We start from the raw sequence: 1,049,328 nt of genomic DNA, 5'->3' as shown, positions 1-1,049,328 counted from the left end.
TCCAAGGCCCCTCCCTGCGCTGGGCACCCAGGCCCTAGTTCCCTGGCGTCCAGAGCCCGTTCTCAACACTCATCTGTACAGCTTGTGGAGTCAGGCAGTACAAGAGAAGCCCTCAGCTGCTGCTCAGAGAAAATGTACATGGATGCCTAGAGGACCCTTATTTTGTAACATAGTTAATAAATACCTGTTTACTTTATGCCCATATCCTACTTCATGGCATTTGAGGTAGCTTACACACATTCATATAATAAAATAGGATAAAGATGTAAAAAAAAAATACGGAGAGAAATTAGGGCAAAAGGAAAATAAGAATGAACAAGACGAATGGAAGGGTAAAGTTAGTACATGCAAAATGCACCGTGAGTTCCCGGAGGATTGCACAGATGTGGGTTCGCGCTTCCTGTCCGCCCATCGTGAAGAGGAAAGCAGAGTCAGGTACAACCTACTCTGTAATTTATTTTTCTTTTCTTTTTTTTTTTAAGTTAAGAAGAACTTTTTCCTAGTACTGAATGCTGAAATAAAATTATCCCAGGAGTCACCATATAGTGGAAGTTATGTATACAGAAGTTTTTAAGTTCTCAAAACATTCATATAAGACATGCATAGCAAGTTTTGAGGCAATTTCTGTTTATAGTGCTCTCAAGATAGGCTGCGTGATAGAAAATGCAGTTCAGCAAAAAGGCAAAGGCACGTGATCCAAGCAGCGACTCACTCTTGCACTCTAGAAAGATTGAGTCAAGTTAAAAGACCAAGTAGGCTGCGTATCCTCAGATAATCCTCTGTGACTGTTTCATTTAATGAAGCTTTTGATTAAAGATTGCATGCAGCCATGCAATGTTATGATTCTGTTCACTGGCAAGGGCCTAAATTTCCCTAAATACAGATATTCTGTGTTACTCATTTGGACACATTCTCACGCTTTGACAAATGGTAGGATTCATAACCCTTCATTAAATTAAGGCACCCAAATTTCATGCCTAATTGTGTACAAAAATTATTCAGAATCCAAGGTGCCTCTCTTGTGGTCAACTCCCAAAGATGCAAAATAAAGAAAATTCTCATTATCTCATTGCAACTCCTACATATTTTTCTGTAAACAAAATGGTTTTCTGTACTAAAAAAAAAACTTCAGCAGTACCTATGAATCTTGTGTGAAGAAGAGTTGTCTTCTTTTTTTTGTTTCTTTTTCATGCACATTATCCTTGAAAAAAGTTGAGAAGTTCTCTTAACATTACATATCTTCTAAGCTAGTAAATATATTAGATGGCTACATCTCCACATCCAAGTGGGATGAAGTAGTGGTCTTTAGAGACAAAGTCACAGTATTCCTCAAAAAACCAAATTGGTTCTACATACAAATGAATGACTAGCGCCCCAAGGCCACCATGATTTTAGCATAGAAAGTTTATTCCAGGTTGTCAGTCACTCATGTAGACCATTGCAGTAATGTGCCCATGATCTGTTTCATCTTAAGCAATATACCCTCCAACTTAAATTAGCACAATCTAACAGGAAGCAATTAAATTACTCAATCTGTATAGAGTGAATATTACTCAGTCTGTATAGAGTGAATATGAGCTAATTAACATCAAAGGACTTATGCCAAAAATTGGGATTTGCATTTGATAATAAATGATCATTAGTCTTTTTTTTTTCTTCTTCTTCTTGGAAGTAAATTTGATAAGAGAAGCCGTTGCTTGCTGAGCCCCGTTTCATTTTTGAGAGTAAAATCATATGATCAGTATAAAATAGAATATGCAGCCATTCCTTATAGCTGAGGGCATGCTTCCAGCTTATCCCAAAGTGGTTTTGTATAATTAAGATACAATTTAAAAGGAATAAGGGAAGACAAATAAATCCCTATTATTAAACTGTAAACATTTATTGTCCTATCTGTCAGGAAATCATAGTTAACAGCCCTGACTCTTGCCAGGATATTAAAGGACAGGCTCATTATAGGCATAGCAGCATGCACCGGGGTGGGTGATCCTAGAACATTCCCTCAGGGCCAGAGTGTCCCAACCTGAAGCTAGATAATGCTTTCCAGGGTTCTAAATTTCAGAAGGTCTGCTGCTAGGCATAGAAGCCGTAAACAAATGGGTGTCAAGTGATGCTTTCCATCTTGTATTCCCAAGAACTGAAAATAGGCTTGATTGTAAGAGAGGGTTTCATTTAAGAGGGTACAGTCCCTTCTGGCATTTGCTGCTTGGAAAGTGCACTGGCAGAAATGATCTAAATGTTTAATGCATGTGAAGTTTTGTGCATTGCATGAGAGTACCTTTAAAATATGATCGAGTGATCGGCTTCCCTCAGGAGCCCTACATACTTCTGTCAACATCCACAACGCCCAAAAAGGAGGCCCCACCCTACTGGAAAAGACCAGTTGTAAAAGCTGATCAGAGTACCTGTTTTCAAAAAACCAGATTCTCTGCTGTCACCTACCCCTCAGCCAGTCATTGCCAGAGAAATGTCAGAGATTGCTAAGACACTGTTTTACCACAGAGAAAATGCATCAAGTAACAGTGATATCCCCCTTACCTGACTCATGCCTTGCTCATAACCTACCTGGTCCTACTTTGGGGAGCCAAGAATAGTTAAAGTAGAACCTGAATAATTAGCTTATCAGCTACTGTGCTTTTTGAGCCAAATCAAAAATGATTTGCGCTGTTTTTACGGCGCACCCACGGGTGAGCACGGATCTCACAGCCAAGAAACCCAGAAAACTCCCCAGACAGAAAACAAGAGTTAGAACCTACAAAACGAGCATCATTAACTGATTAGGTATATTGAGCCCATGTAATTGAGCACATCACACAACAAAATCGAAGGAATGTTAAAGTTACAATCTTATTAATTGAATTTGCCACAGAATGATAAAGGTCAGTGATGGAATCATCATTCCTATAGGGTATTTATCCCTCATACAGAAAACCCACTTGAGAAACCCAGACTTAAAATTCATCACAGAGGAAACTGGCTTATTGTTTAGGTAGAATTTCCAGCAAACTAATGGGTTCATAATCTTGGAGCAGTGGAATCAAGTTCTTTTAAAAAAAAAAAATGGCTTAGACCAGTCTCTGTCCATCCCTGAACTGAGTGGAAATGATTAACGAACAGTTCTGGCAGAACTTATTAAGTAACATTAAAGTCAAAATAAACATGCAATCAAAATCAGTTTGGGTAGTTTTTTCTCTCTCCAAACTCTATGGGATTCTAAAAAAAAAAGAGGCAAGTGAATAAAAATGAAAAGAAGGATTGAGGAAAAATGCAAGAATGTGGTGTCCTGAGATGCCAATGCTTACTGGGAAAGCCTAAATTCGGACCTCATTCTCTTTCCTTTATTTTCTCATTTGGAACATTGTTTGAAGCTTGGTCATATATTGAATTTAAATCACTGACTTTGATTCATGCAGAAATTTGGGGTAATATGTATATGTGAACAGAATAACAATGTAAAATCTACTTGTAAATTTGAAAGCCACTGTTTTAAGCTATTTTGAATTTTGTTGTTGCTGTTACTTGTAACCACAGGCAGCTAGACACTCCCACTGAGCACTTTATATCATTTTACAATGAGTCTTAAACAACTCTGTTGCATAGGTTTTATTACCCCCTTTTTAAAGATAAGGAAACTAAGGTTTGGAAAGACTCAGCTGCCCAAGATAACACAACAGGTATTACAATGTGAAGCAGGAATTGAAATTTAGATATATCTGATTCCAAAGCCCATGGTCTTAAGCATTGTATCAGACAACCTCCCTCCTTAAAACAAGGTACAATTTATTGCAGGTTTTCTCTGGACCAGTCTCTAAGCTGAAAGCTTTCCCTGCATTATCTTGCTTAAGCATTACAAGTAGGAAATCAGTTTCATTATCTGCCTTTCATGAATGAGGATACAAACATACACATCTTAAATAATTTATCTGTGCCCAACCAGCTGGTGGGTAACAGAAGGGGTTTGAACCCAAGCCAGTCTGACTCCAAAGCATGACTAGTAAATCCTGCTGCTTCCCTAAGGGCAAAACCAAGCTCTGTGGGGCCTGAGAACTGCACAGTGTGGAGTTGAGAACTCCAAGTTTAGGGTGCAAAATTGTTCATAGAAAATTAAGTATAGAGCCCCGGAAAGAGCCCTGCAAATTATTTGTCACTCTGCCATGATGCCGAAGAAAAAGTTAGTATAACTAACTTTAATGTTCATCCATGCCCTTGTGTTATGTGGCTTCCAAATCCAGGAAGTGATTTTTCCAGGGTAAAGAACTAGAAATACTTGATAAGAGGAGGGACAATTCCGGTCTGATTGTTTTAAATAACCCTCTTGTTCGCTTTCCCTCTCTCCCTCCCTCCTTTCTTCCACTCTCTCATTCACATACACACACAAAACTAGAAGAATTTAAATACATCCTAAAAAAATAATTATATTCCTTGGAAATAAAACGTAAAACTGAAAAGGCTTTAGCTTAGGCTTCATTGCTAACTGTCAGTGTGACCCCATCCGAGTTCTATTTTGCTTTACTGAACTTCAGTGTTCTTGTTTTTAGATTGATAGGGATTAATTAGTCGATCATTAACATCCTTTCCAACGTTGATATTCTAGGAGACTAATTGAGCAGAGGAACCCATAAACTGGTCGCTGCTTGACTGAACTGGTCTATCCATTCAACTTTAACAGTTGAGCAGTCGGCAAATCGGGTTTTAGAAATTACAATCAGCTAATTAGAATATTTTGTTACAGCAAAGAGTTGTCTGGACACACCTACTGGAAGTTAAAAACAGGTGGGGGCTCGTAGCTGTATAAATGCAGCTTTCCTGACTTCTCTGCTTCCCCTGAAGCCTCTTGAGGAGGGCTAGCGGGTGAGAGGAGAAAGAGGACACATCAGACAGCTCTGGGCTCTAGGGTGTCAAGTGAGCAAAGGCTACAGGGGAAGTTTCTCTCAGTGTCTGGGCCTTCTATGTGTTGTCGGTGGCATGGTCCCTTTTGCTTGGAGGTTCCTTCTTCTCTTGGGTGTGGCTGTGATGTGGGGCATGGATGGCCAGACGGTGCACCTACAGCCCACAAAGTCCCTTTACACACAGAATGGCAGGACACTTGAAGAGGAAGGGGAGGAGGCACCTGACAAAAGGTCCCACCTACTCACCCTGTCAGATGTTGGTATGACACCATAGAGTCCTTGTTGACTCTTAAGATCAAATTCAAATTTTAAGTCTTAGAAATTGTGTATTCTTAGTATTTCTAGCATTTTTGTGAATAGTTAACAATAAAAAGTAATTAAAATTATTAAAAGTAGTTAATATTACTAGAAATAGTAACCACAGAGTGCCTACCATATTTCAAGTTCCTTTCCTATATTTTATAATTCTTAATCTGAACTGTGCAAGTATACCTGTATCCAATTTACGAATAAAGGAAATGAAGTTCAGAGAAGTTAAGTAACTTATCCAAGGTCACACAGCTAGTAAATGGTACTAGAATTTGAATTTGCATGTGTCTTCCCACCATACCACATTTCTTCCCAGTTAAATGTGCATTTTCCCTTTATTTATTATAATGTTACTTGATTGCCTTTTATCCACCAATAGAATATAAGCTTCTTACAGGGGTTCTTTCAGGTGAAGCTTGATAATGTTAAATGATCTGGTCTAGACCCTTACTTAGCATGTATTGAAAAATTCAATAGTATAACTGGCAAAAAAAGTACATTGGGAGAAATACATTATTGAAAACTAATCCAGACTACAAGAATTACAAACTGTAGTTGCAGGCAGATCAAGAAAAGAACAGTTGTTGCTGGGCAGTAGCATTTTCAGATGTTCTGTGTTGGCACCCTTTCAAAGCCACAAAAACTATTAAATGTATTAGTATATAGAACAGTGAGATAGCACCACAGTCAGCTGTGAAAAATGAATTTAGCAGTGATTGACAGTGCAGTTTAAGTAGCAAACTGCTGAAAAGATCAGCCAGATATTGTGAAACACAGCAGTGGTGCTTTACTGTGGGTTAGAAAGAGAAAAGGATCGACTGCTCGATCACTAGTCACCTTGGGTATCAGTCACGCATTTCTTGCACTTCTCTCTTCAATACCAGAATGACATAGTTCTCCTTAAAGAGAGCTATGTGTATGGTTGTGAATAAAGTATTCACACTTTACAGTCCCTATATGGCACTCACCTTTGAGTAAAGCCTTTCTGTCCCTCAATTTATGTAGCTCTTGTGCCTTCCATCAGAAAGATAAGGGACTTGCTTTCAAACAATGTTATAATGCTGGGCACCATGTGGTAGGGCCTGTGGACAGTCAGGGAGTCGTTGGGTGTTGCTTCTTTAAAATGAGTATCATTAGCATCTCTGCTCTGTTTGTGCACAAAGACTTGGAATGACTTGTCCAGGAAAGGCAAATGCTGCCCATGGGACTTGCTCATGGCAGACAAGGCTAGTTAAAAGTTGTACTTCTTATTGAGCCTCAGATTATTTCTCAACACAGCAATCCAGACAGTCTTGACCAGAGTTGGCACTTGTGAAGCCATGAAGACATTGTGTCTACTTTATTCACAACCATATACAAAGGACTTAGTACAGTACCTAGCTGAGAGTAATTATGCAATAATTGTCAAATGAATAAACATCATCCCTGATTACACCAATTCACTCCAATTCATAGACTCATTGAACAGATACAGTTTTAACCACATGGTTTCAGAGGTCATCTGGTCAAATACCCTGGCAGTCTTCTTTGGAACCAACATATCCTAACTCCCAGCCTTGTGTTCCTAGACTCCACACAGAAAGAAAGCCCAAACTCCTTACTGTTAAAGAGAAAGATCATACAATTATAAAACCAGACAGTTTTCTGAGTGTAGCTGGGAGTTGTGTTTCTGAAACTTTCAGTGATAGAGCAAATATATTAAGTATAGCCTGAGCCCCAAAATGTTGCCTCAGAGAGACTGGTCTGGAATGCATATATGGATACAAAAGCAGATAGAGATGTATCAACTTCAAGTTTCACTAAACCACCTTGAAGCCCTCAGCTGCAGAGATAGAATTAATTTTTCAACAGTAAGTAGCGAGGAACTTTCTCTAAGCCTGTATTCTGTGTTGAAGGCTCTGTATTTATTCCTTTTGCTTGAGTTTGAAATTGATGTCTCTGTGGTGGCTACACTTGTAAAGTCAGCCTCAAAGGAGCTTTTTGGCCTTGATCCATTCCACAGGAGGAAGAGTAGCTGAGCACCCAAATCTGATGACAGTTATAGGTTGACTTGTGTCCCCCCAAAAGATATGCTTAGGTCCTAACACCCATCCTGTGAGTGTTACCTTATCTGGAAGTAGGGTCTTTGAAGATGTGATTAGTTAAGATGAGGTCAAACTGACGTGTTCTTATAAGAAAAGGGAGATGTGAATACACAGACACAATGAAGAACACTATGTGACAATAGAGACAAAGAATGAAGTGCTGTGGCTACAAGCCAAGGGATGCAAGGATTGTGGACCAACCACGAAGAGCTAGAAAGATGCAAAAGATTCTTCCCTACATGTTTCAGAGGCAGCAAGGTCCCTTGATTTCAAAATCTTGGCCTCTAGAATTGTGAGACAATAAATTTCTATTGTAGGAGAAAATCACGGGAAGATGGTGGAGTAGGTACAGGATTCAGCCCTCTCACCAGAAAAAAGTATTAAACAGGCAGGAACAGTCTGAAACACTATTTTAGAACTCCAGAGACAAGTACAACACTGAGTAGCATCTAAGGAAGATGCAGGCAGGTAAATTATAATAAAGACCAGTAAACTGCCCTCTCTGCATGGCAATTACCAGCACCCAATCTCCACTCTTGTGAGAGGTCATGATGGGGTCCAGAACCTAGCTAACTCACTGGTGACAAAAAGGGACACAAAAATCCTCTTTCCCAAGATCCAGAGGTGGGCACACCCAAGTAATTATCACAGAATTTTTTAGCAATTTCAGAACACTGGGGGCCCAGCTCAGAGGAACATTTATAGCTTTAAATGCTTACCTCTAAAAAGAAGAAAGACTTCAATCAGAGGCCTAACCTCAAAATGGGAAGTCATAGAAAGAGAACAGCAAAGTAAGGTCAATGTGAGCAGAGGGAAGGAAATAACAAAGCTTAGAGTGGAAATAAATGGAATAGAGAATGGAAGAACAATGAAGAAAATTAACAAAATTAAAACTTAGTTCTTTGGAAAGATCAATAAAATTGAAAAACCGCTAATTAGTTAGTGAAAGAAAAAAGACAGAAGATACAAATAAAAACCAGAAGTGAAGAGGGAACATTACTACTGACCCCAATAAAATAAAAAAGTCTACAAGAGGATACTACGAGCTGCATGCCAATAAAATAGGAAACCTAGATGAATGGACACAGCAACTATGTACACTGACTGAAGATCTCACTAGATCAATTATCTGTAAAAGGATCAAATAAGTCATCAAAAACTTTCCAACAAAGAAAAAATCCAGGATCAGATGGCTTCTCAGGGGAGCTACCAAACATTCTATGAAGACTTAATACCAGTGCTGCTCTAACTCTTCCAAAACAATGAAAAGGAGAGAAAATTCCCTAATTCATTTTATGAGGTCAATGTCATCCTGATACCAAAGACAGAAAATGATATACCACAAAGAAACAAAACTATAGATGAATATCTCTATATTGATCTTATGAATATAGATGCAAAAATCTCAACAAAGTACTAGCAAACCAAATCCAACAGCACATTAAGAGAATTACACACCATGATAGAGTGAGATTTATCCCTGGTATGTAAGAATGGTTCGTAGAACATATGGAATAAAAATAAATAATAGGGGGAACAAATGTTAAAATAAATTCAGTTTGAAATAGTGGTAAATGAAAGCGAGGGGTAAGGGGTAGGGTACGTATAGTTTTTTATTCTCTATTATCATTTTATTTCTTTTTCTGTTGTCTTCTTATTTCTTTTTCTAAATCGATGCAAATGTACTAAGAAATGATGAATATGCAACTATGTGATGATATTAAGAATTACTGATTTGTATATGTAGAATGGAATGACATCTAAATGTTTTGTTAATTTTTTTAATTAATAAAAAAGAATTTAAAAAAACCTAAAAAAAAAAAAGAATGGTTCAACATAAGAAAATCAATTAATATAAACAAACCACATTAACACAATGAAGGGGACACACACACACACACACACATACACACTCATCTTAATTGATGCAGAAACAGCATTTGACAAAATCCAGCACCATTTCTTCATAAAAACAATTATAACACAGGAATAGAAGGAAACTTCCTTAACAAAAGATGGCAAACCCACTGATAACATCCTACTTAATGGTGAAAGACTGAAAGCTTTCCTCTAGGGCTCAGGGATGAGCCAAGGATGCCCACTGTCACACTGTCATCACCATTATTCAACACTGCACCGGAAGTTCTTGCCAGAGCACATTTATGGCCAGATGCTTTCTGACAAGGAGGAAATGACTATTCAGTTGAGAAAGAATAGTCTTCTCAACAAATGTTGCTGGGAAAACTAGATAGACATTTGCAGAGAAAAGAAGGAGCACCCCTACCTCACATCATGTATAAAAATCAGCTCAAAATGGATCAAAAACTTAAATATAAGATGGAACATTGTGAACATAATTAACAGCACTGAATTATATATCTGAATGTGGTTAGGTTGTATATATGGTAATGGAATAAAAAATGTTTTTAAATCCCTAGAGCTGCACTATACAAACTGGTAAACACTAAGTTATAACATGGAGTATATTATTACAAAATTATTTTTTAAATGTGATTTCATCATTTGTAACATTATTACATAATTATTTTAAAAATGTGTTTTCATCATTTGTAACAAACGTTCCACACCAATACAATGTATTAATAACAGGCTGGTATATGGAAATCCTCTACTGTATGCATGACTATTCTGTAAACCCACACTTCTCTAATAAAAATTTTAAAAAATCAACGCTCAACAACAACAAAACTAATTAGTGGAACTGTATGGTATATGAATTATATCTTAATAAAGGTGCTATTAAAATAAATTCTGTTGTTGTAAGCTACCAAACTGAAGATAATCTGTTATGGCAATCCCACTACAGGTATATACCGAAAAGCTATAGAAAACTGAAACAACGAACTTTGTTTTCAAACAACAGTTTCCAAAGAACATTCTGTCCACCCATCTCAGAAACATAAGGATGGGAATGTAAGTCTCAACCCTTTTTTTTTTCCCGTTTCCTCTTCTTAACTTAATATTCAATGATCTCTATTACCTTTTATTGATCTTGAAAAAATGCAATCAGTTCCTGGCCTCCAAAATATTCTTGTGTACAAGTCAAATGCTTTGTCCCGTTCCCCATTCCTGTCCCTGCTGTGCTGGGAGTAGGGGTGGGGTGATGAGGATCTTTCGGGGGTTGGGGTCACCAGGCCCTTCTGGCCTTTTCTCTCACATTGTCCTCTACCTCTGGCCACTCCAGCCCTACTGGCCTCCTTACTGTTCCTCTAACACATCAGTTCATTTGTCTGTTCTTTGCCCCAAGTCCCCTTACGAATTTCTTCACCTGCTCCAAGTTTTGTATAATCAGCTCCACAATTAATGTGGCAGCATGGAAGCCACCTTGCCAGCACTCCTCATCTTCCTTACTCTGCTCCTTTTTCACTTTTCCAAAAGCACTGAACTGCTTCTAACAGTGTTTAAATATATTTAGAATGTCTATTATCTCTTGTCTTACTCTGTTCTCCAAGGGTAGAGATCTTTGCTTTGTTTACTAGTGTGTTCAAACACCCAGAACAGTTACACAGACATTATAAGCTCTCAATTAATACCTGGTTGATGAATAATTAATTTCTAGTAAAATTATGGAAAATGATGTAGAACAATAGTGACAGTTCAGAAAAATTAATTCAAGGGTGGTCCATCCCAGAGCTTTTTATTTCCTCTTTCCACTCAGCCCAAAATTTCACCAATTATGAATTTGACTTGAATGTTATCTTTAAAAATGCAAATAATGTGGTAGTGGTGCTACAGATTGACATTCACTGACACAATTTTTGTGAATTTGATTTGAGCTCCTCACTCTCCCAGTCCCCAGTTATCAATCAGCTTCCTGGGAATGGCAGAGGGAAGCTGGGACATTTCAGAACATGGGCCAATTTAGAGAGCTAGAAAATCCTGGGTGGAAGCCAGAGTAGGGAGGCTTAAGTCATAACTGAGCTCCAGCATGGAGAAGCTGGAACGGTAAAGCCACATTTACATATTAATGTTTAGTTTCTGTTATGATCACTTCAAAATCCCTCCAAGAAAAGTGTGTTCAGATCAGTGAGCGCCTCCTGTAAATGAGGAACAGCTGCTGGCCAAGTACAATCTATTTCCCAAAATGTGTTCGGCAGGAACTCGTTTAAAGGAGTAAATGGGGATAGGGATGACGTTTGGTTCCCTGGATTGTTTGATGTCTATCTTGCCAGGAGACTGAAAATGCTTATCAGATTTGCTCCATCTAGAAAGAATGCAATCCTCTACAGGCCAGTACAGCTGATTAACTATCCAGTCTTCACGGCCCAAAATTGTGGCACTTCCATAATTTATTTGGCTACTGTGAATAATGCCAATATCACAGCCCAGATAAACACCATTTTATGGCTATTTTATGACTATTAGACTGTTGATGGTCAAACTGTTTTCAGAGTCAACATATTATCCTCAGTGTCCAGAGATTTCAGACTCAACCAGAGACCTGAAAAAAATGACTTTGGGATAACACTGAGGGGCTGCCTGGGACTGGTACAAGCAGTAGTGCATTAAAGAGCTCAGGATTAACAGTTTGTGGCCACTGAAATTATTTACATTCTATGAGGCTGCAGAAACTAAAGGAAATTATTCCCTTCACCGCATCTTTCCTGGATATCAAATGTCTATTTATAGCTTGATTTAAGATTTTTGTAAAAACAAGGAAGAGAGAAGAGAAAGAAAACTTATGACTTTCAGCACATTATGTTTCTGTCAAGAACATGGGATGTCTTTAAAGAAATGTGGAAAATTCCTCTATAAAATATTCAGTATTTAAAGTCTTCTACAATAAATAATAAAAATCACCATTTACCAAATGTTCACTGCTTGCCAAGCACTGTACTACAAGATTGCATTTAATCCTCCTAATTGTCCAGAATGGTAGTTGTTATCCCCATTCTACAGATGAGAAAACTAAGGTTCAGAGGCATTAGGTATTGGCCTAGGTTCACAAAGGGAGGAAGCAGCAGAATGAGGGCTCAAATCGATGTGGCTGATCTAACACTCCCGCCCTCATTCACCTTACACTGTCTCCACCCAGTGATCATGATGGGGTATCAAGAGCTTTTGCCTCTGCCTATGGAGGGAGAGAACTTAAAGTGATTTATCTTTTGCTAAAAAAAATTCCCTCTTGGGGCTTAGTGCCAGGTTTTCATAAATTACCTCCAACCTTCTCTTTTCATCAAGCCCTCTGACTAATAATGGTGTTTAATGGGGAACAAGGGGATTCATATTAAAAATCATTGAATTCATTAGGGGTATAGAGCTCATATAAGAAGAACTTTTTAAAAAAATATGTCTACTTTTAGCCTAAAATAGAAGTGTCTAGCTTCTCTATCCAGAAATGAAACTCTTCTGAGCGTTCTTAGAATTACCTTCCTCCTCTCATCGCCATCGTAAGCGGTCAAGCTGTAAGGACCAGAAGGCAATGAGTAAAGGCAAGGCCTCAGTTTGCTTCCTTCACAAAATGAACCGTATGTTTTCTCTTTTGAACCAAGAACCTGGAGAGTTGTCATTTGTCAGTAGTACTGGTAAGGGGGATAGAAGACTTCATAGTGTCTCCTTAAGTGTTTTTAAAATGAGTTAATGTGAATGAACATCACATTTCTCTGTTGCCAAATACCTTTGGGGTTGTGAAAATGTATAATTTGGGGAAAAAATTGGGAAAATGCCTAAGAAGAATGCTTCTAGTTGGTTGACCAGGGACAAAATGCAAAAGCCCTAATGTACCATAGTTTGGAATAGCTTCTGGAGAAGAGCCATGTCTTAGAAAGCTAAGTATACATCAGGCTTTTACTGTAAACTTTGTAAGTATTTATGCCATTGGGTTTCATAGAAAGGAGGTGAATTAGAGAGCCTATAAAGCAATACACAAGCAACAGGAAAAATAAAGGGTAAAATTTCTTTCTTAAAATGTTCTTGACCTATGTAAAATACCCTGGAATCATCTGGGTTGTTTCTTCAAAATTTCCTTTACTCCATGTTTCTTTTGGTACTGTTTACATGGTGTAGCTATCATGGAGTTTTTTTTGTTATTAAAAAAGATCATAAAAACCAATCCACAATGAAAGTCACAAAAGCCTCCAACTAAAAAATGAAGCCATTATTTTCCCAAGCACATTAACATCACGTATCTAAACTCCATCAAATGGTTAAACTACTCAGATTCTTGCAAAATACTATTCTCTAGTGAGGTCATTAAACCCGTTCATTCTCTGCTATAATCCTGCATGTGTAACTTCTTTCACTCTTACCTTGTTCCTATTATCCTAGGTTGGAACTAGGTCTAACATGTACCTTGGTTGATACTTACTTCTTTTTTTTTTTTTATTTTGGCCTATGATACAAAGTGTGTAGTCAACAATTTTTATTATGGCACCCTCAATTCTTCACAAGAAACATTAGGAAATATGAAATACCCAGTCAGTGAAACTCTTCGTTTAACTAATAGGAATGTGAAAGGTCAGAATTTTCAGTTGTGACTGAAAAGGCAGTAAAAGAATTCCAAACTGCAAACACTCCATCATAAATCTGTTTATCTGTTCAAGGAATCCTACTGAAATTCCACATAAATGGAGCTGAATCTTGTCATCTACTTTCTCATCCACAATTTCAATTACCAACCCAAAAGGGGAAGGTGCACAGTGGTTCAATGGTAGAATGCCCGCCTTCCATGTGGGAGACCCGGGTTCAATTCCTGGACCATGCACCATTCCCCACCCCCACCAAAAAAAAAAAATGGAAAGAAACTTGAGATGATTTTGATTCTTCCACAAAGTCAGTTATCAAGGTCTCTCAAGATGAATATGGGTGAAAGTAAACAAGTAGACACCTAACTAATGTTTGTGAATAAAGAAGGAATGGGCAAACACAGTGATAGAGTTACACTAAGGACTTTTTAAAACTTTTTTTTTCTTTTTTCATTTCTTGGCTCTTGAAAATAACCAAGGCACATCTAATACCTGAGAGTTTCACTTTGAGCCAGGAGAGCATACTGACAAAAGACAGGGATAGAGGAACGTTTGCCATGCCCACCAGGGCAAAGAATCAGAAAATTTTAGAGCTAAAAATTTTAGAAATTCTACATTCTAGTCATGTGTGCTCACATATAAAAAAAGTTGTGCCTAGGGAGGTGGAGCTCACTGGCTATGTCCCAGGTTGTCAGTGGCATATCCAGGGCTAGAATTTGACACTCCTCCCAGGATCACACCCTCCTCCTGTGCCACGCTGCCTCTTCCTTACTCTTATCAGTGTGCAGCCTTAACTAGTTACCCCTCCACCACTGTACCAGTGGCCGATGAGATGTGCTGGTTTGGAAGGATTTATGTGCCCTAGGAAAGCTATATTTCAATCCTAATCAGTCTTGTGGAAGAACAATTGTTTCTTTTAATCCCTACTCAATAAAGGGTGGTGGAAACCTGATTAGATTATCTCCATGGAGATGTGGCACACCCAATTGTGGGTATTACTTTTTGATTGGATGGAGATGTGACTCCACCCATTCCAGGTGGGTCTTGATTAGTTTACTGGAATCCTTTAAAACAGGAAGCATTTTGGAAAAGCCTTGACATTCCAAGAGAGCAGAGCCATGACAGGGTGATGAGAAAGCAGAGAATCCATGCCACCAGAGACCTTTGAAGATGAAGAAGGAAAACATTCCAGGGGGAGCATCATGAACCAGAAGCCTGGAGAAAAAGCTAGCAGATGTCACCATGTCTGCCATGTACCTTTCCAGCTGAGAGAGAAACACTGAATGTCATCCGCCTTCTTGAACCAAGTTATCTTTCCCAGGATGCCTTAGATTGGACATTTCTATAAACTTGCTTTAACTGGGACAACTTTACAGCCTTAGAACTATAAACCTGCAGCTTATCAAATTCCTCTTTTTAAAAGCCATTCCATTTCTGGTATATTGCATCAGCAGCTAGCAAACTAGAACGTTGGCTTTCAATAAATGTTAAATTATCTGAGGTATTGGTAAAGGTTTCAAGGAAGCAAGCAATTATGCATCATGCTATCTGTGACCCTTCCAGAGTCCTAAACGTTTGAGAGGCCATTGATTGGACCCACCAAACTTCACAATGCTACTAGAAGGTCAGTTGACCTGCTTTTTGTAGCTGATTACATGGTAAAAGTTTTCATGGTGTCTTATAATTTTACAAGGTTCATCCCCAAAGAAAATACCTTGTTAAGGAGTATTATTGACTTCAAAATGACTGCACTAAATTAGCAAAGAAAGAAATGTTTTGTAAGGCACATTTTGATGTGTGGAAAGAGGATGACTTTCCCTTGAGAGACTCAGTTATGCCTGTTTAGCATAATGTGTTTATAGTGAGAGAACAGTTAATATATTAGCATGTGTCAGCCACGATACTCCTGACAGAAAATTGAATACAGATAAATTGGACCTTTAAGAATCTTCTAATTCCTGCATTTATACTTCGACTGGGAGCTAGAAAAAGCCAAACAATATCCATGTGTGCAAATAACATGACTGCTTATATTAGATTGAATTACATACAAAGAAAAACAGCATGTCCTTAATCTTACCCCATTCCTGTGGGTGTGAATTTACTGTAAATACAACTTTTTGAAGATGTTACTTTTAGATAAAGTATGGCCAACTGAATCAGGGTGGGTCTTAAACCCTACATTGGAAGCTTTAGGAGAGAAAACCACTAGAAGGAGCCAGACAAGAGGCAAAAACATGTCCTGAGCAAACTGGGATATATGGTCCACCTTAGTTGGACGGGATGAAATGTTAGGTGTGGTATCCCTAAAAGGTTCATCACTCTGTCTGCCCAGGTCCTCTGTCTCAATGTCTGACGAGGCTAGCTATCATCACTTATGTCCTAGAACAAGGACTTTAAAAGCCCTTCACATCAACATGGCAACATAAGACATCCCCTGGAAAAGTCTCCCCTCAGAATCAACTAATAAAAGGACACATCCTACTTGTTTGGATCTCTGGAGTGTGACAGAAACTGAGGAAGGACCCTCAAAATTGCTGAATTGAAGAAAATTAAAAGAAACATCAAAATCGGGTAAGAGATTAACATCCCAGACATGCCAGTCCAGAATTCTCTCCCTCACTTGGTCCTATGCAGCTTAGAAGCCACACAGAGGCAGCACAGCCCAGGTCCCTCCTTCCAGGGATACAGACCATACAGCCATTCACAGCTGTATGTAAGTTAGAACCAAACTCAGGCACAGGGACCCAAGTCCACAGAGACCCTGGGGGAACATAAGCAGCTAGGGAGTGCTGCATACAAAAGTGACCCCAATTCTGTGGCATGACTGTTGGCAAGAGGTGCACATGCTCAACCAAGTCTGTGTTTTTTGGACTACCTAAATACAAACAGACCTTTTCAGACTGACTGAATCAGGCTCTGCAGGATAGAATACCATAACAGGGAAGAAATTGGATGCATAAAGCTTCATGGAAACAAAAAAAAAATGTAGGGGGAGACTGAACACTGAACTGTTGTAAGACAGGACTGTTCCCAGGAGTGAAAAGTATAAGAAAAAGAGGACACTAAGTGAAGAAAAGAATTTAAGCAAATAATAGGGGCTGGAGAGAAAATTCTGCCCCAAAACAAACAGAATTGATCAGGATTCCCATAGAATGAACAGAGGAAATAATTACATACAAAAAGTGCAATTTAAAAAATTATAGTGTGTATCCAGGGCAAGAATCACATGCAGAAGAGCTGACAAAATCTGGAATTAAACATGGGCTACTCTAAAAGTCCAGAATAAGTTGGCTCAAGCATCAAAGAAGAGACTTAACACAAATCCAGCCAATAATAAAACCACAGGCAAGAGGGAGAAACTAACCTTCAGAGATAAGACATCAAAATAATCAGTTGCCCAGGCAGCAGGGAAAAAAAATTATAAGCCATATTAAGAAGATATGGCTCAATCAAGGGAACAAATGAAAACTTCAGAGAAGACACAGAATTTAAAACAAACAAAGAGTTTCAAACAAATCTCATAAACTATTTCAAGGAGATGAAGGAAAATATGGACAGAAATAAACTAAGAGTGGCTATAGAGTTAATGGATATCAACAAGACAATATGTGAATGTATAAAATTCAAATATGTTTAAAGAAGCATAATCAAATTTATGGGGATGAAAGGTACAATAGATCAGATTTAAAATACACTAGAGCAGATTCGAAGAGGGAAAAGAAAAAAAAAATCAGCAAACTAGAAGATAAGGCCATCAAAATCATACCATTAGAAGAACAGGCAGAAAATAAAGGAAAATATTGAGCAGTGTCTCAGGGATTTGAGTGACAGCATGAAGCACAGAAACATACACATCATGGAGATGTGTAGCAGAAGAAGAAAAGGGAAAAGGGGTAGAAAGAATATTGGAGGAAATAATAGCTGAAAATTTCCCACCTCTTATGAAAGGCATAAATATACATGTCCAAGAAGTGTAATAATCCAAACAAAATAAACCCTAATAGATAAAATGCCAAAGACAAAATTCTGAAAGTAGCAAGAGAAAAACAATTCATCACATACAAGGGATCCTCAATGAGCCTAAGTGCCAATTTCTCATTAGAAACCATGGACATGAAAAGGTAGTGGTATGATTTATGTAAGGTACCGAAAGAGAAGAACAGCCAGCCCCAAATTCTTTATCCAGTAAAATTGTTCTTCAAAAACGAGGGAGAGTTTAAATAGTCACAGAAAAAAACAGAAACCAAGAGAGTTCGTGAACAAATGATCTATCCTACAAGAATCACTGAAGGGGGTGCTTCATGTTGAAAGGAAAAGACAGGAGAGAGTCTGGGGCAGTGTGAAGTGAATAACTAGTAAAGGTAACTAAAAAGGCAAATGTAAAAACAAATAGATACAGTATTCTTAATATATAACTCTACTCTTTAATTCCCAAAAGAATCAGAATATGATTGAATAGGAAAAATCACATTTCCTGATGATGTACACATACAATATAAAGAGGGACATATAAATATAAATATGGGACAAAAACAACATACAGAGGGGAAACAGAGGATAAAGGAGCAGAGTACATGCATGCTAAGATGCAAGCTAATATGGTATCTTCCAAATCAATAGGTAATAGATGCAGGTTGTGTAACACAAATCCCACGGTAGCCACAAAGAAAGTATTTTAAAAATATACAGAAACAGAAAGGAATCAAGCCACAAAAAAATAAATTTTACAGAAAAGAATGCTACAACAAAGGAAAAGAAGGACAAAAAAGATATGACATGTAAAAACCAAATGACAAATGGCTGAAGTAAGTACTGCCTGTACAGTAATAATACTGAATGTTAATGGATTAAATGTCCCAAAAGACACAAATTGGCAGAACCGATAAAAAAGCATAATTCAAGTATATGTTGTTTATGAGAGACTCACCTTAAGCCCAAAGATAGAAATAGATTGAAAATGAAAGAATAGAAAAAGATATTCCATGCGAATAGTAATAATAAAGAAAAAGAGCTGGGGTAGCTATGCTAATATTGGACAAAATAGACTTTAAATGCAATTTTTTTAAGACTCAAAGAAAGAAACTATATATTAATAAAAGTGTAAATCCACCAAGAAGAAACGGCAATTATAAATATTCGTGTACCTCACCGTGGTGTCCAAAATACTTGAGGCAAAGTGGCCAAACTGAAAGGAGAAATAGATGTCTTTACAATAATAGTTGGAGACTTCAACACACCACCCTCATCAATATAAAGAACATTTACAGAGGATCAATAAGGAAACAGAGAACTTGAATAAGGTGATAAATGAACTAGACCTACCAGACATATACTGAGCACTGTACTCCCAAAGAGCACAATATACATTCCTCAAAATGCTCATGGATCATTCTCCAGGATATATCACAGATTGTGTCACAAAACCAGTCTCAATACATTTAAACAGCTTGAAATTATGCCAGCCACTTCATCTGCCCACAATGGAATGAAGCCAGAAATGAATAAAAGGCAGATAACCAGAAAATTCAGAAATACATAGTAGTTAAACAATACACTTTTAAGCAGTGTGTCCAACAAGAAACTGCAAGAGCAGTCAGTAAATATCTCCAGATGAATGAAAATGAGAACAAAACATATCAAAGCTTATAGGATGCAGTAAAGGCAATGTTAAGAGATAAATTTTTAGCCCAAAACACTACCTATATTAATAAACAAGAAAGGGCTAAAATTAAAGACCTAACTGCACATCTGGAAGAACTAGAAAAAAAGCAGTAAACTAATCCCAAAGCAAGGAGAAGGGAAGAAATAATAAAGACTGGAGAAGAAATAAAAGAAATTGAGAATCAAAAAACAGAGAAAAAAACAAACAAACAAAAGTTGGTTCCTGGGAAAGATCTATAAAAGTGACACATACTTAGCTATACTGACAAAGTAAAAAAGAAGATAAATAAAATCAGAAATGAGAGGAGAACATTATTATTGACTCCTGAAAGAAAAAAAAGATCATAAAAGAATACTATGAACTGTATGTCAACAAATCAGACAACTTAGATGAAATGGACAAATTCCTAGAAACATACAAGCACCCTACATTGACTCTAGAGAAAATAGAGGACCTCAGCAGACTAATCATAAGTAAACGTATTGAATCATTCATCCAAAACCTTCTAATAAAGAAAAGCCCAAGACCAGATGATTTCCCGGTGCATTTTACCAAACCCTCCAAGAAGAATTAACACCAATCCTGTTCAGATTCTTCCAAAACACTGAAGATGAGTGACTACTATCTAGCTCATTCTGTGAGGCTAATAACACTTTAATACCAATACCAGATAAAAATACTACATGAATTCTCAGATGTGGCCTCTCTCTCTCAGCAAACATGACAAGCAAACTCGTTGGCCTTCCCCATCTACGTGGGACATGACTCCCAGGGGTATGGATCTTCCTGACAATGTGGGACAGAAATCCTAGGATGAGCTGGAACTCAGCATCAAGGGACTGAAAAAACCCTTCTAGACCAAAAGCGGAAGAGCGAAATGAGAGAAAATAAAGTGTTAATGGCTGAGAGATTCCAAACAGAGTCGAGAGGTTTTCCTGGAGGTTATTCTTACACATTAAGTAGATATCACCTTGTTAGTCAAGTTGTAACGGAGAGGTTGGAAGGAACTGCCTGAAAATGTAGAGCTGTGTTCCAGTAGCCATGTTTCTTAAAGATGATTGAATAATGATAAAGCTTTCGCAATGTGACTGTGTGATTGTGAAAACCTTGTGTCTGATGCTTCTTTTATCTACCTTATCAACAGATGAGCAAAACATATGAATTAAAAATAAATAAATAATAGGGAGAACAAACATTAAAATAAATTTAGTAGATTGAAAATATATATATATATAATATGGAAAGCTATTTTTAAAATCGATCTTTAATAGTTGTATCAAATGTAAAGCATTAAAAAATATAAAGTAAAAAACTATCACATGAAAGAAAGCTACAGGCCAATTTTTCTAACGAATACAGGAATAAAAATCTCAATGAAATATTTGAAAATTGAATCCAACAGTATATTAAAGAAATTATACACTATGATCAAGCGGGATTTATCTTCGGTGTGCAAGGGTGGGTCCATGTTACATATTTTAAAACTCCCACTTCTGTGTGAGACCAATGGAAGGATGTTTATTTGGTGCAAAATTTATATTTTGGGTAGTGCATTATCTAATTTAACTTGTACAATCAGTTCATTTGAATACCATAATTACATGGAATCTTGAATAGGGCATGAGATCCTGATTGTGCAGTTTAGTATGATGCCACAAAATATCCCAGAGTAATCTGGGCAGAGAATAAAATAGTATTTGCAAAGTTCCCTTGGGAGACTGGGAAGAAAGGAAGAAATATTCAACTTCCCCCATCTGGAGAATTCCTGATTCTCCAGTCAGGAATCACAAGCAGTAGGGACAACAAATTCAATAGACTGAGCCCTCCATCTTGGGGCTCGCCCCTATGAAGCTTATTTCTGCAAAGGAGAAGCTAAGCCTATTTATAATTATGCCTATGAGTCACCCCCAGAGAATCTCTTTTGTTGCTCAGATGTGGCCTGTCTCTCTCAGCCTACTCGGCAGGTAAACTCACAGTCCTCCCCTCTATGCCGAGCATGACTCCAAGGGGTGTAAATTTCCCTGGTAATGTGGGACAGGACTCCCAGGATAAGTCAGGACCCAGCATCATGGGATTAAGAGGGCCTTCTTGAGCAAAAGGAATAAGAGAAAAATGAGACAAAATAAAGGTTTAGTGTCTGAGAGATTTCAAACGGAGTCGGGAAAACCTGGAGGTTATTCTTATATATTATATAGATATTCCCTTTTAGTTTATGGTATATTGGAGTAGCTGGAGGGAAGTACTTGAAACTGTTGACTACGTTCCAGTAGCCTTGATTCTTGAAGAAGATAGTATAACTATATAGCTTTTACAGTGTGACCATGTGATTGTGAAAACCCTGTATCTGAAGCTCCTTTTTCCAGGGTATGGACAGATGAGGAAGAAAAATAAGGATAAATAAATATATAATGAGGGGATAAAGGGTAAAAAATTGGGTAAATTGAAATACTAGTGGTCAATGAGAGTGAGGGGTAAAGGATGTAGGATGGGTGACATTTTTTTCTTTTTCTGGAGTTATGCAAATGTTCTACAAATGATCATGGTGATGAATACACAACTATTAATGATATTGTGAGCTGTTGATTGTATACCATGTATGGATTATATGTGTGTGAAGGTTTCTCAATAAAAATATTTTAAAAAAAGACATTAGTGATAATATGAAACAAACAACAAAAATACACAAAAAACCCTCCATGTTACTTAGGCACAGGTTGCCCAAGGTCGAAGGCCTAATAATAGAAGGAGCTGGGATTTGAAGCAGGTTACCTGTCTCCGAAAGCCTGCAGTTTTAAGGATGGCATTCACCATATCAAATATGGTGCTAAGGGTGCAAACCTGGGTTCTGGAAAGATAGTGGTTCCTAATAATATGAACAAAGGAGATGGTAGAGGAAGGGTTTGATTTTATTACATCTATCCACAACACCTGGCATCCAGCAAACAGAACAGAGGAAAATTAGTCTCTTTCTGTGCCTTTCTACCAAACACCCGAATATACCATTTTTGTATGTCAGAGATAAGATGGATTTGAATACAAATCTAAAGCATTGATTCTGGAATGCTGGACTATTGAATTAGAGTCCAATCAGGACTTTCATTTATAATTTGCTGAAAATCAGGGAGAAGGATCCCTGGTTCTAGGTTACTACTGGGCTTCTGCGTGCACATCCCTCTGAAAAAAATCTGTCATCAGATTGACATCGTGATGCATTCACAGTCTTACTTGTGCGCTCTGAGGAAGCCAAAAAAGTCTCCCACACTCTCCCTATGGGCGAGCTGCCTAATAGCTAGGGTGCTAGAATCTCGGCTCTATCAATAGATATGGAAGATTTTGGCACAGTTGGTCAAAGGATATGCATGTGCTTTTCTTTCAGAAGGATTGTACATTAACATTTGCTGAATCCATGTAATGCCCTTAGCCATTTCTACTCATTTTTACAACATCAATTCAAATGCCACCTCCCTTGTACACCTTCATCCCTCTCCAACAGACAGAATTAATCCCCTTCCTAGGGTCCTCAGAGCACCTGGGCCACAAACTTTATTTTAGCATTACTAAACTGCATTGTAATTGTAACTGATTAAAACAAGGGCCATGCCTCCTCCATTTTTTGATCCTTGCACTACGCACAGTGAACTGGCACATAGTAGGTACTTATGGTTGAGGAAGGAAGACAAATGAATGGCAAGCGAAGGTGAGTGGCACACAATGACACTAATTCCCTTTATGATGTGATTCAAGATGCCCTAACACCGAGATTCTCCTTCCTGGCTCAACCTCTCTATGTGACATTCTTTCCATAGTCAAGCAGTCGTATAAGAGCAAATAGCACAATACAAGAAAAATAATTCTTCATCAGTTCTTAGGATTAGTGTATCGAATGATAAATAAGTGAGTTTCAGGGAACAAACAATGGGGAGTCCCAGGCAGAAGGAAGAGCCATAGCCATTAGATACCTGGGAAAATGAAGGACAGGAGAGTAAAGGAAAGAGATGGGGTAATTGAAGAAAAGTTTCCCTGCATCATAATTGCCTCTAGAGCTGCCCCAGAGGGGGCAAATATAATTATATGCATATCCTATTGATGCATTTTTGGAATCCTGGTACTTAGTTTACTTTAGTTTCAGATATACGTGCAGATATTCTATCCTAATTCTCTTGGTCAAGTGGGATCCTATGTACCAAACAGCTGAAGTATATAATTCAGTGCTTTCAACGCCAAAGCAAATGGTACATATTTAGCCCTCTTTTTCCCCTCGTAAATGAACTTATCAACCCACTGAAAAAAAAACCACAGTATCTTTTTCACAACCAAATCCCACATAACATAATGATGGCTCTCCAGCGCCCTGTGGTAGTTTAATTTGGAATCGGTTGTGCTATATGATTTGGTGGCTTATCAAACACCTTAAAAGCCTTTCATGACTGCATTAGACTTTGGAAAACAAACCACACTGAGCAGCTCATTTCTGCAGGGACTCAAGTCATCCCTTATCCTGACCACCACCTCCCTTCCACTGTCATTTGTTTATCACCTCTCCCGCTACCAACCCTCAGAGTAATTTATACTCCCATAGCTATCTGCTCCTTGCCTTTGAGTTCCTAGGAGCCAGGTCTCTAAGATTGGACCTTGGGAACTGTCAACTCAGAGCTGGGATGGCTTTTCCCACCTGCCACAAAAGCCATTCAAAAAGTGGGGAAAGAGCTGGTCCTCTCATATTTTCCTTGCTAGATGTGGTTGTGGCTGCAAAAAAGGAATTACTGAAGCTCAGCTGTAAGAAATGAAATGTATTTAGTCACAGGTAAAGTTCATGAACATGGTATTAGCTGCAGAATTTGTGCAATGGCATCTTTTACAAACGAATACATATCCTAGATCCTGCTCCTTTTACAAATAAGCCATCTCTAGAGCAGTACTGATGACCAAAACAGAAGCAAGTCTAATGGCCTGGCAGCCTCAATCCTGCTCAGAATAATGAACTATGGCACACTGCACTTGATCTTCATCAGATTTTTCCATCTGCTTGTTTAAATCATCTGAACTCCCCATATTCCCGTGGAATCAAGGAGGCATATAGCTCTTCGGAACTTTCTCTTTCCTACAGACTGTCTGGGTTACTATTTGAAACTGTCACAACAAGAGAAATTGTTGCATAGAGAGGTCTCAGAAGGCAGATAAGGCTCACGTGGTTCACATCTTGGCTCTGCCAGGACCATTCCTGAGGATGACAGCATTTTCCCCTGCTACTGGCCAAAAACCATCGAGAAGCAAGGACCCAAGTCACCATATTTAATTGGCCTCTTCACACAAGGTATTAACTTTGGCTAAAATGACTTTTTCTTTTAAATTAAGAAGGCAGCTTGCTTTTGATTATTTGTGGTTCTACAGAGAAGTTAAACCTAGAAATCATCCAGTATCTGATGTTATCCTAAGTAAAAGAGGAAAAGCTTTCTAAAACCATGGATCTAACAGGAAGCCTGAAGGAGTCTGAGGACTCAGACTTTCCAAGCTGTGGACTTATCATTCAAACCACCCAATGAGAGGTATAGATATTTGAAGAAGCTGAGGCTTCTGCTGTGGTTGGTTCTGCTTTGTTGTGAGTCCCAACAGGAAACAAGCTGACTTAAGCCAAACCTTGGTTTCTACCACCAGCAGCTCCTTTAATATTGCTGATGGCACTAGGTCAACCCTACAATATTTCCTGACTGAAGGACTAAACTCTCCTTTATTCTCAATTTCCCCTTGGAGCCATTATCAGGTAAGAAAAAAATCTAAAGTTTAAGAAAATGAAGGCATTATTAAAAATTGCTAAGATAGATAGAATAGGCCTCCATCCCACTCAAATCTTCTCAATTTTTACCAATGGCTTCATTGCTTCCTTTACTGGGAGGACAAAAGTCCTCAGGTATGTGCGTTCCTGTCCTTCTGCTCTCTACAAAATTCCATGTTCATCTGAATCTGTCTCCTTTTTTGCCATTTCAGATGAAGTCTGGGCCTGTCTTCCTCATGTTAATTAATCAATCTGAGTTCTTAATATCATACTTCTTCTCCTCAGGGAATTGCTCTTTACATTTCCTTTTCCCCTTGGAATCTTTAGCCTCTACTCTTCCCTTGGTTCCTTCCAATATGCCTCCAAATATGCACACACTTGTGGCTAAGAGGAAGTCCTAAGCTACCTGTTAGTTTACTTCTGCTTTTCCCTACTGAGATCCTTGGCCAAGTACCACCCAGCATCCACTCCCAATAACAGTTATACTGATAACAAAAAATAACATTTAAGGGCCTATTCTGTGCCTCCACTGTGTTAAGCATTTTTCATACACTGACTTTTAAGCCTTACATAAACCCTAGAAGGTAGGCTCTACTATTTCCATCATTACCCCATTTTAAAGATGGAGAAAGTGAGACACAAAGGCATAATATCTTGTAGCTAGCTTTTCACAGAGATAGAATTTAAATCTTATGGAAGTCTGATTTTGGGGTGCTCAAGTTTGTGCCACTACCCTTTAATGCTTTCCCTTTTTGCAATCAGCTCACCTAGCATTATGAACACAATATGCAGAACGTGCGCTGACCTCATAAGTGCTGAATCCATTGACATTACAAACCTCTCATTCCCTTTGAACTTTCTGCAGCATCTGATACAGCTGATCTTCTGCCCTCACATTGTTTTTTATCTTCTTTTCTCCATCAGCTCTCATAGCTCCATACTAGTTTAGTTCTTGCCCAATCTCTGACTTTCCTTTCTCTGTTTTCCTCACTAGATCCATCTCCTTCTCTTAATAAACATGAGCATGGTCCAAGATGTAGTCCTTGGGACTTTGCCACTCTCATTACAAAGTGTCTCACCTCAACCCTTCAATTGTGTCATCTGTCAATGAGTCTTGGTTCTACAACCCCAACCCTGTTGTTTCTCTTGGGTGCCAGGCTTGGATTTCTAACTTCATTGTAGACCTTTCCACTATATATCTCACCTTCACTTTAAATTCACTGTGGACTAATACAAATGAAGCATGTTTCCCCTGAATTGCTAAGGCAATTTTTATTCTCTGCCCTCTTTTGTTCAGTGATACTATTATTCACCCAGTTGCTCAGGCTTAAGATGTGGTTGCCATCTCCAAAGACTCTCACCATCACCCTTCATTCAGTGCGTTTTAAACAAAATTCCTCTTTTTCATTTCTTTCCTTCATGTTTATCACCTCCTTCTCCCTCATTCTATTCTTTTTTCACTGTCAGCACCCTAGTCAATGCCCTTATTAGCTAATGCTTGGCCTAGAGCTTAAGCTACTCTCTGATCTTCTTGCCACTTTTGCTGACCCCAATCCATATGGCTGGCTGCCAAAATATCATCAGTTCTAAAACATTACTTCCTTCATGCTATTACCCTGCCCATAAATCCAAAGAAGCCTATGAGCAAAACCCACACTCATTAGCCTGGCATTAATGCCCTCTCTAACCTAAGCACAATTTATCTTTCCAACACCACGTCCTCTACTCCAGATGCCTATAACTAAACATTTTCAGCTCACTTCTGCGTCCACATCATTGTTCTCTCACACTGGGATGACACATCAGTTCTTCTCCATGTACTACATATCTCTCAGGACCTAACTTCAGTTCCTATTTCTTCAGTGGATGTCACATTCTCAAAATTATCTCCTTCCTTTGAATTCTATGATAAAGATTGTTTACACAATCAATTTAATCTTAGCACTTCCTGTCTATATTTTCATGTGCTTTGTATTACTTCCCCAATTATTATTGTTTTAAACACATTGAATGCTTTTTATAGTTTGGCCCTCTTAGGTGCTTTTAAGTTACCATATTTTAACAATAATCTCGAGAGGTAGGTATTTTAACTATATTTTACAGACTAGGCAGCGGAATCACCGAGAGGTTAAGTGAATTGGCCAAAGGCCCTGTTGACATGAACCAAGGCAGAGATTCCCTATAACATTGACTCTCAGATGAAGATTGGCACATAGGAAGTTTACCGGGAGAGCTGCGGGGCTCTCCATCTCTGGGGGGAATGAGGGAAAGCGGGTTAGACACAGGGAGAAGCTGAACTGTGATGCAGTTAAAAACAAAACCCTTAATCAATAACCCATGGTGGGTTCTGGAGCTGGGATTGTCTTCAGATTTGTCCCGCCTTGAAGTAAGGGGGCGACCAGCCTTTATAAACCCTCACCCTATCAACTAGTCATTGAGGCAGGCTGAAGGCAATTCCCAGAGAAGGACCTAACAGAACTTCATATAACCCACAACTGGGGAAATGAGTGCCACTGACTTGAAGGGGATCGGGTGGCACCCTGCAGTACCCACTATAGATAAATAATGCAAAGTCTCCTTCCCAACTGCATCCCTGAGACACCAAGTTATATCCTCTAGGGGTAACCAATGTTAGCACTTTCTTTTGAATCTTTCCAGAAATATTCCATGAGATACAAGCACACACATATAAATATATCTTCTTTTTACATATTATACTTTTGTTCTGCTTCCTGCTTTCTTTAACTAAAATACATTGATTTCTTTAATCACGGGAGACTACCCTCGAACTTGGAGTTTGCCCTTATGAAATTTATCCCTGCAAAGGAGAAGCAAAATCAACGTATGATTATGTATGAGTTACCCCCAGAGAACCTCTTTTGTTGCTCAGATGTGGCCTCTCTCTCTAAGCCAACTCTGAAAGTAAACTCACTACTCTCCCATCTACATGGGACATGACTCCCAGGGAGGTAAATTTCCCTTGCAATGTGGGACATAATTCCCTGACATAATGTGATTGATCATGTGTTCTTGACCAAAAGGGGAAAAAGAAATGAAACAAAACAAAGTTTCAGTGGCTAAGAGATTTCAAATAGAGTCAAGAGGTCATTCTGGAAGTTACTCTTATATATTATATAGTTACTCCTTTTTAAAATATTTTTATTGAGAAATCTTCACACTCATACAGTTCATACATGGTATACAATCAATGGCTTGCAATATCATCATATAGCTGTATATTCATCACCATGATTATTTTTAGAACATTTGTATCACTTCAGAAAAAGAAATTAAAAAACCTCAAACATCCCAGACCCCCTTACTCCTCCCTCTCACTGACCACTAGTATTTCAATCTAACCAATTTTTACCCTTTATTCCCCCATTATTTTTTTTATGCTTATTTATTTTTTACTCATCTGTCCATATCCTGGATAAAAGGAGCATCAGACACTAGGTTTTACAGTCACATGGTCACACTGTAAAAGCTATATAGTTATACAATTGTCTTCAAGAATCAAGGCTACTGGAACACAGCTCAGCAATTTCAGGTACTTCCCTCTAGCCACTCCAATACACCATAAACTAAAAAAGAATATCTATGTAATGCATAAGAATAAGCTGCAGGATAACCTTTCAACACTGAAATCTCTCAGCCACTGAAACTTTGTCTCATTTCTCTCTTCTCCCTTTTGGTCAAGAAGCCTTTCTCCATCCCATAGATACTGGGTCCCAGCTCATCATGGAAGCCCTATTCCACATAGGGGGAGGGTACTGAGTTCAACTGCTGAGTTGGCTTAGAGAGTATACTCTCTATTATATTCGATTCCTTCTAGCTATTCTAATACTAGCATAGTGTTTTAGAATAGTAGAAGAAAATCCCTGAAACTGTTGAACTGTAATCCAATAGCCTTGATTCTTGAAGACTATAGAGTGTGACCATGTGACTGTGAAAACCTTGTGGCTGGCATCCCCTTTATCCAATGTATGGACAGATGAGTAAGAAAAAAACAAAACAAAATAAATAACAAAATAATGGGGGGGGGAGGTGAGTATGGGACATTTTGGTTGTTCTTTTCCATTTTTATTCTATTTTTTTTTGAATAATGAAAATGTTCAAAAATCAATTTTGATGATAAATGCACAGCTATATGACGATACTATGAACCACTGATTGCAAAATCTGGATGATTATATGGTATGTGAATACATATCTCAATAAAATTGCTTTTTTTTATAGTGCATTGGTTTTCATTTCATGACAATTTAGTTTTAAAAGCTTCATTTTTTGGGGGGGGTGTCTGCCTTATATGTGGACACATGATATATTTAACTTGTTCCTATTGGCAAATATCTAGGTTGTTTCCAATTGCTTTCTATTACAAACACCTCTGTAATGAATAACCTCAGACTTGCCTTATTTCACCCATATGTACGGATACGTATACAATAAATCCCTCTAGTTCACAAGATATTTGCATCTGTAATTTTAATGTATATTGCCAAGTTGCCTTCCATAGAAGCTGTACCAATATACAAATCCATTGTTAATGTATGAGAGTGCCTATTTCCTTATCATCTCACCATACAATTCATTACCAAATGGTTTAATCTTTGCATACGTGACAGGTAAAGCATGCACCTTGCTATAATTTTAATTTGCATTTACTTATTGCATGTATATAGCAAGCATTAAGCTTTTAGTATGCACCAGGCATTGAAATAAGCACCTTAAAAATATTCATTCATTTAATATTTATAACTACTCTACAAAGTAGGATCTAATACTGTCCCTTATTAATTGATATAAAAACTGAGGTACACAAAAGAGATTAAGATCAGTAACCAAAAACCCCCCAATAAAGAAAAGCCCAGGCCAGATAGCTCCACAGGGGAATTCTAACAAAATTTAAGGAGACCTACCTCCAGTCTACTCAAATTCTTCCAAAAAACTGAAGAGGAGGAAACACTTGCAAATTCATCTTATGAGGCCATCATTATCATCATACCAAAGTCAAATAAAGATATCACAAGAAACAAATATATAAACCAATCTCTCTTGTGAATATAGATTCAAAAATCCTCAACAAAATACTAGCCAAACAAATCCAATAGCACACTAAAAGAATTACAGACCATGATTAAGTGGGATTTATGCCTGGTATGCAAATATGGCTCAAAATTTTTTAAAAAATCAATTAATGTAATTCACCACATTAAGCGAGTGAAGAAAAAAACCACATGACCATGCAGAAAAGACATTTGACAAAATCCTGCACACCATTTTGACAAAAACACTTAAAAGAGTAGGAATAGAGGAAACTTCCTCAACATGATAAAGGGCATATATGAAAACCCACAGCTAATATCCATTTAATGGTGAAAGACTGAAAGCTTTCCTTTTAAGATCAGGAACAAGACAAGGATGTCCACTGTCACTACTCTTATTCAACATTGTACTGGAAGTTCTAGTCAATGCAATTAGGCAAGAAAAAGAAATGAAAGACATCTAAACTGGAAAATAAGAAGTAAAACTTTCCCTATTTGCAGATGACATGATCTTATATGCAGAAAATCCTGAAAAACCCACAACAAAGCTCTTAGAGCTAATAAATTAATTCAGCCATGTGGCAGGGTACAAGATCAACACACAAAAATCAGTAGTGCTTCTATACACAAGCAATGGACAATTGGAAGAAGAAATCAATAAAAGAATTCCATTCACAATAGCAACTAAAAGAATTAAATATCTAGGAATATATCTAATCAAGGATGTAAAGGGCTGGTATACAGCAATCTACCAAATATAGCTAAATGAAATTTAAGAAGACCTACATAAGTGGAAGGATATTCCATGTTCATGGATTAGAAGACTAAACATTGTTAAGATGTCAATCCTACCCAATGTGATTCATAGATTCAATGCAATCCCAATTAAAATTCTAACAATCATCTTTGCAGAGATGGAAAAGCCAATCATCAACTTTTCACAGAAGGTTAAGGGGCCCCAGATAGCCAAAGCCATCTTGAAAAATAATTAATTTGGAGGACTCACATTTTCCAATCTTAAAACTGACTACAAAACCACAGCAATCAAAAGAGCATGATAGTAGTACAATGGCAGACATATAGACAAATGGCATTGAACTGAGAGCTCAGAAATCAGCCTTCACATTTAGGGCTGACTTTGACAAGAGAGCAAAGATCAGTCAAATGAGAAAGAATAGCCTCTTCAACAAATTGTGGTAGGAAAAAATGCAGCTCCACCATCACCACCACCAAAAACAACAAAAAAGAGAACCCTTATCTCACACCGTATACAAAAAGCAACTATTGTTGTGATTTGCTTTGAATTGTCACAATGTGCTTTGAAATGTATTGCTTTTCTGTATATGTTTTTTACAAAAAAAAACAAAAGTCAATTGTGATGATAAATGAACAGCTATGTGATGATATTGTGAACCACTGATTATACATTCTAGATGATTATATGGTTTGTGAATATATAATATATAGAAAATTTAAAAAATCAACTAAAAATCGATCAAAGGCCTAAATATAAAGCCAGGACTATCAAACTCCTGGAAGAAAACATTGGAAAGCATCTCCAGGATCTTGTGGTAGGCAACGTTTTCCTAGACTTTTTACTCAAAGCATAAGCAATAAATGAAAAAATGAGCCCTCATCAACATTCAGATCTTTTGTGCATTCAAGGACCTTTATGAAAGTAAAAGGATGACTGACAGAATGAGAGAAAATACTTGAAAATACATATTCATAAAGATTTCATTTTAGAAAAAAAACAAGAATCCTTCAATGCAACAACAAAAAGACAAACAACCCAATCAAAACATGAGCAAAAGACTTGAACCAACATCTCCCCAAAGAAGATATACAAATGGGCAAAAAGCACATGAAAAGATTATGCGTAATTTTCTGCTTTTCTTTTTTCTTTTTTATAGTAGCCATTTTAATGCATGTAAAACGGTGACTCGTAGTTTTGACTCGTATTTCCCTATGGCTATGAAATTCTGATACACATGACAACATGGATGAATTTTCAAATATGATGAGTGAAATAAGCCAAACACAAAAGAACAAATATTTTCTGATCTCATTGAAATGAAATAATTAGAAAAAGCAAACGTACAGAGTCAGAACCTAGAATACAGGTTCTCAGGGGATGGGGTGGGAACAACGAATGGAAAGTTAGTTTTAAAATGCATAGGGTTTCTATTTGCAATGCTGGAAATGGTTTGCTACTGGGTGGTAGTAATGGTAGCACAGCATTGTGATGTAATTCAGCACTAAATGATGTATCTGACTGTGGTTAAAAGGGCATTAGTTTGTATAAATGGTAACAGAATAAAATTTAAAAAGAAATTCATGGAACTGTACTACAAAGTGAACCCTAAATATCCAAATATGGGATATGTGAGCTTTATCCTTTTAATTTCTTTTTCCGGAGTGATGCAAATGTTCTAAAAAACGATTGACTATGCAACTATGTACTGATATTATGAGCCACTGATTGTACACCTGTATGGACTATATGTGCTTTCAGATTTGTCAATACAAATTTTTTTAAAAAGCCAGTTACAAACTAGATGTTATACATACCAATATTCACACCCAAATCATAAACCATATCTGTATATTTAGGTAATATGGCTTTATAAGAATTGGAAGATATATATATATATATAAAAAATATTAACAGTTTTTATATCTAAGTGATAGGATTATGGGTGATTTAAGTTTTTTTATTTGTGCTTTTCTATATTTCCTGAACTTTTAATATTTACATATATTGTTTTTATAATCTAAAAAAAGATGCAATCCCTTTTTCTGAAAATGAAATTAATAAAAGGCTCACAGGGCTCTAATTGTTTGACACCAAAATTCTAAAATTAAGACAAAGACTTTATTACCAGAATACTTCCCCTGTGTTCTGGCAGAGGGGTAGAAGGTTCTGGCATCCCTTGAGTGGAGTTCTCAACACTTTGGTACCTGAAGGAAACTCAATTATTTATCTCACTCTTTCCTGTTGAGCAGCTTTCCTTTGGCTACTTGGAAATGGGTAGGACAGCTCACTTTTCTATGTTCCCCTGTTTTTCTATAAGTGGAGGGCACGTAACCTCTTTTTACCTCGTTTCTGTAGTTGCTCATTTCCAAGGATTTCTCACAGAATAGTTCTTAGAGGAAAAGAATGCCATTTTTCTTCCCTTTACTTGCTTGCTAATCTGTTTACTTGGGAGACATAAAAATTCCTCTGACTAAAAACCTGTCAATTTTACTTTCCAACTCCTTCAGTGGGTAATTTAACTGTCTCATTAGTATTTTTGTGTGGTTTTTACTAGAATTCTTCTGAATTTTTGTTGTTCTTTACCAGTTGGTGTGGTGTCACAAGGTATCATTAAAAACCTTTTAAGAAATTAAAATCATTTCTCTGAAACCATTTCCATGAAAAAAAATGCCAAAATTTGTATTTTACATATCAATCAAGACTTCTCTCTGAGTAAATTCTCTATTTGTCAGCTTCTGAGACTGAAATGAAGTCTGTTGCTGCATGAAGGCACTTGCAGTATGTATTTATTTGGGGGGAAGGGTGTTTAGTGGTACTTTTCCTTTTGTTTTGTTTTTGTTGTCTGGCTATTTCCATAAAGGTTTGGTCAATTGTATATCAGCAAAGGAAAAGCACTCTCTAAACATGAAACAAGACAAAACAAAATGAAATCCTTCAAACCATTAATCTCAACTTCTCTCAGTGTAATTTGGGGTTGAGGTGATATACAACATAAAAACTTATAATTTCGTTCTTGGGCGGGCCGCGGTGGCTCAGCGGGCAAAGTGCTTGCCTGCTATGCCGGAGGACCTCGGTTCGATTCCCGGCCCCAGCCCATGTAACAAAAACGGAGAAACAGAATACAATAAAACAAGAAAATGCTTAAAAATGTTTCCCTTTCTTCCTTCCTTCCTTCCTTCTATCCTTCCTTCCTTCTCTCTGTCTTTCCTTTAAAAAAAAAAAAAAAAAAAAACTTATAATTTCGTTCTTAAGTGTATTATCCTCCTACTGCCTGTTAAATTTCTATATCCAATTTCCCAGTGAGTTTTTAGAGCAAGTACTATATTGATTAAGTTTTTATATCACCATCTACTGCCAGATTGAAATAAAGCAAAACTGACCCCAGCTGATAAATCAAATATTTACTTCTTTTAATCTCATAACCAGGACCAGATCTTGGGAAAAAAATATCGATTACGCATAGGCCCTTGCTTGGGTCCAAGTATCGGTGCTGCCTTAAATGATCTCCTAACACAAACACTATCCACAGGTTGCATTGGGTTAACAGATATACTTTTTCCTGGTCTATAAACAATTTACAATTGGTAAATGTCACATAAAAATTCAAGTGTTCAGAATCTCTGGAAAAACAGAGATTTAACCTATAGAACTTAAAGCCCCACATGGGGGCAACCGGTTGGGGTAGAGCAGCAGCTCACCTCTTTAGGCTGGCCATGTGCTTTCTCTTTTGCCACAGACTCCACCATTCCTTATTGCCCTACACCTGTTCCCTTTATACACACTCATTTTTGAAACTTTCATTATTCCTGTAGGCATTGGTTTTTCTGCATCCTGCCCTAAAGCAGAAACTGGTTCAACTTACCTTTAAGGAAGTAGTTCTCAGACTTTAGCACATATCAAAATCACTTAGAGGGTTTGTTATAGACTGCTAGGCTCCATCCCCAGTTTCTGGTTCAATAGGTCTCAAGCAGCACCTGAGAATTTGTATTTCTAACAAGTTCCTAGGTGAGCTAGGCACTTTTAGCCCAGGGATCACACACTGAAAACCACCTCTTTAAGGTATTACTGCTCTGAGGGATATGTGTATTTTCATTAATTCATGCATCCCTCCATTCATTCATTTGTATATCCGATATTCATAGCAAAGTGCTTTGCTCTATATTGCAGATTAAGAGTGGTCAGATTCATAGGTTCTTGTCTTGGTAATCAGACAAAATTATACATTTTAAAGTTCGTACACAGGTATACAATTACAGCTGTAGTAGTGCTTGGGAGAGGATTCAGACATGGCTTCCTGGAGGCATAACATTAAGCTAAGCTGTGAAGGAGAAATAGGACTTGCTCAGACAGACTGGGGGAGAAAAGGATAGCTTCCTAGCTCACAGGAAGAATATCTGTGAAGCTACGCAAAGCAGCACCCTGATCTGAATGAATGAATCTCTAATGGGGATATCAGAGCCTATGGGGAGGACATTTCAGCTTGGGGCTCTTCCTGGTTATATGAAACCAGATGCTTGTTCTGATGACTTTCAAGCTGGCTGCTCCCAAAACTGTGGACCATCTATCCAGGACAGAAGGAACCATCAGCACTGGTGGTTTGATTCATCAGTCCTTAGGCAGTAGGGCTTGAAGGGGGAGCAGTGGCAAAGCTATTTTTAAATCTTCCCATTCTGGGGAGAATCCCAGGGAAACATTGGCAACTTATCGCCATTTCACTCCATGCCAGTTGATGGGCCTCTGAACATTGCTAGACAAAAGGATTCAAATCTGTGAGAACAGATCGCTAAAAATTTAGGCTCAGTTCACCTGGGACTCTCTGCCCTGGCTCTTGAGGCCTTAAATGCTTCCTCACATAAACTATGCAAGCCAAAGTTCTTCCTGCCTCCTCACACCGCGCTGGTTCGTTCCTCTCCCAGTGGCTGCTGATGGCCAGTAACCTCCAATGTTAGCAGTGGATGCTCCTTCTGTGCCATCTGAAATCATTTGTGGCTTGTTTTTTGGGGGGTGGGGGTGGGGCGGTGCATGGTCCCGGAACTGAACCCGGGTCTCCCGCATGGGAGGCGAGTATTCTACCATTGACCCACGGTGCACCCTGAACTCATTTATTTTTACGTTTATTTTTGGTTCATAACTCTTGATCTTACTGTCGGGTGTCTGATTATTAAAACCTTTAGTTTTGGATACCTTCTGTTTTTTTCCTTTTGGCACAATCTATGAAAACGTATACCTCTTTAAAAAAAAAAACTTTCATTTCTTCTAGAATGTCGTCATCTATTTTTTCTATTTATGTACATAATTACTTTAATTTGCAAGCGAGAACATCTCGTACAAGCCTCAAAGCCTTTGCTTTTACTATTCCCTGTGAGGAAATGGAATGCTTTAGTCATTGCTAATGACTTGGCTCCATTTAAAGCTGATTTTTTTCTGCCCCTTGATTATTCCTTACAATTTGTCTTCTATCTTCATTTTCTAACACAGTAGTAGAGGAGAATGCTCTTTATGTTTCCCTTTAGTTCTGAAATATTATGACAGCAAGGCATTTGCTCCACTGCTCTATACACTTTGACTAAATTTCCAACATGTAATATATTTTTATTTTCATAGCTTCATCAAAAAAAAAGATTATGCTTTTCACAATATATTTTACAACTTCTTCTGCCAATTAATTAGATTAATGCTACTACCAAGTTCCTTTTTAGAAATTTTTTTCCATACTCTTAATGTGTAAACCTAAAGATGTGTCCTTTACTAAAGTGCATCTTACATTCTGATTTTAAATATCCAACTTTGGTGGTTACTTTTGTTCCAGTCCAGGTTTTTTCCCAAGGCACTTGGAATCCTCATGCCATCTTTCTTGTGTGCAGAAAGCATAATAGAATCTTAAATAATTTCTTTCTCACATTTCTTTGTGGAGAGCACACAATTTACAAATCTGATCTTGTGCCTTCTCAGTTCAAACCTGTGCACGCTTGTTCCAATACAGATTCATAGATATTCCAGTGTCTGACATAATCCAAAACTTCACTCAAGATTAAGGCCCCTAAAACCCTTGTTTACTAATACACATTGGAAGGAGATGAAAATCCGTGCTCTAGTCCTCTTATATCCAGTCTACTCCTGTCTTCATTCTCAAAAACGACATCTATCAAACTCTGCAATCTTCTCTACAACTAATTATTGCGATGTGCTCTGGAATTCATTTCTTTTTTTGTGTATATGTTATCCTTCACACACACACAAAAGCTGACTGTGATGATAAAGTGTTAACGTCTCAAAATATGGAAATAGTTAAATAAATCATGTCTTTTATTGGAAAAAAAAGACATTTACCTTTTTTTTCCCCCACAGCCTTAAGCTTCTTTAAGTTGCTTGTATTATTTCTCCAGCTTGGGTTATTCGCTACCCACACTTGGCTAATTTTTATTTATTTGGTTAACACTTCCTTTGACCTCACTCTCATTTCATTGACTCCTTGGATTCTAGCTCTTTCATTGCTTATTAAAGGTACTGTGCTATTCTCTCCTGTTTTGCGATTTCTTTTATTTCTGCCTTATTATTTTCGCTTTCTTTGATATTTTCTTCAATGTTCTTGTCTTTTCTTTCCTCTTCTAAGAATTTTAGGTAGCTACGTCTCATTATTTTCTGATAACACATTAAATAGATGCAATTTTAAATCCTAATGTGTTTTGATTTATATTTCTTGAATTATCAAAATCAAAGAAAAAAAAACACTTTTGGCTCTTGCCTATATAAACTAAGAAATTTATTACTTATTTATTTTCTTCAGCTTTTTTTCCCCTCACTACATTCTAGGGTTTGTTACTAAATTCTGAACTCTTTCATTCAATTTATTATCAAATCATTATTAATTTAGTATTATCTTCTCTTTTGATTTCTATTTTCAAAATATGTATTTGGTACTTTAACCATACTATAATAATTAGTTTTAGTTAACCCTTTGTTTAAACAGTTTCAGTACCAACTATCAAGTATTGTACATTCTTAAGTGCAATATTTTAATTCATCTGCAAGTCAACTCAGATATGTCTTTAGTTTTGTCAGAGTAGTTCAGTTAGAATATCTAAGAATTGCCTACTTTTGACTTCTTCTAAGAAAGAAATCTTGGAAATGAATAGACCTTTGGGGATAAAGATTTTCTGCCTTCAAAACTATATAGAGTGGGGTGTGCATGGCTGGTTCAGTGGTAGAATGCCCGCCTTCCAGGCAGGAGACCTGGGTTCAATTCCAGGACCATGCACCCCACAAAAAACTAAAAAACAACTATATAGAGTGAAAAGAGCACAAATGTTCATCAACATGAGGGTAGTTAACTATATAGTGTTGCACAATGCAACAAAATAATACGACACTATTTTTTAAAGGGAAACAACTAAAAAATTCTCTGTACCTAGTATGGAAGGATCTCCAAAATATAATACTGAGTGAAAACATCATGGGGCCGAGTATGAAAACTTCAGTGTAAATAACGTATTGAAATATATGTATTTAGAATTCCTTAAATAGACATAAGGTGTAAAGCATACACAGGACTGGATCAATAGTAGTTATAAGTTGGTAGAAGTCTGGAACAGAGCAGATGTAGGTATCAGCATTGGGAGGGAGACTTTCACTATATACACCTATATATTCTATATATATTTCAACCATGAGAACGTTACAGGGATTCATTAAAAGTAAAACAAAACAAAAAAAAAAACAGTGAGTGGACAGTGCTGGTATCTATACTCCTAGTAATCTCCCACCTTCCAACAGAGAGGCTGTGTGTCTGACTGACTGGGAGGCACATCCTTGGAGGCCCCAAAGCCCAGTCCCCAAATGTTTCTGTTTATAGATAAGGCACCTTCAGGACCTTATGTTAGGCAATGGTTTCTTAGACTTTACACCCAACGAACAAGCAATGAAAGAAAAACAGATAAATGGATCTCACAACTTAAAAGCTTTTGTGCAAAAGACTTTATCATGAGAGTAAAAGATATCCTATAGAATGGGAGAAAATATTTGGAAACTGCATATCTGATAAAGGTTTAATATTCAGAATATATAAAGAAAACCTACATCTCAAAAATAAAAAGAAAAACCACTTCTAAAGAATGGGCAAAAGAAGCTATGGAAGACAGTCTGGCAGTTCCTCAGAAAACTAAATATTGAGTTGCTATATGACCTGGCAATACTTACTCGTTAAATACCCAATACAGCTGAAAGCAGTGACACAAACAGAGAATTGCACACCAATGTCCACAGCAGCATTATTCACAATCACCAAAAGATGGAAACAATCCAAATGCCCATCAACAAATGGGTGGCTTAACAAAATGTGGTATATACATACGATGGAATATTATGCAGCAGTAAGATAAGATGACATCCTGAACCATGTGACAAGATGGATGATCCTTCAGGACATAATGCTCAATGAAATAAGCCAGACACAAAAGGATAGATACTGTATGATTCCATTTTTATGACCATGGTAAAGATAAAATCAGAGACTTATAGTACAGAATATATGGGACCTGGAGATATGCAGAAGCTTGAGATGGGTGAACAGTTAGCTATGAGGCTGAACTTAATTGTAAGGGAATAGATAGAAGTGAAGGCAGCTCCCTAGTGGGTCTGTAAGTAATATTGCCATTCTGACGGTGAACACGATTGAAATGGGTTGTATAGACTCATGTGTCCCACCGATTAACACTACAAACATAATATAATTTTGGGGCATGGGGGAAATGCTATTGCATGTTATGGGCTATCTTTAACAAAAAAACATCAACTACCCCAGCAATACCAGGGGTACATAATGGGGGAAGGGACAAGAGTGAGGGGGAGGTTTGGAATTTCTGTTTGGTGAGGGTGTGCTTATTGGCTATCTTTCTCTTGGGAACAATGAAATTATCAAAAATTGAGAGTGTTGATGGACTGTTGACTTTGGACGTTATACATGAGGCCCAGTAGATGGAGGTGGCTGAAAGATACACTGACTGAGAAATAGATTGGTGAACAATGGTATAGACATATGATCAAACATTATCCTGCTTCAAAAAAGAATGAACTTGTGAGGCATGCAATGATATGAATGAACCTGTGGGACATTTGGTGAGGCAAGATAAGCTAGAAACAAAAGAGCAAATACTGTAGGATCTCATTTAGAAAATGCTTATAAGAAAATTGGGGCCTAGATTATAAGCTCTTATAGCAGTCACATTTAGTCCAGGGCAGTAATTGTTACTTCTGGATTTTGAGAGGCTGTTTTATATATGTATAACCTGGTATTTAGAGATAAGAATGAAGCTGACCAGGTCCACATTAAGGTAATTCAGAACACAATGGTAAAGAAGACATTGTCTGTATTTTAGAACTTCATATGCTCTTCGAGACCAAAGGAAGAAAGTTTTATTTTATCCAGGATCTAAATTTTCTGTAATGTGTAATCTAACTCAATCTGTCTGAATATATCATTTAAACAATCCAAACACAGGGAGCCCAGAATAAGAATGAGGGCTTTTAATCCTGTATAGCTTAATATAATGCCTGGATACATCCCAGAGTATATTAAGCAGATAATCAAAAAGTATTGGCAAAGTCCTTTCAAGGATGGGAGAAAAAATATGGAAGTATCAAACTTTGCCACCAGGGAAACCCCTGATACTGTGTCAAACATTAGGGACACCCACAGTAATAGGCCAAGCCCTTGATCTTGAGGCTTACTCTTGTGATGCTTATGTAGGTAGCAGAGAAGCATAGCCTAGCTATAGATATGCCTAAGAGTCACCTCTGCAGGACCTCTTTTGTTACTCAGATGTGGCTTTTCTCTCTCTCTCAGCTCTGCAAGTGAAACCATTGCCCTGGTCCACTGTGTGGAACATGACATCCAGGTGTGAAAGTCCCCCTGGTGATATGGGAGTTGAATCCCAGGGATCAGCCTAGTCCTGGCCCCATGGGATCAACAATGCCATCCTGACAAAAAGGGGGAAAAGAAGTGTAACAAATAAGGCATCCGTGACTGAGAGAGTTCAAATACAGTCAAGAGGCTACTCTAGAGGTCATTCTTACGTAAGCTTCAGTTAGACATTGCTACCTATTATAACTTGCCAAACCCCAAGCAAAACCATTCCTGCTAATCCTAAAGAACACCTATGGCATTATATAAGGGTCTACAAAGGTTCCATCTTCTAAGGTAACTTTCTAGAAATCTACAAACTCCAAATGGGTCCCTGGACCAGATAAGTCCTGAAATGTAGTGGGGCAGGCCTCTCCAGAACATTGACAAGTTGTTAATCTGTTCATCACAGGTAAGTTTCATTATTTTTATTTCACATTTAAGCTTTTAAGATATCTTGACCTGACAATGTATGATAAAAAGTATAGCTAGTGAATTAATGAATTTATAAATATCTTCTAGTTAAATTAATAGAAAGGCATCTTTGACATGCAATTATTACCACCTGTGCTGGTTTGAAGCTATTCCCCAGAAAAGTCATGTCCTTTAATCCTCATTCAATATTGCTGGGTGGAACCTTTCTGGTTTTTTCCATGGAGATGTGATCCACCGAATTGTGAGTAGTAACCTTCAATTAGATTGTTTTCATGGAGATGTGTCTCCACCCATTTAAGGTGGGGTTGCTTATTGGAGTCTTTTAAGAGGGAATCATTTTGGAAAAAGCTTTAGAACCAAGAGAGCCACAAGAGCAACCAAAAGCCACCAGAACTGATATAGCCAACAGAACAGGCAGAGCCCCAGGGAAGCTGTTGAAGAGAAAGGTAGCCGATCTCACCATGTGCCTTCCCATCTGAGAGGGAAACCCTGAACATCATCAGCCTTTTTGAACCAAGGTATCTTTCCCTGGATGCCTTAGATTGGACATTTTTATAACCTTGCTTCATTTGGACATTTTCATGGCCTTAGAGCCATAAACTTGCAACTTAATAAATTCCCATTTTTAAAAGCCACTCTGTTTCTGGTATATTGCATTCTGGCAGCTTGCAAACAGAACACCACCTCTGAGCAGTAAGCATCAGGGTTTGTTCATCAAGTTGGCTTCAAGGGGCAGAAGGAAGTGCAAGGGGAGTGATGTATACAGATAGGTTCCTATTTTCATTTTGATGTAACCATTGTATATGCATATCTCTTGGCTATGGCACAGGAAAACATTGTTAAATAATTCAAGGGAAACATACCTTCTTGCTAATATTTCAGTATAGACCTGATTATGAATTCTCTTAGACACATTATACTTATTGTACTCTTGCTTTATGTCTCATTTTAAATTGAGCATAAAGGGAATGCAATGTTTGTAACTCTGCTAATATCTATAGAGGCCTGTTGCCATTTTGTCTTTTATGTTTTTTTTTCTCCCCAGGAAAGGCAGGAATACATTTTTTCCCTCTGATTGAGTCGCTGTCATGTATTATTGGTTATCACAATACTTATGGCTTTGGGGCTTTAGATTGGTAAATATTCATGAAAAAGCATGATATAGTCTGTGTGATCACAACTACATAAAAATGCACGCTTGGTTGTGTGATCACAACTACATAAAGGACCCAGAAGAATATATCAAATTTAAACTGCTTGGTATGCTGGATGACTTTTGTGTTTTATCTTCTTGTGTTTTTCAGTTTTCTATATTGTGCAATAAAGTTAAAAGTTTGAAAAATTGAATACTATTTTTAAAACTTCAAAAAAAAAAGAAGAAAGATTTCATATCAGAGACCTAATCTCAAAACTTAAGGATCTAGAAAAAGTGCATCAACCTAAACCCAAAGCAGGCAGAAGGAAGGAAATAAATATTAGAGTGGAGAAGAATGAAATAGAGAACAGAAAAACAATAAGCAAAATCAGCAAAACCAAGATTTGATTATTTGAACAATAAAATTGACACACCCTTAGCTGTACTGAAAAAGAAAAAGAGGATACAAATAACGAATATCAGGAGTGAAAATGGGTACATTACTACTGACCCAAACTGAAATAAAAAGGATTATAGGAGGGTACTATGAACATTGTATACTAATGAATTAGAGTACTAGATGAAATGGACAAATTCTTAGAAATACAGAAAAAAATACTGGACTCAAGAAGAAAAGGAGGATTTCAACAAATTGATTATTAATAAAGAGATTGAATCAGTCGTGAAAAACCTTTCAACAAAGAAAGCACAGGTCCAGATGACTTCACAGGGGAATTTCACCAAATAGTCCAAGAAAATTTAACTCAAATTCTGTTCAAGCTCTTCAAAAAAATTAAAGAGAAGGTAACACTTCCTAATTCATTCTATGAGGCCAATATCACTGTTAAACCAAAGCCAGATGAAGATACCAGAATAAGAGAGATTTACAGATCAATATCTCCTACGAATATAGAGGCAAAAATCTTCAGCAAGGTACTAGCAAACCAAACCCAACAACACATTAAAAGAATTATACATCATAATCAAGTGAGATCTCATGTATGCAATTCAATGTAAGAAAATCAATTAGTGTAACACACCACATTAACACAATGAAGGAAAAAAAAACATGACCATCTCAATTGATGCAGAAACAGCATTTGACAAAATCCAGCACCCTTCTTGATAAAAACACTTAGATCACTAGGAATAAAGGGAAACTACCTCAATATTATTAGAGGCATATGTGAACAACCCACAGCTAACATCCTACTTAATGGTGAAAGACTGAAAGCTTTCCCTCTAAGATCAGAAACAAGACAAAGATGTCCACTGTTTTACCACTGTTATTCAACATTGTATTGGGAGTTCTTGCCAGAGCAAGAGCAATTAGGCCAGAAAAAGAAATGGAAGGCATATAAACTGGAAAGGAAAAGGTAAAACTTTCCTATTTGCAGATGACATGATCCTGTATAGAAAATCCTGAGAAATCTACAACAAAGCTCCTAGAGCTAATAAATGAATTCAGCCACGTGACAGGGTACAAGATTAACATCCCAATCAGTAGTGTTTCTATACATAAGCAATGGACAATTGGAAGAAGAAATCCAAAAAAGGATTCCATTCACAATAGCAACTAAAAGGATCAAATATCTAGGACTAAGTCTAACAAAGGATGTAAAGAAATCTACCAAACATTGCTAAGAGAAATCAAAGAAGTCCCACATAAATGGAAGGATATTTCATACTCATAGATTGGAAGAGTAAATTTTCTTAAGATGTCAATCCTACCCAAAGCAATTTGTAGATCCAAAGCAATCCCAATCAAAATTCTAATAACCAACTTTGCATGAATGGAAAAACCAATCATCAAATTTACATGGAAGGGTGAGGGGCCCCAAATAACTAAAGCCAACTTGAAAAAAATGAATTTGTAGAATTCACACTTTCTGAGCTTAAAACTCATTACAAAGCCACAGTAATCAAAACAACATGGTACTAGCACAAGGACAGACATAAAAATCAATGGAATTGAATTGAGAACTCAAATCAATCCTCACCTTTATGGCCAACTGATTTTTTTACAATGTGGCAAATATCAGTCAATCAGGAAAGAACAGTCTTTTCAACAAATGGTCCTGGAAAAAAACAGATCTCCATTTGCAAATAAAGAAGGAAGATCCTACTTCATACCATGTAAAAAAAATCAACTCAAAAGGAACAAAAACCTAAATATAGGAGTGAAAACTATCAAACCCCCAGAAGAAAATGTAGGGAAGCATCTTCAGGATCTTTTGTTAGGCAGTGGTTTCTTACACTTTATACCCAAAGCACAAACAACAAGATGAAAAATAGATAAATGGGACCTCATCAAGATTAAAACTTTTTGACATCAAAGAACTTCATCATGAAAGTAAAATGCAATCTACACAATGGGAGAAAATATTTGGAAACCAAATAGCTGAAAAATATTTAATATCCAGAATACATAAGGAAATCGTCCATTTTGTATGACAAAAAACATACAACCCAATTTAAAAAATGGGCAAAAGACATGTACAGCCATCTCTCCAAAGAAGATATACAAATGGCCAGAAAGCACATGAAAAGATGCTCAACATCATTGGCCATCAGGGGAATCTAAATCAATACTGCAATGAGACACCATTTCACATCCATTAGAATGGCTGATATTGAATAAACAGAAAATAACAAGGGTTGGAGAGGGTGCAGAGAAATAGGAACACTCATTCATTGCTGGTGGGGATGTAAAACAATGCAGCCACTATGGAAGACAGTTTGGCAGTTCCTCAGAAAGCTGAACATGGAATGACCATATGATTCTTAGGTATATACCCCAAAGAATTGAAAGCAGGGACTTGAACAGATGTTTCCAATACCAATGTTTCTAGCATAGTCAAAAGATGGAAACAATCCAAGTGTCCATCAGCTGATGAATGGACAAACAATATGTGGTATCTGCAAACAATGAAATATTATTCAGCCATAAAAAGGAATAAAGTCCTGATACATGCCACAACATGGATGAATCTTGAAGACATCATGTTGAGCAAAATGAGCCAGACGCAAAAGGACACTTATTGTATGCTCTCACTGATCTGAAACAATTAGAATAAGCAAACTCATAGAGTCAGAATCTAGAATATAGGTTACAGGAGATGGGGTGGGGATAGGGAATGGGAAGTTCAGGCTTAAAAGGTACAGGGTTCCTACTTGGAATGACGGAAACTTTTTGGTAATGGATGGTATTGATGGTAGCACAACATTGTGAATGCAATTAACAGCACTGTAATATGTATCTGAATATGATTAAAAGCAGAAATGTTAGATTGTATGTATGATAACAGAATAAAAGATTTAAAAAACAATCCATGGAGCTATACTACACAAACAGGGAACCATAAGTTTAACCATTAGTTAATAGAACAATTATTAAAATGTACCATCATAAATTGTAACGAATGTTCCACACCAATGCAAGGTGTTAGTGGTGCAGTGGTGTAAGTATATGGGAATATTTTATGCCTGGCTGTTCTGTAAACCCATAACTTCTTTAATTTAAAAATATATATAAAAAAGTGGAAGATGAGAGCAGAAGAGGAGGTCAGCATGCTGCAATATGAAAAGAATTCACACCATCGTTGCTAGCTTTGGAGATGGAAGAAAGGGGCCATGAGCTAAGGATTGTGGGTGGCTTCTAGAAGTGGAAAAATGCTAAGAAGCTGATTCTTCTCTAGAGCTTCCAGAAGGAATGCAACCCTATCGATTCCTTGGTTTCAGTCCAGTGAAACATGGATCAGACTTATGACCTATAGAAATGTAATTTGTTTTGTTTTAAGCCACCAAATTTGTGGTAATTTGTTACAGCAGCAAAAGGAAACTGATACAGCAAGAAATGACTGGGAATAAATTATCAAATTCCAACTAGTCTCTCTAGAAATTTAAGCTTTTTTTTTCATTTTCTGAATTAACTTTGGATAGTCATTAAAAATAGACAAATCTCAATGGATATTGGCACATTACTATCTGTCTTTTGATTTGGGAGAGAAAATTGAATCTGGAACGATTCTCTTTTTTTGAAGCTTACGTTTTTTCTCCTTGCCTAATTGTGCAATTCTGCCACCCCCCCCTTCATCTTGAAATTATAAGTTCTATCACACAATCGGAAACTATAAAACACAAAAGAAAATTACTCTCAAAATTAAAATTTAAAAAGTTAGGACATGTCTAGGTATAGACTTTTTTCCACAAATTAAGCTACTGTTGGATTTCTTAGACCAGGCATAATGCATTTACTCTCAAAACAACCATATGAAGTAGGAATATTATTCCCATTTGAAAGATAAATCTAAAGCCTAGAAAATTTAAGTGATTTTTTTTTTCCTTAAGCCAATTTGTTTTGAATCAATGTCAGTTGACTTACAGTCCAAGTTCTTAGCCACCAAGCTGTCACCATCATTGCTTTCCTTCCTTTCCTCCCAACTGCCCTTTAGGAACTAGCTCCTTCACATGCTGGTCTCAGAGTCCCTGGCCTCTCCTTATATCATACTTTTTAATCAAAAGACTTCATCACATAATCCTTTTCTCTCACATTCTGTTGTTCAAATCATTGACCCCATTTTTCAAATATTACTTCTGTTATTTACTACTTTCAATATCAATATTACTCTATTCTACTTTTAGTATCATTGTATTTTTTCACTCCAGCTTTTTATTTTAACCTCAATCATTTCAAATAATTCTATATTTGAACCTGTGGTCTCTTTCACCCTTCATTCATAGAGACACATAGGAAAACACATCTAGGACAGATTCCTTTCCCCACTTGAAATGCATGGCACTTTTTCACTTCTCTTGGGTTTTCCATCCCATAGTATAGATAGTCTATCAGTGCAAAATGTTGAGAACTAAGGCATCCCTCACCTCACACCTGGAGATTGGTGGCATGTCCTCAGCGGATCTTAACCTGGATAAACTATTTTTTTCCAACTCTGACCAGCATAGTCTAGTGCAGCTCTAGATCATGTCTACTGCTTTCCACTCTTCTGATCCCATGGAAAGGAATTAGTCCTTTCACATTAGAAGCTGTCTGAATTTTTTCTCATATCAAAAGCAGAAGCATGAGAAATACAATCCCCAGGGTACATTTCTCCCTGTAGCTTCCTGTTACATTTCTTCTTGAAGGTCGTTTCAGGTGTTAGAGCATCAGGCACCACCTGTTCGCTTTTACCATTGCCTCATTGTCCTAGAGGGCCTCTTTAAGCAGATGGAAAAGAGGTAACAATAGGTGAAGATTCTATCAATGTATGTGAACTAGGTAGAAGTCTCTCTTTCTGTGTGTCTCTCCCCTCAGAGCACTGCAAAGATATTTTTGTCAAATAAGTGCTTTCAGAGTCTTCTTCAGCTGGAACCATCATTTCTGCATACCAACATTCCATTATTTTCCCTTACCTTCCCTTTCTTCACCCCCCACCCCCCGGGCCCCATTTCTCTCTGAAGCCCACCAAGGCTGTGAGCTCTCACGGCACCATTCCTGTGTCCAGTTGTTTATGTAGTGGCTGTTTCTATTACTGCTTATCACCTTTCATTGTGGGCCCTTGAAACTAACAGTGGTTGTCTGTCTCCTATTCAGGACCCTGGGCAGTGTGCTCATATGCAGCCCCCTTTCACCCTAAAGACTACAGATAACATTCTTTTCATAGGTGGCCCCACTTTGCCCTTTTCTCCATACCTAACATGCTTTTCTTGCTCGTAAGTTATATTCAAGTAATTTACTGACCCTCACCTATAATAGGTCTTTGATTCTGTTACATTTGCTGAGAAACCTAAATGAAATGTGCTTGGCAGGTAGCTAACCTTATCTTCCTTCCCTTGCTACAGTTCTATTTCTTGCTTGTATCAATAAAACCAACTCCTAAACCTTCTGCTATTTTACTGAAGCTGTTCATGTGTCACAATCTCTCCTTAATAAGTCATGGAATCATTGATCCAGAGGGTTGAAAAGGACCTTAAAAGTAACTTAGTTATATATATAGTGACATGAACATAGCCTTATATAAAATTAAAGTTGAGATGTTAACCTCCATATTCAATATAACATTTTGTGAGTGTGTATGTGTGTCATTGATCCAGAGGGTGAAAAGGACCTTAAAGGTAACTTATTTATATATATAGTGTATATATATTTATAAATGAACATAGCCTTATATAAAATTAAAGTTGAGATGTGAAACTCCATATTTAATATAACATCTTGTGAGTGTATCTGTGTGCTGGGAGGGTATATGCCACAGTGTTAACAAGGTTATCTCTGAGTGATGGGATTAATGGTGCTTTTTATCTTCCTTCTTACCATTTTCCATAATAAGAAATTCTAAATGATAGAAGGCAATGGAGACATGCCTTCACAATTCTGAGGGAAAAATAATTCAACCTGGAATTCTGTAGCTATCTAATTACTTATCAATAGCAGGCTAGTATAAAATCATGATTAGACATGTAACTATGGAAAAATTTAGCTCCAATTTTTCCTTTTTAGGAAGCTTAGTCAAGCTGATCTAATGCAAAACAAGAGAATAAGCCAAGAATGCAGAACATACAGGACCTAGGAAACAAAACACCCAAAGCAAAGAAGTATTTGAAAAAATTACTAGGATAACAGATATGCAACAGTCATAGAGAAATGCTGCTTTTGAAAGGAGCAGGGCTGAGAGGGAAAGCTAGCTTTTTACCTTTGGGAGAAGTAATTTAGAAGAACCTAGCTCAATGTCAGTTTCAATGGAAAGTGTTATTCACAGATTCATTCATTCATTCAGCACCATTTACTAAGTACCTATCATGTGTCATTGCTGTGCTAAATGCTGGAGACACAATAATGTAAAAAATGAACCTCTCTTTTTCATGGAACATAAGACGATAAAAAGTCTATAATCTCCTTTAATTTTCCCCATAGCCTCATTTTACAAATGACCTATTCTCCCCATTTTGCAAGTGAGAAAATCAAGATCAGAAAGTATACAAACTTGCCTAAAGGTTGTCAATTAGCAAGTGCCAGGTCTGGGATTCAACCAGGCTTCAAGCCCAGGCTCTCTTTGCTCTGTTCAAAATAAAGTCTTTTCTTGGGGAGTAAAAAGTCTTTGCTAAGAAATCTTCTCTTGTAGAATTGTATACTTGGCAACGACGGTAAGGGAAATAATTTTCAAAGCTCTCCTAGTTGGTCATTTTGCAGATGATGTGTCTGGATTAATCTCCACCTGATTGGCTGTGACAAAACACTCCTGTACAGATGGACTCTCGGCAGACGATGCTGAAATATGCCACCTCAATTACTGCTGCACAGCCCAAAATGTGTGTTCAGCATAACCGCAAATTGAAAATAAACTTGTAAACCATTGTCAGTGATGTAGCTCAAAGACTTTATGTGCTGAAGTGTCTTTAAACTTGTTTTTCATTACAGTGTGCCCTTTTTCAATGGGCAGAATTCATTTTCTCCTCTTTAAGTGTGTTCAGTGAAGGGAAAATGAATCCTGAAATGAAGACATGGGCCTGATTTCCTGATGCCATGTGTGAAAAGCATCCCTTTCTTCAAAGCTGAGCACAGTTCTTTTCTTTCCCATCCCACCTCACCCCATATCTCTCTTTCCCCAATAGCCTATCAGTCCTAGGCAACCTGCTCCAGGGTACTCAAACTTATGCATCCAGCTAAGAGATACTTGCTGAGTGAGTCCACAGCCTCCCTTATGTCAGGTTTCTTATAGGTTTAAGCCAAGTTCAGTCTGGGCACAGGCTTTAACTCTGAAACCAAACTGCTTGGGTTCTAATCCTAGCTGCATCTCTACTAGTCCTGTAACCTTGGACAAGCAACTTAGTTTCCCATGCCTTGGCCTTCTCATCTAAAAAGCAAGAATGATAACAATACCTCTTTCATTCTAGGATTTTTAAATAGGGACTAAGAGAGGTAATATATATAAAGCATCATAAGAGTTCCTGGCAAAGGATCAGAGTGATTTTTGGATTTTAAGGAATGACTTCCTCTCCGACATTCTTTTCACCATGCTTTCCTATCCTCAAAATAATTTGTCCCAATATTTCAAAAAAAGATTCCCATCAGCAAGGACAATCTTTCTACAGGTAATTGATTCCAGATTTGAAAAGTAGTCAGTTTTCATTCTCAGTCTGTTTTGCCTGATCAGACACTGTATTCCCTTAGGAGAAGTAGTCAGCTCAGATGCCTTACATCTAGGTGCTTCCCTCTCCTTGTGAGCCTTAAATCCTTAGACACCTATACTCTCTTTCTTGTAAAAGAGAGAGTACCTTTCTCTTTTTATAGCTTTTTCCCTAGAGCCTTGCTGCTTTTTTTCAATTCTCGATACCTTGGGAAATCTGCTTCAAGTTTTCTTGTGAGCATTTAATTAACAACTTTCTCAAAGTTTCACATTATTAAGAGTTTTTTAATGGTCAAATCAGATTTCAAAGATGAAAACGCTTCCTCTTAAACTCAGAAAATATAACTAGTATTCTGCATTAGCTGTGCTGGTTATTGTGCCCTCAAGTCTTGAACACATAAGATAGTTGACCCATTTGCCAGATGTCCTCCATGTACTTGCAGGGCAAACCCAAATACTCTGTGGTTCACTAACTAGGAATTAAGGAGACAAGCCTGTACCCAGCCTCTTAAAAACCTTCAAAGACTCTGAAAACCAAAGCCAGCAAAACCTGAGAAGGAAAAGAAAGCCTACTCTTTCCTTAAAAGATTGGGGCTCCTCGCTAAGCTATCCTAGTCCCCTCCAGTTCTCCCTTGCCTTTCTCTACTCTCCTCACTTTATACACAACCAAGAAATATATTCACACCCAAAGATTCAAAACTCTCCTGTAAATTTGACGATATCTGTGAAAGGGGAAGTCTACACCCTCTGTTTACTCCTAAGACAGGAACACTTACCTGATGATTGGCCCCTTTCAAAAGTAGGCAGAATCACCACAGCCTGCTGAAAGATTAGTTCATGGGTGTGCCTCTTTATTTCCTTTCTTCTTTTTTCTCCTCCTTGAAATTTAAAGGCCAGTATTTAATTATTTATGGGAGAAGGCTCTGCCACCTTAGTTTGTCTCTTCTTTCCATGCAATTAGATTGGTTGGCTGCTCCAGGGCCTGCTGCCTTCAGGAAGACCCGAACACCATCTGCTGTTTTTGTTGCTGATTTTTCCTGGAGTCAACATGGTTGAGGTGATCAGGGCCAAGGCCCATTTTGCGTGGCAAACACTCCCTTGCTTTCTCTCTGTCTTTTGACTTCCCCTTTCCCTTTCCTTTTTCTTTTCCCCCTATATTGCAATTTAACTATGGCATCTCATCTGATTAAGCAACAGGACTTGAAAACAAATGTATATATTTTTTTTGCTTCTGTCTCGCTCTCTCCTTCTGGATGTGATAGATATTTTACAGTTATTCAGGAAGAAAATTGGGATTTATTAGCTTAGAAGATCAAAGTTGTGGTAGAATTCTGTTGTTTTTACCTCCTACCACTCACTCACTCTCTTCCTAGAAACATTGACCCAGTTTATTTACTACCCTCTTACCCACCCCTCGATTTACGTGCTTTGGGTGGAGCACCCATTCTTATCCTATGGAGCATGTCATTCAGACCTAGACAACCAGAGCACTGCTTTGCCCTGCAGATTTTAGCTCTTACATTTAGGTCTATGATCTATTTGGGTTATAAAGTCATTTCTCCTTGTCCCCTTGTATGCTGGTTTCAAACTGCTACATACCCCAGAAGAGGCGTGTTCTTCTAATCCAGTCTTGTGTGTGCAGACCTATTGTTGGGGGGAACCTCCTGATTAGGTTGTTGCCATGGGATGTGACCCACCCTATTCAAGTCGGGTCTTAATCCCTTTACTGGAGTTTTCTATGAAGAGAATAAAAGGCAGAAAACAGAGAGAGCTCAGAGCTGATACAGACAGCAGAGAGATGAAACCAAGTGAAGGATGCTTTGAGAAAGAAAATGCCCCAGGAGATACTATGCTAAGAGTTGAAACCTATAGTTTGCCCAGGAAAAACTAAGAGAGGACCTACAGATACCTAGGGAGGAAAAACACACCAGGGGAGGCCAGAAGGACCCACAGGAGGTGAGAGCCAACTCAGAAGAGAAGGGCAAGTAAACGTTGCCACGTGCCTTCCCATGTGAGGGGAACCCGGGATGCGATCAGCCTTTTTTGAATGAAGGAATCCTCTTGATGATGCCTTAATTTGGACATTCTCATGGCCTTAAAACTGTAAATTTATAACCTAATAAATCCCCTTTGTAAAAGCCAATCCATTTCTGGTATATTTCATTCTGGCAATAATAGAAAAACTAAACACCTTCCCTTTCCTCCTTCTCCTCCTCTTCCTTCTTCTTTGCAGGAAGATATTCAACTGTCATGAACCATTTGTTAAAAAAACATCTTCTTTCCATTGAATTGGCTTGACACCTTTGTCAAACATCAATTGATAAGTCTAGGAATCTACTTCTAAACTCTTAACTCTGTTCCACTGATATATATATATATATATATATATATAGATAGATAGATAGATAGATAGATAGATATAGATAGATATATCTATATATATATATATATATAGATATATTCCTTACACCAGTGCCATATTGTCTTAATTTACTTTATAGTAAATTGGGTCATATAAGTCTTTGAGATACGTCTCTACTCAAATCATCTTGGCTATTCTGGGTACTTTGCTTTTCACATGTAAATCTTAGAATGAGAGTATCCATTTCTTGAATGTACCTATAGATCAATATGGGAAAAATTACAATCTTAATAATATTGAATATTTTCTTTGGAATGCCTCTATATTTATTTAGATCTTCTTTTAGCATTTGTTTTTGTAGTTTACAGTGTTCAGATGTTATATTTCTTTCCTTAAATTTATTCCTAAGTATTTTATTCATTTTCATTCTATTGTAAATGAAATTTTCTTAATTCCACTTTTGAATTGTTCATTGCAAATTTATAGAAATACAAGTGATTTTGGATATTGATCTTGTATCCCATGACCTTGCTAAACTCATTAATTCGAGTAGTTTCTCTACTATTTTGTTTTTGTAGATTCCATGGGATTATCTCTATGCAAGATCAGGTTTTCTATAAATAATCATTTTTATTTCTTTTCAATCCATATGCTTTTAGTTTCTTTTTTCTTGTCTTATTGCACTAGTTAGAGCAGCCAGTAAAATGATCTAAAGTATTGAGAAGAGACATTCTTGCCTTTTACCAGAGCTTAGGGGAAAGGCAGTCAGTATTTCACTATTAAGTGTGATGTTAGCTTATTTTTTGTAGAATGCTCTTTATCAGGTTGAGGAAGTTTGCTTCTAATCTTTGTTTGTTGGGAATGTCTTATTATGAATGGATGTTTGAGTTTATTGAATTCTTTTCTGTATCTATTGAAAGCATTATGTGTTTTTTGTCTTTATTCTATAATATGCTGTGATTGCATTAACAGATTTTTTTTTATTGTTAAACCAAACTTGCATTCCTGGGATAAATCTTGCTTGATCATAATGTATAATCCAATGCTGGATTTTGTTGCTATTATTTTATTAAGGATTTTTGTATCTACATTCATGAAGCAGACTGGTCTAGAGTCGTCTTGTAATGTCTTCATATGGCTTTTGTGTAGAGGCAATACTGGCCACAGATCGAATTAGGAAGTATTTATCCCTCTTCTATTTTTCTGAAAGGGTTTGTGTTGGATAGGTATTATTTCTTCCTTAAATTTTTAATAAAATTCATCAGCGGAACTATATGAGACTGAGCTGTTTTTTGTGGGAATATTTTAAATTACTAATCCAATTTATTTGCTTGTTGTGTTAGTTTGCAAACTGCTGGAATGCAATATACCAGCCCTGGAATGGCTTTTAAAAAGGGGAATTTAATAAGTTACAAGTTTAGAGTTCTATGCTATAGAAATGTCCAAACTAAGGATCAAGGGAAAGATACTTTTATTCAAGAAAGGCTGATGCACCTGGAACATTTCTGTCAGCTAGGAAGGCATGCCAGTTCCTTGCTCATGGGCTCCATTACTTTAAGCCTCTGTTCCTGCGGGGGTTCCTCACTTTGCTTCTCCTGGGCTGGCTTTTATCTCTTGGCTCTCTCCATGCTCTGGCTTAACATCTTATGGCGATGTCTGCTGGGCTTCAAGCATCTCCAAACATTCGTGTCTCTGTTCTCCAAGTGTCAGCATCTGTGTCAGCTCTGCTCTGAAGTTTCTGTTGGTGCTCTCTGTCAGCTCTGGGTTTCTGTCATTTCTGGCTCTTGCCAAAATGTTTCCTTTTAAAGGATTCCAGTAAGCTAATCAAGACCCACCCAATATGGTTGGAGTCACATCTCTATCTAATCAAAGATCACACCCACAATTGGTCACACCACACCTCTATGGAGAGAATCGAATCAAATTTTTCAACATATATTATTGAATCAGGATTAAAAGAAATGTCTGCTCCCACAAGACTAGATCAGGATTGAAAACATGACTTTTCTGGGGTACATAACACTTTCAAATTGGCACACTTGTTATTGGTCTATTCAAAAGCTCTACCTCTTTTTGTGTCCTTTTTTGTTATTTACATCCTTCTAGGAATTTTCTACTTATCTCAGTTTAGTTTGTCATAAATTATTCATAATAGTCTCTTACAATCTTTTTTAATTTCTGTAGTTTATTTAGTTAAGTGCATTTTTATTTCTTATTTTGGTAATTTGTATTTTATCCTTTTTTTTTTTTTTTTTTTTTTGGTTTCATTGATTCTTTTCCCCCATTGTTTTTCTTTTGCCTTATTTTATTGATTCCTATTCTGGCCTGTATATTTCCATCCTTCTTTTTCCTTTAGTTTAATATTTGGTATGCACTGTGATATTTTTGTCAAACAGCATTATATCTCTTATAGTGAAGGTAACATTATTGGTTTTAGAACTTCCTTCTAAATAAGTATAGGCTTATTTGGGCTATAACTCTCCCTTAAATCACTGTATTAACTGCATCCCATAAATTTGACATGATGTGATTTTTGTTTTCATTTGGTTTGAAACATTTTCTAATTGTCCTTAAGATTTTTTCCTCAGATTCATAAAATACATAGAAGTATGTTATTTAATTTTCGTATATTGAGGATTTCCCAATATTCATTGCTTTCCCAATATTCTATTGACTTCCAATTTAATTGCCTGTGGTTGGCAAACATACTTTGAATAAACTAATTTATTTTAAATTCATTGAGACTTTTTTTGCCTAGCATATAGTCTATGCTGGAAAATATTCCATGAGCACTTGAAAAGAATGTGTATGTGCTGTTTTGAGGAAGGGTATTTTATAAATGTCAGTTAGGTCAAATTGGTTGATGATAGCACTGTTTAAGTTTTCTATATCCTACTGTCTTTTCTATTACTGAGAGTAGGATATTGACATCTCCAATTATAATTGTGAAATGTTCTACTTTCTTTCAATTATGTCAGGTTTTTTTTTTATTAATTAAAAAAATTAACAAAACATTTAGAAATCATTCCATTCTACATGTACAATCAGTAATTCTTAATATCATCACATAGTTGCATATTCATCATTTCTTAGTACATTTGCATCGATTTAGAAAAAGAAATAAAAAGACAACAGAATAAGAATTAAAACGATAATAGATAGAAAAAAAAAACCTATACCTCACATGCAGCTTCATTCAATGTTTTAACATAATTGCATTACAATTAGGTAGTATTGTGCTGTCCATTTCTGAGTTTTTATATCCAGTCCTGCTGCACAGTCTATATCCCTTCAGCTCCAATTACCCCTTCCCTTATTATTATTTTTTTTAATTAACGGAAAAAAAGAAATTAACCCAACATTTAGAAATCATACCATTCTACATATGCAATCAGTAATTCTTAACATCATCACATAGATGCATGATCATCGTTTCTTAGTACATTTGCATCGGTTTAGAAGAACTAGCAACACAACCGAAAAAGATATAGAATGTTAATATAGAGAAAAAAAATAAAAGTAATAGTAGTAAAAACAAAACAAAACAAAACAAAAACCTATAGCTCAGATGCAGCTTCATTCAGTGTTTTAACATGATTACTAATTATGTCAGGTTTTGATTCATGTGTTTTGGGGGCTTTTTTATTAGGAGTGCATTCATTGATAAATGCTATTGCTTCTTACTCTAAGATCTATTTTCTGTGCTATTAATATAGCTCAAGCCCATTTAATAATTTTATGGCTTGAATACATATATGTCAATTTGTTATTTTTATGTGTTTCATATTTTTTGTTCCTCTATTCCTCCTTTATTACTTTCTTTTGTATTAAATAATTTTTTATATATTATTTTCATTTTTTAGACAACTTTTGAGGTATGTTCTTAGTGAGTGTTCTAAATATTGCCTGTGTTGGGTGGGCAATGGTGGCTCAGTGGCAGAGTTCTCACCTGCCATGCTGGAGACCTGGGTTCGATTCCCAGTGCCTACCCATGCAAGAACAAAATAAAACAAAAAAAAAACCTTAAATATTGCATGTGTTTTAATTTATCCCCATCTTCAAGTAAATACTTAATTCCAGTAACTTATAGCAGTGTTCCAATGTAGTTTTATCTATTCCTCCACTTTGTGTTATTATTGCCAATATATATATATATAGCACCCAGCAGTACAGTATTATAATTATGGCTTTATTTGATCTTATTTATTTTAAAGTAATTCTGAGAAGAGAAGGAAACATTTATACACTATTTTAGTAGGCTGTCTTTCTTCCCATGGAAGCTCCTTAACAACTGGTGTCATTTCCAGGCATCTAGGGGAACTTTCTTTAGTATTACTTATAAGGCAGGACTGCTAACAAAGCTCAGTGTTTGTGTATCCAATAATCTTTGTATTCTCCCTGCCTATTTAAAGGGCAGTTTTGCTGGAAATAGAATTCTTGACTTACAGTTGTTTGTAAATCAAACATAGAGCTGGCCCTGGCACCATGGGATCAGCAATGCCATCCTGTCTAAAAGGGGGAAAAGACATTGTGACAAAGCATCAATGGCTGAGAGAGTTCAGAGTCAAGAAGCTACTCTGGAGGTCACTCTTATGCAGGCTTCAGTTAGACATTGCTACCTAACATAACTTGCCAAACACCAACCAAAACCACTCCTGCCAATACTAAAGAAAACTTAGGGCATTATATAAGATTCTACAAAGGTTCCATACACTAGGGTAACTTTCCACAAACCTACAACCTCCAGATGGGTCCCTGGACCAGATAAGTTCTGAAATGTAGAGGGGCCAGCCTTTCCGTAACATCAACTAGTTCTGTCCCTCTATCCCATATTATCAACGGTCCCTTCCAACATGAAAGAATTAGAATGGGCATAGCCTAAATACCTGTAAAGTGTGGGAGGAAGATCAAAGGTTGTTGCGGAGTTATACAGAGAAGGTAGGGTTTAACAAATGAGTATGCATGCTGAATCATTATATTGATATTTCTTTTAGTCTCCAGTACCTTAGAGCAGCTAGAAATAAAAACCTAAAATTGTGGAATTGTAATCCACACCAAACTCTGAAATCTGTTCAACTAATTGTTACAATGTACCTTGAAATTTATTGCTTTTTTAGTATAGAGAAGATAGTATTTAACAAATGAGTAAGAGTACTGAATCATCATTTTGATATTTCTTTAGGTCTCCAGTGCCTTGGAGCAGATAGAAGAAAAAATGAAAAACTGTGGAACTGTAACCCATACCAAACTTTAAAATCTGTTCTATAACTACTTGTTAAAAGTTAAACTACATTTTTTACTTGGAGACTTATTGCTTTTTCTGTATAAATGTTATATTTCACAAAAAAGTAGGAAAAAAGTATTTTGAATTGTTAGTCCACTGCCTTTTGCTCTCCATTTTTCAGAACAGAAGTTATCCATCAATCAGATTTTTTTGTATTAAGTTATTTAGCTCTTCTTCTAAGATTTTTCTTTTTGTTTTTGAACAGTTTCACTATGATATGTCTAAGTGTGTATCACTTTGTATTTACGTTACTTGGGACTTGGGACTTTTTTTACCTGCATATTAATGCTTTACATTAAATTTGGAAAAATTTCCACATTATTTAAAAAAAATTGCCCCTTTTCCCTCTCCTCTGTTTTTGGGACTCCCTTTACATTTATGCTTGTAAGCTTAATTTTGTTCCACAGGTTTCTAAATCTCTCTTTATTTTTCTTCAGCCTGTCTCTGTGTTCTTCAGATTGTATAACTTCTGATAAATCTTGAAGTTCATTGTTTTTCTGTCTTCTCAAATCTGCTGCTGAGATAATCTAATTTTCTTCATTTTTGTCTTTGTATTTTTCAACTTTATAATTGCCGTAGTTTCTATTTCTTTATTGATTTTCCTATAAATCAAATAACTGTCATTTTTCTTTAATTCTTTAAACATGGTTTAATTCTTTACATATATTGATAATTAGAATTATATTGATAATTGCTGCTTTGACTTTTTTCTGCTAAACCCAATATTACACAGCATTCAAATTCAGTTTCTTTTGATTTTTTTTTTTTTTTTTTTTTTTTGTCCCTTGGCTATGGACAGTGCTTGTCTTTCCTTGAGTATGGGCAATACAAACTGAAAAATACTATGACAAAAATGAAAAAAAGTTTCTTTTCATATCTCATGGTTACCTTAATTGAAAGCATGGAGATTTCATAGCAACTTTGGGTTATGATTATTTTTCCCACCAGTTGCTGGAGTTTTTTTGTGTGTGTTTATTTGGGTGTCTTAGTACACTGAATTTAATTTGTGGAATTGTTTCTCCCTATCACGTGCAGCTCCTGAAATAACTGCTCATTTTTTATTTTTAGCCAGGCAACTAAGACGTCATGTCTGTTTTTATACAGCTTAGTAGTCAACTGATGATTTGTTGGAGATTGTAATCAAACACTTTGAACCTGCAGTTTTCCCCATCTGCTGCTGGATCTGCATGTATGTGCACTGACATTTCAGACAATTGCCAAATATGTCTCAACATTTGCTTTTTCCTAAGCTCTCTTGGGTCTCCTCTATGAGTGCACACATTCTAGCCAGCCAAGGACATGTGCAGAGCTTTTCTATCCCCCTCTAAGGCTCTCCCATTTCCAGAATACTCCTGTTAAAGTTCTGGCTCACACTCTGGTCATACCATTCTCCCAAATGGGGCTGCAACCTGAGGCTAGCAGAGCTGCTCACTGTCCTTGATCACTTACTATGCATATTGCTACTTTTATTGACAATACAATGAGGCATGCTTTTCACTTTCTACTCCAAATGAAGTCGGATCCCTCCAACAGTGAAATTCTTGCTTTTCATGGCTTGCTTCACTCCAGCAAAGTTACCACACTGGCCGAGCATGGTGGATGGAAGAAGGTAATGGGAGCCACGCCAGGCAAGAAAGCCACAGACTCAGACTGTTCTTATATAAAGTTCGAGAAGCTTTTTATGAATACACATTTTTCAATTTGTTGTTTTCCTTTGGTCAATTTCCAGAGGTCTGAAATGCTTGTTTATGAGAATTTTATCTAGTTCTATAGTTGTTTTTCTTGGGGAAAAGATTTGCCAACCTCTTTACTCTGCCATAGCCCCTGGTAGGGTGACTTGAAACTGCTAAAACCCTATCTACTGATCAAATCCTTTCATTTTCTTTGACCAAATGAAAATCAATTCATTTTCTTTGACTATTTCTGAGTCAGCAGAAAAATGCTTGTTCAAAATCATTCTCTTTTAATTGTATAAAGGCTTGAAAAGTTTGTTTACTCCATGTAATCCACCATCTTAATACTCACCATACCTCACTGCAAATTGTGCATTTAATTATTCTTAATGTCCACTAAACTGTATGTTCTATGAGTGTAGGGACTATGTCTTTTTTTCATGAGTTACATTCCTAAGGCATAAATAAGTCTGAATATTAAGAGGTACTTAGATGTATTTATAAATATTTGCTAAATGAACAAGTAAATTTCCCCTACTCTGTTCCTCCTTACATGCAGGTGAGGCTGTGCTGAAGTTACAGGGAGGAGCCTAGGAAATCTGGAAGGTAGGCATTTTGACTAGAAGTCTACGCTAAATAATTATTTAGCAGGGCGTTTTCTTTGTTTATAAAAACAGTGCTTTACTCTTAAAATGAGTGAGCATTTAACTCATAAGTATTTTATTTATGAACCCTGAACTTATCACTTTACATGTAATTACAGATTTAGAAAGGTAGTGTGAGAGGATGGGGAAACCAGGGCTGGAAAGTTTGATCCTGACTGTGTCACTAATTGGTTGAATGTCTTTAGGCCATACATTATCCCTCATGGGCCTCCAAATTTTCATTTGTAAAGTGAGAGGGTAGGCCAAGCAACAGGTTCATCTACAAACATCGTCCTGTCCAGCCCTACTGAGTTAGGATCCATAGGGCTAAGGTATGATAATCTGTATTTTTTAAAAAATGTTCCAACGATCGTTGTTTTCGTAGTCATCTGGCATGGATTAATGTATGGCACTTAATCTACTGGACTAGATGGCATCAAAGGACCTTTCCTGTCCTAAATTTATTTTCTTCATTTCCTCTCAATAAAAGAGAAAATTTCTTTGGGTTATATACCCAGGGTTGTCCCAAATGTCTGGGAGTGCAATTCTTGGAAGGTGTAGCTGATTCAGGTAGAAGAAACAATAACTTCTGGCACAATTTGTGTAGTCATACAAAACTTAGGTTGCATGTGGCCCAAGGTAAAGAACGTAATGAGAAATGGGAATTGGGTAAAGGAAAGTTCCATATTTTTTGGCTGACTGATAATTGATACAGGTAGAATGCTACTAATTATCTCATAAGTGAGTCTGGCAGTGTATTTTGATCACTTTATTCTTTCTAAACTTGCAAGTGAGTGTCTGCTACTCTGTTTTCCAAGCTTTAGAAAAACAGCACTTCCCAGTATGAGTCGATTGTAAAATAAATTGAATGAGACTGCATCTAAAGAGAATGCTCTGGGTATGGTAAATGGGACTTTTCTTAACCAATTCCATGGTCTATATTCCTGGGAATACAATGGATAAACTTGGCAGAAAGTTTGGTACTTAGCTGCCTAGACTATGTAAATGTTCCTGCTCAAATCAAGGCATTTGATTCCTTTCTGTGTACCAGAAATAAAGACTCTGAGAAGGAGGCTGAAATTGATGTGAAGAAATGAGTGCTTTCTATGTTGCTAGAAGAGAATGTTTCCTCTGGATGCCAAAGGTGAATTATTTGCTGAATTAGTTGATCCCCAGGCAAACCTAGTGTATGGCAGATTGGCTGATGTCAAAACCACGGGTATGTGCTGTTCTCCGAATAGAACTGTAGGCTGTTGCTCTCTGCAAGGATCTTCAGTTAACTTGGTGCTGTTGCTTGGAAGGTAGCAATTCTATTTTGAAGGCATGAACATAGTAAATTTTAACACACAGCTTCCTAATCCAGTGATTTTCAGTCTTCTAGCCATAAACCACTTTGATATAAATGTCTGATAGTAGTCAGACCTTTCGATTAAACTGTAATGTGGCCCAACAGAAATCTAATAAAGCAATTAAATAATATATACAAAGAATAAGACAATGCATAAAATGTTTATGATTTTAAATTTAAAAATTAGGATTCGAGATAGCATAGAAAATATTAAAATATATAAAAACAGACACAAGATAATTATTAAAAGGCAACATACAGAAAACTAATAATTGCAGTAGAATAGTGGGATTAAGGGTGATTTATCCTCCCCAAGCTTTCAGTAAGGTGGCTAAACAATTAAAATATGATTTTGGTTAATTAGATATGAATACTAATTGAACTCCTCTATTTGTCTGAGTGGGCCTCTCCACCTCCCTATGTTCCCTTTACCCACACGTATATTGAAGGAAGGGGTTAAGTGCTCTTATATGGGGAAGAGACTTAGGAGGTTGAGTTTACTATAGGCTCAATATGAGTCTGACTGCTCCAAGCTTAGGTGGTTTAGAGGTGATGGATCCCTGACTACACCTGGACTATAGTACAAAGCTTGATGTCATCTGCCTTACAAAGGACATTGACAAATTGTATTGACAAGATAGAACCCTAACAAAAGAATGCTGGAAATATTGCTCAGCCCTGCCCTTCACTGGTCATCTAAACCTGTTCTACTCAAGTTCACATATGGCTCTTCAGTCTAACCCTATCCCCGCCACCTCCACCGTGAATACCCCACTACTACTAGCTTTTCTGCTTTAAAACCCTTTGGTAACTCCCATTTTCTATAGCAGCCACCTTTGAACCCATCTTTCAAGGCTGTGTTTCATCCAAATGCACTTCTGTTAGGAAAAAGTGGCACGTACTGGGACATTGAGACTGATGATTGCAGGTGGGAAGTTTATTGAGAAGCACTCTCAGCTGAGGGGGTCTGAGGAATAGACTTCAGCCCACCTCTGGGATGGCTGTACAGCATTATATACACATATTACACGGGGCAAGGAGGGGTAGTATAGCTGAATAGGCTATATTACGATTTGTGGCAAATTAGGGCAAGGAGAAGTGGCATTTTTGGATAGGTAGTGGGGCTCGGTTAGGGAAGGAGGTTTAAGGGCTAGAAGGGAATCGTAAGTTTCTTTGTTCATCCCTGGGAGGCCTCATCCTTGGGAGGACTTGGTGGGTTGCATTCAAGCACATAGGCTATGATTTGGTCAATCAGTCAAACAAGTCATGGATGGGGGTTGGTGTCACAGGGAAATAAGTCACAGCTTGTTATTCATTGCCAACTTTGTGAGGAGGAACCTCTAACAACTTCCATGGCATTTTCCATCTCCTCTGTCTTTTCTCATGTTTCTCCCTCTACCCAGTGTATCTGCCTTCTTCCTTGGTAAGTTCATCTTACATTATTTAGTTTACAGTTCATCTAGTCTACATTTACACAAACTCTCCATGCAATGGCTTGTTTTCTTCTCTACTCTTAATTACATTCCTTTCACATCTCTATCACATAATCATGTTCCATCCTATTTACTTACAATGTTTGTCTCCTCTGTCCACACACAGCTAAGTCATCTAGAGGAGACCACTGCCTTCTGAATGTTTGTATCTCTAGCATTGGATCAATTCTGGACACACAATAAGTAACAATAAATGTTTGTTGACTGAAAACAGCTTCATTTATCAGGTACTGTGAAAATGAATGGAATCCACTTCTCCATAAAAGCAATGAGAACACTGGAAAAACCCAAAATCAATGTTTTTGAAATCTGGAAATTAACTAAAGGCTCAAAACAATTTGAGGAGTGTTTTTTTTTTCCCTAGAAAACCAGCTGAATCTCAAAAGGAACAGTGACCCTTAGCAAGTTAGGCTTTTAACTTGCTTGAATCCCATACCCTTCTAGCTCTGTAGCAGTCTTGAAAACCAACCTTAGACCCACTACAGCACGGGTGGAAAACAGCAGCCTAGAAACCACTGGAGGAGGCACATATTTTGGAGCTCCCCAAATCCATAAAATAGAATTGACACTATTTGGCCTGATAATTCACTGATAGGCTCCACTCTTACCGCCCTGAGTTAGCACTCTACGAAAACAGTCCTACCCACGTTCATCTGTAAAAACAAAAACAAAGACCCACAGCTTCAGCTGGTTAACATTGCAGCTGCCTGAGGCAGTGTTAACACCTAGGGCTAATAAAAGGCTGGCCAAAAAAACTTAAAAAGACGGAGAATGAGATGTTTAAACATTAGATGGCCACTAAGCTCTTTAAATGGAGGCTTAGTGGCTGAACACGAGGATGAAAACAGACTTTACAGGGTTAACCTAGGAACGTCACTAAAGAAACAATAACAACCACCACAAAAATCGGCAATGACAGCAAACCCTGTGCAACAGGAGTAAACCCAGTTTTCAGAATCCACACACCATTATATCACTTAAAATGGCCTACTTTCAACAAAATATTTTGAGACACGAAAAGAAACGGGAACGTGTTGTCCATCCACAGGAATAAAAGCGGTTAATAGAAACTGTCCCTGTGGGAGCCCAGATGTTGTATTTACTAAGTCAGCACTTATAAGTACTTTTAAAGAACTAAAGGCAACTATGCATAGAGAATTAAAGGAAAGTATAAAATAATGCCTTACTAAATAGGCAACAACAACAAAGATGTTCAGCCACCATCCCAAACGTTGAAGAGTGCGCAGCCTACACCGGGGGGTTTGGCTAGAGCAGCGTCACCCCTCCAGTGCTCAGAGTGGAGGGGCCCAGGCCCCAGCATTGGGGCTGCTGCATGAGTGCTTGGAAAATGCGGGGCTGCCGCACCAGCAGGCTTAGAGGACAAAGTATTTGATCCCAGAAGACTTTCTGACCTTGAAATATAATGTTACCCTGCTGGGTTTTGGACTTGCTCTGGAGTCATGACCCGTGGAATTTAGACTCTGAGGCATCTGTTTCTTAAGCTTGTATCCAGCCAGTGTTATGGCAGATCTTTCCTGGAATGTCAGGAACAAATACATATATATATATTTATATATAAGGGAAAGATAAAACATCTTTCCCAGCCTTTGCAGAATGACCAGTGTTAAGTGCTCTCCCTCAGGGCTTTATGCTTACAATGGGTTGTATAAGAATAGCTCCAAGCCAAAGCGTAGGAACCTCCCTGATCCTTTCAGCACCCTTGTCTTGTTTTGGGCATCTGCATTTTGCCCTAGAAATTCCTGCATTGTTCATAGGTACAAATGTCCACTCTTCCCTAGGAAGTTTTCCTCATAGTCCCAGGCTCAGGCACTGCACTGTGTGTCCTACAGCCAGCAGTCCCTTGCCCCAGGCAGCTGCTTGGCGGCTCTCTGGAGGAGAGCTCTGTGAGCCATCTCCTACAGGCAGGGCAAATTCTGGGTCAGCGAGTTGCTCAGGCCACCACGAGACCGATTGGGCCAGACATTCATACTTCCAGTATGTGCGAGATGGTTACTCTGCTCCCTCCAGAACCAAGACCAGGGACCCACAGCAGGAATGCAGGCCAGCTCTGTGCTCAGCCAGTGAGGGGTGGGAGAGGGGCCAATGAGGATACCAGGAGATAGTTTTTAAATTGTTTTTTTTTTGTTTTGGGAGCTTACCTTGTTATGCAGTCCTTTAATTGTTTTCTGGAGCTTTGAGAATGTTCTTGCTGGTTGTTCAAAGCTTTTGTGTGTCGAGGGAGCCCTGAAGCATCTCACTTCGCCATTTTGATAGAGGCAGGTTGTCAATGAGGTCTGATTGAGTTTTAAAAGACTTCTCTGATTGCTGGGTAGATGAGGGATTGAAGACAGGAAAGTGGGATTATAGAGATGAATGAACCAATTAGTAATGTCCTCAAACATATTTTAGAAGTAAAATTAGAAGGACCTGGTGATGGATTCAAACTCTGGATAAGAGAGAAACAGATACCATGGGTGGTCCCTTGATTTTTGGGTTTAGGGGCCTTAGTTGTGAAGATCAGACAGGAGTAGATCTGGAGAGAACATAACTAATGCTTGCAAAAAAAAAAAAAAAGTTTGATATATTCATTAAACTGATCCATGTCAAATGAGTTCATCAATTCTTTAAATATAAAAGACAATGTTCCAGTAAATTCTTCCCTTACTCCCATGAATTGATATTAGAATGTACCTGTGACTTCAGACTTACATTTAGAGAGATGAGACACATCATCAATTTTATTGGGAAGCCCCTCTACCTGCATAATATATGATTGCCCACACCTGCCTGCTTACCTTGAGTTATAGAAGGGAGATAGGAAACACTTCATAAAGAAGGTATCTTTATCACATGGGTCTTGAAATTTGGGCAAAATGCAGGTGTGGATTAAAGAGGTCATCTCAGGCCATGGAGCAGCTACTTTGTACAGGGAGAAGACTTTAAACAAGCCATTATTGAGTATTTAAGGGTCATTAACAAAGCTGAAAGAGAGAGATGCTTTAGCCCTCTTGGGGCAATTGCCTAATGGTCTGAACATTTCAACGTATGTCCAATTGCACCTTCATGGCTGGGAACGCTGATTGGACATGGCTGCTCAGGACAGGAGACTGCAGCATGTCTGCTCACCTGAAACTTTTCAGCAAATGCTGTTGCACATTGTGCAAATATGCTTCTTTTAATTTCACATATTTCAAAGTTGTAACCTGTTTATAGTGCTGTATGATATTTCATCTGTTTGAGGAAAAAACATCAGCATATAATGTAAATTAAGCCTACTGATTCTTGGTTGGGACTGAGCCTCAAACACAATTTACTTTGCAATGAGGATGGGTTTGGTATTTGGGAGACTCAGGTGTGTAGGACTACATATGCTTTACTGTGTTTCTCCTCTAGCTAACAGATGCTAATCTAATCTATATTCTAATCTATTATGATTATTTATAAAAAGAAAGAAAAATGCTGACTCCAAAGACTAAGCTATAAACAATTTTAACTTGGTGAGCCTTAGATCACAAGTTCTGTTGAAGCAAAATATGCTTGCTAACACATCCAGGGATTAAGAATTCTTAGAAGCATATTCTAATTTTGAGTATTATAATAAAGGAGCTTGAGGTTTGAAAAAAATATTGGACAGTCAGCTCCCTAAATGTATAACACTTGGTCCTAACATTGCTTCTGGCCCCTGGGCAGCCTTCAAAGACTATTGAGTGAATGGTTGAATGAAGGAATATGCCTCCATGGACTTCCATTTACATTCTGCCATCTGCCCACAAGCAATACAACAAAATGACTGGTTTCTCAATTGAAATTGATTTTATAGTTTATCAGAAATCTAATGTGAATCTCATCATTTTGACATTTAAAACTAGGTTGATTTAGATTAGAATTACCTTCTGAGGTTGTGGAGAAAAAGTACTGAAATATCTCCTTCCTCACTCAAAAAATTAGGGATTTCACTCATAACTTAATTCTGTGCCCATGGGAATCCAAAAAGGTCCAATCTCTGAGGCCCATTCCCTAACACACCTGCAAAATTCATCACAGATGAATGTAGTGTTTTTGATATTGGTGTAAGAACCACCTATGAAGCATAATGAAGCAGAAGGTAAGCAGATCAGACCAGCAAAAGAACCCAAAATGTAAAAGAAAATGTGACTTAACAAACATATTTCTTTCACAAAAGTAATATGGCTCTGGAAAACAAACTTTCTTACTCTAATTGTAAGGGAATCTGAATGAAAATGTATTGAAAGTCATGACTTAGATGCCTGCTGTTAGACACAACAGCAAAAGCAAAAAAATCATTGGCCCATATAGTCTGCAAACAGGTGTGACTTTTCCCTAATCTTCTGTTGTACCCTGAGTTACTGCTTTCTCCTCCCACTTCCCTGTTTTTCCTGCTCCTAGGTCATTGTCTCTTAAAAATTCTTTTTATCTCTGTAGCTGATGCTCCTCCTTTGCTACCTTTCCAATTATCTTGGGAATAAGCAGTATGCACATAACCATTGCAAGGTGTTTTTACAATTTTTTTTTTAAATTACTGAAAAAAGACATCTTATTTGTGGCTCCCTCTGATCCGGGTCATTGCTAGATTTCAGAATCGAGGTCTGGCCTTTCTTCTCAGGCTGCTGCAAGTTACCCAACTCATAGAGGTTAAAGCATTCCTGAATGAGAAGTTCTGCCTGAAAAATCAGCTTTTGTGTTTTGCCACTTAAGATTAAGTAAACCTGATGGATGAATCTATTTCTAATTTTTGCCCAGATTCTCACCCTTTGCACATGTTCTGGGCTACCTATCTGTACTCCAGATCTCTCTCACTCTCTCTTCAATACTGACTTTCAAACAGTCTATTACTTCAACCACTGACTGCCCATTTGTCCTGTGGATATATTGCTGGTTCTGACCTTTAATACTTTGTTAATAGAACCATGAATGGAATTGAGAACAGCATGATGTGATGGAAAACAGCACTAGAATCTGGTTCAAAAACCTGGAGTTTAAACACAGTCTTTCCACTTACCAATTTTATGATATTGGAGAAGTCACGTAACTTTTATGACTCCTGAACTCCTCAACCCTCAATTGGTAACAATAATAACTACTGCATTTTTGGGAGGTAGGGGAAGGAACCACCTAGCTTCTGATATTGTTCCAGCAACACTTCCTCTCTCCCATCCTAAATATTGTTCTTTTCAACAGGTCAGATTACTAATCCAAATGGCTAGTGACTAAGACAGTGGTTTGCTCATATTAATGTGTGTGGGTCACTGTTAACAGATGGCATAAATGTGTGTGGCTCTCTCTGCTGCTTTTCTTTGCTCCTATTGCCTCCATCCTCTAGCACCAGGAGTCATGTAGCCTGCCAATATGTGCTTCTCCTCCCTTTCTCCTCCATGTACTATATGGCATCCTACCCCCCATCAGCGGCTGGGAGTTGGCTGGGAAGATGAGGCTATCAGCCCCTATTTTGACCTGGACCTAAGTCATCGACTTCCACTTGTTTTTCTTTCTTTGTTTTTTTTTTTTTTTTTTTTAAGGCAAGAATGAGTTTTTATTGAGCAAAAGCAACATGCATGTGGAGCAGTCTCAGATGGAGGCCTGTCCCCCATTTGGTGTTTTTTTTTTTTTTTTTTTTTTTTATTTGATTTACATGGGCAGGCACTGAGAACTCCATATGGTTTTAACATAGAATCCTGTACTGGGCTACCAGGCACTGGGGAAGCTAATAATAGTCTAGTATTTTGTTTCCCATTGTTTTTGTTTCTTAGATGCATAGTTTTCTCTAAGTCCTCAGCATTCCCACATAAGGCCTTAGAGAAAGCTATATACAGGAATAAAAGGAATGAGTTTCTAACCGAAAACCTCATTCATTAGTCCTTAATACCTTCCAACAAGTTTGTGTGAAGATTTAAAGAGGCAGTATATTCAGGAGCCTCTGGTATGGCCATAGCAGATGCTGAACAAATGTTATTTATAAGAAGAGATAGCCTCATCTTCCCAGCCAACTCCCAGCCGCTGATGGGGGGTAGGATGCCATATAGTACATGGAGGAGAAAGGGAGGAGAAGCACGTATTGGCAGGCTACATGACTCCTGGTGCTAGAGGATGGAGGCAATAGGAGCAAAGAAAAGCAGCAGAGAGAGCCACACACATTTATGCCATCTGTTAACAAACAGTGACCCACACACATTAATATGAGCAAACCACTGTCTTAGTCACTAGCCATTTGGATTAGTAATCTGACCTGTTGAAAAGAACAATATTTAGGATGGGAGAGAGGAAGTGTTGCTGGAACAATATCAGAAGCTAGGTGGTTCCTCCCCCTACCTCCCAAAATTCAGTAGTTATTATTGTTACCAATTGAGGGTTGAGGAGTTCAGGAGTCAGAAAAGTTACGTGCCTTCTCCAATATCATAAAATTGATAATGTCCTTGTCTAGAATCTAGTGTTGAATACTAGAGTCTTGTTACTCATAAGGCAGTCTACACGCCTGTGGCATCAATATTGCCTGGGTGCTTATAAAAAAATCGGAACCTTGGGTCCCACCCTAGAACTACTAAATCAGAACCAGAATTTTAACATGATACCCTGGTAATTACTAGGCACATTAAAATTTGAGACGATTGTGTAGAGTATATTGTGTCCCTCATCCTGTCTTTTCCACTTTCCATCCTCCCACACCCTTGCTGCCTATGGCTCAGGCTCCAACTGGGACCAAGGAGAAGAGTGTTGCAAATGGCATGCTTTCCAAGTTAACTCAGATGCCGCTATTGATCAGCTTAGAAGGGAATGCTCGTAGGTGTGAACTGATCTGTTCCTAAAGGAAGTGTGAACGAACAAATGTTGAGGAAACTAGTGGCAAGGAATTAAGGGGAGATGCAGAAGGAGTGCTCATCTCCGTGTAGTTTGAGACAAGTGTGGAAGAGTATCCTGGAGGGCACAGAGGGCTGACCTTTCTCATGAGCCAGCAAGTGACAGATGCCTCTCCAGAGGATCCTTTGCTTCCAAGAGGGAAAAAAAAGTATAATTGAACTTATAAATTGTTCTCTCTACTCTACAGAAATGTGCATGTGAGTTTGAAGGACAGAAGCTTTATTAGAGTTCCTGGTGAGCTGGGCCACAGTCTGGGTGAGGTAAGAGGTCTTTGACTTGCACCTTCCTATTAATTTTCATTAGACTTGGAAATTATTGAATCAGGGGTAGTTTATTTAAAAATCCCTGAATCTTTCACCTGCACTTCCCTGTTGTTGAACTATTTTCTTAAGATTTTTTTCTTTTTCTATTCTCTTTCCAGATTTCCCCTTACTGTGCATTAAGTTGTTATAAAGGGCTATTCCAAAAATCTTTTTCTAATTATGAAATAGATGATGTGATGACTACTGAATAACATGTAAATCTCATCCAAAATAGAAGTCTGGAAAGAGATATGTGATTGCCAGGATCTATGGGGGAGAGGCTGTTTAAAAAGGGACATAAGAGAAATTGGGGGGTGGTGGTGATGGAATTATCTGACATTTTGATGACTGGTTTCTTGACAGCACCCATGTCCAAACCCATAGCACTGTCCATTAAAAGTGGTGAACTTTGATGTATGTAAATCATACCTCAGTTACCAAGTCGGGAGGGAGGATTCCAAACTGGAAAACATGTTAAAATGGCTCCTCTGAGTTCCACAGGGCTGAAGGCGTGGGTTGTTGGAGGGGCATGTATGTTCTTACTTTTGGGAGGCAGAACCTTCTGTTGGTTAAGAAAAGGGCGTCTGAGAGCCAGAGCCCCTGGGTTCTTCCTACGTGTTATGAAATTCTCTGTTGTCTCGATTGTTTAGTTTGAACAAGAAGAATAGCACTGTCACGATGCAGAAGAACGGAGGCTGGAAATTGAAGGCCGTGGAAGGGGAGAAGTCTCTGAGGGTTTCTTTGCCCTCACCCCAGGTTTGGGGACGTCATCCTTGTCTCTGTGAAAAATAGACTTCAACACATAACCCCACAGGAACCTCTGCCCAACCTGCCATCCCAGGCAGTCACTGCTGAGTAAACGCTGTGGAATGAACCCCACGGAGAGAATAGATCACCTCTTATACCCTCCAGGGTGAGGACTGAGGTCACTGCAGGAGGCATAACAAATAGTCGACATAACATACCAAACTAATAGATTCTATAAGGAAAACTAAATGGAAAATTTTTCTTGAACACTCAGCACCTCTGGTTGAAGAGACAGTAGAGCCAGTTTTATTATAGATGTGGTTGAATCAATAATACTTTTTCATTTATCTCTTTTTCATTTCACAAAAAATGCCCATTTTAACCAGCAAAGAGGTAAGGAGATATTATCAAAGGCCATTTTTCGTGCTCATATGGATTATATTCTAGGACACATCACTCTTCTAAATAGCCCAATTTCTGGTGATTTTTTTTCTTTCTCAGAAATGTCTCCAATTCTCTCCCAGCAGTGTGAATTCATCTGGAAATCTATGACAATTAAGTAAATGAGGAAATAGAATGCTTGCAATCATTATCCTCAAGCTATATGAAACCCACCCTCTTAGGTCTAATACCTACACATCTTTAAGCAATATATTATTTCAACTGTGTGTAATTGTTACAATTAGAATCGAACTTTTATAATTTTTAAAAATCAATCTGAGATAAAAAAGAAATATTTAAAAAATATATGCAGCTGTTGGTTTTTAACGCAATTCGTTATCATGACTACATTGTCATTTCCTTGGCTGCATGGAGACAATTCCAGTATGCTTTATTGATACAACTCCTCATTTTGTATGTAACGCTGTTTCTCAGATGCTTCTCTGTTTCTCTAGGTCAGAGGTGGGCAAACTTTTTCTTAAATGGCCAAGTAGCACATATTTTAAGCTTTGTGAGCCAAGAAGCAAAATGGAAGATATATGAAAGTACTTCTATAATATGAGAGAAGACAAATTTGCACAGATCCTTTTATTGATGGAATAAAATATAATAAAATAATAATTGAGTACAATGTTTTTTTTTTTTTATAGTACAGGTCTACTGATGAGGAGAATGGAATTCTCTCTTTTGGGATAACATTTTGCTTAGTTGGAGTTCAAGGTCAATGTTCCCTATCATCAAATAATTAGAAATTTCATTGTGAAAACCATTCTTAGCTTGTGGGCAGAAAGCCAGTCATGGTTCACAGATTGTAGTTTGCCGATTCCAGTGTTCTCACACTTTAGTGTACATCGAAATCACCTAAAGGGCTTGCTAAATAGACTGCTGTGCCACATCCCAAGTTTCTGGAGTGTGCAAGAAGTTGAATTTCTAACAAGATCCTAGATAACGCCCATGGTGCTGGTCTGGGAACCACACATCTAAAATGTTGCCCTTGTTATTAGTACTTTTAAAAAGTCACTTTAAAGCTCTGCCCCAATCAGGATGGCAGAATGAGAAGCTTCAGGGCTCTGACCACCCACAGAAGCTTTGAACAATCAACAAGAACTGGCAGAAACCTCTTTCTTAAAGCTCCAGAGAACAGTTAAAGGACTATAGTAACAAGGTGAGCTCCTCAACAAGAAAAAAGACTATTTAAAAGCTGATCTCCTGATGTTCTAGTTAGCTTCTCCCTAACCAGTCACTGGTTAGGCATAGAGCCAGAGCGCACTCCTAGTACGAGTCCCTGGTCCCAGTGCCAAAGGGAGCAGAGTAACCCTCATGCACAAACTGGGAGCATTTACATCTAACCCAATCTGTCTACCTAATCTGCCTGGTGGTGGCCTGAGACATTTGTTATTCCAGAACTTGCCCTGCACGTAGAACATAGTTCACAGAACTCTCCTACAGAAAGCAGTGATAGAGTAGTTAATTGGCGGCTTGGAGCAAGGGATTGCTGGTTGTAGTACTTACAGTGTAGTGCCTTGGATGATGAGGAAACCGTTTCCTAGGGAAGAGGGGACATTTCTACCTCTATACTTGGTGGAATTCCTAAGGCAAAATGCGCATGTCCAAGAGAAGACCCATGCACAGAAAGGTTCAAGTAGGTCCCTTTGCTTTTGACTGGAGCCATTCTCTAAATTCATGGATGAGCCCTGAAGGAGAGCACTGGCACAGGTCAATCTTCAAAGACTGGGAAAGGAATTTCCTTTTTTTCCTTCTTTGTGTGTGTGTGTGTTAGCCCCTGGCATTCAATGAAATCTCTATCATAACACTAGCTGGATACAAGCTTAAGGAACAGACACCTCAGAGTCTAAGTTCCAGAAGGCACATTAAAATATTAAAATTTTATAAATTTACTGGTTCCAACAAAATATTACAAAACACACAAGTAGGAAGTGATGGCCCAGGAAGAGGAGAAGTCAAACATTAGAAACCATCAGTGAAGCAGATCTGACCTGGAACATACTAGTTAAGGCTTTTATAAAATGGTCCTAATTACGCTCAAAGACCTAAAGAAAAAATGGGCAAAGAACTAAAGGAAATTAGGAATCTGATTGATGAACTCAAAGAAAAAGAATTTTCATCAATAGAGAGATGAAAGTTTTGAAAAGCAACCAAATAGAACTGAAAATCACAGTAACAGAAATTAAAAATTTCCTAGAGTGGTTCATTAGCAGATTGAAGCTTATAGAAGAAAAGAATCAATGAATTTGAAAACAAGACAATTAAAATAATCCAGACTCAGAAGTAAAAAGAAGAAAAGATGAAGAAAAATGAGTGGGACCTGAGAAATATGTGGCACATCATTAAGTGTACCACTATGCACTGGGGGAGTTCGGGAAGGAGAAGAAAGAGAGAAAGGGGCAGAGAGAATGCTCAAAGAAATAATGACAAAACTTCCCCACTCTAACAAAAGACACGAATAAACATATCCAAGATGTTCAAAGAACTCCAAACAGATGCTCCAAATAAACCCATACTGCATCATGTTTGATAATCAAACTGTTGAATGGCAAAGATAAAGAGAGAATTCTAAAAGTCTCAAGAGAGTAGCAACATGTCACATACGAGGGAGCCTCAACACAATTAAATGCTGGTTTCTCATCAGAAACCATGGAGGCAAGAAGGCATGGGAAGACACATTTAAAGTGCTGAAAGCAAAACATTGCCAACCAAGAATTCTATATCTGTCAAAGCTTTCTTTCAAAACATGAGGGAGGTATTAAGACCTTCCCCAATCAACCAAAGCTAAGGGACTTCTTTACCCCTAGCTTGTCCCTACAAGAATGCTAAAGGGAGTTCTGCAAGTTGAAAGGAAAGGACACTAGAGAATTAACTGAAACCGCATGAAAAAATAAAGATGTCAGTAAACAGATGATATGGGTAAATACGAATATCATTACTTCGTATTTTTGGTTGGTAACTCCACTTTTTACTTTCTACAGGATCTGAAAGGCAAATGAATAAAATGTAATGGTGAACCAGTGGTTTGGGACTCATAATATATTATACATATATTTTGCATCAAGAACTCATAAAGATGTGGCGATGGAGCAGTATAAGAATATAGTATGTGAATACTATTGAAGTTAAGTTGGTATCAAAGCAAATGTGATTTTTATTGAGTTGGGATATTAAATTTAAGCCCCTTGGTAACCACAAAGAAAATAGCAGAGACCATGAAAACGCATACAGCTAGAAAGTACAAGTTACCATGGATGGGGGCTAGAGGCAATGGGAAATTAATGTGAAATGAGGGTAGGGCTTCTTCTGGGGTGAAGGGAAAGTTCTAGCAGTGGATTGTGGTAAGGGTACTGTAACACTCTGCGTGTGATTAATCCCAGTGAATGATGTGCTTAGGAGGGGTTGGCATGAGAAGATTTATATTGTATACGTGTTTCCATAATTAAAATACAAGAAAGATAAACTAAAGAGATAATGACAATTAAATGCAATATATAATACTGGGTGGGATCTAAGAAGGAGGAAAAAAGGTTCAAAGTACATTATTGGGACAGGAGAAAAAATTGGAATTTTGAGTGTAAGCATAATATCAATTAAATTTCTTGAACTGGATAATTGCACTTAAGGTGTTGACATAAGTGAATATCCTTGTTCATAGACATGTACATGGCAGCATTAAGTGTTCAAGGAGTATAATGTGAACAACTTACTCTCAAATGTTCAGAAAATAGACCATATATCTATATATAATGACATGGCAAAGGTGGCAAAATGTTAAACCTTGTATATCTGGGTGTCAGGGCAGGTATATTGGAGTCATCTGTATGGGGTTTGTATTATTATCATTTTGTGGGGGGCGGGGTGCATGGTCTGGGAATAAAATTCGGGTCTCTGGCATGGAAGGTGAGTGTTCTACCACTGCACCACCTGTGCACCCGGTTTGTATTATTTTTGCAACTCTTCTGTAAGTTTGAAATTATTTCAAAATAAAATGTAAAATATAGTCACATTGAAAGAATGTGTATATTTTATTTTTTCATGGTTTACCCACATATTTCAGCTCACCTTGCAGACTTAACCTTTAAAGTTAAGGAACAGTGGTGGTAAATCCAAAGTTAAATTTCCATTAAGGAGTGAAGACTTATTTCACTACACCAGGATTGAGAAGAAAAGAAACTATAGTCTTTAAAATAGTTATTAATCTCTTGCTTGCAAGGGCAGGTATCAGCATTAATTTTCTGTTGTAAAGAATGTCTGAATATCATTTTTCCAGTCCTGTCATGCTTTTAAAATAGTCTGCAATACTCCAAAGGCTCTATGTGGGGGAAATGTAAGAAAGGCAGTTTTTCCTTATGGCCACATGCACCAAGCACACTATCAGCATAAAACCCCCTGTTTGAAATTTGTTGGCATGTTCAGGCCATAGAATTTAACACAGAGGTTAGTTAAAATACTTTGTTGAATCCATAGAGGAACAAGAGAGATGCTTAAGTTTCCTAAATTCCGAAGTAGCCCATGGTCTGTTAGACCAATTTGTCACCAAATTGACTAAATTGCATTGGGCTCTTGCTGATGAGCTCTGAAGGGTACGAACTATTATCTAGATGGAGGCTGGGAGAAGGTTAATGTAAAGGGGCAGGGCATTGGCTACGTTTAACATGCACACTGCGTCAAGAGATTCACTCAAAAAGAAGCAAAGTGGAAAATATGATCTCCTTCTGTTTATTTGTCCCGATGGTTTAAAAAATCAGCTCTATGAAACCATAATCTTCCTCACAACGATGGTCTTATACATTAGCATCGTGCTTTCAATCAACAGCTCAAGAGGAAGGTAAAGAAACTGAATGTAGAGACATATTTGCTTCAATTTGCCATTTTCCAGTTTCATAACATTGGTACAAAAAATAGTATTCTGATTAGCAGCTTGATTGGCAACCCATGTAACCCTAAATAGTACTACAAAGCTGAAGAGTGCACTTTTACAGACAATTACTTTGGGTGAAACAGTATGTACAATTTTGACAAATAAATACATAAATACAATCATTCATATACAATGATATACCTAAACATCAATTATCATCAACAAGCGGTTCTAGTAAATTACTTCTTTCATTCACAAGTTACTTTTTTGTTTATAAAACTATCTTCACCTTTACAGAAGAAATGACATAATTCCCCCACTAAACCCACATATTAGGAAAGGTAGAAAATGAATCCCAGACACTTTATGTAAATATTCCACTGTCTTTTGATAGAAGAGGTTTCATTGAAAAACTCCTTCCTTGGCTTCTCCAAAAAGAGTTTATTTTCCCCATATTGTAATCACACAAAGAGGTTTTGTTCTTTTGAATTTTATCCAAATCAAAAATGATTTTCCTCATTTTTTGATTCAGGATATTTAAAAATACAATATTATATAGTGAAACTGGTATTTGCTCCAATATAAGAAGACACAAAGCTGAGCAAACTAGCCACCAAAGATAATGACTTTTTTTTCCAAAAACTAAATTGAAAAAAGAGACATTAAGAATATAGACACTAATTATTGGTACCTATTGTTATCCAGTGCATAATAACAAAATAGGTGGGGGAGGGCAGTCAGAAGGTTTTTGCAAAAATTGTCCAAAAAGACTCCTGGTAGAATATTGTCTGAAATATTATTCTATGTTAGAGGAATAAGAAATCCATAAAATGGCTTAGCAAGTAACTGAACCAAAATTTGGCCAGTTGTCAGAAAATTAACAAAAGTAGAAAATGAGAGCTTTTTCTTGACCACTTGACTTAAACATTTTTTTGAACATTCAAAAAACGAAGAGCAAACATGCTTAAAGCTGTTGAAACACTGGACAAGATGGCCTTGCTTTGTCAAGCTCCATGCAGAAGAAAATGTTACATAGCAAGCAGATTCTGGCTCTACTACATACAACTGGGGAGAAGGAAAAGAAGTCTTTAAAATATACACATGTAGTCTTTGATGAATATTTACATGTTTGTCACATGGGTACTATATAGCCTAAAAAAAGCCAGGAAATAGTTCTTTAAGACACATGATTCTCTGATTTTTGCTCCTTTTTAAGATTAGGGCTCTATTTATAATGTATAAGCACACATTTAGAAGACAATTTATAGATGTACAAATGAAGTTTACAATGTGCAAGTCCTTGACACCGAAAGTGGCTTGACTGAGCACGGGGCAGATGCAAGGCAATGGGATGAGATGGAGGCTTGATTCTGTTGCACAGTTGAAAAGGTGAATCAAGTACAAAGTCAGGAGACTTTTCCAGTGATCAGAAGTCACAGCAGTTGAGGTTACAGGGCTGGATGGCGGCTCATCTTCTATTGATCCAGCTCTCCCCAGGCTACCTAATGCTATTGTCCTATCAAAATCAGCAATCCTACTGATCAGAATGCAGACATATTAATGGATGGGAAGTTCTGTCTCATACTGGGTTCCTTGGGTCTGGGGATGAGAGATCAAGTGTTTTCAAGAAATATGCCATGACTTCCATTTGTTCATTTTGTCTATGTGTTTGCTATTAACTTCTCTGGGGACTTGCAGGAGTCAGATTAACAAAAAATAAGGTTTGCTGTCTTTCGATTGTGGGACTTTCTTTGAATGAAAACACACAGGAGTTTACTAATGAATGGTAGAAGGTCTGCAGCTTATAGGTTGTGAAACATATGCTGAATACCTGTTCTTCTACTCAAGATGGACTAGCTCTGCTCATTCTCAAAGTTCTTAGAGAGGACTCAGGTCAAATGTTTCTTGAATTCTAGGTTGACCTTGATGCATTTTGCAAAGCAAGTGTTTCACTTACTGTAATATACCACCCTCACAGAGGCTCCTCCCCAAAGAAAGGCAGCTAACTTCACGTTCAGCAACCTGGGATATAAAAGCAATGTATGAAATAATAACTTACTTGCCGAAGCCAGAAGAAATGACAGAGTAATTGAAGTTTCCCCAAACTTCTAACTTAATCTCATGGAAAAGTCAATACCTTAGAAGAATCAGGCCAACTGGATCACAGTTGATCTTTATCTTGACAGATTTTATATTAAGATGATGTTACTGCCATTGATGACCGTTATTGTAATTATTGTAATAATTTTATTATTTAGGACAATGCATGATATATTTCATTACATAGCACCTTTAAAATAAGGATCTCAAAATATTTAGCAATGCAATTTGTTCTCACAGTACCCAGGAGGTAGGTGGTTTTCTACAGCCATTAAATACATGAGCGTATTGAAGCAAAGCAAGGCTAAGATGCCTACCTCTCATTAAACAATGAGCATGATGGCGCCAATAGGACCCAAACCCAGGATGCCCTGTCCTTTCTTCCCCGAACCTCAATCACAGTAGCCTGAGAACACCACATAACATCATTGCTAAAGGCATCCGGATGTTTTTGCTGTAGGAGAGTATTACATTTATTAATTGTAAGGGCAAATCTTTTAGTAAATTTAGTACCTGCTAAAGATTTTATCACTTGCTTTGCAAAAGTGTGGGACGGGCGTCTTGCATTATTGCTAAGCTTATGTTAATTATGATGCACGCTTAAATTTGTATTTTCTGAGTGTGATTTTATGGTTCTGGCCTCCTACCAATTTATTTTCTACCCATAGAGACATGTGTCTGCATGATCCAGAAACTCTGAAATGCACTTATATTGGAATAGAAGGTGGACATTATATTTGGCAAAGTCTCCTTGGAGGCATCATGTAATGTTTGTTCTGAAAGAGCAAAAAAATAAAAATAAAAAAACCTCTTTTATTTTGTTAAGCAGCATTATTTACAAACAATCCACCTGCTGACCACATGTTTAATCCTTTGATGAGCAAGCAGAGTTGACTCTCAACCATACAGACTATTTGATTCTCAACTTTAAATTTCCATTTATGTATTTATTTTCTCTCTGCCAACACTAAGTTCATTTCTTGGTTGGACCACAAATACTGCACATATTACATGGCAATATATGTAAAAATTCAATGTAACAATAACACACACACAATATTAATAACCACATCAAGTGTGTCTTCATGAGTGTACATCACTTCCAATTTTTTTTAAGGTTATTTACTTTTTTTCAGAGATAATATGAAGACATTACTATGATCTTCAGTTTCTCAGAACCAGATTTTTATCTCAGATGTACAGTAACTGACTTATATAAATTCTAAAAGTTGTTTGGATCTTGCTTTTTGAGATAAATGGCAATACCTTAGGACCTGAGAGAAAGCTGGCCCTTCTAACTCATGTATTCGTTCTATTACCAGAGCCTAACATTTGTAAATTGGTAATCAAGCATAGGAACTAAGAGCAGGAAGAAAAAATTTTTACAAAACCCCTTCACTGATTCATTTCCCCTGGTGACACCTAAAAAATACCAATACCTTAGGCCCCATTTCTTTAAAAAAAAAAAAAAAAGAAGTGTATTTATATTGGTAAAAATCCTAACATCTGAGATGTTTCTTGCTCGACATGTCATTCCAGATTCTGTGCATTTCTTCCGGTGAGATCTGATGCACCGTGATAACTCTGCGATACCTACACAAACTATAGGCCATTTTCCAGTGATTAAAGCCACTGTTCTGGAAAGGATGAATGCCCAGCTTTCGAAGACACAATCCCACATATACATCTTCAAGGTGAAGCAGCCTTGTGTGGAGTGAGGTCTTGTAAATGAGTTCAGCCACATCAGCCGAAAAGATATAGCCAGTCCCCGAACAGAACGGTGGATAGTTACTGTCTGGGTACAAATCTCTGGGCATATACCACTTACTACGGACGTCCCGTATGGGCCCTCCATTGATGACATAGCCAGTAAAATATCGTCTTCTTGGCTTGGTAGTAGGCTTTAATAGTTTATAAATAAGGTTGTCCATGTTTACAAAAATGTCACTGTCTGTTTTCATGACATACTTGGCTTTTGAACAAAAAGTGGCCACCCATCTCATCCCCATTAATGTTTTGAGGGTAAGGTTATGGTAAGAGTCTATAAAGTCCTCGACAATGATGTCATGGAAGATTTGGCTCTCTTGCTCCACCATCTGATTCAGAACAGGGTCAGCATTCTTGCCCAGGAGGAAGAGAGTGGCTATCTTGATCCCTTTAAAGTTGTTCTCATCTCCCCACGTCTCTCGTATTGCCTGGCGGGCATCAAATTCCTTGTGGGTAGTACTGATGAGGATAACAAGGAAAGGAATGTTTTTCTCACATTTGTTAGGCTCATTTATAAGAAACTCAAAAGAATGTGGGTTTATAGGTCGAGTTCTTATGTTGCCAAAGGTGAAGTTTTTCCTGGCAACCGTTAGGTGGCTGAATGGCTTGGAGCCAGTGTAGGAAGTAGTAGGGCGAGTTATACTCAAGTACCAGAGAGCGCTGGCCCAGCACACAACTGTCAAAACATATAGACAGGAGACCTTTGAAGCCATTGTCTTGAGAGCACGTCTATTCCAAATATTGAATAATATGCCTTTTTGGCACTAGCTTCTTTTCATCTTGCAAAGGCAGCATGTTACTAATGACTCTTAAAGTTCGATAGAAAAGTGAGAGTATGGGATTGTTCATGGGTCTTAGTGGCAGTCTTGCATTTCTGCATTCACTCTACTTTCTTCCAAACGTGATGGAGGGTTCCATGCCTCATGAATCTTCCTCTTAATTCTGCAAAATCAAGAAAGCACAGTTGTTGTTCAGATTTATTTAGTCATTTTTCCTTCTCAAATAAAGGTAATAAAAGTTTAAGGACTACCCACGATTATTAAAATAAACATAATCATTCCTTTGTATCATTGCTGAGAACGTCTTTACTTTCTTTTCCTCTCTCCTTGATAGAAGCTTTTTCTTATGTATATTCATAACCAAATTAACAAATATATAAACTCTAGATGAATAGGAAGTAAAGAGAACGCTAGTAATTAAAACATTCATAGTTTTCCTCCTCTTCCCAAAGGCCTTCTTTGTGGTTAGCGCCTGACACTAAATTCTTCTTTCAAGCTGAAAAGTCTCACACATACCCTCGTATCTCTTTTCCATTTGTCTAGCCTGAGTATTTGTTTGCTTGAATCTGTGGAATCTATTCTGGATATCTCAGTTTTTCTCAAACACTGAATTTAAAAATGTGGCAATCAGCACTACAAAATCATTTCTAATGCTTGTATCTCTCTCTTTGCTGTGACTCGGAATTGACTCCTAACTTTTCCTAATTTTCTCCTGACTTTGGTTCTCACAACTCTTAGTTGCCAATTCCCAGTTTTCTATGAGATCACATATGGGGACCTCCTGCAGGAAACCACCACCCCACTGATTTTTCAGAGAGCTAACCACATTCATTTTGGAGTTGCTCTAAACGGCATTGCTTTTTTTGGTTTTCACCCAAATAGCCCTTTAATGAAATTACACTGGTCCCTTTTAATTATTTTTACTTTGTTACACATGCCTATAAATTTAGCAGGGCTATAATGAAGGAAACAATTGAGATTGGGGAGGCACACAAATTCAGAGAAGATGTGACAGAGCATTTTAATTGGTATTCACATTAAAAAGCTATCCTTAGGATCAGAAAAGTTGGAGAGGACCTGACAATTTAACCTTAGGCTGATAATCTTGGTGGGAGGGGTAACCTTTGAAGAAGAGCACCATCCAACACAGAGCCAATTTACAAAGACTGTGAAAAGTGATTTCTCCATTGGTCTGTTTGTTTTTGTTAGCTCTTGGTACTCCAGGAAATCTTTGTCATATCACTAGCTATATGCAAACTTAAGGAACTGACAGAGCAGGGACTAAATCCCAGAGTTAATACCTTAAAATATTAAAATGTACAATATGCAACAAAAGATTACAAGACAAAGAAACAGGAAATGATGGCCCTTCCAAAGGAACAAGATAAAATGTCAGAAAACATAAAATTTATATATCAGACATTGGAGATACTAAACAAAGACTTAAAAGAAATGATCACTGGTATGCTGAAAGAGCTAAAGGAAAAGACAGAGAAACAACTAAAGATGTCAAGAAAATGATAAATGAACAATATGAGAATATCAATAAGAAGATATAAAATTTAAAAAGGAACCAAATAGAATACTAGAATTGAAGACCACAATAACTGAAATAAAAATCCCTAGAGAATGTCAACAGCAGATTAGAGCTGGCAGAAGAAAGAATCAGTGCACTCAAAGACGAGGCAATTGAAATAATTCAAGCTGAGAGGCAGAAAGAATAAAAAATGAAAAAAGTAAACAGAGCATAAAAGATTTGTGGGATACTATCAGGCATACCAATATATGCATGATGGGTGTCCCAGAAGGTGAAAAAATGAGAGAAAAGGGAAGAAGGAATAGTCAAAGAGACAATGGCAGAAAGCTTCCCAGATATATAATAAACTACATGAACATTCGCACTCAAAAATCCCAATGAGCTCCAAATAGGATAAACTCAAAGAGAATCATGCCCAGACACACTGTAGTCAAGCTGTCAAATGCCAAGAATAAGGAGAGAGCTCTGAAAACTGTAAGAGGGAAACAACATATATGTACAGGGGAGTCCTATTAAGATTAAGTACCATTTTCTCATGAGAAACCATGGAGGCAAAAAGTCAGTGGGGCAAAATATTTAAACAGCTGAAAGAAAATAATAGTCAACCAAGAATTCTATATCCCTCGAGACTGTTTATCAAAAATAATGGATAGGTTAAGACATTCCCAGATAAACAAAAGCTGAGAGAGTTTGTCAAAACTAGGCCAGCCCTAACCGTACAAAGGGAATTCTTCAGAATGAAATAAAGGACCCTAGAAAGTGGAACAAAGCAGCAAAATGCAATAAAGGTCGCCAGTAAAGGTAACCATTCGGGTAAGTATAAATGTCAATACTACTGTATTGTATATTTGGTATGTAATTCCACTTTTTACTTCTTACAGGTTCTAAAATGCAAATGCACAAAAATGAATGATAAATCTATGCTTTGGGCATACAATATATAAAGATAATATGTTACAAGTACAGCCAATAGGCGGGGGACCAGAGGAGTACAGGAACAGTGAGTGTGTATGCTACTGAAGTTAAGTTGGTATCCTATCAAACATAACTGTTATAGATTTAGGATGTTAAATTTAAGCCCCATGGAAAGCACAAAGAAAATATCAGAAAAATATATACAGAAGCAAATGAGAAGGGACTCAAAGTGGTACACCATAAAAAATCAAATAAATTTGAAAGTGGCAGCAATGAAAGTAGAATAATTGAAGACAAAAAAGGTATAAGACTTACAAAGACTAAACAGCAAAATGGCAGAAGAAAGTTGTGCATTATCATTGAAAACTCCAGTCAAAAGGCAGAGATTGGCAGAATGAAAAAAAAGCATGACCCAACTATAAACTGTTTATAAGAGACTCAGATTAAATTCAAAGATTCACGTGGGTCAACAGTGAAAGGATGAACAAACTATTCCATGCAAATAGTAACCAAAAGAGATCTGTAGCAGCTACAGTAATATCAGATAAGATAGAATTTAAGTCAAAAACTGTTGTAAGGGACAAAGAAGGACACCATCTATAAAGGAAGGAGTCAATTTCACAAAAATATGTAACAATTATAGCAGCAGTACCCCAAAATATATGAACCAAATATTGACAGATTTGAGGGGAGAGACAGATGGTTCTACATAGGGGACTTCAATACACTAGTTTAAATAATGGATAGAATATCTAGACAGAAATCTAGTAAGTAAACAGAAGGTGTGAATGGTATTATGAACCAACTAGACCTAACCGACATAAACAGAATACTTCACCCAACAACAGCCAAGCAGGCATTCTTCTCTAGTGTACATAAGTCAATCTCTGGCATAGACCATATGTTTGGTCACTAAACAAGTTTCAATACCTTTAAAAATATTGAAACCATACAATATGGCTTCTCTGACTACGGTAGAATGAAGCTATAAATCAATAACAGAGAGAGAACTGGAAAATTCACAAATACATGGAAATTAAATAGCAAACACTTTAAGAACCAACTGGTCAAAGAAAAAAAAAAACAAGGAAATTAGGAATCATCTTGAGATGAATGAAAGGAAAAACACAATATAATAAAACTAATGGGATGCAACAAAGGTAATGCTGAGAGGGAAATTTATTGCTCTAAATGCTTACATTAAAAAAGAAGGGGCAGGCCACGGTGGCTCAGCAGGTAAGAGTGCTTGCCTGCCATGCACGAGGACGCAGGTTCAATTCCCGGTGCCTGCCCATGTAAAAAAAAAAAAAAAAGAAGAAAGACCTCAAATCAGATACCTAGCCTTAGAACTGGCAAAACTAGTAAAAAAGAAAAGAGTAGATTAAATTCAAAGCAAGTAGAAGGAAGGAAATAAAAGATTAAAGTGAAGTTAAAGGAAATAAAAACTAAAAAAAAAAAAAAGATCAACAAATCAAGAAGTTGATTCTTTTAAAAGAATAACAACATCAACAAACCTTAAACTATATTGATAAAGAAAAAAAGAAAGAGGACACAAACAAGGAAAATCAGAAATGAAAGGTGGGGCATTATTATTGATCTACAGAAATAAGCAAGATTATAAGAGGATTGTATACCAACAAATAGTTAGCCTAGATGAAATGCACAGATTCCTAGAAAAACACAAACTATCTACACTGACTCAAGAAGAAACAGAAAATCTCAACAGACCAATAACAAGTAAGGTGATTGAATCAGTAAGCAAAAACCTCTCAAGAAAGAAAAAAACACAAACACCCTAAGATTTAACACCACTGTGCCCAAACTCTTCCAAAAACTTGAAGAGGAGGGAATACTTCCTAACTCACTCTATGAAGCCATCATCACCCTAATCTCAATGCTGGATAAAGACACAACAAGAAAAGGAAATAACAGACCATCCTCAACAGAATAGTAGAAAACCAAATCCAAACAGCACATCAAAAGAATTATACACCATGATCAAGTGAGATTTATTCCAGGTATGCAAAAGTGGTTCAACACAAGATAATAAATGTAATACACCACAATAGTAGAATGAAGGAAAAAACACATATGATCATCTCAACTGATGCAGAAAAGGCATTTGACAAAATCCAGCTCCTCTTTTTGATAAAAACACTCAGAAAACTAGGAATAGAAGGAATCTTCCTCATCAGATAAAGAGCATATATGAAAAACGCTGACTACCTTCATACTCTAGGATGCAGACTGAAAACCTTTCAGCTAAAATCAGGAATAAGACAAGGATGCACACTGTCACCAGTGTTATTCAACTATGTACTGGAAATTCTTGCCAGAGCAATTAGGTAAAGAAAAAGAAAAATCAACCAAACAGGAGAGGAGAATTAAAGATCTCCCTATTTGCAGATGTCATGATTCCATATAGAGAATATCCTGAAAAATCTACAACAAAGTTGCTAGAGGTAATAAATGAATTCAGCACATAGAGGGGAACAAGATCAACATGCAAAAATTAGTGGTGTTTATGCTCTGACAACGAATAATCTGAAGAAGAAATCAAGAAAAATTTCCATTTAAAATAGCAACTTCAAGAATCAAATATCTAGGACTAGGTTTAACTAAGGATGTAAAGGGCTTATACATAGAAAGGATCTTCTGTTAGGCAATGGTTTCTTAGACTTTACACCAAAAGTATGAAAGTAGTTACTCCTCATACTTTGGTGTAAAGAAAAAAATAGATAAATGAAACTCAGCCTAATTAAAAACTTTTGTGCATCAAAGGACTTCATAATGAAAGTAAAAAGACAGCCTACAGAATGTGAGAAACCACACATGGAAACCATATATCTGATAAGAACTAATATCCAGAATATATAAAGAAACCCTGCAACTCAACAACAAAAAGAGAAATAACCTAGTTAATAAATTGGAAAAAGCCTTGAGTAGATATTTCTCCAAAGAAGATGTATGCACTGCCAATAAGAACATGAAAAGTTACTCAACATCACCAGCCTTTAGGGAAATTCAAATCAAAACCATAATTAGATATCATTTCACACCCACTAGAATAGCCACCATTCAAAAAAAGAAAGAAAACTACAAGTGAAGAAACAGGGACACTTGTTGGTGAGAATTTAAAATGGTGCAGCCACCATGGAAGAAAGTTGGTTACGTCATTAGAAAGCCATGCAATTACCATATAATCTGGCAATCCTTCTTCTAGTTGTATTCCCAGAAGAACTGAAAGTAGGGACTTGAACAACTATCAGCATACTGATGTTCACAGCAGCATTATTCACAATTCCCAAAAGATGGAAACAATCTGGTATCCATCAACTGATGAATGGATAAACAAAATGTGGTATACACACACACACACACACACACACACACACACACGCACGCACACAATGGAATATTATTCAGTAGTGGAAAAGGAATGAAATTCTGGGCGCATGGGTAGTGTAGTGGTTAGAATACCCGCCTTTCATGTGGGAGACCTGGGTTCGATTCCTGAACCATGCGCCCCCCCCAAAAAAAAAAATAGAAAAAGGAATGAAATTCTGATACATGTGATAACATGGATGAACCTTGACGACATGTTGAGTTAAATAAGCTGGACATCAAAGCACAACTACTATGTATCTCTAAAATGAAATAATTAGATAACACAAATTCTTAGAATATCTTGGTAACTTGTAACTAGAATATAGGCTACCAATGGGGTTAGGGAATGGGGAATTAATGCTTAATTAGTAAAGAGCTTCTGTCTGGGGTGATGGAAATGTTTTGGTACTAGTTGATGGTAGCCCTGTGATTGTAATTAAAATCACTCAATTGTATATTTAAATGTGGTTAAAATGGAAAATTCTAGGTTATATATATGTCACTAAAATTAAAGTTAACAAACATAGATCTGTAAAACACAAAGAGTGAACCCTAATGTAAACTATGGACTATAGTTAATAATATGCATATAATAATATAGCTAATAATACATAGTTAATAGTTGTTCCATCAATGGTAATAATATATCCACAAAAATGCAAAATGAACATTTTGTATAATAGGGAAAACTGTGTGTAAGAGGGGGTATATGGGAACGCTGTACATTTACATGACTTTTCTGTAAACTTAGAACTTTCCTAATAAAAAAGAAAAAAAAAAGTTGTCTTTAGGAATTCTAAACCTTTCTAGAACTTTGTTTGCTATCATGCTAGTTAAAAATATATGCCAAATTTAAAAGTCCACTATTGTAAAAAATGTTCTCTTTTTTCCTAGAGTAGAATGTGGAGTTCCGGAAGGCAGAGATAGTAGCTAATGGATATCTATTTCAACCAAGTCAGCTTTAAAGAGAACTATGCCCTTAAATATATTGACTAGGATGAAAGAATTTAACTGAGATTATAGATTGGAAATCATGCTTCTAAGCACAATAGTCATAATGAAATGAAAAAATCTGATGGGCAGCAGCAGAGACAATACATATCCTGTTGGCCAAGCCAAGAATTGACTGTGAATATATGATTCAAATGAGACCAGCAATAACTCAGTATGGTTATGGTTCTAATGAAATGAATTTTAGAACAGCTTTGAGCAGCATGACTCTAAGTACTGTCAAGCCTTCATCTAACCCCTAATAAGTACCCTCTAAATATAGGCTCCAATATCCTTGGCTTCCTGGAGAAAATTTCTGCTCTAAGGTACACTGAAGGTGATAAAAAGAAGAATGTGATGTGCAGCAATTTTTGAAACTTTAGCAGGAAGCAAACTGAAGTGAGAGAAACAGGTAGGGGAGAGCGTAGAAAAAGGTTTCTCAACTTGGGATATACAAGCATTGATCCATCTCAGTTCTAAAAGATTGTGTGTGAGTCCCAAGATGGTACTGGAAACCAAACTTTCTCCACCATTGTCTAAGCCTACATATCTGATGCTTACAAGCCTATCATTGCCATCATGTTGTCACTGTCCCCTTAAACATGTTCTTATTAATTTGTGAACTACTTATTGGTAAGATTGTCAGGGGACTCTTATATGGCTCCTGCCATGCTCCTAGTGTTCTCTTCTAGAGCCACTAATAAGGCTATTAATGGAGGATCTTTCTAATTTATATTTGATCTTTTTAAGACATTGGACCAATCTGTCCTTAGACAACATAACAATTTATTAGCCTTTGCCTCCATAGTCAAACATTCATTCAACTATTGACTTTATTCATTCATTTGTCAATTTACTTATTTGTCAACCAACCAATTAACAACACATTTACTGAGTGCTGGTGTGTGTGAGATATTGTAAAAACAGAAATAGAACTCTTATTCCCACCTCAAGGAACTCATAGGAGGGAAGACTTTAAGTAAATGATTAAAGAAGTGGGATAAAAATTTTCATCATGAGGCTATTGGAGCATACAGGAGAGATGGAATGGGAGACAAATTATGGGAGAAGCAGATACAGTTGTGCAGACTGTGCACAGTACAACTCCAGAGGGCACCATTGACATAGACTGCAGTATGCACCCCATTTCTCCACCCTATTCCAGAGTCAAATGATAGGGTGACCCTGGAGAGCAGGCCATGAAAAGTTTAAGAAAGGCAATCGAGCTGAATCTTAATGAACAACTAAGAATTATCTGGTTGGGGATGGGCATTCTAGGTAGAAGGAACAGCATCTGCAAAGGCATAAAATGAGAGAGAGCATGGTATGTGCCAGGACTGCAAATAGCTGAGTAAAGGAAGAGGACAGGGCCATGGGAAGAAGGTGTAGTGGTGAGAGTGGGGGCTATAGAGCTAGGCAGGGGTCAGATGATGAGGGTGCTCAGAAAATGTATTCTGAGCTGAGTGGCTGTTCACTTTTCCATGCATTCTAAAGGATAAAAGAGAAGAGTTTACTCTCCCCAAATCCCATCCACTAATCTCAACAGCAATTCATTCTCCCATGTTTAAAATTTCCTTCTCCTTTAGCTGTATGCCTGAGAACAGTAAATAAGGATTTTTGTTTTATCAGATACATTTCTGTGTGATTTCTTGGAGGAAGGAGACAGCATGCATATAGAACCCTGGGAGGTTTAGAGAGAGCTAAAAGACGGACAGATATAAGAGAAATAGGTGAGAGCAGGAAAAACATCTAGGTTTTTATAAACAATTTTTCCCAGATGAATGAACATACCTTTCTGGACAGCTATGCATAATACTTATCACTATTGTATTGTTGCTCTCATTCTACTAAAAGTGTATTCTACTACAAATATCGTGCTATGGGTTATATGCTATACTACGTATTTTATAGAGCTTTGTTCCTTATAATGTTGCAAGAGAGGTATTATTCCCATAATTTTACAAATGAGTGCATGAAAACTCAGAGATAATAAGTAGCTTGCCCAAGGTCACACAGCTAGCAAATGGGTAGGTAAACAATCAAACCTCCAAGCCTCTCAAGCTTCCAGGCTGTTAGGACATATGCATAATCTTGGATGGGAAATACCAGTATGGCAGGGAGAATCGCAGGCAGCTCTTCTTCCTTCCAGTGGTCCAAGCATTTATTTTCTTAAATGGTTTGGGTTTTATCTAGTGGATTCTGGTTTGCTACACACTGTACTATGCCAATTTCATGGGGATGCTTGCTGATTAAAAAATGATTTGCAAAGAGCAAATTAAAGATTGAAGGTAGTGGGGGGAGGTGCAACCATTGAAGAAGTTTAAAAATAGTTTGCAGGCCCCTTTTTTGATGGCCTCAAATACACTCACACATACAAACACACACCCATACACAAAAAATCACTATTTTTACTGACCTTTGTCTTCAGACACACATATTACAACTTGGTCAATACTAAATTCGGACGCTCAACAATAAGAAAACCCAGAAAATTGAAATGTGTGAGGAACCAGCATGGAATCCGGAGAGAGCCTTGGATGCAGACCTGCAGCTGGTTTCCTGAAAAATGGCCTTTTTGCGTACACCAAAACAGATTTCTCAAGTGGCCACATAAGCACAAAAACACTTTTATGGGCCAGAAGTAGTAAGATGGCCAAAGAGAAGAAAGAGTGGCATGATGCATGGAACTCTGAAAAGCCATTTCATACATGTTGGATGATGTAGTTGGTAAGCGGCTAGCATGCTCTTGTTTTATTCCTTGAGTGATGCTCACTTGCTATGTGGCTTTTCCGTGCCTCCGTAGCCTTAAATGCAAAATAAGGGCAAAGTATCATCTGCTTTCTCTCCAAATACATTATAGGTAATAATGACCATCACCAAATAGTTTGGATCTCTGGAGAGAGGGTGCTATGAAGGCAGATTGTGTTGACACAAAGTAAGAGCAGGAACTAATGGGGATGAGGAAGTAAGATCAGGAACTAATTACATCAGTTTATTAGTTCATGGCTTTGGGTCCTGAGCACATACATTGAACAACTCTTCTAAATAAATAGGATTGCTGTAAGTTTTTTCATTTGTTAACCCAGTCTTAACAGATTTTCCTGATAGAGAACTGTTTTCTTACTGGAAAGCCCAAATGCAAAGGCCCACTGAAAAGCAAATAAAGAAAATCAGCAGAAAGTTCAGGGGAAGAAGCTGAGTGCCTGAGAACAGAACCCTCTGGAGCGTTCCTCCTGTTTTACAGATGTTTTGAAAATCTGCTAAACGGACAAGTTAATGTATCAGTAAAATATGAAGTTGCACATATAACAATTGTCATTCCTTTTAGCAGCTCTACCACAACCACAGACACTGATGACCCATTAACTTGTCATTCTCTTAAATGCAAGTCCTTCCAAACAGAAACATTCAACTAGAATACTTGAAAGACTCTCCCTCCAGGGGCCTTACTGAATCACAGATGATCTCATTTGCAGAACTCTCCAGTAACTCTCCACCTTCACCTTTCAGAAACTTAATAGGGCAGAATTTTCGACTTAAGAAATATGTTTCTCCTAGAAATCTTGAGGCAAATTGTCTGCTATTTTGAATAATTTGTTAAAACACACACACACGACTAGGTGAAGTTCTCTTCTCTTGTATGGCCAGAGGTAAGACCTAGGTCAGCGTTTCTCTGGTGGACTGTAGATAGATTTGGGTACTACTATCATGTCCATCTCCATCACGTTTGGGGCAGGTACAGGTCAACATTGATTTCCTGGGTCCCGGTTGTCACTTACAATGAACTGGCTTGGCAATTTTTCCATTTTCCCTTCACCCATGGATAAGGCTGCAGGGGGGGCTCGCAAAGTGGTTTACTTCCACTCTCTGGTTTCTCAAGGAATACAATCTGCATGTTCTGATTTCCTTTGGATTTTCATATCTACTTCATTTACTCATCAAACACGCACTGTACACTTACTTGATGCCAAATTTCTGACAGTCAGTGTTCAATGAGCTGGTAAGAGAGATCGAGAGCTTATGCTCTAGGAGAGGGAGCCAGAAAATAAACACATGATAAATAAATGCCAAACTACTATCAGGTAATGATCAGTGCTATGAAGCAAAGAAAGTGGGGTAATGAGATGGAGACTGAACAGAGGTGGGTGGGGAGAGGGGCTATTTTGGATAAATTGGAGGTGACATTTGAGCTGAGAATAGAATCCTTTGTATGTCTGGTTCAGTCTTTGTGTATTTTATTCAATTTCTGTCTCTTTGCTTGGTTCTTTGGGATAAATGCTTAATTGGGAGCATCTGGCTTTTGACTTTTGTCTCTCCCTGGTTATTTGGATCTTGATGGCTTTGTGCCTCCCAGCTAAGGCCCATCTTCTTGCCCTTGCAAACACCCCTATTTTTAAAGATCCACATTCTCCTAGAAAGCAACAAAATGAAATACTTTACTTCCCAGAACTCATGCCTTCATATTTTCTTCTCCTAATTCGATCAGGTAAATTCTTGGTTTTTGGTAAACCAACTTTCAAAAGGGCGCAACTTTTGTAATTAGTTTTCAAAGAAGAATGAAACATGAGTGTGAAGGGGAAACAGTAATTGGTTACTTTCTAGGTTAAAAAGAAAAAGCCAGTACAAATTCTTTTTTGAATACTATGTGAGGAATATGGCATACTTTTAAGCAGTCCTTTGCTCCTTCTACCATCTCTTTCCCCTTTATGCCTTAAAAAACTCAAATTAGTTGGGAAAGATAAGTCAGGGCTATGGTACAATCCAAAATATTGGGGCCCTAAGATCCTGAGATACTGGCTTAATTTCTGGGGAATAAAAATGGTTCTTCCAGTCACTTCAAACTACCAGCATTTCTATTACTCACAACCAACTTTGAATATTCACAGTCCATGTGGCATAACAAAAGTGGTTTTAATACAAAAATTAGCGTAACAACTTTAAAATCATGGTGCAGGAAGATAAACCAGTTGAAGAATAAATCCAATTTAAGCAGATAAAGACAGGGAAGAAAAGAAGGAAGGAAGGAGCTGGGAGGGGTGTGGGAAGGGGGTAAATTTGAGAACAGAATAGCTTGCTATGTCTGGTTCAATCTTTGCTGCACCTGAAAGGAAGGGAGGGAGGAAGGAAAGAAGAAAGGAAGGGAGGAAGAAATAAAGGAAGGAAGGAAGGAGGGAGGGAGGAGGGAGGGGAAAGAAGGAGACACTGCAATTGAATTTATTCAATGGATTGGTTAAATGAGGGATGGAGGAAGAAAAGGAAAGAAAGAGAAATGGCTGATTACTAGTTGTTATGAAATACTCTTCAGATGGATAAGGGGTTGGGTGTATATTACATCACTATATTGAGAAAAATCAAGGAGATTTTTTCTGAAAAATGTTTTGATCTCAAATGGCTTTCTTCAGGCTGGTATATGAGAGATAGCATACTGTGGGGAAATAGAGAAACTCAGACCACAACAGAACTAATTGATAAACAAACCCCAAAGGCTAGAGATTATAGTTGGCCGCATTAATTTGGCATATGGTTATCCCAGTTCCTTCCCTTTCTCTTGCTTTTGTAACTATGCTCTAAATAAGCACAGAAGAGGAAGAAGTGAAGCACTATTAATACCAGATAATGGTCCTTGAAGAAAGAATTTCATAAACCATTATGCTATACAGCTTGCTAACTTATTATCTCTGCAAATCACAGAGGGCTGGCTTTCTTTCCCAGCCTTTCTTTTAAGGAAGCCTCCTTGGTGGTGGGAGGTATTATATCCATAGAAGTAGAACCCCCCCACCCCCACCCAATGCTCACAGAAGTAAGTGTTCAGACTCCTCAGTTTCAGGAAAGACAAAGACCTAATTTGTTTCTTTTAACATTTCAAAGAGACTCCATAATTGAATTTATCCAACATCATTTGCAATGAGGCAATGAAGTAAAGGAAAAAAGTAACAGTTACCATAACTTGGCCATTGAAATAATTTCCCTCCCAAATCTGGAAGACATGATTTGAACTTTTTCCCCTTTTAGTTCAATATATGTTGAAATCTATTGAAAAAAAAAGGTCTTTATAAATTCCTGTGTTTGGAAGACTGGGGCTAACTTGAAAGGAGTGCTTGGGATGAGGATGTCTTTGTGTGAATTTAGAGCGCTTGCTATTCCGAAAGCCACATTCTATTTCACTGAGGAGAATGTGCACTTCAAAACAGAAGGGAAGATTATAGCTTTCTTCAAATCAATGTGTTGCCCTAGTTCTAGAATACGGAGACTTTTTTTTTCAACATTGCTATAATCCGCTCAGGGAAAATGAAAATTAGGATATCTCATTATTTTAAATAGATGCTTGGCTTCCTTTGCAGTGATGGATACTGTGTCTTGACTGCTTTATATAAGACACATTTTTAAAGATGGGCAGAACACTTGCTTATTTAATCATAGGAGCCTGGAAGCCTGGCAACCTGAGCAGACCACTGCTGGGGGTTCTCCACTGGGAGTGGAACCCTGCGGGTTTTTGTTATTAGAAATGTGGAAGATGAGAGGAGAGACATCCTACTAATAGAAACAGCAGCTGAGAATTTTTAAATAATGAGCTATGTGATACCAAAAAGAAGATTCATTTGGCACATTAATTCTAGGGAGGCTGATAAAAATGGATATTTAAAAAAAAACAGAAAGATGTTAGTGCATTTGCTATTTAAAATTTATAAGTCTAAGGAAATCTTTCTTAGACAATACATCACAAGGAGATAATATTGTTTTAGATCAGATTTTAAAGAATGATATTAGTACCATGCAGCAACCAATAAAGTATGGAAGAGAAATTGCAGCTTTTATTTTCCTTATTTTTTTTTTTTTGGTTTGCAACGCCAATGCCCCTTTATGCGATATCAATTTATTGGATTAGATGGTATACAAAAAATAATTTTATGTAGCTGTTCTCAATGACTAAAGGCAGTCAGTCTATGGCACCAGAAGACCTGGATTCAAGTTCCACTTTTTAGTTATTATCTCTGAGCCACGGCACCTCTTTGCCTTTGTTTCCTCATCTATAAAATGAGAATGATAATATCCGGCCACACTTTGCCAGGTTCTTGTAAGGAGCAAATGAGATAACATATTGAAAATGTTATCTAGGTTGAAAAATGCTATTGCAAAGCATTTCATTGTTAATATACATACAATAAATAAAGATAAATCCAGATAGGATTGTCTGTAAAGTAGGTTCATGAGGATTAGTCAATTCATCTTGACTAATTGGTGCAAGAGCAGATTCCTAATTGATTGTTTTAGAAAAGGAAAAAAAAAAGTTTGGCAACTATATTTGGCTGTTTTCATTAAAAACTTTCAGTTTCATTTTATAGTACCAATATAAAAAGGTCTTGCACGTCCGTAAACAAAAATGTCATTATGACTATTGTTATAATTAGCGTGAATGTGATGTAAAACAAGAGTTTTTCAAATATAACTTTAGAGTATTAAAAATCTACCAGATTTAAATGACCCTTAGATAGCATACTTATATAGCCATAATTGACATTCTATGTTCACTAAAACAGCCTGAAAGCAGCTACACAATGTTTTTTTTTATATAGTTGCAAGACACAGCCAATAAAAATAAAACTTCATAATGTTTTCTTCTTTAGGAAGAAAGTTTGGAATAGAACCTATCTGAAATGTAATATTACAAATTGTATCATCATTAATCAGTTAACAAAGATACTCATAAATTTTTTAGAATTAGAATAAAATTTATGACTTGTTTTAGAAATGCACTCAAAGGAAAACCTGGATAACTGTGACGGATAGCTATGCTTGGTAGAGTACCTTTAAACTGTGCCCTTTAATTTCTGAAATCTGAGGTGTTAGGTACGATTTCCTTAAATACTTCGTGCCCTACTGGATGAAAAAGCTGCCCTTTGCTTCACCCTCACTCTCAGTCAACCACGTTGAGTCTTCTACACATGACCTCTGCTGATCTCAACACGGGTCCCCCCAAATATTTGCCAGTCATTTGCTCAACTTCACCCTCACCAGACACTATTTTGTACCTCAGCTTTCTACTTCTACACATTTCCCCTGTTCTTACAACTTCCTTTTTCCTAAAGAGTCTTCTTTCCCCCATGGTTAAGAGAAACTAACTGCCAACTTATGTTCCACTGATGCTTGCATTCTTCACCACAATCAATTTAGCTCTTCAATCTGTTTTAGGCTGTAACAGTTTCCTCTAACTTGGATTCTCTAGGCGGGGACTTTAATATTAATCTCTCCCAAGGCCTTCACTCCCCAATTCTCTTTCTTTGGCACTTTTCTATTCTCTTTTCTCCAATACTTAAGTTCCCACTATTGGCCATCAACTTTATTCTTATTCTTGGACTTTAAAATATTGTTAGGTAACGTCTCATAATTAAAGGGACCATCTGGTCTTCTAAACAAGGCACATAATTGAGAGTCAACAGAAAAGATTCCAGTTGTAGTGCTGCCATGAAATCTCTTTGGAGACCTTTTTTTCCCCTTCTGAAAATCTCTTAAGTTTCAAAATTGCATTAATCCTCACTGATCTGAAAATTCTACCATTCACTAATCCATGTTTTCTCAAACCACTTAATGAAAGATCTTCTCTTAGATTGGCGTTTTTTTATTCACTACATTCCCATTAATTCCTCTAATGCCTCTGAAGTGCTCATCTTTGCTTAGAAAAATGACAGCAGCGACAATGAAATCTTCTCTTGACCCTAACATAACTCTCAATTACCATTTTTTCCCCATTAATTTCATAGCCAAAGCTCCTCACTAAGTGCTTTCTGCTGTTTTTCTCCACTTACCCATGTATTTCACTTTTGCAATCAATCAACATGGGGCATAATGCTATTCGGACTAAAGGCACAAAGCGTTCCCAGTCCAGTATCCCTGGTCTCAGCTGCTTTGGGCACCATGAGTCACTCTAATCTTGAAACTCTTGCCTTGGATTACTTCCTTTTGCATTCTCAAATCTCTCCATTTACTTTTGGTTGTCTCCCAGGTTTTCTTTTCTTCACCCATTCTCTGCTAGCCCTTTACATTCTCTAAACTAGCAGCCCTGCCTCCAGTCTCATCAGCATGAAGAGCTTTCTCTCAACTTTCCAAGCGTGTTCACCAGAAAGTTGGAACAGAAAGACCAATGACCTTTACATTCCTTCCAAATCTCAGCACTATTCTGTCTCCTAAGAGAAAGAGTGTAAGTGTTATATCAAAGTGGGGGAAAGTTTGCCTTCCCTCTGCTTTTTAGCAGAAAATATAATTCAGAACACAAGTGACCAAGTCCCACTTCTTGAACTAATTTTGTATCATAGACAAACTTAATCGGCACATAGGATAGATTTTGCTAATGTAAACAAAAGGTTAAAAAAAAAGATTCTGTGCTTTTTGTTTACCTACGTACTTGTGAGTTTTGCTTTTCTTTATACTTGAAATGTCAGGCTGTTTCTAAAACCATAAAAAATGTTTAAGGTCCCATTTAAAGCACGCCCCCACCATCACCTCGCCAATAGAAAAGTTCTTCACCTCTTTTTTGTTTCAGGATTCCATTTTAATTGTTATTTTTGCAGTAAACCCTAGACAGATGGTGCAGTGATTTTCTATGAGATTTAAAGTTATTTGCTTTCCGTTTTTCCTTAGTACGTAATTTGAAAGTACATAAGATAATTTGAAAGTTTTGCATAAGTAGAATTTAGGAAAGGTCTCTAAGTATAATTGAAAACAGGTCAGTTGTGAAAGGAAACAGTTCTTTTCCTTTAACACATGGATCCTAATATAACTTATGTAGATAGCTTGCTTGAACACCATCAGTACATGGAACCTTGGGTAGGACATGAGATTTTGTTGGTTTGTCTAGAGTGATGCCCCAATGAATCCCAGAGTTATCTGATCAGTGAGTGGAAAAGTATTTGCAAAGTCCCCTTCAGGAAATGGTTAGTTAAAAAAAAAAAAAAAAAAGGATCCATACAAATGTAAACTCATCAGAAATTAAAGGAAAAACCCTCAACACTCTCTATCATGTCTCTTCAGTCAAAAGGTAACTGCATGGCTGTTAAGTTACTATCATCCATTATCACCAAGATTTGTTAAATCAAGGTTATGATATTTAGTAAATAATTCTTTGTGAAATGATTTTTTAAACAATAGCTTCTATTTTATCAACACACTATTTGCTAGACTATATAAAGTCCTTTATAAATAACTCATATAATCTTACTTAAATCATTTGAAGAAGGCATCATTGTTTCCATTTTACAGAAGAAACTGAGGTCCAGAGAGGTTAGGCAATTTGCCTCAGTTTCACATCGCTGGTGAGCCCTCAAACCTGGATTCAAACACAAGTGCATTAAACTGTAAAGCCCAGGGATCTATTATACAATATATTCTTCATTTCACTTTTACTGTGACAATCAGATTATCTTTAATTTCACTTCTTCCTTGAGTTATCCAAAGAGTGACGTGAGGGTAGGGAAAATAGACTCACAGCGGCTGTGCATTTAACAATGGCTCCAGGATCTTTCTGACTGTGAGATCCTCTAAGTTTGAAACTTAGATGTGTCAATCATTTTATAAGGTAAACTATACAAAGAATAGAATTCGTCTCCATTGACAAGGCTACTGTCTTCCCAATATTACTGTATCTAGAAAGCTAAACCAGTAATGATGCTTGGGGCTCATGCATTATAGGACAAAAGTAAAGACTTGCTCTTCAGGGATATGATATTTTAATTAAGCTCTGAAGGCTGGGTGAGTTACTTATCCCTACTATAATAAGGCAGTCATTTCATTTTGGGAAGAGCATTTAAGACCTGGCAGCAGAAGGCTCTACCACTCACTCACTAGCTGTGTGATGTTGTTCAAGTAAATTCTCCATTTATGGCAGATTCTGTAGTTAGTCTCATCTCCTATTCAGATTCCCTTTTTAGCTTTTCTTCTAGGACTGTAGAAGCTAAAACCCCAAACTAAAATTTCCAGACTCCCTTACAACTGGGATAAAGGCAGATGAGCTAGTTTCTACCAATCAGATGCCTCTGGGCAGGACTTGGCTGCAGGAGTGAGCAACACAAGATGACAATCTGCTTGCTGGTTATGTGGAGCATCTGGAAAGCAGATGGAGTTACAAAGGTGTTTGGCTCTTCAGGAGCAGCAGTGATAGAAAGTCTAACCTCCAAATGTCACATCACAGGCATGAGGAGGCAGTGGAGGCAATGTTGTATGAACAAAAGCAGTGCCTAAGAATTGTAAGGCATTGTTATCATCATGTTTATCTTCTGCTGCATTGTTCATGACTATGTTTTTCTGGCTGGGTAGCAACCAAACCTGGGTTTGCCTCCCAGAAATTCCATGAGCTGCCTAGCACCCTCTGTTAAATGCCTTTCTCTGTAAACTGGGAGAGTGAATTCTGTTGTTTGCCATTAAAAACCCTAAGCCATGCACTAGTGTCTCTACTTTTTATGTATATAAGGAGATGATGATAACCTAATTCACAGACTGATTATGAGGTGCATGGTAAACTTTGGCAAACCCAGCTTCATTTTTGTTATTATTAATTGCCGGCCACTTTACTATTGCTTGAGAGAACTAACAATCATCATTAAATAAATAGTTCTCTGCTGTACTTGCCTTGCTGTACTCAGTTTCATAGGACTGAGCATGTGAGAAGTCTCCTTTGGAATCAAGGAATAGGTTTGAAAACTATTTTCTCTCTCCATGCTGCCTTAAAAACTGTATGGCAAGTGTCACCTGTCAGGAGGTCACATGGCCTCTTGTTCCTCAGTGATCTTGCTTTGGATGACAACTGATAGTCTCTCTCAGAGAACTCTTGTGTTCCTTTCCCCAGGCGAATTCATTATAATTCAGGCAGCTTTCACTTTAAAGTAGATCACCATAAATATACTCCCCCCAATTGCTGAAGTTCCATTTGGTTCTGTTTTGTGATGCATAAATTTTACTTTTATAATCACATGTGCCAGCATCCCTGTGCCTGCAGGTGGGTTTGGAGACACACTGCACTTATATTTTCTACCCTTTATTTTCATACTGAAGAAGGACCACTCTGTTTTTATGTGCATTTATTCTTTCATTTTATTTGGCAATATGACTACTAAAATTTATAAACTGAATATATAAACTAAACATGCAAATTCTCTACTTTTAAGGAGCTTAAAGCTATATTAACTATAATGTATTTGGGAATAATAAGAGCTGAATAAAGGTAAAACCTGCATGCTACCATAACTGGAGATTCTTAATGGGGATGTTTGGTAGATTCATAGAAGAGACAGAATTTGATTTAAAACAAACAAAAAATGAATAGCGAAGTCTCAGTCGGATAAAAAAATCGGGCAAAGAAGGGAGAGGCATTCTATGATAAGATGAGAACATTAGCAAAGAACAAAGATGTTAAATTATTTTATTTATTTATAAGAATATGCAGTTGTTCAGTTGGCAGATCATTGCGAGAATATAATTGAAATTGAGAATGCAAAGGGAGTGATTGGTCATGAGTTCATTTTTCTCCATCAAACCTTCACCATTTCTTTATTCTCATGACTTTACCATTGATTGTAGTTTAGGTTGCTTGTTTCTTTATATCTGTGGGAAGATCCTTGAATCAATAGGCCAGTTTCCTGAACTGTTTTTAACTATGATTCTCTGATAAACTGTAACCTCTATAAGGGCAACAAGTTATCTGGCTTTATCATCATCTTTATCACTCTTATTATTGTGTTCACCTTTTTCATGATGCCCAGGCATAGAGCAATGCAAGAAACACTGCGAGCAGTGATGAAATAATTGGGGGGAAAATGGCTTCTAGATAGTGTTAAACAGCATCTGTCATCCATCGGTAGCATCAACAAAAGTCCTTTGCTGAGATATCATAGACAAGTGAATCATATTTGATAGCAAGTATTTATGAAAGGTGCTTTGTAGCTTGAGTATATGACTCCCCTTCCATGCCGGCCCTTCTCTCCAAACCCTTCATAACAAAGTCCTGCCTTTGATTTAATTTAATCTCTGAGGTTATATAACCTTCTTATAATGTTTCTAGTTTTAAAAATAAATATTCTGGGTAAAAGATAAAGTTTATTTGTTTAGAAAAATATTTGTAGTGGAAGACAATAAACACATACAGGTGTGCACACACATACACAGACACTAAATAAACTAGCATGAATAAAAGAGAAACTCAGGAAACTGAATCTGAACCTTTTCTGGGCTGAATATTCTTCAAAGTTTTTCAGGGGTTGTCAACTGTCAAATCCTTGAAATATTTTCCCCTGAATGTCTTTCTGAACCAATTTTTTATAAATTATCTGACTTGGTGCTGTGGTGGGTCATTTGTGATTACATCCATCTTGTCTAGTTACAGCAGTAACATGTGTAAATTGCACCTATAAGGAGCAATAAGGTGATGCAAATAATGTTTTCCACCTTGGGTTACCATAGCCGCAGTCATTATTTGCAATAGCTACTGTTCTGTGTTCTATGAAATTCCTAACAAAATGTTTCACCTCATGTCACACCTAAGGTTCTGCTATGAGTATAGTCATTGAAAAGTTTTGAGCTGACATAACTTCGCTGCGAAAATTGCCTTTCCAGGAAATCATCTGCAGAGCTTTTGTTAACTTGGTTTTAATATGCTTAAAAGTTCTTTACAGAGGTCATTTGCTGCCAGATTTAAGAGGATAAACTGCATATCTGAGTAATAGGAATGGGGTGAAGAACAACACTTTAATAACTGAAAAGTTTTCAAGGAACGCTGGGCTCCATGGTTCCCAGAGCACATGCCAGGCCCCAGGAGACTAATGGAGAAGTATCAATACTTTTGAGACTCTAGGGAGTTCCAGCGCATGGTTCGTGGAGCCATTGTCAGCAATCAGGGAAATAATTGATTCTTTTACTTGGGCTGGAGTGTAATGCATTCAGGGGGTCTGAAAGGGCATATAGCCACCGTGCATTCCAATCTACTTATTACTTTGGGTTATGAGATGCTGATAGAGGGAAACACCGGGTTAAACAAAGTTCTTCAGATTTATTTATTACTGGGCTTCTCAGAGCCTTTACTATGTTTACACTTTCAAGAATTTCAAGACAGAGATAAAACACAGCCCACAAATTTCTTTTTTTTTCCTAGGAGATTCTTGGAAGCAATTTGTGATGCCATGCCCTAATAAGCATGCTCCCAAACTTCCATTTTGGAATTGTAAATTCCAGGCATAGAGCAATGCAAGAAACATGGTGAGCAGTGATGAAATAATTGTGGGGAAAATTTTTTTTTTTTTACTGTTTTTTTTTTATTAATTAAAAAAAGAATTAACAAAACAATTAGAAATCATTCCAATCTACATGTACAATCAGTAATTCTTAATAACATCACATAGTTGCATATTCATCATTTCTTAGTACATTTGCATCGATTTAGAAAAAGAAATAAAAAGACAGCAGAATAAGAATTACAACAATAATAGAAAGAAAAAAACAAAAACAAAAACAAAAACAAAAACAAAAAACCTATACCTCACATGCAGCTTTATTCAGTGTTTTAACATAATTGCATTACAATTGGGTAGTACTGTGCTGTCCATTTCTGAGTTTTTATATCCAGTCCCGTTGTACAGTCTGTATCCCTTCAGCTCCAATTATCCCTTCTCTTTTTTTTTTTTTTTTAATTAACGGAAAAAAAGAAACTAACCCAACATTTAGAGATCATACCATTCTACATATGCAATCATTAATTCTTAACATCATCACATAGATGCATGATCATCATTTCTTAGTACATATGCATTGGTTTAGAAGAACTAGCAACATAACCGAAAAAAATATAGAATGTTAATATAGAGAAAAAAATAAAAGTAATAATAGTAAAATCAAAACAAAACAAAACAAAAACCTATAGCTCAGATGCAGCTTCATTCAGTGTTTTAACATGATTACTTTACAATTAGGTATTATTGTGCTGTCCATTTTTGAGTTTTTGTATCTAGTCCTGTTACACCGTCTGTATCCCTTCAACTCCAATTGGCCATTATCTTACCCTGTTTCTACCTCCTGCTGGACTCTGTTATCAAGGACATATTCCAAATTTATTCTCGAATGTCTGTTCACATCAGTGGGACCATACAGTATTTGTCCTTTAGTTTTTGGCTAGACTCACTCAGCATAATGTTCTCTAGGTCCATCCATGTTATTACATGCTTCATAAGTTTATCCTGTCTTAAAGCTGCATAGTATTCCATCGTATGTATATACCACAGTTTGTTTAGCCACTCTTCTGTTGATGGAGATTTCGGCTGTTTCCATCTCTTTGCAATTGTAAATAACGCTGCTATAAACATTGGTGTGCAAATGTCCGTTTGTGTCTTTGCCCTTAAGTCCTTTGAGTAGATTCCCAGCAATGGTATTGCTGGGTCGTATGGCAATTCTATATTCAGCTTTTTGAGGAACCACCAAACTGCCTTCCACAGTGGTTGCACCATTTGACATTCCCACCAACAGTGGATAAGTGTGCCTCTTTCTCCGCATCCTCTCCAGCACTTGTCATTTTCTGTTTTGTTGATAATGGCCATTCTGGTGGGTGTGAGATGATATCTCATTGTGGTTTTGATTTGCATTTCTCTAATGGCCAGGGACATTGAGCATCTCTTCATGTGCCTCTTGGCCATTTGTATTTCCTCTTCTGAGAGGTGTCTGTTCAAGTCTTTTTCCCATTTTGTAATTGGGTTGGCTGTCTTTTTGTTGTTGAGATGAACAATCTCTTTATAAATTCTGGATACTAGACCTTTATCTGATATATCATTTCCAAATATTGTCTCCCATTGTGAAGGCTGTCTTTCTACTTTCTTGATGAAGTTCTTTGATGCACAAAAGTGTTTAATTTTGAGGAGTTCCCATTTATTTATTTCCTTCTTCAGTGCTCTTGCTATTGCATTTTTTGCTTCTTAAAAAACTGGTGGGGGGGAGGGCTGGCTATAGCTTTTTGATTGTTTTATGGGGTAAAAATAACTCTATTTGTGTATCCCTTTTTAAGCTATTCATATATTCTGGATTTTATTAGCCTTTATATTTTTAAAAAATATACTTTAAGGCTCTGTTGGTTTTGAGAAGGCTTTTGTTTTAGTTTTACAGAAATGACACATACTTAAGACAGAAAATTTAGAAGATAAATAAGTGAAATGAAGAAAATAAAATCACCTATAATACTAACAACAGATGTAAGCACTGTTGACAAACAGATTAGATGTTTTTTCTTTCTGTAAATTTTATTTATAAAAATGGGATTAGGCTGGATGTACACTTTCATGTGCTTTATTCCCACTTGGCTAGCACCAGCACCACATTTCTGTGCCATTACCTATTTCTCACACCCCTTTAGACTCCATGTTCACCATATTCCATTTATATAACCATCTTTCCACTGTTGGATATTTAGTCTGATCACCGAAGTTTACCCTGTCAGCTTCCTCAGAGACTCCAGTGATGTGAATGTCAGAACAAATGGCAGTGGACTCAGTCCTATAAAGCCTTAACCTAGAAACTTCACACGTTTCAATCGTGGTGTCAGGGAGCAAAGGTACCACAATGATCTGCTGCCTAGAATCTCTCAAGTCATACTCACGGTGCAACTGATGGCCGTAACTTCCCAACCTGGGCTATTAATCTGCAACTATAAGTTATTCCCAGGCCCCTGTTATTTCAGGAGAACAATACAAACAATCGAAACCTGCAATTTATGGGTCAAATCCACAGAACAGCACTAATTCAGCCCTTCCTGCTCCTGTCATGAGAATAGTAAGGGATCTGGGGACCTCTTGGTTGACAGCAAGAGACAGTGCCGGGTTTCGTCTGCGATCCTCCGAGTCATTTAGATCAGAGCTTCTCGAATGAATGCCCACATAACATACACCCTAGACAGCACTTTGAGCACCACAGGGTCAGTTACTAAGAGACTGAAAATCAGCACGTCCTTGTAGTTTGTCTGATGAGTCAACGCTAATAACGATTTGAGCTGACTGCATGCACTGAGGATGCCTCTCTGGAGATTGGCCACCAATGTCCTTCCGGGCATCTATTCAAGTATAACATGACAGAACCTGGTTATCTGGATTCCCTTGGTCTAAGTGAGGCTCTGATCTAGGCATGTTATCTTACCAGCACAAGATCTTGACTTCTCTTCACTTCTGTTTCCTGAACCGCAAAGCATCCTGAAATAATATTTCCCATGAAAGAAGTCAAATTGGAGTAGAGTCAAGTGGCTATCTCTGAGTCAAATGTTTATGAAAATTTGCCATTACAAACATTTATTTATTTATTTAATTCCCTGGATTTTGTTAGTATGTCTAAAAAGTATTTATAGAGGAACTTGTACCAAGAGGCAGTATGGTAAAGTGTTAAAACTACAGATCATGTGATCAGAAAATCCAAATTCAAATTCTGCCCTTTACCAGCTGTATTACTGCTTTATGCTCATGTTCTCAGTGGAAAGAAGGGAAAATTGCAACTATGTCACCAATTCATGAAAGTGAAATGAAAGAAATGTAAGGAAAACACTTAATACCAGTCTTGGCTCATGTGTGTGCCTAATAACTACTACTCTTATTTATTTTAATATTTAAATAAAATTATAAATACATTTTAAACATGTAATACAATTTATTATCAATATGGATGTCATTATTAATATTATTGTCTTTATTATACATTGGTACTGTGCTAGTTCTTGGGAGTACAAAATTGAATACATACTGTCCTCTAAGCGGTTGAAGTCTAGAGACAATCATCAGCAATTTTCAGTGTAGTGTGGGAAGTGATGAAATAAATGAGATAAAACTATGGATGATGTGTTGATGTGTTTGCTCAGTGTAGAAAGATTTGGGGATTCAGGAAAGACTTGCAGGAGTCCTATGGTGAAAGTTTTACTTGCCAGGCATCAAAATTGGTAATTAAAATATTGTAGTTGGTAATTCCCTCCAGGATGTTAAATTCTGATTTAAATCTAAATAACCTGAGAGTCCTCAAGTGTTTTTGTCTTGTTTTGACTATTGGTTTTTTAGTGGTTTTACAGAAGATGGGATAAAATACGACCCTACCATTTTTTGAAAAAGGAACTTTTGTCTTTCTATTAAGACAAATATTCTATTAATATTTGTCTTTCTATATTCTAATACAGGAAATAAATCTTCATTCATTTGGTTTTTTTCAGCTTTGTCAACATTCACACCAAACCACATTCTATTTAAATGTTAAAAATCCTGGACCATGTCAAGTTAATTAGTTCCTGGTCCAAAAGGGGGGAGGGAAATGAAACAAAATAAAGTTTCAGTGGCTGATAGATTTCAAATAGAGTCCAGAGGTCATTCTGGAGGTTATTCTTATGCATTATATAGATACCTCTATTTAGTTTTCACTGTACTAGAATAGCTAGAAGGAAATCTCTGGTAATATTGAACTGTAATCCAGTGGCTTTGATTCTTGAAGGTAATGCATAACTATATAGCTTTTATGGTGTGACCATGTGATTGTGAAAACCTTGTGACTGACACTCCCTTTCTCTAGTGAATGGACAGGTGAGCAAGAAAATAAAGACAAAAAATAAATAAATAATAGAGGGGATAAGGATTATGGGATGTTTTGGGTATTCTTTTTAATTTATTTTTTTGCAGTAATGAAAATGTTCAAAGCTTGATTGTGGTAATGAATGCACAACTATATAATGAGACTGTGAACCACCGATTTTATGATTATATGGTATGTGAATATATCTCAATAAAATTGCATTTAAAAATAGTTCCTGGTATTTAATAAAACAAAAAAAGCAAGAAAAAAAAGAGACAAAGCAATAATAATTATCTTAAAGGAAATACATTATGGTAGGGAGAGTAATGGAAATATATTAGCATTCCCATCCTTATTTCCTGTGGTTTACTCTCTTCTTATCCCCTTCTCCCTGACCCTGAAATATTTTTTGGCAGCAGAGCACTGAAAGTCAACAATCTGTAGTCACTATAAACATTCTGGTTTCTTGTACGTTTGGGGTTTTTTACTTTTCTAATTAGGAACATGGCTCCTAATCTAGTTGTTGCTGGCAAAAACCAGCTTGTTATGTGTCTCTCATCTCCTGTAGGGAAAAGGGAGGAGGCGGGATGGAACTTTTGGTCCTCATTAGATTGCTCATACATTTCACTAGTATTTTTCTCAGAAGCTGCTCAGGCAAGTGTGCAATGCCATTGAGGCCAGATTTGTTAGCTGGAGAATGTGAAAGAGCATCCATAAAAATCAGTGTCTGAGGAATTTGCCAAATTGGAGGCTTAAACCCACTGCCTCTTCTGTCCTAAAGACACACAGAAAGGCACTATGACAAATTTTTGGTCTCCATTCAGGTGCGAATATGATTCATAATGATCGACTGTCAAATGTGGAAAACAAAAATGGGAATGAACCAGAAAAGTGACATTGTTCTAAGGGTAAGGTCCCTGTGCTAACCCACATTATGTCCTAACACTGGATGGAGGAGATTGTTCTTGGATGGTCTTTTAAAAGGTTTTAAAAAATCTATGCAAGGAGGTAGAGAGTATGGCATAGATACTTTGTCAAGTTGTAATTCTCAGTGAAATCAATGGCAGCATGTAAGGCAGAGTTGGAGTTTCACAAGATTGCATAAAAATGTCAGCCCTCTCCTCAAGCACAGCGTTTTGCATCAGAAGATTTCAACATGTTTATAGCATAATTAATTGAGAAACTTTATTACTACATTATACAGAGGGAAATTCTGTATAGAGATTAAACATTTATGACCGAAATCTACACTAGAATTTGTTTCGCTGTTTCTATTACAAACCTTATCTTCCAGAACAAGAGACCACATTGTGGTTCAAGGATAGCAAAGGCAGTGCAAGCTGTTATTCCTCCATCTTCCCACGTTATGCCCTTCCAAAGGGTATACCCCAAGAAAGCCATTATCAGACACTGCTGGCCTTTTACAAATGAAAACTTGGTCCATTTGGATGCCATCTATTTACTGACTTCAGATTTAAGTTGCCACCATGGGCACAGATGTTTATACAGAAGACTGCTACACGTACTAGACCTTCACATCCAAAACAGAGGCTCCTTTTAGTCTAAGTAATAAAAACAGATCCCACGACCCACAAGGGTGCCATTGCCCTAAGCTGATTCTCTTTATTTCTGACTTCTGACTTATGCTAAAGATTGCTTTCATAATGGAGGTAAACACACTATTTTCTTCAACAAACTCTCTTTTTAGACAATACTCGACAGTAGACTTCAACTCCTCACTGATAAATGGTGACTCAGCATTGAGTTTGTTTTTGTTGAAAACTCTGATTTCATCCTAGAAGCCTAGATTTACGTCTTGGAAGCAGTCTTAAGAGATGATTTAGGACAATGATCCCCACCCCAGGAGGATCTTGGATGTGACTGTATCTTTGGAGCTATGGGGAGAGAGTTTCTAGAATTTCCTTTGGGACCCGGCACTAGGATATGATCTTATTTATTATAAAGATACCATTTCACATTTATGGGCCACATGAAACTCAAATCTAGACTACAATTTCCGCACATATCTTCCAGTTTTACACTGGGGCTTCATAGGAGATAGACGCATAAATTTTTTTCTTATAGCCCTTATATGAAGATCGTCAGGGAACTTTCAGCTTTCCTGTCCCCAGATTAAGACTGTCTATTTCAATGATGGAAGAGGAGAATAAGAAACGTTTATATGACATGTTCTTCTATGACTGCCGAGTGTCACTTTGCAATAAGCAAATCAGGAAGGAGCCACCTTTGGGTTATGGTTTCCAGTTGACTCATTCTTATTGAAACATTTTCAGAATTTTCTGATTATTGCTTAAGGAACTGAATTTCCTTGAGATCCTCACTGTATGAGCCACAAGAGTCATTGGTGCCTCTCTTTTTGCTTTAGTTGAAGTGATTTCCTAGCCTATGAGTTTCACGCACATAAGCTATGCAAGAGACACTGCCATCTGCCATACAGCTCAACCCCAATGCTGTGGGCTTGAAAGAAGTTATCTTTCAAGGACAACGGAGGCCAATGAAGGAATGGGGGCATGTTTATTTTCACTTTTCACAGAAAACAGTGGGAATCCATCCAAAACTCTGGGAGGAAGACTGTATTAAGTGCCAAACTGCCACTATCATTTGCATAATGTGTAATAGAAGGTGTTGATTCATCTCTGATAAACAGACATGCTAGGGGGTTGAGACAAAATTACATATTGCCTGTCTGCCTACCCCTTAAGAAACCAATCACCTTCTTCCTCTCCATCAACTCCAGAGAGGCGGGAAGCATTCTGCTCCATTGAACTTGGTTCCTGTATCTGCTTAGCAAACTGACTCATGGATATGACTCTTCCTTCACGGCTGCCTTCTCTGCTGCTATGCACAGCTGCTCCTCCCAGGGAAAACAGGGATGTCCATGTGACAGGCTGCTTGGGATGCATTTTTGTTTTACTTTGTTTTCGTAAATTTCACCACTGTACTGCATTCTACCCCTAAATAGGACAACTTTTGTAGACTATGGGTAACATAGTTGTTTGGGAAGTTCTGAATAATCATAGCTGAACCATTTGATGTTATCTTGATTGTAGAGCAACTGATTTTCTAACAGGCTGCTTGTTGAAGGTGGGTGTTTGACATAGATAGAATTTTCATTTTGGTAACTGGGTATTTATCATTACATATTTATGCAGCAGCAAATGCATTTGAGTACTCCCATTTTAATAAAAATGAGTACTCCCATTTTAATAAAGAACCTGAAGTTAAATATTTAGGGAAAATTGATGGTCCACAGTGTGACTTCCACAACTTTGACTTTCGCTACGCTTGCTTTAATTTGTGTTTATTCCCATTGTACAGAAATGGTGTGGCTCAGTTCATTTTGGGGGGGAACGAAGACAGGTTTCTATATCTTTTCTGCCATTTGTTCATACGATAGTCATAACCAATAACAATAATACTGCCACTCATATCCTGTAGTGCCTTCGTGGACAGATATTTTCTACATTTTTCTCTAAATTTCAAGTTGACATCTGTATTTTTAACAATGAGGAAATTGAGGCCCAGAGTATTTAAGAGACTTTTTCCAATTCCATTTGGTTGAACCATATAAAATTGCCATTTATACAGCTTAAAAATGGCTGAAATCAGCAGCTTTATATGTTTCAATCCAACAGCTGTTGAGGAGAATAAGGATTCAAATCCAAATCAGCCAGGATTTAAAGTCAGCCCTCCTTCCAAAACGCTATGCTGCTGCCTATTTATTTATATTCTCTCTTGTTTCAAAAGTCTAGCGTTGCAAGCATTATTTATTCAATATAATACCTGGTTAACAAATATTTATTGACTTTAATAAAAGGGTATACAGGAAGTGTCACAGATCTGTTTTGTAATCAGTTAGCAAGGTAATGGGTCTCAGTTTTTACTACTGCCAATCTGGATGGTTATAAAGGACTATTAGGTTCTACTTTTTTAGTCATTAATTCCACTACTCTCTGCATAGGGTGCAGTTTCCCAATGCCCAAATACCAATAGCTAGTGACAGGGTCTTCCCGGGACGGGTAAAATCTTGCATCTCTCTTTCTCATTTCTATTTCTCTATTTTCTCCAATCATCAAGCATCTCTTAAATGACTTAGAAAGCACTTAGATAATCCTTCTTTAAATGACCCCTTTCCTTTCTTTTATCACTCTATTAACCCTTGCTTCCCACACCTTTTTTTTTCCACCACCATCTCTCTCTTCTAGAGATAATATGCTTTAATTTTTTAGCCACAGGTATTTAACTCACACTCTAATATTGGCCGTTTGGGAATGTACGTGTGGATTTTGGAAGGACCCAGGTGTTCGTAATACTGCCTCCCTCCAAAAGACAGGGATTTTGAGCGTATATCAATGACTACACAATTTAAAATGTAATTACATAGTAATTACTCAATTTGCTTGTGAACATCAAATCTTCTCCGTGAGTTTTAGACAGATGTCGCAGCAGATGCACCTCATTTAAAGGAGAATTTCCATTAACTGCAGCAGTATTTCTGCCTATTATCTTCAGTGGTGCAGGATTAAATTGCTAATAGATACATTGTTGAGAGTTATTAGGAAGTATATTCAGACAGGAGACAGGCCACAGTTGCAAAACATGGGAAGGTTCCTGTGAGTGAGTGAGTGTGTCAAATGTAGAGTTATTATTTCAAAAGATTGATGAATACGTGGATGAATATGTGGCTTTGGGATAAATGACAGTTATTGATAGTAAACACTGCATTTTTTGGGGCGTGCACTGGCCCAGAATCAAACCCAGGTCTTCTTCCTGGCAAGTATTCTACCACTGAACAACCTGCGTACCCCAAAAACTGCATTTTGTAGAGAACTTTCCAATGTACAAACTTACATCTCTCTACGTTATCTCATTTGATTATCGCTGGAATTCAAGACATAGGGGTGAATGTCCTGAGGCTCAGAGGCTCACCCAAGTTTTTATAGATGGTGTGAAGGCCGCCCAACTTCCAAGCCAGTTTTCTCACCATCACACCACACTGCTTCTTCAAAAAATAGTTCAGTCCACAAATCAATTAGACTGTGTATGCATTTTTAATCAAATGGACTGAACTTTTGACTTGTTAATTTAAAAACAAAATGGTTGAATCAGTTGCATGTAAAAAATACAGGTTAGGAAGCATTTATGTTTACATCAAACTCTCGGGTTTTGTGGTATATATTCTTCCAACAGCTACAGTTTGCAACACACGAGCTTGCTAGAAATGCATCAGTTTTTTTCAAGTCAATCTATCCCCATCCAGGATCATTACCACTGGTAGCATGATTCTCAAATACGTAGAACCATGTGCCATATTGATACTGATGCTTCAAAATTATGGGAAACCATGAAATAAAAGGATGTCTAAATCTCTTAGTTAAACCTGGAAAACACTTGTTTGAAGGTGGTGAAAACCTTCTATATATCCTTGATTTTCCTTTCTGATGACAACTTTATTTTGGGGATAAACTGATCCCTACCCTATCCCATTCCAGCCTAATCTCTTTGCTCATCCAAATCCAGACAATGGTATTTTCGCACAACTCCCTTGTTGGGCAAGGTCTGTGCAAAAGGTAAGGCCTAAGCAAGGCTTGTCATTCAGGAGTCTGCTCAAGTGTTGAGGGCTGGAGAGAATCGATTTTTGTTTAGTCCTTGAAGGCATTTCCCTGGGGCATGACTTCCAGGCACCAAAGAAAGGCAGAGAGAAACGATCTAGGGGTCTGTCAATAGGACTCCCACACAAATGTCAGAGCTTGGCTGGAAAACAGCGGCTTTTCCTATTTCTGTGTGGTCCTCCTTCATAAAAAATTATTAGTGCTCCCTAGAACTTTCTTTCTCTTTATTCTCTCTTCCCGAAAGATATTGGTAACCTATAGCCCCCTTCCCCTGCCTTTTCCATGTCCTCATCTGAAAGAGCTGGCTGCCCCTCTGTGCTCTCACCTCCCACCCCACTTACCTTTCCCTTTGTGTATGCTACCTGGGCTTTGTACGCCTCTTTGGAACAGTTACCCTCCCACGGCTTCTCATTTTCTAACATTATTTCCTGTCCTGTTCTCTCACCTTCCTCCTACACATTTCAGAGGATTATTCTCTGAGGCTATTCCATCACGGTCCATTAGTAAACCACAGCCTGAGTCTCAACTGAGGAGAGGTGGAGATGAGGTCAGTAGGGAAGGAAGCCAACTGGGTGGGGGTGGGGTGGGGTGAAGGCATTAAATGAGCCTGGCAAAGAGTGAGAAAAGGGAAAATTAGAGGCCTCACTGAGTTGGAAAAATGAAACTAGCTCCAACCTTATCTATAATCCTTTATATTTCTGTTATTATTAGAAATAATTTATGCCAAATGTGTGACACTGTATGTGAAATATAACAGATACTCAATAAAAGATGGTTATTACCTTATTGCTTTCTATGATCCAATACGTCTTAAATAAATAGAGGTGAATTGGGGTAGAACCATAGAGCAAAATCCAGTTTTGATAAAAGCAACTCTCTATTCTTGGTAAATGATTCTTGATGTTACAACATGCTATAATAATCAGATTGCAGCAGTCAATTGTGTGAGATTTCACAATGAATTTAAAATAATTGTTACAAAATGCTGAAATTTGAGTATGCCTATATTGGAGACTGCAGAGCATAAATGTAAAAACCTAGATTACAGTTCTAGCCATGTACTAGTCTTGGAGATGTTTCTTAATTTCTATCTGTCTCTATTTCCTAATCTGCAAAATGAAGCTCCATGGAGCCAACCACTCAGGGTTGTTTCTAGCTCAAATGGGATCATAAATGGAAAGCTGGTGGCTCAGTATTTGTTGTGAGAACTCAATGAAGGTTTCTGTCATAAGGATTGCAACTTTTAAAATTAGAGCAGATTCATATTTATCCTTATAAAGACAACAATTTCACTTACTCAGCTTCTGATTTACTACCTTGAGAGAGAAAGAGGTATGGTTAAGTCTAACCTACTGGGAGTCTGTGACCCATTAGAAATTCATCTCTCATGTGGATGAATTTCCACTGTGCCAGGAAAAATACAAGCAACTGCTATAATAGGTTCCTCATCAACTATATGGCCTCTGTCTATCATATCTTTGGCCATTGTAAATGTCCACAGAACAATTTTTCACAGAATGACATTTAATAATTCACAAGGTAGCTCATCACATGCTGGACTTATTTCGCTAGTGTTGGAGGGATATTTGTGAGATTATGAAAGATTTGAGAAGTCATTTTTGGGATGGTAGGTAGACGTTATTGGTGAAGGAAGATTTGTTGGTCACTTCATATGATAAGGCATTTTCCAAATCTTGGGACTACACGGTTCATGCTAATCCATTTGCCCATCATCTCTTGAGCACCCACAACTTTCGAAGCTCTGAGCTGAATGCTGGGGAATCATAGGTGCATTAGAGTGCCACAGCCAGGTGAGAAAGCCTAGGGCTTGGCACACAGCTGGATAAATATTTGTTGGGACAACTGGGAAATAATCTCTTACTTAATTATAAGTGCCATCACAGAACTGTGAACAAGGTGCCACAGGAGGGAAGGGGCAGGGGGCAACTACTCTGGGTTGCCTTGAGAAACCTTTACTACGGTTAAGAGATCCACGCTTGTGCAGTCTCCCCAGCAGTGTCTCCAGGGCACAGTGAAATCCACTGACAATAATTGTCATAGCATCCCAGGTAAGAACATTGAAATATGGCCAGGACGAACCCCAACAACTGCCCTTGGTGCCTTTTCAAACCATAGAGGGCTTGATTTGTACTTTCAATGTCTTGGAGAGACCCTCCCCTGAGGTCATACAAGCTAATTTTTTTTTAAAACCTAAGAATTGAGTAATGACCTGGTTTCCTTTCTGTTTACTCAGTGGCAGAGGCCTGGCTTGGGAAGGAGTTTAGTTATAGTGCATCCAAGACCTTAAAAAAAAAAAAGAAAACACCATCAAAAAAGCAAACTCCTGGGCAGCAGCTATGTTGTAAAGGAGAACTGCCATGTCCAAGGCCAGAGAGAGGGAGGGCAGGGGAAACGTATTAGTTATGCCCAGCTCCCTGCACCTGAGTCCTCCACTGCCACAGCTGGAGCCATTTAGCCTCATTTTGCTCATTCAGTCTCACCCCAGGCTCCAGTCTAGACCAATCCACTTCCAAGTCAGTGGCAATTGAGGGGCCCAAGGCCAGTAACACGGTAGCTGAGGATATCATCAGATTTCCAGCTGGCCTGATGCTCAGCTTTTAGGAGCAGAAGCAACTTCTTTTTTGTTTTATTCTTTGAGCCTAAATGACCATCTTGTATCCTGCTAGTTGTGATTGGCACCTGTCTTGTTCCTCGTACCAGACTCTCTTGAGCCTAGTTTCCTCAACTGTCAAGGGAAAGTGTAAATATGGATTTGCAGGACTGTTTTGAGCAATAAATAAGATGAGCTGTGAGGCCCCTCATACAAAGCCTGGCACACAGAAGTGGCACGATTTATGCTGGTCTCTACATCTTAGCCTTTGTACGTTTTGTCACACTGGTGATTTTGGGTCTGTTGTTTTATGTTGACTATGAATCATGGTTGTTTTGATGTGAAGGGCATTTGATATGTCATAGTATAAGACTCTGTGCTTTATTTGCCAATATTTATGTATGTCACAGACCTCCCTGACTCTCACCTCTTGTCTGACCCTTGTCCCTTCTCAAAGTCTCATTCGGCACCCAACCATCGACTCAGAAACCTCAGAGGAAATTACAGCTGGCAGGCCGCTGTGTTAGAGCCTAGGGGCTTGAGTGACCTAATATGTCCCAGTCTCCTCTTCCTCAGCTGTGGGCAATGCTGCCATGGAAGAAGGTCATCGTAGATCCAAAGGACACTGGATCCTGCTCTTCCTGCCAACTCTCTTCCCAGAGCTCTGGAGGCCAGAGAACTCATGCTAGGAACCGACTGATTTTCAGGTGTGCCGTAAGCCCCAGAGGGCAGGGTGGGGAGAGTGCACAGAAGGCTAGGGTGGGATTCAAGTCACCTACCCCAGCTCAGGCCAGCACTTGGACTGACCTGGAAATGTGGAAAGTAGAAACCAAACGCAGATGGGTCCCACGACTCTGCCCAGCTGAGGAATGTCAAGAAAGTACCATCTTGAGGTGCTGTGGACCCAATCTCAACTCCAAATTAAATAAAAAACAAAACAAATACGTAAATTAAGACCCTAACATGCCGTGATGCAAGAAAAGGAATCGGAAAGTAAACATTTGAAAAATGAGATCTGAAATTGCTATGGTCCAAGATCTTTATCAGTATTTAATTTAAAAAGAAAAATAAAACAACCTGCCAGCCTCACAGTGGATATTGGATTACAAGCTGGATAATTTGTCAGCACTTGAGCAATGTCTAAAGAGATTAGGAAGTGAATCCAAGTGCCACAGACTCCGTGCTCACGCCCGGGATAAACCCAGAGAAACAAATGTGCAATTGCGATTTCTCCAATTGCTACAGGAGCTGCAGTGAAGAATGGTGTGCCTTCTGAAAGCCCCCGGGAGGCAAAATAAAAGGATGGATTCCGATTTCAGAAGTGAAAATGAAAAAGGATGTCCTAAAGGGAAAAAAGTACTTATGGGGTACTCTTCGTGCAACAATGTGGAATTAGCAAGAGAATTGTCTTCTATTGACAGTCAATCTCTGGACAAACTACTTTCATTCATTTTAGGGAAAAAGATAAAATCAAATCTTAAAATCAATTCTTATTGAGAAAACAAAACAGGTAAAGGGTTTGGCAAAATGTTGCAAGGGTCCCCATGCGGGTGGGCTTGCCGCGGACCACGAGCATCACGGCGCCCTGATTTTGGGTACAGGAGGTTCTGTGCTGTCTTCTGCTTTTCTCTTGCCATCTGCCTTGTTCCTTCCTTCCTTCTCCTTTCCTTTCCATCCACCTTCCTCTCAGCTACTTCCTGCTACCTGGAGCCTCCTCAGTCCTGTTTCAAGCTTTAACCTAACCAGGGTGAGAATTTGAGTAGTTTACCTGAAAAGGTGTTCAAACAAAGCTATTAGATGGGCAGTCCTCTAGGAAATATTAGTATTTTAACAGGGAGGCCTTTAGAGTGTTGCCAGAAAAGAGTGAAAGAGGATTTTATCTCACAAGCATCAGAGCCCACTCACCTGGCAGGTATCTTTGAATGGGGGTAGAACATGGCTAAGTGCCAGAGTCCCCTAAATCATTGCAGATGGAAAGCAGCCCTCCATCTATAGATCAGGCCTTCATCTGAGACTATGTTGCATACGTCTGCAGCACTTGCCTTCCCTGCCACTGTTGTCTGCTTGTCATGCTTCCCTGCCAGACTATAAATCCCTGATGACAAGGACTGTGTCTGTCTTCAAAGTAAGAGGCACCATATCTTGCGCACCTACAGTGTCCCCTAAGTCTTCCAGAGTCTTTACATTTATAAAACATTTAATCTTACAATAATCAGAGTAATTCCATTCCTGTTTAAAGATGAAGCACAGAGTGGATGAACAATTTGCCTAAGGTCACAAGATAAGAAAGAGCAAAACTAAGATTCAAACCCAGGCTGTTTGACTCCAGGGCTTACACTGTAAATGGCGATAACATTACATTCCAGGCACCACTACAGGCCTGGGAAAGAGTCCCTATCTCTGTTTTTCCTTTTATGTATCCTTTGCTAATAAGTAGTGTGGGAGATTCTTAAGCTAGGTCCAGGGCCTCAGTTTTCATTTACATGACAGTGTTACTCTTACACTCTTATGTCTTCCATAAGAGACTTCTAGGAAAGATGGTGGAGTAGGAGCTCCAGAACTTGGTCCTTCCACCAAAACAACCATTAAACAGAGAAGAACTGTCTGAAACAACTATTTTGAAATACCAGAGGCCACAAGAACACTATACAGCATCCAGAGAAAAACAGGAGGAAGAGAATGATAAATTATGGTAAAGAACTGTGATTTGCTCTCTCCATGCAGTGGCCATCAGTGCCTGTCCCCCACCTTCATGGCAGGCAGCCAGGGGGTCCAGTCCGTGGCTAGCTGCTGGTATCAGAAAAGGACATAAAAATCCTTGTCCCCAAGAACAAGGGTGGGCATGGCTGATCACTGATCGTGGCTTTTGATTAGCAAATTCAGATTGCTGGGCCCGGCTCTGAGGACAGCCATTGTTTCAACCTTCCCAGACAGGGGAGGAAGTGGTGGACATTTAAAGATGCAGCACTTCCTTAGGGCTGCAGGGGACAGTTAGCAGAAAGGCTATGTTTGCTGGGCAGGCCAGAAAAGCTCAGCTTTGGGAAGCCATCAGAGAAGATTTGGGGGCCCTTCCTGGTCCCATCCCCAGGGTACTTTGGAGCTGGTCTGTGCCATTTTCATGGGTCCCTGGCCCTGTATTGGCTGGAAAAAAAACAATTTGGGAAAGTCCTGTTGGGATGCTGCTCCTCCAAGGATTTGCCCTCCAGGCAAAAACAGCTTGAGACAACCAAAGGAGTGAATATAATATTAAGGCAGAAAGGCTGGGGCAAAGGCCTGCGGGTTTCAAATACCTGGTAGAGGAACGTCTGTCTCCTGGGAAGCAGAGGCCAACCAAACTCCTATACATGGGGGAGCTCGAGAACAACTAACCAGCAAAAGCCCAGTACAAGGCAATAGCCCAAAAAGACAGGGAAAACCCTGCACACTGCATCCGCCTTGGGCAGATGTTCCTGATACAAGCAGGTTGCAGGTGAAAGGATGGAAAAAATATATACTATTCAAGTAGTAACCAAAAGAGAGCTGGGGTGGCTATACTATCAGATAAAATAGACTTTAAGTGAGAAACAGTTATGAAGGAGAAAAATGGTCATTATATAACAAGAAAAGGAACATTCAAAAATATATGTAACAGTTATAAATATATATAAGCACCTAACAGCAGATATATGAAGCAAATACCGACAGAGTTGAAGGGAGAAATCGGTGGTTCTAGAGTAAGAGTAAGAAACGTTAACACACCACTCTGAATAATGGATAGAACATCTAGTTAGAATATCAATAAGGAAGTATAGGACTTGAATGATACACTAAACGACTAGATTTATCAAATAGATATAGAACATTGTACACAATGAAAACAGAATACACATTCTTTTCAAGTGCACATGGATCATTCACCATAATAGACCATATGTTGGGTCACAAAACAAATCTCAGTAAATTAAAAAATGTTGAACTCATACAATGTATATCCTGTGACCACAATAGAATGAAACTAGAAATCAGTGACAGAGGGAGAGATGGAAAATTCACAAATATGTGGAAGTTAAACAACATATTCTTAAACAACCATTGGATTAAAGAAGAAATTAGAAGCAAAATTAGGAAATATCTTGGGGAGAATGAAAATGAAATACAACACAGCAAATCATATAGGATGCAGCAAAGGCAATGCCCTAAATGCATGCATTAAAAAAGAAGAAAGACTTCAAATCAGAGACCTAACCTCAAAACTGTGAGAACTACAAAAAGAAGACCAAACTAAAACCAAAGAGAGCATAAGGCAGGAAATAGCAAAGATCAAAGTGGAGGTAAATGAAATAGAAAACCAAAAAGCAATAGAGAGAATCAGCAAAAGCAAAAGTTGGTTCTTTGAAAATATCAATAAAATTGACAAACTTTTAGGCAGGATTGACAAAGAAAAAAAAGAGAGTGAATACAAATAACAAAAATCAGAAATAAAAGTGGGTACATTACTACTGATCCCAATGAAATAAAAAGAACTGTAAGAGAATATTATGAACAACTGTATGCCAATAAATTAGAGAACCTAGATAAAATGGACAAATTTTTACAAACACACAAACTACCCACATTGACTCCAGAAGAAATAGATCTCAACAAAACTATTAGTAAAGAGACGGAATCAGTAACCAAAAAACCTCCTAACAGATGATATCATCAACATGGCAACATAATATATTCCCCCCCAAAAACCTCCTCAGAGATTCAGCAAGTTTAAGGACAAACTTCACTTGCTTGGAACTCTGGAGGACAGCAGAGACTGGAGAAGGGCTACACAAATGCTAAATCAAAGAAAAAGACAAATCTTAGATAGGAAATTTCCCTCCTGGACCGGGCAGTCCTGTCTTCACCCTCTTGGTCCCACGTATTTTGGAGTTCTCCAGAGGAGGTGGCCTGGCTTCCTCCCACAGGGAGCACAGACTATGGAGGAATTCACAGCAGTGAGTTAGAACGTCTGTATATCCAGGCACAGAGAACCAAGTCCCTGCGTGTGTGTGTGTGGGGGGGGGGGGGCACAGAATCAGTCAGATACTTTACAGAAGATTGCCTATACAGAAGAGGAGGTAGCGGTAAAGGAATAGAGAGACAAAAGAGATATGACATACAAAAGCTAAAGGATAAAATGGCTGAAGTACTGCCTTTACAGTCATAACACTGAATGTTAATGGACTAATCAGAAGACAAAGATTGACAGAATGGATAGAAAACAACACGATCCAACTATATATAAGGGACTGACCCTAGACACAAAGACATAAATAGGTTGAAAGTGAAAGGGTGGTAAAAGATATTCCATGCAAATACTAACCAAAAGAGAGCTGGGGTGGTTACAACTAATAGCAGACAAAATAGACTTTAAGTTAAAAGCTGTTATAAGAGATAGCAGACAGTTTATATTAATAAAAGGATAATCTGTCAAGAAGAAATAACAATCATAAATATTTATGTACTTAACCATAGTGCCCAAAAATACATGAGGCAAACACTAGCAAAACTGAAGGAAGTATTAGACGTCTTTACAATAACACACCACCCACCACCCTCTTCAATAGACAGAACATCTAAACAGAAGATCAGTAAGGAAACAGAGAACCTAAATAATATGATAAACGCACTAGACCTAACAGACATATTCAGAACACTGTTTCCCAAGACAGCAGGATAAGTGTTATTTTCGAGTGTACATGGATCATTCTGGAGGGTACACCACATGTTGGGTCACAAGACAAGTCTCAAGAAATTTAAAAAGATTGAAATCATACAATGCATCTTTTCTGACCATAATGGAGTGAAGCTGGAAATCAATGACAATGAACTGGAAAGTCCACAAATAAATGGAAGTTTAATAACATGCTCTTAATTAATGGGTCAAAGAAGATATCACAATGGTAATCAGTAAATATTTTGAGACTAATGAAAATGAGAGCACAACATAACAAAACTTATGGGATGCAGTGAAGGCAGTCCTGAAGGGGAAATTTATAGCCCTAAAAACTGATTACATCAAAAAGAAGAACGAGCTAAGATCAAAGACCTAATTGTACACCTGCAGTAACTAGAAAAATAATGGCAAATTAATCCCAAAGCAAGCAGGGGAAAAAATAAGGAAGATTAGAGCAGTAATAAGTGAAATTTAAAATAATAAAATAGAGAGAGGTAAAAAACTGAGAAGTCCATTCTTTGAAAAGATCGTAGGAGGACCTCTATGTCACATCATACACAAAAATCAGCTCAAAAGGAATCAAAGATCTAAATGTGAGAACGAGGACTACAAAACTCCTAGAAGAAAATGTAGGGAAACATCTCCAGGAACTTGTGTTAGGCAATGGTTTCTTAGACTTTACACTCAATGCACAAGCAACAACAACACAACTAGATGAATGGGACCTCATAAAGATAATTTTTTTTTTTACATTAATGGACTTAATCATGACAGTAAAATGACAATGTACGCAATGGTAAAAAATATTTGGAAACCACATATCTGATAAAGGATTGATAGCTAGAATATATAAAGATACCCTTCCATTTTCCAACAAAAAAGAAAAACAAACCAATTTAAAAATGGGCAAAAGACTTGAACAGACATCTCTCCAGAGAAGATACACAAATGATGAGAAAGCACATGAAAAGATGCTCAACTTCATTGGCCATCAGGGAAATGCAAATCAAAACAACAATGAGATACCATTTCACACCTATTTGAATGACTGCTAGTAAAAAACAAAAAAAACAAAAAAACAACAGAGAATAACAAGTGTTGAGAATTTAGCAAAATAGGAACACCCATTCATTTCTGGTGGCAATGTAAAATGTTTCAGCTGTGTGCTCGCTGGCAGCACATATACTAAAATTGGAACGATACAGAGAAGATTAGCACGGCCCCTGCGCAAGGATGACACGTAAATTGGTGAAGCACTCCATATTTTTAAAAGAAAAGAAAAAAAAAATGATTCAACTGTTCTTTAAGTGAGTTTGGGAGTTCCTCAGAATTCTAGGTATAGAACTACCATATGATTCAACAATAGATATCAGGTATATATCCAAAAGAAATGAAAGCAGGGACTTGAATAGATATTTGCATACTGATGTTCATAGCAGCATTAATCACAATGCCAACAGATGGAAGCAACCCAGTTGTTTATCAACTGATGAGTGGATAAATAAAATGTGTTATATACATAGAATGGACTATTATTCAGCTGTGAAAAGGAATGAAGTCCTGATACATGCGACAACATGGATGAACCCTGAAGACGTTATGCTGAGTGAAATATGCCAGGTAAAAAAGGACAAATATTATATGATCTAATTTACTTAAAACAATTAGAATAAGCAAAATTATAGAGTCAGAATCTAGGATATAGACGACCAGAGGATGTGTTGGGGATAGGGAATGGGAAGTTAAGGCTTAAAATATACAGGGTTCTTGTTTGGGATGATGGACATGTTCTTGTAATGGATTGTGGCGATGTTAGCACAACATTGTGAACACAATAAACAGCACTGAAATAAGTGTTTGTATATGATTAAAAGGGGAAATGTTTTGTTATATAATATGGTCACAGAAAAAATATTTTAAAAAAATCCATGGAACTACACCACACAAACACTGATCCCCAAATTAAACCATGGACTTAGTGGTACAACTGTAAAAATGTGCTATCTTCAAATGTCCCACACCAGTTGCAGGGTGTTGGTGTTGATGCAGTGTGTGGGAATCCTGTATTTTATGCATGATTGTTCTGTAAACCCATAATTTCTCTAATAAAAAAAAAATGTCTTGTTCAGGTGTTTCTATGGAGCTCCAGTCCCACAGATCCACTTGTATACTTGACAAGTCCACTTTGATATCTCAGAGACACCTCAGTGCAGCGCATAAACAATAAATTCACCACCTGTGCCTGCAAATCTTGTCCTCTTTCAGGATACCCTATATCTGAGAAATGCACCTCTATCTATCTAAAAAAAAAAACAGGAATCATATTTTAACAGCTCTCTCTGCCCTACCAATACCACTTCAGAAATTCCTCTTGTATCTGTTTTCTTCTCCCCATCTCCACTGCCACCACCTTGCCTTAAGCTACGGCTTTCTCTGATCTTAACCCCTATGCTAACTTTTCAAGTAGTCTGGCTGCATGTTCTCCATCTCTCCTCTCGCCTCTGTTTTCTTCATGCTCTAGCCAGTTTTTCTTTATGAAAACAAATCTGAGCTTAACGTTCGGTGCCAGTCCCTGTTCAAAACTATCCAGTAGCTTTCTGCTGTGTTTAGGAATAAGACTAAATTCTTAGCATGGCTGCCTAGAGGTTCTAAAGGCCCTGCACATGTTCTCGTCTTGCAGCAGCTTCCTCCTTGCTCTCCATACTCCAGCTACCCTGAGGTTGTTTTTTTACCCTATTCCTCAAAACTGCGTTTTTTCCCCCCTATTCTTCAAAAATACTGCCTCCCATATTGGCCCTTTGTACATACCTTTTAAAAAAGGAAACCATTTTATTATCTCACAGATTCTGTAGGTCAGAAATTCAAACAAGGTGTACTGGATTCTCTGCTCAGGGTCTCACAAGGCTAAAACGGGGCCCTTTGTCAGGCTGCCTTCTCTTTTGGATCTCATGCTCCTCTGCCAGGCTTAGTTAGGTTATTGGCAGGATTCAGCCCCTTGTGGTTGTGGGATGGATGTCTCCATTTTCCTGCTGACTGTCACCTGACGGTCACTCCGTCTTAGAGCTGGCCCTCAGGTCCTGGCTATGGGTGTCCCCTCACAATATGACAGCCTATTTCTTCAAAGCCAATAGGAGAATCTCCTGGACCAGGCGAGAATTCTGCCACTGAGCCACTGTCACACCGCCCTCTAAATCTCTTTTAAATAACTGATAAGGTCAGGCCAACCAAGAAAATCTTTCTTTAATTTAAAGTCACTGATTAAAGACCTTAATTACATCTGGAAAATCCTGTCACCTTTGCCATATAATGCACATCTTTTTTTTATTTTGAAAATTTAGAACATTTTTCCTAACCACTCAACTTTCATCTCAGATCTCACTGTTCATAGAAACTGCTATGTTTCACACATTTCTGCCTTCGTCTAGGCAGATTACTTTGTAATATATAATCTCAGTATTTATCTGAATTAATACTAGGAATAGCTAAGATTTATTGAGTACTTACCAAGTTCAAGTGTCATGCACAGTGGTATTTTATAATTACTATATTTAAATATTATCTAATTAAAAATTACAACAAAATCTGAGAAGTAGGTAATATTATAATTGTTTTACAGAAGAAGAATCTAAGAATGTGGGTGGTGAACTGAGAGCATATCCAGTTGTGTGCTGATGTGGTGGATTTTTGGCTTCTGCATTGGACTGTTTGTGTGCTTGGAAAGAGCTGGGCCTGGTCTGTTATTAATCAGCTATATTGGGGATTGCCTGGCATACACAATGGGTTCAGTAAGTACTTGACTGCAATAATGAATTTTGAATGAGTGAATGAACTAGGATACATCTTAATATGGGAGCTAACAGGGTATCTCTTTGTTCTCTACTCCAGATTAGTCATTGAAGGGACTGTTTACAAAATTCTACAGAGTTGCTTACAAATGAGAAATTGGCATTCTCTATACTAGAGATGTTATAGAGTGTCCTCCACTCTTCATTTTGATGACCATCTGCTCCATTTCCGAAAGAGGCACCAAATCAATTTAATTTTACTTGCAGTTAAGGAGCAAGAATTTGTCCCTGTCCTGCTAGGGCTTCTGAAATAGAATTAACATGCACACAGACACGCATCCTTACAAACATGCACATACTGTGTTATCTAAGGCCACCTTACTAGCTATAACAAACAAACCCTAAATTTCAGAGCTTTAATACAAGTTATTGTTTGTGTAACAGGGAATGAGGTATTCCTGCATGGCCAGCTACCTTTCTACCTGGTGATTCAGGAGCCCAGGCTTCCTCTAGCTGGTGGCTCCCCACAGTCCATGGGCGTCTCAGAGTTTTCTCATTTACATGGCAGCAGGACAAACAGAGTGGGGAGAAGGTGCACCCACTTCCTCAAAACCCTGGCCCCAAAATGAAGCCTGTGACTTCCACTCACCTTCCATCGTTAGACATTCATCACATGCTCACACCCAACTCTAGGGCAGGCAACGAAAGGCTGTCTAGATATGCGCCCAGGAAGAGAGAAAGGAAGTAGGTTTTCCCTACCCCTAAATACAAAGTGGACAGGTGCTGTAAGAGCAGTGCAAGGGCCATGAGGTACAAGGAAGATGGAAAATATCTTTTTTGTGGGGTGCAGGGTTTGGGAATCGAACCCGGGTCTCTTGCATGAAAGGTGAGCATTCTACCACTGAACCACTGTGCACCCTTGGAATTTTGTTTTTACTGTGAACATCTGGGAAGGCCTGGGGAGGAGGGGATTTCAAGTGGCTCTTGAAGGATAGGCAAGGCCTCTACAGGAAGAGAGCAGAACAGGATTAAGTGAGGCTGAAACTAAGAGGGATGGGGTCTGACACCAGGCAGGGAGTGAGGGTGTGAGAAAAAGGGCACATGCGTGCTTTGGTCCATGTGTATCTCTCTCAGAGTCGAGAAGAAATTGTTTTAATCATCTTTTTTTCTTGGTTTTCCTGAACGCCTTCTATAAGTAATTAAATAACAAACTAGAATTCCTCCCTCCACCATGAGTATCTTAGTCCCTAATGTGAAGTATGAAATAATTAGAGGTTGTGCTGTGTAAGAATTTTAATTTCATGGAAAACTTCTATTTTCAAGACTGTGCTAATTATACAGGATGAGGCCAAACAAAGGGAAGATGTGCAATTAGCAGAACACAGCTCATTACAACCAGCTCTGTTTAGAGACTCTTCTGAATCTACATATGCAATATATTAATAGTGACCTAGTATTTATCCTTTAGAGGGCTATTCTGAAGGTTTTAGAAAGGTAGGGGTTTACCACTTCGGTTTTGACTGTGGTGATAAGGTGGTACTTTTACAGTCTATTCTCGGTGGCAGAGTGGAAAGAGCCTTGTCTTCAGAGGCAGATCTCTGTTCCATCCTCAGTCTGTCACTCATCAGCTGGGTGCTCTTAGCCCCTCTGGGCTGCTCCCTCCACTGTAGGAGGATAATAATGCATAGGAAGGCACCTAGCATTGAGCCTGGGCTGTATTAAGGAGCCAATTATTATTTTAGATCCATTCTCCTTCCCTCTCCCTACTTTCCCTCTCTTAAGTGACATTTCATTCACCTCAAATAAAAGTCCTTAAAACTTTAAGAACTGTGTAAGAATAACTCTAATATCAGACTGATGAACTACTAATCTACCAAACTTCAGTAAAGGCAGTCATAACATCAGTGGCTCTGAGTGGTGCCAAGAATAAAGGAGGGCTGACTCAGCTCTTGTTTTTTTTCCAAAGAAGATAAACTGCATATCATGCAATCTGCTTTTTGCTTAGGAGGTTCTAGTTTTGTTTTGTTTTAAAATAAGATCTTAACTACAAAAGCCAATCTCTCTTACACAAGCATTAATGGGGCTATGATAAGTTTTTTAAAAGTTTGGGCTTTTCCCTAGTTCTTACCAGCATATTAGAAATTGACATGGAGAAGCTGAGAGCTCTAAAACTGCACAGTATTACATACCACTCGATTGCAAAATGCGGTGGGTTGCCCATCCCAAGCCTCAGCTCAGCTCTGAATGGCCTATGTATCCAAGTGCATCTCAGTATTGACTAAAAGGATAGAAGGCCTCAGCTCCTGGGAAGGCACCAGGATTGCATTATCATAACAAAGGCAAAATTCTTGATAAAAAGAAATGATCACAACCCAGAGGCAAGAGATAAAATATGAGAGTTTGATTTGGGTAAGATTCAAAGTCAAGCTATTTAATTATTCTTAAAGTATTCCCAAGAATGTAAGCATCAGAACAGTCTAGGAGCCAGTACAGCCTGGAGTGGAAAGGGACTCTACAGATTATTCCCTGCTCTTTCCTGATTCACTATGCTCCAGCCATATCTGCCTTCTTCTGATTCTGTGAACAATCCAAGCTCTCTCTTGTCTTAATGTCCCTATAAGTCATCCTTCTGCCTCTTTAGAAATGCCTCTTGTAACAGTTAGTATAGTCTCAGCTATGCTGCCTTAATAAGTATCTTCCACATCTCACTGTCTTAATACAATAAAAGTTTGCTTTTTGCTCATGGTTCATGTCCATTGTGGGTTGGTCTGGGGCTCTGTTTATTGAGGTCACTCACACATCCATGCTGAAATAGCAGCTACATCTTGAACCTCATCATCAGTCTGAGTGCCACAGGGAAAGAGAGCTGGAGGGTCTTACAATAGCAATTAAATGCTCTAGCATGGAAGAACGATACAGCCTCAAGGAGACGAAGGCAAAATGGCAACAGCTCTCCTGACTCTTGCACCTCCCACCCCATCACTTGTTCTAAAGCAGGTTCCAGCCCTTCACTGCCTCAGCACCATTTTTGCTTTTATATTATTTATTTTCTATTTTGTTTTTAGTCTGTCTGCCCTATTGGATTGTCACTAAGAAGAAGGACCATGTCAACAGGCTAATTCCATGAAGCAGTTCTCTAAGATGGTCAATCTGCCTAATATATTTGAAAACTGAATATTTTTGTCTTGCATTTGGAGAATCCATGTGGCTATAATTTTCCATTTCTTAGACTGTTTATTGACTTCTCTCTATCCTTATTCATCAGAAGATCCTCTCACTCACTCCACAAACTTGCTCCACCACCATAGCAGGGAGCTAAGCAAACACAAGTGGGGCATTTCTTCAAATGCTTTTATGAAACAAATTGAAATACCATCAACTAAAGTTCTCACAGAAATTTCCAAAGCACATTAAAACCAACACAGCCAGTGTGAATTTCTGTAAAACTTGTAAGAATGAAAAGGAGAAAGGAATTTGGTGAAATAGCATTTTGTTGAATTTGTTTTGGGCAAATAGCTCTCAGGGAATTAGCTCAGAGCTATTTCCCACCAAACACTGATAGTTGTACTTTAGTGTCAATTTGAGCTTGGTATTGAGTAGGCAATCTGAAAATACTGTCCATTTCATGGACAAGGAAACTAGTTTAGAGAGGCTTAACTGATAGGGCCCAAAGTCAAAGAAGATGGAACGAAAGATTAAAGCATTATCCAAGTGTCCTCTTTCCAATGAGGTGCTCCTTTTCTCACACCACACTTTAGGAAGGCTGCAATTATTGTTATTTATTGAGTATGCTTTTTAAGGCAATAACTTAGAGTCCAGAGATATATTCTAAGTATTTGTCTTGCATTAATCACTTCAAATAAAAAAAATCATTTAAACTATGATTTATGTTGTCAGACATTTTCAATAATTACATCATCACTTTCTATATAAAATACTACTATTTTCAACAGACATAAGATATGATTGAAGTACAGTTTCCTATGGGACAAGGTTATTTCAGTAAAGAAGTTTCAAGAATCAATTAGCGATGGCCTTGGAGAAATGGATTTTAATAGGCATTGTCTCAGATCACCTAAGGCATATCTTTAGTTCTCTAACATTTCATCTTAAAGAGGGCACTATTAAAATCAGTCAAATGTTTCATAGACAGTAAAAAATATAATTTTTTTAAAAAGACACATATTTTAGCTATTAATTTTCCCCTGTATCATTCAGGAATAAGGCTTTAATAGCAGGAGTGTTTTATATACTATAGCAGGTAAGCATTAATAAAATAAAATAAACTTAGATATTGACCTTGAGAATTTTCTGATTGTGTACAATGCACTGAGTGATGCATTCTCCTCTTACCTGTTGAACTGAGTGTGCCATGTGCTTGTTCTTCTTACCGTAGGTAGGTACAGGGCACCAAGCATGATCTCCACATATCTGATGAGATTTGCAGTGGCTTGTGCCAGGAGAAACTAGTGTTTAGCAAACTGCAGAATCCTAAAGGGACATCAAGAAGAGAGAAAATCTTAGGAAAAAAATAATTGGGTTCTGAAAAATGAAGACAAATCTGATGCTTAAAATAAAGGACTTCTACGTAGGCTATAGTTTAATACATAGAATGTCATGTGGGTAAGCACCGAATAAGGGTTGATCAGATTATAAAAAGAATGAATAAACAAATGAGAATGAAGGTTCTGGTCTTGGAATTGCAAAGATGCCTACAAGACCAGGTAATGAGGGTAAATGAGGGAGCAGATTGGATGTGAGGCATTAGGGAATGGTAGAGACTGTGGTGAACTAGTAAGCATATGTGCCATCTGAAGGGCACAGCTACTGCTCAGGTTTAGCTCATGGTTTTCACTGATGGATGTTCATAAGGAAAGACAAGACCAATAATGTCACATTTTCAGATTTCCAAGGAAAACAGAAGTACAAAATTTTAACTAAAATCTCTTGAGTTTTTAATTTTAGCATGTAGTAATAATTTTAAAAGTACAGATCTAATGAAGCTAAAGCCAAAGCCTCCCAGAGAGTCAGAGTTAGCATGTGGCTAATCAGCTTTATCCTGTGATCTTGTGCCCACATCTTCACTTTCCACATGATAAAAAAAAAAGGTCCAGAGAGGGGAAACCACTTGGGCAAGGTCACTTGTTTAACTATTGGCAGAGGCTGAGTTTCTAGGCATGAGCACTTTCCTTTTCACTTACAACTACTCTGTGAATGGCTTAATCCAATTTGACTTGTGCAGTGAACTGGAAGCAACTTTGGAGGCAACTGGAAGCTGCCTTTAGTTGATCTGATTTGGGAGGGTTAAACTGTATTTATATAAAAGTTCACATGGAGAGGTGTAACTTTTAAGCTCACCATTTGAATTATGGAAAGAGTTTAGAGTAAAGTTGAGTGACTTAAATTTAATGGTTCCTCAAATAAAATTATACTCTGTACATAAGGATGTAGTTGGGATGGTGTTTAAGCCGTGTGGGCCAGGTGTGAAAAGTGGTCGTGTGAGAGATGGCAGAGGCACAAGCGGTCCCCACTGGATCAACTGCTATTTACAGTTTCTACCAATGATAATAACTGCACTTGAATCATAGGTTGTCGTAAGGATTAAATGAATTAATACCTGGAATATGCTTACATTGGTGCTTGAATAAGGCAGGCTCTTAAAAAAATGTGAAGTAGTGTTTGTAACTACTGCTATCACCAACATTTATTGAATACCTACTATATACTAATTTATTTACATTTATTACTTGTAATCATCACCATACACTCTTAGTTATATGGTATTATCTTCATTTAATAATGAGAAAGCCATAACCTTGAAAGTCCCTTGTCCAATGTCAACCTGGTATATAGGGTAACCATGTTTGAACCTAGTGTATCACTCTAGCCATTTGCTGAACCTACCTCTCTAGTATCTTGCCAGTATTCAACTGAAGAGATTATTCAGATTTTCAAAGGGAGAGGAAATCAAATTAGGTCAAATATCTATTAAGTTAAATACCAAAGCAAAGGATTTCCAAAGAAAACAACGAAGAGTGCTGAAATGCTTTATAACTTTCTGCCGTATGTAAAAATGTATTGTTCTATAACGCGAGTGTGTCACATAACTAAGAATAAGACAGGAGAGCATGAAGTCAATTTTGGGATGTATAAACCCTTATTACTTCTCTTTAAAGTATTATGGCTCTTCATTGATTGTTTACTTAAGATAGATTGTGTGGTATGTGAATAAAACTGTTTAAAAATAAACAGAGGGTGGGCCACGGTGGCTCAGCAGGCAAGAACGCTTACCTGCCATGCCAGAGGACCCGGGTTTGACTCCCGGTGCCTGCCCATGTAAAAAATAAATAAATAAATAAAAATTAAACAGAAACATGCAAGTCCTAAAGAAAATGTGCAGAGAGAGAGAGAGAGAGAGAGAGAGATCGACCTTTTGCTGTTGGTAGGGAAGTAAATAGGTGCAGCCCGTAAGGAGGGCAGTGTGGTGGTTGCACAGGAAGCTAACCACAGGGTTCTCCACAAGGTCCTACAACCTCTTAGTAGGAATATACTTGGAAAACCTGAAAGCAGGAACACCAATGGATATTTGCACACTGGTGTTTATGGTGGCAAAATTTACTATTTGCAATGGATGCAGGCGGTCAAAGGGTACATCTGATGAATGGAAGGGCAAATCGTGGTGTCTACATACAATGGAATACTGAGTATCTATAAGAAGGAATCAAGTTGTAAGGCATGCAACTAGATGAATGAAACTAGAGAACATTATGTTGAGTGAAATAAGCCAGAAATGAAAGGACAAAAGTGTATGGTCTCACTAGTATAAACTAACTACAATGTGCAAAGTCTGAGAATTGAATTTGAGAGCGAAGGTTATTGGGGAATAAAATGTTGGCAGAGACTGGGCAATTGATGATTAAGGAGTACAGAATGTTCAATAGGCTTATTGTAAAGTTTGCTAGATTGTAAGCTCTTAGGTAGCCACACTTTTTCCTGAGTTTTAAATGTTATTTCTAAATTCTGAGGTTATAAGTTTTTTGTGTAAAACCTGGCCGTTCCCTGGAATTCTGGGTATCTGACACGTGAGGCTCAGAAACAGAGTTTTGTAGCTCTGAAGTCAGCAGTACCCCATAAAGTAACTGTCAAAGAAGATGAAAAGGAGATCAGATTTCAATTAGAGATACGAATGAGGCTGATTTGGTTAGGAATAAGGTAAATCAGAATACAGGGTAAAGGATGGTATTGACTGTATTTTAAAATTTCAACTTTGATCTTGGGACTTGCCCTTATGAAACTTATTCATGCAAAGGAGAAGTTAAGCCTACTTATAATTATGCCAAAAGGTCAAACCCAGAGAATCTCTTTTGTTGCTTGGACGTGGCCAATCTCTCTAAGCCAACTGTACAAATAAACTTGCACCCCCCCCCAACCCTATCCTGACTTGCGACATGACTCCCAGGTGTGTAAATCTCCCTAGCAACATGTGACACCACCCCCAGGGATGAGCCTGGCCCTGGCATTGTGGGACTGAAAAAGACTTCTTGACCAAAGGGGGAAGAGAAATTAATCAAATTTAAGTTTCAGTGGTGAAGATATTTCAACTGGAGTCAAGAGGTTATTCAGGTTATTCTTATACATTATATAGATATTCCTTTTCAGTTTCTAGTGTATTAGAAAAGCTAGAAGGAACTATCTAAAACTGTTGAACTGTATTCCGGTAGCCTTGACTTTGAAGATGATTGTCTAACCATGTAGTTTTCATGGTTTGACTGTGTGATTGTGAAAATCTTGTGACTGACACTGGCTTTATCCAATAAGGGCAGATGAGCAAGAAAATAAAGACAAAAATAAATAAATAAGGGGGAGATAAAGGGTACGGGATGTTTTGGGTGCTCATTAAAATTTTTTTTGAATAATGAAAATATTCTAAAATTGATTGTGGTGATGAATATACAACTATATGATGATACTGGTGAGCCATTGATTGTATACTTTGGATGATTATATGGTATGTGAATATATCTCAACAAAAGTACATTAAAAATCTTACGGCTTTTAAAAATAACTTGCTCAACACAGATAAATGAATTTTCACAGAGGTAGTTTTTGAGAATTTAAACATGGCTGAATGTTGACATTGTGAAAATAATACCTGGAAGATGTTTTTCCTAGCATATATATATTTTTTCTTTTCTTTATTTTTTCTTTCTGGTGCATGGTCCAGGAATCAAACCTGGATCTCCTGCATGGAAGGCAAGTGTTCTACCACTGAACCACCCATGCACCATTATCCTAGCATATATATTTTCTTAAACTTGATTTTTAAAATGTTTCTATAGAATGAAAGAGGGAGTGAACCATAAACATTTATTAAACTCTATGAAGCATTAATATAAAGCATCTTATATAAAACAGGATTGAATTAAGCAAAGGAAGGAAGTAAGAATGAGGAAATGAACAGTTACTGAGTGCTACTGCCTGTGTTAGGTACAGTCAAATGTATCACAGCATTTTCTGAATAAAAAATAAACAAAGCAGGCCCAGAAAATATGCGGAAAATGTGTATATTACCCTTTAAATATTTCATTGGGTAGATTATATATATATTCCAGTTTAATCACATCAAATTCTACTTAGAAATAGTTCCTAATCTTGAATACCAGGTTTCCTTTTTTTTTTTAAAACTTTTTTGACACAAAATATCTGATTAATTTTAGCCAAGCAAGTGCAGAGAAGAAGGGTGTCTTTTCACCAAAATACTTAATTACCATCAATGCCGGGAAGACATAAACCACAAAACTTATAGACACAAATTTTCTCTGCTTTAAGATGAATGTAATCTTATCCTAAGTGACAATGAGATCTATTTGCAACAATAATACAGAAAGTACAAACATATTGCACTAGACAAGATGAAAAATACAAGCTACTTTTTTCAGTCTGATTGCCAAAGTATAATTTCACTGTTTAAGTCAGAGGCCTTGCAAATTTCTACAATACAAAATCCATATTCACATGTTGGTTTTAGAATACAAAATAATATTTCAAAGTCAAATAGAAATGTATTTGTTCATTATCTGCCCTTTTGGATAATTGCCATTATTGCTATTTCCTCTTGGTCAGGTAATTGAAAATTGATTATATAAATTGCTGTGTTTTTCTGGGGAAATAGCCTAGACTCAAAATTTGTCACACATGTTTTAAACTAAGTTACAATTTTACCAGGACTAAAAACTATAGCTTTTCTAGTACATTATTCTATTGCATTTCTTTGATTTCTTCCCTTCTTTTTCACTTCATGTGGCAATAAAAGGAGTTTTGCCAGTGACATTTATAGCTAAGGAATTCATTCATTTTATGGGCTTACATATAAGAGTTAGCTATGGAAGTATTTTAGTGACATAACAAGACAGGTAAGATAATGATAATATGAGGATGAGATTTAGTCTTCCCAGTTTTGCTTCAGCTCTGTAACAACAAACATGTCTACACTGTCAACCTCTAATGTCAATATCTGGCCATATTTGATAACCTGGTTTGTGTGTGGTCTGTCTACACAAAACGACTTCAACCAGGATGAACAGAGCCAAACAGCAAGCACCTCTGACTTGCCTGTAATCAAGGCAAATTCTGTGATTCATTAAGAAACCAGGTGGAGGTAATAGTTGATCTAAATAGAAAATGAATTTAGGAGAGGGAACAAAAGGCATTCACTTGCTAAGATTCAGTGATAACAAACTTTCCATTTCTCTTTCTCATAGGGCAAAGTTCCTGGGAAACAGACCGTGAGACTCTGAAATTCCCATGTAGGAAGTTTACTGGGGATGTTCTCAGGAACAACACCCATGAGGGGAGAAGGAAGTGGCAAAAGGGTGAGGTCAGCTGTGATGTGGTCACAGCAGAGATCTCAGCCAGTGTCCCAGGGAGGTCTGGGGCAGGGACAGCTCTTCAGGCATCCAGTGTGTGCTCGAGGCAGCTCACAAGGGCTGACGCAGGTCGACTGGGCACATCTCTTTCCAACTTTGTGTTCAGGGACATCGTGTTGGTAAATTGAAATTGGTGGTGGAGGTGGAATTTACAACACAGAAATAGGCAAACACCCAAAATCAGAGCTTTTGCCATTCCTTCTACTAAACTCTCAACCCCCAAAGAGCTGGTTTACTAGCGAGTATCTAGTTAAGAAAGATTGGTTTGTATACCTTTGTGCCCAAATCTAGGTGATTTCTTAATTGCACACATTGCTACACAGGGACAGTTATACACTATACTACTAGGCCTTTGTTGTGGCTTGAATCATGAACCCTACAAAGACATGTTCAAATCCTAACCCCCAGTCCTGTGGATGTGAACCCATTTGTAAATGCTTGAAGATGTTATTAATTAAGGTGAGGACTTAACAGTCATACAGTATGACCGGAGTCCTTATAAGCAGAGGAAATTTGGACACAACAGTAGGGGAAAAAAGGAGACAGCCATATGATGGAGGTGGAGATTGAGTTACAGATTGTCGCCAAGCCACCACCAGAATGCTATAGATTTCAGGGAAAGGGTGATCCTGCTAATAGACTTTCTAGTGTGTTGAAAGTTTCTAGCCTCCAAAACTGAGACAATAAATTCCTGTTGTAGAAGCCAACGAATCTATGGTATTTGTTATAGCAGCCCTGGAAAAATAAGACTGTCTCATATTGCTATAACTTATCCAGGCAAGATTTCCTCTGTTCCACACGGAGTATTATTCTAATCCCAGGGTCTCTTACGCTGCCATGCTATCAGTGGTCTTTACAGTTGCCTTTCTGATTGAGGCAGCTGTGCTCCCACGGAAACCCAACAATTCCCATGAGATCCAACTGGTGACGTAGCCACCAAAGCCTAAGTGACAGTTATTAAAGCTGTAAGTTCTTGTAATGACTGAACAACATCCTGGATAAAATACTTACAGGGAAAACAAAAACCCAACCAAAATGACTTAAAAAAAATACTGTTATTTCTTTTCTTATAAACATGGTCAGTCATACTAATAAAGTAGAAAAACAATAGTTGTAGCATGTCTTTGTTTAATGATGTTATAAACTATCTTTGGAGCCAATTTGGGGATCATACCACAAGGCGGGGAGAAGATTTTAGATGTGTCATCCAAACCGCATAAAAAATTTGGGTAAAAATCATTTCAGCTATTTTTAAAGTTAATTATTTAGAAGATGAACAAAGCTATTTGCTGTATGTAAATACCGTTATCTTTAGGAAATTCAGAGTGTTGGTGTTAGAGAGAGTTCACCATTTCTTCTTCTGAGATCTCTATCTTATAGAAAAAGGCAATAATGTGAGAACTAAAGTCTGACAAATAGAGAAAGACAAACACAGAAATCCTCCTCAGTCTCACTTCTTACACTTAACACCTTGAATCTTGGTGATGTGGTGATTGCAACACATCACTTAAGCATTCAGTTTCGGAAAAAACAATAAATATTGAATGGAGGAGAATGTATCATGATTTTATTACATGAGGCTAGATTTAGGAAACTAAATTAGTAAGGTAAGTGTGGATGATTCTGAAATTCATGATTAAAAAGTGATGTAGTATTCCATTTTGTTTGGATAAACAAAATGTAGTTTATACAGACAATGGAATATTATTCAGCTGTGAAAGGAATGAGGTTCTGAGACATGCAACAACATGGATGAACCATGAAGACATTATGTTGAGTACAATAAGTCAGATACCAAAGCCAGACATACATACTGTATGATCTCACTGATTATGAAATAATCAGAATAAACAAATTCATAGAGTCAGAAATTAGAGTAACAGGTTATCAGGGGCCAGCGCTGGGTAGGGAAAGGGGAATTCATGTATAATTGGTACAGAGGTTCCATTTGGGGTGATAAGAAAGCTCTGGTACTGGGTGTGGTGATGGCCGCCCAGCATTGTGAATGTAGTTAGCACCACTGAATTGTATATTTGAATGCAGTTAAAAGGGAAAAATTTAGGTTGTTTATATGTCACCAAGATCAAAATAAAATATAATACAGAACTATACAACACAAACAATGAACCCTGTTGTCAACTTTGGACTGTAGTTAATAGCATAAATATATTAATATTGTTTCATCAGTTGCAACAAAGATACCACACTACGGCATAGTGTTAATAATAGGGAAAACTGCATGCATGTGTGTGTGTGTGGGGGACGTTTGTGTGTGTGTCTATGCGTGTGTGCACGGGAGCTCTGTACTCTTTGCATGATTTTTCTGTAAACCTATAACTTCTTTAATAAAAAGTGACAGTATTTACTGTATCTATTTTATAGTCTACCACATTTTTGTAACAGGCATCCAAGCAGACAGGAAGTAAGATTTCTAACAAATGTTCTTTCATGACATCAGTTCATTGGGAGCAGATGCTGTCTCATACACCACAACTTAGCACAGGGCAGGGGGTCAGTATATCTCAATATCTCCTTAGATGGACTGAAGAAACATGGCTAGAGCCATGTATGGATGGGTTTCTATAATCAGCTTCTGAATTTCTCTCCTGTAATACTCATTTTTTCATTCAACAAAACTATATTGACTATTTTCTATATTGATGTATTCCATTAGGAGTTGAGATAATAGAGGATCTCATAAACTTCTTGAGACAGGTAAAGTTCAGATCATAAAGTATAGTGATGGAAATGCAGAAGCCCAGGGGGGGGCCCTGAACTGTGTGTGTGTGTGTGTGTGTGTGTGTGTGTGTGTGTGTGTGTGTGTGTGTGTATGTGTGTGTTTATGTGTGCGCGCTTTGGGTATGACCAAATGTATTTGTCTCTTGAATGAGGTTTTCTGAATATTGACAATTAAGCAAAATAACTTCACTTTTTTTACTGTAAAAAAATGAATGCAGCTAGTATATCTGATAATCAAACAGGGATATTGTGAGAATGGAGGAATACAGCATGAAGCCCTAAAAATAATCTGGCCTGGTTTTCCTGATCTTAACTGACCTAGATCTGAACTGTTGAATTATTATTCAACAATTGATAATATTTTTATTTTCCTTTATAACCATTTCATATGATAAGTCCTGGGATGAAGAAAGTTCATGTCGTTTTCAAAGTTTCACAAGTAAGAAATTTCAAATATCTGATATGTCATGGGCTTTTAAAAAGTTTCATATAATTTCAAGTCTTTTTAGGAGAAGAAACATTGTAATTGATAATTATTTAAAGAATTTTAGTCTGGTGCTTGCTTCTAAAATTGTAACTATAAACAGAAGATTAGCATGGCCCTAGTGCGAGGGTCACCCACAAATTCTTGAAGTGTTTTATAGTTTTTGTTGTTGGTGGGATGGCGTATGGGAATCCTGAATTTTATGCATGATTTTTCTATAAACCCCTAAGTTCTCTAATAAAAAAAATTAGCTGATAAATGAGTTCTTTCACAAATGATTTCAGTAGGACATCTGTTTACCTTTGTAAGTAGTAAGCACAAACAATGAGACAGATCTATGTTCTCTGTTTGGCTGTGAAGCTTCTTGGCTGAAGCTTTAGATCTCTACCTTGACGGAGGGTAGAAGCTAGTTCTGAAAATTAAGACTCTTGAGCTAAGATGGGAAGGAGTTTTTCACAGTAAACCATGCCACGTTAGCTCATGGAGTGAACATGACTTCTGGGCTTGACATAGAAGTCAAGCAATCAGGTAGCTTCAATGTCAGGTAGCTACAAACCATGTCTGTAGTCAGGTAGCTCCAATGACAATTGAATTTGACCCATCTGTGAGCAGTTGCTTTACTTTTGTTTTCACTTTTTGCACAGGCATTTTACTCTGGGCCAGTTTTTTTCAGAAATGGATTTGGCATCTATTTGTACAATAGGTGAAAAATTAGGCAGAGTCTGTACATATGTATTAGAAAACAGCAAACCAAAACCAAAAGTTCAATGCACACACCCTACAGATGGCTGAAACTGTAGAAGCTCCTCTAATTCAAAGGGTAGTATCCTGGCCTGACATGTGGCTGGATGATGAGTCTCCTCCTATCTCAAGTGTTTCGCGGTCAGACTCAGGCACATTGCATGCAGACAGCAGCAGCCATCTTGACCAGAGAGAGGCATGACAGGGGTCCTGCAGAAGTTCCTGCAAACGGTGGGGAGCTGGGGACTGGGACTTATGGAGAGACCCCACTTTGCCCTGGAATGGGTCATACTGAACAGACATTTCTTTATTTCAAGACCAGCAAGACTTTTGAAGCTTTGCCAGGGCAAGAAATAGACCCGGTATGTGAACAGTGCATCTTTTCTTAGGAAGCATAAAGCTCTGCTCTCAGCCTAAGGTTTTTATTGATGGGCACTTAGACGTGAAAAGGAAATGCACATCTGTTACTTCCAGATCTGGCACATTTTCCTCAATAGGCTTTCTAAAGGAATGGGGAGCTAAACTTTTCACTGTGAAAGTGTTTGCCATTCCTTAGCTAGCTGCAGGAATAATCAGTTTAGAAATAGCATAAGTACATGAGTAAAATTTTAGAATGCATGTTAAAAAACATATCATATTATTTGGAAAACAATAATAGGTGAGGCCCCTGTAGACTGAGAATCTCACATAAGGACTGAATCTGAATGTAGGTGCTTGAGAAAAGGAGGTCCATAAGAGATGGCTTATAATTCTTACTGCACTTATGCTGCCTGAATATACTTTATTATTATTATTATTATTTTTCAGCATGGGCAGGCTCTGGGAATCAAACCCACGTCTCCAACCCAGGGCTCTGGGAATCGAACCCAGGTCTTCAACCCAGGGCTCCAGCTCGGCAGGCGAGAATTCTTGCCACTGAGCCACCGGTGCACTGTCCCTGGATATACATTATGCCTGTTATTTTAGTACTTTGATTACTGCTGTTGTTTTTCAAGCCGAGATCTAGAATCCTCTGTCTCTAAGGGTCCTGGAGACCCTTTGTACCTTGCTTCCTCAATAGCATTTATCATTCTTTCTTGCCCTGAACTTCTCTGGGCAGCACGCCCTGGCACTGAGAGCAGGTAGAGTGGGCTATCGCCTTGTTTTCTTCTTGTGCTATTATTTTTCCCTGATTTCTTCCCAGCAGGAAGTTGTAAATTTTAGCCAGATAGATATGAGGAAAAGAAACTATTTTTCTCCTGAGATAACAATTGACGACTTTGGGCAATATAGGTCGAGTTTTCTGGCATTCTATGAAAAACATTATCTGATAACCTGCCTTTGGGTCTGGGTTTTTTGTTGTTGTAGTTGTTTTGTGCAACTACGAGAAGTGAAACGTACTAAGCTTAACAAGCATAACTGGATGCTACTTAAACTTTAGGCAGCAAATAACAAACTTCTCCATAGCACACAGATGGCTGCAATGATCAATTTTAGAATTAGAGGTTACATTAGGAGTTACCTGGTTCTGCTTATATTCATTAAATTTAGCACGAGTGGCCTCAAAATGTGCTTTAAGCAGTCCATCTATTTCTCCTCTATGAAAGCTTTCTGGGTCTGGCTCCAATCAATTCACTGTTCCATTTCAGTGAAAAAAAAAAAAAGGAAATTGAAAGAAGAGTCACAAATCTTGGGTAAGTTTATGTGTACTCCTTCTAAGACATTTTCCCATGGAAAAAAAGTGGTAATAAATACAATAGAACATGTGAAATATGCCTCTATTAAAGTAAAATATAACTCTTTTACAGGGTTAAATGTATTCCCTAGAACTGCTCACTCCTCAGTGGGATCCTGTACCCATGATGGAATGAGCGGATGGGTCACTGAGAATGTACTTTATAATAAAAAAAAAATAAAAGATTTATTCCTTGGGAGAGTTTTGGATAAATGGGTTGAATGCTCTTTCATTTATGAGGTCTTTGCTCAGGAAACCAATGAAGCCAAGAACACAAAGCAAAACCATGTGCTAAAGGTCAAAGAGGTGGGCAGGCCCCTGCCAGCCCCTGACTTGAGGAAGCTGTGCCAGCGGCGCAGGCACTGGCGCATTACCTCCTCCCTTCCTTGAAAGGCCGCAGATATCTTAAGTCATCCATAGCCAAACAATGCATTTTCCAAAATCAATAAGGCTAAGCCCCTTTTGAAATCTCTAGGATGACAGAAAATACCACATATGCCCACACTACACCACCACCACAGTAAGCTTTTATTTTTGTAAAGCAATTATCAACTTATGTACAAATGATTACAGTATTTGCGATCCAAGATCCTTGGAAAATCTGGTGTCGCAATCAAAACATAATTGAGCTATTCTGGGATAGAAAGTGTATTTGCTTTTCAAAACACATAAATATCTAAAAATTAAATGATGACCCATTTAGAACAGTTTTCCCCACAATTTTTATATAGTTTACTTTAAGTGAACTTGCCTGCTTGATGGACAGTTTCTATAGTTTGGTATTTCCCAAGCTGCTGTGTGTGTGTGTGTGCGTGTGTGTGTGTGTGTGTGTGTGTGCCGGGGGATGGGTAGACCGGGTAGCACTGATGAAGCTAATTTCCACAAGAGATGTGACAATCTATTTGCCCATCAATCATTGTTTACAGCCTAAATAAATAACGCTGTGCACATGTACGTGCTATTTTTAAAATGTGTGCATACGCTTTTATAATAAAAAGAAACATTAATTATTTTAAAAGTGTTGGTGGCTTCATTGTAGATTATTCTTTTTCAATTCATGGATTATAAAAATACCAAAACTACCTATGAGCAACTACAATATTTTAAATGATATAAAGGAGTTCTCCTTTTTGGATTTGATGCACTGGTCTAATCTGTAGTAATATATTTGAAGATAGATTGAAAAAATAGCTATAATAGGGATTTAATAGGCATATGTAATCTAATGGGCATATGATAAATATAATGGGATTTTCAATTATGAATGAGTCCCATTATAAGAACCATTAAACCATTTCACTATATTAAGTTTAAATGCTTAGGCCTAGCCTCAAAATATAACACTTAGAAAACAATTACCATTGCCTCTGGGGGTAGAGCTGGAATTGTGTGAGGAGTCAGTGCAAAGGGACTTCCTCTTTTTAATTCTCTATACGTCTGATTGTTTGAATCGTTTACAGTAACCATGCATTCAAATATTACTTTTATAATTTAAATAATAATAAAAGCAGCTCCACAAAACCAATCATTGTTTGGAGCCCAGGGAGGTGCTGCTATGCCACATCCTTTTCCTCCACCAGGTTTAGAATCACATGCTGAAAATTACTTTCCATCCCTTGGCAACTGCAGCGGTGGCCTATGACTCGACAGTCATCTTGATCACCTGGTAAAGCTGTACGCTGGGCTTCACATGACATTTGACACTTCACTTGAACTTTGAGTTCACTGGAAGGACTGCTCTGCAGGCTCGCATATCAACACATCCATGTGCTTGGGGGCTACAGGACTAAACTATTCTTACCCAACTGTGTACATCTGCCCAGCGGTGCAGAGAAGAAGAACAATTCTTGCCTCCTGCCTCCAACTACGTGTAGGGATACCCTGGGAGCATTTATGAAATCCCACACTGTCCTACAACAAGAGGAGATTACAGCTAGTTGATCCACGGTGTCTTCCTAGGATAATTCTATGAGAGAATACTTGGTATTAGGGTTACACAGGGATCATGTGATTTTAATGCATTTACACTAAAAAAGCTGTAGCAAATTCCATGCAATGCTTGCTAATGCGGTAAGTTAATCTAAAATACTTCAATTTTTTTTTCCGAATAAAGCTGCCATGCTGATTTACCTCAGGTTAAGCATTGCAATGTTGTATTACAGCATGATATTCAGGTAGCTCATTGCAGCAATAAAAACATTTATATCCTTCAGCAAAATTCACGGAAAGCAAATGCACTAACTTATTTTATCTAAGGAATTTAGTTCAACTTTAGTAATATATATGTGAAATGGATGAAAACATCACAAATATAAGACCACTGTTTCTATTTTATGTATAAACCAGATCTCTAAAATTTAAGTGCAGTCTGGGCGAATGAATTATTTAAATCTAAGGTTCACATTTTCTCTTCTGTTTGCCACATCTTAACAATTACTTTCCTTCTTAATTCATCGAGAGGACAAAGAGGATGGGCTGGTTTTTCTGATTGATGGGTGCTCTGATTTAGGACCAGTATACACCTACTCACTTTGTTTACACTATTGCCTTTACGGATTTATAATATCAAAGCCTCAGAACCTGATAATTCAGCAGAGTATTCAAAACCAAAAGAATAAAAACAGACTCAGAGCATGGCTACATATTCATTCAAGTCAAGAGCATCTTTTATCAAATAGCCACTCCATCAACTCAATATTCACACTTGATGGACTATTTTGTCTTTTTACCTTGATGAATTTCTGTCTCATAGAAACAATAAATATATTCAGTGAGTAACTCTTTTGAAACAGTTTTTTGTGTATGGTTTCTAAACACAGGTCCGGAGCTAATCTCCTTTCTGAGAATGTTCCCTCTAGACCGTACCTCTCAAACCTAAGAGAGTTCAGGGCTGCTAGAATAGGGCATAAAATCTGTGCATCCAAACTCTTCGTGGTCTATGAGGATTCATCAGCCATGGTTCCCTTCAGCCAACAATTTCCCATCCCCAGGCATAGACAAAGATAAGAATTAACAGATTTCTTTCAGGTTCCTCATTGGAAACCTCACTGGAATGAAGCTGAAAAGATGTGTCTCAATAAAGTGAGGCCATTTCCAGAGGGCGTTTCAGTACTAAGGAATAACTCTTAAATGCCAACGGTCTAAAATTGGGTAGAGAAGCTGAGTTGCAGATAATACTTCTCCTCTATTTAGTACTTTCATATTGGCTTGGGACTTAGTTGTATATCCTTAGGCTCTGTTTTGGTTTTCTCTTTTGGGCAAGGGAGATTCGGGAGCAGGACTATGAACAATGTGGAGTGACAGTGGGTTGACAGGATGGCAGGTGATAGGATGAGGGGTGATAGGTGGGTGGGACAGGTAGCAAGTATGTGCTTCCAAACATTTGGTCCAGTGGTAAGAAAAAGGTTCCTGGGGCTGTTTGATCTCATGAAATAAGTAATCCTGAGGTCCAAACTTAAGGAGGTATCAAAAGGATGCTGACCACGGGTCTTCTTGGAGCTGCTTCTATATTCTATGTTCTTCCTCCTGGGCCTCCTGTCTTTGTGACTTTTATGCCCATGAAATGTAATAATGGAAAACATCTACTTGGATTGAAATAGAGCCAGTATTAGAATGTTAATTGCTAGCAATTTTTCAGTATGAACTTTTTACATTCATTCAACAAATGTAGTCTGAGAATAGTGTTAGGCACTATTTAGGCCCTTGTAAACGAGTAGGAGTGCACAACACCTAGTGCACAAAATAGACAAAAATCCTTGCTCTGGTGAAGCTTATGTTCTAGTGAGAGAAACTATATAATATTGTATTAATAGAACTTTTATTGAAGTCAGGCAGAAATTTGTTGAAACTCAGAACCCTTTGTCTGTGGGTCTTATACACATTTCTGATTTCATAAAGTAATTAGCTTGCCCTTTAACATTTGCCTTAAACTTTCCCTCTTATTTCTTAATGAGATTATAGTCTCTTCACAGCTTGTCAAAAACAGGCACCATGCTCAAGGAATAAAGCCGAGAAAAGCCATTTAAGGAGTTACAGAAAGCATGACTTCTCAAAACTTAAAATCAGGTTTAATGGTTGGTGGAATGACAAATTGCTTAAACTCTTTGTTTACAATTACTGGATAGTTATTTTTAGCAAAAGTTACTAAGGTAAAAAGATAATCATCCCAATATATTAATGTTAATTTTTCTTGGGTTCTATAAATGATGTCTGTTTTTGAGAGATAATTTTGGTACAATTCATAAGCGGTGAGACAAATACTTGGATGCAGACTTCTTTTAATCTGACAGTGTCGCCTCATAGATGGAGTGGTTACAGAACCAAAGGACTGTATCAACCACAACTGTAAGGAAATGGTATCTATGGCAACATCAAAATCACAGTACTGGAAAGCACCTTGATATACTTCTTAGACAAGAATGTCTCTGAATAGGTGAAAACTTGTTTGGCATTCCAAAATATTTACTGAAGTCCTACTATGGGTCAGTTATTGTGCTATGTGCTGGAAATGATTATAATTTATATAATTATATATATGGGTGATATCGTCAAGGAGTCAACAGCTAATAAAGGAGACAGAAATACAGACAATACAGCAATAACAGTGCTATAACAAGGCATATTTAAAGTGATGTGAAAAAAAAAAGCTCAAACTATCCTCCACTTCTTGGCCTCTCACAAAAGTTCCTGCAATCTTCCTCATTAACCTAGATCACAGGAAACTGCAACTTCTTAACGTAACTACTTCTTAATGTCTCTTCCCAGTGACAAAGATAAAATATCTAATTACAATTTCTTTATAAAACCCTTAGTATATTTTAAAATAAAAAAATATTATGCCAAAATAAGAATATTTTAATTGTTGAGTTTACTTATATGCTTTTCCCAATAAATATTTCAGGGTATAATGCAGAAAATATGATAATAAGGCACAAAAAGAAATGGAAAACAGACCCAAGTTATAAAACAATTCAGGTAAGTTAACCATAAAAATTACTGTTGTCACTAATGGTTGGTGACCTTATTTTAGACTTGAATTTGGACTTTCTGGTAGCCAGTGAAAAGGTGTGAAACATGATTTGTTAGATGTATAGGTTTTTAAAAAAAATCTGAAAAGAATAAGCATTCAGTTATTTTTGACATTAAATTCTAGAAGAATAATTTTTACCTGGAGCATGAGATTAAATATATAATGGAAACTATACAAATAATGAAGAATATTTCATACTATCAGTTATCCAATCAATTTCAATAAAGACCATTAACACAATATTAAAGCACAATTTAGTGAAGGTGTTTCCAGGAACTATATCATTATGATAGGAATGTATGGCCCAGGATATGATTATATGGATGGATTTTTTTGTTGTCTATTTTCCTTAAAATCACTAGCATTTGAAAAAATCTGTGATGCTGACAAATAAATATTAAATCTCTGAAAAAACCTTTAAGGGTTAGTTTTCTATAATGCTGACTGAGGGTGGATCTATAAACTTTGGAATGTGAATCAAACAGAGGTCCACCGTTTACTCTGAAAGATGAGAAAACCAATTGGCATGGTTGTAAAGGAAGTGAGAAGCACCCCATTCCTGCATAGAAACGAGCTGCAGGAATCAGAATTTTCCTCAGAGTACAGCATTGGATTGATTGCAAGACTTGAATAAATCTCAGAAAATTACAGAGAAAAAAATGGTTTTGGGGGCAGTTATTTCTAAGGTAGGTACAAATAATCAATTATTTTGTATAATTCGGTCAATCGAAAGGTGATTCTGCTGAAGCAGTCATGATGACCCTAACCAGGAACAAAGAAAGCAACTTATATGTAAAAGAGAGTTGACTGGCAGGTTTTTCTTTTCTTAATTAAAATTTTCAAAAGAGAATACTGGTGTGATATGGACCTAGAGCAAAATAATTTCAGATTATTTCTACCTTTCCTTATAATTTTGACTGTCTTTTAATAATCTTTTTATCTTCTTCGCCATATATATATAATTTACATAGGTCCTTGGGAGAATGCAATTTATAGATTGCCAAGAAAACTTTAATCTAAATAATCAAAAGGCAAAGGAAATCAGACTTTGATAGCGGAAACCTGCTGAAAACTTGGTTCTCACTGAGACTGCCCCATAATCAGGTAATCTCTCTTCTAGTAACCCATTTATTTGTTCTTATTCAGAATCTATGGTTTACAATCAAAAGAAATGGAATACTTGAGGGCCTGAATCTTATTTTACACTCATCCACATATAATTTCAAAACTGGAAAAGGAAAGCCATTTCTTTTTTGTCTTGATATTGGTAACTGGAGCTCTTTGTAGTGTATTAACCTTCCATCTTTCATCGAGGCAGAGAGATTAAAGTAAAGAGAGATAGCTTCGTTTTTGATCATTTTGACTTTGCGGAATTGGGTGACCAGGTCGAAAGCCAGCAGTTTATCACATTAGTGCACTCCAACTTAAACTTGTAAAAGGAGAAATAAAAAGACTTTGTTCAACAAATAACTTGTTAGAAAACAGTGAAAATGAACTTGACCTTTCTGTTACATCAAAGGGACTTTGCTAAGTGCCTTATGGATTAATCTCAAGGTTGACGAAAATAACAGATATGTGGCAAAGCCTTTGATTTCTTTGTCTGTTGGCTCAGGCAGGGTTGGGCCAAAATCTTAAGCTATCAAGTCAATTAGGTGCCTCCTAAATGTGCAAGTTTTCAACATTAGCTTGTTTACAAAATGCGCTGCTTGATGTTACACAGCGTACAAAAAAAGGACCTGGCACTTCTACTATGGTTTTTAAGGCAATGGTGAATCAACAGAAAAATTTTGATTCTTTGACCTCATGAAACTAAGAAACATGTTCCAGAGTATGTGTTTCTTTATTAAAAATATCAAATTCATCCAGACTTATTTGAATAAAACATATATTCATTAGATTCGCTGTAAGGTTTTAGCTTATTCAGTGACAATAAAGCTGAAAAATAATTGAGTCAGACTCATGTTGAACACAGGAAACCAAGTTCGTGTTTCAAGAAACAGTAACTCACTCTGAAAAGGAGGGACTCAGGGGCACGTACTTCCTTTTATGCTGTCAGCTGTGTAATGCTTGGGACCATGGCTGCTCTATGATATCTGTAGCAGGCAGAGGTCACAGCAAAAATTGCGTTCCCCCGAGGCCCTGCCTGAGTCAGTGAATTGACGGATCCTGGGTCTACCTGACTTCCAAGGGTGTGGTTCTCCGATCCAATAAATGCCCTCTTTTTTTTTTTTAAATACCATTTCAGTTGAGTTTTTCTTTTATTTGCTGCCTAACAGACCTTAACTGATACATTCCTCTACAAACCTGGTTGTCCTAATCCCAGAGAATGGTGCTATTACCCACTGGACTGCACAAATGAACAGTCGTCTTCCTTTTTTTCCCCCTTCTTCGATTCCCCATTCCTATAAATTTTACCTCCTAGATATCATTTTTATTCTGTCCCCCATCTTGGTTTTGTTCCTGAAGGTTTTTCTTCACAGCAGCCTTCAAACTGACCTTCCTGTCTCTCTTCCATTCCTCTTTCCACCCATCAGACGGCAACCATCATGCTCTTTCTAGAAGGGAGGCTGAATCCCATTTTCTTCCACTTCAAATTCTTTAGCAGTGTCTTACTGTTGGGAATAGTGAATCAAGTCCAAGCTCTTCTTCATGGCTTACCTGGTGTTCTATAGTTTGGTTTTTACCAAGTTTTCTATCCTGAGATGTTACTTCTAGGTTTTGTTCAACTGGCTCTTACTCATATTTCAGGACCTAGCTAAGAAGAAAGAAATCCCCTCTGAACTACTGCTGACCCATTCTGGTCAGTTGATCATTCCCTCTTTCTGCCACCTTAGTACCTTCTACGGAACTTTACCAGAATTTCTCTTACAATATTCTTTGAATTTGTCTGTATATCTGTCTTTCTTAATGCATTACAAATTCACTGAAGCCAGGGACCATGTCTTATTCTTTTCTATGTCTCTAGTGCCCAAGGGCACAGTGATTAATGCTAAAGGATTTGACAGCTTGGTCTCAGAGGGATCTACAGTACAAAGGAGGGAAATTTCAACTCAAATGAGCTTAAGTTGCAGCACAAGGAATGTGTAAGGCATTTCTGCTCCCTTTAAACTTGAGCCACAGTGTCTACATTTTGATAGGGGTGAGATCAATAACTGGGATTCCACCAAAGAGACTGGAGATTGGAGTAATTTCCCTTTTTCTTTCTTTACTTTTGATTTGTACTTGTTTTGGAAAATCCTTCAGGAGCTATTGATAATGGGCTCTTAGAAATCATAAATCGCAGTAAATAATGATCAAAGTGTAAACTGCTAAATAGCTCAATTCATAAAGAAGTAGTTACTGCACGTCTATTGCATGCCCAATATTTTTGCTTTTTGAAAATAAGTTGTCTTCATTTCCTGGTGCCTGCCCATGCAAAAAAAAAAAAAAAAAAAAAAAAAAAAAGCTGTCTTTCTAGGAACAGGTTAAATGACTGTAAATCTGTGTGAATTCTTTTGAGAAATGTAAAATAAATACAAGATATAATGATCAAAAGGTCAACACAATGGAATTTTTACATCCGTCTATACAAAGAAAATACAATTTTGGTTAAGGGTGTACTGCATTGTTCATAGGTATATGGCAGCCCTGATCTGTTCTCACTTTAAATTGTGGAGATGATTTATGACTTTCTCTATAATTTTGCAAATGTATCCATTAAAAGACCCTCTGGGCAGATGTGCTCTGCATCAGTTAAAGGCCTAATCAAATGATTATATTGATGGCAAAGTCCAGTGAGGAAATACAATTCTGCAGCAAAATTCCTTCATGTTTATCCTTCAGAAACTACTCTGAGTAGATTTAGACAAACAGAAGTCGCTATGGTATAGCTAGAATTTGGATTCACAAAATACTTTTCTCAATTTGCCACTGAGACTCCCAGTTCCCTTCTATTTCTAAAAATGATGATAAAACCATGTATGCCAGAAATTTTTTCAATGAAACAAAGAATGAGAAAGTGACTTGTATGACACGACAAGGAAAGATGGCTAGAGGTTGAAACAAGGTCTGCAGAACAAGTCTGCCTTGGTATAAAACCTGGTACTACCACTCACTGGCTGTGTGACCTTGATAGGGTTACTTAACCTCCCCTTTAGTTTCCCCATGTGTAAGCAGGGGTGATAATAATGTCTATCTATAGGATTGTTATACAGAGTAAATGTGTTAATGTTTATAAAACACTTAGAACACTGCCTAGCACATAGGAAGTACTATGTAAGTGTTTGGTGGATAAACAGTGATTTGTATTCATCTCTTGACACAATTCTGGGAAATAAAAATCTAAAGTGGTGATCCTTGCCTTTATGCCAGTCTGTATAAAAGGATAACGAAAAGAAAATAATGTAACAATGTACCTGGGAGAAAAGAGAGGCCCCTTATTTAAGAACTTAGTTAGGCCAAAACAAATAGTAATTTCGAAGATTTGGCTGGGCATTTTTGTAGCTAAGGGAATAGCCACTAAAAGGCATAAAACTTGGCATGATTGGCAACACTGGGCAGAGAAAGGAGGAAAAGATAGATGATGGAATGAGTTAACCAGGTTTTGCACAATGATGTTGACACAAACTCCATTCTGAGCAGAGGGGGTGAGGGATGGGGTCTTTGAGTTAGAAAAATGCTTCTCTTCAACTGTACCACCTTCAAAGCCCTGCCTTTAAGAATTGAAATTTGTGCTTGGGAAGTGTGTGCTTACATGCATGTGGACAGACGTGGTATTGAGTGGCTCAAGAGTTACCTACTAGATTCTCAGAAGACCAGGAGAGCACTGGCCACAGTTCACCTTGTAGAAAAATTTCACCAGCCTCACAGTGCCCATCCTGGCCTACCTGTGCTGGCTGACTTATGATACACCACAGTTCCCCTTGGCCATCCCTATCAGAGCCCCACTGCGGTGTTATTCTAAGTTGAACTCAGACTTGGGGAAACATACTGTTCTAGTTTACAAGCTGCCAGAATGCGATACACCTGAAATGGAACTGCTTTTTAAAAGGGAGAATTTATTAAGTTACAAGTTTACAGTTCTAAGGCCATGAAAATGTCCAAATTAAGGCAAAGCTATGAAAATGTCTAAGTTGAGGCATCCAGAGAAAGATAACTTGGTTCAAGAAGGCCAATGATGTTCAGGGTTTCTCTCTCAGCTGGAAAGGCACATGGCAATGTCTGCTAGCTTCTCTCCAGGAATCTCCAACAACTTCCCAGGGGCTCTGTCGGTTCTGGTGACTCTAAAGCTTTTTCCAAAATGGTTCCCTCTTAAAGGGCTCCAGTAAGCAACACCATCTTGAATGGGTGGAGACACAGCTCCATGGAAACCATCTAATCAAATTGGGTGGGTCACGTCTCCATGGAAGCAATAAAAAAGATCCCACCCAGCAATATTGAGTGAGGATTAAAGGACCTGGCTTTTCTGGGGTACACAACAGATTCAAACCAGCACACATACATTCCAAAGAAAAGGTGATAAAACCCAACTCACTGGGCAGAATGAGATTTTTCAAAAGGTGGGTTGAAATTTTCACAGGAGACCTGTGAAAAGAGTGATAGGCAAACCTGAGCTGAAGGGAGCAAGACTAGAAGCTTGAGTGTGTCTTCAAGGGACAGCAATGCAATGATCAATTTATTTTGCTGCTTTTATTGGACTAGGGGCTAGTCTTATGAAGTATACAGGTTAAAAATTTCCCTGACTTTTTTGCAATTCTCTTTAGTTATTACTAACCTCCCCCAGAGAGGTTTGAACTACTTGTCTGTTCTCATATAGTCATGAAGAAAGCGAATAGAGCAAAAAGAAATTCAGTACTTAGTTTGCATTGTACAGAAATACAATTTTAAAATTGTAACTACTGGGCATAAAGTGAATGCTGATCCATGGTGGAGTTGGGAAATGGGGGAGCAGGAAAGGAAGAGAAGCTTTAGAGAAGAGTGAAAAATTCTGAAGGGATCTATGACAACATTCCTCTTCTGGAATACATACTACAGGAAAGTGACTTTTTGGGATTAGGGTGAGATAAAAATATTTATTATTTCCCAATAATAAATATAAAAATCTATTTGAGGGTGCACGGGTGGTTCAAGTGGTAGAATGTTCGCCTTCCATGTGGGAAACCTGGGTTCAATTTCCGTACCATGCACTACTCCCCACTCTTCCCCCCCCAAAAAATCTACTTGAGCAAAATCTTTTCAACAACAATGGTTATTATTGTAATTGGCACTATCATCATCATGGAGTCCATCTTTATTGTGTTCTTATGTGCCAGGCACTGTGCTAAGAATTCTATTTACACACTATTTCATTTAATCCTTAAAACAATCCTCTGAAGCAGATATTGTGCACAATTTGTTGGTGAGAAAACCAGGTCTAGAAAGGTTATGAAACACAATAGTTAAGTCTGGATTAAAACCCAGGTCAGTTTGACTCTCAAGCCTGAGTTCCTAGATGTCTCCAATTCTGACTATATTAGGAGATCAGAACTACCATGCAGAGGAATGGATATGCAACAAAACCACGAAGACATGGTAATATTTTCCTGCTTAGGCTGCAGGAAGAACTAGAAATGGTCCAGTGACCTGTACCTTGATGCTTCTTCATAAGAATTGGACGAGTTATATGACATGGGAGCTACTGGCAGACACCACTTAAAAAATGTTAGGAGAGGCATTTGCTGGAAAGAAATTGAGGGAGCTGTTACAGGACTAGCATGACCTATGTCAGAAGAGCTCCGATGCCATTTCAAGTCCTCTGTGCCCTTAGATTCTGGCAGTTCCAAGGTGGCATCGAACCCTCTGCCCTGGAGGAAATATGCTGTGTAATATTAAATGGGCTAGAGTTGTAGGGTACAAGTCATGAAATATCATTATGCTTTCTCACACCATTGCCCCTCAAATCTGTTCTATTGGTTCTTCCTTCCCTTCCCTTGGTTCATCCCACAGGTATTCTGATCACTTTGGGATATCAGAAGTCTCATTTTCAGGTTATTAAAAGTCGTGTCCTCTAAATCAAAATGCTAAACTCTCATCCAATTTAAAGAAACTCTCTTTCCTAGTTAGCCCTGGCCAGCAGGCAGGCAGGGGGTGGGGTACGGTCTTCTGCTTCACTTTTCCTTCACCATTTTCTTCTTCCATTGCACTCCTTTCCCCTGCATCTTGCTTGCTGTGCTACTTCTTGCTCCATCAGGGTCTGGAAAGAGGGGCGAGAAGAGAGGAAGACAGCAAAGCCTACTCTGCAGAATGGGGTTACGGTAATCTGGTACAGTAGACTGATGTTCTTTGTAATGATAGTTGCCCAAAGGCTGGTCCTTTATTTTGGGGAGCAGATTCAGTTTCTTCAGGCCTCTGCCCAGTATCCCTACCCATCGGCCCCCAAGGTTCCCTGGTACTATGTTCTTTTCTGGCATGCGCTCTCCAGCTAGTCTCCTCCCAGCTCTTGATTTTAGGCTAAGGCAGCCCTGCCCTCAAGCAAGTCTTCTTGGGCAGAAGCCTTTGAAAATGGCTCTTGTCCAGTGACTTTTACCAGGACTCCTTGTCCAGGAGTGAACCCTGACATGTCTTCGATGAATGCGGAAGCACCTTTCTTTTAGAATGTGATGATACTTGCGTGTCAGTTTTGAGGCCTCAGTAGAGACTTAAGACAGTAAAGAAAAAAGGCCCCATTTAACATCTTTTTATTTCAAGAGAAATATAATCAAAACTGCAGGACCAGAACGTTTTCATTTGATTTAGTCAGTAGACCTTATTTCCTGGTTTAGTATCAAGGTGATTTTTTTGTCTTGCTTTATTCAGTTTATTCAGTCCTGATGGGTAAATAGGACCTGGTTTGTGACATTAATTTTTATGAATAGAGCCCTCATTTTTGAGTAGCTGCCAGTATGCATACTTCCTGTTTTAATCTTCATAGCAGCTTTATAAGTGTACGTTAAAGATGAAGACATTGAGGTCTGATCACTTATCCATGATAACACAGATTTCACCCCATGGCTGGCTCCAAAGTCTCTGCATTTACTGCTATTTCACATTGCCTGGCCAAGGCTGAATTCAGGTATAGTGGTTACTGATGATCTTCCAGCTGGCCAAAATATGGTATGGACTGAGGATTTCCTGCTTCTAGTTAATCAAAATTTAAAGCAGAGATTCTCAGCCTTGATTGCATAATTGAATCATGTGGGGAGCTTAAAAAAATAGACATGTGTGAGTGCACCCTAGAACAATGAAATCAGAATTTCTGGGCCTAGGGACTAGCTTAGATACATAATTTTCAAAAGCTCCCCAGGTGTTTCTAATCACAGTCAGGGTTGAGAATGACTAATTTAAATGAAAAGATCATGCTTATCATAAGTACTTGCATGGACTGTAGTTGAGAATCATGGTCTTTAAGAAAACAGACGTTAGGTTATAAAAAAAGAGTGTCTAATAGAGATTTCTATATAATCAAAAGGGAAATTACAAAACAGAACATCTTTGCTGTTTTACTTATAAATATTCCATGTTCTTAAATGCCACCCTGAGTTAACATACCAAAGGACATTATTATATTAGATAAATAACAATTATATTTATTAGTACCTGCCACCATCTCCCATTTAACTGCTACTGACATAAGATAGAGAGACCAAAAACAGAAGAAAGACTTTTCTGGCAATAGCCTGAGGTCGCATTATTAAACAAGTCCTGAATAAGGATAATAAGAATGCAACTAATAGAGAAAATGCCCACATTAGCTGCCAAAGACCTTTCTTTTACAGAGAATCACAGAATACTGGGTAGTTTGATTATTGCTTCCCCATACTTATTTCATTTGATCCTTATAACAGCTCTTCAAGGCAAATGGCGCTATAATTCCCGTGTAACAGTTAAGGATGCTGAGATTCAGTGTGGTGAACAGTTTACCCAAGGTTGGCCCTAAAACCCAGGCTTCCCGGCTGAAAGTTGTCCTCTGTCTACCACCTCCTTCCACCACTAACAGGAAGGAACTAGATTCAAAAGATCTTTGGTGATTTCAAAGCCTATCCAAATTCACAGAGTAAGAGGCAGACCTGCCATTTGTGACTGTGTTGATTTAATAGCTATAGTGATTCAGAAAAGCTGACTAGTGAGAATGATTGGAAATGAGCAGTGGAAATTGCTTTCAATATAGCACCCATGAATCAATGGTTCTTGCTGATTTGAGCAGTTGGAAAGAGTTTACTGATATGAAATCGGAAAAGCAGTTGTAGAAAACCTCCAGGGGTGGATAGAGCTTTGTCAACTCTTATACAGGGATTTTGACTTCTTGTTTGACTTCACGGACAGTGGGCAGAGGGAAAACTGATACCATTCCCTAAACTAGGAGCCCAACAGCAAGACGGAACCTCTTTAGTTTTAGTTTGAACACTAAATTCATAAGGAAATTCCTACATGAATAATTCTAGATGCAAGTACTCCTGGATGCATGGCATTCAAGAATTTTATGTTATTTTAGTTTGCTGGGCTGTATTTAAAAGTGGATACTAGACTTCCTGGAAGATGGCGGCTTAGTAAGACGCGCGGATCTTAGTTTCTTCTCCAGGACACCTACTAGGGGAGTAGAAAAGATACAGAAAGCGCCCAAAGCCACAACAGAGATAAAAAAGACAGCGTACCCCATCCTGGAACGGCTGGCTGGCTGAGAGAAGCAGCTCGGGTGAGATCGCCGAGGCGCGCGGGCCTTACCGGGCGGGGTGGCAAGCGGCCGGAGTTACTCCCTTCCCCCTTCCCAGGCCGGCTGGGAGAATTGGAGAGGTGGTCCCCTGAAACCAAGGCGACTGGCGCCCACACCACGCGCAGCCCCCGGACCAACTGAGAGAATTGGATCGGAAACCCCCAGGCCGCGGAGAACGGTGACCCCGTGACTCCCGGGGAACGTGCACTCTCTCGGGCGGGCCGCTGCTGCTGGCGCCCTCCTGCCACGCTTGTTGCCCAGGGCCGACTAGGAAATTCGGACGGGCTCTTTCCCTGGCTGCGGCGACCAGCAACCCTCCCTGCGTTCGGACCCCGGGCCGGCTCAAGCCGCTTCGGCTAGCAAACCCCCAGGACGGCGAGAGTTTTCCAAAGTTTAAGGTCCCACAGCACCTTTTACTGGTGGGACCCGCAGACAAACGTGTGCCACGAGCGCCACCTACTGGGCAGGATAAGAAAAACAGAACCCAGAGATTTTACAGAAAAATATTACAACCTTGCTGGGTCCAACACCAAGAGAAATCTGAATAAATGCCCAGACGCCAGCAGCAGAAGATAACTGTCCACGCTCAAAAGATTGAGAATATGGCTCAGTCAAAGGAACAAACCAATAGCTCAAATGAGACACAAGAGCTGAGACAACTAATCCTGAATATACGAACAGAAATGGAAAACCTCTTCAAAAATGAAATCGATAAATTGAGGGAGGACATGAAGAGGACATGGGCTGAACATAAAGAAGAAATAGAAAAACTGAAAAAACAAATCGCAGAACTTATGGAAGTGAAGGATAAAGTAGCAAACATAGAAAAAATAATGGATAGCTACAATGATAGATTTAAAGAGACAGAAGATAGAATTAGTGATTTGGAGGATGGAACATCTGAATTCCAAAAAGAAACAGAAACTATAGGGAAAAGAATGGAAACATTTGAACAGGGTATCAGGGAACTCAAGGACAATATGAACCGCACAAATATACGTGTTGTGGGTGTCCCAGAAGGAGAAGAGAAGGGAAAAGGAGGAGAAAAACTAATGGAAGAAATTATCACTGAAAATTTCCCAACTCTTATGAAAGACCTAAAATTACAGATCCAAGAAGTGCAGCGCACCCCAAAGAGATTAGACCCAAATAGGCGTTCTCCAAGACACTTACTAGTTAGAATGTCAGAGGTCAAAGAGAAAGAGAAGATCTTGAAAGCAGCAAGAGAAAAACAATCCATTACATACAAGGGAAACCCAATAAGACTTGGTGTAGATTTCTCAGCAGAAACCATGGAAGCTAGAAGACAGTGGGATGATATATTTAAAATACTAAAAGAGAAAAACTGCCAACCAAGACTCCTATATCCAGCAAAATTATCCTTCAAAAATGAGGGAGAAATTAAAACATTCTCAGACAAAAAGTCACTGAAAGAATTTGTGACCAAGAGACCAGCTCTGCAAGAAATACTAAAGGGAGCACTAGAGTCAGATACAAAAAGACAGAAGAGAGAGATATGGAAAAGAGTGTAGAAAGAAGGAAAATCAGATATGATATATATAATACAAAAGGCAAAATGTTAGAGGAAAATATTATCCAAACAGTAATAACACTAAATGTCAATGGACTGAATTCCCCAATCAAAAGACATAGATTGGCAGAATGGATTAAAAAACAGGATCCTTCTATATGCTGTCTACAGGAAACACATCTTAGACCCAAAGATAAACATAGGTTGAAAGTGAAAGGTTGGGAAAAGATATTTCATGCAAATAACAACCAGAAAAGAGCAGGAGTGGCTATACTAATATCCAACAAATTAGACTTCAAATGTAAAACAGTTAAAAGAGACAAAGAAGGACACTATATACTAATAAAAGGAACAATTAAACAAGAAGACATAACAATCATAAATATTTACGCACCGAATCAGAATGCCCCAAAATACGTGAGGAATATACTGCAAACACTGAAAAGGGAAATAGACTCATATACCATAATAGTTGGAGACTTCAACTCACCACTCTCATCAAGGGACAGAACATCTAGACAGAGGATCAACAAAGAAATAGAGAATCTGAATATTACTATAAATGAACTAGACTTAATAGACATTTATAGGACATTACATCCCACAACAGCAGGATACACCTTTTTCTCAAGTGCTCATGGATCATTCTCAAAGATAGACCATATGCTGGTTCACAAAGCAAGTCTTAACAAATTTAAAAAGATTGAAATCTTACACAACACTTTCTCGGACCATAAAGGAATGATGTTGGAAATCAATAATAGGCAGAGTGCCAGAAAATTCACAAATACGTGGAGGCTCAACAACACACTCCTAAACAACAACTGGGTCAAAGAAGAAATTGCAAGAGAAATTAGCAAATACCTCGAGGCGAATGAAAATGAAAACACAACATATCAAAACTTATGGGACGCAGCAAAGGCAGTGCTAAGAGGGAAATTTATTGCTCTAAATGCCTATATCAGAAAAGAAGAAAAGGCAAAAATTCAGGAATTAACTATCCATTTGGAAGAACTGGAGAAAGAACAGCAAGCTAACCCCAAAGCAAGCAAAAGGAAAGAAATAACAAAGATTAGAGCACAAATAAATGAAATTGAAAACAGGAAAACAATAGAGAAAATCAATAAGGCCAGAAGTTGGTTCTATGAGAAAATCAATAAGATTGATGGGCCCTTAGCAAGATTGACAAAAAGAAGAAGAGAGAGGATGCAAATAAATAAGATCAGAAATGGAAGAGGAGACATAACTACTGACCTCACAGAAATAAAGGAGGTAATAACAGGATACTATGAACAACTTTACGCTAATAAATACAACAATTTAGAGGAAATGGACGGGTTCCTGGAAAGACATGAACAACCAACTTTGACTCAAGAAGACATAGATGACCTCAACAAACCAATCACAAGTAAAGAAATTGAATTAGTCATTCAAAAGCTTCCTAAAAAGAAAAGTCCAGGACCAGATGGCTTCACATGTGAATTCTACCAAACGTTCCAGAAAGAATTAGTACCAATTCTCTTCAAACTCTTCAAAATAATCGAAGTGGAGGGAAAACTACCTAATTCATTCTATGAAGCCAACATCACCCTCATACCAAAACCAGGCAAAGATATTACAAAAAAAGAACACTACAGACCAATCTCTCTAATGAATACAGATGCAAAAATCCTCAATAAAATTCTAGCAAATCGTATCCAACAACACATTAAAAGAATTATACATCATGACCAAGTAGGATTCATCCCAGGTGTGCAAGGATGGTTCAACATAAGAAAATCAATTAATGTAATACACCATATCAACAAATCAAAGCAGAAAAATCACATGATCATCTCAATTGATGCAGAGAAGGCATTTGACAAGATTCAACATCCTTTCCTGTTGAAAACACTTCAAAAGATAGGAATACAAGGGAACTTCCTTAAAATGATAGAGGGAATATATGAAAAACCCACAGCTAATATCATCCTCAATGGGGAAAAATTGAAAACTTTCCCCCTAAGATCAGGAACAAGACAAGGATGTCCACTATCACCACTATTATTCAACATTGTGTTGGAGGTTCTAGCCAGAGCAATTAGACAAGAAAAAGAAATACAAGGCATCAAAATTGGAAAGGAAGAAGTAAAACTATCACTGTTTGCAGACGATATGATACTATACGTCGAAAACCCGGAAAAATCCACAACAAAACTACTAGAGCTAATAAATGAGTACAGCAAAGTAGCAGGTTACAAGATCAACATTCAAAAATCTGTAGCATTTCTATATACTAGTAATGAACAAGCTGAGGGGGAAATCAAGAAACGAATCCCATTTACAATTGCAACTAAAAGAATAAAATACCTAGGAATAAATTTAACTAAAGAGACAAAAAACCTATATAAAGAAAACTACAAAAAACTGCTAAAAGAAATCACAGAAGACCTAAATAGATGGAAGGGCATACCGTGTTCATGGATTGGAAGACTAAATATAGTTAAGATGTCAATCCTACCTAAATTGATTTACAGATTCAATGCAATACCAATCAAAATCCCAACAACTTATTTTTCAGAAATAGAAAAACCAATAAGCAAATTTATCTGGAAGGGCAGGGTGCCCCGAATTGCTAAAAACATCTTGAGGAAAAAAAACGAAGCTGGAGGTCTCGCGCTGCCTGACTTTAAGGCATATTATGAAGCCACAGTGGTCAAAACAGCATGGTATTGGCATAAAGATAGATATATCGACCAATGGAATCGAATAGAGTGCTCAGATATAGACCCTCTCATCTATGGACATTTGATCTTTGATAAGGCAGTCAAGCCAACTCACCTGGGACAGAGCAGTCTCTTCAATAAATGGTGCCTAGAGAACTGGATATCCATATGCAAAAGAATGAAAGAAGACCCATCTCTCACACCCTATACAAAAGTTAACTCAAAATGGATCAAAGATCTAAACATTAGGTCTAAGACCATAAAACAGTTAGAGGAAAATGTTGGGAGATATCTTATGGATCTTACAACTGGAGGCGGTTTTATGGACCTTAAACCTAAAGCAAGAGCACTGAAGAAGGAAATAAATAAATGGGAACTCCTCAAAATTAAACACTTTTGTGCATCAAAGAACTTCATCAAGAAAGTAGAAAGACAGCCTTCACAATGGGAGACAATATTTGGAAATGATATATCAGATAAAGGTCTAGTATCCAGAATTTATAAAGAGATTGTTCATCTCAACAACAAAAAGACAGCCAACCCAATTACAAAATGGGAAAAAGACTTGAACAGACACCTCTCAGAAGAGGAAATACGGATGGCCAAGAGGCACATGAAGAGATGCTCAATGTCCCTGGCCATTAGAGAAATGCAAATCAAAACCACAATGAGATATCATCTCACACCCACCAGAATGGCCATTATCAACAAAACAGAAAATAACAAGTGCTGGAGAGGATGCGGAGAAAGAGGCACACTTATCCACTGTTGGTGGGAATGTCAAAGGGTGCAACCACTGTGGAAGGCAGTTTGGCGGTTCCTCAAAAAGTTGAATATAGAATTGCCATACGACCCAGCAATACCATTGCTAGGTATCTACTCAAAGGACTTAAGGGCAAAGACACAAACGGACATTTGCACACCAATGTTTATAGCAGCATTATTTACAATTGCAAAGAGATGGAAACAACCAAAATCTCCATCAACAGAAGAGTGGCTAAACAAACTGTGGTATATACATACGATGGAATATTATGCAGCTTTAAGACAAGATAAACTTATGAACCATGTAATAACATGGATGGACCTAGAGAATATTATGCTGAGTGAATCCAGCCAAAAACTAAAGGACAAATACTGTATGGTCCCACTGATGTGAACGGACATTCGAGAATAAACTTGAAATATAGCATTGGTAACAGAGTTCAGCAGGAGTTAGAAACAGGGTAAGACAATGGGTAATTGAAGCTGAAGGGATACAGACTGTGCAACAGGACTAGATACAAAAACTCAAATATGGACAGCACAATAATACCTAATTGTAAAGTAATCATGTTAAAACACTGAATGAAGCTGCATCTGAGCTATAGGTTTTTGTTTTGTTTTGTTTTGATTTTACTGTTATTACTTTTATTTTTTTCTCTATATTAACATTCTATATCTTTTTCGGTTATATTGCTAGTTCTTCTAAACCAATGCAAATGTACTAAGAAATGATGATCATGCATCTATGTGATGATGTTAAGAATTAATGATTGCATGTGTAGAATGGTATGATCTCTAAATGTTGGGTTAATTTCTTTTTTTCCGTTAATTAAAAAAAAAAAAAAAAAAAGAGAAGGGATAATTGGAGCTGAAGGGATACAGACTGTACAACGGGACTGGATATAAAAACTCAGAAATGGACAGCACAATACTACCCAGTTGTAATGCAATTATGTTAAAACACTGAATGAAGCTGCATGTGAGGTATAGGTTTTTTGTTTTTGTTTTTTTTGTTTTTTTTTCTTTCTATTATTGTTTTAATTCTTATTCTGTTGTCTTTTTATTTCTTTTTCTAAATCGATGCAAATGTACTAAGAAATGATGAATATGCAACTATGCGATGTTATTAAGAATTACTGATTGTACATGTAGATTGGAATGATTTCTAATTGTTTTGTTAATTCTTTTTTTAATTAATAAAAAAAAAAATTCCAAAAAAAAAAAAAAAGTGGATACTATAAGATGGATTGGATTTTAACAATGGGAATTTATTAGCTTATAGTTTTGAGGCCAAGAAATATGTTCAAATCAACACATCACAGGGATGCTTTCGTCCCAAAGACGGGCTGCCAGCAACCCTTGACCCTGCCAAATGGGAAGGCACATGGCGGCATCTGCTGGTCTCACCCTTCTCTTCTTGGTTTTCTTGATTTCAGCTTCTTGCTGTTGTGGCATTTTTCCCTTGTATTCATCCTGTTTCTAATTTTATAATTATATAATCTTACTCCAGTAAGAAGATTAAAATCCCCTGGGTCATGTTTAACTGAAGATGCCTCATGAAAACTTATAATAGGTTTCCACCCACAGGAATAAATTAGCTTTAAGAACATGATTTCCTGGGGTACATACAGTTTCAAACCACCATATATGTATTTTGTTTCAATTAGCTACTTGATTTATTCCAGTTCTAGGAAATAAAATATTGCTTCAAATACAACATAGACCAGTGCATCATGTTCTCCATCACTGTAAATTCTACTCTTCATTTAAAACTCAGAATTTACATGCAGCACAACCTAATGTTATGTATGCTGTCTGCATGTGAGAAATGGTATGTGAACTCTTTCTAGACAAACTAAGCTGTCCAAGGGACAGCTGTGACGCTATCCATTGAAATCTGAAAACAAGACTAAGGAGAATAAAAGTTGCCCCAGGGATAATTTAACAGATAAAGCCCTCTTTGTAATCGGCTTCTCAGTTGGTTCTTTACCACAGCTCTTAGGTCTGGCTGTTCTCTCCCTGTTCAGTACCTCATGACCCTGGTCATTTTCTACCCACTCCTCGCCTGTGCTTCTAACTCTGCTCTGCCTCTTGGCTCTGCTTCTACCTTTGTTTGACTGCGAGTCTATGGAATTCTTAACCTTGATTTATATCCTGATTCAACCATGACCGTGATTGAAAGCAAAGTTAGCACTTACTTTCAGATAAGGCCAATTATGTAGTTTCTTAATGCATTGCTTTTTCCAAGGCCATCAACTCACGTTGATCTTTTGGTATAAGTCAGAAGAATGCAACAAATGAACAGGTAGACTCCTAAGTGTGGACCATTTCAATTCTTTTACACCACAGTAATATATACTACCTTAAAATACTGTGCTTATATTCCTCGGTTTTAAAAACACACACGTTAAGTGACCATAACCTACGAAGCCTTCAATCACCCTCAACGCTCACTACATATAACTCTGGTCTTCTTTTGTTCTTATCCTTGCTCAGATGTGATTTACACATTGTCACATTAACATCTTGTCATATTGTGTTTGGAATATTTTGTGCTCTCCTTTTTAATATAGCATTGTTTTACATAAGCTTTCTAAGTATTTACACAGTCCAGATTATCATTTAATTTTAAATGATATTTAATTCCAAACCTTGCTTAATCACTCCCCAATTGTTGAGCATTTGGGTTGTTTCCAGTTATGTGCTATTACAAACAGGGTGGCTATAAACTTCTTTGTACAAGCAGGCTTACCAGCTATTTTCTTCACATAATTCCCTAAAGCAGGAATACTAGCTCAAAGGGCATGGTTATTTTGTACAGCTCTTGCAGAGTCAGGGTCATAATGCACTCTAGAAGTAAGATACCAATTAACATTGCCACTGTCATTGAAAGGGCAGCTGGTCATCCCTAGTATTTTTTACCTTCATGACAGTTTACTCTGTCATGATAGAATAACCTGGCTTCAGATTGCTGCATAAAACAACAGGCTATGAACAACATCTTCTGCAGCCAAGCATGCCAATAGGACTCTGTAGAGCCAGCCACCAGATCTACAGGTCCCACCTACAGGTGGTAGGGACCACTGTGTATGCTGGTCATTCTGCCTCATGCCCTTTGTACACTTTAGCTGGCCTGCTGGAATCTGGTACTCTGGGGATAACTAAGAGGACAGAACCAGAGAGCAATGGTTGGCATTTTCAGAAGGAAGCAGGCTAACTGAGAATGGCCTTGAAATACTCCCAGTATCCACACCTTCAAATTTCCCACTGCCATCTATTTCCTATCCTTTTCCAAGCTACCACTGTCTGCTCCTCCCCAGAACCTTTACAGGTTGCCATTGCACATGGTCATGCTAATTACTGCTCCAGGCACTCATCGGCCCTGGCTTCTGCCAGGGGGCACCAGCCTGGAAAAACTGCTTTTCATCTTAATGAGATGGGTGTTGTCCTCAAGACTGAGGAAGTTATTCACCAAAGCAACCTGGCTGCATTTCATTTTACATGACTGTGAGACTTGGCATTGGAAACCACAATTATCTAGAAGGGCAGGTTGTCCCTTTGACTTCTATTCTGTCCCTCTCCAGAGTCACAGGGAACCACATGGACAGGATCCTGGTGTTTCCTCCCTTCCCCTGACACCCCATGCTAAGCTATCATCTCATCCTTCATTATCATTCCTTCTTAAAGGCTTCAGCTCTGTTGGGAATAAGAAAATAAATTCTAAACTAGCTTCAGGGTAGGAAAATGTGTGGAAAATGATTATACTTCTTTTTTTTTTTTTTTTTTTTTTTCAGATTCCAGAAAAATAACTCCCACTCTGCTGGTGGAAACATCACATAGTGACTCAGAGTCAGGAGTTAGGTGGAGGTGGGAAGGAATTATAACGGATCTTGTGCCTCACTTGACTTAAGGAAATAATAATTGCATAACCTCTCAGCTTTACCATCTTTTCTGTCACCATCAGTTGTAGTTGACACTACGATAAATAGAAAAATGTCCCCTGGTGGGCTAAAAGCATTTGACATGTTTTTTTCCTCCATGTATTCCTATTGAGTTCAATGATTAAACTTCCTTGAAAGAGACATGACTTTTTTAAATACCCTCTTTATGGTTCCTAATCACTTTTGCTTTCTTTCAAACTTCACTTGTGTGGTATGAGATCAGGGGCACCACAGAAGGCAGAAGTGGTAAATTTAAAAATCTATTAGTTGTCTACCTTATTCCCCTATGAATTCAGAATTGCAGCAGACAGCCTGCTTCTTGTTCTCTGCTAAATCATCATAAATTAAATGTTCAACTAGGTTTTATCCCCACATATTTGGGAGAGTTCTCCAGTAATCAGATAAATCTACAGCCAGCAGCCATGTCCAGTATTTAATCTGGATTTTTCTTAAATATATTCTTATTATTCTCTCTTTATTCTTAATCACATAGTTAGGATGGTTTCACAAACTATTCCAGGTTGTTTGAAGTATAATTCGGTTTAGAAAGACACTTGCCTACTTTTCTACTAAGAATCTTGAATGTATGCTCTGTTAAAATAATCCCCTCCCTTCCAGGAGCTGAGAAGGGTATTTCATTACCTATTTTATTTATGAAATAACTGAGATAAACACCCCATATTCATTTGGTTGAGCATTTTCTCTTACAGTGTTATTGTATTTAAAAGTCTGGATTTGATTTTGTTTGGAAAGAATGTTTATAGTGTGAAAACATGTAAAATATTTCCCAAGGGTATCTAGAGTTGAGTTCCATTTGGGCTGACATTTCTTGATGTGCACTTAGGAGATGCCAGGTGTTGCCTCCTGGCCCCCGTGCAGGGTCTCAGAGTTATCTATGTCTGTTCCACTGGGGTCTCTTTAAACAAGCCCTGCACATGCACCCCGACCCATGCACAGATATTAAAGTCATTAGGGGCATTACTATCCCCCTTCAGAATTTCCCAGGCCTCCTTCATTTGTCTCTGTCGTTCTCTCCCTATTGCAGCTTCTTACTGAAGCCTGGAATCTTGCTTCATCAACTCCACCCAGGCCACCCTTGCATCCAGAATCTAGTCTGAGATTTGCTTTTCTAGCTTTACCCTTCAGCTGTCTGCCAGAGTAAGAGTTTCTGGGCTTTTATCTCTGACTTCCCCTATCACAGCCATGGGCAAGAGGCTGCCAACAGCCCCCATACTGCAGGGGGTGTAGATGAGGAGAAATCAACATGGGCAATTTCCCATCTGAGAGGGGAAGGGAGGTAGACACTCAGAAATCTGCCGGAAACACCACATGGGAATAAATTAACACTGGTGCTTGAGACAAAATCCTTTGATGTTTCAGATGCTGTGTATCTCCACCTTCCTCTTTGGTTCCTGAGATTTTATATACAGACATAGCTTCCAGAGGAATGATAATGTGCCATATTAATTGGAGCATTGCACCTAGCTGCCTAGCTTTTAACTTCAAATAAAAACAAGAGACAAACCTCGACCCCTGAGTCTGAGCTTGTTAAGAAACCATTTTTTTTTGTGGGTAATAAAGAATACTATTATATCTTCTGGGCTAAGCCACTGCCCAAAATATTTTGAAAAATATTATTCTTTGCTTGATTAAATAAAAATGGCCACACAATTCTTCTCTTTCTTTACTCCTAAATTTAATAATATTTCTGATCACTGTGTACTAAAAAATGCTAACACCCTTAGTAGGGCTCCTTTATAGTCATTAATTTTTTATAGATGATATATATTCTCTTATGCTTTTAAACCAATAGTTTTTTCGCTTGTATATGTGTATAACTTCAGCTATCTTGAGGGGTGTCCTCCTTCAACCATGTACTGGACTTGGTGGACTCTGAGCCATTTGAAAACCCCTTGTGTTTCTAACACGCTAATTCTCTCCAGATCTAATTTGAAAAATAAATGCAAAGATAAGAAATCCATAGGGTCATATTGGATATGATAACCAAACTCCTATGAACACATGGTTTTACCCAAAAGTTGCAGGATGCTTCCCTCATCTCACAGTTTTCCCATTTACTGACACCCACGGTGTTACTGAGAGGAATGAATAGCCAACAGCCTTTGGAAGTCTTCAACTTTGAAATTCTTCTATTCCTTTAAATAAGCTTTTTCCCCATAGTCTACAGCCTTATGATTTATATTCAATAACACAACAGCTCTTGTAGAGAACTCTTGAAAACCTTCACCCATGTCCTTTTTGGTGTATTTGATCTGTGACCATAGAGTGATACCTCACACACTAACCCAGGCTGCCTGTCGGACCCAACAGCACCTGCAGGGCTGAAATCAAGTTAAAGTCCCAAACTGAAGCTAAGGATGGCTCACATTTATGGTTTTGGGAAAGTGGCATTTTGGTGGTGTTAAGAAACAATTCTAGGAAAAAAGAGTGCTTCCAAAACATAGCAGCCTAGTCAATATGTATAAGAGCACATCGAGATTGTAGTGCTAATAAGAAAGATGTGTAAGAGTCCCTAGAATTCTTTACAGGCAGGGTATGGTTGGAAAAATTGATTAACTATTTGACAGTGTTTGACAACAGATAACTAAGAAGAAATGTCACCAAAATAGCTACCTTCTCTTTATTAGTGGGTTCTGATAAATTTAATGGGCCTTGTAAAGTACAAACTACCTTTCTTAGAGCATATATCCTAATGTTGATCATTGAGAGCATGGCTCTCAATCTTTTCTATGCCAATGCACACCAAAGAAACTATATTAGAGCTATTTTTATTATACATTAAATAAAATATGTTTAATATTTTATTATTAATACTTTTATTATATATTAAAATTTATAGTTTATTAAAAATAAACTATATTTTTCCCAGTGGAAAAATTGTCAAAGCTGATCATGGCTGGAGGTGACCCCAAGTTCTGGCCAATCGGGGTCCATAAGCCACCCCTAGGGTTGATTGTTCACTCTCTCAACACATCGGTTTAGAAGCTCTGACCTAAAACATTGTGTGAAATGCGATAGTTTCTGAAATTATTTGTTATTCAAGATTCTCATCCACAGAAATTCTATGTTTGCAAAAACTGCTGCAAATTCTTGACTCACCATTTTGTGGCACTGTCTAGAACGTGCTGGAGGTTACACAGCAAAGACAAAAAATAAACTCTTATGTTTTCTTGATTCTCTTTGAAAATTGACTGTAATTTTTGATCCATGGAGTGAGGTAGACCTTGGCTGTTAAAAATCAAATGATTTTCCTATCATTCACATTGACATTTTGAAGTAGACTCTAAAAATGTTGAATGTTTTTAGGCTGCGTGATATTAAATGGAAGGGACTACATATGTGGTAAATCTTTTAATAGTTTTGTACAATTCTCTGAACAGATGGATAAAAGTCTATCATCCAATGATTACTCTGAAATTAATAATGGTTATAAGTTTGAGTGCCCCTGTGAGAACAAACTATATGCGATGCTTCAGTTCTCACTGTTTTTTGATGGTTGTTTTTATAAACAGACGTTCATATGGGGCTTTGACTACCGGGCATCGCATCACCCAGAGTCCCTGGACAAATGAAACAAACAATACCTACAAATTAGGGAAAGGGACTAATAGTCCCTTGGAGCATGAATCTAGGTTCGTATTTCAATAGTCATGCTCAGGGTAATAACTATGATCAATAAATACCAAACAATGGAGGGGGAAAGCTTATTGATCAGGGCTAACTGCATCAGAAAAACAGGAAATGAGATTTGGATGTATTTTATGCAAATCAGGGCCTTTACACAATGGAAATAAATGCACCTATCAGAGCAGGTAACAAAGAAATCTGTTGGCCTTAAAATATTTACCAGCCAGAAACATTTCCACTAGCTTCTGGACGAGTCTGCCATTCCCTTCTAATCATGCAGATCATTAAGTTCAAATTATATCTACACATGGCAAGCAATTCAGAATGCCTCCAAATGTCTTTCTTCTGTTATGTGGCTTGTTTAAAAAGCCTGCAAAAGTATATTTGTGGGGAGAGAGGGAGAAGAGAGCGATAAAGAGAGAGCGAGAGAGAGGGGTAGGGAGGTGGGGTTGGGGTCGGGTGGGATATAACCCACACTTGCTCTCCAAATAAATCATTCATGTCTGGCATACAATGCCTTCAATGAATGGATGAAAAAATGAGTGAATAAAAGAAAGACGCATTTCTGCTTGCTAAATGCCTCCTAATGCTTTTCTGGACTTTTAGATGATAGTACAACAGCCAGAGAGCTAATTTCCATTCAATTCTTTGCCTAAAACCTTCGCATTTGATGTCATTGTTAACCGATAGGTGTCTCAGGAAAACTTGCCACATCCTCATAAGGAGGTAAAAGGAGATGGGGTGAGAATCTGAGCCCAGGTATCCCAGTGAGGCACTAAAGCGTTGTTCCCAATGAGCAGCTTCCCTTAGCCCTGCCAAATGGGGCATTAGAGCAAATTATTTGCTTAACACTTTTTATCAATCCTTAAAGAATTTCACTCTAAAGGATTTGCCATTCATGCCCATTTGTGTAGGACGATACTCCTTTATAAATTCTTTTTTTCTTTTAAATATGGGGTCTAAAAGAAAATATAAGATACTGTTTGTTGCAAGCAGATGACTTACCTATAAATTCAAGTTTACTCCAAATCCTAAAACAGGTGGAGAATAGCCAAATACTGAAACAGCTACTGGGTCTCCCTTATAAGTGCTGTGTTCACTCCAAATAAAACTTAGTCCTGTGTCCCACACAGTGTTAGGAAGGAATGTTCAAACACTCCTATCTTAGAGGAAAGTCAAAAGAGTAGGGGAATGAAAAGTATAGGGTTGGGAGGTAAAAGGAAATTGACAAGAAGGACATGATAGAAGAGAGAAATGGGGGTAGAAAAAGGAGAAAATAAAATAGGGAGGAGATAAAGGAGAGAAGTAAAGTAGAACACAAGAAAGATAAAGCAGTAGAAATGGTAACCCAATTCAGATTTAAGGAGAAAAATATTCTTACCATCTTATCACTCAGTTGCAAATATTCCTCTACCAAGTGTCTAAACTATTTGCAGTGCCTTGCACTGGACTCAATACATGTGGATTAAATGAAAGGATATGTTATAGATCATCCCTAAATTCACTCTCGTTCTAGGTCACAGTTTCTCAACCTCAGAACTATTGACAATTTAGGTCAGATAATTCTCTCTTGTGTGGCTGTCTTGCGCATTACAGAAAATTTGCAGCATCCCTGGTTCCTACGCATTAGACACCAATAATGTGCTCCCTTCCCCCCAAGCTGTGACAACCAAAAATGTCTCCAGACATGGCCACTTGTCCCCTGACGGTAAAATTGCCCCTGGTTGAGAACCACCGCTCCAGGGCACACTGGCATATTCCTACGTAATGCTACAAAATGCACTTGGTAACTAATGACAAGAAAGTGTTTAGACATCAAGATAAAAACTGCCAAAATTGTTTGTGGTCGAAAACCTTCTCTAGTAAATTGATCTCAAAGGATTGTCAATATCCTCCTTCGGAGGAATGCTACAATATCACAGGAGGGTTGGTTTTATTTTTTTTTTGTTAAAGAAAATTATTTAGCTGGCAGACTATGATTTATAATGATCACTTCTAATTGGTATATTAATATGCCTTTTGGGGAGATATTTTCATATCTGTTCATTTTACATTTTTGTTATGACAAAAACTCTACTAGTAAACTCTTTTACTCCCAAAATCTATTAAATAGTGGGATTGTATGTTTTTAGTTCTATGATAAGTCTGGCATGTGCCTGATACACAGAAAAATTAAACTGATTTTAATTGTCTCTTACTCTTCTTTTTCTCTCCAGCAGTCAATGGGAAGTTGTTGTGACCTATTTTCCCTCAATCTTAATAAATCGTTACTTGATTTTTAAAAAATAATGCAAAACGAATACACAAACAAAAAACAAAAACACAAAAGCTTAGTGCATATACAGAAAACTAACGCACATAGATAGAGGCCAAAATCTAAGGATAGGACTTTAGGAGAGAATTTTTTTTCAAAGGCTAAAACAAAACAAATAACACCAAACACAGGGTATCCAGGTGTAAAAGGAATTCAGATAGGTTTTCTAAAACTCACAATGGTCTCTCAGATGTTTAAAGAGCAGAAATAAAAAATAAATGATGCTCCCATTTCACAGAGCAGGAAACCAAGGCAAGGGATACATACAATTAAATTTTCTTGGCCGTCTACAATGTTGGTCAATTTCCAGGCTTTGAATCCAATTTCAACTAAATTTATCATGTGCTTACTGTGGGTCACCCTCAGCACCTACTCGATCACCTGTGTTCTTTCACTCCTCAGAAAACCCTGTCATCAGTTCTGTCATCCATCATTTAGAGGAGAGGAGAGAGAATTTACCCGTGTTCAAGACACTCAAGTGGCAGAACTGGGATGGGGACAGGGGCTTTCTAATTCCAAGGGCAGTACTTTTCCTCTGGACTATGTTCATTTCTCTGGTGGAATGGTTGGGGAAAAAAACAATGTGGAATTTTTTCACAGTGGTTTCCCACAAAACACTGCCTTGCTGGTTTACATCTCTGAAAAATCTTTCATTATCCATATCTATGTTCAGTTTAGGCAACTCACATAAATGCTCAAAGACAGAAGAGATCACACCCAGGTCTGAAGCTGCTGCGGTGAGTGCGGACATCAGTCAAGGCTCTGGGAAGGTGGGAGAACATTCTAGACAACCACAGATGTTTGGTGTGTGTTCGTGCTATGTAAATAGTTGTCTATTTATATAGTTACCTAATATGTTTTCTGATGCTCTTTTTATACCGTCGTTTTTCTCATTTGGTTAATGGCACCTTAAGGGTCATCTGTTGACATCCTTCTTTTATTGTTTCACCATGCCTTGTACAGAACTCTGTATACGGTTAAATCCCATTTCCTAGTAGTGCCTGATTTATTGCCTTAGATGATGTTGCTGGTCATGCAAAGTAAAGTAATCAGTTGTATAGAATTTTGGTAATCCATGCAATTTTATTTCTTTGTCTTGTTTGGGTATGGGGGCACCTGATTTATAAGATCCTTGTGAATACTGTTTAAACAATTCCAGTGCTGCACTATATTCTCTGTAGTAAACACAACAGGAAACTTGTGAAATGCCTTGAATATATATTCAATTCTAAAATCCCTTTTGTTTAAAACATTGTTTTGTTATAGTTAAGAATCATTCACTGAGAGGAGGCTTTCTTGCAAATGATAAATAATTCTTTATCATTTATATTTATTTATTAATACACTTTAATATAAGTGTATCTCATATTCTTGTTTCGAATTTGGCTCTCTGCTTATTTCTGTATTTTGATCATCTTATGCCCCATGAAAATCACTTTATAACAGGTGGGGTTTCACGAGGTAATTAAAAACCACAATTTTTCAATTATCAAGTGTTTCTCGTTTACTATAGGAAATCTAAAAATACAGAAAAGTGTAAGGAAGAAAAGAATATCATTTTCAGCTCAGGAATAACCACTACATGTTCTGAGTGTAGCTTTAGAGTCTGGTTTCCATGTGCATATGCATATACAGTTTATCTGTGCATGTCTGTGTACTTTCAAAAATAAATTGGAATTTACAGATATTTTCCTTTCTTTTCTTCTTTTGTTTTTAACATGGGCAGACACCAGGAATTGAACCTGGGTTTCTGGCATGGCAGGCAAGAACTCTGCCACTGAGCCACCACTGCCCGCCTTATAGATATTTTTAATTAACAGCATATCATGAGCATTTCAGTATTTTTTCCAAATACACCTTTCAATGGATGACAAATATGCCATCATTTCTATGTATCATAATTTATTTAGCTATTTTCATATTGTGGGCATTTAATTAGCTCAAAAATTTTTGTTTCAAATAACAGTATAAGAATTTCCTTATTTGCAAATCTTCACCTGCATCTTTAATTATCTTTCCTCTTACACAACTCCAGAAATCAAATTATTGAGTCAAAAGGTAGAAACATTTTTAAGACTTTCCAGGAAGTTTGTACTAAATTTACTACTACAAGTCATGCTTGGGAGTGATTAACTAAAGGTAATTTCATCAGCATTAAGCATTATCATTTAAAAATTAGTGCTTCAGCTTTGAAAGACAGATGATAATATCCGATTGCTACTTTAATTTGCATTCCTTTGATTGTTTGTGAGTTTGATTTTCTAATAAGTTTATTAATATAACCAAGAAAACACTGCTCACTAGCTTAAGTTCCCCTTTTAGAAATAAACACAGAGAAGTTAGAGATGCAAATATTTATAGTATTCTAAAGGACAGTGGCTTCTCTAGAAACAAAGGAAGACAAATTTTTTGGAACACAACAGCAAGAAAAATGATTCTTTAGTCTTTACATGTTTTCAGCAAGATTTTCATGTTCATGTGGGTGAAAAGTGCTTACCAGAATAAAGTTATTAAAAAAAAAGGTAGGGGTCTCTGGCTCTTAAATAAATATTTATTCTAGATGACCAAGAGTAAATATGCAAATAATGACGATCATAGAATTTGAACACAGCGGGACACATAGTTGGTTTATTGTTACAGGATTCTTGAACCAAATAGGAAATACTTTTTCTCTGTATTAACACGGGCTGAACAGCCACGTGATGGTTCAACAAACAAACAAGTGAACATTTGGTTGTAAAAAAGGAGCTGTAAGTTTAGGCATAAACAATAGTCTTTCAAATACTTAAAAAAAATGGAAAGCCATTTCAATTAGAATATTTAAGCAAGGATCTTTAAATTGAGCACTCAGAATAACTAATCTTCAATGGCTCATAATAATACATCCAGGCTGCGGCTGAGCTTTGCTAGGTCAGAGATAGAGTCTGGCACAGAGAAGCAGACTGTCAAAAATGAATGCCCTCCGGCACGTTTTAGGGTAGCTCCCACACTGTTTTACTTTGGAACCAGTTAAGTATGTGAAAGAGATGGGATCAGAATACAAGTAACTTGATGAGGAGCCCACTGCCTTAGGAATTCCTCCCAGCAACACTGAAGTACAGTGATTTGAGTAGCCTACATGAAGTAAGAAATTTGCCAGGTCAAAGGAGCCCAGAATTATGTGCTCGATGACTTTTTAACTGTAGCCAGTGGAGGGCCATGAAGAATTGAAGAGTCTGACCACTATTTTAGACATAATGACTTCTCCTGCAGTTAATTTCTTCCTGCTTCTATTTCTTACTTATAATCAGGCCTATGCAAGTTTTCAAATGTGTCAGCTGCTTGGTACTTTCATTATTTCACAAATATTTTGGCAGTTCTTTATAAAGATGATCTAGTTCGTAATAAGCCATTGAGAAGTGTCAGTCATGGGGATGTATTCATGGGGATGTATTCATAAATTAATTTCATGAAAATGCACAGTAAATTGGGGGCGCAGTTGATACTAACATTTTCTTTAAAAATCTATGTATACAGGGGGTGCGAGGGTAGTTCAGTGGTAGAATTCTCGCCTGCCATGTGGGAGACTGGGTTTGATTCCCAGTCCATGCAGTTCCTAAAACAAAAAGCAAACAAGCAAACAAACAAACAAACAAAACTAAACAAATAAAAATTCAACAAACGGTGCTGCAATAATGGGATACTCACATGGAAAAAAGAATGAAATGTGACCTCTGGCATACAGCATACACACAAAAAAATCTATATATATATATAAATGCACAAATAAAGTATATTTGTATATTTGTATTGGTACATCCAAATATCATATATATAGCATCAAATCAATAAGCTTCTAAATCAATAAGCTAAAAGTTGCAAACAGATTAATTCATCTAACAAACATTTATGGAGTTAAACTTTTTCAGCACATTTATTCTGTCATAAATTCATACATTCATAAATCCAGTAACATTTATTGGGTCTTGCCTCAAAGTAATGTACTGTCCCATGAGAAACAGGACATCACCCTTTCTCATAACTCATAGAAATTTTCAATAAATGGTATAAGTAACTCCATATCTTCTCTGCCTAAGGGGTTAAGGGAATGTTTTCTTTTGGCTGGGGAAATTTGGCATTTAGTAAATTAGGAAACATTTGGATAGCTCTATTAAATGATAATTACTTCCTGACAGGTATCAATAAAGCTTAATCAGTATCACTGCGTATGTTTAGATGCTTGAAAACAGTAGCATACTTGGTATGTTATGGATTTGAAAGTGCTGAAATGTTCAGAAAATTAATAAGGTAACATAAAACTAGAGTGACCTTTAATACTGTAATTGCAAATTTAAATATATATGGGCCTAATCAAAAGGTCCTGTGCTGCATATATAAGAGTTAGAAACATCACTGATTCATTGGGTCTCTAAAATTCAGGCTCTAAAATTAGAGAGCATTTCTGCAAGCTGCAAAGTATGCAGAGTAAAGTGATAAAGTAAAGCAGTTAAAGACAAGGGCTTCCCACACAGAGAGACTTGAGTTCAAATTCTGAGTCAGTTGTTTATTTAGCAGTGAGACCTTGGGTCAGGTATTTAGCCTGTATCTGTCTATAAAATATAGATAATAATAACACCTATTTCTGAGGTTGTGCGAGTTAAGTTATGAGAATTAAATTAGATAATACCTAAAAAATGCCACTGTGTGGTATTGAGCAAGTATTTAATAAATAGCACTATTATTTTAAAAAGTATCTTTAGTCCTTCCTTTCTGGTAATTTCTCAAAATAACCAATTTTAAGAACACCTCAAGACACTGCATTTGTTTTGTGCTTCTGTACTGATTAATTGATTAATTTGGGGGATTACTTTATAGTTTATGAAATAAGCAATTACAATTATTCAGTTTACTAGCCTAATGTCTGGAACTAGAAACTGTGTTGGCCTTTTTGGCTCCCTTGGTCATTCAAGAATGAACACTTTCAGCTGGAAAAAATCCTCTTCGTTCAATAAAAATTTAATAAATGTTTTAATAAAATGTAGCATAACCTACAATGGTAATGATCTAGTAAGCAGATCATGAGGAGAACTATCTTCTTCTTGTTTGCATATAAATCTTGGTTAGCTTATCAGTGGCTAAGTTCTAATTAAGACCGTATTGCTAAGTTATAAGTATGAGGGGCCTTTCCCAATATGCTACATGCTAGGGTTTTCTTTCTGCCTGCTCGCCACCCCAGCCTGGTCCCTGTTCATTCCCTCTACTGTGGTACCAGGGAAGGGTAGTCCTAAGAAAAGAACCTGTTGAAAACGGCAACATGAATTCATTTTAGCTATATTAGTTAAAAATGCAAACCTGAACGAGTACATTCAACAAGCAAACATGGAATATATTGTTTCACAGAATGATAGAGGTTTCAGTTATTCAAAACCAGAGCTCCTCGACTGTTAAACACATACATATTTAGGATAAGGATGGAAAATAAAAGGGAAAAAAGATCTCTTCACAGAGTTCCTAACATATGCCAGGCACTGTGAAGGTACCTTCACATTTTACCACATTTAGTCTAAAAAAAAATCTTAGAATGCCATTATCAATCCACATTTTCGGGTCAGAAAACAGCTCCAGAGAACATAAGCTCATTGCCTACACAAGGTCAAAAGGCCAGCAAGATATGGAACTGTAATTTTGAAAATTGAGCTGACTATGAAGCCCATGCTTCTTGTGCTGCACAATACTGAAATAATAATTTAGCTCCTCAGGGGATTTATCAACTGGTAATAAGTATTTATTGAATCCATAGGTGCTGGTGAGGATGGGGGGGAAGCAAGGCCCAGCAATGTCATTTTGAGATGGAGTTTTTGTCCTGAAGGACCTAATGATCAAAATAGGCATTTGAAAGTTTTTTGACATGTTAACTTTTCCCTGTCAATTTACAATACCCAGCATTCACAGGAGACTTAATAGGCTCACTAAAAGGGGATGACTGATACAAAAAACTACACACCTTCTAGAGGAATGCATAAGAGAAAAATCATTGTGAATGTGGGTTAGGAAAAGATTTCTTAGATTCAATACCAAAAGCATGATCCCTAAAATAAAAAATCGGTAAGTTGGACTTCATCAAGATTAAATTTTTGGTTCTGAGAAGGACACTGCTGAGGGAATGAAAAGATCAGCCACAGAGTGGGAGAAAACATCTCCAAATCATCTATCTGACAAATGAAAATTCAACAACAAAAAAGCAAACAACTCAATTTAAAAAATGGACACAAGATTAGAACAGACACTTCACCAAAAAGGACATCCAAAAGGCAAACAAGTGCATGAAATAATTCTCAATCTCTTTAGTGTTTAGGGAAATACAAAACAAAACCACATATCACTAAACACCTATAGAATAGCTAAAATAAAAACTGAAACAAACAAGTGAACAAAATAACTATACAAGGGGAACTCTCATACATTGTAGGGATGCCAAATGGCACAGTCACTCAGGAAAAGTCTGGCAGTTTCTTACAGAGTTAAACACACACTTACCAGAGGACCCAGTAATTCTACTCCTAGATATTTCAAATGAAATGGTAATCTATTTTTGCACCAAAACCTGAATATATTGCTCATATTTACAAAAACCATAAGTACCTGAAATGGCCCTCAGTTGTGGAATAAACTCTAATACACACAGGCAATGGAATACTACTCAGCAGTAAAAAAGGACAAGCTATTGATATATGCAACAAGACGGATGAATCTCAAATGCACAATGTTAAGCAAAAGAAACCAGACCCAAAATGCTACATGTTGTATCGTTCCATTTATATATATATAACATTCTGGAAACAACAAAACTATAGGGACTGAGAACAGTTCAGTCTCTGTTAAGGAGAAGGGGAGGGTTTGACTACTAAGGGTTAGAATAAGCGAATTTGAGAAGGAGAGGGTGATTGAATATGGTAGCGGTTTCACAACTCCATGCGTTCGTCCAAACACTAAAAATATGTTCCAAAAGATTTTCTTACTATACATAAATTTTTAAGAGATGAAAATGAACTTTTAAAACAACACAAAAAGAGGGTACAGATTTATGAAATTCAGCCAAAGACTGTACCGTTTCCAGCCTAGCCTTAGTTGAGAGTGGAAGGCCCTTGGAAGGGGCTCCAATCTTATTTCTAGCAGCAGTCCACACCTTGTACCCTGTAGGATTTGTGCAGCCTAAACCCACAGTTACAAGGTTTCAGAGACCAGACGCTTCCCTGCCACGACTGAGGCTGGTCCATGACCCTCAGAGCTTCCCAAGTGCCTGTGCACGGCTAAGCACTGACACACATACCCAAGGAAATCCAACTAATTTAGTGCAATTCCAAATATATACTTCTTTTCTGCGTCATCTAGTCCATTAAGGATAGATTCAATATAAAAATTTCTTATGTTAGTCTGGTCCTTTAAGATGAGGAAATTAGGCAATTCTAGAAGGACATTTTCTTTCTAAGATGACTAGTATCCTGTTAAGAAATAACTTCTACAGGAAAAAGCAAATAGGGTCCAAAGTCACCTTGGCCGTTAGAATCTTCACACAATCGCTACCAAGCATGGCCAAACCTCGTGATTTCTAAATGTCTCTCAAATTCTTCAGGCAAGTTTAAGTGCATTTTAAAAACAGTGAAATTTCAGGTGTCTGGCTGAGTGGCTGGTGACAACATCAAGAAAGAGAAGCATTTTATGGATTTTAGGAATTTCTCAGAGGCAAATATCTAATGTACACATTGGTAATAAGCTTTGTTTTGCAGGATGTCGGTTTGAGTATCTAACATCTTAATTTATGTTCCTGATATCTTTGCGAATAAATGTGTTCCTGTAATCAAAATAATTGCTTTTATTATCAGTGGAATTTAAAACTGTATCATCATTCGTATCCTCTGGCCTATGGCAGATACACCACACAAGTTAACAGGCTCTCCTGAGAAGGTAATATTATAGATACAGAGAGGGAGGTATTTTTGCCCACTACTTCTTCAGGCCATGAGATCTTTATTTTCTTTGTGGGTGTGTGTGGAAGAACTCCAGCCTGATGCAAGCGCACCCAGCCTCACTTTTCGTAGTAAAGAAATATTTTGGTTGCTGGGAAGGGAAGCATGAAGCGAATACGTAGCTGCATCATCAAGGAGCTTTTTTAGATACCTAACAAATGGCTTCTCTTTAGAGCTGTAAAGATTTATAAACTTCTTTCATAAAATTGTCCTTCTGCGAAGATATTTTATAATGAGATTTACTTAATTAAGATAAATTTTAAATGTACTGTTTGCGCCTTTCTCCTTCATCTGACAAGTTAACAAACATAAGAATTTTCTATGTGGCCGAGGTTTCTTTCTATAGAAAGGTTTCATTGCCTGAATTTTGTCTCATGATTTCCTAGGACTAAAAGGAGAAAGGAGCAATGCTGAGAGACTCATGTGCTGTTGGCAGGTTCAGATGACTGAATTCTAAATGATCCTATTGCCCATTGCAAATCCTTTTGCTAACACCGGTTCCCACATTGATTTTCCACTGATAGATTTGTCAAACCAAGACTTTCTTTCTTTGGACACAAAACCAAGAAGGTAGAAAGGGCTTCCATGTATCAGTAACTTCAGGGATCCTAAACCACTTAGAACCCAGCCCGCAGGGAGGTCATTTCGAATACCATGGATCATTTAGGAGAATTCTGGTCAGTGCTCCTTCCTGCCCCACTACTGGGGGGCTAGCACTCTGGCTGGCAGCTTGATTTGCTCAAAAGGTATCTTTTTCTTCTCAATCACGTACCAATAGATGGCAACAGAGTTTGAATGTTTCGGAAAGACTCTTTGGCAGATTATGAGGAAGGCCTCAAGGATGTGAACTCACAGTGCTGCAAGGTTTCTCAGGAAATATGCACCACCGGAGTCCAAGTTCATGATTTGTTAGTTCCACTTTCATCTGATGAAGTAAACGTGTCATCTCTAAGATGTATGCCTCAGTTTAAACTTGGATTTTAAAGAATTTTAAACATTATTTGATCCCCATACAAATATGCATTTTATATGATATAACAGAAGCACACCAAATAAGAATAATGTGTATTTGGCCAACAGGCAAATTCTGGTTATAAACCCAGTTGTTTAGAAATAAAACCTACTCTGGATTACCTTCCATCAAGAACAAAAATTTATGGACCATTTCAATGTTCCCTCTAGCAACAGGTCATTTGTTCCAAACCACCTTGACAGAGTTTACACCTGAGGGCCTCCCCCTTGCTTTGAATTCATAAATTTGTTATAGCTCCAGGCAGAACGGGAGGATTCTCATGATGCTTTCTGCATGGGCTTCAGTTTTCCTTCAGCGCAACTATTTATCTTCTGCACGCATACACAACACTGAGCACACGCAGCCAAACAATAATTTCACAACCTACCATGAGGCAGCTCAATGTCAGGCAGTAATTGCCCTCAGGCCCTCAGGAGTCTCAAGGCAGCAGCACTCATAGCTAAGCCACTTTGATAATCAAAGGGCGATATTAAGTCAAGTCTGGTGCCCTCAGAATTGGACAGGTCCCTGCTTCCTTCGAATGCAGTGTGAACTGTTTTCTGGAGTAAACCTCCCTATCTGGACATGGCTCACTCAAAAGCAGGTGGTGCTTGCAGCCCACTCAAAGAGAACTGAGTTTACTATTATCCCTAACTTGTTTTTCTCTAGCATTTGTGAAGCAAGGACTAGCAATGCTTTGCTGGGTCACACCCGAGCACTTAAAACTAAAGCGTGGATTAAGATGCCGTGTAGACAGTCTTTACTTATTATCATATCCGGATGTTCTAATAAATCTAGGGCTGGAGAAAAGTAATACGTGGAGTCTTTATTTGTGCTCATTATTTGCTCTGTTGTATTTTGGGACATTTAGCTAATTTGGAATAAATCAGGAAATAATTCCTTTTCTTTTTCTCCAACAGTGTGTTTATCTAGGAATGGGATTAGAAAACTCATTACACTCTCAAAATGCGTGCACTTAACATATTTATAAAATGCACTCAAGATGCACAAATAAAAACAAAGGTTTATTTGTACTTATGCCAACTTAATTTGACTCTTCATAAAACAGTAACAAGGTAGGGAGGGTTATTTCAAGGGACAACTCATTCATGTCTTTGAGCTTTATGCATCTGTATGCCTAAACCTGGGCATACAATTCTTCCCCAGCTGTGCAGACAGTTGCTACCCAATACTCTCCTATTATTAATAAAGCTGTTTAGTGAAAAGTATGGACTAGACCATATAATTGAAATGGGAACCAGAACAATTTTGAAGGTTTGTAATTCATTTAGGGTCAATTTATGCATATGCTAATGGAGATTTAGTACTGACACGCCAGTGAAGGGCATTGGAATTCAGTGACTTGAATGGACCGGAGGAGTTTAATGAAGGGAAACAGCACTTGATACTTCATGTAGGCTTAGTGATATCTGGTGCTTTTAAATCTGAAAACATGTAACTTTTTTTTCTTAACAAATAGCACCTCCAAAATCTAGCTGTTGAAAATTAAAGTAAGGGCCCTTTGTCTTGTAGCTCGTGTTTCCCTTTGTTGTTAGTCAGACTCTTTAGTACCCTTCTTTAGGGGTGACAAATGAATCCAGATATCAAAAATCTTTTATTTTGAACACAAGTACACTAGTTTCTATTTTCATGCCTGAATAAATGGTTTATGAGGGTTTGCAGTAGGGCACTGTCAGGCATAGAGTACGCTATCGAGGAAGGAGAACAAACCTTAATTTGTCTTCTCTTCTGTTTCGATAGATGCTGTCCAGGGCATACTTGGTTTCAACATGCAGCCATTAAGTACATTACAAAGTATTTACTTTCTTTCGTATTGATCAACTTATTAGATCAAAGCTGTCCCCTTATATCCTTCCAATCACTAATAATAAAAAGACAGCTAAAGGTCGAAAGAAAACATTATTTTCCCCATACCTTACTTTCATGAAAACTTTCAGCACTTATTTTGTATTTCAACACAGAATCTGCAGTTAATCTACTTAATAGCATTTTCAGAATACCTAATATGATTCTGTATACAACCTGGGTTCTCATTGTTTTAAATTGATTTAACCATAAACACAGTTTAATCATTAGGAAATCTAGAGATCACTAATGGAATACATATTAGAACATTCTATGAAGAAAAACTTTATTTTATTTGACAAATAGATGTAACTTTCCCACATGGATGATGAGTTTTGGGTTTGTTTACCCTCTGAGCGAGAATGAGATAGCAACTGTTTTAAAAATCACAATTCTAATAGAGTTCTTTTTATGCTCTAAAGCAAACATTTTGGGCAAAAGATTAGTTTTAACAGAAGAAAGAATTTAGCTTCTGGGACCTTATTGGTTCTCTCTCTCACTATTTAAACCATAAGTTAGCTAAATTGACCCACTTCATACAAAATGTTCAATCTAAATACACTTCTGACTTCTCAGGTCAATTTGGTGGTACTCTTTCTTCAGAAAAGAGTCCTGGACACATTTTAAACGCTACGTGTGAAGGGGCTTCAGCGCAATCAGCACCTAAATAAATCATTTAGCAAGATATAGCTGTCTTCTTAAATTTATCTTTTCAGTTCATTGATGTGTTTTTGTCCCAGATTTCCTTTGTATTCACAAAGCAATTTCTTCAATTCTATCTTAAAACTCCAAGGATATTTGCTTGACCCAAGTGGCAAATGTAATGGCAAGCACCAGAGGAAGAAAACCCATTTTTATTCTTTGGAAATTTTCAAAATTATAATTTCTGCAGCATCATGGGTATGGTAGAATTTCTCTCAAAAGATAATTGCAATAGAAAAAGAATCAGAGTAGAGGAAGGAATAGTTCTTGAAAATGCCATGTTCCGGGTCTAGTAATCTGAACTTCCTGCAAGTATGGATATTGTTTTCATGGAATTTACATGAAAATATTTACAAAATATTATTTTCATCTCAATTATATATCAAGTGACATGCCATTGTGCTAAGAACTGTGGGGAATGAAAGTAAATCATTTTGAATCCAAAGCAAAGAAGTTGAAAACTACTGGGATGTAGTTACAGGGATGTCCACGTTTTAATTATTTGTTAGGAAGTACATACATATTTTATGTACTTTTCTCGTGATATATATATATATATATATATATATATATATATATATATAATATATAATATATAATAAAAAGGAAAAAAAAGAAGTTGGAATCTTTGGTAATTTCCCTTTCAAAGCTAGGATTCCTCAGTACCTCAAAGTTCCAACTGAATTCACTTTGCGTAACATTTATTGTGGGCCTAGTATATGCCAGGCATTGCAGTGGGCAAATTTTTGGAACAAGAAGCAGATATTTTAGAAGTTGGATATTTAATAGACCAGAGAACCTATGAGAGCTGACCCTGTCCCTAAAATACGCATAGCTTAAGTGTCTTGGTTGAACGTATCTATAGGGCTCAGAGACTATTTAACTTGTGGAGATGCCAGAGGTGGGAGGGAGTCAGTTTTTTACCTCTATTTCCAGATGATGAGCATGTCTTCTTTGGAAAGACTTGGACCTCTGGACATAGGGCCAGAAGGATACTTATGAAATAGCATGGGTTTCATTTGCCTTGATTAGTTACAAATCTATGACGTAAAGGTTCACAGCTCTGGGTTTCTATACATCAGCTCTATCATTCCCTTCCCAAGCTTCTTTTTAAATCTCTAAGATAAATACAAAAATGCCTTCTTTTTTAGTATGACAACAACATACCATAAGAATGGGTAAAAACAAATGCTTTTTTACATATAAAAAAGTAAAATGCTATAAATGTACTGATTTAAAATGCATTCTTCCTAGGAATACTTGTTCAACCTGCAATTTTATTTCTAACTTTCATAAATGTTTTCTTTTTATTTTTTCCCACATACTCCATATTTCCAAGGAGAGATCTGATAACAGCAATACCAGCAATGTTCTGAGGGAAGTGGTGCTTTCCATCAACATAGCATCATCATTTTAAAAATGTATCTTTTTTGCTCCAGGAGGAAAAACTGTTACAAAATTCAAACTTGAACTTGTTTTTATTATTTCAAAGAGGGTGCAGGTAACAGGCTCAACTATCACTATGTGATCACCATTCCACAGTATTTTCTATTCCTCTTTCATTTGGAAAAGTCATCTAAAGCTTTGGAATAACGCTGCCACTGAATAAACCATAAAGAAGAGGCTGGTCTTGGGGAACTTAAGGTCACATTGGTGCATGTAACACTGAATTATAGAGAACCCGGCTGCACTCCAGGTTCAAATACACTGCGGTACAAATCCTGTCTCTAGTACCTGCAATGATGTAAATAGTAAAGATGTTATAAGCAGTATAACACGAATGCCCAAGACATGGGTGGCATTTGTATCCCCTTAAAATTCCTCTTGTAAAGTTTGAAATTATCATCACATGATATTTATGAAGCAGCCTACTCTATAGATTATAAGAAATAAAAGTAATGTTTATTAAGTAGCTTAAGAAACGACTGGAGACGCCAAAGGCAGGCAAGAGTCAACTCCCGTTTTTTATATCAGCCTATGTTCTAATAAATTTATAAGGTAAAATTAACCTGATAATAGAAGATAATCTCATTATGTGTAAAAGGGAGGTAATAAGAACTGGAGAAACGTTCAGAATTTCCTTTTATATTAAAATAAGAGTGCCTCTGATGGTGTGCACCTGATTTTTAGCAGGTCTTTCTTGTCATTTTAATGTATTACACTGTCCCTAATTATCTACTTGCTTAGCGAGTTGCAGGTAGTGGATTGGACTGATAATTACAGAAGACAATCGCTGCTGTGGCATCCAGCTTCCTCATTCATACAAACAATTCAGTGCCCCATCCCTGACGTCTTTATAGTCTCAGTGATCCACAGAAGTGTCATTGCAATCTCTGTTTCAGCCATATTATATTCTAAATTGTGACATTTAGTAAAAAATTAGTTCTCAACTTATTATGAATGAAGACCTTTTACTTTAACAAGAAGCTTAAGCAAGAATAATTATTTCCCCCCTCTGGTCCAAATCAATCACATGGCAAAAGAAATCTCTTTGGGGCTATTAATTTTGTGTTTTATTTTTCATGTAAAATAAACTGAACTGGCTAGGTCCTTAAATGAACTCTCCAGTCCTTCTCTAACGACCTTCTTATCTGTTAATTAGACTTTCAAACTAGTATCTTGGGTTGAGATGCCAATGATGATAGAAAAACTTGAGCTAAATAAAGACAAGAGCACATCTATTTTTCATACTATGCTTTCCCCAGGAACAGTTAAAACTTAAGTAAGTAAACCCTCAAAATCGTGTCTCAGCTATAAAAACACCCTAATAGGCCTAGATGAGCACAAAATCAATGCAAATCTGTAGAGAATCTGAGCTCTCCCATTACAGCAGGATGTATATTTTTACAAGACAACAGAACAGCTTGTTACAGATATGGCTGCAGTTGCCCCTAAGCACACGGGCACGCAGGCACGCCAGTTTTCCCCTCCTGGTTGCCTCTTAACTTTCTGTCGGTATGGAGAGAGAAGCTTCAGCAGCTCAGGGAGGCACAGTGGAAAAAACCACTCTGGCCCTGCCAACTCCTGGCTTTCTCCTAACAACTAGGTTCTCAAAAGGGGCTTCTCTGACACCTACTTTCTCCTTTTCTTTTTTTTTACATCCATGGCACTTTTTTGTATATTCCCATTTTAACACTTAGGTTGCATTAGAACATATGTGGTTCTTGTTTGTGAAGCTCTCTCTTTATGCCAGGAACTGCGCTAAATGCTATACACAGTAATTTAGGCATCATAACCTTATGTGAGTCAGGACCGTATTTGGTACCTGATAGTGTCCTCCACAAAACTCCAGGCTGTGTGGCTGTTGGCCCCATTTCTTGTGTATCCTTTCTCCCCCGTTTAACCCCAGAACAAAGATCCTTATAGATGAAGAAACTGAAGCCTAGGGATGTTAAGGTCATTCGGTAAGGATAAAAATCATGATTGGAACCAGTGTCAAAAGTCCATGCCCTCAGCCACTGTCATACGCTGCTTCTCTTAGTAGCACTCTTAATTTCCTGGCTGCTAAAACAAATGCCTTGCAATGGGTTAGCTTAAGCAACAGGAATTTGTTGGGTCAAAGTTTTGAGGCCTGCAGAAGTCCAAAGCAAGGGGTCAGCAAGGTGATGCTTTCTCCCTGAAGACTGTGGTGTGCTGAGGCTGGCTGCCGGTTACCCTTGGTCCTTGGCTTTCTGTCACATGGCAGTGTACATGGTGATGGCTTCTCCTTTCTCCTCCTGTTTCTGTACACTTCCAGCTTCTGTCTTGCCCTTGTGTCTTTCCCCCTGTCACCTTCTCCATAAGGCTTTAGTAATAGGATTAAGACCCATACTCATTCAGTGGACCACACCTTAACTAAAAATATCATTTTGAAGAGGTACTATTTATGATGGGTTCACACCAAGAGGAATGGACTAAGATGAAGCCCATAGCGTATATAATTTAACCTACCACAGTGGCTTATACATGTCTTCTGTTACTAGTATGTGGGAATCTGGAGAATGAGGACAGTGTTTTCTTCATTCATGCTCTCTCATGCCCCACACACTGTTGACACTTTGCAGCTGTACTCCGGTTAAGTGCTCCTCTATAAAAGAGGTGTATTATTTACCATCCTCTAGGCAAAGGCCGAGGGCACCGAGTTAATTGGTCATTTAGGAAATAATTTAGAGGGTTTATTGTTCTTTGCTCTGAAGAAAAGGTGATGAAAGGCTGAGGATCTATCACACTCAAAGCTTCCTTCGGTATAAAATACTCGGTATTACTTTGTGCTCAGGTGGGCATGTTTTGTCCCAGGTTACCCGGTACCTTGACCGCAGCTGGGTCAGGGATCTGAGTACGCGTGTCTGTAAGAACACCGTATAATTAGTTTAATCTCTCTGTAAGACTTTGAACATGAGACACACAGAGAAGGCACCAACACTAAGAAAATACCAGAAAAAAACAAGTCTAAACAAAGACCACAAGACAACCAAAGACATGAGGGAGCAGTAGCTTTGGGCAAAGAGGAGACCAGCGGAAAGAGCAGGGGCTGAACCAACAAAGTCCAAGAGGAGACTGGGGTCACAGCGTGGACTCCCAGAGGTGTTGGAGTGCCCCAGCGATGAGCCAGTTCCCCAGGAAGCACCGAGCTGTAGGCTGCTGAACCGATTCCCTGGGTTTCCTTTCTTCCTTGTGTACTCTCTGCAATAATCCTCAGCCTGGAGATAATTTCAAAGGCCAGGGGCTGGGTAGGGTGGGTGGTGAGGATAGAAAAATAATGAAAAACACATGATCTCTGTCCTTAAGGCGCTATGATCCAATGGGGTAGATGCAGCTGTTCACCAGTGATTGTAATCCTAGGCTATATTTGCCTGGGATGGACTGGACTGTGTATCAAAGGGCTCTCTCAAAGGAACTCCTGCAACATCATTACATGTTCTCATTACAGCCCTACTTGGCAGAGCAGGGAATGGAGGGAAAGGTGAGAAAGGTAAAGCATGGAATCTGGGAAGACTAAAAACCTAAACCCTATTAGAATTCTACTCCCATTTGAATGCATATATTTCAGTAATTGCCTGCAGTGCTAAAAGAGAACCTAACCTTTTCCTTAATATTGTGTTTAATAAAAACTAGCTCTTAGTATATTTTGGGTGAGCTCGCTGCTCATTAGAGTGAGGGACAAATAGCAAATGAAGTACAGCACTGCATAATGAAGAGGGAACCTGTAACAGCTTGTTACAGGGGAATTTGCACCCCTCCTTCCGTTTGGGTGGGAGAGGGGAGGTGAAATCATACCTCGAATTATGGACTGACTTTATAATGCACACCTCGGATGCCTCAGTGCTGGATCTCACACGCAGTTATATAAGTAAATAGGGATTCAAAACAATCAAACACAGGCTGTCCTTTGTATAACAAGAACTCGGTAAGAAGGGCTCTCTTCTTCAGAAAGTGATCAGTTCTGATCAAAAATCAGAATGGAGATGGCCACATCCTTCCAGAAATGTAACTTTAATTCTTCTCTAGCCCATAATCAAGCTGCTTATACAGTCAGAAACTTGAAGTCACTGAAGGGCAGCTTTGAAAAACAGTGTTTCTTGTACTTAGACTTCCAAGGTCATGGGGGTAGTAGAGCGGGCCCAGAGTGTAATGATTTCACCTGAATAGGTAAGCGAGGACCCTATAATGCCCAGTCCATTATTTCACTGAATGCAATGGGCCATATATGCAAATTATGTCCCTCCAACCCTAATAACAGCTTATACATCATGAATACTTAGGGTGTGAGGCCCCTTACATGGCTTGTCTCCTTCCTTACCACTTTCTCTGAGGTAGTGGGTGATAATAACCATTATTAGTTCCATATTACAGATGAGAAGGATACTTGAGAGAATAAGTACCTGGTCCCACAGACACAGCCGCTGAGTGGTGGAGAGCTGGGAGCTAAACCCACTCATTTCGACTCAAGAAGCCCATCTATTTATTGCTCCAATACACCATCCCCCAACTTTGAAGGAGGTTTTGCACTGTCTTGCAAACAGAATAGAATGAAACTAGATGTGTTTCTAGCTTCTGCAGTCTGGCAATAAAGGTCAGGAAATTGGCCAGACCTTCTGGATGATTTCTAGTCAAGCCCCACGATTCTTGGACATATGCATGGTTTCGTTTCTCTTTCTGCCTCTGAAATTTCCTTCCTGCAGTGATTATGTTTTTCCTCTCTGCAGAGTTTCTCCAGTTGAAATACATCAGCAGAGAGTGATGATGTGAAATGATTTCCTCCCTACCATAGCTCAGCCACTCACCAGTCTATTCCACAAGTAAAGAAAAGTATATTTCAAATTCCATTCTCTGAATAGCTACTGTCTGTACTTTGAGCCTACCGAGCCAAAATTAGAGATGAATATCATAATAGAACAGTATTGATCACAGCATATCAGTAAGAAGTGTTGGTCTGTGTTAATTAACACAATTCGCCATCAACGTTTGATATAATTATACACAATAAGCATGAGTATTTGTCTTCTTGGGCCAATACATTTTTCAGTAGTGTCAGACCTTGCCTCCGAAATGATCCATTTGTTCAAATGTTTGTCCTTTTTTGCTTACCCAGGCCTACCCATCGTACACATGTTGGTGCCTTACTGGCCTCCAGATCAGCTGCTTGCAAACATAAAGTGTAACTTTTGGAAAATCTGAGTATTTGGAGACAGAGGAATAAAAGTTGCTAGGACAAGTGTGAGAAATATCCTGGGAGAATGGTCTAGAAGATTCCTAGGTAAGTTCAGTCTACATATAATTTCCCTTTCCCCAGAAGAACCTGAACATTTCTCTTCAATGTTTATACAGAATTAATATTACGCTATGCTGCCTTCGATTTCAACAAGTAGAGATTCATTTTTCTTTAAAATAAACAGCCTATTTTAAAAGGCAAATATCTCCTGGAAGGTAAAAAGGCTATCTAGCTATTTAACTGCTTCATCACATTTGTTGAAATTTCTTTTTGTTACATTTAGCTAAGGCCAGTTGCACTGCAGGGATCTGAGTTTTGACGGGAGTGGGGGGTGGGGGTGGGGCAAGGAGGCAGAGAAGTTTAGCACGTTGAATCCTCTGGAAGGAAAGACAAGTTTTGGGAGGGGAGAATGAAGGGGGCCTAGGGAAGTGGCCCTAGGAGAGTATGCAATGCAACACCAAAACAATCTTGCTGTGTTCAAAATTCTGCTCAGAGTCATCCTTAAATCCAGGAAAGAGAGAAAAATGTTTCTTCTCTTCCTCCTTTTATGGCTTCATGGGGCATCCTGCTTCCAGAACTCAGCTGGGTATTTTAATCCATACACTACTTTTTCTGTGTTATGGATTAAAAAAGCCTTCTGTGGGCTGGTCTGAGTGTGTAATATGGTTTCTAGAGGAAAATATGGTTGGAATTTCAAGAAACTGAGTTACAAATCAATCTTTGAAAATCAAATCTATTTGTCACTGGGGACTGTCTGTGCAAGACTCTGGCTGCATACATTCCCCTCCCCCCCCCACAACACTCACCAGGCACTGTGCAAGCACGGAAACACAGCAAAACAGAAGGCTTGAATGCACTGCATGGCTCTGCACACAAAGCTGAAACATCTGGGATGAACTGTAGACTAAGTAGGCTAGCCAGATGTTTCAAAAATAATTGGTAGGGAAGACAATACATTTGTGTGATAGACAGTTTTACTTTTTTTTTTCTTTCTCTTTTTTGGTGTTGGGTGGCTCTAGTCTTTGTAACTTCAGTGCTGCTCACTAAAACCTGCCATTATTAGGAAGTGTTGAACTCAGTGGGGGCATTAGAAGCTGTGGGAGAGCAGCTCTGAATTCTCACGTAAGATGTGGACTTGGTGTGGATCAGAGAAAGGGGAGCAAGGTGACTGGCCCAGCTATATATATTCCTTTTCCTTCCTTTTGTCACTCTACTCTGAGAGCCTTGATCTCAGCTCTGATCTCAGCTATTTTAAGCCTCCCAACTTTCTGTCCTTTTTCGGGTGTCCTGTGAAATCAGATTCAAAAGTACAATGTACGCTTATGGCAGCTTTCTCAAAATATGATCAGGGCCACAGGCATTGAAACATGTGGATGCTTTGTAAATGCAGATTTCTGTGCTCTACTAGCCCTTCTGAATCAGTTTCTGTTGGGGTATGGGGCATAGTACATTCCCAGTCTGCCTTTTTAATAAATTCCCCAAGTATGTCTAATGCACATTTAAGAGAATGGTTGTAATATGGCCTCATTCTGACAGCTGAAATTTACAACTTTTCAGTTTTATTAACCTCTAGAATCCAGAAATCTAGTAACATAGGAAAAGCTATAAGTCTAAGTTTCAGGGAGCTTTGAAAATGTAATGTAAGCAAGTTTGGAACATGATAACAATTCATCAAAGAAACTTTCATTAGAATCCATTCTTAAGCACGTCAGGCATTTTTCTATTGGAAATTTCTGATTTCCATAGAAGATCAATGAGACAATGTTTACATTGCCAATATGCCAACCATTTATTATTCAGTTTTTATAAAATCCTTGCCTCTAAGCAATTGGCATTCAAAACAAATCATTCCTTCATCAGCCATAATGATACTTTATTGCTTTTGTTCTGAAGTATTCATTTTATTTCCATTATCGCCATTGTATAAAGCAGGTACTACTCTAGCAAACTCCAGTTTATCACAATGCAAACTGAGTGGAGAGGCCAAGCGAATGAGATCTGGTAGATTTTCCCATCAGATTAGTGGTCAGAGGAGTTCATCTTCTCTAAGAGCTCCAAATTGTTCTGTGGCGAAGTGTTTCGAGTAAAGTTAACTCTTCCAAAATAATTGGTAAACAATTTACTGCAATTTAAAAAGTCACCAAGCAGGTTGTTTGGAATAAAGACAAACCAACTGGTAAGTGACTGATTTTTTCCCTCATTTTCATTGGATAGGGCAGAGAAGAGGAGTATGAGACTGCTGGCAACAGGGGACAAGTCAGAACTTTCACAGGGTGCCATCTCAGCTGAGGCACAAGTGCCCTTGGAAGGGAGAAGTTTTCACAAGGGCCTTTTTAGTGTATTGAACTAGCTGCATAAAAAAATGAGAGATTAAACAAGTGGCTTAAGGACCAGGAACCTAGACACAAACCCAAGGTTCTACTTTCAAAGGTTGTAGTTGGGTTGTCCCTGCTGGTCTGGGACTCTTGGCCTCAGCATGGCTGTGTTCTAACAGCCAGCACAGTGTCAGGGACCTGCGGTGTGCGGGTTTGAAAGGATTTATGTACCCTAGAAAAGCTATGTTTTAATCCTAATCAATACTGTGGGAGGAATGGTTTCTTCTATCCCTATTTAGTACTATAAGTTGGAAGCTTGATTAGGTTATCTCCACAGAGATGTGACTCAATCAAGTGTGGGTATTAAACTTGATTAGATAGAGATATGTCTCTACCCATTCTACTAGAGTCTTGATTAGTTTACTAGAATCCTATAAAACAGGAGTCATTTTGGAGAGAGTTCCCTTTTGAGATTGAGGAGAGAGTTGCAGAACCACTCCTCAGAATGATGAGAGAACTAGAGTCCAACAGCCAGCAACGTCTGGAGATGAAGAAGGAGAATGCCCCCCGGGAGTCTCATGAAAGAAAAAGCCTGGGTAGGATGCTAGAAGATGTTGCCATGCTTGCCATGTGCCTTTGCAGTTGAAAGAGAAACCCTGAACTTCACTGGCCTTTCTTGGGTGAATGTAACCTCTTGTTGGTGACTTAATATGGACATGTTTATAGGCTTCCTTTAATTGGGACATTTTCTTGGGCTTAGAACTGTAAACTAGCAACTTATTAAATTCCCCTTTTTAAAAGCCATTCTGTTTTTGGTATATTGCATTCCAGAACCTAGCAAACTTAGGGCTTGCCAGAAGTTTCTGCAGAGGTACATGACTCTGGGTATTGCTCAAATCTGGACAAATGTGAGTGACCCAAGGATGAGTGTGTTCTTCATAGTTGTCCAGGTACATCTTCTGCTGGACATGTACGAACTGCTCCTGCACCTGCACCTATGAAACAGCTGGATCCCCAATTCAATGTCATCCACACATTGTGTCTAAAGGCCCAGCTGCTCTGAAATGCCTCTCATTCAAAAATACCTTCTATTTGAAGATATCTTCCACTAATCTCTTACTTGATAGTTGAATGGATTCACCTCATTGTGTCAATAATATAAAATTTGATTATTACCTTTAAGTCAGACTTGTGAAAATGCTGTTAGTTTTCATATTGGTCCTTAAAAGTCAGGTTGACAGTTCCTTGATAAATTGCCAGCAGCACTATCATATTTTATTTTGTTAATGCTAAGTATATTAATTGATTGTCATGTAAATATCAGAGAGGCAAATCATGAAATATTATTTGTGCCTCCTGAGAACAGAAGGGCAAATACAAATAACAGCAAACAATAGAAAATTGAAAATGAGAAGGCAGGAATCGGATTTTATATAAAAATGTGTGTATGTTTATATCCTAATATATATTTTGATAAACCCTGCTGAAATTGTACTAACCATATTGGAGGAGATGACAAGATTATTTTTTCCCCCTTTCTTATTTTTCTGTTCTTAGAATTCTAAACTATAAACTCAGGTGAATGATTGTGGATTTGGTGCTCTGTTTCCATGATGACTCCTCTCTCCAATTCTCTGCACACAGTAGGACCTTCATCAGTGCAGGTGGGCTGCCCTGTATAAGGTTATTTTCCTGAATGAGCCTTGGCCCCGGTAGGTAGATATATTGAAATGCTACTTTTTACCCATAGATTTATCCTGGGAAGTTGAAGGGAACCTCGTACATACAATCTGTGCTGCATTCATCAAGCTATCATCTCTCTCCTGGCTCACTTAGGAGACATCTCAATTCTGTTGATCTCAAGCTCAGCGCCTCTACCTCTGTCAAACAGCAGCTCCCTAGATGTGATTGCTTAAGAGTCACATGACCAAGATGTCAGCTGTGCTGCTTCCAACTAAGGCAAGGTTCTGAACTAAGCTTTTTTTCCCCTTTCTTTTTAGAGCTTTTTCACCTAAGAGATGTTAATTTCTTAAAACCTGAGTGCACTTTTCCCCTCAGGCAAATCTTATCTAGAGAAGCCACTCACTGTGCAGTTAAAGGAGGGCTATAAATTAAGCCTGCACTTTATTCAAGAACAAACAGAGTACCTCTTTTTGGAAAGTTTACAACAAACCTAAGCAAATGGTATAGAATGTCATGCAGATCTTCTCAAGTCTATAAAAATATGCTTCACATTGCCTTTATCTGATGAATATCAAACCTTTTCCTTTACTTTCATTTACAAGTACATTGAAATTCTTGTCATAAAAAGGAGAAAGGTTTTATGAGTGTTTAAGTATACACATAAAGGTTAAAAATGTTGCTCTTTATTTTAAAAAATACTCCGTAAAACTTATTTTAACTTGAAATACCTACTGTACATAATACCTATTATGCTGTTCTTTGTTTCCACTTTTCATCTTGAAAATGCTTCCATTTCCATGTTAAATTCTCACTGCATCTTTTAAATCTTTTTACAATGCAAAAGTTCTTTATGTGTAAAAAAAATAAAAGGTAGTATGACTTTTAGTAGCTAAGAGTCTCGTGGAACAATGGAGCATTAGACATGGTCTTTGATTTTCCTGCAGAGGTATATATAAGACTTTGCAAAGGAATAGTTCATTGCCACGGGCAAGCATAGTGCCTACAGCTCTAATTTGGTCAGCTCCTGGATCCTGGGTCTTGATCTTCCTCCCCAGCCTCAGCAGTGGTATCTGCTGACATCTACTGATCTGTAGCTCAGAAACTTGGTTACAAACTCCAGCAGGGCCTTAATTAAATCTTGCAGCCAATTCTCCAGGGATTCAGCGGTACGGGAAAACCTGGAGTGTCCAAGCCAGTGGCTGAATCACATAAGTTCCTGTTTTTTTTCTGACTATCTCACCAACCACTGCTTGCTTGTCCTTATGCCTTCACCTCCATCAATCCCCCCAACCCCCTCCATTGACTGCACAGGGTGGTGCCTGCTGGGATTGGTTCTCTTCTCTGAGCTGTCCAATAGACTAGGACCTGATTGTCTTGACAAGTCCAATTTAGTCACCAGTTGAATCCTTACTGGATGGCTCTATTGGCAAGTATAATCCTTGGTCTGAGCTAGTTGCACTCCCCAGTTCCCTCCTTTGGCCTCACTAAAATGCACATTTTAGAGAAAGCCTACCAGGGTAAGATTGTCTGGCTGACTCTACCCTGTACTCAATCCCTAACAACCCTTGATCAAGGGCCTACTGGTATATAACACATTCTAAATAACAACTTTCAGTGTCCAAAGGAACCATGTGATGGTTAAGTTCCTGTGTCAACTTGGTTAGGTTATGGTGTCCTTTTGTTTGGTGTCCACTGGCCTGATGGCTACTTTGAGGGTATTTTGTGGATTTAAATCATTAGTCAGTTGATTGCATCTGTGGTTGATTACATGTACAATCAACAAAGGAGTCTGCCTTCAGCAAGAAGAGAAGTCTCCTCCTATCAGCTGAAGGCCTTAAACAAGAACTGATGACTTCAGCAGTTAGAAGAAATTTCTATCTCTATTTCAGTCAGCTAGCTTCTCCTGGGGAATTCATTGAAATCTTCATTGGCTTTCTCAGGTTGAGGTCTGCCCTATGGAATTTGGGCTAACAAATCCCCAAAGTTGCATGAGCCAATTCTCATAATAAATCACATAATATTTACATAGATTTCTCTGTCAGTTCTGTTTCTCTGTAGGACATTTAAAGAAGTAATTGCAAATTCATGTTGCCATTTTTTATTTAGAGTATGCCAAAATACGATCCCCAGAGGACTGACATCTAATACCGAGGTTTGGCAAACTATAACACATGGGCCAAATCTGTCCTGCCACCTATTTTTGTAAATTAAGTTTAATTTGAGCATGCTATGCCTGTTCATTTATGTGTTGTTTATGGCTGTTTTCATGCTACTATGGCACAGTTTAGTAGTTGCAACAGAGATTATATGGCTCACAAAGCAGAAAATATTACTCTCTGTCCCTTTACAGAAAAAGTTTGCTGATACCTTTCTTATATTCATCCACTAGTCGATCTTTGCTTGGATTCTAAATAGTGCCCTACCTGAGTCCCCAGGCACTCAGGTACCAGCTTAGTCCAACCCTCAGTTTTTGTCACCAAGATGGACCAAATCTATTTTCAAATTAGTGGCATCTGATTAAAGAAAGTAGCATATATGAAATATAAAAACACAACGCTAAGCTCAAAAAATTCTAGGAGAAATGACTTACAAAGATGCCTTTCAGAGAGATAAAAATTATAAACAATTGCTGCAGTCCAATAGGGATCCAGAAATACCAATCCTGTGCCTTAGTAGGTGCTTAAAGTAGTTCCCTTTCACCTCCCAAGTTATGCAGACCATACTCTGCTGCTTGACAGATTCAGCTTTACTGACTTGAAGAAAGAATTAACACTGATTTTCTCCCATTAATTAAAATATTTAAAAGATACGCAGACTAGCAAATAAAAAGATTAAAAATAAAACCATTTACTTAACATCATTTGCTAAATTGAACCTGCTACTTTCTATACACTTAAAGCAAAGTTTCTCATGTAAATCAAATGATTGCATGTGACAGTTAATATCACAGAATAATTCTACAAGGGTATACATACAGTATGATAAAAATTTAAAATGGCCAAAGGGAGGGGTTTTAATCCTATTGTGCAGTTTCTTTTTTTCTCTCTGTACTGATTAAAATAAAGGAGTTATCCTTGCCAGTGGGCAGAACCCATTATACTGCTTTTATCAAATGCAAGAAGGTGTAAATACAAACTGTAAGGTAGAAAAGATAGATCATGAGTCACCGTCTAACAGCACAGCTATTAAACATAATCAAAGACAAAGAGTGAACTCATGCTGCTTTTTAACACATTGCTAAAAAATCCTTTTAGCTGTAAAACTAGCAAGGAATGTCAAAATCCTGACACTGCTATTGGAAAAACGATAGTTTAAGGCATTTAAAACAACTTCAAGACTTCAAATGGAGAGGAATTACTTACCATAGGAAAAGTCACACTGCATTTAATTTGGACACAGGGCCCCTCAAATTGCATTCAGTACGACAGGTTAAAAGTTGATCCTTCAGAGAATTATAATCTAAAACTTTAGAGCACTTATTAGTGATTAAAATCTACTGTCTAGCACATGAAGAAGGCTCACATATGTTAACATCAAAATTGATGTTTGTTGTCTCTTTTGAAATAAAGACAATGATTTATTCCCAGGAAGTCAGTTGGACCACAGGGTAAAGTACACAGTTCTAAATTGAGAAGGGAAAATCCTGCCCACAGCATTGGATTCCAAGACCTTGAGTGAAAGGAACAGATGGGCAGGAGGACAGGACACATAGGTGTAAGAAATCAGACATGACAATCCCCAAACTCACTGAGTGTTACCTGAAAAGAGCTTATTTTCAGTTCAGCAGTCCTCTAAAGGCATGTGTCCTCAAGGTCAGCTTGTTATAATACACTTGTCTATAAAAAGACTGTGAACCAAAAGGCTTTCAGGATTAATCATGAGTTTTATGTGGAGCTGAATCATGACTATTTTAGAGTTGAAGCTAGTCATTGAAGACCAGCTTTTGGCCAGACTCACAAAAATACATGCAATTTATCTATGTCTGGCTTGCCTGTCTTTTATGTGTGCACTTTAGAATCTAGGTTCTAGAGCACTGACTGCCTCCACTTGAGTCTCTGAACACACTCATGGAGCCTGGGACACAACAATTGCAGAATAAATGTGTGTGGCATGAATGGCTGCAAGAATGATACTCAAAACTATAACTGAACAGTGGAAGAGCACAAGGAGAGAGATGCTGACATGTCCAAGGGAGACTGGCTTTAGGGGGCAATATTCATTCAGCCCCTGGATAACTAAATTTGACCTATGCCTTTCCCCACACACTCCATAAAAGCAAGTCTCAGACTCTACATTTGTTGTAGCATCCAATGTGGTTAACTTAAGGAATTCTGGCTTCATACCCTGACTTCTACTCTTGCCTCTGACTCCTTCTAATTTTGATCTGTGAAGTTTTTCCTGAGACTCTGGATCATGGCTCCTCTAGGTTGTAGACAAATTTGTACCTTCCTTTAGTCTTGGTGCCTTCCACCACCTCAGCTGAAAAGTCCCTGCTCTAACCTTTAGCCCTCTGGTACCTACAAACCCACCATGACAAGGAGAAATCCTGACCTGGAGGAAGCAATCTTGAAAAAGCCTCAAAAGATATTTTAATATGTTTCCTTCCTTGAAACCCCGTGAATTTGGGGGAATTTCTAGCAAAAGTGGGAGCGAAAATTCTTTTCACTAATGATGAGTACCCAAGATTGGCTGGTTATCTCTCTTACCCCATTGATGAGATAACTCAGATAACTGGTAGCTTGCCTTAGAAATCACTACGAAAGTATCACCCCCAACTGACAATTTTTGAGCAAGAGCTGAACAGGTTATTCAAAACTATAGGGTTAAATGTTATTTAATGGTTTCAGCATACCACACTGCACTTCATCTGTACTTCCCAAAGAACTCACATGATATACCTTACATTGTATGTATTTTATTTTCTTTCAGTCCTTTCATAGCTACTTGAGGATTATTTTTTAAATCTAATACCGTGTGTTCTGAGAACATTGGCAATAATCTTTGTACAAATAAGGGCACTAGAAATATTTACTAAATGTAAGAAGAGAAAAAGGAGGCTTATGAAAACATTTCCAATTCTAGTTTGGTGAAATGGCTATTTAACCACTGGATTGAAATGTTTTTTAATCAGTTTTTACTTTTTTTTTTTTTTCCATGGGCAGGCATTAGGAATCGAATCTGGGTCTCTGGCATGGCAGGTGAGAATTCTGCCACTGAGCCACCATCGCACCACCCTTAGTCATTTTTTACTGGCATAATCCTAATAGCAATGACCAAAATTACCTAAGTGTTATAAAATCCTGTAAATTGAATAAACAACTTCTAGTCTACCCCCAACCTCTTCATGCCTAAGCAGATCATCTTTACAGGCCCTTCCCTCTCTCTATAACTCCTAACTCTTGTGATCCCACGGGAAATTATACAAGAAAATATGACTCCGAGGCTAGGTTCACTATAGCTCATCGGGCATTCGTGTGGATGTTTGTTGTCTTCACTTTCTTTAATTAAGCTTAGGGGCAGAGGTGGACAAAACTGGGAATTAGGGTAGTCTCTCTTGAGCTTCTTCAACTCGCTGTTTTATTCCTCTCTTTTTTCTTGGCCTGCAATACATGGTCCTCGGGTGTGTAGTGAACTAATTCTAGTCCTGAATTCTTTTCAAACTGGATCTATTTTTTTCTCCTTACAAACATCTGCTCTCAGCCTAGTTCTGTTGGAAAGATTCCAATATATGAATTAATCTTATGCTATTAATGAATGATAGCAGTTTAAGGCATTTTCTGGACCATGGGGATTTGCATTTTAATAAGGGGCAATGACCTAACCCAAAGGAATAGATTGCTAATGGTAGAATTTAAGTCTTCAGGGATGGCATCAAGGGTCAATGAGCCTTCCAACCCCATCACATTGGCTGCCTGCTCGAACAGCACAGAGGACTGCCATTCCCACTTTGCTGTCCCCTGTTATCACCATGAATATTCAAGAAGTTATTTCATACAAACCCCAAATGCTGACACTGGTAAATACTGAACTTATTATAAAAGGGAAACCTGCCAACACAGTGGTCCCAAATCATTTCTGGATTTTGTAGGGGTAAAAAGAGAGAAATGCAGGAAAGGAGGACTGTCAATACAGAATTTTAAAAAGTATCTACTTAATCTGAATATTATTACAAGATAACATGAGCCATGTAGATACATGCATTTTTAACAACTCTTCTGAGAAACTTTTATGTATTAATTTGATCTTTCTATAGAATAAAAAACATTGATTCATAGTCCTCAGGGGAGAGGGACTGTAAAGACACAACAGATTTAAAGGCTATTTCAGATAATGTGTTCACATTTAAAAACAAATTTCTTATTGATGTCACTGTAGCTTAAGTTAATGTATAATAAGGAAAACTAATTTTGACAAAAAAGGTGTCTCCAGCATTTTTGCCAAATTATTACCAACTGAATATTTACCAATTTATTATTAATTAAAGTGTGTGACCAATTTGTCATTGCTAGGAACAGTGGGTCAGCAGCTCTGCAGTCAAATATTTTTGAGGAAAGTCAATAAAAGATGAATTTTCTCAGTAGCAGGAGAATTCAGCTGTATTTGTTGAAATCACGGACCCTTTTGGACTTTTGGAAACACAACACACTTACAGAACACAGTGTTGGCCTTTGTTTAGGGTCTTCATACCCTGTTACAAATGTGAAAACAAGGCTGGAGGAGGCATGGGAGATGCTCCTACATCAAATAAACCAATGTGGTCGGCCTGCAAATGCACACTACTGCATTAGCCTTTAGGTTTTTTTCACTGTACTTAGAAACTAAATAAAGATATTATTTTATTCATCTTTTAAATAGAAAATTAAAGCTCTCACTTACTTATACTTGGAAAGAAAATAGTTAAAATGAACTTTAAAGTGAAAAATTAAGTTAATTGTACAAAGTCAGAGGAGGAGGTGAACAATAATCAATGTCCAAGATCCTTGCATGATTCTAGAGTAATAGTAAGATATTGAGGAACATTAGTTCTTCTTAAGTATGCATGACAAAATTTCGAGGGCAATCAAAAAAATAATAGAAATATAACTTCCAAATCAGTAAAGGAAAATATTGGAATAAGGAAAAAAGATACCTCCACTAATCCAAATATAAAGAGACAAAGAAGAAAAAAAAATAGAGTCATAGAAAAAGCACAAAGTAAGATAATAAAAATAAGTTCAACCACACTTGTAACCACAGTAAATGTAAAGGATCTTAAATTGCCAATTAAAACCAGAGACTATCAGATTGAATATTAAAAGGCATCTAATTACTGTGTATAAGAGAAGACCTATAAGAAAACAGAAAAGCTGAATATAAAAGATAGAAAATATACCAGGTAAATATTAACCAAGAGAAAACTGGAGAATATAAAATAGTCTTAAAGACAAAAAGACTTAGGAAATAGAGAGGGTCTCTACACAATGATAAAAAGGTTCAATTCACTAGACAGCTATAATAATTCTAAACTTGTATGTACCAAAAAAATAAGATCAAAATTAAAAAGAAAAAATCTGATGGAATCACAGGAGAACGATCTCACTGTAATGAAATATTTCAATATTATCTTTTCAGTTACTAATGAATTAAGCAGATCAAAATAATGAATATATAAAAGATCTGATCAATAAAATGAACAAACTGGATTTATTCAATCCTGCATACAACTAGGATAGTATATAATTCTCAAGAAGCATGGGACTTAAAAAAAAATTATTCATGTAGTAAGTCACTAAGCATGTCTTAGTGTTAAAAAAAACAGTACACATAAACCATTTTCTTTGACCATAATTTAAACAAATTATAAATTAATAACAAAAGGATTAATAACAATCCTCATGTAGTTGGAAATTAAACACACACACACACACACACACACACACACACACAGTTGAAATAACTCACATGTCAAATCATTATAATGGAAATTAAAGTATTTAAAACTAAACAGTAATTTATATTAAAATAGTATTCAATGAAATTTTGCAGACATACATACTTGTTGTAGAAAGCATGCTTAATGTGCCATTTCACCAATTTAAGCAGTTAGAAAAACAGAATAAACCTCAAGGAAGTAGAATAACAGAAATAATAAAGACAAGTCTAAAAAATTAATAAATAAAATAAGAAACGTTAAAATAGATGGTTAACAAATTCAAAGTTAGTTATTTGAAGAAACCATTAAAATAGTCAAACTGATAGCCAGATGGATAAAGAGAAAAAGTGAGAAGACACAAATAAACAGTATTTAGAACAGAAATGAGACAAAACTACAGATACACCAGAGATTTAAAAAATGAAAAGATATTAGGAGAGTTTATGGCAATAATCTGGAAATTTAGACAAAATGGACAAGAAATATTATTACCAAAAGTGATTTAAAATGTAGATAATTGAAACAGTCCTATAACTACTCAAATATTTCAACCAAAAAAATCGGCTAAAGATAGAAATAGATATGTCTTAAAGAGAAGAAATAATGGTGCATGAGTAAACAAAGATGTTCAATTTCATTAGTAAGCAAGGAAATGCAAATTAATACTGTAATAATATATCTTTAACTTTTCTTGCTTGGCAAAAAGACGAGAAGTTTCATTATACCAAATGCTGATGATAATGTGTTCAGTTTTGGTCTTTAAATTGGTTTAACATTTTTAGAAAAAAAATGGTTACTATTTTGTGAATATGAACCTTTATAAATTTAACTTCCAGCAATTTCTCTCCTAGATATATATCTGAGAAACTCTTGCTCATGTGCACCAGACGACACTGATTTTGATAACAACAACAAAACATGGAATGTCCATTAATAGGAGAATGGATAAATAAAATGTAGGATATTTACAGGGGCATATTATAAACAGACATAAAAATAAGTGAACTATAACTGTAATAACAAATATATATGGGTGGAGCTTAAAAACAACATTCACAGAAGCAGCAATTTATAAAAACTACACACAGCATGATACAATTTTTTAAAGTTTAAGACCAAGTGAAACCAAACAATGTATTGTTAGGGATATACACATGACAAATCTTTTTTAAATAGCAAAGGAATGACTCAACAAAATTCATTTTAGTAGATGGCTCTAAGCAGAAGTAAGACGTAGTTAAAGAAGCAAGAATATATGCAGTAGTATCGGAAGGTAGTTATGGATGTTTCTTATTATTCATAACATATTTTTCAAATATTATGCCAAATATTACATAATGCAAACATAAAAATTATATAATCTGTCACACATTTCTTATGCCTTTATTATTTATCAAATGAGATCTTAAATCATTAGCATGAAATTCTAGATGCTTCTTTCTGCTATATTAGGTCTAAAATACGCGATATGATTGCAATTAGAACAGATGGCATAACCTCATCATAAGCCTCCACATATCAATATTTTAATGTTGATGCTTTGCTTTCCTGAAATATACTATTTTAATGTTTCTGCATCTTTTCTTAAACTATTTTCTCAGCCTTCAATGCTTTCACTTCCCTCATCTGCTAATAAAATTCTTTCTCATCTCTCAGGACCCAGACCTCCCTTGTTTCCCAGTGAGGATTGATTTCACCAACTTTGGAATTACACCCCATATTACTTGTACTCATGTTACAATGTAATTCACATTCAATGGGGAGGAAATCGTCAAGCCACAATAGTGTAGCCACTGTCCTTCCTACTACAGTGGATAAAGACTACACTTAAAATAATCAGGGGCAAGTATTTCATCAGAAAGTGAGCTCTTATAGCAAAGTGACCTCACAAGGAACAGATTGCTGCAGGAATGGAAGATGCACAGAGGATGTTCAATAGATTAAGCTACTGAATTTACTGAAAGGAAATTGTAGAGTCATTCATTATGGAGTCTGCTCTCTTAGCCACATCTGGCTGAAAGATCTCATCAGTTCTTCAGTAAGGACAAATTGGAAGAATATATCAGCTCTCCATTTTATAGCATTTATACCGTGTGGTATATAATTTCTATTTTATAGCTTTTATAATGTGTGGTATATAATTTTCCTTATCCCATGATGGGTCTTCCTATAGTTTCACTAAGATCATAATTTGTTTTCACACAGTATGGAATTAGATATTTCCTTGTCCCAACCTTGTTATGGCTACAGCTCTCTACTCCATTACTGCAATCAAGATATTGATTCCCAGTGTGGTCCAAAAGCAGCATTCCTTAGAGGGCTTATTTGTATAAAGCTGTATGTCAAGCTACAAAAATGTTTAGTGTGATTCATTAGTAGTTTTTAGTAACAGTGCATAAAAGTTGGGGGCCTGAAGGAAGTGGGAACAGTGTACCCTGGAAGGGAGAAGCATTTTATCACTGACATTGTTTAGAATTGTTGGCACATGTGATAAGAAAAAGATTAATTTTTAGTTGATTTTATTATTAAAATCAACCCCACTTTGGAATGCCACTGTTATTTAGTTTTCTGTTTCTTCCACCAGATTGCATTTTCTTTGAGGCCATGAAAATGCCTTAATTATTTTTGGATTCCATAGTCTAGCACTTAGTAAATGTTGAATAGATGCTGTTTAAGAAAAGAATTTCATTTGTTAAGATGTGTTTGGTGGTAAGTAACCAAAAGCCAATTTTAAGTGATTTTAGCAATAAAGCCAATATTCTGATTCATAGTATTGGGTAGACCAGAGAGAGGTTTGGTTCAGTGAGTCAATGGTGTTATAAACACCTGCATCCTTTTTTGCCTCCCCACTCTACCTTGTGTGCTGTCAGCTCACCTGCATAGATGCAAACTGGCCACCAACAACTTTAGATGGTACAGAAGTCCTCATTCATGACAGAGACAGATAAAGAACAATTCCAGAAACTTTCTCAGAAGAACAAAGAATACTTTTGTCTAAATCCTGTTCTCTATTCTTATTACCCTGGCTTGGGTCATGAGCTCAGCCTTGAATCAATGTCACCTACAGTCAGTGTAAGAGTGAGCTCCTCCCAAATACTGGGAGGAAAACTGGTGTATTTACCAGGAAGAGTGGATACTGCAATAACTGCCAAAGGAATAAAGTCTAATTGGTTGTATGGCAAGGTCTGAAGGCAACTTTTTTCCTTGAACTAGAGCTTATGATAGGTTGGGAAAACCTAAAGATGATCTGATATACATATATGAAACATTGCTAGGAAAAAAAATTATTTATGCAGTTGGTTATTTATGAGTCATATTTTACTTTTCAGAATACTTGCCTGAAGATGATCTTATCTGATCCTTTGGTATCTGAATACCAAAGAAGTATTCAGGTAAGATATTTCGATTCCACTTCCTTTTTATTACAAAAATATTTCCTATTGCTATGGAGGCTATACCTCTAGCACATTTGCAAAGTAACTAAAAACAAAGCTTTTTATTAGCATGCTATAATAATATTGTTTTATTTGCCAATTCCAGTCCAGAATTTTGATTAAAAGAAAGTCCTCAAAAAAGTTGTTTTATTCAGTGTTACTTTGGATCCACATCAAGAATGCCAGAAGGGCCAAAGACATCTCATTATAAGGTAGTTTTTCTGATAAATCCCAGGGCACAGACTAACTAAATGCAGACTAACAGTATGTACTTTCATTTCTGGGGAGAAATGGGCCAAGGAACAGTGAAATATCTGTATTTTTACATTGAGATGTATGCATCACTTCCAGACATGAAATCAGAACGACAGTAGGTACCATCTGCCTTTACTGTTATTAAAAGTGGACCTCTTAGTTCCATATAAGCCAACCTGAAAGGTACTAAACACAATGCTTTATAAAGTTCACCAATGAAATTGATTTAAATGCAATGTGAATCATTTAAAAAAAGGCTGCATCACCTTCCATTCATTCATTTCACAAATATTAACTGCATTTGTACTATGGGTGAATATTATGGATTGATGGGGAGCTTACAGTCTAGTGATATGGAGGCTGGTAATAAACACATAAACATATAACATGCCAGGTGGAGAAAAGTACTACTGAAAAAATAAAGTAGGAAAGAATCAGAAAGAGGGGAGAAAAGGCTGAATACTTTGAAAAATAGTGGTTGAGTGGACTGCAAGACCTGTTCTCATGCTTTTTTAAGTGTGGAAAATAAGACCACTTGGACCAGCGTACTTTTTTTTTTTTTTTTTTTTTTTAAAGACAGAGAGAAGGAAGGAAGGGAAGGAAAGACAGAGAGAAGGAAGGAAGGGAGGAAGAAAGGGAAATATCTTTAAACATTTTCTTGTTTTATTATATTTTGTTTGTTTGTTTGTTTTTACATGGGCTGGGGCCGGGAATCGAACCGGGGTCCTCCGGCATGGCAGGCAAGCACTCTTGCCCGCTGAGCCACCGCGGCCCACCCAAGACCAGCGTACTTTTGAAGGTAACCTTCACAAAGATTCTTTAGCTTTCGAACCAGAGACAGATGTTTCCTGCTTCCCATCTGCACTCCCCACCCCCATGCTTTCCTTCTTCTAACCAAGGAGACTTTTGGATAGTTTCTGATCTTTATCTTTTATATCAAGTTACCCTGAAAATTACAACAGAGCTATATATGAGTCATAAATTTAGAAATTAAAGTTGTTTAGATAAAAGGAACAATAACCTAATTTTAAAATATGGCCATTCAATAGTGTGCAGTTCAGAATCATAACCAATTTATCCTTCATTACACATTTTCAATTGTTATGACTTAGGCAGCTGAAAGGAAATGAATGAGCAAGAAGGACTGGGGAATGGAATCTTGACTGGACTTGACTACCATGATAGTGATAAATAGGGTAGGTTGAGCATAAGGAGACAGAATATTTCATTTCTAAACATAAAGGAATCACTATGTATCACATGGTCTTAATAGTTAACATTTTTTGATACAAGAGCTCTCAAGGGAAACCTGAAAAAATAATATATGTCAGAAAATGGCAGATGTCAAGGATATATGGAGTTCAAAGTATGAGGTTTTTAAATATAGAAAAGAGTTGGCCCCATAATAGAAAGTACGTAGACAACAAGACAGAGGGATGTTTGACTTTTCTCTGAACTGGTAGCTATTCTGAAATCTAGAGATGTTATTTGAAAGCCTCTTCTTTGCAGAGGTTTGAATTCTGACACTGCCTGCAGTGGGATTCTGAACTATTTTGCATGTCTGCTCAAGTATCCACGTGTGTACGTGCTTCACATAGAAGATATTAGTAATGTTGAACATTCAAAGAGTAAATATAAAAGGAACATTACTGTGGTGACTTCTAACAACTACCTGGGCTCCACTGTAGGAAAACATTACTTGATAAAAGCAAAAGATGAAACTGACCCTAGTTTCAGAGATTTGATGAGTGGGTACTCTCAATCTTGTGTTCATCATTAAGACTGCTTTTACTGCATCTTGAAAATTAATTTGCCTTTTCTGTCAATTTAAACTTTGCACTTATTGACCCATATCCATAATTAGTTGTGCAATTATATTTAAGCAAGAAAGTCCCTGTTGATTAGGAAACGTTGTCTCTCTAACATGTTGATATTACTTATATTCCCTAAAACTTGAATGGTGTTTTGTTCTTTACAAAACATTTTCTTATGCATTATTTATTGCATTTGTTTTCATGTGGATTTTCTTACAATCCTGTCTATGACATGTTAGAACTTAAGTGCAAGAGCTCTAAGTTGACACTACTGTCATAATAAATTCTCCTCTCTAGACCTTCCTTTCCACTAGAGTCTTCTTGCGATGAGCAGAGGAAACATTAAACCTTAGGCTCTGCGGAATCTTTAACACATTGTTTTGCAGGTCTATAGCCTTTAAAATACATTGACTTTCAGGTCAGTGAAAGGCATTTAATTTCATCAATTATCTACATGCAAATCTCCTTTCCAAATGTTTTGCCAAGTATTTTTCTGACCTATGCTAGAAATCCCAACGATGGGTTAAGTCTGAAGCACAACTTTAACATCAGATTGTTCTTTTAGAAAATTATTCCACTTGCTAACTGGCTCTACATTTTGGATTCATAAGGAATAAATTATAGAATCATAGACTATCAATGGATCTCGGAGATGGTCTCTTTTAGGTCTCTACACTTCATGGGATCATTTCACTCCCTCAGGGCAGTTCTTCAAATATCTAAAGACAAGGACCATATGGGGTCTTTTCTTCTCCATGTTAATCCTTGCTGGCCCCTAAGATCCCTTTTCAACTGATGTAGTTGGGATACTTTGCCCTTCAGATTGCTCTTTTCTGAGAATGTGCCAATTCATCTGTATTACTCTTTTTTTTTTTTTTTTTTTTCCCTATATGGGCAGGGACCGGGAAGTGAACCCGGGTCTCCGGCATGAAAGGCGAGAACTCGGCCACTGAGCCACCGCTGTCCACCCTCATCTGTATTGCTTTTAAATGTCAAGATCCAGACTGAACACAATACCCAGCTTTTCTTTGCTGACAATGAGCAATTAATCCACACCTTTTGTACATGATCATTTGGCCAGCTAGGAATTCAATGAATACTCATTGAGGGTACAGTCTCTGTAGTCAGAAATAACTGGATTTGAAGCCAAGCTTTTCTCAGTTATGTGACACATGTAAATTAATTAGTCTAAATACGCTACAGTTTCCTTATCCATTTAACGGAGACAAAATAGCACTTGCCTTACATGACACAGTGCAAGTAAAGTGCCCAGCACAATGCCCAGCACACAGTAAATTCTCGGTGAGTTTTACTTTAATCATTTAGTTCATACTTTCTTCATCTATTTAATATTGATGTTATGACAGAAATGGAGATCTCCATAGTTAAAGGGGGTAGGATAATTATTAGAACAACATACTTTTTAACTGCACTTCATTTAAGGGTAGTTTAGACAAAAGGAGAGATGCCAATAAAACAATAGGCACTACTAATTGCTTTAACCCCATAAAAGGTATTTATTAGAATGAGTTAATTGGTTTTATTACGTACAGAGTCTCTATTTTAGCTGAGTTCTTGAAATTAATAAATCCAAAAGATTCATAAATCTGCTAATTCTCTATGAAAGATGGAGTTAACTGGTTGTGCTGATGCTGCAATTTTGACCGTTCTCTCTTCTTTCCATCAATCACTACCTTGGACCCCTAAAGCAATCCCAAGAAAGAATCCTACATGTACTCAGTGATGACAGTATGCTGATGAGTGCTTTTCAGGCCTTCTGAATTATCTTTTGACATATTCTTTTGGCTACATTGCATTCTATTTGCATCTTGATGGAAAAAGAATTGTTATTATAATATATTTAGGAATCCCTGTCCTTTTTGTTAAACAGGGCACTAAAATAAACTTTTGATGTTGAATTTCAATTTTGATGTTGAATTCGAATCACAGGTGAATTAATTCTCCTGTGATTCAAATCCTGGTGTAGCAGGAAGGCCTTTCCATCTTTCTGGTTTAGCTGTGCTCTCTGAAAAATCCCCAAACCCCCTCTCCTTGCAGGCAAGCGAGATAAGGCACATTTCCTGGTATAGAAACCCCCTCCCCCAGCCTTCAGGAACTGGTAAAGATGCACATAGGCAAAAGAAGACATTCCTGGGGTGGAGGCCCCTCAATGGTTCAGCTCTGGGCCATTCTCAACTTAAATCAGCCAATTGTGTACTTTGTCTTTAACATGTCAAAAAGTCTATAAAAGCTAAGGTTGCCTTTTGTTCGGGGCTCAGACTTTTGAGGTGACTTAGCTGGGCCCTCGTGCGCACAAGCTAATAAAACCTACTTCCCGAAACTGCGGATCCTTAGTCTCAGCCTGTTCTAACTTCGCAGAACGTTCCTGGAGGCCTGTGGCCTTGTTCCTGGTTTTCGCGCTACACTGGAACTTCTACCTGCTAACGCTGTAACTTGCACAGATTGTTTTACCTGTGCTGTCCTTTGGTCCCTTGTCAATAAAGCGGAGGTAATAATACCACCTACTTCAAGAGTTGCTGTAAATGAGACAACGTATATGAAATGCTTAGCATAGAGTCCTGGCTCAGTAAATGTTGATTAGCATCATCACCATCATCTCTTCCTCTTCCTCCTTCACTTTCTTTATCATCTGATAAAGAAGTGATATTAAACCATCACTTACTAGATGACCATTGGCAAGTTACATAACCTTTATGTACCTCCAATTCCTTATCTTTTGAAAAAGGTACAGTTGTTAAGTGCTTCATAGAATAATTGTTAACATTATAGGAGATGATATATCTAAAGCACCTTGGACAGAAGAGAGGCTCGTGCACTACTCCTTGGCCTTCCTATCCTCAACCCTCCCCCCAACAGTTTACTCATATATACCTGTATCTATCTATATCCATATGTATCTATACCTGTAGGAATATGTGTAGGAGAGATACATTTATTTCCCTGTTTTTTGCACAGCTAGCTCAACTGTGGAAAATATTTCTCAAATACTATGTTACATTTTATCAAACACAAGCAGTCCTTGCTAAGACAGTAAGGCAAGGGTCAAAACAGATTAGAATACAGTCTCATTGCTCTTGCTTAGTGGTCAGCACATTGAGATCTTTAGTTGCTGTAGGGGCAAGAGGTCTCTAGACAGTTTACTAGAATTTCATCTGCCAAATAAATGCTTGAGTTAGCAGAGACCAAGAAAATATATTAAAAAGGCATGGCTCCCAGAATTTTTGGCAAGTCCAAAATAATAAAAAAGCAAAATTTGATATAACCAGAGCACCTTACACTATCATTTTTCACCCTTGTCACATCCTCACCAGCTGACTTCAGCTGTTTCTCAGTGTGGTTTTGGAAATTTGAAAGGGGGATTTAATGCCTTGGTCGAGCATGTTTCCACTTGGTTCAGGCTGATTTATATTTAAGATTGTATTCCTTTTCCCAGAGATAGCTGGACTATGTTGGAGTGATTGTTAAAAAATATAAAATCATGTGAAAGCTCAGTTACTTGAACAGACATGAGATGACATCATAAGTAGAGAAGGGAAGAGAAATAAAATACTGCTCATATTAAAAATGAGAGGAGAGCAGAAAAATGACAATTACTAATGGGATATTTTAAAATAATTCTCAAACAAAGATGGATGAAAAAATGAGAGAAATTGAAAAAATCAGAGATGCAGAGACACATGATAAAAAGTATCTAATTTACTTTCAGAACAACTCTGTCTCCTCTTTACTTCATCCACGTGATTCAACAGAAAAAAGCTCCAGGAATGGGATCTAACTGGATTGTCAGAGAAAAGGAAATTTTAAAGAGAATCTTTCAAAATTCATTGCCGATGCACTGAAGTCCAGCACTGTGGCTGATAAAAAGGTTCACTGGGGACTGCTGAGACTGCCTGCCTGTCTGCTGATGCTCTCAGGAATGAATGGAACACTGCTGCAGATTTCATGGTCAGGGAGGCTCATGGTGTGTGGAACTCTCACATCATTCATCTTTTGCTGATGTCTGAACAATCTCTGAAGTTTTCCCAAGCATACAGGCCACATCCATAGCAACTGAAAATTTCTATTGCCTTAGAAACTCTGTCAAAATGGCTTGGAATCTGCTTTAAATTTATGTTAGAATTCCAGCCATAAGCAAATAAAATTATAAACAGGTTGGAAATGAGATAAAAGACCAGAGCTCTTTTTTCTTTTTTCTTTTTTTTTTTTTACATCCTGGCTTGAGTGAATGGTGACTGGATAAACCTGTGTTTACTTCCTGTAGTAATTAGGTTCAGGAGTCAACTTGGCCAGGTGGTGGGACCCTGTTGTTCTGTTGCTGAGGACTTAAATCATAAGCATGTGAATTCATCTATGGCTGATTACATCTGCAGTTGGTTAAGGGAAGTGCCTTCTTCAATGTGGAGGCTTAAAAGGATAAGTCAAAAGAGAGCTCAGCAGCTAAGCCCAGACATTTGGAGATGTAGAAAGGAATTGCCCTGGAAAAAGGTGTTTGAACCTGAAGACTGGGAGAGAAGGCCAGAAGATGTCGCTATGTGCCTTCCCATGTGACAGAGATAAGATAGAGGAACTGTGGATTTGTAACTAAATAAATCTCCTTTATAAAAGTCAATCCATTTCTGGTGTATTGCATTCCAGCAGCATAAGCAAACTAAAATAGATTTTGGTACCAGAGAAGTGGGATATTGCTATGTTTGCAAATGCCAAACATATTGGAATGGCTTTTTAAATGGAAAAGGGGAAGATTCTGGAAGAATTGTGAGGAGCTTGATAGAAAAAGCCTAGATTGCTTTGAAGAGACTGGGTAGAAATATGGACTCCAAAGATATTTCTGTTGACACCTTAGAAAAATGTGTTTTTGCAAATTGGAAGGAAGGCAACCCTTATTTCAAGGTGGCAACAGTGAGTCCTGGTGCTGTATGGAAGGGAGAGTCTGAATGTGATGGTCTGGGATACCTGGCTGAGGAAATTTCCAAGCTAAATGTGGAGGATGCAGCCTGGTTTCTCTTTGAATCTTATAGTAAAATGCAACAAGAAAGGCATAGGCCAAGGACTGAAATTTTGGGTGCAAAGAAACCAGAAATTGATTGTCTGGAAAATCCTGGGTTTCCAGAAAGTAGACCCGAGAGAATAGTGCACCATGTGAGGATTTAACCAAACATGGACCCAGCAGGTATTACAAAACAAGCCAGGATTGGAAATGGAGTTATCCAGAAAGAATTTGTTTGAAGGTCCTACTGTCAGATGGCTTTGATCCCTGTGTGCAACATGCCAAGTCAACAGATATTTTTTGTGAAATCTCTATAAATGGAACCATTGCTGGCCTACACTGAAAGGGATAGAAAATGGACAGAAAGAAGGAAGAATGATCTCAGAGACAGAATTATGGGTGCTAAGGTCTGAAGCCAAGAAACCTCAGGCCAGGAGGAGCAGATCCACCTGTGTGTGTGGAGGGGGTAAGTATGCCCCTGAAGCAGAGGGCAGGCCCTTTGCCTTGATGCTCAGGAAGAGTTCTGATATTCCAGGCCTTGGAGAGGGTGGAGCCCATTCTCTGTGGATTGGGGGGAATCTGGCTGCCAACATTTTGCTCTGAAGGGTTGAGTGTGTGCCCCAGAGATGGCAGAGAATCTGGGTGCCACCTAGATGCTTGAGGAGGATAGGTATGAAATAAGGGTGGTCTCCACAGTGTTCTCCAATGTTGCAACCCTCATCCCAATGTTTGGAGAAAACAAGACTGCTGTGTAGGCCCTTGGAAAGGTTGGGACTGCCACTTCCTAAAACCCCAAGGATGAATGACTCTCAGACTTTGAAATCTATTGGAGTTTGCATTGCAGATTTTCATCATTGTTTAGGTTTTCGAACACTGTTTTCCTTCTGATTTCTTGCTGTGGAAATGGGATTGTTCTATTCTATGACTGTTCCTTCTTTGTATATTGGAAGCAGATAACTTGCTCTGTGTTCACAGTTCCACAGCCAGAGGAGAATTTTGCTTTGGGATAGACCATGCCTGCTACTGACTTTGATGAGATTGTGTACTATTTTTGAGTTGGTATTGTATTTGTATTGTTACTAAAATGATTTTAGGCTTTTGTGATATTGTGATAAAAGGAATGTATTTTGTATATGAAAGACTTAGTGCATTATCTGCAGGGCAGATGATCATTGTTAGGCAATAAAAAATGTCTCATTGTTTTCTATTTAGAGATTAAGTGTGGTTTAAGATGATGTGTATAGGTGCTGAGTTGACAAGGGGTGGACTCTCTAGTAGTTAGGTTCAGGTATCAACTTGGCCAGGTGATGGTGCCCAGTTTCTGCTGCTATGGACTTAAATCATCAGCATATGAATATCATCATTGACCGATTACCTCTGCAGTTGGCTAGAGTGGACTGCCTTCCTCAATGTATGAGGCTTAAAAGGAGAGGTCAGAAGAGAGTTCAGCAGCTCAGACCCAGATGTTTGGAGATGCAGAAAGGAATTACCCTGAGGAAGGTTGTTTGAACCCAGAAGCCAGGAAAGAAGGTCAGCAGATGTCACTGTGTGCCTTCTCATGTGAAAGAGAAACCCAGATGAAAGATAGAAGCCTTTCCTCTGAAGAACTGTACATTTGTCACTAAATAAATCCCCTTTATAAAAGCCAGTCCATTTCTGGTGTATTCATTCTGGCAGCATTAGCAAACTAAAACACTTCCCCAGTGATTCATTTAAGAGAATATCACTGGGGACTTTCTTCTGCAGAACATATGCTGGGCTCATGTTTCTGAATCTTTGCCGCAGTCAAGAATTTATTATAGACTTGTAATAACCTCTCAAATATCAATAAGCCAATTAGTTAAATACTTGTGCATACGGAGGTGGGTTGGGAGTTGACATGCTGCTTAAAGACTGAGTGACTGGAGATCTTCTGACTTTTGACCTTGAACTTCTATTGCCTGATTTTTACTTTCCTGGCCTTGTTAGCTGGGTGGTATAAGCTTGGTTAAACCAGGAAATGGCAAGTACCTGGTGCTATCAAGTGAATTTAATCTGCTCACATCACCATGTCACTGGCCTTCACCTAGCATACTGGGAAGATGGCAGGGCATCACGGAACCTGTCATATGCCACAGAAGCTCTACTCAAGACCAACAGAGACACAACAGAGCATCTCCATCAGCCTCTTTTGTTTATGGAAACCTTAGCCAAAATTAATGACTACAAAGAATGTTAGGTTCCATGATTAGGTTCATTATTAGAATGCTGTTACTGAGTTCTGGTACTGGCTTCACTAGCAACCAGCCCTGCACATTTGGCAGTTCTGAAATCTCTTTGTGCCTCTGCTGCTGGTCTGTAAATTGGAGATAAAATGTCTTATAGGATTGCTGTTGCAAACAAATTGTATCAGAATGAAATGGTTTTAGAAAGTTAGGAACAATTTAAACAAATAAAGCTTGGAGAAGTATGGTACACTGGAGCCATGGTACTTGGATAAGCAAGCAGCTCAGGTCTGCCAATTACTAGCTGGGTGACCTTCTATTACCTTACTTTTTTCAGTTGCAAAATGTGAGTTAATGCCTATCACACAAGACATTGTGAAGAGTCAAAAAAAAAATATCTAAAGAGCTTGGGACCATCTCTGACATATAGTAAACATTTAAGTGTTGGCTGTTTCCACAGCATACGTTCATACCTCTCTAAAAGAATATTATTTGCTTTCTCTTTACCTTTTATCTGGCTATCTTCAGTGTGGATTATTCTTATGTTGACATAGGACCAATGCTACTTGCATAAGGTCTGCATGTTAAAGAACACTTTATTCTGCTTACACACATTAAATGACCAACCGATTCTTTCACTTATCTCATCTACCCTCTTCCCCTAAGCCCTTTTCAATTTGGGTTTCCCACCAAATTGACCATTGTTTTAGTTCTATGTAGAGACAGCAAAGGACTTAGAATGTAAGCAGTTGTTCTGCTGATGTTAAAGGCACAACACTATCAGATTCAGCAGTTTCTATCCCACTAGCATATTCCAGGTGAAGTTAAATCCTTGCCAGTGATGCATCTTATTTGTGTTTGGCCCCACTGCTGTGGAAAAGGCTCACCAGGATTTAATTCTGGCCATCTGCTGTAAGTTTAAAAATGTAATTGTCTGAAGTGAGCTCTGTGAATCCAAATAGGTTCGACTTCTAATTATGTCAGTAGTACTCACAACTCTTATTGCTTTTTTTTTTTATATGGTGCCCCCAAATGAGGAGATTTGACAGAAAGTCTTGCCATAATATTTTACTGTATCAATAAAGCTTATCCACATGTCCAATCTACAATTTTATGCCTCTTAAAGTATTCTAATTTTGGATCTGTCGGCTGTGTGGACTGAGTTTACAGAAATATTCAGATCATAAAACGTCTGTTCCAATTAAAGGCATTTTGTGTTAGCTTTATCATGAAAGCATCAAGTTTGACATTGAACTTAGAGTTTGTGTTCTTGGTCATACTTATATAGAAAAACATTATATAAGTTGCAATACTGTATATAAAATTCTGCCTTCCAAGAGAGCACAGCAAGTATTAACAAAAGTGTTTCACCAAATACTCATAGGTCAAAAGCAAAGTGAAAGTTTATCAAATAAGTTCTAAGTGTGGAGTAATAGGGAGAACAAAATCTTGGGGAAAGACTAATGAGTAGTGGCAAGGGGGTCTGGAAACAAATCCACTTAAGCATGGAGCATCAAGTACCACTGTTCTGATGGAGCAACTAGCATAGGATTCAATCTATCAGTGGAAGGGAAAGTGGAGGAGAAAAAAGAGGGCACCCTGAAATGGAAGCGGTTGATTTTAAATTTCAGAGTGAAAATGGGGCTTATCTGCAGTAAAAATTGGTTTCCTTCTTACAGAGAAAGGATGCACTTTAAAGCCCTAGGAAACAGTCAAAGGAATTCTGACATCTTGAAGGAGATGCTGGGAGGAGATAGAGTAATAGTAATGATGTCAAACAAAAGATGCTGGAGTTCCAAACTCATTTGAAACAAAAGCAATACCAGGCTAAAAGTGAGCAGTCCTTCTCCATATGCTGAAGGAATTGTTCAAACACAGGAAAGGAGGACAGGTACCTGGTTAGTGATGGACATTGGTGAACATGGGGGTATAGAGGAAATGTAGCATCTCAAAAGTAAGAGTGTACAGAAATATCAAGTATGGTCACATGGCAGGTGCTTGCTATCTGAGAAATAAAGAAATGAATGAAGGGTCATGAAACTTCAGAAAATAATACTAGTTAGTGTTCATTGACTACTACTGAGTGACAATTTTTGTTAATCCATTTAACCATTTTACAGATTTAAAAAAATCAAGCTTCAGGGGCATTAAATATTGGCAGAAATTAATGCAGCTAGTTGATGGTGGAGCTGAAATTCTAACCTAAGGTTGATTAAAGAACCAGATTTCCTAATTCCTACTGCTTAGTGGTTAAAAAAGTGCACACAGGAGCCCTTTTCTTGGGTTCAATTCCCCACCCACCACTTACCAGGTTGAGTGATTTACATAATCTCGTAAACTCAGTTTCCTCATTAACAACATGAAGATGATACTATTACTTTCTTCATATTTTTAAAATTAAGATTAACTAATTGAGATAGTATTTGGGAAGCAGTTATAGAGTCTGGTGCATTATGAGTACTCAATTAATGTTAGCCTGTAATATCTTTAAAAGCCCCTGCAATGGACAGATTTGTTTTGCTGCTATGTAGACAGGGGCAAAAACCATTTCTGACCAAAATCTATGGTCAGATGACTGAGGTTTATTCACTTACCAGTTAAATAATAACAATCATGTTCGCTATCCAGAACTTATTTTGTTGACATACATGGTCAAGAAGGAGTTAAAAAGGAATGCCCTACCCGTGGTATAAAGGACAACATGTTTGGAACCAGAGGATGAAGATCCATCTCCACTCTTTTACATCTGTAGCCTTTGACAAACCAGTTAATATATTCAAACCTCAATCTCTCCCTTGGTAAAAGAGAGTTCCTAATAATACCCCGTCTCTGGAGATGATGAGTTTGAAAGTATTTTGCAAACTGTAATGTACTGTGCAAATATTAGTTATTATGTTAACACAGTGGAACGATTTGAAAAAAGCAAGAAAACAGCACATTGCTAGGGAAGTTTGAAAAGCTTTCTAATTTGGGAGTTGTTGCAGACACCATTAAGAACTGAGACACACTGTTCTAAATTTAGTTTTAAACAAAATAATAAAATGCAACTCAACCTTGAAAAAAGTATAACTTGTATACACTAGAAAAGAACTTTGAAATAGATTCATAGAAACCTAGAGAGTAACATTGTTAATGAGTGACCCAGTGGTTATAGTAAAGTCAGAAAATAGATTTGAGGTTTTACAATGTCAGGCCGCATTTTAAAAGGGCAATTCTATTTCAGGCTTTCATAAAGGGACAATGGACTCCTTTCTTCCTTTGGAGCCTGGACAATGCTTGCCCAGCACCTTCTGGGCACTGCAGGTCATCTTGAAGGCCAGGATGCCTCTTGTCTCCACTCCCCGCTCCTACCACCCTTCCACGCACACGTACTGCAATTCTGTCTAGGAGGGAGCAGTGGGCTTAACGGGAGGAGGAAGACCCAAGGGAGTTGAGCTACCACCTGCAGCTCTGCAGGTCAACAGAATGCCATGATGTCCTTCAGCTCTTTCCAAGCTTTCACCATAGGGATTGTGCTTACATTACCTCTGCACATGGCTCTTTTGGATCTGCTTGAATCTGATCTGAGCCTAAGTGTACTAAAACACAAACAAACAAAAACAATAACCAAAAAACCCCCCACAAAACCAAAACACAGTAGGAAAAGGAGATCATTGGGAATACCTTTCGAAGCATGGAAGGTATGGTGATGGATATATAGGAATCGTAAAATTTATCAGGGTAACATACTGAAGGATACACCCAAATTCATTTATTTCAGATTTAAAGAAAAGTTGTAAATAATAGGGAGAAGGAGAGGTATAGGGAACAAAGGTTTTAACTCTCAGCGGAAGTTCCCACTCCGGGGCTTGGTTGATTGTGTTTACAAGTCCAGGACGTTGCCTTCCTCCCACAGTTAGGGACATTTTATTACTGAGCCAGTCCTCAGGGGCCTGGAAGCTCCCTCCATTTTCCCCCGAGTTCTTCCCTAATTCCGGGACATCACCCAACTGTTCAATATTTGCACCTGCTATTTCACAGCGGGGAAACGATAATGCTCAGTATGTTGGATTATGCCTGCTTACTGGTGAACCGTTAGGTATGTTAAGAGGCCGAGTTTGCCTCCCACCACCCATCTTGTTAGCACTTACACCAACTTGCACCTTTTGACAAGTTTCTCTCCTAATGGTTCTTAAGCTCCCTTGGAGTGGGCAGGATTGCAATTTCAGTCATAATCCCTCATGATCCAAGCTCTCCCTTTAATTCTTCCTTCCCCAAAATTCATCAATGCCAAGGTCTTCTTCAGGCAGCACTGCTGGTACACTAAAAGTAATCTAAGAACTGAGGATATAGACAAAGTGCTAAGGATTGATAATGGTTTAATGAGCTCCCCAGTCAAATTTATTCAAAAAGAAATATACTGGCTAGTTAAAATATGGGCTAAAAAGAAAACAAATAAAGAGCTGAGATTTTTAAACAATGAGATTTTTCATTTGCTTATTTATTAATCAAGGATATATTTCTTAATTCTCATTAAGATACCTTCTGAAGTAAATGTTAAAATATCCATTTTGATACAATGATATTTATTGCAAACCTCAATTAGAGAAATCCCGGAAACAACCTAAATGTTCAAGAAGAGGAGTTTGATTAAGCAGATTAGAATACACCCATACAATGAAATAATAAGCAGCCATTAAAATTATAATGTAAAAGAATATTTAATCATATGGAAATACAGTTGATGCTCATTATTTGTGGCAGTTATGTGCTATAAAGTCACCACAAACACTGAATTAGTCAATACTGTACCAGCACCCCTTGGGGAAAGCAGAGCAAGGTTCCTGAGAGTCTCTGATCACATTTTGTCAACCCATCAATACATAACTTGGTTTTATGTGTACTTCTGTTTAAAGACTCCTTATATCCTTAGCTTTCTCCTTGAATTTGCATAGGATGATTTTCTAGGAAGTTCTTTGTTTTACCTGCCTTTTAGAGACTGCCCTCACTTAACCCCATATAGAAATAGTATCATTGTCTTCAGAACATTTTTAGATAATAATTATAACCTCTGAACATAAATTTAAGCAAATTTAATCATAAACAGCGTTGGAGGGCAGGCAATCAGAACTCATTAAATAAGGTGTTGATTCATTAACATTGAACTCATGGCTAACAGCACCTAATTCAAGCCTGAATAAGGCTTAGCTCCCATTCCTGTCTTCTCCATAAGGCACATCATAACCTTCTTGTGTTTAGGAACAGCAGACAGCACTTCAACATTATGTTAGGGGGCATTTTAAACAGCAAAATCACCAATTTGAAAAAAAAGCAGAAAAACGTGGCACTAAATGTACCATGAAAAGGATACTTGTTTAGAATATAAAAGTTGAAGCAGGAAGGCAGCAAGTTGCCTTATTTGACCACAGCTGAGAACATGTGCATTGGGCAATCCAAACTTTTTCTCCTCTGGGCTGGTCTGCAAATGACCATGAAAGGGCCTCTTGATTTTGGGATTACGAATAAATTTTAGGAAGTTAAGTGAATCTAAAAATATGAAACCATGAATAATGAGGATCCACTCTACCATATCAACTTAAGTCTAAGATGTACATGTTTACTTTTTAACATTTTTGAAATAGGGAACTAACTTACAATTAATATCAAAACAACTCAACAGCCCCCAAGAAGCTGAGTAAGTTGTGACATTTAAGATATTACCTGCATGAGCAAACAGAACTGGAAAGAGAAAGGTTTCTATTTATCTGAGTGTCACCTCATTTGAAGTATCTGAAATGGTACAATCATAAATGCTAAATTTTAACTTGTTTATTCTTATAATTGTCATTACAATTATCTTAGAATATACTTAGATGCAGAGTTGACATGAAAAATATTGTGTCTGGAGAGGATTGTGTCTGTTGGATGCCAGACAACTGAAGGAAGTAGAAATAACCAAATCTCTAGGAATAGATTACAGGATTTTCAAAACCAGGAGAAGATAGTATGACTGATTTGTGGATTATCAAGGACTCTTATACAGACATCAACACATTAAAAGTTTCTGGTTGACTTTCAGGTGGCGTGATTTAACTTTCATCCATATGTAATATAATAATTAAGTAGAAAACATTATGAATCTAGATAAACCAAAAAGAAAAAAAAAATGCCCGTGAAGGGGACTCTGTGGTTTGTCTCTCAATTTTAATATCAACCCTGAAGGTGTGATGAAGTCAAGGTAAAGATCCCATTTTATAAGAAGCAATATGTCATTGAAGCAATGCAAAATTGTTGGTGTCTTGAATGGCCAGCAAAGAAATTTAAGATGATGAATGACTTAGACTCTAATTAGTCTCACATGTATCTGATTTACATGGTGAGATTTGGGACTTTTTTTTTTTTTTTTTTGCATGGGCAGGCACCAGGAATCGATCCCATGTCTCAGGCATGGAAGGCAAGAGCTCTGCCACTGTGCCACCAGTGCCTGCCTGAGATTTGGAACTTCGGAGTTGAGAGTTTAGATAAGATTTTTGGATTTGAGTTGATACTATAATGGGTTGAAATTTTAGGAGACAGTAGAATGGAGTGAGTGTATTTTGTTTGTGGAACAGAGGTAAATATTTGGGGGCAGAAAGCTGACTGTGCTAACCTAAAAAATGGCCCCAAAGATATAATCACATCCTAATCCCTAAAACCTGTGAACATGTTCCTATACTGCAGAAAATAAATACTACCTTGAAAGGCAAGAGATGATTGAGTTAAGGATCTTGAGGGAGAGCTTATTCTGGATTATATAAGAGGTCCCTAAGTCCAGTCAGAAGCATCCTTAAAAGAGGATCAGAGAGAGTTTTGAGATAGATACACACACACAGAGAAGAGAAGGCAGTGGAAGAATGGAGGCAAAGACTGGAGTGATGTGGTCACAAGCCAAGGAATGCCTGCAGCCAATAGAATCTGGAAGAGGCCAAGAAATAGATTCTACTCTATAGTCTCTGAAGGAAGTGAGGCCCTGAAAACACCTTGATTTCCAACTTCTGACTTGAGAACTGTGAGAGAATAAATTTTGGTTAAGTCATAAAATTTGTGGGAATTTTTTACACCAGCCATACAAAACTAATACAGAAGAGAGTGGCATACATATTATACTATGAATATTTTCAGGATTTGTTAACTAAAAAAGGTTAAGCACATTGTAACATAATGAAATTTTAATTTTAAAAGAACAGAAACAAACAAGGAAGACCATAAAGCAGTGCTCTTGGAAACAGAGTTTAGGTATATTTCATCTTCTTTTTACATATATGTATATATAGTAAGATATGAATGCTTAACCCATGGTTGATATGAAAATAAATCTTTTCACTTGAATTAATCACTTGACCCATTCAAGGTAGAGAACACAATTCTCTCTAGGAAATAATACAACATTTCCCTTATTTTATAGGGAATAATGATGGTTTTCTGAAGAAGAGGCTTCATTGCCCTTGAGAAGGGGAAAACCATTTTTCTCTTGTTGATGATATCAACTCCAGTCGACGTATTTCCAGATTATCCAAGACTAACTAATGATAAGAAAATGGCTTTGGTGTGGCGGGATTAAAGGGATAAGGTAGGAAACAGGGAGAGGAAGAAGGGTAAAGCAAAAGGGAGTCCCAGTGAAACATGTGGTGGAACACTGGACTGCTGCTAGGGTGTACGCTCATGGGCTAAACCAATGACCACTGATTACATGGATCAGGTCTAAACAGCAGGATTCATGGTCTTCGGGGGAGCACCTCACCGCAGGAGTGGGAAGCACGTCTGGTAGCTACCAAAGGTAACGTCCCCATCACCATTCAGCCGCCCTTTAATATTTCCAGGGACTTTAAGAGTAAAGTGGACATGTGAGTGTGGTGGGCGTAGTGAGGACAACCTCTAACTGCTGTAACTTGCAATTAAAACAAACTCTTCAGTTTGGGATTGAGAAGGATGGATGACCTTTTTCACTTTTTTTTTTTTATGGTGACCATGTAATACTTTAAAAATAAGGTGAACAATACAAAGTAGAAAATAAAAATAAATCCTATCAAAATAAGGTAAAACCAGATTCTATATACTTAATTAATATAAAAGGCCCTTTTCTGAATATTTTAAAAGAAGAGTGAGGAAAACCCTTATACATGGCATCATATCACTGGTTAAAATATAAGCTGGCTGGTCAAGTAAGTACTAGCCCAGTATTAGTTCTCTGAGCCCTGAAATTTGAAATTAGAAGGGGCTAAAGATGAAGCAAACTAGAAAATGAGCTCTAAAAGTATGAATAAAAGCTGATGGATAAAATCATGTCCAAGTTCTAAAAAGGAAAGCTTAAATCCATCATTTGCAACACTGCTTTGTGACTTTAATGGTATCTCCAAGCTCAAAAAATTCAGATGCCTTTTGCTAGACAATGAGTCTGGCCTGGAGCAAACCACTCTGGTCTAATTGACTGTTTCCTGTTACACAGAAAGGAGTTGGATGTTTATGATGACTTAACTTTAAACCTGCCTTCAGTCAGTCCTTTTGTAAAGAACATATATCATCCCTATTCTCAGTCAAGGGTGAATGAAATTTGTGACAAAGAAATGATAGTGCTTAAATCAATGAGATATTAAAGGCCTACTATCAAATGTTGCTTAAGCAGCAATGTAAATGTAAACAGCAATGAATTTAAGGATGCGCAAGTTCTCTGAGACACCAATTCTACACGTTGAGTCAGATGGACCTGGTATGAAATCTGGCTCTGCTACATACTAGCGATGTTAATTTTTACACATTATTAACTTCTTTAAGACTTTATTTCCTCAACTGGATGGTAAAGATATCTATTTCAAGGGGATGTTGTGAATGTTAATTAGCCAATGTATATAAAATATTTAAAGCGCTGCCCTGTGTCAATCCATACACTATTGTTCTCTAATGCCACATCCCCAAAGATTTTCACAAATGGGAGTTCTGTAACATCATTCTTCTAATGGGGATTGGGGTAGGGAAAGGAGTCTTTGGGGGCAGGGTAAGTTTCCCAGTCATCCCTTACTTATAGTCATCAGTGTCTGCTCTTAAGGGCAGTCTTGGCTGCTGCTTTGTATCAGGCAGGGCAATGAGCCTAGACCAGAGAGGCCAAGCCAGGAGCAGAGACAGCTGGGCAGATGCCTGGCAAAGGTAGGGTTATGAAAAAGGAGGAAACAGAAAAGGGGTAGGACTGCACAATATTAAACTGAAGAGTAAAATCTCTGGGTATGATAGACACAGGTATTGTCCCAAGCAGGAATCATAGCAAGGTTTATAAAGAATCTTGGTATTCTAGAAATACTTGGAAAGCGGGGTAGGGGGTGTGGTGGGGGCTAAGCTGAAAAAGCAGGCTAAAAATGATGCTCTGAGATGGAATGCCAAGGGAAGCCATGCATGTCCCACAAAAGGAGACCATTTGGTATTATTCAAATTGGATTTTATGTAGAAGTTACACATATCTCTGGGTTGAAGGACTAGAATCTATCAAGATATATTTGATCTCCAGCACCAGAAGATATTCTCATTTGCTCAAGACTTCTGACTATGGTTCAGCCATGACATAATGTCTGGGCAGAACTGTTCAGAACTAGTTCTCCCTTGTGGAGGAGGAGGATGGCTGTGACCTTAATTGGTTTGACCTATGGTTGATCTTCATTCTTCAATACTGAACTAATTTATGGCTCTGTCAGGAGGGTCTCAGTTATTCGCAACAATACCATGTATGTATCCACTGGGGCAGTGGGATAATGAGTTTAGGGTTAGTGGTGGGTCAACTGTGGAATGTTTCAGTTAGCGGGGTGGGGGGTGGGTCATAAGGTGGGAGTGGATTTCCCACATGTATGGTTCTAGGGCCCATATCTACTCTAGCCTACTTGGTAGTCTAATCACACTGATGTTAAGGGTCCAGAAAGGAATAAATACAAATTCTGCTCTATTTTGTACACAGACAGTCAAAAGGTCTTCCTTAGCTTCAGTTTCTTTATCTGAAAAGTAGGGATTGATTTAGAATATCTTACAATATCTGTTAGTTTGGTTGAAGTGTGCAAAGAAAATCCAGAGTCACTGAGATATTTGGAACATATAGTGTCAGAGTAGAAAGGGGCAGAAAGCAGTGCTATTATAAGAGATAAAATAATTTTGGGTGTATGTTTTAAAATTGTTAAAACATACACCCACATACACACTTCTAGGATTCCACGGATACAAAATATCCTTGAGGAAAAAGAGAGCAGTTGCAAAGGTACATTAAGTCAGGACTCAGCCAAGCTCCTCCAGGACCATGAAAAATAATTAAGGTGTACATTGGCAAGGGGATAAGAGAACTATAATAAAGTACTTGGTTGCAATGTCCCATGGTGTCTGAAGACTGGGACAAGGTTGGGGGAGACCCTCAGATTTCCAAATCCAGTAATTGGTAGAAATATAGGCTTTATACATGTCACTGAATCAATAGTTGTCCCCTTAGTTTCAAGGCTTCTGGATGACAAGAACGCAGGGGTCTTACAAAGTCCAAAATGTCTGGAGGGCAGTGCTTTAGAGTATAGAAGAGAGCTGTGAGTTAAAATGCCCCTGAGTGGGACAAAGGCTTTGAATTACAGGAACCCCTCTGGCAAGTCAGAGTGTTAGGCTGAATGGCTTTTATATTATACTGGACAAAGGAGTCTCTTTGTCACTTTTGAATAATGAAACTGGGGCTCTTCAGTGGTCCATCATGTTCTCCAAGCACAGGATGGAATAAGATCTTACATTTTCTGGACCAGAGAGTCTCAAAGTGTGGTCTCTGACCCCTGTGGATCTCTGACACTATTTTAGGAGGTTCACTAAGTCTCACTTTTCCAACTAAATATCTCAGTGAGTCTGGATTTTCTTTGCACACTTCAACCAAACTAACGGATCACAACAGATTGACTGCAAAATCAGATATGAGAATCCAGCTGTTTTCTTTTGAGACAGACAGTAAAAAGAGAGTTGCAAAAATATAAAGCAATGGCATCATCTCATAAATTTGTTATGGAATAGATAGCTATTTTTTTTTAAAAAAAGATGTTTATTTTTAAAATACAATGGGCTAGTTGCTTTTTAAAAACATGTTAAATAAAATATCTATTTTTTTCAGTTTTAATTTCTAATATAATAAATATTGATAAACATAATCTATACGATAAAAAGTTCCCCGGTGGTCCCCAATAAGTTTTTAAGAGTTTAAATGATTCTCATATCAAAACGTTTAAGAACTGCTTGTGCTGTTTTGAAGTTATGTATCCCAGAAAAGCCATGTTCTTTTAATCCAATCTTGTGGGGGCAGACCCAGTTTTGGGTGGGACCTCTTGATTAGGTTGTTTCCATGGAGATGTGACCCAATCAATTTTGGGTGTGACCTTTGATTAGGTCATTTTCACCGAGATGTGATCCCACCCATTCAAGAGAGGTCTTAATCCTTTCCTGGAGCCCTTTATGAGAGAGAACTCAGAACCCACATAGAGAGCAGAGAAATGAAACAAGACAGACATTTGGAGATGCTAAGTTAAGAAATCAAATCCACAGTCTTCCTTAGAGAAGCTTAGTGAGGATCCACAGATGCTTAGAGGGAAAGCCAGTGGAATCAGAAGTTGAAACCAAAAGCTGGGAGAGAAGGACAGCAGACGTTGCCACATGCCTTCCCATGTGACAGAGAAACCCTGGATGCAATTGGTCTTTCTTCAGAGTCAAGGCATCTTTCTCCAGATGCCTTTATTCGGACATTTTCATGACTTTAGGACTATACATTTGTAACTTAATAAACTGCCTTTTAAAGAAGCAATCCACTTATGGTATATTGTATTCTGGCAGCTTTAGCAAACCAAAACACCACTGTTCCAGAGGCATCAGAAATTCAACTGTTTCAGAAGAAAGAATCAATCTTCTGATACCGGAGTCATACTGAGCAAAGACTCTTGGTTTCTGAGTTCATGTGATAAATTGTCTGGGCAGTAGGGAGGCTGTGGTCTAGGCATTTATAGTATTTACTTGGTTTGAATGGGCTGACCCATCAAGCATGTATAGTTCCTCCTTCAAGTTTCTGAGACCCTCCATGTGGGCTGGACTTGAGCTTTGGAGAAAGCCTTGAGAGGACCACTAATCATCTGCATTTCAGCCTCTAGAATGGCATGATGATCAAGGCAAGTGCTGTACAACACTGACTGAAAGGAATGAAGAAAAGCTTAGGATAAATGCAAGGAAATTCTATTGATGCTGGTAGAAATACTAAGTTTTGAAATATTATCTCTAGATAATTGGTTGAAGCTTCATCACTTAGATATATGAAATGTAAAAATCTCTCAACATTTCACAGGAAACAGAACACAGTACTGTTAAACTTTATCTTCAGACAAAGATTGACTAGGCCAATCTCAGTAAACTAGGAAAATTGAGATGAAAACCAAACAAAATATATGAAAATAAATTTAGTAAGAAATACTTTCAAATAAAATATTAACACATATTAAATGTTAATGCTTTGAAATAAACATTGCATTTTCAGCTAATAGATAATAGAATTATACACACACACATACACACACACACACATATAGACCTACTCTAATGAAAGTAAAACTCTGCTTTATGATTTTGAGCAAGTCATTTAGACTTGGTTTTCTTTAGTTTTCATCTAATAAATGAGGATTCTGGATCAGTAATCACCAGTTCTAACATTCATTCTTATGCAAGCCATAAAGAGAGTACATTTCTTAAATAGTTTGTTTTCTTCAGTAGTTTAACATATCTCCTGCTTTCTTATAATTCTCTTTGTTTACCTTATGTAGTGCTATAAAGTTCACAGGCAAAGTGCTATTATGTAGTGCTATAAAGTTCACAGGCAAAGTTCATTAAACCCTAAATCTAATCATCACAAACCAGTGGATGGTGACATCAGCTAAGTGACATGGGGTGGAAGACTTCAAATCATCTTCACAAAAGTTATAGCACTTCAGGCAAGAGTAGAATTTTTACTCCTAACGAATTTGAATTTTTCAGTAAAAATAATCTCGGATTCATTTGATCATTAAGTAAGCTTTCACACTTCTTGATGGGCTATGTCGTGGGGGTAGAACGGAGATGGAGGCAGGCAGAAGGAATAATTTAGGGGTGGACATTTCTCTGGCTCACTAAATTTTGCAACACTCAATTTAGTAATGTTAGTTTTCACTACTTCTGTTTTTTTTTTTTTTCCAATTCTAAACAACTCATTCCTAAAGCATATCATTTCCACAGCAGTGGAATGAAAATCTTATCAAAGAGCATGCTAATTGAAAGTTATCAGCTTATAGCTTGACTACCATGCTATTGAATTTTGAGTAACCAATTATTATGTAAAATCCTGGCTTCAGTGGCATTAAGGATACGTGGGAGTCATGAACTCTGTATGATTAGAAAAAACTTGAATTGTCATTAAAGGACATAGAAAGTTAATTAGAAGTTAATTAAAAGGAATGGGGATTTATTAATATTTGGTATTCTCTACTTATTCAGTACATCTGGAAAGTTGAAAACTATGGTCAATGTCATGTCAAAGTCAATGAATTCTTTCTCCTGGGGTAATCCAGTCTCTTGACTTTGTTTGAGAAGAGAAATCAATTGTTTATATAACTGATAATCCATTCATGTCATATCATAAGGAGGAAATAGTATTCGGTCTGTAATGCATTGCGCAAATTCATTAGCTTCACGGTATCTATGCAGGGTATTCTCTATTACAAATGGAATTTGTATTTATATTACAGTGTATTTATATTGTAGGCTAAAACAAGGCATATATACAATCGTTATACAAAGATTCCAAGTCAACAAGTACTGGTTCTACAATTAACTTTGGAGAAGAATAATTAATTGACTCCTTTATCCTCTTTACACAACACAAATTTCTTCTTTGACAAAAGCAAGATAGAGGGAATAATACAACCAGGGGTAATATTCTTGAAAAAGGTAGTTAAAAATAATTAAAAAGATAGGATGCCTACCCTAAAAGAGGTCAGAAATTAAAAAGAAAATAATGCCACTAATATAGGGAATGCCAAACTCAGCCCACTCTCAACCCTAACCTTACTTAAAGGCATGGATCACTGGCCCCTCCAGGGCCAGCCCCACCCAGGTTCAGAGCCAATGCTGCCGGTCGGCAGGTGTGTGAGGACACCCTGGCAGCCACGAGTCCTTCAGCAGTGTCAGCCACAGCTGGATCCCTAAGATTCTAGCTTGGTTTTCTTTTCTGTCCTGAGGTGGGGCATTTTGTTTTGAAACCTTGGCTTGGGCCCAGGAACTCTATACATCTGTCCTCAATTTTCTCCTCATTTTCCCATTTTGATGTTTGGTTCTTGTCTTACCAATTTCTAGCTGCTGCCTGGGCTCTCTTTCTGCTCATGCAGAAAACCTGTTTGTACTTCTCTTAAGGTCCACCTGTCCTTCTCTAACAGGGAAACTTTCTAGCATGCTGTTATTTTCTGTTTCTGCCCTTGTCTGTCCATTAAGTGGGATTTCTGCAATCAGAATTGGTCAGAGGCAGTATGGACTCTTAGATGCATAAATTCTCCCTTGAATACATTGCTTTACTGCTCACAAATGGTTTCTTTTTTCTCTGCTTTAACTGGGTGCAAACCTGCTACATTCTTTGCTCTTGTCCTTAGCTCCTCTTGCTCCAACTAGGAAGTGTGATTAAATCCCAAACTTTTTGGTTGCATTAAATAAATCGTCTGTAACTGTGTGTATTTGCTCTAGCACATAAGCTAAATTGTCTGTAACAGTGTGTTTTCAATGATGAATAACACCTGCACAGCATTTTCTGGCTAAGATTAGACAGAGAGGGGGAAGGATGTTGAACAACAATTAAAAAACAAAACAAAACACAATAGAAAGTTAATCCTACAGGATAGATCAGGTGAGGTCCTCCATGCACCTTCCCAGTGAGTGAAGCAGCCTCTGCTACTGTTCTCTAGAATAACTTTAAAAACAATATATTTTCAGTGCACAACAGGCAGGGCTCTGACTGTCAGAAAGCCCCGTGTAATATTTTTAGTAAAAAATTAACCATATTATCATCCTGACCAACAGGGGTAAAAGAAGTGCAACAAATAAGGTATCAATGGTGAGAAAGTTCAAATAGAGTTGAGAGGCAACTCTGGAGGTCACTCTTACCCACGCTTCAGTTATACTTTGCTATCTATCATAGCTTGCCAAACCCTAATCAAAACCATTCCTGCCAATCCTGAAGAACACCTTGGCAATACATAAGATTCTACAAAGGTTCCATACAGTAGGGTAACTTTCCAGAAACCTACAACTTCCAGATGGGTCTCTGGATTGGATAAGTCCTGAAATGCAGAGAGGCCAGTCTCTCCAGAACATCAACTAGTTCCATTCCCCCTATCCCATTTTATCGATAGCTCCTACCAACATGAAAAAAATTAGAATGAGCATAGCCCAAATACCCCTAAGGAGTGGGAGAAAGATCAAAGGTGATGGAGGAGTTATATAGAGAAGGTAGGGTTTAACAAGTTAGCATGATTGCAGAATCATCATACTGATATTTCTTTTAGTCTCCAGTATCTTGGAGCAGCTAGAAGTAAAAACCTAAAATTGTGGATTTTACCAAACCTTGCAATCTGTTCTACAACTAATGTGTGATGCACTTTGAAATTAATTTTTTTGTATAGATGTTATCCCACCCCCCCAAAAAAGATTGATTGTTATGATAAATACACAGCTATATGGTGATATTGTGAACCATTGTACACTTTGGATGATTATATGGTATGTAACTATATAATATATATCAATAAAAATAAATAATTAAAAGAAAATGATTAAAGGGGAAGGTGGAGTTATAAAAGAGAAGATAGGACTTAACAAATGACTATGACTCCTGAATCATTATGTTGATATTTCTTTTAATCTCCTGTGTCTTAGAGCAGCCAGAAGGAAAAACCTGAAAAATTGTGGAACTGTAACCCATACCAAACTCTGAAATCTGTTTTATAATTAATTGTGGTGTGCTTTGAAATTTGCTGCTTTTTTGCATATATGTTATTTTTCACAATAAAATAAATACATGTAAATTAATCAAATAAAAAATGTAAGAATTGTAATAAGGGGGTAAATGTGTGGCAGGGGAATTTTTTCTTGGAAGAAATTTAAATAATGCAACACTCTAATGCCTCATTTTCAAAACCAAAGTCTTGTTTCACGGCATTGCGTATATTTATTGGATAGCTTACTGAATGAAAGAGAGAGAGTGAGTACATGGTTAGGGATGGGTGAGTGAGTGAGTGAATGAAGGGGTTCCTACACGTCCTGCCTCTGGAATCCTTTCTTGGTGATTATACAGGTGCTTAGTAGCCTTCTTTTTGTTGAGCTCCCCATCTGAGGTCAAATTCATGAATGCTTTACAAATTGTATTACCCTGGTATTTTAATGTAAGCAGTGTTCACTGACAGTGAGTGAGTTTGGAACCATTAATAACCATATGAATAAATCTGGAGAACAATTTCAAGTCTAGATGCTTGGCATGATATAAGTGAAGAAGTCATATATTCACATAAGTGATTGAATATTTAACTTTCAAGCAAATGTTTCAACCAGTATCTCCATAGTACATTCACTACCAGCAAAGACCATACAAGTTAGTAAATTAATAACCAACACAAAGCCATAAAACTAAACAAGCAAATAAACAAAAACCTTTCATTAAAAGCTAATTCTTAAATAGCAAATGTTGATATAAAACAAGTACTATTTGCACCAAATATGCTCTGTCCTTCTATATCTACACAGTTGCACTGCCAAGAAAACCGATTTTTTTTTTTAAATCATACTTAAACCACAATATGGAAGAGAAAAAGGATATAGGGACTAGAGTTTTTAGAGACACAATACATATTAGTCAGGGTTCTCTAGAGAAATAGAATCAACAGGAAACATTAGAAAATATAAAATTTATAAAAGTGTCTCACGTGACTGTGGGAATTCCGAGTCCAAAATCTGCAGGGCAGGCTGTGATACCAATGATTCCGATGGAGCGTCTGGATGAACTCCACAGGAGAGGCTCACCAGCCAAAGCAGGAAGAGAGCTTGTCTCTTCTGAATCCTCCTTAAAAGGCTTCCAGTAATTAGGTTAAGTATCACTCATTGCAGAAGACACTCCCCTTGGCTGATTACAAATGGAATCAGCTGTGGATACAGCTGACATGATCATGATTTAATTCTATGAAATGTCTTCATTGCAACAGACAGGCCAGCACTAGCCCAACCAGACAAACAAGTACGACCATTTGGCCAAGGTGACACATGAACCCGACCGTGACACAATAACATTGTGTTTTTCATGCACGTATTTCAACAATACTGCTGTTTAATGCTTACAGCACTGGGCAAATCAAGAGAAGTACAACTCATTTTACTCAAGGACAGTTTCTTCCCATTCCCCCAGGAAACAGTCACCACACCAACTTCTTAACATTACCCCATCTCATCATCCTGATGCACAAAAAAATCAAGGCTCTCAAACAAAACAGTAGTGTTGGTGACCAAAACATTTTTCCTCTGTAGGTGTGAGACTGGGATAGGATTCTGCTATAATTGATGGCGATCATAGAAATGAAATCCTATTTTCTATAGAATTAACAAGCTTATGTTAGATCATATATTGCAAAGTCAAAGAAAAGTACTTGAACTCATTTAGAATTTATTTTTACTGTTACAGCACTTTAATTTGCTGAAATTGCCTGCACATCAAACATTATATTACTTGACACAATTAATAAATACTGTGGCAAAACTTACTTAAATGCCATTTAAAAAATCCAAAAACCTGCAGGCACAGATACATACACTTATATTCATACACGTGAATACATATATGACACAAAAATGTAGAAAATAAATAAAAGCAATGTAAATTATAGTCATGGAACCTGGAATAATTTCAAATCCACTCTCATAATAGGAGTAGGGGTTATACAACACTTTGATAGAAACACTGAAAACAGTACTATTTTATTTGAACTAGATTGCTATAATAGCTAATACTGTTTTTTTAAGTTGCCTTGTATAGTGATAATAAATCTAGTGGGATGATGCATTAATCACCATTTTGTATAATTTAGTTTACATTAATAAACTGGAAGCTGGAATTCTTGCCTACCTATCCAGTACACTTAAATTTCAGCCATTACAAAAATCAGCACTGACATTCTGAAACAGCGTTTGTTAAGATTCCATTCACCATATGCACAAAAGCATTCACATCTCTAAAACACCTTTATCTTGAAGAACAAAGAACATATTTAATTGTTTCATGAGTCATAAGAAGAGAGGAGCCGGGGATTTATTAGCTTTTATTTTTTTGTTGATGAACCAACTTGGATGAATCCTATTAAAGAACTTTTAATCCACATCTGACACAATTCTTTCAAGAAAGGAATACTTAAGTCTTATTGAAGACATTATTTTTCCCTTCCTGAACTTCTGTGATTATGGGCACAGCTGATTCATATCTTTGTTTTCTTCTTTTCCCTTGTGCATTCTACAATCCAAACAAATTGACTCATTCTGAATTTATGCATCTGTGCCTTTACCAGCCAAGGTTTTCTTTTTAAAAGTCCTTCCATAATTTGACAAATTCATCTAAAAACTGTGACAGACTATTCAAAAGGAGAAAAGAAAATTATTACTTACGTGTTAAAATGATCTCATTAGTAATCAAAAAAAGTGAAAATAAAAGCTTGAATAAATGATTTTTTTACTTATTAAAATGAAAAGAAAGATGGATGGATCGATAGATGTCCCTTTGCTGGTGAGGTTGAAGTGACTCTGAAACACTCATGTCTGATTGGAAAAAGATTGATAAGACTAATACTTTTGTAAAAATTAAGAGTCATAAAATGTTAAGATTTATTGATCTGATAATCTCATTTTTGTAAATTTTATCCTAATGAATGAAGCAGGGGAACTTGTAATGACGTCAACTTCCAGTATAATTTTGCACATTGAAAAAAACTTAAATGTCAAATAATAGTGGAATATTATGTTGCAGCCAAAAAATGGTAGTTACAAACACAGGAGAATACTCTAATAAATTAAAAAGGAATACCACGTGTTTATATTATATGAATATCACTATGTAAAATATATGTCTGGAAACACGCTTGAAGGACATATATAACAACAGGTAATAGGTTTGTAAGGGTGGTAGAATTATGTGTGTTTTCCCATCTATTTTCCAAACATTCTATAATACTGTCATAATTTTATGATAATAATAATCAATTATAATAATTTGAATTCACTTTTTAAATTCCCTGTTCCAATAGCATCTGTTGCAAGAAAACTTTCATAACCCCTAATTTACATTATTTTTGGAATTTATGCATGCACCAATTCTAGAAAAGTGGCCAGAATCTTGCAAATCAAAATAATAACGTAAAATTTTTACCATTTCCTTGGAATTATATAGTTATTGATATATTTGTAGTAAGCTAGTAAGCTGTGCATTAATTTGACTATAGAGTTTGGAACTAAGCACAGGAATTTGTTAATGGATCTTGTGTTTCATTAGTAGCAACTATAGTGACAAATTTGGGGAGGCATATAGTAATTTGTTTACTCTGTTCAGAAGGGACCAATTGGCGTGTACAGTTGCACAATCTGTGGGGCGTCCTGCTCCAATGACATTACCTAATATTCTCCTATTTTCATTCCCTATTGAAAATAGACACTGAATTAATCCCTTAATATGGTATTTTTTCCTATTGACAGCAGAGAAACTATTCACTGTGGCTATTTACAAAACTTCAATTTGAACACATTATTTTCTTAAATCTCTGCTATTAGAGATGAGGTCACTCCCAATAGGAAGCGGCACATTTTCCTGGAGTTAGAGTGGAGAGCACCTCTCATTCCTTGCTACTGCCCCAGGTAAACTTAATGTCTTAGAGAAAAGTATAAGGAATAGAATCTGCAGTAGGATCTAGAAGGAGAACAAAAGGAGAAGGGCCTTTTTTCAAGTCCAAGTTCTCCCACGTAAGCACAGAGCAATACAATTTGCTAAAGATTTAATCTAACTTGGCTAATGAGCAAGGCAAAATGGGTTAATATAAAACACAAATAAAAAAAAACAACAAAATCAAAACCCACAAGACAGAAACAGAGAAGCACTAATTCAAGCATGGGCCATGCTAAGGGTCAGGCATCTCAGGTGAAGGGCTGGGCTTTGCTTTCTCCAAGGCCATCCATGTCTTTGGCTGTTGGGAGCTCTGAGTGTGTGGGCTGGTGGACTCATTGGATTCCACATTATTTTTATTCACATTTCTTCTTCTAATACTAATCACATGTTAGTTTGAACTTTGGAAACCATCTGGTAGGCATCATGGTTATTTTACTCTGCAGCATATTTTGAGGCTTGACAATACAAACAGCAAGTCAAATTGACCCTATTTCTTTCACTACTGTCTATTTTACCACAAAGCATTATTAAAAACTTGAATTTAAAGTTGGGAATCAAACTACAGTTGAAAAGGCATAAACATTCACAAAGGAATGCTTCTAAAGGGATTAAAAGAAGTAAAGGATGAAATCCAAAAATATAAAAATAAACTCAACATCAGGGGGAAAAATCCATTCAGAATAGCTATTAAGTTTTATAATTCTAAGGAAATGGTGAAAAATTTATATTATTATTTTTATTTACAAGATTCTGGCCACTTATCTAGAATTGGTGAAATTTCTTACTACTTGTAATTCTTTAGCATGCTTTGACTTAGGGAAAAATACTGAGTAGCTTCTTTTTTAGCTTTAAATCAAAATATCATTTAGGGCTCCAGTCCCTCTTATATACATTATTAGTCTGTGAGCCCCTTCAGTGACTAAAAGACCTCCATGTATCCCTTTTCTACCTGTACTGTCATTCATTTCATGAATATTTATTGAATATCTATTATTGTCAGACCTTGATCTAGAGTTTATAATGATAAACAAAACAAAGAAGTAAAACAATGAAAATATCAAATACTACCATGAAAATAAAACACAATTTGAAATGATAGAATATGATCAGGAGTCTTGTTTAGATGAGTGGTCTGAGAAGGCATCTTTGAGGAGGTGACATATAAATGGAGATCTGATGGACAAGGAATAGTTAGACATGGGAGGTTTTGGTGGAAGAGCATTCCAAGTGGATGAAACACAGCACTAGTGAGGAATGAACTTTGGGTATTCAAGGAAGAGAACAAAGGCAAGTGTGGTGGAGCCACCAAGTAGAAGGAAAAGAGATGAATTTGATGAGGGAGAAAGGCGCCAGACCATGGAAGGCTTTATAGGCAGAGTGAGGCATTTGGACACTATTCTTAAATATACTGGAAAACCATTGAGGGCTTTACGCAGGGGTGTTATAGTCTGATCTACACTCAGAAGATCCCTGTTGTTCTGGGAGATGAAGTGGATGCAGGGACTAGCTATGAGGTGTTGGGTTAGCCCACGTAAGAGACAGCGGCATCTTGAACTAGGGTGGCTGACCCCTCAGAGGTGGAGAGGAGCAGGTGAATTTGTAGTAGGCAGATGTAGCAGGGCTTGCAGATTTGCTGGGGTAAGGGATAAAAGGGAGAGGAATCAGGGATGACGGAGTTAGGCTAAAAGAGTCACCAAAAATATTGGCAACTTTCCAAAACTAATGGTAAATGGGTCAGCACTTGATGAGATCCCAGTGAATAAAAATCTGGATTGAGTTAGGTGTATGCATTTTATTTTAGTTTATTGTGGAGGACACAAAGACAACACTTTGAAAAGCACAGCCAATTCTAGAAGACAGCCAGGGAAAGTTCCTATCAGAAGCTGACCCAGCAGTTTCACCACCCTCTGGGTAGCTTTAGAGCACAACCAGGAATTTCACTACTAAAGAGTCACCATTTCCTTGTCTGGAAAATAAGAAGTTTTAGATCAGATGTTCTCTAACATTGCTTCTAATTATTAAATTCTATGCTTTAAAACCCCACCAGGTCTATTACAGACATCCTGAGGGTCTAAACCAGATGCAATATGTAAGTTACAGTATAAAAGATGCTTCAGGTGTTTTTGTTTCATTCATATGCTTAATTATAGATTTTTCAAAATTATTTCTCTGTTCTGTTTACTAGTTATAGTTTCTCTGAAGCATTAACAATTAAGTCCCTTTTGCTTGAACTTAAGTCCACTCTTTGCTCCTAGGGCAAATCTATTTTCTTTAAAGCTACATAAAACCCAGTTGGAAAGTTTCCCTTTATTCTAAAAAGCAATTTCTTTTTTTGAGTATCTGGCCTTCAGGGTCAACTCCTCTGAGTATGCACATTACCTATGCTTATACAGATATGCATATAAATATGCATTTGCTATTATTGAGCATATGCTGTGGGCCAGATATTGTAAAAAGTGATACATGTGACTTTTACATATCAAGTTAATTGTCACACCTTAAGTGGTAGCCATATTTATTCCATTTTGCAAATGAGTTAACTACTTCAGCAAGTTGTGGAGCTAAAGGTTTCAGTCCAGTTCTGCCAGACCCCCTTAGCAAAGTGTCCTGGCTTCCAGGGTGGCACTCCCAGTTATCTCATGTAGCATCCAGATATGCTGCCAGCACTGGCCCTCTCCTCCTATGCTATTTGAGGCTGTAGATTTTGTAAAGTTTTCAAATTATTTGTAACTCTGCCCTACTAATATACTCTATCAAAGCTTAGTGCCTCTTCCCAAACAACCATTTTGGCATATTCATAAATCCAGTAATTTTTGAGCCTGTGGGCACCAGTTAGAATTGGGGTTGACCTTACAACTGTGGCTTTTGTGGATGGTTTTTCTTTTTCCTTGGTCACCTCTCTTTCCCTCTCTTTCTTACCTCATCCAGAATTCAAACGAAGTCCACAGGGCACAGAGCTCAGAATGTATTATCGAGTTATTAGTGTTTAATTTTCCTTGGACACTCTGAAGTGCTCCTGCAGACTCTGGGTTATATCTTATCTTATAATCTGTTTTGGTTTGCTAAAGCTGCCAGAATGCAATATAAAAGAAATGGGTTGGCTTTTACAAAGGGGATTTATTAGGCTACAAATCTGCAGTTCTAAGGCCATGCAAATGTCTAAATTAAGGCATTAAGAGGAAGATACCTTCTCTCAGGAAAGGCTGCTGGCATCCAGGATTCCTTTGTCACATGGGAAGGCACATGGTGACATCTCCTGCTTGATCTTTCTAAAATGTCTCTGGGCTTCTGTGGGTCTTTGCTTGTTTCTCCCAGGCTTTTTCTGTCTCAGAGCTCTGTCCAGAATGCCTCTCTGACTTTTATCCTCTCATAAAGGACTCCAGGAAGGGATTAAGACCCACCTTGAATGGGCTGGGTCACATCTTCATGGAAACAACCTAAGCAAAAGGTACCACCTACAACAGATCTGCACCCACAAGGACAGATTAAAAGAACATAAGCTTTTCTGGGGTACATAGCAGATCCAAACAAGCACATTATCCTTCTTGGCTTTGGCACCAAGCAGCTTTGGGCCAAGGCCAGTTCCTAGGGAGAACATTTATTTTAGTTTCTCAAGCCCACATGACCAGGTACTTTGTAGTGTTGATTAGCAACCTCTTCAGTCTGCCTGCTTTGTCTGCTTTATGGTCTCTAGGTCACAGCAGGGCACAAGGTGGGCAAGAGCAAAAAAAGAAGGAAAAACCTATATCCTAAGATCTCCAGAACTCTGAATTCACAGGATTCCACAAATATCACTGTCACAGAAACATTTCCTTTATGTTCATATAACTTAATGGAAGAGGAAATGAATTTAAAAACAAAAACAGTAAATTTTTCTGCCTTCTAAGGCAGGGAGGGGGAAGGTAGGGGTATTATTTACAGTAGTCTGGAAATAAATTGCTGTATTTCTCTATTCCTCTTGCAAACACTGGTAAGAATGGAGAAATCAGGAATGGGTCGCATTTGTGCAAACAATGGGAGGGTTGGAGCTGAGCTTGGGTGTTGGGAGAAGGGGCTAGAGTGACGTGACTCATTCTGCATGAAGCACTAGGATGATTCCATTTTCTTTTATTCTGCTCCAGAGGAGAACTGAGCCACCAGCGGAGGATGACTTGAGTTGGTAGAATTGGTATTCAACCAGAATGTCTGAAATGTAAATTTAACTTCTCTTGTGATACACACTCCCTCCATCTTCTCTGACTTTCATAGGAAAATCTGTGTGTTTTATTTTTTATTATGTTTGGCTTGATTTAATATGTTATTTTATGGCAATCAAGGAAAGAAGGGATATTATGCTTAAGTGAGATCTAATACAGATCAGGGACACTGTGTGGGATGGTGAGATAATTCATAAATGTCACTAATTTAGGAGAAGTGGGACGATAAAAATAAAGGCGATTGTGAACATTGTGAGCTGTCCTCTCCCCCAAGAGAATTCCTGGCAAGACTGAAAACAATATGAACCCCTTACCAAACACAGGTGGTGGCTGGATCCCAATTTCATTTAAATCTCAATGGCTGGGGTACTTGGCTGATTACTTGAGGACATTAACTAATGTAACTGCTATTTTACAACCATAAGGCATATTTCACTCATTCTTGTCCTCACTTGCTGTACTCTGTCTCAGCTGTATATTGTTGTATAGCAAAACACCCCAAAACTTACTGGCCTAAAACACCAACAATCATTTTTATTTGTGAACCTGCAGTTTGGGAAGGGCTCAGTTCTACACAGCATCAGCTGGGGTGCATCTATTGAGGTACGGAAGGTCAGATGGCTCCCATGGGTGGAAAACTGGTCTCTTTGTTACCTGGGAGCCTGGCTGTATCAAACTACCTTCCACACGGAGATCCCACAGCTTATAATTGTTCCTTTTTGAACTTTTTCCCTTTCAAACAATGGTTTACACATTTTTGGCCTCAACTCGTAGGGACTGCAGCCTCCTGACTGTAGGAGAAAGATGGCTAATGGATGGTTCCTATTGTCCACACTGGCCAATGGAACTTTCTGCGATGATGAAATGTTTGATATCTGTGCTACATGTGGCTCTTAAGCATCTGAAATGTGGCTAGCACATGTGAAGAACTGAATTTTAAATTTTATTTAATTTATATTTAAAGTTAAATAGTCACATGTGATTAGTAACCACCATATTGGACAATGACTCTAGAGGGTGGAACCCCAGTATGACTTCCAGGTCCCCAGTTTCTGAAAAGTCCCTCACAATTAAGGAAGCAAGATTTGAAGTAATTAGAGCCTTAATAAAATTTGGGAGCATGTGGGGCTTTTATATGTAGCTATAGTTCCTACTGCAGTACTGGATTTAAAGGTATTAGAAGTTCAATTGGATTCTAGTTTTATTCCTGAATAGTTTTATTTTGAGGTTAGCCTCATTTTTCAAGGATACAGCTTTGTCAATCATCTGTTGTCATGGATCTCATGGCTGCTTTTACTAGAAAGAGCATCCTGATTCCTCTCATAAGCCTCCCCCCATCTGCCCCTGACATTGGCTTCAGGCCCGCATTGCCTTTCCTCCCAGTCTTTCCAACATGATGAACAGCTTAGCACACACTAACAGGAGAGTTCTTCAGAACTCAAAGCTGAAACAAGTTTTTCTTTTGGGTCAATTATAACTGCCAATAAGTCAGATATGGCTACAATAATGCTGCATAACAAATCACCCTGAAACCCTGTGACTTATGACACAAACATGTATAGGTCGGTTGGGTATGCTGATGTAGGCTGAGTACAACTGAGTACAGCTGGTCTTGGCTCTAGGCCACAGATCAGGCTTAAGTCTGCTCTGCATATTTTAGGATATGTTCTCATAGAAATGTCAGAAACTCAAGAGGGTTACAAGTCCAACCTTGTAAGCCCATTTTAAGTTTTTGCTGATATCACCTTGGGTACATCTCACTGGCTAAAGCCAGTCACATAGCTAAGTCAAGGGTCAAATGGGGGAGAGGTGCACTTCCCATTGTGAGGCCGTGACAAAGGTGTGGATAGGGAACATGGCCAAAGCAGAACGAAGAATTAAAGCAGCAATTCAATTTACCATACCTACTCCAGTCTCTCTCTCCCTCTCCCTTCCCCTTCTTGGTAGTACTTTCTGGTAGTAATAATCAAATTCATACTTTTAAAATACCCTTTCCATGGAAATATATGCTTTGATCCCTCTCTTTCTTACATCCACCTTTATGGAATTTTTAAAAATCATGCTTTTATGGCAAGTAAGTCAACTAAATTAATTATCTAGAAATTAGTTTACTTGTGAACTTTAATAATTTATTTGGTATTCCAAGGCATGTTGATAAAAGAATTAATTAGCCTTAATGCATGAAATTTACCAGCTTTTCTTTTTTCCTTATAGACGATGGTGTTCCTTTACTTAAAAATGGACCAATTAATTAGCACCCAACCTCTCCAGAACTACTGCACGCTTTACAGCATCTGTCTAAAGTAATTCCAACTCAATCTCAAGCTTTCAACATTTTTAGAAGTCACTGTTTAATATTAATGATTACTGCTATATAAAAATATAAAATATAAAAATTGTTATATATATATTTAAATTTCTATTCTTATTAATAAAACCAATCAACATACAATATGAACATTCTTTTTTTCATCACATAGTTGTATATTCATCATCATGATCATTTCTTAGAACATTTGCATCAATTAGAAAAAGAAACAAAAAGAAAACAAAAAAATTCATACATATCATACCCCTTACCCCTCCCATTCATTGAACACTAGCATTTCAATCTATTAAATTTATTTAGACTTTTGTTCTCCCTATTATTTATTTATTTTTAATCCATATGTTTTACTCATCTGTCCATAAAGTAGATAAAAGAAGCAGCAGACACAAGGTTTTCACAATCACACAGTCACATTGCAAAAGCTGTATCATTATACAATCATCTTCAAGAAACATGGCTACTGGAACACAGCTCTACATTTTCAGGCAGTTCCCTCCAGCCTCTCAGTTACGCCTTAACTAAAAAGGTGATATCTATTTAATGTGTAAGGATAACCTCTTGACTCTGTTTGGAATCTCACAGCCATTGACACTTTATTTTGTCTCATTTCTCTTTCCCCTTTTTGGTCGAGAAGGTTTTTTCAATCCCTTGGTGCTGAGTCCCAGCTCATTCTAGGATTTCTGTCCCATGTTGTCAGGAAGGTCCACACCCTGGGAGTCATGTCCTACATGGGGGGGGGGGGGCAGTGAGTTTGCTTGTCATGTTGGCTGAGAGAGGGAGTCTACACCTAAGCAACAAAAGAGGTTCTCTTGGGGGTGACACTTAGGCCTAATTTTAAGGAGGTGTAACCTATCCTTTGCAGGTTAAGTTTCATATGAACAAACCCCAAGATTGGGGGCTCAGCCATTGCTTTGGTTGTCCACACTGCTTGTGAGAATATCAAGAATTCTCCACTTGGGAAAGTTGAATTTTCCCCCTTTCTCACCATTTCTCCAAGGGGACTTTGCAAATACTTTTTTATTAAGTGTTTAAATCCTTCTGGGATTTATTAAGGCATTACTCTGGACAAACCTACAAAATCTCATGCCCTACTCAAGGTTCCATTATACTTAGGTTGTTCAATTAAGCTGTCCACATAAGTTATATTAGGAAATGCACTAGTCAAAATATAAATTTTGTACCAAATAAACATTTTTTTTGCTTTAATCTCACACATAAGTTAAAATTTTAAAATATTAGTTACCATCTGTTTTCAACACCTCGCATTATTGACATTCCTTGGTTCTTCTTCATTGCAAAACATTTTTAAATTTGTACATTTAGTCACTATCATTATATACTCTAGGCCTTCCTGGATTATACCATCTCAGTCTTTTCGTATATCTTTCCTTCTGATTTTATTTGTGCCCCCAGGCCTCCTCCCTCTATCATTCTCACATTCAGATGCATTCAGAGTTCTAACATTATTGTATTACAGTTAGGCAGTGTTGTGCTATCCATTTCTGGATTTTTACTGAAGGGATACAGGTTGTGCTATGGACTGATTGTAAAAATGTAAAAATAAATAAACATAAAGTAAAAATTGTTATATTTTTAAAAAGTAGGTTACAGAATTTATATATATGGCATAATACTGTTTATATAAATAAATATTTTGATTATATATGCTTAGAAGAGACCACAAAGCCTGGGTTACCTCTGGGAAATGATAGTGATACTTCATTTTTCTCTTTATTCTTTACAACTATCATATTGTTTGAGCATTATTCAGTATAACCATTATTTATATGACAAAAAGATAAAAAAATAAAAACCACATCATTATATGTCAGACATTTTGACAGGCTACCATGTTGGTGGTTTAGAAAGCAACTTCATGTACCCCTGATTTATCAGTTTCTAATTCTGGAGTTACCTTTTCGGAGGAGGAGACCAAGAGACATGGATGCTTCTGTGGGGTCAGGAGGAGACTTTCAGGTCTCAATAGGAGTTTTATTTTGCATTGCTCTAGTTCTAATTTGAGCTTTTCCTTTGCGCCTTGGTTTCTAAATATTTCTTATTCTAAAACTACCTGTCCTTGAACCCAATTTTAAGCACTCCAAATTTAGCTCAGCTTTCCAAAAAGCAAAGTTCCTTAGAGAAGAAGTGACCAAACATTTCTGTTTTCTAGCAAAAGTTCTATGGTGTTTGTAGCATCATTTTGTGTCATCTTAGAATGACTTGAAGCCAGGCAACAGATGCCATCTATTCTAACAGCAAAAAGCTTCTTTTTTGCAACACTCAAATATTGCTGTTTTTACCTTAAGATAATCTTAATCCCTCCATATCAACTCTTGAAGAGAAAAAAAGTACAAGACACAAGTTTTCCAGGATTGGGCTCTTCCTGGGTCACTTTCAAATGTGTCAGAGTTTCATAAACCTAATTCTTAAGAATTCATGGAAGTTGTTCCCTCTACTTGGGCCATTTACATATTTTCTGCTCATCTCATGGAGAGAAGAGTGACCCAGTGGTCAGAGAAGTCCCTTTGATTCTTGAATATGAAACTTGGGTCTATCAATTACAATGTGGTATGACCTTCAGCTTTAAGGGCACCCAATAATCCTTAGTCCTTGTAATGGTTCCCCATTAATTAATCGTGCCCCTAATGCATTGAAAGGTTAGTACAAATACACCAGGTGAAAGTTTGCTCTCTAGAAACCGAAATGGTCAAGTACAATATTTTAATTTGTGCAAAAAATCCATGGGTGACTAGGATTTAAACTAGATTCACTTACATAATTTATATGAGTATTTCACATCCATAGGATGCTTAAAACTGAAGTTTAAACTGGAGCAAACTTGGGAGCTATCTGCTTTATAATGCTTCTTTTGTAGCTTTTTTAATGTCAGTACAGCATATATACATGACTAGATGTAAGGAGAAAAAGAATTTCTTGGTTTTGACATGAAAATCACTTTAAAAACTAGAATTAGAAGTCTATAAATTATGCAACATTGTTTCACTTTTATTATAATGCACTTCAGGGAATGAATTTGATTTTCTGCAATATTTCAACAGGAATAGCTTCATTATTCACTTTCCTGGGTTTCTAGCTATATTGAATTACACATCATAACATAATGTTACTGAACTTTATTTCCATATTATATATTGCCCCTCTGAAATCAATACTGGAACATTTAATTCCTGTAAATGGGAATTTGCTTATTAAAAATGCATAGGATGTAAAACAAACCAATGATGACTATTTCATCTATATTGTGCAATACCATCCTCTGCCCTTCAACATATGTGCACATTATTTTAATCACATTCTCCCAGAAATTGAAGGCTGAAGAATATTGCTTCACTGAGTAGATCTCTCAGAAAGATAATGTAATGCAGGGATAATATACAATATTTGGCTGGTTAAGGAATGTATCTAGTCTTAGGCTCAGCTGTATGAAACCATCTCTTTTCATCCTTGGTTGCTTTTTCACAGAGTTACCAGTGAAAGATCAAGGAAGATTTTGGACTTCGGGGATGTTGGGGTCTCAAGTAGGGTAAGAGTATCTCAGGGAGGACTAATGGGGACCTTGCAGTAAAGAAAGGACAGCACACATAAGAGATCCTGATAAACCACTGCTCTGGAGTTTAGAAAAACATACTTGTTGGGTCTAATGTTATGAATGTAAAATATTTACTCCGCAAAGAATTCTGAAAAGCCTCAGCTCCTTTAAAACTCAATCATAACCGGCTGGTATCTGACAGGTCAAATTTTAGTGGGCATAATTTGAAACGGATGAGAAATTATCACAGGTGTTAACAGATCCAAATGCAATGAAGTAGTAAAGCACCAGAGCTCTCACGCAGGACTTGAAAGAAGCTTTATGCAGTGTGTTTACACCTGCCAAATGGCATCTGTCCTCAAAATGCCTAGTTGGAAAACTACGCCAAATTTCAGAGCTTATCTGAATTTTTGTCAAGGAAAAATGTATTTGCAATTATCAAAAAACCACAGATTTATATTGTAACAAATTAATTTTTGATCAAGGACATCTGCTTTTGTTGAAACAAAGGAACCCGAAGAAGTCACAGCTCTTAAAAAACTTTTTTTAATTCAGCAATCCTTAAGGAAAATTCAGGTTCATGACATAACATATTTTTATTGCTACTTAAAACCCAGGACTCATTACTCCATAGTTAGAAAGGGAACTTATGATCACCATCAGTATCTTTATAGCAAGCTGCTAATTTTCTTAAAGAAAATGGTTTTGACTACAATAAGCTCCAATGCCAGTGGTCTTCTTGGCCACAGGCTACCTGGCTGGAAACCTTTAGTTAGTTGTTGCACCTCATCCAAGTGCCAAGTGCATTCTTGATGACCTCCCTCATATCTACCATCTCTGATGACCATGTTCCTCATCCTCCTATGAGAAAGGGCCAGGAATTGGTGTTCTTGTGTTTGCTGCCTCCATTCTTTTGTCAACCCCACTAGAACACTTCTGAATTTCAGTCTGGCTCCAGTTCTGGTAGAACTTTTTGCACTAGTTGAGGCTTGGCCAAGCTGTATGAACCTTGCTTGTTACTCATCATAAAGGTGGTTCCATGTCTTTCTTGCATGCTTGTGTTTTCATTATTTTGTAATTTGTAAAATGAAGTCCATGACAGTGCTTGTCTGATGAGGTTGTTGTGACTATTAAATTCACATAGATGCTAAGCATGATCCTTGGTACATAGTAAACACTCAAGAAATTATTATGATGCTGCAGGTGCTAGGATATTGATTCTGAGAAAGAATGACCCGCTGAATCATGGTGCTACGATTAGGACCATGAAACGACAAATGTCACACGAGATGTACCAGTTACTGAAGTCGATGTTTCCAAAAGGAGATCATTTCTCTTTCATGGGCAACAGTAAAGATATACTTTTCCTTTTGAATGAAGAGGGATTATTTTTTCTAGATTATTTCCACAGCAGTGATAAACTAGGAAAACAAACAAAAACCTACAAGACCAAGAAAAGCCGACCTTTCTTGTCTTGATTGCTATAGACTGATGTTATACTTGATAAAATACTACATTGAAATTTCTTTCAATTAAACTCTAAAATTTTGTCTAAAATATAATTGTTTATCCTTGCCTTTGCAAGTTAAGCACACTGAATGTCCCCTAATAGTTTGTTGATACTACAGTATCAAGGTTACTATAATATCTAATCAAGATATTATAGTAACCAAAACAATTTTTCATGAAATTTGAATCTCACATTTTAAGATTAGACAAAGAATAATAGTAGACCAAGCTGAATATGTACTTGTGGAGGCATATGTGAAAAAGTTAGTTTAATTTTCACAAAAGTTTCCTAATCACTTTTATTTTTTTTCCTAATCACTTGTTTTGGTCATTTACCTTTTTATCTAAGAGAAGAGTGGATAACATTTTGGTTAATTGGGGTTCTAGTCAATAGATTTTGTTTATTAGGAATATTAGGCAAGAAACATGTATTATGCTCATACTACAACTTCAGTAAAATGTGTATATAAAGGATGCCTACAGATCCATCCGTATCAAATAAACCTCTGTTAAGCAGTAATTACTGTTTTAATTATGTGAAAAACATAAAAAAATTCAAGCATCACCATAATATCATTAAAGTACTTTGCATGCTTATTTCAAAACAGGAAAAATCCACAACTTTGCAAATTCACAATAACTCAATGGCATATTATTTCTCCCATAACTGAAAAGTTGGAGATTCCCTTTTGGGTCCTGATGATTCTTTAAACATAGAATAAAATAATGAGAAATTATTTTAGTGATAAGAAAAATAATTATTTTTTTTAGATATCTTTACTTTATCTTCATTTTCATCCCTGAGCATTAATGATGTTGCTAGTGGAATAGTCATCCCTGAATATTCTACAAACCCAATCTTCAAGATTTATTAGAGAAAAATACTGAAAAGCCCCAAATTCCTCCTTGAGAGCAGGTTTGGGTCCTCAGGGTCAAAAATGCAAATGCTAAATCTACAAAGGCCAACAATTTACTATATAGCAGTGTTTTGTTAGTGTTTTTTTTAACTATGAATAATCATTTTATAATGTTTCTGTTTCAATATAATTTTCTTGGGATAATTTACCCTTGAGTGAATTTATCAATGTCCTATGCTTCACATAATTTTCAATATCTCTAAAATAAAAACCAAGAAGTCCCTTTCACTTTTCCTTCCTCCTTCACTCAGGGATGAAAATAAAGAGAAAGTAAAAAGATCTTCACCAAGAAGGACAATTTGGTGTGGAGAAAAGACTTATAGATTGGAAGTTGGGTGCTCAGGTGGCCCAGTTAATGCCTCTCTCTGTACTGGGTAGGTCCCTTAACTTCTTTGAAATACTGTGATGATTTGCAAAATGCGGGATGTTGAAGAAGATAATCTCTAAAGCCCCAATTTAATTTATTTTTTCATCTAAATCCATTTATGCACTAATGGTTGCAGAATAGGAAGCAGATGGTCTTAAAATAAGTGTTTAAAAATCATTTTTTATTTTTTTTCCATTAACTTCATTTCTCAGAGCATTTTAAGCCAGGGAGTTGGGTTTAATGAGCCATATATAAATCTCAAACTGTAAAACTTCTGAGATGCTTACAAACAAAAATCTACAATGACCAAGATGGTTCAAAATACATTCCTTCTTTCCACAAAAACTGCTAAATTACAAAATCACATTGTTAAGTAATGCAATTAACTCTCTATAAAACTGTCAAACTTTATAAGATCAGCACAGAAACGATAGGGTAGGCATAAATAAAGATGGCCTTCTAAAAATTCACATTATGAAGTGCAGTCATAATATCCCACAAATAAATATATTTTCAATGCTACTTAACTTAATATTTTAAAAGTTTTCCCCTAGCAGTTAAAGTAATACTGAAATAGCACAACTTAAGGGTTTTTTGTTGTTGTTCTTTGTTTCTTTGTTTGGAGCTCATGGTCCAGAAATTGAACCCGGGTCTCCCGCATGGAAGGCGAGCATTCTACCACTGTACCACCCGTGCATCCCAGCTTCAAAAACCAAACATATTGGTAGGTGAAAAAGCAAACACATTGGTAGGTGAAATATCGATTCAAGTGGTAAAACTGTATATTCTTGAAGATTGCCTAACTTCTATTTGTGTTTTGTTTTGTTTTTCAAGCAGCAACCTAATCAGCAACTTTACATACCTGCTTCTTGAACTCTGTCCTCCTGAAAAGAAAAGGTACAGCAGCAAACCTCTGATACTCCTTCTATTCCCCAAATATCAAGTACTTGCCTCTACTGTAACATTGTATCATAATACATGATTTGCTGGTTAACTTTCTCACCTTGGCATAAGTTCCTTAAGGGCAGGAACTAATCATAAAGTTAATGATACATGGAGGCTCCATTACACAGACAGGCAGATGAACTCACTGAGAAATCAACTGCATGGTCCCTATAAATGATGGCAAGCTGTTGTTTGAAATGGATAATCTGTTATGGATTGAACTGTGTCCCCTCCAAAAATACATTCAGGTCCTAACCAGTCTTGTGAATGTGGTCCTATTTGGAAATAGGATCTTTGAAGACGCTCTTAGTTGAGTCCAAATTGGATTAGGGTAGACCCTAATCCTATATGATCGGTGTTCCTATAAGAGGCTAGAATTGGACACAGACAGCGAGAGAGAAGATGGCCATGTGACAAAGGCAGGAACTGGGTTATGCCACATGACAAAGGACCTAGTAGATTGTTGACAAGCCACTGCAACACCTCAACAGACTTCAGCAGAAGCATGGCTCTGCGACACCTTGATTTCAGGCTTTCAGCATCCAAAACTGTAAAACAATAAATGTTGTTGTTGTAGGCCATGAAATTCTTGGTACCTTGTTATGGCAGTGCAGGAAACTAAGACACTGTTGGTAAAGGAGACTTAGCATACTAAATGGGAACCAGAAATCAGGGAGTGTGGGTTCCCTCATTAAGCAGGAAGAAAAATTGGCCAGTGTAGCTATCACGATGGAGTCCAAACAATCATCACAGCCCAGGTTTAGAGATCTAGTGCTGGGTGGAAGGGACTGGTTCTTTACACTTGAATGTAAAGCTTCTGAGCTTTACATTCATCTGTAGCACAATTTGCTTCCCCAGCTGACTGACTCCTCTGTTGATGAGTGGCTTCAATGATCATATTTAAACTTGGCAAATGGGCATATATTTGTAATAACATTTAACTTTATGATATGCTTTTCCATGTAATGGGTTCAATTTGATTTGACCCAGGGCAACTCTCCAAGTTCTGGAAATCTACCACAACTGTATCACTCAGTCAAAGCGGTATCTGTCATGACACCAGCGCATGAACACAGTGCCAACAACAGTAACTACAGCTCAGTATTATTAAGTTCTTATGAGGCTCACGGCACTGCACAAGGTATTCTATGTGCATAAGCTCTTCAATCCTCACAATAACTAAGACAGTTAGGAATCCTTCTACCTGTTTTGCAGATTAGAACATATGGCCTAGGAGAAGGTACTTAATATCTGGGTGCCCAGATATTAAGTACCTTCTCCTAGGCCATATGTTCTAATCTGTATTGAACTAAAAGTAAGTAAATCAAGCATCATTGTTATTAAGATTTCCTAGCTCTTGATAGACAGATAAGCCCTCTTGAATGAAAACTTGCCATACAACACTGCTCTTACTTATATTCCCATTTACATCATTATGTGGACGTGCTTCTCAGTAATTTTAATAAAGGAAGTAGCACAAAATAATCACTGTAGGAAATATTACTGAGTACCTACCTCATGTTAGATGCTGTACTACGTGCTTTCTATGCATTTCTCTCAACAGCCTTGACTGTAGGTAGAATTTTTCACAGTGAGTCTCAGGAGACTTCATGATTGGTCTTAGGGCATGCAACTACTAAGAAGCAGAACTGAACTTTAGGCCTTGAGTTGTTCAACTTCAGAATATTAGCTAAATTTTGAAATGCAAATATGATAAATGTGTAAATAAATGTGTGGCAGAAACAAGTTTTCATTCCCAGTGTCTATTTTCCTTTTCCTCCTCCTTTAGGGATAGAATCCCTAAATTGTACTTGGACACATGGACATCCAAGTAAAGACTATTTTCCCCCAGCTTCCCTTGCAACAATGTGTGGCCATATGCTTATATTCAGTGGGACACGAGCTAAGGGACGTAGAACTCCTTAAAGGAGAACCTTTACTTCTTCTGCCTTCCTTCCCTCTGGCTGGAATGAGGACATGATAGTGGGAGATGAAGCAGCCATTTTAGATCATGAGATGAAAGATGCATGTTGACAGTAGTATAAGTGGGGTCTCCACCACCATCGGGCTAAAAGCTAAGCCCTGGCATCCTTATGCTTTTGTTATCGTAAGAGAAAGAACTAAAGTTCTTACTAGTTTAGGTCCCTGTCATTTTAGACTTTGATACTACTGCTGGATCTGTATGGGAAAGAATCCATCAAGAGGATCAACAAAGGTGAAGAGTAAGAAGTAATTGTAAAAATAATTGTGTCTGGGAAAAGAATTAAACCAAGGGTGTATTTGATGAACAGCAGGAAATATTCTTACATTTATAGGAGAATCAGATTTTGAAAGGACTTTCTTGGTCATGCTAAAAAATATAGATTCACATCTTAGTAAAGAAGAGCCATTGAAGGGTTTGAAGAAGGGTTTATATGTTTATTTATTAACTCCCTCACTCAATAAACATATGTTGAGTACCTACTCTGCGTGATGTAATGCAAACTATTCTTAAAGATTTGCTACTGACTAAAGATAACAATGATTAATCACTGAGGGAATGATAAATAAGAAATAACCAAGAATCAGGAATGCAAATTAGGAAATTATTCAATAAGCCAGGTATGGAATATCTAATAGAGGATACTGATGAACAAATTAGAAACTTACAACAGGCAGTGAATTCAAATATAAAAAAGAAGATGGGATATTATTAGAATATGTAGGGGAAAATTTAAGTCTGACTAGGATGACCACAGAAGTTTTTCTATATGAAGCAATGATTAATTTGAAACTTAAAGGGTGATTAGAAGTAAATCAGATGAGGAGAGAGGAATGGTGTAGTAGAAAATGTTTCTGGCTGGCGTCAGATGAGAGAACATAGATCATTCTGGGATTAAAAGCAATCCAGTATGGTTAGAATATAGAAAGTGTTGAAGGGCACTCAAGTGAAGTTCTCTAAGTGAAGAAATTTAAAAAGAAGTAGAGAACCAAGGTCCAACTCTGCAGCAATGGAAATAGTGGGCAGGAAGAGAAAGAGAAATAAATGAATGCAGTATATTAAAGAGGGCTGCAAATTCTCTATTCTTCCCATCAAAAGGTAGAGTCTAAGTCCCCTTCCCTTAAATCTGGGCTATCTGTTCAATCTGGCAACTTGCCTTCACCAACAGAATGTGGTGGAAATGTCGTTCTAGGGTTTTCAGACCTAGACCTTGGGAGCTTCTGTTTTTGGCATCTTAAACCCTTGTACCACGGTGTAAGAACTCTAACGTTCAGATGGAAAGAAATAACCTTCAGTCGTTCCATTCACCATAGTTGAGGCTCAAAGCATGTAAGTGAGGAATCTTGGTAGTTTCAGCATCAGATGAGCAACCAGTGAATACAGCTGCATAAGGAACATTGTTGGCTAGCTGAGACAAGCTAACCAACAGTATTGTGAGAAATAATAAACCAATGTTGTTTTAAGCTGCTATGTTTTGAGGAAGTTTATTACGCAGCAATAGCTAACTGGTACAGTAAAAGAAAGAGATACTTAGCAGGGCCTGGAGAAAGGTCAGAATAATGCTGTGTTACAGAAGCAGAGGGAAAAGACCATTTTAAATAGGAGAGAATCTATAGTATCAAAAGGAGAGAGAAAAGACAGCATCTCAAATTTAGAAAGTATAGACATTATCCACATTCAGTTTGTAGAATTGTCATTTTATTTTTTTTCCTACTGAATGACGCATCATTGTGAAAATTTCTCTGCCCAAAATCATGATTATATTTTCAAAAGAGACTATTGATAGTTTAAGCTCCCTACATCACATGGTCCCTTTCTTGATGTGCCATTTTTCCTGAGACTGAAGTCTAAAGTTCTCTTGATTCCCGTGTCTTTTCAAGGTTACTCAAACTCATTCATGGTCTTCCATAAAGGGACTCAAATAAGGGATGAGTTCAGGGCTCTGTGTCTTTTAAATGTCAGATTTCTGCTTCCTAGGCTTTTTTGGGACACTGCCATCCCCATTAGCATCTGGTGCAACATCTACTAACATCTCTCCTTTTGTTTTTTATCTTCTGGTGATTTTCAAGTTGGTACTTAATTGCAAGTCTGGTTCTTAAAGGGGGAAGGGGGTTCTTGAAATGACTGAAATTAGATACCCATTTACCCATACTATCCACAGGGTTTTGCACCAGAACCTTGGGCACTCTTGTGCTGCGAATTCTCATTTGGCTTACCAACATCTCAATGTTCCTACTGAGAGCCCCAGAAGACTGAATCACGAGTTCAGCAACCCCTTATGTTGCTCTTGCTTCCTTAAGGGCTATAATTTTACTTTTCATGCTGTCAGTCTGTGCTCTTGCAGATATCCTTTCTTTTCTTGGCTCATCAAACTTGTTAGAAATTGGCTTAAGTTGCATATCTGGGGAACTTGAAAGAAGAGCCCATCTCATCAGTTTTCTCCTGGATTACCCGCAGGCCATGATGTCTTCACTGAGTTAAAATAGCAGAGCCCGACGACTAAATCAATTTAAGATAATATTATATTCTTTCAAAAGCATTTATTTAGAATTATGCTATCAACTAGATGACACTTGGCATTGATTTTTGTGATTTAGGATAATTTAAAAACTCTTGAATAAGTCCTATTATACTTGTTATTAGTCAGAAATATATCCAAACCCATTACAGTGAAAATATCTGTTTAAGTGCAAGGAAGGCCACAAAATTTAAACTATAGGTACTTATAAAACTTGTACCAACTAAGATAGTAAACACACTATAGCTCTCAAAGAAGCTCTTTGGAAAAAAGGAAGGGAAATGTGTTGAGCTCTAAAAATTTCAAAAATGAGATGCATGCTCTTTTTTATTACAAATAATACATATTTATTACATTTACTAATATTATGAAAATTATGCCATGTGGGATATGATGCAAAGTAGCTTCTAAGTATATGTTTCAGCAAATTACTTCAGAGATCATAGAACAGAAAGATTCACAGACCAAATTAAGATACTTGAATCACTCAGTTTATTAAATCAGATTAGATAGCAAGAAGAAAAGGTGAGAGATGGAGTAGATTAGTACACTACGGGAAAAGTGCAAGCAAAGCAGAAGGACTCTTCTAAGTAAATCCTAGTTTATGCATATTATATATCGTATCTCTCTTACTGCTGATTGTGTGATTAAGAGGACCAAAACTGAAGTTTGAACAACGGGGCTTGGTAGACGGAAGGTGTTAAGGGCCAGTGCACCCTTTATGGCAGAGGGCGTTACACTTGGCCATGAATGAAGGTTGCCAATTAGTCTGATGAACAGCAAAAGGTTTTATTTGCCAGGATGTGTGTCTCCAGAGGGTGGCCAACTTAATACACTGGAATATTGTGCATCCCATATGCCTCACGTACATTTAGTGTATGATGCATATTAGAGGTTTAGCAATGCTTACTCTATCCATGACTAACAGGTCTCATACTAACTTACTTGTGTATACACACCTTGTAAGTTTTGCCCATGTTTCATAAGCTGTTTGTTTATTCGTTATCTTTACCTAAACATAAGAGTTTGCCTGTCCTAGAAGATATAAAGTTATTCATTATCTCCACTTAACTGTTCATTCTATTTTCTTGTCTTCTACTGCAGAATTAATATTCTCAAACATAAACAAGCACACATTATACAACATTCACCTAGAAAATATGTATTGAACATCTATGAAATGCTAGGCAAAATTCAAATGCTGTAGAGATAAGCATATAAAACTTTCTGACCTCCTGGAGCTTCTAGTGAATTTCAAGTTGTCCAGACTTTTCATTTTTATGGTTCTGTTATAATATTTCTTCTTATTATGATCTTCATTTTGCTGGGATTAATCTTTACTGAATGTGTATAAAACCAGGTTAGACTGTAATACATTTTGGTATGTTAACATAATGAACGCAAAGTGATTATATTGTGAAAATGTAACTTTTTAATATTTAGTTTCAGTCAGTATGGTAAAACTAACTCTTGCAGATGCACTGGTTAGCTCTGATTATAAAAAAAAGGCCCATCTAATATGTGAAGGGTTAAATAGGCCATTCAAAGCTAGTTTAAGTTTAACACACTGAAACTGATGGAAAAATGAAATTAAGCTCTGACTAGTTCTAAAGAGAAATAGAAATGAAACTGGAAACCAATCTTAAACAACTTGTAAGGATTTTGGGTGTTGAGAATTTAATTGCAATATATATGAACTGAACAGAAAGTTATTTATTAGTGAATTTAAATGTCAGTTTTCCATATTCAGTTATTCTGGGATATTGTCCTATTTCAAAGAATTGAAATACTGATTTTTTGTTGGTATTCTTGTTATTTCAGATATCTTTTAAATGTAAAATTCAAATAATTTTCATCTTACAAGTCAGCAAGGACTTTGAAACTTATTAAAATTTTATATAAACAAAGTATTATTTGTTTAGGAAGCAGCCTTTCATATATAAATAATTTCCAAAAAGACAAAAATGAAAATCAATAGAGCAAATTTTCTATTATACAGATAATTCTTACTCTATTTAAAAGACTTTCTAAAACATAAACTCTCTGTGTACGAGTGAGGGAATTAAAGGAAGACAAATTGGTAATATGTTCCTTGAAACACAGATCGCAACTTAATAAAAACATTTCAGCCATTGCAAATAACAAAGAGCTGTGTAAAAACAATATCTAAAGGGATCAAATAAGATGCAGAATTGTTTGTAAATGAAGAAGTCAAAGGAAAAATTTGGAGTTGGTTTATAATGCCATCCTCACTCTTTCCAAAACCCTTTTAGACTCAAAAAAGTTTTTTGCAAGAACTAGAATATGTGCACCACAAATGTCCTGAAACTCAACAACAACAACACCCTTTGTTTTTTAAGGATTTCGTTTTTTAAAAAATAAGCAATCTTGTAATTCAATAAAATTGTATTCAATTGTAAATCAATTTTAAATGATTTAATGTATTTTTACTCGGTAAACAATTTGTTATTTTTGAATGCCTTATTATAATTACTTTTATCTGGTAATTACTTTCATTGGAATGTTATGGTATCTTCATATTTTATAGTAAAGTTTTGCTTGATGCTATATAAAATTTATAAATTTAAGTATTTTTGCCATTTTTCAAACTCATGTATTCTGAATACTTATTAACAAAAGTTTTATCATTTTTCTTGTGTTGCATTAATGTACATATAGCTCAAATCATAATTAATAGTTTTTAATACATCCAAATCTCCAAATTTGAGGATAGTACTAATGTACAGATAGATAAATGCAGCTTCTTGTATGTTTGTATGAGAAGAAGATATTCAGAGATTTAAAATTTGATCACTTTACTCTTCATTGACTTGTTACTAGCCCTTGATTTTTCCCCTATGATCTGCTCTACCAATAACCTTTTCCATATACGTTGATGACAGCCTTCTGTTTCCAGTTGTCGAGATAAAAATCCTGGCATTGTCCTCAATGAATCCTCTCTTCTTCCCTTGCTCTATATTCAGTTCAACAGCAAATCCTATTGAAGGCTTTGCCTTCAAATATATCCAGAAAAAGACCACTTCTCATCACCTCTGGGAACACCCTGGGAACACTCTCATCCTGCCACTCTGATTACCATAATACTTCTGTCCTGACCTCCCTGCTTTCACTCTGGTGACCCTTCAGCAGCCAGGAAGACCCTTTGAAATGCTAGTTCAGATCACATCACTCCCCTGCTCAAAACTTCTAAGGCGCCGCATATCTTTCAGAGTCCAAAAATCCCTACATGGTGATCTGCCCTCTCCCCTTGCCTCTCTGACCTCACCTCCAACTCTTCGTTCTGCTCACTACATTCCAGTTTCCTTAGCTTTCCTGCATGTATTTGAACATGCTAAGTATACTTCAGGCTTAAGATTTTTTCATTAGGTATTTCTTTCCCTAAAATAACCTTTCATTAGTCATCCTTTTGGACAACTCCCTCACCACACTGAGGCGTTGTCAAATGATTCTTTTTCAGGGACCCCTATTCCTAATACACTATTTACAATTGCAACTCACTAACCACTCCTCCCCAACCATTTTAGATTGTTCTTACTTTGATTTATTTTTTCATAATTCATACAATACTATGTAATTCATTGATTAAGTTTATTGTTTGTTATCCCTTTAAATCTAAAGAGATTGAAGGCATCACAAAGAACAGAATCAATGTTTATTTGGTTTCCTGATTCATCCCAATGGATATGAATAGCACCTGACGCAAAGTAGGTTTCCAATACATATTTTTTGAATGAATGAATTACAAAACTATAAGGTGATATTCCCATGATTATGTACTTGAGAATGTAATAAGTTTCTAAAGAAATTTGAAAACATTGCTGTTGAGAGCTTTAAAAAAAATCTTTTCAAACCACTCCACTGATTTATATTGTATGCTATACCTTAAGTACAATTACTATAGAATATGAATACAATATATTGAACTTAGAGTCATCATTTAGCAGTCTGATTGTCTCTAATGGAACAGTAACTCAAATTGTTGAGAAAGAACACACATTACAATATGTAGATTATGTTTATGGAATATGTAACATAAATTATATTTATATTTGCTACAGTTATTGAAACAGCTTTGAACTTGATTTATGGTATTTGGAATCTTAGCAACTTGGCTGAAATACATTAAACTTCAATAACCAAGACCATATGGAGATCCTGCTGATCTTGGTGTTTTAGTAATAATGATAGCTAAGGAAATGATAATAATAAGAAAATAATAATAAATTTAATAAATATTATATAATCTAATAATTATATATTTTATTATATATAAGTATATATTTTTATCATTTATTATATATGATAAATAATAGCAGAGATTAAGTATTTACTAGGTGCCAGCCACTATGCTAAATGGCAAACATACTTTACCTCATTTATCCCCATAGCCACTCTATGGGATATATACTATTAGTATCAATTTGTCAATGAAAAAGTTGCCTTAGGGAAGTAGAATAAATTTCCCAGAATTATAAGGATAGTGAATAGAGAAGCTATTAATCGATTCCATATCTGATCAGCTACAGAGCTTGGGTCCTAATATTTGGGTGTGTGGCTTCCATATGGCATTTCAGTACACTAATTAGTGTATAGAAATTAAATTAAAAATGAAATTATAATATCTGTCTATATTTTAATTTATTTTTCAACCAGTAAAAGTTAACTACATATTATATATATGTAATATATATATAGTTCATTATTTTTATAGCTGATATTAGTATTCTGTGGGGTGAGTGTACCATCATTTACCTCTTTCTTAAGGAAAGAAATTTACACTTTTCTCAACAAGTTTAGCTCATAAAGAATGATAAAATGTACATCTTTATATATTTTGGCACAAACTGTAAGCATTTGTGCAGAAAATATATAAAACAATGGGACTGTTGGATCTGATGCTGTATGCTATTTTATGGAATTCTATTTTCTGTCCTAATAAAAACATAATATATATGTTTTTAGACATTTTTGTACCTTTATGTTTATATAGATGGCTTTATTTTTACATTAATGAGATCATAATTACATATATGAAAACTCCTTTCTTAATTTAAAATCATAGATTTTTTAAAGTCAACACAAATTCATCTCTCATTCTTATTAATGGATCATATATTTAAAAGAACCAGCTCACTGTTTCACTTATTTTCTCGATTGTTTTCCTGTTTTTAATTTCATTGATTTCTGCTGTTGTCTTTATATTTTCTTCTTTCTGCTTGCTTTGGACTTAATGTGTTCTCATAAGGCTTACTGATTTGAGACTCTTCTTCTTTTCAGATTTAATGCTAGAAATATCCCTCTCAGCACTGCTTAGGTCCTACACTTTGATAAGCTGCATTTTTATTTTCATCCACTTGAACGCAATTTTGATTTCCTTTGGCACTCCTCTTTTACCCATGGGTTATTTCAAAGTGTGTTTTTTTCGTTTCCAAGTGTTTGGAGATTTTCTTGTCATTCTGGCTTGATTTTTTGTTTTATTTGGATTCTGGTCAGAGAACACACTCTGTGTAATTTCAACTCTTTTAAGAGTTTTGAGGTTTGTTTTATGAGCTAGGATGTGGTCTATCATGGTATTTGTTCTGTGGGTTCTTGAAAAGAACGTATAATCTGCTGTTGTTGGATGGAGTGCTCTGTAAATGTTGATTAGGTACTGTTGATTGATAGTGATTGATTATGTTTGCTGGATTCTTTTATTTCCTTTGAGATTTTTTAAATCTAGTTTTTAAATTTTTATCAACATTTGAGAAGGAGTGATGAAGTCTTCAACTTCAGTTTCTTTATCTATTTCTCCTTTGAGTTCTACCAGTTTTTGCCTTGCATCATTTGCAGCTCTGTTGTTCGGTGCATGCATATTTACGATCACTGTATCTTCTAGGTGGTTTAACCTTTATCTCATCATATAATGATCCTCTGTGATTCTGTTATTTTCATTGCCCTGATATCTACTTTATCTGATATAAATATAGCCACATCTGCTTTCTTTTGAATTATGTTTTCACGATATATCTTTTTTCTCTTATTTCAGTTTCAACCCACCTATATCATTATATTTTAAACAAGTTTTTTTGTAGATAGCATAAAGTTGTGCCATGTTTTAAAATTTATTGTCAAGTTTTCTCTTTTTATTTGTATATTTTAATATAATTATTGATATGTTAGGGTTTAAATCTGCTATTTATTTTTTGATTTCTGTTTGTTTTTCTGTTTTTCACTTCTCTGTCTTATTTTTCCTGCCTTCCTGTGGGTAAGTGGAACGTTTTTTTGGAATTCTGTTTTGATTTATACGTAGTGTTTTTGTTAGTTAAATGATCTGGATAGCTTTTCTAGAAATTTCTCTAGGTATTAAATATACTTATATTCTCATATATCTTATCACAGTATTGATAACAACATTTCACCTGTTCAAGTCATGTATAGAAGCCTCACCTCCCTTTATGTCCTTTTACCCTTTCCCATTTAAAATATAATTGTTTTAAATATTTTCTATGCATATATTTGGAACCATATCTGAGAGTGTTATAATCCTGGCTTCAACCATCAAATGTAGTTTAGAAGGCTGAAGAGGAAAAGGAAAATCTTTTGTGTTTACCCATATTTTTGCCTAGTATGGTTTGTTTTCCTCCTTGATGTTTGAAGTTTCCTTTTTTCTACTTTTCATTTCTATTTAGAAAATCTCCTTTAGCCATTCTTTCAGGGTAGGTTTGCTGGCAACACATGTTCTTACTTTTACTTCATCTGAAATTGTCTTGATTTCCTTTTAATTTCCAAAGGATATTTTTGCTGAATGTATGATTCTGGGTTGCCTTCTCTTTTTTTTTTTTCTTTAGCACTTACTTCTAGCCTTCTTGGTTTATGAGAAATCTGCTGTCATTCAAGTTGATTTTCCCCTCTAGATAAGATGTTTCTTTCTATCTCTGCTTTCAAGATTTTTTTCTTCACTTTAGTTTTGGGAAGTTTGACTATGATGTTTATTTATGTGGATTTCTTTAGGCTTGTCCCTGTCTGTGCTTAGTTGAGTTTATTGAATCTAGGGGTTTAAGTCTCTTGCCAAATCTTTGAAGTTTTCAATCATTAGTTCTCCTAATCTTTTTCAGTCCTGCCCTCTTTCTCTTCTCTTTCAAAATAGTCAATGATATGGATGTTAGATACTTTGCATTAGTCCCACATGTCCGTGAGGCTCTATGATTTTTTTTTTTCCTATCTATTTTTTCTCTGTTGTTCAGGCTGGGTAATTTATATGGTACTATCTTTCTGTTTACAAGTTTCTTTTCTCTGTTTCCTCCATTCTGTTCTTAAGCTGATCTAGTGAGTTTTTTCCCTTTTTTTCTAGGATATTGTGTTTTTCAAATCTAAGATTTCCATTGGTTCTTCTATTTATTGCTGAGGTTTATTTATTTACTTTTTTTGCTGAGACTTTTATTTTTAAAATTTGTTTTAAACACATTCAAATGCTGTGAAAGCAATCTTATGATGGCTACTTTGAAATCTTTGGCAGAAAACTCTAACATCTATGTTGGGATCTACTGGCATCTATTGGCACGCTCTTTAATTTTTTTATCTTCCTGGTTTGACAATGATCTTTTTGCTATAGGTACTTTTATTATGTCCTTCTATGGGCATAAAATAACAGGCACAGATGGAACCAGAAAAAACAAGTTTAGAAATGGGAGTAAGAGATGAATCTAGAAGCCAAGTGGATATGATATCAATGCCAGGCTCTTAAGCTCTCAAATTATAGACAAATATGTATAGTATAATTCTATCTTTATAAGAAAAAATGTACTAGATATATATTTCTAGCAAAGAAAAAAATGTCAAGAACAGACCTCAAAATGTTACCTGGGAATTTCTATGAAGAGTAAGATTTGGATGATTTTTCACTTTTGTCTCTCTGTACCTAAAATATCATCTACAATAATCCTAATGCAATCACCTGTTCATCATATGATGTTGAAAAGAGCTCTGAACATGTTGTGTGCGTCAACTCATTAAGATGGTGCTTTTTGGGATTTTCTTTCTCATATCAATAGTAAAAAACAGGTGTTTTAAAAGATTGATAATTGTAAAAAAGTATGAAATTACTCTTCCATTCTAGACTCTTACTTGCAGAAAATAAATTTAATCCATTTTTGAACAGCAGCAAATTTATTTCCTAATTATTGTTTTGTAGTCAGTGTTTTTAATATAAAATTTAATCCATTTTTGGACAGCAGCAAATTTATTTTCTATTTATTGTTTTGTATTCAGTGTTTTTTATATCAATTTTGCTTTTATTCAACTTTATTTAAAATTTAGATCACATTATTTTCAAACCTGCATTTTCTTAGTATAAAAATGAAATATTTTCCCTGGCCCTCCTATTATCTAACTCTTTCTTTCCTTTCCTCCCCTATCAAGTATTTTAAATAGCAACTAAAACCTTTGGAATGATAATATATTTTTTATAATAATTTTGAATGACATGGTATATTTTCACATCATGTTGTCATGACTACCAAACTCTTTAACTCCACTTCATTTAAATGTTTTCACTGTTAGAGATACAGCCTAAGGAATTTGGGATATTCTATCATTTTTGTTTAAAATATTGCTTACATGATGACTCTAGTTCACTCTTTTTTTGGTTAGAGAAGTTGTGGGTTTATAGAACAATCATGCATAAAATATAGGATTCCCACATATCACCTTATTATTAACACCATGCATTGGACTGGTACATTTGTTACTGACTGAGGAAAGTACATTTTTGCAATTGTACTGTCAACCACTGTCCACGGTTTAGATTAGGCTTCACTGTGTTGTACTGTTTCATAGATGTTTAAGAGTTTTTATTTTATCTATTATTCTAAAATTTCCCTTTTAACCACATTCACATATATAATTCAGTGCTGTTAATTGCATTCACAATGTTGTGCTGCCATCATCACCATCCATTACCAAAACTTTTCCATCATCCCAAGTAGAAACTCTGTACATTTTAAGCTTTAACTCTCTAGTCCCTATCCCACTGCATCCTCTGGTAACCTAAATTCTAGGTTATGACTCTATGAATTTTCCTATGCTAATTATTTCATATCAGGGAGATTACACAGTATTTGCCCTTCTATATTGGGCTTATTTCACTCAACGTGATGTCTTCAAGGTCATCCATGTGTTGCATTTATCAACTTCATTCCCTTTTATGGCAGAGTCATATTCCTTTCTGTATATATACCACATTTTCTTTATCCATCTACTGCACTTGGGTTGCTTCGATCTTTCTGCAATTGTGAATAATGTTGCTGTGGACACTGGTGTGAAGATATCAAGTTCACTCTTTTGATGAGAACAATGCCAGAGAGTCACAGGCAATAGAAAATATTTCATAAGTCTCTACAGTAAGTATTTTAAAAAGGCCAACACTCAACTAAAAGAGCATCTTAAGTTCTGTATAGTAATTTGTCATTCAGGTTCAGAGTAAAGTTTATAAATATCCTAAATAAACAGGAGAGCTTGCCTAAAATTACAAAATGTCTGGATTGATATTTAGTCCTCCTTACACACTCATATCCATCACCAGAATAATGGAAAACCCGGAAGTGAAGAGAAAAGTCTCTTCCTGATTGATTTAGAAAAGTCTAGACAGAGCCCCCCTTCATCCTCTCTTTGTCTGAAGGTGCGATTGTTGCACGTTGCAGGAAGGCAGCAGGGAACTAACATTGACTTGCTGCTCAGGAGTGACGTACGTGAAAGTTGTGACACCCCTATAAAGAGTAGTCAACAAACAAAAGGTTATACTTGGTCATTCTCGGGGAGGGGAATTTAGATCCTGTGATTCATAAGGACATGAAGTTCCTAGTGTCTGAGTACAGTCAGGTATGTTGGAATCACACGGCACAGGAGCAACACAGTGATATTGCACACTTCAGGCAACTCGACACTATTTTTTAAAAACACGTGATTGGCTTTGAGAAGAAGATTAATCTTACTAAAATATTGCTCTTTCCAATTAAAAACCCAAACAAAATCTTTAACCAAGAGCCAACATAGCAATGCTAAAGATTTGACCTTGACAAGTCTTAAATTTGATTTTTAAAATGGTAGTTCCTTTAAATTTATGGTATTCAAAAGTGTCCCAAATATACCTAGATTATTCCAGTGTCTAATCATATTGAAATATACATAACTTAATATGCAGCATGGAATTTTCTTAATATTTTATTTCCTTCCCAGACTATTAAAAATATTAACTTAAATAGACAAGGTTTTTACTTAGGTGAAAACTATAAGATGAAATGCTAAACTCATAAAACTATAAGGCCAAGTAAATAATTGTGGACAAATGTGTGGAAATATTGGGATGACACGCAGCACATGTTTTTATTAGTAAACCTAATTTTGCATAAAGTATTAAAAGGGTTTTATTAAAATGAGCTGTTCATAAATCCTAACGCACTGTCTAATCTTCCCACTTCCAATTTTTCTCTCAAAATGGAATGCTAAAAATAACAAATCGAAGCAGGGAAAAAATTCTAATAATCCTTCACTTTGAATTCTAGGATCACAGACTGATAGTCATCACTTATTGCAAAAGACTCCTGATCTTATTTTGGATTCCAGTAAAGCAAACCCATAATAAATAAATTAAAAATGACCTTTTCGTTTAAGAGAAGCAGTGGAATAAAATATTCAGAAAGGTTCAGAAAGCAAACAAAACAGTGTGCATCCTTAGTGGATTTAGATTGGCCTGAGAGATTGCCTGTCTGCTGAGCCCCTTACTCTGAAAGGTAAGAAAAGCTTAAAGAGTCATAGTTTGCAGCCATAGAGCACGTGATTGCCCTGCTTTGGAATTCCACGGTATTTCACTCCAGAGATGAAAATCCAAACGCTTTAACTTTGTCCACAGAGCCCTCACATGATCTGACCCCTTCTTCTCTCTAACTGATAACCTACCTCTGTGCATCACCCTTTGTTCTCTTGCCTCACAAGCCAATTTCAATTTCTTATACATGGCAAACTTGTTCCTGCCTCAGGATCTTTCCATCTTTCTCAGCTCTTCACAGCTCTCAATGCAAATGATAACTACGGGTCTTTGCTGAGCTTCTTTGCTTAAGTAGCTCTTTCAGATGCTCTGAGAATTATCTTAATAACTGATTTGTCTACTTCTTTATTTCTCTATGTGTTTTTTAAACTATATTAATATGCAAGTTTATTTTTGAGCTCTGCCTGGCACATATTATGTGCTCAATAAATATCTATATACTGACTGACTCTTAGGTTATTTCAAAGATAGGCTGGCTGGCAGTCTGAATTTGTCTAAGAACTAAAATTGGCACGGTCATTTATAACATACCAAGATTTCCATGTACAATGTCTTGTCATATCCTTAGACCCTTATACCATTTGAGAGGTTATTAAGTTAAGGTGGTGTTATTCTCATTTCTACAACTTACGAGTAGGAAATGGACATGTTGTAATTCATATCTAGAATTAAGTGGTTGACATTGATGCTATTTTTCATGCCCTTCATTGTCTTCTACTTTTTGCAGGCCCCAGATGGCTATGATTAAGTGATGGAACAGTAACACACATTCTGCAGATGTCTCTGTGGACTCTGTTAAACATTCTATCCATATTTTGGCATCAATACGACATGACATGATGTGACCACCAAGCTGTCGCTACCACCAGTGGGCACAACGTCACGTTTTTCTTCTATTATATTAACTTTGCTTAGAATTAAGGGGAAAGAATGCTTTGTGGTTAAAGCCATTGAATTTTCATTAGTGTTATAAATATATCTCCTAGAAACTTCTATTACACACTAGGAGAATAAGTGAGGCTTATATTTATCATTAGAGAAGGCATTGGGCCTGAAATATGAAGATGTACTATTTTGGACTAATGGAATCCTTGGGCTGGAAATCAGCTCTTTCAGGTAAGGAAAGTAAGGACCAGAAAGGCACAGTGAATTGAGAAAGGTTACTTGGCTAGTTAGGGGTAGAGCCAGGACTGTACATGGATCATTGCTTTTCCAATCTACAATTCACACTATTATGGAGATGAAATCAGAAACCAGGTAATTTTTCAGGCCATAGAGGTATGAAAACAAGAAGAACAAGAAGGAAATGTAAGTAATTTGTAGGCTTGCCTATACTCAGTGATTTGTATTTAATAAATGAAGATAAATCATTGACCACTTGAAAATGGTTTATCCACACCTATCTTGTTAACAGGCACTGCTCTACAGTGGGGACAGTGGGAGTACAACAGCAGCCCTCCCTTCAAGAGCTCATGCTCAAAAGGGGGAGACCAACCAGTTAATGTGCAATTTCAATGCACTTATGTTAGGAGCTGTGACAAAGACAAGAACTGGGAGCTCAGAGAGGGGGCAGCTAACCCAGGCAGTGGCAGCCAGAAAGTCTCCCTAGAGCAGCTAGTTCCAAGCTGAGATCTGAAAGACGAGCAAAAGATAGCTGAGGGTAGAGGAAAGTGCTCTAGGTAGAGGAAAGAGAGTGCACACCAATCTGGATGCACTAGTGTACTCCCCCATCCATCACCCCCAAAACAGAAAACTAGGGTTGAATACTTGTTACCCTGCATTCTTTTGAGCCACAATTCCTTGTGAGGAATCACACACTGGTATTTCAGAGCCTAGCAGGATGTGGATATGATTTTATTCGAAGTATTTCACTTTATAACAAATTCGCACCCTGGAGAAGTGAGTTCTAGTGAGATCCCACTGCCTGGAACTGCAGAAGGGTCAAGGCTTCATAAATCTTGAGGAAGGCGAGGTACACATTCATCTTGCTCATCCTACACCTTCCTCCTAAAATTTCTGCTGCTACTGACACTATGCAATGGAAAGTGAAGACGTCAAGAGGCACTGCTGTGCCTGACAATACTCATGCACTGTAAAAAACGAGTAACACAATTTTATTCTGGCTCTAACTGCTTAAAGCATTTAGGAAACCTGCATCACAGTAAACAAGAACTCTGAAAATTAAAAGCAAGTAAACTGTATTACTAAAAATCTACATGTTTATGAATCATCTTCACAATAATCATAATAGTCATAAATGAGAATTTCTTCCTCTAAGGTACCCAGAAATAGATGTTAATCAAAACCAAAGCTGAACACTGTATATTTTTCAATATTTACCAATTGATGCATTCGTTTCAGATATTCATAAAAATCTCGCATGTTTCTGTTAAATCATGCTAGTAATTTTTGAGTATACATATTGCTTCCTTCCTTCATTTAAAAGTAATTAATGAGAGCCATCCATTTTCTAAGCCCTCTCCCAGGTGCTGGAGATAGAGGTTCCTATCCTCAAGAAATTTACAGCAAGGGAAAAGAGACTGGGAGGAGGGTGGAGGTAGAGGAGCTGCTGGGAAAGAAGGACCACAAAAGACTGTGCCTGTTCGATTCTAGGCTTGATCCTTTAAGCTCTGCACGCCAGTACTATTGGATCAGAATCTTAGGGGGGTTGGGACTTGAGAATCTGCACACTTAATATGCTCCTATTTTCATACAAACTCCAGTTTGAAAACCTTTGCATTGGCAATGGAAAATCACTGAAGAGTTGTAAGCAACAAAGTAGGGTGAGGGCTTAAGTGTTTTAAGTATGCTTGGCTGGCTCTTCCAAGGGCAGGTAGAGGGAGATGGGACATTTGATTCTGCAATGCAATCTGGATCATTTTGATAACATGGCATCGATTATGGGATGAGGGATGGGGTCATCCACTGGGACAGAATAACATTTAGGTCTCAGACAAAGAATTTTTGTTTCACACCTTGTTTGGTAATTTTAATAAGTTGCAAGTCTAATATTTTATTTATTTTGTCTTTTGTAAAAGCTTATCCCATTGGCTAAAACTTCCTTAGTTAAAATCACAGATAAAAACGGAGCAGTGGATTGGAGCTAAGCAAGAATTGAGACAGGGAGGGCACTGCAATAGTCTAGGGAAAAGGGTAAACCCTAAGGCAATGAAAGGAAGCAGGGAGTCACTTACAACTGCCTGGGGGACATGAAAGGTCTTGGTTTCCAATTGGATGGAAAGACACAAGGAGCAGAAATAGCTATGCCATGTTTTAAATTAAAAATTCATTGTTTTCAAATTACTGCAACATGTATTGACTTACTTTAATAAAATCACTTCACAGAGGTTGGTTCCAAGAAAATTAAGGCCAAAAAGAAAGTCCAGCTGAGCATAATCCTTCACTATTCTGAAAACAAACTGCACAAATGACTAAGTGTTTGTGCATCAACCATGGCTAGACTCTCTACTTTGGGTCTCACCATACTGAACTGCAATTATGTTCTTATGCCTGTGTCTCTTGCACTGGGCTGGGAGCATTCTGGCCATAGAATCCATGCTCCTCTTGGATTTGCAGTGATTTGTATATAGCAGGCCTTTAATACATGCTTTTAGAATAGATGAACTGATTAATTAATTGTGGTGCTGAAGGGTAGTAGCACTTGTTAGCTTCCAGAGAATGCTTTGTGCATGTCTCTGCTTTCATACAAGGTCATACCTAAATACACCACTGACATCAGTTGTCCTCCGGCAGTATTTTTATACTTCAAAGTCCAAGTGAAAGGTGTTCCCAGGGAGACACACAGTTATTTAGAATATTATATATCATATCAGGGAATAGTCTAAGTCTTAGAGCCCCTATGTGGACTGCAGCAGATGGCTTTCCAGATGTTTTTCTAGTTAACAGGAGCCATGAGTTTGACTTTGGAAAAATGAGCTGAGTTTGCCTGTGGTTTTTCAGGTTGAACTCTGCAAAGCCCTTGCATGAAAAGAGTGAAAGTACTGCTTTTATAAAGATTACAGTTACATTTGCTTAATAGGGCTTTAAAAAAGGAATAGAATGATTGAAGATTGTGCTGCTACAAAAAAGAATGTGAATGAACCTGTGGGACAGTTGGTGAGGAAAAATAAGCCAGAAACAAAGGAGCAAATAGATTGTAAGCTCTTATAGCAGTCACATTTAGTCTGGAGTGCTCATTGTTATTTCTGCATTTTGAGAAGCTATTTTATATATGCTATATATATAGCCTGGTATTTAGAGATAAGAACAAAGCTGATCAGGTCAGAATTTAGGTAATCTAGAACACAGGGATAAGGAAGACATTGTCTGTATTTTAAAACTTTATCTACTCTTTGAGACCAAAGGAAGAAAGGTGTATTTTGTCCAGAATGTAAATTTTCTGTAGCATATAAGTCTACCCCAACCTGTGTGAGTTAAACAATTCAAACACAGGGATCCCAGAAAAAAATAATTATATGAGGGCCTTTAATTCTGTATAGCTTAATGTAATGTCTAGATATATCTCAGAGTATATTAAGTGGATAATCAAAAAGTATTAGCAGAGTTCCTTGAGGAATGGGAGAAAAAACATGGAACTATTAAATTTTACCACAGAGGAACCCCCTGATACTGTGTCAAACATTAGGGACACCCAAATTATCAGGCCAAGCCCTTGATCTTGAGGCTTGCCCTTGTGAAGCTTATGAAAATAGCAAAGAAGCTTAGCCTACCTATGTGTATGCCTAAGAGTAACTTCTGGAGGACCTCTTTTGTTGCTCAGATGTGGACTCACTCTCTCTAAACCCAACCCTGCAAGTGATATCATTGCCCTCCCTTCTATGTGGGACATGACATCCAGGGGTGAAAGTCTCCCTGGTGGCAGGGAGATGATTCCTGGGGATGAGCCTGGCCATGGCACTGTGGGATCAACAAGTCCATCCTGCCCAAAAGGGTGAAAAGAAGTGTAACTAAGAAAGTATCAGTGACTGAGAGAGTTCAAATACTGTCAAGAGGCTACTCTGGAGGTTACTCTTATGCACTCTTCAGTTAGACATTGCTACCTATCATAACTTGCCAAACCTCAACCAAAACCATTCCTGCCTATCACAAAGAACATCTAGGGCATTTTATATGATTCTACAAAGGTTCCATGCACTAGGGTAACTTTTCAGAAACCTACAACCTCTCTCTCTCTCTCTCTCTCTCTCTCTCTCTCTCTCTCTCTCTACATACATATATATATATAATCTTCATATTTAATCCTTGTGGTAAAATAAGATTATTATTCTCACTTGACACATTAATAAATGGACTCTCGGAAATATTAAATAAGTTGCCTAGATCATGCCACTAATAAATCACAGAGTTTGGCAGATGTCTAGCACCCAAGTCTGTCCAGCTCTAAGGTTTCTGTCTCACCCACTTCAGAAGCATTAATCTGGAAGAAGGCACCATGGGAGCCCAAGGAGCCTTGTGAGCTGCTATGCGAAACTTTTCTAAACTGGTCAACAAGACTCATTGGTGAGAGGGTGGGGAGGTATTTGACCACAGAGGTGGTGTCTTTCCTTGCTAGTGCTGCTGTAAAAAAGTCCCATGACCTGGGGGACTTAGAACAAGAGAACTTTATTGTCCCAGAGTTTGGGAGTCTGTAAGTCTGAAATCAAGGTGCTGGCAAGCCTTGTTTCATCTGAAGTCTGGAAGAGAGAATCCTTCCTTGCTCCTTGTAGCTTCTGGAGTTGGCAGGCAAGCCTTAAAGTTCTTTGGCTTGTAAATACATCTCTGCCTCAGTCTTCATATGACCTTTATTCTTTTCTCTGTCTTCACATGGTGCTGTTCCCTCTTTCCTTGTCTGTGTATCCTCTTTCCTTCTTATAAGGAGACCAGTCATATTAGATTAGAGCTCAACCTAATGCACCATGGACTCCCTCTTAATCAATGACATCTTCAGTGATCCTATTTCCAAAGAAGATCCCATTCACAGGACTGGGTGTTAGAAACTGAACGTATCTTTTTGGTGGCCACAATTCAACCTCTAACAGATGTGGTTTTATCTGGCTATGTGGGTCATTAAAGCAAAGATAGGGAAAAATAATTTGACTAAAATTCTTTGTTTTATCTAGTACAAACTATTGCTTTAAAACCAAAACAACGGAAAATATTATGTCTGGTGGCTGCAACTTCCCTTCTTGAAAGCAAAATGCTATGATGGGAACTAATTTACCCCATTTTGTGGTCCTCTCTCAAGTGGTGGGCTTGCCATAGTGTGGATGGTGTTGTTTCCTCTCATCATTTCCACTCCACCCCAACTCTCACCTCATTTCCGGTTATGCCAGGGCTCCTTGCCTTAGCCTTTGAGGTTATGTTATAAACTTTCTGGTTAAACAACCACTACCACCACCTTGCCATTATAAATTTAAGAAAATAAATATTTAGCTTTAGAATTTTTTAAACGACTGGAAAACATTTACAGAAAAATAAAAGAAAGTATGTCCTTTATACACAGATCGGATTTTAGCAGATATGTGCAACTTACTGTGTATTATATTTTATTTTATCAGAAGTATAGTGAGAATTTTTAAACGGTTTCACTTCTTTGAAGGAAGTAAATTCCGCACCAAAAATCAGGAAAGATATGAGAAATGTCCCCAGGTTCTCATTCCAGCCCTGTCCCTGACATTCTCTGTGTCCTTGGCTTAGAAAAATCTCAACATCTTGAGATGTCTATGTCACTCACAAGACCCCACACAAATCATAAATACTAGCTCTTTCAGAATTTGTGGACTTCAAGAATATTAGAAAAGCATTTTGACTACATAAAAACGTAAGATAAGAGTGGAGGAGATTGAGTTTTTCTCTCTCTAATCCCCTCAACGAAAAAATCCTCATCTAGTGCTTAGTACTTTGAAGCCTTGGTCTAATGACCAAAGCCTTAGTTATTTGGTCATTAGAAAGGCTGCTTTTTACCATGCGTCATGCAACCCACCAGCAAATTTGAATGCATGCTTGTGACCAGTTAAAAATTGTTATGATCACTCAAACACACACACACACACACACACACACTTTCTCTCTACTTTGAAAGCTTTGTTTTTGGATTTCAGGGCAAAACAATTTAACAGATTGACTTATTGTTAATAACTTTTTACATTGCTTCCTGAAGGGTAGAGGAAACAGCATCCTCCACTGGGGCTTCAGCAATGTGGTGACTCTAAATCATTGGTACATGTTTATACATCTAGTCCCTGCATCTGAAACCAAAGTTTAATTTTTTATGTGATATTTTTCATTCACAAAATATTTACATGGAACTAATTCATCAAAATTGTGTGTTTGGATTTAATTATCAGAATGAGAAAAGAAAGTAACTAGCATTTAGAAAATGCCAGGCTTCAAGGTTTTACCAAAGAATAGTGAAAAAAAATCAAACAAAAAAACTTCGTAGTTTAGGCATTGATATGTTTTTTTAAGTAGAAAGAGGTCATGTGCTTATATTAGGAGTTAGACCAAAATCAGGTAATACATTCTATCAATAAAAGAAAAACTAAGAAGGAACTATATGCCACTCTCTACAAGGGAAGTGGCAAAGGATCATCAGAGAATCTAATAGGATAACGAGACACAATTTTATTAAGAAGCCTATTCTCCAAGATGAATATGATATTTTAAAGTAACTAACATTTACTGAGGAGAGAGGAATTGAGTTAAGCAGAGTCTAACAGAGTCGGAGACCCACAGTCAAAAGCTCTGACATTGTGAAGAGATAGAAAATTCTTCAGGAATTCTATAACATCCTGAATTAAGAAGATATGGTGGAGAAACAGGAATGTAATTGTCATCAGGGGGTGAATGCAAACAATAGGTATAAAAGTTTGGAAAGGTTGAAATTGCAGATAGTTAATTTAAAAAATGAGTGAAAAATAGAAATAGAAATATCTTTATTCCTTATTTGAAGATATTTTATCAGAGAAAGTCTATTTAGCATAACTACATGAAAAATATATTATTACCTGAGTCCAAGTTTCCCTACTGAATAGGTGTATTTAATATATTAAAATAATGTTTGTTCAGGAAACAGTTATGTCTATCAATTGAATTTACTTTTAAATATTTTCAATTTCTATTATTACTTGAGTTGCACACTGTTACACACTAAGTGATTTTAGTTTTATAAGAAGGTAGTGAAAGCTGGAAAAGTAGAAATCATTATAGAGATGTCAATAAACACTAAGAATTTTTGAATGAAAGTCCTTCTCTGGGTTGAACCCATAAAGAAAGCACTCATTCTGATTCTTCCAATGGCAGTTTTTAAGACTTAGTAAGTACTGGGTATAGAAAGGTAAGTAAGTTGTGAGCGATGCTTCAAGGAGTTCACAGTACACAGGATGATAGCAGGTATCAAAAAATAAGTACGGTGAGTTAGTGGACAAGCAGACCACCTCAGATCAAATTGTGATACCTCCACTTCCCAGATATGAGTGACCCTGGGGCATTTCTGCAGGGTTTTTTTTTTTTTTTTTGCCTCAGTTTCCTGATCTTTAAAATGGGGCTATTATCAGTACCTATCTCATAGGCTTATTATGAGGAATGCTTATATTAAAACAAGAAAGGGATTAGATCAGTTACTGGGATGCTGCAAGCCATCAGTGTTCACTGCTATTACTAAACCCCGTGATTGACGTCCGAACTGAATGGGAAGAGAGCACAGATGGTGAAGAGGCCGTAAAGTAAAACATCTCGGAGAGATGAGAGCTGACAGGTAAGGGTGGACATCTACCTGGGTGATTGGTGAGAAGTGGGTCCGGTGGAACGGGAAGAGCGAGAATGAAGGTGCAAAGCCATGACCATTGTGAGGCATTAGATGAAATGCTTCCAGCCAGCTGGCTGGATGCTACAGTATGCGGATGTCTACAGGGTGGGAGGGCTTTTTGGATTGGAGCCTGGGAGGCCGTATCAGCCCATATTTGGAATTTGCAGCCATCCTGCAGGTCAGTGCCTTCAGAACACTGCTCCTTGCAGCCCTAGGACAGAGGGGTCTATGAAATGGCCTTAGGAGTGCTGACGAGAGACCTGGATGGGGAAGGTGCCAGGCCCCCACCTCAGTTCTAACTGGAACAGAGGTGCTTTTATCTGTGCCAAATACTGTGTTTTCATGCAAGATTTTTATTTAGAAAAAAGGATCTACTTCTTAAAAGTGAGTTGATTTCAAAATGAAGATCCAACGAAGTCTTTGACCAAAGAAGAAATATGATCAAATTTGGATTTTTGGATTTTTGTATGATAACTTTGGGAATTCTTATTTAGTCGTTTAGAAGAGATTATATAGAATTTACAATGTGTCAGAAACTGTCCTAAACATTTTATAAATATAATTTAATGTAAATTGGAGGAGCTGAAAAAAATAAGGGATTTCCCTGACAACTTTTCAAATGTACCTTTACCTCTGAAAGCCTTTATATATTCATTTAAAAAAAAAAAAGCCCTTCACTCTCAATACTGCTTCTTCTAAACTTTTTATTTTCCTTCACATATTATGAGAACCAACTGTAAAAAAATTGTAATAAAAATGTTTTTTGTTGGTTTGCATGTTGGACTTGGTAGGAATTATTTTTAGAAAGAGAATGGGATGTTGAGAAGAGAACAGTGTGCAGCTGCCGGCTGAGAAGGGAAGGCCATTTGTCAGTGTGCATGGGAAGACGTAAGGGCAGCACAGTCATGGGGCCTGTACAACAGGGACCCGTGGGACCAGGACGGGACAGTCTGCTCCATTCTGTACAGAAAATCAGTGTGGGTGCAGTTAGGCTTTGCCAGGACTGGGTGGGGCAGAAGCAGATGTGCACGGCTCATCCAGGGAAGGTGCTGCCCAGCACTGGTGCCATTCCTCGAGGGTGTTTGGAAAATCCCCAGGAGTGTCTTGCTTTTGCTATGAAAATTGAGAGGGTGCTACTGGCACTTATTGGGTTGGGGCCAGGGATGCTAGACACCCTGCAACGTGCAGAGCAGTCCCCCATCCCGTGTGGTTTTCTCATGTGCATAAAGGTGAAAAGACCTGTGGGTAACTAGAGAAGGCTGAAACCTAAATCTCCTTCACGTAGAAAAACAAAGTATTGTTGGCATGTTTTAAAATATCCTGAATTTATCAGGAATGGAACGATCACGTAGATGGGGGGCAGGGGGTGACTGTATTTTGTTTTGTTCAAATTTTTGCCAGAAGTCATTCACTGATTTGGAAAATAACATTGCAGGGCAGGAGCACTGTGCGTGGCATTTGAATTCCCCAAACACGTACCTGGATCAGTGTGCCTTTGTAGCTGCCACATGCACCACGGACCTACCATGAGTCAACCTCTGGAGAGAGGCAGCGTCTGATTGCTTCATTACAATATCTACTCTTGTCTGCTCGGGGGCATTTATATATTTTCCCATTGTATTTCATATAGGACATTGTATTTATCTCTTTGGAATAGTTTTTGCAGGTTGGTTTCATCTTCAATTTTTTTTTCTAGGAGAATAAAGTATTCTCTAGTAAATCATAAAATATTTGCTATAAAATGAGGCTGTGACAGGGTGGTGAGCCAAGGTGCAAAGGTAACATAAAACCTTTTTCAGACCATTCAGTTTCTCTTATACTACAGTGGGTTCAGAATGAAGTTTGTTTTTTTTTATTTTAACTTTAAAGTTCCCAAGCCATTTAAAATTCACATGTTTTTGAAGGTAGCACATGAGCGATGAAGCAAGGTGACAGCAAGAGGACCCTGCACGGGTACCATGCAAGAGTCCAGCTGACAAGAGGCAGCAGGTTCATCTAGTAGGTCAGACCTCAGTCCTGGCTGAGATGCTTGGAGCTGTGTGTCTGTGACCTGGGAAACTGCACTTCCAGCATCAGGTTCCATGCCAGCGGCTTGTCTTAAAATACTAGTCAAAAGTAATTCCAGGGAGTGATACATTACAGATCTGCCTTTATGTGTTGGAGGCAAATTGCTTTTAATAATTTGTTCATTTATTTTATATACATGTAATTACAAATGAATATGTAAATATTCATTATATTTAGTATCAAATTTTGACCAGGATTAAAAAAATAGAATCCAAATTCTTTAAAAACAATTACCATTTTTTAAACAAACAAAATCTTAATTTTCTTCTCTGGTTTTTCATCTCTCTGGCCTGATATTTTTATCAGACTTTTCCCAGATTACCAGTAACGCATTTGTCATTATGTCATTAATAATATATCCAAAACAGGATGTTGTAGACTCTTTTGAGTAAACCTGGGTTTATATGGCTCTGAATAACCCGAACTAAAGTTTGAGTATTTGGTTAATTTATGCACTTGTCATTTTTTGTTTGATGAAAACTTCTCTGGGAGCTGCATCAAAGTGTTTATCAGTGCACACATGACCCCTTCCCCCAACTGGGTATTTTATAAGTACATTTTTAAGTGTTAATCTTTTGATTATATGAAATACATTGGCACATTTATTAAGATGAGAAAAAGATGTGTATCTAAAATGAGATAGGAAGCAGGGAGAGAGAGAGGGACAGAGACCATGCTTTCTACTCATTAACTTTCCATTAATGAACTAAGATAAATTCTTGCTTTATAACTTTAATGGATATTTCTGAACATAATATTGGCAGGCTCCATATCTTAATAACAGTAAAAGTACTTGATTCATAGCCCTAGAGACCTTGAACATGAATGTAAATTTTCTTCCTCTTTTAATAAAATTTAATTTTATTTAATAATGCAATCTTTAATATAATATTAATTGTATCTAATATAAACTAAATCCTAGTAACTGGTAGTTCATGTAGATCCTGAGACCATTTATTGCTATTTACTATGTTTGTATCTTTAATTAAAACAGTAATTTCCATGGATAAATAGAATAGCAAGACTTAAGTCACAACTAGCTAATATCTAGCTTCCAATTTATCTATTAGGCTTAAACATGCAAGGCAAATGTTACAGCAATCAGTCTGTAACATTTGTATTTCTGTCCAGAAATAATGAGGGGGGTGAATTTTCTAAGTATTTGAAGGTCCTTGGAAAGAGCTCATCCCAAAAGGCTTTTCTAGCTAACTAGTTATATTCTAAATATCTAACCAGATAATTTTGAGTTATCTAACTCAGATAGATATTTAAAATATAATCTAAATATATTTATATTTTTAGATATATTTATATCTAAATATATTTATATTTATAAACAGATTCTATATTCTAAATATCTATTTCCTGTGACTCTCATGAATTCTAATTGGGCAAGTTAGAAGTTAATACCATCTTAAAAAAAATAGAACTTTTCTTGGGCTCTCAATATAAGGATTTTGGTATTAATTTTGTAAATATTTATTTATTAAATATTTAAATGGCTTTGCCCATAGCAATTTGCATACTATTTACTATGGGCAAAGTAGTATGCAAGATGCTAATCTTGTTCAAGTATCCCTAAGTACCTGGTACAGTGGGAGTAAATGGGGAGAACTAAGGAATTTAATCTAATTAAGAGCAATTACTCTTTCCAGGGGTTACCAAATCTTCTAATAAGTACCATCTCAATCTCCTATAAGAGTTAGTGTGTCCGTTTCTCTTATTTCAAGACTTAATTATTTTCTTAATGGAATAATCCTTTTTCTGTCTTTTAATTTTCTTTATACCTCACATTAGCAAGTAAAGAGCCTTGGTTTGCCATTTATGGCTCATAACAAGGTGATCCAAAATCTGCTTTATTAGTCACTTCCCTTAACTCTTCCCACATTCTCTCCCATCACCTTCTTTAGGTCGCTTTCTGAGACTTTCTAGTAGGAAGAGATCTATTTTCTTCCCTTGTGCTCTAAAACATTCTCCCATACCTCATCGTAAGTATCACCATATTTGATCTTTTTTCATAATTTTTTGGATATATGCATTTCCTTACTTCTGACATTGTTAGTTTTCTGAGGTCACAGGCTAGGTTTGGTATATTATGTACCTTTCTAAGAATTCACACCAGATGCCACACTGTGCACGTACACACACCCACACACACACACACACCCACACACATTTCTAGTTCTACTCCCAATAGAATCTTTTGGTGCTCTAAAAGCCTTCAAAAAGTTTACAGAATTATTGCATTGGAATTAATAGACCTGCAAGAAAATCTTCTAAAAATAGTTAAATAACTGAATTCCTTTATCTATATATTATAAATTAGGGTCTTTTAGTACATTGTGACCTTTCCCAGTTGATAAAATTTATTTTTCCATCATACTGCAGGATTTATTTCTGTAAAAATCTTTTACATGACACTCATCATGTGCCAGGCAAACCTCTACATGCTTTACAAATATTAACTTATTAATCTTTGTTACAAACCTAGAGATAAGTACTGGTAGATGAGGAGTTGTAGGCACAGGGGGAATATTCTTTTGCCGTAAAATTGTACAAGTGTGTTGCAAAGCTGGTTTCACACCCACAGTGTTTGGCTCTGACTCATTAAGTCATGCTCTCTTCAACTCAGTAGACAAAGACTTTCTCTTCCTGGGTTTCTCCAGAATCTGATGATGAGTCATGCAGAAGAAGAAGGAAAAGGAATGAGGGTGAACATATTCTAATCAGGTTGTCCATTTTTCAGCCTAAACAAACACATGAACTCAAGGCTTTTTCCTATCCCTGCTTCAGAAATTGTAAGTAGCTTAAGTTCACCGTAGCACTTAGCTTTTCTGGTGTACATGTTTTTTTTTTCTTCTTTTCAGTAAATTGGAAAATTCAGATAATATTGTCTTAAATCTTAGATTATGTCAGTATACAACTGGCATGGTTCTTGATGTGCATAACTTAATGCTAGAGAGGTAATTGGTTGTAGAGGGAGTATCAGCAGGATGAGGAAATAGAAGGTCCATCCAAAAGTGAGGAAGCAAGAAGCTCCCTGGAAAGTTTCAAGTTAAAGTTTTTCAATTGCATTATTTAGTTTGGAATACTTTCATAAAATACATCACTTTCCATTACTACATTCAGTAACAGTGCCAACATTATGTTCAAACTTTTACATCCTCAGAAAGATTAGGATCAATAAGTCAGAATTTGAAAATAAAAAATGTGATGGCATACCAAAGGAAGTGTAACATTTTATGGTAATGATTCAATGAATAAACAGCATTGGTTTCTCTCATGACAAAAGTCTCCAAAATTCTGCTAGATCTTAAGGCACATCCATTTGGTCACACATTTTGTATCTGCTTTGATTGATGGGTGTACCTTACCAGTTGTTAAGTATTTTGAATACAGCTCCATACACAACAACTCTTACTTGGTAACTCTCAATTATAAGACATGGGTCACATTTTCTCCCTTCTAGTGTTTGAATATATTATTGGGTAATATAAAAAAGCAAATGAGCTCTCATTTCTTGTTGTGGGATGAACTAAGCCAATCAGCTTATTGTAACTCTAAAACCATGGGAATTTATGAAAAAAAAAATCAACTGAACAGTCAGTAGTACCAAAGATAATATGCTCATAGACGAAATTGAACTTTGTGCTCTGACAAATTCAAAAGTTCTAGGAATATATTTGCTTTGCGACCATGCATTCTTTCAATATTTGACTGTCACTTCTAAGTAGTTCTGAAATTCATTCAATTGTCATTCAATCATTCTATAAAAAACAAAAATAAAGTTTAAAAATATAGGACCCCCTCCTTGGATAAGAATATGTTATATTCATATTGTTTTTTTCCCAATGAAATAAAGAGAAACATACTCTTAAAGTTGTCATAATCCTTTCTCCTTAGAATTTGTATTCTTCTTTAAATGGATGATTTTCAATGGAGAAATGTTTAAAGATTTTTTTTAAATATAATTTTCTTGACACATTCTCAAATAGTTTTAAAAATATTCATCACTTCTCATCACATAATAAACAATGAACTATTGCTTCTACTTCTGAAGACAATGAAGATGTACATAATTTCACTCTCAAGTTATAAACAATCTGTATTATCAGGAAATCATAAAGAAATCTGAAGCACAATAAAAATTAAATTTTATATTCATGAATTTCAAACCATGTCACAAGCCTAGCTTGAAAATTATCAAGGGGTCCATTCAATAAGTATAAGTCAACAGCCCTTTTTAGGCCTTTGGGATATATCAGGGAACAAAACATTAAACATCCTTTGTCTTCATTGACTTTTTTATTTTGGGGCAGAGGAGAAGAGAACACAAAACAAAAGAGAAAGGACTTAGTATACTAGAAGACAGGTGCTATGGGGAAAAAGAGGGGAGGAGGATAGGGGAGAGTGGAAGTGGGTGAGGGTGGGAGAGCAACTTTAAATAGAGTGTCAGAATAGGCCTCACTGAAAAGGAGCATTTTAGCAGAAGGAGCAATACATATTGATATCCCTTGAAAGAGTGGCCCTAGCAAAGGAAACATCAGGTGCAAAACTCCCAAGACAGAACATGCCTGTTGTGTTCCAAGAACATTGAGGATGTCAAAGGAGCTAGAGTTCAGTGAGTGATGGGAAACATAACAGAAGATGAAATCAGAGAGGTAGGGCCATGCAAACTATTGTATGGTCTTCAGCTTTTACTCTAAATAAAATGAGAAGACACTGGAGTGCTTTCAGCAAAGGAGTTACATGATCCCCCATGATGTTTAAAAAGATCTCTCTGGCTGTTCCAGTGTAGAGAAGAGATTTTTATGGGCACAATGGAAGCAGGGAGAATAGAAAGTGGTCTACTGCAACAATCCATGTAAAATATTATGCCATTCCATATTGGTATCAAATGAGCACTGATTGTTGGAGACAACATAGTTGTCTTTTTGTCCTAGGTACTGTGATTTGCTTCAGACAAAACCTATGATTTTTTCTGTATATGCAAAATAAGAGAACCACTATTTGTTTTGGCATACAGATACATTTTAAAATAATAATAATTATTATTAAACCACAACCAATCATTGCTTAACTGTTGAATCACTAAAGAAGAACAAGCCATTTATAGGCATAATGATATGCCTCTGGGCAAGCCTCTAGGTGGCATGTTTTCATGAGGATGGGCAAAGGACTAGTAGGATTGAGATGGCATTTTTATTATAACATCTTCACTTGAATTATTCTACAGAATTCACTGATTTTCTTGTTTTGATTTTCTATCTTGCTGAGAAATTTGCAGTGTTTTACAGCACCTGAGAAAATTATAAGGTCTTGACACAATTACAATGAAGAAAGTTGATTCTATGTGTTTTTGGCAGTTCCTTCACAATTTTGAAAGTTCATTTTTTTATTTACGGAAAAAATGTGTGACAAGGAGGGAGGTATATGCCATCCTCCTAGATATCAAACCTACCCTGACACTAAGTTATCTCGTAGTTTGGCTTTATGGTGTGATACTGAGTGCAGAACCCGACAACATCTGCCTTTTTGCTTTTTTATATAACTCTTGTCTAAGTCATCCTTTGTCTTCCCATTTGATCATCATAATCATATGGATGAGAACTAATTCTTGAAGCTTCTGATCCTTGTCTTCCCAGGGTATTTCTAGCTTGAAAAAGGGCCCTCCGGAACTTATTGTCAACCAGGGGCAATTTTGTACTCTAGGGGACATTTGCCAAAGTCTGGGAACCTTCTTGATTATCACAATTGAGAGGGGGCACTTCTGGCATCTGGTGGCTAGGGATGCAGCTAACCATCCTACTATGTACAGGATAACTTCCCTCAAAAGAATTATCTAGTCCTGAATGTCAAAAGTAGTGAGGTTGAGAAATCCTGCTCTACAACAACAGCTTAGATACACTTGAATGGGATGGACGGAGCTCCAAGCAGATAGAGCTTTCACCAGTTTGCAGAAATCAAACTATATAGCTAGGTTCTCTTGGAGGTAGAAGAGAGTTAATGCTGTGCCACAATGGGCTTTTCCACATAGTAACTGAAGTAGCAGTTCAACACCTGCCATTGTATATTATAGAAATAACTTAGGGCTCTAGTGAGACATAAAGAGCTTTAAAGCATCTTCAATAAAATACAAGATTTCACACATTGTAATTGAGGGATAAGAGTGTGACAACCTTGCTTCCCCGATTTAAAGGAACATTTACCCACTTATTCAATTAATTTCTTTTGTAGTCTGTATGATGGTGGTGAAATGTCCATCCTACACTGAGATTTAAGATCCATAACATGAAGAAGAAAATCCATAGATGACAGTTAGCCTTTTATATTCCCATTGATCAAACTCACATCTGAAGACTGAAAATTGCATTAATAATGACAAACTATCAGGAACAGTTCTTCAAAGGCTATTTATCAAATTCTTGGATGTGATGGGGCAGTCCAGGAAATTTTCCTTCATTACCCTATTTCATCAATTCTCAGCTGCACATTTCACTTTTTAACCTTTCTGAAACAAGGTTTATCTTACAGTACAACGCATCGAACAATTATTGTCAGCCACGCAGCAGTCAAGCTACAACTATGTGAAAAGCTTCTGATAAAATCAAGAAAATGTCAGCATCAGAGCATCTGCATTCAATAAAATAAGGTTATGCAGGAATCCACTATCAGGGGTGAAACGAATACCTACTTGCCACAATGAGACTGACAAGTATACTGAAAGAAGGGCCTACATTCTTAAATTTATATTTTGACTTATTCTTCATAGATATTCATTCCCCCAATCCCTCTGTAAATTATTCTAGCAATAGTATGTGACCAATAAGAATATGGAAAGTACTCAGGTCCCTGATATCTGAAAAGCCAAATTCCAATAACAGAATCCTCCTGCAAGATACCTTTGCAATAGGAGAGAACAACAAGTTTGCTCTTTTTGCTGTATCATTTAACCTTACCTTAAGGGCACTAAAATCCTTCCCTGATCCACAGACTGTTTCTTTAGAGGATATCCCTTCAAATATACATCAGGTTCTCATTACAGGACCCATCACTATTCCATTTCTATAAAGTGGAGAACCACACAAGCAGGAGAGAGGGCAAAATAGCAAGAAGAGGACATATCCTATAATAATTTCTAAGGTTTACATCTTTATTATGATACAGGAACAGCTATAAAAAGAGAGAACTCTAAATTCCCAAGTGACACAGTTCTTTTTCCTGAACATGCTTCATAAACTTCAAATGTTCACTGCAAAAGACCATTGCTAGGTTTATGAAATGTCATTTGGTTTACAAATAGACAGCCTTTCTATCTGGAGTTGGGCCAATGATATGGGGAACAGTTGAATGCCAAGGCCTTTTTCTAGGAAGTAACCTTCCTAAGGAAGGTCAGAATGGGCCAAAACAAATGGCCTCCTGGAATGGGGATACAAATTGGAATTGGATACCACTTATCTCTTGAATTATGGAATTTTCTTTCCAATTTAGGAATAAGGGAGGTAATTCTCTCTGAAGTGCCCTGTAAGACTCAAGTATAGATGATCTGGTAGAAATATCAACTGCATTATTGTTTCTCTTCAAAACAGCATTTCACATGAGACTACAGCAATATTTTGCAACTGCAGTGGTTAAAATGATCTTTTCACTAATGGTTTTTCTAATTTCACCATAGATTAGTGAAGGAGCAAGAAGAAAGAGACCTGCACAGGTAGAATGTATTTGCATGTATTACCTACAACCCACTGAAAATATTGCTTTACTTTACATTCTTTTTGCTGGCATCCATGTAATCTATGCAAATATCTAAGAATATAAGTTCTAGATGGTGCTGAAGAAAAATATGCAAATAAATATTTCACAAAGTGGTAGAAAAAATTTCTAATATGAGTAATGTCAATATTTAAAGTTTCCCTAATGGATTATTTTGGTAAAATTTCAATGACTTTCTGTAATAATTTTTAGAGATTGAAGTTTTCATCTGACTATAACTTGGCAAAAGACTTTGTTCTAATTTTGTATATCTACCCTGCAGAATTTCTGTTGTAACTTAGAGCCAAAGAAGTAACAGAATGACTGTTGACAAAAGTCAAAAATTAAAAAAACAAACAAAAAAACCAAAAGAAAAGAAAAAAAGAGGAGTAAATAACATGGATCCAGAGTGCTTTTCTAATTAAAGTTCTTAGAGCAGTTTCACAAATTCAATCAGTCATATATACCTCTTGTTTCCATCTTTGATTGGTTCTTTGGTTTTTCCAAATTGCAATCAAGAGCAGAATCATAGAATTTTAGATTTCTCAAAATGAAACTTAATGAGCAATTGAATAGTAGTGATAAAAAACAGCAGAAATAAGAAAAATGGTAAGTGATTATAATAATTACAACTCTTTGAGAAAATTTGGAAAACTAACTAAAAATGTCAAAAGTGAACTAAAAGTTGTTGCTCCACAGTAATTATCCTTATAATAAAACCATATACCCTTGGAGTTAGAAAGGACTTTTGGGATCATCTAATTCAAACTCCTACCAGATCTAGTAACCTACATAGAATCCAATGACAGCAGCCTTCCAGATTTTATTTAAATTCCTCAAATCTCCTATACACCACTCTCTGTTAAAGAGCTTGCTTCATACTTCAAAGAAATAAACAGATATCACTAGGCAGGAAATGACGAATCTTCCTACAATGAGTTTATAGCTACTCATTCTATACTTTGCCAGTGATGTGTTGGCAATTGTTTAACTAACAATAGTTTGAGAAAAAAATAAAACCCTGATTAGAAGCATTTAGAAGCTTACTTGGCAAGAAATGGGCACAATCTGCTCTCATGAGCAAACAGACTTTCCCTTTTGTTATTATGATCAGCTGGTTCTATCAAAGACCAGTCTCTTAACTTGAGCTCTGGATTTAGTCCCTTCCTATTTTCTCAAAATTTCTCTCCTATAATTAAACTTCCCCTCTCAATCATCTTTTCCTTTCTGGAGGATATTTCCCATTAGCATCTAACATGCTCTAGCAGCTTCTATCTTTAAGGAAACTCTACCTTGATTCCAGTTCTTCCTCCAGTTATCATCTCATTTGTCTGCTTGCCTTCACAGTCAACTATTTGAAAGATGTGAATGCAGTTACACTCTCCATATCCTTCCCTCTCCACATTCTCCTACGCCTACTGCAATTGGTCTTCTGTTCTCACTATCCCATTGTCCAGGTCACCAGTGGCATATAGCAAATGTCTCTGTTCTCATTTTATACTCTGAGCAGCTTCCAGAGTGTTCATCAAGCTCTCATATTTGAGCCCTACACTCTCTTGTTTCCTTCAACATCAATGGCTGCTCTTTTTGGGTCTTCTTTGTAAGATCACTCTCCTCCATTTAACCTATAAAGGAGTGTCACAGGACATCTGGACTCCTCTCACCTCTTTATCTACATATTCTCTGAGGTGCAATCATATAACTTCATGATGTTAAAAACTTTAAATACCGTTTATATGCAGATAACCCCTACAATGATATTTTCTTGACTTCCACATATAATTCCAGATGTTTTCAAACTCCTGTTGCTTTCACTTATCATTTCCCACCAGACCTGATCCTCCTATTTCAGTAATGGCCCCAATCATTCCCCTTGTTACTCAAGCAAAAAAATATAGAAGTATCTTTGAATCCTATTTCCTATACAAAATGTTGCTGAATATACATCTTTCCTAGTTTCCTGGCTGTTATAACAAATGTCACACAATGGGTTAGCTTAAACAATGGAAATTTATTGGCTCATGCTTTCTAAGGCCAGAAGTCCAAATTGAGGCATTGGTAAGAAGGCTTGCTTCTTACCTAGGGCCAACAGTGTTTTGGCTAGCCAGCGATCTTTGTGGTTTCTCGGCTCTCATTACAGGGGGATGTCTTTTCCTATCCCATCTGTGTTCTGTTGACTTCTGACTTCCAGCTCCTTCCTGTGGCTTTTCTCACTATGTCTGAGTATCATCTGCTTATAAAGGAGTCCGGTAATCTGTCTTTAAGCCCCAATCTCCTTCAGTCGGACTTTGCCTTAACTAAAAAAAAAAAAAAAGTTGAAATATCCCATTTACAATGTTTCCACATCCACAGGAATGCAGGTTAAGAATACGTGTTTTGGAAGGTACATAATTCAACCTAGCACAATCTCTAAAATATATCCCTTAGCCATCTACTTCTCATCTCTAATGCTGGAACCCAAGTCCAACATATCATCATGTTTTGCTTCCACAAAAGCAACTGTACTCCTTTGTTCTATACAATTTCTCTTATAATGTAGTCCTCACAGAGAAAAGGGATCTTTTCCAATCCAGCCTTTTCCCACTTCTTCTGCATTGTTACTGTCCTAAAGTAAGCCATCATCCTCTCCTACACCGACCTATTTCCTATTGTCCCTCTGGTTCATTTTCCATTTAGAAGTCATATCTCCTCTGGTCAAACCCTCAAGGAACATTCTTTCTCTTGGAATAAAACCCGAAGTATTTACTCTAACTTTGAAACTCTGCTTCTCTGCTCTATGCCATCTTCTACCACTCTATCCTGTGCTCAATGTGCCCCAAGTACAATGAAATTCTTACTCTTTCTTGAACATGTGAAGCTTATTCTTACTTCAGAGTCTTTCTGTGATATATATATATATATATATATATATATAGCTTTGCTTAGTATGATGTTTCTATAGATCTTCATACAGCTGGCTCATTCTTATTTGACAGGTCTTCTTGTCTATCCAATCTAAAGAAGATCTCCACCCTATGTACCATATAGCACTCTATTTTCTCAACAGCATGTGTCACTACTTGATATTTTTTCCTTTAATGTTTAAGCTTTTAGTTATATTTGTAGTCTATCTCCTTGAATTGGAGTTGAAGCCTCACAAAAGTGCAGAGGACTTTTCTATCTTGTGTACAACATTATCTCCAGATCCTACAGTAGTTCCAGGCATATGGTAACTACTCAACAAATAGTTATCAATATTAATATGTTGAAATAATTGGAAACTTCATAGCACAGCCCTCCATTTATGACAGCACTTATTGCTGTAATTTTCTTCTTAATGTTGGGCGGTCTCCTTCTGACTCTACCCACTAGCTTCAGATATGCCCTGATTATTGAGACCAATGAATGGAGATGACATTGATTTTCTAAGGAGCAAGCTGAGAAAAGCAGACCCAGGCATCATCAAAATACTTTAACAAATAACAGGAAGAGTAGGAGGAAGAGGCTGAGAAACTGTGGAAAAGAACTGTGAATAGTTCACTTCATGGCAGCTGCTGACACATACCCTGCACTATTGAGGTGGGCTACCTCAGGCTCTCGTCTCTGGCTACTGTGGAGGGAGAGGGATGTGGAAGTCTTCTTCCCCAAGAACTGGGGGGAGTTGGGGGAATGGGAGAGAAGCAGGGGAGATCAGAACCAAGCACTGATCATGGTGTTGATCCGTGAATTAGAATTGCTGGGTCCTGGAACTGAGTTGCTGTTTCAGTCTGACCCGGGCAGAGAAAGACATAGCCATTATTTCAATGCTATCCCTGATAGGAGGGAGGTGGCAGAGAAGTTTATAAACATAATACCTCCTTAAGGCTGCAGGGAACATTTGCTGAAAAGCACCATTTGCTGGGAAATCCAGGAAACTGCAGTGTTGGGGGGACATCAAAAAGGTTTCTGGCATCCTTCCTGACCCTCTTCCCCAGGGTTCTTTGGAGCTGGTCTGAACCCCCTTCATGGGTTCCTGGCTTTGTTTTGACTGGGAAAGGTTGGCTTGGGGAAGTCCTCTCTGGGGTGACCCTCCTTCCTGACTTTGCCCTCTAGGCAAAAGCAGCTAGAGGCAATGAAAGGAGTGTAGAAAAAGAAAAAAAAAAAAAAAAAAAAGACCTATACAGCAAAACAAAAACAAACAGAACAGATCAAGATTCCTAGAGAAGGAGCAGAGGAAAGGAACTTTCACCAGGGTGAAACAATAACACAAATAGTGCAATCTGAAAAATTGTACTACATATCCAAGGCAAGAACCAGATGAAGAAGAGGTGGAAAAATCTGATCAGTTAAACATGGGTTAGCCTAAGAGTCTAGGATAAGTAGAACCAAGTTTCAAAGAGGAATCTCAACACAAAGCCATTCGATAATAAAACCATAAGGAAGATAAAGGAACTGACCTTCAGAGTAAACACATCATGATGCCAAGACATCAGCAAAAAGCTTAATCCATGCTTAGAAACAGGAAGATATGGCCCAGTTAAAAGAACACATTAAAACTTTGGAGGAAACACCGATTTTTTTTTTTTTTTTTGTATGCTGTATGGCAGGGTCACATTTCATTATTTTTCTATATGGGTATCCCGTTATTGCAGCACCATTTGTTGAGCTTATTTATTTGTTTTGCCTGTTTGCTTTTTGGAAAATGCCTAGACCAGGTTTCTGGTATGGCAGGTGAGAATTCTACCACTGATACCCTTGGACCCCGAGACACAGAATTTGATGTAACTAATCAATGATATTCAAACAAATCTAAATCAATTCAAGGAGATGAAGGGAAATATGGGTAAAGAGCTGAAGAAATTAAGAAGACATTTTGTGAGCATAAAGAAGAATTTTAATATATAAAATAGAAATATAATAGAAATTATGGGAAAGAAAGGCACAATAAGAAGAGATTAAAATACACTAGAGACATATAAAAGCAGATATAAAACAGTCAGAAGAAAGAATCAGTGAACTAGAAGACAGGACAATCAAAATCTTGCAGATAGAAGAACAGATAGATAAAAGAATGAAAATATTGATCGGGGTCTCAGGGATTTGAGTAACAACATGAAGTACACAAACATATGGGACATTACTATTGATAATACAAAAATAAAAAGGATCATAAAAGGAAACTATGAACAACTGTATCCTAACAAATTAGACAACTTAGATGAAATGGACAATTTCCTAGAAACACACAAACAACCTACACTGACTTGAGAAGAAACAGAAGACTTCAATAGATCAAACATAATGAAAGAGATTGAGTCAGTCATCAAAAACTTCCCAACAAAGAAAAGTCCAGGACCAGATGGCTTTACAGGTGAATTCTACCAGTCATTTCAAGAAGAATTAATACAATACTGCTCAAACTCTTTCAAAAAATTGAAGAGGAGGGAACACTAATTCATTCTATGAGGCCAACATCACCCTAATACCAAAGCCAGATAAAGATACTACATGGAAAACAAAATTAATTATAGAACAATTTCTCTAATGAATATAGATGCAAAAATTTTCAACAGAAGTACTTGCAAATGGACAGTACAACAGTGGTTCAGTGGAAGAATTCTTGCCTGCCATGCTGGAGACCTGGGTTCGATTCCCAGTGCCTGCCCATCCAAAAAAAAAACTTGCAAATCAAATCTAATAGCACATTAAAAGAATTATATACCATGATCAAATTTTTTTTTGATGCATGGTCCAGGAATTGAACCCAGGTCTCCCACATGGAAGGTGAGCATTCTAACACTGAACCACCTGTGCACTCCATGATTAACTGGGTTTTAGCCCAGGTATGCAAGGGTGATTCAACATAAGAAAATCAATTAAAGTTGTACACACATCAAGAAAACGGGGGGGAAATGCGTATGATCATCTCAATTGACTCAGAAAAGGCATTTGACAAAACCCAACATCCTTTCTTGGCAGAAACACTTTGAAAGATAGGAACGGAAGGAAACTTCCTCAACATGTTAAAGGGCACATATGAAAACAAAACAAGCTAATACTGTACTCAAAGGTGAAAGACTGAAAGCTTTCTAAGATCTGGAACAAGAGAATGATATCCACTTCTCTTGTTATGGTTAATAATAATAACTATTATTATTCAACATTGTGCTAGATGTTCTACCAAGAACAGGTGGGCAAGAAAAAATGTAAAAAGCCATTCAAAATGAAAAGGAAAAAGCAAAACTTTCTCTATTTTCAGATGACATGATTCTACACGTAGAAAGTCCCCCAAAATCTGTAGTTAAGCTATTAGAGCTAATGAAAGAGCTCAGAAAAGTGATGGGATTAACAATGAAAAGTCAGTAGTGTTTCTATACTCTAGTAAAGAGCAACCTGAGGAGGAAATCAAGAAAAAATTCCTTTTACAATAGCAATTAAAAGAATAAAATATGAAGGAATAAATTTAACTAAGGATGTAATGGAATTGTACAAAGAAAACTACACAACACTGTAAGAAGACTTAAATAAATGGAAGGACATTCTCTGTTCTTGGATTGGAAGATTAAATTAATTAAGATGTAAATTCTACCCAAGCTGATATACACCTTCAATGAAATCCCGATCAAAATTCCTTGCAGAAATGGAAAAGCTAATTTTCAAATTTATTTGGAAGGGTAAAGAAGGGGCCTCAAATAGCCAGATATCTTGAAAATGAAGAACAAAGTTGAAGGACTCACACTTCCTGCCTTTAAAGTGTATTGCAATGTTACAGTATTCAAAATAACATGGTTCTGGTATACATTGACCAAAGAAGTTGAATTGAGGGTTCAGAAATAGACCCTCACATCTGTTGTCAATTGATTTTTTACCAAGGCTGCCAAGTCCACTTAATCGGGACAGAACAGTTTCTTCATGAAATGGTCCTGGGAAAACTGGATGTCCATATTAAAAAAATGAAAGAAGACTCATATTTCACACCTTATACAAAAATTAACTTACAATGTATCAAAAACCTAAATATAAATACCAGGGCTATAAAACTCCTAGAAGAAAGTATAGGGAAGCATCATTTAGATCTTGTAGTAAGCAATGGTTTCTTAGACTTTATTCACAAAGAACTAGCAATGAAAGAAAAGATAGATCACTGGGACCTCCTCAAAATTCAAACAAAAAACTTTTGTGCTTTGAAGGTCTTTGTCAAGAAAGTGAAACGCCAACCTACTGAATGGGAGAAAATATTTGGATATCAAATATCCAGCAAGAGTTTAATATTCAGCATATATAAAGAAATATTACAACTCAACAATAAAAATACAAACAACCCAATAAAAATTGCCAAAAGACTTCAATAGACACTTCTCCAAAGAGGAAATACAAATCACTAAAAAGCACAGGAAAAGATGCTCAAAATCATTAGCTATTAGGGAAATGCAAATCAAAACCAGAATGAGATAGCATTTCAAATCGACTAAAATGGCCATACCAAAACCCCAGAAAACTACAATTGTTGGAGAGGATGTGGAGAAATAGTAATACTCATTCATGGCTGGTGGGAATGTAAAATGGTGCAGCTGCTGTGGAAGACAGTTTGGTGATTCCTCAAGAAGCTAAGTATAGAATTGCCAAATTCTATACTTAGATCCAGCAATCTTACTACTAGGTAGATAACCAGAAGAACTGAAAGTAGGGGTGGAAAAGACATTTGCACACTGATGTTCATAGTGGCATTATTCACATTTGTCAAAAGATGAAAGAACCCAAGTGTTCAACAACCAATGAATGGATAAACAAAAAGTGGTATATACATGCAGTGGAATATTATTCAACTGTAAAAAGGAACGAAGTTTTGATGCATGGGACAACATGGGTGAACCTTGAAGACATGTTGAGTAAAATAAGCCAGATACAAAAGGACATAAACTGTATGATCTCACTGATATGAATTATAAGAAGCAAACTCATGGAGTTAGAATCTAAGAATATAGGTTAACAGGAGTTACAATGGGGGTAGAGAATGTCGAGCTGACACTTAATTTGTGCAGAATCTCAATTTAGATTAGTTGTAAATGTTTGGAAATAATGGTGATGGTAGCATATTATTGTGAGTGTAATTAACAGCTGTTAATTATGTTTGTGAATGTGGTTGAAAGGGGAGGTTTGGGGTCATGCATGTTACTAGAAGGAAAGTTAGAAGAAAAAACATGTAACTTTATAACACAGTGAACCCTGTTTTGGATAATGGAATGTGATATATAGTACAAATCTAAGAATATTCCTTCATGACTTATAACAAATGTATTACACTACAACAAGTGTTAATAATAGGATGGTTTATGGGAAAAAATATACCCAATGTAAACTATGGTATATCCAATGTAAACTACAGTTATAGTTTAATATTCTTTCATCAGTTTTAACAAAGAGATCATACTGATGCAAAGTATCAAAAATAAGAGCATTTGGGAATATCGTATCTTTTACATGACTTTTCTATTAACCTACCAGTTTCATAGTAGGCTATATATACCTACTATATATACCACATTAATTTAAATTGATGTTTATTGGTGAATATCCTGACCATTAATGTTCAGGAAGGTTTCAGTCAACAATAATTAGAGTTTTACTAATTGAAATTAAAAGGCAAGACTTGAATAAGCACTTCACAAAAGAGGGCAACAAAATTCATACATGAAAAAGTGTTTAATCTCACTAGATATGCAGAAAAATGCAAAGGAAAACCAGATGATACCATTACACACCCAACAGAATTGCTAAAAAATAAATACTAAATAGCAAGCACTTTGAGCAAGTGGAACTCTCACATGCTATTGATAGAAGGCTAAATTGGTACAAGTACTTTGGAAAACTCTTTAGCAGAACCCACTAAAACCAAACATAAGTCTATACTTGGACCAAGAAATTCCTCCAGGTATGCTCTTAACAGAAGTGCATACAAACATTAATCAAAAGACATGTACAAGAATGTTCCTAGCAGCATTATTCACATTAGCCTCAAACCAGAAACAACTCAAAAATACAGTAACTGTTGAAGGGATAAATAAATAATGCATATATGTATAAATACTAGGATATTCTGTATAATAATGAGGATAAATAATGATTGCTACATACAATGCCATGAGTAAGTCTTACAAATACAATATTTACAAAAGAACCTAGACACATAAAAGTATACATGGAATGACTGATCCATTTTTTACAAGTTCAAAAACAGACTAAGGGCCACAGTGACTCAGCTGGCAAGAATGCTCGCTTGCCATGCCAGAGGACTCAGGTTCATTTCCGGGTGCCTGCCCATGTAAAAAAACAAAACAAAACAGACTAAACCAATATATAGTGTTATTAATTCTGAGAGTGGTAGTTGGGGGCTAAGTGTCGGGGGGACCTTGAAGGGGGCTGCTGGGTACTGGTATAATTTTATACTTTCAACCTGAGAACAGTGGGTAGGATTTGTGCACTTTTCTAAATATGGTATAAATGTTTTACTTTTTATAAAAGGATTAAGGTAGAATCTCAGAGCTGGCTTAATTCTGTGGCTAATGCATTACTCAAGAATTATCTTTGAGAAGAACATCCTATTCTGACTAAAGACTAAAGATCAACTAAAATTTGTGATTAAGGAATAAAAAAAATCTTTGACACTCTGTCCTTATTCCTTAGATGTATATAATTTCTGGCAATGAATTATTTACCCAAATTCAATGCCATATATTTCACAATGGAAATTAAACTTAACTGATGAAGTTTTATCTGAACTCCAAGCAGAATGCCTTTCTTAAACATGAATCTTGGTAATGAATACATAACTTATCAAGTGATCCCTCCTCCCATCTGGTATGACATGCTGGTATGCATCTTTGAGCATTGATATTAACCTTTATCAAATGCAAGGTTCCCTTCCCCAGGCCACCCCTTAATATTAGTAATATTGAGGATTTTTTCCTGGGCCCTCTTCTCTCTGTGTATACTCTCCTGTAGCGATCTCAGACAGTCCTGTGGATCCAATGATCAAAAGCTAACAATTCCCCAATTCTTATTCTCCAGCCCAAATAGTTCTCTGGAGCCTAAAATTTATAAATTGTACTTCCCATCTCCATTTAGATAATTCACAGGCATCTCAAAGGAACATGTACCAAACTGAAGCCATATTCTTTCACTCCCCACCAAGCACAGCATACTTCTATCAATTTTGCCTATCTCAGAGAACAGGACTACCCTCTATACAGTTGAAAAACTTTCATTTTCTTTATTATCATGGTCCTTTATCACACTCTCTGAGTTGCTTATTTCTTCACCTATCTCCCTCACTAGAGAGTAAGTTCGATCTTATTCTCTATAGTTATCTCCTGCACCAGTTCTGTGTTTAATGAATACAGGTTCTTAGTAAGTATTTGTTGAAGACCTAACTTTCCCTGAGAATCCTGGTATGCTTCCATTTCTCTTCAAAACCAGACATTACATCTATTAGGGAAGTGCCAAAATTGAGTATTTATTAAATGAATGTGCTCAAATTCTGTATAGATATATGCTCTAATCAGTTTTCCCTTTACTGCACCAACAATAAGCTTTAGGATGGCTAATCTAGTATAAGTCACAATTTTCAAATATGCCAATTCAATGCCTGAATGCCTTGTCATTATTCTCATATTTGATGCCCTTTTCTTTCCAATTACATGCTTGAAGCACAACACATTGAGGTACAATTCTTCCTTGATATCACAGTAGTTTAAATTCAGATTCTTTAGAATTAGTAGGGAAATATGTATAGAAGAGAATTTAAAGAAATTGTTAAACTTCATAAGGAAATTCAACTCTACTGAGTGGAACTGAAAAATAAAAAGTCTGACCCTGATACATTTTTCTATTAAAAAATGAACGTTATACTTTTGCTTGTTGTGGTTACTTTGTTTTTGCTCTTTGTCATAAAGTCTCCAGAGGTCTACTGCCTGATTGGATCCAAGTGCTGCACCATCGGGAAGACCTAAGAATGGCTAACCTCAAAGATGAGCTGGGCTCTGCAAGAACCTGGGAAGGGCAGGAAGGTAACACTAGCATGGAGAAGATACCCTTAGAATGAACAGGAAGAAGGCTCTCTGCCATTTCTGGGGCACATGCTCAACCCATGTGGGGGTAGCCAGGCTCTCCCCAGTCCCCAAGGAGTGTGCTGTACCTTCTCAAAGGCCTGAGGTGGCACAACTCTTCCACTGCAATGAGATGAGAGATTCATCCTCTGTCCTCAGGGCAGACTCACCCTCTCCATATATTTGGGTGGGTCCACTCTCTTGCCCAAGATTTCTTGGCTTCAGACCCGAGCTTCAATGGTTCTCACTCTGCAAACTCCAATTGGTCCCTTTTGTGTCCCCCTTTGTCCAGATTGGCAGTGGTTCCGTTTATACCAACAGTCTCTTTAAGTACTCCAGGACTTCTCCATCATTCTCTTCACAGTTCTTCCGATATCTTCCCCTTAGCCATCCAAAAGACTGTTCCAACATATCTGGTATTTGCAAACCGCAGCAGCACCCCACTTCTCAGGTATCAAATCTGTTGTAGTTTGCTAGCTGCTGCAATGCAACACACCAGAGACGGACTGGCTTTTAATAAAAGGGGATTTATTTCGTTAGTTCTTCAGAGGAAAGGCAGCTAACTTTCAACTGAGGTTCTTTCTTACGCAGGAAGGAACAGGGTGATCTCTGCTGGCCTTCTCTCCAGGCCTCTAGGTTCCAACAACTTTCCCCAGGATGATTTTTTTCTGCATCTTCAAAGGCCTGGGCTGAGCTGCAAGTGCTGAGATGAGGTATGCTGAGCTACTTGGGTTGTGCTATGTTGAGCTCTCCCATTTATGCACTAGGCAATTAAATCAAACATCATTGATTGCAGCAGGCATGCCTCCTAGCCGACTGCAGATGTAAGGAGCAACAGATGAGGTTCATGTATCATTGGCTTATGTCCACAGCAACAGAACTAGGCACCTTCATCTGGCTAAGTTGACACGTGAACCTAACTACCACACAAGTGGTTTTCATTTTAAAGATCTTTACAAGTCTTAGAAAACTCAACATTTTGCCCTCACATAAATCAGGAGGATGTCTCTGAGGATGACAACATGTTTATCTGAATCCACCAGACTGTCTAATACCAAAACTGACAGCAAGACTCACCAGATGTGTCATCAGGAGAGGAGCCCCAGACTGGCTGGCACAATGTAGGGAATATGTTGGCTCCTTTAAAGTTAAGTATTGTACTTATATGAATGAAAATGTTAGTGGTGTGTGTGCACGGGTATTTATATACTTAGGTATTTTCATTAGTTTGTTGTCATTTAATCAAACCTTTAAAAGTCTTTTGGAGTGACTAATGTAGAGACCTACATTGTCAATCTTGACAAGTTCTAAACAATACAAAATCAGTCCTGAGAACAGCTTTGACAGAATTTAATGAAGCACACAAAGAAAACTTGTAATTTACACAGGCTAATTTATACATATGTATAACTGAGAAATGAATTTAGAAGATGTTAGCCTCCCATCTGTACCAGCAGAAAAAAAAAATGGAAAAGATGATTTGCCAACTGTCAATAAACAATTTTAAATGTATCCTCATGTTCCTATCCAAAAATAAAATTTCCAATCCACAAAATATCTTTTCCAAGCTCCTTTGTTAGTCATGGATTTTATTTCCATGCAATTCCTTAATTTATATACATACATATGTATATTTATATAAATTCCTTAATATATATATATATATATAAGCATGTATATATATATATATATAAATATTTATGCCACAATATGTTGATTTTCATGTTCTAAATTATTACTTTTTAAGACTGCATAATCAAATTTGTTGTAGTGTTTGAGGTTGAGAAATACATGAAAGTGGTTTGGGTCAGGATAAGTGCATGGGATGTTTCTTCAGTCTTACTTTTTTTTTTTTACAACTCTTGAATCTTCATCTCCTTCCATTGAATCTATAATTTCCAATCTCCTGAGCTGTATTTTGGCATTGCAAAACATATCAGCCTGGCTTAGGTTTCAATGCTATTTTAAGTTGAGTTTCTAGATTACAGAGGTAAGTAGTCTTCTTGTTAATCTTCTTTCCTCTTTTAAGCTTCAATTTAAAAGCATGAATAGCCAGTAATTTTTGCCAGTTTTCAAATGGGATTTGGGTATACCATTGAGCATGGTAATTTTTTTCAGGATTAAACAGGTTTTAATAAGATTTTAGGATAAATATCTAGATAAGAAGCATTGTTGCAACTCTATATGATAGAATATTGTTTCAAAAAATATTTATTCCTTTTGCCTCCTTTCACTCATGAAATTCATTAATTGATTCTACTATGGGAGCCTTCTCCACCCTCCTCAGACAGTTAGAAGTACTAACTAGTGATTTAGAAGGTAGTTACCTGGATAGGAGGGATAGAAAACGTGTCATTATAGAACCCATGAGTCAAAAACAACAGTGTTAAGCTAAAAAAAAGAAAAAAAAAAAAGATTAATTTGGCAGAAGGAAGACAACTTTGATGGAGACTTGCAAAGTAAGCTTTAGTCCCCTCACATCACTCCTTCCAGGCTGAGAGAGGTAGGGAACAGAAGGACTGAAATAGATTTCACAAGGTGAGACCTCAGAATTCAGCCTCAACAGCCAGCACCACAGCTAGCCAACATAGCAGAGTTGGTATTAAGGAGTTATACATTTGTTCTACATGAAGAGGCTAATAATAATTGTTAGTATTATAATTGAGTATATTTTAAATGCCAGGCAGTCTAAGTGGGTTATTTGTATTAATACATTTAATCTTCATAATAATCCTATAGCAGGTATTATTATTATTATTCCCATTTTATTGAAGGGGAAACAAAGCCATAAATGTGACAAGCCCAACATCACACAATAACTGCTGAAGCCATATGTCAACCAGCCAACGTGACTTAAAAGGTCATTTTAGAGGACTTTAGAGGCCACACTCAAACCACTACTCCACTGTCCATTCAGAATGTTCCATTCAAGTGGTCAGCCTGTGTGTTGCCTGCTTATTGTCAAGCAGGAGTAATACCCATACTTTGCCCACCAACCCCACAGATCTACCATGTATAGACAACTCCCTTTCACAGCCCAAATTATCACTCATATGTCTCTAGAATGCACTGTGGGACTCTAGATTGCTGGGGATGGTAAAGAACGAAGCTAGGAGGGACCAGGTGGACCTAACTGGTCAACTCCTACCTAGCCAGCGCAGTGGTGGGATGCACAGCTTTTGGCTAATAAAATATTTTTGATTCTTTCATTCTTGTGGTTTCAAGGAGGCCCCAGCATTGAGCCTCAATGTGGGATGCAGGCAATTATTAGCAAATGGGATGCCTATTGGAGGCTGAGCCTGCAGTATCACCTTCAAATAACATGGTTAAGGATGTTGGAGCCTGGGAGAAAAGGTGAGCCTGTTGACGTCTAAAGCTCTTTCAATCCATAGACGTGATAATTTTGTGATTCCAGGGAGAGAGCTGCTCTTTCAGCACTTTCTTTCTTTAACACTGGCAGTTCCAACAGGTTCTGGGGTGTTTGGAGTGAAGCTACTTATTAAAAAATAATTAACAGTGAGATCATCACAGGCAATTCTGTGTTTTAACAAAAGAGCTCATAGAGTTTTTAGGGCTTTAAAACTATAGGTGACCCTGAGACAAAAACAGCAACAATGACAGGAAATGAGGCTCAATGGTTCACGTCCAGATTGGCCTCAATGAGGTAACTCCCTGCTGTCTTAAATACTGATCTCTTTAGACCCTCTTTTGTTAAATACTCTTCAGGACAAAAAGTAGACAAATAGCCACCCAAATGAAATGACTAAGGCTTATTTTTGAAGCACCAAAAGTGGGGGTATTCTTCAAATATTATCAACATTTAATGTTTCTAAATATTTTTAAAAATCTCATTTGCAGGAATTTCTTTTAATGATTAGGAAAGGTATTTTGTATAAATCCTTAGCATGTGTAGACACCCAGCTTTTAATAGAAAGTGAGGCCATTTCTCATTTTCTACAAACATGTGTACATGCATATACATACACAATTGTATACACACATACACATACACACTTCTTCACTATTCTTAGAGTTCTCAGGTAACAAATATATGCAAGTGTAGGAGAAAATGATGAAGGAGAGACATATATAGTATTAAACATTTATTGAGTACCTTCCATGAATTAAAAACTATGATAGTCAATGGGAACAAAATGAATGAAGCATGGGTCTAGACCCAAGGTACTTCTAGTACGGAGGGAGACAGCATGTAGCAGATGTGAGAGACAGATAATTCTATAACTAACATGAGATAAGGGGTACCACATACAGACAGAAATAAGCCAATGGCACACTAGCTTTAAGGCAGACATCCTGCGCTGACTCCAGACTCTTGACAGCAATATACATGTTGGAACCTTAAGAAGATTACCAAGGGATTCATTTGTAATGACTAACATACAATTCAGAATAAAAGTATACTGCCTTGTATTAAATGCCTACTTTACATTTATTTTCTCTGATTCTCACAGTCTGTAAGCTTGTTCTATGGACAAGAAAACTAAGCCTCCGAGAGGTGCAGTGACTTACATTATGTCACAGTGGGAGCACGGCAGAGCTGGAATTCAATCCTAGATCATTGATCCTAGATCAACTCCACACCATTAAAAAAAGAACAGGCTTGTCTTGCCTTGGCTCTGCTATCCTCTTCACCATTTCCTGGCCTCTCTTTCTCAGGTTATCTGTTTTGAGATTTTCTGTTTTCTTGTTCCTGCACTCTTATGCTCTTGGTAGATTATTTCACTCTTGGCTGATGAGGTTGCACTATGAACAGCCTCTATCAATGACCTCAAGGTTTTGCTTCCTTCCCCCTCCCCCCCACAATACGCTCAGCAAAATGTTGGCTTCCTGCTCTCCTTGTTAACCCCTGGTGTGGCTCTTGTTGGTTTGGTTGACCCTGAAGCCTTCTGTCAATTGTGAGCATTCAGCATTCTCTGTTGGATCAGTGTGCTGGGGCAAAGGGAAGGGATTTCTTCTACTCCCTTTGGCAGGAAGAATTGCTTCTTTGTCAGTGTTAGAGTTGAAAACAGATGCCCCTTTGTGCAGCACCATGATACTTCCTGGGTAACACCATTAAAAGTTTCCTGGGAAGCAGAAGCTCCAGGGTCACTGCTGAATTACCATTTAACTTCCACTGGTAAGTAAGCCTTAGGCTTTCGCGTTCAAATACACTTTTGAAGTCTGAGTGGGACGAAAGTAGGATGCCTTGTGAACTGATCTTCAACAAAAAAGGGCAGAGAACATGACTGCTTTGTTCACCACTATGCACCCAATGCCCAAGACAATGTATGCATGGCACATAGTAGGCATTAAAAAAAATGAATGAATACACTGGAAGTGTGTGTGTGTGTGTATGTGTGTGTGTGTGTGTTCCTCAGAGGTCTCCTTTTCTTCCTGAATGGAGAAGCATAATTCTCTACGCTGTCTGCACAGGCTGAAAGATAAATTAGGTGATTGGATTGTAAGAGGCACTGGACATACAGGGAAAACAATAAGGATGTAGCAAAGAACAGAAATAATTTGGGGGGCAAAAGCAATACTGTCTTACTAGACTCAACTCCTTTCAGAATCACTAGTAATCACAATTAAAATGGTTATTTAATTCTTTTTTTATACACATGCATGCCTGTACACACACTCACGTGCATACCTGCACACACCTTTTTTACTCTTCCAGGTATACGTTTGGGTATGCATGTAAAGCGAATACACAATTTCTAGGAGACACAATATGACAAGAGAAGTCCTGGCAATTGTTTTCTGAATTCCTTAGTATAGTTTACTGAATAGAATACTGAGGCTACTTTTTCTCATGTACAATCTCAGGGCAATTTACTTTCCTAACAAAATAGGTCTATAAAAGGCTCAGAGAGGTAAAACCCAATACTGGTTTTCCATAGGAATTTTATTCTATTTTAAAGCATAGGGAAGACATAACGAAGGTTCATTTATTATATGGAAGGCAGAGATGTTTTCTTGTCTCATTTTGGCTTTTCAAGCTAGTTAAAAAACTAGCTTAACTGTAGTTAACATATTTCCATTTAGATTTGCTTTCAAGGAGGGGGGACACTTTTGCTATGACTTTCCATTTTACTTAATCTTTGAAAATGGAAGGAAAAATAAATGTGATTTTTTTTTTTTAAATAAGGGGACTATTTCTGAAAGTAAATGTGGTGGTAGAGCTGTACTGATAGGGAAAAAAAGTCTCTACCACAGGCCCTACTGAGTAAACAACCATTATTAGCTCATTCTGTATTTCCAGCATAGCACTGTGATGTTTGAGCAATTCAAGAGCTATAACACTTATTTTCACCCCTTCTGCAATTTCTAATCTGGTTAAAGAGTTGACCACGCACTTGATGCCTCCCCTGGACTGGCAGGAATAAATGACTGTTACCTGGCCTTTGAAGAGGCTGGCTCAGGCTGGAAGGTGGGGTCAGCAGGCTGGAAAGAAGCCACATCCAAAGTCAGGCAGAATATCCAGTAGTGCACAGTCTAAAGTGAGATAAACAAAAGTATGAGCCAAAGCAATTAAATTGAGGAAAACAGATGAAAGAGAGTTTCCAAAAAAGGAGTAGTAGTTGGTAGATGTGCTAGTTTGAAATTGTTATGTACTCCCGAAAAACCTTATTCTTCTAATCCTGACTCAATATAATAAGGTGGTGCCCATTCTTTTTTTTTTTTTTTTTTGCCTGGGCAGGCACCAGGAATCAAACCAGGGTTTCCAGCATGGCAGGCAAGAACCCTGCCTGCTGAGCCATGTGGCCTGCCCAGGGTCATACCCTTTTGATTAGATTGTTTCTATGGGGATAAAATCCACTTAACTGTAGGTGTGACTTTTTGATTAGATGGAGCTGTGACTCCACTCATTTAAAGTGTGTCTTGATTAGTTTACCGGAGTTCTTTAAAAGGGGAGACATTTTGGAGAAGTTTCAGAGGCTACAGAGCCAACATGAGACCCAGACATTTGGAGATGCAGAAAAAATCATCCCTAGGTAAACTGTAACCAGAAGCCAAAGACCCCAAGAGATGCCAGCCACATGGCTTCCTAGCTGACAGAGGTGTTCTGGACCCATCAGCCTTGCTTGAGCCAAAGTCTCTTCACCGGGATGCCTTAGTTTGGACATTTTTATGGCCTTAGAACTCTACACTTGTACCACAGTAAAAAATCCCCTTTTAAAAGCCATTCCATTTCTGGTATATTGCATTTCCCACAGCATTAGCAGACCAAAACAGTAGAATACGGAAAAATATGGAGACAGTAACTAAAACATTTATTGGGCACTTGTGGCCTCTGATGGTAAAAGAAGCAGCAACTAAGAACACTCACTAAGCAAAATGAATTCATTTAAATTGTACATAATTTTCTCCATACACAAGAGGGTGTGTAGATCAGTGTGGGGTGAAGACGGGCGAGAAAATTTCATATGGGAAGCAGTATTCACATTGTATCCTAAAGAATGGGTAGGATTTGGCCACAAATGGGATGGATAGATAAACTTCTTGCAAGTAAAGGGGAACAGGCATGATCAGGAAGGACAGATGAGACAGTGAGAAGTTTGTTTAAAGGAATAGCATATGTTACATAGGAAAAGAAATTAAGGTTGTATATATAGCTTGAGACCAGATAACATTCTTAAATACTGGTGTGAAGAGTTTGACATAATCTTACATGCATATGGGAGCCATCAGAGGATTCGGAGCAAGGCTATAATATGACAAAAGCAGAGGTTTAGAAGATTAATTAAATAGTGTTCAGGATGAATTGAAAACATAGCGGTCATGATAAGGGGATAGCTGGTTAAGAGGTTTTGATGATGATCTAGCAAGTTTATCATGGGGCTAAGATGATTATACAGAAATTGGAGCAAAAGCTTATATTATTTTGAAACTAAGAAGGATGAATGAGAGCTGAAAAAGTCAGATGATTCCAAGGTTTGTAATACAGAAAACTAACAATACAATGGAAACACTATTTTTAAAAAAATGGAGTGATTAGGAAGGAGAACTAAGTTTGAAAGGCAAACTATGTGTCCAATGGACATTCTGAATTTGACATGCCAGAAGCATATCTGAGTGGAGATTTTTTCCCTGAGAGCAGACATCAGGACAGGAAGTTAGGAGAGAATCCAGATCAGGTGATATACATTGGAGAGTCATTATGTGACCAGTTCTAGAACAATTACGGTATCCCCTCAAGGAGTTTCCAATTTTAAAGACAACTGGATAAAATATTTTATTTGTTACACTGAATCATTATTTTGACCTCTTTGCATTTCCTCTTGTATTTGTCTATTCTAACTAGAATGACAAAGGAATGAGACTTGGTATGAGATGGAGAGGAGTGCTGAGATAGGATACCACCCAGAGACGAAGCTGCTGCTGTTTCTGAAGTACTCTCTTTCTGGGCTTCCCTTCTTTCCTGACTATGTCCAGCCCAGTTCTGTAGATCTGGGGAAAATCCTTTGTGTAAGATGATGCCGGGCACCTGCCATAAGAAATAAACAGGCAGTAGATACATTAACTCAAATGTACATGATCTGGTTGGGTTTTGAGGGGAATCCGTGTGTAGGTGTGTGGGGTCTCTACTTGCCCCATCGTCTAAGCTGTGTGGGGGTTTCTTCGTGGAAAACACTGGACTGCTTCTTTGCGACGTACACTGAACATCACTGAAGTTCTTGAGAACGTTCATGTCCAATATAAGACGGCTTTTCTAGCAGGTACATTGAGAAGAATCTATTCCAATAAAGGCTGTTTTCTAATGTCCAGAGATGAGAACACTGAGTGCCAAAAGGAACAAAGTAACACCGACTAAACTAAGCCAAGTGAATGTTACATTTCTGCTTTCTTAAAGAAAATCTCTGGAATACTTCTGAGAACCCAGTAACCCAAAAAGGTCAATCGAGTGAGTCAAGAAAGGAAAACAAAATCATGCCTCTAGGTTAAGATTTTGGAAATGATGGCAAAAAATCAAAGTTGTTCATAATATCCACTCCACTTTCAAAATGTATTGTCAAAAATGTAACATTTATAACAAATGATCACGAACCAGTTCAATGCTATTTCTTTCCTTGCCATTTTTACTTTCTTTTTCTTTCTTTCTCTTTTCACAAGGCTGAGTGGGTCCTCACTCACCCTGAGTTGAATGAATGGGTTCAGAACTCTGCCAATTCACATTTGTTAGCTGGACGCATTTTTATAATCATCTAATTTTCCACTGCTGTGGCTGAGTTTAATTGGATCATGTGATGGTGGCTGAGGGTGGGCGTGGGAAATAAAGCCAAAATCAGCAACCAACAATTGTTCAAAAAAGTAGCAACAACTATGCCAGCAGTCCTACCGATGGGTTAGACAAATGGAAAGTAAGGTTGGCAGGTACTAGGAGAGGAGGGAGAAGGGGAAGGTCTGGGTAATAATAAAACAGTTCCCTCTTGCTGCCTTCACTCCAGGAAGGAGTTCCTTTTTCGGATCAGGAAGACCTAGACTGAGATGAGCTTGGCAGAAACCTCAAGTCCTACCCACGAGAGACCAAAGAATTCTAAAACAAGGAGGCATTCAAGTTCTTTACCCAATCCTAGTATTTAGAACTGCTCTTGAATCTTTTTTAGGTCTGTGGCAATGCTTCTTAAGATTGTGGTAACTCAGACTAGGCTGTTACAGTTTGTCTTTGGGAGATTTAATTTACTATATTTATGCCAAACCATTTTCTTTTCATCAAGCCTCAGTTGCCTTTCTATAAAAAGTGGGTTAAAAAAGATAATCTCAAGGCTCTCTTCCAACTTCAACATTACATGATTGCAGAAAGGTAATGAAAAATGTTCAGTTGGGAAGAGAATTCAGGCAGATATCATTTACCCACAAGTCACTTCTAAATTTTGATTCATAGGTTTCAAAGCCATTCTCTTAATGGTGAACTAATGCCAACATTTCACAACCACTACAGCCCTCCCCATTTTTCCTTGCCAACTACAAATTTTTATTGTTATAAGCCAGAGGTAGAACTAGTGAAATACTTCTAATGCCAATGAAGTTTATGAAATGTTCAACAACTTGGACTCAGTGTAGCAGGGCTTATTTTTGATAGTGCCCACGGTTTTGACCATCTAGATTCAGAATTCTATAATTAAATATTTTATCTTGTCTGTATAACTTTGCCGGTCTAAAAAGGTTTTAAAGGCATTTTTAGTGAAGAATGTATACAAAATATTGCCAAGAATTTTAAACATGTTTCATTATAGTATTTATTATTATTATTATTTTTTAGTATTGCTAGAAAAGAACTGGAAGGGCTATTGTTTTAGTTTCCTGGAAATTATTGGTGCATGGTTTTAGAAACTAGGTGGCTTGCTTCCTCCTGGCTTGGTATCTTTTGGCTGGCTGTGGCAATCTTTAAGGTCCCTTGGCTATTTCATCACATGATAATGCACATGGCAATGTCTTCTTTCCATTCAGTGTTCCAACGGACTTTCACTTCTGGCTGCTCCCTATGGCTTCTCTCTCTTCAAGGCCTTCTCTTTAAGGCTCCCAGTAATAGGATTAAGACCCATCCTAATTCAGTTGGAACACACCTTAACTGAAGTTAAGGCCTCATCAAAAGCTTCTATTTATAATGGGCTCACACCCACAGGGATAGACTAAGATTAAGAACATGCTATTCTGGGCTACATAATTCAAAGCCACCACAATTATTCAAAATAAAACCGGGTGGTGAGCATATGGTAGTCAATTCTGCAGTCAGGCTTTCCTGAACAGTGGTGGGAAGGTGAGTCAGCCCCTTGAGCCTTGCCTACCTCAATAGGAGATTTGCTTAAAGATAACAAGAAGAGCAGATTGTGGTGGAAGATAAAGAAAGCTCCTGGCTAGTAGTCTCTGTAGTACTATATTCAGAATTAATTGGAAACATCTTGAAAAATATTTTCAAATTGAAGTTTCAAACTTCCTCAAGTCAATATTCAGTAGCAATTAAGAACTGTAGGTGAACATGACTCTGAGCTAAATGGTGCTACAGGTTAGATAAACTCAATAAATTAAATTCTGGAAAGAAGTCTTCCATTTGGAAGAGCAAGAGAAAATTGATTAGGAATGTATTAGAATAAAAATTGTAAATTTTTTAAAGATCAGCTCAATAGGTGAGTTTGAAAGATATTTATTTTAGCTGCTTTGTGCACAGGGTATTCAGGCCTTTTTATTGGAAAACGATGTGCGTCAAATCAATGCTGGCTTCCCTTTCAAGTCCTCTGGCAAATAGTACTACACCCTCCCACCCTTTTTTTAAACCAGATAATAAAGGGTTTTTGTCTGTTTGTGTTGTGTAAGAACTTGCTGTCTGTTATCTGAAATATGTCCAGCACATTCATCAATGTCCCTGCTTTAGATTTAACTTTCTAACTTTCAACCATTCACTTAAAAATTGACATTCCGATGATTGCCCACTTCTGTAAGTTTTAAGACAAACAATTAACATGATAAATAATAATTCCTGCTAGCAATTGTAAATACCACCCTCAAAACTATGAACAATGAACTTTCATAATTATTTTGTGCTCTTTTATCTTACATTTTAGTTTTAGGTATTTTGCTCCTCTCCTCACTTCTTTCCCCATCACTAGTCTCACCCAACTGACAGATCTTAACAGCGTGTATCCACAAAAAAAGAGATGGAGGTAAGAAGACAATTCAAGACAACTGCTTCAGTCTTCCAGTTCATTTTGCATAAGGAACTATAACTATAAATGACTAGTATGATAACAATTAGAGTATGAGCTGCTCCCACAGACCAATCTGTATATGGCGCTGGAGGTGCTCAGATCTATGAAAATCCTACTGCTCTTTACCTTAAATATTTGTAAACAGGTAAGGTTCAGTTTAATGAATAATGAAAGGTAATATTTATGGAAGAATGTATTATATTATATTTGGAAGGGTTAGGTATATTTGGGGGTCTCCTATTTAGCTTGTTGGCTGCAGTGGAAGGAATAATGGCATATTTGCCATATATGGCATATTTGCTTGTGTAAATCTTGAGTAAGTTGGCAGAGTCACCTTTTTATTCCTCTCCATTTTCTGCCATCAATTGTCTGTGGCAGCACCCCAAAATCAGGTTTCTCCAATTCTCCAAAGACTACTTTTGTTTCACCCTTTTCTTTTCTTGCCTTCACCACTTCAGGGTCAGGGGCATGAGATTGTAAGTAATGCCAGTGTACCTCCATGAGTGATGAAGCCGTCGGCAATACCGGGAGATGGATGATGTTGAAACTGTGGGTGTTATGGATTGTGATCATGTGCCTTATGTGCCATTTATAAACGTGATCAGTGCCAGCAGATATAAAAGGAGAAAATATCCCAAACATATTTGAATCATTAACAAAAAGTGAAGAACAAGCTTTGAATTTCTCCATTCTTAATAAGGCAAATAACTCCCTCTAGAACTCAAAGATTGATTGAGTAGTGTACGTTAGCTTTATATTTCCTTTGTAACAGAATTTTCCAAATGGTATGTATGCAAAGCTTATCTTACGTGTATGAAGAATTATCTTCATATAACCTAACCATAGTTGCATGTTGTAAAATACTGGAAAGTAAACTGCAGCTCCAAGCAATGCCACAATGGGTAGGTTTCTTACATATAGAAACGGTCTTGGTTTTTAAGGGGAGAAATGATGCAGGAGGAGCATGCACAGACTACTCACTCAGTTATACATTTATATATCCTACACTTTTATAGTTTTCATTCATTTATACATCTTTGTACATATTTATTTCAGGTTTAATGTGAGCCCATGTATCAGGTGCTAGGAATATAATAGTAAGCATAAAATATGAAGCCCCTCTCCTCGTGAACTTAATATGCTTGAGGAGGGAGACAGGTTATAACAAATACATACAAAAAATTTTTAAAGAAAAATAAAACAGCAGGTGAATGAACACAGAGTGATGAGCTGCAATTTCAGATCAGGTCAACAGTGATGGCTTTCCTAATGGGGTGACATTTGAGCAGAAACTTGAATGATGGTTTCAGGAAAGATAAGTCTGAGAATCACTGAAAGAAGAGTCATATTCTGGTGGGTTATTTTTATACTACACTAATCCAGCAAGACAATCAGAAAATAACATTAAAATCAACTATTTGGTCTAAAAAACTTGGACAAAACAAGTGGTTTGTAGTCTGTATTTTTCACTCTTCACCCTGGCTGTTTTCACCCTAGCCTTTGATTCACTGGCTCTTGGCAAAATAAAATCACTGGTTGGGGCCCCTAATGGAGAATAATCTTTGGTGATCATCACTCTTTTTGATTCTAGTATTCCATTACAGCGTGATAAATCCAGGGCATATTTGGAGACAGTGTTTGCTATTGAACACTATCTCTCCACGTCTCCAGTGGGAGGGAGAAGCTGTCATTCAGCACGAGGCTGTCTGCAAAGTAGATGGCGCCCACAGTGGTCACTCAACCAGTAGCAATGCACTGAGTGATTTGAAATTTAAAAAAATAAAATCATTCTGTTGCTTTATGGAGAACGGACTACTGGAGAAAGAACAGACTACTGGAGAAAGAACAGAAATTGGAGGATCAGACATGGAGGGAACCAGGAGTTCAAGTTTGAGATGCCTGACAGATATACTGAGGCAGCATTTGGTAAGGAAAGCCTGGGGTTTAGGTGACAAGTCAGGCATGGAGATATAAATGTGATAGTCAAGAGAGCAGAGATAGCATCTAAAATCAGGGCACTAGATATAATAACTGCCGTGAGAGAATAGATAGGAAGAAGGAGGGGCCCAGTACTGAGCCCTGGAACACCTCAACATCTACAGGTCTGAGAAGAAGAAGCCAGTAGAGCATAACAAAGTTCAGTTGTATTACAGGGAAATGAGCACAGTGAGATATCAGGAAAGGCAAATCAGGAGGAGACAGTATTTCAAGAAAATTGGAATGTCCACTTTAGTCAAATACTGCTACAAAAATAAGAAGTAGTAGTAGTAGTAGTAGTAATAGTAGGGGTAGTAGCAACAGCTAACATGCACATATGCTTATTATTTATTGTTTAAGGGCTTCACTTGGGGTATCTCATTTAATCCTCACAATACTCATACATGGTACTGTTAAGTTTTATAGACAAGGAAACCACGGGAAGAATACTAATAACTTGCTCCTGGTCATGTTCTTTGGAAGATGGAGGAAGTTGATGATCTTAAACAGAGCTATCTGAGTAGTGTCGTGTGTCACTGGGACTGATTAAAGTGGTGTGACAGTCAGTACGGACAATACCAAAGTTACATTATGTCTAATATTTAGAATATTCAGTAAGTGATGGCTATTATTAAAACAGTGCTGATTATATTTTATTGTAATTATTCTCTGGATAACTGTCTTTCCTGATGAATTATGAGTACTTTAAAGGCACACTTTATATCTTTTATCTCTATTTTAACCTTTATCCTAATTTCTGATAAGTGTTGAATTAGTGTTGATTAGGGTTAAGATTAGGAAGAAGTTAATGGGAGAAATTCATTTTGAAATGCCTTTATAGATGGATAAGGTTTGAATAAACAGAAAGCTCAAGCACAATTACCCCCCAAAGATATGCAGACTATTGCTGAATCCAAAATATAAAATTTTAAGAAGTAAGTCAATACATGTCCAAATGTTCAATTATGATGATAGCACTGTTTGTCTAACTCAAAAGCCTACCAAGGTGAGGCCACAATGAAAATGAATAAAATGAACTAGTTCAAGCTTTGGAATATGAAGAGTGGGGCAGAGAAGCCAAAGACTGGGAATTTTCACATAAAATCTCTTCATTTAAAAATACTGGTATAGGGTGGGCCATGGTAGCTCAGTTGCAGAGTTCTCACCTGCCATGCTGGAGACCCAGGTTTGATTCCTGGTTCCTGCCCATGCAAAAAAAAAAAAAAAAAAAAATACTAGCATCTAATTCAATATTTCAATGTAAATAGAACACATCTACAGGAAATAACTGCTCCAAGGGACTGTAGTTTATGACATCTGGTCTGCAGGATGTTAATCCAGATAACCAGGAATGTTAATTCAGGAAAAAACAAGTCAAACTTTTAGAAAAAAAAGTGAATTAAATAATTTTTGCCAAGTTTATCAGAATTTTAGATAGTAAGACAGCTGACAGTTCAAAAACAAAAGCCACAACAGAAAAAATATATATATATTTCAAGACCTTGCATGCGAACAAAAAAGAAAAGCATAGGTAACCTGCCATCATTAGTTTTGAAAGCAGATCAGTCTGAAAAAACATTTTATATAAGGAAAATCTCACTGTATGGGGTGACTCTGGGGACCGCTGTGAGGTGTGCAATGCATTATACTTCTCTCCCTGTCCCCATTCTGAAGTGACAGCCCTAGGCAGCATTTACGAAAATGGGGGATGTGAGGCCAACATTTTCTAAGGGGAAAAAGTATCTGCTAAAGCCAAGTAAATATTTTATAATGACTTGGCATATCTCATAGCACACTGCCTAGATCAAAAGAATATATCTACAGTGATGTAATTTTGAACACCATATTATATAAAACTATTGCCTGTTGCAATGCTGATAAATAATGTGAACCTATCATTTAGTCATTTAATCTTAAGTGCTTTTTTTTTAATAGCATTTCAAATTACAATGCCTCCCAGGTAACCTCAAAAGAAGCTTTCTTTCATCCACTTTCACCTGTCACACTGTGTCTCCTTGTAGGCTCTTTTGGGTTTGACATCAAGGGAATATGGAATTGAAGTGTTAACCATATGCAAGGACCAGCTAATTCTTCAATGATTTGAATGTCAACTGAATAACTCTTTTGATCAACAATGGCAGCAGAATGCTTTGTTTCTGGATCTGTGAAATAATACATTATCACACGCAGATAAACCAAAGAAAGCTGATGCATTCTAGAAAAAGAGAGGAAGCATGTAATTTTAAAAGTGCATTATTGCCACAAGGTCACTTTATTTGGGCTGCATGAGTATAAGTTAAGGGAAATCTGATTTGCCATAATATTGTCCATCTATCCCTCTGTCTATCTAAGTCTATAGTAATCACTTAGAGCTGATAACAATATAGGTAAAATAAATGTGTGATTTCAATTTAATCAGAAAGTTATGAACAAACAATGTAAAGAAGTGACCCCAATGTATATTTTTTCTTTTCTTATTGTGTTTCTGTTTTGACTGAATGCCTTTTGTAGGCTTGGCACTGATATTGAAAAATATTTCAATAAATCTCAAAATTCAAACTAACAGAATGTAAATTAATTAATAACATGCAGATTGATTCTCAAAATCATAGATAAACCAGGTATTAGATACCTAGTGCAGTCCTGTGAAAAACAATCAACATGGTATTTCTTTGGCCTGATTATTGCATGTTAACATTCTTTCTTTATCTTTCTTTGAGATGACATATGTCCTGGCAGTGGAGAATTCTTACAGACTTCTTATTTGGACTTCAGTGGATAATATTACCTCCAGTCATCTTTAAGTATGTAGAGAGCTTATTTCTTAATTAGAATGTTCAAACTGTGAAAATATTAACTAAGCATAGCTTCTTGCTCTCACCATAATGACAGGCCTATGAAAGTATAAAAGATAAACATACAACATTAGAAGAGGAATATTAGACCAGGAAATCGAGGGCTGGAAGAGCAACTTGCACAAGTCTGCACAGCTAATCAATGGCAGACTTAGATTTGTCTATTCCTTTTATTGTATAAACTGACTCTTAAAATTAAGGCATGAAATTCAAGAAAGACTTGAGAGTTTTATAAATAAGATTTTAAGTTTTAAAATTTCTTATTTGTTAGAGATATTAGCCCAACTGTTTTCTTTAAGAAAGGCACAGAAACATACAATAAAACCATCAACAGAATGGGTCAGGTGTTAATTAAAAAATTTAGATCAAAATGCAAAAGTCTAGAATATTATATCATCATCATTTCGGGAGCTAGCTAAGTTATCCAACACTGAACCCTAAAAACCTTATCCTGTATTTGTGTTTCTCAATATATATATATAGCCCCTCTTTCTCTCTCTTTGACTTACGAGGCTTCCAAAACAAAAACAAATCCCATTGCATGGTACAGTGAAACATGAGAAAAAAAAGCAAAACCAAATAGCTTGTTGACTATGGAAAGAGCATGGCAGCTTGCTTTAAACAAAATCATTTAAATGCCAATTTTGTTTTAAGTTGATAAAATGTCATTTCATTAAACTGTGTTTTCATTTATGAAATGTAATTGCTATGTCAATGCTATTTTATTCTAGCAGTGAACAAATATATAAAAGTATTTCTGTATATTGAACAATTAAAACACAGGGAGCACAGAATAAGAAAGAGGTCCTTTAATCCTGTATAGATTATAGCAATGCTTGGAAACATCCTAGAGTATATTAAGCAGATAATCAAAAAGTACTGGCAAAGTTTCCTGAGGGATGGGAGAAAGAACATGCAATTATTAAATCTCACAAACAGGAAATCCCCTGATACTGTATCAAACTTTAGGGACACCCAAATCAATAGGCCATGATCATGAGGCTTACTCTTGTGAAGCTTAGGTAGATAGCAGAGAAGCTTAGACCACCTATAGGCATGCCTAAGATTTACTTCTTGAGGACTTCTTTTGTTGCTCAGATGTGGCCTCAGTCTCTCTAAGCCCAACTCTGCAAGTGGAATCATTGCCCTCCTCACTACGTGGGACATGACATCCAGGGGTGAAAGTCTCCCTGGTGACGTGGGAGATGAAGTCCAGGGATGAATTCAGACCTGGCACTGTGGAATCAACAATTCTATCCTGACCAAAAGGGGGAGAAGGAGTATAATTAATAAAGTAGCAGTGGCAGAGAGAGTTTAAATAGAGTTGAGAGGCTACTCTGGGTGTTGCTTTTATGCAGTTAGACCTTGCTTCCTATCATAGCCTGTCAACCCCTAACCAGGACCATTTCAGCCAATCCTAAAGAACACCTAGGACAATATATAAGATTCCACAAGGGTTCCATGCACTGGAGTAACTTTCCAGAAACCTACAACCTCCAGGTGGGTCCCTGGTCCAGATAAGTCCTGAAACTTAGCCCAGCTTCTCCAGAACATTAGATAGTCCCATCTCCCTACCATATATTAGTGACAGACCCTTCCAATATGAAAAATTTAGAATTGCCATAGGCCAAACACCTCCAAAGGGAGGGATGGAAAGATCAAATGTGATCGTGAATGGAAAGATCAAAGGTGACGGTGGAGTTATACAGAGAAGATAGGATTTAACAAATGAATATGAATGCTGAATCATTAAATTGTTATCTCTTTTAGTCTTCAGTATTTTAGAGCAGCTAGAAGTTAAAACCTATAATTGTGAAATCGTAACCCATGTCAAAGTCTGAAATATGTTCTACAACTAATTGTGGTGCTGTGCTTTGAAATTTATAACTTTTTTTGCATATATGTTATTGTTCACAAAAAAAGGGAAAAAAGTCGATTGTGATGATAAAAAAATATTTAAGCCCTCTAGCCTCTTATATTCTGAAGCAGCTAGAAGGAAAAATATGACAGGATCATACGGTAGCCTGTGACAAACTCTGGGATATGTCCTGCAATCACTTGTTGAAGAATGCTTTAAAAACTATTGCTTTTTTAAATTACTTTGCTTTGTATATATGTTATACTATACAACAAAAAAGTTTTAAAAAGTATTTCTGTATAATACATAGCATGAAACACATTTTAGCTCTATTTTATTGAAATATTTATGAAATTATGGATCTTTCAGATTAATTTGGAAATGGATGAAATGAAATCCCCTAAGTTTTCTCTGCCTATGAACCAACTTCAATAGCACATCTACATATCTGGAGTTTAACAATATGTCATTTATCGCTCTTGTTCTATAACAAAGAAGTATTATATAACATCCAGTTCATGATAAATACTTGTCACAGATTGATAAAGGAAGCAGTTTTCATGATTATGACTTCCTGCTTTGATCACTATTGCCACTATTATTGATTTATCCTTCCATTTATTTCCATTACTGGTCCAGTGACTGTGGACAGAGATTTCAGAGAGGGAAGGTGAATAGATAGGCATGTAAACCAGGAACAAATCAAATGTGGAGGCATCTGACTGTACTGGCTCAGTATAGTGGCTGGGGTGGCTGGAGCAATCAGGATATGGTGAAATGAGAATCCCCATAATGTTTTTTTTTTTTTTTTTACTTCCAGGTGCATGGTCTGGGAATTGAACCCAGGTCTCCTGCATGGAAGGTGAGCATTCTGCCACTGAACCACCCGTGCACCACCACCACCCCATAATGTTTTTTTCTTCATTTTTAAACAGTTTTATTGGCACATCATACAGTCCAAACTAAGTAAAAAAATCAATGGTTCCCAGTATAATCACACAGCCATGCCTTCTCCACTACTATCTATAAGAGAACATTCACTTTTCTTCTACAAAGAATCCCATACTATTTCCCCATATCCCCCACTTACTGATATTTAGCTTTGGCATCTCGCCTTTGTTACATTCAGTGGAAGCGTATTACAATGTTACTCTTAACTGTAGAACCTAGTGTGCTTTGATTGTATTTTTTCCTGTATACCATTACATTTCCAACACTTTGTAATGTTGATATTCATTTGTTCTCCCTCATGCAAAAAAAATTCTTATATTTGAATATTAATCACCGTCCTTGTCTACTCTAGGAATTCCTAAGTTACACCGTCTAAGTCTTTATCCTCTATCTTATCTTCTGATTTCATACATGCCCCAGCCCTTCTCCCTCAATCATATTCACATTCGGCTTCATTCAGTGTACTTATATTATCGTGCTACCATCAGACAGTATTGTGCTATGCATCTCTGGATCTTTTGCACATTATGTAGTCCTTCAGCCCCAAATGCCCGATCTCTACTGTCTTTCTATTTCCTGATAAGCTGGGTTATCTCTAACTCTCAAAGTTCATTTATCAATGTGTGTTCATATTAGTGAGAACATAGTATTTGACCTTCTGGTTCTGGCTAATTTCACTCAAGCATAAGGTCCTCGTTTCATCCACATTGTTACATGCTTCGTGACTTTATTCTTTGTTACAGCTGCATACTATTCCATTGTACGTATGTACCACAGTTTGTTTAACCACTTGTCCATTGATGAATAAGTGGGATGTTTCCAACTCTTAGTATTCATGAGTAAAGCCACTATAAACATTGGTGTGAAAATGTCTACTTGTGTCCTTGCCTTCAGTTCCTCTGACAATATTCCTAGCAATAGGATTGTGGGATTATGTGGAAATTCTATACTTAACTTCCTGAGTAACCACCAAACTGCCTTCCAAAGTGGTTGCATCATTCTACATTCCCACCAACAATGAATAAGTGTGTGTCTTTCTCCACATACTTTCCAGCACTTGTCATTTTCTGTTTTTTTTATAATAGCCTTTCTAGTGGATGAGAATATATCTCGTGGTTTTCTTTTGCATTTCCCTAATAACTAGTGAAGTTGAGCATGTTTTCATGTGCCTTTCAGTCATTTATATTTCCTCTTATGAAAAGTGTCTGTTCATGTCTTTTGCCCATTTTTCAATAGGGTTGTTTGTTTTTTTTGTTGTTGAGTTGTATAATCTCTTTATATATTCTGGATACTAAACCCTTATGTGATAACCTGGTTTCCGAATATTGTCTCCCATTGCATAGGATGCCTTTTATTTTCCTGATATAGTTCTTTGATGCACAAAGGTGTTTCATTTTGATGAGAAACCAATGATCTGTTTCTTTTTTCACTGCTTATGCTTTGGGTGTAAGGTCTAGAAAACACCTCCTATCACAAGATTTATAAGATATTTCCCTACATTTTCGTCTAACAGTTTTAGAGTCTAAGCTCTGATGTTTAGGTCTTTGATCATTGTTTTTTTTTTTAAATTTTTTTTTATTAATCAAAAAAAAGAAAAGAAATTAACACAACATTTAGAATGTTCACAACATTCTACACATTCATTCAGTAATTCTTAGTATCATCACATAGATGTATGATCATCATTTCTTAGTACATTTCCATCAATTTAGGAAAAGAACTAGCAAAACAGCAGAAAAAGATATAGAATGTTAATATAGAGAAGAGAATTAAAATAATAATACTAATTATATATATATATATATATAAAGGAAAAAGAAAAAAAAACAAAAACAAAAGATACAAACAAACAAAAAATTCTACTTCAGGTGCAGCTTCATTCAGTGTTCCAACATAGTTACATTACACTTAGGTATTATTGTGCTGTCCATTTTTGAGTTTTTGTATCTAGTCCTGTTGCACAGTCTGTATCCCTTCAGCTCCAATTACCCATTATCTTACCCTGTTTCTAACTCCTGCTGGTCTTTGTTACCAATGGTATACTCCAAGCTGATTCTCGAATGTCGGTTCACATCAGTGGGTTATCCATACAGTATTTGTCCTTTAGTTTTTGGCTAGACTCACTCAGCATAATGTTCTCTAGGTCCATCCATGTTATTACATGCTTCATAAGTTTAGTCTGTCTTAAAGCTGCATAATATTCCATCGTAGGTATACGCCACAGTTTGTTTAGCCACTCGTCTGTTGATGGACATTTTGGCTGTTTCCATCTCTTTGCAATTGTAGATAATGCTGCTATAAACACTGGTGTGCAAATGTCCGTCTGTGTCTTTGCCCTTAAGTCCTTTGAGTAGATACCTAGCAGTGGTATTGCTGGGTCGTAATCCATTCTGCCAGTCTATGTCTTTTGATTGGGAAATTCAGTCCATTAACTTTTAGTGTTATTACTGTTTGGATAATATTTTCCTCTAACATTTTGCCTTTTGTATTATATATATCATATCTGATTTTCCTTCTTTCTACACTTTACTCCATACCTCTCTCTTCTGTCTTTTCGTATCTGACTCTAGTGCTCCCTTTAGTATTTCTTGCAGAGCTGGTCTCTTGGTCACAAATTCTCTCAGTGACTTTTTGTCTATAAATGTTTTAATTTCTCCTTCATTTTTGAAGGACAATTTTGCTGGATATAGAAGTCTTGGTTGGCAGTTTTTCTCTTTTAGTAATTTAAATATATCATCCCACTGTCTTCTAGCTTCCATGGTTTCTGCTGAGAAATCTACACATAGTCTTATTGGGTTTCCTTTGTATGTGACAGATTGTTTTTCTCTTGCTGCTTTCAAGATCCTCTCTTTCTCTTTGACCTCTGACATTCTAACTAGTAAGTGTCTTGGAGAACGCCTATTTGGGTCTATTCTCTTTGGGGTGCGCTGCACTTCTTGGATCTGTAAATTTAGGTCTTTCATAAGAGTTGGGAAATTTTCAGTGATAATTTCTTCCATTAGTTTTTCTCCTCCTTTTCCCTTCTCTTCTCCTTCTGGGACACCCACAACACGTATATTTGTGTGCTTCATATTGTCATTCAGTTCCCTGATCACCTGCTCAAGTTTTTCCATTCTTTTCCCTATAGTTTCTGTTTCTTTTTGGAATTTAGATGTTCCATCCTCCAGTTCACTAATTGTAGCTTCTGTCTCTTTAGATCTACCATTGTAGGTATCCATTGTTTTTTTCCATTTTTTCTTCTTTGTCCTTCACTCCCATAAGTTCTGTGATTTGTTTTTTCAGATTTTCTATTTCTTCTTTTTGTTCAGCCCATGTCTTCTTCATGTCCTCCCTCAATTTATTGATTTGGTTTTTGAAGAGGTTTTCCATTTCTGTTCGTATATTCAGCATTAGTTGTCTCAGCTCCTGTATCTCATTTGAACTATTGGTTTGTTCCTTTGACTGGGCCATATCTTCAAATTTCCGAGCGTCATCCATTATTTTCTGCTGGTGTCTGGGCATTTGATCAGATTTCCCTGGGTGTGGGACCCGGCTGGTTGAAAGGTTTTTCTGTGAAATCTCTGGGCTCTGTTTTTCTTTTCCTGCCCAGTAGGTGGCGCTTGTGGCGCTCGTCTGTCTGCGGGTCCCACCAGTAAAAGATGCTATGGCTCCTTTAACTTGCTAATCCGACTCTCACAGTCGGCCCGGGAAACCGCGCGTGGAGGGGGGGGGTCGCTGGCGGCTGCGGCTTGGGGGAGTGCTGGTCCAAATTGCCCAGCTGGCCCGAGACGCCAAGCATGGCGGGAGGGCCCCGCTATCCAACGTTCCCAGTCAGACCGGGGAGCCACGTGTGTGGAGGGGACCCCAGTCGCCAGCTGCCCCAGCCGGGAAAACACACGCCCTTCGGGTATCTCACCGCAGCGGATTCTCCCTGCCCGTTCAGCTGTTCCAGAATGGGGTACGCTGTCTTTTTGGTCTCTGTCGTGGCTCCGGGAGCTGTTTCGTATTGTTTCTGCTTCTTTAGTTGCTGTTCTGGAGGAGGAACTAACACCCGCGCATCTTACTAAGCCGCCATCTTCTCCGGAAGTCCCTTATTTTTATTTTATTTTTTTTTACATGGACAGGCACTGGGAATCGAACCCGGGTCCTCTGGCATCGCAGGCAAGCATTCCTACCTGCTGAGCCACCGTGGCCCACCCTCTTTGATCATTTTGAGTTGTTTTTTATAGGGTATGAAATATGGGTATTCTTTCATTCTTTTGATATCCAGTTCTCCAGTCACCGTTTATTGAAGAAGCTGCTCTGTGGAGTTTGGTTGGCTTGAGCATCTTATCAAAGACTAATTGCTTGTAGATGACAGGGTCTATTTCTAAATATTCAGTTTGATTCCACTGGTCAGTATATCTATCTTTATGCCAGTTCCATGCTGTTTTGACCCCTGTAGCTTTGTAATATGTTTTAAATCAGGTAGTGTGAAATCTCTCACTTCACTTTTCTTTCTCAAGATATTTTTAGCTATTTGGGTCACTCCTACCCTTTGAAATAATTTTGTTATTGGCTTTCTTTTTTCTTTTTCAAAGTAAGTTGTTGGGATTTTAATTGGTATTGCATTGAACCTATAAATCAATTTGGGTACAAATGACAACTATATTTTATCTTCTGGTCCAAGAACACAGTATGTCGTTCCATTTGTTTAGGCCTTCCATGATTTATTTTAGCAATTTCTTATAGTTTTCTGTGTATAGGTCTTCTGTGTCCTTATTTAAGTTTATTCCTAAATATTTGATTCTTTTGGTTGTTATTGAAAATGGAATTTTTAAAATTGATTTCCTCCTCAGATTGCTCATTACTAGCGTAAAGAAGCACTACTAATTTTTGGGTATTGATCTAGTACCTTGCTACTTTGCTATACCCATTTTTTAGCTCTAGTAGCTTTGCTGTAGATTTTCAGCATATAGTATCATGTCATCTGCAAACACTAAGTGTTTTATTTCTTCATTTCCAATTTGGATGCCCTTTATTTCCTTTTCCTGTCTAACTGCTCTGGCCAAAACTTCCAGTACAATGTTGAACAACAATGACAACAGTGGACATCTTGCTCCTGATTTTAGATTTTAGACATCTTGCTCCTGATTTTAGAGAGAGAGCTAAATGTTAGCTATGGGTTTTTCATATATTCCCTTTATCATGTTGAGGAGGTTTCCTTCTATTTTTATCCTTTGAAGTATTTTCATCAAGAAAGGCTGTTGGAGGCAGGGCAAGATGGCAGCATGTTGAAGTGTGGAATGTAGTTCGTCCTCCTGAGCAGGTAGCAAATAGCCAGCAACTGTACATAATAACTGCTGGGAGAACATCAGTGACCAGATCCACAGTTCATACAAGTCTGGAATAGTGGAGCCGCTGAGATCCCATTCAGAATTGTGAGTCTTCCAAGCCATGGAGGCCGGTGCCCCTCCCTCACGGGCATGGCAGACTGGTTCCCTTGTTAAGTGTAAAGTGTGAAGAAGGATCCACCCTGCATGTTTTAATCTCCTAAGGAGTAGCAGAGTTATTTCAGGTCCTCTATTCTACTCAAGTACCAACTGCACTACAAACCATAAGAACTGGAAGCAATAGGAATCCATCTGGATTCAATATGTGGGAGGGTGTCTGATCATACTCCTCATATATAGTCCTGCAGACAGGGATAAAAGTCTAAAACAGCTTGAACACTGACCAAGTAGAGCAGTTGGGACAGAAATAGGGATATACTGCTCAATATCCACCTTGCCACCAAGAATGTTACTGCTTGTAGGAGGGGAGTCTTCCCACTTTCTAGGTGGGCCTGGACTAAGCGCATTTTACTGTTCCTAGGAGGTATGCTGCTCCTGCTCTGTTGAGCAGGCAGGAGAACTGTGACAGAAAGTTCATATTACCTTGAGAGTCTTAACCTCTTCAGCTGCTGACAAAGTTGCTTTTAAATCTGTCCAGTACTTCATAGTTCAGTTCAATTTCTCTTTTAATCTCTTCAGGAAAAAGAGTTAGGTGAGAGAGAGAGGGAAAAAAGGCTTAAGAACCCTCATAGGTCCCCACACTCTACAAAACTGCTGCTCGACTCAGACAGCCAGAAATACTTTTTCCCCAAGAGAAAATTTTAAAAATGACATTATAACAGTGAAAAAGACCATTTAAACCATCTTTTTTTTTTTTTTAAAGGCAAATTGTGAAAACTGAGAAACAAGTATTTGGATATTATAGCCTAAATTTTCACTTTTCTTTCTTCTATTCAAATAATTGACATAAGAGTAGGCTACACTTTCTCTTTTCCAGGTGTTTGTACCTTGTTTAAACCCTTCTTTTCTTTGTGATCTAATCAGGGTCTGCAGCTGGCACTTTGCAAATAATCATTAGTTTCAAATGAGAATGTGGTGCCCAGCCATGGTCAAGGGAAGATTCTAGCTCAGAGAAACACTAATTATTTTGCTTAGATAGTTAAGAATAATTAGCTTAAACCACTTTTGGCAGTAACTTTATTTTATTTAAACATTAAAATCAATATGTGAACACAGTAAAAATTCAAAACAATATTGAAATAAATGTAAAGACAAGTAAAATTTTCTCTTTACCCCAATGCTAGTTCATTTTCTAGAAAATAAAACATGATTTATGGATTTTCACTTATTCTTCCAAAAATAAGGGAGGGAAAGAGGGAAAGAGGGAGGGAGGGAGGAAGGAAGAGTGGACATTTTGCTTTGCTTAGTTAATAGTATATCTTGGAACCCTTTTCCTCTCAATGCATTTGCCCATTTTTTTCAGAAATGAGATTTTTCAAATAGAAAAGTGTAAAGTTTGATACAATGAGCATTTGATTAAAAGGATTGTTTGCCCTATTTGCTTATTTTCTCTTTCAATCATCTATGCCTGTGTCTATGTCTGTTTATTTCTATCTACTCTGTCAATCAACTATCTATATTTAACTTTCTAATTTTTACTGAATCATTTCAAAGTCAACTTAAGAATTCATGATATTACATTCCTAAATAAACGAGCACTTATCACTTAACACCAAGAACATTATCCTATGTAGCCATTTAGGTACCTAACAAAATGTACAATAATTCACAAATATAATCTAATATCCAGTGACTATTCCAATTGTTCTGATTATCAGCAAAATATCATTCCCAACTATTTTTAAGAACTTGAATTTAATTAAGGCTCACACATTGAATTGGGATGTAAAGTCTTTTAAATTTCTTATGTCAAACAATGTTCCCCTCCCCACCCTTTAAAAATAAATGCATTAATACAAATCAAATTCAAACAATATACTTTGAGCAATTGGAAACGTTAGTTATCAAATTTATTTGGAAGAGAAATATCCTGAAAAAGAAGAATTAAGTGGGAGGTCGTACACTTCCTGACTTGAAAGCTCATAAAGCCACAGTGGTCAAAACAGCATGGTAGTGGGACAAAGATAGACATACTGATCAGTGGAATCTAATTTAAAGTTCAGACAGGGCCCCTAAGTCCACTGAACTGGGACAGAACAGTCTCTTCAATAAATGGGGTTGGGAGATCTAGATATGCATATCCAGAGGAAGGAGACTCCTACCTCATACCCTATACAAAAATTAACTCTAAGTGGATCAAAGACCTAAATGTAAGAGCCAGTACCATAAAATTACTGGAAGAAAATACAGGGAAACATCTTTAAGACTTGCCGATAGGAGATGGCTTCTCAGACCTTGTACCCAAAGCGCAAGCAACAAAAGAAAAAAATAGGTAAGTGGTAACTCCTCAAGACTGAACACTTCTGTGATTCAAAGGACTTTGTCAAAAGGGTGCAGAGGCAGTTTGCACATCTCCCATTACTCAATGGGAGTGAATATTTGGTAACCATATATCTGATGAGGGTTTGATATTTAGAACACATGAAGAAATCCTACAACTCAACAGTAAAAGTACAAACAATGCAATTTTAAGATGGGTGGAAGATATGAATAGACATTTCTCCAAAGAGAAACTACATATGTCCAAAGAGCACATTAAAAGATATTCATCTTCATTAGCTATTAGGGAAATGCAAATCAAAACCACAATGAGATATCATCTCACACCTATAAGAATGGCTGCTACTAAACAAACAGGAAACTCAAATGTTTGAGAGGATGTGGAGAAATAGGAATACTTATTCACTAGTGGGAGTGTAATATAGTCTGGACACTGTGGAAGACAGGTTTGGTGGTTCCTCAGAAAACTAAATATTGAGTTGCCATATGATTTGGCAATTCTGCTTCTCAGTATATATCCAGAAGATCTGAAAGCAGGGCTACAAACAAGACATTTGCACACAGATGTTCATAGTGGCATTATTCACAATTGCCAAAAGATGGAAGCAATCTGAATGCCCATCAACAGATGAGTGGATAAACAAAATGTGGCATATATATACAATGGGACATTATGCAGCAGTAAGAAGAAATGAGACCCTGAAGCATGCAGTAAAGGATGAATCTTCAGGACTTAATGGTAAGTGAAATAAGTCAGACACAAAAGGTCAGACATTGTATGATTTCACTAATGTGTACCAAGCAGAATATGTAAAAAAAAAAAACTCTTAAAATGTAGAATATAGGATACCTAGAAATAGAAATTAAAGAAGGGGAGTGGTAATCTATATATGTTCAGAATGTATAATGAGGTTGAACTTAAAATGTGTGGAAATAGATACTGCATGAGGGTAGTTCATTAGTGGGAATAAAAGGAATAGTGCTGTATTGTAGGTGAATTTGGTTGAAAGGGGTTGTTCAGAATCATGTATATCACCGATTAACACATAAATTTAAATAAATACTTGAATGAACTGGTATAAATATATGACACTGGTACGAAGAGTTAATATGTGGGAGAAAATACCTTTTGCAAACTATTGACTATAGTTAAACAGTAAAAAGTTTCTCATCAACAGTAACTGGTGTACCACACCAATACTAGGGGTCAATAACAGGGTGAGATAAAGGATATGGGGTATTTGGGGTTTTCATTTTTGTTTCTTTCTGATAATTTTCTTTTCAGAGTAATGAAATGATCTAAAAGTGAGTGTGATGATGATTACACAATTAAGTGATAATACTGTGAGATACTGATTGTATAATTGGATGGACTAAATGATAAATGAATATATCTCAATAAATAAGTAAATGCATTGACTTTATGAAGAGATCAGTCTTGTTCAATTATTTTCTCAGAGGGTTAACTTAGTCTTCTACTCCCTCATCTTCATAACTAAGCAGTATGCCTACATTTCATGAACTGTGGTAAGAGTATTTTATGCATTCAACCTCTAATTCTTACAACAACCCTAAGATTTTAATAATACTAGTATCTCAAATTAGGCTAGCACAATTCTCTAGAATCACATATTGGCTGTGTTTTCTTCCCAATAGTTTTTAATGTATCTCACATATGGTTTGTCTAGTACTATGAAATTTAATAGTTAGAAAATACTTGTTTTTACATATGAAAAAAAAAAGAGACCCCGAAAGACAGTGTGTAATGTGCCTAGTCAGGTAATCATTTATTACATAATTTTTAAGTGTAAAAAGCACTTAATGAGTTGGTGTCACTGGAGAAGGTCAGCTGGCTTCTCACAGAATAGCCTTACACTTGTAAATCTGCCAAGGTACAGAGACGTGTTTACAAAGTGTGGCATTAAGGTAATTTTAGGTCCTTGGACAAACTACTTTTATTTTCATATGTATTTTAATGCATCTTAGAGAAATATAACTAGCACATAAATCTCTATGATATTATTCTTTAGGCTGAGGGTCAATTAAAAACAAGGGTGAATTCATTGAAAGCCAATTTAAAGAAAAATGTTAAGAGAATATTGGTACAGAGGGTATTCACTTACAGCAAAAAATCATGATGCTGGAAGTGGAATGACTCTATAGAGAAGCTCTGTATTTTAGGGTGCCCTCTCATTAACATAATTCATGTATGAAATCAGAATGAAAGATTATTAATTTATGATGAAAAATAAAGCATTGTGTGTAACTGAAACTCTCATTTATTTGACCAATAAACTGCCAGTAATCAGAGCTTGAAATTAAGACAAGGAAAGTTATTCAAATGATGCTAAGTTTAATAACATCAGGCCAAGTACACTCAGTTCATTCATCTAAAGAACACATCTGGTCTTTCAAATGGGATCTTCACATTGAAGCACAGATGTCCAGAATTTCCTCTCTCGTGGACATAACATGGATCAACATTGATGACATTTGCTCCTGTGAATTTTTCTGTCATGTGTTTTCCAAGATGACTAGTTCACTTTTCTGGTTGAAGAGGTAAGCTAATGTTCAATATGGTTACTGGAAAGTCATGACTGAGAAGCTATTTTGCCGTTTTGAGGAATCATTACTGTTCTAGTTTGCTAGCTGCTGGAATGCAATATACCAGAAACCGAATGGCTTTTAAAAAGGGGAATTTAATAAGTTGCTAGTTCACAGTTCTAAGGCCAAGAAAATGTCCCAATTAAAACAAGTCTATAGACATGTCCAGTCAAAGTTATACAGGGAAAGATATCTTGGTTCAAGAAGGCCAATGAAGTTCAGGGATTCTCTCTCAAGTGGAAGGGCACATGGCGAACATAGTCAGAGTTCCTCTCTCATCTGGAAGGACACATGGCAAACATGGAATCATCTGCTCGCTTCCTCTCCTGGCTTCCTGTTTCATGAAGCTCCCCGGGAGGTATTTTCCTTCTTCATCTCCAAAGGTCGCTGGCTGGTGGACTCTGCTTCTCGTGGCTATGTCATTCTGCTCTGCTCTCTCTGAATCTCTTTCATTCTCCAAAATGTTCTCTCTTCTATAGGACTCCAGAAACTAATCAAGACCCACCCAAATGGGTGGAGACACATTTTCCCCAATCTAGCATAGCCACCACTCTTGATTGGGCTACATCTCCAGGGAGATGATCTAATTACAGATTCAAAAATACAGTATTGAATAGGAATTATTCTGTCTTTACAAAATGGGATTTAGATTAAAACATGGCTTTTCTAGGGGACATACATCCTTTCAAACTAGCACAATTACATATCTCTGCCATAATCCATCATCTGTTGCCAATATTATATAACTAAGGTTATTCTTGCTTTTTTTTTTACATCTCATTCATGGTAGAGAACCAACAACATCTACTGGTGAACTTGGCTTGGATTGTTGGCTTCTTGTCTCTGTCCTCTGTACACTTTCTTCTATATAATTTAGCAGTATCTGAGTAATTTTCTCAGAACAAATAAAATTTCCCATTAAGTGATCTGAAACATATGAAGTGCCTGGTATGACAGATTATCACCTTACTCCTCTGAATACATCCATAATAAGTAAGATATAGGCCCTTACTGCTTATAGTTAATACAATGAAGACTGAAGTGAAGTAATTTGCCACCAAAGGCCCATAAAGTTTAAACAATTTTTCCCCAGCAGTCTCTCTGTTCTCTACTCTTTCATTACATTTATCTAGATAGTGATATTAGGGATAAAAGAGATTTTGAGTTAATTCTTATGACTATTTACACTCATTTAAAGATCTAAAGATAAGGATTGTTAAATTTTAATGAACAAGCTCATTTTTCACTTTTACCATTCTAAGTAAATCCTGCTGAGGATCTGTATCATGATGAAACCTGGTAGGCACATACATCCATACCACATTTTCAAGGCTTTGCCACATATCTACCTACGTGTAGAGTGGGGATCAGAGATACAACCAGAGCTCTTGATTGAATGGGAGGTCCTGGCATGGTAAACCAACTTTCTAAATAAGGGGAATTACTGCAGCAGCAACCACCTCAGCTCTGCCTCTAAAATTTGCCCTCAGAGAGTTAGATGGTGATAAAGTAGAATCAATATGCTATTGACATACAAAGGGCTATCTCTGCTAAAAGGATTTCAGTTTATTCTCTCCAATTTACAACAGAATACCATGTTAGAAAAATCATTTGGGGTCAAAATCTCAATGCACACTGTTGGGAGACTGAAAAGACAAGCCACAAACTGGAAAAATGTATTTGCAAAACACATATACAATAGAAGACTGCAGAACAGACACTGTAAATAATTCTCAGATCTCAGTAATAAGGACACAACCATCCCAATTAAAAGAAACAATGGGCAAAAGATTTAAACAGACATTTCACCCAGGAATAGATGCAGATGGCAAACAACCACATGAAAAGTTATTCAATATCATAAGTCCTTATGGGAATGCAAATTCAAATCACAACAAGAAGCCACCATATATCTATTAGACTGTCTCAAAAATTTTTTGACAATACAAAATGTGGACAAGGATGCAGAGCAACTAGAATTCCCATGCATTCCTGGTGGGAATACAAAATGGTACAGTCACATTAAAAAATGTTTTGGTAGTTTATTTTAAAAATTTAAACATATACTTATATGACCCAGTCATTCTGCTTCTAGAAATAAAGACACATTTAAGACACATTCAAGAGAAATAAAGACACATTTACACATAAAACCCTGAAAATGAATGTTATAAGCAGCTTTATTCATAATTCCCCCAAAATCTACAAATGTCATCAATTGGTGGATAAGCATATTGTGTTTTATTTATCAAATGGAATACATACTACTCAGGAATAAAAAGTAATGAACTACTGAAACTGATGGATGAATTACAAATGCATTGTGCTAGAAAGTTGCTGGATTCAAAGTGCTATATACTCTATATACTGCATGATTCCAGTTATATGTCATTCTGGAAAGGTAAAATGATAGGGACAGAAGTTAATTAGTAGCTTCTAGCAGCTGGAGGGAAGGGAGGGAACTGACTGTAAAAGAACATGAGGCGACATTTTAGGGTGATGGAAACATCCTGGATCTGTATTGTGGCAGTAATTACACAACTGTATAAGTTTGTCAAAATTTACAGAACTATAATGACAAAAAAATCATTTTGTGGTTATGTAAATAAATGCATGCTGCTATACAGATTACATGTAAATTAAACCTAAAATTTAAAAATCTGATTTAAACACACACACATACACACAGAATGTATTACTTGCACTATGGAGGCTTGAGGCTTATTGACCCTGAACCATCACTAAGACCAACAGCACCTGTGATATTTTTTGCATTATATTGGAATTTGTTCTGATAGATGGTTGAGCTGTTGCTTGGTATTGGAAGGGAACTGAGAGAACACTACCAATATTTTAGGTTTTTTTTCTGACCATTTGGATGAAAACTGAGGATGTACTATTAGTGGAACAAATATTATTGATAACCAATTATGTTCTAGGCTCTGATATTTTAAAATGTAATTTTACTGAGATATATATTATATAAATACCAAATAATTATCCAAATTGTACAAACAGCAATTCAAAGTATGATCATATAGCTGTATATTCACCACCACAATCTATTTTTTAACATTTTCATTACTCCAAAAAAATAAAAATTAAAATAAGAGTAAAAGTAAAAATAGAAGTAAAAAACACCCCAAACATCACACACCCCACCTCCCCCCCCTATTATTTATTTATTCTCTGTCTTTTCTTTTTTCTTACTCATCTGTCCATATACTACATAAAGGAAGTGACAGTCACAAGGTTTTCAGAATCCCATGGTCACAAAGCTCTTTAGTTGTTCAATCACCTTTAAGAATCAAGGCTATTGGGTTATAGTTCAATAGTTTCAGGTATTTCCCTTTGCTACTCTAACACACCAGAAAAACTGAAAAGAGATATCTATATATTGCATAAGAATAACTTCCAGAATGACCTCATAATTCTATCTGAAATCTCTCAGCCACTGAAACTTTATTTTCATTTATCTCCCCTCTTTTGGTCTAGAAGTCTTTCTCACTCCCACGATTCCTGAGCCAGCCTTATCTCCGGGAATCATGTTCCATGTTGCTGGGGAGATTTAAACCCCTGAGAGTCAGGTGCCATGTTGTGGGGGGAGGGGGATTGAATTCACCAGTGGAGTTGGCTTAGAGAGAGAGGCCCCTTCATATGAGCAACAAAAGGAATTCTCTGGGGGTAACTTCCAGGCATAGCTATGAGTAGGCCTCCCTTCTCATTTATAGGAGGGCAAGCCCAAAATTGGGGGCCTGGCCTATCAAGTCGACAGCCCCCAATGATTGTAAGAATATCAGGTCCTCCCCAGGTGGGAAAGTGTAATATTTCCAACTATTTATTTCCCAGTCCCTCAAGGGGACTTTGCAAGTACTTTTTAATCTTCTGCCCAGATTACTCTGGGATGTATCAGGGCATCACACCAACCTGTACAAATCAACAAGATCTAACTCCCTATTCAAGTGGCCATGTAGTTGTGGTGTTTGAAAAAGCAAACCGTACAAGTTAAATTAGATAGTGTGCTACCAAAAATATAAACTTTGCACCAAATAAACATTTCCTCCTTTGGTTTTATGCAGAAGTTGAAGTTTTAAAATCTATCAACATCATCCTTTACCCTTTACTCTGATTTACTTTATTCCTACCCAGATCAGCTTCATTCCTATCTGTAATTGAATTCTGATCACTTTTTTCTGTGTTTTTAATTGTTGTTCATTGGCGTAATGCTAACTCTCATACCTGCAGAACTGTCTGGGTCTCAAATACTACACAAATACCTAACCAGAGCATACACAAAGAGCTCAGCATCTCAGAATTTGGAAATAACAGTTACATCTTCAAAATAGATGTGATTGCTTTAAGAATTTACAATATAAAAACCTTTACAATAGGTCAGGCTCTGTTTTAATGCTGGGAACAGAATAAACATGGCAGACAATAATCTCTGTCCTCGTGGAGGTTGCATTTTAGTTGGAGAAAACAAACAATAAACAACTAATGAAATAAAATACATAGAATGCCAGATGATAATAAGTGTAACAGAAAAAACAAAGAATATCAGGGAGGTAGGTGGGTATTGTAAAGTTCTATCTTTAGGTCAACAAAAATCAACAAATGTACACAAAGGGTCTACTATGTGCCTTGTACTGTGCTGAATACTGGAGATAAAATTACGAGGAAAATTAGGAATAGGTTTTGTCCTCCTGGAGCATTTCCTCTAGTTGAGGAGAGCTATTAATTAAATAGCTGTATAAATCTGAGATCACTCATTGTAAGAACTCCTTTGTATTTTATAGAAAATTCTGTGAGCAAAGGGTCCTATGATCAATTTAGTCTGGGGGTCCTTGCACATTACATCTACTTCTGTCTCCTCATACCCTTATGGATTCAAATGAAGATTAACTTGTTAAAGACACCAAGACTTTCAACAGTGAATATAAATACATTTAATTGAATATATACCAAATGTATTTGGTAGGATAATTTGCTTGTTTAGCATTTCACAGAATACTAAATGTTAAAAGACACAGGAGTAAAAAAATCATATTATATATTCTTTTCAATTATTCTAACTTGTTTCATTAAATTGTTACTAAGAGAAAACTGAAATCACTGAGGAAAAAATATATAGCTTTGTTTGGTATTTCCCTGTGTTTTTTTGGTTTTTGAATTAAAGCATGAATCAGTAACTAGAAAGAACTGTATGCTGTCTCCAGATCTCTTTGTGATGAAATTCACCTGCTCAGAAACATTTTTAGCTTCAACATATATTATCCAGATATCAAATGTCTTGACACAAAAGAACAAAGAAATCTTGCCTTTTACTTAATAGGTTTGTCATGGTAGTATATTGCAGGGAACAGCAAGTGAATAAATGTATTGACATTGCTGAGTGCAGAGGTTCTTATTGTGGGATAAGGAAGACACAAACACTTAATGGGGGAAGACAGGGGTGGTCTTTGTGGGGATGGATTGGAGTAGTGATATCATTATGAATTTATAATTAAAAAAAGGATTCTTTAACATGATTGAGGAATACCATCATTTTAACTAAAAATTTAAGAAACATCTGATATTTACTAAAATATTTCTTATTCTGCTCATGAACAACCTAGGTTTCTTTCAAATCACTTTCTACTTTTCTTATACCTCATTGCTGTAGTTTCAGTTACGCTGAAAATTGTTCCTTTCAAAGTGAAATTGTTTTGAAGTTTTCAGCAACCATTGTAAGGCTTCAATTTTGAAATTCTTGATGTTAAAAAAAAAGTATAAAGGAGCTTGAGTGTTGATTTTTCTGTCATCGAGGGTAGTTTCTAATTTATATGACCTGGCTTCAAGCAGAAAGAAAACATCACAAATTCCTATATTCATTGAATTCTGTAATTTGCCACACCTAAAGATAATTCTGATGTCAATGGACAGTCATAGAAGTGAGATAAATTAAATAGGGGATGGAAAGAAAGCCAGTCTCCAAAGATTAAAAAGAAAAAATTAATTACAAGAAAATTACAGGGAAACTATAATTTGTAAGGAATCATGCTATGTGGTTAATTATAACACTAATCTAAAGCTCTCTTTTGACATGGAAAATAGGTTGGTGTAAGTGAGTTTTTCCTTCTGATTGTGAAAATACAAATCACTCTGTGGGTTGGTTTGGTTTAGTTTATTATCTGATTTCTTCCTTTGATATTTAGCCTAAATTTACATTTTTATTTTACTGATCAAATAATTATTCTATGTCAGCACAGACATCTGTTTGTGACCGCTCCATTAAATACTGATGTTTGGGAAAACAAATGTGATTAGTCTGTTACATAAGGTGTAAAAGCACTCCAAATAAAGGAATGACACAGCTGTTAGAAAAGGACTAAACTTGCAAAGGTCAGAATGATTGTGGCCAGGTTAGCACTGTCTCAAAGGTTAGCTATCCATTTTCATTTCTATGGCATTTTGTGGCCTTTCGGAGTTGGAGACTGGTCTATACTTAAAATATATGTCAAAAAAGTACACACTGCAGCGCGATGTTGGCTCGAGTGGCAGAATTTGCGCCTGCCCTACTGGAGACCTGGGTTCGATTCCCGGTGCCTAGCCATGAAAAAAAAAAAAAAAAAAAGTACACAACTTGGATTTTAAATTGTTTGAGCAGGAAAGACAGAAGGGTTTATACTTTAACCTGCACTTGAGAATCTGTAAGTCTCTGAATTATTTCCCAAGTTCAAGGTACCTCCATGAAAAGTTATTTGTAGAAAATCAAATCAAATCTATATCCCTCATGATGCATGCCTGAGATTTATTCTTCATTTAGGTCTGGCCCTCTGTTCTTTATGGAATGAAACTTGGCCTAAGGGGACAGTAAATACTTTAGGCTGATAGAAAATCAATAGCTGGATGATCAGTTGGGATTGACCAATCTTTAGATAGCTCTTCAAATTTTTTTTTAACAAAATAGGCAATTATAGGTTGTTTCCTAGTATGGACCAAATTTATTATTGATAATAATTATTGATAATAAATTATTATTGATAATAAATTTCAGATAAAATTTCCTCTGAAGATTTGGTTAATTAAATGGCTCAACAATGACATCACATCCTCAGGTTTTTAACATATTCTTCTTTACACTGGTTTTGTCCTCATGCTTACACAAGTATGGCTGCAAGATGGCTGCCACATCTTCTCACATCTCTGGCTCACTTGGCTCCATATTCAAAAGGAAAGAAGGAACTTGTTCTCTCTATGCCTCTTTTTATCAGTGGAAAACCTTTCTTAGAAGTTAACGCAGCAGACCTTCTCCTCATGAACATTTTTTCATATACTTATTGCAAATAGCACGCTAAAGCAAACAGAGCTTTGCAAAAGGAACAAATAAACACAAAGAAATATAAAAATACATCCAGAGAGAGCAGAATGATGTAGCCATGAGATGCAGAGTCCACAGGCCAGCAACCTTTGGAGATGAAGAACGAAAACGCCTCCCGGGGAGCTTCATGAAACCAGAAGCCAGGAGAGAAGGCTAGCAGATGACGCCGTATTCGCCACGTGCCCTTCCAGCTGAGAGAGAAGCCCTGTGTTCGCCATGTGCCATTCCACTTCAGATAGAGACCCTGAACTTCATTGACCTTCTTGAACCAAGGTATTTTCCCCCAGATGCCTTTGACTGGACATTTCTATAGACTAGTTTTAATTGGGACATTTTCTCAGCCTTAGAACTGTAAACTAGCAACTTATTAAATTCCCCTTGTTAAAAGCCATTCCATTTCTGGTATATTGCATTCCAGCAGCTAGCAAACTAGAACACCATGTAATAGACTCATGACCAGGTTTACCTGATCCTTCCCATAAGATGAACAGAGAAGTCATAAGAAACCCCAGATGCTAAAAGGAATCTTCCTTATACTTCCCTTGCAGCTGCCTTTGTTCTGCCTCTTGGCCCAGTGGTCCTGAGCTTCCCTGCTCCTCCCTGTTTCACGAAGACACACATGCCAAATGCAAAGATTGTTGGGTGACTACAGGAGGCAAAGTCTGAGTAAATACCCAGTGATTGTGACCCTTTGGGTGTTCATCATTTATTTCCACAATGCCAATGAGGCCACATTCGTTGAAAAAGATGTTCAAGCCTTATATATTATTTTTTATTTTTGTCTAAATTTATATTGATTTCAAGAAAAAGTTGGAAGTTCTAACTATAATTGTGGGTGTCACTTTTTTGTAGCACTGTCGGTTTTTTTCTTTCATGTATCTTAAGTCTCCATTATTGATGTCATATGCAAGTGGTATGGTTTTGTCTTATTAACTGACCCCTTTATAGCTATGAAATATGCCTCTTTCTCATAACAGTCATTGTTCTGTTGGGACTTGTCTAATTATTAAAGCCACTTCATCTTATTTTGAAAAAATAAATAAATAAAAAAAATAAAATAAAATAAAATAAAAAATACACCCAAATATCTTTCCAACAGGGCAAACCAAAGAGCTAAGCCCACCTATTTAAAGCCATACTGAGAAGAGACTGGGAGACAATATAACTTAGTGGAGATACATTTCAATTTTGGGGTTAGATAGACCTGGAGTAAAATTCCAGCTCTTATTTACTAGTTGTTTAACTATGGACAAGGACCTAAACAGTCTTCTAACAAATAAAATGGAGACCGTAATAGACTCTATGTTATAGGATTGCTTTGAACATTCCATAAAATAATATGTAAAATGCTTAGCACTGTGCTGGGCACATAACAGATATGAGCTGTTCTGATTTTCATTTTAATCACAAACTACTAGGAGTGTTTAATTTCCATTTCCTTTCCAGTTCTGCATTGGATTGTCCTATGTTTCTTGGGAAAACTGTAAGGATGAATATTAATGAAAGCTGGAGGTCCAGTCATTGCTTTGAGGAATTCTAGTATAAATGAGCATGGGAAGCTAAGACTGGTCAGCGGTCAAAGATCAAAACTTCACCACTAAGTCTTTCTAGAAGACCTAATGAGAAAGGACATTTTGGTGAGCATAAAACTTTCCCCAACCTAGCTGTCATTTCAATCTCCTGTTATATCACTTTCACATTTTAGTTTTAGGCTTCACTGATCTTGTAATATACTGTGGCCTTTGCAAGTTCTATGATTTTGTTTGGACTGGTAATTTCGTTTAGAATATCATTGACCTAATCCATTTGTCTAAATCACATTCATCCTTCAGAACTGAGCTCAAATGACCCTCCTCCTTGAAGATTTCCCAATATTCCAAAATAGCAGCCATTTTTACTTCATTGGTGTTCTGGTATCAGTTTATACTATAACGACAACACTGCTGTTTTCCTTGTCTACATGTCTTGGCTCCCTTAAAATGCTGCAATTTAGTTCCTTACATCTCCTATGCCCAGTAAAAACGTCCTCCTATACAGGAGATTCACAGTTGGCATTCAGTAATTCATTTTCAATTAATCAGAATAAAGTTTGTATTCTAAAGCCAATAGCTTTATTTTTTTAGCTAAAGGAATTCCAATAAGATGTAATCTTCACCATTTCATCTTCAGTCTCTGACTGTGGTTCACATGCTACAGTCCTCTCTTTTAATACAATCGGCGATGCAGTAAGTATCTCACTTGGGATCAGGTTAATATTGATTGCCCTAAATTCTTTTAATGGCTAGATTCCTTAGAACATTATGGGGATGCCTTTCTTCAACAGTGTGCTTTTGGATATTTTACTGTTGGAATAAATATTTAATCAAATCTACAATGCTATCAATTATAAGATACATCTCTTCTTCAGAGATGATAAAATGTGAAAATATATGCATTGTACAATTGATGAGATGAAAAAATAAACTTCTCAATGGTAGTCCATCATAGGATGCTTTTGGTTGTGATTCACAGAGGATTCAAATAAAACATGGCTTAAATATTATTGATAATACATTTCAGATAACAAAATTTCCTCTAAAAGTTTGGTTAATTAAATGGCTCAGCAATGACATCACATACCCAGGTCCTTAATATAATTCCTCATTATGCTGATTTTTGCCTTCATTCTTGCACAGCTATGGCTGCAATATGGCTGCCACATCTTCTGGCATCATCAGCTCACTTGGCCCAATATTCGAAGCAGAGAAGGAATTGGTTCTTTCCGTGCCTCTTTTCATCATTGGAAAACCTTTCTTGAGAAGTTACTCTAGCAGACCTCTCTTCATGGTTCTTTGGACACAGTTGGATGACATGACTTTTCCCAAATCAATACTTCATAGAGGGGTATGAAATTATCATCATTGGCTAGAGCTATTCAAGTTACAAACCTCTGGAACTGGTGATAAGATTGTTTTTCCTGAGAACATGGGTTTGTGGAGTAGAGCACCTACAAAATTTTGAGCTGTTGCCAACAAAAAAAGAAGAGGGTATTAGTTTAACAAGTTGAGTGATGTGTCTGTTATTGTCTTTTATTTATGTTTCTGCTTACATATATACTTCTAAAGCCAACTTTCTGTTAAAGTAATCATGTTTTGCCTATATTGTTTAATCTTTATAACTAGAAGATTTTTGGGTTTATTTGAAGGTAAAAAAAGAGAAATCTTATGGTCAGTGGCAGAAAGAGTCATCTATTACTACTTTCTTACTTAGAAGCACCTCCGATTAAGTAAAAAAAAAAAAAAACTCAATTAAATTGACTAATAATTATCCATAAAAATAAAAAGGTGGACACTTCAGGAATGTTCTGATTGCAGCTAGCATAAACTATTTTGCTTAATATAACAAACCCTCCACTATAGAAAGAAAAGCACCTTTCAAGTTGTTGGTTAGAGGAGAGGAATATCTTTCTGAGGCTCTCTACATGATGATGAGGTAAAAAAAAAAAAAGTGCTGTTAGGGCTAATTACAAATGGGTGAAGAGGATATCCCCTAACAGATAATGACATGACAGCCCTTGAAAATATAGTAAATACATGTTAAAAGAATAAATGAATTAAGCCCCAAACTAAAATACAATATCAAGCATAGTCTGCATGAAATGGTCAATAATAGTATCATTCTTTGAGAGGCTTTCTGAAGAACCATATTTAAATACTGAGTTATAAAAATACATTAGTTAAAAAGACAAAAGAAAGACTGAAGAACTGCTCTGGATATAAACGATAAAAGGAGATTAAAAAAAGTAACAACCAAATGCAACAAGTGATCCTGGACTGATTGAAACTAAAAAAATTTATTTTCTTTTGTTTTGAAGGACATTGTTGGAATAATTGTTAAAATTTGAATGAAATCTGTAGATTAGAAAATAGTACTCTATTAGTGTTACTTTTTGGATTTTTGATCATTGTATTGTGATTAGGTAAAAACATGTCCTTATTTTAGGAAATACATACTGAATATCTAGGAATAAAGAGATATGTCTGTAGCTTATTCTAAGGTTCAGAAAATTTTATACATAAATACACATGAAGAGAGAAAAATAAACACGTAAAATGTTAACATCTGGGTAATATGAATAAAAGTATATGAGTATTCTTTGTTCTATATTTGCAATCTTCTGCAAACTAAAATTAATAAAGTTTTTAAAAATTCTGTGGACAAACATGATTTTGGAAATTTTGTGCTGGAAGAAATTGGGGAAGCACAAATTATTAAGAATCTGAAATTGAGGGCATATCTCAAGCAGAGGGGTAAAACAGAGGTTCAAAGTCGAGATTTTTGCAGAGGGACAAGGCAACAAGAGAGAAAAGGATGCTCCAAGCAACTGATACCTTTGTTTTTGTTTTATTTTGTATTGTATTTGTTTATTTGTTTCTTTGCCATGGTGAAATGTGGCAAATATTCACTTCAATTTAAGAAGCATTAAAATGATTGGAAGCCATAAAATGGTGTGTGTGTGTGTGTGTGTGTGTGTGTGTTAATCCAACAGCAAAAATCTACAAAAAACAATAAATAAAGAGATGCTCATTACATCATTGCTTGTAATTATTTAGGTTCAAAGTCCCGCAGAGAGAAAAACATGAGCGGTGGTACACTGAAGAGGAAACCAGGGGCTGGACCTGGATGTTTAATTATGAGGTCAAGTCATGTGGAGTAGATTATAACCTTGCTGGACTCCACTTACCTCAATAATTAATTAAGTGAATTAGACTAGGGAATTTTAAATTCTCTTCTGGTTCTAAATTCCTATGATTTTGCATCTCCCCAATTATAAATGATAAAAGAATGTGGCTAACTTGGCATGGGGCTAGATTCTTTCTCCAATAAAAGTCACAGATTTTGTTTTACTTTGTCAGCGAGAAGAATCCATTTTGCTGGCAGACATTGCCCACCCAACAGCCTTTACAAACCTTTTATTTTCACAGCAAGGAGAACTCTAATTTTGGATAGGTGAGGGAAAGGTAGAAAAACCCTTAATCTTAGTGAGAGTGGATCCTCTCCTAGTTCCAAGAGATGCCTCATAATTGCTCTAAGCAAATTGTGGTAGTCCCATGTCTCTTTGCCAATGACAGGTCTAAGGATAGACATGAGCTTTGCCAAGGACCATATGGGGAGGTTTGTCAGAATAGGGTGACTCTGGGAAAGAGTTTATTTTCAGGCAAAAAGACAGAGACTCACAAGGAGGATCATTCCCCTGCCCCCCTCTTTAGTTTTCCTGTCTTGAAAGCGGCTGTGAGTGTGACGGTTAGGGCCGGGGTAGCCCCTCTATGACCACAAGGCTATTTATCTAAGTCAATGGTTCAAAAGCCAACACGCTGAGGAAGGAAGACTGAAAAACAAAATGCCTGAGTGCTTCATGACTGAGTGGCTTAGCCATTTGACCAAAACTAGAACTGTCCAGTCCAAAAATCAAGTTATATGATGTAAGCAAATACCTTTATTCTGAAAGCCACCATTGTTTGGTTATTCTTTCTCTTTCAGCTAAAAGCATTCCAAAATGATACAGTTCTCTATCTACTTGAAAGCTTCAATTAATGAATAATCTTTCATATATAGGAGAGTCGGAATAATTCAAACTACTGCCAAGAAAAAAAAACATTTTAAATAGCTGTATTTTTTTAGTTATATTAGAATAACATGCTCATCACAAATAATTCAGAAAATACAAGAAATTTTACAAAGGAAAAAATAAAGATTTCAGCCAATGAAACTATTGTTAACATTTGGTATATATCCTTTTTAATTAAAAAAAATATATCCACAAAAATGCCTACTTTTTGTACTCTGTCTTTTCAGTTAATATAATATTACTGCATCTCTGCATTAATAAATATAATTTGAGCTCATTTTAATGAATGCATACACAAACACACACACATGTAGACATTTGCTTATTTGTTTCTTCAGGGCAATAATTACTGGGTCAATGTGATGAATTTTTTACATACAGTTTGCAAAAATGGCCTCTAGAAGTGTGTTCATCTATCAAAACAAGAGTTCCTTACATCCAACTCTTCAGGAGATTTAAAAAACTATTTAATTATTGCTGGTCTAAGAAATTAAAAATTCAGTCCCCTTTTATTTTTTCATATTTTGATTACTATTATTATTGAACATTTTCCAAGTGCTTGTTGACTATGGTATTTCTTTTTTGCCTTTTTTTTTTTTGGTTTGTGTAAAGTTCCTGTTATTGTTTTATTTTCTGTTATTCTATTTGGGTGCTTATCTTTTTCTCACTGGTGGTTAATAACTATTTAAAAGTGTGGAGTGGTGTTCACCATTGTGAGAAGAGCGCAGTCTCCAGACGCTGTCTACCTGGGTTCAAATTCTGATCCCAGCACAGACTTGTTGTCTGACTTCAGACAATGAAAAGCAGGTCTATTTTTCATTTTCACTTGTTTATAATACGAGGATAATAGAGTGAGAGCTGTTGGGAGGATTGAGTTAATACACTCAAGGCACTTAGAACAGTGCCTGACATGTGGAAAGCACTACGTTTCCTGGGTGTTAGCTATTATTATTGTTACACTAAAAGATATTGGTAGTCTATCCTAAATCTTATTAATATTTATTGTTTGTTTTTCAATTCTTTAAAAGGTGCCATGTGTCACCAAGTGTTTTACATTTTCATAGGTTTAAACTCCAACCATCTTCATTTATCATTTCTGGCTTTGGTACTCTACTTAGGAAGTCTAGCCTCGGCCCAACATGTATTTAAAACTCTTATATTTTACTCTCATATCTATAGTGCCTTATTTTCACATTCAAATAAATTTGGAACTTATTTTATTTAGGAGTAAGCTATGGTGATACATAGGCTCATTGTCTCGTTTTGATTTACTACATAATACATCCTATTCTAATGTATTTGAAATATGTTTATCGACCATTGTCAATTTGCATTTGAATTATTCTGGATGCTGCATTATGTCCCAATGAATTATCTGAATATCCCTGAATGGCTATCAGTCTCAAATGTTTTAAGTATTGAAACTTTAGAATACATTTTATCAAGCCCACCTGCCTTAGTCTTGTTTTCATTCTTAAACATTTTTGAATATTTGTTTTGGCAGATGAATTTTAGATTCATTTTGTCTAAGAACTCTATGTTTCTCTACAATCTTCAGATTTCCATGAGATTTTCTTGACATTTACAAATGGACTCAGAGAGAATTGATAACTTTTAAATAGTCTTTCCACTCAGTTTTGCTTTTCAATGTCTATCTTCAAGATTTTGTCCTTTTGGTCACAGACACTCTCCGCTTCTTTCAAGTCTGTTCTTAGATTTTTCATAGTTTTAGTATTTTAAATTAGAGTTGTTTTTTTCATTTTCTTATTAATGACATATACAGGGAAGCAGCTGAATTTCTGAATAATTAAATATAGCCAACTTACTATATTACTTGATAAATAACAATTTTGATAATTTTTTTCTCTTCTTTTCTAATATTCATGCATTTATTTATTATTACTGTTTTATTTTACTTGATAGAATTTCCAGAAATATGTTGAATTACAGTGTCAGTGGGAGCTTGCTCTCAATCTAGACTTTAATGAACATGACTTGAATATTTCTTTCTTGGCTTTTGTTAAATCACATTGTCAAGAAAATTTACCATTAGTTCTAGTTTATTAAGGAATGTCTTAGAATTGGATGTTGAACTTTTAATAAAATGATTTATTAGAATTATTTAAAAATATCCTTACATTATTGGAGCAAGCCATATATTTTAGAAAAATTTTTATATACAATAGATATTTTAGGAGACAAAAATTATTGGGAGATTTTACAAAGTTTCAACCTATTTTTACCATGGCTTCTGAAAGATAAGGCTTTGGAAGAAATCAATTTATTGGCAGATTCTCTCCTAATCTGGACTTCCCTTCCAAAATATTAGGATAAGCATCCACAGAGGAACAAGTGCTTAAAATATTTTTAAACCTTTATTTTTTCCTATAAAAGTAACATGCATCCAGTATTTAAAAATTCAGAAAATACAAACGAGGCAAAACAAAAATAAAAACTGGCATGCTCATTAACAGAAGATAATTACTAGTCAACAATTGGTATTTAATTATAATATAAATTCTTTCTTTTCTAATATATGTGTGTAAAATCCTTTAAAAAGTATAATTACATTCTCTACCCTACTTTACTTAACATACCATGAATAGCTTTCATAAAATATTTCCTCGTCATAAAAACATTACTATGATTTCATGCCCATGGCCTCAGAGTATCACACAGTATAAATGTACTGTGATTTATTTAATCATTGATCTGTTATGGAACACGTATGTTGTTTATCACTTTACTGTAGTCTAAACAATCATGTGATGAACAACTTTGTTAGTAACTTAAAGAAACATTTTTTATTACTTTCTTAGGGTAAAATTCTTATAGTGGTTGAACTGCAATGCTGAAGAATATGCACATTTCTAAGGCCCTAGATAGTATATGAGCTCCCTTTCCTTCCCTTTGGGGGAAAAACATAAGGCTCTTACTCTTTTCCCCTTTCATTTACCTTCCTCATTTCTTCTGTTTTTATATAAAATACTAGAAGGCCCAAATCTCTATTTTTTCCTTAGAGTCATATTTTTTTCTGAGTCTCGTGGCCCTTGCCAATAATTTCCTGCCCTCCACATGTGGGGTGGTGTAGGCACTGTCTGCCACTGGGCTCTATCTGCATTATAATGCTGCTTTTCTACCAATACTTGCCTCTGAATGGTTATCACATTTAAGAGATGGGCATAGAATAGGATACATCGACTAAAATATATTCATTTTCTACATATAATATGGATTTATAATAACACAACTTATTAAAAGCAATTAATTTTGACTAACTTCTGAGAGCAGAATGGAAAAATTATTTAACTCTTGCTTTCTTAATAAAACTGGGAAAAAGGCACATTATTGCAGAAAACAATAAAAACAAAAATTTAAGGTTGTGCAGAATCTTCATAACGTCTCCCATGTTATATTCTGACTGTGTTATCTATACCAACATGTTTTTCTTAAATGTAAGATGGGTATAAAACTTTTTCCATCGTAAAACTCACATGAGTATTATAGAATATCTGGAATCTGGCAAAAAGTATTTAATATTTTTTAAAAAGCAAATGAAAAGGAGATTGGAGTTTTGAACACTAGCCTTCAAGACACAAAGGACCCCAGATTATTTATCCTAGGCAAAGCAGTCACGTGTAAAGCCCAATGGACTTAATGTTTTAATAAGAATTATAACATAGAGAATTATCAGAGAACTGATTAGTTTGCACTCTGGAATTCTATGCTGATTCATAATGCAAAAGTACAGCAATCAAGCTATATAACAAAAATACATTTCAACACTACCAAAAAAAAACCAACTAATAATATATGTTAAAACTATTTGACTCCTTGTTTCAGGCAAAAGATTTTAAAGGTTAATATCTCTTTTTTCTGCAAACAGATTGCCAAAGAGAGGAAAATATTGAATTTTTTAGGTCCACTATTCATAAATTAACCATGTAGTGATAAAAGCTACAAATCAGATCAAAGAAATTGGTAATTTTCTTAAATGCCCTTTAACAATGAAAGATGAATCTGTATACTGCTGTGGGATGAAGTCAGTTATTCCTTTGTTTATCCACAGGCTTTCACTGGCCCCATAAAAAGTCCTACTGTTAATGATTATATACGAAGACATTTCTATCAACTATCTCCCAATAATGTTAGCAATTAAAGCAATTCATCAATAGGCCACTTGGTCTCTTTTTCAAATTAAAGCAATCGGCTAGATACTCTTTCCCATCAGAGGATTTTATTTCCTGGACTGTAAATGACTTTTGAGTCTCCATGTCTGAAATGTTTCTACCTGCACTTGAGAAGAAACAAACAAATAAACAAACACTTTCATATGGCAAAGTCATCCTTAAGTTCAAAGTCATGTGTTCCCAGGAGCACTAGTTCAATTTTACCACTGTAGCAATGAAAGATGAGAGCGCTAAAGGGTAAATACCAGATGCTTATTTTAGAAGTATGGGATTCAGACATTAAAAAACTTGGTTTTCCTATGTCAAGAACACTGCCTATTGGTGAACTGTGAGTCTGTGATACTCGTGTTAATTCCTTTCCATAAAGTTTCAGCTTCTTTTACCAAGACGGAACTATTACCTCAGGGTACTCCACCTCAGAATTTGCTACAGACATTAAAATATTCTGTGCACAGATATTCTTATTTTATTGAGCACTGCAGGGTGCATCATTTCGTAACCCAGGCAATGCCTATTTGGACCATAAATAATCATATATATATGTAGGTGTGTCATATATATGTATATATTTCTGTGGAAGCCAGATATCTTTCCAGGGCCTTAATACAAAAATGATTTTATGTGACTTTTCAACAGTTTTGGAAATGAAACTCCAACATGTAGCTGAATTTGGCTAAAAGGAGAATTTTGAGAAAATGAAAGAAAATGACAGAGGGCTCCAGGTAATCTCCAGAAAAAGGTAGCTAACGACTTGAACAAGTATAAAATGTTTACTTATAAAATATCCAGTTATTTGAAAACATACATATTCTGAGAAACTGTACATGTGCCTGGGATTATTCTACATGAGCAATTTGATGTATGAAATAGTTTTGAGACAAACGCTATCAACATAAAAATTCATCTGCTAATTGAGGTCTCAATAGCAGGCTTCCCTTCTTAGTCCAAATAAACCAAGCAGAGAATATATTTAAAACAACTTTTACATTATGGTTGACTCCATAATCCTTGATCTTAAAGTTTGCTTGGATTGTAGCACAGGTTTTGGTCCCTAGATTCTTTTTGTGACACAATCTAAAGACGTCTTTGGCCCCATCACTAGCCATCGACATTTATTACAAATACCAAGACTGCCACTCACCATAGATTTTACAGTTTGGAATTGGTTCAGGATTGAATTTGTTAAAGAGTCAGAAATTCTGGAATGGTTCTCATTTCCAGCTTCAGATTTCACATGAGTAAACCTTATGGTTATTGATATTTAATTATGGCCTGCCTTTAGAACAATTTCATCTTTAAGCACAGGAATTTTTCAGTCTTTTAGGGCTATGCACTGACATGTTTGGATAGCCTTGGAGCTAAAGGTTGCACAAAATTTGGATTTTGGAGTGGCAAATTATCCCTAGAAACAAATCCAGGAAGGGATGTGTAGACTGGTTTTCCACATACAACATGCACTTTTCCAATGTGTGTTAACATCCTGGAACAACCTCCAAATGTGACAGAAAAAAATCAGCAGGTTATATATTTTGAGGGTGACATTAAATCCTAAACAATTAGAATGAATTTTTTATTATAGAAATGAATTGATTTAAAGAATGTTTTTGAGATGTGGAAACATAGACTTTTTTGAGTGAAACTGCTAGATTTACCAAAAAGTTCTATGTTTGACAAGATGAGGGCTTCATATTATTTAGGGGTTTGTATATCATAATTATATATACATATAAATAGATAGGAGAAATAACTAGCTGAATAAAGGCACATTTTAAGCAAATAGTCTGAAAATTACTATCTTTACATTGTAAAGATGTTAAGAATTTTACACAGTGTTTGGATCTATAGACAAGAATGTTGGAATTGAAACAGACCTGGTAGCCCAAAGAATGCTAACTATTCTGAAGGTAGCCTGTATCTATCCAGGAGCAGATTTAAAGGACCAGAATCTGAAGAATAAGATATGTCCCCTAATATCAATATCCTTATTCCAGAAACCCATTCTCTTATAAATAGGAATAATACTTTTATTTTTTGTCTATTCTCTTATTGCTTTTTTTTTCTTATTTAATGCAGAACTAATGTTCTTGAGTGATGATGGCAAGATTTCCAAACTCTCTAAGGTAAGCAAAGCATCTTGTAATTCTAATGCCAAATTAATGTCTCAACAAATAATAAGCTACATTATAGTCCAAATAGGCCAGATGGATACACATTATGAAAAAAGCTTTAAATATTTTCCCTAAGGGAAAAATAACTTCCTGAATCCTTATTTACTCAGCAACTTTCTCCTCTATTGGTTATCCATTTACATTTGTTCAATTTTGTAAAGGAATATTAAAAGCCAGTATTGTTCATTTATCTTTCTTTTGTCTCAGATGGCAGGTAATCATAATAGTAACATATTATATATTCTCTACTCCTTATTTAATCTACATGGGCAGTCAGACATACCAGCATGTTGAAATGCCTTCTTTTCATAATTTTGTCTATGGGAACACTGTTGCATAAATCGTCTGTACTAGAGGTAACCATGGGTGCAATGGCCTTTCTTATTAAATGTCACAAGATTTAATGTCACAGTATAATTGGGATGGAAGGATAATTGCACTAAGCTCAACACATCTTTTTCTGCTAGCACATTATTAATCTGCAGGAGTGTTAAAATATGTTTAATAAAGGCCCCATTCATATGGAAATTGTTGGCACTTGCTAAAAATTGTACTCTTTCATTACTCAGCTATAAGAATTTCTACTAGAATTCACAGTAAGTTTGATTTTTCAAGTGAAATTAGCATCCAGACTAAAAAATAAATTCAACATTTATTCCCAAATATATTTTTTAAAGGATTTAAAATGGTCTTGGGCCTGAAGCATAGTTCTAGTATTATACTGGAATTGCTATAGTTCATACTTAATAAGGGCTTTGAAAGAAAGTATGCACGTATCTCTTCTTAGCTTTGTTACTCTCTCTCCTCCCTGTAGACCCACAAATGCACTCACACACACTCCTGGGCACACAGCCAGGTTACCTTTACCAGACTCCTTTGCAGTGAGATAGTGTCAAAGGACTGAGTTCTGGCTAAGGGAATATGGGCAGGAGTCATGACCCATGAAAATGTGCTCCACAATTCTATATGATCTCTTGTATTTTCTCTGACTGAAAAAAGAAGCCCCAGTGGAAGTCTTCAAAGTTGGATGCTTACTAAAAATCTATACTGAACACAAAAAAAGAAAATTTTAGTGTTTAAATTTTCTGAGAATGGGGGCTGTCTGTAAAGCAGTTGGACCATTCTGACTTTCTTCCTTTCTTCTTTTCTTTTTTTATTCTATATTTTTACAAATATTTAGAGAGAAGGAAATTTTTAAAAATCATCTATTAATAGTCTGTTTTGTTTGTCACTGATTCAATCAATGCCCTTGATTATATTAAGTTCGTTTAGTTTCATATTCCCAATCGTTAACAAAGGATATTTAACCAAGCACTTAAATAAAATCACAACCCATAGAACCTGTTATAGGCAAACTTTTCTATATTCATGTCTTCATGTAGAACCTGTTCCCTAAATGCTACAAAGTATATGAGAATCTTCATTGTTTTTAAAGGACTTTGGAGAAAAAGATTCTACATCCTTATTCCAGAGTCTAATTTAGTACTTGCAATATCGTCCTTGGTGACATTTTCCCAATAGCTGTTTCAACGCTTTCCCATTTGTCATACTTTTAGGGAGCATAGTTCTTCCCATCAGTGAGAACAGTTTGATTTCCCCCAAACTTTCTTTCTCTAGATTGAAAACTACACCACCAGCCTTTTAAATCTTTTCTTTTTTTGCGAATGAGTTTCAAAACTTCAAACAGTTATAACTTTTCAGTATCTCTCTTTCATAAGCCAAAGTTGCATAATTGCTCTGTTTGGGTGAAAAAAAAAACGAAGCAGAAAAGAAATCCATCCAACCAGCTCTTTCAATAGACAAAGCTACTTCTGATGAAATGCTTCTTTTTTCACACAGTTTTTATAGTGTTAAAGAACGGAATCTGGAATGGGTAGAGTAATCTAGGAAAACTGCAATGAATGAGTTTGAGGGAATAATTTTTTCATGGACCCAAAGAATTAGATAATCTATGCATACTTTCTAGTACAATTGGTTGGATTTAATTTATTTGTAATAGTTACTTTCAATTCATCTAGGCACATTCCTCATAGGTTTCTTTCAATTAAGTATATTTAGTCATAACAATGCTGTACGTGATAGAAAAAATTAGAGACATATGATGCATCCTAATATCTCTTTGTAATTCCACAAATGACAAGAACTCAACACCATTTATGGGTAAGAAATAGGAGGCAGAGAGTGAGCGTTACAGAAAATTATACAGAATTTTTTAGACAACATAATTAACTTAGCCGTATAGGGTTTTAAAGAAAAATGTCTTAACAAACTTGAGATGGAAGGACTAAGGGAGGGATTCCATCCACCAGTCTGGGATCCACTAGTAGAGGCATACAACCTACTTACTTAATAAATGAATAAGCAGTTGTCACCCCCATATCCTTTCTCTATGGCTTATCGAGGCTATGGAGACTGATAGACTTGGATAACAATTCCATCTCAACCATTTATTAACTTCACAATTTAATATCTCTAAGCACCAAGATTCTTAGTTGACAAAAGAGGGATAATGGTACTTAACTTGCTCTTTGGGTCTGTGGTTTATACGATACAATGAATAAAGCACCTATCAGAGTGCCTGGAACATAATAGGTAGTTGTGGTAAAATAAAGATGACTTCAAATTCTTTGCTACTCCTCCTATCTAATTGTGGAATTTATTTCTCCCCATTTTGAAACTGGGCCTATCTTGAAGCTTGCCTTCACCAAAAGAATGCAATGGAAATGATGTGTGACTTCTAAGGCTAGGTCTTAAGAGGTTTATAATTTTAACTTTCATGCTAGGAATGCTCCTTCTTGGAAGCCAGCCACTGAGTTGTGAAGAGTCCAAACCACATAGAAAGGCCATGTGGGAAACCAGGGCACTCAGACTACAGTCCAACTGAGCTCCCAGCTAACAGCCATGTGAGTGAGCTGCCTATCCCGAGAACTGCAGCCCAAGCTAATGCCACATGGAAAAGATGAACCATCCAGTTGAGCCAAAGGAGAGATAATAGTTTACTTTGTCCTAAACTACTAAGGTTCGGCTAGTTTATTATATAATAATAAGCTTATTATTCCAAATCATACTTTATAAATATCCAAAATAGTACTTTATAAATGAAGTCATTATTATTTCTCCCTAAGGAGGAGGGACTATAGCGTAGACTGGTAGTTCTTTTTTCACTCTAGTGAGGGAATTAAGAGTAAGTGCATTCTCCAGTGCCACCCAAGGCATCAGGGAAATAAAATGTAGGTGTTTTGCCAAAAAAGAAGGGGAAAATTCGATCTGTAAATAGAACTTCCAGAAGTCCTAGTGCTTTCCTTCCATTGTAAACTGTGGGACATATTCTCTCATTATACCACACATACCTGTGAGTTCTTGTATGTATAAACAGCAGTACAGAGAATAATTTTGCCCAAGGATCAGATATTACGACCTGTTTAAAGGGTTTAGGGTTTAATGACTCACTCTTCTTAGCATCTGTCTTTCCCAGATCTATATTCTGTTTACCTATCTGTTTCTCCCTCCATCTATTCTTGTGAAATCACAGATCTAGTTCCAAACTTGCCTTCCTGCTCCCATTTGCTCCCTCTATAGACTTCCTGGAGCTTCCTTCATCTATCGCAGTTTTTAAACTTCCCTCTTTGCTCACCAACTCTCTTCTTGTTCCAGGTTTGACCTTGACTATTTATCTCTCTAGACTGCATCTAATGGATCCTCCTTTTAGATTTTAAGTGTTGGCCTTTCTTGTCCTACACTGTATCACTGTTGCTATGCCCAGAGCAGCATTAGATATGGTACTATTTTCATTGCAAGGTGTGTAAATGTTCAGAGATTTTCCCCAGGACGCAAATGAATGAAAATTACAGTAATCTACAAAACTAAATGGTTGTGCAGTTTTATGCAAATTTCCTAATGGAGGTTATAGTATATAAAAACATAATTGTATATTCAGTAACCAAAAATACCCTATGTTTCGATATTTAGCCAATTTCCTGAATTTTCTTAAAGTTTCTATTTCCAGGAGAGCAAATTATTACCATCTTCTGTGGGGTTTGGTATCAAAAATAATAATGTGGGACAGCTGAGAAATCACCTTGGCATGCTTAGAACCAGTACATTAAAGTTTTCTTGTCCTTGGGGACTACCTTTCCTTCATCCAAGGAGGCTACAGCCAATTTAGAAATAGAGTACTTAGAATATATATGCAATGTGAGGAAAATGACTACTGTAGTAGATTATAATGATTTAAGTTTTTAGTATGAAATATACATTCAGTCCAAGAAATTTCCTCTTAAACATAGCAATTATTTTAATTATTTCTTCTCTGGCAATTTTGCCATTGAAATTTTTCTATTGTGTTGTTTTAATTGAGATAACTCAATTAAGGCATAGAGGTTTTAAATTACTCAAAATTGCAGTAGGCTTTATTCTATGTGAACTTGAAAAAAATTTTATTTTAAATAATTCAATTCTAAAAAAATATTTAACCCTTAGATGCATGTTTCTAGGCTACTTTCATCTGCATTGTGGCAGTCTTGCATTTCACAATAGCACATCTCCCAGCAAGGACAATCCAAGTTGCAACTGATGGAGATTTGCTCTGAGATCCAAAAAGCCAAAGAAGTAGACATCACTTTTAGTGGCACTTGGCTGTCAAATATGGACCTGAGCCAAGAGGCATGGAACACACTTCCAACAACTTGGTATTACAGAGGGTAAAAAATTTTGATAACAGCAGGCCACGGTGGCTCAGTGGTAGAGTTCTTGCCTGCCTTGCCAGAGACCTGGGTTTGATTACTGAAGCCTGCCCACACTAAAAAAATAATTATTGGGCGGGCCACGGTGGCTCAGCAGGTAAGAATGCTTGCCTGCCAAGCCCGAGGACCCAGGTTCGATTCCCGGTGCCTGCCCATGTTAAAAAAAAAAAAAAAAAAAAAAAAAAAAAATTTGATAACCAGCTTTTTAGGGTCGCAGTTGCAAAGGAAAATCTGTCTATTGAGGTTTGGAGCAGGCTACAAGTTGACAACTCCACTAAGAATGAAGTTGAAATTCTCAGGAGAAGCTGGCTTGATGTGATATAGAAATTTTTTTTTATGACTTCCAAAATTCTCAGATCTGGTTTTAAGACCTCTAACTGATTGGATGAGGAGACTCCCCTCACTGCTGAGGACAATCTCCTTTATTGATTATAGATGCAATCAGATACAGACACATCAACTGACTATATATGCAAATCCATCAATGAAATACCTTCACAGTAACAATCAGGCCACTGCTTGTTTGACCAAACAACTGGACACCATAACCTAGCCATGTTGATACATGAACTTAACCAGCACACTCTCCTAATATTACTAAATTCATTAGGAAGCAATCTAAGACATAGTAAATGAGGGACAGAGCTGGCATTTATCTATTCTGACTGCTTTCTGGGCCAGGGTCCTCTACTGCATCATGTTGTGGCTCCAATTGTGAGAGACATAAAGCTGTGTGTGTTGAAAGTTTAGAAACCACATAAAAGATCATATCTGCCCAATGCTAATGATAAACTGGAATTGGTTATCAAAACAGGAGGTATGTTATAAAAATAATTATTTCTTAAAATCTTGATGGCCTATGCACTGAAAACTATACTTGTGTGCAATCCCTGTTTACCATCTAGAGGACAGTAAGGGAGCTCTCTAGACAAGTAACCTGAAAGAAATTACATAAGAATCATGAAGAAAAATATTATTTGGTGTCAATGGTCAAGCACTTTTCAACATGGAACAGCCTGGCGTGTAAGAGGACTCTGAGCTTTTAAACTAGATGGACTTTGACTTTTAAACTGTTTCCACTACTTGCTTAGTTGGAGGTCTTAGCAAGTCGCTTGGTATCTTTGAACCCCTGTTCCTTCAATGGTAATAATAATATCTCAAATAATTATTTCAAGGATTAGAGAAATGCATATAGAATGCTTGACATAGTACCCACACATAAAAAAGTGGTGAAAATAGACACTATAGTGCTAACAGTTGGTTTATAACAAGTACCCTAGCAAACTATAGCTATGAGAGTGGTTTCAGGTTAAAATACATTGAACAAGAGCAATGGATTAAAAGATTCTGAAATATTTAAGAAAGTGAAATTGTTTAATCTAGAATTAAGACAAAGAAATAATGGAATCTCTATGTCCTGAGTCACCTACCAAGAAGAACCCAGTTGTCCTCGATAGAAGTCAAACAGAATCCAGCAGTAAGAGAATAACAACAGACCACATATTATATAATAACTTTTATATGAGATGTCCAGAAAAGGCAAAAATAGACAGACAGAAAGTAGATTAGCAGATGCTTTGGGCTTGGAAATATGGAAGTATTTAAAGGGATATGGAAATTTTTTTGATAATGATGAAAACTGATAGTGGTAATGGTTACACACCTCTGTAAATATATTAAAAATCAATGAACTATCAACTCAAATATATAGTATGTGAATTATATCTCAATAAAGCTGTTACCAAAAAAAGTGGCTACATATTTGAAAAGCTTCCAAAGGCTATGAATTCTCCAGAACTTGAGGGGCTGTTAGCCTCTCTCAATAATATGGTGGCTGTTGAATTGTAAAAGAGGAATGATGACTGATTCTGGGATGTTGTCATTGTGGTTGTGTTTTAGCTCCCTCATTGTTAAAGGAAATACCATGCCATAGTTGTTTTAAACAGTGGGAATTGATTGTCTCAAGGTTTTGAGCCTAGAAGTCCAAACGAAGGCATCAAAGGGATGCTTTCTCCCAGAAGACTGTGGCATCCTGGGCCGGATGCTGGTGACCCTTGGTTCTTGGCTCCTGTGTCACATGGCAGTGCACATGGTTTGGCCTTTCCTAGCCTCTCCTTTCTGTTCTGGGTTCCACTGACTTTCACTGGCTGACTGTTCCCTAAATGGACTGTTTTCTATCTGTCTGAATTTCATTCTGTTTATAAAGGACTAAATAATAGTCCTTTATTACGGAGTAAGTAATAGGATTAAGACACATCCTGATTGAGTCAGGCCATCTGTAACTGAAGTAAACTCATCAGAAAATCCTACCTGCAACAAGCTCCAACCCACAGAAATGGACTAACTTTATGAATGTGTTTTTTCCTGGGGCACATAGCTACAAACCATCACAGGCTGTTTCTTAGGTTTTTGGTGAATTTTATCCTACTTTGCTTTTCAAGGACATTTTACTCTTGATCACGCTTGTAGAATTCTCCTTTCAGATTTTTTTTTTTTTTTTTTGCATGGGCAGGCACCAGGAATCGAACCCGGGTATTCTGCATGGCAGGTGAGAACTTTGCCACTGAGTCACCATCACAATGCCCTCCTTTAAGAATTTTATCATCCTGAATTGATTTTCTCCATTCAGGATAGAAAAAGAGAGCACATCAAATAACATAAAAGTAGATTGGTAATATATAATATCAAATGATTGTAAAGGCATGAACATATGGGAGACACATTTCTACTACAGTACAGATAAAAGTGAGATAATTTCCCATTTTTTGATTATTGCTGTCATTTTCCATATCTATAATTAATGATCAATACCCAAGGATTTAATAAGATGGATATAGCTAACTTTCACACAGAAATACCTTGTTGGAAATGGGAAAAAAAACATGTATCCAAATGATAACACATCACGATTGTTCAATTCTGCATCAACAGCTTTAGTAGTAGGGCAGCATACACTGTGATAAAGAATCTGATTCTAGATTATGTTTATCTAAAGTTTGGAATAGATAAAATGCAAAATGAAATGTTCTACCAGAAGCTGAATATAGTTTGGTGACACAAAACAAAACTATTTAATTTGGGGATATTCTCATGACATGTGGGAAAAAAATACCACAAAATGAAAGTTTTCTTCAAACCAAATATGAAAAACTGCCTTTCTTTACCCACCTACGCCAAGTAGAGCCAATTTATTAAAAAAATGTAATGGAATGTTTAAGTATGATGCCCACATGGAAATTTTGAGAATATTATTGGAAATCAAAAGCAGAAATGTGATCTGTCTGTTTTGGGGTTTGTTATCTTCATAAATTGTAGGCTCATTATTTTTCACTTCTTTGTTACATTTTATAAGGGATCGGTTGTACTCCTGACTCTAAAAGCCACAAAATATCCAATGAATGAAATCTTGCTCATCATGAAATATTATTAGTTACAGTAATTTAGGATTCAGATAGATGGACAACAGATAAAACAAACTTGAATAGAGCAAAGAGAATGAGCACCGTGTACTGAAAAGCCTTAATTACTAACTTGCTGCATGGCTCACCCTGAACAATTCACGACTCTCTGAACATATATATTTCTTTTCATGTGTGGAGAAAAGTGTTGGAACCAGATGACCCTATATATAAAAAATTCCTTCAAACGTTCACAGTCAGCGTGATGATTCGGTGGTATGGCATTGGATAGTCAAAAAGATTAACAAAGAGAATAGAATGTGTGTCTTCTTCTACCTCATTTTAATTAAGCCACCTATAGTAGCTTGCTAATGCTGGCAGAATGCAATATATCAGAAATGGAATGGCTTTTAAAAAGGGAATCTAATAGTTATAAGTTTAAAATTTATAGTTAAAAAACTATACGTCTAAGGCCATAAGTATGTCCTAACTAAGGCATCCAGAGAAAGATACATTGGCTTAAGGAAGGGCAATCTAGGAAGGCACATGGCTGGCATCTGCTGGTCTGTTGCTCCTGGGCTCCGTTGCTTTCAACCTCTGTTTCCTCCTTATACATCTGTGGCTTTCACTTAGTTCCTCTGGAACATAACTCTTGATCTGGCTTGCTTAGCATCTCATGGGAAGGTACATGGTGATGCCTGCTGGCTCTGCCCATGTCTAGGCATCTGCTTTCTCTGTCAGTACTTCAAGCATATCCAAACATCCGAGTCTCTGTTTGCTCTGAAGCAACTGTTCTCCAAGTGTCTGCATCTACATTTCCAAACATCTGTGTCTGTGTCTGTATCTGAGTTTTCTCCAAAACGTTTCCTCTTTTAAAGGACTCTAATAAGCTAAACAAGACCCACCTTGAATAGGTGGAATCACATCTCCAACTAGCCACAAGGCCACACCCACAACTGGGTGCACAGCACCTTGTGGAGATAATCTTATCAAAAGGCCACACCCACAGCTAGGAGTGCCACATTTCCATGGATATAAACTAATCAAGAGGGGTTCCATCACACAATATTGAATCAGGATTAAAGGGCATGGCTTTCTGGGGTATACAACACTTTCAAACCAGAATACCACTTTCCTACTGTTCTAGTTTGCTAGTTGCCAGAATGCAATATACCAGAAACAGAACAGCTTTTAAAAAGGGAATTTAATAAGTTGTTAGTTTACAGTTCTAAGGCCAAGAAAATGTCCCAATTAAAACAAGTCTATAGAAATGTCCAATCAAAGGCATCCAGGGAAAGATACCTTGGTTCAAGAAGGCTGATGAAGTTCAGGGTCTCTCTCAAGTGGAAGGGCACATGGCAAACACAATCAGAGTTTCTCTGTCATCTGGAAAGGCATATGGTGAACATGGTCAGGGTTTCTCTCTCATCTGGAAGGGAACATGGTGAATGTGGTGTCATCTGCTAGCTTCCTCTCCTGGCTTTCTGTTTCATGAAACTCCCTGGGAGGCACTTTCCTTCTTCATCTCCAAAGGTCACTGGCTGGTGAACTCTGCTTCTCATGCCTATGTCATTCTGCTCTACTCTTTCTGAATCCCCCATTCTCCAAAATGTTTCCTCTTTTATAGGACATCATAAACTAATCAAGACCCACCCAAATGGGTGGAGATATGCTTCTACCTAATCCAGTTTAGCAACCACTCTTGATTGAATCACATTTCCAGGGAGATGCTCTAATTACAGTTTCAAACATACAATACTGAATAAGGATTAGAAGAAATGGCTGCCTTTACAAAATGGGATTAGGATCAAAACATGGCATTTCTAGGGTACACACATCATTTCAAACCAGCATATATAGTATATACATATAAATACATATATACTAGATATAGAATTTATACATTCATACATACAATAGCTATTGTATCATACCAAATTAGAATTTGGGATTTGAACATAAATGTGGTTTACAGTGACTGGTTTATCTCATTATCAATTTCAGTTTTGCTTCGATTTGCCAATAAAGTAATAAATGTAGTGCGTTCTGTCAGTCTGTGTTTCGGTTTGTTAAAGCTGCATTTCCTTCTTCATCTCCAAAGGTCGCTGGCTGCTTCACATGGCTATGTCATTCTGCTCTGCTCTCTCTCAGATCTCTTCTTTCTCCAAAATGCTTCCTCTTTTATAGGACTCCAGAAACTTATCAAGACCCACCCAAATGGGTGAAGACATGTTGTCACCCAAGCCAGTTTAACAACCACTCTTGATTAAATCATATCATTCAGGAAGATGATCTGATTACAGTTTCAAACATACAGTATTGAATAGGGATTATTCTACCTTTATGAAATGGGATTTTGATTAAAACACGGCTTTTCTAGGGTCCATACATCCTTTTAAATCAACACATGTACTCAGGTCCAGGAACAGACGGATTAAGGACAAACCAATGCCATCCTCAGATTGGGGAGATGCTGGTAGAACAACTTTCAATTTCTTTAGTTTCTGTAGGCAGATGTCAACAAGCAGGCCTTTGACTTAGTTCTATGTCCTATCCTTTCACTACTGCTTACTCTCCCATACAAATATCAGGAAATCCAAGGAGATTTAATTTCCTCAAAATGTTAATAGAGACTGTATTTTGGGAGATGCAGGGCTGTTCTTTAAATTCCAAGATGGTACCACTGGTGCTTCATTTTTACATTTTTTCCCCCAGTAGCAGAAATAGGGAGCTAGAACATATATGTACAAAACAGATACCTAGATTTGGAATCAAAATTTTCTCCATAATGAAATTACAGAACCCTAGGGCTTTAAACTTTAGTAATACCTCATTTTAAAACAGTACCAGGCAACACCTAGTAATGGCTTTGCAAACTGGACCTAACTTAGGGAACACAGATCATGTGGCAAGATATAAAAAACCCACTGCTCCTTTCATTTCTCTAAGACAGAACCAGACCATCTTTAATCTCAGTTGGCAGCATTGCTTCATACCGATTTTCCACATTTTATCCCTGAATGGTAGCTACAGCAATTGGCGTATAGGGCACTTAAAGATATTAAATAGTACATGTATTAGTTAGGGTTCTCTAGAGAAACAATCAACAGGAAATATTTGTAAATACAAAATTTATAAAAGTGTCTCATGTAACCGTGAGGACGTAAAATCCAAAATCTGTAGGGCAGGTTCTGAAGCTGATGATTCCAATGCAGGGTCTGGACAAACTCCACAGGAGAGGCTCGCTGGCTAAAGCAGGAATAAAGCCTGTCTCTTCTGAATCCTCCTTAAAAGGCTTTTAGTGATTAGATTAAGCAGCACTCATTAAAGAAGACATTCCCTTTGCTGATTACAAATGGAATCATCTGTGGATGTAGTTGTTGTGATCATGATTTAATTCTATGACATGTCTTCATAGCAACAGACAGGCCAGCACTTAACTTGCCCAACAAGACAAACAGGTACATTCACCTGGCAAAGTTGATGCATGAACCTGACCATGACAGTCCATCCCTTGTCAACTTGGCAACTATACACATAACCTTAAATCATACCTAATTTCTAAATAAAAACCAATAAAAGATGCATTTTTTCTTTCACTTAACAATACTCAACTGTCCTGCATATAACCAGAAGCACATTAAATCTTCCCAGAATAGGGTGTAAGTCCTTGGATAACATTCATTCTTAAAATTGATATCTTACAACTTAAATTGTATAACATGAACATAATGGCATTATAGTCCTCATTTCTATAACTGATCATGTGGTCATTGTTCATATTTATCATTACCTTCTTCCACTACCCATTCCATGTTCACTTTCCTTCAGTAAGCACTTCAGCTGGCCGTGGTTCTTTGCCTGGTGGAGTGACCCAAACCTTCATTCCTGAAGTTTCAGAGCCATTGGTAGTACTGCCTGGATTGGGTTGTTGCCATTTTCCATTGATTTTAATCACAGGGCATGGTAGTACTAAAAGAAAACTCTTCTTTACCTCCATTGTGTAGTTGCAGTCCTATTTCTCTCTAATAGTCAGGGGTCAATCACCCCAGCCAGTAATGTAATCCCCTTCTTGGCTCGTTGATCCAGGGGCATGAGTAGCCCAAAGTGACCAGGTGGCAATGTTAGAGTCCAGTTCAATGCAATCATTGTTGTTTCTCCTCATGGAAGCACTCCCTCTTTTGGAACTAAAACCTGTAGACCAGCAAAGCTCAGGACTGCAGGCACAGGAAGCAAAAAATTTCCTAGTGGATAACTAGGGGTAATAGTGAATGGTGCCACTCCCATTTCCACTCCTTGGTTCCTGGACCCATGGATCCTGGCTATGGGAGCAATAGCACCATACAGCGGATGCTGATTCAGAGCATACACAGCTTCCTGGAAAACATTACCCAGCCCTTCAAGGTATTGCCACCTAGTTGGCACTGTAATTGAGTTTTCAAAAGTCCATTCCACCGTTCTATCAATCCAGCTGTTTCTGGAGGATGGGGAACATGGTAAGACCAGAGAATTCCATGAGCATGCACCCATTTCTGCACTTCATTTGCTGTGAAGTGTGTTCCTTGATCAGAAGCAATGCTGTGTGGAATACCATGATGATAGACAAGGCATTCTGTAAGCCCATGGATGGTAGTTTTGGCAGAAGCACTGTGTGCAGGGAAAGCAAACCCATATTCAGAGCATGTGTCTATTCCAGTTAGAACAAATTGCTGCCCCTTCCATGAAGGGAGTGATCCATGTAATCAACCTGCCACCATGTAGCCGGCTGGTCACCTCGGAGACTGGTGCCATATCAGGGGCTGATATTGGGCACTCAGCAGTGGCTGTAGCCAGGTTAGTCTTGGTGAGTGGAAGTCCATATTGTTGAGCCCATGCATAACCTCCATCCCTACCACCATGACCACTTTGTTCATGAGCCCATTGGGCGATGACAGGAGTTGCTGGGGAAAGAGACTGACTGGCATCCACAGAATGGGTCAACTTATCCACTTGATTATTAAAACCTTCCTCTGCTGAAGTCACCCTCTGGTGTGCATTCACATGGGACACAAATATCTTCATGTTTTTAGTCCACTCAGAAAGGTCTATCCACATACCTCTTTCCCAGACCTCTCTGTCACCAATTTTCCAATTATGGTCTTTCCAAGTCCCTGACCCTCTAGCCAAACCATTAGCAACAGCCCGCGAGTCAGTATACAAACACACCTCTGGTCAGTTCTCCTCCAAGCAAAATGAGCAACCAGGTGCACTGCTCAAAGTCCTGCCCATTGGGAGAATTTCCCCTCACCACTGTCCTTCAAGGACACTCCAGAAAGAGGTTGTATGTTGCAGCTGCCTATTTTTGGGTGGTACCTGTACATCGTGCTGAGTCATCTGTAAACCAGGCCTGATTGTTCTCTTCTGCAGTCAATTCACTGTAAGGAACTACCCAAGAGGCCATAGCTCTGGTGTGGGAAAGAGAAGGTAATGGGGCAGGAGTGGAGACCATGGGCATTTGTGCCACTTCCTCATGTTATTTACTTGTGCTTTCAAGATCTGCTCTGGTCCTATCTCCTATATACCACGTTCATTTTAAGGTAGAGTGCTGCTGCACATGCCAAATTTTATGACTTGGTTGGTCAGACAACACCTAGCTCATGATATGCAATTCAGGTCTCATGGTAACTTGGTGGACCAAGGTTAAGCATTTGGTCTCTACTAAGGCCCAGTAGCAGGCCAAAAGCTGTTTCTCAATAGGAGAGTAGTTATCTGCAGCAGATGGTAAGGCTTTGCATCAAAATCCTAAGGGTCTGCATTGTGATTCCCCTATAGGGGCCTGCCAAAGGCTCTAAACAGCATCTCTATTTGCCACTGACACTTCCAGCACCATTGGATCTGCTGGATCATATGGTCCAAGTGGTAGAGCAGCTTGTACAGCAGCCTGGACCTGTCACAGAGCCTCCTCTTCTTCAGGTCCTCACTCAAAATTAGCAGCTTTTCTGGTTACTCAATAAATGGGCCAGAGTAGCACACTGAAATGGGGAATATGTTGTCATCAAAATCCAAAGAGACCAACTAGGCGTTGTGCCTCTTTTTGGTCATAGGAGGGGCCAGATGCAGCAACTTATCCTTCACCTTAGAAGGGATATCTTGATATGCCCCACACCACTGGACACCTAGAAATTTCACTGAGGTGGTAGCCCCCTCTATTTTTGTCAGATTTATCTCTCATCCTCTGACATGCAAATATCTTACCAGTAAGTCTAGAGTTGATGCTACTTCTTGCTAATTAGGTCCAAGTAACATGAGATCATCAATATAATGGAGCAGTGTGATGTCTTGTGGGAGGGAGAAATGATCAAGGACCCTGTGGATGAGATTATGACATAAGGCTGGGGAGCTGATATACCACTCAGGTAGGACAGTGAAAGCATGTTGCTGACTTCGCCAGCTGAAAGCAAACTGTTTCTGGTGGTCCTTACTAACAGCTATTGAGAAAAAAGTGTTGCCAGATCAATAGATGCATACCAGATACTAGGGGATGTATTGATTTGCTCAAGCAATAATATCACATCTGGAAGAGCAGCTACAACTGGAATTACAACCTGGTTGAGTTTATGATAATCCACTGTCATCCTCTAAGACCCATCTGTTTTCTGCACAGGCCAAATAGGAGAGTTGAATGGAGATGTGGTGGGAATCACCACCCCTGCATCCTTCAAGTCTTTAAAAGTGGCAGTATTCTCTGCAATTCCTCCAGTAATCCAGTATTGCTTCTGATTTACTATTTTGCTAGGTAGGAGCAGTTCTAGTGGCTTCCACTTGGCCTTTCCCACCATAATAGTGCTCCCTGCATGAGTTAGACAGCCAATGTGGGGATTCTGCCAGTTGCTCGGTATGTCTATACCAATTATACATTCTGAAACTGGGGAAATAACTACAAAATGGGTCCAGGGGCCCACTGTGAGATGGACCTGAGCTAAAACTCCATCAATCACCTGACCTCCATAAACCCCCACTCTGAGTAGTGGACCAGAGTGATGTTTTGGGTCCCCTGGAATTAATGCCACTTTGGAACCAGTGTCTAATAATCCCCCAAATATCTGATCATTTCCTTTTCCCCAGTGCACAGTTACCTTGGTAAAAGGTTGTTAGTCTCCTTGGGGAAGGCTTGGAGGAAGATTAACAGTATAAACTTGTAGCAGTGTAACAAGGTTCTCCCCTAAAGGGACCTAGCTTCCCCTTCATTCAAGGGGCTCTGGGTCTGTAAACTGTCTCAAGTCTGGAAATTGATTAAGGGGCCATGACTCTGTCTTTTTGTAATTCAAGTTAGACTTCTGTTCACTTGGCCTTGAACTCTATTGTTTATACAGCTCAAACAAGAATTTAGTAAACTGCCCATCTATTGTATTTCTAGGTAACCCATGATTTACTGACCAATGCCACAAATCTCTGTGAGTCAGATTATTTTGACTCCTGCTTTGAATTTGCTGTCTATTATAATAGCCATGTCCATCCTGTCTTTGGCGATTACATGCTGCCACCTGGCTTCTGCCAACTCAGGATCCAGTTATCCCCATTGTGTTTAAGGATTCCAGCTCAATGACAGCAGTTCCCACAGTAATAGCTGACCTACAGCGAGGTGCCACTACATAGCTCTTCAGGGATGATGGTGCTAGTTTCACAAATTTATTTCTCACTGTTCTGGTAGAAGGTGCATCGTCCAGCCATTCCTGGGATGTAAGAGTATGCTTTGCATGATAAATCCACTCTAAAATTCCAATCTCTCTAAGCCTCTGTATCCCCTCATCTACATTATACCAGGACAGTTCTGGCATTTCAACCTCAGGAAATGTCAGCCACCTTTTGATCCACATTTCAGCCAATTATCCAAACACCCTGTTAATGCCTTTTCTAACCTCTTGAGCTATAACATTGAATGCAAAATCTCTGCTTAATGGGCTCATATCAATAAATTCAGCTTGACCCAGCCTTATATTCCTCCCACCATTATCCCACACTCTTACAATCCATTGCCATACATATTCCCCTGATTTCTGTGTATTTAAATTGGAAAACTCACACAGTTCTTTTTGAGTATAACATATCTCCTCATGTCTGATACTATGTACCTCACCTTTAGGGGCCTGTTGGGACTTTAGGCTAGTTATTGGTCTGGAAGAAATGAGAGATGGTGAGTGTAGGTAATGAAATGAATTAGAAGTATCTTCCAAGCCCTTGCTTCAGGGCATTCATTTTTAGTTTCATCTGGTAAAATAGGATTAATCACTCTAGGGCTAATCCATTCAGGTGGAGGTTGAGTGGCCAACTCCTCAAGGAAGGCTGGAGGTGGGGTGGCTATGTCCTCAGGGCAGACTATTACAGGGTTATCTAGAGAAGACTCAGCATGACCTAGGGTTTCAATCTCACCCCCGACATCATTATCAATCCATATGTCACCATCCCATTTTTCAGGGTCCCACTCCTTTCCAGTCAGTGACCTCACTTCAATGGCAGAGACAATGCAAGATTGAGATTTCAGTTTATGTATAAAGTTACTGTTCTAACAATGAGATTCTGAGTCTGATTTTCTTTTAGGACACTTATAGAAACGTTTACATCTGTCAGACGGCACTTAACCTTAACATTTGAAGACTTAAGCCTGTCCCTTTTGCTCATTAGTGTATCCAGTGTATCTAACAACAACCATCCAACATCTCTATACCTCTTATTTCCATTAAACTCCTTAAAGGTGTCAAAAACATTATCCCCCAGAGCCTGGCTTCATACAAGCAAAGTATTAGAAGAATCGAATGGTGATACTTTGACTATCTCTTTTGCCAACTAACCCCATGGATTGGCAGTATCATTCTGATTATAGGAATCAGAGTCCTCAGTGCCTTTGAGTCCAATCAGAGTAGAAAAACATTCATAAAAATCCATTTTTAAGATTCTGTTTCTTAAGAACCAGGCCTAGTACCAAGTTATATTAGTTAGGCTTCTCTAGAGAAACAGAATCAACAGGAAATATTTGTAAATACAAAATTTATAAAAGTGCCTTATATAACTGTGGAAACATAGAGTCCAAAATCTGTAGGGCAGACTGTGAAGCTGACGATTCCAATGGAGGGTCTGGATGAACTCCACAGGAGAGGCTCATTGGCAGAAGTAGGAAGAAAGCGTGTCTCTTCTGAATCATCCTCAAAAGGCTTCCAGTGATTAAGTATCACTCATTAAAGAAGACACTCCCCTTAGCTGATTACAAATGGAATCATCTGTGGATGTTGTCGACATGATCATGATTTAATTCTATAACATGTCCTTATAGGAACAGACAGGCCAGCACTTGCCCAACCAGACAAACAGGTACCACGACCTGGCCAAGTTGACACATGAACCTGACCATGACAGTATATAATAACCTGACAATTGACATACATCATTGTGGTAGTTAGATTCAGTTGTCAACTTGGCCAGGTGAAAGCACCTAGTTCTGTTGCTGTGGACATGAGCCAATGGTAGGTGAATCTCATCTGTTGCTAATTACATCTGCAGTCGGCTAGGAGGCGTGTCTGCTGTAATGAGTGACGTTTGACTTAATTGGCTGGTGCTTAAATGAGAGATTGCAAAGTAGCACTGCTAAGCAGCTCAGCATTCCTCATCTCAGCACTTGCAGCTCAGCCCAGGCCTTTGGAGAAGTCACCCCGGGGAAAGTTGTTGGAACCCAGGGGCCTGGAGAGAAGACCAGCAGAGACCATTCTGTGCCTTCCACGTAAGAAAAGAGCCTCAGTGGAAAGTTAGCTGCCTTTCCTCTGAAGAACCAACAAAATAAATCCCCTTTTATTAAAAGCCAATCTGTCTCTGGTGTGTTGCATTCCAGCAGCTAGCAAACCAGAACAATCATCAACCACAGTGGACAATATTCTGGAATAGCTGCTCCAAAATCTTGTGTCTAATTTCAGCCACTCACTCACTATATGCCATTGGGTATGTCACAGATACCTAATTCTCACTTTTTTCATTTTTAAAATAAAGGACTTGGATGAAATCTCTCAGTGCGTTCCAGGTCCAATTTGACATCTGTATAGTCATTAATAATTTGTAAAATATTTCTTCACATATGATGCCATCTAATTCACACAATTTTGTTATATATACCATTTCTATTAGAAAAATATGAGCCCCACCAAAAATAAGCTTTGTAATAAATGTGCCATCCAAAATTCCTTTAAAATTATTCAAATGCATGGGCATTAGGGTGGTCATTTTAGAGCATGTTTTATTAAGTGTAGTAGTGATTTCTATAATATTCTCTATTTTTTTCAAGGGGAAACAAAGAGGTAGGGAATTCAGGAGGATTTCAGGAATAATAGAAAATATTCTATCATTTATTGAAAACTGACCTGTCATATACTATATTAACTTTTATATATAAATTATCTTTCATAAAACTATCCTTCAAATGCATAGTAATGCTGCTCCTCTTTTACAGATGAGAAAAATGAGGCTTGGGATTTAGGTACATTTACAAATGTGGTAAAACTAGTAAGTGACCGATCTACGTTTGGAACTAAGATAAAGAAGACTGCAAAGTTGTGTCCTCTTAATTATAGCACAATGCCTTTTTCTCCTACCAAATGCACAAATATGTAAAAATCCAGCACTGCCTACAGTCCAATGCTAAAGCCAATAGGCACAATTAGATAAGGCATTTAACACCTTAAGTACTTCCTGTTATATCTGGCGTACTTAGCAAATGAGCGCTCATTTCCTGAACTTAGATTTGTTCTCATTCTGTTTCCCTCAATAGATGTTCAAGGCATTGCCCTAGAGACTCAATAAGATGAAAACATTCACAAAATATCTATGCTTTTCTAGGCTAAAAGGAAGAAATCTAATTTTCCTCCTCTGGAGACTAAACTGCAAGTGCACAACTAATTAACCATTACCAGCTGATGGTGGTACATGTTACACTACTGAAGAAGGAGACCAGGGAGTCCTGCATAATTATCTCTTCTAGAAAGGTTCCTAGGAGCTATTCCATTCTCTTATAAAACAGCAGTATTATAGGGGAGAAGATAAAGTCTGAAGGATTGAAAAGCTTAAGGCCCTCTGGAATAAATAAGAATAACCATTTCATGCATATAACCAATGCAGAAACAGGCAAAACAACCCTCTTAATCACTCTCACATGGGTCTTTGATATTTTAAAACAGAGAAAGAACTTTCATTTTTAAAATGCAAAATACATAAGCTTGAACTCTGAGTGACACAAATACTGAATTGTGTACTAGTTACATTTTGGTTGGATTAATGTTGGGAATTATATATCTAAAGTGACTAATTTAATTTCCTCCCTCTTTCCCCATGATGGAGTCACCAGTAAAAACCATTGGTCATTGGTAGGGTCTTCCATGGTACCTTAAATTTTGGACTCAATGATTTTCTAGTGTATTTTTTAATGTAAAAATAGAATAAAGAATAGAATATTTGAATAAATTATCTCTCTATTTATCCATACTCACATGTGGCTGAAGGTACAACATTTCAAAATATCCTTGGGCAATTTAAAGATCTTACCCTTGTAAACCATGTTCAAGCCCTAATCTGTGTTTCTGCAAGAGTGAACCCATTTATAAATAGTATTTCTGACTATGTTAAGACTAGTCAAGGGGTAGACTCATTTATGACTAGGATCTTCCAAGATCCTGATTAGGTGTGGTTACCTGGATCAGATTGGAGGTTAATCTTTATTACTGGAAGCTTTATAAAGTGAAGCTGAGAGCCAGAGAAAGCCACAGGAGGAGACCAAGGACAGAGATCATCATGTGATGGAGGACTGCCATCACCAAAATACTACTGACTCTGGAAAAATCATGGCCTTGCCTACATCTCGATTTTGGATGGACAGCCTTCAAAACCATGTGACCATAAATGTTTGCTATTTAAGCCAACTCATTGTGTGGTATTTGCCATAGCAGCTCTTGCAAACAAAGATTGTGATTTAACAAGACCATCATTATTTTAATCATGTTTCATTATAAGAAAACTTACAATAACACACAAAAGGGTTTAATGAGAAAACATAGTATGTGGCTAGAGCAAACTGTCAAAATGACTTATTTTTGTATATGTTAGCCATATTACCTAAGAGAGCCTTACAGCCAGTTTTTGTCCCCTAGTGTTTGCCTCTTTCACTTTCATCTAAAGCATGACTTTTCCTCTACCACTTAAAACTTGGGCACCACTGTCCTACCTTCCCTCCTTTGTATCTCACTCCCAACCTGCTATGTCCTCTCCTGTATGCCTGACTCCCACCCCCACCATTTGCTTACCTTTCACATGTTAAGGTCACAAAGTCTACCCTACAACTTTACCTACTTGGAAGTAAATTCTCAGCTTCTCAATGGATAAGCACTCTGCCAGAGGTATGTAGGGATTGGTCCGTGAATGAATGTTTTTTTAAAGGTCAGAGCAAGTAGGGGCTTACAGCTTTGTTCAGTACCAAAGTTTTTATATACTTCTTTAATGTAAGACTGTGAAGCATTTCACAATTTGAGAAAGTCTGAAAACCACTTTGGAAAAAAACTCTTTATAGAACAAATTTGGTTCTTTAATATACATTAAGTCATAGTTTAGTCATGCCACATAACAGGGAAAATATGCACTATTTTACTATATGCTATATTAACTAAAGTTAATCATTTGATCCAAAACATTATTTATTTTTAATAATGATTTGCTCTGACTTAACATTTATGGCAAAATACACTATATCCAGAGAAAGCTCTCCATGATTTACTGAGCTCAGTGTCCTGAGGACTTGCTGTGTATCAGTTTGTCTAATGCTCCGCAAGTAGGAAGTAGCAAAGCCTGTGACCTTAATCTCTATGCTATATAGCCTCATAAAGCAAAAGTTATCTTGACTCAAGATAACCACTATTAATATAGTGCATTCCATCCTTATGTGTGTTGTTTTTTTGTGCTGTATATCTGTAATTAAATGGGTATTTTTTTTTTTTTTTTTTTTAAAGGAAAGACAGAGAGAAGGAAGGAAGGATAGAAGGAAGGGAAACATCTTTTAAACATTTTCTTGTTTTTATTGTATTCTGTTTCTCCGTTTTTTTTTTTTTTGGTACATGGGCTGGGGCCGGGAATCAAACCGAGGTCCTCCGGCATAGCAGGCAAGCACTTTGCCCGCTGAGCCACCGCGGCCCGCCCTTAAATGGGTATTTTTATATGAGCCAGGTACATATGTGTTCATTTTTATCTTATAAATGAATACACATGGTCAAAGATAAGTGGAAAATTTATAAATATCTGGGTTTCTGCTTGTTTCTTTTTAGTTCTGTCCCTTTGGTGTTTCATCCACTCTCATGGCTTCAGCCTATCACCTCCAAATAATTCCACAATTTATATCTCTGGTACTTTCCTCCCTCATCTTCACTCGATTTCAATTTTTCTCTGTTACCTTAAAACCACCATTCCTGAAATCCCCCCTTGCCCAAATGGTCTCTCTTTCTGACAGCTGCTGACTGAACCATAGGCTGGGTGCCTTATCACTGCCCTTGATTTGTCCCCTTCCTTATTGCCCACACCACCTTGTGCTGTTGGGTTTTCATTTCAAATCCTTCTTGTGTCTATTTCTTCTTTTTTTTACTATCATAAATTACTTTAGTTTATAATCATATAACCATGTAAGCATCCATCATTCCTAACTAAATTTCAAATATATCAACAAAGCTGAAATAATTTGACCATTGTTCCAACCCTGGCTCCCTGGCTCATTCGCTGTAACCACTGGCATGTGTTTTGTAGATACACCTCCAGACTCTTAAAATTATTTTTAACATATAAAACTTTGCACTCATACGTGAAATTATGAAAGTGTGTGTGAATATGTACATTTAATAAAAATAGTATAAATCTATAAGTGTTCCCCTGCAACTGTTTTTTTTTTTTTACTCAATGATATCTTTGGATCTTTACCTACAGATACAATTGATTCCTTTTAATGATACATATCACATGAATACATTGTATTTTCCTTTACCTGTTGGTATCTAGTTGTTTATTTTTTCTCTTCAAAAATGCTACAAATAGCATCCTTACACAAATATCTTTGTACTTAAGTGTTTAGATACCTGAAAGTGAAAAGTCTAGATTGTATGGTATAGTCATTTTCATTTTTTCACAGATATTATCAAAGATCCCTCTAAAGTAGTTACATTAATTATGCATTATGTTTATTTTACAGTTTATTTTCCCACCCCCCTAATATCACACACACAATCACACATACATACACACACACACACTTTTTCAGTTTGGTAGGTAAAAAGTGACATTCCACTGTAGTTTTCTGTATTTATTTTATTAGGAATGATGTTGATCATCTTTTCTTTTTCTTTTTCTGTGTACTTTCTGTTCTGATACTTTGTAGTGTCCTCTGTATAAATTAAGGAATTTGGCCCTTTCCCTGTAATATAGGTTGCACATTTCTTTTCTAAGGAAAAAGTAATCAAGCCCCTCCATTCAAGGCTAGTGCTTAAACTTGTTTTAAGGCAGAAACCAGGATGGACGCAATGCCAAGATGGAGTTCACTTAACTAAGGGCTGGAGGAGTTACAGAACAAAGAGCTTTTTTTTTTCTTTGAAAGACAGAAATTCACAGAAAGGATTATGCCCTCCAAGGCTGAGACTGCTCCAACCCTGGCTTCAATAACTAGCTCATGGAATTGAGTGAATGGAAAAAGATTGAAAGACCATTAAGCATTTGCGAGAGCTGTAATTGCAGAAAATTGCCAAGTCTGACAAACAAGAAGGGTCTGACATGCCCATAATCAATGCGATTCCCATGTCCTCAAGCCTGCATCAACAGAAAGGGGGCTTTAAAGACATGCAGCCCCCTCCTTACAACTCCTAGGTGCATCTTCCCTAGTGCCCGTCTCACAGAGGCCAATGGATGAAGAAGAGCCTCTTGGATTAGAGGTAGCAAGGACAACTGGCCATGGAACACAGGCCATGGTCAAGGCAGGAGGTCTTTGGTGAAGTCATTAGCTTCATGGCTTTTTAAATACTATCAATCCACGGAAAACTCCCAAATTTATATCTCCAGCCTAGACTCCTACTCTAAATGTCAATGCCCATATTCAACTGCATAGCTGTCATCTCCACTTGGTGTTCCTGGTCCTTCCCTCCCAAACCTGGTTCCCTCATATACTCCCCCATCTCAGGTAATGACAGCATGTGTTTTTTCAGTTGCTTGGGTCAGGATCTTATCATTAGCTCCTCTCTTTCTCTCAGAGAGAAACTGACCCATTTTCAAATCCTGCTGGCTCTATCTTCAACATATATTCAGAATCAGATCACTTCTCACTATCCCTCCTGGTCTCACTCTGGTACAAGCGCAATCATCTCTCCTTTGTGTCATGGGTGGAGCATCCCCACTAACTGATCTGCTCTGACTTTGCCCCTCATCTGTTTACTCTGAGCACAGCTGCTGGAATGAGCTTTCCGAAACAAGGACCAGATGCTGGTCATTCTGTGTCTTCCAATGTCTCTATCGAAGATAAAGGGTTTACAGGCCGACCGGGGCCTCGCTGTCTGTCTAATCTACCCTCCTGCCTCATCTCCTCCCCCTCCCTACCCGAGTCTACTTCGGCCACACCACCTCTTTGTGGTTTCTCAATGTTTGGCATACACCCAAAACAGGGTTTCGGAACAGCAACTCTTTACTCAAATACCACTTTCTAGTGGAACTTCTCAGCCACCCTGTTTAAAATTTCTACCTTTTCATACGCAGTCCTGTTAATTTCCTATTTTTCACAACACGCTGAGCAATGCCCACCTTATTTATTTCACTTATTTACCATTTTTATTGCTTGTATCCTTCCTTAAGAATGCAGGCACCAAAGAAACATGGAGTTTTGTCTTTTTCTGTTTTACAATAGATCCAGAAGCTACCATAGTGCCCAGCACATTGAAGGAGCCCAACACGTTTTGACAAATGCATGAATAAATGAATGAATTAGTTAATGAATACCTGTCAGCCAGATTATATAGTATGTGAGATCACTCTCTGTTGTTTTATAATAACTTTTTTTCCAAATGGGTGTTTTTATTGCAGCTATCCTGAAACATAAGCATGGTGCCATGGACTTGGCAGGTGGTACTTTATTTCAGCAGTAACCTTCTAGACATTAACATTCTAATTTTGCATAGATTTCTTCAAATAATACCAGCACCATTTGGGTCATGTGGAAGTTTAAATTACCATGGTTTCAGAAAATCTGTAAAATTGTTTTCAATATTGGCCACTATCAATTACTTTAAATGGTCAAGAATCAGGGTTCTTAAACTTTTTCATCATGGATTCCTTTGAGAAGAAATATTTCCATGTCATTCAAGACAGGATATAAAGTTGTTAGCAGGTGTAAACACAGTACAAAAGATTTTTTTAAAAGCAAACAAATTAGGCAATGATGATTGGGAAGGAATAAAGATGGGAGAAAATGAAGTTAAGATAGGGCTTATATATAAAATATGTAACATAAAGCTCCATAGAGTTATTGGAGATAGGGACGCAAATTTTGTTTCTGAACTTCTTATTATTCAGAGTGGTATGACTTTCAATACCAATAAATTAAGAATAATAAAATTCTCTACTTTGTGCTATTAGAAAACTGCCAGTGTTTTATTGTTTCCATAATAAAAATTTAAAGTACGTTAGGGTGGTTTTTTTACCTAAATAACATATAAATTTAATATAACCTAATAAAAATCCCAACAAGCAGTTGAGGATAAGACGACAGATTAATGGGACTAAATAAAAAGTTCTAAAAGAGACCCAAGTATATTAAAAGTGTGTAATAAAATTGGGATATTAAATTTATGGGCAATGTTTAGATTATTTAACCAATGGTATTAGAATAAGTAGACAGGAATTTCAAAATCCAAAAATATTTGATATCTACCAACACTTTATAACAAAATAAATTTTAGGTAGGTTAAAGTTTGAATGTAATCCGGGGTGGGGAACGCTCTCCTAACCATAACAATGAAGACAAAAACCATCGAAGAAAAGACTGATAGGTCTTAACCATACTTTAAAATTTTAAACTTCTATATGTCAAAGAAATAAAATTTTAAACTTCTATATGTCAAAGAAATAAAAATAAGAATATAAGCAAGAAAATGTGCCACATATCTAAAGAATGTATATATATATATAAATATATATGGGTATATGTACAAGTGGATACATACATAAATGTATATATGCATATAGTCATTAAAAATAAAATAATAATGAAGTAATAAATAAAATCATATCAGAATAACAAAGCATAATGGGAAAAAGCAAATGACATGAAGAAACCATTCTTAAAAGAAATTTGAGTGTCTATAAACACATGGAGAACATTCAGCTACTTTAGCAGTCAAAGTGAGGCAGTAAGATGTTGAGATGACACTGAATCTGAGAAAGATTGAAAAATAATAACCATTGTTGGTATGGATATGGGGAAACTGGTGCTCTTATATGCCATTTTGGGGATTTTAAATTGGTTCAAAATTTTGAGAAATCAATTTGGATAGATGTATAAAAAGTCTAAAACTGCATTGGTTCTATCAATTCTTTCAGCATTTATACAAATATAACAATTTGGTAATTACACAAATAAACGTAGAATCTATGGTGGTATCTTTTTTTCTTTTGCTTTAATTAACAAACAGGTTAATATTTGTTTAGGAAAGGGAGACTGGAAATATATATTACATAATATGTTATCAGTCGCAATTATGGGGTTTTTAGATCTCAGGTGATTTAAATTACTTTTCTATTTGTCTGAATATTTGGATTAGAAGCCCTATTTGGGAACATGAGGCACAAATCTCAGATGGTTAGTTTTAGAAGCATTCCTTAGCTCATTTAGTATCTAACAGGTAAGAAGAACACATATATTTAAAGAAATGCACTGATTTCCTCAGGATCAGTAAGAAAATTTTCATTAACGCTAGTTAATTGCTGGTCATCAAATACTGACAATACACTATACTTTCATTTAACAAAGCTTTGTGATCCAACATGGATACAAAGTATTTCAATGGCTCTGTAAGCTATGAGGCCTAAATTGTAATCTCAAAGGATAGTAAACAAATTAGTTAAGATTCCACCCACAGTTATACTCAGAAGATTTTAGAATATTTTTCTATGCTAGCACAAATATACTGAAGTACAAGACTGAGAATCTGCAAGTACCACAATTAGTGGTGAACAGTCCAACATTAATTACAGAAATTCAGGCCTCGATTTTGATGATATAATTCTAACAGTCTTGTGAAGAAAATATGAAATCAGTATTCAATGAGAACAGATTTTATGCCTCATAGTTTCTGGAGTAGTGAAAAATTTAGCTATAATTAAGAAAAAAGTCAACATTCTAAAGAAAACATGTTATATTTCTGGAGCATCTTGGAAGATTCCTTTTCCTATAGCACTCTGCTGGGTTCAATAAACTAATCAAGAGACAGAACACCCTAGTACTGAATGATACAGGTTCTGCAGCTCCTACATTTACTTCAGGTAAGTGACTTAACTATTCTGTTCCTCAGTCATGTGATCCATAAAATGTGGATAATAATAGCAAGTTCATATGGGTTTTATGAGGCCTAAATAAGTTAATATAGCATATTTAATGTGTAACAGCTAAGAAGAACAAACCATGTTTAAAGAAGTGCTGACACATAGCAAGTGTTCAATAACTAAATTATAAATAAATGTCAATTTATCAGTTTGATAAGTAAAATACCAATAAAAATATATTGACTATTTAATGTTCCCTAGACATGACAAGGGAGCCTAAAGATTCTCAGGCACGCAGTAAAATATTCCAAAGAAAAATAACATGCATAAAAACATAATAACTAGAGCAGCACAACATATAGTGAAGATCAGTTAAATGAGGTTAACAATAAGTTAGTAATTGGATTTTGGAGGCAACAGTAGGGATGAAGACTTCTTAGAGGAGGCAGGGTTAAAATAAGCCCTAGAAAGAGGAACAGGATTCAATTTGCTGGAAAGAAGGTAGGGATACAGAATTTTTGAAATTTATAGTTGAATTTTGAAATGTATAGCTGAAATAAACCAACTTTTTTCATCCCATTTAGTACAGAATTTCTTTTGCTGATTCTTCACTCCCTTATGAGAATCCATTTGTGTTTTTATTTTTAGTTTCCTTTGACTAGGCAAATACTTATATTTTCCCTTTAAATAAAACTTATGAAAACATTCAAACATGTATGAGTTGAAAAATAGTAAAATGAACTTCCATGTACTTTAATTTAGCTTTCAAACTGATTACCAACATTCTGAGATTTTTGTTTCATGTAACATATTGATCAGCATGTCACGTCAAACATTGGGATTTTTGTTATAATCAATATTAAATGTGCATGCGAGAGGTATCTATGAAAATATTACTCTTTTCATTATTGTGGAGAATGCCCCAAAAGGGTCTTGTAGACTTTGCTCATTGCTTCTTGGAATAAGGAAGATTTGGAAGATTTTGCTCAAAATAATAAGGCTCCCATAAATTGGATAACCCTTTTAAAGTAAACCTGTAAAAAAATCAATCATAATATAAATACCAAAAAAATGAACAAATCAGAGTTTTTACCAAGTGAGTACATCTATGTACCCACTGCAAGAAATAGCATTTTACCCAGGTACCTCTTTTCGCTGTCCTAGGTATTATATTCTCCCAATTGTAACCACTATTTAGAACTTTCAGCATGTATCAATGTTGTCTGTTTTGGGATTCCACAGAAATGGATTCATACAGTGTGCAATCTTTTGTGTCTGGCTTAATTTGCTCAACTTTTTGTAAAAGAAAAGCATCCATACTATTTTTATTGCTATATACTCTTCCATAACATTAATATATCCACATTTACTCATGTATTCTATTATTGATGGGCATGTGAATTGCTCCAGGTTTTTATATTATGAATAATGCTGCTATGAATTTCTTTTATCTGTCTTTTGGAGTATATATGCTCATTTTCTGCTGGGATATAAATCTACAAGTAGAATTACTGGGTTGTAAAGAATGGATGTTCAGTTTGGGTAGATTTTGCAAGGCAGTTTTCCAAAGTGGATGTCCAAATTCACGTCTCCAGTAGTCTTTAAGTATTCAACTTGCTGTAAATCCTCAGTAATGTAATTTTTAAAAATTTTAGTCATTGTTGTGGGTGTGCAGTTGCCAAAATTTTAAAGATGCTTTCCATTGTTTATGTTTAGTTATTTCTGGGACTTTTATATTTCAGGCAGAAATTCTCTGTCCACCAGGAATATGGGTCTTGAACTCCAGTTTCAAGAGCTCTGCTTAATTTTTTAGCCTTTTCTCTTAGTTATTAGCAAATGCCTCAATGGGAAAGGGCTCTTGTCTCTATGCCTTCTTTTACCAGAGAATATGGCTTCACTGTTAATTTGAACCCTAATTTTTCATCTCCCTTGCCTGAAAGCTGCAGGTCACCGCATTCTCCTAGTCACTCTTAGCCTGTGCCATTTAGGGAATCCCAAGTATCTAGGGATGAAAAACAGAAAAGAACGTCAGGCTCACTTAAATGCATTTTCCTTTTCTGTGGATCTTGGAACTCCTGCCACTGGTGGTCTTGATTACTCTCCAATGTCTTCAGATAGCTGGGTATTTTTTTGATATTACTTTGCATTCACAGTTGTTATCAGAGGGTTGGCTAGCGTGCTATAATCTATGCCTTTATGGCCAGAAGCTATCTCTAGATGTGAAACTCATAATCCGGGTTTTATTTGTGAAATTTAACCAGAATTTTGCGAGTGTGAACATGCTTAGTGTACAGATGATCCATCATTTTTATCAGATTCTTAAAAAGACTTTGACATAAAATAAAGTAAGAACTAGTGCTCTGGACATTTAAAGTGACTTGCTGAGATTTAACAAATTGAGTATATATGATCAATACCAATACAATTTATAAAGTATACTGGCATCAAGTTCTAAACTAATCAAATATTCCAAATGATGATTCCACTCTTTGGAGAAATACATAGTAGTTATGGTTGAAACATGAAGATGAACATTGGATGTAATGCGAGGTAACAGAGATGTAGTAGCTATAAACATAAGCTACTGTATTGTAAGGTTGTTATTCTTTAAAAGGAACACCTTCAGCCTACTAACATCCCAGAGAAGGTTAAGGCATTTGATACATTTAGCAAAAAAAAAAAAAAAATGACCTTGAAAATCAGGAGGGATAGAGAGAAAGAGAGAAAGGGAGGGAGAGGGGGAGGGAAAAAGAGGGGGAGGGAGAGGGAAGGAGAGGGAGGGAGGGAGGAAGAAGGGGAGGGATGGAGGAGGATAAGGGAATATGAATTTCTTATTTTTTTTTTATTTAAAGATATGAAGAGGAAAATCCTCTAATTATGAAAATCTCAGATCATAAAACATGTCCCATAAGGTAGAAAAGATGCTTTTTTTGCAATTACATCGAGACTTATTGTCATATGGTAGAAGGAAGAAATGACACAGGGGGAAGAAAGCTTGTCCTTTGTCATCTAAGGGATAGGGAGAAAAAGAGGGGAAAGACAGACTAAGGGGGGTGGAGCATCAGACTCATAAGCCCACATGTTGCATATTTGGGCTGAAGCTGCAGACGTTACACAAGTTTAAAGCAATGCTGAGAGCAGAGGAGTTCACATCTGTATTGTTATTGGGGCCCTTTGGAGAAGACAATGATGTGGGGTGGACTCTTCACACCAGGGCGGATGGACCAGTCAGCCAGAGTCTAGTCTGTAACCCCTGCCTCCTTCAGTGCCCACATGGCAGGAATGCCTTGGAGAATATGGCACAAGCTCAACATGAACGTGGGACAGAGCTAGCCAAGAATCACCTCTACACCTTGATCTAGACATGAGAGGTAAGATCATGAATTTTATCAGCCTTTGCATCCATCGGCAGGCTTTGGCAGAAAGCCCAAGAATCGGCCTGGATGAATCACTGTTAGTCGATTCCAGTCAGCACAAACCCAACATCAGCAATTGGCCTCCCTGCCCATGTATTAAACCACCTAAGACCCAGTCCATAGCCTAAACGCATCTTCAGAAGGATCAAAGAAAAGGAGAAAATTGTGAGGCACAACGCTTTTTTTCAAAAAAAAAAGAGTTAAATTTGACAGACTAAATTATTTATTGCCTCAGGGTACGTGAGATCATTTTAATATGTCTCTACTTTCTGACACTTAGCATTTGGAAGCTTGTAAATGGGATAAGAACAGTTTTAGAGAACAAACTATACTTTCTGGGTACATCTGAGTGCAGTGTTAGTGAATTTATGACCCCACTGCAACAGTAACCACAAAGCCAGTAGCATCACACTTATTGTTATTGCTAAAACAATAGCATTCCAGGTGTCCATAAACCCATGGCTGGCAAGAACACTCCATTTTCAAAACCATTTGAAACTGTTTTGCTTTGGATTGAGTTTAGAGAGAATGAAATCTCCATGCTGGCAAAAAAAAAAAAAATTTAGCCAGATTCCCAGATAATTAAACTGGTCAACCAGCTCTAAGACATTAACATCTGCTGTTTTACTCATTAATGAGATGGTCAGTTTCTACAATCTGTGAGACAGACCAGAAACATGGGCTTGGATTTTCTTTCATTTTAAGTCAGTTCACTAGAGAAGAACTTTCCTTCTATTTTAGTAACTGTCACATTGCAAGGTGCTGATAACCTGTGACAGAGAGGAGACACTGCTCTATCACTCTATCACCAGGACACATATGCACAGAAAAGAACTGAGTTAGATGGTTAGGAACAAACACAAACATAATGCGGACCTAAGAAATTATATCTGCACACTCTCATTTATAGGATCTATGTGACTCTCAGCAGACAAACAGGAAGGCCAGCCACCCTCTGGACGCATTTGGAGTGTAGTTCCTCAAAAAATGTGCAAACCTCTTTATGGTTTTCAAAAGCCTCTGGGTTCCCGAATTAATGTTTTGATTAATGAACATTATGTCGCTCTTTGTAAAAATAGTTCTTAGTCATTACTCTCCTATTCATGGTTTTCATTTGATAACGGCATCAATGGCATCAAGGGCTTGGCTATGCTGCAATTGGGAAACACTTGGTTGGTTCACAAGAACTACGAGATCTAATGTTCTCCAAATATATGGGTGTAAGAAGTGTTTTAAAGCAAAAGACAATCCACCAGAACAACTTAATCTCCTTCAGTTGTACCCCAGGTATTTTCCAGTGGACTGAAAATCTCTGAGGAAGAATAAGGAAATAGTTATGAGTTGTTGACTAAAATAATGATAGAACAGTCATTATGACTAGTGTCATTTAGTCATTATGACTAAAATAATGATAGAACAGATTCCAATGATTATTATCTGTTTGTTCTAGTTTTTCTAAGGTATAATGCCCTTAAATATTTTGTATGTACTTCTACTACTGCATATAGTGTATTAAATTGAAGCTATTTATTTTACATACTGGATTTCAAAGGTCACTGTGGGCATTTTTTGGACAGAGATTACTTTAAAAATCATATTGTGGCATTCCTTCCTCAAATTCTCAATACAGCAGCAACTCAGTGCTATTGGATGGACAATGCATAATATTTTACTCTGCAGGAATGGAAAACCTTTAAGACCAATCAAATGGTAATATTATTGAATAATGTGAAGAGCTTAGTAGGAAAAAATGTTTTGGAATAAGCAGAATATAATATTTCCTGTATTGAACTAGAATGGTGTAAATGGAAGAAGAGCATACAGTTTATAATAAGAGATTTGAGAGGCCCTTCCTTTTGATCCACCCTCACTGTGCATGAAAGAATTAACTCAGCAGGCTTGAATATTCAAACAGTGAACATTTTAAAAAAAGGACTTGTCCTTTACCAGCTTCTGAAGATAACCTCTAAGCCCTTGGAATATCCTACATGGTAAGGGTGTCTTTTATACCTGCGTCCTTGGCCCACATTGGATAGTTTACGCTAACAATGTGATTTACGATGAGGACCTTGGACCATGATGTATCTATAGCACATGTCAGTCAGGCAGATGTTCCATGCCTATGTGATTGATCCGCAATAAAATCTCTGGACACCAGAGCTCATGCGTACTTCCCTGGTAGGCAATACATCAAACATATTGTCAAAAACTGTTGCTAGAAGAATTAAGTGGTACCCTTATGTCTCCACTGGAAGAGGACAACTGGAAACTCGTGTCTGGTCTCTCCTTGACTCCTATGCACCTTTTTCTTTGCTGACTTTAATCTGTATTCTTTCACTGTAATAACTATAACTATGAGTCCAATAGATTTTCTGTGCTCTGTGAGTCCTTCTAGTGAACCAGTGAATCTGAGGGTGGTCTTGAGTACCCGACATTGCCCCCAATTTTTTATAGGAATAATAGAAATTGTAGTGAAAATGTATCAGTGTCTCTAGAGAGGTCCTTTTTTACTCTCTTGGAGCTCCCACCCTCACTTTGTCTCCATCATTGCAAGGTTAGAAGACTTCTTAAAAGTCCTTCATTCTATCTTCCTCTGAGACCATTAGTGTATCCTCCAAACAAGACCTCAGAGACTTGATATATATGACCCAATCTCTCCCCACCCTGACTTGGATGTTATTTTATCTGTTGAAGTGCAACTAAAAGTATTGAAAAGCAGTGAAATTTGCCAAAGATTATTAATTTGGTAATGTAGAGACAGAGACCCAACAAAGAGTATTTTGTGTTTCTACAAGGTGGTTTGGTGAGAAGGAGGCAAGGACTTCTGTCTTATGGGGCTAACATGACTTTGTCTTCAGAGTCCTAAGCCCCAAGGCAATAATGGAAGAAAACCAGTTAAACGCCCAGCTAGACCAGAGAAGTCAGTTTTATTCTGTTTTAAAAATAAAGCTTTTATTTATTTATTTATTTTTTTATTAATTAACAGAAAAAAAGAAATTAACCCAACATTTAGAACTCATACTATTCTACATATGCAATCAGTAATTCTTAACATCATCACATAGATGCATGATCATCGTTTCTTAGTACATTTGCATCGCTTTAGAGGAACTAGCAACACAACAGAAAAAGATATAGAATGTTAATATAGAGAAAAGAAATAAAAGTAATAATAATAGTAAAAAAAAAAAAAAAAAATCTGTAGCTCAGATGCAGCTTCATTCAGTGTTTTAACATGATTACTTTACACTTAGGTATTATTGTGCTGTCCATTTTTGAGTTTTTGTATCTAGTCCTGTTGCACAGTCTGTATCCCTTCAGCTCCAATTACCCATTATCTTACCCTGTTTCTAACTCCTGCTGGACTCTGTTACCAATGACATATTCCAAGTTTATTCTCGAATGTCCGTTCACATCAGTGGGACCATACAGTATTTGTCCTTTAGTTTTTGGCTGGACTCACTCAGCATAATGTTCTCTAGGTCCATCCATGTTATTATATGCTTCATAAGTTTATCACATTATCAACAAAACAGAAAATGACAAGTGCTGGAGAGGATGCGGAGAAAGAGGCACACTTATCCACTGTTGGTGGGAATGTCAAATGGTGCAACCACTGTGGAAGGCAGTTTGGCGGTTCCTCAAAAAGCTGAATATAGAATTGCCATACGACCCAGCAATACCATTGCTAGGTATCTACTCAAAGGACTTAAGGGCAAAGACACAAACGGACATTTGCACACCAATGTTTATAGCAGCGTTATTTACAATTGCAAAGAGATGGAAACAACCAAAATGTCCATCAACAGAAGAATGGCTAAACAAACTGTGGTATATACATACGATGGAATATTATGCAGCTTTAAAGCTTTTATTTTAAAGGAAAATAAGTTTCTATAAACAGTCTTGTTTCAATTTATCAGCTAAAAACATTACAGATTTTAACGTTCTTTTAATCTAAGTAAAGTATAACTTTAAAAATTGTCCTTTAATGGGCCCATTTGTGGTTACTTTAGGATGTGATTGGCTGTTGAGAAAGAGAGATATAATACTGAGGAACTACATTGAAATAGCTTTCTTTTATCTAACAATGTGTTCCTCAATATTGTGAAGATGATCCAAAAAAAGCTGAAGTTTGGGAAGCACTCATTTATTTTTTACTCATCAGAGCTTTAGGTAAGCTAAAAAAGTTGAATTCCATCATTTATCAACCTACTATCAATCACCTAAGTAAAGGCTCAGAAATTGAAAGAAAATACAAATAAAACTTAATCCCTGAACTCTAAGAGTGAGAAAGAGACAAAGAACTGTGATAAAGTAGGATAAGAACTATGATAAGCCCAATGTATTGCAGTATCAGGGACAATTATCTTCCAATTGAGTTAAATTTCTTGTTTTCTCAACAGTGCACAAAAATATGCAAAAAAAAGTTCTTATTTTTGAGGACTTACCCAGGAGTTTTCAATCCTCATTAAGCATTAGCAACCCTTGAGGACCTTTTGAAAATATATACCTATGTCCAGTTTGTCCAGACCAGAGAGAAATCTAGAGATTTCTAGAAATGTGAATTGTTTTTGGGTGGAGACAAAACACTAGGTTTATAAAGAAAAAGAAACAAGAAAGAAATATTCACCAACTGATTCTGATGTGCAGTTAGGATTGAGAACTTCTTCCCTTTCCAGGCTTGTCTGGTTCTTACGCAAAATTAAAAAAAAAAAAAAAAAGAAAGAAATAGTTGAGGGCAATAGTTGCTTTCTATAAAATATTATTTTAGGAGAGGAACTGACTGATTGAAAAGGAGGTATTGAAACCAAAATTCGGTTCACAGGGTTAAACAAATTCAGCACAGGGCACGTAACATTAACGGAGATAGGCAAAGTTAAACTGTAAAATGAATTCAGTCTCTAAAAGCTTATTAGTAGGCAAAGAAAGTCAATGATCAATCTAAAAAAAAAAAAAGATTTAAGGCCTGCTGCTGCCATTCTCTCTGGGAGCAAGCTCTGTCAAAGACTATTTAATGCTTCGCCCTATTACCACAAACTTATTGCCATCTGTTCCTTTTGTATCTTCCTCTCTTTCTGCTGAAAGGAAATGTTTCCACTATACTATTAGGTTTCCTATTATACACACCCCTTTCTGTGGTTTAAATATCAGAGTTTGCAAGAAAAAAGCAGAATATTTGCCTTTCAGATATCTCCACAAGTCTCAATATTTTTTTCACTTCTATATTTGCCACTCACTTTCAACCTGTAGGATTTCTTTGAAACATGTTTAAGTGAGAAAAGAAAAAAAAAAAGATTATGTTAAGCTCATGAGCATACCTACCTTTCAGACTGTGCTATTTTTGTTTCTTTCACCTCTAGCGGATACCTATTATGATTTTAAAAGAACTCTTATTGAAAGAACATCTGATTTCAGTTGCTCTGCTCTCTGGAGAAAATGTATTTATTACAGAAGTCAAGGTAATCTGTGATTGATTTTCAAGGGTGAGCTTCCTTCCCCTGAAAACTGCAAGGAAAGTTGAGGAAAATCCTGGCCTAACACTTAGCGAGTCATGATTCCAGTAGAACCATCAAACTTTAAATTCCTCATCTGAGAAGAAACACTAATGGGGAGAATGAGGGCCTGGGGGATTCGAAGCCCACACAAAACCAATCGCCATCGTTGCACTTTGGTTTGCCCTTGGATAGGCAAAGAACCTTTCATTAACCAAGTTTTCATATCTGTAATTGGAATATGTTTCTTCTTATTCTGCTGAGAAGTTATAAGTATGTTTCTCTTGCCAGAGGTCTAGGCTAAGGTGACACACAAATAGCCCTGCCATATTGCAGTGTCATAGCTTATACGCATATAAGAGGGACTGCTTATATGCCACTATTCTGCAGAGCAGCTCATAAAAATAAAAACAAAACAAAATTTGACTCATTAACATTTCTATTACATAAAATTTATGGTAAATAATAATAAATCTCTGAATAGAATTACATGTTGTAGGAAAGACATCGATTGCTTCATTTATGCAGGATTTTCATATGTTCTTTGCAAAGGAAAACCTGACAAGTGTATAATAGGGTTATAGTGTAATTTTTTTGTGTGTTCACTAAGAAATATCTTGCTTGACTTTTCTTATCATTTTCCAGTAAATTACTATGGGGAAGCTAAACTAATTTCCTTAATTGAGAATGCCCTTGAATGAAGTAACCTTAGCATGTTGCTTGATATTTCTTCCAAAACATAGCAAGACCTGTAGGAAATGTTCTGAGTCATGTGCCATATGGAAAAAAAAAAAAACCCAAACACTGTGTTATATACAAATCAGAAACTGATTGAGCTTAAAGAGGTACAGATAAGTCAGGAAAGGAAACATAGTCATGCAGAAAGTCAGCCTGCAGCATGGATTAAGTGATGAGTTAATGTATCTGGATTGATTAACTGAAAGCAATGCTGGATTGATTAGTTGAAAGCAATGTCTTATTGCTCCACCACATTTTCTGCTACTTTACACAGATGTACACTATCAAAATAAAAGTAAGGGTACTCGTTTCTAATTGGCTGATATACCATCATTAATACAGTCCCATCTTTCCATTTTATAAATAAGGATCCTGAGGTACAAAGAATGAACTTTTTCCACAGAATTGCAATTCTGTTAGCATCAGCATTTGAATTCCATTCCCTAGGGGTTTCAGTTTAATCTTCTTCCTGCCACGCAAGTTCTTCTATGTACCAGCCATTTTATTAAATATTGTGCTGGGGTGAGTAGGGTGCAGGGATGAGTAGGGAACAGAAAGTGGTGGAGGTATCATTTATCATCTGAAGACAGGGAAGGAGATTTCATAATTGCCTGGTGAGGTTTTCAAGATTTCATGTTTATTTATACCAAAGAGCCATCAGTTTTGCAAATGTTTTATGTGTCCAAGTGGTTGCCTGTTCAAGAAGAGAGTGTTTCGTATGGGGGTGGGGGGAGATGAGAGGAAAGGAGAAAAGGGACAATGACACATAAAGGTCTCTAAGCACATAGAACCTCAGGTGCCTCAGGGGAACCTGAATAGCGGTTGATGGGAAAAATGAGGATAGGAAATCTATTTTTCCCTCTCCAGCATCTTCTCTTTAAAAGCTGTGTGATTTGGAGTTTAGGGGTAGGAAGTATAATACTAAAAGGGTGGGAAGAGGACAAAGAAGTACAAGTGTGTGAGTACAGCATTAATTTCCTTCACCCCTTCCTCTTGATAGGCAATGAATAAGCAGACATTTGAGCAAATGGCTTTTACCCAGATGGGTATCACACACTGTTAGAGAGGAAGGAGGGAAGTAAAGTCAGTACAAAAGTAAATTGTCAAGAAACACTACCCCTCACTGAGCAACGTCCTCTCTCCAATCATTCATGCACTCATTCAACAGATATTTGATGCCTGTCTATCTTATGCAAAGCACTGTGAATGGATATGAAAACTTTTGCTAGGGTCTCTGCCCTCAATGCCATCAAATACTACTTAGGGAACTGGGAAAAAAGGTTACTATTTCAGTAAATATCTTAACCATGACCATTCTAAAAAATTCTTCTTGGCCTCTGTCAAAGAAGTAATCTGTAATTACTTCAGTAAATAAGAGAAGTTTAACTAATTAAAGTTTCAGAGAATACTATTTTAATCGTACAGATTTACCTTACTCTATGTGACAGGTGAACAAGAAATTGTTTAGAGGGTTTGGTAGACTAAATGATATTCCCCAAAGGACATGTTCCAATACTAACTCCTATCTTATGGATGTGAACTCATTTGTAATAGGACCTCTGAAGATCCTATTTGGATGAAGCCAAATTGAATCACGGTAGGCCTTAGTCCAATATGACTGCAGTCCTCGTAAGCACAAAAAATTGGACACAGAAATAAAAGCCAGAGAAAGAAAACTTGCCATGTGATGGAAGCAGAGATTATGCCACCATGGCATGCTACAGTTTCTGAGATGAAACATAGCCTTTCAATATTTTGATGATGGACTTCTTGCCTCCAAAACTGTGAGAAAATAAAGTCCTATTGTTTAAGCCAAACCTGTGTGTGGTATATGTCATAGCAGCGTTGGCAAACAAAGATTAGCTCAGTTTAGACATGTGAAGAGCTAGCACTATTCTTTAGAAGATAATCATCTATATAATATCTTATCTATTGCCAACATCATTTAAACCTGAGCAACTCATCAGCAGGTAGTCTAAAATGTCTAAGACTTTTGGAAAGGAAATAATTGCCAAAACTGGTTTAAAAAAATGATCTGACTCAGGTAAACTGAGTAGGATAAAGATTGGCATATTAAATTTTAAAGTGATAGAAAATTATGTTTATTAGAGGGCTCTATGTAGGGTCATTTTGGAAAGTGAAGGAATGCAAACAAAGTCCTCAATTCAGTGCTTTAAGAAATTTATGGGCCACCTGCAGCAAAATCACTGGGATTTAAAAGCAGATCTGAGTCCCATCAAAATTTATTAATTAAGAAGTTTGAGAACCACAGTATTAATTTACTTTATTATGAATACTGTGTATATGGATTTTCATTTATAAGGTTTACTAAAGGTATGGAATTATTCAGAGATTACTCATGGTTGAAATGGCAACTAAAAAGCAAAGAGACATGTCCCTACAGATATATTTCATGTGTATCCTGGACATTAAATCACAGAGTTGTATTTTTGAAATCTTTCGAGAAGGCATGAAAGTAGTATTAATTATACTAGTACTACTACTATTACTACCATTGGGTTATCCCATTGGCTCACTTTCCTCTTTCCCTTGTATTTGGAGGACATAGATGTAGATCTTCTGAATGAGTGAGATAATTGAGTAAGCCTACAGGTTGCCTATATAAAGCTTCAATTAAGAGATGATTTGGAAACAGGCTTTGTAAATATATATTTCAGAAAGCCATTTCACAATATCTCGCATGATATCCTCATACACAAAATAGAGATGTGTGAGCTGAATGACAATCGGGTTAAGCAGATGCAAAGCTGTCTGAACCACTGCATAATGAGTGTGAGATTAGTGGATCAGTTTCACCCTGGCGAGAGACCCCCATTCGCGTGCCAAGGAGCTCTGTACTCAGCCATATCTTGCTGAACATTACTATGAATGACTTGTATGAAGGTAGACATCATATTTGCAGATATCACAGAGCTAAAAAACAAAACAAAACTGTCAAAGAGTATCAGAGTCCTACAGCAAACTGACAGACTGGATGGATGGGCTGAAACCAGGGGGAGTATATCAGTGGCCAGAGAGAGTCTCTATACCCAAACTGAGCCAAGATTGTTAGTGAGCATCTGACATTGCCTCCCAAATGGTCAGCACCTACGTAGGAATGGACATCTGACAGTACAGAAACCAAAAAGATTCAGTTAAGAATCTAGTGTTAAAGTAGGGAGGAAATGAGAAATCAAGGGCAGAGCAGGTCAGGAAATCTCTGATGAACACATTTTTTTAGCTGTTTTACCCATACTCTAATAAGTGGGATGTTCTTTCACTACAGGCCAGAGCAATCCCTGATTTATATAAAAGCAACCATAACTTTTGTTTAGCCCTTACTATGTGCCAGTATATGTTTACATATATTAACTCATTTAATAGTCAAAACACTGCTATGTGATAGTTATTATTATTCCCATTTTACAGATGAGAAAAAGAAGTAAAGCTGTTTTACAGGTCACAGAGCCAATGAGTGGAGAGAAAATAAGAGTAAAACACATATCATCTAATTCCTTCAAAGAATAAATTCTGCACTTAGGTATCAAAATATTAACAGCTCTTAAATGAAGTTTCCTTTGACAGAGAGTTCAATATGAAGCAAAGGAGTTGCCAGGATGGTTAATACTATCGCAAGCAGCATTTGTGGAGGAAATGTATCTAGAGCAATAGGATGATATATACCTGTTCTTCCATATGTTGTCATATGCTGCTTCAAGTCCTTTCATAGTCTAGTTTTACGCTTGCCACACTTCTCCCATTTAAATTGACATTGATAAAGGTACTTAGCTCATTAATGATGAAACAATAATGTAAGTTAAAATACAGCATAATTTGATCTCAAAACATGTTCAATGATAAAAATGTGCTTTTGTCAATTGTAACAAATGTACCAAGGCAAGGCATTAATAATAGGATGGTAGATGGCAATCTTGTATTTCATGCATGATTGTTCTGTAACCTCCCAGTTTTGCTAAGAAAAATAAATAAACTAAGAAACAAACATAAAATTATGAGAAAAGCTGAGCAATTGTTAGGTAAATCCAATGGATGAGAACAGCAATCTGGATAAAGGGAACTTGGAAGACATGTTTATTTGGCACAAAATTTATACTATTGGTAACACACTATTTAATCATTCGAATACTGTAATTACATGGAACCTTGAATAAGGAGTGAGATTTTGTTGGTCTGTACAGGTTAGTGCCATGCCCCACGCACATCCCAGAATAATCTGGGCAGAAATTCAAAAGAAAAAAAAAATTTGCAAAGTCCCCTACAGGGACTGGAGGAAAAATGGAAATATTAAACTTTCCCACTTGAGTAAGATCTGACATTCTTGCTGGCATTGGGGACTACCAATTTAACAGGCCAAGCGATTAATTGTGGGACTTGCCCTTAAGAAACTTATTCCTGCAAAGGAGAAGCTAAGCCTACTCATATTTATGCCTAAGAGTCACCCCCAGAGAACCTCTTGTGTTGATAGATGTGACCTCTCTGTCAACTCTGCAAATAAACTCACTACTCTCCCTTCTATGTGGGACCTAATTCCCAGGGGTGTAAATCTCCCTGGCAACATGGGACATGATTTCTGGGGATGAACATGGCCCTGACATCATGGGATTGAGAAAGTCTTCTTGACCAAAAGGGTGAAAAAATGAAACAATATACATTTTCAGTGGTTGAGAGATTTCACACAGAGTAAAGAGGTTATTCAGGAAGTTATTCTTATGCATTGTAAAGATATTCCTTTTTTAGTTTTTAGTGTATTAGAATAGCTAGAAGGAAATACCTGAAACTGCTGAACAGTAATCCAGTAGCCTTGATTTCTGAAGATGATTGTGTAATTATATAGTTTTCATGGTGTGACAGTGTGACTGTGAAAACCTTGTGGCTGACATCCCCTTTATCCAGAGTATAGAAAGATGAGTAAGAAAATAAAGTAAAATAAATAAATAAATAATGGGGGGGGTGAAAGGGATTTGGGATGTTTTAGGTGTTCTTTTTTATTTTAATTTTTCTTTTGTTTCTTTTTAATTTTTTTTCAGTGATGAAAATGTTCTAAAATTGCTTGCAGTGTTGAATGCACAACTATATGATGATACTGTGAACCACTGATTGTGCATTTTGGATGATTATATGGTATGTGAATACATCTCAATAAAATTGCATAAAAAATTTAAAAAAAAGTGAATTTGCAGCTTGTGACTTAGTCTTTTGGTTTTGTTCAAACATTTTAATATACAATTATCACATAGTCAAACGGATGAACTTAGTGACTTCCGTGTGGCTCACATGGCCAGAACATTCAACATTCACTCAGTTTGGCCCTGGAGTTCCACTCACCCACCCTTTATTTTTATGTTGAATACTACTAAACAATTATGCTAAGGTAAGAAAGAAATTGGACCTAGATTTATCTGGCTTGGAATTTACCCTGAATAATTAGGATTAACAATTTAACTGGTTTTAGATTTGAATTTTAAATTCAGAATTGGGCTGCTAAATTATTTTGCTACTTTTGGAAGCTATTATTAAAATGTAGCCTTTTTACATAGCATTACAGAGGAAGTACAATGCTTGTATTTTAGAACACCAATTTTGGAATATATATGTATTCCCTAATATTATGAGGATTTGATGGGAATTTAAATTCTATAAGCAAAATAAAGTTCGAGTTTCAATGTTCTTAACTGGGAAGCTATACTGAATTCCATTTTGCTACCTTCTTATATACCCCTGTCTTTATAATTTCATGTGGCAAATTTTTTACACCATAGAAAAAGAAAACTGGAACATAAGTTCAGACTATGCACAGCACACACAGAAACTTCATTTCTTGAATTACACCTTGTCAAGTTTTTACCTTCAACCTTCTTTCCCCTTTGATAAGTCAATAATCATGCTCAATATAATTGCTGCAGATCACTGGAGCTGGTTATTTTTGTATTCCATTCTCTTATATAATAAACCTCAGAAACTATACTTTAAGTGAAAAATTAAGTACAATAGTCTATTTTTAAACATAAAGACAATACTAATTACAATTCTCCAGATAAACATACATAATTACAGTAATTACAATTCAACAATAACCCATTGGTACTTACTATTATAAACTCATAAACTATTATTCACTGCCCCATAAAATTCAAAATCTAATTGAAAGTGCTAGTTTAGCATAATTCCCACAAGCCATCATTCTTTAATATTCTGGAATGAATGAGGTTTTTGCTGACTATTAATTGATACTGACAAGCAATAATCCTTGGAATGAAACTGCAATTATGAGCAGCAATTAATCACAACTGCTGTCATCTCTGGTGTCAAACAAAATTCAATAATGTTCTAAATAGTACAAAAAGTTTATACCTTTTATATTTCAATTCACTTAATGGAAACCAAAAGCAGTTTCCCGGGAGAATCAAGGAAACCCAAGGTATATTTTCATAAAATATGAATATTGCATTTTCTTAGTTAAAAATATTTTTCTTCTGAAATTATTTTGAGCATACATCTGTCTCTTCTCAGACTAGGAAACACTCCTCAGCTTGCTTTCCACCTGCCTTATTTCAGCAGATCTTTTTGACTCACTGATCACCTTCGGACACTGCAGAAATTGGACATGCATGATTAAGGTCTTGGGATAATTTGAGAGAGAAGTTTTAGAAGCCACAATTGATCAATGTCTCTTTGAATTGGTGCACGGAGGCAGCAGGATTTAATTTACTTTCCTTCATTATTTCTAATTAATAGGACAACTAGTAATGTTCTTTCCATTTAACCTAAGGCATCCGTACACCAGCACTTTTCACCAGCCTAACAGGTCTGCTTAGATGTCTCTGCAGGGCTCTCTTTGGCACCAAGGCTGTGACCTCAGGGCCACCACATGTTTACATTTGTTGTAAACTGAACTAAGCCACCTACCAAATGATCACATCAAGAACAATATTAACACAAGGTCCAATCCTTAATAAATGAAGCACTTTGTGTAAAGCTGAAGTAGAGCCCTCAATGGAATACTGGGTGCCAGATATGCAAACAGACATGCAGACTTTAAATATTCATGAATCTCACCCTTTCTTTGGTCTGTGAGACAAGGCTAAAACGAGAAAGCTTAGAGTTTGTGGCAAGTTTAATGTTCTGTGATAGTTAATCTTCAATAAATTAGGAAAAGAAGTAAAGCATCTGTTCACTGTAAACAAAAATCTGAAGAATATCTTCTATAAAGAGCTTCCCATAAACTTGAAAATGTCAACAACTTTAAAAAATTGTTTATGCCCTATAATTAAAAACTTGAATAGATATAGAAAGTTATTTATTCATAAATATTTTTTAGGCATAGCATTTGTAAATTTTTTATGGGAAGTGATTAAAGTGAAGGGACTTAATAGAGGTATTTAGAGAAGGAAATAATATTATACTAATTGTCTATACTTATAAATAATGTAGATGGAATGACCTTCATTTTAATTATTCTGTTTTTCCCCCTTCTGTTTCTAGTAACTGCATTTAGGCTCACTGATGACAAACAATATAAGGAGCTAATGATCAAGATTTGGAATTTCATACTTTGATTTACACAATATACTACTATCGTTCTTTCTTGTTATTTATGCTTCTGATGAAAATAGTTTACGGTATTTTTTTTCAAAAGTTGTGTAATTTCTATTTTGATTTTAGATTCTCCTTCTCTTCTTCCTTTTCTCCTGTTTCCAGAATTGTAAATTTATAAAAATATAAGAGTCTAAATTACTCAATTTAGCAAGCCAAGTTTTTCAGTTCTTTGCATTTTTATATGTGTGTGGCGATTTCATGCTTGTGGTATACTGTAAAGAAAATTTACTTAAATTCAGAAGTGCCACAGAGGATTACGGAAATTCTTGTGGTTGATTAGAATGCTATTAGTTACTCTCAATTCTTTAAAAAGTCCAGGTTAAAAAACAATCTTGGTCCACAGCTTGTAATTTAGGGGTCTTAACTGAACAGTAAACCAAGCACCTTATCAGAGCCTAGGGCTCCTAAAGGAAACTTTGCAGCACACCTCTTTGTGAGTGGTTATGAGTAAAAGCTCCAAGATAGCTTTCTCTTCTTTCTGAATTAAATGTTAATATTGCCTTTTGTCTGTTGCCCTTCAATCAGAGCCAAGAATACTGACAAAGAGTATAATCTTCTATTTGCTCTCTCAAGGTCTATCAAACATGCGGTTGCCAGAAGTGATATTTAATAAAGGGAATTAAGGAAAATGGTATTCCTAGGTGGTCTGAGCTCAGCCTTATGTCAAGTTACCTGATTCCAACAGCCCACATGAGCTTCCCACATTACAGAAACTTCTATACAAAATTATGTTTTAATGTTAATGCATGGAAATTTCATTGGGAACAAATAAAATTAATGATTATACAAAGAATTCTGTATTTTCTATTGAAGTGACTATCTACTATGTTGTTTAATCCTCCTTCTACAAGTCCCTTTTTCCCCCAGGTTATGTTTCTTTTGGAATGTGATTCCTGGAAGAAATGCACCTCTGAAGAAACAGAATGCTTTCTTTCATCAGAATGAGAATTATGTAACTTTATAGTTTTTAGAATAGTTTTAAAGCACATTATTGTAGAGGATGTTATTAGGCCTAAAGAGCAAAAAAGTCTATACCTGTGGAACTAAATTTGTTTATCAACTGAATCAAGTTTCAAAATTCAAAAATTAGGAAGGTTTCTTAGCTGTGGGATGTCTTCAAGACTTCGATTTGTTAATGTGCTATGAATCTCCAATAAGGGAGATTTAGAAGATTAATTTTCCAAGCTCACTTGAAGATATAACCCTTTGTTTTCAGAACCCTGAGTAAAATACCTACGAACTAAAGAGCATGGTGTAGAACACTAGGATGTAATTTTTTAGTTTCTTTTTTTTTTTTATTTTTTTAAAATTTTTTTACATGAGCACGCACCAGGAATCGAACCCAGGTCCTCTGGTATGACAGGCAGGCATTCTTGCCTTCTGAGCCATCGTGGCCCTTCAGTTTCATTTTTTGACTTAACTGCTAAGTAGCCCAAAGCACAAAACTCAGAGTATCCAAAATACCCCTTTAGTTAATATAATTCCTCTATTTCATTAAAAATTATATAATAGCAATTTTATTATCCACTGTAATATCTTGGAAGCAAAATAGGTATATAACACCATGAAACTTTAAAAACATTTATAGCATTATTGAAAACAGTACAATAAAATGCAAACCAAAACATTCATAATGATAATAGTCTTAAAAAAATAAATTTAATCGTCACTTTTAATATTATTTAATTTTGCTTAAAATACAAAACTTCAAGGATGAGTCCTTTGTTCATGATACTGAGAGCTTAAAAGATACTTGAGACACCCTTGGATGATTGAAACTGAATAAAGAATCCATGCATGATAAAGTTCAACTGCTAAATCTAAATAAAATATTACATTTATTTGAACATTAATTTGATAATCAGATGTTATCTAAGTCTTGCATATTATTTCTATTTATTTTTTCTGGTTTAAAATACTCTTCCCAAATCACCAAAGCCACTGTCCTAATATCAACTTAATATAGCCACACATCTGCTTTCTTCACCCCAAAAGATACATTTAGAACCCATAGAGGGACGAGTCATCATTCCCCTTTATTTGGGCTTCTCCACAAGTGGTTTCTCCCTGTAACCAAGAAATTAGGATTTAAGGGATGATTTTAATTACTGAATCATAATAACAGATATTTCTTTTTGCTTTCTGGTATACTGGAGTAGACAGAGGGGAATATCTGAAATCTCTAAATGGTAATACAGCTTCCTTGATTTCTCATAATGATTATATAAGCTTTATCTTCTGCTCCTGTGATTGGGAAAACCTTATGATTGAACTTCATTTGTACCCATTATCCAGTTTTTTCTTAATACAGTTTTATTGAGGTACATTCACACACCATACAAACCATCTGAAGTATACAATCATTGGCTCATAGCATCATCACATAGTTGTGCATACATCCCCATGAACAACTTTGGAACATTTTCATTACTACAGAAAGGAAATAAAAATAAAACCCAAATCCTCCCATATCCCTCCTCCCTTATTCCTCTCTCCCACCCAACCATTGACTGATAGTGTTGGTGTGGTACATTTGTTAACTGTTAATGAAAGAATATTAGAATATTACTGTTAACCATAGTCCATAGCTTGCAATAGGTACATTTTTTCCCCAAGTATCCACCTATTGTTATTTTTTTAACATTTGTTTCTCTTAGGATTTATTTATTTTTAATCCATATGTTTACTCATCTGTCCATACCATAGATAAAAGGAGCATCACACACAAGGTTTTCACAATCACATAGTCACATTGCAAAAGCTACATCATTATACAATCATCTTCAAGAAACATGGCTACTGGAACACAGCTCTACAGTTTCAGGCTTCCCTCTAGCCTCTCTAATATGCCTTAGACTAAAAAGAGGAAATCCATACAATGCATAATAATCTCTAGGATAAACTTTCGACTCTGTTTGAAATCTCTCAGTCACACTTTATTTTGTCTCATTTTTCTCTTCCCCCTTTTGGTTGAGAAGGTTTTCTTAATTCCTTGATGCTGAGTCCCAGCTCATTCTAGGATTTCTGTTCCATGTTGCCAAGGAGGTTTATGCCCCTGGGAGTTGTCCCATGTGGAGATGGGGATGGTGTTGAGTGCCACGTTGGCTGAGAGAGAGATAGGCCACATCTCAGCAACAAAAGAAGTTCTGTGAGGGTGACTCTAAGACCCAATTTTAAGTAGCCTTGGCCTATCCTAAGTTTATTAGTTTAAGCTTATTATGAAAAACCCCAAGATTGAGGGCTTGGCCTATTGATTTGGTTGTCCTCACTTCTTGCAAGAATATCAGGAATTCTCCAAATGGGGAAGTTGAATTTTCCCCCTTTTTCATCATTCCCCCAAGACGACTTTGCAAATACTTCTTTATTCACTGTCCAAATCCTTCTGGGATTTATCAGGGCATCACACTGGACAAACCTACAAAATCTCATGCCCTATTCAAGGTTCCATGTATTTATGGTGTTCAATTAACCTGTCCATATAAGTTATATTAGGAAATGAACTAGTCAAAATATAAATTTTGTACCAAATAAACACTTTTTGCTTTAGTCTTACACAGAAGTTGAAGTTTTAAAATATGAAGGACCATCTATTTTCAACATACTGCAATATTGACATTCTTTTGTTCTCCCTCATGCAAAAACATTTTTTAATTTGTACATTTAGTCACTATCATTGTACACTCCAGGCATTCCTAGACTATACCATCACAGTCTTTATCATCTATCTTTCTTCTTGTTTCATATGAGCCCCCAGCCCTCCACCCTCTATCCTTCTCACTTTTAGCTTCATTCAGTGTACTTACATTATCGTGCTACAATTAGGTAGTATTGTGCTATCCATTTCTGAATCTTTACCATCAGTCCTGTTGCACAATCTGTATTCCTTCAGCTCCAATTACCCAATATTTACCCTATTTCTATCTCCTGATGACCTCTGTTCTTAACTGAAATTCTCCAAGTTCATTCATTAATGTTAGCTCCTATCAGTGAGACCATACAGTACTTGTCCTTTTGTTTCTGGCTAATATCACTCAGCATCATGTCTCCAAGGTCCTTCCACCTCAAGGGCCATCCATATCCAGTTTTTCAATGTTACAGTCTTATAATCACTAAAGACAGCCACTAATGTTTATTAATGAAGGGTCTTGGGTCAGCCTGAGACTGGATCTAACCAAAATGGGCCCACCTGACATGGACAGTAGCTTAGACTTTAAGCTACAAGTCATCTATAATACTAAATCACAACCATCATCATTTTAAGGCCGCCATTTTCTTACATACATTCTGTGACTAAGCATTTGATCAATCTGTATATAATCAATAATTAGATCACCTCTAATTACATCATCGGGGTCGCTGTGCACATAATCCTAAAATCTGCCTTTTTTTTTTTTTGCATGGGCAGGCACTGGGAATCGAACCCAGGTCTCCAGCATGGCAGGTAAGAACTCTGCCACTGAGACACCACGGCCTGACCCCTGCCCATCTTTTAATTCTAAAAAACTATCAGGCTTACTGCAGTTTGGGGAGACAGCTCCTGGGCTTATAAGCCACCTGATCTCCTGCTACATACGTGACTAATAATAAACTTTTCTCTCTTTGAAACCCCGGTGTCTCAGCAATCGGTCATTTGAGCATATTGGGCAAATAAATCCACCACTTGTGTCGGTAACAAATCTGAGCATCCATGTGAATCCCCAAAGGACTTGGTAACAATGAAAATACTCTGGGTCATTTCCCTGAGATTCTGATTTAGTGGACTGCATGGGATCATGGGATCTCCATCTTTAATAAGCACCCCAAGGGATTCAGATGGTTGTCCAGACTCAACCGGCAAAATGCTGCTGAAGAGCAAGTAAACAGGAAGTAGCAATCTTTTTTTAAGGTCAATTTCCCTCCCAGTTTAAGAAAGCATAACCATTAGCACTGACCAAGAAAAGATTTAGGACTATTTAGCAATGCAGCATAGAAATGCCCACCTTTCCTTATTAAATATGCTCTTCTAACTCTTATTCCTACCGTATTAAAAGCACACTTCGTGAAGACTGGAAGTGTGGGTTCTAGTCCCAGCATTTCCTTTCAATAGTTATATGGCTCAATTAGCAAACCTGTAAACTTCACTAAGCCTCATCACATTCAAATAAGGAGCTTAGACATCATTATTTCTAAAATCCCATTTTACTTCAAAATCCTGTGACTCTGGTATGAAACTTGATTTTTCTTTTCATTTTCTTTCAATATTCCTTGATATAAGCCATGTTCTCAAAGTTAGTTTCAAAGGCAGTTTTTCCCCTAATAACCTTAGACTTGTTTTTCCCATGGTACCATGCATTGTTTCCATTCTCTTTCAAAGATAAAAATATATATGATGTGGAAAATGAGAGAGAATCATGACTTTATTCAGAATCACTAGTACTCCTTCTAACCCCATTGGGAATGACTTGGCAAGTCTACCTATCAAGGAAAAAGGCTTCTATTCTGAAGTAAGAAAAAGCAAGTGTAAGAAAAAGTGATCGGATGTATTGAGGAGTCTCTCCCGCCCTTTTCTTGAATAGGCGAATTAAGTTGGAATGTAGTTGCAATCTCAGAGTTTGCAAAAGGTTTAGACTCAATATAAAACTACCATGACTGTGAAGCCAGCAAACAGATTTGATTCCTCCTTTCCAAGGATGAAATTTCAATAAATATTCTTGGTCTCCAGTCAAGCCAGTGATGTCTGTTTATGTGGAACAGAAAAGTATATAACATTCATTTGTTTTGGATGAGTTAAAGAAGCAAATGTGTGCCCTTTGTTTCCTATTCCAGCTACTGAGGAAGAAATGCGTGTGTGCAAGGGGGGCTGCCCATGACCACCTTGACAATCAGTGAGGGAGCTGGCTGGGACTAGAATACAGGTATCTCTTTCCCTGTGCTATGACCTCTAAAATGAAAAAAAAAAAAAAAACCAGGGGCTGCCATGTGTCCTGACAAAAATTGATTTGTTCTTGAAATCCAAGATATAATGTTTCTCTGTCCTACTGAAAATTTCAGAGCAAACAATTTAGATATTAAATAATATATAACAAGCATAAAATTTCAATCAGGCAGAGTAATTTCCATAGCCAAATATTTTACTACTTTGCATCAAAATGATTTGACTTCAGTTGAAAAGGTAAAAATATCCATAACTTTTTATTAAGGAAGGTGACATTCTTAGCAACAAAGAACATCCTATTGGTCCACCTTTGTAATTCTGAAAAGAATACAAATTAAGTTATTTGGATTAAAACATCTTGATTATATAATCCATCTTTAAACTCACTTTGCAATTTACTTTGTGGTAAATGTATAGACAAACAAAAGACCAGTGCATGTTAGATAGAAAACTAGCTTATATGGTCAATTATTCTGGCAGTAAGTATTATTATTATTCTACAGTGTAAAGTGGTCTACAACGTGTAGCCAAATGGTTCAGTTTTAAGAGAATGGACTCTGGAATCACAACGATCCATGATGAACACTGACCTACCTCAAGGGCACACATCTTCCTTTCCCCGAGCCTTTTTACCACCCTAAACTTCATCTGAAGATAGGCATAACCATGAAATACCTCCTTGGGTTATTGTGAGGATTAGTGAAATATACCATTGAAGGAGCATGGCATATAATAAAGAAAAAAATCAGTCTATTCACAAGCGGGCAATTGTTCTTATATGGGATCCTGCAGAGAGGCCCAGAATATTCATTCCTTCACGAAATTGCAGTGAAGAAAAATCTCCCCACTAAGGGCATCATTGATTAATGGGTTGAAGGAACAAATATACTCATTATGTTTGTTTCTGCAAACAGCCTATTTTGGGGATTATTTCCTCATTTCCTTAGCTCCAAATTTTAATAAAGCTGCAAGTTTCTTGAGTTTAAATATCTTAATCAGAATACAACCTTTTTTATTGAAATAAAGACAAATTTTAAATATTGTGGAAATGATGAAAGATTTTAAGAAGACCTGCATATACTGTTTTACTCTTTCCCTGGTATCTATATATTACATTCATTTAATGCTGCAGTCGGTGTGCATGGCACTAATTGCACATTTCCACTATTGTGTACTATAGGTATGTAAATAAATAAGTACAGTTGTCCTCATTTAAATTTTTTCACGTGTTTTGTTCAGTTCTTATAGAGTATTTCTCCTCTTCTCTTCCAATGCCTTATTTGCACTAAATTTTAAACACCATGCTTAAGTGAGTATTCTTTTTATCTAATCTTGAGTAGGTGAATGTTTTATAATTATGATTTTAAATATATTCTAGATAATGTTATTGGCTCCTCCAATTGACAGACTTTTTTTATTACTTGTTTCTCAGATTATAATGTGATACTTTTTGTATTATGATTATAAAAACAGCACAAATAAGCAGCATTTGGCAATGATTCCTTCCAGGTTGTCCCTGGAATTCATGGACTAATTCTTGGAGATTACACCCTGTTGAAATAATTCACTTAAGTCAGTTGCTGCAGAATAGCACAACATGCATTTGGATAGTGAATTTCATTATCTTTGTTAAGTTACTGCCCATGTTGGTAAAATCAAAATCCATTCAGGCACAGATGACCATTCGATGCACTTTTGAAGGATCCTATTCTACTTTCATCCAAGAAAATGGGATATATCAACATACTATATGGTAAGTGGAATCAGCCATAGTACCACATTGCATCTTCTATTATATGCTATTTCACAATATGGCATGCTCAGGTTATTTTCTGTTGAACACTGTAACTTATTGATTTGGCAAAATCACTTGCTTTTCTTTCCCTTTCACAGTAATCCCTGTCTTTGCCTTTAGCCTATTTTTATGCTTGAACAAAAGCCTGTGTTTCTTCCTGGAATGCAGCTTTTATAACAGTGTTTAAAAGTAAAATGTAAGCAAAAAGCTGAAATAGCTCCAGATGTGGTAATTCAATGACATGCAGTAGAACCATACGCTGGTCAGAAAAAAAATGCCCATAAAAGATTGCATTTTACTTTATCCTAGAAACATGGCACAATGTGAGGGCCTATTGCAGCTTACTGAAAGTTGTGTGACATGGGGGGAAAAGTTATTTCTGAACTCAGAGATAAGAACATACACTTCATGAGATTGGTGAGATTGATATAAGCTAATATGTGCAAAATTCCCACAGCTTGGGGCCATGGCACAAAATTGGAGTGTAATACATTCAATAAATATATGTCCCCAAGCCTTTCCCAGGCTCCACATTTGCCTAAGATTTCCCCAACTGATAGGATAGAATCTGGGACTTTATAACTGAAGCTTGCACATAATATAACTGCTTTTATAAAAATTCATTGCGTTGGCATAGTTGACATATAAGCCTCTTGAACAAACCTAGATTTGTTTTTTCTGTTATCTCTTTTAAGTTTGAAGACCCAGAAAGTAGGGCCATGCTCATTTGCATTTTGGAAGGTGCTTCAAATTGTGTTTATGGTTAATTAATACAATTATATGGGAATTTTATAGTGCCCAAATGGCAAGACATATAAAGAAATACTAAAACAGAAGACATGCATCTAACTAGATTGATTAAAAGTACTAAATACTTTGTAATTTAGTAAATTACTGTAAAAAACAAGTAATTCATAAGGTAATTTTGCTTAATTTGGCTAGCAGTATAAATTTATACATTGGTAGGAAAAAAGTAAACGATATGCTTAAGGTAATCTTTTAGGAAAATAAAAATCATTTATGGAAAATTTGCTAACAGTTTTACTGTCTAGCAATAAAAATCAGGTGTGAAATCTACGTTTCTGAAATAGTCTTTTTTCTCAATTGTAATTAAAGTGGAGGGAAAATAGACTGTATAATAGAAAGTAAGGCAATAGGTAGATCATCTACATAAGTTGGTGCCTAAAAATAGTATTGATTTTGTTTTTGTTGTATTAGTGGAGTTGTGGGTTTACAGGAAATCATGCATAAATACAGGATCCTTATACATCATTCCATTACTAACACTTTGCATCAGTGTGATACATTTGTTACAACTGATAAAAGTACATTTTTAGAATTGTATTCTATTAGCTATAGTTCATAGTTTAAATTTGGGCTCACAGTTTGCACTGTGCAATTTCATGGATTTTTTTTTTAAATTTTGTATTCTATACCACAGATACAACCTAAAAAAGTTGCTATTGTAAATGGAATTTTGTTCTTGATTTCTCCTTCTGTTTGCTCATTAGTAGCATATAAAAACACTACTGATTTTTGGGTATTGATTTTTGTATTGTGCCAGTTTGTTGAATTCACTTATTAGTTCTAGTATTTCTGTGAATTATTCAAGATTTTCTGTATATAGGCTCATTTCATCTGCAAATAGGGAATATTTCATTTCTTTTCCAATTTGGATGATTTTATTTTCTTGCCTACTTGCTCTGGCTAGAACTTCCAGTACAATGTTGAATAACAATGGTGATACTGGACATTATTGTCTTGTAACCTGTCTTAAAGACATGCTTTCAGTTGTTCACCATTAAGTAGGATGTTAACTGTGAGTATTTCAAATATACCCTTTACCTTGTGGAGGACATTTCCTTTTATTCATAATTTTCTAGGTGTTTTTATCAAAAAAGAGGTACTGGATTTTGTTAAATGTCTTTTATGCATCCATTGAGATGATTATATGTTTTTTCCCTTCATTCTATTAAACTCAAACATTAATTGAATTTATGATGAACCACCCTCACACACCTGGGAAAAATCCCACTTGATCATGGTGTATAATTCTCTAATTTGCTGTTGATGCAGTTTGCTAGTGTTTTAGTCAGGATTTTTGCATCTATAGTCATAAGAAATTTTGGTCTGTAAATTTCTTTTCTTGTGGTATCTTTATCTGGCTTTGGTAATGTCAACTTCATAGAATGAGTTAGGGAGTGTTCCCTGCTCTTCAAATTTTGGAAGAGTTTGGAAGAGGAGAGGTGATAATTCTTCTCAGAATGTGATGCTATCTGTTCCTGGGCTTTTCACTGTTGGAAGTTCTTGATTACTGTTTTGATATCTTCACTAGTTACTGATTCCTTGAGATCTTTTGTTTCTTCTTGAGTCAGCATTCATTGTACATCTCCAGCAATTTGTCCATTTATTTTGATTATCTAATTTATCAGTATACAGTTGTTGATAGTATCCTCTTCTAGTCCTTTTTATTTCAGAGGGGTTGGTAATAACAATCCCATCTTCATTTCTGATTTTAGTCATTTGTGTCCTCTCTATTTACTATGCCAGTAGATTAGGTAAAAGTTTGTTAATTCTACTGATCTTTTCTGAGAATCAACCTTCTCTCCTCAAATCTATCAGTATTTGGTTTATATATGTTGGGGCTCTGCTGTTAGCTGAATATGTATTTATAAGTATTACGTCTCCTTGTTGAATTGACCCCTTTATCAATACATAATGACTGTCTTTATCCCTTGTAACCATTTTTCACTTAAAGTTTGTTTTATCTGATATTAGTATGGCTACCATAGCTCTCTTTTGGTTACTACTTGTATGGTATATGATTTTGCTTCCTTTTACTTTCAACCTACTTATGACTTTGAATTTAAGGTGAGTCCCTCATAAACAGCATATAATTGGGTCATGCTTTTTAATCCATCCTGCCAATCTCTGCCTTTTGACTGGAGAGTTTAATCCATTTACATTTAAAGTCGCTAATGAGAATGCAGGGCTTTCTTCTGCCATTTTGCTATTTAGTCTTTACACCTTTTTTGTCCCTTAGTTCTTCCATCAACACCTACTGGCATATTTATTTGATATTTTGTATTGCACCATATCAAGTCCCTTCACATTTCTTTTCTGGATATATTTCTCATATATTTTCCTTGTGGTTACCATGGGGTTAAAATTTAACATCCTAAATATATAACAATCATATTTGATTTGATATCAACTAAACTTCAGCAGCATACGCATACAGTGTTCCTACACTCCTTCATCACCCTACCTGTTTTTGTACTTGTTACAAAGTATATCTTTGCTCCTTGTATATCCTAAATCATAAATTTATCATAACTTTTTATGCATTTGCATTTTACCACCCGTAGGAGGTAAGAAGTGGAGTCACATACCAAAAAATATAGCATAATATTATTGGTATTTATAATTACCCAAATGATTACCTTTACCAGAGGTCTTTATTTCTTTATGTCACTTTGAACAACTTCCCAGTGTTCTTCAGTCTGAAGAACTTCCTTTAGCATTGCTGTATTTCTCTTAGGGGATGTCTAATGGTGATGAATTCTCTCAGCTTTTGTACACATTTAAACATTTTAATCTTTCCCTCATTTTGAAAGAAAGTCTCACTGGATATAAAATTCTTGCCTGGCAATTGTTTCCTTTCAGCCCCTTAAGTACTTTAACCCCTTGCTTTCTTGCCTCCCTGTTTTTTTTTGTTTTTGTTTTTGTTTAATTTGTTTTGTCTTTTGGGTGCATGGGCCAGGAAGCAAACCCGGGTCTCTTGCATGCCAGGAGAGCATTATAGCACTGAACCACCTTGCAGCCCCTCGTTTTTTTTTTTTTTTTTTAATGAGAAATTAGCAATTAATCTATTTGGAACTCCTCTGTATATAACATATTGCTTTAGTCTTGTGGTTTTCATAACTCTCTCCTTGTCCTTTGCATTAGACAGTTTGATCAGTATGTGATGGGGTTTATTTTTCCTCAAGTTTATCTTGCTTGGTTTCTCTGGGTTTTCTGCATGTGCGCATTCACTTCTTTTGCTAAGTTTGGGAAGTATTCCGCCATTATTCCTTTGACTATTCCTTCTGCCCTTTTTGCTCTTTCTTCTCCTTCTGAGAACTCCATAATGCATATGTGGATACACTTGAAAGTGTACCAAGGGTCTGTTAGGCATTTTTTGCTTTTTACAATTCATTTTTCTTTCTGTTCTTCAGCCGGATTCATTTCAAATGTCTTGTCTTTGAGTTTGCTGATTCTTCTGCCGGCTCCAACCTTCTGGGAATTTTTCATTTTAGTTTTTGTGGTGTTCAACTCCAGTTGAACTTTCTCTTTATTAAGATTCTCATATTGTTCATTCATTATTTTGTTGGTATCCTTTAATTCTTGCTATCTATTATCCTTCACCTCCTTGAGTATATTAAAGATGATTTTTAAAAATGTTTTGTCTGGTATGTTCACACAATAGTCTTCTTCACTGATATTTTCTATATCATAATCCTCTTTCTTTAAATGGGTCATCAGTTCCTCTTTGTCTTGAACTCTTTTGCTGTGCAGTATGCTTAATTAACACAATTAATATGTTAATTCTGGGATTTATTCCTTGGGATGTTTGTTTCTTGAGTTTGTAAACAGCTCAAGGCAAATACAAAGTGCAGGGTCCTCCCTGTCTTTTCTGAGCCTGTGTCTTGTCCTGGGTTTGTGATTACTGGTAGCCTTAGGAGCTCCCCTATTTACAGTAGTTTGGATGCCCCCTCCATTTTCCAGAAGACAACCTTCTCCCTCTCCTGTGGGTTCCACTACTGGACTTAAACCAGGTTAGCCTTTGCCCTAGGCCATCCACAACAATTGCCTGTTATACTGTATTCTTTGTCTCAAGCTGCTTTTGTCTGGAGGGCAAATTCTGGGAGGAGGATGGTATGCTGGCATGCTAGAGAGGTGTTTCCTACTTCAGTGTTTCCCAGCTGGAACAAGGCCAGTCCCCGAAAGGGAACACCAGCTGGCTTCAAACTGTATGGAATGGGACTGAGGGAGGGGCCAGGAGTGGTGCCAGGTGCCTTGTCTAAGTTTCCCCAAAGCTGCACTTTCTTTACCTGCCCATCAGTGCAGCCCTTCAATTGTCCTCTGCAGCTCTGAGGAAGCCTACCATCTTGTCTTAAATCTCTTCCTCTTCTGCCTCAGAGTTGGGGCCCTTCTATCTGAAGTAGATAACGAATACTGTGATCAGTGATCAGCCTGCAGTTTCTGCCACCTTCCCATCTTGGTGAAGTAGATTTTTATGTTCCTTTCTGGCACCAGCGAGCTATGTCAGGGGCTGGACCCTATCACTGCCTGCCAGAAGAGTTGGGGCTGGACAACAGAAACCACCATGTAGAAAGAGCAATTTACTGGTATTTACTATAATTTACCAGCTTCTTCCCTCCGCTCTTCCCTGGAGGCTGAACAGTGTTCTGCTGGATTCCTGAGTTTTGAAATAGTTGATTTAGACAATTCCTGCCTGTTTCATAGTGGTTCTGGAGTTTTCATATTCAGCCATCTTCCCACAATCAAGAGTACTAGTTTCAAAACAATCCTTAGTGTTAACTTGGTTTGTTATTCAGCCATCCAACCAATGGTTCCTCCAGCCACCATTAACTGATCACCCCTTAGTGAGCTCGCACAGGGCAATGTGCTTCTCTGCTGGATGATGCCGTCTTTACCAACATCTCTTCATTATAGGTGGGGGATGACAACTTGTATGGCATGGGAGCTAATCACACAAAATGGACATTTCTAAAGGTTAAAGCACAGCTCTAAATGCTTACATACATTATCACAGTTAATCCTCTTAACCACCATAAGGTAAGTACTACTATTATTTCCACTTTCACATAGAAGGAAATTGTGCTCTTGAGACATAACTTGCTCAAAATCACATCTTTTGCAGGTGGAAGAATTGGAATCAGACTCTGGACCAGTGATCAGAGGTCCAGCTAATAACTATGTTATGTTGTTACTTCCCTAACAATACAGATCTGCTGATATGCTGAGGTTTAGTACAGTTATGTTTGATGGGTACCCTCATTTTTTTACCTTTTGCTTGTACAGTTGTTGACTAAATGTACCATATAATTATGCCTCTCATATCTGTCCTTTAACCTTCTTTCAATCACTAAAAAAGTGATTGCAAAATTTGTTTTCTGATTTCTGAAAATTGCATCAGCTTAAGTGTTTAGAAAAAAAGTGTTTTGATGATTAACAGCCACATATCCATAGTTATAATTCCAAAATTACAAGTTTAAATTGTGCCAGAGAAAAAGACCTGGTTTATTTTACCGAGAAAAATGAACCATGGCAGGAAATCTGAAAAATTTAACATCTAAGTCCCTGACTGGTCGAGCCTTACCATTCTACAAATGAAGATGGAAAGACCCAGAAGATAACCTTGATTCTGCTCAGAGCACCTCACTTAGGTGGAGTTCGGGCAGGAACTAGGCATGTGATTCTGCATGTTTTCTTTGGGTCACATAAAATAGAAAGGAAACCAGATCAATAGTCAGGGGGGCCCTAAATCCAAGTTCTGTCACTAAGAAGCTACCTTCTCTTCAAGTCACTTAAGCTTTCTGGTTTCAACTTCCTCATGTGGAAAGAAAGGTTTTTTACTATCTGATCTCTTAATCTGCTTCTAATTTAACATTTTATTATTGTGACTTTGACCACATCACAGTCAACTTGGTTGTCAGACTGCTGTGATTGTTATTCACTCAGGTTTAATGATGTCAATATTTTGATTCAAAATACTGCCCTCATTTGATTTTCTGACATGAGTCATTTTTATGCTGAGATGTAAATATTGTTTTTTATTTCGTTAACTTTAAGGCATTTAAAAAATCTAGAATTCTTATCTAAAACTAGGTAGCTTAGAAATGTTTCTCTGCACTTAATAACAGTGATATAATAAAAATTTGATAATATATTTTGGTCACATAGTCAGGAGTAAAATAATAAATACCTGAAGACATTTAGCAACATATTGAAGTAATAACAACTTCATTAAGACTGCTACCGGGGAGTAAGAAATGAAAAAGGTGACTGTGAAATTTGAAAATTTTATGTACTCCAGAAAAGCTGTACTTTAATCCTGATTCAATTTTGTGGGAGTAGTAATTTCTTTTAATCCTGATTCCATACTATAGCGGAAACTTCTGATTGGATTCCAAGCAGATGTGGCGTGCCCAATTATGGGTGTGACCTTTTGATTAGAGATGTGATTCCACCCATTCTAGGCAGGTCTTGATTAGTTTACTAGAGTCCTTTAAAAGAGGAAACATTTTGGAAAGAGTTCAGAGATGACAGGCAGAGGCCATGCAGACATTTGCAGATGGAGACAGAAATAGCCTTGCTAAGCTGCTAAGCAAGGACTCACAGAAATAGCCAGAACCTGAAGAGAAGAAATCTCCACCCCCAGCAGATGCTAAGCTATGAGAAGAAACCTAGGGTTTTGTCCTGGAGCAGCTAAATGAATGCCCACAGACACTGGCAAGTAACAAAACCAGGAATAAGGGCCAGCAGATGCCAGCCATGTGCCTTCTCAGATCACCCTTCCTTGGGCCAAGGTATCTTTCTCTGGATGCCTTAGTAAGGACATATTTATAGCCTTAGAAGTGTATACTTGTAACTTATTAAATTCCCTTTTCAAAGCCCTTCCATTTCTGGCATATTGATTTCTGGCAGCATTAACAAAACTAATACAGTGACCAATGGAAAAATTTAAGGACTTAAAACACCTTTAAAAAATACAATGAAGATTATATACTATATAACTAAGAGCAAAAAGAGAATCTATTTTCTGGAAATCCATGCCATTTTAATACTCTTAGTTATTCCAATGAGTTTTCCCAAAGAGAAAAATATTTCAGTAAAGGCTCACTGAAATGTAGTGTCCTTATAGATGGCCAAAACCATACTAAAATGAAGGGACTTATAGATTCACTGCAAAATCTATTAAAATGCAACTTTAGTTTTAAAGAATCTCTTTATTAAAATTGTACTATTTACTATGTAATATTGGTTCCAGAGAAGGAAAAGTGTTAATTAAAGTAATAATGATAATATTAATAATAATATATACCTACATCATGTTTACCATGTAAAAGCACTGTTTTAAGTTAAATTATATATAAAAACATTATATTTTATGTAAATTTATTTCAATATCTATCTGCTTAAAAATGTTTTAAGTAATTTACAGAAGTCTTAAAAAGATATTTTATTTTCATTATTCTAAATAAATATTTTTATTTTCATAAAAACTGATAAATGGAATACTTCCTAAATTCTTTCATGCAAATATCTGTATCTAATTGCTCTGCTTGATATTTACCATAGAATCTAGAAGTGTCAGAACTGCAATCATCAGTGCTAACAAAATGAGAGCATTTTGCAAATGAAACAATGGAGGGCTGCAGATCTGAAAAGTCTCTCAATGTCATCCAGCTAATTTGGGGCAAAGTTAGACCTACTTCTCCTCACTTACAGCCTTGAGAATTTTTCACGCAATGGTGGGGTTCTAAGAAGAATAAACAGCCTCCTCAGAATAAGTCTTTAAAACCTAGCAAATGACAAAAACATTCCATTTTCTATCTAAAATACTATGTAGCAGATTATTTCAAAGAAAATAGCAAAATTACAACGCAAAGAATCAGCTCGGGGATTCAAGAGCTCTTGTCCAGTGTCCCTTGTGCCACTCCCGCTCCCAGACCCCCACAGCCCCACTTCTCATTTCTCTGCTTTTACCTGGTCCAACTCCCTCACACTCTTGTCTAGAGGCACTGCTGGCATATACAATGCCTTTCGGTAAATTTTTTAAAAGGCACCCCTCTGGGTAGTTGAATTTGAATAGGCACCCCTCTCTGTGCTATTTGCAGCCCCTCAGGCATGAGATGACTTTGTACCAAGAAAATGTGCCTCTCTTTGAGGAGGATGTAGATGCCCCACAGCACAGTGCTTAGAGAGCAGAATATCAGCTGGTTTTCATTACCCTACTTTCTTGGCAGGGTAATCCACAACTGCACAACTCTAAGCAGTGATCTAACTTTTGAATTGTTGTCTGGCTCATGAGTTCCTCTGAGAATTGGAAGGAATTATTGCAGTGGTAGAAACCTCTGTTGGACTTCTGCACTCTCAGAGGATGAATGCTTCTACACCTTGTTGAAAGACAACATCTCCACCTTTGCCTTTTATCTCATCTCCTCGCAGCTTCAATCAATGCAGTTTGCTTATTTACTATCGTCTTTTTCTGTGTACTGACTCCTGGTTAGCTGTTCACCAAATCCTCTTCCCTCTCTTCCTGGGCATACAGATGGACCACGTTTTCCAGCCTCCTTGCAGTAAGGCATGCTTTATAACTGAGATCTAGCAAATTCGATGTGGGTAGAAATGAATAAGTTACATGCAAGCCCGGCCTATCTGGCTTCCTGTGAAATCTTCTGTGTTCTCTGTTTTCTCTCAAGTGCAAAGGATCCAGTGGAGCTCTCAGGGCCCTTGGGAATGGTAGGGCCACTAGATCAAAGTAACTGAGATCCGTGAAAAACTGTAGAATTGAGTACCTATGCCAGCCCCCAGTGGGCTACAACATAGGTAAATTTCTTTGGTTAAGTCACTGATATTTGGTAGTTATTTGTTACAGAAGTTGGTCTACCCTACTTGATACATATGTTCAAGCCTTTCGCACCCTAAAAACAAAATTAAACATCTTTTGAGTGCATGGCCCCATCCCCAAGCCCCAGTTACTAATTTCTCTCTTTTCACCCCTTCCCAACTGATCTTCTTAAAAATAAGCATCATCATAGGTCACTGGACAGTCCACATTCCGGTTTTTGCTAGGCTCTAGAGAGGAATGACCAACCATCAGAAGCAGCTATACTCTGTGTGGCACAGGGGATTCACCGAGGTCTTCTTTCCTCACTCCCTAAAATGTTGAGGCTTCAGGAAAAATGAAACACAGCTACAGTTTATGAAAATTTGGGAGATAATCATTTAATTTCTACCTTTTAATGTTGGTATCTTAAAATCGAATCAGGTTTCTCAATTTGAGATGCCTTCCTTAACACTGGAAAAGAATAAATGGAATTTGTTTATCATTCTTAGTCATACTGCTACAAGCTATTCCTGAAAGAAAAATAAGTTTCCAGAGACTTACTGCATTTGGGTTCACAAATTCCAGCATGAATTGCTTTAAACTATATGACTTCCCCTCTAGAGCCCAGACTTTCATCTAAGATAATACATGTAGTTGATTTTTTTTGGAAAATGTATGCACTACACAAAATTACCTCATTATTTGAGATTAACTTGGCATTCCACCTGCTTTCTCCCTCCTCCTTAGTGGATAACAGTGCAAAGAGGTGGGAAGGATGTTTACTTTTGAGATTAGAACCACCTGTTATGATGAATTTGGGTTGGTGTTAAGGAGGTTCACAATAAAGTCAAAAATGGAAGGAAATACTACTGTAGATAATCAGAGACTATAGTTAAAAAATGAGGCTTGAAAACCAACATCCTCCAAAAAATGTATTATAGAGAATATATCAAATTGCAGGGTGTATATTAGCACAGCTGTTCATCATAACAAAGACTAAGAACAAAGAAGAGTATTTGGGTGGTATTTTTCCTTGGATTTACTTCTGTCTGGGAATAAACTAATACATTAAAAAGAAAAATGAATTTGCAAGGCTTTGCATTGACAGTAATAATATTGGAGGCTAATATATGGTTGGGAGAAGGTAGCAAGTTATTGTAAAGTTTTCAAATCATACAGATTCAGATTCTTTCACTATTGAAGTGAAATGCAGGTCTGCTATGAGGTTCATAAACCTCATAGCAGACCTACATTTGGTTTAATTCAGACCACCAGACCACTTAGTGCTGCGCAATGGAACTATAGTGATTAGATGATGTCACCGGCAGATAGAGAAGCTGGTTATCACTGCCCAGTGACCACTCTACACTAAAGAAGTGATAACGTGCTTGTTGCATACAGTCAAGTCATTTTTGTTACTGTCTCTAGATGGATAGCTATAGAGTAGTGGAACACAGCAAAGGAAATGTGTGCTTGTTCGTGAATGTAAGGGAATTACTGTATTTGGGATTTTAAGGGTTGCCTTCTAGATAGCAGGAACCCCATCTAAAGTATGCCATATAGGGTAGAAAGCATAAGGTTACCTGTGAATTTAATGCAGCAGATGTAGTGGGACTCTAAATATGCTATGAAGGCCAGAGTTTGCTACCTGGTTCTCTCTCTTTCGAGAGGAGCAACCTGGGAATGTTACTGTGCAGGTTATGAACCGCTTTGATTTTGTTCTCTTCTGTGTAAAATAGCAATAGCAATACCTGCCTCACAGGTGTGCAAGTTACAAATATACATAGTGCTGTTTGCAAATGTTTAAATAACTTTCATTGAAACAAACATTAATTCATTTAATACAATTGGCTAAATATGTATTGAGAGGTTTATGTGTTCTCATTATCGAATTAGAAACGATAAGAGATTTTAACAAGTGGTTGACCCCTGGTCCCATGAAATTATATCTAATTGGGGAGCCAAGACATTCTCAGGAAGCAATGCATATTAATATAAAATCATATGTTATTAAAATGAAAGTGAATTGTAAATGATGAATAATACAAAATGAGAGGTAGGACTGAGAACTGGGTTAAATACATTCTTGCACAGGTGATACGAAATATTAGTTAAGAAGCAAAATAAAAATTTAAAAATGCCTATTCAAGTTAAGTTCTTTTAGGTTTACCTTGATCCTATATTATCAGTAAGATAGGTTTGGCTGCATGTGAAAGAAAACCTAAAGAAAGAATAATTGAATTTCTGAAATAATAATGTATTTCTCTTTCACACGTGTGCAAAGTCTGGATAGGGAATCCAGGGCTGAGAATGCCTCTTCTCATTGTGAAACCCCAGGTTCTTTCTGTCTTCATGCTTCAATTTCCATGGTCCTGCCAGATTGACGTTTCCATTTCCAACAGTGCCTTATCGTCCATGTTGGCTGCTAAAGCTCCAGCCACGCATCTGCATTCTAGGCACCAGGAAATAGGAAAAGGGAAGAAGGGCCTCTACCATCTCTTCTAAAACTATATCCTAGAAATAACAAACTGTATTTCCATATACATCTCACCATCAGAGCTTGGACATTTGGCCACAGCGAGATGCAAGGGCTTCTTGGAACTGGAGTCTTTAAGCATTTATTAGAACAGAAAGAAAGAATGAATTCCGAGGGTGGGGGGAGTGGCAACCACAAATCATGGTTAAGCTTGATTTCTATTTTTTATTTCCTTCTGTAGGTAGAAAACTAAAATATATGCATAAAAGATAATGGATAAGGAGAAAACAGATCTAAGCTCTCCTACTGGCTCTGCTGCTGATTAGGTAAGGTGGCTGCATCTCTGTATTTCCTTTTTCTATCTGTAAAGTGAGTGCTAGATTCCTTAACTGATTTGAAATTCTGTAAATTCTATCCTGGGTAAAAGCAGCCTGATGAAACTGAACCCAGTGACTTTATGAATAGAAAAAAAGTTTCAAGAATCTAATACTTTAAAAGATTAGATCTGGTCATCGATCCAGAGGAAGATTTAGAGTCCCACAGTCACGAATGGAGGACTCTCCTTCCTCAGAGATTTCCGTCCTGGTTTGCCATGCCGGGTCAGCCAGTGGACACTGTCATTCAGAGGTTCTTGATTTGATACTTCATGAACCTCTGCAAGGGGAAAGTTTCATACAGCAAAGTGTGGTGGATCTGATTCATTTTGGCAGGTCGCCTAGGGAAAGCAGGGGAAAGACCTTTACCCTGGTCCTACTCTCATAACATTTGGCAAAGTATTCAACTTCTTCAGGTTTTCCCTCAGGCATTCTTAACAAAATATTGTAACACAGAGGTTTCTCTGCCTACTGCTCAGGGATTTCACAAATATTTTTTATGTTCTCATGTGCCAGACAGGTTGCTCAGGTGGACAATAAAATGACCACTGACAGATCTGGTGAAACACGTGGAGCTCCCTTAGGTGAAAATTCCAGTAGCAACCACAGCAGGATGAGCATGTGATGCAGAGCAACTCTGAAAGGCATTGAGAACACTTTGGATGTGCTGCAGTGGTGGGAATGAGCCAGAACAGTTAGAAGTGAAGTTTTGGAGTCAGTAGGATCATTTCCAGTAGCCTATGTACCCAGCTCACATAGGCTGAGTAGAAGAAACCAGGATGACATGCTGTGTGCTGGGGAGTGGCCAGGGGGCATGTGGGGCAAGGGAATATGAATGATGAGGATGCATCTTGACTTTCATTAGGTTTGGCTCAAGGTAGAAACCCTCTGGTGAAATGACATCTGCTTTCTGATTGCTAAGAACACTTGACACTCCTCCAGATTGCTATTGTTAGATGTTTGATTGGACCACGGCGAAAGATATGAGAGAGAGGAAAAGCTCAAGGACAAAAACCATTATGGATGGGGTATGTGTGTGTGAACGTGGAGATGGGGGTTCTTGTACATGACGGAGGAACCAGCAGTATAAATTGGTGGTATATTTGGATGACACAATAATGTGAGAAGCTAACTCGAACTTCTTTCATTTTCCCTCCTCTAGAATCTCTTTCCTCTTTGGGATAGTACTGGATCCTTGTAGTTGATGCTGTTAGGTGCTGATTCAAAATCCATTTCCTCTTTCTTGACATTTTTAATAGCAGCAATATACCTACCCACCCCAGGTTTGGGATCAAGATCGATCAGTGCCAATCATGACTTCTGTTTTCTGCCCTCTTTTTAATCTCTGGATTTCCATGTGATCAAAATCTGGCCACTGAGCCCTAAACAGATTTTTCCTGGGGATTCATGTATTCTGGAAAAGCTTTGCCTTCCTCATCAGAATAGTTTTTCTTCTGCATGCTGGTTTGTCTGCCTTCAATGCAACACAATGCCTGCAGGGAAGACCATAAGGTTACAAACCAACATGCGAGGGTGGAGGGATAGAAAGCTGGGTTGAATATGGGACACTGATGACATTTTTTGAGCCACTGCATTAGCACTGGGCTACCTAGCTCCGGATTTCTTGTTACATGAGAAAAATAAAACTGTATTTGTTTAAAGCCAAAATGCTCTGATACAAGTTCCCACAGAAGGGGTAAAGAATTGAAACATCATGTTCAAGGTAATAGGTTGCACTAAGGCTATGCCCTATTTTCCTGGCTCATTCCAGTACTTTAACATTGTCCAAACACATAAGATAATTGGGACATTATCTTATGAAGTATAATGAGCTTAATGTTCTACATGATATTCTGAATAATAAATGAAAGAAACTTCCATATTATAAATTAAATAACCTCCTAGTTATGGAAACTTATTTAAAGCTATATAAAATTTAATATTCTAATACCAGATCCTCAAAACAACAATTTAATTTTAATGACAGACTTTTACTGATTTTTATTTTCTTATTTTTTATGCATCTTTCGCTCTTGACTTTTACTAACTCCCATCCCATTACAGTTTATGCATTTATATCTGATGCATAGCCATACCATATGCATTCACACTAAAACCACTTCATGTCATCAATCAAAGCCTAATACTTTCACATAACTTCAAAAAATTTATTAATTTGATCTCAGCTGACTGTATGCATCTGTTCAAATGAATTCATTTCTTATTTGATTCAAACAATAACTTCACTGCATTCCTGAGTAATGACTAAATGACTCCTGTCCCCATGTTCTGTTCATTTACATAAACAAGCATCCCCATTCTAGAGGCTAAATCCCAAAGTACAAATTCTAAAGCTCACTCTGTTATTGACCAAAAGAGAAATGAATGCATAATTAGTATACACTTTCCTTTCCAAAGGGCTGAACTAAATAACTCATAAATTACTTTTTACACTCTAATTTCTTGATAATAATGTTTTAATTAGGAAAAACCCCTATAAGAATATTCACAACTCTCTTTTCACACCTCAAACTTGAAGCTCACATTTCAAAATATTCTACTCCGGGTTGTTTATTTTTTTTTAAATGTATACTGTAAGAATTAAGATAAAATACATATGCAAAGATGTCATTTTTGGTTTTAGAAGCTACTTGATTTTCTTGCCTTTGATCTTACAAAAGGAAAATGCTTACTACAGAATCAGATTATGGAACATTAGAATATTGAAAAGATCTTCGCATCCTATGTAACGACACAGGAAGAACAGAATTCCACTTTGTAGACTTGCTTTTCCACCAATATCCTGGCCATATCTTTGAGAATACAGTGATTACTAGAGTCATCTGAAATATTCTTCCACTACTTTTGTAAAAACATATCTTCTGGATTTATATTTCAATTTATTGTCATAAAAGCCATTAAAAATTTCTAAATCACCAGTCATAGTTTTGTCCATAGGAAAAAACTGTGCCAGTTACCTTCTTCTTCTAAATAGGGGCATTTTCAGATGGAAAGGATTGGCCCTGACTTGACCATATTTCAGAAGAACAAGTATATGGCAAAATCTCCATTTGGCTTGCACATTATAAGACTTACATGTCTGGTAGTATACCACAGCAGAGTAACATTTTAAGCCTTACTTCAAATCTGGAAACTTATCTTATAAAAGTAAATTGAATACAACTGAGTGAAAAATCATTGAAAACACAAAAAGAATAGGGGTAAATTATGAAAGGGCAGATCTTTTCCTTTCTATTTTATCAGAGCAGGTGGGAAAATCATCTTATAATTTATAATGGTAACAAGTGAAATATATGCTTGTCACACTTTTTGAAAGGGTATGGAGAAGAATTTGAAGTGTGTCGACAAAAGCAGCAGAAAAACAGTGAATGGTTTGGATTTATTTAAGCATTGATTCAGAAGAACTTGCAAAAGGCGTTTAATGTCTTTTCAAAATAGCCTTCTATGTTCAGTGTCAGTATTATTATTGCTGTAGAAAACTGGAGCTCAAGTAGCTTCCTCTAGGACACACTGTCAGTGAATAAAAGATTTAGAACTGTCATGCTGTGAACTCTGAATCCAGTTCTGTTTCTATCAGATGATTTGTCTTTTAAGGGAATGGGTCTAGAGATTAACCACTATGCAAATTCAAAGCACAGATTAATTAGTAAAAATATGCTAAGTAATTACAGCCTTACCTAGCCAGAGCTAGGGATCTAGGGTGAGCTAGCGGACACGGAAGATGAAAAAATCATCGCATGTCAAAATAAAATGACAGGCCCTCAAAAACTGTTCTGCTGGTATTATCTTAGTGATTCCACAAAAAAACTGACTGTAGGATAAAAGGAAAATGGACTTTTAAAATATTTCAGGCTTTTCCAAAAGTCCAACTTGAAATACACAGGTTACTCTAGAATGAATATAATTACTACAATTCTTCATTTACTTCATTGTGTGTAAACAGATGAAATACTTGTTGAGATGACTTCAATTACCCACTAGAGAGAGGTGGAATGGGGAAAAGGCTACTTACAAAACTTTTACAACTTCAATTTATCTAAAAAGAATTGATAATTATCATCTCATGTCTTTTATTTCTAAGTTGATTGCTAGAAAGTGAATTAGTGCTTGGAGATGAGGAGGAGAATAGAAATGAAATAAGCATGGGCTGGGAAAGCAGCAGTAGCACCTTTAATAAAAGTCAGAATCTAAAACTGACAGCCTATCTCTTGATCATATTAGCCAGAGTAAAATCTTATTTTTCCACCCTAAAGGGAAGGGTGCAGTGGCAAAAAAGAGAAATGAATACATATTTGAAAATTCAGGCCTCAGAATTTACTCTTCAAAAAAAAAATATGAATTGAGACTGCAAAAAAAACCAAGATTGTATTATTATTAATTATAAAATGCTACCCCTTGGCAAGAAAAGTAATTGTGGTGATTTCAAAATTTCACCCAAACAAAGCATGACTAATGCTTTTTGGGGGTAGTTTTAATGATTGATTTATATGTGCAGAGACTGGAAAGTGATAATTTCAACTATTTGACAGTAATATCCATTGTCACCAACTGTTGGTGGCCTTATTTGAATGAGGTCACTTTCATATGCTCAATAACCCTGACTCTTCTTTCTCAGAGATTGATACTGAAATAATTTAATCTTCAGAATTGTTTTTCTGAAGAATTTAATGAGAAGGATGCAAAATATGAACTTAGATTTAATTAGGTACTTTAGACATAGACATGTGTGAGGTGACACACATCTGATCCCAAAATAGATCCAATGGCGTAAGAGTAACAAAATCAACCACAAAATACAAACAGGTCAGTTTAACACCAATTGGCATCACTAAGACATAATGGGAAGTATCTGCCATTTGGCGTAATTTGGATCGAAAAAGCATGATACATGATTTGCAATTCTTAAAAGAAGAACAGAGAGCATTAGGTTTATATTCAGAAGGGAGGGCTCCAACAACAAACAAGGCGTCTAGGGCAGCACCTCTCAAACGTCAGTGTGTATAATCAATCATCTGATTCAGTACGTCTGGATCGGGAATCTGGGCTTTTTTTTGTTTGTTTCCAAGCCACTCTTAGGAGAAGCAGAGGCTGCTCCTTTGGTAACCACATTCTGAGCAGCAGGGAACTGTTGCATGGCATAGGAACAGGTGTAGGTGTTCTTCTGGTGCATTGTTTGAATAACTGATCCATTGAGGCAATCTGGGCAACCTCCTGCCTACATGGTTTTCTTTCCAACTGCCATCGTCTTAGAGTGAGTGGTTGGGCTGCCCAAAGGAGAGACAAGAACCAGACTTTTCTGGAAATAGAAAAGAAGGTTACTCGTGTTCTACTAAATCACAATACTGGGGAAATGGCTGATTTGTATTTGCCTTAGATAATATGTTTAATGGTTTCCACCTGTGACTTATCAACACATCTGGGTCATATATGATATACCCCTTTCTCCTGAAAAGAATAGAGTTGTTTTTTAAGCAGTTGGAGAAAGAGAAATTCATTATTGATTTGATTATTAGCCAAGGCTTGGAAAACAGTAATTAAAGGCTTCCAAAAAGAGCTTTTAAAATAAAATAAAATTAAAACTGCTTCTGAGAATTTCGTATTTTCATAAGTATTTTGTGTGAAACAGATGTTATTGTCATTTCTTCATCTTAACTTCTAATAATCTAATAAAGCTGTAATAATAGAATGAAGTCTATTTTTGGTCAATTATAAAAAGAGTTACATGGGAATCAGAAAGAGAAGGGGTATAACTCTGCAAGTAATTTTACTACAATTCATCTTCTGAGCTTTTATATGACCTTCAGTTTATGCTATAATGTCAACAAATAATCAGGACTATCCTGTCTTTCATGAAATGTGTAAGCACCATAAATCATATCAATTTGAAGTTAAAAAGTTATCACTTTGTTTAAAAAGGGCAACTCATTTCTGTAAGGTAATGCATTTTTCTGGGCTTATTTGGGATAATGAAAAAAATTTTTGTGTAACCTTTACTTGAAGTGTATACCTGTACCACTCTGGGAAATTACAAATATTTGCACTTTCAGAATTTTTTTCTTGTCCTTGGAGGTTTCATTTGTCTGCTTTTGTATTGAATTACAAAGATTTTTTTTTTCAATGATAAAACTAATTCTTCTAGTCCAAATCTTTTTTTAAGTAGAAAATGAACTGACTGTACTCTATTGAAGCTCTATTTTAAGATTCTAAGCATGTATATACTACTAGGAAAAGAATAGAAGCTGACATAATTCATAGAAGCTTAAGAAGATTAACCTATTTTCATTTGTCTTATTGCACTTTCATTTGTCATTAATTTTAAGTGTCTTTAACATTTATTTTTTGTTTTTATATGAACTATTTTTTATGAACTATTTTATATTAACTATTATAAACTAAGTATAATAAGATGTGTTTCCTCTGGATTCACCAAAAGCCACAACGCAATAGTTTGAAGTCTGAGAAATATTTATCACGTAGATTTGAGGTACAATTAGGCCTGAATATTAGGGTTTTTCCACATTCTTTAATCTAATATCAAACATAATATCTATTAATGATCTAGAAGCCGATATAGATTTTCGTGAAAGCTAAAAAGCCTCAGTTAAGTATTTTACAGAAGTTCGTACAAAACATTTGCCTTTAGTTTCTTATTAAATTCAACAGTCTCTATGATTTACATAATGTTCCCAAATAGTACTTGGGTTGTAAAAGGATGAACTGAAGTCATTTTCTTTTTAATTTTTCATTTTGGTGAGCACGGTGAACCCAGTCTGGATAATAAGCAAAGACGGGAGCTGTGTACATTGGGATAAAGTCACTACTCCACCCGGGAGGGCTCCAGCGGAATTTCCACTAATGTTTTACAAGTACGTTAGCTATGTGATAGAGCAACAGAAGAGTGAAACAGTACCTACAAATACTAAACACCTTTACTGTGTCCTCATCAATGTTTCAGGTTTTTCTCTCTCAACCACCTCCACTCTTTCAGGACTTTAAAAGCACATATACATGTGTGTGTATATGTATATATATATATATATATATATATATATACTTTAAAAAATATATATGTTTGCATATTGTCTATGTGTGGTTTACTCAGCTAAACTAAGATTTTTACCCACAGTGTTGTTTTTTTTCTTTTCATAGGCAGGTACTGGGAATCCAACCTGGGTCTCTGGCATGGCAGGCGAGAACTCTGCCTGGTGAGTCACCGTGGCCCAGCCACTCACTGTGTTTTAAATGTTGTTCTCCAGCATCCAGAAGTTTTAGAGTTAGTATAAATCTAAGCATATCTGAGTTAACATGATGTGGATCAGAGGAAGCATTTGCAAAGGCAAGATCTTTGGGGCATAGGAGGCTTCAGAACAAGCATCCAGGAATTTAAAGGAAAATGTTTGGAAACAGCTTTGGATTTCTAGAGATCACAGATTTCAAATTAGTTTGGAACTCCAATAAGGAACAGAAGCAGGAAAACAGTTTGGATAGTTGGAGAAAAGAGGCCAAAAGGTTTTTGAGTTAAAGTTCACAGAATTTGCTGATGCTTTGTAGCAGGGCAGTGGAGGGTCTTAGAGACAGGGAAGGAAAGGCAGGGACTGAGGAAAGAATACATATAATTACTAGTACTCCAGATTTTAAGTCCCTTAAAATTGTTGTTTCCCTTCCCAATCTGCCTTCATTTGATTCTCTCAAGGACATCATGCATGTGTAGATACTGTCATTTATCTCCTGTCTTCTTGATCGCCCTCCACGTTAGCTGGGTCAGGGATGGGGGACTTTGTGCTGGTTTTCATAAATCCAAATTGGACAAGAAGTAGGCAGATCAAGTCTGCCTTCCTAAACAGGGTGTCAGAATGTTGGGGTGAAAGGGCAGCTAAAGCATTTTTTTCTGCAACTTGACTGGATCGGTTTCCATATCCTTAGCCATTACATGCCCCTCTCTCTGACTGGCAGGAGACTGTTTCCCTATCCCATTGCTAGAACTGGTTTCCCCGTAGTTAGGGTAGCAGAGCCGAAGGGCCTGGGTTTACTGATTTCTACAAGACTTTTAATTCCCTTGAGTTTTTATGGGAACAGATCCTGTATAAAAGGGACCACAAATGTTTTTTCTTTCTTATACATTCTCTTTTCTCCTCTTTTCCCTCTTAATACACCAACACAGTCTGGTCTCAGACACTAGAATTCCTTTCATTGAAGGCATAAGGGTTGGGGGGTGGAAGGGAAGGTCAGGAGCGACCCCGAAGGGCATTCAAATAAATGTGGCAAGACAGTATAGAGAGTGATGAATGAGATTGTATGCTTAATTTTCTTTTTGGACATTTGCCATTTTAGGGCAAATAAAATGTTCTACAGTCCACTGTACAAAAATAAATGATCTTTTCTTAGTGACAAATGCTTCAATTACTTCATGTTTCTTTTTCTTTTATTCCCCTCCCTCCCTCCCCTTCCTTTCTTTCTTCCTACTTTTAAGAAACTGCACATCTGCCATGAATTACAGTATCTAATTGTAATACTCCAGCACTGGACAAATTTTGATGAATAAGACATTTTTGAAACGACTTTTTGACCTTGGAAACTACTTAAAAGCAAAATGCAGTTTGATTCTTAATAGCTTTTAATACTATTGAATTCTAAATAATAAATTGCCCAATAGAAATAAATAGGAAAAAAAAGTGTCTTTTTTTTTTTTTTTAATATAGAAGAAAAAACTCCTAATAGCTTTGAGAATACACCATATGTCAGTCACTTCCTTCCTGGGCAGCAACATAGCATTGCTTAAATTTGTGTGGAAGACAAGTTATGCCTCCTCTTCATATCAGCAATGACTTTCGTCTGTTTTTCTTTTTGGTTTGCTTGATTTTTGTTTTCTTTTGTTTTGCCTTCATTTCAGACTGAACGGTTCAAAGAATTGAGCTGTTTCATTCTGTAAGTCCTGGCCCATAAAATGTTGAAGTACTTGTTGAACTCTCTCAGTTTCCTGTGTGTGAGGCTTTCCTGAATTTAGATTGTAAACTGCAACTCCAAACCAGGAAGACCTCAGGCGGCCCATCACAGGTCACTGTCTGCCTGGGACGGGCTGCTGCATTGCCGGGGCTGAGTGCTGGGACTCCAAGGATACCATTCCCATCGCAACCCTAGAGCTGTACCGAGATCAACCTGTGCAGCCATGCTCTGTGCGCTTGCTGCCAATCCATGCCTAGTAGAAATGGGCTGTCCTCCAGTCAAATGCGTGATAATTCCATGATCAACTGTTTTGATTCTTTATACTTTCTAGACAATTACTCTTAGATGATCTTTTTTGTTTTTCTTTTCTCTCTCCTCTCTGATTTGGGAGTTGTTATAAAACAGCATGGTTTGGTGAAAGATCATGGTCCTAGGAGTCACACTTTGAGTTATGGTTCCAACTGCTAGCTTTGTAACTCCAAGTGACTATTACCCTTCAAGCTGAGTGTCTTCTTTTGTAAAATGGTATAACGAAACCTTCCCCTGGGAACCACTGAAGGATGAAGTTAGGCAGAGCATGCATAGTACATAACACAGAATGCTTAGTAAATACGGGTTTCCTTCTCTCTCATATATGCCAATTTAGTAATATCTGTAGGAAAGGGCAGAACTGTTAATATTTCATAAATTTGCCCACGATTACCCAATCTAACTGAAGCTGTATCCACTTCCCAAGTCACAAACATGTATTTTCTTTGTGAATTTGTGTTTGTGGTCGTCAGCAGGAAAACTGAAGATCCTTAGGGTAGCTCCTGAGTCAGCTTTATAACTATGTTGGGGTCTCTTCTTTCATCCCTTCCCTGGGGGCTTTGTGACACTCATGTATTTGCATCTTTTCAAATTAGAACAAAAAAATTAATTTTTCCACAACTTGTAAACAGTTTCCCTTTAAAAATGCTCATCTACAAAAATATTCCCAACTAATATATTTTACATCTAAAATCATAACAAATTATGAACAAATTCACTTCTGTTCTCTAATCTTCAAAAGTTTCAACATCTCTTCCTCTACTTTCTCTTCCCCCAATCCATATCTCTTTTCATTTAATAAAGAGTACTAGACATGTATATATCATTTTCTTTTCTTTTCTTTGCATGGGCAGGCACCAGGAACCGAACCAAAGTCTCTGGTACGGCAGGCGAGAACCCTGCTTGCTGAGTCACTGTGGCCCGCCCAGAATGCATATGTTATTTTAAACACTCTGAACATGAATATTATTTTTTCCCCTTTTCAAAAGAGAAGTGGATGGATGTTAAATATTGTGTGTATGAGTGTGTGTGTGTGTATAAGACAGAGAGAGAAAAAGAGGAGATGAGAGTAAATATGTAAATATGTGGACCAAGACGCAGGTTTTACTTTATTTGATGCAACAAACAACAAGATAGCCTATTAAATAAATTGAGGTAGAATAGTATTGCCTATAAATAAAATGGTTCTTATTTAGACGATGCTTAGATAATACTTAAAAAGGATGTTTTTATTAGTAGTATTACACACTGCATGGCTTTAAATATTTATTTACATTTAAATATTTCTTTACCTTCCCAAAGTACTAAGTTAAACCAAATAGCAAAAATGAAATGGATGGTGACCTTGTTACAGAAACTATTTACTGAAGAATTTATGTAGATACTAGGACCAAATAGAGAAATTGTTACATTATTGAAAAGTTCCAAAATAAGAAATGAGAAAATGCTCACCCCATAGTAATCAATGATACACAAATTAAAATGACGTTGAAAAAAATCTTTATAATTGCAATAATAACATTTAGCAATTTAGTATAAAACGAGGAATGAATGAGACCAGCTTATCCACTAGTAATATGACCATAAATTTTCAAAACAATTGACCCAAAATTCTACATTTTAAAAAGGAAATTATTCAAAAAATTATTTTAAAGTTTTGTGCAAAAAGTATTTAGAATATTGACTATTAGAAGTGCCCAAAATATTTACAATAAGAAAATGGCTAAGTAAATGAACATGCATTGATGAATTATGAGACATTGTTATGTGACCATTCAAATTACAAGTCTGCAAGGAACAGGTGTGTACTGCAGTATTAATTAAAACATGTTAGGCAACCATGTTTAATTTTTTTTTCATATTTAATAACATTAAAATATGCACAGAGGAAAGACAGGAAGGAAATGCAAAAACAATAAGTTTTCATCTGGATGTTTTTACTATCTTTTAAAAATTTTTGGTTTTCTGTTTAACTATACGTATTATATTCATGATCAGAAAAAAGCAGTGTATTTTTTAAAGAAAAAATACATATATTTTTCTATCCTGGAAAATATGCCTTTTTGACTGGCATTAATGATTACGAGTTTTGTAGGTAGGGGTAGCCTTACTCTCACTACTAGCTTTGGTCGTCAGACATAATGCCTTTCATTTGGGTTTGTCTAACATTTGTTAACATTATTATGAAAACAAAAATTACTGAGTTATAAAGAGTTCCAACCCTCCCCTTAATTATTTTCAAGTTAACAAATGTTAACATTTGTTATATTCCAGACATTATCATCTTTCTGCCCCCTTTTCTTTCCCCTACCACATTACTTCAACCTCCCCTCAAGCAGATTTATGCTGAGTACCAACACAAGCCAAGCAGAAAGATTATCATTTATAACCAAAACATGGCATTGCAATGGGCAAATTATTACACTAACATGCAAGACCTAAGGATTAAAAGTTATTGTTGCCTATTTGTTAGGTGAACTTTGGTGCCTGCATTTTGGTAGGGGGGCGAAACAGAGGATTGAGAGCTGAACAACAAAAATAATTAAGTGGATAAAAAGAGGTCCTGTGATAAAAACTCTTAAGTACTAGAAATGGCTAAAAAAATATTTTCTTTGTTGAAATATGATTCATTCAGCAATATTTAACAAGTACTAATGCTCCTATTATGTACCCCTGTACTACTGTACTGAGCATTTTGTACGCAGGATTAATATTCTATCTCCTTACAAGATCTACAAAAGAAATGAGCTTAAACTGTTGTGACTGGATCTGATTTGATTTTAAAAATAGGCATTCACTTGTAAGAATAATTAAATATTAAATATTGGCAAAGGTTTCCCATGAACTCTGGAAGAATCATAAAAATAAGATAAACTCAATTACGATCGATGATTGCCTGAGTGCTATGCTGTCTAGAGGGTGGTATCTCATGCAGATAAGCTTCTGGGGTCACTTCCATTTCTGAGTCTTATATATTTTTAGGAGATATTTTATTTAATATGGCCTTACTTAAAACAAACATCGTATATCAAAGAAAAATGGATCATTCAGCTCGATCCAACTTAAAAGAGAACAAAAATTGCCTTTAAGGAATTATAGCAGCATGTGTATACTAAATTTGTAAAGAGACCATTCATCCTTTTATCCTTTCCTCTAGCAGACGTTTAGTGAGCACCCTTTGGGGCCAGGCATTGATCTAGGAGCTAAGAAATCATATAGAGCTTTTGAGCTCATGAAACTTACATTGGAAACAGGCAAAAAAGAGAGAAACAAAAATATCAGGTAAGAATCCCAGAGTGACACGAGTGCTATTTTAGTTAGCACTGGGAGGTAGGGAGGGAGGGCCTTTTGAGAAGGTGGCATTTGTGCAGAGGCCTAAATAAAATGAAGGAATTAGTTATGCAAATATCCGAAGTAAGATGGTTCTAAGCAGAGAGAACAGCAAGGTTAATATCACAGAGATTCGATAAGGCTTTCCAGTTCAAGGAAGGAACAAACAAGGGGGAGTAAGTAGGAAGTGAGCTCAGAGGAGCAAACAGAGCTATACCAAGCAATATCTCATGAACTACAGTAAAGATTTTGGATATTGCTTTAAGTATGATGGGACTCTGCCAGAGGATTGTGAGAAGAGTGATATGATCTAATTTATGATTTTAAATAATTGCTTTGGTCACTGTATAAAGAATGGACTTAAGGGTAAGTGTGGAGATAGGGAGACCACATAAAACACTATTGAAATAATCCAGGTTAGAAATGGTGGCAGCTTTTGCCAGAGTGCTAACAGTGAAGGGGGTAAGAAGTGGGTTCTGAATGTATTTTAGGACATCGCCAACAGGATTTACTGAGAGATGGTATGGGGGCAATAAGAGGAACCAAGGATGTCCTGAGCAACTACAGGAAGGAGTTGCTATCAGCTGAGATGGGGATGTTTATGGAGGTGCTCCTTTAGGAGGAGAGAGGGATCAGAACACCACTGTGGATATGCTGAATCCCAGAATTCTATTAGATGTCCAACTGCAGACTGCAAGGAAGTAGGTATCAAGATGTGGCATCAATGTAGAAATTGTGGCAGGAAATATTAGTTTAGGTGTTATCAGTGTATGGAGAGTATTTTATAACATGTGACCAAAGGAAAGCACTTAGCAAATGAGTGTGGATATAGAAGGAATCAAAGGTTTATACTTGAGATATACCAACATGTACAGCTAGGGAGATGAGGAGAACTAGTAATAAAAACCGAGAAGGATTTAGTGAGAAAGGTGGAAAAGCAGGAGAGTGTATGCCCTAGGACTTGGGTAAAGAATTGGTTCAATAAGAACCGAACAATCAAGAAGTCAAACCCTGTTGACAAGCAAGTGAGATGAAAACTAAGAAAAGACATGAGTTTCAGTGAGGTGGAGGACACTGGAAGCCTTAATTAAAGCAGTTTCTGGGGAGGGAAGTGAGGGAGGTGAGAAGATCCAATTGGAATGGGATCAAGAGTGAGGCAGAGAGTGTGGACAACTTTTTGGAGAAGTTTCACTATAAATCAGGGCAGAAAAGCAGTAGGTAGATTAAGGGCCAAGAGCATAGAGCTTGAAACCAGGAAACTTTCTAGTAGTCATAGAACTTCTGTTTAGAGAGAGAGGAAAAAGAATCTATTCCAACAAGCATTTGAAGTAAAATACAATAAGGTCTTCTTTTTTTGGTACTTTCTCATTATTCCAAAGACCTGCATTGACCATAGAATTGACAAAAACTCTGCATGAAGTATGTAGTTCTATTTAGTAAGCAGAGAGTATCTAGTTAAAGACATTTTACCTATGAGAAAACTGAGACACAGAGAAATTAAGTAACTTGCCTAATGTCATAAAATCATAAGTAGCCAAGAAGAATTCAATCTAGGTTGTCCGTCTGTCTGTGGAGCAAGCATTCTTGATACTGAACAGTTTTGTCTCCCTGAATATGATGAACCAGGTCCCTGCTGTACTGATCAGGCAATGGCATAATTAAATGGGGGAGAGGTGGCTTTCTTAGATAGGGTGACCAGACTCCAGAAGGACAAAAATGATCTCAGGGTAAAGGGGAACAAGACATGCAGGGGTCTGAGAGCAGAGTTTTCCAGGGAGAAGAAATGCAATGTTCCTGACCCAGAAGAAAAGCAGATGTGTTCTGGGAATACAGAGGAGGTCAACAAGCTTAGAGCATAATGAAAGAGGAGGAGAGTGGAGCAAATGAGGTAGAGAAATAGGAGGGCCCAGATCTTATCTGGTCTGAAGGACCACAGCAAGTAGTGTTGCTTTTATTCTAAGTGAAAAAGCATTTTTACTTCTTTGTGCCAGTTGCTAAAAAAAAAGCTCATCTCTCAAAGAGATATAGTATTTTACAACATCCTTTTTCTGTTCCAAGCTCACATACGAATTAATCTTATTGTTTATACTCTTAACCATTGCCTTCCTTTACTTAAACACACACATACACATACTCAAACAAAGCAATAATTTCTTGACTTGCTTTTCTTTTGTTGCACAATTCTGGAAATAATAGAAAAAAAAATAACTGAAAATAATATTTTTCTGGTTAGAGTGGGCAGACGCCAGGCTTTTTTATTTTTATTTTTTGCAAAGGCAGGCACCCGGAGGGAATCAAACCCAGGTCTCCGGCATGGCAGGGGAGAACTCTGCCTGCTGAGCCACCGTGGCCCACCCCAGATGCCAGGTTTTAAACTTAGTATTGCCATTACAAAGGCAGCTAATCCTAGGGAAGCCACTTGACTTTATAATTCCTTGACTTTTTCAAGTTTGAGAAAGGAAAAACACAAAATTATAGGGGGAATCATATAATTATGAATGAAAACCATTTTTAAATTACATATAAGGTAGACTATTATATAAGCAACATGCAATATGGTGTCAAATTCTTCAGATGAATATACTTGAACTTGGGAATATAGTTTTATGATTTGTAGTTTATGAAAAGGAACTTTTAATTTAATAGTCAAATTCAATGCAAATAATCTTTTATAGCTAAATGACAAAACATGATCTTTAGTTTAGTCTAGAAAAGTTATTATAAATGTATTAGGCTCTTTCCATTTCTGTAAAATGAAGTTATAAATCATCAAATGGGGAAACTTATTTGTACCAAATACAGTACATAAAGGTTTAATATCCTTAATATGGAGAAGATGATTAAAATCACTGAAATCCTAGTAGGAATAAGGAGGGCAAAGCACATAATAGATTATTTCATATTTATAATTTTGAGAGATTAGTGATGGTTCATAATCACAGGTATGGTTGCAAATTAAAACATTTCTGTGTTGGAATAAAATTTTGTAATCTAAGTTGCAAGACATAAGTCTTAGAAACCCTTCAACCATAATGATTTCGCATTCAGGAATTTCCTCAGAAGAATCAGATATGGAAAACACAAGTGGAAGCAATGTAAACATCACATCGTAGGTATATGACTAAAAAAATTATGATAACTTCATGAGATGCAATAAATGTAGATATTAAATAAATACATTTGAAGAAAATAGGAAGATGCCATTTATTTAACATCAGAACCAGTATTACGAGTTATATATATAGTTGGAGGTGCATTATGTAATAAAAGAAAACATATCAAAAAAATGCATTCCTACAAAAAAGTCTGGAAGGAAATACAACACAATGTAAAGAATTATTATCTATAGGTGGTAGAATTATGATCATTTAAAAATTATGATAATTTTTAAATTGCCTTTCTTTTCTAAAATATTGACGATAAGCACTTATTGTTTTTATTAGAGTAGGAAAAAATAACACATAATTACAAAATCATGAAGTAAAGTGAAGCTGCCAAACTAGTCCGTGTTTTGAAATATAAACTGATTTACTGAATTCCTTCATTGAAACAGTCCTAAAGCTAAAAGTCCCAACTATGATTGTGTGCACGTGTGCATGGGTTTCTGGGCACTTTTGCGTATGAAATAGACACGTGTAGACACACATACACACACATACTGCATGTGACACAATGACAAGATACATTCTATGGGCACCTAAATGAAGAAAATAGCATTAATTACTCTTTTATAAACATATATGTATCACTTTCTGCTTTAGTTTCTTAGACTATTCAAGTAAATACAATGAAATGGGTCAGGTTAAACAATGGGAATTTATATGCTCACGGTTTTAAGGCTAAAAGAAAGTCTAAATGAAGGCATCTTCGAGATGATGCTTTCTCCCTGAAGAGTATGGCATTCTGGAGCAGGTCCTGCGGTTAGAAAGAATATGGCATTTTGGAGCACATTCTGGGGCTAGTGTCCATGATCTTGGGATCTTTAGCTTACCACATGGCTAGGTACATGCCAGTCTCCTGTTCTGTCACTTCCATGTTTTACTGGTGTTCAGTTTCTTGTTTCTCCCTCTGTGGCTTTCCCTCTCTGAATTTTATTCTGCTTATAAAGGACTCCAGTAATTGGATTAAGACCCATCCTGACTGACATGAGCCATGAATTAACCGAAGTAACTTCATTAAAAGTTCCTATGTATGATGAGTTCATGCCCCCAGAAGGGGATTAAAGTTAAAAACATGTTTCTCTGGGGTACAAACAGCTTCAAACCACCACACTGAGTTATGTCTCAGTAATCTCACGCCTATTTTTCTAATGGTCTAATACACAGGTTGGCAAACTATAGCCTGTTCATATATTGCTCACGGCTGCTTTTGCACTAAACTACAACAGCAGGGTTGAGCAGTTGTGACAAAGACTTTATGGCCTGGAAAACCTAAACTGTTTACTAGCTGATCTTTTACAGAAAAAGTTCACCAGCTCTTGGTCTAACAGTTGCATATATCTTCATGAATAAAAAGTAATGATGCTAAAGCTAAAATATATTTTTTCATATGAGTTTTATTGTATGTCCATTAAACTAAAGTTATGGTTAGATCAACATGAGAAATATTTACATAATACAAATTTTTCAAAATGAATATAAAATTCAGTACATAAAACTAAAAGAAAACTATAGGCCTATGATTAGGAAAAAACTGAAATAAAATATATTAAAATATTAATAGTGGTAATTTTTGAGCTGTGAGAATGTAAGCGATTTCTCTTTTCTTTTTTTCTAAGTGTAGGATATTTTTCTTAAGTATGTCCTAAGAAGTATGTTTTGTTTTTATAAAAGAAAGATGTTTAAATTAATTCTTCATAAAAATAAAATTCAAGAGTAAAGTATCAAAACATCCATTTTGTATCACACCCATAAATTAAAAAAAAGTAAAGCTTACATTCAGAAATTAAACAATAGACTAAAAATTAAAACAGGTGAACATTAAATAACTAGGTTTGGAGAATTAAATGCCTCTATGCTAGCTAATTTAATGACATATCTTATTCTTCAGGGAAAATAGGGAAATTCAAATTAAGCATCTGTCCTGGGACTCTTTAAGGACTGTGTACTATGTAAGTCAGGTTTAAAAACAGTTAGAAAGAAGAAAGATAATAGACAATTCATGATCAACAATTAACCTTCAAATTATCTGTCTATGATTCACAGCTCAGTGTGTGGGCCTTCCAAGAACACTAGATTGAAGCATAGTTATTTTCCTGAGGTAAAAAACCTACATACTTCTTGTATAAGATTTTCTTTTTTTGTATAAAATATGTCCTTAATATTAAGATACTATAAATCTCCCACATAGTCGCCACAGCTCAGTCTTGCTGAGATAAAAGCTCAGTGCCTAAACAGGAGAGGAATTTGTATGTAAAGTATAATGATGGAAGTGTGTGATTGAGGAACAACTAATTCACAGAAGATGGAATTAAGTAATTATGTATAAAAGAAAAGTTTACAAATAGAGACTGTCAGATTTTTTCCCTCTAGTAGGAAACTATCTACTCAAATGCTTTGAGTTAGGTCAGTTAGAATATTGACTGAATGTTTATTTAAAAGAGTTTTGTTGTGAACCAAATTCTTGCTTCATCAAATTCTTCTAGAAACACACCCAGAAGAATGTGGCCAATTGAGAATTTCACTACCAAAGGGAAAACACCTATTCAGAAAATTCATTTCTTACAGAACTACAGATGAACAATTCTGAACATGCTTTACGTATGTATCAGTTTCTCAGTGCTGCTATAACAAATACCACAGACTGGTTAGACTTAACCAACAGGAATTTTTTCCACATTTGGAGGCTAGAAGTCCAAAATCAAGGTGTCAGCAGGATCATGTATTGTATTGACGTCTGCAGCATTCTGGGGCAGTTTGCCAGGCTCTACCTCTGCCACATGTTCATCTATCTCCTCTTGTCTCCTGCTCTTCTCCTGAACAGGCCAATTTTAGCTTCTTTTGGTGCTTAAGCCAATATTGTGAAACAGGTGGGGTTAAAGAATGGGAATTAATCACCTCCTGGTTTTTCAAGGCTAAGAGGAAGCCCAAATCAAGATATCACCAAGGTGATGCATTCATCCCAAAGACTGGCCTTCTGGGGCTGCCTGAGATGATCAGGGCCTCACACCCTGGGGCTTTCTCTCTGACCGAATCTCACTGCACTTATAAAGGACGCCAGTAACAGGATGGAGCCATCCCCACTGAGGTGAGCCGCACCGCAACTGAAGTAACCCCAGCTAAAAGTCCTGTTTACAATGAGTTCACACACACAGGATAGGATTAAGGTTAAGAACATGTTTTTCTCTGGGGTATATACAGCTGCAAACCACCACAGTGTCCACATTTCCTCTGCCTGTAAGGACTCAGTCATAGTAGATTAAAGCTGCTCTGATTCAGATTGGCCACACCTTAACCAATAACCTCTTCAAAGGTCTTATTTACAAATAAGTTCACATTTATAGGGCCAGGGGTTAGGACTTGAACATGTCTTTGTGGGAGACATGATTCAAAATCCATAACAATATGTTTTCTGAGACTGATAAAATAAGTGAAGGGAGAATGGATAGTGGGAGTCGGTTTTCACACTGACAAGGAAAGAAGTTATGTATAAACAAGAAAGGAGGACTAGAGTGATTCTGTATTACTGGATTACAGCTGGACATAAGGTATAAATCTATGTACAAGAATAGATGCAGAAACAATTATAAATATGTGTGTATACATGGTCCATATACATATATATTATTTAATTCTTCTGTCTGCTGAGAGGGCCTAGAAGCAATAATACTCAATGTGACAAACATACCCTGATTTTGGTTTGTAAATACTATTTTTGAATAAAAGAATTTAAGGATCCTTGGAGAAATGACTGATTCTACAAAAGGGCCAAGGAGAATACAAGATGACCTTGGAGCACCTTATAATACTAGAAAGTAAGGAAGAGCTCAAACAACAAAAGGTTGGGGGCATGTCAAAAAGACAGAGGAGCCAACCTGAAAGAGCTCTTAGTTACTAAATATGGAACAATGTGAGTAACAAAATAAATAACAAAGTATTATATTATAAACCCAGCACAGATAAACCTAAAGGCACTAAGAGTTTTGCCCAGCGGAGGGGGGGGGGGGGGTAGGGATGACCAAAAACAAACAAACAAACAAAACCAGAGACTTTTTGAGTTGGACAGCATAAAATACTAGAAAAGAGCTGGGTCCCAAGAAATGGAGCCACATAGAGCCTGGCGATACAGAGAGCCACATACCAACTCAAACTCTAGATTGACAAACCCAAGAGTGGGGGTCTGGCTCTGAAAAAGCTTATTTGTTTTTTTTTAATATATATATATATATACAAATTTCTTATATATGCCTCATTAGCTAGAACTGGAAGCACTCTCAGGGTCCAGCACTGCCCCAAGCAATGGTGGAATTAAACTTGTCTTAGAGAAAAAGTAACTAGTCAAGTGAAAGGGGTTAATTCCCTAGAGGGTATTATCTTCCCCAAGAAAAAGGGCAGGGCCCAGCTCAAGTAGAATTCCTCCTTCAAGGAATTCAGGCCCAGGAACTGGAAAACAAAAGCAATAAAAGCCATCCTACTACTTCACCTCAGTCTCAACCATGCCCCTGGCAGGGAGAGTCTGTTGAAATTAAAGGCACCACATCACTTTAAGAATGGGAAGACATGGGCAGACAAGCACCACATGCTAGACAGGAAAAGAACAGAATCTACAGGCTTCATAGGAAAGTCTGACAACCTGCTGGGTCTCACCCTCAAGAAAAACTGATGCTGGTTATTCTTTCCTCCTGAGATGTGGGCCTGTCTGATTGAGGTCAATCATACATGAGGAGATCCTCTTCAAAAAAAAAGGACCCATATAGGCAGGGAAAGAAACAGAAAAGTAAGAACTGAAAAATTCTGATTAAACAGAACCTATGTTAGAGGTCTAGAATAAGTGGAACTGAATGTCAAAGAACAGATAGAGATCAAAGCCATCTAGCGAGGAAACCCTAGGTAAAAGAGTGAAAATAACCTCTAGAATAAACTAATCAAAGAAATAAATGCCTAGAGGCCAGCAAACTATAAAGGGACATACTAGGAAAATGGAAGATATGGCTCAGTCAAAGGAAAAAAACCAACACTTCAAATGAGATACAGGATTTGAAACAACTAGATCAGGGCGTTCGAACTGACATGGACAATCTCATCAAAAATCAAAACAATGAGTTGAGGGAGGATATAAAGAAGACATTGGGTGAACAAAAAGAAGTACTTGAAAGTTTGAAAAAGCAAATCGCAGAACTAATGAGAATGAAAAGTACAATACAAGAGATGGAAACAAAAAAACACTGTAAACCTACAATAGATTTGAAGAGGCAGAAGAAAGGATTAGTGAACTAGAGGAGTAGACATCTGAAATCTGATACACAAAAGAAAATATAGGGAAAGAATGGCAAAATATAAGCAGGGTCTCAGAATCAAATGACAACATGACACACATGAATATACACGTTGTGGGTGTCTCAGAAGGAGAACAGAAGGGAAAAAGAGGAGAAAGACTAACAGAGGAACACTGAATTTTGTTCCATGTGCATGAATTATCTATTTAAAAACTGAAAAACTCAGTTTTTCAAATAAGTTTTTCAGTTATCCAAATAAACCCTTCAAAAATGCAATAAATTTAGCTTATTAAGTAAATAAAGTTTTCATTAAGGTTCTGTTAATAATTTAAGCAACTGAATAGTCCTTTTTACATATGTGTCAAAGATTTTAACAACGTTAAGTGACTAATTAGCTATTAAACTGAGGGATTCAGCAGCTCATACCTTTGGGAAAAGTAATTATTTATCCTGGAGAAAAAAGCTGTTGGGACAGTGCTTTCATATTATATAGAAGTCACTGAACATCTATTATTTAGGCTATGCACAGAAGATCTTCTTTCTTTTTATGGTGGTTAATGGTTGACCTGGGCTCCAAAGTAGGTCATGGGATTTTCTTCTTAGAAAGAAGAATTCTCAGATCTTATCTAAATTCTCAGATAAGGTCAGTTTAAAAATATGTGAGATTTGATGGGAAAAAATACATGGCAAATGTATGTCTACCCTTTCATAAAAAATAAATTCAAACTTAGAATGGAGGATATAATTGTTTTTTGTATGCTGTATGGCAGGGTCACATTTCATTATTTTTCCATGTGAGTATCTCATTATTGCAGCACCATTTATTGAATTTTGTTTGTTTGTTTTTAGGGAACTGTATGGACCAGGAATTGAACCTAGGTTTCCTGCATGGCAGGCAAGAAGTCTACCGCTGAACTACATTTGTACTCCCTTAATTTTTGCTTTTCACTGGCAAAGATAAAAATGTTCAGTGTGCTGTGTTGCTGAAGAAGAAAATAAACTTCTAGTACCCTCATACAATTGGTGGTATATTGGCACAATCTCTATGGGAGACAATTTGCTGATGCCGTATATAAAAAATTTTAAACATGTTCATATCCTATAACTCAGAAAAATTCCACATATATAGTAATAATCATTGAAGTATTGTTTATGGGTAAAAGTTCAAAAACACTCTGAATACCCAGTAACAGTAACTTATCAAGTAAATGATGTTGCATTCATCCAATGGATTCTGACACCATTAAAAAGAATGAAGCAGCTCTACATGTAGTTTAAAGTCTTCATGATATTGTTACATTTTAAATAGAAAAGTATAAAACACTGTGTATATACTGCTCAAGTTTGTGTAAAAATTAAAAGGAATTCTCATAATGCTTACATATGCCCGAAATATCTCTGGAAAGATACACAAAACCTGCTAACAGCGGTTGCCCTTGAGGAGAGGAACCAGGTGACTAGAGGGACAAGAATGTGAAAGAGAAATTACTTCTCACTTACACTTTTAGTCTTTTGTGCCATATTAAAATTTTAAATAATAAAATTGGTGTGAGTTGAAGTATTGGTCTCAAATATATCTTCAGGTACAAGACTGTCATTTCTATGATGGAAGTCATTCTTTCAGGGTTAAGATATTCTATCTAAAAATCTGAGACAGGAAATCTCAGATTTTAATAGCATGGAATTGTGTTGAGATTAAATTAGACTAGGACTTAAAAGACAGCAGAAAACAGAAGAGATGTGGAGTATGGGTGCTCATGGGACAGCAGTGGCTTTTCTGAGGACTGACATCTAAAGGGGAAAAGGGTCAAGGCAACATCAACCTTGAACATCTTCTAATTTACCATTATGCTCTGGGCTGATCCTAAACCAAAGAAATCTCTAAAGTATTATAGGGCTCATCCTGTTTGAAAGTACTTTAAGCACTCTAGTAGGAGCGTACAGACACATGTGAAGGACTCTAAGGAATGCTATTCTTGGTAAAGAAAACTCATTTTTAATCTGAAAAATGCCGGGAATCATTTTAAATTTCACAATGGTAACAATTAAAGGAAAAGCATTCAGCTTTAAACTGAGGAAGATTAGTAAAGATTTAATCTGTTTTTTTTAATATGCACCGACATTTTGTACTTTGGATTCTAAAATATTTGTTTCATTTGAATGAAACATTTAAAAAATTGCTAATTAGCAATATATATGACTTTGTACCTTTAAAACACAACCATCACTGGAGAACATATTACTGGGGCATCTTTCTTCTCACTAATCAAATATGTCTTTGAATAGAGAAACAGTTAGCCTACGTTGATGGAGGCAGAAACTTTCATAACTATCTTGGGGCGTGACTACTGAAAATTCTAGAAAAATCTGGGAAATTTATCAATCTGCTGGTAATTAGGCATTCTTAATGGTGTATAGTTTAATTGCAAATGAAATATTTGCCTTTAGAAAGAACTTAATAACTGTTAGGGAAAATTTAAAAGAGCAAAGTTGGGTGAAAAGAAAAGAAGGAAACCTGGGATTATATGAATAAATAACTCGGGGAAAGAATTTGTACATTCTAGCTTGCTACCTCAAAGAACCCTAATAGATTTTTCAGACCTTTCTTTTCAACAGACTGAATAATTTAATAGAAGAAGCCAGAGATTTGTCTAATAAAAGTTAGGTTGTTGCTTCCTTTCTAGGAATCGTCTATGGCAGAAGTCACATTCTTATGTTACAATGGTCATATTAATAATAATATATTTTGTACAAGGGTGAAATGATTTTACCTTTTAAAACTCATATAGATATGTCGATAATTTATCTATGGTTATTAATTTACCAAAAGAAACAAGAATTACTTTGTGGCCAGAATAGATCTTTCAAAATAATTTCTGGATGATTTTGCTGTAGCAAAGTAAAAATGCATGGATTAGTGTTTTTTACTATGTAAATTGGCCTAGAAATAAAGGGGAGTGCTGAAAGCAAGTTCTAGGGATAACACAACATTTTAAGTGCTTTTTAAAAATTTTTAAAAATATTTTTATTTAAAAAAACAAATAATACACTTAGAGCCAGCAAAAATGGATCTTAGTTAGCTTATTCATAGGCATATTTAAATAAAGTATCCAAATAGTTATTGTAAAACCTATGTTCACACAGTAAGTGTCACAGACCAATTTAAAATTAAGGTAACAAGAAAAAATCTACAAATTCAGACAGAGTTTCTTAAATTCTAAATATTAAATGCTAATTAAATTTCATTTGATTAGCTGTCAAAGTATGTATGTTCTCAGAATATCAAGTAGAAAGTTATTATAAATATCATTGTTGCTACTGATATCAAATGTTATTGAACATTTTCCTGATTTCAGGAAAATATAGGATACAAATGTTTTTGTAATTAACATACAAATATCTTAACCACCTAAATTGGATATCTTAGTTAGATTTTCCATAGGTATATTAAGCAATGATAATACTTAAATTATGAGATTATGAAGAGGTGCTGACCTTGAATCCTCATGGCGGCAGAATGAACTTGGGCAACTGGGGAAAGCAAAAATTTGGCAATTTGTGATAAGACACTTTAAAATGTTCAAACATCTTGATCGCACAACCTCCATCATAAGAATATCTAAAGAACCAATGGAAAAATATGTACAGATTTGAGGAAAAAATGATCACTGCAGCATTGTTTCTGATAATTAAGAAGATACTGAGATTGGATAGCAGTTAAATTACACTATATGCCTAAAATGGAAAATTATGCAGTCATTAAAGTAGTGCTTCTGAAGAGCAACTAAGGAAAATAATTATGAGTGGGGGGAAAAAAGCAGGCTATAATTTTATATATACATTTGATTTCATTTTTCTTATTAATAAATTTTTCACATTAAGGGAAAAAGAAACATAGAAGAAAATACAGTTAATGTGATGATGTTTTTTGGCTGAAAAGATGAATAGTTCATACATTCATTTTTTTATACTTTTAGATATTCCCTATAAGGATCACATATTTCTGTTAAAATAAGACAATAAAACTTTTTAATTAAAAAAATCAAATATTTTAAAAGCAATGTAATATATCCAACAAGCCTAAAATGGAGCTGAATCTTTAAACTCCATGTTTAATAGTCCAACAGTTGGCTAAATCATGGAAAACATATGACACACATCAAATATACAACATCTATGTTGATTAGGTACGATTTGCCACATCAAACACAAACAGACTAAAATTACATTTAATTTCATACATTATCTTAATATATGTATCAAATGAAAATAAAAATATTTTTCAAGTTGGTATTGCTCAATTTGCTAGAACACATAGCAATTAAAGAATAATTCTTAATAATTGTTCTATCAGGGGGCCTTTCTCATTTATTTTTTACATTCTTCATCTCTGATATATGCTTGATATTCCCACTGATTTCTAAGTGATTTCCAATGGTGTCGAGCTAAAGGAAGAAATAAGCTGAGTCCATACTCCCTTTATGTACCCATTTAATTAATGATATGTAACCTCATATAAAATGATGATGCAGTTGGGCAGTTATAAAGCTACATGCTCTAAATTTGTTTTAGTTTTAATATTTGTACTCTTCCTTCTTGATTTGCCCTATACCTTTTACAACTCATATCCTGGACCTCCTTTCAAAAGAATTCCCATGGGGATCCAAATTACAGCCTTTGAATATTTTTTCTTCCATATAGGTCTAATTGCCCTACATAGGAATCAAAACTGCAATTTGTACCTAATTAGCACCATTTTCCAACCAACTTAGCTGACTCTTATTTTCTTATTCAAAAACCATCAAATGGAAAATTATTCTCTTAAGCTTAAATTCATACTACTCATTTCATTCTTTCCAGCAAACGTCTAGATATTTAGAGTTTCTAGACCCTTTCACAAGCAGTTTGAAATCTTATAAGAAATAAATATAAAAACTGATTTAAAGAATAACTGAGTAAGAAAGAAAATCTTCAGGATATTAAGGAAAATGTGGGAGAGGTAAAACTAGTAAGTGCTGAATACAGAATATTTGCTCTATCTATTAACAGAAAGCAATTGATTTGGTAAGAATTCAGCCTTTAGCATCTGATCTCAACATCAAGTTGGGAACAGTTTTCATGATGTTTATCTCTGTTTGAAAAGAACGGGTGTCTGCTCTATTCAGATGAGAATCTAGAAGAAACTCTCATGGTTTACAGACAATCAGCTTCTCATCTTTCAATTAAGATTTCCCACATGTGCCACCTGCTGCAAAGCATCTGAAGGGAAGTAGGTAATGCCTGATCCTCTCTCCTCTTAACTGCCATAGTAGCCTTTCTCCTGTACCAGGAATATGTTTTCCCTGAAAGCCACTTAGGATCATAGTTCCATTGATAGAAGCACGTTGCAATCTCTGACCAGCAAACACCATGGCAAGGAGAGTTCACAGATATTCTCTTTAAATGAGGTTATACGGGCAAAATAATTTTGTGTGTGTGTAGACTTGAGTATCACGTTTTCAGAGATATGGTTCATAAAATTAGAGATAAAGATTTTTATCCTAGGATCGTTTGGACTAAGCAATAGATTAACATTTAGAAACACTTGTTTTGCTTATGTAAATCTAGCATTGTTGTGTCTGTGAATTATTCATAATCCCCTGTTAATAAATATAAAAGCGGATAATGATGGTAAATGGCAGAAGCTTATGTCCACCACAAAGTCAGTTTAAAGCTTCATTTATAAGTGTCTGCTGACTGTTGAATCTGTAGAGAAACTTCCAGTTCACCTTAATTAAATTAGATAATGCGATTCATGAGTTCTTTCTGGACCACTGCTCTTCTCACTCTAATGGAAATCAATGAAAAAGTAAGAGGCTTACTTAAATGGGAAATAAAAATTTGCATATAAAATTTCAGAAAAGAAGTTCTTGATTACAGGGGCAGGGTATCAATTGGCTAGATTTGGTTAACAGTAGGAAATACTTCACTATAATATAATATGTTATATATATATTTTTTTTTGCATAGGTAGGCACCGGGAATCAAACCCGAGTCTCCAGCATGGCAGGCGAGAATTCTGCCACTGAGCCACTGCCCAATATGCTATATTTCTTAACTCTTCCCAGACTGAAAGCTATTTTGCTTTGAGAAGATTTTCTCATAACTCCTATAAACAAACAGTGTCTCAGTTAGAAAATACAAAAGCTTTGTAGATGACTTGAAGTTGTGGCTGCTGATCAGTTTGCTCTTAAGGGAAAGACAGCTTCTGAGTATTGGATTGTTTTATTTTTCTTTAGATGCACAGAATAACACCCTCAAAAATGACATCCCACAATAAGAAGTAATAACTTTCTTCATATTTTAACAGAGAATAGAAAATCCAGTTGACGAAGGTCTGCCTCTTTGGCCACATTTCACAAAAACAGTTGTTCAAATATTTATCAAGCACCCACGACCTGCTGGGCTCTGTTCTTGCTGTTAAGGCTGCAGAGATTTAAAACCACACCAACAAAAACCCAATCCCAACCTTTAAAGTATTTACAATCTTGTAATGTAGAAAGTCAAGATGATTAAGTGACATATGTATAAGAAAATACTTACATGGCACCTAGGATGAGTAGGTAACCCAGACAGGGGAGTGGTCATGGAATTGAAAAAGAAATAAATTTTGGAGAGCAATTAAGAGTATGGTTACAGACAAAGTAGGAAAAGAATATTCTAGGCACAATGAGCATGAGGTAAGACACAAAGCCAAGGGGAGAGTACATCTTTGAAGAACCACCACGACATCATTATGACTTAATATAACTTGTGTTTGCAAGTTAGCTTGGAGAGCTATGACAGGAATAATAATATTAATAACAACAATAACTGAATTGATAGCGTTTCTACTTTGTGCCAGGCACTGCTGTAAGAACTTCATATTTATTAATTCATGTAATCACAACAATAATGCCTTCTCAATAATAGTCCTATTATTTGCAAATTAGAAAATAGAGGCACAGAGAGATAAAGTGACCTGCCAGTTAACTAATGACTAAGCTGGAATTTAAACACAGACATCCTGGTTTACAAAGTGAGGATTAGCATGGTAAGCACAAGGCAAATCATGCACAGCTTTGGGTATCACAGTAAAGTTAGATATTAATCTTGATGGTAATGGGGAGCCACTGAACAATTTAAGACAAAAAAAAAATCAGATTTATATTTTAGAAAGTTCTCTCAGGCAAAAGTGATAAGTATGACTTGGAGAGAAGCTAGGCCAGCAACAGGGCCATCATTAAAGAAGTTCTTACACCAGTCTAAACAAGAAATATTAATGGCCTGATAGAATGTATATGACAAATGTCCTTAGGCAGAAAAAATAAATAAGATTTAAAAAAATTTTTTCAGCGTATCTAGCAGAATTTCCTAGTCATACATAGCATCACAGGCATTTAAATAGGGGGATCTGAAAAGAAACAAGCAGAGTAAAAGGGAAAAAAACCATAAATGGACAAATACGGATTAAAACAAGGGGAGATAATTTGCCGAATCTTTACTTCAGAATAGTATTGCTAGAAAACATTGACAACATAGGTAGGCTTGGGAAATTTATGTAAGTTTATCTAGTGCCCTAATAAAAGTGGGTTTTGAAAGTAATTGTTAAGCTAGAAAATTCTTTCATCATATAATTTAAAGGTTACTTTATAATAAAAATATCTTGATAGTCGAGGAATGTTGAGGAAATGTGTGATAAACATGTACTGTAGAAGTCCCCAAATTAAGCCTTTATGTCATGCATTTTAGAATCAACTTTTTAGATAAACTGAGCTACATTGTACTGCTTTATGATGGGTTTAATTCTCTTAGGAAAATAAAGTAATTGAAGGTAGTTTATAAAAGATCAAAAATAAAGTCAACATAAATATTCAGGCCTAATAATAATGCAGGTGGCTTTACACTCAGTGTAAAGACAAAACAATAAATAGCTGCACATCATCTTTGAGGTTGTAATCTGTCTGCAGAGACACTTTTCAGCATTTCTATTTATGCTTCAATATGATTTTATGAATTAAAATTCAGCTTGAGTGGGCGACAGTGGTTCAGCAGGCAGAGTTCTCGCCTGCCATGCTGGAGACCCAGGCTCAATTCCCAGTGCCTGCCCATGCTTAAAAAAAAAAAAAAAAAAAAATCTGTTGATGCCTAATCCATAGTACTAGATTAATTAACATTATTCAGTGGCACATTGTTATGAATTATTTTGTAAACTCCAACAAAAATATGTGGATAGTCTGAGGTGAATACCTCCATCTCAAGTGTTTGTTTCTTGAAGGATGCTCGATTGGTCTTAAGCTTACTGAATGCAATAACGATATTTGGAGTAGATATGAGCATCAATTCTAGAGGTATCCAGCTCCTTACCCCCAGAGGAAAAATTTCTAGTGTTTCTCTGGACTTTTCAAGATATACTTGATCAGTTCAAATCTGATGGCATAATTGTTTCTGTAACTCTATATTATTTTGATTATTAAATATAGTATCACTGCCTGAAAAGGAAATGTGTGGATGACAATATTAAAAATAGTCAAATTCATTTTTAAATTATCTAAATATCCATGCTTTTTTTTTCTACTAAACTTTTGCTGTATTTCTAAGTAAAATATACAAATCATAATGATAATAACGATAGCAGGATGATTATAATAATGATGACAACAGCTTACATTTATCAGATACTATGTGGCTAGGCTTTACATTTTTACATTTTACCTTTTCTTCACAATAACTTTATGAAATGGGCATGATTATTATTCTCATTACAGTGAAAAGACTGTGGTTTGGGAGCTTAAGTAAATTACCTGTATTTCCACAGCTAGGAGCCAGGTTTCAGCTGTTGGATTCCAAAGGCTACATTATTAGCCATTATTCTGTACTGTTTACATTATTTGATTATAGAAAAAAAAAGATACCAGATTAAATGCCTTTTAAAATCATAGATACTCTGTTTGCCAGTAATGAAGTTATTACGTCTTAGCTCCATATCTAGCCATATATACTCAGCTGCATGGTGCTGGGGCTGGGACCCTGTATATTTATTTCTCCTTTACCACTGGCTTCCAATTAGATTCTTCTAAGAGGGACATTAAAGGGAGACTGGAAGGTAGGAGTCAGAGAGAAAGGACATACTTGTTTCTGTTTCCTCGCCAAGTAATGTACCTGGATGATAATCAGCTAATGTTAAAATATGTATATCATTTTAGAAAATTGCAATGTGTTTGCTTATTTACTTCTGAACTTAATTTTTCTCTTATAAAATTGGATAACTGATATCTTCTTTAAAATGTAATTAACACATGTTGAGTGAGTAACTACTGAATATAATAGTCATCAATTTTCAAAATATTCTCAAAAGTTTAAATAAACCCTGTACAGCAGGGAAGAACAATGTATATCAGTTCATAACATCAGTAGAAAAAAGGCTGAAGCAAAGACTGTATATATAAACCAGTAACCACTTTGTCTCTTTTAAAACATTTTAACTTTCTATTATTTGCATTTTCAATAGACCCCCAAAAGAAAAAGAATAGTTTAATGAACACAACCCCTTCATATTTTTCTATTAATTTTCACTTTCCTGATGATCTCATTCTATCTCATGGCTTTAAAAACTGTCTATGTGATAATGAATCCTACATTTATGCCTACATTTCAGATTTCTTTCTTGAATTCCAGATTCATATGGCTAACTGCCTACCTGACATTTCTACCTAATCGGTGTCCCAATTTGAGCTCCTGCACTTTAACTCCAAAGGGGACTGCTCTTTTCCTTCATATTAATTATTTGTCGCCCTCTACCACAGTGAAAGCTCTCTGAAAGTGGGGACATCTGTTACTTATTGTTTGTTATATTTCTAGATCATTAAAAGGGACTGATACATGGCTGCTGCTCAGTGTAAATATGCATTATTTATTTTGAATTTTACTATAAGTGAGGTTGAACTTTATTATATGTCTATTAGCCATTTTTTAAGTTATGCCTCTTTCATTTTTCTTCCTAAAATGAGCTTTTTATATTGATTTGTAAGAACTGTTGCATATGAATGCTATTAAATCTTTTTTATATGTCACAATGCATTTTGCCCAGTTTATCATTTACTTTTTGATTTATTTTGATGTATTTTATGGACAGATAGTTTATTAATACTAAATACTACCAAACCTTTTTTTTTTTGGTTTCTTTCTTAAGTTAAGAAAATAAATACCTATGTTATCTTCCAATTGCTTAATAATTCAATTTTGCACTAAAACATCTAATGCCTTTTAGAACATATTTTGTTGAATACCAGTCATTTCCAAACTTTGACTATTAGGATCCCTAAAAAATTATTATTCAACAGAGTATAAAGGTTAGTATCAACTGATTGAGGAAGTACATAGTAAGAAAAGTAGCTATGCACTAAGAAATATTTTAATAATGACAACAGTAATCAAGGGCTTGGTATCCACAGGTTCATGAATCCCTTGTAATACTTGTCTATCTAAATTAATTATGCAATTATTCTAGTATGAATTACTGAACAATCCATCCACTCCTACTGTGTTTTAATTTCACATTTATCTTATTCTATACTTTCTTATATTCACCAAGGTCTGTTACTGGACTTTCTTCTTTTGTTCTTTGGCCTTTCTGTTTTCATTGCAGAACAACATTCTTTTAATGATGTATTATTTTCCTTTAAAAATTATTTGACAATTTCTGTATTAGCATTATTTTTAGGTCTCTTGCATTAGCCTTGTTGAAGCACGTTAGGATCATGCCCCTCCATTTTTAGTAATTCTCCATTTTTTTAATGAATAGAGTTCTGTTCTGAGAGTGAGGCACTTAAGGCTTCCATGGTCTTATCCCTCTTTTCCCTTCTAGGTTGATCTTCAGCTCTTTTACTTCAGGCATTCTACCGCCCAGTGAAAGAAATCTGACGTTTGCAATATAACCCATAAAGAACATACACTCATGCACCTGTTTCAGTTCCCCTACCTGGAAGAGCCTTCTCCTCAACCAAATCCAACCCATACTTTAACGGCCAAGTAATACTGTTATTTTATCTATTTTTCTATTATGTCACATGCTAGTTATATCATGGATATTTATTTATATAACTTACTTTCTATGTTAGAAAATAAGTCCTAATACATTCTGGGTCTTATTCACCTCCCCCAAATCCTAGTACTTGTATACTTGAATTCTGCAGTGTATATACCTGTCATTCTTCATAGTATGTTACCTGTTTCTCACCTCAAAACCCCACAAAATTTAATTCAAAGTTTAGTTTATTAGCTCAGTAAGTTTCATACCTAACAATTTTCCCTAAGAATTTCTGGGGGTCACTTTCTTATTTACTACAAGTCCTATTTCTAGGGTGTCAATCCATGGTTTAGAAGATTAACCTATGCTCTAATTCATCTTTCTAGGCAATCTTTTCTTTTCCATAGCCCCATTTTTTCTTCAAAGTCATTCATTCACTGATTTAAACATGTGTTAAATATCTGCTCTATACACTCCCCTGGACTACATGCCATTGATGCAAAGATGAAAAAAAAATAGAAAGACTCTTTAAGGATAGCAGTCACTTGGGAAGTGGCCTATGTGTTACAGGCAGGGGCAAGGTGACCTGTGTGCTAAGAATTAAAACAGAGGTATATGATGGCTGCTACTGGGTACAGAGGAGGGACAATGTTAGTTTGGTTGTTAGGAAAGACTTTATAGAAGGATGGTGCTTGAGTAAGGATCTGAACAGTAAAATAGAATGGAATTGGGATCTGTGTCCCTAAGATCAATTACTCACTAAGAAATAAAAGTTTTTTTTCTGGTTGCACTATTTTTTCCCACTTGGATTTAAAGTGCATTTTCGCGAAGGGGGATTGCTGACTTCTGCATGGCTCTCTTTCTGTCTTGAATATGTGCTCAGTCTCCAGGCAAACTGAAAGCTTCCTGGTCAAGTACACAAGGTTTATACTGTCATGCTCTTCCATAGTGAATCATGAGATTTTACCCCATTTCTTTTCTCCTTTGTTCCTAATTATAGTTCTTGAACTTGACATTGAAGCATTTTTTCCACATTAACAATATCAAGAAGGGGTGCTTTGAAGATGTTTTTCAGATTCTAATAGGCTTGGCACAGTTTATTATTTTCAGAAAACTGTCACTGTTTCCATCACAATCAGGAAAACAGCTCCTTTCTTTGTTTTTCCCCCTTTACTTTCATTTACAAAAATTAAAATGACATTTATTTTTTAATAGTTAATACATTCACATGGTTCAAAATTTAGAAGGTATAAATTATATTCAGTGAAAATTTCCCTTCTCGTTTCTCGGTTGTTCAATTGTGTTGTAATCACACAATTACAAGATTGTGCAATCTTCTTGATACATTCTTTACACATGCAGATAGATCCATCTGTATTTACAGATAGTTTCATTTTTTAATTTAGCTTTATACAACTGATAGCATATCACACACTTGATCTGCACCTTGCTTTGTTCACTTAATATATTTTGGAGATCTATACAAATTAGTATATATAGGAATTTATACTCATTCTTTTTTATGGTTGAATATAGTATGTTGCAGAGTTATATTATAATTTAATTAATTAATCACCTACTCCTTCCTGATAAGTCAATTTCTTTCTATTTTTTCTATATCACTAGTATATGAGAAAAGAGGCATCTGATTATAGCAAATAGCCCTATAATTCACCTTCCCATGGAAACCAATCACCATGAAAACTGAAAAAAGCAGTACCTTAAATTTGAGATGATTTATTTTGTGATCTTGAAAACTGACTAGAGCATATTTTTTATGGTTGAAGTATAATTGCATACAATATCTAATCTTGAGTTACTTATAACTAATGCTAGGATATGGACCTTAGGCCAGAATTGCATCAATTTAAATTCATTGTTCTGCAGTCTCAGGAAATAATTACCACTAAACAGATAAGGCTCCCTACACAACAGCAGAGACTCAATCTATGGATTTGCTCTGAATGAACAAACTTCATTGGGATCCAAGCCCAGCTTCTTCATGACCGGTAGCAATGAATCTGCTGTGGAACTGTACCCACTGCATATTAACCCTCCCATGTTAATCCTGGTGATGATACAGCAGTTCTGTTGCTTGTCAGTTAATGCTGTCTCTGTTCTCTTTCATCAACCATGCAATGTGCATTTATTGAGCATCAACCATGCAATGTGCATTTATTGAGCACTATATATGGGCAAAATACCATGACTAAAGGTTGTAAAAACAAGCTAGAGAGATGAATGTTAACCATAAAAAATGATAGCTAGAATATGAGATAATATCTTTTCTCTGTTGTTAAATGGAAACTATGAACACAATAAAGCTAATAAAGTGCATTTGAAAATTTAACACAGCGATGGCAACCACAATCTCATACGTGTTAGCAAGGGGGATGGACATGAATTTTAAAATTGGAATTCATAAAATGTACTGTGGAGTGATTTTGTCAGTAATGATACCATGAAGAATGAGTAGGGTTTTGGAAAAGAGAAATTGTGTGGGCATTTTAGATGGTGAGAAATTCTTGGAAGTGAGATAATGTAAGGTACACTGAGAAAGAACCAATGAACTAGTTTGGGCAAAGCAGAGGAACAGTGTTGGAAAGCAGTGACGATAATCACGGGAAAGTAGGTTAGAGATCGCAACCACTGTAAAAACTTTTTAGTGCCAAACTACTCTATTTTGATGCTATCTCATAAAATGGGTCCGCTGTTAGAGGCTTTAAAGAATCTACCATGATGAAAATACAAACGGTAAGTTTTTTTTGTTGTTGCCAATTTTCAGTATCAGCCTGGTCAGTAGTACTGTGGAAAAAGACCTTCTGGCAGAACAATGCTCTTGATCCACTTCCCTAAATCCTTCATAAATAATCACACATAAATACCCACCAGGTCTATTTACTGCTTGTCTATAAACCCTTTTTTTTCCCCAAAGCTTAACAGGTTTACTGGAGTGAGGGAGTCAGGAAAAGGTAGGCGAGAGAGTGAAAGAGAGAAAGCAGATGGGAAACAGTGAAAGGAAAAAAGGAAATGGCTACCTGTCTATAACTTTTATAATAAATGAGTCAGTCAAGGATTGGGTAGGAAGAGTAGTTGTGAAGAGAAAATTTAAGTAGTTTTAGTGTGCAGTGTGTCAACTGTCCTAACTTTAAAAGTATCATGAAATAGTCTATATGTTATAAAGTATAAATGCTATACAAATATATTTGAGGACTTGCAGTTTTGTTAAGTTTTGTCTAGTTTTGTTATCCTGGTTATTTTTCCTGGATGTTCCCCTTACCTTCACCCTCCCTTCTCCTGGGGTTTCTTGATCCCTCTATGAAAGTCCCTGTGTTATACCACTGCTATCACCCTGTTTTTTCCTCTACATTTTTCATAATTGTAACCAAAGAAATATTAGTGAAATTATTTGCTTCATGTGCATGTCCTCTACTAAAATGTAAGCCTTCAACACCTTGTCAAGTGCTTATCACAAACTTGAATGAATGAACCAGCCATAATCCTTTATCTTTAGATTTTGCTATTAGAGAAAAAAATAGAAGGTAGAAGAAATGTAAATACAGTTTTAAATGAATTTAAAATAAATATAAAATATATATTTTATATTTATAAAATGAATAAATTCATTTCGCTAGCGCACTTAAAGCTTCAGAAGAATTAACACTTTAAGGGTTTAGAGCAGAAATGAGACTGTAGGGGCTTATCATAAATGTCATATGTAATTCATTCATGCACTCGAATCAAACTCAGCACTACGTTAAAGGCTTAATGCCAAGAAATAAATAGGTACTTCAAGCTAAAGTCCAAGATATTTAATTACTGTAAGAGCAGCCCAGTGTTGCATCAGCCTCCTTGACATTGTTTCTCCTGCCGAAGATGTGTGAATGAACATTTATGAGAATTGTCTCTAGGAGTAAAATGTTTCAAAATTTGGAAAAAATCAATTTGGTTTTATTTATTTTTTATTTTTTTAACATGGGCAGGCACCGGGAATCGAACCCAGGACCTCGGGCAAGGCAGGCAAGCATTCGTACCTGCTGAGCCACCGTGGCCCGCCCAATGTTTTTTTTTTTCCTTTTTCTTTTTTTTTTTTTTTTATATGGGCAGGCACCAGCAATCGAACCCAGGACCTCGGGCAAGGCAGGCAAGCATTCTTACCTGCTGAGCCACCGTAGTCCGCCCTTCAATTTGGTTTTTATTCACATGTCAACTAAAAGGCAAATATAAACATCCTTGTATATTTAAAATTCTTTTTTGTTTTTTAAACGAAAGGGATGGGTGTATTTTATCTTGGTTTGTTGTTGTGTTTTAAGTTAAAAATCCTAAAATATATTTTTTAATATACTAAAACCTTAAGTGGAAGAAAATCGAAACTTGAGATTTGAAAATTAAAACTAGTCATTTGACATCTTAAGATTAGTATGACAGTAACGATCTAAATCATTATAATATTCACTAGTATTACAGAGTGATTTCACATAATACAATATTTTTGAAATGTGATTCAATACAAATTTTTCTATTTACTTTCATTTGTAATTTAATGGACATGTTATCAGAAAAAACAAATTGGCTGCAATCATAATAAAAATCAATCAAGAGCTCAAAATATCTAATTTAAAGAGTTTTCTATTTTTGTAAATCAAAAGTCCATTTGCATTTGCTTCCACTACACAACTTACGAAAGTTAATTAAATGGAAAATGCAGATAATTGTGCATTAATTTATTAAAATATACCATTAACTTTTTTCCCTCATGGGATCCTTAAATGTCAATTTGAAAAGTACATCCTATTGTTCTTCTCTGGGAGTTAAGCAGCAAACCAGTGAAGAAATCTGTTATTCCCTTTATAGTTGATAGTCTCATCATCCTAGCTGGTATGGTAACCTTGTTACAATAAGGGATGATTGTGGTTCTACCTGATATTAAAGCACCTATATAATTACCTTACTGGGATCAATCTCTTCCTATAAGTCATTATCCAAAAGATTTTTTTATTCTCATCCCAGGAGTAAGTTAAAAATCAGCAAGTTAATTGAAAGTTCCAATAACATTTAAATTTTTAAATCTAAGTACTAACAATGTAACCAAGAATTATAGATGCTCATAAAAATGTAGCTATGGGCAAATACTCTTGCTTTAATAACAAGTACAATATGAGCATTTTTTCCCCTGCCAAGTCAACTACTGTCTGGGATTCTAGTGTGATATAGAACCAACTGGATGCTTGCAGCTACTTACTCTAGGAAGGGATAGAATTAGAACATCAAGACTTATTCCAAGCAAGAAAACAGTGCCACCTCTGATCCCACAACTCACAAAACAAAAACAGAGTGAGAGTATTTGCTCCAAAGGTTATCTCACTGGTACCCCAAGGGAATTTTCCTAATTAGCTATCATTTAAAGTAGTGAAATAAAACTAGGCATATTTAAACTAGATTTTAGAGGCGCCACAGAATAAGGTCACCTTGTGATTACTTGGTCATTATTTATCTAACTTTTAAACAAGTTATAAAGAATCATTCTTGCCTTCTCTCTGTACAACTGATGACTTGGCAAATAAATCCACTGGGTTCTCAGTCCTTAAATTAAGATTGACAGGGTCTGAGAACACTTTGCAAAACTGCATTTTCTATCCTGAGAGTTCTTACAGGCTTTAAGCAGGGACTTTGTTTCTGTGAGACTATTGTGAGATTAAGTGGATGTTTTTCTCAGAAAAATTCAGATCCAAGAAGGTGTAATGATGTTTCCAAAGCAACAAAAGCCATTGTTGATTGTCAGACTATAAATCTGAAAAATAATCAAATATCTGCCTCTACTTGGAATTCTACTCTTCCGTCTGAGCTCAGTCTCTATGCCTGTTTGTCTCTTTTATGTGCACACTCAAGAGTGAAAACACACACTTTTGCTTGAACTATTCTAGTAGCAGAGAGGAAAGTTTCCAGATCACACCTGAAGGGTTATCTGAATGAATTATCAAGTTCATTTAACTATGGAGGTTCCAGTTCCAGGCCAGCTAGGGGGTCTTACCTGGTTGGCATATTCCCTCTACTCAAAGTGCTCTTTTTGTGTGAGGAAGGGAAGAAACAGTTCATATGATCACTTATTGTTCAGCTTTGAGGTTCCTTGATAAAACATTGTCTTCTCCCCTACTCTTTTCTATAAAGCACATTTCTTATTTATTTTGGAATAATGAATGGGAAACCCATGTATATGTCTGTGCTTATAAAAATTAAGAATTTTATTATTAATGCAATTACAATGACTAATTGAAATAAAAGCCTTCAGATAAAGCTTTTATTTCTATGAAACCACTTCTAGGGGTTCCAGACATGTAATCAAATATAGCAATTCAACTCTCTTCCTCCTAATAACATATGCCAATTTTTTTTTTTTGGTAAGAAGTTCTTTGTACTGCTCAATCCTTGAGTCTCATAATATTAAACACAGCAGATTATACCTTATACTCTGACATTTTTCCCTTCCCAAGAAATACAACTAATAGCGCTATCTTAAAAAAAAATCATTTCTGGGTCAATACAGGGGAAAAAAGGTGATCTTTATAATCACAGACTATAAAACCTAGGTCTAACTTTAAGATTTCCTCATTTGAAACATACTGATGGGAGTATCAAACAGTAAATAGTAAAAGAACATGTTACTAGTGCAATTAAAATTTTTCATTTGCTAACAAATTTAGCCAAATCAATCATGAAGCTGAGAAAATAAGAAGCAAGTTAATTAAAAGCAACAAGCATCTCATTATGTTGCAACAATGTAAAGTAGAGGCAAAAAGTAAAAATAGAGTATAGCCACCAAGTAAGAAATGACCTATAAAATTCCTGATCTTACATATTCACTGAGTAGGCTATTTTGCAATTATTTTAAAAGGAGACAGCTCCCTTCTTTCACTGTTTAAAATGCAAATACTCTTGGGAGAAGTGACACACTGATTTAAATTCAAATGAAGTTATAAAAGATTGATAGTGGATCCTTTTCTGAGAGCAGATTTTAAAAGGGACAAGATGTTGGGAATTTGAAAAGAAGAAAATAAGGAATAAGGGATTGACTGTAAATATGAATTTGATCTTCTTCAGAACATCCCTTACAACAAATCCTGAATTTCCAAATAACTCCCACCATCTATCACAGCATCTTTAACACAATTTCCTGAATTGTTTCCCAGAAGAACAAATCCTTCTTTTCTGTACATGATGAGTGCTCCCAATGTTTAAATGTCTAGTCCCTGACTTCTTTAAAAGCACTTTTCCTTATAGACTCTTTATGTAACACAGAAATATATATATTTAAATGATTTTAGGTCATAGCAGAGAGTACAGCAGGAACCTAAACTGACTGTAACAATTTTACAAATCCCTGACTTCTGTACACATTTTTATTGAATTTCTGACAGAGTATTGAGTCGGTAGTTATTGCTATGTTTTAATTCTCACAAACTTACAAAAAAAATCCACTAAGAGGGTTATTGAGGAGTCATCAAATATTGATGGTAAGTGTGAATTTCTGCTGTCTTTTTGAAACCAGAAAATGTGTCCTATAAAAAGGCTTGATGCACTAATAAAATGCAAGCTTTGGTGATGATCTGAGAACACCATACTTCAGGCTGGAGAATTTCTACAAATTGAGCAATACTGTCACATCACTACACCAAAGCATGTGGAGACCTCAGTTCTTCAACATGTCAATACTATACTTGTTACGAAGTCAGAGCAGATGGGAAGAGCAAAGGGGAAGCAGAATTTGCATATATTTTCAGTTTGAAGATTAACACATTCAATTTTTCATCTTCCAATTATGTCAACACTTTTTTCTATATCATAGACAGGTTCCAAAACATTATTAAAATATCTTTAATGGAGAGCTGAAAACTAATATACTTCTTGTCCAGGATAGTACTACTTCTTCACAGCAGAGATTTTGCTTGGTATAGGAAACACGACCTATTGGGGACTTGGTAATCCTGTTCTTTGATTCAACTGAAACTGCTTTCTCTAGTGCCATTAGTGGCCTTCTGCCTAATTCCTGGGTCCCTTCTCCCCAACCCACAACTTTTTTTTGGCTCCCAAGTATTTATTCTCTATGATGTTTTTGCTGCATTTGGGACTTTGGAACATCCCTTCTTTAAGCAAGCCTTCTTTATACAGCTTCAGGAACAGGTACTATCCTGGTTTTTCTCTCACTTTTCCAATCTCCTTCAGCAGTTAGGATTTTGTTTCCTAACTTTATTGACTGTCTGAGGCCATGACTGATTCCTTAACATACTCGTCTTTCTATTTATTTGTCCTTTAGGAAAGTAATCCGATCAGACCCAATGCAGATAGGGAGGCACGTTCTTTCTAGCAGTGGTGTGATAGACTGAGCCTCTTGCCCTGAGATAGATTTTAAATTCAAAATATAGAACATTCTGGGCATACTTTCACATCAGGGTTTTTGTTTCACCTGTTCTCTCTACCTGGAATGCTCTTCCCTCACGGCACTGGCTCGGTTCCTCACCTTCTTCAAGTCTTTATACTCAGATCTCCTCTCCTCAGTGAGACCCCAGCAACCCCTCTAATATTGCAGCCTGCTGTTATCGCCCCATATTTTTTGATCCTTGCTTACTGTTTAATTTTTATTTTTCTATAACATTTACAACTGAACACATTATATATAGGGTCAATGAGGTTTTTTACTTGTTGCTCTTTTTGTTTTCTCCTGACAGAAAATACACTGTATTTTGATCACTGATGTCACAATGGCTTAGAACAGTGACTGGCACTTAGTATGTGGCCAATCAATATTGCTGTAATTGAGATGAAAAACTTCCTTATATTAATTACTACTTTCTTTTCCTTTTCATTGCCAGCAACCTAGTCCAGTTTCCTCACATTTAATTATCTAATTAGCATGCTAATTACATTTCCTGCTTCCCCTCTCTTTAATCCTCCTTTACTGTTGGCTGATTTTCTTCTTCAAATCCCAAATTTATCTTCTCATTATCCTTCTCAGAAACCTTCACTGCAAGGCCAAGTCAAAGTTCCTTTTTCTGGGATTGGAGGCCCCATGCAATGATTACCAACCTCAGCCTACCTCATCTCTGCCCGCTCCTCCACTGACTTTTATTTATTAAGGAAATATTTGTTGATACCCTAAGTTCTAAGCCCTATATGGTACAAAAGTGATTTTCTGTCAGTTTGGGCGTACGAATTAGTGGAATGAAACTTAACAGCATTTGCGTTAAAGAAGAAATTGAGTCCACAGGAGAAAGGTCCTCTGCAAACATATTCATTCAGGTATATGTGGTTCCCATCACTGACAGGTCTTTCATTTCCACTTTTCATTTTCTGGGAAAGCAAATCATACCTATTTTAAAGGTTCAACTTATACTAGGATTGAGTCTCAGCCCTTTAAAAGCCATAAGTCCTCTTAAAAAACATAAATACTAGAACTTTCGTCCTCCTACAAATATTCTGATCTGCCTTTTCTCACCTTCCTTCTCCTCATCTGAAGAAACTACAACTTGTACACTAGATGTTTTTCCATTCTCAAATTCTGAAGAGCATCGCCTCTTAGAAAGCACACTTTGCCTCAAAGCCAGGTTACAATTTAGTTGGAAAAGGCTAGGAAGCAACTTGGGTGTCTAGGGAAGGAGCACAGAACCTACACAATGGATTGGTGAAGAAGCTGGCATCCAAAAATAGTGCCAATCTTTTACCATCATCTCTAAGTTTCAAAGTTTCACTTTCCCACCTCTTCCCATCTTAATAGGAAGGTCATCAAAATAATAACGAAGCTTTGTGTTCTGTTGAGCCTCTAACTCTACAACCCACTGCTTATAAGGATTTTTGTTCTAGATGGCACTTTCAAATAGTCCTCTTCATGTTACTCTCCCACTCCTCTGAACTTGCACTTTACTATTTTTCCCACATTAAACATTCTAGTATGTGATACTTTTTGTCTTATCTTACTATTCTGTGTTACATAGATCAGTATAGAATAGCTTTGAATCTTAAAGAGGTAAGCTGCATAAACAATTCTAATAATCAACCAGATGTGGGTGTCACTGCTTTAGAGTACTAACCATGGAATTCAATAAGTAATAAAATCTCAAACACCTTTGATTTGAAAATTATTTACTTTAAACTATTAAAAAATCATGACTAAAGCTTCTGAGAATTATTGATTCACTTCATCAGGTTTTAGATTCTTAGATCATTTATTTATTATTATTATTTTTGCATAGGAATACCACATAAAAGCTAAGAAAAGTTTATAGTTAAAAATGCCTAGAATTTCTCCACATACACATACATACTTTATGTGGTGACAATCATGTCAAACACACAATTTGATTTTTTCGATTCTTTTTTTTTTGACATGATATTATTTTAGATACTTCTTACATGCTATCACTCTCTAAAGCAATGAAAATAATATTCCAATTGACTGGAGGTACGTTAATTAACTTAGTCACTTCCTCACTTTCAGATTTCTTGGGTATTTTTCACTTTTCCCTATAACTGTAAATATTACAAACAGGTGATTTTTTAATAATTCACTGAATATAGGTGTAATTGCATTAAATTTTACAGTGTTCTATTTGGAAAATATTTAGAAAATATTTCCTCTGTTTATAAAAATTGACATTTTATCCTTTTTTTAAGCTTTCTTATCTTGGATGCAATTTTTGTGCCTTTCTCTCCAATAAGTTTGATTTACTGCTTTCAAACTTAGACTCACGGATGCCGCCCATCAACCACACCACTGTAAGGGCAATAAGAGTTACTCAGTTTTGTTAGCATATGCACTTGGCTCTTATATTTGTGTCTGATCTCTTTCTCACCCCAGTCTCAGGTATAATTTCTAATGTCAACCATATTGCAGGGAAGAAAACTGTAAAATGGTACAGGTCTGTTTCTCTCAAAGGATAGTCCATAGATCACCTGCAAAAGAATTACCTGAAGTGCCTGTTAAAAAGTAAAGACTCATGGACCTCTCAAAAGCAGTCAGAAATTTAGTTGTGGGACTCAGGGTAATGAATTTTTCATTTTTGGAAACAAACCGAATCTTTGATTTACTCTGTATCGTTTCATTTCAATGGAGTATTATTAGAAAAGAGTCTTTGCCTATTATGATGGTTTTCTCTGATAGGGACCAGAAGGTGTGCACACACATCACAAAACCAAGTTACCATAGTGGGCATTGCCAGAGAAGAGCTCGGATTCCTAGTCAATGTTATCACAAAGTAAATACTGGAGATTTTTCTGTTGGCTAAGAATCCAGAGTCTTTGGCACAGTCATGATTCTTTTTGGTAATTAATTATATCTAAAACCTAAGACATGCATTTTGTAAAACCAAACTCAAACAACGAAACAACAAAGATTTGAACATAACAACAGAAACAAAAACCCTGGTAAGATAAGATTACTTCTAGATTTTGACTAAAGGGTATTTTGTGCCAGGCTTTCATAGTAATATCGCTGGTCATCCCAACTGTCATCTCTCATTCCTGACCCTGAGATGGTATTAGAATTAGACACAGAGGATATATCAGAAAGTGTCCAGGTTTCATTAGCCTGAAGCCCGCCATTCTTCAATATTCAGTGTGGGACTGAGTCATGCGCAAATGTTTTAAGGCCTAAGTCATTTTTTAAAATTGTGGTAAAATATATATAACACAAAATTTCCCATTTTAACCATTTTTAAGTGTATACTTTAGTGGTATTAATTACATTCACAAAGTTGTACTGAATCAGAACTTTTCCCGACTGACTCAAATTTGAAATGGGACCTAAAACTATGCAACAACCTCAGATCAGGGGCAGTCCTGGCTAGTCTTATGTAAACCCCGGTCCCTAGGGCAACAAGGACATTCTGGTAGGACTGTACTGTCCCTGGAGCCTCTGGAACAGGGCCTTCTTTATCTTTGTGCTGAGAGAGGCGAAGCAGGGAAATACTCTAAACTCATGTTTCTTAACACAAAATCAGGGATACCGTCAACCTTTAAGCAAAATTTACATCGTGAAAATTTAGGACCCAAAGTTCCATTTGTATTCTCTAAGAAAAACTCTGTTAAATCCAAACACTCACCATAGAAATGCATTAAAAAAGCAGTGGACACTGTAGGGCTCTCAAAAAGAAAATCTTCTATTGCCCCCTAAAATGAGGAATGGTTTACAGCTATGCTAAGATTTCATACCTTCGGTTCTGGTTTGTAGGATCAGCTTTCTCAGGGTATCACAAATATCATGCTTTGCTATGTGTGCCATGAAAAGTAAAAGGCTAAGAAACATCTCTCCGAAGAATCTCTGCTAACAACATTTCTACTCCAAAATGGCCACTTTGATGTTTGCCGTACCCACGTTTTCTATATACCATTATACTTTGAGCACAAAATCTTTGGCAATATACTTTACATAGAGAGCATAAAGCATGAACAAAGCTATAAACAAATTCAGTGCACTTCATATTTCAGCTAATATTGCCTATTTTTTTCCATCACAGTTTCAACAATTTTCAAAGACTATAAAACCCCAAAATAGGAATTGGCTGTTACCCTATTATGAAAACTTCTGTGTTCTTCTCAGAGGAAAACATCCATGTCTTCACACAAGCCTCCCTGGACTGAGCAGTTCTTGAAGTGTCTCTAATGGGTCTAAGGGGAAAGAAAAACATGTAAGTGACTTTCTTGGGGCACTTATACTAACATTAGCACACTGTTTCAAGTTGGACAGAGTATCTTTTTGCCATTTCATAAATTTTCTACCTCTCTTATAGCAAACTATCTTTAAAAAAAAACCAGGGTTAAGAGAGTAATTCATTTCTAGGGGGATTTTCTTCCTCTACAAATTTATCATCTCCCCTTATCCAAATATTTGAAAAAAATGATGTCTTTGCCCATTATGAAGTCATATTAGCTATATTCCACAATTATTTGCTTACTTTCCTAAACCACAATGTTATTACTTGGTCTCATTAGTAATAACATGTGTTTTTAGAAGATAAAATACAAAATTGTCAGGTTTATACAATTCTGTTTATGGCGTCGGTAAGACTGTTTTATTGCTTTAGTTTGCTATGAGATAAACTAAAACATTTTGGTCCTAATCTCCTTTACCTAATTATTTTCTGACCTAAAAATCCCTACCGGGGCCCTAAGTACACCATCAAGTCTATAAAAATGCTGACCTGAGCCAGTGACAGAGTGTGCTCTGCCGGCATGTTCTATAAGATAGTCTTCCATCCACAAAGTTTCAGGGATTCTTTTCTGGAACTAGCAAAGAATATAAGCTGGCTTTGGCAGCCGATTATGGACTGCTCTAATTCGACGGATCCATTTTTCACAGGCTTTACCTGCCAAGCCTCTTGGCACTGCCTAAGTTTTCTTTGCAAACCTCCTCTGCAATTTTACCCAAACACCACTGTCTCAAAGAGTTATACGTTACTGAAAATAGATTTTAAAGAGGCTTTGAATGGAAATACCTAGTTTGGGAATTCTTACTTAACCTCTATAACCTGATATGCACACCCATTATCTACAGAACTGTGTTTAGGATGAAGGAAACTAATGGTGTAGGGGTGGATAAAACTCAGAGAAGTTAGGAAGCCCAAGCTGTGTTATCAGTTCCATAAGTTGTCCAATTTGATCTGCTCAGTTTATCAAAAGATCTGCCTATGGAGGCTCAGAATACAATGATGTAAGTTTGGTGGTAATCCTAAGAATTTTATTCTGTACATCTTTGGAAATTTATTTTATTTTATTTTATTTGCATGGGCAGGCAACCAGGAACTGAACCTGGGTCTCTGGCATGGCAGGCGAGAATTCTGCCACTGAGCCACCATCGAACCGCCTTCTTGGGAATTTTTAAGAGCACACACTTGGAGACTGGGGAAGGCGGGGCCAATAAATCCTTCAAGGATTCATACAAAGATGTTTAGTAACACTGTCCTTCATTATTAATCTTGTTGTTGTTGTTTTCCAGCATTGGTAATTTTGTAACTCCCATTAATCTAATAAAATATCTATGGGAACAACAACAGATAGATTTAAAAAACCACAAAGTTGAGTGGGTGAAGCAGGCACAAAAGTATATATGATATGATTACATTTACATGAAGCTCTAGAACAGACAAAAATAAGCAATGGCAACAGTCAGAATAGGGTCATGAAGGATGAACTAGAAAGTAACACAAAGGACATTCTGGAATAATGGAAAAATACTATATCATGATTTGTGATGGTGGTAACATGAGTGGATACATGTGACAAAACTCATGTGCCCTTAAAATTTGTACATTTTATTGTAATTAAATTATACATCAGTAAACAAACAATGGGACACAAAGAGACCTCTCAGTTTTTAATGATTTTGAATTAGGGGATACTTAAGAACAAATATTTACCTTCTTGCTGGCAGTTTCAAATAATAGCTAGTGTAAACCAAGTCTTCATCCATTCTTTCATTCATTCATTCACTCAACTAGTAATTATCAAGCACAAATATATCCAGAATTAGCACAGTGGCAGTATGCTAAGTGCTAGAGAAAGTAGTGGTTAGCAGAATAAGATACGGCCCCTACTCTCATGGCACTTAGAGTCTGTTGGAGGGAAATAGACGATTAAAATGGGTGAAAAAAATTAAAAAGTTATGATTACCGTATTGAGACAAGACCTACCTTTTAACCAAGAGCTTAGATCAAAACAGAATGAACCAATTTATATTAAACTCTAAGCTATTCTGAGCTGTAAATATTGGTGTTCAAGTCATTAAAAGCTGATAGAGTGGTTATACCAAAAGAAATCAAATAATATTTTTTCTTATTAAACCAAGCATATATATTTTCTAAATCCACTGAATCAAAACCTCAAAATAGTTTGCAAGCCAAACTTTATTTGGCCGTTGAAGTCCCTTTATTATTATTTTTTAACAAAATTCAGGTTTTAGAGACCCTTAGGCAGTATATACCCAGTTGCCCATGAGGAAACATGGCGTTAAATGACTCTTTCCCAAGAGCAAATCCCAACTGGGAAGACAGGTCTATCTATTTCTGGTGACTGTTGTCAATAAAGGAATTTGCAGGCTCTCCCAACAAGAATTATGCATATTAATTATAAATTTGAGTTTGTGACAGGTGCAGTGCTTGATAGACAAACAAAGGATAACCATGGATAACCAGTATTTCCATATAAAATATTTTCCGGTAAATATATCCCCTCATTTATCTCTCACCTCCATCGTGCCATACACATTTTTAAATGAAGTCCCTCTGTGGGCAATCCAATTTTTAAAGCACATGCAGTTTCCATAAATCAACTGGGTATTAAAACCCCCTCTCATTTCTTTTTGAATTTCTAACCTATTTAAAATTCTTTCAAAAGAGGGAGGAACCATTTACAATATTAAAAGAGGAAGAATATTATTAAAATGGAAAAAAAAATAAAATATGTAACCCATATAATTAAATTATTGAATTTCCAAGCCTTTAGAAGAAAACCAACATGATTTTTTAAAGGAGGCTGTAAGAAGAAATATGTTAGAAAGAGTGGGTAGCTCAAAAATTAGCTTTGGAATAAGAAGCTAACTTAAACCAAGGCCATAAGTGACAATGAATGCATTTGATTTAAGCAACCAAACATCTACAACATTACTCTCTTAACTAGACTCTACTGGCTTTCCCAGTCTCTGAACAGATACTTAGGGTTTGTGAGACAGAAAGCGGCCACTTAAACTTTTCTAAAGTATCTGGGACTCTAGGTCTTAAATATGGGAGCCATATATATATTCACAGAAAATACTGTGAGATTGCGGTCAAAACTGTAGAATGACATTTAAATTACTTTCTCTGATTAGTGGCAAATTCAAAATAAATACTCTGTTGCTAATTAATACAGTTCCTGTTCTACATAGGTTTAACATGTAACATTTAAGAAATTCACTTATTTTGACAAAATATTAGTCTTTTTAAAAGTCCATGTTTTATTTTATTCTACATATAGATGATTAGGATAGTTAATACCATGCAACATCTTCCTAGCATTTTAGTATGACTTTTCCTCCCACCTAATACAATTTCCTCCCACCTAATCCACCCTCCCAATCATACTTCAGAGATTGCTGTTTTTTTTTTCTTTCTGTTCATGTGTGCAACAGCTCTTGGTGTTTCTTGGTCATTCTTTGATATTTCCTTGCAATATATTTGGCATTTTAAGAAACGCTTTAAGGGAAAACATTTTCTAGAATTTATGAGATTTGAAGCAAACATAAAAAATGGTATTTCAGATAGTCTCCATCCTAAAACATCAGCATTGGATACAAAAAACTGTGGTGCAAAATTCTAGATGATTTCTAGTGGTTTATGCATCATAACAGCTCTCTTCTTCTCTAACTTCCAAAGATGTCAAATCATGAAATTCAGTCTGTAGGCTTATATCCAATGATAAGAATCCCCTTCCATATGTCCTTAGAGCAAATTTTAAGCATCTCTGGACTTGATGGATATACTAAACAATAAAATCTACACAATAATACTTAAACACTTTGAAAGAGGAAATAAAAGTTCTGGAACAAGTGACTGTGGAATTTTTCAGAGGTTCAATTTCAGGGATTAGCTTTACTGCATATGTACAATCTAGTTAAATTCAACAGTATATATTCAAGTTCTACTATTTATCAGTCATGCAAGGCACAAGGGACACATGAAAAAACACAGACCTTCTGTGCTGGTTTGAAAGGAAGTATGTACCCTAGAAAAGCCATGTTTTAATCCTAATCCCATTTTATAACTCCAGAGCCATTTCTTCTAATGCCTATTCAGTACTGTATGTTTGAATGTGTAAATACATCATCTCCCTGGAGATGCGACTCAATCAAGAGTGGTTGTTAAACTGGATTAGATGGAGAGGTGTCTCCACCCATTCAGTGAGTCTTGATTAGTTTACTGGAATTCTATAAAAAAGGAAACATTTTGGAGAAAGCTAGAGATTCTGAGAGAGCAGAACGACATAGCCACGAGAAGCAGAGAGCCCACCAGCCAGCAACCTTTGGAAATGAAGAAGGAAAATGCCTCCTGGGGAGCTTCGTGAAATAGGAAGCCAGGAGAGAAAGCTAGCAGATGACGCCATGTTCACCACATGCCTTTCCAGATGAGAGAGGAACCTTGACCCTGTTTGCCATGTGCCTCCTCACTTGAGAGAGAGACCCTGAACTTCAGCGGCCTTCTAGATATTTCTATAGACCTGTTTTAATTGGGACATTTTTTTGGCCTTAGAACTGTAAACTAGCAACTTATTAAATTCCCTTTTTTAAAAGCCATTCTATTTCAGGTATAGTGCATTCTGACAGCTAGCAAACTAGAACACCTTCCTCTAGAGTAACTTACGGTTTAGCCAATGAAGATAAGGAGACATAAAGCCATAAAAAAGATAATCTAATGCCATAGCAAGAGCTATGACAAATATATATACACAAAGGCAATGAGGAAAAGTAGGCTAGACATTTAATTTCCCAGATGAGGTAGGAAGACTAGGATGTGTCCATAACTGTTTATTAAACATCTCAACTTTGGAAGAATGAGATACTGTCCTGATTATTAGTTGCAAATCCCATGAAATGTGTACACATTTGGTTTTGTCCTGTTTTTCATTCAGTAATCTTTTCTCTAATATTTACCATGTGGCTTGTTCAGGCAGAATTTTTTCAAACATAAAATACAGATTATAGGGTCACTGCAATATTTAATGAGCTGTTACATGTAAGGTACTTAGTGCTGTACCTGATGTGTAGTAATTGCCAAAAAGAAAAGTCCACCCATTGCTATTGAAATTTTGGCTTATTATTATAATTATCTGCCTACCCTAAGGCAAAATGTTCATGCCTAAAGGAGATGAGATAATTATACCTGTTCTTCCCACAGAAGTCATCCAGCTCATCCAAGGTGCCTTGGTCTTGGTATCTGAAGGGAGAGCCACATCTTCCTGTAGGACTAAGGGGCATCTAATATAGATTAGGGTTCAGTTCCCAAGAAAGCTAGGAGAGCGCAGAAGGCTCTGTTCTCCAAAACAGAAACAGAAATCTACAAGGTTTCTTGGGTATCCATGCCTAGGTTCCATGGAGTCTGCATAATTTTTTAAGTATATTGAATGCACAATTCATGAACGACTTTGAAAGAAACTAAAAAATGACTGAGGGTCTTCAACAGAAAAGGAGGCATTATCTAGCACACACTTCTAGGTTATCCGATTCCATGAGGGTGGGGTGGGGCTGCTCCCTTTCATTATCTTTGAGCTATTTTACAATTCTGAAAATTGTAGATAAATATAGCAATTAAACTGATACTTATCCAAAGACATGCAGATTCTGTCTGGTGGAAGAATAAATGATTTATCTCCCCAAGCCTTTAGGAGAAAAAGCCAGTTTTACTTTCTATTTGCAGATTCATTTCATGTCTTCCTGATTCAAACGTATCTGTGAGGTACTTTGAATTCTCTATTGAACCAATGGTTAACATCCTACTGGTTCCTTTATGAGCTAATGAGTTAAATAAAACCTTTTATAGATATTCATTTTATATTTACATAACAGTCTTGAATTTACTCTTCTTGAAAATTATCTTTAATAAATTATTTTTTAATTTGGTCCTTGAATTCCCATAATAATTTTTAAAATAATGTAAGTGATGTCTGGGTTTTCTAGACAACCATGTTATAACCAATTACTATCATATGAACACTTTGCTCGTGTTTGTGGATAATGAGAAAGGAAGAGACAAAAGCAAACAAACAAAAATGGCCAGTGATGACACTGTACCAGAGAGGTTACACATATAAGGTACTAGGAGAATTGTAGTCATATATCACACAATGTACTGCTATGCAGAACACAAGAATGGGTGCACAGAAGCTAATACCATATTAACAATTTCTTTTCATTTCAACAAAACATCTCCTTTTACTTTTTTATAAAAAAAAGAAAACTGAAGTTTTCAGATTTATAGATTTGTTTGCATTTTATTTATAATTATGCATAAGCACAAGGTATTTCTGCCCAGTTTATGTTTACATATTTTAGCAACACTGTAAAAAATGCATGTATGTGATGATGTTAAGAATTACTGATTGCATATGTAGAATGGTATGATTTCTAAATGTTGGGTTAATTTCTTTTTTTCCGTTAATTAATAAAAAAAAAATGTTTGTATTTCTATGAATTTGCTTATTATATTTACTTCCCATCAGTGAGATCATACAATATTTTCCCTTTACTGTCAGGCTTATTTCACTCAGCATAATGTCCTCAAGGTTCATCCATGTTGTCACATGCATCAAGGCTTCATTCCTTTTATGGCCAAATAATATTCTATTGTATGTATACACAACATTTTGTTTATCTGTTTATTAACTGATGGACACTTGGGTTGTTTCCATTTTCTGGCAATTGTGGATGTCACTATGAACATCCATGTGCAAATGTTTGTTCACACCCCTGCTTTCAATTCTTCAAGGTAAATATCTAGTAGCAGACTGCCAGGTCCTATGGTAAATTACCTCACCAAGACCTGGCAAACTGCTTCCACAGTAGCTGCGCCATTTTACATTCCCACCAGCATTGAATGAGTATTCATATTTCTCCACATTCTCTCCGACTCTTGTAGTTTTCTAAGTTTTTTTTCTTTTTTAATAGTAGCCTTTCATTGGGTGTGAAATGATATCTCATTGTGGTTTTGGTTTGCATATCCCTAATAGCTAGTGATGTTGAACATCTTTTCATGTGCTTTATGGTCATTTGTATATCCTCCGGAAAAATGTCTATTCAAGTATTTTGCCCATTTAAAAATTGGATTGCTTATCTTTTTATTGTCTAGTTGTACTATTTCTTTATATATTCTGGATATTAAACTTTATCAGATACGTGATTTCCAAATACTTTTGGTCATTGTGTAAGTTGTCTATGCAGTTTTGTATCAGAGTCCTTTGATACACGAAAATTTTTAATTTTAAGGTGATCCCATTTATTTATTTTTCTTTTGTTGCTTGTACTTTGGATATAAAGTGTAAAACACTATTGCCTAACATAAGATCCTGAAGATGTTTCCCTACATTTTATTCTAGGAGTTTTATGGTCCTGGCTCTTATATTTAGGTCTTTGATCCACTTTGAGTTAATTTTTGTATAAGGTGTGAGATAGGGATCCTCTTTACTTATTTTGCATATGGAGATTCAATTCTCCCAGTACCATTTGTTAAGGAGATCATTTTTCCCCAGTTGAATGGACTTGGCAACCTTCTAAAAAAATCAACTGGACATAAATGTGCAGCTCTATTTTCTGAACTCTCAGATTCCATTGGTCAATATATCGATCTTTGTGCTAGTACCATGTTGTTTCAACCACTGTAGATTATAATATATTTTCATGTCAGGGGTGTGAGTCCTTCATCTTTGTTCTCTTTTAAAATGTTTTTTGGCTATCTGGGGCCCCTTATCCTTCCAAATAAATTTGACAATTGGCTTTTCCATTTCTGCAAAGTAAGTGTTAGAATTTTTATTGGGATTGCATTGAATTTGTAAGCCATTTCGAGTAGAACTGACATCTTAATGATATTTAGTCTTCCTATACATGAACACATAATGCCCTTCTGTTTATTTAGGTCTTTAATTTGTTTTAGCAATGTTTCATAGTTTTATGTATATAATTCCTTTACGTCCTTCGTTACATTTACTCCTAGATATTCGATTGTTTTGGTTGCTATTATAAATGGAATGTTGCTCTAAATTTCTTCCCCAAATTGCTCAATACTAGTGTCTAGAAACACTACTAATTTATATATGCTGATCTTATACCCTGCCATTTTGCTGAATTCTTTATTAGCTCTAGTATCTTTGTTGTATACTTTTCAAGAAGTTCTCTATATAGGATCATCTCCTCTGCAAACAGAAAAAGTTTTAGTTCTTCCATTCCAATTTGGATTCCATTTATTCCTTTTACTTGCCTAACTGCTCTGGCTAGAACTTCCAGTAAAATGTTGAATAACAGTGGTGAAAGTAGGCTACTTATCGTCACTACGTCTTGAAGATGTTTCCTTATATTTCCTTCTAGGAATTTTATGATACTGGCTTTTAAATTTAGGTTTTTGATCCACTTTGAGTTATCTTTTGTATAGGGCATGAGGTAGGGGTCCTCTCCATATTCCTTTCAATATGGGAACCTAATTTTGCCAGCACCATTTATTGAAAAGCCTACTCTGTCCCAGTTCAGTGGATTTGGGAGCCTTGTCAAAAGTCAACTGACCATAGATGTGAGGGTTTATTTCCAAATTCTGAATTTGATTCCATTGGTCAATATGTCTGTCTTTGTGCCAATACCATGCTGTTTTGACCATTGTGGCTTTACAATAAATTTTTAAAGTCAGGAAGTGTAATTTCTCCCACTTTGTATTTCTATTTTAGGATGTTTTTGACTATTCAAGGTCCCTTTTTCTTTCAAATAAATTTCATAGCTAACTTTTTCAACTCTGCAAAGCAGAATTTTTATTGTTACTGCATTGAATTTATAGATCAACTTTGGTAGAACTGACATCTTAACAACATTTAGCCTTCCTATCCAAAAACATAGAAGATTTTTCCACCCATTTACATCTTTTTTAAATTTCTTTTAGTAATGTTTTGTAGATCTCAGGTGTACAGGTATTTTACATTCTTGGTTAAGTTCATTCCTAGATTCTTGATTCTTTTAGTTGCTACTTTGAATGGATTTTTTTTTCTTAACTGTCTCTTCAGTTAGGACTTTTCCAATGTATAGAAACACTGCTGATTTTAGCACATTAATCTTGTTTCCTGCCACTACACTGAATTTGTTTATTAGCTCAAGTAGCTCTGTGGAAGTTTTCTTGGGATTTTCCAAATATAGGATCAGGTCATCTGTAAATAATGAGAGTCTTACTTCTTCCTTTCTAATTTTGATGCCTTCTATTTCTTTTTCTTGCCTAATTGCTTTAGCTAGAACCTCTAGTATAATGCTGAATAATAGGGGGTGACAGTGGGCATCCTAGTTTCATTCCTAATCTTAGGAGGAAGGCTTTTAGTCTCTCACCATTGTGTATGATACTGTGTGGGTCTTTCAGGTAGGCCTTTTATCATATTGAGGAAGTTTCCTTCTATTCTTATCTTTTGAAGTGTTTTTTATTAGAAAAAGATGTTGAATTTTGTCAAATGCCTTTTCAGCATCAATCAAGATGACCATGTGATTATTCCCATTTGCTTTGTTGATGTTTTATATTATATTGATTGATTTCCTTATGTTGAACTGCCCTTGCATGCCTGGAATAGATTCTACTTGGTCATGGTGTAGAATTATTTTAATGTGCCATTGGATTTATTTGTTAGTATTCTGTTGAGAATTTTTGCATTTATATTCATTGGGGAAATTGTCCTGTAGTTTTTTTTTTCCTTGTAGTAGCTTTAACAGATTTTGGCATTAGAGTGATGTTAGCTTCATAGGATGAGTTAGTGTTCCTTTTTCTTCAATTGTTTGGAAGAATTTGAGCAAGAATGGTATTAGTTCTTTTTGGAATGACTGCTAAAATTCACCTGTAAAGACTGCACTTGGTCAGGTTTTTGATAACTGATTGAATCTCTTTACATGTGATTGGTTTTTTTGAGGTCCTCTATTTCTTCTCTAGTTAGTATAGGTTGTTCATGTGATTCTAGGAAATTATCCATTTCATCTAAGTTGTCTAGTTTGTGGCATATAGTTGTTCATAGTTTCTTCTTTTTTTAAATTTCTTTTGCAGCCCCCATCTCATTTCTGATATTGTTGATTTTTATCTTTATTTTTCAATTTGTTCATCTAGCTAGGTAGGGCTTTGTCAGTCTTGTTGATCTTCTCAAAGAACCAACTTTTGGTTTCATTGATTGCCTCTAGTGTTTTTTTGTTCTCTAGTTCATTTATTTCTGCTTTAATATTTTTTATTTATTTTCTACTACTTGCTTTAGGGTTAGTTTGCTGTACTTTTTCCAGCTTCCTCATTTGCTCAGTTAGGTCTTAGGTTTTAGCTCTTTCTTCCTTTTTAATGTAGGTGTTTGGAGATATAAACTTCTCTCTCAGCACCACTTTTGCTATATTCCATAGGTTTTCATATGTTTTTTTTCCTCATTTTCATTAATTTCCAGATATTTACTGATTGCTCGGGCAATTTCTTATTTGGCCCACTGGTTAAGAGTGTGTTGTTTAACCTTCACAAATTTGTGAAAGTTTTGGCTCTATTTTTGTTATTGATTTCTAGTTTCATTCCATTATAATCAGAGAAAGTCTTTTCAATAACTTCAATTTTTTAAAACTTATTCAGATATTTTGTGTGCCCCAGTATATGTTGGATCCTGGTGATAAGCACTTGAGAAGAATGTATAACCTGGTGTTTTGGGATGCAGCAATCTCTATATGTCTGTTAAGTCTAATCCATTTATCACATTGTTTAGTTTCTCTTTTCCCTTATTGATCCTCTGTCTGGTTGTTCTATCAACAGAAGAGAGTGGCATTTTGAAGTCTTCCACTAGTGTCGTAGACACATCTATTGATCTCTTCAGTTTTGCAAGTGTTTGCTTTATGTACTTTTGAGCTCCCTGATTGGGTGTGTGGACATCTATGATTATTTCTTCTTGATGAATAGTCCCTTTTATTAATATGCAGTGTCTGTCCTTGTCTCTTATGACATCTTTTATTTAAATTCTATTGTGCTTGATATTAGTATACCTTCCCCTGCTTCCTTTTGCTTACAACTCACATGGAATATCTTTTTCCATCTTTTCATTTTCAATCTACTTTTTATCCATGGGTCTAAGATGCATCTCTTATAAACATCATATAGATGGATCATGTTTTTAAATCCATTCTGCCACTCTGTATCTTTTAATTGGGGAGTTTAATCTGTTAAGATTTAAAGTTATTAAAGTAAAAAGTAGTTCTTGATTCAATCCTCTTATCCTATCGTTTTTATGTCAAATCTATTTTTTATCTCTCTCTTTTCATCCTTTTAGTAACCCTTACTAATATTCTTCAATTCTGTACCCTCCTCCAGACCTCTCATTCCTGTCTTTTTTTTTACAGCTGACAGAACTCCCTTTAGTATTTCTTGCAGGGCAGGTCTACTGTTAACAAATTCTCTCAGCATCTGTCTGAAAATTTTAACTCTCCTTTACCTTTGAAGGGCAACTTTGCTGGGTAAAGAATTCTTGGCTGACAATTTTTTTCCTTCAGAATCTTAAATGTGTCCTACCACTGACTTTTTGTCTCCATGGTGCCCATTAAGTAGTCAGTACTTATGCTTATGTGGCTTCCCTTGAATGTGGTGAATCACTTTTCTCTTGTTGCCTTCAGGATTATTTCCTTCTCTTCAGCATTTGACAGTCTGAATAGTATGTATTGTTGGAGTGGGTCTGTTTGGGTTTATTCTATATGGAGTTCATTGAGCTTCTTTGATTTGCATATTTATGGTCTTTTATAAGGGTATGGACATTTTTCCCATTTATCTCCTCGAATAATCTTCCTAGTTATTTACTCTGCTCTTCTCCTTCTGGGACACCAATGATTCTAAAATTTATGTGTGTCGTGTTGTCAATCATTTCCCTGATATCCAGTTCAAAATTTTCCATCTTTTCCATCATTTGTTCTTTTGTGCATTTGAATTCAGTTGCCCTGTCCTCTAGTTCACTTATTCTTTCTTCTGCCTCTTCAAATCTGCTCCTGCATGTCTCTAGTATATTTTTAACTTGATCTCCAGTATCTTTCATTTTCATAAGATCTGCTATTTTTCCACTTATTCTTTCAAATTCTTCTTTATGTTCTTCTAGTTTCTTCTTGCTATATGCTTCATGTCTTTAACCAACCCACTGAAGGTATTTAGGAGATCTGTGAATATATCTTTGATTAATCATTCAAAATTCTGTGTCTCCTCTGGCTCTTTAATTTGGTCATTTGGCTTGGCTTTCTCTTCTTATACTGTCACACACTTTGTGATTTTCTGCTGGTTTCTTGGCATTTGGTTATCTTGACAAGATTATTTTGAAAATTAATTTCACTCACTGACTAAGAGTTTATAGTTGCTTGGATTTGCATTGAAGGTCTCCTTTGGCACTTGTTTTGTCAGTAATTCCCAGCCAGGTGAAGGCCAAGGCCTCCCATGGGACACACAAGTCTATCTGGAAATATGATGAAGAACAAGCAGATAAGCATCTTGCCTGTTTTCCCAACAGATAGCTCTCTTTGGCCAACTCTTCCACTCAGGGTCACCTCTCTCTGCCTGGACAGTCCAATGTTTAGGGTCCAGCCAGATGAAAGTCCAGTAAGTGCAGCAGGTTTCCATGCAGGCTGAAAGCTGCCAGCCCCACGGTGGAGGGAAGGCACTGCACAGCTTGGTAGAGAGGTCACTTGCAGGCATGATGGATCTGGTGATTCTAAGACTTCTAAATAGATTGACCTCGGGATGTGGGATTGAGAGGCTCTCCTTACTCAGTCTGCAGTGAGCCTGGGGTTGCCCTGCTTTATATCAATCTGCCAGGTCTAGGCAAGCATGTATCCATGGGGCTCTGTGGTGGGGAAAGAGCCCCTAGCACTGTAGTGGGGCTTTCTTCCATGTCTCTCACTCTATGCCCATGCATGCCGTGAGCAGCCATGGCCTCTGTGGAGAAAGGATACAGGCAGTAGGGCCCAGAGTATTTGTTTTGACAGACAAATGTTAGATTGGCTTTGCTCTGTGTCTTCCTCTCTTTCTGAGGGGAGGCACCCCGAGCGACCTGCCTCATGGATAGGGGTTAGGCACGGAAACTGCCACAAGGTCTCTACATGTAGGAAACAAGTCTGCTCTTTCCTGCATTCCCACATGGGAGCTCCCAACTGTGGGACTGTGAGCTGACTCACCAACTGGCTGTGGACATGGGCACGTGGGAGTGTGCTACTCCTCCCACAGCTGCTCCAGCCCACGTGTGGCAGACATCCATAGGTGTGGGCACAATTGTATAAACTCACCCTGTCATCTCAGTCATATTTTTTTTGCTTTTTCATTCAGATATTCCCTATATAATGTAGATGTCCCTCTCTCACCATCTGTACCGTGGAACGACTATCCCGGTCATTTTCTGCCTTGTGTCTAGTGATTCCATGGTGGGGAAGTGAGCTCTGCCTATCCAATTCCACCATCTTCCAACTGTTTCTGTATATTTTAAAAATATTTTCTTTCTGGTTACCCTGGGATTTATATTGCACAACTGTGCTGGTTTGAAAGGATGTATGTACCCGAGAAAAGCCATGTTTTAATCCTAATCACATTTGTAAAGGCAGCCATTTCTTCTAATCCCTATTCAGTGCTGTATGTTTGAATCTGTAATTAGATCATCTCCCTGGAGATGTGACTCAATCAAGAGCAGTTGTTGAGCTGGATTACGTAGAGATGTATCTCCACCCAAATTCAGGTGGGTCTTGATTACTTTACTGGAATCCTATAAAAGAGGAAACATTTTTGAGAAAGCAGGAGATTCAGAGAGAGCAGAACAGAACGATATAGACATGAGAAGCAGAGTCCACCAGCCAGTGACCTTTGGAGATGAAGAAGGAAAATGCTTCCCAGGAAGCTTCATGAAACAGGAAGCCAGGAGAGAAAGCTAGCAGATGATGCTGTGTTCACCACATGCCTTTCCAGATAAGAGAGAAACCTGACTGTTGTCTTCTCACTTGAGAGAGAAACCCTGAACTTCATTAGCCTTCTTGAAGATATCTTCCCCTGGATGTCTTAGATAGGACGTTTCTACAGATTTGTTTTAAATGGGACATTTTCTTGGCCTTAGAACTGTAAACTAGCAACTTATTAAATTTCCCTTTTTAAAAGTCATTTCATTTCTGGTATATTGCATTCTAGCAGCTAGCAAACTAGAACAACAACCTAATCTATAACGTTCTAATTTGAAAAGATACCAACTTGGCTACAATAGCTTACATATTCTCTGAATCCTCAATTCTTCATGCTACTCCAGGGCACTCTCTCCTGTCTTTTCCTTTCAACCTACAGAACTTGCTTTAGTAATTCCTGTAAAGCAGGCCTTCTTCTAAAAAACTCTCTCACTTTCTTTTTATTTGTGAATAATTTAAATTCTTTCTCATTTTTGAAGGACAGTTTGGCTGGAGAAAGAATTTTGGACTGGCAGTTTTTCTTTACCTTAAAAATATGCCAAGCCTTCGCACCTCCATGGTTTCTGAGAAATCAGGACTTAGCCTTATTGAGGACTTTTTGTATGTGATGAATTGCTTTTCCTGTTTTGTTTTCAGAATTCCCTCTTTATCTTTGACTTTTGATATTTTGATTAGCATGTATATTGAGTAAATCTGTTAACATTCATTCTATTTGGAGTATGTTGCCCTTCTTGGACATGTATATTTATATCTTTCCCAAAAGTTGGGAAATTTTTGGCCATTATTTCCTTAGATATGTTTCCTGCCATTTTTCCCTTCTCTCCTCCTTCTGAGTCACCTATGACACATAGTTTTGTGTGCTTCATGCTATCACTCAAATCCCTAAGACACTGTTCAATTTTTTGTTATCATTTTCTCTAACTTTTCTTCTGACATTTGATTTCAATTGTCCTGACTTTTAGTTCACTGATTCTTTCTTCTTTTCATTCTATCTGTTGTTATACTCCCCTGTTTTTAAATCTTTCCTATTGTGCCTTTCCTTCTGTTTTAGTTTGCAAGCTGCCAGAATGTGATAAACCATAACTGGAATGACTTTTTAAAAGGGGAATTTTATGTTTACCAATTTACAATTCTAAGCCTATGAAAATGTCCAACTAAGGCACCCATGGAAAGATAGCTTAATTCAAGGAATGTTGATGGGTCAAGAACACCTCTGTCAGCTGGGTAGTCATGTGGCCGGCATCTGCTGGTCCCTTGCTCCTGGGCTCAGTTGCTTTCAGTCTCTGTTCCTGTGGGGGTTCCTCACTTTACTTCTCTAGGGCTGGTTTTCATCTCTTGGCTTCCCTCGACTCTCTCTAGTTCTGGTTTGCTTAGCATCTCATGGTGACGTCTGCTGGGCTCCAAGCAGTTCCAACCATCCATGTCTCTGTTCTCCAAGTGTCGGCATCTTTGTCAGCTCTGTTCTGTCTGCTCTAATCTATCTCAAACATGTTTCCCCTTTTAAAGAACTTCAATAAACTAATCAAGACCCACCTGGAATGCATGGAATTACATCTCCATCTAATCAAAAGTTTATCCCCAAAATCGAGTGTGCCACATCTCATCTATCTAATAAATGAGATAATCTAATAAAAAGTTTCTGCCCTACAGTATTGAGAATTAAAAGAAAGTGCTTCTCTCACAAGATAGGATCAGAATTAAAACACAGCTTTTCTGGGGTACATAATAGCTTCATACGAACATATCTTCCCATAATTTCTGTTATGTTTCTTTTTATACTCTCAAATTCTTCTTTATGTTCCCACATTGTCTTCTTAATATTCTTTATCTCTTTATGCATATTTTCCTTCATCTCCTTGCATTGATTCAGAAGATTTGTTTGAACTTCTTTGAACAGTTGTTCCAAGTTCTGCATCACCTTTGAATTTTTAATTTGTTTCCTTGACTGAGCCTTGTCTTTCTTGTTTATTAGCATGATTTGTAGCTTTTCGCTGATGTCTAGGCATCTGATTATCTTGAAAAGTTAACTCTGAAGGTCAGTCTCTCCCTCTTGTTGAAGGTTTTATTGTGATTGGCTTTGATCTGAGGCTCTTCTTTGATGCTTGGTCACATTTATTCCAGACCTTTAAAATTGCCTGAGTATGATCAGATTTTCTCAGCTCGTCATGTGATTCTTGTCCTGTATATGCAGAACAATTTTCAAGACTGCACTTTTTGTATAATTGTTTCATCTTCAGGAGACAGCTTCCTTTCCTCTGTTCCTTCACTAGTAACCTCGATCCGTTCTCCCAGCTAATATGATTTGTTAAAATTCCTTTCCTCATGCAGTGCCCCATTTGCCTTATATTTTTCAGTTTTGGGACCCTCTAGTCTCCTAGCAGTTCAGTTTTACAACACCCCCCCCCCTTTTTTTTTTTTTAACTTTTTTGCTCCATGAGGATTTTCTGCCTCCCTATTAGGGTATCTGCCTTGGGGCAGATGGAGTCATTTCAGAATGGTGAATCAATTCAGAAAAGTCTGTTTTCCTTTTGGGGAGTCCCACAAAAAGAAACTAGATTGAGTAAGTGAGTGCAGTACTTGTCTTTTGCCATTCTGCAGCTTTCTCTCTCTCTCATCCATGCCCTCATCTGGGGACCCTTTTGGATACAGTACTCTTCAGCGGCTTACCTTCCCTGGGTCTCTGTGAAGTTGAGTCCCTGTGCCTGAATGTGCATGGTTTTAACTGCCGTGAGTTCCTCAATAGTCTGTGACCCCAGTGGAAGGGGCCCAGCCAGTTACCTCTAGAGAATTCCCAAGATATACCAGACCAAGTGAGAGGGAGAGTAGAGGATCAACTGCTCTGGGATGGAAGTTTCCCGACATTTTTTTTTCCTTGATTCAGTATTGGTGGAGTCCTTCTCCAGATCATTTTCCATAGTTCTATGCCAGTAGAATTTGTCCTTATATTTGCTGAATTTCTGGGGAGGTTTTTTCAGTGATATCGTATGTCACCATGTTGACGACCTCACTTCAATAAAAATGTTTTAACACTTAAGTTCAAAAAGCAGATGTTTTCTTTTTCCTTAAAAGAGGTTTATGTATTATGCAAGTTTATGAAACACTGGACTAAAATGTAGACAATGCATATTTTAAATTTCATTTTATTAAAATTTAGTGTCTAAGAGATAAAATTCTAGAGACCTGAAAGATTTACTATATCTCAATCTCATGATAATTTTTAATTTATACTGACTTCCCATCTGATTGTGTATTATAAAAATAAAGAAGGCTCACAATAAATGTCATTGTTTAAAAGATCCTAGACCTAATCAAGTTTTGAAAGCTCCCTTGTGGAACTTTAAAATACATTCATCTCTTCAGATTTTGAGATATTATTAATCAGAGTTTAGTAATGCTAGAGATGTTGAGATCATTTTTTTTTTTTTTTTTTTTTTTTAAAGAGAGAGGGAGGAAGGGAAGGAAAGACAGAGAGAAGGAAGGAAGGATAGAAGGAAGGAAAGGAAACATCTTTAAACATTTTCTTGTTTTATTGTATTTTGTTTGTTTGTTTGTTTTTTACATGGGCTGGGGCCGGGAATCGAACCGAGGTCCTCCGGCATGGCAGGCAAGCACTTTGCCCGCTGAGCCACCGCGGCCCGCCCGAGATCATTTTTTTAGCAAGGGATTGCTAGGAGAAATAGATTATGTTCTATTTTAAAGAAATAACCCAATAAATTGGTAAGGAAATACTCCAAATCTGGAGTAAGTAGATGGAATAATTTCCTACTCTTCAAAAAACCTAGCTATATATTGGGAAAATGACAGTTATTAGGTAGGAAATATGTTTAATTACTACAACATTTTTTCCATATATTGTTCATTTAAAAAGAGGCTCTTGTAGAACTTAGCCTCGCAATTACGAGAATGTAACAGGGTGTTCTTTCTAGTGATGGAGAAGAAATGCCAAATACACAACCAATTCTACTTCCAGGAAGAACAGGTGAAGATTCCAGGTCTGGCTCTGAACTTTTTTGAAAAGCACTGTTTGGGAAGTTCTACCATTTGAGTGATGCCACTTTGAGGATATTTCATATTCATCCATTCATGGAGGAATACTCAGTTATCATTTAGTATATTAGAGATATGCCCATTTTTTTTTTCACTTCCATTTTTATCCTTTGTATCTGGTACATAGTAGGAAGTCAATAAATGAATAAGTGATAATCATAGCTAAGAGATTCAATCAAGAAAGCATGCTCATATTGCAATATTTTGAAAAATAAACTCTGTGATGGTGTCTGTGCTCAATTTATAGGAAAATCATTTTAAAATTGATTTTGTTTTAACAGAAGAAAATTAAGTTATAAACAGAGATATATAACCACTATGCTTATTGTTTTGTCCTTGATTTTGCTTTATGGAGATAGGGAAACAAAGATAAAGTCATAGTACATCATTTATTTTATTCCATTGTATATTTCCTGCAGTGGTAGGTTTAAATGTTTTGATGTTAAACTAAGTGCTGAATTTTTCCATTTCTTTTAGTTCTATTTTCTACTAGATTTAGGTAGCAAAGAGGACTTTCTCTATGCCTCTGGGCATATTTGATTCAGAAAGAACAAAGAATCACATTTTTGGCCTTTGAGCAATTAAGTTGACCTTTGTAAGTCAACAGCACAGACAATAGTCTTTAAAGCCATGGCTCTGAATTTCAAGTACCAGCTGCTAGGGAGGAAAAAAAAAATTCCAGAACCTTGGATTTAAATATCAAGAGCCAAATCCTGGAGGACTTGGAGCAAAGGATTTAGACTTTAGAAAGGAGGTTGTGTGGGTGGGGGATAACTGATGTTTTGGGAGCAGTTTTTCCATAACATAGAGAGGCGATTAAAATCCTTTCTGGATAGGAAAAGAAAGGAAAAAAAGATTGGGAAAGGAGAACAAAAAGTGCAAATAGTATGGTTGGCCCTATTCCCTGATTCTCTTCTGGGCTTGAAACCCTGGAATGCTGGGTGACAGACACTCCCAGAAATAGTAATCTGGTAAATATTACTAGTAATATTTAGTAATCTCTGGGGACTTGTGCCATACCTAGTCTGGAACCTGAGAACAAAATAACCTTTCTGGTTACTGCTCATCAAATGAGGCAAGAGCAGTAGGTATAAATGTCATCCAACCAGGTCTAGGAAAAGACAAGTCTTCAGCTCCCACAAAGCATAGAAATTTTCAAAACCATGACTGAGGAGCAAAAGGGAGTTGAGAGTTGAGAATCAGCAAGTTAAAGGGTTACTCCAGCTTGACTGAGAGAATCCAATAGCTAAACAAAGATTGCAGGATGAACACCTGAGCTAGCGGTCAGATGGAAGATGCTGCTGAATCCCAGAGACCCACAGTGCCAGTAAAAGCCCAGCAGGGGTAAGGTCCACAGCGGGAGTACTCCAGCTATTTCCACGTTGCCAAGGCTTACAGGACAGATGTAAAGTGACAACCAAGACTGCAGGTGACAGAAATGCAACCACAGGTCAGATATTCCTGATTCTAGGGCAACACTTAAGAACTCAATAGTAGGAGGAACACAGAGGGTAGGAAAAATGTTGGAGGGAAACCCTGAATTGATGCAAAAATGCATGAATTGAGACAAAATATCAATCTTGCTTGAAACAATAAAGGGACCTTCCAAATGTCACCTATACGTTGTTAGTACTTTCTATTCTGTCATTCCAAATGTGTTTTAGTTTTCTGTTTGTTTGTTTGTTTCAATCAGTATACTGGAAAGGCATGAATGGACCAACAGATGTACTCAAAACTGATGATTCAATGGAATGTGCCTGAGGAGAAATAATAACTTTAAAACGTTGAATAGTTTCCACAACCCTCCATTCTTTAAAACTACTAGACAACAAGGTATGCTGACAAATGGATCTAATAGTTTCTCTGCAGTGGTCATCACAGCAGAATTTGTAATGCACTCTATTATTTTGTTAGACAGTCACTTCTAGTGACATTATAGTACCCATAAAATGGCCTGGTAACTTACAAGCAGGATAAAACCATAGTAATATATTACAGATTAAAACGTTTTTCTAGAACTCACTTTCACAGTATTAATGAATCTCACTACATCAAGCTTCCTCTTTCTTCTGTCTAGTCATTCGATTTCTGTCATTTTAGAATTCTTAAACTATTCTTACAACTAATTTTTGATGAAAGCCTCAAGTAAAATGTTCTGTATGGTCCATCACTGCCTGCTATGAAAACAACAAACATGCAGCCTGGCAAATAGGTGGGTACAATGGGACTTAGCTTGCGAGTTCCACATTTCCCCAAGGATGTCGTTTCATTCTGCAGTTCTATTTACGAACATGGCCCTTGAAGCATCTTCAATCTATATCCTTCTTCCTCTTTGCCCAGAAGGCTAAATTGTCAACCTTTTTCTCACATACAAGGTTTAAATCAGTTCAACATTTAAAAGCACATATGCTCACAAGTGGGAGGAATCAAACATAAAAAGTATTTGCCAGTGTCTTAGCTTTTGTTTCTCATTTTGAGTTCCACATTAGGATTCTTTGATGACTCCTAAAGCTTGAATCATTAATAAAAAAATATGCTGAGTGAGTCCAGCCAAAAACTAAAGGATAAATATTGTATGGTCCCACTGATGTGAACGGACATTCGAGAATAAACTTGAAATATGTCATTGGTAACAGAGTCCAGCAGGAGTTAGAAACAGGGTAAGATAATGGGTAATTGGAGCGGAAGGGATACAGACTGTGCAACAGGACTAGATACAAAAACTCAAAAATGGACAGCACAATAATACCTAATTGTAAAGTAATCATGTTAAAACACTGAATGAAGCTGCATCTGAGCTATAGGGTTTTTTTTTGTTGTTGTTGTTGTTTTTCACTATTATTACTACTTTTATTTTTTTTCTCTATATTAACATTTTATATCTTTTTCTGTTGTGTTGCTAGTTCCTCTAAACCGATGTAAATGTACTAAGAAACGATGATCATGCATCTATGTGATGATGTTAAGAATTACTGATTGCATATGTAGAACGGTATGATTTCTAAATGTTGTGTTAATTTCTTTTTTTTTTTCTTTCTTTCCGTTAATAAAAAATATATATATATGGATATGATCAATAGTTTGAAAGTAATTGGCCATTCTGTTCCTTCTATCCTCTACAGACAGAGTTTGTGGAACTACAGCACTTATATGCATGAGAGGCTTTTAGAAAATTCAGAAGAAAGTATTTTCTCTTTTTTTCCTCCACATATGATGATACCCCTACTTCTCCTTTTTCCTTTACTTCCTCCTCCTTATTTTCCTGCTTTTAATGATTCCATTTCATCAGGTAAAATTAAATATGGTTTATAGCTGATGAAATAAATACATCAATTTGGCTCAAAAATGTAAATAAATCATTATCTCAGTGAGAGGTGTAGAGGATGAAATTTCCATTTTATTTCTATTGGGGTACCTAAATTTCTAAAAGAGAAGATAGATGTCTGCATAGAAAGTTTTCTTAAAACACAAAAACATTCCACAGAAATTCAAAAGTGCCAGTATAATATTTTGCCCCTTAAGAGAAAAAACAAGATGCTGCCAAGTTATGACAGGAAAAGAAGGGTCATGATTTGTATCTTTCAACACAAGGTGCTTTGGAAAGTTCTCAGTTGCAGGCATCAGAATTGAAATGCAACTTGAGGCCACAACCTAGTGGAAAAGACATGATATTTTCTGAACTCCAGACCACAAAAATAATAAATGCTTATACTTTGTCCAGTGACATTAGAGATGCTCCATACAGTCAGCTGTCCTGACTCTGGCTGTGACTACTAAGGATAAATACCTAGAGCTGCTTACTGAATTCTAAGCACTGACCACAATAGGAGCAAGTCATCATGCCAACAGCATACTTTATGATCCGTTTATTATCATGAATTGTTTAGTAGGAAGGTGCAGTGGGTTCAATAGTGTCTCCCAGCACCTTATGTCCACCTGGAACCTTAGAGTGTGATCTTATTTGAAAACAAGGTCTCTGAAGATGTAATTAGTTAAGATGAGCTCATACTGGATTAGGGTGGGCCCTAAATTGAATGACTGGTGTCCCATATAAAAGGAAAGGAGAAAGGGCCACAGACATGTAGGACAAAACACCATATGAAGTCAGAGGCAAAGACTGTAGTGATGTAGCTAAAATCTCAAGGAATGTTAAGGATTGCTGGGAGCTACCAGATGAGGAAACCTGAAGCATGGCCCTCCCAACAACTTGATTTTGGACTTCTAGCCTCCAGCCTTGTGAGAACATAAATTTTCATGTTTTAAGCCACCCCATTTGTGACATTTTGGTACAGCAGCCCTAGGAATCTAATATAGATGATACATAATACTTGATCTATTATTAACAACATATAGCACGTATATGTATTTGGTACTATGTGGAGACAAAATCTTCAATCATCCTGTAATTAAATGTGAATTAGCAATCTAAAATTGTTAGAATCACATTTATATATTTCCTTTGGAAAGCAAAACATACTTTGAATAATTTACATTTCAACATATGAGTCAAATTTTAGATGATTACCAACTGGTGAATGTGGCTTTAAGAACTGATTAAAGTACTGTGGATAACTATTTCAGCTTGAGCCATTTCATCCAACATCATTTGTTATCTGAGATTACTGCAGGGGTCAATTCAGATTTCATGGGGCCTGAATCCTATACAACTTTGAGATTCCATGTAAGAAAAGAAGACAAGATTACAAATAAAAAGTTAGATTTGTGGTCTTGGAATAGGCGCATGCAAGTGATAGGCCTTGAAGCTTGGTCTTGATTAACTTCACCTCAAATCCATTTCTGGAGATAAGACAGTGATAACACTGCACAGAGATAACACAACCAGTCTCACGCAGATGATGTAATGTCTACTGAAACACAAAGTTGCTAGACTAGATCTGTGAAATAGAGAAAGAACCATAAGGAGAAAACAGAAGACAGTTAAAAGATATTGGGGATACTTGGACCATTGGAAGCAAATGTCATATGTCAACGTTTCTTTGTACGTAACTGTGCTGAACAGAAAATAGGTAAACATGTGTTGTTAAGATGTCAAATAAGATGTCAAACCTCTGGTAATTTAATGCAAACAGCTATTGAGGCTACGAATTAATTGGCTGATTAAAAATTTTCTGTATTTCAATAGGGTATCCCATAACTATATTTTACAATTCATTATTGAAACACTTTCATTCCTTCCCCTCTTTATTCTCCCTCTGTATAGTATTCAATATCAAGCTGCTTAGAGTTATTTAAAGAGTCTGTACTTTTTCATGTGGTTATGCCTCAAGGCATTCTAGTTTGCCTGTTTGAATATCATTCCTCCTTGTCTTCATGGGAAATACCCATTTACCTTCCTTTGTCCCATATGGTTCAGTTCCAGAATTGTTTTCACAAATAGCAAACAGGAAGAACATTTAGACCTCTCCCACATGTATACTGTGATTCGTCATGGAGGATTCCAAACAAATAGAAACATTGCAATTACTGCAGGTTGTTGCCATTTTTCACCACTTTCCATTTGAAAGCTCTGTTCCTAAGATACTGTTAAATAATGACCATACTCCAGATACAAAGATGAAGAGTGAGAATGAGCACAGCAAGCAGAGAAATTCCTGCCCATCCTTGTTAATATCTCCGACTCCACTTTTAATTCACACCCCTTCAAGCATGCACATTGATACATCAGGACTGAGTAAAGGAAAAACGAATGTGTATGAATTCTGACTTGAAGCCCCATGATAGTATCTTATTAGCATTAACACATGAGGATTGACTAATTTGTATATCCTATAAAACCTATAGTCAGATGTTCAGGAATAACAGAGCCAACACATATACTAATTACATTTAGGAGTAACACTTAAGAATTAGCTAGTTTCCATATATCCAATCATAGTAAGGAAGTGAACTGTATCACCACTAGGAGAGCCACCCACAGAAAGGGAGTTTCTTACTACAGAATTTAAGAATGCTGAGCTTTCATGGACTTACGGTACACTCTCCTAGTACAAGGGTTCATAATGTCCGTCTGCTCTCTTTCCACTCAAACTTGAACATATCCACAGGGTTGGCCTAGGTCACTACTGAGAAAAGGGGCATCCATGTTTTATGGTGACTAATGGACCATGTGTGGCCCCCACCAAGAGTTTAAGGTACTGTGAACTTATACTTTCTACTCCAAAGGATAGTGCATATGTGGTTTATGTATTAACAAGAAAGTTAACTTTAAACATATTATATAATATTACATTGGATAGCTTTCTTTAATATTGAATAATCCAATAAGTAATTTGGAAAGGCTATCTCTGGTCAGTTTCCATACACCACCTTGAAGCCTGTTCACTGCAGATGTTAAACACCCCATAGCTTTGATAGTAATCTACCCAAACTCTGTATCAGCTGGATTTCCCAAACGCTGATTAGTTTCTGACAGTAGTTGCCAAAATCTCAGCTCCTATATCTGTGTTTTAAATTTGCAACGCCAATACCCACCTCTCATTTTCAACAGGAATAATTCAGAAGATGGGACATTTCCCCCCCTTTTTTAAGAAAATGCTGAAGGGACATGGCTATATAGTTTGTTTACAGTAATGTGTCTCCCCACCAAGTCTTAGCTCTATATGTATGCCACAGGTGAACCAAATCTCATTTTTATTTTCAAAATGACACATATTTAACATGTGATAAATAATTAGCAGGTCCTGTTCAGAAATAACAGTTCCCAGAGGTTTTTTCAGGGGGAGGGGCGGGGAACTAAAGAAGAAATAGTACCTAATTTTCTTTACCCAGCATTCTGCTTATATATTTTTAGCAGATTTTTCTTCACTTTTCCCTATTGGATGGGATCAAGAAACTGAAACTACATTATAATAAATCTCTCCAATCAGCCCATTCTCTTCCCCACTTGTATAAAGGATAACAAAATATCAAGCTGCCAAAGGCCCCAGAGTCTATTTTCTATGTAGAATAATGAATCCATAGGATGGAGGCTGTCTACCTTACAATAACTATATGAAATTGATCACTGGACATGGAAAAGCAGAAACACATTTTCCTCAACGTGTTTCAAAGTTCTTTAAAGAGAAATAAGCCCCCAGAAACTGGTCTACTTTACCTCACAGACTAAAACTAAGACTGGTGAATGTAATTTTAAGTAACATTCTAAAGTCTTTACCATGGATTGAATGGATCATGAGACTGATCAGTAGAGTGTGAAGGACTCTTAGGGATTTGGAGGGTAGGAATAATCTTAACTTTCAAAGATGAGGTCCAATACTCTCCTGCTCCTTTTGTTTCCAACTGCAATTTAAAAACACTTTTTGCAAAGAAAACTGAACACCATATCTGTTATATATAGTATATGGACTTCATGTCACTCAGTATTTAGAATCTAAATCTTTTTATACTCAATGAATTGTATTGGATTACAAATATATCTATATATTATTATTTAGAATTTAATGTTAAGATACTGACTAAAACCTGCTTATTTCCTAATAAAAGAAAAGGAAGATAAACTTATGTAGGACTAGTATTTTTGTTTTATTTTCATTGCCAAAATGCAGGAAAATACATTAACAAATTGTTTTGTGTTTTTGGAATGATCTGACAGAAGAAAATGGTTAATAGTTCCATTCTTCAGAATGAATCTGCCAGTGAATTTAGTGAACCTTCTTGGTATTATTAAATTAATAGCATCAACTAAACTTTCTTTGGGATTTAGCAAGAATCAAGTAAAGAGACATGAGATTTGAAGCTGGGGAGATGTACTGCCGAATCCTTGCTACTGGAACTCATAAATATACATCAGGATTATGGTTGGAAGCAAGCTGTTGAGATGGGAGTTTATTTTTGAAAGTGGACAAAATGAGTATTGAGAAAAAAATAGCAGTCTATTCTTGAAAATCAGCTCTGTGGGAAAACTCTTTTGTTGCAAATTCTGCAAAAAATTAAAATAATTAATTTGCTGTTTTTTAAGAAACAGATAATACTGGACAAATTTGTACAGGTTTTAGAAATATAAAAGGCTAGTTACATTTTAAAGTTAACAAGAGTTTTCTCTTACCTGCTTTGGTGCCTTGAGTTATGTACTCCTAACTTAGACATCTTCCTGATCCTTATTTGCATTCTTGTGGGTATGAACTCATTGTAAACAGGCCTTTCTGAAGCTGTTATTCTCAGTTGAGGTGTAGCCCAACTAACTGGGGTTGAGTTTTAATTTGGATTACCAGAGTCTTTTATAAGAAGAACAAATTCAGAAATAGTGAGAGAAAGCTATGGGGAGAAGGAAGTAAGGAGTCAATGGAACGAAGAAGAGAAAGGAGAGGGTACTGCCATATGATAAAAAAGCCAAGGAACCCAAAGATTGCCTGCCAGCAAGAACACTACTAACTTCTCTTCCGGCTAGATGCAAGCCATCTAGCCTCTGAAACCACGAGCCAATAAATTTCCATTGTTTAAGCCACCCCACTATATGGTATTTTTCATAGCAGCTGGGAAACCATGGCATCTGTCATGAATTTTTAATGATCATATATTCATTAAAATTTGGTGGCAATATCTAAAAATATGATTGATAATTAGAAACTACATTCTACTGAGGTTTCATATTTCTAGGAAGATGACCACTTTCATATAGTATGTGATCAAACTTTCTTCATTCTACATAGCTGCGGTTTTGAACTGTTTTATTTTACAATAATAACAGATATCTGCCAGATAATGTTTTTGTTACTATTAACAGTGATTTAAGGGGCATTTTAAGATTTGGAATGTGTTCCAATCATGGAAACATATGCAACTTAAGTGTGCATATTTACCACTTACCCAGTTTGTGCAGAGAAATGATTTTAATTCTAAACTTAAAATTTCTAAGTTTCATAGTTCAAATTTGGTTTGTTCTTTCAAGGTTTTATTATTAAAAATATATGCTCAGTATGTATGAGATAACATTCTCAGTGTTCTATAAACATCAACTTATTTAATTCTCATAACAATCCCATAAAGTAGGTAGTTTTCCCCATGTCACAGATAAGAAACTGAAGCATAGAGAAGTTACCCAAAAATACTTAGCTAGCAAGTGATGGAGCTTGGTTTTATACTTTGCCAGGCTGATTGCAGAGTCCACACTTTTAACCACCACACTATGATACTTCTCAGTATACCAGTAAATAGTACATCTTAAATATTTGGCTTTTAGAATTCTGTTAGTGGTAAAAATTCTTAGCTGTTAATTTTAGAAATAACAGTACTGAAAAAGACCCTCTTGCATAGCTTCAAAATCACTATTTCTCTCCTTCTCCCAACAGGTAATCAACCATTAGTTTGATTTCTAAAACCACAGATTAGTTTTACTGATATTGAACTTTATAGAAATGAAACCATTTATCTATTATCTGTCTATTATCATTTATCTACTTGTAATAGTTGTAGCAGTATTTTCTTCATTTTCATTCCTGTATAACAGTCCAATGTATGAATATATAACATTTTGTAAAAATCCATGCTAATATTGGTGGATATTTGAGTTGGGTTATTTCAAAGTAATTTATATATAACAAATAATACTGTTATGAACATTCTTGTACACATCCTTTGATGCATGTATGATAAATATATTGGACAAAAAATCTGATAACTGATTTCTAAAGTGGAGGTACTAATTTTCACTTTTTTACACTCCCACCTCTCAAACACTCTTTCAGGGTATGAGAAATTTTAGTTCCTTTACATCTATATCAATCAACAGTTGGTATTATCCACCTTTTTAATTTTAGCAACTCTTATTATTACACAGTGTGATTTTACTTTTCCCTTTCCTGATAACTAAAGAAGTTATGCATCTTTTCATATATTTATTGGCCATCTGGATTTTCATTTTTGTGAAGTGTCTTATCATAGTATTTTTCCATTTTACTTCGGGGTGTCTGCATTTTCACTACTGATTTATAGGGAATACAGATACAGACACACACATGCCTGCTGTTTTAGTTTCCTAGGTGGTTTAAAGCAAACACAATGAGATGTTTTCATTTGAACAACGAGAATTACTAGCTTATAATTTTGAGGCCAAAAAATAACCAAATCAAGACATCATCAAGGTGATGCTTTCTTTCTGAAGACCAGCTGCTGGTCTTTGGCCCCTGTGCCACAGAGCAAGGCACATGATGGTGTCTTCTGGTCTCTTTCTTCTTTCTAGATTTCAGTGTATTGCTTGTATGGAATGCTGTTCTCTCTCTCTCTCTCTCTCTCTCTCTCTCTCTCTGTTTACAAAGGGCTCCAGTAATAGGAGTAAGTCCCATCCTGAATGAGGTGGATCACACCTTAACTGATGTGGTCTTATCAAAAGATCCTATGTTTCTGGGTACATACAGCTTCCAACCACCACACTCCACCCTTTGGATCCTTCAAAGACATATTCTTTCCCCATACAAAATACATACATTCCATCACAACATCCCAAAAGCCTCAAATTATTTCAGTAACAATGCTAAGTACAAAGGCTCATCAAAATCAGTTATAGGTGTGTTCTATCCTGTGCCATGATTTCCCTCTGACCTATGAAACCTAGAGAACAAGTTATCTTCTTCCAATATACAATGGAAGAACAGGAACAGCATAAATATTTCCATTCCAGAAGGGAGAAATTGGAAGGAAAATGAGGTTATGGATCCCAAATAATTTCAAAACTTTGCAGGACATACAAAATTAGATTTCAAGGTGAGAGAGTAATTTATTGAATGAAGTTTTGTCCTCTAGAACTGACAGAGTGGCAGTCCCAACCTTTCCAAAGTGCTTTCCCCTTTACATTGGGGTGGAGACTCCAACGTCTTCAAGCATTGGGATGGTGGCAATCTCTCTGCAATTTTTGTAGCATAGAGTCAAACCTCATCAACATTGGGGTATTGGCCAGACTCTCTTAAATTTCTCGTCCATCTGAGAAAACAGGGGTGGTAGTATCTTCATTAACAACATGGCAAAAGGTCTGCTTTCTGTAGGTGCTGGGGCTTACTCACTCTTTCCACACACATGTGGGTCTGCTTTCTTGGCCCAAAAAGATGTCTTCAGTCCAGACCTCAGCTTCTACTGAACTGTCCTCGAAGTAATTTTTCCTTCACTTTGTCCCTTTTCTGTCCTGTTTAGTTCAGCTGACAATGGTTTTGTTCATACAGATCTCAAAAAATCTTGCCAGTTTTGCATGTAGCACACAGGGAACCAAATCATCAGACAGTGGAACTTCTCACAGATTTTTACCTGGATAACAACACCTCCAATCCTAACTTGCACTTAAATGGCTGACAGGTTCCATGTTCAGTTAAACCTCACAGGGAGCATTATTCTCTGGGGACTCACTTTCCAGAAACACAGAATTCTAAAACCTATGGATTTCTTGCTTCTTTGTGCCCTGGAGTTCAGTTCTCAGCATATTCCTTCCCTCTCAAATTTTACTATAGGCTGCAAGGACAAACCAGCCTACAGTTTCCAAATTTAGTTTTCATTTCAATATTCAGTTCTATCACTTTCAAACTCTGCCTTCTATCCAATGTGAGAACTCAATTTTGCCAAGATCTCTAATACTTTAAAACAAGGATTACTTTTCCACCAGTTTCCAATAACATATTCATCATTCTCTTCTAAAGCCTCATCAGAAGTATCCATATTTCTACCAATCGTCTCTTCAAATCAATCCAGGCTTTTTCTGTCAAGCACCTCACAATTCTTCCAGCTTCTATCCATTACCCAAAGTGGTTCCCACATTTTTGCTATTTGCAATAGCAGAACCTCACTGTCCTGGTCCCAAAATGCGTTTTAGGCAGCTTAAAGCAAACTCCATGAAATAGTTCAGCTTGAACAATGGGAATTTATTAGCTTACAGTTTTGAGGCAAAAAATATGAACAAATCAGGGCTCATTAAGGCAATGTTTTCTTCCTAAAGAAAACCTTCCGACTTTTCTTCACGACTGGTGATTCTTGGACCCTGTACCACATGGCAAGGTACACGGCAGTGCCTGCTGGTCTCCCCTTTTCTTCTAAGTCTCATTGATTTCAGCCTCTTCGTTCAGTGGCTTTCTCCTTTTCCTCTCTCTCTCTGTACTTATTCCATTTATAAATGACTCCAGTAATAGGATTAAGTCCTGTACTGAATAAGGTGGGCCTTAACTAAAGTAGTCTCATCAAAAGATTTTACTTACAATGGGTTTATACCCACAAGAATTAATTAGATTTAAGAACATGCTTTACTGGGGGTATTTACAGCTTCCAGACACCAGACATATATATGTAAATACACTCACCACATATTATGGTTCTGAAAGAAGATCTTTGTTTCATTTTCATATGGTTGTCCCTGAGAAATAAGGGTTCCCAATAAATCAGGTTTTTTTTTTCCTTTATTGTGAAGGGATTTTGTTTTAGTTTAAGAAATTGTTATCTACTTCCAAGGTCATGAAAATATGTTTTATTCTATATATAAACCACATAACTCTAAAAGCTACCTTCCACAATCATATTCATAATAAGGCCAGGACTGATTTTTGTATATTATGTAAAACAAGCATCAAAGTTCATATTTTCTTCTATATGAGTGTACTGGTGTTGCAGCAATATTTATTGAAAGAAATCATTGTTTCACTGTTCTACTATTCTACATTATTTTGAATCAAGTGTCCATATGGGTCCATTTCTGGACTCTTTTCTGATCCACTAATCTACTCACCTTTCCCTATGCCAAAAATTCAATGTCTTAATTACCATAGGTTATAGCAAGTCTTGATACACGGTTCCAGTGCATTACCTCCTTCAGCTTTGTTCTTTCAGAGTGTCTGGCCCCTTCTTAACCGTTAGTATTGCCAAATACTAAATTTTGGAATCAGTTTTTTATTTTCCATAAAACTCACATTAGGATTTGGACTGTGATTGGCTACATCAGAAAGAGTAGACTAATCCTATTCCTTTATAGATTATGTTAATCCATAAAATGGACTATGACTCTAAGTACAGGATCTCATCCTCTAGATCAGATCCAGATACTGATTAGCCTCCTTGGGTGCAATTCTTTAGATCCAGTTCTACAAATATGGAACCTCCTGATCTGAAGTTCTGTGAACTAAAAAATAGACTTTCCATATACCTAATACTCAATGGTGAGACAGAATAACTTCAATAAATCTTCCTTTTTAATAAGGGGAAGAATGAGAAGCACATAGCATTGACTGACCCTTAGCAGTTCTGAAATTCCACTGGGTACATGTTGACAGTTGTCCCTACTCCAGGAATGGGAAATTTCCCAGTCTGTCCTAGGGGATGGTTCCTTAATCCATTGCTCTCCTCTGCTCTTGGATCTGCCCTATACAGTCTTTGCTTTTCCCTTAGAGTCATCCTTCCTTTCTCCATAAGAAATGATCTATGTTTGCAGCTGAGTATTCATTTCAGTCTGCTCCCATCCTATAGAAAATTAGAGACTCTGAGGCATCTTCATTTTTAATGGAATTTTCCCTTTTTTAGTTTAGGTTGGTTGTGATTTTTCAACATTTTAAAACATATACACACACACAAAACTTTGCGGGTCTTGTATGCATACTTTGGGGTCTACTCCATGTGCCTAAATCCATAGCCACAACTCTTTCCAAGATAGGCTTTTCCCTATTTTGAGTATGTCTGGCTGTTTGCTATGAGACAAAGCCCTTAAGGATTCCTAGGAGCCCCTTCATCTAGCTGAGAGGATCTAAGGGATAATGTCCTAAGTCTTTTATATGTCTTAACAAGAGGTCTTACAGATACAGTTTTACATCCACATCTTACTACCAGTGTTGTGAACTTAATCTTTGTCCTGGGAATATTTCTTTGAAAGTCATTTGTGAGCTAGACAGACTCTCTTGGACCTTCTATATTTCCTCTACTCATGTTTGATCATTGAACAATTAATTTTTTTAGCTCATTCATCTCTTGCAAGGCTCATGATTCTACAATTTGGGCGGGACTTAGAAGGGCTTGTTCACCTATACTGCACTGATGTTTGCTAGTCTGGCTTGACTGGAATTTAAGGATGCAAGACAGCATCATTCACCTATTTAACACTTCATCTGATCTTGGGTAGCTAAGTTGGCTGGCTGGGCCTCTTTCTTTCCCTTCATAGCCTCTTGTCATCCAGTGCCTCTTTCTCTTAACCTTTTCTTATGGACTTTCAAGCAGTAGGGTTTTGGACTTTTTCACATGGCAACTTTCACAAGGGTGAAAGTTGGAGATGCCACATCTCTAGAAAGGCCTAAACTCAGAAGTAGCACAGTGTCATTTCTGTTGAATTCTATTAGTCAAAGAAAGTCACAATTTCAATCAGATTCAAAGGAGTGGACTGGGGAAAATAGACCCCATTTCTTAATAGAAGGGGCAGGATGCCCAAAAGGGATGGGAGCAATAGTTGCTGGCCATCCTTTCAAACAATCTAGCACACTATTATATATGTAAATACCATTGATTTTTAAATTGACATCAGTGCCAAACACTTTGAAAAGCTCATGTCTTAATTGAATAGTTTTTCTTCAGTTTCTTTTGACATTTTCATATATAACTATGTCATCTTCATTTCCAATCTCGTTATTTTTTCTTTTTATTGTTATTCACTAGTACCATGTTGTATAGAAGTGGCTATAGTGGTATCCTTTTCTGTATCTTATCTTATGGGGTTTTTAGTATTTCATCATTAAATATATTGTCAGAAACCTTTTATTAGTTTGGAGAAATCATTTCTCATTACTAGTTTAAAAGACTTTTATTATTATTATGAATAAATGTTAATTTTTATCAAATTCTCTTTCCGTGTTTATGAAATGAATATATGGTGTTCTTTTATTTTACATGATAAATTACATTGATTTCATTTTTGAATGTTAAACCAACCTTGCATCATTGAGTAAATCCAACTAAGTCATTACATATTACCTTTGTTATATGTCATTCAATTTGGTTTGTTAATATTTTGGTTAAGATTTTATGCACTTACATTATGAGAAAGATTAGTGTATAATTTTCTTTTCTCATAATGTCCCTGCCAGATTTTCATTAGATTTAGATTAAAAAACTATTTTATAGCCAACTCTCAAAAGGAATTTATAATGAAAAATTTTATCTCATCCCTGAAATTATAAAATATTTTTCTATAACATTATAGTCCTTCAGCTAGTAAGAATCAGGAATTCACAGAGTTTAATCAAAATTGGTATCATTCCAGAAAGCTATGTTCTTTCACAATTTCAAGGCCAATGAGTCACACACTGAAAAATACATGGTATCATTACCTGCCATTTTCTACTCCCTTACTATGCTTTATACTTCTAAGCACTTAGCACTAACTGACATATTGTATTTGTTTGGTTGTTTATTAATTGCTTCTTTCCCCCCACTAGAATGCAAGCTCAATGAAGTGGGGTCTTTGGTTTACTCTGTGTTTTAAACAGTGTCTAACACACAGAAGCCCTTACTATATATTTGTGAATGAATGAATGAATGAATCTCATACTACATACTAGGTACTGTATATATGGATTGTATTATATGAAGCTCATAGAGTGCATGTTGAATTAATTTGCTTACTTGTTTGCTCTTTTCCAGTTGTGGAAAATACATGTTTTCAACAAACAAAAATATAAATGTTACAGAAAAGGGCATTTTGATTGGAGGGCCAATTTATTAATCTCATTGCCCTCCACCACAGAGTGACGACCTGCTTCCGTTCTCTACAAGGGACACAACCCTGTCAGTCATGTGTCATCATGTCAGAATTTTGTCAGGCAGGGTAAATCCAACAAAGAATTGCCAGCCAACAGTCTATAATACAGGGATCACAAACACAAGGGAGTAATAATTCAAACAAAAATAAAGTAGACTTCTTTTGAGAATCTTGGTGTAATGTTTTTGGTTTTTACTGTTTGCTTTACTAGGCAATTATATAATTCAACATGGCTGCTGAAGACTATGATTTACCAGAAACAGTGCTTGGTTCTGGCCTTATGCTAAATAAGAAAATATCCAGTTTCTGTAATTTTCTTTCTACTTTCCCCCAGGAGAACAAAAAATAGAGATTACTCAATTAAAGATGTTTGCTATTAAAGAGGTCACGAATGGTCAGTTCAGCTTTGCTCTTTTCCTTGCCAAGCACGCCTCCCACTCTTCAACTCTGACTTCTCATTTCCAAAACGTAAATGTCTGCTTGCCTGCTGGCCATTAGAATGACGAAAAATAACTGTAAAAGAATATGCGTCCATCCAAAGACCTACTGCTACAACATAGTGCCATCATTTTTTTAATATAAAGGAACAGGATAATAGTTAATAATTACACAAACAAGGGACACAGCTTATTGAGACCAAATGAGCTCCTCATTTATTTTCAAGACCCTCTTGCTTAAAATATGCATTCATAGCATGCAAATTTCCTAAGATATGCTTAATGTCTCCATTAATATGAAATTTATTGCTTTTTCTCATACCTTTATGTCTTAATTTTTTTCTTAAAAAACACACACCCACAAACACAGCTCCCTGAACATCAATAAAGCTTGACCATATTAGCATTTGCTTATGAGGGATTCATTACAATATTTTAATCAGGTCATTAAGAGATGGAGTTCCATTTATAAGAAGGGAAGGCTTTTGAAGCCTGCACACTGACGTCTGATTGGAAGCAATGTGTTTTCTTGCCTTGAAGCAAAACCTGTGACTGACTTAAACACAGCAGATGATTTCTGCAGGCAATGTCATTGAGATTTTCTTTCACAAAGGTCATTGTGAGAAAGGCCCCTGGTGATGGAAAGAAATAACCTTTTTGAAGAGAGGAAAGGAAAAAAACCCAGTCACATCTTTATTAAATTGTCCACTTTCCTTTTAGGTGATATGAAGTTATATTTTATTACTTGAAGCTATGTGTTCTACAATTTTATCTCAATTACTGGGACAATGGAAAGAAGCAATGACTTAGATAATTAAAACATGTATATTTGCTTCTCAGAGTTGTTTTTGAAGCTCATCTGAATACACATATCTCGGTTTTTGTTATGAGCAAACACTAAGCAATATTTAAAAACACATTCATACAGGTTCAGTGGACTGAGCTTTACATGTTCCTGTCTCTTTCTGAAATATTTTTCTCATCACATTACAGAACGGAAGGAAAATCTTAAGTACATACAAAGAGCAGTTACCTCTAAAATACCTTATGAACACGTCTTGTCTGGGAAAACAAAGCATTTTTTTATTTGTCTATTTGCTTGTTTATTTTAATTATTTGTTTTATTTATATTTGTTAGAAAGCTCAACCACTTAAGAACCACTTGGATTTCTAAACTAACATCTTATTTATGTCAACACATAAAGAACTGAGAAGGATAGACCACAATGCTAATAAAATTTTGAACAAATGGTCTTATAATTTATACTGTAAATAATTCATGAATGAAAAGCAGATGGTTGATTTCATGCTATAATATTGTAACTTCCATTTATTGCACAGGTCACATCAGTTAAATCATTTATTCCTTTCAAAAATACTTTCAGTCAGTAATTCCATTCACATTTTCATTTCATAGCTTTGGAAGTGAAGTTTAGGGAAAGTTAAGTAATTTAAGGACACAACTAATAATCAGAAATGTTGAATTTCTAATTTAAAGTAGTCTCATTTCAACCCGGATCCTCCTGACCACTTAGCTCTCCTTTATATGGGATTCCAATTCCACTAAGCAGATAAGGACCAGCTACTGTATTAGTGTTGAAAATATAACCTTTATTTCACCCCTAGAAATGAGTTTGGATTATATTTTCTTCTCAATTGGAATGTCATGAAACTTTCAATTGGCTAAATAAAATCTGCTGCAGGAAACAAGAATTCTACCTTCTTATGAGAAAAATAAGGCCCTTTTAAAAATAGTATAAATTCTATTCTTGTCTGGAAAGAAGAAAGATTACTTCATTAAGTCCAAGAACTTGCATTTCTATTGTCTCTATTTCCAGGTTATCCCTTTTAAAGATATGGCCAAAGTAGAGCATTAAGGGCATTATATGATTATACCCTTGAACCTTATTTTTTTTTCCAAATCATTATTTTTAATAAGGGATCCTTTTAAAAAAGATGTGATTGTTGGTTTCTAGTAAGAACCCTCATGTAAATCACTTAAATTAACTATGTTTCAGAAAGTCCATCTTTTCCAGGCTGATTTTTCTTAGAAATGGAAGATTGAAGATGGGATAATTTAGTTTCTCAGACCTGAGTAAGGTAGAGCATTTGAAAGGATAGCCAGCTCAAAGGTTAGCTTGTCTTAGCTCTTGCTCAGGTTATCTGGGTTAGACAGACCTTGCCAAAGACATGAAGTAAAATTTCAAAATGTCAGTTTGAGCTTCCAAATGTTTCTTGTCTTTACAGTAAAATTTTAGCAAATTATATTTATCTCTTGTATCTCACTGTATAAGGAGCTCAAATTAAATGTCCATATTATTCATAGTTTAGTCTCATGTCATCTCTTAAGGTCTTAATTTTATATAATCTTAAAAGCATTAAAATCCATCATTGTTGGAATTTTTGCGGCAGGCATTTGAAAAAACTGTTGTTTAACCATACCTGGATGTGAGATGGTAGAGAGAGAGAGAAGTTAAGGGTGTAGATTTTAGCTTCAAATGGGTGCCTGAGTACCAGTCAACCTACGTGATAGTGGGTTGACTATTTTTTTTCTACTACCTATGGTTGTGGTGGGAATTATAATAGATAATCCATATAAAATACTTAGGATAGGGCTTAGCATTTAGTAAGCATTAAACAATGCCATTAATGTGTCTTGTTTATTAATACTAATGCTCAGTATTAGCATTAATATTGAGGAAGCTGATATATAATATTAGCATTAATATTGAGGAAGCAAATGTGTGGAACTTCATACTTCTGTCTGCTATACTTAAAAAGGCAATGCATCTTACCATGTTACTGATACTGCTAAGGGTTATGGGGGACAAAAACATATTTAAAAGACTCTGCCTTAATGCATCTTAAAATGTGACCCAGGTGACATGGTGATGAGAGTAGAATGAAATTCTAATTTTGTCACAAAGACAATAACTACAATAGGTATTAGAAAATGAAAGCAAACAAAACAAAACAAAAACTAATGCAAATCATTAGGAGAGATTTTGCAAAGAAGATGGGACTTAAGCTTCATCTTGAGGGAAAGGCTGATGATGTTTTCCAGAAGCTTAAATGGATATTGAATTTTACTCACAAATAAAGTCACATTCATTTTATTATTAGCATGCTTAAAACCTCTGAGGAAAAGTGACACAGAACAAATTAATATGGCATTTGTTCTGTTGTTATGGTAGAATTATTATTCCTTGAATAAGGTACTTCTTTTATTATCCTTCATCTGAAATATTAGAGAGAATAAGTAGACAGAACAGATTTAATTATTAATAGGCTTCTTTTAAAAATTTATTATAATAAGCTAGAAATTACTATAAAACAAGCCTATAATTGAAGGAATCCTTAGAATGGTAAAAGTGATCTACCAATAGCAGATAACAACATTTTAAAACTTACTGTTATTCCTGTTGTTCACTTAAGCTAATAACACACAATTACGCCAATCTTTGACTCTCAAACTGTTTTCAACTCCTCTCTTCCCTTCAGTGCTCAAATCCAATTCATCAGGTATATCAGGACAACGAAATATACGGTTGCCAATTTTTAGTGGGAAAATAATTTCATTATAGAAATGAGGAGTGGATGGAAATCAGATTTTCTTCTTTCAGTAGGGAAGCTTAGGTAGTCCAGTGAATGGAGAAAGGTCTCAAAATGGTTTATTACATTTGTCATTTTTTTCTCATAAATTTTGAATCAGCAGTAAGGAGCAGGGGAATGGCCTAAATCAGTGGGTTTCAAACTTACTGGTGCAGTCCAAGTGTGTGTTTGAACCTGCTCCTACCAACTCACTAGGGTTCACTGTTAAATTTTCAGGAATATTGTGAGCCAGCTGTTAAAAATAGCCATTGTTAAACATTAAATTGTGCAAATTAAAATTAGATAAATTTAAGACAAAATTATTAAACACTCAAAATTCACCATTTCCTAATTATTTTATTACATTTTACTATATGCTCAAGGTCATCTATGTCTTTTATATCTTTATGGTAGAAGAGCTACACAGTGGTATTAATTATGCATCTTGCCCTCTTCAGTGATGTCATGTGGGGTGAACTTGAAATCTGATTGGGGGAGGTGGGGTATTAAGACCATGGAAATCGGCTCACTCTATAAACCAGGGCATTTTCCCCCAAAGAGTTGGTTGCTAAACATTTTATATTCAACTAGTAATACAAACATATTTATTCAAGTAGATAAATATTTAAAACAGTATTTCACACTGCCATATTCTATCCAATTCTATTCAAATCTGTTCTCCATTGCATTAAAAAATCTGGTTGCAATAAATTAAATTCTATAATCACTCAAATGGATCACAACCCAAATTTGAAAAAACACTGATCTAAACCTATCCAAACAAATAGGATTTATGTAATTTAAAATGCACTCTAAGAAATGACATTTTACAACTTCCCTTGAACAAACATTATACCTGTGAAAACATTTCATTCTCAGATAAAAATGCTTTGTATCCTTTTGTTTATGGTTGACTCTACAGCTATGTTTACAATACATCTCACCCCTTTTCAATTAATCAGTAGCTGTGTAGTACGGAGGTTTGAGTCCAGCTCGACACGTGACCTCTGATTAGTCAAAAACAGTGGTTCTCAAATTTTAGTGTGCATTAGAATCACTTGGATGGCTCTAAAATACAGATTGCTGGGCCCTTTTCCCTAGAGCTTCAGATTCATTTGGTCTGGGATGGAAGCCCAAGAAACTCCAATTCCCATATGAACCTGATGCTGCTGGGTCGGGGATCCCACTTTGAGAACCACTGGGAGAATTTGCTCAGAGTAATTCCAGACCACTTGCTCCAGTTATTCACTCAAGATGGGCAGTTAAGCATGGCTGTTCCTCTTGTCACCTTTTGGAAGTCTCTCGCTCTGCTTTTGATGTACTTGTAAATGTGAAGGAAAGAAGGGCACAGCCATCTTGTAAAGTGCCTGATGATGAAATCAACACACAGATGAAGCAGAGTCACAAAAATAAAAGTGAAATGAACTTATTCCTAACAATATTGTTTAAGCTGGTTTGAGTTGAATATCCTTTTCCTTACAGCCAAACCATGTTAACTAATATGCCTATATTTTTGAAGAAGCCAAGTATTTAAAAATCTCTAATAATACATCTAAAAACACTATGATTTCTACAATAATCCATATAAACTAGGATAATTCTGTAGCTACCCTTCATAATTGTGGAAGCAAAATTGACATTTTTTACTGCTGCCATTAAGGAAAAGTATGTGCATCACATTCCAATCAGGAAAGGGTCCATACACATTTGGCATCTTGATAAAAAAATAACAATCACACTAATTCAAGTATCTAAAATAAATGAACAATTGAATATTAAACTTTCTAACAGTGTAGAGAGCTTGCAGTGCTCACTTCTAAAGATATACATTGACCTTTTGCAGATAAGGTATTCATATGAGCAAATAAAAAATGCCACTTTCCCACCATGAACAGACTGACCATAAATTTGGCAAAACTTGAAAATTTTGCAAGTTTCTTTTTTTTCCATTTGAGATACCTGATTGTTTTATATTTGATGAGCCAGTCCTTCTGAAGTCTGACTGTCTTCCAATGACTGAGAGAGTAAATGTCTTCTTTCTTTAACTAGGTACATTTGCATCTTAGCCTTTCTTTCATTTACCTCCATTTTAGACTAGACTTTAACAATCTACAGCCCGCAAGCCAAATACATATACTCTTCTCTCAGCCTATGCCTTGCCTTTATGTATACGGCATGAGTTAGGGGTCAAGATTCATTTCTTTTTTATCTAATAGACCATTTATTGAAAAGATAATATTTTCCCTACTTCACTGGAGGGCCTATTTTCCATTAATCAGATCATCATGTTGGTTGGAACTTAGAATTAAGGGAATTTGATATTTTTCACTCTATGATTCTATAGATATTTATTGAGAGAAGAGTATTTAAAGTGACTCACTAAGTGTAAAGACTGGAATTCTGCTTCAAGATGATGGAGCAATAACATTTTAATTTTATTACCCTCTCTTGAAGTCCACCAAGATCAACAAAACTAAAAAAAATAATAATAAGAAGAAAAACGTTTAATGAAATAACACAGGCACTGGTCATATCTAAAAAGTGTTATCTACTGGGTATACTTTTCCAAATCTGGCACAATTTGGACTTAAATCTGGGAAAACACTAAAAGTTAATCTTGACCTGATTAGAGATTTTCCTAAAAGTAATGTCATTGTTCTGCAAGTTTCAATGACTAAGCATATTTTTTAGAGATGCTGGATCTAGGAGAAGAGTGGAATGTTCCTGCAGAAACCCAAGTATGGGTATGCTTTGATCTGGAAAGGGTGAATTTAGGTGCATGTTCTTGCAAATGAAATTAGTCAATAAATTGTACTATAGGGCTGGCATTTTCAAAAATTCTTCAGTAGAGTATTTTCCTGTCTTGCTGCTGCTATTTGTATGATCTGAGACACAGGAATGCATATCTTGCAGGCCCCTGTGTATGCCCCGGAGCCTCCGGGCTGGGTAGAACCTGAATATTACCTGGAAAGCAGCAGACACTGATTTTTTGCATGCTAAATTGATTTTCTTTTTTGACATGTTAAAAACTCACATTTATTTATTTTTTTCATGTGAGAACATGGTATTATAGTAACAATTGCCATCTTATCTTAGAGGGATGTTCTGACTAGTAAATGAGATTATAGATGGAAGTTTTGATTGGTTTATTGCTATAAAATCCTATTCAAAGGTATTAATATTTCTGACATGCTTTCTTCTCTTAGCATATTCACTTTTCCAGGAGAACACCGTTGACACTTCAATAAGCAGGTGGGATTTACATGAAGTATAAGGCCAAACCATACCTCTCCTGCTGGATCAATTATATTTGAGAAACTGGTCTCTGAACTTTTAAAGTGTTTGTTCTGCCTTATAGCTCTCTTGATTATTCCTTTTTAGAAATTGCAATGGGGTTGATTTTTAAGTCTTCTAGGGAAAGCCAGTATACTGGAGTTAGAGGGGTTTAGAGGTGGGATAAGATGGAAATGACTGTTCATTCCTTGTCAGACGTTACGGTGTCTGCAAATTCCAGTGCAGGTGTTCCAAGCCAAGTTCACATGTGGCACCTGCGGATCACTGTCTTTTTCTGTGTTACACACACATACAAAAAGCACATGTGCACATGCAATACTCCCTATTACTCCTATTTCTGATCATTGTGGTTCTACCGCAATTACATGTAGAGAAACACAAACATAACATAGGTATGACTACTATAGTAATAAAAATCAGGACACAAATTCAAAAGTCAATGACAGCTTCAGATAAATTTCCAATGTAGATAAAACTCTAACCATGTAAGATACTACTCTAGAAAACTTTCGAAAATTCGAGAATTTGTACGCCAAACAAGTACAAATCTAAAGCTCATTTGAAGTCAAGTTAAATTATAATGGTTACTTCAGCTGATTCATCATTCTTATCATTTTGGAAGAGAAGAAAATCTAATTAGTTCAAGCAAGAGTTTAAAAAATCCTGATTACTACCACCTTCCTTTTACATTTTTTCAAAATGATCTGTTTTAAAATTTCCATGGAGTTAATGATAGTAGGATTTTATTTGGAAAAAGAATAATTCTTGGTCAAGCACTTTCTACTTAAAATAGGAAGTGTAATACTGTAGTGCCACTTGTCTAGTTTTCAGGTTGAAGTGCCTTTGTAATAAAGCATCTTGTACATATAATTTCAGTTTTACATTAAGCACTTATTTCCTAAATAACAGAAAAGTATAGTATTATTATATAATCCCAGACCAAAATATCATCTATCTGACCTCTTTTCAGTTTTGTCTTCAAATATTGCAGCTCTTGCACTACCCTTGTGAAATTAGTAGAATGTATACATTCCATTTCATATAGTCAACTAATTGCTACTGAACAAATTATTAAAGAGATATAAAGTCAGTAGGGCTACCCAACAATTTAGGAAAAAGGCTTACTTTCTAAGGGAGAAAACTGTAAAAAGCAGCCCATAACAGGAAAAACCAGTGACATGTAAAGCAAAACCACTCTAAGGCATGAACTGTGAGTGATGGAAATGTTGACACAAAAACATTCAATCAAGGAGACATGGAATTTTAGGGGTCTGAAAAGAGATGACAGTAAAAAGGACAAAGTGCATTATAATCCTATAAAATAATGTTGAAAATATAGAATGAAAGAAATTAACAGAGGTGGGAGAGTCTGCCTTAGTGTAGAAAATGGAATATGTAGACAATGGATATGAATATATCCATTGGAGAGGGTTCCTCATGGACGATCCTGACACCTGCATTCCTGGTAAATGTACCTAAAGGTGAAGGCATGTAAGGCACGCCTGATTACACTATCCACTATGATTACCTAACCACTTATCTTGCAATTCTACATTCCCCAGGCAACCCAACAACTTCATATTGGCTCTCTAGACAACTCTTCTGGAGAGACAATGTGCTGATCAGCTAACAAACAAGAAGGATTTGATCTCCCTGGCATTGCATTTCTCACTACAAATCAGTGAGTCTTAAGATGGCCACACATTAGAATCACTTGGCAAACTTTTAAAAACATTGATGTCCGCACCATTCTAGACCAATTAAAATAGAATTCCCTGGGGTTGGGTCTAATCATTTGCATTCTATAATGATTATTATGTTCTCCCCCCACCCCCTCCCCAGCCCAGGGTTAAGAACCATTGTCAAAAATTAAGCTGGCACTTGGACTTTCGGTGTAATTCTTTTGTCTTTTGTTGTATGTTTATCTCTTCATGATCTAATTCTATGTGAATTGGCAAAATCGAGTTTCTAGATTTGCAAAATTCAAGACTGGCCTCTAGACCTTTTGGTACTTAAAGTTTGGTACTGAATCAGCAGCATTCACATTTTCTGGGAGCTTTTTTGGAAATACAGACTCTGAGAGCAAACTCCAGCCTATCAAATCAGAATTTGTATTTTAACAAGATTTGCAGCTGATGATTTTGCACATCAAAGCTGAGAGGCACTGTTCTTTAATGTTTCTCAGTGTATAGTTCTTGCACTTATATACCTGAATTATACTATAAGTTTATATTCCTGAGCCCCACCGAGACTGAACACAATGAGCTCCTGGCTAAGCAGCCAGACAGCTTTTCACTATGAGTACTTTAATAGATCTTTCTCTTTTTTCATCAATAAATATTGAGAACACCCCTGAGAGAGACAGTAGCCATGATCATATATATTTTTTTATTTTACAAAATAATGGTTTAGTCCAAAAATACCACAGAGGAGTGGCAATTCTCTCTTTGATGTAACTCTGCTGTTATTCAGACACTCAGAAAGCAGCATGATAATAAAAGTGGTTACTAAAAATAATTAGGAAAATATTTTTAAAAATTAGATTTTGCATTTTTAAAAGTCTGTCATTGAGTTACCGTTATTTATGCAGCGGGCACAGGCTCTACTCAGAAGAAAATAAACCATGTACTATTCACACAGAATTGGTCATTTTACCACAGCATCTGAATAATGTATGGGAGATCCAGGGAAGAGAATAATTTGAGTGAAAAAATACTCTGAATAATTTTAACTTTTTAAATCATATCAAAAGTGAAAACAAAATTACCGCTAAATCATTCATTCATCATTGTTTACTTTCTGAGGGTTGTGTGGCTGGGAGAGCCCAGGGAAATGAGGAACTGCTTTAGAAATTACCTCGTGGCCCTTAATTTTTTTTCCTTCTGTGGTACATGACAAGTCCCTAACTATTCACCTTCTTGTACAGCAAGGAAATACAGTATCCTCCAACATTTAGGGGACAAGTTAAAGGTGGAAAACACCATCAATAAAAGCCCATGGTCCTGGCACGTCAAGTGCCTCAGAAAGAAGAAGCCACTATGAGAAAAAGATGTGAAACATGCTCTGCAGATGTGGTTCTCTACCACTCAAGTTCTTGATAACAGAATAATCATGTTTAGGATGATGCTCCGAGTAAGGTGAGGCACTGGATGAAATGAAAACCTTCTGCCAAACTACAAGGGTTACTCAGATCAAAGAAAGACATGGACAAGGTCCAGCTTGGTGAGAAAATCAGATTTATTAAGGGGCTTACACGGGGTCCTAGTCCTCGTCGGTGGGAAGAGAAACAGCACTTTTTGAGCTCTATCATCCATACTGACCAGAGGACCCGGCAATGTTTTATAACGTGTACAAAGGGAGGTGGTGTCGAGGCATGGGTGCAGCGTGGGAGGCTGTGTATGCGCTCGAATTAAGGATTATAAATTGGCCTATCAAGCTTCTATAATACTTTGTTTGGTTCCTAGGCATAACTTCTGATGATAGTGCTGTTTTTCTCAAGCTAAGATTTACTGAAGATAGGGAAGACATCTGTTCTCCAGGGCTCGTGGCAAAGGGAAGAGTTGGGGGATAATGCAAAAGTTCATCTATGTTACAGATGATATGTGGAGGCTTTTATCCATCAGAATTCAAATCTTAATATTTTTTGTTTGTTTTAATAAATTACAAGAATGAGGAGGGATCACTACCATTATTTGCTACTGGTATCAAGGGAAGGATGTTTCTGTCTCCCTTGTTTGAGAGGATGAAAGCATCTGGTTGATTATTTTCATCAGAATTCAGGAAGCAAAGTCAAAGTAGCTGATATTCTTCCTGAGCATCACTGCCTCTGAATGTATTATCTTGGCAGATTTTCCATGTATCTCCCATTAAAAGTTAGCAAAAGAGCAAAGTCATAAATGGCATAATATCTAACTTAACAATTTCCAATAAACTCAATAAAACACTGGATACCAGAACCACAGTGGTAACAAATGATTATTTTGTAAATATCACAGGAATGCATTACATTAATAAAAGACATATTTGCTTTTCAATATTAAGATAGGTTCTATCTAAATTCAATAATCAGGGTCATTTAAAACCAGAAGAGTTTCTAAATATGTGTGTTCTTCCCAAATCCCATGATTCTTAAAATACAAATGAAAATAAGTCCAATGTAGTAATGGTTTATAGGGAAAGGTGTCATCAAATCAAATCTTGAAAGATGCTAGAAGATAAAATGTATATGATACAAGATTGGTGGAAAAATCCTGCAAAATTTAAGAACTCGTAATACTGTACATGTGAAAGACAGGACCGCCAAAAGGGAACTTTTCAGAAGAACCTGTGACAAACACAAGACTTGAGACAATAAGAACTGGGATAAAGACTGAAGGGTAAATAATCATTGGGGACATTAAAAGGCTGTAAAAACCTGCCTAAATACTTTGCTCTCAGAACTGCTGGCTCCAGACGTTTTTCCAGCTAAAGATGCAAGAACAGCCCTCTAAAGTAAACAATACTCCATCAGAGATTTAGACTGTGGGTGCTGGGACCAAAGCCAGGAGTGGAGTCATACCCCAGGCCACTTCTGGATCTCTTCTTGAACCTGGAAATCCAATTATGCATGCATACAATGGTAGACGGGACAGCCTGGGATCCTATAATCAGAATCTAGAGTCACTTTCCCTGAGGGCCATTAGAGATAAAGAAACCCAGTCTAGCAACTAGTACAGATCAACCTAGACTTCAAAGTATTAACAAATGATCATGTTTAATTAGATGGCTTGGAAATTAAACATGATTGATGTTTTTAAAAGCTCAATGGAAATGATGAATGGAATAGTGTACATGCAAAACAAAACGATCAAGTTAGTGGTCTGGAAAATTGAAACACAAAATTCTTTCAGATCACAATGTAAAGAGAAAGAGAAAGAACCTTAGGAAAGAAAAGCTGCGAGGTTTGGAGGATTCATTTAAGAGATCCAATAACAAGCAAAATGATTATTCCAGAAGGAAGTAACAGAACTAAGGGAGAGGAATAAATGATCAAAGAAAAAAATAAAGCACAATACTGAAAAAAGGAAACATCTGAGGACAGGTAAGTTAAATTAAGAACCTAAGAAATAAAGGAAAAAGTAATAAAAATATAGATATTTCAATAAGGTGTTATTTCAATAGGCACTAGAATCATATTTGAATCAGATTGTTAACCTACAAATTGAAACATGAGGGTAAAAACTGCAACATCTATAAAGAATGAAGAGATATACATAAAACCTTGGTTCTTGTACTCAGGTAAATCAACATTCTGAAAATGCATATATATTCATATTCATATTCATGTATTTAAAGCCTCAGTTGTTATTATTTGTGGGTATCTTAAAGGTGTTTTTTAACTGATGACTGCCAAAATAAAAGGAAACTCTAAGAAATGGGAGCATAAGAAGTAAAAGAAATGCAAGCCCTTTAAAAAGGTAATTTCAGTAAATTTGTATTTAACTCCAAATACTTGTTTATAATACAGATATAAAATATATTGATTTCTTTTGCATAAGCGTTCATGAAAGAAGCATGATGAAAAAACAGTATAACAAGTTAGAACTAAAAGTATAAATAATGATTACAGAATCTGAAAGATTAGTAGAGAGGGAGGAGGAAAGATAAAAATTTGCAAAAAGTGTTGTCTCATTCACAGGAGAGTTTATAGCTATTGATTAGATGTTTGCACTGACTGTAAAATGCAAGTTTAAATGCATTTATTAAAAACTTGTGATAGAGAAGATGTGGAGAAAAAGGAATACTTATTCATTGTTAGTGGGAATATAAAATGGTGCAGCCACCGTGAAAGACAGTTTGGCTGTTCCTCAGAACACTTAATATAGTACTACCATATGAATGGGCAATCCCACTTCTAGGTATATAACCAAAAGATTTGAAAGCAGGGACTCAAAGATCTTTGCATACCAATGCTCATAGCAGCAGTATTCATAAATGCTAAAAGATGGATGTAGTCCTAGTATACATCAACAGATGAATGGATAAATGAAATGCAGTATACACAAATGTCATATACATGGTCAAGTTAGTGTGCCAACTTGGCTAGGTGGTGGTGTCGGTTATCTGGTTGGGAAAGTGCTGGCCTGTCTGTTGCTATGAGGACATTTCATGGATTTACATCATGATCACATTGGCTGCATCTACTGCTGACTGCAGTCAGCTAATGGGAATATCTTCTGCAATGAGCAATGATTAATCTAATCATTGGAAGCCTTTTAAGGAGAATTCAGAAGAGATACTCACTCTTTCTGCTTCTTCAGCTAGCAAGCCTCCCCTATAGAGTTTGTCCAGACTTTTCATCGGAGCCACCAGCTTCACAGCCTGCCTGATGGATTTTAGACTCTGCAATTCCTGTGATTGCCCAACTTGTGGCTTGCCCTACAGATCTTAGACTCTTACATTCCCATGGTTGCCCAGCCAGCCTTTCCTGAGAGTTCACTGAGGACCGTCATCGGAGCTGCCAGCTTGTGGCCTGCCCTAAATATATAGTACTCTACATCCCCATGGTTACATGAGACACTTGTATACATTTTATATTTACAGATATCTCCTGCAGATTCTGTTTCTCTAGAGAACCCTGGCTAATACAGCTTGGTACCAAGAGTGGGGTGGTACTTAAGAAACAGAATCTTAAAAATGGTCTTTTATGTTTGGTTTTCTACTCTGATTGGACTCAAAGGCAATAAAGATTCTGTTTCCCATAATCAGAATGACACTGCCAATCCATGGGGTGAGCTGGCAAAAGAGACAGTCAAAATAGCTCCATTGGATTTTGCTAATGCTTCACTTATACAAAGTCAGGCTCTGAAGGATAATGTTTTCGACACCTCTACAGAGTTTCATGGAATTAGAAGCTATAGATATGTTGACTGGTTGTTGTTAGATATGCTGTATTCACTGATGAGGGAAAGGGATGAGCTGAAGGCTACAAAGGCAAGTTTATATACTGTATAACAGATGTAAACATTTCTATGAGTGCCCTGAAGGAAAATCTTTTCTGTAGCTGCAGATTTGAGATCTCTGAAAATCAGACTGAGTCTAATTGTTAGGGTAGCAACTTTACTACATAAACTGAAATCTCAACCTTGCATGGTATCTGCCATTAAAGTGAGGAAATTGATTGGAAAGGAGTGGGACCCTGAAAAACAGGATGGTGACATATGGATTGATAATGATGGCTGTGGAGAGGTAGAAACCCTAAGTCATGCCGAGTCTTTTCTAGATAACTCTGTAATAGTCTACCCTGAGGATACAGCCACCCCAGCTCCAACCTGCATTGAGGAATTGGCCACCCAACCTCCACCTGAACGATTAACCCTGGAGTGATTTCATCTGTTTCACCAGATGAACTTGCAAATGAATGCCCTGAAACAATTGGCTTGGAAGATAACTTTGAATTCTTTTCATGACCCATCCCCACCACCCCTCATTTCTTCCAGACCCAAAAAACTAGGCTAAAGTCCCAACAGGCCCCTAAAGGTTAGGTACAAAGTGCCACCCATGAAGAGGTACACTATACTCTGAAAGAACTGCTTGAGTTTTCCAATTTATATAGACAGAAAATGGGAATATGTGTGGCAATGGATTTTGAGGGTGTGGGATAATGGTGAGAGGAATATAAAGCTTGATCAGGCTGAATTTATTGATATGGTCCTACTAAGCAGATATTCTGCATTCAATACTACAGTTCAAGGGGTTAGAAAAGGTTGATCACATTGGACCATTCCCATCATGGAAGGGGTAGCAATTTGTTCTAACTGGAATAGATACATACTATGGATATGGGTTTGTTTTCCCTGAATGCAATGCTTCTGTCAAAACTACCATCTGTGGACTTACAGAATGCCTTATCCATCATCATGGTATTCTACACAGCATTGCTTCTGATCCAGGAACACACTTCACAGCAAATGAAATGTGGGAATGGGTACATGTTTATGGAATTCTGGTCTTACCATGTTCCCCATCATCCAGAGGCAGCTGGATTGATAGCACAGTGAAAAGGCCTTTTGAAGACTCAATTATGGTGCCAATTTGGTGGCAATACCTTGCATGCTGGGGTGATGTTCTCCAGGAAGCTGTGTATGCTCTGAATCAGCATCCACTGTATGGTGTTGTTTCCTCTCATAGCCAGAATCCATGGTTCCAGGAACAAAGGGGAGGAAAAGGGAGTGGCAGTATTCACTATTACCCCTAGTGTCCACTAGGAAAATTTTTGCTTCTTGTCGCTGAAACCTTGAGCTCTGCTGGTCTACAGGTTTAGTTCCAGAAGGGTAATGCTTCCAATGGGAGAAACAACAATGATTCCATTGAATTAGAATCTAGTCACTTGGCGCTACTCATGCCCCTAGATTAACAAGACAAGAAGGAGGTTACTTTACTGGCTGGGGTGATTCACCCTGTCTATAAGGGGGAAATAGGACTGAAACTACACAATGGAGGTAAAAAAGAGTTTTCCTGGAATATAGGCGATCCCCTAGGGTATCTCTTAGTAATACCATTTCCTATGAGTAAAATCAATAGAAACTGCAACAACCCAATCCAGGTAGGACTACCAATGGCTCTGAAAGTTCAGGAATGAAGGTTTCAGTCACCCTACCAGGTAAAGAACCATGGCCAACTGAAGTGCTTGCTGAGGGTAAAGGGAACATGGAATGGGTAGTGGAAGAAGGTAGTGATAAACATGAACTATGACCATACGATCTGTTATAGAAATGAAGATTGTAATGGTATGAATATTTCTTTGTTGCTTTGTAATTAGTGTCTACGTACTTATACATAAATCAAATAACTTTGTGTTCCTCCTTATTTTACCCTCTGTATCATAAGACATAAGCTGTTTTGTTCATGTTATGGTATTTAAGTTGTAAGATACTAAGTTTAAGAGTGAATATTACCCAAGGACTTGCACCCTATTCTGGAGAGCTTTAATGCATTTCTGGTTGTATGCAGGACAGTTGAGTATTGTTAGGTAAGGAAAAAAATGTGTTTTATTGTTTTCTATTTTTGATTTAAAATTATGTGTATAGTTGCCAAGTTGACAAGGGGTGGACTGTCATAGGTTCATGTGTCAACCTGGTCAGATGGTGATACCCAGCTGTCTGGTTGGGCAAGTGCTGGCCTGTCTATTGCTATGAGGACATTTCATAGACTTAAATCATGATCATGTTGGCTGCATCAATGCTGACTGCAGTCAGCTAATGGGAGTATCTTCTGCAATGAATGACACTTAGTCTAATCACTGGAAGGCATTTAAGGAGGTTTCAGAAGAGACAATCACTCTTTCTGCTTCTTCAGCGAGTAAGTCCCCCCTGTAGAAAATCCAGACCCTTCATCAGAGCCTCCAGCTTCAAAACCTACCCTACAGATTTTAGACTCAGCCATTCTTTGTCCAGCTTGTGGCCTGTCCTACAGATCTTGGACTTTACATCCCCATGGTTATGCGAGACACTTTTATAAATTTTGCATTTGCAGATATCTCCTGCTGATTCTGCTTCTCTAGAGAATCCTAGCTAATACAACAAACAATGGAATATTATTCAGCCATAAGAGAATGAATTTCTGGTACATGAGACAACTTGGAGGAACCCTAAAGATGGCATATTGAGTGAAGTAAGCCAGGCACATAAGGACAAATGTTGTATGATTTCACTGATATAAAATAATTACAGTAAGCAAATTCATATAGTTAGAAACTAGAAACTAGTTACCAGGGTTCAAGGAGGGGATTGGGAATGGGGAGTTAAAACAACTGGAAAACAATTTCTGCTTGGAGTGATGGAAAAGTTTAGGTAATAGATGATGGTGGTGAAAGCAAAACATTGGGAATATAATTAACACTACTGAATTAAAAATCTAAATATGATTAAAAGGGGAAATTTCAGGTTGTAAATATGTTACTAAAATAAAATTTAAAAAACTTAGGGTAGCATTTAGTAGTAGACAAACCATAATAAGATGGAATAAGAGTAAAACATTTGTAATTTCAAATGTGAAAACATCAAGCTTTCTAAGTGGGCTCTGAAATCCAATCTCTCAATATATTTGAAGCTGGAGAAGTCCCCTTTTCCCTCTCATAGTATATTTGGGGAAATGTCACAGCATTCCAACAATTTTTCACAAAGACATTCTCTCTCAAATCTCCAATTTCCTTACATCTGTTCTATTCTATTTTATAGGCATGGATGGTGTAATAACTTACTTTTAATGAAAGCACTTATAACCTATTGGTTTGTAATCTCTCTGTTGCACAATGAGTTCGTATTGTGATCAATGAGTCATCTCTAACAGACTAATTTTCCAGTATTTATAATAGATTGGATATCATCAAAGGAGACGTGAAGGTCTTCAGTTTTTAGAAACTATTTCTCATGAGAGTTAAGACAAGAGAGTAAGGCTAATTATATCTCTGAACTTGAATTAAAAGAACTACACCTTTTTTCTGAACTCACTACCCAACTAAAACTTTGCACCTTGGAAGTAGCCCTGGTCTGTCTGTTACAAAATCAATTGTTCCTCCTCTTCATCACTTCAAGTAATGGTAGCAATGGGAATTTTCCTAGTGGTGCTTATTTATCAGCCATGGCCAAAGCCCCAAACACTCAACCATTTGGTCTTCCAGAACATCTATGTCCTCGAGTCCCGGCATGCCTTGACTCTCAGGAGAAACAGTTTCTAAAAACTGAACTCAAGGAGTTCATCACATAACAGACAGACCAGGGCTACTTCCAAGGTGCAAAGTTTTAGTTGGGTAGTGAGTTCAGAACAAAGATGTAGTTCTTTTAATTCAAATTCAAAGGATATAATTGGTATTACTCTATGAGTACCTCTTGCTGATTTTGAGGACATTACATGATGATATTGAATATCCAAATGGGGACACAAATTTTAGAACTAATCTAGACACTTCTCAACCCCAACCCACAAATCACAAGAGGTATCAGATCCCAATGTAAAATTTGTGCCTGCTGCTTCCAGAGAAATGCTGTTCAAACAGGTAGCTTATCATGAAGATAATTCAAATTAGAAGCACTGGAATTAGTATGTGTCAGGTTTTAGACGGTAGCCGACTGAGAAATCAGAGAAATTGAGTCCGAGTTTAAAAAAGTTTATTGTCCCGGGTGAGGTTCCTGGGTCCGGGTGCTCAGGGTGTGGGCCGGGGAAGTCGCACCCCCCTAGGGGCGGCGGGGCTAGATATAGGCTAGCTAGTAGGGGTGCTGATGATGTCTACAGGGCCTCCTGTGGTAGGTTAGGAGTTTCTCGTGCTTTAGGGCCAGGGGCATAGCTGTGGCCGTGTGCAGTGAGGGTCCTTTGTTTGTCAGGGCAGGTCCTGATTGGCTGAGTTTGAACAGCTGTATATGCCCGGATGTTCACAGGTTTTAGTTTGGGTGGGGGCCTTCCAGCCAGAGGCTACCGGGCCAGGCCTTACAGTACGCACAGAGTTTTGTCCTTAAAATGGGTTAGCCAGAAACTGGGGAAAATACTTGTAAGTGGCTGAACAATTCTCAATTAAGGCCCAACTTTATTCCACCCAAGATCATAGGGAACAAACTGATACCCACTCATCCTAGGGTACATATGTTTTATTTTTACTGCATGAGCTTTTTCCTGCCCTCAATTTGGGGCAAGATTTCCAGAACCACTTGATGTGGGAAAAGCTCCACCTAGTGGGAGTTCAGGAACCCAGAACTATCACTGTTCATACCAGAGGGACTCTCAAAACGATAAAGTTAATGAAAGCCTATGAAATATTTTAGGGATACATTACCCTAAGAAAAAGCTACGTGTCAAGCATGTCACGTTCTCCTCTACAATGCCATTGTTGACTCCCCATTTTTGATGTTCAGATATATGCCTCAGTTGTCCATTTATCTCTATAAGTGTACATGAGTGATTAGCTAACATATCCAGAAATAATATGCAGCTAACGAAAGGGATAAATCTCAGGTATAATTCATCTATCAATGTAACAGTTAGGTTACTTTACAAGCAGTATCAGGAGACAGTGAGTAACTGTACTACAATCGAACTAGGGACTGCAGAGAAAGGTAAGGTTGACCAGGGAAGCCCATAACATATCTCATAGCAGGCTGGTGTGGATTTTACCTGTACAGCAAGTGAGAGATGAAGGTGGTTCACAATCATTAGCCAATTCATTATTGAGTAAATGCAGAGTTCTTAGGCGTTAGATACAGCAATGTGGTTTACATTCCAGTGGGAGGAGAAAGGTGATAAAATTTATTAATCAATCAATTAATTATGTTGTATGTCAGGAGATGATTAAGTGCTACAAAGAGAATTACATCAGGGAATGGGGTGGGTGTTATTTTTGACCGGTTGGCAAAGGAAGGGCTCTCTAAAAAGAAACGTTTTATCAGAGATCTGAAAGTAAGTAGCTGGGAAGAGTGTACCGGAAAGGGAGCAATATCTGCAAAAGAACTGTGGTGGGAAAAGCCTTGACAGGTTCAAGCAAGAGCAAGGAGGCCAGTGGGAGTGGAGCAGTTAGCATTAGAAGAAAAACAGCAGGAGAAGTCCGAGATTGTTTAAGTCCTACTGGGCTTTGGTAAGGTCTTTGAATTTTATTTTGAGTGAGATAAGGAGTTCTAAGAAGAGAACATGATATGAGTTATTTTCAAAAGGGTTACTCCAACTATGTAGATTACAAGAGGTCAAGCGTTGGGCAGTGAAATTAGTTAAGAAACTATCGCAGTACTCAAGATGGGAGATGACCGGGAATAATGTGTGCGTGTTTGTGTGTGTGTAGGAATCAACATGGTGGAAGACAACGAGACAAAGAAAGAGTAATTCACACCCATGAGAGACTACATATACTTTTTCAAGCATTCTTGAGACATTTAAAAAATGAATCATTTCCTAGGAGATCAATTAAAATTCAATCAATTCTAAAAAGCAGTATGTAAACAGACAACATTCTTTGATCTAAACTCAACATTAACAATGATAGTCTATTCAACAAATCAAACCCACTGACAATTTTTCTTAAGTGCTTCGTAAAAGTTTACCTTATCATCTGATAGTGTCAGACAGTTCTTATCAAACTAGGAACCATGTAGCCAGTCTTCTTCTTTGTCCAGGGCAAATGGGATTGCATAGGGAAAGATTCGAGTCAAAATCTGGGAGACTTACATTTCTCAGGTTTATATCCAGAACAATTTGGTTTGTTTGCTTGGCTTTCTGCCTCGAGCCTTTTTGTGTTTTCTCATCCAAGACTAATTCCCAGCATTTTTAAAAACTATACATCTTTCTCTAAAGTAAATATTTAAAATGTGCCTATTTCTTAAAATTTGCTATCAGTTTCTTAAACTTTGCTTGTCATACACTTCAAAAAGCAGCAAAAAATTGACTACCCATCGTCAGGGAAAAATCAGTTTAATATTTTTTTGTTAAATCATCCAGGATTAGAAATTCTTACATTACGAATCTTTGCTTTTAAGAATGAGTCATGATATCCCATTCTACTTTGTAAGGTGCACTTGCAATTTTAGGAATTAATCGTATTTTTATTGCCAATTCTATATCACAGCTTTTCCAGTTTGAGATTATTTTCACACATTTTGCTATTCACTAGTGATAGTTAAAAATTGGAAAGATACATTGATAATAAATTTTCTAAACTCATGCACAAATAAAAGACTGGTGGACTAAGTTTATAATTCTTAAATCACATTATTTTCTCCTCAAAAGGACAAACACCTGTTTCTTTAACAAATAGATTGCCAGGAAAAAAGAACGGGGGGGTGGGGAGGGATATTTATAGATTACATAAGACTTAAGAAACTTAACAACCAAATACAATGTATGCATGTATTTGGGACCCTGATTTGAACAAACCAACTGCATGTATGTGTGTGTGTTTGTATATCTATAAATCAAGACATAAACACACACATACATATATACGCTTTATATATAGTAATGGGCATAGACATATTTTTATACTTGATAATTTTTTGAAGTTGGGGTAAGGGTCCACGTAAGTTTACTGTTTATTATACTAGACTCTCCATTTGTATATATTTGCAAATATTTGTATGTAGCTGCTATTTCCCAAAATAAATCAAAATGAAATAAAAGATTAATTATTATGTATTCTCTTCTATAACTGTGGAATTTTCACGGGGGTGGGGATATTCTTGACAGAGTCAAGGAATAAATCTGAAAATATAATTTCCTGTGAAGGTAAAATGTTATTTAATCACTATTTCTTGCCTGAATGCTTATTGGATTCTTTTGCCTACTTCTACTATGCCCGTGCCTTGGCCTTTTAAAATTAATCTATAAATATTTTTATGTGTCAAATTGTATCTTCAACTGTGAAATGTTTTATTCTATTATGTGTACGAATATCATTTGCGTTTAATTTTTCTGATTTCTTCAGGAAATGTATGATGTCTTCCACATCATTTATCTTTTTTTCTTCTCAAATGTCGGTTCGTTCCCCTCATAATTATCTGCATTCCACATCTTATAACACTCATTCAGTTTTCTGTTGTATGGTTTCTAATTGCTTTTAAAGCATTTTAAAATTATTTGATAACTTGAGAACCTTACTTCCTAGATTATTGACCTCTTCAAACTATTGTTTGCCTCTAAAACAGCTCCATTTTATTAATAATCTCATCTTATTTTTATCTCATCTTTTATTTACTTGTTCTATATCTTCTTTTATCAAAAGGAAAAAACATACAAAATCTTTTTCAAATATATGTTTTATCTTTCCTCTTGAATCTTATTTTCTACTTTTTCACAAAATCTTATTTCATAGGCCCCTTTTAGAATTTTTTTTCCAAAGGTAGGAAGACTTTCTCTACCTGGTAATTTCCCACAATAACTGAGCAAGGGTGTTCTTCTTAGGTTTCCTCCTTTTCCACTTGCCTGCTATTAGGGAAATTGTTTTAGCGTTCAAGCTGAAGGGCTTGTCACTTATGTGTTGACATAGCGCTTGAGGGGTTTTTGACCGCTAAGGTAATGGGTGATCCCCGGAGGGGCACTCATCTCTGCATGCTTTCTCCACTGTCTTTGGAAATGCTTCTGTGTCTGTGGCTAGGCTTGGTGAGTCAAGCCTCTTTCCAGGTGCACCGATAGTCTTTCTTTGGACCACTCTTATTAACTGGTCAGTTGACAAAACCTCCTACTCCGTATTGGAATACTACTCTTCCAGATCAATGATGCTACAAGAGTCCTGATTCAGTTTCATCTTGGAAAGGTCCCGGAGGGCTTAGCCAACTCCTGGCAGTTATCTTTACCGCAAGTTTCTGTTCTCTTATTTTTCTGAGTTCCCAGGTCCAGTGCCACTGTAGAGTATGTGAGCTCTGCTGACCCACATGACTCAGCAGAGTCCTATGAGAGGTTTCCCTGGTCGGCCTCACAGTTTACATCTCCAAGCACAGGGATACTTATGTTCTTCAGGATAACGATTGCTTATTTCCTATGAAACCATATTGATCAGGGTTCTTCTGAGAAACAGAACAGGATATATAGGTGATTTAGTCTAAGGATTTAGTTCACACCATTGTGGAGATAGGCAAGTCTCAAATTTGTAAGTCAGGCCAGCAGGCTGGAAACTCAAGTAGGAAGTTATGTTGTAGTCTTGAAGTAGAATTTCGTCTTCTTCAGGAAACCTCAGGTTTTACATCTAAGACCCTCATTATTGAGGAGGGTAGTCTCAAGTGCTCATAGATCAATCATACAAAATACTTTCACAGCAATATCTGGATTTGTGTTTGATTAAATAAATGGGCACTATGGCCTACCCAAGGTGGTACATAAAATTACCCTTCAGAGACATCATTATTCTCCTGTGAGGCAGTGATTTGAGAGTGGATTCCTCTTTATCTGTGCCCTATTTACACTGATTCTAGTAGAAAGCTTTCTAAGTCAGTAGTGGTTTTATGACTTCATTTCCTAATTCCAGGGTTGATACAGAACTTCCCCTTTCTTTATATTTTCTATATATTTTTTCTCAGAGTGGAGGACATAACAAAAAAAATTCTCAAGTCAGAAAGACTGACCACATTTCAGAAAGTAATTTAAGTAGTCTGAAAGAACAGTGTACTTTGGCCAATCTTTTATTAACATGTTTACTGATAACTTGAATCTGCTGTCAGTTGATTTAGAGGTACATGCACCTTTACCATAAAAAAAATATACAGAAAGTTGCAAACAATGTATTTTTATTATCTCCAAGTAAAGAATGGTCTTGATAGATAATTGTAGATGATATAAAATTATTATCAGGAAACATTACTTCAGGACTAATACTCTAAAAGCGGAAATCTTATTTGTGTAGAAGTCTTCCAACAATAAATGTCCCTGAAATCATAATATCTCATAGAAGATTAACTTGCTCAGCAACTCAGAGATGCATTTTGCAACTTAATTACTCCTAAAGAATTCATCAAGAAGTTTTATTTCTTTAAATTAAAATTCTTATTGGTTCATTATTGAATTTTTTCTATTACCTTATTGGTAATATCTGTTTTGAAGTTTTTTCAGACTAAAGTTATTAGAGCAATGGTCTATGGAAAAGAATTTGGGGGTGGGGGGGTGTCTAAGTTTTCCCATGTGTCTAAGTGTTGTTTTCTGAGGTTTATATCTACTGCTGATCATGGTTAAGAAAGTATTCACCTCTGTCTGAAGGTGGGGTGGTTACCTACTAAACCACAATTCTTTATTCATTTTCATCGTAGACTGAATTTAATTGTCCTATTCACTCAAGTGATTAATAAAGGACATGGATCGTCCCTAAGGACGAGCATCAAGGATACCATAGCGTCATGCCAAAGAATTTTCTAAATATTATCAAAATTTCAGTTGTAAGAAATAATGTAGAGGGCTGCTTGAAGAATAAGCAGTCCCTTCATTCCTCTGAATACCCTAACTTTCATACTTGCTTTCGCTAAACCATCAAAAAGCTGCACATTTGTACAGCTTTATTTCAAATCTTCTTTGAAAGGCTTTTCTGGATTATAGTGTGGTAGAATGCCATCACTTTGATCTAACAAAAATAGTAACAGTATTAATAATAATAAGAATGATAATCTTGATGCTGTTATTCTCTACAAAATTGTCTCTTCCTACAATCTTCCCCCACTACCTCTCTGACCTCATTCAGTTGGTATCAAGTCCATCATCCCAGTTGCTCAGACCAAATCCTTTAGGGTTATTTCCACCTCCTTTTTCCCTCTGATATCCCGTAACATGTCATCTTTAATCACACCTTGGTAACTCTAACTTCAAAAAAAAAAATTCCAGAGGCTAGTTCTCACCTCCTCCACTGTTACCATCATGGTATATGCCACTCTCACCGCACACCTGGAGAAATTTGAAAACCACTTGATTTCTTTTGTTCCCTGACAGCCAGTTCTCAACAGAGCAATCAGAATGATCCCATTAAAATGTAAGTCAGTTTTTTCACTCCTTTGCTCAAATTCTCCAGTGTCAGAAGGTGACAAAAGGTCCACAAGATCCTATGGGTCTGGCCCCTCATTTCCTCTCTGACCTCATTTCCTGTCACTCTCCCTCTCACTCCCATGCTTCACTGAACTGGGCCCCTTGTCCTTCCTCAACACTTGTCAACAGTCCATTCTGCTCCCTCTGTCCACAATGCTTTCCTCTAGATATCATCAGGCCTACCCTCCAATCTCTTCAGAAGAGGCCTACAGCTACAGACTTAAAACCCACTTTTGGCACTCTTTATTTTCATTACTGCTTCCCCCCCCCGTCCCCTGCAGCACTTACCATCTCCTAAATACTATACATTTTCCTTATATATTTAGTTTGTGGTCTGCCTCCCCCTAGTTAAACCCAAGCTCTCTGTGGGCTGAGATTCTGATCTGTTTTGTTCACGGTTGCATTCCAATATCTATAATGGAGCCGTGACATAGCAAGTACTTAATAAATAGTTGCGGAATACATGATTATTAATAATAATGATAGTGGCAGAGGCTAACACAAATTGCAACCTGCTAATGGCCAGGCATCACGTTTTACAGTATGCTTTCCAGACACTGTGAGGTTGGTGCTTTTATTATCCCTATTCTCCAAGGGGGAAACATACCCAAAGTTACCCATGTGGTAATGTCAGAACTGATACCCAGACACAGTTCAGTCTTCCCTTGAGTGTCTTTTCTCTTAGTCACAACATTGCACCTACCTTCGTTTAACAGAGAGTCATGTGACATTTGGGTGCTTAGTTTTTTAAGTGTACTAAGGACAGTGCTCACTATTTGTGATAGTTTCCCTGTATGTAGGCCTAATGAAGACATTTCTTCTGGTTTCAAGAACAGTCAAGCTATTCTTGTCTAGGTATCTTGTTCATTTTTATCTTTTGGAAACTGTGAAGTGTCTAAATGTTTGTTTCCATCTGCGTTCTTTAGGAAATTCAGAGAGAAATTCCGAGCTAAGTTTATGCATGCAATGCTGGATGCTAATCTTAACCTTGACTTTATTTTACTTTCTAAACATGCTACCCACCCCCCATACACAGTCCAATTTCCTTTTTAAAATTACTTCGTCTTTTATAGTATATGGTATTTGTGTAATCTTCAAGTCCACCTAGGGAAGAGACAGTATGGGAATATATATATATATATATATGAATTTACTAGATACAAAGAGTTATGCTCTTAGACAAAATTGTCCTGACTTTTTATAAAATTGCCTATTCCTCAGTTGTCCATAGTGTTATTCTCTTGCCTAGTATAGTGTGCTAGAGTCTATAATGAACAGCCATGAGACAAAAAAATTAAAAATAGGTAAACCACAATTGTGTGTAGATTCACTATATACAAGGGATGCGGTACAGGATCTTATCACTTAATACCATTATTCTGTTAAATAAGGAATGACAGAATAAATTTCTGGCATGACTCAGGGCCTGTTATAGACACATATTTTGCCCTTGCTCAAAGCCAGATTTTCTGTCAACCTCTGACAGTTATGCAGGATACCATTACTTTACCTCTTATTTATATTATTTGCTTATCTTATTTTCCCATGACTTCAATTATATATTCATTTTCATTTTTACTCTATAGTTTTATATATTTTTATGTATATATTTAGTGGCAAAAATTCACTATATTTTTTCTTCCCAATGTTGTCTCCTTTCCTTCTCCCCCGTTATAGCTGTTATCAGACTCTATTTCATAGCCTCAAGGGAGGCATGGGGCAGGGCAGAGAAGAGAAATAGCTTGCAAGTATTGCCTGCTTCTGTTCTCCAGATGCCTATATCCTGAAAAGAACTTAAAGGGTTTTGTGGAAGAGGGAAAAAGAAGTGAGAATGGGTATTTGTGGGCAAAAATAATGAGATACTTAAAGATAAGTAGGAAGAGAGAAACTGGAGAATGGCTGATGGGGACCCAGAGCAGCAGGGATGGGTACTCTGGCAGCTCCACAGGGGAGGCAGCCAGACCCCAGAGAGGCCAGATGGAGTGCTTAGATGGGTGAACCACAGGTAGCCTTCCAGAAAATCCCAGAGTCTCAAGTGGAGGGCAGATAAATGCAGCAGAGAGTTGAGGGGCCAAGTATCTGAGATTTAAAATGGATGGCTTCTAATTTTCATGTCAGCTCCTGGGGGTTCAGGATCAGAAATTCAGTTGAATCATGGAACGTACTTCTTAAAAGAATGATATTTTTTAATTCATTCATTTACAGATAGAGATTCATATTCTCTACATATATAAGCCACTTTAAGTTATTTTTGGATCCAGGCACAATATAAACCAACCAACCAGTCCGACAACAGATAAATACAAAACCAACAAGAAAACAAGCAGATAAAACAATATGAATGGAAGCATGTAGAGTTAGAGTGATATTATGTTGAAGTATCATCTTTAAATGATAATGAAATAATCTTGCCATTAAGTACCCTAAGGCTGAATTAAAATCTGTTCTATCAAATTTTTTTCCTGCAAAATGTATTATACATGCTATTGTTAACAACCAACCAATAATTTAATATAAGATATTGTATTAGCCTAAATTATTGGTGAATGGTTGTTGTTATTATTAATTATGTATTTTCAGTGCTGTACACTGGATTTAGAAACAGGATCTTCAGACACCATTTCCTTTCATTTGTTATTTTTTTTAGTTTAGAGATTGGTTACCAAAAAATAGGGAACTGAGCAATAATGATTAAGTTAATTCACATTTTACTATTAAAGTAGTCACATAAACACTGGTCTCCTATGTGTATAGAAAAAAATACTTATTGCAAGCTGATTATACCTCTTTCTAGTGCCGTCATGATTCCATTTCCAATATAATTCTGACAAGATAAGCCTAAAATGTGGCTCACTTCTGTACATCAGGCAGAGCCAATTTTGCCAGGATGTAATACAATAAAATTTGGAATTATCCAGAATACAACAAAATCTGCTTTTCTCACTGATTCTATCTCATAATGCTTCTCTAAGACAATCTGCCTTTGCTACTTGCCCTCTCCTTAAGGAAGTGTGACTGGAAAATGTAGTTCCCATGATACTGTCCTGTTACCTGTACCCACGATTCACTTTCTAAGAAATGTGAGGTCCAGTGTGTATTACAGCGCTTCCAAAATAGCCACTATTGATTTCCGGTTTACAAAAAGTATTGTAAAAAATAAGCTTTCAGGTAGAGTTGTCTTTTTAAAACATTTTAAAAATGTTTTCTTTGGTTAAATGGATGAACTGAAGGCATAATGCTTTATATAAAGGTTATACAAAAACATCTAATGTAGCTTAAGCTTTTAGGCCTAAACTCTCTTTCCCTTTTATTTATGAAAACTTTAGAGGAGCTAATGTCATGGAAAATGACATTTTTGTTTGCAGTCTCCATGGTACGTATCTTTTATAAACATTGTTAGCATTTATGATGTCATCTTATATTTTTTATAAAATTCAAAATGAAGTCAAATTTCACGCTAGAAAAGTATGAGCTAAAATCTTCAGGTTAGATCGAATCTGTATCCTCACATGAGCCTCTGGTAATATAATTTCTGTTCATAGTGAGTTCCTCAACCCACTGTGTTTCATGTCAACCAGACTTAATCTTTGTTACCCTCGGCCACATCAGAACCTTACTTGTTTTGCTTGTTAAGAAGGCAGATTATAGGATCTAACCTCTATTTATTTCAACCTTAGGTGCTCAGTAATCTATTGGGTTCTCTAATGTTCACGCATATTTAACCAATCAGTCACCAAAATCTCCAGCTGCACCCCATCCCACTAGAAATCATCAATGTTTTTGTTTCTACATAATTAGCTAGTAGTAGAGTCAGTAAATATTATTAATTCACTGTACTATTCCACTTCACCTTATTGCAGCTAGACGGTGAAGAGGAAAAAACTGGAACAATAGAAAGCATTTTGAGATGAATAGCCACATGGTCTCAAAGCAAAGGAACCTGGAGTCAGAACTGGAAGAATTAGAATCTTCCCCCAAATTTTAATGACAAGAAAGAAGTACAGGAATAACATGCCAGACTGTAAGTGAGAGAGAGGAAGCTGACTAGAAAGGCCAGCATTTGTGCCACGAGCATTTGGATTTATAGAACTTGCTTTTTGGTCTCCACTGCTTCATATGGAAAAAGACATAAAGATTTATACCACTTAACTATTGGCATGAATATTTTATGATCCCAACATTAAAAGTGAACAGGATGACTTGATAAATATAGGATTCATTATAAGGAGATGGTTATTCGCAATTTATTATTAGTGATCTTTGCTATTTTCTTGCAACAACTTATTTCTGGGGAAGTTATGAGCAATGTACTTTCCAACTCTTTTAAATAAATATGAATTGGATTGAAATTTCTACTTATGTTGACTTTTTTTTCTACTGTGAAATACATCATATTTGGAAATGAGCACATGAAACTTTCCTAATAAGTATAACGTGAATAATAGTGAATAATAGTATGTCAATCTATTGTGACTAATAGTATGTCAATATTAGTGAATAGTATAATGAATAATAGTATGTCAATCAGGTTAAAAAATAGAATATCACTGGCACGCAGAATCCCTCCCCACCCCATGTAATCCTTTCTCAGTTTCAATACTCTTCCTTTGACATAGAGGTAACAAGTATCCTGACTTTAGTACTAATTTTCTTGTTATCTTAATCCTGTTGCCCTGTATGACTTCCCTAAGCATATAGTTTAGTTTTGCTTATTCTTGAGCTTTGTATGGAATCATATTTTGTATCTTCCTTTACGTTCTTTTTTCATTTTGTTTACTCAATGTAATGTATGCAAAATTGAGCCTCTGTAGTATGTGTAATATTAATTCTTTCACTGTAGTTACTACAGAGTTTTCCATTAATTACTCTAGTACAACTTATATATCCATTCCACTGCTGATGAGCTTTAGGTTGAATCCAGTTTGGGGTAATTTTCAACAATGACGCTATGAACATATTTGCTCATGTATTCTGCACTGCATAAGTATGCATTTCTCTAGATAAAAATCTACGAGTGGAACTGAAGAGTCACAGGGCACGCAAATCCTCAATCTCACTAGGTAAGGCCATGCCAACTTTGCAATGTGGTTTTGCCAATTTACATGCTTACCAGTAGTGCATGTTTGTCCCTGAGTTCTTCACTACCTATGTAGATTTTGTCAGATTACTTAAGCTACTATATCTGTTCACTTATCGAGCTATCCATTCCATAATCATTAAGAATGTTCGTTGTCAGTACCCGAAGCACTGGACACAAAGGTAGATACAAAAGACACTGCTTCAGTGTGTCTGTTATAAACTGAAATAATCCTCAGTGCTCTTTACGATTCAAATTTCTATCATTACTATACTGGGCCAAAAATCTATGGACATGATTTTTCAGGAAACAGTCCTACTGCAGAGGTAAAGAATGTAATACATCATCCTGGTAATGATTATAGATCATACTGAATAACAACTCAAATTGCTTCACCTCTATTTTATTGGCTTAAGACTTACATCTTTTATGTAGAGTATTTATCTCTTAAGTCACAGGAAATAATCCCTAGATTGTCACTGTGGAGGTTATAGGTTACACATTTTAGCTTGCCAAGTTACTGATGGAATGAAGAAAAAGTGCTTCAAAGCAGAAAAGAATATATAGCATGCTTGATGTAAGAATAACATTTAATGAGTTCAATTTTTAAATAGGAAGTCTGATTTCACTGAAATTCAATGGACACACTTTTCTGAGGGCCTCTGTTTTTGTATATGCATCTACTGTGTTCATAAGTACAAAATCTGTGCATATAAATCGTGGATAAAGGCAGGAATCATTATGACTTGGCACTCAGATAGGAATATACATTTCTTTTCATAAATGCAGAATGAAAAGGAAAAAAAAAAAGGAACCTGAGAAAATTTGGCACTGAATACAAAATAAAACACTGTATAGCATAGCAATTCTCTTACTCCCATACTAATTTGCCAGAGGAGTTTATTCTGATAACCAAAGTTTGGCAGTGCTCCACCCAGCATGCAACTGGAGAATTATACATCATCAGCAGATGTATGGGAAATTGATTTTTCTGAACTATATTGTTACCCTGTTCTTAATCCCTTAAAATTCATATTATTGGAGACTGAATGCTTCCTTAAAATTAGGTGTCTTTTTTTGTTTGTTTTTTACATTTGGTGTGACTCTTTAGAATTCCATTGTAGACATTTAAACCTATGCAGATTCTCCTGATTACTTTAAGCAACTTGTCACTTCATTATCCTACGAAAAATATGAAAAAATATGAATCACAAAATAACAACCAATGCAATTGTACCCTTCAAAATCACATTAAAATGGTAAGTGGCAACTGCCAAAAGAATGCATCAAGTTCACAGTTTTTTCGATTTGCACTCAATGCAAGACATAAGCAGCAGGATTTTGTCTGACATGGACAAATACTCCGCAGGGTTCGTCAAGTGCCTATCATCTAGAGAGGGTTGTCAGCACTGTTTACAGTCACAAATACAAATTATTTACTGTAGTATATTAGGTAATAGGGCAGATTTATAGTAGCAAGAGAGACTGATAAAACCACTGGCAAGATGTAGCTTGTAGAAGTAAACAAATTAACCAGAAGGAGCAGCTGGGGAAAGAAGTGTGGGCATATGTGTGTGCATTTGGTTAAAATGCAATGTTGACTTCAAAATGATGAGGAAAGAATTCCCTTCCTCCTCCTATGCTCACCCCAAGGCAAAAAAATATAAACAAGATACTTTCAAATTTCATTGTCTGGCTGCTGTTGGAAATCAGGTGTAGTATATGTAACTCTTTTATTATTGCCATAAGTCCACAATCCCTCACAACAACCCTCTTGGCGATAAGAAGGAATGGCTATTGCAAAAGTATAAATTCCCCTTGTCACCTACAGAAAAATGAGCAGGGGATGAGGGAGCTCTAGGACTTACAGACTTGCCTCAGTCTAACTATTGTTTGCAAACACATTTTACTTCATCTTTTTTTTGAAATCACCACACACATGCACACACACGGATATTACTATATAGTACACTTCTGAAAGTTTCAAGTTCTTCCACAGATTACATAATTTTAATTATGTCTTCCCTCTGGCATTTGAGCAGATGGCATTTTGGTGATCAATGAAGCTCCGACATCTGCGCTTCCTTGTATATTACACTAGTCTGCCAGTCCACTGATCTAGAATTACATTATTGACACCATCATTTTTAGATGCCTACAAAAACCAAGTCTTCTGTCACCCTTCCTCTTTTTGTAGCCTGAGAGTAATCCCAAAATCCCTTATATTTTATTCTTAGAGAGATAGTTTGTCTCAAAATTTCTATTTTTTTTTTTTTTTTTACCCCATGGCTTCCTTCAAGACTCATTCACTTATGTGTAGTACTCAAGACAAACTGGAGGGAACACGTCAAAACAAACAAAAAAAAAACTTAATACGTTAAGTGTTTAATACATTGTAGCCAAATGATAAGGGATGCTAAATCTGCTGGGAAGAGATATTTGGGTATTTCAAAGCCTTTCCATCTTACGTAGTGATACTTTTTGCATACGTCTGGCTTTGGTACAGTGCTTAAAACATGTTGTCATATCTACCACCTAATCTGATCTTCACAGTTTTCCTATGAGCTGGGTAAGAGAAGCGTTTATTCAATATTCATTATCTCCTACGTGCCAAGCACTGTTCTTGGCACTAACAATAGAGAGACAAACAAGAAAAAGCTCCCTGTTTTATGAGGGGTTTATGTCATTGAGGTTATTGTTGCCAATCTGCAAATCTGGAGTCAGAACCACCAAGAATTAGAGGTTCACCCTAGTAAGCAGCTGCAGGAATGCGCCTAGTTAACCAGGTGGTCTAAGACCTTTTCTTGACTCTCAGGTTATTCAGGCTCCCGTTTTGACTAGTAGGAAGGACTGCAAAGAACAATGGCATACACACCTTGAGCAGAAATTTTCAGTCTGTTAATTTGAATGCAAACCCTCAGCTTGTGCTTGACAATATATCACGTGTATTTTTACTAGTTCTTTAAACCAAAAGAGTTAAATTTTTAATGTATTGGGGAGAAACACTTTGGGTATATATATCTGGTTTATTGTATTTATTGATCCTGGTGGGGTTGTGAACAGAAAACAAATAAATTCTTTCTCACCAAGTTCCCTTCAACAATCTCTTTAATGTCTTTCTTCTATATCTCTGCCTTTTTAAGTTGCTTTCTGGTATTTTAAAGATCAGACCAGTTTAATGTAATCACTCCCCATTTGTAAAAGTCTTTCTTCTCTCAATTCAGGCTTGACACAGACTCAGGTTCTGCATATGGGTAGGGGGTATAGTCAATTTCTTTACTCCCTCCCCCTGCTTTTCTAGTCCAGTCTTCCAATTCACAATTGGGAAATTCATCTCTCTAATACTCCAAGTTGGAGTGGGAAGAGTGAAGGAGAAGTAAAGGAGAAACAAGTCTCACCTGACTGGCAAATTTATAAGCTAATATCAGTGCCTTGTGGATTCTGACACCCAAATGGTGTTGGTTTTTCCTCCCAGGGTACTTTGAGAGATACTCAGATTCTTCTTGCTAGATGGGTGAGAGTGGGGAATGGGGTGATGTCTCCTCTGGTTGACACTTCTACTTCTCTCCTCAGCCTTGGTTTGCAATAATACATCCCACACGACTCCCTCCTAGAGAGCATCTCACCTCTAAAGGTAGTCCACCCCATGACTCCTGCTTGGTGCCCCTTCAAACCGACCTAAGCCTGACTCCCTTCTTGGAGTTCATACCAGGTTTGCAACAAAAATGCACCTTTGCCCCACCAGTCTCTGAAAGTGCAGTTCATTCCTGTAGCAATACTCTTGGCTCCACTGTTACAGGTAAACCTGCCCAGGTTCTAGGCACTGACATTTACACTTTTACAAGCTCAAGTCCCAATAAACATATCCCCCCAATCTCTACAGACTCAAAGAAAGCATGCCCAGAGACAATTTGGAGGTTCCCCCTCATTTGGCTTCATGAGAAAGGGAAACAACCCTCTGCTCTTGCCCTAAAGAATGAAAATGCCACAATATTACAACTAGCTTGTCATTGTAGAAATATCATCCCTGACATCCCATCTCACTTCATCAACCATCAAGGCAAAAGGAGGTTGATGAGTCAACAGTCATAAATCCAGTTTTTGTACACTCCATTTGAAGAACTGCATATGCAATCTTTGAATTCTCTTTGTAGTTGAATCCCAATAACCCACTAGGCTTAGACTCATCTTTGTCAGCTTTGGGGACTCAGCTGAATTCCTGAGATAGGAAGAATAACATTTTAGCATCCTTCTAATGCTTGGAAAGCTAACCTCTTTCCTCTGTTTGTAGAGCATTGGCTCGCCTCTCTTTTAAGTTTCAATCTTTACTATCCCCTTCATGAAGTTTTTCATAGCAAAGTCTGTGCAGAAAGAGTAACTATATTAAATTCAGAAGAGTTTTTAAGATTTACTAAATATTTTATACTGTGATATTAATTGTTTTCATTTGCTTGTTCCATGTTCCCTGACTTTTTAATGTACATTGAAAGCATCTAGACCTAGACTCTAAATGACAAGCACTGTCCAATTTTCTATGACGATGGAAAGTTCTGCCCTGTTAACCCAGTGTGTGGCATTTTGTTTCATTGTCCCAGTTTATGGATTTGTCTTTGCTTCCTGAAGTGCAAGCCATACCAGCTCTAATACTCTATTTTATGTAGAGCTACCTACTCCTGAGGTATATTAGGAGAGCCCACTTTCTTTTAGTTCATGTTATAAATTTATACAATTTCTGCTTCTTGCTCGTTTTTTGTAATTACTCTTCACTAGTTTGCCAAACCACCCAGCTGCAATCCATTCTTCACCAGTTCAAGTGGAATGTCATTGACATTGAGCTTCAGTGGGTAAGGTAGGGGCACATGCTAGGATTTCATTGGTTACCTATCCTGTCATTAGGAACTACAAATGGCATGGAAGCAATACTGAGGATGATGCACAGAAGTTGTGTAAATTTCAAGTTCTTTCTAAATCTCAGATATACAGAACATTTTAAACTGCTCCTAAAATTTTCAGTTTGATCTAGAGTTTTTTTGGAGTGACGCTTCAAGGGAATGGAGAGAAGTCAGATATCAGTTTCTTGGAACTAATCTCATAGAAGTTATCCTCTCAAGCTAATAAAGAATCTTTAAAATCCTCAGACCAAACTCCAGAGGCAAAATATGTTTTGTTTAATACCAACTCTTCTGATTATAAGGGTGACATCAATCTAGTCTGATAAATGTATATGATGTCATATTTTTTTGGAATATGCTGGGAAATAACATTATCATCAGACCTATGAGTTTTGACACAATTAGGCCCAAGAGACTGAGTAAAAGCAGTGAGTAGAAAATGGCAAGCACAGTAATCATTGTGCATTTTCAGAGTTGAGAAGGTTGTAAGATGCAACCAGGTGTATTAAAACACATTATTTCAGGTATGATTTTAATATATCCCATTCTGAGCATAAATGATGATATGAATAAAAGCAGACTGTCCCACCTCCCTGACAACCATCCCAGCTGCTTTATCCCATGTCACTCTTTCATATTTTCTAAATTCCTGTGACACTTCCTGTTACTATTACACAATTTAGCAATTGTGTGATGTCTTCTACTGCTGCCTCTCACATACAGAGTTAGTTTATGGATGGTGGCCATGCCTCATGAAATTTTCTATATTTTTCATAGTGCCTAGCACAGTGCTAGAAAACAGAAGGCAGCTCACAAATGGATGTTTATTAATAGTAAGTACAATTCCAACCAATTTTGGGAAGAAGAAACTAAAATTTAAAGATTGATATATTTTATGGGCAATTTCATCAAGCACTAACACATAATTTCCTCACGGTAAGGTGTTCTATGCGTCAAATAACGAAATGTTAATATTTTTGCTTGATTGCATTTAAAGTAAGAGTTGCTCCTGATAGGTTAAATTCTGGTTCTTATTTATTAATTCTTTATTTGATAAGATTATGGTTCTCCTTTTCGTTTAGATACATTTTCCTGAACTATGGGCAAGATGTATTTTTCATACCAACATAGCATTCCTAAACCAAGAGGTCTCACAATCACTCTCCTAATGATTTTCTTTTTCTGGTATAAAGACAAAACAAAACAACAAAAAAAAAACATTTGACATGCAAAACAATCTCATTCACGCAGCGGAGTACTAACTAATATGACATCAGCACCTATGGGCTAGGGGGTGTCTGTTCCATGCATACTTACAAAGGCAAAAGTATAGCACGCTCTGCTAAATGGAGCAAGAGCCTTACTGTAACTTCTCCCTTCAGTCCAGCCCTTTCCATCCCCTCACTCAGATGGACAGAAAAGAGAAGAGGAAGAAAGAAGAAATTGGGAAGGTGGGTTCAGATGCAACCTTTGACAAAATCACAGTCCTGTTTCTAAGAAAAGAATGCTACAAAGTACAATTTCAATTTTATAATTATCTTTAGAATCTTTGGGGTCTATGGAAGACTGTGCAATGCTATTCCAGACAAAAGGAAGTAGGTTTTCTTTGTCATTGAGGCAACTGGCTTCTCTTCTTGTAAGTTCCCTTCAACCATAATAGCAAAACACCAGCCCTCCTCTTTTGTCATCCTCTGGTTTCACTCATAACTCCCACCCCTACTTCAACTTCCTCCAAGTTATTAAGGTCATTAGACTTTACATCAAGCTATTTTCCTTAATTAAGCCATTGCTTTTAAATCCATGCCTAAGAAAAAGTAAAAACAAACAAACAACAACAACAACAAAAAACTCTGAGACATTAGAGAGTTAATCTACAGACTACTGGATCTGAGTTTCCAGAATTGCTAGAAAAGCATAGAGAAGGGTATGTGTCACTTTGGGTGTCAGCAGCCTGATGGAAACCATAAATACAAGTGATTCCTGAAATTGCTTTCAATCAACTATTCACTTGTGACTAACCATAATTCTTGAGGTCACTTCTTGATCTTGAGTCAACAAGTCCTCAAATTGTCCAGGAGAACCTTGAATACTATTAGTTTCTTCTAATACCTAAGAGAGTATTAAAATGGAATAACCAATGGAATGGATATTAACTTTAAATCAGAAACACTTGGGATTATCCCTTGATTGGCAATTGATTGACCATGAAAATCTGGCCAGGTGATGTACTCACTCTGATATTCACTTTCTTATCTGCAAAAGGGGAATAAAATGTATCTCTCATTAAGCTGCTATAAAATTAAATGAGATAATACATCTAAGACATCTAACAGATAAACACTACAGAAGTACATGTTAGGAATCTGTCCCCCACAAAAGCATGCTTAGGTTCCAACCCCTGGTCCTGTAAATAGGATCTCTGAAGATGTTATTAGTCAAGGTGTACCCCAATTGAACAAGGGTGGGCCTTCATCCAAGATGGTTGAGGTCCTTTTAAGCAAAGAAGTTGGACATGGAGGGAGAGAAATGACAGGGAACAGCCAGAAGCTGGAAGTACACATAACCCAGAAAAGAAAGGAGAAGACGTGCATTGCCATGTGATAGAAAAGCCAGTCCTGGAATGCACAGTCTCAGACATAAATATCACCTTGTCATTGACTTGATTTTATACTTCTCCTAGCCTAAAAACCATGAGACTATAAATCTCCATTGTTTAAGCCATCTCATTGTATGGGATTCCTTTTGGCAGCCGACAAACTAAAACAGTATGGATTTTATTTTCCTTTCTAAAGCATTAAATGAACATTCACTTTGAAAAATTACTCGTAAAAAATTAAAACAAATTTGGGCTTTGAATTAAGGGAATATACCTCTACTACTCATACCAAAGGCTACAGTGATTGCTAAAAGAAAAACTGTGAAAATCTGGTGCAGGATCAATTCATACTGAATGAATTTATAACACTCCAACTCATTAGTAGCCTTAAAGAGCGTTGTTGATTGATAGCTTCCAACAGTGTTTACTGTGGGCATTGCCCTATGTTCATAAGAGTGACTATGCATTTATTTCAAATGTAATGAATCTTAATATTACTTATGTTTAAGATTCCACAGTGCGTTTAAATGCTTTTATGGAGAAAGCACACTTTATTCCTTCACATTGAAATTTAGGATTTGGCATCTTTAATTTATTGTGGATCTTGTAAAAAAGCACTGAACAAATACAGGGCCCCACAGTAAATTGTGTGCAACTTGAGATTGAAGTGATACAGAGTGAACCAAAAAAATGACTTGTATAAAGTAAATATTATAACTTAATTGGTTACTTGCTTCTTATAAGTAAGAGATAATTAACAAAAGTAAATTTTGCATCTGAGTGGTTATGTCACTTGGTTAGAATTGTATGGTCAGTCAATTGTCAGTTCATAATCCAGGCCCAAGTCCTTTGACTCAAAATTAATATCCTTCCATCTGCTGTATTCTACTAAGAAGTACTTACAGGGAATTAGCAACACTCAGGGTTTTCATGGAAAGTTCTAGGGCTCACTGAATCCATATTGGGCAAAAAGAAATTGCCTTCATTGTTTATCTACATGCAAAGCAAGACTGTTCTTTGAAAATTTGTGTCTCTTCCCCTTTATACAGTTCTTTTATTTACTAAAAGGTATATTTAGACTTAACCTATGTTATGGGGTGTTGTGAAAATTAACTTGTAGAGTCAACTTTTAATCATTCATGTTGATAAAAATATCATAAAATATGTACAACAGGAACACGGACCAATCAAAATAGATATCGTCTGTACTTAATAATCACCACAGAGAGAACCACTTGATATCTTACCTAGAAATAAAAACTTTATTTGTTCCAATTTTTAATCAGTGCTACCAATTCTTAAAGCCATGGAATTAGATGTAGTACAATAACTTACTCTGTAAAGACAAAATTTTTAAAATGATGTTGGAAAATGAGAAATCAATGTAAGCATAATGTTTAGGTATTAGTAGTACATCTTTCTCATTTCGTTTTCATTGAAATTATCCCCTAACATTAATGTCCTGTTGCTTCCATTAACTGTTACTAATTAGACTAAAGGAGGTTGGCTATATTTTCCCTACTCTATCAGATAATTGATACAGAATTTATTTTCTGAAAAAGAATACAGGAAGTAAAACTATTTTAATTTTTCTATTATTGCTTTTCTTTGTTCATCTCTTTTGAACCCATTTACAAAATTAAAATAATATGTCATTAAATGAGGAGTGTCAAGAGCTTGGTTAAAGAAATACAGAAGACTGGTTGTTGAGACATTTCTATTGTAAGTTTTATACCTGGGGCGGGCCACGGTGGCTCAGCAGGCAAGAATGCTTGCCTACCATGCCAGAGGACCCAGTTTCGATTCCCGGTGCCTGCCCATATTAAAAAAAAAAAAAAAAAAAAAAAAAAAAAAAATTTATACCTGAATGCTCTTCAATCATTCTATAGAATCACTCCCTGCTGGAAGCTACCGCAGTAAATACCTATATAAAAAATGTTCTTGGTATAATATATAATATTCCACAAGGGATCTATGCACTAGCATAACTTTCCAGAAATCTGCAACCTCCAGATGGGTCCCTGGACCAGATAAGTCCTGAAGCCTAGGGCCAGCCTCTCCAGAACATCAGATAGTTCCATCTTCCTACCCCATATCAGTGACAGATCCTTCCAACATGAAAAAGTTAGAATGGCCATAGGCCAAACACTCCTAATGAGAGGGACAGAAAGATCAAAGGTGATGATGGAGTTTACAGAGAAGATAGGACTTAACAAATGAATATGAATGCTGAATCATTAAATTGATATCTCTTTTAGTCTCGAGTATCTAAGATCAGCGAGAAGTGAAAACCTAAAATTGGGGAATTGTAACCCACGTCAAACTGAAATATGTTTTACAACTAATTGTGGTGCTGTGCTTTCAAATTTATTGATTTTTTTTGTATATATGTTATTTTTTTCACAAAAAAGAAAGAAAAAAGTCGATTGTGGTGATGAAATATTTATGCCCTCTAGCCTCCTATATTTTGGAGAGCTAGAAGGAAAAATCTGAGAGGATCGTATGGTAGCCCATGACAAACTCTGGGAGCTGTTCTGTAACTTCTTGGTGAAGAGTGCTTTGAAAACTATTGCTTTTCTATTTCTTGCTTTGCTTATATGTTATACCATATAATAAAAAAGTAAAAAAAAAAAAAAGAAACAAGCAAAAAAGAAACAAACAAACAAGCATTTGTAATGCTTGAAAAATAAATGGAAAAATAAATGGAAGGTCCTACAGAAACATGTCAATCCCTCAAAATGGGCTTATTGATTAGATTGTTGGCTTTCAGTATTTTGTATCATTAGCCACACAAATACATTTTCCATCTTGAATGAACACACACATCTCAATATTAAATCCTAAACAATATTTTGCCAATATTATTTAGGTATTTATCTTGACGGGGGAAGATACCAATGTTAAATATATTAGTAGGAGTAAATAAACTGAATATACCTCTTTTAAGTTTATGACGATGATCATAATAAACAAAATTAGAATGCATGACTTTTAAACCACCAGGAAAAAAAACAAAACTTGAACTATTCCAAGAATTCAAAATGGATAAAAATTAAAAATGGTAGCATAAAATGTTAAAACTACAGACAAGTAGACAAAGCTAACTCCTAATAAAATAGTAATGGTAATATATGTAACGGGTTATTTTTTGTCATTTAAAAGAGTCCTTCAGATGGGATTTTAAAAAGTAGATTAAAAAATAAGTGAGATTTAAAAATAAAAGACATTAAAACTATGAAAATAACAGAATAGGAAAAGATATATCAGGCAAATACAAGTCCCAAAAAAGGTGAAAACATGGAATCATTCTCATAAAATTCAGTCTTGTTCTTTGAACAATGACATGCTATAGGGCGTTAGAACAGGAATCAGACAATCCTTTATCTACCAGAGCTGTGAAAATGGAAGCAAATCAGATTTGGGGCATCAGGCTCTTCATCCATAACATGTGAGGTTTTTTGATTCAGATCTCTGATAAGAACCTTCCTACAAGTTTTAATGTTCTCTCTCCTTAATACTTTTATTAAGTATTTGCTTCCAGGTGAGCAAATTGCACTGAGTGCCCTAAAATGGCTTTTAAAATATGTGTTTTACTTAAAAAATATTTAAATTATACTAAAATTTAAAAAAAATGAAAATATTTCCCCAAATACCATCCATCTTCACCCAGTAGCTGCCTTATTTTCCAATGTTTCTTTCCTTCTACCTACCTATCTATCCATGCTTATATATGTCATTTATTTAACCATATTTATTAAGTATAATTCTATTATTTGAGTCCTTAGAGTATATAACTCTTTATGGCTTTCTTAGCCTTCTCTGGGAAACAGATTTCTTTTTCTTTAATTTCATAGGAAGTTCAATTTAAATCATGGTAAAAAACACACTAAGATGTGAGATAAATTAGATTGTATCAAATCACACAATATATCTAATAACATAAATTACACATAACAAGGGAAGGCACAAAAAAAATCTCATGATTAAGCAATTCTACAGCTCCAAATGTACCTAGGCAAATAAAAGCTCTTGTCTGATAATGTATCAAAGACAGTCAGATTTTCTTTATCTTGGTCTCATCCTGCTAACACGAACTTCCAGATCATATCCTTTCCTTATAAGGAATAATACCGCCTTAGCTTCTGACCCATCAGCCTGGGAACCTGGGCTCATTATAATAATATTTTTTAAAATAGCATTTTCAAATGTATTCTTATTATAGCATTTGGAAAATAATCATTGCTTTTTTTTTTTACATGGGCAGGCACCAGGAATCGAACCCGGGTCCTCTGGCATGGCAGGCTAGCATTCTTGCCTGCTGAGCCACCGTGGCCCGCCCTAATCATTGCTTTTAATAGTTAACACCAACAGCTCTCAGATGCTTAATGTTTTTTAAAAATTCCTAATGTAAACAAATTGGATATATTTGGGATTATTGAAGGCGTTTCCCATATAAAGTCCTTTAAATAATAGTAGTTTAATAACACTGGTATAGAATAAAACATTTGGTTTTCATATAATTGACAGCTACTTTATACTTACAGATACTCAAATTACTGCATTTGTAAACTGGCTACACTTATAAGAAATCTCAAAATTATTGCATAAAAGTTATTACAATTATTATAGTATATTATGCTTACTCATCAGGCCTACAATGAAACGTTCACAAAGTGCAGTCATGCAAAGGGTCATCCTGTCTGTCTAAGGAGCAGAACACATGTATCACTGGTAGTAACAGTGAGCATGAAAGGATTAAAACACTGGTTTATTGATATTCAGGGCTTTTTTTCCTGCACTCATAATACAAAAATGAGTTTATGAATTACCTATGTATGCAGCATACACGATTTGAAAGTTGCTCTTTAGCTGTCATAACTCAGTAGAGATAAAAGGACAGCAATTAAACAAGCATCCTAATTATCATAAACTCCAAGGGATACATGAACAGAGTGCCAGGAGACATTCGTTCATTTTCATGCCAGGTTGTGGCTTATTTAAGCATAGTACAAATCATCAAAGCATTTAAAATCCATGCTAAGGTAAAACACCCTTGTTAATGGAGAAGTGTTTGACCAAACTATCCTGAGTGAAGAATGACTGTGCATCAAACATCAATTTTCTCTGTAAAAAGAGAACTTACATTATAGTGAATGTATTCACACTGATTGTGATGCAGCTTCACAATTCCAAAAGAATTAGTCAAGTCAGTAATATCAGCCAAAGAAGACCAAACAAACAAATTGTACTAAATAATGAAGAAACAAAAACAACAAAATAAAACAACCTGCTAATTTATTGGACTTTTCTCCAGTGTCTGTGACACTCTGACTGTGACAAAATACTTCCTTATATTGCCCTGGAACCTTTTATTTAAATCCATCTGCCCTCGCCTCTTGGGAACAAACAAAAACCTCTAAACCCTTTTCATGAACAGATCTTAACTTTAATGCTTTTTAAAAAAAATCTTTTCCTCCCCATTCACTCCCCTCACATTTCAAGATAATATTATTTCCAGCAAATCAACTCTTCTTCATCAACCTGGTTTCAAGTTCTTTCCGCATCGAGTTGTCTGCGTTATGAATGTGCTGGTTTGCATGGATTCCAGTCTGATCATGGTGGTACAGATTAGAGCAGGGCTTCTACTCTCTGCTTCTAGCCACTCCTCTTACAGCCATAACAGATTATGTGGCCATATCACAATACAGATCACTTTAGTCTCTGGCTTCACATGAGCTAACGAAAGCCATATTTGTGCAACTAGATTTTTGAGTCTCTATAAAAAAACATGCTGCTATTTAGCTGGATGGGAGTAAGGGTGGGGAATCTCTTCATTATTCCATATATGCTTCCTAGAAATTCTTTGAATTCTGATTGCTTTGTCAGAAGTGCCTTGTCTTGAGCTTCCCAATACATTCGATTCATCTTCCAGTCTCACATCATGGAATTATGACTAGCTCTAGAACTTCAGAAATCTCACTTCAGGACACCTGCTTGCTGGCCAATTGAAATGCCACAATGAATTTACTCTCTCACAAGGGTCTGGCCACTTCCATCAGCACAGTGGTCAAGAGCAGGACTCTGGCCTGGGATGGCCTAATCCTTAATTCAGGTCCCCTGGTTGGGTGTCGTGAGGAGTCATTTAAACTCCCAGTGTCTCGTTTCCTCATTTAGAAAATGGAAATAATAATATGTATCTCATAGGTTTTTCTTTCACCTGTGTGAGGATTTATTCAATTAAAAAGTACTCATTCTAAGCACCTAGTATACAGTAAGCCTTATTAGAGTCTTGGCAACTAACTCGCGGCCTATTTCTTAAAAACAGAGACTAGAATAGTGGTCTATCTATTCTATCAGACAATGCTTTTACAGAATGTATTAGCTTATGAACCACCCTGCTTAAATGCATATTCCAGGTTCTACCCTGATTAATTAGGCTTTTTGAATTCTTGCCCCCCAAATGTATGGTATGTGGACACATAAGACAATCCGCAGAAATATTTTTATAAGCATTTCTATGTTTTTTGTTGACATCTCCATTATTCATGCAAAGCAAATAAAGTTTATGATCTTTGAGAATTAAAATTTGTATAACATTAATGATAAAAGTAATTAGTAGGCAGAGCTGTGTGTCTTGGAGATGCCACCCTGAGGGCAAGGGGAAGGGGTCACCATGCCCACGTCCTCCCTGGCGGGACCTGAGTCGACTCGGGAGCCGCTGGAAGGCTCACACAACACCCTTGGGCTCTGCTGCTTCCTCTGACACCGCCATCCACTTCTCCCCAGGCCCCCTAAGCCTCTACCTTTGCTCCCACCCGTCCACTGTTTCAGGCTCCAGGGGGGCCATGTGCAGAGAGCAGCGGGAGGTGTTGCTGGCCATCTCCTCCTCGCTGTACTCCACAGTGGGTCAGGTGTTAAATGCCGCCAGCTCCTCCCCCTGGCCCGACGGATTCCTCCAGTCCCCAAGCCCCTTGCAGAAACCGCTGGCAAAGACAGAAGGAATCCAGGAGCAAGATGCCTTGCCCCTGCTCCAGACAATGTAAAAACCCTGTGAAGAAAAATCTACCACAATGGATGAAAATGGGAGGGAATTTGCAATCATCTTATATTCAGATTCCTTAGAAGGGGAAGCACCTCTTAAAAGTAAAATCTGTTTAAGATTGCTCTCAGAATTTTATGTTTGATGATGAAGTTTCAGGAAAACCTTATTTCCCAGATGGAAAATTTCCATCACCTGCTGTTGCTTTTAAGTTATCTGAAAATGGAGACTGTATTCCTCATACTATTAATATTTTTAATACTATTAATAGGTATTTGAGAGACTACCAAAGTGAAGGCGCCCAGTTTCTCTGTGGACACTACATCCAAGGAAGAGGGTGTATTCTTGGTGATGACACAAGACTTGAAAAAACAGTAATGGTTACTTCATTTTTGGCTGCAGTTCTGCATAAAAAAGGAACTCGTGAGGATACTGAAAATAACAAGTTAGAATTTTTACTGAGAAGGATGAAAAATGAACCCCCTTCTTGTACAGCAAAAACACATTCTTAACAATTGCTCCTTTTTTCTGTCCTTTACAACCAAAAAGATGAATTGGACACCTGGGGATATTTCAGAGTCACCATTTACATGGTAACAAAAAAAGACAGTGAATCGATTCGGGTAAGGCAGAGGAAATGTGAAATTGCTTTAACTTATAAAACATTTATGCTGGATGAATTTAACAGTTTGGAATGGTCAGCCATCACTGTGGATGATGCTCATAGAACCAAGAATCCAAAGGCTAGAATAACGGAAGTTATGAAAGCTTTAAAACACAATGTCTGGGGCAGGCCACGGTGGCTCAGCAGGCAGAACTCTTGCCTGCCATGCCAGAGACCAAGGTTCGATTCACAGTGCCTGCCCATGTAAAAAAAAAAAAAAATAGAATAAAATATTGCAATGTCTGCATTGACCTCACTGGAACCTTTCTTCAGAACAACATGAGGGAACTGTGGTGTTTTATGGACTGGGCTGTGCCAGGACAGGTGGGTAAGAGGATCTACTTTGAGAAGCAATTTTCTGACCCAATAGAACATTGTCAGAAACACAAAACAATGAAAAGAGAACTAGCTACTGGTTGAAAGGCCATGAGGTTTACAAAAAAGATGATAAGCTGGTTTCTCAGGCACACCAAGACACTTATCAAGGATCAATTGCCTAAGAAGGAAGACCAGATGGTGTATTGTTCCCTGACAGAATTTTGAAAAGCTGTCTATCGATCAGTGTTAGAAACAGAAGATGCAACTTTGATACTTATGTCTTTTGTACTTGTAGAAATGGCTAAAAAAAAAAAAAAAAGAATAAAAGTTTGTTATTATAAGACCAATTCATATGGTTAGACAGTAAAAATCATGTATTTCAGTTACTCTGCAGTCACTGAGAAGGTAGCTAACTATGCAATCTCCTTCAGGCTGCTAGTACCTCTAAACAATAGGAAACACTTATCAAAAACATATGTGGGGGGGCAAGGTCGTGGCATAGGGATGTGTGAGATTTAGTTTGTTCTCTAGGGCAGCTACTAAATGGCCAGGAACTGTCTAGAACAACTGTTTGGGGAACTTCTGTAACCAGATGCACATCATACACCAGCCTGGAATAGGTAGAAGAGCTCAGATCACAGCGCAGAGTTGTAAGCAAAGTATTCCATGCTGTGAAGGCTGAGACCCCATACCCACTGGCACTGCAGGCTATCTTGGAGTGTGTCTCATGTGGGAGACAAAAACTTTCTACCGGGAGTAAGGGAAGGTGAGCTCAACCGACTCCAGTTGCAGACCTGATTAACAAATTTAGACTGCTAAATATGAATTCTGGTTCTGAAAAGGATTCTTTTTACTTTTCTTTTCTCCCCCCCCTTTTATTTTTCATTTCTTAGCTTAGCAGCTCATTAAAGAAAGCAGCATTCTCAGCTTTCAGTATTGCCCTAGGCCATGAGATTTTGGAATGCCTGAGAGGCAGAGTAACTAATCAGATGGAGAGAGTTTCCTAAAAGGCATATTTTCCCAAAGAAAAGGGGAAGAGGCAGGGTCCAACACAAGTGGTCACTCTCAATGAAGAGAATTTAGACCCCAAGGTCTGGGATTGTAGCAGTTTCATCCTACAAAAAGCACAAACCAACCTGTCTAAGCCACAGTGTCAACTTACAAAAAGTGGAACCCAGCCTGTCTCAAAACTTTCCTGTCAGAGGGGGAAGGAGAACTGCTGGAGAGACCTGTAATTTTGTCAGCCTGCAGAAGCCTGAAGAGCGGCTCCACCCACAAAAAAAAGGGGGGGAGGGCAAGGCCCAACCCAGGTGGTGACTGTTATTTAGAGAATTCTAAATAACCCCAGGAGCTGGAAAACAGAAAGTTTAACCACAACTTCAACCTCAGCCTCTGATTCAACTATGTCCCTTGCAGTGACAGGGTCTGCTGTGAATTAAAGGCACAGTACCACTTTTCAGTGGTGGGGTGCAGCGGGCTGACAAGTGCCATCTGCTGGGCAGGAAAAGAAACACAAAGAATTAAGAGGCTTTACAGGAAAGATTAGCACCCTACTGGGTCTCATCCTCAGGGAACCTTAATACTGAACACATCACCTTCATGAGTCCTGGGCTTGTCTTGGTTAGGGAAATCTAACTGGGGTTGATGTTATCTGGGGAGACCCTCTTCTCAGTGCCAGACCTTTAGGTAAAAGCTACTAGAGGTAACAAAAGGAATGCTAAAAACATAAAGGTAAAAACAAAACAAAATAAAACAAACAGCAGATCATTCTCTGAGGAGTAAGAGGAAAGAGAAAGCTTATTACTGGGGGTGAAACAACTGCACACACACAAAAGGCCAATCTCAACAAAATTCCATATAAGCAGAGAAAAAGCCAGAAAAATAAGAACTGAAAAATTCTGATCAATTAAAAAGCAGCTATGCTGATCTTTATTGATCAGAATAAATTGATCAATAAAGCCAGATGCCTAGATACCAGCAAAAAATCATGAGTAATAGTAGGAAGAAAAAGATATGGTCTAGTCAAAGGAACAAACTAATACTTCAAATGAGATACAAGAGTTGAAACAAACAACTAATTAAAGATGTTCAAACAAATCTTCTAAATGAAATCAACAGGTTGAAGGAAAATGTGGCAAAATAGATAAAGGATATAAAGAGGACCCTGGATAACGATACAAAAGAACTCAAAAGCTTGCAGAAAAAATGGCAGAATTATAGGAATGAAGGACACAATAGAAAAGATGAAAAACACAATGGAGACATACAAAAGAAGGCAGAAGAAAGGATTAGTGAACTACAGGACAGGATATCTGAACTCCTACTCACAAAAGAACAGATAGGGTAAAGAATGGAAAAATATGAGCAGAGTCTCAGGGAACTGAATGACAATATGAAGTACACAAATATACATGTTACGGGTGTCCCAGAAGGAGAAGAGAAGGAAAGGGGGACAGAACGAATAATAAAGGAAATAATCACTGAAAATTTCCCAACTCTTATGAGAGACATAAAATTACAGGTTCAAGAAGTGCAGTGTACCCCAAACAGAATATTTCCAAATAGACCTACTCCAAGACACTAATCAGATAGTCAAAGACATAGACAAAAAGAGAATTCTGAAAGAAGCAAGAGAAAAGGAACCCAGTACTTATAAGGGACGCTTGATAAGACTAAGTGTGGATTTCTCAGCAGAAACCATGTAGGTGAGAATGGAGTGGCATAATATATTTAGGATACTGAAAGAAAAACAGTGCCAACCAAGAATTTTATGTCAGGAAAAACTGTCCTTCAAAAATGAAGGAAAGATTAAAATATTGACGGACAAACAGATGTTGAGAGACTTTCTGAACAAGAGAACTGGTCTACAAGGAATACTGAATGGAGGACTACAGGCAGGAGGAAAAGACAGGAGAGAAAAGTTTGGAGAAGACTGTAAAAATGAAGCTTATCAGTAAGGGTAATTAAAAGGGTAAAAAGAGAGAAAAAAATAAGATACAACATATAAAATCCAAAAGACAAAATGGTTGAAGGAAGTACAACCTTTACAGTAATAATATTAAATGCTAGTTTAATATTTAATTAATGTTCTAGTTTGCTAGCTGCCAGAATGCAATATACCAAAAATGGAATGGCTTTTTAAAAAGGGGAATTTTTTAAAAAGGAGAATTTAATAAGTTGCAAGTTTTCAGTTCTAAGGCCAAGAAAGTGTCACAATAAAGCAAGACTATAACAATGTCCAAACTAAGGCACCAACAAGAGGTTACCTTCACTCAAGAAAGGTTGATGAAGTTCAGGGTTTCTCTCTTAACTGGGAAGGCCTATGGCAAACATGGTGATGTCTGCTGGCTTTCTCTCCAGGTTTCTTGTTTCACGAAGCTCCCTCAGTGGCCTTTTTCTTCTTCATTTCCAAAGGTCTCTGGATGCATGGGCTCTGTAGTTCTTGTGGCACTCTTGTCATTCTTTCGTGCTGCTCTGTTCTCTCAGAATCTTAAGTCTTTTCCAAAATGCCTTCTTTTTAAAAGGATTCCAATAAACTGATCAAGACCCACCTGGAATGGGTGGAGTCACATCTCCCTCTAATACAAGGTTAATACCCACAATTGGGTGAGTCACAGCTCCTTGGAGATAATCTAATTGAGTTTCCAACCTACAGTACTGAATAGGGATTAAGAGAAATGGCTGCCTCCACAAGATGGATTAGGATTAAAACATGGCTTCTCTAAGGTGCATAAATGTTTTCAAACCAGCACACTCTCCAATCAAAAGACATAGAAAGGAAGAATGGATAAAAAAAAAAAAACAGAATCCATTTATATGCTATCTACAAGAGACTCACTTTAAACCCAAGGACAAAAATAGGTTGAAAGTAAAAGACTGGAGAAAGATATTTCACACAAACAACAACCAGAAAAGAGTGGGGATAGCTATACTAATCCAAGAAATTAGACTTCAAATGTAAAACAACTGAAAGAGACAAAGAAAGACACTATGTATTAATAAAAGGGACAAGTCATCAAGAAAATATAACAATCATAAATATTTATGCATTGAGCCAAAGAACCCCAAAATACATGAGGCAAACACTAGAGGGAGCAGTAGACCCTGGTACAATAATAGTTGGAGACTTTAATACATCAGTCTCATCAATGGATAGAACATCTAGACAGAGGACCAATAAGGAAACAGAGATCTTGAATAATATGATAAATGAACTAGACTTAATGAGAATTTATAGAATATTGCACCATGAACAGCAGAATATATATTCTTCTCAATGTTCATGGATCATTCTCCAGGAAAGACCACATTTTGGGTCTCAATAAATTTTAAAAAACTGAAATTATCAAAAACACTTTATCAGATCATAATGAAATGAAGCTGGAAATCAATAACAGGCAGAAGGCTGGAAAATCCACAAATACATGGAGGCTAAACAATACAGTCTTAAAACAACCAATGGGCCAAGGAAGAAATTACAATAGAAATCAGCAAATATCTTGATGCAATAAAAATATCAAAATTTATGGGATGCACCCAGAGTATATTAAGCAGAAAATCAAAAAGTATTCTCTCATAATTGGGAGAAAAATTATGGAGCCATTAAATTTTACCAGTGGGGAAACCCTAGATACTGCGCCAAACGCTAGGGACACAAATCAATAGACCAAGCCCTTAATCTTAAGTCTTGCTCTTGTGAAGCTTATGTATATAGTGGAGAAGCTTAGCCTACTATAGGTATGCCTAAGGGTTACTTCTGGAGGACTCTTTTATTGCTCAGAAGTGGTCTCTCTCTAAGCCCAACTCTGCAAGTGAAACCATTGCTCTCCCGACCATGTGGGACATGACATCCAGGGATGAAAGTCTCCCTGGCAGAGTGGGAGATGACTCCCAGGGATGAGCCTGGCCCTGGCACCATGGAATCAGTAATGCCATCCTGACAGAAAGGGGGGAAAGAAGCATAACAAATAAGGTATCAGTGGCTGAGAGAGTTCAAATGGAGTCAAGAAGCTACACTGGAGGTCACTCTTATGTATGGTTCAGTTAGACATTGCTACCTATGATAAATTGCCAAATCCCAACCAAAGCCATTCTTGCCAATCCTAAAGAATTCCTAGGGTATTAAATAAGATTTTACAAAAGCTCCATGCACTAGGGTAACTTTCAAAAACCTACAACCTCCAGATGGGTCCCTGGTTCATATAAGTACTGAAATGCAGAGGGGCCAGCCCTTCCAGAACATCATCTAATCTCATGCCCCTATCCCGTACAATTGACAGCTCCTTCCAACACAAAAAAGTTAGAATCAGCATAGCCCAAATGCACTAAAGAGTGGGAGAAAGATCAGAGGTGATGGTGGAGTTATACAGGGAAGGTTGGGTTTAACAAAAGAGTATGAATGCTGAATTATTATGTTGATATTTCTTTTAGTCTCCAGTACCTTTCAGCAGATAGAAATAAAAACCTAAAAGCATGGAACTGTAACCCATATCAAACTCTGAAATCTGTTCTAAAACTAACTGTTGCCATGTACTTTGAAATTTATTGCTTTTATGTATATATGTTATTTAAAGAGAAGGGGTATAGCAGAGAAGACAGGATTTAACAGATGAGTATGACTGCTGAACCATTATATTGATGTTTCTGTTGGTCTCCAGTGTCTTGAAACAGCTAGAAGAAAAGAACAAAAAATCATGGAACCCATACCAAACTTTAAAATCTGTTTTATAACTACGTGTCAAAATGTACTTGAAAACATATTGCTTTTTTTGTATGTATATTTCACAATTTAAAATGTTAAAAAAAAAAAAAAACTTATGGGAGGTGTGCAAGGGTAGCTCAGTGGTAGAATTTTTGCCTGCCATCGACCCAGGTGCAATTCCTGGACCCTGCACCTCCCCCCCCACCACCAAAAAAAAAAAAAACTTAGGGGATGCAGTAAAAGCAGTGCTGAGAGGGAAATTTTTTGTCCTAAAGGCCTACATTTAAAAAGAAAAAAGAGCAAATATCAAAGAGTTACCTGCCCACCTGAAGGAACTAGAGAAAGAACATAAAGCAAATAGAAGGAAATAAATAACAAAGACTAAGGAATGAAATACATGAAATTGAGAACATGAAAACAATAGAGAGAATCATCAAAACCAGAAGTTGGTTCCTTGTGAAAATTAATAAAATTTATGGACCATTATTTAGGCTGAAAAAGGAAAAAAGAGAGAGGATGCAAACAAAATCAGAAATGGGAGGGGACACATAACTACCAACCCTGCAGAAATAAAGGAGATAGTAAGAGGATACTATGAGCAACTATATGCTAACAAACCTAGATGAAATGGATAGCTTCTTACAAAACCATGGTCAATCAACATTGAGTTAATAGAGATAGAAGGCCTCCAGAAACAAACATATATAAAGAGATTTAATCAGTAATCAAAATCCTCCAAATGAAGAAAAGTCCAGGCCACACGGCTTCATATGTGAATTCTATCAAGCATTCAAGGAAGAATTAGTATTAATTCTGCTCAAACTCTTCAAAATAAATTGAAAAAAAAAAAAGTGTTAAGGAGAGAACGCTACCTAACTCATTCTATGAAGCCAACATCACCTAGTAGCAAAACCAGACAAAGATACTATAAAAAAATTACTTTAATGAATATAGAGGCAAAAATCCTTAATAAAATGTGGAGAGAAAGATTTCACTATCGGCAAGGAAGTAGAATGGGGTAGCCCTCTGGAGGGCAGTATGGTGGTTCCACAGGAGGCTAAGTATAGGGTTGATATATGATCCTGCAATCCCATTTGTGATGGTTTGAAAGGATATTATGGCTCCTAGAAAAGCCATGTTTTAATCAAAATTCCATTCTATAAAGGCAGAATAATCCCTATTCAATACTGTATGTTTGAAACTGTAATCAGATCATATCCCTGGAGATGTGATTTAATCAAGAGTGGTTGTTAAACTGGATTAGGTGACGACATGTCTCCACCTATTTGGGTGGGTCTTGACTCCACCAGCCAGCAACCTTTGGAGATGAAGAAGAAAAATGACTCCCAAGAAGATTCATGAAGCAAGAAGTCAGGAGAAGAAGCTAGCAGAAGATGCCATGTTCACCATGTGCCCTTCCAGATGAGAGAGAAACCCTGACTGTGTTCATCATATGCCTTTCCAGATGAGAGAGAAACTCTGACTGTGTTTGCCATGTGCCCTTCCACTTGAGAGAGAAACCCTGAACTTCACTGACCTTCTTGAAACAAGGTATCTTTCCTTGGATGCCTTAGATTGGACATTTCTATAGACTTGTTTTAATTGGGACATTTTCTTGGCCTTAGAACTGCAAAGTAGTAACTTACTGAATTCCCCGTTAAAAGCCATTCCATTTCTGGTATACTGCATTCTGGCAGCCAGCAAACTAGAACACCATTAATAGGTATATATTTGGAAGAAATGAAAGCAGGGACATGAAGAGACATTTCCACACTGGTGTGTATGGTGGCATTATTCACAATTTGCAATACATGGAGGTGGCCTAAGGGATCTAGAAGGACTGATTTTGGTGTATACATACAAAAGAATATGGAGCTCCTGGAGGAAGGAACGATGTGAGGAATGCAACTAGGTCAATGAACCTTGAGGACATTATGTTGAGAGAAATAAGGTAGAAGAAGCAAAAGGACAAATATTACATGGTTTCACTAATATAATCTACCCATAATGAGCAAACTCTAAGAATTGAATTAGAAAGCATAGGTTATCAGGGAATAGAAAGTGGGCAGAGATTGGGCAATTGATGATTAAGGCATGCAGAATGTTCAATAATTACAATCTAGGTTCCTACATTGTAAATTCTTACAGCAGCTAAATCTATCCCTATGTTTTAACTGTTATTTCTAAATTCTGAAATGCTGTACTCTTTGTGTATAACCCAGTAGGCCCCTGGAACTCTGGGTATCTGTATAATGCCTGAAACTCAGAGTTAGAGTTCTGCAGCTGTGAAAGTCAGCATTACCCCCATATAGCAACTGTTTAAAGAAGCTATAAAAGAGATAAGACTCCAATTAGAGATACAAATGAAACGGGCCTGGTCAGGACAAAGGTAAAGCAGAATACAGGGTAAAAGATGATATTGTCTGTATTTCAAAACTTCAACTTCTGTGTGAGATCAAAGGAAGTGATGTTTATTTAGTCCAAAATTTAAATTTTCTGTAGTACACTATCTAATTTAGCCTGTCTAGTAAGTTTATTTTATACATGGAATGTAGACTAGGAAATGAGATCTTGCTTTTCTGCACAGGTTAATGTAACCTCAAGAGGTTTCAGAGTATTTGGGACAGAAAAGCTTAAAAAGTATTTGCAAAATCCCCTGGAGCAACTAAGAAGAAATGTGGAATCAATAAACTTCTCCACCTGGAGAATTCCTTTTCTTTCACACTTTAGGGACTCCCAGTTTAAGAACCCAAGCCCTCGATCTCGAGGCTTGCCCTTATGAAACTTATTTCTGCCATAGCAAAGCTAAGCCTACTTATAATTGTCTAAGAATTACCCCCAAAGAACCTCTTTTATTGCTCAGATGTGGGCCCTGTCTCTAAGCCAACTCTACAAATAAACTCACCCTACTCCCCTCTTAATGGGGGATGACTCCCAGGGATTTAAGTCTCCCTGACAACATGGAGCATGATTCCCAGGGACGAGCCTGGCCTTGGAATCATGGGATTGAGAATTTCTTCTTGACCAAAAGGGGAAAAAGAAATGAAACAAAATAAAGTTTCAGTGCCAAGAAATTACAATAGAGCCAAGACATTATTCTGGAAGTCAACCTTATAACGGCTTCAGGCAGGTATTGCAAATTGCCATAGTATACCAAGCCCTAATTAACAGTATTCCTGAAAATCCTAAAGATTACCTTGGGCTCTATCTAAGACTCTATACAAGTTTTTCTTAGTAAGTTTATTTTTTTCAGAATCTTAAGGCCTCCAGATTGTTCTTATGCCAGATAAGCCCTGCAATCAGGGACTACCAGTCTCTCTGAGAACGAAACCAGGAACTACCTGTCTCTCTGAGAATATCAACCAGTTCCATTCCTCTACTCCATAAGGTCAACACCCCTTTCCAGGATGAAGAAGTTAAAAAATAGTCATTGTCCAGATATCCCTGAAGATTGAGAGAATGATGAGAAGGAGGTAGTACATTGTAGAGAGCCGCTTTCCGGGTTTGGCCTAGTGGACACGCTGCAGCCTGCTCTAGAGTTCCCCCCGCCCATCGAGTGAGCTAAGATGGCGCTCACATCCTGCTTCCGCAAATGACGCACACGCCCACCAACCCTATCTTCCAATCACCTCTGTATACGTGGCACTAACCTATTGGGTTTGGGCACAGTATATAAGAGGTTACCCGGACGGGGTGGGTGGAGACGACCCACAGGGAGCCGTGCCTGACGGCCGCATAGAGGTTGTTCCCCCGCGGGATATTTCGCCCGCGCGGAACCTGTAACAGAGAATGCAAGCTTAACTCCAGTAAAGGTCTGTGCTTACAACTGCTACGTGTCTTGGACCTGTGTTTCTCACCAGCGCGGATTTGTCTGCGTCTCTCTGTCTCTCCTCATTGTCTCACCCGCCGGCCGGGGGCTTGACGCTGAGCGAGAAGTCGCGGACAAGTGGTGGCCCGTACGGGGAACCCTTCTGCTGCCTTTTCCCGAGCTGGTGAGGACGCGCATCTTGAGTTCGCAGCGGACTTCCCGCGCTTGATCACCGCGAGAAGGTGAGTGCTTCCTATTACGTGAGAGTTAAGGGCCGCGGGCTTTCAGGTAGCCCCGGTGGCTCGGGAGAGCTCCCCGAGTGATTAAAGTACAGTGCCGACTGCAAGCATGGGGCAGTCAGGAAGTTCACCTTTGTTAGCTCCCTTAAAGACCCTTTTGAAGCAGTGGGGTATCTCGGTTAAGGAGAGTTCCCTCCTGCGGTTCCTTGACGATATTGCTGCTTTTGCCCCTTGGTTCGCCCATTCCGGTAGCCTCAGTTTGCCTTCTTGGCTGAAACTTGGTAATGACATAGAACGGGCGCGCCGGACGGGCCTTTGTATGGACCCGATCCTGGTCCCTATCTGGGAAACCGTCCGTGCTTGCCCTGAGGCAGAGTCTACTTCAGGCCTCAGTCCGTCTTCCGCCCTGCTGCAGGCACGGCACGCGCTCCAAGAAACTCAGTCAGTTTCGTCTGCGGACGGCTCCCGTAAAGGCAAGCCGCCAGAGTCAAGCGATAGTTCAGACACCTCTGACTCAGAGTCAGATGGTGATGAGACCGAGGGTGCAGACGCGCCTCCGCTGATCGATTGGGGGAGGCCCCCTGTCTCACCCACGCAGCCTTCCACCCCGCCAGCGCCTGCTGCAGGGGCGCGGCGGCTTCCGGTGAATGGTTTTGGTGATCTCGCCAAAAACCCTCACCACGGGCTCCCTCTGGTGGCCGAATCAGGTAATTACAGTGGCTGCTCTCCAACTTCTAAGCGCTTGTTAAAAGGAATGGGATATGTCCCCGGCAAAGGCTTAGGAGCCTCATTGCACGGGCGCGCAAGGCCTATACAAGCTGTCTCCAATTCTGACAGACGAGGCCTGGGTTTTTCCTAGGGGCCACTGAGGGGAGACTCCCACCCACACCTATAAAACTAAAGTGGAAGACCAGTACCCCGGTGTGGGTGCCTCAGTGGCCCTTACCAAAAGAAAAGCTGTCAGCATTGCATACTCTAGTGTCTATACAGCTAAAAGAGAGCCATATCATTCCCTCCACATCGCCTTGGAACACACCCGTATTTGTCATAAAGAAAAAATCAGGCAGATGGAGATTGTTACATGATTTAAGAGCCATTAATAATTGCATGGAGTCCTTAGGACCTGTTCAGATGGGGTTGCCCCTTCTCTCAGCTCTGCCAGAGCATTGGTCTATTTTCATCTTAGACATCAAAGACTTACTAAAGAAACAGAAAGGGGGAATAGGTCACGGCCTGTCCCCAAAGGCTCAACTGTCTATAGCCTTGTTTACGTATAATTTTTTAAATGAAAATTCACTAGGAATGACACCTGCTCTTCAGCATACTACTCCGAGTCCTCCACATAGAGGTCTAGTCCGTTGGAAGGATGTCCTGTCAGGACAATGGCAAGGCCCTGAACCAGTGCTCAGCTGGGCCAGAGGCTCTGTTTGTGTTTTTCCCCAGGAGCCAGGACGTCAACCAGTGTGGGTTCCGGAAAGACTGGTGAGAACCGTGACATCGCCCGAGGAGGCCACGGAGCTGTTGCCTAAAAAACCAACAAGCCTTCAACCTGAACCATCAGATCAGGCCTCCAACTCTGCTGATGACGGCGGCGACTGACGAGATAGCAACGAAAGCGCCGGTCACCCTTCGATTGTTTAGAAGGGGGACCAGTTTTAATAACCCCCGTTGCCTTCGACCTTTCCAAACTGGGCGAGACTGTACAAAGTCTGTGGAACCGAGTCACCTCATGGTTCTCTTGGCCCAATTTGACTACTTGGATTCTCGTGGCAGTGGGACTATTAGTGGGCTTAGTCACTGTTAAATGTTTGTTAGAACGCTTGTTCCAGACACAGCAGCAACTACGTGTTTCTACCATGTTAGCTATGTCTTCCCAGTCAAATGTGGGTGTGCGTCCCTCCTCGATAGATAGCCCGTCTGAATCACCTGGGGCAAAGCTCTTGTCAGCAAGGTTTGTTGCAGGCTCCCTGGCCACTACCCGTGTTTAGCTAGGCACCAGAGGCTGTTAATTTTGCGCGCCTAGCCGCCTCGACGGTGGAGCTGCGGCCGCAGTCCTGGCCAGACTGGGCTTGGCTCTAGCCATTGCACCGAGGCCTCCGCAGCGTTTCCTATGCCCTGGCTGTCGCTCTCATAATCCCCGCTTGACCCAGTTGCGAGGCGAAGCACTGCAGGGAGGAGTCACGTGGTATCCAGTTCACGGACTCTCCGGTCTCTATATGAGGTGAGCATTCTGGTCGGTGCCAGAGGCTCCGTCGTGTGATGACGCGAGCCTAGTCCAGACTCCCCAAAGCACCAAACTATGTTGTGAGCCACTCAGGCCCACGGGAGCACCATCATCAATAGAGACACTGGGTACAAGAATACGGTCTACGGACCATGCCTCTTATAAAAACAAAAAGGGGGAGATGTAGAGAGCCGCTTTCCGGGTTTGGCCTAGTGGACACGCTGCAGCCTGCTCTAGAGTTCCCCCCGCCCATCGAGTAAGCTAAGATGGCGCTCACATCCTGCTTCCGCAAATGACGCACACGCCCACCAACCCTATCTTCCAATCACCTCTGTATACGTGGCACTAACCTATTGGGTTTGGGCACAGTATATAAGAGGTTACCCGGACGGGGTGGGTGGAGACGACCCACAGGGAGCCGTGCCTGACGGCCGCATAGAGGTTGTTCCCCCACGGGATATTTCGCCCGCGCGGAACCTGTAACAGAGAATGCAAGCTTAACTCCAGTAAAGGTCTGTGCTTACAACTGCTACGTGTCTTGGACCTGTGTTTCTCACCAGCGCGGATTTGTCTGCGTCTCTCTGTCTCTCCTCATTGTCTCACCCGCCGGCCGGGGGCTTGACGCTGAGCGAGAAGTCGCGGACAGTACATCTGAGAAATTAGGATTTTAAAAATGGTTATGACTACTGATTCATTACACAGATATTTCTTTTCAGTTTCTAGTATATTAGAATAGCTAGAAGGAAATACTTGAAACTGTTGAACTGTAATCCAGCAGTCTTGATCTTCAATAATGATTGTATAAATACATGGTTTTTATCATGTGACCATGCGTCTGAAAAAAGCTTGTGACCAACACTCCCTTTATCAAGTGATGGGTTGGTGTGAAAATAAATAAACACAGTAATAATAATAATAATAATAATAATAATAATAATGGGGATAAAGAATATGGGATGTTTTGGATTTTCATTTTATTTCTTTTTTCGGAGTAAAGAAAATGTTCTAAAATTTACTGTGGTGATTAATGCACAATTATATGATGATACTGTGAGCCACTGATTGCATTCTTTGGGTGGATTATATGGTGTGTGAATATAATGCAATAAAATTGCATAAAAAAAAGATATGTGATCAATTCTTTTCCCCATTTCTAGATTTTGTGCAGAAAAGCAAAGATGCAGTCTTTGAAACAATTTCTGACCAAAAATAAGTGGGACAATGAAGGTCCCCCAGTAGTTTTTAAATCATTGCAGTAAAAACATAGATACAGTTTTTCTTTTCTCGTTTTCTTTCAAGTTGCTTGTTGTGCTGCAGCAATATCTGAATGGTTTCCATACTTGATTACCGATGACTTGATGGAAGTACAAAATCAGAGGGAAGAATCAAGATCACAAAAGAGTTCAACAGTACACAACATGTTAATATTTGCCTCGTCTCCACAATGGCTGCTGTTCAACTTTGGGCCTCAATTTTGTTGGTGCCATGTTATATTCGATCCTAATTGGAATCCAGCCATTGATCTTCAAGCCATTGACAAAGCATATAGGATCGGGCAGGACAGGGATGTCAAAATTCTTTTTTTTTTTTTTTTTTAATAATATGGAACGCTTCACGAATCTGCGTGTCATCCTTGCGCAGGGGCCATGCTAATCTTCTCTGTATCGTTCCAATTTTAGTATATGTGCTGCCGAAGCGAGCACAGGATGTCAAAATTCTTAGGCTGATGTTCTTAGGAACTGTAGAAGAGATCATGTATTTACAACAGGTATGCAAGCAGCAACTACACTGTGTGGCAGTTGGAAGTGAAAATGCCAAGTGATATTCTGAAGCAGTTCAAGGATCAAAAGAACATGGGGGAAAGTTCTTCGGGATCCACAGCCTTTTCAAACTAAGATCCCAAGGCTCTTGTCTCACGAGTGACGGCCTAGAGAGAAACAGCCAAGAAGAAGCAGGGATCCTGACAGCCACAAGATGGTCGAAAGAGGGACGTCTAGCACACAAACTTGTAACACCTGAAGAGCCTGACTGTCAAAAACCCAGAGGTCCAGAACCACTTGCAGAACTACTGGCAAAACAGGCAGGAGATCTCTGCAGTTATGATAGCAGTGATGAATCAGTAGGAAACTCAGGAATAAAGACTATTAAAAACAAAGTATCTGAGTCAAGTAAAGCTTCAGGTTCTCCAGGATAGCTTCCCATTCTCTAGTGTGGTTTCTCTAAATCATTTGAGACAAAACGTAAAGAAGTTGAGGATAGTTATGGAAATGTTGCCTCTGATGATGAAAGTCCTGATGAGCAGCATACCTATCATTCAACAGACGCCAAAGATGATACTACTGTTGGTTGTCAGAAAAGTCATGGATCTCTTTGTTCTTAAAAGCCTCAGAATATAACTAACATCCTAAATCCAAATTTTTAAAAATGTATTTTTGATAAAAATGATAACACTTTAAAAGGGAATATTCCTTCCAAGTCTGATGATGTGAAAAAAATCTAAGTACAGCTGAACATTATTGCATTTTGCAGAATATTACAGAATCAGAAGATAGTGATGTCATCTTTTCTGCACAATATATATACTTTATAGATTCCCTAAGGATAATATAACTTTTAGGTCATTCTTTGATGGATCTGAAGATTCTGGAATAGAAAACCTGGTAAAAATAAGAAACAAAGGTGGGAAGACCAATGACAGAGGAAATGGATCAATTTAAAAGAAAACTAAATTCTAAGAACTTAATCCTGAACTATATCATGAAAAGAAAAGACACTAGTGATATTAGTGACGAGTCTGATGACATTGAGCTATCTTCCAAGTAAATAATAAGAAAGCAAAAATCTACTAGTTCTTTGAGATTTAAGAAAAAAAAGGAAAGCAAAAGGGAGTGCTAAAATTTTTCTAAAACAATGAAAAAAAAAAACAAACTACATGCAACAGATAACGCTCCTAAATCTGAAGCTATTAATGATTTTCTCATATCCAAAGGAAAATTTGTGTATCAGCCATATCAGTTTTTCTAAACAAAGCTACAGACCAAAAACAATAAAGCTATAAAAGATATTCACTGTTGGCTCCCGCCGCCATCTAGCCCTCCTCTTTCCCCTTCTCCGCCAGCGCTCCCACCGCCATCTAGCCCTCCACTTCCCCCTTCTCCGCCGGCGCTCCCGCTGCCATCTAGCCCTCCTCTTCCTCTTTCTCTGCCGGCGGCGCTCCCACCGCCATCTGGCCCTCCTCTTCCCCCTTCTCCGCCGGCACTCCAGACACCATCTAGCCCTCCTCTTCCCCTTTCTCTGCCGGTGGCGCTCCCGCCGCCATCTAGCCGTCCTCTTCCTCTTTCTCCGCCGGTGCTCCCGCTGCCATCTAGCCCTCCTCTTCCTCTTTCTCCGCCGGCGGCGCGCCCGCCGCCATCTTGCCCTACTCTTTCCCCTTCTGCTCTGGCAGCGCTCATTCCACCATCTTATCCTTCCCTTTCTCCTCCTGCTCCAGTGGCTCTCCAACCACCACCGTGCCCTCTTCCGCCTTCACCGGCTCCTCCGCCACCGTTCTTGACAGCTTTGCCATCCTCACCTTGCCTCCTCCAGAACAGCTACTAGGGGAGTAGAAACAATACAGAACAGCTCCCGGAGCCCACGGGAGCTCTATCTCTATCTAGCCACGATAGAGATAAAAAAGACAGCATACCCCATCCTGGAACGGCTGACTGGCTGGGAGAACCCGCTCCGGTGAGATCGCTGAGGGGCGCGGGCTTCCCTGAGCGGGGCGGCAAGCGGCCGGAGTCCCTCCCCTCCTCCTTCCCGGCCCAGCTGGCAGAATTGGGCAGGAGGTCCCCTCAAGCCGTGACGACTGGCGCCCCCCCCCCACGAGTGGCCCCCCAGACCAACTGAGAGAATTGGACGGAAATCCCCAGGCCTCGGAGAACGGTGACCGGGGGGGTCCCTTCCAAACACGTGACTCCCCGGTCTGCCTGGGAACGGTGCACTCTCCCGGGCCGCGGCGGCTGGCGCCCTCCCTCCACGCTTGGCGCCCCGGGCTGAGTAGGAAATTCGGACGGGTGCTCTCCCGGGCTGCGGTGGCCGGCAACCCTTCCCGCGTTCGGACCCCCGGGCCGGCTGGCACTCTTCCAAGCCTCTTCGGCTGGCGAACCTCCCCCATGGCGAGAGTTTTCCAAAGTTAAAGGACCCACAGCACCTTTTACTGGTGGGACCCGCAGACAAACGTGTGCCACGAGCGCCACCTACTGGGCAGGATAAGAAAAACAGAACCCAGAGATTTCACAGAAAAATCTTTCAACCTGTTGGGTCCAACACCCAGGGAAATCTGACTAAATGCCCAGACGCCAGCAGAAGATAACGGATCATGCTCAGAAAATTGAAAACATGGCCCAGTCAAAGGAACAAACCAATAGTTCAAATGAGATACAGGAGCTGAAACAACTAATTCTGAATATACGAACAGAAATGGAAAACCTCATCAAAAACCAAATCAATGAATTGAGGGAGGACATGAAGAAGGCAAGGAATGAACAAAAAGAAGAAATGGAAAGTCTGAAAAAACAAATCGCAGAACTTATGGGAATGAAAGATACAGTAGAAGAGAGGAAAAACACAATGGAAACCTACAATGGTACATTTCAAGAGACAGAAGTTAGAATCAGTGAACTGGAGGATGGAACATCTGAAATCCAAAAAGAAACAGAAACTATAGGGAAAAGAATGGGAAAATTTGAACAGGGTATCAGGGAATTGAATGATAATATGAAGCGCATAAATATACGTGTTGTGGGTGTCCCGGAAGGAGAAGAGAAGGGAAAAGGAGGAGAAAAACTAATGGAAGAAATTATCACTGAAAATTTCCCAACTCTTATGAAAGACCTAAAATAGACCCAAGTAGATGTTCTCCAAGACACTTACTAGTCAGAATGTCAGAGGTCAAAGAGAAAGAGAGGATCTTGAAAGCAGCAAGAGAAAAGCATTCCATCACATACAAGGGAAACCCAATAAGACTATGCGTAGATTTCTCAGCAGAAACCATGGAGGCAAGAAGACAGTGGGATGATATATTTAAATTACTAAAAGAGAAAAACTGCCAACCAAGATTTCTATATCCAGCAAAATTGTCCTTCAAAAATGAGGGAGATATTAAAATATTCTCAGACAAAAAGTCACTGAGAGAATTTGTGACAAAGAGACCAACTCTGCAAGAAGTACTAAAGGGAGCACTAGAGTCAGATATGCAAAGACAGAAGAGAGAGGTATGGAGAAGAGTGTAGAAAGAAGGAAAATCAGATATGATATACATAATATAAAAGGGTAGAGGAAAATATTATCCAAACAGTAATAACACTAAATGTTAATGGACTGAATTCCCCAATCAAAAGACATAGAACGGCAGAATGGATTAAAAAACAGGATCCTTCTATATGCTGTCTACAGGAAACACATCTTAGACCCAAAGATAAACATAGGTTGAAAGTGAAAGGTTGGGAAAAGATATTTCATGCAAATAACAACCAGAAAATAGCAAGAGTGGCTATACTGATATCCAACAAATTAGACTTCAAATGCTAAACAGTTAAAAGAGACAAAGAAGGACACTATATACTAATAAAAGGAACAATTAAACAAGAAGACATAACAATCATAAATATTTATGCACTGAACCAGAATGCCCCAAAATATGTGAGGAATACACTGCAAACACTGAAAAGGGAAATAGACACATCTACCATAATAGTTGGAGACTTCAATTCACCACTCTCATCAATGGACAGAACATCTAGACAGAGGATCAACAAAGAAATAGAGAATCTGAATATTACTATAAATGAGCTAGACTTAACAGACATTTATAGGATATTACATCCCACAACAGCAGGATACACCTTTTTCTCAAGTGCTCATGGATCATTCTCAAAGATAGACCATATGCTGGGCCACAAAGCAAGTCTTAACAAATTTAAAAAGATTGAAATCATACACAACATTTCTCAGATCATAAAGGAATGAAGTTGGAAATCAATAATAGGTGGACTGCCAGAAAATTCACAAATACATGGAGGCTCAACAACACACTCTAAAACAACAAGCGGGTCAAAGAAGAAATTGCAAGAGAAATTAGTAAATACCTCGAGGCGAATGAAAATGAAAACACAACATATCAAAACTTATGGTATGCAGTAAAGGCAGTTGTAAGAGGGAAATTTATTGCCCTAAATGCCTATATCAGAAAAGAAGAAAAGGCAAATATGCAGGAATTAACTGTACACTTGGAAGAACTGGAGAAAGAACAGCAAACTAATCCTAAAGCAAGCAAAAGGAAAAAAATAACAAAGATTAGAGCAGAAATAAATGAAATTGAAAACATGAAAACAATAGAGAAAATCAATAAGGCCAGAAGTTGGTTCTGTGAGAAAATCAATAAGATTGATGGGCCCTTAGCAAGATTGAAAAAAAGAAGAAGAAGGAGGATGCAAATAAATAAGATCAGAAATGGAAGAGGAGACATAACTACTGATCTCACAGAAATAAAAGAGGTAATAACAGGATACTATGAACAACTTTACACTAATAAATACAACAATTTAGATGAAATGGACGGGTTCCTGGAAGGACATGAACAACCAACTTTGACTCAAGAAGAAATAGATGACCTCAACAAACCAAGCACAAGTAAAGAAATTGAATTAGTCATTCAAAAGCTTCCTAAAAAGAAAAGTCCAGGACCAGACGGCTTCACATGTGAATTCTATCAAACATTCCAGAAAGAATTAATACCAACTCTCCTCAAACTCTTTAAAAAAATTGAAGCAGAGGGAAAACTACCTAATTCATTCTATGAGGCCAACATCACCCTTATACCAAAACCAGGCAAAGATATTACAAAAAAAGAAAACTACAGACCAATCGCTCTAATGAATATAGATGCAAAAATCCTCAATAAAATTCTAGCAAATCGTATCCAACAACACATTAAAAGAATTATACATCATGACCAAGTAGGATTCATTCTAGGTATGCAAGGATGGTTCAACATAAGAAAATCAATTGATGTAATACACCATATCAACAAATCAAAGTAGAAAAATCGCATGATCATCTCAATTGATGCAGAGAAGGCATTTGACAAGATTCAACATCCTTTCCTGTTGAAAACACTTCAAAAGATAGGAATACAAGGGAACTTCCTTAAAATGATAGAGGGAATATATGAAAAACCCACAGCTAATATCATCCTCAATGGGGAAAAATTGAACACTTTCCCCCTAAGATCAGGAACAAGACAAGGATGTCCACTATCACCACTATTATTCAACATTGCGTTGGAGGTTCTAGCCAGAGCAATTAGACATGAAAAAGAAATACAAGGCATCAAAATTGGAAAGGAAGAGGTAAAACTATCACTGTTTGCAGACGATATGATACTATATGTAGAAAACCCGGAAAAATCCACAACAAAACTACTAGAGCTAATAAATGAGTACAGCAAAGTAGCAGGTTACAAGATCAACATTCAAAAATCTGTAGCAGTTCTATACACTAGTAATGAACAAGCTGAGGGGGAAATCAAGAAACGAATCCCATTTACAATCGCAACTAAAAGAATAAAATACCTAGGAATAAATTTAACTAAAGAGACAAAAAACCTATATAAAGAAAACTACAAAAAACTGTTAAAAGAAATCACAGAAGACCTAAACAGATGGAAGGGCATACCGTGTTCATGGATTGGAAGACTAAATATAGTTAAGATGTCAATCCTACCTAAATTGATTTACAGATTCAATGCAATACCAATCAAAATCCCAACAACTTATTTTTCAGAAATAGAAAAACCAATAAGCAAATTTATCTGGAAGGGCAGGGTGCCCCGAATTGCTAAAAACATCTTGAGGAAAAAAAACGAAGCTGGAGATCTCACGCTGCCTGACTTTAAGGCATATTATGAAGCCACAGGGGTCAAAACAGCATGGTATTGGCATAAAGATAGATATATCGACCAATGGAATCGAATAGAGTGCTCAGATATAGACCCTCTCATCTATGGACATTTGATCTTTGATAAGGCAGTCAAGCCAACTCACCTGGGACAGAACAGTCTCTTCAATAAATGGTGCCTACAGAACTGGATATCCATATGCAGAAGAATGAAGGAAGACCCATATCTCACACCCTATACAAAAGTTAATTCAAAATGGATCAAAGATCTAAACATTAGGTTTAAGACCATAAAACAGTTAGAGGAAAATGTAGGGAGATATCTTATGAAACTTACAATTGAAGGCGGTTTTATGGACCTTAAACCTAAAGCAAGAGCACTGAAGAAGGAAATAAATAAATGGGAGCTCCTCAAAATTAAACACTTTTGTGCATCAAAGAACTTCATCAAGAAAGTAGAAAGACAGCCTACACAATGGGAGACAATATTTGGAAATGACATATCAGATAAAGGTCTAGTTTCCAGAATTTATAAAGAGATTGTTCAACTCAACAACAAAAAGACAGCCAATCCAATTACAAAATGGGAAAAAGACTTGAACAGACACCTACCAGAAGAGGAAATACAAATGGCCAAAAGGCACATGAAGAGATGCTCAATGTCCCTGGCCATCAGAGAAATGCAAATCAAAACCACAATGAGATATCATCTCACACCCACCAGAATGGCCATTATCAACAAAACAGAAAATGACAAGTGCTGGAGAGGATGCGGAGAAAGAGGCACACTTATCCACTGTTGGTGGGAATGTCAAAGGGTGCAACCACTGTGGAAGGCAGTTTGGCGGTTCCTCAAAAAGCTGAATATAGAATTGCCATACGACCCAGCAATACCATTGCTAGGTGTCTACTCAAAGGACTTAAGGGCAAAGACACAAACGGACATTTGCACACCAATGTTTATAGCAGCATTATTTACAATTGCAAAGAGATGGAAATAGCCAAAATCTCCATCAACAGAAGAGTGGCTAAACAAACTGTGGTATATACATACGATGGAATATTATGCAGCTTTAAGACAGGATAAACTTATGAAGCATGTAATAACATGGATGGACCTAGAGAACATTATGCTGAGTGAGTCTAGCCAAAAACTAAAGGACAAATACTGTATGGTCCCACTGATGTGAACCGACATTCGAGAATAAATTTGGAATATGTCATTGGTAACAGAGTCCAGCAGGAGTTAGAAACAGGGTAAGATAATGGGTAATTGGAGGTGAAGGGATACAGACTGCAACAGGACTAGATACAAAAACTCAAAAATGGACAGCACATTAATACCTAATTGTAAAGTAATCACGTTAAAACACTGAATGAAGCTGCATATGAGCTATAGGTTTTTTTTATTATTATTATTACTTTTATTTTTTTTCTCTATATTAACATTCTGTATCTTTTTCTGTTGTGTTGCTAGTTCTTCTAAACCGATGCAAATGTACTAAGAAACGATGATCATGCATCTATGTGATGATGTTAAGAATTACTGATTGCATATGTAGACTGGTATGATTTCTAAACGTTGGGTTAATTTCTTTTTTTCCATTAATTAATAAAAAAATGCATATAAAAAAAAAAGATATCCACCGTTCTTCAAAATTGCCTAGCCAACTTTGATGTCCTGATGTGAAGAAAGACCATGGAATTTTCAAATGAGAGAGCTGTCAATCAAGAGCAAATGTATATATCAATGGACAAATTTTAGATGGGGTTCAGGATGAGGCTTATGGCCAAACAGAATGTGACTGGATCAAGCAAAGTTGAAAATCATATAAGCCGATGGTCAGGAAATGATGTATTTGAGTTGAAGCAATTTTCCCAACCTCCTGCTAACAGATACATCAGCACATACAAAGAAAGGCCAAAAAACAAGGGAAGGAGGCATTTCATACTTCCTTGATAGTTCATGTTTTGTAAGCCAAAAGAAGAAAAAAGTTTACTGTACAGACTAGACTACCTTCATAAGTGGAGAAACGTCTAAAGAATTCAGCAGAAAACAATTTGAAGAAATGGCTTCTTACTTTAACTTGTCTTCTATAAAGGAATTTACTTTAACTTGTCTTCTGTAAAGGAATTTACTTTAACTTGTCTTCTGTAAAGGAATTTGCTGGACCTACAACTAATGCCATATCAAAAGAATGACAGAAAATGGATTCTGCTTCAGAATTCATCAAATCTCCCTGGTGAGGAAGGAGAGAGAGTCAGGAATAAATCTGAAAAAAGAGAGATAAAAGAAAGGCTGTCAGAATCTGAAACTTTGTCATTTAAAGGTCTTATCAACATCATTTCTCAAACTTGCAGCCCAAAAGCATATTAAGAAAAATCCATTAAGTTTCAAGATTACAATTCCTGTAGAGACGTTTTCTAATGATGGAGAAACTAAGAAATTCCCTATTAGCTCTACCCAAGAGACTGACAAGGGAAAAACAGCCAAACATTCAAAAGTACTACAGCATCTCATTACCTGAACAGTAAGCCTGAAGCAAATGAGAGAAAGCTAGAAAATACCATGAAATACCAAAAGGACTTCAAAAGAACAGGTGTTCCAGGAAATGGTCCCTTTCTCAAATGGGCCAACAAAAAAGATAGAAAATGCAGCATTAGAAAACACTTCTGAGATAAACTTACTTGGTGACATATCTAATCTTTTTGATCTCTTTAAGAGTCAAGTGAACGGTCCCACACAAATGCCAAAAGATTTCTGAGATATATTGAATGAGCAGAATAACAACAGTCTTGGTAAACTCACAAACTTGGCACTAATAGAATCGTTATATGAAAAAGCACCCTTACTGGACCCTCCAAAAGGAAAGAAGAGCTAGAAACTTCCCTTTGGAAATCAAATGAGAAATGTCTGTGGAAAAAAAAATTAACTCAGGTGATAGAGATGAAAACATAAGTAGTACATAGAGTAAAACATAAACACACACATGGATTACTATGCCAATGAAATTCTGCTATAAATGTTTACAATACTAGATTCCACTCTGATTATATTACTTTGCACTCAGCTGTTAACATAAATTTCTATTAAATTCTTGCTCTAGGGCTTATTTTTTTATGTCTAAAACATTATGTGTATGTTTTCCTTGATATCTAATGAAATCTCTCCAGGATTATGATTGTATTATAGTATAAACTTATGTTCCATTTTATGTTATGAAATGGAAAAGATTCCAGACTTGTAATCAGGAGACCAAGGGCATCTCTTATTGTATAATTATGTGATATTAAATAAGTCATTCACCCTTAGTGTGCCCCTGTCTCCTAGATAAGGGATTCAGATCATTATGAATGTTCTCCCAGTTTTAAAAAGTTTTGCTTCTGTTTTGGTCTGCTAAAGCTGCCAGAATGCCATGTACCAGAAATGGATTTGTTTTTTCAAAGGGGATTTATTACGTTTCAAATTTACAGTCCTAAGGCCATGAAAATGTCCAAATTATGGCATCCAGAGAAAGATAGCTTGACTCTGAAGAAAGGCCAATGGCATCTCATGGGAAATCACATGGCAAAGTCCGCTGTCCTTCTTTCCTGGCTTCTGGTTTCAAACAGCTCTCTCAGCTGTGGCTTTCACTCTAACCCCCTGTGGTCCCTCTCTTAGCTTCTCCAGGGCAGACTCTGAGTTTCACCTCTTAGCTTAATATCTCCAAGCTTTTGTGTCTTGGTTTCATCTCTCTGCTCTCTGTGTTGGCTCTGAGTTTTCTCTCTGTTTTCTGCCTTTTATTCTCTTCATAGAGAACTCTGGCAAAGGATTAAGATCTACCTACAATTGGGTGGGTCGTATCTCCACGGAAACAACCTAATCAAAGGATCCCACCCAAACAGTAGGTCTGCCCTCACAAGACTGAACTAGAAGAACGTGGCTTTTCTGGGGTACACAGCAGTTTCAAGCCAGTACAGATTCATTCTCCCAGATTCCATTAAGTCATAGGTCAAATCATATCCACTCCCCAAATTAGGTCTATATCACCACATTTCTTACATATTTTTCTTATTAGCATTTGGAAAATTATTAAAGTTGGGAATTTTTTCATCGTTATCTGGAACCAAGATTTTTTAACTGTTTAATTTAGATTCTTTTGGAAATTTAAATTTAAATTTAAAATGATTCTTAGTTTGGGCTGAACTTTCACCAAACAGATGTAAAAGGACAGCAAAAGACAAAAATCATAATGATTTCTAACTATATCACATGCCTATTCAATTAAACTGATTACATTTGGCACATGAAGCAAAGTCAACTAAAATTAATAGATAACAAATGCATAATAAATTTCTTACTCTATTTTAGGCATTTGGAAAGGCTGCTAGGAGTTCAAGCTATTGGACTAAGTATTAAAATTTCCTATTTAATTCAACCAGTGAAAATTTAGGTTGTAGTTTCTGTTTCTTACCTGTGATAGCAGTCTTTTGGGACAGTGTTCCTACAAACCAGACCTTCTAGTAAGATCTTCACCCAATTAAGCTATTGAAAAGGAATGTCCTGTTCAGTTCAAGGTGGCCAAGTTACCACACAGGTTTTCTGTCCAGTCCTTTCCAAATCACATTTTATTCATAGTAAAGATGACAAGAAAGAGTATAAATATATAATGTAAAGAAAACAGAATTAGGAGGGAGCTCTTCAGTGAATGAGTTTATGATAATTACCTGAAAGATATGGTAGAATGAGTTTATGATAATTACCTGAAAGATACGGTATCTTCAGGGTATAGGAAACCCTAGTTCTCTCTACTGAAAAAGCCTTACAGAGAGTTAGCTGGCAAAGCAGACAGGATGTGAACAGAGAGATGCTGATGGATAAAACAGTGGAGAAACATGTCAAAATGTAAAAGAAGATAGAAATGTGAGCAAAACATAAAAAGAAGTAAGGAATTCTCTTAAGAAGTCAGCTATCTCACTAAAAAGATTTCAAGAAAAGGAAGAGAGAAATAGAGGCAAGAGAATTACAAAAGAAGAACAACAAAAATTGGACAGCATTGTAGAAAACAAGGCTTTAGACTGAAATGACTTACCTAGTTGCAAATAGAATGGATGTAGAAAAGCCTGTCCTAACATTATTTATAAAATTTTACAAATCCAAGGAAAAAGAGAAAAATCACTAAAACTTCAAGAGACTAAATACCAGATTACCCATAATGGAACAAGAATCAATCTGGTATCAAACTTACAATGAGCAAAAATAGATGCCAGATGATATTGGAGTGACATATTGAAATTTGAAAGGAAAATTAATTTTAAGTTAGAATGTTCCATACAACCAAAGTATAAACCAAAGATAAGGGCATACAACTTTCTGGCATACAATTGGCAAATTTTTTCTTCACTGTATTCTTTGTAAAAGAGATTTGAGGATATACTTCAGCAAAATTAGGACTAAAACACAAAAGAGGAAGGTATAAAATCCCAGAAAACAATCCCTCTTACATAGAATTATAACTTAGAGAAGTTTCATAATGACAACTGCACAACAGGCCAATAAAACAACTGATACAGAAAAAGGAAATGGAGAGCTATAGGAGGAATCTCACTAGCAAGAAAGTGGATTCTTTATATAATATGAGCAATAAAATGATTTTTTTCTTTTTTTTTTGCATGGGCAGGCACCAGGAATCAAACCCAGGTCTCTGGCATGGCAGGCGAGAAGTCTGCCTGTTGAGCCACCGTTGCCCGTCCAAAATGAAAAATTTTGAGAAATAGAAAAATGGATATATTGCTTCTATGAGTAAGCAAAAACAAAAGCAATTAAAATCTGAGAGAAAACTGAGAAGAATACAATGAATGTTAAAATATGAATTAAATTATGTTCTATTATGATTTCAAACAATTGAAATTAAAAGAGAGAGTGCCACTTGACCAGCATGCTAGAAATATGTACTTTCAAGCAGCACAGGTGCCATTATATTAGATTATTACACAGGCTTCAATTATACTTTGGAGGGAAAAAGTAAGGGGTTTAAATTTTGTTTTACTCAGTTCATATCTATTCATCCTATAACTTAACTATTATTCTGAACTAAGAAACGTAACACATTTCATACATTCTAGGGGAAACTTTCTACTTATTTTGAAGATGATTCTTGATTATTATTGTTCCTCCTGTCCCATGTAGACCTAGAACTTCAGAGAACTGTGGTTAACTGCAATCTGAAAAACACACCTAATGAAAGCACCTGCACTATTGTTAACTAAGGCATCTCACCTACACGAGACGCTGTTTTTATAGTGGCTATAGAAGTGCTTCTACTGGATATGGCCATGGTACAATTTTCTACATCTAGAGCTGCTCAAACTGGTGGGAGCTGTGAGTCCTGTTAACTGATTGCTAACAGTAAGGTCTTGGCATATGAAGGTTTGTGCTGACAGCTGTCACCTTGGAATTAGTTAAACTGATGTCAGAAACAGAGATTCCTAAAGATAGAGCCCCAGCACAGAAATTTGATTCCCTCTTCAGGACACTAGGAGATTGCAGTAGGTGAGGGCTAGGTTCGCTTTGCTTCATAACCACAACTACTGGGACCTGCTCAGGATACATAGTGGGCACCTAAGACATGCTTTGTACATGAAGGGAGGGATGGATACGTTAAATGAGTGCTTGGGTATATGATATTCTGACTACTTAGTCAGACCTACAACTTTAGTGGATACCGCTTTCATGAATGTCCTTGGTGAATATTCCTCTTATAAATGTTTAACACTTTAAATTGTGTCTCGATGCTTATTTTTCATAACATTCTAAAATGCAGCACTTGATTCTCTATTTTGCCATTTCTCAAAATCAAAATAAGATTCATATACACAAGATTCATAGCTAGCAGGCATCAAACACTCAATAAAGACTTGCCATATCATTTTTAAGAGTTGGGGGACAACAGAGAGCTAGAAGGAAAGATAAAAATAAAGAGATAGAGATAACTATGCTGGTTTGAATATGTTGTGTACCCTAGAAGAGCCATGTCCTTTAATCCTGATTCAATATTGTAGGGTGGAAACCATGCTGATTAGATTATCTCCACAGAGATGTGGCACTCCCAGCTCTGTTTGTGGCTTTGTGATGAAATTACCTCCACAGAGAGGTGACATGCCCAATAGTGGGTGTGCTTTTTTGGTTCAATAGAGATGTAACTCTGCCCATTCCAGATGGGTCTTGATTAGTTTACTAGAACCCTTTACAGTTTAACATTTCAAAGATACCTTAGATGTCTTATAGATTCATCCCCTAAATAATGAAAAGTTATTTCCCCATATAAGCATTTGTACGCTCGGGTTGTGAGCCTTCTTGTCCTGTGGATGAAGGGGTAGCCTTAGATGCACAGAGTACCTGCTTCAGAGCTGACAGAGCCAACACAAGACTCAGATGTCTGGAGATGCAGAGCCCAGCAGACGTTACCATGGGTCTTCCCATGTGATGCTGAGCCAGCCAGAACCCAGAGCTGTGTCCTGGAGGAGCTAAGTGAAGGCCCACACATGACAAGTGAGTAACCATCACAGGGAACAGAGGTTGAAAGCGACAGAGCCCAGGAACAAGGGACCAGCAGATGTCAGTCACATGCCTTCCCAGCTGACAGGTGTTCTCAACAGCATCAGACTTTCTTAAGTGAAGGTAATCTCTTCTTGGTGCCTTAGTCTGGATATTTTCTAGGCACTAGAACTGTAAACCTGTAATTTATTAATTCCCCTTATATAAGCCATTCCATTTCTGGTATATTATATTCTGACAACATCAGCAAACTAAAACAACACTAGCAACAGAGGGAAGGAGGAGAAATAAGAGAGCAAAAAAGAGGCAAAATCATCAATTACTATCTCTCATACTTAACAGAAGTTGTAACCACCAAACTTAGTGTGAAAAGCCAAGACTTTTGGTCTTTCTGTCCATTCCGCTGCAGAACAATAAATTACTAGCATGAATCATCCCTGACTATATCCTCAAAGACCTGAACATTAAACTTTTTTTAAGTGAGGGAGTAAAACACATTTACAGTTTTAAGCAGTGAATCAGATTTCAAATGCAGAAATATATACAAAATATGCATTACTACTTTGTATCGGCAATGAAGATTAATTGCTTCACAGCAACCCAAGGTGCAACAAACATCACATTTCTTTGCTTTTGTACAAATCAAATAATATCTGGAGCTGAGGCCACAGCCATACTTGAAGAAAAAATCCGATATGGGAGCTTCTTGCTCCTTTTCTTAGGGAAAAGCAGACTAAGGACTACACTATCTGGAAAATGGTGTAGGAGGTATTCTGCTCGATAATCCGGTACTTTTAGTGATGAAGATGCTCCTTAGTGGAATGGGGGTTACCCTTCATCCACACGACAAGAAGGCTCACAACCTGAGAGTACAAATGCTTATATGGGGAAACAGCTTTTCATTCTTTAGGGGATGAATCTATATCAGGAAAAGAAACAACATCAATAACTTTCTTAATAAATCATTTATTGCATATGCAATAAGAAACATTTGAGTAGAAAATCTTCACTCCCTCTTAACCCTCTTCCATAACTGTCCAAGAGCTGTCTGCCTTCAGAGTTGTGAATGCAATTCAGTAGCCAGTGAGAATTAGATATTCCAAGAAATTTCAAGCTATGCTAATGACATTTAATACTGTATCTTCTTTGAGAATAGGCTTCCTTTAACTTCTAGGTAAATCAAGAACCATTTAACAACAGGTTTCTTCATATTTGACCCAGAAAATGTGCCCAGCATCTTCGAATCAACTTTGGTTCATCCTGTTAGGTAGTAAAAGAAGGGAAGAATGGAAAAAGGAAAAAAAAGGAGAGAAGAGAGGGAAGGAAGAAGACAAAGAATGGAGGGATGTAGGGAGGGAGAAAGGAAGAGAGGAAAGGAGTTTGGGAAGGACAGAAGAAAGTAAAAAAAAGAGGGAAGAGAATGCTGAATGAGGGATAGGAACAAACCTCAATTTAAATGAAAGATGACAGACGAGACCAAGATGAGATTTTTACCTTAGATTGCAACAAATGAAAATCTTATTCTCAAGGTTATATTGCCTTTCAAAAGGTAAAATTTTAAAACCTTATGGGAAGACTTGAATTTGAAGATTTGGCAGATTCTGGTGGTTGTTTCATTCAAACTTTACTTTGGCTTATAGCATTAGACAACATGAAGCCTCTTTATTTAAACAGTTCTATGAAGTTATTGAGGTAGTAATCATCCAAATGCTTGAGGACATTATTCATGGCATTAAAGAGTTCCATTCTTATGAGGACCTTCTGAAGGAATTTCTTCACTTGGCAGGACCAAAACAAGTCACACTTTTCTTTCTCTTTATACAACCAAATCATTTAGCTGTTGGTGTCATCCCTTTTTGCAGTAGCTGTTCAAAAGATTGGAGCATATCTCAGGCTCTCCTTAGCTATGTCCTGGATCTCATGAGAGTGGAACAGAGGGGAATGAAAAGCAGAAACATTACAAAGGCAGACAAGCGTAAGCATAGAGAAGGACAGAACACAGAGAAGTAGAGAGCACAAGGAATTTGGTATCTAAAAGACAGCGGAGACATTCATGAAGATAATGAGAGCAGGAAGACACATGCTAAAAGGAGCAAGAGGTCACTGAGTGGTAAAAGAGCTGGGAGGGTCAGAGATATTCTATGATGCCCATCTAAGAACTGAAAACACACAGGTCCCTAGGATCGCTTAGAATGGGCACATACCTAGGTCTTCAATATCTAAACAGGTATTGGTGTTCCTGTGCTTTAGTCCAGATAATGAATTAGTGTCTTTTTGCTAATACGGTATCACTGAGAAAGGGTAACTTATATTCTATATATTGTTTAAAAATTAAAGATAAGTGTGATTTACATATTGTAAAATTTCCATCCAAAAAACCAGACAAACATATTTTGTGCTTTTTGAGTAAAAGGGAAAATTCTACTCAGAAAATCCTTCAATCCTGGACATGTTTTTCTTGATTCCAAGCAGTAAATAGTTTAGTCTGCTTAATAAATAACACCTTTGTTCACTCCAAAGGCTCATTCTATTCAGTACTCAATTCCACAGGTAAAGAACAGCAAAACAGGAAATGTACAGGAGATCTTATTAATAAATGACGTTACCTTTATAGCATGCAAATCTTAAGATGAAGAAACTTTTGGATTGATAATAATCAACTCTCTTTCTATTCAACTGTTTCCTTAGGAAATTCAAATCAAAGTATGCTAAGAAGCAATTAAATAAAAAGTCTTCAAAGGATTATTTGGTTTTATTTCCAGTAAAGCTAAGCCTTCACAAAAGCCATTCATCAGTCTGTCTTTTGTCTCAGCAGGGAAACAAAATATTGAAGGCCTCGAACTTCATTTAACCTTTAAAAAAGTCTCTATAAGGCCACCTCTGGGCTAAGGATGGGCTAAGGAGGGTATCAGAGAGAAAACACACAGGAAAACCAAGGTGAAAATGGTTTGATGCAGTTTTTTTGGACACTAGCTAAAACAGCCTTGTCAAACTGTAAAATCTCTCTTCTTCATTTTCCAGCAATGTGTGTAGTAGACATTTCTGACCTTTACTTCATTTCTTTCTCCCTTTCCCACTGCATAGCTTTATTTTCCACATTCATTTGATTTTTTTCAAGATGCATAAATTACCATCCAAGAAGCCATCAGTCTTCTACCAGAATCCATCTATACAAAGCAGTTTCACATGGAAGCTCTGTTTTAGTTTCCTATTGCTGCTGTAACAAATGACCACAAACTTAGTGACTTAAAACAATGTGAATTTGTTCTGGACATGAAATCTGAAATCTGTTCAAATAGGTTAAAGCCAATGCACTGGCAGCCAATGCACTGGTTTCTTCTGGGGACTCTGAGGGGAGAATCTATTTCTTGCCTTTTTCATCTTCTAGTGATGAAGATGAAACTGTATTCTTTGGCTTGTGGCCTCTTCCTCTATCTTCAAAGCACTTTACTTCAATCTCTTGCCTCCATCCTCATACTGTCTTCTCCTTAACTATGACTCTTCCTGTGTTCCTCTCATAAGGACCCTTGTGATTATATTAGGCCACCCAGAATCCAGGATAATCATTCCATTTCATGATCACATCTGTAAAGTCCCCTTTGCCATATATAGTAATGCTCACAAGTTTCAGGGATTAGGATGTGGTCATCTCAAGGTGGGGGCATTACCCAGCCTACCAAAGTCTAACCTCTGGCCTCCAAAATTCCCATCCCACATGCCAAATATACTCACCCTATCCCAACACCACCAAAAGCTTCAACTCAATACATCATCAATTCAAAGTTAAAAATCTCATCTAAATACCATTAGCTCAAAAGTCTCAAATCTCATTGGCTAAATCATCCTAAATCAGGTGAGGGTAAGACTCTAGATATAATCCATCTTGTGACAAAATTTTTCTCCATTCAATGTCCAATGAACCTAAAAAACGACTTATCTGCTCCAAAAATACAATGGTGGAAACTGGTCCAAAGCAATTTCAAAATCAAATGGCTGGTAATAATCCTCTGGTTTGCAGCTCTGCTGTCTGGACACTTGGCTCCACCCAAACATAACCCGTTCTTATTTCCCACAGGGGCAGGTTGAGGGGTGAGACTCAGGGAAGGAGGGAAAAAAGATATCTGCTTTGCCTATAACTTTGTAATGAGGCGGGGAAAGTAATGTTTTGTTTTTTAAATTGTTTAAAAATATCCCTGCAGAGTGAAAGGAGTTATAGCAAAAAGACCATTTCAAAGACTCCCCACCCCAAAATAGAAAGGGCCCTAGCTTCAATAGATTTGCATCAAAACTGCAGCATCACAATATGTACACATCAGAAGTAATCTATAAAAATGTTGTTTCGAGTATATATATATTCTGTTTCAAAAATACAGCGGTGGAAAATTTGTTTAGGGCAGTTTCGTTTCTAAATTAAATTCAATTACCTTGGGACAACCTGGCTTTTGTAGTAATAGATATAATTTCAAAGAGCCGCTGAAACTGTTATGCATACAAAACAGAGTATATTTGAATGAAAACTATGAATGTTTAAATCAGAAGGAACTGTTTTTTTTTTCTCTTCCCAAATTTGCACTGTATGGAACCTCACTGAAAATCTTTAATTTTGAGATAGATGGTGGTTTCATTGTAAAAGCTACACATTAAAAGCAGCAATTTGCTTTACTGCTTACTTTGGATTCATTTCACAGTTAAAATTGAATATGAAGAATAGCTTGTTTATTTTTGATGGGAGTTCTAATTGGAACAAAGTTGTGATATCTCTGGAACATGAGCCATCTCTGCCTGTAATTCAACAGGCTAATTCAGAGGTAGAAATTTTGCCATAAGATATATACAAAGTAATAAGTTGTAAAAATTAAACTGTTTTATTTAAATAGAATGACAAAAGTATGTATCCCATTTAACTAAAATAATAAGCTTATGCATCAAATACTTCTTTTCTCAATAAGAACTTAACAAATAACACAATCTTGTATGTTTGGTTTTTAGAAAAAGCAAATAGGCTCATGATACACACCAATATGAAAAAATTAAAGCACTGAACTCTTCTGCTAACTTAGAAAAGGATGATATTGCCCACCACATCTCAAATTTAATATTAATTAGAGCAAAGTCATACAATTGGATGAGGGATCTATAACAGGAGGTACCTGTTGGTCCATTTGCTGCCTTCTTCCTGTTCTATGTGATGAGTATGAAGAGGTGATGTACTGAGGCCTACAGTTGAAAATATATCACAATACGTGAAGGATTTTGTGGAGATGACCTGCAAAAGGTTGTACAGTGGATATGTTTTGCATTTCCTTATTTTAAACAGAGCATCTTTACCGAGATAGGCTAATCTCAAATTTCCAAAGGAAGTAGGTAGGTAGTGAATATTTTTCAAAATCATTCATTTTTCAAGAAATATGTTATATATTAGAATTTTTTTAAAAAAAGAAGAGCTATGCAGATTGACCTTATTTATTTTGTTGCCCACTTTGTCTTTGTTTCATGTTGTATTTCAGTTAGGGGAAAAACAAAATGTGAAACATGTCCACTTTGCCTTCGATATCCCCCATTCCCTGGAACCCTCAGCATGTACACTGAGCCTACACCCAAACACCTTGGTGTCAGTGAAGTCTGCCTTAATGAACCTTAAAAGGGCTTCACCAGATCACAGATGTGATTTAAAAACAAACAAATAAGTGTTTTTAAAGGTTCACTATGAGTCCAGAATATATGGCTTTTTTAGAAGTGTCTATTCCAAAGAAGGATGTTATAATACAACCGATTGTGGATTGTGAGTTCCTCTTGGCATGACTGATTTATATGAATTAAAATAAACAATAACATATTGAGTCAAATAAATGTACCAAAATTCTGATTCTGCTATTATCTTTAAGTTTTAATATCACTTGGTGCTATTTAAAGTGCATGTTTTAAAGAACAACTAAAGACCTCTAAAAAACAAAAGAACTAGGATGCTGAACATAGAGAAAACCTCAAGTTCCTTGGCTCCAAATGGATTTGGCCATGGAAAAAAAGTAATCTAAGTCTTCTCTTTGCCATCAAAAATATTCATGGGCACAACCTGGGATCACAGAATTCCAGTCTATGACATTTCTTCTTATATAATGTATTGGCTCACCGTGTAACCAGATTGTGCTGTCTTTTTTGAAGCCAAAAAGCTGATATATTCTTGGAAATGTCTCTTCCAGAATTAAAAAATAAAATACCCTTTAGGAAATTATTTTGTCCACAAAATAACAGGTATACATTCTCTCCTGAGGGATAAGACCTCCCCATCCTTCTGTCATATATGAGTATATACAGAAGTCATATTTGCCACATACCAGTGCATAGTTTTATTAGGGAGATGGCTCTCCTGGGTTCTGGGGGAAGGATAGCTATTCTCGTTATAAAACATAGATGTCCAAGGCTATCTGCAAATTAAATCACCTGCAGAATTTTTTTGTTTGTTTGAACAAATCATTGTAAGGCTTATATTTCATTTCTTAGGAACTTTAATTTAATTAACATGGGGTGGGGCCAAGGCATTGGGACTTTTTTTTTCAAAGCTCCCCAGGTGATTCTATTGTATAGCCAGAGGTGAGAACCAAGGCTACAAGGCCAGTTTGTTTTCTTTTTTTCTTGTTATTGAGTACTAGATCCTGATCACTTGGGTGACATATTTGTTTCAGGTTTTTTCTTTAGATCTGATAGCTTAAACTCAGTAAGATCAAGAGAAGCACCAATTGCAATGTGATCAATGTCTATTCCCCAGGAACTTCCCAGAGATTTTGATGCTTTGGAACAGATGGTTTGTCTTTACAAAACATTTTGCTATTTTTAATTTGTTTGATGATTTAAGGCCAGATTCTTTTCTCATATTGCACAGAAGCGCTAAATGGATTTCAAGGCAATCTTAAACCCTACTAGGTAGAGTTTACTCTATCCTCCTCAGTGAATTATACTCTATGTTCATTCTCCTCTTATTTTGTAACATCTTTCTATCTCATAATCTTGATTCTCCCATTAAATGCAGGAGTTAATACTCTAATGCTGCTAGACAGTCTCCTCCATCTACAATGTTCCTTTTAAAAATTTGTATTTAATGCTGTTGACAGGAACGCTATATATGCCTAATGCCACCTGCTATTCAAATATATTCAATATTTGTTTTACATTTTTATTCAAGTTTTGCACTTTAAGAAATGCCACTGGTGATGTAATAGGTAGCATCCCATTAAATTACACATGTTCCTTTCAAATATCCTTCAATGCTATCATGAAATTTAAAAAGGCAAATTTTGAAATGCATTATTCTGTATTCTGCCAGCTATGGAAAATAAGGCATTATCTTTTTGAGGGGGGGGGTGGGTGGGCAACTGTGGAGAATTACACGTTTATTTTTTTTCTTTTCCAAACATAATATGTCTGAGTATTATATGGTTTAGATTTAGTTAACCTAAACTAAATGCATATAAATCAACACATTCTATGATTTAACTAGCAAATAAGTGTATTTAAATCTAGAATATATAAGTTTAGTGACAATAAATAGGATCAGCTTCCCTTTGGAAGTTTTTAAGGTGAGCATAATAATTGTGAAAGTAAGGAGATAACACTGAGTTACATAGTTTGGCTTTCTTTACTATCATAATTTCATTTTAGTCTTTTTTGGGTGGGGAGATGGTGTTCAACAAATGCTTACATTTTACAGTGAATGTATATAAGAGATACCCCCATGAGATGTCATGTGATAACATACTGCCCCCTCTATAGATCTCTATCCAGATTCAATGTTATAATTTAAAGCTTCTTTATATTACTTTACTAGAATTAATATAATGTCTGATTTTATTAGTTTTTTTTCCCTAATGGACAAAATCAATACTTCCTTTAATGGGATAATAAAACTAATTTAATTTTATATGTATTTTTCCATTTATTTTAACAATCATAAATCCAAGTTGAGGAATGGCATGTTGATCAAAATGTTAATGAGGACAATGGCAGCTTATTATTTATCTTTCCATGCCCTCTCTTGGCAGAACTAAATAAGTACAATAATTGCAAGTGCATTGAACTGGCAATGAGGACTCTCATGTTCTAACACTGGTTTCCAAGGCAGGTTTCCTTACGTCACTGGATTTCAGATTCCTCATCCCTGAAATGAGATGGTTAGACTACTGGTGGTTAACACTGTGCTCTTTTAAGCCCTAAGGGAACCAAGGAGGCAACTCAAGGGCTAGAAGAGGTGGAAGTGGAGGTGGAGGTGGAGATGGGGTGGGGGTGGGTGACCTGCTTCATCCAGTTTTCTCTTTCACCTATTCTATGGTTAGGACTAGTTTTATTTGGGGGGAAAAGTTAGTTTCTAAAACTAGTTTGAAAAATCAGCAAAATAAGCATTGGTGAAGGTCTTGCTTAATTCCAGAAGTAGAAGAACTCTTTATAATGGGACTTAAGTTCATGTCATGTGTCCTAAGCCTTTGCCAGAAAGCTAAATTTGCATGTTATACATTTATATTATATTAGACTTTAATGTTAAATGATGAAATCTTACAGCTGTAAAGCTAGGAATATGGTTTGTGTATACCACTCTCTTTTATGATCCAGTATAGTACACCAGAATTACTTAGAAAATTTATGCAATATCTCAAATATACTAAGTGAGACTCTGGAAAGGATGAGGGATGACTGCATTAGTATATATTTTAAAAACATATCATGAAGTTATTCTGCTGCTTGCCCCTAATTAAGAATCTTTATTTACACTATTTTTTGTTTAATATGTATTCACTCCTTAGTTTTCTCACTGATTTCTCACCATTCACAGTAATGTAATTAAGATGGTTGGGAAAGGAGAGTTTTCTTCTTACTCTAAAGAACTTTCTTCATAAAGAGTGAGCAGTGTGATCAGGCATCCAGTGTGCATGCAAAACCTGGTTGAACTTAATTAGCATTTTCTGAAGAAAAGATAACTGGACTTCCCACTGTGCAGCTATTTCAATTCTAGTCTATGTTAACTAGCAAAAGCCACTAAAGGTTTAGAGTCTCATTGTGGGGAATCAACCTGTTTTGCCTTAACAGCCTCAACCTGCAAGATGAAGAAAGGAAAGAAGTAAGAGACCTAAGAATCCATATATTTGCTTTAGCTGAAATTTGTTTCTCAAGAATATAGATGAAGGAATATAAACAGCCCTCCTACCAATCATTACTGTGTTTTCAGAATGGAAAGTTTGGAAGATGGGCTGATAGAATTCTTTTAGAAGTCATCCACCAAGAAACCTGAGATTGGCTGCAAAGTGGGATTCTAGGGTAGTCAATGAATTAGGTTGGATAGGTTTACAACCTGTGCTTGTGGTGTCCCTCAAAGCAACTGTTTTGGTAAAAGGAAAACCCTAAAATACAGAAGTATCTTTGAAGCTATGCTGTCTTGGCTCCAATTCCAATTCTATCAGCTGCTAGCAGTGTGGCCTTTGGATGTTTATACAACCTCTCTGCCACTCAATACCTTCATCAACAAGTGACTAATGAATGCTACCACTGCTCTTCAAATCACTCTATTCAAGTCTGATTCTCCAGGGTGGAAAGCAACCTTACATGCAACACAATAAACTCAAATATTTACTGAGCACCTACCAAGTAACAGGTTCTCTATTGGTACTGGAGATAAAAAGAGGAGTGGGTGATGAATCATATATGATTTAGCCTAAGGGAGACAGACAATAATCCATATATAAAACAACAAATGTCGTGATAAGCTTACAAATATGTATTCACAAGTGATAAGGGAGTGGCTGATTCTGCATCAGGGATGGGTTGGTTAAGGAGGGATTTATGAGGAAGATGGAGTGTGGGCAGTATCTTAAGGGTGTAAGTTGGAAGTGGATATACAGACGAAAGGCGAAAGCATCTGGGGGCAGAAAGAACGGCATGGGTGAACAGACTAGGGAATAGGAGTGCTTGCTCTTTTGGGAGAATAGCAAAGAAGCAGTGGTTAAAAGTTCTAATCTGGAATCTCAGCAGTCCCAAAGTGTAGTTGTGCTTCCTCACTTTTACTTGCCTAAGCCTCAATTTCTTCCTCTACAACATACTGACTTGACTGTGGTAAAGATTAAATGAGATTACTCTGCTTACATGGCATTGTGTGACTGTAGGGGAAGAGGAGATGATGATACTGAAGATGATGCTGATAATTTGGAAGAAGATGACATCGAAAAAGGAAAAAGGGCACCGATCTCCTTTTGGGAACTTCTGGGTCATATATTACTCTATTTGTGGGTTTTTATCCCACAGAAAATGGTGAAATGATGGCTTTATACATGTGTAGTAAAAGAGGTATGACCTCCTCAAAAGGTCAGTCAAGCAACAGAATGGATGATGGATTGGATTAGAGAAAGGAAAGAGTAGATGTTCAGAGAAATACTAAGGAGAGGTTATGGCAATAGTTCATGGTGTGGATGGAGTGGATGAGACAAGACATTTTTGAGGAACCCAGTGACTGACAGTATGTGGGGAAGAAGGAGAGAAAAATCAGAGGTTTCTGAATCTTGGGCAGCTGGCTGGATAATGATTTCTTCCAAGTAAATAAGGAAATATGTGTAAGAGCATGAGAGGGTAGGGATGGAGAGAGGGTTTCAAAAATAAAAGTGCAGAATTTAAACTGCCCAAGCTTCCCATCGAATTCCCTTAGAATACCACGAGAGAACACACAACTTTCACCATTTAATATGTTAGTTTCTTCAGAGGAAACTGCTAGCGGTTTGTTTGTCAACAGGGTTCATTCAGCATGCATCTGCACCACCCAGGGAGACAGAATGCTTTCTAGCACACTTTTGAATTTTTAAGCATCCAGAAAAGATAATCAGACCACACCATTGTAGAAATAGCTACCTTGTGTGGTCTTTGTAGTTCCCAAACTCTTCCAAATTCATTATCTCAAGCAAGCTGCACCATATCCCATTTAACAGGATAAAATGTTATTGCTACTATTTCAAAACTAAAATGGAAAGATTTGCTCAAGTCCAAATTGCTGGTTACCAAAGGAACTGGTGTCATTTATGCTGCTCCATATTTTTTAAATACATATATATATATACAAACTTTCATTTTAGAAGTGTGGCATATACTAAAAGTGTTATAGTAAAATATATTGAAATGTATAATACATAATGAAAACTTTAGCCATAAAGTGAAAAACTGTAATCATGATATTTGAAACCTGGAAGAAGCTGCATTAGAAAATTTTTTTAGAAAAACTGCCAGCATTAAGGACTGAAGCTTATACTCTAAAGTGCGGTGAAATACTTAGCTTACCAGTATTGAATTGGTGGACAGCTACACCAGTCAGACTGAATATTTGGCTATGTATATATTTGCCTTTTAAAAAATTATTGAACATTTATAGTGTGTTTCATATTTTAATATATGCTGGTGTTGCAGAGCTGAAAAATATAATCCCTGATCCCACCTCAGTGGAGCAGTCAAAAAGTACCTAAGAAATTATTATACTATCATGTGTTACTTGCTGCGATGGAGGAAATTCAGAGTCGTCTTTAACGTTGACTCTAGAGTTCAGGAATCTTTCCCAGAGTTGGTGACAAGTGCTGAAGGATGTGTGAGAGTTTACCAGTATTAAAGTTAAGCAGGCTTATATTTAAAAAATATATTTTTATTGAGATATCTTCATGAACACAGTTATTCAAAGTATATAATCAATGGCTCACAATATCATCACATAGTTGTGTATTCATCACCATGATGATTTTTAGGACATTTGCATTATTCCAGGAAAAGAAATAAAAATAAAAAACCCCATATATCCCAAACCCCTTACCCTCCCTGTTACTGACCAGCAGTACAGCAATCTACCCCCTTATACCCCACCCCCATTATTTGTTTTTTGACCTTACTTTTTTACTTATCTGTCCATATCCTGGATAAAGGGAGCATCAGACACAAGGTTTTCACAATCACACAGTCACAGTGTAAAAGCTATATCATTATATAATTGTCTTCAAGAATCAAGGTTTCTGGAACACAATTCAGCAGCTCCAGGTTCTTCCCTCCAGCCATTCCAATATACAATACACAAAAAAGGGATATTTATGTAATGCATAAGAACAACCTTCAGGATAACCTCTCAACTCCATTTGAAATCGCTCAGCCATTGAAACTTTATTTTACCTCATTTCTCTCTTCTCCCTTTTGGTCAAGAAGGCTTTCTCAATCCCATGTTGCTGGGTCCTTGCTCATCCCTGGGAGTCCTTTCCCACATTGCCAGAGAGATTTACACCCCGGGAGTCAGGTCCCACGTAGGAGGTGGGGCGGTATGTTCACCTGCTGAGTTGACTTAGAGAGAGATAGTAGGCAGGCTTATTTTAAATGGAGGAAACAGCAGAAGCCCACTTTCATTCTCTGGAAACTCCCTGATTCCTGCGCAGTACTCTGTTTTGAACAACTCATACTGACTTTGAGCATCCTTTCTTGAACAGCTGTCTGTTTTGTGATTAGAAGTTCCTCAGAGTTGAACCACCGTTGCCCCTGTCCTCTAGTGGCAAACCTTAGCAAAGAAGTTACTAAATAAATTCCAGTCAAAATATAGCTCTGCACATAGAATTATAAAAAAAAAAGCTAGAGCTGGAAGGAGCTTGGATTTCTAGCCTTTAAGTATCTAGGTAAGAAACTACGCATCTAGGAAGTGTTTATAAGTAAGATATAGGGCCCCTTTAAAGTTAAGGGAGGCACAATCCCCTCTGAAAATATATTACTTGCCCCAACCACTGCCCATCGTGGTGCCCCCACTATTCCTTCGCTTCATCTACAGAGCCGGTTGGCTAGATTTACATGTTCCATATTCACCAAGTATGATTTCTAGACAGGGTAGTTTACTGCAGTTTATTTGTATTCCTAACAGTGATATTTTTAATTTTTTTATTATTAGAGATGCTGTGGACTTACAGGACAAATCATGCATAAAACAGAGGATTCCCTTGTGCCACCTGATTGCTAATACCTTGCATTGGTATATGCATTTGTTACAATTGATGAAAGCACATTTTTATAATTGTATACTAAATATAGTCCATGGTTTAACTTAGCGTTCACTGTTTGAGTTGTACAGTTCCATGGATTTTTAAAAACTTTATTCTAATAGCATATACACAACTTAAAATTTCCCCTTCTAACCACATTCAAATATGTAATTCAGTGTTGTTTACTGCATTTACACTGTTGTGCTGCCATCACCAACATCCACTACCAAAACTTTTCCATCTTCTCAAATAGAAACTGTATAGTTTAAGCCTTAACTCCCTATTGCTTGTCCCCTGGTAGCCTATTTTCTTGATTCAGATTCTATGAATTTGCTAATTCTAATTATTCCATATCAGTGAGAGCATACAATATTTGTCCTTTTGTGTAGGTTATTTCATTCAACATGATTGCTTCAGTTTTCCAGGCTGTTCAAGCAAATACCATGAAATGGTTTAGCTTAAATAATAGGAATTTATTTGCTCACAGTTTGAGGCTAAGAAAATGTCCAAATGAAGATATCACCCCTATGATGCTCTTCTACCCAAAGGCTGCGGCGTTCTGGAACTGGCTGCTGGCATTCCTTGGTATTTAGTTTGTCCCATGGCAGTGTCTCTTGGACTTTCCCTTTTCTCACAGGTTACACTGAAGTTCCACTTCTGGCTGCTTCCTCTGGCTATCTTTCTCTCTCTGTCTGAATTTCATCCTGCTTAAAGACAACTGCAGTAATAGTATTTGGGCTGGGCCACACATTATCTGAAATAACCTCATCAAAGTTCCAATTTACACTAGGTGCACACCCACAGGCATGGATTAGATTTAGGAACATGCTTTTCTGGAGTACACACAGCTTCAAATCATCACAACGATGTCTTCAAGGTTCATCCATGTTGTTGCAGGTATCAGAATTTCATTTCTTTTTATAGCTCGAAAATATCCCATTGTGTGTATATACCACATTTTGTTTATCCACTTTTCGGTTAATGGGCATTTGGATTGCTTCTATCTTCTGGCAATTGTAAACAAAGCACCTTGAATACCAGTGTGCAAATAAATATATGTTTGAGTCACTGCACTCAGTTCTTTTGAGTATATATATACCTGGGAGTGGGACTGCAGGGTCATGTTATAATTCTATACTTAAATTTCTGAGGAACTGCCAACTGTCTTCCATAGCAGTTGCACAATTTACATTCCCACCAACAACGAATATGTATTTCTATTTCTCCATATACTCTCCAATATTTGTAATTTTCTTTCTTTTTTTTTTAATAGTAGCCATTCTAGTGGGTTTGAAATGGTATCTCACTGTGGTTTTGATTTATATTTCCCTAATGGCTGATGTGGAGCATCTGTCCATGTGCTTTTTGGTCATTTGTATATCATCTTTGGGAAAAGTCTGTTTAAGACTCTTACTCATTTTTTAATTAGGTTGTTTCTTTTTGTTGTTGAGTTGTAGGATATCTTCATATATCCTGTGTATTAAACTCTAATTGGATATATGGTTTCCAAATATTTTTTCCCATTGTATACTTTTACTTTTATAATAAGTCCTTTGTGGTATGAAAGTTTTAATTTTGATGAGATACTATTTATCTATTTTTTCTTTTGATGCTCATGCTTTGGGAGGAAAGTCTAGAAAACCAATGAGTAGCACAAGGTCCATAAGATGCTTCCCTAAGTTTCCTTTTAGGAGCTTGAAAGTTCTGGCTCTGACATTTAGGTTCTTCATTCATTTTTTGTTGCTTTTTCTTATATAGTGTGGGATAAAGGTCCACCTTCATTCTTTTGCAAATGGAGATACAGTTTTATCAGCACCATTTGTTGAAGAGACCATTTCTTTCTCAACTGAGTAGTCTTTGCCACTTTGACAAAAATCAGTTGGCCATAAATGTGAGAGTTGATTTCTGAGCTCTCGATAGAATTCCACTGGTCTATATAAGTTTCCTTGTGTCAGTACTGTGCTGCTTTGACTACTGTGGCTTTCTAATAAGTTTTAAGATCAGGAACTGTGAATCCTCCACCTTTTCATTGTTTTTCAGACTGGCTTTGGCTATCGGGGCCCCTTTCCTTTCCAAATATGTTGATTTTTTCAATTGTGACTTTGCTAATTCAATTATTAATTTTGAAGTCATTCTTTGGACTCAGGATATTCTAAACAAATAATTATGTTTCTGTTATTTCTTCATTTTCAATCTGTATTTTTTCCAATCTGGATTTTTTCCTTCCCTTTTGTTTTACTTGTTAGAACCTTCAATCCAAAATAAAGTAGAAGTGGCCAGAGGTAGCATCTTTGCTTTGTTCCCAATCTTTGGGAAAGAAACATTTAATATCTCACCATTTAGTAAGGTGTTAGTTATAAAGTTTTCATAGATTCCGTTTTATAAGGTTTAGGAAGTTTCCATTTTTCTCAGTATTCAGACATATTCAGTTAGGATTTCTTTTTCTTTTTTCTTTTTTTTTGGCATTTACAAAGATTAAGTTAGAAATTTTAGTACTAAGGCCATGACAATGTCGGACAGGTTTTTAAAACCATAAATGAATGTTTGATTTGGCCTAACAGTTTTTCTTTCTTGAGGTGGCTATATAATTTTTCTCCTTATTCTGTAAATAAGCTAAACTATAGCAGTGATTTTTGACTATTAAATCAACTCTGCATTTCTGTGATACATCTTACCTGATCATGAAGTTTTACATTTTTATGCACTGCTAAAATTTTGTGAAGGATTTTTCCATCTATGTTTATGAGGGGAATTGGTTTGTAATTTTCTTTTCTTGTAATGTGCTTGTCATGGTGTGTTACAAGTATTATGTTGTCCTCGTAAAAGAGTGAAACAATTGGTGGTAAAATTGATATTATTTCTTCATTACATGTACAAGAGAATTAAGCAACAAAACTACCCAGACTTGGACATTTCTTTGTGGGAATATTTTTTATTACAAAATGAAGTTCTCTAACAGATTATAGTGCCATTGGAATTAATTTTATATTTCTTATTCAGCTAGCTACCAATAAATTGCATTTTTAAAGACTTTGTCCATTTCACCCATGTCATTGAATTTTTTGAGACCATTGACCACTAATGTATAAAATGATTGTTTGGAGTTTTAATGTTAATACCATACTGTAATCACATTTTTATAGTAAATTACCAATTTCAAAAAACTTGCAAATAAATTTATATCTTAAATTTAGATAATCAAGTCCATTTCATGTTTAAAACATGTAAATGTTTTAAAATATTCTCTCCAGTTAGAAATTTTAGAACTGATACCAGTATATTGTGTAAATATTTTCTTCTTAGAGACTCAGAATTGATCCATAAAAACTTACAGAATCAATTAATTTATTTTCTCCTGTTAAAAATATGTGTAATTTGGAAATCTATAATTTTTACCCTCATTCTCAGCATCTTAATCCATAAAATTAAGGGACTGGATTAGATAAAGCTCTAAGAATTTATCCAGCTTCAATAATATATTGATTCTAAATTGTGTTATTACCTTTTTCAGATAAATATTTAAAATTTGAATAATTTCAGCCTATTAATTTTATTGAAATTAATATTCACGAGTTTCTGAAGTGCTTCACAAGCATTTTTTAGGTATTTTTGAACTTTCTCATTATAGTATGGAGTGGAGATTCAGTATTATCTATTTAATCACTTTGCTATTAGTGGCAAAACCAAATCTTTGAGAAGGCAATGATGGCCAAGATGGTGGCTTAATGAGGAGTGGGGTTTAGTTCATCCTTCGGAGAAGCTAGTAAATAGCCAGGAACAGTACAGAACAACAGCTGGGGCCATGGACACACAGCATACACCAGTCTGGACCAGCTGCACTGGCTACAAGCCCACCCAGAACCATGAGTTTTCCAAGTTGCAGCAGCTGATATCCCTCCCCCACAGACTGCTTCCCAGAGGGGAAAGAAAAGAGAGTTTACCAGCGGCAAGGGCTGAGTGCAATCAAACTCCAATTGTGGAAATAATTAACAAACTGTAACTACTAAAAATACACCCCCAGCTTGGCTGAACCTCGACTAAAAGTGGAGGTCACTGGTTTTTGGCCTGGCAGAGGGGGCAGGGCTGATGAAAAAAAAAAAAAGAAGAGTTTTTTTGGATTTGAAAATGTTTGGGTCCTGAAGGAAAGGAGGGGGCACATAGCACCTGAAGAGACACAGAACAACATACCAACTTAAGCTCTTGATTGGCAAACCCGAGGAGCAGGGATCCTGCTCAGAAAGCATTTTTTTCTTTCATTTTGGTGGCTGCGTTTCTACAGTTTGACTGCTCTTTGGATACAGCTGCAAACTTCTCCGTCTCCACTGCCCCAGGCATAGGCACCATTAAGCTTGTTTGAGTGTTTATTTGGAGACTGTGCCTTCCCCAGGGGAGGGGTGGGTCCCAGCTCAGGTGGACTCCCTCCCTCAGGGAGTTCAGACCCCAGGGTCTGGAAAAGTGAAGCTATTAAAAGCAGCCTACAATCTCTCCTCTGTCTCGACCATGCCTCCAACAAGGAGAGTCTGCTGAAGTTAAAGGTACCACATCACATTATGCTGGTGGGACCTGCAGGCAGACAAGCACCACATACTGGGCAGGATAGGAAAACTGGAGAGCCTAGAGGCTTCATAGGAAAGCCTTTCGATCTGCTGGGCCTCACCCTCAGGGTAAACTGATGCAGGTGACTTTCCTCCTGACAGGAGTCAAGTTCGGTCTGGGAAAATGTGGCTGGAGTCCATAATACCTAAGTAGACCCTCCTAAGGTGGGAAAAAGGAACCATGCAGGCAGGGCAAGAAACAAGAAAACAAAAACTGAAAAACTTTGATCAGTTAAACAAAACCTAAGCTAGAGGTCCAGAATAAGCTGAACTGAATGTCAAAGAACACATAGACAACAAAGTCATCCAGCAAGAAAATCCTAGGTTAAAAAAAGTGAAAACAATCTCCAGAATAAACTAATTAAGGTAATTAAATGCCTAGACGCCAGCAAAAACTAACAAATGATACTAGGAAAATTAAAGCTATGGCCCAGTCAAAGGAACAAACCAACAATTCAAATGAGATACAGGAGTTAAAACAATTAATTCAGAATGTTCGAACAGACATGGAAAAAACTCATCAAAAATCAAATCAGAGAATTGAGGGAGGATTTAAAGAAGGCAAGGAATGAACAAAAAGAAGAAATCAAAAGTCTGAAAAAGCAAATCATAGAACTTATGGGAAATGAAAGCAACAGCAGAAGAGATGAAAAGAACAATGGAAACCTACAACGTAAGATTTCAAGAGACAGAAGATAGGATTAGTGAACTGGAGGATGGAACATCTGAAATCTGACAAGCAAAAGAAAATATAAGGAAAAATATAAGGACTCAGGGAATTGAATGACAACATGAAACATGCTAATATACATGTCATGGGTGTCCCAGAAGGAGAAGTGAAGGGAAAAGGAGGAGAAAAATTAATGGAGGAAATTATCACTGAAAATTTCCCAACTTTTCTGAAGGACTTAAAATTACAGATACAAGAAGTACAGCATATCCCAAACAGAATAAACCCAAATATATGTACTACAAGACACTAATCAGAATGTCAGATGTCAAAGAGAAAGAGGGAATCTTGAAAGCAGCAAGAGAAAAGAAATCTATCACATATAAGGGAAGCTCAATAAGACTATGTGTAGATTTTTCAGCAGAAACCATGGAGACAAGAAGACAGTGGGATGATATATTTAAATTATTAAAAGAAAAACCTGCCAACCAAGAATTCTATAGCCAGCAAAACTGCCCTTCAAAAATGAGGGCAAAATTAAAACATTTTCAGACAAAAAACTACTGCGAGAATGTGTGACCAAGAGACCAGCTCTGCAAGAAATACTAAAGGGAGCACTAGAGACAGATATGAAAAGACAGGAGAGAGAGGTGTGGAGAAAAGTGTAGAAATGAAGATAATCAGTAAAGGTAAAAGAAGAAAAATTAGATATGACTATAAAATCCAAAGGCAAAATGGTAAAAGAAAGTACTGCCCACACAGTAATAACATGAAATATAATAGATAAAACTCCTCAATCAAAAGACACAGACTGGGAGAATGGATTAAAAAACAGAATCCATCTACATGCTGTCTACAGGAAACTCATCTTAGACCCAAGGATAAGCATAAGCTGAAAGCAAAAGGTTGGGAAAAGATATCTCATGCAAATAACAATCAGAAAAGAGCAGAAATAGCTATACTAATATCCAACAAATTACACTTCAAATGTAAAATAGTTAAAAGAGACAAAGAAGGAGGCTATGTGTTAATAAAAGGAACAATTCATCAAGAAGACATAACAATCATAAATATTTATGCACTGAGCCAGAATGCTCCAAAATACATGTGGCAAACACTGAAAAGAGAAATAGACACATCTACCATCATAGTTGGAGAATTCAATTCCCCACTCTCATCAATGAACAGAACATCTAGACAGAGGATCAATAAAGAAACAGAGAATTTGAATAATACAATAAATGAGCTAGACTAAACAGACATTTATAGGACATTATACCCCATAATAGCAGGATACATCTTTTTCTCAAGGGCTCATGGATCATTCTCAAGCATAGATCATATGCTAGGTCACAAAGCAAGTCTCAATACATTTAAAAAGATTGAAATCATACAAAACACTGTCTCAGATCATAAAGGAATGAAGTTGGAAATCAATAATAGGCAGAGTGTCAGAAAGTCCACAAATACATCGAGGCTCAATAACACACTCCTAAACAACCAGTGGGTCAAGGAAGAAATTATAAGAGAAATCAGTACATATCAATGAATATCAAATGAAAACACAGCATATCAAAATTTATAGGATGCAGCAAAGGCAACGGTAAGAGGGAAATTTATTGCCCTAAATGCCTATATCGAAAAAGAAGAAAGAGCAAAAACCAAGGAATTAACTGTCCACTTGGAAGAACTAGAGAAAGAACAGCAAACTAACCACAAAGCAAGCAAAAGGAAAGAAATAATGAAGATTAGAGCAGAAATAAATGAAATTGAGAACATGAAAACAATAGAGAAAATCAACAAAACCAAAAGTTGATTCTATGAGAATATTGTAAGACTGATGGACCCTTAGCGAAGTTGGCAAAAAGAAAAAGAGAGAGGATGCAAATAAATAAAATCAGAAATGGAAGAGGAGACATAATCACTGACCCCACAGAAATAAAGGAAGTAATGAGAGGATACTATGAACAGCTTTATGCTAATAAACTGGACAATGTAGATGAAATGGACAACTTCCTAGAAAGGCATGAATAACCAACATTGACTTGAGAAGAAATAGATGACATCAACAAACCAATCAAAGTGAAGAAGAAACTGAATCAGTCATTAAGAAGCTTCACAACAACAAAGGTCCAGGACCAGATGGCTTCACATGTGAATCTATCAAACATTCAAGAAAGAATTAGTACCAATCCTGCTCATACTCTTCAAAAAAATTGAAGAGGAGGGAAAGGTACCTAAGTCATTCTGCAAAGTCAACATCACCCTCATACCAAAGCCAGATGAAGATATCACAAAACAGGCGAACTACAGATCAGTCTCTCTTATGAATACATATGCAAGAATCCTCAACAAAATTCTTGCAAATCGAATCCAGCAGCATATTAAAAGAATTATACACCATGACCAAGTAGGATTCATTCCAGGTATGCAAGGATGGTTCAACATGAGAAAATCAATTAATGTAATATACCATATCAACAAATCAAAGCAGAAAAACCAAACGATAATCTCGATTGATGCAGAAAAAGCATTAGACAAAACTCAACACCCTTTTCTGTTGAAAACACTTCAAAGGAAGTATTTCACAGAAAAGGGAACTTCATCAACATGATAAAGGGAATATATGAAAAACCCACAGCTAACATCATCCTCAATGGGGAAAAACTGAAAAATTTCCCCCTAAAATCAGGAACAAGACAAGGATGTCCACTATCACCACTGCTACTCAACATTGTGTTGGAAGTTCCAGTTAGAGCAATTAGACAAGAAAAAGAAATACATGGCATCAAAATTGGAAAGGAAGAAGTAAAACTCTCGCTGCTTGCAGATGATATGATACTATATGCTGAAAATCCCAAAAAATCCACAGCAAAACTACTAGAGCTAATAAATGAGTACAGCAAAGTGGCAGATTACAAGATCAACGCTCAAAAATCTGTAGTGTTTCTATACACAAGAAATGAACAATCTGAGGGGGAAATGAAGAAAAACACTCATTTACTATTGCAACTAAAAGAATAAAATATTTAGGAATAAATTTAACTAAAGAGACAAAAGACCTATACAGATAAAACTATAAGAAATTGTTAAAAGAAATCAAACAGAAGACCTAAATAAATGGAAGGGCAAACCATGTTCATGGACTAGAAGACTAAAAATATTTAAGATGTCAATTCTACCTAAATTGATTTACAGATTCAATGTAGTACCAATTAAAATTCCAAAAACTTACTTTTCAGAAATAGAAAACTAATAACCAAATTTATTTGGAAGGGCAGGGTGCCCTGAATAGCTAAAAATATCCTGAGAAAGAAACATGAAGTCGGAGTCTCATGTCACCTGACTTTAAGGTGTATTATGAAGCTACAGTGGTCAAAACAACATGGTATGGACTGACCAATGGAATCAAATGGTGTGTTCAGATATAGACCCTCTCAACTATAGACAATTTGATGTTTGATAAAGCAGTCAAGCCAATTCACCTGAGACAGAATAGTCTCTTCAATAAATGGTGCCTAGAGAACTGGACATCCATATGCAAAAGAATGAAAGAGGATCCATATTTCACACCCTGTGCTGGTTTGAAATGATGTATGTACCCTAGAAAAACCATGTTTTAATCCTAATCCCATTTTTTAATGGCAGTGTTTCCTCTAATCCCTATTCAGTATTGTATGTTTGAATCTGTAATTAGATCATCTCCATGGAGATGTGACTTAATCAGGAGAGGTTGTTAAACTGGATTATCTGGAGGCATGTCTCCACCCATTTGGGTGGGTCTTGATTAGTTTCTGGAGTCCTATAAAAGAGGAAACATTTTGGAGAAATAAGGAGATTCGAAGAGAGTAGAGAATGCTGCAGCACCATGAAGCAGAGATTCCACAACCCAGAGACTTTTGGAGATGAAGAAGGAAAATGCTTCCTGGGATGTTTCATGAAACTGGAAGCCAGGAGAGAAAACTGACAGATGATGTTGTGTTTGCCATGTGCCCTTCCAACTGAGAAAGAAGCCCTGACAGTGTTTGCCATGTGCCTTCTCACTTGAGAGAAACCCTGAACTTCATCGGCCTTCTTGAACCAAGGTACCTTTCCCTGGATGGATGCCTCTTATTGGACATTTCTATAGACTTGTTTTAATTGGCACATTTTTTTTGGCCTTAGAACTGTAAACTAGCAACTTATGAAATTCCCCTTTTAAAAAGCCATTCTGTTTCTGGTATATTGCTTTCCGGCAGCTAGCAAACTAGAACACACCCTGTACAAAAATTAACTCAAAAATGGATCAAAGACCTAAACATAAGGTCTAAGACCATAAAACTGTTAGAAGAAAATGTAGGGAAATATCTTATAAATCTTATAATAGGAAGCGGTTTCCTAGACCTTACACTCAAAGCACTAGCACTGAAGAAAGAAATAAATAAATGGGAACTCCTCAAAATTAAATACTTTTGTGCATCAAAGAATTTCGTCAAGAAAGTAAAAAGATACCCTACACCATGGGAGACAATATTAGGAAATGATATATTAGATAAAGGTCTAGTATCCAGAATATATAAAGAGATTGTTCAACTCAACAACAAAAAGACAGACAACCCAATTACAAAATATCAAAAGACTTGAACAGACACCTCTCAGAAGAGGAAATACAAATGGCCAAAAGGCAGATGAAAAGATGCTCAACTTCCCTGGCTATTAGGGAAATGCAAATCAAAACCACAATGAGATATCATCTAACACCCACCAGAATGGCCATTATCAATAAAACAGAAAATGACAAGTGCTGGAGAGGATGAGAATAAAGAGGCACACTTATCCACTGTTGGTAGGAACGTAAAATGGAAGGCAGTTTGGTGGTTCCTCGGGAAGCTAAGTATAGAATTGCCATATGACCCGACAATACCATTGCTAGGTGTCTACTCAGAGTACATGAGGGGAAAGACACAAACAGACATTTGCATACCAATTTTTATAGCAGCATTATTTATAATTGCAAAGAGATGGAAACAGCCAAAATGTCCATCAACAGACGAGTGGCTAAACAAGCTGTGGTATATACATATGATGGAATATTATGCAGTCATAAGACAGAATAAAGTTATGAAGTATGTAACAACATGGATGGACCTTAAAGACATTACGCTGAGTGAGACTCACCCAAAACAAAAGGACAAATATTGTATGGTCTCACTGATATGAACTAACAGTAATGTATGAACTTGGAGAATTTCAATTAAGAACAGAGTTCATCAGGAGATAGAAATAGGGTGGATATTGGGTAATTGGGACTGAAGGAATACAGATTGTGCAACGGGACTGATTGTAAAAATTCAGAAATGGATAGCACAATACTACCTAACTGTAATACAGTAATGTTAGAACACTGAATGAAGCTAAATGTGAGAATGATAGAGGGAGGAGGCCTGGGGACACAAATGAAATCAGAAGGAAAGATATACAATAAAGACTGAGATTGTATAATCTAGGAATGCCTACAGTGTATAATGATAGTGACTAGATGTACAAATTTAAAAATGTTTTTGTATGAGGAAGAACAAAGGAATGTCAATACTGCTGGGTGTTGAAAACAGATGATAATATTTTAAAACTTTAACTTATGTGTGAGACTAAAGCAAAAAACATTTATTTGGTACAAAATTTATATTTTGACTAGTGCATTTCCTAATATAACTAATGTGGACAGCTTAACTGAACACCATAGGAACCTTGAGTAGGGCATGAAATTTGTCCAGAGTGATGCCCTGATAAACCCCAGAGGGATTTGAACAGTGAATTAAAAAGTATTTGCAAAGTCCCCTTTGGGGAATGGTGAGAAAGGGGAAAACTTCAAGTTCCCCAAGTAGAGAATTCTTGATATTCTCACAAGCAGTGTGGACATCCAAAGCAATAGGCTGAGCTTCTAGTCTTGGGGTTTATTCATATGAAATTTAACCCCACAAAGGATAGATTAAGCCTACTTAAAATGAGGCCTAAGAGTCTCCCCCAAGAGAACCTCTTTTGTTGCTCAGATGTCGCCTCTCTCTCTCAGCCAACACAACAATCAGACTCACTGCCCTCCTCCTCTCTTTGTGGGACATGACTCCCAGGGGTGTGAACCTTCCTGGCAATGTGGGACAGAAATCCTAGAATGAGCTAGGACTCAGCACCAAGGGAATGAGAAAACCTTTTTGACTGAAAGGGGGAAGTGAGAAATGAGACAAAATAAGTGTCAATGGCTGAGAGATTCCAAACAGAGTTGAGAGGTTATCCTGGTGGTTATTCTTACACATTAAATAGGTATCACTTTTCTAGTTAAGGTGTAACAGAGAGGCTGGAGGGAACTGCCTGAAAATGTAGAGCTGTGTTCCAGTAGCCATGTTTCTTATAGATGATTGTATAATGATATAGCTTTTGCAATGTGACTGTGTGATTGTGAAAACCTTGTGTCTGATGCTTCTTTTATTTACCTTATGGACAGATTAATAAAACATATGGATTAAAAATAAATAAATAATAGGAGAAACAAATGTTAAAATAAATTTAGTAGATCGAAATGCTAGTGATCAATGAAAGGGAGGGGTAAGGGATATGGTATGTATGAATTTTTGTTCTGTTTTCTTTTTATTTCTCTTTCTGAATTGATGCAAAGGTTCTAAGAAATGATCATGATGGTGAATATACAACTATGTGATGATATTGTGAATTACTGATTATATATGTAGAATGGAATGATCATATGGTAAGAATGTTTGTGTTTGCATGTTGGTACATTTAATAAATAAAATAAATTGAAAAAAATTCAAACTGCATGAGAACGTAACAGAAATTCTGTATGTTAAAAATGTGATAAAAAAAGGGCAATGTGGTCCTTTTAGTAATATACAGTGTTTAGTACAGGAATATAATTATTAAATTTCTTAATTGAATAAAGATGTATGACCTAAAGACTAAAGATTGTGTGACAAACTTATTCAACACTCAGAAAATATTTTTGAGCATCTACTATGTATTACGCATTGGGGAAACACCAGTGAAGAAAAATACACCAAAAGCCTTGCCCTCACAGAGCTCACATTGTCATGAATATAAATAAGAAAAAAACAGACCAGTGGATTAGCTTTGTATCCTTGTCCCAATAGCAGAAATTCTGTAAGCACTCTTTCAGTTGATTGCTATCCCTCCTTTTTTCTCCAAGGCATCAATTTCTATTTCATCACTGAGTATACTTTCTGTTGAGGACTTTGGGTGCATAGAATTAAATTTTTATAAATCATGGTTTATGATACAATTTCATTATGATTTCATGTAATTGATCAATAAGGTACTTTCTTTTATTTTAAATAAAACCCCAGGGAGAAAGACCACAAGGAAATAACTAGAATATTACCAATTAATTGTATCTATCTATGTTTTCCCCTCCCTTTTCTCATCTTATATATCTCCCTCAGCCCGTCCTTTCTCTCTTTAATTTCTTCATTAGACTTCTCTTGCCATTTCAGCATCACTAAAATAGAGCCTGAGTCTGTGTGTGCTCCACTGGAGGGCAGAAATTATCTTCTTCATTTTTCTTCCAACAAGTTCTAGTACTGGGATGGCACAGAGTATATGTTTAGTAAATCTTTGTTTAATGAAAGCATTATAGGAACTCCTGATTATGTAATTCATTCTTGCAGATGTTGCCATTAGTTATAACATATGCCCCTGCTCAAGAAAATGAGTCATCATGTATATAAATAAGCCAGGCAGTTAAAAGGACACAATCTTGGCCTTTTGAAAGACTAGAATCAAAGCTTAACTCCTGTAGATATACAGTAATGAGGTATTTGCATAAAATTGTAAAGAATATGAAAACCTCATACTACAAGCAATGAGACTGCACTAACATTTGTGTAGCAATTGAAACCTCGCTTAAAAAACCTAACTTGCTTTGCATTTAATTACAGTTAATTTCAACCATCACTGCTTCCAATAAAAAAAAAAAGACAAAAAGCTGAGAGGATTACCGAGTTTCAATAATGGAATTGAATCTTCTAGGTATATTTTTTAATTGAACTGACACAATAAAAAATCTTTAGTACCTTCAAACAAGAAATAAATAATATGGACACAAAAAGTCAACATTTTTGTTTATACTCTGCTGAATTTCACTTTGCTATGTTATCCAACCTGAAACTAAGATTTTCTCTAAAACTTGGTTTTAACTTAATCATAACCATGATTACATTTAATATCATATATTCCTTTTTATGTTGGCTGCCACACATACTTTACTGAGGTTAAAAACAATCCTGTTACAGGGTGCACAGGTAGTTCAGTAGAAGAACGCTACCCTTCCACGTGGGAGACCCAGGTTTGATTCCTGAACCATGCATCCCACTCCATCCCACCCCCCAAAAGCGCAATCCTGTTTCAGACTTACAAAATTACCCTAGGTTCATTTTCTCCACTTAATTTACTCCAATCTATGCTTACATGGTTAAAATAAAATTAAGTATCATCTTTGGAAAGTATACATTTTCACTCAATTATTTCAAAGCTCAGTTGATTTGGTTGTGAGTTGATGTAAAATATTTTCCAATACCTCAATGCAATACCTCAAACTTTAATATTTTCTGTTTTCATTCAAAATATAGAATCTATGCTACCACCCATTCCTGAACAACTTCCTCTATATTCTACATGTTATAAATATAAAAATGGCAATCACCCTTCACTTTCTCCCACTGTTTTGCGTATGAAGACATTAAAGGTAAAGCTTCCAAAACAGCTTCACCATCTTTTGTCATGCACATAGCACACAGAGGTCCCACTATGTGCAAAATTAGGCATATTTAAAAACAGACTGATTCCTGCCCTTTTCAAGGACACTCCACACACACATATACACACACAAGAAATATGAGGTACATCCAATGCACAATATCTTACCAATCTGGGTCAATAAAGCAAATTTTGTGAAAGAAAATACTCAACCTTGCTTTTTATAAATAATGGATTTACAGATTAAACCACTTACATTAAAGAGGCTGTTTTGACATCCCATCTCCTCCTTCAGAACACTCATATAAAGAAACAAAAGTAACTAAGGGGCATATTAAAATGCTGAGGGGATGCAGGGACCCTAAAATTCAAAAGAGCATGTATCCATGGCAGGAATACCAATAGTAAGGCAAGACAGTAAGGATTACATTCATTTGAATACATACAAATTTAAATTTAGAGACTTAACTGTGAATCATATAAAGTCATAATTAACACTTCCTAATCAGATGTTTCAGGTGAACGTGATTCCTTTCTGCAAACTGCTTAAACAGAAGCAACAAAGTGCCAGACTTACACTGAAGTGGAGAATGAGAGGTGCCTGAATCACGTGCAACAAAAGCTGGCTGCGATTATCTTACATAATCACTATAAAGGTGAAATGGTCATAGTCTTCTGAGCTACTTCTGACATCTAGGGATCCAAGTAAAGGGAACTGGGACCAAAGCACATGGAAATCAGGGGTTAGGGTAGTTGCATGGGTGCATTTAAGGGTTTCAATTTTTAAATACAGCTCAAAAATTTACATTTTAGCACAAGGTAATGATTCAGCAGGATTTCATTTTTCTTAAAAGCTTCTAGACTTAAACTACACCTCTCTCATATTGTTAAGTAAAGCAATAGAAAAAGATTCAGGATAAAACTTCAAGGCAACCAGCAGTGAAGCTTGTATGCACTTGAGCACTCTGGTCACATACTCCAGAAGACAATTTTTTCCTTAAATTAGTTTTTCCATCTCCCATTAACTACTTCCAAAATCTTCACATTCCTCTGATTTATAGATCACTTCAGATGAAGGTGCCATACTTTTCTCATTCGTTAAAAAAAAAAGTGTCCCTTATAACTACATGGTCCTCTTGCTTTTCAGCCTGGCAGCTGCAAGAAGGAGCATTCATATCAGAGGTCTACAGTTTAGTCTCAACTGACAGAAAATTCCCTTTTCTGCTTAGAAGATTAGGAAGAATAAATGGGAAAAATCTTGCTTTTGAAGTCCTGTTATATTTGATTTGCTATGCCTTGAAACACTCCAGAGATTCTTATTTATGATTTAAAGAATGACTAGACGAATGTAAGGAGAGTTTAAGCAAGAGAGACATACAACTTGATAAATATTCCACGAAGGAAGCTAGTCTTTCTCAGGGAAGACTGGGGTGGTTTTTTATTAAGCTAGCAAATAAATGTTCAAATTCTTGATTAAATTCCTTCAGGGCCAGTCTGTATGTCTAAACGGAAAAACTTCATTGCATTCCCAGATGTAAAGTTGATGGCAATGGCTGGTTTTCAATTCTTCATAGAATGGCAGTATCCTGCTCAACAGATCTGAATGCATAACACACAAGCCTTCATATCATAACTGTAGACTAACTAAAATCTCTAGTTGGCTTATTTCTCAGATATGTGTCCCCTATGAAATATAAGTGATTTCTCCAAGGTCACACAATAATATGAATGAGTGGTCATTCTCTGATCCCATATCCATTAGAGAATGCTGGGGATTACTGGACACTCCCTCAAAGAACATGAGAGGCTACATAATGGGAAATCCATCACATCCTCACTGAAGAAATCTAATTGAGGTAAGATGACCAAATTTTGTCTCCATTGCCAAAAAAAAAAAAAATAGTTGATATATTATTTTAGAACCTTTAAAGTTGCAGTGTTGTTGTTTTTCAACCTGTTATACAGGAGGAAGTAAGGGATATTTCCTGTTAACTAAAATTTATCTTTATAAATACATGACATACTGTAAACCTTTCAAAATATGTATAGTCTTTCTACCCTTCTCTAATCAGAATATTCTAAACTGGTTGGTGTTATTTCAGTGGCTCCCAGTGAGGCACAATTTCCATTATTAACGTACTTTGTAAAGTCTACTCCCTTTGAGTCTAGAGGCTCTGTGACTCCCTGCAAGTAGTCAAATGTGGCTGTCATGAACCTATGCCAATTCTAGGCCAAAGAGTTAAGAAGGCCTGGCAGTATCTGTATTCCCCCCCCCCGCCCCCCATGGACAGGCACTGGGAATCGAACCCAGGTCTCCAGCATGGCAGGTGAGAATTTAGTCTGCTGAGCCACCATGGCCCACCCAAGTACCGGTTTTGTTCTCTAGAGGAAGTTAAATACCCTGTAAAAACTATAAATGCCCTGAGCCTCAAGCTAAGGAAGCACAAGTGGCCTCCATGACAACCATGGGCAGCTATCTGAATTCCATGATGCAGCCCCACCTGGGCTTTCAGCCAACAGTCAACATCAGCTTGCCAGGCAGATGAGTGAAAAACTTTGTGATGGTTAGGTTCTGTTGTCAACTTGGCCAGGTGATGAAGCCCAGTCATCTGATCAGTCAAGCACTGGCCTGACTATTCTGGATAGGATATTTCGTGGCTGGTCAATAAACCAGAAGGCTGGTTTATTAAAACATCAGTCAGTTGACTGCTGCTGTGGCTGATTACATCTGGGATCAACTAAGGTGTGTCTCCCACAATGAGATAATCCAATCAGGTGAAGGATTTTAAGGGAGAAGAGAGACTTTTTCATTGTTTCTTCAGCCAGCTTATCTCTCCTGTGGAGTTCGTCCGTACCCCTCATTGAAGCTGAAGAATAGGAAGCTTCACAGCTATTCTACAGATTTTGGACTCCTCCACTCCCATGGTTGCATGACACACCATGAGACATATATGAGATATATATAAATCTCATATTTACAGATATCTCCTGTTGGTTCTGTTACTCTAGAGAACTCTGACTAATGTACACTTTATGATTGGATCTTCCAGCCTAGTTGTGTCAAGCCAGGTAATGTGTATAAGGATGAGATATCCCAAATTGCAGACATATGAGCAAATAGATGATTTCTATTGATCTAAGTCACTGCATTTTATCTAACACATTACATTTCAGATAAACTAAGAGTTTACAGTTTGGGGACCACTGCAACATTGCACTTCATCCTTTCTTAATGGCTCAGGGTCATCACAAAATGATATTTTTTGAAGAAGCACAACAAGAGACATCAGAAGGTTTGGGTTCTAGTTATAGGTCCACCAGTAGACCTGGCCACTTAGCTATTACTATTTCCAATTTCCTCATCTATAAATCCTGCCTATGTCACAGGGTTGTTGAACAGATTAAATGAAATAAAACATATAGCAGAGTTTTCAGATCGATTCCATACATCTGAATCTATCTATTGTCATCAAATTACTTTAACTCCTAATTCTAATAGCTCATGCCTTACAACCTATATATAAAAGTAAAGTTTTTGGAGCCACGTAGATAACTTAAATTTGTTGTATCAGTACACTTGATTTTAAACAAGATTTCTAGTTGATGAGCCGTAATTGAAGGCAGGTTGAACACCTCATAAAAAAGGTATTGCTATATTTGTACACAGTGGGCTAATTTTCATCTTAGAGAATCAATTAAAGTGTTAAAAATTTTAGAAGTTCCCCAATATTTTTTCTCAAACTCTATAATGTGCTTTTGGTAATAATCACATTTCCAAGTATTGTCCTCTCCAAGCAATTCTGCTTTCATTTCATGCTTTCCAAATTGGTAGACAAAGGAACAAAGACATTTTACATATGCATATCTTTTGACCAGTCACTTAATCATTCTGAGATTCAGTTTCCTTCTATATAAATTAGGAATAATTATTTCTGCCTTGCTGTTTTGTGTAAGTATGAGTTAGAGGCATTCAATAAATGGTAGCCAATAATTATTGTCATTATCATCACACTAATTTCCTTCATATGCTGTGTTCGTAGGTATGCCATTATTTTTATGGTTTAGAGATTGAGAGTAAACTATTCTTATATGTTCACTTAAAAATTGAAATAAAAGTAAAATGAAAAAATTAAAAAATAGTAAACACAGGCATATTTTTCTCCCAGAGAATTTGGCAAAAGGTATTTTAGTTACGTGTGTATGCTCATCTCAGTTATGAGTATGAGCTTCCTAAGGAAAGAGACGTTATCTTCTTCTATCTTCTGTTCAGCATCTTGCAAATTAGAGGTGATTAAGAAAAATATCATTCTGAGAACAGTAACAACAACAACAAAAGATATACAGGAAAACAATAAGTTCTTCATATTTTAGTGAGAATAAATGAAATATAAACTACAGTGTTATGCTTGAGTTTCTGAAGCTAGGTTTTCAGACAGCTTTACCAAATGCTCAAAGCTTAAAGGGCAGGAATAACATAATTCTTTCTGATCTAATCCCACACAGAAACTGTTCTTAGATTTCAGCCCCTGATCTATGTATAAGGTGGGCACAGATCCTAAATGCAAGTCTCCAGTTCCAATTCCACAAATATAACTCATTTTTATAGACAAGAAAGTCGAAAACTATTCTGGAATCTGTGATTGAGTTAATTGCAGAAATCATAGACACTGTACAATCACCATCAGAAAAGTGAATTCCTATAGCATTCATGTGCTGGTTTGAAAGGATGTATGTCCCCTAGAAAAGCCATGTTTTAATCTAAATCCCATTTCATAAAGGCAGAACAATCCCTATTCAATACTGTATGGTTGAAACTGTAATCAGATCATCACCCTGGAGATGTGATTTAATCAAGAGTGGTTGTTAAGCTGGATTAGGTGACAACATGTCTCTACCCATTTGCGTGGATCTTGATAAGTTTCTGGAGTCCTATAAGACAGGAAACATTTTGGAGATTGAAAGAGATTCAGAGACAGCAGAGCAGAATGACATAGCCACAAGAAGCAGAGTCCACCAGTCAGCATCCTTTAGAGATGAAGAAGGAAAATGCCTCCCGGGGAGCTTCATGAAACAGGAAGCCAGGAGAGGAAACTAGCAGATGACTCTATGCTCGCCATGTGCCCTTCCAGATGAGAGGAATCCTGACCGTGTTCACCATGTGCTTTTCCAGATAACAGAGAAACTCTGTGTTCAATCGGCCTTCTTGAACTAAGGTATCTTTCCCTGGATGCCTTTGATTGGACATTTCTATAGACTTGTTTTAACTGGGATATTTTCTTGACCTTAGAACTGTAAACTAGCAACTTATTAAATTCTCCTTTTATAAAAGCCATTTTGTTTCTGGTATATTGCATTTCAGCAGCTAGCAAACTAGAACAATGCATTTTTGTTTTTAAGGTACAGTTCAGATATTTATAAGCCCAGGGAAAATCTCCCAATCACCAATGAGCCATAATTAGGAAGTTCTTTAAGGGCCTCTGGATTATTTATCAAAATAATACCCAGTAATTACAGTGGTTTTAGGTGTATCCCAGGCATATTTTGACTCTGCATAGTCCAGCAAGTTATGTGGAAAGGACAAAGTTAAGTAAATGATAAGATTAGCTATGCTAAACATACAACTGCTGTCCAAATGTGTAGTGCATGAAAGCAATATTACAATACTTAGCTATGAATAAATTCAATCTTTAGGCCTAAACAAACCATATTTTAGCATCACTGAAAGTAACCTTTGCAAAAATGTGTACAATGGCAGAGGTACAGAAGTGGTGCTAGGTAGATATTCTTTCAGTTTTCATAGTAGGCAAAACAATGATTTGCTCAACATTCATTTCATTTTGCAAAACTATTGAGAGCTTCAACCACTTGATAGATATCAAGATATTGGGAGCCAGAGATGGAAATCCTGCCCTCAAAAACTAAGGAAATCAGAACCTCTGGGAAGATGGCTGACTAGAGTAGCTTGAGATTAGCCCTGCTCCACAGAAAAATTAGAGAAGGGACAGAGAGCAACAGAGGCGATGATTCAGGAGTGTGGCTGACCTGGGAGAGCCTTCTACACCACATGTAGCAGCCCTGGTAGTAGAAGCTAAGGAACTGAGAGGCAGAAAGCTGGAGCCTGGCGGAAAGGCGTGAAGCCACTTAGCCTGCGGGAGTGCACAGGCAGGAGCCAAAAACTAGGAAGTAAACCATGCTGTGTTCCTTGGGCGCACTACCCTCACTGGCACAGCCCCATGACCAGCAATTTTCCCCCCACCACTCGCACCTGAACTCTGTCACATGCTTCCATTCCCCATGCTCCAGGTGCCCCCACCCCACCAGCCCCTAGTACATGTACCTGCCCCACACCCCCACCCCAACAGCAGCCCAACCCAGCTCTCCCGTATCTCTCTCGAGCACTAACTCACCCTCCCTGTTCCCTGCAGACTGTTGCCAGCACATAAAGGTTGCGGGCCCTAACCTCTATACCTAGGCTACCCCTGCCCCCTGCCCAGAGTGTTTCACAGCCTCCTCCCATCCTCCATGAGTTCAGTGCATCCATCTATGGCACTCACAGGCCCACATATGCACATGGGCCCCCAATCATGTCATTCAGCTCTGGGAATTGCACTTTACAGCAGTGATAGAACTGTGCATATGCACAGCCCTCAGCCCCATTTCCAAGGGTCAATTCACCAAGAAGATCTAACAAGCATAAAAGCTTATGTTCCCAATCAAGAAGCACCAAAGTATACATGAGACAGACATTGGAAACTGAAGGGAGCAATAGATGTATGAACAATAATAGTAGAAGACCAATACACCATTCTTCTCTATGGATAGAACAACCAGACAGAAGATCAACAAGGAAACAGAGAAGTTAAATAACTTGTTAATGAATTAGACCTAACAGACATATATAGGTCATTGCACCCCAAAACACAAGGATATACATTTTTCTCTAGTGCTCATGGAACATTCTCCAGGATAGATCATATGCTGGGGTACAAACCAGGTCTTTATAAATTTAAAAACACAGAAATTATTCAAAGCACTTTCCCTGATCACAATGGGATAAAGGTGGATCTCAATAACCACCAAAGAACGAGAACATTCACTAATGTATGGAGATTAAATAACGCAATCTTAAGCAACCAGTGAGTCAAAGAAGAAATTGCTAGAGAAATCAGTAGCTATCTGGAGGTGAATGAAAATGAGTATACAACTTATTAGAACTTATGGGATGAGGCAAAGGCTGTGTTTAGAGGGAAATTTATTGCCCTAAATGCCTATATTAAAAACAAGAAAAAGCAAAAACCAAGGACTTAACAGCACACCTGGAGGAACTTGAGAAAGAGCAGCAAACTAACTCCGAAGCAAATAGAAGAGAAATAACAGATTAAATCAGAGATAAATTAATGGGAGAACAAAAGAACAATAGAAAGAATCAATAAAATCAAAACAGGTCCCTTGAGAGAATCAATAAAATTGATGGGCCATTAGCAAGACTGACAAAGAAAAAAAGACAGAGGATGCAAATAAACAAAATCAGAAACGAGAAAGGGTGCGTTAAAACAGACCTTGAAGAAATAAAAGAAATTATAAGAGGATACTATGAACAACTATATGTCAACAAGCTAGACAACTTACATGAAATGGACAGAGTCCTGGAGACACACAAACAAGCTACACAAACTCAGGAAGAAACAGAAGATCTCAACAAACCAATTACAAGTAAAGAGATTCAGTCATCAAAAATCTTTCCATAAAGAAAAGCCTGGGCCAGATGGCTTCACAGGGGAATTTTATCAAACATTCCATAAAGAACTAACACCATCCTGCTCAAACTTTTCCAAAAAACTGAGGAAAAAGGAACTCTACCTAACTCATTTTATGAAGCTAATATAATTTTAATACCTAAACTGGGTAAAGATGTTATAAGAAAGGAAAACTACAGACCAATCTCCCTAATGAACATAGGTGCAAAAATTCTCAGTGGATCCAACAGCACATTAAAAGAATTATACACGACGACCAAGTGGAATTTATACCAGGAATGCAAGAATGGTTCAACACTAGAAAATCAACTAATGTAATACAGCACATCAACAAATCAAAAGGGAAATATCACATGATCATCTAGATCGATACTGAAAAAGCATTTGACAAATCCAGTATCCTTTTCTGATAGAGACACTCAAAAATATAGGAACCAAAGGTAACTACCTCAACATGATAAAGAGAATATATGAAAAACTCATATATTTTTTGACGATACTCATTGAGCATCGTACTCAATGGGGAGAGACTGAAATCTTTCCCCCTAAGATCAGGTACAAGACAAGGATGCTCACTGTCACTACTATTATTCAACATTGTGCTAGAAGTTCTAGATAGAGCAGTCAGGAAGGACAAAGAAATAAAAGGCATCCAAATTGAAAAGGAAGAAGTCAGACTCTCATTATTTGCAGATGATATGATACTATACTTGGAAGATCCTGAAAAACCTACAGCAAAGTTACTTGAGCTAATAAACAAATTCAGCAAGGTGGCAGGATATAAAATTAATGTGCAAAAACCAGTAACATTTCTATACACAAGCAATGAGTTAGGTGAGGAGTCAGTTAAGGAAAAAATTCCATTCATAATAGTAACTAAAAGAGTCAAGAACTTAGGAATGAACCTAAGTAGGGATGTAAAGGACTTGTACACAGAAAACTACATACCGTTGCTAAAAGAAATCAAAGGAGATCTAAAGAGGTGGAAAGACATTCCCTGCTCATGGTTAGAAAGGCAAATATAGTTAAGATGTCAATCTCTCCAAATTGATCTACAGATTCAACACAGTACCAATCAAAATTCCAACAACCTATTTCGAAGATTTGGAAAAGCTAACTACCAAATTCATCTGGACAGGAAAGAGATCCCGAATAGGTAAAAGCATCCTAAAAAAGAAGAACAAAGTGGGAAGATTAACACTTTCTGATTTTAAAACCTATTATAAAGCCACAGTGGTCAAAACAGCATGGTACTGGCACAAAGATAGAAGCATTGACAAATGGAATCGAATCAAGAGTGTAAAAGTAGACCACTGTGCCAGTCTATTTTTGCACTCTTGATTTGATTCCATTGGTCTATGGTCAACTGATTTTTGACAAGGCCCCCAAATCCTCTGAACTGAGACAAAACAGTCTTTTCAATAATTGGGCTTGGAAGTACTGGGTATCGATAGCCAAAAGAATGAAAGAGGGACCCCTATCTTACACCCTACACAGAAATTGACTCAAAGTGGATTAAACACCTAAATATAAGAACTAGCACCATAAAGCTTCTAGAAGAAAATGTAGAGAAACATCTTCAAGACCTAGTAATAGGAGGTAGCTTCCTAAACTTTACAGCCAAAGGATAAGCGACAAAAGAAAAACAGATAAATGGAAACTCCTCATAATCAAATGCTTCTGCTCTTCAAAAGACTTTGTCAAAAAGGTGAAAAGGCAGGCAACTCAATGGGAGAAAATATTTGGAAATCACACAACAGACAAATGCTTTGATTTCCTGTACATACAAAGAAATCATACAACTCAACAACAAAAGAACAAATGATCTAATTATAAAATGGGCTAAAGCTCTGAATAGGCATTTTTCTGAAGAGCAATTACAGATGGTTCAAAAGCACATGAAGAGATGCTCGTTTTCTTTGGCTATAAGGGAAATGCAGATCAAGACTACAATTAGATAACACCTCACACCTATAAGAATGGCTGCTGTTATACAAACAGGAAACTATAAATGTTGGATAGGACATAGAGAAACTGGGACACTTATACACCACTGGTGGGAATGTATAATGGTACAGTCACTACAGAAGGCTGGTGGTTCCTTAGGAAATTAAATACTGAGCTTCCAATGACCCAGAAATAGCACTACTTGGTATATACCCAGAGGAGCTGAAAGCAATGACACAAACAGACAATTGCACACCAATGTTCAAAGCAGCATTGTTCATAATCACCAAAAGATGGAAACAAACTAAATGCCTATCAACAGATGAGTAGATCAACAAAATGTGGTATATACATACGATGGAATATTATGCAGCAGTAAGACAAAATGACATCCTGAAGCACATGACAAAATGGATAAGCCTTGAGGACATAATGTTGAGTGAAGTTAGCCAGGCACAAAAGGATAGATATTGTATGATTCCACTTTTATGACCAGCATAAAGGTATAGTCAGAGGCTTACAATACAGAATGTAGGGGACTTAGACGTAGCTACAGATGGGTGAACCATTAGTAATGAGGTTGAACTCCAATGTCAGGGATAGACAGGAGTGAAGGTGGTTCTCTAGTGGATCTGTAACTAATAGTACCACATTGAAGATGAACAAGATTGAAAGGGGTTGTACAGACCTAAGTGTCCCTTTGAATAAGACTAGAAATATGAACTCTCGCAACAGTTACTTTCAGGATATGATTTCTGTATAAAGAGTGTTTAAGTCCAGGGTATAGGGGAAAACTGCTATTGCATGCTATGAGCCATATTCAAAAGGAAACCATCGGCACTACCACAGCAACAGCAAAGGTAAACAATGAGGGGAGGGACAAAAGTTAAGAGGAGGTTTAGATTTTCTATTTGGTGAGGGTGTGTTTATTGGTTTTCTTTCTCTTGGGAACAATGGAATTATCTAAAATTGAGAATGGTGATGGACTGTGGACTTTGGGCCCTCCATGTGATACCCGACGAATTCAGGTGGCTGAAGGATGCACTGACGGAGAAGTAGATTGGCGAACGATGGTGTATACTTACGAAAGAAGGTTGTTCTGCTACAAAAAGGAACAAAGTCGTGAGGCATGCAATGATGTGAATGAACATGTGGGACATTTGGTGAGACAAAATCAGCCAGAAACGAAAGAACAAGAATGGTATGGTCACCTTTAGAAAATGCTTATAAGAAAACAGGGGCCTAGACTGTAAGTTTTTAGAGCAGACACATTAAGTCCAGAGCGGTGATTATTATTTCTGGATGTTGAGAGACTGTTTTATGTATTTAACCTGATATTTAGTGATAAGAACAAAGCCGAACAGGTTGGACTTAAAGCGACTCAGAACATAGGGGTAAGGAAGACAGTGTCTGTATTTCAGAACCACACATACTCTTTGAGACCAATGGAAGAAAGGTATCTTTGGTCTGGAACTGAAATTTTCTGTAGTGCATAATCTAATTCAACTTATCTGTATAGTCCATTTGAACAACTGAAACACAGGGAACACAAAATAAGAAAGAGGTCCTTTAATCCTGTATAGATTATTGTAATGCCTGGCTACATTCTAGAGTATATAAAGCAAGATAATCAAAAAGTATCGGCAAAGTCTCCTGAGGGATGGAGAAAAAATATGGAAGTATTAAACCTTACCATCAAGGAATTCCCTTATACTCTGTCAAACTTTAGGGACACCCAAATCAATAGGACACGCCTTTGATCATAAGGCATACTCTTGTAGATAGCAGAGAAGCTTAGACCACCTATAGGCATGCCTAAAAATTACTTCAGGAGGACCTCTCTTGTTGCTCAGATGTGGCCTCAGTCTCCTGAAGCCCCAACTCTGAAAGTGAAATCATCGCCCTCCACACTATGTGGGACATGACATCCAGGGGTGAAAGTCTCCCTGGCAACGTGGGAGATGACTCCCAGGGATGAATCCAGTCCTGGAACTGTGGGATCAACAATTCCAATCTGACCAAAAAGGGGAAAAGAATTGTAATTAATACAGTATCAGTGGCGGAGATAGTTCAAATAGAATCAACAGGCTACTGTGGAGGTTGCTCTTATGCAAGCTTTAGTTACACCTTGCTACCTATCATAACCTGCCAACCCCAAATGAGGACCCATTCCAGCCAATCCTAAAGAAAACTCAGGGCAATACATAAGATTCCACAAGGGTTCCATGCACTAGAGTAACTTTCAAGAAACCTACAACCTCCAAATGGGTCCCAGGTCCAGATAAGTCCTGAAACTTAGCCCAGCCTCTCCAAGAACATCAGATAGTTTCATTTCCCTACCCCACATTAGTGATAGACCCTTCCAATATGAGAAATTTATAACTTCCACAGTCCAAACACCCCTAAAGAGAGGGATGGAAAGAGCAAAGGTGATAGTGGAGTATACAGGGAAGACAGGATTTAACAAATGAATATGAATGCTGAATCATTAAACTGATATCTCTTTTAGTTTCCAGTATTTTAGAGCAGCTAGGAGTAAAAACCTAAAATTGTGAAATTGTAACCCATGTCAAACTCTGAAATACGGTCTACAAATATTTGTGGTGCTGTGCTTTGAAATTTATAGCTTTTTGTATATATGTTATTTTTCACAAAAAAGAAGGAAATACAGTCGATTGTGATGATAAAAAAAATATTTAAGCCCTCTAACTTTCTATATTCTAGAGCAGCTAGAAGGAAAAATATAAAAGGATAGTATGGTAGCCTTTGACAAACTCTGGGATCTGTTCTGTAACTACCTGTTGAAGAGTGCTTTGAAAACTATGTTTTTTTTATTTCTTTGCTTTGTATATATGTTATAGGATACAATAAAAAAAGTTAAAAAAAAAAAAAAAACACCTAAGGAAATCAGGATCTAGAAGTTGGGAGTAAAAAAGAGTATGGGAGGGGGAAATAAACTTCAATTTGGTACCCATTTTTTATTACGTTCCTCTTTTATGCGAGGCACCAGGCATAAAAAATGAAAATGGCACAAACAACAAGATGGGGTGCTCTTTCTTATGAAATAATACAAAATGGAATAGGAATGTATCCAACTTGCGATGAACTTAAAAGGCTTACCTGGTGAAGTGTGGGCTTGAGGAGAGAGAAGAAGAATCCAAAAATGGAAAGAACTTAGAGTCAATGGTATCTATTTTATCTGTTAAGTGGGAGGCAAGGTTAGCTTCTAAGATTAAGGATGACCAAGCTTGGTGGAAGAGAAGAAAACCTTACAAGGGTGCAAATGTGAAAGCAAGATGAGTAAGAGGGAGTAAAATGTTAATCACAAAGCACTAGGGCTCAGCTGACAATGGACATGATACATGTTAGAGGCCTGAGTCAGAGGTGGTAATGAATTCTGTCTTCCTTATGGCAGGAACCATGCCTTATTCATCTTGCCCCAATGGGTACACACTTAGAGCTTTGTACAAATAAACACTCTGCTTATAGAATTAAAATTAACTATTTAATTGAAAAAGTAGGAAAAAAAAAGAAAAGAATGCAAAAGAGAGAAAAAGATTAAGAATCTAAGTTCTCCTGAAGACCAAGATCAAAAGACTAACAGAAAGACAAAGAAGAGAAAGGAGGATGGATCACAGCAGGAAGAGACAGAGCGTGTGAATGAATGAACTTGAGAGATCAAAAAAGAGTATGTGAATATGACTACATGTAACATTAAATCAAAAAAGAATCTTGTAATTTACACTTATACAAAATTGATTGCTCCTTTTAAGATAGAAAATGTGATAGAGGGAGAGCAAAGAGCACAGGGAAATAAAGTAAAAATGAGAGACAACATCCCAGAGTTACTAGAAGAGAAAAATGCATATAAAAAGGCAGAAATGAGGAGGAAAGGAAAAAGTGAAAAAAGGCAAGCACAAATAAAGAGCAGAAAGTGTAGCTATATTTCATGGCACTAATTAGATTTTATTCATATTTTTATCACTATATCTTTGAGAGAAATTCGATGTATGAAGACTTTCAAAATAAAAAGCTGATAAACAATAGTTTATTGGGATGATTTATGATGTATAATATAGCTTTGAACTGTGGAATATGTATTTATTTTTTTAAATCTCTGCTTTAGTGATAGGTAATTTTCTTAGAATCTAAAACTCAGATTTGGGACAAAGGTTTTTGAATACAAAAAAAGGAGGAAGGAAAAAAAAAGGAACGAGTGCTGATTGGTACTTGTCAGCATGACTTGAAAGAAACAGATGTATAGTCACCAAGAATGCTAAGAAGTAAAACAGCAGTGAGGTTTTTTGTTTTTTTCCAATTTGTCTTTTAGATTTTTTGTTTCTAGATCACAATCTGCCCTGAGTGTGCAGAAGCAATGCAATTGCCGGTGCCCTGATTAACACCTGATTTTACCAATTTCTATTCTGTTTGCCTCTTGTAGTCTCCAAACTACCGTGTATGGTCAGCTTTTGGTGAATTATTTGTTCTTTTCCTTCAGGAAGAATTTTCTCTCTATCATTTAGAAGGGAAGATTCACTGAGAATTTTATTTTCTCATTGTACAATTTGTCATACCCCTTCCATCTTAAGTAACATCTACATTTCTTAGTGGTCCCCAAACTTGAGTGTACATTAAAATCATCTGAAGGGTTTATTAAAAGAAGCTTGTGGGGGCCCACGCTATAGAGTTTCTGATCCAGTAGGTGTGAAATGAGGCCTAAGAATTTGCATTTCAAACAATTTCCCAGATGATGCTGATGCTGATGTTCCTGGCCTGGGGACTACACTTCAAGATCTTTTCTATTAATCGACTTTCTCAAGGAACTGGTCCTGTGTCAAGAATAAGAGCAAGTGAACTTAATGCCCCTTGATTAGCAATGATGTTCTCTGCTTCTGTTGTCAATCAAAAAGAAGGCCTAAGATACCCCTTACAATGATCAATAGCAAAATAGCTTCTTATTATTTATTTGCATCTGCCAGAATAGAACAGTTCCTAACCTACAAATTCTGTACAAATAATGCAAAAGTCAACTATATTTCTGAATACATTTCCCCACATACTGCCACCTAATATTCCAGTTGATTTAGACTTCTATAGATAGACAGATAGATAGATAGATAGATAGATAGATAGATAGATAGATAGATAGATAGATAGATAGATGTACGTATATATTAAATATGAACCTTGGTTTGGGAGTCTTTAACCTTTATTTTCTACTGGTTATAATTCCCTCCCCCCCAAAAAAGTAGATAATCTTAAAGAAGGAAATTAGAAACACAAAACAGAATTTTGAGTGCTTTTTCATGGCAATACGTTATTATATGTTAGTTCATTTCAAATGTAAGGCTTTATCTTTCCTAATGAAATTTTAATACCAATTATTATTGGTATTAAATAATAATGGTATTATTAGTATTAAGAAGCATACTACTTCTTATGCTTTCCCACGGTGATAAGTGTTGCTTCTTCTTTTACTGTTGAAATTAGGAAAATTTAATGTTTTCTTGATTTAACCAGGCAAATGTTGCAGTGGAAAAAGGTGGACAAAGGTTGCATAAACAAATATATTTCTCAAAATGGATTTAGCCAACATCTATGCAAATTGTATGCAAAGGGTTATTTGTCAATGGACAATTAGAAAACTGTGGTGAAAAAGATATTTGTGCCCAGTCCAGCTGTCTCCAAAAAAACCAAACCAAACCAAATCCACTTAGTAGACTATTCCTTAAATCTTACCATTTTGTTCGCCTAATCCACCCAGGTACCTTATGTGAACAGCCCATAAAGGCAAGTCCTAAATGTCAACATCGTTCATGGAAATCACCCCAAACCCTTCTTTTCCTACTCATTTTCTAATTACACTTGCTCCACATCTATGTTTTTCTCTCCAGGAATTTTGATTTATGGATTTTTCTTGGTCTCCCTGCCTTGACCCTGCGCTCTCACCAAGATGACAGGCGTATACCCCCAGCCTCTGGCCGAGTGAACTTGGATCCCAGCATTCACCCACTTGATCAGCACATCTACAGGTTTTGCTCAATTCCCCACAAAAGAAGTAAGTGGTAGATAGTAAATAAAGTGTACTTTTGAAAAGCAGACATACACATTTTAAATCCTATCTAAAGTACCCAAATTTTGAAGTTATAACAAAGCAAATAAAAACTAAAACTCACTTTACTACACATTCAAAATGTTCTTAGTTTGCTTCCCCATAATTTCTGCAAATGTTAAAAATGAATGAATCTTGTATTCAAATTAGTTTAAGGTTTTACCTATTATTTATTTTTTGGTTTAAAAAGATGAATGTGCAATGTTTTATTAAAAATCTACGAACTGTGTCCAAACAGATATAAAGGAATGTTGAAATCGGTTCCATGTAGGAAAATATATGGCTTTTATTTTCCGAATAGCAACTTCGATAAATTAAAGTACTCAATATTGTACCAGCCGAGTGTCAGAAATGAATAGTGAACCTGCCAGCAGAAATGTTTTCAATTTCTTAAGCACCATCCTGGTCCCTGACAGAATTGATTGGCTTTTGACACAACCTTATAGTGGCAGAGATTAAAAAAAGAAGAAGAAAATTTGTCTTTAACAAACTACCCAAGTGACAAACTGTATACAAATGTAACTCAATACACCAAATGTTCGATTTTATTACTTTTTGGAATTTTTGCAATAATAATAATTAAAAACAAAGAGGCATCTATATAAGAAACATTTTTAAAAGTTAACTAATGCCACTACCATGGATTTGCAACATGAATTAATTATTCTGTACCTTGTCTACCTCAAAAACTTTTTTTATTATAAAATAAATGCATGTTAATTAAAGAAAACTTGGAGAATGCAAAAACCTCTGAAGATTTAAGTTAAAACGATACACTGTTTTCTTCCTATTTTTTATTTAATTCTTTCCAAGAAAAATTCTTTATATATTTAGGACATTCTTTTATAATATATATTGAGCATTATGTGGCATTAAATACAAATATAGGTAATGTATTTATTATACACATTAAAGTTGGTTTTAATTAAAGTATATAAAATACTATATATAATACATAATATATATTCCATCTTCCTCACCCTCTCTTTTTATATAAATAACATATGGTATTATATATATTCTTACTTTTAATTAAAACTAATCTTTAAATTATCTTAGAGCTGACATTTGAGTAAATCTTTTAAAAGTTGAATTTCTATAACAGATCTAACATGATATAATTCTTTAGATTATCAAAAAATTCACTTTATGAAAGTATTCACAACTAACTTATGTATGTAGTATTTGTTTATATACCACTAATAACTCACAGAGTACCTGACAGAAATTTGGAATCAGAATGAAAGAGGCAAGTGATTTAACTTGGCACAATTATACTTATACATTATTATGAAAAATAGTACAACTTATGCTAGAGTTTCAAGAAAATGATACTTTGAAAAATCAAAGACATCAATATAGTCTAAGAAAAATAGCATTACCCATCCTTCATTCTCCAAATTCTGGCAAAGGACATAGATGGGTCCTTCTATATAAATATTGAGTGTCTATTTAATTTTCCTTAGTTGCTGTAGTCAGTATAAAAGCAAAGTAACAATAAGTACTAAGATATGTGCAAAATATCTCTATCTCAGACATCATGTTCATAATGTATTATAGATGAGATATTGAACTTACTATCACATCAAGAGCAATTCCTGCAGTGAGCAGGGGAAAGGAATTAGGACAGTAACTGTCTTGCCAGAGGAGATTTAGCCAATCTTGAACTTCACACTCCACCAGTTGTGCTTAGTTTCTCAATTTCCTTAAAGTACTTGATTTACTCATTTGCTATAACCATTACAGTGGAGCCCTTGGAAACACCATACTGTATGAATCATCTTTACTACAAGGGTTTGATCTCTTTTCTCCACGCTGAAAATGAAAACAGTCTTCCACTCTTACCACTCCAAAAACATGTCTCGGTATACTATTAATTATCTTTCTTTTTTGAAGAAAAAGAAAGCCATGACTACTCATATCTATAATTTATTATATTTAAAATATCCATCATTAATTTCTGAGATTGGGTACAAATATTAGGACTAATTGTATAATATTTAAAATTAGTGGTTGAGAAAATAAACACTAAAAACATGATGGTCTACCTCCACCCTTCCAAAAAGAAATAACCTTATCACAAAGGAAAGGTATTCTGAACATCAGAAATAAAAAAACAAGGACAGGGACAAGTTTTAACTAATATTTTTCATGGAAGACAATAAATCTAGATGTGCATATATATAATGGTACTATGTTAAAATATCATACAGCTCAGATTTTTTTTAAGTAAAAGAGTAATATTTCTAGGCAATATACTGTAGTTATTGCCCCAGTAAAGTTGTAAATGTAACACACAAGTCTGTGTTTGACAGTTATTGACCAAATTTAACTTTCCAATTTAGGCTCACCCAGCTTACCCCTTGAGAGCGCTGAGCCCACTCAACCCTCACTTCCTCAACCATGTCCATGCAATTTTAACTAATCAAGTCTCTAGAGAAAATCCAGGTTAGTTAAACCAGACTTCACTTTTAGACTGTAACTTGGATATTGTGTATAGGGGTCTGAAAGTCTTCAAAATCCTTGACACACTCACCTAGGACACTAAACTAAAAACACATCACAGTCCTCGGACACACGTCAAAAAAGAACAGGGAATGAAACTTATGTTTTATTGACCACATTGCATGTAACAGATTATTTACCTACACTGTTTTATTTAAAGCGTCTAACATGCATGGCTTTTGCTGGGCCAACACCTGAGGCATCCAGGAAGCCTCTACAGAGGAGGTACAATTTGAACTTGGCTACAAAGGACAGGAAGAACTGAATATTTTAGGAAGAGGAAGGGAAGGAGATATCTAATAAGAATAGTGCAGTCTAGACTCTGTACAGCATGTTCTAGTGAACCAATATGCTGGAATGGTTTGTGCAATGACACTATAAGAGATAAAGATGGAAAAATAACTTAGAATTAGACAAGAAAGGCAGACAATAAATGTGAATTTACCTACAGACAATGGGAGACAATTGAAGGATGGTGAAGCAGGGAATCACTTGTATGAAATACTGTGATAGAATGAAGCACGAAGGCCTATTAATAGGCTGTTAATAATTTAGAAGATGATAAGGGTCTTAGCCTAAGCAGTGGTAGAGGGAATAGAAAGAAAGGAATAGATACAAGAACATTAACAAAGGAAGAAGCAATTAGACATGTGAATATATTACTATGACTGGGAAGGAAACAAGAAGAGGTAGCAATAAATTTAGCTATTTAAAAAATTAGCATGGGGCAGGCCACAGAGGCTCAGTGGCAGAGTACCTGCCATGCCAGAGACTCGGTTTGATTCCTAGTGCCTGCCCAAGCAAAAGAAAAATTAGCATGGCACTACGCTTGATACCAAGTCAGGAAAAGAAGTATACAAAAATTGAAAGCTATTATACAGCTGGCAACCTGGACAGGGCAGAGTTTTAGAAAGTGCGTATCACACCAAGGAGTGGACACAGATGCTAGCTTTCTCCTGACTTATTGCAGCCTGCAGGTGAGCCAATGTACCAGAAAAAATACTAGAAAACTATATCAGCATCCAGATTTCATGTTTTTATGAATTGAACTAGGTCCTTAATATTTCAATATCATTATCTATGAACCACATTTACCTTTATGTCACATTTTATTATAACAAATAAAAGTAAGTTTGAAGTTTCAGCATTCAAAACTGCAATACTAAATTTCTTTCCTTAACTAATAGGAGATATCAAATAGCAACAAATAAGCATCTACTAAGCAAGCGTTAGGCAGTAGATGTGATGCAACCAAGTACAATACATTGAAAAACAGAGAATTGAAAAAGCATGCATATTTCTCTTGAACTGAGATATTGCAATATGATTTCAGCATTTAATATCTATCTTGTACTGCTAATTAGTTTATCAGATGTACCAGGATTTTCAATGATTCAAGCCAGAGTAATAATAATTAAAATTATCCTTCATGATAATATTCTTGCACTCGCTCTATTAGCTGAGTTGTACATGTAAGCTGAATTGATAAGATACAACAAGACCTGAGAAAATATCCCACCCAGCAACATTTAAGCAATGCTTATATAAAAACAGCTGAATACAACAGACCAGTCATTTAGCCACCTAAAATGAAGTGACTACTAAAAAAACAATCACTAAGGTTGAACGTCAAGCAACATTTGGGAAAGCCATGTAGTAGTAAGTCACAGGTAAGCCAACTAGTGGAAGGGCTTGAGTTTTAAGTGGACATATTAACTAACTGCTGACACTCCATTTGTAATCCTGACTAATAATCTTACACCTATGATACATCATCTCAAACCACAAATCACCAGCCCAAATAATATTACAGGAAATAACTGTGCTCTGGCCATTCCATATGAAAGCTGTTGTCTTCCCCAGCTGAGAGGAAATAAAGGAAGAGGAACTTTTACCTTATTTACATTTAAGTGAAATCTTAGCCTCCAGAGGAAAACCTAGCTTGATCAAGATTGAGTAAATCAGTGAAAACCTGGCATGCATACAATACAGAGATAGTCTCTGCTTTGTTTTTCCTCCTTTCCTACTTCTAACTTTTCCCCAAAGGCCACCTTTTTTTATTGCCATTATAGATAATCCCCAGGCACAATATCCCACTAGGTTTGTATTTACATTATCATGCCTCATTGTAATCGCACTGTAATTGGTGTCATTATCCTAAGATTTGATCTCCCAAAGATGAGCGAGGTCTGCTCAGTTTTTGACATGGTTGGGAGCCTATCACTTTCAAACATCCTGCTGGATCCTCTTTATATATGCCATTGACTGCAATCATTGATGCTTATTGTTCTATCAGACTTTCCTTTTCTTGACAGAGTTCCTAGATTTCCTTAACTATTTCACATACTGACATAAACTCCTACTGACACAAATTCTATAGATAGGTCTATGCTAAATGGAGGAAACATACCACTCATATATATCTTAATAAACTGATAATGTAGAGGTGCAAATAGCAATGGACATTAAAAAAAATCTACCAGAGCCTTCTCAGTGCACAGTATAGGAAGATTCGGCTTGCCACCTTTGGTCAACCACATAAGCTTATTAACTGTGTCAAACTTGAAATTCAAACTGAGTGGTGATTTTGTATTTTTATATACCCATATTAGTAAACATAAATGTGACCATATTTAAACAATGGGGGGAGGCACGGAAAGTAAAGGAGAAAGAAAAATGAATTATTTCAGATTCCTCACGGTTTTCAGTACCCCTGACCTTCTTCTCAATTTCTTTTATGAGCATGTTGCTCATAACATGTGCAAAATTCAGAAAAGTAAAAATATCCCTGAACACTAAACAAATGTTCTATCAATCACCACTCTTCCACACATACTTGTATACTTGATTTGATTTGCCGTACCAAAAAAAAAGTCTGCTTTCAGTCAGAATTCTTTTTTAATATTTTTCACGCAACAAACAGGAATAGAAAACTGACCAAAGTCTGATTTTTGTAATCATGAAATGAGTTTTGTTTTATTTTTGCTGTAAAAGAAATGTATAAGCACCCATCCTATCTATGAATACGATCGAGATCTGCAGTACCCTGCAGAATGTTACACACTATACAAAACACTCTAGTATGACAATAAAACTAAAAATGATATAAATAATTTTTCTTAAAACTAGAGTACGAATGTTATAATCAGTGCTACTATTTAGCCTGCATAAGCAATTCAAAAATTAAGTTCCTTTACTTATATAATCACAGTTAATCTTTCAACAACCACCTGAGAAGTGCTAGTATTTCCATTTTCAAATGTTGAATAAACTGTGATTAAAAGAGATTTAAAAATTTATCCAAAAACAAGTAAGTTGTGGAGTCATTTAGCATTAAGTTTCTGGTCAGTCTGACACACATTAAACATTTTCCCACTACCATATTTTACTTACAGTTTAATAAGACAGAAAATAAAAACACCTTGCCATTCTTGTGGAAATGCTGATATTCTTTATTGGCAATTAATTGCAAGTTGAAGATACATTTAAGGTTCTTTGCACTGATATCAAACCTCTTTTCAATGGAATGCTACCTTTGCATTCTATTTATGGAATACATTGATTGCAATTAAGATTTAATTGTGAAGTTCACTTCTTCAATATTACCTATAGAGAAAAAGGAAAAGAGTTAAATTGCTATAGAAGTTTCATTCTATGCCTAGTTTTCTAAGTGTTTTCATTAAGCAGGGGTGCTAGATTTTATTAAATGCCTTTTCTGCGTCAATTGAGATGATCATATGTTTTTTTTTCCCCTTTTGTTCTATTAATGTGGTATATTACATTGATCTTTTTATGTTGAAAATCATAAGAAATTATGTTGAATTGCCCTTGTATGCCTGGGATAAATTCCATTTGACCATGGTGTATAATTCTTTTAATGTGCTTTTGAATTTGGTTTGCTAGTGTATTGATGAGGATTTTCACATCTATATTCATAAGGGATAAATGTGTTTTGTGTTTTGTGAAATGTGTTTTGTTTTATTTTTGCTGTAAAAGAAATGTATATGCACCATCCTATCTACAAATACGATAGATAGGATCTATTCTATTGTGATTTTCTTTGCAAGTAGTATCTTTATTTGGCATTGATATTAGGATAATGTTGACCTCGTAGAATGAATTAGGGAGTGTTCCTTCCTCTTCAATGGTTTTGGGAAGCGTTTGAACAGGATTGGTGTTAACTTTCCATAGAATCATAAAACGCTTAGTAAAATTCACCATTGGAACTATCTCATCCCGGGCTTTCTTTGTTGGGATGTTTCTGATTACTGATTCAAACTCTTTATTTTTTATTGGTCTGTGGAGCTCTTCTATTTCTCCTTCAGCCAGTATACGAGGTTTGTGCGTTTTCAGGAATTTGCCCCTTTCTTCCAGGTCATCTAAGCTGTTGACATATATCATATTGAGTGAAATAAGTCAGACACAATGGGACATTTATTGTATGATCTCATAGATATGACATAATTCTACAAATTCACAGAGAAAGAAACTAAAGTTTACCAGGGGTTGAGATGGAGATAGGAACTGGGAGTTATTAATAGGTATGGTTTTGTTTAGTGTGATGGAGAAGATTTGGTAATGGATGGTGGTGATGGTAGCACAATATGTGAATGTAATTCATATTATATTATATATTCGAATATGGTTAAAAGGGGAAATTTTAGGTTGGATAGATGTTATTAGAATAAAATTTTGTTCAAAACCATAGGACTTTGCAGCACAGTGAACCTTAATACAAACTATGGACTATAGTTAATAGTATAAAAGAAATGGGAAGGAAGGGGAGAAGAAAAATGAAAGGGAGTATAAAGGAGAAAAACAGCTGTGGAAATGGGCATACCTCATTGTTTTTGCTACAATAAATATGGCAAAATGTTACAAATGGTGACAAGAAAAGAGTAGCTAGGATTTCTTTTACTATTTTCCAAACCTTTTTGTAAGTTTGAAATTAGCTCAAAATAAAAAACTAAAAATTAAAAGTAAAAAAAAGTATGTGTGCATGCCAATGTGACCTAAAATGTATATTAAATTTACAAAAATGTGTCTTTGAAAAATATATTAATGCTTCTAATAATAATATTATGACTTACACTCTATTGAATATGTATTATATGCCAGATATAATGCAAGACTTGGATTTACATATACTATGCTTGATCATCACAGCAACTTGGTAATTTGGACATTATTAATGTTTTATAGAACAGAAAACTAAAATTCAGAAATTCCCCAAGATCTAAGAGTTTTGGAAAAGGGATAACAACCTGGGGTCAGTTATCTGGGTAGTAATCTCTACTGCCCAGGAAGCATCTCTAAATACCAATCTGGCCTCAACAATCAGGTAAAACTGATGTTGATATGTAATGTTATTAACACATCTGGGTTTCCTAGATACCAATTCAACTCTTTCATTTTCTTCTCTCCACATGGTCAAAGAAATAAAATATCTATATCTAAGAAAAATCAGCAAGCCCACTGTTTTAGATTTGCAAGGCTGCTATGACAAATACCACACAATGGGTTGGTTCAAACAATGGGAATTAACTGGTTCATGTTTTCAGAGACCAGAAGTCTAAATCAAAGAAATGGGTAGAAGGCTTGCTTCCTCCTAGACCAGTAGCATTCTGGAGGGCTGACAATCCTTGAGGTTCCCATAGCTATACCCTCTCCGCTCTCTTATGGGTTCGCTCTGGTTAATTTCTACCTTCCAGTCATCCACTATTCCTTTCCTCCCATCCATGGCTTTTTTCCTATGTTCAATTTCCCTTGTTTATAAAGACCTCAGCCATATTGGTTTAAGGCAGCCCATACACATTCAATTTGGGAACAGCTTAACCAATAACATTTTCAAAGGGCCTATTTAAAAATGCTTCACATCCACAGGACTGGGGGTTTAGGATTAAGAACATTTTTTTCCTAGGGCACATAATTCAACCTCTGACACTCACATAGCCTAAAGGAAAGGAAAGACAAAATTATATATCCTGTAGGAATCCATTCTACCCAGACTTTTATAGGAACTCTACTGGCACTGATAGTGATGTTAAAAAAATAATGTCAGGCCAATCTCAGGTTCTGATGAATCCCAAGTCTCATAAATCTCAAAGGGCGATAGAGTTCATGTACAAATTAATTTTCTTAAATTTGAAATAAAAACATAAACCTGCTGATGCAGAACCTCAAACACAATTCCCAGAAACCAGTCCGGATGGTGACTGAGAGGTAATACTGGTCAGAAGCCCCCTCAGGAAAGGACAATTTTTATAGAACTAGTTTTCTTGAGGAGTTCCTAATGGTTATTAAGGAAAAACAGGCTTCACGTGGCTTTGTCCTGCCAGGTGCACCTTCTTCTTGAGGCTTCAGCTACTCTAAGTCAGAACAAGTAGTTTCTAAGTCCATTAGAAGTATCTTTTTTGACAAACAAATAAGAATCAAAGTTAATTAAAGTGAAGTTATACCTCACATGGGACATCTTTATACTGGGTTTGTGGGGATTTGTCATGAATTGTTAACTTTCAAGTGCCTAGAGTGATTTGTAGAATCCATACGATCAGAATGATCAGTAGTTTATTATACACAGGTCAATATTACCTAATATTTTAATTGGTGACAACTATCCTCAACCTTAATGATTGAATTAGGTGATTAAATGACAATAATTTCAAAATGCAATAGAGCTTATATTCTGAGGAGCAAATAATAAACTACATTTATTATGAATACTCACAATGCTTGATAAATGGCTAATCACGAATTTTCAGCTGCATATACAAAATGGTTCTAAAATGTGGTATATACATATGATAGAATACTATGCAGCTTTAAGACAAAACGAGGTCCTAAAGCATATGACAGTGTGGATGAATCTTGAGGACCTAACATTGAGTGAAATAAGTCAGATACAAAAAGATAGATACTGTATGATTTTGCTATTATGACTCTGGTAAAGGTAATCTCAGAGGATTCCACTGTAGAATATAGGGGATCTAGAGGTACACAGAAGCTAGAGTTGGGGAAAAGGTTACCCATTGAGGTTGTAAAGGAATGGATAGAAGTGATGGTAGCTAATTAGTGGGATTATAAGTAACATTGCCATAATGAAGGTGAATATGATTGAAAGGGGATGGATAATGCCATGTATCTCACCAAGGAACTCTACAATTATAAATAAGCTCTTATACGAACTCCTCCAAAGGTTTTATCTTATACAAAGAGTGAGTGATGGAGGGGTAGGAGGGAAACTAATATTGCATGCTTTGGCAGAAAGTTAACAAGACATCAACATTACCACAGCAATACCAGGGTAAATAATTGAGAGAGAGGGATGGGAGATTTGGGGAGGTTATGATTTGATATTCGATGAGGTTGCGTTTATCAGTTCTTTGTTTCTTTGGACCAATGAAAATCGTCCAAAATTGAGAGTGCTGCTGATTGTACAAGCAAGTGAAAACACTATAAAGCATAGACTGTTTATTTTGGACATTATCCATGATGCCCAATGGATGGAAGGGCCGAAGGGTACAATGACTGAGAAGATGAAAGATTCTCAGACATATATATATGTGTTCTCTGAAAGGTTCTCAGACATATATACATGTCTGAGGGAATACTGTATGGCTACAAAAACAAATGACATTGTGAGGCATGCAACAAACAGAATGAACATTGAGGACAATGTAAATAAGTCAGAAACAAAAGAACATGTATGCTATGGTTTCTTTCAGAAAATGCGAGAAAATTGGAGCCTTAGATTGTAAGCTCTTACAGCAGCCATACTTAGTCCAAAGTGTATGTCTTGATTCTGAGACACTGAGCTATATATGTACAAGCTGGTATTTCCCTGGAACTTTGAGTACCTCTGTGACATCAAAGATTCAGAAATAGAGTCCTGCAGCCCTGAAAATCAGCAGTACTACATACAATAAATTACAGTAACCAAGAAAGAGATCAGGCTTCAATTAGAGATAAAAATGAAGTTAATCTAGTTGAAACTAAGGTATATCAGAATAGAGGGCAAAACTGATAGTGTGTATCTAGAATACTTACTCTCGAGCTTTATCTACTGTATGAGACCAAAGGCAGAGAGATTTATTCTGTTAGAACCTAAATTTTTTTAACACATAATCAAATCAACCTGTCTGGATAGCTCATTTAATCAACCCAAACTCAGGGATCTCAGAGCAGGATCCATGTAATTCTGTATAGCTTAATGTAATATCTGGAATTCTAGACTATGACGGGCTGGTAGTTTAAAAGTATTGGTTGAGGCGCTTTAGAAGGACTAGAAAAAAATATGGAAATAGTAAATTTTCCCATTTGGTAAACCCTTGGTACTCTCTCAAGGATTAGGCACTCCCCAAAAAATAGGTCAAACTGTTGATTTTGAGGCTTCCACTTACAAAATTTATTTCTATAGTGGAGAAGCTAAGTCTACGTCTAATTATACCTAAGAGTTGCTACTAGGAAACCACTGTGTTGCTCAGATGTGGTGTCTCTCTCTGAGCCCAATTCTGCAAGGAAAATTATTACCCTCTCCCATACACGGGACATGACATTCAGGGGTGAAAGTTTCCCTAACAACATGGGACATGACTGGCAGGATTGAGCCTGGCCCTGGCACTGTGGAATCAATAATGCCTTCTAGACAAAAAGAAGGAATAGAAATGTAACAAAATAAGGTATCAATGGCTAAAAGAGTTCAAATGTAGTCAAAAGGTTATTATGGAGGCTATTCATATGCAAGCTTTGCTAAATATTGCTAATTGTGGTGGGGGGCCAAGATGGTGGCTTAGTAATGTGCGCATTTTATTTCGTACTCCAGAACAACTACTAAATAACCAGAAACAGTACAGAACAGCTCCTGGAGCCATGATAGTGACCGGACACACAGCGTACCCCATTCTGAACCAGGTGGACCAGCTGCGAGTCTCCAGAACTGTGAGTTCCCCAAGCCGCGGTGACCGGCGGCCAGCGCCCCTCCCCCCCCCCACAGGTGGCTTCCCGGAGGGAAAGGAGAGAGACTCTTAACAGTAGCAGGGACTGAGTCCAACCAAACACCAATTGTGGCATTAATAAACAAATTCTGACTACTAAAAATAGGCCCTCAGCTCAGGCGAAACTGGTCAAGGCGGAGGTCACCTATTGGGCTAACCGAAAAAGAGGAAAGGGGACGAAACAGAGGCTTTTTGGCTGTTTCTACGGAGGCTTGGCTGCCTCTGGATTCAGCGGCAGGATTACACAGGCTGCAACTGCCCCAGGCACATGCAGAAACAGGCTGCCTTCAGGGCTGTCTCCTGCCTGGGCCTTCCCCAGGGGAGGAGTGAAACGCAACTCGGGTGGAATCCCTCTCTCAAGGAGTTCAGACCCCAGGGCTTGGCAATTTGAAGCCATTAAAACCAGCCTACAACCTTTCCTCTGTCTCCACCACGCTCCCAGCAGGGAGAGCCTTCCAAAGTTAAAGGAGCCACAACATCTTTTGCTGGTGGGAACTGCAGAAAGACAAGAGCCACATACTGGGCAGGATAAGAAAAACAGAGCCCAGAGACATCATAGGAAAGTCTTTCAACCTGCTGGGCCTCACCCTCAGGGAAAACTGATGCAGGTGACTCCTTCCCCGCAAAAGGAGGCCACCTTAGTCTGGGAAAACCCAGCTGGAGTCTGTAATACCTATGTAGACCCTCCTAAGGGTGGGGAGGGAAAAGGCACCTTACAAAAAGGACAAGAAACAAGAAAACAAGAACTGAAAAATTACCCTCTGTTAAACAAAACTTAAGCTAGAGGCCCAGAAAAAGCTGAACTGAAGGTCAAAGAACAGATAGACAACAAACTCATCTAGCAAGAAAACAGTAGGTAAGACAAGTGAAAGCAATCTCCAGAATAAACTAATTAAGGTAATTAAATGTCCAGATGCCAGCAAAAAATAAGAAATCACACCAGGAAAATTGAAGATATGGCCCAGTTAAAGGAACAAACCAATAGTTCAAATGAGATACAGGAGCTGAGACAACTAATGCTGAATATACGAACAGAAATGGAAAACCTCTTCAAAAACCAAATCAATGAATTGAGGGAGGACATGAAGAAGGCAAGGAATGAACAAAAAGAAGAAATGGAAAGTCTGAAAAAACAAATCACAGAACTTATGGGAATGGAAGATACAGTAGAAGAGAGGAAAAAAACAATGGAAACCTATAATGGTAGATTTCAAGAGACAGAGGTTAGAATCAGTGAACTGGAGGATGGAACATCTGAAATCCAGAAAGAAACAGAACCTATAGGGAAAAGAATGGGAAAATATGAGCAGGAGCTCAGGGAATTGAATGATAATATGAAGCGCACAAATATACGTGTTGTGGGTGTCCTGGAAGGAGAAGAGAAGGGAAAAGGAGGAGAAAAACTAAAGGAAGAAATTATCACTGAAAATTTCCCAACTCTTATGAAAGACCTACAATTACAGATCCAAGAAGTGCAACGCACCCCAAAGAAAATAGATCCAAATAGATGTTCTCCAAGACACTTACTAGTCAGAATGTCAGAGGTCAAAGAGAAAGAGAGGATCTTGAAAGCAGCAAGAGAAAAGCATTCCATCACATACAAGGGAAACCCAATAAGACTATGCGTAGATTTCTCAGCAGAAACCATGGAGGCAAGAAGACAGTGGGATGATATATTTAAATTACTAAAAGAGAAAAACTGCCAACCAAGACTTCTATATCCAGCAAAATTATCCTTCAAAAATGGGGGAGAAATTAAAACATGTTCAGACAATAAGTCACTGAGAGAATTTGTGACCAAGAGACCAGCTCTGCAAGAAATACTAAAGGGAGCACTAGAGACAGATACAAAAAGACAGAAGAGAGAGGTGTGGAGAAGAGTGCAGAAAGAAGGAAAATTAGATATGATATATAAAATACAAAAGGCAAAATGGTAGAGGAAAGTACTACCCAAACAGTAATAACACTAAATGTTAATGGACTGAACTCCCCAATCAAAAGACACAGACTGGCAGAATGGATGAAAAAACAGGATCCTTCTATATGCTGTCTACAGGAAACACATCTTAGACCCAAAGATAAACATAGGTTGAAAGTAAAAGGTTAGGAAAAGATATTTCATGCAGGTAACAACCAGAAAAGAGCAGGAATAGCTATACCAATATCCAACAAATTAGGCTTCAAATATAAAACAGTTAAAAGAGACAAAGAAGGATACTCTCTACTAATAATAGGAACAATTCAACAAGAACACATAACAATCATAAATATTTATGCACCGAACCAGAATGCCCCAAAATACGTGAGGTATATACTGCAAATACTGAACAGGGAAATAGACACATCGACCATAATAGTTGGAGACTTCAATTCCCCACTCTCATCAATGGACAGAACATCTAGACAGAGGATCAATAAAGAAACAGATAATTTGAATATTACAATAAATGAGCTAGACTTAACAGACATTTATAGGACATTACCCACAACAGCAGGATACACCTTTTTCTCAAGTGCTTATGGATCATTCTCAAAGATAGACCATATGCTGGGTCACAAAGCAAGTCTCAACAAATTTAAAAAGTTTGAAATTATACACAACAGTTTCTCAGATCATAAGGAATGAAGCTGAAATCAATAATAGGCAGAGTGCCAGAAAATTCACAAATACATGGAGGCTCAACAACACATTCTTAAACAACCACTGGGTCAAGGAAGAAATTACAAGAGGAATCAGTAAATATCTCGAGGCAAATGAAAATGAAAACACAAAATATCAAAACTTATGGGAGCAGCAAAGGCAGTGCTAAGAGGGAAATTTATTGCCCTAAATGCCTATATCAAAAAAGAAGAAAGGGCAAAAATTTGGGAATTAACTGTCCACTTGGAAGAACTGGAGAAAGAACAGCAAACTAACCCCAAAGCAAGCAAAAGGAAAGAAATAACAAAGATTAGAGCAGAAATAAATGAAATTGAGAACATGAAAACAATAGAGAAAATCAATAAAACCAGAAATTGGTTCTATGAGAAAATCAGTAAGATTGATTGGCCCTTAGCAAGATTGACAAAAAGAAGAAGAGAGAGGATGCAAATAAATAAGATCAGAAATGGAAGAGGAGACATAACCACTGACCTCACAGAAATAAAGGAGGTAATAACAGGATACTATGAACAACTCTATGCTAATAAATACAACAATGGAGATGAAATGGACAAGTTCCTAGAAAGGCATGAACAACCAACTTTGACTCAAGAAGAAATAGATGACCTCAACAAACCAATCACAAGTAAAGAAATTGAATCAGTCATTCAAAAGCTTCCCAAAAAGAAAAGTCCAGGACCAGATGGCTTCACATGTAAATTCTACCAAAAATTCCAGAAAGAATTAGTACCAACCCTGCTCAAACTCTTCAAAAAAAAATTGAAATGGGGGGAAAGTTACCTAATTCATTCTATGAAGCCAACATCACCCTCATACCAAAACCAGGCAAAGATATTACATAAAAAGAAAACTACAGACCAATCTTTCTAATGAATATAGATGCGAAATTTCTCAACAAAATTTTAGCAAATCGAATCCAGCAACACATTAAAACAATTATACATCATGACCAAGTAGGATTCATCCCAGTAGGATTCATCCCAGGTATGCAAGGATGGTTCAACATAAGAAAATCAATTAATGTAATACACCATATCAACAAATCAAAGCAGAAAAATCATATGATCATCTCAATTGATGCAGAGAAGGCATTTGACAAGATTCAACATCCTTTCCTGTTGAAAACACTTCAAAGGATAGGAATACAAGGGAACCTCCTTAAAATGATAAAGGGAATATATGAAAAACCCACAGCTAATATCATCCTCAATGGGAAAAAATTGAAAACTCTCCCTCTAAGATCAGGAACAAGACAAGGATGTCCACTATCACCACTGTTATTCAACATCATGTTGGAAGTTCTAGCCAGAGCAATTAGGCAACGAAAAGAAATACAAGGCATCAAAATTAGAAAGGAAGAAGTAAAACTATCACTGTTTGCAGATGATATGATACCATACATCGAAAACCCTGAAAAATCCACGGCAAAACTACTAGAGCTAATAAACAAGTACAGCAAAGTGGCAGGTTACAAGATCAACATTCAAAAATCTGTAGCATTTCTATACACTAGCAATGAACAAGCTGAGGGGGAAATCAAGAAACGAATTCCATTTACAACTGCAACTAAAAGAATAAAATACTTAGGAATAAATTTTACTAAAGAGACAAAAGACCTACACAAAGAAAACTACAAGACACTGTTAAAAGAAATCATAGAAGACCTAAAAAGATGGAAGGGCATACCATGTTCATGGATTGGAAGACTAAATATAGTTAAGATGTCAATTCTACCTAAATTGATTTACAGATTCAACACAATACCAATCAAAATCCCAAAAATTTACTTTTCAGAAATAGAAAAACCAATAAGCAAATTTATCTGGAAGGGCAGGGTGTCCCGAATTGCTAAAAGTATCTTGAGGTAAAAAAAAGAAGCTGGAGGTCTCACGCTGCCTGACTTTAAGGCATACTATGAAGCCACAGTGGTCAAAACAGCATGGTACTGGCATAAAGATAGATATACTGACCAATGGAATCGAATAGAGTGCTCAGATATAGACCCTCTCATCTATGGACATTTGATCTTTGATAAAGCAGTCAAGCCAACTCACCTGGGACAGAACAGTCTCTTCAATAAATGGTGCCTAGAGAACTGGATATCTATATGCAAAAGAATGAAAGAGGACCCGTATCTCACACCCTATACAAAAGTTAACTCAAAATGGATCAAAGATCTAAACACTAGGTCTAAGACCATAAAACAGTTAGAGGAAAATGTAGGGAGATATCTTATGAATCTTATCATTGGAGGTGGTTTTATGGACCTTACACCTAAAGCAAGAGCACTGAAGAAAGAAATAAATAAATGGGAGTTCCTCAAAATTAAGCACTTTTGTGCATCAAAGAACTTCATCGAGAAAGTAAAAAGACAGCCTACACAATGGGAGACAATATTTGGAAATGACCTATCAGATAAAGGTCTAGTATCCAGAATTTATAAAGAGATTGTTCAACTCTACAACAAAAAGACAGCCAATCCAATTACAAAATGGGAAGTGACTTGGACAGACACTTCTCAGAAGAGGAAATACAAATGGCCAAAAGGCACATGAAGAGATGCTCAATGTCCCTGGCCATTAGAGAAATGCAAATCAAAACCACAATGAGATATCATCTCACACACACCAGAATGGCCATTATCAACAAAACAGAAAATGACAAGTGCTGGAGAGGATGTGGAGAAAGAGGCACACTTATTCACTGTTGGTGGGAATGTCAAATGGTGCAACCATTGTGGAAGGCAGTTTGGCGGTTCCTCAAAAAACTGAATATAGAATTGCCATATGACCCAGCAATACCATTGCTAGGTATCTACTCAAAGGACTTAAGGGCAAAGACACAAACAGACATTTGCACACCAATGTTTATAGCAGCATTATTTACAACAGCAAGGAGATGGAAACAGCCAAAATGTCCATCAACAGACGAGTGGCTAAACAAACTGTGGTATATACATATGACGGAATATTATGCAGAATAAACTTACGAAGTATGTAACAACATGGATGGACCTAGAGAACATTATGCTGAGTGAGACTAGCCAAAAACTAAAGGACAACTACTGTATGGTCTCACTGATATGACCCGACATTAGTGAATAAACTTGGAATATGTCGTTGGTAATAGAGACCATCAGGAGATAGAAACAGGGTAAGATAGTGGGTAATTGGAGCTGAAGGGATACAGACTGTGCAACAGGACTGAATACAAAAACTCAGAAATGGACAGCACAATACTACCTAACTGTAATGTAATTATGTTAAAACACTGAATGAAGCTGCATGTGAGAATGATAGAGGGAGGAGGGATGGGGACATAAATGAAATCAGAAAGAAAGATAGTTGTTAAAGATCGAGATGGTATAATGTAGGAATGCCTAGAGTGTATAATAATAATGAAATGTACAATGTACAAATTTTAAAAATGTTTTGGCATGAGGAAGAACAAAGGAATGTCATTACTGCAGGGTGCTGAAAATAGATGATAATTAATATTTTAAACTGTCACCTTATGTGTGAGACTAAAGCCAAAAATGTTTATTTGTTACAAATTTAGATTTTGACTAGAGCATTTCCTAATATAACTCATGTAGATAGTTTGACTGAATGTCGTAAGTACTTGGAATCTCAGGTAGCACATGAGATTTTGTTGGTTTGTCCAGAGTGATTCCCCGATGAATCCCAGAATGATTTGATCAGTGACTGGATAAGTATTTGTAAGCCCCCTTCAGGGAATGGTGAGAGTGGGGAGAAATTCAACTTCCCCAAGTTGAATTCTTGATATTCTCACAAGCAGTGTGGACAACCAAAGCTATAGGCTGAGACCCCAGTCTTGGGGTTTGTTCACATGAAACTTAACCCCACAAAGGATAGGTCAAGTCTACTTAAAATTTAGGCCTAAGAGTCACCCCCAATGGAGCCTCTTTTGTTGCTCAGATGTGGCCTCTCTCTCCAGCCAATATGATGAGCAGTCTCACCACCCTCCCCTTCTCTGCGTGGGACATGACTCCCAGGGGTGTGAACCTTCCTGGCAACCTGGGACAAAGATCCTGGAATGAGCTGAGACTCAGCATCAAAGGACTGAGAAAAACCCTAGAATGAGCTGAGAATTAACATCAAGAGACTGAGAGAACCTTCTCGACCAAAAGGGGGAAGAGTAAAATGACGCAAAGTGTCAATGGCTGAGAGATTCCAAACAGAGTTGAGAGGTTATCTTGGAGGTTATTCTTATGCATTAAGTAGATATCACCTTGTTGTTCAAGATATAGTAGAGAGGCTGGAGGGAACTGCCTGAAAACGTAGAGCTGTGTTCCAGTAGCCATGTTTCTTGATGATGATTGAACAATGTTATAGCTTTCACAATGAGACTCTGTGAATGTGAAAACCTTATGTCTGATGCTCCTTTTAGCTACTATATCAACGGAAGAGTAGAACATATGGAATAAAAATAAATAATAGGGGGAACAAATGTTAAAATAAATTCAGTTTGAAATAGTGGTAAATGAAAGCAAGGGGTAAGGGGTACGGTACACATAGTTTTTTTTCTCTATTATCATTTTATTTCTTTTTCTGTTGTCTTTTTATTTCTTTTTTTAAATCGATGCAAATGTACTAAGAAATGATGAATATGCAACTATGTGATGATATTAAGAATTACTGATTGTATATGTAGAATGGAATGATATTTAAATGTTTTGTTAATTTTTTTTAATTAATAAAAAAATATATATATATTGCTAATTGCAATGGTTTGCCGTACTCCAATAAACATCATTCCTGTTAACCTTAAAGAACACCTAGGGCTCTGAGATGCTACAAAGGTTTCAGGTACTAAGTTTACTTTCCCGAAATCTATATCCTCCAAATGGTTCCTGGACCAGATAAGTCCTGAAACTCAGAGGGGCCAACCTCTCCAAGCATATCAACTAATTCAATCTCCCTATCCTATACCGCTGACACCTCTTTCCAACATGAAAAAGTTAGAGTGAGTATAGCCTAAAGACCCCTAAACACTGGGGGTAGGATCAAAGGAGAAGGAGGAGTTATAACAGAGAAGTTAGGATTTAACAAATGAGTATGACTACTGAATCAGTATAATGATATTTCTTTTAGCTTCCTGTGTTTTTAGCTTCCAGTGTTTTGAGGCAACTAGAAGGAAAAACCTGAAAATGTGGAACGGCAATCCATATCAAACTTTGAAATCTTTTCTGTAATTCTTTGTTAAAATCATTGCTTTCTTTTAAATATATGTCATATCTCACAATGAAAACCATCTTAAAACATGGTTCTTTATCCCTTCATATAAACAGAATGATTTGGTTAGAATAGTACACAAAGTTGTCCACCACGAGAAAAGCAAAAAAATAAAATGCTGGAAGTAGAAATTGCATAGTTGACAGTTTTGATCACATATTGTTCTAGTTTGCTATCTGCCAGAATGCAATATACCAGAAACAGAATGGCATTTAAAAAGGGGAATTTAATCAGTTGCTAGTTTACAGTTCTAAATGTAAATGTCCCAATTACAACAAGTCTATAGAAATGTCCAATCAAAGGCATCCATGGAAAGATACCTTAGTGCAAGAAGGCCGATGAAGTTCAGGGTTTCTCCCTCAAGTGAGAAGGCACATGGCAAACATAGTCAGAGTTTCTCTCTCATCTGGAAAGGCACATGGTGAACACAGTCAGGGTTCCTCTCTCATCTGGAAGGGCACATGGCGAACACATCGTCATCTGCTAGCTTCTTCTCCTGGCTCCCTGTTTCATGAAGCTCCCCGGGAGGCATTTTCCTTCGTCATCCCCAAAGGTTGCTGGCTGGTGGACTCTGCTTCTCATGGCTGTGTCATTCTGCTCTGCTCTCTCGGAATCTCTGCATTCCCCAAAATGTTTCCTCTTTTATAGGGCTCCAGAAACTTATCAAGACCCACCCAAATGGGTGGAGACATGCCATCATCTAATCCAGCTTAACAACCACTCTTGATTAAATCACATCTCTAGGGAGATGATCTGATTACAGTTTCTAACATACAGTATTGAATAGGGATTACTCTGCCTTTATGAAGTGGGATTTATATTAAAACATGGCTCTTCTAGGGGACATACATCCTTTCAAACCAGCATATATATCCATGTAGCCAAAGCAAATGGACCCACCGGATGTGAACCAACTACGATATAGCTGAATATTTCTTACCTCTCTAGCTTACGAAACAACATTTCCAAACTCCTTAATTTTTCAATATAATTCCAGAGATCTTAGAATTTTGCATTATATTGACATGAGAGACCAGTTTTAGAGATGCACTGCAAATTGGTAGGTATCAGGCGATATTCAAATGCTTAAGGAGCTGGGACAGAGGTTTTGGTTTTGTGTATCATTTTAAATAAATCAAAGTAGAAATATATTGGAGTCAGATATACACTAGGCAAATGTAGGTGCATGAGTAAGGAAAACATCTCTCTTACAGCCAACTTTTATTTCCTAAACAGAGGGTGTTATATTTGGGCTTGGGGTCTGTGGGAGAATGGGAATCTTTGACCTTGAGTCACTAGAAGCAGAATAGTGTATAATAGACTTGGAGAGTCCGCAGGTCTCCTGACTCAAGAGAGGAAAAGAAAATGGAACTTGGTATTCTCTTACAAATCTTTTCAAGAAAGTTGACTTTAATTTTTCCTTCTATCTAAACTTTTCTGTCTTATGTAAACAGAATTCTATCATGATCTCAGCATATATATAGACATACATATACACATACTGAAAACAATTTTAGGATGTCAGCGGACTTCATATATAAATGAATATATATAGATATATGTTTTTACTGCTGATTAAATATATAATGGTATACTTGATTTCATCATAGAGATATTTTAATAGGTACGAATCAATAGTTTGGTTCTGACTGCATAAGATAAATGTCGTATAAAATTAATCTTAAGAAAACTTCCATTTTTGGTTTGGTTCCTTTAGGTTGTTTCAAAATTGTGAAAAAATTAATTGTACAACATGAGATATTTAATGCTATCAGAGATTTTAGAGATAATATATTATAATTACTGGTAAAAAAAATAATAAAATGTCTGGATATTACATGCCTAAGTTGGTGAAATTTATTGATGGTGGGGCTAAGACTAGAATATCTGATTGCAGGATCTATTTTGAAAACATTGTTACTATTGCATTTGTTCTTCAAATATTCCTTAATGATTTAAAAACATTATTCCATAAAGGAAAGATAGAGATAAGTATATCTATTGTGGAAAAACAAAAAACAGCAAAGGATTTCATTGGGATCATGTGCTGCTACACATTTACATGATTCTAACTATGCCAAAACTAGGAATATGTATTTCTTCTTCTCTTTCAACAACTATTGGGTGCTAGGAAATGTACTTGAGTACATTTACTCAACATGCTAGGAAATGTACTTGAGCCTAGCCATGGAGAATTTTATAGGCAATTATAATGAAAAAGTATGATTGTCAGGACTAACAAAACACAAGGTGCTCTGTACACAAAAGAGGGGCACTTAATTTAGTTTAGAAACACTTTTCAGAAGTAGTAAAACATTATTACTACTAAAAAATACAGGAATGGAGGGGTGTCAAAAAAATATGGAACTATTAAACTTTACCGTCAGGGAATTCCTTTATACTGTGTCAAACTTTAGGGACACCCAAATCAATAGGCCAAACCCTTGATCTTGAGGCTTACTCTTGTGAAGCTTATGTAGGTAGTGGAGAAGCTTAGCCTACCTATAGGTATGCCTAAGAGTTACTTCTAGAGGACCTCTTTTGTTGCTCAGGTGTGGCCTCACTCTCTCTCTAAGTCCAACTCTGCAAGTGAAATCACTGCCGTTCCCCACTGTGTGGGACATGACATCCAGGGGTGAAAGTCTCCCAGGGATGAGTTCAGACCTGGCACCATGGGATGAACAATTCCATCCTGACCAAAAGGAGGAAAAGAAGTATAACTAATAAATTACCAGTGGCAGAGAGAGTTCAAATGGAGTCGAGAGGTTACTCTGAAGGTTGCTCTTATGCAAGCTTCAGTTAGACATCCTATCTATCATAACTTCCCAAACCCCAACTAGAACATTCCAGCCAATCCTAAGGAACACCTAGGGCAATATATAAGATTCTACAAAGGATCCATTCACTAGAGTAACTTTCCAGAAACCTACAACCTCCAGATGGGTCCCTGAACCAGATAAGTCTTTAAACCTAGAGGGCCCAGCCTCTCCAGAACATCAGATAGTTCCATCTCCCTACCCTATATTACTGACAGTCCCTTCCAAATGAAAAAGTTAGAATGGGCATAGGCCAAACATCTCTAAAGAGAAGGACAGAAAGATCAAAGGTGATGGTAGAGTTATACAGAGAAGATAAGATTTAACAAATGAATATGTTTGCTGAATCATTAAAATATCTCTTTTAGTCCCCAGTATTTTAGAGTAGCTAGAAGTAAAAATCTAAAATTGTTCAATTGTAACCCATGTCAAACTCCGAAATCTGTTCTACAACTAATTGTGGTGTTGTGCTTTCAAATTATTGCAATTTAAAAAGTTAAAAAAAAAAAGATTAGGCCTAAAAGTCACCCCCAGAGAATCTTTTTTCTTGCTCAGATGTGGCATCTCTGTCTCTCAGCCAACACAGCAAGCAAACTCACTGCTCCTTCCCCTTTATGTGGGACATGACTCCCAGGGATGTAAGCCTCCCTGGCAACATGGGACAGAAATCCTGGGATGAGCTAGGATTTGGCATTGAGGGATTGAGAAAACTTTCTCAATCAAAAGGGGGATGAGAGAAATGACACAAAATAAAGTGTCAGTGGCTGAGAGATTTCCAAACAGAGTCGAGAGGTTATCCTGGAGGTTATTCGTATGCATTACATAGATAACTCCTTTTTAGTTTATGGTGTATTCAAGTGACTAGAGGAAAGTAGCTGAAACTCTAGAGCTGTGTTCCAGTAGCCATGTTTCTTGAAGATGATTGTATAATGATATAACTTTTGCAATATGATGGTGTGATTGTGAAAACCTCGTGTCTGATGCTCCTTATATCTATGGTATGGACAGATAAGTAAAAAATATGGATAAAAATAAACAAATAATAGGGGGAACAAAGGTTAAAATAAATGGAGCAGATTGAAATACTAGTGGTCTATGAGAGGGAGGAGTAAGGGTTTGGCATGTATGAGTTTTTGTCTTTTTTCTGTATTATTTCTTTTGCTGGAGAGATATAAATGTTCAAAAAATGATCACGGTGATGAACACACAACTATATGATGATACTGTGAGTCACTGAATTGTAACCATCTCAAGAATGTTTGTATGTTTGTTTGTTGTTCACAATAAAAATATTTTAAAAAATACAGGAATGGTAGGCATGCCAGTATGAGACCAGTAAAGACCCAGGAATTCTTTCCAGGAATTGAAAGACATTCATTAGCACCGGAGAGCAAAGTCTGAAGGAATATTGTTGAGAAACGAAACTAGAGGGCAAAACAAGGCCAAAATCTGTGCTTTTATTCTTCTTTGGATGCAAAATTGTGATCCAAATTTTTAGTAGTAAATGTACAAGAAAAAGCAGACATCTTGGTCAATCTGGTTTAACCATGTAAATAGTTCTTGTATCTTTTAAGGAAGTGTGGCAAAGGAACTCCAAGCTGTTTTGTTTTTCTTAAAAGAACAACAGATACAAAATGGATGATCACTTAAACTGATAAATTATGGCTCAGAAGAGGAATTCTTAGGTAGTGAAATATGTATTTACATATACAATGGGGCCAATAAGCAAGTATGAAACTTTTGATAGCTACAGGCTACCTATATCTATTCTGAATGACCTCAGTCAAAGAACGTCTTATTGCTGGTCTCTCTGTCTCTCTCCATATATATAGCATAGCAAATCCAATCATAAAATTTTCATAGTCTGTACAAAACCAAATAATGTCTTTAGAAACCCATCTTATTGATTAGGATAACAACTGAAATAATCTTAACCATAATCATAACATAATCATAAACATTCCAATACATGTGTTTTGTGCATTTAATATAGAAGATATCATTTATTCTTCACACTCCTCTAGCCTCCTCACCTATAATATAATATGTGTAGTTGATTTGATGAGAGGTGATATGAATAAATTATATTAGAGGATGGAATATTAAAGCAAGATATATAAACAGTCACACACATTATTCTTGAACTGCTCTCCTTTTGTAGATTTATCTTTATTAATATTTCACCTGGGATATGCTATTTTAATCTATTTTTATGGATTTCAAAGCAGAAAAGCATCTATGTCTTACAGTTCCAGAAAACTTAAAAGCAAATCAATACAAGCATTCTCTAATGACCCAAAGACTATCTTAAATAGGCTGAATGTCACCTTGGCCTTTCAGGGAATATGCTGACATGACATACACTTTCAGTTTTTTTCCAAATCCCAAACTGTTTTCTTTGTATTACAACTGCCTCAAAAACAAGCGTAAAAACATAAATTATTTTGTTAAAATACACTAGCACTATAGGAAATAACATTTTTAATTACCATTGATAATGTTATTTTGAAAAATTAGTATCTATAAGATGAGGTCACTGAAAGTTGGGACTTTCCCACTGTTCTAATATAAGCTAGGGGAAAAAAGCCACAAACCAGGGCTACTTTAATAAATATGAACGAAATCCATTCAATACCTTATTTTCAGATGATAATATGGGAAGAACATGACATCTTCCATGCCACACTGTTTTGTAAGACTCCATTCAGTGAAGTTATTTATGAGGTCCCAGGTATAATTGTGTGCCTCCTGTGTGGTATTTATTATAGGACTCAGCACAACATACTTTATCAGTTTTTATGTTTTTACTAGTTGAACAAGAGTTACAAAAGAGTATTATGTTTTATTTCCAGCAACTGGCATAATAGCTAGCACATATTTGTGGAATGAATTTATTATGGCTAACTAACCCTCTTGACTTTATAGGACTAATTATTTCAAAGTTTACATATCCTATAACTCTTCAAAGCTGAGTTTTAAAAGACAAATTTAAAAAATAATTTTATTAACTTTGCCACCAAAACATAAAAAAAAATCCTTTCTTGAACAGTGATCCCTAATTCAAACCAAAACTGTCACCCTTATTAGCAACTTGTGCTTAAAACTTGTATCTAGGTGGGTTAGCTGTTTCTGAAGGACAAGAAACAGCATTTTCTTAGGAATACAGGCATAGTACTTATTTATCCCATGAAAACTCTGTGCCACCTTCTTTGTTAATAAACTCATTCCTACTTTCAATATCTTATTTTTCAAGAGGAAAAAAAACATTTTTGACACAACTATCCTGTTATTGCCATATTTTCTTTCACTTCAGTCAAAACTTGTATCACTGGCCTTTGAGTCAATAAACAGAAATTAACACTTTCCCAAGTTACCTGGACTCCATAGAAATTTTATACTACTTATGAACGTGGGTAAATACAGTCGCAGAAGATGTTCTATTTCTTGTCATCTTATCTAAACATTTTCCCACATTTTTAGATGATCTGAATGCACCCCACCCCCAATATAAAATAGGGACACAAGTATTTCTGTCTTTGCTGACAATATGATGTTACCTATCTCTGAACCAGAAGGAGACTCTAGAAAAAACCAATTATTTCATTCTCAGTTTCCCAGTCAAATGTTTATATACAAACCATATATATATATTCTACCTTAAAAAGATGAATAGGAGAAGGAAAAAGAAATGCTGGGTTTAAATTGCTGTTGTAGAAGATAGGAAGATGAGAGGTATGAAACAACTCTGTTTTCCTCAGCTATATTGTTGATGAGTATTTGGTAAGTACTAGTTTAACAACTCTTAGATACAATGGCTCAGCATCAACTCTGAAAAATTATCACTCAAAGATGCAAATTGTCAATACCACCAGTAAATGCTTTCATTCAGCAGTTTGAATCCATCACTAATGCTGGAGGAAATATTTTTTGTGGCTAACTCCTCCAGGTCAACCTGATATGAGGCAGTGCTGCTAAAAAAGCAGACAATTCAGAAGAGCAATACTACGATTGCACGAGCTCCTTGCTGTATTTCACCTTGTGTGAATCTGGGGTTTCAATCCAGCCCTTCTTCACACACCTGACTAGATCACAATCTAATTTCCGAGAAAATACCTTGGCCCTTAGTTGGGATGAATTGCTGTTTAAAAAAACAGGCTGTAATAGTCTGCATGCATATGATTGAGCTATTTTAAAACTTTCATAAAATAGAATAAATCAGGTCATTACACGTCATGTGGCCATAGTATTTGAATCCACTATATAGCTGTAATAAAAATTATCCCTGTTCTTTGTTCTTGAAGGAAATGTTAACCTTCAATCATATTGAAGACCTACCTTAGAGAGAAAATAGTAGGGAGAGAAGCTTGTAAGGAAAGGCTAGTCATCCACTTCTCACAGACAATTACCCTTAATTCAATCTAGATCTGCAGAAAGGTGACTATGTAACTTCATTAGCATAACTGCATTAAGTGGCACAGAGTAAATTAGTCATAAATACTTACTGATTAAATAAAAATGGAAACATTTTATTGTTTTCTTTGTTTCTTCAGCTTTTAACAAGATTCTAGATTAGAAATTGCCGTGTGAGAGATACTGTTATACTTTGTGTAAAAGTCATGTTGAAGGCACTACTAACTTTACCTTGCTTAGTACATTTAGCCACTATTGTCACATGATGGGAAGAGAATTACAGTTAAATTTTGAGAACAAACCTGGCTCTGCTACTCACTAGCTACCTTTTGGCCTTGGATTACAGTCACGTATCCTCTAAGTCTCACTTTCATCATCCACCAAGTAGGAAAAAACGTGACCATGCATGTTTATTTGGGAGGTTAAATAAGATTGGGAGAGTGCTTCCCTCAAGCCTGCCAAAATGCAGGCATTCAATCAGTGATTGTCTCTTTCCTTCCTTAAAATTTTAATGTCAAGAAATTGTTATCAACACAAGAATTAAGATAAGTATGCTTATTTTTATCACTTAATGTGAATTATGAAGCTGAATGTATTTCCTTTTCAATTATTTTTTTGTCTCAACTGGTAAGGAGTCAAGGGTTAAATGCCATTATAATGATAGTAACTGTTGGTCTAAGAAGCTAATATATATGCTTCTTCATCTTTCTGTATGTTTTTGCCTTTCTGTTTCTATATTAATAGTTGCATTGTTTAGTGTTTTCTTATTGCAAGATACACACACACGAACATAAGTAAGGAATGATTTATACTCAACAGCAAATATCTTATCCACACAATAAACACTGTTGCAAGAAAAATTCACCCTTTTTCTAAATGCACGAATAAAGAACACACCTCAATTATCCTGAAGAGCCTGAAATGGTTCTTCAGAAGTTCATGAAAAAAGTAATCCATCCATCCATTCATCCATCTATCTACCTACCTACCAAATCTATACTCCTAGATCAACTTCCTTATTTGAAACACTCAGTGATTTGGAACTTCAAAAGTCAAAGTGTGTATTAAATGTGTGAACTGAAGTTACTTCTTTCATACCATGTGGCGAATTGTCTTTTCCATCCCAGCATTACTCAGCTAGCATTCTCTTCAAAAGATTCTTAGGTAACAGAGTGTGAAACAAGCTATACACAAGGCTCTGGACATTTAAATGGTGGCAAACCATTTAAATGGTTTGTAGACAAGTCATAGGAGACTGTAATCTGTCAAGATCTATTATGAGGTCAGGAATCGAATCATAGGCACTAAGAAGTTAACACTGTGCTAAAGTCTTTCAGCAACACTCAAAGTACCTGCAGAAGTAGCATCAAGTTCTGCAGTGTGGTCTACCAAATTCTGCCTCCAACCCAACCACCAGTATTTTCACCCTCTTGTCTTTACTGCAGTCTTCTTAGCCTTTAGTGATACTTAAGTCTTTCACACATACAAAAATATCCATTCTTCTGAAACTGATCTTGCTAAAGCCAACAATGACCTAATAGCTGCAAAATCCACTTAAGATTTTCTTTCTTATACTATCTGACATTTTCTTGGAATTAGAATAGTTCGTCATTTTCATCATTTAAAATCAATCTCTCCCCATTTCTTCTCTTCTCTGTCCCTCTCCAGCCCATCTCCTCTCTCTCTGCCTCCAAAACAGGACTTGTGCTCTTATTTCTGTACCCTCTTCATTTCTTTAACCAATTTGTCTGGTCATTTCCTTAGCATTAGGGCTGGTAAGAGTTAAGACCCTATTTCTCACTCCTTGGGCCATTCCATCTGCTCTCATGGTTTAACCATCCTACACTAATGACTCCCAAATTTATATCTCCATCACTTACCTCCCCCAATTACCCAAGCAGAGCTCCAGACCAACACATGCAGAACCCACCAGAAGGCCCACTTGATATGCCAAAGACAAGATCATATCTAACATGTTCCAAAATGAGCTACTTTAGTATTTGACTTGGAAACTTAATCGAACATTGAAGTCATAAGCCTGAGTTTCATGCCGTTTCCCTTAGTTTCTCTCCATCTTCTTCTTCTTCTTCTTCTTCTTCTTGTCACAATTAGAAATCTAGTATATAGTTTTCAAAAGCCATTTCTGTTTTCAAATAAGGAAACCCACAATGAGGATAGTGGCACTGTTTAAATTACAACTGGAGGCCCAAAGGATTTTGACTTAATGACTTAATCCTGGCTGTAAATGAAATGTTGAAAATATCCAAACCAACACTTCTATATGCAATATCCACAATTAAAAATATTCTTGTCAACAATATATTTTCTTATGAAAGGTCAATGAACTAAATAAATCTTTTAATCAGAATGTTCATTTTAAACTCTCTCGATATTTAAGGGAAGGTTTTTAGGTTAAATACAAAGGCATGATTAGAATTCCATATTTTTTATTCATGTTCCATTACTACTTTATTGTTAAATTTGATGTAACTATTTCTCTGAAGTTAGACATCAAATTATAGTTTATCTTTCTAGGTCTCTCCAAGTAAAATAAGCAGTTTATTAATTTTTCCCACTTATGTTTATCATTCTGATATAATTGTTGAGGTACTTCTTTAAAGCTCTTCAATAAATCTCAAATTTACCAGGCTTTCTTTTCAATTCAATTTTAGCATGATATTTTTAAGTTCTTAACTGAGGCTTCTCTGTATAGCTCATACAAACAGATAATTACAGCAACGCCAAAAAAAAATGAAGCACTTCTCCTGGATTAGAATTCTACTTCATTTAATATAAGGGTCTATGATATTTAGATTTATAATATCCAATAGAATCAAAATCCTTTCTCTTTTTCCTACTTTGCAAGTTGCTCTCCACCCATGTTGATTAACATTCCTAAAGAAAGTTTGTCAATTGTCATTGCATTCATATTCCCATATCCCCAAGTTAAATTTAATTTCAGAGTAGTGATTAGCATGAGGAGGAAGAAGGAAAAAGATGTTGATTACGAGCACATGATCAAAATAAAATAACAGCACGATAGAATGCTAGATAAATTTAAATGAGACAAAATATTTCCTCAACTATGATGTATTTTTTATGCCTTCTCTTTATTTTTAGAAGAGAGGTGAGCTTGTTTGAAGGTAAATGGAATAGGCTCCATAATATAAAAACAAACTGTGGCTCAACAGCTCATCTTATTTTTATAGGTAAGATTCTTACTTGTTATGTTTCAATTATAAAGGCACAGATCACATTCTCTAACTGTTACATTCTTATTTTATTTAGTTACTCATCATTCTCTTTAATTGTAATTTTGATGTGAGTTATGTTTTTGATGATTATAAAAATTAAATAAGACAGAGGATAACTGGTGCAGACATTGCAAACTGGCTACCCAAAAGCCATCTTCTACTCTCTTCTTCCTTATTCTCCTCTGCTATAAAGGTAAGATTTGGAAATGTGATCCAGCTTTGGCCAATAATAGAAATCACAGAGTGTATGTGTGGAGGCAGAAGGCTTGTGGATAAAGTTTGCTCTCTCTTTTTTTGAAGGCATATCCTCTTTTATCCACTGCCTTTTAGTTTCTTCCATCTTACCCCCCTTCTTCCAGCCTGAAAAACTGAACTGAAACTTGAAGATGCATAAGTTATCTTGAATCAATGATGAACACCATGATGACGACCATATACACTCTTTTTTTCTCCCTCCTCCCATTACTAATAAGATATTCAAAATAAATCAAAGTTTGGATTTGGGGGAGATGACCATGATACAACTGACAAACTTTCTTTGGGGACATAAACATACAAAGGTGAAGAACAGAGCACCATGCTGGGTAGCCAAAAAAAAAAAAAAAAAGTTTTCTTTGTCTATAATAAAAAAAAATGGCAAAGTAGGACATAAAAGGAACATAGTTTCTTAATGACATTGCTGAGCCTTCATGCCAGTCCTGACTGGTTAAAATGAGTCACATTTGTTTAAACCACTGTTGGCTGTTTGTTTTTTAAATACAATTTTTATTGAGATATAGTCACATATCATATAATCATCCAAAGCATACCATCAGTAGTTCACAGTATCATCATATAGTTGTGGATTCATAACCACAATTAATTTTTTACCCTTTTCATCACTCCAAAAAAATAAGGATAAGAATAAAAATAAAAATGAAAAAGAACACCCAAAACATCCTATACCTTTTACTCCCCATTATTAATTTATTTTCTGTCCTTAATTTCATCTGTCCATACACTGGATTTATTTTCTGTCCTTAATATCATCTGTCCATACACTGGATAAAGGGAGTGTCAGTCACAAGATTTTCACAATCACACAGTCACACTGTTAAAACTATATAGTTATACAATCATCTTCAAGAATCAAGGCTACTGGATTACAGTTTCAGGTATTTCCTTCTATCTATTCGAACAACTAAAAACTAAAAAGGGATATCTTTATAATGCATAAGAAAAACCTCCATAATGAACTCTTGACTCTATCTGAAATCTCTCAGCCATTGAAACTTTATTTTGTCTCATTTCTCTTCCCCATTTTGGTCAAGAAAGCTTTCTCAATCCCACGATGCTGAATCTGGGCTCATCCCTGGGAGTCAGGTCCCACATAATGGGGAGGGCAGTGAGTTCACCTGCCATGTTGATTTAGAGAGGGTGGCCACATCTGAGCAACAAAAGAGGTTCTCTGGGGGTGACTCTAAGGCACAAAAAGTTGGCTTAGCTTCTCCTTTGCAGGAATAAGTTTCATAAGGGCAAGTCCCAAGATCAAGAGCTCAGCCTATTACACTGGTAGTCCCCAATGCTTGTGAGAATATCAGGAATTCCCCAGGTAAGGAAGTTAAATATTTCCACATTTTTTCCCAGTTCCTCAAGGGAGCTTTACAAATACTTTTTATTATCTGTACAAATTACTCTGGGATGTATCAGGGCACCACACTGACCTGTACAAACTAACAAGATCTCACTCTCTATTCAAGGTTCCATGTAATGGTGCTCAAACAAACTGATTGTACAAGTCAAAACGGACAGTGTACTACAGAAAATTAAGTTTTGGACCAAATAAATATCTTTTCCTTTGGTCTCACCAGAAATTGAAGCTTTAGAACACAGTCAATATCATCCTCTACATTGTATTCTGATTTACCTTAGTCCTAACCAGATATGCTTTTTAATATCTCTAATTAAAGTCTGATCTTTTTTTTTTCAGCTTTTTTAACAGTTGCTTTGAGGAGTAATGCTGACTCTCATAGCTGTAGAACTCTAGCTCTGAGTCTCAGGTTCTAGGGAACTACCAGTTATACACAAAGAGCTCAGCAACTCAGTATTTAGAAATAACCATTACATCTCAGGAATAGATATGACTGTTGTAAGAGTCTACAATCTAGGAATCTTTACAATAAGCCTTTCCCTGATAACCTATGCTCTTAGATTCAATTCTCAGAGTTTGCATATTATATTGGTCCTAGTGAGGCATTACAATGTTTGTCTTTTTGTTTCTGGCTTATCTTACTCAACTGTATACTGTATACCACAATTTTTTATCTACTAATCTGCTGATAGACATTTGTGCTGTATCCAACTCTTAGGAACTGTGAATAATACCACTATAAACATCAAAGCATCAGTGTGTGAATGTCCCTTCATGTTCCTGCCTTTAGTTCCTCCAAATTTATATCTAGCAATGGGATTGCTAGATCATATGGCAAATCCATATTTAACTTCCTAAGGAATCATCAAACTGCCTTGCAGAGTGGTTTGTACCATTCTATATCCCCATCAATATGAAAGTGTGCCTCTTTTCCATATCCTCTCCAGCACTTGCAATTTTCTGTTTCTCTTTGTTTTTATAATGCCCATTCTAGTAGGTGTGAGATGATGTCTCATTGTGGTTTTGATTTGCATTTCCCTAATAGCTAGTGATGTTCAGCATCTTTTAATGTTTTTGAGCCATTTGTATTTTCTCCTCAGAAAAGTACCTATCCATGTCTTTAGCTCATTTTTTAATTGGGTTGTTTGCCTTGTTTTTGAGTTGTAGGATCTCTTTATGTATTCCAGATATTAAACCCTTATCTGATATGTGGTTTACAAATGCTGTCTCCCATTGCATAGGCTGACTTTTTTACTTTTCTGATAAAGTCCTTTGATGTAAAAAAAAAGTTCAGTTTTGAGGAGACCAATTATTTCTTTCTTCTTCTATTGCTTGAGCTTTAGATGTAAGGTCTAGAAAACCACATTCAATCACAAAATCTTTAAGATATGTCCCTACATTTTCCTCTAAAGTTTTATGCTCTTAGCTTAAAATGTTAGCTTAATGTTTAGGTCTTTGCTCCATTTTGAGTTAATTTTGTATAAGATGTGAGTTAGGGGTCCTCTTTCATTCTTCTGTATTTTGTTATCTTGTTCTCCAAGCACCATTTATTGAAGAGGCTGCTCTGTCCCAACTGAATTGGCTTCACCAAATTAACCACTTTATCAAGGATCAATTGTTTGTAGATGTGAGGGTCTCAATCAATTCTATTGGTCAATATATTTATCTTTATGCAAGTACCATGCTGTTTTGACCGTTGTAGCTTTGTAATATGCTTTACGTCAGGTAATGTGAGACCTCCACTTTATTTTTCTTCCTCAATGTATTTTTAGCTATTTGGGGCACCCTGCCCTTCCAAACAAATTTGGCTATTCATTTTTCTATTTCTGAAAAATTAGTTTTTGAGATTCTAACTGGTATTGTATTGAATTTATAAATTAATTTGGGTAGAACTGACACCTTGACTCTATATACTCTTCTAATCCACGAACATAGTATGTCCTTCCATTTATTTAGGTCTTCTTTGATTTCGTTTAGCAATTGTTTGTAGTTTTCTGTGCGTAGTTCTTTTGTGGCCTTGGTTAAATTTACTCCTAAATATTTGATTTTTTTTTTTGTTATTGCATATGAATTTTTTTTCTTGATTTCCTCCTCAGATTGCTCATTACTAGTGTACAAAACACTGCTGATTTTTGCTGTTGATCTTGTGCCCTACCACTTTGTTGTATTCATTTATTAGTTGTAATAGCTTTGCTATAGATTTTTGGGGATTTTCTAAATACAGGATCATGTCACGTGCAAACAGTGAGCGTTTTACTTCTTCCTTTCCAACTTCCAATTCCTAAGAACACAGCAGCACAATTTTTGCAGTAATAAAAGTGAAAGCAGTAAATTCAGATATTTATGGTTGTGACAATAGCCACGACAAATGGTGTCTCCATGACGAGAAATAAAAAACATGTATTTTATTTCTCCTTTTTGCCTAATTTCTCCAGCTAGCACTTTCAGCACGATGTTGAATAACAGTGGTAACAGAGGGCATCTTCGTCTTATTTCTGATCTTAGAGGGGAAGCTTTCAGCCTTTCTCCTTTAAATATGATATTAGCTGTGGGTGTTTCATACACTCCCTTTATCATGTTGAAGAAGTTCCTTTCTATTCCTATTCTTTGAAGTGTTTTCATCAAGAAAGGTTGCTGAATTTTGCGTTGACTATTTTTTTGTTTTGTTTTGTTTTTTGCATGGGCAGGCCCCGGAAATCAAACCCGGGTCTCTGGCACGGCAGGCAAGAACTCTGTCTGCTGAGCCACTGTGGCCTGCCCTGTTGACTGTTTTTTGTTTTTTTTTTAATTAAAAAACTTTTTTAAACATAACAACATACAAACATGGACTTTCTTACCATATGATCATTCCATTCTTGGTATATAATCAATAACTCATAATATCATCACATAGTTGCATATTCATCATCATGACAATTTCTTAGAACATTTGCATCAATTCAGAAAAAGAAAAAAAAAGAAAACAGAAAAAAAATTCATACATACCTTACCCCTTACCTTTCCCTTTCATTAATCACTAGCATTTCAGTCTACTAAATTTATTTTAACATTTGTTCCCCCTATTATTTATTTATTTTTAATCCATATGTTTTACTCATCTGTCCATAAGGTAGATAAAAGGAGTATCAGACATAAGGTTTTCATAATCACACAGTCACATTGTGAAAGCTATAACATTATACAATTATCTTCAAGAAATATGGCTACTGGAACACAGCTCTACATTTTCAGGTACCTTCCTCCAGTCTTTCCATTATACCTTAACTAAACAGGTGATATCTTTACGATACATAAGAATAACCTCCAGGATAACCTCTCAATTCTGTTTGAAACTTCTCAGCCATTGACATTTTATTTTGTGTTGACAGATTTTTGATGTTTGTACCTGAAGACATTTCTTAAGAGTTTCAGACTGACAGACTCTGAAAAACACATTCAAAGTGATGAATAATTTTTATTTGACACTGATTGTATCCCTTATTGCTTCTGATTTAAAATCTTACTGAAATTTGAGTTTTAACAGAAGAAATGACTCACAGCAAGTTTCTGAAAACATGGCGATAATAGACTCAAACTTGTCTAATGTCACGAAGCAAGTATGCTCTTCTGCTCCTTCCCTGGATATTGATTCCATAGGTCATTCAACTTCCTTCACACTTAGTGTTATCACTCAAATATTATCATAAAAAGGCCAATTCAGAAACAATAATATTACCATTACAAGGTTTGCAAATTTTATAATATTCAGACACTCTCTTCAGTGGGCAGAACAAGGAACTACTTTCAAGAAGAATAATGAATAAGTCCGGAATGTCACAATGAGGTGATATGTGTTTGGGCCACTATAAGAACTCTTTTGTTTTATTTTTCTTCCTCCTTTGAGCAAATTCTTAAGAGTCCAGCAGCACAATTTTTGCAGTAATAAAAGTGAAAGCAGTAAATGGAGATATTAACCGTTGTGACAACTGCCACGACAAAAGTCTGCCACACACCAGACTATGTATCATGGTCTATATATAGTTTAAGGGATAGGAAACCAAAAAATAAGAAAAAAAGATTACAAGGATAAGAAAATAAATATCCAGAGAATGTAACATAGACCCATTTTTAACATCATTTCAGACATTTTTTTTCTATTGATAATCACTATCTCATGGTATGATATTTCAAGAACTTGCATTTCTTCTTTAATATTGATTTCATGCTGCTCACTTTATTTCCCATTGGGACCTCATATTTTAAAACTCTACAATTCTTGATTACTTAAGCAAAGTATTTTAGTTGTTTGCAAAGATTTTCTATTTGTTTTTTATTTCTGCTAAGTCTCAAAATACTTTCAATGTGACTTGATCATACATCATTGAATTCAAGCACAGGTGACAGTCCAGCCAGGCAGGCAACATCCATCAATTTTTAAGGTCTCCCAAATACTGGACATGTAACAACATGTACCAAATATCAAATTTTCCTGAACTCTGTGAAAGACTAGAGTTTGTTGCACTGAATGTTATTGCAATGAATATTTTGATAAGCTATTTGGGTAAGCTTATCAAAAAAAGGCATTCCTAAGTAAAAGGGCATGATGAATATCCTTCTAAAGAGACTGAGTCTGATGCAAGATTTTCAGAGGGTTGAATGAAGAATGCATATTTGGGACCACAGTTGAATTGTTCAGTGCAAGAGAGAAAAGGCTGAGCACTGATCTTTGTTGTCTTTTTCTGATGCATCTCAGTCTCTCTTCTAAATAAATTGTGAACAAATACTTGCAGTACATTAAATTCCTAATCATTCGCCTGATTAGAGCACCTTCATATCTCAATGAAGCTATGGAGTCACAAACACAATCAACAAACTGCTATTCCTTTTGCCCTAGTTGAATCTATTTTGGCATCTTGTGTTTGATATTCCAAACTGTTTTTCCAGTTTTCCCATGTTATTTAATTTGTGCTTGAGATTGAATATTTTCTAGTGTTCTATTTCAAATTCTGTGAACTTGTTTTCTGCTGTGACACATTTGTTGTTAAATCCATCCATTGTTTTTATGTCAATTTTCAGTTCTAGAGTTTTCTTTTGATTTTTTTTTTCACATGGGCAGGCACTGGGAATTGAACCTGGGTCTCCAGCATGGCAGGCGAGAACTCTGCCACTGGGCCACCGCTGCCCACTCTCCATTTGATTTTATTTAATAGATTGCAGTTTTGAGTTCCAGTTCTCTATTTTTACCCATCTTTCTCCCTATTACCTTGAATATATTAATCATAGTTCTTTTCAAGTTAATGCCTGTGAATGTCAACAATTGGTTTACCTATTGTCTGTTCTTTTCATTATCAATTTCATGGTTCTATGTCATATCATGCCTAATAATTTTTGTTTAACTGCTAGACATTGTGTGTCTTAGCTTGTTGAGGCTTGATATCTTCTTAACTCTTCTGCTAGGCAGACAGAATGGCAGGTGGTAGTGCTGATAATCTTAATGCAATCATGTTGAGAGTTATGTCAAGGCAAGGTTGCCATTCTGATAAGATTCAGGGTATCTCCCATTAGGCTTTTGTTCCAAAAGGGTGCCCCTTAACAATTTTCCTTGGAAATTCTGGTGATTCTTTGTCTCTGCAGCGCTAAAAGACAAGAAAAACATTCATTTTTTTTTGAGAAGTTTATGGCCTAGTTCTTTAGCTCCCGCCATGTGAAGCTTTAGATTTTGGTAATATCTTGATGTGGAGATTATATGCTCTCTTTTTTTCTGCATGGGCCGGCACCGGGAAATGTACTGTAAGCTCTTTTGAAGTCCCTCAAGAGATCAGTTTCGTCACTACAATTCTACTCCATTTACAAAAGCTCTGCTTTTTATTTCCCTAGCAGTGGCCTTCATTTCAAGGGTCAAACTTAGATCAATCAGCCTTTATCTGTGCCCAGATTAATGACCCTAGGTTAACAGAGGTTAGGGAGGTCATCCAAGCCAACTCACCATTCCAAAAGACTTACAAGTCTCACCTGTGGTCCTCATGCTTCCCTCGCCCCCACCCTTAGTGGGTCTTTATTGACTAAGTACCACAATGTGTAGGAAATCTTACTTTGCTTTGGCAAATTTTGGTTAAATCGTGTGCAGCTTCAGAATTCAGCAAATGTCAGAGTTAAAAAAAAAGATATGTGTCTGAGATTCCTCAAGCTCCATGCTGCCAAAAGCTCTGCTTTCTTCCTTTTTCCAGCATTAACCCTCTGTTTAAGCCTAGTCCGTACAACTTTTAGCCTGTAGGCAGATTCAGCATCTGTCACTAGGGACATTTACAGATACCTCACTTCTAAAAGGTTCTCCCTGACCGGTATTTTACTCATTTTAGTTCTCATCACTACCATAAATCTCTGATGGCTTTAATTATATCATTTTGCAATTAATTGGCTTCTCTATATGTTTTATATATGCTAAACATTAATCGTTTCTATTGTATATGTTACAGAAACCTTCCATTCTGTGGTTTTCATTTCACTTTGTTTATGAGGTCTTTTTAATGCACAAACATTTAAAATTTTAATGTGGTCACTTCTATCACTTTTTTTTTATGGCTTAAATTTATTTTTTGTATTGAGTAAGAAAGAATTCTTTTCTCTAAGGTATTAAATTTTCTTCTAAAAGTAAAAATTCTTGCTTTATACATTTTGTTTTTTAAGCCATATACAATTCCTATCTGTATAGGATATGAGGTAAATACACAATTTTAATTTATTCTTATGAGTAGTCAATAGTTTGGGCATTCTTTCACTGATTTATAATATCACTTCTGTCATCTATTAAGTTTATGGTTATTTTCGCATTTGTTTCTTGAATTCCTATTCAATTCCATTCATTTATTTCTTCTCTCAGCTTATATTTAGTCTTCAAAATTAGCTGCCATTTCTTGGCACTTTGCTGCTTTATATTTATTTTTAGAATTAATTGCTTTATTAATCAGAATAAGCAAGACTACGCCATGAAACCAAAAAATCTCCACAAAATCATAGTGGCTCAAAACAAAAAAAGGTTATTTCTCATCCATATCACTGTCTAAAATGGGTCAGCTGGCTCTCCTCTAAGTGGTGACTCATGAATCTAGACTACTTCATTTCATGACCTCATGGTATCTCAGTGACTTCAAGGTCACCTTGATGCCTATCATTTCATCAAATGCTCCACTGGCTAGTGCTAGCAGATGGCCAACCGAACTGTGGGGGAAGCTAGGCAATATAGAGGTGCATAATTTCTACCATCTCACACGTATAAACATTTTTGCAAAGTCCATTGAGATTTTGACTCTATTTCATTAAATTCATAGATTACTTTTAATAGAATGGACACATTTGTAACCAGACTATTTCTACTAATAAGCATAGCATATCGTTCTAACTTATTAAGATTCTCTTGAAGCCCTCCCCACTCCCCCTTCACTTGCAGAAAGAATAATTGGCTACAGAGCTATAAAGCCATGGGGTGGTGGGATGACTTAATTTTTATTCACCCTACGAACTGTGATAGTCTATCCAATGTCTACAAACATCTGTGTGGTAAGACCTAAAACTAAGATAACTGAAACTTCTTACAGTAACTTAAACCTTCTTTCCTGTACACATTAATATATATGATCCAAGAAATCATTAATAGATTCTCCGTTGTATACAACCATTTTGACCTGATCTGACTCTCCTAAAATGAGAAATTGGATCACTTCCTTCAAAAATATCCTGAAAATATCCAATCCTTACACCTTTTCAGTGTGTAATCAGTGTTCTCCTTATTCACACAGGATAATGCAATAGAATTGTTAAACCTATTCACCACCTGGGTTTCAGGGCTTTTCCCATGTGGCTATGAAGGGAAGGGAGTACATACTTCAGAAACCTACTCTAATAGGCTTCCAAGAATCAAAAAATTAGGTCCAGTAATACTACTGATTATTCATAGTTATTAATAACTTGAGAAAACAAATGCACATAAATTTGTACTTCTTCTACAAACTACTTTTCATTACTTTGCACACAGCTGATGATAAAAAAATGAATACTACAGAAATATTACTTTTATTTTTACATGGCTATAGGTACCTACAGTTCAGAATTTAAACACATCCCAAGCTGTAACTCTGCAACTAACAATCTTGTCTCCAGAAATAAATCACGTAAAGAAAGGACATTTGAAATGAAAAGGAAGTGCATTCTTTTTATTTTTAAATTATTAGGATGACAGCTAGCAAATGAATACACAAAATTCTATTTCAGCAACCTGAAAGAATTAATTATAAACTGAAAATACTATAAGTTATTGCTAGAAAATAAATTTCTCAGGAAGTGCATCTGGCCAGATATTTGTTCAAATAGCAAATGTATCTTGGCAAAAGTTTTAGCACGTGTACATATGATACCAATGTGGGTGTATATATGTGTGCGTGCGTGTGGAAAGTGAAGATAGATGGCTATTTCCTGTCCAGAAAAAAATATATATATCTACATTACAATTCTCATATCATTTTGCCTATATCCCTTGGTAAGTACCTGCATTATAGGAAGCACAAAAAAGATTTCCTTTGGCTCTGCTGTAGTGGGGCTTATTTTTCAGTTAAAATTAAATCAGCTCTGACTTAGCTTTAAAAATAGGCATCAAATAAAATTGGCTATTGCCCAACATTCTGATACTGCTCTATCAAGCCCTGGCAGGAGAAAAGCAGGGGAGGTAGGGAGAAAGGACAAGGCTGGGGGGGCTGGAGCAGAGCTGTAGAGATTCTGCAGTTCCCAACAGAGTGAAAAAGATACTCTTAGGTAGTTCTCCACGTTCAATTGTGGCTACAAGATGAACTTAAAATTCGTTGGGCCTCTTTGGCCAAATCCAGTTCAAATTTCAGTATATGGGCCTTGCAGGGGAAGACCATTAAAATTTAGGACTTCAAAAAATATTTTAGGTCATTTATTGATTTAAAGAAAAATAAAATTACTATATGACCTGTATTCACCAGTAGCGGTAGTCTACTTAAAAGGAAAAAAAGGAAAAGGAAGGATAATTACTAATAAGTACAAGTTCCTATAATTTAAAAGCAGAAAAGAATCAACCCAGAAGATGGTGACACTGAGCCCGACTTCTATAACTGGAAAAAAGACTGGAAAGAAAATAACCAATCAATTGCCAAGCACCTAAAAAAGAATGGAAAAAAAGAGCAATAATTAGCCTGTCTTGTAAAACGAACTTAAATCTGCTTTCACATAAAAATACCCTAGTTGACCTGACACTGTGCTCACAGCACTGAAGCAGCAACAGTTTTTTGGATATAGGTTAGAATGCCAATTAATTTATTTTGTCTGATCTGCATCTTTGTTGGTGACCGTTGTGGTGTGAGAACTGCCATGTAAATTTGTCTTTCTGGGTAATCCTTACAAGAGCTACCAAGCAAGCATGAACCCCAATGCCTGTGCTCTGAAAGGGGTGAGGAGAGCACATGCAGTTACTACGGACTCCACTTTACGACGCCTACTTTTATAGCCATTTCAGGGGTCTAAACATCAGGGTTAGGTGGACATGTGGAAAACAACATGTCCTCTACTAAGGAGAGAATCTTTATCAGTAATTATTTCTAGGATGTCAAGCTTTGAAAAGTGGACAGTACACTGAAAAGCGGGTATTCATATGCAAATACATCTATATTAAATGAATAAATGGTTTAATTTTTACCTGTGGACATTAGAAAATCCTACAAGCCAGTTCACTTTCAAAAATAATGTATGCTGAGCTGCTATTTTTTTTTTTCTTTTGAAAATGTTTTAGAGAAAACAGAACAAGAACCAAGAGGTATAGAGTAGTATTTTAGGTTATTTAAATAGAATGGAGCTTGACCTAGAGACCCAGACCTGTAAGAAGGCTACAAATTACACCTAAAGTGGAAACATAATAGTGGTAATAAAAAAATTAAAAACAAGCATCCTAGCAAGAAAGCAATAATAGTAAAGCTTCAGTAAAATAATCTGAGAAATAAGGCAAGGACATGAACTAAGAACAAATATTAAAGGAATAAAAACAGAATATAACCACTTGGACATTAAGAAGAAACAGACCTAAGAAAATTATTTTGCCAAATCAAAGAAAAGGAATCCCATATCTATAATATACAATTCTTAAGAAATGACTCTAGAATAAGTCTGTACAAATAACCTTTTAGCTATGTTAAGATGTCCTCAATTATTAAAACCTCTCCTATCCACCTTAGTCACCATTTTATCTTTTAATACCCCATGTGGAATGGCACTAAAACAGCATATATTGTCTTTTCCTTAAAGAAAAGAAACTAGTCTTTTATTTAAGCCCTGTGAACTTCTTTTGATTGCCCATTTCAGCTTCCTTTTCATTCAACATGCATTCAAGTAACTGTAGAAAATACACTTCAGTGTTAATCTATAAAAATACATATTCCCAAAACATCTTTGGTTCAAAGCTGATTTCAGAGGGAATTACAAATTTGAATGACTCAGCTCATGACCTCCTTTAAAACTAACTTCAGAAATGACTGTTTCATGCTTCATCAATTATACTGAACATATTGAATTATGATAGCTTGGTTAAACCACCTTGCAGGAACTATTTAAAAGTAAACTGAGTCCCTTCTGCACCTAGAAGTCTTGTGGAATTGTACTCTGGTATATTCATTATCCAATATAAATAGGATTGTGTATTAAATTATATTCACTCTTAATACTTAATGCTAAATGACCTAATAAAATAAAAAATAAGCACCTAAATAAAAGATTAAGTAAATTATTTTATCATAAAATAAGAAAATGATAAGATAAAAGATGGAATGCTTTCACAAAACAAAGAAGTCTTCTTGAATTCAAATAGGAAGCCTTCTCAATGCCACCAAACACAATTCTGAGAAGATTATTTGTTTTTAAGTCCTTTAAATCTGTCCTGATCATCTTAGTTTTGCCAGGCTACTATGACAAATATCACGGAAACTGGTTTAGACTTAAACAATGGCAATTAATTAGCTCATGGTATTGAGGTAGGAGAATTCAGAAATTGGGCATCAGGACAGTGATGCTTTCTCCTCAATCTGTAACATTTTGGTGCTGCTGCCTATTGTCCTTGGTGTTCCTTGGCTTATACCCCTGCCTCATGTCTCAAGGTGATGTCCTCTCCTTTTTTCCTTTCCTTTTTTTTTTTTTTAACTTTTTAATTCTAAAATATAACATGTATATAAAGAAGGAAAGAAAAAATAATTTTCAAAATCCATTTTAACAAATAGTTAAAGAACAGATTTCAAAGTTTGTTATGGGTTACCATTCCATTATTTCAGATTTTTCCTTCTAGCTGTTTCAAAACACTGGAGGCTAAAAGAAATATTAATATAGTGATTCAGCAGTCGTACTTGTTAAATCCAATTTTCTCTTTTATAACTCCTCCCTCTCCTTTGATCCTTCTCCCACTCACTAGGATCTTTGGACAACGCCCATTTTAACTTTTTTGTGTTGATAACAGGTATTGACAATATGGGATAGGGGATGTAATTAGTTGATAATCTTGGAGAGGATTGTCCCTTTGGGTTTCAGGATTTATCTGTCCTAGGAACACTCTGGAGGATATAGGTTTCAAGAAAATAAACTGAGTGCATGAAACTTTTAGAGTCTCATTTAGAGCCCTAATTGTTCTTAAGATTTAACAGTAATGACATTGGTTGAGGCTTGGCAAAACATAGGAATTAGCAATATTTAGCTGAAGTTTGCATAAAAGCAGCTTCCAGAAGAACCTTCCGACTCCATCTGAACTCTCTTACCACTGATGCCCTATTCTGTTACATTTCTTTTACCCTTTTGCTCAGGAAGGTATTATTGATCCCACAGTGTCAGGACTGGACTTATTCCCCAGTCATGTTCCCCCACAGTCAGGGAGACTTTCACCTCGAATGTCATGTCCCATGTAAGGAAGGGGTGTTTTATGATTTTCCTTGCAGAGTTGGGTTTGGAGAGAGAGATGTCACATCTGAGCAACAAAAGAGGGCTCCTGGAAGCAACTCTTAGATCTAATCATAGGTATTCTCTATTACAGAAATAAGCTTCATAAGGGCAAGCCTTAAAATCAAGAGCTTGGCCTATTTTGGGGGGAGAGTACCCAATGTTTGAGAGGGTGCCAGGAGTTTCCAAGATGGGAAAGTTTAATAATTCCATATTTTTTTCTTCAGTCCCTCAAGGCAATCTACCAAAACTTTTTAACTATTGGACCACCATAGTCTGAGATGTATCCGGGTATTATATTAAGCTATACAGAATTACAAGGACTCATTCCCATTCTTGGCTCAGTGAGTTTTGGGTTGTTTAAATGAACCATCCAGACAGGCTGATTTGGATTGTTTGCCACAAAAAATCTAGATTCTAGACACAATAAACACCCTTGCTTTTGGTCTCATACAATAGTTGAAGCTCTAGAGTACATATGCTATCATCATTTACTCTGTATTCTGATCTACCTTATCCCAACCAGATCCACTTCATTTTTGCCTCTAACTGAAACCTGGTCTCTTTTTTAGTTACTTTAACTGTTTCTGTATGTAGCAATGCTAACTTTCAGAGCTGCAAAACTCTATTTCTGAGTCTTAGGTGTCACAGAAATACACCTAAGTATAAAGATTCAGGGAAATACATATAGGTCAGTGTCTCAGAATCTAGGAATACACTTACAACATTGGACTAAATGTGGTTGCAATAAGAGCTTACAATCTGGACTCCAATTTTCTAATAAGTATTTTCTGAAAGAGACCATAGCATAGTTGTTCTTTTGTTTCTGGCTTATTTTGCACAACACATTTTCCCCAAGGTTCATTCAGTTCATTGCATACCTCACGTCCTTTCTGTTTGTAGCCACACAATATTCCATCGCGTGTGTGTGTGAGAGAGTATACATATATATATATACACACACACACATATATATATACACACATATATAAGTGTGTGTGTGTGTGTGTGTGTGTGTGTGTGTGTGTATAACATAGTTTGCCTTTTGGCTTCTCAGTCATTGCACCCTTTGGCCCCTCCATCCATTAGGCATCATGGACAATGTCCAAAACAAAGAAATCATATTTTTCAGTGTCTTCACTTGGTTGTATAATCAGCTGCACTTTCAATTTTAGACAATTTTTACTGATCCAAAGAGAAAAAGAACTAATAAGCACAGCCTCACCCAATATCAGATCAAAACTTCCTTTATTGCCCCCCCCAATTACTTACATCTGGTGGTGTTGTGGTACCGTTGCTGCCTTCCTGTTAACTATTGACCAAAGCATGAAATTTTAGTTTTCTCCCTATATCCCTCTATTAATGACTCTTTGTACAAGACCACGTTTGAAGTTGTTCATGCAAGAACTTAGTTATAATTGTAGAGTTTATAGTAGGATACATGGCACTGTAATCCCCTTTCAATCATATTCAACTTCAATAAGACAATGTTACTTACAGCTCCACTAATTAGTTATCATCACTTCTATCCATTCTTACATTTGAGTTCAACCTAATTGGGTAGCCTTTCCCTGTCTCTAGCTTCTATGTACCTCTAGATTCCCTACATCTAGAGACCAGTGTAAACCTCTGAGATTACCTTTACCAGAGTCATAATAGTGAAATCATATACTATCTATTCTTTTGTGTCTGACTTATTTCACTCAGCAGTATGTCCTTCAGGTTCATCCATGTTGTCATATATGCCAGGACCTCATTTCATCTTACTGCTGCAAAATATTCCATTATATGTATATAGTACATTTTGTTTATCCGTTCACCTGTTGATTGTTTCCATCTTTTGGAAATTGTGAATAGTGTCTCTATGAACATTAGTGTGCAAGTATCTGTCATGTCATTGCTTTCAGCTCTTCTGGGTATGTACTGAGTATTGGTATTGATGGGTCACAATGCAACTCATTAGTTTTCTGAGGAATTGCCAAGCTGTTTTCCACAGTGACTGTAACATTATACATTCCCAATAACAATGAATAAGTTTTCCAATATCTCCACATCCTCTCCAATATTTGTAGTTTTCTATTTATTCAATATCAGCCACTCTTAGAGGTGTGAGGTGATATTTCATCGCCATCTTGATTTGCATTTCCCTTTTAGCTAATGAAGAGGAACATCTATTCATGTGCTTTTTAACCATTTGTATTTACTCTTCGGAGAAGTGTCTATTCATATCTTTTGATCATTTTATAACTGGATTATTTACATTTTCTTTATGTACACAGGATATCAAGCCTTTATCTAATATTTGGCTTCCAAATATTATCTCCTATTGAGTTGCCTGCCTCTTTAACTTTTTGCCTCCTTCGAGAAACAGAAGCTTTTGATTTTAAGGAGTTCCCAATTATCTATTTTTCCTTTCATTGCTTGTGCTCTGGGCGTAAAATTTAAGAAGCTACCTCCTTTTACTAGTCTTGAAGACGTTTTCCTATATTTTCTTCCAAGAGTTTTATGGTACTGGTTCTTAATATTTAGGTTTTTGATTCATTTTGAATTAGCTTTGAATAGGGTGTAAGGTATGGGTCCTCCTTCATTCTTTTGGTTATTGCCCATCTACTGAAAAGACTATTCTGTCACAGTTTAGTGGATTGGGGGACTTTACCAGAGATCAATTGACCATATATTTGGTGGTCTATCTCCATACTCTTGGTTTTATTCCATTGGTCAATATTTCTATATTTATGCCAGTACCATGCTGTTTTGATCACTGTGGCTTTATAGAAAGTCTTAAAGTCAGGAAATATTAGTCCTCCCAATTTGCTCTTTCTTTTCGAGGGTAACTAACTATTTGATGTCTCTTTCCATCCAAATAAATTTGATAATTAACTTTTCCAAGTCTTCAAAGTAGGTTGTTGGAACTTTTATTGGAATTGCATTGAATTTGTAAATCAGTTTGCGTAGAATTGACATCTTAATGACTATTCAACCTTTCTATCCGTGAGCACGAAATGTCTTTCCATCTATTTAGGTCTTTCATTATTTCTTTTAGCAATGTTTTGTAGTTTTCTGTGTACAGGGTATGTGACATCCCTGGTTAAGCTTATTCCTAGGTTTTGATTCTTTTGGTTTGTATTTTGAATGGAATTTTTTTCCTTAATTGTCTCGTCAGATCATTACCTGCATATATAAAAATGTTACTGATTTTGTACATTGATCTTTTTTTATTAATTTTTTTAAATACCAAAAAACATCAAATAAACACAAACATTCTTAACTTTTGATCATTCCATTCTACATATATAATCAGTAATTCACAATATCATCACATAGTTGCATATTCATCCTCATGATCATTTCTTGGAACATTTGCATCTATTCAGAAAAAGAAATAAAAAGAAAACAGAAAAAAAAATCATACATATCATACCCCCCACCCCTCCCCCTCACTGATCACCAGAATTTCAATCTAAATTTATTTTAACATTTATTCCCCCTATTATTCATCTTTATTCCATATGTTTTACTCGTCTGTTGATAAGGTAAATAAAAAGAGCATCAGACACAAGGTTTTCATAATCACACAGTCACATTGTGAAAGCTCTATCATTATAAAATCATCAAGAAACATGGCTACTGGAACTCAGCTTTACATTTTCAAGCAGTTCCCTCTAGTCTCTCCACTACATCTTGACTAACAAGGTGATATCTGTTTAATGCATAAGAATAACCTCCAGGATAACCTCTTGACTCTGTTTGGAATCTCTCAGCCATTGACACTTTATTTTGTCTCATTTCACTCTTCCCCTTTTGGTCGAGAAGGTTTTCTCAATCTCTCGATGCTGAGTCTCAGCTCATTCTAGCGGTTTTCTCAGTCCCTTGATGCTGAGTCTCAGCTCATGCCAGGATTTCTATCCCACGTTACCAGGAAAGTCCACACCCCTGGGAGTCATGTCCCACATAGGCAGGGGGAAGGTGGTGAGTTTGCTTGTTGTGTTGGCTGGAGAGAGAGGCCACATTTGAGCAACAAAAGAGGTTCTCATAGGGGTGACTTTAGGCCTAATTTTAAGTAGGCTTGACCTATTCTTTGTGGGGTTAAGTTTCATGTGAACAAACCAAGCTCAGGCTATGGCTTTGGTTGTCTATACTGCTTGTGAGAATATTAAGAATTCAACCTGGGGAAGTTGAATTTTCCCCCTTTCTCACCATTCCACAAAGGGGACTTTGCGAATACTTTTTGATTCATGGTTCAAATCACTCTGGAATTTATTGGGGCATCACTCTGGACAAACCAACAAAATCGCATGTCCTACTCAAGGTTCTGTGTACTTACGGTGTTCAATTAAGCTGTCTACATAAGTTATATTAGGAAATGCACTAGTCAAAATATAAATTTTGTAACAAATAAATATTTTTTGCTTTAGTCTCACACATACAGTAAATTTTTAAAATATTAACTACCATCTATTTTCAGCACCCCGCAGTAACGACATTCCTTTGTTCTTCCTCATGCAAAAACATTTTTTAAAATTTTGTTCATTGATCTTGTAACCCACACCTTGCTGAATTTATTAGCTCAAGTAGTTTTATCATAGATTTTTCAAGGTTTTCCAAAGTATAGGATCATGTCTTCTGCAAATAATTAAAGTTTTACCTCTTCTTTTCCTATTTTAATGCCTTTTCTTTCTTTCTCCTGTCTACTCACTCTAGCTAGGACTTCTAGTACAATGTTGGATAATAGTGGTGACAATGGGCATCCTTGTCTCATTCCTGATCTTAGGGATAAGGCTTTCAATCTCTCACCATTAAGTATGATGCTAGCTAAGGGTTTTTTCACAAATGTTTTTTATGCTACTGAGGAAGTTTCCTTTGATTCCTACATTTTGCAGTGTTCTTATCAGTAAACAATGCCGAATTTTGTTGAATACTTTTTCGGCATCAATCAATACGATCAGGTGATTTTTTTCCCCTTTCAATTTCTTAATGTGCTGTAATACATTGATTGCTTTTCTTACATTGAACCACCCTTGCATGCCTGGAATCAACCCCACCTGGGTGTGATATATAATACTTTTAACGTGTCATTGGATTAGATTTGCTAGCATTTTGTTGAAAATTTTTGCATCTATGTTCATTAGGGAGATTGGTCTGTAGTTTTCCTCTCTTGTAGTGTCCTTATGTGGTTTTGGTGTTAGAGTGATGTTAGCTTCATATAATGAGTTAAGTAGCTTTCCATTTTCCTTATTTTTTGGAAGAGTTTGAGCAGGATTGGTATACATTCTTTTACAAATATCTGATAAAATTTCCCTGTGAAGCTGGTCCTGGGCTTTTCACTGTAGAAAGATTTTGATAACAGTTGAATCTCTTTACCTGTAATTGGCTTGTGGAGATCTTCTATTTCTTCTTGAGACAGTGTGGGCATTTCAATGTTTCTAGGAATTTGTCCACTTCATCTAAGTTGTCACGTTTGTTGAGGTTATAGTTGGTCATAGTATCCTCTTACGATTTTTTAAAATATCTTCAGGATCCATGATGACAATTTATGACTTTGTTTATTTGTGTCCTCTCTCTTCTTTCCTTTGTCATCGTAGTCAATAAAAATTAATAAAAATCAATAAAATATCAAAATTTTATTTATTTTCTCGAAGAACCAACTTTTGATTTTGTTGATTATGCTGTTTTTTTTTGTGTTTATGTGTTCTCCAGTTCATTTATTTCTGCTTTATCTTTATTATTTCTCTTCTTCTATATGCTTTGGGTTTTTTTTTGCTGTTCTTTCTCTAATTTCTTCAAGTGAGCAGTTAAGGCCTCAATTTTTGCCCATTCTTGTTTTTTAATATAGGCATTTAAGGCAATACATTTTCCTCTCAGCACTGCCTTTGCCATATCCCATAATTTCTGATAAGCTGTAACCTCATTTTCATTCATCTTCAGATATCGAGAAATTTCTCCTTTGATCCACTGATTATTTAAGAGTATTGTTTAATCTCCATATTTGTGAAAGTTCTGGCTCTTTGGTGGTTGTTAATTTCCAGCTTCAGTATGTCATGATCAGAGAAAATGCTTTGGATAATTTCAATCCTATTAAATTTATGAAGACATGTTTTGTGTCCCAGCATACAATATATCCTGAAGAACGCTCCATGAGCACTGGAGTAGAATATATATTGTGGTCCCTTGCTCCCTTCAGTTTTTCTAATGTTTACCTCATGTACTTTGGAGCTCCCTGACTGGGAACATAAACATTTATTGTTGTTATTTCTTCTTGGTGAATCGTCCCTTTATTTAATATGTCATGTCCTTCTTTGTCTCATATATTTGCATTTAAATTTATTTTATTTGGTATTGATATAGCTATTCCTACTTTCTTCTGTTTATAGCTTGTATAGAACGCCTTTTTCCATCCTTTTGCTTTCAATCTATTTGAATTTTTGGGTCTAAGATATGTCTCCTGCAAAAAGCATATAGATGGATCATATTTTAAATCCATTCCGCTGGTCTATACCTTTTAATTGTGAGTTTAATCCATTAATGTTCAAAGTTATGCCTGTAATGGCAGTTCTTGATTCTACCATCTAGTCCCTTAGTTTTTTTTTTGTCAGATCTATATATTCTTTTCTTCTCTCTTTTTTTAATCCTTTAAATTACCCTTTAGTATTTCTTGTAGGGCAGGTCCCTTGTTGACTAGTTCACTCAGTCTTTTTGAAGATTTTAATCTCTCCCTCAATTCAGAAGGACAATTAGACAGGATGAAGAATTTTGGCTAGAAGCCTTTCTCATTCAGGATCTCTAATACATCATAGCACTGCCTTCTTGCCTTCATGGTACCTGTTGAGTAGGCTTAACTCAGTCCTATGTGGTTTTCTTTGTATGTAATAGGTTGCTTTTCTGTGTTGCTTTCAGGATTTTCTGCTTCTCTTCAACATTTGACAGTCTGATTAGTATCTGTCTTTGAGTAGGTCCATTTAGATTTATTCTATTTGGGGTACATTAGGCCTTTTGATTTTGACATTTTTGTGTTTTATAAGGTTTGGGATGTTTTCTCCAATTATCTCTTCAACAAAACTTTCCAACCCTTTACTCTTCTCTTCTCCTTCTGGGACATCAATGATTCTTATATTTGTGCACCTTTTGTTGTCCATCATTTCCCTGAGATCCAGTTCCATTTTTTGATCCTTCTTGCCATTTGTTCTTTGTGTCCTCTAGTTCAATTATTCTGTCTTCTAGCTCATTTATTCTTCCATCTGCTGTATCGAATCTGCTATCGTGTCTCTCGTTTATTTCTAAATAGGTCTACAGTATCTCTCATCTCTGTGAGGTGTGCTATTGTTCTATTTTATCTTTTTAATCATTCTTGATCCTCTTCTAGTGCCTTCCTGGTATCCTTTATTCCTTTATAAATATCCTTGAGTAGTTGTTCTATATTCTGTGTCCCCTCCAGTGTTTTTATTTGGTCATTTAGCTGGGCTATTTCTGCCTAAATCCTCATGTGCTTTTTGATTTTCTGTTGTGGTTGGGTCCTCTGATTATCTTAATAAGTTATTTTGCAAGTTTGTTTCCTTTACTTGTCTAAAGTCTTGTACTTACTTGAGTTTGCATTGTAAGGTCCATTTTATACTTGGTTTGTCTGTAGTTCCCAGCCAAACCAAGGCCAGGATCTCATGTAGAGGATGTAATTCTACTTGGGGTTCTATCAAAAGCTAGGCAAAAAAAAGATGCACAGGTGGTTCAGTGACAGAAAGCCTCCCTGTCATGTGGGAGACCCGGGGTCGACTCCTGGCCTATAAACCAGAAAAAACAAAGAAAAGAAAAGAAAAAAATAATCGTTGAGGATCTGTTAAAAACTAGGCAGGAAAGGGTATCATACATGCAAAAAAGATGGCAGGAGGAAGCTCAGCCAGTTTCCTCCGCCTGCCTCTCCATCCATGTATGCCCAGGATCCCTGAGCCTCCATGGTTAAAGGGAAGAAGGACCAGGTCCCCATAAGCCGCCCTCACCAGCTGGGCATCAGATCAGCTCTGCTCCACATCCCACCCCAGGCTCTGCCAAAACCAGGCACCTGTGGTAGCCCATCTCAAGGGTGGGGAGCAGGCACCATGCAACAACCCAAAGATCGCTGTGCAAAGGCAAGGAAGTCTGCCATCCTCCAGGCTCCCATGGGAACTCCTGGCCACAGATCTGTGAGAGAAAACCTCCCAAGCTTGCAGCAGTAACAGGTCGGAGCACAGGAGCACACTGCTGCCTCAGGACCTGCATTCTCCTGCATGCCGCTTGACTCCAGTGGGCTTGTGATGGAGGACACTCACCTGGCTGTCTCCGTCCCAGTCTCTCCACTTCCACTAGAATCCTGTTTGTTTATTTTTTATGCTTTTAAATCCTTTTCTTCTTGTTCCACAGAGGTTAGGTAAAATCAGCCCAACCTACTCTTCCCACAAGACTCTGCCATCTTCCCAGACGTCTCCTTTTCCTAGTTCTCTTGACTTCCCATTTCTGGCTTCTTCCCATGGCCTCTTCTCTATTTGACTGAGTTTCTTCTGTTTATAAAGGGCTCTATGAACGTGGATTAAGGCCCACCCTCACTCAGTTGGGTCACACTTTCACTAAAAATAGTATCTTCAAGAGGCCCTGTTTCTAACAGGCTCATATCCACAGGAATGCATATTAAGATTGAGACTATGTCTAAATTGAGGTACACAATTCAGTTTCCAAACTGGTCCTTCTATTCCCTGTAACTTTATTATAATTTGAGCCAATCTACTTCACTTCCTACCTGGAATATTGCAATAATCTTTTAAATGATTTCCCTCCTTACTACGTCTCATTTTGTGCATTCCACAAACCATCAACAAATTATTCCTCAAGACACTATCCAATTCCAAATCTTGACTTACCTTATGCTGTCGTGTATAGTAAATGTTCAAAATACGATTGCCTCACAGTGCCATTTGGGGTTATCAGGTAGTTTCAATGTAGGTAGAAAAAATCTATAATATAGTTCTAAAGTTCTAATGAATTCTCAGTCATTATCTAGCAAGTTTGAGGAAGGCACCTTAGGTCCATGATTCAAATACCAATCAAACAACAGCTTTCTCGTTGTAAAGTCTGCATCTGTATAGTACTTTGGCAGACAAAAAGCAGTAGATCTGGGGATTTAGCTTTGTCTTAAACAGAATTTTGAAATTTTTCCTGGCTTTAACTCTATTGTAAACCACTTCCAGCAGTACCTATTGACACCATTTGAAGACTTTGAGGGATCTATGAAGTAAGCTATATAGCTTCTTTGTTTTCTGAACAATAATCTTAGAATTTAAATTTCTTAGGACTTATAGTGTAACTACCACTTATCCACATGTTTTTTTGTTTGTTTGTTTGTTTCCCAGATTTTGTGGCTTTTATCTCCTATTGTTTTTTTCCTTGTGGGTTCATGCCTTTTTAAAAGGGCCCTCACTATCATTTCAGTACGATTTCAAACTGAGTGAAAGCAAATGTACATGTCCAATTTGTAAACATTACCTAGAATTAAGTTTTCTTAAACTACTTGTAGGGGTTAATTGCAACAGCCTAGGAATACAGTAGTACTAAAATAAATGTATATGCATGAAACTAACACCTGGTTAAGGTGGGAAAAGTGTTCTTTATAACAATGGGTCCACAGAGTTTTGGGAGGTTTGTATCAGCTTGTCAGCATCATTTATTTATAACAGAGAGTGTGATAATTTGATCTCTGTGAGATCTCAGAGGGCTCTACTGTTAATTTGCATTCCTGTGGATATGAGCCTGTTAGAAACAGGGCCTCTTGCAGATAACATTTTTAGTGAAAGTGTGACCCAACTGAGTGAGGGTAGGCCTTAATCCACATTCATAGAACCCTTTATAAACAGAAGAAACCCAGTCAAATAGAGAAGAGGCCATGGGAAGAAACCAGAAATGGGGAGTCAAGAGAACTAGGAAAAGGAGACGTCTGGGAAGATGGCGGAGTCCTGTGGGAAGAGTAGGGTGGGTTATATTAGTTATATGTAAAAGTATATCTTTGTGACCTGCAGAGTCATCTGAGCTGTGACTCCACTTTGAGCTCCCTGTTTCCAAGGTGTTTTATATACATATTTCTGGTTCCTGATCTGAGAGACAAAGTTCATCCAGTGTGGATTTTACCGAGGGAAGGATATGGAAGCTTAGACCTGGTCTTTCCTGATCTCTTGATATGGCACCACCTTTGACTTTGAAGCATATCTTTACTTAAATACAACTGCTATATGATGCCATGTTTTGCAATAAACTGTACATTTGTGTGCATTGTCATTTTGGGTCCCATGAGTCGTCTTTAGCAATTCAATACTTTTAACTGCTACTGTTAGTGCAAAAGGTAACCATATAATTTTATATTTTCATAATACTGCTTCAGTAACTTCTGCATGACATACTAGTATGCTACCTTTACTAGGTAAAAATTGTTTCTGTTAGTTTCAGGTCTCAATAAAAACTGCAGGTACAAGACACACCATTAATTAATTTTGAAACCTAGAAAAACTTCAGACACAATACCAAATAAAAGCCAGCACTAGGGAGCAAAGATAAGCAAAAATTTTTGTTACCATGCGGACAATCTATAAATAATTGATTACTTATGATTATCATCCTGACGTGCCATCATCCATCATAAAGTAATGTGCTTTGCATTGTGAATATATCATAGACTTATAGTCAAAATAAGTACAGAATTCCAGAGACCTAGATTTTCTACCCACAAAATTGGGACTATCTATAGAAATACTATTTTCAATTTCATCTACTAAGTTATTACAAAAGGAAAAAGAATCATAGGTGTGGTAATTCAGCCCATATCCAATGAGAATTTCAGAACTCATATTGATAACTTGGATTGCATTATGGATCAACTTTTGTGTTCATTCTGAAGAAGAGTGCTTGTACATTTCCAGTTACAACTAGTGTGGCCAAATCTTGCACCTTCTGAAACACCAATCATCAATCATAGTTATATTTATATGTGAACTACATAGCAAAAACCCTCACGTGTGGCCTCTCTAAACCAACTCAGCAGGTGAACTCACCACCCTCCCACCTACATGGGACATAATTCCCAGGGGTATAAATCTCCCTAGCAATGTGGGACATGACTTCCAGGGATGAACCTGGACCTGGTACTGTGGAACTGAGAAAGTCTTCTTGACCAAAGGGGGAAGAAAAAGGAAACAAAATAGTTTCAGCAGCTGAGAGGTTTCAAGTAGAGTTGAGAGGCCATTCTGGAGGTTAGACTTATGCAATATATAGATATCCCATTTTAGTTTTTAGTGTATTCAACAGCTAGGAGGAAATAGCTGAAACTGTAATCCAGTAGCGTTAATTCTCGAAGATGACTGTATAACTATAAAGCTTTCACGGTGTGACTGTATAATTGTGAAAACCTTGTGACTGGCAATCCCTTTATCTAGCCTATGGATAACTGAGTTAGAAATACTAAAAAATTGATTGTGGTGACGAATGCACAACTATATGATGATACTGTGAACAACTGTTTGTATGCTTTGGATGATTATATGGTATGTGAATATGTTTCAATAAAAATGCATTAAAAACACAGTAACAAGACAATTACAGGACAAATAATAAACCCATTATTTACCAAGTAAAAGAAATGAGTAAATGAATGATGGATGTTCTTTTTATAAGTGTTCTTTGCTTTAATGAATGTGAAAAAAACTAAAGCTAAAAATAATAGTATCTAAATCCAAATGTCATGTGCTTCCTTTTCTTCATAATGTTATCTTAAAATATATATTTTCACTACTGTAAATAAAATTATCTATCATATTAAAAAAAATAAACCTCACGGAGATGATGGCCTGGATTGCTTCTATCAAGCTACCACCAGCAAGACATCACTGACCATATTTCAAAAGAGAATGAAGCAGCCAAACCAATGTTAAACTTTGGATTCAATGTGTAACTTTAAAGCAGTAGGACCCATGTGTCACAGGCAAAGGTCAAGCATGACTCCTCAAATGAAGAAACTATAATTTTTGAATGTCTACCAAATGCGATGTATTGAGTTAAACTTTTTACATACAAAACCCCAATTTTTTGATTGGGAGAAAATATGATTACTCTCAATTTAGGAATGAGCAACTGAGGTTCCATTTTATGAATCGAGAAACAGAGAGTGTAAGTAATTTGCAGAAATTCTCAGGGCTTGAAATGTCATAGGCACAATATGGACACAGGTGTGCTACTGGGAAGTGTGCACTCCCTACTGCATCCCACATACCCTCCTGAAAAAGCCCTATTACTGCCCCATCTTACATCTGCGCACGCTGCCTTTCAGCATCCTCTCTGCATTTTCTAAGTTTAACGTGGCTGCCTATCTTGCTCAGAAATTGAGTTTCCTGATAAACTGGCCATGTCAGCAAAGTAGTCTTTCATTCATTCATTAATTTAATTGTGCATGCACTGAATAAACATTTTTGAACAAAGTGACTGAATAATGCTGTAGTATATAAAAATAAGAATACAGACTTGGCCAATGATTTTATGGTATAGAAATCAACGTACATCTAGGATATATTTCATCTTTTAAGAAAATCTTTCAGCTTGCATGCCACATACAGTTTTGCACTTTACATATTCACACCCTTAAATTTTCTCTCCAATGCTAAATTTTGACTTTTATAACATTAGCAGATGAAAAAATATTCCAAGCTATTCAGCACTGGGACTACCTTACAGGCTGCTTTGCATGCAGGGCTCTCAAATAAAATACACTTATGTCCACGCACCAATGATTGCTTGAGCAATCATAATAATGTTTTACTGTGCTTTTCCTTTATTTTAAAAAAAGTGACTAGAAAATGGAAAATGAGGACGCTGTCTTACAGATAATACAATTGAGACAAATGGAAATGGTTAGTAATGCCAAAAGCGATGAATCCTGGACTGACTAGCTCTGTTTTCAAGTGTGAGTGGAAATAATATAATCCAAAATCATTAAAAAAAAAAAAAAACTGCCAGAATTCTATCACTGAAGATTTTTTTCTGAAAGTCGTGGCTTAGAGAGGCATAAAACAAAGAAAGATTTTAATCATAAGTTTTTTAACGAGGGTTGAAAAGCTCACCAATAATTTAGATTCAGAGAGGTTTATACTCCCATAGGCTGTTACTAACCTTAGAGTCTCCGTTACCAAGAGAAAATGACTTAGTGCTTATATTTCTTTTGACAAATTCTTTAATTAAATTGATAAGAAACCATCAAAGTGATCATGAGAATCTCTTATTCTTTCCCTTGCAAAACCATCACCAGGTACTTTCCAATGTCTAAATAACTTATTTCATTTTTCCCAAACATCATTCAAGTAGTCTGTGAAATTATGTATTACATTATAGGAAAAATACAGCACATTCATGCATTTAAGAAATAGATCAGATAAGTTATTGCTTTAGACAAAAATTTCTCCATATAGCGTGTAATTCAGTTTTAATGTTTAATCTTGTTGTAAAATATACATATAAAATTTCAGTATTTACAGCGTAATTAGGGATTTTATTTCATTTTAGCTTTCTGGGCTTTGAATCACATTTGCGAAACTGGCATACTGTTTTTCTTCTGGAGATTAAACTATTAAATACATTTTCAGGGAAGGTGGCAGCTTTTAGCAATATAATCTCTCTAAACTATATTGGAAAATAACTTTTCTCAAGTATTTCTCTTCATAAAAATCAGGCAATATACTTAACATTTACAGAATTTGTCTAGATGTTTCAAAGTAACCTGATTCTAAGTTTTCTAAAAGCATGTGTTTAGATTTCACATAGATAATACGCAACAGGAGAAAGTCTCATCTTTAGATGCTCACCAAGATCAACTATGTAATTGCCTTGGTTCTTGGAGCCATTCGAAATTTTAATACTTTAAAAATTAGACTCCACTGCCTCAGAGATAGTTCAGTTCTCAAATGAAATAGCCATGTAATTTTTCATTCAATATTAGTGTTCCCTTTTATTAAAAAGCTTATAAATATTAGATAGCACATATTTTTGAACTTGTTAAATATATTAAGTTATCCCTAGATAGCTCAATCAAATGGAATTTATTATAGGTCTTTGTTACAATGGAGTCTTGAAAGATATGCTCAGTTCCTTACGGGTTGTTTTACGTAACCATCTGTGCCGGTTTAAAGCTATTATGTACCCCAGAAAAGCCATGTCCTTTAATCTTCATTTAATATTACTGGGTGGAATCTTTTATTGTTTCCATGGAGATATGACCCACCCAATTGTGGGTGGTAATTTTAATTAGATGATTTCCATGGAGATGTGTCTCCAGCTGTTCAAGATGAGGTTGCTTACTAGAGTTCTTTAAGAGGTAACCATTTTGGAAAAAGCTTTAGAGCCACAGAACTGTCAGAGCCCTGGGGAAGCCATTGAAAATTCCTGAAGAGAAAGCTAGCACATGTCAACATGTGCCTTTTCAGCTAAGAGAGAAACCCTGATTATCATCAACCTTCTTGAACCAAGGTATTTTCCCTGGATACTTTAATTTGGACATGTTCATAGCCCTGCCTTAATTTGGACATTTTTTTCAGCCTTAGAACTGTAAGCTTGCAACTTAATAAATTCCCCATTATAAAAGCCATTCCATTTCAGGTATATTGCATTCTGGCAGCTTGCAAACTAACAAACCATCTATTTTAAGAGCAAACATCTTAGGATGTTGAGTGTACTTCTACTCATGGGAAGGGTGGAGGGTGGAAAGAGGTTTAATAGATAGATCATAGACAATTCTTTAGAGTTTATGCAACAAAATTACATTAGTGACAATTCAATTTTGAAAAATCAAAAAGATAAAACTAACAATTTCCTTGTTTTATGCTAAAAAATTCTTTCAAGTCTATTACAATAAAACAGCTTAATAGTTTTGCATGCCAGCTGACTTATAGAAAATGCAATTTTATTAAGTGGGATTTTATTATCCTTCAACAATGTAAATGCTTGCTATAAAAATATGGAGGGGAAAAAACTACCATGACCTTAGAAGCACAAGGAAACAAATTTAGTGTTTCTACTTATTTTTTCTAAGGAGCTATCCAATTGACAATTTTACTTCTAAATATTTTTATTGTGGTTATTTCCCATTCCAGTCATTTTTAAGGATACACTTCAGTGGTATTAATCACATTCACTATGATGTGATACCATCACCATTATTCATTACCAAGACATTTTCACTACGCCTTTGTTTGGAGTGGGTTGGAACAATGGGCAGCCTCAGATCAGGGTCCCTCAGCAATCGAAAGAAGCTAATGAAAAGCAGTGATCAGCTATAGTGATGCACTCCTTTGGATCTTGGGAAACTAGGTCTTTATGTCCTGCTCTAGTACCAGCTAGCTGTGCCAGTACCTCACTGCTGCCTAAGGCTAGGGAAAGGGCTTAGTAATCACTACACAGAGACTATAATTCACTGGGTTTTACCACAATTTACCAGCCTCTTTCTCCTGCTCTTCCCTGGATGCTTCAGAGTGTTCTACTGGACTCCAGAGTTTCAAAATATTTGATTCAGAGAGTTCCTGCCTGTTTAATAGTTGTTCTGGTGAAAGGACTGATTCCTGGAGCTTCACACTTCACCATCTTTCCACAATTCTCATTCCCTGATAGCAACTATTTTTAACAAATATGCTTTTTTCCCTCAAAATATAGCAAAATAACTATAAGTATATGGAATCTTGAATAGGGAGTGAGATTTTGTTGGTTTGTCCAGGTTAATGTAATGCTCTAATAAATCCCACAATAATCTGGACAATGAATAAAGAAGGTTTGAAAAGTTCTTTTGGGGGAATGGGGAGAAAGGGGGAAAATTCAACTTCCCCGTTTGGAGAATTCCTGATATTCTCACAAGCAGTGGGGACAACCAAATCAATAGGCTAAGCACTGAATCTTGGGGTTTGCCCCTATGAAACGCATCCTTGCAAAGAATAGGCTAAGCCTACTTAACCTCTTTTGTTGCTCATATGTGGCCTCTCACTCTAAGCCGACACGGCAAGTAAAGTCATTGCCCTTCCTCTTTACATGTGACATGACTCCCAGGGGTGTAAATCTCCCTGGCAACATGGGACAGAAATCCTGGGATGAGCCAGGGTGTAGCATCAAGGGATTGAGAAAACGTTGGCCAAAAGGGGGAACAGAGAAATGAGACAAAATAGTGTCAGTGCTGAGAGATTTCAGAGTCAAGAGGTTATCCTGGAGATTATTTTAATACATTATATAGAGCTCCCTTTTTAGTTTATGGTGCATTGGAATGGCTAGAGGGAAGTGCCTAAAACTCTAAAGCTCTGTTCCGGTAGCCATGTTTCTTGAAGATGATTGCATAATGACATAGCTTTTGCAATGTGACTGTATGATTGTGAAAACCTTGTGTCTGATACTCCTTTTATCTAGGGTATGGACAGATGAGTAAAAAATATGGGTAAATATAAACAAGTAACAGGTGGAACAAAGGTTAAAATAAATTTAGTAGATTGAAATACTAGTGGTCAGTGAGAGGGAGGGGTAAGGGGTATGGTATGTATGAGTTTTTCTTTTTTATTTCTTTTGCTGGAGTGATGTAAATGTTCAAAAATTTATCCTGGTGATGAATACACAACAATGTGATGATCCTGTGAGCCACTGATTGTAAGCCATATAGAGAATGTTCATATGTCAAGAATGTTTGCATGTTGTTTTTTAAGGTTTGACAATAAAATTATTTTTAAAACATATATAACAAAATAATAAGATTAGCTTATGAGATTTACAGGAAACATTACTTAAAGTGCCTTGAAAATGTTTTTAATGCACATATTTAACAGATGGAGGCATCACAAAGAGAGGAAGAACAAAAGGATAATAGTGGAAAGTGGACTGCACTGTTTAACATACAGCATGGCAATGTCCAGCAATGTGCTTTATCCGGAAGCCAAGCTCTAGAGTAGCACAGGCAGGGCCTGTGTTAGACTGGATTATGTGCCTCAACAAAGACTTGTTCTTAATCTTAACCCCCATTCCTATGGTGTGAACCCATTTGTAAACAGGGTCCTTTGAAGATGTACTATCAGTTAAGGTATAGCCTCGTTTGTGAGTAGGATTTTCCAAGACTCAATTTAGGTGTGGCCAAAGTGAACGAGGGAGGGCCTCGATCTCTATGATTAGAGGCCTTTTGAAGAGCGGAACTCAGATGCAGTCAGAAGCCAGATGTCAGGGGAAACAGGAAAAACAGTCACGAGACAGAGAAAGCCATGTGAGTTGTGGCAGAAATACTAGCCAAGGAACCCCGAGGATTTCAGCAAGCCAGCACCCAAATGTTACAGACTTAAGGGAGAAATCAGAGGCTCAGTGACACCTTGATTTTGGACTTTTAAACTCCAAAACCATGAGACTATAAATTCCTGTCGTTAAACCCAACTGTGTGGTATTTATCATAGCAGCCTGGCCAACAAAGATAGAGTCTTTAAAAATAGCCCAAGATGTTGAATTACATAAATGGAGTAACACTCAAAAATGAATAGTATCAGAACATTCTTCAGCCTCACTGACAAAAGCAGGTTTTATTATATTTCCCAAAGACAGACAAACAGTATATCACAGTGATTAATAACTCCAAAGCAGGATCTAATAGCTCTGAGTTAGAATCACAGCTTGATGATACTAGGTAAGTGACCTCAGCCAAGATCTTAACCAAGAAGCCAGCATTTCCTCATCTGATTACAGAGCACATGCGTCTACCTCCTAACCTGCTGGAAGGATTGAATGAGGCAACCTTTATAAAGGGCTTAGCACTGGGCCTTAATACTTAGTAAACACTCAGTGACATTAGTTATCACTGATTATTAATAGAATTTTCTTTAGCAAATTATTAAGTATCTATATCTGGGAAATTACAGACATCATATGTATTGTGACTTGTCATGCCCCACCTTTAAATGAAAAGAAGACAAGTTTCTCCATCTGAGTTTGAACTAAGGAGAATGTGCTTTTTTTCTGCTTTTCATTTCAAAAAGTAATTAGGCCAAAGGGATTATTCCTGTAAATAAATTCCTAAAAAGTCCAAAATGTGACTTATAGAGAGACTTCTCACTACTCTTCTATTTTCTGTCTAGTTACAGTGACCTGCTTATATAAATTTTATTATCACTTGCATCTTTACACAGTGAGATTCATTTCAAGCTTTTGGTGCATCTGTGTATAAGCACCATCTCCAGATCGTTAACTCAGAAGAAACCATCCTACGCTTCCTGGAAAGGAGTTATGGCACTCAGAAGAAAACTGCAAAAGGTCAACTAGAACGAGGAAAAGATGAAAGGTTTTAGAAGAGCCCCCTTCAAAGGGTTAGAGATGTTTGCATACAGATCTACTTACTGTAGAAATCATAACGAGGTCATGGAGATACATGGCATCTTAACTCCTAATGTGCTTCAAACTTGTTATGAGCAAAAGGAAGGCAACCTTAAATCTGCCTTGGCCATTATTCCCCACCAAGAGTCCTAAAAATCATTACAAAGCAAGGCAATAGTCTAAGCTGAAGCTGACGTTCTCTAATGTCCCTTTGACCTGTCTGAGGTCTAAGTCAGCCTCTAGAAGCCAGCCTCCTTCTTCCTGACTACACACAAAGTGGGTCGCGTCCTCTGAGAGCAACGGTGGCAAGGAAGGTGTGTTCAACAGCAAACAGCACCCTGTAGGCTGCGAGGGGCTGCTCGGCTCCGCTGCCCACCACTTGGCGCCAGCTTTCTGTGGCTCATTTTCAGCTTGTCAGAGAGACTCAGCCTCTGTGCAGACAGGAATCCATTGGCCAGAACAACCAACATTTCTCCCAGGAAGGCTGGCCAAAAGCTCTGGTACCTCAGGGACTCCAGAATGTTGGAGAAATATGTTTTTTCCTCTCTTTAGCCAAAGAGTACAGTTGACTTGAATTCTTGAACCCGAAAAGGATAATTAAGATCAATAAAGGTGAAACATAACTTACAAAATCTTGATTAACTTTTTTTCATAACATATAACTACTTATAGGAAATAAGTTCAGAAACTTTCCTTCTAAATATTAAATTTCTTAATACTGAAAAGGCTTAATTGTAGAGACCCAGAAGGAAGGAATTTGATTTATCCATCTGTCCCACAAAATATAATAAGGAAACCCTATTTTATACCTAGATTGCTTAGGGAGTAGAACTTGGGTAAATGCTTGTTACTATCAGGGCTTTAGCACTATTTCACTTTTTTAAAATTTAACCATCAGAATATTAAGGTACAAAAAAATTAAAATAATAATTATAGTATTGAGTATAATTAATCAGCTGATTTTTGAGTATACTCACAAGACTTTTATCAAACTGTATTCAGCACCTACTAATGAATTTTAGGTCATTTTGTTGGAATTGAGCCTATTAGCAAGGTGAAAATTCATCTTCCAGAAATCCTGAAAATGGTTTCCATTTTTAAATGAAATAATCTCAGGATCTAAATTCTGCAATATGATAAATAAAACAATCATCCCCTTTATGCATAAGCAGCAGCAACCTTTTGCATAAAAATTCATGTGGCACATAGATTTCTTAATCTATGTGATTTTTAAAAGAAAGTTTTATATATGCTGTATCACAAATATGAAGTGTATAGCCACCAAAATTGTGATGATGCTACTCAAAGAGACCAGTAAAGTTTCTTTTGGAAATTGAAACAAGAAGTGCACCAGACTATCTTGGTCTGAGAGCATAGAAGGTTCATGCCCTTTCATGTCTCTCCTTAAATCACTCCCAGAAACAGTACTTCAGTGTGACTGTCCAGTGTTAGAAGAGTTAAAGCACTTGGCTTTTCCTTCTCCACACCTGGAGGGCACTGCAGAAATGCTGAGCCCTATTAGCACATGCTTCCTTTTAAAGCTTAATTTGTCCACTCATTCATCTGTTCACCTGCTACTGCAGGTAGCTTAGTTGATTATCCAGATTCTCTAACATCGTCTTCAACATTCAGTTATGTTTAGATCAATGCTGGAACAGCCCATATATTTCAGCCTATCCTCTGAGACAGTCACATTATTCTGCTGCACTCTAAATGCATACACTACTTCACAGTGAAATAATCAGAGCTGTTCTCTTTATTGTTTATTCCTCTCAACCTACAATATCCACCCCCACTCAATCCTAGCAGATTGGGAAAATGGAATAATTAAATTATCAAGTCTCAGATGACTGACATAAACTCAATATTGGCAAGATACTTAATCAGTTTCTCTCTTCACTCTCTGTGTTATGAAGCTCTTTTCCTTTGCTAGTTGTCCTCACAATTTTGTGGAAGGTGCCTATTTTAGTTTGGCTTTCCCCAAAACCAGGCCCTGTGACAAGGATCTGAACAGAAGTCATTTATTTGGGAGGTGATCCCAGGAAGCACCAATAAGAGAGCGGAGAAATGAGAGAGAAGGGAGGATGCCAGTATAGGATATGTCGTTGAGTAGGTCATCTCTTTGGACATTCGTGGCTCAATATCACTGGGGAATACTGGGAGACAATATAGAACATGCCTTGGGGCTATCCTATTACCTCCAGGCCAGTACAATAACAGCTGAGGGATGTTCCTGGGGACAGTAACCTCTGAGCATCTCCACCCCTAGGATGGAGAATCACAGCACTTGCAGCAAGGACTGTTCAGTCATGCTGAGATTATGGGCGGAGTAGTGAAGGTCTTGGCCACAGCACATAAAACAAAGGAAGGGTAGGCATCACTCCTCTTTTCATAGTGGGTATGATGGCAGAATATTTTAAGTCAGATTTTAAATGAAATTGGCAAGGCAGCTAATATAAAACAATTATTTTTAAATTACCCATCACGGAAACACTGTGCTATGCAAGAATCCTATGGTAAAATTTTTTTGTTTGTTTTTTTTTTCAAATCAAATGTCCACTCCAAATACAGTTTTTTTGTCGTTATACCTTCATTTTCATATTTTAAGAACGCATAAAGCATTTCCTCACCATCTCCTTCCATGAAATGAAAAAGGTCCACTGAGGTTGATATGACATCTTTCATACCAAATATCCTAGCTCTCCCACCTGGTCCTCCATCTCTATCAGTTCTCATAATGTTGGTAAAAGCACAACTGTGGTAGAAATTTGGCAATATTTTTTTTTAATTTCCTAGATTTGGTTAACTGTGCAAGAAAATCCTGGTCAGTTATTTTTCTACTCATGCTATGAGGAGTTATATAAATTGTAATGGACTGGGTGTTGAAAAGCATTTGCATTTAACTAATAGGTAAATATATATATATATAATATACTTTGAAATATAAGAGAGAAAATTACCTAAAAATATGGTTGATCATATCAAGCCAAGTGATACATATTCTTTACCTGTGTAGAAATATAACTATCATTACATTTCCAAAAGCTCTTCTCTCAGCATAAACCATAAAATTGTCTTTATGCACAGAAAGCTGTGAAGTCAGGTCTTTGAGATGGAGATAATTCTGCTCATCTTGCTGAAGTCAAATGGCAAAATGTTTGTGAATGGAGGGATACAAGCTGGGAAATAAGACACTTTTAATTAATAATAGTTATAAAAAGTACAGAAGCTTGAGCTTTCAAGGTGCAAATATCTCATTTGCTCCTTCATAAAACTCTTTTGAGCTAGGTAAGGTGCTACTTTCCTCTGTTTTCCAGGTAGAAAATTGATGAGCAGTGAAGATATTTCTGCCAGCTCTGAGAAAAGGGAACTAGAAGGTGGAGGGTGATGAGACTGGTGACAGCTGCTATTGCTCATCCTAACTTTGTCACAGAAAAGCAAATATCATGCCACAGGCCACTGGATTATGCACTCTTCAAGAGACCAATTAGATAGTGAAAAAGTTCACTGGTTTATGTTGACACAAAAACACAACATAAGCCTACATGAAAAAAAAATCTTCATTTCAGGTCTAGATTAGCAACTGCTCCAGGAGTCTCCAAAGCATGAGATTTATACTTTGTCACTTTAATATTAAATGCAGATTTGAAATATGAGGTGACCATGGGTAGGTGGGGGGGAAGCAATATTTGTTATTCTCTGGCTTATATTTTATTACATAGAGTAATTTCTTCAGTTTTTAAAGGTTTATCTAACATTTCAGTTAAATTTCAAGAATCAATGGATATATAACACCATGGCCACTACCATAGAGTCTGTACTAAATATGCACTAGATTTATTTTAGCAAGTGTAAAGAGATATAATTTATTAAGTATCCCTGTTCTGAAGATCTTTCCAATGGACACACTGGAGTCATGAAATAGCTCTCTGATTAGAAATGGACAGTCAATATGTGACAAAACATTTATTAGAGTTAAGAGAGCTTTTTTAAGATTTTAGATTATGCATCAGCATAATTTATATAAAATATTTCATCTATGGCCCTTATTTGTGAGAAAGAGGAGGGCCACAAACTTGAAGACCTTGAAAACACAAAATGGAACCATTATTTTAGTCAATATAAATACACCAAAACATTTCAGTTGTCTAACATAACAGCCTTATCTCATTCAGAAAAAAAAGTATCCATAGAAAAATGTCCTATATGCATTCAAGCTTATTAAAAATGGAAATTAAAAGTGACACATAACTATTCATAGTTCCAAATATTTTGACTTTTGAAACAACAAAATAAACCTACAGTTTGATTCCACACAAGCAATTAATTTGGTAAAACAATGATTGACACATCTCTTGTCACAAATGCTGCCTTTATTAGAGGAGGTGGTGATAAATACAACCAGAGGGATACTTGATAAAGAACACTTTGGCACAAACCAACTCCTTACAACCTTCACACAAGTGAAAGTAAAACTGTAAATACTATTTAACAGTGACAGACCAAGCCTGGTGCTGGTAGGAAGCCAGGTTAAATTATTGTAGGGTAAATTCATCATTTGAGCAGTTTCTCACCCCTACCGGGGGATTCTTAGATTCCTCAGCAACTAAGTCAATTTTTGCCAAATTAAAAAATATATTTATTCTTCTACATTTTAAATCTGGAAACCATTGCCAAATAGCATTTGTACACACAGGAGTGGAAAGCTAAAATCTTCACTGTTAAGCTCATCACAATAATATTGCTGACAATTTTCTTGTGTGTGGAAGGATTAATACCCTTCAATCTCCCAGCCGTGATGCCCATAATAGGATATGGTCTTTCTGAGGATTTTAATCTAATGACAAAACCATGTTACTCTGAGTGGGTGCAGACTGAGCGGAGATACTCTTAATACAGTGCAGGGCTTAAAAAAATGCAATCTCAAGAGACAAGGGCACTTTTCTTCGGTCAAAGGGGAATGATAGTAAAAGAAAATATAAGTGACTGAGCTTTGACAGGTCTGCAAAGGAAGGGTGCTTTCTCTTAGAAGACTATTTTGTTGGGTATCTGGCAGGATCAAAGTGCTAGAGAACATAAGTGATTAGCAAAAATCAGATTAGCAACCACCTTTTACGGAGTGGCTCCCAAATCCAGTGAGGTGGTAGGACAGCATCTAAACACTGAGCTAAAAGACATTGTTTTCTCTCCCTGCCTTAACTAGGTCAAGGGACAAAATGGATGAACTACATTGGGAGGGAACTTTGATCTCCACACTGAGGTCATCACAGGAACAGAGTCCTTAGATTTCCCCCAGACTGGAAGGTCCAGCCTCAACATACACCCCTAAAATACCCTCGCTCTTTCTTTATGCAAGTATAAATTTATGTTTAAATTAAAACTGTTATATTAAATCAAGTAACATATTGATCATAGTCAAGAATAATTCGTCAATTTTTGTAAGTAAGGTTGTTTAAGCCACACTGAATCTTAGGGACCAGGATGTGGAGCCCAAAGGATACCTTATTCCTTCCCCTATAAGAGGAAAGAACAGCCAGAGAACAATTTTACAGCAAGTTATCCCAAGGGGAGTTAGTTTACTAAGATCTCCAAAATACATCACAAAGGTCATGGAAAAAGGCTTTCCCATGAATGAAGAGGAAAATCAGGACATGATAAACCCACAACATTGGTGTATTTAGCAAGTTAATTACTAACTAGATCATTATTTTGGGACATTGCTTAAAACAACCAAGTTTCCTTTGAAAGAGTGAGGGAGAAGGACAAAAAAGAAAATCCCAGGCAAATAGAATAAATCTACAATAGAACTGCATTGATTTTTATAATGGTATTTCTATGCTTGGTCTTTGTATTACTTTTAACTATCCTATTTATTTGTAAAAAGTTTAATAATTCTTAAGTTTTCTCATAAATGGTGAAAAATATAACTATGATGCGGCATTTCTCTTTGATTTTTAGATTTGTAAGACTTTACAACTAGCCACGCCTAACTCGTTTGTTGTGCTGTCTTGAAAAGTGAATAGCGATGCCCTTTTCCATGCTTGTTCTTCCAACTGTCCACACCCTAATGCTTTAGATTTTCCTTTGAATATAGCATTTAGTTGAATCTTGTAATCTAATCTGACAATCTCTGTCTTTAAACCAGGTCATTTAGTCAATTAACATTTTATGTAATATAAAGATATTTGTTGTGACATCACCATCTTACGTTTTCTTTGGTCCCCACTATTCTATGTAATAGTTTCTCTAATTTATTGCTCCCTTTTAGACTGTATTTTTAATTAGCATTTCTGTTTTCCCTCTATTATTATACACTTTTCTATTCTCTTAGATTTATTCTAGAAATTACAATATGCCTCCTGAATTAATATCACTCTTCACACAATTCTAGGACCATAGAGCCAATTTAAGTCCATTTAACTTCCCCTTGACCATGATTTTGTTGTTGTATATTTTACTTCTCTTAATTCAATTTATTCAATTCCATTATTATTTTCTCACCTCATTACTTTTTATTACTTCCTGCTCTTCTGAAATCATTTTCCTACTACATAAAGTAATGCTTTTAATGCAGGTTTGCTGGTGATAAACTCAGTTTTTGTTTGTTTTTCTTCTGACAACTGTCTTTATTCCATTTTTGCTTAAGACTATAGCCACTGAGTAAAAATTTCTTGATTCTTTTCATTCAGTACACTGAATACTGCATTTCAGGTTCTTCTGGTTTCCACTAACGCTCTTGGCTTTGTTCTAATCCAACTGTTAAAGGAAATCTGTTTTGTTCCTCTTGTTTTTTTCGATTTAATTATGATGTGCCTAAATGTGGTTTCCTTCCTCCTCCTCCCTCTTTTCTTTTCTGCTTTACAACTTCCTTGGGACTCTTTGAACCACTTAAATCTCTGAGTTACTTGTGGTGTAAGAATGACAAATAAAAATCGTTAGATTGTCTCCTTTTTAAAATCAGTTGTAATAAAATCTCAGGCTTTCTCTCATAAAATATAGATTCTGCCCCTTTCTCTTCTCATCTTCTGGAATTCCAATTAAATGCATGGAAGGTCCTCCCCCTGTTTCTCCTACGTCTCCCGCACCGCTCTTAGATCTTCAGGCTTCAATCATTACTGTTCCTTCTGCCCTGATCTTCCAGGTTGCTAAATCCTTCTTCCATTTTATCTAAAAATCCCGTTAAGCACATTCAGTGATATCTCAGTTCCAGTTATTGTGTTTTTTTGAAAATTTATATGTGAATATTTTTCCAATCTGTTATGTCACTTTTACATATATTTCTGTTTCCAGTAAACATTTTCCAGTTTGGCTTTTTATATCCATGAAAATAATAAGCATATAGTCATATTAGAATTTCTTCATAGAACACTTAAGTATTAATAGTTACTATATTAAGTCTGATTAAAAAATAAATGTCTTACAACCCTATGAATCCATTATTTTAATTTTTAAATTTGTGTTTGGAAATAATTTCACAATTTCAAAAGATGTTGCAAGAATAAAAATAGTTCATAGAATACTCATGTAATTTTTAGTCCCTTTTGCTTTATCATTCTTTCCATTTAACTACGTCTATCATATGTATATACTGATCATTCTTTTATCTAAAAATTATATGCATGTATCTGCCTAATCTAATTCTTCTCTGAACCATCTGAGAATAAGTTGCATATATGACCCTTTGCTTATAAATGTCTCAGTGTGTGATTTCTAAGGTTAGGATATTACCCTACATAACTGCAAGAGAATTATCTTCCATTAATTTAACATGGTTACAATACTTGTACTGGTCGTACATGCATATTCCTAATTTGTCAATTGACTCAATAATGTAATTTTTGGCATATTTTTTCTGTCTAATATACAATTCAATTTAGGATCACGCATTGCATTTAATTGTCATGTCTCTTTGGTCTCCTTTAATTTGAAACATTTCCACAACCTTTCTTCATATTTAAGATGAAGAAATTAATTCAATTAATATATTTGAAGGATATTTATTGTCCTCTCTCTGTTAAAAAAGATACTTCCCCTGTTAAGGTTTGTTAGAGGTTTCCTAATTGTTAAAATTATGCATTTTCAGCCATAATAAGAGATATTAAAATGAGTTACATAAATAATATTGTATCCTCAGGCCACTGCATCTGGAGCCACATGGTGACCATCTGCCTTTCATTAATAATGTTAATTTTGATCGTCCAGTGAAAGTATGTCTGGTTTAAATGTATATTGGAAATTATATATATAAAACTATTTCTAAAACATTTCAAGACTAATATGATGCTATTTCCTCCAGAGAGGCTTTTCATTTGCTTCTTCCAGGCACCTCGTTTATCTACAATCTGATCTCAAAACTTGAAGTTTTCCAGGCTACATATATAACATGGTAGAAATTCCATGCAAAAACTAGTTTGCTTCCAAGAAACTTACTCCTGAGATGCAGCTCCGATGTCCCAAACATGGCATGGTTAGCCAGAGAACCCCAGATGGAGGCTCCTGTACTCCTACTTTTTTTCCAGCTAGATACACAAACCACAAAATGTACAGTTCAGCCTCTCAGCCATATCTTCCCAATGATAAAAATGTCTCTGACTTCTGAACTCATCTCTGTGAGTTCTGTCCTCTCCCAGATTTCAGCACTATAACTTTTCAGGACCTTTGCTGCCTTTCGCGAAGGCTTTATTTTCTTTCAATTCCATTTAACTTTTCTTATTGCTCTTAGGAAGAGGTGGTCAGAATTACCTATTTATCATTATTTAGAAGCAATACTAGAAGATGAGCTATCCACTGTTATCTAATGGCCACTAAGAAATCACTGCATTCACTCAAATGACAATGAGGTTTTGTTCTATTACGTCGGACTACAAAAACCTCTTCTCACATAGATTAACCAAAAAAAGGTAGAATGGCAGCTTCCAGGAAATTCAGAAACTCTGGTATTTATTTGAAGTAAGTTAAATTAAGTTGACATAATATTTTTATATCCTCAGCTACTTTCCTTTGATAATTATCAGCCCTTATATGGAGCTCCAGAAATAGATGTACACTGTGGGCCAGGCTTGATCAATTACAGCACTCTCTTTTCCAGTTATAGTGATTAGGTCACATGATCTAAACTGTAATGTTTGTGAGAGCTATCAGAAAAGAAACTCTCTGCCATCATGAGTTCGGGGATTTCCAGTAGCTATTTATTGCCTACTTGAGGAGAGGTAGAAGATGACAGGTGGGGAGGGTGAGAGAGAAAAAAATCCACCTGAGAATTAGTCCAGGTAGAAGCAAACAGAAGGATGCTGGGTTAGAGAAAGATTCTCATATAATTGTTTGAAACTCTTGCTCTAGTCATGCCTAAATTTACCCCTTGAATTACCCAGGTATGCAAGCCAATACATTCTCCTAAGCTATGTGAATTAGGTTTCTATCTCTTGCAACTGAGTCTTAACAGATTCATCAGCTTTAAAATCTATGTAGATGATAACAGTCTGTACTAATTATAGTATTATCTTCTCCATACTTGGGAGTTAGTGAGAAATAACCAAATGAGGAGAAGAAGACACATCAAATGATAAATACTGTAGTAGGAAATAAATCTAAAAAGGAAAAGATGAAAAATGCTAATTCAGTACATTTAATTTTCATGTTTCCAAATATTTTCACATCTGTTTATTGACACAGTGCTTCAGGAAAAATAAAGTACACATAACATGCTAAGTGCACCATACTGTTTCCAAAGAGACAAGGTGTCTTGGTTCTGCCAAGATTCTTATGCAAAATGTAGAACCAAAAGTAGGCATAAGCAACAATGTAAATCATTTTTAGAGGTGCCTGAACACAGCCAATGAGTTTCTAGCCCAAGACTCTAAAGCCATTATCTCTTGTCTGGGTCTCTGAAATAATTTCCAGCTCATCTCTCAGAAGGCTCTTTTTTCTTGACATCAGCTCTACAGATGGCAGCCAGAGAATACATCTCCCCAACTTCTCAGTCAACACCCTACAACTCCATCACACTTGGGAAATTCTCTAAAATATTTTCTGTAGCCTGTGAAGTTCTCATTCGCAGGCTGTGGCTGCCAACATCATCTCCTACCACTATTTCTCTCACTGTTTCTCTCCACTCCAGTCCCACTGGATTACTTGAGAGTCCTCTACCACACCACTTTCATGCTTCCATGGCAGCTCTGTCTGGAGGACTCTTCCCCAGATAGCCAGATGATGCAGTCCTAAATTAAATTCAGGTATCTGAACAAATATCGCATCTTTTAAAAAGTCTTTCTTAACCCTCCAACTGAAATATACCCCACTTTTCCTTACCATCATTATGCCCTTCCTCTGCTTCGTTTTAATTCATAGCATTCACACTATCTGGCATTTTATATTGTTTATCTGTCTGTTGTTTCTCTCTCTCCTGCTTTATAAGTTCCATGAAGGTAGAGGTTTTGTTTTACCCTACATCCCTAGCCCCATGACAGAATCTAACACACCATAGGCATTAAACAGATGATAACTGAATGAATAACTATAACTGAGGTTAAATGAGGTTTTTTTCCTTTTAAAAAAAGCAAGGAAAAAATGAATATTCTACAAAGAAGATAATGGCTCACCATTAAAAAAAATCATAATTTATATTGTGCAATGCTAAAGGAAAACTGTGCATTTGACCTCTACTGAGAACATCTTTTATATATTCATGTCTATTGTTTTTGTGGTATGTTTGTGACATTTCTCTTACATCTAATTTTTATCGCATGTGTGCATAGTATCCAAACATCAACTTACCCCGTAAGCTAGCAGTTTAGTTTAGATGCATGCTTCACCTTTATCAGACATCTTTTACTGAAAAACAAAATCTGAATAAAGCCTGTGAATGAATATCTAAACACTTTTTTCCCAACTGTAGAATAGTTATTTGAAAAATTAAAATGAATGCATTATACTGTTAACTTTGCTAAATATATATTTCCTAATTAAATTTCTCAAAACCATCAATTTAAACTTTTTACAAATAATTTTTATAATTGAAACTTTCATTGTTGGTGCAGTGGGGCAGATGGGATTATATGTGATTTAGTAGGATAAGAGAACATAGATACTAAGTGTCTTCTAAATCATTAGGTGACTAATATTAGCAAATAGCATTGTCTCAGGTTATTTGGCTGCTGTAACAAAATACCACAGCCCATCGGTTAAACGACAGAAGTTTATTGTTTCACAGTTCTGGCGGCTAAAAGTCCAAAATCAAGGTTTCAGTAGAGCCATGATTCCTCTTATGGGAAGAATCTGTTTCACATCTCTCTCCTGGTTTCTGGTGGTGGCTGGCAATTATAGCATTCCTTGGTTTATGGAAGCATAACTCAGCCTCTGCCTCCATCACATGGCCGTCTCTCTCTTACTGACTGAGTCCACATTTCCTTCCCATGTAAGGACCCCAGTCACATTGAATTAAGAGCTCACCTTAATCTCGTTTAGTCTTCTCTAAATTAACATCATCTTCAAACAGCCTAATTCCAAAAGCGGTCACCTTCACTCAACTGAGGTGAGGACTTGAACATATCTATCTGGGGACATAATTTAATCCGTAACAAGTCTAGATAGTTTTAAGAGGTAGATGAATATAGTGCAGAATCCCAGCAGGACACAGAAGTATGTACACCATACTAATTTACTAACCAAAAAAAGTGGTTCATGAATTAATTAATGCCAAAGAAGTGGGCATGTAATCTTAGAGTATGTAATCTATAAATATTCATATTTCCTGTATTTATTTATTATCTGTTTCACCAATCTCAGAGATCCTGAACTCTTGCTATTTATTTGGAATTTTACAGTGCATTAATTTAGCTTTGAGCTAACACTGGAGGTATAAAAAGTAACTGAACACAAAGGAAATAAAAGTTGAGTACTAATGATTAATGCCAAATCTAACTTTTCTGCTTGGGAGCACCTAGCTTCAAATATAGACTAAGTAATTTTTAATAGTCTCAGCTATGATTTTATTTGATCATAAGCGATGAGTAGACAATTGCCTGAAATATAACATTATTATATTTAGAAAAAAAATCTCATGATTGTGATTCATGACACCTTGGATGTCAAGCTAGGTAATGCTGGGTAAGTTAGTTTTGCAAGTGGCAAAGTTGCAGATATAAAATATGACAGTGCATATGACTTTAAAATAGGTAGAAAAAATTTCAGATGCAAGTCCCTAGTTTAAACAGGAGGAAATCATAGCATTTTTGAATGCAGAAATCAATACTTTAGATATTTTTGGTTATTTTTCAGGAATTCACATAGATAAAAATCATGAATATTTGCCATGCCACTGAGAACACAGTATAGTTCTCACACCAATTCTGAGTTATAGGGAGAATTAAGTAGGGATGCCATTTTCTCAACACCAACTAAGGAAAGGAAATAATAAACTGTCAACATATAATAAGCACTTTTTTCCCCAAGTCTAATGGTATAAATGTACTCCATCCCTCCCACCACCCTCTCCAAAGTTAAAAAAAAAAAAAAAAGCTTTGATTAGCACCAAATCTCAACTTCATTTTAAAACTGGTTACATGAAGGGAATTCCATGTATTACAGGGTTTTCAACTTTGGTTTCAAAATATCACCTATTTCATTTCCAAATTTTATATTAAATTGTGAAATAATAAAACAGCATAATAAACTATATGACCAAAAGGTTGAATACTACAGACATAAATTACAACCAACATCTGAGTAAGGTGGACTGCTTGTTCAGTTACTGGATTACCCTTGACTCTTTCAGCTGATATTGCCTTTCTGATAATATATGTGTGTGTGTGTGTATGCAATGATATATGTATATTTATATATGCATATATATGGCGATAAATGTTGATATTTATTTCTGTATATATGGTATATCTCTGTCTATCAATCTATCAGGAAAGAGGGACAGAGAGACAGAGAGAGATCTGAAATTTTACCTTCTTCAGGATGTGTTCAGAAGAGGAAAAGTTGAAAATTGAGTCATTTTAATTCTAATTCTCCAAAAGCTAATAAACTAAAGCAGTACAGTTTGTGTTTCAGGCTCTGGTGTTATATTATTGACTCTATCAATAACTCATTCTTTGACCTGCTCATGTTACTTAATCTATGATTTGTTCTCAGTTTCCACATCTTATAAAATGGAGATAATAATGCCATCTGGCTCACAAGGTTTTGTTAAGCATGAAATAATACAATGCCTGTAAAGTGACTAGCAATTCTTCACCTGACACATCATAACACTCCAAAAATTATTTGCTGTTATGATTATTTTTATTCTCAATAAAAAGCTTAATGAAATAGATGCTGTTGTCATATTTACTAAAATGCAATCTTAGTTCATTTTCAACTTACATCATCTCTACCCCAAACATCAACTGAGCATTTTAAGACACTTTTAAATGAATATATTTTCAGAGATAAGAAGGCTATTGAAATTTTTAAATGAACATATCCACAATTATTTTAAACATCAACTAGTGATGGTGGGAAACTGAAAGAGCTAAGAGAGAAACCTTTGAGTTTGGAATATGAAATAAGGTAGCAGATAATCTTGGCTGTACCTAAAGGGGGCAATGAAGGGATAAAAGAAGTTTCAGCACAAATAAAGCAGGATGGGTCCTTTAATGACTGGTCAATTCCCTGATGATGGTCCTGGCAAATCAAGTAAAGAGGTTATGTCAGAACAAGTCTTTGGAGAGCTAAACTACCATCTTCCACTATGGCTTAAAAATAATTCCATTTACTTACTGGTGCACTGCCTTAGAAAATCACATCTTTATTATGGAAAAATCAAAATCAGTTCAGTTGACAGGAAAGATAAGTACATAGTACTGTGAAATAAAGTGCTTCAAACATGAGATGGCATTCTTATTCTCATTGTATTCTCCTAAAATGAACTGTGAGCTTAATACTTCAAAGATAACGTGATAATCAAATGGGCAAAGATAACGAGATGGTCTAAGATAAAAAATGCATTTCAATAAAGAGAGCTAATGTCACCACTTTGCTCCTTCGTGCTTCACTTCAAGCTAGCAAATTAACTCATATGTAAAAAAAGCTATTTTTTTCATCATTTAATTTGTTATTTCTCTCTTTAAAATATATAACTGCCATGGGAAATCATATCTAGTATCTATATTCCATGAGTTAAGTATGTGTATATGCATGATATTTTTGCCATATTACACATGATCTGAGTTTATTTTAATGAAATATGTAGACTTTAATAAAGGATCAGGAGACAGTTCAACTGGGTCAGCTTTTCTTACATCTTTCTCATACAAATTGTTCATAAAATTGCCTTTTTTTAACTCCTAAAAGAAAATACCAATAATAAAGGATAACATATGTCCTTTAAAAGTTTAAGAAAAAATAACTACAAGATTTAGTGTGTTTGTGTAAGAGAAATATCAGCATGACAAAAGCTTAGTGAGCATGCGGGGGGGGGGGGGTAGTGTTAAGAAATTAAATCTGAGAAATTGGTAGAAGGAAAGTTCAAGAGTGTTCAAAATATCTGAATTTGTTCTTCCAAAAGATAAAGTATAATATGAGGAAGGAGATTGAAAAGAAGTTTAGTGATTAAGATGTTCTTAGGTACATAGAAGGGAATGAATGAGAGAGCACTCTTAAGGACAATAGGTATCTGGACTGAAAATTCTTGGATAAACTCATCTAAATATGAAAAAAAGAGAGAACATGAAAAATTTCATATCCCTCATCTGTATACGAAAAAAGAGAGAACATAAAAAATCTCATATCCCTGAGTAGCGGCAAAGAAGTTAGATCCACCAAAAAGCCATGACTTTTAGCCAGTGCAAAAATATTAAAAACCAAAGGTAGTCTAATATTCATTTTTTTAATTTAAAAATCATATAATATTCTAGAAAGTTGGAGAAAGAGATAGGAAAACACCTATTTTCTCACCATTGTAACTTTCATTAAAGACTTGCATAAAATTTTGTACTGCACGTTCCCCAAGAAACATTATAGCATACATTGTCTTATTTTATACCAATCTAGAATAATAGTTACATATTATCCTCTCAAATGGATGTGCCAAAATGTAACTGTTGGGCATTAAAGTTGATTTTTTATTGTACATAACATATTCGTCAACATCTTCAAACATACGACCTTTCCATATTTTGCACTGTTTCCTTACGATAGATTCCCAGAAGGAGCATTAAATGGATCAGACAGTATGAATATTTTTATAGCTTTTCTCCCTATATATTGCCAAATAGCTTTCCAAAAGGACTGTGCCAATTTTAATTGCAATGAAGACTGTCTAAAAGCACCAGATTCACTGCATCCCTGCCAACATCAAACATGATTATTTTTAATTTTGTCATTTAGTAGGTAAATGACTATTCTTCATATTGTTCCTATAATTTATTTAATCTAGTAGAAAAGATGGAAAAGAATAATATTTGAAATTAAGGTACAATTTGACAAAAGCTCCCCATGCTAGGGGCTATCTTTATGGCCAGGACAGTTGAATAGGTTCTGGAGCATCACCAGATGAGATCAATGAGTTCACAATAAGTTGCGTACACAAAGCACGCTGATAGATAAGTGCAAACCTGGCTCTAAGGAAAGGCAATGAAATAAATCTTTGGTCCAGTCCTACACAGCACTATTAATAATGCAAATGAAGACAAGGAAGGAAAGATAATCAAATTAAAAGTAAACAAATACATACACATTTTAAAAGTAGACATATACATACATATTTTAAATGAGCAATTCCATTTCTAGGTCCTACAAATTGCACAAGTAAAATAATGTATACGAGATTATTCATTACAGTGTTGGTTGCACTAATAAAAAGATTGAAAGAAGAAAATTGCTCATTAGGAGGGACTGTCTAATAATAAATACATTACGGCATTTTCAACAAATAGAATATCAGGAAGTTGTAAATAATGAATGAGGAAGGTCATTTTTATTGAGGTGGATAGTACTCCAACATTGTGGAGTTTAAAAAGCAGAAAGTCCCAAAACATGTATATGTGATCATTCGTATAAAAATGTGGGGAAAAAACTGTGTTTTTATTTGCATGGGTAATCGCTGGAAAAATGTCAAGAAACTATTAAGAGTCGTTATCTATTTGGGGGCATGAGAACCAGGTGCATGGAGGAAGGTATTCAGGAGAGAGAATTTTTAATACTTACTTTGTAACCATATGTTTGCATTATCTATTTAAAAATAAATACATTAATTTAACAGAAGGAACTATGAACAATAAAATTGGCTCTATCCCATACCCTGGCATGGAATAAGCATCAGTTTTCACATTCCCTTGATGTATAAGAAGGCGCATAATCATACATGAGATTATTGTTAATCTCTGTTTTAACTTCCTAACCTTAAAGAATTCATTTGAACCATAAAGTGAAAATAAATTTAGGATTTTTACTGGAGGCTATTTACACTGAAATAAAGATTTGAAGAGCAAAGTCCAAAATGACTCTTGAAAAGTTATCCAAGTGGGAAACCAGCCAAATATCACTTGACATATAGTAACTTAATGTGGAAAAATGAATGTTGTACAAATAGCTCCCTCCCTACTAAAACTAGATATAACAATTCAATGTTTAGCATCCAATATAGTTATCTGGAAGCCCAAAAACTGTCTATTATTTGTTCAACTATTTTTTAGTTTGTTTGTTTTAGTATAGGTTTTTTCCTGATTATTAAAGTAATGCCTGCTACTTCAAAAAATACTTATACTTAAAACACCCATAATCCCACTATCCAAAAACAGTTTTAATATTTTATATAATATTTTCTGTACAAGTGGAGGTAGGATCATTCTTCATATTAAATTTCGAATTCTGCTTTTTTGACTATTATTTCAACAGCATTTTCCAGTATTACTGGCTACATTTCAAAATCATGATTTAATGGTATGTACCATAAATCAACTATCGCCCTATCTTTGAACAAGTAGGTTATTTCTACTTTTAAGCAGCACAAATGGCACTTCAATGCAGCTCTGTGTATCTCTGATTAATACCAGAGAACTAATTCCTAGAGTACTATTATTAAAACAAAGAAAACATTTTCAAAGTTCTTGACACACATAGTGGGTGTTCATTGTTTTTGCCTGTCCAACATCCATTTCCCCTTCTGTATTGCCAGCCCTCTGATTTTCCTCTGGAAGTGGCCTTGGTACAACTGACAATCAAAGGGCCCAGTGATCCATTCTATAAGGGATGGGCATCAAATCCAGCCTAGGCATTGATTGTACACGTTATGGAATGTCTGTATATTAAGAATGTTTGCATGCTAAGATTTATCAAAAAAAATATTTTAAAAAAATAATGTAAAGTGATGAGTCACTGTGAAAAAAAAAAAAATCCAGGCTAGGCCAACCACACTCCCCATCCCAGGAATTTGGGTTTGGAACAAATACATGCACAGATAAGACAGGAATGAGGTTGTTTCATCCCATTGATGGTACCTGAAAGACAGCTCATTAGTGCCTCCCACTATCTCTAAAACCATTCTGTTTCTTTTGATTCTGTACACTACAAAAATGCTATTGCTTCTGTTGTGGATCTTTCTCCTTGTGGACTGGCTTTATATATCTCCTCTATATGAAAACCATCTATCTATTTCTTTGTTAATTTTTCAATTGGAGGAATACTTACAATTCTTTAGTAGTAAATGATAATGCCTGTTGTGCTGCAACTATACACATACAAGGAGAGGCTCTCCAAGAAGTTTTCTGTCTTTAGAGGGAGATGGATATAAACTGTGAATCACAATACTTTGAGACAATTCCTCTAATAGTAGAAAGCACTGGTAAGATTTTGTAAGTGTGTATTTCAAATGTTATGGGTCATTTGTGTTGAAAATATTTTTCTCAGGTTTTCATTTATTTTCAACTATACTTATAGCATTTTTAAAAATTAAAAGTTGTTAATTTTTATGAGGTCAAATCTTTCTAATTCTCCTTTATGTCTAGGAAATCTGTATTTTCTTTCTAGGTGTTTTAGAGTTTTCTTTATATTAATTTTTTATTTCATATATATTCATTTTTGGAATATAGTGAGGCAAAAATTGTATACTTTTGCAAATAATACTCCATTTTCCCAGAAGCATACATTGATCATCTTTTTCTATTCCCACAGATTTATGATTATTTCATATATGCTCAATTTTCACATATTTTAGTTTGTGTCTGAGCTCTCATTGTCTTCTACTGTTTGTATTGTAACCTTCAGGTGACACACTGCATCAATTATTGTCATTTTTATAATCTCTGTAAATAGTTGGTACTGCAACTTTCCGTCGAGGTTGTTTTTATTTTAAAATTATTGGCTATTATAGCCTATATTATTCTATATGAACTTAGAATCTCTGTAAAATTTATAACAATCTCTTTGAAATTTAATTATAATTTCCATATATGTAGGAGATATATATATATATATATATGCGCAGTATATATAAATTAAAACAGTCATTCAATATTTCTATCTGTCTTGGAAATTTTTCCACTCATTCACATTTATTGTAATTCTTAGTAAAGGTTCGAGCTTTAATGTGCTGATTCTTGGCTTACCAGTACATAAAGTCAGGAGAAATTTTCAGGTGACATTGAAATAACCCCTTAGGATATCTAAATTATGAAATTGAAAAGAAAGATAGCTAGCTACCTAGAAGGTAGATAAATAGAGAAATAAAGAGATAGCTGGAAAGAAACTAAAAGAATAAAAAAAAACAAAACTGACTATGATTACCTGCCATGAAGGTAACTGCAAGAATGGTTTATTTTGTGTTTTGGCCAGCAAAGTTTTAAAATGAAGATTATCTTTTATTTATTTATTTATTTTCTGATAAAGGGAATTAGACGAAAATAGTCACTAAAATATTTTTATAGATGTAATAATAAAACATAGTCTTACTGTCTGCAATTAGATAGCTGCTTTCAGTCAGATCAAATATCACTCATAGTCAATTTCATTTAGGTCCCAAAGATCGCAATTCAAGGAATATGTGTTATTTTCACCATTCTGCAGTCATAAAAACTGCAAGTTTACAAACTACAGTAGTGATGGGCTCTGATGCCTACTCACCAGCACTGCACAGGTAGACACACAGGACTGAAGAAGCCTTACTTCTCATGTCCTATTCATGAAGCAGTGTTGCAAAGGCTACACTTAGTGCAATTCTTCTTGTCCAGCAGCATTTAAAACTTACAACTAATTGCATACAATCAACCTCTATTTCTAGCAATTGTCTCTGACAAAGTGCTCTGGTCCTGACAGAGTCCTCTGGCCCCAGAAAAGTCATCCCCAAGTACTGTTGTTCATGAGGAAGTGATTCAGCCCTGATGTCCTCTATAAATGTCATGGAAACATTTCATTGTCAAAGAACAAACTGCTAACTACATACGGTAACTCAAAACCACGTGCAATATGTCAGTTTTATCTTCTCAGTTACAAGTTTGCATTTTAAGACTATGAAGTGTCTCCGCAAGTCCCTCCGCAAGTCCCTGTGGATGTTACTTTTGATATAATATAGAAAGAGTATAATGTACTCTTTCTTATATAGAAAAATATATAAGAATGCAAACCTTTTATTCTTCTTGAGGATCTAGAGAGATACTAGTTGTTTAAACTCCTCTCTCTATCCAGGCAGTTCTTCTCTTTCTGCTTCTATTTTTTAATTTTGTTTATTTTGTTTTTTAAGCCAACTTAGACCAGTTAACTCTTAACTGTTTTCTTAGCCATTTTTCTTCCTGCTCCTGAAACATTTTAGAATAAGGAAGTCTTACAAACAATTCGGAATTTCCTAGAACCCCTGAAGCTCACTCACTGACCCTTCTGAAGTCCACAGACTTCTGAAAATAACAAATCTTGTTTTAGAAAATCTATGAAAATACTTAACATGAGCTTCACAGTTACAAAAACTGAATTAAATGCACATATTTTACATAAAAAGTTATTTTGAATCCTAAAAATATTAGATGGCATCTCTAAACGCATCACAATGTATCTTTATCTTTTTATTTTTTCGGTCTCAATGTGACATAAATACAATGAAATATTTTGTCAGATACTAAAATAACTGCATACACCAAATGGTAATTTCAGTCATTTCCCCTAACAGTATTATTACATAAAATGAAGAGCTGTTTAATGGGCAACTGGCAGGGGGGTTAATACTTGACAAACAATGTTTCCAGACCTGGTTCTGCTCTCAACAACTTTGAACAATTAATATCAGCTTCCTGGAAGCTCCTGCATACACATTCAGAAGTTTGGACTAATGACCTGGGCTTTTTCTTGTTCCAAATCTGACTCTGGCTTAGCTCACATATAACACTTTCATAATCATCCAGAGTTGACCTTATGTACTAGAAATGGTAATGATTAGTTTGCTTATTCATTAGGTTTTTTAAAGCACTATTTTCCTTAATTTTGCATTTGGAGATAACCAGAGCAAAAAGTTAAAAGGTTCAGTAAGTGGTACATGCATTCTTGATTTCTGAATAATAAAGTACTGAAATGGTAATATCAGAAGACTTTTTCCCATGACATAAAACTGGATGAAGGAAGTCTTGAAGACTTTCCTTGAATGATGGGAATCCCTTAGAAATAACCAGTAGTATTGTATGCCCTGAACTTATATCCTGCTATAACACAACTTATGAATAAGTTGGAATTAATTCATTATGTAAGACAATTTCTTTCAAGTACAATTTCAGTTTTTCTCTAATATGAAAATATCATTTTCAAAGCATTGGTTGAAAACGAAGCTAGGTCACACTCTTCATATAAGGATAAGAAATGGCATGTTTTTGTGTGAGCTAAGGTAAAAAGCCTAGAAATAATAATGAAGTGGAAAGCATAGAAAGGGAAACTGGAATCGTAATTGCACACTGTTTTACAGATAAAAGAATAAAACTTGGGTAAAATACTGCAAGGTTTCATCTGTAATTGGACTGACTAGATAACCAAGTCAATTTTGAATTAAAGCCAAACTCACTTGGAAATTTTTGAAATGTTTTGAAATTTCTTATTAGGAAATGAGACCAGGGGTCTTTTGTGATGCATAAACTTTACAGAAATTTTGGCCTTAACCCGTCTGATTTTTATTCAGCTTTCAGAGGAGTTTATGAATGAGACGCTTTCAATGTGGAAGAAGGTTTCTTATTAGAATTATGCTTTTGAGTCCTTCCCTACTACTGCCACGATATTCATCCCTCCTGAATAAGGTTATACAGATTTGACCTTATATAGTCAAAAAATACCTTTTAAAACGTTAATTTGAAATAAATATGTTAAAGGATAAATGCTTTCTACTTTAGTTCTGCTGAAAAGTATTATGATTTGATTTTAAAGAATTTTTTCAAAGAATAGTATCCTGTTATCTCACTTGTTAATCATCTTTGAATTCCTCCCTTTTGCCCTTAAGCTCCCTTACCCCCTATCTTAGGTAGTGTTTTTATATACAAGCTTCAAGAACAATACAAGGTAGCTGTATTGAGTTACAGTCACTATGACTTTCCAGACCAAGTGTATTTGTGTTGCTGTATGGATGGGTGTGTATTTAGAATTAAATAAATGAAAAGAGATTGGGCCATGGGATGGGAGTTTAGACAAAAACGGGTTGGTAGACGATAAATAGTTTGTAAAATTATTTACTTTTTAAAGATCATTTCACTTCCAGTAGAATATAAACTTCATGAGGGCAGGGGTATTTGCCTCATTTATTCTCTGATATATCCCAAGCAACCAGAACAGAGTGCATGGTACAATGCAATAAATTGTGATGGAATAAACCAGTATCAGAATTAATTAAGAATAGATCACTAAAAAGGATGAGAATGTGAAGTATACTGATCATTCAGGATGGCCTGATTGAATTTGTTTCAAATGCAAGATAGTTACCTAGCTTCTGAGAACCCTTCTAATCCTATATCCTGGTATATACATGTGTATAGGGAGGGTATAGGGTTGGAAATGATTTACTAAAATAGTTGAGGTTTTAATAGAAAATTAAATAATTTCCCTGAAATTGTTAGTTTAAGAAAATAATTATTTCACCATTAATCGAGTGAAAATAAAGTACCAGTAATTAAAATATAACAAATCTCAACGTCTACGTGCAAATTCTAAACATGACTAACACATTAAGTTCCATTTCATGAGAAGTGGTATTTATTGTTTTACTACTCATAGTAAAAGTAGTTTTGTTTCTTTTCCTTAAAAAAAAAAGTAACCCAGTGAGTACTGAAATTAAAATCTGGTATAGGTCAAAAGTGAATTTAATAGCCTAGAGTCTTGACAAGCTGACATTTACTGGAGTTACTGAAATTCATCTAAAAAAATATGGCAGTCTGTGCTCACGGGCTGCCCTGTAGCAAAATAAGCCAAAACTGAAGCGCATTTGCAGAACTACAGAAGTTGAGTTCCTGGTATAAACCAAGCGGCTACCACTACTCATGACCTCCCCTACACACAAGTCACTCCCACACATAACAGTATCATTTCTACTTTCAGTTACCCATTTTTATCATGGCTTTTAACCTAAAAGCAACTGCTTTTATGCCCACTGACACATTTCCCTGCACTTGATTACCTTTTAACCTAGTGCTTTGGAAAATGGCTTTAAATAGCTGAAAAAGTATTTCCTAAAGAAAAGTCCCCCTCCCCCGCCCCCCAAAAGAATGACTTAAAATTAGTACAAACGCTCTTATTCCATTTAAAGATTTGTGGTTTACCCCAATACATGATGTAGTGGATTTATAAGACACGGTGGATTTACTTGATAAGGACCCATTTTCTCAGTGAAGTAACTATTTTTTTTTCCTTAAAAACTCCATTCATAGTACTGGCCGTTACTAGCAAGTTAGATTTAATTTAAGCTTATTTAAAATTTTTAATTAATAATGCAAAGCACATTTAAATTCTCTCTGCCCCTATGAACCCTAAGGGGGAAAATAAACAGTTTGCCAGCCCGAAGCATTGCATAAATAAAACATAAAAGTAAAATCAACTGCTTATGTTTATTAAATTCTGTATAGAAAGATGACAACCACAACCCTATACTCCCTTTAATTATATTAGAAAACTGCAGACTTGTAAAGTAGATGTGATTTCGACTACAAAGAAGAAAATATTTAGCATCAATTTTCTAATCCTAATGTGACGCATGTGTCCAACTAAAATAATACTAAAAAATTCCACCTACAGTTCATCAGTGTTCAAAAATTTGCCAACATCCTTGAACACAAAACAAATCTCACTGCTAATTTACCAGCAAACATTTGGTTATCTGCCTAAGAATTACTTACAATACTAAATTAGAAGGAAATGGAATCTTTACCATCAAAAAAGAAAGGAAAAAAAAAAAAAAGCCTGGGAAAAATGTCTGACATTTTGGACAGCTCCCAGCTGTTATACTACAATATTCCTATTATGTCTTCCTCGTATTTATTCTGGGCTACCAAATACAAAATTAACCCAACCAAAGCAGTTTCTGTGATTAGGGTTTGGTTTATTTGTTCGTCCCTAGGCAGAAGATTCCTCCAGTGAAAGGGACTATGGAGCCACATAACAGGCAAAGTGCTGTCCTCAGTTCAAGATTTGCTCCCGCTATTGAGCCAATTTTTATTTTACCAAAGATTGTTAGCTGGCAGGCAGGCGGCTGCCGTCTCCACCTCCATTTCACGCTGCAATACAATCGCCTCGGTCAAGCGACCCGAGTCTCTCCCCGGCAGGACCAGGGCGGGACTGGTCAGCGTACCGAGGTATTTCAAGAACTTTCCCAAGTAGAGACTTCTACGGAGACAACGGGCCACAGAACAAAACAATCCTGAAGAGTAAGTTTGCGCGTACTGCACATGGATGGAGAAACCCGTGCCTTCAGCTACGCGATTCTGAGTTGATCCGGCTGCACCATCCATTTGCAGCAGCGCACAAAATCCGCCCTCTGCGGAAGGACTCGCAGAGCGAAAACTCTCAATGGCTTTACAAAATACACTAGATTAGAATAAAACAAAATGAAATGAAAACAGTGTGCGCTATGGAAGATGGGTACGGAAACCTGTTCACACCCAGTGGTTTAAGATGCTTTTGGTCTGATGACCCAGACCCTTGCCGGCCGGGAACTTTCTCCGCGGGCGGAAGGCGTGGGCGCCGCGACTACCCGGGCGCGCCAGACAGGTTCCAGCGGGAAGGGCGCCCTGGCGAAGGTTGTCCCGGGGGGCAGCAGCTCCACCTGGACGCGCGGCCGACGCGCCCCGGAGCCCCGCCCCGCCTCACCGCGCGGTCGGGTTGAGGACACCCGTGCCCCAAACTGGCGCGAGGCAGGAGGAGCCTCTGCCAGCTCCTGTCAGAGCGGGACTCTCTCCAACCCCAAATCTACGCAAAAGGAAAGTGTTGGCAAGTCTCCTAGGGCCAGTTTCAAACACCAAAACTCTCCACTCCCTAAGCCTAGTGTTCTTTCCTTCTCTTTTTTCCCCTTCTTCAGCGAGGCGAACAACAGTGACTTTCCCCTCCCCTCCCCTCCAAGGTCCCCGGCGCAAACTAGGACTTTGGGAACCTCGGTGGATGCGCCTGTCTCCTGGCGCGCCGAATTCATAGCTGCCTCTTTTCATTAAGGCAATAAAGTTCAATTTAGCGGGTCCTTTAGAGCGATGGTGGACTTTCCCTTGCGCAGCGTGCGCTTTCCTTTCCGCTGAGCTAAGAGCATCCTATTTACTCCAACCCAGCCTAGATCCCTGAAGGACGTCGGTCCACGCGAGAGGCGACCCGCCGCTCTCCCTGCAAAGTGTCGACCCTCGCGCGCACACACACATAAAGACTGCCACCCCCTCGCTGTCAAAGTCTATCAACGTGGAGGGGAGCATGCACTGGCAGGAGGGGCGCGGGCGTGGGGTATCAGCCTCGCTGGCGGGAGCGTCGCGACCCGCCGCCCAGGTCCCGAACATCCTTACCAGGATGCCCCGGACACTACGCGCCTCATAACCACCCCTCAAATCACAATAGCAGTCCAGAGAAACACGCGAGTGCTACAGAGCCGGACCTTACCCGAGGGACGCGTGGTCTCCAGCCTCTCGGCTGGCCCCCGGGCCAAAGGAACGCTGCAACCGGGGTCCTGGAGGTGATGCTTCTCCGCTGCCGCTACCCGGATACCCCGCGCCAGCATCACTTCTCCCCCGCCTCCGCCTCCTCGTGCCCGGCTCTCTCGGCCGCCCCCTCCCCGGCCGCCGCCTGCAAGACCGGCAGCGCGGGCGGCGCGGCGGGGTGGGCAGCAGCGTCGGCGGCGCCCGCACGAGCTCGCCCAACTGCACTAGCCGGAGCAGCCGCGGCGGCACCCGGAGCAGCCGAGCCGGGCTGCGCTTCGTCGGCGACGGCTCGGGCCTCCGCGACTGACAACAGCCGACAGCCAATCGCTGCCTCGCCCAGCGCGGCGAGGGGAGACCAATCAGAGCGGAAGGCCCAAGGTTTTCCTCCGCCTTTGCTCAGCAGGCTGGTTTCCGGGAGAGGCAGCGATGCTGATGGGGTTTGGGATGGGGGGTGGGGGAGGCGAGAGGAGCGCGGGGTGGGGGTGGGGGGGTCTCTTGGTCCCGGAGCCTTAGGTGAGGCGAGAAAGCGGGGCCCGAGGAGTGGGCCTGGGGCGCTTTCTGGCTGCAAAGAGCCCACCGCTGGGCAGGGCAGGGCGCCCTGGGGTGACTCTGTCCCCAGATCCTCGTCCCGGCGGTTCAGTGTCTTGGCATCTCTCTGTGCGGCGGTCGCGGGACCCGAGTCCGAAAGGCGCTACTGGAGAGCGAATCCCCCGGAGGTGGTCGCCGCCTTGAAGGAATCGCGCAAACAGTCACCAGACAGCGCCCCCATCCTTCTGCCTTTGGCAGCTGAAAAGTGTGGTACTTAGGCTCCGGACCTCTCCTCATAGTCATCAGCCCAGGACCGTGCCCGAGTTATGAAACGGGCACAAGGAGGAAGGTAGGGTGGACCTTTCCAGTCTTCCCCTCTAACAAATTCCTCCCGCCCTCACCCCCACCCCCCCCGCCCCAAAAAAGGAAACACCGTGAGAAGAGATGTAGAAAGATAGTTTAAGCTGGCAACCTAATTTTTTTATTTCTCTTTCTTTTTCTTTGGGGAATAAATTCTGAATGATACAATAGGTTTGGGTTTGTTTGGTTTTTTTTTTTTTTTTTAACCACAAATGAATTTATGTAACTAGGAAAGAAAAAGAAAACCAACATGACAGATTGTTATTCCCCTGGGAGAGGGGAACAATAAAAATCCAACCCTAAATGTTTCATTCCAATCTCATGGGGGAAAGTTGATATTTACAAAATGCACAAATCCTAAAGTTTTAAATCTTAAAATTGAAAAACTAAAATGCAATGACAATTTAGAAATAATCCTGATAAAAGATAAGTTCAGAAGTACCTTTCTTGACAAAGTAAAGCATTTAAAATATGAAAATATCAGACTTCAGGATGTTGTAAGCTATTTAGAAAGTTACAGAGATGTTCATACACAAATATTTATATCCTTTTTTATCACCTCCTCCATGCCCTATCAAAGGTGCTATTTTCCAGTACTTTACAATATTTTTCCATTTCGGGTATTTTGCAACAGTTATTCATTGATGTATATAGGTCCTATTTACCACATTCCTTAAGAAAACAAATGACTTTCTTATAGAAGAAAAAAGCTAAAGAAAATCAACAGCATATTACATATATAACACCAATACCTCTTATCACAAGTATTATACATAAGCAATTCTTAGCAAAACAGACCTGCACAATTAATAGCCAATTGGCAGGGAAACCTTGAAACATTTTAAATCAGCGAAAATGGAAAACCAAGAGAAATTTTTAATTTTATGAAGTAGCCAACATAACTGTATGTCAATGCCAATTTTTTCATGCATTGCTAGGAATTTCATGGGTGTGTTGGACCAAAAAATCAGTGTTATTCAACTAAATGACTGTTTCATTAACTAGTAGTTTGACATTTACTTTTTGTTGGTTATGTCAGTTTTCCCTCCATCCAAAGAGAGAACTCATTCACCTTATCACTGGAAGAGGAAATTTGTGTGGACACCACTTGAATCAAGAAACCACTCACCTCATCTTGAAAGTAAGGGAAATTATTTTGTATTAATTGATGCAAAAACCTATATTCATTATGAATAAAAACAGAATACTTCGTTGAGTCAGTTCTCAAAAAGTTACATTCAGCAGGCTGAAAACAGAATCAAAACAGAGATATCAGTCTAGTTTCAGCTCTGGTTATGACTGAGTAAGTAATACCAGGTCAGCCATTTGAACTTTTCCAGCATTCCTTATCTATAAAATAGAGATTAAAAACAAAATTAAACCTATAGCTCCCTTATTCAGATGTGAGGATTAATTTATAATTGGAACTGCAAGCTGCAATGGGCTTCTTGCAGAAAAGCCCTGTTTCTAAAGAGGTAGAGAACTGGAATTTAATGATAATACCATCCTCTCTAGAATGTGAATTAGTTTAATACCCACAAAAGCTCTATTCATTATGGGTATACAACACTTATTTCTCCAGATGAGCATACCAAGTTCCAGAGAGGTTCTCTTACCACTTTTGTAGTAAATTGACTATCAGGAACACTTTATTTGCTGATATTGCTAGCTAGAATGTTTTCCCATGATTCCATCATAATATCATTTCCAATTTGGTTAAAATATGCAAGTTTAAAGGCTGTCACCTTTGTTTAATGAAAGAGCACCCATTTCATTTTATTATTGGATGGTCAAGTGAAAGTATAATAAATCTGTTTCCCCAAATTACAATTAATTAGGTAATTTAAACACATAAAGCTTCTATTTTCATATTGAAAATTCCAAAACATCTGTAAAAATGGGTATTGTGCCCATGTTAAAAGATTGAGACAAATTCAAAACAAGGTAACAGCAATGAACCTCAGTAGAATGAAGCTGGATTGTGTAAGTTTTATCCTAATTACTAATTGCTTTGATATACTTTATGCCAGGACCTGTGTACAAACCCACACAAAAATATGAGCAAACATTAAATTCACTCATCAAAATTCTATAGAAAACAGGACTTCAAATCAGGCGGGTATTTTGACTCCTAGACCTCTAATTCTTACCATTTTATTATACAATAAAAAGGGAGTCACTGAAATAAAGAAAATGAAAGAGATGTCCCAGGACAAAGTGTAGACTGAGTGCAAAGCCTGGGGTTTCATTTAAAATTAAAGAAAAGTAAGGGTGGTAGGTAATTTTGGGGGGATGAGGCGGGGTGAGGTATCAGGAGAAAAAAAATACTCAGAAATTTTGGAAGAGAACAAAAAAACAGTACAGCCCTGTGGAATCCAAGGAGAGACCAAGTTTGTTAACGGACTGACAGGTGAACCACATCAACTCCTCACAATAAGGATTGAGAAGAGATCACGAAATTGAGCAAGAAGATCCTTGGTTTTAAAAGGACATGTGTACAAGGGTAATTAGGGTGAAAAGATTTGATCCACCCATAATGGGAAAACAGTAATTCAAGTTTGTATGGTTCTGTTATATTAGAAAAGAGTTATGCTATTTCAAGTCCAGTAATCTGAATTAGAGGTGGAGTGACTATATATGCAGAAGGCCGTATAAAGAACTTGAATCAACATGAAGTTTTAAATTATTGAGTCTTTACTGCTGGTTATTATTAAAATAAAATTGTTTGCAAGGATTTGCAATCCATCAATGAATATTTGTTTGTAAAATTACAGAGATCAAGTGATTACCGCAATTAATGACTCATTAGATTCCATCTTCAATTTTTATATTTTAGAAACAGGTTCTTTGCTTGAATAAGAGAATCCAACCTCTTTAATAATGAGGCTTCTTCTCCCTTTAGCTTTGATCACTAAAGAGCAGTTTCATATTACTTCATCTAGCCTGAAGTAGAAAAGTGGAAAGGAGGCATTTGTGTCTGTTTATGAGGGAAATGCTGGACAATGAGAGATGGGAAGGAATAAAAGAAGTAGGAAAGTTTTCAAATTATTTGTGCAGCAGTTCTTTATGGTTTCATTAATCAATACTTATTTCAGAAGCCACTTAAGGCATAGGATTGAAATTAATTTTTTAAATGTTAATGACGTCTGCATTACCACAATAGGATGCTATTTAAGAGCCTAGCATAGTGCTAGGAGTGTCAATAAATGTCTGATACAAGGAAAAATGAATACATACGCGTCACATTTTCTGAGAGAGTGATTCTACTTACAGTTGAAACCAACTGATAATATTTTACATACATTACTGTAATAATGACTATTTTAACTTTACATAAACTAAATCTTAATATGTAATTTTATTTTCCAGGATCACTGGTTAGGTTGAGCACCCAGATACATTCTTGCATTCTCTCCTTAGCCTGAATCTTCACTTTCTCTTAGCATTCCAGCCCCTCATCTAGTCAGGCTTTTAATATAATTCTCCAGGTGTTCTCTGGTGATTAGGAAGTGTGCCTAGAGAATGATCTTACCTGCCTTGGGAGCAAAGCTAATAAAAGGTCAAAGCCAAGTTCCTAGGGACTGGGGCTGCTGAAGCTAATAGCATGAATCATCATTAGCTTTTACTGATGCCAAGTCATGCAAGTCTGTGAAGTTCATATAGAAAGAGAAATTTGGATCAATAGGACCTTATGCTATCATGCAGCTTGATAATTACTTTCTAGAGATTAAGTCTGTAAAGCTTTTTCCTTCCTTAAAAAAATATTCTTTGCTACAAAAGCCTGCCTTAGTCTTTGTATATTCCGTGCATGATAAATCTATAGTGTTTTCCTTTAGCAATTTCTGTTTTAGTTGTTCTCAGTTTACTTTGGATGTTATCTGCATGCATACTTTCTATTCAGTAACCTCGGTGTCTATTTAACAGCAGACTGATATTTCATAACAGGATTGATATTTTAAACCCATTCCTTTGAATGTCTGTAACAACCGAGTTGCAAACAATATTTCACAACCTGTTTACAGACTGTGAATGCACTTCTTATTGACCTGGCAATGCTAGGCTATGCTGTTTAGTTGGTAAGTGAAGCATACAAGGCCGCTGTTGCTTTTGTTTTATTGCATGTTGACTGTAGAGAGACCCAGTGGGTGCTATGGAACACTTTTACATTCATGGGGAATATATAATAGACTTTCACATATTAGAACTAAAGGCCTAAAATAAAAAATACCCAACAAAATATCTTATACCCTTGCTATGTCAAGAATTTTTGAGCCTTTAAAATGAATCAGGGAGTTGAGAACATGTGTTTATGAGCTTAATACCATATATTATACCAGTTACATTGCATGGAGACTCCTCATGCCCATTTGCCTTTAGCTGCTAACAGAAAGGACTTTTTCTATGATTAGAAAAAGAGGGTGAAAGTAAATTTTTTTAAAAGGGGTAGAAAAATTTAATTTCATTATTAACATTCATTTCATCATAAAGTGAAAATCTAGATTTACATTTCAGCATTTGCTTACAGAGTAGCTTATGGAAACTAGGATATTAGAAACCTTATAGTCCATAACTATATGTCCCAGTCATACAATCCTTTCTAAAATTACCAAGAACTCTACCCCTCATTCTCAATAGATGATTTTTCTCACCAAAGGGTTGTGAATTCTAAACATTTTTTATGCGAATGTCTCCAAATAAAAACCTCATTATTTTACTTAATTTAAAAATATAATGATGACTTCTATTTTTGTATCCTTCAATTATCTGACTTAAATTTATGAATATACACTGATTCGCTGTTTTTCTAAATTATACTCACCAGTTAGACCTATACAGTACTTGGCTTTAATGCTTAAAACTTAGAAAATCAGTTCTGACTAGTAGTAATAGTAGTAGAAGTATTGATACGTTAGTTGTAAATGTTTACAACAAGGACATTGTAAAACATAGCTATGCAGGTAGGGAAAGATAAGTCAGATAGATACCCAATATAATACATTAGATATCTCTTTTAGACTTTAGGTACTCCAGAAATATGCTTTATTAGAATTTATGTTCATTTGTATAATAAAGATAATAGACCAAACCCTGACAACAAATTTTACTTTGCTTGTATTTAACTATTTCTCTCTGCCTTAACCTCCACCCTCCATGTTGGTCCACTCTCATTGTACCAATGTCTTATTATTTTTGCCTTTAGTGTAAATCTTCCTGTAAGAAGCCAGTGCTAAGCCAGACACATCTCAAGTCCTATGTATAACAGCTTCCCAGTGCTATATCCCCAGTTCAAGTATATTAAAGATGTTATAACCTATTAGACATTGTATAAAGTCTCAAGTGATTGTAACAACTTGGAAATCCCTTAAGAATACATTAAATCACAGTCTTTAATGTAGCTAATTAGTGTCTCCTTAGCCTTTGAAAAAATTGTTAGTGCTGGGAATTTAACAGGACACTCTGGAATCTAAAAGCAACAAATCAACTTTGAGCAGGAAGATAATTTCCAACAGCTGGTATTGGCACTAGACCATAGATCCCCTTTGTTGGGCTTTAGCCTCTGGAGGCAAGAACATCATAATTTTCTGAAGAGGAACAGTATAATTGCGTGAAGTACAAGTTCAGATCAGCAAAAGAAAAAAATAAAAGATCTAAAATATGTGCAAGCACCTTTTTGTGCTTGACTTTTAATGAAAAACTAATGACAGTTAACCACTGGGTAATTAACATGTTAGGTCTGTACTCACTGAAGCAGAATGGCTAGTATGCACTGACACAAACACAGGCAAGATATATATTTTATGGATTTTCTGGACATTAATCAAGTGATAGTGGTACAATAAGACTAGTGCTGGTATTGCAATCAGCTAAAATGCATTTAACAGAAGGATGATTCGGATCATTCCAGGACACTCAACCACAAAACCACAACAATCCTATGCACATTTTTTATTTATATCAAGTGGGTAATGGCAGGGAAGTTTAAGGAGTTTTGCTTTCTAAGCGATAGAGTGAGGTAATTAAGAAGGCGGGTTCTTGGACAGACCCAATTGAGTTAAAATTCTAAATCTACCTCTTACAAGCTGTGTGATCTAGGAAAGATATTTATATCTTTATGCCTCAGTTTCCTCCCTTGTGTAGTAAAACGGGGATAATAATAACACTTAATTCTTAGAGGAACTTTGAAAGTTAAATGAGACAATCTCTGCAAAGTGTTTAGTCCAGTATCTGAAAGATAAGTGCTCAATATTAGCTACAATGACAATAGGAATACAATATAATATTAAGAAGTACAATAGAAAGTATTTTTTAAAGTATTTTTTAGGATGCTACCGTATAACAGATAAACCCAATATATTTATCAATGGTTTACCTCAAGAGAATTTTTTTCCTTACTCATTTCTTATTCTATTGCTGTGGTGAGGAGAAACAATGGGCTTTGCCCTTTCATCTTGAACACATAGTTTTCAAGAGCACTTTGGGCATCAACATCTAGCTGAAAGATGGGGTATGACAGTGAGAAGGTTCATTCAGGTGTGACATCCATCATTTCCACTGACATGCCATGGACCAGAACTCAAATGAAAGAGAGTCTGGGAATGACAGTGTACTTGTGTACCCAGTAGGAAAAAGATTTCCTTTTAGTGACTAGCTAGTCGTTTTTGCCACAAATTGTCCTTCTGCTAACCAAATATTTATGTCACTCACCTCCCTTATGTTCAGAAAGATAAACCAGTTCCCATGCAGATACTACATTTGACTCAAGTCCAAGCTATTGTGCCTTGCCTTTTCTTCTCCTGCAGAATATGATGTGCCTTCTCATAAATTGTAAACTGAAAGATAAGTTATCTGCCCCACATACCCAATGAAGAATAGTGTGTTAGTTTGTAAGCTGCTGGAATGTGATATACCAGAACTGGAGCAGCTTTTAAAGCAGGGAATTTAATAAGTTACAAGTTTATAGTTCTAAGCCTATAAAAACACCCAAACCAAGGCATTCAGGGAAAGAGACCTTAATTCAAGGAAGACTGATGGGTCTGTAACACCTCTGTCAGTTGGGTAGTCATGTGGCTGGCATATGCTGGTCCCTTGCTCCTGCGCTCCATTGCTTTCAGCCTCTGTTCTTGTGGGGGTTCCTCACTGTGCTTTTCCAGGGCTGGCTTTTATCTCTTGGCTTCCCTTGGCTCTCCCCAGGTTCTGGCTTGCTTAACATCTCATGGTGATGTCAGCAGGGCTCCAAGCATCTCCAAACATCTGTGTCTCTATTCTCTGCCTGTCAGCTCTGCTATGAAGTTTCTGTTGGCTCTGTCGTTTCTGACTCTCTCCAAAATGTTTTCTCTTTTAAAGGATTCCAGTAAACTGATCAAGACCCACCTGGAGTGGATGGAGTCACATCTCCATTGAATCAAAATATCACACCAACAATTGGGTGTGTCACATCTCCATGGAGATAATCTAATTGAAAGTTTCCAATCTACAGTATTGAATCAGGATTGAAAGAAATGGCTGCTCCTATGTGATTGGATCAGGATTAAAACTTGGCTTTTCTGGGGACATAATATGTTCAAATCAGCACAAACAGCACATACAATAGCAACTGAGACTATCTTTTAAAAGTGGGAATAATGGGAAACATCAAGGAGTCACTGGGACATAGCAATCAAAGAAACTTTACCGGAGACCTGGGAAAGTCTTGATCTTAGGTAAGGTGAAGTTCCTTAATAAGGACCTAATTCTGCATTCTGGAGGAACTCTCCTGTACATATCTCTTTATGGTCCTTCCTTCCACCCACAGGAAGTTTTTTTTGTATGTTATTGTCCATGATCTCATATGAAACTGGTGATAGGGAATGTGCCTTTCTTTTGCAGCCTGCTACTTCCTCATGCAAGTTTGGCACTTTAATGGTTGTTTTAAACCTCAAAAAGTCAAAGTTTTGTTGTTGCTGTTTTTTTTTTTTTTTTTTTTTTCAAGACTGGCTTTCTAGTTTCTTCGATAATAAAATTTCTCAGAAACTTAATATGCTTTGTCCTGTTTGTTTCCAAACAGGTATTGTTGGTATTCATAGTTATTCCGCAGAGACCCTTCTCAAGCCTAATTTACCTGGTTTTCCCCATGTCCTTCTGTCCCTTGCTTTCAATCCAGTGGAAGTTTCCTTGAGACCACATGAGTGGTAAGGATACACTTTAAGCCAACTTAATGGACTAAGTTGTTCAGGGCATTTCTGAACTGTTTTTGCTAAGATGTGAGGACCAGAAACCAGTCAGGTTTTTTTTTTTCAAAACTTTAAGGCTTCTCTTTTTAATTTTCACTATTTTCTTTCATTTTTGCTTATAAATTCAACAATTCTTGACTAACCTCACCTCTCTTTTTTTATATCTGGATAAATTTAGCTCTTAGCAAATAATATGCACTATTACCACATTTTCCAACTTCTTCACCTAGTTATAAAGACTCAGTGAGTACTTGGTATCAATCAATTCATTATAGACAACAATTCTTCCAAGTGTTTTGCCTATGCATGGCACCATTCTTCATCTCTCCTACTCATAATATTGTTTTTCTTGCAGCCTGCTTCCCAATTACTAAACCACTGCCACACATTATATGTTTCTGTTTTGTAGCATCCCACTTCTGGTACCAAATTATGTGTTATCCAGGTAAAACTAACTGTTGAAACAGATAAACTCAGACATATTATGGGCCTAACAGTGGAAGTTTATTTCTTACTTTCATAAAACCCATTCAAGGGTAGTGAATATTCTACTACCCTCAGTCATTCAGCAATCCAGACTGATAGAAACACTACACTTTCAATAGGCGGTTCCCAATGCCTGAAGGCATTGACTCCAGTGAAGATACAGGAGAAGAGAAGATTATATAGGAGATTTTGATGGGCAAGTCCTGAAGGTGATGTATAGTCATGACCACACTAACTATAAGATATGGTAAGAAATGTAGTCTAGCTCCCAGAAAGAAAAGGAAATGGGTTTCTTGAACAGTTTGCTAGTTTCTAAAATATTTAGTTAACTTCTTACCAATCTCTCATTATACTTATCACTACATAATATTAGCTATTCTTCATCACATAGCATGAGCTATATTTGAGTCGATTCTACTTCATCTCTTGTCGAAATGAGAATAGTTTATGTGCAGGAATTATGACATATACTTTGTTCTGTTTGGCATAATTATTCCTCAATGGGTAGTTCAGAAAGCTCAGGCCATTAAATCCATCAAGACTTGATTCAATACCTGTTCTAGTTTGAAAGCTGCCAGAATGAGATATACCAAAAATGGAACAGCTTTTTAAAACGGGAATTTATTAAGTTGCAAGTTTACCATTCTAAGACTGTGAAAAATGTCCAAATTAAAGCAAGGCTATAGAACTGTCCAAGCTAAGAAATCCAGAGTAAGATACCTCGGTTCAAAAAGGCCAATGACATTCAGAGTTTCTCTCTCAACTGGAAAGGCACATGGTGAACATGGTGACATCTGCTAGCTTTCTTTCCAGACTTCTTGTTTCATGAAGCTCCCCTGGGGGCGTTTTCCTTCTTAATCTCCAAAGGTCTCTGGCTATGTGGGCTCTGGTCACTCTTGTGGCTCTAAAACTTTTTCCAAAATGGTTCCCTCTTAAAGGCTCCAATATCTAACCCCACCTTGAATGGGTGGAGACACATCTTCATGGAAACCATCTAACCAAAAGTTATCACTCACAATTGGGTGGGTCACATCTCCATGGATAATCAAAAACCTCCAACCCAGCAATATTGAATGAGGATTAAAGGACATGGCTTTTCTGGGATCCACAACAGATTCAAACCGGCACAATACCCAACACAACCACATATTAGCTGTGTGAGCTTCCCAGAGCATCAGTTTTCTCATTTGTAAATGGGAATGGTAATAGCTATTTGAATGGAAATTCTGAAAAGTAAAGGACATAATGGCACAAGCTAAGTTATCTTTTACAAGGTACATATTACAGACTAATTTACTTGATTAAAATTACCAACATTGAAAGGCAGTTTTGTGTAAAATTTCTAGAATGTAATAGTAAACATAAACAGTTCATTCATCATAAGTTTCCTTATCCTGATTATTATCTATCAAGGGTGATTCAAAGGACTTGAAGGACTCATAATCTTGATCTTGATTATAAATTTCACCTTTACATTCAGGGATTCTGTGATTCAAATCCATTTCCACACTTAGTATTTTCTCCCTGAAGTCCCATTCTTAGACTTTAAATCTTTTTGTTGTATATCACAAAGTAGGCTATACGTTAAGTAGCATAACCAAAGGCATGTTAACATTCTGATTATCTCTGAACACCCACCTTGACATTGCAGCAGTGGTAGTAGCAAAACAGAATTAAATTAAGGAGATGTAATCAGAGAAATTCAGAAAATACAAGTTGTGTTTCAAATAACACATTCATTTACTCATAAAAACAAGACCATTATTTTGTTTTATAAATACACTTTTTATGTTCTTATAATTAATGAACTTAGACAACATTCCCTTACACCTGTTTCTTTTCTGCGTACAATAGTACTTTTCTGTATTATTGAGACTATAAATGTATACTTATTAGCGAGGGATATGTCCAAAACATATTGTTAAAGAGAAACAGCAGGTTAAAACAACAAAAACCTGCTCAGAAAAAAATAATAAAATTGGACTTTATAAATTAAAAACTTCTGCTTTGCAAAAAAGCCTGAAAAGGAAAGCCACAGACAGGGAAAAAAATATTTGCAGAGCACATATTTGAAGGACTTGTAACCAAAACATACAAGAACTCTTAAATTTCAACAATAAGAAAACAATCTAAGTTAAAAATGGAAAAAATATTTGAACAGACAACTTACCAAAGAAAGGTACACAAATGGGCATATGAAAATATGCTCAACATCATATTGTCATTAGGGTATTACAAATTAGAACAACACTAAGATAACACTACATACCTACTAGAATGACTAAATCCAAATATCTGCATTTATCAATTGCTGAGAAGAATGTGGTATACATTGCTTATGGGAAACCAAAATGGTACAGCCTCTTTGGAATATAGTTTGCCAATTTCTTAGTTATAATATGATCTAGTAATTGTGTTCCTTGGAATTTACCTAACTGATTTGAAAACTTACTCCCTACCGAACCTGAACATAAATGTTTACAGGAAATGTATCCATAATCATCCAAAACTAAAAGTAACCAAGATGTCTTCAATTAGTGAAATGGATAAACACATCCATATAATGGGATAGTATTGAGCAATAAAAAGTAAAAATGATGAGCTTTCAAGCCACACAAAGACATAAATGAAAATTATTTTACATTTTTTATTATATAAGTTGAGGTTAACAGAAAAAGCATGCTGAAAATACAGAGTTCCCATATACCCACATACATATGCATTTTCCCTTAGTATTAACCCTGCATTAGTGTGGTAGATTTGTTACAAATGATGAAACAATATTATAATTATACTGTCAATTATAGTCCATAGGTACAGTTAGGTTCTCTCTTTGTATTGTAGAGTCTAAAGTTTTTTTAATTAATTTTTATTCTAGGCACATATATACAAACTAAAATTCCCCCTTTTAACCACATCCAAGTATGTAATTTAGTGTAGATAATTATGTCCACAATGCTGTACTACCATCACCACCATTCCTTACCAAAACTTTTCTATCCCCCTGTGATACTTAGGTTCAGGTGTCAACTTGACCAGGTGATTGTGTCCAATTATTCTGTTGCTGTGGACTTAAATCATCAGCATGTGAATTTCATCTATGACTGATTACATCTGCTATCATCTAAGGAAAGTGCCTTCTGCAAGGAGTGATGGTTAATCAACTGGAGTCTCAAAAGGAGAAGTCAGAAGAAAGAGAAGTAGCTCAGCTGAGCACAGCACCACTCAGCACTCAGAGTGGACACAGACCCAGACATTTGAAGAAGCAGAAAAGAAATGCCCCGGGGAAAGCTGTTGGACCCCAAAGACTGGGAGAGAGGGCCAGCAGATGTCATTGTGTGCCTTCCCATGTGATAGAGGAACCCAAATAAAAGCTAGCTGCCTTTCCTCTGAGAAACTGTAAATCTGTAACTAAATAAATCCCTTTTATAAAATCCAGTCCCATTTCTGGTGTATTGCCTTCTGGCAGCATTAGCAAACTAAAACAACCCCAGACAAAAATTCTGTATCAATTAAGCATTAACTCCCTATTCCACACTGCCATGCAGATCCTGGTAAGCTGTATCTAGTTTCTGAGTCTATGAATTTGCTTATTCTAATTATTTCATGTCAGTGAGTACATAGAATATTTGTTCTTTAGTGTCTGGCTTTTTTTTACTTCATATTATGTCTTCAGTGTTCATTCATGTTGTCGCATGAATCAGAGCTTCGTTCCTTTTAATGGTGGAAAAATGTTACATTATATGTATATTCCACATTTTGTTTGTTCAGTCATCTGTTCATGGGCATTTGTGTTGCTTCCGTTTTTTGACAAATGTGAATGATGCCATGGGGAATTGGTTTGCAAGTATCTGTTTGAGTCCCTGCTTTCAACTCATTTGGATATACTTAACTTTCTGAGGAACTGGCAAACTGTCTCCCACAGTGGCTGTACCATTTCACATTCCCATCAGCAACAAATAAGTGTTCCTGTTTCTCCACATCCTCTCCAATACTTGAAAGTTTCTTTTTTGCTTTTTTTTTTAATGGTGTTCATTTTAGTGGGTGTAAAATGATATCTCATTGTGTTTTAATTTGGATTTCCCTGATGGCTAATGATGTTGAGCATTTTTTTCATGTGCTTTTTGGCCATTCATATATCTTCACTGGAGGAATGACTATTCAACTTTTTGCCCATCTTCAAATTGGGTTGTTTGTCTTTTTTGTTATTGAGTGAGGATTTCTTTACATATTCTGGATATTAAACCCTTATCAGATATGTGATCTCCAAATATTTTCTCCAATTGTTTAGGTTATCATTTTACTTTCATGATAAAGTCTTTTGATGCATAAAAGTTTTTAACTTGATGCAATTGCTAATGCTACTATTAGAGCGTCTATCAATAAAACAAAAACTGTAATTTAAAGGAGCAGATGCAATGTTTTTGGAAAGGTCAATATAGACAATATTCTATTCTCTACCTCTCCTTGGCTACCTATCAGCCTCTTCTCATCCCTTTATTTTCATAACTTTTTAGACTGAGGAAAATTAGATAGAGCCTACTGCGGCTCTATCTATGGCCACTCAGTATCTTAAAAACAATTCAAAATGTTAGTCCTTAAGGTTTTGCATATTTAATATGAAAATACAAATTACTCACATCCTTTTTTTAAAAAAAAAGTATGATTATCTTCAAATACTGTGTCCATAGTCTACAAAACAGCAATTGACTGTTACTGAGAAGCTGTCCCTTTTGATGAACTAATCACATTCCAGTTTGCCACAGGTCACACAGCTCCCCTTTGTACCATGCCAGGGAAAATGGGTATTAATTTATATTTATGATTGAGCTTGCACCCTTACACCCAGTCAGCTTATGTCATTTATAGTGTCTGCTTGGTTCTATGCGCATTTGTGTATTTACATTTTCACACCTGAAGGAGAGAGACAATGTGCCAAGTCTATAGAAATTTCTAGATATTTCACCTCCTAGAACACTTTGTGTGTCATTCTTAAATCCAAAATTTGAGAGGAATGGAAATGAATTCAACTTTCATTCAACATGAGAAATGTATATAGGAACCATAAAATTATTGCTTAACATCTAAATTATCTGTTTGTTTCTTTCTTCTGTGAAATTTCTGGTGAATCCAGGACGTTTTTCTTTCTCTTTTAATCACAAAGGGAAATTATAGAATAAGGGAAAGGACACTAGATTTGTAGTTAGAAAACATGGTTTTATGTTTTAAATCTAGTATTTACTGACTGCATGCCTTTGGGCAAGCCACTGAACTCCTGTGCATCTCAGTGATCTCATCTATAAAATGGACATAGCTTCTCTATCACTTTCACAGGGTTATTTGAAGGTACAAGTATGCTTTTAAAAGCATGAAACTCTTAAATTAAAGGGTTGATGTAAAGGGAAAAAAAGACTCTGAAATGCTTATTTCCATTTCACCCTCTGTGGTCTGCAGAATAATCACTCCAAAGATATTTACATCCTCATCCCAGGAACTTATGAATATGTTACTTACATGGCAAAAAGCACTTTATATATATGATTAAATTGAGGATATTTTGGTAGAAAGATTATCCAGATTATCCCAGTGGGCCCAGTGTTCTCACAAGTGCCCTTCTAAGAGGGAAGTAAGAAGATAGAGTGAGAGTGAGGGTCTTTGTCTACAGAAGCAAAGATGAGGGCGAGGGAGTGATTTGAAGATGCTCCTCTGCTTCTCTTCTGGCACACACTGTTAGGGATTGAATCATGTTCCCCACATCTCTGCTCCTGTGGATGGGAAATAGGATCATTGAAGATGTTATTAGTTAAGATAATGCCAAACTGAATCAGCGTGGGCCTTAATCCAGTACGACAAGTCCTTGTAAGCAGAGGGAATTTGGACACAGTCAGTAAGAGACAGACAGGGAGAGAGACAGGCGTATGCCAAAGGCAGAGATTGAATGATAGAGAGTGAGCAGCCACCACGGGAACACTACAGGCTTCAGAAAAAGCATGGTCCTTCCAACACTTCAATTTTGGATTTGAAATCTCCCAAACTGTGAGACAACAAAATCTTGCTGTTTAAGCCAACTAGTATGCAGTATTTGTTACAGATATCCAGTGAAATTAAAAAATACATGATCCAAGGAATTCAGGGGGCCTCTGTAAGCTGGAAAAGGCTAGGAAATGGATTATCTCCTAGAGCCATCAGAAGGAACACAGCCCTGAAATACCTTGATTTTGGGACATCTGACCGTCTAAACTGTAAGATAATGAATGTGTGTTGTTAAAAGTCTCAAATTTGTGGTATTTTGTTATAGAAGAAGTAGGAAACCAGTGCATCCTCAAATATTTGGAGTCTAAATGTTAAAAATGAAAGGGAAACCTTCCACGAGCAATACCTTCTTTATTTTAGTATTTGGACATTTGATTGTTGTTGTCTTCATCCCAGTTCCATGTACCTGCAGCACTTTAACTTTAGCACACTTACTCTCCATCTAATTACCCTATTCAAATTTTCATAAGCAACATCCTTATTCATGTAATTACTTCCCCTCTCCAGTCTCTTCTTGGCATTTAAATAATTCTTCAAACCTTGCTTCTTAGTTTGTCAGAGTGAAACAAGAGTAGTAAACTTGAGAAGCCTTTTGGGATGCTCTCATTCTTTTTGAGTTATGTTACCCTGCTACTTGTAGAGCATATATTTTCATGCTTCTCTTTCATTTGGTCATGTTGTTTATTAGTTTGTCAGCATCAAATGTTGTTTGTCTTCAGTCCTAAGCTCATAGGTACTATGTACAAAGACCAATAAATCATTTTGCAAACCAAACATATTGTTATGTTCATACACAATATTGATGCTTCCAATTCACCAGTCTTTATATATTCTACCAAGGAAATTTCATCCATATCTATATCTATTTTGTGCTTATGAATCCCAGGTCAATGTGTCCAACTTTCTAGCTTTGATCTACTTTATTCTGATTACTGACAATGCAGACATGATAAAAACAGATTTCTAAACTCAAGAAGTTTGCTTTCTATTTGGTAAATCAGACAAGAAAATTTGTTATAATTCTATGCATAAAATGAGAAGCCTAGCAGATAGGCACCTAAGTAGGTCTAGAGTGGTGAGAAAATGTTCTCAAAATGAAGAAATGTTTGAATTGTTCCTGAGATGTGGGTTAAATGGTGTGATGGTAGAGAAAGTGCTGTCAGGAAGAAAGAACAGGCTCAGGAGACACGTCCAGGCAAGAGAGTGAGAGACAGCAGTAGGATTTGTCCATACAAAGGGAATATGGATTAGATAAAAATGGCCTAGGCAGAATATATAATGGTTTAAAGCTTAAAACTGAAAAGTTTGGAGTATAGACATTTACAGGAGGGATAGAGAAAAAGCACATGGAAAGGCAGAGAACAGCAACTGAGAGTTGGAATAGAACCAGGAAAGATCTGCATCATGGGAACAAAGGTAGAAGATAGTTTTAAGTTGGGAGTTGTCAACAGCATCAGATATTGCAGAAAATTGAAGTGAAATGAACTCGTCTTCCTGTTTCAGAGTCTACTTCCAAGTAGCCAGCTTTGCAAAGAATTGCCCCAGTGTAAGGGATCAGTTCCATAATTCCTGCATGAAAGAAAGAGCCTGAAGACAGAAAGGGTGTTAAAACCAAAGACCATGAAAAAACACAACAGTTCCAAATGCCAAGAGAAAAAGGATGAAGATTGAGGGGCCCTGAATGGTCAGTAGCATGAATGAAAATACAGTTATAAAGCCAGGGGAATGAAGTGAAGCACCCACAGGTCATAGAATTAGAATGGTGTTGAAAGTTTAAAGGGCTTGAATCAATAAACAGATTGAATGTGGTCATTTGGTTTAATAAATAGAATGTAATTGGTAAGAGCTAGGAGATTCATATTTACATTTGGGTAAGTTGTGTGTGGAAAAGGAGGAATAACCTACTATAACTAAAGATGTGTTTTTTAGGAAACTTCATTGTGAAGGGGAGGAGACATAGGTGGCTAATCTAGGGAGTGTTATTTTCCTCTAAGATAGAAGCAATAAGAACATGACAAAAAGGAAGAGGTCAAAGTTTCAAGAGATGGAAAGCATAATTGATGAAACAAATTTCCCAAGAAGGCAGGAAGATCAAATCCAGAAGACATTAAGAAAGTTTAGCTACAACTTGTCTTCTTGGATTTTTGATATGGGGAAAAGAGTAAAAAAGGAAGTTTTACATCCTATATTTTGTCAATAATGATAAAATTAAATAAAAACTTAAAGCATAGTATAAGAACCTATATACTACACATTTATATTCCTGGGTACAATGCAACAAAGTTTTCAAAAATCCCAAGCTAATTTATCATCATTTTATTTTTAAAGTCAGCATTGAAAAAGTCAACCTTATAATAAGGTGACACTTGAACTATTAATTATGCTCCTCTATAATACATCACAGTTATTAATTAGATGGGGAAAGGGTATACAAACTTCCAACACCTGTTCCATAGGCAGAATTTGTTTCTTTGCTTTCCATAAACTCTTTCAACCTATTACTCTTAGTTGGTGCAAGAAATGTTACACTCAATAAGATTGAGTGAACTCTTTAGTTAATATGTTTGAAGTGTATTTTAACAATTGAAATTCAAATAGGCTTTAGAAGACACCTGTGTCTCATTAAGCATCATTGCCAGGTATCTCCATAAATATAACTGCATTTTAATATTTGAAAGAAAAAAATTATTTATTCATTTACATATTAACTTCTATATTCTGTCTCATGAACCAGACCCTGAAAGACTGCTTGATGTTTTCTTAACAAGAACAGAATATGCAGCATCTCCTGGCACACAAGAGGACATGGATTGAAAGTAAAGCCATACCTGTCAAAGTATTCTCAGCCTGTTGCATCCATAAACCTTAAAATTGGCACCCAAGTTGAATAATGGTAAGAAAAGGCATGGGAGAGCACATAAAACACACACACAGAGAAAATTCTAGAGCTAACCGTGACTGTCTTGGATGGTGTTGTTGCTTGAATTGCATCTCTCCAAAGAGATATGTTGAGGTCCTAATCCCTGGAATTTCAGAGTGTGACCTTATTTGGAAACAGGGTCCTAGTAGACATAATTAGTTAAGATGAGTTCATACTGGAGTAGGGTGAATTCTTGATCTGACATGACAATGTCTTTCTGAGAAGAGAAGAAGAGACACAGAGAGGAGAATACCATGTGAAGACAGAGGCAGAGATTGGCAGGGTGGATACAGCTATAAGCCCTGGGACTCCAAGAACTCCATAAAGATCGGAGTTCCTCTCTTTTTCCTTATCAACTTTTCCCTCTGTTATTATCGATATTTGGAGACAAAGAGCTGAAGATTCTTTAGCCAAGTGCTGCCATTGGCTACCCACAGGAACTGATGACATCCATTCACTCATTCACTTATTAAATATTTTTTGCATGTCATCATAAATTAGTCTTTAGGTGGACAGAGGCAGGATGCCATGGCTAATGAGGAAAGCTGGAGTGGGAGTGAGTGTCTGCATACCCTGAGGGGAGGAGAAAGATGAAAAGGATGGCAGAGAGGAAAAGTATTTAGCTGGGTCTTGTAGAAGGCTGCCATGGAAAGCAGAAGCAGCAGAAACCCAGAATATGCCAGTTATCCCCGTGACTTTCCTTCCTTCTGCCTTAGAATAAAAGTGTCAGTGGAAATTATTCTATAAATGTGGCCATTATGTTTTACTTCTGCTGCTATTGAAGTTCGCTCTTATTCCTAGAGGACACGAGTGAAGCTGGAGGGAAGACAGTGGCCTGGATAGGTTAGAGATGACAGCCTAGAATTTAACATTTTCTGTAGGCAATCTGTTCATCGATAATTGAAGGTGGGCTCTTTGCAATGCCAGTGATTTAATAGTTTTCTTATGAATTAAAAAACAGGTACATGCCTTTCCTTTCTTCTTTAAAAAGCAGTCATTTATACATCTTCCAGTTTTAGAATATATCTACCTTAAGTGTTTCAGAATTTTTTTTAATTAAAAGGTTTAGTATTTAGGGCAAATAGTTCCTGTCCTATTTCACATAACCAGCACTGAACCTTTAAAGTCCTGACATTTCCTGGCACCTAGACAAATGCTGCCATGTTTTACAGCTGCATGGAGAGTGAGGTAATCACTAGCAGCAGAGGCATTGATGTCTTTTTCTAAGTTATTCACAGTCTTCAAGTCCTACATGTGCTGATTCCCACCTGACATCTCCTCTCTGCCACATTCAATTACTTTTGTTAATTTCATCGATTTAAAAAGAACAGTTCTGCTTTGTCTTTGCCTTTAAGGCAGGCGGAAGGATTGATGTATTTCCTTCACTTCCATTCCCTGCGGTTGATGACATTTTCAAAAAGTAATCTTATTTTTTTGTTCTCTAGTTTACATTAAAAATGGGTCTTTGGAATGAAAGGCATAGGTACCTGACTGTGATCATGATATAATTTATATATACATATGTAAACGCACATATATACACTGACACAATGAAATGTGTTTATAAAGTGTACATATGTATCCTCAGTATAACACATAAAGTTATATATTTAGTACATATGCATACATATATTTATATGTACACATATAATATATTTTTACATATACAGCAATATGTTGAGAGTACAGCTGTATGTGGAAATGCCATGCTTTATTTATTTATTTTTTTTTTGGTCAGTTAAGACATTTCCTTCAATGGCTTGGCACTCACGAACTGGGTAAATCTGGGCAAGTAACTTTATCTATTCCACAAGCTCTTCGCTGGTAATAATGCAACTGTTTCTCATACCATACCCATGGGATATTTGTAAGAATCAAATGAGATTAAGGGCCATAGTGCTTGCCCTTGCCATAAGCTTTGATTACAGTAAGATGTGAATATATGCTTCTACTTTATACTATTTTTTTTTTGAATGGACATATACAGTCATACTCTATTAACTGCAGTTGCTTCCTTGACAGTCTGAAGTTTCTGGTTAAAAATGGTTAATCCAGACCTTTTTGTTCCAACTCTTGTTAGACATCTTCCTAAACCAATGGACACCACAGGTTATATAGTTTACTGTAATGATCAATGTGCTAAATCCATAAATTTAATATATATTATAATATCTTATAAATTATGTTTTTCAGATAAATAATGAATAAGAACTTGTTCATGCAATGGATGTTCCATTTGGTTCTAGAATGTTAGTGGGGTGTGTGTGTGTGTGTACACATGCATATATACACATATACGCATAATGGCAAGATATGCACATATATACAGCATGAGTGTGTACAATTATAATGTAAGACCGTATAAATAAAACTTGTGAATAAAAATCAAATGCATGATAAAAAATCACAATACTTTCTACAGGAGACTGCATAGATGGAGGAGAGTATGGAACTCCAAAAAACTTTTTCATGTTTTGCATCTCAGTACTTGTTATATACGGGATTTTAGGAAACTTAAGATCTCCAAAGCTTGCTTTCTTCAAATATAAACTATACATAGTAATTTCTTCTCCATTTATAATTCACTGGGGTACATTTACATATTACTTTAACTTCTCTGAGCCTTAGTTTCCTCTATGTAAAATATTTACCTGAAACATAGGGCTGGTTGTGAGGACTGAGTGAAATAAAGCATGTGAAAATGCTTATAAAGTATAGTGAACTACATGCATTTCTGTAACTGGTAAAAATAGTAGATAAAAAATAACTTGTATAAGCATGTGAATTCCCATATATTTTTTAAACTTGAAAGAATAGTTTCTTTAAGAGTCTCTACCTAGCACCATTGTATTTATAAAACAGGCATATATTTTTAAATATTTACATGTTTTTAAGTGTGATCTCCAAATCAAAGACATACCATCTGACAGTTTTCCAAGCTGCTAAGACAAATACCAAACAACAGGTTGGCTTAAACACATTGAAATTTGTCTCAAGGTTTTGGATCCTGGAAGGCTTGCTTCCTTTGGGAGTGTGTAGGTTCTGGCTGGCTGGCAATCCATGGCTCCCTGGCTTTTCCATTACATGGCCATGTCCACTCCTCTCTCTTCCAGGTTCCATTGACTTCCAGCTTCTTCCTGCAGCTTTCTCGTCCATGTCCAATTTCCTTTATACACTCTTCAGTCATATTGGATCAAGCCCATCCTCATTCAGTTTGGACACACCTTAATTAAGAATAACATCTTCAAAGGTCATATTTACGAATGGGTTAATACCCTCAGGAAAGTGGGTTAAGATTAAGAACACCCATTTCTGGGGTACCTAACTCAGTCTGCCACACCGTCTTTCCAAACTTTAACTATCCAAATCAAATGTTCTATAGATGTTATTGTACAGAAAATGTTCATTTCTAATGTATAGGGAAATGTATACTTTAAGGCTATGGCAAAGAACATTAATACAGATTGATCTGTATGTTTATGTGTGTTTGTGTTTGTACCTTTTCTTATACACTGAATTTATTTTGGCAATCTTTAAGATTATAAACATGTTTATCCATAAAATCTCCTACTCCCTATTTGTAATATTGAAATCTAGCCACTTGGCCATTGTTCTAGAAACATGACCAAAGGTGGCATTGGCATGTAGACATGCAATCTGGGGGTAAAACTGAAGTTCCCCTGGAAATATCACTTTCACATGTTATCATGATGGTATGTGGGTAATATTTTGCATGTAATCACAAAAGAATTCAGAAGATATCCCTATTCACTTACGTATGTTATTCTAAGACAGTCTGCACAGTGACTCAAGTTTTAGATTCACATGGTGAGGGAATCTTTCAACAAAACTTATCAAATGCCTTCCATATGCCAAACTTTTTCTGGGAATTGAGGATATAGTTGACAGTAAAGCTAGATCCAGTTCCTTTCTTTGTAAAGCTTCCAGCCAGTGTGTGTGGGCATGTGGGTGGGGTTTACCGTCATTAATCAAATCTTTTATAAAAACATGAAAATTATAAACATGAGAAGTACTAGGAAGGAAAAATGAGGAAAAAGTAATATTTAAGTAGTAAAAATCGACTGGATTTGTTGAGAGATTTTAATTGAAAATGGATAAAAGAAATACAGGTATGAAGTACAACTCTTATTTTTCTGTTTTGGGCAACTGAGTGGATAATGATGTCTACTATAGGATATACTCTAAGAGGACCAAGAATTGGAAGTGGGAGTTACTAATCCTTTTTTGACATGTTGGATTTAAGGTTCATTAAACATCCAAGAGAAAGTATCAAACAGGCAGTCGTCTATGTGATACTAGAATTCAGAGGAAGGCTCATGGAAGGAAGCATGTATTTGAAGTCACTGGCAGTAAGGAGATAATTGGAGCTTTGGGCATGCATGAAATTGCTGGGAATAGTATAGATGAGGAAATAGAAGAGATTAGAAAACATTTTGAGCAACTGTAATATGCTTTTAAGAAATCATGTTAATGAATGCATTTGCCTATAAACACTCTAACTACATTGACAACAACAAATCAGTGCAGATATTAACCAAATTGAGAGGAGTAAAATGCATAGTCTGAACATTAACAACTGGTAACATAAATATTATCCATTTCATAATATATATTTATCTAACTAATGTTATTAACTTATAAGTTACATGCATTCATAGTCAGTGTTTTTGATGGTATTAAGAATGAATATGTTGGCTTGCTTAAAATAGTTTTGAAAAAGTCTTGAAAATTTGCTGCTATTGCTGTTTTGATCATTTGCACATTGACTATTAAACACACACACTTGTATTCACACATGTACACACTTGCAGTATTAAACTCAGGAATCAAGATTTAAAAGAGATCAGTTAAAGAAGCAGAGTATGACATTTAGTAATTTTTCTTTCATTATTTGTTCTTACACGTTGCCAATGCTAGTTTTGGTTTATATATTATCCCAGCTACAAAATTATAAAAACTTTTATCAAAAAATAAATATTTTAGGGTAGGTAGAGATCAGGAAGCCATAATTTTTTTTTTGAAATTTCTTTTTAACTAATTTTAGGAAACTTTTGTATGGGGAAATTTAAAAAAATGTATGAAAGACATACTCACCAGAAATATCTTTTAACCAATCTTCCTTTCTCTGGAAGGAGATGATTTAATGGAGATGATAGGAACAACATGAAAATTAATAAGCATCTGGCACCATCATACAAAGCATGCAGGGAATTAGAGAGTGGACATTACCAATTACTGCCCCATTGAATCTTTTCAACCTTCATTCATCAGAAATTATGTTAAGTTAAAATGATAAAAATCAAGACTATGTTAGGAACTACCGACGGGGTTTTCTAATGCCTAATATTTGTAATAAAACATATTTGCTTTTGAATATTTATTGTAGTAGATTGCGTTAACGGTCTTGACTCTTAACTCCTTTCTCTATCCATAGTCTTTGCCATGTAACTTTCTAGTGCTTTCTCATGCTGACACTGAACTTACTTTGACCATTAGAAAGACAGAAGCGATAGTGTACCAAAACTGAGCTTAGAGGGTCTTTCTTTGTTCCCACTCTTTATTTATTTTTATACTTTTAATTAACTTTATTTCCACACTCCATAGCCACCAAATGTATAATTCCCTTTCCCTCTTTACCTAATCTGCTAGTAACTTCTAATTTACTGTCTCTATAGATTTGCCATTTTTAAACATTTCTTATATGTGATGTCATGTAATATTTGTCCTTATGTGTCTGTTTTATTTCCCTGAACTTAGTTTTCAAAATTCTTCCGTATTGCAGCATGTCTCGGAACTCCATTCTTTCTTATGTTGATAATATTCCATTATGTGATGTACCATATTTTGTTTGTCTGTTTATTTGTTGATGGGCACTTGATATGTTTCTACATTTTGGCTATTGTGAATAATGCTGCTTTGGACAATGGTGTGCAAGTATCTCTCTGAGAACCTGGTTTCACTTTCTTTGGGCATATACCTAGAAGCGGAATTGCCAGATCAGATGGTAATTCTATATTTGTTTGCCTTTTTGAATTATTCATTGCTAGTGTATAAGCACACTACTGATTTTTGCAGGTTGATCTTGTACCCCATCATTTTGTTGAAATCATTTATTACCCCTAGCAGATTTCTGTGGATTAACTTTGTAATTTTTATCTATAAGATCATTTCACCTACAAGTAGAGATAGTTTTACTTCTTTTATATCTTCTTCTTGCGTCATTGCTCTGCCTAGAAATTTTAGTACAATGTTGAATAGCAGTGATGAAAGTGACCAACCTTATCTGGTCCCTAATCACCGGTGACTATGATATTTGCTGTGGGTTTTTCATAAATGATTATTTACGTATTGATAAGGTTCCTTTCTATTTCTAGTTTTCTGAGTGCTTTTATCTGGAAAGGATGTTGGATTTTCTCAAATGTCCCTTCTGTCTTTAATGAGATAATTGTGCTTTTTTTCTTTGTTATATGTATGTGATATATAACATTGATTGATTTTTGTGTGTTGAACCACTCTTGCATTCCTGGGTTAAATCCCATCTGACCATAATATGCTGTTCGATTTGTTTTGCTAGTATTTTGTTATGGATTATTGTATCTACATTCATAAGCTGCATATGTGTTTATAATTGTTATATCTTGTGGAATTGACACTTTCACCAATATAGAATATCCTTCTTTGTTTCTTGTAATAGTTTTTTATTTAAAGTCCATTTTTATGTTAGTGTAGCCACTCCAACTCTCTTTTGATTACTATTTTGCATGCAATATTTTTTCCATGTCCTTTCACTTTCAACCTGTTTGTGTCTTTAATTCTAAGATGAGTCTCTTGTGAACAGCATATAATTGAGTCATGCTTCTTTAATCACCTTGCCAATCTCCACCTTTTTTTTGGAGAGTTTAATCAATATAAATTTAAGATAATTGCTGATAAAGTAAGACTTACTTCTGCCATTTTGCTAATTGGGTTCTGTAAGTTTTAAACCTTTTTGTGCCCATCTCCTCCATTACTACCTTCTTTTTGTTTAGGTGATCTTTTATAATGAGCCATTTTGAATTACTAGTCATTTCCTTTTGTATAATTTTTTAAGGCATATACCTAGAATGTAACGATGTTTCTTACCATGGAAATTCCCTTTAACATCCTAAAACTGTTACAAAGTAGTTTCTACTCATATCAATTCAACTTCAATAGCTTACACATGTTCTATTTCTATATCTCTCAATCTCTCCCCTATATGTTGTTCTGAACACACATTAAATCTTCACACATTTTGTGCCCAATTAACAAGGGTTTGTGCTTACTTTTAAGGGATTTGAATTATAAGTCATATGAGAAGTAAAAAACAACATTACATATTAAAATACAACAATATTGGCATTATATTTACCTATACCAGAAGTCTTCTATTCTTCATGCAACTTCAAGTTACTGTATAGTGTTCTTTCCTTTCAACATGGGGGACTTTCTCTAACATTTCTTGTAAGGCAGGTTTAGTGTAATTTACTCCCTGAACTTTGGTTTATCCAGCAATGTCTTCATTTCTCCCTCACTTTTGAAGGTCAGCTTTGTTGTATATATTATTCTTGGATAATAATTTTTTTTTCTTTCAGTACCATTACTGTGTTCTCCCAATGCCTTCTCTTCTGGCTTCTATGGCAAATTGGATATTGTTTTATTAAAGGTCCCTTATATGTGGTGTGTTGCTCCTCTATTGCTGTTTTCAAGATTCTTTGTCCTTGGCATTCAAATAATAATTGATTATTATGTGTCTTGGTGTAGATCTCTGTGTTCATCATCATTGGCATTCACTGAATTTCTTGGATTTGCATATTCATATCTTTCACCTGGTTTGAGAAGTTTTAAGCCATTGTTCCTTGTAATATGTTTTTGTTTTGTTTTTTTTTCCCTGCCCTCTATCTCTCTCTCTTCTCCTTCTGGGCTCATGTGATGTATCCTTTAGCATGCTTGATCAGGACCCACAGGTTCCTCAGGCTCTGTTAGTTATTTTTGTTCTTTCTCCTTTCTATTCCTCTGACTGGATAATTTCAATTGTCTTATCTTCAAATTCACATATTCTTTCTTTTGTCTCTTCCAATCTGCATTTGAATCCCTTTACTGAGTTTTTCATTTGAATTATAATTTTCAGCTCCACATTTTTTTTGTTCTTTACACTTTTTATTTTACTTTTGAAATTTTCATTTTTTGTATGTATTTTTTCCTGATTTCCTTTATATATTTGTCCATTTTTCCTTTAATTTATTAATCTTATTTAAGAGTTGTTCTACTATAATATTTGATTAGTAATTACAGAGACTGAGCTTCCTTTGGAATATTTTCCATTGAATTGGTTTTTTCCTCCTGTGACTGCACTATTCTTTTATGTCTCTCCTTGTATGTTTTATAATTGTTTTGTTAAGAATTTGACATCTGAGTACTATGTTGCAGTACCACTGGAGATCTAATTCTCCCATTCCTCAGTCCACCAGACCAAGACCAAGAACAATCAGTGAGGAAAAAATAAAATCAAGAGAAAAAAAAAAGCTAACATGCAGAAAAAATATCCACCCTCCACCCTCCCACCCCAAAAGGGTGCATTGCTTCTCCAAGTCTTTCAGTAGATGCATGTAGGAAACTAGAACCTGTTGTTATCAAGGCTGAAACTGAGGCCAGGAACCATGCTGATTCCTTGGGGATCAGCCAGACCACAAGGGAAAAGGAAAGAAGGAAAGAAAAAGAAAGGAAACCAACCAACTGAAAAAAAAAGTACACTGGCTCTGTGTCCTGGTAGATGCCGGTATAAGGCCTGAAGCTACTGCTGCCAAGAGAGCCAAAACCAAGGCTAGAATTCCCTCTGGATCCTTGAGGATTTGTTAGACCAAGAAACACCAACACACAAAGTGAAGAGAACCAAGTGAAAAAAATGTCCACTATCTCTTCATATTCTGGTAGACGCTGGGGGTGGCGAGGCAGAAGTACTGCAGCTAAGAGTGCAAAAATATAGGCTGAAACTGAGGTCTGGCTGGGTTCTCAGGAATCTGTCAGACTAAGAAACAGTCATACACAGAAGAAAAAGAAAACCAACCAAAGAAGATGCACTCGGTCTTTATGTACTATTAGGAGGCCACAAGCTGCTGCTGCCCAGAGGCCTGAAACTGGGGCCAAAATCTGCACAGTCCCTTAGGGGTCCCATAGACCAACCTCAATTTTCAACAGCAAATTTTGGAGGACAGAATTTTCTCTGCCCAGCCAGAATTCAGGCTGCATTTCAGCAGATGCTGCAATTTTCACAGCCTTTGCTGCATACCTGAGGAGTGGAGACTGATCTTTGGTTCATAGTTTCAAATATGAAAATTAAAAAAAGCTGAACTTTTAACAGCTTCTCTCATGTCTGGCATTCCCATAGTTGTTCTAAGTATCCAATCCAGTTCTAAGATTACTTCTTAGTCAATTGCAATCTTTTTTTTCCAGCTCAATTATTTTCCTGTACAGGGAGTCTGTAAAACTTCCTACTCTGCCATTTTGCCCCTTTGTTCCCTTTTACTTCTGCCATTGCCAGGTGGATAGCTCATTGGTCATAGGAGGAGGATAAAAATCACATAGTGTGGAGTTGTTCCAGCTAAAGTGCCCCAAACAAGCACAGCCTAGAATGCAGTCACCAGAAGACTTGCTGATGCATAAGTGAGGTTAGCCAAGACCAAAACAACCACCTAGTCTAGTTGGGCAGAGGTGTTTGCATTACCTTTGAGTGACAGCAGTGCTTGTCTTAAATTATGGGGCAGGGGGGAGGGTGTCCACTTCTGTTGGCTCTGGTGGTCACAGGAATCTTGGGTTTTAATAATTATGGCTACATCAGCCATGTTATGGATCCCATTCTCTTCCACACAAGTCCCTGAACTTGGCATATGACCTTGACAGAGAGTAACGTTTAACAGGGTTCAGCTACTCTTACAATTAAATCACAGTTTTTAATTATTGATTAATCACTCTCAGGTTTTTGTTAATTTTCCCCCAGAGTGATAGGGTTTAGCAGTAGCCACCCAATTTCATTTTCCTTTGTAATTACCATTTCCCAAACATGTCTCAAATGTTTGATACATGGTACCAACTATGCATTTAATACAAATGGTGTAAGCATCCTAGTTTACCAGTGGTGAAAATTTTAACAATTGCACTGCCATCTTGTGGCTATTGCCAGTCAAGTGGCAAATAATCCAGCTCTAAAATACAATCCCATTGTCTGCTTTCTTGGGCCACTCCTGGCACCAACAGGTCCAGGTTGGATTTTCAATGAGGCAGATTCTGAGCCAGAAATTAATGTGTAGGAAGTTTATTGGGAAGAGAAGAGATAGGAAGGAAGTAGGATTGGACAGAGGAAGAAGTTGAGCTGTGTGTGACTGAGGCTTCAGTCAACGCTGCAGGGAATTTTGAAGCTGGAGTGACCCTTCAGGATTGTCCTGAGTTGCTCCACTGGTCAGTTTTGCATTCAATCCACCTTGGGGGAGGTGGCTCTTTTCAGCTAAAACATTCCTGGTAGAGGGTGACAGTCAAGGGCATTTTACAGGCAGGAGTTCCAGCTTGTGGAGAAGGAAATCCTTCATTCTTGAAGGGAGACCTAGTCTGTGCATCATAAAGTTCACAACCACCTAATCGCAACTAAATAAATTATACCAAAATGGAGACTATTTGGCTTCCAGACCTGAAACTCTTTTTTGTTTGTTTGTTTGTTTGTATGCTGTATGGTGGGGTCACATTTCATTATTTTTCCATGTGAGTATCCCATATTGCAGCACCATTTGTTGATTTTTTGTTTGTTTTTTGTTTGTTTTGATTGTTTATTTGTTTTCGTGGAAGTGCATCAAAACCAGGACTCAAACCTGGGTCTCCCACCTGGCAGGAAAGAATTCTGCCACTTAACTACCCTTGCAACCCCAGACCTGAAACTCTTTTGCACATGTTCATTTACTAATGTTTTGCAGTTCTCATAATTTAACAGAATTCTTTCTGGTCACATATATTCCTGGGGTTTTCAATTCACATCCACAGGCACCAATTGTAATTAGTTATTGTTTTTGTCTGCCTCCCTTTCTAGATGCGAGATTTATCATGTTTTATTTTTACAATGGCACATACCAAGAGTGCCATAAGTATGTGGAATGGCTGTTGACTGAGTGACATCAAAGGGTTTTATTTGTCAGTTTTCCATCCATTTTCACTTCCTTTCTACAAAAAGATACTATAAAATATGACCATATTATAGATATTCTATTATTATTATTTTCTCTCTAATGCTTCATTTGCATATGAACATCTAAAATTTTAGCATTTCTCATTATATTTGTCGGGGGGGGAATGTCTGAAATAAAAGAATTGAATTATGTCATTACATAATTCAAATTAGCCTTTCCAGAAGATTCCATCAATGTTAAGATTAAATTAATTTCATATCTTTTCATCAAAAAGCATTCCTTGTTTTTTTAAGAATGAATTTCCAGGGAATTGAGGCTCAGCACTCTTTTGCACTTCTTATTTGTTTTGGGGTCTGAGTATAATCTGTGACATATTTCTGACCTCCATGTAAATTTGATTCTCTAAAATAAGCTTTCATATTTCTGTTAATACCTGCAGATTTTGAAACTTTTATATTAGATTTGGAAATCTCCCTTCATTCTCAATAACATTTACTGTTATAAAAATATATATAATTCACTTCTCCTTCACTTCAACAGCTGCGATTACTTTTTTTTAAGTTAATTTTCTTGGCAATGGGAAAACTTTTCTACACCTCAACTGGAGAGTAATCAGTAGAGAGTAACTACCAAAACAAAATGGAGAAAGTAGTCTTTCTCTGTCTTTCCATTCCTTGAATAATTAATATTCCCTTAGAAATTACTCTAGAGATGTTTACAGAAAATTCTTAGCTGCAGGAAATATGCTAGATGCACAGGTTGTGTGCACATGAGGAAATGGATGGTAGATTTGCATTTTGGTGAAGTTTTAGTGCACTATGGGAAAATTCAAAGAATGTGCCTCCTAGAACCCCAATTATGTCACAAGGATTGATTGTGTAGAAGCTGCAAAGGACTCTTCAGCACAATTTTGGTGGGAAATGGAACATTTTACAAAATTTACTAGAAAGCCAAAGTCTTCTATAAATAATGCAAAACCCCTTGCATGCCAAGCTCTACCATCACACAGCCTCTTCTTCCATGGGATTTGTTCTTTCATGGGCCTATCTTGATTTCATTCAAAGAGAGTTTTATTCCTTGGAATGCTAATTTTCATAGAATAGATGTGCATATAATATAGTTCTGTGACATAAATTTAAAGTGAAAAATTATTAGAAAGCTGTTTCATAATATTAATAATTATGTCCTAAAAACCAAAAACAAAGATGAAATGTGGTTGTTGCTTGCGACTGTAAGAAAGCTTTCTGAATTTTTGATTTGTGTGTTTAACTACACTTTAGTTCTTAAAGCTTGTTATTTATTTAGCTGGGGATTTTGTCATGATTGGAGTGAACCAATACCCATTACTAAATAAAAGTATATTTGGATTTCAAAAGCACGTTTGAATTTTTAAAAACTGCTACATTTTATTCACAGATGCTAACAGCAATGATTATTTTTTACCATCTATAATTAAGAAGATTTTAAATGCTATTTTGTTGATTAAATTAAGGGTAAACACAAGGACAGTTCATACTTTTTCTTTGTATTCTCTGATGCGGATATTAGCTTCTTTTAGCCTCAAGTTTTAACATAATTGAACAGTGAACTGGGCTATCAAGATTATGTGGGCAGAGTCCCAAGAGAAGATTTTTGTAAAGAGAGAGTGACTTTTATAAAAAGGACCACTGACATTAAGAAACTATATATTAAGATATTATAGCATGAGCTTTCATGAAGCATTTCCTTCTTTATGGAAACATTGTGTTATCTTAGCATAATTGATTATAGAGATTATACTTTGTCATTAAGAATGCATGATGAGTAATGTAACAATTTGACTTGAATGAAGAATTTGATATTGTAACTCCACAATTTGCCAGTTTCTCAGCAGACTTGCTCAGGTATTTTATTAAGTAGGATAAAAATGTGGGTCTATGAGTTCCTTTTTCTTCTTTTTATTTCTTTTTCTGATGAGATGCAAATGTTCTAAAAATGATCATAGTGAAGAATACACAACTATGTGATGATATTGTGAGTCATTGATTGAATAATATGTTTGGACTGTATGTGTGTAGATATTTCTCAATAAAAATATATTTTTTTAAATGTAGGTCTTAGGTATCAATTGGGAACATACTAGCAAGAGGGAATTTATCATACTTTCTAAAGACAAATAGTTTTCAACTCTGTGTTTTGGTTTCATATATATAGAAAGTCAGTGGTTTGTACTTATGCAGGAATATATGTGATCAGGTTTGATAGCCATCAAACCACATTAAGAAAAGAGCCTGACAAAATTTAGTGATATGATTTATCTATCAACTGTATAAAGTAAACAATAAAATGCAATGTGCAGGACTTATTTAAATAACTTCTAAAATCTTTATCCTTTAGATGATTCCTGAGTGTGGACCCCACAGTAATCTAGAAGAAAACTAATATTACTCATTAGATATTTGCAGACGTACTCCATGGTAGTTTTATATTGGTAATCATCCAAAGAACCATTATAATCAAAAAAGAGAATGATTTCCAATAATGCTATGTCTTTGGTATAGTATTTTGTTTTTTTTCCAAGACATTTTTGTTTGTGGTAATACTTGTCCCAAGACAAATACTTCCTAAATTGTGGAAAAAAATATTTACTTAGAATAACAATGTATATGGGGAAAAAAGTTTACAGAAGTATTTTTGTTTGTTTACACACTGGGTGATTTAATTTTATTTCAGCAGAAATTATAAAGAAGGTAAAAGAATTGTGATAAACATTAGCCATATAGAATCTCATCCATGATGTTGACTGTCATGTAGGAAAAACAGAGCAACAAACTTAAATGCCGTTAGACAGAAAAACATAGCAATATTGTTTCATTGCTTCATTCCATTCAGAACTAAAGTAGATTCACACAAATTTTTGAAAGCATAAACTGCAATACAAGAAATATCCCGATGTAATACACATGAGATTTCTGAACATTAAGTTTAGCAAGAAGTTCACCAAAAGTTTATCAAAATCTCTAAAGTCTTTTAAAAGGACAATACCTCTCAGTGCCTGAGTAGGACTGTGGGTGGCCAATAACGTTTCACTCAGTGTCACTGTAGCACCTATTTCTTTTAATTTGCTCTTCCACAGTAAGTTGTTCAGACCGGACCTCCACTCTGGGAAACGAAGGCTTAAATGCCCATTTACCACTCAGAGCATCAGGGCTGGTGTTTCCATTATTGTGGGCTGCTCCTATCGTTTTACCATGCCAATGTTCAATGTCCTTTTCAATTTCTCTCAAATACAAACATGGCATGTTTCTAATTGGATCTATGGAATCTATTAAATCAGGCTCAAAAGTATTCTCATTTTTCTTGGAAAAAGCAGCAATTTTCACAGTGTTAGAAAAAAAGAAGTGTAAATTTTTGCTATTTGAGTGGTTTTCCCTGCTGTTTAACATATTTGTATCAGAAGAGATTATTGACCTTTTCCCCTTTATTATTAACCTACCATTGAGGCCTGCTTTGGGAGCAGACTGCACAGGACTGCCAGCAGTAGCTCTGTGAGTCGGTTTATCAAGAGCCCTAGCTAGTATATTCCTTGAATAAGTCTTTTTGGTTTCAAATATACCAAGTAACTCTGAAATTCTTGGTGCACTTTCTAAATTCTCAATTTCATATTCACTTCCAGCATGTTTTGCTTTACTCGACAGTGGTAATAGATTAGGAAACTCTAAAAGACATGTCTTCTCCCCACAATTATTCAGATGTGAGACTACCACATAATTGTTGTTATTATTCTTATTCAAATTCTCTTTACAATTTTCTGGCACCACCTCATCAACATTGTTAGTAACCCGCAAAACTTCTACAACCCCAGGTTCATTAAGTTTTTCATTTTTCTCCTTTTCAGCGCTCTGCACAACCACATTATTACTGTCATTAAGATCCGTTTCACTTTTCCTCTTACACTTTGCCTCTTCAGCTCCATTCGGTTTATCTTGCACATTTTTATTTTCTTCCTTCTCATCTTTTCTTGCTTCATGCATTTTCATTTCTTTGATTCCTATCCCATCTTCTTTCTGACACACATGGATGGACTGCAGATATGGCTGCAGGGAAGAAATGTTTTCTTGCTCATGTCCTTTAATTTCCAGAGTTTTAACATGTTCTATCAGTGACTCACTTTTACTTTCAGGGGATGAAGAAGCTGTCATTTCCGGTGGCCATTTAGGTTTACTCATTTTGAGCTCTTCCCCAAGGGTGAAGGTTTTTTTAGGCATCTCCCTGGAAGGAGGCCAAATGATTTTCAATTTTCCCCTCTCCCCTGATTTTCTTAAATTATCCCTTTGCCATTCACTATTACCAAAATCTAAGTGCTTATTGAAATCTCCAAGAATGGGGGTATTTGCAGCAGTGTTTTCACACAGATTTGGCTCTTCCTTGGGAGTAAAATCCTCTGAGCTTTTTTTATTTTTGCAATTCCACCGATCTTTATGCTGTTTGTGTCCAAAACCTTCATCATAATTTCCTTTAGATTTGAAAAGTTGCTTAAAGTGAGGTTTACAGTATATTTGTCCATGAAGCGATGCATAATTTCCCAAACTGCCAAAAAGAAAAAATAAACAAAACACAACACTTTTAGCAAAAGAGAAGAAAAAAAAGCACACTGCATACTGACTGCAAATTCATAAGGAAGTAGGGAGTTACTTATTTTAATATTTCCATAATATCATTGTGACCCAGTGCAATCAACTTTCAGGCAGTAAGAATACCCTTATATTAAGTGAATATTCTTGTTAGATAATAGTTATCATAAATACTCCAAAGATGTATATATTGCAGTATTTAGAATTTCATTATGTATGTCAGGTACTGGTATAATAGATATTATATTGTAATGCACTTGTTGATGTAGATGGTGTGAAAAATAAGACAAAATGTGTTAACAATGATTTATGTAAGGGGTTGCAATTTTCAATAACTGCCGAAAAATATACACGTAAAAATGAATTATCTGAACTTCTTTGTTAACTGAATTTTGAGTGAATTGAAAAGCTTGCCTATGCAATTGTTTATTTGGCCTCTTTGGGGAGATCAACAAATGGAGTGCCTGTTAAAATTAAAATCAAATTTAGTCAGAGGCAGCAGCACAGTTGAGTATCTCTGAATCTACATAAAAACAGATAGGGCAATTGGGTAGCAAAACTTAAAGCCCATGGACAACATTTGCCATAAAACTAAGCGACAAGGTATCCCCACCAACCCCAACATATAAGGTGGTAAAGACAAGCCTTTAACACTAATAAGACTTTCATGACACTGGCATCTGTACAGGAGGTAGCAGAGGAAACAAGGAGGGTGTCTGATGGACCTAAAACTAGGAACCCCCTCAAATAGCCAGTCATTATTTACTGGGAGGTGTTGCAGGCCCATCAGAGAACAGAAGCCAAAACTGGAAGGGTTTTGCCCTCTTCAATAGCCAGTGAGTGCCATGGACTTCCAGTGAGGACTGAAGAGGTTAGGGTAACTGAGGCTCAAAATTGAGTTGCTGGCATCCCCTTTCAGAACAGGGCCCTATACTGAGTAAAAACATTTAGGAGTAGAATCAAGATTGAGGAAGATATTGACAACAGAAATGAAAGGGAAGGTCCTGACCAGTGTGACAGAGGGGAACCAAGCAAGGAAATATTGGAAAGCAAGTCGCCATATTTTTAAACAGGATATGAAAACCATAGAAGAGGGAGCTCTATGAAGTTAGAAAAGCATTCTGAATTTATCTTACTTCTAAAGTTTGGGAAAACTAATTTTATATAAAAATGAGCAACAGTATAGTATTGAGGTCAAACCTTATTCAAAGCTACTATAGGGAAAAAAAAAAAGAGCACTATACCTGCAGACAATGAAAGCTTGCCCCGAAATTATGTCCTCAAAATAGATCAAAATTTTAATTTACTATTTAAAAATGAGCTAAATGATATTAATAGGATAAAAAGACATGAAAGAACAAAATGAATCATGATTAGATAAACTCATAAATGAGGTGACAGAAATAGGAAAATAATAGAAAGATAAGAAAAAAATCTCAGCAATAAAAATGAAACTAAAAGAAACACAAGAGCAAATATAAACAATATAAATTGTCTTGAGAGAAATAGAAGAAAATTTTGAACATTTAAAAAATAAAAAAGAAATGAAGAAAGGGATAAAAAAGATTTGAGAGAGACAGATACTATAGATAGGCAAGAAATATCCAATGTACATAGAGTAGTATTTCCTGAAGAAGAAAATGAAAGCAAGGAAATGGGTCACATAGTAAATTATTATAACTGAAGAAAACTTATTGATATAAAAAGTATGAAGCTACTCATGCCTTTATTTTGCCTTTCTGGTATGAACTATACCATTGGATAACCAAGTAGTAATGAGGGAAGTATCTATATCTTTGTAAAATAATTCTACCTATTAAATGAAAAAGACATAACAGCATTAGATGTCAATATTTTGCCAGCATCAATGAATGGCTATAGCTTTCAAACCTCAATATCTGCTTTAATCACAAAAGGAGACACAACCAGTCTTTACATGCTTGCTATACCCTTGCTAACACCACATATATTCCTGCCAAAGGTATCAAACCTGACTCTGATTCAGAACCTAGATCCAGCTGCCAGTTTTCAGGAAATAGAGAGGACAGAGGAGTATATTGAACTATGAGTAAACACCCAGCAAAATCCACACTGTAGAAAACTATACAGGTTAAATGGCCAGTGCTTCCCAAATAATTGTAAAGAATTAAAGAGCTGAAAAGGGAACCCCTAGATTACAAGAGACTTAAAAGACATATCAGATTTTTTTAAGAAGGCAAGACTAAAGTATATTGTCTAGGAAATTGTTTTATAATTTTGATTATAAAACAAAAATACAAGCAAGTAATTACCATAAAGGATGATATTCACTCATACGGAGAAAGAGAGAGGCATTGTGATTGGGATAGGGCATGGGTTATTTGAAACTATGTACCCCAGAAAAATATGCTCTTAAAGTTAATCCATTCCTGTGGGTGTGGTCCATTGAAATTAGGAGCTTTTGGTGAATAGGATTGTAAATTAAAATGTGGCCGTTGTTCAGGGTGGGTTTTAATCCTGTTACTGGAACGCTTGATAAGAAAATGAAATTCAGATGAATGAGAGAAAGCCGCAGAAGCAAGAAGATGGAAGTAACGAAACCCAGAAGAGAATGGAAAGAACTGTATACATGGTTGTGTACCCTGCCACGTGACAGAGGAACCCAGGATCACCAGCAGCTGGTCTTCAGGAAGAGAAGGTATCATGTAGATGACGCCTTTATTTGGCCATTGTGATGGCCTCAGAACTCTAAGTTTGTAAACTAATAAATTCCCATTGTAAGAGCCAATGGATTTCATGTCATTTGCTTTGAGCAGTTTAGCAAACTAGAACAGAGCACATTGAATGGGCTTTTGGGATGGCTGGCAAAGTTCTGTTTCTTGAACAGTGCAGTTGTTACAAAGGTTTTCACTTTATAATAATTCATTCAGTCATGTATTTGCTTTGTTTGTTTTATGTATCTGTGTTTTTTGTGTAATAAAATATATTTTTTTCATTTTTTTTAATTAAAAAATTTTTTAAACATAACAACATACAAATATGGACATTTTTATCATATGATCATTCCATTCTTGGTATATAATCAAGAACTCACAGTATCATCACCATGATCATTTCTTAGAACATTTGCATCAATTCAGAAAAAGATATAAAAAGAAAAAATAAAAAAAAACTCATATATACCATACCCCTTACCCCTGTAATAAAATATTTTAAAATGAAGTTAAATATATATTTTGAGTCCTTACTGCATGCTAGCTTTTGCTTGGTGTTGGGAAAGCATATATGAATACATTTCTATAGTCCCAGCGATAAGAGTGGGGGGACAGTTATATTGCATTAATTTAGGAATGGAGGCAAGCATAAGGGAAACCATGGGAGAAGATGGGAAGGACACCTGACCCATGGGTAGGGTCAAAGCAGATTTCCTTGAAGATATAAAATCTCAGTTGAGGTTTGAAGAGTAAGGAGACATTAGCTTAGCGGAGAATTGTGGAAGGAATAGAGGGAGACTCCTACACTTAAGACCAGTTAGGTGTGAGAGAATAAAGCAGTACTTTTGAGAAAATGAAAGAAGTTCAGTTTGGATGAAAACTAACATGCAATGGAAGGAGTAGGGATGGGATGTGTTATGAGAGAAGAGAAGGGGTCTGATTTTGAATTGCCTTTTAACTCATGTTAAGGGGTCACATTTTTTTTTTTTTTGAGGGTGGCAGTGGAAGCTATTAAATGTTTAAACAGGAAAATACCTTGAATTTGTGTTTTAGAAACAGTGTGTTCACCGTATTATGGAGGATGACTTAGAGAAAGGTTGTTAGTGGTGAGAAATACTGGAGGCAGGAGACCAACTTGCTGGAAAGTCTATCGCATTAGTCCAGTTGAGAGATGATACTTGTTTGAAGAACAGGTAGGCTGTGGAGAAGGTGAGAAGTGGACAGCTCAAGAGATATTTATGGGATAGAAATCACAGGATTTGGCTGTTGATTTTATGTAGGGAGAAAGAAGGAGAAGAAGGAGTCAAAGGTAACTTCAGCCTTCTGACACTGAATAAATGTTATTGTCATTTACTGATATAGAGGCATACAGTCCACGCAATCAAAGGAGGAAGTTTCAGTAGAGAGAAGATAATGGGGCATATTGAAATTGGTGTTCTTTTTGGAAATTTATTTGGAGATAAATGCTAGTAATTGAGATTTGAAGCGCAGTAGAGAGAGCAACTAAGCAAGAGGAAGGATTTCAGAGTCATTACGCCATGAGAGTGGATATGATTCACTAGAAAGAACATAAATAATGAGAAGAATAAATGCCACAACAAAATTCTGGGAACTCTAACATTTCTATAATGTACAGAGAAAGAACTGTCCTCACAGGAGTCCTGAGACAGTCACCCAGAAGTACAAGGAAAACTATTAACCTCTTGTGTCATGATTCAAGGAAAAGAGTGCTTCAATAAGGTATGTGCGAAATTGTCAAATAAAGTCAGAAAGGATATGATCTGAGAGATGAACATTGATTTTAGCAAAAAACAAACAAACAAACACATTCATTTTATCATCTCAGGCTACAGGTATACCAAATGTCATACTAATTTAATCGTATTTACTTCAAGAGCCTGGAAAATAAGTACATTTGGAATTGCGTCGATAGAGTGTTTCTGTTGTTCAAGCGAGTAAACAGATTATTTCTCTGACTTGTTCACTGTTTTCCTAAATTCCTTCATTTTTTTTTTTAAGCATATCTGGTATAGCAACATAGGCAATTCTAACCCACCACCTGTTTTTTTGTAAATGAAGTTTTATTGAAACAGTTAGGCCCATTCATTTAATTGCTTATGGCTGCTTTTGCACTACTATGGTAGAGCTGAGTAGTTGTCACGTCACAAGGATGTGTGGCCCACAAAGCTAAAATATTCACTATCTGACTTGCTGACTCCTGATCTAAAATCTAGATTCTAGAATAAAGTAACATCTTAAAAATCACAATCTGCAGAGTAATCCTTGTTCTTTTTTTTTTAGCCATGTGATTTCCATGTTTGGACAAAGGGATTGGATTAGGAAACCAAAGTTTACAACAAGAAAAAAGATAAAGGATAACAGTCAGCCTGAGCAATACATACAACACATGAAAGCACCTCCTTCTGTGACTGCGCTAACTGATGGCAGTACGACCTGGGGAAATTTCCCTACTAGTAGGAGGCTATACACACATTGCAGGCTCTTTGAATGTTTGTGCCACAGATGAAAAGAGCACTTACCTCAGTTTACTGCTGCAGTGATGGCATCGGAAGCAGGATTTATGAAAATGCTGCTTGTCTGCTACCAGGCACTCCATTGGGTAAACTGTCGTTTGACAAATTAAACATGTTACCCTGTCTGGGAGCAGCAGTTTCTAAAAAAGTAAAAAATGTACAAAGGGGTAAATGGTATGATCTTCAATCACATCATAAAAACAAAACAAACAAAGCAAAACAAAACAAGATCATATTAGCCAGTCATGCTGTTAAAGTAGAAAGCTCTAGGACCACTGTCCTACCATTACTTCTCCAGGCATAGGACATCCTGCCCATCACATTTGATGCTTTGGTAGAAGCAACCTCAATCTAATGTCCCTACTACTTATATGTTGTACAAGTTAACTTTTATCATTTAAGGGGACAAACATGAGAAAAATATGGTCATACATTATAATTCATCACAATTTCTATGCATATATAGTAAACTCAGTCATGCAGCCCCCAGGAAAAGTTCTTATTTTGAATAACTGAATTTACTATATATATATATATATATATATACACATATACATGTTTACACCTAACTTGGTCCAAAGTTTTTATATTTTAAGCATTCTGGGCCAATATTTCTAAAATATATACATAGCTTTTTAAGTTTTGAATCTGGTTAAATATTTTCTTGATGACTTTGTGTTCCCTCCAAGACACCAACTCCTAACTCTAACACAATAAAACTTCTGAATGCACTGAAATATTCAGAACTGCTTGTCCCCAGTCTAAGTGGCTTTAGATTTTAGGACTGTCTGCTTTTTATTGCTTCCCCCCCAACCCTTTCCTTGCTGTAAGTACTTACAACCACTTTCTGCTGCTCTTATTGAATTCTAGCCTCTATGAAAAACTATAGTTATATTATTAACCAGTGTTTGTATAGTGGTTCAGAAATGACACAGAACTTTCACTTCAGTATTGCTTTTGATACTCGCAACGATCCCTTGAGAGCTTTTATATTAGTTATGGATAAGAGTAAATATGCTCAGGGCCCTTTACACAGTTGAAATATATGCACTTTAATGCATATATTAATGCACATTGGGCTACTGAGAGATCTATATTGCTTATTTGGATCTAAAAAGGGACACATTTCTATATAAAACACCAGTTTCTTTTTTTTTTCTATGTGTTTTTTGAGCTACTTAAAAGAAATAGAGCATTTGAAATTAGGCAGCTTTGCTTAATTATGCCAGAAGCAAGCACAGTAAGGAACCATATTAACCTATTAAACTAGACACATATGTTGCAAAAATGATCGAGGCATAATTATTAGTTTCAGCAGTTTTTATTTTTAAGCTTGCTTTTTCCCCCTCTCAATCTGTCTGAAAGAAAGGACTATACTAATGATGCTCACTAATTATGTCAAATCCTTTTATTGCAAAGCCTCATTAATTGCAAAAAGTAGGGAAAATATAAAGAAATGAGCTATTCTCTGATGCTTAAGAAACATATACTAAGTTCACATGTTGTAAATCTCCCTCCTTCCAAATATAGTCAAAATTTTAAAATGTCTACATTCTTCTAGAATGAAACCTAATGAGCCATCATTTGGGGGTTATTTTAAGAAAAGTGAAAAGATCACTTATGGGAGAAAAGTACAGTCGTGTTGGAGAAAGCCAACTCTAGCCAATTCAATAACAATAATGAAATATATGAAAAGTCTAATTTCACACACTCCAGAGACACAGATCAATAAAAAACCCTAAAGCACATATGAAGAGTGTAAATTGTTTCTTGGATTATTACCAGGCTGTACTGAATTCAAATGCAAACACCACTTAAATCTGGCAGTTAAAAATACATCGATAGTAGATTAGGGGATATTATCAAATATTTTCTAAACCAACTGGATGAAAGAACAACTTTTAATAAGACATATTAACAATGTAGTATAATTATAGAATTATTAAAAATATATAGTTGTGTATAATTATTAATGCCAACAAACAATAGCAATTACTATTATATCTGATGCTTTGCCCAAAGCCTATTTACCTTGACAAATACATGTCTTAATAATCTATACAATAGTATTTGTTATTCTCACACAGTGCAGGTGAATAATTTATACTAGATGCTTTTGTAAAGAGAAAGCAGTACAAGCAAGCATAGTAAAGAGAAAAATATAAGCATAAGGGGAAAACTGTTAGTTTGAGGTTATATTGCTGATTATTTTCACACACACTCTATTAATCACAAATCATCTTAGCTGCAGAACATGTGCCTTTAAACAGGTTAATCTTCTTTCACTCTTTGCAACTTCATTTACCACTTATAAATGCAGATTCCTCTTCGAAGGTGGATCTCATCTCAGTTGCAGGAGCATCTGAGGTTGCATATCCCAGGCTTTTAAAAACTCTCTCATTCTCTTGCCATGTCTTCTGAAAATTCCTCCTGAGTCCTTTAGGTGGATCAGAAATATCTAAAATATGACCAGCGATGACATCTTCATAGGTCGGCGGGGCGTGCTTGAAGTCAATGCCAGATTTGCTGGCTTCTGAGCTATGTAATGAAGAAGTTGCTGTCTCTGACCGGACTACCTGACTCTCAAATGCATCCATGCCAGAGAAACGTTCACTTAGAGACCTTGTTTCAGAACATACTGTGGGCTGCTTAAAAGTAATCTTTTCTTGTAGCTCTCTGGGTTGTCTGCAAGGAAAGCTTCTAAAACTAGTGTTTTCTAAAGATGTTGATCCAAATTCCTCCTTACAAAATGTACGACTTTCTTGTTTAATATTATGGTTTGCTTCTCCATTAGCATAAACTCTTCTATTTGACTTTGCTTCAAAAATTGGGCCACTCTCAACTTCCCTGAACCATCTATTTATATCATTTTCATGGTCGTTTATGAAATTTTCAGCCATTTGAACAGTTCGGTTGGCTGCTTCATATCTCTGTGTATGCTGTGACAGGCAAGGCACTTCCACCTTGCGGATAATTTCAACTGCATCAAAACTTTCAGTATCTGGCACTATGGGTTCAGTGGAATTCACTCCATCTTGGTGAACATAAGTAGACCTTTTCTCAACTGTCCTAACTTCCTCTTGAGCTTCTGTGGCTTCTTTGAATGAACCACTACCAAAACGATTTACACTTACAGGTATCGTGATTGTGGGTGGAGAATCCCTACCACGAGATTCTATCTTAATTTGGCGACGAAGTGTTGCAGGAGATGTAATGATTTCAGACCTCCTCTCAACAATTGGAACTGGGGTTACTGATGGACATGGGTTGGTCCCTCTGGATAACTTTGCAGTGGTATCTTTGAGTTTGACAAGTTGTTCAGAGCGACTCCTTGGTGGAGAAGGGGAGGTATTTGCTCTGTGAATTCTGGATGTTTGTGACATGGACCTTCTTTGTGCTGGTGGTTCAGCAGAACTGTTCTTTTTAGGTGATTGAGAAAGCTCATCTTTAGTAGAGGTTTCGGTTTTCCGGGCAGTAGATTCAATTGTTATAAAAGTAGGTGACGGTGGTCGTGTTTTTAAACAGGAAGGAGAAATCTTGCTATCATCTGGTTTAATTTCCTGATGGGTTTTCACATGACTATGAGCAGCTTTTGCTTCATGATGAGGTGACTTTTCTTCTACAATTTTATTTTCTTTCCGTTCAATGCTTTTACTGTCTCTGACATTAACACTAGGCACTTTAGATAAAGTTTCATTAAGACTAATAGGTTTGTTTCCCACCTTTCCTGCTTCGGAAGATATCATGGCTGTTTGAATTATATTCTCGTAGGATGCAAGCATATCCTCTGCTTGCGTTTTAATATGTACTATTTCTTCTTTGATCTTTTCTAAATTACCCTCCATGGCAATGTGAACTCCATACTCTCGTCTTTCTTCAGTTATCAGCCATTCTGGAATAATATTTAACAGTGTCTGAAATGTTTTAAGGGAATTTTGATTTGGCTCTGCTTCAAACTGTTTCACTCTAGACAAAATCTGCTGTACTTCTTCACGTCTTCTCAAGAATTCCAATATATTTACAGCACCTTTTCCATCATCCTGCTGGGTTTCTTTTGCAGAGGAAAATAAAGATCTGTTCTGTGTAATCTCTTGCTTTGAATCTTTAGTATTAACGCAGACTTGTTTCTGCTGTATGCCCTTGACTCTGAGATATTTTTCTTCCTGCAGCCGATTATATGGCTGGGGCAATTTTTTATGTTCAACTTTACTTTCAGAAGCCTGCGTTTGTGCTTGCTGAAAATTCTGAGTCTGTGAATCAATAACCTTTTGCTTGACTATCTTCTCTGCTGATTTATTCTTAAAATGTTCTTGTTTTCTTTCAATTATTAGTCTTTCTTCTTCTGGACCAATCCTTGGTGGTCCCTGATTTTCTTCTTCACTTACTGGAAGTTTCCCACTCTCATGTTCTCTGAATTCTGCTTGATTTTCCTGAACTATATTGAATGTCTTTTCATGGCATTTCTCTGCAGGGTCTGTAGGCATTTTTATCATCACTCTTTTCTCCTTCTTAGGTAACTGAATATATTTTTCAGCCATAGTCTGCTTATTACTAACCATGGTGCTTCCTTCAGTTTTTTCCCTTGCTTCTGTTTTCTCGCTTTCTTTATACTGTTGTTTGGTAATAGTTTGAACAGCAACTTCAGATTGCTTTTTGTGACTTTCATAGCTGTGGCCTGTTTCATTTAATTTTTGATCTATTATTGGCAGCTTGATCGTTTTAACTTTGAAACTTGGAGAAACTGGTTTGTTCTGGGACAATTGCAATGGATCCACATACTTCTGTTGTGTACTAAATTCTTGGTGACTCTGTTGAATTTCGCAAGATGATTTCGATTGTGCAATGTCCTTTGAGCCTTGCAAAATTTCCTTTTTAATGTTATCTTTGTCTTCTGAGGTGGCTAAAACACACTGGAGTCTCTTGGAAGCGACTGACACTGCTGATGTTGAGAGCTGGTTATCAATACAGGCTTCTATTGCATGGGCATTACTTTGAGAATCTGGGTTTGATTGGGCCACAGAGATCCGTGAATCCATTCTGGAAAGGGGAACCTCCTCATTTGCTTTTGGTAACAGCACTTCCTTTTTCAACTCTGATGCATTTTGATTTTGGCTCTCTGTTTTGATAATGTTGTAGCAGGAACTCTCATGTTTCTGCTTTTCAAGCTCTTCTCTTTGCTGTTTGTATTTTTCTTCAGCAATCATTAAAGGTGTCTTAAATTTTCTCATGTATGGTTTTGGACTTTGTTGTCCTGAACTCACTGAAAATGAACGAGATTTTAAGAGTGGTGCTAACTGTTTGTCTTTGGGTAGTGAAGTTTCTGGGACAGTCTGAGAGAAAGACCTTCTAGACTCAATGGATGATTGTTTTCTCTCATCAAGACCTTTCCTAAATATGTTCTGCTTTGCTTCTGTGTGCTCACTGCCAGTCATCATCACTACTCTTTTCTGATCCTTTGAGAGAGTCATTTTACATTCCATATCTGACAGGGAATTTGTCAATTCAGCTCTTAAAGAACCGTGATTATTTTTATCTTCCATCTGCTTGGGAAATTTGGATTTGGGGAATGTCAGAGGTGGCAAAAGTACTCCTGATTTTCCTGCTATGGTTTTGGACTGAGAATGAGTTTTCACAGAGCTTAAGTCTTGTTCTTGGGAATATTGTTGAATGAATGTTTCATTTTGCTTTTCTTGAAAAGATGAGGAAAGAAGATGTGCTGGTTTTTGAGATGGGGCTGGAGAATGGGAAGAGGGTAGAAACATCGAGAGGCATTCTTTCTCAGATTTCTCATCTGCTGGTGGTGGAGGAAGAGGGAGGTTTGAGAAGCTTTCAAATTCAGCCTTTATCTTCTCTGTGAACAGTGAGGGAGAAGATTCATTTTTATCAGGCAACATCATTAAAGGAGGTGGAGGAGGAAGAGGAAATTCAATTTCAGACGATGCATCCGAAGGTGGAGGAGGAGGTGGAGATGGAAGTGGAAGGGGGCACTCATTTTCTTTCACATTATTTTCAGGGTTTAAGTTGGTTGGATTGAAAGACTTTTCCAATGCCATCTTTAAGTCTGTTGAAGTATGTGTCTTCATTAGAAAGTCCTGGCTTTTCCAATGAATATCAGTCTTCTGCTTTTTGTCAGTTGCCTGAAATTTACTGTGGCTTTTTCTGGAGACTTTCACTTCTGTTGCATCTGATATGTCTTGATCGGTAGGCAAAGGCTGCCACGCTGGTTGAAGGTTCATGTTATTTTTCTGCATATCATTATTAGAATATTGCATTCCTTGCTTTAACAAAGTTTGCTTCTGAAATTTCCCTCTAACTTCGCAAGTTTCCCTCGCTGGCATGTTGACTGGTTCTTGTGTAAGACTGGCCTTGGGGATGGCTATATCTGTTACTTTAGTGTTTTGGGTCTTTTTAGGGCTCTTTACATGGGAAGACTCAGTCTTCTGGTGCTCATGCCTCAGTTTACAGGTTTGAGATTGTTGCTTTCCAACTGTTTCGAGACGCTGGGTAGAGTCGAAGACATCGTTGTTCATCACCTCTCTCACTGTCTCTGATTCCTTAGTTTTGAGGTTCTCCTTAACTGACATAGCTGAAGTCAAGTGTCTGCTCACATGTCCATCTCTAAGATGCTGTTCTCTAGCCCCATCAGTACACACACTCATTCTGTCCCCTGGTCTTGACACATTTTCAATAGGTTTATGATATGAATTAGAGAGCTTTCTAAGGCTTTTCTCCAGAGCATCATTATTTTGTTCACGATCTACAACAATCTTTACAGTGCCTTTGGGGGCTTTTTGAAGATTAATTTCAGTTTCTTCTTCTATTAAATTCCTATGGCAAGATTTTCCAGTAGTTTGCTTAAGTATGTCTGTTCCACCTTGCCGCCTGGTTGCTGACTCAAATGGTCCTGGTCTTGGCTGAAGAACACTTTTTCTGTCCCTGTGGTCAGTCACCTGCTGAATCCCTGCTTTCTGCTCTTCTGAGGACCTTACCACTACAGCTTGCATATCTTCTTTGATTTTATTTTCTTTATCTACTTCTCTGAAAGCTCTTTGTGTTTCTTTCAAAGACCTTAATGATGCCTCAAGGTCATCTCGAATAAGCTCCTTTTTCAGGATTTCTGTCCTTGTGGTTGCAGCTTTTTCAAGGCTCTCTATAGCTTGTTCAATATCACCAGGGACAGCATCAGGTTGTTTAGCTTCTTTCCATCTCTGGCTTGATTCTTTAAGTGACTTGAGTGTGGCCAGCATGTCACTTTTTATAATTTCTTCTGTATTAGCTTCTGTTTTCTGATTTATGGCCTGGCTGAGGGAATTTAAGGTTGATTTTAAATCTCCTCTTGTAATTTCCTCTTTGAGTGTCTTACAAGATGTACTCTGAGGCTCAGTCATAAAAACTTTAACTGTATTATGCACATCTCCTGGGATGATGTCAGTTTCATTAACAGTACGTTCGATCTGAGACTGCCTTTTCTTTAGTAACAGTTTTGTGCCTTCAACATCACCACCAATTATTTCTTCCTCTCCTTCCTGTTTCCTAGCTGTTAGTGTTTCATTTGACCCTGTCTGGAGTTGTCTGAGATAATCCAAAGCTCCAATTTCTATGCATGTTGTGAAAAACTGAACATTTCCTCTCTCAGAGGCATCGATTTTTGCCCTTTCGGATATTTTATTGTTTGCTGTGGAAGATAACAAATTGTGAATGGTGCGTTTTACATCACCCCCTATTATTTCTTCACGCTCAATTGTGTCACCATCATTTTCATGAAGAAGACAATAGATAGTCATGTTAATATCTCCTCTCTCATCTTCCTGAATTAAAATGCCTTTCTTGACAGATTTTTCCTCAGAGAACAGGTTTCTGATTGCTTGCTGAACATCACCCCTTACTACCTCCTCTTTTTCAGCATGAAATTCTGTTGGTTTGTTTAATAATTGTGTTTTGGTCAAATTAACATTTCCCTTCTCTTCTTCACTAACCAAAATCTCTCTTTTTATACAGTCTCGTTTGGAAAGTAGGTTCACCATTATATTCCTGAGATCACCCCTGATAATTTCTTCTTTCTGTATTTCAGGTGATGCTTGATTCATCAGCTTGAATTTTGCCATTCGGACATCTCCAACTTCATCAGCTTCAATGATGATTCCAGGAGTCTTGATAACTTTTTGAGAGTATAGTTCCTCTAAGGTTTCTTTAATGCTCTTGCCAATAATTTCTACCTTTTCTACCCTATTTTCATTAAATTCATGAAGGGGTGTTGTTTCAAAGAGCCATGTAGTTGTCTTGACATCCGAAGGAGGGATTTCTTCCTTGATTATTTTTTTGATGCTTTCATCTGTTTCGTTAATAGAATCCAAAGTTTGATTTTCAAAAAGCCATACTGCCTGCTTAACATCACCTCTCTGCACGTCTTCCTGGGTGACTGTCTTGATATTTTCATATTCTGATTCTGCCCCTCTCAGCTCCTCCATAGTGTGGGTTTCAAATAGCCAAGTAGAAGTTTTCACGTTGCCTTTTTGGATCTCATTGATGGTTACTGTTCTTATGTAAGCGTTCTTATCCAAATTTTTAGACTCAAAGAACTGTTTACTGGTCTTTACATTCCCACCTTGAATAGAGTCAACAGTGGGCACGATATCATGTGATTCTTCTGCAATCTTATCCAGTGGCTGCGTTTCAAATCTGTATCTGACAGAAGAAACATCCCCTTTCTGGATGTTTTCTTGTGTGACAGATTTAATAACATACACGTTATTTGAGTCATTAATTGAGTCTAATGGTTTTGTTTCAAAAAGCCACCTTGTCCCCCGTACATCCCCATGAATTACTTCTTCCTTTTTAACTGTGGTCACTTCATGATAATACCCTTCTAGGTCTTGAATTGCATAGAGTGGCTGGGTTTCAAACAACATTCTGTAGCTTTTCACATCACCCTTTATTACTTCTTCAGTGATTGTCTTCTTGGTGCTGGTATCATCAGATTCTTCTTTGATCTTATCTAAAGAAAAAGTCTCAAAAATAAAGCATCCCTTTCTTACATCCCCACCTTGTATATCTGTCACTGTCTTAACTAATCCATCACCTTCTTGGCTTACTTTAATCCTATCAATTGGTTGGGTTTCAAAAAGCCACCTACAGTTTAACACATTGCCTTTCTGTATATCTTCATTTTTTAGGGTTTTAATCTTTTTCAAAACTTCCTCTGAACTGGAACTTATAGAATCTAAGGTCTGATGTTCAAACTTATAACGCATGCTGGAAACATCCCCAGCTTGGATATCTACTTCCACAGGCTTGGTTTCCTTCCCTTCTTCTCCTTGTATGCTGTCCAAATTTTCTGTCTCAAAAAGAAAACAAGCTGTATGAACATCCCCACCTTGGATCTCCTCCTGCCTCACAGTTTGTGATTTGACTGTTGCTTCGGCATCATCTTTTATGGCATCAAGTGGCTGTGTTTCAAAGAGCCAAGTACAGGTTTTGACATCTCCTTTATGAATTTCTTCACTGCTAGTCTTTAATGAAACTTTTTCATAAAGAGACTCCATTGGCTGTGTTTCAAAAAGCCATCTACAGGTTTTGACATCTCCTTTAACAATATCTGTAGCATGTTCAGTGTTACTTTCTGTTTCGTCTACATTACTAAAATATTTAATTGAGTCAAGAGGCTGGGTTTCAAACAACCATTTAGCAGATTTCACATTTCCAGTCTGTATTTCTTGAGCAGATATTCCTCTAATTACCTGAAACTTATGGATACTTTCATCAAACTGGTCAATGGGCCTTGTTTCAAAAAGCCACCTACAGCTTCTTACATCACCTCTTAGGATTTCTTCCTGCTGGACTGTCTTTACTTGATGATATTTTCCATGGTGGTCTTGAATGGCGTACAGTGGTGTTGTCTCAAAGAGAGATTTATTTAACTCTACAGCACCTCTTGTGACTCCCTCCACCTCTATTTTATGTGATGCATCAAATTTAATTAAATTGTTTGATTCAAAAATATGTGTGTAAGTCCTCACATCTCCTCTGTCAACCTCTTCAAGTTTCACTGTTTGTGTGTACTCTTTTTTATCTTCTCTAATCTCCTCCAGAGGTTGTGTTTCAAAAATCCATTTCTGATGCCTAACATCCCCCTTTTCTTCTTCAGAGGCAGTGATTTTCTGAAGCTTTCCCACATCAGGGCTATCTTTTAAAGCCTCCAATGGAAGTGTTTCAAATAGATGCTTAGTAGTTTGTACATCACCTCCTATTATCTCTTCAGGTGGTATTGGATCTGCATCAGGGACTTCTTTTAGAATGTCTAATGGCTGGGTTTCAAACATCCAACACTTTCTGGAAACATCTGTACCTATTATTATTTCCTTTTCAGCAACGACCTCTTCTGACTGTTCTTTGATTTTCTCTAAAGGTTGGGTTTCAAATAACCACTTCGCCCTACTCACCCCACCTTTGACATTTTCTTCCATAGATATGCCTCGGACAACCTTAAGTTCTGTGATATCTTTGTTAATTGTGTCCAAGGGCTGTGTTTCAAACATCCAACGTGCTGTTCTCACATCCCCTTTTTCAACGTCTTCTCTGTGGACAGTTTTAATTTCCAGTATTTGACCTAAACCATCTCTAATAACATATAATGGCTGTGTTTCAAAGCATTTTATACTTCTCTTCACATTTCCTTTAATTTCTTTGAGCTCAGACCTGAGCTGCAGTAAATGAACCTCATCCACTGAATGAAGCTGTCCAAGTTGATCCAGATGTTGAGTTTCAAACATGTATCTCACGGTCTTGACATCCCCACCAGTTATGTCTTTAAAGGCAGTGACCTCTGATTCTTCTTGACTTTGATGTATTTTGTTCATTGAATCCAATGACTTTGTTTCAAACATCCACCGGGCAGTGTGGACATCTCCTCTGGCTAGCTCAGGAATTTTCTCAGCATTGTTTTTTGTGCCAGAAGAATGGACTCCCAGTGTATCTATGGGTTGGGTTTCAAACATCCATGTGGTATATTTCACATCACCCCCAGCAATGATTTCATGATTAGCAATGTTTTTAGGGATGTTACCTTCAACAGGAGAGCCACTGTTGATGGAATCTAATGGCTGATTCTCAAAGATCCATCTCATGGACTGCACCTCCCCCTTCAGAATTTCATCCCACTCCAAGTGTTCTCTTTCAGAGTTAAGACCTTTTTGAGAACTGTCATTTGTATTTTCGAACACATACCGGGTTCTTTGTACATCTGCTGAAATTGAGTTCCCTGGGTTCACTTGACTAGACACAATCTCAGAAACTTCACTGATGTAATCTTTTTCTAAGTTTTTTCTTAATTCGGGATGGATGTGTTTATATAAACGGTTTAATTCATACAAATTTCTTTGCTTGGAATATAATTCTTTGGGGACTGGTGGTCTTCTGGGAGAGGGGGAGAATTCAGGGGACTGGGAAAATGCTGTCACATCTATTGGAGTTTGATGCACATCAGTTGGGGGAGGAGGAAATTCTTCCTTTTTTCCTGAAGGAGTAGCATTAACTTGTGCCAGAGTTGAGGAAGTTACAGTGCGATCACTATATCTTGTGGATGAGGTTTCCTTCCTCTGGCTAGTTGAAGCGCAAGAAGTGGAAGAGGTATCCACAACTGAAGATGGCTTTAAAGTCTCTTCATATTCACTTTCAATCTTTAGGGGAGAGAAAATCAAATCTTATAAAAATGGGTGCAAGGTGGAGACTTCCTAGGTGCTGCCCTTCACCTGTCCATATTACCAGGACCCTGCTATGACATCTCCATTGGGGAAAATAGGCAATACACTCTACTTAAAGCCCTACATAGGAGGAGTATTCAATATTTGTTACTATCTTTGCTGCAATCCATTTGCACTGTAAAGTTATATTGCACATCCACTATACTGACTGATATTTTAACATTTACTCATAATCTTGATTTTTGTCCCTCTAGTTATTGTGCTATGCAGAGGAATCCAGAGCGAAACAATAAAAGTGTTAAAGTACTTTTGAGGGTTGTTTGCCTTCCTTGTAATTTTAAACAGAGAAGAATAAGCACCTGACATTTAAAGTTGATTATATTACTTTATCTAATGTTTGCTATTAGACTTTAAAGGACACATACTTTTTTTTTCCATCCCTCATTTTTTCTAGTGAGGAAAGTTTTAACTCTCTCTCTTTTCTTGAGTAGATCAATATTCTCTTTATGGAACAGAGTAAGTACTGGTTCAGGGTATGTTTTATTGAAAAAACATCTCAGACATTGAATAATTTGAAAATGCTATGCATCTAAGTTTGTTTTTGCATTTGATGATTCTGTGCAGAAAAAAAAAAAAGTGTTACCTTAATCTGCTTGGCTGGGGTTGTCGTCTCTTTGTCAGAAAAAAGGACTTTTTCCTGGGCAGACTTTTCAAATTGCTCTTTTAAAAACTTAGCTGAAACCTTTGGAACCTCTTCATCCTCGGGTGTATCGATGACTACAAAGAGAAGATAATTCTAGGGATATTATTCAACTAATAAAAATGATTTTGAGAAGAAATTATAATGGCAAGGAAAATTCATTTTATAAGTGAAAAATTAAAGCTGCAAATTAATAATTTGACACTACTTCCTTATATAAGTTATCAATATAGGAAGAAAAAATGCTATTGGTGGTTATCTCTGGATGTAAAGCTATAAGTGGTAATACTGTTCTTTATTTTAATTATATATGCTTTTTACATTTTCTACAGGCATGTTTCACTTTTATGCCCAGGAAAAAAATAATAAAAATTATACAAGAAAAGCCTACAACAGAGAAGAACAAAGAAGAAAGATCTACTTTCATAAACAATAAAACCAAAACATAGATCTAGTCAAGTAACATTTTGATCAGAGTTGGCTTAAATTTTCCCTTCTAGCTCTTAAGAGGGCAGCATAAGGTCTAATCCCCCTTATTGGCCTGGCAAACAATGCTTGTCTTATGCAAATTTGCATAAATTTGCCCAGAGTTTCTTCTCATATCCGTAGGCTGAAGCACTAGATTTATTAATGCTTAAATCTATTATTAAAAGTAATACAATCCAGATAATAATTGTATTCTCAGAGTGCTTGATACACTTCGAGTTTTATTGAAGGTCTTGAGTGCAAAAGCAATATAGGTGGCCAGCTTATCATTTCCTAGGCTTTTAGGATGAATACATCATAGAACTGATGGGCAATGAACTATTTTATGGACTTATTGTACCAATTACCACACTTAGAACCTAATTAAATATAGAAAAAACATTTTGAGTTTTGGCACTCTGAGTCATAGTTACCAAACTTCTCGCTAAGAGGGGTGTGCTTTGGAACTTGTCCATTCAAACTAAATGCAACAATAGGAGAAAGTTAAATTGGAACTAAACAATATAACCAAAAGTCAATAAAAAGTAGACACTTACCTGTTTCTTGAACATACTGATGAAAATGAGAAGGTTGGTTTATTTCCTGGACATGCTTTTCAAGATGAGAGATCTGTGTTTAAAGGTAATTTTTAATAATTGTTTTTAAGATGGGGAGCATGTCAATATGGCAAACAATATTCATTTCACAGTGATTTTTCATCCAAAACTTCAGGGCACATTGGGAGAAGTTCTTAATCCTCCAGTATTTATCTTTTTAAAGTTTTTTTTTGGCATGGGCAGGAACCGAACCCAGGTCTCTGGCATGGCAGGTGAGAATTCTGCCACTGAGCCACCATTGCCCACCCTCTACTATTTATTTTAGTGCAAGGACTTAATGTTGTTACAGAACATATCTAAACAGAATTGGCACACGAAGTTTGATTATCAATTTAGGGTGCCAACTTTAGCTTTCAAAGAATGCCAACTCCAAAATGGGGAAAGAGACACTAATACTTGTGGGTGTTGTATACATAAAGGACAATAAACGCAAATGCTAACAACAGTCAGAATTTCCACACACTTTTAGAAACTGTTTGGAAAGTACTATCTAAGTAATTACCATTTCTGTTCCAAGAACATCAATTTTATGTGTCTTGGAAGCTTCTTGTTTGTTTCCTTCCATTTTCTGGCTGCCTCTTGAAATGTCAAACTGGCTGCCACCAAGGACCTCCTAAATGGATAGACAGATAAATAAATAAGGCAATGAGTTAAGAAATGTCTGAATTTTTAAAAATTTCATTTATTAATGCAATCTCAGGAGCAGAGGCTTCTGAAAAAAAATTGAGACTTCTCAATTTATTAGTTTTCTATTGTTGCTCTAACAAATCACCACAACTTAGTGGCTTCAAACAAAGCAAATTTATTATCTTAAATTTTGTAGGTCAGAAATCCAAAATGACTCTTATTGTTAAAATTACGATGTTAGCAGGGCTGCGTTCCTTATAGAGACTCCAGAGGAGAATCTGTTCCTTCGCCTTTTGCAGCTTCCTAGCAACTTCCCTCTTTCCTTAGCTCAGAGACCCTTTTCCGTTTTTAAAGCTAGCAAAGTCTGCTGAAATCTTCTCATCATCTCACTCACTCTTCCAATTCCCTGTTCCACTTTTAACAACCTTTGTGATTACAATGGACTAACCCAATGGCCAGGAAAATCTCCCTGGATTATATTATCTATTATAAGGCCGGCTGACCAGCAACCTTAATTCCATCTGTAAGCTTCATTCCCCTTTAGTTTGTAACCTAACATGTTCACAGGTTTGGAGGATTAGGATAGTCATCTTTGTGGGGCCATCATCTTGTCTACCACATTCAGGTAAACAACAAATGTTAATAATGCGTTTTGTGCCCAATAGAGTAAGTGCAATTCCTTGATAGAAAGAAATATACTTTATTACTCATAAATCAAAATTCCATACTATCCAATGACATTTTTGTCTTCAAATTGATCACCCAGTTTGATAACACATCCAGAGTTCAATTGAAGAATATGAACATAGTCATTAAAATAAACAAATCATATTATGCTAGCACGTATCTCCTTATCTTCACCCATGAGTTTTCTTTCTATTTTGCTTAAGTTGGCAGAGGTGATTCTGGCTGAGTTGGAAGTTTGGAATACCTATTAGCTTTGGTGACCCATCCCAGCCTTTACTACATAAGGTGATTTTGACACAATTATGGATTGATATGACAAAACAGCTGGCATAGTGCTAAAAACCTGAACATAAAAAATAAATATACAGACTCTACTAGAAAGCATGTATTTGCACTTTGCTTGAAGTTGAGTTTTCACCTTAATATCTATGTGACAAACTAATAGTGATTTTGAGATATGTTTTTAAAATTTGTCTTAGTAGTGAATAGTCAAATGAACAAAGATGCATTATTATTCACCAGGAGCATTAAATTATTTTTACAGTGAGTTAAATGCATTTAAATATGGTAAGTTAAATAAGTTTAAAAGTTTAAAATTAATTCATGGAAATTGACTTGTGCTTTATTTTTTCTAGTAGACTTGAGTGTGTTTTTTCCCCCAAGGGTGTTTATTCTATAGGGTTAAAGTTTTGATTAATGCAGAGGCCAGTTAGATGTTTACATAGGGATATATAGTGTGATCTGATCTTATACTTTTCCCAGGAAGGGAAATTTATAAAAAGGTTGATACTCTTTTAAAAGACCTACAAAAAATTGAAGGCAAACATAGGTTCACATTTTAATATGTGCTATATAATATGATCATTAAATTTAAGACCAATGACAAAATTTTTTCAACAGAATAGTTTCCCATTCATAGTGAATGATAACATGCATTTAAAATATTTGAAATTATGCTCAATGCACAATTTGTGTAAGAAAAATTTCACTGAAAGAAAGAATGAATGAACAATGAACATAAGTGGATAAATAATATAGCGACTTTTTATTAATAAATTAATTTCATTCAACCTTCTATTTGCCTGAGAATGTATCAGGAAATGGGGATAAAATAATGACTAAAACATGTACTTTACTTTCTAAAGAAGGAGTTAGAAAATGAATAATCCATGCTTTTTTAATTCAAAAAATCAGAAGTCTATGTAAAAGGATGCTTTGCATGATCGTTTCATTTAAGGCTACCAGTAGCATCAGGACTGGAGGGATCAAAGTAATCATTGAGGGCGTCAGGTAGAAAAATTCATGGGCACAAGTGACAACTCTTTGCATGACAAGTCTTTTTGTCTCTGACTTCTTTTCTTCCACAAGGATATAGCGGAATAGTCCATGGCTTTCCCATGCACACACTGAAGAAAGAAGGAAGTAGCTATTAAATGGAGAGTGAAATGGCAGAGGAAAGTGGCAACCTGACCAGTCCCAGGGATCTACAGGGTACCATGCTCATTCCTACAGATCATTGTTTCTGCCTAGAGATCCTAGAGCTGTGGCCTTAGAATCAGGCTTTATCTGGCCCATACAGTGTTCCTGAAGTTTTGAATTAGTTAATAAGTACACAAATAAAGATTTCTGCCAGCGTTTGATTCACATTCTAGCATAATAGTACGTGGCTACAACTAAGTGGTGGCTGGCCTCTGTAGCTGGGGCACGTACTGGCTAGTAGTTCACAGTTCCCATCCTTCACTAATTTTTCATGCAGAATTGACATTTTTAAAAACTTGCCTGGTATCTATAGAGATACGTTTCTACTACCTGCCACCAATTGTCATACTGAAAGAATAGAGTTGGTGACACATATCTGTGTCAAGAAAGAAAAATGGAAAATGTTGGGAGTAGAAAAATAATAAACTAAGTGTTTTTGACCCATACTTTAAAAATTTACCATTTTCTGGGGAAATCACATTATACTTATACTCGAGTAAAAACAAAACATGCCTATCAGCCCCAAGTATATTTTCTTGTGGGAGATGACACAACATGAGCAGTACAAGTACACATAAATTTAGTTTAGAGTTGTAAGTTTCTACTTCAGCATTTATGTGCTATTACTAAGTAGAACTGTAATTGCTGTACTAGCTTGGTGTGTTCGCGTCAATGCATCAATTTTACTGCCCTCTGGTTGCTGTAACTTACATAAAATGTCTTAAAATATTCCAAGATTTTATTTCCATCATTTACCATGTTTCATATTCTGCAACTGGTTTATTTTGGGTTTTAAATCTGACTTTCAGTCTTTTGAATTGTTGGGAGTCTATTTAGGGTGTAAGGTTAGGCAAAAGGACGGATCATGATAATGCTCAGGAAGAAATCAAATTACACAATAAAATGTAACAAAAAAATCTGGCCAGAGCACCATACATGTGCTCACACAAATGATTCATGAAATTGGCTTCAGAAAATTAAACTCAAATATAGACCAAGCTGCTAGAGACAAAAATGCTGTTGTGTTCTCAGGTGGAGAGAGTTGGATGGAGTCAGGAATAGGGGATTAGTCCTAATTCCTTCCTCTATCAGCTATGGTGTAATTGTGTGTCACTGAATCGTATTTAAATCTAGTTTTCTCATATCAGGCAGCCATTAGAAGAAAGAAAAAGAGATAATATATGTGCTATATCTTTGGAATCTAAAGGAGAAAATGTGACATGATTGCAAAACAGTTTACGGTTGCATAGCTCACACCAATCTGATTTCAGCTCATGGATTAAACAAGTTTTACAACAATTTATCATTGATAAGCAAATCTTCTAAGGAGATTTGTACTAACATAAGAAAGAGTTCATATTCTGCCTATCCAACTTGCCATTATTATTATTATAGAAGACTTAAATTTCTACCAATAAATTTACAGTTTTTATACTGCAATGAGTAAGGAAATAAAAAGGTAGACTTAAAAAATGCTGACTCACTACTATTGTGACTTTAGAAGTATGCCATATAGAGAAAAATTTCAAGGAAAGTCTGGCAGAATAGTAGATTTTCCACCAGAGTAGACAGAACAGTAGATTTTTCCGCCAGAGTATACAAAACAGAGGCTCAATACCAGTGATTCAGAACTTTTACCCATCACTAATTTCTATTTTAATAAAACTAGAAAAGGTTATATATATTAATATTACACCTATCTTTGTCAAACAGGCATAAACAATACCAAAAATGTGTTATTTACATTAGCAAAAATGTCAGCAGATTCAAGGTCTGAAAGCATAATCAGTTCTGTCTCTTAAATGAAGAGCATAACATTTTGTGGTTGACACACTGTATTATTCTGGATTTCAATATATTTAAATTGACACTTTTTTCATCCTGAGATTTCCCTATTTTAAAATTTTAACCTAAAAAAATTACAGTATACAATCAGACATCCCTAGAGTTTGAGCTTCAGGGTAAGGCTTTTTTTCCATATTCACTATTGCCCTTTAATAGCTTGGTTCCAAAATTATTTTCTCTTTGAAGCTTTTCCTGCCATTTTTAGAGAGAGCTAGCTATTTCTGATTTTTATTGTTGTTTTCCCATAACTGTAAGTATACACCTCTGCTATGACAACTATCACTTTTCATAGCAATCATTTGTTAATATGATTCTTCCCTTTAAATCCTTTAAATCTGAGTCTATCTCATTTATTTTCAAATCCCAATGTTCAGTAGATGCTCATTAAAATATCAAGGAATGAATTAATGGAAAAATAGCCACTTTAATTTTTCTAGAAATGTGAAAAATTTGCAACTTAACCTGCTTTAAAAACTGAGATTCTAGATTCTCCACACAGTCTCTATGATTTTATTTTTGGTATTTCTGATGAAAATCTTCAATTGAAAATTTTCATAATTGGGAGATGGAGTTACCAAAGCTGACGTGTATAACACTAACATATAGATTACTGTATAGAGCGTATTTATAAAGAGTTATTTTGATCAGAACAGAAAGTGATCAAAACATGTAGAAAAGAATATGGGCATTGCTGTGGTGCTATAAAGGAGAGCTGGCCTCATCAGAGGGAGAAGTCTGTACCAAGAAACCAAAGACAACAGTTACATACACAAAGGTAAAGAGCGCTTCAAAGTAAAAAACTATATTTTCAAGTAGACTTTTTATAAAAAGACCTTTGTGATGCTAAACAAACTAGTTTATATGCTCTTTTTAAAGTGAATTTGTTTATTCACTGAGTTGAAACTGTCAAGAACTGTGTAGGAACAGTAGTAGGATACATTAAGTAGAATCACTATGATATCAAAATTTTAGGTTGCAATATTTACAATGAAAATGAAAGGCATTTTTTTCATCAATTTCAATTGATGTAAATAGGAAAAATTATTAAGAGCAAAGAAGAACAAAGACAATTGCAGAGGCATATAATTTTTGTATGACTCAATATACCTAGAAGTGAAACCTTCAGTTTTACTTAACTTAATAGTAGCCTCCTAAAGCTATAGGAGTGAACTAGCTGGACACTTGGATCTGAAAAGACTGCAAAATATTTTTAAGAATTTTAAGAGGATGAGTTTTTCCTTTGAAAATACTGAGTCCTTAAACATAAGTGACCTTACATAGCCTCTCTTGTGCATTTATTTGCTCAACAAGTAAATATTAAGTACCAGCTGTGTGCATGGCATCATGCTAAGCACACCTCTCTCTCTCTCTTTCTCTCTCTCTTTCTCTCTCTCTGTCTCACACACACACACATTCTATCACTCAAACACACACACTCTCTCTTTCTCTCTCCTACCATCTCTACACACACACACACACACACACACACACACACACAGATATATATACACACAATATATATATAGATATATACCTGTGCATATATTTAATGGCAAACCAAAGGCTCAGTTAGCTTGGAATTCCTTTCAGACAAGAACTGTAAATATGTACAGATGCATGATGCATACATCTCTGAGTAAAGTGCTATGATTCAACTAATTTTAACACTTTCTTGACTCAAAACAATTACGCTTTGATCTTATTTAGCTCTAAAGTGAAAAACTTAACACTTTTAAATAAAGATATTTTAATTTTAAAATAACAGTATTTATCTTCCCAAAGGGAGGATTCTGAATAAGCAAGCCTGCTTTAACTGCCAGAATTCTGACTGTCCTTTACTTTCCTAACAGTGTTATTTATAGAGCCATGTTCCAGAATCCAAAACTGCTGAAGGTTCATAAAAGAACACATAAAAGATGCACTCTCAGCTGCGCCATCAAACATATTAGCCATATAAATAACAATATTTATTTGACAAGGTAAAAAAGAAGGTTACATAAAAAACATTCAATTTGCAATAACAGATGCCTTCTAGAAGTTTTATGTAGATGCAGGTTAAAGATATACATATATATGTAATATTTCAAAACAACATAGACACAGAACATCTTATAACCAAGTAGACAGTAAGATATAAATAAAACATAAAAGTACAACAGAAGAGGCTGGACTCAAAGAGCAGTAAAATTACAGATGAAAAGCCTACAAAAAGGAATGAAATATTCTAAAGAAAAACAGCAACAAGAAGTAACATGTATCTCATCTTAATTAATACAAACCAAAATAGAGAAATAGAAGAATTCTACCTTTCATTACTGTCCCTACTCCACCAATATCCAATTGGTTCCTAAGCAATGCCAGTTCTATATTTAAATATCCCTGAATCAATGCCCTCTTCACCTTAGGACTTCTGACCCAGTTAAGCACTCATATATTTAATCTGGACAATTTCAATAGTCTCCTAACTTGTCTTCATCCTTATTACCTTGACCCCTTTTATTTCAATTAAAAACAGCCAGAATAATCTTCCTCGAATGCATGTGTATTTATGTTACTTTCCTGTTAAAAATTCTTGAATGGCTCTTGATTGCCTTACAATAAAGTAAAAATTCTTCAGCATGGAATATAATTTTCTCTGTTCCCTGGTATTTGCCTATATTTACCAACTTCATGCCTCAATTACTTCTCACTGCATTAAAAAATGTATTATGCTCTTTACCTTTTGCATAGGTTGTTTCCTTTTGTTGATATGCAATTCTATATGCATGAAAATTTACAAGTCTCAGCTGAAGTCTCCACCTTCAAATGTCCTCCTTGAACTTCTCTCATCCTAAGTAAAGTTTTATCACAACCTCCTGTGTCCCAATGGACCTCATTTATATTTCCTATCAGAGAATTCACTATATTGCACTTGTAAATTATTTTTTATATGTCTGACTCACTTATAGAATAAGCTCCTTGGTGGTAAAAATAGCATCATATTTATCATTGAGTCTTGCGTGCCTGACATTTGATGTATGCTTAATGATCATTGGCTGTATATAATAGATAAATATTAGGCACACACTCTGGAACCAGCCTAAATGGATTAGAAATCACATTTCACATTTCTTCAACTTTCCTTCCTTAGTAAATTACTTAGACTCTCTCTGTGTCAGTTTCCTTGCCCCAAAAAACAAAGATAATAATGCCTATCTCGAAAGGTTGGGTGAGGAGAAATAAGTTAACATATGTAAAGCATTGGATCCATAATAAGTTCTACATTACTGTCTGCTGTCTTTACTCAACAAATTTTTATTACACATTTATTTTTTATTCTGTGTAGGACATTTTCCTAGTACACAGGATACAGTAGTAGGTGAGGCAAGGCTAAAAAAAAAGTACTGAATGAAATATATTGTCTGTTTCAATGACTTTTATCAGAGAATTTCATTGTAGAATTAACCCTGAAACTAAAGAAGAAGCAGGTTTCAATACGTAAAGTTTTCTCCACTATTGAATAGTGAATTCAGGAGGTTTACTCAAACAGAGATACAGCAAAAGGAATCTGAATATATGATGACACTTCCAAACCTATCTGGTCTCTGCGATATGAAACTAATCTGCAGGGGCAGAGCTGGAGAGTGGTTTTGTGATAGCCTATCTAGTTTTTCTATGCTTTGTCTTTTCTGAACTAGTACCTAGTGGTCAGTTTATAGTTATTAAACTTATTATTATATAATTCTTTCTACACTTAATCTTTTCCTAAAAGGTACTGTTGTGGGACTTCCATCTTAGACAAAAAAGAAAGTTAAGATTTTAGATTATTGCTTCATCAGCCACAGCTCCCAATTTCAAAGGCATTGAGTCTGACTGATTTAAACATTAAAGGGAACTTATTAAAGAAACATTGGTTGGTGAGGGTGTATGTGTGTGTGTGTGTGTGGTGTCTCATAGAATTTTCAGAAGATCAAGAAACAAGACTTGGAAGTTTTGTAGCCAGCCACAGCACTGAAATATTGTTCTCTAACCATCTGGTGAAGGCACATTTCCTGCTTCTATTGGGCACTGGACACTTTCACTCCCATCATCATTAATTCTATATGCTAGAGGCTGTTTCTAGAACAGTTATTTCTTGAAATTGTAAGTATCTACTCCCCTTATTTATTGTCACCAATAAAATTGACTCTGCATGGTCCTTGCAAAATAGAATTTCTTATTCAAATTCTGAGCTGCTGGTATATGATTTGTGCAGTCTTGTTCACAGGCCAAGCCTCAGACACAAGGAAAGCTAGGAGAGTAAGTGTATGGTATTTGTAGCCCTCCCAGTGGAGAAGTTCTTTGGGTGGTGGATTTCCCAAGAACAGAAGAAGATTTAGGTATTTAAAAGAACAGCAAGTGTCCATTGCTTCTGCTAAGAAAGCACACATATTATTAATACTAAAGTCTTCTTAACTGAATGGAAACCAGTTAAAGACAGAAGAAAAGGAGTGGCACTTATTTTGGTAGCATATATAATAATAGCAAAAATACAAGTCTAAACATGAAATTGATTTGGGTCTATATGTTGGCATTATATATATATATATATATATATATATATATATATATATATATATATATATATATGTATATGGAGAATTTGAGACTGTAATACACCAGCTGAGAGTATCATAAACAGTTACTATCATTCAAACCTGCCGTCTTTCACTCTCCTTCTGAGTGTTTATGGCATCAGTCTTTTTCACTGGGAGAAATGACATTTTAAATCCTTATATAAAATATAAACAAGAAGGAAGAACAGTAAAACAGATTTGGCTCTGATTTAAGTATTACAAAGTTATCTGTACAAATAAGGCATTACTAGGGCAATTTATTTTTTATGACTACAAATAAATTAATCCGGTTACTTGAATTTTCTTCAAGATAGGGAATACCAGGAAAACTGACAAGGGATATTAGCTGAAAATTCACTGTGAGTTTATCTATTAGTCAACACAGGGAGTGGAAAAAGATTGGAGTGACAGGCATACTGGGTTATAAACTGGAGTTTGTCATCTCAAATGAGAAATTAGGTAAATGTCATGACTAATTTCAGTCTTGCTCAGTATCCCCAAATATAAACTCCTGTGTCAGAGGGTGGGGAAAGCACTGAAGGAAATAGGAGGGGCAACCATTGATTGATTGCTTGTTTGTGTCAGAAATTTTATGTACAATATGTGTATAGCCAGCAATTTCTCTGAAATTCTACCATTCTAGAATTATTTACATTGATTACATATGTAGTTAACTAGTGTTCTGATTTGAAAGGCTGTATGTATCCTAGAAAAGGCATATTTTAATCCTAATCCCATTTTGTAAAGGCAACCATTTCTTCTAATCCCTATTTAGTATTGTATGTTGGAAACTTTAATTAGATGACTTCCATGGAGATGTGACTCACTCAAGAGTGGGTGTTAAACTGGTTTAGGTGGAGACATGTCTCCACCCATTCCAGGTAGGTCTTGATTACTTTACTGGAATCCTATAAAAGAGGAAACATTTTGGAGAAAGCTGGAGATTCAGAGAGAGCAGAGCAGAATGACATAGCCTGGGCAAGCAGAGAGCCCACCAGCCAGCGACCTTTGGAAATAAAGAAGGAAAATGTCCACAGGGGAGCTTCATGAAGCAGGAAGCTGGGAGAGAAAGCTAACAGATGGTGCCATGTTCGCCATGTGCCCTTCCACTCAAGAGAAAAACACTGAACTTCATTGGCCTTCTTGAACCAAGGTGTCTTTCTCTGGATGCCTTAGATTGGACATTTCTATAGACTTGTTTTAATTGGGACATTTTCTCGGCCTTGGAACTGTAAACTAGCAACTTATTTAATTCCCCTTTTTAAAAGCCATTCCATTTCTGGTATATTGCATTCTGGCAGCTACCAAACTAGAACAGCTAGTAAAAAGAGTTGTGGGAAGAATACTATTTTATCTATTTTAAAGATAGGATAGACATCCATTAATGTCTATTAATTCTAGCATTAACTAGAATCTCATCTATCAGAAATTTTGAGCAGTTTTAATATGGAAAGATAATAAGTGATTTATTCCACATCCCTTTGTGATGAACCTATGGTATGTCCAAATTTAGACCAAGGGAGAAGGAGAATCACTGTCGTCAACTAGTTGAAGAATTGCAGAATTCTAAAATGCTTTCAAAGAATCCAAATATTAATTCATGCCCAGTATTTGCTATTGTTTATTAATTAAAATTATTTCTAAAATTACTAGGTCTTTCAGCATAATATCTATTGCACTACTGTATCGGGTGGCTAAGAATTTTACTTCCTCTTTTAGTGTTAATGATTTGTGAAACTTCTTTTCCTGCAATATAATATACATCATCAAGTGTAAAGATTCAACAAATGCAAAAAATTTATGTTCGAAGTTCAAGGTTTCCCCAAACTAGAAAGAAGTTCTTAAGAAAAAAGAGACAAAAGATTATTTGCTTTGAGTAGATGACTCAAGTTTCATAATACATAAAAAAAATTCCTCAACAACTGTTACAAATTGAGCCATTTAACTTCTATGGATTTATAGAAACAAATCAGATGAAATGAAATTTAGGGACATAATCTGATCAGTCCTGGATTTACTTCCAATTAAGTTATATCAATGTCAGTATACTTTAATGGACAGAATACTGACCCACTTGGAGAACACACAATCCCTTGACTAAAGATCAAGTTTATTTTTTAATGATGGATTACCGCAGATTAGACTGAAATAGGTTTGATTAGGAGTGTTAGGCTTCCAAAACTTATTTCAAGTGTAGTCATCTATGAAACACTAAAAGATAAATGTTTGATCACTTACAAGAGAAACTGCACGAGCATAGTTGCCAGAGAGCCCACAATCATTATTTTAACGTAATTTAACCCACATCTTATATGAACATCTATTATCTAACTCACCACTATTTTTCATAGTAGGAAATGAACATATTTGCATTTGTTTATGATATAGAATAAATAGCTCTGTATAGAAGTGTTTATAATTCTCTTGTCCATATCTTTTTACACTTTCTGCCCCAAATTCCTACTTTTTTTTCCCATCTATTCTCTAAACTCAGACTTAATGGTACACTTTCTCATTATCATAATCTTATATGTAATAATGTAAGGCAGGGAAAACATCAGAAATTTGCTCTTCTATAAAAATATAAAGGAAATATGACCTTAAGAGTCTTTATTTTATTTTTTTAGAATGATGAGATAAAATGTTTATGACAAAAGGCTCATAAATTGAATCCCAGCCTAATGTACTGATTTCATCTACCCATTCCCCCCAATTTCCTCCAAATGTTTCTAAACATCATGCAATATGATGAATTACAGTATCAGATTATCATAATTTGTTCTCTGAGGAAAATGGATAAATTTCAAACGTCATAGTAGGATGCTGTGATGTCTCTGGAGGGCACTGGTATTTATATGAGGATAAGGAAGCTTGATTGAGTTCTTGGCTCCCCCTGTTGGTACTGATTCAGTAGATGGAATATAATGTGCATGAGTAGTTTTGATAGGGTTGGAAATGAACTAGCCTTCACCGTGACCAACAAGTAAGATTCTAACTTCTTCCAACAGTCTTTTCTCAGATTTACTTTTTATCTGTCTCTGATCTATGAATAAGCATGGTAAGGAGCAAATTATTGCTCATCCTTGCAAATTGCAAGGATGTTGGAAGGATGTTGGAAAATTCTTGCAAATTGCAAATTGCAAGGATGTTGGAAAAAATGAAGGTTTTCCCAAACATGTATCTGCTATTGCATGGTGGCAAAGACAGAACCTCTTAATGAACCTTTTAAATGCATCCTTCTACATTTTATTTTTAGCATGTTAATGTGTTTGTAATTATGCAAATTAACAAATAAATGAAAATGTGAAAGAATAGAGAAGCTTGACTCAATCCAATCTTTACAAAGACCCCTGAAGATGGGTTTCTTTTGAGAAATACAAATTCAGAAGAGACAGAAAAAAACTAATGGCAACCTCCAATGTCAGAAAAGTCCCATTCTTGTAAAAGTAACTGAGTGGAAAAAAAAAACATTTTGCAGACTTCACTAAGTTCCACAAGAATAATGATTCTATAATCATTAATGGTTTGTTATTATAATTTCTCTTGCTTCTCACAAACTAGTGAAAACTAAGAACTCAAAATTGTATAGATTGTCATTGCCTTACATTTTGAAATAAATTTAATTAGTAAATTAGCAAATATTGTCTATATACTTGAGAATTCTGTTAAATAGAATTATGTGAAAAGTGCATAAAATAATATGAGACTTCAGATTAAAGTAGCAGCTACTCAAACATATTTCTTCTATTCCAAATTTCTACCCCTCCCACAAAAGAAGACATAAAACTGCTCTGTGTTTGGCATCTTGATCATTATCAAATACTTTTTCAATACATCTGTTAAGCTGAGATGACACGAGCCTCTGCTGTTGTGGTAGGTTGCATTATAATCTGTTAAACTGAGATGACACGAGCCTCTGCTGTTGTGGTAGGTTGCATTATATACCCCAACAAGACCACATTCTTAATATTAATCTGCATGTCTGTGGGTGTGAACCCATTGTGAATCGGAACTCATGGTGTTATTTTTACTTGTATGGTCAACTGAAGCAGGGTGGGTCTTAATTCGGATTATTAAAAGGCCTTAAAAAGAAGGCCAGAAAGTCACAGAAGCCGGAGGGGAGGGGACATCACCATATGACAGGAGTTAGTGCAAGAAGCCAAGGAAGCCCAAGGATAGCTGGCAGCCAGAGTCAGAATGCTATGGTCTTCAGGGAGAAAGCCAACTTTATTGCTATCTTGATTTTGGACTTCTCCTAGCCTCAAAACCATGAGACAATATATTCCCAATGTTTAAGCCAACCTATTGTGTGGTATTTGTGAGTGCAGCTCAGGCAAATGAAGACAGTTCTGATCTTGTGTCTTTGGAGGAATGGCCCAGGTGTCACTCTCTCAAAACCTTGGGGCCCTTTGATAAGAACTACACTATTCCTTTCCCTAAAGTAGTCCTAATTCATTTTACTTTAAAAGAGTGAAGCGTCTATCTGTAAGTGCATTAGTCTTCCATAAATAAAAGTGAAAGTAGGTTTCATAAAAACAAAAGGTTTTCAGAAACAGATGACCCACAATACCATTAAGAAGAAGAGAAGCTATGTTAGTGGTACTCCAATAACTGGGGTAAACATTACTCCTACAAATTCAATTTTGGTGGAAGAGCTAGATGAATCATGGAAAGAAGAGCAACCAATTCTGAGTATTTCAAAAGCACTTGAATCTGTAATTGCAACTCAGTCTCTTTCTGGGCAGTTTTATATCCACTGAGGCCACGACCCCCTGAGAAATAGCACCTGAGCCCTCTCTATATGTTAGTGTCTCTGAACTCCTCTATGCCACTAGGCACACTGATTCATTTAGTTTGTTCAGCAGAGTCAAGAAACCCAGGCTTACTCCATGCACTGTTTGTACTACACTATTTTACAAAAAAGATACAGTTTCCACAAAGACTTAGGTAAGTATTTTTCCTGTGTCTTCACAGGATTGGGATGTGTTTATTTTTATACTTAAGCACTGCCATGGTCTGCAGCCATTCCCGTGGAGGAAGGAATGAATCTTGCTGTGCACTAATAGCTAACTTATATCCCTAACAGGTTCTGTAGAAAGAAGCCACAATCGGAAGTTGCAAAGCGACTTTGACTTTGACCATGACTGAGATTTCATAGTCACACTTCAGAAAGAAATTAGCAATTTCCATCACCTTTTTGAGGGGGACAGCAGAGGTTGAGAGTTAGAGTGTGTGGCTATAAAGGAGTGTAAATGATGTTAATGGATCATGGAAGGCAGTCCTACTTTACTTCAGGGCACACCTTGTATTCTGGGGGAAGATTGCCTATGGGTTCAGTTATGTAAACAGCCATATGCCCAAGAGCATAATCATTACACAATTTAATAAGGCTTATCATTTTTCAATTAAGTGAAGACCTGTATCTTCCAGAAACTAATACTATTTGCATAGAAATAACAAAGGTATAGACGTAAGAGATACTAGGGGTGTAGTTAATTAACCCTATGAAATACAACTCTGTAAAATGGAAGCTTGCAACAATTATAAGGCATTAAATCTCCATTTTAATTAATTATAGGCATGAAAATCTGGCCTAAATGGATGTATTTGATTTATTATTTAGTTAGTTCTAATTATTTTATTTTAATATATCTTTGTATTTTATTGTTTAGTTCATTTTGAGTATTCTAATAGATCTTTGTAATATGCAAAAATCACTATTTTAATACTATCTATCATTAGTATAGGAGTTAACTAGCTTGAGGTGCTAGTAAAGTGGTTGTTTAGTTGATTGATATTTGTTATATTCCACATGAGCTGCTGAAACCCATGCTTTCTCTGAATTCTCCACAGTCCCTTGTTCTATTCTTTGACTGCTGTAGGCACCTCCAGAAAAATATCAACATAAGCAGGCATGTTCTGTCATATATGAACAGAATGGGGCGGGCAGATGACAAGCCTCCATCAAAACTAAGAGGGCAGGCGGGCCACGGTGGCTCAGTGGCAAGAATGCTTGCCTGCCATGCCAGAGGACCTGGGTTTGATTCCCGGTGCCTGCCCATGTTAAAAAAAAAAAAAAAAAACTAAGAGGGCAGTGGTCATTTCTGGGATAACAAATCTTGGTTCCAGTTTATACCGCCTTGTTCTTGTTGTATCTTAGAATCATCTGGAGAGCTAGAAAATATCCTGATCCTTGAACCACATTCCTGACCGATTAAATCAGAATTACCTGGGCTGCCAGGGGATTCTAGTGTACAGCCTGGGTTTAAGACCACCTCACTTAGATGGCCAGAACTCCCACTGAGAGTCCATGCTCCAGCCTAACAGAGATGATGATTTTATTCTAAATCCCTTACAGACAGGGCAGAGGTAGGATGTGTTGGGAATGGGGCTATGAAAAGATGTCCTGCTTCAGGTCCAGAGTGATAGGGATACCAGCAGTGGCAGACACACTGAAACCACTTCCTGTGCCTCAACCCAGACAACCCTAGGGTAGGGCACATGAGAGTCCTGGTAAGGGCCTGGGCTGCATTTCTAGATAGGTCTGGTTCATGCCGGCCTCCATGGAAGCAGGGTTGTACAGAGGAAGGACTCCCTACCTTTTATCCTGAGAAGTACAAATTCTCATGTGATTTTGTTTTTGCTATTTTTTTTCCCTGCCTGTCACTGTATTTAATGCTAAATACAGTTAACTGAGTTCACAGCTTGGTGAGGAATTTTTCACAAAATATAAAATTCTACCAATCTGATTGCTATAGAAAAGAGTATGGGATTCTGCTATGATCTACTGAGTCGAGGGAAAGTATAGGTGAGTAGGAAGGAAGAGAGTGTAGGAAGACAGAAGCTGAGGAATAGGAGATAACCAGCTGTAAAGTGGCAAGGCAGGGGTGCAGGGACACAGGTTAGAGCTTGCATGTCCACTTGCAGAATTGAAAGAAAGGAAGGCTGAGTTATTTGAGTACAGCCAAGCTGGTTTGCAAACTTTAGTCAACTTAACTCTATTTAAACCAACCTGGGGCCATCAGGCCACCAGCATACTGCAGGCTATAACTGGTGGAGGCCATTGTGTTTTTCTTAGCAAACTATTGGTCTTCTGATTCTGAAGGCAGCATTAAAAAGTTAATCTTATTGTGTTCTTTGGGGATGGAAGAACAACAGGCACAGAAAAAGCCGTAGAGGAAAAATGGCTAAAAGGGCCTGGATTTATGAGGGAAAAGTTGTGAAAGAATTTCTAGAGTTTTAATTTTTAACAGGATAAAGACTTGGTCCAATCTTTCTATGAGCCTTAATTTTGAATTCCTCGAGGACAAAAGCTTGCTCTAATTCTGCTCTCATGTTTTCCCAGAGACCCACCTCGCACCCTGCTCCCCCTGGGACGAGGGCGTGATTGCAGGACCTGTGAAGATACAAATAGATACTGGGGCTTAAGGGGAAAAGGTCAGGACAAGTCCCTTCCTTGTGTCAAATGAAAGAAGCTGTTCTCTGGAAGAGAGTGTTCCTTATCTCTTAGTATTTTCACATCATTGTACTGTATGTTGAATACTTTTGCTATATTTTGTCAAGCCAATTGTAGAAATATGTCTTCATTGTACCAACTGCACATGCCAGAAAATGTCACAAGGTAGTATCTTTCCCTTAGAAATACTCTCTTTTCCATACATCAACTAAAACATTGTCATAATCCATAATACTTTACTTGGATAAACAGAAAAAAATAATCAACACCTCTCAACTCTTCCTTTCATCTTTATTTATTCAAGCAGGGTAACCTTTTATCCCCTGCATGAATCAATCCATTTATTAATTACATTATTTTCCTCTCAGTAGGTCCTGTCACAATACTGTGAATAAAGCAGTCTGTAAAAGCAAATGTTATGCTATTCGTCTGCTCCAGCTTACAAAAATAAACATTTATTTCTAATGGCATCCTGGACTATAATATACTTGTTTAAATTACATTTTATGCATATTCTTTTCCTCAACCTTCTGAGAAGTGCAACTCATTGTTTCTTAGCCAGGGTTAAGCACAGTTTCCTCAAAACAAAACAAAACAAAACAGTTATTATAATTTTAAAAATCTGCACTAAAATTACTGACTACTTGAGGAAAAGTTGAGGAATATATCGTATGTTCATTTTAAGCTATTCTTATTCTTTAATTACCTACAAGGCTTGTAGGAAATGATTCTGTCTTCCAGAGCTAAAAAAACGAACAAACAAACAGAAACCTAAAAGAAAGCTAAGATGTGGGGCACAGAACAATGTGGCTTTTCTTTGTCTTTTTTACAAGTACATAAAATGTTTCTGAACCATATTCTATCTTGAGAATAATTACACTTGATTATCCTTTCTCTTGGCTTTAGTGACAATAACACCATGATAATAACTGTTATTTATTGAACAACTAATACATGCCATGCACTATACTAAGAGCTCTAAATGGACTTTTTCATTTTATTCTGAAAATGAACCTGTGTTTGATTCTCATTTTACAGAAGAGAGTAGTAGGTGACTCGTGGGATTATAACTCAGGCTAACTATTACTCTAGACTGCCTCATTTTGGGTGGGATGAATTTCAATTAAAATAATACTTTTTTAAATAGTGTATGGAATTAAAAGACAATACAAGATGCACTCTTTGTCATGACCTTGTGTGTTGATGGAGATCGAGGTTAGGCTGAGCTGTTAAAAGTAATGTATGACCTTGAAAAACTGTTTGTGGCAGGAGGCTAAAGGAAGGTTTAAAGCATTTATATGAGAAATACTCTGCAATGTGGACAGTTAGCTGATAAAATTATACTTCGTTTGCTAGAAAATAATTATGGGTCACCTTTAGAGAGTCTAGAACACGCAGATGCCAGATTAAATCTCTCACAAGCTCTCAAAAAATGTTTTCTATCGACCTAAAATTGTCTAGGGATTGTTCCAAATCTACATAGTCTTACTGAGTGTTAATGTTTACCTTAGGATTTTTTTTTTTGCAATAGCAATGTATGCAAGAGAATACATACTGTCATGCAGCTCCCTACTGGTCCACATCAGAGTTGGCTGCAGGGGGCGAAGGTCAGGAATATTTTATGCTCTTGACGTGGAGTCAGTGCAGCAATTTTCACATGAAAGCAATTACCTAAGCACTGCACTGCACCGATTCCTTTCAATATCTTTGGCGCTCCATCTGCTTTCCCTGCTTAAGCCACTTAAAAAGAAAAACAGCAACCCCAAAATAGAAGATGCTTCCAGGACTTGCTTCCAGGACTTCACAATTAATATTCAAAGAACTCCTCAGTATTGCATAAAAATGGAGGAAAGAAAACAAAGACGGAATTCACAGGAAAAGATGAAAGTCAAATCCTGAGTAGGAGAATATGACACAAACAAAGGAAGTCCTAGACTGCTATGAGTACAAGGTTCCTTTTGGGGAGATAGAAATGTTCTAAAATTAGATTGTGGTGATGGCTGCAAAACTCAGTAAATGTACTAAACAGCCATTGAATTTTACACTTAAAATGGGTGAATTTTATGGTATGCAAATGATATTCCAATAAACCTGATAAAGAAGGAGGAAAAGGTCCTGGAAGAAGAGGGAGAGAGGAAAGAGGAGAGAGAGAAGAAGTGGAAGGTAAATTTTTTAAAGAAGCTGACTCCCACTCCACTCCCAGGCTGTAATTGCCCTGAGTGACTCCTTTTTCTAATTTACATGGGATACTGCATAGGCCATCAGTGATACCTCTAACTGTTGAACTGAGAGCTTTATAAAGCATGACATAACTGAGAATATATAAATGGGACATAGTTTAAAATGTCTATTATAAGCGAATGTCTCTATATCCTATCCCCCTCCCCTTTTTTCCTGTTTTAGAACTTCTTTTTTAGTAGTCAGTTGGGCCCATCAGCAAACAGAAAGCATCTTTAATCTCAAGCGTAGCTTAATTTTTTAAACCTGTTCAGCCCAATTGCTGATCTCCCAAATAGTCAGCTAATTACCCTGAAACATCTGACTTCAAAACATTAGGAAGGAAAGAGGCAAATTGGGCTTAATTATTATACCTAATGAAATTATTACTAATTGGGACATTAAATATTGTCAGAAATGCAAAACAAATGTTTTTTTTTCCTTTTAACTCTAATTAAACTTGATTTCCAAATTAATATTAATTACTATATGTCAACAAAATAAACATATTTTGGCCAACGGCAGACTTAACAGAAGGATAAATCTCAAATACTTTCAGCAAGCAAAGAGACTGAAAACACTATCAGAGTCGACAATAGCTTAGGTGAGGACAGAATTAACTACCTGTCTGTGCTGGCGAACATCTTGTCCTCAATTCTTGCTGATAAAAGAAGCGATTTTTAGAACACATTTATACAGCTTTAAGAGTTTAAGTGAATATCTAAGACAACGATTTTTCTACAATGGCCCACTTTATAACTGTTATCTCAAATTCCAATAAAGATTACGAATTAAAAAGTCATTTAATAATTCCACAGTATAAATGATATTTTTCCATTTCCCCATAGATTTCTACGTTTAGTGGATATTCAATATATGGTGTTCATTAGTTTATTGCTACAAAAATCTGCTTTATATTGTATTATATTATTCTTTCTTCATGGAATTATCAGTACTATCAATATGTCTCAAGGCAGATAATGAAACTGAGGTTCATTCCAGTGCTGTAATATATAGATAATCAGACTTCTATTATTCTCATACATATTAGTTAATATTCCACATTCATAGAGCAGTGGTTATAACTTATAATAATAACCTACATTTGTAAAGAGCTTATACTGGATATATGTTTCTGTCTTGTTTTATTTTCCCAGTATCTTTTTAATCTTCTTTGATAACCATATGCTGGTTTTCCTCTAGGGAACTACTTACCCAGGATTTGTTGCATCTACTCATTCCCTGTTGTAAATATTCTCGTCATAGCTGATTTTAAGTTATTAATATGACGTCAACTGGCTTACAGAATTTCTAATATTTTAATAATTGGAGTGTTGGTATGAGCCACTTCCAGCGCACCTCTGGAGCCTGCAAAGCTTCTCAGAAGCCAGCCCTTCCCTGAGACTGTAGTTTTCAGAGATGAGAATGTTAATTTTGCTTTTAGCTACTTTGGGTTTGGTTTTCTATCTTTTGCAATAGAATAAGTCCTAACTAAAACCAAGTTTCACGGATAATGAATGATTTTCACATAAACTTCGTCATACAATAACTCTACAATAACTTCATGAGGTAGACCAATCTTAAATTATACATCAGTTCCCCCATTTTATTGGTCAGAAACTGAGATTCAATGAGTTTATGAATTTAGTCTTTGGAGAATACCAGCTACATAATTTGCCAGACACTGTGCAAAGTGAAATTGTAGGGCCCATTCTTCAAAAGATATTAAGAATTCCAAGGCAGAGATGGCAAAGCATTAAACTAAGTGCAGGGCCCTTCTAAGCTCGGGGGCCTGTGGGACTGCACAAGTCACACACCCATGAAGCCAGCCCTGGGTCTATGTCCTCCTGCTGGTAAATGGCAGAGGTTACATGTGAATTCAATCTTCTGAGTCTCATACCCCTTATACTCAATTGCACCGTTTCCCAGTAAAGCAAAGCCTCTGTAGATAAATTACTGATGTTTACGTGTAGAATTTTTAATTTAAATTAGCAGTGCATCTACAGTTTGTATTATTCAATAATTTCAAATAAACACATATATACATCTGCACGTGATTCACTTAAGGAACCTATGTTGTAACCGCTATATATTAGATCACAAGTATATCCAAGCTTAATTTCCTATTAACCTTATGTCCCCTTTATCCAATGCTAGAAAGAAATCTTTCCAGAAATTAATTTAGCTTCCTACATTGCACATTTTTCACTTTCAAGATAAAGCCAGGAAAAAGAAAACAAATAATTATTTCACATATCGCAATTTTAATCACTCTACCTGATTGCCTTATTTTTTAAAAAAGCTTAGGTGACTGTATATTTCTTGGGGATTCTTCCTTAAAAATACCCACTTTTATCTCAGCACAAAATTTTAGAAATATCACAGTGACTTTCTTTCAAACAGAAAACATGCACCTAAGTTCAGCTGCTTACAGCACAATTATTATTTTTCAAAGTACCAAACTTAGTTGATGAGTTTTTTTAACCCAGATTTTCACATTTGAAAATCATTATATTTCATGAAAATATTTGGCGATATAAGATAACGAAGTAATGAAATATGAAAAAAATTATATAAAGTAAAATTTAGAAGTTGCATTATGCAATTTTTATGAAGCATCTGGGTTCTACTACTCAATTTTTTATGGTTTTTAAAGAAAACAGAAAATTCCTTACAATAAGCAGCTGAATAATGCTTCAAATTCAATCTGTGCTAGCAACCAGCAATTAGTTTATCATGAATATAACCTAGAAGCTTAGACTTAAAATAAACATTGTTTTCAACATTTCTATTTACCTGTTGACTAACTTAGGTTATTTAATTTTCATTTATATCCAAAAGAGTAAAAACTGGGAGTGATAACATTCTAGCATGGTTCCCTAGAAATGGGCAACTAGGTAAATCCATACATAGATGCGCTTTAAAGATGGTTTCTAAAACATTTTGAAATGATAATTTTTGTTAATGAGTAACGAAAATAAATGTACCACTAAAGAAGGGGAATTTCTACCATGGGCACTGAAATGAGAGCATTTCAACCTTACGTGATTTGTCCATCACCCAGAGTGGTATTACCTGCTCAGCTCTGTTCTGGTGCTGGTATTGGTATTGAGAAGAGCTATTACAGGATGAAGCAATTTTGTCCTTCTCAAATTGTTTCTTCACCCTGGCCAAACCACCAGGCACAATACACGTTTCTGATTCTTCCATCATCTAAGGTAATTTAAGTAAACAGAAAATTTAGGTTTACAATTGGCTCAGGTTGGGATGCTAAAACTGTTTTTTTTAATAGTTGACAATTATTGATGTGTGGTATATTAAAAAGATATTAATATACACAATTGGTTCAGTAGACATGTACAAAACCTCATCAAAAATAGTCCCCCCATGTTTGTTTTCTCATTCATCAGTCTTTTGACATAAAGTCAGAAGAATATTAAAAAATATTCAACAAATTCTCATTATCTCAGATAAGTTTTGATATGGTGATTAGGCCTATTAGAATACATTTCTATAATAATACACAGACTAGGGGATATTAGAACAATGCATTCAATTCATCCCATAATAAGGTTGTCATTAAAATTCCAAATGTCTATGTAAGCAATACATAATTAAGAATAGTTATTAAAATCCTTTGATTCACAGCAAAATTTATTTAAATCATTAAAGAAGAACAAAATAAAGAGCAATAGAACATTCCTTTAGCAAAAAATATTAACATCAATAATGAAGGCTAGTTAATAATAATGGCTCATTGGAATAATAATAATTACAAGGGCTAGTAAAGGCATAGGGCTAGGTGATTTTGCATATATATTCTCTCACTTAATGCTTCTGAGTATTCTTTGAGATATTCACAATTTAATGATTTTCATTTTCATTTTAAAAATGAGGAAATTGAGATTTCCAGAAGTAAGGTAGCTTGTTAAGTTCTCACAGCTAGGATATGAGTATTGGAGCTGGAATTTGAATATCCATCTTTCACTCTTAGGTATTAGCATCAGAAGACAGGAATTAAAACAGAGGGGGTACTACACAGGATGCAGGATTGGCCTACCCCACCACTCAGCTCTGAATACTGGCATGTGAAAAGCAGGGAATTTTAACATTAAAAGGGTTCTAGTCTATCCTTGTCATTTTGCAGATGAGAAAACTGATTCCAATAGATATCCTTGGTAGAAATTTGGAAAACATTTGAGGAGTTCTGTCAGATTTTAGGCCCCCTTGGGAAGTGTAGAGGAAGTTCTTGGGCTGTGGTTTTAATGATTTAGCACACCCCAGAGCCCAGCAGGCACTTGGGTCCAGATGGGATGACAACTCTCAAGCAAACAGGCCCCTTGCTAGCCCACTGTCCACTTGTAGGCTTCCAGGTCTGCTTGAACTTGAGAGGAGACTCAATGACACTTCAAGCCTGGGCTTAGGTCTTCTGAGATTTGGCCCAGTCCTGACATGTCCTTGGAGCCTCAAAGACCTGAAAGTACCCCGAGGCCCATGAGCTGAGATTCCCAAACCACCTTGTGGTATCCTAAAATCCTTACACAAATATACAGTTTCTCAAACAGATACTAAAAAAATAACTACCATCTTAGAGTTTTCTGTACTCCAAAATACTGGAGACTGAATTAATCAGAATTTCCTCAATTACTAGCAAATATTCAAGTGTTGCTTTACCAAGTCCGTAAGATCTCCCTCATTCTGTGGATTCTCACATATGTATACACTGACTCTATGGAAAGAGCGGAGAGGATAGTACCTTCATATGTACTAGTTATATATTCTACCAAATTCTTCAGCAAGCTTCAGATGTAAATCTTGGCCAATTATTGCCATTTGATCCATGGTGAGGCCATGAGAAAGTCTGGCAATACATTTGAAATTTAAGATCAAGCAAAGGGGAAGGATGAGTTAAGGACACAATATTTCTTTTCCCCCCTTTGCCACTTAATTTACATAAACAGCCCTCTAGAAACATCATATATAGAGACTGTATAACTATTACATTATAGAATGTATTATAATATAAATTTATGAAAAGAACCTAACCTTACTCTTTTGAACAACTATAAAGACTGTCTAAATCATGCATGAACTTGTCTGGTAAACCTCTGTAATTATGCTAGTGACTAGACAAATTAAACTTGCTATCATGAACAAATTGCCTCACAACTACCAGAAGGATTAAAACACAGATAAACCCATTCTTTTCCTTTGTCATTGTGCTTTGGAAGCAGATCACTTTACACATGTGAAATGCATCCAGTTGATTATTTTTACTAGTAATGCTATCACCACCCCTGTTACTCCTGATAATATAATACTGCTGCAGTGCAGTGGGTCAATGAGGTTTCCTTGTCCAGCGCAGCTTGCAAATGAAGGAGCAGGCTGGCCAACCTCATGCCAGGAGGTCTGTGGCCCTGTACTGGAGAGATGCTACCTGGCTCCCATGACTTTGACTTGTTTAGCACCATGTTCTAAGCATCCCAACTAATCGTGTTATTGTAACTAACGCACAGCTTAAATGGCTCTGTGTTGAACCTTTTAATGCTTATTCTGAGTTTCTTATTCTGTAATACTTAAATAAGGTTTGAAATCAAATGGCTATGCTGATAATGTCAAGAATTTAAATAATGAACAGTTCACTGAGGTAAACTGAGCCAAGAAGATTTTATATTCCATAATCATCAATTCTCTTTACAGAACTAGTAATAGGCTAGATAGAAATAATTTGGAAAAGACTAATTCTATTCCCAATTTTACCACTTGTAACCTTGGGAATGAATCTCAGAACCTTGGTTTTCTTTTTTATATGCTAGGAATAACAATATTTTCCTAACAGATTTTTTTGTGAGTGCAAAATAAGATAAAGGGAATCAAACCGCGCAGCACAGAATCTGGTATTTTAATTCATACAAATGTTACTTGCTCCTCTCTTCCAGAGGGCTCCTGCAGACAACTGCCTTGCCACCGTCATTTCATTTAGGTTCAACACTCTGCTCTCTGGGTGAGTTTAGAACAAAGATAAACTGAGTCTCGTCAACTATCTAAATGACGACCGAAATAGGGTGGATTCTATTTGGATTCTGTTTCCAGATTTTGCATTTAAAAATTGGGCGCAACTGAAGGAATAAGGCAGTTATTTTGCTTTTCTTTAGATATTTATTAGGATTCCTCTAAAAAGTATATGTTCTTCCTTCTCACAATATTTATTTAGTGTCATACCAAATAGCAAGGTATTTGTTGTGCTAGAATACTTCCCTGTAGAAGAGGAGACAGATGAATACAGTAAAAGAATTTAACACAATCAGCCTTCTCACTCTAATTTGTAAAGAATTTTAACAGTAGCTATTTCAAAATAGCTCCCTTTGGCTATTCATCTTCCTCTTTTTCTTTCCCTCATCCTGTCTCTTTCGCCCCCACCCTGTCTTTCTCAGCATGTTTTTGGTGGATTAAATGAACAATGTTGTTAATTTGTTTATAAAAATAAAAGAACATCCTTATATTTCAATAAACTGAAAAGCTGCTATGATTAAAGTGACTTCTCAAATGCTGTGAATTGGAGGCCACAGCACATGGAACTCAAAAATTCTTTCGAATATGGCTTTATTATGTGTTGGCACTGAAAATTGGGGGTCTCATTGAATCCTGCAGTTTCCTATAATCATAATTGGTTTAGCAGAGTGTCTACATTGCTAATCTCTCTCATTTCCATGTTGATTTAGCTACTCCTAATGGATTTAGTGCATACAGAGGAAACGAGAAAAGCAAAAGAAATTATACTTTCAGTGAATTTAAATGAGCCATACATGAGACCAAGGAGGGCAGCACGCAAACCCACATTATTAAAATTTGAAATTAATTTCCAACCTTCCTGAGGAGAATAGCTATAGGTTAAGTGATAATGATGATAATAATAATGCATTTGTACAGTGCCTATGGCTTACACACAAATTATTACTGACTCTTCACCAAGCCCCATGCAGTGGATGCCTTATTCCCATTTTTCAGTTAAGAAAACCCAAGCTCAGAGAGGGGTTATGATGGTATCCCAAGTTCACACAGCTGCTAAGTTTAAGAGCTGACACACATTCAGATCTGGATTTGATTGACACTATTTCCATGCTCTTTCTACTTTAGCCCACTGTCCAGTGGTATTATGATATTGCAAATGTCAGGAGGAAGTGTGAAGAGCAGGCAACAAGCACATTGCCTGATGCGCCACCACCAGAGCAGCTTACATTAGCAGAGAAGCTGCGGCAGTCACCCCCGGAGATAGCTGCCTGGTACTTCGCCATTCGCTCCTTCAAGGAGAACACCTCCTGGAGGTCTGACACACCTTCGCTCAGTGAAGCGCTGTCTTCCGCAAATCCACTCGCAGGCTTATTAGGGCCAACAGTAGCTGAAAATAAATATAGGATGCTCAGAGATATGTAAAAAATTTGGACGGAAAATAGCATCACCTGATGAACAGTGAAGACATTTAAAACATTTCGTCTCCTAAAACAGACTGTAACATTTAATAATATTCTGTTTCAGTTGCCCTCATTCTTCAAACTTTCAAACAAAGCTTGAAAATGCCTGAATATGAGAATATGCTTATGTAAACATCAAAAGAAAATATTATCTCTACTTATACTCTGAAATTATTCTCATGAGAATGAGTTATTAAGAGATACATAATGTTAATAATTAATACCACTCAAGCATTGGAATTATGCTAAATGTAAGAGCATATCTCATTTACTCTCTACAACCCCATGAGGTAGGTGCTATTATTTTCTAAAATTTACATATAAGGAAATAGACACCCTGCAGGGGTTAAGAAACTTCCCCAAGACCACACAGTTAATAAGTGGCAGATTTGAATATGGTTTGACTGAACCTTTAACAACTCTAAAATCGCTCTTGCTGCTCTCACCACTCCCCAACCCCCATGGAGATATTTATATGTAAAATATGCAAATCCAAGGAGAATTATAGACTGCAGATTTTTCCCTTTATTCATAGAGATGTGTTATATAATAAGGAAATAACAGTATTGTTGAAACAGCTTTGTCAATCACCTATTTCAGATTTCAGATATTTTCCCATTTAACTCATCTATCTAACAAAATACAGAGTAGTGGGTATTGCATACTTGGAAACAGAACAAAAGGCTGATCACATGATCATAGAAAAACAATTGTTAGAAACAGAAGGGTCTCAGAGGTCATCTAGTCTAACTAAACATAACCTGCTTTTTTTCAGGCATACGAAAACTGAGACATCAGGTGCTTACTGTCCATGGTTGTTTAGCTAACACGCCTGCAAATGCTGGATCACGAAACCAGTTTTTATTATTTAATATTGCACTCTTTGCTATGTTATCACTCTTAAAGTAGTACAAATCCAAAATAATTTCAAGAACTTATTCTGGAACCCATCAAGGTATGGTATAGATATATACGTGTGTATGTGTGTGTGTATCTGTGTGTGTGTGTGTATTCATCCCTCATTTGTGGACCCCCTGCCTTTCACTCTTGGGACTGCTAGTTCCTGTGACTCACGTAACTGTTTGGAATACAGTATTCAGATGGTTTGATGTCATCACTGTGAACCAAGGCTTAACCAACCCCACGTAACAGATAGTTAAGCCGTTCCTCCCTTGCCCATTCCTTCTGCTTTCTCCCTTAGCCCCAGCCTTGAACGATCTTGTGGAATTACTTGCTTTTTTCTATTAGCTTCTTCGATGTTTATATACTCAACAGCAGTTGAGAACAATTTCTCTAGGCCAGAAAAAATTAAAATAAAAATCACTTGTGATTTTTTACTCTTCTCTGAGTATTTCATTTTCCATAGAGACCTCTTACTCAAAAAAATGCCATTTATTTTAATTAAAATTATAAATTTATTTTACTCAATGGGCTATCAAACAGATATGACATATTAAAGGGTAAGAAGTTATATGAATGCTCTGATTGTACAATATGATTTATGTTCATAACAGATGTCAGTTATTTTTGAGCTTTCCTGTCATATACAACCTCATATCTAACAAAAACATACTCCTCCAGTTAGTTCTGATAAAACATGTTCCAACAAACAACTGAACACTTTTCACATGTTGAAGAAATAAATATTTATCTGTCCTGGTGGATTATCTATCTGCACTGATGAATAGTTTACATGTAGATATACCTTCTTTCTTTGTTGTGAAATAATACAATATAGATTTTATTGAGCATGACCTCCAAAGTTTTTCCACATTAAAACACAAATTTAATTTTGTGTTATTTATGAAATCCATCAGAAGAAACATGTTCATTCTTTTATTAATCTTCCCAGAAAGCCATTAATTTTTGCTAAAATTTACAGAGATGGTATTTATTTTCCAAATATTCAAATTTCTCCCAGTATTTCATCCTCAAGGGAAATGCTTGAGATTAATGATCAGGTAATCAGTGGCCTGGATAGTAAGATATTCAGAGTCTACTGTCTCAAGGACTTTTAGGATGATCTTTGATGGCTCTCTTTTTTCGTATCAGTAACTTTGCTTTCCCGACTCAGGTAGGGTGGTGGAGTTGAAAAATTATCTGGAGCTAATGGGATGTGTCCACATTACTTCCCTAACCTCATAGGTCAATGTCTTCAGTTTCTTCATCTGACAATCAAGGTAATGCTTCCTGCCCAGTCCAACTCACAGAGCTATAATGCAATGCAACCATCTACTCCTATCATGGTGCTGGTGACACCTAATATAAATCTGTAGGGATGACAAGATATGCCCTTCCTTGGGGACGGGTGGGAAAAGATGGGAACATCAAGCTTGAGGCATCTAAATACCCTTTTTCAAAAGATTTGGATGAAATTGTTTGAGATTGAAATGTAGTTAGGGTCTTTTTTTTAAATAGGGGTCATGCTAATCTTCTCTGTATCATTCCAGTTTTAGTAAGATTAGCATCATTCCAATTTTAGTATATGTGCTGCTGTAGTGAGCACTTAGGGTCTTTTTTAAAGAGAAAGGAAACAGAAGAATAAGTAAAGAGACATATGGTCATAAAATATCTGTGGAAAAACAGGTGGGATAAACTCTAGCCTTTAGTTAATGAAAATGTATCAATATTAGTTCCACAGTTACAATAAATGTACCATACTAATGTAAGATGCTAATAGGGGAAACTGCGTGTTGGTATTAGGGAATTTTCTGTACTGTCATCTCGATTTTTTGGGTAACTCTAAAACTGTTCTGAAAAATAAAGACTACTTAAAAAAATAAAAATAAACACGGAGTGCTGAAATCTATAAGTATGCAAATCAAACAGTGGAGGAACAGGTTCCAGGTGCTCTGTGTAAAAAATGACAGAAAAATAAGATTTTCAGATGACTAGATGGCTATGCAATGTGAATTATGACTCAAAAGAAATTCTAAAGTTTAATAGTAATTTAATTGTAGTAGCAAAAAAAAAAAGTTTATATTTTTATTGGAAATTTGCTAAAATCAATTCAAGAAGCCATTTTTTAAGTCCCAACTAAAGCCAGGCACAGAGAGTGCTGGCTGGTCACAGAAAAGCCCACAAAGGTGAAACCAACACAGACACCATCCGGTGACATATCAGTAACCTCAGTATTTTATTATGCATGCATTATAAAGAAGCCAACTGTTCAGTACTTAGAATATTGATTGAGAACTATATTGGGAGAGTGATGAACTAAATTCTACCAAACCTAAATATATGATATTTAACCCAACTTGCATTTGTGTTCAGGATATCATACTGATAGAACTGATAGACATATAGTCATACTGATAGACATAATAGGCTGAGAACTATTAGCATGAATAAATTTTGCTACAATTCTTAATATTTGCATATCCCTCACATAGTAATACAATTTATCTTTTTAAACATTCACAACACTGCTGTCAAATCAAGTTTGTAATCAAGTGGACTTTTATGTATTCTTATCCTCATTTAAATGTTATAAAACCAAGAAATAGATGGAGAAAAAAATGAAAAAGCAAATTACAGCACAGTGTTACATTAATTCACAATTCTTAAAAACATGGAGGGGAGGGGCAAAGGGGTAAAATGAGCAGGAATATATGCCATGACAGCACAGAACTATATGGTGTCCTCCTTTCAGCAAATGAACACAGTGAATCAGCTTCTATTTCCTAAACTAACCTCCCCATGGTCCTGTTCCACCAAAATTCACTCTGTTACTTCATTTACCCTTGCCCCCTTCCCTGAAATTCATTCATTTATCTGATTGCAATGCTTTACACAGTAACAAAAGCAGATCTTTCATAGGAATAAAAATGAGTAGCTCTTGTTTCTTTACAGTCCTTCCCTAACTATTATTTTCCTTGCTCAAGTTGCCTGTTAGAGGAGGAAGATAAGTCTCAGGACTGTAGTAAACAGAATGTTGCCACTCCCCCAATGATATTCACATACCCCACCCCAACACTTGTGAATATGTTTCCTTTATATGATTTTTCAGTTGTGTTAAACTATAAATCTTGAGATTAGGAGACTATCCTGGATTATACAGGTGAATTCAATGTAATCCCAAGGTTCCAAATAAGGAAAAGAGTGGGGCAAAAATAAGGAAAAGAGTGAGGTAAAAGCATCAAGTCAGAGAAGGGGATGTAATGCTTGAAAAATATATATAAATATATATATATATATATGTATGTATATATAGAGAGGCTGAGATTTGAAGATTTGAAGATGCTACGCTCTCTGCTGGCTCTGAAGGTAGAGGAAGGGTTCAGGAGCCAAAGAACACAAGTTGGCTCTAGAAGCTGGAAAATGCAAGAGAGTTATCTCTAGACCCGCAAGAGAAGGTGTGGCCCAGTCAACACCTTTATTTCAGCTCAGTGAAACCCAATTGAGCTTTCAACATAAAATCTGTGCGGTTTTAAGCTACTTGATTTGTGGTGATTTGTAAGAGCAGTAATAGAAAACTAATACAAATGTTGATATCAGAGCAGGATGCTACCGTATCAAAACCCTAAACATGCAGAGATGGCTTTGAACGGTGTTGGAGGGATTTTAAAGAGCATGACAGAAAAAATCTAGATTTGCCTTGAGCAGACCATTAGTAGAAATACGGTTTTTAATGATTCTACTTAGTAAGGACTCAGAGGGAAATCAGGAGTATGGTAAAGAAAACCTATAACATCTTAGACAGTCTTAAATCGTCATAAAGAGCCTTTTGGTAGAAATATGGATGTTGAAGGCACTGCTTAGGGCTCAGAAGAAAATGAGGAACATTTTACTGGGAGCTGGAGGGAAGGGAATACTTCTTTATGGTGGTAATTAGCAGCAAAATTGTGTCCTGCATTCATGCAGAAAGCAGAATTTGTAAGGTATTAATGTGGATATTTGATTTAGGAGATTTTCACACCATGTGTTAAAAGTGTTGCCTGGTTCTTTCCTACTGCTCTTGGTAAACTGTGAGGGAAAGAGGCAGATAGAAGGAAGAACTATTAAGCCACAGGGAAATTCTCAGTTTATTCAGACTGCAAAAAGACACTGAAATCAGGAGATTCACTATCAAGAAAACATGCTCTGGCTTTGGTGGGAAAGCCAAGAATTTGGCTGGAAAACCTTTTGCTAGGGCCTTGGAAGGATGAAAAGGTCACAGGATTCTGTCACCCAGAGAGGTATTTAAAGAGTTTGGTCATGTGACTCATGGTTTCCCTCAGCCATCTCGGCAGAAGCCAGGAATAGAGATGGATTATCCAGGAAAGCTCTGTGGCAGAGTCTCTTCTCTAATGAACATACACAAGAGACCTTGGGAATGTTTTACCAGTAGACAAACTGGCAACTTGGACTGAAAGGAACAGAGAAATGACAAAATGAAAGAAGACTGTCCAACTTTCCAAATTTTAAAGGCCAGAAACAGGCTAGTAAAATTAGCCACAGTGCCTGCCCATGTTAAAAAAAAAAAAAAAATTAGCCACAAAAACATGCTCCCTTTCATGAAAAAGGAAGGCTGACTTGGAGGGCAGAGCTGACTTCTCAAAGGGTGGAAGAGGGAGCTACAGAGATTAATTCCCAGGCCTTGAAACCTAATGGAGTTTGCCCAACTGAATTTTGAAAGTGCTTGGCACTGGCAGCTCCTTTTTTCTTCCATTTTGTCCCTTGAATGTAAAACTCTTTAACTGGTATCCTACACCTGATCCACAATTTTTTTTTTTTTTGCATGGGCAGGCACCAGGAATTGAATCAGGGTCTCCAGCAGGGCAGGTAAGCGCTCCACCACTGTGCCACCACTGCCCGCCTCCACCATTCTATTTTGAGAGAAGATAACTTGTTTTCTTGTTTCACATATGGAGAGGAAATTTGCTGCAGGATAGATCATGTTCAGGGTTTCACCTCTATCTGATTAGATGACTTAAATGATGAGATCTAGAACTTTTGAGCTAATGAAAGTTTAATGAGAATTTCGACTTTGAATTGATTCTGCAAGGGTTTGAGACTATCGGTGTGGGGTGAATATATCTTGTCTGTGGGATGAACATGAAAATTTGGGGGGCAGAGGGCAGACTGTGGTAGATAGAATACTGGTCCCCAACATGGGTTCATGCGGTAATCCCCAGATTCTGTGAATGTGTTACCTTGCATGGCAAGAGGGACTTTATAAATGTGATTTAAGTAAGGATCTTGAGATGGGAAGATTATACTGAATTATCTAAGTGGGTGCAGTGCTGTCACAAGAGACCTTGCAAGGGAAGGAAGGAGAGACAGAATCAACGAAGGATGTGATAACAGAAGCAAAGGTCAGAGAAAGAGAGAGAGATTTGAAAATGCACTGCTGGCTTTGAAAATTGATGAAGGGGCCATGGAAGGAGGTAGACTGCCTCTACAAACTGGAAAATGCAAGTAAATGAAGTCTTTCCTATATACTCCAGAAGGTGATGATGCCAACAGCTTGATTTGAGGACCTCTGGCCTCAAGAACTATATAGTAATAAATCTGCAGGGTTTTAAGCCACAAAGTTTGCGATAAGTTACTAGAACAGCAATAGGAAACTAACATATACATCAACTATGCACATAGATACATTTATCCAGGTCAGAAATTACCATACAACAGATTCTTATTAAGGCACATTTCATTCCAAATCCTGAAAATTGCACAGATTTATACACACAAACTATTCTGTGATGGAGACATATTTTAAGTTACTCTTCATGAAGCAAAGAAGAAATATCCACCTGTATATATATGACTCAGCTTAAATATCCATTTAGAATCTAATGTCTTAGAGTCACAAAACTGCCATTTCCAATTGCAATAACTTCTTGGTATATGGATTGCCCTCTGTTTTGTGCAGCTCCTATTGCCTCACAGGAAGTTCTTCTAGTATCAGAACAGTTATAAATGAAATAATTTAGTCAAAAGTGAGATCATTAGTACATTAATATTGCTAGATTGAAAAATTTAATCTTGTTGTGGTAAAAATCTTTAAATTAATTACTTAGTTTAGTTAAAGAATTGGACAGTTAAAAAATCATTGTTTGAATTAAATAACTTAAATTTCAAATGTTCAAATAAATTAGAACCATAAAATGAATGTAGATGATGCACATTTTTATGATATAAAACTATTCAGATAATGTATAATCTGACTTAGATTACATTATAATAGTGATAACCATCAAGTAATGACTATCTATTATATTTTAAGCATTTTACAGGTATTATCTGCACTGGTTTGAAACTATTATGTACCCCAGAAAAGCCATTTCTTTTAATTGGAATTCAGTATTGCTGGGTGGGATCTTTTTTATCGCTTCTATGGAGATGTGACCCACTTGATTGTGGTTGGCAACTTTTGATTAGATGCTTTCCACGGAGATGTGTCTCTACCCATACAAGATGGAGCTGCTTACTGAAACCCTTTAAGAAGGAACCATTTTGGAAAAAGTGACAGAGACACCAGAGCTGATAGAATTCACACACAACCAGAGATCTTTGGATATGTAAGAGGGAAAAGTTCCCGGGGAAGCCTTACGAAATGAGAAGAGAAAGCTAGCAGATATTGCCATGTGCCTTTCCAGCTGACAGAAGTATTCTGGATCCATTGGCCTTACTTGAATCAAGGGATCTTTTCCTAGATGCCTTAGTTTGGACATCTGCACAGCCTTAAAACTGTAAACTTACAACTTAATAAATTTCTCTTTTAAAAGCCATTCTGTTTCTGGTATATTGCATTCCAGCAGCTTACAAACTAAAACATTATCTCATTAATCCTCAGAACAGCCATAACAGATAGGTGATATGATTCCCTTTTAGGGATGAGGAAAGTAATGCTCCAAAGACAAAATCCTAGGCTGAGCCTAGAATTGAGGTCAAGCATCTTTTAATACAAGGCCATTCAACTCTACACAGACTCTTATGTTTTAAGAAAAAACAAAAAAATACTTGCTTTGCAATAAAAAATATCCTACTTATGTGTTTTCATTAAAATAGGGTATTTTTTATTGCGAAGCAAGTTGTTTTTTTTTTTAACATGTACCAGGAAGCGAACTCGGGTCTCCAACCTGGCAGGCGAGAACTCTGCCTACTGAGCCACCATGGCCTGAAAGTTTTTAATTAAGGGTACAAATCCTCTATTTTGTCTCCTAAAAAGCTGGGCATAAATCCCTTCCAGACATTGATGTCAGTATAATCTAGGGATAAATATAGGTGGAAACCAACAAGCTGAATTTCTATGTTTTTCAGGGGTTTCTTCTTCATTCTTTTAAGACTGAGTTTAGAATTAGAAATCAAAGCAATTTCTGCAGCTCTCTTACTTAGGTCACTATAGAGATCAAGCTTGAAAAGGTGTTAATTATTGATCCAAGTGAACTAGAAAGGATCAAACTTTACTATAAGGGGAGAGAAATGAAAAAAGGGAGCCATTGGTCTCATTTTCTAGTGATCTGTTCTGCTCCAGCACCTGAGGAGTGGGGTAATGATTTCAAACTAAGTGTTCCCTGATTTAAATCTGCATCCCAGATATACAAGGGGGTTATTTGATGAATTCTCCTCTTCAGACTCTAGTCATATCTTGAGGAACGTAGTACCCACAATCCACAATTCTGGCACTCCCAACCGTATTTATTTGAATAGAGATGAAATTAGATTAAAATGGATCAACTGCAAAAGAGACTTAATATCGTTGAAAAATCACATATAGGGAGCCACAGACTGGCTCATTTTCCCTTCAAACTGTCCCCACTTAACCCAGGCTTCTTCTGCTATACACTTTCCATTTATTATGCATCTATTTATATTACTTATCAGCTTTTAGTGTGCCAATGAGCCCTTTTGTCCTATCTGCTTCTTTCATCTTCCACCAATGTATAAAGTCCCTTCAGGACAGAGCAGAAATAAATTCACTTTGTAAACCTGTTTTATTCCAGGCTCTTATCTTGGGCACTTTATGTTGGAGGAGGCAGAGCAATCCAGCCTGGATTCAGAATGTCTGATTTTGATTCTTCTCTGACACATACTAATTGAATTTGAGCAAGTTGCTTAACTTCTCTAAGCCTCCTTTTTCTTATGTATAGGTAGTAGTTAGGTTCAGATGTCAACTTGGACAGGTGATAGTGCCTAGCTATTCTGTGGCTGTGGATGTAAATCATCAGCATATGAAATTCATCTATGGCTGATTGCATCTGTGGTCAGTTAAGGGGAATGCCTTTCACAATGAGTGACCTTTAATTTAATTAGCTGGCAGTTAAAAAGGAGAGTGATCAGAAGATTAGAGATGCAGAAAGGATACAGACCTTGGGGAAAGCCATTGGAAACCAGAAGCCAGGAGAAAAAGGCTAGTAGACATCACTGTGTCCTTTCCCATGTGACAGAGAAACTCAGAAAGTTAGCTGCTGAGGAACTGTAAATTTGTAACTAAAAAATGCCATTATTAAAGGCCAAGCCATTTCTGGTGTGTTGCATTCCAGCAGCTTTAACAGATTAAAATGTTTTATAATGAGATCCACTTATATTGCCTGTGAAGAATCAATGAGATTTAAATAAATTCAGTATCTTACACATACTATGCACTCAAAAAATGCTCAATAAATTTCAACCATCCTGGAATATAGATATTATTATTTAGAGAAAAATTTATAGAAGGGGAATTTGAAAATAAGAAAAGTTCAAAAATTTCCCCAAATCTCTTAACCAGCAGGAGTAGGCTAATCGGCTCTGGTCCATTTGAATCAAAGGATTTTTTTTCTTTCTTTTTTCATTTCTCTCCAGAAACTCAGTATCTACTACATTGCCTAAAGTAGAACTCAATAAATCATGAAAGAATGGATAATTAAAAGATGGGGTTGGAAACAGGGAAGTTGCATGGCCCTACTTATAAAGCTGCAGTGATGTAGCAAAAGACGTAAAAGAGAAGAAATGACTAACTCGATATATATGATATTTAAAGAGTTGGTTTGTCCATGTATTGGGCATTAGTCAATGAAACGCCAGTTTTTCACCAGCAAGCAGTACTAGAATCTTCTGAAAACATGTATTTCCAAAAAATCACCCCAGTTTATCACACTTTAGGGACAGAGCTGCCCCTTTCTTCACCTTCCCCAGTAGTTCCTTATGTTTTTACCTTGCTTCAAGGTAAAATCTTGAAATTATCCTTCAAAATTATCCATTTTATTCACTTTTCTATGGGGACTCTGAGCAGTGGGGTTGGCTCAGTGCCTCCCTGCCGGCACCTAATGACTGGGCCTTTCTCTAAGCCCCTGCTGACCTTGGACTACTTACCAAACACGAAGAGGAGGAGTCTGTGTTCCTCACTTATGTCAGCTGCAAAACTTTACTGTGTAGAAAACCACTAAATAAAGAGGTTTTGTTATATTTAGTTAATTTGAATATTCTTCTAATGTAATCTGTATATTTCTCCCATTTGAATTGATTTCCATCACTTTCTTCCTAAAGTCTGTTATAAAAAATTTTTAAATACAAAATTTCATACAATTCTATATTCTTCCAAAATTCCCTGAATTGTTACCTCTTTGATGTTGCCATTGAGAAATTACGACTTAAGGGATGCTTTTGATTACTGAACCATATTCCTTTTTGCTTTCTAGTACATTGGAGTAGACAGAGGGAAGTACTTGAAATCCCTAAACTATAACTCAGCTGCCCTGATATCAGAAATGATTGTAAAAGCCCTTATCTTGTGCCTTTGTGAGTGTAAGAGCTGTTACTCCCTTTATCTAGTCATTTTCTCATAGGGCAAAGGCCTTAAGGCTAATGAAGAATTTTAAGCCAGCCATTAACTAGTTTCAGTCCCATACATTTGTAAATCCTATAGGCTAGACTCTCCTATTGAAAGATAACAGTCTCCCTTCCTCTCAGCATATACCTTTAGTTTGGAAATGGTAGCCCTGCCTCTCCTCCTTCCCCATTAGGGTCTCCTACTGAAATGATAATGGTAACACTGTCTCCTTTTCTGCTTAGTACTTGCTATTTAAAATTGTAATGACATCATCTCCCTTTACTAAAATCCATAAAAACCTTGAGCCCCCTAAAAACCCTCCCTGCTATGTAGAACATGACATTCAAGGGTAAAAGTCTCTCTGACAACATGGGGCATGACTCCTAGGGATGGCCTTGGCACCATGACATCAACAGTGCCTTCCTGAGCAAAATGGGGAAAAGAAGTTTAAGAAAATAAGGCATCAGTGGCTAAGAGAGCTCAAGTTGAGTCAAGATGCTATTCTGGAAGCTACTTTTATGCAAGCTTCAGTTAGACAGTGCTGATTGCCATGGTTTGCTAAACCTCAACCAACATCACTCCTGCTAACTCTTAAGAATATCTAGGGCTCGAACTAAGGCTGTTTAAAGTTCCATGCACTGTTTGCTTTCCTGGAATCTATCATTTCCAGAGGGTTCCTAGGCCAGATGAATCCTGAAACCCAAAAAGACCAGCCTCTCCAAGGTTATCATCTAATTATATCCCCCTATTCTTCAGTGTTGACATTCCTTCTCAACACCAAAAAGTCAGAAAAGGCATTGCCTAAAGATTGCTATAGATTGGGAGAAGGAGGAGTTATAACAAAGGAAATAGGATTTTAAAAATGTGTATGACTGCTGAATCACCACATTGGTATTTCTTTTAGCCTCCAGTGGTTTTGGAGCAGCTAGAAGGAAAAATCTGAAATAGTGGAACGGGAACTCATAACAAATTCTGAAATCTGTTCTGTAACTACTTGTTGAAGTGTACTTTGAAAATTATTGCTTTACCTTCCTTGTCTTTGAATATATGTTTATGTTATATTTCACAATGAAAAATGTTTTGGGAAAAAAAGGCAACAATAATGGACATGCACATTTAATAATCTGCAACCTTGAAAAACATCTTCCTGGCATGCCCAACTTTAATTTGCTTGAGTGTAGACAGAGATAGGGAAGTTATTTACTGACTATTATCTTAAGTCATTTCTGTACTATTTGCATTACGGAATAGACAAAGTTTTAAGATCTGCTTTTAGGAATTTCCCAACTCTTCACCCACTTCCCAAATTTTACCACTCTCTTAAGGTTAGCATGTGAAATTTATTCTGTCAAAGAATATTTTCAAAAAGCCCAAGTCATCAAATAATAACTCTCAATAAATTAGACAATAGATGCTGTGACAGCTTTTCTTCCACTAATCACCCCTTTCCTTTGAATAGTCAAATGATTCAATGCAATGCTCTTTTTGTCTTCAAGAAATTCAGTCTCTGAATTTACACAAACTCTTTTCAATGTTCTTAGTTTTTGTTTAAAATGTTTTCTTTACCTAAGTCCACAAACAGTAACATTCTTTGATATCTTTTGAACTTAATGGCCGATAGAATTGATCAAAGAGGGGGAACCACACTAATTCCACATACTTTCTTTTCTGAACATAATTTGGAAAAGCTAAACTATCAAGTAGAAAGGTGTAAGGCTTAAACAGTGCAACATATTGCTGGTGAATAATCCTGTTTTCTGGAAGTAAGTTCATTCTTACAGAGCAATGTCGTGCTTTAAAAATTCTACCTAAAGGATTTAACACCTTGAAAACAATATGTTCTTTAATCATTTAATCTCAGGTAGGATGATAAAATTGCTAATGTCAAGCATGGAAATGTTAATATCCATGGAAGATGTTTTTCTAACCAAACCCATAGATACTTTAACAAACTCTAAAATGAAATTTAGTTGGTATCTTACACAGTGGTTGTGACTGTTTGCACAGTCTGATTACTGTCACCCATAATTATAGGGGATGCTGGATAATGCTGGATACACTTTGAATAGCCTTATTAAATTGAGAACAGAGATGTTTATAAATTAAAGCTATAATCATTTTAATGTATGAAAACATTGAATCAACCAGGTGCTGGGCTACTTTCCCCTGTCACCATTAACAATACCTAAATACTTTTTCTGTATAAATGAAGGATATAATTTCAAAAGAAAAAATGGTATCAGATTCCTAAATATTCCAGTACTAGGAACAGTCCAATGTAGTGAAAGTAATTCAATTCTCTTCCTAGGATACCCATGGAGTACATCGTTAGGCTCACCATCCCTTAATTTATTTATAGTTATCGATCCTTAAAAATTTGGCTCAGATTCAAAACCTATTCCTATAAGTGCACCATAATTGGAAAACCAGGTTTATGCTGCTTCTTTCAGACCTGTTTTTATGGTTGAAGCATAAAAATCAGCCTTTAAATGTTATTCACATTGAAACCTGCTCTTTTCCATGCACATTAAGACAGTAACATCTGTGAATAATAAAGAATTTAATTAAAACTCACAAGCAGAATTTTCCTAAACTAATGGTATTTAAACTCAGGTGTAGTGAAGGTGAGGGGAAGAAAGGGAGAGGAGGGGAACAAGTGTAAAAAGCAATGAAAGCAGTTATTACATTATATTGGGCCTACTTTTAAAAGTCCATGTGAAGCTAGATTTTCACACCTTTAAAATAGCATGAAAAAAAAATGGCACAAAAACCACTTTAATAGATTTTATTCCTTTCCAGCACCAAAAGTCTTGGGCAGAGGGCTACGTCACTTCAGTATGGTCTACCTCTGCAAGAGGACAACTCAACACAACAGGAACTCAGAACATAAAGTTAGGCCTCCACTAGTTTGTCTTCATGGGCTATTTTGAAAAATTCAGACCCTTAAACTACAGATTATGAACCAGGCTAAAACTTCCAATAGGCTGCATAACCATAGCTACCATCATTTCAGCCAAAGAATCTTTTGGAGTCATCAGTTTACAAACTGTCAGTACATATATTGTGAATATGGAAAGTCTGGCCGTACAGAATGTTAGAAATGCTCTTCACAGGCGATTAGGGAGTTTGGGAATAACACAAGACATTTTTAAGGGTGATATGCTTGTGTTTTCCTTGTGTGGCAGAGCTTTCCTTAAACATCTTTGAAGATCTGGTTATTTAATTTATATTGCCATCTGAAACTAAAGTATCTAGATCACCAATAATGAAACTTATCCTGAGGTTAAAACTGTGAGCTTCAAAAATAGTTAATATTTAGGATAATGTTTATAAATAGTGGCTGCCTTTTAAGCACTTATTAAATGAATCTGTCCTCAAATAATGGTGCAAGATACAATGTCCATTTTTTTATGGTTTCTGTTGACAGATTTTGTTACCTTCTCTCTCCTACTTATTTTTAAAGACTAGAAAACATGTTTCAAATTCTGGAACTGAATTTCAGAAGCACAGGGAAGTTTTGTGAAAGTTGGGATTAGAGCTTCCAGGAGGGAGCAAAAATAAGTGTCTTGCCTGTAAACCTGTGAGTCTCTCACAGTGAAATCCAGCTCATCACCAAAAATACTCAGCAGGGTCACACATGAATATGTGAAAATTAGAACTATGCAGAAATGTTTACTTAGAAAGTGAAACCAGTCAACTTTGGGCTTTTTGCCAAATTTAATTTCTGCCAGAATTTCTCTTGTTATTACATAGCTGCAGAAAGCAATTAGAAATGTGTTTTAGTAAAAAATTTCAAGTATCATTCATGTTCCTTTCACATTTTGGTCCAGAAGAAAATGCCTCCCTAATCCAGTGGGCCAAGTATAAAGAGAACACATACACACACATACATGCTTTTTTCCTAGGGGGGCCATGTAATTACAAGTATGATTCTACTTGTTTTGCAAAATCCAGGAAGACCCAAGATTTTCAGAGTGTCCCAGTGCACTCATGAGTTGGTGGACTGCCAAGGAAAGCAGATGTGGCAAAATCCCTAGCTTCTATTCACCAGTGGTTCAAGGCCTTAGGAAAAAGTTATAAACTTCACCATGCCTGACACTTGATTGCCATTACAGAAAGCATCACAGAAGGAGGGATTCAAAATGTTGATGCTTTGAAACACTCACTGCATCGTTCTTCACACAATTTCAAACCTGAGTGGAGTCGGTGAGTGGCTTAGACCAGAAACAAAGAACACTGCTTTACATGGCCAGTTTACTGAAACATAAACATAAACATACACACACACACACACGCATGCACATACCTACATGCACATACTAAACTCCCAACCATGTATAATCCCCATAGTTCCATCCCCAGTCTCTTTCTGCCTTTTCACACCTACTTCCTCATATGACTTGTCCACTTTCTAGTAACTATTTAAGCCCTAATTCTATGTTACCAACCCTTTTCCAATTCAACATAGCTTTAAAAAAATATTACCCACAAATTAGTTTCCATTTCCCAATTTTTCAGGTATGTATTAGAAGAGAAAAATTGGGGATTGTCTGGAATAATGATGAATGTGATGAGGTGTCAAAAGTGAATAAAGCAATTGTTGAGTATGAATATGTTAAAAATAGTGAACCTTTAACCAATTAGGTATATTTTATGGCTTGGCAGTTTGGAAATGGTAGTAAAGACAGCACATCATCGGAAAACTGTGAATTGTTTTTCAGTAAGGTGAGTTTAGCTCAAGAACTTGAAAATAAATGAAATAGGGGATCAGTGGAAACTCCAGTGTTAGAATTTCCTAAACTCTAGCATTAAAATGGGACTCTGGCTGAGTAGGCATTGGGCGTGGTCTGGTTTGCCTGAGCCCTCAAGTCTAAGACCAGACCTCCAACACTTGAAGTTTTTGGCCTTAGTCTTGAAATATATACTCTAGTTCACATTATCTGGTTCCTGGTCTTCCTGACCTTGTGATTTATTTTCCTGTTTATGGCTTAGCTTCATCCCTTGAACCTGATGCATCGCTTAATCTTTTGCTTTCATGGACTCACGATCTTTGCTTTCTCTTCAACTATTAGTTGGATTCTTTGGCATTGCTGCTCAGATTCCCCTGATAAACACTTTGATCTCATGAACCCATCCTTCAGTGTCTCCCTCTGGAGCCAGAGTTCTCCTTCCTTCTTTACTCAGATACTCTGAGTGGATCCAAGAAACAAAAATGGAAATAAAGGTAGAAGAGAAGGATAGGCACGATGTGCTTAGGAAGTAGAATTTAGGATTAGAGTCAAAATGGTTGAGAAGAAAGGGTGAGTGTGATTAGAGAGTATATTTTGAGAGTCTAAGAACTAAGTCAAAGTAACAATAACATCCAATTATAGTAGCTGCATCAGAAAATATCATGGTGTCCTTAGGGTTTCTATGCTTGAAGAATTCAGTTTCTTGAAGTAATGTGGATGTAGACATTACCAAGGATAAAAGAAAGTTATTAGTTTCAAGTATTGGAATTCTTATAATAGAAGGAGGGCACTTAGCTTTCTATAAGCCCAGAGAGGACAGAAATTTAATTTGAGCTGAAGAGTGCATTTCTGAAAGGTAAGGACACTTTTAACAAAAGAACAACCTATTAAATCAGGTAGACAGTTTTCTAAACAGCTTTTAGTATGGTGTTATTTTGAACTTTTAGCATCTAAGGGTGATTTGGTGCCTAAGGTTTTTGTTTGGTTCTCTGGGAACATATTAATAACAGTTATTGTTACACTAGTCTCATATTAAACAATAATGATATCAAAAGCTTATACAGCACTTATTATATGCCACACACTATTGTTTTAGTCACTTACAAGTGTGAATTTATTTAATCCTCAAAACAACCCTATGGGGTATTGAGGATAAATACTATTTCTCCCTTTTTTGATGAGGAAATGAGGCAGAGAGATATTAAGTAATTAGCTCAGTAAGTATCATAGTCAGAATTCAAACTGAGGCAATCAGCTTCCAAAGTCTCTGTTCTTAACCATTAGGTTTATCTGACCTCATTCCATTGTTTCCCAGTGAAGTGTTTTGTGGGATTCATTTGAAACTACTTCTGACTCTAAGAAATGACGTTTTTGTAATTCTGGTAAACTGAGGATGTTTCATATATTTTAAAGATGGCTAATAGTTCTAGAGTCAAGGAAGACATCCCAGAGGTCTTTAATATAAATGACAAAATAATAAAATAGAAGGAAGGAAGGAAGGGAGAGAGGGAGGGAGGGTGAAAGAACAGCATAGTTCATAGACTGTGAAATATTTTCAATTTCAAAAGCTATTCAGATTGATTAAAATGTAAAGATGGTATTGAAAATGAAAATTTATCAATTTAATGTAGAAATGTAGAATAATAATGTAGAAAAAATCATTATTATTATTATTATTATTATTATTATTATTAAGATTTAGCTTAACAATGCAAATGTTGCAAAATTCTGGCTTGGGCTTTCATAAGAAATGTTATACAAAGGGTAAAAAGAGGTGTGACTATGGATTATAGTGTAATTATTGGCTGTTATTTAGCACTGCCTGTCTTTGAATAATATACAAATGGACTGAGAATATGAAAGAAATAGAAAACAACATGGAAGTACAAGTAACACCATAGTATTTTTAAAAAATATGTACACACACGTTATGTATATACATACATATGTTAGCTTAAGAAAGCCAGATAAAACATCCATGAACAAAGAGTTCTGTGCATAATTGAAAAGAAAATGGTAACAGCATAATCAGTAGAATTTCAAATAAGCAGGAAGCCAGGACTGGTTGGGTTGAAATGTGTAAATACATGAAAAGTTGAGAATATTGACGCAATGATGTAATTCATTGTTTCTGTTTAAAGGGGAAGGTGTTAGGAACTATAAATAGCAATTTTGAGTAGACAGCTGCAATAGCTAGACTAGATCCTTTTGTGAAATAAGAGTTACAACTTCAATACAAATGCCTGTCTTCCTTCCAAATTTCACATCTCCAAAAATTTAGAGTAATGGTCATTGCTGTCCAGCTCTTGAAGATGGATGGATGATGAATCCCCGAATTATCCCAATCTCAGAATGAGTCAGGGACTGAATGCAGACATGCACTAGTACACTTACAGTCCTGAAAATAAACACCTCTGAGTCCTCCAGGATTCAGAAGAATAGCATATTTTCTACCAAAGAAGTCAGGGCTCTCATGAGGTTCTGTTCCCACTCTGAACACTCTGGAATAATACAGAGGAAAAAAGTAGGCCATCAAGATGTTCCCAGCCATCCATGGCCAATCACTGCAAATTGCTCTTCCTTTGTATACTTCTTACCCTACCCCCTGTATTCCTACTGGAAACTGCTGTTGGGCTTCACCCTAGTAGAAAAACAGCTGAATTCTACTCCATGCAGTGTTCAAGAAAATGGTTTGCATCCAACAGATGTAGAGGCAATAAATTTTAAATTAAACCTATAGCTGGAAGAGGCAAATATGACTTGACAATATAACTCTTGCATTGACAATCAAAAATTCCAACTTACAAAGCAGATAAATCAAAGGGTAATCTTCAACTTTACGAAAAGATGTTTCACAGTTTCCCTGGAGCACTTAATTGCTATAGTTGTTTACAAACATCTAATTATTTGAAACAGAGTTTCACTGGTTAGAAAATTTAAAGCTGAATTTTTATTATGACAGTGCTGATTAAATACAAACAAGCAAATGAACATGAACAGAGATACTGATAAAGCACCTATTAAGTTATAAGGCAATTCAATGGGAAATGTATGTCCATTTATCAACTTTTATTATGCATAGTTTAAAAAAAACAGCTACTTTGTAATGTGAGAGTTGCCTACATTTTATTTCAATGCAGTTAAGTGTTTATATATTTAAAAATTAAATAATGTAATTGTTATTCAAACGTTATTTTACATTCACATTTATTGAACATTAAATGAAAACCACTGCTGACACGTTTTGAAACCATTTATAAGTCTGGACTTTGCTTTTAAAATTAATGGTGGCCATGTGGATTTCTTCTTCTTCTTTTGTTTTTTTAATTTTCTATGTTGGTAATTACTAACTTGAGACATTTAGAAATACACATACTGATAGATTCATACTTTTGGGGAAGATGCCATTGGATCTTTGACTAATAGATAAACTTCCCAAAATAAACTTTTACTATTATATTTATTTTAAGACACAAGTGTGCATGGAGCAATTTGGCAGGTTTCTTTTGAGTTTCGAACAATCAGACATAACTAAAGCATTGGTTCACCAGGCAATAAGAATATTTCCTGCCCACAATTAAAAAATGTAAAAGACCTATTTGAAGGCCTGCCAAAAAAGAGCAGGGAAATATGATAGGTGTCCAATGACAAGACAGTGGAAGAAAAGCTCATTAATAAAGAAGATGAACAAATTTAAATGCTCAGTAAAATTTAAAAATAAACCAAACATCATATTTTGAGCTTAAACTGAATATGTAGATTAGGTCTCCTTTTCCTCAATTTGTCATAATTTTAAGAGAAATTTGAAATGTAAAATAGAAAGCAATAGAAAGCCATAGCTGGAAAAATAAGGCTTTACTGATATGTACTTCCAGATGTATCCCAAGTTATGGGGTTGGGTTGATGTTAAGGCAAAGAGTTGCAGTGTGACATATAGCACTTTGAAACATAACTTGAGAGTTGGTTTTTAGTTCCCTCTGCTTAAACCTAGTATGATTTACTAGTTAACCTTCTTGTGCCTTCATTTTCTTATCTAGAATTTAAAGGAATTAAACCAAATAGTCTCTGGGGTACTTTCTGTTACTTATGTAATAAGTTCTTTTTCACTTGGCAACATTTTAAGGACTACAGCTACTCTACTAGGAATTTGTTTTGCTTAATGTACTGTTCACTGGCAGATTATTTTTATGTCATCATTTAGGCCAAACAGTTCCCAAGAGTCATTAAGTATAGCCACATTGTCATTTGTTGTATCAAAATCGATACAATTACTGAATTTGCCCAATTTTAATTTTAAGAAAACAAAACCTTTGCTCTTTCCATTGCCTGTCTTATTGTTATTTTTCTTTGTGCTTTTACGACTCACATTTATAGATGGAAAAATATTCAGGTTAGTAGACATTGCCAGAGATGGATTACAATGTTTAGGAAAATAAATAGTGTGCAGTTTTTACTCTGAAGATCATAGGCAGCATTTCAGAGAAGAAGATGCATTGTGTACATCCCATTCAGTATAAAGACTATTAACCTAAAAAAGTTATTCTTGAAACAGAAACGTCTGGTTCCCTAACAATCTGCAAGAAATGAGCCTGTAATTTTAATGAGCAAGCATTTGTTTCAGAAGCAGAAAAACCAAATTACCATTTAATTAAATTTCAAAATGTAATTTAAATGCTTTCAAAAGAGGGAGAAGGAAGCAGATAGAAAGGACAACATAATGTAAGTAAGTTCTGTCCCCCCAGACAGACATTGTTCAATCAAAAATGTTGGCATTATACTACCAAACACTTACTATGTGCCTCACATGTTTTATGAATTACCGCATCTAAGCACGACTCTTATTTATCAAACTGGCCTTACAAAATTGTCTATTAATGCCTGGGGTTATAATACCTGTGTGTGTGTGTGTGTTTGTATATGTTTGTATGTGCATATGTATGTGTTGGTGAGAAAGAGAGAGACAGACAGAAGAGAGAATATATTGGTACCAATACCGAGGTTATCAGGGAAGTCCAGCCCTTCACTACCTCACTATGAGTAACATTCTAGCAACTTAAAAAAAAGAATATAGATGTGCAGACATTTGTCAATGGTGGAAAATGTAAAGTGAGAGGCAGAATGCTGGAAAAGAGTGAATAGAAACAACTGTAAATTTTTCAATGACATCATCAACTTTTTACCTGAAAGTAAATTTGAGAAAAGGCGACCCTCTCCTCTTATTCAGTAATCATAGAAGACATGGAGCTCCAGCTGACATTTTTACATGAACATATTATGAAGTAGAGCTCTCCATGATCATTTAAAATGTCTACTTTTATTTTAGAATGGCTGAGGAAGGTTGTATCTTAAAGTGGCCCAACCCCAATATGAGAGTGAAAACATTTAGTCCTAAATTCAGACTACATTTTTCCGAGCTGGCATCTTGCCATATCGCAGACATTTAAAATGTTGACTGACTTTTAAAAATGGAACTAGTTGTTGGTTTACAAGGAGATAGCAAGAAGTAAAAATATTCAAAGATTAGGAAGAAGAGCAGAGAAAGATTTAAGCATAGAATTCAGGACTTTCTAATTTCTGTCCCAATAATTTTAGCACTCCGTAATAATGTCCTTTAAAACTCAAAACAGGTGCTCTTTCATAGTAAAATCCATGGCTCTGAATGTAGTAGAAGTAAATATTTTACTTATCCTTCAGCATCCTACACATAAAATTTTAAAATAATTCAAACAATGCACAATTTGTCAGTGATCAAATAGAACTCTGGTAAAAATAAAATATCTTTCAATTCTGCACCAGCTGGCTAAATTTAAACTCTCTATTATGCAATCTCAAAGCATCCTTTCTTTTAGTTGGTGTCTTAAGAGATTCTGTTATTATGTCTCTCCAAAATCACTTCATGCTCTAACATCTAAACACTTAAGGCACAACAGGACCAAATTAAGGTGTTCACAGGCAACTGACAACAGGAAAAAATCCATTTGAAACAGTATATAGGGCATGATAGCTTTAAAGTAAAATCTCAGTCTTCTCTATTTAAGTTTGTAGTTTCTATAATTAGGGTTGGCAGATCCAACTGGCAGTGCTTTTCTTAATTCTGCAAAACATGTAAGGAGCTAATTCTTTAATCCTTCCTCCAGTAATACTCCCAAAGGAAATGAGAGTATGGTTGGGGCGAGAACTACAAAATCAAACTAAGGCTTGGAAAAAGAATAATTTGCAGACATCTCCCTGAGTAAAGTGCAAATGTTGACCATATTTTAAACTTTTTCTTTCCCTCACAAAGTTAGAAGAAAATAACTCATATTTTTCAACAAAGTTAGAAGAAAATAACTCATGCTTTCAATATATTCATTGAATATATTATCAATTTATGCTTATTAAAGACAAACTAATATTTTTCAGTTTTCTCTTTTAACTGGAAGTTATTGTAAGTATTAAGTATTAAGTAAAATATTTAAGTATATTTTAGTTCACAATTTTTTATCAAGAGTTCAATACTAAATACTAGAAATGCTAAATATCTGGAAAAGGGATTATTACATGAAGCTCTAAAATTTAATAATATAAAACAATGCTAAACATTGTCGTAAAAGCAAAATCCAACTTAATATTGTTTTATACAATGATCGCAATTTTGTTTTACAGTCTTCATTGATCTTAAATAATCAATGAGATCATTTTCTAACCCATGAAGCAGACAGGTATCAAGGACTAAACTACACATACCTTTTGTAATATTTAGACTCAACCCCAAGCTCGTGGAAATGTCATATATCTTTACAGGTCTTCACAGGATAGTTTCCTCCCTTGTTTCACGGATACCAAATTTCCCAGTCCCCTGAAAGCCACTGGTGGAGTGGAGGCCAGCTCCACTGAAAGATCTATCAAGCAAGTAGATGGGACGGCTGAATTTATTTTCGCCCTGTGTCTAAAGGATACAACTTGGCATCTATTTTTAGGAACTGAGCTCTGTATAGGTGGGGCCTGAGTCAACCACTCTTTTCAGAAGTGCGTCTCTCAGAGAACTTTGCCTTGCAGTGTCCTCTGTAATGTATGCACAGCTCTAACACGTGTGCTGTCAATCAAACTCCCTTCTGCAACCGACCATTGAGCCAACTCTCAACTATTGAAGAAACTCTAAAATATAACCAGCATGGATGAGTAAAAGGGGGGTTAAAGCCTTTCAATTATGTGCATTTGTTTTAATACTTTCAATCTATTATGAATCAAGAATATAAAAATAAAGCATGTAGGGAAAAACTATAGTTTATTCTGGTGAAATGATTACTTGGGTTTCCAGGAAGAGGAAATCCTGTGTTTATTTTACAAAATGTCCTTAGGTATATAAAATGCTAGTTTGCTATTTGAGCCTTCACATATAAAGCAAAACACTATTGTAGTGTTTATGTAAGAAAAGGAAGTATACTTTGGTTTAAAAAAGTGAGGAAGAAGGAGTGAGAAGGCATTTTAGAGTGAATTCAGAGCATACTTACTCTGTGATTACTCATTTGGCATGAGGCAGAGCAGGCAGGGAAAAGGAGTCACCTCACATGCTCCTGAGAGAATCATATTAAATCTCTTTTGCTGCCACCTAACTTACTCAGCATGCCTTACCAACCTGACCCAGAAGAAAGTAGGGGAACCAAACTAGAATTGTCATTTAGCTCCATAATATCAAATCTAACAAATTCTAAGTAACTATGAAATAATCAGATCCCCCTATCTTTCCTCTCTTCTGACTTTTTCACTTCCTCATCTTAGCTTCTTACTCAGAAACTCCTTGCTTTTCTATTCCATGGTAGTAATAGGGTTCTTCATTTGTTTCCATTAACGAGCAAGGGGTCACTGCCTGATGTGCACAGAGGCCAATACTACGACAGTGAGAGTTTGAGAAAAAAGAGTTTTATTGTGGCAAGGAGGTAGGAGACAAGGCGCAATCTGTCTCCCTGATCTAAGAATTAAGGGGGTTTTGTAGGACAGGAACAAAGGGAGGTTGGGACAGCGACAGGTATTGGGTTCGCATATTCTGATTGGTTGCTTATAAAATTATCTATATATGGGAGAAATATGCACATGGACCTGATTTTCCTTTATGAGGGACCCCCCTCACATTTTATTTGTTTCCAGTGTCTCCTCATTCTTGGAATCTTTGGTTCTGAGGAGAATGCGTTCTTAGTGTCTCAGGGTTATCCAAGGGACAAGGGTTTCTGCAACTGCTCTGGTTTATAATCTGTGGCCAATTTGATTGCTTGTAAAACAAGCCTAGGAAGGAAAAGGTTATAAGAACAAAGGACATTCCCATAGAACAGTTTTTGGCCTGACCATAATTTCATTACTTAAAAGTTTCACTCAGGTTAACTTTTCCTCAGGTTTTTAACTGTCTTTGTTTTCTTTTCAGGGAGGAATATATTTAATTTAAATTCTTTAAGAATATCTAAAGAAAAAGCATTATGTTACCCAAAAAAAAAAAAAAAATAGTAAGCATCACTAAGTGATAATATTACAATTTATCTATTACTTACTGGGTAAGTAATTACAGGTTGAGAAATTACTTTTCATGCTTTTCTCATAATAAAATTCCCAACAATTATAGTAGTTCCAAACCTCAATGATTATACATCGCTAAAAGAAAAACAGACATAGATAGGGAAAGAAAACTTGGTGGAATATTATGAAATAATTGATAATTGATTAAGTAAATATGGGATCTATAGTAGCATGCTTAAACTAACGTAAGGTTAAGCAATAATTTTCATTTAGAGAATTAATTAGTTATCACTGAAGCAATTTGATGTATTCATTTTAGTTGTGAAGACAAGTTAAACGTCAACACCTAGATGCTGAGTCTTCACTCCTTCTGTTTCAGACATGAATTTCTCTCTTCATTTAACAGCAATCTAATCACTCCATTTTCAGTCACTATAAAGGCAAGATGAATGGATAATGGTAGATAGATGGATAGATAGATAGATAGATAGATAGATAGATAGATAGATAGATAGATAGGGATACAAGTAGAAAGATCCATAGTGAATTGATGTATCAAGACATCTTAGAAAGTTTGAGTTGAAAATATCATTCCCTATCCAGTGCATAAGCACACTTTAAATTATCTGTCCCATACTTAGCTACCTCTAACTATTCAAACCGATATTGTAATCAACTGAAACTTACATAAGATTTTTGCTTCTAGTGGCATGAAGTAATTAGCATCAGGTCAATGCTCCCACTGAGAACAATTAGAAAAACTAGATCAATTATAAAAATAATTTATGTAAGGCCTCCTAGATCAGTCAAAACAATTAGTACCAAAGGGATTATAATTTAAGAAAGACAAGAACCTTTCAAATGTGAGTTGAGGGCTTGAGGCTATTTCTGAGGGTATTTGCCAATTTTGGGTGCACCTCAAGGCTGAGATTCTAGGCTTGGCTCAGAAAATGTTGCTGCTGGGGGATAGAACAGCAGAAGAATTTTTGGCAGTTGCATGGGACTGGAGGAACAAAATTGGATGTGAAGAAACTCAAATTCTGTTTTCTTCCCAAGATAGTCTCTAAATTCCAACTTTTCACAGGATAGCAGGTTAAAATGGTAATCCCAAACTCAGAAAAGTGAAGTGGAATAGCCATGTTTTCATAACACTTAGGACACAAGAATATACAAGGACAGGTAACAGTTCAAAGCCTTCAAAAGAAAGGTAAATTGACACTAAAATAATCTGCAACAACTGATTTATCTCTGAGGCTGCTTACAGTTCTGGCCAGATAGAGGCTCAAAATTCAGTGTTGGACCCTGGCAGATGTCCACAGTTGGAGAGACAGAGAAACTTGCAGAGATTTTGGCAGTTGAGCAGAATGGGGGTGACAAAATTGGTGACAGAAAATGTTTGCATACTCTGAAGCTTCATCAGGTGTGAGACTAAATGTTCAAGCTGAAAGCCTCTGTAAAAGTAGAGCAGACATTTCTGAGGAAGAAAAGGATCTGTCAGATTCTCAATGGGACCCAAAATTAAGGTGGTCAGCTCCTCTTCCCACTATACTCTATTTGCCTATCAAAGGAAAGGTTTAACTCTACGGTGGAAGGTAAGAGCATCTGCTTTCAAATACATCATGCCTGGCTTTCAATCTGAAAAAATTACTAGACCTGTGAAGGGACAGACAATACGTCTGATAACCAGGACACAAAACAGAGAAAAGAAGCAGGTATTGTAGATAATTGGAGGTAGCAAGAAAAGACTTGAAAATATCCATGGTTTATACATTTAAGAAAATACAGAAAAATATGTAGAAAATAAATGAAAAGATAGAAAATTTCACAAGAAAATTAAAATTACAAAATAAAAATGAAGTGGACATTTCAGAATTGAAAAATACAATATCAGAAATTGAGAACTCAGTGGAGGAATGAACAGTAGATCAGGATAGCAAAAAATAAGTGAGCTGGGAGATAGGTCACTATGGAATAGAAAGTTCTAGTTTGGATATTTTACATTGAATATCAAAAGATGCTCACTATATTTTCTTCAGCAATATGACAGTGTTGAATCATATTGCTTACAGTCTTTGAAAAGCTAAGTGTTTTTTGCATATGGTACTGATAGGCTTCATTTTTATATATATGCATTTTATACCTAAATAAATGACAATAGTGCCACCCTATTATTCCAACTTACTTCTACCATCTATTATGTTTGCTTTCTTCATCAGTTACAATTTATATCATTATCTATGTCTATGATAAAGAATATTTAATAACAAATGGCCACCAACATACATATAATATACTACCACTAAAGATCTCCCTCCAGAGTGAAACTGATTTAGGGTCACTTATGGTTCCACATTTGTAGGTGTTTTTGATAACCTGAAATGAAATTTATCTGGGTAATGATACTTCGAAGTTCTTTGTCCTTCTTTACTAGGTTATCAGTCACCTTGACTTTACTCCTTTTTCTCTTTTGATGATGCTACCATTTGTGGAATGAAGACTATTCTCCTTGACCCAAGAGACAGACACCACCATGAAATAAACTTGGGCAACTTCATGCTCTTACTCAGTAATATTAAATATTAAAACTTTCCAAGAATAGCACAGAATTTCTCTTCTTCCTTTAATTATCTCTCAAACTTCGCAATACATTATAAAGGGATAATGTCAGGGATTTAATTAAGTGATTTATAGTTATTCTCTCTTATGTTCACAGCAACCCCATGACATAGGTGTGATTATCATTCCACAGGGAGGTAGATGAACATATGCAAAGTCGAGTCACTTCTCCAAAGGCAAAGAGTGAATAATCAGCAAAAAGGGCTTGTGCTCATTCTGCCGGCTCCACTGGGTTTGGATTGTTTGGAATATCAGTTAACCTAATAATCTAAAGGTTTCATCCATTCGCTATTATTTGTGCTGGGTGATATGCATTGAGAGGGACCAACTTCCACATATTAATAGATACTGAGATGAAGGCATGTTGTAGAACTATAATAGGGCCTTGGGAAACAAAGAGAATGATCAGAGGGCATTGCAGAGACAAGAAGAGAAGGGCCTTTAAAGGAAGGACAACTGCATTTTAGTTTTTCATTATATAATTCCTGAATCAGTAGGGCCCATTTTAGAGTTTTAGAATTAAAGAATGAATATATAAACACTCAAGCTCTATATTATTAACTAGCATGCATGAAATACTAACGTGCCCACTAAGGCGTATCCATCTGCTTGAACATTGTAGGTGGCATAGCCCGGTGTTATGTGAGCAGGATTAGGGTATTAGTGACCGAATTGAAGCTGAATTTAATTAACTGTAACTTTCAGCCGTTCAAGTTTAATTCCATTAAATTTACATCATGATATTAAGAAATTATGAAGCATGACTGGCAAAAGAAAAATTGGTATGAATGAAGCTTTCAGGCATATATATTTCATATTTAAATAATATCTTACAGTCTCATGTAGAGTGACCATGTAATTTATCATCCAAACTAGAGCACTTTTGATAGTGAAAGAAGCACTATTAATAACTATGCCAGCACATCAGCAGAAAGTTGGACATATAATCATCTGACAATTGAGCTAAATGTGGACCCTCTTGATTAATTATTGGAGTCCACATTCCATATGATTTCTAATGATCTGCCTCCCAATATAAAAAATAAAAATAAAGTTCTTTACTAGGTACATGTGTGGATCATTCCTATCCTTTAAATATATTTCAGATTAGAGATGTTCAGAGACTGGAATGAAGGAAAACTCTGAGATATGATCCAGTAAGAGTGGAAAGTTTTCATTAGGTAGCTTCCTGGTTAAAAATGGCAGAGGTCTAGATGTTTCTGATAGACTTCTTAACATCTTTCAATTACAATAGTGAAAAAATTCACAAAATAACATGAATTGATAATGAGGAAATGAATTAGGTATTTGAGAAAGAGAAAAAGAAGAGGAGGAGGAGGTGAGGAAGAAGAGGAAAATGAGGAAGAGAAAGAAAAAAGAAGAAGAAAAGGAAAGGGGAGATATGCTAATGTTTGCACAGAATTTCCAGCAGTGGTTATCATTGAGAGAAATTAATATGAATCACAGTTTTGGACGGTACACTGCCTAGAACATCCCCTGATTCAAAAGAGGACAAATAGTTTCTTCAAACGACAGAAAAAGAATTTGACTCATCCCCAGTTTTATTTTGCTATGACCCAAAACATGCTATTTCCCCAATTCCATGTGAAATACCTTCCGGATGAACCAGAGCTGCAGTCTGACTCATTTTTACTCCTATCTCACTATGATTTACACACACACACAACTTCTCAGAACAGAAGGGAGAAGATGGGAATGGGTCGTTGGGTTTCTAAGGAAACACAAAAGTGTATGGTGGAGAGTTTTGCATAGTTTTCTGTGCTTTGCATTATACAAAGGAAATATTGTATCTGACTACCTAAATTAGGACTGTAAATTACCGGGGTAGATGTTTCAATCTCGAATCAGCAAAGTTTTATAGGACTAAATATTAAATATTTCAGATGTAGTTCATTGGGAAAAAATATGGATCACATTATAGTTTCTAATTACGCACTGGTGGTAGAATAAGAAAAATTCCCCACCTTATTTGAAGAAAATACCAAGACAGAATCAATCTTGACCCAATGAAAATAAAATAAATAAATCAGAGGTAATATAGGATTCATAAAGAGGTCTTGCTGGATGATGATAAGGGAGCACTAACTTGACAATGCCAGTCAGTTTCACAGTGCATAAAACTCAGTTTCTTTCTGACATAACTGAAAATGTAGAAGTTATATTCTCAATGTGCTAAAAAAAAGAATGCAAGAGAAGTTTCTATGAAACTGGATTAGTTTGTTATTAACGACAGAAAAAGTTGAAATAAAGGAATAGGAAAAGTGAAGCCTAAAACAGTTTGCAACAAAATGAAAAATTTAATACAGAATTAAAATAGCATTTGAGATAGAAAAGAGCATATATGAAAAAAACAATTCAATCAATGAAATGGAGAAAACTTTCAGAAATTCTTCTGTCATGCAGTTGCAAAATCAAAGAGATGAAAATGATGACCTATATTATGATGGATATGAAGGACAGAGATATGATCAAAGGAACATAAGTGGTTCAGAGGAAGAAACAGAAATATAGCAAGGAAATAAATAATTCATTTCACAAGAAGGGAGAAACGTTTTTGACCTGATGAAAGATATGAGATGAGGAACTAAATGGTCATCAAGATATCTGGAAAAGCCCTTATACATTTTTGAACTTTAAAGAAAAAAAAATAGCAAACAAGGGAAAAGGGGCTCTCAGAATTCTTCACTAAAACATTATGTGTTATGATGTAGTGGAATCCTGTGTGCAAGGTTTTGGTTTTGCTTAGTGCTTTTGGCAGACAGATTTGAAGGAGGAATTCTGTTTTTAAACAAGTTTTGTTTTTTCTGTATGAAGGAAATAGAATCATTTGCAATATACAAAATATTCTCAGATAAAGAAAACAGTGTATCTTCACTGGGAACACAAAATATATTTGTAAGCCAACAAGAGATTAAAAAGATTATTCTAGATCAAGAGCAGAAGAATGGAAAATTCATTGTCTAAAAATGCTCATAATTTGTATTAAAATAAAAAACAGTCTAAATGTAATGCAAAATTAAATGTAAAAGCAAATAACAGTCCGAAAACAAAATATATATGGAAAAGAATAAATTTTTAGTAATTGTAGCATATATTATAATTTAGTAATAATATAATAATTTGAAGCTGTAACCACAGATTAAAATATATTGTGTGATATTAAATATCAAGAGTGGACACCAGCATGAGAAGTAAAATCCAGTTGGATTTTATTTTTGAGTTTGATGAACTTTTTATACGACTCACTCATATATTCATTCATTGAGTAAGTCATCAAATATTTATTGAGCAACTATGTGTCACTGTGTACTAGACACAGTGTTCACATGGACAAATATTCATGGACCTTATTAAACACACAAATAGATTTGTAAAATAGCATTATGATGAAGGAAAGGGAAGCAGACACTAATTTGAGTGCCCAGGGAAAGCATCTTAAGGTGGTAACAATTTTAAATTTCATTAGAAGAATAAGTACAAAAAATGAAAAAAAAGGGTAATGTAACCCATATTGCACACTAGCCCCAACAAATATTATCATTAAAAAGCTACATTAATTAAAATGCTGCAAAACTGGCATAGAAATCAACATTCCATTCAGTGGAATAAAAGTAACCATCAAAGGTTTCCCAACAGAGCTTGGAAATCCAACCAAGTAATGGCAAAAAAAAAAAAAAAAAAAAAAAAAAAATGTAAAGGCTTATTTAATACTTCATATCAAAATACATGCCACACTAATTAAAGATTTAAATCTAACTTCAACTAATAGAGTTATGTACTTATTAAAATAATGTATACACATAGTAAACATTTCACACAGCACAAGAATCTGTCCTCTAGCCCAGACACCAGGCAAGTGTAATTAAGTTTTCCTTGTGTCCTTTCAAAAATGTTCTCTGTATATCCAAGCACATACATGCATAGAACATTAGAATGGGAGAATTATATATTCAGTTATATTTTATACTCATTTTTAAATTGAACATGTATCTTGCAAACCCATTTCTGTCACTATATGCAAATTCTAGTTAATCTTTTCTTTTTATGGCTACATGGTATTTTACTGCATGGACATGTCACGTTCCATTTAATTTGCCTACTATGTTTAGGTTGTTTTCTGAATTCTCTATTATGAGTGATGATGCAATAAATAATCTTGTACACATGTGTGTTTGTGATATTAAGAATTTTATGCTGAAGTCAGAAGGGAGCACAGGAGAATCAAAACAACTTATCCAGACACTTATTTACCAGGCCCTGCTACAAAGAAGTTCCTAATCCCACACTCTAATAACATGAAGCCTGTGGTGAACTAAATATAATTAAAATAATGATAGAGCTTATATCAAACTTACCTAATTTGATTCATTCCCACATTAGTGAATTAACAGTATATATATACCATTTTTCAGTGAGAACATATAATTTATTTTAGTTTATCTTGTCCTTTTACACAAAATCTATGTTATTTAATTAAAAAATCATGGACTGTGAGAGGAAGCAAAAATATGACCCATCCCTAAAAGAGAAAACAGGCACTTGAGCTAGAGGCAGGGATGTGCCAGGTGCTGGAAGGTCAGGAACTTTAAAATGGTAGATGAAAATATGTAGAGTTTATGCAGACAAAAACTGACAAAGAGTGAAATGGAAAAACTATAAAATTTTTTAAAATGTCAGAGGGAATGAATAACTTTAATGGACTTATCAGGCTGGAGGAAGCAGAAGAAACAGTGAACATAGAAACAGGTTAACAGAAATGACTCAAACTGTAAACCAAGGACAAGGCAAGAAAAAATAGATCATCCAAGTATGTGGGACAACATTACATTATATAAAAATACTTAGTATTATATATACATATAAAATATGTGAATATATAAAATATATATGATGTATATATAGTATACATGTGTGTACACACACTTAAAATTGTTAAAAGTAATATATTTAAAGTACATATTAATATATTTAAAGTAATATATTGTGGAGTTAACAGCATATGTAAAAGTAAAATATATGACTACAAAGGCAGGAGAGTGGATTGGAATTATACTGTTTTATAGTTCCTATATTACTCTCTAAGCACTAGAATATTTTTTAAATATAGGCCATGACAATTTGAAGATGTATATATAGTTCTACATAACGATCACTAAAAATAACACAGACATGACAAGAAAATTAGTAGAGGAGAGAAAATAAATGGAATGCTAAAAATAATTAAATCAACAGAAAAAGGCACAAAAAAAACCCCACAAAAATCTGATGGGACTAACTGAAATCAAACACCAAGATTTAAACCAAATATATCATTAATTAAATGTAATGTTTAAAATATTCCCATTAAATGGGAAATTTCTGTCAACTTTTTACAAAAGCAAGACCCAACTCTATGTTGCTATCAAGAGACATAAACATAAGGATATTGAAAAGTTAAAAGTGAAATTAATCAAAAAAGATAGACCATTAAAACACTAGGAATAAGAAAACTGATGTGGTTATGAAAGTCACAAGGCATAACGATAAAGGGGTCATATATGTAGAAGATACAGAGGGACAGATAGTGGATAGATAGATATTACTTTATAATACATAATAATAGCAATAACAGTTTACAAATGAGAGTTATCTATGTACCAGATGCATTCTAAGCATATTGCAAACATTCCATGATATTTATAAGAAATGTGCAAAGCCAGCCCTCATTTTTTTTAAACAGAGATATAGGGAGGATAATATTTTGCCTAAGATATTTTGCTCAGTGTCTCAGGGTCAGAAATTGGATCCAGCATGGTGCCAGATTCAATGCTTTTGATTACCAAATTGTACATTTTATTCTTTTTAATTATGGGCAAATCACTCAATCCCCCAAATCTTCATCTTTTAGAAATTGCACCAAATATAAATTAAAGAGCAATTCATCCATGATATAAGAATAAAACTATGCATCATCAAGGTGCTATATGTGACAAATAAACAATATAATGCATCTAAATATTCTTGACATACTGATGTGCCAGTCATCAAAGTTACTCCTCTCAGCTACAAACCTAGCTCCATGGCTCTGATACTGGAATATTTCTCTGTTGGCAGCTGGTAAGACGTTAAACTTCATCAGTAGAGGACCCTGGTGGGAGTATGAAGGAGGAATGGTTCTTGGTTTCCATGAGTTCTGCCTCCTGGTAGGCTCCTGGAGCTTATGGTGGCCAGCAGCATATGACATCTTTGTGCTGGCCCCCTTGGCGTCCCAAAGGACAGACTGTACTTGTGTAGTACCTCAGTGGACCTCACTGCTATTTGTAGGCCAAGTAATGCCCTCTCCAATGAAGTCTGGATTCCGGCTTTGGAGGGCTTGGATGCTCATCTCCAGATGCGTTTCTTTCTTGGGCTCTCTGCATTAGCCCTAGAGGTAGTGACTGTTCCCTACATATGCTAGTTCTGTGTTCCTTGGGAGTTTTCGTCATTCCTTCATAGCCAATCCTCTTCTCCTGTTACAGTTAAAAAATCTTTATTTTAAACTTTCCCTGGTCACATGACTCCATCGTGTCTATGTCATAATTGAAGCCTTACTAACAAAACCATTAAATGCAATAAAATATAAATGGCTATTTTTGCATTTGAATGATCTGTTCAAGCATTTCGAGTTTTCTCCTGATATGCCAGTCACACAGTTTCTGAGTTTCAACAATCCTTGTTTATTTTCTGGGAATAATAACACTGTCTCAAGAATAAAGAGCAGATTACACATGAAAGTGCTTTATATATCGTGAAAATACTATAGAATGAAAGTTATTGTAAATTCCGTGAAGGTGGGGCCTTCTCTGTCTAGCCATTCATGGATATTCATTGCTTTCCACAGAGTTTGGCTCATTGTAGTTTTGCTCAATAAATTAGTTGGTTTGATGAACAGATTCATAAACATCCATATTATCTCATTTCACGTGTTTGTTTGAATTTCAAAAATGATGCATAAATAAATCCAGTGTTTTCAATTTTGCCAAAAGTAAATGTTAAGGTGTAAAAATATACTTAACATCCTTCAACTACATCCCAACAAAGTCTAGACTCTTGACAAATATTGTTGTAGCACTAAATTAGAAATAATATAAAATATAGAGAAAACTATGTAATCTTAGAGATTAAAATTTTGGCATGCTGTTTAATGAGCTATTTTCAGGTGCATTTTGTAAGGATATATACTCTTTGTAATCTGATAAAAGGAATATAATTCACTGCAATTATTGTTTTGTTATCTTTATGTAGAAACTGCAGATTCTGATGGCAAACTCCATGTGTTACAGCATAACTAAATTACTTTTTTTAAAGCAATGTGTAGGCAGGCCACGGTGGCTCAGCAGGCAGAGTTCTCACCTGCCATGACAGAGACCTGGGCTCTTTTCCCGGTGCCTGCCCATGCAAAAAAAAAAGTAATGTGTAAGCATATAAACAACCTCATATTTGATGCCCTTTATTTTTAGTGAAGACAAACAGTTTCCTACTTTTTACACACAAAATAGTCTTTCCACAATTTTTTCACCTAAAAGCCTAAACATATATCAAACTAAAATTTGCTATTATGGCCAAGATGAAGCTGTGCAATCTTTCCTTCCTGTATCAGTACAAGCTAGTATACGCAGATACTATTTTCTATTTCCCTATAACAACATTTTTCATAATTTTCCCCAGCAGCCCTGTCAAGAAATTTCATTGTTCTTCATGTTCTAGTTTCATGAAGTTAGTAACACGATACAAGTTGCTTTGATTGTAGGGAGGAGAGAAAGGCAAGGATTCTGGATTCCAGACACTTTCTCGAAAAGTAACATAAGGTGGACTTTCTTATATGTTTGTGTGTGTATGGTGTTTCTTGGAAAAATGGAGACAAAGGATAACCTCCAAGCTAGTATGCATCTTTATTTATATAGTCTATGTATACGCTTCTCCTCTGTGCTACTGAGCTGGTTTGAAAGGATGTGTGTCCCCTAAAAAAGCCATGTTTTAATCCTAATCCCATTCTGTAAAGGTAGCTGTTTCTTCTAATCCCTATTCAGCATTGTATGTTTGGAACTGCAATTAGATCATCTCCCTGGAGATGTGATGTAATCGAGAGTGGTTGTTAAACTGGATTAGGTGATGCCATGTCTCCACCCACTCAGGTGGGTCTTGATTAGTTTCTGGAGTCCTATAGAAAAGGGAACATTTTGGAGAATGAAGGAGATTCAGAGAAAGCAGAGAATGCTGCAGCAACATGAAGCAGAGAGTCCATGAGCCAGCAACCTTTGGGGATGAAGAAGGAAAACGCCTCCTGGGGAGCTTCATGAAACCGGAAGCCAGGGGAGAAAGTTAGCCGATGACGCCGTGCTTGCCATGTGCCCCTCCAGCTGAGAGAGAAGCCCTGACTATGTTCACCATGTGCCTTCTCACTTGAGAGAGAAACCCTGAACTTCATTGGCCTTCCTGAACCAAGGTATCTTTCCCTGGATGGATGCCTTAGATTGGACATTTCTATAGACTTGTTTTAATTGGGACATTTTCTCAGCCTTAGAACTGTAAACTAGTAATTTATTAAATTCCCCTTTTTAAAAGCCATTCCATTTCTGGGATTTTGCATTTTGGCACCTAGCAAACTAGAACGGCTTCATATAAGATGGCAATCTGTCCACCAAAGTAAATAATGGCTTTTGAGATCTAGGGAAATTCCCAGCAACATACTGGGGTCAAATGCAGTCTCAGGTAAGAGTGATGAATTTGAGCCAAAAGCACACCAGGAGTGTATATTTGTTTTATGAAATACAAAATAACAATAATATGTACATATAAATTTTTGAAAGTGAGAGAATATGAGGGGTAGATGAGTAATACCTAACAAAGAATATTGGGTCCTCTCATGAGACTACCAGTTCCTTCAAGAATACCATTTGAATGTCATAGACTGCTGTGTGGGTCTATTACAAATCCTTGTTCCCTTGCCTTCAGTGCACTGAATACATTTTTTGTCATTATAGTAAATGAAAAAGCACAGTAAACATTGCAAAGCAACATTTGACTTGTTTGTACTGGGGATCAGGAAAATGGGTAAGAATGGTTTGGGGAAGGCAAATTGGATTATAAATTGAAAAAAGTGAAAAGAAAATAACAGTTTAAAAAGGTGCAATAGGACATGGAAGAGAAGAAGCCAAGAACAGTTTGATTATCTTTGAGGTCTTAGCTGTGAAGTGCCTATTTGTTCATCCTTTAAAACTGACTGAACAAAGACCCATTCATATTTTGTTTCAATTGTTATTTTAAGTTAAGTTAGTTTTTTATGCTCTTCAAGCTCCAGTCCAAAAGACTTCTGTTGATAGTTCATGGAAATATGAATACGGTAGACAAGACTTGATACAAGGTTTTGCAGAATTTATCATTTAAATTTAGTCTCAGTATTGCAACCCTGAGATGATCACTCTGACGAAACTGGGAAATCATACATTCACCTCAACAGTATTCACTGAATGTCTATTAAGCAATGAACTTACAGTTGTTTATTGCTTCAATGAACCTTGGACACATACTAGATGCTTTTAAAAAGTTCACCCTCATTGTAAATATGGCTTCTTATAGAAGTTTTTTAAGAATGAACTTTCCCTCACTGACAAATTAACTCTGAGTTTTAATTTTTTTATTAAATATAGTGCTATTTTGAGAGCTATGTCATATAATAAATTATTTCATGTAATATTCCAAGTAATTCCTTAATATGGCTAAAAGGTAGGGATAATTTACTATTTTAAAAAGTAAGAAACTGAAGCTTGGAGCTTAAGTAAATTCTTCTAGTTTACACAACTTGTGAGAGCCAAATACATGATATGACCCTGGCTTGCAACTTACCAAAGTTTACATTCAACTTTTCTTTACCACATGAGTCTGTATATGAAATTCAGCATACCTCCATAGAATCACAAATTATAGCTATGCTCAATGTTCTTAGTATTTCTCTCCTGTCAGGTGAAATTAGTTAATTTGTCTATTCATTCAACAAATATTTGTTGACTATTTACTCTGTACAGGGCATATGTATAGCTGTGTAATTAATGAATAAGACAAACAAATAAACCATAACATTAAAGTAAAACCTGCTAGAAACACCATAGAAATTAGTGAACAGGTTGCATATGCAGTGTGTGGTGGGTGGGCGGTTGCATTTGGGGGAGCAGCTGAAGAAAACACCTTAGGATAATGTAGCAGTTACTCTACTGACAGTGGGGCAGAACATCAACTTCCCCTAAAGCCATCTAAGCATTTCCATCTTGTAGAATCTTCTACTTCTCAATGTGATGACATAAGGGGGCACTAAAGGGGAGGACAATTCTCAACAGCCCTCTTTCTCATTACTGTTAACAGCTATTGCATATCTAGAGCTGAGAGTTCTAATATAATGTTTTTCTAGTCCTGATTAATTATGATTTGGCTTGTCTTCTTGCTGTTCAAGTCCTGGCTGTGTGAGCGTAGAAGCCATATCAAATCTGCTCCCTCAAAGAAGTAAAATTTATACAAAGATGTTAAAAAAATATGAGCAACAAAACCCAGCCGGCCCAAAATAGTAAGCTTGAGATGAATGAGATAGCAGTGAATGTTTGGGACCTTCCTGTCACAGAAAGAATTGTCAGCCATACCAGCTTGCTTCAGGAGCTCTTAAAAGTTGATTTACAAATATGACAACAGGAAAAATGAGTTTTTAACACCTCTACAATCATTTGTCAGCCTGCTAAAACATAAACAGAAAATATCTTGCCAGACCCAAGAGCTAATTTCTTTGAAATCTTGTTAGAAATTAAATTTAAGAAATTATGCTAAAATAGTTACTTTGTCCCTAGCAATCCCATAGCAACCCATGTACACAATTTGTTTCTTTCATTTTCACAGTTTGTAGTTTCGTAATTTGTAATTTGTTTTGGGTTTATTTATTTGTTGTCTTTTTTCCTCATTAGAATGTAAGCCCCACATGGGTAGAAACCACATTTTTACTCATCATAATATATCTGGAGCCTGGCACCAATTAGTCATTTAATGAAATTGGGCTTGAATAAATGAATAGTGATTTCCACAGCTCTGTTAGCATTTATCTCAGTATTTTTATATTCAAATCTGTCTCTGTCAGACATTGAAGCATTTCTCCACTCGCAGAAAGAACTCCTTCATATAATTTCATTGACTGACTGTTCCTGTTTGCTAGCTGCCGGAATGCAATATACCAGAAACAGAATGACTTTTAAAAAGGGGAATTTAATAAGTTACTAGTTTACAGTTCCAAGGCCAAGAAAATGTCCCAATTAAAGCAAGTCTACAGAAATGTCAAATATAAGGCATCCAGAGAAAGATGCCTTGGTTCAAGAAGGCCAATGAAGTTCAGGGTTTCCCTCTCAAGTGAGAAGGCACATGGTGAACACAGTCAGGGCTTCTCTCACCTGGAAGGGCACATGGCCAGCATGGCGTCATCGGCTAACTTTGTCTCCTGGCTTCCTGTTTCATGAAGCTCCCCAGGAGGCGTTTTCCTTCTTCATCTCCAAAGGTCACTGGCTCATGAACTCTCTGCTTCATGGTGCTGCAGCATTCTCTGCTCTCTCCGAATCTCTCATTCTCTAAAATGTTTCCTCTTTTATAGGACTCCAGTAAACCAGTCAAGACCCACCCAAATGGGTGGAGACACATCTCCCCTAATCCAGTTTAACAACTACTCTTGATTGGGAGACATCTCCGGGGAGATGATCTAATTACAGATTCAAACATACAGTATTGAATAGGGATTTTTCTGCCATTTTACAAAATGGGATTTTGATTAAAACCTGGCTTTTCTAGGGTCCATACATCCTTTCAAGCCAGCACACTGAGTATGGCTATAATGGAGAAATTTATTAAAATGCACCGATATTCAGATTGTCTGATTCATTGGGGTCAAGCTGCAGAAATCTGTATTGTAATAATCATGTTGGGATTACACTTTGAGAAACTGTGGGCCAGATCATAAGACTCTAGAGTTCAAGGAGGATGTCTCATGCATCCGTGTATAGCCAGTGTTTGATAGGATGCCTGACATATAATTGCTGGTAGCATCCTCCCTTAAAATGTAAATGTCTATGTTCCTCAGAGAATCTCCTTTTCCCATTAACTGTCTGCTTTTATTAACCTTTTTCTACCCCAGAATTCATTTCCTATTATTTCCGATCCCATGCCATGGCCTGGACTCATAAGAATTCAGCTTAATGGTAAACATTTTAATGAGAGCCTTTTTAAAGCCATTAATAACTTCAATATCACTTAAGATATCTGAATTGTTTATCAGGGGCTAGTTGAAATGCGAACAACTTATAGAAAAGGGAATTCAATCCAAATTACTTAGTGATAAGTGAACGAATTTTGAAACCAGTCCTTTGCAAACCTGTAAAAGAACTTACTGTTCTTCAGACTATGAAATCTGTCATAAATTGTATTTTGTCCAAAAGAAGGTTATATTTCAAATTATATATTTTATATTAATCTGCCTTAACATGTTTTTTACTAATATTTTTAAACTCATAAATCTCTAAAAGACTTCCACCAAATTGAAAAGAAATAGAAACTATGATCTCCAAAACACATAGAATCAAATAAATAAACACAAAGTTTCTCTGCCCGAATGACCATCGTTTCATATGATAGTTTTTATCTTGCTACTGTAAAACTAAATTTGACTTTTTATAGATTAACAGTTTTCAAGCACATAGGGGTGCCACTCATGTTAATGTCTACTTATTTATAAAGGCTCTCAAGCTCTTAGGGATTTTGCCATATTTGTTTTTTAATTATGCAAGTAATATATGAGCAATGCCTTCTTGCTAGAAAACATTGAGACAGCAAACAATCTAACAATGCATCTTGGAAACCTATCAATGTCAGTACAAACTGGTCTACATCATTCTTTTCAATTCATTATAATATTTCTTGGTATGGGTTAATCATAATTTACCCAGTTATTCCTCTATTGATAGACATAGATTTTGTACCATTTTTTGCACTAATAAAATCAATTCTATACTAAATAGCCTCCATCACAGATGGCTATGCTTATGTGAAATGTTTTCTTCTGATAAATAGATGAAATTGATGCAAAATTGTTTCATTGGCAGGGATATTTCAGATTTTAATAAACACTGTCAAATTGTCTTCTAAAGGGATTATACCATTTTTGTGCTATCACCATCAGCATATGAGAGACGGCCTACTTCTCTATAAATTCCTCAAACATAAAAAGGTGTCCATAATTTTTTCTTCGCCGTTCTCATGGAAAACGACATCTAATTATGATGTTAATTTTATTTCCCAATATTTTCAGTACTATTTACATTTTCATGTGATTATTTGTCATCTGCATTTCTTCTTTGGCTCAGTAAAAGTCTGATGCCATTCTGATATACATTTCTCTTTCAGAAACCTGTCTTTTCGTTATCTCTGAAAATTTTAGGACTTTATGTCATTGCTCTACAGTCATGCCACTTTGTGTCACATGCGAAGCTATTTAACTCACTGGAATGCCGCGGGTCCTATTAATTTGAATGTCTCTTTCATTTCTGAATGACATTTATTTTTCAATCGCCTATTTGATAGTTTCCCCTGCCACTCTGTTCTCTCCATTCCTTTTCTCTGGAATTCCTATTGACATATCTTTCAATAATTCCTCAAAAGTTCTCTTTTACTGACATAAAATCCACAACTTGTTTTGTTTTTTTTACTTTTTTGGTGTGGGGATGTTGAGATATGTTTTTGGACTGCTATCTTGATCAATTCTGTCTCTTACATTTTTAATTATTTCTATTGCTTACAAAAAGATGGGAAGACACAGCAGAGGTAACAATTGTAGGCCACAAAAGTGTTAAATGATGAACTTCAGCACACTTTATGTTTTACTCCTGTAGCTAGAGAAAGAAAACAATTGTATACAATGTTCTTTATTATCTTCCTGCTAAGTAATAGGACTATTTAGAAATGTATAGTTAGAATAAATAACTCTATACATGGCATAGTATAAACAAGAAATACTAGGAATTAGCCAAGCTCAAATTGCATGTTAATGCAGTTCTGAGATGGAGAAAAAAAAAATCCAGAACAGAATGCAAAAGAAAACTATTTTCAATCCCCAAAGGATTATTGATTTAGACTCACCAGCATTCCCAATTTTATCCATTTAAAAGTATGATCATCTGAATGTCCACTCATTTCCTAAACATTTAATCTGAATTATTATAAGCAAAATATGGGGACATTAAAATTCCTTATTAGTTTCTGATTGATAAAAAACTAAAAGCAATGGACTCTGTGTTCTGACACCATCTTCCCATTGGGTTGTTTGTCATCATTATGGATGGAGAGTGAAGATATTTAAACATAGGGAAGACACTTAAGAATGAGTCATATTTATTGTGATATGATGATATAAAAATAGGCGTGGAGGTGATGTATCAAATTATTCTCTGATGTTTATGAAAAACAACCATCTTACCAAGACACCAGAGAATGATTAATTACCTCATAAGAAATCTGGATCTAGAATGTTAAGTGCTGAAATATTAGGCCAAATATACTTAACAAAATGAGTTTGCTACTGTATTTTGCAAGGCCTGGTTTTTAATAAGGTGATCTTCAAAAAATGGAACCACTGGGTTTTCCTTTTCACCTTAGGCAATACAAAGTTATGTGGTATGAATCAAAAAATCCTGAGAGCCTCTGGCCAGGACTTTGTGTACTCTTCTAAATGAGTCCTCATATGCGATTTCATCACTTTGGGTGTTGCGTATGAAGAATTGTTACTATGACATGCAAAATTTATTCATAGAATGTTATTTTAGCCCCATCCCCTTATTTATAGATGTAGAAAAAGAATCAAATATAGAAACATGTAGCTCTTTGTAGCTGTAACTTCATAAACAGAAAGGTTCATGGGTTATTATTTGTGTTTTCACACATTTATTGCTAAGTTATTATTCATATTCATTATGTATACTGTGTGTGCACATGTGTGCATGTATGTGTGTGTGTATATATATATATATATATATATATTTTGGCGCATGGTTTGGGAATCGAACCCACGTCTCCTGCATGGATGGTGAGCCTTCTACCACTGAGCCACCCATGCACCCTGTACTCCATATAGTTTAAAGAACGTGTGAAGCTGCATACATCAGAAATAAGGAATGGTGTTTACAAGTTAAATATTTAAAATTAATTTTTGTTTCAAATGGAATTGTGGAGAAAATAATTTTTTTAAATAAAAGTATTTTTTCTCAAAATCTGAAAATACAAATACATGAAAAACTTTCAATATATTGAAGTTGAATTTTAAAAATTGCTAATTAACATATTCAGTGACTATTTTCCCCATCTCTATATCTTGGATATTTAGAGTTTAGGATTGTCCTTAGAATGATAGTTTTTTAGCACAGCTAAAAATGGTAAAATGCTTCACTCCTCTAATTTGTAAGCATTGTTAAAACATGTAAATGGACATTTTAACTTTGAAAGCAAAGTCAAGGCTTCCTGTTTCATTCAGACCATCCTAACATGGTTCCTGCTTAAGTGACTATGAGGATATTTATTGAAATTATCTGCTAAGCATACAACACATGGAACCAGCCCTATCCCCACAAATGTCTTAATTTCATTGCCCCTCCCTAACTTTGCTTGCTCTACCTGGAATTTTCACTTTTCTTCCTCTCCCTCCTTTTCCAAGCTCCCTTCTTTCTCTTGGTCAGTTCCAACTCATATTTCAAACTTATCCAAAACACAACAGCACTTCTACGAAGCATCAAATTATTGAATTTTCTGAGCCACACCCAATACTTAGTGGGTGGTCTATTTTTAATCTTAAACCCAGACTTGCTAGGATTGCATCACCAACACCCGTCATCAGATTTCTCTGGTGTGGGCCTACCACACTCTTGAACCTCTAACATTGCCTTTGTTTGGAAAACTGACAATCACACAAGCCATGGCAACCAGGAGAGACACATAGATTCCAGTAATTCAGTTTAATATGTGGGGTTCTTGTTTTTCACCTTCGTACAGGTATTCTAATTGGAAACTTAGGAGGCAACACAATTCCCATGTACCTGTTCCTAGAATGCATTTCCTGGTTTGGTGCCAGTGTGTGGAAAACGAGTCTTCAGCCACTTTTGTGAAGTTCCATACCCTGGGCTTTCCTACCTGGGCCTGTTCTCTGAAAACCAGGTAGAGCAATACTTAAAACACACAACACATACAGACTGAGGAATAAAGGGAAGGGTAGTTCCACACACTTTGCTTGATGACAGTGGTAAGGTATAAGGATATTATTGCCTCATATCTTTTCTCTGTCTTCAAGTAAGTACCTACTTGGAAACTGACAACATAGTCATTCCCATCACGAAGCCTGAGATTATCCAGTGTTAATTCTGCTTCAGATCCTACTGGATATACATATTTGTCTTGAACACACCAAAATTCTTACTTTGTATATATATTTTATTTTTAATGAAGAAAAAGAGACAAGAATTTCTTCAAGTCTTTGTTTAAATGTGGATGATCCCAATTACCCCACTTAAAAGGACAGAACTCTGTCATGTCCCATCTCCTCTACTGTGGTCTATATTTTATATAAAACTTGAAACCCTCTGATATACTATATAATCTGCATTGTTTGTGCATTTAATTCATTGATACTCCCAGCTTCTAGAATAGCACCTGATACATATTAAGCACTAAATAAATACTTGTTGAGGGCATTGTGGGAAGATGGTGGAGTAGAGAACTCCAGGACTCAGTATATCCACAAGAACCACTATTAATCAGGCAGAAATTATCTGAAACTATTTCTTTTAAACTCCAGAGTCCAGAAGAACACAGCACAGCATCCAGAGAACAGAAGGGTGATAAATCATGGTTAAGAATACCAAATTTTACTCTGCGCACAGTGGCTACCAGTTCCCTTCCCTACCTCATGGTAGGCTGTCTTGGGACCCAGCCCCCAGCTACCTTGCTTGTGACAGAAAGGACATAAAATATTTTTCTCCATGACCAGGTGTGGGCATGGCTGATCACTGATCATGGCCTTTGGTTAGTGACATTGGATTGTGGGGGGCCATTATTTCAAATGCTCTGAGGGCAGCCATTATTTCAAACCATTCCATACAGGGTTGGTCATCAGTGGTGCAGCCTTAAGGATGTTGAGCTTCCTTAGGGCTGTGGAGGACAGCTATGAAGGGTTGCATTTGCTGGACTGGCCAAGAAAGCGCAGCTTTGGGGAGCATTACAGAAGCTTTTGGCACACTTCCTAATACTCTTCTCAGGGCAGCTGGGAGCCAGTCTGCACCACTTTGTGGGTCCTGGTCCTGTTTGGGCTGGGAAAGACTGATTTGGAAAAGTCTTTTCCAGCAAGCCTCTCTTCCCAAAATTTGCCCTGCAGGCAAAAGCAGCTTGAGACAACAAAAAAAGTGTAAGAAACTGTAGAGGTGGAGAGTCTGGGGCAAAGTCTTGCCCGCTTCAAACCAGGAGAGGAAGATGTGCCTCCTGGGAAACGAAGGGGACAATCAAACTTCTGAATACAGGGAAACTCCAAACAACTAATAAGCAAATTATAGAAAAAGACAGAGTCTCAGGAAGATAGGAATACCCTGCATACGGCATTCCCCTTGGGCAGAACTCCCTGATAGCTGGGCTGAAGCTCAAGAAAATCTCCATCTTGTCATCATATGGATACAAAATCAAGAAACAAAAATATCAGGGAGTAATATCCAGAGTTAACATTTTAAAATATTAAAATGTATGCTGTGCAACAAGAGTACAAGACAAACAAAGAAACAGGAAATGATGTGCCATCCATAGGAAGAAGCTAAAAATCCAGAAAATGCCAAAGAAGAAGACCATAACATGGACATACCAACTTAGCTTTTAATAAAATAATCTTTAAAATTCTCAAGGATATGAATGAAAATAGAGAGAAAGAACCAAAGGATTTCAGGAAAACAATGAATGAGCACAATGAGACTCTTAAAGAGATTAAAACTTTTAAAAAGGAAAGGAACCAAAAGGAACTACTGGAGTTGAAGAACACAATAACTGAAATGAAAAATTCCCAGGAGGGATTCAAGAGCAGATTGGAGCTGGCAGAAGAAAGAATTAGTGAACGTGAAGACAAGATATTTAAAATGAGTAAGGCTGAGGAGCAGAAAGAAAAAAGAATTGTAAAAAGAAAAAATTAGCCTAAGATGTCTCTGGGACCCATCAAGTGCACCACATTGGAGAAGAAAGTGAGGAAGTGGCAGAAGGAATATTCAAAGAAATAATGACAGAGAATGCCCTGAAATTAGAACAAAAAAAAAAAAAAAAAAAAAAGAGAGGGAGAATATGCACATCCAAGAAGCCCAGAGAACACCAAATAGGACAGACATGAAGAAAAGTACCCCACCATACACTGATCACACTATTGAAGATAAAGCACAAGTTGAGGGCTCTGAAAGCTGCAAGAAAAAAGTAAGTCATGTACAAGGGAGTCCCAATTCAATTAAGTGTTGATTTCTCATCAGAAACCATGGAGTCAAGATGGCAATGGGTTAAAATATTCAAAAGTGATGAAAAAAAAAGAAAAAAAGAAAGAAAAACTGCCAAGCAAGAAATTTATATCCAGTGAGACTTTTTTTCAAAAGTGAGGGGGCACAGTGGCGAGAAGATGGCGGCTTAGTAAGACGCGCGGATCTTAGTTTCTCCTCCAGGACAGCTACTAGGGGAGTAGAAACGATACAGAACAGCTCCCAAAGCCACAACAGAGATAAAAAAGACAGAGTACCCCATCCTGAAACGGCTGGCTGGCTGAGAGAACCTGCTCTGGTGAGATCGCCGAGGGACGCGGGCTTCACCGGGCGGGGCGGCAATTGGCTGGAGTTACTCCCTTCCCCCTTCCCGGGCCGGCTGGGAGAATTGGACAGGTGGTCTGCTCAAACCGCAGCAGCTGGCGCCCACACCACGCGCGGCCCCGCGGACCAACTGAGAGAATTGGATCGGAAATCCCCAGGCCGCGGAGAACGGCGACGGGGGGGGCGGCCCTCCAAACCTGTGACTCCCCGGGAACGTGCACTCTCCCGGGCGGGCCGCTGCGGCTGGCGCCCTCCCACCAAGCTTGGCGCCCCGGGCCAACTAGGAAACTCGGACCGGCGCTTTCCCGGGCTGCGGCGACCAGCGACCCTCCCCGCGTTCAGACCCCGGGCTTGCTGGCACTCTTCCAAGCCGCTTCAGCTAGCGAACCTCCTGAACGGCGAGAGTTTTCCAAAGTTAAAGGACCCACAGCACCTTTTACTGGTGGGACCCGCAGACAAACGTGTGCCACGAGCGCCACCTACTGGGCAGGATAAGAAAAACAGAACACAGAGATTTCACAGAAAAATCTTACAACCTTGTTGGGTCCGACACCCAGGGAAATCTGACTAAATGCCCAGACGCCAGAGCAGAAGATAACTGTCCATGCTCAGAAGATTGAGAATATGGCCCAGTCAAAGGAACAAACCAATAGTTCAAATGAGATACAAGAGCTGAGACAACTAATGCTGACTATACGAACAGAAATGGAAAACCTCTTCAAAAATGAAATCGATAAATTGAGGGAGGACATGAAGAGGACATGGGCTGAACATAAAGAAGAGACAGAAAAACTGAAAAAACAAATCACAGAACTTATGGAAGTGAAGGATAAAGTAGAAAAGATGGAAAAAACAATGGATACCTACAATGATAGATTTAAAGAGACAGAAGATAGAATTAGTGATTTGGAGGATGGAACATCTGAATTCCAAAAAGTAACAGAAACTATCGGGAAAAGAATGGAAAAATTTGAACAGGGTATCAGGGAACTCAAGGACAATATGAACCGCACAAGTATACGTGTTGTGGGTGTCCCAGAAGGAGAAGAAAAGGGAAAAGGAGGAGAAAAACTAATGGAAGAAATTATCACTGAAAATTTCCCAACTCTTATGAAAGACCTAAAATTACAGATCCAAGAAGTGCAGCGCACCCCAAAGAGATTAGACCCAAATAGGCGTTCTCCAAGACACTTACTAGTTAGAATGTCAGAGGTCAAAGAGAAAGAGAGGATCTTGAAAGCAGCAAGAGAAAAACAATCCATCACATACAAGGGAAACCCAATAAGACTATGTGTAGATTTCTCAGCAGAAATCATGGAAGCTAGAAGACAGTGGGATGATATATTTAAATTACTAAAAGAGAAAAACTGCCAACCAAGACTCCTATATCCAGAAAAATTATCCTTCAAAAATGATGGAGAAATTAAAACATTCTCAGACAAAAAGTCACTGAGAGAATTTGTGACCAAGAGACCAGCTCTGCAAGAAATACTAAAGGGAGCACTAGAGTCAGATACAAAAAGACAGAAGAGAAAAGTATGGAGAAGAGTGTAGAAAGAAGGAAAATCAGATATGATATATATAATACAAAAGGCAAAATGTTAGAGGAAAATATTATCCAAACAGTAATAACACTAAATGTTAATGGACTGAATTCCCCAATCAAAAGACATAGATTGGCAGAATGGATTAAAAAACAGGATCCTTCTATATGCTGTCTACAGGAAACACATCTTAGACCCAAAGATAAACATAGGTTGAAAGTGAAAGGTTGGGAAAAGATATTTCATGCAAATAACAACCAGAAAAGAGCAGGAGTGGCTAAACTAATATCCAACAAATTAGTCTTCAAATGTAAAACAGTTAAAAGAGACAAAGAAGGACACTATATACTAATAAAAGGAACAATTAAACAAGAAGACATAACAATCATAAATATTTACGCACCGAACCAGAATGCCACAAAATACATGAGGAATACACTGCAAACACTGAAAAGGGAAATAGACTCATATACCATAATAGTTGGAGACTTCAATTCCCCACTCTCATCAATGGACAGAACATCTAGACAGAGGATCAATAAAGAAATAGAGAATCTGAATATTACTATAAAGGAGCTAGACTTAACAGACATTTATAGGACATTACATCCCACAACAGCAGGATACACCTTTTTCTCAAGTGCTCATGGATCATTCTCAAAGATAGACCATATGCTGGGTCACAAAGCAAGTCTTAACAAATTTAAAAAGATTGAAATCATACACAACACTTTCTCGGATCATAAAGGAATGAAGTTGGAAATCAATAATAGGCGGAGTGCCAGAAAATTCACAAATACGTGGAGGCTCAACAACACACTCCTAAAGAACGAGTGGGTCAAAGAAGAAATTGCTAGAGAAATTAGCAAATACCTCGAGGCGAATGAAAATGAAAACACAACATATCAAAACTTATGGGACGCAGCAAAGGCAGTGCTAGGAGGGAAATTTATTGCCCTAAATGCCTATATCAGAAAAGAAGAAAAGGCAAAAATTGAGGAATTAACTATCCATTTGGAAGAACTGGAGAAAGAACAGCAAACTAATCCCAAAGCAAGCAAAAGGAAAGAAATAACAAAGATTAGAGCAGAAATAAATGAAATTGAAAACATGAAAACAATAGAGAAAATCAGTAAGGCCAGAAGTTGGTTCTATGAGAAAATCAATAAGATTGATGGGCCCTTAGCAAGATTGACTAAAAGAAGAAGAGAGAGGATGCAAATAAATAAGATCAGAAATGGAAGAGGAGACATAACTACTGACCTCACAGAAATAAAGGAGGTAATAACAGGATACTATGAACAACTTTACGCTAATAAATACAACAATTTAGATGAAATGGACGGGTTCCTGGAAAGACATGAACAACCAACTTTGACTCAAGAAGACATAGATGACCTCAACAAACCAATCACAAGTAAAGAAATTGAATCAGTCATTCAAAAGCTTCCTAAAAAGAAAAGTCCAGGACCAGACGGCTTCACATGTGAATTCTATCAAACATTCCAGAAAGAATTAGTACCAACTCTCCTCAAACTCTTCAAAAAAATCGAAGCGGAGGGAAAACTACCTAATTCATTCTATGAAGCCAACATCACCCTCATACCAAAACCAGGCAAAGATATTACAAAAAAAGAAAACTACAGGCCAATCTCTCTAATGAATATAGATGCAAAAATCCTCAATAAAATTCTAGCAAATCATATCCAACAACACATTAAAAGAATTATACATCATGACCAAGTAGGATTCATCCCAGGTATGTAAGGATGGTTCAACATAAGAAAATCAATTAATGTAATACACCATATCAACAAATCAAAGCAGAAAAACCACATGATCATCTCAATTGATGCAGAGAAGGCATTTGACAAGATTCAACATCCTTTCCTGTTGAAAACACTTCAAAGGATAGGAATACAAGGGAACTTCCTTAAAATGATAGAGGGAATATATGAAAAACCCACAGCTAATATCATCCTCAATGGGGAAAAATTGAAAACTTTCCCCCTAAGATCAGGAACAAGACAAGGATGTCCACTATCACCACTATTATTCAACATTGTTTTGGAGGTTCTAGCCAGAGCAATTAGACAAGAAAAAGAAATACAAGGCATCAAAATAGGAAGGAAGAAGTAAAACTATCACTGTTTGCAGACAATATGATACTATACGTCGAAAACCCGGAAAAATCCACAACAAAACTACCAGAGCTAATAAATGAGTACAGCAAAGTAGCAGGTTACAAGATCAACATTCAAAAATCTGCAGCATTTCTATACACTAGCAATGAACAAGCTGAGGGGGAAATCAAGAAACGAATCCCATTTACAATTGCAACTAAAAGAATAAAATACCTAGGAATAAATTTAACTAAAGAGACAAAAAATCTATATAAAGAAAACTACAAAAAACTACTGAAAGAAATCACAGAAGACCTAAATAGATGGAAGGGCATACCGTGTTCATGGATTAGAAGACTAAATATAGTTAAGATGTCAATCCTACCTAAATTGATTTAGAGATTCAATGCAATACCAATCAAAATCCCAACAACTTATTTTTCAGAAATAGAAAAACCAATAAGCAAATTTATCTGGAAGGGCAGGGTGCCCCGAATTGCTAAAAACATCTTGAGGAAAAAAAAAGAAGCTGGAGGTCTTGCACTGCCTGACTTTAAGGCATATTATGAAGCCACAGTGCTCAAAACAGCATGGTATTGGCATAAAGATAGATATATCGACCAATGGAATCGAATAGAGTGCTCAGATATAGACCCTCTCATCTATGGACATTTGATCTTTGATAAGCAGTCAAGCCAACTCACCTGGGACAGAACAGTCTCTTCAACAAATGGTGCCTAGAGAACTGGATATCCATATGCAAAATAATGAAAGAAGACCCATATCTCACACCCTACACAAAAGTTAACTCAAAATGGATCAAAGATCTAAACATTAGGTCTAAGACCATAAAACAATTAGAGGAAAATGTAGGGAGATATCTTATGAATCTTACAATTGGAGGCAGTTTTATGGACCTTAAACGTAAAGCAAGAGCACTGAAGAAAGAAATAAATAAATGGGAACTCCTCAAAATTAAACACTTTTGTGCATCAAAGAACTTCATCAAGAAAGTAGAAATACAGCCTACACAATGGGAATCAATATTTGGAAACGACATATCAGATAAAGTTCTAGTATCCAGAATTTATAATGAGATTGTTCAACTCAACAACAAAAAGACAGCCAACCCAATTACAAAATGGGAAAAAGACTTGAATAGACACCTCTCAGAGGAGGAAATACAAATGGCCAAAAGGCACATGAAGAGATGCTCAATGTCCCTGGCCATTAGAGAAATGCAAATCAAAACCACAATGAGATATCATCTCACACCCACCAGAATGGCCATTATCAACAAAACAGAAAATGACAAGTGCTGGAGAGGATGCGGTGAAAGAGGCACACTTATCCACTGTTGGTGGGAATGTCAAATGGTGTAACCACTGTGGAAGGCAGTTTGGCGGTTCTTCTAAAAGCTGAATATAGAATTGCCATACGACCCAGCAATACCATTGCTGGGAATCTACTCAAAGGAATTAAGGGCAAAAACTCAAACGGACATTTGCACACCAATGTTTATAGCAGCGTTATTTACAATTGCAAAGAGATGGAAACAGCCAAAATGTCCATCAACAGACGAGTGGCTAAACAAACTGTGGTATATACATACGATGGAATATTATGCAGCTTTAAGGCAGGATAAACTTATGAAACATGTAATAACATGGATGGACCTAGAGAACATTATGCTGAGTGAGTCTAGCCAAAAACTAAAAGACAAATACTGTATGGTCCCAATGATGTGAATCGACACTCAAGAATAAACTTGGAATATGTCATTGGTAACAGAGTCCAGCAGGAGTTAGAAACAGGGTAAGATAATGTGTAATTGGAGCTGAAGGGATACAGACTTTGCAACAGGACTAGATACAAAAACTCAAAAATGGACAGCACAATAATACCTAATTGTAAAGTAATCATGTTAAAACACTGAATGAAGCTGCATCCGAACTATAGGTTTTTGTGTTGTTTTGGCTTGTTCTTACTATTATTACTTTTATTTTTTTCTCTATATTAACATTCTATATCTTTTTCGATTATATTGCTAGTTCTTCTAAACCGATGCAAATGTACTAAGAAACGATGATCATGCATCTATGTGATGATGTTAAGAATTACTGATTGCATACGTAGAATGGTATGATTTCTAAAAAAAAAAAAAAAATGGACAGCACAATACTACCTAATTGTAATGTAATTATGTTAAAACACTGAATGAAGCTGCATCTGAGCTATAGTTGTTTTTTTTTCTTATATATTTTTGTATTTTTTGTTTTTATTTTTATTTTTTCTCTATATTATCATTTTATTTCTTTTTCTGTTGTCTTGCTATTTCTTTTTCTAAATCGATGCATATGTACTAAGAAATGATGATCATACATCTATGTGATGATATTAAGAATTACTGATTGCATATGTAGAATGGAATGATTTCTAAATGTTGTGTTAGTTAATTTTTTTTAATTAATAAAAAAAAAAAGAAAAAAAAAGTGAGGGGGCAATAAGTTACTCCCAGATAAAAGTTCATAAGTAGACATGCCCTACAACCAATGCTAAAGGGAATTCTTCAGAATGAAAGGAAAGGACACTAGACAGTAGTTCAAAGAGGTATAAAGAAATAAAGACCCACAGTAAAGGTAACCATTTGGGTAATTATAAATACCAGTATTATTGTAGTGTGCTGTTTGGTAAGTAACTATACTCTTTTCTTCCTATAACTAGAAAAATGCAAATGCATAAAAATTAATGATAAATCCATAGTTTTTGATACACAATGTACAAAGCAGGGGGGATGGAGGGGTATAGGAACAGTATAAGTGTATGTTATTGAAGTTGAGTTTGTTATCAAACTAAATATGATTATTATATATTTAGTATGGTAAATTTTACCCCCGAAGTAACCACATGGAAAGTAGATGAAAAATATATCCAAATAGGAAAGAGAAGTCACTCAATATGGTACAATGAAAAAATATACATATAAATATAAATAGGCAAGATGGAAGAATTAAAGGTGAAAAAAAAGCATAAGGCAAACAAAGGGTAAATAGAAAAATAGCAGAAGATAGTCTTGCGTTATTAGTAGTGACTTTAAATATAAACGGCTTAAACTCCCCTGGCAAATGACAGAAATGGACAGAATGGGTTAAAAAGCATGACCCAACTATATGCAGCTGGCAAAAAACTCACCTTAAATTCAAAGATATAAGTAGATTTAAGGTGAAAGGATGGAAAAAATATATCATTCAACTAGCAACCAAAAGATAGCAGGGGTAGATATACAAATATTAGATAAAATAGACTTTCAGTTAAAAATAGTTACAAGAGACAAAGACAGTCATTATGTAATGATAAAGGGGACAATTCAGTAAGAAGATGTAGCAGTTATAAATATATTTGCACCTAAGAGCAGAGCCCCAAATATGATGCAAATACTGACAGAATTGAAGGAAGAAATTGATGGTTCTACATTAAAAGCAGGAATTTTAATATACCACTTACAGTAATGGATAGAACATCTAGTCAGAAGATTAATAAGGAAAGACAAAACTTGAATAATACTTTAAACCAACTAGACCTTGCAGACAACTAGACCTGACAAATGAACACTCCACCAAACAAAAACAGAAGACACATTGTTGAGTTCACATGAATCATTCTGCAGGATAGACCATACGTAGGTCACAAAACCAGTCTCAATAACTTAAAAAAAAACATCGAAAACATATAATGTATATTATCTGACCACAGCAGGATGATGCTGGACATTATTAACAGAGGGTTAAATAATGGGAGGTTAAAAAATATGTAGAAATTAGACGACATACTCTTAGACAACCAATGGGTTAAACAGGAAATCCCAAGTGAAATTAGGAAATATCTTGAGGTAAATGAAAATGAAAATACAACACACCAAAACTTATTGGATGCAACCAAGTCAGTGCTGAAAGGGAAATCTAAAGCTACAAATGCTTATATTAAAAGAAAAGAGAGACTTCAGCTCAGAGACCTAAGCTTAAAGCTGGAAGAACTGGAAAAGCTAACTAAAAGTTAACCCAAAGTGAGCAGAAGAAAGGATATAACAAAGATCACAGTAGAGAGAAATGAAGGAGAAAATAAAACAAAAAAAGATAAAATTGACAAAACTAAAAATTGTTTCTTTGAAAAGATCAATGAAATTGATAAGCCGTTAGCTAAACTGACAGAAAAAAATAGAGGATACAAAAAACAAAAATCAGAAATGAAAAGGGGACACTACTACCAACCCATTGAAATAAAAGGGACTATAAGAGGTGCTATGAACAAATGTATGGCAAAAAATTAGATATCCTACATGAAATGAACAAATCGTCAGACACACACATGCAACCTACATTGACTCAAGAAGAAAAAGAAAATTTCAACAAACCAATTACTGGAAAAGAGATTGAATCAGTATCCAAAATCTTTTCAACAAAGAAAAGCCCAGGATCAGATGGCTTCACAGGATAATTCATATCAAAACCAGATAAAACACAAGAAAAGAATATTACAGACCAATATCTCTTATGAATATACATGCAAATATCCTCAATACAATACCAATAAATGGAACCTAACAGCATACTAAAATAATTATTCATGATGATCACATGGGATTTATCCCTGGTATGCCAGATTGGTTCAACATAAGAAAATCAATGAATGTAACACACACATTAATGCAATAAAGGAGAAAAACACATGGTCATCTCAAGTGAGGCAGAAAAGGCATTTGATAAAATCCAGCTCCCCTTTTTGATAAAAACACTCAGAAAATTAGGAATTGAAGGGAACTTCCTCAATATGATAACGAACATATCTGAAAACCTCACAGCTTTCCCTTTAAGATCAGGAACAAGACAAAAATGCCCAGTGTTGCCATTGTTATTCAACAGTATACTGGAAGTTCTAGCCAGAGCAGTTAGGCAAGAAAAAGAAATAAGAGGCAACCAAATTGGAAAGGAAAAAGTAAAACTCTTACCATCTACAGATAGCATAATCCTTAATACAGAAATTTCTGAAAAATCTACAATTTAGTAGCTAATAAAACTAATAAACTCATTAGCCAATAAACAAATAAAGTGGCAGTGTACAAGATCAACACACCAAAATCAATAATGCTTATATACATATTGAACAATGAACAATCAGAAAAAGAAGTCAAGAAAAATATTCCATTTACAATAGCAACTAAAAGAATCAAATATCTGGGAATAAATCTAACCAAGTATACAAAGAACTTTTGCACATGAAAAACTATAAAACACTGCTATAAGAAATTAAAGGACATTCTGTGCTCATGGATTGGAAGAGTAAATAAATATCATTAAGATGTCATCCTATCCAAAGCAATTTATAGATTCAATGCAATCCTAGTCAAAATTCCAACAACCTTCTTTGCTGAAATGGAAAAGCCAATCATCAAATTAATATGGAAGGGTAAGGGGTTCCACGTAGCAAAAGGCATTGTGTTGTTTTGAAAGGATGTATGCACCCTAGAAAAACCATGTTTTAATCAGAATCCCATTTCATAAAGGTAGAATGATCCCTATTCAATACTGTATGTTTGCAGCTGTAATCAGATCATCTCCCTGGAGATGTGATTTGATCAAGAGTGGTTGTTACACTGGGATTAGGTGACGACATGTCTCCACCCATTTGGGTGGGTCTTGATAAGTTTCTGGAGTCCTATAAAAGAGGAAACATTTTGGAGAATGAAAGAGATTCAGGAGAGCCAGAGAAGAACGACGTAGCTGTGAGAAGCCCAGAGCCCACTAGCTAGCGACCTTTGGAGATAAAGAAGGGAAATGCCTCCTGGGGAGCTTCATGAAACAGGAAGCCAGGAGAGAAAGCTACCATATGATGCCTTGCTCACCGTGTGCCCTTCCAGCCAAGAGAGAAACTGTGACTGTGTTTGCCATGTGCCTTCTCACTTGAGAGAGAAACTCTGAACTTCCCTGGCCTCCTTGAACCAAGGTATCTTTCACTGGATGCCTTTGATTGGACATTTCTATAGACTTGTTGTAATTGGGACATTTTCTCGGCCTTAGAACTGTAAACTAGCAACTTATTAAATTCCCCTTTTTAAAAGCCATTCCACTTCTGGTATATTGCATTCCAGCAGCTAGCAAACCAGAGCAGACATCTTGAAAAAGAATGAAGTTGCACGACTCACACTTTCTGATCTTAAATCTTATTACAAAGCCATAATAATCAATACATCATGGTACTGGCACAAGGACAGACACATAGACTAATGGATAGAATTGAGAGCTCAAAAATCAACCCTCAAATTTCTGGTCAACTGATTTTTGACAACAGGCAGAGAATACTCAATTGTGAAAGAATAGTCTTTTCAACAAATGGTGCTGGGAAAACTGATCTCCATTTGCTAAAAAAAAAAAAAAAAAAAGGAAAGAGGACCCCTACCTTACACATTATAAAAAAAAAATCAAATCAAAGTGTGTCAAAGACCCAGATATAAGAGCCAGAAGCCAGAACTATCAACTCCGAGAAGAAAACATAGGGAAACATCTTCAAGACCTTGTGTTAGGCAATGGTACTTAGACTTCACACTCAGAGCACAAGCAACAAAAGAAAAAGTAGGTAAATGGGACCTCATTAAAATTGAAGTTTTTTGGCCTCAGGGAACTTTATCATGATAGTAAAATTACAGCCCATGCAATGGAAGAAAATGTTTGGAAACCACATATCTGATAACGGTTTAATATCTAGAATATATGAAAAGTACATTAACAACAAAAAGACAAACAACTTAACTGAAAAATGGGCAAAAGACTTAAATAGACATCTCTGCAAAGTAGATCTACAAATGGCCAGAAAGCATATGAAAAGATGCTCAATATCATTAGCTATCAGGGAAATGCAAATGAAAACCACAATGAGATGCCATTTCACAACCATTACAATGGCTTTTAATTAAAGAATGGAAAATAACCAGTTTTGCAGATGATACAAAGAAATGGGAACATTCATTCATTGCTGGTGTAATATAAAATGGTGTAGCCACTTTGGAGGACATTTTGGCAGTTCCTTAGAAAACGAAGTGTAGTACCTCTAAATAGCAGAGCAGTCCCACTACTAGGTATATATCCCAAAGAATTGAAAGAAGGGACTCAAAGAGATATTTGTACAACAGTGTTTATAGCAGCACTTTTCACAATTGCCAAAAGATGGCAGCAACCCAAGTGCCCATCAACCCAAGTGCCCATCGACCCGAGTGAGTGGATAAATAAAATATTGTATATATATTCAATGGAATATGATTTAGTCATAAAAAGGAATGCAGTACTGATATATGTGACAATGGATGAACCTTGAAAACATCATATTGAGCGAAATAAGCCAGACACAAAAGGACAAATATTTTATGCTATCACTGATTTGAAATAATTAGAATATGTGAACTCAGTATCTAGAAAAAAGTTATCAGGAGATGGGGTAGGGATAGTGAGTGAATGGGAACTCAAGAATTAAAATGTACAGGGTTCCTATTGGGAATGATGGAATGTTTCAGTAATGGATATAGTAATGGTAGCATAAAGCTGTGAAAGTAATTAACCATCCTGACATATATGTCTCAATATGATTAAAAGGGGCAATATTAGATTGTGGATATGGTGACAGAATAAAATAAAATAAATCCATGGAATTGCACTACACAAACCATGAACATTAAGTTAAACCATGGACTTTAATTAGTACAATTATAAAAATGTGCTATCATCAATTGTAACAAATTTTCTACACCAATGCAAGGCGTTAATAATAGGGTGGTACATTGAAATCCTGTATTTTATGCATGATGGTTTTTTAAACCTACAATTTGCCTAATAAAGAACAAAAAATAAACAAAAACTACTAGAATGAATGTTCAAAATGTTCTCTAGGAATAAATGTATAATTGCGACATTCTCAAATCAGTTTATTTAGAAATAATTCTCAGTTCTTTCCAAATTTAAGCAAGAAAAATGAACGAATGGCTTTAAAGGGGAGTATTTATATTTGCTGTTCTCTTTCTTTGATGGCATCATGCTTTAAAATTAAGTATGATCGTGCACAAGCTCAAAATTAGTTCCTGAGATTTTGATTATCTATGGAAATTTTCCAGCATTCCAAGGTGCTGATTCACAGTTCCCATGTGAATGACCTCATGAATAGACCTGTCATTGCATATTCCTCAGAATAGCAAACTCCCAGCTGCCCCTTCCTACTGGGTTCATGAATTAACTCTGGAATTTATTTTGACTCACCGACTATAATAGTGACTGGAAGGAACATGTGGGAATCATTGAAAACTGCAGTTGAAACCCACTATAAGAAAGAGAGAGGGGAAAAAATTAACCTGTGTAAACAAAAATGGATAGGTAATTATTGACACGACAAAGGATTCTTTACAAAGGCATCACTGCAGGACTAATTTAAAGGGTGATTCACAGGTGGTATTTTCCCTCATGAAATATCTCTTGTGTGAGTGAGCTAATGTTAAAGTTTAGTGCATCCTAAAATGCCGATAAGATCTCTATCCTCCTTTAGGTATGGTAAACTTCCTGAATGAGACTTCATATTTTAAATCTTAGCCAATAAATATTTTTTTCTTTCTTAACTCCCAGAACCTGCTAAGACTATCACTTACTGTAAATAACTTAAAATAATGCTGTTGTTTTCAATAGGAGGAGATTGTCTGTCATACAATGGGTTAGGACCTGAAAGCCAAGGCCTGTGTTTGGGACTCGTGGGGGAACCATATGCCCAGATATCAGATGTAAAAGCTGATCCTCTGCTTCTCATTAGAGGGGATAAATCAGTTGGAGCAGAATGAATGGTGCTGATGGTCTTTTCTAGAGTTTCTCTGTGACTAAATGTCTGATTTATTTATAAGTTTCCAAATGAAGCCCTTTTATTAAAGGAATGGTGATGTTAAAATTTAAAATATCCCATTACTCCATTTCATTTAACTTTGTTGACCTTAGGTATTAAGAGAATGTTTTGCTTCCTGACCTGAGAAGACATATTTTCAAGCCAATTAAGCTCTAGAAAAGATGTTGTGGAAAAATACATAGGCTCACAGTAGATAATTTCTGTTCCTTTAATAAAGCCATTGTCTTTTAGTACGCTGAAAAGGGGTCAGATGACATTATTTTTCTTACCTTTATCACTAGAAGTTACTATAGATAACACACTCATTAGCTTTGAAGGCAAGCTTTTTAATATGTGGATTATACCAATTAATTAATTAACATTGATTTTGTGGACATGAGTTCTCTTTCTACAATTTTCATGAATTTTAATAAAGACAAATTTGCAAATAAAGATAATTTAAAATTAACCATAGCATCTAGATCACTTGCTATGGGAAGGATGAACAATGAGTTCTTTTGAGAAATAACATCTTCTAAAATTGTGCTGCCCAATAAAGTGATGATTTAAATTTAAATTATTTAAAATTAAATAAAAGTAACAATTAAATTACTCAGTCATACTGACCTCATTTAAAGTGCTTAATAGCCACATGTAACTAGTGATTACCACATTGGATAGCATAGATGTAGAATACTTTCATTATCACAGAAGGCCTGCTGGACAACATTGCTATAAAATGTCTGATTTTAACTGAAACATGAGATGTGTAAATAATAATCACTTACGCACACAAAAATATATGCACTGCACATATTTCAAAATTTTAGAAAAAATAACTAGAAGTATCCCACCACTTAAAGAGAAAAAGAAAATAAAAAAGAATAGAATCCTCAATTTATTTTATAAAATCTGTCAAAGGAGATGAATAGTTATTATAAGAAAAAGAAAGGAATTTAGATTTAATGGGGCAGAATAAAAAGAGAAATACAGCAGGTTATTCCAAGGTTTATTACAAAACCCTTGAAAGAGTGACTTTTAATGTTTATTTTATCTGTTAGCATTTTACATGTTGATGATTTAGAAGATTAACATTAAAATTATAGTTTGGAGAATAAAAGTAAAAAGCAATGTAACTGTCATATAAAAAAATCCCAAGTAATATAAACTGACGAACATTATCCAATCACCTGTGCTATCTGAAACATCTTTGATGCAGAGGTTTTCAGTAGAAAATAGAATTTTTTATATTACCTGCATGTAGATCAGATATCAGAAACTGATATTCCTACTATTCAGTCTCCAACTTAAGGGTTTTTACAAATCTAAAGGTAATTTACTAAATCAGATTAGTATACTACAATACAAATAATTAGGCACACCACTTAGACTGATTTCTTTTCTCTTTCTCTCATGTCTATTACATCATCCACATATTTCAAATTATGGACTTGCTATGTTTGATATTTAATTTCAAATAAGCAAAGTTTTCCTAGAATGCCTGGAACAGCCGACCGTTAGAGCACACGTCAAATAAAATGTGAATGGAATGCACCAACAAGCCCAGTGAAGCAGAACAGGAATGCATAGGTGAGGAAAGTGAGGCAAGAAAATAAGGGGTGGCGAGAGCAATTAAACACACAACCTGGGATGGATGATCAGGCCTAGAAAGGAAGGTTGGGGAGGACTGTGGTGCCTCTGAACCTGCAGTGGACCTGCAGTTGAGCACAAGGAGTGGGACTAATCCAATGGGCATCCCTAGTGCTGAGCCCTTGGATGGATTTATCATTTTACACTGTTTTTGCTAAATTTTAAAAATGCAAGACATTATGTAGCTGCATTTTAATAAGCATGAGTTTTTCCTTTAAAAAAAAAGTCTTCTCTTTATAAGAGAGCTATAAATAATTACCAATATATTAGTTTGCTAAAGCTGCCAGAATGCAATATACCTGAAACAGAATGGCTTTTGAAAAGGGAATTGAATAGTTACAAGTTTACAGTTATAAGGCCATGAAAATGTCCAAATTAAGGCACTAATAAGAAGTTACTTTCTTTCAAGAAAGGCTAATGCCACCTGAACATCTCTATCAACTGGGAAGGTACATAACTGGTGCCTGCTGGTCCTTGTTCCTGGTTCTGTTGTTTCCAGCTTCTAATGCCAGTGGTTTCTTCTGTAAGCATCTGTGGGCCTTCACTTAGCTCCACTGGGACACAACTCCGATTCTGGCTTGCTTAGGATCTCATGGGAAGGCATATGGCGATGTCTGCTGGGCTCTGCCCATGTCTAGGCATCTGCTCTCTCTGTTGGCACCCCAAGCATCTCTAAATATCCATGCTTCTGTCAGCTCAGAAGCAACTGTACTCCAAGCATCTGCAACTGAGGTTTCTTCAAAATGTTTCCCCCTTTAAAGGGCTCAAGACCCAACTTGTGGAATGTGTGGAGTCACATCTCCATCTAATCAAAAGCCCACACCCACAATTGGCCCTGCCACATCTCCATGGAGATAATCTAATCAAAAGCATCCACCCTACAAGATTGAATAGAATTAAAAGAAATGGATGCCCCTACAGGATGGGTCAGGAGTAAAACATGGCTTCTTGAGGTACCTAATAGTTTCAAACTGGCACAACCACCTTCAAGTATGAAAGTCTTGTGAGTACTTAAGATTCTTAATTAGTATGTAATGCTATCACAGCCACTTAGATAATCATGTAAACTCTGAAATGCTTGGGGTAACACACTTTATTCAAATACATGTATTTATCTTAGAATAAATTCTATATCTTCACAGGAGAAAAGCAATGTCAATATACTCTTTGGTTGTATGGATTTTGTCAACTTTATACAAAGTTAACTATAGGTATTAAAATGGCTCATAATTGTTCCATTATAGGTAGAAATTTTGGGCACCAGGACAAGAATTAAACTGATCCTATAATGATATATATATATTTTTAATTTTAAGGGTAATCATGTATAGGACTTAGAATTCTTGTGCAAAAAAGTAAAATAAGATAACATAAAACATAACATAAAATAAAAGCTATGTTCATCTTCATTACAATTTTCCCATCCTGTATTTTTAAATTTAGCTCTGAAAATTATCACTATACCTTGAAATTTTAAATCTGAGTTTACTTTTAAAATTAATTCATATCTTGATGCTAAGTAACAATTACTCTACAGAAATATATTTTCTAAGCTGGTAAATTAAAGAGACTTTTGCAAACCTTTGCATGGAAACCATAGACTGTAGTGTGAGAAGGAGGGTGTGATGGATGGAGTTATTTATCTCAAATAATAATGAGCAATTTGCTTACCTCACTTTTGCCTCCCCATGCTGATTTCCACAGGCTGGCATCATCAGAATATAACACATTCCCTAAAATTCCCCCTTTTTTTCTGTTAATCTAATTATTTTGCATTCAGCCAAAGTGAACATAAAATTTAAATCACAGGTCAGGAATATGTGGAGAAAATTCTTTAAGACTATTCATATCAGGAAATCAAAATGAACTAAAAATAAAAAAAATAGAGATTGAGATCCCAATTTGCATGTATTAGAAGTCCATGCCCAGTACTTCAGTAGCAAATTCACCTTTACTCTTCTCACATGCATGTCTTACTATACACCATAAACTTACACCAAATGAAATCAGAATGGGCTGAATGGTGTGCAAATTACCGAGTTCATTCTGTTACTGTCTTCTATTGCTTCTTAAGCTTTAATGTGCATGTGAATTACCTGGGGATCATGCTAAAATGCCAGCTGTGATTAAGTGCCTCTGGTACAGGGCTCATAATTCTGCATTGCTAAAATCCTTCCAGGTGACTCTGATGGCTGATCCATGGACCACATTTTTTTAATGTATTTTTTATTGAGAACTCTCCACATACATAAGTTCAACCATATTATACAACCATGCACTTACAAGATCATTACATAGCTGTGTATCCATCACCATGATCATTTTTAGAACAATTGCATCACTCCAGGAAAAGAAATAAAAAGAAAAAAAATCTCATACATCCCATACTCCCTTACTCCTCCCTCTCACTGACCATCAGTATTTCAATCTATCAAATTTTTACCCTTATATCCCCCTATTATTTATTTATTTTCATCCTTATTTATTTTCTTTACTCATCTGTCCACACCCTGGATAAAAGGAGCATCAGACACAAGATTATCATAATCACACAGTCACACTATAAAATCTATATATTAATACAGTCTTCTTCAAGAATCAAGTTACTGGAACATAGCTCAACAGTTTCAGGTACTTTCCCCTAGCCATTCTAATACACATAAACCAAAAAAGGATATCTATATAATGCACAAGAATAACCTCCAGGGTAACCTCCCAACTCTGTTTGCAATTTCTTAGTCACCGAGACTTTATTTTGTCTCATTTTTCTCTTTCCCCATTTGGTCAAGAAAGATTTCTCATTCCCATGATGTTGGATCCTGGCTCATCCCCAGGATTCAGGTTTCATGTTGCCAGGGAGTTTTATACCCGAGAGTCACGTCCAACATAGGGGTAAGACAATGAGTTCACCTGCCAAATTGGCTTAGAGAGAGAGGCACATCTGAGTAACTAAAGAGGTTCTCTGGGGACGACTCAGGCATAATCATCAGTAGGCTTAGCCTCTCCTTTGCAGGAATAAGCTTCATAGGGGCAAGCCCCAAGATTGAGGACTCAGTGTATTGAATTGGTTGTCCCCACTGCTTATGAGAATATGACAAATTCCCCAGAAGGGGAAATAATATTTCTTTCTTTCTCCCCAGTCCCCCAAGGAGACTTGGCAAATACTTTAATATTGTCTGCCAAAATTACTCTGGGATGTATCAGGGCATCACACTAACCTGTACAAACCAAGATCTCATGCCCTATTCAAGATTCCACATAATTATGGTGTTCAAGTAAACTGACCATACAAGTTAAATTAGATAATGTAGTACCCAAAATATAAATTTTGCACCAAATTAACATCTCTCCCTTTGCAAGGACCACATTTTGAGTAGCACAGTTTGAAGGCAGAGTAACAAGTGCTTTTCAAATAGTAAATTATTATATTCCTGGACCATTCCACATTGCTCATGTTGACTGGCAACTTCACAGTTTGTTATATATTCTTGAAATTATGTCTTCAAAGTTATACTAAATATGATCTTTAGCAAGCATCTCAAATTTAACAGACACTGCTTGGCTAAAAAGGATGACTCCAGAATGTGCCTAAACAGAAATGATAAGTGATATCTGCTTTTTCAATAAATCATTTATATTTTACACTTCTGTCATTGCTGAAAAATATATTAATAGTACAATTTCTAACATAGGAGCTATTAACTTTTTAATGACATTTGTAAAATATTAATCAAATTTGTGAGGTTCCCCCTAAAATATGACAGTCATGCCACATTTTATTCTGAATTCATTAAGCACATTTAGTTTAATTGCCTGAAAAAGATGCTGAAGCCATTCAATTTTTTTTTCAATTTTGCCACTGACAGGCACTTATATTTCATCCTTTTACTACCCACAAACAGAGAGATAAATATATTTCCTTTCTTTTTTACAAAAAGAAAAATCAGATGATGGTCAAATGCATTGTTTCAAAAGCTTAATTCTGAAAATGCTTGGTTGTACTGGTTTATGAGCAATTAAAAGATGTTTTATTTTTTGAAATATAAGTCAAATACTATAGAAGCAGAAGGATTTAAATATACCTCTGTTTTTCCTGAATTATGTTTCCTGAGCTATATGTTGTCATCATTTCCTCTATTTTAAAACGAAACTCTCTCATATTTTCTTAACCACTTGTGTTATACAAGGTATGAAAGATATCATATCAAAATGTTATGCTAACCTTCAAAGACGTGACTTTCTGATGACATCTTGTCAAAAGATGTTTCTCTGCCTTTCTTGTGTGAATCTTTCACAGAATCTTCGGGCTGGCTCACAGGGTGACTCTTAAATGTTGGTGAACACAAACTTCGCTCAATTTCTACCTCCTGTTAGAAGACATTAAAGGGATGTGTGTTAAAAAGCTATCAGTGGGAAACAGATGTGGTTTTCAGGGGTTTAGAAAGCAGGAGAGAGAGAAGGAGGGGGTGTTCCATCATGAGTGATGCTTTCCAATATGCTTCGGGTTAAATTGTGATAACTTTATGCAGAACAGCAAATGCATATCTGACGCTTAGCTTACTTTTCCACTGCTGGTTCCAATTCTGAATCAGATTTCTTTCATGTGGCTTTCACCACCACCCCTCATAAAAGAAAGAAAGTGGAAATAAGGGTTATAATACAACATAATATATGTTAATAGATGCAACTTCCTAGGCCTGAGAAATGTCTATGAGGGAATTTCAGAAAACAGCAATATATCTACATTATATGCTTAAGACAGAAGGAAATGAGTTTTTTAATGTTATGCTCACCCTATAGTGATAATCTTAGCAATTATAGAACTCCCAAATTACAAACCCATTCAGCCATCATACAGTAAGTACAGTTTGTCAATTCATAAAGATTATGAAAGGACTTCTTTTGGCTAGCAATTCAAAAGTGAAGAGATAAGAGATTCCCAAAGAAGAGAAGTATAAAGAAGATTTTAAGTATATGGAGTCTTGTGTCCCTCATTTGATTGACTGAGTAATATAATCTAATAAAACAAACCAAATATTTTGAATAAAAAATTGTAAATATATGTAAATGACATACAAAAGCCCAAGAAACAAAGTTTTTAAAAAATATCAAATAGTATGTTGAAAATATTTTCAATAACTACTCATAAGATTTACGTATAGGATTTATTTCCTAATTAGCAATTCAAACAATGATGTGATGAATTGCTGCTCACTTTTGTTACATTTCATATATATTGGTATAAGTAAGATAAGTTTGAAAGAAAACAAAAGGTTCTAAAACCTGAGATGCAAATGTCAGAGCGGACATGGCTTGTGGCAGTGCGTCCCTTAGCTAGTGAACGAACACAGCTGACCTACCTGCATGAAGTTCAGTTCATTCTGCTGTCCTCTCCCACAGTACATATGAAACGGGTGCAATACGTGTGTCTCCTTTTCTTTTGTCAATTTAATACAACTACTATCATTGGCAAAAATAAAATAAAGAGAAATTGAACATGCTTAAAAAGTGGTGATTCTTGTTCTGATATTTGTTTTGATCAATTATATGGCAGAATGCCAAATATGGCCAGGGATTTAGAAGGATGATGTGATAGAATAATCTCTATGCATCATATAGAAATACAGAAATGTGATTACATGAAATTATTGAAGCAAATAACATTGCCATTTATATCATGCTGACTTTCTCAATTTGGGATTACTAGATACCATGAATTTGGTATGGCACGATATACCATATATCATATACGAGGCACTAAGTGACACTACAGACAAGCTGTATGTGAAAACAGTGGACTCATTTCCAAGCCTTGATCACTAGATTTGAGTCACTCTGAGGCAACTTCCTCAGGGTCCTGGCAAGAAGTAGGTAAGGAGGGGCTTGTATAGAGATACAAAAGAGCTTTTTACATGAGATTGAATTGAGCTGTTTCCAATCAAAGCAGTGATCTGCTTTAATCTCTTTTAGTCTGGTTTATGCACTGTGCTTTTACAAGTTATTTACTTTGAGTAAAAAGTAGAGGCTAAATTAAATTCACAAAACATGGTTCAGAGGAAAACATGTAGCACTTGACAATGAGAGAATTGGATTCAAGACCTCTCTTCACTATAATTAGCTGTGTGGCCCTGCTCAAGTCACTTGACATTTCTGGGACTACATTTTGTCATACAAAAAGATTTAGCCACCAAACATCCAATATTCAACAACCAACAATTTGTAGTGACATTTTATTTGAAATATAAATCAATGCTTTGAGATGAAATAAAGACATATTGTTTTTTGTAGCTTGCAGTCTAGTGAGGGAGGCTAACAGTAATCAAGCACACAAGCCCATGTCAATTTGCAGCTATGCCCAGACCAGGAAGGAGAGATATATGAACCTCTGAGAGTCTAAATGGGAGAAATAAACTTTACTGAGGAATGTCAAGCAAAGTTCACACCCCTCCCCAGGAAATGATCGTTAGTTGGTATTTCAAGGATGAAGAAGTTTAACCAGGTAAAGACACTTCCAGGTAGAGAGGACCACATGTGAAAATATCCTGTGCTGGGAGGATCCAGGGAATAGAAATGTGGTAGGAGCTAGAGCCTGAGAGATAATATAGTGCTGGATAAGCTGCAAAGTTATGTAGAGGCCAGATCATGAAGGACCTAGAGGTCAATGAAGCAAGTGTGTGGGTGTGTGTGTGTGTGTGTGTGTGTGTGTGTGTAAAAGAGAGCGAAAGAGAAAGAGAGGGAGAGAGAGTAAAAACTTTAGTTTACCTCTAAAACATGGTTTCTCAATCTCAGCACCATTAAAATTTTGAAATTTTGGAACAGATAATTCTTGTTGTGCTCTGGGTGGAATGTTTATTAGCATTCCTGGTCTCTGCTCCCTTTATGCCAGCAGTAGTTCTTTACTCCGTCATGACAATAAAAGTGTCTCCCAGCTGACACTGCAACATCTTCCAGGGGAACAAAGTCACCTCTGGTTAAGAACTACTGCTATAGAGAAGGATGGATTGGAAGAATGTTAAGATAGACGTGGGAATATCAGGTAATATGTATTGCAGTAGTCCAGGCAAGTAATAACAATTGTGTGCAAGGATTGGTGATGGAGATATACAGACGTGAACTAAGTTGAGATCTATTTGGGCTGTAAAACTGATAAGGTTAGGCAATGGACTAAATCTGAGATCAGATGAGACAAAGGATAAGGGAGAGCACCACTAAATCAGTTGTGGTATTATTAAATGATATCAAAGTACCGAAAGTAGACTATTAGGAGATGCTCTAGTTTGCTAGCTGCTGGAATGCAATATACCAGAAATAAAACAGCTTTCAAAAGGGGGAATTTAATAAATTGCAAGTTTACAGTTTTTAGGCCATGGAAATGTCCAAATTAAAGCAAGTCTACAGAAGTGTCCAATCTAAGGCATCCATGGAATGATGCCTTGGTTCAAGAAGGCTGATGACGTTCAGGGTTTCTCTCTCAGCTAGAAGGGCATGTGGCGAAGTCTGCTAGCTTTCTTTTTAACAGCTAGCATTGTTTCATGAAGCTCCCCCAGGTGGTGTTCTCCTTCTTTATCTTCAAAGGTCACTGACTGGTGGACTCTGCTTCTTGTGGCTATGTCATTCTGAAGCTTTCTCCACAATGCTTCTCCTTTTAAGGGATTCCAGTAAAACCAATCAAGATGCACCTGGAACAGGTAATGACACTTCTCTACTTAATCAAGTTTAATACCCATGCTTAATGGAGTATTAAATGTGCTCCATGGAGTCACATCTCTATGGATATGGAGATAAGCTAATTAAAATTCTAACATACAGCACTGAAAGGGGATTAGGAGAAACCATTGCTCCCACAAGGTTGATTAGGATTAAAACGTGGCTTTTCTAGGGTACATAAACCTTTTCACACTGGCACAGGAGATAAGATCATGAATTGTATGCTAAGATGCCAACAAAAAGGCAGTGTATAGTTCTGGAGCTTAGAGGAGGAACATGAACTGAAACAATGATCTATGAGCTATCTGCCTTGTAGTGATAATTGAAACTATGGATATGCATGAACTTGCTCAAGAGGAGAGTATATAGAGTGTGATAATGAGGGGTTCCAAAAGCAGGCCTTGAAAAATGCTCACATTTAACATTAGAAAAGAAAGAATGTAAGAAGGGAAGGATATTTAAACAATACTGTGCATTTTTTGAAAGAATATGTTAGATGAGGACTTAAATATCCTTTGAATTCAGCAATGTGGATATAAACTGTTTAGCAAAACTGCTTTGGTGGAAGTAAAAAGATTGGATGGCAGACGACATGGGCAAGGGAGTGACTAGGAATTAATGAGTACAGATAATTACTTGAAAAGTTTAGTGGTAAAGTGGAGGGGGAGGTGGATAAGAAAGTAAAGAGATATGTGTTTTATTTAGTTTTTCTTAAAGGGAAAACTTGCATATGTTGAAAAGCCCATAGGAAGGATTACATGAGATGGAGAAAGTACAGAAGAGAAGGAATAATCAATGATGTAAAACTTCTAAGGGGGACAAGAGGATGGCCTCAAAGCATAGATGGAGATATAACCAAAGATGGGAGAATGGGAAGGGTTCTTGTTGTAAGTGTGGGGAAGAAAGAGGAAATTAAAGTATGTGTAGATGATTGGCATGCTTGGTATATTAAAGATAAGGAAGATTTCAGTCTAAGGTGACTTGTTTTCTCTATGAGGATATAAGATCTAGTGAAAGCAGGAGAGGAGGGGAGGGTCATTTATTTGAAGAGAATGGAGAAAGTTTCATTTCATTGCTATGGGGACAAAGGGGATGAGGTGACCAGACAGAGATGACCCTGGCTTTGTAGCTTTGTGGGGGAGCTGTTTGAGGTTGACTGTAGACTCTATTGAGGGAATTTGTCTGAAATGTCTCCACAGTTCACTTCAGTCAATGAGAAAGCAGATAACTGACTTCAGCTATGGAAACATTTTGTGAGAAAAATAAAAAAAAAGAAAATGTGTTGCAGGGTAGGCTAAACTGGGGAGAGGACAGGTACAAAGCAATTTAGGTTACTGTGAAGTGAGAGAATGATTGATATGATACACCATGGAATCCAAAATGGATTAAAAGGGAAGAAAGCAAGGAAAAGGTGAATGGAAGACAGGAAAACTATGGGCAGATTAGAGCAATTGCAGTGCGAATAGTCGGTAGAGCAAACTGTAAGAGAAGTGACCTGGATGTTTGCTTTAGTGCTTTGGGAAGTAGAGCATTACAGTTGCTAGAATCCAGGATATGACCATGAAATTAGGACCAAAGTGGAGTAGAGGAGAAAATCATAATAGGAGAAATCTTGGAAATCAGAGGCTGTCACAATATCCCCAGAGAAAGAGCACAAAGGCTTGGAAGGTAGAGCAATACTGTACGTTAAGTGTCAACATTTCTAACAAATGAGGGGCCCTTAATTGACATTAAATAACAGAAAAGAAGAGGAACAAGGGTCGTACTCCTGATTGCCTGATTGGCAGGAGTCTAAAATGAGTTTTTAATAAGAGGGTAGTAGAGAGCGGTCAGGAAGAACAATGGCCTCCAGACACACAAGGAGGATCCACAGACAGTGTGGTTTTCAGGGGAGAACTTGGTTTTGAGGAAGCATTTGGGGAAAAGATTAAGGACTCAGAGAAAGTCTCTGATAATGAAGGGGAAGTTCCAGAGATACCAGTGGAAGCTCTGGCTTAAATAATATCTAAATAAAGAAATTATCTCAACAATGTCTACATCTTTTCTAGTTTCAAGACACAGTGAAACCAGGAAAGCAATGGAAAATAGAGGAAACAAGCTTAAAATGAGATTATTGTTCTTTGTTACTTCTGTACATGCCTTCCTTTAAAAGGTGTGTAATTATACTCTTAGATGATAAAATGTTTTTTTTTAAATGTGAGAATGAAAAATGCCAACTTGTAATCATGATCAAATATCTATTTCACAGGAGACCATGGAGCTATAAGATCCTTAAAAATGATCATATTACCAGACATTTCAAATCAAAGTGGGTTGCCTTAATTATGCTTTATATTTGACTTTGGGCTTTATTTAAAATGCTGATATATCTCGTATACACTCCCAGACTCAGTCGGTTCTTGCATTTAAAGAAATAAAAATATTGAAGCAGACAAAGAAATTTCTCACAAACACAAGGAACAGGACAGAAACAAAGGAAAATTACAAAAATATGGGAGACAAGAGAAGAAACCTCCTCATAACGAATTCTGCTGTAATGAAGAAAGATTATTCCAGTCGTGGCTTGCTCTCCCACCTGGTTTTAACAAAATCCTTCTTTCTCATTCATGCCTTTGTATTTTTAAGTATTTCCTGAACCCCTTTCCTGGAAGGCATCTCCTCCCTTCGGTATTAAAAGTATCTCTTTCCTCATTACCCAACTCAATACAACCTCTTGTATGATGCTTTGCCAACCATTCCATTCCACATTCATCTTTCATTCACTGAAAACATTTTTGAGCACTAAATATGTGCCAAGTACTTTTTGGGATCTGTGAATTCAAAGATGATTAAGATGCAGGTTTGGTTCTCAAAGTCTAGTAGCAGAGGAAGATAATAAATTGAGTAATGTAACACAAACGGCAATGTGTAATAATAATGAAATGAAATAATAATTAGATGTGTACTGATAATGAATAATAATAATGACATGGAATAATGAGGAAATAATAATAGGACATCCTGGACCCACAGAGGGAGGATTCCTGAAAGGAGTGGCTGGATTAAGCTTCCTGAAGAATGTTATATTAGAGCTGAATCATGAATCTGACCCTTCATATAACAGGAATCTGTGGAAGTGAATTAAACAGAGGTTACAAAATTAGATTTGTATTTTAGATGGATATCTCTGTTAGCTGTGTGAAAAACAGATAATTATGGAACACCTTATGCAACAGCTTATATAGTAAGTATAATAAGGGATCTACTTAAATTTCAAAGTGAGAGATGCAAAATGCCTACAACAGGATAATAAGAAGAGGGGTGGAACACACTCAAAAATATTTGGGAGAGATCACAAGGCACCCAATTATGCAAGTGAAGAAGTCTTGTAGCTTTCACCTGAGTTTCTTGGAATGCTCAATTTGGGGATGATCCCTCTCATAAGCCATAACTATGTTTTGAGAATCCCAAGCCACAGGGAGAAAGCATTGGTAGGTGTCCATTCTACAGCCCTAACTGATTTCCCAGGCTACAGAAGCATCAACCACTCACAGTGAATGTGAGCCATCCTGGATGTCCAGCCCCACAGAGTCTTCAGATTATTGTATTCCCAGTTCATATTTGACTGCAACTGTATGAACGATTCCAAGTAAGAACTGGCTGGGTGAGTCAAGTCAATCCACAGAACCATGAGAGGTGATAATAAATTGTATTAAGCCACCAGATTTGGGGGTGGTTTGTTAGGCAGTAATTAATAACCCAGAACATATTATCCTCACTCACTTCATTTGCTATTGTTCAGCTTCTTTGGCCCTCATTTTTCTACTTGGAAATAAGAACACTGAGAAAAGAAAGGCTACTTAAGGAAATGATAAAGCCAGCATTTGTTGAATGTCACTTTGTACTAAGTGCTCTGCTGTACGGTCATCTTTTTCACTTAATCCTTTTAATAATCCTATGAGGTGGTTGTATCATAAAGTAGCAAATCCCGAGTGTTGCCTTAACATTTTTGAGCCCCACATGACCCCAGAGACTTAATTGGGAGTCCCCCGCCTCTCACCAGATAGGCCCCTTGTGCAGAGGGTGATTCTTCCCAGATGGCTAACTCCCTACCAGCCAGACAAGCTGCGCTCCCCCAGGTCCCCAGTCTAGTGGGTTTCACATCCCTTCCAGCCCATGACATTATTTCAGTGGGCCAATCACATCCTCCGGTGGGATCCAGGTGACACCTCATCCTCTTGTCACTAAAAAGCCTGCCTCTACAGAGCCTCCTGGTTCAACACCCACGTGAACCTGCATGGTGGCCAGTGTCTTCCTCCCTCGGGCTGTGAGTGTATGTGACTTAAATTGTGGTCGGTTTCATCCGGTCAGTTTTGGGTGAATACCGAATGGTGTTGGGCCACCTTAGGTCAAGGGAGTCACCCTCCACTAATGGGGTGAGTAGGAGGTCCTCAGAACCGCAGTTTCTGATATTAACTCTATTTCACAGTGAAGAAATGAAGGTTAGAGAGCCTAAGTAACTTGTTCAAGGCCATGCAGTTAAAAAAGTGGAGCCCTAAGTCTCAAATGTAGTCTGTCAGATTCTAAGCTGTCAGATTCTAATCATGCTGCTTCTCAGTGTAATTTATTTATCAGCCTCAAATCCTGACATAAGTTAGAAAAGGATGACAGGAACAATTTCAAACCCTGAATCTTTTAAATCTCAGGATATTTTATATTCACATAGACTCAAGGAATGGAAGCAAGAAAAATAGAGAAACACAATCATTAGGTTTGCAGAAATTATACTCATTGTCATAGCATTATCACATTCTACTGCACACCTCACTCATCCAGAAAGGCCAAAAGAAACCATCTGGCTTGCTCTCTCATTAAGCCCGGCTGATAAAGGATTCAGATGTTGGTTTCAACAGCTGGGCTGACTGGGATGCCTGGTTTTCTAGAAACAACTCAGTGATTTGACATTGAGGACTCTTTAGCGTGGCTCCACTGAGTCCTGCCAGCCTCTCCTGGGCCATACCACTGGCTGTTCTGAAACAGCAGCACTTGGTGGCTCCTGAATTACCTCTGACTTTCTGCCACTCCACCTGTGTTCATATAAGCTGTCTAAAGAGCACCCTTCCTCGTGTCGTCATCTTTTTCTACAGAAACTCTGTCCCTTCATGTGAAACTCAAGTTCCGCTTTAGGAAACTTTCCTCAAATGCCCAGCTGAAAGCAATCACTCTCACACCTGCGCTTGTAAAGTACTTCTAGGGTTCTTGGTGCATTTCTCTAATTCTGCTTTGCACTTCAGTCATTCTTGACACATCTTGAATCTCCCAGTACACTGTCCACTCATTAAGCAGAGGGACCATGGTTTTTTCACCTTATAAACCACATAGTCTTCTCTAAAAATTGCAGAGACTTGCTAAATACTGTTGAATTGACTAGAATATTTTGTTTGTGCTTTATTCAAATAAAGCATTCAGAGAAAAATTTAATCTAAAAATGTCTAGAGATGGTGAAAATATCTCACAGAGTAAAAGGGGCACATACAGGCTAATTCCCTAGGGGAGAGGCAGAAAAATAAAATTTATGTCTCTGTGCCCGATGAACCAAAACTTTACTGCCAATACTTTTTTTTGTTCTTTGGCATGGGCAGGCACTGGGAATCAAACCCGGGTCTCCAGCATGGCAGGCAATAACTCTGCCACTGAGCCACTATCGCACTACCCTGTCAATACTTTTTAAATGTCCATTTAAATAGAACTCAGCACTTAAATTTTCCTAATAATGCAAAGTAATTTTTTCATAATTTTCAGAACTTTAAACTTAAAAAAAATTCATAATACATGAAGACAGGAATACCAAAATAATTGTTTATAAGGAAGAAAATATTCAGTTTTCTAGAGTACTATAAAATATTTTTTTAAAAATTGACCATCTGTTTGTTCTCATATTCCTATTTATCATTTCAGAATGGGCTTATATATTAAATAATAAATCAAAGGCTCCTTTTAAAGGGAAGAAAACAGATGAACACTTTTCAAATTTCAAATTGCTTTCATCAATCGTTATTGGCTGTATGGCTGTAAAATCAATGCCATGTATGTCACCCCTTGAGTGCTCTTTTCCCAGGTTTCACAGTAGCCTGTTCTGCTCCCTTGCACTCAGGCAGCACATTTGCCTGCATTAATTAATTCATTTCACTTAGTAAACTTAGATTTAGGGGAATAAGAATATCACTTATCCTTGACTATACCTATTAAAGTGAGCAAGTTTAGCAGCTTAAAAAATAATAGATTCATTTAACTGGTTGTGTCTCTACAGTCAGACAGAGAACTCTTTAGTAACTACTATTGACCGTGCCACCCCTATTGGATGAATTAAACTGAACAGCTGTCAAAGTAGTTCTGCACTCACAGTTTTTGATGCATATTTATCTCACCATCCATTTACTCTGCATTGGGTAAAGAGTTCACATGTGATATAAGATATTCAGACCCTAAGTTCTGAGAAAAAGCCGCAGCCAAAAGGTTTTATTGCTATTTTATTACCTTCTGATCAAAGTAAGATATATTCTTGAAATGCTGAGCTTTTTATAATATTTTCCCACCAAAAGGCTGCCAGCATTCCAGTCAATTTTATTAAGCCCTGACAGATGTTTAGGTCCTCAGGTGAAATGAATGCACGTCCTTTCTGGCCCTTAACAAGCCACCACAAATAAAGGCAAAAAGCCCAAGAGAAGTCCCTGGCATAAAGACCTAAAGTGAGAAACCAAAAAATGCATTAAGTAGCATTAACCCTATGGGTCATTCTCCTTATATTTTATCTTATATTACACTCTAATTTCTTTTCATTTAATTCCAGATTAACTCAAGGCCATTCTTTACCTTGACTTTAGTCCCACAGTGTCATAAAGACATCTTGATATTTTATTATCCTGGCACATTATTCCTAAACCTGAGATGTACACTAAAATTCCATCCAGCCTTTCTTTTTTGGAATTCCTGAAATAGAGTCTAAGTTTCTCAGGGACCAAGACTATGTCTTCTCCTTCTTTGACTTTCCCCTCTTAGTGCCCTGTATAGACTAGGAATAGAGAAGGCAGGCACTAAGAAATGTTCTCAAAATAAAGGACAGTTTCTTGAGTTTCTCTAGATTGTTTGATATGATGCACCTATGTATCTGTACTGTGTTTTGAAAGATTTGATAAATCTGTTCATACAAAAAGAGGCCTTTTATGCTTAAAGCTGTGGCTAGCAGGCTGCTGTGTGACAGCGGACCTTATGATAACTTCCCCACAGGCAGAATCAAGTTCCCTCAGATGGTGCTGCCTAGCACCTGTCCTTTGCCAGAGAGGGCAGTGAGCCTGGGCATAGAAGTGAATACTAACACAAGGACTTCACTTCTGGGGCTAGAAACAAAATCGCTATTACCTACTGAGCCTTGGAGAAGACCTTCCATCTTTCAGATACCTGTCATTTCTCTAACACGAGCCTGCTCATCCTCATTTCTTTTAGGATGTGCAGATGGGCACAGAACAATTTGTCACATACTCACCTTCTGGGCACAAAACCTTCTACTGTTACCTACATGGTTAGTTAGATTATTGGTCATTATTCCTATTTTATAGATGGGGAAAATTAAGTACAGAAAAGTTACAATTTTAGTACTGGTTCATATACCAATTTGTTATTGGGTCCAAAATGAAAAGCTACATGTTCCACCTGTCAAAGAAAATATGCTGCATATGTGTGTGTACCACCATTTAAGATTCTCAGGAGAATGGCTTGGTGGGGCGGAGCTGTGGCAAGGGGAATCTGATTCATAGTCATGTTTAGTGAATCATAGTCATGTCTCCTAATTTCTTTAGATTAACTGATTCAGAAGCTGGGCATGTACATGTTTTTGTTTTGCTATTTGCAATTGCCTAACAGAAAGAGTGATGCAAAATTGGGAGAAGCAGATTTCTAAGTTCACTGAGGCTCTCCATGTGCAAAATTAAAACTCTTGTGATTTACTGGAGCTTTAAATGGCAGAGCATGCATTATGTCCCTTTGTTTCTTACCTCCTTAGATGCCATGTTTGACTTGCTTTGTGCCTAAGAAAGCCTGTGGCATTTTATACTCAGGGAGTACTGAACACAATTCCCCCGGAGATGCAGAATTTTATCGCTATGTACCCTTACTTTCATGTTAGCATCACATTTAGGCAGCTAATTTCCCATATAAAGCAGAAATATGCCTTCCTATCCTTCTCACTCAAGAATAAAATTCTGCAACTTACCCTAGTTACTCTCATTTGCTTAAATAGGACCCTAAAGTATTTTATGATTATCTTTATTAGCCAGAGACTATATCTAGTCTTAAAAGAATTCTAATGAAAAGAAAAACTTCTATTAAAATATTTTAAATAGTTTCAATTGACCATATTACTGGCAATGGACAAATCCCTAATGGCTAAACCTTTTAAAGCTAATTTGCTTGAACACATTTTAAAATGGATGTGCCATTGGGGATTTAGGTGTTAGCATGCAGAGTGTTTTCTTTTTCTATTTTTACATTCATTTTTATTTCATTTTCCCCTTAACTTCTCAAAAATAAAATAACCAAATGATATGCCCTAAAGTTGTATGAATGAGATAAAAGGGCCAAATAAAATAAAATAAATTCTATTTTCAAACTATCACACTGATTTAGTTTTCTAACTGCTAAACCAAATACCCCACAATGGGTTAGCTTAAATAGTTGGAACTTATTGGCTTATGATTTTGAGGCTAGGAGAAGCCCCAAATTGAGGTGTCAGCAAGGCGATGCCTTCTCTCCAAAGACTAGCATTCTGGGGCTGGCTTCCACCAACCTTGGTCCTTGGCTTTTGCATCACATGAAAATGTACATGGTCTTCTCCTTTCTGTTTTGGATACTGCTGTTCCCCATAGCTTCTCCTTCCATACCCAATTTCCTTTGCTAATAAGGACTTTGGTCATGTTGGATTAAGGTTTACTCTGAGTTTGGGCACATCTATTTAAAAATGGGTTCATACCCACAGGTCTAGGGGTTGGGATCTGAACATGCCTTTTGTAGGGGACATTATTCAATCCCCAACATATGATAAAAAGCAAAAATTAAATTAAAAAAATATATGTGTGTGATATATGTTGAGAGGATATTGAAGTGATCTAGCAATGCTCAGAGAGAATCTATTATGTTTTGCTAAGGAGCATAAAGTTCTTGAAAAATAGGACATTTCAGATAATTGTGCTGAGTTGGGTTGACATGGTAGAAAATGGCTGGAAGCTAGTCAGATCTGGGTTTAGTTAGTTGACCTGGGTTTAGTCAGATCTGGATTTAAATCCCAACTTCACTACTTTCCAGCCTAGCAAATCTGAATCAGTTATATTTCATCTCTATAGGCTTCCATTACATTCCCTCCTCTGTAAAATCATTGTACTCGTGCTAGCTTTGGAGAGAATGCTGCATATGATATTCGGTAGTGTTGACATTCAATACCAGATACTATCCCATAGATATTTCATAACACAATTTTAACAATCACCAATGAAATGCAAAGAAAGAAAAACATGTTTTCCAAATTCAGAGGGACACAAAAGATTTTTCAAGTAGTGCCTTTGATTTCTAGCTGGGAACTCTTTTTTAGACACAAAACTGAATAGTCAGGCAAAACATGAAACTCATAAGGCATATTTATATTCATGTACTAATTATATCATGTTGGGATTTTGCTAGGAACCCAAGGCACAATGTTTATAAAGCTTCTGGCTGCACATGTTTTATAGAAGACAGAATCTTCCAATTATCAGAATGTTTGACTTTTATCTCTTATGTGCTATGGGACTTTACTTATATCATAAATATCCTTTAACATTCTTCCTTTACCATAAATTGAGGATAAGATTAATTTATACTTACCGTCATGATAACTAGGTTAATTATTAAAAACACAGCCTAGAAAATGCCTTTAATATACTGGAAGCACTGGCTATCAATCAAAGTTAAAATTGCTCTGGATCAAGAAGTAGGAATATTGAGATTCATGAAGATATTGCACAGTCTACCACAGTTATTTGCTCATCCTAGGGGATATAACACTGAACAACACAGAGGAACAGATGGCAAAGAAAGCTTGCATAAGTCCTTCCCTCCTTTGAGACTGTGGTCTGTTAGAAGAAACAATGTAGAGCTCTAAGAAGCCAGAAATGGCCCCCAAGAGAAGAAGTTCATGGAGTGGCACTGAAGAAGTGCCATAAGGACCTCATCTTTTCTAAAGCTTTCCCTGAGAGAATTTTTGTTTCTACATTACTGAACTACAGATGGTAAAAAAATGTCGAGGGAAAGCAGCCCCACTGAGATTGAGGTAAATCCTTTCAAAGGCTCAGTGGAAAGTAGAAAGCACAGTAGTACCCTATAATTTTTCATGTCTTAGAGACTCATTTTATAAATCTCCATGAATAACACAACAAGCAATTTTAAATATAGTAGCACAGAAGGGGAGCCTATAAGTGGATTATGCATATAACATCTTCACTGTGCTAAATGGGTAAAAGAGTGCTCTGATAGGCCAATTAGATCAGTAGTTTGAGTGCGTGACCAAGTGATGTTTAACATTTACAGCAATGAGAGAGAGAAGCAGAAATGAAATCATCCTATAAATAAACTGCTGAACTTTACCATGTGCTATATTAAGAAAATTTCAATCTTCTTAACTCTGAAAATGTGCTTTGAATTATAATTATTTCTGTAGTATTTGGAGTAATTGTGGGCATCATAAGTGAAACCTGTACATTCATTTATCAAATGTTATTGATCATCTTTCAAATGCCAAAAACTGTCGAATATTGAAATTCTACAATGTGAACAATCCAGAGTCTGTAAGAAGCACCTACAGCCTACTATAGTGCTCCTTAGTGGCTAGTGTGTTTGTGAGGTTGTGTTCATGTAGTGAACTTACCAAGTGATTCATTTTACTCTCAGCTCCGTTTCATGGTTATCTCTACAAGTTTTTTTGTTTTGTTTGATTTTTTTTGCATGGGCAGGCACCGGAAATATAACTCAGGCCTCCAGCATGGCAGGCGAGAACTCTGCCTACTGAGCCACCATAGCGCGCCCCTCTATAATATTTTATTCTTGTTTTTTTTTTGCGCTACCTTCAGTAAATCCATGTTTTTTTTTGTAGCAACTGCTGAATCTGCATACTTTCCTCATTTAAGATAATCCTTTGAAATTCAAACATAAAAAAAGCTACTCATAACTCCATGACTATAATCTGTCATACACATTGGCCACAAGACTACTCAGTCTCAGATCAAAGAGTTGTAGCCATTATTTGGTCAGTTAGCACTTTGTTATCAAATTGGCTGTTTTTAAAGAATCCACATTTGTAAAATGGGTGAGCATTTGAGAAGTTAAAGTAAAGAAGGTGGATTTAACAACTGAAATTCTATGGAGATCATTAGGTCCACATTTAACTATTGTTTCTTTTCATGCACATAAGGAAACTGTCGGACAGAGATGTGAAGCTATTCAACCCAATTCAAATATTAATCAAAATCAAAGGAGTTATACCTGCTCTTCCAGGGAGTTATCACACCAGATGAAGTGGGGGTAGGAAGGAACTATTTTTTCTGCCAAATCTATGAACTTATTTGCATCTACAGCATGTCCTTCCCCTTTTTCTATAGACAATTTCTCCAATGATTCTTCAATAGTAGAATATCTAGACAGAGAATCAATAAAGAAAGAGATCTTGAATGTAATAGATGAAAAAGACCTAACAGATATTTACAGAACATTGCTCCCCAAACAGCAGTATATGCATTCTTCTTAAGTGCTCCTGTATCATTCTCCATGGTAGACCACATGTGGGGCACAAAATAGGTTTCTATAAATTTAAAAAGACTGAATTATACAAAGCATTTACTCTTATCATAATGGAATGAAGCTGGAAATCAATAACTGGAATTAAACAACATGCTCTTAAACAGTCAGTGGGTTAAAGAAGATAATATAAGAAAAATCAGTAAATACCTTGAGATGAATGAAAATGAGAACACAGCATAACAAAGCTTATGAGATGCAGCAAAGGCAATGCTGAGAGGGAAATTTATAACCTAAATGCCTAAATTTAAATATAAGAAGCAGATCAAATTGAAGACCTAACTGCACACTTCGAAGAACTAAAAAAAGAAGGAGAAAACTAACCCTAAAGCAAGGAGAAGAAAGGAAATAAAGATTAGAGCATAAATAAATAAAATTGAGAATAAAAAATAGAATCAATAAAACCAAAAGTTATGTCTTTGAGAAAATCAATAAAACTGGCAAATACTTAGCTGAACTAACAAAGAAAAGAAAGAGAAGATGCAAATAAATGAAGTCAGAAATGACTGGGAGGACATTACTACTGACTTCACAGAAATAAAAAGATCATAAGAGGATGCTATGAAAAACTGTATGCCAACAAACTATTCAACTTAGGTGAAATGGATAGTTTGCTAGACACACATGAACAACCTACACTGACTCTAAAAGAAATAGAAGACCTTAATAACCCAATCACAAGTAAAGAGCTTAAAAGAGTCAACAAAAAACTCTCAACAAATAGTAGCCCAGGACCAGATGGCTTCACAGGTGAATTCTACCAGTCATTCAAAAAAGAATTAATACCAATCTTTCTCAAACACTTCCAAAAAATTGAAGAGGAGGGACCACTACTTAAATCATTATCTGAAGCCAACAGCACCCTAATACCAAAGCCAGATAAAAATGCTACAGGAAAAGAAAATTACAGACCAGTTTCTCAGACCAGTTTCTCTGATGAATACAGATACAAAAATCCTCAACAAATACTACAAATCCAACAGTACATTAAGAGCACTTCAATAGTGAGTTTTATCCCAGATATTCAAGGGTGGTTCAATACAAGAAAATCGATTAATGTAATACACCACATTAACAAATCAGAAGAAAAAAAAAAACATGATCATCTCAATTCATGTGGAAAAAGCATTTGACAAAATCCAGCAGCCTTTCTTGATTAAAACACTTTGAAAGATAGGAATAGAAAGAAAGCTCCTCAATATGATAAAGAGTATATAGGGAAAATTCACAACTAACATTGTACACAACACTGGGACAAGACAAGTATGCTCACAGTCATCACTGTTATTCAATGTTGTGCTACAAGTTCTAGCTAAAGTAATTAGACATGTAAAAGAAATTAAAAGCATCCAAGTTGGAAATAAAAAAGTAAAGCTTTCACTATTTGCAGATGACATGATCCTATATCTAGAAAGTCCCAGAAAATCTACAAAAAGCTATCGGAGCTAATAAATGAGTTCAGAATACAAGATCAACATGCAACAATCATTAATGTTTCTCTACACTAGAAAGGAGGTATCTGAGGAAGAAATTAAGAAAAAATTCCATTTAGAATAACAAAAGAGAGAAACAAATATTTAGGAATAAATTTAAGCAGTGAAGTAAAGAGACTAATACAGAGAAAATTATGGAACATCACTAAAAAGATACCAAAGAAGACCTAAACAAAATAAATGGAAGGATATTCTGTGTTCATAAACTGGAAGACTAAATATCATCAAGATGTCAATTTTACCCACACTTATTTATATACTCAAAGCAATTCCAATCAAAATTCCAGCATCCTACTTTGCAGAACTGGAAAAGTCAATCACCAAATTTATTTGGAAGGATAAGTGACCACAAATAGCCAAAAACTTCTTGAAAAAGAAAAATGAAGTGGGAGTCTCTTCCTATCTTTAAAGCATATTACAAAGCTGAAGTGGTCAAAATGACATGTTACTGGCAAAAAGATGTATACATATACACCAAGGAACACATTCAGAGTTCATAAATAGACCCTCACATCTATGGTCAACTGATTTTTGACAAGATTGCCAAAGCCACTCAACTAGGATGGAAGAGGCTCTTCATCACATTGTGCTGGGAGAACTGGATAGCTGTATCCAAAAGAATGGAAGAGGACCCTATCTCACATCATACAGAAAAACTGCCTAACAATTATCAAAGACCTAAACATGAGAACTAGGTCCATTAAACTCCTAAAAGAAAATATAGGGACACATCCTCAAGATCTGGTTGTAGGAGGTGGTTTCTTAGACCTTCCACCCAAAGCACAAACAATGAAAGAAGTACATAAATGGGACCTCCTAAAAATGAAAGTGAAAAGACAGACTACTCAATGGGAGAATATATTTGAAACCACATAGCAGATAAGTGTTTAGTATCCAGAACATATAAAGCAATCCTACAACTCAACAATAAAAAGACCAACAACCCAATTACAAATGGCTAAAGCACAATAAAAAGATGCTCAAAATCACTAGCTATTATGAAAATGCAAATCAAAACCATAATGACATACCATTTCACACCTACTAGAATGGCCAGTATAAAAAAAACACAAAAAACAGAAAACTATAGATGATAAGAGGATGTGGAGAAATAGGAACTGTTATTCACTGCTTATGGGAGTACTGAATGGCACAGCTGCTGTGGAAGACAGTTTGGCAATTCCTCAGGAAACTAAGTATAGAATTGTCCTATGATGTGGCAATCCTGTTACTAGGTATGTTCTCAGAAGAACTGAAAGCAGGTAATTGAACAGACATTAGCAGACTGATTGTTCCAGTTTGCTAGCTACTGGAATGCAATATACCAGAAACAGAATGGCTTTTAAAAGGGGTAATTTATTAAGTTAATAGTTTACAGTTCTAAGGCTGCAAAATTGTGCCAATTAAAGCAAGAATATAGAAATGTCCAGTCAAAGGGATCCAGAGAAAGATACCTTTTCTCAAGAAGACCTGATGAAGTTCAGGATTTCTCTCTCAGCTGGAAAGGCACATGGCGAACATGGCGGCATCTGCTAGCTTTCTCTCCCAGCTTCTCATTTCATGAAGCTCCCCCAGGGGTGTTTTCCTTCTACATTAGAGGATCCCAGTAAACTAATCAAGACCCACCTGAAATGGGTGAGGCCACACCTCTGTGGAGATAATCTAATTAAGGTTTCAGCACACAGCACTGAATAGGGTTTAAAAGAAATGGCTGCCTCCGCAAGATTGGAGAACTTCACAATAAATGTGGGAGTACCCAAAAAAAATTGGGCAGCACATCCTTTCAATATCATATGGGAAATAAGGCCACATAAGGATTGTTTTGGGGAACATACTGATAAAAATTCACAGTCTAAGATTTAGTGAAGATACCTGTTAATGTGTAGATTTTTGTATCGTATATATGCAAAAATAATTTTGCATATAAAAATAATCCATAAATTAATTTGTTTATTAGTAGAACTGATAACCCAATTAATTTATGGCCTGTTAGACATTAACCAGTTTTATATCTAACACAGTAATGTTAGCCTAACATTTCTTTGCTAAATTGCCTGAAAATATCTTAGTTTCTCAGATATTTTCAGTTCCTGGTCATAATATTCACTGGTTTCCTCATTAATGAGTAAAATGAAATCTTTTACTTTATGTTTATATTTGTCTGAGAGTTATAATTTTATCTTTCCCCAAATTATATTTTAAATACTTTTAACTACTTCCTAGTTCCTGGCTTCTTCCCAAAGAATATATACAAATATATATACACACAAATGTTTTTCTTTAACAAATGTTAAAAAAAAAAATCCCTTACTGGTTCCTTTTTAGGAGCTCCCTGTGTTCCTCTTCCTCTTCACAAACTGTTGAAAGAATTGGCTACTAACGCTATCTCAATTTTATCACTTCTCATTTATTTTTCAACTCGTTGCAATTTGGTTTTTGCTTCCATTGATCCACACATATTGATCTTGTCAAGGTACCAATACCATCAATGACCTCCTTGCTTCTTAAATCAATGGCCACATCTTAGTCTTTAACTCTTTAACACTCTAGACGCCTTTCTCTAAATGAAATTATCTCTCTCCTTGGGCTCCTATGACACTGCAGACTTCTGATTTTCCTCTTATTTCTCTGGCTGCCATTTGGGTGATTTCTTGTTTGTTGCCTTCTCTCTATTACAGTTGCCTTCTTTCCCCCTCTGCCATTTCTCTATAATCTCATCCTCATAATTACCATTTATATATTTATAACTCCCAAATATGTATCTAAAATTCACTCTGTATTTTAAATATCAGGTATACATGGATTTGGTTGTTAAGTTGGGGTTTCCTGTTTTCTCAGAATCTTGGCCATGATCCCACAGTTGAGAAAAGGAGTACAAGGCAAACACATCATAAACAAAAGTGCCAGATCATTTACTCAGAATTTGCTAAGGGGTAACACACATAAAAATGGGAAGAATTCTTTGGAGATAGTTGCCATGGTACAGTGTATTACAGCCCCACATACATCAGAAGGAGGAAGGTGCTTCTTACATCATCTCAGGTCTACCAGAGTCAGCTCAGCTGTGTGTAAGTTGGACCGAAGAATGGCATTGATCCATGTGATGCTAAGAATTAGAGCACAGTCTAGGGAAATTTTTTAAAGGAAAATCTATTATCACCTGGGATCTTCAGGACAGTGAATGGTGACTATGTCATGTTTGAAGATGTCTAAAGTCAAGAGGTTCAATAGTTGGTACAAGATAGGCATCCACTGAAAGAAAGATGAAGATGGATGAGTATTCATTGTGCTTGGATCATTTTAAATGGATCAAGTGTCAAAGGGCTTTCTTCCAGGAGTGACTTGAGTCAAGGAAAATGAGGATGGAATATACAATCAGATGCAGAACTTAATTGTGCATGCCTGTGTGTCTGTGTGTGTGTGTTATGTTGAGGGTAGGAGGTTATAACTGATCACTCAAAGATTTTTATTGTATAATTATGGAATGAGAAGGCAGAAGATATCCAAGGAAAATGAGGTTTCTAAAAAATGAAGAAAATTACCCCACAAAACATACAGCCAGTATCTGGACATTTTCCATGCCCAGAGAATAAAAATACAAGATTGAAATTGTACCAGTCAGGTAGTAATTTTTCTGCTCCTTACTTCTGTTCAATTGTCCCTACTCTTCCCTGCTAGGATGGTCTTAGGGTGTACTAGTGGAGATCAGGACTTTCACCACCATCTAGCAATAACGCAGCCAACCAAGCAACTGGGAAGAAGTTTTGAGGCATTTCTGCCCTTTCCAGCCAGCGTGGTTAAGTGGATGCTTAGGAGTGAGCTGAAATTCCAACCAACACCCAGTAGTAGTAAGGAGCTCCCCCTAATATTCATTGTCAATGAGAGCCAGTTAGGGAAACTATACTTCTCCCCCACCTGTCAGTAGCAAAAAAAGTGCCTTCTTTTTTCCTGCCAAACCACTCTGTTAGATAAAGCTGAAGTTTTAAATAAGATCCAGGGTATCATGATAGAAAACCCAAAATGTCCAGACTTCAATTTAAAATCACTCATCATACTAAGGATCAGAAAAATCTCAACCCAAATGAAAGAAGATAAGTAACAAATACCAATGACAGAGAATTTAGAATGATCTAAAAAAGATTTTCAAGCATCCATTATCAAAATTCATCAACGAGCATTTATGGGCATACTTGGAACAAAAGCAAAAGTAATAGAAACAAATAGAAGATATAAAAAGGCAAGTAGAAATTTTAGAACTGCAAAATACAATAACTGATATGAAAATGCAATGGATGGCCTCAGCAGCAGAATGGAGAAGACAGAAAAAAATCAATTAACTTAAAAAAGAAAACAACAGAAATGATCCAATCTGAACAACAGAGACAAAATAGACTGGAAAAACTGAACAGAGCCTCAGGGACCTGTGGAACTAACCAAAAAATCTAAACTTAAACAAATGAAATCTACAAAAAAAAAAAAAAAATCTAACTTTCATATAGTCATAATCCAAGAGTTAAAGGAGGAGGAGGGTAGGACAAGAAAGTACTTTAAGAAATAATGGTTAAATACTTTCCAGATTTGGTGAAAGATGTAAAACAACAGACCAAAGAAGCTGAGCATGCCACAACAATATAATCCAAATAAATTTTTTCCAAGACATATCATAGTCAAACTTCTGAAAATTAAAGATAAAGAAAAAAGTTGAAAACAAAGAGATTACTCTTGTCTTCTATGGGAAAAATGATTTCAAAGGATCATATTTCTCATCAGTACCCCAATGTCATAGGGAATTGGCAACTCATTTTCTAGGTGTTAAAAGAAAAGAACTGTCAACCCAGAATTCCATATCCCACAAAAATTAACTTCAGGGATGAAAGAGAAATCTTGACATTCCCAGAAAGAAAGAAAGAAAAAGCAAAAAAACTAATAGTGTTGCCACAAAAGATTTACCCTAAAAGAATTGCTAGAGTGCTAGAGGAAGTTTTGTAAACAGAAAGAAACTGAATAAAGCAGTAATGTTGGAACATTACAAAGGAAGAAAGAAAAACAGAAAGTACAAATATATGGATAAATACAATATGGTTTCATCATAAAGGGAAATATGGTTTCTATACCTCACCTGAACTCTTATAATCTTGATACCAGTATTCTCTGATAAATTATTTATATTTAATGAAATAGCTAGATCAATATTAAAGCTATAAAAGAGGCACACTACATATAAATCAAAGTGGAATTCTAAAAAAGTTCAAATTACCAACAGAAAAGCATGAAAAAGAACACAAATATACAAAAAACAGAACAAATAATAGCAAACTTAAACCCTAACATATCAATAATTATACCAAATGTAAATAGTCTAATACACCTTAAAAGACATAGAATGGCAGAGGAGATAAAATTATGACTAAACTCTATGCTATTTACAGGAAACTCACTTCAATTCTAAAGACACTGGTAGATTTTGAGTAAAAGTATGGAAAAGACATCACATGTAAACATCAATCAATATGAACCAGTATTGTTGATATAAATATAAGACAAATTAGACTTCAGAGCAATGAAAATTACCAAAAATAGTACGGGTAAAAAGGTTATAATGATAAAAGGTTAAATCCATTAAGAACACAGAGAAAACTTAATTCTGTTTGCACCCCCCCCCCAAAAAAAAAAAGAGTTGCAAAATATGTTAAGTAAAAGCTGATAGTATTGAATGTAGAAGTAGACAATCACAATTATCCTTGGAATCTTCTTCACTCTTCCCTGGACAATTGATAGAGCAACTAAGCATAAAGTCAGCAAGGATGTAGAAGAAATCAACAACATGATTGCCCCAAAGGATCTAATCAACACTTATGGAACACTCCATTCAACAAGAGCAGAATACACACTCTTTTCAGTGCCCATGGAATGTGTACAAAAAAGACCACATCTTGGACTATAAAACAAACAAAAAGAATTTAAACAAAAGGAATACAGAATGTATTCTCTGAACAAAATGTAATAAAACTAGAAAAAAAAAGATAAAGAAAACTCTCTAAACATTAATAGGACAAAGTACATTTTAAAATATTTCATTGGGTATATTAAAATGAAATATTAAAATGAAAATACAACATATCAAAATTTGTTGGAACACAGTTAAAGCAGTGGTGAGAGGAACACATAGCACTAAAGAATTACATTAGAAAACAGGAAAAATCAAAAGCTTCAAATCCATAATCGAATTTCCTACCTCAAGATGCAAAAGAAAAAGAAAAGTAAAAGAAACCCAGATAAAGCAGAAGTAAGGTAATAATAAAGGTAAGAGTATACCAATCAATGAAACAAAGCAAAAAATAGAGGATATCAATTAAATAAAAAATTGGGTCTCTGAAAAGATCAATAAAATTGAAAAACCTCTAGCAAAAGTGATAAAAGAAAAAAGATAGAAGACTCAAATTATCCCTGTCAGAAATCAAACAAGGGATACCGCTGCAGACATAGCAGACATCAAAAGGCTAATAAGGGAATACTAAAAATATTTGTACACACATAAACATGACAGGTTAGATGAAGTGTACCAAGTCCTTGAAATGCACAATGACAATTCACCCAATATGAAATAGATAATTTGTACTGCATCATAACTACAAAGCAAATTATATTTATAATTAAAAAAAAATCCCCCAAAAGAAATTTCCAGGCTCAAATGGTTTCACTGAAGAATTCTACCAACTAATTAAGAAGAATTAACACAAATTTTAAACAATCTCTTCCAGAAAATAAAAGAGGGGAGAATACTTCCTGATTCTTTTGTTGAAGCTACTATTGACTTGACACTAAAACCAGACAAAGCTTATACAAAAACGAAACAAAACAAAAGCAGTGACTGATATCCCTCATAAATACAGATGGAAAAATTCTTAACAAAACATTAACAAATACAATTCAAAATACATAAAAAGTTATATACCATGAGAAATGAGATTCCATGGAAGCAAGGCTTTCTCAGTGTTCAAAATCAATGAATATCTTCTATCCCCTTAATAGGCTAAAGAAGTAAAGTCACATCAATTGATGCAGAAAGAGGCTGTTTTTGTTTGTTTGCTTGTTTTTTTAGCAAATCCAGTACTTGCTGATAAAAGACTCTGAAAAGTAGGCATACAGGGGGAACACCTTCAACTTGATGAAGATATCTATAAAGAGCCTACAACTAATATTATAGTTAACGTTGAGGATTGCAGGCTTTTGCCCTAACATGGGGAACAAGGCAATGATGTTTGTTATCATTCTTTTTCAACACAATACTGGAAGTTATAGCCAGTGCAATAAGGCAAGAAAAGGAAGTAAATGGCATACAGATTGAAAAGAAAGAAATACAATAGATTGTAACTGCAGGTGACATCATTGTTTACATACATAATCCCAAATTATCTACAAAAGACCTCTCAGAACCTATATTGAATTCAGCAAGTTCACAGGATACATGATAAATGCACAAAAATTATATTTCCACACACTAGCTATGAATATAAGGACACAATACAGAAATATAACACTAGCAACCATAACAATTGCTCAAAATGATATATTTAGGTATAAATATAACAAGACATGCCCAGGATTTGTATGCTGACATTGACCAAGCGCTGATGAAAATAACCAAAGAAGATCAAAATTAAGGGTGAGACATACTGTGTTCAGGGATTAGAAGACTCAACAAAGGAAAGATGTCAATTATTCCCAAATTGATATATAGGCTTAACAGAATTACTATAAAATTATAGTGAGATTTTTTTAGACATACACAAGAATAGTCTTAAAAAAAAAACCAAAAGAACTAGAATAAATTGCTAAAGCAATTTTGAAACAGAAGAGTGAAATGGGAGAAATCATTTACCTGCTTTCTAAAGACTCATTATACAGCTACAGTAATCAAGACTGAGTGGTTTTAGTAGAGAGATAGACACATAACTAACAGAACAGCATAGAAAGCCTAGAAGTAGAATCACAAATTATTGAAATAGAAGAGAAAGCCTCAGAAATTGGACCCAAGTGATTTTTGACAAAGGTGCAAAAACAATTCAGTGAAGGAAAGATATCCTTTTCATCAAATGGTACTGGAGCAATTAGATTGGACATCTATGGGCAAACAAATCAAACAAAATATAACAAAACAACACCTTAACCTAAACTTCATACCTTATAAAAAATGTACTCAAAATGGATCAAACGTAAAATATAAAACTATAAAACTTTTAGAAGTAATCATAGGTTTATATCTTCAAGACCTAGAGATAGGCAATGAGTATTTGACTTGTCACCAAAATCATAATCTATAAAGGGAAAATTTGATAAAAAAGGCTTCATAAAAACTCTTTCTCTTCTTTAAAACTTGTTAATAGGATGAAAAGTACAAAACACACTGGGGGGAAATATTTGTAAACCACAAGTCTAGGAACTAGATTCTATAATATATAAAGAATTCACAAAACTCAACTTCAAATAAATAAATTAATAAACAATCCAATTAGAAAATGGGCAAAAGACATGACTAGACATTTCACTGAAAACTATACACATACGAAAAAAGTTTAACATCATTATCCTTCAGGGAAATGCCAACTAAAACCACAGTGTGGGATACCACCATACATGTCTATCAGAATAACCAAAATAAAGGTGACAACACCAATATTGGCAAGGTTGTGGAATGACTGAATCACTTATACAGTGTTAGAATGTAAAAGGGTACAGCTATTTGGCAGTTCGGTAGGTTCTTAAAAAATTTAACATCACTACCATATGACCAAGAAACTAAATTCCTGGGTACTTATACTAGAGAAATAAAAATGTATGTTCACATATAAAAACTGGTGTGGGAATATTCATAGCAGCTTTAATTTTAATAGCAAAAAAATTGAATCAACACTGACGTCCATCAGTGAGTGAATTAAACAAATTGTGGTACATCCATATCATGAAATACTACTCAGCCATAAAATGAAACTAATTTATACATGCAACAACCTAGATGAATCTCCAGAGAAGTATGTTGAGTGATAGAAGCTAATCCCAAAAGATTGGAAACTGCATAATTCCATTTATATAACAGTCTTGGAAAGACAAAATTATAGAAATAGAGAACAGATCAGTTGTAGTGGAAGGTTAAGGAGGGGATGGGATGGAAGAGGGTGTAGTTATGAAAGGGCAACAGGAAGATTTTGTGGTGCTGACATTCCTCTGTATCGTGATTGCTTTGATACCAATATTCTACTTGTGATATTATATTACAGTTTTGGAAGATGTTATCATTGGAGGAAACTGCATTAAAAATGCATTGGGTCTTGTATTATATCTTATAATGGTGAATCTACAATTATTTAAAAATAAACAGTTAAAAAAACTAGCATACTGGGCAGGCCACGGTGGCTCAGCAGGCAGGAATGCTTGCCTGTGATACCAGAGGACCCAGGTTCAATTTCCGGTACCTGCCATGCAAAACAAACAAACAAAACAAACAAAAATACATAGCATACTAATATATTTGGAACTTAATCATTATTCACTGGTAGATTTTGATATTCAGTTAATCAATTCGAAACTTATGTTACAGACTGATACAGCAGAAAAAATTTGTTCAGGAACTTATCTCTATTCCCATTAAACATTAATACTGGATGATTTCATCATCTGGACTAGTAGGTCAAGTGAGGCAAATGCATGTGTAGACTAAGAATAACTCAAGGTTATTATAAGTAGATATTGTGAATGTCCAAGAAAGCAAATTAGAAAGTAGTTTGTTTTTTTTGTTTTGTTTTGCATGGGCAGGCACCCAGAAACAAACCCAGGTTTCTGGCATGGCAGGCGAGAACTCCACCTGCTGAGCCACTGTAGCCCACCTGAAAGTAGTTTTGTTGACTTCGTTGATTTAAATCCATTATGGCTATGGGTTACCTGATCAGATTCCTGCATAGCCCTAACACTTCTAATGATGACAAAGGAAAAGAGAAAATACAACTCAATTTCATACGGAAAGAAATAAAATAAGCAATACTAAAATAAAGCTATTAAACCAAATATTTACCCAGAGGTTACTTATTTGGCAACTACTCCTATTAGGAATTCACAAAATCATGTAAAAACAAGCAGAACGTATTTCTAAGAGGCTAAGTTCATGCAATAAAACACAAACATTCAGTTCAAGCCACTACATTGTTCATTTAATTTTACTTTAGAAACAATTTTATATAGCTTGGATTTTTGAGGTATTAGAAGAAAAACAGAATTTGTGACTGTATGTAATGTAAGTTGAGAATAAACTCTAAGGATCCTGGTCATTTTGGGGGATGAGATAGAATTATTACATAGGATTGTTGGAAGTTTGTAGGAGAATTTATAATTTGTATTCTATAAACGTTGACATTTTTTAACTCTTTACTATCAGGCATTTCTTTTCATAATTATATTTAAAACTATAAAATGGAAAGATAAAAATGAAACATGGAAAATATTCATAAAAATTCTATTGTAAAAAGTAAGAAAAGATTTAGTGATTATTTCAACCAAGTAAAAATGCTAAAACCTCATGTGCAAAACCAAGAGAATAAGAGATAATGATTTCGTGTAAAGGAGAATTAATCATAGAAGAACGTCAGCTCACATCAACTGGTGTGCTGAGAGCTTTGCTTTTGTTCTCATACAAACCCTGAATGAACACTTTGTAAAAGAAATTTTAAGGATTCCTGACAATAATTATAGCTTGCAAGGCTTCATAGAAATGACTCCTGACTCCATTTCCCAACTGTGGAAATAAAGATTAGGGCAGAAAAACAAATCTTTGGTCCTGGTTATAATGTAAGAAATTTTAGAGCCTAGTGATAAGAGTAGCTACATTTTAAATTAGCTTTAGTTTGACCTTAGTATTTTAGTATTCTTTTCTTTTTTTTTTTATAAAGAAGCACCATGAACATGAGTTTTTATAAAGTTGGGCAGGGACATAGCAGCTACTGTGACTCCATTTAGCTAAAATGCTTCCTGACAAACGAATTTTTGTATTTCCTTAGGTATAACTACTTTATGAAAGGTTTCTGTAGAAACAAAATATAAAGAGTAATCTGTTTTTCTACTCTCCAATAACATCTGGTCGACTAACAGCTATCCTGTAGCCTAAAGCATTGCTGTAATATTGGCTAAGTTTGTTTCCTGGGTTTGGGTAACAAAAATTCCCAGAAGCAATGGTGACTCCCTATATCTTAAGATTTGTAGGGAAAACTGGTTTGGGAAAGAAAGGGAGGAAGATGTTACTATGCAAATTTAGAAGAGGGATATCACAAACAGCAGCAAAAAAATGTTAAAAAAAAAAAACAAACTAGTTTCCTCTGTGACAGACTATTATCTTATTCAGGTATCATAGCCAGCGATTTTTAGTTTGGCAAAGAAAAAAGCTAATTTTCTAAGAACTGTGTCAAAATAGAAAGAGACAATTCTTTCTCTGTAAGGAATAATATTTAAGAAGTTAATCTGGTAGATTGCAGTAGGCAAATATCCAAAGGAGTCTATTCTTTTTACTTGCAGAAATTAATCTTTTATCTGATAGACCAGTTATATAAAATTATACTTTAATAAATTGTCCCAAGAGATAAAGAATATCAGCTAAATCTCTAAGGGAAGAATCATGTATTTGGAAACCAAACAGTAGTGGTACTAAAAATCTGCTACCTACAAAGTTTGGTAAAAAGATAGCAAATATGGGGAATAAATATGACTTTATGAAAAAGAACACTTGTAGATATGGAGGATAGCTGCAATGAAATCTAAGTTGATTGCCTCCAAAGCTTCCTGGTCTTCCTCGAGATGTTTCTTTTATGAAGATAAAAGAGGACGTATATTATCATTTTTATGCTATCTAAAAGCAATGGTATAGTCATGATTTTAAATGCTACATTTCCAGTGAAGCTCTTCATAATAATATATTTGGGTTAATGATATAGTAATAGTTTTCACGTATAGCATGTTTTCAAACTATAATTTTTAGTTTGTCTTGAAGTTAATTGCTACTCTATAATGTTTACTTGCATGCTAAGTTGTTTATATGAATGCCAATATACATATTTTTACAGTTATTTTTGAAAGGAAGTGGCCCACAAATGGCCATTTTAAGACATATAATGATGGCCAAAGAGATAGGATGAGCTTTAAAAACCACAGTCCCACAGGAGTCCTTGTGCAAATAGATGACTTTACTTTAGGATAATGATTACTTCATACCAGCGCCTACACTTTGCAATGTTTCTCCTTGTCTCTGATTCTGAAAATTCTGTTTCCACGATCTCTGGTTTGCTCCCTGCTAATCCAAATGAAGTAGCTATCATCAATGTTTAAAGCGCTCTCTAAGGCAACCACTTACTTTCCTCAATATACAATTAAACCCTTCAGTTGAGACCACTAATGTGCACTAAGGAAAGCTGGGCACAGACAGTGAAATTCATCTTGGCTAGATGAGCACTCATTTTCACCTTTCAGGAATGGTGACTACATTTCCTTGACCCAAAGTACTTCTAAAGCCCTCTCACAACAACTCAGGTTTAATGGGTGGCACACTGGAGAGATTTAATAAATGCCCCTCGGATGAATGAATGAATATATCCTATGTGATCCTATTTTGAGAAATCTTGAATTGTATTACTCATTTAGTTGTCACAAAAAGTTTTAATAGTACAAAACGTATGAATGAAAAGTAAGTCTCCATTCTACTTCAGAAGTCAGAAACTACCTTCATATACATATTTTCACTCACAGTCAAAGCATAAATATGTATAAATGTATACACTCAGGAATTTCACCATTTTATACAAATTAGGTTATATTCTACACATAGTTACATATCTAAATTTTTATTTAATAATTGGAAATTATTAAATATATTTCCAATATTTAAACCTTGGAAATTATTTATATCATCAAGTTTAGAACTTCCTTATTGTTTTCACAGCTAAGTAGTAATCCAGCAAATGAAATACATAATAATTTTTGGATTATAGTTTTAGAATTGGAGTAAGTAAATGAATAGAGTAAATCTCAGTTTTGCAAAATTACAAACCCGAAGTGTTCAATAGGTTTTTCCCTAGTGTTCTAGCGACCCTAAGCATTTGGGAAAAGATATTATAAAAACCGAAAAAGTAACACTCAATGAAAAATAAACTAGGACAAAGATACCCTTTAGATATTCAGAAATCTAAGAAATAAACTACTTTGTCTCTCTAATAAATTATTCTTCTAACAAGAAATGGGAAGATGTGATAAAATGTGACCTTACCCAAGACTTGGCTTGGAATTAGTAATGATGGAAGGAATGATGGTGGGAGGCAGCGGGCAGGAAATCAAAGTAGCATACAGAGACCTAGCAAAAGGGAGCTTTTTGATTTCATGTCAATCAGCATTTTCTGAGTGATTACTGAAGGCAAGATGCTTATTTGCTTTTAATCTCAAAAGACAAATGACTATCCAACGCAACATATGCTCAGTCCCAGGGGCGTGATTATAGATTGTAATTACTAAAGGAGTCTGCTGAAAATACTAACACTACCTTTAGCTTCCTTCTTAGGCCATGGGGAAGTACTATTTCCATTTTAGCAGCCTGTGTCTATGGGGGGAAATTTGGTGGTATTAGAGGGAGAATATCTCCCTGGAACAGTAATTCTAGAAAGGCTGTTATATCACACAGCTCAGTAATTTCTGGCTACATGATTTATTATTCGTATAAATCTTGAGCTTAAGAGAGTTAACACACTTTGAAAAAATGTGATATTTGAAAGAAATCTAAATAAACATCGCTCAAAGAACATTTTACCAGTCAACTATCCCAGCCATAGCAAGAAGCTTATTCACATTATTTCACAAATTATATATTTGTAAACACTAGTATTATATTGATTTTATAAGTTCCTCTTCTTTTAAACAGCATGGTATAGTGGGAAATACATAGCTTTTAATGTTAGATAAGCCTGGGCTCATATCTCAACTCTACTATTAAGTGGTTGAGTCATTTCTGTGAACTTTCCCTTTTTAAAATAATATTTTTATTGAAAAATCTCCACACAAATAGAGTCCAATGTATATAATCAATGTCTCACAATATCTTCCTGTAGTTGTACATTCATCACCATGAATAATTTTTAGAGCATTTGCATAACTCCAGAAAAGAAATAAAAAGTAAAGAGAAGAAACTCATATATCCCATACTCCTTACCCTTCCTTCTCATTGACTACTAGTATTTCAATCTACCCACTTTTTTAAACCCCTTATCACCCCTATTATTTATTTATTTTTTCTCATTTTTTTACTCATCTGTCCACACCCTGGATAAAAGGAATAACACACACAAGGTTTTCACAATCACATGGTCACACTATAAAAGCTATATGGTTTCACAATCGTCTTAAAGAATCAAATGACTGGAACACAGTTCAACAGTTTCAGGTACTTCCCTGTAGCCACTCCAGTACACCATAAACTGAAAAAGGTATCTATATAATGAATATAAGAATAACCTTCAGGATAACCTCTCAGCTCTGTTTGAAATCTCTCAGCTAATGAAATTTTATTTTGTCTCATTTCTCTCTCCCCCTTTTTGGTCAAGAAGGCTCTCTCAACCCCACGATGCTGGGTCCAGCATATCCTGGGAGTCCTGTCCCACATTGCCAGGGAGATTTACACTCCTGGGAGTCATGTCCCATGTAGTGGGGAGGACAGTGAGTTCACTTGACAAGTTGACTTAGGGAGAGAGGCCACATTTGAGCAGCAAAAGAGGTTCTCTATGGGTCTCTGAGGCATGATTATAAGTAGGTTTAGCCTATCCTTTGCAGGAATAAGTTTCATAGGGTCAAGCCCCAAGATTCAGGGCTTAGTCTATTGAATTGGTTGTCACCACTGCTTGTGAAAAATATCAGAAATACACCAGATGGGGAAGTTTAATATTTCTTCCTTTTTACCCAGTCCCCCAAGGGGACTTTGCAAATACTTTTTTGTTCTCTGCTCAAATTACTCTGGGATATAGCGTAGCATCACACAACCCTACACACCAACAAGCTGTCATACCCTATTCAAAATTCCATGCAGTTATGTGTTCAAATAAACTGACCATACAAGTTAAATTAGATAATGCACTACCCATAACATAAGTTTTGCACCAAATAAACATCTCTCCCTCTGGTTTTACACAAAAGTTGAAATTTTAAAATATGGACCATATATATATATATAGAGAGAGACCGTATCATCCTTTACCCTGCATTCTGATTTACCTTAGTCCTATCTAGCTCAGCTTCATTCATATCTCTAGTGAAAGTCTGATCACTTTTTCAACTTTTTAAACAGTTGCTGTATGGGATAATGTTGATTTTCATAGCTTCAGAGCTCTAATTCTGAGTCTCAAGTGTCACATAAATACCCGACCTTTCTGGAAACCACTAGGTTATACATAAATAGCATAGTATTTCAGAATTTGGAAATAACAGTTACAACTCCAAAATAGATGTGCCTGCTATAAGAGCTTACAACCTAGGACCCTTTATAATAAGCCCCAACCTGATAACCCACGCTTTCAACTTCAGTTCTCCGAGTCTGTATATTATAATTGGTCCATATGAGTGAGGCATAATAATATTTGTCTTTTTGTTTCTGACAGTTCATTCAACATATTGTCCTCAAGGATCATTCACCTAGTTGTATGTCTCATTATTTCATTCCTTCTTGTAGTCCATTGTATGTATACACCACAGTTACCCCTTCCATATATTAGTCGTTGTACCTTTAGGCCACCTCCATGCATTGTGAATTGCAAACACTGCTGCCATAAACACCAGTGTTCCAATGTCCATTCCTGTACCCACTCTCCATTCCTCCAGTTATATACCTGGCAATGGTGTTGCAGGATAATATGGCAACCCCAGCCCTAGCCTCCTGTAGAACCACCACACTGCCCTCCAGAAGAGCTGCAACTCTCAGCATCCATAAGTACAGTGAATAGGTACATCTCTTTCTGCACATTTTCTCTAGCACTTATTTCTCTCTGTTAATTTTTAAAGACATTTAGTCACACATCATACAATCCAACTTAAGTAAATGCTATGCCTTTGACACCATAATCTATATGAAGACATTATCTTTTTTTTCTGCAAAGAATCCATACCCCTTCTCCATATCCCCTGCTTGTTGACATTTAGTTTTGACGTAATGCCTTTGTTCCATTCAGTGGAAACATATTTTAATGTTACTGTTAACTATATACCCTAGGTGAATTTTTATAATGTTGTGTTGCACATTCTGTATACTTTCAGCACCAATTGCCCAATCTCTACCCTCATTATATCTCCTAATAACCCATATTCTTAACCTTATCTCTCAAAGTGTACTCATTAATGTTAGTTCATATTAGTGAGACCATACAGTATTTGCCCTTTTGTTTCTGGCTATTTTCACTGAGCATAATGTCCTCAGGGTTCAGCCACAACGTTACATGTTTCATGACTTTTTATTCTGTCTTGCAGCTGAATAATATTCTATTGTATGTATATACCACAGTTGTTTAGCCACTAGTCGCCTGATGGACATTTGGGCTGTTTCCATCTCTGGGCAATCATAAATAATGCCACTATAAATATCAGTGTGAAAATGTGCATTTGTGTCCTTGCCCTCATGTCCTCAGAATAGATATCTATGGGATTGCTGGCTCATATGGCAATTCTTTACTTAGCTTCCTGAGGAAATGCCAAATTGCCTTCCAGAGGGTTCGCACCATTTTACATTCCCACCAATAGCAGATAAGTGTGCCTCTTTCTCCATATCCTCTCGAGCATTTGTTTTCTGTTTGTTAGATCATGGCCATTGTAGTGGGTGTCAGATGATATCTCATTGTGGTTTTGATTTGCATTTCCCTAATGGCCAGTGAAGTTGAGAATCTTTTCATGTGCCTTTTAGCCATTTGTAGTCCCTCTTCTGAAAAGCAACTGTTCGTGTCTCTTACTCATTTTTAAATTGGGCTGTTTCTCTTTTTGTTTTTGAGTTGTAGAATCTCTTTATATATTCTGGATATTAAACCCTTATCTGATGTGTGGATTTCAAATATTGTCTCCAATTGTGCAGGCTGCCTTTTAATTTTCCTGAAAAAGTTATCTGATGCACCAAAGTGTTTAATTTTGAGGAGCTCCCATTTATCTATTTCTTTCTTCAATGCTCATGCTTTGGGTATAAGATATAGGAAACTACCTCCTATTACAAGTTTTATAAGATATTTCCCTACATTTTTTTCTAAAACTGCTATGGTCTTAGCTCTAATGTATAGGTCTTTGATCCATTTTGAGTTAATTTTTGTGTTAAGATATGGATCCTCTTTCATTCTTTTGCATATATAGATATCCAGTTCTCCAAGCACCATTTATTGAAGAGACTGCTCTGTCCCAAGTGAGTTGGCTTGACTGCCTTATGAAAGGTCAATTGTCCATAGAAGAGAGGGTCTATATCTGAATACTTTATTTGATTCCATTGGTCAGTGTACCAGTCTTTATGCCAGTACTATGCTGTTTTGACTACTGTAGCTTCATAATATGCTTTAAATCAGGTACTGTGAGTCCTTCCACTTCATTTTTCTCTCTCAAGATATTTTTAGCTATTCAAGGCACCAGGCCTTTCCAAATAAATTTGATCATTGGTTTTTCTACTTCTGCAAAGTAAGTTTTTGGGATTTTAATTGGCATTGCATTTACAAATCTACAAATCAATTTGGGTTAGAATTGATATCTTAACCATATTTAGTCTTCAAACCTAAAAATACAACATACTCTTCCATTTATTTAGGTCCTCCATGATTTCTTTTTGAAATTTCTTACAGTTTCTGTTTGTAGGTCTTTTGTATCCTTAGTTAAATTTATTCCTAAATATTTGATTCTTTTGGATGCTATTGTAAATGGTTTTTTTTTTCTTGAGTTCCTCCTCAGACTACCCATTACTAGTGTATAGAAACACTACTGATTTGAGGGTGAGGGTGTTGACCTTATATCCTGCCACTTTGCTGTACTCATTTATTAGCTCTAGTAGTTTTGCTATGGATTTTGGGGGATTTTCGATGTATAGTGTCATATCATCTGCAAACAATGAGAGTTTTCTTCTTCCTTTCCAATTTGGATGGCTTTCATTTCTTTATCAGTTTAATTGCTCTGGCTGGAACTTCCAGCACAATGTTGAATAACAGTGGTGAAAGTGGACACCCTTGTCTTGTTCCTGTTCTTAGAGGGGAAGCTTTATGCCTTTCCCCATTGAGGATGATGTTAGCTGTAGGTTTTTCATATATCCTCTTTATCATGTTGAGGAAGTTCCCTTCTATTCCTATACTTTGAAGTATACATCAAGAAACAATGTAGAATTTAGTCAAATGCCTTTTCTGCATCAAACGAGATGATCATGTGGTTTTTCTGCTTTGATTTGTTGATATGGTGTATTACATTAATTGATTTTCTTATGTCGAACCATCCTTGCATATGTGGATTGAATCCCAGTTGTTCGTGGTGTATAATTCTTTTAATGTGCTGCTGGAGTCGATTTGCAGGTATTTCATTGCTGTTTTTGCATCCATATTCATTGAAGAGATTGGTCTGTAATTTTCTTTTCTATTTAGTATCTTTGCCTGGCTTTGGTACTAGGGTGATGTTGGCTTCATAGAATGAGTTAGGTAGCTTTCCCTCCTCTTCAATTTTTTGAAGAGTTTGTGCACAATTGATACTAATTCTTTCTTGAATGCTTAGTAGAATTCACATGTGAATCCATCTGGTCCTGGACTTTTCTTTTTTGGGAGCTTCTTGATGACTGATTCAATCTCTTTATTTGTGATTGGTTTGTTGAGGTCATCTATTTCTTCTTGAATTAATGTTGGTTTTTCATGTCTTCTAGGAAGTTGTCTGTTTAATCTACATTGTCTAGTATATTAGCATATAGTTGCTCATGGTATCCTTTCATTACCTCCTTTATTTCTGTGGAGTCAGTGGTTATGGCTCCTCTTCCATTTCTGATTTTATTTTCTTGCATCCTCTCTCTCTTTTTTCTTTTCTTTTTTCATTTTGTCAACCTAGCTAAGGGTCGATCAATTTTATTGATTTTCTCAAAGAACCAACTTCTAGTTTTGTGGATTTTCTCAATTGTTTTCATGTTCTCAATATCATTTATTTCTGCTCTAATCTTTATTATTTCTTTCCTTTTGCTTGCTCTGGTGTTAGTTTGCTGTTCTTTCTCTAATTCTTCCAAGTGAACAGTTAATTCCTCCATTTTTGCTCCTCTTTTTTAATATAGGCATTTAAGGCAATAACTTTCCCTCTTAAAACTGTCTTTGCTGCATCCCATAAATTTTGATATGTTGTGTTTTCATTTTCATTTGCCTTGAGATATTTACTGATTTATTTTGTAATTTCTTCTTTGACCCACTGATTGTTTAAGAGTGTGTTGTTTAGCCAATATATATTTTTGAATTTTCTAGCCCTCTCCCTGTTATTGATTTCCAACTTCATTCCATTATGATCCAAGATAGTGTTTTGTATGATTTCAATTTTTTTTTAATTTATTGAGGCTTGCTTTGTGACTCAGCATATGGTCTATCCTTGAGAATGATCCATGAGCACTTGAGAAAAATGTGTATCCTGCTGTTATGGGGTATAATGTTCTGTAAATGTCTGTTAAGTCTAGTTCGTTTATTGTATTATTCAAATTCTCTGTTTCTTTATTGATCCTCTGTCTAGATGTTCTATCCATTGATGAGAGCGGGTAATTAAAATCTCCAAATATTATGATAGAGGTGCCTATTTCTTCCTTCAGAGTTGTCAGTGTTTGCCTCATGTATTTTGGAGCACCCTGGCTTGGTGCATAAATACTTATGGTTGTCTTCTTGTTGAATTTTTACATCATGTCCTTCTTTGTCTCTCTAATTGTTTTACATTTGAAGTCTAATTTTCAGTTATTAGCATAGCTACTAAAGGAGTATTGTTGACGGAGCTTGCTGCTTGTGGGGAGGAAGTAGGGAAGGGAGCAGATGTAGAATGTTATAGAACAGGTCCTAAATAAAAATGATTGTACTTTTTGTCTAATTTTACACATTGTTTTATCCTTTATACATCCCAGATTTTGTCCATCTCTACTTTCCATTATTTCCAATGGAAAAGTTTTAAGGTTCTTGTCACCAGAAATGTAGCAATGCTGCAATGAAACATTTTCATATGACCAATGGTTTCCAAACTTGTAATGTTTTCTGTGATTTAATGTGATTGTCTAAAATACATGCTTAATAGGTATAGTTGCATGATTTCATTACACCCTGGTATCTAGCCCTTCTTACGTAAACTATTAAAATAGATTAAAACAAGAATCATTAAAGCAGGAATAATTTTCAGAAATTCAAGGTAAAATACATCAAAGCCAGCTATACATTTTTGTTTGTTTCTCTAAATTCTAAAATAGCTTAATTCTTATCATAAGTTAAAGAAGCTGTATTAATTTCTGTTTTCAGGCCCAGTAACTATAGATGTCTTATTTTATTTATCTTAGATAAATAAAGAAATAAAAAACTTGGAGTTCTCATAAACAGAAAACATTTTCTGTGAGAACTGTTTTCAATTCACCCGACAATTTTGACTAATAGAAGACAGTTTCTTACTGAAAGTGACCATGTATTATGTTTTTATTTCCTTTTAATTGAAAGAAACAGCATCTTTCTGGTTTCTCTCTAGAGCTGTAACAATTTTCAGTGCCTAACTTATAAGGAATTATTGCATTTAGGCAATTATATATTTTCTACCCCCTGTATAAATTTGTAAAGCAGAATCAAAAACAAATCCTATATATATTTTTTTACCAAATTACCCATTTAAATATCATTAACTATATTGAATGTTATATACTTAGATCAGAAAGTTAATATATATTGTTCCAAAACCTTCAATGTGTATACACATTAAAACATTTCTTTAACACAATTTTAAAATAAAAATGATCTTCGTTAAAATTTTAAAGAAATCAGGATTAAATACATGTTGTGGCCATTGAATTGGCTATACTTGTCTCAAGTAATATTTCTTTAATGTAAGAAAAGTCACCACTGGAATTCTAATTTTCCGAAAGAAATTATTTTATCCTAGGACTCCAGCACATAGATTGATATCCAAACAGTAAAGAAATTCACTATTTAATCCATTTTGTCAAATATATATGTTTTCTCCAACCCCCTCACATAAGAATAGGAGTTTCCCACCTCTCTTTCTTCCATCTCTTTGTTCAGCTTAATCCCTTGGGATTGAAAGGGAGTGAATTTGCTTCTGGGCCATCCTTACCATAAAAAGGCCACTGGCTTTCAGTATACCATCTTAATATGTTTATTATCCTATTAGAGTCTTGTCTTTTGGTATCCCCTGGCAATGATTTCTGCTCCATCTCCTTGACAATCTATCAAAATCTCAGCTATTCTTGCAGTATCAGCGACCATCTTCTAGTCTAACTTAAGTGTCCTGTTTCTCTCTCTCGGTTCCTTCTGTCTCTTACGTTTGCTCTTACGTTCCTTGTTCGCTGGTCAGCTCTTCCATGCTTTGACATTACGATTCTAACTTTGTTGTCAGCATCTTCACTTGCTCTAAATAATCAACAACATAATTAATGCAAACAATACTATGGCCAGAATCTAACCACTTTTTATCATTTTTTCATGTTACTACCTTTATCCAAGCCACCATCATGTCTTATATGGATTACTGCAATAGCAGTAATAAATCTCCCTTTTATTGCCCTTGGACCCCAACAGTCTATTTTCAACAGGAGAACCAAAATAATTCTGTAAAAAACTAAAACAGATTATGTTACTATTCTGCTTAAAACTTTCATGGCTTCTATTTCACTTAGGGTAGAAACCAAGCCCTTAAAGTAGCTCAAAGGTCTTTCCTCTGATGCTCTAGGCATACTGCTGCTGCTATCAGGCCTTAGCACTTGCTGTTGTAGCTGAAACAGCCACTCGCCAGGTATCTAAATGGCTTACTTTTTTTTTTTTTTAACTCTTTCAGATATTTAATTAAATTTATTTCAATGACTTTCCTGGCTCATGCTATTTAAAGTTGCAATCCTACCCCTGCCCTCACCAGCTGCTCCCATGTCGTTTCATTTCATGATTCTTTATCTATTGCGCTTAGAGCATACTATTATGCATTGATTTTTTTTTAAATATCTAGCTCCCTACATGAAAATCAGTGATAAGTGAAAAGATTCTGTCTGGTTTTTCATGTTTTATTTTCAGTGCCTAGGCACTCTATAATTATTTGTTTGAGTAAATGAGTCAACACAGACATCGAGAGTGACAATTAGTGTCATATCAGAGAAACATAAATTGTCTTTAAAATGATAATACCAGCCTCACATGGAATGTGATAAAGCTTATTTTCCTTCATTAATTTGTTTCCTTTTCTCCATAAGAATTTAGGAAAACAAAGCAGAAAGAAAGAAAGAGAGGGGCAGGGGGAGAGAGAGAAAGAGACAGAGAAACAGAAAGAAAGAAAGAACCATAGAAACAGCTAATATCTTGAAATGGAAAACTATTTTCTGAGCAGCTCTCCTCTACACAAAATGAATATATATTTGTGGAAACCCAGGGTCTGGGCTTCCCTTCCATGTTAAGAGTCAGTTACTGCACATAGAGCTTATGTGAATGGGACAGATGTTAAAAGTCAACAGATCAGGGAGCAAAACGGATGTACAGATGGTATCGTAAACCACTTCTCCTATAAAGCATTAAAGCATTTCTCCTCTGATATATTGATAACAAATCCCCAAACCCCTCTATCGAGACCCTGTTGAAAGTCTGTTCGCATACTTCATGGAATGTTCTTGTCCTAAACATTTATAAGCTGCCCCTTACAACCCCCACCTTTGTGAAATGCTAATTTCATTTTCTAAATGACCACCACTGGGAAAGATTTTCTCCTGTTTGTAAGTCTGAATAAAACTCATGTCTGATTTTGTGACTAGCATGTTCTTTGGTCTTTGGGCTGTGCTGACTCAGGCCCTTCAAGAGTTGGGTTGGGACAATATTCAATGTTTATGAACACAATGAAGCTTTTATTTCAAGACTTGCTTTCACAGCTTGAACATGTAATCAATTAACCTGGAACAGTCAATCTTAAGTCTAACAAAATAAGGCTAAAGAAGCAAAGAAAGAGTATTTTAAAGCTTATAAACTGTAATAAAGGTAGAAGATACTGCCCTTGCTTTTGTCTTTTAGAAAGTCTTTTCCCTCTCCAGTCCTCTGCATTCATTTTCCTGTAAATTACCTGTTGATCTTCTACTTCTTGATCCAGTTTGCAAGTCTGTTTTCCCTCCTTCGATGGGAATTCTCCTGCATATAATAGACGATGTTTTCTGAAAATTCATCAGAGAGCGCTATTTCATAACAATTTATTCAGCTCCCTCAGTTGTATTATTTTAACTTCAACAGCACACGAAAGACTTTCAGCTTGAGATATCAACATTAAAATAAAAGATTAAGTATACTCTAAGGCAGAAATTGCATGGATGCCATATAAAATTGCATCTAAACTTCTTTGGAAATGTTACCTTAACTTTCAGCTACCATTTGAACACCTAACAATTTACGATCATTATATTTCAGAAAAACAGCAGCTAGAGAAATGAGCCACCATTTTCTGTCATAATTAGTAAGCATCTGTTGCCTACACTCATGATTCCATCCCCTGCATATTATTACAGTTGTACTCTAGCAACCCATTTTATCTTCAAAGAGAACTCCAATAAAGAACTACCCATTATGAGGACTGGTTAAATGAGTGCATTTAGGGCCGACTTCCTTGAAAAACAAGTCTTATTTTAAAAGACAAGAGTTTTCTTAAGTGTCTTTAAAAATATTGGTCCTACATGTAAACCACAATGTTTATAGAAGTGAACAGAGAAAATAAAACTCAGAGACACAAAGATATAAACCTTTAGCAATCTAATAAAATTTGCTACTGCTACGAAATAATGACAATACCTAGGGCAAGCAGTTGTAGAAAGGTTGGAAAGATGTGCTTCTATTTGAGTGAATTGTTCCAAATGTGAAGAAATAGGCTAACCTGTAAAAAGTAAATAGGTCCCCTAATCTTTCTTTGATATATTTTTGCATAGAATAAAGGTCTAATAAATAGGCATAGGCTTTTTATACCACATTTCTAAATATATTTGCATTCTCACATTCCTTCCTTCCATTTCCCCTTCCTTCTTCCTTCCTCCCTCCCTCCCTTCTTTCTATCTTCCCTTATGCTTTTGTTCATTCCTTCTTTTAGATTTTTTTTAAAGATGCAATTTCACTATGGGCTAGACAGTGTTCTAGGACATAGGGATACAAAAATGATTAACAGGAATTATATTAAGTTTAAAAAAACCACACAAATTTGTAGGCATTAAAACTGGAAGCAATTTAAAACTTCAGTTAGCAAATATGTACTTCTTCTGACTGAGAAGTTGAAGATAAACCATTCAACCATGTTATAGCTGAGTATTGTGAGGTTCTTAAAATAAAATGTCTGAGATCACTCCTTTAATTAAATGGTGAAATGAGGTACTAGAAATTAGGACTTCTGACACCTAGTTCAATTCATTTTTTTTGTAAATTATACTGGTTTTCGATGAGATATATTGTTGTTTATATAAAATAATGATTGTGGCAAGTAATTTGTATTTTTCAAAAATGGAGGAGTGGGCAGTGCAATAGTGGCTCGGTGGCAGAATTCTCACCTGCCATGCTGGAAACCTGGGTTTGATTCCCAGTGCCTGCCCATGTAAAAAAAAAAAAAGAAGACGTTCTTACATGAAATATTGAACAAATAAATTTGTTATTCTGTTATCATGAATAAGAGTAATCCAATTTTCAAAACTGTATAGTTTGTGAAATGGCTAAATATGGTTAAAGCAAAAGAGTGAACTACCCTTGAAAATAAATAGATATAATAATAGTTACTATCAATTGAATATCACAAAATGTATATTACTTATATACTTCTCATTTAGTTCTTTAATCATTATGAGGTAATTATTGCTAAATCAAATTTACAGTTAAGGAAACAGAGTGAGAGAGGATAATGACATCAAACTTCACCTCTCTAGAGAATGATGAATCCCATGCACAACCCTAGAATTGCATGATTATTTTTTCTACTTCTATATTGCACTGCCTCAAGTTTTTATAGGGAGTATGATAGTGCCTCCTGGACAAGTGTGGTCTCAAACAAATATTCCTAAGAAAATGGAACAAAGCTTTTAATTAAATGACCAAATGCAAATTTAAAATGAAGAAAAGATTTAAAAATTTCTTATCTGCCCTTCTCTGATCAAGATGCCAGAGTGAGGAGGAGGCAGGGCAAGATGGTGGCTTAGTGAGGTGTGGAATTTGGTTTGCCCTCTTGGGCAGCTAGTAAATAGTCAGGAATGGTACAGAACAACTGCTGGGGGAACATCAGTGACCAGACACACAGTGTACAAAAGTCTGTATATGGAATGGCTGAACCGTAAGTACCCCAAGCCATGGAGGCTGGCATCCCTTTCTCATGGGCATGACAGGTTTGTCCCCTGAGAAGAAAAGAAACAGACTAGCTGCAAGGGCTTAGTTCAACCAAGCTCAAATTGTGGAATTAATTAACAAATTCTGACTACTAAAAATAGGCCCCCAGCACAGATAAACCTGGAATACGCACTAAAGGTACTAGGAGTTTTTGCTCTGGCAGAAAGGGGGTACAGGGAAAAAAGATGGGAAAAAAAAAAAAGAACCAGGGGCTCTTTGAGTAAGACAGCACAAACATTAAAAAAGGGGTGGACCCTAAGAAAAGGGGGCACATTGAGCCTGGAGTTACATGGAGCCATGAACTAAGCTCTTGATTGACAAAACCCAGGTACAGGGGTCCAGCTCCGAAAAGCCTTTTTTTTCTTTCACTTTTTTCCTGCTCCTTAACAGCTCATTAGATAGAACTGGAGCCCTCTCAGGCTCCCGCACTGCTCCAGACAAGGGTAGAATTAAGCTTGACTGAAAGACAAAGTAACTAACTAGTCAGGTGAAAGAGATAATTCTCTAAAGGATGTATCTTCCCCAAGAGAAATGTGGGGTTCAACTCTGTGGAATCCCTTCTTTAAGGAATTCAGGAACCAGGGACTGGAAAACTAAAGCAAGTAGAGCCATCAGATTACCTCACCTCTGTTTCAACCATGCCCCTGGCTGGGAAAGTCTGCTGTAGTTAAAGACACCACATTACTTTACCCTGGTGGGAAGCTGCTGGCAGACAAGTGCCACATGCTGGGGAGGATAGGAAAAGCACAGAGTCTAGGGGCTTCACAGGAAAGTCTGTCAACCTACTGGGTCCCACCCTTAAGGAAAACTGATGTAGGCTATAATTTCCTCCTGGGATGTGGACCTGTGTGGTTGGGGAATATCTGACTGGGGTCAAACATATATGAGGAAATCCTTCTCAAAAAAAAAAAAGGCTCCATATACACAGGGCAAGAAACAGAAAAACAAGAACAACAAAATTCTGATCAGATAAACAGAACCTATGCTAGAGGTTTAGAATAAGTTGTACTGAATGTCAAAGAACAGATAGAGAAAAAAGCCATCCAGCAAGAAAATCCTAGGTGATGGAGTCAAAGCAACCTCTAGAATAAACTAACTGGAGAAATCAAATGCCTAGAAACCAGCAAAACATAATGAGTCATACTAGGAAAATCAAAGACATGGCCCAGTCAAGGGAACAAATTTCAAATGAGATACTGGAGTTGAAACAACTACTTCATGATGTTCAAACAGATGTGGAAAATCTCATCAAAAATCAACTCAATGAGTTGAGGAAAGATATAAAGAAGACACTGAATGGACAAAAAGAAGAAATCAAAAGTATGAGAAAACAAATTACAGAACTATGGGAATGAAAGGCACAAAAGAGGAGATTATAAAAACAAAAAATGGAAACCTACAATAATAGATTTGAAGACACAGAAGGAAGGATTAGTGAACTAGAGGACTGAACTTCTGAAACCCAAAATGCAAAAGAAAATGTAGGGAAAAGAATGGAGAAATATGAGCAGGGTCTCAGGGAACTGAATGACAACATGAAGCACATGAATATATGTGTGGTGGGTGTCCCAGAAGGAGATGAGAAGGGAAAAGGAGGAAAAAGACTAATGGAGGAAATAATCACTGAAAAATTCCCATCTCTTATGAAAGACATACAATTACAGATCCAAGAAGTGCAGCAAACCCCAAACAAAATAGATCCAAATAGGTGTACTCCAAGATATTTACTGAACAGATTGTCAAATGTCAAAGACAGAGAGAATTTTGAAAGCCACAAGACAAAAAAATCTATCACATAAAAGGGAAGCCCAATAAGACTATACGTAAATTTCTCACCAGAAACCATGGAGACAAAAAGGCAGTGGCATGATATATTTAAGATTCTAAAAGAGAAGAACTTCCAACCAGGAATTCTATATCCAGCAAAACTGTCCTTCAAAAATGAGGCTGAGAGTAAATATTTTCAGAGAGTCACTGAGAGAATATGTGACTAAGAGACTGGCTATGCAAGACATACTAAAGAGAGCACTACATGCAGATAGAAAAAGGCAGGAGAGAGAGGTCTGGAGAAGAATGCAGAAATGAAGACAACAGTAAAGGTAAAAAGAGAAAAAAATTAGATAAGGCATTTAAATCCAAAAGACAAAATGGTAGAAGAAAGTACACCTTTAAAGTAATAACATTAAATGTTAATGGATTAAACTCCCCAATCAAAAGAAATAGACTGGCAGAATGGATTAAAAAACAGAACCCTTGGGTGGGCCATGGTGGCTCAGCAGGTAAGAGTGCTTGCCTGCCATGCCCAAGGACCTGGGTTCGATTCCCGGTGCCTGCCCATGTAAAAAAAAAAACAAAAAACAAAAACAAAACCCTTCAATATGCTGCATCCAGGACTAGACCTAAGGACAAAATTAGTTTGAAAGTGAAAGGCTAGAAAAAGATAGTCCATGCAAACAACAATCAGAAAAGAGCAGGAGTAGATATACTAATATCCAACAAATTAGACTTCAAATATAATACAATTCTACAAGACAAAGAAGGACTCAATGTATTAATAAAAGGAACAATTCAACAGGAAGACATAACAATCATAAGTATTTATGTGCTGAGTGAGATGTTCCAAAGTACATGAGGCAAATACTGACAACACTCAAGGGAGAAATAGATACTTCTACCATAATAGCTGGATACTTCAATTTGCTGCTCTCATCAATGGAAAGAACATCTAGAAGGAGGATCAATAAAGAAACAGAATCTGAATAATACAATAAATGAACTAGACTTAGCAGACATTTATAGAACATTACATCCCACATCAGCAAGATAACACATTTTTCTCAAGTGCTCATGGATCATTTTCAAGGATAGACCATATGCTGTGTCACAAAGCAAGTCTCAATAAATTTAAAATGATTGAAATAATACAAAATGCTTTCTTGGATCATAATGGAATGAAGTTGGAAATCAATAACAGGCAAAGAGCCAGAAAACACAGAAATATATGAAGCCTAACAACTAGTGGAAATTACAAGAGAAATCAGTAAAAATCTTGAGGCAAACGAAAATGAAAACACAACATATCAAAATTTATGGGATGCCACAAAGGCAGTTTTAAGAGGGAAACTGATGGCCTTAAATGCCTATATTAAAAAGAAGAAAGAGCAAAACTCAAGAAATTAACTGTTCAGTTGGAAGAACGAGAGAAATAACAGCAAACTAAACACAAAACAAACAAAAAGAAACAAATACCAAAGATAAGAGCAGAAATAAATGAAATTGAGAACATGAAAACAATCAAGAAAATCAACAAAACCAAAAGTTGGTTCTTTGAGTAAATTAATAAAATTGATGACCCTTTAGCTAGATTGACAAAAAAAAAAAAAAAAAAAAAAAAAAAAAGAAAGAGGATGCCAATAAATAAAATCAGAAATGGATGAGGAGACATAACGACTGACTCCACAGAAATAAAGGAGGTAATGAGAGGATACTATAAGCAACTGTGCTAATAAACTAGACAATGCAGATGAAATGGATAACTTTCTAGAAAGGCATGAAAAACAAACATTAATTCAAGAAGAAATAGATGACCTCAACAAATCAATCACAAATAAAGAGATTGAATCAGTCATCAAGAAGCTCCCAAAAAAGAAAAGCCTAGGACCAGATGGATTCACATGTGAACTCTACTAAGCATTCAAGAAAGAATTAGCACAAATTGTGCTCAAACTCTTCAAAAAAACTGAAAAGGAGGGAAAGCTACCTAACTCATTCTATGAAGCCAACATCACCCTCATACCAAAGCCAGATAAAGATACTATGTGAAAAGAAAATTACAGACCAATCTCTTCAATGAATATAGATGCAAAAACGATCAATGAAATACTTGCAAATTGAATCCAGCAGCACATTAAAAGAATTATACACCATGACCAAGGGGGATTCATTCCAGGTATGCAAGGGTGGTTCAACATAAGAAAATCAATTAATGTAATACACCATATCAACAAATCAAAGCAGAAAAACAAAATGATCATCTCAATTGATGCAAAAAAAAGGCATTTAACAAAATTCAACATTCTTTCATGATGAAAACGTTTCAAAGGATAGGAATAAAAGGGAACTACCTAAAAAATGGGAACTTCCTCAACACGATAAAGGGAATATATGATAAACCCACATCTAACATCATCCTCAGTGGGGAAAGATTCAAAGCTTTCCCTTTAAGATCAGAAACAAGACAAGAATGTCCATTGTCACCACTGTTATTCAACATTGTGCAAGAAGGCAGTGGGATGACATATTTAAAGGGCTGAGAGATAGCGAGAATTCTATATATGGAAAAACTGTTTAAATGAGGGAGAGATTAAGACATTCCCAGATAAACAACATCTGAGGGAGTTTGTCACCAGTAGACTGGCCCTCCCAGTTGCTAAAGAGAGTTCTACAGGTTAAAAAGAAAAGATAATAGACAATAAGTCAAAGCTGCATGAAGAAGTAAAGATCTCTAGTGAGGGCAGTGACATGAGTAAATATAAATGTTGGTATTGTGTTTTTTATTTATAACTCCACTTTTCACTTCATAAATGATCTAAAAGCAAATGCATAAAATGTAATAAATCAGTGGTTTTGGACTCATAATGTATAAACATGTACTTTGTGACAAGAACTATATAAAGATGGTAAAATGGAGGGGTATAGGAAGATAGTTTATATACACAATTAAGTTGTTTCCAAAGCAAACAATGGTGCTGTAGATTTAGGACCTTAAATTTAAGCTGCAAGGTAAATGCAAAGAAAATTTCAGAGTATATGCAAATTTATGGAGAAAGAATTATAATAGAGATTACTAAAGGCAGGGCACAGGGAGCCTGGGGGAGTTAATGCATAATGGGTATAGGGTTTCTGTTTGGGGATATGGGAAACTTTTATTAATGAAGGTGACAAAGGTACTACAATATTGTGAATGCTATTAATTCAAAGGTACTTGGGACTGGTTAGGATGGGAAAGTTAATGTTATATGGGTGATCCCACAATCTACAAAAAGGAATGAAAGAAAGAGCAACTTAAGAGACAATGACAATCAAATGCAAACATTTGAATAGGGTCTAGCAAGGGAAGAGAAAAAGCCCAAAGAAACATTTTTAGGACATATGTAAAAATTGTAATATAGTTTGTAAGCATTATATCTACGTAAATTTTCTTGAATTTTGTATTAGGGTTCTTTAGAGAAACAGAATCAACAGGAAATATTCATAAATATAAAATTTATAAAAGGGGTGTCTCACATAATCGTGGGAACATAGAGTCCAAAATCTGCTGGGCAGGCTGTGAAGCTGATGACTCTGGTGGAGGGTCTGGATGAACTCCACAGGAGAGACTCACTGGCCGAAGCAGGAAGAGAGTCTGTCTCTTCTGAATCCTCCTTAAAAGGCTTCCAGTGATTAGGTTAAGCATCACTCATTAAAGAAAACACTCCCCTTCATTGATTACAAATAGAATCCACTGTGGATGTAGCTGACATGATCAGGATTTAATTCTATGAAATGTCCTCATAGCAAGAGACAGGCCAGCACTTGCCCAACCAGATAAACAGGTACCACCACCTGGCCAAGTTGACACATGAACCTGACCATGACAAATTTGATAACTATATTTTAGGTAGTTACTTAAGTGAATATACTTGCTCTTAGGACATTACATGGCAGTAATGTGTGTTCAAGGGGCATAATGTATGCAACCTACACTCAAATGTTCAGAAAATGGGCTGATAAGTAGACAGACATGTATGTATGTATGTATATATGGATCAAATGAGGCGGAGTGTTAAAATTGGTGGAGCTGGGTATCTGGGGGAGTAGGAAGGGTATGTCTCTTCATGGTGTTTGTATTATTTTTGTACTGTCTGTTAAGTTTGTAACTATTTAAAAATACAAAGTTAAAAAAAATTTTCATGTGAACCACATGCTTAAAAAGTTATACTTGCTTTGACATTCAAAGATGAGGTTCTAAATCTATGATGTTTACTGTTTAAGCCGTTATGTTTTTATCTGCTTAGCTTTATGGACATTATTTAATTACAGAAATATAAAATGGAAGACTGACGCTTTTAGGTAAGTCTCCATACACATCAAAGTGTCCTGTTTAAAAGAATAGAGAGCTTTTGACTGATATTTTTAAGGAAACTTTTTTCTAATTTTATTGTATCTATTAGTTCCTATGAAAGCCTCTCATTACAAGTAGTTTTAGGTAGGTAAACATTTGCTAAAAAGGAAGGACTGAATCTAAATGAAGGGCTAAATAATGAATGTAATGGCATCTGGTTGTCAGGAATTGAGAGCTCAACACACAAAATGACATGAATTTAAGTCACAGACCTGCAAAGTATGTTGAAAGGACACGTACTATGTAAGTTTCCTAACTGCTAAAATAAATACTATACAATGGGTTGGCTTAACAATAGGAATTTATTGGCTCATCGTTTCAGAGGCTAGACATCTTGCCTCCCGCCAAGTTCAGCATCTTCTAACTGGATAACAATCTTTGGAGTTCCTTGGCTTTTCTGTCACATAGCAACATGGCAGCATCTTCTCCTTTCTTTTCGAGTTCTGTTGGCTTCAACCTTCTAGCTGCTCCTGCAGCTTCTCTTTCTGCATTCAATTTCCTTTGCGTGTAAGGATTTCAGCCATATTGGATTAAGGCTTACCCACATTCAGTTTGGGCACAACATGACTAATAACATCTTCAAAGTTCCTACTTACAAATAGATTCATAACTACAGGACCAGCAGTTGGAAACTGGACATGCCTTTTGTGGGAGAAATGCTTTTATCCCCAACATACCAATAATCATACTTTAGAGTTCTCTTGCCAAACAGTGATATGGAAGTTTGTTTGTTTAATATTCATGTGCTTTCAATATTTAATAAAGGACATGAAAATTGTTATCTATATTACAAAGGAATTCATGCAGCCTTTTAAGAAATGGATATCTTTTTTAGAACATTTAAGTGTTGGTTACTAAGCAATTACTTGTTAGAGAAACTGTAGGATAGATCAAAGGTTAAGAATCACAGATGATTGAAGATGATTCAGGGAAAAAGATAAACCATTTTTGAAATAATAATTCAAATCTGGGTAGTTCAAATTAATGGTTATTTGAAATGTTTTTAAAATGAATTGCTGTAATGGTCTCTAATCCATCTCTAAAAATAATTACATTGGCTTACTGAATTAGGGTTGTTTTGAGGTTTTCCTCTTTCCTTTTCAAATAAATAGCACTGGAAAATGTAGAATGGTTTGAAGAATCATTGTTGATGTTTTATGGTATAAAATGCTGTTTATACACCTTATACAGAGTGTGTGGCCCTCTATGCTATTTGCTTTAGGAGCCTGGCAAGGGTCTCTTGGACCCTAAAATATTTCTATCTATGCTGTATGATAGGAAAAATTTAATGTAGCATAAACCTTTTATTTCATATTTAATATAAACAATAATAGTTACAAAGCAAATACTGCTGGAAAAAGTGACCTGATAATAAAGTCAGTTGGTGTATAAGTTGTTGTTAAATACCCTGAAGGAAGATATTAATTTGATAGAACATATAGTTCAAAATGATATTTATCGAGTACTTGGAAGTAGAATTCCAAGTAGAATTATATCTGTATTACTTATTACAGATAATAGTAATATTAGGACATATGACACAGGTCCTATCAGTGTTATGACAAAGGAAATTAGGGTACAAAAAGATCCTACAGCAAAAGGATTTGACCTAGTCTGGAAAGTGGAAAAGACCACGTTATCATGTGAAGAAAAATTAGAATCAGCCAGGTAGAAAGTGAGGGAGAGGGCAATCCTAAAAACTTACTCCTTTTTAGATATACCTTTCAAAAAATACATCGTTTTTAGAGTTATCTTCAGAAAGGCAAAATGTAGTTTCCATATTATGGACAACATATTCACACATACACAGAAGAACTCTTACAACACACACATTTTACACACATACACATTTATACACATGTATATGGTTTATATGTATTTAAAATATTTACATCATTGGCTACTGTATTAAATGATCATTACTTTGAACACATGTTCCATGCCTGGCATATAGTAGATTATAGATGAGTTCCTATTAATTATCTCTGAGTGTAATGCCTCACGCATATTTATGAGCAAGGTCTCTCATTTACTCCATGGTGTTTTAGTTGCTGGGTTTGTTCACTCTCTTCTAATCTTGTTTTCCCTAGCTGCACACTTTATGCCCACTGAGAATGGCTAATGCCTCATTTTCTCATGAGCTGCTGTTCAGCCAACAAGGCACTACATTCTCAGGAGGCTGCAGTAAATATACTTTAGGCTTCTCTTGGAATACTTGTTCAATTTATGACATATGACTTCTTAATAATGGACATTTTTGGTGAAGATAGTTGAATGAAAATACAACAATTTTGTTAATTCATACACTTTTCTAGGCAGAATGCCGTCATGTACATCAGTTTATAATCAAGATTATTACATAGTCCATTAGCCCAATCAAGGTCAATCCTTTAGATCACACATGTTCACCCTGTATTACTTCAATTTGGCTTCCCTAATAAGTCATTATTGCTGACTTTTCATATTTTGGTAGAGAGCTAGTAACTCATAATGTTAAGTGTCTAGGCGTTGACATTCAGACAAAATGTGGTAAAATCCTCATCCAGATACTTGCTAGATATTCAGTCTTAGGAAGACTACTTAATTTTTCCAAGCCTTAGTTACAAAACAGGATGATAATTGTACTTACCTCATGAAGTTGTGAACATTAAATAAGATATAATATGGATAAATGCTTAGAACATTGATGCCAACATATAAAGCCCATAAGAAGTAGTAGTAGTTACTATTGCAATATTTTTTCTTTAAGATTCTTTTTCTTTCTGAATCAATTTAATAAAAGGGCATCAAGATAGACTTGTTCCTTAAAGGAAAATAACAAAATCATGATACGGATAAAGCAATTTTCCTCAAACCTAGTTTACTCCAAGTTAAATTTTTTAAAAAGTCTTAATAGTGGATTTCCACCAGCAAAAATATTGTCTGGCTGGGTAATAAAAACTCATAAAAGAAAAGAATAGATAAAAATGATGATAATGGAGCCTATTTTTATTGTCTGATAAGAAATAACCATCTAGGGTCCTTGGACATTTTAAAGAACAATATATCAGAATGTTAAATTTAAACTATATTCAGCTATTAAATTCAGAATATGTCAAAGATAAAGATTTCAATTTCACCACTTTTCAGTGACTAAAATTCATTTAGATATTGGATTTTCGGTTTATCTGGTTCAATGCTGCTAACCTGAATGTCAGTGAACTAAAAATGTGATATTTTCTCCAGAAACAAAAGCGAAAACAAAAACAACCTAATGAAAGACTTATCTGGCACTGAACTTTCCTAGATTGGGAGGTCACAAAAAGAAAGGGCAAAGGGGTGTCAAAAACAATAAATAAAAGCTATTCAACTATAATCATCAAATATTTATTGGATTCTTACTATGGGTAAAGCCGAGCTATGAGATACGGGTGAATCCAAAGATAAGCAAGACACAGTCCCTAACTTCAAGGAGCATGTGTCTATAGAACTGAGTGAATTAGATATGACTTCTCCAACTACGTATTCAAAGAGATAGAATTAAGAGATTCCAGGCAGGAGGGCTGGATGAATATTTGGAGCAGTCAGGAAGTTAGGACTGGATCATTACATACACAAACATGTAATTGAGACCTGATTGGAATATAGGTTGAGATCAGACCATAGAAGGCTATGCTGATGATGGTATTTTTTTTTTTTTTGGCATGGGCAGGCTCCAGGAATCAAACCTGGATCTCTGGCATGGCAGGTGAGAATTCTGTCACTGAGCCACCATTGCACTGCTCTGATGACATTTTCAACCTAAATAAGTAAACATCTTTGAGATCTCTGATTCGAGTAGAATGCCCATGTCACTCATGACAGGGCAGCGCTCCTTCCTAGAAAAATGAGAAAATCCATTAAAATACAGAAATCGTCTGTTTGAAGGCACTGGAGAATTACTAAGGCAACGAGAAATAAAAAGGCTAAAATGACAAGGATAGAAGGGAGAGCTGGCCTCTATACCCATTTTCATTTTGGGGATATATGTTAATTCTGGGCCTGGGCACGAAATTGAGAATCCAGGGCAAAGTTCAGTGGGAATCCCTGCGGAAGGTCATTGTTTGCAGGAATTACAAAGATTTTGATAGAGGTTTGGGAGGCTTCAATTCCAAAGCTAATTTTCTCATCAGAATTTTTCAAATACTAGGGATATACCAAATTGAACACTACAAGATAAAAGATCAGTGAACTTGAAGACACAGCAACAGAAACTATCCAAAATAAAGTCATATAGGGAAAGAAAGACAAAAGATATATACACAGACATAAGGATCGAGGATGGGGCAAATATCAAGTAATCAAACCTATGTGTAATTGAATCACTAGAAAGAGAACATAGAGGAAGGAGGCAGAATACATACTTACAGAAATAATAGCTGAAATTTTATGAAAACTATAAACCCAGAGATTCAAGCAGAATAATGAACCTCGGCAAAATAAAAATAATAAAACTATTCCAAAACATATCTTAGTCAAATTGCTGAAAACAAAAGCTAGAGGGGAAAAAAAGACATTATATACAAAAGACTAAGATAAGAATTATCCCAGATTTCTCATCAGAAACTGTGCACATGATTAGACAGTGGAGAGATATTGCTAATGTGCTGGAAGAAAACAAGCAAACTGTTAACTCTGAATTCTTTAACCAGTGAAAACACCTTTCAAAAATGAAGGCAGGGTGGTGCTACAGTGGCTCAGTGGTAGATTCTCACCTGCCATGCCAGAGGCCCAGGTTTGATTCCGAGTGCCTGCCCACGCAAAAAAAAAGGAGGCAAAATAAAAAGACTTTCAGCCAAACAAAAACTGAGAAAATTCATCACCTGCAGACAGGCATAATATATGATGAAAATTGTTCTTTAGGGAGAAAAGATACCAGATGGAAATTTAGATCTACACAAAGAAAGTCAAAGGAAAAATGGCACAAATGTCAAGCAATAGGTAATTGAAAGCATTTCTTTTTCATGTGAAAAAAAACTTTCTGTAAAGATAATTTACTGTTTAAAACAAAATAATAACAATATATTAGAAATTTAGAGCATATGCAGATGTAATAAGTATGACAACAATTGAATGAGGGACAGCAGGAAGTGAATAGAAGTTTACTGTTGTAACCTTATGCAACGTATCTATGGTATAGCTATTTGAAAGTAAGTGTAATAAGCTAGAGATGAGTACTGTAAATCTTAGCATAATCACTATAAAATAAAAGAAAGGTATAGCTAAAAAGCCAGTGGTGGAGCTAAAATGGAATGATTTTTTAAAAATGAAGGAACAAAGATCAAATAGGGAAAATAATAAAAAATAGCAAACTGGCAGATTTAAATTCAACCATATCAATAGTTACACTAAATGTAAATTGTCAAAACATTTCATGTAAAAGGCATAAACAGATTGAATAAAAAAGGTAATATGTTATCTACAAAAAGACCACTAAAATAAAAGTCAGAGATTAAAAGTGAAATGATAAAAAAATAAAAAACATGATAATACAAACAAAATGGGAGCTGAAGTGACTATATTAGTATGTAACAGGTTCGTTTTTAAACAAGGAATGTTAATAAGGATACATATTTCCTAATGAAAAATGTTTCAAGTTATTTAAAAGACATAACATCTTAAATATGACTATACCAGATAACAACACTTCAAAATACCCAAAACAAAAACTGATAGAACTAAAAGAAAATATAGATAAGTCCACAATTACAGTTGGAGATTTCAACCTTATTCTTTCAATAATTGATAAAATGAGTATAAAGTAAATCAGTAAAGATATAAAAGACTTGGATAATAATATTTGTCAATTTGACAAAATTTACATTTATAGTGCACTCCACCCAAAAATAACAGAATACACAGTCTTTTCAAGTGAACGCAAAGCATTCACTAAGATAAGGCAAGTTTCAGTAAATAGAAAAAGACTGAAGTTATACAAATAAATTCTCTAAACAAAATGGAATTAAGCTGGAAATCAGTAAGATTTCCAGAAAGATATCTGGAAAATACAAAATTACTTAGAAATTAAACAACAATTTCCAGATAAAGAAGAATCCACAAGTGAAAATAGAAAATATTTTGAAAATTGAAATGAAATCACAATATTAAGAGTTTGAAGAGTGAAACTAAAGCAGTTTTTAAAGGAAAATTTAGAGTAATAAGTACTTATATTAGAAAATAAGAAAGATCTTAAATCCATGTTATAAATTTCCACCTAGAAATTAGAAAAAGAAGATAAAATTAAATTCAAAATGAGTAGAACTAAAAAGTAATGCATATAGCAGAAATCAATAAATGGATAATGAATCAATAAATAAAAATCAATAAATTAAAAAAATGGTCCCATAACAAAAGTGATACAGCTGATAAACCTATGGCCAGACTGAGCAAGAAAAAAGAGAGAAGTCACCAGTTAAAAGGAGACTTTAAAAAAGTTATATGAAAATAGGAATAACCTAGAATAACCAAGACAATTTGAAAAGGAAGAATAAATACCTTTTGGAAAAGAACTTATACTACCTTCTTTCAAAAATTAATGTAACTACAGTAATTAATATGATTTTAGCATGAAGATGATCACATAACCTCTTTTATCTCCTGGCTTCTAAAGCAAATATCATGCAGTGGGTGGCTTAACAATCAACATTTATTGGTTCATAGTTTTGAGGTTAGGAGAAGTCCAAAATCAAGCCATTATGAACACAATGCTTTCTCACTGCAGGCTGTGGCATTCTGGGACTGTATGCCAGTGATCCTAGTCCTAGGGTTTTCTGTCACATTGCGGCCTCCCTTGGCTTCTCTTTTCTCTTGTTTTTGGCTTCTCAGTTTCCCTTGACTTTTAGCTTCTTCCATGGCTTTCTCATGGGGCTTTTGTGTCTTTTACTCTACTTATAAAGAACTGCAGTAATCCAAATTAAAGCTAAACTTGATTCATACAGATGACACATCTCACTATTCATGCCTGTCTGTGTCTCTCACATTGATTTAGGTTGGTCACATGACTGGCTTTGGTCTAAAGGGTATTAGCAACCATAATTCAACCAGAGGCATAGAAGAATGTCCACACTGGGCCTTATCATCTTGAAAGACAATTACTTGGAAAGACAACTGCTCTCTCCAGCAGCCATGCTCTAAAGTGGCCGTGGATATACTGCTGGAGAGAGTGGTCACAGAAAAAGTGGTCTTGGAAGATGAGACATCATGTAAAGAAAAAAAGGACATATAGTAGGAAGATGAGACATGCCAGCTGGGCTCAAGCTATATGCAGCTGTATTAGTCAAGTTTCTCTAGGGAAACAGAACCAATAGGAAATAACTGTAAATAGTATGAGATTTTATAAAAGTGTCTTATTCAACTGTGGGGATACACAAGTCCAAATTCTGTAGGGCATGCTGTATGTTGGCACTTTGATGAAGATCATCAATGAATTCCCTAGGAGAACTGGGGCTGATTGAAGCAGAGAGAGATTTTCTCTTCTAATTTCTGCTTTAAAGTCTTCAACTGGTTAGATTAAACATCTCTCACTGTGGAAGATGCTCCCTTTAGTTGATTGTAGATATAGCCAGCCATAGATACAATCAATTTACTGATGATTTAAATCCACAATATATCCTCACAGTAACTAATTTGATGAGACAACTGGGCACCATCATCTGGCCAACTTGACACATGAACCTAACCATCACAGTCCCCCCATTGTCACCTTAGTAGCTATACACATCACCTTAAACCATATTTAGTCTCTAAATAGAAAACAATAACAGACATATGTTTTGCCTACCAATACTCAACTATCCTATGTACAACCAGAAACACACTTAATCTCTCCAGAATAGGGTTCAAGTCCTTAGGTAATATTCACTGTTAAACTTGATATCCTATATAACTTAAATGCTGTAATATGAATGATATAATTTATGCCATATTATAGGAAGAAAAAAGATATTTGCTTTATGTGCAAATACAAATAAATTCAAAACAAGGAACAAACATTCATATCATGACAGTCCTCATTTCTGTAACTGGTCATGTGGTCATGGTTCATATTTATCATTAACTTCTTCCAATACCCATTCCATGATTTCTTTACCCACAGCAAACACCTCAGCTGGCCATGGTTCTTTGCCTGGTGGGGTGACCCAAACCTTCATTCCCGAAGTTTTGGGTCATTAATAGACCTACCTTGATTGGATTATGCAGTTTTCCACTGACCTTAATCATATGGCATGGTAGTACTAAGAGATGTCCTAGGGGATCTCCTATATTACAGGAAAACTATTCTTTACCTCCATTGTGTAGTTGAGGTCCCATTTCTCCTTGAAAGTCAGGATCAATCACCCCAGCCAGTACAATAATCTCTTTATTTGCTTGTTGATTCAGAGGCATGAGAAACCCAAAGTGGCCAGGTGGCAGTCTTAGCTTCCATTTGCATTTGTATACTCTTCCAAGTCCCTGATCATCCAGCCAAACCACTGGCAACAGCCCATGAATACAAATGCACCTTTGGCCAGTTCTTATTCCAAGCAAAATTGACAACCTTGTATATTGCTTGATGTTTTGCCCACTGGGAGGATTTCCCCTCCCCACTGTCCTTCAAGGGTGCTGTGCTTCAGCTGTCCACTTTTGGGTAATACTTGCATATTGTGCAGAACCATCTATAAACCAGGCCTGAGTTTTCTTTTCCTTCGTCAGCTGATCATAATGAACTCCTTGTGAGGCCGTATTTATGGGCTGGGAAAGTAAAGGTAATGTGGCAGGAGTGGGGGCCATGGGCATTTGGGACACTTCCCCATACAATTTACTTGTGCTTTTAGAACCCACTTGAGCCCTATCTCATATATACCATATCCATTTTATGGTGGAGTGCTGCTGTGCACATCCAATTTTATGGCTAGGAGGGTCAGACAACACCCAGCTCATGATAGGCAACTCAGGTCTCATGGTAACTTGGTATCCCAAGGTTAAGTGTTCAGTCTCTATTAAGGCCCAGTAGCAGGCCAAAAGCTGTATCTCAAAAGGGGAGTTGTTATCTGCAGAAGATGGCAAGGCTTTACTCCAAAATCCTAAAGGCTTGTGTTGTGATTCACCTATAGGGGATTGCCAAAGGCTTCAGACAGTATCTCTATTTGCCACTGATCCTTCCAGTGTCATTTGATCTGATGAATAATATGGCCCAAATGGCAGAGCAGCCTGAACAGCAGTCTGGAACTGTTGCAGACCCTCCTTGTTCTAGTCCTCACTCAAAACTAGCAGCTTTTCTTATCACTTGGTAAATGGGCCAGAGTAGCACACCCAAATGAGGACTATATTGTCTCCAAACTCCAAAGAAGTCAACTAAATGTTTTGCCTCTTTAAATTTTGTCATAGGATGGGCCAGATGCAACAGCTTATCTTTCACCTTAGAAGGGATATCTCAACATGCCCCACACCATTGAAAACCTAGAAATTTCACTGAGATGTATTTTCATTGGATCTATCTCCCAACCTCCAAAATGAAAATGCCTTACCAATAAATTGCTACTTCTTGCTCACCAGGTCCAAACAACATGATATCATCAATTTAATGGACCAGTGTAATGTCTTGTGGGGAAGAGAAATGATCAAGTTCCCTGTAGACAAGATTACGACATAGGGCTGGAGAATTGATATACCCCTGAGGTAAGACAATGAAAAGTATATTGATGGCCTGGTACTGCATCTGATTTACTATTTTGCTAGGTAGGGGGCATTCTAATGGCTTCTACTTGGCCTTCCCTACCACTATAGCCCTCACTCCACAATTTAGGAAACCAATGTGGGAATTATACCAGTAGCTGAGTATGTCTATGCCAATGATGCATTCTGGAACTGGGGAAATAAACACAGAATGGATCCAGAGAACCCCATCACTGTGAGATGGACGTGAGCTAAAACTCCATCAAATCCCCTGATCTCCGTAAGTCCTTATCATGACTGGTAGACCAGAGTGATATTTTAGGTCTCCTGAAATTAATGTCACTTCTGAACCAGTGTGTGATAATACCTGAAATATTTTATCTTTTCTTTTCCCCAATGCACAGTTACCTTGATAAAAGACCATAGGTCTTCTTGGGTAGGGCTTGGATGAAGAGTAACAGTATAAATTATTGGCAGTGTAACAGATCCTTCCCCAAGGAGATCTGGCCTTCCCCTAATTCAAGGGGTTTGGGGTCTGTAAAGTGTCTCAAATCTGGGAATTGATTAAGGGGCCATGACTCTCTGCTTTTGTAATTCAAATTAGACTTCTGTTCACTTGAACTAGAACAGTTTTGCTTACACAAATCAAAGAAGAATTTAGTAAAGTGCCCATTTTCTAGGTACCCCATATCTACTAGCCAATGCCATAGGTCTCTGTGAGTCAGATTATTTTGACTGCTAGTTTGAGTCTGTTGTCCATTATGGTAGCCCACCTTGTTTTTGTCAATTAAGTGCTGTCATATGGCTTCTGCTAACTTGTAATCTGATCATCCCTATTGTGTTTAATGATTCTAGCTCAGTGACAGCAGTTTCCACAATAATATCTGGCCTACTAAGAAAGGTGACTAGAGTTCTTCAGGGATGATGGAGCTAGTCTAGTCTCCAAATTTATTTTTCAAAGTCCTGGTAAAACGTATGTCCTCTGGATATTCCTGGATTGTGTGAGCATGTCTTCCATGAGAAATCCACTCTAAAATTTCAATCTCTCTAAGCACTTCTGGCATTTCACCCTCAGGTAATGTCAGCCACCTTTTGATACATGTTTCAGCCAACCACCCAAAAATACTGTTAATGCCCTTTCTAAGCCCTCAAGCTACAATGTTGAATCCAGAATCTTAGCTTAATTAGCCTATACCAGTTTGAAGTTTTTATGTATTCCAGAAAAGCCATGTCTTTCCAGATCTAATCTTGTGGGTTCAGCCATGTTTCCTTAATCCCCATTCAATATTGTAATGTGGAAACCGTTTTCATTAGCTTATCTCTACAGAACTGTGGTGCATACAGTTGTGAGTGTAAACTTTTGATAAGATGGCGCTGCGACTCTGCCTATTCAGAGTGGGTCTTGATTAATTTAGTAGAGTACTTTAAAAGGGGAAACATTTTGGAGAAATCTCAGATGCAGACATTTGAAGAACAGTTGCTACACAGTTGACAGAAACATAGATGTTTAGAGATGCTTGAAGTGCTGACAGAGAGCAGATGCCTAGACATGGGCAGAATACAGCAGATGTGACCTTGTGCCTTTCCTTGAGATGCTATGCAAGCCAAAACCCAGAGTTGTGTCCTAGAGGAGCTAAGTGAAGGCCCACAGACAGTTAGAGAGGAAACTACTGGCATGAGAAGCTGGAAGCACTGAAACCAGGAACAAGGACCAGCAGATGCCAGTCATATGCCATCCCATGTGACAGACATCAGCCTTTCTTGAATCAAGGTATCTTTCCCTGGATAACTTAGTTTGGATATATTTATGACCTTAGAATTATGAACTTGTAACTTATAAAGTTCCCTTTTTAAAAGCTATTCCATTTCTGGTATACTGCATTCTGGCAGCATTAGTAAATCAATACAGATTTTGGTACCATAGAAGTGGGTGGGGTGCTGTGGTTTGCTAATACCAAACATGTTGGAACAACTTTTAAATGGATAAGGAGATGACTCTGGAAAAGTTGTGAGGCACTTTATAGAGAAGGCCTAGACTGCTTTGAAGAGACTGCTGGTAGAATTGTGGATTGTGGACTCTAAATATACTCCTGGTAAGGTGTTACGAAGAAATGATGCAAGTGCTATTGTAAACTGGAAGGAAGTTGACCCTTGTTTTCAACTGGCAGAAGATTTGGCAAAACTAGGTGCTGGAATTGGTTGGAAGGCAGAATTTGGATATTTAGAAGAAGAGATTTCGAAACTAAATGTGGAAAATGCAGTCCGGCTTCTCCTTGCAGCTTATAGTAAAATATGACAGGAAAGAGATAAATTGAGTACAAAGAAAATAGAAATTGATGATCTGGAAAATTCTGGGCTTCCAGAAAGTGAGACCCACCCCCTTGAACAGGGGCTCATGTGAGGATTCAACCACACATGGAATCAGTCCAACAGTTCAGGAAAAGCCAGGATTGGAAATGGAGTTATCCAGAAAGGATTTGTGGAAAATCCTATTGTCTGATGATTTTATGATACCTGCATACTACATAGGAAACTGACAAGAGATATAATTGTATGTTTATGAATGGAACCATGGCTAGTCTGGATTAAAAGGGACAGAAAAGGGACAAATTAAAAGAAAAATGACTTCAGAGGCAGAACCATGGAAGCTAAGGTCTGTAGCCAGGAAGTCTTGGGCCAGGAGAGCAGACCCACCCAAACATGTAGAAAGGGTGAGTTTGCCCCAGAAGCAGAGGGTGGGCCTTCCACTTCATTGCTCAGGAAGAGTTGTACCACCTCAGGCATTGGAAAGACCAGAGCACACAATCTGGAGATCGGGGGGAGCCTGGCTGCCACTCCACTGTTCTGGAGGGGTTGAGCATGTGCTCTGGAGATAGCAGAGATCTCAGGTGTTGTCCTGAAGGTAGGAGAGGGTGGAGCTGAGAGAACCATGGCACCCTAATGTTCTCCAGTGCTGCAATTAACCCACTGTTGGAGAGGGAGAAATGCTGCTGTGAAAGACCTTGGAAAGGGTGGAACTAAAGGTGTTTTCTAAAGCCCCGAGAGTAAATGACACTCAGGCTTTGAAATCCAATGGAATTTCCCAGCAGGTTTTCAAAACTGTTTGGGTACTGTGACCCTGTTTGCTTTTCAATTAATTCCTATGGCAATGGAAACATGTATTCTATGACTGTTCCTCCTTTGTGTATAGGCAACAGATAACTTGTTCTGAGTTTCACAGGTACAGAGTCAGAGGAGAATTTGTTCCTTAGATCAGACCATGCCTGAATTGACTTTGATGGTATTTTGAATTGTTTCTGACTTTGTAGTGAATTTGTATTGTTACCGAAATGGTTTAAGTCTTTTGTGATATTGTGATGGAATGAATGTATTTTGTATATGGACAATATGTCTTTTTTGAAGGGTCCAGAGGGTTGAATGTGCTGGTTTCAAAGTTATTATAGTACCCCAGAAAAGCCATGTCTTTTCCAGATCCAATCTTGTTGGAACAGCCATGTTTCCTTAATCCTCATTCAATAGTGTAGGGTGGAAGCCTTTTTGATTACAGTATCTTCACAGAGGTGTGGTGTGCCCAGTTGTGGGTATGGCCTTGATTAGATTATTTCCATGGAGATGTGGTACACCCAATTGTGAATGTGACCTTTTGATTAAATGGAGATGTGACTGTGCCCATTCAGGGTGCATCTTGATTAGTTTAGTAGAGTACTTTAAAAGGGGAAACATTTTGGAAAAATCTTAGATGCAGATGTTTGGAGAACAGTTGCTTCAAAGCTAACAGAAGCACAGATGTTTGGAGATGCTTGGAGTGCTGACAGAGAGAGCAGATGCCTACACATGGGCAGAGCCCAGATGTCACCATGTACCTTCCCATGACATGATAAGCAAGCCAGAACCCTGAGTTGTGTCCTGGAGAAGCTAAGTGAAGGCCCTCAGACAGTTAGAGAGGAAACCACTGGCATGGGAAGTTGGAAGTGATGGAACCAGGAAGAAGGACCAGCAGGCACCAGTCATGTGTTTTCTCAGATCAGACTTCCTTGAGCCAAAGTATCTTTCTCTGGATCCCTTAATTAGGACATAGCTATGGCCTTAGAACTGTAAAACTCATAACTTATTAAATTAACCTTTTTAAAAGCTGTTCTATTTCTGGTATATTTCTTTCTGGAAGCTTTAGCAAACCAAAACAGGGCCCATATCAATAATTTCAATCTGATCCAACTTTATATTCATTCTGACATTATCCACATCCTTAATATCCATTCCTACACATATTCCCCTGAACTCTATCCATATAAACTAGAAAACTTATGTAGTTTTGTTCATTATAGCATATCTCCTCATGGGTCACACTCTGTACTCCACCTTTTGGGGCCTGTTGGGACTTTATTTATAGGTCTGGAAAAAAGAGGGTTGGCAGGGGTGGGTCATGAAAAGAATTAGAAGTGTCTTTCAAGTCAATTACTTCAAGGAATTCCCTTGAAGTTTCATTTAGTTAAACAGGATTAATCTCTCCAAACTAAGGAGTGAGAGCTGTTTCACCAGGCGAGGTAGTAACAGGTTTAACAGGTACTGAGGGCTTAATCTCTTCAAGTGGAGGTTGGATGGCAGACTCCTCAAGGCAGGCTAGAGGTCAGGTTGCTGTCTCCTAAGGCCAAACTAGAGATTGGGTGGCTATTTCCCCAGGGCAGGATGGAGGTGAGGTGGCTATCTCCTTGGGACAGACCATTACAATTTTATCTAGCAAAAAATCATCAGAATCTAGGGTTCAATGTTTCTACTGCCATCATTATCAGCTTATGTGTGCTCATCCCAATTTTCTGGATTCCATTCCTTTCTGATCAATGTCCTTACTTTAATAGCAGACACACTGCAAGGTTGAGAATTTAGTTTATGTTGTAAATCTGCTACTCACACAATGAGACTCTGGGTGTGGTTTTCAAAGACTCAAGTCTGCGGTCATAGGAAATAATTTTCTTTCAGGGCACACATAGAAGGTTTTATCTCTTTCATATGGCACTTAATATGCAAATTTGAACCCTTCAGCTCATCCCTATCTTTTATAACTGTAATCAGCATATCAAGGAACAACCAGAGAACATCATATACTTTTTAACTCCACAAAATTCTGTTAAGGTGTCAAAAACCCAGAGCCTTGCCTTATATAAACATATGATTAGGAGAATCAGATGGTAATATTTTGTATATCACTATTGCCAACTAATGCCATGGACTGTCAGTGCCATATTGATATTGGAAATAGAGTCAAGGATTGCCTTGGAATCTAATCGGAGTAGAAAACCAAGTACAAAAAACATTTTTAAGATGCTGTTTTTCAAGAACCACTATCAGTACCAATGCTGTATTATTCAGTGTTCTCTAGGGAAACAGACCAAAAGGAGATATCTGTAAATAGCATGAAATTTTATAAAGTGTCCCACACAGATGTAGGGATGCATCAGTCCAAATTCCACAGGGCACACTGCAAAATGGCACTCTGATAAAGGTCTCCAATGAATTCCCTAGGAGAGGCTGGTTGACTGAAGGAGAGAGAGAGAGAGAGAGAGAGAGAGAGAGAGAGAGAGATTTTCTCTTCTAACTTCTCCTTTAAAGCCTTCAGTTGATTAGACTAAATATCCCTCATTGCAGAAGTCACTCCCCTTAGTTTACTGTAGATGTAATCAGTCATAGATGCAATCAACATACTGATGATTTAAGTCTACAAAATGTCCTCATAGTAACAGGCCAGGGCTTGCTTGACCAGACAACTGAGCAATATCGCCTGGCCAAGTTGACACATGAAACTAACCATCACAAGCTGCATGACAGCCCACATCACTGTTTTAAGCCACTAAGCTTTAGAGTATTTTGTTATATAGCAATAGATATCTGACACATAAACAGTTGCTGTAATTATTATCATTGGATTCATTTTCCAGTTATTCCAAGATCCATGCAGCTGAGCTGAAGAAGAAAATGGACTCCTGAAACAGCTTCAATCGTCCACAATCCCAGACAAATATGGACTACTACCATTCCCCATAAATTCTTTTTCACTTTGCCTCCTTGATTGTTTGCTCATATTTTTACTTCCTTCCAGATGTTTATACCACTCTACCTTTTGAAATCCTACATATCCTTCAAGATGTTGAAATACAAAATATTGAGCAAAGTGTTAAAATTTTCCTGTATTTGTAATATGTTTTGGTTTATATATATTTACTCCTAACCAAGCAGAAATTTGCCAGGATTTATGGTTGTCTCTATTTTCATTAGCCTGCTGGAACTACAACACTGGGTCATTATTTTAAGCCCAAGCAATTGTAAACTGTCAACATGACAAGAAGAAGTGCCATTGTAGATGATTGAAGTTGTTTCAGGAGTCCATTTTCTTCTTCAGTTCAGCTGCATGGATCTTGGAATAATTGGAAAATGGATCCAATGATAATAGTTACAGCACCTGTTTATTGAATGGTTGCTGCACTATATGAAAGCCTTTACATATGTAATCCAGGTATCCCAGACTTCAGCCCTCTGTGATCACCACCATGTTATTCTTCTGTCCTGACTGCATTTATTTATCCCACTACTCACAAATCCACTGGTGAAATCTCATACTGCTATTTCTCATCACAAAATTCCAATCTATACTAGGAGCATTGCCTGCTAATCATCGCAATGCTTGGGGCTCCTTTGTCTAGCATGTCACAGCTGGAAAAAATACCCTCCTACCCAAGTCTTTGCCATGCTTTGTTATAACAGTCCTGAAACAGGTCAGCTTGTGTACAGAATCTCATAGATGATGACAAGTAATAATGATGATAATAATATCTATTGATTATTGGCCAATCTTTAATTTTTATCCACAGTTTTCATTCCAGACATTCAGCAAAGTCTATGAGATTGTAATTCTATTATCACCAATTTACACAGACCTAGCAAGGCTAAACTGTCCAAGATCAAACAAGTTTCTAGGAAATGACACCAGTCTTTGATTGTTGCTCCTCTAATCATAGGATTATATATCCAGTTCATGAAACTCAATAGATTTCATGTCTCATTCCATTTGCTCACTTAAGGCCTGATTGCCACTGGACCCTTTAACCCATCCCCGATCCCATCTCCTAGATTATGCAACAAAAGTTTCCTTCCTTATTAGAGAATGAAAACAGATATGAAGAGAAGAGGAGGAACTGCCTGCATTAAGAATATCTGTATCCAGCTCATTCAGCCCAACTGGCATTTTACAACTGTATGGCCTCACTCTTCTAAAGAAACAACAACAAACACATAAAAAAATATGAGATTGTTAGTTTCATTCCTATCTTAGTTGAGGAAATGGACACTCAGAAATATTAAGCAACACATCGAAACTCTAACAGGCATCATGTGATTATGAGTGGAGCAATTAGAAGCAGAGAATGAGGTTTTATAATCAGTCTTCAATAATATTTCGTGGAGAAAGCCTTAAATAAGGAAAAATAGAGAAAGCAGAGAGTTTACATAAACTGGGAATGTATCAATTATTTAGAAGGAAACTTCTCTTTTTGCTGTCAATTAGGGACTTTCAATGTCTAGAGATAAGAGTCGAGATTTTCAATATAGAGATACCATACAGAAATGAAAAAAATAACCACTTAAACCAATCAGAAATGCAGACATAAAAATATCACTTCACATTTATGTTCCAACACCCATTTTATAATCTCAGAATTCTAGCAGGAAGTGAAAGGAATACCCTCGTTTATATCCCCCCCTGTCATTTAGAAGACCCTGTCCAGCCATAAACCCTGTACTCTACTTCCCCAATAAATTCCACCCTCATTGTAGCTTACTTTTCATATTAAAACACTTTCTAATCCAAGTAATATTTGTACTCTAAGAACTGGCTTAACTTTTATTATACATTTAATAAGGAACATTTAACTTTTCAAAATGAAAATTAGTGAGGAAGGAAAGAAATTACGATGGAAAAGAAGGTATTTACTGAACCTAGAATATTTATGAAGAAATGTCTGTGGTCCATCACATAACTATAAAATTAGGCCTTACTTGAATTTGAAAATGCTTGATATGTTAATGAGTTTCATATAAAATTGAGTCCTAGAGTGTGCATTCCAAGGAAGCAGAACAATTTTATGTATCCCCCTACCAAATGAATGAAATTTTAAAAGACTACATAAATAAATGGAGAGAAAGTTGACACAATCTACTCCGAGACCATGCTATATTTTTAAGGTTATCAATTAACCACTTATATGTTTTTAATTAAAATAGTTCTTCTTTAACCAATACATCTTTTTTACTATACTAGGTTGATATTGCAAATCTGTTCATTTAGCTGGGCTTCCTAACATTCGGTAAAGAGATTGTATTCACATATTCAGAAAGGAAGAAACACCATCATTTCTTTTGTTTTGTTTTGTTTTTTAGCCAGGCCTGATATGCCTTGTAGTCACTGGTGAGAATTGAGAACTGCTTAGATTCTGATACTCTCCAAATGAAAATAATCCCCCCTCATTGAGTCCTACAGCATAAGATTTTTAGACTAGGATTTTATTAAATGAAATGATCCATACAAAATCACTGATGAAAAATGTCTTTTGGTAAGGAATTGTCTCCCTTATTAAAATAAACACATAAATCTTCAATGTTTTACCGCAAGAAAGAGAATAACAGGTGGAGAGTAACAGCTAGAACAAGTTACTTCACATGTATGGCTCCTAAATTGTGTTTTATTTACCCTCACCCAGTCCCCAGAGGTATACTGACCATTTTTATAATTCTCATTCAAGCATGGACACAGAGCTCTTCTCGTTGTCATCCTTTCTACAGAGTGACAGGACAAGAAAACTTAAAATATATTAAGTTTAGGTGGGGTTCTGGTTTTACCATACCTATCATTCAGGGCTACGCATGTATGAGAGACTCCAACTTAGACCAGAAATAAGAAAAAAACCTCTAGCTGAGTTTACAAAACTGTTTACTAAATACATGATTGTTATTTTAATAACTAAGGTTTTTTTTTTTTTGTATGGTATATGGCGGGGGTTACATTTCATTCTTTCTTCATATGAGTATTCCCTTATTGCAGCACCATTTGCTGAATTTTTGTTTGTTTGGTTTTTCATTTGTTTGTTTGCCTATTTGTTTTTGTTTTGGGAAGTGCATGGGGCAGGAATCAAACCCAGGTCTCCTGCATGGCAGGCAAGAATTCTACCACTGAACTACCCTTACACCTCCAATTTTAATAACTAAGTTTTGAAGTGATTTGTTATGCAACAAGAACTAATCAATGAAGCATGGTTGGAAATCTCCTTTGCATTTGAGAGGATTAAGTGTAAATATTAGAATTATGTTTGAGAGTCTGTAGAGGCATGGGGATGGATGTTGGGGAAAGGAGAGTCAGAGAGGGAATTTTCAGTTGGCTCTGGGAAAATCAAATACACTATTTTTTGTGTGTGTGCGTATTTATTTGTTTTTTTTAACATGGGCAGGCACCAGGAATCGAACCTGGATCTCCAACATGGCAGGCGAGAACTCTGCCACTGAGCCACCGTGGCCCCAAATACACTATTTTTTAATAAAGGTTAATCAAAGTAGACAAAGTCAACCTTTAGATAAAACCTGATTCTGGTCCCTTTTAAGCCCACAATACCTGTTAAGCACAAATAAGTCAATTTCATTATCTAATAGCAGTTTGGCTAAAGCATTAAGCAAAAATGTAAGTGCTGTCTATCAAAAATATCAACAATAAAAAACTATACACAAATTATCTATTGTAGTTGGTGTGAAAAATCATTCATGCTAAAAACAAAAGCACATTTAATTTAGTTGCCTGTGCATTTTGCATTTTCTAATGGGAACCATGATAAAAATGATGCCAGTTAATTTTTTAAGTTGGCCAATACAAAATATTGTGATGACCGTCTACCTGGTCAAATATTAAGAGGTCATGGCATTATTGAATCTTAGACTCCTGAGTTTTATTGAAACTACCTCAACTATATTCCCAATATTTCTAGGGAAATTTCTATGGCAAAATCAATTCAATTCTTGAGCCATAATACAGATCTTTCCACTGAAATTCGTAAAATGTCACTTTTTTTTTTTGCATGGGCAGGTACCGGGAATCGAACCCGGGTCTTTGGCATGGCAGGAAGAAAACTGTCACAATTTTTTATATCTCTTTACTCAGCCTAGTTCTTGCCAAGAACATTTGGCTTTACTGAGTTTCTATTATCATGAATATATTTTCAGCAATGGGTTTTTGCTGATTGATATTTTGAGGACTATGAGTAATGCTAGATGTCAAAAGGCAGTAATTGGAAGCAAGAAATTAAATGTGTAACAACCCTATTACCATACAGAATTACTCTGAGTAAAACATGACAAATTATCTAAATTGTTATGAAGTGCTACATAATGAAACAAGAAAGTGTTTGGGACAAAACTTTTATTCTTCACATTGCATATAACTAAACAAGGACTTGTGAGGACAAAATTTAGCACTTAGTTTTCTGACATACAGAAGACATCATCTGATTTTGATTAGATATTCATGTCATGGTAAACTCTGTGCAATATGCTTACTTAGAAAGACTAATAAAATAATCCATTGATTAAAAAATATTTAAAAAATCTAATGGATGCTGGCCTAATAATGATTTGTTTTTTTTTTAAATGTCAATCAGGAAAGACCCAAATGTTAAATGATAGTGTGCTGGTTCGAAAAGCCATGTTTTAATCCTGTAAAGACAGCTGTTTCTTTTAATCCTGATTCAATATTGTAGTGGAGAAACTTTTTATTAGATTATATCCATGGAGATGTGGCATCCTAATTGTGGGTGCGACCTTTTGATTAGATGGAGCTGTGATTCCACCCATCCAAGGTGTGTCTTGATTAGTTTGCCAGATTCCTTAAAAGGAGAAACATTTTGAATACTCAGATGCTTAGAGAGCCAACAGGTAGAGCTGATGCAGATGCTTGGCAAACATTTGCTTCAGAGTTGATAGAGCCAACATGAAACCTAGATGTTTAGAGATGCAGGGGCCAGAAGACATCACCATGTGCCTTCTCATGAGATACTAAGCATAACTTAACCCAGAGTTGTGTCCTGGGGGAACTAAGTGAAGGCCCACAGATGCCAAGTGAGGGACCCCCCAGAAAACTGAGGATGAAAGCATTGGAGCCTAGGAGCATGGGATCAGAAGATGTCAACCATGTGCCTTCCCCAATTTGCCTTCCTTGAGCCAAGGTATCTTTTTCTGGATGCCTTAGTTAGGGCATATTTATGGCCTTATAACTATGAAGTTGTAATTATTAAAATTCCTTTTTTAAAAGCTGTTCCTAATATGGTTTTCCAGCAGTATTAGAAAATTAGCACAGATGGATTGCAACACAAATGAACCACCTATTTTGTCATGTGAAAAAATTAAGATATCAGTCATATATGCAATATTTACAAACATACAAATACACATGTAAATAGGCATGCAAGTAAATAGCCACAAGTGTTTCTAATCTTTCATTATGCGCCAGTGTCTCATTGGAGACATGGATTATTCTCTCTGTTGTATCTACAGAATAGAAGGCATGCCATAGAAGAAACTCAGAAAAGAAAAAGAAAATTTAGATGAAAAATTTCATGAAAAAACAGTAATAATTAAGACCCAGTAACAATGGAGGAAGAAGGAAGTAGACTCTTGGAGAAGAAGAGGCCATCAGAGTGCAAACACCATTGGCAGGATCTCTCCTGAGTTACACATTAACTACCCTGCTTGGACTTTGTCTCCTATCAGAATGTCAGTGTTTAAATGTATATGATGACACAATGCCAAAAGAAAGCGTGGTCTTGTTTTTGGACATCTTGATCTAAGGTAATTTAATAGACTTGAATTAAACTGAGAAATTTTCCATCAGACCTTAAGAAAACTAGCTCCACTCAATATGTTGCCTTTATCTATGGTGACCAGGTAATTCAAGTGTCAAAGTAGACCCAGTGGTTTAGTATTTAGATCCTCACAAATCAAAGATACTAATATTTCCACTATTAATTATTTAAGAAAAGTTTTTTTTATCAGTGTTTATTTTGTTTGTTGTAGTATATGTTCCTCTGCCTCATCTGTCTCAACTTATTATAACTTTTTAGCTGACTCTTATCCATTAATAAATGAATCATTTTACAAATTTTTTTTGATTTTTTTATTAATTAAAAAAAATGAACTAACACAACATTTAGAAATCATTTTACAATTTTAAAAGTACTCCTATGTAGATTAATTTGAGAAAATTATGAGTAATTCAGTACCAAAAGTGACTGTATAGATTAACTGCTTCAAGTTCCTATTTTTATATTTTGGGAGAGGATTGGATGTTTAGTAAGCCACTTCTATATCACAGTGAATTAATGCTCCAAAAATCTTCTTCAATTACCACCCTACCAGGCATACCATGCTATTAGGGCAAAGCAATAAATAAAGTGAAACGTCAGTAACTAATAGATTTAAATTGTATTAAAAAAAGTTTAGATACTCTTTCTCCACTGTTTAAAAATACTCAGAATAATTTCAATATTATATAATATAAAAATAATAATAACAACAATGTAATAAAATCAAATTCTAAATGTTAGTGATTTTGTTGAAGGGTACAAGCAGAAGTCAATTTGGACTTCAACTGTCTTTCCTATAAAAAAAAAACAGCGTTTACTTTTCAAGATTTGAGGTTTAACTGTGACATCACTTTATATTGTGATTTATTTATCATTCATGAAGGGTAGGATTTATGTCTTGCTTATCTTTTTTTTTCTGAAATGTCTTTCTATCTTTAGCTTATAGTAGTCATTCTGCTTTTTTATTTCTTAGCAATAAAAATAACTCCAAAGTGTTTATTTTGAGGAGAAAAGACAATCAAATTGGTAAGATCCACACATATTAAGAGGTTGCAATGGTAACTTTTAAAGAAATGGATTCTAACCTGAAAGGTGAGTTTTATTTTTAATGTTCCCCATTGCTTATTAAAAGTATGTTGGGATTTAGAGAAAGAATATATCATTGATTTAATAATTTAGAAAGCCCTCATTGAAAATTATTTCAAAGGTGCTTTTTATTAGGTAAACGTAGATCACAATATAACGTGATTTATCCATGCTAACATTTTGTTATATTATCATAACATTTCTTTCCAACATGTATTCATTTCAAAAACGTTAAGTGAAAAAAGCAGGTTGTATAAGAGAATGTAGAGTATGATATATATAGATGCTTAAAACCAACAATAAAATAGTTCTTCATCTTTAATTGAGTTAACAGCCCATTTATTCATTAATTTATCTAAAGCCATTTATTTATTGTGCAATATATTGAAATTACTTTTAGAAGTAGCATGTGCAATGTAAAATGTATAAATACATGGTGCTGACTATCAAAGAACTTGCATTGTGTCAAGGGAGATGATACAAACATATGAATGGTAAGGAAGGTTATAGAAGAATAGCTGCACAAAGATACAAAAAAGTATCTTACAACTTCAGGGAGTGACCGATTTCTGACTAGTGTGCAATTCAGGAAGACCACAAAATTCTCACACTAGCTGGTAGAGGAGGTGGGAGTTGGGTTGGGAGTTAAATGAGGGCTAGGGCACGCACATGTGAAGACGAAGGGGAACTGATAGTGTGAAATGCCATTAAGAGGAGAAACCACTATTTTCCATGAACAACAAGTAGAGCAGGTTAGTTGACATATGAAGAACTGTGAGAAGTCAGGGGGAAAAAGTTTGCGTATATCTTAAGGAGTTATGAATTCCAGGATAAGATGTTTGAACTCACTGTGGTAGATAACACAAAGTCATGTTAGTGAGTCTCTGCATTCCCTTTAAACTTTTGCCCTTCTGACCAAGAAAGCAGCCAGAGTGATTATAAATGAAATGTGCTGGCAGATGTTCACTATCCATGGTGTCAGTTCTGAACCATTCTTTCCCCAATTATATTTAATTATTACTTTTGTTCCTTTTTTTTCTGTTTAAACCTCTTTTTAACCCTTCTATTTCTATTGATAAATTGCTTTTTCCCAGATCATTATATTTGACTCAATTCTTCCAGTTTCCCAATCTTTTAAACCCTTTGGTGAAATGATCTATAGGGAGCAATCCAATTGGACTCATATGTCCAGCAGTCCCCTTCTGGAACCATTAAATCCTATATATTTCCTATTCCAATGGTTCTGTGCCAAAAAATCACTTGACTTGCATTATTTTGAGTTATGGTGACTTTCTAGGAATACAACCCATATCTTATACTTGGGGTTTGCTAATCTTTTTGCTGGATTTCACAATAGATAAACAATAGAGCTAACTGTATTTATATTACTTATGGGTATCATTTGGAGCCTCTGTTCTCACATCTCAAATGACCGTCATCTAAATCTACAGTAATGAAGTAATCTGGAGACAATAGTAGATTGAATCCTTGCTAAAATCCCACTAAATCAGTGGGTTATGCTTTGTCAGATGTAATAGCTAAAAGGTAACATCTACTTGAAAACAGCAGTCCAAGTTAATGGTGGCTACTTTAGTTCTAGTCACATTAGGAACTAAAGGAAAGTAAAAAACCAAGTAAATTGGCAACTGGCTTTCAAAGTGAATATTATCTTTTCTGTATAAATAAGACAGATACTATTAAAATGCCAGGTATATAAGTGGAAAAAAAAAAACTCCCCAATAACCATAATGTGTGGCAACTCAGCCAGTATTCAAAACTCAATTCCTGAGATAGTTTCACCCACATCAAAGCCTGAGGCAATGTGACACTTTAAATCCTTCATTTAGTAACTAGCAGTCTAGCTAAAGCAAAACGAAGACTGCTATGCTCATCAGGAATTCCCAGCAGGGAATTTTCTTCCACCTAGTTTCCATTACTATTTTTGCTTTATTTCACCCTATCATTTTTCATTTGTCTTCAAATTCTGTTCTTTTCTTCCATTAAAGTGAAAAAGTACTTTAGAAAATCATTAGTGTTTTCAAAAAAACAAACATAATATTCCAGGACAAATATTAAATGAAAAGGGAAAAGCTAATTCAACTCCATTCTAGATGTGAAAATATAGCTCCTGTGCTAAGTATTTTCAACAGATGGACACAGTGGTTATCAGCTTAAGATCCATGAAAGAGCTTCAATAGATTGTGAACTGAGGAAAGAGTAGGTTAAATTGTGCATGTATAATTACGTGCATTTTTCTGAATAGAGTAACCATAGTTTGTAAAATTAATCTTTGAAGCAAAATAGTGATTAAGAAACAAACTAGTTTGTTCTGCCCTGTAATACTTTATTGTATAATGAACAGATCAAGCATATCTAATATTTTTCTTCAGTGAAATACAATGTTAAATTTCATATGCTACCAAAGGAAAACCGTAAAAATTTAAAAATAAAAACAAATTTTAAAATCAAAATGCACATTGACTTCTGGCTATTATATCAGACAAATTCTGACACTGAGAACAATTTTAAAAGCCTAATAAAAATGAAATTTTTGAAAATATCATAGCGCTGAAAAAATAGTCATAAATAGAGAGAAAAATCTGAGAGAGAGAGAGAAAGAGAGAGAGAAACTCAATGAGGTAAATTCAAAACTTTGCATCCTACCTTTTTCTCTCCAGGCATGTGCTTACACTTAGCTTGGGACAATAAGCCAAGAAACTGGACAGAGGGAACAGTTAAGAGACCAAAACACCATTAGGGATTTCTCTAGCAATCTCACAATGCTGGGGAGCTAAAAAATGGAGTTCAGGGATATATAATCAGTAGGAATTTTAGGACTAGACCATGGGAAAAAGACAGGGATGCAGAAATAAGACCATATTCTCTTACTGGAAAAAAAAAAAGTCTAAGAAGCCAAGAAAAAGTGACTAAAAAGCAAAACAAAGTTTTTTGAAGTCTCATAGTGCTAGAGAGACAATTACAACAGCAATATGATTTCAGGACCCAAGAAGAAAGAGAAACTTATTAAGCCTCCAATCAAGGATGATGTTTCAGTTTGTTGAAGCTACCAGAATGCAATATACCAGAAATGAAATGGCCTTTAAAAATGGAATGTATTAAGTTATAATTTTACAGTTCTAAGGCCATTAAAAATATCTAAACCAAGGCATCCAGGAAAAGATATCTTGACTCAAGAAAGGCTGATGTCTGTCACATGGGAAGGCACATGGCTGGCATCTGCTGGCCCTTGTTCCAAGTTCCACTGCTTCCAGCTTCTGATGCCAGTGGTTCCCTTTCTAAGCATCTGTGGACTTTCACTTAGCTCCACCAGCATACAACTCTAAGTTCTTGCTTGCTTAGCATCTCATGGGAAGGCACATGGTGATGTGTGCTGAGCTCTGCATCACAAAATATCCATGTCTAGTCCTCTGCTCTCTCTGCCAGCAAGCACTCCAAGCATCTCCAAGTGTCTTCATTTCTTGGTTGGCTCTAAAGCAACTGTCATCTCTTGGGGCTTCTACATTTCCAGATGCCCCATGTCTATGTCTGTACCTGAGGTTTCTCCAAAATGTTTCCCCTTTTAAACTACTCTAATAAACTAATCAAGATCCACCTTGAATGGGTGGAGTCACATCTCCACCTAACCAAAAGGCCCCACAGCTGAGTATGCCACATCTCCATGGAAGTAATAAAACCAAAAGGTTACACCTACAATTGAGTGGGTCAATTTCCATGGAAACAATCTAATCTAAGCTAACGGTCTAATATGGTTTCTACCCTAAATTATACGTTTGCCTCCACAAGATTGGATCAGCATTAAAATATGGCTTTTCTGGGGTTCATAATAGTTTCAAACCAGCAAAGATGGTTAATCAACAATTGGATTGAATTAATCTGCTTTTTGCTGCCTGATAAAGGATAGGGTAAATTATCTCTGAAGAAAGATAATGTCGATACAGAAACCCTAGGATTTTTCTAACAAAATGTCCAACATTCAATAAAGTATAAAAAGCATATCAGAAAAAAATGGACCAAGTTGAGATAAAAAACAGAAAATAGAAACAGCTATAAAAGGAAAATAGATATGTCATAACATTAAAATTTAAAATAATTTTATTTCAAATTCAAAAGACAATTACAATCCACATAAAAGTAACAAATGGGAATTCTAGAATTGAAAAACATTAGCTGAGCTTAAGAACTCAAGCAGAAGATTGGATAGTATGAAGAGGGATTTATTGAATTATAAATACAGATCAGTAGAAAATATTCAGGAAAAAAGTACAGAGAACATAAATAACTGAAATGTGGGAAAGGTATAAGAGACATATTGAGCACAGTGATTATGCTGTAATTTGTACGCCTGAGGTCAAGCAAGGGAGGAGAGAATGGTACAGAAGCAATATATGATGAGATAACAGTTGAGAAATTTCCCCAAATTGGCAATAGATATCAAACCAAGTTTCAAGAAATTCTAGAGACTTAAATTCGATTAATACAAAGGAATTCTAGAGGCTTCAAATTCGATTAATACAAAGGAAACTATGCTCCATCTTTGGCAATTTTAATAAAGCCACTATGAACATAAGTGTTCAAATGTTTGTTCAAATCCATGCTTTCATTACTTCTGGATATATACCTAATAGCGAGATTTCCAGATCATATGGCAGTTCTATACTTACATTCCCAAGGAACTGACAGACTCTTTTCCAAGCAGCTGCACAATTTTACATTCCCAAAAGCAATGAATGAGTGTTCTTATTTCTCCACATTCTTTCCAAATCATATAGTTTTGTTTGTTTGTCTTTAAATAGTGGCAATTCATTACGTAAAAATGATCTCATTGTGCTTTTTAACCATTTGTACTTCCTTTTTGGAGCAATGTCTATTTGGTATTTAGCCCTGTTTTAAATTGGGTTGTCTCTTTATTGTTGAGTTAAAGTATTTGTTTATATATTCCATATATTAAACCCTTATTAGATTTGCAATTTCCAAATATTTTCTCCAGTTGTGTTGCTTGTATTTTCACTTTCTTGATAGAGTCCTTTTGTACAAGCTGTATATTAAATTTTGAGGACGTCCCATTTACCTATTTTTCTTTTTTCACTTCTGCTTTGGGCGTAAAGTATAAGAAATCATTTCCTATCACAAGACCTTGAAGATACTTCCCTACATTTTCTTCTAGGAGTTTTATAATCTTACATTTAGCTGTGGGTTTTCCATGTTGAGGAAGTTTTCTTCTATTACTGCTTTTACATTCCTTTGTCATGTTGAGGAAGTTTTCTTCTATTACTATCTTTCAAAGTGTTTTTATCAGAAAGGATGCTCAATTTTGTCAAATACCTTTTCTGTCAATCAAGATCATGTGTGTTTTCCCCTGCAATTTGTTTATGTGGTGTATTACATTAATTGATTTTCTCATGTTGACCACCTTTGCTTATCTGGCATAAAACCAACTTGACTATGGTGTATATTCTTTAAATGTGCTATTGGATTTTATTTGCAAGTATGTTCTTGAGGACTTTGCATCTATATTCGTTAGAGATTTTTGTCTGTAATTTTCTTTTCTTGTAGTATCTTTATCTGGCTTTGGTATTAGGTGATGCTGGCCTCATAGAATGAGCTAGGTAGTGTTCCATTCTCTTAAAATTTTTGGAAGAGTTTGAGCAGGATTGCTATTAATTCTTCTTGGAATGATTGGTAGAATTTACTTGTGAAGCCAATCTTCAACTTTCAATGTTATTACTGTAAAGACAGTACTTACTTCAACCATTTTTCCCTTTGCTTTTTATACGAGCTATCTTATTTTTGTCTGTCTTAATTTAAAACTTGTAAGTTACTCTTAGTGATAATCTTCATTTCTTCAGTCTACTCCATGCCTCTTTCTCCTGTTTTTTCTATTCAGCCTTCATATTTCTCTTTAATATTTGTAGTAGGGCTGGTTTCTTGTTGACAAACTCTCTATTTCTGTTTATCTGAGAATATTTTTAACTCTCATTTTTGATGGACAGTGTTTCTGGATAAAGAATTCCTGGCTGGCAGTTTTTCTCTTTTAGTACCTTAAATATATCATACTACTGCTTTCTCCCTCCATGGCTTCTGATGAGAAATCAGAACTTATTCTTATTCAGAATCACTGATCTCTTGCTGCTTTTAGGATTCTCTCTTTAGCTTTGGCATTTGCAATTCTGATTAGTATGTTTCCCAGAGGACATCTATTAGGATTCATTCAATTTGGAGTCCATTGTGCTTCTTTGATATGTACATTTATGTCATCTATAAGAGTTGGGAAATTTTCCACCATTATTTCCTTAAATATTTTTTCTGCCCCTTTTCCCTTCTCTTCTTCTGGGACAACCAACATGTATATGTGTGCTTTGTGCTGTCATTAAAATCCCTGAGCTGCTGCTCAAATTTTTTCCATTCTTTTCCTTATCTGTTCTTCTGTCTGTAAGATTTCAATCATCTTCTCTTCTAGTTCACTGATTCTTTCTTCTGACTGTTCAAACTGATGTTCTAAGTCTCTTGTGCATTTTTGACTATACAATTGTCTTTGTTTTAAAGAAAGCAAATGTAACAATGTATAAATCTAAACAAACATTTTCCCCTCAAATTTGTTACATAACCCATTGCAACAAGGCTACCACCGTTGGAGCCATTATTTGGAACTCCTCCTTGGAAAGGTTTTCCATGGTAGTTCATGAGCCATATTAAGAAATAGCCTTCCAAATGTTGGGCTGTTTAAAAACAAGAACAAAACCCACACTCAAAAAAAGTGCTGCCTCTGATGAGTCTCCCTAAATACCTCCAAAAAGTTCTCAGTAACAGTATCACGCTGCAGAAACACGTGGCCCTCCCAGGACAGTTACTTTCAATTGGATGGCATTCATTTGGATAGAAATGCTAGCTATTTGTTTTTTTTAAAAAAAAAAACAAAATCAGCCACATTCCTTTACAGTCACACTTGTATCTAATTAAAAAAAGACAACACTTACACATGTAAGTGTGTAATGTATGTGTCTTGTATGAATTCTAATTAAAAGACATCACATTCAGAATTATAGCACTTATAGCAATAATTTTTAGAGGATCTAACATTTCTTTTTCCATTTAAGGGGTATAGAGGGTGCAGCTGTTTACCTGAATGTATTCTTAAATCAATGACTATTACCCTCTCTAATTTTCCTATCTGTAGCTCTGTTACAGGTTAATGAACACATGTCCATGACCCAGACTGCCTTTGCCAACACAGATTAATTGAAAGGGGGACACCTTCAAAGTCTCAAGGTGAATTGGGCAAGGGCTGGTTAAATGAAGCAAAAGGCCATTTCTTGATAAAATTTGTAGCTCTCTTTCCCAATACATCTTTTTATTGAGAACTTACATTTTTATCCTGTGTTCCTCCTCTGCCGTCTCTTATTCTTGCTCTATCTAATGAATTTTGGCCACATGTACCTCATTCATTTGTATCAGCTGCAGTTGTAAGATGGACATTTGTCAATGATGTTCTTCCATATGTAACTTTTTAAAAGCCTGTGCTGGTTTAAAAGGAAGTATGCCCCCTAGAAAAGCCATGTTTTAATCAAAATCCCATTTCATAAAGGTAGAATAATCCCTATTCAATACTGTATGTTTGAAACTGTAATCAGTTCATCTCCCTGGATGATGTGATTTAGTCAAGAGCGGTTGTTAAGTTGGATTAAGTGATGACATGTCTCTACCCATTTGGGTATTGACTGGTTTACTGGAATACTATAAAAGAGGAAACATTTTGGAGAATGGAGATTCAGAGAGAGCTGAGCAGAATGACATAGCCATGAGAAGCAGAGTCCACCAGCCAGAGACCTTTGTAGATAAAGTAGGAAAATACCTCCCAGGGAGATTCATGAAACAGGAAGCCAGGAGATAAAGCTAGCAGGTGATACCTTGCTCTCCATATGCCCTTCCAGCCAAGAGAGAAACCATGACTGTGTTTGCCATGTGCCTTCTTGGATGCAAGAGAGACCCTGAACTTCATTGGCCTTCTTGAACCAAGGTATCTTTCCATGGATGCCTTTGATTGGACATTTCTATAGATTTGTTTTAGTTGGGACATTTTCTCAGCCTTAGAACTGTAAACTAGCAACTCATTAAATTCCCCTTTTTAAAAGCCATTCTTTTCTGGTACATTGCATTCTGGCAGGTAGCAAACTAGAACAAAGCCCATTCCTGAAAAGTTTTGCTTACATAGTTTTATTCTGAGAGTCTAATATGAGGGCTCAGATTAAGCGGTCTGCTCATGTACTGGAAAGTGTATGAACTCTTTCTCATCATTGCACAGTTCTTTATTTGCAGCACCAAATGATTCTTGGGTTGCAGTATCAGGGCAATACTCAGTCTCTTCTTCAGGAGGGTATGGTGGCAATTTTCCTTTCCCAGGACATGGGTAACCAGAGGTAGACTGACACTCCATTTCATTTTCTCTCTCCTTTCATGGACCACTATTTTTTTGACCCAAGCCTTGATGTTCTCTGAGCGCTTCTTCAGCTGTTTGAAATCCTGCAGGGAAATACTGGGAGTTTATTTCTGGGCAAGTGCTTGCCGGGTACATTTTTTGAGTGCAATAGTTCATGCATCACTTTTTTTGCATTCAAGCACATATATGTACTTTTCTACCAAAGCAAGCAAGATGCTCTTTTCCAATTCTGAGAAGTTCTTGGCAGGTTTTAATATGATGTTGTTTTTCATTTTCCACTATATTTCTACTGGCTGTTGGCTAACCTTCAGCAATGACACTGTAGCTGTGGAACTGGGGCGGGACCAGCAAGGCATGGGTGGTTTGTTCTGAGGGCCTCAGGCTCTCGACCACTGGGCAGTGGTGGTGCACAGTGGCTACTGCACTGCCACTACCACTGCTGCCACCATATGTCAGAGGGTGTGGAGGAGGACAGGACCACTGTCCCATGCACTCCCAACCTCTCAGAGCCTCTACCATCAGTCTCCTGGAGGCTGGGGTGAGGTGTGGTATGGCCTCTGTACCCCCCACCCCCACTACCTCCACAATGTCCTGGGGAGAGTATCAGGAAAGACTTCTCCACTGCCTCCACCCCTGTTTAGGGCAGGGTTGAAACAACGGCTGTCACTGCTTTTGTCCATGGTGGGTTGAAACAGTTCAGCCAGGACCCAGGGATCCAACCTCGCAAATCAAAAGCAGTGATCAGTGTTCAGCAATGCCCCTCCTTGTTCTTCAGGATGAACATTTTTATGTCCTTTTCTGACAGCAGCAGCTAGTTAGGGACTGGATCCCAAGGAGGCTGTATTAGTTTGCAAGCTGCTGGATTGTGACATACCAGAAATGGAATGGCTTTTACAAAGGGAATTTAATAAGCTATAAGCCCACAGTTCTAAGGAAGTGAAAGTGTCCAAATCAAGACACAAACAAGAGGTTACCTTCACTCAAAAAAGGCTGATATTTCCAGAATAACTATGTCAGCTGGGAAGGCACATGGCTGGCATCTGTCACTCCCTTCCTCATGTGCTGCATTACATTCAGCCTCTATTCCTGTGGGGGTTCCTCACTTTGCTTCTCCAGGGCTGGCTTTCATCTCTTGGCTTCCCTTGGCTCTCTCCAGGTTCTGGCTTGCTTAACATCTCATGGTAAAGTCTGCTGAGTTCCAAGCATCTCCAAACATCCATGTCTCTGTTCTCCAAGTGTTGGTGTGTGTCAGCTCTGCTCTGAAGTTAATGTCAATGCTGTCATTTCTCTAAAATGTTTCCTCTTTTAAGGGATTCCAGTGAACTAGTCAAGACCCACCCTAAAGTTACAGAGTTGCATCTCCATCTGATCAAAAGGTCACACCCAGAATTGGGCATGTCTTATCTCTGTAAAGATAATTTAATCAAAAGTTTCCAACCTACAGTATTGAATCAGGATTAAAGAAATGGCTGCCCCCCCACAAGATTGAATCAGGATTAAACATGGTTATTCTGGGGTACATAAGATTTTCAAACCAGCACAGAGTCCCACCTGGAAAATGGGGGATGGATGCTGGCAACCACTTGGGGAGAGAGCTACTCACTGCTCTTTCCTACAGTTTATCAGCTTCTACCTCCAGCTCTTCTCTGGATGTTGCTCAGTGTTTTTCTGTCCTCTGGCCCTCAGACCAGTAGTTTCAGACAGTTCGGCCTGTTAACTGTTTTGGAGGAAGGAGTGAGTTTTGGTGCTCCCTACTCTGCCATTTCCCTGAAGTCCCCAACCTTTTATGATTGTATCTCTAACGGCATCTAGCAGAGTGCTATCACTTAGAAATTATTCTAAAAAAATGTTTAGTGATGAATTAATTCTCCAGGAGTGCTTAGCAGATTCTTTGAAAATTTGCTATTATTATTAGTAGTAGTACTGCCTACATAATTTAACTTGCATTTACTTCATGAAATCAGTTTGTAAGTGAATGAAAACTATGGAACTGCTTTTTGCTTGCAAGGACATAGTTTCAAGGTATTCAGTATTACAATACAACAAAAACATTTCCTCTTGTGCACTTTACATTGAATCTGAATTGGTGATCTGTTGACTTTGGTATTAATAAAGTGTAACTTAATGCCTTTCAAAAATTTTAGCAAGCAGAGTCACAACATTAAACAATATTATAGTTTTCAATCTACCATTATGTTAAAATCAGATTAAGTTATAGTCTTAGTGTGGTTAGCTGGGGATAGAAGAACTAAATTAAACTTAAAAACTATGAAACAAATGGATGCTTCTAGCCATGATTGAGTTTATAACTATACTCCCCTCAAATTCACTCTGTTCCATTGCCTTCCTTAGTCACTGTACTTTGTAGGAGTAACAAATACGGTGGGTAATGATGCACTGAATATCAGTACTCACTATATTTTAAAAACTGTCTTGGTGTGCCGTAAACCAGTCAGAGGAAATGCCTGGAAATTCTAAACTGACATTAGCCATGAACAAGTGATACATTTATTCTGCTGCTTCCCACATCAGCCCTGTTTTGTGCTTAATATTACCTGATAAGACAGATCTCTTTTCTAAAAAAACCAATGGTTTAGATATCTAGGAACTTTTATTTTTTATTAGAAAAGTTGTAGTATTATGGAAAAATCATGCAGGAAACATAGAGTTCCCATATTACCTTCCCCATTATTAATACTTTGCATTAGCATGTACCTTTGTTACAAGTCATGAAAGGATATAATTATAATTGTACTATTAACTATAGTTCACAGTTTATATTAGGGTTCACTGCTACATTGTCCAGTCCTATGTTTAAAAACTTTTTTTCTAGTAACATGTATACAACCTAAATTTTCCCCTTTTAATCACAAATATACAATCTAGTGCTGTTAATCATATTGACAATGTGGTGCTACTATCAGCACCCTCCGTTAGCAAAAGCTTTCCGTCCTCCTAAAGAGAAATTCTTCACCAATAAGCATTAACTTCCTATTCCCTAGTCCCACCCCAGCCCACAGTAATATATTCTAGTTTCTGACTCTATGAATTTGCTTATTCTAATTTTTTCATATCAGTAAGTTCATACAATTACTATTTTTTTGGTTGTCTGGCTTTATTCACTCAAATTTATGTCTCGAAGGTTCATCCATTTGTCACATATATCAGAGCTTCATTCCTTTTTACACTGAAAAATATTTCACTAAATGTATATACCAAATATACCATGTTTTGTTTATGATTCATCTGTTGATGGACACTTGTGATGCTTCCATCTTTTGTCAATTGTGAATAATGCCACAATGTATATATGGTTATAATGCCACAATGAACATGTATACTCTGTGCTTGCACAGAATAATACCTAGAAGAGGGATTGCTGGGTCATATGTTAATTCTAAATTAACTTTCTAAGGAAGTGTGAAATAGCAGCTTCGTTATTTTATATCCATACCACCAATGATTGAGTGTTGCTATTTCTCTACATCCTCTCCAAAACTTGTTATTTCCTATTTGTTATAATAGTATTCATTCTAGTGGGTACGAAATATTGTGGCATTGTGATTTTGATTTGTATTTCCTTGATGGTAATGATGTTGAGCATCTTTCACATGCTTTTAGACCATTTGTATATCTTCTGTGGAAAAATGTCTATTCAAGTCTTTTGCCCATTTTTAAGTTGGGTTGTTTGTCCTTTGATGTTAAGTTATAGTAGTTCTTAATATATTCTGGATAATTTATTCTTAATGGATTTGTGCTTTCTGCATTTTTCTCCCACTCTGTAGGTTGTATTTTTACTCTCATGATGAAGTCCTTTGATGCACAAAGCTTTTAATTTTGGTAAAGTCCTCGTTATCTCTTTTTCCTTTTGTTGCTGATACTTTTGTGTGAAGTCCTAGAAACCACTGTCTAATACAAAGTCTTGAAGATGCTTCTCTTTATTTTCTTTGGGTTCTTATATTTATTTCTTTGATACTTTTTGAGCTAATTTTTGTATATGATGTGAGGTAGGGATCCACCTTCATTCTTTTGCATATGGATATCCAGTTTTCCCAACACCCATTGCTGAGGAGACTATTTTTTCCCAATTGAGAGAACTTAGCATGCTTATGAACAATCAACTGGCCATGAATGTGAGGGTTTATTTTTGTATTCTCAATTTATTTCATTGGAGTATACATCTATCCTTGTGCCAGAAGCATGTTGTATAAATTACAGTAGCTTGTAATAAGTTTAAGATCAGGAATTGTGAGTCCTCCAACTTTTTTCTACTATTTTCAAGATGGCTTTGACTATTTGGAGCCCCTTGCCCATGAATATGAAGTTGTTTATTGGAGTTTCCATTTATACAAAGAAGACTGCATTGAAATTTTCATTGGGATGGCGTTGAGGAGCTTTGGGTAGACATGACATCTTAACAATACTTAGACTCCCAGTCATGGAGCCAGAATGTCCTTCCATTTCTCAGATCTTTGATTTCTTTATACGTGTTTATACATACATAGTTTTTCATGTATATTTGAGTTTTTAGTTGCTGCTGTAAATGGAATTTTAAAAATATTTCCTTTTCAGATTGTTAATTACCAGTGCATAGAAAAGTTACTGATTTTTATGTGTTAATCTTATATCCTGCATGATGCTATATTCATTTGTTGGCTCTAGTACCTTTCTTGTATATTTTTGAGGATTTTTTTTTATACACAGAATCCTGCCATCTGCAGCCAGGGAAAGTTATAGTTTTTCCTTTCCAATTTGAATGCCTTCTTTATCTTCTGCTTGCTTAATTGCTCTGGTTAGAACTTCTAGTACAATGTTGAGTAACAGTGGGCATCCTTGTCTGTTTCCGTATCTTAGAATGAAAGCTTTTAGCCCTTCACCATTGAGTTAGTTAGGTTTTTCATTTATGCCCTGTATCATGTTGAGAAGTTCCCTTCTCATCCTAGTTTTCCAACTATTTTTCCTCAAGAAGGGGTGCTGTATTGTGTCAAATGCCTCTTCTGCATCAATTGAGATGATCATGTGTTTTTCCCCTGTGTTTTATTAATGTGGTGTATTACATTAATTAATTTTCTTATATTGACACACCCTTGCAAACCTGGGATAAATCCCACTTGATCGTGGTGAATAACAGTTAATTATGGTGCCACATTGGTTTATTTTGTGTCACCACTGAACTAAGCACACAAATATCAAACCTTTACCACTGTTTTAATCATGGTTTTATAGTCATAATAGTCAAAGTTAAGACACTTAGATTCATAAGGAGCATTCCACTAACAAATATTTTATTTAGACAACTTTGGTATTATAAGATAGAATCTTCAAATTTTAATTTGTAATTTATTTGGTTACTAGCGATGTTTGAACATTTTTTTCAATTTTTACAATCATTAGTTCTTTCCTTTTGAAGATCTGCCTGCTTATGGTCATTTACACTTATCTCTTGGGGCTGGGGGTGGGGATGGGAGTAGAGTTGGATTAACTATGTTTCTTGAGTTGTGGGATAGTGTTGGGTTAAAAACAACAATTGAAATGGATACGGGTTGGTTTGACATTCCAGCTCTGTTATTACTAGCTGTATGACTTTAGGTGGATTTTTTTTTAATACATTTCAAGACAGTTAACTTCTATATGAGAATGGGTAAATGATTTTATGCCATTGATATGTTGTAGAAAAATTAATGAGTTAATGCTTAGAATAATATCCAGCAACATGACCTCAATATATACTGGGTAATATTGATTAAATAAATGATTTATATCTTTTACATATGTTACTAAAGTTATTCTTAGTTTATGCCTGCTCTTAATTTTTGTAAAGTTGAAATACTCATTTACATGGCATATCTGATTTTGCAGAGCTATTAGTATTGCCTAATACTGCTACATTCAACCCCTCAAAATTCATCTATTACTATTTTATTATATATAAAAATATTTTATCTTAACATTTAAGCGTAGGGATATGTGTGTGTTTGTGTGTGTGTGGTGCTTTCTAGGCAAAAAATTAAAGGATTATTTTAAAACCTGAACTATGGAATTTTACAGCAGCTTTGAAATGTTCTTCAAGTACTACAATCTACTGTAGTTTTTAACTTATTAGAACATTATTGTGCTATTAATGTTTTTATTTTGATCCTATATTTTGAATCTTTACAGTCTTAGATACAATTTAAAATCTAATCTAACTGTAAAATCTTTATAGTCTTAAGATAACAACTTAAAAAATAACAAAACTCTAAATATCAAATTCCAAAAATAAATATGATAAATTTGTATGAAAGCTGACACTAATTTTATGGATTTATTAATATAATTCATTAAAGTATTCTTATAATTGCAAATTTTTAAAAGAAATATTTCCAACAAACTTTAGAAACTACCTGTTTTAAAAAGAAGGAAATGGAGCTTCAAAGTACTTTCAGAAGAGCTTTAATAAAGTTCTGTATTAACACTAATACATTTTTAAAACAATAATTTGATTAAAATAATTTTTTTTTGGAAACACAGATATAAGAATATAGTTAGTGTGGTCATCAGGTTCATGTGCCAACTTAGCCAGGTAATGGTACCTGGTTGTCTGGTCAAGCAAGCACTGGGCTCACGTTGCTGTGAGGACATTTCATGGACTTAAATCATGAGCACATTGGTTGCATCCATGGCTGCTTACATCTGCAATTGGCTAAGGGGGCTAAGGAAAGTTTCTTCTGCAATGAGTGAGTTTACTGTAATTACCAGAAAACTTTTAAGGAGAATTCAGGAGAAGGAATTTCTCTGTTTTTGCTTCAGCCAGCTAGGTTCTCCTTCGGAGTTTATTGAGGACCTGCATTGAAGCTGCCAGCTCGTGGCTTGCCCTACAGATTTTGGACTATTACATCCACAGGGTTGCATGAGAAATGTTTATAAATCTCATATTTATAGATATCTCCCATTGGTTCTGTTTCTCTAGAGAATCCTAATACAGCTTGGTATCAGTAGTGGTTCTTGAGAAGCAGAATAAAAAAATGAGTTTTTACAATTGGTTTTCTACTCTGATTAGACTCAAATGCACTAATGACTCTATTTCCAATAATCAAGATGGCACTGATAATCCATGGGGTAAGTTGGCCAGAGAGATACACAAAACATCATCATTTGATTTTGCTATTTGTATACTTATATGAGGCAAGGCTCTGGGTGAGAGTGCTTTTGACACCTTAATGGAGTTTTGTGGAATTAAAAGTTATAATGATGTTGGCTGACTGTTGTTAGCTTAAATGTTATATGAAAGGTGTAGAAGTTTCTATAATAGCTCTGAAGGAAAACCTTATTTCATAGCCACAGACTTAAGATCACTGAAAATCAGACCCAGCGTTTCACTGTTAGAGTAGCAGATTTACGATATAAACTGAAATCTTAACCTTGCAGGGTGCCTGCTGTTAAAGTGAAGGCATTGACTGGAAAGGAGTGGGATCCTGAAAAAAGAGATAGCAGCATATAGATTGATAACATTGACTGTGGAGACATTGAAACCCTAGATTCTGCTGAGCCTTTTCTAGATAAACCTGTAATGTTCTGCCCTAATGACATAGCTGTGCCACCATTAGGCTTTCCTGAGGAAAGAGCATCCGAATCACCAATCTACCATGAGGAAAAAGCTACCCAAGGTCCAGCCTGCCTTGAGGAAATAGCTTCCTGACCTCCAGTCTGCCCTGAGGAGTGGCCATCCAACCTCCATGTGAAGAGATTAACCCTTACCCTGGGGAAACAGCCTTTGCTCCTGTCTGGAGAGATTAATCCTGTTTCACCAGATGAAACTCCAAAGGAATGCCCTGAGGTAATTAGCTTGAAAGACACTTCTAATTCTTTTCATGGCCCATCCCCACAGCCCCTCTTTTCTTCCAGACTAGAACTAGACCAAACTCCCAACGGGCCCCAAAGTGTCAATCATGGGAAAGTACACTGTACTTCAAAAGAACTGCATGAGTTTTCCAATTTATATAGACAGAAATCAGGGGAATATGTGTGGGAATGGATAGTAAGGGTGTGAGATAATGGTGGAAAGTATATAAAGCTGGATCAGGCTGAATTTATTGACATGGGCCCACTTATCAGAGATTCTGCCTTCAGTGTCATAGCTCACAGGGGTTAGAAAGGTCAGTAATAATTTGTTGGGGTGGTTGGCTGAAACATGGATCAAAAGGTAGCTAACAGGGTGCATGGCTCAGCAGGTAGAGTTCTCGCCTGCTATGCTGGAGACATGGGTTTGATTTTGGGTGCCTGCCTATGCAAAAAAAAAGAATGTGGCTCACATTACCTGAGGTTGAAATGCCAGAACTGCCCTGGTATACTGTAGATGAGATTAGAATGTTAAACTGGATTTTTCATGAAAGGCCTACTCATACATCCCAGGAATGTCCAGAGGACACACCTTTTACCAGAACTGTGAGAAATAAATTTGTGTGGCTAGCTCCATTGTCCCTGAAGACTCTGTAGTTGTCCTTCTCTGTAGGTCAGATATTATTGTGGCAACTGCTGTCACTGACCTGGAAACCTTACACACAATGAGGATGATTGGATTCCAAGTTGGCAGAAGCCAGGTGGCAGCACTTAATCGCCAAAGACAAGATGGGCATGGCTATCATAATGGAAAGCAGATTCAAAGCAGAAGTCAAAATATTCTGACTCACAGAGACCTATGGCATTGGCTAGCAGATCATGGGGTATCTAGAAGTAGAATAGACAGGCAATCTAAAACATTCTTGTTTGAGTTGTATAAGCAGAAGTGTTCTAGGTCAGGTGAACAAAAGTCTAATGGGAATTACAAAAACACAGAGTCACAGCACCTTAATCAATTTCCAGACTTCAGAGTTTACATACCCAGAGCCCCCTGAATGAGTGAAAGGCCAGGTTCCTTTGGGGAAGGATCCTGTTACACTGCCACAAATTTATACTGTTAATCTTCCTTCCAGCCTTCCCCAAGGGGACCTACAGTCTTTTACCAGTCTTTTCCCAACTGTGCATTGGGAAAAGAAATGATCAGATATTTGGCGGATTATTAGACACTAGTCTAGAAGTGACATTAACTCCAAGGGACCCCAAACATCACTCTGGTCCACCAGTCTGGGTGGGGGCTTATGGAGGTCAGGTGATTGATGGAGTTTTAGCTCAGGTCCATCTCACATTGGGTTGAGTGGGTCCCTGGACCTATTCTGTAGTTATTTCCCCAGTTTCAGGATGTACAATTGAAATAGACATACTGAGCAACTGGTAGAATCCCCACTTGGCTCTCTGGCTCATGGGGTGAAGCCTATTATGGTAGGAAAGGCCATGTAGAAGCCATTAGAACTATTCCTGCCTAGCAAAATAGTAAATCAGAAGCAAAACAAGATACCTGGAGGGACTGCAGAGATTAGTCCACACTTAAGGACTTGAAGGATGCAGGGGTGGTGATTCCCACACATCCCCATTCAACTTTCCTCTTTGGCCTGTGTGAAAACAGATAGGTATTGGAGGATGACAGTGGATTATTGTAAACTCAATCAGGTGGTGACTGTAATTGCAGATCCTGTTCCAGATGTGGAATCATTGCCCGGACAAATCAACACATACTCTCATACCCGAAATGTGGCTATTGACCTGGCAAATACTTTTGTCTCAATAGCTGTTAGTAAGGAACATCAGAAATAGTTTGCTTTCAGCTGCAAGGCTAGCAATACAATTCCACTGTCCTACCTCAGGGGTATATCAGTTCTCCAGTCCTATGTCATAATCTTGTCTGCAGGGGCCTTGATCATTTCTCCCTTCTATAAGACATCACACTGATCCATTATATTGATGATGTCATGCTGATTGCACCCAGTGAGCAAGAAATAGGAACTTTTCTAGACTTACTGGTAAGGCATTTGTGTGTCAGAGGATGGGAGATAAATCCAACAAAAATACAGGGGACTTCCACCTCAGTGAAATTTTTAGGTGTCCAGTGGTGTGAGGTATGTCAAGATATCCCTTCTAAGGTGAAGGATAAATTGTTTTATCTGGCCCCTCCTATGATTAAAAAAAAAAAGAGGCACAATGCCTAGTTGGTCATTTTGGATTTTGGAGGCAATATATTCCCCATTTGCATGTACTAATCCAGCCTATTTACCAAATAACCAGAAAAGCAGCTAGTTTTGAGTGGGGGCCAGAACAAAAGGAGGCTCTGTGACAGGTCTAGGCTGCTATGCAAACTGCTCTGCCACCTGAACCACATGATCCAGCAGATCCAATGTCACTGGAAGTGTCATGGCAAATAGAGATGCTGACTGTAGCCTTTGGCAGGCCCCTGTAGGAGAACCACAATGCAGGCCCTTAGGATTTTAGAGTAAGGCCTTACCATCTTCTGCAGATAACTATTCTCTCTTTTAGAAACAGCTTTTAGCTTGCTACTGGGCTTAACCAAGTTACCATGAGACCTGATTTGCCTATCATGAGCTGGGTGGTTTCTGACCCACCAAGCCATAAAGTTGGGCATGCACTGCAGCACTCCATCATAAATGGAAATTCAAGATAGGGCAAGAGCAGGTGCTGAAGGCATGAGTAAGTTACATGAGGAAGTGGCCCATATGCCCAAGGCTCCCACTCCTGCCACATTACCTTTTTTTCTCAGCCCAGAGATGTGGCCTCTTGAAGAGTTTCTTATAGTCAGTTGGCTGAGGAAGAGGAAACCCAGGCCTGGTTTACGGATGGCTCTGCTTGATATGCAGGTACCGCATGCAAGTGTACAGCTGTAACACTGCAGCCCCTTTCTGGGATGTCTCTGAAGGACAGTGGTGAGGGAAAATCCTCCCAGTGGACAGAACTTTGAGCAGTGCATCTGGTTGTTCATTTGGCTTGGAAGGAGAACTGGCAAGAGGTTCATTTGTATACTGACTCATGGGCTGTAGCTTATGGTTTGGCTGGATGGTCAGGGACTTGGAAGGAACATGATTGGAAGACTGGGTGACAATGAGATCCAAGGAAGAGGTATGTGGATAGACCTTTCTGAGTGGGCAAAAAACATGAAGATATATGTGCCCCATGTGAATGCACATCAAAGGGTGACTTCAGCAGGGGAAGGTTTTGATAATCAGGTAGATAAGATGACTTGGTCTGAATACAAGTCATCCTCTCTCCAGCCACTCCTGCCATTGCCCAATGGGCTCATGAACAAACTGGTCATGGTGGTGGTGATGGAGGTTATTCTTGGGTTCAGCAACATGGACTTATATTTCCCAAGTCTGACCTGGCTACAGCCATTGCTGAGTACCCAATCTGCCAATAGCAGAGACCCACATTCAGCCTCTTATATGGCACCATTCCCTGAGGTGATCAGCCTCCTACATGGTGGGAGGCTGATTACTTTGAACCACTTTCATCATGGAAGGGACAGCGATTTGTTCTAATTGGAATGGATACCTATCCTGGATATGGGTTTCCCTTCCCTGCAGGCAATGCTTCTTCCAAAATTACGATCTGTGTGGACTTACAGAATGTCTTACCTGTCATCATGGTATCCCACACAGCATTGCTTATGATCAAGGAACCCTTCATAGCAAATGAAGTGTGGGCATGGGCACATGCACATGGAATTCTCTGGTCTTCCCATGTTCCCCATCATCCTGAAGCAGCTGGAGAGCTAAAACAGCGGAATGGGCTTTTAAAGACCCAATTATGATGCCAACTAGGTCGCAATTCCTTGCAGGGCTGAGGCAATGTTCTTCAGGAAACTATGTATACTCTGAATCAATGTCAATCTATGCTGGTGTTTCTTCCATGGCCAGGATACGTGGGTCCAGGAATCAAGGGGTGGAAATGGGAGTGGCACCACACACTATTACCGCTAGTGATCCACTACCAAAATATTTGCTTCCTGTCCCTGAAACCTCGAGCTCTGCTGGTCTGCAGGTTTTAGTTACAGAAGGAGGAGTGCTCCCACCAGGAGACACAATAATGACTATTGAGTTGGAAGCTAAGACTGCCAGCTGGTCACTTTGGGCTACTCATGTCCCTGGATCAACAAGCCAAGAAGGGGGTTACTTTACTGGTTGGGGTGATAAATCATGACTATCAAGGGGAAATAAGACTGCAACTACACAATGAAAGTAAAGCAGAGTTTTCCTGGAATACAGGAGGTCCCTTAGGGTGCTTCAAAGTACCATCAGGCTCTGTGATTAAAGTTAATGGAGAACTGCAACAACCCAATCCAGGTAGGATGACCAATGGCTCAGAAACTTCAGGAATAAAGGTTTGGGTCATCCCACTTGGCAAAGAACGATGGCCAGCTGAGGTGCTTGCTGAGGGTAAAAGGAACATGGAAGGGTAGTAGCTGGAGGTAGTGATAAATATGAACTAAAACCATGTGACCAGTTATAGAAATGAGTCTTGTAATGGTAAGAATATTTCTTCCTGGCTTTGTAATGTGTATCTATGCATTTGTACATAAAGTAAATATCTTTGTTTTTCCTCTCTATTTTATCCCTTTTATCATATGACATAAGTTGTATTGTTTATGTTATAGTATTTAAGTTGTAAGATATCCAGTTTTGAGTGAGTGTTACCCAAGGACTTACACTTTATTCCACAGAAATTCGATGCATTTCTTGTTGTATGCAGGAAGGCTGTTATCGTTTTGTGAGGCAAAAAATGTTTCTATCATTGTTTTCTGTTTAGAGATTAAGTATGGTTTAAGGTGTTGTGCATAGCTGTCAAGTGGACAAGTGGTGACTTGTGATGGTTAGGTTCATGTATCAACTTGGCCAGATGATGATGCCCAGTTGTCTGGTCAAGCAAGCACTGACCTATCTATTGCTGTGAGGACATTTCATGGTCTTAAGTCATGAGCATGACTTGGTTGCATCCATGGCTGATTATATCTGCAGTTGGCATAAGGGGAGTGTCTTCTGTACTGAGTGACACTACATCTAATCACTGGAAAGCTTTTAAAGATAATTCAGAATAGAGAATCTCTCTCTTTCTGCTTCAGCTAGGCTGCCTCTCTTGGGGAGTTCATCGAGGACCTTCAATGGAGCCGCCAGCTCAGGGCCTGCCCTTTAGATTTTGGACTCTAACATTGCCATAGTTGCATGAGACAAAATGAGATTTTATAACTCTCATATTTACAGATATCTTCAACTGGTTCTCTTCCTCTATAGAATACTGACTAAGACAGTTAGTAAATAATAGTTATATTACCATGTACCAGTTTGAAACTGTTGTGTACCCCAGAAAGCCATGTTCTTTAACCCTTATTCGATATTGCTGGGTGGGATCTTTTTTATTGTTTTCATGGAGATGTGACCCACCCAATTGTGGGTGGTACCTTTTCTTTAGGTGTTTTCCATGGAGATGTGTCTCCACCCATTCAAGGTGGGGTTGCTTACTAGAGCCCTTTAATTGGCACCAATTTGGAAAAAGCTTGAGAATTCATACAGCCAGAGACCTTTGGGGATGTAGAAAGAAAATGCCCCCAGAGGATCCATTTGAAAAAACTGGTAGAGAAATCTAACAGAGGTTGCCAAGTATCTTCCCAGCTGAGAGAGAAGCCCTGAACTTCACCAGCCCTTTCTTTGAAATTAAGGTATCTTTCTTTGGAAAGCTTGAAGACCATTGGATTGCCAGATTTTTTTCTAATTAACAATAAGTGGAATATATTTTGAAATAAGCAACATTTTAATAATAAGTTAAGGAATAGAAATAATAAGAAATGTCACACAACCCTTGAGCAGAAAAGACTGTGATCACATTAAATGCAAGAGACAGGGTTAAAACAAACAACAAAAAACTGAAAAAAAAGAAAAGTAAATGAAGCCAGCTGATAATGAGACAAATTCCTTCATTTGAGACATTTAGAAAGACATTTAAGAAAAAGTAGCCAATGAATTAATAATTTGTATGGTCCAGTATGAGATTCTTGGACTGTACATTTCAGAAGACATGACACCTGCCCTCAATAATCATAATCTTAAAGAACTTTCCATATGGAATACACAAACACACACAAATACTTATTCTTTTAGATTATGATATACAAACACACATACATACACAATTTATGTAATACATAAGGTTGTCTATTATATTTTGTCTACAGTATACATCTCTATACATTACTGTATATTAATATATTTTATATATTATTTAATGTTTAATGACAGCATATGTAATATACTAGATGTACATACATACATATATAATGTATATACATAAGTTCATTTCTAAATGATTATATAATGTATGCTTTTTGATGGTGGATGGAAGTATATTTAGAATACATTTTTTCAACTATTAGTTGGTTAATATTTATGTCTTATTACATCAGAATGCTCAAATGTTACTGTGCTGGTTTCAGGCTGTTGTATCGCCCCAAAAAGCCATGTTCTTTTTCCTAGACCAGTCTTGTGGGGGCACACCTATTGTTTGGGCAGGATCTTTTTAAGTTGTTTCCATGGAGATCTGACCCACCCAATTGTGGATGGGACATTTGGATTAGGTGATTTCCATGAAGATGCACTTCCACCCATTCAAGGTGGGTCTTAATCTGCTTAATGGAGTCCGTTAACAAGGAACCATTTTGGAAAAATTTCAGAGCTGACAGACAGAGATGTTTGGAGATGCAGAAACAAAATGCCCCCAGGGAAGCCATTTGAAATCAGTAGCCAAAGGACCAGCAGACAACAGCCATGTGTCTTCCCAGCTGAAAGAGGTATTCTGAATGTCATTGACCTTTCTTGAGTCAAGGTGTCTTTCTCTGGACGCCTTAGTTTAGAAATTTTTATGACCTTATGTGCTGGTTTGAAAGGATGCGTGTCTGCTAGAAAAGCCATGTTTTAATCTAAATCCCATTTCATAAAGGCAGAATAATCCCTATTCAATACTGTACGTTTGAAACTATAATCAGATCATCTCCCTGGAGATGTGATTTAAACAACAGTGGTTGTTAAACTGGATTAGGTAACGACATGTCTCCATCCATTTGGGCGGGTCTTGATAAGTTTCTGGAGTCCTATAAAGGAGGAAACATTTTGGAAAATAAAAGTGAATCAGAAATTTGGAGAGAGCAGAATGACATAGCCACGAGAAGCAGATTCCACTAGCCAGTGACCTTTGGAGATGAAGAAGGAAACTGTCTCTTGGAAGTTTCATGAAACAGGAAGCCAGAGGAAGAAGCCAGCAGATGATGTCATGTTTGCTGTGCACCCTTCCAGATGAGAGCGGAACCCTGACCATGTTCACCATGTGCCTTCTCACTTGAGAGAGAAACTTTGAACTGCATCGGCCTTCTTGAACCAAGGTATCTTTCCCTGAATGCCTTAGATTGGACATTTCTATAGACTTGTTGCAATTGGGACATTTTCTCAGTCTGTAAACTAGCAACTTATTAAACTTCCCTTTTTAAAAGCCCTTCCATTTCTGGTATATTGCATTCCAGCAGCATTAGCAAACTAAAACAATTACATAAACATATTATTAGTTATTATTAAGTATCTAAAATATGCATTAGTGAACTTTAGCTGAAAGATCCAGATAGATAAGAGTAAAGATTTTAGTATTAATTTTTAGCTTTCCCCTATATGTCTCTTCATCCTGTGTAGTCTTCTCTCATTTTCAATTATAGCCATATATAATTTCCGTGAAAATCTTTGAATTGAAACAAATGTTCTAATATAGATGGAAATAAATTGATCAGTGGACTTTCTTTTAAATGAAGACCTTGATTATGCCTGAAAGAATAAGCAGTATTAACTTCAAACCATTTCTCCAAACTAATAATTCATTTGTGAGCCACACTATAAGCTTATTAAAAACTAGAAAATAAAAATAAAAGCTTTTAAAAAAGCATCTCATTACAAACAGAAGCACTAAAACTGGAAATATAAATGACAGTTATAAATGTATCAAGTTTTAATGTATTAATAAAAATGTAGTATTTTTCTTAGATGGAAAAAGTGAAATAACAACAAATTCACAGCTCCTGAAGTATATACTTCAATTTTTTCATATTGTTCGTCAAATGTCATTTTAATAAAATTCCAAGGTTATGGAAATCTTTTTAAAATTAAATTTACTTCATTTTATTGGTAAAATCTTCTGACCACATTACCACTTCTTAGTTTAAAAAAATGCAAACAGTGCACATATGAGTTTAAATTCAAGACTGAAGGTCTTAACCCTGTCTAGCTAATTGGGCACATTTGACATTTACTTTATTGCCTTGTTCTTTTTCACTGTGATTTTCCTCTTTAATGAAGACAAAATTCTTGCCAATGACACTGCCCCAGAGAATAGTTTTGTAGCTAAAGAGGTCAAGCCCTTGTATGTTTATATATCTCCTAGATTCTCAACCTTTTTAATAATATTATCCATTCTTTGTTTCACCTAGTGACCTTTGCCATTAATGGTATTATTACTGGGGTCACTATTTGAAATCAGAATGTACATCTTATTATTATTTTAAAGTACAACATTTTTTTTGTCGTTTAACTCTCAGATTTCAATAACAGAAGTGATTGAAGGGTATGTTGAGGAGTTATTTGCTTCTTAAATCACTTCAAGGATTTAAATCTTCAAACCTTTCCAGAAAGTTGAAAATATTTCACTATTTACCAAGAAATGTTAGACTTTTCTTGGTACCTTATTTTCATTACTATGGCATATAGATTTTTCAATATCTAATTTAGGTAAGACTCCTTTAGTCTCTTGTGCATTTATTCATTCAACAAACACTTGTTCAGCATTTACTACATATCAAGGACTGTGGGTGGCAGTAAGAATTCAAAGATTAAAAGTAAAATAAGTTAAATCCCTGTCTTCTATGTGTTCACATCAAAATAAAAGTAAGCAAACATTTGATATACACTATAATCCTGGGAGATGGATTAAAGTTTTGCATCTTATAATACAGAGAAAGGATAGGGAAGTGAGAAGGAATTTTCTCAGTGGATAAACTCTACGTCAGATTTTGAATTACCAGTAAAGGTCAGCAAGTGGTGGGGCTGGGAGCTTCAGGTCTATGGTGATAAAAAAAAAAGCACTATTCAGCTCTCCTGCTGAAGGGAGCATCACTGATTGACAGTCCCAGCTATAACCCCTCTGGATCCACCACTGCATTCATGCCAAGGCCATGCTTCTCTTGGTCTTCTTTAAGTCACTAACTGAGCATCATGGGAGTACTTGTTTAAGCCCATTCTGTGGCATGTAGTACTTGTCTATCTGATAACTTCAGCTTCACTCCTCATTGGTCTGGCTGAAGCTTTATCACACTGGAGCATCATCCTTCAAATCTTTCTTACTTTCTCTTCATTTCTTAGGTATCAGACCTGCATCATGATCTGACTGGTTTCTCTATTTTTAATTCCTCTCTTTTCCATTCACACCCATAGTGACCAACCCCTGCTGACCCCACCCCTAAAAGAAAAGCCATCTCTTTCATGCCTAATCCTGTTTTCTCTTCTGCTTCTCAGAGAAACTGAACGAACACAGGTGGTACCAAGGGTGGGACGTGGCAAATGTTGTTTGAGGAATGGTTAACTTGTTGCCAAGCAAGCAAAGAAAATGCCATCCTGAATATATTTGGATATGAACAGCCCCTGGTAAAGGAAGTGGGCCAGTTGCTGAAGAGTTTAATGAAGGTGATCTGGGAAAATGTCCCAATATAGAACTCCCATGCAGATGGAAAGATTCAGGCATTTTAAAACTGTGAGGGCAATAACCGCAGAGTTTTCTGGTTATCGCTAAGTTGCATTGACTTCCTGCAGAGAGATAATGAGAAACTGAGAGATGTTATTAAGCAGTAAAAGTCTAAGTGTGAAAGCAAAGATTTTCTTTGGTAGCTTACAAAGAGATTTTTTTCTTTCTTTCTATAGTAGAAAAGAGGACCCAACAGCACAAGGATTGGTCTTTGGCAGTCATGAAATTATGCTGCTCAGATCTCCTGCAGAGTGTGTAGGTGACCTACAGCCTGAGCTGCCACACCACTGGATCTACACTGTGTTTATGACAAAGCTAGGCTTCCTCTGTCCCACTCCCCACCAACTACTGAACACGATAGGCATACAAGTGCAGGTTCCACCTGTGGGACGCTGGACTCCATAATGGGAGACTTTGGCTCAAAACACCCTATCACTTGCTTGAACCATGTTGTAGACTGAGAAACTTCTGAATCAATTTTCCTTCCTTACTCATCTTCTTTCACAAGTGTCAGACCCATACTGAATTCTGAATACTTTCTCTACCTCCCACTCCTGCTTCCTCCCCTTTATCTTTCATAGGCATTGCCCTAGCAAATATCTTTGCATCTAATATCACCTTGATGGTTGCATCTGAGAGGACTAGAACTAACTCAGAATGAAAGAGGTAAGTGCACAGCTATACACTGAGTACAAGTATAACACTGAGTACAAGTGGGTGCACAGGAGTGCATGGATCACAAAGAGATGTAGCAAAATGGAACTGAATTATGAAGGATTTTTTTCCCATACTGAGGAATTGACTTTGTTCAGAAAGCTGGGGATCTACCAAAAGAAACTGCTTTATAAGATTTGCATTTTAGAAAGATCATTCCTTCAGCTATGTCAAGAAAGGAACATGGAGAGATTAGATTTAGGAAACAGAAACTACATTTAGTGAAACTGTCTATTGGGATGGAGATAAATGTCAAATTAGAGAGATTATTATGTAAAAGTTAACACATATTGTTTTTGATTGGTTATAGAGTGTGAGAAGAAATGGCAGAAGGATGAGGAAGGAGACAAGAATAAATCCCACACTGGCTTGAACAATGGGTAGTGCTGTACATAAAGAGAGGGGACGTGAAGTCTTGGGATGGGAGATAAAGTGGGCCAGATATTAGGAGCTTGAGTATGTCAGGAAAAGTAAAGTATTGTTATTTAAGATTAAAGTAGTGCTATTTAAGATACTGTTGGATGAATGGTTTGAATGTTAAGAGAGGGATAACGTGTAGAGACAAAGATATGATAATGCCTACTTTACAGATAATAAATGATGCAAGAGTGACTAAGGGAGAATATACAGAGTGGCAAGAGAATATGACCAAGGAAAGGGAATAGCTACAAATGGGAAACAATTCCATTTGAATATACTACAGGGTAAATATCCTTTCCTAGAGACTTTCCTCAAAGTTTCTCTTTCTAGTCCTCTACTTCATGTTAGGATACTTATATAACCACCCGCAGCAAACATTATATTATTGGAGTCAATATCAATAATTGTTAGTGGTTAGAGAATATGATTAGGGACAGAATTATTTGGGTTTCAAACCTAGCTTTACTACTCAAGACTTTAGGAAAGTTGTGTAACTATCTAAATCTCATTTCCTTCATCTGTAAAGTACAGATGAAATGGGACTTACATCCCACAGGGTGATGATGAGGACTAAATACTATATATAATCATCAGCATAATGTCTGGTAGGTAGTAACTCAGTAGACATTAATTATCATTTTATGAACACAAAGAAATGATTGATCCTAGACTATTGAAGACAGTGCAAAATTGTGGAAAGTGTCATTCTTTACAGGTTTATATAAACCTGTTAGCAATAATATGGACTTGAAAAATTTCTACAAATATTTTAACACCATGCCCAATAAAATGCAAAAATTGTAAAAGGTATCATAAAAATAAAAAGAAAAGGATTCTAATTTAAGACTATGTGGAACTTACTGTAATTTTGTCATATCTAGTGGGCTCTTATGAGCAAATGTATGAGTAGACTAAGGAGGGTCCCATAAAGTAACTGTTTTGGGGGGAAGAAGGAGCCAGCAAAATTGTACTTCCACCAGTATAAATGCTTTCATCTTAAAGAGGATTAGCAGATGTACAAAGGTACAATCTACACAAGCAGGTGGGATTAAGAGGTGATAAAAGATGAATTATTCCTGCGGCATTAAAGAGCATGAAGTTTAGAGTGTGAATGAGTCCCAACCCTATTAATTATTGGCCATTGAGCAGATTACTGCCTTCTATACACCTCAATATTCTTAACTGTAAACTAGAACTAAACATTTGGAACAAAGTAAGGCAAATAATAAATATCTGTTATATCATTCATTCTGCTCCACATTTAATGGGCCCTTTCGTTTTGAAGCCACTTTCCTCTCTGAGAAATTAAATTCTATCTCCTGCCTAATATTCTCCCCTTTGTTTTCACCGTTCACTTGTTTGACCTTCTGCTGGCCTGACATAAGACTTCCCGGATTCTTCCTCTGTGTCTCATTTTTCTTTTCATATTTTCTAACTTTTTGAACTTCCTATTCTCTCTTCAGAAAGATCATCATTTATCCTACTGTTCTTTTATAGATTTGAAAAACACAAATCATATTTCTAATTTCTAAAGAGCTTTCTTTTTCCAGTATTTTTCCTTTTTATAGTTTTCTATCCTTGTTTTGTGGAAGCAATATATTCCTTTTTTTGTACTGTATCCAGATCTTTAAAAATGTAACTATCATCTATCTGTCTGTCTGTCTATCACCTATCTACATAGCCATCATCAAATTCCCTGATACATGTTTCCTCCGGGTTTAGATGTTTGTTTATTTTAGATATTCTTTTATTCTATGGGTTTTCCTCAGATGTCCAGTGACACCTGACTGCCCCTATGAACTGGTCTGTTTCCTCTCTTCCCTGAAATGGAAAGGCTGACTGGACTATAAGTGGACAAGTAAACAAGAAAGTAAGGGGGTGAAAAAGAGTTAGTGTTTGTGCTGGTTTAAAAGGATGTATGTCCCCTAGAAAAGCCATGTTTTAATCCTAATCCTACTTTGTAAAGGCAGCCCTTTCTTCTAATCCCTATTCAGCACTGTATGTTTGAAACTATAAGTAGATCACCTCTCTGGAGATGTGATGTAATCGAGAGTGGTTGTTAAAATGGTTTAGGTGACAACATGTCTCCACCCATTCGGATGGGTCTTGATTGGTTTACTGGAGTCCTATAAAAGAGGAAACATTTTGGAGAATGAGAGATTCAGAGAGAGCAGAGAATGCTGCAGCACCATGAAGCAGAGAGTCTACAAGCCAGTGACCTTTGGAGATGAAGAAGGAAAATGCCTCCCGGGGAGCTTCACAAAACAGGAAGCCAGGAGAGAAAGCTCACAGATGACGCCTTGCTCACCATGTACCCTTCCAGCCGAGAGAGAAACTGTGGCTGTGTTCACCGTGTGCCTTCTTGGATGAGAGAGAGACCCTGAACTTCATCGGCCTTCTTGAATCAAGGTATCTTTCCCTGGATGCCATTGATTGGGCATTTCTATAGACTTGTTGTAATTGGGACATTTTCTCGGCCTTAAAATTGTAAACTAGAAACTCATTAATTTCCCTTTTTAAAAGCCATTCTGTTTCTGGTACATTGCATTCCAGCAGCTAGCAAACTAGAACAGTGTTTCTATGTATATCTTAATACAGATAGTTACTAAAATCTTTTACTGCTGAATTTTTTGTAAGCAAGACAATTACAAAGGTACTTAAATATTAGACATCTAGAAAGATTTCCATTCACTTATGGGGATTTCCAGCTATGAGTGATTTTTTAAAAATCTACTGACCAAACATTAACACTATCACATTAGGAGATGCAATAAAATGACAGGCAAACATATCCTTAGCAAATATTAAAAAACAATGATTTACGGCTAGCATATTTACCCATATTTGTATGAGTACACTCATATCATTTTAGGGATCCTTGCATAATCAATGTATTTGACATGTGTCTTCTAATATGAGGGAGAATTACACTAACCAGAAGTATCATCATCACCTGGGAGCTTGCTGGAAATGCAGAATCTCAGCCCTTCCCAGATCTACCAAATCAGAATCTGCAGTTTAACAAGATCTGCCACTGATTCCTCATCTTGTTAAGGTCTGAGAAGCACTGGCATATAGGAAAGAGGATCAAATTGAGAGTCAGATATTTCTTTTTCCAGAATTGGCTCTTTCTTAAAATATGTTTTATATTAATAATTATCCTTCAGAATCTTGGAAATACAGTTATAATATATTCAGAACAAAAGACCAAGGAAGAAGATTGAGTAGCATTTCATGTCATACATTTGCATGAAAATTCACGTACTTGGAAACAGAAATTTACTGAAAAACTCTGGCAAAAATAAAGGCAGAGAAAATAACTGACACAGACATATTATAAAAGACAAAACTGGATCAGAGATCACAGATAATTATGACACACATTTTGACTAGGTAGACAGCTTCAGGATGAGTCAGTGCAAAAGCAAAATGGCTTAAATTTTTTTCACTTTGATATTCATTGCATGACAATATTTCCTTCAAGAAGAAAGAGCAAGTGGTAAAAAAATAGTTGCAACAACTTTTGTAATTTTTTTTTACCATCGTGAACAAACGAGTGGTGAATTAGAAATGATAGGACCTTGGAGTATTATCCTTAGCCATCCTAGAGTCTTCATTAATGACGGACATCCAGGCATAGCCAGACTAACAGATTAGATTATAGGAAATCAGATTTTAAGATATTGGAAGAATGTCAGGTTTGATCCTGTATACTGAGTACTAAAAGAAAAGTCAAAAGGAGAAGCACTCAAAAAAGAAATCAGGTATGATGCCAGAGAAGAAAGAAGGGAGCTGCAGTTTAAGGAACTGTTGGAGCTGTCCAGGAAGGAGGACATAAAAAGAAATAAATGAGAAGACATGAGGGACATATGGCTTAGTTATATCAGAATAATGACAGGAAAGTTCAAATCTAGAATGACAAAGTCTTTAAGTGTAGATTATTATGTGGAGATAGCGGTATAATTCTAGTAGCCAATAGAAGGCAGCTGAATCACTCAATTCTTATTTTGCTTCTTTAATTTTACTTGTATTGTAATTATTTGCTCACATGTCTCACTAAACTGAGGATAGAAATCTAGGCTGATTCACATTGGTTTTACCAATCTAGAATAAAGTAAAAACTCATTAAACTTATTAAATAAATAAAGAGAAGAATAAATATCGGGAAGAGGGACTAGCAACAGCTGCTATTGTAAAAGAGGAATAAATATTATATGTATTTAAATATATATTTAAATGCTTATTGGGATTACTAGCTAATTTTTCTGAAGTCTATAAAATTCTAAGTTAAGTGAAAAGGAAGTTCTACTGAACTCAAGAACAAGGAGACATTAAGTACCATACACTGGTCTTAACTAAATATATCCAAAGTGATTGAGAAAACCTGAAGAATAAAATTTTTATTACAATTACGTGTAATTATGTACTGCTTGAATTTCATGTTTGTGATTTTTTTAAACTCATTTTACATTTGTCACAATTGTGTATGTTGACAATATATTGTTTATTTTGCTTGTTTCTGTGATGTAAATAAAAATTCATACTGTGTTTTAAAAAAGGTCTCCCAACCACATCTGTCTCCTTTTTTCAAATTCCCACCATGCTCCATTCCATAGCTAACTGCTATTATTGATTTCTTATCTAATCTTTATAGCTTCTTTATGTATATATAGACAAAAATCTACATTTTCATTCCTCTTTCCCATTTTTAATACAAATGTTATCATAATACACATACCTTTCTCCAACTTGATTTATTCCAGTTTCATTGTGTTTTTGGTTTTTATTATGGACATTTTCAAAACAATAAAGGTACAAAGACTAGCATAACTAAGTTCCAGAAAAAAATGATCAATATTCTGTCAGCTTTGCTTCTACTCCCTATCCTTATTTTCCCTTGGAATATTTTAAAGAAATATCATATATGTTTATTTCTCTAATACATATTTTGATATACATCTCTAATTGATATGGAATTTTACTTGGTTTTGTTTTTTGCATTAACACAATGCTATTATCATAACCAGCCAAATTAATAATAACTCATCCATATTATCTAAAACTCAGGTCTTGTTCAAGTCCTTTTACTTTGCTCAAAATTAATTTTTACAATGGATTTATTTGAATCACTATTCAAATATGTCTACACATTGCTTTTGGTCACTCTTAAGTCCATTTAATCTTTAAGCCAGCCCCCTTTTCTTCAATCAGAGAAACTGGGTCATTTGTCTTGTAAAATTTCGCACTGTCAAATTTGGTTTACTGTATCTTAATGATATCACTTAACATGTGCCTCTTCTCTCTGTAATGCATATGAAGGGATAGTTTGAACTAGAGGATTTATTAGATACAGATGCAATTTTTTAAAGGCATATTTCAAAAATGATTCTATATTTTTCTGTGCTTTGCACCAGGAAGTATATACTATAGTATTCTTATACTTTAAGTGGTTAATTAGTGGGTTCAGGTGGTGTCATCCTGGTTCATCCATCATAAAATTCAGGCTCTCTCCTAGTGGTTTTAGCAGTCATTGATAATTGTTGCCTAGATCCATTAGTTCATAAGGAGTTACAAAATGATGATCTTTTAATTCTATCATTCCTCTTGATTTTTGTACCAGTGATTCTTTGATAAGGAACTTTGACTCACTAACTTTTTGGACAAAACCCATGCAAGAAAGGCAGGCTACCTGTCAATTTTTTTTTTTTTTTGCATGGGCAGGCACTGGAAATCAAACCTGGGTCTCGGGCATGGCAGAAGAGAATTCTGCCACTGAGCCACCGTCGCAATTTTTTTGAATAATGAAATGATGCGTCAACATTAGTTGTAATTTTGAACACACAAATTTTTATATACTAACATATTTTAGTCTCCTGCAGTAATAAAATATATTTTAGTGTACTGCAGAAATACTTCTCTTTGAATTTTGAATTGCTCTGTATTTCATAATTCAACTACATTGCCTTTTGTCTGTTTGTTTGTTTTTGAAGATGCATAATATTCTGAAGTATAGATGTACTTTAATTTATTAAAGCCCTATTGATGGTCTCTAGGTTATTTCTGATCTTTGACTAATATATGTAATAGTGTGGCAAATAATCTTATATGTTTAACACTATAAGATAGGCATTGAGAATAAATTCCCAGAATTGGAATTGTTCAAAGGATATATTCATTTTTAATTTTGTTAAACATTGCCAAATTGTCCTCTGTTGGGGTTGTATCAATTTGAATTTCCTTGAGCAATTCATGATGAAAGTGTATGTTTTCCCTACAGCTCTGCCGAGAGAATATATTATCAAATTTCAGGGTTCCCCAGTAACTCAGTAGGTAAAAACAATGTAATTCATTTATCATATTATGACTGAGTTTGAGCACTTTTTTCATATGCTTGAGCTAATTGAAATATTTGTATTTCCTTTTCTGCAAACTATCTGCTTTTATGCACTGTTTGCTTTATTTTGTAGATACAGGAGCTCTTTAAAAAACAGAAGGATAATTTCTTGGTTTTTCACATCTTGACAATTTTTTATTATTAATTTAGGTTTGGACTTTGTTTAGGTGCATTCTAAAATGTAGTGTGTTCTGGTTTTCATTTAGTTGATTTTATGATTTCTCAATTTGTAGCTATATTTATGAAGACTTTCCCCATTCCAAGTTTATGAAGAAACTCCCATATTTTCTTTGAGTACTTTAAAGATTTTATTTTTAACATTTATATTTTTAACAATTTTAAATTTATCTTGCATGTAATATTATATAAAATATAATTTATTTTGTGAAATAAGGTTCCAATTTTTTTTATTCAAGGTTGTTCCCTAGGTATCCAAATACCATTTTCTAAATAGTTCATTTTCTCCTCATATATTTATTTTTATACCAAATTCCCAGATGCTTCTGGTGTGTATTTATTAAACCTTCTACTCAGTTCCTTTCCTTCCTTTATCTATTCATGCATGAATACTTAACTGAAGAGTTATTGAGTATATATGCTTTCATATTTTCAGAAAAGGAATCCAATCCGCTTTTTTTATTTTTTTTTATTGTGAAATATAACACATATACAAAAAAGCAATAGGTGACTCAGTGGCAGAATTCTCGCCTGCCATGCCAGAGACCCGGGTTCGATTCCCAGTACCTATACATGTCAAAAAAATAAATAAATAAAGCAATAAATTTCCAACTACATTTTAGCAAGTAGTTATAGGACAAATTTTAAAGTTTGGTATGGGCTACAATTCCATAATTCTGGGTTTTTATTTCTAGCTCAATCTGCTCTCTCAAAAAGAATTTTCATGGCATTTATGCTCTGCTTTTGTGTAAGACCTTCAGTATCAGCCTACCTAGTTATAAAAAATTAGCATTTTTATAGTGAAAATGTCAATTTTAAATTAACACAGAGAAAAATGATATCTCTATCACGTCAAGTCTGCCTTTCCAAAGTGCATGGTATGTCATTTTTATTCAAATCTTCTTTTGTATATTTCAGGAATATTTAAAATTTTCTTCAAATAGGACTTGCATAGTGTCAGGTATTCCTATATATTTTATTTTGTTATTATCCTAACAGGGAAATTTTTCCTATTATTCTTTTATTTGGATGTTGTTTGTACATGTGTGACAATGTTTATATTAATTTGGATTGTGCTACCTTATCAGGTTATGGCAATTTGCTGCTCTTTTCTATATTTATATTGTTAAATGAGTTGCATTTTGTTTTGCACATGTGTGAGGGGAGGAGGGACGGAGTAGTCTTTCAGCTTTGCTTTTTTTTTTTTTTCCCAAATTGAAGGTTTTGTTCTCTGTTGCCACACAGAGAGCTCTGAATATATGCCCTGTCCATGTGCTTGTTCGTGTATCCCTACCTCCTCAAATCAAACTGGATTCACAGAAACGTCTGTCACCATGCCAGCTTATGGCTAAATTCTTGTATCAGTCTGTGAAAAAAAATGCCCTAATTTTGTTTCACCTTTCCCTCTCAGGAAGAGTGTGTTTGTAAAGATGTACTGCAGCTGGGCCCTCTTACCACTTTGTATGACTTTATTTCTTTCCAAAGGACTCCTGTGTATTCTGTTATATGCCAAGAATGTGCAAACATTTTCACAACTAAAGTTACATATCAGATAATTAAAATTTCTTTTGTGAGAACTTGGAAAAAGATTACTGAGAACCAAATAAGTTCCTTAAGATAAACTATATGGAGTTAAGACTTTTTCTTTAGAAAGGTTTCATTACTGGCAGAATAGAGAAATTTGGCAGGCATCGTTTATTTGAACTTTAGAGATTTCCTTATGGAACATTGAGCAGTACACAATGGTGGATTTATACCTGATTTAATGAGGTTAAAGTTATAATTAATAAAGGACGTTGTTTAATTGCCAATTTAACCCTGGAAGGAGGTTAATTGTGAGGTTATCTCTCCCTCAACAAAAGCTGCTTCTTTTTTTTGAGTTATATTACTGATATATCTGAAATGGGGTGGTAGAAATACTGATTTAGTATGATAGGATTTTTGTTATTTTATTATAAATTCATCATATTGCACCTCACTTACTATAGTACTAGTCAATACATTTTAAACACAACCTGAACATAGTCAGAATGGAAAGAGCAGTTTAGTATTTTCATACACAAAATAGTTGAAGGTATTGAAGATAATTTCTGGCAAAAATAATACTGAAACTTAGGGAGAAGAGAGTTTATTTTAGCAGAAAAAAAATTAAGGTCTTCTGTTTGGTCTCTGAGGACAGAGCTTGGGTCTATAAGTAGGTTGACAGATTTCATTCAGTGTAAAAAATATATTTAACAAATGTGTCTAAAAGAAAATTCAACCAAGGAATGGCATCTATCTTTGTGGAGCTTGAAGCTTTTGCTATTTCTGCAAGTAGAAGAGAAAACAAATAAATACATAGAGAATAAATTAGACAATAAAGTAAATATTTTTTGTAATGAGAAGATATATGAAAGTTACAAATTAGTAAAAGAGAATAAATACCTCAACTATTATAAAATCTAGAAAATAACAATATTTTACTTAGCTACCTGACAAACTTTTTCATGCTTTCTTTGACATTTTTGGCTATATAATCTTGTGATATCATCTTCTACTGGAAAATTTAGTCTTTTCTCTGACTAGTTAATATGCATATACATGCATATGTATATTTATTTAAATTACTGTTTAGAATTGTTTTCTTTCAGCTTCAGCTCATTATTGGAATGCACTTTTTTTCTAACTCTGAGATAGCTTGAAATTGTGACTATATAAATTCTATTCTCATTTAATCTCTAAAATTATACAGAAAACAATTTTCAATTATTTGATTTTTTTTGTGGCACCTTAACTTTTTAAATATCTTTTTCTTCACATCTATAATTTATTTGATGCTCTAACATTGATGATGATTGCAACTCTAATTCAAACATTTTCATATAGAAAACTATGACCCAGTCTTGAGTGTGGTCTCTAGATGTATATTTAACTTGTGATAAAAATCATAATCAGTTTTTAATATAATTAGATCCTTCCTCTAGTAACTAAGAAATTATTGCAAATACTTTCAAGATGCAAAAGACATACAAATTAGAGAAATAATATTAAAAAAATCAATTGTTCAGTGTGAACAAAGTTGTTTCAGGTGATTTCTCTTTGATATATTACATCCAATTACTTTAAGTATGTAATGCATGGAAAGTATTTACTTTATTACCTAATTTATATTCTATGTACTTATTTGTTTTCTTAAATATTGCAGAAATGCAAAACTGTCAAGCCCCCACAAAGATAGATTTCAAGAATTTTATCCTTTTTTTCTTTCAGTTTTTATGCCATTCACATCTCAACTCTTTCTGTAAAGTAAATATAATTTAAGCATAATGTACAAGCATAAACTTGATGATTTTTCACAAAGTGAGCACAAATCAAATCAAGAAGCACCTGAGAGGACCTCTCTTGTTGCCCCTCTAGTCAAGAGATTTTTATGTGGATTCTAGTCTTGACATAGCAAATAGCTATTTGAGTAACTGGTCAGTTCTTTCAATAACAAGATTCTTCATCACCACACATAAAACCAGTGCTTTCCAGATGCTCACTTTTTATCTCTTTTTCTTTTAAAGAATTTATGCTAGCTTCTGCATCATTTTTTTTTTCAGGAAGCAGTTATTCTAAATAAATTCTCAACATTTTCATTACCGAACTGACTTACTGGGTGATTTTAATCTCCTTACATCTCAGCTCCTTCTTCAGTACATGATGGACTTGAACTAAAAAGACTATCTTCAATGTTGTCTCCAGCACCTATGGTGAACGCACCAGAAAACAAAACAGATAAAAGCTTGTACCTAATTTAATATCTGAAGGATATTAATACCAGAAGGATATCCTAAAATTCACTAGTTTCTTCTAAACAGTGAATGGGAAGGGTATGTGAACTGAAGATGGAAAATGTTCCTCTTCCTTATATGTAGTAGGACTTAGAAAAATTGGGAAAAAATTCTGGAATTTGTTTGAACTTGTCATTTGCAAATGTATCATATCAAAGAATTATGATAAAATATTCCCCCCCCAAGGGTGCTTTTTATTTTAAAATAATTTAGTTACTGTATTTTTCAAATTTACTAGAGACTTGGATTGTCTTCTACATAGGAGCCGCATCAATGCCAAGTCATAAGAGTAATTTTAATTCACTTGAGAAACACAGTGGGACATTATACCAGATGTCAGTTATAAACGGAGAGCATATATGGAGGACTAGAGTCAGGAAATTCAATAGAGGACCCAGCATCACTGAAAATCTATCCACACATTTTAATCTAGCTAGACTGAACTAATCCTAGTTTCTGTACTTTGCCATCTTCTGAGCTCTCTTGCTGCCTTTGACTATTGATGTGACTGTATACATTGATGTGTGCACCATCTGGGTTTCAATTTGGTGTCTCAGATTCTGCTAACCCAGAATTTCACCTTGCCCCTGACCTAACACTATTTGTACTACACTGTTTGGGATCACTTCTGGCCCTCCAATGTCTCCTTGCTTTGCCCTCCTTTCTTTACTTTCACAGCTGACAGCTTAGAGGACTTACCCTGCTATAGAGCTATGTCATCTTTTTTCTTTTACAAATTGCACTGTATTCCTAGTTGATCTGTGCCTAATATTACGCAATTCTAAACTTTTAAAAAAAATTTTTAACTTTTTTTTATTGTATAGTATAACATACAAAGCAAAGAAATAAAAAAACAACCGTTTTCAAAGCACTCTTCCACAAGTAGTTTCAGGACAGATCCCAGAGTTTGTCATGGGCTACCGTACGATCCTCTCAGATTTTTCCTTCTAGCTGCTCCAGAATATAGGAGGCTAGAGGGCTTAAATAATTTTTTATCATCACAATCGATTTTTTTCCTTCTTTTTTTTTTTGTGAAAAAATAACATATACACAAAAAAGCTATAAATTTCAAAGCACAGCACCACAATTAGTTGTAGAACATATTTCAGACTTTGACATGGGTTATGATTTCACAATCTTAGGCTTTTACTTCTAGCTGCTCTAAAATATTGGAGTCTAAAAGAGATATCAATTTAATGATTCAGCATTCATATTCATTGGTTAAATCCTATCTTCTCTGTAGAACTCCAACATCACCTTTGATTTTTCCATTCCTCTCTTTAGGGGTGTTTGGGCTATGACCATTCCAACTTTTTCATACTGGAAGGGTCTGTCACTAATATGGGGTAAGGAGATGGAACTATCTACATGTTCTGGAGAGCCTGGGCGCTCTAGGTTTCAGGACTTATCTGGACCGGGGAACTATCTGGAGGTTGTAGATTTCTGGAAAGCTACTCTAGTGCACAGAACCCTTGTGGAATCTTATATATTACCCTAGTTGTTTTTTAGGATTTGGCTGGAATGGTCCTGGTTGGGGGTTGGCAGGTTATGATAGGTAGCAAGGTCTACCTGAAGTTTGCATAAGAGCAAACTCCAGAGTAGCCTCTCGACTCTATTTGAACTCTGTCTGCCACTGATACTTTATTAATTATACTTCTTTTTTCCCTTTTGGCCAGGATGGAATTGTTGATCCCATGGTGCCAGGGCTGGATTCATCCCTGAGAGCCATCTCCCTCGTTGCCAGGGAGACTTTCACCCCTGGATGTCATGTCCCATTGTTGAACTAATAACTACTTATTGAAAATCTCTTCCTTTGAAACATATTTGAATTTCAACCCAAACAATTTAGTAAATTCTCAAATATGCTTGATCATATTTAGTAAATTTATATTCTGTTCCATTGACCTGTGTATTCTGGTAAAAACACCACTCTGTTTTACTTATCTTGGCTTTATAATTCATTTTATATCTTGTGGTAAATCCCCCCTGCATCATTCTTCCTTTTCAGTATTTTCCTGACTTTTTGTTCATTCTCTTTCCAAATGTAATCTAGTTCTACTGAATTGTTGAGAAATTCATTAAAGTTGAAATTTGTTATTGACTATTCATAAATTAATTTGCATAGAAATGACTCACACTCTCTATTGAAGCATTTTATCCAGAGCTATAATGTTGTGTTCCATATATTCAAGCTTTCCTTTTATGTCCTTTATTTAAATTTAATAACATTCATCATATATATTATGTATTTATTATTGTTTTATTCCTACAATTTTAAAAATTTTTCAGCATTTGAGAATGGGATATTTTTTCAATTACATTTTTATTTTAAAAATTAATTTCAGTTCCTATAAAATATCATGTATGTGAGTGCATGTGCATTGTTGTTTCTACTGTGTGTCTAAGTGGAAATAACATTTATATTAAGTATTCTAAAGAGCATTTTTTTAGATAGTGAAAAGAAGATGCAGTATCTGTTTTTAGTACATAGAGCTCTAAATTTATGTTAGGTTGACATTATTATATTTTGCTCTTTTTAACATTGTATCTTTTTTATTGCTAGTTTGATATCCCGTGGGATTATAAGCATATATTAAAATTATATTGATGATGATTCGTTTTATCACTTTTTCTCAATTTATTTTATATTTTTTGATGTCAATTCATTACCTTGGGAATGACATACTTTACTGTAATAAAGTGTATTATAAAATAATTCTTTTTTCATTAATTTTTTTTTAAACATATTTTCTAATACTAATACCGTACGCCTTACATTTTTGTTTTGTATGGGCAGGTACTGGGGCTCGAACCCAGGTCTCCAGCATGGCAGGTAAGAACTCTGCCACTGAGCCACCACTGCCCGCCATGGATGTGTTAATTTTTACTTAAAAATGTTCTGAGTTACTTAGTATTATGCTTTGTTTTGATTTTTTAATTAGAGAAATTTCAGATTTATAGAAAAATCATACAGACAATACAACTTTCCCATTTACTCCACAAATACCCCCATGCCAGTTTTCCCTGTTCTTAATACCTCACATTAGTGTGGCTCCTTTGTTATAATTGATGAAATAATATTATTATAATTATACTATTAACTTTAAAAATCATACAACTCTTTTCCATATGTGAGTACTTACTTTTACCTTTATGATGTTTTATTCATTCTTGTAAATTTTTTAAATGAGCTTCTGCTCTGCTTATTATACTTTTGTTTATATGTTCTAGATTTGATGGAAAATTCTGGTTTGATTTAAGCCTTGACTAAATTTCATTTTTATTAAATATATATGACTATATATTTTTCTAATTTTCATCTTCAAAATAACTGAATTCCATTTATTTTTACCTGAGAATAAAATAGTGACTATCTTCCTCCTGGTATTGTAAACTTTATTCTTTTTATAATCTGATATTCAAAGTTATTTTTATTACTTTACATCAGTTTGATTCTGCATGACTCTATACTACGACAATTATAAGGTAATGTTGAGCTTCATAGTTTCAGTGCTGCCCATGACTTCTTATGTCCATTAACCTGCTGCTATGCTAGAATACCTCCTTGAGTAGTTGCTCCATAAAAGGTTAAAGAATAATATACTTTCTAGACACATTTGTACCTAAAAATGTATTTCTTCTGTCCTCTGTGAATGACAAATTTGCTCTGTACAAAAATCCTTGGTCTCAAGTTTCACCCAAAATCTTTATACCTGTTGCTACAATTTTACTTCTTCTATATTGTATTTCAAAGAATTCTATGGCCAACTTGTATTTCTTTGTTTTTAGTTAACTTTTTGTCTCATGCATGGATGCTGTAGAGATATTGGTTTTGGGGGCTACCTCCTAATATTCTTCCTACATAGGTGGAAATACAACTGTTATGAGACTTAACCTCTTCTTATGGAAGTTGCAGTGTCCAGATTTCTCTTCTCTTTCTTCTTGGCAAGTAGAAGCAGTGGCTGTTTCCAAGACTGGTTCTGTGCCGTTTTTATAAGCTCTGGAAACTATTTGATAGCCTGTGAAAAAGCATTCTCTCGATATAGCCAGAGAGTTTGGTATTGCACATGACTATGAGATAAAAAAGAGAATTCTTTCCTTTGAATTTTAAGATATTGAGAGGAAAAGTTGATATACTCTTATAACTGTTGTGAAAGACCTGCACTATACTTTGGTCTATAAATTTCTGTCTTCCTTCAACTCAAGAAGTTTGTATTTTCTGTTACCTTTAAATTTTTTTTCTATTCTATAAATTCTGGTCTCAAATACTAGATATCTCTATGTTAGATCTATTTCACTGGACTTCCATAATCTTCAACTTCTCATTTTAAATTACATTTTTTATTTATCTCTGGTATTCTGAGAAAGTAAAGGTTGTTCTCTATATTTTACTTTTCAGGCTTTTTGTTTCTAATGCATTTAAAACTATACTATCACTTGTCCTTCTCCCGCAAATAATATCTGAATTTCATGTAGTCCATTTTCTTTTTGTTGAATTTTTGCAAATTTTCTTTTACATTTTCATCTGCTGACTCACCATCTCATCTGTCATATTTTGTTGAATGAAAACCATTTTTCAGTGAATTTAAACAATAATAATACCAGAACAATAATAATAATAATACCATACATACTATACAAGATGCTGAAATCTAAATTCTTAAGCAAACCTATGAAATTATACATATATTGTTGCATTCTTCATTTATGCTGCAGAATCTCTGCATTGAACTAACATGTATGTGTGTGTGTATTTATGCATGAGCCCATGCATGCATGCATCTATTTATTATTTGCTGTTAGATGCCTCACCCTGAAATGAAGAGTTTTTAAAATGTAGCTATATTACAGAAATAGAGTTTTTTTTCCTGGTTTAATTTATTTAGAGATCTTCTTTTCACATTCAAGAGTCACTGATTTTTGCTTGTTCTGAAATCTAGGTTTTAGAAAAGTGCATGCATTAGGTAAATCAAGAATAACTCTTATGGAGTAAATTCATCTTGGTGCAGTTTCCTCTCTGCTTTTGGTGTAGTCTTCTCCACAGTACCAGACACAGTGTAATTCATTTGTCATCCTTGGAAAGTAATAGTCCTTTACATTTTGTCCAAGATAGTCAGCATCCCAAGTAACCAATAACTTCAATGCTTCAGGAAACTGTCCATTAGATGACCTTAAAGACCATGGCCCACTGCCAGACTATAGGTAGAGTGATGATATGACCTGTTTTGTCCAGGACAGCCCTTGTTTATGCCTGCTGTCTTTGTCTAGTATGAATAGCACGTACTTTAACTCCTAAAAGTGCCCTAGTGTAGACCATGCATTAGGTACAAAGCCTGTGGATACTTTATCCAAGTCCAGTTTCACAAGACAGCCAATGACAGTATCATCAGGATGAGCACTGCCCTGAAAAGCTGCTCCTCCAGAGCTTCTGCAATGCCAGCAGCCGCTGCCACTGACACTGATGCAATCAGTCCACTGGTTTCTGGATTTCTGGTCACCTAGAACTTTTTAATCAAGAAGTCCGTTGTGTTATCAAAAATAACTTCAATACTTCAGGAAAATATCCATCATAAGCCATTATAATGGTCACTATAGATTTTCTGCTCATTCCTTACTCTTTTATCCTGTAAGTAAAAAGTTTTCAAGTGACAAAATCGATCTAAAGTGACTTTCTCAGTTTCCCCCATGAACTGTCCAACACTAGCTACTGATATTTCAAGTTCAGTGTTGTTCAAGAGATCCAAGATTTCACAGATTTTCTTCTGAAATAACAGTGGTCTAGCAGATTATGGTTGACAGATTAGATTATGTCCTTCTATAATCTAGTGTGTGCTACAGTATATCAAAAAGAAATGCCTGAAATTTCAGGATATTTTGCTATCTTCCTTGGTTTAGAGGGAAGATTGGGATATTTCCCTATCTGTACATATTCTGAATTCTATTCTAATTGTGGGTGTGGGAGGGCAAAGGGAATAGCTGTGTTGTTGAAACAAATATGTGTTCTCAAGCTACATTAACTTTAAGAGTTTTTTTTTTTTTTTTTTTTTTTTTTTAAATAGAGAGGAAGGAAAGGAAGGAAAGACAGAGAAGGAAGGAAGGGAGGAAGAAAGGGAAACATTTTTAAACATTTTCTTGTTTTATTATATTTTGTTTGTTTGTTTGTTTGTTACATGGGCTGGGGCCGGGAATCGAACCGGGGTCCTCCGGCACGGCAGGCAAGCACTCTTGCCCGCTGAGCCACCGCGGCCCGCCCAAGAGTTTTTAAATATTTAAAACTTACAATTAAATATTTTCAAAATACTTTTGTCTAATTTCTCCAACACTATAAAACATATGGCTTTGCCTGAACAAGCAGATACCACACCTTGAGTGGGACTCCTATATTTAGAGTACTTATTGCAAATTGGCATAGTTTAATAAAATAATTCATAGGTTTATACTTTGAGCTTTTAATAAAAATAGCCATGCCTCAGTTTTTGGTGTGTGTAGATTTATTTAGATATTGTTTATACCATAGACTCAGTAAAAATAAATAATTAATTTAAAATCAAGAGTAGATGTCCATAGTCTAAAAAATCACTGAAAAGGTAAAAATGAAATTTTAAAATTAATTTTTGAATAAAAATTTAAAGAGTTCTAAGTCTGTTTTCTGGAAATGGGCTATTTTCATATTTTAAGTTTTCAGTTAAATTTAGAGGGTAGAGTGAAGAATCACATACATTTGATGTACATGGTGAAGTGATTATAATGAGTGAAAGAAGCCATTTTTGAATGTTGTAATTATCTACATTTCTATCTCTGCCTATTTCTCATGTTGTTACTCTTATCATGTGACCACAGAAATAAACATCTAAACCAAAAAGTGTCCTGATAATCCTCAGTCAGCTTAACTTCATTCAGGAATTCTATTTTGTTTTCAAAGTCAAAAGCATGAATTTTCTGCAAAAGTCACTAAACAATGTCATTTCTGAGTAATACACATTTATGAGTAGATAAAGACAAGAAAAGAAATAAGCAGTTAAATGGAATCCACCCTTTATGTGAATAACATATTGAACCAGATTTCCTCAGCTCCTTACTTAATTGTTGATTTGAACATTTTTGCTTGGCATTTTCAAAAATACTAAAGTTATTAATTTGTTCTCAAGGTATACATTGGTACCTAAAAAATAATATATAATTATAAGCTGGGGATCTTTAAATAAACAAAAATTAATGAAAATGTTTGCGTCTAAGGTGCAAGACAACATGCTAAGAGTACGGTAAAGGGAATAATGTTAAAAAGGTGGTAAAGAATGAAAGACTTTTTTGGAAAAGTAGAAATTAGTTCAAATTCTTTTCATGCTAAATGTATTCTCATCATTACTAAAGATGCAAGAATGATCCCATATATTTAGGTCAAGAGAGCAGTGTCCTGCATAGTACAAGCAAGGCAAAATGGATTCACTTCCACTCATTTGTCTACCATATCAAGAAATTTCCATTTCACACATATTTTGATTTAAGTCTTCTTTATTAAGGTGTACATGTATTCTAAAAAGGATAAAGGTAATTTAATTAGGATTTCGGGAATGGAAGCAGGTAAGGTTAATTTTGAAATGGAGATGGGATCTGGTCAGAAGGGCAGATTGTGTGGGTTTCTAAATTTAAGAGTTGTGTGTATGTGGTTGTATCTATATGTGTGTGTATGTGAGTGCCCATGCCTTTCTTATGAATTGGGAGCGATAAGAAGAGGTACCAAAGTGCGAATAGCACTGCATGGTTTTGGTTTAGGCTATAGCCTTACTGCGTAACACTAGATACTTGGAATTCTAAACATACCAAAGAATATCCCTCCAAGGAAACATTTAAGAATTTCGCTTTTGTGGAAAAACTAAAAGTTTGTACCCTGGGTTGATTTACTGTTCTTGAATTTTAATCATTTTCTTTCATATCTTCCAGCTTATTCACTCATTCATTCATTCTCTATCAACTAATTACTGTATATCTACCATGCACCAGTACCTGTCCTAAACAACAGGGATACAAAATGAATTAGACTCAGCCCTTGCTCTCAGAGCTTACAAGTGGGACAATCTTAACTTGTAGTTATAAAACTCAGTGATTGCCCCCCAGATCAAACTGTCCAAGGGCATATAAAGGGAAGTATAGGAAAGAAGGAGAGGAGGAGAGAGGCCATAGAGAGTTAACAAAGGTGATGAATCTTGAAAGGTAAAAGATTATTCAAGCTGAGCTGGTGAATATGGAGGAAAACAGACCTCAGGATAACATAAGCAAAGATACTGAGATAAGAATCTCATTAGATGACTTGGCATGAGGACTAAAACAGTTTTCTCCCAGGAAAAGGCCAAGGACAAAGAATATTTCCACATTCTCAATCTACTGCAAATTTGAGAGCTCAGTAATGTGGTACAATTGCTATGAAATTTCTACTTGAAAACCACTTTGCTAACAAAACAGTACTGTTAATTTTAATGGTTCTTTTATCTCTGTATTATAAGAGGTAGAGAAATGGAACATCCTATTGTATCTTTAAGTTCATAGTAGATGCTGGTTTACAGCCATAGAACAAATATTATCAGAAATCTAATAAATGCTGTGACAAATTTCTCAGAAAAAGGATCCTAGTGATCATGAATCTTTAAAGTCACATCACAACTGCTTATCAGCCCTAATTGTTTCTGGCTAAGATTTCTCATGGGTACCTCCAGCATTTTAGGATGGCAGCACTTGTGGTAAAGCATCACTCCAGCATTACTTAGAGGAAAGAGGTCACTATTGTTTTTGCTTTGAAAATTAAATTTAATAAAACTCAACCAAGCAACAAGCCATATATCCAAATGCAGATGGTTATTTTTAGTATTGTACATATACTGGCTTTTTCATGAATCATTCTTTAGAACCCACTAACACATAGAGCATTTGTTAAAATAATAAAAGTCAAAGCACACATTTTCTCATTGCTTAGGTTTTTATTTTGAAATATTTATAGTCTTACAGAAAAGTTGCAAAAATAATGCAGAGGTCCTATATACCCATGAACCAGTTTTCCTTAATGATAACAGCATTTACATACTAACAGTAAAACTACTGAAAACTGGAAATTAACATTGATACATTAACTAATTTACAGAACCTTTTTTCAAATTTTTATGGTTTTCCCATTAATATTCTACTTCTGGGCGGACCATGGAGGCTCAGCAGGCAGAGTTCTAGCCTGCCATATTGGAGAACCGGGTTCAATTCCCAGTGCCTTCTCATGCAAAAAAAAAAATTCTATTTCTGGTCTTAATTGGATGCCAGGATCCAGTCTAGGATGCACCTTGCACTCAGTTGTCATGTCTCTTTTGTCTCCTTCAATCTGTAATAGTTCCTCAGTCATTACTTGTATTTTAGGCCTTACTATTTTAGAAGGATGCTGATTAGTTATTTTGTAGAATGGTCCTTAAATCGGATTTGTCTGATTTTTTTCATTATTAGATTGAGGTTATGCATATTTGGCAAGAGTACAACAGAAGTGATGTGTCTTTTTTGGTATATTGTAACATTTATATTAATATGGGCTCATGGACGCTTAATCTTTGGGCTATAACCTGTTAGTATTATTGTGTATTTTCTTGATGAAGTTGTCTCACAATTGGCCATTGGGAATTTTTCAAGGAGCACCCTATTTCCTTTATATATGCTTCCCTCATTTACTGAGCACCCCACTACTTTCTGGCACATGAAGATGCTCCAGATCATCTTGTATATTCCCTGCCACAACCCTACAGTCAACCATTCCTCCAAAAAGTCGTAGTTCCTTTAAGTAGAGAGCAGTTTTTAGAAATCAAGTTCTGGGTGCAGTTTGAATGTGCATTTTTAAATCCTTTGTAGAATATAAAGTTCTTAATACTATTCTTCTGGTGAAGTTTGATGCTATGAAAGGTCTGACTTTAATAAACACATTCTTATTACTAGCATTTTCATTAACATGTATTCCAAATTTTTCAATTCTTTGCAATAGAAATATCCAAGCCTTCCGTGCAGACATGTTTTGGGTGTATGTTGGTGGTTCCAGGCAAATTGCTGTTGTCTTGATCTTCCCCTTATAGTTTATACAATTTTCCTTTTGCTATCCACCCTTTCTGAATCTTTTCCATCAAGATCAGTCTATCTTAGGGCCTTATTTCTTATTTTATTCCATTCCTTGCTCCCTGGTAGGTGGACAGTGCCCTCATGCTGTCTTCTGGCTACTCTTACCTTTCCTTGCAGGGGCTAATATTCAACTTTTAAAAAACTTTCTGTCTCTCTGTTCCAGTCAAAACTCATGGATCCTTAAAATTGTTGACAAGACTTGATGGAAAGAGCAAAGTAATGAAGCTAAATATGTTCATACAAGGTTGACTATCACTAACATCCACCTTCCCTTTCAACTTCCAAGTTGTATCTACTATTTAAAATAGACTATTAACTCAATTAATTCCAGGTCTGGGGATAAAGTGAAGCAAAATATTTTTGGGAGGATGGGGAAAGTATTTTGGAAAATGTTATCTTTCCTGTATAATCCTCAAATTGTGTAAAACGAACTCTAAACCTGCTTCTTCCTCAACATATGAAATTAAAGAAGGTCAGAATCTCAGGACAATATACTTATGCTCTATATAACCTCATATATCTAAATGTCTACTTTATGACTCCATTTCACAATACAAAAGAGTTAAATTAATTCAATACTATGGTCTCAGACAAACACTTAACAGGACAATCTGTCATGACCATTTACATTCAGAATACCATAAAGTGCCTTTATTTTTAGTTGATCGCAAAATGTTAGTTCTGTGCTATTTGGAAACTATTTGATGACAATGACATCTCAAGAGGAAGCAGATGCTGAATCCAGATATTAATTGTTTTGCATTGTTTATTCTAGGATGTTTTCACCATTTGTGACATGTGTCTACCTTTCAAGAATAAGTGACTGTAAACAAAGTGACTGTCATGCAACGTATAAATATTCCAGACTGAAATTTTCATTTAAAATGAGCATTAATATTTATGCAGTCTTAAAGGAATCAAAACCATTTTGTAAATAACCTCTTGAGTAACTATAATGTATCAGTTAAATAGGGATTTTAAGGTTTTAGTTATGATGATTCCTATCATCATACCTGATCTTGAGAAAGGCCTGAGGGCACTGGGAGAATATCCTCCAAACTACAGAGTTAGTTTGAATGCCCCCCTTTCCACTCTGGAGGGGTCCCAAAAAACACTCCTGGCCAATACAGAGTTTGTTATAGAAAAACATAGCTGATTCAAATGTATGAAGTTGTTTTTCTTACTTTCCAAGCCAGTACTTTCAGAGGTTGACATTAATAACACAGCTGGGTGTTCTTGCAGGACATGACTTCTTTCCCTGGTGCAGTCTGATGCTTCACCCCTTTTCTTTTGTTTTTATTGATAGACTGGGCTGTGTCGACCTCGCTCCATCAGCGTCCTTCTCTCAGTTCAGTCCCCTGCTCTGCCAAGACTGGTCATGTTTCTTCCCCTTCCAGGTGACTACATCACTTGATCGTGAAAATATGACATGTCCCTCTGGTGGAGACTGAACCCTGAGTATATCATCACTCTTGTTTTCATATCTGACTGTTCAGAAATTCCTAAAATCACTCCCTACCCAGACCAACACTAAGAGTAACTGCTATAAAAGATATTTATAATTGTCATAAAGATGAAGATATTGTGGAAATAAAAATAGTAATTATAAATAAAGTAGTATTTTGATAGTATTAGCCAGTAAGTGAAAAAATCACTACATGCTTGAGAAGATAAACCTGGTCACAAATTCTTGTAACTGTATAGATTACTTTTCTTTTTTTTTAAATTTTTTTATCTTTCTGTCCTGTCTATTTGGATTACTTAGCTGTATGCGTACTTGATTTAATTGCTATTCTAATCGATTTCCATTTTAATGAAGACAAAGGGGAGATAAGGCTTGTTGCATGTGTTCAGTAACAACTCAACCACTATTTATTAAGGGCCAAATTTTGAAATCAAAGAACAATATAACATAGCTGATGGTAGGAGCTCTGCAGAGTGTATGGCACATAAACAAGTCATTACAACTCGATTAAATAGGTGGTGAATCAGAATAAGTAAAATTATATGAGAACATCTGATTTTTGGCTAAAGGTTCACAGCAGTTGGAACTGATTTCAAAGAGAAAGTATAATTTTAGCTGAGCCTTACAAAGTGTATAGTTCAACAGCCTATAATGACTTCACCCCGACTAATTCTCTAACCTTAATGTGAGGATTACTATTTTAGTGACAGAAATCCAATTCTGCTATTTCATGAAATGATTGCATTCAAATGTTTTACATGCATCTTTGACACCAGTATCTGAATAAATATTTGAAGCATATTTTGCTTCATCTAACACTGATTTCTGTAATATAGCATCCTTAGTTCCCTCGGAATTCTTTGTGATACAATACTTTTTAAAAATGATGCTCAAGTAATAATTCAAAAGTGTTAGACTAATATATATCAAAAATGAAAGTATCACTTTCCCTGAAAATATATACTTGTGATCCCTACATCATATTCCCGTGCAATATTATTTGTATAGTAAGTAAACTTTGAAAAGCCTATTTCTAAAATATCCAAAAATAAAATTATCATGGTATATTATCAGAAATAACACTATATTTTGTTTATAAATTCTCTTTTTCACATATTATAACTGTGATTTCTATGAGTCTCCAACACTATCATTAATTGTTATTATTTCAGGTTTCTTCAAAAGGTAAATTTTATTTAAATAAAATGTCAGAGAGTTCTGCCCCAAATATAGGAAACCTTGTACAGACTCAAATATAATCAGATTTCTCTTTCTTGAGATTTGGGGAAACAATTTCTGTCTTATTTAATGACAAAGTAATAAATAATAACCAAGAAGTGTCCCTTTGCAGTCTCATCATGGAGCTGGAAGCCAGATTACAGAATGACAAAGAACGAATGAGAACTGAGAGTTTAGGTGGCCAGACTAGAGAATCCTTTCCGAGACTGGCCATAGAGGAAAGTGGAGAAAGCATGGTATGTAGAGAGTGGTATATAGTTTTAAGGGCTGTGTTTGTTAGTTACTTTTTTGGGAGAAACATGACCATATTTAAATGTTGGTAGAAGGAATAGACAGAGCGGGAGAATTTAAAAATACAGGATAGAAGCGTTCTCATTTGGTCGCATGGAGTAATGAGCGCCAGACCACCCTCCTGCCATACACAACTATGAAGATGTACGAAATATATATGACAAGTAAATCTATTCATTGTATGGTACAATGCTATACAAAAGTGCAATTCTTATAAGAAGGAAAACTCATGAGTATTTTCCTTATGTACCATGTCTACCCTGGATTTTTGAGCAATGAATGTGTCATTATCTTGATTGCATGACAATTTCACAAGTAGAAAAGTGTGTGTATGTCAAAATTTATCAGATCATATGCTTTAAATATGTTTTAATTGCAAGTCAACTGTATCACAATAAGACCGTTTACACAAAAAGGGAAGATTATTCTGTCTTCAGAAATGAAATGTTTCCCTCTCCCTTTATTTCCTGAGATTACTTGTGCAAGTTTGGTCTTATTTTTCCTTAAATATTTGATAAAATTCACAAATGAAAACATCTCAGCCTAATTTTTTTTGTAGGAAGATATTTTAATACTAATGCAATTCATAAAGTCGTATTCTCTTCTTCTTTTTATATGTTATGGCAGATTATATTTTGTAAAGCGTTTTTCTTTCCATTAAAATTATCAATTTTTTGGCAGAAGATTGTTCATACTATTCTGTTATTGTCCTCTGGCTCGGTAACGATGCTTACGCTGTCATTTATGATACTGTTTTCTCTTTGTTTTCACTGATCAAACTTCTCAGAGGTTCATCCTTTTTTTAATTTTTGTTTTAGTTTGCTTATTTTTTCCTAGATTTTTAGGGTAGAAAATTGGAGAAATGATTTTAAACTTTTCTTCTTTCTAACATACCAATTCAAAGTTATCAATTTCCCCTTAAGGACTACCTTATCTTTATCTCACACATTTTATATATTGTATTTTCATTATCATTCAGTTTTATATATTTTCTTTGTGATTTATTCTTTCATAGCTGGGTTCTCACAATATACTCTGTTAGATTTTAATTTCAAAATTTATTTAGATTTACATTATGATCCACTATATGGGATAGATTGGTTAGCACGCCACTTGCACTTCAATATTTTAAACTTGTTAGGTCTATTGTTCTACAAATGTCAATTTGGTCAAGTTGCTGGGCAGTGTTGTTTAATCTTCTTATGTCTTTGATGCCATTATCTAGTTTTTATAACAATTCCTGAAAGAAGCATGTTAAAATCACCAATTATTATATGGATTTGTCCATGTTTCCCTTTTATTCTGACAGTTTCTGCTTCATGTGTAATACGTGTTTATGATTGTTATTTTATACTTATGCATTAACCTTTTGATCATTTTGTAATCACACTTTTGACCTATGGAAACATTTCTTGCCTTTGAGTCTATTTCACCTAATATTGATACAACTATACCAACTTTCTTATGTTTAATGTTTGTATGGTGAATGTTTTCAATGCTTTTGCTTTCAATCTATTTCTGTTTTTTAAAAAAATATTTAAAACATGATGCAATTGGACACCATATTGCTGGAGCTTCCTTTTATTTTTTATCTATTTCAACTCTACCTTTCACTGGGGTATTTAGTCCATATAGTTGATATTATTGATATGCTTGGATTTAAGTATATCATGTTGTTAATATTTTATATTTGCTCCATCCGTTCCTTTTCTCCTCCTTTTCAAATTCCTAGCTTGCTTTCTTTTGATATAATAAATTTTAAGCAATATATTTTAATACCTTTTATTTATCTATTTTATACCTTTTTTTTTTTTTTTTTTTTTTTTTTTTAAGGAAAGACAGAGAGAAGGAAGGAAGGATAGAAGGAAGGAAGGAAGGAAGAAAGGGAAACATTTTTAAACATTTTCTTGTTTTATTGTATTCTGTTTCTCCGTTTTTGTTACATGGGCTGGGGCCGGGAATCGAACCGAGGTCCTCCAGCATAGCAGGCAAGCACTTTGCCCGCTGAGCCACCGCGGCCCGCCCTATTTTATACCTTTTTAATCATTACTTTTTATTTAGTGGTAGTGCTAGTGTTTACATTATCGATCCATTATTTATCATAGTCTAGCGTTATTATTTACATTCCATGTAAAATACAGGAAAATTGAATAATATAACTCCACAATACACACAAATACACTTTTAAAATCACACAATATAAGATTTCATTTTTCTTAAATTGTCTATTATCTTTTAAAGAAAAGAAAAATTTGATAGTTTTCTGTATTTATTCACATATTACATCCCTGGTGGTCTTCATTACTCCCTACTTTTCTTTATCTTGAAGAACTGCCTTTATCATATCTTATATTGTGGGTCTGTCACCAACTCTGTTCTCTGAAGCTTGAAGCCAATAAAACTGCAGAATTTTGCCTGCGTCTGGCCAATTTGTGTTGAGCAGAATGACCTCAAGGCAAAAGTTGTATAAACACAGACTGCACAGAGCACATGTTTCTTTTGTGAATGGAAAAATATTTTCTACTTTTTGCCTACTTTTTGTTGCTCGGATGTTACTTTATGTAGTAGCCTTTTATAATTTTTCCTGTGTTCATAATTATTTTTGTGATGGATCTGTCTGATTTAAGGAACTCTATCATTACTGGGACTACACATCCTTTTTTTTTTTTTTTTTTGCTCAATTTTAAAATTCATTTTTATAGCATTATTTGCTTTGTCTATTATAAAAAACCCATTAATTATAAATACATACACAACATATTGGAAATTAATAGAATAATTTATCTGGATGCAATAATACATTTCCAGGAGTATTTATTGAGAAATTAATAAGTGCCTATGTGCTTCATATTGAATAACTGTTCATTGCTTACAGTACAAATAATTTTCTCTCTCTAAGGCCCTGTTCCTTCTCTTTAAGTAGGGGGATTAGATCAAACGATTTTGTGTCTAATGGTTCTAATACAAGTATATTGTAAAAATTTTCAGTTTTTTCCTTTCTACTCCAGACATGGAAAATACTTGAGGCATTGTATTATTTAGTCCAAGATTTTTCTTCAATGATACAAATAACCTAAAACAGTACTCCAAAACTTCAAAGGATGTTGTTTGAATGCAGATTCTGATTCCGTATTTTAAGATAGAGACTGAGGTTCTGTATTGCTTTGACGTGCTCACATGATGCTGATACTACTTAATTAGTGACCACAGATTGATTACTGAGAACGTATAGTAAAGAGTAGCACTGCATTAAGTTTTGGATCTTGTGCCAGTACCTGAATTTAATACCCTATTCCATGACTTTGTAGTTGTGTGACTTTGGGCAAATAAATGAACTATTTAAGCCTTAGTATATTCATCTGTGAAATGGGGACAATAAGACCTACCTGGAAAAATTGACGTATTATCTCTTTAATGTTAGTTAAGTATTTAGAACAAACTCCAAGGTGAAAAGAGAATAATAGGAACATTCACCAGTTGGATGCAAAAACCTCATATTTTCCTAGTCAATGATAGAAATGACAAACTATTTTCCTGAAATTTTCTAATAAAAATTATAAAATTTGCATGTAATCAGTCTGTTCTCACAATACCTTTTTTTCTTAAAATACTGTATTTTTTGTCAATTTTACAGTCACTTCTTCCTTTAATGGAGAAATTTTCATTTGTCAAACTACGGCCAAATGTATGGAAAGAGAATGAATAATTCACGAAATATGAGTGGTGTAGCATAAAGGATGGATTCAAACCAGATTCACTCAGTTTTTTAAAGAATTTGTTAGAAAGAGGTAAACTTTGAAAAAGTATGCACCATCCTTATGGGGCATGAACTGTGCTATCACAATTCACTAATGTCAGACAAATGATGATAAATTTAGAAAGTATGATTAAAATATTTGGAACATGGAAAGAAATATTTGATACAAAAATTGCCACTCTTCTTTTGGCAAGTCCTCTTTTAATCTGAAATTTATCGCTCCATTTATCACTAGCTACACTTTGAGTCTGAATTACAACAGAATGGCATAAAGATTAAAACAAGGCCCCTGGAGACAGCTGTCCCTCAGTAAGGTTCCAAATTGAAAGTGTGAAAGCCTCTTTGGTGTAAATTCCTTACTATGTCTGTCACTGCATAACTGTTTGGTTTAACATTTAGAAATAAATTTTCAAGATGCATTCATTTTACTGCAGCTTATCCACATGTTTTTTATTCAAAGGAATATTTCATGGGTAGTGCTGGCAAAACATAAATTATGTTTTAATGGACACTATCCAGTGTCTCCAGAATCCATTTTATCTTCTGGCTTCATAACAGAATCTCTTACCGCAGCAAAGCTGGGAAGATGACCCAATAACAGATAAAGATCCTTTTGGTCTAGGCCAATCTGTTGGGGACGTTTTCCTAGTAGTTTTGTTTCTTTTCACATCACTGAGCTGGTGGTTATTCATAGATATATAAATAATATTCTCACTTTACTTTGACATGTAGTTACATGAGAACATAATTATTCTTTGTTTTCATCCATTTATATTATGTCTCCTTTCGTTACTTGTATGGGCACTACTTTCATCCAAGTTGTTAACTACTTTTGCAATACTATGTATGACATTTTATTCAAATATCCTCCCTGAAGATTTTGATAATTCAAAACCAAGTTTTTAAGAATATCTAAGGTACTAAAAAGTAATTTGCACTAGATTTTCTTGGTCAATGTGTGATGTTGTAGATGACTGAGAAAAGCCACTACAAAATAACTACCTTGGGAAAGAGTGATTCTACCAATATAATATTCTATACTCAACAATAACTAATATATGGGTGCATTGGTGATTCAGTAGAATTTTGCCTTCCATGTGAAAGATCTGGGTTCGATTCTCAGACTATGCACACCCCCTTCAAAAAAAAACTAGTATGTCCACAAGTAAAATTTTTCTCATAAGTCACAAACTTGTGGAAGAGAAGGCAGGAAGTCCAAAATATCAGAAGTAATTAATACATGTAGGGCTCTGATGAACCAAAATATTTGAGTTTAAAAAAAAAACTCCCCTAATTAATATCACGGAAGTTCAAAAACTTTCTTTAATTTTCACACTTATTTTCTTTCCTCAAAATATTTCTTAGAAGCAATTGGAGGCTTTGGATTTAGTTGCCATTTATTCAACAAACATTTATTGAACTCTTATGATAAAACAGGCATTATATTAATTTCTAAAAACAATTAGCAAAATTATCTACAGTTCCTGCCCACATGTAGCATATATTCCAGTGGATCAAAGAGAGATTTAAATTTAGGAAACCTAAAATAGCAATAAATGGTGAGAGGAAGAGATTTGTTGTTAATTGAGCATGTGATAGAAAATAACCTTATCAACAGACTTACTTCCCTTAATGTTTCCCTTAGTTCCTGGCTCATTCAGGTTATTGAATTTTTTAGAATTAGCCATTATAATGTTTCAAAATTTGTGTTAAATGATTTAACTTCCCCCTAACAATAAGGATGACTGATTCCTGTACATATTTGGCTCTATTTCTGGATGTTATTCTGTTTTCTTTCTGTTTATGAGCTTTTTTCATTACTAAGGCTTTATCATATCTTATTATTATGTATAATAATATATCTATTTTTTGAATATGAACTTCAGAATCAGTTTTTCAAGGCATAAAAGTAAAATATTGTTGATGTTTTTACTGAACTCACTTTAAATTTATGGGAGAGTTAACATCTCCTATTGTTTCATTACTACTATCGAGGATCATGATATGCCTTTTCATTTGTCCATGTTTTCTATGAATCCCTCACGTATAAATTCCATTCCCTGAGATTGTAACCAATGTGTTTTTCTTTAAATTGACTGATAGAACTAAGAATATCTTACCACATTATTCAAGAAAGAAGCAACTCATATACTTAGTAAAAGCTATCATGTTAAAATTATTGGTCAATCACCAACTCACAAAGCCTAAGAAAGAACACTACCATAATGGAATACATTCAACTCAATGAAGTGAAACAATAAATAAACTAAAAAAGAAAGCTAACAAGAGATTTCTTTGTCAAAAATTCACATCATTTAAGAAATACTTAATCAGGCAAAATCATGGTGATTTCTGTACTCAGGCCATAATAGGATACAAAATGCCATATCATACCTATTACTAAAGGTAAATCAAATTATTCTAGACTATTCATTTCTCTCTTATTAAGACCCTTTTTAGATTCTGAAAACAGTAATCAAAAAAGTTAAGCCCTGAAATATGTATAATAGGAAAGTATTTTAAGTAAAATCCAGATGTCCTTTAAAACAGAAATTTTTACAGATTCCGCATTGATAAGACCCCCTAAAATCCTGGATCATTCTGTCTATGAACATTTCAAATGATTGTTTTGAATAATGTCCCCTTCATTCAACTAGAATGAAAATTAAAATGCATAAAATGATCCAAATGCTAAAGGTTCATGAAACTGACAGATTTTTTTCCATTGTCCCTGTTTTATATTTGCTGTCTTAAATATGTACAGATATTTCTTGGAAGGGAGATTTACTGCTTATTTGAACAACTTTAATGAAGGGCTAACCTTTTACATTAAACATTTTTTCCCTTCAATTGCTTTCTGGCAGCAGTTCAGGCTCCCCCCCCCCCCCCCCCCCCGCCAAAGGACACAGCATAATGAACATACACTAGATTATTTAAATAAATGGTTTTAATGAGTTTTTTTAATAGATCCTTGAAAAAGCAAGCATAAAATTGCTTTCCCAGTTGGGATGCTTTAAAATATCTTTAGAAAACTCAAATATAAGGCCTCACAATTCTAACAATTTTTAAAGGAATAATGATTGAAAGGATTTTTCTTTTATTGCAATATGATTTATTCTCACTCATAGTTCAGAAGACATTACAAAACTCAGCAGGATTTTTGAAATATTTTAATGGATTATCACATTTCATATTAATAAATAGTTATTTTTCAAATTTAAAGGTTGCAGCTCTTATACACTACTTTTGTGCATGGAAACGTGTAACCCCAATAATTGGTGCATATACTAGACATGAATAAATTCCATTTGTGTAGTGATCATTGTGTTGTACTCTCAGCCCCTTTGAACTCCTGCTGATTATGTCATACTATGGACTTGAGGCTGGGTGGAATTGACTCCAGCCCCTTGACACTGTGATTGTTTCAGCAGTTGGCATATGTATAATTTGTTCTCATCAAAGGGATGCTGAAGAGTTCTGTTCAATGATTTTATTCTCTCCCTGTCTGTGAATGAAGACACATGTAGAACCAAGAACTGCTGGAAACCATTATGACACTATGAGGACATAGTGGACACATATTGTTGAGTACAGAGGTGAGAATTACAGGGAAAAAGAATCAGAACCCTGATAAAACACTTCTTGACACTTGCCTTGGCCTCAGGATTTTCAGGCATGTGAGGTAATAAGTTACCTTTATCATTTAAGCTCCTTTGAAACTAAGAATAAGTGATGTGAATTGCCCTTGGCAAATATCATTGCTTTCATTATCAATCTCAGAACCATTTATCTATTTGAAAGGATAATTTGTTTAGTGTCTCTGCTTAGATTCAAATGAACTATTCACATAGCTCAGACCCTTAAGGCTGACATATTAAAAATTAAAACTTGTGAATAGATAGATAAATAACTGGAAGTTAGACGATGTCTTCCAAATTGATATCCAATTATCTTTATTAGACACAAGTGCATTGTACAGTCACCAAAAATATGCACAGGCTATGATACTACCTTTTGTGAAAAAAAATTAGAAAAAATTCAAGTCCAGGTTCTTTTAAGAGTTAACTATTAATGTGATATTACACACACTCTTGAAAACAGAGAATTTTCAATTTAAAGGACTATTGTAGCAAAATTAATCGATTCTTGATATTTCCTTATATGTAAAAGTATCTTGTGATAAATCACTGGTATGTTCCTTCTAGCTTTAATGTCCTATAATTCAATGACCAATGAAGCATTAGGGATTAGAGGGAACAGAGTGGTTGAGTGATGTCACATGGAAATCATCAGGGAAGTTAAAATCATCAGGGAAGTTAAAATTCTCTTATTATTTATAAATTGGCTTAATGACTGAGTTCTTAAAGGACAGAATCTATTCTTTGCATGGTATTTCAAAACATACTCTTTGATGATTGTGGCATAATTTTATTCTTGGCCTGGTGGCTTAGTCTCTTTCTCTCCCTCCCTCGCCATTTTGGCACGTCCGGTTCTTCTAAGCCTCTGAATTACAAGCCTCACCAGCGACTAGTGATGATGCAGCCTTGTCTCTCTAACCCTATTGGCCATCTCCTTAGTCCTCCACCTACCCAACATCCTCTGCTACGGGTACACTCAGGAACAGCATCTCTATGGTCACAGTCACTCATCCGTCCTCCCTGTGTGATTGGCTACCCTCCCCTGGAGGCCACACCCTAACTCCGCCTCTCCTCAAACTGTATATAATCCAGGGCTCCCAGAGCCTCGTGGTCTTTAGCTTCTGGCGGCCCTGGCATAAGCGTCTACCAACAATAAAGCTACCTCGCTTCATGCCTTAATTGACTCGGCCTCCAGTCCTTTAGACCCGCAGCGAGGTCTCCTGCGTGCGCCCCTTGGACCCAGACCCCCGGCTCGAGCCCCTTTTCTGTGTGCGGCAGCGTCGTCTAGCAAGCAGTGAGAAGCTGAGGAGTAGAGGGTCCCCGATAGTTTAGCGGTTGGGCCAAACCGCAGATGATGACTTTTAATTGCTTCATAACCAGATATTCTTTACTAAGTGTTTTTAAATATCCAATTATTTGGATAAAGTAGAATCAGTTTGATGTTAGAAATTTTAGGAATATAGAATTAATAATATTCAGGGGTGGAAAGTCTTCCTTATATTATGTACATCTTTAAAACATGTCCTCCACATCATCACTAAATTCCCTTTGTTAGGAACTTATTAGCTCCTAAGAAGCTTATTCCACTTTCATGCAGTTCTCATCGTTAGTATTGTGTCATATATATATATATATTTAGCCAACATCTACTCCTTGGAATTCTTGAAACTCATCTGAAATAGTACTGTAAATCTAGCTAAAAATATTTTTTTGGAGGAATTTGCCATACTCAGACAACCATCAGACTGTGTTTATTTTTATCAAATCTTTTCAAAACATACAATCATTTATGTAGACAATGGCTTATGACCAAATTTGACCAGTATAAATTTAATGAATTAAAAATTGCAACTGTAGTCATTTGGAATCATAAGAATGAAAGTATTTCCTGCTTAGTATTATATAGCTATGTGGGGCATGGCTGAAATGATAAAACTATTCTTTCTGGGAATGAAATGTTTCAGTGATTACAGTCACACTCCTGGTAAGTACACATGACTATGTATAATATAATTTTATAATAATACAATGCTTATTGTTGGAAAATTGCATGTGTCTATATGGTTATGTGTATGTTTTAGAGAAGGTTGTAAAAATATCCCTTGAAATCTCCCATGAAACTTTTTGGAGAAGGTAGTAAATGTATCCTTCAGTACTTCTCAAGAGGAGCTAAGGGAAGACTATTTTGTGCGAGTTTTACAGGACTATTATCTATGCTTTCTTTGGTTCAGCAACATATTATTGGTGCTCTGCAGGCATTACATGGAATAAGCTGTTCATCAAATAATTTCATTTAATTTGATAAACTTCAGCTTCACAGGAGAATTCAAATATGTGGAAGCAATCTGCTTTCCCTTAAACTGAGGGAAGGCTTAACATAACAGTGGATCTGTCTGTGGCAAACACTTGCTACAGGGTTTCTGCATTTAATTTATTTATTGACATTTTCTTAAGTAGGGTGATGGAATGAGTCTTTTATTCCCACTATATTGATTATCAGGATTTTGAAAATTACTAAGGGCAATGCAATGGAAAGAGGCATTTTGAAATGTAACTCAAAGCAGGAAAGAAGAGAGATATATAACACAGTAATATATTGATTAGATGCAATACTTCTCAAACATTAAGAGTACACTCAAATCACCTGAGAATCTCAAAAAAAAAAAAAGACAGAAACAGATTCAGTGGATTTGAGATGGACCTGAAAGTCTAACACAATTCCAGGCAATGCTGATGTTGATGGTCCAAACTTTATAATCTGAGTGGCCAAGTGCTAGCTAGACAATAGGCTGGCTATAGATTGACCTGCATCTTGCAAAAGGTCTGATTATCTATAATTCATCCTGATGCCAGAACACTATGAGAGTATTTTTTTCTCTACCATCTTTCACCTTCTTGCTCTGAAAGTTCACATCTGTTTATTTGCAGTAGCAGAATCTGATGGAGAAAATAGAGACCAAACACTTACTTAAGAGACTGGATAAAGGTGGAACCTAACCATAACATGGAGGGGGGCAGGGACGGAAAGGATTAAAAGGATCAAAAAGTAGGGCGGAGAAAGGAAAGTAAAGTAAAAAGTTTGTGCATGTTGGGCAGGGGCTCCTAGGGAGGCGCCAGGGCTTTGCTATTTGCTGAGTATATGGAAAAAAGGTACATCTTGAGATTAAGGAATTAAAGCACAAAATTTATGAGTGGATCTGAGGACAAGAAAGCAACCCTGGATTCCCTTATCCTGAGTAAACTATAATATTTGATATGAAAGCACAGGACTGACTGAACAAGCTCTAAGATGCCATATCTCACCAGCTGAGAGAAAAACTTTCTTTTTTTGCAGAATGTACCCTTTGCAGAAAACCCTGTAGTTTTGAGGTTATGCCAGTTTTAAAATGTACTTGTTGAAAGACAAGGTAAAATATAAAAAACCCAAATGTTAATAAATCAGAGACCACCAATGCATTAATCTGTGATGCTAAGTTAAGTAGTTTTGTATAGATTTCGAAATTATGCAATTTCTGGGTCCATAGTAAGATTTTATATAAAGTTATATATTTTAATCCTAACCTGTTCACTTCTGTTATTGTGAAATTATAGAAATGAACAAACTAGAGCATATGGACAGGATATTAAATGTCAAGCAAGGATCAGGTATATCCTGGTATATTCCTTAAAGCTCCATTTTATCTCACTTTTGGTACTTCTTAATAGACATTTGTATTTATGATAAATAATATGGGCAGAAATTAGTTATTAGTGATTCAGTTTAGAATAAATATTTCTTTTTTATTATCCAGGTTTTCAAATCAGTTTACTGATAGACAAATATATTCAAAGGGCAAATCAAGCTTTCAAAAATAGGTTTAGATTCACCTGTTTATAGATTAACAGGTACAGGATGGCGGTTTAGTGAGGTATAGAATTTAGTTCATCTTCCAGAGCAGCTAGTAAATAGCCAAGAACACTACAGAACAACTGCTGGGGCCACATCAGTGATTGGACAAACAGCATACACCAGTCTGGACAAGCTGGACCAGCTGCGATCCCACCCAGAACCCTGAGTCCCCCAGACACGCAGGCCGGCGCCCCCTCCCACCACAGGCTGCTTCCCAGAGAGGAAAAGAAAGAGACTTTACTAACAGCAAGGGGCTGAGCTCAACCAAGCTCCAATTATGGAATTAATTAACAAATTCTGACTACTAAAAATAGACCCCCAGCTCAGCTGAACCTCAAATAAAAGCAGAGATTGGGGCAGGGCTGTCAGAAAGAGAAAAAAAAATCAAAAACAAAAATGGAGACTTTTTCAGATTGGACAGCATAAAATACTTGAAAAGGTCTAGGCTCTGAAGTACAGGAGGGGGCACATAGGACATGGAGATACATAAAGCAATGTACCAACTTAAACTCTTGATTAGCAGACCTGAGGAATGGGGGTCTGCTCTGAAAAGGATTTTTTTTTTTACTTTTTTTTTTTTGTGGCTGTGTTTCTATGGCTTGACTACTCTTTGCATACAACTACTGCAAGGCTTCTCAGGCTCCAACTGCCCCAGGCAATGGCAGAATAAACTTGTCTGAGAGGCAAAGAGCCTGGTCAGGGGAAAGGAAGTAATTCCCTGGAGTCTTTGCCTTCCAGAGGAGATGGGTGGGGTCCAGCTCAGGTAGAATTCCTCCTCCAAGGAATTCAGACCCAAGGGTATGGAAAACTGAAGCGATTTAAGTCAGACTACCACCTCACCTCTGTCTCCACCACACCCCCAACAGGGAGAGTCTGCTGAAGTTAAAGGCACCACATCAGTGTGTGCCGGCAGACAAAACCACATGCTGAGCAGGACAGGAAAAACACAGAGTATAGAGGCTTCATAGGAACGGCTTTCAATCTGCTGGGTCTCATCCTCAGGGAAAACTGATGCAAGTGACTCTTTCTTCCTGAGAGGAGGCCAGTCTCATCTGGAAAAATCTAACTGGGGTCTATAATATCTAAGTAGACCCTCCTAAGAGGAGAAGAAAAAGGCACCATACAGGCAGGGTAAGAAACAAGAAAACAAGAACTGAAAAATTCTGATCTGGTAAACAAAACCTAAGCTAGAGGTCTAGAATAAGCTGAACTGAATGTAAAAGAGCAGAGAGACAGCAAAGTCATCCAGTAAGAAATATCCTAGGTAGAAAAAGTGAAAGCAATAAACAGAATGAACTAATTAAGGAAATTAAATGTCTAGATGCCAGCAAAAAATAAAATATCATACAAAGAAAACTGAAGCTATGGATCAGTCAAAGGAACAAACCAACAATTCAAATGAGGTACAGGAGTTGAAACAATTAATTCAGGATGTACAAACAGACATGAAAAATCTCATCAAAAATCAAATCAGTGAATTCAGGGAGGATATAAAGAAGGTAAGGGATGAGCAAAAAGAAGAAATCAAAAGTCTGAAAAAATAAATCACAGAATTTATGGGAGTGAAAGGCATAGACGAGATGAGAAAAATCACTGGAAACCTATAATGTTAGATTTTAAGAGACAAAAGATAGGATTAGTGAACTGGAGGACAGAGCTTCTGAAATCCAACAAGCAAAAGAAAATATAGGGAAAAGAATGGCAAAATATGAGCAGGGACTCAGCGAACTGAATGACAACATTAAACATATGAATGTATGGGTTGTGGGTGTCCCAGAAGGAGAAGAGAAGGGAAAAGGAGGAGAAAAACTAATGGAGGAAATTATCACAGAAAATTTCCCAACTCTTATGAAAGATTTAAAATTACAGATCCAAGAAGTGCAGCATACCCCAAACAGAATAGATCCAAATAGACCTAGACATTTACTAATCAGAATGTCAGGTATCAAAGAGAAAGAGAGAATTTTGAAAGCAGCAAGAGAAAACCAATCTTTCATATACAAGGGAAGCCCAATAAGACTATGTGTAGATTTCTCAGCAGAAACCATGGAGGTGAGAAGACAGTGGTATGATATATTTAAAATACTAAAAGAGAAAAACTGCCAACCAAGAATTTTATAACCAGCAAAATTGTCCTTAAAAAATAAAGGGGAAATTAGAACATTTTTGGGCAAAAAATCACTGAAAGAATTTGTGACCAAGAGACCACCTCTGCAAGAAATACTAAAGGGTGCACTAGAGACAGACAGGAAAATACAGCAGAGAGAGGTGTGGAGAAGAATGTAGAAATGAAGACTATCAGTAAAGGTAAAAGAAGAAAAATTAGATATGACATATAAAATCCAAAAGGCAAAATGGTGGAAGAAAGTGCTGCCCTTACAGCAATAACAACAAATTAATGGATTAAACTCCCCAATCAAAACACATAGACTGGCAAAATGGATTTAAAAACAGGACCCAGCTATATGCTGTCTACAGGAGACACATTTTAGACCCAAAGATAAACATAGGGTGAAAGAGAAAGGCTGGGAAAATATATTTCATGCAAACAACAACCAGAAAAGAGCAGGAGTAGCTATAATAATATCCAACAAATTAAACTTCAAATGTAAAACAATTAAAAGAGATAAGGAGACAAAAAAGACAATATGTATTAATGAAAGGAACAATTGAACAAGAAGACATAACAATAATAAATATTTATGCAGCAAGCCAGAGTGCTCCAAATTATATAAGGCAAACACTGAAAAGAGAAATAGACACATCTGCCATAATAGTTGGAGACTTCAATTCCCTGCTCTTATCAATGGACAGAACATCTAGACAGAGGATCAGTAAAGAAACAGAGAATTTGAATCATATAATAAATGAACTAGACTTAATAGACAGTTATAGAACATTATACCCCACAACATCAGGATGTACTCCTTTTTCTCAAGTGCCCATGATCATTCTCAACGACCATGTGCTGGGTCACAAAGAAAGTTTCAATAAGTTTAAAAAGATTGAAATTAAACACTTTCTCAGATCATACAGGAAGGAAGTTGGAAATCAATAATAGGCAGAGGCCCAGAAAATTCACAAATATATGGAGGCTCAACAACACACTCTTAAACAACCAGTGAGTCAAGGAAGAAATTGCAAGAGAAATCAATATATATCTTGAGACAAATGAAGATGTAAACACAACATATCAAAATTTATGGGAGGCAGCAAAGACAAATTTATTGCCTTAAAGGGAAATTTATTGCCCTAAACGCCTATTTCAAAAAAGACAAAAGAGCAAAAATCAAGAAATTAACTATTCACTTGGAAGAACTAGAGAAAGAACAGCAACCTAACCTCACAGCAAGCAAAAGGAAAGAAATAATGAAGATTAGAGGAGAAATAAATGAAATTAAGAGCATGAAAACAAGCTAGAAAAGCAGCACAACCAGAAGTTCATTCTATGAGAAAATCAATAAGATTGATGGACCCTTAGCAAGGTTGACAAAAAGAAGAAGAGGGAGGATGCAAATAAATAAAATCAGAAATGGAAGAGGAGACATAACCACTGACCCCACAGAAATAAAGGAGGTAATGAGAAGATGCTATGAACAGGTTTATGCTGATAAACAAGACAATGTAGATGGAATGGACAACTTTCTTGAAAGGCATGACAGCCAATACTGACTCAAGAAGAAATAGATAGGCGGGCCGCGGTGGCTCAGCGGGCAAAGTGCTTGCCTGCTATGCCGGAGGACCTCGGTTCGATTCCCGGCCCCAGCCCATGTAACAAAAACGGAGAAACAGAATACAATAAAACAAGAAAATGTTTAAAGATGTTTCCCTTTCTTCCTTCCTTCCTTCCTTCTATCCTTCCTTCCTTCTCTCTGTCTTTCCTTTAAAAAAAAAAAAAAAAAAAAAAAGAAGAAATAGATAACTTCAAGAAATGAATCACAAGTAAAGAAATGGAATTAGTAATTAAGAGTCTCCAAGAAAGAAAAGTCCAGGACCAGATGTCTTCACATGTGAATTCTACCAAACATTCCAGAAAGAATTAGTACCAATCCTGCTCAAACTCTTCAAATATATTTAAGAGGAGGGAAGGCTACCTAACTCATTCTATGAAGCCACCATCACCCTCATAACAAAGCCAGACAAAGATACTACAAGAAAAGAAAATTACAAACCAATCTCTCTAATGAATATAGATGCAAAAATCCTCAACAAAATTCTTGCAAATTGAATCCAGCAGCACATTAAAAGAATTATACAGCATGACAAAGTAGGATTCATTCCAGGAATGCAAGGATAGTTCAACATAAGAAAATCAATTAATGTAATATGCCATATCAACAAATCAAAGCAGAAAACCACATGATCATCTTGATTGATGCAGAAAAGGCATTTGACAAAACTCAACATCCTTTCTTGTTGAAAACATGTCAAAGGATAGGAATAGAAGGGAATTTCCTCAACATGATAAAAGGAATATATGAAAACCCACAGCTAACATCATCCTCAATTGGGAAAACCCAAAAATCTTCCCCCTAAGATCAGGAACAAGTCAAGGATGTCCACTATCACCATTGTAATTCAACATTGTGTTGGAAGTTATAGCCAGAGCAATTATACAAGAAAAAGAATACAAGGCATCAAAATTGGAAAGGAAGAAGTAAAACTCTCACTGCTTGCAGATGATATGATACTATATATCGACCCTGAAAAATCCACAGCAAAACTAGAGCTAATAAATGAGTACAGCAAGGTGGCAGGTTACGAGGTCAACAATCAAAAATCTGCAGTGTTTCTATACACTAGTAATGAGGAATATGAGGGAGAAATCAAGAAAAAAATTCCATTTACAATTGCAACCAAAAGAATAAAATATTTAGGAATAAATTTAACTAAGGATACAAAAGATCTATACAAAGAAAACTATAAGAAATTCATAAAAGAAGTCACAGAAGACCTAAATAAATGGAAGGACATACCTTGTTCATGAATTGGAAGACTAAATATAGTTAACATGTCAATTCTACCTAAATTGATTTACAGATTCAATGCAATACCAATTAAAATCCCCAAAACTTACTTTTCAGAAATAGAAAAACCAATAACCAAATTTATCTGAAGGGCAGGGTGCCCCAAATAGCTAAAAATATCCTGAGAAAGAAAAGTGAAGTCAGAGGTCTCACACTAGTTGACTTAAAGGCGTATTAAGAAGTGCCAGTGGTCAAAAAAAGCATGGTACTGGCATAAAGATAGATATACTGACCCATGGAATCAAATAGAGTGTTCAGATATAGACCCTCTCACCTATGAACAATTGATTTTTGATAAGGCAGTCAAGCAACTCACCTGGGACAGAACAATCTCTTCAGTAAACAGTGCCTAGAGAACTGGATATCCACACAGAAAAGAATGAAAGAGGATCCATATCTCACACCCTATACAAAAATTAATTCAAAATGGATCAAAGACCTAAGCATTACATCTAAGACCATAAAACTTTCAGAAGAAAATGTAGGGAAATATGTTATAAATCTTATAATAGGTGGTGATTTCCTAGACCTTTCACTCAAAGCATGAGCATTGAAGAAAGAAATAGATAAATGGAAACTCCTCAAAATTAAACACCTTTGTGCATCAAGGAACTTTGTCAAGAAAGTAAAAAAGACAGCCTGCACAATGGGAGACAATATTTGGAAATGATATATTAGATAAGGGTCTTAGTATCCAGAATATATAAAAAGATTGCTCAACTCAACAGCAAAAAGACAAACAACCCAATTACAAAATGGGCAAAAGACCTGAACAGATACTTCTCAGAGGAGGAAATGCAAATGGCTAAAAGGCACATGAAAAGATGCTCAACTTCCCTGGCTATTAGGGAAATGGAAATCAAAACCACAATGAGATAACATCTCAAACCCACCAGAATGGCCATTATCAATAAAACAGAAAATGACAAGTGCTGGAGAGGATATGAAGATAGAGGCACACTTGAATGTAGAATGGTGCAACCACTATGGAAGGCAGTTTGGCACTTCCTCAGGAAGCTAAGCATAGAATTGCATCATGACCCAGCAATACCACTGCTAGGTATCTATTCAGAGGACATGAGGGCAAGGACGCAGATGAACATTTGCGTGCCAACGTTTATAGCAGCATTATTTACAATTGTCAAGAGATGGAAACAGCCCAAATGCCCATCAACAGACAAGTGGCTAAACAAGTTGTGCTATATACATATGATGGAATATTATGCAGTTGTAAGACAGAATAAAGTCATGAAGCCTGTAACAACATGGATGGACCTTGAGGACATTATGCTGAGTCAGATTACTCAGAAACAAAGGACAAATACTATATGGCCTCACTGATATGAACTAACATTAATGAATGCATTTGGAGAATTTCAGTTAAGAACAGAGACTATCAGGAGATAGAAACAGGGTAAATTTTGAATAATTGGAGCTAAAGGGATACAGATTGTGCAACAGGACTGATTGTAAAAATTCAGAAATGGAAGCACATTACTACCTAATTGTAGCATAATAGTGTTTGTACACTGAACGAAGCTGAATGTAAGAATGATCGAGGGAGGAGGGCTGGGGGCACAAATGAAACCAGAAGGAAAGATAGATAATAAAGACTAAGATGGTATAATCTAGAAATGCCTAGAGTGTACAATGTTAGTGACTAAATGTACAAATTAAAAAATGTTTTTGCATGAGGGAGAACAAAGGAATGTCAATGTTGCAAGGTGTTGAAAATAGATGGTAATTCATATTTTAAAACTTTAACTTATGAGTGAGACTAAAGCAAAAAATGTTTTTTGGTACAAAATTTATATTTTGACTAGTGCATTTCCTAATATAACTTATATGGACAGTTCAATTGAACATCAAAAGTACATAGAACCTTGAATAGGGCATGAGATTTTGTAGATTTGTCCAGAGTGATGCCCCAATTGAAAAACAAAAAATGGTTACTCCTGTCAACTATTTAGTGTGAATCAAGAATTCTTTGTCATTTTATAATTAATGCAAATATAGATATTATTATTTAGGTTCATATAAATTTATGTGACACTTGTGACAGTTTGGAACTTTATCAGAAATCTCATAGTTTCATTGACTGTAATAAATAAATACATTACAGATATATACAAACAAAAACATAAATGAATAAATTATGTTTAATCTAATTTATGTTATAACTTCTGAATTCTATTTAATTTGAGAAAGGTAACTGCTTTAATTTTCTAGGAAATGGGTTGGTTTAAACAAAGGGAATTTATTAGGACAGTTTTGCAGCCTAGCCAATGTCCAAATCAAGGCAATGCTTTCTCTCCCAATACTGGCTACTGGTGAATCCTGGGTTCCTCTGCCACGTGGCAAGGCACATGGTACCATCTTCTGGTCTTTCCCTTTTCTTCCAGATTTTGTTGTTTCAGCTTCTTGGGTGAGTGGCTTTCTTTCTCCTTCTGTATTCATTCCATTTACAACGGACTTCAAAAATTGGATTAAGACCTATCCTGAATGAGGTAGGTCAGAAGTTAACTAAAGTCACCTCATCAAAAGACTCTACTTGCAATGGGTTTATACTCCAAGAATGAATTAGATTTAAGAACATGGTTTTTTTTTTGGATATGCAGAAATTTAAATCACTAAAGCAGCATTTTGGTTAAAACAAACTTATGAAACTACTTCTCTATTAGATGAAAATTGTGTATTTGATATAATTTTAAAGTCTGTATATAAGAAACCCTATCCTTTTCTGTGCCTATCCAGTCTTACGTACTCCCTTGTAAATATTTACTGCAGATGGAACTGAATTTCACAGTTAGAAATTTATTCTTTGTCAATGAGGTCTCCTTTTTTGTTCTTTAAGATTTCCTTCTAAAATATAAGTGCATTTTGGAGGAATAAATCAATCTAGAAGGTAAGGATTGACTCAAAGGACTTGCTAAGAGTCAGGACAAAGGGAAATCAGACCCTGAAAACTGTTGGGAACTGAGTCTTGGTAGAGTGACTTTGGTGATGTAGCAGGAAGTGTAGTGATGTAGTTGAGTGTAGACTCAACAAAAATTAATGACTTTCTGCCTACTGAGGGCTTAGATTGTCCTTATGATTGGGTGGGACCACATGACTAGTTCTGTTCACTGAACTAGAAGTAGAAGTGATTTGTGTCACCTATGAGTCGCAATATTTAATCAGTTAAGTACTTCAGTCTCCCTCTTGCACCTTCCTCTGGCAAATAACAGGCAATGTTCAAGGTGGTGGCTCTGAAAGACTAAGTCTCATAATGATGAGCAGAACTCCCAAACTACAATGGATCTATAAAATGAGCATGAGCAACAAATAAATCTTTTATTATCAGCATTGTTTGTTGCTACAGCATAATAGTCTACCTTGATTGATTTATAGGGCAAGAGAGAAATCAGAGAGGGCTACAAGAAGAAAGAAGAGGGATCATGGATTACTATCGAAAGGGATCATGGATTACTATCGAAAGGGATCATGGATTACTGCCAGAAACAAACAAAACTTGCTTCGAAATATTTTCCAGGTCCCAACATTTCCAAATTGTACACAAAGGACAAATATATTTGGATGTGAGTGTATACACATACACGCACACACATTGGAAATGTGAGCACCAGGCTGGTACTTTTATAGCCACATGTGCACAAACATTTAACCTTGCACTGAATACTGAATAGTAATGCAAGGTTATGTACCAAGGGTATGGACCACTCACTGTTTTGTACATACAGCTTCCTGGGTTTATGGGTTTGCTTATGCAGATTGCTAGACCTAGATGGACCTTCCTTGTCATGTTTGCATGCTTAGAACATCTTTATTTTTCCAAGCATAGTCCAAAATCTGTATCTTCTAAAAAACTCCTTTGAGTCCTTTAAAAATATTTTATTTTTAAGACTTTTTTTGGAAATGTGTGGGGATTTTATTTTTTAAGTTATCACAATGACTGTTAGGTGAATGGAGTTCAAGGATTCTAAACATAATACTATTCTACCTAATATGGTAATAGCATCCCCATTGAGGTACTACAAAAACCATCCATTCTTTTAAGTTCCTTTGACCCTCTTTTGTCCTTTAAAATTTTTTTAGAACTTCAAAAGTCTTACAGGTGTATATCACAATCCTTCTACTATACTAAAATATCCTTGATTCTTGGATTTATGCCTGATTTATCCTTATCTTCCTCACCAGGCAAATGCTCAATGATTTTTTTTAAGTGAATGCTTATATGTATTTTAATGAGTTCCGTTGGCCATAGCAGATTTACATTTTGTTAGCTAGCCCCCCAAAATTAAGTTAAAGGTAGAAATTTCAGGTAAGTTGAATTGTGTTCCATGGGAGAAAAGTAGAGAAGATATTTTTAGAGTGATGGGGAATGAAAATGACCATCTTGTCCATCTATAAATTTGTAGGTAGAAACAATGTACATTTTCTAGCCCCTTCCTTCATAAGCACAGGCAATAAAATTATTCTCGACATAAAAGAAAAACAGAAAAATATTTTATCAAAATTATTGCTCCATTCTCTTGTTGCATATAGCTCATTTTGTTTCATTTCTCTGTTTTCTAAATAGAATATAAAATAAGTAAACAGATACATTAGCTGTTTGAAATTTAATTTAATTGCTAGATGTAAGGCTATTCTTATTTGTTTTTGTTTTTTTTTTTCTCTTTTACAAATCTATAATACAAACTCAGTGATTCAAAGCATTCAAAGCAACCTCTATTCCTAAAATCCACTGGGCATCAATTCTGAGGTCTCTAAGAAGTATTCTGAGGCTTTAATTTGATGACATGCTGATGAATTTAGATGAGCCATGTTTAAATGCTCTCTGGCATAGCTTCTTTTGATGCTGGGCAGGTCACTTTCTATCCTAGGGAAGAAATAAGCTCTAAAGGACAATTAATATAAAATAACTCAATCATCCTTGTTAATGGATCTGCTTCCCTCACCCAGAAGTGAGGGTTAACTCTACTTCCTGCAAGAATTCTTACCCTTGCTGAAAATTTGCCAGCAAATCAGTAGTATACTGCACAGAGCCCCAGTGAGGCGGTTTTGCAGTGCCACTTTACATTAACAGTACTTTCATATTCATGTTATGCTAATTAAGCAAGTAGAGCAATCTGATGCAATGATGGTGCTTAAACTGAGCCTCCTAATGGCAATAATGTGCCTCAAAGGGCACAAGTCAGTATCCTGCCTATGAATTTAAACCATGCCTGGACAAATTAAAGGTTGGGGATGATTACAATGTGCCAATAAGTACTTTAAAATAGGAAGCTTGGAATAAACACAATTCTAGTCTCTCAAATAAAGTCCTTATGAAAGCTCCTGAGTTGACGTCCAATATCAAGTATTTAGCAAATATTAATTATGCTCATTTCTACCTCCTTTGAGATAAATGTTATTGATCCCAATTCTAGGACTAAGCAGCTACCTTAGTCACAAAGAATGTTATGACCCCATTATAATTTTACCCCTCATAATACATTGTTTTTCAGTCTGAGTCTTTTAAAGATATTCAAAGTGAACTCCTTGTAAACTTGTCCTCTCAAGAGCCATATACAGACTGAAACTAAGAAGGCACATTCTTTCTAAGGTTCCCTGCATTTATGAAAATATTCAGTAATATGATCTTTAAAGCAAGGAGTTGCAAAAATGGGTACAATTTTATCTTGGTAGGAGACTCAGGACACATATTTGAAACATTCACATGCCCTTTTCATAAATACAACTGTTCCAACTAAACTGAAATATTCACATATTTGACCTTTCCTCTTATTTTTGCTCCCCCCCCCGGCCCCCTCCCCGCCCTTGTTCCGCAGCTTGCTCTCTGGGCTTTAGGTAGGAAGGATTTCACCATCGATATTTTCTTTTCCACTCATTTTTCTTTTCCTTTCTCATTGTTCAACAAGCATTTCCCCTCTCCTCCAACTACTGAATTGCCCAAGGTTCTTTTTTCCTTAGTTAAAAAGAACCGCACTTTTAGCCCGCTGTGCTCCCAATGACTAGGTATTCTGCAGAACAAAATGGATTTTCTTTATAATAACCTCATTTTTTAAACAGTAAGTCTAGCTATGCTGAAAATGTCTTAAATTAAAGACCACAAGACATAGAATTGGCAGAGTAAAAATGAATGAAGCTCTGTTATAACTGTGGTTGAAAAATATTTTTAATTTAATCAATTGTGCTTTTCTTTTTTTTCCTAACCTCAACTAAATTTATCTCCATTTCCTTAAAGTGATTATAGTTATGAGTTCTACTAGGTCAGCTTTGTATTTAACAGACCTTGTTTGGAATCACAAAGATAGTCACTAGAATCAAATCCTCTGAAATAGATGTTTAACTTTTGAACCTCATACTCTTCAGTGCCATACTTTGTGGTCAAGCCATCAAAAGCTCAATGAGATTGCCAATGTCTAACCACAAAGAATGAACAGGAGGAAATAAGCCCTGTCTTTCAGAGCAGCAAGGATTTCTGTATCTTAAAAGCATATTAAATCATCATAAATATAGACTTTAAACTATGTGTCATCATCGCTCCATAACTGGTTGTCTATATACTGTTTTCCTTGCTTTCTAGTTTCCCATGCAGAATGAAGGAAATCTTTCATTGCTTTCCCCTTCCCCTGCAATTCTAAAACCAGACACATACTGTAAGTACACAGCTTCTGAGAAGCAATTAGAGTTAATGGTATTAAAAATCTAATCACACTACTGCTCTTGGCTTGTATCTGCAGAACTGAATAGTAAAGTCTAGTATTCCAAATGTATAAAAATGAGTTATTGCACTCATCCATGGCAGGTTCGTGTAGCCCTTATTTTATCTGGCTCTCTCCAGAGACAACTTTTCATAGCTTGATCAGAGAAAATGGCTCAGATTTATTTCTTAAAACAGGGACATTTGCACTTTCTTGCTTTTAGATTTCTTTTGATATATGTTCAAGATGACAGGAAGAGAAGAAACAGAAGTATAAACAGGAAATACATTAATAAACAGTTTCTCTTTAGTCCAGAGTGATGACAATCATCACTACGACTGTCCACTTCTTTTCAGGAATGTTTCTACTTTCAGAAATTGAAAGAGGTAGCCTGCCAAAGCAATCCTGAATATAGAACAGTCCCTACAAAATGCACTGTGGGGGGAAGTGGGTCCTGTGCTAGAAGGATCCTGACCCTCTGTGACAAGAAAGGGTTGTAATAGATGTCCTCTTAAGTTCTTTTTGCCATTGAAATTGCATAAGCATATGATGCTGAAAGAGAGACTAGTTATACATTTATGGTGCAGATTATTTACTTTTTTTTAAGATACGAGGACAAGAATATAAGCATTCAAAGAGGAAAAGCAAAAAAAGCAAATCTACCATAAAATGATGCTCTATAGTTCAATAAAATAAAAATTAATAACAATAATGATTATAATATTCATACTAATATTGATCTTTTCTAATGCCTGGCACTATACTAAGCATTTTCTGTGTTGTCATTTAATCCTCAAAACCCTATGAGGCACATATTATTATGAACCCCATTATGCAGACAGAACTGAGGCACAATATGGTTTAGTAATTCACCCAAGGTCACAAGTTTAAGTGCAGGGGCCAAGACTGGAATGCAGAAAGTAAGGCTCTAGACCCCAGCTCTTATTCACTATTTGCAAGTGAAAATATTTACTTGAAAATCATCAGACTCATTTTGTTCACATGGGGACAACCCTCAAATGACCCACATAAACCTTTAAAAGTCTATAAGCAAAAAAAGAAAGAAAAAAAGGAAAAAAGGCTCCATTAAATCTATCTGCTTTACCTCTGCGGTGGAATCAGTTTAATCATTGCTGTATGTATATCTTATTTCTACAATTCCCAAAGTATTCCTAATTACTTGACCCTTCAACTGTCCAGCATGCATCTTGTCACCTCACTTAAATTCAGTGAGTCTGTCTGTCTGTCAGGCCATCCCAGGTAATGCCCAAGCACCAAACTGAAATTTATTATCATTAAAAAATTTTTATTATCATTTCAATATAAGAAATACTCAGAAAAATACTCATTTAAAGTACAAATAAAAATGACTCTTAGAATTCAAGATTACCAACCATATTGGATTCTCCAGTTTTCCTTCTTCATTAGTTTGTAACTGTACTCAACTATCATCAATATTCAGCAAGTAACTAGCAATCACATCTAGAGAAGATCTAAGATATCACAGGAAGCTCCTAACAGCGTTTCAAAAGGAAATTAGCTATTTAAAATGCAGAATATTTTAAAGTGCAGTCATATCTTACATGGGGTTAGGTTATAATGTCAATGATGAATGGAAAAATCAGATTTAACCCTGAAGAGATCCTAAACTACACACATTGGTCTGGATACATACAAGGTTTACTTTAAACAGAGCTGTCTCTTTTAGGGCTTACATGCTCAGTGTTTCCTTCATGAAGGACTAGATCACAGGTTCATCTGCTGAGCATAATCTGTGACACTCGTATTGCATTTAAGAGCCATACTGTATGAAATGCCTTTCCACTCCCCTGCCAAAACTGTGTATATAGCTAAATTTGCATGCACAAATATGGTTTTTATATGGCACCATTCCATGCATGGAAACAAAGATAATTATTACTGCTAAGCCCCTAGATTAGTCCAGTTATTGCATAGTAAATGTGAATTAATGTATATTTGCCTGGGAAAATAATATAAAATGAAACTGAGTTCCAGTAAATAAACAGAACAATCTAAAATGGAGTGAAATGATATTTTTATCTTGACTGCTGCCATTTAAAGACAACTGCTTTAATTATAAGAGTAAGAAAAGGTAGATATAGATTTTGAGAGGGGCACTTTCCTGCATTTTTTCCTTGTACAATTTAATTTTAACAAAGAATAACTTTCTAAGCTGACAATTTTAAGAAAAGCATAAAATATTAATATCTTATATCTAGTTACAACTGTCCAGGACAATCTCCAAATAAAGGGAAAAATAAAAATATATATAGGAAGTTAACAGTGAAACAAATGAAAACAGATGAGTTGCTCATGATACCTTCCCTTGAGGTAATGTTACATAATGTTTCAGCATATCTTTAAAACTTTATTTTGTTTTAAAGTGGGGTCATCTTATATAAAATGCTTATGGTACATTAAAGTGAAATAGCAAAATATATAAGGTGGTATATACAGTTACTTATCTACTCAATAACCATTCTAACCTCCTTTTTCTTAATTACAGAACTCCAATTTCTTTAAAGAAACAAATAACTGGGTATAAAATAAGTAAATATTTGCTAGACTGCTATGCATCCAGAATTGACTATGTGACGTTTCTCTGGCCAGTGACATGTAAGCAGAGTGAATGAGAGGATCTTTCAAGAAAGCTCTCTAAAAAGGGAACTGAATCTGTGGGTATGTATTCTGCCCTTAGCCTTTCCCTTTTTGCCTGCTTAATACTCTAGTGTCATGCTAACCTAGACCAACCATCCTGAGACCATGAGAATAAAGGCTAAGGAAAGCTGACTCGAAAAGCAGAAGGATGCTGGGTATCTAATAACTATCTACCTTGAACTTTCTAGGGGGTGAAGAAAAAAGAACCAGTAAGATGTTTAAACCACTCATTCTTGTGATTTATTGCTTGAGTCTGAACACAACTTACAACCGATAGAACAAATTGTGTGTAATAACTATCACAAGCACACACACAATGTAGGCAGTCCTTCTTTGCCTTGCAAAGTCCCAATATGAATGAACTTCTATTACCACAGTTTAAATAATACCAGTTCTCTAACAACATGGTTCAAATTCCAGTTACAACAGTATATTAACTGTAGGTAATGGCATAAAGTATAAACTTTCACAAATCACTGCATAACAACAACAACATAAAAAAAACAGAAGAAATCAGTTAGTGACTAATCATGTTACTTTTTTCAAAGTCTGCAGGTGACTGTTTACTACAATCCTGTTATTCATTTCACACACAGCACCAATTCATAATTGTGTTACCTCCTTGTTTCCCAGTGATAAACTATTTGACATTTAACAAAATTTGATACTCAAAAAAGGGAATTGGTCAACAGTGATGAAAATGAAACAAAGAAATTAACTTGGAAAAAAAAAAGAAATTAACTTGGAAGAAAATGTCAAATGTAATGAATTTATAGAAGAAACAACATGGGAATGTTGACACCACTGACTGCCATTCAAGAGACTTAAGATATGTAGCCAGAGGAACTCAGTGAAGGCAAACTGTTTATATAAATGCTGAAACTGGTTATGATGGAAAGGATAAAGATGTCCCAGAGGATGTGATATTGGCAAAAAGAAACTTCACATTAAAGTGAACTCTCAGAGATTTTTCACAATATTGAACACACAAAGAATAAAACAGTGGAAACTCATACAAATGTAGAAAGTGGTTTGGCATTTTGCCAAGCTATGGAAAAGATGCTTGCGCTGTATCATAAGTTAAACAATAAGAACAAAGCAAACACTGACCAAACCACTTTCAATAGCTTTTCAAATATATAGGTCTACTGAGGTATATTTTACATATCATATAATCCACTCATTTTACATATCATATAATTCAACCATTTCAGGTGTGTAATTCAATCTTTTTAAGTAAATTTACCAAGTTTGCAACCATAACAATGAATCAGTTTTAGAATGTTTCCATGTCCCAATACAGTCCCTTGTGAACATTTACTGTTAATTCTGTTTCCACTCCCAACCTTCTCTCTAGACAACCAAAAATCTTCTTTCGGCCTCCACAGACATTGCCTTTCTGGACATTATATGTAAATGGATATGTGGACTATTGTGTTTAGCTTCTTTCATTTAGCAAAATGTTTTTGAGGTTCATCCATGCTGTGGTATGCATCAGGAGTCTGTTTCTTCTATTCCTGAACAGTATTCTATTTCATGAATATACTACATGTTGTCTATCTGCTCACCAGTCAATGGACATTTAGATTGTTTCAATTTTTGATATTTGGATAACGCTGCTAAGAAGGATTGTATATTTTGATAAGCTTTTTACAAAGAAATAAATACTTTAATTCTCAGTGTTTCTAATGTTTTAAATTACAGTTTTCTAAATATATATTACTTTTATTATTTTTCATATCCCTAGACATGTCTAATCTATAGTAAGAGGGATTTTAATATTTGGATGAAAATTTTTAAAGGTCATGGAAAATTTATAATTTTTCCCATTGATTATTATGATTGCTTTGTATGGATTAGCTTGCATAGCCATTTTCATGGCCCCAGTACAAAGTAGGGCCTGCACACACACACACACACACACACACACACACACACACACACAGAGTCACATTCATGACTGATAGGGATATACAAAAATACATAGTTGCTCTAGAGTGAAAGTTATGGAGGACTTTTCTAAACTACCTTAATCCTACTTTTAAAATTAAAAATTAAAATGTAAGATTATATGGGGAATTTTTCTACAATTTTTTTTGTGTGTGCGTGCATGGGCAGGCACCGGGAACTGAAGATGGGTCTCCAGCATGGCAGACAAGAACTCTGCCACTGAGCCACTGTCATACTGCCCACTATGATTTTTTTTTAAATCTCAATTTAGGAATATAATTTATAGTGCTTTTGTACTTACCAGCATGGCTAAAAGCATATTTAGTTTTGAAAATGAAGGCAGTATAAGAGAGAGAGAGAATCTGACCGATCACAAAATGAGATCAGGACAGAGAAAATGGAAGTTAGAGAGTCATCACGAAAATCATAGCAATGCTCTGTAGCAGAATGGAGCAGTGTACGGCTGGGGTCTTCTGAGGGGATGTTTCATTGGAATCAGTGACCCTGAGTCCTTACCCACAGAACCTATGCTGGTTTCCAAAGGCAAGTCTGATGGAACCCTCTACTTCTTTTCCAAGAGAGGCAAGCCCGATTTGTTGTTATTTCAATTAGGCCAGATTTAAAAATTCAGCCACATTTATATCCCTGATAACATCCTGGAAAACCCTAATATGACTATGTACCTAAGGGATTATCTGGATTAGTGCAAAAATTGAATGGAATTGTTTCTCTTGAAGAGGCAATAGAATTGGCCTGGGCTCTGCAGGTGGCAGTCTAATATATACTGTGCATTTTCAGTTTGATGGTATGTAAAACATTACATTTGCATGGTGGGGCAGATGTCCCTAGCATATTGGCTGGTTGCAAAAGCAGTAGGAAATTTTAAGAAAAAAAGTTAGCTCTTCTAACATAATATGCATGTTGCTTGACCTATCTTGATCGAAGACTGTTTAGGAAAATGCTTAATCAACTTTTAAATTGAATTGACATCGTCCATTTCTATACAATATGATTAAAATAGCCATGATAAAATTTGGGATTTTCTTCTTCTGTTTTACTACAGTATACAACAGCTGTGAAGATAGTTGAAAGTACAAAATTATAGTCTTTATAACATTTGTTGAAACCACGCTATTGTCTAAAATTCAAGTTTTATTTTAAATGAGTGTTTTAAAACCTAAATTTAGTCTGACTGAAGAACACAGAATAAAGATGAACATTGTTCTTTTATATTTAGCAAATGATAAACTCATCAAAGTTGTCAGAGAGAAACTAACCTTTGGGAGAATAATAACAATTTATTATTTCAGGATTCATGAAGGAATATTACAATTATTCACCAAAGAGAAATGGCATTTAAGGTGATAAAAGCCTTATCTCCATATGTGAAGAGGTGTGACATTCGTGTAATTCTAGATGTGTTTGTCCCAATTGTGAAAATCATAGAAGAATGAATTTCTCATGTCTCTGCAAGGTGCGTCTTAAATCTATTATCTAACGAATTTAAATACTGGCGTATGAAGTCCTCAGCAGCTCTGATATTACCTACATTAAAATGTGTTATAATTTGAATTTTGTCCACTTTAAATTCAGTGAACATTAACAACATAAAAGAGGTTTGGTATGGAAGTAAAGAATGTCAAAAGATTAGGGATTGGCAGGAAATGCAGAATACGTAAATGGTTTAATAGTTTAGTATTTTTAAATAATGATTTGCTAATTGAAAATGAAACTTAACTATTTATTAAAAATGAGGCCTCCATAAAAGTTGTCTGAAAGTCCATGAGGTTCAAATGTTGATTCAAAAATTCATTTCTTTAAATCAGAAAAAATTAGTTTTTTTATCTTCCTGTAACAAGTTTAGCTTCTCAAATAAGCCCATATATATAAAAAAGATGTTTCAACTGGAGAGCATAATTGTCATTTTTATTTTCATGGAAAACACTGTTTCATAAAGTTACATTTCCAGACTTAACAGCCCCCTTTTCACATCTCTCTACCAACTGGCACAACCTGTGGGCTGAAATATGCTAACGGCTCAGGCAAGAATAAAGGGGTTCTCTTGTTGCTACTAATGCCCAAGGCTTGGGAATTAGTTGCTAGGGTGATTTAATTATAACAGATTCTTAGCTGCTACAGCTTCCAAAAATACAGTTAAGGTTTGAGTCTCTTACAAATAACAATAATTAGTAATAATATCAATGCCGATAAAAGCGGTGCCTAGTCTCTTTTTATTTTTCATTTAATCCTCACAATAATCCAAGAGAAACCATTTTATTAACAATAATAACTAACTATATATGCTGCATTATTTTATCTGCATATATGGCTGCCAACAATCCCTTCCATCCCTGTAAGCACATGCCATTCCTCTATTCCCACTCCCCTCTGGGACCTGTACTGATCAATTGAAATAGCAGAATGAAGCTGTATCAGTTCAAGGCTAGTCCTTATGATTCCTGTATGCTTCACTTTTGTTCTCTTGGGACACAGCCAAAAAGCTGTTAGGAAATCCAGGCTGTCCTACTGGAGAGGGCAGCTATGTGGAAAGTCTTGCAGGATAAGACAACATGCAAAGGGAGAGGCAACATGGAGGAGAATCAAGGCAGGCCGGATGCAGTCAGTATCAATGTCAGGCAGGTAAGAGAAACCTTTGGGGGCCTTCCAGCCCAGTTCTTCCAGCAGATGAATGCATGAGAGACGCCAGGTGATACAACACAGAGCAGAAGAACTGGCCAAACAACCGCAGGACCATGAACAATGCTAACTCATTGTTTTAAGCTATTAAATCTTGGCATGTTTGTTACACAGCAATAGAAAGCAAGAGAAAACTGCTTACTATGTGCCAGCCACATTGGGAGCTTCATTTATTAACTCATTTAATTTGCCTATCTCAGTGGAGCAAGGATATTATTATCCCTACTTTATAGATGAGGCCGCTGAAGTACACAGGTGCTAAGTTACTTTCACAAAGCTATACTGCTATAAATTGGTGGAGCTTGGGAACAAAGCATTATCACACTGCCTGCCTCTCCATGAGAACGCTGTGTTTCAGGGAAATGAAGTGGCTTGCACTAGGGATCAATCTTGTCTATGTACTCCATTGCCCATCCTCTTTATGAGTAAAATAAGTAGCTCAGTGTAGCTAAAGCATAGAATTCATTGGTAAAAGTTAAAGGAGATACAAGCAGAAAGGTAGGTTGGAGCTGGGTTATAAAGGGCCCATATATCACATGCTAACCCGTGACTGGCCCAAAGGATCCTAAACTTAAGTCAGTGATGGAATTTCAACCAATCCATCAAACAATGAAAAAAAATCAAGAAAGGATGATATAATGTATCTATTCAGTGCATAACACTTTCAGATTGCTAATTATTTTTTCCTTTGGAATTACTCTCTCATCATGGCAGTAAATGACCTACCTAAAGTTTTGTTTAAAATAGACTTTAATTTGTAAAATAATAGACAGACCTGAAGGTTATAGTCGTTTCTTAATGTTATCCATCCATCCATATCTATCTATCTATCTATCTATCTATCTATCTATCTATCTATCTATCTATCTATCTATTTAATCTATCATCTATCTATACAAGGCCCACTTCAAAGCCCAATGTTCTTTGAAAATATTATCGCTATATGAAATCTAGAAGATAAAATTATCGGCCAGAGGGGATCCTGAGAGTCAACATGATAATATTTTAAGGAAACAAGTTTAATTAATTATGACATTATGAATACTCTAAATTTAGAAATTAATGTTTAAAACTGTTATGCAGTGATGTAACTCATAATTAGGTATTTTCCATTCTCTAATCATTCCTTTACTGTTTTTTCCCCACCATTCATGCCTCCATGGAGGTGCTTCCTTAGCACCCCTGGCTATATGGACAGTGAGGTTGAATTCCTATTCTGTGTTGTGAATGTACATAATAATTGCACATTTAACAAACAAATGATTGACTTCTTAAGCAGGGAGCTTTTTACTATCTATGCATTTTAATAATCAGTAATATCCCTTTCTTTGAAAAAGATTGGACTTCTTTGTCATATACAACAGGAAGAAAGAAATTACAGCTCCAAAAAAGCCTTAGAAAATCATTCCAAAATGAATAAACAAAAAGAATGCTTTTATTTTAGCACTTGGTTTTAATTTATGAAATTCAACGCTGGGCAGTAATTTAGAGAAATTACTGCAAATATAAGACATGCTTTTTCCATCTTCAAATCAGTTGGAAAAATATTTTAATACAATTTAGATTTTATTCTATAATAGCTCCCCATAATTATGCTTCCACTAATTAAGGCTTTTAAAGTTTGGGTTTATATCAGCCTTCCAACCTATTTTCCATCAATTTTTTTTTTATCTGCAAGCTGTCAAAAGTAACAATTCTACTCTCATTTTTCCTTGCATAAAAGCCAGAGACTACTCCCAAGACCTCACCAAAATTAAATACACAAATGGAAAGGCAGATATTAAAATGGGAAGCAAATTAGTCTTTGCTTCAGTGACAACAAGTACTTGAGATTCTATGAAGATTCTTCTAATAGCAAAACAACCAGGGAGGGCACTTCAGTTGCTGCATAAACAAACACTACATGCAGATATTCTAATCAAGAACACTGGCAAATGCTACCTTTAGCATTTGGTTTGCATTTCTAATTCAAATTATTCAGCGTGGAGTAATATCTTGGAATAGTAAGGGACTGCTAGCCATCACATTCGTAAAAAACATTTTTATGTAATTAACTCTCACTTTGCACTGATGACAAATCCTTTTATATACAAATGTGCAGGCAGTTGTTCACTTTCTACTCATTATAGACAGAAGAGGCAAGTAAAAACAAGATAAAAAGCATGTCTTCAAGATTGAGTCATCCAAGATTTTTAAAGTATGCATTTCATATGAATTAATTTTATAGTTTCAGGGCCAATAAAGAAACTATAGAGATATCATAGTGATAAACATTATGTATAAAACATTTCTATATTAAGGTCAAGAAACTTTACATTATTGTATAAATGAGAAGTTAGGATTTAGGGAATGATAATGATTACCGAAACATTATATATATATATAATTTATGTATACATATATTTATACATAAATATTTATAGAAATATATATATATTCCTTTTTTACTTTCTGGTATATTAGAGCAGACAGAAGGAAATATCTGACATCTCGGAATCATAATCCAGCCCCCCCGATCTCTGATAATGATGTATAGCCTGTATATAGTGCCCTTAAAATTCAAAGGGCCCTCACTTGTACCCCTTTTATACAGTTTTCCAACTTTAGTGTCTTTGGATCCCTAAAGACAGCCCCTAACATTTATCAATGAAGGGCCTTGAGTCAGCCCATAACTAACTCAATCCAATTCCAAGGCCATCTTGATGAACAAAGCTGGATCTAACCAAAATGGGCCTGCCTAACATGCACAGTAGCTTAAACTTTAACCTATAAGTGACCTATACTTCATTGTAATGCTCAAAATCATGCCTATCCTCATATTAAGGCTGCCATTTTCTTATATATGTTCTGTGACTATTCTTTCGCATGCTCAAAAAATAGATTATCCGTAACCTCTTCACCTGGAGCCATTGTACTCATTACCCAAAACTTGCTCGTCTTTTGATACTATAAAACTGTCAGAATTACTGAAGCTTGGGGAGACAGATTTTTGTGCTGATATTGCTTCATGCCTAGTGATCAACTCTTTCTCTTTGAAACCCTGGTGTCTCAGGTATTGGTTGTGTGCTTTGGACAGAGAACCCATCACTTTTGATTAGTATCATTATCTTAGTGCACTGGTTCTGGAACCAATCTTAGGAAATACCTAATGATCTGGTCCAGAATCATGAATATGCTTATACAATTTGTGATATTAAATTAATTATAGTTGCTGATAGACTGTCTGTCATCAGTACAACTACATGCAAATTTAACCAATTGGAACATAGTTTATAAAATCCAAGACAGATGAATGCAAGGTGGTATTGATATGGAGAAATAAAAACAAGGTGATAGAAAACAAGGGGATAAAAGAACAAGTAAAGAGAAAAACAAAGAAAGCAAAACCCTCAAGGTTATAATTGCTGAAGCCCCATACAGCAAAAATAAAAGACAAAATGATGTCAGAGAGTTATCAAGCCTGATCAATTATTACCATGTATGAGGCTCTGGTAAATCCTATAACACTTGATAAGGTAGACTCTATTAGAGTAACTTATATTATATAATAAGTTAACTCTAATAGAGTCTATTAGACTCTCTTTTCCTCAATTTACAGATTAGGAAACCTAGGCACAGAGAATTTAAGTAAATTGCTTAAAAACACAATGCTAATAGGGTAAGGAGATTGCATTTGAACCAAAGCAGAGTGCAGCCCAGTCTACACTCTTAGATCACTATGCTCTGTAAAATAATTTGTTTCAAACTTGGAAATAAAGCAAAATGATAATTCTTTGATTTTTTAAAAATATTGTGTTAGAAAATTTTCTAATAAATCTGTTTGTATGTCAAGGGGCTCTCCTGGAAGATATAATTATATTTAATAATAAGGGCCCATGTATTTTCACATCCCTACACTGTTCGAGGTTAACCTGCAGAGAAAACAACTGATACAATGTGATTTGGAATGTGATGGGGAGATTGGTAGGGAAAAATAACCCTAAAAAGTTACATTTTTATTACCCAATAGGACGATAACTAGTTTGCATTTAAGTTGGCAATCTTGTGTTGGTATTCCTTTCTTGACTCACTATGCAAAACTGCTTTCAAATGCACTTGGAACAAGCTCTCTCTATCTATTTGTTGATCTCCTAATTAGTTAAATGAATCTTTGACACATGATGACTCTTCATTTTTAGGATTTTTAAATGCTTTTTAGTATTTGGCTGATGGAATACGGAAAGTGGAAATAATGCTGTAATGGAAATAGTGAACAGATATTGGGGTCATACACACCTGGGGACAAATACAGAAACAGACAAATATCTAACCTCTCTAGATCTCAGTATCATTACCATACAATAGAAATAATTCTTAGATCATAAGGATAAATGGGCACATTATATGAAGCAACATTTCTGAAGCATCTAAATTGGTTTTGGAACATCCTCTCCAAATTATTTTCCATCTCAAGTTAGATGAATTTTATAATGCTCTACCACCACACAATATAGTTTTAGGCATCACATTTAAATGTGTGTGTGTGTGTGCGCGCGTGTGTGTGTGTGTCTTTCGGGAGGAGGTTTAAAAACAAACTATAGTTGATAGGAAAGTAACCAAAATGAGCACAGATGTCAAAACTCAATAATATGAGAAAACATTAAAAGAAAGTTTTCTTGGGGGTGCACGGGTAGTTCAGTGATTAGAATGCCCACCTTTTCCATGCAGGGGAGCCCCAGGTTCAATTCCCAGACCATGCACCCACCCCATCCCCTCCCTCCAAAAAAGAAAGTTTTCTTTTCCTTTGTGTTTAAAAAATATTTCAGTTTTCAAGTATATGAAGAAATTTTATATCAAGGAAGTTAAAAACAATATTCTATACTTGGAAAATACTTGAATGCATTAGCTCAAATCACAGACTTTTCTTCAAACATAGTCCCTGAAGGAGTGGCTACAAACCATTTTGTACAAAATAATGTTTTAAGTTTTGATGAAAGCAAATGATTTCTACATACCCGAAATTTAAATGCTGCCTATGTACCAAAGGTTGTGAACTACTGTTAAACTCTACTGGCAAAATGAGGCAGTAATCATTGCCAAAAGTCAGAAATGTCTTCTATGTTTCTATTTATAATAAAAACTAATGTGACATTGACATTTGATATTTTACTTTAAAATATATCCATACTTTTACCTTAGTTTATGTATTTATTTTTAGATAGAATTTTTGTCCAGGAAAAATTGTGAAGGACTTTAACATGGACCAATGGAAACAAGGCATCTTAGTACACCCTTCAATGTGATGTGATTTCATGGGACTCTGTAACTTTCATTGTTTTGAGCTGTCACAACTCTGGGTCTTAAATAACTGACAACAATGAAAATGATTCCTACCCATTGTCTTCATTGTGCAGACAGCAACCACAAATAGTACAAAATGGTTTTGTCTTGAACAACAGGAATTTATTGACTCTTGGTTTTGGAAACTAGAAGGCTTACCTCCTTACTGAAAAATCCTGCCTGGAAATCTTTGGGTTCACGTGGCTATGTCCTCTCCTGTCACCTTCCTCTACTGGGTTTTGTCCTCATGGCTTTTATGATGGTGTCTGAATTTCTCCTGCAGACACCATCTTCTAAAGGACTTCAGTAACCAGATCAGGGCCCACTCTCATTCAGTTGGGCCGTCCCTTAACTAAAATGCAGATTAATATTAGAAGCATGTGTTTTTTTTGCATGGTACATGATTCAACTTACCACACTCATAAAAATTGTATTCAGTAGAATGCTATTATTGCCCCTCCTATGTTGACCAGTTCTGCAGTTTTGCATCTATTTTTAAATTGATTTAAGCACTTTTTCTGTCAATATTTGGCACCCTGAATTCTCATTTTAACTAGTTTCAATCTTACCAGTTCCCTCATTAATTGAGTTAAATATCATATTTGGCACATACTATTTTTTATAATCACGTGAGAATCATGATTGTACTCTTTTTTTTGAAAATTATCCTTTTTCTACCCATCTACCTATCTATACCTATCTATTTATCTAATATATCATCTACATACATAAAATATTAATGTGTTTGTAGATTTATAAAAAACCTTCTAAATCTTTGGATAAAATAATTCTCAATGAAGGTGGACCGTATATCACATGTGACTTCACGTATCCCCTGCATCTCTTCTGCACACTGGTTGCATTCATAACTCGTTTGAGAAGCAGATGCCTAAATTGAAATAGGAGCCATTTAACATACACATAAGAACTGTGCAACAATCAGAGTAATAAAAAAAAAGCAATGGAATCAAAGGAAAAGGATATTCTTCTTGTCTAGGTGAGGTATGGGGAAGGGCAAACAAATTGATGATTTATCTGGCTGATGGCCTAAGGATAGAGTGCTCTTGTAATAGAACTTATATCCAACAACTAAAGAACAATTCATCATTTTAAACATTACGTTTTACTTAGAGCGCAGGGCACACCATTTCCAACTCTAAGTTTAACCACAATAATCACGATACTTTTCTTTTAGTTCAAGACTTTGTATTTTAAAAATATGAAAATATTTAGTGACTCTAAAAATCATGACTGTCATGTATTTACTCTGTGATCAAACAGAAACAAAAGAGTTTCTCATTTATGGGAGTTTAGTCAGAAACCTCAGAAAAGATAGTCAAAGTTTAAATAGCTCCATTTATTTGAGATGATGTGGCCCAAGGTGACAAATGAAACCCACTGGATTTTGTCCAACCCTATTTGAGACTCAGGTTCCCCAAAATTTACCTTAGTGAAAACAGTGACAATGGAGTCCCCTACAGGCTCTAGACTCTCACACTTCTGGGGAATTTAGTCCTCTTTACACCAAGCTTATCAAAATCTATCTATATATTAGTTGAGTTGGGTTGCCGTTGTCCTTCCAGTATGTTCTTTTGTAAACATTTAATTAGATATTTACTAATTTTGCTTTTGTAGGTTTTTTTAAGCCAATTTTTTTCAGCTCCCAGAACTTTTCATGGGACTTGAAACTTTTCATTAGGATCATAGATCCTAAATAACATTCTCATAAGGTCTATTATTAAAAGGGCCTACTATGGATTTTGAAATACATGTAAGAACTACAGTCCTTTGTTATTCACCAGTAAAAACAAACCACCTTCCTTTTACAGGTGGGGACTAAAGGGGAATGCAGGGCTATTTGTTCTCATCTGTTCAGCAGACAGCAGGCTTCTCAATGCCCCTTCCTTTAATAACTGACTATGTCCCAAGTCCCCAAAGTGGGCGGGTGATTCACATCTCAACAGTCTTTTACCACTCAGTAATCTGAGCCTGCTGGAGGTTGTGTTCTTTGTTAGTTGGAAAGGCCAGTGTAAGAAGGAGAGAATGTGCTCAACATGCTGAGAAGCAGAGACAGGTAGAGCTGACAGGATGAACAAAGTCCTGCTGTCAAGTTCTTGGCTTAAGTTCCCACAGTGTTTCCGGAGAGCCACCTCAGGAGCCTGTATAGCGAGGCCCTACTAGCCTGATAGGTGAATACATGACCTCTGCAGCCAGGCTTTCTGTGATCCTATCCCATCTCTGCCACTTATTAGCCCTGTGCTCATTTGATTTACTTAATATCTCGATGGCTTGACTTCTTCAACAGTAAATGTCTGACAATGATGATATTAGTAATAACACCTACCTCAAGATAAAACAAGTTAAAATATAAGTCATGTAGAACAGTGCCTATTGTATACTGAATGCAAATAAATGTAAATGTTATTATCAATCCCAGTTATGTGAGCAAATACATTCTGTATGTTTTTCTTAAACTAGTTTGAGTTAGGCACCTGTAACTGGCAGTTAAATATAGCCATGATCATTAAAGGTAACTCTTGGGCTCTCCTTTCCTATGGCATGGACATTAGCTTCCACTATCTTTCCTGAAAGATATCAATTTCTAAGAAAGGATGCAACATACTGACATCCAAGATCCCTGAGTGGCTATTGTGTGGGCATCCTGGCAGGAAGGTTTAAGAGTCCCAGATGGCCACCTCAAATTGACTACTCCCAGTAACTTATAGGTGGGAGAGAAAGTTATTTGTTTTGGGGATACATACCAAATACATAATAAAGTATTGTTCTTTATCAAGGAAAAATGGATTTTTTTTCAAGAAAAAATATATTTCACATGAAATAGTCATTAATAATTCATGTTACTTAGAACTAAAAGAGAAAATACTTAAATCGATGAACTGGAGAGTCACAGTAAAGAAAATTAAGGATACAAATATGTTTAAGAAAAAACAAAACAAAAGCAGTAAGTAAGTTTTAGGACTACACTTGTGCCAAGTTTTCATTTTTCCATTGGGAAAAAATTCAAAGGGTAAAGAGGAAAGGCTGCCACCATCCATACTTCACTTCTCATTATTTGCCATTTTGACCAATTATATTCATCAGGACATTTAGTGTGTGAAGATTCCTGCTGAGGAGTATCTCTAATCTGGAAATAATTAAACTCGACATGAAATCAAGCCTACTACAGAACAGGAGTTTGTGGTATGGAGGAAATCATCTTGATGGAAAAGTGCAGGCTAACGAGCACGTCAGTGACCTGGCTCATCTCTCGGAGTAGCCACTGGAGAAAAGGTGAAAAAGACAAGGCTAGAATGAAAGATTTTCAAAAATGCTAATTTGGGTTGCTGCTATAGAGGACATACATGGTACTGCCTGGCCTGGCGTGGCCTCGTCATAGGCCTGCCACTAAGAGAGTTACTGTGATATGACACAGGAGAGTCAGGTTGGAGTCACACGTCGTATGACAGAAGTGGGGAGCACTCCCCTTTCACTGACATGAACTGAAGTAGAAGGGTGCTTTTTACCAGATGAAGTCAAGGGTACATATCAGAAAAAAGGGTGATGAGTATAGGATACCCAAAATCCTTAAATAGCCATTATCGTTATGAATCAATATTTTGTCTGATCTATGTTGGCAGTAATGTTTCCAAAGTAGCCTTTGGAGTGGAGACAAAAAGAACCTCTGATCAAAACAAAGACAGAGGAAAGAGCGAATAGAGCCATTTCATCAGTCTTCAAAAAAGTTTTTCACCTTTGAATGCTTTATCTTTTAAAATTTTATGTATTGCTATTATATTTCAAAATAATCAATTATGAACCTTGAAGATATTTTGAGTGAAATAAGTCAGACACAAAAAGAAAAATATTCTGAGATCTCACTTACATGAAATAAATAGAATATGTAAATCCATACAGTAAGAAACCAGGATAGAGGTTACCAGGGGCTAGGGTGGGAGTGGGGAATGGTAAATTAATATTTAATTGGTTGTAGAGTTTCTGTTTGGGGTAATGGAAGAGTTTTGGTAATGGATGATGGTCCTCATAGCACAACACTGTGAATGTAATAACACAGAATTGAAGGTGCTTAAAATGAGAAATTTTAGATTTTATATGTTACCAGAATAAAAATTTTTAAGTGCCACATTGCAACTGTACAACACAAAGAGTGAACCCTAATGTAAGCTATAGACTATAGGTTTCAGCATAATTATAATATTACTATTTCAACAACTGTAACAAAGTTGCCACACCAATGCAAAGTATTAGTAATTGGGACAAGTGTCTCTGTGTGTGTGTGGGGGTGCACATGTGAACTCTGACTCTCCGCATTTTTCTATAAACCTACAACTGCTCTAACAGAAAAAAAATAATGATTTATGTTTTTTTTACTTTTTAAAAGCTTTTTTGCATTTAAAGAGATCAAGAGATAATAATACAGACAAATTATATTGTTAGTCCTATGGTGGTCTGTAGTTGGCATGTTTTTATTACTTTTCTAATGTGAATCCTGAAGAGAAACCATTTTTTCTTCTGAAAAACAAAAGAAACAAAGAAATACATATAGTTTGTTATAGAAATATTTCAATGAAGGTATTAATTGTTCTATCTGGTAGTCATTTATTTATATATAATGCTATTAAATTCAAATTTAATGAAAGCAGATTTAATTTCATTCATCTCTCCTTAGATATAATTCCTGATGATTCATGTTTGTTTTGATGCTTTCATTACTAACAAAACAGATTTGAGAATTTCAATTTAATTGGCAATATTTTGATGTTGTTAATTATTTTTAACACATCAGCAGTTATGGCTGATTCGGTAGCGCTTAAAATTCAAAACAGTCTCTCCTTAAGGGTTTTCTTTTGCATTTCAAAAATACCTGACACATATTTCATTTCTAATAAAAATATGTGAAAAACAGATCTTTTCAATGCAAAGATCATATTTTGAAAGTAATAATTTTAACATTTTCTGCCTTCTTAAGGAATTGTTTATCAGTACTAGTTTTTGAAATATGCATAATCGCAATACTCTTTAAATAATACATAAAGTTGGATGCTTATGGCTAGATTGTACAATATTTAGTTTCACAGGAAGAGCATAATGTACACTCTTGGACTTAGAGGCTTATTTGAGTTCAGACACTACCTTTACTTGGTATATGTCCTTGGACTGACTGCAAATGCAAAGGACCTCATTTTCCTTGTATGTGAGATGAAAATATCAATATGACACAGTGTGTTCTTGTTCCTATTGAAGTTTTTCATGAAAATAAAGTGAGATAACCTGTGAAATCATGCTGCATATTTTCAAGGGCAATGCGACTTGAAGACAGTATCATTGCATGGGTCTTTTCATGACTTCTAAAGCTATGTTTGGGATTACACATGCCCATTAGATCCAGGAGTTTTTGATGCTTAGATTTAAATCAGAGCAGTTTCCTGTAGAACAGAAGGAATGTGAGAGAGGAGTTGGGGTTATGATGCCACCATGGGGCATCTAGCAGTCTTGGATGTTTTGCTAGGGCATGATGCCTATGACAGTTTTAGGGCATGTTGGTCATCTCATTTGTTGACCCAGATACTGCAAGCCTAAGATGGTAGTGCCTACTGACTAATGAAGAGACTGAATATGTTATGGAAATTTTCAGAAATAAATGGGAACAGTTAGAATTTTCACAGAGCAGAACCAGAGAAATGTTTCATTATTATTCCTTTATTATATTTCTATGACCAGACTTGTGCCATATAATTAATAACATCTTCTGTCAAAGATTAGTATCAAAAGGTGAAAGTACTTGGCAGGGTCTGATACTCAAAGTAGGATACAAAGTTTACCTGAAATAACTTAAGCTGGTAGTTATCCATGATTTCTTCTTATTATAGAATAGCTGTGTAAATCATTTCTTTTTCAATTGCTTTTATTTTTTGAAACAAGAAATACACATAGAAGAATTTGAAAAGATAGGTATAAAGAATGTAAAAATTACTGAAAATCATAACATTTAAAGACTTAGAAAGAAACCTCATTAACATATCAATAACATTCCTTCCAGTACATTTCTCTATCTAGCTATCTATACTGTATATACTATTTATTTACTTATCTAGTGGCCCTGTAGTTGAAAATATATTTTAGATATTATTTTAGTTCTTTTGTGACCAACATAGTTTTTCAGGAGGGTTGTTTATTAGAACAATGAGGGAGCCAGCTAATCATTAGATTCAAGACTGGTGGTAAATGGTATGTTTAATGTTGAAGTCAGATTGCCTTGGCCTCTGAAATATGTCCTCTGAGAAACTGAAGAGTGCCATTATGCAACTAGTTAAAAGCAAAGGGAGATTTATGTAACAATAATCTAGACCTTTCCCATACTTCTGATGTCCCACACAAATGTGGAAAAAAATCCATCAGCAACGACACATAAATTAGATCTAGTAAAATAGTTATGAAACTATGCTCTAAGGGATTTGGAGCTGAAAGATAGTCCATGTCCCATGAGTTGCAACCTTAGCTATATAGTGTCATCACTTGGGCACTTTAAAATTACACTGATTCTTAGCCTCTCAACTCTAACTATTATAATTTAATTTAGTCTTGGGTGGACACTAAGCACCTATATATATATATAATAAAGATTAATATATTCACAAGATATATATTAAAGATTTCTCTATATATAAAATGTGCATCCAGGACTAAGAACCATTTATCCATGTAGAAAAGAGTGGATTCAGAGTATTTTTAAATTAAGTGAAGAAGGAAACAAGCAAAATCCTCTCCAAATATGTCAAATAACCATTTACTTCTTGAGAGCATCAAGAATATAGGAAATTAAATAACAGAGACGTGATGGTTAATTTTGATAAAAGATGTCAAATAGAGCACAAAACAATGAAGGACAACCAAAAAAGTACTGATTCTTCAAGAAATAAGTCACCAGAAATACTTTCTCCAATGTTTCAATACTATATTCACTATAATCTAATAATGCTGTAACACACTATAAAGACTCACAATTATACTCAAGTAGTACTTCAAACTCCAGTAATGGATACTTGTAATTCTAAAAAGAGAAGCAGGTAGAGGTTCTTCAGAGGTAGCTTGGAAAGTAAAATTTAAACCCTTAAGGTTATCTTTGTCTTTCAAAATTCTTAAGGTAAATGGGAAGCAGAGTTTCTGAGGACAGCAAATTATAGGGAAGGATTTCCTATACGCTATATTTCTAAGGACCATAGCTCTCACTTTTCAAAGGAATACGCATGAGTGGAAAAATATGTCTTATCTTAGAGCAGTGTGCATCACATTTTAGTATACATCAGAATCACCCACGGGTCTTTTAAACAATAGAGATTGCTTGCCCTACCCCAGAATTTCTAATTTGGTAGGTCTTAGATGGTGCTTGAAGGTTCACATTTCTAACAAATTTCCAGGTGATGCTGAGGCTTTGGGGTTGGGGGGCCACTCTTTGAGAGTCACTGATTCTTTTAAATTTTTTTTATTTTACAAAATTCTTATGGTGATCTCCCAGTGTTTGAGAATTGGACATTTCTCCATTACCTGTTGCACCGAAAGGGGGAAATTCTAAGGATCGATGTTAAGATTACGAAGGATCTCAAGGATTATGACCCTAAGTATCCTCTACTTAATGCTTCAATTTGGATCCTTTTTACTTCTTTTTCTGCCCTAATTGCTCTAACTAGAACTCCAGTACAATGTTGAATAATAGCGCAGATGGTTCGTGTTCTTGTTTTGCTCCTGATCTCAGAGAGAAGACTTTCATTATTTCACTACTGAGTATAATGTTAGCTGTGGGTTTTTCATATATGTTCTTTATCATGTTGAGAAACTTACTGTTGCTATATTTCTGAGAGCTTTTATCATGAAAAAATGTTGGATTTTGTCAAATGCCTTTTCAGTCAGTTGAGATGATCATATGATTTTTTTCCTTCATTCTTATAATGTGGTAGATTACATTGATTTTATGTTGAACATTCTTGCATTGAGATAAATCCCATTCAGTCATAATGTATAACCCTTCTTAAATGGAGTTGGATTTCATTTGCTATTATTTTGTTGAGGATTTTTACATCTATATTTGTAAGAAAAGTTGGTTGTGCATTTCCTTTTCTTGGAATGCCATTATCTGGCTTTCCTACCAGAGGAATGCTAGCTTCATAGAATGAGTTAGAATTTCCTCTTCAATGTTTTGGACAAATTTGAGAAGGACTGGTTTTAATTCTTTGAATATTTGATAGGATTCATAGGTGAAGCCATTTGGCTCTGAACTTTTCTTTTTTGGAAGAATTTTTATTACAGATTCAATATCTTTGCCTGTTATAGATCCCTTGAGATCTTCTATTTCTTGTTGTTAGTTTAGATAAACTGTATGTTTCTAAGAATTTGTCCATTTCCTCTTTATTATCTGATTTTTGGTGTACAGTTGTTTATACAATACAGTTGGTGTATTGGAAATGGTGTACTGACATCTCCAATTAAAATGTAGAACAGTCTTTACTCCTTTTCTGTGATGCTTGCTTCATGTATTTTTGGTTTCTCTAATTAGGTGCACCTATGTTTATAATTGTTATATCTGTTGGTTGAAATGACACTTTTATTAATATATAATATATAATGGCATTCTTTATCTCTTGTAACAGATGCTGACAAAGTCTATCTTGCCTGATTTTACTATAGCCACACAGCTTTTAGTTATGATTTACATGGATTAATTTTTCCATCATTTCACTTTCAACCTTCTTGTGTGCTTGAGCCTAAGTTCAGTCTCTTGTAGACAACCTATACTTGGGTCATGGTTTTTGTTTCTGTTTTGCTTTGTTAATCTAGTCTGTCAATATCTACCTTTTGATTGGAGTGTAAAATCCATTCATACTCAAAGTAATTACTGATAAGCCCAGATTTACTTCAGCTATTTTGTCATTTGTTTTTTGTATGTCTTATTCCTTTTGGTCCCACATTTCCACCATTATTGCTTTCTTTAGTATATAATTGACCTTTTGTAATGAAACTGTTTGGTCCTGTTTTCATTTCCTGTCCTGTCCTGTCCTGTTTTGTATGTGTGTGTATTTTAGATATTTTCTATATTATTATCATGGAGTTTATATTTAACATCTTAAATCTATAACAATTTAGTTTGAATTGATATCAGTGTAATTGACAGTGAACACAGTCTCTGATCCTATACCTCTTCTTCCCCTCTTTAAATGTTCTTCTCACAAATTACCTGTTTATATTTTGTGTATTCAGTAACATAGAAATATGATTGTTTTTATGCATCTGTATTTTAGATAATATAAGAAATCAAAAGCAATGTTACCCACCAAAAATACAATAATACGGGCATTTACATTTATCTGTGCAGTTACCTTTATTGGACATCTTTATTTTTCATATGGCTTCCAGCTACTGTCTAATGTCATTCTTTTCAATCTGAAGGACTCCCTTTAGCATTTCTTCTAGGATGGGTCTATTGGTGATCTTGTACATGAGGAATCCCTTCCCTCTTAGACTTTCAGAATCCTCTCTTTGTCTTTGGCTCTCAACGGTTTAATTGTAATGTATCTCAACATGGGTCACATTAAGTTTATTTTCTCTGGAGTTTTTTAGGTTTCTTGGCTGTGTATACTCATATCTTCCATTAAATTTGGGAGTTTAGGGGGGGGCATTATTTCTTTAAATATTCCTCTATCCCTTTCTCCTGCTTTTCCCCTCCTGAGACTCCCAAAATGAATAGGATGGTATGCTTCATATTGTTTCACAGGCTCTGTTAGGTTTTTTTCTGTTTCTTTTTGCTCTTCAGAGAGAATAATTTCCATTATCCTATTTTCAAGCTCACTGATTTTTCTCTCTGTTCAAACCTTTTGTCGAATGCCTTTAGCATATTTTTTATTTCCATTATTGTGTGTTTCATCTACAGTATTTCTGTCTGGATCCTTTTTAAAATTTCTGTTTCCTACTTTTGTTCATATTTCCTTCTCTTGAGTTCCTTTAGTTCGGTGTCCATGTTTTCCTTTAGCTTAATACACTTATTCAGGAGAATTGAATTGACTTTATGCCTTTGATTAGTTGTTCCAGGCTTCCTCTCATGTTTTATTTTTTAATTTCGAATAGGCCATATCTTTCTGTTTCTTTGTGTTTCTTGTTATCTTTTGTTGAAATCTGGGCATTTGAATATTTTGATGTGCTAATTCTATAAGTCAGACACTCTTGTTTTACCAGAATTTTAATGTAGTTTGGCTTTGTACCAAGGCTTTTCTTCAATACTTAGCACAGTTTATACTGACCCTCTAGATCAGCATGTGGTGAAGAGCTAGGTTCTCTTCAAGTTCTGAGCATGTATCTTGTCCTGGGCATGTACAGTAGCTTTTATGAATTATTCAGATGCAAGACTGTTTTCCCCTCCAAAAATGGAGTCCTTTTCCCAGTATGTTCTCCTGGGGCACCAGGCTCTGCTCTTTGATTCAATCACAGTTCTTTGTCTTAGGAAACTAAAATCAGCTTGGCTTACTCCATTGCTGTGTTCCACTTTACTGTATCACCTCTCCACCACAGGTAAATTCTAGATTTGGTCACCCAGATATGTGCCTTGAATCATTATTCCAAAATGCAGGTTGGAGCCAATGTAAAAAAACACACAAGTTAGTAAACAGGGACACATACTTGAATATGTACAGGCTGTCAAAGTACCAAGCTGCCATAGGGTTGCACAAATTGCTGCATTCTGGAGAGGGAGGGTGCCTAAACAAGTCCCAGAGCTTTCATAACATTTTTAGATTTTATTTTTCCTAATTCAACATTTGCTTAGTTATCTATCCTTGACCATTTCTCAGAGTTCTTCAAAAGTAGATTCTCAGATTGTGTCCATATTTCACTGATTTAAAGAGAGGTTGCTGATAGGGCCATCTTAATCCTGGATCTTGCTACTGTCACCCTCCAATAGTTGCACTTTCGAATGGCAGAAGCTCAATATTTTCTTAGTCTTTCTTAAATTTCTTTTAATATTTCTAATTTGCTCTGTAGCTGGATGGATATTAGTGGTCAACTAGTGAAAAAATAATATACTAGAAAGATGAAAGCAAAAAGAACATTTATGCTTTTGAAACATAATCTATATTATATTATTGTGGAAGGTAGAATAAAAGCCCTACCAAAGCTGTCCATGTTTAATCCCTTGAATCTCTGAATGTGTTACATTATAGGAAAAGGAGAATTAAGGTTGCAGATGGAATTAAAGTTTCTAACTAGATAATTTAAATAGATTACGCTAGATTATCTGGGTGGTCCAAAATTAATCATAGGAGTTCTTAAAAATGCAATAGGTAGGCAGAAGAGTGGGTGAAAATGATGTTATGTGAGAAAGACTCAGCCATTGCTTCTGGCTTTGAAGATGGTAGAAGTGGGTCCATGAGCCAAGGAACAAGGATGGCCTCGTTCCTGGAAAAGAAAAGGAAATAAATTCACCTCTAGAGCCTCCAGAAGGAAACAGTACTGCTGACATCTTATGAGACCTGTGTATGACTTCTGCTCTCCAAAACTGTAATATAATAAATTTGCATTGTTTAAGTAACTAAGGTTGAGGTACTTTGTTATGACAGCAATGGAAATGAATACTTTTATTTAAATTGTAGATTGGTCTGAAATCCTAAAGTGATGCCGAGCTCACCTTTCAGTTGCCATTCTTTTACCCTGTTGTTTCTACTCTGGCCATTTCTTTAATTTTTTATTGTTAGTCCTAGAATTAAAGTCTCTCCTAGTGAAGAGAAACACAGAAAAAAGATGAAAATACTAGTTAGTTTTCCTACTTGATAACAAACACAGAAAAATAACGAGTAGGAAAACATTTTAAACTAATAGTAAAACATGAGTTTTTAAAAATTATATTCTCAACTCAATGAGCCATGCTCATCTTTGCCTCCCATTACCAGGAACAACTGAGAGTTGATTATCTGAAACAAGCAACGTCCTCAGGATTTTGAGCTATTGCTGACTATATTAGGACTGGTGCACTATGCCTGCTGGGTCAGTGGATAGCTACTATTTTATTTATTTGTAGACTGCTGGGCTACATTTTAAGCATGAAAAACACTGCACAGGGCTGATGTTGTCTTTTCTCTATAGTTTGCCACGGAGTGGAGGAAGTTCTCATGCAATGAAATTACATTTTCTTTGGCAGGAAACAAATATTCCAGATAACCCATATCAAGAAAAAAATCCTGTACAAAGCTTGAGCAATAAAATGAGGCATCTGAAAACATGACTCTGTCCTTTTAAATATGTCACTAGCATTAATATGATTAGAGTTTCCACTAAACAAGTGGATTTTGTTATGTAAGGTAGGTTTATCTGAATATTTGCTATAAAAACAGAGATTATTATGGGTATCCCCTTGTTATTTTTGAATGCTGCAATAAAAAAGACAGTACTACTAAAATATTCTTTCTAATGACAATGATAATGGCAGCAGATTTGAAAGGTAGTTATTTTAAATCAAGACATATAGTGTTATGTGTTGTATGTGGGAATGGATTTATAGATTATTGCTCTGGACAAATTTCAATAATGATAGTTTATTTGCATTTATTACAATAATGGAAGAAGGTAGGTAAGGCAGTAAAAAGTTGTATAAAGAAGTTTGAGAAGAGTATTCAATATGAAATGAGCAAATACATAAATCCCAGAACAAATGAGATAATAGAAGACTACTTCTATGTATCAACAGCCATTCAGTAATTATAGGGGCCTGAAGAATTTTTTGTGATGTGAAAAAATGAAAAGCTAACTTAGAAGTGGAATTTAATGGCTCAGTGAAAACTTTATTCTTTTATATTAAGTATTAAATGGCTAATCTTGAGACCCCCTTCAGATGTTTCACAGAACACTAGTGAAAGCAGGCTGACAGCTGTCTAACTGCAGAGATGACAAGATTTTTGATGAATATAGCTCCTACCTATTATATGTGAAAATATAGCCTGTAATCCTTTCAATGCAGAGAAAAATACTTGTTGGCAGGGCAGGCCTAGAACCACATGTTGGAGAAAGGGAAAAGGAGAGATAAATTTGTCCTCTGTCAAAGTTGTGGCAATCCTTCAGATTAAGAAACAGATTCATTGATTCATTTTCTGATTAAGAAACAAAATACGAACTCTTTCTTTGCCTTTGTAGTAAGGAAGTTAATTTAAATTTAAATTTTAATATTTCAACATTAGTTCTGTGGAACACTCAATAGTTTCTGAATGTAAATGGTCGATTTAAACTGAAGAACAATCTTATTCTCCCATCACCATTGTATTTGGCATTATAAACCACTTTTAAGACATAAGAGTGCTATGTGGGTTCAAGTGCCAAACAGCTAAGTGCTGAAAGAAAGTTGGATATACATGGGCTGGTTGAGGTGGGTAAGAGGAAAGTTTGAGTTCTGTCTTATTACAACCTACAAAAGGAGCTCCTGGGGCAGAGGGAAGCCTCTTCTCCAACCCTGGTCCCTAACCTGCTTGCAATGACAGTGGAGATAATTGCCAGGGGAGGAAGAAGCTGTACATCAGCAATCACGCACACCTAACTGCCTCCCCCCACCCCACCAAAAAAAATTAGCATGCATATATTTGGGACTGGAATTATAATTGAAGGAAAAATGACTTTCAATATAATTTAGCAGTAAAAAAGACAAAAATGACAACATTTGGTATCTGTCTATGTAAATAAAGCTGCTAAAGTCTTTGGTTTGAAGCCAAGCCAGAAAAGGCAAACACTCAAATAGGGACATATCTCAGCACCACAAAGCGGTAACTGTTGTAAAGAGTATGGACTAAACTCATGAAAGATAGTGAAATATGCTAGATGAAACCCACAGTTGTCAGATCTTTTGCCTTCCTAACCCCACGTGCTTATTATAACAATTGAACAAAAACAGGAAATGACATCTATCTCTTTTATAGCTGCCAGAACTCCCAAGAGGGACTACTAATAAATTCCTGAGGCATCCACATTTCTTTCCAAAAAGATGTGAAACATCTGCAAAGGAAGATAATCAAATATATTGTCTGATCTACGCAATATGGACCCCTTAAGTTGCATCCAAGTGTTTTTCAGAGCATACCTGTCTTTCCTTAGCCTGATCAAGCTGAGTCATAACATGTCTTTGTCATGCATAGGTTTGGCCCAGAGTCTTCCTTAGTCACTCAGGAATACCTCAACCTCACCTCCCCGTGCTAAACCGTGTCCTAAGCCCTCAAGGCAAAAAATGCACAGCCTATTTCCTACAGTGACTAATGGAGAATATTCTGTTGCTGTGAACTCAAAACATGGACGTTCCCAGGGGACACCCTCTACTCTACATGATAATTAACCACCTAAGAAAGAGAGCCTTCTGGATAGAAAGAACTGCCTTGCAAATGCACGACCTCTCAGAAACAGGAAGTGTTCTAGCAGAAGCTGAGTTACGTCTATCAGGCATGCAATGTAGATTCTAAACTTTAGAGAAGGAGTGACACAATGACATCTGAGGGTTCTTCCTACTTAAGTTTCTTATCATTCTAGCTCAGTTATTTTGATTGCCATATCACTCTATGGGAACTGCATTGTCTGTTGTTTTTAATGATTATCTATTTTGGAAATGGATTTGCTAGTGAAAAAGACAATATAATCTTCTCATGCTGGGAGAGGACTTATTAGTAATGTGAATGTTGGAATTGGAATAATTTCTTTGGAAATATTTATAGTTTTTACTTTTTACATTTGGAAAAGCATCTCTCAGTAGTGAATGATGAATAGAAAAAAGATCTCATTAGATATACCCTATTGAGGCACCTTTGAGAAATGTGCCAAATTAACTCCGCCAAGAAATTTTGGCAAAATGTACTGCTTTAGAATAGGTATTTATAGTAAACTTTTTGTTTTATATGGGCAGGCACCGGGTCTCCAGTATGGCAGGCCAGAAATCTGCCACTGAGCCACCATCACACCATCCAGCAAACTTATTTTTAACTTCACATTTACTTTTACCTTGCAAACATTAAAAACTATTTAGTATAGGGTTTTGGTGTTGTATGTGTGCATGTGCTCATATAACTTCTATACTCTGGCTAGCCCTCCTAAGTTATTATTGTCATCACAGGAAAATAGGATCTGTGCTTCCTACCACTGCATTCCCCCTTCATTTTCAGTCTCTCATCTCTCTGAAATGATAAGCATGTCATCTATATAGTTTTTCTTTCTTTCAGCAGCAAAGAATCTCAGAATCTAAACTCCCTTGGGGACCAAAACTCTGTTTTTATTCACTGATAAAGAATATGAAAGAAAATACAATGAGTCAGCAACAACTCTATCAACAACAGTTTCACTCTGAGCATCAGAAAGCAATTTACTTAGCTATATGCACTATAGACCTCCGGTCACCTTTCTACAATAAATAAATAAATAAATAAATAAAAATAGAGAGAGAGAGAGAGAAAATATGGGTTTTAAGTTGATTTACTTTTAATGTTGTGTGTGTGTATGTAGGCGGGTATGCAATTATATTTATTCTGAATACATCATTTGTTTAGTGTACTTTCTACCATTTTATGTTGGAATCTTCAAATATTCAAAAGTCTAGGGAATTAAATATTATGTAAAAGGGGAATTTGGACATGAACACAAGCTAGTGCTTTTTTTGCTAGCCAAGAAACTCTTTTAACTCCAGAGGTGGCATATATAGAGAAGGCCTCAAAACCTGAGAGCCCCTAATGCTCCCCACCACATTTTTGATGAGGATTACAAAAAGATACAGGAGATATACTCATACTTTCCTTTATGCCTGAAATATTTCAGAGTTTAAAAACAGTAGGTTACAATTAACTATTACGTAACATCACCTAGAGTAGGAGAAACAGATCAACAATGACAATAACAGAAAGTCACAGTAAATTATGGAGGAGCTGCTTGAACTGGTGATGGGCTGTGGGCTGGGTGCAGGTCTGCAGTTCATGAACTAGACTCTACCAAGAGCGTCTATACAAAGCAGAAATAAAAGATGTCTCTGAAACCAGCTACTTTTGCAGGCCACTGTTTAATAAAAGCACTGGAAAAATGGAAGACATATTTTTATTCCAAGAAGGCAGTTCTTCCTTAGGGAGGCTGGTAGACACAGCTTGATGCCAAAGTAACACCATGCTTCAGACTTTAAAAAGGTTAGTAAGAGCAATATTAATTTATTTAAATCTGATTCTTGCACAATTTCACCACCGTCATCTATGAGACAAAAAGAATTATAAGACAGCATAAGTAAGAATGGAAAATTTTTTTGTTCGATTTTAATTAATTAGCATTAAAATAAACACTCTGGGGTGTGTGACTCCAGAATTGGCAATACAGCATACTAGCAAGGCTGCAAGCACAGGATATGGAGTACCCAAGACCCCAACTTTGGAATGCTGTGGCTATCACTAAGATCAGGCTTAGATAAAAGGGTAAACTCTAGAGAGTGTAAGACACTGGAAGGAAGGGTATTATAGTACCCCAGATAGGTAGTGACCAGGGCTTGGGTTCCAGAGGAGGTAGTGGGAAATGGAAAGGAATAAAGAAAATTGAGAGCAGTGGGTTTGCAGGAAAATGAGCAGAATAAATGATCAGAGAAGGCACTGTTTGGAAGACACAGTACTGTTACTGAAAAAGTAGGGAATATGAAAAAGAAATTGATTCAAATGATGGATAATAAGTTCAGACATGCACATTTGTAGTTTTAGGTAGTTGAAGAACATCCAGACAGAAGTTTTCAGAAAGTAGTTAGAAATTCGGGGACAGGGCTTAGACAAAAGTGTACGATTTGAGATTAATATGTCAGGCTAGATAGAATCAAAAATTGAAATCATAGAAACAGAAGACTGAATTTAAGTGACTATCCACAGTAAGAAACTGGAGGGATGGAGAAGTACCAAAGATACACGAAACAAACTTAATTTCTGTACATTGACTTTTAAGATTTGCATTTGTTCTTGATTTCCTATCTCACTCAGCTCCAGTTGCCTTCTCCAACAGCTTTTAGGTTTAAAGAAATCTTAACGTTAGACTTTTCTCTAGATTTTAATCTTATAAGAAAGAGAATTAATTTTGTCTTCTAGTGAGCATTAAAACAAATGTTCAAGCTGTTCTTTTATTATTATTGGTTAATCTTTTTATTTTCATTTATATCCAAATATCTGCCTTTGGACTCAAAAAAAATTGCACTAAATCTATTTCTGCCTACACCTTCAATCATGGAAAGTAAAAAGCAGTAAGTTAAATATAAAGATTTTCCTTCAAACCGAATTACTCACCATTGACTGCTTTCACTTACTTATAAAGCTCCTTGTTACTTTGAAAGTTATTTTGCAAAAAGATACCTATTCATTAAACTAGAACATTTTGGCTCTAACTCTATTAACAAAAAAAGGCAAAATACAAAAACTAGCCTCTTCAGTGATTAAGAGTAAGGCCTTTGGATTTACCCTCTCTGGGCTAGATTCCTTTTAATCACTTCCTCACAGTGGGACCTTAGACAATAAGGATTTACTAAGCCTCTGTTTCCTCAAATGTGTAATGGTTATTTTGACAAAGTTGAACTCATTGGATAGTTATTACAATTGAAAGAGAAAATAGATGAAAGGTACTGAACATGTACCTGTTCACTCTGAATGCTAATAATCTATTATCTTTTTTCAAAATATTTATTTTATTTATATCATATTTTATCAGAACTCAGATGACATTATTTAAAACACATATGCACATTTGTGTTATTATTTTATCTACCACTGGGAAAGGGAGGAAACTGATAAACTATGAAATTCTTTAGACGATAAAAACATGTTAATTTAAAAGGTGCTAATGTGAAAAGGTTTCATCTTAGAATTGAGAACATATAGTAGCGGTTGTGACACTCAATGCTTAAGAGTTGGTCTGCTTTCTGGCACTTTCTAGGATCCATTCACACCATAAGCACAGCTATGAGATCCTGCATGAAAATGGACAGTAGGAATTCAGAGAGCATCCAAAGAACAGTATTTTATATTGTGTGTGCTGCATTGAGATAATCTTGGGTTCAAATACCTGCTCAATTATTTTTCAATAGTGTAATCTTGGGCAAGTTATTGAACTTCTCTACCCTTTATCTGTAAAATGGGAAAGTGATAGCTCTTGTCTCCTAAGATGACCACGAATATTAAATGGCATAATGTCTGTGAAGTCCTTGGCACAGTACTTGGCAAATGTTTGAGGCTCAGTAACTATTATTTGCTAGACATGAGTGGCAGCATGCTCCCTCTTCCCCTAGTGACTTAGGGGCAGACCAATATTAGGATGTAGCAAGGCATTCAGATACAACCTCAAAAATTCACAGGCCTTATAAAAAGGCTATAGCCACCAACCCAAAGGGCAGACTTGAAACACATCTTGGTGGAAACACAATTGCTGGTCTTTGATAAATAAGTATTTTTAGAGACATGGCATGTAACTAATTTTTACCTTTAAAAATAAAAAAAAAGTGTGCGTTATTTTGTGTGTGTATATGGAAAAGAGAAAATTGTGTCTATGGAGTGCCTTTTTTTTTTTTTTTTGGTAGCAAACTTTCTTTCCTAGGAGAATTTCAAACTAACGTATCTCAAGATGTAAGAAAATAATTGCCCCCATGTCCAAAAATGAAAGTAAAATGGAAAAGGAATAGATGTTAAATTATAAAATCATTACGATCAGAAATGGAAACTTTTTTTATATTATCTTTATCATTAATAATAAAAAGTTTCTGACATGATTGGTTCTAACCAAGGTTGAACTCAGAACATTTTGATTAATTTAAATGTATACTCCTGATATGTTTCCACAGTTTGGAGGAAAAAAAAAGAACACCCCGCATTATGATGCATTGCAATGATTCAGAGCAATTTGTCTCAAGGCATACCATAAATGACTTACATTGACATAAAACAAGTTAGCACATTATTAAGTACCATAAATCATATTTGCTAGTTGGTATAGAAGAGAAATATTAATGGAGCCTGAATTTGTTTCAGGTGTTTAAAACTCATTGCATTCACTCACCACTACCCATTAAACAGATACAAAAATATCTTTCTGAGTATGGTTAAGATAATATGTTAACCATTTGCTTTCCATACAAAATACAGTGAGTGCTAAATAAGCATGAAAATAAGGGCACAGTTTCATGCCTAAAGGCTGGCTGAATCCAGAAAGAGGATACAAGGATGACTGTGCTGGTTGTTTACAGTAATGGCCATTCAGAATTCCCGGTGCCTGCACCCAATATTTAATATATTACATTTCACCACTAACAAAAGATGCCAAACTTCAAACTATCAGAGAAACGGCTTTATTTTAGGAACAAAAAGGGGCAACTATACTAAAGATGGCTCTATTTTACTAATCTTGGGGCTTGATTGGTAGCAAGGAAGATGAGACTGAGATATCCATGGAGTTAAGTAAAATGACCATCAGAGGACATACCTAGCACCCCCCACCAAAAAAAAGGAAGTTGTAGAAGCAATTGAGATATCCACCAAAAATAAAACAATAAATAATATGTATCCAAAAATAGGATGAGTATTTTGGTGTTCTGTCACTGCACGATGGAGATAGAAGCTTGCTGTCAAGTCAGCAACAAAAGGGCAATAAATAAGGTTACAGCCCGGGAGTGTGAGTTTGAGAAAAGAGATAGTTTGGGTTTCTTGATTTTGAGGAAGTGATTGGAAAAGACTGTAGATAAGGTAGAGCAAAGGGACTAAACAATAATAATGACAAAATTTACAACAAAACAAGACAAGAACTCTACCCTGAATATGTAGTAAGAACTCAATGACTGGAAATGGAGTATAAATTTAATGCAGGGCTAACCATAATCATGTCCATATACCTAGCTTCCGAACTACTGAATAGGTTCCTTAAATTATCTTCAATAGGAAAAGGATTAATTACAGAGATACTGGGTTTAAAGCAGGGATTAAATACCTGAAATGTCAAAGGTTTAAAAGTATAGGGATGGGGAGCTAAGGATAACATTCTAGAAGGAGATATAAGAATAATAAATCTGTTAGGTTTAATAAATCTTCCAACCTCATCATGCTAAATTTCTCAATCATGATCATAACAATTTTTAACTTTTTGTTTGAAATAAATTTAGACTTATAGAAATGTACCAAAAATAACAGAGAATTCCCATATTCAAGTTATCTCCGATGTTAATACCTTAGTTAACCATAGTGCAATTTTGAAATCAGGAAATAATCAGTCCTTATTTGAATTTCACTAGTTTTCCCACTAAAAATGTCCTTTTTTCTGGTCCAGGATCCAGATAGGGATCCCACACTCTCATCAACCCTCATTCTCTTCAAATATGTGGCAGTATCTCAGTCTCTATCCATCATGGCCCTAACACTTTTGAAAAACAGTGGCCAGTTATTTTATAGAATGCCCAACAATGTATGTTTGTCTGGTGTAGTTTCCCATGATTAAATTGAGATTATATAAATTTGGCAGTAATACCACAAAAGTGATTTTTTGCCATTCACAGTTTATCATAGCAGGAGGCACATGATATCACTATGTCTTATTACTGTTAACTTTGATCATTTAGTTAAGGTGGTTTCTGCTAGGTTTTTCCATAATAAATGGAAGTCTCTATGTCAGATATGTTGTAGAGGGAATTCTCATGTTGATTCCTTTCAGGATGGCCTTTGTGCTATTGATGGATTTTTAGTGATTGAATTTGGAGACTTTACTTAAATTGTCATCTCCATGGCATCTTGTAGGGCCAAAAGCCCTGATCAAAGACTAATATTCTCTCTATTTAACCATCCTTCTTAAAGTGATGTTTTCCTTATTTCTTCCTTTATCTTATCTTGATTGTGAGAGGATTCTCCAAAAGAACTTCCCAGTATAAAAATCAGCAATAGGAGGATAATGAAGGGGAGAAAAAGTTGTGCATAGGACTTGTTCAATTCAGTCTGTGAGTAGCAGCGTTGGATAAACAGCTTTGGAAGTAGCTGGCTCTCACTGAGGCAGCAGAGCTGACATCAATGTTCTTAGAACACAGGAATGACACCCTCATTAGTCCTTTGAATAAAATGCCAACTAAAACCAACGCATGAATGGAGAGCAGTTTTCCAAGTTGAAGGTGAGTCAGTAATTCTTAACATCTTTCCATAGTGACAGACACTGCATTCTCTAACAATGTTATATTGTGGCTGTATGTATCACTGTGATACACAAATGAGATGAGATGGCAATTCCCTCTGAAAATCTCAAAAGTCATGCAAATGTGCTCAACTGGGAATTTTGCCATCAGTTTGCAGAGCTCTTTATTTTCCAACTAAAATAAAACAATAGGCAGGGGGCAATAAAATAGCAAACATTTAAATGGGTAAAAATGACAGCCAAAGAACACTAACATTATTTTAAAAAACAAATGATACCATTAAGAAAAACTTGCATTAAAAAAACAAATCCTCAACATCATGACCCATCCTTGCAGTGTCCTTGAGGTCTAAGTTTTGTTTATTCTTGTGTGTGTGTGCGTGTGTGTGTGTATGTGTGTGTATAAATACAACAAAAACTTTAAAAATATGTAAGTCTCCCTCTTTTGGATTTCGAATTCGTAAATGCAAGTGACTTTTTCTATTGGAGAGAACAATAAAGATAGCACATATATCTCTGCCTAGGATTTTAATGAAGCTTTGAAAACTATGATTTAACAAATTGCAGCTCTTGGATTCATCATTTCAAAACAGGGTTGTGATTCTTGTTGGAAAGTTTTACTACTGTTTGTTCCACTGGCTGTTCAATAATATATCTTCTAACTGGGGCCTTTCCAGACTGAAAGACAAAGGTGTCCTCAGATATGAAAGAAAAACTTCACCCAAACTACCTTTCCATGTGTAGAAATCATAGAGTGTAAGCCTCTCCTTTTATAGGTGATAAAATAGAAGCACATTGAGATAAATACTTTCCCTAAAGACATCTATTGAGTTTTAGAAGTGATATCAGAGAAGGGGTAATAGAAGAAGAAATATTCATATGGTGCTACTTTGGTGTTATTTCTTAAATTTCATTTGGAGCGATTTCTTAAATACCTTTGCACTTTAAGGTGTTTTATCATGTTTTTTCACAAAAATCCTGTGCCATGTTAATTTTTTCAATTTGTGGATTTGAAAACTAAGGATTAAGGAGCTGAAATAACTCATCCAAGTTTACACAATGAGGAAATAGCTGGGCCAGGGTTTCCAACTGATCCAAGCAGTATGCTTTTATATGCAAAACTGAAATGAAAATTCTGATCCTGTATAATAAGCTTTTCTGCTTAACCTAAAAGCAGTGGTCTATCTCATTAGCCTATTTACTTCAGCTCTAACAAAAATTACTTACCACTTTTTGGACAAAGGAAACATTATTTTTTATCTTCAAAGATCTCCAAAACTGTTTCCATAGAAGAAATCTTTATTTAACCTCATAAATTTGAGAGTTTGATGGAGTAATAATTTTCAAAACTGTAAAGAACCCTGTCTTAGTTAATGCTCTTGCAAAATATATCATGCTTGAGAGAAATCATCTCAGAGATACTGATGAGAGTGGAGAGTGGGAGATGGTCAGTGAAAAGGTTGTGATAAAGTGATCTGTTTGAAGAGGAGGAGTGCTTCAGCTCGTAATTGGAGATAAATTAACCCATGAGTCCACAAAAGCCTGGGTTTATGGGGCAAACATGAGTCAAACATCTAAAGAAGTGCTTGTGAAGTGGAATCCAAACTGCCAGCCATGAGTCGCCCGTGCTTTCAAGATGCCTGATTTTATGCAGAGCTATGCAGATGGAAGATTGGTCATTAAATGGAAAACCAGAGGCTGTTATTATTGGAGAGAATAAAATAACATATTGTGAACATCATACAACAATTTGCTCATATGCTGTTTAATCATTTATGCACACATAGGTCCATAGTCCCTTAGCTTTGTGTCTTCATGTTCTTCAAGCCTCCAATCACGTGTACACAGACCAAATTAATACATTCGAAATCAGGAGAGCTAGGATAGGGTGTCTGTGCTTCCTCCTTTTTATCAAGTTCAGTTTTAAATAACATTTCTCAGAAACGTGGGCCTAAGTAAATGGTAGATATAGTCTCTTTTGGAGCATTAGATTAATTCAACCACAATGAGTAGGTTTTGGGGGAAAGATTGTAACTATCCATTAAAAGCACAAGGAACCATTAAATAATCTATGTAAAATATCAGATTGTTCACCATTTACAGATTAAAAATTGTGAATGGAATGAAGGGAAAAATAATTAATAAAAAATAGCGAGAAGCAGAGAACTCGTTATTTAGTGGGAATATACAAAAGACTATAGGAATCCTGTAGGGAGGTTTGCTCAATGGCCTCACTGTCCCAACTATGTGGACAGCAACTTGGGGCTTCAATGAAGAAGGAGGAACTTAAAACTTCCTGTCCTACTCCAAATTGGTCTAATCACTGCTTCTATTTAAAACTGATTAGCCAGAGTTAAGTTCATTTTATTTCCAAATTGTTTGCATGTTACATATAAATTAAATCATCCATAGAAGAAATATAATGAATTAAGGTGCATCCCATGTGCTTTTGCATTTTTCTCCTTTTAATCCTTCTTCCATTTTTCTTTTTATCTCTCCCTGTATTAGTTAGGGTTCTCTAGAGAAACTGAATCAACAGAAAATATTCATAAATGTAAAATTTATAACAGTGTCTCATGTAACCATAGGAACATCGAGTCCAAAATCCATAAGGCAGGCTGTGAAGCTGATGACTCTGATGGAGGGTCTAGATGAACTCCACAGGAGAGGCTTGCTGGCCAAAGCAGGAAGAGAAGAGAGCCTGTCTCTTCTGAATCCACCTTAAAAGCCTTTCAGTGATAAGATTAAATGTCACTCATTGCAGAAGACACTCCCCTTGGCTGATTACAAATGGAATCAGCTGTGGATGTAGCTGGTGTGATCATGATTTAATTCTATGAAATATCCTCATAGCAAAAGACAGGCCAGCACTTGCCCAACAAGACAAACAGGTACCACCATCTGTCCAAGTTGACACATGAACCTGACCATGACAGTACACCCCTTGTCAACTTGGCAGCTATACATATCACCATAAACCATACTTAATTTCTAAATAGAAAACAATAAAAGACAGGTTTAGTTTTTCTCACCTAATAATACTCAACTGCCCCGCATACAACTGGAAACACATTAAATCTCCCCAGAATAGGGTGCAAGTCCTTGGGTAATACTCATTCTCTAACTTGATACCTTACAACTTAAATACTATAACATGAACAAAACAGCATTACAGTGTTAATTTCTGTAACTGCTCACATGGTCATAGTTCATATTTATCACTAACTTCTTCCACTACATATTCCATGTAACCTTGACCCTCAGCAAGCACTTCAGTTGGTCGTGGTTCTTTGCCTGGTGGGGTGACCCAAACCTTCATTCCTGAATTTTCAGAGTCATTGGTAGTCCTGCCTGGATTGGGTTGTTGCAATTTTCCTTTTATTTTAATCACAGGGCATGGTAGTACCAAAAGACGCCCTAGGGGATCTCCTATATTCCAGGAAAACTCCTCTTTACTTCCATTGTGTAGTTGCAGTCCTACTTCCCCCTGACAGTCAGGGTCAATCATCCCAGCCAGTAATGTAATCCCCTTCTCGGCTTGTTGATCCAGGAGCATGAGTAACTCAAAGTGACCAGGTGGCAGTCTTAGATTCCAGTTCAATGCAATCATTGTTGTTTCTCGTGGTGGAAGCACTCCCCCTTTTGGAACTAAAATGTGTAGACCAGTAGAGCTCAAGGTCACAGGGACAGGAAGCAAAAAATTTTCTAGTGCATAACTAGGGGTAATAGTGAGTTGTGCCACTCCCATTTCCACTCCTTGGTTTCTGGACCCCTGGATCCTGGCTATGGGAGAAACAGTATCATACAGCAGATGCTGATTCAGAGTACACACAGCTTCCTGGAGAACATTACCCCAGGCTTTCAAGGTATTGTCACCTAGTTGGCACTGTAATTGAGTTTTCAAAAGGCCATTCAACCGTTCTATCAATCCAGTTGCTTCTGGATGATAGGGAACATGGTAAGACCAGAGAATTCCAGGAGCATGTGCCCATTCCCAAACTTCATTTGCTGTGAAATGTGTTCCTTGATCAGAAGCAATACTGTGTGGAATACCATGACAATGGATAAGGCATTCTGTAAGCCCACAGATGGTAGTTTCGGCAGAAGCATCATGTGCAGGGAAAGCAAACCCATATCTAGAGTGCCTGTTCCAGTTAAAACAAATTGCTGCCCCTTCCATGGAGGGAGTGGCCCAATGTAAGCAACCTGCCACCATGTAGCTGGCTTGTCACCTCAGGGAATGCTGCCATATTGGGGACTGAGTGTGGGTCCCTACTGCTGGCAGATTGGGCACTCAGCAGTGGCTGTAGCAACGTCAGCCTTGGTGAGTGGAAGTCCATGTTGCTGAGCCCATGCATAACCTCCATCCCTATCACCATGGCCACTTTGTTCATGAACCCATTGGGCAATGATAGGAGTTGCTGGGGAAAGAGGCTGACTGGTATCCACAGAACGGGTCATCTTATCCACTTCATTATTAAAATCTTTCTCTGCTGAAGTCACCCTCTGGTGCACATTCACATGGGACACAAATATCTTCATGTTTTTAGCACACTCAGAAAGGTCTATCCACATACCTCTTCCCCAGACTTCCTTCTCACCAATTTTTCAATAATGGTCTTTCCAAGTCCCTGATCATTCAGTCAAACAATTAGCAATAGCCAAACATACCTCTGGCCAGTTCTCCTTCCAAGCAAAGTGAACAACCAGGTACACTGCTCAAAGTTCTGCCCACTGGGAGGATTTCCCCTCACCATTGTCCTTCAAGGACACCCCAGAAAGGGGTTGTAGTGCTGCAGCTCTCCACTTTCGGATGATACCTGCATAGCTGTAAACCAGACCCTAGTTTTCTCTTCCTTAGTCAATTCACTGTAAGTAACTCCCCAAGAGGCCATAGCTCTGGTCTGGGAAAGAGAATGTAATGTGGCAGGAGTGGAGACCATGGGCATTTGGACTATTTCCTCATACAACTTACTTCTGTCTTTAGGACCTACTCTGGCCCTCATCTTGTATATACCATTTCCATTTTATGATGGAGTGCTGCTGTGCATACCCAACTTTATGGCTTGGTGGGTCAGACAACACCCAACTCATGATAGGCAAATCAGGTCCCATGGTAACTTGGTGACCCATGGTTAAGCATTCAGTTTCTACTAAGGCCCAGTAGCAAGTCAAAAGCTGTTTCTCAAAAGGATAGCAGTTATCTGCAGCAAATGGTAAGGCTTTGCTCCAAAATCCTAAGGGTATGCATTGTGATTCTCCTATAGGGGCTTGTCAAAGGCTTCAAACAGCATCTCTATTTGCCACTGACACTTCCAGCACCATCGGATCTGCTGGATCATACGGCCCAACTGGCAGAGCTGCTTGTACAGCACCTGGACCTGTTGCAGAGCCTCCTCTTGTTCAGGTTCCCACTCAAAATTAGCAGCTTTTCTGGTCACTCGATAAATGGGCCAGAGTAGCACACCCAAATGAAGACTATGTTGTCACCCAAACCCAAAAAGACCAACTGGATGCTGTTCCTCTTTTTGGTCATAGGAGAAGCCTCCTTAGAAGGGATATCTCAATGTGCCCCACACCACTGGATACCTAGAAATCCCCACACCTAGAAATTTCACTGAGGTAGAAGGTCCCTGTATTTTTGTTGGATTTATCTCCCATCCTCTGACACACAGATGCCTTACCAATAAGTCTAGAATAGATGCTACCTCTTGCTCACTATGTCCAGTCAACACAATGTCATCAATATAAAGCACCAGTGTGATACTTGTGGGAGGGAGAAAGATCAAGGTCCCTGCAGACAAGATTATGCAAATGGCTGGAGAATTGATACACCCCTAAGGTAGGATAGTGAGAGCATATTGCTGACCTTGCCAGCTGAAAGCAAACTGTTTCTGTTGGTCCTTACTAACAGCTATTGAGAAAAAAGCATTTGTCAGATCAATAGCTGCATACTAGGTCCCAGGGGATGTATTGATCTGCTCAAGCAATGGCACCACATCCAGAACAACAGCTGCAATTGGAGTTACCATCTGGTTGAGCTTACAATAATCCACTGACATCCTCCAAGACCCATCCATTTTCTGCATAGGCCAAAATGGAGAGTTGAATGGGGATGTGGTGCGAATCATAACCCCTGCATCCTTCAAGTCCTTAAGAGTGGTAGTAATCTCTGCAATCCTTCCAGGAATCAGGTATTACTTCTGACTTACTATTTTGCTAGATAGGGGCATTTCTAGTGACTTCCACTTAGCCTTTCCCACCATAATAACCCTCAGTCCATGAGTTAGGGAGCCAATGTGGGGATTCTGCCAGTTGCTCAGTATGTCTATTCCAATTATGCATTCTGGAACTGGGGAAATAACAACAGAATGGGTCCAGGGGCCCACTGGACCCACTGTGAGAAGGACCTAAGCTGAAACTCCATTGATCACTTGACCTCCACAAGCCCCCACTCTGACTGGTGGACCAGAGTGATGTTTTGGGACCCCTGGAATTAATGTCACTTCTGAACCAGTATCTAATATTCCCAGAAATATCTGATCATTTACTTTTTCCCAATGCACAGTTACCCTGGTAAAAGGCCATCAGTCTCCTCGGGAAAGGCTTGGAGGAAGATAAACAGTATAAATTTGTGACAGTGTAACAGGGATCTCCCCCAAAGGTAACTGGCCTCCCCTTATTCAAAGGGCTCTGGGTCTGTAAATTGTTTCAAGTCTGGAAATTGATTAATGGGCCGTGACTCTTTGTTTTTGTAATTCAAGTTAGACTTCTGTTCACTTGACCTAGAACTCTTTTGTTTATACAGCTCAAACAAGAATGTAATAGACTGCCCATCTATTGTACTTCTAGGTACCCCGTGATTTACTAGCCAATGCCACAAATCTCTGTGAGTCAGATTATTTTGGCTCCACTTTGAGTTTGCCGTCTATTATAATAGCCACATCTACCCTCTCTTTGACAATTAAGGGCTGCCACCTGGTTTCTGCCAACTCGGGATCCGGTCATCCCCATTGTGTTTAAGGATTCCATCTCAGTGATAGCAGTTCCCACAGTAATATCTTACCTACGGAGAAGGGCAACTACAGAGCTCTTCAGGGATGATGGTGCTAGTCTCACAAACTTATTTCTCACTGTTCTGGTAAAAAGTGCATCCTCTGGACATTCCTGGGGTGTAAGAGCAGGCTTTGCATGATAAATCCACTCTAACATTCCAATCTCTCTAAGTCTCTGGATCTCCTCATCTACATTATACCAGGACAGTTCCGACATTTCAACCTCAGGTAATGTTGGCCACCTTTTGATCCATGTTTCAGCCCACCACCCAAATAAACTGTTAATGCCTTTTGTAACCCCTCAAGCTATAACATTGAATGCAGAATCTCTGCTTAGTGGGCCATCAATAAATTCAGCCTGATCCAACTTTATATTCCTCCTACCGTTATCCCACACTTAAAATCCATTGCCTCATATTTCCCTGATTTCTCTCTATATAAACTGGAAAACTCACACAGTTCTTTTGGGGTATAATGTACCTCCTCATGTGTGATACTTTGTACCTCGCCTTTAAGGGCCTATTGGGACTTTCGTCTAGTTATAGGTCTGGAAGAAATGAGGGGTGATAAGGATGGGTCATGAAAGTAGAAGTATCTTCCAAGCCATTTGCTTCAGGGCATTCTTTTGCAGTTTCATCTGGTGAAAGAGGACTAAATACTCTAGGGCTAATCCCTTTAGGTGGAGATTGGGTGGCCAACTCCTCAAGGCAGGCTGAGGTGAGGTGGCTATGTCCTCAGGACAGACTATTACAGGTTTATCTAGAGAAGACTCAGCATGACCTAGTGGCATGACCTAGTGGCATGATATAATATGCCACCAATATTATTATCAATCCATATGTCGCCATCCCATTTTTCAGGGTCTCACTCCTTTCTAATCAAGGCCCTTACTTTAACAACAGATACCATGCAAGATTGAGATTTCAGTTTACATTGTAAAGTTGCTACTCTTACACTAAGATCTGAGTTTGATTTTTGAATGGTGATATTTTGACTATCTCTTTTGCCAACTCACCCCACGGATTGGCAGTATCATTCTGATTACAGGAATCAGAGTCCTTAGTGCCTCTGAGCCCAGTCAGAGTAGATAACCAATTATAAAAAACCCATTTTTAAGATCCTGTTTTTTAAGAACCACTCCTGGTACCAAGCTGTATTAGTTAGGGTTCTCTAGAGAAACAGAATCAACAGGAAATATCTGCAAATACAAAATTTATAAAAGTGTCTCACATAACCTTAGGAACATAGAGTCCAAAATCCATAGGGCAGGCTGTGAAACTGATGATTCCAATGGAGGGTCTGGACGAACTCCACAGGAGAGGCTTACAGGCCAAAACTGGAAGAGAAGAGACTGTCTCTTCTGAATTCTCCTTAAAAGCCTTCCATTGATTAGATTAAATGTCACTCATTGCAGAAGAAACTTTCCTTGGCTGATTACAAATGGAATCAGCTGTGGATGCAGCTGACATGATCATGATTTAATTCTATGAAATATCCTCATAGCAACAGACAGGCCAGCACTTGCCCAACCAGACAAACAGGTACCACCACCTGTCCAAGTTGATACATGAACCTGACCTTGGCACTCCCTTTTCAATTTTTGAAAAAAATTCCTCTTCTTTTGATATGCATAGCAATCAAAAAATTAAATTCACCATTTTATGTGATATTATGTTATGTATCAAATATAAAATATCTAAAATGTAGATTTATTAATGCTGCTTGATTAGTTAATATTACAACACACATACCATCAACTACAAATAGAAAGAAGTCAAAGACCTGGCTTTGAAATATAAGAATGTGTTCCATCAGGGACGAACAGAAGAGACCTCCTCTAACATCGTATCCTACCCAACCATTCTTCAGCAATGTTTAAAGAACCTACAATATAACTTCAGATTACTGCTGTAAAAAAAGTACCAATTTGCTTAAAATGCAAATTGATTATACTACAGTTCTGTCTGAAATCAATTTCACTGTACTAAAATCAAGGTGTAGGCAGAGCTGTGTTCCTTCTAGAGACTAGTGAAGAATCCATTCCCTTGCCTTTCTGACTTGAAGAGATTACCTGCATTCCTTTGCCATGGTCCTGGATTGCTCTGACCTCTGCTTTCATTATCACATCTCCTTCTCTGATTCTCTCTGATACTCCTGCCTTCCTCTTAAAAGGACCCAATTTTCATCCAGTATAATCTTCCCATCTCAAGACCCCTAACTTCATCACGTCTGCAAAGTCCCTTTGGTCAGGTTATGTACCATATTCACAGGTTCTGCAGATTAGGATGTGGACCTCTTAGGAAGGCTATTTTTCTGGCTACCACCATAACTATCATAAGCGTAGTCACTTAATGGAATCTGTGAGAATAAGAAGATGTGGATTTTGTCCACAAACAGTTTTCAATGTGAAACCTTTTGTCTGCACACCAGTCCTGATATTTGCATTCATTTGTGTTATATTAAAATTCCCAGATCCTTCCAAGTATTTAAAGTTGCCTATATTTGATTATTTGTAAAAATGGCTGCAATTATTCTTCCCCCTTCCTATCCCCCCTTGCAAATATGTTTGCAGTCCCTCCCAACAAGAGTTGGAGTTTAGTTTACCACTCCTTTAAATGGGCTTGTTTTATGATTACATTGACCCATAGAATGTGGAGAAGTGAAGTTGTGCAAATTCTGAGCCTATGCCTCAAGAGGCCTCATGCATCCCCACTTTCTCACTTGAAAATTTGTGCATAACTCTAGGCAACCTGCTGTGGGATGAGAGACAACAGGGGGTAAAGTGGAATCATCCCAGGTGTGGCCATCCTAGAAAGACAAGAGTCCTGCTGACCTGGAAGCTGACCATAGATGCATCAGTGAAATCAGAAGAGACCAGATTAATTGCCCAGTTAACCCAGAAACTTGTAAGCAATAATAAATGCTTATTCTTTAAACACTTAGTGTTACAAGTGGATGAACAGTTTTCTCTAAGACTTCCAGTCAGAAAACAGATGCTTGTAAGTTTCTCAAAATTCTTTTAATATCATGCTCCACACCATTTACATGGGATAATGTCTATGTGAATTTATATTCTTGAATTATACTCTCATGTGCATAAAAAATCTGCAGTCTAAAATTCCATTCTAAGTTGTTTTTACTGGCTGTTTTACAAAATGATAACAATAGGTGTGTCACTGTTGGAAAGTTATAAAATGTTAGCAAGCAAAATTATTTTAAGGACTATTCATTAATTTTCCCTTGTAATTTTATTAAGACAAATATTTCAACAAAGACTGTAGAATATGGTGAATATATTTTAGAGTTTGCTATCTCTCCTTAATGAGTTTAAATACTTAAAGAAAATATTAGTAAGAGTCTTGAAGTTCTTTTTTCTGAATAACAGAATACTTTTCTAAACCAAAACTATTCTTAAGTAGACACAATAATTAACTAATAGATACACATTTTACCTATAAATGCTAAAAGTGTCTTAAAATATATATTAGATATATATATGTACATACATATGAGTGCATATGTGAGTATAATATTCTATACTTTTCAAAATTTTGTAAACTCTAGATTGAATGCTGATAATGAAAAAAAAATTCCAACCCAGTGTTGATTATTGAAGAGTTTCTTTCTGCAGCAACAGTAAAATGTAACTCATTGTTTCCTTCTGTTAAAATTATTTGCTAACTGAAAGAGATTTTATTTAAAATTACTTTCTGTCCTTGCTTTAAATGTCATAAATATTGAGTACCTTTCCCTACACCACCAACATCCCAATAGAGTGTCTCCGTCAATAAAAGTGTCATGGTAATAAAGTAGCTAGAATTTTTTTTTGCATTATTTAGGCAAATAAATATTATCTCACTGCTTTATATAACAACGCAGAGTAGTGGTACGGGTAAGAAGAAAATAATGCTTAAAAAAGGGGACAAGGGTTTTATTTTATATAATGGCCACGCTTTAGGGTGAAACATCATTTCAAATTTAGTTAAACTACAATTCTTGTAGCACAACATGCCTCATAGGAAGAAAGCAAGCTAATTCTCTGTCAGCTTCCCTTTTCCTTTTCCTTTATTTCCTCTTATTCTGGAAAATATATAGAACTTATACAGATTTTTGCAAAATTTTCTAATACTAATACTAACTTATGCAAAACTGATTCTAAAGTCCATGTGTGTCTTCTGTGGATGAAAATTTGATATAAATGCGCAATCCAAGTTTCATACATTCAGGGAAATAGCATGGTATGACAAAGTATCTCAGAATACCAGAAAAAATTAGATTAAATATACTAAGCAAATTTAATTTTTGAAAGCCAAATGGTGCTTTGATATATCTGATATTTTTCAAAATTATCTTAATTGATATTAAAATACAAATTTTAACTAACAATGCAAATAGTAGTATTTTCATATTTCATACACAAACTCTTATTAATGCTTCATCTTCTTGCTATCACCTTTAGGCAGCTACATGTTATCCAGATGAGGATAGGTTATGTTATAACATTTATATGGATGACTTTTTCTCCCTTTGGCTATTTCTTCTGTCAATTATCTTGGGTAAATACCCATAATTGTTACACTAAAGTCAACACAGATTAAATGGAAACTATTTTCTGTGGTTTTACTTCACTTACCTCATAAAGATAAAAATAAATGACACTATAAATACTTATGTTAAGTGAACCCCAATCCTGAGACATCTGAGTAAAAGGTTTATAAAGGTACATAAAAAGAATTACATCTATAAAATTAAAAAGAAGAAAAATCTTGAAATTGTTTTTTTGTTTCTCAGATATGACATCCAAAGCAATAGCAAAAAAGAAACAACAGATATGTTAGACTTTAAAATTAAAAATTTTATGCTTCAAAGGACATTATGAAGAAGATGAAAAGACAGAACAGGAGAAAATGGTCACAACTCATATATTTGATACGGGCTTAATATTCAGAAAATATAAAGAACTCTAGCACGTCAATAACAAAAAGATAAATAACCCAATTACAACATGGGCAAAGGACTTAATTAGGCATTTTCTAAAGAAAAAGATATATTAACGGCCAATAAACACATGAAAAGATCCCTAACCTGATTAGTCATTGGGGAAATAAAAATCAAAACTACAACAAAAATCCCATTTCACACTCACTAGGATGACAATTTTTATAAAAAATTTTAAAAAAGGAAAATTAAGTGTTGGAGAAGCTGCAGAGAAATTGGAACCCCTGTGATTGTTGGGAAATGTAAAATGGTGCAGGCACTGTGGAAAGAGTATGGAATTTCTTCAAAGAGCTAAACATAGAATTACCATATGGCCCAACAATTCCACTCTTAGGTAAATATCCCCCCAATATAAAACAGAGACTCAAATATTTGTACACCAATGTTCATAGAAACATTATTCACTGCAGCCAAAAGGTAGATAGAACCCATGTATCTATCAACAGATTAATGGATAAACTAAATGGGGCACACAAGCACAATGGAATATTACTTTTGCTGTAAGAAGGAAGGAAGTTCTGAAACATGCTGCAACATGGATAAATTTTGCAAACATTATGTTGAGCAAATAAGCACAACACATGACAACAAACACTGTATGGCTTCATTTATATGAAATATCAAAAAATAGCAAATTTATAAAGACAGAAAGTAGATTAGAAATTACCAGGGAATGGGGAGAGGAGGTAGAGAACTTGTTGCTTGGTGTATATACAGAGTATTTGTAAGTTTGGGAAATTTTAAAATGAAATTAATTTTAAAAATTAAAATGAAAGAAGAGAAAAGGAGCAGTCAACAAAAACAATGCCTTTAGTTTCAACATAATTCATAAACATAACTTCATATCCCTTATTCTCATTAAATTAATTCTGAACAGTTGATGTACAAGAATGGTCTCCTTGGATTAATTACTAAATGTGTTCCAGTAGGAAATCTGAGAACAAGTATAAGTGAAACAATTTATTTTGAAAAATTTCCTATCTTTTTTATAAAGCCTAATTATACAACACGAGTAGGACTGAGTACCTTCTTGATAACTACACTAGACGAAAAAAATTAACAAAGCGTGAATTTGCTTCCCAAAGGACAACTTGAAATCATTTACTCATTCTTTATGAAACTCAACTATAATCTCTCTCATTTAGGTCCCTAATGAGTATAATAAATTCAGGCAATTCCAGTTTAAATAATAGTTGCTTTTAATTGATAAAGGAGATATAAATGTGGCCCTAATTAATAATGTTGCTAATCCTGTTTCCTGCATTTGATTAAATGCTTCCTCTATCTAGTATGCCTATTTTATATGTGACACTTTAGTCCACTGTAATCATCTAGACATGACCATCACCATCTATTCCCAAATATTCCAGACTCTACACATAGTGGTTTAAATATATTAGATATAATCTTCACAAGATTCCTGGGAAGTAGCCGATTAGGACATTTATATTCACAAAGTTAAGCATCACGCAGCTTTTGAAGTGAATGGCAGTTTTAGGAATCACAGCCAAATAGTCGTGCTTCCAAAGCCTTCACTAACTCCATTTCACCATCATTCTTGACAAACACTTACTGAGCTCCTGCACCCTATTTGTTAGAACTATGAAGTTCAAAAACTGGTAATAAATTGTCCCTGCCTATAAGGAACTTGCAATCTGGTTATAAAAAGGCAGCACATACAATCAATATCTCACATTATCATCACTTAGTTGTGTAATCACCATCACATTTGCTTTTAGACCATTTTATTGCCCCCAAAAGAAAATTATCTGATAGATGCAAAAAAAAGAAAACCCCAAATATCCATTTATATCTCAATAAGATTTGCAAAAACAATGAGCACAAAGACGTATGCATTTGTACAAGGATGTTTACAACAGCTCTATTTGTACTAGCAAAAATTGGGAAAACATATTTCCAAGAATGGGAGACTAATTAAATAAATCATGTCACATCTGTGAGACAAAATTTGTTGATGAAATTCAACCACTGGAGTCTGTCCCCCCCCCAAAAAAAAATTGCAGCACATACATAATGAAACAAACGTGAACATAAGAGCGCATATCAGAGTTGCTTTTGTGAAAGTGAAAGGAGCTTGAGTTCCCACTGAAAAAGAACATAGAGGAGGTCCACAATAGAGGATGCCACTTTACAAAATTGCTTCAGGTTGTCTGTTTAGAATACATCTCTGTCTAGAAAAACATTACATGCTCAGATATAAACACCAGGCTAGACAAACTACCTAGCTTGTCAACTGTAAACTGAGATTTTCAGTCAATGGCTTCTTACCTTTTGGTTAAACTCAGCTGCTCCCGTTACTCCGTTTTCACTCCTAGGAGCCTCAAACACACTCCTCAGCTTCTCAAGGGCAATGGAGAAGCGTTCAATTCTGCGATGGCCACTCAGGGAATCGCCCTTCAGTACTTCAGGCTGGCCATATTCCTGTGAGTTGTCACACTTGTCCTCAGGACTTTTTTCTGGCACTAAACTCACCATTTCCCCTATACCGCAGGGAATACTTGGGGGATCTGTAGGTCCAGAGGCTATTACGACCTCTTCTTCAGGCTCCAGTAATTTGCTTTCTGGTGACTGGAAGAGCTTGCAACGGCTGCCCCCAGGACAACACTCACTTTTCTGGTAATTGCTGGATTCCCATTTCTGTCTCAGGAGGTTCAGGGAGCCTTTCTGCATTGGGAACATGGATGGGTCCAGGTTTTCCTGCAACACCAATAGTCCTTTTGTCAAAAATAGGCTCAGGTATGAGAGTCACTTTCAAAACGCTATGTTGAGGAGGAATACCAACTCTTGAGATTTGTGTCTCATTGTGGAAATCCAGCTGTGACATAAAATTCCTGGCTCTTGACTTGACCCCACAAAGTTTGTCATTTAAGACAAACTAAATGGGACACATTATGGAGAAGACTGACTGGACAGCCATGGACATTTGGATGTCAAGAAATCAAAATTAAGAAAATATAATTTTCTCCCCCTTTCCTTATATGGAAAACAGCCAACAATCATTTAGAATGTAAAAGTTGGACAAGTTTCATTCTTTGCCTAGTGTATTCTGAGCAAGGGCAATTTAACAAAACTAGCATTAAAGTAAAAGGTTTCATTTTCTTCCAGTAACATTCAAGACTTCTTCTGAAATTACAGGCTTCTCTAAAGACTTAGTTGAAAAGTAAAAAGACAATAGCTTATAATTAGATTTTTGCTATAAAGCAAACCTTTCGATAATAACTTTATGTATATACCTCATCTTAACCCGAATATTATCACAATGACTTATTATTACTATTTTACAGATACAGAAAGCTAGGAACAGTAACTTGCCCTGGGTTCTCAGTGATAGAATCTGCATTTAAAATGTATCTGCATAACTCCATTATCTGCCCTCTGGACCACTGGAATTTAATGCTCTTGTTATCCTTTAAAAATATGTGACCAATTCACACCTCAGTAAGAAATTGATTAGAATTTCACTTTGTTTTAGTGTTTTGTGGTGAGTAGAAAAAAAATGAACTGGCAAAATATACTCTTTACAGGAATACACACTCATACATACATTCTACGCAGTAACAGTTACAGTTTAACAAGAATTTTTGCTGTAGAAATAGCCACTTCCTGTTCTAGCCCAAAGATTCTGCACTGCAAGTTTAAGGTTTGAAAAATCAAATTTTAGTTTTGAAGGTGTGGTAGTTAGATTCAGTTGTCAACTTGGTCAGGTGAAAGCACCTAGTTCTGTTGCTGTGGACATGAGCCAATGGTAGGTGAATCTCATCTGTTGCTAATTACATCTGCAGTTGGCTAGGAGGCGTGTCTGCTGCAATGAGTGATGTTTAACTTAATTGGCTTGTGCTTAAATGCGAGAATGCAATGTAGCACAGTCTAGCAGCTCAGCATTCCTCATCTCAGCACTTGCAGCTCAGCCCAGGCCTTTGGAGAAGTCACCCCGGGGAAAGTTGTTGGAACCCAGGGGCCTGGAGAGAAGACCAGCAGAGAACATCCTGTGCCTTCCACGTAAGAAAAGAGCCTCAGTGGAAAGTTAGCTGCCTTTCCTCTGAAGAACCAACAAAATAAATCCCCTTTTATTAAAAGCCAATCCGTCTCTGATGTGTTGCATTCCAGCAGCTAGCAAACCAGAACAGAAGGATAATGCATTTTCCTGGAAAAGTATCTGCACAGAGGGTACGATAAGCAATTTCACCGGATTAAGGCCTGATAATACCTCTAAATATCAAATAATACAATGGCTCTAGAGTTCTTTGACAGTAAACCACATTTTAAAATAATTATATGCATTGATAATACTGCACATACTATACTAATAAACACAAGCCCACACACACACATATATATAAAGGAAGCAAAAACTTGTTTTCACTAAAGGATACCTAACCTTACTAACTGATCTGCCATTTTAAAAAAAAGTTTCTTACCCACTAAATTGATTTAGTGGTCTACTATTTAATGGTCCAAAGACTTCTGGATAGCTCTATAGTTACTTCCCAAGTTGGGCATTTACTAACTGTGTGACCTTGCAAATGCTTCCTTGGTAAAATAGGCTTATATATATCATAGCTTTAGACTGAGAAATAATGTATACAAAACTTCTAGTGCTTATTAGGCCCCCTCCATGACTTTTTACTCCCAGCCCCATTCCTAATTAAAACAACATCATTTTACTCAACCCAATATTTATGCCACATCTGATCCTCATAGATAGGAAATGCATGGAAAAAGAAAAAGGATACTTCAAGCCAAGAATAGATAGACTGAACAGACTAGACATAACTTTAATAATATTCCTAAGTTATAAGTTTGGATTAGTCACTTACACAGAAAATCTCAATGAAACAGTAGCACAAAAAAGGGGGTCAAACAAGATCTGAATATCGGTTTGGGAAACTTATTAGCATATACTGAGAATTTAATCAACATATACTGGAAATGTCTGTGTCTCATGTATAAATGGACTAGAGAAAAGATCTCATTAACATGGGAATGACTGAGGAGATTATTTAACCAAAAAACTTAAAAAAGGAAAGCTAGGAGGAAGAATTAATGGCAATCGTGGGAGGAAAATGATTTATCTTCTATAGAAAAAGGGACCCCAGTATTTAAAACTGATATGGGACTTTCGGTTATTGGCCAAGATGAAATAGACATACTTCTCTCTATTTCTTCTGCTAAATAGAAGTAAAAACCCTGGACATCTGATATAAAATCAACATAGGAAGAATTTGATAAATGGAGACAAGGCAGGCCAATAAGGGATCTTGGGACCCAGAGAACAATATGGAGTGAATTTCCCAGGTTTTCTTATTGCCTGCTATATCCTGAACTGGTTGCTGGAGAAACCAGCAACTGGAAATTCCAGTGAAGGCAGAATGTCCCAAGAAAAGTCTGCTAAAGGAGCAGGAAAGGGGAAACGTAATAAGACAAAAACCATTTAGACAATAATTGCCATACCCACTGAGAAATCTTATACCATAGAAAAAGTCACAGCTAAAGTCCCACCCCATCAGCAAAAGATGACTCGTGATTCTGAACTTGCAACTTAACCTGGCTGTAATGAAGCACTCCTCACCATACCCACACCTTTCTTTGAGGTATCAAAGAAAACTGAAGGGGAAATGGGGCTTTCATCCCCACTTAGTGGCAAGGAAGACCCTACAAGATATCAATGGAGACCATGTAAGAATCCTGCATTTCCACCCCACCAAGGGGTAATGAGACACTCCTCTCCATCGTTCATTGTGTCAGAAGACAGCAGGTGAAACACTGAAACTACCATCATCCACTGGTGATGAGGCCTCTGCATTGGTGGTGGTATCAGTGGAGGCCCAATGGAAACCGTATAGTGGTGCCCCTCCCCTGCCCAGACAGCCAAGTAGTGTCAGTGGAGGCATAGTGGGGAGCCTGAAATTCTACCTCCAACCAGCAGTAATGAGCCACCCTTCACTGGGATGTCAAAAGAGAATGAGTGGGGACTCCCATCCTCATTTGGTAGTGACAAGCAGCATCTGTCTGACAGCCAGACAGTGTCAGAGGAGGCCTGCTGAAACCTAAGATTTAAGTAAGATTTACAGTCTCATAACTTAATTCCAAAAATGTCCAAGATACCACTGAAAACCACTCATCATACCAAGAATCTAAAAAACCTAAATTTGAAGGAGAAAATATAATCAACACCAACACTGATATAACAGAGATGTTGGAATTAACTGACAAAGATTTTCAAGTAGTAAGTTAAAATGCACAAGGAACAATTATGAAAACAGCTGAAAAACCTTAAGAATATAAAAAGGATTAGCAAATAAGTTAAAGTTATAAAGAAGAACTAATTTTAGAATCGAGATTTAAGTAAGGAATATAAAAAATTCACTGGAAAGAAAAGAACAAAAAACATAGGAAGCAAAGGGAAAAGAAAATAAAATAGCAAACTTAAGCCCTAACATCTCAATCATTACAAGAAGTAATTTTGTACTTTCTCAATCAATACAAGAAGTATTTTGACCATTACAAGATAATAAATTAAAAGATAGTGATTGACAGAGTGGATTAAAAGAACATGATCCAACTGTATCCAAGGACATTATGCCTCAAAAAGTTACATACCATATGGTTCCATTTGATACAACATTTTCAAAATGAAAAAGCTATAGAGCTGAAAGAACACAGTGGTATTTGCTAGAGAGAATGGAATGTGGGGATGGGTGGGTTTGATTATAAGGGGTTAACACAAGGGATATCCGTACAGGGGTGGAAAAGTTTTGTAACTTGATTGCTGTGGTGGTTAAAGGAATCAACACATCAGATAAAATGACCTAGAACTATATACACGTATTGTGATAATATTGATTTCCTAGTTTTGATAATGTAATATAGTTAAGTAAGATGTAACCATTAGAGGAAACCGGGTGAAGTGTACAGAGGCTCTCTCTGTACTATTTTCGCAACTTCCTCTGATTCAATAATTATTTAAAAATAAAAAGGTTAAAATCAAACAAACAACTGTTTTGGCAATCACTTCTCTACATTTAATCTCCCTTGGAGTTGAGTATGTGACACATGGACAGCAGCACTAACATTCACATTGTGCAATGACGCAGAGAAGTAAGACACTCTGCTCTGTAGGCTTCCATGGTAAGTGATAAGCAACATATTGGTGTCAGTTACCAGTCATTGCCTTCTAGCTTTGAGTACACTCTTCAATATATGCTCTATAATAAACAACCGAATTGCTTTAAACACCCCTCCTTTAAATTGAGCACAGTGCTAAGCTTTCTCAGTAGAGGGCACAAGGGGAACACTGCAGGAGAATGAGGCTTCTGGCAGTTTCCACTGTGGGCCAGGGCTGTCAGAGGTAGGGGTATAAGAATATCCACTGGAGTAAATTCAGCCACATGCACAGATACTATCCCTCTGTGATCTTACAGCCTCAGTCTGCAGATAACCTTTGCTCAGCCCTCTTTACTCGGAAACTAACATGCTTCATCGTTACCTGCATACCTGCCCATGGCCTGGAAGGTCACACAGGAAGACTCACAGGACAACTGCTACTTCTGTAAGCTCCTGAGAAGCCTACTTGCTCCCTATGCAAACCCCTGTACGGCCTGTGTGCTTGGAAGGCTTCCTGCCTCCATCAGCACTTAGACTCTCACTGCATAGTCTTGCCTCCAGTTGCTGATCATCTGCTCTGTCAGCACTTAGAGGGTGAAGGTGGCCTATTACTTGCCTACTCGAGACCAACTAGCCTAGATAAACCATGGAACTTTTCTGCATTCCAATGAGTAGAATCACATCTTGCCCAAGGAAGTCTGAACCTTGTTTCAAGATTGTCCTTCTTTGGTTTCTCTCTTTAAGCTCTAGGGTGCCTTATGGGTACCCTTATATCTTATTGTTACTCTTTTGCCATAGTTAATAACTTCTATATAACAATTACTGTGTTGTTTCTATCTCTTGACTAGTCCCAGCCCCTTGCTCAATAAAAGATGTTTGTATTCTAATTCTAAAAGTAGGTCATGTTGACACATCTTCCCATGCTGTCAATGCTGACCCATGCCACTCTTCCCCGTACTGTCAACACTATTGTGGTATAATGTGTGTTTGGGAACTGCTCTTCTTCCTACACTCCCTGATCAAAAGATGAAAACTGACATGGCAGAGGGCAGCATTTCTCTGAATGTGCCCCATTGAACGATAATCTTCCATACTGTTCTTCAGAAAACTATTCAGAAAGAATTATCTGGACAAATAAGTTTAAGAAACTTAAAATACATCCTTTCTTTTGAGAGTTACAATGTGCATTTCTATATTAAAGGGTGTGAAAAGTCTTTCAGAGAAAAAGAAGCTTATATAATTCAGTGTTATTCAAAACTTATTTAACCAGAGAATTTTAAATCTTAAATCGCATATAATATGCAATGATGTCTTCCACATAGGTCATTTTAGTAAATGTTTACACAGGTAAAGATCACTAATTATAAAAGGCAAGCCCATTTCCTTCTTAGTAAATATATGGTAGTAGAGATTTATTAATCAATCATCTCTCTTAGTTCAGACTTTGATAAATTTTTTAAAAAGCATTTATATAACAAATATTAGATTCAAGGGAGACCTTTTGTTTGTTTTTTTATCTTATCAAAAACAGTTGCTGTTAAAGTACACAAACTTGCAATATTTGTGTTCTTAGCATGAGTAATATTAAGAACTTCCCAGCAGTTAGGGAATCCCATAATAAATCAGATTTGGGGTATGTATGAACAAAGGAAGATGACCATATATTTTAAAATAAAGTTCCGAAAGTCATTCAGTTAAAGGAACTGAGTTGAAGTGAAGATCTTAATGGGTTAAATAGGCGATATCCCTGTGATCATGTTGCACAGATTGCCAATTGGTTACAGGGTCTTCTTTCTTTACATGCATCGAAGCAAACTTTGATTCAAAAATGATTTATTTCTGTTCATATACCCAGATGCTTGTGGTGAAGCTTGCTTTTCACCTTTCCTAGCCACCCAGGAGAGCAATGCTCAAGAACGCTTGAATTCAGGAAGTTTGGAATTTTATTTTCTCTATCAAGTGGGGATGTTCACTAAATTAGACATCAATATGTTGAGTTATTGAGATTTAGGATATTCTGTGGTAGACTGAGGTTGGATGAAATGGAATAATTTACACAGAAACTACAGGGTGAACCAATGACCTGAAAAAAGAGCACACCCAATTTTGACATTTCAAGAGAAATGCACAGCTCTTCAGACTCTGGCATATATGACACATAAGTGTTTTAATTCTTACCTAAATAGATGCATACTCTGCGTTTATGCTTGTTTAGGAGTAGGGTTTGGTAATTTAAGGGATTTTCAAATTTAAGGAGTAAATAAATTACCCCTGCCATCCTCCTTTTCTAGGATTTAATAACTCTGTCTTTCTTTCATTCTCTTTTATTTCTTATTTTCTCTCCTACCACAAGATCTTTGCAAATGCTGTTCCTTTGCCTCAGTACTTTTTCCTCTCCTCTTTACCTGGTAACTCCAAATTACCCTTCTAATCCCAGTTTAAAGCTTCTTTCCTCAAAGAAGCATTTCAGACTTCCTTGATAATGTTGTAGTTCAGCATCATAAATTCCCTCATAATACATTCTTCAAGGCACAAATCACTGTGATTGGAATTTTACATTTGTGTCTGAGGCTATTTTATTCATGTCTCTTTTCTAGGTTGCAAGATCCTTAAAGGCAGAGCGCACACATAGTTTTCTCTGGCAGTTTATCCTCTGTTCCTAGTATAGCGTCATGCACAAAGCAGGGACTCAATATTATTTTCAAAATAGAACTGAATCTGATGTTGTAAAATCAGGTTTCTACTGTAAATTGCTATATATACAAATAGATTCTTTCTCATCGTAGACTCAAAACATGGAGGAATGGTTCCCCTGAGACTTACTCAGATTCATTAGGCCTTAGAAAAAGCCCAATTAAATGCATTTTAATTAGCTTCCCCAGTGACTGCAAGAAAGGTTGTCTTAAATCCACACTAACAAGAGATAAAGTTGCAAAAATTTAGTATATACACATAAACTGACATTCACATTGGGATTCCAAGGCTTTTTCTATGTTGTACTGTTGGGTGATCTGCTACCTCACGTGAAAGAATATCAAGTACGTAGTGGGAGAATTTTTGACTAAGCAAAGGGAAAGCCATGGCCAAAATTCAGTTGTCAATGTACTGAAAACTGGACCCTACAAAAGTGTTCATGTCTTGAGCTTTCTGTAACTGTAAGAATTATATCCTGTCTCTAGTATTTCAACACTGTGCTTATTTCTTATTTCTAACCCCAGTAGCAACACCAGGTGTGTGGCCAATTTCATAACAACCACCACAACAATGATTTTGTCAAGTACTCTAAACCACTCAGAGAAGAAACATAAAGTCAAAATAAGTATTGACAAGAAAAAAAAGTCACCAAATCCTTTCCTAATCTACTGAGATTCCTGTAAGTGAGATTTTCTTTTCTTTTTTTTTTGACATGGGCTCCAGGCTTTAAGTGAAATTTTAAGCAAGGTTCATAAATAGTCTCATATACTTTATTTTTTTCAGACTTACAACTTTTTTTTCATGTAATTGAAGAAGCACTGTGGTATGCTTTTCTAAGAGTGTTTCCAGTTTAAAGCATAGTTATCTATCACCTTGAAACACATTTCTGAAACTAAAAGACTGATTATTACTAAATGAGAAGGAGTGAAAAGTTTTAAACTTTTATGCGGCAACAGTGACAGAAGTGCTGACACCTTTGACTTATATTTCTAAAAAGGAACATTTAACCTTTTCACATTTAATAATTTAAGAACAATATGTGCAAATTCCCCGGCAGCATTGTCAGAGTCATTAATTTTTTTTTTTAAATCTTTAAGTCCAGAGAGAGAGGAATGCTTTAAAAAGTATGGTTTAGCCACACAACAAAATTATGTAGCCATCGGAAATGGCAAACATGAAGACAACAAAGAAATATTGAAATAAATTTAGACTACAACATTAGGTGCAGAAGGGAATGTATTTCATGATAGCAAAATATATACGTATGTTCAAGATCTGAAAATATTTTACAAAGTGAAAATATCTCTATTGGTGTATTGGGATTTTAGGCAGTTGGCTTTTCCATACTTTTAACGAAAATAAGCACTGTTTTTAGCAACATGAGTTAAACCATCTATTTTCTACCGTGGAAGGAAAAAAATGCTTTTTGAAACCGTTATTGATTTTTCTGGAATATTTTTAAATTTCCTACCAATTACTCTAATATTTATAGCATCAAATTCCAATATTCTCACTTTTCATTAACAGTGAATGACCACTGAAGGTAATTTAATTCCAAGAGTCAGTTTACTGCAGTCATCTCTGTTTTAAATTACAGCACTGCTAAACCCTCCTCAGAATTAGTATATGATCCCTCCCTTTTCCCTTTGTTGCTAACATATGTATTTATATTTCTTCTGTGGAATGACATCTCAGACTGATGGTGAGTTATATTATTTTCAATGTTCTAAAATTGTGATAGTAGGGCACTCTGTGTCAAGCAACCAGTCAAAAGTTATTTCTGGAAAGAATACAAGCTTCGGGAACTTGACAAGCCTCATCAACATATCTGCAGTGGGGACAGAGATGGAAGGCCTTTGGCTGGATTTCACAAAAAGCCTCCCTCAGAAGCCAGGCAGGTAGACTTCTTCAGTGGGCTACTTAACCTTCTTTCACTCTATCAAGGTTTATATTGGAGCTCTGAAAACATAGCAAGCTGGGAGGTTCTGGATTATATGTCAGAGCTATTTTACAGAAACATTTCAGTAATAAATCAATTTTTTTGTGAAAATTTTTAAAATGTCTCTTTTTATTCTATTTAATGATTCTACTGGTTTTAACATGCTTTCTCCTTTCTCAAAACAAACAAACAAACAAACAGAAAAACCCCAACTCTCTTGCTTATTATACTTCAGAGATCAGAGCATCTTTTGAGGTACTTTAAACATGCTTATAAATATTTTTCAGACAGAACTCAGTGCTTTCTTACCAACTAAAGCTAGAAACATTTTTATGAATCAAAATGAAAGTCCTGCCAATTTAGAAAGAAAATAAATCATCACAATGGAATAAAAATATACGGCTCGATAGAACTTTATGTTAGTGGGTGTCTCATCTTTTGCAACTACACCTATATGCCTGAAAGGGGGGAAATATTTTGCAATATAATTCTAACCTCCCTTAGAATAGTAGCTAATGATGCCAAAAAGATGACAGAATGTAAGAAGACTGAGAGGCATTATTAGCATTAGCATGCTGCAGTTTCAAACTACAAACAAAATGTTTTCAAGAACCTGTCAAATTTCTGTTGTTGCTGAGCCAGTTTCTCTGCCAAGGCAATCCTCAGTCTTGTAACTGTAGAAAGCAAATTAAGGCTAGGGAAATACAATAAACTAGCTCTTTCTAACGACAGAAAAAATTTCAAGCATTAGGTTCATAATGCTAATATTAGGGTAATTGATTTTTCTGTCTTGGTTGCATTTTTGGTTACTAAACTTAAAGTAACTTTGTTATCATTGAGAAATATATTCAGAAAACATGCATCTATTTTCAGTGGAAAAATAAATTCTAATTGGACAACTAAGAGAGTCAAACAACAACAGTAACAACAACAGCAATGATCTTTCTTTCTTGAGAAGAATTTTAATTAGTTTTGGCAGATAGTTGCTGGACATCCACCTGATAAAAATGGGGTGCAGTGAGTTAAGAGTTTCAAAGAAATGGCATTTTCAAAAAAAAAATCTAACTAGAGCTTTAATATTAGATGTTGCCACTTCCATGACCTTTTCTGGTTATTCTAAGTTTATTAAAACAGAATCAACTAGTTTCCCAGTGAAAATGCACCTAACATTAGCACATTATTTAATTTTACATTAATATTATGCATGCATAATTTATGAGCATGAAGAAAAAGAAATTATGAATTTATTAATTTTTTCTTTTATCTCCTTATTAAGTGAAGTGAGTAAGGCACCTCGCTAAGAAAATTCTTAAAAGAATTTAAGTTGTATATTTGCAATCAGCTTATCTTACCGCCATGTCCTTTTCAGTCAAGTTTCTGTCTTGTGACTCAGCTACCACAGTCATGTATCCATTAAAGGAAAACACAAATTTAACAGTTCTTTAACTCACTGATCTCATCTAACTAATGAACACCAAGCATGATGGACATACGTCGTTAGATAGAGGTTACAAGACACCAAATCTCTCATAGCTAGCTCTGGGAACTACATTATTTAGCACGTCATGGAAGAGAGAAGTGCACTTTCATCCATAACCCTGCTTGTGCTGGTTACTCAGCTTACAAGGTTTGCCAGCTAAAGGCTGACTGAAGCAGCTTTTGTTTTCAAATTCTATAGAACAAAGAACAGTGCTCAATAAAAGGACGAATGTCACTGCATTCTAGAAACTGCATGATATGGATAATTAGTATTTACTAAAAGAAGAGATTAGTTAAATGTTTGACGGATTATGCCAAGCAGGCAGGATACCAGACAATACCTGCCATTTAGTGCAAAGCTCTGGCACACAGGCAAGTTTCTACTGTACTCATACGTATGCATCTGCAGAAAAATATCCATCCGAATCTTGCTCTCATGAGCTTGAAATAGGGCTGCCAATAATAATTGAAAAATGAAAGCCTAAGATTCTAGAGTTTACTGTCAAGAGCTGCCAAAGGACTGCAAATTATTTCCCCCACCTTCGTGGTTGGCCATATAACCAGAAGCACAGGTTCTCCATTTGACCACACACTAACATTGCCCTTGGCGCTTTAATGCTGCAGATTCCTAAGGCCTCACTGGCAAATTTTCAGATTGGGTAGGTCCTAAGTATGGTCTGTGAATATGCCTTCTCAAAATGTATCTGAGGCGATGCTTGACATCTAAGAACCCCACCCTTCAAAAAATACCTCACTGCATCAATAGAGAGATACCAGTGATCTGGAGAAGATGCCGCTACAGTCATTCATTCAATAAATGCTTCTTGATAACTTACTATGCGGCAGAAGCTATTCTAAGTACTTAAAAGTGTTTATAAAATAACATGTCATTGAAAATCTTGCCAGTAGTGATCAGAAAGTGCAGAAAGTACACTGGTAAATGGCTATCATGATATGATAAACTAAATTGGCATCTTGAAGAGAATTTTTAAAGTGGTGTTGAAGGCAAAGTGACTCTTTCAGGTCTTTTGAAGTTTGCTAACTTAGAACTCTAAGGTAAGCTGCTCTTCTCTATTGAGCATTGTTAGTTCTGTCTATCCTATCTAGGTTTCACCAGGTACTTTCCCCCCTGCTGACCACAAGCCAATTCTCACAGATTTCTTTTTGTTTGACTTCGTAGAAGAAAAGCTGAAATTTTGATATGTTAAGAGTATAGTGGTAGGACTTGTAGGGAAGATGGGCTAGGGGACTCCAAGACACTCCTCCTCCCAAACAGCTAGTAAAAAGGCAGGAACTGATCTGGGGCTCTGGAAGCCAGAAGAATATTATGCAGCTTCCAGGGAAAAGTGGGAGGAAGAGGGTAAGAAACTGTAAAAAATAAAAGGTGAGTAGCTAACTTTGGGTGGTAGCTGCTGGTGTCCACCCCCCACTCTCTGGGTAGGCCACCTAAGAATCCAGTCCCTGGCTAGCTGCTGCCTTCAGAAATTAATGGAAAGATCTTCTTCCACCAGAATGGGGGAAGACACAGTTAAGCACTGATCATGGCTTTTGATTATCAAATTCAGAATACTGGGTCCATGCTCTGAGCAACTGTTTCAATCTGTCCCAAACAAAGGTGGTGGTAGCCATTGTTTCATGCCTGTCTCTGTCAAGGGTAGAGGCAATGGGGGTTTATAAACACAGTGCTTCCTTACTGCTGTGGAGAATAGTTTGTTGAAGGGTACAATCTGCTGTGCAGGCCAGGAAAGTGCAATTTAGGGGAGCCATCAAAAGAATTTTAGCATCTTTCCTAACTCTCTTCCCAGGGAACTTTGGAACCTATCTATGCCCCCTTCATGGGTCCCAGGCTCTGGTTTTGCCTGGGAAATACTGACTTGGGAAAGTCCTTTTTAAGATGATCCTCCTTCCAGAATTTGCTCCTCAAGCAAAAGCAGTGGAGACAATGAATAGAGTGTCAAAAAAATACGATAGTCAAAATGAAAACAAACAGAAGAAATCAAAATTACCAGTGAAGGAACAGAGGACTGGAAGCTTTCTCCTGGGAGTGAAACAATTGCAAAATTAGTGCAACTTTAAAAACTGTACCACATATCCTGGGCAAGAATCAGATGACAAGCTGAAAAATTCTGATCAGATTTTAACTTAATCAGTTAAACATGGGTAATTCTAAAGGTCTAGAATAAGTTGAACCAAGTGTCAAAAAAAGCCTTAGCAAAAAGTCAATCAACAATAAAACCCTTGGCAAGAAAGTGTCCTGCAGAATAAAAAGATCAAGATAAGAAGATACTGTGGTAGATAGAGTCAGCTGTCAACTTGGCAAGATGAAGGTGCCTAATTCTATTGCTGCAGACATGAGCCAATGGCATGTGAGCCTCATCTGTTGCTGATTACATTTGTAGTCCACTAGAAGGCGTACCTGCTGCAATGAAAGATGTTTGATTTAATCGGCAAGAAGCTTAAATGAGAGAGCTCAACGTAGCACAGCCCAAGCAGCACAGCATACCTCATCTCAGCACTCACAGCTCGGCCCAGGCCTTTGGAGATGCAGAAAGGAATCACCCTGGGGAAAGTTGTTGGAACCCAGAGGCCTGTAGAGAAGGCCAACAGAGATCACCCTGTGCCTTCTGGGGTAAGAGAGACCCTCAGTTGAAAGTTATCTGCTTTCCTCTGAAGAACTGTACATTTTGAACTAAATAAATCCCCTTTCATTAAAAGCTAATCCATCTCTGGTGTGTTGCATTCTGGCAGCTGTGGCAGACTAGAACAGATACCTAGACCATTAGCAAAAATTGCAAGCTCTAATAAGAAACAGGAAGATACGACCTAGTCAAAAGAACAAATTAAAACCATGGAAGAGACACAGAATTTGGAACTAATCAAAGATGTTCACGCAAATCTCCTAAATAAGCTCAAGGAGATGAAGGAAAATATGGCTAAAGAGATGAAGAAGACACTGTGTGAACACAAAGAAGAATTTTTAAGTATAAAAGGAAACATAACAGAAATTATGGAATGAACAACACAATAAAGAGATTTAAAATGCACTAGAAGTAGACAAAAGCAGATGTGAATAGGTGAAAGAATCAGAGAACCACAAGACGGGAGACTCGAAATCTTACAGACAGAAAACAGATGGAGAAAAGAATAGAAAAATAGAGCAGGGCCTCAGAGATGTGAATGACAGCATGAGGTGCACAAACTTCATGGATGGCCCTGAAAGAAAAGACAAGGGAAAAGGGATAAAAAGAATATTTGAGGAGATAATGCCCCCCCCCCACACACATTTCTTTGAGAATTTCTACTCAAAGCAGAATAAATTCTAATAGACATAACTCTGAGACAAATACTAATCAGAATGTCAAATACCAAAGGTAAGAGAGAATTTTGAAAGCAGCAAGAAAAAAGCGATTCATCCCTTAACAAGGGATCTTTACTAAGACAAAGTGCTAACTATTTATAAGAAACCATGGAGGTGAGAAGGAATGATATTATATTTAAGGTACTGAAAGAGAAAAACCACCAACCAAGAATTCTTTAATCTAACAAATTGTCCTTCAAAAATGAGAGTTTAAAATATTAACATTAACAGAAACTGAGACAGTCTGTCAACAATAGATATGCCCTACAAGAAATACTAAAGGGGATGTGTAGACTGACAGGAAAAGACTGGAGAGAGAGGATGGAACAGAATGTGTAAACGAAGTAAGGGTAATTAAAAGGGTAAAAAGAGAGACAAAAATAAGATATAACATATAAAAATCAAAGGATAAAAAGTTGACTAAGTACTACCTTAACAGTAATAACATTGAATGTTAATAGATTAAACTCCCTAATCAAAAGTTACAGATTGGCAGAATGGATAGAAATGTATGGCCCAGGTTGCATAGGGAGTTCCGTGAATGCTCATATTTCATATAGGAGATCTGGGCTTGATTCCCAAACCATGCACGAAAAAAAATAAATAAAAGGTATGATCCAACTTTATGCTACCTACAGAGACTCACCATAAATGAAAGTCACAAATAGGTTGAAAGTGAAAGATTGGAAATAGATATTCCATGCAAAAGAAACAAAAACAATAACTAACACAGCTACATTAATATTGGGCAAAACAAACTTTAAAAGCAAAATTGCTATAAGAAACAAAGAAAGACACTATACATTAATAAAAAGCGCTATCGACCAAGAAAAAATAACAATCATAAATATTTATGCACCGAATCCTAGGCCCAAAATACATGAGGCAAACACTGGAAAAATGAAGGGAGAAACAGACAACCCTAAAATAATACCTGAAATACAGCACTCTCATCAACAGATAGGACAGACAGACAGAGAATCAATAAGAAAACAGAGAACTTGAATTACATGATAAATGAACTAGACCTAACACACATATACAGACTATTGTACCCCAAACCAGGAAGATATACATTCTTCTCAAGTGTCCATGATTCATTCTCTAAAATAAATCATATATTGGGTCACAAAACATGTCATAAATTTGAAAAGATTGATATTTTACCAAGTACTGACCATAATGGAATGAGATGGAAATCAATAACAAATGGTGAACTGGAAAGTTCAGAAATACACGGAAGTTAACACACTGTTAAACAATCAGTGGGGCAAAGAAGAAATTGCAAGAGAAATCAGTAAATATCTCAAGACAAATGAAAATAAGAACACCGATGGAATCTAATTGTGAGTTCAGAAATAGACCCTCACCTCTATGGCCAATTGATTTATTTGACGAGGCCACTCAATTGGAAAAAGAATAGTCTTAAACAAATGGTGCTGGAGAGCTGGATATCTATACACAAAAGATATCGTATACAAAAATTAACCCTAAATGGATCAAAGACCTAAACATAAGAACCATGGTCATAAAATTCCTAGAAGAAAATGTAGAGAAGCTTCTTCGAGATCTTGTGGTAGGCAATGGTTTCTTAAACTCTTACACCCAAAGCACAAGCAACAAAGGAAAAAATAAACGGGACCTCCTCAAAAGTAAAAACTTTTGAGCTTCAGAGGACTTTGTAAGAAAGTAAAACAACAATAATAAATATTTGATTGGCAGCCTACCCAATGGCAAAAAATATCTGGAAGCCACATAACCAATAAGGGATTTTTTAAAACTTTTTTTTATTGTATAATATAACATATATACAAAGCAAAGAAAGAAAAAAGCAACAGTATTCAAAGCACTCTTCAACAAGTAGCTACAGGACAAGCCCCAAGAGTTTGTTATGGGCTACCATACTATCATTTCAGATTTTTCCTTCTAGTTACTCCAGAACATAGGAGGCCAGAAGGAAAAATATATATTTTTTTATATCGCAATCAACCTTTTCTTTTTTTTGTTAAAAATAACATACATACAAAAATCAATACATTTCAAAGCACAGCACAACAATTAGTTGTAGAACAGATTCAGAATTTGGTATGGGTTACAATTCCACAATTTTAGGCTTTTACTTTTAGCTGCTCAAAGATACTGGAGACTAAAATAAATATCAACTTAATGATTCAACAATCATATGCAGAGAAGGTAGGGTTTAATAACCAAATAACTCCACCATCATCTTTGATATTTCTATCCCACTCTTTAGGGGCATTTGGGCTTATGGCCATTCTAAAATTTCCATGTTGGAAGGGGCTATCAATAATATGGGGTAGGGAGATAAAACTAGCTGATGTTCTGGACAGGCTGGGCCCTCTAGTTTTCAGGACTTACCTGGCCCAGGGACCCATCTGGAGGTTGTAGGTTTCTGGAAAGATACCCTAGTGCATGGAACCTTTGTAGAATCTTATATAATGCCCTAAATGTTCTTTAGGATAAGCTGGAATGGTTTTGGTTGGGGTTGCAAGTTATGATAGGTAGCAATGTCTAACTGAAGCTTGCATAAGAGTGACCTACAGAGTATCTTCTCCAATGTATTTGAACTGTCTCAGCCATTGGGACTTCATTAGTTCCACGTCTTTTCCCCTTTTTGTTCATGATGGCATTGTTGATCCCATGGCGCCAGGGCCCAACTCATCCCTGGGAGTCATCTCCCATGCCTCCAGAGAGATTTTCACCCCTGGATGTCATGTCCCATGTAGTGGGGAAGGCAATGATTTCCCTTGCAGAGCTGGGCTTAGAGAGAGTGAGGCCACATCTGAGCAACAAAAAAGGTCTTCCAGAAGTAACTCTTAGGCATACGTATAGGTAGGCTAAGCTTCTCCATTGCATACATAAGCTTTATAAGTGTAAACCTAAAAAAGCAAGGGCTTGGCCTAATGTTTGACACAGTATCAGGGGTTTCCCCAGTCGTAAAGTTTAATAGTTCCATATTTTTTCTCCCATTCCTCAATGGACTTTGCCAGTACTTTTTGATTATCTGCTTAATATATTCTAGGATGTATCCAGGCATTACATTAAGCTATGCAGGATTAAGGGCCCTCAATCTTATTCTGGGTTCTCTGTGTTTCGATTGTTCAAAGGAGCTATACAGAAAGATTGAGTTAGATTACATGCTACAGGAAATTTAGGTTCCAGACAAAACAAACCTTTTTTCCTTTGGTCTCAAAGCAGGTGTGGTTCTGAAATATAGGCAATGTCTTGCTTACCCCTGTGTGCTGAATTACCTTAATCCCAAACTAATTGGCTTCATTCTTATCTCTAAATACCAGGTTATACATATATGAAACAGCCTCTCAAAATCCAGAAATAATAATTACCCCTCTGGACTAAATGAGTCTGCTATAAGAGCTTATAATCTAGGTCTCTGTTTCCTTATAAGCATTTCCTAAAGGAGACCATACAATAATTGTTCTTGCATTTCTGACTTATTTTGCCACAGCAAATGTTCCTCAGGTTCATTCACATCATACATGTCTAATGACGTCATTCCTTTTTGTAGCCACACAATACTCAATCATAAGTATTCACCATCGTTCACCAATCTACTTCTCAGTCAGTGCATTCTTCTGAGTCACTGCATTCATTAGGTATCATGTATAATGCCCAGAACCCACAGTTCAACAAAGCTCTCAATTTTAGATAATTTCATTGCTCCCAAGAAAAAGATAACCAATAAATATACCCTCACCAAATAGGAAATATAAACCTCCCATCAACTCCTATTCCTCTCCCCATTATTTTCACCTCGTGATGATGTGATAGTGCTGATGCTTTCCTGTTAAAACATAGCCCATAGCATGCAATAGCAGTTTTCCCTCTGTACCCTGGACTTAAATCTTTTTTGTACACAAATCATACCTTCGAAGTAGTTCTTGCAAGAACTTATTTATATTTCTAGCGTTAACCAGTGGGACACATAATTCTATAAAACCCCTTTCAATCATGTTCACCTTCAATATGGTAATATTACTTACAGACCCACTAGAGAACTGCCTTCACTTCTATCTATTCCCTTACATTTGAGTTCAACCTCATTAGCTGACCGTTCACTCATCTCTAGCTTCTATGTATCTCTAGCTTCTATTTATCTCTAAGACCTCTATATTCTGTATTATAAGCCTCTGATTTTACCTTTGTCATGGTAATAAAAGTGGAGTCAGACAGTATCTATCCTTTTATGTCTGGCTTATTTCACTGAGCATTATGCTCTCAAGGCTTAGCCATCTTGTCATGTGCTTCAAAACGTCATTTCATCTTAATGCTGCATAATATTCCATCATATGTATATACCACATTTTGTTAATCCACTCGTCTGCTGATGGGTATTTGGATTGTTTCCATCTTTTCGTGATTGTGAATAATGCTGCTATGAACATCGGTGTACAAATATCTGTGTCACAGCTTTCAGCTCTTCTGGGTATATATAATAGTGCTATTTCTGAGTCATAGGGCAATTCTATATTTAGTTTCATAAGGAACTGCCGAACTGTCTTCCATAGTGGCTGCACCATTATACATTCCCATCAGCAGTGCATAAGTGTTCCAATTTCTCCACATCCTCCCCAGCATTTATAGTTCTCTGTGTGTTTAATAGCAGCCATTCTCATGGGTGTGAGGTAGTATTTCACTGTAGTCTTGATCTGCATTTCCTTTATAGTTAATGAGAGTGAGTATCTCTTCATGTCTTTTGAGCCATCTATATTTGCTCTTCAGAAAACTGCCTATTCATATCTTTAGCCCATTTTATATTTGGGTTGTTTGCTCCTTTGTTGTTGAGTTCTATGATTTCTTTATGTATACAGGCTATCAAAACTTTGTCTGATGTGTGATTTCCAAATATTTTCTCCCAATGAACTGACTGCCTCTTTGTTTTTTATAATGTCTTTTGAGGTACAGAAGCATTTGATTTTGAGGCATTCCTATTTATCTATTTTTTCTTTTGTTGCTTGTGATTTGGGTGTAAAGTTTAGGAAGCGACCTCCTATTTTTCAGCCTTGAAGATGTTTCCCTACATTTTCTTCTAGAAGCTTTATGGTGTTAGTTCTTATATTTAGTTCTTATATTTAGGTGTTTGATCCACTCAGAATTAATTTATTTATAGTGTGTAAGTAGGGGTCCTTTTTCATTCTTTTGGCTATTGCTATCCAATTCTCCCATGCTCATTTATTGAAAAGACTATTTTGTCACAGTTCAGTGGGTTTCAGGGCCATGTCAAAAATCAGTTGACCATAGATTTGATGGTCTGCTTCTTCAGTCTTAATTTGATTCTATTGGTCAATATATCTATCTTTGTGTCAGTACCATGCCGTTTTGACTACTGTGGCTTTATAATAAGTTTTAAAGTCAGAAAGTATTAATCCTCCCAGTTCATTCTTTTTTAAGATGCTTTCAGCTGTTTGGGGTCTCTTTCATTTCCAGATGAATTAGGTAAGTAGCTTTTTCAAGTCTTCAAAGTAGGTTGTTGGAATTTTGATTGGTCTGCATTGAATCTGTAAATCAATTTTGGTAGAATTGATATCTTAACTATATTTAACCTTCCTGTTCACAAGCAGGGAATGTCTTTCCACCTATTTACATTTTTTATTTCATTTAGCAATGTTATATAGTTTTCTGTGTACAAATCCTTTACACCCTTAGTTAAGCTCATTCCTAGGTACTTGAATTTTTTAGTTACTATTTCAAATGGAATTTTTTCCTTAACTGACTCCTCAGTTAGGTCAGTGTTTGTGTATAGAAATGCTACTGGTTTTTGCACATTAATTTTATATCATGACATCTTGCTGACCAATAAGGGTTTAATATCCAGAGTATATATAGAAATCCCACAACAACAATAAAAATAACAAATAAACCAATCTAAAAATTGGAAAAAGACTTGAATAGTCATTTCCACAAAGAGGAAATACAAATGGCTATAAAACACATGAAAACATCCTCAACATGACTAGCTATTAGGGAGGTGCAACTCAAAACTACAATGAAATGTCATTTACATCCACTAGGATGGCCAATATTAAAAAAAAAAAAAAAAACAGAAAACTACAAGTGCTGGAGAGGATGTGGAGAAATTGTAACATTCATTCATTGCTGATGGGAATATAAAATGGTGTAGCCACTGTGGAAGACAGTTTAGCAGTGCCTCAGGATGTCATATGATCTAGCAATCCCATTACCAGTTATCAACCAAGAATAACTGAAAGCAGGGACTCAGACAGACATTTGCACACTGATGTTGGTAATGGCATTATTCACAACTGCCAAAAGATGGAAGCAACCCAAGTGTCCATCAACCAGTAAATGGATAAACAAAATATGACATATATATATACAATGGAATATGATTCAGATATAAAAAGGAATGAAGTCCTGATGCATGCAACAACATGAATGAACTTTGAGGGCATTATATTGAGTGAAATAAGCCAGGCACAAAAGGACCAATATTGTATGATCACACTGTTATGAACTAAATGTAATAAGCAAGGTAATAGAGTCTAGAATATAAGTTTCCAAGCAATAGATTGGGGTTAGAGAACGGGGAATTGATGCTTAACTTGTACAGGATTTCTACACAGGCTGATAGAAAAGATTTAGAGACGGATGGTGGTGATGGGAGCATAGTATTGTGAGTGTCATCAATAGCACTGAACTATATAGGTGAAGATGATTAAAAGAGGAAACTTTAGGAGGCATATATTGCTAGAATACAAACTAAAAGATAAAATATAGGACTGTACAGCACAGTGAAACCTATTGTATATGATGGACTACAGTTAACAGTGCAAAAATAAGAATGTTCATGTTTATAAATGGTTATAAATAAATTGTTATAAATGTTATAACAGTTTTTGAGTTGGTGGTAATAATAGAGTGGTATATAGGGTAGATAATACACCTAGTGTAAATAATGGATGATAGAATTATTTTAATAATCTTTCTTCAATTGTAACAAAGGTAACTACTGTTAACAAATAATACAGTTATTTTTTAAAATGCTATCATCAATAGTAACAAATGTTCCACTCCAATGCAAGGTGTTGATGGTAGGGTAGTGTACGGGAATCCCATATTTTATGTATAACAGTTTTGTAAACTATCAATTTCTCTAATTAAAAAAAGAATGCAGTGGTCTTCAGCCTCTAGCTGATGAATATTCCACCCATTTTCAGGCCTCCACTTCAATTACTGGTAAACACACATTTTTATTTTGTCTCAATTATTGTTCTCTCAAAACAAGGATAGAGTCAGAGATGCTTAGGATGGAGACCTGCCTTCACCCTGGCCTCATCAATGGAAAATGAATGCTTTTAATAATTTTAAAAGCTTTTTAATGAATTTAAAGGTGCCTCCTTAATGTTTAGGTATCTTTATATTTTTTAGCATTTAAGATCCTATACCAGATAATATTTTTGTGGCTGCAAGTTAGAAAAATTCCTGCCACAGTGGCTTAAACAGTAAACCGTACCACGGTAGCTTCATAAATAAATCAATTCAGTGGTAGTACAGAATAGGTTATACCAAAAGCACTTTCAGTTCTTTCATTCTTCGTCATTCTTAGCGTGTGTCTTTCATCCTCAATGTCACAAGAAAGCTGCCACATTCCAAAAATTGTATCCATGTTTCAAGAAGAAAGAAAGTGAATGGGCCAAAAACTTTCTCTTGGAAAGGCTATTTTTGGTAGTCTGCTTGTTTTTAGAAGGGACACCCTTCCCAAAAACCCCTGACTTCGTTTCTGTGGACAGAATTGCATCACATGGCAAACCCTCCCTACCAGGGAGCTTGGAAGATCAAGAATTATTCCTTGAGCAGAGGGAGTCATGCAAATAGTTGCAAAGTTTAGCCAGTGTTCAAATGATAAGTTTCAAAGACTTATTTGAAATTTACAATATAGGACAGGTATGATATGATATTTGGAAAAGATGTAAGGTGCAATATAAAGATTCCACTGTAAGATTAATTTTACAGACTGGTCATATTCTGAACTGCAAGTTCTGATGTCTTACAAATTTTTTTCAGGAATCTTCCAAAGTTAATGAATAACAATGAATAACAATGAATAACAATTAAATAAATATATATATATATGTAAACCATATATATATATATATAATATATATAAATTTACAAAGGACTTGGGGATGATTCATCTTTTAATTTAAAAGGTACTTGGGTATTTTCAATATTCTAAAGGCTAAATGCAGAGCTTATCTTAGTGTGTTTCTTTTTCCCACCTGGGAAGCTTAAAAAAAAACAACTCTAGAAATTATAGGCCTGTCATCATCACTACCTAGTTGGAAACTTACTGAAACATATAATCAAAAAATCAATTTGTAAGTACCTAGAAAATCATGGGGTAGTGTGTAAAATCTGCTGGCATTGTGAAAAATAAATCCTGTCAAATCAACTTAATTTCCTTCTATGACAGAATGACAAGTACAGTAGACACTGGAAACTTGATAGACAAAATATATCCTGACTTTGGTCAGGAGGTAGAATCAGTTTCACATAATACAAAGAGAAAATACAGGTTGGGTGACATTTTATCTTTATTAAGTGCTCCTATTAATGAGCATGCTTAATTCATTTGGAAATGATACTCATTTGGAATACTGGACAAGCAAGATGATAGTTAGGTATAAAGATGATAAAGTCCAATATTAAGTTGTGGCAGGGTGATTCTGAAAATTTTCTTATTGAAAAAATTAGAAGGCATTCATAGGATGAAAACCAAGCAGGAATTAGCAACATTTGCTGCTTCTTTTTGAAAGCTCATCATAGCTTTTGGAACTAAACTGTCTCTGCAGTGGTTCTCAGTAGCTGTCTGAGTAGTGGGATGAGAAGCTGTACTTGGCTCACACTGAAGAGTGATGTGTGAACCAGAAATGCATTGACTAATCAATTTGATGGGGGGAGAAGAACTTTCCCACATCGTAATGAGAAAGACTGGAAGTTTATATCAAAGCCTAACTTCTATTCATACTTGACTACAGCGTAAATCTGTAAGTAGTAATTATTCTTTAATATGTATTTATCCATTATCAGCCAAACTTTTGTGTCTTCACTGGCATATAATTAAAGACTTCTTCCAGATATTGTTACATATATTTGATCTGGGTAAACCTACCTGGTTACTAAAGCCCCGATTCCACGCAAAGAATGCACAAACTAGGACTCTTAGGATATTGCAATTTAACAAAATTTAGTTCTTTGGGGTTAAGCTAATTCATCTAATCCAAACAATTATTTGGAGTCTGTACTACAATACAAATGAATGTATTGAATGATACATTCATTCAATGGATATTGAATGGATATTCCAGGCTATGCTGTGACATTTTGACAAGAGACTCACTTTTATTTATCTATCAATTCATTCAATTGACTCATATTTACTGAGATCCAGTATAAGGCTGTAAAAAATTAACCAGATTGTGGATAAAATCCCATGCAATCCTTATCCTCCAGGACTTTACAGTCTAGTTGAAGGACCCCAAATGAGTAACTGTGGCTTTAATTCATTGTTTAAAAAGCTCTGGTAGATATGCTGTATAAGGACAGAGGAGGAAATTTGAATTAGCTCTGACTTTAATATTCATTCTTGCATTAAACCAAATATCTCGGTCTATCTTGGCCAACTGAACCTGTGCTAAGCCCTGGGGCCATACAGAATAAGTCTAATCCTTCCTCTACATGAGAAAACTTTAAATATTTAAAGAAAATTTTAATGGGTCCCCTAAATCATTTTCTTCTATATAAGCAAACTATCCTTAGATACTAAAAATGGTCTTACTTCTCCCAATAATCACAGCTTTAACCCATCCTTCACCTGCAGCCAGAATTAGTCATGCACTCTCTTAGCACTTTATAGATATGTCACTTTCTCTCTCTCTTTAGTAGTGTGAGACATCTTAAAAGACAGTTCATACTTTGATTCATTTATTATCTCCTACACATTTTGCACAGGGCCAAGAACATTATGGGTACTCAATAGACATTAATTGAACATAAAGGAAAAGGCTCTTTTATTCATTTTAAAGTTTGCAAAACAAATACTGTATGTGTCAGGGACTTTTAAGAGTACAGAATAATTTACAGTGGCTACTATGAATTCTTAGATAAATAAGACATTGAAATCTCAGGAATTCCTTTTTCACTAACAGCATGTCTTTACTAGTCATATTTTAATTAGTTGCAAAGTAGTTTGCAACACATAGGAGTAATATTCAGAATCTTTTACAGTTAATTTTAGATGGACATGTTCTTAACATTGAAGCAGGGTCCTGGATGCCTTAACTGTACGTTGGGAAACTAAATGTGGAAAGTGCAGTCTAGTTTCTCCTTGCAGATATGGTAAAATGAGAGAGAAAAGGGACATGCTAACAACAGAACTCCTGGGCACAAAGAAATCAGAAATTGATGGTTTGGAGAATTCTGAGTTTCTGGAGAGCAAGTCCAAGAGAAAAGCACACTGCGTGAGGGTTTAACTGGACATGGAGCCATGTTCATATTAGCCATTTCAGTGCAAGTCAGGATGGGAATTGTTTCCTGGAAGGATCTGTGCAAAGTCCTAAGGTCTCATAGTTTGGACCCTTGTGTACTATAGGCAAAACCAACAAGATTTTGTTGTTGCAGTTTTTTTTTTGTTTTTTGTTTTTGCGAGATCTCTATGAATAGAATCACTGCCAGCCTAGACTAAAATGGACAGTTTGAAGGAAAAAGCACTTCAGATTGAAGGCCATGGAAGCTTAGGTCTAGACTGAAGGCATCTTCTCAGGCCAAGAGAGAGTATCCACCATGTGTTCAGAAAGAGTCAGCCTGCTCCAGTGCTTGGAGAAGGCAAGCTTTTCACTGTGTTGTTCAGGAAATGTACTACCTCCCTTGTCTTCAGAGAGGTGGGGCATACACCCTGGAAATTATAGAGAAGCTGGCCATCAGCCCAGTGTTCTGAGAGGGTAGAGCCTATTTCTCCCTATAAGAATGGGAATGTTTATTCTATGTTTGCACCTCCATTGTATATTGGAAGGAGATAACTTATTCTCTAAGTTTCACAGGTCTACATATAGAGTGGAATTGGGCCCAGTATAGACCATACCTGTGCCAGTTTAAAGCTGTTACATACCCCAGAAGAGCCATGTCCTTTATTCCTGAACCAATCATGTGGAGGCAGCCATATTTCTTTTAATCTGATTCAATATTGTGGGGTAGAAAGTTTGACTGGATTGTTTCCACGGAGATGTGACACACCCAATTGTGGGTATGAGTGACTGTTTGAGGCTATTATGTACTCCAGAAGAGCCATGCCCTTTAATCCTCATTCAGTTTTGCTGGGTGGGATCTTTCTGATTGTTTCCATAGAGATGTGACCCATCCAATTTGGGTGGTAACTTTTCATTAGATAGTTTCCAGGGAAATGTGTCTCTACCCATTCAAGGTGGGGGTGCTTACCAGAGTCTTTTAAGAAGGAACCATTTTGGAAAGAACTGACAGAGCCCATACAGTGAGAAACACTTGGAGATACATACAGAAAGCCTGGGGAGAAAGCTAGCAGACCTTGCATGTGCCTTTCCAGCTGAGAAAGAAATCTCAAATGTCATCAGCTTTCTTGAGCCAAAGTATCTTTCCCTGGATGCCTTAGTTTGGACATTTTATAGCCTTACCTTAATTTAGGCATTTTTATGGCATTCGAACTGTAAACTTGCAACTTAATAAATTTCCCTTTTTAAAAGCCATTCTGTTTCTGGTATATTGCATTCCAGCAGCTTTTGCAAATTAAAATAGTATAACCTTTGGCTTAGATGGAGATGTGACTCCACTTATTCAATGTGGATTTTGATTAGCTCACTGGAGTCCCTTAAAAGTGAAGAAATTTTGGAGAAATTTCAGAGTGATAGAGACACGAATATTTGGAGATGCTTGGAGCGTTAACAGAGAGAGCAGATGCCTAGATATGGACGTTTAGAGATGCGGAACCCAGCAGACATTGCCATGTAACTTCCCATGCAATAATAAGCAAGCCAGAATCCAGGGCTTTGCCCCAGCAGAGTCAGGTGAAGGCCCACAGATGCTTAGAGAGGAAACCACTGGCACCAGAAGCTGGAAGCAGTGGAACTGGGAACAAGGACCAGCAGACACCAGCCACATTGTTTTCCAAGTGACAGACATCAACCTTTCTTGAGTCTAGGTGTACTTCTCTGGATGCCTTAGTTTAGAAACTTTTTTGGCCTTATAACTGTAAATTTGTAACTTAATAATACCTTTTTAAAAAGCCATTCTCTTTCTGGTATATTGCATTCTGGTAGTATTCAGCAAAACCAAAGCAACAACTATAACCAATTTTAATGAAACTCTGTTCTAACTATTGTATCTGAAATGTCTTAAGGCTTTCGGGATATTGTCATGGAAAAATATATTTTGCATACAGACAGAACATATCTTTTTGGGTTCCAAAGGGTGGATTGTGGTGGTTTGAAGCTATATGTACCTCAGAAAAATATGTTCTAAAATTTTATCTGTTCTTGCGGGCATAAACCCATTGAGGCTACCTCAGTTAAGGTGTGACCTACTTCATTCAGGCTGGAACTTAATCCAATTACTAGAGAACTTTATTAACAGAATAAATACAGAGAGAGAGAGAGAGAGATA

The 1,049,328-nt window shown here is 36.4% G+C and overlaps 2 protein-coding genes, 2 long non-coding RNA genes, 4 other non-coding genes and 3 pseudogenes across 13 annotated transcripts; 6 read left to right on the top strand and 5 right to left on the bottom strand.

Moving 5' to 3' along the window:
- Positions 1-79,978: 79,978 nt before the first annotated feature.
- On the bottom strand, positions 79,979-685,783 carry B3GALT1 (beta-1,3-galactosyltransferase 1). 3 transcript variants are annotated; one of them, XM_077151945.1, is made up of 5 exons: positions 685,688-685,783; positions 449,152-449,250; positions 297,729-297,826; positions 128,740-128,877; positions 79,979-81,450 (listed from the first exon to the last, which is right to left on the bottom strand). In XM_077151945.1, exon 5 carries the CDS (start codon positions 81,219-81,221, stop codon positions 80,241-80,243), a length of 981 nt encoding a protein of 326 aa, XP_077008060.1. In that variant the 5' UTR covers positions 81,222-81,450; positions 128,740-128,877; positions 297,729-297,826; positions 449,152-449,250; positions 685,688-685,783; the 3' UTR covers positions 79,979-80,240. The 3 variants fall into 3 exon arrangements, 1 of the variants encoding a protein (XP_077008060.1); XR_013172041.1 differs by lacking the exons at positions 79,979-81,450; positions 128,740-128,877 and adding an exon at positions 274,869-275,185; XR_013172042.1 differs by lacking the exons at positions 79,979-81,450; positions 128,740-128,877 and adding an exon at positions 295,761-296,765.
- LOC143678365 (U6 spliceosomal RNA) lies at positions 121,765-121,869 on the top strand. The gene has a single exon (XR_013173178.1). It is a non-coding gene; the product is annotated as a U6 spliceosomal RNA (small nuclear RNA).
- On the top strand, positions 137,593-137,699 carry LOC143678542 (U6 spliceosomal RNA). Its single transcript, XR_013173335.1, has one exon. It is a non-coding gene; the product is annotated as a U6 spliceosomal RNA (small nuclear RNA).
- LOC143675772 (DNA excision repair protein ERCC-6-like 2) lies at positions 468,603-542,623 on the top strand (annotated as a pseudogene).
- Positions 542,026-542,132, bottom strand: LOC143678356 (U6 spliceosomal RNA). The gene has a single exon (XR_013173170.1). It is a non-coding gene; the product is annotated as a U6 spliceosomal RNA (small nuclear RNA).
- On the top strand, positions 550,067-551,337 carry LOC143675771 (DNA excision repair protein ERCC-6-like 2 pseudogene; annotated as a pseudogene).
- Positions 685,784-686,186: 403 nt separating the features above from the next.
- On the top strand, positions 686,187-694,735 carry LOC143676367 (uncharacterized). 3 transcript variants are annotated; one of them, XR_013172039.1, is made up of 4 exons: positions 686,187-686,602; positions 687,653-687,754; positions 693,958-694,313; positions 694,658-694,735. It is a non-coding gene; the product is annotated as an uncharacterized LOC143676367 (long non-coding RNA). The 3 variants fall into 3 exon arrangements; XR_013172038.1 differs by lacking the exon at positions 694,658-694,735 and having other exon boundaries at positions 693,958-694,521; XR_013172040.1 differs by lacking the exons at positions 693,958-694,313; positions 694,658-694,735 and adding an exon at positions 691,814-692,141.
- Positions 694,736-716,852: 22,117 nt separating this feature from the next.
- On the bottom strand, positions 716,853-787,579 carry XIRP2 (xin actin binding repeat containing 2). Of its 2 annotated transcripts, XM_077154060.1 has the most exons (9): positions 787,363-787,579; positions 764,938-765,098; positions 760,775-760,912; positions 739,296-739,406; positions 738,734-738,806; positions 737,655-737,788; positions 727,618-736,987; positions 725,319-725,452; positions 719,932-720,041 (listed from the first exon to the last, which is right to left on the bottom strand). In XM_077154060.1, exons 2-8 carry the CDS (start codon positions 764,992-764,994, stop codon positions 725,358-725,360), a joined length of 9,978 nt encoding a protein of 3,325 aa, XP_077010175.1. In that variant the 5' UTR covers positions 764,995-765,098; positions 787,363-787,579; the 3' UTR covers positions 719,932-720,041; positions 725,319-725,357. The 2 variants fall into 2 exon arrangements, with proteins under 2 accessions (XP_077010176.1, XP_077010175.1); XM_077154061.1 differs by lacking the exons at positions 727,618-736,987; positions 787,363-787,579 and having other exon boundaries at positions 716,853-720,041; positions 764,938-765,094.
- On the bottom strand, positions 767,543-767,647 carry LOC143678554 (U6 spliceosomal RNA). Its single transcript, XR_013173342.1, has one exon. It is a non-coding gene; the product is annotated as a U6 spliceosomal RNA (small nuclear RNA).
- A 120,058-nt stretch (positions 787,580-907,637) lies between the features above and the next one.
- LOC143676366 (myb/SANT-like DNA-binding domain-containing protein 3) lies at positions 907,638-909,082 on the bottom strand (annotated as a pseudogene).
- Positions 909,083-958,486: 49,404 nt separating this feature from the next.
- LOC143676365 (uncharacterized) lies at positions 958,487-977,840 on the top strand. Its single transcript, XR_013172037.1, has 5 exons — positions 958,487-958,583; positions 969,858-969,962; positions 974,045-974,117; positions 976,690-976,862; positions 977,390-977,840. It is a non-coding gene; the product is annotated as an uncharacterized LOC143676365 (long non-coding RNA).
- The last annotated feature ends 71,488 nt before the right edge of the window (positions 977,841-1,049,328 follow it).

The sequence above is a fragment of the Tamandua tetradactyla genome, chromosome 3 (assembly GCF_023851605.1).
Source record: "Tamandua tetradactyla isolate mTamTet1 chromosome 3, mTamTet1.pri, whole genome shotgun sequence".
NCBI classification, from domain to species: Eukaryota; Metazoa; Chordata; class Mammalia; order Pilosa; family Myrmecophagidae; genus Tamandua; species Tamandua tetradactyla.
Note: the sequence above shows the minus strand (reverse complement) of the source record. Positions and strands in the feature narration are given on the sequence as shown.

Bases quoted from the DNA above. Each gene is read 5' to 3' on its own strand.
- B3GALT1 (XM_077151945.1), bottom strand. From the start codon at position 81,221: ATGGCTTCAAAGGTCTCCTGTCTATATGTTTTGACAGTTGTGTGCTGG.
- XIRP2 (XM_077154060.1), bottom strand. From the start codon at position 764,994: ATGGCGAAGTACCAGGCAGCTATCTCCGGGGGTGACTGCCGCAGCTTC. The intron at 737,789-738,733 runs GTAAGTGTCTAC...TTCTCTTTGTAG, and splicing joins TCAGTATGTTCAAGAAACAG to TCATCGATACACCCGAGGAT. The intron at 725,453-727,617 runs GTAAATGAAGTT...TTACTTTTTTAG, and splicing joins GGAATCTGCATTTATAAGTG to AAACTGCTGCTCCCAGACAG.